Here is a 1,153,433-nt window from a genome sequence, read left to right as displayed (position 1 = left end):
ATAATGTAGTAATTTGATTGACACCTTTTCAAAATGTAATAGACTCTGTTGTTTCCTGTGACTCTGGCCTTGAACTCCCGATCCTCTTTTCTTTGTCTTCAGTGTTCTGGGATTAAGGACATTTGACACCATAGTCACTTAAAACGCAATGGATTCCTAAATACAAAGTCATCTGTGAATTTCCATCTGCAATTTGACATTCATTGCATGCATGTATTTAGTCAATCTAGGCACAGTTGCCTAGATGGCCCATAATTCAGTATAGACACATGGGGGATCACAGAAGAACCCAGAAGAATCTCCCAACTTTGCTATGTTCAAGAGTACTTTTCAACATAGCAATAGATAACTGTAAGCAACTAAAACCAATACATTGATCCACTGTGCTGTGTAATATTTTTAAAGTTTTCTACTTGTTTCTATGAGGCAAATTGTCCAATTCACATTTTTTAAAAGTAGCATATCTGATAGTATGAGTAATGAAAAATTTTAAAAATCAGACAATGTTTTCCAGTAATTTAATTTTTAAAAGGCGCTCTACCTGGGTTCCATAGTTTTGGTAAATCTAAAAATTTCCATCAATTTCAGCTACTTACAATGGTTTGTGGAATCACTTCAAGTTTTGTTTAGATCTTTAGAAACAAATCAATAAAGTCTGTTGTTTTGACGTTTGTTTAAATGACAAGCACACAAACTTAGACTCCCTTGCTTGTCTTTTTGCTTTTGTATAGTCAGTTACCTTTGTTGTTAACTAAATTTGGATGGAGCATGGTTTATTATGGCTTTTGTGGATGCTTTAGGAGTTTTTAAAAATTATTTATTTATTATATATACAACATTCCTTCCATGTGTGCTTGCATGCCAGAAGAAGGCACCAGATCTCATTACAGATGGCCGTGAGCCACCATGTGGTTGCTGGGAATTCAACTCAGGACCTCTGGAAGAGCAGTCAGTGCTCTTAACCTCTGAGCCATCTCTCCAGCCTGCTTTAGGAGTTTTTACTCATGAAATTCTGTACTAGAAAAATAAATTTTAAAAAAAAAGAGGAAAAAAAAGAAAAAAAATAAAATAAAAATGACTAACACAATTCAAAATAAACACTTCTCATATTAATCCATTTTCATATAGAGAGCTATAACTAACCTATTTTCATTGCTGTTGTGGTATTCTATAATAAAACTACATCACAATTTAAAAAAAATAAATAAATACAGTGAAAAAAATGTTGACATTTGTATGTTATTTCATTTTCATAAGCTACAAACGATATCCAAGTAAGACATTTTTTCCTTAAAACACTCCTGCTGTTATAATTAAATAATTAAAAATTAAGCATTGTTACTAAAGGTTATTCATTTTTGCAAATGCAAAAAAAAGTTGTAAGGAAAATAATAAAAGGTTATCAACTTTTAATTTTATTTTTCATTTAATTAAAAGAATAGTTTCCTTTGCCAGACATGGTGGACATCCCTATATCTCACCCAGGAGGTTGGCAACTTTGCATTGTAGAACAGTCTAAGCTATAATACATGATCCTTTTTCCAAAATTAAGAATTCAGTTAACAAAGAGTTCTGATTTATCTGGTCACTGAACGTTGGCTGTATATTTATATTAACCACTTATTTCTTTGTTAACTTTTAAATATCTGAATAATTATGTTTATACAAAAATACAGAGCTGTCATTATCATCTTTGAAGATTATACCGTACCTCCACAATATATGCATCTAGTTGTCTGTTGTAGATTAAAAGGAAGGCTAACTTTATTAGTTCCTTTTAGTTGGTGTGAAAAAATGCCATGAGCAAAAGCGACTTATGGAAGAAAGAGCTTATTTTGGCTGCTGATTCCACAGGGGAATTACATAATGGTGGGGAAGGCACAGCAGCAGGCGACTGGAGCACAAAGCTGGGAGATGACATCTTTATCCACATGCAGGAAGAGAGAGTGAACTGAAAATGGGGTGAGGTTATAAACTCTCAAAGCCTACTGTCAGTGACATGCTCCATCTTCTAAAGTCTGCATAACCTTCCCTAACAGTGCTGCCACCTGGGGACCAAGTGTTCAAAGATGTCTACCTATGGGGGGAGGGCATTTCTCATTTCTGGTCAAACCACCAGACCAGCTACATGCAATATAATGTCCTGGTTTAGATTCTAGAACAAGGAAAAGACACTCGTGGGAAAACTGGTGAATGCTAAGTACGTATTCTCCTTAATAGTAATATTAGCAATGTTGGGTTCTTAGTTTTAACAAATGTGCCATGGAACCAGAAGTTCTTAAATTTGGGCAAAACTGTGCAAAGGTATATGAGAATTCTCTATAGTATCTTACATTTTTTTTAAATTTAAAGTCATTCCAAATAAAAAAAACAAAGCACCCAGACTGAAGAAAACTTAAATGCCAGAATTTGAAGGTAGACTAGTAAGCATTTGTAATGAAGCATTGTTTTCAGGACAAGGTAGAACCAAAAAGAGAATAATGAGCTGTGTGCAAGGACTATTAGAAACATGCACTGGAAAGGAGGGTGATGGAGCATAACAGAAAGCATAGAAACAGGGTGGAATGAATCACTTCAGGATACTAAATTTTGGAAAATGATCTTGGTACAAACACATATTACAATGAAATAGCACTGTTCAAATACAAACTCATTCTCTAGCACAGGTTGTCCTTTAATCTTTAGCCATTTGGGTATTTAGTTCACATGGAGTTCACGTCAGCTATCTTTGATGGGAATTACAATGAACCTTATGTGCCTTTCTCTCTACAAACATGAACTGTGGCTTTTTCTTTGTTGACACATTTCATAGTTTTAAAATCAGCATTTAAAAATTAAATAGCTTCAAAAACAAGTTTTCTTGTGTCAAATATATAGCTTATGCACAGCAAAGGAAGCAATCAACAAAATTAAAAAAAACAATCTGCAAAGCAAGAGGGAAAACACCATATATCTTATAAGGGATGTTATGATCTTCACATTCCCCTCCCCAACCAGTTTTATATTGAAACATATGCCCCAGAGTGATAGTATGAGGTCAGAAGTTTTGGAGGAAGTGGTTAGCTTATGAAGGAAGGGCCATCATGAAAAATATTACTTGTCCATATGAAAGGGACCAATGGGAGTTTGTTTGCCCATGCAGTATCTGTCCCCTATGAGAAACAGACTCTCACTAAACACATCTGTCCATGCCTTGATCTTGGAACAGTGGCTCTAGAACTATGACAAATACATTTCTGGTTGTTCAGAAATCATGCAGTCTAATGTATTTTATTTTGATGCCCAGAACTGACTGAAATAATATTTCAAAATATACAAATGTGACCAGATGTGGTGGCGTGCACCTTTAATCCCAGCATTGGGGAGACAGAGGCAGGCAGATCCCTGTGAGTTCGAGGCCAGCCTGGTTTACATAGTGAGTTCCAGGCCAGCCAGGGATATATATATATATATATATATATACCCCCATCACAAACAAAAAAAACCCAAAAAGCAAAATATAGAAGTGTGGAGAGCCAACTTGACCATGAGTTGTGACTGCCATGCTTTCCCTGGTTTAATTCTGGTCTGTCTGTAGATAAATAAAAGTATTAGACTAGCATGTGGAGTTTTACAATTGGACCTTAGAACCAGGGATATGTCTTATGTCTTTGATGTTAACTTGGCATAAAACCAAAGGTTTCAAGTTGAATTCAAACCACCTTTGTTCAAGTCGTTATACAACCCCACTTCCTCTGACCTGAATTTTAAGTATCCAGTGGTCTTGCTGCTATCCTGGACTGTGGTTCTGTCAGTAAGTCTCCAATAAACTGTATTCTCTGCAATCCTGAATCTATGTAAATCTTCCATTGGTCTCGCTGTATCTGACAGTCAATCTTTTTATACCTTATTTTTTCCATTATAATAAAGGACATGTACAACAAAGTAATAGAAAAAAACAAATATCACTTAAATATAGGCAAAGGAATTAAATAGACTCTCTGAGAAGACTAATGACCAAGAAGTCTATGTAAAAATGTACATCGTCACTAAATAAGGTAAATACAAATAAAAAACCCCCACAAGGTATTTCTTCACACTCACTATGGTGGCTCTTATCTATAAGACAAAAGATAAAAGCATTGGAAATGATGATGTGGAGGAAAGAGTATCGTTGTAAATTTTTGAAGGAAATATACATTAGTATGGCCATTATAGAAAACATTGCAGAGGTGTAGTGGCATTTTAATTGTATTTTAATAAATAAAACTTGCCTGAAGATCTTAGAGTAAAATAGCCCCAGTGGTTAGTCTTATAGACCAGGTAATAGTAATGCATACCCTTAATCCCAGTAACCACACTAGTTGCCATAGAAACCGGGTTGTGCATGCCTTTATTCCAAGTGGTGCACACCTAATCCTAGCCCTTGAGAGGGTTATAAAATGGGAGGAAACAGTTCTCTGCCATAGTCGCATTCCGAGATTCTTGGAGGCAGGATTGCCATTTTCAGACGTAGGTCGAGGTAAGTGCCAATGGCTGGCTGCTTTACTTTTCGGATCTTAAGGTTGAATGCCAGTTTCTCTCTCTGAGTTTCTATTGATCTTGCTTCACAAAGGTGACTCAAAAATTAAAAACAGAAATTTCATATGTTCCAGCCATACTCATGTCTCAGTATATATGCAGACAAACTTGAACCAGGATCTTTAAGAGATATGTGTACCTTATATTCATTGTAGCATTACTCATAATAACCAAGACATGGGAGGAATACAAATGTATACTAAATGATGACCAGGAAAGAAAATTTATGATACATATGTACAATGGAGGGAGGAAATTCTACTACTGTTAGCAACACAGATAAATGTAGACGGATATTACATTAAGTGAAATGAGCCAGACAAAGACAAATACATACTTTTAATATCATTTATATGATGAGATTTGTTTCTTTTTTTAAAAAAAAATTCAACTCAGAGAACAAGACAGAATGGTGATAAAACACCAGGAGGTTAAAGGGTATAGAGATTTAGTTTTGCAGTATAAACAAATATTGGAGTTCTACTATACACTATAATATCTTAAAGGCATCTTTTCTGTTGCTGTCATAAATGACAGAAAACAACATAGAGAAGAATGGCCTTATTTGGTTTATAATTCCAAATTAGAGTTAATAGCTTAGAGAAGTCAAGGCAGGAACTCAAGTAGCTAGTCACATTACATCCTATAGCCAAGAGTAAAGAGTTAAAAAAAATAAATCTTTGCTTGCTTGCTAGTGTTAATGCTTAACTGGTTTCTCTATCTTTATACTGTCTTGGATCTCCTACCCAGAGAATGGTGCCACCTGCAGTGGTTTGAGTCAATTAATAATCAAGACAGTCACCCTAGACATACCTACAGACCAGCCTGATCTAGATAATTCCTTGATGTAGGTGAGTCTTCTTTCTATGTGTTGCTTTCATTGATTAATTAATAAAGAAATTGCTTGGCCTGATAGGTCAGAACATAGGCGGGTGGAGTAGACAGAACAGAATGCTGGGAAGAATGGAAGTGAGAAAGACACTATAGCTCTCCTCTCCAAGATGGACACAGGTTAAGATCCTTCCTGGTAAGCCACCACCTCGTGGTGCTACATAGATTACTAGAAATGGATTAATCAAGATGTGAGAATTAGCCAGTAAGAGGCTAAAAGCTAATGGGCCAAACAGTGTTTAAATGAATACAATTTGTGTGTTGTTATTTTGGGGCATAAGCTAGCCAGCCGTGCGGGAGCTGGGCGGGAAGGCAACCTGCCACTCCCACCAGAATTCCTCAACTGAGATCTTTCCAGGTGATCTTATGCAAGTTGGCATTTAAAATGAATGGTTTTAGTTTGGTTTCTATAGCTGTACTAAAGCAACATGACCCAAAGCAACTTGGAGAAGTAAGGGTTTATTTGGGCTTCCATAAGGGTGAGAGTTGATTACCATCAGAGCAGGAAAATGTGGCAGCAGGGAAGCATGGGGGATTAGAGCCATTAGCTAAGAGTTTACATCTTGAACCACAAGCAGAAAACGGGGAGAGAGAACTGGGAATGTCATTTGGCTTTCAAACCTCAAAGCCCTCCCCACTAGTGACATACTTCCTCCAGCAAGATCTCCTAATCCTCCCTAACACCACCACCAACTGAGGACCAAATATTTAAATATTCAAATGTCCCTGTGAGGTGGGCATTGCCATTTAAACCACCACATTAATCATCATAGTTATCTATTATAAAATATGGTGATAATTAGGGGAAAAGAAAGAGAGATTTTATTGGATTGTGAAATTTACATATCCAAACGATATGACACTAAATATGCTCTTAGGTTCTACCCATCAGATATTGAGAATTCCTATTTAATATTGACTACTTACTCCATGCATGGGTTCAGCTATGTATATGGACAGCAAAAAAGAAATATGGCCTTAGATTTCACTTGAGATAAGGAGATGGGCCAATGAAAAAGAATACTAATATTTCAAGGGACTACAGATTATCAGGCATTAAAGTCTATCAGTCCATCTCTATACTTAAAACCTACTATTTATCTTTTCTTCCAAGGTCCATTTTATTAATGACACAACTACATATTTATGTTTGTTTTACCTCATCTAGTATGAAGGCAGATAATATTCATATTTTCATGGACATATACTGATCTCAAAATGATCATTATATATATATATATGTATATATATATATGTATGTATGTATGTATACCAAATACGTACGGCCTTTTTGTTTTAATCATATCCCCAGAAAAGTAGCTTTTTGTTTGTTTGTTTTGTTTTTTTGAGACAGGGTTTCTCTGTAGCTTCTGAGCCTGTCCTGGAACTAGCTCTTGTAGACCAGGCTGACCTCAAACTCACAGAGATCCACTTGCCTTTGTCTCCAGAATGCTGTGCTCAGAAGAGTAGTTTAAAGACTGTTTCAAATATGATAATTCACATCCACAAGGAGGATTTCGTTTTGTTTTTGTTTTCTTTGTTTTATGGTACTGAGTGTGGAATCCAGGGCATCACACATGCTAAGTGCATTTTTTTGGGAAAATGCTTAAAATGCCAACTGATGGGTGTAGGGAGAGGAGGCCACTTGTTGGTTCCCAGCCACCTGGCTAGCTTAGACCCGAAATAATCACACAGAAACTGTACCAATTAAATCACTGCTTAGTTCATTAGCTCTAGATTCTTATTAGCTAATCTCTTACATATTAATTTAACCCATCTCCATTAATCACTGTATCTTCACGTGGCAGTGGTTTACCAACAAAGTTTCAGCATGTCTGTTTCTGGTGGTGGCTCCATAGCTTCTCCCTGACTCTGCCTCCTTTCTCCCAGCATTCAGCTTAGGTTTCCCCACCTAGCTCTGTTCCCCTATAGCTCTGTTATAGACCCAAAGCACTTCTTTATTCATTAACCAATAAAAGCAACACATAGACAGAAGGACGTCCCACACCAAATGGGTATTGGCCAGGAGGTTGCTTGAAGAAATGCATACTGTGAGTCTCTAGAGTCATTTAACCATGAATGAGCCTGAATCTCTTAAATGAAGATTGACCATCATATCAAGCATGGATTGGAAAACAAATGCCAGGCTTTGTCTTAATCTTTCACCAGAATTTTACAAGGAAGTTGTGTTGCTTTCAACATTCATTGTTAGTTGCACATTTTCAACACGGTTGTTTTCAGCAGTGATATTAAACTTAATTACCATAAAACACAGACAGACAGACACACACACAGAGTATTCTGTATCAGGAGGATAGATGGGTCACAAGGGAGATATAGGAAATATAATTTAAGATTTAAGCAGTGCATACAGCTTAGTGTGTAAAAGTTGATTACAAGGTGAGTTCAGGGTATAATAAGATAGATTACATTGTTTTTCTTAAAGGTAAGTTTAATTTAGACAAACTGTGTACACAGGGCATTATAATTAACTTGGTTAAAAGGTTAGGTAAAAGTTTAATTTGTGAAGGCGGGGTACAAGAGGCACTTCCCAGAAAGTCATTACCACATCGTACAACAGTTACCTAATTAAGGCCAGTATCTTCAGAGCCTCTTGAACCTATAGGTGAACTGAGATATACAATGTCACTGTCCCTGGTCATTTTTGTGTAATTTATTCCACAGATAACTTTTGCACATGCACCATATGCTTTCTGCAATTGAGATTGTACTGAAGAAAATAGGAACCTCACAATACTCCAGTTGTCAGAAAAGCCAGTCATCTGTGTAGTCTCACCCTCCCACCGACAAAATAGCAAAGTCTGGTATGTAGATGGTGTTCCATGGTTTCGTTAAAAGATACAGTAAGGCCATCAGGATTTACATTAACATATTTCAGAGTGATGAGGTCGGGTTTACTATATGAAAAAAGCTGGGTAAAGGCAGGTAAAATATATGGGTCATAGTTCTATCCTGTGACACTGTAAGTTAATAGGTTACAAAAATGAGCTACAAAACAAGAAACTATGAACAGTGCACCATGCAGAGGCCTGATATTACTGCATCACACAGTTTCCACTCTAATCTACGATATTTCCAGCCCCCAGCCCAACTTGCTGGATAACTCTGTGAGGATGAAATATATAAAGCCACTGCTCTTCTCAGCTGCTCAAAACAGTCAGAGGATGGGAATGACCTGGAGGTGAAGTTTTCTGGGATTGATTGTTACAAACTTATTCAGATAAACTTTCCCTTCTAAGAAATACATTCATGAGAAACAGCGAATTTGTGGAGTTTTATTGTTGGTTTGAGCATCAACCAAACACATATTTATTATCTGCTTATCTGATTTTGTTTTTATAAAATTAGGTGGTAGTTACAGATAGTAGACCATATGCTAGAGGTAAACTTTTGAGCTCAGTGTGGTGGCACACCCTGTAATCCTAACACTCAGGAAGCAGAGGAAGAAGTATTACCACAAGTTCAACACCTGCCTGGTATTCATACCAAGTTCCAGGCCAAATATAGTAACATAGTAAGATCCTATCTCAAAAGATAAAAAGAAATTTATAAGAAAAGAAATTTTAAGATTATGAAGAAATAAATCCTGTGGTACAATGGTCTTGTACCCTGTAAAGATTTGTTGCTTGTATTGGTTTATAAAACTCTGATTGGTAAGTAGCAGGCAGGAAGTAGAGGCAGGGAAACCAGAACAGGAGAATTCTGAGAAGAGGAAAGGCTCAATCTGCAGTCATCACTCAGATACAGAGGAAGCAAGATGAGAATGCCTCACTGATAAAAGGTACCAAGCTATGTGGCTAACACAAACAGGAATTATGGGTTAATGTAAGATATAAGAGTTAATAAGAAGCCTGAGATAAAAGGCCAACCAGTTTATAATTAATGTAGATCTCTGTGTGTTTCTTTGGGACTGAATGGCTGCCAGACTGAGCGGGACAGAAGCCTCTGTCAACAAATAAATGCATTGCTTACTTAGAGAAAACTTTGATAGAATTCAATCAAAGTTGTATCCTTTATAATGGACCTCAATCCAATGATTGTATGTGATAAGAAAATAACAAGCTCTGAGGGGGGGACCAAAAGATCTGAGTACCTAAGATCTTTTCTGACTGCCATGTTTTTAGTACACATTTTTTATTTGCTAAAAATAATACATTATTTTTATAACTGTAGTTCATATAAATAAGGATCTCCTTGGGCTCTCCTATAGCATTCTTTTACAAGACAAGCAGTCTCCTGTAGAAATCTCTTACTAACAGCAAGTATTGACTGCCAGAACATCTATCTTCTGTAGTCCACCGTTATTCATTTTTAGGTCTCATTAATTGTATTTCTATGCAATATTAGAAAATTGGTTCTGATCCAAATTTGTTCTGGTTCAACAATTTACCTTCCAGGAATGTTTGACAACTAAAGTATTGGGTTTTTAAACTTCAGCTATTTTGTTCTTTCTATATTTAATTTGGGTCCTTTTGACATTTTCTATGTCACTTTTCATCGTTTCCTATTTTCTTCAGATTTCATCATGCTTATTTTAAATTCTATTATAGTAAGTATATTTATAACTAGTCCCTAGTCTGTATCTAGTTAAGAATTCCAATGTCTGAAATATCTGAAGGTCATTTCTTGTTGTTGGTTATTGCTACTGCATCTTCCTTTCAGAATCAAGTTTTCTTGAGTGCTAGAGTCAGCTTTGACCATGTGTTTCTCACTATATTCAAGCAACATTTTGAAGGATACTTTGGGGTCAAGGATAAAGGTATGTTCATCTGAAAAGGTCATACACTTGTTTATGGTAGACACTCAAAGGCACCAGAGATGTGGCATTGCTTTACTCTCAGCTCAAGGCTTACAGTTTTCCAAACGTCTCAAAGAATCCCACCCAGACTCTACCCGTATGTGATGACTCTCTCTATTTGGTTCTCCCTTTTCCTGAAGGTATAATATTTGGAGATTTTATTCAGGGGTGGCTCTCCTATAAGTGGGAATTCTAGCTTTGACTTCTAGCCTATTGTCAATTGTGAATTATTCTTAATGAAAATCAAAAAGGAACTATTTTTTAAAATCTTCAGAAAAGGTAATTTAGATCTATTTGGCTTTCTGGTAAATAGTTATCTTGTGGGCTCAGCAGATAAAAGCCTTGCCACATAAACCTGTCATCCTGAGTTGAATCTCCAGATCCCATGGTGTAAAGAAAGAAGGGACTCCAGAAAATTGTCCTCTGATTTCTACACACATACTGTGGCATGTATCTAAACACACACACACACACACACACACACACACACGCACGCACGCACGCACACGAAAGTAGTTACCTTGTAATATTGTCTTACTCAGTCTTGTCAGGACTTTCATGCTTTTAAGATGATGGATGACTTTGCAGGCAGAAAAGATGGCTGAGTGGTTAGGAACACTTCCTGCTCTTGCAAGATACCTGAGTTCTGTTCCCAGCACCCACATACTAGCTAATAACTGCCTATAACTACAGTTCCATGGGATCCATTTAATTCTTCTCATCTCCATAGGTGTAAGGCTCACATATATACACTCAACTCTCTGAAACACAAAACAGTCACACTCATTAAAATAATAAGACTTTTTAAAATATGGTGATTTTTATGTTTTAGTCAACTTTTTTTTAGTTTAATAGGAGTGTCTGAATAAGCTAGCCCTCAGTTACTAGAATCGGGAAGCTAGTATTTAATTCAGTCTCTACTACTTAACATGAACACCATTCCTTCATTCTGTTCCTAGTTCAATTCATCATTTTCTCTGTGTGATCAGTCAAATTGGGCAAGACATTTCTCTAAAGAATAAGCAGTAGTTATAAAACATGACAGAGTTCCCTAGGGCAAAAAGTTCTACAAAAACATAAGGCAATCTTATTTGAACTATGCAAAATGAATTTTGCAACAAATTATATTACAAAAGAGAACTTAGTTCATCAATCTAAAGGCATTTCATTCACTTTCCATCAAGAAGAAAGGAGAGATATTTGCTTTGCATATAAAAAATTGAAAGATCCATTGAGGGCCCAATCAAACCTTTTTGCCATAGAGGAGTAGTTGACATTAAGTCAAAGTTATATTTCCACAGTCTAAGCTTGGTGCTTGTAGTTTGTCAAGCATATCTTTTTCAACTTTTATTAACAAAAATTTCAAATATTTTAGGCTTTACATCTTATCATAGACACCTTTTTCATGTTCTGTCTAAACAGCTGATTTCAGTGTCTGAGCAGACACACACACACACACACACACACACACACACACACACACACACACATATCAGTGGTAGAGCTATATGCTCATATGGTAGAACCTACCATGTTCAAAGCCTTGAGTTCAATACTCAATGCCACACACAAAAATCAAATCAAAACAAAACTAAATGAAAGATTCTATGTGATTAAAAAACTAACCCACCTGATTAAAGGTATCTACAATGTGCTAGTCACTGTTCAAGCCAGAGACTTGAAAGTAAGCAATGGCCTCTTCTCATGTAATCAATGGCCAAGTCCTAAAAACTTCCACTCCAAAAATACATCCTCAATTTATCTAATTTTCTCAGTCTCTTATGACACCTAGCATCCTCTCTGAAGTTCTCATTGCCTCTTGCTTAAATCAGCCATGGTGGACTCTGAGTTCCCTTTCACACTTGCCTTTCAATTATCCCTTTTTCTTCATGAAATTAGACTCATGTCTCTAAAATGTCAAACTAGTGATGTCTGTCTGCTTAAAACTTCTATTGCCTTTAAGATAAAGTCCAGATTACAGTTCTGTCATGTTCTCCCAGAGACCCATGTGGCCTTCATTTGGCACTATTAGGAGATAGTGGAAATCATTAAAAGATGGGGATTAGTGGAGGTTTTCGGTTACTTGGGTACATGACCTCAAAGGAACTAGTGGTAATATAGTACCTTTTCTCTTCTTCCTGATCTGGTCATGATGTGAACACTTGCTCCATCAACCAACACACTACCACTATGATGTACTGACTTGATGCAAATCCACAAGAAACAGATTGACTGAAATCTTGAAAACTGTGAGACAAAATAAACCTTTTCTCATCTTAAGATGTGATAGGAAGTATCTGGAAAGACAGCTAAATTTAAGGGACACTTGAGTGGGTAGGATGGACACCTAATATAGTAGAAACCTCCTAAAATATATACATATGTGAAGGTAATCTAAATGAAATCAACAAATCAACAAATAATAGAGACAGAGTTGCATCTGGCCATCTGTTGTCACCAAACTAAGCTTCTGATACTGGGACATTTAACTGAGTTGTTGTCTAAAGGGGTCCCATAGGAATCCCCAAACAACCTAGGATGTTGCCACGACTATAGGTTGCTTTCCCCAAAGTGACATCAAGGCCCCATTGCTGAAGACATAACCTATACAACCCATTGAACATAGAGAGGCTGAGCTTCTGCCTAAATAGATCCTTCACTCCAGAATCTTTGTTAAAGGAAGGTACTCTGCAGAGTGTCAAAAGAAAAATAAACATCAAGGCAGCCACAAAGCCCTTATCTACAATGATATACTACCTGCCAAATATGCTAGGGCAATGGTGACACAAAACTTGTGGGAGTCACTTCCCTCACTGGAATGTGAGCTCCATCATGACCAGGAGAATATCTGGTTGGTCCAGTGCCCAGCTTATGGCATGGTGAAACGTTTGTCAAGGAATGACTGAAGGCGTGAATGAATAGAAGACCTGTAGTTCCTGCAATCAGGATTGTCCTGATGCTAGTGAATTTTTCTATTTTTCTGGGGTGTAACTTGCATCATCTTACTGTCTTCTTACTTGGCAAGCAGCTTATTTTGTAGATAAACACTTAAGGCAGAGAAGACAACTGAAGGGGTTGGACCTGTTGAACCTGATGGATTAGTGATATTGCCTGTGTAGTTAAAGTTTGTTTATCTTAACTTACCATTGGCAGCAGAGCCTTGCTATATTGCACAGGCTGACCTTTAATTTACCATGTAGGCCAGATTGAACAGGAACATGCGATCCTCCTCTGCCTCTTGGGTGCTGAGATTATAGGCATCCACAACCACACCTGGTTGTAGACTGTTTGGTTTTAAAATTTTTTTTATGTGTATAGGTGTTTTTTTCTGTCTGTGTGTCTGTGCACCACTTGCATGCCTGGTGCCTGCGGAGTCCAGAAGAGGGTATAAGATCCCCTGAAACCGTAGTTTCACATGGTTGTGAGTCACCATGTGGCTTCTTGGAATCAAATCTGGATCCCATAGAAGAGCAGCAGTGTTCTTAACTCCTGAGACATCTCTTCAGTCACAAAGCTGTTTCACTCTTAAATAGATTTTCCATGTGTTGCATTGGGTGACCTTAAACTGCTGGAATCAAGTGATTCTTCCATTTTAAAATATCTCCTGCTGGTCCAGTGAGATGATTCAGTAGATAAAGGCAACTACTACTGATCCTGATGATCAGAGTTCAGCCCCAGAGCCCCACATGTTTGCGGGAGCTAACTGACTTCTACAAGTTGTCTTCTGACCTCCACACATATGCTGAGTCACATGTGCTCTACATAAATAAATAAATAAATAAACAATCACAGTAAGAATGGATCCTGCTTAAGTGGGACTATCTACATATACTGCTGTACCCAGGTTAAAGATTTATTTTTCTTCAAATTGTAATTACAATTTTCTATTCTATCATCTATCTATCTATCTATCTATCTATCTATCTATCTATCTATCTATCTATCTATCTATCTATCTATCTATGTATCAATCTATCTTATCTACATGACACAGGATCTCATGTAGCCCAGGCTGGTCCTGATCCCAGTAAATAGCTGATAATAGCTTTGATCTTCTAAGCCCCCCGTGTCTACCTTCCAAGTGCAGGGATTACAGGCATGGACCACTGTGTCTGGCTAAATTCAGGGATTGAGAGGAAACCCAGGGCTTTTGCGCATGCGGGGCTAGCACACTGAGCTATATTTCCAAAGTCTTGCAGTTTTTCTTTATATCAATTTTTTTCTTTTTTTTAAATGAAAGATAATTTCCATGAGGATTGGTGCCATGTTTGCAATCACTTTTGAAGACCTCCAAGGTCTTTGGCTTAGTGCTTAACATTTGGTCAGCAGCTGCCCTAGGAACTGATTGAGGATCATTGTCAGGGAGATGGAGGGCAGAGGTAACAAAGTTTGGCTGTGCATTGATTATTGAACATTTTGAGACTTACTGGGAAAGTGAAAGAAATGAAGTCTTAGCTTCAGTCATAGAAGTGGGTTTGTATGACCATGGGTAAAAACATTGCCATAGTCTGATAGTGGATTTGGTTTTACAAAAACATTTCTTTAAGAATAACTGTTTTTCTAGGCCACAGTTATTATTTTTTGAGGTATAAGCATGCCAGCTGTTAAGTTTTGTAAAAAAAAAAATATGCCACCATCAACTTCTAAACTTTAGAATCTAAAGGAAAATGAGGAATTTACTTCTGGGGTAAGAGATTATTCTCACTCTGTCCTTGAGGGTGGATTTATAATTTGAATTAATGTGATATTGAGATTTATTCTAATTAATTACCTGTCTCTGTTTCTTTCTCCTATCATAAAGCTTCATTTCATAGCCCAGGCTGGCTTTGAACTTGTGATACCTCTTTCTGCTTCAACCTTTGGAGTCCTGATGTTTCCGGGATGCCTCATCACTTTCAGCTTTACTGTACATTGGCATCTTCTATTTAAGGTGTGTGTCTAGCAATAAACCATGAAGAACTGGGCCTACTGGTCATATCAGTTAGTTTGTATGCTGTGCCTTAAAACACTGAGATAGACATGGTGCAGAGAAAGCTCAAAATGTTTGTGCTACCCAAGGTTCCACGCAAGGGTTCCAGAATTCTTTGGTAAATCGTCTTCAAGTAAACATTAACTGTTCAAGGAAAATTTAAAGTTCTAAAGAAATTCTAAATAGAATACTTTCTTAAATTAATTTACTCATGCATTTTGAAGAATTACCTCATACTTGGTGTGATGGTTGTTGTTGAATGAAAACTGGGTTACATTAAGATGTGCCTGCAGGGCCAGGCAGCTGGCTCTATGGGTTAAAGTGCTGGCCACAGAATCCTGATGACTTGAATACACTTTCTGGCACCTAAGTAGAAAGGCAAATGTGGTGGCACACATCTGTAATCTCAGCTCCTACAGTGAGATGCGAGGTGGAGATAGGACAATTGCCCAAAAAGCTTGTGGGTCAGTTCACTTGTAATATGTACTACAGAAACACAATCAATAAAAATGTGCTGGCTAGTTTCATGGTAACTTTACAGAGGCCAAAGTCATTTGGGAAGAGTGGACTTCAATGGAGAAAATGTCCCCACCAAGGTGGCCAGTGGGCAAGCCTATGATACATTTTCTTGAATGATAGTTGATGTGCAATAGCTCAGATTACTGCGGGTGGTGCCACCCTTAAGTTGGTGATCCTGGCACACTAAGAAAGCAGGCTGAGCAAGTCACAAAGAGCAAGCCAGTAAGCAGCACTCCTCCCTGACCTCTGCTTCAGTTCCCACCTCCAGGATCTTGACTAACTCACTCAGCCCTCATCAGAGAAACTGCTGCTTTCAGTAGAAGGAAATTGACATGGAGACTCAAAACTAGACAGTGCAGAGTGTGAGAGACATTGGAGAACTTAGGCATAAATGCTATGTTTTCATCAAACTCCTCCCCCCCCCCCCGAGGTTCAGGGATCTATGAGGAAGAGGAGGCAGAAAGATTTAAGAGCCAGAGGTGGTGTATGACTCCAAGGGAATGGTGTCTTCCAGGCACAACCAAACTGATACATGTGTGAACTCACAAAGCCTGTGACAGCACACACAAGACCTGCACAGGCTCAAACTGGACAAAATCCCAGCACTGAGAAGAGGACGTGGACACATAAATTCCCACCTCTAACCAAGAAGCTATTTGCAATTGACACCTGCTGGGAAAAGGAAAATTGTTTTTCTCTAGTGGAGCAACACTGGGTAAATCAAACATACTCTAGGGCAAGCCCCATGCCTAGGAGTAGCTGGACAACATAAAATAGACATCATGTTTGTTTTTGTGTGTGTGTGTGTGTGTGTGTGTGTGTGTGTGTGTGTGTGAGAGAGAGAGAGAGAGAGAGAGAGAGAGAGAGAGCTTTTGGTTTTTCTTTGTTTTGGTATTTTTTTGTCCTGTTAGTTTTTGTTATTTTGATTTCTGTTTATTTTTGTTTTTGGACACACACAAAGGGGGGGTAGAGAGGGAGGAAGAGAGGGAGGGAAGGAGAGAGAGAGAGAGAGAACATAAAGTTTGGTGGTAGAGAGGAGGGAGGAGGGGAAGAGTTGGGGGAGGGAAAAAATGTGATCAAAATATATTGAATGAAAAAATTGAATAAAAAAGGAAGGAACTTATGGATGTATATATTGAACTTACTGATGAGATACATTTTTAATAATAAATTAAAAATATTTTAAAAGCTGTTAAAATTTTGCATTGCATTTATAAGTAAAATACTTATGTTTATTGAGCATCTTGAGCTTGCTTTCTTCAGTGTGCTTTTTGTGTCATTTGTTGAGCTTGAAATGATTAGATACTATACCTCATCAAGACAGCAGTGATGGTCTTTGAATGCTATGTTGTCACTATTTTTTTAAAAAAAAGTTTGTCATAAGTACTTGATAAAAATAAATTTATCTTGTTTTATAATTACTTAAAAATAAATACCAATTTAAATTGTATTTATATATGTATGCAGTGCTAAAGATCGAACCCAGGGATTTGTTCCTCCTAGGCAAATGCTCTACCATTGAGATATATACCCAGTATAAAATTATGTTTAAAGAATGTAGGGCAGTTGCACCTCACCTGGGCAACACAATAGAGCTGTCCCTGACAGATAGGCGTGGGAGAACCGACCCTGAGGGTGTAAAACAGTACTGGCCCCACCTCTTGCTTGCTTACAGGGGTGAACTAACCCAGGCAATACAGGAGAGCTCACTCTGTGGTGAGGACAAGGGAGAACTGGCTGGCTGACCGACCCTGCAACTACCCAGGCCCACAGCCAGGGTTATAAGTTGGCTCAACCCAACATCCATCCCATCTGTGATCTGCAGGAGCACATGAAGGGACCAGTCCTGTAAATCCAAAGCTGCAGGATTTCCATGACACAGTACAGCAACAGGCTCTCCAAGTGAGTCCCAGTGAAGGCCCAGCATCCATAGTGTACAGAAACCAGAAGCATCGATCCAGACCAATGACTCTGCAATGAACACTTTGCAAGTAAAGATATGTGTACAAACGGATTTACTGTGTAACTCCCTGTGTCACACTGCAACTTCCATGACGATTTTTTTTCTTTTTTCTTTTCTCTTGGGTGGATACAAAGGGATGGGGAGGGGAATGGGATTGTGATGCAAGATGTGAAAAACACAAAGAATAAATAAAAAGAAAGTAAAAAAAAGAATATAGGGCTGAAGTTGAATCTCCATGTTAGAGCACTTACCTAACATGCACAAATCCTTGGGTTTGATTTCCAGCACCACACGCAAAATAATTTAAAAATATCTAATGATACTCCATTGTTTTTCATTGATAAGTACTGTGATGAAATGTCTTTTGAGAAAATAGATGGATTCAAATCCAGCTGAATTTTTATGTTGGGCGCAGTATGCTAAGATGCTGCTACAATTAATCTGCAAAGCATACATGTAGGCCACCGTGTGGCTAGCTTGGATACTGTTATCAGCAGCAAATAGATGAAAATAAATAACATGTGTGAAGACACGGCTTGGGAAATGGTACCCAGATTGCATATTAGCAGTTCCTTTCCGCCCTCTTCCCTCGCTTGTCTTCTGCTGTCTGGTCATTTCCTTATACATAACTGGCATGTTGGGTAGTAAGGGCGAATGGTGCATTCAGATATGTATTACTCTGGAGAAAGGAAGGCAAAATGGCTGACTGTGTCCTCCATGATCACCCCTGTGGATATATAATAGATTGCAAACAGCCCATAGTGGCTGGTATGCAGACTGTTTCCCTTGACCTCTGACTATCCCAAACCCTGAGGAGAGTGATGATTATTGCCTTCTTTAGAATCCATAGAAGCTCTCCCCTGTGCCAAAGCTCACAGTGTGGGAAGCTCAACTTTTTCCCTTAAGTCCCTCACTAAAGCTATGTACGTCATTTTGGGCTTTCACAAGAAGTCAGTCTTCTTTGCATTTTATACATGCTGTCAGACTCCCGTCCACAGGCTTACTTTTGCTTTGGAAAATAACACGAGTGAGATGAAAGGAGACAGGGGGTGGGTCTGGTTTCTCTATCTGGATGCCAATGGAAATCTGCTGCTGCTGCCTTGGCAGGCTTGCTGAGCTGAAGTTACAGATGGTGTGGCCTGCCTTCCCTTACATGGTCGCCCTTGACACCCCGACATGCTTGTGCTGTGCTCAGGCAAGAATCACTCATCAGCATCAGGGAAGGGGCTGGATTCCAGACTCCTGGCAATGTTGTTGTAGCAACAGCGACAACAGCTGAGGAAAATGCACTTTCTCTGAGCACTAACCAACTGTACAGTTTCTTTCTCCTTAAGGCCAGAGACTGCAGTCCTGGCCTTTCCGTGGAAGCATATACCTCTTTGTTCATAGAACGCTCAAAAGAAGCATATTCTAATGAAAACTAAAATGAGGGGCTAGAGAAATGTTAATTAGAAATGTAATAAAAATGTAATTGTTTTACCCCAAGCCAGATTATATGCATATTTATTATACTTATTATATACTTATATATTTCAAATTTGTTCTTTTCCAGAATGTAATAGGCTCAAATTATTATTGGCTTTTAAACACAACTGGGGTTAAGATAGATGTGAGGATACATTAGTGGACCAAAGTGGGCTGTGCATACTCATAATCTGACCTGTTGTGTGCCTCAACTCACTGAGGAAGTGTGCTGCTAACCCGTTCTGGCAGCTTCTTTAATCCTTGGTGCCCTTGGTAAAACAGAAGAAAGTTCCTCAATTTTATGTGTGTTTCCATGTTCAAATTTATAGGGTTCAATCCAACAGTTGTCAGTGAGCTCATGGAAGTGTTTCTCTTCTGCTGCATCTGCTCTGCTTGGGAATGTGCAGAAAAGAGCCAAGTATAAAGGAATGCTGGAACTAAGGTCATGGCCCTGGGAGCTGCCTTCTTTCTTCTCCTTGGAATTATAAATATCATTTAGGTCATGAAACTGCTGCTTGGGTTAACAGCCAAGTCACTTTCTCTATTCAGCTGTGCTGGCATTTCAGCTTAGAGTCTGGCTGTTCATTTCCTCTTAACTCTCTTGGGTCTTCCTCTATGTTTCCCAAGGCAATTTGAGCCCCTCCTCCACACTAATGTCACTTAAAACATCCCAACTTGTTTTGTGCTTTTCCCATTATGTTAAAATGTCAAGAAAGGCAGGGATTATGTTCGCCTTGGTTGTCCATTGTGTTCCCAACATCCCACTCAGAGTCTGACTGGCATAGTCCACAGTCAATAAGTATTTGTTGCTTGAGTGAACTATTTGGCTTGGTGACCTGGGCATTTTTATTCATTTTGTTAAGCCTCAGTTTCTTATAAAAGAAAAAAGAACAAATGAATGAACAAAAGAAAGGAAGGAAAGAAGAAAGGAAGGAAGGAATAAAAGGAAAAAGAAAGGTTTGGGGATCAGAGAGATGGCTCAGTGGTTAGGAGCATGAGTTGCTTTTCCAGAGGACCTGAACACCCACACCCACATGCTGGCTCTGGGCACCCACATTGTGACTCAAAATTATTCCGGACTCCAATTCCATGATAACTGATGACCTCTTCTGGTCTTCTCAGGCATTGCATGCAGGTGGTGCACATGTTTTATATTATAAGTGTGTGTGCATGTATATATATATATGAGAACATTCATACACACAAAATAATAATAAATCTTTAAAGAATAAAATTGAAATTAAAAATGAGTATAACTTCACCTTTCACTTTGATGATACCAAATTATCCAAAGTGAGATCTTGTCCATTTCTAAATTATTTTACATAACCACTTCTTCTCCCTTTTATTATCTTTTATTCAAAGAAGGAAGATTTCTCCTTCCTTGTCAAGCTGTCCCTTCCATCCACCCTCATATCACACTTCTCCGGCATCTAACTTTCATTCATTCTACAAACATTTGGTGAACACTTATGTACCAGACACTGTGAGAGACAAGGAGGGCAGAACTAGAAGCGAATCTAATCCCTACTTAGAAGAGTTTATAATCTTCCTCTACCCTATCTCTGCAGGTGCTCTCAAATGGTTGTCTTCAGTCTGGATACTTTCCAAGACTTCAAATATTAATGTATCTTCTACTGTCTCTGCTAAATGGAATAGTGGCTTATCTGAAGAGATCTACATCCACAACTCTAAAACCTGTGACTATTGTCAGGCACTGGTGCACACCTTTAATCCCAGCATGTATGAAGCAGAGACTGGATGTCTGAGTTCGAGGCCAGCCTGATCTACAGAATGAGTTCCATGACAGCCAGAGCTACATAAAGAAACTTGTCTCAAAAACACCAAAAAAAAAAAAAGCAAGCAAACAAACAAAATCCTGTGAATATTACTTTATATGGAAAAGGGATGGTTCTAGATGCGACTTATCTTGAGACAGAATACTGTTCTGGATTTACCTGAGTGGGCTTGATACAATTACAAGTGTCACGAAAGAGGAGGAAATATGATCATCCAGACAGATGGTTGTATCAAGTGGCAAAAGTGGCTTGTTCACTATGTCTGGTAGCATAGCAAGGTTCCACTAACTTCAACATAACCCACAGTTCAATTAGTCTCAATTATTTGCATCCTATCAATAGACAGAATAGCTAAATTCCACAGGGTTGGCTTCCCACTGCTGTTTGTGAAGTATGTTTTTCTGTGTTCCCAGGCTATGAATTATTCTGCCATTTTGAACAGACAGAATAAATCAAGTCTTCTAAATTATTCAAATTTTAAAAATTTAGAAATAGTTTCCGAGTCTGCTGGACTCCTTTCTCCTCCTCCACTTTAGAGCCATTTATCCTTCAAGCTTAGATGCTATTTTACAGTTCCCTTAGCTGTCCCTTGTGCTCTATGATCTACTTGAAGCAGCCTTTTAGGTCAGGCATTGAATGTTAAAACATGGCTCACAAGTAGATGCTCAGTAATTGATGAAAACACATGGGTCCTGTGTGAGTCACTATCTTTGTCCCAGGGTTCTGGATGCAATCAAGCAGCCACAGTGCACAGCTGTGAGTAAGAGCAGGTGACGGAAAGGAAGGGCTGTTTATGCTGCCTGGGGGTGCTCTGCTTAACCGGATATGGGCTAGAGAGCTCAGACCAGATTTAGGAAAGTGGTAGTAATTTGAATTGGTTGAATGATGGCCGTGAAATTCGTTTCTGCCTACAAGCTCACCCGAATTCAGAAGCTTGGTTTTATTTAGATTTATTTTCTTTTATATGTGTGAGTGCTTTCCCTGCATGTTTGTATGTGCCACCTGTGGGCCTGATGCCCGCAGAAGCCAGAGAAAGGCATCAAATCCCCAGGAACTGAAGTTAAGGATGACTGTAAGTCACTGAGTGAGTGCTGAGAATCCAACTCAGGTTCTCCGAAAGTGAAGTAAATGCTTGAGCCACCGGAAGCTTGTTTAAATGGGCTTTCTTAAAAAACAAAAACCAAACAACTTAGTGTGTATTAGTCCTTTGCATGTGTGAGTGTGGGCACATATGTGCCTTGGTGTATGTGTGGAGGTCAGAGGACAATGTCAAGTGTCAGCTTCACCTTCTTCTTTTGAATTTATCTAGTATTTTACTTTTAAAAGAATACACGTCTATTTTTAATTACATGTTTGCACATGTGTCTGTGTATGAGTGTATGCACATAAATGCTGCTGTCTACAGATGGCATCCGATCTCTTGTAGCTGGAGTTACAGGCAGTCGTGGGCCCTGATGTGGGTTCTAGGAACTGAACTCAGATCCTCGGCAAGGTCAGTGTAGTGCACACTGGTCACCCTTGAGCCATCTCTCCAGTCTCCTCTGCTGTTTGGGGGACAGAGTTTCTTTGTTGTTACTTACTCTATACACCAGCATGGAGGGATTTTCCTGTTGCAGCATTCTATGGGAGTGCTGGTATTACTGGCATGTACGAACACATTCAGATTTATGTGGGTTCTGGGGATCAGAACTAAAGTTGTCATAGTTGTATGAGAAATGCTTTGTCACAGAGCCATATCTCTTCAGCTCCTGAATTTTTTTTTCTTGAAACAATTTCAGAAGATGTGATAGGAACAAACCCACTGAGCCTGAGAAGGAAAAACATCACAGATCCTGTCAGTACATCTGCAGGGATATGTTGTCTCAGACTTTTTAATGATAGAGTAGAAAAACTAAGCAAAAAAAAAAAAAAAGATAGAGGCAACCACTGGAAATGCTTTAGTTTTAACAGAGTTTAATATCCTTTCGAGTTTGAATGCTGCCTCTGCTAATCTAGAAGGGATGTTCCTAAGATCTGATGAGATCATGTGTATAACCCATGAGTCAAAAGCAAGCTTTGCTTACTCATAACTGATTATCTGAGCTAGTGGGTCATAGTGACAGGATGTTTTTTTTTTTTTTTAAACACAGTCACACTGAGAACAAGTGATGTTGGAGGAGAGGCCACTGTTGGTTCCCGGCCGCCTGGCTAGCTTAGATCTGAAATAATCACACAGAAACTGTATTAATTAAATCACTGCTTGGCCCATTAGCTCTAGCTTTTTTGGCTAACTCTTACATATTAATTTAACCCATTTCTATTAATCTGTGCATCACCACATGACAGTGGCTTACCAGCTAAAGTTTTGGCATGTCTGTCTTGTGTGGCTCCATGGCATCTCTCTAATTCCACCTTCCTCCTCCCATGCTATAGGACAAGCCAGTTCTTTATTCATTAACTAATAAAACAACACACAGACAGAAGGACCTCCCACACCAAAGTGACCAGCCACAGTCAGAGTATCTAAATGATGAAAAATCAACAAATACCCTAGGAAGTGGTGGTGCACGCCTTTCATTTGAGCACTTTGGAGGCAGAGGCAGGTGGATCTCTGTGAGTTCGAAGCCAGCCTGGTCTACATATTGAGTTCCAGGACAGCCAAGGCTACATATATATATAAAGACCCCCATCTCAAAACAAGAACAAAACCAACAAAATCCAGAAATGAAGAGAGTCAACTTGACCATGAGTTGTGACTGCCATGCTTTCCCTACATGGAGAAACCCTGTCTTGAAAAAAAGTAACAAATGCTATACATTACACATCATATGATTTTAGTTATGAAGAGCTAATTATTAAACATTTACAGTTTTCCACTTACTATGCCACTCCTATACATCTCCCTTTTAAACTCAATTAGACCTAGGTGGATTCTGTTCTAGTTTCTTCAAGTAAAACAATGTTATTCCTCTCAGAGACTGACAGTTTTTCACTGCTGCTTTCATTTGTCAAATGTGGCATGGGGGTCTTTAGAAGTCATTAACTCCATAAACATTTACAGTGTTCTATTTCCTATTCTCATTGTAGAACTGATGAGGGTGGGGGAAATCTAAGTGGCAGGTGACAGTACTGAAAATCTCAGAGAAGAACCAAACTGTCATAGTCTCTTCCTGATCGTGTCAGGAACTCCTTGAGAGATCCTAACCTTCTCTGTGTTTACTTAGACGGCAGACTGGATGAGCTGTGACTGACCTTCTGGATGTTTTTCAGATCTTGTTGCTGTCTCAAGCTTTCTTCTGGTCTGGAATCCACTTTTATTATGGCATTAAAACACCTAAATTGAATACCTAAACTACTCACTATATAACCATGGCCAAATTTCATTTCTTACAATTGTGACACATAAATTCACTCAACCCTCTTAACTGCAGAGCCATCCCTCCAGACCCCAAAAGAGAATTTCATAGCGAGACAAAAAGCATAAATGAAATTCCATCACTAACATTATAGTATATTCAATGATGAAAGCTTGAGAGAAATATTCAGAAAGATATGGTGCCTGTTTTTGTTAATAGTATTTAACATTTTATAGGACACTCTAGCCAGGATAATTAGGTAAGAAACAAAGTCATATCAGAAAGAAAGAAGAGTAAAGAGTAAAACTGTTGACTGAGTTTTCTGTTCTGCCCAGTTCCCGCAATTGTTAAATCCCAAAGAAATCACAGGTCTACATTAGTTATAAACTGATTGGCCCATTAGCTCAGGCTTCTTATTAACTCTTGTAACTTATATAGCCCATTATTAGCCCATTATTCTTATCTATGCTAGCCATGAGGCTCAGTACCTTATTCAGTGGGGCAGTTACATCTTGCTTCTTCTGTGGTGGGGTCACAGCTACAGAAAGAGCTTCCTTCTTCCCAGAATACTCCTGTTCTCATTGACCTGCCTCTACTTCCTGTCTGATTGTCCCACCTATACTTCCTGCCTGGCTACTGACCAGTCAGCGTTTATTTAAAATATAATTGACAGAATACAATTGTCCCACACCATAAAACTATCTCTGGTCAAAGATCATGTGATCTCACATGTTGTGACCATAAGGAACAAACACACACAAGCATATACTCATACAGATATTAGAGATAATTAAAAAGCTTCAGGAAATAATCAAGAAAAATAAATTATAGTGAAGACTAAAGATGCTACTTGAAAAACCAAATGGAAAGATTCTGTATTTATGAAGTAAAAGACATAGTTTGTCAAAGAAGCAATTACTGATGAAAATTGTCTACAGATTCAATTCTGTCCCTAGCAAAATGTTCTGGTCAGTTTTTGTCAACTTGGCACAAATTATAGTCACCTGGTGAAAAGGGAACCTCAGCTGAGGGACTGCTCCCCATAGATTGAACCGTGGGCATGTCGGTAGGACATTTTCTTAATGAATGATTGATGTGGGAGGGTCCAGCCCACTGTAACTGGTTGTATTCCTGAACAGTGGGTCATATAAAAAAGCAGGATAAGCAAGCCATGAGGAGCAAGCCAGTAGGAAATAGTGTCCCTCCATGGTCTCTACTTCAGTTCCTACTCCCAGGTTCCTTCTTTAGTTTCTGCCCTGACTTCTCTAGATAATGGACTGTGACGATTCCACTGGGCTCCACTTGCAGTTCAGAACTTTTTAGGCACTTTGCTGTCTAGGCCTTATAAAATGAGTCTCTGTTCCCCTTCTTTTCTTCCTCCTTCTTCTACATTTATTCTAGCTTCTTCTTTGGCAATAGCACCTCAACATGGTTTTAGAAAGTTTTTTTCTCTGTCCTGGCAGCAACAGTCAAGACACCCTGTCTTCTCTCAGTTTAGGGAAAGGTCATTTCAGAACTTTCTCTCGAATTGGATTCATAAATGGAGTGATAAGTCGATATAAAGGAAGTGTGAAGAAGCTCTAGTTTGAAGCCTTCTGGAACTTCTGGTTTCTGCTCTGATTCCTGAGGAACTGGGCTTGCCCGTCTTATCTAAAACCCTTCAACTAAAGTAGCCTTTCTTTCACTAGTGAGCTAGAATTGGGTTTTGTTTGTCACAACGAACCTCAGTCATATGAAGCTTTCATTAAATCATTGAGAAAATATGTATTAACATTCTACAATTTCCCAGGAGTGTGCTAGCCACTCAGTATTACTTTCTAAGTGCCTAATTGGGTTTCTTGTCAATAAGAGAAAATTGGGAGTGAACTCTGTACACCTTCATTGTAGGTGCCAGGAAGGGACGAGACTCCAGAAAACTCCCTGTGGTTCACAGAATGTGTATCTACTATTGGATGAGGCTTCCTAAAGACAATAAAGACACTAATGCTGCTATTGCAGTAATCCTCTGTAGTTGAAATATTAATTCTGAACTGTGGTATATTTGACTCTGTTGTACTTGTGCTTTGGAGCACATTTGTATAAATCCCTGTTGCTCTCCCCTTGGGAACACATTACATGGTGTTGCTTATGTGAGAAGTGGCTATCTCTCAAACCAGTGCCAATTATTTGAGGCATCTACACTTGAGATTTATTAATAGCTGTGATGGGTCAGAAGATGCTCGCTCGGTATTTTGGGCATGTAAAAGATGAAGGGAGCAGCTTGAGAAATCTACTGGGTTCCCTTTTATTCCTCCACTGAAATATGCAGTTTAAGCTCTGATACCAGTTCAGACTTGCCGAGATTGTGGGTGCCATGCCATGAATAGTGGAGCTGAGCATTTTTGGCAGCTTAGACCTTTCCATTGGAACTCTTAGGCACCCTTTGAAGATTCCACGCATAGAAGTGGTGGAAATTCTGTGGTATGATCGATTTAGAGCTCAAATTTAAAGGCACAGCTTTCTCAGATAGAAGCATCTAGAATTTTAGGTCTAGATGTGACTTATCTCCTGATCAGCAGTCAAATGTCTCTTTGAAGCGGATTTGGGTTTCAGCTGCCTGTGGAAGACCGTTTTTCTCCTGCTCTTACACCAGGCATTCTTTTCATAGCATGATCATTCACCCTTGAAAGAGACTGACTTTCCCACCACCCCTTGCGAGCCTGTTCTTTTCAAACTGCATTTCCTTTTCTGTTAAATTTCTTACTGAAAAAAAATGTGTTGGTGATTTAAAACCGAGATTTATTCATCCTTGGGGTGAATTGTGTGGCATTTAGTAAGTTCATTATGTGGGAAAAAGAAAAAAATCAATCATTTTTGAAAAGTCTGAATGTCGGGCTGCAGAGATGGCTCGGCAGAAAACAGTGCTATTTCTCTTGCAGAGCACTCAAGTTTGGTCCTTAGTACCTGCACTGGGTGGCTCAGACTGCCTATAATTTCAGTTTTAGGGGATCTGGTGCCCTCTCCAGGATTCTGCAGGCACCTGCAACCACATGTGCATTAAATACAGCCAATTTAAAAATCTACATAGACTCATACACATAATTTTAAAAATTTGCATGTTCTCTTTAGTCTGTGACTTTTTAAATTTTTTTTTTATTTATTTACTATGTATACAGTCTCTGTCTTCATGACAGAAGAGGGCACCAGATCTCCTTATCACATGGTTGTGAGCCACCATGTGGTTTCTGGGAATTGAACTCAGGATCTCTGGAAGAACAGCAAGTTCCCTTAATCTCTGAGTCATCTCTCCAGCCCCAGTCTGTGACATTTTACAAACTACCAAAAAGCATATTTGGGTTGGGGGTCTTAGGCTGCAGTTAAGTGTTTGTCTAGCACTCAGCAAAGCCCAAGTATGCTTTCCAACACTGAGAAGAAAAATTTCTTAACTCATACAGATCTGTAATGAGATTAGGATCCCAAACTCAAAATGAAAAGAAAATTAAAGTCACTTGAAGTGTCCTCCAAAGGCATTCGGCTAATATGTGTTAAGTCAGATCATCATCTCAAACCTAACTTCCAAATTTGATGGAAATCTATCTAGCAATTCTACAGCATAGAGAAACAGAAAAAATTCAATGTGGATTCCATACATATCACTAAAACATAGGTAAGCTGTTTAGCTCAGGATGGCTCTTGCAGCTTATTACTACTGCCACCAGAGGGCAGATAAAAGAGAAAAGAAACAATAGGAAAGAAAGTGAGACATCAGCATCTCAACAAGGAACTTGTAGGTACTGCAATCCATCTCTAAAGCCATTCATTCCCTGTAGTCCTGGTAGGCCTAGCTTCTGCACACAATGACACTGAATTAAATCATGACTCAGCCGTTTCTAGTAGGCAAGAGGTATTTATTGAGTGCTCTATATGAGGCACTGTTCTAGACACTGGAGATCCAGTAGCAAGCAAGACATGACAACATTGCCATGTGGAATGAATGCTCTAATGCTGGCTTATACTTCCCGTGAGCCTCGGTTTCCTTTTCTGTACCATGTGAACAATAAATAGCACTTGAATTTCTGTGAGCATTTAAATTGGATACTTAAACCCTGAACAGAGTTTGTTATGATTTGATTTGTAGCCTGCCCATTACTGTAGCATGGTATCTATAAAATTTTAATTTTATTGTATTTTATGGTCCATACATGATTTTGTTTATTGTATTACTGCTATAATTTACAGTCTGTACATACATAGTTGTACATTGCGCCTGTGACAGTTCACATTTTACTTGACATATAAACAGTTTCCTGAGTGCTTCTACTCAGAGTTTCAATGGCTGTGCAGCATTTTGTGTTGTCAGTTTATCACAGGACTTACACATAACTCTATTCTAGCACATACATGGTTTGTACTAGGTTCTCAGCAAGAACCAGTTGAGAGAGTGCATGAATATTGCACATTGTATTTGTATTTTTAATATTACGTCAACACTGTCTTGTGAATGTTTCTGGTAAAAGTTCCAAAAGTATAATAATTACATCAAAATACATGATACACTTTATAAATATGTTCCTGACTCTCACTCTATACTGGTAGTACTAATTTAAAATTAATGGCTACTACACTGTGGTTTTGTTTGTGTTCTTTACTTATTAATAATGTTGAATTTCCTCCATTTAGTTACTTACCCTTTGAATTTCATTGTTGTCAAGCTTGTTTGTGGACTAGAACAATTTGAAAGAAACATGGGAGGTTCTCCGTGTGCTCTGTTAACTGGGAAAGCAAGCCTCAGAATAACTGCCTGAGCCATCAAGACATCTGGGGGAAGGGAATGAGGCAATCTAAGGAAGAATAACACTGAAAACAAGACAGAAGAGCACTGAATTCCACACATTATAGTTTTAAAAATCTATCATTTTGTTTTATGTGCTTGACTGTTTGGCCTGCTTGTGCGCCTGTGCACCATGATCACGCCTTGTGCCTTTGGAGGCCAAAGGAATATGATATATTTCCTGGAATTAGAGATGAGTGTGAACCACTGTGTGGGTGCTGGGAATTGAACTACCAGACCTCTAAAATAGCAGCCAGTAGCACTCTTAACTGGCTGAGCCATCTCTCCAGTCCTCATCTGTTATAGCTCTGCCAGTACAATAGATGACACATAAAGACTATTACTACAACGGAGTCCCTCTTTGTTATATCATATGAGGCATAGGGCTGTTTGGTGCAACGAGCACCTGCAGCTCATTGCAGGTGAACACAGCAAAACCTGGAGTGGCTAGGTTGGGGTTGAGAGTGCTGATGCAGCAGCAGTCATGGAAATGTTGATGAATTAGTATCAATTGGAGCCTGTTTTGCGATGTGATTTGCATATCTGTGGTTTGGGGTTATGCCTACCCGTATTTACCCCTTTGCTCTGAAGAAGAAAATTGGTTGAGTGGTTAAAATTAAGCAATGAACACTTGATCTGAAATGATTTGATAAAATGAGTGATTGTGTGGTTTTTCAAAAGAATGTTTTGAGATACTTTAGAACCACCAGAGAAATCAGTAGTATAGTACACAAAACGTCTACAATCCCAGTATCATGTCTCTACTTTTGAAGTGAACCATTTGAGAGGAGCTGAAGATATGATGTCCCTTCATTACTAAATGTTCTTATGCACATCTCTTCAAGATATGTTCATTCTCCAAACTTACCAGCATACAGCTCTTCAGCCCGGGAATTCTGCATTGATAACATAGTACTATTTAATCTGTGGACTGCTTTTTTTTGTTGTTGAAATAGGAGTGGTGGGCTGCGTCCCGGGCACCTGGCCGCCCGCACGGCTAGCTTTACCCAAAATAATTACACGGAAACTGTATTCTTTTAAACACTGCCTGGCCCATTAGTTCCAGTTTCTTATTGGCTAGCTCTTACATATCGATCTAACCCATTTCTAATAATCTGTGTAGCTCCACGAGCTGGCTTACCAGGAAAGATCTTAACCTGTGTCTGTCTGGAGTGGAAGATTCATGGCGACTCCTTGACTCAGCTTCTTTCTCCCAGCATTCTGTTCTGTTTACTCCGCCTACCTAATTTTCTGTCCTCTTAAAGGGCCAAGGCAGTCTCTTTATTTAACCAATGAAATCAACACAAAACAGCAGACTCCCACATCATTTTTTAATTTTAGATTTTTTTAATTTTGATTTTTTTTGTTTTTTAAAATTGTTTTTATTGAGCTATATATATTTTTCTCTGCTCCTCTCCCTTCCCCCCTCCTCATCTACCTTCTCCCATGTTCCCCACACTCCTAATTTACTCAGGAGAGCTTGTCTTTTTCTACTTCCAATGTAGATCAGATCCATGTATGTCTCTCTTAGGGTCCTCATTGTTGTCTAGGTTCTCTGGGATTATGAATTGTAGGCTGGTTTTCCTTTGATTTATGTCTAAAAGACACTTATGAGTGAGTACGTACTATATTTGTCTTTCTGGGTCTGGGTTACCTCACTCAATATGATGTTTTCCAAATCCATCCATTTGTAGCCTGCAGACTTCTTAACAATGTTACTATTCTTGAATAATACTTCCCCTTTGGTTCAGGAGTCCATCCAGGAATATCTAGCTGTCAGCAGTCAATGTTAGCACTGTCCATCCAGCAATTAGCTGCTATAGTAACCCTATAAGCTCCTTCACTAGAAGATAGTTTTGTGCCCTTTTATTATCTTTCATTTTCTCAGCCACTTTAGAAATTCCTATGTGTAAGGACCGGGGAGATGATTCAGTCAGCAAAATGCTTGCTATGCAAGCATGAGCCTGCAGAAGTGTGAGAACCTGAGTTTGGATCCCAAGTGCCCATGTGAAAACCAAGTGTTCTTGTGCACCCGTAACTCTAGTTCTGGGGAGATGGAGACAGAAGGATTTCCTGAAAGCTCACTGGCCAGTTAGGTTAAGCTAACTGGTGAACTATGGGTTTAATGAGAGACCCCACCTCTAAAACAAGGTGAAGAGCAATAGAAGACACCTGACATTATCTTCTGGCTTCCATACACATATACTCACACACTCATGGTCAAATACAATAAAATTAAATAAGAAGGTACTGTGTTTAAATTTTGTAGAAGGACCAGAATATTTTCTGACTAGATCCAAACCATGTTTTATTGGAAGGAAAGTGCTAGAAATGATGCTGTGCTCTTTTCAGTGCTAAATGTCAGAGTACTAAATGTCATGCCCACCAGTGCTGTTACTGGTGACATAAACTCTCATCGCCTACTGTATTGCTATCTGCAGGTTTCTCCACCACAAACACACAAATTTCGCTCCTTGTAATAGATTAAAATTTGGGGGAGATATTTGCAAATCATGCCAACATTCTGTTCCTTGGCAACCGCCTACCTATTACCCTTATCTTCCTAAATCAACTGCTACTGTCATGGTAGCCAAATAGTGATTTTTTATTTCCATCAACCTTTCTACATGATTGTAGAGAGATCTATTACTGTAGAGAAGAGACAACACTATCTTTGGTTCTAGCTATTTATTGTTATAACCAGCATTAATTTAGTGCCTTATGATAATAATTGGTGAACCAGCTTACAAATCTGTGACTTCAGCAAGGTGATATATCAGCTAGGACAACTGGACTGACAGATACACTTCCAACATGGCTTCCTCACATAACTAACTGATGCTGGTTTATGGCTAGGACCTCACCTTGGGCTGTTAGCCAGAGCCTTTCTATGAAGCCTCTTCTCCATGTGACTGCTTGATTTCCTCCCAGGGTTGTGACTGATAATCAACAGCATTAGAAGAGAACAAAGTGGAAGTTCAGTAGCTCCTTTGTGACATAACCTCAGAAGTAAAGCTTTTACTTCTGCTGTAACTGTTGGCTAAGGTAGTCACAAATACCAATATAGGTTTAGGGGGAGGGAATAGAGCCCACTCCACTCCATGGGACAATTATTAACAACACACTGTAAAAACAGCCTTGACAAAACAATATGTTGGCATAGACATCTTTATAGACCACAGCCTGCCTTGTGTTCCATTTACTTATTTATCTCACTATATGCACATGGATTCCTATGTTACACAATAGATCATTTTCTACCACTATCATTTATTTAATGTCAAAACTGTTGCAGATTTTACCGGTGGAAGCCTTTTGTTCAAGTTGGATTTTTTTGTGTCCTTTTGACATTTTCTATTACTTTATTGGAGAATGGTAAATAGCAACTAAGATTTAATAAGTTGGTGTGCTCTTTGTGGAATATTGTTTCATGTCTGTCTTCTTAGCAAACAGAGCTAGGAAATCTTTGTATTAACAGCTTCTGACTTACTGTGGCTTAGCTTACAGTTTTCTACTTTATGATGGTGGAAAGTAATATAAAGTATTGTTTCTACTACAAGATTATTTCCTACCATCTGTTCCTTGTTTTTTAGTATCTTCTTCAAAATTGAGAATCTGGGAATTTATCAGCACTTATTTGATCAATTTAAGTAGCCAGTCTCCCCTTGAACACCAGTCTTTGTCCTCTGCCACTGTTGTAAACCATCACTGCTGACCTATATTCCTTTTTCTTTGTTTAGACACTATGTCACATACCCCAGGCTCGTCTCAACTAAGGATGGTCTTGAACACCGGATCCATTTACCTTATGCTGGGATTGTAGGCATGTGCCACTCCTCTCGGTTTATGAGATGCTTGTGACAAAACCAGGACATCATGCTGTTAGGTAAATACTCTGGTGTGATGGCTAAGCTTGGCTGTCAATTTTGACACATCAGGAAAAGGGACCCTCCTCCATTAGGGTGCTCTGTAGGCGTGTTTGTAGGATATTTTCTTGGTTGCTGATTGATGGATGTGGATCCAGCCACCATGGGTGGTGCCATCCCTAGGCCGGTGGGCTGTCTAAGAAAAGTGGCTAACTGAGAACCTGGGATCAAGTCACTAAACAGCGTTCCTCAGTGTGTTTTTACCTCAGTTTCTGCTTCTAGGTTACATACTTGAGTTACTGCCCTGACTTCCCTCAATGAAGACCTGTTATCTGAATGTGTAAAATGAAATAAGGCCTCTTGTCTCCAAGGTGTTTTTGGTCACTTTTTATCATAGCAACAGAAAACTGGAACATTCATTGACTGAACTGCACACCCCACCTCAATGATCTATATTCTTATCAGTAGGCACCCTTGCTTCCATGTGGCACTCTACACTGCCTCAGGACCTCATGTCTTTGGGCACCAAAATATGCACACTTCCACATGATCTCTGTGCAGCTCCCCTTTGCCCCCTATTACTAGTCCGTGGCCCTGTGTTGCCTGTCTGCCTCCCCAGCACTCCATAACCCCTGCTACTACCAGGGATACCAATGATAGGCCTGGATACGTCCCTCCCCTGTGTGATTCCTCCATGTTTGGAGAGAAAAGTAGAAAGAGATTGGATTAAAAGTGCTGCAAATGTGATTGAGAGTCATTTTTGTTTCAACAAAGGATACACTAGCACCTTTAATTATACAAATGAATATACTATGCAAATGCATATACTAGCTCCTTTAATATACACATGGATATACTAGCTCCTTTTAGCAATCTTTGTTTTTGTTTTTCTAGACAGGGTTTCTCTGTGTAGCCCCGGCTGTCCTGGAAATTGCTTTGTAGACCCAGCTGACCTCAAACTCAGAGGTTGACCTGCTTCTGCCTCCCAAGTGCTGGGATTAAAGGTGTGCGCCCAAACCACAGCTCGGCTCAATAATCATTTTAAGAGTGCAAACTTGATCATGTCCTACTGTTTAAAACCCCTGGGTGATTTCTGCTCTGGGGGCTCAAATCCAAAACTTCCTCATACGGCCTAATACCTTGAACATAATTTGATTCCTACTTGCTTCTCCAATATGGTCTTTGGTTTATCTCTCTGTGTCTCATCACTTTCCCAGAGCAGAGCCTTTCCAATTTCCTACTTGGTATAGATAAGCCTGGCTCCTCGTATTTGGGGAGCTGAGCCAAGGAAGGGAACTGGAGGTCATAATCTTCAGGATGCTGACAGCAACTTACTCCCCAATTTCAACATGGCATCTCAGTGGTTCGTGAGCTGTGCTTGCCTTAAGTGTCCCCTCTCCCATTAGGGTAGAGGAAGCAATCTGGGAACTAACTGCTTCTTCTAAAAATGGTCAATAAATCTTTTGGATTTCAACACCATGACCAAACTCTTACTTAAAGAGATATATGGTACCTTCAAATCTTGAGTTATTTGGGATACAAAGTATTGATAGCATTCTTGGTTTTTTTTTTTTAGCTTTCTTGGATGTATCATCAGCTGTTACTCGTTTATCCATTTTCTAGTTTCCGTATTTTGTACAAATGTGTATGAATGTAAGTGCCTTGCCCTGCCCATGCTAGCCTCTCGCGTTTCCTTTGTAATTACAAAATTTGACCTTTTAATTCCTTTACCATTTTTGAAATGTCTTAGGACGGAGTTAAGTCCATGTATTTGATCTACTAGACTAAATGTGGAAGTGGAATTGTTTTAAATAACAAACACTGGGTTCATTTTAAAGCCTATTCCAGGAACAGAAATTGGATTTCATGGAAGCATGAAATATGACTGGAAATGTTCATTCAGCCCCAATGCTTCTTATTTTTTCACTACCAGTTACTGCTTTTATTGTATCTCCCTCACCCCCCTCCCCACCACCTTAACTCTAAACTTGAAAACATTTTGAGTTCAAACCTCAGTTTGGTCAACTTTGGCCAAGTCATTTTCCAGACAAGGAGATTGAAGACAGAAAAGAGGCATGTGCCAGCACTTGATAATCAGTCAAGAGCCAACGTAGAGTGGACATCCGGGCTTCTGGCTTCTTACCCTGTTTGTCGAGGGAAGGCATGCGGTTTCTGTTCATTTTCCTCTTACATTCATTTTTTTGTCTTTGACAATTTCACACTTGTACATAATGCATACTGATAATCGTCACACACCCCATTCCACTCTTTCTTTTCCTGCTAGAACCCTTCTTCTCCTCAACAGCAGCCCCCGTGTCTCTTTTTGGGACACAGTGAGATTAATTAGCATTGTTTGCACGAGCATAGCTAAGGAGTTATTTATTGCAGCATCAGCCATTTCTCAGAGGCTTTGCTACTGAGGAAAACACTCCCCCCCCCCAGCAGCCATTAATTGCCAATAGTCTTCAAGGAAGAGGAAGAGTAGGACATGGGGTTTCTGACTTCTCAGAACTGATGGGCAAATGAGGGAGATATTTCCTTCTAATTTTCAGTCTTTTTTCTCATCAGCTTCGTTAGTGACATTGAAACGTGACTTTTTGTGCCCGGGAGGTCAGTGTTTCCCTCCCTAACCTTGAAATTCAAACGTTCGGTGAATCACTGGAATTTTCTCAGGGGCACTGAGAGGGGAAACTGCTTCTTTGAAACTGTAATGAATCTTCTTTGATGCCAAGCATTGAAGAAAATTAGCACCAGGTACATATCAGAGGCAGCACGGGACCTTGCTTAAGCAGCCAATCAGGAAGGATAGACTAGGCACCTACGTGAGCACTTTGCTACGCTGGAAGCTACCAGGGACCCAGAGGCTTGGCCTTGATGCAGGCCGGCTTGCCCCCTCTGTAAAGGCGGGGCCTTTGTTTATCCCAATTCTTTTTTTTTCTCATATAGTATTTTCTTTTTATTTATTTATTTATTAAAGATTTCTGCCTCCTCTCCGCTTTGTGGACTTTAGTGCACCTGGTCTCCCCCTGCCCACACATCTACGGTTCAGTTAAGGCTCCTTTGTTGTATTCTTTATTTCCCCAAAGAGGAAATAAGGAGCAAGTTCTGAATTGATGCATACGTGTTATTCCCCTCTCCAGGCAAAATGGCTGCGGACGTTTGCCTTGAAACTCACTACCTTCTGTAAAATTCTTTCATACTGGCAAAGGTTAAACTTTGCTCTTTTGAAAATCTCTCCTACAAACGAGCAGGCCACCAATAAACCTCCTACTGTTTGTACAGACTTTGTAGTTTACCATGATCTTGTCTAATCTCCTATCTTGTCGTTTCCTCGGTTCTTTGTACACAAATGCTATTGATTCCCTCCAGAGGCAGCCTTATGTGGCAGGATAAACAGCCTGAAACAGAAGTTTCAACACCCATGTCTTCAGCTAACTACGTGAGTGCTCTTAGGCAAGTTGCTTCCCCTCTCTGGGCCTCAATTTACCCACAGAGAGAGGAGGCAAGGGTTCTGATTCCACAGAATCTCAGTCTCCCCTCTAAGTTTCTACTTGGGATGGAGTGTTATTGTGTGGTTTGTGCTGTGGGCGTGATTGTTCCAAACCAAAGGGCACCGGCAGGATGCAGTCTGATGATCACGGACAGAGGAGGAGTGGTCTAGCCGTTGTGCACATTTATGAGTTCCTAACGCCCTGTCCTTAGATTTTTTTTTCCTAAGCTGTTTAAGTTCATGATCTCAGGATATTGCATGTCCACCCCCTACCACACACCATCTCATTCAGGTCCCTCACCCCCACCCCCACCCCAGGGTCGGTTTTAAAGCCCCATGGAAGATTTTCTAGAGGTCTCAGATCTTACTTCTCGCCCTCTTGACATCTAAAGACTGAAAAGAACTCGGGGTGCCGTCCTAGTCAGGCTTCCGGAGGCCTCAGCCTTCTGTCTTCCGGCAACGGGGGGGGGGGGGGGGGGCAGGAGGGTGGCTGAACGCTGGCAGCCATTGTTTGGGTATTGACTCAAAGGAGTCGGAGCCACAATGCACAGGAAAAAGGATGAGCTCATGACAGCTAAATGAAAAGATTTTTATCTTGGAAACAGCGGTTTCTTATGCAAAACAGGGGGTGGCAATGTGCCCCACAGAGTACATTCAACAACAGGGATTTCAAACAAGAAGCTATTTTGCATACCTACGGGAGCAGTAATGGGCCAGATTGTTCATTAATTAAAAAGGGGGGGGGGGAGGCAGTGAAAAACCCTGCTCACACTTGCTGCAGAACTGAAATAATTCTTTTGCCTTCCCCTCAGTCCCAATTGCTCAGCTGAGAGACAAATGCTCTTCCTTTCCAGCCACCTCTGGAGAAAGGAGGGGAGGGCTGAGGCTGAGGGAAGGGCTGGGTAGGGAGACACTAGAAGTCACAGATAAATAGGACAGACTTGATCTCTCAGCCATTTCTATTTGGTGTTGAAATGTATTGTATGGAGGTCATGGAGTTTCGGGTTTTTTTTTTTCCACCCAGGAGATTTACCTTCCAGTTCTGTTTGATTTTGTATGAAAGAACTCCGAACAAATCTCTCACTGATGAGAAAGAGAAGAGAAATGGAGGGGGGAAGGTTAGGAAAATGTCCTTTGACTGAGGTTCCTCTATTTCCCTCAACTTTGACATGTATTTCTCCGGGAGGAAGGACTAGAATTATGGCTGTCCTGGAAGTTCCAGAATGTAGGTCACCCACTAAAGGGGTGATGCGGTAAGTGGGGCACAGAGTTGAATGGTTGCATGTGGGAGGCACCAATAGCACCCACACATCCTTCCTACCAGTCAGGCTGCTTTCCTTCCACCCTTCACCTTTTGATTCAGGAATCGGAATGGCTATGACTTACCAGGCACTTTCCTTCACCTCGTCTCTTCCCTTCTCTCCTCTCCTCTCCTGTGCTGGAGCTGTGTACCAGGCACTCTCACTAATGTTCACATGTTTGAGCATCTCAAAGATGGGTGGGCGATTTTGCTGCTGTTTTAGAAGTACGGGAACTGAGCGGCTTGAGAAATGCTGTTTTAGTAGAGTAACAGAGGAAGAGGATACTAATGGAGGCAATCTTAAACACAGGGGGAGGATGGAGATGCTGACTAGACAATACTGCCTGCAACTCGGAAGCAAATTAGTGGTATGTGTCCACAGAAAGAAGAGGGATGCCGTGGAATGCATTGGATTGCAGCAAAAGTCAGCAACCATGGGGAAGCCGGAAACATTGGCCTTTAGAAATATAAGAGAAAGAGTGAGCCCCAATAGTGCAGCAGGGAAATGAGACAATGCCTCACAATGGTGCTAGGGGCAAAAGAGGGAAGGCATCTCCCTGAGCCTCCACAAATGCATACTGTTTGCAAAACTACTTGCAGAGCCACAGTAACAAAAACAGTATGGCATTGCACATGTAGACCAATGGGAGAGAATAGAGGACCCAGAAACAAATCTGTGCAACTACAACCATCCAATTCTTTGAAGCAGTGCCGTATGTGGTGGTGTGAATGAGAATGTCCGACTACAGGCTCATACATTTGAATGCTTGGAATTCAATTGGTTTAACTATTTAATAAGGATTAGGAGGTGTGGCCTTTTTGGAGGAGGTGTGTATCTGGGTGGCTGGCTTTGAGGTTTCAAAGTGCTCTCCATTCCCAGGTAATTTTCTCTGCCTCCTGCTTGTGGATCCGGGTGTAAGCTCTCAGCTACTGCTCCATTGCTATGCCGGTCTGCCTGCTGCTATGCCCCACTCCAGAATGGTCGTGAGCTTTAACCCTCTTAAAATGTAAGCTCCCAATAATCTCACTGTTATGGTGCCTTGTCACAGCAATGGAAAAATAACTTAGACACCATGTGTGAAAGAAGAAACAGCTTTTAAGAAATGTAAAATTGTGCCGAGAACACTGGAAGAGTAAAACTGGATCTTTATATCACCTTGTAAAAAATAATCATCTCACACTGGAACAAAGACCTTAATGTAAGACTTGAAACATCAAAACTGCTGGGGAAAACATTTCAAGGAATAAGTATAGAAAATGCCTTTCTGGAGTTGCTAGGATGGATGTGTGTCTCATGATATGATGCCACAAGACCACCATCATCACAGATGCCAAGAAGGGCATCATCAAGCAGTTGCTCATTGAGCATCAGCTGTAAAAGCACGACCAATTGATTCTTGAGGATAGAAAAACTCCGAGTCACTGTAACTGGGTCACCAGTCATAGGCCCATGTCACAATGGGTCTGCTCTTCTGAGCAGACAATGTCTCTGAAGCCATGCATGTTGAAGCCTTCTCCAGCCTCCTGGGACTTCTAGAGGTGAAGACCTCTGGAGGCAGAACCAACGAACAAGCCATGTAGTGAGGGTCCCAGGCCTGCCCTGAAGGTCCATTCCCCCCAATAAAAAATTGATTGTTTCCAGGCAATGGTGGTGCACGCCTTTAATTCCAGCATGGCAGAAGCAGGTGGATTTCAGTGATTTTGAGGTCTACAAAGTGAGTTCCAGTACAGTCTAGGCTGTCACACAGAGAGAAACCCTGTGTCAAAAAACCAAACCAAACCACTAAACAAAAACTTGAGTGTTTACTTAGTTTGTTTTCTACTGCTGTGACCATGACTAAAAAGCAACCTTGGGAAGAGCTTATTTCTATTTACACATCCACTTGACAGTCAATCGTTGAGGGAAGTCAAGACAGGCACTCAAGCAGAAAACTGAAAACAGGACCTGAAACAGAGACCATGGAGGAATTCTATTTACTGGTTTGCTTCTTTTGCCTTGCTCAGCCTGCTTTTGTAAATACACCCCGGGACCACCTACCTGCCCAGGGATGGCATTGTCCACAGTGGGTGGAGCCCTTCCATATCTATCATTAATCAAGAAAAACTCCTCAGACTTCCTATAAGCCAATCTGATGTAGAAATTTTCTCAAAGTTTCCCCCTCCCAGTTGACTCTGGATTGTGTTAAGTGGACAGAAAAACTAACCAATACTACTTAAGCCAGGGGGTTTGCCCTAGAACTCAAGCTATAGCAACTGAGATTGTGTATAACTAAAAACCTTTAACATGGCAAAGGGAACAATCAACAGGGTGAAGAGATAGCCTAGACAGGGAGAAAAAACTTTACTGCTTGATCACTGAACAAGAGATTAATATCTAGAATAGATGAAGAACTAAAAAAATTAAACACCCAATAATCCAATCAATTAGTGGACAAAGGCATTCAACTTTTCAAAAGAGGGACATAAATGGACAAAAAGTGTATGAAAAATGTTTAGCATCAATGGTAATTAGGGAAATGCAAAACAAAACTAGACTAAGTTTCCACCCCATCCTAGTCAAAATTGCTGCCATCAACAAAACACAAAACAACAAATGCTGGAGGAAATATAGGAAAAATAAAACTTCATACAACGGTGGTGGGATTGAGAAGCAGTACAGTTGCCAATGGGTGGGAGATACAGAAGGGATACACAACTCAACACTGCTAGCAGCAGCATGGAAATCCTCTTCTTGCTTAGGAACCTGTGTTCTTTTTCTTTTTGAATTATGTTTTAGTTCTGGAGATTGGAAACCTACAATCAAAATGCCAGCAGGTTCAGTATGCGATGAATTAACACTCTCTGCCACATTCTCACACGATGTAAAGAGGAAAGACAAAAGGACCTAGTCAGATCCGGTGGTGGTGGTGGTGCACACCTTTAATCCCAGCACTTGGAAGGCAGAAACTGGTGGATCTCTGTGAGTTCAAGGCCAGCCTGGTCTACATAGCTAATTCCAGGACAACCAGGGCTGTTACACAGAGAACCCCTGTCTCTAAAAAAACAAAACAAAACAAAACAGAAGGACCTAGTTCGTTCTTTACATGTTCTGGATATACATCCCTTACCCCAGCCTGTGGATCATCTTTCCCTTCTTTTTTCCTTCCCTCCCTTCTTTTCTCTTCCTTCCCTCCCTCCCTCCCTGCTTTCTTCTCCCTTCCTTCCCCCTCTTCCTTCCTTCCTTCTTTCTTTTCTTTCTTTCATACTTCAAGACCAAGAATGCTAGGTAAGCACTCTACCACATAGAGATATGACCCTAGCACAGCTAGTCAATTTCTACAAAAGCTCTCTGGCAATTTCACTGAGAGTATGTTGAATCTATAGACTAGATTAGGCACAATTATCATCTTAAATCCACTGAAACTATTATCTCTAAACATAGTATTCATCTCCATTTGTTTAACTCTTCTTTATTTTACCAATACCTTGTAGTTTTCTGCATTTATATCTTGAACATACTTCGTTAGATTTATTGCTAAATATTTCAGTTAAATTATATATAATTGAAAAGCATACCATTTGTTGACTTTCAACTTCTAATTGATACATAATTAAGATTTGTATATTGACCTTGTATCTTATGACTTTGCTAACTTATTTGCCAGTTGTAGTGCTATTTTTTCTTTTGGTTTTAGGGACTGAACCCATAGCATTGCACAAGCTAGGCAAACACTCCACCATACCTTTGGTGACACTTTATGTAGGTGATCTTGATGTCTATGAATAAGGACAACCTTATTTCTTCTGTATCAGCTCATATCTCCTATCCCTTCTTTTGTTGCTTAATTGCCCAGATTAGAACTACCAGTACAATGTTAAAATTGAGATGGCAAGACCTGACACCCTTGTCCTTTCTCTGACCTTAGAGGAGATAGGTTTGAATCTTTTACCATTAATTGTGATATTAACTGTGGGTGTTGAGAGATGTTCTTTGTCTAGTTGAGGATAGTTCTTCAATTCTTAATTTTTTGAGAGTCCTTGAAAAATAGCAGCAATAATCTTTATTTTGTCAAGTGTATTTTCTGCTCCTTTTGACATGACTATTTTTTTTTAAAAAATTTTATCAAAAACACTTTTGTCAGGAGCCATTTCCCCCCAAAAGTATTGCAGGGGCCATTGTCCTGGGGAGCTTGCAGAGAGCCCCATACCCCAACGGTATTAAGAACTGTTTGTTGGCAGAGCCCACCCCACACCCAACTATCTTGAGAGCTATCTGTTAGCAGAACCTGCCCCACATTCCAACTATCTAGAGAACTGTTTTTGGTTGGAATCACAAAAGGAACAATTCTGCTTGCATAGAGAACTAGGTGTGTCGACTCGTGACCTCCTGACCGAGGACTCACCACCTCCTGACCAACTCGTGACCATTGCCCATGCCCCTGCCCCCTGCCCCAATCCCAACCCAAATTCCTCATCCAAGGGCTATATAAGCTGCTGCCATTACACTAATAAACGGAGGCTTTGACAACAAATCTTGCTTGGCCTCCTCCCTCTCTCTTGCCCATGTCTTTTTCAGATAGCGCCTCTTCAGGACCCTGGAATAACTGATCTGCCAGGCGGGTTACAACCCTAGACTAACTGACCCGCTGAGCGGTTACACACTTTATTTAAAGGAAACGAATAAATGATACATTAGTTATGAAAAGAACCTCATAGCAAAATAGGCATTTAACACACAAATAGAACCATAGCACTCAGGAATCCAGAGTATGACCTGATCCCATGACCTACCTAGTCTTCATATGTAAACACTAGGTCAATATAGCGATATAGTTATATAATTATTTTGTATATCACAAAAACTTAGTCAACTAAATGGGGAAGTACCGGAGGAATTGGTAATTGCTGCCAAAATTCCAATCAACACATCTATTTCTAGTATTTAGGAGACAAAGGAGAGTTCACAAAAAATGTTGGGCCATCTTGGTAACAGAGTTGTAACCACTGTCAAGAAAGCAAACTGATCCAGATGGGCTGCTGTACCTGTAACACCTACACTCTGGAAAGGGGACTGAGAAGTGCCAGTAGCCTCAGGGCAGCACTTTTCATATTAAGAAAAAAAAACTAAAGAATTAAAAGCTCAGGCAGAGTACATTAACTTGGCAGTGGAACTAACTCTATTGCTCCAGTGAGCTTCTGAACTCTGCAAACCAACCCCAGGATATGATCTGCAGTTCTCAGGAAACAGAGGCAACCATTACCCCACCACCATACATTCAGAAATGCTATGGCTCTTCTCTGAAAGGCCACCTCTTCCTTGTCATCAATATTCCCTGGCCTAGACCAACGGTTCTTGGTTCAGGTGTGAAAGGGTTTGTGTGGACCTGGGATGTAATTCCAAGCCTGCAAGTCCTCCAATGCATTCAAGTCCTCAAGAACATTTTTCCAGAGGTCCTCAAAAGATAGACCTGAGTCTTGAGCACCCTGTGGTTCTTGGGCTGCAGCTACCATGGGAAGTGAGCGCCAGCTGAGGATGTACCTTCTGCTGGGGCTGGGTCAGTTGGGGTTTCTTTTGCTTTGGGTTGGCCAGGATTGGCAGCTGCATCTGGAGACATGGACTCTCCATTAGCAGATAAGTGACCATCGGAACTGAGTTGACCCACAAACAGCTTTAGAGCTTCCAATTATCTCTAGGACTCCTTCTGGAACATTCTGGAGATTCTTCCGTTTGTACTTAGCCCGTTGGTTCTTAAACAAGATCTGGATCTGGTGCTCTGTCACACCAATCCCTTGTGCCAGCACCACGCGTTCCTCCCGGCTTGGGGACTTGCACTCCTTAAAATACTTTTGAAGCAGGAACTTTTGTTTCTTGGAATACACGATGTATATCTTCTTCTGTATCTCTGGAGAACTGGTGGTAGTTTCCTGGTCATTGTATGTGTTTGTGGGCTCCAGAGAGTCTATGGAATCCTCAAGCCCAGAGCTCTCTGGAGACGTGAGGGTAACTGGGGACTTGAGTTGATCGGGTGTAGCGCACTGCCTGCACCACACACTACTGTTTGCAAGTTGGGCAAGGGGCTGGAGATTGAAACACTCACACACACACAGAAAGAGACACGGGTCATCCTTGAAGCAAGAATGCCCCAAGAATGCCCATTTTATTGTGTTCCAGGGTAGCATATATAGGGTTCTCCTTTGACTAATGGCCACGCCCTAGCTCTCGGGATTTTTCAGCTGCTAGTCCAGAAACCACTCCCCTGCCATCAGGAACTCATGAGGGTCTCGTTCTCGGAGCAGCTGCAAGCATAGAAAAACAAGTTGTTCACTCCAGCAGGCAAGGGGGTCATAGAAAATTCAGGGTCTTGGGATCTACAGTCCCCAACAATCAGGTGGGTCTCCAGTGGTGGGTACATAAGGAGGCCTGGATACTTACAAGGACTTATTTTCATCGATGGTCCTGGGGACACTTGGGGACCTAGGTAACTTTCAGGATCTGGGTGCCATTGGAGACTTGATTGCACTGGGGTTCCAGTAGGAACTAGGGGACTTTGAAGTATTTGGTGATAGGGATGGGATAACTTTGGAGACTTGATTGCATTGCAATTCCTGGGGGCACTAGGTGACTTTGAGACCTTTGGAGACATAAGTTTCCTACAGGTTCCCGAGGCATTTGGAAACTGGATTCTCTGAGCACAAACGAAGACATTTGAATGAGTTTGGCTGCAAGGGGGGACCTTGGAGAAATTGGGGGACTATGTTCGTCGGGTATTCTGTATCTTTTGGAGGCTCTCTGGGCACTGGTGGCTATGAGAGCATGCTGTGATGTGATCCTACTGGGGTATGGTCCTGTACCGGATAACTGTGGATTAGCAGCAGGCTTTCCCATCTTGACAGGATCTCTGCTGGCGATTCGACTATACAGTTTCTAATTTCAAAATTTGTTGACATGGGAAATTATACTGAGTAATGTTTAAGTTTTAGCCAGGCTTGTGTTCTTAGGATACATTGTATTTGACCGCGAGATAATGTCCTTTTACATTGTATTGCTAGATGTGACATTGTCAATATTTCCGGGTATGTGTGTGTGTTGTCTGTTGTATATTCACGAAGGATATCTACCTGCAGCTTTATTAGAATGTCTTTGCTGGGATGTTGAGTTTTTGAGTTGGAAATGTTTTTCAAGTAGTGAGGCTAAATTAATGATAGAAGAATGTAAAGTGTCTCTTTGACTTGAGTTTGCTTGCCTTTATCCTGCAAAAGCACACTTGTGACCTTTCTTCGTACAACTGAAGATGGCGCTTTTCTCAAATTCTGGATTTTTCTTTCCCTTTCTCTACCCTACTTGCAAGCCAACAATACAATGGATACCAGAGGCTTGCTTTCTGCGTATGACAGTCAGCTCATTAGATATGCCAGAGAACCCATGCTATGATCACAGTTTTTTGTATGGTTAAGGTTCACTTGAATGAGTTTCAGAATGCCTGTGCACACTGTCACCGGGGTTGAAGGCTCGTTGAGGGAGAGTGAATGGGAGCATTTCCCAGTCGTCACCTTTGCTTAGTAAAGATCTCAGAGTTCTCTATAGTACCCTGAGTATTTAACAAGCACTCTGATGCTGAGTAATGATTACAGCTGTACATAAAATAGAAAGATTAGAGTCTCAGTTGCCTGCTTAATATGTAAATGTATCCAGTTATGTGTGAGTGCTTTTAATGAAGTAACTTGCACGTCTGTTTCCTACATTGAGACTGATTGATGAAAAAATACTTTACAATCCCATCAGAAACTAGCAACCTGCAGGCCACTTTAAAGAGCCTATGGTACTGCCTGGCCTAGGGCTAGGAGGCAGTAGGCCTTGATTTTAGCTCTGGCTTCACAGCTAATTTCTCCTTCCCTGGGCATTAGGAAGTAGATTTCCTTACTCACATCTGAGCCTAAATCGTTGTTGGTGAAGGCTTGTGAAGTAAATCCACTCACTGACATACCTACAATTGGTTCTTCTTCCAACATACACATGTGGATGATAAAAAAAATAGCAGCCCCCAACTTCTGGGTGGAATGCTTGGCTTATATTATTTTCTTGATTTAGCACAACAGTCTTGAAAGAGAGAACTTTACATATCATCGCTTTACAGCGGGAGAAACAGAGGACCAGAGATGAGAAGTCCTGTGCCCAATCTTGCCCTTTCACTTATGGGTTAGACTCATATTCAAATTCAGACCTCCGTGGTTAGTTTACTGTAAGCTATTACCAGGGCACCTCACTGTTACGGATGATGAATTCTATCTACAATAATTCTCTCCATCGTTTGTAACCATGTAAATCTGAAAAGATGAACAGTGGCACACACACACATACACACACATACATCTCCATAGTGAAGTGCTAGATGCAGATAGAGACTTGAGCACCTCTTTCTGGATACACACACATGGGGGGAGAGGGAGAGAGAGTTCCATAAAGAACAATGATTTAAATGGCATCTCTCCTGAAGTCTGGCTAAAGAAGAGCTTTTGACTTCTTCCTGTTGTCTCTGGGATGAGGGGCTTCAATTCCTTGGCAAATGAGTGTTGTTCTACTAGAAAGAAGCAACCTTGAATTATCACACACACACACACACACACACACACACACACACACACCCCTCTCACAGTTGTCTCGAGAGTGACCTACTATTTCCATTCGGCAGGTAAATAAACAGGCATGGAGAGGTCAGCTAGGTTAAGACTCCTAGCAAAAAGTGAAACTGAGATCTTAATGTACAGTGTAGTCACTCTAGTGCTGTGGAATATTATTTTAACAGGGCAAAGATGGGTTACATTTGTTTATGCTGTGGAATATTACTTTAGCTGTGTAAAAGTGTCTTACTTTTGTTTATGCTGCATTTGCTTGATTATGTAAAGATGTGTTGCTGTTTCACCTTGCCTGTGTAAGGAACCTGACTGGTCTATTAAAGAGATGACGGGTCAATAGCTAGGCAGAGAAGATAGGCAGGGTTGGCAGGGAGAGAGAAGGAAGCTGACTGGTTTAGAGCATAGTTTGATTTTATTGTTTTTAAGTTTTATTTTTTATTATTTTCTTCATTATGCATATAAATGTGTGGGTATGTGCATATGCATACAGGTGCCCTCAGAGTTCAAAAGAGGGTATCAGATCCAGTGTGGTTATAAACTGCTCCATGTGGATGATAGGACTCAAACTTGGGACCTTGGCAAGAGCAGTTCACTCTTTAAAGGCTAATCTATCTCTCCAGCACCCCCCCACACACACAACCTAGTTACTAAGAGACCAAAAACTGTATCTTGCACATCAATCAAACTCAAAAGGAAATGAACATTAACTCCAGGGAGAAAGAAAACTAAAAATGAACAAAAGGCCATAGGAGAGTGTACTGACTGCATCTGTGAGTCAACTTGACACAAGCTTGAGTCATCAAAGAGGAAGTAGCTGGCTACAACATGCAGGGGCCACTTAACTTTTTAAAAGCACAGAAATTAGCCTGGCACTGTACAACTGAACTCTTGATGATGATGGTCATATTCTACATCGTCATCATCCCACACTGCAGCCACTTCCCACATGTGGCATCTGAGTACTTGAAATGTGGCTAGTCTAAACTAGATAGTGCATTTTAATAATGAATTTCATTTCGTTCATAAGCACATGTGGTCAGTGCTTAAAAAGCACAGGTCCAGAATGTACTCGGCTTTTTCTTTTGGCGAGCCACCACCCAGCTCCCAAATAAAAAAAAAAAGGAGACTTCTTATTCTTTGTTACAAATGCATGGTTTCAGCTTAGGCCAGCTCGTCTTAACTTAAATTCTATTGTGTTTCTCTTTATTTATGTTTTGCTTTGTTTTTTTTCCCCTTCTTTCCTTCTTTCTATATGTCCTAATTTCCTGCTTCCTCTGTGGCTGGCTGGGTGGCTGGGTCTCCCTATCTCCTTCTTTGGTTCTCCCTCAGCCTAGAGTTCTCCTCCTAATTCTACTAATCCTGCTAATCACCACTCACTCTGACCTCAAACATCAACACTGTCTTTTTTTTTTTGAGACAGGGTTTCTCTGTGGCTTTGGAGCCCATCCTGGAACTAGCTCTGTAGACCAGGCTGGTCTCGAACTCACAGAGATCTGCCTGCCTCTGCCTCCCGAGTGCTGGGATTAAAGGCGTGCGCCACCATCGCCCGGCTTCAACACTGTCTTTAAAAATATTTTTTAGATTTGTTTATTTTATGTGTATATGGATATTTTGCCTTCGTGTATGTATGTATGTGCACAACACATATGCTAGTGCCTGTGGAGATCAGAAGAGGGCATCAGATCCCTGGAACTGGACTTACAGATGGTTGTGAGCCCCCATGGGGATGGATAAAACCAGGGTCTTCTGTAGGAACAAGTTTTCTTAACCACTGAGTCATCTTTGCAACCTCCTCAGCATTGGCTTTGAAGAGATACTGCTTTGGGATAATGCTCTTGATGTGTAATGTCTTTCTGTATATGTATTGCTTTTATTGGATAATGAATAAAGCTGTTTCAGCCAATGGCTTAGCAGAGTAAAGCCAGGCAGGAAATATGAACAGATATCTATCTATCTATCTATCTATCTATCTATCTATCTATCTATCTATCTATCTATCTATCTATAGAGAGAGTAGGTGGAGTCAAAGAGTCATCACGTCGCTGCTGAAGGAGAAAGATGCAGTTATAACCTTTCTGGTAAGCCACAGCCTTGTGTCAATACATAGATTAATGGAAATTGATTAATTTAAGATGTAAGAGGTAGCTAGGAATATGCCTAAGCTATTGGTCAAACAGTGTTGTAATTAATATTGTTTCAGTGTGATTATTCATGTCTGGGTGGCCAGCAAATGAATAAGCAGTCTCCTTCTCCAACTCTTGTATACTGTAAAGAATTGTCACTTGTATTGTTCAGTAGCCAGGCAGGAAGTATAGGCAGGGCAACTAGACTAGGAGAATTCTGGGAAGAAGAAAGGCAGAGAGAGTCAGACATCAGTCAGACACAGAGGAAGCAAGATGAGAATACCTTACTGAGAAAAGGTAACTAAGCCACCTAGCTAAACACAGATAAGAATTATGGGTTCATTTAAGTTGTAAGAACTATATAGTAATAAGTCTGAGCAATAGGTCAAAATTTTGTAATTAATATTAGCCTCTGTGTGTTTATTTGGGACTGAATGGTTGCAAGACCAGGTGGGACAGAAACTTCTGTCTACAAGATACAGTTTGTGCTCAGAATTTTAAAAGATTTTTTTAAAAAATGACTATCTATCTATCTATCTATCTATCTATCTATCTATCTATATCTATTTATTTTTGTGTGTGTGTGCATGCCATGGCATATATGTAGAAGTCAGAGGACAACTTTCAGGAGTTGGTTCTCTCCTTTCACTATGTGGGTCCTGGGTATTGAACAATCCTCCATCCAGTATAATGTCCCACTTATATAAAGTTTTCTCAAGGCATATTGGGATGAGGGGTTCCAGAAGGATATTAAGCAAGACTTTAGGAAGATAATAAGAGAAGCTGAGTGGTTGACCTAGTTAAGTCTTGTCTTCTGTGGTGTTTGGCTGCCATATTGCCCAAGTGATGGAGGGTGGTGACAAAAGATATTTATCCAACCAAGCATTTAGACCCTGGGTGGGAGACAAGTTGGACAGTGTATTTGAGAGTCAATGTTGTTTCTTCGCTTTTGTTCCTAGTTTCAGAGGCAACCTGCTACTTTCAAGTGTGTTATCAAATTTTTTAAATATGCCTGGCTGGGACCATCAAAAATGTAATATTCAAGCCGGGCGGTGGTGGCGCATGCACTCGGGAGGCAGAGGCAGGCGGATCTCTGGGAGTTTGAGGCCAGCCTGGTCTACAGGAGCTAGTTCCGGGACAGGCACCAAAGCTACAGAGAATCCCTGTCTCGAAAAACCAAAAAAAAAAAAATGTAATATTCAGTTGTGGTTTTTGTTTTTGTTTGTTTTTGCTCCAAAGGTCAGTTGCAACTACTTTAGGGGAGCATCTTCAAAGCCTGGATCCCACTTCAGTCTCCACCAATTTCTATGAGGTTGGAAGGACATCAGAGTCATCTTTTTTTGAAATGCTGGAAAGATGGAGGCTGAGAGGGGCCTTGATGTTTCTTTGTAAGCACATGGTTGAATGTGACACCTGACTGGAATTCTAGATAGCTGGCTATCCTTCTGCTTTTGGGAGCTTCTAGCAGTTCATCTTCTGTGTCCATTGTTTGGCTTTTGGGAGGAGGTAGCAATGTTCAGTTGTTAGGTGGGAGACATGAGAGCTGCTACAGTGAGCTCTTCCCTAGAGGTAAGTCAGATAGAGGGTCGACGCTACTTGGCTTCTGTCTTGCTTTTGTTTTAAAGACTCACTTCTGAGTTCAGTGTCTCTTTTCTGGAAGCAGAAAGGCTCTCTGGCATTTCTTTTATGTTACTGACCAAGGAATATATATGTAGACAGTATTAACAAAGAATTCAAGGGTATGTTCGACACTGCCCTGTGTTCTAACTTCCTGAGCTAGATGTCCAGCTAGCCTTCCTGATTGGTGATACTTATGACAGAGTCATCCTTTTAGGACCACGACATACCTGAAGCAGCAGGGGCTTTAGCTTTTAGGCAGAGTTTAACTATGCAAGGGTTGGTGTGGAGGTTGTGTGGAGGTTGGTTAGAAGGAGACCCTGGGAAGAAATGTGCTGTTGCCCAAGGGTAAGTAGGAAGCAGAAAGAGCTCACAGAGTAACCAAGTTGAATGGATCACCTTAGAGATATGGTTCAAGGATGTTGTAGGCTTTCTGAACACAGAAATGAGATACCAAGTTAATTTTGCAGGAATCAATTTATTATGTACTAGTACAGTGTGTGCAAGATTCTTCTTAAAGGCAGAGCCCTGACTATAATGAAGCAGACCTTGTAATTTGACCTCTCTATCTTCTGTACATGGTGACTTACATTCTAATTGGATGCTTTAAAGTTCTGGGCAGTGTGACCCTAACCATGGCTGGAATGTAGAGGAACAGGGAGCAGCTTGCAGGAGAAACATGTGAAATTGCTGTTACATAAAGGACTATAATCAGCATGTATATCTGTATCCTGTTTTTCCTTCCCTTTTCTCTGGGGCTGTCTGCCACAATGAACTATTTATTCTGCCAATTAACTGATAAATGCTTCTTCCCTTTACAACAAATGGTTAAAATAAGCTGGTCACAGTGCCAAGTTGATTGTAACTATCTGTCTGCTTTTCTGTGAGTCCTGAGGCAGCAGGTCACTCCCTCCCAGTTCCTCCCACAGAGAAAGACCTAGAGCAAACGCTGAGTTCAGGCTTTGCTCAGTGATGAGACCTTTAAAATCTTGCTGGCAGAAATTTCCTGACAACAACGTCCCAACAAGGAGGGCTAGTTCTTAGGAAAGACTTCTACTTATTTATTAAGCCCTTGGATGGAGCCACCAGCAACCTGGTTAGTATGCTGGGACAGACCTGGTCTAGCTCGGAAGTTGGCTAAATGAAACCCTAGTCTGGCAGATGTAGTTTCTCCCAAGGGTCCATTGAAAAGAAAATATTCTGATACTTGTAAGCAAGCTAGTAAGAAAGATTTGATTCAAAATTGCTGTATAGGAGGAGACTGAACTCAACTTGGACTACTTTGAGGACAAGTGGAGATGTATAGCTAGCAGATGATCATTTCCAATATGAATTTGATGAGACATTGAGCACTGGGGGATTTATGCCAAACTGGCTTAAAATGATTCTTAGTAAACGTGGCCTCCTCCTCCTCCTCCTCCTCCTCCTCCTCCTCCTTCTTCTTCTTCCTCTCTCTCTCTCTCTCTCTCTCTCTCTCTCTCTCTCTCTCTCTCTCTCTCTCTCTCTCTCTGCATTGACAGTTGAGTGCAGGGCTTCAAGATCTTTTAAGACTTAGGAATTAATGATGGGAGATTGAGGAAGTTAGAACTGTCATTGGTTGCATGGAAGGAAATTGCTTATATCGTGACCCAACCAAACCAAGAGTAGACTGCTCCAAAATGGAAAATGCCAGGGTTTGTTCTTATGGACAGTTTTATTATTGCTTTATTTACGGAATCCCTTATAATATACTAAGGAAGGTTGATAAAACCTGCTTGCTTGCTGTTTAGCTGTAATGTGAATTTTCTCTGTAGCATAAATAATACAAACCCAGAGACAGATATTGGGGTTCAACCTGAAGAATAGAAAAGCAAAGCAGCCAAGCCACTAGAGAGCTCTTACCTTTAAGAAATCCTCATACTGAAAGAAAATGAGTTTCTCTCTCATCCCTGCTTATATTCCTCTCTAGTGCTGGGATTAAAGGTGTGACCACCACCATCTGGATCTGTGTAGCATTGATCTTGTGTAGCCCAGGGTGGCCTTGAATTTACAGAAATCCACTCGCCTCTGGCTCCCAAATCCTGGGATTGAAGGTGTGTGCCACCACTGCCTGGCCTCTAGTAGCTTAGGTTTACCTTCTGGTCTTCAGGCAAGCTTTATTTATAAATCATAAATAAAATATCACTATATTACTGTTTTACTCGTAGGGATGAATGTTTGGTTGGGAATCAGAGCTGGTGCCTGGTGGAGCTATCGATTAGAGTCCTTCTGAACCTTTAAAGCTCTAGGCTTGATCCTTACTAAGCCCTCGTCATTGAAGAAGAAATGAGATAACTATATGTTTAACAAGATTTCCTGGTGATTCTCATTTGCAGCTTGGCAGGAGGTCATAGAATTACAGTTGTGGGCTGACTAAAGGCAGTGCTGGCTTGTTGGAGAGGTAAGGGGTGGAGGAAAGGTTGGAGAAGCTCCTTTGACCCCTTTCTCCAACAAGAGGCTCTTGCCATATTTGGAGGGCTCAAGGTTTGTGTGCTTACAAAAATGGCAAATTAAGCAAAGATAGCAAAATCTGCCACATTGGCTTTTTAAACCTCCCCTTTGGGGCTTCCGTTGTTCCTTAGCCATCTGAACCTTCTCTTTCTGTCTATTCTCTTCTGAATTAAATAAAATTTGCTCTCTTAAAAGAGGAGGTTAATGAAGATCCCAGCACTGTAATGTAGAGTGGACACAAGGTCCCACCACTAACCAGGAAGCACTTCACAATCGATGCCTGTTGGGCAAGGGAAAATTGGTTTTCTCCAATGGCGTGTCACTGGGCATATCAGCCACACTCTAGGGCAGGGCCAGCACAAAACAGCACAAAACAGACTCATGTTTTATTGTGTGTGTATCTGTTCTGTTTGGTTTGGGTATTTTTTTTTGTCTTACTGATTTTCTTTTATTTTCTCAGGTTCTTTTCATTTTTGAAAGAACGAGGGAGAGAGAAAGGGAAAGAACAAAGTTGGGTGGGGAGGGAGGTGGGGAAGAGATCTGAGCTGGGGGAGGTGAAGGCATATGATGAAAATATATTTTATAAAAGAAATTTAAATACTTCTTAAAAATGAAAACGAGGTTGGTTAAGGGCTGGGGGAAATACTGCAGTGGAAGCTCATTGCCTAGCATGCACTAGGACCTGGGTTAAATTCCAATGAGTAGACAATAAATAAATAACCCGGCTAAGTATTGCTCATTTAAGGTTTGCATTTTTGATAAATGAAGACTGGAGCATAGACAATCGGATGTTCCAGACACTCGTGAGAAGGCTGCAAGGTTCAGATGGGTGCAGAGGCAGGAGCCATGGCTTGCTTTTTCCCTTACCCTTGCCATATATTTTGGCGGTGTCCCCCGGTTTACAGGACTTCCTAAGTGCTGTCAGTGTTCTATCTTTTTTTTTTTCTGAAAGGTTCAAAGCTAAACCCTGACTCGCAGGTAAGATGCAACCCTTACTGAAATAGCACAGTGTCAGCAGAACACGGTCTTATTGGCTCATTATCAGGCAAGGTCAGGATATTATTTCTGGAAGCTTCTGAAAGCCACAGCCTGTTAGGGAAAAAAAATCTGCCCAAGGATTTCCTACAGCTTGCTCTCTCTTGTTCTCACAAGCGCTCCTGTTGGATGCGCTCCTTTTCTCTCTTTTCTTGGGCCTCCTTTTAAAATGCTAATGAAATTTGCTTGATCTCTGCTTCCACCCTTCCCCCAGCTAATTTGGGAGATCAAGAAAGGGAGCTGCTATCTATAAAAGATGTGCTTGTCTTTCCACCTGAGCTACCTTTATATCTCATCCTCCTTTTTAGCAAGAAATGGTGTCAGGCCCTAAACACCAACATATATAACGTTGATTGTATTCTGCATAACAAATTGGATTAGGATAATTACCACACAGATGTTAAAAAACCCTGAATGCAAATCAATGCAATTAGTCATGACTTAATATACTATAATTCACACATTGGAAAGTCTTATTGTGATTATACTATTTTAGAACGAAATGCTTTAACAGAAAGGGGGAAAGAAAAGAATTCTTTTGCTCTGGTGATGCACGTGCTCTGAACAAGAAACCGTCTTATGCTAATCTGGAATTTCACTACTCGGAATTCTTATTAACTAATCAGATCCTTCCATTTCTCTTGCCCCCTTTTATATGGAGAACGCAGCTTCTTTAGCAAGATGATTTCATGCGCAATTCAACTTGAATGCCACCATTATGAACAAAAGGATCTGCACACGGATGCTTTTTGACAAACATGGTTTTAGAAAACCCGAGTCTTGGGTGGTGGGGAGCAGGCTCTCCCCTCCCTGATGGACTCTGAAACAAAGCCAAGTGTAAGCAATTAGAATGAGTCCAAGTAGCCCTGAAGTAAGAAGACCTGTCACAAGGGCAGGGGGCTCTGATCTGTCTCAAAGGATCAAGCAGTTTGAGCGGGTGAGCAGGGGGCTAAACTGCAGCTTAGGATCCCTCTTTCAGGCTGTGCATTCAAGTGCGATGCTGCAGCAACCCAAGGGAAGGTGCCTTTATCTAGTTCACACGAGTCGCCTTATAAGGATTGGGCAGTAGTTTAATCATAGAGAAAAAAATAAAATAAGTATTATTGCTCGAAACAACAGTAGTTGGGACCCCTTGAGTTAGAACAGTGAATATAGATCCAGCTTGCCAGGGCCACATAGTGAGAAATAACTAAATATCAATATATAACTAGATATAACTTGTCTCTCAGAATATATAAACAGCTGCTTTTTATGGGAAGTATACTGGGGATTGAACCCGGAGGCATGTATGTGCTCTACCAGTACACTCTATCTTGGGTCTTTTTTTTTACTTTTACTTTAAGACAGGATCTCACTAAATTGCTCAGTCTGGCCTTGGATTTACTCTGCATTTCAGATGAACTTTGAACTTGTGATTCTTCCGCCTTAGCCTCCCCAGTAGACAGGACTGGCCCAGAATTCTCTTTGTAGATGAGTATGACCTTGTGCCAATCCTTCTGCCTCAACCTCCCAGGTTATAAGCATGACCACCACACCAGGCCTGCAGTTTGCTTCGTAATATAAGTATATGCTGTGCAATAAAATTGTCATTCAGCTGAAATTAACGTTGCTAAGTGTTCTGTGTCTTATACCATTTTAAAATTTTTCGTAGTTTTAAACTTGTACATCTCGAACTTTTTTATTATTTATTCTTTTTTCCCCCTATTGTCTGGTCTCAGCCTTGTGAGCAGTCCCCCTGCCTTGGCCTCCTGATTAGAGGCATACACTGTCACACCTGACTTTGAGCCTCATATCTTATTTGGCCACTCTGATCTCTTCTCTGGCACTTGGCAGGGAACTCGCCGATTAAAATAGACCTAAGGCTGTCATTGGTCCTCACAGTTGAACATGCAATCAGAATCACCTGAGGTGATTAAGACCGCTGATGCTACATCCTCCCTCCCCCCGCACCGCTGAGTTTCTGATTCAGCCACTCAGGATAGGGTCAGAGGATCTGACTATCTAACAAGTTTCTAGGGGACTATTCTGCTGCTCTAGTGGCCACAATTTGGGAACCCTGGTTGTAGGATGGCAGAGTGGTAGGTAGCACATAAAGTAAGAGGTACCCATATTAGCACATACAGCAATGATGAAAACGTCTGAACCTATCCTGCAGGGCTGCATGTAAGGGACAGAGCATGTGGATAAAAAGCCCCCAAACACAAATATTGAAGAAGCCTGGTGCTATGTAAAATATTCATAAAGGGTCATGACTGGCCTGGTGGCATTGAACTTCTGTTTCCAAGCTCTCTGGCCTACTTCCACCCTCTGAAGTGCTCTCTTAATAAACAAATTTTATTCCTACTGCTCTCCATGTGGCCCTCATCTAATTGTTTGTCCTGGACCAGAAAAACCTGGAAATCCCAGCAAATATTCTCCAGATTCCCATTCATGCCTGTATCAGCAGTGCAAGCTCAGTAAACAGGTTCAGTGGAAAGTAGGTGTGTGTTGATAGACTGATCCTAAGCAAACAGAAAGTGCTGATGATCTCTCGCAGCAGGGCATGTGGGTTCCCTGAAAAAGCTCCCTCAACAGTCTTATCTTTTGGTATCTGCCCATCTCAACTACCTCAAAGCATAATTCCCCCTTGGCTGCAATCACTGCAAAGTTGTTCACGTGGATTGCTTCCAGATGTGTTTTCATCTGTACCAACTTTATGTTTGCTTCCTTTTTTGTTTTTTAGGTGCCCATGTCTTGGTGTGGGACAATGGTCTGTATTCTGTCAATTATATTTTAAATAAATACTGATTGGCCAGTAGCCAGGCAGGAAGTATAGGAGGGACAACCAGACAGGAAGTAGAGGTAGGTCAATGAGAACAGGAGAATTCTGGGAAGAGGAAAGCTTGGTCTGCAGTCCTGACCCAGCTACAGAAGAAGCAAGATATGACTGTCTCACTGAATAAGGTACTGAGCCATGTAGTTAACAAAGACAAGAATAATGGGCTAATATAAGTTATAAGAGTTAATAAGAAGCTTGAGCTAATGGGCCAATCAGTTTATAGTTAATGTAGACCTCTGTGTGATTTCTTTGGGACTTAATGGCTGTGGGAACGGGGCAGGACAGAAAACTCAGTCAACAATGTCTTTTCAATATCTAAGCCAGGGACAACAAACTAATGACCTAGGGGTACCAGGAGACAAGACTGTAACCATTTGCTAAACAGGGAAGGAAACATTTTGAAGTTGCTGGAAATTTTTGTGAAACCATTGCTTCCTTTTGAAGCTTTCGTTCTTTGTTCTGAACAAGTTATCAACATGATCTTTACATTACCTAAATCTAAGGCACTATATCCTCATCACAATAGGAGACCCCACCATTGTCAGGAATAGGAATGTGGAGCATTTGCTTAAGCACTAGTAGGGATTCACTAGTAGGCTGAAATTCAGATATTAAAATTTGGACTGAAGTTGTATTTGAGGTCCAAATATATTGTAACAAGATTGGATAGACTAGATTGTTCAGGCCAATTTCTGGAGTCAGGAAAGGTTGACAAAATCATTGAGCTAGAAGGAGACAGGAGAATGTGGCTGGCTCTGTCATGCAGGCTCTGAGGTAAAGTATGGGCAGTTTTCTGTGAAGTCTTTGAAGCTGCTTAGACCAAACGCTGTTTCAACCCAGCAAATCAGGTTGGGGTGTGGCAAGGTGGGGGAGGAGGAAGTGGGGTGAAGTCAAAACAAAGAATCATGTGTATGAAAGATTTGGAAGGGTCTCAATCTACTTTATCTTGAAACATTTATCTGGAGTAACTGAGCCCCAGAGTTCCTGTGGTTGATAATATAGGCTGTGGAATGGAATCAGGAAATGGATTTGAAACTCTTTTCTAAAGGACTTCTACCGAAAGAGTGGATTTCCTGTCAATACAGTTACATATGATCACATTCACAAGAAAGTGAACATTAATTGAAATGTTATAATTTATCTTGTGTTGGAGAAGTGGGATAAACTCGTTACATGTGATGCAGATGTGGTGTTTCCTCTTCATTTTGTATGCATGGCTGACAGTGTTATTGTTCATGGCATTACCAGGGAAATTGGGGTCTCTCTTGGGGTTTTTAGTTTCTTTAGTAAAAAATTTTAAGAACAGACTCAGAAGAAAATTTGAAGACAGTTTTTTTTATTAGAGTTTCTAAAAACAAAACAAAACAAGACAAAACTGCATGGCCGGCAAGCTGTAAAATTGTGGCAGCTGCCTGGAGCAGGGAGATGAAGAAGAAGACAGAAAGCCTTGCTGGTTGTAAGTACCATGTAGGCATCTGAGGCTGACAGCAGAGATTTCTTTAATTTGCTGTAATCTACCTACTGATATTTCCACCAATATATTTGGAAGGTGTCCTGACTTATGACTTTCTGTGCTCTGTAAATATAAAAACTTCATGAAATTGTTACCACTTAGAACATAGTGTTAGGCATGACCTACATCTGTATTCCTGGGCCTTGCTCACTGATGTTTGGCTCTAGAATAAATTATTATTTTCTTCGAGGTAAGAACTGTGCAGTTTTGTTTCTTCCCCATCAACTCTTCAGTAATAAATTACCACAAACACAGCACAAATTTGTTTCATGGATCTTTATTTAAAAGTTCTAAAATCAAGGTATTAGCAGAGATATATTCTTCTTGTAGCCTCCATGGGACAGTCATTCTTTGCTCTTTCCAAGTGCAAGAAATCACCCACACTTTGGGTCGTAGCCCTTCCTTTCATCTTCAAAGTCAGCAACACATCATCTTCAAATTCTTCAAGCCTTTGTCACATCTTCTGACTCTGAACTTGCTGATTCCCTTTCATAGGGAATCTTGCGATAATATCGAGTCTATCTAGATAATTAAGGTTAATATCACCACCGAATGATTTCTGATTTAGTCACAGCTACCAAGACTTTCTTGCCGCATATTGTTGCATCTTTATATGTTTCAGGGATTAATAGGAGGAGAAAACATTACCTTATCTACCAGGGGAAGCAACAGGAAACATAGTATTAAACATAGGAGCATAGTAATACTTTCCTAGATTATGCCAGGGTCAAATCTGATCTAATTTGGGGAGTTCTAACTGCTCCTAAATTGTTGGGAGGTTATAGCCTCTCGATCTCATGGAATTCCTAAATGGTACACACAGAATCTAATGCTGAGGATGGAGGAGCAAGGGGTTGGGTACTGGTGGATTTCCCCCAAGGCTCCTTCTCAGAAACATGCCATTTTCACAGATGTCAAAGGCATGGCAGTGGGTTGCAGTTACTTGTTTAATCAAAGACAGAGATTACCTAGCATTTGAAATGGAAACAAAGACTCCAGAATGTCTTAAATGAGAGTGTTACCTTCCTGGGAAACCCCCTGTTAATTTATGAGCAAGAAAGTAAAGTTGCAAGTAGCTGACCTTTGCATGTTGTTCAGTCTGTTAGTGGCAGGTGCTAATCCTATTTACTTGAAGAAATTGACAAGCAATATTTTTGACTTTTTCAGAAAACGGTATTCCTTCTTTCTTCCTCTAAGGATATTTAACTACAGCTCTTGATGATGACAATGACTCTTGACTTTGATCTAGTCCCTGTAATATGTGGGGTCCTGACTGTGTCCTCTGAAGGTGAACTGAAAGCTACATTTGGGGTAACTAAAATTCTGTTAAATGGTGCACTGATTAAGAATGGCAATTTCAGTTTAATCACTTGAATTAGGTTTTCGAGTGAAAATTTATCATGTGGGCTAAAAAAGAAAATTGAATTCTCAATAGTATCTTCTTCCCTTCCATGTTTTTTCTTGACTCCATGGATGCAAATATCCATACTTTATTTTTTTGTATATTAGATACATAAAGTAATGTTTTTTATTTGTGACATTTCTGCACACGAATATAATGTATATTGATCTTATTTACCCCATTTGCCTCCTCTCATCTGTTTTTCTGCCATTTTTCTTATATATTTCTAACAATCTTCCTTTTAGTTTAATGTCCCCTTTTCTATCTTCCTAGGTTCCAGTTATGACAGAAAACAAAATACTTGTGGTGGGAACAGCTTATTTCACTTAACACATTGATCTCCAGTTTTGCTCATTTTCATGCAAATCATTTCATTTTGAACTTTTGAAAAACCCTGAAAAATTAATGTATATTGTACAAAATGATGAGTTTCAATGTGATATTCACACATACTAATAACGTAGTTTTATCATCTTCACTTTCTATTACTCCTCTACGCATCTGCTTTCTCCCTCCTGTTTTCATGTTTTATATGTGTGGGTATGTACTTGGATTTCACATATGGGAGAAAATGTGATATTTATGTTTGAGTCTGCATTTACCCATTAAAAACTTTTTAAAAGCTTTAAAATTATGTGTAGGTATATGAGTGCATACATGTTAAAGCAGGTGGACTCAGAGGCTAGAGATGTTCATCTCCTGTAACTGGAGGAAAAGGAAGTTAAGAGCAGCCTGGCATGGGTGCTGGGAACTGACCTCTCGTCCTCTGCCAGGCTGCACATGCCCTTAACCACTTAGCCATCTCTCCAGACCCTGCATTTGCCCATTTTTAATTTGGATTATTTTTGTTGATTAGTTTTTTAAAACTTTTTACTTTTTAATATATATTCTATGTATATTAATCTTTTGTCAGATAAATAGCTGGCAAAGGTTTTTTTCCATTGTGTGAACTGTGTCTTTACTCTGTTTCTGTTTTGAACATTTATTTATTTAGTCTGTGTGTGTGTGTGTGTTCACAAGTGTGCATGTGCATGAACATGCCAATGGTGTCTGCTATGGCATGCATGTGGAGGTCAGAGGACAATTTGCAGGAGTCAGTTCTCACCCATTACTTGGGTTCTGGGTATAAAATCAGGTTGTCTGACTTGGTGGCCAATGTATTTATCCACTCATCTGTCTTACTGGTCCTGATTGCTTTCTTTGTTGTACAGAAGACTGTTAACTTGGTGTAATCTCATTTGTCATATTTTGCCTCCATTTCCTACAGTTTGAGTTTTATTGAAGAAAATTGTTGCCTGGGTCAACATCTTGAAGTATTGCCCTTGTATTTCAGTTTAGTAGTTTTGGAATTATAGGTCAGAAACTAGGGTCTTTGATCCAATTTGAGTTGACTTTTGTACAGAATGAGAAACAGGTATCTCATGTCAGTCTTTTACAGATGTGATCAAGTTTTTCCAGAACTATTTGTTATAGAGACTGTAATTTTCATCAATAAAATTCTTGATACTTTCTTCTTGATAGAGTTTTGGTAAGTCATATTTGTTCAGAAACATATCCATTTCTCCTAGATTTTCCCATTTGTTACTAGACAGTTATCTTTTCTCACCTTCAATTTCTCTTTCTCCTTCTGGCTAAAGGTTTGTTGTTGGAGAATATTACTTTAATTGTGTAAAGATGCGCTACATTTGTTTATGTTGCAGAATATTACTTTAACTATGTAAAGGTGTGTTACATTTGTTTATGCTGTATTTGTTTAACTATGTAAAGATGTGTTGTTTTGCTTGCCTAAGGCAACCGATTGGTCTAATAAAAAGATGAATGGCCAATCACTAGGTTGTAGAGGGACAGGTGAGGCTAGAGGACAGAGAATAGTAGGAAGAGGAATCTAGGCTCAAGAAAAGAGAAAGAGGGAGAAAGAAAGGGAGATGCCCAGAGCCAGGCAGTCACCAGCCAGACACTGAAGAAGCAGGGAAAGAAGGACATACAGAGTGAAAGAAAGGTAAAAAGCCCTAAGGCAAAATGTAGATAAAGAAAAAACAGTTTAAATTAAGTTATAAGAGCTAGTGGAACAAGCATAAGATGAAGCTAAGCATTAAACTAATGTGTCCACGTGTCATGACTTGGAGCCTGGAGTCTAAGAGAAAACCTATTACAGTTTGCTAATTTTGTTTACCTTTTTCAAAGAGTAAATGCTGATTCATTGAGTCTTTGAATTATTCTTTAGTCTCTATGTGATGGGTTGAATGGGAAGGGATCCTATGGGCTAATATATTTGACTGCTTGATCCTCATTGGTTAGTACCATGTGGGAAGGATTAGGAGTTATGGCCTTGTTGGAGGAGTTGGATCACTGATCACTGGCAGTGGGCTTTGATGTTCCAAAGGATTTTTCATCATTACCAGTTAATTTTCTCTGCTTTCTCGTACTTTTGGATAAGGATATGAACTGTCTGCGCTGCTCCCGTGCCTTGCCTGCTTGCCTGCTGCCATGCTTCTGTCCATGATGGTCATGGACTCTAACCCTCTGGAACTATGAACCCCAAATAAAATATTTCCTTCTATAAGTTGCCTTGGTCATGGTATTTTGTCAGAGCAATAGAGAAATAGCTAAGGCACTTCATTTCATTTCTTTATGATATGTTTATTGCTTAAAAATGTTTTTTTTAATGTAACTTCTCTTTGCTATGAACTTCCTTCTTAGTACTTCTTTGGTTGTATCTCACAGATTTTGATATGTGTGTTTATAGGTTTACTTCATTTAAGGAATTTTAAAACTCCTCCTATGTTTCAGTCATTTTCAATGACTGAAAATGTGTGTTATTCAGGGCCGAGTCTATGGCTCAGTTGGTAGAGTACTTTATATAACTAACCACTTTATGGTTGGATTTGATACTTATTCCATAGTATAGAACTTACATCTGGTATAGGTGGTCAAAATAACATGACTGGAGAGGCAATTGCTATTGTTTTACTAAGTGGACATGATATCACATTGCCTTCTAAATAACTATACTTATAGCCATAGATTAGTGCTGCTGTCAGCTTTCGTCATAGAAGCTTCTTTTTGGAGGAGTAGTAGTAGTGTCTGCTGACTCATAACTGTCTAAAATAATGAGAATAAATGGTAGGTTACTCAAAAAGAACAGAACTGATAGAATGAATGTGTATGTTAAAAGGGGATTTATTAGAGTGGCTTTTAGTCTGTGGTCCGGGTGGTCCCTCAGTGGCTTTCCACTGATATAAAGGCCAAGAATCTGGTAGTTGTTCAGTCTGGTATCAGTTCCAATTTGGTGCTTGAGTCCCATGGAAGTCCTAGAGAGCTGCTGGTCTTCAATCTATGTTGAAATTTGAAAGAAGTAAATTGTAATACTAGCAAATAAATGTCTCAGCAACAATGACAGATGAACTTGCAGTGAGAGTGAGGGCACTCAGGTAAAAATCCAAACGCCTCTTTCTCTCATGTTCTTCTATGTGTGCTGCCATCAATTTAAGGTGGGTCTTCCCATCCCAAATGACCCATTCAAGAAAATTCACAGGTGTGCCCAGCTGTTTGGGTTTTAGTTAATTCCAGATGAAATCAAGGTGACAACCAAGATTATCCATCACACTGTTGACTACCTGCCCAGAAATAGGAGATCTGTATGACCTTCTCTAAGGCTCAGGGAATGTTACAGAAGAAAAGGAAGAATGAACAAAAGAACTTCAAGAATGCTGTGAAATTCTGACTTTTTCACATGGATGGTTACTGCACTCTTGAACTCCACAGCAGCTGTGATTCCCTCTACAAGATCTGTACTAGGTTGGGCAGAACAATACCCTTTCCTGGAAGAGGGATGCAGTTGTGGGGTCCTGACCTCCATGAGGATTTATACATAGTTAATGGGTGATTGGGGAGGGAGAGACATTTTCTTCAGTGATGTAGTCATTGATAAGGAGCCCATGTTTCTATAAACAATCTTAATGAATCATTGAGTCTCTCTCTCTCTCTCTCTCTCTCTCTCTCTCTCTCTCTCTCTCACACACACACACACACACACACACACACACACACACACACACATTGAAACAGAAGGGGAGCTAGTTGGGAAGAGGTAAAGGATTAATGGGAGTGGAGGGCATGAGAGAAGATAATATTATGCACACAATACCTGACCTTCAGTCCCAGCCTCTGGGAGGTAGAGACAAAATGATCAGACTGGACCTGAATTAAGAACCCTCTTGTCATATCCTCCTAACTTCTGGGATTACAGGTGTGGACCATAAAAGCTTGCCACCACTATTTCTTAAATTGAAATACCTGCTAAGGTTTGAGTAAGTGTAATAGGAGGGCCTGCTTGTTCATCCTGCCACCTGGCTAGCTTAGCGCCTAAATAACCACACAGAAACTGTATTAATTAAATCACTGCTTGGCCCATTAGTTCTAGTTTCTTATTGGCTAATTCTTACATCTTAATTTAACCGATTTCTATTAATCTGTATATCACCCTGAGGTCGTGGCCTATCAGAAAAGTTTTAGCACGTCTACCTACGGCCATGGATCCATGGCATCCCTCTGTCTCCACTTTCTTCCTCCCAGAATTCAGTTCCACCTTCCTTGCCTACCTAAGTTCTGCCCTATCAGGCCAAGGCAGTCTTTATTCATTAACCAATACAAGCAACACATAGAAAGAAGGACCTCCTACACCATTTTCCCTTTTCTGTTAAAACAAAAACGAAGGCTTTAACATAGTAAAATTCTAGCAAGAATTACAGTTACAATATTTATATCTACTTTATATTTTATCATAACAAAGGAAAACTATATAACTATAAATTCTTCAACTCCATCAAAGACTCCAGAAAGATATAATATTACCTATGTAAACTGGAAGTACATTGTAAACAACTTCCAAAATTCTAGAATTGACAGAGACATCTTGCTGTCTGGACAGTCACCCAAATTTCTTCTGTACCATTGGGGTATCCATCTTCAGCCTACAGGCCCATAGTATCCAGCAGACTTTTTTATGAAGCAAGAAATTTCAAAGACATTTCAGTCACTTTCTTCTGTGTCCTGCAGAATGTCTCTCAAACTCTTTTATGAAGTAGGAACCCCGAAGGACCATCTCACCTTTAGCAAATTCAGCAGTCATCTCTCTGTGGGTACTGCATGTCCAGTTCAGCAGTTCAGTCAAGAGCAGTTTCTTTTTTTTTGGGGGGGGAGTGGTTTATTTCATCTTACAACTCTCAGATCCATCACGGAGGGAAGTCAGGGCAGAAACTCAAACAGCTCAGAAACCTGGAGAAGAGCAGTTTCTTGCCCAAATGGCTAAGGAGCCTCTTTGATGTCCATCTTCCTCTCAAAGTAATTGGTGCTGCCAGGACCAGATGTGTCTCATTGTCATGAAAAGTCCCAAATTTTTAAAATATTTAAATGCCATATTTGAAGGTTTCTGAAAGATTTGAAGAATGCCTAACTAACTGAAATATATCTCTATACATCTAGAAAATCTAACTAGCATGACTACAAACTTGACTATTATAGAGAATTATCTATTAACCTATATTTCTTAATTATACATTACATTTTTAAATGGACTACACAATCACAATACCTTAATCAAGAACAGAAATACACAAATAACAAAATTGACCTTAAATTTGTATCAATAAACCAAGATCTATATCAAAGCAAATTATTCATATCTAATAAGACTGGATTTTTGGCTGGAGTTTGGCCCAGTTCCACTCAGCTAGGCTACTGGTGTAGCTCACAGGCATTTGTAAAGACCCTGGTCTTGTTACCCTGTACAAACCCCAAAATAAAATAGTGAAAAACTAAGGGAATAAACCAACCCCCAAACAACAGATAGTTTCTTTTTGCAGTAGAAGACAATTAACACTGAAACTTCCAAGTTCAACCCAGACAAAATCCCAGCATGAAGGAGGGAAAGTAGGCTCAAAGCCCTACAGCTGGTTGAGGAGCTATTGACATTTGATTATTGCCAGGAGAGGGCAAGTCAATGTTCTTCAGTATATCAGCCACACTTCAGGGCAGGCTCTACACCTAGGAGTAGTTGGCCAACACAAACTGGATACATATTTTGTTTTGTTGTTATTCTTTTTTTCTCTGGCTGTCTTGGAATTCACTTTGTAGACCAGGATGGCCTCAGACTCACTGACTTCTTCCTGCCTCTGTCTCCCGAGTGCTGGGATTAAAGTTGTATACCACCACCGCCTGACCTTCTTGCTTTGTTTTTTTTTTTTAAGATAGGATCTCATTCTGTAGTTCTAGCAGACCTGAAATTCATTCTGTAGACAAAGCTAAACTCAAACTCATAGAGATCCACTGCCTCTGCCTCCTGAGTGCTGGAATTAATGTAGGGAGCTATTATACTCAGCTTTTTAAAAGAGAGATGGGGGGTTGGATGAGTGGGTAGGGGGTCATGAAGGATCTGGAAAAAGGTAGGGGAAGAAGGGTGGGTATTATGAAAATATATTCTATGACGTTCTCAAAGGATAGCTAAAACATTATTTTAAAAGAGAAGAGGGACGGAGGGAGAGAGGGAGGGAAGGAGAGAGAGAAAGAGAGAGAGAGAATTTCCTGCAAGCTAAAGTAACCTTTAGAGGAGTAAGCAGAGGTAATGGTTTGGGCGTATGCTGAACAGAGAAAGCTGTTTCCTGGGTCATTTTAGTTGGTTGGTATACTGTGACGCAGAGTATTGACCAAGGGCTCTTTACTCTTCCATTCATTCTTACAGACATCAAGTGAAGATGTCTAGACCGAAGCTATTTGAAATTGAGTTGCATGTCAGAAAAGAGCTAGCAGGGAATACACAGGGCACCAGGCGAAGACTCTCTTTGGAGCTTCTCAGGCTCTGTGCTTTGGAAGCACAACAAAAGCTGGAACTCCTCCCAGATACCTTTTCGCGGGTGGTAGTGGGGAAAGAACTGTGAGAACCTCATGTTCTACTGTCTCTAATCCTGGCATCTCAGCTTCTGTACCTACGTAACCCCAGGCAAGAGGACATGCACAAGACTTGGTGTGTTTCCTGTTCTGCCTTTACTAAACGGTAGCACCTTCTGCTCGGTCCCGCATCACAGCCTATATTCTTCACAGGATAGATTTCTTAGGCCAGTGCTTCTCAACCTTCGTGATGCTGTGACACTTAAATTGTTCCTCATGTCATGGTGGGCCCAATCATAAAATTATTCCATTGCTACTTCATAACTGCAATTCTGCTAATCTTATGCAGTGTAATATCTGGTATCTGATATGTGACCCTTGTGAAAGGGTGGTTCATCCCCAAAGAGGTCATGACCCAGGTTGAAAACCTCTGCCTCAGGTAGTTTGAGTCAGTCTCTTCCATGAGCTAATGTTGTTTTTAGTTGCCTGCAGAGCTAGTACAGAGAATGTCCCCTGAGTCCTGGAGATACAAACATGCACGGCTTTCTGATACTCTGAGCACCACACATTCAGACAACAGAATAGCTGGCAAGGTGGCTCCCTGATGTAGCACCCTAAAAGTTTGTTAGGAGATGATGCAGACTCTCTCAATCCAGCCCACTCTGCAGAACCCAGAAACTGTCACCTTCCCCATCAATACATTTTGCTGAGACCGCTTATCTACTCTTGCTGGTGGACAGATCTCCTTCCTCTGGCCACGGTGCTGTTGGGCAGGGGCTGGGATGCTCCGTTCCTGTTTCCACACACCTGTCCAAAGTCTGAGTTTCACCAAACTTCCAGCCTCTCTGCTGGTGAATTCCGGTGCTCTCCTTCCTGTATCCACTCACCTCAGCACATGGGACGGGACCAGCTGCTTTGTGCAGGAGCAGGTGAGTCCTTGATGCTTCTGTTCCGCCATATTTCCTGAGTCCAAGGCATTTTTGTGACCCCAGTCTAGAAATCACCTCAGCCTATTCTTCGGACTTCCAAGCTGAGGAATTTTCATTCCCCTCCACTGTATCTCCTTCAACTGTGGGTCAGGGTGCTATGGAACACTGCATATTTACATTCTGATAGAGTTTCCTAGAATTCCTGCCTTAAACTTAGAACAGTTTTTGTTTGTTTATTGTTCGGTGTGTGCTTGTGTGTGTGGATGCAGGCGCTCATGTGCTACAGTGCATGTGGAGTCAGAGAACAACCTTTGGGAATCTGTTCTCTCCTGTTTCCTTGTGGGATCTATGGCGAAAACTCGGGTCATCAAGCAAGCATGTAATTGCCACTACCTGCTAAGGCATCTATCTCACCTCAGCCTTAAATATTTTCTGGTTATTCTGCTTATCACTGTGGCTTTACGGTGGGTTTTTGCTTCATTCAAATCAATCTTTTTTTTTTTTTTTTGAGATTAAAGGCAGAATTTTGAGGTTAAAGGCAGAATTTTTCCACCTCTTTCTTCCTTGTATGGCAAGTAAAGCTGACTTCTGGGTGTAGACTTTACCTGTTAACCTTTACGCAGGGAAGAGGATTTAGAAAATGGAGAAGTAACAAAAGGACAAAATGAGACTGTATGCTCAGTTGCGCATTGCTATTTGTCTTGCTGTGCTCGTTGGCTACATGACCTGTTTTCCCAGACCTATAGAAGTTTACTTTGGAGCAGCCTTTTCGAATGTGTTCAAATGTTCCACAGCAATGGCACTTTGGCTCATTAGCATGATCATAGTCATACTATGAGTTAGCTCAATTTGCCACAGTGAAGTGCTGTCTTGGGCTTCTCCTACTGTTTGACAGGGTGACCATCTCTACTGCTGGTTAGTGTTTACTGTCAATTTGACACAACCTAGTCACCTGGGAAGAGGGAACCTCAATTGAAGAATTGTCTACATCGGATTAATCTGTGGCCATGCCTACAAGAGGTTATCTTGATTGGTGATTGATGTGAGAAGGCCCAGCCCACATTGGACAACTTCATCCCTAGGCAGGTGCTTTGGGAAAGTATAAGAAATCTAGCTGAATCTGGCATAATCCCAGCACTTTGGAGTCAGAGGCAGGCAGGTCTCTGTGAGTTTGAGGTAAGCCTGGTCTACATAGTGAGTTCCAAGACAGTCAGTGCTGTTATGCAGAGAAACCCTGTCTCAAAAAAAGGGAAAGGAAAAAGAAAGAGAGCCAGCTGAGCATGGCTGTGTGAGTGACCAGCAAACAGCATTCCTCCATGGTTTCTGATCAAGTTCCTGCCCTGACTTTCTTCAGTAATGGACCGTGACCCGGATGTATAAGCAGAAATAAATCCTTTCCTTCCCAAGTTACAGTGTTCTATCACAGTAACAGAAAATCAAACTAGAACAAGTGGCCGTGTGGCCATCTCCTGAAGATCACAATCCTTGGCAGTACACCCAGATTCAACACAGTGATGATATATGTCTGGAAGAGATGAGGGGACATCCTGGAAACCTCTGCTGTGGCTTCTCATGAGATGCCCCTGGCCTCTGTCAACAGTGGGACATTGTCCGGTGACCAGAAGATGTGTACTTGAAGCATTTGTTGTTGCAGTCAGAGATTCCCAATCTAAGAAGCCTGCTGTGCTGGATGGAGACTTGGATGCAAGCCTGGGGAAGCAACTTCTCCGGCAGCAGCTGTTTCCTTTCAGAGCCCTTGCTAGGGACACATGTGGGATGAGCACAGTCCCACACAAGCTGCTGAAGACAAATTTCAAATTTTTAAGATATGGCTTTCAATATTCTATTCTGAGCATTGTTTTTAAAAACTTTTTTGTCTCATATTCTCACTCTTCAACTGGACTTTAGTTGCTCAGACCAGTGCTCCACTGCGAGCAAAGAGGTCAAGATCATGAAACAGTTTCCCTGACCTAATGGGAGCTCATCAACTCCAGACTGACAGTGTGGGAACCAGCATAGGACTAAACTAGACCCTCTGAGTGTGGTTGACAGTTGCATGGCTGGGGCAGACTGAGGGGCCACTGGCAGTGGCACCAGGATTTATCCCTACTGCTTGTACTGGCATTTTGGGAACTTATTCTCTTTGGATGGATACCTTGCTCAGCTAGATATAGTAGGCAGGGCCTTGGACCTTCTCCAAAACAATGTGCCTTTACCCTCTCTGAGGAGTGGATGGGGGTGGAGTGGAGTGGGGGTATAAGTGGAGGGAATGAGAGGAGGAGACGGAGTGGAATCTGGGATTGGTATATAAAATGAAAAAAGATAGTTTGTTTTCTTTTTAAAAAATAAAATAATAAAAAAGATCTGCTATATAAAAATAAAACCTTTTTAACATATATATAAATTTGTTTTTGATTATTTTACTGCCCATTTTACCCTCTCTTCCCCCTCCTTTTCCTTCCAAAAATCTTTCTTCTTCCTCTTCCTACATTTATTTATTCTTTTTTGGTAACTCAATGAATTTAATTAGAGTTGGTTACATGAACATGGGTGTGGGGTTATGTATTGAAGGTAACTGAATGAATGGGTAACTTACCAGGGACCTACACCATTGCAGAGAAGACTCCTCTTACCCTAGCAACCAGTATCTGCCATTAGTCCCTTGGGGAGGGTGGAGTCTCATGAGTTTCTACCCCTTCGTGGTGAAATGTTGATGATTCCAATCTTGGGCCAGTAGTATGAAGGTGAATACAGCTGTGGTGAGCTCGAATCCAACAGTGAGGCTGGAGAGTTAGCTCAGAGGTAGAGAGCACTTGTTACTTTTCCAGAGGACTGGAGTTCAGTTCCCAGCACCCACATGGCAGCTCATGCTGTCTGTTACAAGGGATCCAGTGCCGCCTTCTGGTCTTTGTGGGGACGGCTTGCACTGCTTGCGCATGGTGCACTACCATACATACAGACAAAACACTCATAAACATACACATAAAAATAAATAATTCTGCCGGTAGAACATGAGACTCTTAATCCCAGGGTTGTGGGTTTGAGTCTCACATTGGGCACCAGATGTAGCACAAATTCTAATTGGTCTTAATAAATCAAACCTGAAGTCAGATATTGAGGGGTGAAGGCTGAAGGATCAGAGACACAGTGAAGCCAGCCACTAGAGAGACCTTTACCTCTACCGAAGGGGTGATCCTGTCCTCAGACTGTCTCCTCAGACTGTAACCTCAGACTGCAGGGGCAATCTGCAGACTGCACTGTGTCTCCACCAAACTTCAGACTGCACTGAGTTCCTCTCTTCTCCTCTTATTTTCCTCTCTCCACCCAGCCATATCACTCCTGTCTCAACCTCCCTAATGCTGGGAATTAAAGGCATGTGATCCCAAGTGCTAGGAGCACCTTTGTGTGAGCTCTGTTTCTTTTTTAGACAGATTCAGTCTTGCTTGGCTCAGGGTGGCCTTGAACTCACAGAGATCCCACTGCCTCTGTCTCCAGAGTCCTGGGATTAAAGGTGTGTGCCACCACTTCCTGGCCTCTAGTGTCCTTATCTCTGCACTTTAGCAATCTAATCTTCAGGTAAGCTTTATCTGTTAAAACACAGACAAAATATCACTACAGGACATGGTGATGTTCAACATTAATCCCTGCATATGGGAGGCAGAGGCAGGTAGAGCTCTGTAAGTGTGATACCAGCCTGGTCTACGTAGTGAGTTCTAGGCCAACCAAGGTTATACAGTAAGGCCCTGTCTCAAAAATGACACATCTGTATGTCATATCAAAATCCAATCAAGATCCTTGAAATGTTAGAGCTTTCCATTGTTGTAAGACCTTTTCCAAGTTCTAGTTCCTGTGGAAATCATTCTCTAGTTAATATGGACCTCTTGGATGCAGACAGATCTTGTTTCATCTCATGGAGCTCACCTGACTGTCTGTTTCCTTGACAACATACATATGCTTTCTGAATTTGTTTACCTACCTGTAAAGTGTAAACAACACTAGCTTCTACTTCCTAGGGTAGTTTCCATGAATAAATGAATTTCTTTTATCCTGGCACCTTTAAATTTTTATTGCGTTTTAATTTATGCATGTGGGTACTCATTTTTAAGGGTCAGAGAACAAGTTGCCTGGATTGGTTTTCTGCTTCTACCATTGGTTCCAGAGATTAAACTCAGGTATAATACTTGTGGGTTTACCACATTCTCCTGCTTGGCAACAAGTGTGTTTGCCCATGGAATCATCTCAATGGCTCAATTATGACCTTTTTTTTTTTCTAAGACAGGATTTCTGTGTGTTGCTATGACTGTCCTGGAACTCACTCTGTAAACCAGGCTGGCCTTGAACTCACAGAGATCTGCCCACCACTGTCTCCTGTGTGCTGGGACTAAAGACATGTGCCACCACCGCCTGGCTCTTTTGTGATATCTTCTATTGTTTTAAGACTGCAAACATATATTTTGTCTCTCTTGACTAGGCTTTTTAAGGGCACAGGTTTTTAAAAAGATTTATTTGTTGATGTATATGGGCATTTTGTCTGCATATCAAAAGAGGACATCAGATCCTATGGGACTAGTTATAGATGGTTGTGAGCCACCACGTGGATGTTGGGAACTGCACTCAAGACCTCTATAATAACTGTCAGTACTCTTAACCACTGAGCCATCTTTTCAGCTCAGGGCAGAGTTTTGAAGGCCACTTTTCTTGTTTGTCTTCTGATTTCTTCTACCAACATCTGTTGAGTCAATATATAAATTTTCTTATAACATTAGCCAACCGCACAAGTATTAAGCAATGAAAACTAAAAGCATTATAGGAGCTGGATTGATCTGAGGTGGGGTAGTGGTGGTGTGTGCCTTTAATCCCAGCACTCAGGAGGCAGAATTAGGCAGATCTCTGTGAATTCAAGGCCAGCCTGGTCTACTAGAGCTAGTCCTAGGACAGGCTCCAAAGCTACAGAGAGATTCTGTCTCAAAAAACCAAAAGTATAAAAAACAAAAAAGTAAAAAGAAAAATGATCTGAATTTCTGTTCAGTTATTTCCAGTTTGCAGCTTCTATGCTGGGCTCCTGTACTACATTTCAGGTACTTTATTTGGATGTAAGAATTTCCATCTCAGAGCTTAGGGTTTGAAAAGTTCATGCATTGAAACTTAATACCCCCAATCATACATGAATTGTATTGGGAGGCAACTAGGGTTAGATGAATTCCTGAAGGTGGGGCAATTGTGACTTTATACAACTCGATCAGTCTTACCGCTGATGTCATCAAGCTAGGCTAGTATGCAGCAGGAATGTTCTCAGCAATTGCGGATAAGGTTCTGATGTCATAACCTTGGGATTTCTTAGCTACCAGAAGTGTAGACCAAATGTATTCCTATTCTTTATAATTTACCTGGTCTCAGGTGTTTTTTTAAACAACAAATAAAGCAGACTAAAGCTCTCAGTTTTCATTGTTTCACAACTTTTTTGTGGTTCTGAGGTTGTTCAACCTATAAATAAAGGATTTTGGTAGGGTAGAGAGTGATGTTGTGGGATGACATAGTCTTTTTTTTGGGGGGGGGGTTTCGAGACAGGGTTTCTCTGTAGTTTTGGTGCCTGTCCCGGAACTAGCTCTTGTAGACCAGGCTGGCCTCGAACTCCCAGAGATCCGCCTGCCTCTGCCTCCCGAATGCTGGGATTAAAGGCGTGCGCCACCACCGCCTGGCAACATCGTCTTCTCATTATAGATCTTAAATTTGTTTTCTGCATGATCGATATTCTCACCACAATGCTACATTGGGGGATTGGTATGCAAAGAGATGGATTTTATTGTGACATTTTTTTCTCCCATCTCTCTCCTTCTTTTTTCTTATCTCCCATCTTTTCTTTTTCTCTCCCCTCTTCTCTTCTCTTCTCTTCTCTTCTCTTCTCTTCTCTTCTCTTCTTTTCTCTTCTCTTCTCTCTCTCCCTCCCTCCCTTCTTCCCTTTCCTTCCCCTCCCTCCCTCCCTCCCTCCCTCCCTCCCTCCCTCCCTCCCTCCCTTCCTTCCTTCCTTCCTTCCTTCCTTCCTTCCTTCCTTCCTTCCTTCCTTCCTTCCTTCCTTCAGCAGTGTCTCAAGTATCCTGGGTTGGCCTTGAATTCTCTAGGTAGCCAAAGATGACCTTGAATTTCTAATCCTTCTATCCCCATTTCTGAATGAAAGGATTATAGTTATGTACTGCCACACCAGTTTATGTGATGATGGAAAGTGAGCTCAGGGCTTAGAGCATACTCAATAATCACTCAATGAACTGAACTACAGCTCTCGACCTTTGTTTGGTTCTTATTGTCTGTGCTTATTTTTATTGCTATTTATGTGTATATGTTTGAGTGTGTCTGTGTGAGTGTATGTCATGTGTACAAGAGTTGATTACCAAGGCCTTAAGAGGATGTTGAACCCCTTGAACCTGGAATCATAGCTCACAGTTGTGAACTGCCTGATATGGGAGCTGAGTAGTGAACTCAGGTCCTCTGTAAGCACAAGTGTCCTTAACTGTTGAGCTATGTCTCCAGGCCCCTGTTCTTGTTTTGACCCTATTTGATTCAGAATCTACATCATTGGGTGTTGAGTCAAAATAAAAAGGTTTTTGGTAAGAGAATTAGAAAACCTCAATCTGTATGTACCTTTAGCCAAAGCCAAGTTACTTAACTCTCTCTCTCTCTCTCCTCCCCTCCCTCCCTCCCTCCCTCCCTCCCTCCCTCCCTCCCTCCCTCCCTTCCTCCCTCCCTCTCTTCCTTCCTTTCCTTTGTACCTCTGTTTTTCTTCCTCTACAAAATACGCATAATGCCTTCATACCGATCTCATAATGCAAAGAGAGAAATTTATCATCTATGTGGATACTCTTAGGAAAGTGAGAGCATTTACTAATGGAAGGTTGACGCTCAAAAATATGAGTTCTTCTTTAATTATTGTGATATGTAGTGATATTTCATTTGTATTTTAATAAACAAAGCTTGCCTGAAGATCATAGAGTTTCTTTTTTATTTAAGACAAAAGGGGAAATGTTTTACTCTGTGATCTTCAGACAAGCTTTATTAAAATACAAATGAAATATAATTACAGTAATATGTAAATGACTTGCTGAATCCATTTAGTGCTGCTTATATGTGTATTTGTTTAGAGTCGCCCACTTGGAATTAGATCATCTATCATGAAATTTGTCTATGGAGAAGACTGGCTTTTCCTCTTAGCAGTCACCCATTGCCTATAGCTCTTCATCTAAGGGTGGGGTCTTCTGAGACTTTTCCTATCCACGTTGGAATGTTAATTGTTCTCTAAATGACCATGTTATTGAGACTTTAAGGGTGTGGCTTCCTTGTCATATTTAGATGCTACTATATCACAACAGGTGTCCTAGTCATTTGGCTCTTACACCTTTTCCACCCTCTCTTCTGTGATGTTTCCTGAGCCATAAGTGCAGGGGTTATGTTGAAGGTTTTCCTATTGGAAGTTGGACACCTGATGGTCAGTTTTTCTCCGCATTTTGACTGGTTGAGAATTTCTATGTTCTCCATGTTCTGCAAAAGAAGCTTCTTTGATGAGAGGTGAGAGCTACTTAGTAGGTATAAGGGTATTTAGAATGCAGCTAGAATTTTACTGGTTTAGAAAAATAGCAGTATATTCCCAAGAGTGGTATTGCTGGGTCCAGGGGTAGGTTGATTCCGAATTTCCTGAGAAACCGCCACACTGATTTCCAAAGTGGTTGCACAAGTTTGCATTCCCACCAGCAATGGATGAGGGTACCCCTTCCTCCACAACCTCTCCAGCAAAGGCTATCATTGGTGTTTTTGATTTTAGCCATTCTGACAGGTGTAAGATGATATCTCAAAGTTGTTTTGATTTGCATTTCCCTGATTGCTAATGAGGTAGAGCATGATCTTAAGTGTCTTTTGGCCATTTGAACTTCTTCTGTTGAGAATTCTCTGTTCAGTTCCGTGCCCCATTTTTTAATTGGGTTAATTAGCATTTTAAAGTCTAGTTTCTTGAGTTCTTTATATGACAAACAGCAGCATTATTTGTTATAGCCAGAACCTGGAAGCAACCTAGATGTCCTTCAATAGAAGAATGGATGAAGAAAGTGTGGAATATATACACATTAGAGTACTACTCAGCGATAAAAAACAATGACTTCTCGAATTTTGCATGCAAATGGATGGAAATAGAAAACACTATCCTGAGTGAGGTATCCCAGACCCAAAAAGATGAACATGGGATGTACTCACTCATAATTGGTTTCTAGCCACAAATAATGGTCATTGAGTCTATAATCTGTGATCCTAAAGAAGCTAAATAAGAAGATGAACCCAAAGAAAAACATGTAGTTGTTATCCTGGGTATAGGAAGTAGACAAGATTGCTGGGCAAAAAATTGGGAACTTGGGGGTGGGGTGGGACGGGGGTAAGGGGAGATGGGGAGAGAAAAGTAAGAAGGGGAGAATGGGGGGAACTTGGGGAAACAGGATGATTGGGAGAAAGGAAGGTTGGATAGAGGAGCAGGGAATCACATAACTTAATTAAGGGAGCCATCTTAGGGTTGGCAAGAGACTTGAACCTAGAGGGGCTCCCAGGTGCCCAGGGCGATGTCCCCAGTTAGCTCCTTGGGCAGCTGAGGATAGGGAACCTGAAATGACCCTATCCTATAGCCATACTGATGAATATCTTCCATATCAACATAGAACCTTCATCTGGTGATGGATGGAGATAGAGACAGAGACCCACACTGGAGCATCGGACTGAGCTCCCAAGGTCCCAATGAAGAGCAGAAGGAGGGAGAACATGAGCAAGGAAGTCAGGACCACGAGGGGTGCACCCACCCACTGAGACAGTGGGGCTGATCTATTGGGAGTTCACCAAGGCCAGCTGGACTGTGACTGAAAAAGCATGGGATAAAACCGGACTCTCTGAACATGGCGGACAATGAGGGCTGCTGAGAAGCCAAGGACATGGCACTGGGTTTTGATCCTACTTCATGTTCTGGCTTTGTGGGAGCCTAGCCAGTTTGGATGTTCACCTTCCTAGACCTGGATGGAGGGGGGAGGACCTTGGACTTTCCACAGGGCAGGGAACCCTGACTACTCTTGGGACTGGAGAGGGAGGGGAAGAGGAGTGAGGGGAGGAGGAGAAGAGTGGGAGGAGGGGGAGGGAAATGGGAGGCTGGGATGAGGCAGGAATTTTTTTTCTTTCAATTAAAAAAAAAACCAAGAAATGAAAACTTAAAAAAAAAGTAGCAGTAGTAGGTTCTCCTCTAGTGTTCATGATCACACCAACTATAGGTAGCCTGCTAGGTTTACAGTACCAGGTATGAATTTCCTCCTATGGAGGAGGCCTTAAGTCAAACTTGAGGACTGTTTGCTGCCTCTATCTAGGTCTTATTTTTTCTGTCATCTTTTATAATATAGCCATTTCTGTATATAGAATTTTTGGCTTATTCATTTCACTTTCAAAAGACTTAAATATGGAAGCAGTGGTTTGAGAGAAAATAGCCCCCAAAGGGAGTGGCATTATTAGGGGTGTGGCCTTATTAGGGTAGGTATGGCCTTGTTGGAGAAAGCAAGCTACTGTGGGGGTGGGCTTTGAGGCTTCAAATGCTCAAGCTATACCCAGTGTTTCAGTTCACTTCCTGTTGCCTGTAGATAAAGATGTAGAATTCTCAGCTCCTTCTCCAGTGCCATGTCTGCCTGCATGCCACCATATCCTACCTTGATGATAATTAACTGAACTCTGAACTGTAAGCCATCCCAATTAATTGTTCTTTTTTTTTATAAGAGTTACTGTGGTTATGGTGTCTCTTTACAACAAGAGAAACCCTAAGACAATGGCATTTTATGCCATATTTAAAAAGCTTAAATATTACCCCCAGTATTCTGCAAATAAATTGCAGGTTATTACATTAAAGAGTCCTCATGTGAGGGATTGTTTCTTCACTTGAGATTTTCTCTTTGTCTTGGTTAGGGTTTCTATTGATGCAACAAAACATCATGATCAAAGAGCAAGTTGGGAAGAAAAGGGTTTATTCAATTTATACTTCCATATTGCTATTTATCACCAAAAGAAGTCAGGACAAAAACCCGAACAGTGCAGAATCCTGGAGGCAGGAGCTGATGCAGAGGCCATGGAGGAGTGCTGCTTATTGGCTTGTTTCACATGGCTTGCTTAGCCTGCTTTCTTATAGAACCTCGAATCTATAAGATGGATCCGGTGGATGGCACCACCCCCAATGGGCTGGGTCTTCTCCCATCAATTTCTAATTAAGAAAATGCTTTACAGCCAAATCTTAAGGAGACATTTTCACAACTGAGACTGCTTCTTCTCTGATAACTCTGTCTTGTGTCAAGTAGATATAAAACCAGCCAGTATAGTCTTTTTTAATAATTTGGCTATTATGTGTCTTCCTTGAGTTTATCATGCCTGTTTGTTTGTTTTATCTAGTTTGTGAAGTTTTGGTCATTGTTCCCCTAACATTTCTTTTTCCCCTGTCTCTCCTCTCTTCTGGGGAATTTATTTATGTACATGCACATGTATACTTGACATCTTGGTGCTTTGCGTGCTCCAGCTTCTGTTTAAGTTTTCTTAATTTTTATTTCCTTTGACTCCTCTGAAAAAACTTCAAGTGATCTATCTGCATACTTGCTGATTCTTTATTTTGCTTACTCAATAAACGGCTAAGCCCATTTAGTAAATTTGATATTTCATTTTGGTATGTTTTAAACTATTATTATCTGTTGAGACACTATTTTTCTGAGTTTTAAAAATCTTAAAGATTTTGCCATGTTGCCTTTAGGTTTTTGAATATAAACTGTTTGTTTATGTGTATGTCTATGTACCATGTGTGTTTAAGTGCCTATGGAGGGCAGAAGAGGGCATCAGATTTCCCAAAGCTGATATTATAGGCAGTTGCAAGCTGACTAGTGTGAGTTTAAGAATTGAACTTAGATTTTCTAGACGAGACATGAGTAGGCAACCACCAAGCCATCCCCCAGTCCTGGATTTGAATATTTAATAGTTCATATAAAGTCTTTGTCTGGTAATTCCAATGGCAGAACATATAAAATAACTGATTTAATTATTTATTTTTCTCTGTAGATGAGATATGCATCATTGAATCTTCACATTCTTTGTATTTTTTTGAACTGGGTATTTTGAATATTAGTGTGATGGTTCTGGAAACTGGAGTTTCCACCTTAACCAGAATTTATTATTATTTCTTATTGTGGTAATTATTACTTACTTTGGCTGCTGTTCATAGTTTGGTGGCTTTTCTGTACTTTTTTAAATTAAATTTGTATTCTTAGTCAAATGGGGCCCTCAAGTTTGCATTTTACTATTTGTATGGTCAGCTAGTAGTTTTATAGTTACCTTAAATGCTTGGAACCAACCAAAGATAAAAAGGAGAGAGAAGAAAAGGAACTAAACATAAAAAGAAGGGAGAAAATAACTTCTGTCCTCTTGACCTGCAGAGTGGCTTCCTGTTAGGGTGCTTCTTCAGTACTTAGCTGCACTGCTTACAACTCTCTCAGCTTTTGCATGGGGACAGAAGGCTTGCTAAAATGTTAGACTGTAGAGGTTTTTAGAGTTCCTTTCTCTTCTTCTTTCCTCTTTCTATCGCTCTTTCATTTATTGCAGTGGTTCTCAACCTGTTCTGTTATTTTCCTCAAGGAACTATTCACCAGAGTATGGTGTGTTTCAGTGGGCACACAACTGAAGACAATGATTTCCTCTCTTCCAGAATCTGTCAGCAGCAAATATTTCAGGAGTCAGTGTTAGGGCCTGCCATCTTCTTTTCCATTTATGCCTAGCTGGCCACCTCTTGTACACCCGGGCCCTTTTCTTTTTCTTTTTCCTTATTTGCAGTGTTGGGTATGGAATCCAAAGTCATGTACATGGTGGGCAAGTGCTCTATATCACTGAGTCCCAACTCTTAGCCTTTTTTGAGCTTTTTTTCTATGTGTGCATCCCTCAGAGTGCATGTGTGTGCCTTCCCAATTCCCCGATATATATAGCAACTTTTTGTTTTAGATAGAACTTGCCTATATTGTTCATGTTGGCCTTGAACTCTCGGGACCAAGAAAATCTCCTCTGATGTAACTGGGACTATATGCTCTGTTCCTTGAGGAAAATAACAGAACAGGTTGAGACCCAATTCTTTAAGGATAAGGTGCATATTGCCCCCTCTGGCTATCTGTGCCAAAGTACAAGCTGTAGTTCACATGACTACTGCCAGTCTATGGGTGGAGGATGGGTCTTGACCTGCCTTGTCATTTTCTCTCAAAAAGTCAAAGACCATCTTATGACACCAAGTACAACCTCTAGTACTAGGAATAGGTTGTGTGTTGTTGAGTCATCAGGTAAAACAGTCCTATAGAATTCCTAAACATCAGAGGCTATTTCCAAAGTGATTAGATACTTTCCATAACTTTAAATTAAGGTTCTATTATTAATCACACCACTTATGTCATCAAACATGCAGAAATTGAGCTGTTGTGCTACCAAAAGCTTTATTCCTACTGACTAGTATTTGCTGGGGGGACAATTGTCTATATTCTTTCAATTATATCTTAAATAAATGCTGATTGGCCAGTAGTCAGGCAGGAAGTATAGATGGGACAACCAGACAGGAAGTAGAGGAGGGTCAAGGAGAACAGCAGTATTCTGGGAAGAAGGAAGCTTTTTTTTGCAATTGTGAGCCTGCCATGGAAGAAGCACAATGTGACCTGCCCCACCAAAAAAGATGGCTAACATAGAAAAGAATAATGGGTTAATATAAGTTATAAGAGTTAATAAGAAGCCTGAGTTAATGGGCCAATCAGTTTATAACTAATGTAGACTCTCTGTGTGATTTCTTTGGGGCTAAATGGCTGTGGGACCTGGTGGGAGGACAGAAACCTCAACAAGCAGGCCCTCATGTTACAAGTATTTGTGATATTTGAGAGTACTTTGCATACTACTAGAGGAGAAAAGTAATCATTATCACTCAACTACAAATCCTGTGACCTACAAAGGAGAACTGCCTACATGATTTACTGATATAACTGTGGCACAAATATTTTGTTTCTAATGGAATGTTACTAAATGTATCAATCATTTTCCAGGGCGGTCCCATGCCAATGAGTAGTTGGCCAGAACAAAATGGAATCTATATTTTGTTGTTTGCTTCTTTTTGTTTGTTTTGGTATTTTCTCCTTTGCTTTTTGTTTGTCTTGAATTCTTCTTTAATTTTTTGAGAGGTATAGGGGAAGCAGATTATAAATTTGGGTGGGTAGTGATATAGGGAAGCCTAAGAGGAGTTGGGGAGTGCAAAGGATATGATCAAAATACAATGTATGTAAAAAAGTAAAGAAACAAATAAAAAACTACCTTTTATTTTTTTCAACTCTGGGACTTGCCAGTTTTATTCCAGTTTCTGAAAAATAAAAGCATATAAGAACACAAATACTAGCTGTACTAGTCCATGACAAGGGAAAATGCCTGGAACAGTAGACAAACTAAGAATCTTTGAAAGGAAAAAGGTGGGAAAGAAGCTACACAAGTGAAAGATGGGTTCAACACAAAAGTTTTCTAATGGGCAAGGTGTAGCCAATGAGCAGCAGAAAACACTATTGTGATCTCCTACCATGAGAACATTTGTTCTTCAAGTCTTCCTCTGTTCTTATTGGGTGTTCTGTGTTTTTAATTTCAGAGTTCTTCGAGCTGCATAGAGTGGCTCATGGTTGTAATCTTAACACTCAAGAGACCCAGGTAGGAGGATTGCTTCAAGTTTGATAGCAGTCTAGACTACATAATGTTATTCTGTCTCTAACGAAACAAAACCCATAAAAACACTCAACAGCATTACCTTCTCCAGACAGTCTTCAAGAGTTGATTCTGGCAGATTTCTGAAGACAAGATCAATAGTTGCCTTTTAATGAAGAACAGAGCTCTGTTGTTTTCTACTTGTCTGTTCTCAAGGATGGCATTCCTGGTAGCCATGCTGCTAGTCTTTGTAGTAGATATTTAATATTAAAAAGTATTGAGAAAAGACAAACCAGTGAATAGAATAGAGCTTTTCAGATGCCTAGCTTCACCTTTCCCTAAGAATATAGGTAGGCTACAAGTTACCCTAGATTTGTATACTCTGTTTATACAAGGGTGGGTGAGAGGATATGTGAAATTGCTTAGACATTTTTTAATCAGTAAAAGCCCATTTTAAAACAGTTATCATGTAAGTTAAGAGGTCAGGAAATAAAAGCAACTTTTGACATTCACGGTACAATTCAGCAAAGAGGAAGTAGTATCCTGTGCTTGAGCGACAGGTATCAGACATCAGTATCTCATCTGAATCAGCTGATTCATCATTTCTTCAGTATAGTCTTTTTTGGCTCCTGCTACTACCTGAATTCCTCTAAAAAAATAAAAATAAATTGGAACAGAAATGATATCAGTAGTCATGGGGAAGTATCATGAAGGTACCAGACATTGCAGTCCATATTATGTGCCATTTAATACAATAATCCAATGAAATAGTACTATGATGAGTTCCAAGCTACAGATGATAAAACAGAAATTCAAGGAGAAATAGTTGTTTTCTTAGTGGTAGGTATCTAGGTTGTCAGTAGTAAAGCTTGAGTCCTTACCCAATCTAAATCTCTAAGTCTTACTTTATGAGCAAACATATCTACTTTATAGTTCGTTTGGGTCATGTGCATAAAAACATCTGGGTAGAGGATTCAGGTCATGAAGTGCTTACAGTGTAAGCAGGAGGACTCAAGTTTGGATTCCCGGCACCATGTGAAGATACCCGTGGTAATGCATGTCTGTAACTCTCGTACTGCAGCCGGGATGTGGTATGGGTCTAGGGGATGGGAGTAGCTGAGCCAGGGAGCTCTTCGGAGCTCGTTAGTCAGACTGTGTGTGAGCTCTGGGCTCAGTGAGAAACTCAAAAATAAGGGAGAGAGTGATTGTAGAAGACAGTGTCAACCTCTGGCCTCCACACACACAGGCACACAGAGGCACGTACTTAATACAGTATCTGAGTGGTTATTTGGGGCTAAGTGGTTGAGAACCAACAAGTGGCCTTTCTACTATGTCTAGAGTACAGCAATGAATCTTTGAAAGGAAAAAGGTGCCGTATACAATAGGCATATGCTCCCACTGTGACTCTCAGGATGGATCATTCACAGATTGTGGAAACCTCAGAATTTTAGGTTTTTCTTAATGCAAGGCCCTCAGAATGAATATATATGATGAGATGCACTGTGTTTGATAGAATTGAAAAAGTGAAAAACAGACAGCCCTTAAATAAGGCAAATAATGTTAACTGGAAATTGGCAACCTACTACGTAATGATTTCTCAGTAAATGACAGATAGTATCATGGTGGTGGCTCCACAAGATTATATAGTTCAGTAACATTGTAGCTACCTTATTTATGTAAGTATATTTTGTGATTGTACAAGTAGGTCCAGTGATGTATTTCTCAGGCTGTATTTATTTTTATTGTGTATAAATATTTTTTACTGGTGTGTGTGTGTGTGTGTGTGTGTGTGTGTGTGTGTGGGTCCATGCCTGAAATGGACCACATGTATATGCAGAGGCCAGAGAAGGCTGCCAAGTATCTTCATAACTTTCCATTTTATTCCCTTGATACAGGGTCTCTCACCGAACTGGAAACTCACTGTTTTAGCTAGAGTGGATGACTGGCCAGTGAGCCCCACTATCTACTTGTCTCTGCTTCTGAATATTAGTGTCATAGGCCTGCACAATGTGTGCTAGATATTCTAACTTAGGTCCTTGAGCTTGCAGAGCTAGTGCTCTTACCCACTGAACCATCTCCCCAGCAGCTCAGCGTGTAAATATGTCATCCAGCAATAAATGCATGACTGTAGTTGGAAACATGAGTTCAATTTTTCCCTTGCCGTATACAATAGGCATATGCTCCCACTGTGACTCTCAGGATGGATCATTCACAGATTGTGGAAACCATTTGGCTTGGTAGTAGCATCTTCCAGTTAACTGTGACAGAGTTAGATTGAAGAGGTGCTGGGAGATGCAGTCATCCGAAGAATGAGATTTGAAAAAGCAACTGACAGGGCACAAAGGCAAAGCCAATGGCCAGTTATTTCTCAATTTCTTTGTCCATTCCAGAAAATTCTACTAGGAGTTCTGCGCAAGTCTTTTGAGACAAGAATCTCCTTTATGGTGACTTCCTTTCCTTTCTGTCAGCTTTCAGAGGGCAGATAACAGCATGGGAAACCAGAAAACTTACACTGGGGAAAATGAGGATGTCAGAAACTTTTTCCAGATGGCTTGAAATGAATGCAGGTGTGCCTGTAATTCTGCCACTGCTCCTCATCCTGAAATGGTAGAGAGTAAATGCACCCCTGGTAAACAATTCCAATTTTAAATGTGCCAGAGGAATATGCTAGCTCAAGAAATCCAGCAATGAATCTGTTCATTCAGCAAATAAGTGTCCCTGGTTTTGAAGTTTGCATTTTTATCAAAGTTTCTTGGATTCTTGGAGAGGTTTCAGAAACTGTCATTATAAAAAGTATTTAAAGTAAGTATAAGATGGTGTGAGTTAGATGTCTGTGTGAACAGGATGTGGGGGAGAAGGAGAATGGGTTGTGGTGTGTGGCCTTGTGAACATGTCTGGCAGAGACAGATAACCAGTGTTTCTTGATGCTCTCTAGTACCAGGCATGGGGCTGAATGTTTCTCATGCATTGTTGCATTTAACTCTCAGGTCAGCTCTGCAGCAGATACTGTTTTGTTCCTCTTACTGTGTAGAGAGGTTAAGTAATTTGCTCAGGGTTGCAGTAGAGTGGAGATTGGTTTCTAGGTAGCAAGAAACCCCTATCTAACTGTGTGACCTTAGGCAACTCACTTTTCTCTGAGCTTCAGTGTCTTCACCTATCAAACGAAAGGTTATCTTTAACGTACTTCTGTCTCTGACAGTCCGGGATTCTAAGGGTTTGAGCTGCTCCCTGTCTTTATAGTGTTGTGTCCTAAGGAGATAAAGACCAGAAGTCATCAACGTCTAACTTGCAAGATAGGATAGTTCACAAAATAGCAGTATTTTACAAGTGCCACAAGTTAGGATAGTTCTCAAAATAGCAGTATCTGTGTCAGACAAGTCTCACAGATAGCAGCTTAGAGACAAAACATTTTTTGTGTTGTCATTGGGTTTTCATTCCAATGATCTAAGTTATTGACAATTTCGAAGCCTCTCCTGCTTTCTACTAGCTTTTTAAGATGGCAAAACATTCCTTGTAATTGTCCTTGATTAAATTTTGATTCCTTCAGTGTTTCTACTTTTAGTGCTTCTAAGTTCTGTGATTAACTGCATGATTTATTTCTGCTCATTCACTAACAAATATTGAACATCTGTTAGGAGTAAAATGTTTTCCTAGGCACTGGGGATCAGTGTTCTGAATAAGCATACACTTGTGCCTCATGGGGCTTACGTTTTCGTCATGTATTTAGGCATTGGGCACAATAGAATACTTTGGTATATGAATTTTGTGTGTTAAACGGTGATAAATTCTGTGGCAGAAAATAAAGCATGGTATAGGCTTGGTAGCATTGGTACAAATGTTTAACATCGTCCTAGGAAAATTACTACTGTGTCTCATCAGAACTTAGGTGGATACATACATATATGCATACATACATATTTAAGTATGGACTTTGAGTCAGGCACACTTATTTTGATTTATAATTCTGCCTCTTAGGTTTGGGATGCTCAGCATATAATCTTACTTCGTCAGGTCTTGTGTCAGCCAGTAAGTATTCAGTCACAGACGCAGATCCGTTGAGAGTGCTCTGAGGCAACAGACTTGTTATAGGGACCTGACCTTACACAGAGGTGGGAGGAGGTTAAACAGTTAATACACACACACACACACACACACACACACACACACACACACACACACAAAACAGGTTCTATATCTGGCCTAGGCTTTAGTCAGCAGGGTAAATAGCAAAGCTGGTTGCAAGCTAGGGGACATCAAGGTCAAACTAGACCTTATGAGTGCCTGTGAGAACATGTGAGGACTGATATCCCTAGCAATATGTCAGTCTCCAAGCTTCTAACTTCAAAGGTAGAAGTATCCTGCAGAACAATCAGTTGCATTTCCTTATAGAGCTAAGCACATACCTGGTCCACGAGCCACAGAAGCTGAAAGAGCACACCTCTGAGGTGTTAGAAAACTTGTAGCCTGCTCATGTTCTCTCAGAATTCAGAGAAACTGAAGGAAGAGGCTTAGTAGGTCTGGGCAGTCCTAATTGGGTGAGAAAAGAAGGGAAAACACGCATGAGATGCAGTAACAGCTGGTGCTCACACCCATTTTCTGTATATAAATAAGATGCTGCCTGCTGCTTCATATCCATCTTTTAGTCTAAGTCAAGTTCAAAGTATTTCTTGCCACCTGTGGTTAACTTGAACCACCGCGAAAAGCGAAGAGAACTGTGATTACAGTTGCAGCTTAGCTAGGCTGACTGTACAAACCACAAGCTTCTTTCTTAGTGGGGTCTGTGATGCCTGACTCAGAAATGTTCTGAAAAATAAATGCCTAATCCATATAAAAGTACCTAGTACAGAGCAGGTAGTCAATACATGTTTTTGTATTCCTCTCCTACCCTTTGGCCTAGGAATGGAACAATTTGGGGTACCAGTGACTCTCTTTCAAGAAGGTTGCACTGCCCATTCGCAGGTTTTATTTATTTATTTAGTGATGTGAGGTCTGTGAGGAAGCCTTTAAAATTCATCAAATAATTAGATCAGGTTCCAAGTTGTCTGTTATTAAATTTGTGCTTGAGGTTGTCTACCTATGAAGATGTAGAAGAGAAAGTCCTGTCATTGAAGATATAGCTAGCACGCATAGGTACTTATATATGTTCAATTAAAAATTTTGAAAAAAATTAGTGAAGTTGGTAGGAAAACTAAATTTATGAAGTCACCGAATCAAATAATATTGGTGCTGGTAGATTGTGGAACCGATACAGATAAGGTAATAAATTGCCTAAATCATAATGTATTTGGTTCAGGAATAGTGGTTTTAACAAAAGTTTTGTAGAAACCTAAAGAGCTAGTTTAGTACATTGTAACGATGTTGTTGAAGACTTTATCCACTTTGTTATTCTGTGTCCTCTATGTGACACTTCCACATGACACATTCCAGAATGAAGTGCCAGGAAAATCTTTTTCATTCTGAGTGAATAGTATGCTTATTCCTCATGGGCAATATAAATGTAACAACTGATCATGTGGAAACATGATCATATTGCGTTGGCTGCCAGGATGTTCAGAGCCAAATTTTCAGTTCCTACTTTATGAACAATGTAGGGATCCATGGTTTCAACATTAAGCCTTAATCCTCCCCCATGGTCCTGATTTATTTTCTTACCCTCATCTTAATTTTGGGTTTATGTAATTTTACAAAATAAAACCATCATATATGTGTAAATTTGCATCCTATGTTATATGAGGAAAGCTTAAAAGATATAAATAGAAAGCTCCTATATTATTTGGTCTTTGTGATACAGTGAAAAATCACCATGTATTGAATAGGTTCTTCCCTTTTTCCTTGTGGTACTAGGGATTGAATTCATGACCCTAGACATGTTAAGATCCACTGAGTAATATTCTTATTCCCCAGGTCCTGACATTCTAATATGCTTTTTTGAAATTCTATTTCTTTTGATCAGCTTGGATATAATAAATTTTGGCATAATTCAGAAGACAGAAAGTCTACTAAGGAGTATAGTGTTCAATGAAACTTTGTGTGAAGATTGTCCCTGATATCTAAGGTGATTTTAGTAACATAACTTTAAGTTGAAAGATTTAGGGTAATTTTAGAGAAGCATTGTCATCAGTATAGGACAAGAAACCACGGTTAGGTTAAATCCTAAGATTAATGAGATAACTAATTTTAACTACAATTTATTCTCTGCTTTTATTTTCATCATAAAAACTATTTTATCCTAAAAACTCTAACATAGTAAAATTGCTTTTGGTGAGGGGGTTTATGTTTTCAATTTATTTTATTTGTGTGTGAGAATACTATGTGTGCATATTTAGTATCAAAAGAAAATCCGTGAGAGTCAGGTCTCTCCTTCTACCATGTGGGTTCTAGGGCCTGAACTCAGACCATCAGGGTTGGCAGCAAGTGCCCTTACCAACTGAGATATCTTGCTGGCCCTTTGGTGAGTGTTTTAAGACACATATTGAGTTGTGTAACCACCATACCAAAGAGGAAATAGCAGCTCCTCATCCCCAGAAAATTCCACTGGTTGTCCTGTAATACTGATGAGCTCTCTCCAGTCAACAAATCTTGGTTTTATGTTAAAATGCCCTTCCCAACATTTTATGGGAATAGATTAAGAAAATGAATTTGATTCCACCATTCTCTTTACAGAGTACCTCTTGTATGTTCACTGCTGCAGTAAGTTTTGCAGACTTTATAAAGGACTAGGCACCCAAGGTTGTTACAATGTAGTTGGTATGGTTGACTTAGTACACAGGAAACATAGAAACATATAAGACCTTATTTAAGCAAGTTATAAATTGACACAGATCACAAAATCAGGGATAATCTGTCTAGGCTAGAATAATGGCTTTTGTGACTGAGTGATATACTACATGGATTTGTGGAAAAACCAGAATATATTTAGAAATGGAGAGTTAAGTTTCACCTCTGAAAGTGATATATTAGTCTAAACAGAAAAGAGGAAATCACATGCTTGCAGGAATATTTACAAAAGTCTTCAGAATCTACAGCCATGGAAGTTTCCTAAGTACAAAACCATTAATTTTACTTTTTATAAGATGTGGGGAGACAGACGACTGCCAAATGGCTTTGCTCCATGTCCAGAGAAAGTTAACAAGACTGACAATACAGATATCTATTGCAGAAGTCTGACTAGAATTTTCCATTATGAATTCACTGCATGTAAATGCTGAACATATGGCTCCCATCAGTGATCTGTGTGGAGGTGATGGAATCTAGGTTACAGAAGGCAAGAAGAAGGCCAAGGTTTGGACTCTGAAGTGGGAGGCAGCTGGACACCATATGAGTCTCTTTAGACCTGGAGCCAGCTTTATGTCGAGGGAGTAGGCAAACTCCCAAACCTTGTAATTTGTAGGGTATGGAGAAAGGATCTTCCTTTGCCAGAATTTCCTGTATAGTCAGGCCCCAAAGCCTGAATTTTCCATTAGAGAAAAACAAACAAACAAACCCCTCCCAAACAAAAAATAAACCAAATCAAAATAATGTTTCTTCACAATATAAGGAGCTAGGGGAAATGATGATATGCCAATCCATTAAGGTGGAAGCAGCTAATAAAGCTTTGATGTAGAATAGTCTGTCAGATTAGTCTACCAGAACTGGCAGAATAGGATTCACAGGATAGGTATGAGTTTCCACAGTTCATGTGTGTGCATGTGTGCACACATTGTGAGTCAGTATGTTTGCAGAGAGCTGGTCTGATACTGATAAGAATGATAGTATTGACTGCACTTGGAACCTCTTCTAGCTCATTGGCTGTACAATGGATGCATGTCATAGTTTACTCCCCAAGGAGGTGGGCCTCCATAGTATTAACTAGAGTACAGGTTGACCTTGGAGATCTGTTAAGACTAGAATAAGAAGATAGCCCTCTGTTTTTTTCTTTGAGGCAGCATTTCTCTATATTACAGCCCTGGCTGTCCTGGAACTTACTCTGTAGACCAGGCTGGCCTTGAACTCAGACATCTGCCTACCTCTGCTGGGATTAAAGGCGTGTGCCACCAAAGCAGGGTGAGGATAGCCCTCTTGGGATAGCCTTGGCCTCAATAATCCAAAAGCAAACTTGTTTCCCCCCTCCCTTCCTTCTTCCCTCTCTCCTTTCCTGCTTCTCTTCTTTCCTGCTTGCTTTCCTTCCTCTCTCCCTTTCTCCTGTCTTTTGTCCCTCCCACCCTTTGCTCTTCTTCCCTTGCTCTGTTTTCTTTCACTTTTTTTGGACACAAGATCTTTCTGTGTAACCTAAGCTGGACTCAAGCTCTTTTTAAAATTTAAAAATGTATTAATTTCATGTATGTGGTACTATATTTACAATGGTCTTCACTTTTTCTGTTCCCTCTTATCCTTCTCATACTTCCCTGCTCCCCTTAAAAAATCATGACTATTTTAATTATATATATTATACATGTATAAATATATAAATACAATCTGCTGATTCCCTTTAGTACTGATTGTAGGTGTATGTTTTCAGGGCTGACCACTTGGTATTGGATAACACATTAGAGGGCCTTATCTTTGGGGAAGACTTATTTTCTACCACTCAGTAGTCCCATGGCTCTTCATCTAGAAGTAGGCCTTGTGAGATTTCTCATCATCCATGTTCGCATGCCAGTTGTCTTTGTACTGGTCTTGCTTAGGTAACCATATTGTTGAGATTTCATGCATGTGGCTTCCCTGTCTTCTCACAGAAGACTTCCTGGTCTTCTGGCTTACAATCTTTCTATATCCGAGCCTTAGGTGTGTAAGGGTTGTATTATAGATATATATCTTGGGCCTGGGTACTTCATGAACAGGTGTTCTCTTACCTGTCATAGGGATACTTATTTAGAATGCAGTTAGAGGTTATGCTGGTTTGGGAAATAGCAGTGGTAGCTTTCTCTGGAAGATGTATGGCCTCACTAGCCCTGAGTACTTAGCTATGTTTCCAGTACCGGGCATGATTTCTTTACTGATGAGTAGGATACAAGTTACTTTAGACAGCTGTTGGTAATCACCAATGTGTGGATGCTACTATTGCACCTTTAGAGATATTTTGCTAAGCTGGTTATTGTGGTTCATGGGTGTCACAGTTGGGTTGGACTGTTCACGGTTGGGTTGGACCGTTGTTTGCTTTTCTCCCTTGGCATCCATTTCATGGTACCTTCTAGCACCATGAAAGCCAGTCCTTAGGGAAGAGGCTTCTGGATCAGATCCAGCTCTATCCTAAATTCTGTATCTGATGTGTGTGGTATCACCAGCAATAGGGACTTACTTTCAAATTCTAGGCAGCAACCAAGAGCAACAGCAATAGCCTATCCTGGTTTTGGAATTTCTTGGAGCCATGTCCAACACTCTAAAGGAGGTTCCTTATGCCTAGTACTGTTTTTTTTAATAGTCTATGGCTCTTGGGTGTGCATTATCACCTCAAGTTGTGTAACTTCATTTAAATATATATATGTATATATACACATGCATACATATATATGTGTGTGTGTATACTCCTACATTTGTATGTTATATGTAATTTTAGGTTAGGATAAAATGGTATGATTCCCTATGAGTTTTTCAAATACCCTTAGTGTTATTTGTGTCCCCTCTCTCCTCCCTCTGTATTGCTCTCTCTCTGTCTCCCAGTTAAATTCCCCCTCCTCTTTTCATCTTCTTTCCCCCTCATAGCTCCTGTATTCTGTTCTCTAGAGCTCCTCTTATTCCCCATGGCCCCATCTTACCTTCCTAGTTTCTGTGATTACTCAAGGTTCTGTACTTACATCTGAAGGTCTGGAGCTAGGAGCCTCACTTAAGGAAGAACACAAAAAGTATCTTTTCCAGTGTCTGGATTACCTCAGTATGATCTTAGTTCCACCCATTTACCTGCCAAGTCTATGATTTCATTTTTCTTTGCAGTTGAATAGTTTCCATAGTGTACCACTATTTTTATTATCCATTCTCCAGTTGATGGGTAGCTTTTTCCCCATCTCCTATCTATTGTGAACAGAGAAGCAATAAACATAGCTGAGCAAGAATCTGTGAAGTAGGATGTCAACTACTTTGGGCATATGCCAAGAGTGGTACAGCTGAATTGTAACTGCAGGTTTCTCTCCTGCCCACCAGTCCCCAAATATCCACTCTGAGCCTTACTATTAATTACAAACTGCTTGGTATATTAGCTTAGGCTTAATATTAACTAGCTCTTATAATTTAAATTAAACCATTTCTATTATTTTATATTTTACCACAAGATTCATGGCTTGTTATCTCACATCTTGCTTCTCTGGCAGTTGCTGGCATCTCCCAGACTCTGCCTTCTTTTTTTTCTTTATCTTTGCTTGGATTTCCTGCCTAACTATATTCCACCTTGCTATTGTCTAAATCAGCTTCTTTATTAACCAATGGTAATAAGGCATATTCACAGCATGCAAAGGGGCATCCCACATCACTGAATGGTAGATTTAATTTTATCTTTATGTGAGAATTCTCCACACTGTTTTCCAGACTGATTGCACTAGCTTGCATTTCCACTGTCAGTGAACGAGGGTTTCCCTTCTCTACATCCTTCTCAGCACTCATTGTCAGTTGATTTCTTGATCTAATCATTCAGACTGGGCTGAAATAAAACCTCCAAGTAATTGCTAAGGCTGTTGAAGATGTTTTGAGTTGTTTCTTAGCTATTTTCATTTCTTCTTTTGAGAACTCCCTGTATATATGCATAGCCCGTTTTTCAATTGAGTTGTTTTCTCAACTCTTTGTTTTTTGAGTTCTTTATATATCCAAAATATTAATCCTCTGTCAGATGTACAGCTAGAAAATTCTATCTCCCACCCCAGGGTTTCCTTTTCACCCAATTATTTCCTTTGCTGTGCAGAAGCGTTTTGTTTTTTATGAGATCCCATATGTCAGTCATTGCCCTTACTTTCCATGGTTGCAAACTTGATTCTTCTGCTTCAACCTGCTGAGCACTGGGGTTTACAGGCATGTGCTGCCACACCCAGGTTCCAAAGGGCTTTCTTCAACATTTTCCAGTCTGCCATCACAGAAAATGGAAGCAAGGCTGGGGGGTCTGAAGCCTTTCCTTCTTCAACACATTCTCCAGCTGTTTCATTCTGCCTCCGCTACCTATGGACTCAGGAAGAAACTCACTGATTTGAGACGTTATACTTGAGTAGAGTCATTTCTTTGCTCTGTCACTGGGGCCCAGCCTGAGGTATGTATATGCTTGTTCATGTCTAACCAGGAAAACTAATGTAATAGCTGGGAAAATATACGAAATTCACTTTACTTTTAAAAATGAAGGCTATTGTTCTCTAAGGGGATGTGAAGATGGGCAGAATTTTAATAAATGGTTGTCTTGTCTATATGAAATGTGTAAGTGCACAAAGGCTTGTCACACCCTCAAAATGTCAAAGAGGATTGGCCAAGCAAAGATGGGGCTTGACAGATCTTCAAATCTAAAGCCATATATCTTTGATGTTAAAGTGCCAATGTAGATCATAGGCATGTCTCATTTTGGTAATGCCGTAGTTGAGCCTTTTGTATTAAGAAAGAAAATTACTTTTCAGATTGGTTAGGGGTAGAGAAAACCAATAAAACCTCATGTGGGTTGGTGTTGGCTTTCCTGAGTTGATTGTTGGATGGAAAATTCAGACTACTTCTCAGCCTGAGTCACCTGAAGAAACTGGATTTGCTCATTTGCAAATGGAAAACTTAATTGTACCTGTTAATTTCTTCAGATGCTGACATTTAGAGGTGAAAATGATAATGAAGCTAAGAGGGTATACCTGGGGAACATGGTCTTTATGGTACTGGGCAAAGAGTTGCCTTTGTGGTCGTGTGAATTGGTTTTGGTCAAAGCACAGAAAGAAAGGTTCTGGTATGATTTTCCTATAGATTGACAACGGAAATTTCCCATTATAACTTGCAGGTATATTTTGTATTAGAGATTCATAAATAGAATTATTGGGCCCCGAGACGTACTTTTTGCTTAACAAATGTATGTAACTTGTACCTATGGATTGGACCTGGACCCCTATCATCTTTTTGAGTAGTCCATTCCCTTTCCATGGAATTTGAGAAACTTTATTTCTAACCATGCCTCTATCACTTAAAACTTGCCTTTTCTTCTTGATCAACATTTCATTTACATTGGGAATAAACTCTCTATATTGTTCTTATCAAATCCCTTCATGGATTACTGGACCACAGTCCTTAAACTTTCTCTAGGTTAAGAACTTTTAATTTTTTAAATAAAATATTTTTACAGGGGATGGAGATGTGACTCAGAGGTTAAGAGCATCGACTGCACTTGCAGAGGACCTAAGTTGGATTCTTTACATCCATATCATATGACTTACAATCACCCATAACGCCAGCTCTGGGGAGATATGACGCCTCTAGTCTCCATGGGCACCTGTACTTCTGTGCACACATCCACACACAGACACACAAATATACAAAAAAGCCAGGCGATGGTGGCGCACGCCTTTAATCCCAGCACTCGGGAGGCAGAGGCAGGCGGATCTCTGCGAGTTCGAGACCAGCCTGGTCTACAGAGCTAGTTCCAGGACAGGCTCCAAAGCCACAAAGAAACCCTGTCTCGAAAAACCAAAAAAACAAATACACAAAAAATTAAGAACTAAAAATAAGCCGGGTGGTGGTATCACATGCCTTTAATCTCAGCACTAGGGATGCAGACACAGGCAGATTTCTGAGAGTTCAAGATCAGTCTCGTCTACAGAGTGAGTTCCAGTACACGGCTGTTAGACAGAGAAACACTGTCTGAAAACAAACAAACCAAACCAAGCAAACTCAAACAAAACAAAACTAAAACCAAAATCTTACAAATATGTAATTTATGTCATTTTTTTGTTTTTTATTTATTTATTTATTAAAGATTTCTGTCATTTTTTTCTCCCTTTCTATAGTTGATACTACGGGCTTCTCTTAACTCACTTCAGAAGAATGGAGTCTTTAGAGCTCTTGCTGGTACAACAATGATAAATAATATTGTTAGTAGTCATTGTCTTAGAAAGCTAACATTTGTTGACTGTTTACTAATTGCCATGCAATATGCTAAGTATATGTATTCATTCGTTTTATCCTCTTGATAATCCAATAGGGAGAGAAATGACTATTTTTGCCATTTTAAAGATTAGAAGACTGAAACTAAGAATTTTCCCAGGTTCACAGTATTAATTAAAGCTCTATAGTTTCTCTGATCATAGTATTATTATGGCTTTTTTGTATGTTTATCTTGAATATGTGCACACATATATGCAGATATGTATATTACATATCAAAAAAGAATTACAGGTAAACTTGCTAAATGTGTGCAATCCTGTGTTATTAATAGTTTTTAAAGGAAAGCCTACCTCACCTTCATCTATAATAAAACTACCCCCTCAGGAATATTTCATTTCTCTTTTCTATTAATAAGCTGCTTTGAAGAGCAAATTAGTCCTATGAAGGATGCTACATTAAATTTCAAAGTCCTAAAATCAAAGGAATTTAGTATTTCCTCCTTTAATCTATCCATGTATTTCATAGATGATAAAATTTTAGATCAGTTCTTCCTCTGAATATTGCCCCTTAGACCTGTTAGCTATCAAGTGGTGGCTAAGAAGACCCTTGCATGACCCCTCTGATTGAACTTTTAGCTACATTGTTACCCTTTATTTGGCTATGTTTAAAAATAAGCATCCCTAAAGATGAAGAGAATTCATCCTTGCATCAGGTTTTTTATTTTTGTTTTTCAAGACAGGGTTTCTCTGCATAGCCCTGACTGTCCTGGAATTCACTCTGTAGGCGGGACTGGCCTCAAACTACCTGCTTCTACCTCCTATATGCTAGGAAAAAAAGGTGTGTGTGGTGCTGCCACACCTGGCTCGTGTTTGTTATTTTTAACATTGCTGTGACCAGATCCCCGACATTTTGTTTTACAGTTTAACAAAGGCAGCCAAGCAATGGTGGCGCGTGCCTTTAATCCCATCACTTGGGACACAGGTAGGGGGAATCTCTGTGAGTTTAAGGCCAGCCTAGTCTGCAAAGTGAGTTCCAGGACAGCCAGGACTGCTCACAGAGAAACCGTATCTCAAAAAACAAAACAAAACAAAACAAAGAAACAAAAAGCAAAGGCTACAGTTTATCAAGACAGGAAAGAAATGGTGTGGGAGTGTATGGCTAGGAAGGCATTGTGAAGGAGTGTGAGGACACATTGTGTTCACAGTCAGGAAGCAGAGACAATGCTGGTGTTCACAGCTAATTAATTCTTTTTTTTAATTTATTTATTTATTAAAGATTTCTGTCTCTTCCCCGCCACTGCCTCCCATTTCCCTCCCCCTCCCCGAATTAAGTCCCCCCCCAGCCCGAAAAGCAATCAGGGTTCCCTGTCCTGTGGGAAGTCCAAGGAACCCCCACCTCCATCCAGGTCTAGTAAGTTGAGCATCCAAACTGCCTAGGCTCCCACAAAGCCAGTGCGTGCAGTAGGATCAGAAACCCATTGCCATTGTTCTTGAGTTCTCAGTTTTGGTGTGGCCCTAGCCCTTGGGATAGTGTCACCCAAATTTAGCACGGGTCTTCTTATCTCAACCAACTTAGTGTAGAACCTCCTTCACAGACATACTCAGAGGCTCATTTCCGCTGAGATAATAGAACCTGTCAAACTGACACTATTAACCATCACAATGTTGCACTTGGTACGTATATACAAAGCCTGTGTGCTTGGAGGATGGAGGCATGCAGACAATAAAGATTTAATATTGTCACGCAAGTCAAGGTACCAGGGTATGTTATTTGGTTTAGGATTTGAAGGCAAAAACAGTATATCATATATTCATATCCAGAAGAGTTGGATGTGAATCCGTAGTACCACTTTGTAGGTGTATTATCTTCAGTGAGTTAAGTCTTCCTCCTTGAACTCAGTTTCCTCATTTGTATAATAATGAGAATGCTTTGTATGCTTCATAGACTTCTTATGATCATTAAGCAGGTTAATAAACTGGAAACTGCTTTCGTTCCAGAGAGAACATTAGAAATGTTAGTAATTATTAATAATTATACTTCACGTGTGTCAGTTTCTATATGAAATTTCTGTTTATCATTTCTCTCAGAAATAAGTCTGTTATTTTCTCAAGTGTGCCTCAAAGTGTGGAATTTGAAATACTGTTTTTAATCACCCTCCAGTGTTAAGATTAGCCACTGATTCTAGCCCTCTTCATTCCACAGGTAGGCAGCTCAGTAATGGACTTCCCAGAGTTGAAGGCAGAGAGGGAGCTTCTCAATTCTCTCTGCACTGGTATGCTGCCTACCATCAACCCACTTCTTTGGTTTCACAATTCATGGCTTTCTGTTAATCTACAGCAGAAGTGATCCTGGGGATATGCAAGGTTAACTAACTATTTGGGTTTGAGGACAAAGTTAAAATTTATAGTTGATTTTTTGTAAACTGAGTTTTAGGCTGACACAGCACATTTGTCTGCCCACACCTTGATGAAAAAGGGAGCGTTTTATAATTGAAAGTGCTATTTGTTGAAGGACTCACTTGTTAGCATACTATGATTTATCTGTAGGGAGACGGTTACGCCTTAGATAGCTTATATCATCTTAGTAGTAGAATCTTTTGACTAGTTTGCAAGGAAATGGACTGCGGAACTCATTCGACTGTATGACTTGTTTGTGACACACTAGAGGCCTCACTAGTTATCACCGGGGAAATACGTTGAAATTTGTTCAACCTAGAAATGAGTAACACTCTATGGTTTTAAACAAAGGCAAATATTCTAAAATTGCTGACCCTCTCTTGCAAATCAGTTCATAATAGTAAGATACCTAAATGATATGCGAAAGATAAAAATCTAAGTTGAACGCTGGAAGCAAAGACCTGTATTTTGAGATCGGTATTTTGTTTACAGCCATCTTAAATTAACAAGTAAGATATTCAGCTTTGCAGGCAAGTTCCAGACCTAGGACATTAACCTAGTGAGATCTGCAGGCACCAGGCTTATAGAAAACATTAGCATTTTCCTTTGTTAGTCAACAATCACAGACCCTCAGTATTTACTTATTAGTTAGGGATATCTCTGGGCCTGAATTCCAGCAGAACTGACACATCTCCCCTCCCCCTTGACTGTTTGCTATATAACAGCTTCTGAGGATATAATAAACAGAGGTTTGATCAGAAACCCTATCTTGCCATCATTTCTCGTGTCTCTTGTACCCTCCATTCCTCTCCCATAGGTTTATCAGGGACCACTGATGCATCCCACTGGCCAAGATAGTTGAGTACAGTTTTCCACCTAATGATACTCTGGATTTCCTCAGTGTCTGTTGTTACGTCCCCCTTTCATTTCTTTCTTTTTTTAATGATTTTTTTGAGCTCTACAATTTTCTCTGCTCCCCTCCCTGCCTCTTCCTCCCTTCAATGTTCTTCCAAGGTCCGCGTGCTCCCAATTATCTTAGGAGATCTTGTCTTTTTCTACTTCCCATGTTGATTAGATCCATGTATGTCTCTCTTAGAGTCCTCATTTTTGTCAAGGTTCTCTGGTATTGTGATTTCTAGGCTGGTTTTCTTTGCTTTATGTTTAAAAACAACTTATGAGTGAGTACATGTAATAATTGTCTTTCTGGGTCTGGGTTACCTAACTCAATATAATGTTTTCTAGCTCTATCCATTTGCCTGCAAATTTCAAGATTTCGTTATTTTTTTCTGCTGTGTAGTATTCCATTGAGTAAATGTATCACATTTTCCTTATTTATTCTTTGGTTGAGGGGCATTTAGGTTCTGGCTATGACAAACAATGTTGCTGCTATGAACATAGTTGAGCACAGGTCCTTGTGGTATGATTGAGCATCCTTTGGATATATACCCAAAGGTAGTATTGCTGGGTCTTGAGAAATGTTTTTTCCTAATTTTCTGAGAAATCACCACACTGATATCCAAAGAGGCTGTACCAGCTTGCACTCCCTATACCCCATATCCTCTCCAGCATATGTTGTCATCAGTGTTTTTGATCTTGGCCATTCTTTCATGTGTAAGATGGACTCTCAGAGTTGTTTTGATTTGCATTTCTCTGAAAATTAAGGATGTTGAGCATTTCCTTAAATGTCTTTCAGCCATTTTAGATTTCTCTGTTGAGAGTTCTCTATTTAGGTCTACACTCCATTTTGTTTTTAACTGGATTATTTGTTCTATTGATGACCAGTTTCTTGAGTTCTTTGTATATTTTGGAGATCAGACCTCTGTCTGATGTGGGGTTAGTGAAGATCTTTTCCCATTCTGTAGGCTGTTGTTTTTGTCTTGTTGACCATGTCCTTTGCTTTACAGAAGCTTTTCAATTTCAGGAGGTCCCATTTATTAATTGTTTTTCTCAGTGTCTGTGCTACTGGGGTTATATAATTTTTAAGGACTAAAAACTTGCATTACATTGTTAAATGAGTTGGATAGGTACAATACCTTGAACAAGAGTAGAAATATGTAATGCTCTGTCTTTTTAGGAGACAGGCCATGTCCACTCCCTTCCTGCTTGCAGCCTCAGCCCTGCTCTCCCTCTCTGTCCCCCTCTCAGAGAGGCAGCCTCTCCCCCCTCTTTTTCTTTTTCTCTCTCTTTCTCCTCTTCTCCCCTTTTCTCTTTCCCTCCATAACCTATCTAATAAATGTCTAACTTCACTCTGCATGGTGTACCTGTCTGTCTCTCTTGCCTGCTGCCGTCACATGGAAACCTGGAGACCTGCCATGTGGTCTCATGTGCTGTCCCTGCTTGGGACTGGCTGTTTTCAGAACCCCGGCAACTTGCAGCAAACCCCTTTCATTGGTGCTGTGACTTGGATAGGGTCTCCAGCTCCAGTTCCTCTCCAGGGATTGGGATCCTGAACCAGGTATTGCAAACAGTTCCTTCTTCTTTCTGTCTTTTTACGAGTGTAAATTTTACCTGTGAAGGTGAGAGCCAATGCAGCCAAGCTCAGACCCAGCTCACCAGGCAGATTTTATACTGTAGTTATACCTAATAAACAGCCCTCAACTGCTAAGAGATCTGGGAAATATGGCATTTATTAAAAAAACTTTTCATAACTAAAAGAGACAGTTTGGCTCCTAGCAGCACTCTACTTCCTCCAAAGAAGACAGAATACAAATGGACATACAACAATATCCATCTGCAATTCACTTCCACTGACAAGCGCTGACTACTGGACATAACTGCCTTTCATTTAAACTAAAGATCTCCAGACGAGGACAGAATCACTGGAATTGACAGCCTAGCTGCTCAAGTCAAGGTAGGCTTGTATTCCTACAGATTTCTTAGCCCACAGGATCTTCTGCAGCCTGGCAGGCCCTGCATTAAACAGCAAAAGGCAAATGTGACCTTTAGCAACCATGGAGGACCCTGAAGAGTAGCTCTGGGTGCCAACCAAGTAAGTTCCCTGTCATTTTTTAATCAGTAACTCAAGTAAAATCTTATCCTTCTCAAAGATCTCTGATGCAGTTTGACAGCTGAGAGGTTTTGTTAGTTTAAAAGGACAACCTCACCAAACAAATTTTAGATCAAATTTCTCTCTCATGATGCCTTTCATAGTCTTAAAAATACTTTTAATTGTACAAAAATAGCTGTCACAGTCATTCTAACATATGTCTAAAACTTCTGTTTTCACAAATCCAAAGAATTCTTGTAAGTTCCAGGGAGCTGTATTGAAGGATCCACCTTAAACAGGTCAGATACATCCCCTTCAATTCCCTAGTCCTATTTTTTTTTCTTAATTTAACTTTGTCCTCTCTTCTGCCAATATCTTAATCAGGTGTAAGAGATACCAGAGATTTCCATACCACAAACACCAAAAAGACCAGCTATGCCAGGATGTGGCCAGCACCCAGCCTTCTCAGGTTCCCCCCCAAAGACGATGCCCACAAATAAGCAGGAAGCAGTCTTGAGAATCAGCAGATCCAATTCCTTCAACTTATGGTGACGAATCTCCAGCTTTTTATTATAAAAAATAGATGGGAATGTAATACTCTGTCTCTTTAAGAGACAAGCCACACCCACTCCCTTCCTGCTTGCAGCCTCAGCCCTCCCTCTCTTTCTCTTTCTCTCTGTCCCTCTCTCAGAGAGGCAACCTCTCTCCCCCTCTCTCTTTCTCTTTCATCTTCTCCCCTTTTCTCTTTCCCTCCATAACCCACCTAATAAATGTCTAACTTCACTCTGCATTGTGTGCCTAGCCATCTCTCTCACCAGCCAAGTCAGTTCTTTCTGTAGGTATCTCCATCATGGTCTTGACCTCTTTGCACACATTATTGTTTCTCCCTCTCTTCGACTGGTCTCTGGAAGCTTGGCCCAGTGCTGATCTTTGTGTGATCTGAATGATCTCTGCATCAGTTCCTGGATGAAGGTTCTTGATGGAGGAAGGTCATTGGTTAAGTAATAAAGAAACTGCTTGGCCTCATAGGTTAAAACATAGGTGGGAGGAGTAAAGAGAACAGAATGCTGGGAGGAAGAGGAAGTGAGGTAAGACGCCTCAGAGAGACACCATGCTCCCCTCTCCCGGGCAGACGCAATAGCTCTGCTCTCTGAGGCAGACAGCGATGCAGCCAGCCACCAGGTCAGACATGCTGAATCTTTCCTGGTAAGTGCACCTCGTGGTGCTATATAGATTATTAGAAATGGGTTAAGAGGCCGAAACTAATGGGCCAGGCAGTGTTTAAAAGAATACAGTTTGTGTGTTGTTATTTCGGGGCATAAGCTAGCCAGGCAGCCGGGGTGCTGGGGATGCAGCCCCGCCGCTCCTACTACAGGTTCTATGATGAAAATAAAGGTAGTCATCAATCTGATTACAGGGAAAGGCCATGTCAGACACCCTCTTCACCATTGCTTAGGGTCTTAGCTGGAGTCATCCTTGTGGATTCCTAAAAATTTCCCTGGTGCCAGGTTCATGCTAGCCCCATAATGGTTCCCTCAATCAAGATATCTCTTTCCTTGGTATCTCTTTCTGTTCTTTCCCCATATCAAGCTTCCCATTCCCTCATGTACTTCTTCTCCCCTTCTCCATTTTCCTCCCTTCCCATTTTACCTTCCCTTCTCCCCCCTCCACGCTCCCAAGTTTCTCAGGAGATCTTGTCTATTTCTTCTTCCTAGGGTTCTCCTTGATACCTAGATTTTCTGGGAGCAAGGACTATTGGCTGGTTATCCTTTGCTTTATGTCTAATATTCACTTATGAGTGAGTAAATACCATGTTGTCTTTCTGGGTCTGGGTTACCTCACTCAGGATGTTTCTTTTTTCTAGTTCTGTCTGTTAGCCTGCAAATTTCAAGACGTCATTGTTTTTTCTGCTTGAGTAAGACTCCATTGTGTAAATGTACCATATTTTCTTTATTCATTCTTTGGTTGAGGGACATCTAGGTTGTTTCCAGGTTCTAGATATTATGAATAATGCTGCTATGAACACGGTTGAGCAAATATGCTTGTGGTATGAGTGTGCATCCTTTGGGTATATGACCAAGAGTGGTATTCCTGGGTGGTGAGGTAGATTGATTCCCAATTTTCTGTGAAACCACCATACTAATTTCCAAAGTGACTGTATGAGCTTCCACTACCACTAACAGTGGAGGAGTGTTCCCCTTACTCTGCATCCTCTCCAGCATAAGCTATCATTGGTGTTTTCATTCTTAGCCATTCTGGCTGATGTAAGATGGTATCCCAGAGTTGTTTCAATTTGCATTTTAGTGATGGCTAAGGTTATCCACCAATTCCTTAAGTGTCTTCTGGCCATTAGAGATTCTTCTGTTGAGAATTCTCTGTTTAGATTTGAATACCATTTTTAATTGGATTATTTCTTATTTTGAAGTCTAGTTTCTTAAGTTCTTTATATATTTGGAGATCAGTCCTCTGTCCGATGTGGGACTGGTAAAGAGCTTTCCCATTCTGTAGGATGCCATTTTGTCCTATTGACTGTGCCCTTTGCTTTACAGAAGCTTCTCAGTTTCAGGAGGTTCCATTTATTAATTGTTTATCTTAGTGTCTGTGCTTTTGGTGTTATATTAGAAAGATGTCTCCTGTGCCCATATGTTCAAAGCTACTTCCCACATTCTCTTCTATGAGGTTCAATGTGGCTGGATTTATGTTGAGGTCTTTGATCCATTTGGACTTTGTAGGCCCATATTTTTCTACATGGTATGACAGCCAAGTTCTCAGGCCTTGGTTAGTTTCCGAGGCAGCAGCTAACCTGCCAGACCACCTGTGGCTACCGAACAAAAGGCCCAGGATGGACTGCTCCTTCTCTTTTGTTATTATGTAGATCGCCTGGGAAGACGTGTGGATTCCAAGCTGGTGACCAAATTGCAGGTGTGACTGTACTCCTGCCTCCCCTGGAAGAGAATATTAATGAGCTTCCACCTTAGTTTACCTGGGGGAATAAAAGGTGTTTGAATAATAAACACGGGTGATCTTCAGGAATGAATGAAGCCTGAGACTCTCTTCCTATATTGCTGTGTGAACTGTGTCTCATTTTTTTCCCATGCCTCCGCACTGGTCCAGTGAGGGAAAAGTAGTTTTATGTTGGGGCATCAGACCCTGACAGGACTTGAGTTTTGAGCATGGGGATAGATATGAATCTATTTGCATTCTTCTACATGTTGACACCCAGTTATGCCAGCACCATTTTTTGAAGATGCTTTCTTTATTCCATTGTAAAATTTTAGCTTCTTTGTTAAAATTAGGTGTTCATAGGTATATGGATTAGTATCAGGGTCTTCAATTTGATTTCTTTGGTCTACCTGTCTGTTTTATGCTCACACCAAGCTGTTTTTATTATAATAACTCTATAATAGAGCTTGAAGTAAGGAATAACGATGCTTCCAGAAATTTGTTTCTTGTACAGGATTGTTTTGGCTATCATGGATTTTTTTTTAAATTTTTTCATATGAAGTTGAGTATTGTTCTTTTGAGAATTGTGAAGAATTGTGTTTGAATTTTCATGGGGATCCTACCTATCCAAGAGCATGGGACATCTTTCCATTTTCTGATATCTTCTTCAATTTCTTTCTTTAAAGACTTAAAGTTCTTTTTGTACAAGTCTTTTACTTTTTTGGTTAGCATTACCCCAAGATATTTTATGTTATTTATTGCTGTCATAAAGGGTCATGTTTTTTATTTCTTTCTCAACTTTTTATTGTTTTTATATAGGAGGTGTTATTAAAAAAATATACCTGAGGTCCCCCCGCCCCGCAGCAAACTCCGGCGGGTCCCAGCAGTGCCGGGCGCCAGCTCTAGGGTCCGGCACCCGAGCAAGCGGCTACAGCCTCCCATCAGCGGGAGGGCACGCACACCGCGGGTTAGACATATAAACACAGAAAATAGCCATAAATGTTTATTAAAAAGGGGGAGGGAGGGAGAGAGAGAGAGAGAGAGAGAGAGAGAGAGAGAGAGAGGAGAAAGAGAGGAGAAAGAAAAGAAAGGAGAGAGAGGAGGAGAGGCCCCGTGTGTACACCAGGAGAGGAAACAGGAAGAGAGAGCAATGGCCATGGGAGGGCAGAGGTTAAAAAGGAGTGGGCGTGGCTAGGGCAGGGACCAAAAGAATAACAGGAGGGTTACTGAATTTTTTGAGTTGATCTTGTATCCTGCCACATTACTGAAGGTGTTTATCAGCTGTAGTAGTTCCCTGGCAGAATTTTTTGGGGTCATGTATGTATACTATCATATCATCTGCAAATAGCAAAAGTTTGACTTCATTGTTTCCAATTTGTATCCCCTTGATCTCCTTTTGTTGTCTTGTTGCTCTGCTTAGAACTTCAAATATTATATAGAATAGATATGGAGAGAGTAGACAGCCATGTCTTGTTCCGATTTTAGTGGAATTGCTTTAAGTTTCTCTCCATTGAATTCTATATTGGCTGTCGACTTGCTGTATATTGCTTTTATTATGTTTAGATACATTCTTTGTATTCCTCTTCTCCCCAGAACCTTTATCATGAAGGGTTGTTGGATTTTGACAAAGTTTTTTTCAGCATCCAATGAGATGATCATATTTTTTTTCTTTCAGTTTATTTATATGATGGATTGCATCGACAGATTTTTGTATGTTAAACTTTCCCTGCGTTTCTGTATTGAAGCCAACTTGATCATGGTGAATGATTTTTTGATGTGTTCTTGGATTCGGTCTGCCAGTATTTTATTGAGTATTTTTGCATCAATGTTCATGAGGGAGAAGATCTGTAATTCTCTTAGTTGAGTCTTTGTGTGGTTTGGGTATCAGGGTAACTGTGGTCTCATACAAAGCGCTTGGCAACATTCTTTCTGATTGTATTTGAAAAGTTTTTGCAATAAACCTCTTCCCGGACACAATAATCCACATTAGATCAAATCAAACTTAATTAGAAAAAGCCCAGGTTTAATGGATACCAACACTCCTGGGTGGCCTTCCAGCACCCCAGAGAGAGGAGATGGGGAAGGAAGACCAGGAAAACCACATGTTTATTATCTGGGAGCAGTTTAAATACCTTGTGGGAATGGTCTTGAACATCTTTGAGGAGGGGTCATCATTTGGTGGGCTTTCCTAGGGGTGGAGTCTGGACTGAGGCGACTCCCAGGGGAGGGGGTTTGGGATGGAATTTCCACCCAAACATTCCAGACTCTTAGGATATATGGATGCCAGGGACTGGGGTGAAGCCTTAATATTGTGTGGAACAATTTGAGAAGTACAGATATTAGTTCTACTTTGAAGTTCTGGTAGAATTCTGCCCTGAAACCATCTGGCCCTGGGTGTTTTTTGCTTGGGAGACTTCTGATAACTGCTTCTATTTCCTTATGGGTTATAGGTCTTTTTAAATTGTTTATCTGATCTTGATTTAATTTGTTATGTGATACCTATCCAAAAATTTTTCCATTTCTTTTAGATTTTCCAATTTTTTGGAGTACGGGATTTTGAAGTATGACCTAATGATTCTTTTATTTTCTTCAATGTCTGTTGTTATGTACCCCTTTTCATTACTGTTTTTTTGTTAATTTGGATATTTTTTCTCTGTCTTTTGTTTAGTTTGGATAAGAGTTTGTAGATCTTGTTGATTTTCTCAAAAGACCAACTCTTTGTTTTATTGACTCTTTGTATTGTTTTCTTTGTTTCTATTTTATTGATTTCAGTTCTCAATTTAATTATTCCTTGTTAGCTAGTCCTCCTGGGTGAGTCTGTTTCTTTTTGTTCAGGTTTGTTTTTAAGGTTTGCTGTTAAGTCACTAATATGAAATTTCTCCACTTTCTTTATGTAGGCACTAGTGTTATATACTTTCCTCTTAGCACTGCTTTCATAGTGCTCCATAAGTTTGGGTATGCTGTATATTATTTTGGTTGAATTACAGGAAGTCTTGAATTTCTTTCTTTATTTCTTCCTTGACCCAGTTGAACATTGTTTAATTTTCATGAGTTTGTAGGCTTTCAGCAATTAATATTGTTGCTGAATTCTAACTTTAAGTCATGGTGATCTGATAAGACACAGGGGTTATTCCATTTTTTTTTGTTGAGGTTTACTTTGTTATTGAAATATGCGGTCAATTTTAGGGAAGGTTCCATGAGGTGCTGAGAAGAAGGTATATTTATTATTTTGTGTTTGGGTGAAATGTTCTATAGATGTCTGTTAAGTCCATTTGAGTCATGACATCTGTTAGCTTTCCTATTTCTCTCAAGTTTCTGTCTGGCAGTCCTGTTCATTGGCAAGTGTGGGGTGTTGAAGTTTCCTACTATTAGTGTGTGGGATTTGATGTGTGATTTAAGCTTTAGCAATGTTTCTTTTACATATGTGGGTGCTCTTGTATTTGGGACATAGATGTTCAGAATTGAGACTTCATCTAGATGGTTTTTTTCCTGTGATGAGTATGAAGTGTCCTCCATCTGTTTTGATGTTAATGAAGATGTGACGCTTATTACTGCTGCATAGACTAGTAAAAACCTGACTGGATTTCAAGGTAGCTACCTAGTTCAGCAGCAGCCGAGAAGGGGGTTCAGGGATAGCTGTAACTCATGGTAGAGACAGGGAAAGAAAGAAAGAGAGAGAGAGAGCTGTTAGAAAAATGCACAGGGGATTGTTAGGAAAAAGCACGTGTGGAGGGAAGCTGCCTGAAGGCCAAACCAGCCAGTCTAGACCCAATGAGTCCTGTTGTGTTGGAGCCCAGGTGCTTCTGGAGTTTGGGTGGCAGCTGGAGACTGTTTCAGAGAGGCTACAATAGGAAAATTCCAAACTTGCTCAGAGGCTTGAGAGAAAAAGAAAAGAAAGCCTAGCCAGGTGAGGCTGGAGCCCCATGTACAGCTCTGATGTGAACCCCACGTGCAGCTTCAGCCTGTGTTGGTGGCTAAAAAGCCACAGACCAAGGGCTTTTCAATGAATTAATACCCTAAACATTGGATAGAAATATAGCATGATTAATAAAAACCCAGAAACAGATATTGGGGTTCAACCTTAATAAGATCAGAAAAGCAAAGCAGTCAAGCCACTAGTGAGCTCTTACCTCTGTGAAATCTTCAGACTGAAAGAGAGTGAGTTCCTGTCTCATTTCTAGTGCTGGATTTAAAGGCATGCACCACCACCATCCAGCCCCTATGGCTAACTAGTGTGGCTGCTGGGATTAAAGGTGTGTTGTGCCACAACTGCCTGGCCTGTATGGCTGAGTAGTGTGGCTGTTTTGTGTTCTGGTCTTCAGGAAAGTTTTATTTATTAAAATACAAATGAAATATTGGTGTGGGACAATTTTCTGTATTCTGTCAATTATATTTTAAATAAACGCTGATGGGTCAGTAGCCAGGCAGGAAGTATAGGCAGGAAAACCAGACAGGAAGTAGAGGCGGGTCATGGAGAACAGGAGTATTCTGGGAAGAAGAAAGCTCTTTCAGCAGTCCTGACCCTGCCACAGAAGAAGCAAGATGTGATTCCCTCGCTGAATAAGGTACTGATCCATGTGGCTAACATAAGTAAGAATAATTGGTTAATATAAGTTATAAGAGTTAATAAGAAGTCTGAGCTAATGGGCCAATCAGTTTATAGTTAATGTATACCTCTGTGTGATTTCTTTGGGACTTAATGACTGTAGGAACCAGGCAGGACAGAAACCCCAACAACAAAATATCACTACAGGGATCAGGATCTGTCTGGTGCATGAGCTGGTGTTTTGGAACCTACTCCCTATGGTGGGATGCCTTGCTCTTCCTTGATGCAGGCAGAGGAGCTTGGTCCTGCCTCAAGGGAGCTTGTTATGCCAGGCTTTGTTGACTCCCTTGGGAAGCCTTACCCTTTCTGAGCAGTGAATGGGGGAATTAGAAATGAAGTAGGGAGAGGGAATGGGAGGGGAAGAGGGAGAGGAAACTGTGGTTGGTATGCAAAATAAATTAAAAAATAATAAAAAATAAAAAAAAATGAAAGAGAAAAACCTAACCTAGGCCATCAAGGTGGTTTTAGCAATGAGTGAAAAGTAAATGACTAGATTAAGTATATTTTAAAAATGAAAAAGAGGTGCAGTGGTGTGCAGCCATAATCCCAGTTACTTAGGAGGCCGAGACAGGAGGACTAGAAGTTTAGGGTCAGCTTGGGCTACAGAAAAATTTAAAATGCTTTCTAGTATGTGCTTTTTAATCTTTTATGTGGTTTATTGCTTTGTCACCTAAAATTTCTGGGGCTTGCATAATGTTAAAAACTTGAAAGAAACAGTCCCAACTTCATTAAAGTTTTCTAAGTGAAAAACTGTAGTGAATTTTGAGCTCATTTGTTAAGAATCTTAGGGTACTTGGTTTAGTTTATAAACATAGCTGATTGGTGAATTTTCTTCTTGGTGACAAAGGATATTCAAGATTTTTGAATTAAAAAGATTTTTGAATAATTGGAGATGAAACTGAGAAATGTCATCATTATGATGAGTTAAATATGGATAAAATGTATTTCTTAAATATATTTTGTTGTCATTATTATATTTATTTTTTTAATTTTATGTGTATAGGTGATTTGGCTGCATGTATGTCTGTGCACCAGAGAGGGTAAAAAATATTTTTAATTAAAATAAATTACATCATTTCCCCTTTCCTTTTCCTCCCTCCAGCTCCTCCCATGTCACCCCCACTTACTATTAATTGATCACCTCTTTTGATTTATTATTTTTACATAAACACACACATAGATGTACACATATAATTAAAATATGCAGACTCCATTTTAATTGTTTATCTGTAATTGCTTTCAGGACTGATTACTTTGTATTTGATAACCAACTAGAAGGTTCATCTTTGGGAGAGGATAATTTCTCCTCTCTCAGCCAGAAGTCACTAGTTATCGGTGGCTCGTTGTCTCCAGGTTGGAACCTGTGAGCTTTTTCCTCTTCTGATTCAGCATGCTTAACCATATAGTCATCATTCAGGTCTTGTTAAGGCAGCCATTTCTTGGAGATACAGTATCACAGCAGACTTCTTGGTCCTCTTGATCTTGTTTTAGGATTAGAGTAATAGTGCTGCACTCCATCTGGGCCTGGGCTTGTTGTGTAGTCAGAACCCTTACTGTTTCAATCTCTTCAATTGTTATGGGTCTATTTATGCTGTTGATCTTTCCTTGGTTTGACTTTGTTAGTTTGGATGAGACAAGAAGTTTGTCCATTTATTTATATTTTCCAATTTAATTGAGCACAGATTTTTAAAGTAGTCACTTATAAGATTCAGAGTTGCTTATGTGTTTGTTGTAATGTTTCCCTGTTCATTCCTGATTTTGTTAATGTGGGTCTTCTCTTTCTTTCTCTTGGTTAGTGGGGGCAAGGGTCTGTTCATCTTGTTTATTTTCTCAAAGAACAGCTCTTAGATTCAATGATTTTTTTGTATTCTTTTCTTTGTTTCTATTTCATTAATTTCCACTTTGATTTTTATTATTCCTTGTCATCTACTAAATTTTTGTTTGGTTTGTTATTATTATTTACAAATCCTTGAGTTGGATTATTAAGTCATTTATTTGTTCCATTTCTGATTTTTTTTGATGTAGGAACTTAGGGCTATGAGTTTTCCTATTAGAACTGCTTTTAATGTGCCCCAGAGTTTCTGTTTTGTTACACTTTAAATTTTATTTAATTACAGGATTTTTTTATTTCTTTTGGCTGGTTATCTTTATTTCTTTTTGGCTGATTCATCATTCAGTTATGAGCTATTTACTCTCCCCGAGCTTATTCATGTAATAAAGATTTACTTGCTATTGATTTTAGGGTTTATTGCATAATTGTAGGATATACAACATAGAATTTTTTCAATTTTTCTAAATTTGTTAAGGATTTTGTGTGTGCGTGTGTCCGTCCCAGGCTATAGTATATTTTACCAAGGCTTTTGTGGGTTGTTGAATAGAATGTATATCTTTGGTGTTTGGATTAGATAGTCTGTTATCTGTTAGGTCCATTTGATGCAGAATGTCATTCAATTCTAAAATTTCTCTGTTTATTTTATTGTTCAGATGACAATTAGAGAAGATGGGGTGTTAAAATTGCTTACTATTATTGGGTTTATATTAGTGTATGTTTTTATTTCATTAGTATGATTTCTATGAAATTCAGTGCACCAGAGTTTGGCGCATATATATTTAGTATTGTAATATTTTCTTCAGCCCTTTATAAGAATGCAGCACCCTTCTTTGTCTCTTCTGATTGTTTTAAGTTTGGAGTCTATTTTGTCTGATATTAGGATGGTAACACTTGTTGCTACCTGAACTCATTTTTTGGAATACATTTTTTACATCATTCCACTTTAAGGTGATGCTCATTTTTAAAGCTAATATGAGTTTCTTGTAGACCACAGAAAGATGGATTTTGTTTTTCAGTTCATTCACTATAGGCTATATCTTTTGAGTGGAGACATAAGGCCATTAATATTTAAAATTTATTATTGAAATATGTGTTGGTTATAGTCATTTTTGCCTGTTTGTGTTCTTAGTTGTGCTTAGTATTTTATTAGGTATCTTACTAAGTTCTCCTTGTCTGTGTTTATTCTTTTTTTTTCTTCAGTTTGAAGTATTACTCCCAGTATTCTTGTTAGGGTTGTTTTGGAGGAAATAAGTTTTGAAAGACTGTTTGTATCATTGAAATTTTTCTTTCTCCTTCCACTATGCCAGGTAGTTTTGCTGGGTACAGTAGTCTAGATTGGAAGTTGTGGTATTTTAGCACTTAGAATTCTCTAGACTCTTCAAGATTTCAAAATTTCCACTGAGAACTAGATGTTGTTCTGATGATTTTGCTATTATATGTAATATGAGGGCCTGCTTTGTTGCGGTTTCTGTCCTGCCCAGTTCCCACAGCCATTTAGCCCCAAAGAATCACACAGAAGTCTACATTAGCAATAAACTGATAGGCCCATTAGCTCAGGCTTCATATTAGCTCTTATAATGTATACCAGCCCATTATTCTAGTATATGTTAGCCAAGTGGCTCAGTACCTTTTTTGGCAGGGTAGGTCACATCTTGCTTCTTCTGTGGTCTGGGCAGAACTGCGAAGGAATGGGCTTCCTCCTTCCTAGAATTCTCCTATTCTTATTGCCCTCATCTACTTCCTGTCTGGTTGTCCCATCTATACTTCCTGCCTGGGTACTGACCAATCAGCGTGTATTTAAAACATAATTGACAGATATAGAATTGTTCTCCAGCACCATTCCCCCCCCCCTTTTTTTAAAAACAAAGTAAAATAGCCATATTCCAGTTTTTTGGAATGTGGGCATAGTATTCCAGGCTACTTCCTGCTGGTTGGGGGTGCTGATAATCTTATGGGGACTTAAAGAAAATTTAGAATTATGATCAAGTCCTGACTAGAATATCCTGTGATCATCTCAGGCAGCATGTTGAATCTCTTCTGGATGTAGAACTCTGACATCTGGGCCATCTGTTCCTGCCAGAGATTTCTCAGGTGCTCTTCCTTGATCAAATCTGATTTTTATTAACTCAAAATGAATCCACAGCCTCCCATTTCCCGTGGAAACAAAAGCAAAATCTCTTCTCCAAAGTAACATAATTTTTGACTTCAGTTTTGAAGTCAAGGTATTTTCAAAATACCTATCTGGGATTAATTTAGCAGCATTTATAAACAAGTATCTTTTAGCAGCTGTTGTTCCTTCCTCAGCATTCAAACAATTCAAAGAGAGCATAATAACATGTAGTATCAAGACTCTGTATTTTTCATCTTTACTTGGCTTTATTTTAACCCCTATTTATTTTATTTTTTAAATTTTGGCTTTTTGAGACAGGTTCTCTATGTATCTTTGGCTGTCCTGGAACTCCTCTGTAGACCAGGCTATCCTTGAACTCACAGACTAGAGGTAGGCCATAAAATATTTAAACTAGTACATGAGCTGTTTGTCTGGATCATGCAAAGATGGCTCCCAAAGCATGATCTGTAACTAGGCCTGTGGGTGTGGAATGGCAATGGGCAGAGGGAGGAATTGGAGAGGGAAGGAAATCCTTTGCAGGCAGAAGAAGCTCCTGAACAAAGCAAGTTTATAGACTACATTTCTGGAGCTAGACCTTTGGGTGTCAAGGATATGTTCTTTCTATTTATATTCACCAAGATACTCATTAAAACCTAGTGTTACTATTACCTAGCTTAGAACATAGTCACTCAATTATTGTATCATGAGATGTAAAAAAAAAAACTATATGGTTCCATGTTCAAGCACATTTTTTCTTAATAAATTCTGCTGAATAATAAATTTTAGGGAGAAAAAGTAGGTTTTTTTTTTACCGTTGTCTTAAGATTTACTTTTTTCCCCTCTATCCTTAAAAATGTATGTGTTTATGCATTCTCATATCACATACAATAAAATAGTTTGGGGAGATAGCTGCCCTTCATAAAAAATTAAAGGCTGCTGAAATAGACTAGTTGTTCTCACTCACTAGTGGATATAATTTTGAATTGCTTTCTATGGCTGATATAAACAGTCTGGGTAAGGGAACTGATATTTGGATGAAGGGTATGTTATTCCTTTTCCTCCCCTCATCCTCTATAGGTATTATGAGTTCTCATCTTGGCTCAAGTTAGATCAATAAAAGTCTATCTGAGTTTTCTAAAATTGGGTCAAGGTGAAGGAATTGTTCTTGGAAAGTTCTATTGTGTGTGTGTGTAGGTCAACAGCTTGAGAGGAAGAAAAGAGCCAAGGAATGGGGAGAGATATCTAACTTATATGGCATTTTTGCCTTTAGTCACTCCGACTTCAAGCTCCAAAAAGTCATCACAGGGTAATGTTCTATGACATATCTCATTTCCAGTATGAACCTGCTTCCAGTCACACGAAACATGCAAAATGACAGCAAGGAATGAGAAGTGCTGAGTAGTATTAGCTTGTATTGTTCCCCATTTTTCTGTATGTAAGCTATAGATAATGAATATCAAACAGACTTAAATGTTAATCTTGGTTGCTCTGGTTACTTTCTGACACTGTGACCAAGGGCAAGTAGCTTAACATTTTTTTTGAGTTCTTTTGAATTAATTTAATCTTTTTTGATTCTTAGGTTTTTTTTTTTTGTGTGTGTTCTTGCCACAAAATTAAAATAGTCTTACCTTTCAGGGTGATTAAGATGATGAAATTTGTGGAAAGGAGTTCTTGTTGATTTTGTTGCTGTGACAAATACCATGACTATAATCAACTAAGGTAGAAATGGCTTTGTTTTCTCTTACACATCCAGCTTATAGTCCATCATTGAGGGAAAACAGGGCAGAAACTTAAGCAGGAACTCAAAGCAGAAATTGCAGAGTGATGTGGGAGTGTCATATATCAATCTGTTGATTTCATTGGTTAAGCAATAAAGAAACTGCTTTGGCCCTGATAGGTTAAAACATAGGTGGGAGGAGTAAAGAGAACAGAAGGCGGGAAGAAAGAAGCTGAGTCAGTGAGTAGCCATGATTCTCCCACTCCAGGCAGACGCAGGTTAAGATCATTCCTTGTAAGCCAGCTCGTGGGCTACACAGATTATAAGAAATGGGCTAGTCCAGGTGCGAGAGTTAGCCGAGAAAAGGCTAGATATAATGGGCCAAGCAGTGTTTAAAAGAATATAGGTTCCATGTAATTATTTCGGGCATAAGCTAGAGCTAGCCATGTGGGCGGCCGGGTGCTGGGGACGCAGCCCACTGCCCCTATTTCAACAGCAGAGGATGCTACTTATTAATTTTCTCATAGGTTCATAGTCAGCTAGGTTTTCTTATACAGCCTGGACACAGCTACCTAGGGATGCCAGCCATAATGGGCTAGGCCTTTCCATATCACTCATCAGTAAAGACCATTTCTTACAGACATTAAACATAGTCCAGTCTGATCTGGGCACGTTGACTGATGCTCCCTCTTCCCAGAGGATTCTAAGTTGTGTCAAGCTGATAATAAAAAGTAATCAACACATAAGAATTTTGCAACATAACAATTTAATATCATTCATCAGATTGTTGCCTCTTGATGTTCCAAGGCTTATTTAATGTTAGTGTATATTAATTATAGAAAATAATGGGTTTCAATATTTATCACACATGCATATATTTTGCTTTGACTATATTATTTTCCATATATGTCTTTTCTATATCCATAGTACCTAACACAGTCCTATACATAGACTACATGCTTAGTATTTGTTGATTTGACTAGAATTAGTGCGAAGACATATTAGGCAAGGTTGACTTAGGATTCTATTAATAGGATGGTGAGCTCAGGGCAAGATTCCATCTAGCTAAGTTTCCACTTGTGAAAAAGAATTAAAGAAAAACTTAGAGCTGGGTGTAGGGGTGCATGCCTTTAGTCCAGCACTTGAAGGGCAGATCCTGGCAGATCTCTAAGTCTGAAGCCAGCCTGGTCTACAGAGAAAGGTCTAGGCAACCAAGCTTAGGCAGGGAAGGAAGCCATGGAAAACAGGAAGCTGGGGAAAATGTGATTGAATGAGGTGGCCATGGTCCAGCCTCAACAAGCAGCAGAACTTGGCAGCTTTGGTCATGTGGTTCTGTAGTTAATGATAGAGGAAAGGGCCTATGGAATTTGCCTCAGTAGTCAAGGGAAGTTGTTGAGGTCATGCATGTGTCAGGGGTATTCCTTTTATTTTATTTTATTTATTTTATTATTTTTTTAATGGTTTAACAAATTATAATTTCTTTTAAATAACCCAAGACACCCATGACGCTTCCAAATTTACAGAGCAAGATGCACTTGAGAACTTGGTAGAAAAGGATTCGCAGTGGCTCCTTCCAGGAGCTGGACCCCACAGGCTGGGTCAGTTCACCTCCAGCACCTCCGTCTCCGGAAGGCAGAATTTGGTCTTGTGATTGTCAAAGAGCTTCACCAGGGCCTCCATGTACATGGCGTGGTACATGTCGATGTCCTTCTGGGTCGGGTACTCCAGCTTGGGGACGGTGATGGGCTCACCCACAACAGTAGTGATAGGCTTGGAGTAGGGCACCAGCCCCCAGGTGTCAGAGGAGAAGAGGCCTCGGCCATGGAAGATGCACGGGGCAAAACCAATATACTTCTGGAACTTCTTCTGGACCCAGCGGCCCCAGAAGCCTTCCTCAAAGATCACCTGCTTGTACACCTCATTCTCTCCAAAGGAATAGGTGGGAACCAGATCAGCTCCATGGCGCAGGGCCAGCTTTACAAAGCCCTTGCAGTTCCACAGAGTGACTGCGTTCTTACCAGGCATGGAACTCAGGGACTCGGCTGCACCTCCCACCACGATGATGATAGCATTGCCACTCCCGTTCTTTGAAAGCAAGTAGTCTATGGTGTCTCGGTTGACAGGGCAGATGCCTCCAGACATCAAGTACTCCCGAAGGACAGGCATCCGGAAGTTGCCAGCCAACTTGGCCAAGTAGGGCCTTATGCCGGGAAACTGCTAACTTCGGTCGCCTCCATGCTGAAGTTGCAGAAGGCACGTCAGGGGTATTCCTAAATGGAATCCTAGAGAGGCCGTTGTGTGAAGCTGTGAAGGTGAAGCCTGGGTTTCCTTGGAGACCCCCAAGATGTTTCAGATGCCAGAGGCATAGCATAATTGCAAAGGAGAGCTGATAACAGGAAGTAAAACCAGCCCACAGAAAGAAGTGTGTTGCAGTCAACAAAGCTGCAAGGAGTTGAAGTCTGGAAGAACATTTTGACATCAGATATGGAAATGCAGAGTTTGGAGTTTGCTCAGCTGGTTTTTGGTCTTGCTTGGTCCAGTATTTCTTCACCAAACTCTTGTCTATGTTTTGGAATGGCTATGTATATCCTGTGCTATTATATGCTGGAAGTATGTGATTTGCTTTTTGCTTTTGGTTTTACAGGGGATTACAGTCAAGAGGTTACATGAATCTCAAAAAAAGACTTTGAACTTTAGACTTTTAAATAAATTTGAGACTATTATAACTATGGGGGACTTTTGAAGTTGGGTTGAATGCATTTTCACATTAGGATATGGCTTTACACATTTGGGGGCAAGGCAGTGGAATGTGGTAGTTTGAAAGAAAATGACCCCCCAAAGGAGTGGCACTATTAGGAGATGTGACCTTGTTGGAACAGGTGTGGCCTTGTTGTAGAAAGTGTAGCACAGTGGGGGCAGGCTTTGAGGTCTCATATATGCTCAAGCCACACCCAGTGAGACAGACCACTTCCTGTTGTCTGCACAAGATATAAAACTCTCAGCTATGCTTCCAGCACCATGTCTGCCTGCACTCCACCATGTCCTGCCATGATGATAATGAACTAAACCTCTGAAAATGTAAGCCACATCAATTAAATGGTTTTCCTTCATAAGATTTGCCATGGTCATGGTGTCTCTTCACAGCAGTAGAAATTCTAAGACACCCAAACTTGAAACTTTCAAAAACCTTACTTTCTTTCTTCTGAAATATTTTAATTTTTGAAAGGATGTTTTGAACTGGATGTTTCTTGTCCCAATTCTTATCAAAAGAATTGTTTTAATATATTTAACCATGTTTTATATCTTTAGGGCGAAGACAAAAATCTACTAAATCCTATCATTGTATTTATTTTGTCTTCATTGATAACATTGAACTATTTGACTATGTTCCTGCCTTCAATCCTAATAGAAGAATAATGCCAATACTATCATACTTCTCTGCTATGTTAAGAGCTCCTATTCCCAAATGTGAGCCTTCACCTAGCTACTGAAGCCTCTTTTATTCTTTTCTTCCTTCCTTTCTTTCTTCATCTTTTTTTTTTGGTTTTTTGAAACAGGGATTTTTTTTTGTGTGTGTGTGTGTGTAGTTTCAGAGTCTGTCCTGGAACTTGCTCTGTAGACCAGGCAGCCCTTGAACTCACAGAAATCTGCCTGCCTCTGCCTCACGGGTGCTGAGATTAAAGGCATGCACCACCACTCCTTGGCTTAACTATGGCAACTCTTATAAGGAAAACATCTAATTGAGGTGGCTCGCTTACAGTTTCAGAAGTTCAGTCCATTACCATCGTGGTGGAGAGCATGGTGGCATGGAGGCAGATGTGGTACTGGAGGAAGAGCTGAGAGTCCTACATGCTACAGGTAACAGGAAAACGACTGTGACACTGGGTGATATCCTGAGCATAGGAAGCCTCAAAGCCTACCCCTACTTCTTCCAAGAAGGTCACACCATTCCATCCAAGCCATACCTCCTAATAGTGCCACTCTCTATGAGATTATGAGGGCCAGTTATGTTCACACTACATCAACTATGCTCCTGTAAACAACCCTAATTCAACCTCCTGGGCTGCCAAGGGGAACTAGTAAGGGAGAGATCAGTGATAGTTAGGAGAAGACAAGTGTGTGTGTTGGGATGAATATGACCAAAATTCATTATATACGTATATAAGAATGTCATAATAAAGCATCATTATGTATAATTAATATAGGCAAATAATGTTTAAAAAGGAGAATATTGTGGAATGTTAGTTGAAGATGTGTTACATTTGTTTATGCTGTGGAATATTTGTTTAATTATGCAAAGACGTGTTGTATTCTGATGGGGGAGTGTCATATATCAACCTGTTGATTTCATTGGTTAAGCAATAAAGAAACTGCTAGGCCCATTTGATAGGCCCACCCTTAGGTGGGAGGAGTAAACAGAACAGAACGCTGGGAGGAAGAGGAACTGAGGTCAGACTCCACAGCTCTCCTCCCAGGCAGACACACGCAATGAAGCTCTGAACTAGAATCTTCCCGGTAAGACCGGTGCTCACAGATTGTTAGAGATGGGTTGATTGGGATATCATAATTAGCCAGTAAGGGCTAGAGCTAAGGGCCAAGCAGTGATTAAATGAGTACAGTGTCTGTGTAATTATTTCGGGTAAAGCTAGCCGGGCAGGCGGCTGTGGTGTTTGGGGACGCAGCCCCGCCGCTCCCCCTATTACTACAGTATTCTTTTATGTTCTGTTTGTTTAACTTTGTGAAGCTGTGTTAGTTTGCCTGCCTAAAACACCCGATTGGTCTAATAAAGAGTGGAATGGTCAATAGCCAGGCAGGAAGGGATAGGTGGGGCTGGCAGGCAAAGACCATAACTAGAAGGGGAAGAAAAATGAAGGAGTGAGAAAAGGAGGAGAGAAGAAACCAGGGGCCAGCCACCAACCAGCAACAGAGTAAGAAGTAAAGAAAGACATGGAGAATAGGGAAAGGTAAAAGCCCAGAGACAAAAGGCAGATGTGATAATTAGTTAAGAAAAGTTATCTAGAAAAAAGCCAAGCTAAGGTTGAACATTTGTAAATAAGAATAAATCTCCATGTATTTATTTCAGAGCTGGGTTGCAGGCCTCCAAAGAGAAAATAAATAAACACATAAATAAAACAGAAGAAATAGGAAAATACTAGATTTTTTTTCAGTTAAATGGCATGATTGCTTAAATTTGGTCATTTGTGTGATTTCGCAGACCTGTGAAATCAGAGATGTGTAGGTTATGTATGTGTAACCAAACTGAAGATAGAAACATGCCCATTAATTGGTCACCATTACATCTTGGTGCCCAGAATGCAAAGTCTGGCAAATAGAAGGATTTTAACACTGTTGAATGAAGAGCAAGATTTGTGGGCATTTGGATTTACTCTGATGTACTGACAAAGAAAGTAAGGTTCCTTTGGCCCCAAGGGTCAGACAATGAGAACCTCACCAAGTTCCCACTATTCCAAGTGAGTTCTTGGAAATCATCCTACTAGGCCCTCCCGAAAAGTCCTTAATCTACCCTTTTTCATTTGAAACGTTCTATTAGAAAATCCCTTTTTGACAATAACATCTTTTCCTCTTATCTCAAAACCAAAGTAACTTAATGCATTTTTTTACAGCACTAAAGCACTTATCTTCTGTTACATATCTGGTCCATGTTTGCTGTGTTACATTTTGTAAATACCACACTGAAACAACCAGTGTTATGCAGTCTGCATCTCTTGTGGTATTTGACACTCAAGTTTTCGGTTGGCCACCTTCTTTACTTTTAGCAACTCCTTAGCAACCACAGCAAACTATGAGAAAACAGTTGATCATTCTGTCGCCTCAGAGGTAATTTGGAAGACAGTTTAGAGTCTGTTTAAAAATACTCTCAAATCAAGATGGGCTTAAAACCACCTGAAGATTACTTGCTGACACTCCCTCTTGTTGCTGCTTTTTCTAGGGAGAGCAAGTTCCCCAAATGATTTAGCAATTGTTTTCATTTTCCTACCCAGAGCCAAGTGATCTGGAACCTAAAGGAATATTACTGAATATTTTCTTCAAGCAACAAGCCAGGGATAGAGGATCTGAAACACCACAGTAGGTTTTAGGTGAGAACTTCTTGAGACCAGCATCTCAGAAAATCATGTTCATAAACACACTGTTTCACCGGGCGGTGGTGGCGCACGCCTTTAATCCCAGCACTGGGGAGGCAGAGGCAGGCGGATCTCTGTGAGTTCGAGACCAGCCTGGTCTACAAGAGCTAGTTCCAGGACAGGCTCCAAAACCACAGAGAAACCCTGTCTTGAAAAACCAAAAAAAAAAAAAAGACACTGTTTCCCAGCCACAACTTTAGTGTTCTCTCACGGCAATGGCAACCCTTACCCTGCTGATTTTTGAATCTATTTTCCTTCAGTTCAGCCTTTAAGCTGCTGTTCTTCAGTGAAAAGAACGTGGGAGGAAGCATGGAGTGGGGGCTGATAGTGTGGGAATTAACTGGACTCTTTGATTCACCCCATCTTCCTGGTTCTGATATTAACCCCAAGAACATGCATTGTGACCTGTGCTTTGCCTGGCAGTTCATGCTCTTCTCTTGAACCTTGGCAGTTATAACTTCTTAGTCGTCATGTACCACTTCTTCAAAGAGGACTGCTCTAGTTTGCTATTTAGAATGTAGCCTCAGTGCAGGCAGGGTTGTATATGCCCACAAATTGCCTTCTTTCTAGAGTACACTGTGTCGGAACAGAGTCTACTGAGACTGCCAAGCTCTGTGACCCATCTCTTCTGACTCATGATATAATGAAGAGATGGAACTGTTTCTTGAGTGTAAAACTTGAGGTATTTAAGAGTATAGGAATAAGCAGCTGATCAGCTTCTTTTTTCCTCTTGAGCTGGCTTTTTAATTTATTTTTTTAGCCAAGCACTTACAAGAACTCCTAAATGACTCTTTACCAGTCTCGTTTGCATTGTCTCTTTTCTGATTTTATTTTTCTTGTATTGAAAACAGGTTTTTATTTTTACACAAAATATTCTGATTACGGTTTTCCCTCCCTCAGCTCCTCCAAGATTTTCCCGTCTCCCCTCCCATCTAAATACATACCCTTTCTGTCTCTCATTAAAATGTAAACAAGTATCCAAAGAATACTAATAAAATAAAGTAAGGTGAAACAAAACAAACAACAGAAGAAAAAGAGCCAATGAAAAAGCACAAGAAATACGTTTGTTCACACAGGAAAACCAGAAGTCCTAATACATATGTGAAGGACCTATGGGACAAAGGACCTTCACAGATGCCATTGCATTCATTCTGTGTTTCCTCTCTACTGCTGAGCTTGGGGCCTTCCCTTATGAGTGGCTTGTCGCCCCAATGAGACTCCTTTGGGAAAAACTAATTTTTTTTTTATTTCCACGTGGTTCTCAATCGGAGAATGTTAGTACTGGTGGCAAATGCTATACCATTGATCCATCTTGTAAGACCTAGTGTCCCTTATTTTGTCCTGAAACTCTCTAATAGTGTTTTCACCCACTTCATATGAATCTGTATTATTCCCAAGGATATTGTATTAGTGAGGGTTCTCTAGAGTCACAGAAACTCATCTATCTATCTATCTATCTATCTATCTATCTATCTATCTATCTATCTATCTATCATCTCTCTACTTCCCTATATGGGAATTTATTGGAATGACTTACAGGCTGCAGTCCAACAATGGCTAGTAGTAAAAGGAAAATCCAATAATCTAGTAGTTTCTCAGTACCACAAGGCTGGGTGTCCTACCTGGTCTTCTACATATACTTGAATGATGAAGAAGTAGGATCTAATGCCAGTGAAGAAATGGATGTGCTGACCAGGTGAGGGCAAACAGGTGAAGAGCTAAGGAACCCTTTCTTCTATTGTCCTTCTAGAAACTTCCAGCAGAAGGTGTGGCCCAGATCGAAGAAGTAAGGTGTGCCTTCCTGCCTCAAGGTCCGGAATAAAGTCACGGAATAAAGTCACCTTATGATCAAAAGCCCGTGTCTTCCAGCCTCAAGATCCAGATCAAAGATATATTGTCTTCCTGATCGAGATCACAAGTGTGCCCTCCATTTCTGGATTGTGGTTCACTCCAGATGTAGTCAAGTTGACTACCCAGAATAGCCATCAAAGATACAAGAACTTTTTCACAAGACCTAAGGCAATATTTTACCATTACTGAAATAAGGGGTCTCACTGATGTGAACAGACTCTCAGAAGAGCCATATTGCACAGCAGGATATTGAAGTTGCCTGGATACATTGTGATAAAGACACCCTGTGCCTAAACTATCTTGCAAATTTGCTTCTGTCTTATGTTGTCTTCACCCTGTCCTCTTCTGGGATTCTTGTCCTTGCTGAATAATTTGACTCTGTCATTTGGGCCAGGTTCTGTTCTAGCTGAATTTACATTTCCTTTGCAGATGGAAAATATGGAAACTTGATAATTCGGCCATGAGGAAAAAAAACCTCATAGGATTCTGGGGCCTTACTGCTTATTGTCAGCAGTGTGAGAAGCCAAAATTCTTCTGGAACCTTCTGAGATTCAGGAGCTTGCTTGCACATGTGCCCAGCTCAAAAGAAACACTGTAATGGGACTTGCTTATTGTTTTGGATGTATTTTGTTGTCATGGATTGTATAATAGAGTTCAGCAATCTTTGTGTAAAAACACTGTTAGCATTGGAATTAATACATGCATAATTTTCTAGGTGAAGTACAGAATACATCTTCTTCAAAGGTAAACTTAATGACATTTGTATCCTAAATGCCATCATTCTTCACTGTCAGTCCTCTGTGAACACGGTAGCCTCTGACATTCAGTGAAGCAATAAAGAAATCAAACATGCCTACCTAACCTTTATGAAAATACTTAAAATTATGATTTAATTTTTCATCTCCCATGGCAGCAATAAAATAAATTATATATATATATATATCAATGGGATGAGGTGCCTGTTCTGTAATAATAGTTATAGTATGGCCTAAACATACAAACATTTCTTTTGGACACAGAGGTGGCTCTGGTCTGGCAAAGAGAGGGAGGTAAATGTTGATATTTTGTATTTCTGGGGTACCTATTTATGTGATTACCCTTCAAACACAGCAGAGACTGGAGAGTTAGTCTTGACAGAGCCTGTGCTAACAGTTTGTATCGGGACCTAATACTTCCGGTGCTGACAGTTCGTGTCTGAGTCTAATACTTTTTTCTTTCCCCTTTGCCATTAGAAGAGAAGAGTGCATAGAAAACTCAACAGGCACCCCAACACACACACACACACACACACACACACACACACACACACACACACACACACACCCAGCACACACGCACACACATACACACACAGAAATCTAACAAACAGGAAACAATGCCCCCAAACTCCCACAATTGTGTTTTTTCTAGTGTTTAAAAAGAAATAATGTATTCCATGTGGACACATAGATGTAAAGGTTAGAGAATCCACTGCTAAATCTCTTCCACCTGATTAGGTGAGGTCTAGGGCACTGAGCCACAAGAATGGGAACTGGTATTTAGGGATGCCAGATTAAATAAAGTGGCTTATGGTGTTGAAATGACGCTAACACACTAAATTGTAAATTGAGTAACTACTTTCTCAGTGATTCCACAGTTTAAAGTGCTAATGTAACGAAACAAAACAAAACCTCACACCCCCTCAGAAGCAAATTTGTTAGTTTTCTAACATCTCAGGCATTCTATATATTACTTAAATATGTAAATTCGTCTTGTGACACTTGAGTTGTGAACACTTTGAGGCAGACCAGAGTTGGCCCAGAAATAGGTACTGAATGCATGTGTGTCAAATCTATGAATGTGCTATGTATAGCTACAGTTTCAAGACAAAGTAATTAAGTATATGAGTAGTTTCCCATCTAATCAAGTTTTCCTATAACTTTTACAACTCAGTGGCTCTCTTAGATTGGATTGACATCCCCCACTAACCTTCATATTACTGACATTTTGGCTCAGTTACTTGTTTTTGCTGTGGGTTTTTTCTTTGTATTGCTAAATATTTAATAGTGTTTCTGGCATTTCAGCACTAGAAACTTCTTGTGTACCCCTTCCCAGTTGTGACAATTGAAAATATCTACAGATATTGCCATGCCTTTGGAAGTGGGGAGCTGGATTACTAGATCGAGTAACTCTGGGTTATAAGAGCGTACGTGGTTCTGCTTAGAACCCCCATAATCCCACTCTAGTCCCTTACAGATGGTTTGGCTGTGTGACACTCCTATTAGCAGAAGGGATCCAGATACTCTGACGAATGTGGTGGGCAGTTCTTGCCCTGCTGTGGACAAATACCTAAAACAGAAACAAGTGAAGGGAGGGCAGGTTTATTTCTTGTCATGGTTTGAAGGGATATAATCCATCATGGGAGGAAAGGTGTGGCCGCAGGTGACTCTGTGGTAGTAGAAGTGCACAGCAGCTGTTTCCTCACCTGCTACTGGACCCGGAAGCCCAGTAAGGCGAATGCCTGGTGTACAGCTTTCTCCTTTTGGATTTTTATCCAGTCTGGGATCTCAACTCGTAGGATGGTAGCACTTATATTTAGGGCAGATCCTCTCAGTCACTTTACAAAGACCTCCCTGGAAATAACCAGGCAGGTGTATTCAAAGTTATGTTTCACTAACTGCTTGGTTGTTTTTTAATTCAAACAAATTGATAAGTAAAATTCACCATCAAAGGCTTTTCCTTGTCTACTTGATACCCAAACCCACTACCTCGAGTCCTAAAAATAACTGAAAGAGGAGAAATTTCAAGAAGAGAGGCTAGCCTAAGGCTCTGTCAATAAAGGGATAAAACATGATGGATTCATGTAATGGAATAAGAGTTCTCCATCAGAAGGAATAAATTAATATATATTGCAATGCAGATGAACTTTGGAAACAATCCAAGACAGGAAGTCTGAGGCAAAAGGCCACATATAGTATGATTCTATTTAGATGAACTGCTCAGAGTGGATAAACCCATGGAGAAACAGAGCAGCTTGGAGGTTGGAAAAAACTGGGGAAAAGGGATAAGGAAGCTGTTTAATGGGTGCTGTTTCTTTGTGGAGTGAATCAATGGGAATGTTTTTGGAATTACATAAATATGGTAACTGCACAGCGTTTTAACTAAATAGCAGCATTTTCCACTTTGTAATGGTCACTTTGAAACATTTTTGGGGCCTTGGGAGATGGCTCTGTTCATGAAGTCTTGCTGTGTAAGCAGGAGCACCGGACTTTGGATCCCAGGATCTCATGTAAAAGCTGGATGCGGTTGACAAACATCTGTGGTCAGCACTGTGGAGTAGCAAAGCTTGCTGGATGGCCAGCCTAGTAAGGTTGGTGAGCTCTGGGTTCAGTGAAAGACCATGTCTCAAAAAACAAGGTAGAGATATTAGCCGTTCTGGCTTCCCCACGTCTGCATATACATATGCCTGAACAACTGCATTCACATACTTGAAAATGTACATGCCCATGTATAACACACAGGCATTTTTATTTTATATTTACTTGGCATTCAACTTGCTATATTTCTGAGGGCACCAGTTCTTATTCCTCCATTGTGACTATATTTGTATCAGTAGGCCAAGTTCTGCCATTTTCATATCTAACCCTAGTTCTAACGCCTGGCAACCACCATTGTACTCTTTGCTCCTATGAAGTTGACTATTTCAGGTTCCACGTATGCATGAGATCATGCACTTTGATTTACCTATAGTCCTTATGTCACTTAAAGTAATGTTCTCTATGCGCATCCATATTTTTGCACATGACAATTTCATTTTGTGGCTGAATACAATTCCATTGTGTAAATGTACTGTGTCACGTGGTTCAGTTTGTTACATGAACTTTAAATCACTAAATTAAATGATTTAAATCACTAAGTTAAATAACTAAATTAAAAGTTGGAAAGACTCAAAAGAGGCTCAACCTCAGGCCAAGAGAGTGGACTAGGACAAATAGGGTGCTCAGTTTTAAAAGCTGCATTTAAACACTAAGTTGCTGTGGAAAATTATTTTAAGGTGGGTTACTTTTGTTTATGCTATGAAACATTTGTTTAATGATGTAAAGGGGTGTGACTTTTGTTTACACTTGATTTGTTTAAGTCTGCAAAACTGTGATTCTATGTCTGTCTGAAACATCTGATGGTCTACTACAGAGTTAAATGGGACTAACAAGGCAGGAGCAAGGGTAGGCGGGGCTGGCAGGCAGAGAGTATAAATAGAAGGAGAAATGAGGAAGAGGAGGACTTCAGAGGCCAGCCACCCAGAAACCTAGCAAGCCAACGGAGTAAGAAGTAAAGCAAGGCATACAGAAATAGAGAAAGATAAAAGCCCAGAGGCAAAAGGTAGTCAGGATAATTTAAGAAAAGCTGGCTAGAGAAAAGCCAAGAGCAGGCATCCATAACTAAGAATAAGTCTGTGTGTGCTTTATCTGGGAGTTGGGTGGTGGGCCGCTCAAAAAGCCAAAAGGGTAAGACATCATCACACAGCAGTAAGAGGATTCAGTAGGTTAACACAAAATAGCTCATGAAGTTGGGAGGTAATAGTGGCAGGAGAGAGAGGGGAGGAGATGGGGGATTGGGTGGATTTAATAGCTTACTTTACAAAAAAAAACCCATAAATATAAAAAGCCTCCTATTCCATGGAATGCTGAGAGTTCTGGGGCCTTTTCTGGGGCTACAGGAGCAGTTATAAAGTAGGAGAATCCCGGTTTCCAGCACTCTCTTCAGTTAGCCAGTTATACTTGGTGATCATTGGAGACAGTTGGAGCATGACTTCTTTGCAGGGTTGCTCTAAACATCTAGCAAGATAAACTGGGCATAGTGGTACACTTGGGAGACAGAGGCAGGCAGATCTGAGTTTAAGGCCAGCCTGCTCTACAGAGCCAGTTCTAGGACAACCAGGGATACACAGAAAAACCCTGTCTCAAAAAAAATGAAATAAATTAAAATCTAGTGAGATAATACATTCACAGTTGCTAGTGCCATGAAAATGTCCAATAAACAGTGACCTCTGTAAGCTCCAAGTCTCCATAGACAGGCATCTTCTTAGCCTCTTGGACCGTCTACATTTAAGGTCTTTTCCAGTGATGTCTCTTCTTAAACTGTGTAAATGTAGAGTTACTTGTCTTGTTAAGTTTATGTCAAAAGCAGTCAGCCTTGCCTCTGACTGAGGTGCACAGGGAAGGCTTTCCATTGAGGATGGGTGACAATCTGACTTGATCATGATCCTGAATCACAGAATCACATGAGAGAAGCTAGCACAAATAAGCAACTAGTTAAAGAACCACCCCAGTGTCTGGGACTTGAGAGGGTTGCTCAACAGTTCTTTATGGGAAGAAAAGCATTGGAGTGCATCTTCCTTGTGAGTATTAGACACAATTATTTTATAAACATAGGTAAGAGGTGAACGGGGACTTACTGGTTTAGGAATGGAATGCTATTTTCTATCTTCTAATGTTATCAGTCTCCTTGGCAGACTGATGAAGACTTTCAGGGAGAGATGAAGTAGAATTTTACATACATGTAAGCACAAGCAAATGCTTATTTGATTCATTGCCAGCCCCCCAGACTCCCCTTGTCTTGGTTTCCTCTAGTACTGAAATGTATTGGCTTCATATTACATTAAGACATCATTGCAGAGAGCTGTGTACTGACTTTAAAAGTCACCTAATGAGAGGAAGGTGTGGGAAGGTGGTCCAGGAGGTAGGTAGCGTGGATATGATTAAGTACATTATAATCGTGTGTGAAATTACTAAAGCATTTATGATAAAAACTGAAAAATCACCCAATGAAAATATAATTTAGCAGATCTAAAGTTGAATGTCGAGAAGATCTTTGCTGTGGGAGCTCTTTCAGCCAATAGCGTGGTCTCTTAAAGGCTATTGGCTGAAGGAGGTCCCACAGCAGTTCGTTTTCTTTTTCTTTGAAAATAGCATTTCATCGGACATATCGACAACTTGTCTTGTTTCCGTTAGCAAATACGTGACAAGAAACAAGGGAGGTTTATTTTGGCTCCTGATTTGAGGGTACCCAATCTCTAATGGAGGGAAGGCATGGCAGTAGGTGACTCCCCAGCAGGGAATGCGTGCTGCTGCCAAGAGACTCAATCCCTTCATCCTTACCTCCCAGAGCACTAGAAAACAGGCAGGGCAGGAAGAAGGACTGGGCTATGCCCCCAAGGCCACCCTCCCATCCCAGATCCACTTCCTTCAGCTAAGTACACAGCATCTCTGTTCCAGTAAGGATCCCATGGGGGAGCATTTTACACCCAAGCCATAGCAGGTAAATAGCGTGAACTTTGTTATTCTCAAAAGGAGCTCTCTCAGGGCTTGCCAGCTCAAAGCAGCCGCTCCTTTTGAGAGGGGGTTTGCTTTGGGGGCCAGTTAACCTGGGTGCTCTGTCGAGTGGCAGCTTAAGGCATAACCTGGTTTAGTAGAGACTCAGTAGCAAAACATGGCTGCTGGAAACACGAGCTCTGATAGCATTCAATAGACAGACCAAAGAGCAAGAAATTAGGCCTCGGGCAAGGACTGTGGTGTTTAAGGGAACAATGTGCCTTATGGGCGCAGCAGAAACTTGAGTGGAGTGCTGACAGGGTTTCTTGTCCCCAGGAGGAGAGGAGAAGCCCTCAGGGTTCCAGTAACTTTTCAGTTTCAGACGCAGATCCATTGAGGAAGAGGGCCAGACTCTGTAATTCTTTTCTAGTTCAAGGAGAATTAAGAATGATTGATTTCTTTAAGGAAGGGTGCCACGTACAAAAGAGTGCTTGACCCTAGAAGGAGGCAGGGGAGGGAGGAGGAAGCAGATGTTTGAGGAATAACAAAGGGAACCAGGAGGCTATTGTGCCCTGTCAATGATGTAATGCTGAATTGAAAGGACTCCTAACTAGATTTGTGTGGGCTGTCTTGTGCTCTGGGAGGGAAGAGTGTTCCCACGCAGATGCAGGTGCCTGCGTCCCAGACAGCAAGTCAGAAAAACTTGTGTTTGCTTCAATCCATGTATCTCTCTTTACTCCATTCTGGGCTTTCATTCTTGGTTGCTGATTACTCTAGGGATAGAGACTAAAAAAGGCTTTAAATAAGATTCAGGAAGAGCCAACTCCCCAGGGCCAGAGAGGAATGGCGATGGAACTTGGGCAGCGCAGCGACGCTTCTTCAAGCCTTGTACTTAGACTTCACTTCCTGTATGAAGTATTTTCCTCGGATAAGACCCCAGCATTTTTATCTCGGTTTCTCCTGAAAAACTTGGCTGTGCATAGATCTGCTCCAAGGGATGGGCTAACATTTAGTCAACCCTGACTTTATAGTGAGAACGGGGCAGACGCTATGAAATAATAATGATAATGAACTTGTAGAAACTTAATCTCTCTTGCTTTAATTTTGGTGACCCTATAGCTTTCATCTTTATCTTCTTGCTATGCTTTTGTCTATCTTTCTATCAATTTCACGAATATCCCGTTAGCACTTTCCTCTGCTCGGAGAGTTCTTGCTGAAGGTCTCAAAGTATGGCTTCTACCCACTTTGCAGTTTTCAGGGCCTAGTACGTACCATGTCCCAAAGAAGCGTTGAACAAGAACAGATTGAAGTGGGGTCACTATGTTTATTTGGCCTATAGAAGGTCAGGGGGAGAGGTCAGGTTTGAGGATAGGGCAACAATACAGGTAAGGATGGAACAAATTTTATTATTAAACTGAGTGGATGTAGAACAAAGTGAGTAGGGAGGGGATGGTGGATAATCTTTGGTTTCATATCTTATCCAAGGGACAGAGCCCTGAGATATGAATTGGGATCTAGTCCTGGGAACTGACTCCTGGGTGTTGGTCTTACCTGAAGTAATGAGGAAAATAACTGCTTCAACTCACTTATAATCCAAGAAAATGAAGGAACAGACCCTGACATTGCTTGTGGGGATCAATCTGAGGATTTTTCTTTCTAATCTCTATCTATCTATCTACATCATAATCTACCTATCTATGTTAGTTTTACTATGTCTGATAAAACACCATGACCAAAAAAAAAAAAAAAACCCTTAGGGAGGAAAGGGTTTATTCAACTTACACTTCTACAGCACCGTTAATCATTGAATGAAGTCAGGAGAGTTCAGGATCCCAGAGGCAGAAGCTAATGCAGAGGCCAGGAGGGATGCTGCTTATTGGCTTGCTCCCCATGGTTTGTTCAGCCTGCTTTCTTTTAGAACCCAGGACTACCAGCCCAGTGATGGCACCAACCACAATGAACGGGACCTTTTCCAATTGATCACTAAGAAAATTCCTTAGAGCTGGATATTTTGGAGACATTTTTCTTGATTGAGGCTCCCTCCTTTCAGATGACTCTATCTTGTTTCAAGCTGATGTAAAACCAGCAGGGACACTGACAATTGTGTGTATGTGTACAAGTGCATGAATGTGTAGAGGTAAGAAGGTAAGTTTTGTGAAGTAGTTCTCAATTCCCACCTTGTTGAGGGCAGGGTCTTTATTTTTTTACACTTTGAGGCGTACTCCATCTTATCTGGTCCTTGAGCCAAAATTGTGCTACTACATCTGACTTTCGAGCTTTCAAACATTATTAATTCTTTGACAATTTTGAAAAATGTATTTTAATCAGATTCATCCCCCAGCTCCTTCCAGACCTACCCATCCCTATCTAGCCATTGAGATTTCTAATAAAGGATGTCAACTAGATTACACCTGCAATCAATTAAAACCCGGGTAGCTGAGCGTGCCTGTGAGGGATTTTCTTGATTGATTCATTTGAGTTTGGAAGACCCACCTTAAATCTGAGTCACACTTTCTGGTGGCAGCTCACATAAAAGGACATGGAAGGTGAAGCTTTTGGATGTTTCCTGCTTGCCCTCACTCTTGCTGGCAAGTTCATTTATCCTGCTGCTGAGGCATTCCTTCAAAAGTATTAAAACCTATTGTTTTTTAGGATTACTATAGAGACTGAAGACCAGAAGCTCTCTAGGAATCCTCTCAGACTCTAGTACCAGATTGGAATTGCTAAGACATTCAGATTTATAGGCTGAAATACTACCAGATTGTGGCCTTTCTTATGGAGACAGCCGTTGTTGGACTACAGCACAGCCTGTAAGACTATCTACTAAGCCCCCATTTAACACACACGCACACGCCCCCCCCCCACAATCAGTTCTGTTTCTTTGGAGCACTCTGATGAAGAAATGAAATGTTCTCTTACTCTCAACAGCCGCCTCCTGTCTCACCACCATCACTCACTCATACAACGAACATGTTTTGAGTCCTCCGCTAGGTGCTGTAACTACATGAATAGTGGAGGACCCTTTGCTTCCTATACAGCAACTGAATAGTAAAAGAGACCCAGAAATAGCAGGTTATTGTGATGTAAAGTACTTAAGTGTTAATATAGAGGAAAAAAATTAAGAGGTTTAGTGGAGGCACAGACAGAATCACCTCTAGGGTAATGGAGATTATGCCAGGCAGAGGAAATACCGTGATGAAATTCTGAAGGCAGGACAATAGTGAACTCTTGAAAAAATCCATTTGACTGTCATAGGGAATATACTGATAATTTCTAAATCTGAGATCAGTCAGAACCTACTTGGAAACTACATCTTCAGGGATGGCTGCCACCTGACAACTGAAACAAGCCTTCTGACCCTTAAGTTCATAAGCTATAAATTCCTCAAAGAGCTCCCAGAAATTCAAACCACCAGCCCCTTTTAGCACCACCACCAGCAGCAGCAATACACAAACATAAAGGAGATAAATTAGTATGAACTAAGTTGAAAGGCAAGCATTAGTTTATAAACAGTATTGAGAAGAAAAAGAAGAAAAAACCAAGAAGAAAAAGACAAATCAATAAAAAGTGGGGAAAGGAAGGGCATAGGGAACAGAAGCAGAAGTGGGCAGTAATGAAAAACATATTTGGTCTCACTATTAATCAAGGAATCTCAAATTGACTACAACCAAGTGTCATTTTATACCCAGTAAACTGACAGAAATTGAAAGTCTGACTACCAAATGTTGGCTGGAACATGGACTAATGAGACTTATTCACTGTTAGATAAGGGTATAAATTGACTTTAGACAGCTGAGAGAGGAATTTGACAATATCTATTTGGCAATGTGCAAACTAAACATACTTTTGCGTGTACGCCTGTACTTTTATACATATGGACAAATACCATCCATGTTGGCCGTATTTCTCATATTCTTGTATTCTAGTGGTCAACATCGAAAACAGTCTAGTGGTCCATCAATTGGAAAATTAATAAATTAAATGAGGTATTTCACACAATAACCTCCCATATACTGCATGAAAGGAATGGTCTGAAAAGAACCATGTAACAAAATGAGTGAAAAAAGATGCTAATATGTACATATTTAAAACATACTCAAGCACAATCCTATTTTGTTAATTGAATGAAGGAAGATATTTCAGAACAGCTCATATCAGGTTCATGATGTGGGATTGCTTCCGAGGACAGGAAAAGGAAATGGCATCGAGAATATGGGTCCAAGATGTTCTGACTGTATTGATAAAGTTTATTTCTTTTACATATGAGGAACTATGTGGAAATAAACTAGTTTATCAACTGGTTCTCTAGAAATTGAAAACGCCAATTTAAAGAATCTGGGGGATTTGTATGGTATAATATACCCACTACGGCCAATTTCAAGTTGCCATAGGGCTAACAGCCAGCTGGCAAAATTTCTAAAGTTATCAACATATGGCTCCCAAGAATAAACAAGATCTGCCTGTGACTTTCTCTCCTCTCACTTTGTATCAAAACTTGAAGCATTGTTGGAAATATTAATAATCTTCCTTTCTAACACTAAAAAGAAATTTTTATATATAGGCAGCACAATTGGACTTAATGGATTAAAAAATAGGCCGTAATGTTGGATGGATAAGGAAGGAGATATGCATCTGGGATGAGTTAGGGGAGGGGATGAATACAATAATATACGATAAGTTCAAAATTTTCAAAGAGTTAATACAAAAGAAAAATTTACCCTTTGAAGCTTCATGTACCTATGACTTTTTTGCATAAAAGAAACAATTATATAAGAATTAGAGTGATTAAAATACCTGCCAAATTAAATTCAAATTGATATTGATGTAAATAAGACTTTTGTATGAGATACATTCCCTTATGATTTCTACTTTAACTTACTATTTTTGAACATATTGAATAAATGCCCATATGTGAAGTATCTTCCTATCTGCTTGTCACATATTTTTATTAACCAGGACCAGCTTTCAGAAACTGCTAGTTAATTATAAACTCAAAACTAACTTATGAGACTAAACCCCACTCAAGCCCCGGAGATACAGCTAAGGGTAGAATGCTTTCCTGGGAAGGTGCTGGCTTCCATCCCTACTGCTGTAAAGCACAAACAAAACCCCAAACTCCAGACAAGTGTACGGAATACTTTGAATGATCCCTACATAGCTTTCAGAGAGCCTTGCACTTTGTTGACGTGCTATTAGAACGCATTTCACTTCTTTGACAGTCTATGAAAACAGCTGCTAAATCATTTGGACAATATATTTTTTAATGAGCTCCAAAGTCTTGGAGACGTGGTGATGTATTATGCCACTGGATATAGACTGTTTACTGCATTTCCACAGTTGAAGGAGGCAAAACTATCAGCGTGCAAGGAAGAGAAAAGTGGAATGTAATAATTTTCTAAGTTCTGAATTGGTCTGTTAGTGCGTCCCTAGAGTGAACCCAATTCTATGGAGTTAGTGTCCACTGAAGCAAATAAAATAATCATGGTATTGTTTCTAGATTGAAGGACTCTTTCTGCAGATCATAGTGGGAAAACAGGAGTCCAGAGGGAAATGCTTCAAAATCCCTTCTTGCTGAAGCCTTCTTCCTCAACCATTTATAGAATGAGGTGAAATAAAATTATATCCAGAAATCAGCTTTATATGTTTTTATATAATATCTACATTGCAAAGTAAATTTATATGCATGAATAGTATTTTATAAGGAAATATTTTATAAACCATATTTATAAAAGTACAAATCTATTAGAATAAATTATTATAGATTTATAATACATATTATAAAACTTATTTTTGGTGTTTTACCACAGCAATAGAAAAGTAACCAAGACAACCATATAACCCAGCTTGCCTAAGGCTGCCTATGCCATCGCCTAGAAAAATGATTAATAATACATATTTAACTCTCAAAATCATGCTTGTTTTAGAGGACAATTATAAGATCATTTTAATTTGAACAAGTATCTTTCCATCTATTTAATCTTTTCTGTATAACATACTTTTGGGATAAGATGTTCTTGTTTAAAGATTAGAAACATGTCCTTAAGATGTTCTTGTTTAAAGAGTAGAAACATATCCTTAAGATGTTCATGTTTAAAGATTAGAAACATGTCCTTATCCTAGGAGTCTTGATACACAATAGTACACTGTGTTTTCAGAAATTAATGGCATTTTATGTTTCAGTCAGCAGTGCACAAAGTGGTCCATTGCATTAAAACTGGATGGAGGTGGGTGGTCCTTTGACTTCCCACAGGGCAGGGAACCCTGATTGCTCTTTGGGCTGACGAGGGAGGGGGACTTGATTAGGGGAGGGGGAGGGAAATGGGAGGCGGTGGCGGGGAAGAGACAGAAATCTTTAATAAATAAATAAATAAATCTAACAGTGAATAGTAAATGTTACATTTTTCTCATTTTTTTTTCATTTTAGTACTTGCCAATTTGATTAGAGAAAAAGAAGGCATTTCAAAATAGTCTGATTAGTAGCTCTTTAATTATTGGTGAGCCAATATTATTTTTATGACTTTAGTGATTTACGTACTTGCGATGGCTATTCTTTGCTGTCAACTTAACTACATCTGGAGTTAACTAAAACCTAATTGGCTGAGTATACTGGTAAGGGATGTTTTTCTTAATTACAAGATTTGAAGTGGGAAGACTCACTTTTTTTTTCAAGACAGGTCTCTGTGTAGTCCTGGCTGTCCTGGAATTCACTCTGTAAACCAGGCTAGCCTTGAACTCACAGAGATCCACCTGTCCCTTGAAGCACGATTAATAAAAACTCAGAGAGAGAAATTGGGTTTCAACATGAAGGACAGGAGAAGCAAAGCAGCCAGCCACTGGCTCTTACCTCTACCTCAGTCTGAAAATGGTGATCCTGCCTTTAGAAGTTTCTGAATGAGACTGTGTCTGAGAGCTGTCTCCTCCTGTTTTATAATCCACTCTAGGGCTGGGATTCAAGACATGCACCACTGGGGTTAAAGGCATGCACTGCTCGGTTTCTCAGGCGACTAGTGTGGCTACTGGGATTAAAGGTGTGTGTTATCACTGCCTGTCTGTAAGGCTGAGCAGTGGGGCTGTTTTACTCTCAGATCTTCAGGCAAGCTTTATTTGTTAAAATACAATTGAAATGCCAGTACAGTCTCTGCCTCCCAAGTGCTGGAATTCAAGGTGTGCACCCCTACCATCTGGCAGAAGACCTACTTTTAATCTGGATGTTTGAGGTAGGAAGATCCACCTTTAATCCAGGCCATGGCTCCTGTGTCAGCCTATATAAAGGACACGGAAGAAGGAAGTTTGATCTCTTTGCCTTCTTACTCTCTCTATAGCTGGCAAGTTCATTCATTCACTAACATTAGGGCTTACTTCTTTGGGATTCTGGCATATACTGATGACCAGCTGAGACATCCAGCTTTGTGAACCGAACAACTATTGGATCTTGAGTCTTCCATTGGTACACAGCCCTTGTTGGATTAACTGGGCCATGACTTGTAAGTCATTCTAAAAATTTCTCTGTATATTCATTTTACTAGTTCTGTTCTTCTAGACAATCTTGACTAATAGAACACAATTACACACGCCATTGGTAAATATTTTTTAAAAAATATTTTTTAAAAATTATTTAAAACAATCTTTTCTCATTTTACAAACTAATCCCAGTTCTCTCTCCCTCCCCTCCTCCCGCTCCCCCCACCTTCCACCCACCCCACCCCCATCCGCTCCTCAGAGAGGGTATAGCTTCCCATGGGAAGTCAACAAAGTCTGGCACATCATTATGAAGCAGAACCAAGGCCCTCCCCCGCTATATCTAGGCTGAGCAAGGTACCATTCCATAGGGAATGGGCTCCAAAAAACCAGTTCAAGCACTAGGGATAAAAACTGGTCCCACTGCCAATGGCCCGGCAGTTTGCCCCAGCCACACAATTGTCACTCACACTTATCTTCTTTGTGGTATTTTTTTGTGGTGTGCTTGCGAGTGTGTGTGTGTGTGTGTGTGTGTGTGTGTGTGTGTGTGTGTGTGTGAGAGAGAGAGAGAGAGAGAGAGAGAGAGAGAGAGAGAGAGAGAGAGAGAGAGAGCACTCATACATGAGCATGTGGAGGAAAGAGGTTGGTATCAGGGTCTCTCTCTGAAGCTGGAGCTTGTTATTTCAGCTAGACTGAGTGGCCACCAAGTCCCTGGGTTCCCGTTTCTTTGTCTGCAGCACTGGGGTTGCCGGAAAATGAATCAGTGCTTGGCTTTTACATAGTTACTGTGGGTTAAACCTCGGCACTCATGCTCGCTCAGCAAATACTTTACCCATTAAGCATCTTCCTAGTCCTATTGTTTCTTTTTATTCTTTCTCATTAAGAGCCTTTTGCATATGAATTTTCCACCCCATCATATTTGTACAAATTTTTCCTGCTTGCAGACTATGACTTCAATGACCTTAAAGAGACTCTTTGTCCCCCCACCCCCTGGTTTCTCTGCTTCTATCCTAAAGTAAGCTTGATATTTAACTTTACATTTATAATCTACATTATATTTTCTAGACATTTTAAGTTTCTACTTGTTTGGTTTTTTTACTCTTTTTGAAATGGATCTTTTAATGTTGCCATGGATAGTATCTAACTCTTAGGCTCCAATTACCTTCCTGCCTCACTTTCCCAAGTTGTTGGTACTACAGGTACATGATGCCCATATTTTATTTTATTATTTTAAATTAGCTGTTGAATACATTTGTGATTCATTTTGGTGTGAACATTGGAGAACTATCTCTTTAAGTTGTTTTTCTCACAGTTAAACAACTTCCCTTCATGAATCTGATTGAGTTGCTTTACTTGAATAATTTTAGGGAAGAATTGACATCTTAATTGTTATTTGACTTGTTTATTATACAAGTACTTCATATGTCTCTCCTTTTATGCTAGTATTTTAAAAATTATCTTTAAACTAATTCGTGTTCTCTTCAAATGGGTCCTTCTTATTTCTGAGATGTTTTTCTGCTTGTTTCACGTTATGTACTAGTAAAGCTAATGGAGTAATTTTCTCCTGTGGCATTTTCTCACAGTTTGTTGCTATTATATAGGAAGACTGTTGCATTTGTATGCTTATTTTATACACTGCCACTTATTAATTCTCTAAGATGTTTACTTGATTGATTTACTGGTATTTTGAGGACGGCAAACATATAATCTAGAAGAACTATAATTATGAATCCTTTTTAACTAGCAATGCTTTGAATTCATTTTTCATGTTTTACTAGTAGCATTAAAAAATGTCCATAATGTAGATTGTAGGGAGCACTGTTGCATTGTCCTTGACATTAAAGTGCATAGGCTTTCAGGCTTTTACCCTTAAATAGAATACTGGTGTTTGGATAAAAAAATAGATTCTTATGTTAATATACATCTTTCTATTTGTGTTCATTAAGAGAAATGGGATTTGTTCAAAGAATTTTCCATTTGTGTTTATAAATGCAGCATTTTCTTTTTTGCTCTAATGCTCTGATGAATAATATGAATAATTTTCATAATGTTGAACTGCACTTACATGTTCCTTTTCATGCCACATTGGATGCATTTTGCTGGGACGTTCTCTGGCAGTTTTACACCCACACTCATCACTAAAACGGCTCTGATGCTTGAGCACACGCCCTTTGTTAGCTTGGAACGAAGATTACGGTAAGAGAAAAATACATTGGATGGTTTCCATTTTTATCCTTGCTTTAAAATGTTTTAACTACTATTTGGATTTCTTGCCCCCCCTTTTTGTTATCTGCTGCTTTTGTATTTCTGTTTTATCCAACATTCAAAATGACTGTTGTCTGCTATTTTCTTTGACTGTCCCCTCTAAAAGGGTAGAGACAGGGTTTGTATTTACTTCTCTTCCTATCCTCGACTTCTTGAAGCATAGATATAAGAAGATGAACATGTAAAGAATCTCTTCCGTAATTGGGAAATTTTGGTGGGGGCTTTATTTATTGGAATTATTCATTTATGTTCCATTAAGTTTTTCACACTAGCTTCTCATTTCTTAACTGCCCCTTTAGGGTTCCTCTTGTACATCACTTATATTCTCAGTGCTTTACATAAGCTATTCAGGTTTGTGTTTTCTAGTTCCCTTTTCATTTCCAAATCAACTTTTTTTTGTTGTTTTTATGTTCTTGCCTATCTATAACTCACTGCTTCTCAACCTGTGGGTTGCAGCCCCTATGAGGGGGATTGAATGACCCTTTCACAGGGATTGCATAAGACCATCAGAACACACAGATATTTACATTACGATTCATAACAGTAGCAGAATTACAGTTATGAAGAAGCGCCGAAATGATTTGATGGTTGGGGTCACCAAAACATGAGGAGCTGTGTTAAAGGGTGCAGCATTAGGAGGGATGAGAAACACTGCCACCAGAAATGCCATTAAAGCTGTGCTCTTGGTGTCTGCTGTTGTCTAGCAATGTCCTTTCTTGCTTCACCGTTGCCGAATACTCCTATCTCATGTTTTTCTAATATCATCTGTTCTGAAAGCAATTGAATTTACTTATTTGACTTGAAATATACAAAAGCCAACCGTGAGAGTTGCTAGCAGGTGGTTATGATATGCTAGATGATCAAGTGTTACTTCAGTTTTGAATTTCTCACTGGCTTTTGAACTTTCTGTTGTGAGAGCCTTCGGAAACTCCGAATTTACAAAGTGAACAACTGAATTCACAAATTTGCTTCTAGTTGTCTCCATATTTTCTATTTCTAGTAGTCATAACCATTTATTCTGCTGTAACTCGATGGTCTCATACAAGGAAATGCCCTGTGATAGGAAATGAGGACAATGGAGAGTACATACTTTGTTTTAGGAAGTAGGTACAACAGCAAGATACTCACACCAAAAATGTTAGCTACCATTATAAGATCTCAAGGTATTTTTTTCAGCAGGAGCTGGACTTTAAAAACTAATGTCAACTCTCCAATTTTGACGACAAATTCAGTTTGAAACAACTAACTCCGACAAAACACACTCCTGTGCACTGATTTTGGTCTGTGAGTTTGGGGTTGAAATCTCTGGGTCAAAGTATGTTTTGGCTATTAGTTCCAATGCTATTTTACTTATAGGAATTAAAACAATTAGCACTATTGGCATGTGAAAGATAAACAATAAAATACATTTAGCTTAAATGTAAAAGTCAATAAAAATTTTGTTTTAGAAATGCATACACCTATATAGTCACTACCCCAATCGTGGGGTATTTTCTTGTTCCTTTATGATTTATCACTACTCACAATCACTGTTCTCATTTATGTGACTATAACTTAGTTTCTTTTAATAGACTCCATATAAGTGGAATTAAAAACTGGTGTTCTGACTTATGTGACTATAGTTTATTTTCCCTTAATAGACCTCATGTAAATGAAATTAAACAGTGTGCACTCCTCTATGTCTGGCTTATTTTATTTAGCATAATGTTTTTTTGAAATTTGTTCATTTTCATACACATTTCTGCTGTACATTCTTTTTATTGACATATAGGATTTCATTTTACAAATAGATTGCAATTTTCTATCCAGGCCTTTGTTAATGGGTGTTTTGGGGTTGTTTCCTATAGGATGTTTTTTTAAAATTTAGCGAGAGGATAATTAAAAGCATGGTGGTAAATGTCCAATTAGAAAACCTGCGTATTATTGAGAAACTTCAGCTTTTGATTACAGTTAGCTTTTGTTTGAGAGGATGTTGCCATTCTGCTCTTCTCTCTCATTTTGTTATGTTTTTGTTTCCCTTGCATCCCCATCACCGTTATCATTTGCCATCTATTGTTGCTGTAATGAAACTTTTGGAGTTCGCTGCACCTAGAGCAGATGCAGTCCAAGCAGCGCTCTACCTCTCATTAGAGGTACCAGTTCCCGACGGAAGTACTCATTGTCTGCTAATAACCTGGGGAGGGTTGTGTGAGGCCAGCCGAACTTGCTAATGCATCCATTCTATTAAGAAGCCTTACTAGTAAGAGAATGTTCCGATCTGAGTTATCCACACTAGGAATGTTAAAACACAAACAAGGGGAGCATCAGTGATTTTATGACTGTGCTTGTGTTAGCTAACATGGATGTAAACCTTAAGATACAACACAAAAATCATAAATATCAGGACATTTGATGCATGTATTTGCATATTCAACAAATACTTAATTTTGAAAGTAACTTCTGTGCCATTCCAGGATCCTGACACCCTTTTTCTTTCTTTTCCCACTGAAAAGTACTATCCCAGCCAGGCAGTGATGGCACATGCCTTTACTCCCAGCACTGGGGAGGCAGAAGAAGGTGGATCTCTGTGAGTTCAAGGTTTTCCTAGTCTACAGAGCTAGTTCCGGGACATGCAGGGCTATTACACAAAGAAAAACCTGTCTCGAAAAACCAAAAAAAAAAAAAAAAAAAAAAAACCCCACCACCACCACCACCACCACCACCAACAACAACAAAACACAAAAAACACCCCCCCAAAGCAAAAAGCAAACTACTATCCTGAATTTGATTTTTAATATTTTCATGGACATATGGATTCCTTTAATGTATATATGCCAATAAATGGTATTTCATGTTGCTTTTCTGATTTAAAACTTCACATAAGTGGTATCATCTTGGGCGTTTTTTTGTTTTGTAACTTTTCTTTTTGCAACTTTCTATTTGTAAAAGTTTCCATGTTGACATATCTCTAATTTATATTACTTCTTGGATTGAATGAGTCTGTCACCATTAATTCATCCACTGTGTTCTTGATCAGCACTTAGTGCTTCCAGATTTTGTTAACATAATAAACTCATCAGTGAGCATTTTTATGGTCTCCTTATGGACATACACATAGAAGTGAATCTCTAAAATTCTTAACAAATTGTAGATAGAATATGTGTTTTCTCTTCCTCCAGTGAACCTAAATGCACTAAAAATTTGCAAAGTCATTTTATGTGACAGTTTTTAGCAGTTCATTGTAATAGGTGCTAGACTAAGCCAATATAATAAAGAGACAAAATTCCCTGGGCTAAACAATCTACAAGTGTACTTCTCTTTGATAGCAGTTGAGAGTCCAGTTCAGGTACATGACTCTGCTCCAGAAAGCCATATTACGTTTTATTTCTCTGACATCCCTTAGGGCAGTGGTTCTGAACCTTTCTAATGTTTGGATCCTTTAATCCAGTTCCTCATGCTATAGTGACCCTGAACCATAAGATTATTTTTTGATGCTACTTCCAAACTGTAATTTTGCTACTGTTTGTGAATTGTATTGTAAATATCTGTGTTTTCTAATGGTCTTTGGGGGTTGAGACCCACACTTTGAGAAACAATTGCATAATGGCACTATTCTGAAAATTACAGTACTTAGGCCAAATATTGGCCACCCCTTGATTTTTAAGACCATAAGCTAAGACTGGTTCTTGTATTTTAAATAGCCAAAAAGGGAGACTCTTTCATGTCACATGAAAAAAAAAAAAACTCTGTCCATAAACAAAGGTTGCTTGGAACACTGTCATACTCTTTGTTTTCATATTATCTCAGGCTACTTTTGAACTACAGAAGCAGCATTAAGTACTTGTGACAAAGGCTTCATTATCCAAATAGGTCAAAATATTTTTCTGGTCTTTCAAAAAAGCTTGGTGACCTTTACTTTTAGGTGCTGCTATTTCTAAAATGGACAGTCACAAATACTTCTTTCCAGCCATGGGAAAGAGGAAGGGTGAGCCAAATTCCTTCTCAGGGGATCTCGTTCACTCATCGATTGTTGGCCAGAACTGTTTTTCTTTTATTGCCTTAATGTCTTCAAAATTGTTTTCCAGATTTGTTTTTCTTCTGCATATAGGTATGCACTTTATTCTTGCTATTCAGCTTTTAATTTGTAAAAGCTCATTCCTTAATTTCATAGAACCATGAATATATGTTTAAGACGGGGTTTCATGTAGTCCCAGCTTGCAATGTAGATAAGAATGACCTCGGACTTCTGATCAGCTTGCCTCCAACTCCAGGTTAGAGGTGTGTGCTACCATGTCTAATTTATGCTATGCTATGAATGGAACTCAATTGCCATAGACAAACAACCTCTCCTTTCCTAACTCTATCAAGATAGTAATGACATTTCTGAGACAGGAAAAACAAACCAAAGGCACTAATTATATTGAAAATATCTTTTTTGAATGTTCTCTGTTTTCTCCCCATCATTTTGGAATTTTTTTTTTGGTAAAAAAGAAACAGATGCAGAAAATGAAAAGAACAAATGTGCATAGATTAACGTACTGTGAAGGGAACATTTTGTCACCTAGGTCATGAAACAGTACTTGGACAAATACTTGAGGACGTTTTACATTCCCCACCTTACCATAACTGCCCCCTTATCATTAGTTACCAACATACCGAGTTCTAGTATAATTTTGTTACATTTTAAAAGACATTTTTACTATTGAAATATACACACTATCTGTAGGTACACATTTTATCAGTTTCTTTAACATTTAATTCTTTATTTTATTTTATTTTATTTATTTTTTACATTTAACTCTTGATGAAACCAGAGAAGAAATCTATGGTTTCTCACAGTCTGGGATTTAAGAATTTTACGTTTATGGTGGGGTCAAATATGTTTTTCTGTCCTCCGTACTTCTAGAAAATTGGCCAGTGGGTCCACAGACTGGATCAAATTGGGGTTTGTTCCTTTAGGAAATAATGTAGGTGGAAGTTGGCAAGATAATTCAGTTACCTTTCTTTCTTGTGGATACTTGACTGTCTTCTTGTAGAATGCTGCCCTAGAACAACAGCTATCCTCTTTAGTAGAAGCAGCTGTGCCTTCTCATCAGTGACTCTTAAGATTGGGCCGATTGAGATTCCCTCCAAGAAAGAATGGGTGAGAGCCCTTGCGTGAGGTCTTCATCACTTCCACCGCCACCAGTTGTGTATAATTCTGCCCTCAGTACACATGGCCTCATCATCTTGGTAGGCAACAGAGGATCCAGACTGTGGGAGGACTTCATCTACACAGCTGTGCTGAAAGTCAGCATTTGGACTATGGTGAGACTGCTGATGGAGTAGTTGCTCTGGGGTCAATTCAAACTCCTGTAAGTAAGCCTGATGCTAATGGGTTCACAAAATTGGATGTTGGTGAAATTGTGTACTTTAGTTAGTGCCCTATGTAGTGGGAAGCAAAACTTTGTACACAGCTTCTCTGGATGTTCATGCAACATACCTGTATTTATTAAGTAGTGGAAGTTGCACAATGGTGCTATCTAAATCCCATTTTTTTTTGTTCTTGTTGATTTTTGTTCTTCAAGATAGGGTTTCTCTGTGTAGCCCTGGTTGTCCTGAAACTCACTTTGTAGACCAGGCTGGCCTCAAACCCAGAGATCTGCCCATCTCTGCCTCCCAGGTGCTGGGATTAAAGGTGTGTGCCACAATGGCTTGGCAATTCCCATGTTTGTTTTTTCAATTGTTTCATTGCTATAGTTTCATAAAGACCAGATTAGTATTGGGTTATCAGGTGGTACAATCTGTAGGATTTAAATACTAAAATGGGCTTCAATGCTTCATAATTAAAAATCAGTTGAGCAAAACTTGAGTTATAATTTCAAGGTCCCTTTTCATTCTATGACACGAGGCTATGAAGCAGGCATGTGTACAAGATTTAGAAAGCAGAGATAAAGCAACTATTTTACCACTGCATGTTATTGCAGCACTCAGTTAAAGCCAGATGCAACTTCCTGTGGGCTCCAATTCATCAGGGTTGCTGTGCACTCTGACTCAGAGTCCTCTGAATTGCTAACCTTGCTGACTGAGAACCAGTGATCCTAGGTAGTGAGATGTTTTGAGGTGGAATGAAGGATAGTCAGTTAAATTTGACTTTCAGATATTTCACATAAATGTGTGTGTTTGTTTTATATATGTGTTATAAATTTACTTTGAATCAGCGAACATATACAGAAAGGTGTGTATGTATGTATGTGTGTGTGTGTATGTTTATGCATAAATGAGCTAGGTCAAATCTGTCAGTGCTATCTCAAACACAATACCAAAGGAAATTGCAAAGGAAAGCTGTCTGCAGGCTTATCCATCAGAAATCTGCACCTCCCCCATTCTAGCAACTGGATATGTGGAACTGGTTAGTGGCTTACTGCTGATCTTCAAACTTTTTGTAATTCTTACTTTGCCAGTCTCGCCCACAATTTTGCAGTTTCAGTCCCCGAATTAAGGCCTTATTCTATAATACTGATAATGATTCAGTTTTCCTGTCTGACTCTTGACTAATACAACCCTACAAATACAACCAAAGCTTTCATACCTTGTCCGTAGGCTGACTCCAAAATTAGAAAAAAGTACATAAAACACCATATATATGATAGCATAATCATTGTTCACTGTTGAGTCATATAATTTGCCAAGAAATGCCAAGCCAGTAAATGTGCTAAAATTACTTCACCCCCTCTAATAGCTCCTAGTACTAAAGTGAAATGGATTTTCTCTCTGTGACTATTTCATGGCATTTTCCTATAATCCATCAGTTGAATAAAATCTATTTCAGTTTGCTGATGTTTGGAACATGGGTTTCCTACATTCTCAAAAGTTTTCCTAGCTTTTAAAAATTGTGTTTGTTATAGTTCCTCCATTTTTTTGCCATGTCCTTCCCTTTCTTTTGCCATTGGTGAGAGTGGGTGGTGACCCATACCTGAGATCTCAGCCAGTCACTACCCCCATGCCCCTGTCAGCTGTATGCAATTCTGCCCTGAGTGCACATGGCCTCATGGTCTTGGGAGGTGCTCTAGAAGACAGGCTGTGGAAAGTTAACTGAAGGAGAGGACTCCCATCAACACAGCTATGGCGAAGTCAGCATTTGTGCTGGGGCAAGACTATTGATGGGATTGCTGTTTCGGGGTGACATAACATTCATATATATCATTTAAGAATTCTAGTAGCTTGTTCTTGTTAGGGTTTTCAAGGAACGTTTGTAAAATTTGTTTTATTTATTTTGAAATGGGGTCTCTTATAGCTCAGTTGAGCCTTGAACTTACCGTGCAGTCAAGGGTGCACATTGAACTTCTGATCCTTGCGCTTCTATCTCCTGAGTGCTGGAATTAAAGATGCAGACCCTTACATCTGGCATTCAAATTATAAATCCTTCTTTCCTTTTCAAAACATAAAGCATAAACATTCTTTATTCTTTTTTGTGAATATATGCATATGTTTGTATGTGCAGCTGTGCTTGAAGGCACTAGTGAAGGCCAGAGGAGCATACGGAGCATCCTCTGTCACTCTGTCTTATCTCTTTGACACAAGAATTCTCATGAACTTGGAGCTAGGCTGCCAGCCAGAAAGTCACAAAGACCTTCTCCCATAGTGCTGGACTAGTAGGTGCATATGCGTGGCCATATTCCGCTTTTGTTTTAGCATGGTACTGGGGTCCAAACTCAGGTCATTATGTTTGTGTAGCAAGTGATCTTACCCACAGAGACAACTCTTCAGCCCCTCAATGCATTATTATTATTAACAAATATTCTATTATGTATAAAAAAGTAGAAATGGAACTTAAATGTCTGATAGTGTTTGATGTGGGAGTGTCATATATCAATCTGTTGATTTCATTGGTTAAGCAATAAAGAAACTGCTTGGCCCTGATAGGTTAAAACATAGGTGGGAGGAGTAAACAGAACAGAATGCTGGGAGGAGGAGGAAGTGAGCTCAGAGACGCCATGCTCCTCTCTCCCAGGCAGATGCGATAGCTCTGCTCTCTGAGGCACTCGTGATGAAGCTCTGACCCAGGATGGATGTAGGCTAGAATCTTCCCGGTAGGCGCACCTAGCGGTGCTACACAGATGATTAGAAATGGGCTAAATTAATATGTGAGAACTAGCCTAGAAGAGGCTAGATAGAAATGGGCCAAGCAGTGTTTAAATGAATACAGTTTGTGTGTTGTTATTTCGGGGCATAAGCTAGCCAGGCGGCCGGGGTGCTGGGGACGCAGCCCAGCCGCTCTTATTACTACAAGTGTCTTCCTTATTTCTTATGAAAGACAAAAGAGGGTCATAAAGATAACTCAGTGGGTGAAAGCATTTGCTGCCAATTTGACAACCTTTGTAATCCCCAGAATTCAAGGTGGAGAGAAAACCTGAAAAGTTCTCTTCTGACCTCCATGTCTGAACCAGGGCATGTGTGCATGTATGCACACATGTGCATTCACATACACACACACACACACACACACACACACACACACACACACACTTTCTCTCTACATATATATGAATGAATGTATGACTATATAGATTCATGTATATAAATGAATAAATAGATAAACGTGAATTTAAAATTTACAAAATCAGAGGAAAACATGTTTTCAAATGATTGGTGACTTGTATTATGTAAACACTTTAAAACATTTGTAATGTTCTGAAGAATTTGACATGCAAAAGTACAGATTAGCTTTATGACTGAGTCTGATGTTTTTGGCCTGAAAAATAAGAAAACAAAATGAGATTGTAAGCAGCATTTGGATATTTGCACAGATTAGATTCACCAGTATTTATACATTTCATTTATTGTATTTACTAGAATTGTTAAGTACTTATTTAATTAGATTGTTTAATTGTTCAGTGAGTGCTAAAGGCATTTACAGTATTTAAAAAGAAAATAAAATATATTTACAGATTTAAAATGGCTAAGGGAATTTTATTTATAAATTGGACTGATTATAGCTAGAATAACATTAGTAAATTGAAATTAGAAGTTTAAAAAACTAGTTTTCAAGTTCCCTAATTTACATAAATCAAAATAAATGAAACCCATATAATCATCTTTCTTGTATGCATATGTCGAAGTTACCTTTTTTCTTTAAACTGGAGTGTTGCTTGCCTTGAACTCATTGTGTAGCTAAGGATGATACTGAACTGGTCCTCTTTTCTCTACCTTCCAAGTGCTGGATGATACTGAACTGGTCCTCCTTTCTCTACCTTCCAAGTGCTGGAATGAAGACACCATTAATAACACTAAGAAATTTGTTTTTTTCATTTTTTGTTAAATTTAATTTCTAATTTAAAATCTGCATATAAAATAATGAGTTTTGTTATGACGCCTTCATATATTATATCGTGCCCATATTCACCTTAACATTATCTTTGCCTCTTTTTCCTGGTTCCCTTCATCTTCCCAAATACTGCCCTTCTAGACATGCATGCAGACAGACACAAACTTACTGTCGCCTGTTACTGGTAATGCTATATTTAATGAAGCCATTCACATGTTTCTATGTTAAAATAGATATAACAAAAATTTTACTTGAATATATAACTCAGTGATCATAAATTCCACAATGCTGTGCAATTATCATTCACATCTAGTTCCAGGGTAGTTAAATCACCTCCACAAGCTAGCCTTGCATCCATTATGCAGACACAATCAATTCATCTCTCCCCTATGCATCACACAACCAATCATTAAACTGTTCTCTGTCTCATGGATTTGCCTAGTTTGAAAGTTCATATAAATAAAATGATAGAATACATGGCCTCATGTTTCTTTGTTCTCCCAGTGTATCATTTTGAAATTTATCAGTGGTTCATTAGGGTTTTTTTTGTTTTTTTTTTAAATTAATTTATTTATTAAGGATTTCTGCCTCCTCCCCACAACCGCCTCCCATTTCCCTCCCCCTCCCCCGATCAAGTCACCCTCCCTCATCTGCTCGAAGAGCAATCAGGGTTCCCTGACCTGTGGGAAGCCCAAGGACTGCCCACCTCTATCCAGGTCTCCTAAGGTGAGCATCCAAACTGCCTAGGCTCCCCCAAAGCCAGTACGTGCAGTAGGATCAAAAACCCATTGCCATTGTTCTTGAGTCCTCAGTATTCCTCATTGTCCTCTATGTTCAGCTAGTCCGGATTTATCCCATGCTTTTTCAGACCCAGGCCAGCTGGCCTTGGTGAGTTCCCGATAGAACATCCCCATTGTCTCAGTGTGTGGGTGCACCCCTCGCGGTCCTGAGGTCCTTGCTCGTGCTCCGTCTCCTTCTGCTCCTGATTTGGACCTTGAGATTTCTGTCCCGTGCTCCTCTGTCTCTGTCTCCTTTCATCGCCTGATGAAGGTTAATATTCATGAGGATGCCTATGTGTTTGTCTTTGGGTTCACCTTCTTATTTAGCTTCTCTAGGAACATGCATTATAAGCTCAATGTCCTTTATTTATGGCTAGAAACCAAATATGAGTGAGTACATCCCATGTTCCTCTTTTTGGGTCTGGCTTACCTCACTCAGGATAGTGTTTTCTATTTCCATCCATTTGTATGCAAAATTCAAGAAGTCCTTGTTTTTTACTGCTGAGTAATACTCTAATATGTATCTATTCCATACTTTCTTCATCCATTCTTCCGTTGAAGGGCATCTAGGTTGTTTCCAGGTTCTGGCTATTACAAACAATGCTGCTATGAACATTTTGAAATTTATCAGTGGTTCATTAGTTTTTATCCTTACCTATATCTTATTCATTCATCAGATGATGGCTATTTGAATGGTTTAAACTTTCAGGCTATTATGGAAATTTCTGCAATGAAGATTGTTTACAAGTTTTTGTGTGAGCATATTTTAACTTCTCTTGAGCGCACACATACCTGCCAGGGCAAGTACTGGGTCATGTGGTAATTCTATGGGAATGTTACTGAGAAAAACACCTTTTTAAAAAAATCTTTTTAAAATTGATTTTATTGAGCTATAAATTTTTTCTGCTCCCCTCTCTTCCTCTCTCCTCTCCTTCAACCTTCTCTCATGGTCCCCATGTTCCCAGTTTACTCTGGAGATCTTGTCTTTTTCTACTTTCCATGTAGATAGACCCATGTGTGTCTCTTAGGGTCCTTGTTGTCTAGGTTCTCCGGGATTGTGAATTGTAGATGGGGGAAACACCTATCTTCTATAGTAGCTTCATTTTACTTATACATTTTTGCATTTTCATTGTAATTTGGAATGTATAAGGTTGCTAACTTTTCCATGTCCTTTTTAGCTGTTTTTTTCTGTCTTCTTTTCTTTCTTGCTTGCTTTCTTTTGTAGTCACCCAGTAGGTAGGTGTGAAGTGGTATTTCATTATGGGTTTTGATTTGTGTTTCTTGAGTAGTTTATTACATTGAATATCTTTTCTTTATGATTGGCAATCATGTTCCTTTCATTTCCGATTTTAGTGATTTATATATTCTATTTTCTTAGTCTGTCAAGACAAGTTTATCATGTGTAATGGGTTGTTTAATCTTAATATATTTATGCATTTCCCTATTTTCATTATATAACTGATTTCAAGTTCCATTGTTTTGGACCTAGATACTTTGAATGGCTTCAATATTTAAAAATTTATTTATTTATTACTGAAAAATAACGTTAATTAGAGTTAAGGTTTGCAATATGAATTTTTGATAAGTATATTTGTGTTTGTATTGTGACATTTCAAATTCTTATTTTTTCACTGAATGTCAAATTACTGACTATCTTGAATGCTTTGATTTCATGGTAAAGGACCCATTTAATTTTTTATAGGGTATATGTAACTTGAAATTAAGATCTCACAGCTTTGGTTTATCTGAAAATGTCTTAATTTTGGAATGATAGCTTCCTAAACAGAATTTTGGTTAACAGAATATTTTGCTTTGGTACATTACTAAACATTTTACTATACATTTTGTTGTATTTCTTTGTGAAATTCAAGGTTTCTGAAGATAATTTGTCAGTTGACCATCTTGAAGATCACTTATATGATAAGTTACTTCTCTCTTCTTTATTCCAAAATCCTTTCACTATAAATAATTATAAAGTTTTAGGGTAAATGTTTCCATGAATTTAGTCTAGTTGATTCTTGTTGAGTTTCTTCAATGTTTAGGTCCATGTATTTTATGTTAATCTTGTAAAAATCCTTCTGCCTCAGCTTTCTGAGTTTGGGATTACAGGCACACCTCTATGGGAATATCTGACTGTTATTTAGTCACATTGTCACTTTGCGTATTTCATTATGTTCATTTCATTATTCTCTGTTTATTACTACTATACTTATGTTCTTATATTTATGCTGTTTTATACATATACACACATGTGCACACACACACACTCACATTCATGTATATCCCTTAGACAATATTATTATTTTTTCTTTCAGGTGCTCATATTGGGTCACTTAAATTATTTATTTTTTGTTGTTCTCTCATTGTCTCGTCTGCCTGGTAAGATCTGCTGCTAAATTTCTCTAATGAAATTTTTGTTTCAGTTACTTTTTTGGCTCTGGAATCTCTAATAGGTTCTTTCACATTTACTCTTGCCTTATTGGTTATTGTGTGTTCGATGACATGACATCCTCCTGATTTCCTTTACCAATTTGTCCATGATTTTCTTTAGCTCACTAAGTATGTTTAAGAAATTTAAAATCTTTGACTAGCCTATTGTCTGATAATTCCTCAGAAATAGTTTTGACTGATTTCTTATTATTCCAACAACTGGCTGTATTTTCTTGTCTCTTTGCATTCCTTATAATTTTTGTTGAAAATATGCATATAAAGTATTTAAATGTGATAACTCTAGGGTTTAGATTCTCATCCTTTTCATTGACTTTTCTTTTGCTATTTATTTTAATTGGAGTTATTTAGCACCCTCTCCAAATAACATTTAATGTTTTTCTTTTTGTGTATATAGTTATTGAAGATGGTCCCTTGAGTTAGTAGAGGCTAATATTTTGATAGACTTCCTTGAAATGCTTAGAAACAGAGAAAGAAAAATCTGATTTTATACATTGCCTTTGTCTTGGGAGTTATTTCAAAGCTAGTTACATTGTTCAAAATTCTGAGCCAGGCAGTGGTGGCGCACGCCTTTAATCCCAGCACTCAGGAGGCAGAGGCAGGCGGATCTTGTGAGTTCGAGACCAGCCTGGTCTACAAGAGCTAGTTGCAGGACAGGCACCAAAGCTACAGAGAAACCCTGTCTAGAAAAGCCACCCCCCCAAAAAAAAAATTCTGCCTCAGCCTTCACTTCATGCGTGAGAAGTTCACCCATAAGGGAAGGTTAATAATTTCTACACACAAATTCAGTTTTGGTTTTCTCAGTTCTCTAGTCTATCTGCCTGCTTTTTGTTTTTGTTTATTTTTGAGATTGTGTTTTAATTACATTTTCCCTTTCTCTTTGCTCCCTCAAAATCCTTCCATACCCTCATTCCTGCTCTCTCTCCTTTTTCATCAACTGTTATAGCATGCATACATGTACTTGTATATACATAAATTTTCTCAAATACAACCTGTAGAGTCCATATAATGTTACTTGTATGTATGTTTTCAGGGCTGACAGTTTGGCACGGGACCACCAACTGGTGTGCTCTTCCCTCAGGAGGACCACCTCTTCTGCTCCCAGCTTTTTTCAGTTGCCTATAGTTCTTTGTGTAGGCTTGTTATCTTCCTTGTTCAGATCATGTTTGGGCGGCCATGTTGGTGAAATTTTATGGGTGTAACTTCTGATGTTACTAGGAGACACAATCTTAATCAAACTCTCTGACCTCCTGGTTCTTGCAATCTTTCTACTCCTTCTTCTGAAATGTTCCCTGAGTTTTGTGTGCAAGAGTTTTGTGTAGATGTATCCACTGGGACTGTGTTCCACAGCTCTGCATGTTGATGGATTGCTTTTAAAGGCCTTTATGCCCACAGAGCTCTTCCTTCCCATGCTTCTTGGTCTATCTCTTGCTTGTCTCCACTTTTGAGTCTTGCCACAGTTTTTTTTAGTCAGTTCCTTTGTGTTTAAATCATTTTGACAAATGCTGCCCAAGATATTTCCTGTAGTAATATGAGCGGCGGCGGGGCTGCGTCCCCCAACACCCCAGCCGCCGGCTTGGCTAGCTTATGCCCCAAATAATTACACGGACACTGTATTCTTTTAAACACTGCTCTGGCCCATTTCTAATCATCTGTGTAGCGCCCCTAGGTGCGCTTACCGGGAATATTCTAGCCTAAGTCCATCCTGGGTCGGAGCTGGGGCATGGTGTGCGTCTTCCTTGGAGCAGGCAGCATGGCGTCTCTCTGAAGGCGTCTGCTCTGGAGAGGAGAGCTGTCGAGTCTGACCTCACTTCCTCTTCCTCCCAGCGTTCTGTTCTGTTTACTCCACCCATCTAAGGGTGGGTCTATCCAATGGGCCTAGCAGTTTCTTTATTGCTTAGCTAATGAAATCAACAGATTGATATATGACACTCCCACATCACTTCCCCTTTTTCTGTTTAAACAAAAAAAAAAACGAAGGCTTTAACCTTAACATAGCAAAATTACATATAACAGTTATCAAGTAAAAGTTACATCAGAAACATTTATACATATAACAAAATTGACCTTAAAATCCATACCAATGCAAATTATTCATACCTATATCATTTCCCCCTTTAAATGTAAAAGAACATTTATAAACTATATTTGGGAACATGGGCGCAGTTTTTTCTCTCCAAACTGCTTCCTGCTGAATGGGGGCGTCGTTAATCAGATTATTTAGGGTGTAACCTGTATGCCAGGTTTATCTCAGTTGGCAGTTGAGTGAAGTAATTTTTTGAAGATGTTCACAGCAAACCTTCAGGAGGACGTGGTCCATCATACCAAATCGGGATAAATGCAATCCACAAGGTCTGATCCTCTGTGAAAACAAAAGCAGAATCTCTTTTCCAAAGTATCATATCCTTAGATCCAAATTCTGAAATCGTAATACCCTTATATCCATTCTGGTTTAGCTTGGCAGCCCAGGTAATGAAATGTCTCTCTGTACTTAGCTCCTTCACAGTCAAAAATTTTAAAGAAAACACAATGTACATAATCCAGACTCTCTGTGAATTTTTCATCTTTACGCGGCTTATTTTTATTTATATCTATAACTATCTGTACTCTGTCTCTTTAAAGACTTTACTTTTACTTTTTTCTTTTTAAACCATTAACTTTATTCTCTATATTCTTTTTCTTCTCTCTCCCAAGCCAACGTACTCCAACAGTGTGACTCATTTAGTGGTCTGAATCTGTCCTATTGTGAATCTGCAATTTTTTACTATCCAGGAGCACTTTTGATTTGCGCCTTTAAATCACTAGGCGCTTAAGAATCTAAGCTGTGACATTCCTAGGTTAACTTTTTGCTTTTTGAGCGTAAATCTTTGACCTGTAGACCAGGCTGTCTTTGAACTCTCAGAGATCCACCCGTCTCTGCCTCCCAGGCATTGGGATTAAAGGTGTTTGCTACTACACCTTGAATTCACAGAGATCTGTTCTCTCTGCCTTCTAGGCACTGGGATTAAAGGCGTGTGCTACCACACTTTGAACTCACAGAGGTCTATCTCCCTCTGCCTCCCAAGTGTTGGGATTAAAGGTGTGTACTACAACACACAACAACTCTCTTCCTTTTTTTTTTTTAAGAACTTCAACTTTTAGCTTGCATATATTTTTAACACACTTTAAACCATTCAGAAGTTTTCTCTGTCTTTGAATCTCTCTTTACTGTATATCTCTCTTTTTCTGACCACGTGAGTCTTTAATTTGCCAAGCAATATCAGTAGGACTGAAGGCGTGGCTTTGCCAGCTAGATCCAGTCCATTCCTTAACTTTCCAGCCTCATGGCCTTTCAAGGTCCCTGCCAGCCAGCGAGCTACAACAGACAACACTCAAATCCTCTCTCGGTAGCCGGCCCTCCTGCCTCAAACAGTCAGAGTTTGCCCTGGCAGGATGGCCCAGAAAGCCGGCATTTTTAAGCGAGGCAGCTTTTTTTCTGCTACGGCTGAAAACCGAAAAGCACGCGTTCAGCTTTTCGTCAACACCATTTAAGTGTTTCGTGGCAGGACCTCTTAATGAGCTGCAGGGTTTTGCAGCTGAAGCTGAGTCAGGAAGCCTCTTGGGGCTACCAGGTAGGAGCGGCACTCAGCATTTTAATTCTGAGACTGAGCGTGCAGCACAGAAATTCTTTTTATCCAAGTAACATCCAAATCTGACAGGCAGAGCACTGCGCAGTCTAAAAACACGTCTCTGTATGGCGGCAGGAATCCGCCATGCTCTTCCGCCTGCCTAAGCCTGATTCTGCCTTCTGCCCAGGAGCAGGCGGGAAGCTCTGAGTCATCGCACCGTCTCAGAGCACTCTCCTTCCGATCCCAAGCGGGAACACAAACATAAAGCCAGAGTTTGCACTGGCGGCAAAGCCCCAGGAAGCCACACTTTAAAATAACGCAGCTTTTTTTCTGCTGCTGTTGCTGAATCAGGAAATCTCTCTACAGCACGCCACCAACAAACAGCAAAAATCTGTGTTAAACGCTCTCTCCCTTATTTTTAAGCCTTCTCAGGTTTTTTAAGTGGGTTTAGCTAACCACACGTCTGGGCGTCATTTGTAGTAATATGAGCGGCGGCGGGGCTGCGTCCCCCAACACCCCAGCCGCCGGCTTGGCTAGCTTATGCCCCAAATAATTACACGGACACTGTATTCTTTTAAACACTGCTCTGGCCCATTTCTAATCATCTGTGTAGCGCCCCTAGGTGCGCTTACCGGGAATATTCTAGCCTAAGTCCATCCTGGGTCGGAGCTGGGGCATGGTGTGCGTCTTCCTTGGAGCAGGCAGCATGGCGTCTCTCTGAAGGCGTCTGCTCTGGAGAGGAGAGCTGTCGAGTCTGACCTCACTTCCTCTTCCTCCCAGCGTTCTGTTCTGTTTACTCCACCCATCTAAGGGTGGGTCTATCCAATGGGCCTAGCAGTTTCTTTATTGCTTAGCTAATGAAATCAACAGATTGATATATGACACTCCCACATCAATTTCCAGTAATAAAAGTGCATTGAGTCATGTTCTATAGAAACAAACTCTTGTATTTGATTGTTTGATTCTAAGATGTCCCCCAGGTATCATGTGTTGACAGTATCATTTCTACTGCAGCAGTGTTGAGAGGTCAGGTCTTTGGGAGGTGATTGGATCATGAGAATTCTGACCTCATCAATGGATTAGTTTATTGGCAGATTCATAGCTCAATGGGCTATTGTTATGTGATATAAATTTTAAGAGATAAGGCCTAGTTGGAAGAAAGAGATAACAGGGTTATGACCTTTGGAGGGTGTGGTTTGACCTCCGCCACTTTGCTTTTGGCTGGCTGTATATGGAGACTTCTGAAAGTATAAGTCAAATATTTCTTTTCTCCTTATTAGTTATTTACCTTAGGTATTTTGTAATGGACTAGTGATAATACAGTATGTTAAATCAGGTACATGACTGTGAATTCCATTTTTGGTCAGGACTAAGGATGTTTCAGGATTCTTCCCATGGGGGCTGTGGTGACTTGAAAGAACATGGCCTCCTAAACAGAGTGGCACTATTAGGAGGTGTGGCCTTATTGCAGTAGGTGTGGTCTTATTGGAGGAAGTATGTCACTGTGGAGGCAGGCTTGGATATCTCATGTATGCTCAGGCCATGCCCAGTGAGACAGATCACTTCCTGTTGCCTGCATATCAACATGTATCAGCTTCCATGTTTTGCCATGATGATAGTGGACTAAACCTCTGAATATGTGCGCCAACCCAATTAAATGTTTTCTTTGTAAGAGTTCCTGGGGTCATGGTGTCTCTTCACAGCAATAAAAACCCTAACTAAGACAGGAACCATCTTTTTAGTCAGTGGATTGTGGACTGAAAGTTGTCTCATGTCTGGAAACTGAACTAAGAATCATGATATTTCAAATAGTAGGACTGGCCTCTGTTTCCTGCTTATTTACTATGTAAGGAAAACTGTACATGGCAAGCAGAGTACTCTTGTACTGTTTTGAATCTAGAGATGATATTCTCCATTAAATTTGTTTCTTTCTGTATGTACCATCTTTCAGGCTTCCAAACAATAGGACCAAGAAATCATGGATGAAGACATCTACAGCTGTCAGCCAAGTGAATATTTTCTCCTGTATGTTGATTTTCTTGGGTATTTTGTGATGAAGAGTTGACTTTTATAAGGTGGAAATAAGCAGCCATAATTTTGTGAGTAGAAGTTCTGGACTGCTCTGCTTGGTACTGAAAACAAATAGCAGAAGTTCAAGCTGTTAGCATTAGATCTTTGACAAGCTGATTGGGGAAATGATAGGAGGCAGATGATTATCCCTCTCTTACCGCGTTTGTTTTTTTCTCACATCACTCATGGCTGTTGGAAACCTTTGAGAAGATTCTAGAGTCTGCTAACACAGACTTTGATAGATTTTCTTCCAGTTTGTTTTTTGGAAACAAGGTTGCATGATGGAGCTTCTGGTTGGTCTAGAACAAACCAGAACTCAGAGATCCACCTGTCTCTGTCTCCTGGGTGCTGGGCTTAAAGACATATGCTATCATACCTGGCGTATATCATATACTATCATACCTGGCGCTATCATACCTGAGCTTACAACTCACATTTTATGGAGGGTTGGATGACTGGAATTTCCTCTGACATTTTTAGTGATATTACCTTGTCCATGGGCTTTTAAAGAAAGTTTACTGGAGAGATGGTGTGGATTTCTTCTTTGCTACTGTGCAAAACAGGCGTTCCAGGCAAGTTTTCTCTCTTTTGATGGCTAACTGTGATTTCTAATGAATAAAGCTTTTTTCTAGGGTCAGCAGGGAGCATTAGCTACAAAGTTTTCTTTTGTGGTAAACTGGGAATGGACTGTCTGGCACTAAGCCCTGAAATACTGAAGATGGGCATTCCTTTGGGAAGCTAATATGTACAAGTGGAAGTCTTTACTCTTTCCATAGCATGATTTTTTTTCAAAAAATAAAAGTCTGCTATTTATTATTTCGATTTTTGGTTGTTGGAGAAGGCCAACAAATGCTTTTCTGGGCAAAGGGATTTGTGAGGAATATGTTGGTGGATTAATACAGCTGTTTTGTTTACAAAGCTTCAATTAGTTCCCTGGATTAAATCCCCATTTTTCTTTCTTTTTCCCGTCTGTGCTCACTGAGCCAGAGCCCAGAGTATCTCAAGGGTTCTTTCAGAAAGGCTGGGCCCCATGTCTTTCCCAATTTCCTCTTAATATATTCTAGTCTGTGGTTTGACATCTGTTTCAACTGCCAACTTGTTCGTATCCACTTTCCTCAAAGAAATGTACTGGGATCCCTTTTGTTGGCAACTTCCAGCTCATTTTTTTTGCCTCTTAGAGGTTTATTCCTTTGTACTTGTATTTGCCATTATGCATTTATTTGAATGGGATCCAGGAGAGATTGGGAGAGGTGCATTTATGTTCTCACCATCTTGAACTAGAGAATAAAAAGTGCTAAGAATCATTCCAGGGATGCATCATTTACAAAGAAAAGAATGGCTTTTAAAACCTACTCTGTTCCTCTTCATCTATCACTCACCTTGAAGACGTATGTGAGAAAATGGTGATTGTTTGAGAGGAAAATGGTAGAGAAGTATGGGATTGATATAGTTTCTCTTCCTGGAAGAACAAAGGTAATTAACCTCACCTAAGTGGAAGGTTCCTACATGGTTACCACTACCAAAGGTCACCTTAGGGTAGAATTCTCCTGGTGAAGATTGCTCAGAGGTGTGAAGTGACCCTAACACAGGATTAACTGAAACAAATCCAGGACAAATGAACTGAAACAGGCTCTGCATGGGCTGTGGTGCTCAGGACAAAGATACTACAAATGAGAGATGACAGAGGACCGCCAAACAACTCTCTAGAAAAAAAAATGTCAGCTTTGGAAATCTTCTACACTATTTAATCAATGTCAGATTATACTTGAATCAGTATTATCATTTCTTAATTTAGAGCCCTCCTCCATGTTCAAACTTCAGAGGAACAACTGGAGACAGCTCTCTCTCTCTCTCTCTCTCTCTCTCTCTCTCTCTCTCTCTCTCTCTCTCTCTCTGATTTGACTCACCATTTCCTTGTTGAGTCATACATGAACCAGGCAATGAGTGAAGTTTGAAAAATGGACATCAGGCTGAAACATTTAGACTGTCTTATTTCTAACGAGCTTTTCTTAACAATTATCCCGTTTATCTTTTGCCTCTGGGCCTTTATCTTTTTCTATTTCTGTATACCTTTCTTTACTTCTTTCTCCATAGCTGGCTGTGTGGCTGGGTTTTCCTCTCCTTCTCTTTCTCAATCTTCATTTTCCCCATTTTCTCGTTCCTCCTCCTATTTATTCTTTCTGTCTGGCAGCCCCTCCAATCCTTTCTCCTGCCTCATTATTGGCCATTCAGCTCTTTATTAGACTCATCAGGTATTTTAGAGAGTCAAAGTAATACAGCTTCACAGAGTTGAACAAATGCAACATTAAAGAATGCAGCACATCTTTGCATCATTAAAGAAATGTTCCACAGCAGAAACAAATGCAATACATCTTAAAATAATATGCAACATACCCAGTCAAGGAGAGCTCTTGATTATCTCTTAAAATTCTATTATAATAACAAACTAATTAACTTTTAAAAACATTTTAGCCAAATATAGAAGAATTCCCCGTCTGAGCCCTGGCTTGGATTTGGGTTTACTAGACTTATGGTAATGAAATGTTTACTCAGGTATAAGTCTTTTAACCTTGACCCTGTAAGGATTCTCCAAAGAGAAGTTATCAGAAAACAGGGTTTCTTAACCCGAGGGTCATTAACAAAATTCATCAGGACCATGAACATTTTGAAGCTTAGCATTTATTCCAACTATGAACATAGGCAATACATCACAACAATGCTAGCGTATTTCTGACTCTATCATAGGTAGAAACCTTAGATATTTGCGTATCTTTTTAAAATATATTTAGTTGTCTCTAATATTGTTTATTCAGGTACTATTTAATTGTCATGCTAGAAATGATGATTGATTGCTTAGTGTGTTAATAAGAAACATTTGCATTACCTTATAAAATTTGGTTTAAGAGTAGATTGTTTACTATATTGAATGTTGTTAATCTTTTGGTCTCTGGTCCCTTTAAGGGACAAGCCACTCCCACTCCCAGCGACATCTGACCCCTGCCCCACCATCTTGAATCTCTCTCGCTGTCCCCTCTGTGCGCATGTGTCTCTCCGTCTCTCTGTCTCTCTGTCTGTCTCTCTCTCCTCTAAGTAATAAAGGTTCAGTTCTAATTTATACTATGTGTCTGTCACATGTCCCTACCTATGCGCCTGCTCGCAATTGGGAACCTGGAGCAGTGGTGGGACCCAGGACCTACTGCGAGCCACTCAGGGGCCTATCACCCGCTCTGCTGCTCTACAAGCCTGCCTGGGACTTGCCAGCATTTCCTGCCACTAGCTACTTGGGGAACCACCCAGGGATCTTGGGCAGGCCGCTTGGGAACTGCCCGGGGATTTTGGAATAAAAAATATAACTGACTTTCTTTGCAGTATTATGTATTTTGTTCAAGAACATTATTCTAATATAAGTTTTACTGATTGGGATATAAGTTTTACTGATTGTCACAAGAATACATGGCACACTAAAAGGTCAGAACATCCTATTTAAGGAAAATATAATCATTGAAATTTGTCTCCTTGGTCATTTATATTATATGTGAGACCAAAGAGCTTATGAGGAAAAGTGATACCTTCATGTTCTCAATTGGAGGCTTTCACTTATGTTTACACATTATTTTTCATTCTTTTAGGGAAAGAGATTCTGGAGGATAAGGGGTATTGTCTCTCACTGTTCAGTGAGCACAAGGCAGATTTTGACATTGCTAGATGTCAGTGATTAATAGTCAGGGAGATAGTCTGAATGCTCCATGTGAGGTATCAGGGGATGCTCAAGAAGGGGGCAGTGGTACCTGGCTGGTGCTATGTTATCTAGTTAAGAAAGTGGAGAGGTTTGATAAAGACATCCCACTTAGGGCTGAGTGCTCCAAAGTTTCTTGCACTTTGCACTTTGCCCACTAATAAGTCTCTATGTTAATTATCATTTACTGGTAGAGGAAGCTTTTTGATGAGGGTTGCCTGAGGCATTTATTTAAATATTATTTAGAGTCTTTTTATTGCTATGTTACTTTAGCAACATAATAGTAGTAGGTTTTCCCCTAGGGTCCATGGCCTGTCTAGTCTCAGATTCTTGACAACTTTAGCAGTGTCAAGTATGGATTCTATTTCATGGAGTAATGTGGGATGTTCTTCTGTATATATGTTGCTGAATAAAGCTATTTGGGCCAATGGCATAGCAGAGTAAAGCCAGGCAAGGCAGAAAATCAGAACAGAGATAGAGTAGGCAGAGTCAAAGAGATGCCACGTAGCTGCTGAAGGAGACAGGCTTTGGAACCCTTACTGGTAGGCCACAGCCTCATGGTGATACACAGATTAATAAAAATGAGTTGATTAAAGATGTGAGAGGTAGCTAGGAATACACCCAACCTATTGACCAAGCAGTTTTGTAATTAATGAAGTTTCCATGTGATTATTTGGATCTGGGTGGCTGAGAATGAAAGAGCAGTCTCTGCCTACAATGGATTGGGCATGAAATCCAGTTTTCAAACATGACTGGTTATTCCCATAATACTTGTGATACTATTGCACCAGTGTATTGTTGGGAAGTATTATTTTAAGGTGTGTCACTTTTGTTTATGCTGGATGTGTTTAACTCTGTGAAGCTGTAATTCTTTGCTGGTCTAAAACACCTGTTGGCCTAATAAATAGCTGAATGGTCAATAGCAAAGCAGGAGCAAGGGTAGGTGGGGCTGGCAACAGAGAGTATAATAGGAGGAGAAACAAGGAAGAAGAGCAGCAGCAAGAGAACAAGAAAAGGAGGACATCAGGGGCCAGCCAGCCAGCCACCCACCCAGCCACCCAGCCACCCAGCCAGCCATGGAGTAAGAGAAGCAAAGTAAGATATACAAAAGTTAGAAAGATAAAAGCCCAGAAGCAAAAGGTAGATGAGATAACTGAAGAAACAAGGCAAACTAAAGCCGGGAAATCATAATTAAGAATAAGTCTCCGATTCTCAACAGAAGAAGTTCAAATGGCCAAAAGACACTTAAGGTCATGCTCAACCTCCTTAGCGATCAGGGAAATGCAAATCAAGACAACTTTAAGATACCATCTTACACCTGGCAGAATGGCTAAAATCAAAAACACTAATGATAGCCTTTGCTGGAGAGGTTGTGGAGAAAGGGGTACACTCATCCATTGCTGGTGGGAATGCAAACTTGTGCAACCACTCTGGAAAGCAGTGTGGTGGTTTCTCAGGAAATTCGGGATCAACCTACCTCAGGATCCAGCAATACCACTCTTGGGAATATATCCAAGAGAGGCCTTATCATACAACAAAAGTATATGCTCTACTATGTTCATAGCAGCATTGTTTGTAATAGCCAGAACCTGGAAACAACCTAGATGCCCTTCAATGGAAGAATGGATGAAGAAAGTATGGAATATATACATATTAGAGTATTACTCAGCAGTAAAAAACAAGGACTTCTTGAATTTTGCATACAAATGGATGGAAATAGAAAACACTACTCTGAGTGAGGTAAGCCAGACCCAAAAAGAGGAACATGGGATGTACTCACTCATATTTGGTTTCTAGCCATAAATAAAGGACATTGAGCCTATAATTCGCGATCCTAGAGAAGCTAAATAAGAAGGTGAATCCAAAGACAAACATATACGCATCCTCCTGAATATTAACCTTCATCAGGTGATGAAAGGAGACAGACACAGAGACCCACATTGGAGCACCGGACTGAAATCTCAAGGTCCAAATCAGGAGCAGAAGGAGAGAGAGCATGAGCAAGGAACTCAGGACCGCGAGGGGTGCACCCACACACTGAGACAATGGGGATGTTCTATCCGGAACCCACTAAGGCCAGCTGGCCTGGGTCTGAAAAAGCATGGGATAAAACCGGACTAGCTGAACATAGCGAACAATGAGGCCTACTGAGAACTCAAGAACAATGGCAATGGGTTTTTGATCCTACTGCATGTACTGGCTTTAGGGGAGCCTAGGCAGTTTGGATGCTCACCTTACTAGGCCTGGATGGAGGTGGGTGGTCCTTGGACTTCCCACAGGTCAGGGAACCCTGATTGCTCTTCGAGCTGATGAGGGAGGGTGACTTGATCGGGGGAGGGGGAGGGAAGTGGGAGGCAGGGAGGAGGCAGAAATCTTTAATAAATAAATAAATAAAAGAAAAAAAAGAATAAGTCTCCGTGTGTGTTTATTAAGTCCCCTCAAAAAGCCGAAAGAGTTAAACATTGCACAACAGTGCATCTTGCAGGCAAGTGACTGCTGTAGGCCACAGGGTTCATAGGTAGGTGAAATTGGTGGTTACTTTCCCCCTCTGGTAGCATGCATAGTACCTTCAAGCGCCATGCATGCCAATCAGTAGAGGTGAATCTTTTAGTTGTGTACCAGCTTAATATTTCCATGTTTGATGACCTATGTAAGGTGTTTTCAGCAGTAAGGCATTATTGTCAGGTGAGTCTTGGCAATAACTTGTAGCATTTGGGGGATCTATGGGACCCTTTTGGCTAGTAACTTAGCAAGATGTAACCCATTCCCGGCCCTGGAGGATTTACTTTAGGCCCAAAGATTTATGTGGAAGAGGAGAAAGATTATAAGAGTCAGAGGTAATGGATGACTCCAAGGAAGCAGCATCTTCCAAACACAACAGGGCTGATTCACTTACAGAAACTGTGACAGTGTGCCCATGACTTGCACAAGTTCAGGACCTACAAAAATCCCAACATGGAGAATGGGGGAGTGGGTAGGGTACAAAGTCCCACTCCTGACAAAGCTGCTTTAATTGATAAATACTGGGAGAAGGAAAATCGGTTTTCTCTAATGGTGTATCACTGGGTATATCAACCACACTCCAGGGATCTTATGCTTAGGAATAGTTGTCTAACACACATACATTTTTTTTTGTGTGTGTGTGTGTATGTTTTGTTTTGATAGGTTTTGTCTTTGGGTTTTTGCTTTGTTTTGTTGTTTTCTTCCTTCCTTCCATCCCTCCTTCCTTCCTTCCCTCCCCCTCCCTCCCCCTTACCCCTCACCTCCCTCCCTCCCTCCCTCCCTCCCTCCCTCCCTCCTTCCTTTCTCTCTATCTCTTTCTTTCTTCTTCTTCTTCTTCTTCTTCTTCTTCTTCTTCTTCTTCTTCTTCTTCTTCTTCTTCTTCTTCTTCTTCTTCTTCTTCTCCTCCTCCTCCTCCTCCTCCTCTTCCTTCTCCTCCTCCTCTCTCTCCCTCCCTCCCTCCCTCCCTCCCTCCCTCCCTCCCTCCCTCTCTCAGAGAGAGAAAGAGCATAAATTGGGTAGGTCTCCTAATTAGGGTTACTTTTACTGTAAAGAAACGACATGACTGAAATCAAGTTGGGAAAGAAAGAGTTTATTTGGCTTCCACATAATAGTCCATCATTAAAGGAAATCAGGACAGGAACTCAAACAGTACCGGAACTTGGAAGTAGGAGCTGATGCAGAGGCTATGAAGGAGTGTTGCTTACTGACTAGTTCATCATGTCTTGCTCAGCCTGATTTCTTATAGAACCCTGGACCACCTGCCCTGGGTTGCCACGACCTATAATGAACTAGGTTCTCTCCCATTAGTCACTAATTAAGAAAATGCCCTACAGGCTTGCCTACAGCCTCATCTCCTTTCCTTTCCTTTCCTTTCCTTTCCTTTCCTTTCCTTTCCTTTCCTTTCCTTTCCTTTCCTTTCCTTTCCTTTCCTTTCCTTTCCTTTCCTTTCCTTTCCTTTTGCTTTCCTGTCTGTGTCTTCCTTCCTTCCTTCCTTCCTTCCTTTTTGTATAAGAGTTCTAGCTTTTCTAGAACTCACTTTGTAGACCAGGCTGACCTAGAACACACAGAGAACCAAGTGCTGGGATAAAAGGCCTGCACCATTATGCCATCTAATTTTCTTAACTGAGGTCCCCTCCTTTCAAATGGCAATCATTTGTGTCAGGTTGACAAAAAACTAGGCAGCAGAGCAGGTAAAGAGATGGGAAGAATCTGGGGCCAGAGGGATGATCAAATTACACTATATGAAAAAACTAAAGCAAATAAAATGTTAGAAACAAACAATTACAGAAAGTGAAGTGTGGCAGTGAAAGCAAAAGAAAGAAACACCATAAACCACAGGGCAGTGCCTTGAATAACTGATTAGTTCAGTTTGTACTCAGAGGAAATAGTCACTCTCTAGGAATGCCTAGAAACACTTAATAGGGTTTCTAATTGGAGACACTAGAGCATTGGTGCACTGAATACAAAGACTTGACAATTATCTCTAATAGAAGTTTACGGTATCAATATGCTGGAGAAGTTTACAGTGCTTTGGTTTACGAAAGATACTGTGGGAATGAAAGCGATCACATAGTTGTATTATTTGAGAGGGATGACTGGTCTCTGTGTAGCTCAGGCTGAATTTGAATTTACTATGTAACCTATGAACCTACCTTCAAACTTGAGATCCTGGTACTTTCTGCCTCTTGAATGCTGGGTTATTACTTTTTTATATAAAAGTGACAAAAAGCCAAGTGAGTTCTCTTTTGCATTGCTAATAGTTTCTTAAATATCCTCTATATGCATTAAAATAAATATTTCATGATCTGAGAATAATTTCAATGACTGACATAATACTCCAGCATTTACTTTGGAGATTACTTGAATAATTAGTGCCCAGCTTGCAAAACAAATCTTAGTTTCTTTTACAGCAGTATCAGTGGTCATTCCTTGACCTGTTTGAATTTAAAAAGAGCCAAGTGTTTCAATTTATCATCTACAAGTTTACAATTAGACTATCAGTAGTTTGGTATTGATTTAGGAGAATAAATTGGTTTGTATGTTTGTTTTATGCACAGAAAAGTAATTCTATAATTCTTTGGGTGCAAATGTGCCACTAGAAATGCTATTACCGCATGGCAAAAAAAAAAGATACTGAGTTTGTTGCCAACTTTGCTTAAGAGGATTTGCCAGCCATACATTGAATGAGTTCCTTGAATTACAAATGCAGATTACTCTATACATTGTGTTATTAAACAAAATGCTAAATGCTTTTTTTGGCTCATAGTACTTGATAAATGTTAGCTATCATTACATTATCCCACCCAGTAAGTGTAAACCTGAATTTCTATCCGAAGTGACTGTTCTACATAGAATATATGCATATACATCTGGGTGTTTACAGTCTTTCATGATTTTAAATTTTAGTGTAAAAGAAGATTAGCTAAAATCACAGTTTGATAAGGATTTAGTCTGTTTAGGAGGACATTTCTTCAACTTTTTTTATGGTAGAGTATTACTGTAGGTCAGTAGATAAAGCAAGGGCAGTTATTTTTGTCAAATAAGTTTATGAGGTTTATGAAGTTCTCCTACAATATCTTAGAGGTTTATATAAATATCAAACACATTAAACAAGGTGAGTAGTACTCAAACATAAAGTAATTTAACTTTTAAATATCAGTGTGTGGGTTGAGGTGATGACTCTGTGAGCAAAGTTCTTGCCATGTAAACATATTGGCGACATGAGTTTGAATTCCTAGAACACATACTCAAGGTTGGATATGATAGTATACAGCATTTCTATGTGCGATATGAGGCAGAGACATAAGAGTCCTTGGAAACCAGTGGGCTAGCTAGCCATCCATGTGCAACAAAGAGACCCTCTCTAAAAACGGGATTAAAGACACAGTCTCTGACACACACTCACAACATAGCACATGTGAGCCTGTAATTACACAAATGTACATACATACACGCACAGACACAGAGGGAGAGAGACAGAGAGAGACAAGAGAGAGAGTTTTTTTTTTTTTTTAAAGCCAGTTAGTTTGACAAAATTCCTTGACTACATGATCCCCTTTTTTCTTCTAAACTTCTGAATGTTCTCAGGTACTAGTGTTCTGTGTTCAGTAGGCGGACTTATCAGAGATAATTATTTTTCCTGTCTTCAGTGAAAGGAGCTGCCAGTTATTCTTTGTAAAGACAAGAATTAGAAGGGCATCATGGAGCAATCTTTGAGAAGCAGTCTCATTTATTCAGATGTCACCAATCAGATATCCAGAGGTTTGAAGAAAGAATAAGCCACTCACCGTAGGAGGCCATGAAAAGGACTTCTACCTCCTTTGTCCTGAGATTTTGAATTAGGGGAATTGTTCAAGGTAGAATAGGCTAGTGTCAGAAAACAGCAAAAAAGCATATGAAATTATCAACTCTAAGATTCTAGGAGTAGTGGTGTGTTCCTCTAATCCTGGTGCTTAGGAAATTGAGGCAGAAGGACCACTATTTCAAGTCAAGCTTCAGCTACATAGAGAATTTGAGGCCAGTTCATCATGTCTTGCTTAGCTTGATTTCTTATAGAACCCAGGAGCACTTGCCCTGGGTTGGAACGACCTATAATGAACTAGGCTCTCTCCCATTAGTCACTAATTAAGAAAATGCCCTTCTACCTCAAAGAGAGAAAGTTTTGTTAGGTAGATTTGTTCTCAGTTAAGAGAAAGAAACATAATTGTGGTACGTATGTATAATTTGTGGCATCTAGTGAATATAGGCCCCCTTTATTGAATTATTAAAAGTTCAAGAGATGCAGCGGTAGAATATAAAACCGAGTGTGACTATACTTGTTTACACTCTTGTAGCCAGTCCTAGATTGTGCTCTTAGTTTGAGGTTGTATACAAAATACATATTTTGACCTTGCCTCATCTGGAACCGCTGAAGTCTCGAGGAAGTAGTGAGGTGTGAACTGAAATTTCGGGTCATGAAATGGTGACAAGATGCACTGAGACCAGTTACTTTGCAGCAACCACCCAGTTCATTTGTAGTTCACTATTGCTGTAAGAAATCACCACTCACTTCATTTAGTAGCCTAAACCCACGTCATTTTCTCATCACTACACTTACAGGGCTTTATTCTGCCCAAGGATATATGAGTGACTAAAAATGACTGGAGAAGAGAGGCTCTTGGATGGTATAGCTGTCAGGAAGTTTCCCACATGTGTTCTTTCTACTAGTCTAACGGCGGGAAGATCTGAGACCAACCTAGCATAGAATATGGTCAGAATATAGTTCAGACTAGTACTTTACACATGTTGCTTCCAAGATCAATTGCATTGAGTGAACCTTTCGTGGTGTCATTATTAGAGGGTGTTACTGAGTAGAGTTGACACTGACCCTGAAAAAGCTGTAGTCTATTAGGTCACTGGGTGATTCTAATGCACATTTAGGCTTAGGAACCACTATTTTTTTTATTGAGAAAAGGAGAAAAAAAAAACAATTTTCCACATCCTCCCAGCCTCCCATTTCCCTCCCCCTCCTCCCACCCTTCGCCCCCTCCTCCCACCCTTCTCCCCCTCCCCCCACTCCTTTCCCCCTCCCTCTCCAGTCCAAAGAGCAGTCAGGGTTTTCTGCCCTGTGGTAAGTCCTAGGTCCTCCCCCCTCCGTCCATATCTAGGAAGGTGAACATCCAAACTGGCTAGGCTCCCACAAAGCCAGCACATTACGTAGGATCAAAACCCCGTGCCATTGTCCTTTGCGTCTCATCAGCCCTCATTGTTTGCCATGTTCAGAGAGTCCAGTTTTATCCCATGCTTTTTCAGTCACAGTCCAGCTGGCCTTGGTGAGCTCCCAATAGATCAGCTCCACTGTCTCAGTGGGTGGGTGCACCCCTCGTGGTCCCGACTTCTTTGCTCATGTTCTTCCTCCATCTGCTCCTCATTGGGACCTTGGGAGCTCAGTCCAGTGCTCCAGTGTGGGTCTCTGTCTCTATCTCCATTTATCACCAGATGAAGGTTCTATGATGATATGCAAGATATTCGTCAGTATTGCTCTAGGATAGGGTTATTTCAGGTTAGGAACCACTATTATCTTAGTTACTTTTCTATTGCTGTGACAAAATTCCATGGCCAAGGCAACTTACAAATGAAAGATTTAATTTGGAGCTCATGGTTCCAGAGGGTTAGAGGCCATGGTGTGGAACATGGTAGCAGGCAAGCGACCATGGCACTGGAACAATAGCTGAAAGCTTATTTTAAATTCTTATCCTCAAGTAGGAGGCCTAGAGAGCCAACTGGGAATAGCCTCGCTTTTGAAACCTCAAAGCCTGCTCAGAGTGATACATGTCCTCCAACAAGGACACCCCTCCTAATCCTTTACAAACGGTTCCGCCAATGGGGGGGGGGGATGAAGCATTTAAATATATGATCAGTTTCAAGGAGAGAGGGCCTGCTTTTCATCCCGGCTAGCTTACACCTGAAATAATCACACAGAAACTGTATTCATTTAAACACTATCTGGCCCATTAGTTCTAACTTCTTATTGGTTAATTCTTACATCTTAATTTAACCCATTTCCATTAATCTGTGTATTGTCACCTGACTGTGGCTTACCAGCAAGATTCTAACCGGCATCCATCCCAGGCAGGAGATCCATGGCATCTGCCTGACTCTGCTCTTCTCCCCAGCATTTAGTTCTGTCTACTCCACCTACCTAAGTTCTGCCAAGAGAGTTTCTTTATTCAACCAATGAAAGCAACACACAAACAGAAGGATCTCCTACACCAATGATCCTATGGGGACTGGGAGCTATTCTCCTTTTTTTTTTTTAAATTTTAGAAAGTCTTACCTCAAACTCACCATCATCCTCTCCCTGAGTACTGCAATTGCAGATATACACTACTTCATCTAGCAAGAACCATCATCTCGTGTTATCTTTCTTAAACATCAGTTGTCTTAAATGTGCTGTGATTTTGAATATGACCACCTTCAGTACCTTTCTAGGCACAGAAATTATATTGGTAAAGAAACTGAAGAGTATCCTTGCAAGACTGCTGTGGAAAACTATTTAGTAATTTATACACTGCAAATTTACAACTATAAATTTATAGATGTGGAAATATACTTTTAATTATATGCATAACATAAGAAATGTAAAGTATTGTTAATTGCAACTGTGGTTATTATCAAAAAATTGGTTAATAGTCTAAATGAGTGTTTAAAGAGTAAGGTCTTAAACAGTAGTTAAAATGAAAGAAATATGCAATCTCTTTCATATTGGCTGATTACTCATGGGCACGGGGCTTGGCCTGGAGTATGGTTCATATACCCAGTATTGCTCCATTGGAGAAAATCAAATTTGTTTTGGAATTTTTTATATTGTTGTTTTCTATTTGTTTGTTTTATGCCTTGATAGTGAGGACACGAAGTGGCACGGGTAGATAGGGAGGTGGGGAAGGATTAGGGGAGGGGAAATAATATGATCAAGATAGAGTGTATGTAAATTAAAAAAATAATTTAAAGGAGAAAAAAAGAGTGAAATAACTCAAAGGTTTTCATGTAGAAAGATCTATGTAAAGTGAGAAGTGCTACTATTCATTATGGTGCTAATATTGCATAAAGCTTAGAGACAAACTCTCATGTATGAAAATATATATGGGAAGGTATGTCCCAGCTTGTGGTACATCTGTAGAAGGAAGGAAAGTTAAAAGGTGACTTTAGTCGTATTATCAATACTAAATAGTTTATAAAGAAAAGGATCAAAAACATTTACAATATCCAGTTTACCACACCTAGCTTTATGATGTTGAGCAAGTTATTTAAATTTTACGAGCCTCCAGTATCTCCATCTATAAAATAGGATAAGTGTAACTTTAGTTCACTGAGTTGTTTTGATGATCAAATGATATGTCTTTTTTGCATAATAACCACTTAGTAAGCTTCCCCTAAATCCTATTTGTTATGACAAGTGAGAAAAATACCCAAGTATTGAGTCACTTGTAGCCAAGTAAGTTCAAATGAGAAAAGGTACCTTCTAGAGAAAGATACCATCTGGCATTTCAGAGCAGAAAGCCCTCTGGTGAGGGCAAGGGATTCTGAGTACGCCTTTGGGCAAAGAAAGCAGAACTGAAAGTTGCTTTTCTATTGTGCTGCCCTTTTAAGAGTGAGATCTGTCTGCTCTGCAGGGCATGTATGAACTTATGTTTAGTGGGGTGATGCGGAATGAGTTCACTTGCCTGGAACAAGGCACTGTGCTGTCTGCATTCACCAAAGCTTTAGTCAATCCTAACTTTTAAGAGAATGAGGTGGCACCGCAATCAGTTGGCTAGAGCTCAATGTTCCAGAATCTGTCTCCTTAAGTCCTCTAGGACATCTTGGAATGTCAACAGACATGCGACACTGAATGCAGGAACATGTTTGTGGTAGCAGTTGAAGTAAGAAGGTTGAAATCCAGAGCGGATTCAATGAAAATGTTGAGTGATGTTACGGAAATATTGAATATCTAATAAGGAGAGGGGGGAATGAAAAACAGCGAGGATGAAATGCATTTGTCTGTTTTATTCTCTACAGCTAAGTTTTTTTTATCGCAACCATAATAATAACTATGCTATCAAAGTGGCCAAATGAAATTGATTGTAAATATTTCTTGGCTTATAATGTGACATTATGCCACGATCATAAGCTTCTAGCCATGCATTCTGCTCTCATGAAAAAAAAAATCCAGGGAGCATCATTCTGGTATTTCTGAGAACTGCTAAGCTCCCTCTCCATCATTGGCATTGCTTGGGTCTGCTATATTGAAAAGGTCACTGTGGGTGCAAAGTACGAGAAAAGAAAACATATGTACTAAAAGAAGTGAATTTCCCCAAAGCAGCATGGAACCTGTTCCTTCGAACCCAGCATATGTAGCTTATATTTACTATATATGTCTTTTCTTGATTCAGTTTATCACCTTTGATTGCTGGGAGATTAAATCTGCACAAGTGTAGCTACATACTAATATGATGAACTTTAAAATGTTATTTTCCTTTCTTTATCACCAATGATTATCATTTGAAGTTGTTATGAAGGCCTGGTGACAGAGGTTTTAGTAAAATTGAAAGTATATGAACTTACTGAAAATCATGTACAAATAAGCTATGTTTTTAATGTGGTTTCTCAGATTGATTAATTTATGCAATTGGATTGTTCTACTTTCTTGTAAACATACATTCACACTTTGCAAGCTTGCTCACCTGCAAAGTGAAGTGTGCCAGCAGTTTTTTTTTTTTTTTAACAAGAATGGTCTCAGTGAATTTGCCTTTTATGTTCAATTTTTCTCTTACAGGAGGCCATTGTATATCACCTTCCTTTTTCAACACAGTGGAAATTTGTTCCACAAGGATCTCAAAGGCCAAACATATTTAAGTCTTTTTTCTTTTATTTTTTAAAACATTGTTTTTGTTTTACATACCAATCCCATTTTCCTCTCCCTTCCCTCCTCCTGCTCTCCCTACCTTCCCCCACCCCACCCTCATCTATTCCTCAGAGAGGGTAAGTCCTCCAATGGGGAGTCAACAAAATCTGTCACATCACTTGAGGCAGGACCAAGGATCTCTTCCCTGTGCATAGACTGAGCAACGTATCTCTCCCTAGGGAATGGGCTCCAAAAAGCCAGTTCATGCATTTGGGATAAATGCTGGTTTCATAGCCAGTGGCCCTACAAACTGCTCAAGGCACACAACTGTCACCCACATTCAGAGGTCCCAGTTCAGTCCTATGCAGGTTCCCCAGCTGTCGGTCCAGAGTCAGTGAGCCCCCACTAGCTTAGGTCAGATGTTTCTGTGGGTGTCCCCATCATGGCCTTGACCCGTTCGCTCATTTTATCATTCCTCCTTCTCTGCAACTGGTCTCCAGGAGCTCAGCCCAGTGCTAGGCTGTTGATCTCTGCATCTGCTTCCATCAGTTGCTGGATGAAGGTTCTATGATCACAATTAAGGTAGTCTTCAATCTGATTGCAAGGTAAGGCCAGTTCAGACACCCTCTCCACTATTGCTAGGAATCTTAGCTGTGGTCATCCTTGTGGATTCCATAATGGCTCCCTCTAACAAGATATTTCTTTCCTTGCTCTCCCCCAACTCGACTTTCTTTTTCCCCCTTCTCCCTTTTTCTCCTCCCTACTCCTCTCCCACCCTCCCCCTGCCCCACACTCCCACTTTACTCAGTAGATCTTGTTTTTTAAAATCTTAATAATTTAAAATTCAAATTCTATTTAAGTATTTTAAACTAAATTCGTTAGACATTTTTACACATGCACATAATGGATTCTAGTTACTTTTATTCAATTTCCCTCTAGATCCCTTCCCTTCTCACATTTATGTCTTTTGTTTTCTTAGCCATTGAATTTAGCTAGGGCCGAGTTACTATGGTTTGGAACTGTCCATAGGAGCCTGATGCCCTCACCTGTGGGAACACATCTGCTGACAATGACTGTTTCTGCCCCATAGTACACCAATAGCTAAAAGTTAAGTAGGGAGGGGTAGGGCCCTGCGAGCCCCTCCCTGGTTCAAGTTTTCCTGATGATGGTCCCAGCACTCTACTGACCAGGTAGAGGTCAGCACTGCTGCTGTGAGATGCTCATTCCAATGGCCGTGTCATGCTCAGAGTAGAGCATTTCACAGCCCTTCTCCACAGCTGCTGGTTTTTCATTTTTTTTCACTCCCTTTTCATTGTATTTCCTGAGTCTTCCAGGAAGGTGGTATGACTCCCCTGTTTCGGGCTCAGTGTTCAACAGTCACTTACTTTCAGCACCCTGAGCAGCTGTGAGTCTCTATATTCATCATCATTCGCTACAAAGAGGCTTCTCTGAGTAAGGCTGAGAGTGGTGTTTATATATGGGTATAAACCTAAATATCAGAGAGCAGTTCGATGCATGGCATTTCACCCAAACAACATTAGGAAGCTCCTCCCTAAGGACATCTTCAGCTATTGAGTTTGCCATATCACTCATGAATACCATATGGAGGGAGCCTTGGATTCATGTGGAAAGCATTTGGTTTTTCCCCTAAGTCATACCTGTACAAGATGTACACCGTCCCTTTCTAAATTTATATATATTTTTATTTTCACTTATGTATTTGTGTGCCTCTGCGTGGGTATACAAAAATAGGGAAGGTGCTCATGGAGGATCCCTGGAACTGGGGTTACAGAAAGTTGTGAACAACTTGATGCAACTGCTGCGAACAGAAGTCCAGTCCTCTACAAGAGCGGTACCCGTTCTTAACCGCTAAGCCATCTGTCCAGCCCATCAGTTGGCACATCATGCCTAGCAGGTTAGTATGAAGTTCATAGTGTTCCCAGATGGCTAAGACCATTTGCTACCCTATCTCCTCCAACAGCATGCAGAGCACCTTCTGGGACTATGAATGCTAACTAGTAGGGTAGAAGTGTCCAGCTCAGTTCTGGCTTGATTCCTCTATATCTTGAGAAGATGGCGTGTGGTATCTTCAGCAAGAAGACCCTATTTTTGAAGCTTAAAAAATATAAAGCTCTTTGACATTTATGTGAAACAGTGTAATTTTAATTTGTAAACAGTTTGAAACTGTTATAAAGCTTAACAATATATGAAATTACTTTCTGTAAAGAAAGTTTCACTAGTTTGGATATGGTAAGGTAGGGATTTTGTTGGTGGTGTTTTTGTCTGCTTTTTTTAAAAAATGCATATCCTCTAAAATTATTTTTATCTGGATTGAAGCTATGACATGGATTTATTTTTACACTTAGGTATGATTTTTAACCAGGACTACAGTTATCATGATATAGTCTTTGTTCCATGTCCTTTCTTTCTGTTTGCTAACTTCGGTTTTACTTTTATGTTGACCTCTTTGGCATTTGTAAACACTGATGGAACTGGAGTCTTGTTAGGTGATAAGAATAAAAAGATGAAACAATACCAATTTCTAGTCTCAAAGGATTAAGATTAATTGATGAGATAGAAAAAAACAATTATATGTCTGGAGAGATGATTCAGTAGCCAAAGTGCCTGCTATGCATACATGAATACCTAAGTTTGAACTCCTAGTACCCATATGGTCTGGATATGTAATCCATTTATAACTTCAGTACTTGTGAAAGTGCAGAGACAGAATGACCTTTCGGGCTCACTGTCCAGACAGTTTAGCCACATCAGTAAGCTCCAGGTTCAGTAAGAAAACTTGTCTCTAAAAATAAGTTGGGCAGTAATTGAACAAGACACTTGATGTCATCTTCTGGCCTCCATAGGCATGTACAGACATAGGCATATGTATCCACACAACCATTGTACATACCATATATATATATACACATAATGGTCATAAAATACTTCTAGAAGAGATAGTGGTTGAGATAGGACAAACAATAGCTGAAAAAGAGATGAAACTATGTTTATTTGTGATATTAATAATTGAAGGTATGATATCTCCCTTCATATAAAATTGGCAGGATAGGAAATTCCAAAATGGATAGAAGTGGTCTTTGTATAATCCTGAAAGCATATAAACTCCTCTATTGGGAATTGGGGGTGGATAAAGAGGAAAGAAATGGCTGCAATGCAGGAAATGATCTCTCTGGTGTTTTCAATTGTTTGCATACACTCCTCTTTACCAACACGCAAAGAGATATTTTGCTTGTAATCTAACAAACAAAGCTTGTCCGAAGATCAGCATACAGAATGAGCCACTAGTTAGTCATAGAGACCAGGCAATGGTGGCATACACCTTATCCTAGTACTCGGGAGGCAGAGGCAGAGGGATCTCTGTGAGTTCAAGGTCATCCTGGGCTGCACAAGATCAGTCTAAAAGAGAATCAGAGCCAGGCAGTGGTGGCTCATACCTTTAATCCCAGTATTTGGGAATCACATGCCTTTAATCCTAGCACAAGGGAGGTGGAGACAGAAAGAGATATGGCTGTGTGGATGAGGAATATAAATTGGGAGGAAACAGGAGCTCACAGCATTCAGTCTGAGGAATTGTAGAAGACAGAATACTCCATTTGACCCAAGGATTTTGTAGAGGAAAGAAGTAGTGGTTGGCTGCTCTGCTTCTCTGATCTTTCAGCTTTCACCCCCTAATATCTGACTCCAGGGTTTTATTACTAAGACCAATTAGAAATCGCGCTACAAACACCAAATGGGAGGTATCTGTGATGACAGCAGCCTGTGCTCCTGGTATAAGTTGCCAAGTGATAGAGGGAGTGATATGGACCTTAGCTTCAGAGAATCATAGTTATTTGTCATGTCTGCATGGGAGATTCATAGAAAATTTTTTAAAAAATTTGTCTTTACTTTTCCTGTTCAACTCAGAGCATTCTCAGGGTTGAGGGACCATCCTACAGAAGCTAGGCTTTAAAAAGCCCATGCATAAAGCTTATAATTGAAAAAGTCATACACATGTCCTATACTGTATGCATGCTCAGGAAAAGCTTGAGCTAAGCTACTCCTGACACAAGAAGCAGGAAGTAAAAGTAAATGATGTATGATTAACAATACGGGTGTGGTGGTTTGAATAAGAATGGCTCTCATAGGCTCATATGTTTGAATACTTAGTTTGAGGAACTGTTTGGAAAAGATTGGGAGGAGGTGTGTCACTAGGAGTACCATGAGGTTTTAAAAGATTCATCCCATTTCCAATGTCCCCCTCCCTGCAGAATGGTGATGGATCAAGATGTGAGCTCCCAGCTGTTCCTGCCCCCATGCCTTTGATTTATTATCATGGACTGACTCTAACCCCTTGAAATGGCAAGTCCAATTTTAATATTAATTTACACACTTACTAACACATGATTTTTGACAAAGAAGCAAAAAATATAAAATGGAAAAAAAGCATATTCAATAAATGGTGCTGGCATAATTGGATATCAACATGTAGAAGAATGAAAATAGATCCATGTCTATCACCATGCAAAAAACTCAAGTCCAAATGGATCAAAGACCTCAACATAAAGCCAGCCACACTGAACCTCATAGAAGAGAAAATGGGCAGTGCACTTGGATGCATTGGCACAGGAGACCACTTCCTAGATATAACCCAGCAGCACAGACACTGAAAGAGACAATGAATAAATGGGACCTCCTGAAACTGAAAAGCTTTTGTAAAGCAAAGGACACAGTCAATAAGGCAAAATGCAGCCTACAGAATGGGAAAAGATCTTCACCAACCCACATCAGACACGGGACTGATCTCCAAAATATACAAAGAACTGAAGAAACTTGAAAACAAAAGAATAAATAATCTAATAAAAAATGAAGTACAGACCTAAACAGAGAACTCTCAACAGAGGAATCTCAAATGGCTGAAAGATACTTAAGGAAATGTTCGATATCGTTAGCCATCAGAGAAATGTAAATCGAAACAACTCTGAGATTTCATCTTACACCTGTAAGAATGGCCAAGATCAAAAACACTGATGACAACTTATGCTGGAGAGGACGTAGGATAAGGGGAACACTCCTGCGTTTCTGTTGGGAGTACAGACTGGTAGAACCCCTTTGGGTATCAGTGTGATGATTTCTCAGAAAATTAGGAAACAACCTTCTTCAAGACCCAGCAAAATCACTTTTGGGCATATACCCAAAGAATGTTCTATCATACCACAAGAACATGTGTTCAACTACGTTCATAGCAGCATTATTCGTAATAGTCAGAACCTGGAAACAGTGTTAATGCTCCACAACCAAAGAGTGGATACAGAAAATGTGGTACCTTTATACAATGGAGTACTACTCAGTGATAAAAAACAATGATGTCTTGCAATTTACAGGCAAATGGATGGATCTAGAAAAAAACATTGAGTGAGGTAACCCAGACCTGGAGAGACAAATATAATATGAACTCACGCATAAGTGACTTTTAGACATAAAGCAAAGAAAAGCAACCCTACAGTCCACAGCCCTAGAGAACCTAGACAACAAAGAGGACTGTAAGAGAGATATACATGGATCTACTTAGGAAGTTGAAAAACACAAGATTTGAGTAAATTGGAAGTGTGGGGGTCATGGGAGCAGGTAAAGGGGAGAGGGGAGGAAGTGAGAGGAGCAGACAAAAAAGTATAGCTCAATGAAAACAATAAAAAACCAAAAAATTCTTTCTGGGATTCTCATGTTTATGATAATTTTGTCAATGTACACTTACTAGTGGAACATATCTCAGTGGCCATATAAAACAAACAGAAACTGAACCAGAATTACTTAGAAAATAACTGAAATAATAGCCCCCAGTGAGTAGTAGCAATAACAAAACAAACAAATGTGAATTTTTTGTATTTGGGCTGAAGTCGGTGATGAACTATAGTGATATTTTGTTTGTGCTTCAATGAATAAAGCTTGCTTAAAGATCAGAGTGTGGGGAAAGCCACACTAGTTAGTAATAGAGGCCAGGCATTGGTAGCACACACCTTTAATCCCAGCACTTAGGAGACAGATGCAGATGGATCTCTGTGAGTTCAGGGCCACCCTGGACTGCGTGAGATTGACACAGTCTAAAAGAGAAACAGAGCCAAGTGGTGGTGGCTCACGACTTTACTTTTTTAAAATTTATTAAAAATTTCCACCTCTTCCCATTTCCCTCCCCCTTCCCCTCCCTATCCAGTCCTAAGAGCAGTCAGGGTTCCCTGCCCTGTGGAAAGTCCAAGGTCCTCCCTACTCCATCCAGGTCTAGGAAAGGGCTCACAACTTTAATCCCAGCACCAGGGAGGTGGAGATGGAAAAGGATATGGCTGGGTGGAGAGAGGAATATAAGGCAGGAGCAGACAGGAGCTCAAGATTAATCTGAGGTTTCCTACAGACAGCATTCAGTCTGAGGACTTATAGAGACAAGATACCCCATTTGGTCTGAGGATTTCGTAGAGGTAAGAACTAGTGGCTGGCTGCTCTGCTTCTCTGATATTTCAGCTTTTACCCCCTCATATCTAACTCCAGGTTGTTGTTATTAAGACCAATTAGAATTTGTACAACAGTGAACCCTCTTTCATTCACATATGGAAACCACTAATTTATAACCAAATATCATTCCTTTTTAAAAATTCTCTTTGGACTCTTGTTAAAAAAATCAAGTCATTACAGATGAATGAGTTCAATTTGGGACCTTAAATTCGATCCTATTGATCCATGTCTGTTCTTAGGCCAGTATCACTTTTTGGAAGTTCTAGTGTAGTAATAATTAAAAAGCAAAAAATGGGAAAAGCGAATTATCCAACTGTGTTGATTCTGAGCACTTTATAATCTATGCTATCTTTTTCCATACTTTTCCAAACAAAAGGCTGCTAAGATTTTATTAGTGATTGTCTTGAATCTGTAGATTTAAGTAATATTCCCATTGTCTTCCAATGCATAAATACCTGGTGTCATTCCATTTTATGTTCTTCTTTTACTATTTTCATCTTTATATGTGCATATATATATATATATATATATATATATATATATATATATATATAAAATGTATGTACTTATTTGTGCATGTATACATGTATACACGTGAAAGCCAGAGATTGAGTTTGTGTCTTTCTAGATTGTTCTCCACTTAAATTTTTTTTTCATTTTTTTATTTATTGCCAATCCTTGCATGGGATTCATCCTATTACCATGAGTAGGGGTCATTAAAGAAACAAAAAAAATGACAGACTCTAATAAAACAACAGAAATACATGCACAGATGTTGCAAGGAGAGGGCTGCTTGTTTGTCCCAGCTGTCCAGCTAGCTTAGCCTCAAAATGACCACATAGGAACTATTATTTAAAACACTGCTTGGGCCATTAGCTCTAGCTTCTTATTGGCTAACTCTTATATTAATTTAATCCATTACTCTTACCGGGGAAAATTTCTAGTGTCTATCTCTGGCGGATCCATGGTATCTCTCTGACTCTTTCCTTCTCCCAGTATTCCATTTAGTTTTCCCCACCTAACTAAGTTCTGCCCTATCAACAGGCCAAGGCAGTTTATTCATTAACCAATGAAAGCAACACATAGACAGAAGGACCTCCTACACCACACAGAGAAGTGGGATTGAGGGTTCTGGGCACTTGGACAGAGAAGCCACAGTATCACAGCTCACTGTTTTTTTTTTTAATATAGACAATTGAACGTGGAGGTGAGGTGATTACATACAGCTATACAGAGAGCCATATTTAGCTAATTTTAGTAGGATAAGTCTTTGTAGGGGAGCAGTCTTTAGATTGTAAACGTGTATGTGCGAACTTTATTGAAAAATTTTCCATACACAGGGTCAACATTTGCACTCAGACCCAAGAAAGGCTTTTCTGCTCCCATGGGACTGAGACCTTGGTTCTTGATATGGCCAAGCCCATATAAAGCAATGCATGTTCACTAAGGACTTTACTCATTCCCTACAGTTTGTTTCTTTGATCTTCATTTTTTTCATTCCCTTGTATTTTTGTTCTGCTTAGTCTGTTTTGTTGGTGATATTTCCACTGAGATTTTTGTTTCATTGTGTTTTAGCTTCTAAGATTTCTATTGTCTTTAGAATCTATATCTCCTTGCTGAATATCTTACCTAAGTTGCTTTTTAAAAATTTATGTCTCAAATTAACCTCTTTATTTCATCATATTTATTTAAATATTCTTAAATTAAAAAAATATTTACATAGCATCAGGTTTCATTCTGCATTTTTCAAACAAAATCTGTTTCAGTTGTTTCTCTTCCTCCTCATCCTCCTTCCTCCCCTGTTCTTTTCCAACTTCACTAGACTCCTTTCTGCTTCCATGCCACAGGTGGTCTTTTGTCTTTGTTCTACTTTCTCATCAGTTCTGGTTCCCCCCAGTAGTCTTCTATCTACTTTCATAACCATTTTGTGCTACCTTATTTGCATACATATAAATATTAGAAGTTATATTCTGCATATGAATGAGAACATGAGATTTTTGTCATTCAGAGTCTAGGTTCTCTTTGATCAATTTTAAATGTAAACTTTTCGAATTTATTGTCTGGTATTTTAGAGTTTGGATTCGCTTTTTTAAGGGTTCATGAATCTTAAGAGGATTCATATGTTTTGCTTTTTATACTTCTTTTGTGTTTAAGATTTGTGTCTGTCAGGATAAATATCATTTTCATTTTCAGTTTTATATGGAAGTCTTCTTAATAAGCACCCTGCTCTCAAGGGCTCAATCCTCAATACCACTCAGAGAAGAGTAAATAATAGCATGCAGACATACCAAGTATAGAGACAATAAAAAAAGATCGCTACTATATTGCCTACAAACATAGAAGTAAACAGGGCAAACTTGATATAGAATAAAGAATGAAGTTAAAATGAATTAAGGTTATACTGGGCTAACTATGAAGTTGTTGCACCAGAATTTGGTTCAACCTGCTCAACATCATAAACATTCAGAGGCCATTGTAGATGTAGTTAAAAGATACCATGGCTAGTGATTAAGTCTTGGCCCTATCCATGTGGGATTGGTTTGGCAAGCATGCAAATTTCAGTGTTACAGGACCATGGATGCTTCTATCTACACCTCAAAAAAAAAAAAAAAAAACTCCTGGGATGCCAGGCAATATGTGCAAAAGTAAGTGTCCTTACAAGAAGACTACCAAGAGATTATGTATGTAACTATGAGAGTAAAATTTTAGCTGAGATGGACTTCTCAATGCCAGGAATGTGGAATATCTGCCAAAGATAACTGCAGGCAGGACGTAAAACCAGTGTCAGAGAGATGCTAGTGGGTAGCAGCAATCAAAGCTACACTGGTGGGGGACTGCCCAAGAAGTCCTTAAAAACTTAATGGAGAGAAAGATGTCTTAAATTTTTTTCCATTACCAAACTCATTTTTCCCCAAGAATTTTTTCACAACCTGGTAGATAGATATGTAAAATAGGGATACAAAACCCAAACATTTACTGGTAGTAAATTATAAAGAAATATATTTCAAAACACCTCATTGGTAGAAATATAAATTGATCATTTATTAAAGATGAAAGCAAATTTACATAGTAATGAGATGGATATACTTGCTTATTTTTATATGAAGAGTTCAATCTTCATTTAGAATAGTTAATATTGCAGAATATAGAGCATCTTCAACACTTTTCAGAGTTAGTCAGTAGTTTTATAACCATCAATGCTGAGACCACCAATTCACATAAATACATAGTATAAAATGACAGAAATATATTTAGGGCAATTTCAAAATTATTGGAAATTCTGTCCTAATCCCAAGCCAAAATTCAAAGAGTAATTATTGTTATGAAATTCAGAAACTCAAACAGCAATTTTACAAAGCAAACATTCTAACACAGTATAATTCTATACATTAATACATGTTGAACAATGATGTAAGGAAAATATTAAAATTCTCAGTTTTCCACAATTAGATCATTATGTTTTTATAGGAAAAAAAATTTGCATGTTTTTATTTAAAAAGAACTGCACTAAAATGCATAATATAAAGTAGTCTCCAACCTGAGTCTAGGTTATTCAGAAAGCAGTTACTGGCGTTCTGTGGCCTAACAGCACATACAGTGAAGCTTCCATATTGGGTGTTTAGATGCAACACAGTTGAGTACTCCACAAACACTTTGGATTCATTACAAGTTTAAGTTTGAATGACTATTTTGTCATTGCTTTCAAAACATTTTTACTCTTGTCAAATTTTTCTTCTCTCCCACATTTGATTACATGATCCCATGTAATTCACTGTTTAAGAAACTGGATCTAAAACAAAGTACAATGATGGTCACATATGAAATGTTATAATGGAGCCCATTATTTTGTATGTTAACTAAAATTAATTAAATATCTATGAGAAATAAACTATCAAGAATGTATATGTAAATGTACATTTCCTGTCCTGACCGACTGTTCCCAAATACGTGGTGGCTGCTTCCCAGATTACCACATAGAGACATAATATGAATTATAAATGATCTGCCAATAGCTTAGGATCATTACTAACTAGCTGTTACATTTTAAGTTAACCCATATTCCTTATTTATGCTCTGCCATGTGGTGGTACCTTTATTAGCATTGGCACATTCATTTCCTGCTTCCTGTGTGTCTGGCTGGTATCTCCTGACTCTGCATTCTCCTTCCCATCATCCTTAGTTTGGTAGCCCCACATGTACTTCTTGCCTGATTACTGGCCATTCTTTGTTTTATTAAACCAATTTAAGTGACAAATCTTTACAGTGTACAAGAGGATTATTCCACATCATATATTATATATATTATTATAAGCATATATTAAATTAACAGAAAGCTCCCATATATATTTGTGTGTGTATGTATGTATATGTGGATATACTATAAGTATATTAAGCTCTTCTACAATAGAGACTTTAATATTTCAATTTTATAAATACAAAGAAAGATTAATCAAAGTGTTAATACTAAATTGGTAGTTTTAAAAATAACCATTTAAAAATAGGCCTAATCAAAAATAAAAATATTTTTCTCAGAAGCACATGAGAGAGGCTTCAGGAAGGATTGGGATTGTTGGAATAACAGTTGTACACCACCACATTTGGCTTAGTGGGAGTGCATAACAAACGAGAGTTCAAGGCTTTCATGGCTCAGTTACTTGCTTTTCTTCCTGAAAGACAGTTTGAGCTCCTCTGCTCAGGATGAGGAAGGTAATTTGGAGATGTCAAGGCTGATCTTTTGGAAGGATGGAAGCAGTAACTTAGTAAAGAGTCTAAGATGGGGCTCAAGTGCTGGCTTGGAGGAAAGCTGTTGCTGCCAAGACTGATGGCCTGAAGTCCATCCTCAGGATTCCCATGCTAGAAGAGAACTGACTAAGGCAAATTGTCCTAATTTGACCTCCACAAATGTCACACACACACACACACACACACACACACACACACACACACTTAACAAAGAGTCTAAGAGGTGAATTAAAAATATCATTATACAGGGTTGCCATAAGTCCATTGTCGTGAAAGTATAAATGTACTTTGAGTATATTCCTTCTTTACCCTGATTACACTCTTTTATTATTACCACTTCCCCTCTCTTATTCTCTTTGTTCTCCAGTTTGGCTTTTACTTTCTTGTCATCTATACATATGTGATCTCATAGATATATAGAAGTTAGGATCCACAAATGAGAGAAAACTGTTGTTAACATATTTGTTATGGAGCTAGAAAGCTGGCTCTTCAAATAAAGGCACGCATTAAGCAAACCTATGACCTGAATTTGAGCTTGAGAAACCATGTAAAGGTGGGAGGAGAGAACCAACTCCACAAAATGTCTTCTGACCACCACGTGTGCCCACTCATACATATCACATTTACAGGCACACAAGTACTACTATTAAAGTAAAATTAGAAAAAAATAAAAATACATATCTGAAAACGTGTATAAGTAACAATATATGGACCAAGCAGGTTTTATTTAGGGATATATATGTACATATACAGATATGCATGCTATAACAACTAATGTAAAAAGAGACCATAAATTTGAAAGAGAGTAGGGCTGAGACGGTATATGGGAGGCTTTGGAGAGAGGGAATGAAGAAATGTAATTATATTATAATTTCAAAAATTAACAGCAACAACAAAACGTATCTATGTGAGACTGGCTTACTTCATTCACTAACTACAATTATCTCTGGGAATTGTTTTTGATGAAGGGTTTCACTCCAAATAGTTCAAGCAACCCAAGAACCCTTTGTACTTTTCCCCTAACCTTCTAGAACGCTGGGATTGCAGATGTCAGTCACAACCTTCAACTATGTGTTTGACCAAAAGCTTGCAATATTCTTACTACACTGGGGATAGAACCCAGAGCCTTTGGCTATGAAATCAAGGGCAAGGTCTCCACTATAGGACACACTACAGGAAAACTCAAAAAATAATAAAACAGGGCGAGAGTAGGAGCTGAGAAATGATCAGCCCTTATGCACTCATATTCAACTCTAATCCTTGGGTATGGATTCTTTCCATCATCTTGGCTACTTTCTTTCTCAAGCTCCTATTAAGCAAGCCACTGGCTGGTGCCTCATTGCTGTCTCTGCCACTGCCACCTTACTTGTACTCCCTGTAGGTGGCGCTGTGCCAAGGGGCGTGCCTTCTAGGAGCCCGCCCCTCTTTGTGATGCTCACATGGGTGACATTCTGTGACGTCACCGCTACTCTGTCACTGTTGGTATCTAGTCGCCATTACTGTGGTTGCCGTTGTTTTCCTCCTCAATGTTGTCTGCGGGCTTAGGTGGTGAGAGAATCAACATTAGTTTTTGTGAGACTGGCCAAAGATCGGTCTAGGACTGAGCCAGTGGGAAGAGGGGCAGAGACTGGGGATACAGCCTGTATCTGTGACCATTGTTTGGCAAAGACGGAAGTGTGTCAGGCACTAGAGTGACTAGGCCTCATTGGCCATGGCAGTGGACTTGGGGGACCAAGCCAGTGGCTTTAGCCACAGTGAGGTGATCAGATTTATAAACAATGAAATCCTTATAAATGGAGGAGGACCTGAGTTCTACATGGCTTTCCGCATGCGGCCCTGGAATGAAATAGAAGACCAGCTTTGCACCATTCTGGTTGATCCTCAGGTGCCACGTTCTCTCAAAAGGGCTTGTGCCTGGAGCGCCTTGGCCCTGAGTGTGCGAGTAGGTGCTAGGCATCGTGAGCAGCAGGCTTATATGGTAGGGTTGCCACAAGATTCATTGGGGCAGGGCCCCTCGGCTCCCAGGGCCTCAGTCTCAGAGCTGTGGCAGCTGCGTCAACAACAAGAGGAGGCCATCACCCAACTGGTTTCCACTCAAGCTGCCCTACAGCAGGCAATGAGGGAATGTGATATTCTGCGCCAGCGGTTGCACCATGAAATGTTTGACCAGATGCCTCCGCTGGTTCATGATGTAGTGCCTGGAGCCCAGACCCAACAGCTTGGTGCTTCAGTGATGCCCATGAATCCAGATCATGCGAGTGTTATGGGTGCAATGGGTGGGTACACTGACAGGCAATATTTGGAAGCACAGGTGTCAGCTGCAACAAATGTTTTTTATATGCCAGGAAGCACAAATCCCTGGCCCACAGCCATGCAACCCTCTGTACCAGTTCCAATGCCATACCAATTCCCACCACATCCACCGTTTCTAGTGGGACCTCCATTCTTTATGCCTTTTTCACCTCCAGTAGTTATGGAAACAGAAGGAGGTGTTGTACTTCCAGTTCCGATGCCTCCGCCTCCTGTGTATCCATCAAATCCATATGCTGCCCCATGCTCCCAGGATCCCTCTGGTCTATGGGACCAGAGATGCTACATGGCTACTGAAGTTCCTCCAGTCATCCAGCATTCTGTTCCTCCAGAGGACATCAGAAACTTCAGCCAGGAGGGAGACCCAGAGAAGACCCGGGAAACAGATATCATGGGAGACAATGGAGGACACATTGAAGGACAAGATGCACCAAGAACCCAGGAGAGGGGTACCCTTGTGGATATTGAAAATGACTATGAAGAAGGAGAAGAAAATAACGAGGAGGAAGATGAAGAGGCAACAACGCCAGTACCAGCAGAAGCTGAAGATGCAGCAGTAGATGATGCTGCTGATGCTGATGCAGACGCAGAAGCAGACGCAGAAGCAGACGCAGAAGCAGACACAGATGCAGAAACAGACGCAGAAGCAGACACAGACACAGATGCAGAAGCAGCAGAAGAAAAAGAAAAGGAAGAAGAGGCAGCAGCAACATACGGTAATACTATAGAAGCGTTGCAGATTCACCAGCAACTACATATTCCTAAGGAAGGTGAGCTCTATAGCCAAAGTGAAAAGAGTCCCCAGGCATCAGCTCTGCCTCCCTTGGGCTCTAGTAAAAATCAAATCAAAGAAGGCGTAGAAGAGGCCCAGTCAACCCTTGTGTGGGAGAGCTGGAGCCAAGCTGTGAGAGAAAGCCCAAAGAAACAACAGCCTGCGCTGCCGAAGAAGGACAAGAAGCCACAAGTGGAAGCAGCTTCCCAACCCCAGCCTGTCTCAGGCTCTGGGATGAATTGGATCTGCCCAAGGTGTAAATTTCTCAATTATTCATGGCGCAAGGTCTGCTTTAAGTGCAGAAGGTGGGTAAATGAAACCTGTCTCCTAACAACCCTGCTCCCTGTCAAAAATAACACGCTTTACAGACATAAATTAACCTGTTAGTGCTCTACAAAAATATATAAAATATTTTATTTATTGGTTGTTTAGACAGAATTTCTCTGTGTAACAGTTGCTCTGGCTGTTCTGGAACTTGCTTTGTAGACCAGACTGTCCTCGAACTCACAGAGGTTGCCTCTGCCTCTGCCTCCTGAGTGCTGGGCTTAACGGCATGCACCACCATGACCTGGCCTGTATTTTTTATTGCCATAAAAAATTATCTTGATTATACTGTTCAGTAAGGAAAAGAAAGTTAATATTTTATATTGGTTGGTATTGCATTTTTAAAATAACTATAAAATTAAAAATATCAGTACTATTTTTTAAATTTATTTGGGCAAAGTAGGGTTCCTTTTCAATACTGCATTCCTTAAGGCCAAGATTTCTTTTTAACAGCATTTCAATTTTGCAAATTTGCAGATGGTGAATTCCTGATTACTGTTCCTGACAAGATGAGACACTGAAGAAGTAAAGAAGATGAAGTTATGAAGCCATTGTTTTCCTTCTCCATTTCTGTTTCCGTCTCAATTCTCTTTTCATGAAAATACCACACATTGACTAGGAACACTCAAAATTGTAATCTGCATTGAATTTTAACAATAAAACTTTTTATTGAAAATACTGATTTTCTTTTGTTTGCTTTTTTTTTTAGAAAAGTTCATAGGTTAAAGTGGTGTTTAGATATCGTGTCTCCACAAATTTGCTTGTTGCTGAGAAAGCTGAACTTGCTCCATTATAATACCTTCCAAGAGTCAAAAGAAACATCTTAATTCTCATGGGCTTTATAGTTTGGTGAGACTCCCCACTAGCTAAAGCAAAGCAAAGCTGAATTATAAGAGAAGAGATTACTGGCACACATTATGGGAACACTGAAGAACAAACTAGTTTTGTTAGAATTCTATTTCTTCACTAGGATGATGGGCTAGCTGAAAAAAGTTTTGCAGGTTGTAATGTTAAATTCAATATGACAACAAATTTGATATATTTCATGTAATTCATGAAACTGTTATTTCGAGACTTCCATAAGTGAATTTGAGTAAACAAACTGTTCTTTTACATGCTCTTATCCCAAGTGAGGTACTACCAGGAAGGAGTCAAGGGTGAGAGTTTGGCTTTGCCGCCAGGCTGAACTAAAGCGGTCACTTAGTTTCTTGGATTACTCTGCTAACCACATTCTACCTTTCCAGGTTTTCTTTTTCTTCTGCTGCTACTAAAGAGCAACAAAGAGTGTGAACTTTCATGATATGTCTTTTTTATGATTTGTATTTTGGGAAGGGTTGGCTCAGATGGTAGCATCTCAAATCATCTTCCATCCCATTGAGGTGTAGGACAGTCAATTTTATCCATGGTTGGGGGACCCTTCCTCTTCTGGTAAAGATCTAGGAATTGGAGTCACTTCTGTGGGGCTTTTGGGGGTGGGGTGGAGGAGTGGAAGGGACAAAGGGTGAAAAGGGGGAGTGGGTGGTTCTGCCTAAGTTGGAGCCCAGGTACAGGGAGTCCAGCCCAGCAATCTTTGTACTGTTATTTCCCCAGGATTCCCTAATAGCCCATAAACAGAAATTCACTTTCTGCCTGTGGTCGATTGAAAGAAAATGGCCCCTAAGAGTGTGGCACTATTAGCAGGTATGGCCTTGTTGGAGTAGATGTGGTCTTGTTGGAGGAAATGTGTCATCGTGGAAGTGGACTTTGAGGTCTCATATATGTTCAAGATACCACCCAGTGTCTCAGGCCACTTCCTGTTGCCTGTGTAAGATGTAGGGCTCTCAGCTGTCTCTCCAACACCATGTCTGCCTGCATACCACCATATTCCCAACCAAATACTCCCCACCATGATGAAAATGGACTAAACCTCTGAAACTCTAAGCTGCTACCTTAATTAAATGTTTTCCTTTGTAAGAGTTTTCACAGCCATGGTGTCTCTTCAAAGCAATAGGAACCTTAACCCAGAGACTGCCTTTCTGTTCTTCAAGGCATTGTCACTAGTCTCTTACCCATAATCCTATCAAGGTGACATACAGTGTCCAACTTCCACTGCACTTCACAATTCCTTAATGCCTACAAAACCAGTATCATGTGGGGAACTAACACATTATTTGCCAGGCTCTATTGACAATTTGATGTATAGTTTTGACACTCTTTGGACTACAGCTTCAGAGTACTGAGACAGAGGAAGTACTTCCTTGAAGACTTCAAGTTGACACTCAAAAACAACTAGAACAGGCAAGTTTTAGTCATATAGTACCTTGGAGTTATAGGAATATTGACACAAATGAGACTTTGGAACATACCAGCATGGTTTTATATATCAGCAGGTCTTTCTAGATCTCAGTATAGTTGTTTCTTTTGTGTCTTCAAAAGAAAACTGCTGTTCATTATCAAGCATTTAGATTTCTATGAAACCAATCACTATATACATACTTTTTAAATTTATTTGTATGGTCTTTGAGGTCTAACTTTCAAAGCAACTTGTACCACTGAGGCTTTCAAATTATGACCTTCTTCTTGGATAGGTACATAAAAAACAGTAACAGGTTTCTCTGGAAAGAGCCTGGGCTTTGGAATCAGGCACGAGTTGAGATACTTGCTCTATTTCTAGCCACATTGTCTCAAAAAAAATTACTGAATTTTTCTGATCCCCAATGCTCTGGCTAATTTTATGTCAACTTGAAACAGGCTACAGTCATCTGAGATGAGGGAACCACAATTAAGAAAATGCCTCTAACCAAAAAAAAATAAAAAAATTAAAAAAAGCCAGGCGGTGGTGGCGCACGCCTTTAATCCCAGCACTCGGGAGGCAGAGGCAGGCGGATCTCTGTGAGTTCGAGACCAGCCTGGTCTACAAGAGCTGGTTCCAGGACAGGCTCCAAAACCACAGAGAAACCCTGTCTCGAAAAAAACCAAAATAAATAAATAAATAAATAAATAAAAATAAAAAAGAAAATGCCTCTATAAGCTTGGCTAGCCTCTAGGACATTTTCTTAATTATTGATTAATAAAAGAGTATATACTGATGGCATGACTTTTCTTTGATATGGTTAAGGGGAAGGTTTTTATTGTAGCTATAAGAAAGACAGCCAGAGGCATCTGGAAGGCTCCAGAGCAGAGAAAGAAAATAGACTGAACATGGTCAACAGACTAGATATGGCTAGGGATATCTGTGAGAGAAGAGGGATTAGCAGAAATAGACAATAAAGAGAAAACACAATGAGAGAAGCAAAGCCAGGAGTAGAGCTGAGGAGAGAGAGAGAGAAAGAGAGAGAGAGAGAGAGAGAGAGAGAGAGAGAGAGAGAGAGAGAGAGAGAGAGAAAGAGAGTAGAGAGAGACACAGAGAGAGACAGAGAGAGATTAACTTTTCAGATGGGAAGCTAGAGTTTTATTAAAAAATAATACCATGTAAGCTGTTTCAGTGGGTATCCCCATTGTGATCTTGACCTCTTGGCTTATATTCTTACTCCTCCCACTCTTCCACTGAACTTTGGGAGCTCAGTCCAGTGCTCTGCTGCGGGTCTCTGCCTCTGTTTCCATCAGTTGCTATGTGAAGGTACTATGGTGACATTTAAGATAGTCATCAATCTGACTACAGGGCAATGCCAGGTTAAGCACCCTCTCCATTATTGTTTAGGGTCTTAGCTGGGGTCATCCTTGTGGATTCCTTGGAATTTCTCTAGTGCCAGGTTTCTTGCTAGCTCCATAATGACTCCCTCAATCAAGATATCTCTTTGCTTGCTCTCCCCGTTCTTCCCCATCTCGATCATCCCGTTCCCTCAAGCTGTCCTCCCCCATCTCCTTCTCCCCTTCTCTTCCCATTCTACCCTCCCTCTCCCACCACTCTCATGCTTTCAATTTTGTCAGGACATCTCGTCCATTTTCCCTTCCCAGGGGAAACCTATATATGTTTCTCTTAGTGTTCTCCTTGTTACTTAGCTTCTCTGGGATCATGGGCTTGTTATCCTTTGCTTTACAGCCAGTATCCACTTATGAGTGGGTATATACCATGTTCATCTTTCTGGGTCTGGGTTACCTTACTCAGGATGTTTTTTTTCTAGTTTCATACATTTGCCTGCAAATTTCAAGATGTCGTTGTTTTTTACTGCTGAGTAAATTTCAAGCTGTCATTGTTTTTTTTTTTTTTTTTTTTTTTACTGCTGAGTAGTACTCCATTGTGTAGATATTTTCTTTATTCATTTTTCGGTTGAGCCACTGGCTCTTACCTCGACCTCAGTCTCAAATGGCTATCCTGTCTCCAGGAATCTCAGAATGAGACTGTCTCTGAGAGCTGTCTTGCCCCGTCTTATATTTCTCTCTAGGGCTGGGATGAAAGGAGTGCACCACTGGGATTAAAGGCATGCCCAACCCAATTTCTATAGCAACTAGTGTGGCTACTAAGATTAAAGGTGTGTGTTACCATAGCCTTGTCTATAAGGCTGACTAGTGGGATTGTTTACTCTCTAATCTTCAGGCAGTCTTTATTTATTAAAATACAATTGAAATGCCACTACACTGGCTATTACAAATAATGTCACTATGCACTTAGTTGAACAAATGTCCTTGTAGTATGATTGAGTGTCCTTTGGTATATGACCAATAATGGGAGCTCATCAACTCTTGTCTGACTGTAAGGGAACAAGCATAGGACCAAACTAGGCCCTTGGAATGTGGGCGACAGTTGTATGACTGGGGCAGACTGAGAGGCCACTGGCAGTGGCACCAGGATTTATCCCTACTGCTGTACTGGTGTTTAGGAGCCCATTCTCTTTGGAGGGATACCTTGCTCAGCCTAGATATAGTGGGGGAGAGCCTTGGCCCTGCCTCAAACAATGTGCTAGCCTTTGTTGACTCCCCATAGGAAGCCTTACCTTCTCTGAGGAGTAGATGGGGGAAGAAGGAGGGGGAAGGAAGGTAAAGGGAGTGGGAACATTTAATATGTAAAATGAAAAAAGACAGTTTTTTTAAAAAAAATAAATTAAAAAAAATGATATCACACCTGGAAATAAAGGGTGCAGAAAGATGACTCAGTTAGTTAGTATCTGAAAGTAAGTGGAATAATGAGGCAAAAAAAAATATACAGGAAGATGTATTTATGAGTAACTAAGGAGTGGTGTGTGAAGAGTTCTTTCTGCAAGCAAGAATAAGGCAGACCATTTGATATACATCAGTAAATGATCGTGTAAGAGAAGTCAAAGACAAAAATGGCATACCCTTGGAATTAAATTCGATGCTACACTCTGTAAAAGATTCTCTCTCTATAGGGAATGAAAGAATAATGTTAACCAGACTTCAGGTACTGTGTTCGAATCTAAATGTGCTAAGAGGAATGTGGCATCATTCCTGTCTCCTAGGGGTTTACAAGCTCATAGCAAAAAACTCTTAAGCATTTGTTAAGTTCCAGGCCAACTGGACATGCTATCTTGTTTATACTTTGAGAAAAAGGTAGATAAAAGTTCCATAGGCCTGCCTTCATTTGATCTAGAAAAGGAGACTGGGCAATAAGACTTAATCTGTATAGCAATTTCTTACTTGGAGAGAAGAGAACCTAGATTATTTTTTCCAGTTTTAAAGATTCCTTCTATTGTTTCCCGGGCTGGATCTACATTTCTGGGCTCAATAAATTGTCGCAAATTGCTGGGCTACAGATATGTGCCATTGAACCTGGCTAGACCACTTTAGCAACAGATCATTCCTTCTGCTATTTTGGATGGATGAATGGATGGAGAATTGATGATCTAAATTCTGGGCCTGGAAATCTGAACAACAGACCATCCAAGCAAGAGCTTTCCACGATACACTGATAAATAAGGCCTAGAAGTTCAGAAATATGCTATTTCGGCTAGAATCAGGGTGCTTTGAATTCAAGATGGAGGAGGCAAAATTAGGCAAAGTAGAGGAAGTAACTACATAGCAGACAGAAAGGTAAAGGCACTGTCATATCAAGTAGGCTGTATTTGTTTAGAATACAGTTTGAACTTGGTGTAGTATTGCTGTGCTGTGAGAATTCCACCCTCTCAATCATAACTTGTATTAGTTACTTTTATATTGCGTTGACAAAATGTTTGACCTAAACAATTTAAGTCAGGAATAATTTGTTTTATGGTTTCAGAGAACTCAGTGGGGCACAGCATCACAGAAAAGAAAAGGGTGTGGAGGAGTAATATACTTTATGGTGACCGGGATTGGGGAGTAAGATGGTGAGGAAGACGGAGAAGTGGAGGAGGAAAGGGAGAGGGGAGGGAGACAGAAGGAGAATATGCACCTTGAACTTAGATATACTTTTAGAAGTATATGCCCAGTGACCTACTTCCTCCAGGTAGTGCCCCTCCCCCCACTTAGCATTTCTACCCTCTATCAAAATAGTGCCACCAGATGGGAACCAAGCACCACAGGAGCTTGAATGTAACTGTCTGTTGGCATCCTTTTGTGAGCTACTTGAGGACAGGTGCTGTTTTTCTTCTCTCTGACAAGTACCAACTATTGTACCTGACTTACACTAGAAGGCCATGAGTAGCTAGAGGAATAATATATCTATTTAGCAAGTTTAAACAAATACTCACAGCACCTTTGGGTCTGCTTCCCTCCTTGAAGAGAGGATTTAGAAAAAAATAGCCTCATAAACTTCAGTGTTAGTGAAAGGAGGTGTTCTCTCTCTCTCTTTTTAAAAGGCTTTTTTTTTCTTCTTATTTTTGTAAAGGAAGTAAATTTTAGTGCTAAGAGAATGTGTAAACTCACCACATCATAACATGGTCACAGGAGAATTCACACTTCTTAGATAAGCTAGTGGAAGAAAAAAGATAGTTTTGAAAGGTTAGAGAGAAAGATTCTGAAATGTCGTATCTCCTCTACAGAACTGGCCACCCTTGGCATCATTCTTTTCATCTACCTGGGCTCCAGGATAGCCTAGGGCATTTGGAATGCAGACAATTAGCACCTCAGACAGGGTATCCACATGCAAAATCCTGTCACTTCTCAGAGATCTCAGGAGGTGACAAGTTTAGAAAAGAAGACCCTTTCAACCTTGGCTGACAGGTTTCCTAGCTTGCAGTGTTTTTGTGTTTGGTTTAAATGGCATCGATATTTAAAAAGTTTTCTTTAAAATATAAAGCCCTCTTTCTACAGTATGATTTAATTTTGGAGATTGCTTTAAAAACAATGAGAACAAATACCTCCTCCTCTCAAGACTTCAAGGTCTTGCTTCTTCCACCAAAACAAGCTCTGTTTTTCTCCAAAGAAGTTTTGTCTGTCTGTCAAACTATCTATCTCTCTGTCTGTCATCTATCTCTTATTTATTTATTTGAGGCTTTTGTTTAGAACACTGAAAGTTAAGTCTGGAAATGACTGCTTAGGGGTCCCCTGGCTCAATTCCATTTGACAGATGGAGAAAATAAGCCTTGGGCTTAGAGAAAGGAAGCAAGTTAGTGGTAAAAAATGGAGTACAATTCAGACCTTATAATTATTGTACTAACACTTCTTCCAATTTACACTGTGGTTTCTAAGGTGGGCCAAAGGTATATGAAAGCATTTTGTGCATGTGTGTATGTGTGTGAATGTGTGTGTGTGTGAGAGAGACAGAGACACAGAGAGACACAGAAAATTTCAGATTTTTTCTTGACAACTTTAATTCCAGCCATTTATTCGTTCACTAATACGCACACACACCACACACACACACACACACACACACACACACACACACACACACACTCACACATTTAGCATCCACTGTGTGCCAGTCACTGAGGGTACAGTGATGAATAAAGCATATAAAGCCCCGTTGTTATGGACTTTATGGTCAAGTGGAAGAGACAGGCAATAAACAAGCAGATTCTTCTGCTCATAAATGGGGCCCGTTACTTAGTTCTTTGTCTATTGGTTCCCCTATTATCTCCCCTGCTCTGCTGTATGATCTTTGTCTTCCTGTATTGTGGGCACAGGGACAGAGAAGGAAGAAAGCTGTTTCAGTTCCTCTGCTCTCTACACTTCAAGCTGTGCATGAAATGTGAAGTTGCCAAAGTCAGGTTTAGTGTCTGTGTAGCAGCCCAGTGAAGATGTCAGTGGTTTTCATCAACACTGCACTGGTGGGCTGGCTCACCTGTCAGCTTGCTTGTGAGACGACAATAAGGTACTGGATGTGAGAGTTGTACTATTACCTTATAATTTAACTGTTCTTTTTAGATACGATTTTAGTTGTGCTGAACCCCACTGTACCTGACTGCTTTGACAAGCGTGCTATTTTAGAAATTCAGAATAAAACAGAAAGAAAAGAATGCATGGCACGCTTGTGCTGTCACATCCAGGTTGCTCTGTTCCTAAGTTTGTAGATGATTTGTTCCAAGTTGTTCAGAGACAAAAAAAAAAAAAGAAAAAAAAAAGAAAAGCTAGGTTTTGTTTTTAACCTACGTATCTCTGAATGTTCTAGCAATTACAGGATAGGTGGTGTGCAGTCCTTATGACCCGATAAAAGAGGATGCCCTTCCTTTTGATGCCTGAAATGCCATCATTGTAATTAATTTCCAAAGTATTAGCTTTTTTTTTTTCAGATGCAGAGTCCTGTTTAGGCTAACTTCCGAAGTCCTTAACATTGAGATAGGCATTCATGTATCAGATCAATTTAAATTTCTTTCTTAAGCAAAACCATGGGAAAAGATAAGGAGTTGGTAAAAACACATGAGGTAGGAGGACGTCGAGATGATCTTGACCTAGTCCCCAGAGCTATTCTGTTGTCATCTTCAATAAAGCCATCTTAAAAAATTCTTATTGAAAACGGCTGTGGGAAATGCAGGTTTATATTTTAGCTACAAAAGTCGGGCACTGTTTTCAATAAAGATGGCTGGTTGTGACTGGCTGCCACCATAGAGATTTATTCAGAATCTCAAACCTTTCCTTTTGGTGTAGGATAACTCTATGCATCTAATTCATTGAGCATCTAATATCATTCTCTTTAAAGATAGCCCACCCATGCCAGGTTCACAAAGCACTGAGGGCTAAAGCTGTGGAAGATATACAACAGACAACATAGCTTAGCTGTTTCCACTCCAATTCAAAAAGTATCACACATTATCTAAAGATACAGATGAGACTGGTCAGTTTCAGGCATTAAATGGTACTATTTGGGAGGAATGGAAGAAAGTTTTTGGAAACATTATTTAGCATATTTTGAGATAGAATCAATACGTGATTTCAAAGAATAAAAAGTGGAGAGGGTTTAAGAAATTAATGCCAGTTTAGCATCAGTTGTAGAAAAAAGTTCACTAGAGCAACAGAAAAAAAAGTTACAATATCAACACTTACACAATAACATAAAATGGGTTTTATATCCAAAATGATTTGGGCCTAGTCCCATACACCAAAGGACAAATAAAAGTTCACATACAACACCAATGTGCTTGCCAAACTGGACAGAAAGAGGCCACAAGCCTGTAGTCCTATACAAGAACTACAGGCAGCAGAGTAAAGCTGGGGGTGGAGAAAGTGGTCTCCCCAGGGGAGAGTACTCTAATTGGTTGTCCACTGCCAAATGGCCAGCCCTAAAAACATACGTACAAATAGCATTATATAGATTCAGCAGGTTGTAATTAGGGTTTCTAGGTATATACATATATGGATGCAATCAAAATGTTGTAGGAAAACAGGGAGCAGTATTTGGGAGGGTTTCAAGGGTAAAAAGGGAAGAAAAAGTAATAATCTCAAAAATTAAAAAAAAAAGCTAAGAGTCACCAATAAAAGAATGTGCTCTTCTTAAACTCTTCAGCTAGATTAATCTGGAATAGTTTTTAAGCACAGTTGGGTGGTTTTTTTGTGACTAAACTGGTACTTTTGGATCATGAACAAAATATTAAGTTAAAAATTAATATTTGCTTGAGCCTATGCTTATTCAAGGACTAGCTTAGTGGTCGAAGACTTTATCCGAGGTCCTGGATGCCAACATCAGCATTGAAGAAAAGAGAGCTTGTTCAAGAAGATCTAGTCCCAAAGTCCATAGTTCTTGAATACTTGGTGGTGCTGTGGAAGTCTCCTGGCCATGTTCTGCAGTTCCAGTGGTTTTTATGTATTCGTTTGGTCAGGCTGTTTCTGCCTCTCATGATGCCACTTGCCTCTATCATCAATTCTTTTGTATACTAGTCAGGCCAAGTCATCCCTGATGGCTCTGCAGGCTGCAGGGGCTACACAGAGCAAAGCATTATCAAATTTCTCATCTCTGTGCAAGGTCTGTCTGCATTGCTGGCATAGTTCCAAAACTACAAGAACCTTTCCAGTGTTCCCCCTCCCCCACCAGGAACCCTCTGTTGGGGAGCAGGTGATCAACCCCCATGACAAGTCTGAAGCTGCTAAACTGCTGAGCTGGCCTTAATTGAAGTGTGAGAAGAGGTTCTAAGGCAGGTAGACAACATCCTGTTGTTGGGGCACTCGTGTGTCTCTCTCTCTCTCTCTCTCTCTCTCTCTCTCTCTCTCTCTCTCTCTCTCTCTCTCTCTCTCCTTCTCTCTCTCTCTCTCTCTTTTTTTTTTCATGCATACTGGCTGCCCTGGGAGTCAGGTGGCTGACTGACTGGGAGCCACCGCAGCAGCAGAAGCACCGTTTCCCTTTTCGATCATCTTCCTTCTGGGCCCACACGAGTCAACCAGGCATGGATGCTGTGACTGTGTACCATGGCAAAATCAGCCGGGAGACGGGGGAGAAGCTATTGCTCGCCACGGGCCTGGATGGAAGCTATCTGCTAAGAGACAGCGAGAGTGTTCCTGGCGTGTACTGCTTGTGTGTTTTGTGAGTACATTGTCCTAGTGGCAGCCTGGCGTCACGTCACGTATGTCCTGACCTTGCTGGGGAGTCCTGGAAGGAGGGGCAGAGAGTTACAGCCTTTAGTAAAGGTAATCAGGGACACAAGCAGCAGGAACCCTGAGAACTCTTCATCTCTCATGCCTGGTCCCAAGGCTTCCCCAGACTCAGCTCAGCGCTGTTGTGGGTAGTAGTTGGGTAGAGGTTGCTCACTGGGGATTTCATCTGCTGGGTCTCGCCAGTGTGTTTGTGGCAGCCTCTACTGTACTAGAGTAAGGATTTTCTGGAGCTGCTGAGTTAACTTCCTTCATAAGAGAGGCCAGGAGTTTAAAAACGTGGATGTCTGATAAAGGACAGGCCTGACAATCGTTTTAAAGAGTACAAAAAGAAAACCCAATTGTAACGGTTCCACTTTGGTCTTTACCAAGATTGTTGCCAGCCTTTCGCTCCATTTTGAACTAGATGCAGTTGTGTTTTGGCTCCCTATCTCCCCGGCAAAGCAGATGCGAGATAGAATCCTACCTACCATAATCAGACTCTAAGCTTGTAATCTCAGCAAACCAATCTTTTAGACCTTGAGTTTTCTCACTTATTAAGTGGGACTCATATTCCAAGGGACTGTGAAGATTAAATACCTCCATGCTTTTAAAAACAAGTGAGCACTGGTCTCGACACTGGGCAAATGTTCAGTAAGCTATGGGTTTCAGTTTATTATTATTCTCCTATCGGACAATTTATTTAAGTACTTATGGAGGCATTTCTATAGAAGGTCCTATTTCAAACGTTATTGTAAGCAGGATTTTTTTTTTAAAAAACCCACAAAACCCTCACTCTAGCACAGCCATTTCTGCATAAAAACAAAACAAAGAAAAAATGCTTTGTAGTGAGTGGACATGATGATACACTACGAAAATTTGAGGTACTTTCTGGGTCAGGCGATAAAGATTAAATTGTGGATGGTTTGAGAGGTTTGTCATTGTATACTGATTTTTAAAAATGTCCAAGCATTATTCGTGGCAGTTTTCAGCTCCTGCTAAATACATTTATCATAAAAGCTAAAAGTTAAATATATGGAAAAATAATTTTTCTGTGTTGGGGACAGAGTCCAGGATTTTATATGTGTCTGAAAATTGCTTTTCCACTGGACTGAACATCCAGCTGTGGGCTTGGACCTTTCTGCTTCCCAAGTGGAACCCCGAGAAGGGCAAGGAAAGCCAATGAGGATCCTTAGGTTTTTTCTTGTCAAAAGATGGAGGATGGTGAATGAAATGAGCTGCTTTGGCTTAGCAGTGGGTTACGCAGCATGCTCCTTAAAGGGAAAATGAAGGTTGAAAAGAAGCCTGTGTAGCGGAGAGAGGTGGAGACAACAGACTTCTCTTCTGGTCATTCCAGAAGGTTCCCATGGCTGCTCCACACTCGGATTTTACACCTTCGGTTCAATATACATCCCTTGGCCATTCTAACAAATGTAAAGGACCTCTCTGTGTTGCTAGGCCATTGGTTTTATTGAAGGAGCTTTAAACTTTCTACTAGCTTGCTTAATTATATATGAGATCTACTACAAAAATACCTTCATGAAGGAATGAATATTGTCTTTAGTACCAGAAACATATCCTGGTACATAATAGGCACTCAGCAAACAACTTGGAATTGAATGCATGAACTGTGAAGACAGGTTGTGTTCTTTATGACAAGGAGCCTTGGACTGACAAGAGGCCAGGCTGTGGCCTCTAGGGAGTCACTCAAATTCTCTGGGGACTTCATCTTCCAGTCACATAAAACAGAAATCTGGTTTTGTTTGTTTGTTTGTTTGTTGTTACAAAAGATTGCTTTAAGTAAAATCTTGAAGAGAGGAATCCTTAGTTTTTAGGCAGGTGGGTCAGTACCACGTAAGGAAATTCTCATTATTTTAGTTTTCACTGAAGGTGAATGCTGCATAAATGTAAGTTGTTGTTGACTAATTTCTCCATGAAAACCTCTTCCTATGAAAATAGATAAGTAGAGAATTCTTCTTCTGTCATGTGGGTTTTCAGAGTTATGACCAGACTACGGGGGAGTGATGAGACAAGATGCTTTGCCTTGATCAGTTCTTCAATTATTTTGGAGTGTCCCTTTTGCTACACATAACCATTTCATTCTCTCTTACTGGCACTATGTGGTACTTGCAAAATGTTATTTTGGAGCAAACTATGCACTCTTAATTCAAACTACAGATTCATATGATACAGAATAGAAAGAAATAGACTCATGCATTCATGAACAAACATAAAATAATTACATTTTACGCAGTGCCACCTTATTCTATATTTTGTTTATTCCCATTAACCAAGAAAGCTTGCTTGAATTTCAATTTAGCCTATTTTTATTGTATGCTTCAAATTGTTCTTTCAAACTGTACATTCCCCTTTCCCAGATTAAATTCCAGTTGTGACTCTCAGACAGGACCTTTCCTCCCATTAAGTTTTAGAAAACAAAATGTTTCAACATTGTAAAAGTTTTCCACTTAGACAATTGCTGCTCTTCATTCATAATATGAAGTTTTTTTTCAATTATTTTCTCTAAGTAAAATTAGAATTAAAACAATCTGTCAAAATAGTCTTTTTTTTTCAAGACAGGGTTTCTCTGTGGTTTTGGAGCCTGTCCTGGAACTAGCTCTTGTAGACCAGGCTGGCCTTGAACTCACAGAGATCCGCCTGCCTCTGCCTCTCGAGTGCTGGGATTAAAGGCATGAGCCACCACCACCTGCCAAAATAGTCTTACCACTTATTTGTGATATAAAATTTGAAAACATAGGTAATGGAATCAAAGGAAAAATAATCTATAATCTTGTGACTTAAAGGCAACTACTCTTAAGTTTTAAGTAAAATTTCTTCTATATTTTAGTAAGATGAATATTTTTGAGCATGTACATTTTTCATTACATTTTGTTGTAATTTCCATGTAGTGTAAAACAAAAGCTGATCCATATGTAATATTTTCACAAATAAATTAAAGGCATTCTTTTTATAAGGGCTGTATTTTAGTTTAGCTAAGTTGTAAATGAGCCATATTTTTCTTGACCAACCTCTTATTTCTTATTGACAAATTTTGCTTTATGACAGCTTCATACATTTACATCAGCCTCTTTTTTGACACTTGAATCATTCAATACTTTTAAATTACAAATTCTACATTTGAATGATTACTATAAATATATATTCTAGTTTATATATGTGTATTTTTTCTTAAAAATGAGTATTCTTGTTAAAAACAATTTTCTTGTAGTTTAATGTCTAACTTTTTTTTATCATATTTATACTCTACTTTTCATATTTTAGATTTTGTTAATGGCACTGACTGTTTTTGATGTGGTTGTTAAACTATTTTTCCCCATTTGTGAACTGGCTATTTGCATACTTTTATCACTTCATGATTTGGATCTTACTGCTTTTCATACACACACTCATGCATGCACACACACACATGCACAAATAAATAGACATATCTTGTTATATTGCTGATATCCTTTCTCTGTTTGGTGTTTGTTATTTAATATTTTTAGTACTGAAATGCATCACTCGGTTTCTTCATGTTTGATTTCTACCTTTGTTTTCCAGTTTCTCTTCCATAGATACAGAAAATTTCACTGTTTTGTTTTAAATATGTGGCTTTATTAATTTTTGTTCTATTCTTTAATTTCATTTGAGATTTCTTTCTTTCTTTCTTTCTTTCTTTCTTTCTTTCTTTCTTTCTTTCTTTATTTTGGTTTTTCGAGACAGGGTTTCTCTGTGGTTTTGGAGCCTGTCCTGGCACTAGCTCTTGTAGACCAGGCTGGCCTCGAACTCACAGAGATCCGCCTGCCTCTGTCTCCCGAGTGCTGGGATGAAAGGCGTGCGCCACCACTTTTTATGTGCATAAAAGATCTAATTTGGTTTGTTTCCAGGTATTTACCAGTTGTCCAACATTGTTTACTAGATTGAACTTTCATTCTTCATTTGTTAGACTACTTTACCAAGTACTAAAAGAACTCAATATTTATAAAATTGCTATTATTGTTGTTTCTGGACTATTTGGTTGAGTTGATTTATTTATGCTTATCTTAACCAAATCAGTGTATCATAATTTTCAAACATACTAAGAAGCTATTAGCTATTCTCATCTACTGATTATTGGTGATGAAATCTAAAATAATTCTGTTAAATTGAATTAAACTAATGTCAATAAAAATTAGGGAAGTTTGTCATCTTAAAGAATTGACTCTTCTCAAAGATATAGTATAATATTTTATTCTTTTTTCATTTTACAGGTATATAAAATTTCTTTCATTGAGTTACATATTATATCCTCACAACTTTTCATTTTTCACTCCAGTATAGATATCTACTAGGTAATACCTCATCATCCCCTAGGAAAACTAATTAAAAATATGTTAATAATAAGCTTGAAAAATAGCATATTTCCACAATTAACATCCCTATGTACAAAGCCAACTTTATACTTCTATGCTGAAAGGTTTGGAAGAAACACATTTATAATCCTTTAGTTTTGAAGACACATAATGATGAAATTTTCATATGTATCTTTGGATAAAAGTTATCTTTTTGACTTTTTTTGATGGGCAAAATTGATGATGACTCTGGTAGTATGCTAACACCTTCCAGCACTATGAGCTATCCCATTGTAGATGAAGCTTTCAGGTCTGTTCCAGCTTGACTTTTCCATTTTCTGTGCCTCAACTATGTGGTGGTGTCTGCAACAGGGTCTTACTGTCAAGTTCTGAAGGGGAACCAAGAGCTTTGGCAATAACTTGTAGTGTCTGGTAGTCTATTGAACCTCACTGGCCAACAACTCCGAAAGACACAATCCATTCTTGATAATAGACATTTCATTTGGTATAATATATGATGTCTATTTGTTGCTCTATTAGATTAACTCAATTTTAACTCTTTTTATATATGTGTATAGGTATATGTTTTAGGAAGCATCTTCATTAGTAGTTTTATTTTTTTCCTTTCCTTTCCTTTCCTTTTCTATTTATTTATTTATTTATTTATTTATTTATTTAGGATTTCTGCCTCCCCCCCTCATCCGCCTCCCATTTCCCTCCCCCTCCCCCGATCAAGTCACCCTCCCTCATCTGCTCGAAGAGCAATCAGGGTTCCCTGACCTGTGGGAAGCCCAAGGACCACCCACCTCTCATTAGTAGTTTTATACATGACATTTTGGAGAGGTCTTTAGTGTTATTTATCCCTCCCTGTCTTCTACTCTGCCCCTACTCGATTTAACCTTTCCTGTTCCAGTATTCCTTTTGATTATTTATACCTGTGTATTCTGTCTCTCATTCCTTGAAAGTTGCCATCCAGGTCCCCTTAGTTCTTCCCTGACCTCTATGGGTATTCCAAATGAAACACACATTATCTTGAGATTCAAAGCTAAGATTCACAAATGGGAGAAAACCTGTGATGTTTGTCTTTCTGGGTCTGAATTAGCTCACTCAGAATGGCTATATCCAGTTCCATTTGTTTGCTTGCAAATTTCATAATTTCATTTTTATTAATAGCTGAATATCATTTCATTGGTAAACACATCACATTTTTACTAGCCATTCACCAGTTGACGGACATCTAGGCTCTTTCTATTTCCTATCTATTGTGAATAGAACAGCAATGAAAATGGATGGGCAAATTTCTCTATAGTAGATATGGAGTCCTTTGGACTGGAAATAAAGTGCCCACCACACAACCGTATTTAAGAAATAGAGGAGATACAGTACAATAAAATTCCAGCATATCAGTTGTAATAGCAGGGGACAGTGTGGCAAAGAAAAGTAGGGCAATAAATTTGAGATTATAAAATTTAACGAGAAATCATACTTTAGTTTATATAATTTTAGATTTCTTATTTATTTGCATGTGTTGTATGTTTGTGTGTGCGTCCATGGATAGCATAAGTCAGAGGTCAGCTTGCTGAAGTTGGTTCTCTCCTTACATCTCCGGCTTCGCATCCATAATCTGCTTTTGAAATTCTATTGGGTGTGTTTATTGGTGTCATATCTTCACAATAACTTGGGTAACAAAAATCTTTTTGGATTTTCTGTGTAGAATTTATTAATAGTAGAGTGAGCCCAAAAGCTATCCGAGTAATACTTGTTACACATCAACTACAAAATGGGTACTTCACAGGCAAATATGTTAAAATCTGACTCTGGTTAACATTGGAAAATTGAAGCTTCAGGAATACTCAGAAGTTGCCATTTAGTTTAAACATAGAGGAAGTCTGTTTAACCTGTAAATCCGCTCCCCACCCCTTCTCCCTATTGGGCTCTCCTCAGTTACCTCTCCTGTTCTAGCCTTCAGCAGACACTTCTAGCCCTGTGTCCTAACAGACTTAACCTTTTTGTTGAGAATTATACTTCCAAGATTTGCTGTTAGACCAAACTGTTAATTCATTTCTACTAATCTAAGAAGTGTATCACACCATGGGGATTAAGAGCCAATATCTTCTTGCAAGACCGCCCGAGTACACCATCAGCTCTGCCTCTTATCTAGTGATTTTACATTGGGCAAGTTTCTGAAACTTCTTTTTGCCCTGGATTAACAAGCAGTGGCGGTAAGAATAGGGCCATTACATAGTTTCCCCATTAGTATTGATACTGAATGACTTTAGATTATACTGGAAATTCCTATCCACTCCAAAGGAATGAAATTTGGACAACAGAAGGTTCAGAAACCTCTTGAGGGGAAATACTGGTTTAATAATGAAAACTTTGTTTACATGGTATAATTATTACCGATATAAAATATTCACTTAAAATTTAGCTATAGCAGGACTCCTGCTTGCAATCCCAGCACTTGGGAAGTGAGGAGGGATCCCCCCCAAGTTTGAGATCCGTCTGGCCTGTGTAATGAGTTCTGGACCAGCTTGGAAAAAATATCCAAAGCCCCTCAAAATCTGTTGCATTAATTGTGCTTTAAATGTTATATATATATATATATAGCAATGATGTGCAGATGAGAGCATGGGAACCAGCTTGCATTATTTTCAGTGTGCTGTAGACGCCAGATGTGCTTACAGCTTTTCTTTTGAGAAATCCTTTAATTGGCATAAAGAAAGTTAATGTGGTTTTGTTGGTTTGGAGTGAAGCACTATCCACCAGAGATACCCATCAAGAAAAGAAAAAAATAAGCTGAGTGGCTTTGCACTTGCCCTTTACCAGTCTGAACACCTTTTAAAGGCTTAAGGTACAGGGGCTAGAGAGATGGCTCAGCAGTTAAGAGCGCTGGCTGCTCTTCCAGAGGACGTGGGTTCAGTTCCCTCCAACCACATGGCAACTCACACCTGTCTGTAGCTACAGTTCCAGTGCTTCTGACACCCTCTACAGACATGCTGGACTTGTCATCAGTTCCAAAAAGCATCTAAATTGGAGAAAGAAGTGAAAACTGATCTGTTTCTTGAGTTGTCTATATTCACAGAGCGAGTCAGAAACGTTTAACAGCTTTTAAAAATGAGTTATGCTTTTTTTCCCCCTTTCTTCTTTGTGGTTTACAAAACTACAGTATTTTCAGCTTCTGTGAATTCAATAATTTTAGATTCTACGCGTAAGTGAGATCTTGCAATATTTGCCTTTTTTTGTGCCTGGTTTATTTTACTTAACATAATGTTTGTCCTCCAGGTTCATCCCTGTTGTCAAAAATAGATGATAATATTTTTGTTAAGGTTGGATGGCATTCCATTATAGTTTGTTTTTTGAATCATTTATGATTACTGAATATTATAATTAGTGCAAAATAATGGGTTCAGCATTATATTTTCTTACATATATAATATGTTTTGATCATATTTACCCGATCTCCCTTTTTTGTCTCCTCTCCTTTGGTCTTCTTCCTTTTCTCAACTAGCTTATTTTCCATTTTCATGTTTGCTTTAAAATCTGTATTCCTCACATGAGGGACAGCATATGAGGGTATATATCACATTTTCTTCGTTCTTGCACACAAAGTTGATTCCGTATCCTTTATAATACAGATTGTGTTACCTTGAACATGGCAGACTCTTTGACATACTGGTGTCATTTGGATATACACACAATCGTTCTGTTGCTGAGTCATGCAATACTTTTTTATTTTTTGAGGAACCCCCTTTCTGTTTCCCACTAACAGTGTGCAAGTGTTCTCTTTCTCCACATCCTCACAATATTTACCTTTCATCTTTTTGGTAAGAGTCACTTGAAAAAGTGTGGTTTCAATTTTCATTTCTCCAATGATTAATGATGTTGAAAAAAATTTCATATATTTGTTGGCCATTTTGTATGTATTATTTCGTAAAAAAAATCTGTGGAGGTTCATTGCCCATTTTCAAGCAATTTGTTTTCTTACTGAGTTTTTTTTCTTCAAATCTTAGTTATTCTGGGAACCAACCCTTATCAGGTTGAAGGTTTGCAAATACTTTTTCCATTTAGCATTTGTCCTTCTAACTCTGTTATTTCCCTGTCTATGAAGAATTGTTTTGTTGTAATTTTTTTTTTTACTTTTTTTTTTTTTTTTGGTTTTTCAAGACAGGGTTTCTCTGTATAGCCCTGGCTGTCCTGGAACTCACTCTGTAGATCAGGCTAGCCTTGAACTCAGAGATCCACCTGCCTCTGCCTCCTCAGTTCTGGGATTAAAGACTAGCACCACCACCGCCTGGCTTACTTCTACTTAATTCATATTCAATTTTGAGGACATATATAAAAAATATTCCCTTATTTTGAGTCATTGTTACTTTTTGGAGTAGTTAGCTTAATTTTACTTTATATACTATTAAAAACTTACTTGTCTTTTTCTTTTGACTTATTTGCCTGGAGCGTATAAACATAAACAAGGCTATTTGCTAAAAGATATGAACACTGTTACAGCTTTTATTAACACACATTACTTTTTTCCTATAACAATGATTTCCCACAGACAGAGCATATGTGTTGCTTTTTAAAAAAGCATATTCCATGGCTAGGGAGCTGATTCATTGGTTAAAATCAGTTGCTGCTCTTCCAAAAGATCTGCGTTTGGTTCTCAGCAGATCTTTTATCAGGTGGCTAAAAAATGCTGTGATCCTAGGAATTCAATTTGAGTTGTTCCGCTTTAGGTTTTTCCCACCCATACTATTATGAGAGTTGTCTACAGAGGACCATTGACTTAGAAGTAGAGGCCACACACTGCCGGTTTGAGAAGAGACAAAAGTTTGTTCATTCTCAATTCAAGGGCTTGGGGTGGGGGAAATTGTTAATATTAGATACCTTAATCATGAGAAAATGGATGTACCATTGACACCAGCTTGTTTGGAGACGAAGAAGGTAAGAGCTTTTGAAGTGGTACTCAGGTTCCTGCTGCTTAACCGAAAGTGAGATAACATCAGATTCGTTAGGAAACTATTTTCAAAACATACTCATTTATTTTGACTAAATGAAGCTGAATGATGGTATGGACTATATCCACTGTATATTTTGAGGCACATTGTTTAGACTATGGAAAGCAGATACCTTATCATTTTGCCTAAATTACTGAGATCTTTTGTTTTTATGTGTGTATGTGTTTGTGTATAAGTGCTTACAGGTTTCCACATGTGTGTGGAAGCCAGAGGACAGCTGCTGTTGCTATTCCTCAGGAGTTGTCCATCTTGATTTTCTGAGATAGGGACTTCTCCCTTTTCTGGTGTTCACCAACCTGAGTTGCATGGTTGACTAATGCTGGGGCTACAAGTGCATGCCATCATCTCGGCCATGGATTCATGGGACTGAACGCAGGTCTTCCTGTCTGCAGGCAAGCACTGTACCAACCGAGTTATTCCCCAGCTCTATTGTTTTAAAATAGATTTTAAATATTATTATTTCCGCATCACCCTTAAGTTTACTATGAATCGTTCTCATTAATTGCTTTTCAAAGGGAATAATAGAACTCAGGGTCCTGCTTCCATCTCCATTTTGCTGGATGACTTCAAGAAAGTCCCTTAAAACCCATGTTTCAAGTGCCTATGGTGAATAACAGAAATCAAATCTCTTGTCTTGTTCCCTGTAGAGCACTTACTGAAATTGCTGTGCTTTAAAGTAGATTTAAATAACTTCAAAATAAAAGCTTAACAGTGAAATACATATATTATCTTTTTATCACGTGTAAGCACATAATAAGCTACTTGTATATATGAACCAAATATTCTGGTAAAGCTACATTACAAAAATAAAACATTTGTTTTGGAATCACACCAACATTTACATTGACTCTTTGTTCAATTTCTCAAGTCAAACGGACCCGATTAGAGTGTTTAAATGTCTTTTGTAGTTCATTAGATAATTAGTACTGATGGATATTGATTAAAGGTGTAACAATTTAATTCAAATATTTAAAGACTTTTTTACTTTTTTTTTTTTTTTTTTTAGTTTTTCGAGACAGGGTTTCTCTGTAGCTTTGGAGCCTGTCCTGGCACTAGCTCTTGTAGACCAGGCTGGCCTCGAACTCACAAAGATCCGCCTGCCTCTGCCTCCTGAGTGCTGGGATTAAAGGCGTGCGCCACCACCGCCCGGCTTAGACTTTTTAATTCTAAAGGGACGTAATGCCAAATGTGGCCAATGAACTAAGCATAGCCCTCTTTTTGTAAGAATTTAGTATCATCTGCTCTTTTAAGTTTAAACACAGTGACTTGAACAGACTTAGTATGTTTCCTAATCAAGGTTTCCTATTGATCCAATCCTGTGCCTAAGAACAGCAACAACAAATATAGTAAATGAGACCATGATAACTTATTTATATCCAAATTCAAAATTTGTTTGAAAATTCAGCAAAAGTTACTTTTTCTATTAAGGAAATATTTGCTAATAAAATATGAGAATTTGGAGAGATGGATCAGTAGTTAAGAGCACTGACTATTCTTGCAGAGGAACTGGGCTTGGTTCCCAGCACCCACATAGTGACTCACAACTGTCTGTAACTACAGTTCCAAGGGAACCAGTGCTCTCTTCTGGCCTCGATGGGCACTTCACATATATAGTTCACAGACATACGTGCATGCACAATAATCAAACACATAAAATAAAAAAAATCTTTATGAAAAAGAAAGTCATGAAAAATGACACTGATCACCCAGGAAGTGAAATTCAAAAATCACACAATTATTCCGTCACTCCAGTAAAAATAAATAAGTAAGTAAGTAAAGAAAGAAAGAAAAAAAGAAAGAAAGAAAGAAAGAAAGATAGAAAGAAAGCTAATTGCAAAGAAAGCAAAGAAAACAGTGCACACTAGCCAGAAAAGCCGGACAGTGCATGCCTTTAGTCCCAGCCCTAGAAAGGAATATAAGACAGGAGGAGACAGCTCTCGGCTCAGTCTCATTCTGAGGATTCCCAGAGGCAGGATTGCCATTTTGGTCTGAAGTGGAGTTAAGATGCAGTGGCTGACCATTTTGCTTTTCTAATCTTCAGGTTGAATTCGAATTTCTGTCTCTGGGTTTTTATTAATAGTCTGGGGGAAGTTTGAAGGGGTGTAGGATAGGGAAAGAAAGATCAGTATGCACTAATTGTTCTAGTTTGCTTTCTATCGCTGTGATAAAACCAATCATCAAAAGCAGTTTGTGGAGGAAAGATTCATTTCATCTTCCAGCTTAAAGTTCAACATTGAGGGAAGTCAGGACAAGAGATCAGGGCACAAGGAGTCAGGAACTGAAGCAGAAACCATGCAGGAATGTTGCTTACTGGCTTGTTCCCCATGACTTGCTCTGTTTGCTTTCTTTTATAACCTGTACAGGAGTAGCAGCACCTGCTGTGGCCCTCCCACATCAATCATTAATCACGAAAATGCCCACACAGACTTGACTATAGGCCAGGCTGATAGTCACCACTCGAGCTTGTATCAAATTGACAAAAAATTAACCAGCATAGTAAAGTAGGAACACAAATTTCTGATTTGCTTATGTATATTTGGATGATGATAGATAATAATAATAATAATAAAAGATTGTACATTTAAAAAAATTAGGCAGGATTCTATGTTTACATTTCAAGGAAATGACAAATGTTTGGATAAATATATTTGTCCTAATTTAAATATTATACTATATATATGAATTAAAACACCAAAATAACTGAATATGCATGACTTCATTTTTGTATACTAGTTAAATAAATCTAGCTGATAATACATTTTAAAAGCTTATTAATCAAATTAAGTATTATTATTATGAACACTGAACTATAATAAGTCCATATCCATTATAGTGTGAGAATTAAAAGAGCTTGGTCCAAATAACATTTTTACTTCTGGATCTCTGGTCTGTTTTAGTTATTTTATTTATCAACATTTCACTTTCCTCATTTATAAAATTCATTTTATCATATACAAATAATAGAATAGAGTTCATGTACTATGGTATAAAATTATATCTCTAAAATTCATATATTAAAACCCTTGCCTTAATGTGTCTCTATTGGCAGTAGGGCCTAAGGAGGTATTTAAAATTAAATGAGTTCATAAGGATGGAACCATAATCTGATAGATTTGGTGACTTTATAAGAAGAGGAAGGACGTATGTACAAACAAAACACCATGTAAGCATAAACAATGAAGGTGGTTGCCTATTAGCCAAGAAAAGAGGCCTCAGAATGAAATTTACCACAGTGGCATCTTGACCTCGGACACTCAGCCTGTAAAACTGTGAGAAATAAATGTTTATTGTTTAAGCCACCCATTTGTGGCATGCTGTTATAATAACCTTAGTAGGCCAGGACAATGACTAAGAAGTGTGTGTGTGTGTGTGTGTGTGTGTGTGTGTGTGTGTGTGAATAACAATTAATGGAAGAAGAGGCCATGAATCTGAAAGAGAGAGTAAGGATGGGTATATGGGATGGAAGGGTATCGGGATGATAATAAATGATACAATCAAAAATAAAATAAAAATATGGGTGTTAAATGTCATTCTCATGACATCTCAGATGTAAAATGATTGGAAAATGGAAGAAAAATAATCATTGTTCTAAAGCAGCAAAGAACCTCTTTGTTTTGTGGAAGACAGAATCTGTGAACAATTGCAGTGATTACCTAGCTTACATCTCTTTAAAAAGAATTTCTTTTATTTTTAGAAATTATATAATAATTTACCATTCCCCTCTCCTTTCTCGCAAACCTTCTCACACACTCCTCTTTTCCCTCTTTCAAATCCATAGCCTTTCCACATTAATTGTCGTTACGTGTATACACATAAATATATAAATATATGCATATATATTCCTAAATACATAAATACAACTTGCTCACTCTATATAACGAGTAGGAAAATTATCTTTCCTAGGGAAGAGCACGACAGTTAGTTATCCAGTGCCAATTGATCAGCCCTGAAAACATATACATACAAGTAACTTTATATTCCTTTTCTTTCTTTTCTTTTTTCTGCTGTAATGTTGATGACTTGACCCTTGCTAGGCAAGAAATCTGGCACAAAGCTGTATATCCGCTTCTAAACTAGTGGTGTAGATTTCTAAGGTAAAGTGTGAAGAAACATTGCTTATGGTAGAACACAAAAAGAGAGAAATGATTTGAATGAAGAATAATTTTAAAATGCAGAAAAATTTTAGCTTACCTATAATGCAAAAATGTTAGAGACCAGTATATAATGCTGTTGTTTGAACTGTGTGCCCCCCAAACAAATTGAAACCTTATCCCCAATGTAACTATAGTTGCATATAAGATCTCTAGAGCATAAGCAAGGTTAAATTATATTGTAAAAAAAGAGGTCTGCATTCATGTGTGGTAACGCATACCTGTAATCCTGAATCTCAGCATCTGAGGCAGGATAGTCACAGGTTCCAACCTAGCCCAGAGTTTCATACAGCTTGTCTCAAATAAATAAGTAAGTAAAAATAAACAAAGCCAAATCTAATGGTGGCTTAACAGCAATGCAGGAGGGAACATTTTCTGGTGTTCGTGAGTTAAGACCTAAGAATGAAACCTTCCCTGCTTATACTTTGCCCTTGGAGTTAGCGTCCAGAAATATGAGAAATACCCTCTTTCTCATTTAAGATATTCAGTCTATGGTATTGTTTATGGCAACTGAACAGAAAAATCTCACATTTAAAAGCCTTGTTATAGAGTAGAATTCATCTAAACAGGCATACAATACCTATGATTCAAGTAATGGGAACAATATTTACCATATTTGAAAGGACAAACTGCTTTGAAGTATTAGCTGTTTTTTCTCTCATTAATTTTATAATTTTAATTTACATATAATTGTCCATAGTGATGGCATACAATGTGATATTTCTGCAATGTATACAATGTTTAATGATCAAATTAGGGTAATTGCCATTTTAATTGCCTCAGACATTTATCACTCCTTTGTGCTGGTAATGCTCTGAATGCTCCTCAGTAGCAATTTTGAAATAGACAATTATAGTTGTTGTTAGCCATAGTTATCACGTTGTCATGTAGAACATTACAGTTGACTCCCTCTGTCCATCAGCATCCCATTTCAATTAACTATTCTAATCCTCTATACTACCCAGAATCTGCTAACCACCATTCTTTTGATTTTTTATTAGCTTATTCATCTTATTTTATGTGTGGGTATTTTGCCTGCATGTATGCATGTACACCATGTGCTTGCTTGGAATTCATGGTGAGAACAAAAGGGCATCTGATACCCTGGAAATGGAGTTACAGATGGTTGTGAACTTCTGTGTAGGTACTGAGTCCTCTGTGAGATTAACAAGTTCCCCTTTTTGTCTAAATAAAAATGAAAGGTTTTAACTTTAACATAGTACAACTATACGCAACAAACAGTTATCAAATAAGAATTACATTTATAATATTTAATCCATTTGTATTTAGCAAATTCAGAGAAAACACCATATTATCTATCTTAGTGAGGTGCAATGTTTTATACCTAACTTACATTCTATCATAACGAAAAAGCTGAAATTCTAATTACTTTGTCTTTTAAATCCATCAAAGACACCAGAAGGAATTAATATTACTTATCAACAGAGACATCCGCCTTTACAGTCACCCAAAGTTCCTCTGCAACATTAGGGAATCCATCTTCAGCCTATAGGCCTATAGTATCTGGCACACTTTCACATAAATCAGGAAATATGAAAGACCATTTTGCCTATATTGGCAGTTTGTCAGTCATTTTCTTCTGTGTCCTGCAGAATGTCTGGCAGAGTCTTTCATGAAGCAGGAACCCTGAAGAATGGTATCATCTTGTTTTGACAAGTTCAGCAGTCACTTTTCAGAGGCTTTTGCATGTCCAGTTTGTACAGCATACTGTCAGCAGTCAAGGAAAAGCAGTTTTTTTGCCCAAATGGCTAGCCTTGCCATATTGAAAACAACTTATGTGGAGTTTCTTTAATGCCCATCATATTCTCTGAAGTAAATTGGTACTACCAGGAGCAGATATATCTAATTGTCATGAGAAGCTCTAAGTTAACAAAACATTTTAAATATCATATTCTATGGGTATTTAAATTAAGTGAAGATCATTTATCTACCTAAATATATCTATTTAACCTTGAAAACATACCTAATGTGAATACAAGTTTAAATATTATAGACTAACTACTAATCTCATTTCCTAATTATACATTGCATTTTGAAATGAGCTGCATAAACACAATACCCCAAACAAGAGTAGAAACATATATAGTAACAAAAATAACTTTAAATTTGTATCAATATACCAAAATCCATGCCAATGTAAAATATCTGACACTCATACTTGTATTTTTGTCCTATATTCCTGTATTCCCCTAAATGATAGAAAACATCCATTAACAAAACAGCACTCCCCAAAATCTTGGGAATGTGGACATTGTTTACTCTTGACTGATTCCTGTTGTCTGTAGCAAAGGCATCTTTAGGGGTACCTGAGAAATTTGAGATAATGGCCAAGTCGGAAGACCAGCTGTTACCTTTGTTGATAGATATCACCTGTCAAGGTTCAGGAGGTTGCCCCTGATCAAACCTGATTCGTATTAATCCTGAAGGAATTCACAGCTTCTCCTCTCCTGTGGGAACAAAAGCAAAACCTCTTCTCCAAAGCAATGAAACTTTTAAGTTCCATTTTACAAATACATTGTTTGACTTCCATTTTAAAGTGTGGTCATTTCTAAAGTATATAGACTGGTTTATTTCTACAGTCCCTCTTTCATTGCCAGGTATCTTAACAGCTCTCTTTTGCTTATCAGCAATCAAAAAATTCAAAATCAACACAATACCATATTGGATTCAGACTCTCTATGTATTTCTCATCTTATGTGGCTTTTCTTTTATATTACTTTTACTCTCTCTTTAAGAACTTTATTATATTTTAAACTCTTTATTTCTATGGTTGTTTATACCCATTTTCTTTTCTTAAGCCTATGCCATTGTTCAACACATTGGAATGTGTTTAGAGTTTTTTCCCATCTGTATCTCTTTTACTGTGTATCTCTAGTCTTTTTGTGAGCAAAATTTAAACTATTAAGCTATAGCTGGGTCTTCTGAGAGACTCTATTGGCTGGCTCTATGCACTTCTAGGTTCATGAGAGACAAGCCTGAAGCTCATGGCCCAGTTGGAGGTGTGTTTGCCCAGGAACTACTTTCAACCCCCTAGCTATGAAATGCCAGTTCCCTGCACTATGGCAGGCATTTTTTTTTTTACTTATTTTTTTGTTTCTATTTAGGGTAAAAAATGCTGTTTAAATGCTTTTCTGTAAGGCAGAGTTTCTTAAAGGAGCCATATCTATTGTTTTTTTTTTTCAGTGTTCTCAGGCCTTAGGGATCGTTGAGAGTCCCACATTGGGTGACAAAACGTTTTTTTCTTTTTGTTTTTTGTTTTTTAGCTCTTTACTATTTAGGGGCCCTGCCATCCAGTTACCAAATAAATCACATAGAGGCTTATTCTATTTATTTATTTAAAATTTCCACCTCCTCCCATCCTCCCATCTCCCTCCCCTTTCCCCCACCCCCTTCCCTCTCCAGTCCTAAGAGAAGTCAGGGTGTCCTGCCCTGTGGGAAGTCCGAGGTCCTCCCCCCTCCATCCAGGTCTAGGAAGGTGAGCATCCAAACAGTCTAGGCTCTCATAAAGCCAGGACATGCAGTAGGATCAAAATCCAGTGTCATTATCTCAAAAACCCAGTGTCATTATCGGCTTATTCTTTCTTATGAATGTCTGACCTTAGCTTGGCTTGTTTCTAGCCAGCTTTATTTTAACTTAAATTATCCCATTTATCTTTTGCTTCTGGGCTTTTATCTTTCTCTATTATATATAACTTTCTTTACTTCTTACTACGCAGCTTGTTGTGTAGCTTGGTGGTTGGTTCCTGGTGTCATCTTCTTCTCCTTTCACTTACCAATCTTTTTTTCCCAGATTTCTCCTATTTATTCTCCCTGCCTGCCAGCCCCGTCTATTCTTTTTCAAGACTAGCTATTGGTCATTTAGCTGTTTATTAGACCAATCAGATGTTTTAGACAAAGTAGCACTACTTCACAGAGTTAAACAAATGCAACATTAAAGAATGCAACATATCTTTGCATCATTAAACAAATGTTCCACAGCATAAACAAATGTAACACATCTTTCACTAATATTCTACAGTAAGCAAGTGTTTTAACTTTTTACCCATCTCTCTAGCTTCATGATAACCACCATTTTATTCTGTACTTCTTTGAGGTCAATATTTTGCCTTCTTCATTTAAAGGAAGTTATATACTTTTTGTTTTTCTGTGCTTGAATTAGTTACCCTCCTACCCTCCAGTTTTATTCATATTGCTGAAAATAGCAGAATTTAATTATTTCAAAGAATGCATAACATTCCATGGTGCAGTACTCCTTTTTAAAATTCAATTACTATTACTACTAAATTACAATGTTATAAAGTAATAAAATATTACTATTTATTATAATAGTAATATTATAAGAATAATTATATTTCATAGCATGATACACTCACATTACTTTGGTAATTAATACTATCAGTTAATTTAATTGAATCTTATTTCAGTCAACCATTTTTAGCTTAAGACTATGTACACTTACAAAACAGTAAGACTCTGTTAAAGGTGTTTCATAATTATGATTTTTTTTGTCAGTGCCAACAGGTCTGTAGTTTCTTTTTGTCCAGTCTCTTTATCACACACATCCTTAGGTGTATTAAACCACAGAAAAATCGTGGGGGACTGTGATTAGGCTGAAATAAAATGCAAGCAAATTAAATCCAATGGCTTTGCTTCCTGTGACTGCCAAGAAGCTGTCCGTTTACATCCAGTATATGTAAGTTTTATAGATAAAAGTAAATTCAAGTTTAGAGCATCCATTGTTCTTCTGGAAACTATTAGTAATGGAAATGCATTCTTTCACAGGTATCAAGGTTACATCTATACATATCGAGTGTCGCAGACAGAAACAGGTTCTTGGAGTGCTGAGGTACAGTTCTTTTATTTATTTTTGCTTCTTTGGGTATCAGAAAAGTGCTTGAAATTCAGGTTTGTTTATAAAATAGAAGTTACATAGTAAATTACCAAAATATTAATCATATTTAAATCATGAATGCTTAATTCCACAGTTGTTGGTGGTTCATTTAGAAGCCTTTAGAAAATTTTGGTTCCAGACCTGTGTGGAGTGGGATCACTTTGAAGAATGAAGAACTTTGATGGATGATGCCTAACTTACTTACAGAGCCTATACAAACTTTTAGAAAGCATATACTGAATAATACTGATGTCTACATTGGTGCTGTTGTGGATAGAAAAAGGCAAACTGGAATTTCTCTTTTCTACTAGTCACTAATAGCCTTAGGAGATATAACAAGGAATTAAACTGCAGTGTGAGGGCCTGGGCCATGTTCAGTGCATCCAGGCTCCATGTGCTTCTTTCTATAATTACTTTTGATGGAAGCAATTTGTAAAATGAGAGGAGTCATTTCAAGGAGTGTAAGATAATGCAAGTAAAGAAGCTCTTAGCTGCAGAGTCTAGCATATAGTCAACATCCAAAAATATGAACTACTGAAAGCTTCTCAACATGATTGTGTATAGTCCAGGGCTAATTTACCAAGCACAAGAGTCCCGAGTTAGAGGCATTTGCAAGTACCCAGACAATTGGTGCTACTCTGCATGCGTCAGCAAGACTCTCACAAGAGCCATGTTGGAGGCCTCTGGGTAGGAGGGATAGAGAAGAGGTAAAATTGCAGTTTTTATTTAATACAAATATTCTTTGAGAATTTCATACATGTATGCACAACAAATTCCTACCTGCTTTTGCAGTGTTTTAAAGGCATGTTTTTCTGAATCACAGTTCTCTTCTATCGTAGGACTCCCTAGCAAGGGGGTTGCAGGAGAGGGAGAGGTGAGTGGGTGTAATTCTGGATACTTATCTGACTTTAATTGTGAAGTTCTCTTTAGCTTTCCTTATGAACTGGAGATTTGAATAAGATTTGTTCAGAACGAAGGTGTCTTGTGACTGAAAATATTTGAGAGCCACTGTGTCAGTCCAAGAACTGAGTGAATTCTTTTTCCATAGTACCGTAGAAAGTAGCAAAGAATAGCCCATTTACAAACTACTGTGTGAGTCCAAAATTGTAGCTTTTAAACTTTTGCTTTAGTTGGTTTCTGACTTTATAATAGTCCATCCAGATAGTTGAAGTATTTCACTATGATCTTTGGGAAACATAGATGTTAATATTAACTTCTATTAATAGCTTCATTAATCTGTGCATTCAAGACATTATAAAGTTTTGAAAAAAATTTAAAATGTCTTACAAATTTATCAGTAAAAAGCAAAGTACAAATTATAAGCATTTAAATTGTGAAAACGAATTAGAGTAGATTCAAATACATTGTTATTTATTGGTTAATTTCATATTTTAGATTTTGTCTTTAACTTTAGGGATTTTAGTTTTTTAAAAAATAGGATTAGGGATGAAACCCAGGGTCTCATGCATACCAGGAAAGTGTGATACCACTGAGAAATTAATTAATTTTGTTTTTTTAATTGCTATATATTCACTGTACATAGTAATGTGTTTCATAAGACTAGTATATAACATTCTTTGATTATGTTCCTTCATATAATACTATATCACTCCCTGGTCACACTGTTATTTTGTGTCAGGATAATTCTGTCATACTATATAAGGAAAAATCAGTATCATTTCTAGTCAAAACTGTATTTCCTTTTAAAAAAGTCCATCACTGTAAATAAGTAAGCAATTTGATTTATCATGAGGAACAGTCATGTGTAGCTGGTATATGTGAATTTGTATATGGGTTGCCACAAAAATCCTTTTCTCTCAAGAAATACTTCAGCTGAGCAATAAAAATATTTTATGGAAAGAATCTTTCATATTTTTGTGATTTAAAAATTAGTTCTTTAACAATTTTGCATGTTTTGATCATATTTGCCATTGTCCTCCAGTTCCTCCCAGATCCATTCCTCTCTCCCTATCTACAAAATTTTGTGTACTCTTTGTTTTGCTAAATCTGTCAACTCAATTTGTGCTACCTAAATATTCTTGGATGTGTGGCCTTCCACAGAAGCATGATTCATTTACCAGGGGCTATTCTTCTAAAGAAAGCTGGCTCTTCTTCTCCTGGTAGCTATCAATTGCCAATAGCTCCTCGCCTAGGAGTGGGACTTTGTGTACACCTCCTCTCTTCATGCTGGCATTTGATCTGGGTTAGGCTTGCGCAGGTCCTGTGCATGTTGTCATAACCACTGTGAGTTCATATGTGAACCTGTCCTGCTGGGTCTGGAAGACATGGTTTTCTTGTCTTTACTCTCTTTTCACCTCTCTTCCTCAACGATTCCGAAGCTTTGGGGAAAAGGGTTGTGATATAGATTCTTAGACCCATTTTATATTTTTTCTTTTCTATTTCACATGCGACTTCATATCACATCATTGCATATTTGTAATCATTTTCAGAAGGAAAGGGTTTATTGAGCGTAAATATCCCTTATCCTGTTGTCTGATTTGACCCTCTTTATATAATAATATTGAAATTATTTGCACCACGAGAGCAGAAGATTTGCATGGATTATCCCCAAATGGGAAAGAGGTAAAAACGTCTTGTTTTCATGAAATGCATATTGCAGTTTCCTGTCTATAAAATTTGCCTTCTTGTTAAGGTGAATATTAAACTAGTGTGTAATTCTCAGAGCTCATACCACCTGGCTGGAAGAAATTTCTCCAGAGTGTATTGAAGACCAGCTGCGATTCAAAACATATTTCCATGGATAACTAAGAGGTGGCAGTATGGGAAATACCCAAATTTGAACAAGAATCGAATTCACTGACAGGATAGTGGCAGCGAAGCTGTGTGTGTGTGTGTGTGTGTGTGTGTGTGTGAAATAATCTTCCAAAAATGGGATAAGTGGCATTTGTACTACTTTCAGGAAAACCATTTTAGTTTGCCACACCATAAGAAAAGATCACGTCAGGAATATTCTACCCTCTGTCCCTATGTAATTATAGATATGTTTTAAGATGTGATATTAAATTGAACCTTAAATCTATTGAATTATAAAAGACAAACATGCATCTTTTTCATTTTAGATAGAGCACTGCTAAGGATATTAACTTAGCCCTTGGAGGCCAAATTTATGATGAGTTGATTAACATTTACTAATGTATAGATTGTCAGCAGTGCATTGTCAAAAGTGGACTGCTCTCTCTCTGCCAATTTCTGTGCCTTTGGCCTTTTATGGGTAGTTGGTCACCAGGAGATCCTTAGCTAGTAAGCAAATTACTTATTAGCCTAAGCAAATCATCATAAATTAGTTCAGTCATTTGTTAAAGAAATGCCGCATCTCTAGTTCAAATTGCTTCTAAATGTCCGGTGGTATTTGTCTTCTCTGTCAGCATGGATAATCAAGTGTTTACTATCAGTCCCCATAGAAATAATGCCTCTGTTGAAAACGCTTTTATAAGCCACAAGAAATAGCCTAAATGAAGTGTGGTTTGAAATGATTCCCCTCTGGGGAAATATGCAGTTTCCCCTCTGGCTGGTGTCTTCAGCTTCACTCAAACTTCTTGGTCTAGTCCTAATCTGAAAGGAATGAAGAGAAAATTTTGCTGCTTCTGATTGTATGTGTGATTTCACATCTGCTTATTATTTTCCTTTATGCAAGATGATTAGGTTGAATGTTTGTACCTGTAAAATGAGACTAATTGAAAGAATCAATACCTACCAATCCATGAGAAAACAGTGAAGGCAAGAGATGGGAAAGTACGTTGGCAAACAAAAAAATGCCCTCAGAAAGAACTAAGGTTGTATTTTGTACACATTGCATGACTTCGTAACTTGCAGTGTCTGTCTGGAGCTAAAGAGTCTCTGTGGGAGCGGTTATATTATTTCTAGATGAGGCCTCAGCAGAAATTTAGGAAGGTCTTCTGATCAGAAGGATAGAGATGGGCGGGAGACCGTTCTCTATCTGTTGAAACTATACAGGCAGACACTAATGTACAGCTAAAGAGAACATCTGCAGTGTTTGTACTGGAAAACTACCTACTCCAACATAGGCAATGACCAAGAATGACTTTGGATAGTCTGTTATCTTGAGTTTAACATCTAGTTGACACAAGTCTGTGTACCAGCCTTCGTGTTTTCTCATTAAATGCTAAAAACCAAGCAGTTCCCGTCCCAAAAAATCTTCCAGATGGAATAGCTGAAAAACAACTTTCTAAAAAGAAAAGAAAAGAAAGAAACAAAACTAGTCATTGTTCAATTGCTTGTAGCAATACTATTTTATTTTATGACAGTTTTGAGATGGTGCCTAAAGCAAGGCTCATAAGCTTTGTGGGGAATGTTGATTTCAGGCAGTGTCTTTGTGAGAGCACAGATGTCAGGGAAAGAATACATTCTTAACAGCCACCTGCAAATGCGATCTCTTGAAAAACTAACAAATATATAAATAAAGAGAACCTTCTACAGTCTTTCATTTTCGTGTCATATAGAAAGCCTTGGAATGGTACAGTGCTGACTGTGAGCAATCTGGGAAAAGAACACAAAATTAACATGAAGGATGAGTCAGTGTGTGTTACGAGGTAAAAGCACATGAGCATTAGCCAGCCATGCAGCTGTATGTATCATAGCACTCACTTTTTAATTTTCTGAGTAGTATTTTCTGTTGGAAAATGATGGCAGGGGGACGGGTTGTTGGTTTGGTTCCTCGGGCTTTTTATTAATGACCTGTAGGATCTGTGCTTTTTTTTTATGTTTAACTGCATCCCCTCTGTTGCTGAATTCATTGTGGGTAATGGCCTGTGCACCCTTAGAGGTTCGGGATGTCTGATGGGTAGCAGTCAGCAAGGGCAGGGCTGTGAGAGCTTGTACAAACTAGTCCTACCCTTGGGAGAACTGCAATGACAGCTCATTAGCTCCTCTTGCAGGGAAATTCAGCCAAGCAAAGCAAGCTCTTCTGGCTGTTGTTTTCTTTTCTTCCTTATGTTTTCAAATATTGGAGCAAGTTACACAAATGTTACCTCTCTAAGCATCCCTCTCACATCTTATGGGTCTTTTTTTTAAGCATTATGAGGCAAATAAATAATGTTTTTTGGTCTTTTCTTTTCCAGACAGCACCTGGGGTGCATAAAAGATTTTTCCGGAAAATAAAAAATCTCATTTCAGCATTTCAGAAGCCAGATCAAGGCATTGTAATACCGCTGCAGTATCCAGTTGAGAAGTCCTCAGTGAGGAGTACACAAGGTACCGCAAGTGTGGCTTCCTGCTCAGTTTTGAAACAGTTGGGAAGTTTAGAGTTGGGATCAACCTATTCATAACCACATAACAAGCAGGAGGACTCATAAGCAAAATTCAACAAGGAAGTAGTTGTAGCCAGCAAATCAGGTGAGAGGTAGCTATGCAAAGGGGCCGTAATATGCTCTAATACACACTTTTAATAAAATTGTCAAACTATAGAAAGTCTATGAAGTCAAGATATTTTAATCTCTTTATTTCTATCTTATTTTTCCTAGTTCTTTTTGTAGATAGTAAGTACCATTTTACTTCAGTAATCTATGCACATATGATTTGAAAGATGGGATAGTTCAGTGAGTACCTGGGCTGTATGTTCCCTATTGCTTAATAAAAACCCTCCTTTGCCCTTCTGGCACAAAAAGGCAAATGGTAACCTAATTTCTGTGATTCTGATTTCTGAACTGATGGTGTTTGAATGAATGACATTTTATAGTAGCAAAGGAAATCAAATTAGCACTCTTGGTTGTTTTACTGACATTCACAATTCTCTTGAGCAAAGCTATTATTAGTGAATGGATTGAGCTAAAGAATGAATACTAGCCAATTGATGACTCTGTCTGTTTTTCTTTTATGAGAACAGGTTAATACTCTGTTTTGAGTGAGAAGGTGTGCTTTGATTGATACAATTAATATTTATGATAAAACGAGTTTTTATAATTTGGGAACCAGGCTCAGACATAAATTGATAAATAGACTCAAATGTGATTTAAATTGACGAATAGTTACCCTTTGACATAGAAATGTAAATGGACCTCCAGTCTAGAAAGCATGTAACTTTCCTTCCTGTCCAATGATCTATTCTTTATGGTGGCATTTTAAATAATAGCTGCTTGAGGCATAGCATTGGGTTACATATTACAAATTTGAGTTAAACTATCATTTTAATACTGTACAAATTTTGCTTGACTTTTTCTAATCTTTTTCTTTAGGGAGAAGTGATTCTGATGTCTGCCTGAAAGCGCCATGAAGAAGACTAACACACCCTGTCCTTTATTTTCAATAATTTAAGTATATGCCAAGTCTTGTATATTGTAGATACTACAGTTCAGTGAACTGTAAATGCCTTTTAAACAGCACTCTAGACCTGTAATAGGAGCATCTCTCCCATGTCAAAGCTGAAAGTGGATGTTGTAGATAGCAAGTGTTTTAAATTGAGGACTGGGAAACAGAATCCCTTAGAGTATTTTTACTTCCTGTATTTACGAACGAGAAGCAGTTTAAAGCACAATGAAAACTTTACAAAAGATTAATGTCAATTCTTGCCACATGTAAATAAAAATAATCTTCATTTTTTTTGTCGAAACAGCGTTTCTGTGAAGTGTTTCATAGTTACTGATTTTTAAGCTTCTTGCTTGATTTCATGGTAGGAAGGTGTTTGGTGTGCAGATCTCAAGTCATTGTGGTGCCTTAGGCTTCTTTGGGATTTATGACGATGTGTATGAACAGAAGTATTAGATAAAGAGAAAAGAGTATTTGTTTAAATTTGAAATCGAGCTTCTTGCCCAGAGTTCTTCCATTAAGACAGTTAAATCTTTGGACCAGTGGGGTGTGGTAATGCATACTTTTCTTTCCAACACTTGAGAGGTGGAGGCAGGGTGACCAAGAGTTTAATATCATTTGGCTATGGGACACAGTGCTTCAAAATCCAAACAAAACTCACAGACCAAACCAGTTTACAAGCCTATGATTTCAAATAGACTCTAAATGTTTTTTGTATTTGATGCTGCAGGTTTTGGGGTTATGTTAGAGATCAGATGAAATAATGAAATAAGATAGATTTTTTTCCCACGTATCTCTGTCCTAGCTGTCTTTACTCTAAGTGGAGATTTATTTGGAAGGGACTCTTTAGTGACCGCATCTCTTGATCAACTGATTTGTAATTGGGCAACCCTATAAAGGCTTGTGGTTTCATTAATTTTCAGCAATTCTGAGTCACTGAAACTTAAGTAAGAGTTGGATTTTATGCAGTGTTTTCTGCTCACGTTTGTAATTTCATGGCTTTTGTGATTGATAGTGTGCCAAGTTGCTTCAGGGCTCACAGAATTCATTTACTCAACGAACATAACAGGGCAGAAAAGTAAAAACACCTGTTTCTTGTCTCAGGGCAGTTCAGTGTCCATTTGGACGGGAAAACAGTAACAGTAAAAACAATAAAAAGAAAATTTTAGGGACGATGACAACAAAAGGCAGTAAATACATAAGTAAAGTTCCCAATACGTAGGTAGATTTGTATTTGGTGGGATGTTGAATCAGCACAAATGCTCTGGTCCATAATCCGCAGGAAAATGAATACATGAGATGTCTGGGTTTCCCTGAATGTTGTGAGCTTGGTTAAGAATGAGTGAATTGTTGACAGACAGAGCTAGCTACCTTGTGCATACTGAGCACTTAACATGTATGCTTTGAGTTTGCAAAGATGGGGTGTGGGGACAGTGATGCACTGTGGGAAGCTCCCTATTTGTTGAAATAATATCATCACTAACTTGTAAGTAAATTAAAAAGTCTGCTTTCAAGATAAAACAAGATACATGTGTTTAAATACTTTTTAAAAAATAGGATGTCATGTAGTCCAGGCTGATCTCCAGCTTGTGTAGCTGAGGATGACCGACCTTGAAGTGCTGATCTTCTGTCTCCACCTCCTGAATGCTTATATTAGGGGCATGGGTCACCAACCTGACTCAAGCAGCACTGTGGCTTTCACCCAGGGCTTTGAGTGTACTAGATAAGCACTGTACCAACTAAATTATGGCCTCAGTTCCTAAAAATATTTTAAAAAATTATTTTAGTTTGAATTTAGATTTTAACACATTTTTTATTCTTCAAACATTTGTTGATTCTTTGTGGATGTCACATCATGTATCCTGATCCCCACCCATCTCCATAGCCCCACCAAATCCCTCCTCCTCCCTTACATCCTCCCTCCCAAAACAAAACAAAATCTAAAAGAAAAACCCAAAAACCACACAAAGCAAACAACAGCAACAAAACCAAAACAGAACAAAACAAAAACCAACCAACCAATCAATTAACCACCCACCCAAACAAACAAACAAACAAAAACAGGAGCGGAATCTCTTTGCGGAAGCTGTAGTCCAGTGTGTCACACAGTAAACCCTTTAGTCCTTTCATCTTTACTTTCAATGCATGTTTTAAACTCTGTCCACAATGGAGTAACTAAACATGTGGATGCTATTTGCATGTTTCTTCATAAGAGTCTGTATTGAGAAATGCCTTCTAAAATCATTAGTGGTCTTTCACCTTTTAATAAAGTAGTTGAAACTTTTATTTACCTAATTTGCTTTAGGTAAATTTGAATTTACCTAATTCATTTAAAATACAGAGACAGTTTGGTCTACATGGTAAGTTCCAGGTCAGTCAAGGCTACATGGAGAAACCCTGTGCCTGTCTCAAAAATAAACAAATGAGCAAATAAATAAAATATAGAGACAGATGCTGTTAATAAACTAAAATACTGATGAAGATTACTTTACTCTATTGAAATGATTTCCTGGGATAGTTAAGAACTTTTCTGATTTTACTATTGTCAAATTTTCCAGCCCATGAGGCTCTGTTCACATCTGGCTGGACTTTACTCATCAAGTTGATTCCATTTCTTTTCTTTCCTGAGTAACTTTGTTATTATCCAGTGTATAATAGGTGCACTTTTTATATAAAGATCATACTCTTGTTCCATCTAAAATACTGTGCTAGTCAGATATACCTATAAGATGCCAAGATAGAAAACAAAGTAGAGGCCGAGTGAATATGGGCACATGACCCATCCTAGATATGGTTGACGAGAAGAGTTTTATTGTAGATATGAGAAAGAGTTCAGTCATAGGCATCTGGAAGGGTCCAGATTGCCAAGGCCATAGGAGGGCAGGGAGAGAGAAAGAGACAGAGAGAGAGAGACAAACAGAGACAGAGGAAGAGAGAGAGAGAGAGAGAGAGAGAGAGAGAGAGAGAGAGAGAGAGAGAGCCAAGAGGGCAAAGAGGCCAAGATCAAGCTAGCTAGGTGCCAAGAGACCAAGAGAGAAGAACCAAGAGTACTCATGGCTAAAATGCCTGAGGTTATATAGGAAAGAGAAGCTGGGGGGAGGGAAGCTACACAGCCCCTGGGAGGAGGCTGGGTGAGAAGTCCTGGGAGGAGCTACAGGCACTAAGTGAGATTTGTCTCCAGTTTCTTTGGAACCTGACACACGTATTTCCAAGAATATATTTCTTTTGAAAAGTGTGCCAGCAAGCCCACAATACTTGTGACAGTTTATCAAATACTAGTCAATTTCTTCAGAAATTTGTTCTTAGAAGCCTAAGGTCAGTAGGAAGACAAGCTTAGGTAATTTTCTGTTTGACTGTGACAGGCAAGGAGTCTTGTGGCAGTTCACAGGTAGAATAAATCTATGAAGAATATGTCCGATGAAGCCACCAGGTATAAATAAAGGGTTGGATGGAAGACATTCTTTCTTTAGATAGAACGGATAATTTGAAAATGTAAGAAACATTTTAAAATCTGTTATGAATGTTATGACATTAGACTATATTTTATTTGATTCACTTTATTGGGCTCAGAATCCCAAGTCTATTAATAATAAAACCCAGATTTGCCCTTAGTGTTTCAAGGTTACATGATAACTAGTTTTCTTGTTAGGGTGCTATAAATTCAACTGTGTCACCTGTGTTTGCCCTTGTAGGAAATGGGATCTTATTATTTTTCAGTTTGCAGCTAGGGGTGAAGTTAAACTATCCTAGTTTGGAGAGTTTCATACTTTGGGATCACTGGCCAAATTTCTAGTAAAAGGCCGTATTATTAGTAGGTCATTTGAGTTGTGTGTGTGTGTGTGTGTTTGAACATTGTTCTTGTGTGCATGGTTGTGACAAACTCAAGTATCATTCCTTAGGAGCTGTTCACCTATATTTTTTTGCTTATGTACTTGTTTTTTTTATTAAAATTCTTTTTATTAAAAATTTCCGTCTCCTCCCTGCCTCCCTTTTCTCTCCCCCTCCCCCCACTCCCCAAGCCCCACTCCCCTCCCCCTCCCTCTCCAGTCCGAAGAGCAGTCAGGGTTCCCTGCCCTATGAGCAGTCCAAGGTCCTCCCCCCCTCCATCCAGGTCTAGGAAGGTGAGCATCCAAACAGGCTAGGTGGGAAAAAACTGGACTCTGAATATGGTGGACAATGAGGGCTGCTGAGAAGCCAAGGACAATGGCACTGGGTTTTGATCTTATTGCATGTTCACCTATTTTTTACTGGGGGCAGATTCTCTTTTTAGGCTGTATCTCATCAAATGGGCTACGCTGCCTGGCCAGGAAGCCCCAGGAACTTGCTTGTCTTTGCTTCTCCAATGCTGGGATTATAAGTATTTGCTACCACACTGGGTTTTAAACAAAATATACAAAACAAAACAAACACCCCACTATTTTTATTAATTCTTTGAAAATTTCATTTAATGTATTTTGAACATGTGCATTCTCCCTACCATATCCCCCTTTCCACTCTCCCATTCCCTCTTTCCTATCCATCTTTGAGATTTCTGTCATCTTTTTTGTTTATCCATCTAGTCCAGTGTGTGTTGTCCACCTTGTCTTGGGACTGGGTCGGGCCTTAACTTCCAGGCTGTTTTTTTTCCCCCATATGTGTTGTGGGGGATTGAATCCAGAGCCTCAGGCTTGTGCAGCAAACATTTACTGACTGGACGTTGTTTTGACCCATCAGCAGAACATACAGAACACACACATACATGCACACGCACACACACCTTGATAGCCCTCCCCAATTCCTGAAATTCATTTGCCGTCTCACAAGAAGATAGGTGGTAATGTCATATTTGGTGTTGGAGTGAAAGTAGGAAAGCATGAGACCTGTATTTTCTTTTCCTCTGCCACTCATGGTCCATATGACCTTAGCTAAGTCAATCTGATACCTTTATAACATTTACCTAGTAGGCATAATTCAATCTTATTCATCTTACTGGATTATGGAAGCACTAGAATTACATGAGTTTAAGGTAGCAATAGTACAAAATATTTACATACATATTCAAACATTAAAACTAAAGGTGAACAGTGAAGGAATGTGGACAAATTCTTATTTCCTGTTACGCTTCTGTTAAAGTAGGGGCTCCTGACATTTTCTTAAAATATGAGAGTCAGGTAGCATGCACAATTAAAATAATGCTCAGGTGAAACTAAAAATTTCCCTCCTTTGTATTAATGCTTTGTGTTGAGACTAGGGTATCTTCTGCTTACAAAGTGGGCACAAAATGGCAGTGCCATTGACAATGTCTAAATTCCAGCATGGGTTCAGCTCAGCCTAGACTCTGATTGGGTAAATAGAAGGACTGATGGCAGAGAAACAAAAGCCGAAAGTCAGCATTCCTCAGAAACCAGTGAAATGGGTTTCTGTTTGTCTGAAAGAGCCACTCCTTCCCTTTTTTGCCCTTACAATTGGCTGCTTCTAGCAATGAGGCTTCCATGCTAGCCCCCCAACCCTACTCTTCTGGTCCAAAAACATTCCCAACCACTACTTCAACTTCTAGGCTTTTCTGGTTTACAGGAGGCTACAACACCCATCTCTTTAGCATTGGGAATGCTTTCTCTGCCCTTTGCTATTCTCTTTGACAGCTATGCCAGCTTTGAATTTCCCCAAATAAACCTTTCTTTTTCACCCATGGAGTGGTCCAGTTTGGTGGTTTCACTGTGCTTTCACTTATAGCATATATTGCAAATATAATGTCCTATACATGTATATATGATATCTATTTATTCCATTCTTTTACATATAAATATAATGTCATATATGCCAGTGATAAATCATATATAACCAACCAGTGGAAAAAGCAGCAGGTCATTTTAAAGTATGATAAATGTCAAATTTCAGTAAGGAGTGTTATGCAGTAGATGGATGCCATTAGTATCAATTCAAATTTTTGAGGAACTATGATGTGGGATTTTCCTCTGTATGCTGTGATTACCGTTAAGGAATAAACAACTGCTTTGAGCCCATAGCAGAACAGGGTGGGGCAGAGCAGAGCTATGTGAGGAGGACTGGACTGAATGCTGGGAAAAAGAAAGGCGGAGTCAGAGAGAAGCCATGTAGCCCACTGGAGACAGATACTGGGAACTTTACCCGGTAAGCCACAGCCATTTGGTGATACACAGATTAATGGAAATGGGTTAAATTAATATATAAGAGTTATCCAATAAGAAGCTAGAGCTAATGGGCCAAGCAGTGATTTAATTAATACAGTTTCTGTGTGATGATTTTGGGGCTAAGCAGCCGGGAACAAACTAGCAGCCCTCTTTCAACAGACCTATTGGCCACAATTTATAGTCTCATCTAAAAATGTTTTTTTTTGTTTGAAATAAATGACAAATGTCAATTGTCATATTCTGAGGTATAGGGCCTATATGGAGCTGTTTTTTTTTTTAATAGTCTGTCATGATCGCCACTCCTGTGTCCAAACATCCTTTTTTGGCAATGCATTTAGACACCCTGGTCTTCTAGTTCTTCACTATCAGGTATTTTTTTTTTTAATTTAATTTTCCTTTATTGCTTGGAAGGCACCAAAAAGACAGAGCAAACCTTTTAAGAAGTCATAACCTGTCTTGAAAAACAAAACAAAACAAAAAAAGAAGTAATAACCTGGAAGCATTAAAATTCGCTGGTCACTCTTCTTTGTTTATTAGATAGTCATTTGTGTCACAGATCCTATTTGTATAAAAATAGAGACTTCTGCCTAAAATTAGTACCCTTTTGATTTTTGCACTCACCGAACTTTTCAAAATAATGTGCTCCTTATTGTTCCCTGCCAAGGAGCCAATTTTCTGATCTCAGTTGGCCAGCCTGACTTGGGGATGCAGTTGGCCAACCTGACTTGGGGCAGTAGTGGGCCAGCCTGACTTGGGGACACAATTAACCAGCATGACTTGGGGACACAGTTGATCAGACTGACTTGGGGACACAGTTGACCAACCTGACTTGGGGATGCAGTTGTCCAGCCTGACTTGGGGACACAGTTGTCCAGCCTGACTTAAGGATGCAGTTTGGCGCATGAAGAAAATGGGACACAACATTCATTTGCCATTTTATTTTTTAAAAACGAAATATTCAAAGTACTTTTCTTTCAAATATTGACACGTAACGTTTAACTTCAAATATTTACAGCATGTTGTTGTGATGCTCTTGTAGAAAAATGCATGCTTCTGGCCTGAAAGCCAGAGCAAAATGCAAAAGACCATTGAACTGCAGCCAGAGAACATGAACCTGTACAGTATCCAGTCACTTTTCAGCACAGGAGAGCAGGAATACAAAATTGGAACCTATTGTTTCCTAGCGACATGGCTCAGGCCATTATAACACACTTTTCAGTATGATTAGAACTTCTAACTGTTGTTACATAGAAACTGAAAATCTTGGCATACACTGTAAACATCTTTACTTTTCATGAAAAAGAAAGCAGCTAAAAAGAGTACTTTTCTAACATAAAGGCTGTACTTCTCCTTTTCACCTTTCTTCTTACTGATGCTTTTGCCAGAAGAACAGTAAAGATTTAGACACTGTCATGATTCATACACGTAAAATATTTTTCAAGGACACAATCTGATATACTAACATTTATTTAAGAGGTTAAAGTCCACCACTAAATCTAAGGAAAGATTTTTAACTGCCAAACACATTTCCTTTGACAAATAATGTAAGATGACAACTGCCAAGACAAAATCCACAGCAAGTTTAACTCTAAGTATGTTCAATTACTGTTTAGGAAGCAATTTCTTCTTACACACAGTAGTATATTTGGTCCTTAACAGCTTTCACATGAAGGACACACTGAAATAAGTCACAATTTTGTGGTTGAATTGTTTCTGTTTTTTTTTTTTGTTTTTTGTTTTGCTTTATTTTTTTTGTTTGTTTTTTTGTTTGTTCTTTTGCTCTTTTTTTTGGTTTTTGTTTTCTTTGCAGTATAAAGACCTTACAGAAGACTGCAGAACAGCAGTCTGAGATCTGAAATATTTGCCAGGTCAGCTATGTATATGTGAGTTCCTCCAAGAAAACAAGAATGTGGCATCCAATCTGTAGGCATATGTTTCCCTACAAGCTAGAAGACACTCCATTCCCTTCAATTTTTCTTTAAATACTTGATTATTGTACTTTTGCTTTCATTGCTCTTAACACAAACAAATCTGCAGAAATGTGAAAACTTTGCCTGAACTCTCAGGTAAAGTTACTGTGGGGACAGGTCTAATGGGAAAGAAAGAAAGAAAATGCAGAAATAAGTGATGAGATGAAACTGTGTCCACAGTAATGAAAACTAAAAATCTAATTAAAGTTATAATGGAATGATATATATTATAACCTTGCTATGTATGTAGCATATGAATTTCAAATTATACATCACCATGTTTTCATATATTTGGCTATGTTGTATATATTGTATTTTATATATGCAGTCTATATATTATAGATCTCCTAGATGAATTGACCATAAATGACATACTTATTTTATACATTCTTTTGTTGGGTTAAAAATAAAACATATACTTATTTCTATGACAAGAGTTTTGCTGAAAGAATGAATTGAGCTTTGTTTTTCTTTCCTTCCAGAATCATGCTTCCAATCATTAATGATTAGAATGACAACTAAAAAAATACATGATTTAAAAAATCTCTTAAATTTAGAACTTTTCAGCTCATTTGGATCTCTAGACTGTATGCAACAGTAAACCAAATTAAAACTTAAAAGCACAAATGAAATGGGCCTAAGGAAAAAAAAGCAGTCACAGTATTTCCTGCATCTCCCCCAGAATGTTCCTCACAGGAACATCCAAATACTATTTTCTCACTTTAACCTACTTGAGTGGTATATGTAGCTGTGTTGTGTAAGTCTTTTGTGTGTGAGAAATTGCATGTGTTTTCTCCTCAAAACTGTACTGTTATCAGGAAACACAAACGAGTTGTTCTTTCGTTTAAATTTCAAAACTAAAGCTCAGTGAAAGCATCCTTTCTATCCTGCTAACAGGAAGCACTATACTTAATATCTTCATATTCTTATTAAGAAATGCCAAAATGTTTCTCTTAGATTTGCGACTTGTAGTGTTAACCTTTTGGTTTTTCTTTTCCTCCTCAAAACTTTAGGAGTTGTAAAGAGAACAATAATAGTTCAAGGCAGTAGTAAAACCACAGCTGTAAGTGATAAAAAGTGCATTTCCTGAATATAATACAAGTATAAGTTTAGGTAACCAAAGGCACAAACTAACTAAATACGTATTACAAACTAGAATCGCACAGTTCAAGGTAATTACTAGGAAGGGATAGTTTCAAATATTTGTTTCTAATGCTTATTTAAAGCAGTTTGAAAATGATCCATCATTAGTGAGTTGCAAAAGAGTGCAATCACTTAAAATAGAAGCAAAATAGACTCCAATATTGACACACTGGGTTAGTGATAAAAATACACCACGTTTAAGAATGCACTTTTATATACAGTTAACAAACTATTTTCCCATTGACTTAAAAGAATGTCAGAGGTTCTAGAAACTTAAGGTCTACTTTTAGGTTGGTGTGGAGGTATTCAAATTTTCAACAAGTTTGCGGAACTGTTCAGAATTTCATTGTGAATAAATACTGTAATGATGACACAAGCCTTATTCAGGAAAAAAAAACCCCTACACTGGGATTTTAGTCTGGATTAACAATATCTTGAGCTGATGTGTTTCCAATTACAAAGATAAATGATGAGTTCCTCATGAATTCTCTCTTTCTTCCTTCCCCCATCCTCAGTGCATGTATAAGTATGTAATGATCTGAACCTGAAGGTTTTAAGAATGAAATATTTTAATACACCTTCCCTTACTATTTGCTGGGGTCTTTTTCCTCTCCCTTATTCTTCTTTGTATAATGAGAGTCATATTCTTTAAAAAAAATCTTAACATGAGCCAGGATTTTGACTTTGCATATTTCCAATGAAACTGTCATCATAAAGCCCATATTGCATTTAGGTAGTAACTGGAAAGAATCTGAATGAACAGTCCATCATAAATTCTCCTCCAGACATAGCAAATGTTCACCTGGTGATGTGAGGGTAGATGCTGTCTCATGGGAATTCTCTACCGGGTACATTGTGCTGTCATGAATTTTCGTTTGTGGCAACTTGCAATTACATAGCATTTTATAAAATGCCTCTTTGTCAATGGGCACACATCTCTAAGCTCACCAAGTGGCTTCTTTAGCTGCAGGAGTCATAAGACACTGAGAAACTGCAGCAGACATTGATATCAACTCTGACCCTTTTTTGAGCGATTATGAAACAAGTGACCCCTCTTGAAAATAGTCATTTTCCTAGGTGGAATAGATGGTTAAATAAAAATAAATGGATTAAAGACAGAGAACTAAAATAGCCACATAAATTATGATGGTAAAAAAAAAAACTAGTCTGCCCTTCTGTAATTAGTTGAAATGCTTGAAGTTGGAAAGGCTTCACTTAATTCAATTTTCTACATATGGCTGGGAGAGATTCTATACAAAATTGTCCATTTGAAAGATGAATCTAAATGGGAAGAAATGATGAGGCAGCGACTCTTATTATGTTGGCTTTTGTCTCTTTTTCACTTTAATACAAGGTCTATTGTTTCTAAGATTTTGGCTCTTGGGAATTTCTGCAGTAGTTTAATATGTTTATCAGCAACACAGGCCCGTACACCTGTTAAAACCTCTTCTATTTTACCAGATACTTTTTAGTATATTACCTTTCATGTGCACAAGCCATTGGATTAGTGTATAAATACTGGATTACTAATGTGAAACTGTATTACTAATGACCAAAGCACACCCTATATATAAATGAGAAATTCCTATCCAGGTTAATAAAAGCTATGTTTACATGACACCAATACAGCTGGGCAAATGGATAAAAAATTGAGTCAAAACAGATTATATGAGAGAGGTCACATCGACCAGCTGCTTTGGTATCATGTACACACAAGCAAAACAGTGGCTCTTCAGCCTGCTTACTGCACCCACAGCAAGGCACAGTAGACCGAAGCCAGCCACCACACGCCAAAACACAGCACAACAACATGGCATTTACTTTTTAACAAGCAAGGAGGAAAAACCAGGGAAGGAGGGAAAACAGTTTCCGACTCCAGGAGATGGTGCTTGAAGACATTTTAGATTTCCTTTTAAGTTTCCTCTAACAGATCTGGACAATGTGAAGGGGCTGGCAGTCTTTTGAGATTAAAGGTTCAGCTACTGTTGCACCACACTTTCAAGTAGCCTGGAAGTCCTGCCAACAGTTAGATGTGAAACTTGGTGTCACACTAGAAGTTGAGAGCCTTGGGTTCTTTTCATGTAGTTGAACATATGCATGGCTCAACAAATTGAAAGTGGTGCTTCTCAAAACATTTGTGTTAGCTGTTTGAGTTCAGCTTGTGTTCTTTTGAATACTGCCACACAAGAACTAAAAATCTCTGTCATTTCTTAAAGAGTTTAAACAAACAATATTAAAATACCATCTTCTGTCACATTGAAAGGCAGTTGGATATGTTTTTCCTCCATATTTACACATACAGAGTTCTGATCTAGAAAACCAATACAATAAACCATTTTTTTGTTTTAAAAACAGGCAGTCTTTGGTGACGCAAAGGCAGAGATTTCGTTTGTTACCTCCTGCCTATTTCGCTCTGTCTCATAAAGTGAATATTGTTGGCACTGTCTGAAAGTTCTAAATACTGCTCAACAGACAAGACAAAATACCCATCATACCCTTGCACCCTCCCAGTGCTCAAAAGCTGCTGTTTTTCCCCCTCTGTCCATGCCCGAATCCCTTCTTCTCCTTCCTGTAGCCTCCTCTGCTCCTGAAGCCAGGCCTGGGCCACCGCGCGCTGTCTGGCCATCTCCAACACGTGGTTCTTCTCCTCTTCAACAGTCGTTCCATACCGGATATTGAAGCACAGAGCTCCGTGCTGCAGTTGAATATCTGCAAAACGTCTAGTCCTTCCATTCAACACTGAAGTCATCTGAGACACAGTGACATTGACACCATTCTCCAGAATCCGCCTCCCCCCAGTGTTACCAATGAGCACAAGATCCTCCTCCAGAGACCCAAGCTTAATGAAATAGTGAGTGTCCCTCCCTTCTATGGTAAAATGCAGGTTTTCCAGGTAATGGGCATTGTTGAGAATGGCAGCAAGACGCCTGCTATCTTCATTGGCTACTCCTATAATATCAGCCGTCACTACGCCCTCTTTGATGGCAAATTTTATACCTTTGCCAAAGACAGAAGGGACGGCAGAAAACCTTGGTGTTTTCCCTCCTTCAAGGCACCGCCCCTCATTGTACTGAGGAGTCATAGGAAGCTGATCCAAGGAAATGAAATTCCTCAGCTGTTTCTGGAGCTCACACTGAATGCCCAGGATCACCTAGGAGAGAAGGCACAGGGCAAATGTAGCACAAGGTTAGATACCAGATGGAAGCCTGGTGATTATCGGGAAGAAAAGGCTGGCAAAGGTGATTCTTTCTCTAAGTTTTAACTTAGTCATTATTTAAAACAAAAGCCCACGCTGGAATATCTACATCAAAGATTGGGAAAACAGAAGGTAGACAGGTACTGATTTCTCAGCTGTTTTACAGCTTACTTTAGTTGAGTGTAAGAAAATATGGCATGGGTTAAAACTGGACTCTCTGAACATGGCGAACAATGAGGGCTGAAGAGAAGCCAAGGACAATGGCACGGGGTTTTGATCCTACGCAATGTGCTGGCTTTGTGGGAGCCTAGCCAGTTTGGATGTTCACCTTCCTAGATATGGACAGAGGGGGGAGGACCTAGGACTTACCACAGGGCAGGGAACCCTGACTGCTCTTTGGACTGGAGAGGGAGGGGAGAGGAGTGGGAGAAGGGGGAGAAGGGTGGGAGGAGGGGGAGGGAAATGGGAGGCTGGGAGGAGGTGGAAACTTGTTTTTTTTCTCTTCCTTTTCTCAATAAAAAAACAAACAAACAAAAAAAAGAAAATATGTTCAAACATGGTATCCCACAATCTCAGAGCTACAAGAAACTTTCCGTTTTGGTTTTTCTATTTTCACCACAAATATTACAGATATTTGGTGTGGTACAATGGTCTGTAGTCCATCAATTATATTTTAAATAAATGCTGATTGGCCAGTAGCCAGGCAGGAAGTATAGGCAGGACAACCAGATAGGAAGGAGAGCTGGGTCAGTGAGAACAGGAGAATTCTGGGAAGAGGGAAGTTCTAGTCTGCAGTCCTCACCTAGCCACAGAAGAAGCAAGATGTGACCTCCCTGCCGAATAAGGTATTGAGCCCTGTGTCTAACATAGACGAGAATAATGGGCTAATATAAGTTATAAGAGTTATTAAGAAGCCTGAGCTAATGGGCCAATCTTTTTATAACTAACGTAGGACTCTGTGTGATTTCTTTGGGACTTAATGACTGTGGAAACCCGGCAGGACAGAAAACTCAGTCAATATATGTTTATAAAAGACATAACTCTACAATATATATGTACTTAGAACTTCCTTTCCCTTATAATTTTTTTACCTAAATATCAAGTTTTCCCACCTGAATTTCCATTTTCTTTTCTTACTTCCTTTTCCTTTCTGTTTATCTCCTCTAGCCTTCATGAAATCATTGGCCTACACATGGTTATTTCAGCATCCATGGTTTTTCAAGACTTTCTCCCCATGAAATGTAGTATCTTTGTTTATTATGTCTGTATATGGGTTTCTTTATCAAAACCATTTTATTTTCATGTTCATAAGGCATCATCCTTGAAATGACTGGACAGTTTGAAATCTAATGCTTCCATGTCTTAGCATGTAGTTTTTCTCTGTACAGAATCCTATATCGCTGTTGCTAGCTGATTTCAGAATTTAAGAAGTTACAATCCTCTTTCCTCTTATGTATTTATTGTAGCAGTCATCAAGAAATCTCTTAGTTTTTCCCTTCTCAAAGCTGCACTTTTCTGATCTTTTCCTTATGGAAGCCTCCTCATAAGTCATTTAAAAATAGCCCCTCAAAGAAATAATCAAAGTATAGAATATAATTTTTATTAGATGTTTTTCTGTTTTTTTTTCTTAGCTAAAATTTGTACTAACCTTTCCAGGGTCCCACTCTTGAGTTTTTGTCTGAAGCTGAAGAAGCTCGTAAGTTAAGTCCAAGTTTTCTAGTTCTGGTTTGGGAAATCCAGGTAGTACATTATGTAACTGGAAACCAAAGAGCTCCAACCAACTGCCAATATCTATGAGATACAAAATTTAAAAGAAAAAAAAGGCAATCAAAACTGTTTCCAAACTTGAGAGATATGCTTCTGCTGTAAATGTTTAGACAGTGGGAAGGTAAAGTAACAGTTCGCCCTTATTTGATTCCCTCAAAAATAATATCCTTTCCCCTTTGTAGGGAAATCTATTGGCCTGTGGGCAATCCCAGGAATTGGCTCAGTTCACTGTAGTGAAACTGATAATATGGTACTGTTTTAAGACCACATGGATTGTGACACTGGGTTTATTTCTGATTAATTTAATCCTGATTGTTTTATGAGAGTACATTGGCAAGCTTTTAAGGATAAAACATAGAAACAGCTTAAAGGGAAAGAATAATAAAGTAGGATGCAAAAGCACTGTATCTGACGAAAAGTGACATGCCTTTCTTACTCTGAAAAAGGTGGTGTGAAGAAGGAGCATCTCTACAAAGGCATTGAGATTATGTAATAAGATGGCCAGCCCTAAGTTAGTTCAAGTTTATCTTAATTGTATTCAACTTAATACCTGTGGTATACTTCGCGACATCTTGAATTTTGCCAACTGGATAGTTATTCTCAAAGGAGTAGAGGTTGAATGGTTTGGGATGAAGGTTCAACTGCTTCCATATGTGATGATTAGGTGTGGTCCATCTGCCAGCAACAACATCATAATCCCTTTGCCCTAGATGCACTAATTTCGTAAGAAAATCATAGAGTCCTCCATGAAAACCGATTATGACTTGAAAGTCAGGGTAAGTATCGTGGTAGATGTCACCATAAGGCGTATACAGAATCTCCTTTATGACCTGACCCCGGCTGCTGAACACAGCTAGTGGAGTGCCTGTATTATCACAGGCTACATAATATTCTTCCCCACTACTTAACTCCATGGCAATAAGGTGACCTTGGAGATCATAATAAAGAGATGTAATCTCTGAGCTTGTGTGGTTGTACAGATGAGTGACTCTGATAGGGTTGGCAAGGTCTGCATAAAAGAATTGGAGATGCTCTCCTAGGCTAGACTTACTGGCAACACGTCGCCCAAGCCCATCATAGTAATACTGTACAGTCCAGCCTGAAACCTTATTGTAGGCTTTCTGCAGCAGACCATTAGAATTATACTCAAATATATCATTTCCTCTCTGTCTCAGAAAACCATCTTCATCCATTTTATACTGAATTTCTCCTAGTCTAGTAATGCGGTCTCGGAGGTCATATCGGAGAGGTGTAAGACGAGCACTATTCCCATGGCTCAAGAGATTGATGTTTCCATTCAGATCATAACTATAACGCCACTGGGTTCTGTCATTCACAGAAACAGTTTGAAGTTGCCCGTCAGCATCATATTCATAGAAGTACCTTGTGATATTGGCATCTACTCCTACCCTTATGTCACATATGACCATCCGGCCCATAGTATCATACTGAATAGTCATCCAGTAGGCAATTGCCTTTAGGATCTCATATTGGACTTCAATGACTTGTCCATTGGCATTGAAGATCTTGGTGTGCTTCATTACTGTAGTAGTTATAACCTGATTTAAATCATAGTTAATTACACTGAATTTTCCAAACTGTTCTGTTCTACCAGAAACATCAACGTATCGGTATAGATCTATGGGCAAAGGGGTCTCATTGATCACAGCTTGCATGCTGGTGACACGGAAGTTGTTGTAACTGTAGTCAAATCGTGCATTCACAAGACCTTCTTCACTGAATCGGAAAATCTGACGTCCAATAAGAGGTCCTGTAAGAACCAAAATAAAAAGAGAAAGGAGCCATCTGATAAACAGGAACAATCACAGATTTTTTTAAGTACTGATACTTTTATATCCAAAATTATATCCTTTTTATAAATTTGTCTCTGATGTCTGATGCCTGGGCATATGTGTGTGTGTGTGTGTGTGTGTATTTATGTGTGCATTTATATTAGTCACTAGACATTGAAAATATTGTATAACGTAATTACAGAACAATTTAATTATAGGGACTATTGAAGTAATAACCCATCCAGTAGCCCAGAGGGAAAAACTGATATTATGTAAGACTTTCTTGCTATCATCATTGGAAAAATGTGTTTGTTTTATTTAACCTTTTCTACAAAGTCAGCTGGTCAGGTTTTCAGGTTACTTGAGTGTTGAGCATTCAAGTAACTGTCTGGCTTTGGACATGTTATGAATCCAAAGGCTGAAATAAATCCTAGAATTCTGACTTTTGTCATCAACTGAGGCTTATAGAGGTTACCCTGGGCTTGAGCTAGTTTCTGACCTTAATGTCTTGTACATAGATCTTTGGGAAGATGCAGGGGTGGATATGAACAAGTACAGGGTTAAGATAAGTACTGAAGTTGCAATTGCTTTGAAAACTGAGAGACAGAAATACAATATATGCTATTAACGAATCAGCTTTCAGGTAGCTGTAACGCATTTTAAATTTAGAGTGGAAGACAGTATGAGAAGTAAACAGAAACTTGTTAACAGAGGTTAACATTTCTTTTTATGAATGTGATCATAAAAATTATAAAAGAATATGAATGACAGTATATAATGCCACCCCCTTTCATAACAAACCTGTTTGCCTGTATCTGATTGTGCAGATAAACCCATCATGCATCAGGTGTATTGTCTTAATCACTCCAGAAGACTCTTCATACGTCAGTGTGACCTGAGTGGTGTCATAGAGAATCTCAGACAGTCTTGCTTGCTTTGTGTACTTGTACAAAACTCTGCGCCCAGTCCCTAGATGCAGAGTCTGTAGCAGTCGGCCATCTCGACTGTAGTCTTGGATCAAAGAAGTGCTGCTGTCTGGCGGAGTGTAGATGTTACGGTAGTAGCCCACTGAAAGCATGGTTTGTAAGCTGTGGCGCACCATGCTAGGCATGGTGACCGACAGTAGACAATCTGATTGGTCATACTCAAAGATGTAACGCCGCTGACTGTGTAAGAGAAGCATCACAGACTGAAACGAGACAAAACCAAAATACTATCATTTATAAAACCAATGTTGAAGAGATTAAAAGAAACACATGCTCATCCATTTAACATAAATTTATCTAGCAATTACTGTGTACCAGGGATTGAGGCAGATCCTGGTGGATTCAGTAGTAACACAAAAATGGTATTTCCTTTCATGGGATTTGCAGTACCCAAGCAATTATAGTATATAATATGAAATGAGTTAAGACAGAGCATATACAAAGTGCTTCTGGAAAGTAGAGGTGGAAGAATTATCCCAGACTTATGAGGCCAGAATAAACTTCTTGGGGACAGAACAGTCGAGATGAGACATAAATGATGACTAGAGCCTAGCCAGGCAAAGACAGGGAGATCTATCATGCTGACAGACAGAGGACTTCTGGCAAAGCCCCTCCTTTGTTAGGAGGAGGCTGAGGATTAAGGAAGCCTATGAAAATGGTCATTTTCCTATAGAATGAGAGGAATTTTGTGTGGCTAGAACATGTGTGGTTTGGGGGTAGTGGCAGCGAATGGTAAAAATGCAGCTGAATCTAGAATACGCTGTGAGGTTATAGGCATTTGTTCTTAAGCCTGTTTGCAATAGGGGAGCCACCGTAAAGCTTGAATCAAGTGGAAGCACATCCTTGAGGAGGTGGGAGAAACAGTCAGGTTGATATGTGAGAAAGGTCACTGCTACTTCTATGTAGAGATGGGTTGGGGGGAGGTAAAGCGTGGATAGGGTGTATCAGGTATTAACTTTGAGCCCCCTAAATGTGTTGATTTTATATAGTCCATGTCTTCCTGAAAAAAATGCACATTGACTATTCTTATACATGTTTTTAAATATATACTTTAATTCTTCATGTTTCAATCTGATTCATGTTTTAATATTAAGGGAGTGATGCACTAGAAGTGAAGAATTCTCTGGTTATATACCCCCAACACACAATAGATTTGTAATTTATAATCACTTATTTGTCATAGTATAATACTTTAATATAATAAATATAAATATTAATAAATATTGGTTGGTATTTTTATAATCTTTAAATAGAAACATAAGCCAGGCCTGATGGCACAGGCCTGTAATCCAGGTTACTCAAGAGGCAGAGGGCAGAAGGGTCACAAAGTCAAGACTTCCCTGGGATACAGAGTGAGTTTAAGGCCAGCCTTAGCTACTTAGAAAGACTGTCTCAAAATAAGCGCCTTTGAAAAACTTGAGAATATAACTCACTGATACATGCCTAGAGTGTATGAGGTTGTAAATTGAGTCCCCAGGACCAGAGAATAAGAAAATCAGTATCAATTTATAAAAAAAAACACAAAAGCACTATTTGAGGGAAGATTCTAGTTCACTGTCAGTTAAAATTCATTTTTAAAAGAATTTACTTCATTTGCATATGTGTGGTGCGTGTGCATGTATGTATGTGGGCATATACATCTGTATATGCACTTGTACAGGCCAGAGAGGAATGTTGGGTATCCTGTTCGATAACCTTCTGTTTTATTCTTTTGAGAAATTGCCTTTCAATGAATCTGGAGCTATCCTGGTGGTCAGTAAGCCCCAACAACCCTCCTGTCTCTGTTTCCTGCAGCACTGGAATTACGGGCAAGTGTGAAGCTATGCATGCCTAGCTCTTTATGTGTCTGCTGGGGATTTGAGCTCAAATCCTTATGCCTGTGTAGCAAACACTTTTATATACTGTGCTGCATCCTCAGTGGTTTAATTTTTGTATTTTGATGAAAATAAAACTTATCCACCCCAGGCACTCTAATATAATTCTTTAAGGGAGCTTAACTCTTTTGAGAATTACCTTACCAAACAAACTATTAAGTTCAACTTCTGAACTAGATGTTATGAAAACAACTGGCATCTTTTCATTTTCTACATGAATATCACACGAATAATTCTGAATCTTAATTACGTAAGCACAGGCAACTTGAATTTTCAAAGTGGCAGAATCATGATGCAATATTATGTGTGTGTTATGCAATGGCACATCCCTCCTATACTTCTGAAAATTATTGATTTTTCAGTTGCATGTCAATGCCATGAAGTCAGGGCCTATTTGTTCATTTAGTCATTGTTTCTTTTCTACCAACATTATGCCTGGAGATCCAGAAATAGAAGCACAAACCCTGTCAAATGGAACCTTTGCAGCTTGCCACATCTTGTAGCTCTATCATTGTGATCTGCGAACCCTCCTGAACAAAAGGCATGCTCCTGTGCAGGCCCGAGGACATGAAGAGAGGCCCGCTCTCTCCCATCAATGCAAACTCCATAGAACCGGGAGGAATTGTTCCTATGAATGGAACAGCAGGTGGTAGAACATTGATGTGGGTGGGTAGATGCAGTAATTGGTGAAAATACCTTTGTATTATTTCCACTCCGAAAGTCTGATTTTCCAGCTCCATTCCACTCTCTTTTGTCAGTTTTCCAAGAACAGATGACATCTGTCACTTGTGGTGTGGGCCAGGGACAATCACCATATGGCTGCCACACATTATCCTGTAGCATCCTGCCTGTTCCAGCCATTGTGCTAGCTTTGCCAAAAATTTACACTGTGTTGTTATTGTACTCTTTTCCCTGTTTGTTTCCTCTAGTCTATAGCAAACTAGTGCCTGAGCTCTGGCCTCTATGGTACTGACTCTGAGTTGCCTCCAAAGCCCCCACCCTCCAAAGTCTGCTTTAAAACTTCCTGCTAATGATAAAAAAAAAGAACACGGAAGACATGATTAGCAATCCCCTGAATGCAATTGTTTTGTTGTCACAATACCGTTTAGCTCTATTTGGCTGCTTTTTCCACTTTGGATTGGTATTATTATCAGTTTGTTCCAAAACAATGCTTGTGAGTCTATCCAATGTCCACCGTGCTACTGCTGGATAAAAAGCCATTTCTTATTAGTCCGAATAATAGAGTGGGAGGATTTTGCTTTTTAATGGATTATTATACCGCAAAAGAAACCTTTGTGAAGGAAAATAAAGGAGAGCAATCATGACTGTAAACTTATTTGAAAAAGACTAGAAATGAAAGTAAAAATTTGAAAAGGTATAGTATTCACAAAACCACCAGATGGCAGTGTGGGGCTACTTGGGAAGGCAAGCCCAAGACTGTGCTCTGTCTCTGCAGTGAGGCGTTGAAAACAACCCCGAATAGGCAATTTTGTGCAAAACTAAACCATCTTATTAAATGATTATAAAATATATTTAAGTGCATTTTAAAAATGGAACTTGTAAGAATGATTTTTAGGAAATTGAAAGATTTACATTAGATATAATACAAACTTAGCTGCACCGGTCTTCAAAATATAATTAACATAGAGAAGTGTCATAAATCTAGGCAGAAAATTAATGACTACATGCAGAAAAACTAAGAAATAATAATTGATTTTCTTAATAGCGAAGAGACTATTTAAGCAACCACAATCCTTAGCCAAATAATTATTTTTCTCCTAATGAGTACAAAGCATCGTTCACAAAATGATGTTTAACTTTCACCTACTCTAGAGAAAGTCAAACGATTTTTTACAACATTATTTCATGCTAAGGCAAAAAAGTATGATTCTGATTTTCAATAAATCATGGTGTCAGCATGGCAAGAGGCCTTGCAGACATAATGCCAGAGTATTTGGGAGTAAAAAAAAGAGATTTTAAATTTTGATCATTCTTTCTACGTACTACAAGAAGTAATACCTTCATCCCTGCCCTTCTCCTGTCTCCTTGAACGAATGTGGTAGCAAAGTCCATGTTAAACTACAGGATTAGGAAGACCAAAAGGAGACCCAGAACAGCAAGCTCCTGAAAAAGTATATAAAATCCAACCATCTTTCTTTAGTTTCCTTTGAATAAAAAAATTTCAGATTCTTTTCTTTTATTCCTTTCCTCTTTTCCTTTTGTTTGTTCCTATTTTGATTTATGATCAAGTTGAAGCAAGCCCTAGTTATTTTCAATTATCTATCTTTGTGCTTTGTATTACATTATTTCATTTAAGCCTTGCATTTATCCAGTGAATTAGTTGCTTATCACTGGTGACAATAATATACTAAAATCAATTTCAGTATGAATTAAGAAATTAAGGCAAGAATATGGATGATATTAGAAATCTTATGAATGCAGCCATTTTGTAAGTAAGAAAGCATTTCATAATTATGTATTTTGTAGGTTTGGACTTTTGTACACTATAATTGCTTAAACAAGTGGTGAGCCTTTTATTTAAAGAATAAATTACACATGAAAAAAAGGCACAATAACTAAAAGGCCAAATGACTTGTTTCACTGGTCAGTAAACAATTGGAAATCATTGAAGTTTCTCTCAACATTATTCTAGATGAGGAATACATCCGGGTTTTCTGCTCCCTTTTTGCATATTTCTGAGAAAGGGTCACACAGGGGCCTTGAATTTGTGAAGCCCTTGGGTTCTACCTCGTTAAGGCCGGGAATATAGGGACATACTCCCACGCTGAGCTTTTATGTTGTTTCGCTTGATGGAACCGTTGCCCACTAAATATTTTACCTTATAGAAAGAGAACTGATATGAAGTTTGTTTTGTGTGATTCCAGAAGGAAATTGGATGAAATAAACAGTTACTTTGAGAAAGAGAGACCATATCTCCTCACTGCTATCAGAGAAAACTGCACGTGGAACGGAATTTTAAGTTTTCAATAGATGTTTTTCTTATTATATAAACAGCATCACAGGAAGAATCTTAGGAGGCCTAGATGTTACTGTCTTCAGGCAATTTGCTCATTCTGGCCCTCTTGAGGCAATAACCTCCTGGGTGCCCTAAGGACTACTGGCTACCTCTCAAGTCACACAGAGGAGCTGTGCAAGGAGAACTGTTGAGTCAGGGGCATCATATTTTAAAAAAATATGCAGGTCTTAAAATACATATCTTTTAAAATGTACATATGTAGCAAAATTAGCAATAAATGATGCCTTATCAAATGTTTTGACTATGTATAGATGCTACCAAATATTTGAATTCAATAATGTTTGATTGCTTTAGACACTGTAGACTTTAGCCACAGGATTTTCCAAGTCATTCTTTGTTGAGATTCAAAAGAAGAAAGATTTGCTCTGTGAGACACAGATTTCCCCTGTGTAGGATACAGATTACACATCCTGAAAGCTTTCCCAGAAGGGAAGGATGGACCCAGGGAGTATAGAAAAGGCAGAGGACTATCACCTCTTCCTTTTGCTCCTAAGCAAACTTTGCTTTGTCCTGACATGGGGAGTTCTTCATCAACTGACTCTGGGATGTAGTCCACTAACTGGACGATGACATGGAGCCACAGGTGCCAGCGCCTTTTGAGAACCAAACTTTGGGGTTATTTCAGAAGCTCACAGATTGTCCTCTTTCTGCCATGTGCGCCATAAGCTCTCGTGATACTTCTAAGAGATCCTGTGGGTAATCTTGCAATTGGTTGCCTTTGAATTTTCCTGGGGGAAAATAGCCTTTACTATTCAGGAATGATAAATTCAGTTGAAATGACTGAATCTGGAGGAAAAGACTTCATATCTCAGGAGGAGATCAGATATGGCAATGGCGGATAAAGGTTAATTGTTCTTATTGTCTACTGGTAATGATCTGAGGAGAAACTATTCTGCTGTGTAGGGGCTAGTGTTTCACCAATGTTTCGTGTGGTGGGATTATAATCCTTTTTCTTCCAGACAGAGGGTACAAGCTCCCATTATGGATGCTGTTGAAGGCTTAGCACACAAAAGACTATTACCAATTAGTAATCTCTGCCACTGCTCCCTCAGGCTAATGACTTTTGAGAATTAGCCCTCAAATGTGTACAACAAAAATTTCACTGGCTACACACTCACACACATAAAAGGAATTTCTTATTTGTTGGGTAAGAGGCCTTTTACCAGAGCAGAGATACATTAACACAGAGTGCTGGAATTTGCTAGCTATTTTCTCTCAGTATGAGCTTTCATAATAATACAGATACCTTTTCAGTGGAATGAACAAATATGTTCAAATGAGTAGAAAGCCAAGCCATTATCCTGACGTCAGCTTGAAAAAGTACTTGGCAGAGGGTGGGGATGGGAATGTTTTCAATTGAAAAACAGCCCATCCTTACAGGCTCACAGTGGATTTTTGTTATTTATACAATGAGAATACAGACTTTTCTCCTGAAAAGGTTCTCATAAAATTGGGTACTTAGGGCCGCCTTCAATATTCTTATTCATTTCCCTTCCACATACTTACTTTTTCTAAGTAGGTATAGCTCCAAATTTTTCCATCAGCCCAAGTTCTTGAGATTATTTTTCCACTTTGATCATATTCCATCTTTTCATTCCAGGTTCCTCTTTGAATAAATGTGACCAATCCCGAAGGTGAATATGTGATGTTCACTTCATTATATCTGCTTACAGGAGACCACAGAATAGGTCTACCAGCTTGGTCATAAAGAATTCGAAGGGTAAATTTTCGATGGTCGTCATAGATCTTTCCCGTGCGGGTCATATGATCAAAATCTATGGAGAGTAGGTTTCTATTATGGGCCTACAAAAAAAAAGATGAAATACAGTTTATGTACTGCCTTGATTCTTAATCTAGTGCGTCGAGAATCATGAAGCTTTTCTGAGTTCTCTGGTGATGGAGACCCCTCACCTCTGACTCTGAATTGTTTCATATTCTTCATCTCACAGTTATCTTTATTTTCTCGCCAGCATGTACCAGCTACGGAAGGACAATGCTATGCTTTATCTCCTGGGAAAGTGCCTGATAATGATAAAATCTTGACCTTCATCATATGGCTGAGAACTGTTTTTCTCCAACTAAAGACTCAAGTGAGCCACTACAGTTTTCAATAACGACACGATCTTATTTTCTATGAGTTAGAATGGGGTTTCCTGGGTTGGTTACTTTGTAATGAATCCAGTGGCTTGAAAGTCTGGAGTTACAATTCAACAAAAAAGAATACAATGAGGTCCATTCCATTTATGAAGGATTTACTGCTTTAGATTTCCCTGTATATCAAGACTCAGTGAACTTTAAGTCATAATGGAACTCAGAGTATCTAGTGAGGGAACCACACACAACCACATTTTCACGTGAGGCTGGCAGGTAAACATGGTGGCATTGATAGCAAGTGTAATGCCACTTTCTGGTTAAAGAAAGAAGATAAATTTGACTTCAAGTTAAAAAACAACTTCAGTTTGCCTTAATTCGGGCCACAGGTTATTGCTAGTATTCTTTGCAAGCACCTTGAAACCTTACAGTTGACTAGAGTGAACTCCATTCAAGGGACCCTGGCTACGAGTTTATCAATGACAACACTCAGTGATGCCTGGCTTCGATGAAATCCAGCTAGGTCCAACTGAGTGATCCAGGCAATGAAATGGCTTACTAAAACAATTAAAGTTGAGCAAAACCACTTGGCGGCTTTTCAAAGCAACTAGACGAGTGACCCACATTTCCAGTTTTCGTCTAGGAATGTCCGTGCTTGGCAGACCCATCATAACTTCTGCTATGACTTCCTGATTGCGACACAATCATTCAGAAAGCACAGCACTGAAACTTATTTTGTGTGTGTTCCCAGAGAAAGTGTTCTTGGTTTTAATCATTAAGAGAGTTGAGTTCATGAAGAAAACAGAACTCTCAAAGAAAGGTGGGTAAAACTTGGGGAAAGAACTATTTTTTTTTTTAAAAAAAAAGACTTAATTTTAGTTAGTTTGTGTGATTAACTTTGAGTTTTTGTAGGTGTTTCGCCTCATTATAAAGATAACATTATTTTGAACTAATTTAACACATGAAATTGAAAAATGGTTGAGCCATATGTACTCGTCACCTAATTTTCATAGGTAATGCTGTGATTTGGGTAGAGAAGGTCCTAGTGTATCTGGAAGAATTGAAGGTAAGAACAAGAAAGGAAAGAGTTTGAGAAGTATTGAAAAGAATGAACCAATTAGTTACTGGTCTGCATACCAGGCGTTGTTTCCCACCTGATTCTTAATTTTAGTATCTGTGAAATGGGAGGAATATTATCACTTTATATACCAGAGTTTTGCTAAAAATATAAGTGACTCCATATATACAGGCTCGTAGGAAACTGTAGAACAACAGTAATCACTATTTTAAAAATACATAATACAATGATCACTTCTCTTACTCTAATTAGGCCCATGAATAGGCTCATGTATCAAGTGACAAGGTAATTTCAGCTTGGTGTAAAACATTTATATGGGCAAGAATTGTCAGCATGATTCCAATACAGGTTGTTAAATTTCTGGTTAATGAGATATGAGCAAAAAATAAAAGTAAAACAACAAAAATCTACATTAGAGTTTGATTCTATTAAATACAATCACACTAAACTAATCCATTAGTTCATTCAACTAAACTTTGCTAAATTTTAAAATCTTTTGTTTAGATTTATTTACTCTATGTGTATGAATGTGAACTACATGAGTGCCTGAGAGTTCTAAATGCCTGTGAGCCACCCTATGAGTGCTGAGAATTGATCTCAGGTTCTCTGCAAGAGGAATAAATGTTCTTAACCTTTGAGCCATCTCTCCAGTCCTATGTTAACATTTAACTTTGGTCAAGAATTTCTTTAAGTGAAATTTATGAACTATGCCCCTACTAAAATTTTATAAGCAGATACATAAACATTGGGATATAATCTTAGTTGGTTACCACACCCCCTTGAAACCCGAAAATAAAACTTTTATAGTATCTCAAGAATAAAGGTTTCAACTTCAGATAGAGTTTTTATCTCAGTAGCCTGAATGACTACCAAGTGCCCATTCTTATATCAGAATCGTGTCTTTCCTAAGTAACTTGATATTTTGTTTCTCAAAAATTACCAGCTCCATGCATATTTTCTGAGTATAAAGGGACAATTTATTTTCAAAGTTTCCCTACATTGGAAAATATAGAAATGTGTAGGGAAAATCATGATCTGACAGTTTCTATTAATACTTTACTCTGTTTCCTCCCATTACCTTTCTCTGGGGGTACAATTTTTCATACATTTAAATACATATAACTAGCATGACAGTTAGCATTGTGTTCTTTTTCATCTAATATTTTATTTCTATCATTCCAGCGTTAATATGTATTCTTGGAATATGGCTTTTAATGGTTGTATAATATTTTACTACATAATAAATGCTTGTTTTCATTCTCCCATAGTTGGAAATTAGCATTCTTATTTTCATTTTTTCTTGTACCTTATGATTTGTTGAACATTTTTGTAAATAAATATTTCTACAACATATATCTTTATAAGCAAAATTTTTGTAATATATGACTCCAGATAAAATACTCCAGGTGTGATTTGAGAGATTACTGAATTATGCACAAGATAGCACAAAATTCATATAACTTGGTTCATAGAGCCAATCTCATCCTGTCCTTAGGAACATTGGTAGTGAAATTTTCCAAGTAGGAGAGTGAGAGAACAGTACTTTATTGTCAAATTTGCATTTATTCAATTGGTAATGAGCATGAGGTTGAACTTTTTTAAAAAAATTATTGACCACTTGTGTGTCTTCCATGGATCATCTGTTTATATTTGCCAAATTTTCTACCAGAATGTGGAAATTGGTCTTTGAAAACATGCTTTGGTCTCAGTTTCATAATCTCTTGGTCAAGGCTAATAATATTTGCCCTTGATTTTGAACTTCTGCAAAAAGGATCCAAACATAACATGCTGTGAATTCTATCAGAAGACCAAATTGTTTTGTAATACTTAAATTATTTTGTAAACGTGCTCTTTGTTTTTGAGAGTAGGTATAACTCAACTACCCTAGGGACAGATTTGGGACTTAAGAGTTTTTTAAACTGTCTGTAGTAAATGTGCACTGTGTTGTATTGCAAAAATATACACTACCCTGCCGGGTTCATCTAAAAGCACACAGTTCCTGTCTTGTGATATTCAGGGCTTGGAAGCTTGTAGGAAGCCAGGTGTTCTTTCTTCAACTACCTTTCCTGTGGTTTTATAGTCACATATCTTCAACTGTAATACCATTTATTTACAACAGCTGCAAAATCCCCACAGACTCTCAGAGATAGTCATAACTATTACAATTTATGTTATAATGATAGTTAAAGAACCAAAGTAGCAAGCGATTTTCAGTTCAACCAAATCTGTGGTTTTATTTGTTTGAGAGATGAAGCTTACTACTCAAGAATACATTTTTTAATCAAGTCATTATGATGCCACGAGTAATGACCTGTGTTGAAAATACACTATGAAGTCAATCAGAGGAGGACTCTGTCTAATGCTTTTCTCTGCCTGCCAGGATTTCTGTAGCAGTGCCGCTCTGTTTGAGAATAATGCGCTCTGATATTCCAGGCCTGCAATAGCAATGCTCCTGAAACTCTAGTTTCAAAGTTGGGCTTGGAAGTTAAAATAAAATTCAGCAGGGGCTGAAAGGGATGAAGGAATAAAATGTGCCATAGGTTTCCCTACTCATTCTCTGTGGAAATCACACAGAAGGGAGCTGCAAGCTAATTGCTTTCAGGTGAGCCTTCTTTAACCTCTGGCCAGGGTACCTATGTGCTGCCAGCCTCTAAAGTGGGCATTAGAACTAGGCTGACTGCCACTGACTGCTCTGCTCGGGTCATGGGTAAGGTTGGAACAATCCATATTCATACACATGCTTGCTCTTCTCTATGACAACAGGTCTTGAGCCAGGCGTGGGCCAACAATTCTTATTTCTATTGTATTTCCAAACAATCTATAGTGATTCCTCTCTTGGAAAAGAGGGCGTGAGAATAGTCCCAAGTTATAAAGGATACCTTTTGGACAGTTGTACGCTGGGTGAGACCTTTGGATTTGGTCACTGCTGCACAGTATTTTGCAGAAAGAAAGATGAGCATGCTGATTTTTTTTTTTAGATAGAGGAAGATGTGCATATGCTGTATGCACCCTCTGGTTTCCAAACAGGCTTTCTTTTCCCAACTGTATTAAGGAGAGGGGCTTGCTTTTTGTTTACAGTTGAGCCAGAGAGGAAAGAGAGAATGCACTCTGGTGAGCGGTGCATAGCATTGTCAGCAGAACCGAAAGTGTCTAGCAAGGGTATGGGGTGTGTTGAATGGCAGGAGGAGGGGACTTCAGAGGCAACTGTCCTTTATCTCTACTTTCTGACTTTTCTTAAGAGTTCGGGTTTTAATTAGTTAAGAGATAACCTTCCCTCCACTCTTCATATGTAACTGCTTTCAGATAGTAGGATAATGCTATATTAGATTGATCTGTGGACAACTGGAGATATTTAATAGCTGTGCTCTACACAAAAGGAAATCTATGCTTTAACTCACCACACACACACACACACACACACACACACACACACACACACACACACTCCAGAGCTACAATCATGACAGTTTATTTTTATTTCTTCTACAAGGAAGAGAAGACTGTCAAGGAGACTAACATTTCAGGTCATAATACAACCTAATTACCTGTTAAATTTTGCTGAAGACAGAAGGTGAATAAGAGACAGGCCAAACAGCATCGCCGCTTGGAAGGTGTACCGCATTGCATCTTTATAAAGTCACAGAAAATTCACAGCTGATTTTAAAGTAGCACACACTCTTCTACTTTCACTAGTTTTAAGGTAATTAGTATTGGACTTTTAAAGATCAATCAGTGCATTAATTCAACAGATTTTATGTTCTACTGATATCTCCAGTTTAACAATCAAAAGGTTACTCAGGTCTGCTTTCATTTTAGAGTTTCTATAAATGGAAACAGCACATTTTCAGCATTAGCACTAGCCCGGGATAGCCATTTACAATTCCCCTTTTCTTTGTCCCTTTTTTCATTTTTATTCCCAAGATACTCTCTATGTCTTGTCAATCCACAAAATTTTAGTGCTCGAAGAGAACTTAGGAGATGCTCAGATGTATGGAGCCAGCCTTCCTGGCTTCAAATCCTGACACTACCATTTAGTAATCACGCAACCTCCGTTTCTTATCTGTAAAATGGAAATAACTAAAACCCCACCTGACGAAATTTTATGAAAGGTGAGTTAGTTAATATATGGTGATATACCTAGAGAGGCCCCCACAAATGCTGTTGTCATTATGGTTAGTGGTAATATTACTACTACTAAAAGAGACTGCACAGTGCATATATGCCTCATTTGGGGATAGGAAATTGCCAAATCATAGCATGCCAGTTCTTTCTCACAATCTTTTTTATTCTTCTCACCTGAACTTGAGCATATCATTTAGCCTTTTGCTCTATATTAACTCGTTCCTATTTAAGGACTTTCTTGTTGATTAGTTCATCTGTGTAGTCTAACACATTTTAAAAATTAAAGCAACTCATTAATGCTTATGCATAGGTGAAGTCAAATATGAAACAATACTTTCATCCTATTTATTTTAGTATAGCATTTTTTTAAGACCAAAAAGCAGTAGTTTTTATGATTTGAAGATTCCAAGAAATTCCTCATTCCCAAACGCCCATCAGTCTTGGTGTCTGAAATTTCCTGTCTTCAGGTTACTCTTTGGAGCTGGGGGACAGAAACCCAGAAGACTGCAGGTACATTTTTAAAGTGGGTTAATATATCTCTAAGCAGCTCCTTATATAACTTTTCACAAAATGAATGTCTTCACCAAACCTGGTGAGAAGGAAGTTAAAACAGTGAGAAATGAGAACACCAACCCTACAGCTATGGCTCTGTCAGGCCGTTTCTGAGGACAGAAGTAAATTCTACTAGGCTTTGGGCTGAGTCTCCAATTCTCTACTGTTTGCCAGCTTGGAAATCAGTGTTTCAGCAAGAGTTTTCTCCACTTTAAACTTTTAGACCACATATGAATATTCACATGCTGAATAAAAAAACCCCACATTTTGGAGGCTATGGGGTCGTAAATTGCCTACTGCAAAAGAATGAAGACCTGAGTTCAATCCCTAGCACCCATGTAAAAGCAGTGTGCACTTACAATCTTAGAGCTGGGGAAATGGAGACACGAAGTTCCCTTCTGCTGGCTGTCTAGCAAGCCTAGCCAAATTGGCAAGCTCTGGGTTCCATTGAGAGACTGTCTCAAAAACCAAGGTAGATGACTTCTGAGAATAACAAATAACACCAGAGGCTGATCTGTTGATCTCTCATCTCCACATACACACACACATGCACAATACACACCACACACACACACACACACACACACACACACACACACACACACACACCATCTGCCCTTTTCAGTTATCTTTAAACAGAGGAAACATCTCCTGAGAGGGTGTTAGGCTTTGCTTCATTTTGCTTGTCAATATATAATCATTCTATTGGATTTTATAAGTTTGGTTTTAAATCCTGTTTCCAGAAAATAAAGAAAGAAAATAAAGGAGGCTGTAGTTCCAGGACTTTGCTGCTCACTCTATGAAATCTTATAAAGAACTCTCGGATCCAGTGCTGGGAGAAGTCTCATATGACATGGTTATTCACAGACACAGCTACGTGCAATCTGGTTGTCGCTCCTAAAGCAGTTTGCTTTGGTGATTGTTCAATTCGTTGGCAATTGGCTCCATTGTTATCTGGCCTCTAATTCCTCTATTGTCCAGGGAAATGTATTTCTGGGGACAGATTGATACAGCAGATGAGAAGATACATGGGTTGGATGCAAAAGCACTTTATGGGGAAGATGATTCAGACACAACTCACGTTTGGGGAAATAGACTTTTTTTAAATACAGGAAATTTCAGGATATTAATGTGATTTATTTCCCTTAGTGGTAGCCGTGAAGGACGGCAGTGCTAACAGATCCCTGGCCTGAGCAGGCTGCACATGATATCATGTTTCCCAACACTTTGCTTCCCTCACCTTGACTTTGTGTGCATGAAAAAAAAAATCCCCACTGATCATTGGAGGAAAAGAATTCTTGTTTTCATCTTTTAAAAAGGGTGTGCTTCTCCTGATTTTCTTTCCAGCTAGAAAGTCTGGGACTATGATGGGTAGGGTTTGGAACATGTGATGTCCATCATTTTACCAAATGGACCTTTAAATGAAGCTGTCACTTCGTGCCTGCGCAATTAGTGTTTTATGAGCTGCTACCCAAGCACATTTACAAATTATGCGAGTGACTTTTCAGAGGTGTGCCATTGCTCACAGTATGGCAAGCGTTTCTATGTCCTGTGACTTTGTGAACTGCAATCTCCACCTCTCTTGTAATCCTACCTGTTCATGTTCTGGAGCAGCAGCTTCGGCTGGAGAAACAAATCATTCAGTTGTGACATTCTGGTACCTGAGAGCACCAGGGACCCCTGTTCTTTACAGGTATACTTACAAGTGGGTCACTACATATTTAGTTAGAAAAAGAGGACATTGTCATCAGCTGGCCCCTTGCAAACCTATCAGAAGTGAAGGGTTACTATCGCTGAACTAAATATCAGTGGGTGCCGGGCACTGGTGGTGCATGCCTTTAATCCTAGCACTCGGGAGACAGAGGCAGGCGGATCTCTGTGAGTTCGAGGTCAGCCTGTTCTATAGAGGAGTTCCAGGACTGGCTCCATAGCTACTGAGAAACCCTGTCTCAGAAAACAAAACAAAATAGAAGAATATCAGTGGGCAAAGAATGTTTGCTTCTACACCTGTCTTTTGGGATGGCTTTCATCCTACTAGGCATTCCATTTCATGTCTGACTTGGGCAAACCAAGGAAGCATCACAGCAAGTCCTATGAATGGGGAGGGCAGGATTAACCAGATAAACAGCTTTTCTCCTCTTTTTGTCTCCTTCATGCTCTCTTTGCCTGGAGGCCAGCCAGTTGTCCTGAACCACCCACACTTGCCAGTACATTAGAGTCGATTATTTGTCTCCTTTTGTCAGCATTGAAATGAGGAGTCAGGCTCTGCCAAGGTGGCTGGACTGAGTGGGGCGATGATTTATAGATTAATTATTTTAAGGAACAAGGCAGCATGGCATGATGCAGTGGAAATAGTGCCATACCAGGGGAAGACCTGCGTTTTAACTCTAGATCTGAGCCTTAATAGCTATTTGACTTTGGGCAAATCACTTGACCTCTCTGGGCCTTGGTGTCTTTATCTGTAAATTGGGAATAACTACAATTGATGGCTGTGGTGGTCAAATGAAATTCTGGCTGTGAAAGCATTTTGTTAACTGCGAGGCACTAAATCTATGTAAAAGACTGTTATTAGATTTCTAGGGACCTGCACAGTCACATCACCTAGCCAATAAGGGCCCAATCCTTCATTTCCAAGACCTCAGGGAGTACATTAGAAGTTACATAGGGAAAAAGGCCTGGAATTTGTTGGACTCCCAATTCAGTCTTCAAATCCATTTAACTCTACCACAGGATAGAATGTGGCTCAGTTTATGATTAGCATTTACTGAACCTTAAGTGTTTTATAATATTAGCTTTTCAAAAGTAAGAAAATATTGGGGTATAAGGTATAAATTACAGTTGATATTTTCTTTCTATTATCTGAATGTGGTGGAGAGAACCAAGAGTGGGTCATCTTAGAAAATCCCAAGGTCACATAGTAGAGAATGGGTTATCCTAAAGAATAAAAAAAAATCCCAAAATTACACTTTCTCTGATTTGGTTCATAATATTTTATAGAGCCCATAAGTTGGGAGAGGAACTAAAAGCTCAATTTTTCTATGATCAATCATTATTACGGTAAGCCATTTGTAGAGAATTCTTACCTTATTATAGCACTACATTTTCATTTTACATCATAAAAATAAGCTGGTGGGTAGCCCATGCCTTTAATTGCAGTACTCAGGTTGAGGTAGGGGAATCATGAGTTTGAAGCCCTGCCTGGGATACAGGAAGGGATCCTGTCTCAAAAACAAATGCAAAAACACCAAACCACCACTATCATTGCCACTGCTGCTGCAATTAAACAACATTTTTAAACAAGTCATCAAATTGACTATCCACCAATCTGATTACAGGAGATGACCAGTTCAGGCACACTCTCCACTACGGTTAGGAGGCTTAGTTGGGCTCAGCCTTGTGGATTCCTGGGAATTTCCCTAGCGCCAAGTTTCTCCCTAATCCCATAATTGTTCCCTCTATCAAGATATCTTTCATTGCTCTCCCACTCTGTCCCTCCCTCAACTCAACCACCCAGTTCCCTTCTATTCCCCTCCCCTATTCCCTTCTCTTTGCCACTACCCCCTCCTCACAACCCCAGTTTACTCAGGAGATCTCGTCTATTTCTTCTTCCCAGGGCAATCCATGTGCCTCTCTTAGGGTCCTCCTTGTTACCTAGCTTTTCTGGAGCTGTGGGTTATAGTCTGGTTATCCTTTGCTTTACATCTAGTATCCACTTATGGATGAGTACATACTGTGTTTGTCTTTCTGGGTCTGGGTTACCTTACTCAGGATGAATTTTTTTCTAGTTCCATTTATTTGCCTTCAAATTTCATGATGTCATTGTTTTTTTACAGCTGCGTAGTACTCCATTGTGTAAATGATTTCCTAACTGTCATCACAGAACGTTCATCCAGTTGATGGAAGCAGATGTAAAGTTCCACAGCCAAGCACCAGGCTAAGCTCTGGGAGTCCAATTACAGAGAGGGAGGAGGGATTATATGAGCAAGGGGGAACTGAGCTCCTGGGAGCTCAGGAACTCTAGACCAACAGCTAGGGAGCCTGCCTGGGACCAAACTAGGCCCTCTGCATGTGGGATAGTTGTGTAGCTTGGTCTGTTGGACCAGGATCTATCCTGATACACGAGTTGAATTTTTGAACCCCATTCCCTATGGTGGGATGCCTGGCTCAGCCTTGATGCAGGGGGGAGTGGCTTGGTTCTGCCTCAGCTTATATGCCTGGCTTTGCTGACTCCCCACAGGAGGCCTTACCCTTTCATGGAGTGGATGGGGGATGGGTTGGCGAGAGGTGGGAGCAACTGGAGGAGGGGAGGGAGGGGGAACTACGGTTAGTCTGTAAAATGGAAACAAAATTTAAAATAAAAAAATTAAAAAGAAAAAAACCCTGGGTATCAAGGCAAGTCATCTGATTGCCCCATTTTTTGAATAACTCAGACATAAATGCTGACTTTTATACAGATCTAGAACTTTGAGTATTTAGACTGGATTCACTTATCAATTCAGTGGCTTAGCTGGCAAATGTTCTATTACAGGCTGATCAATAGAATTGAAACATACAAATTGACTTGTTCATCTAAATAGCTTCAGTAGCTATTATTAAAAAGACAAAAAACAACAACAACAAAACCCCAAACTGCTAAAGACTGTTTCTATGTGCCTTCAGCAGAGCTGATTAAAAAGCAAGCACACGTGTAGATTTTTTTCCTACACCAAGCAGGACTGGTTGGTTTCCCTGCTTCACTCTGCAGCTCGATGGTTGGTGGCGTTCAATGTGCCAGAGTTCTTTTACAGTGACTGAAGAGAATGCAGGTGTTCTCTGTACCCTGGGTGGGATTCGGTTGCTTTGAGGCTTGACCTCAATAACGAATACTTCCTGCCGATTGGCAGTTGTCCTGATGCTGACACTGAAGGCTACTGTCTTTGGAAATCTGGTCACGTCATTGTAACATTGGTTAACGTTCAAGAAAGGACATGCAGAGAGGCTGCTATGGTGTTTGCAGCCTTTCTATGCTTCCTGGCAGGTCTTGGTTTTACTGTTAAGGAACTGTGTGTTTGGTAAAGACTGGAAAACCCCCAAAGCTTTCAGTTCCCTCAGACAAGATTGTCTGAGTCCTCCAGCTCAGTCGCACTTCCAGTTCTTTGCTCCTATGGCTCTAGTGAAGTATTTATGACAGCGAAATAATTCATGGACTTTGCCCTCCCATCTTGCTTATGTCTAAGTTGTGCCTTATGTCTCACATCCTTCTCTCTCTCTACCCCAAAATTGGAAATCTGGCTTAACTTGAGGATTCTAATGAGCATCTCCAGGGCAGGCTGCGATGGGTACCGAAGGGCTTCTTGACTTACCATATTTCTCCAGCCAGACTTTTTTGGTGCCTGAAATTGCTACTATTAGAGCACTTTAGCTGGCTAATGACAAAGAAATCTGCTATTAGGATGCACATTTAAGGATACTGGACCATTATCAGCCATTAGCACTCTCTCTTGAATTAGTATATCATATAAGCTAGCCAGTCACCCAGAAAAGCTTTGAGGAAGTGAGACTTCAGTTTCGGGAGGCTCTTCACTTTCTGAGGGAACCCACGAACTTGCCCTTGGCCTTACCCTCAGTCTTCTCTCAAAAGCTGAAACGTTGCCTTTGTTTTGCTCCTTTCTCTGCCTCCACTCAATGAGGTTTGCATTGTGCTCTCCAGGTAAGGAAATGTTGCATTTGCCCAGAGTGGGGTTGACAGCCCCTGCCAGAATGTGGGGCTCTGAGCTGAGGCTGATCTCCATCCCACTGGCAAAGGTGACACGAAGAGAACCATCTGGACTCACACGATAGGTACTCTGAGTATTTTCTGTAGACAGAGGAGCAAATGAGGGAGAGGGGAGGGGGGCGGGAGGAGGTGTCAAGTTGAAGGAGGAGGAGGGGAAGCAGCAGGAAGAGAAGAGAAGTTTAGCTTCAGAAGATACACTTGGGAAGGGCTGAGCAGATGGGGCACTGGGGGCCTAACTGCACTCTGGGCTAGACCGCTACTCGGACAGTTGAATACATTCTCTCCCAATTCGGGTCTTGCTATTTTCACAGCTGGGGTATATCTTGTGAGCAGGATGAAAGACTGCTGTCTCAACTCTGTAGGCTGGTCGCTTCTGTTTTGTTGTCTGTTTCCTTTGAAAAGCATTCCCTCCCAGACTCCCTCTCTGACTTGTTGTATTTGCTCTCTTAGTTTGGTATGCTGGGAGCTAGAATGAGAAGAGCAGGAAATTCAGCTTAGCATCTTGCCACACGGGGATGGCATCATAGCCACCTTTAGCTCACAAAAGAGAAGTTGGTGTTGTTTCTTTTGGAGTGAAGTGCCCCCCAGCCTAGCAACAGAGTGAGTTCTAATTACAAGGCCATGAAAGTCTTTTCTTTGTCTCCCTCCCCTATAGCCCCTAACACATTCTTTCAAAATAATATTTTTTCTTCAATTCTTTATATTTTCCTCTCTGTGTAGAGTGTGCTTTTAATACCACTTGTTTTCTTCCTTGCACTGCCTAATTTGCCCTTTTACTCATCCGTGTCAGATCTGATCTAGAATGCTAAGCTCAGATGGGGCAGAGACTCTATTATTGTCCTCCAACCTAGGAAACCCTAAAAGAACTTTACAAATGCCTGGCTGTTGGGAAATGACTTGATGGGAGATCAGACTTGGCAGGATGTAACCTCATTACTCCCACAGAGATTGTGGCCCAAAGTAGAGACGTGAACTTATAAAAAGCCCGAATTTGTCTGTTTCCACTGGAAAATGGGAGGAAGAACCCATCTTCTCAATCAGAGAGGGAATTCAGTTCCCTAATAAGAGAGAGCCCAGATTTGGTTGGCGACAAAAGCAGGTGAAATTGGGAAAACCACTTACCTTGTTTCAAAATGTATATAGTACTAGTTGCTGTCAGGTTGGTTGACATGAGGACATTTTCGCGGTTGGAAGTGTCTAACTCCACTTTTGTCAGCTTTTCCAGGTCACTGTGGAAGCTGCTGACCTCTCCAGTAGGAAACGTTGCATTGGTCAGATGTCCCTCGGTGTCATACCTGAGGAACATAACAGATATCAACTCTGAAGCCTCTTGGCAATGATGACTGGTCCTTGCAAACTAAAAATCAATTGGAAGCTAATACAGTTTAACTTTTAGTGACAACAAATATCATTAACCTTGCTCAATAAGAAGAAAAAGGTCAAAGAGATGATTAATCAAAAGAAGATAATTTTTGAAGTTTCTGAATTCCTGATGACTTCCTTGAGCTGGGCTGTTTTACAGAAAAAAATATATCTGGTAATGAATCACCAGGATGGAAAACTGATTTATGAATCATGTCCTGCTGGGTGCAATGTTGCAGGGAGGCCTCTGCAATTTGGGTCGATTCCATTACTGGCGATGAATTATAGAAGCCGGCAGAGGGTGCTATTGTCAAAGGAAAGAAAGCCACAAAAGGGCCCTCAAAGCCCAAGAAGCCCAACAAACTGACTCCGCATTGTGAAGGGGAAATTAGAATTTGCTGCTGTTTAAGTTGCCAATTTTGAAATGAATGAATCATTCTTCCAACAAAATGAACAAGCACACAGGATAATGGAAACATGTTCATTAAAATATTCTGGAGGCCCCTGATCTTCGAATCACTTCAATTCTTTCTAGAGTATAGTGAATAAATATTTTGTAATTTGCCTATATGAAGAAGATACACACACAAAATAATAATTACCTGGGATAATAGGCAATAACCCATATCTGGAAATATAGTCTAGTGCGTTTACTTTTTTTTAAAAAAAAATAAAAATTATTGGCAATCTCACTGTCCTCCAAATGGAAACTGCCTCCCTGAAGGCTTTTGATGCGGAGCTGGTCTTTTATTGCCAATGGAACCATGAAAACTAAACAGTTCATTCAAAGTAAAGACACGCACTTGGAAACCCATTACTGCTTTCTTTTCAAGTTGCAAATTGCAAAATATTTAAGCACTTTTATTTGCTTTTGAAATGTTAAACAATTATATTTTATTTTACCCTGAGTGAACAGAAGGCGGCAAAGCTACGGTGGTGAGTCTGACTCTTCCTCACTCTCCTCTAACAATTCTGCGAAATGGGCCTAGTAGTTCAGGGTGAATCTACAAGACTGTAAGGGACTTCGGTAGCTGCTGAAATCTGAAAATCTAGACCAACTTTTGGCTTGGCCGTGTTTCAGAGGATAGAGCTGCATTTGAGGCATACAGAATGCCCTGTCACCTTCCATTTCCGATGCACATGTTAAGTCTATGTGCACACATAGATTATCAGTGCAAACAGTTGCGTGTATGCAGAGAATCAATCAAACTGGTCCTTTGACATCACAGACACTCTGTTATGTTGCTTAATTGGGTCACCCCCCTCCTTTAAAATGGACTTCACTAAAACAAGCAAGCTTGGTGTGCTGTTACTATCAGCAAAGGACTCATTGTCAAGGCCAAACAGAGCTGCTATTTGTGCCCGGGGTTAATGGCCAAATCTTTCCTTTGCCTAGCCTGTTTACTCATAGCCTGCTCTGGGCTCTGCACGTGTAAGCAGCAGGCTTTGGGTCAGAAAGCAGCATAGAAAGGCTATGCTAGGTAGGGTTGCGGATAGGGGTAGGGTTAGGTATAGGGATAAGAGTAGGTGCAGTCCCAACCTCTGTCTGCCAGGTGGTCCTTCCAGAGGAAGAAAACAATGTCCAGCTTTTATCATCAAAAGGAATCAACCTGCTACTCCCCATAAGAGAAGTTTCTAACTCGCAGACAGAGCCAGCTGTTGCAAACTTTCCTCAGTAGAGAGTGTGCTGGTCCAGCAGTTTGAGCTATACAGCAGTTCCTTTCTGGTCCCCAGTTAGCATGAGCAACTGCCTCATTATTTTCCCATTCCTGGATTCTAGGCGCTTGCCTCAGATCTTGGTCAGTGCCATTGTTCTTTACTTTTGCAGGAAATCGGTCCTGAGATGTTGTAGGTAAAGGTTGTCACCTTTCTTCTCACTTTGTGGGCAACTACGTTTCTCCCTCCACAGTCACCCAGACCTTTGTTATATTTTATGTGCTCTGCTTGGAGCTGGACCTGCAGCAAGAGCTCTACATCTGAGCTCTGTGTCCATTTGTGGGAGAAAGACAAGTTCGGATGCAATTGAGAGCCATCTGTGCACATAGATGCCCGAGTCCAAAGTTCTGGGAAACGACAGCAAAGACTTGGAGATAAATTTGGTTTGCTAACCAATCTACTTAATACTTTTAAAACGAAGTCACATGCTTTTGACCAAGATGCATTTTAATGTTTCTTCTCAACATCATAAGCACAGTCTTCCATACTCTGTTCCTGTCACTGCTTCCAGGGCTACAGAAGTACATTGGGAAAGAGGAGCTAGTTCTGGATAAGACTACAATTACCCAGACAAATTTAGTTTGGAGGCGGCTGTTTGGTCCTTTTTGTACAAGGAAGACAATGTTTTAGGGAATAAAGTAACATTTTTCCACAGGCTTGTCTAGTCTCTGAGTAGCTAGAAAGCAATTGTGCCTCATTTCCTTTCTGTGGCTGGACTGGAATTCTTATTTCAAAGTGTGCATTTGTATGTAGCTCCATCAAAACAAAGGACACCAGCCCCCAGCACGCTTCCACAGCCACAGTCTGCTCCTCCCAGTCAGAGCAGTTACATTTGGTAGCATTTGTAGTGTAGTGTCTCTCATGTGCTCAATCATTTATATGGCTCTGGATCAAAACGTAAGAGGCCCACGTCTCTTCTGCGGGGTCATTACCAAAGGAAGAGCTACAGGCAGATGTAAACATCAGTGGGTAATTCCCTCAAGTTTGGAAAGATTGCTCAAAGTGGACAAGAAAGAAAGAGAGTCTTTGATTTCCCAGGGCTTGCTTGAGTCCCCCCCCCCCCCCCCCAACTCCCATCACCAGTGAATGCATCTGTCCAGGCTGAATGTCAAAGAAACAAGTTTAATCAAAATCTCTCATGTTGTGTTTTTTCCCCCTTTGGAGCTTGCATCCTTTGGTGCAGAGAGTACAAGCCAATATGCTTCAACTGATTCCCCTAGGCCACAACATGAGAACAAGACCCTCCTTTCTCCAGGCAGTATAGAGAGCTCATTTAAATCAGGCACAAGACTTCTGCCAAGGGAATTGTGCCATTAGGCAATGAGTATTGCCTTCCTGGTCATTAGAAGTGAGAGGAGAGTTGACATCAAATGATTCACTCCTAGACTGATTTTTCAGTGTTCTCACAGTGAGGGCATACGCTAGTATTGAACACTTAACCCTTTAGTTGAGCACTGTGATAGGCTGTAGGTACTAGCACTTGCATGTGTGTGTGCTCAGGTGCACATGTGTGTGTTCTGGTGTAGCATGTAAAGGGAAGTAATGCTTTTTTTAAATTTAAATTTTATGTGCATGGGTGTTTCCTCAGTATGTATGTCTGTGTACCAGTTGTGCCTGTGGAGGCCAGAAGATGGTATCAGATTCCCTGGAACTAGAGTAACAGGCAGTTTTGAGAGTATATTTGCTGGAAATTGAACCTGGATCCTCTAGAAGATCAGTCAGTGCTCTTAACCACTGAGCCATCTCTTCAGGCCCTAGAATTCATTATCCTTGAGAGGAATATATTTTAGTTGAGGGAAGTTATATTTATACATTATTAAAAATATATTTGGTCTAATCTTTTCTCATAAAAGATAGTGTGATCTTTCCCCTGAGGAGCATTTAAACCAGATCTAAACTGCACTGAATAGAAGCTAGAAGCTTCCCTACCTTTGCTTACAATGAAATACTCAGATTAATAAATGTGTGATTCATTATTTATATTTTTAAAAGGAAGGACAAATGAGTCAGACCTTTTTACTACCTCAGGTCAGAACTGACCAATCTAATAAGCATTCTTTAGAAATAGTGGGCCCCATCTTTATCATCAGCAATAGTACTTTGCTTTTTATGATGCCCTTCCAAGTCCCCAATGCTCTTCTGCTCCCATTTGACTTTCATTCAGCTAATAGAGTCATGTGCTAGGTCCTGGGGAAATCACATCGAGCAAAACCCTCAGTCTCTACTAGGGCAGGTAAAACATGCACAAAAATCATTCTGGTCCCAGGATCCCGCCAGTGCATTTGTAAAAACAGAACCATAGAAGCTCAACAAAGGTAGTGGTCAGTTCTTCCTGATCTGAGTTTAAGAGTGGGAGGAAGGTAAGATCATGGTGTGGTGGCGCTTTTGTCCTGGAAGGTGTACAGAGCCTGGGGAGGGAAAGAAGCCATTTCAAATAGGTCAGGACTGTGGAGACCAGCACAGACGTATGTGAGATATACATTGGAAAAATGACATTGGAGCACAAGATTTCTTTAGGAAGGAAGTGGGAGAGAAGGCTGGAGAATCGAGCTTGGGCCTGAGCAGTGTGGGGGGAGGTACGCCAGGCTCTGGGGTAAATCTGAAGTTACTAAGAAATATAGAGACATGGAAAGATATTTTTTTTTGGGGTGGGATAGGGTGGTCTGATCAATGTTATGATGACAATGAGTCGTGGATGGGGAGACTGGGACCAGTAGGAACTATAAGGAGGCTCTTGTCTCAGTTCCTGTCAGGGAAGACGGTGAGCTTTTGTTTTCATCAAATGTTTCATGATCACTTGTCCCTGGGACTTGTTTCCCTCACTCGACTATAAGCTCGCATCTTTTGGCCTCTCAGTCATCTCTGCATTATCAGTCTGGCCAAGAGTAGGAGGATTCCCACGACATCTGCTTTACCAGACGAGAGGTAATTGGATTTTGCCAGTGAAACTGGAAAGAAGGGCTGGATATGAGCATCAGTGGGGTTAGAGAGAAGACAGGATCATCTACAGTAGTGTTGAGAGGTGTGATAGTTACTTTTGTCAGCTTGACACAAGCTCAAGTTATCTGGGAAGAGGAACCTCAATTGGAAAAATTCTTCCATCAGATTGACCTGTGGGCAAGCCTGTGGTACATTTTCTTGATTGATGCTTGATGTGGGAGAGGTTAGCTCATTATGAATGGTACCATCCCTGGGTAGGTGGGCCTAGATACTATAAGAAAGCAGGCAGAGTAAGGCATGGGGAACAGGCCAGTAAGCAGCATGGTATCTGCTTTAGTTCCTGTCTCTGGGTTCTTGCTTTGAGTTCCTCTCCTGATTTCTCTCAATGCTGGACTATAACTTTGCAGATAAAACAAACCCTTCCCTCCCGAGGTTTCTTTTATTTGGTGTTTTAGCTCAGCAACAGAAAGCAAACTAGAATAGGAAGACTAACACAGTTTACATAGATGTCCTGTGAAAATGCAGCTAAACTCCTTGTCAGCCTCTGAAAACTTTTTCTTGCCTCTGTGTGCTCCCAGTCTTTATTTGGCTTCTCTACAGCATCACCATAATTCTGCTTGTTTGATTGTTGAACCATAGCTAAGCTTGGTACAAAGAGAGGTATTTGAACAAAGATGTTGAGTCTATCTTTTGTACCTGAAGGGACAATCCATATTATCATATTCTTGTTTACATGTGTGGTGATTTTACTTTTGTTTTTGAGAGAGAGTCTCATGTATTTAAGGATGGATTAGAACCTTTTAGGTGACTGAGATGATGGTTTGATGGGGGCCGTAGACAGAACCCCTGGCCTTATATGCCTTAAATAAGCACTCTACCAATTGAACTACATCCTCACCTCCTATTTTCTTTTTTTCCTAAGTTGTAGTCATTTATCTACTTGAAGGCAAGGGCTGCACCTATAACACCTTAGTTTCTTTTCTGTCCCATGGTTCTATAAGACACTAGAATTTTTCATATGTTTGGCTATAAGCCTTAATTGTCAATGGAGGAGCCATCTCTCCAGCTCCATTTCAAATGTTTGAAGGAGTGACTATCATATAAAACTTTCTGCATGGAGACATGGTTTATATACCTGGCCCCATTCTAATCTAATCTTGGAGGAAGGGAGATCCCTCATTAGTCACCCTTGAGAAAACTCAGCATTTAAAGAAATACTCTATCGAGAAACAAGAAAGCTTTTCTCCCTTGTCAGTAAGTGACTTTTTGTGTGTAGAAACACACTAACAAGAGTCTAGAAAGATAGAATGCAGAGGACTGAAAGATCAATAACGCATGGAAATACAGAGGTCCTCACAAGTGAAAGGACTTCCTACAAAGGGCAAAGGGACTGAGGAGCTGTTAACTTGGCCTAACCTGACAGCAGACACAACTGATGCTCTGGCCTTAGCCTGGCACCTTTCCCATTTAATGTAGCAGAAGATTTTTTTTGGCCAGGAAAATACCAGAACAATAAGCAAAAGCATCCTGGTTATGATTTCAGTTCTGAGGGTGAGCTCATTATGTGAAGTACAAAGCCTTTCCCTTGGATATCCACTGGCAGGGTCATTATAATTAGGGGCCCATTAGCTTGTCAGGGCAGAATGCATTCCTCATTGTTCCAGTACTCTTGTGTTGACAGTCACCTCCTTGTTAGCTATTTCTCCGTGGTCAGCTTCTCACTCCTGCCCCCTGACACTCAGGATGCTTATGGGCAGTGAGGCTTCAAGTACTAATACTTGGGGTGTGTAATTTTGATCTTGGTCCAAATCAAACAGAATTATGAAAACCAATGAACTATTTAAACAATATCCCATCGTAGAATAAAAGCCCCTGCAGTACTACTGCACAAGAGGCTCTTTTCAGTCCTGTTCGCATTACCCACTGCTCGGGGTCATTCATGTCATTTTTCCTCTCAATAGCTGCAGATAATCGAAAGCTGAACAGATTACTCTCATGGGTCTCTCTACACATCAAATAGCCATCCTGCCAAACTTTGTTTCCTATCCCACAACAGAATTTCTGTTTTTAACTTGGAAGACCATTTGTTCCCTTTAGCCAAAGAAACCACTCTCTCACTTTAGGAAAACATTTAAGTTTTAAAAAATCCTTTCAGTTTCTTCTATGCTTAGCACTGTTCTGACCCTAATTGAGACAGTAGGTTCAATGGTGTGTTCCCCAACTTCAGGAGGACAAGGACATTTTGTGCGGATATCAGGCCTGAGCTAAAGTAAGGGGAATATAAGTGAAACAAGACACATGCAGAAGGTAGGCAATTTAAGCCCGTTATCAGGGACAGAAAGCCATGTATTCTTACACGGCCAGGCAAGATAGGATAGGGGCTGTAGTTTGTTAGGGACTGCTGTTCAGCCTGAGAACAGATAGCTTCAAAAGGAAGAGGTATATTCTCTCAACACATCTAATTTGTTTGTGATCATTTCAGCATATATATATACATATATATATATATATATATATATGTATATATTGCTGGAGTTAAGAATGTGGGGGAAAGAATAGCCTTCTTCGTTATCTAATGGTGTTCTCATATTCATTCCTCCTCTAGATCTCCATATTCTGCATTGTCATTCTTGTGATCTCAAATGTCCACAATTTTACGGAACACAGTGCGGCAGTGGTAGAACAGAGAGAATAAGTCTAACTCTAGATCTGAATGGGCAGGTTATTTCCTTGCTCTGGGACTCTGTTCCCTCATTCATAAAATGACTTCTAATTTTTCTTTGTGGCCTTAACATTTCAAGATTACTCCCCTGTGGATGCTTGTGTTTCCTACTCCTTAGAGTCTCGATACTGGTTATGCTACAATGATGTTAGTGGCTTTCCCTATACTGATTGTGGGCTGAATCTTGGTGACAGGTTTGCAGGTTTGGGGGATACTGCTTATCATATTGCCCCTGCTTCAAGGTGCCAAGAGCAGAAATCTGGCACACAAACTGATCTTTCAGTAGCACTCTCCTCTCTAATGGGCATCAAAATTTTTTTTCTCAATGCTGAGCATTTTATATTAGCGAGCAAATATATTTCACTAAAATCTTCTGTAAGTTTGAGGCTAGCCTAGTCTACATAGAGTTTCAGGTTAGCCAAGGCTACATAGTGAGATCATGCTTCCAACCCAAACCCAAACCCAAATCAAGCAAAAATGAACAACAACAAAAATTCCTTCTTTTGACTTCATCCCTCATCCCCACCATGTGTTCTAATTTCTCTACTCCTTATAGCAAAGGTCCTCAAAGTAACTTTTTATCCACTGTATCCAGTCTTTCTCCTATTTCCTTTTTATTGTTATCTAGAGAGAATTCACAAACCACAAAATTTAGCATTTTAAAGGGTACAAGCTTCTAATATTTCCAGTACACTGGTCATGTTATATAACCATTGCCACCACTTCTAGCACATTCCTACTGTTCTCCAAACAAGCCCTATATTCATATTCATATCCCAAGGTCATCCCTTTTATCAGCTCTGGATGACTGCTAATCTATGTTATATCTATATAGATTTTCCTCCTTTGGGAATTTTCTGTAAATGTAACCATGTGATACTTTCCCTCTTGTGTTTGGTATCTTTCACTTAATGCTGTAAGGTTGATCCATGTTTTAGCATTTATCAAAACTTCATTTCTACTTTGAGTATTACTTCATGATATCTGTAGATTGCATTATGCACATCACTTGATGAACATTTCTTGGTTATTACCAACCGTGGTGTCATGAACATTTATGCATCTATCCAGTCTTTCTTCAATCTCTTGTATTAAGGCTTGAGTCCTTCACTGTGTTTCAGAATCTTCCCCCTTTCAGGTAAATAATGATCTTCACAATTCAAAATAGAACAATCAATTCTCAGTACCAATTTACTTATTAATATCTGATCACTTTCATTTTTTTCTGGGGATGCCAGACATTTCCCCCAGGGTCATGTGTATGTGAAGCAGGTCATCTACCATTGAACTGTCACCTTTGTCCTTTTTGAGTCACCTGATTTACATAGTGATGGAGCATGAGTGCTTCCCCCAATCTTGTAAATTGAAGTATTTTAATTTGGCTTTTATTTTTCACATTTATTGTATGTAATGTTTTAAATGTTTATGTGTACATGTGTTTTTTATCCTACATTGATGTGTACTACTTACATGCCTGATATGTCTAGATACCTTGGAACTGAAGTTAAGGATGGTTGTGAGTTGCCATGCAGTGTTGGGAATTGAGCTCAGGTTCTCTGAATGGGCAGCCAGTGATTTTAACCATTGAGCTATCTCTCTAATTTCAAGAGGTCTTTAGGAGATGATTAGGTCATGAGGGTTCTGTCTCCATAATGATATTTGTGATTTTACAAAAGAGTTATTGGAAGAGTCTACCTCTTTTCTTTCCTACTTCTGCCATGTGAAGACACACAGTAAGAGGTACCATCATGCAAGCAGAGGGTACCCCATGCTACACACTGATTCTGCTGGCACCTGGATTTTAGACTTTATACCTCCTGACAAGGTGTCTTAGTGAGTAGACGCACTTGCTGCACAGGCCTGCTGGCCTGAGTTTGATCTGTAGGATCCCTGTAAAGGTGGAAGGAGAGTATCAGCTCTACAGTTGTCCTCTGGCATGCATGCCACTGTGTGAGCACATTTGCACACACATATGCACACACACTCACAGTGGATTCCTATTGTTTATGAATAACCTGATCTAAGGCAGTTTGGTGAAGAGTACAAATGGATTGGACTAAGACAATTGACTTCCTGGACATGCTGCTTCCCTAGTTCAATGGCCCTCCTTTCCCAGTCTCTTTCGCCATTCTTTCTTAAGCTGAACTATGAAGGTCTTCAGAATCATTCTGTTGCTTTCTTTTCTTAGTCTTTACTCACTTTTTTGGAGATCTCATCTGTTTCATGGATTTAAATACATTTTAAACATTGGTTGACTCCAAATGTAGATCTCTAGCTCCTTTTGAATTTCAGACTCATCCATTTAAATGTTTAACTGATTGTCAGAAATTGAATTTCTAGTTTCTTACCTTACAATACTTCTTGCATAATGTTTCTTTCTAAGAATAGAAATCCCTATATTCTGTTGCTTCGGCCAAAAACTTTGAAATTGTTTTTGACCCAGCTTTCCCACAAATACTACACTACTTTGTCATTAGGTATTGATCATGCTTATTTTCAAAATGTGTACAGTTTTTCATAAATTCTATCTATCTATCTATCTATCTATCTATCTATCTATCTATCTATCTACCTAATCTACTCTCTCTCTCTCTCTCTCTCTCTCTTTCTCTCTCTCTCTCTCTCTCTCTCTCTCTCTCTCTCTCCTATCTTAATGTGCTATGGGACAAAGGGGGAAGTCATAGAACAACTTATGGGAGTCAGTTTTCTCCTTCCAACATGTGGGTCCCTAGGATTAAACTTAGGTTATGATACTTGGAGGCAAGCACTGTTACCTGCTGAGTCATCTTACTAGCTCAAGATTATTAATACATCATATACCATATATATATGTATACATATATAACTTCTTTATATAGCATTGCTATTTGAAATTCTATACAACTTCTTGTTCTCCAGTACAATGTAAGCTCCATGAATATATGGAACTTATCTTTCTGTTATTGGTTATAAGGCCACACATAGCAGGCACGTCCAGCCTGTGGCCTACAGGCTGCATGCACCTCAGGATAGTTGTGAGTGAAGGTCAATACAAAACCATGAACTTACTTAAAACATTATGAATTTTTTTGTTTTTTTTCTAAGTTGATGCCATAGTTCTTATGTGAACTTAGTAGATGACACCATTCTGCCTCAGTGTGTTAAAGATTAGGCATGCCTGAAACATTTTGTAGTACACAGCAAATACTCAACAAATGTTAATCAAACAAATGAAAAGGAAATTGATTACCTGGTTGTTTTAAAAACTAGTTAACTCATCAACTATTTATTTTGGGAGGACTGAATTCAGCAGGCAGGTTTCAAGATTTTTTTTTTTTTTTTTTGCCTAATTTTAACTGCATTGTGATCCGGAGTGATACTTGTTTTAAAAGACATTAAAAGTGTCTCATTAGAAATTAATTTTCCTAAAGGAAGACTATTTTAAAGTAAGACTTTTTGACTTAGATTATTGGCATTTGAGTTCTGGATAGCTGGGTGAATCAGGACCAGTTAACTATATTTGTGGCTTAGTTATTTATCTATAAAATAGGAGTGCTAGAAGAACCTATTCTACATTGTTACAAAGAAAGCCAAATAAAATGATGTATAATAATTACCTAACATAACATCTAGCAGTAAGTAGATCCTTAGAGAATAGCAGCTTTTGTTGCTTTTATTAAGATATAAGAAAACTTAAACAAAAAACCCAAAAGTCCTGCAATAGAAACTACTGAGCACATTTCTCCAAGTGAAACTGGAGTAGCTGTTCAGGTCTTTTGTATAAATGACATTTCTTTGGGAAGTGCTCCAAAATTTGAAGGACAGTTGCTTTGTTCTTTTCCTCAGGAGGCTTTTGTGGGCCTGGACATATTCTCTTCATATTTTTCTACAGCCGCACAAGAATAGTCACATGTGAAACTCATCAAACTTAGTATCTCCACTTCTTCATGGTTTAAAGCCTTCAAGTTGACTGTCATCCCAGGTTCTGAGTTCTGACTCTAGGGATTATTCTCACTCAGTATACTGTTAGAAACTGGGCAGCTTCCTTTGTGGGGAAAGTGCTTCCTGAGGGCTGCCAGTCTGGCTTGCTGAGCCAATTGACTCAGAAACCAGGTAAGGGCAATGGTCTTTATTTCCATGCCATGGTAATTCCTAGTAGCTTGCTGTCAGACATACTTTGTGTTAGTTCCCAGTGAAATGAAGTTATAAGGGAATTAGCTAGTCTGTAACTGCCACTGCATGCTAGGTTCCACTTGTGCAGGGGCACCAAGGAAGCCTGGGGTTGCACTGAAGCCCGTGGCTCCACATTTCGCAGAAGCAGTCAGGGTCTCAGAGCTGCTAGTCAGCATGTGCTCCGCGGAATTTTACATTTGCCTTTCAAGGTCCACTTCTTCCATTCCAGCTTCACTGTTATCTCCCACAGCAACGAATACTGAGTTGGGCTGGGCACAGACTTGTTTATTCATCCATTAAACCCCACAGAGATCAGTAAATACTTGTTAAATCACACCGCTTCTTTACTGCTTTAGCAGCATCCTTTAGTTTTGTTATTTAGATACAATTGTAGCTTGTCTTCCCAGGGATGCTGTGGATTTTTTTTTGTGTATGTGTATGAACTTATACCTCTTTCCTGTCTCCTGCAGTGCCACACTATACTTAAATATTATGCTCTACAAACTGCTTAGGCAAAATGGGTCCCACCCTAGGAGCTGGGTAAAATTTTCTTCTTGACTACTTACTTTTTTATTTTTTATCCGTGATTGTTAGGAGAAAATAGTATGCAACAGCCATCAATTATGAAACTATGTTCTTACCGTTATTCTCTCTCAAATAACAACCTAACAAAAGTGGGGTTGGAAATTAGAAACTTACTCATAAACAGTGGTCCATCCATTTTCATTACTTTTTGTTGCTAGAAGTCCTGTGTTTCCTGGGTAGGTCATCAAGGCCAAATTGTAGCCTTGAGCTGACACTCTTTTCAGGACTCCGTTGCTGCTTATGGTAAGCCAGTAGACTTGCCCGCCAGGCACCACAAGCCATAGAGGCATGCCACCTGCATCCCGGCGAATATGCACTGAATTGCCATTGCTGCTAGTGATGGCACCCAGATCACCGTCAGCATTGTAGGTGAAGTTATATACATAGTCCCTTGTTATCAAGTTCATGGTATGTAGGTGGGTTCCATTGACAGTGAACTGGTAGAGTTCTTGGTCAGCAGGCGAGGCAATCTCATAAACGTTCATATCATTCAGGTGGGCTTGGTTCCTGCTGATGGTACGAATTCGAACATTGCCAAGGTCTGCTACATAGAGGGTACCATCAGGTGACACTGCCAAGGAGGAAGGGGCTTTCATCTTTGCGTCTTTGGCGTATCCACCATCACCTACGGGGAAAAAAAAGACCCAATTTTAATAATTGGCACCCAAAGAATTTGAGTGAGCATACCTGAGATTTAAAGTAACACACATCAAAAATCATTTTAAGAAAAAAAAACACAATCAGAGAACCATCATTCTTTGCATGCCCCCTGATTATTTTGAAACCCATTTACTCAAAAGATTGTAGTTCTTGAGTCAGTAACACTAAAGATGAACAGTAAGATATAATTATCTCAGTTACACCAATTCTGTGAATTCCTAAATCCTGCTGTTCAGAACCTATTGTATTGCAAGGCACAGCAAATAGCGAGAGCCACAGCAAATTTGCCTGCCAGTTTGTAAGTTTCTTTCCTGTTGCTATTTGCAGGATTTGTTTTAGAATCTTCTGGTCCTACTATGCTTAGAAGTCATTTCCTCTATTAATTTCCTTTGTTCCACTGTCAAAATATGCTAAGTCTGTAAGTATAACAATCATTCCAAATACCAAAGCTGGTAACTGACATAAATAGTAGATACACCTTGAATAAAATATATAAATTACTAAAACATCTATAAATCTCATTGTCCAGGAAAATACAGGAAATATTGAACAAAGTCATATTGAACAACTTACTGATTCTGGATTCTTCTCAAGGAAACACAAAACTTATGAGGGCTATTCAGTCCTGGGTGAGTAGCTTAATAGGTTTGCATGTAGCGGGGAGGGACTTCCACTCCTCAGACATGAACAGAACTGTTGACATTTAGAGTTCTGTTTGCTATCTGAAATAACTATTCCATGTTTGTGGAAAAGGCTCGTCTTTTCCTCTCCCATTTCAGCTAAAAGGGCACCATTGTTTATGGAATTTCAGAGTTTTTAACATCAAGTAACACAGGCGACTGATGCCATAAGAATTTGCAATTGGGGAATTTAATTTTGCCCGTACATGCTCACAGCAGTCTGCTTGGGGTCCTTTCAACCGTCTAATAGAGCATGCTTTCCATCTGGAAGGCAGTCACTTTGGGCAAGTGGCTTAATAAAATCAGTAAATACGTTTTTCAACCTATTTTCCTTTCTCTAAAGCACAAATAACGGCACGATCTTAAATTTGTATGATGTTAACTTTTTTGAGACTCTGGAAAGTTATTATGTCTGTTTTTCCCAAGAACAGCAAGGTGACATGATGGAGAAATATACTTATCTCTATGTAACAAGTAAGGCAGATGAATTGTGAAAAGGTTTTATGGCTTTTCTGGGTCACTCAGTCAGCTGTCAGCGCTAACTCCCAATACATTGCTTTCTCCGCGAGCCCACACAATTGTTTATACGAATTCCTTTTTGTTTTCCTTTAGGCTTTTCTGATGCCGGTGGTTTTGCTTTTGAAAACAGAGAGGGGGAGCTGGTGAATTGCTAAAAAGGTCATACCTGAAAAACAGTCACAGTTGGGATCAATTTTGCAGTCGCAGTCAGTGGGGGCGCCGGCTATGATGGAGATCTCCCCATTGGTGGTCACTTGCTGAATGCGGTTCACTTTCCTCTCGTCTGTTTCAGCGATGAAGAGCAACCCGCTGTGGGAGACGCTGATGGCCCTGGCTGACTCCAGAGTGGAGTGAATTGCTACTTTGCTGACCAAGAAATGATCGATGCCGGGCACCTGGCAGTGAATGGGACGCCCTGCGATGATCCGCACACGCCTGTTCTCAGAAATCTGCAGCACGATGTTGTTATCCAGAACATACAATGAGTTGTCCATGGGATTGACTGTGAGGTCGGTTGGCCACTCTAATCGCACCTACAAAAAGAACAAACAGACACATGCCACTAAGTTACCACATCGTTCCAGAGACAACTTTACCATACAAGTAATAAATAGCTTATTGTTTCTGTACTATTACTGATTTCAGCAACATTGATGCTGTCTGATAATGAAGGATGGATATATTTATCATTTGTGCTATTTTCAACACAATATGAATTGTTTTCCATAATCCCAAAGTATCTTCTAGATAAGTGGAATTCAGAGTGTGGTCTCTGGAACTGACAACCATAGCATCACTTGATGCAAACTTTGAGGCTCTATCCTAGGCACATTGTACCATAATCCCTGAGAACAGGGACACAACCGTCTGTGTTTTTACAGATCTCTAGATGATTTTGAAGGTTATTGCTGTAGGACCTCTGGATTAACACACGCCACACGCATGCACACATACACACATACACAATTCTTTTATTGTCTTGTATATGCTTAGAAAAGCAAAGTCATAAAGATTGTGGGACAATGAAGCCCTGGGGAAACCAGCTTTTTACCCAATCAACAGCCTTTTGGTCAGGGCCTGCCATTAGCACAGGCCTAATATCCATCTTGTATATTATGCAGGTGTAGTCTGCTAGCTATTGATCTGGAGTCCTAGGTGGGAACATACTTCTCACTTAGCTGGGTCTTGTTTAGTTCTTGGGTCCTCAAACTTGGCGAAGAAACAGGTTGGTTTCTGATTTCCCCGAATGGTTGATGAGAACATTCTCTGTACTAAGCCTTGTGCTAAGCTTTAGGGATTAAAATACAGTTTTCCGACACATAAACCTATGCCCTTAAGGAACTGTTTGGTCTGGTAGGGCCCTTGAAAGCACTATCAGCGATTACTCTCCATGTTGTGAGAAGGAAGCAATAGAAAGGGCATGAGAGGACTTCACATAGATATAGAGGCGGGATATTAATAGATATGACGGTGTGTAAACCAAGGGCGAAGTGACCAGTAGAGAAGAGCAGCATAGTTGAAGGACCATTTGGGCAGAGCAAATAGCAAGGGTAAAAGCCCAAACATCAGAGACGGCATGACTCATCTCGGGTATAATAAATATTTCAGTAAGGTTAATATAGTTTCAGTGCGTGAAACTAAGAAAATGATGCCAACCAGGAGGTAGAGAGTGACTAGATGTTGCAGAGTAAATCCTGTCCTTTTCAAAGTTAGGTCTCATGGCACTAACCTTCATTGTGACTGTGTTTGGAGCTAGGGTATCTAAAGAATAAATTAGGATAGTTAAGATGGTAAGAGTGGAGACCTCTCCAAACTGTAAGTGTGATTATGAAAATGGAGACTGCACACACTTAGGGGTTGTCTCTATGTGGATATAGCAAGAAGATGGCCATCTGAATGTGAACAAGGAGGTCTTAGGAGAAGCCAACGTCTGTGTCTTTGGTTTCCAGTGGCCAAAGATTTGAGAAAATAAATTTTGTTATTGAAGACACCTGAACTTTGCTATTTTGTTGTGGCATCTCTGCTCAACAAATATACCAGGTAATGAAAGGAAGCACATATCAGTTTTGTTTTTGTGACTGGGCTAGTCATTGAAGAGCTTTAAGTAGGCGGATGGCATAGTCATACTTGGGTTTCAGATGGATCTTACTGCCCGCTCTAGAGACAATGTGGGAGGCAGAGGTGATACCAGCCAGTTTGGTGGCTTCTGCATTAGGCTAGGTAAGGAATCATGTTATATAAACTAGGAAGGCAATGTAGGGTATTGAGAGTACAGAGATGTTTGAGAAGAATAAAACAGTGTGTGTGTGTGCGCGCGCGCGTGCACACATGTGCACGTGTGTGTCTAGTGTGCCCTGTCCAAGGGCTGTGCTAGATGCTGAGGATAAGCTAAGTAAACATGATTTCACTGTAGTTCTTTTCTGGACATGAGTTGGCTCAGTGCCTGCCCTGACATTTCCCGATGGTGACTGCTTATCCCTAGGCACTTCACGGAGAACTCTGCTCCATATAGCACTTCCCACATCACCACTCATTACTATCCATTTCTCTCCTTTCCGGCTAGACAAAGGCAGAAAAAGAAATCTCATTCAGGACTAAAATAGTGAAAGTAACGTAACTAAGCTTTTTCAGCTTTGCAGGGAAGCCGAGGGAAGTCTTTATTTTTCTCACGGAATCAGAACGTTTGGAAAGCGGATATGGACTTTCACTGCATTTTGACGCCCACTACTTCCTCAGCTGAAAGAGACCTTATGAATAATGATTAATAAAGTGGGAAAAGGCCCGATCTGATGTCTGAGATAAGAACTTATTTTTTTACTTGTGCCCTCTAAGGGTGGTGCTGTGAGGAAAGCAAAGGTTGCCTTTGGCGTCTCCTTGTTATACCACACGAGGCCCTTTGCCCCCATGTCTGAGTGTCCCCCAAATGCACAGCAACCTCACTGTGTCCCCACAGCTTTCTGTGCCCTCTACTTCCACCTCTACAAATGCTGCCCTTCTCTGGTCAGTAACCATATGCCTCTGGGCAGCTAGGAATTTGTGTGCTAATGGGGTATAAAGCTCAGCTTGTATTATGCATGTTCTACAAAGCCTTTCGGACTGAGGCCATTGGATAAACATTAACCACCAGCAGCCACAGCTCCCAGAACAGTTTGTGGTGAAGTGTTCCTCAGCATGTCTATCTGAGGCCTTTGCGTGTCAGTGTGCTGCCACAGAGAGACAGAGTGAGTGCCTGCTGCCACTGCCGTTGCCGCTGCTGCTACTGTGGAGGGTTGGCTCTCCCTTCACCCTGTGCCCCCACCTTGGACCTCTATATACACTATCAAACTTGTCCAGAAGCTGTCTGTGTGCTCTAGTCCTATGGAACACGGTCCCCTAGGAAATAAGTCAGGGCTGGCTGAGGAAGAGGAAATGAATTGATTTCAGTACAACACTCCTATTTTGATCGAGTCTGAAGTCGGTGACCCAGAAAAAACAAAGCTGGCTGAAATGACGTTCTAATTATCCCCACTCAGGGAGCCAGAGCCAGGGCCGAGGCCCAGGAATGGCACACACCTGGCAGAAGCTATGGAAGGAACATATTTTAGACTCTGTTCTCAGCTATCAAGGCTGCCTCTGAGATAAAAGCTGGCGGTGAGAAAACAAGCTCTGAAATTCTCCAACTCTCACAACCCGATTTAAGCCGATACTATTGGTGTCATGTTTATTAGATTTAATATTGCCTCAAAAATACACCAGACATCGTGTCTGTTTGTTTTCTTTCCCATCAAATGAGCTACCCTCTGGCAGTTTTCTGTGACGAAAGTGGCCTTTGTGCTTTTGAGACACTTTGTATGCCAGCTACATAGAATCCCTTTAATTCCCATTTGATTCGGTGGGGCAGCTTGTCTGTGAGATCTGCTCAGATGAAAGATGTGTGCCTACTTAGTAGTCGAGGGGCCATTGTTTTAGAGGACGGACCTTTTCACTGCTTTTAGGTTGTCAGTTCCTCTTATGCCATCCTTATGTTAAATGTGTCCATTTCCAGGTAATTTTTCAAGGAACTAGTGCTTTACACCCACACAGTAAAAACAGAGCCTCTCCACCCCACCCAACAAATGTAGTGATGTTTTTGAGCTGATTCTGGCTGGTGGAACAAGTATCTATTAATTGTGGAGAGAGCCCACAACTCTGTGCTACTGAAATGGATCTAAGGTTAACTTCCAGAAGCTGTTGCCATTTATACAACTGTGATTTTTTAAAGCGTGTGTGGGGGGTTGCATGTGGTAGTAGAAAAATTTTTTTGCTTTAGAATGGGACTCAGAAGAGCCCCCAAGAGCAGCAGCGAAGGCTCTGTCGACTCTGCTGATCCAGCCTACAGGCAAACCATTAGGTCTAATTTGTGGTGCTTGCCCCACCTTGTAAAAATATACTAATTTTTTCAAAATGTCAAAATGTGTTTAAGCTAAAGTAGCATTAAAGGTCACTGGCATAGCCTCTAGCTGGTGGAATGTACCCATCCCTCAACAACCTTCCCTGAGAAATAACCCTGAGCAGAAAGGAGCTCTGGGTTGGGATGTCAGCACTTGACAGTGCTGTCTTCCTCTGCTAATTGAAAACTTGCCTTGAAGGGAGTTGACTCTCAGGTCAACCAGTCCTGTGACTGACTTAAAGTTCTAGCTAATTTTGACCTCACTATCAGTGTAGAAGACAGCAGGATCCTACAGAGAAAAACCTGTGTGTAAAAGCAAATTCTAAACATGAGCCCTTTGATTATACAAAGTTCAAAATGCCTTCAGTTGCAAGACTAACTGTGCAATGAAGAAGACATAGAGCATTAGTTAAATACTTGGCTTCCCTCTAACAGTCTGACTCAGGGTTCCCACCCAGGGTTCTGTGTAATAGTAGGAAAACTAGGGTATCTTTTATGCAGCTCTGATTTTTTCATCTGTATCATGGAAAATAGGTTAATGATCATATATCTGTGTGTTTGAATGTGCATATACATGAAATATTTATTTTTTTACTTATATAGATTAAATGATATGTGGTGACACGCGGTGCTTATCCTGGTGCCTGACACATGGTAGAGGGTACTAGCTGGTATCAAAATGATTTCATGTAGTTTCCTTTCAACACGTTCTTAAGCTTCAGTTTTCTATATAAGATTTTCATGGATTTTGATTCAGCTCTGTGACAACTATACTAGAGTAGACCTAATATTTTTCTTTAAATTGACCCATTTCTTAAGTATGAATGTGCAGTTCTGCCCATTTCTTTGAATTGGTCTATAGCATTCACAAAGCCAGAGAAGCACTAGCCTGGGTCATTAATAGAAATATTATTTATTGACTCCTTCATAAGTATCAGGTACTTAGTATGGATTAGCACTTTATATACTTTAGAATATAATTATCTGAGAACAATAATTTTTATTCCCAATTTACCATGTTTCTGTCCTTCCTTAGTTCATAGTTAAGAGATGGAAGGCAGATAAAGAAATATATCATTCAGTATAGTACAGGTCAATGTCATTCTAAATGCATGCTGAGAATGATATGGGTCCACAGAAGTGGGAGTTCCAGCAAGATTTTTAGAAGTGAAAATTAGAATTAACTTGCAAGAAGGAACAAAGGTACTAAGGATCAAGAATGATCTCAGCATAGGGAAGATGAATAGAAATAAAGAAGCATGAAATCATATGGGAGTGTGGGGACTATGGACTGGGGTCTCTCAGCTATAATACAGGGTAGCTATTTTTGGTAAATGACATTCTAAATGTTTGTGAAGGGATAGGCTCAGGTTTCTAATGAGAGACATTTTCAAGCTGGGGTCAGCACCATGTGTTTGCAGAGAATGTTTAGCATCTTTGTACCATATATGTCAGCAGCATCTTTACTTCCATTAATAACAACAAAAATGTATGTTCCCTGAAGAACAAAACCATCCTTTGTTGAGAACTATTGGACTAAGCTTTAGAAGGATATGTATTCTAAGACTTTTAGCCTTAAGCTGTAGATGGCAAAGAGAGAATGAGGATCTTTAAAGTCGATAGCTGACAAGGTCAGTTTAATACTTCAGAAACATTACGTAGGGTGAAGTTCGGGGGACAGTTGGGGGAAAAGACTAGCTACAGGATAATCAATCCAGAGATGACCCACTTATCATTCCATGCATTCATTTATCCATTCTCTCATCTAATCATAAGGAGACTCTATCTTCCTGGCACTCGGAGCCTGAAATACTGCTTCTCTTTCAGATGCAGAAGAATTTGTGAGAATTCGCAACAGTTATGTACTTTCTCCATAGAGGATATGCTAAGATGTAGTGGAGTGAAGTGATTAGCAGCTCAGTCTCTGCTGTTGAAACATTTTGGATCAAAATTTTAAATGATAGAATTTGCTACTGCTGTGTCTTCAGCGAATCAACTAACACAAGCATTTCAGTCTTCTCCCATAGAAATTGAGTCAAATAATACTTCCATAATTTGTAAGAATTCAATGAAAACACAAACATTGTACTTCACTAGAGCACCTAATACATAGGAAGAGGAAAAGAATAGCTAATCTGGATCTGAGGACAAGCTGTGCAGTGGTTAGGGAAACCCACCCCTGCCTGTGAATCTTCTTGTCTCTCTCCAACTATTGCAATGTTCTCCTCCCTGGACATCCTGTGAACATGGGACATGAACATTTAAGAACATGGGCATATTCTTTAAAGACTTCCAGTGATTCCATATCACCAGGCACTCACTCGTTTGCTCTATTCCTCAGGGATTTCTCAAAACAATAAAACCTCCAAGAAATCTTTGACTTATTTTGGGATAATATTCAGCTAATTCCCTGGCTAATAGTTTGGTTTATTACTTGGGCCACTTTGGTATTTATAACAGTACTTTTGGCCCAGTATCAAAGACAGAACATGTTAAATTAATTTCCTTTCTCTGTCAATTAAAAGCCTATTAGTTCTATCTTTCACACTATGCTACATATTAAGAAACCAGTTCTAAAGAAGAGAGTGGATTCCTCCCCTCATGGAGATTATAGTCTTTTGTTGACATCATTTGTTCTATCTATCGTGAATACAAGGGGTTTCCATTGGCACAGAGCAATCAGTTATTCCTTTTCCACTCCAGTCACTTTAAGAAGTTAACTATGGTGGAAATGCCTCAAAGATAAACCATGATTATTACAGTGTTCTATAATCACCACCAATTGCTAGCAAGTTCTTTCCCCAAAGTTCCATAAGGTTAGAGAAAACTAGCCATTTTGTAGAAGGTCCTGCCTTCCATCCTAGACACAACTTCTGATCTCCCTCCTTTAGTCTACTCAGAGCTCTGTGGCTCATTTAACAAGTGACTGCTTGACCTTGAGCTCTAAGGCTTCTTCAGTAGGATTTTTTCAGGAAGTGTATGATTATCTCCTTTGAGGTATGCCAGCCCTGGGGACAATGTAGTGATGGGGCTGCATGCTCTGTACCAGGTGTTCTGCCAGCACTATGTTAGATGTCCCCATGCTTCTAAAAGTCAACAACGCCAGATTGTTAGAATCACTTTTTGTCAGTTTTCAAATGGCAGTCTCATTTCTTGACACCGACACTGTCTAAGCATCTTCAAATTTATAGAAGAAGGGAAATGTTGCCTGGAGAAAGTTTCTTTTTTCTTTTTCACTTGGAAATCATGATGACACCTGTAAGAGTGGCTTTTCTTACTGATCTTGCTTTTAAATAATAGAAATTATTAGAAGGTGAAACATATCAAGATTCTGTGACCTTTTTGATAAGTAAACTATTTTGCATTATCTCAGACCCACATTCTGTAGCTTGCCATAATGGCTGGACACTTTGAGGAATCTCTTAACCCTTGCTCAAAAGTATCCCCATGGTCTGGGTTGTCCAATGAAAACCCATGAGAAAACTGGAAATTTAAGTTCAGTATTCATTGAAAATGAATAGGTAGTGTCAGACTAATCACGACTTACAATTAGACTAATCTTTAGAATTAGTCTACTACAGAGCACATAGGCTAAACTATATATACCTCAGTGTTCCTAAATTAATATTGAAGTGAGTGAAAGAAAGCAAAGGAAAACAAAAATACCCCCTATACCCTGCACAAATGGAACAATCATCCCTAAGTAGTAGTCTTGACATTCCATCTTCAAATAATTTACACCTTTATAAGCAAGGCCATTTAGAGACATTATTCTTTTAAGTGCCATCTTTCTTCGCAATATGGGCAAACCAAGATTTTTCGAGGTGGAATTTCTCCCCCTTATAAATTTGAAGATGCTCAGATAGGTCAATATGAAATCTCAAACATGTGCCTATTGATATTCCTGTGTAAGAAACTTCCAGTTCCATACCTACCCCATAATTCACTCAATTTGTCCTCCTTAATGGCCAACCTCCATTATTATGTAATACACATTGCTATTTAGAACAAAACATTATTTTCAGACAGTGTGTAAGTGGAAGTGTGGAATCATCTAGACTAACAAGTGTATGCTATAAAGATTTCTCAATGGAGAGCTAATTGAGTTGGAAGCAGCTTTATTTGGTCTCAGCTATCTTTGGGATACATGGATGCTGAAGGTTTTGCCCGACTTCTTGGACCATGACATTGCTAAGAAATAAAAGTTATGTGCTCAGGCAGTAGTAATGTAGGAGCTTGGATCCTGGGTGGATCTGTGGGGCTTCCACCTCAATCCTCAATAATATCTATTCTGCCCACTATCTTGTTTGCACTTCTGTTGTATTGAGGGTTTCTGTTATTCTCAATGGACTATCATCAAAATGAATATGATACTCTAGTTGTTAGCTTTTCATTTTGACTGGGGCTACTGATTATACCATTAGAGATACACTGTCATAAAAAAGTTCTAATGTTTCCTTTTTAGATAAATCCCCCGTTTTTACAAAATTAAGGTAAATTTGTAGACAAATTTCTGTCTTGCCTGGTCCTGCAGCCATTCAGTCCCAAAGAAACACAGAAAGGCTTATATTAACTATAAACTGTTTTGCCTCAACTCTCAGGTGTATTATTAGCTAGCTCTTACAACTTAAATTAACCCATAATTCTTATCTATGTTTAGTCATGTGGCTTGGTATCTTTTCTCAATAAGGCATTCTCATCTTGCTTCCTCTGCCTTTCTTCTCAGAATTCTCTTAGTCTTGTTGTCCTGTGTATACATCCTGCCTGGCTGCTGGCCAATAAGCGTTTTATTACACCAATATGAGTGACAAATCTTTGTAGTGTACAAAAGCATTATCCCACAGTATATATAAATATATAAATTAAACTAAATTAATATTTTGATAAATTTGGGAAATACAATTATGTCAGTGTTTTAGAATTGTTTCTTTTAACTGGTACATAAAAAAGCCCTAAAAATTATTCATGTTAGTGAAGTACCATGCAAAGTTTTGATATATGTATATATTCTATAATGTTTACATCAAATTAAATATATTTATCTCCTCCAGAACCTTTCTTTTTCTATGGTAAAAACTTTCAAAATCCTGTCTTCTAGCCTTTTGAAATGTAAGATTGCTTAATTGTTGCCTGTAGTCACTGAACTGTAATTAGCACAGCAAAATAGTTTGTAATCTTCTAAAGTATGAAGCAACTAACAGTCCTACTCAGCTATGATATCAACGAATCACAATAGCTGGTATGACACAATAACCCTAGTGGTGCAATAGTGGTATGCATACCTTGGTAGTAACCAACTGCTCTCTAATTGGCTCAAGACCCATTGAAAATGAGGGAAATCATTCCTGGTACTGGAACCTAGTCAACTATCAAGGACTTATGAGTCATGGAATTTGGATAAAAATCTACAACTGCTATTTTACTAAACCAGCATAATATCTAACTACATTCTAAATATTTTTCCTATTCTCCAGATAAGTATAGTTATCTTCTCTCATAAAAAAATTATTGCAACAGACAAAGGTGATTGCAGAAAACTTCAACCAATCAAAATTCAGACTCGTGGAGCCCAGTTCCAACTGATACATCTACAAAACAATTAAGGCTCAGGGAGGATATATTTGAAGATATCAACAGTTTTTAGTACCACAAAGGAGTCCAGAGACCAAAAATCTTGCGGGATGATTATTCTGGAGGAAAGAAGCAGTGAAAGAAGCCCTTCTTTTAATATAGGGGTTTCATTTAAGCTCATTAAGAGAAAAAACACACATCTCTTCTAAGATGGCTCTTGGGTCCACAATCCCTGTCCAAAAGCATACTGTTGGAGAGCCTGAAAATTCACACTACCACTGGAGACCCAAAGTCTGATGGGTGCTGTAAAAGTTTGTTCATACAGGCTCCCTAAGAACAATCGACACGTACATTCTCTATGAGTCTGCCGTGTTATTGCCACTACCTCATCTTAATAACAGGCATAATTGCTCTGAGTTTCCGTTGACACTTTCTGGCATCTCCTTTCTGAAGCCTCAATTTTGGAAATGGCACTTGTGAAAACACAGAATTTTGAATCACTTCCACTTTTCAATTTACAGTCAAAGTCATCTATCAGCGGGAGATGAAGGCCCAGTGTGAAAACTACAGAATGTCCTTCAGACTCCACAGCTAATTTGTTTGTAAATTCGATTGTTATTGTAAGAAGAACATATTGTACATGATGCTACTTACATGATGCTACTTGCCAATTTACTATTTATGTCTGTTGTATCTTAGGTTTTTATCATTGCAGTCAAAGAAATTAACCATTTCTGCACTTGTAGAAGCAGGGAGAGGAACATGGAAGCTTTACTGTTTTCTCTTTTGAGTCTCTATTTTACTTTTACATCTACTTAGTAAATATCTACTGCATATTCATCACTGTGGGGGACAGACTGGCTGAAGGAGGGTCAAGCAGACAACAGTCTTAGAAAATACACAGTTTCGTGAGGCTAGGTAGCAAGAGTAAGTTCTGTGATAGTTCAGTGAAGAGATCACTGTGTGTCTTTGTGCAGGGGATGGAACTCTTGCCTTCCTGAGTACCAAGGTTTTGCTTGCACAAAAAAGCCTAGAGCTTAAAAAGAAGTCCCTAAAATCACCCTTCAGTTGCTTCCTGCTGAGAAGCTGCAGAAACTTGTCTGTTGCCGGTTGTTAATATTACAGTATTGGCTCAAAAAGATAGGCCAAGCTTCCAATTCCCTTTGGCACCTAGAGCAATTTATAGGACAGAAGTATGAGTGCACGGCTTTTATGAAATGGTCTGATTTCATTGATCAGTCACTCTGAGATTATGTTTTCATTTCTGTAGCTACTGCTAACCCTTCTTGCTGATGTAATATTTCAGGAAGAAACTATTAAAAAATTTCACCGTGGAGATGTGAAGATATAAGTGGGCATGGCTCTGAATGGGAAGAGGAAACATCAAAACTCATGATTGCTCGCCTCTGAAGTTCATTTAAAGGTAGACTGGAATTCCACGGACTGTCTCTCTCATCAGAGCTCTGCAATGTTTCCAAATGATAAGGACATTAATAACAGCAGCTGGCCTAATGAATATTTAGAAAGAGAATTTTACTGGTTGTATTTTCATTAGGGCTTCAATGTGCTTCCGGGTTTTGCCCACTACTTCCCTGTGTGAAAAATAAAATTCCACATACTCAACAGATGGCCCAGCTCAAGCTTATGTTTCCAGAGCTCTGGAGATTGACCACCTGACCACTTACCACATACCTAGAATAATTTAAGGAAGCATTCAGATTATAGAGCTCGGTCTGAACAAAGCGAAAAAAAATAGGTGATGCGTATTGAATACCGGAGTTTTAATGAGTGGGGAGTCAAAATCACCCTCACAACACATTGAGCAGCTCTGGTTGAGGTCTTTTAATAACAGCTTCTTACAGATTCAGTAATGATGAAATCCTCTGTGGCAAACAGTCCACTCTAATTAATGTTTCATCCAAACTGTAAGCATATCTGAGTGACTCCAGCCGCAACAATGACATGAAAATCTAACACCTCATTGCACAATACGGTGGTTATTAAGTTACTGTCTCACATCTCCAAATTCGTCCTTTTAAAGACATTGCTTCGTGATAGTAGGGTTGGGACTATGCTCTCTACATTTTCTATTTTGCCAGCTGGGTTTTTGATAGATTCTGACAGTACAGAAAATAAAGGTATGCTGGGAGGCTCAAGGAGGGAGAAGGGACTTGTTCTTTCCTGTTTGCTTTCTGTTCCTGTCAACATCACCTCAACAGTAGACCTTCATTCTGGCAGCAATAGCTGGCTGCACTTTCCAGCTAATTTGCGTAGTCTGAGACTCAGTGTCATCGTGCCCTGTTATAGGTGCCAACATCAAATTTGTTATTAGTACATTCTTAATGTGAGAATGCTAGCATCCTTTCCTCAACAGCCTATGCTCTACCTCCACGGGACAAAACTTCATTTCTAGGTTCTAACAACCCTAAGCCTTTCTGTTTGTTTCCCAGGCCTAGAGGTGGTAGCCATTTCCTGCAGGTATCTGTAGTTTACATAATTCATGTAACACCTGTGCAGCCCATCCCATGTATTAAATAGTATTATAATAATTATGTCCTTTCTATTTTTTCACTGGGTCTCAACTAATATTTACAGTACGAACCCAAATACTAGGATACAGGAAGAGTAACACATTGCTGTAGGCCAATGGTAGTGGTAAAGTAGTGGCAATGGTTAGTCTGAATTGTCAACTTCACGTAATTTAGAATCATCCAGAGAAAAGTGTCTCTGAAAATGTCTGTGAGGGATTACCTTAATTATGTTAACTGATGTGGTGAGACCTGTCCCATTCTTGGATGGAACCATTCTCTGAGTGTGGAGTCCAGGACTGGTAGAAAAGAGAAAGTTACCTGGGGACTGGCATGCATGCATTTGCTGAGCTCTTCTTCCAAATGTGGACATAATGCAACTAGTTAGCTGCTCAACTATCCTGCTGCCTTGATTTCTCTGACATGATGCACTGATCCTTGAACTGTGAACTAAAATAAACATCTTTACCCTATAAATTGTTTATATTAGAGTATTTTATCATATCAACAGAAAATAAGCTAAGATGCTGGTAAAAGTGAGTGAAAACTACCAAGGGCTATCTTGTTATTAGTCATGCATTAGCTGGCCTAGGCTGAGCCAAAGTAATAGGTACTAAAATTGCCATTAAAGTCCAAAAACCCACATAAAATAAACTTGTATGTTAGGAATTTTGTTGTGAATGACTTTAACTAGAGCTTTTCTGACACTTTTGAAATGCTATTACTCTGTACAACTTTCTCATTCTTGTGATATTTGAGGATAATTTTATAGTAGGTTATATGATTTACCCATGTGCTTTTGTGCTTTGTTGATCTACAACAACATCTATGTGTCCAGAATTTTGTTTGAAAACAGTAATGTGTTGAGTATCAGCTACCATATTTCTTTTAGATTCCCACTTAATAGTTAACTTGTTAGGTATTGGAATCATTCCTTCAGAATGGTCTTCCCCTGGATTGGGGCAATGGAAGTGTACTGAGAGATGAATTAAATGGCTATGAGAAAGTATCTCCGTTTATTTTCACATGGATGTTGTAGACACTAAGAGAGAAAGCTGTATTTTGTAGTCTTGACTGACTTTTGTCCTTAAAAATTGGAATCTTACAACATTTACTGGAATAAACCACATGACAGACTTGAGTATCAAACTTTCCAAATGTTTTAGACTTACACTAGTCATTTATCAAATGCATTCCATGCCCAAAAAGAGAGAGTGTATCTGAGGATATGTCCTCTCAACAAATATACCCTGTTGGTAAATGCTTCACATGTTCCCTTGTTCACATTTCCAAATACACTGACTTTTACATGACTAGATGATCCTTTTGTTTTGTAGAACACCATCTTTGGATTGTGTTGCCATTTGATGAAGAAGGCTTGGTGTTGATTTATGTAGTTCCCTTTCCTATAGTTAAGGGGCCCTTGGGGCTATACTGAAAGGGATAGTCATACACATAAAGAGGCCAGTGGCTTATGATGGGATATTGTCCTAAAAACATCTTGAAACAAGCCACAGAGTTTATCCCACAGGTAGTCCTGTGTCTTAGACAGGTTCAGGTTCAGGTTCAGCTCAGGTCATAGAGTATGCCAAACAAAACCTAGAGACAAAAAATGCACGGTTCAAAAAAAAAAGTAGTTTGCAAGCTCTGCATTTTGTGACTCTTTCTGAACTTTGGAGATGCTTTTCCTCGGGTGCTTAATAGTTTTAATAAGAGCTAACATGCCATTGTCCTTTGTGGGGAACGAGGACACTGCTGAGGGAGTTTTATTTGTGTGATAAATTACGTTTTCGATATAGCATTGAACACGGTACTTGACTTTTATTTTAAGGCAACTGAAAACTCTGCCTTTGCCTCTGTGCAGATGCCCAATAGAGCTTGGATCTGCTGAATTTGAAGGTGTGGGACCTGCTGTTCTCTGCTTCGCATATAAGTGGCTTGAGCTTTCAACGTGGAGGCATCACTGCAAATATCTGTAATAACAGGTTATTTTTGTTAGAGTTTACTGAGAGTATGTTTACTTGAGAGATGTAGGCCCCAAAGTACAGCTAAAACTATTTAAGTTATTTGGAGATAGAAAGTATGTAAAGGAAACCTGTCGATAATCTTGTTGCCACATTTCTCCCAGTTTATCATTTTATATTAGGTTAAAAAAACCCGATAGACATCTTGAATATCTTGAAGCAAACAACCCCTCAAACCAAAACCCAAAGCAAAAACAATAACAAACCAGAGTCATCGGGTAGGTGAAGGGACTCACAGACTAAACTTGATTCATAAAATCCAAGGGCACTGCTTTCTCCTGAGGAAGCTCGAGCTTCAAAACTTCTTTTGATTTTTTACTTAGCTGGGAGCCTTTCTGTTTCATTTTGTTTTTGTTTGAGCATGATAGCATTCTTATATTGACCTAGATAAACTCTTCTTTGTTATCTACTCTAATATTTATTTGATTTTTGGCAAAATTGGCCCATCTGGAGTGACTGCAGGCTACTAACTGAATAAACTGCCTTTACCTCTCAAGTTTAAAGAGACAGGAGATGATCTAAAATTCCCAAATGCACAGGTGTATGCGCAGTCACAGTACATTCTAGTCTTAGCTCCACAATCAGCATATCAGTTCTTGGAAGCAGAAAGAAAATGAAGGATTTGGGGCATCATTCAATGACTATCACAGGTATCCACTAAGTGATCTAAATAGAACTTCACGTCAGTATTAGGAGAAAGAAATCCTCTGTGAAGGTCAAAGCAGGCTAAGATCAGTTTCTGGAGCATGTTGGTGCCACATCCCATGGAACACACCCACTGATATTTGCTTCTCTGTAAAAGGTTTACATCCATGAAATGGCCAGATCAGAAGTTTTACCTAATTTCTTAATCAATTCCAAACTTCTAGTTCTTTTTACTCTAATCCTATAAATTATCAGTTCAAATCTTCATATCGGGAAAGCAAGGTCAAATATTGTTACTATTATTCCTATTACTAGTATAGAATTTTATTGAGCATTTGTAAGCCAAACACTCTGTTAAATGATTTATACATATTGACCTCACTGAATCTTTACAGCCTCCCTATGAGGCAGGCACATTATCACTCCCATTTATAGATAAACAATTTTTTTCAAGGACATCTATCAAGCATAGATCTAGGATTTGAAATGAGGCAGTCTGTGTTCCTAACCACTGTGCTTTATTGACTTTGTATTGCTTTTACTGTGAAGGAGAAGTCATCAAAAAAACTTGAATTTGTCTCTTGAATCCTCTACTAAAGGCTTAAAGAAAAGTCTGGCTGGCCTTCCCAGTTCCAGAGGATGTTTTTATTTTTATTTATTTATTTTTTTCTGCATGTGACAGAGCCAGGAGACTGGGTTTCGGCTGCATAAGCAATAAATAACATTATCCAGGAATACATTTAAATCAGACATGGACAACAACAGATATTATAAAATCAGAATAACCACCTTGCAAACTTATTTTGTTCTTGTGTCCTCCCATTTGAGCAAGCATATAATGAATCAGCAGAAAACGTTTCCTAAGGTAATTGACATTACCATCTTACATCACTCTCTATATTTGTGAAACACTTCATACTTTAGCAAGTGCTTTCCCATTAAAAAAGAGAAGCCACTTAATCAACAATTGGGTAATTTATTGAATTAGCCTTCATAAGGAGGAATAATTAACTAGCTCTAGAATTCTAGTGTCAGTTAAAAAAAACAATATAATACTAACACCAAAATTATAGAGCACCTTCTTTTCGGTCAAGAACTAGACAAAAATGAACTTTTCTTTTTTACTGTTTCAGAGGAGAGCAGAAGGAATGATTCAGAAAGTTTTTTAAAAACGACTAAATGGCAACTAAAAGCAGTGGCTATTCAGCACTCTTAATACAATTTATTGCCTTGACGCTGAACTTATCTTTCATTTGCAAGTGAGTAACATGGAAAGCCATTAGGAAATCCTAAGGAAATAATTTTAAAAAATGGTATAAGTAGGGCTGAGAAATAAGACATTTAAGTGACTCTGATTGCTACTATATTCTGTGGCAGCAAAATATGATTGTTATGGGGATTGAAGTAGGTGTCTCTTTCTTTCTCCATGCCCATCTAGCTGGCAATTTGATTGAGTGCATGTTTGAGCTCCTGAAATAACCAATTGCTGGGCAGCTACGTTGCTGTTGTATTGTGGTCCAGGCATGGCGAAAGTGAAAGAAGACACAAAATTCCTCTAGAGGGTTGGCTGGTAGGACTTTTGATCTCAACCAACCGATTATTTCACAATTATTATGTAAATGGTTATTTAAGTTGCTTAAAGAAACCATGCCTAATTCGGAGGGTATATGCAATTAACACTGGGGCTATAAAATAACTTTTTTTCGCACTCTTTGGGCCTTATTCATCTGCTATTATATCTTCTTTCTACCCCATGTGTCCCTTGTTTGTCTTGTCACCATCTCTTTCTGTGCCTGCTGCCTACCGGTATTGTTAGCTAAGACATATATTTCCATAAATTTAGATATGCTAGCTTTATCTTCTATATCTTGCTGTTAACCTGCAGCCTACACTGTCCTTCCATCCCACACACCTCTATTTGAATTATATAGGGCCACCACAGACATTTTCCTTGCATTGACAGTGAGATGGACTTCACAGCTACTGAAGCATTGAGAGGGTGTAGTGGAAGTTGAGGTGGTGAGATTTTCATCTCTAGTGGCAGAAACTTTTAAAATAAACTTTCTTTTCTTGCCTGGGAGATCCCTTTATTCAAGCAAACTTATTATAATTCAGATTTTCTTGATTCCCTACAGAGCTTCACAAACTCGGAAGTCAGTCCCTGCAGGGAATTTCACTTATAATGGCCTTCATTCGAGAGGTCTAATTCTGTTCTCATTCAGTGTGCACATGGGAGAGTGATGGAACTGCACAAAGAAAGGCAAGCAACCCCTGAAAAACTTGAGTTTCAATATCGTCTGCATCACTCAGGGCGAAGGAGGACATTCTTTAGACATGAAAGGGTTTGCAGGAGAGAGAGACAATGACATTAGGCGAGTGAGAGGTGAAGAAAGAAAAAATAGAGGTTCCTTTCCCCTCTTAAATTGCCATATCCTTTATTTTTTTTCTCCTAAGATTGTTGTAACTTTTCATGCTTGACTGTTATTATATATGCATTTTAAAAAACAACAGAAAATGCTGAATCTACTGTATAAAAGAAGTGGCATGCAGATTTTGAAAAAGATGCTTTATATTTCTCTGTCTATCCAGTTGTAGTTTTTTTGCAACTTGCAAAAAGAATTCTAAGGACAAGACAAAATGGCTTTTTCAGTTATGTAGAGAGTGGAAGACAGCCAGGGAAGCCAGAGGTCTGTTGCTTGGGGCAGGTGGTATAATGCTGATGAATGAGAGAGATGAGGAAGGCTTTGTTTTTTCTGTTAAGGAAAATGACCACAAAGAGTATTGATTCAAAGTTACTAAAGTCCAAGTTGGGTGAAAAAAATTTTATTTTAAAACAAAACCTAACTTTCTTTTTTTTCTGAATTCAAGGTTTTCTTTTTCTCTTTCTTTCTTTCTTTCTTTCTTTCTTTCTTTCTTTCTTTCTTTCTTTTTTAGTCATTTGGCTAGGAGGAATTTCCTTTTAGAAAGAACTTGAAAATAGACTTTTTGAATCAGTTTTATTCTTCTTTTTTAAGTACAATATCATTGAAAACTAGTGGATGATTGACGATTAGAGAGGGTTAAGCGTAGACCACACTTCAAGACTAATCAGATTGTTTCCCATAAACTTCATGGAACGTACTTGGTTCAGAATAAAAAGCACTCTCCTATTAATTTTTACAAAACAGTCGTCTGCTTATTCTGTGATCAGAAAGTAGTGTTTATGGATCATATGAGTGCAAACAGATTTTGTGGAGCAATTTTTGTTTCTTTCTAACAGTTTCAGACACTATGGAATAGTTGAATTACACAATCCTTTTGTGCATATGTTGGAAAAAACAGCGGTGAGATGAGCGGCCTTTCTACCTATTTTGCATATGACCTACACACAGAACTATTTTTGCACTACTAGACTGTTGAAATAATATTTTCTTGAAATAATACTTAGCCTTACCACATATAGTACAGTCCAAATTTTGCTTTGATTTCATTGTTGGGAAAAAGTTTAAATAGGTTATTGTATTGATTTTCTTGTCTAGTATGCATCATAGTCCATACGAGATAGATCAAATGGATGGCCCATAACCTAACTAATAATTAGACTAGTTATCCTACACTTGCATCTTGGGTTTTTAGTTTGGATGAAGACATTAAAGATACTCATAAGATCCACAAGTGATCCAAGGTTGGGAAATATAGTGAACATATTAGATTTTTAGCAGAATATAAAAAAGTGTACTAAATCAAATGACAAGGTATAGATGTAGACTAATACAAAACTGTAGGATGATTCAAATAAGCAGTTATGCAATATTAGATGAGGAAATAGTGAGAGGTGAGGTCTTCTAGTACTCTGCTATCTCATCATGGGTCAAAAATATGGTATTGGGGACTGAAGGAATGGCTCCTGCTCTTACTGCTCTTGCAGAGGACTTGGGCTTGGTTCTTAGTACCCATACTGATCAGATAAAAAAAACTGTAACTCCAATTCCAGGGGATTCAAAATTCTCTTCTGACCTTTTTGGGTACTTACACACACATGGCATAGATAAACTCATGCAGACATACATACATACAAATAAAAAGAAATGCATAAATAAATCTTTAAAATTATGACTTTATGGTGAAAACAAAAACATCAATCCAACCTTAGGTGTCATTTCTTAATGCGTGTTTTTTGCTTATTAGCATACATATTCTCAAACTGCCTTGGTGGTCACTATAAGAACTATCATTGAGTAGGGGTATATTTGCTGAAAGTTTTAAAATTTATTATTTTATTAATAGAAATTTACTTTGTTTGAAGTAAATATTGTATGTTTAAAAACAACCAGGAAAAGGAAACAAATTGAAGTATGTGCCTTATAGGCAATGGGGAATTAGTACTATGTGTTATTGGGTTGAATTTTCTTGTAGCATTAGACTTTCTTAAAGTAGTAGATTCAGCACTCAGCGTTATTCTTGGTCTAACTCCCATTTCCATTGTATCTAAGCAGGAGAGGCAGGGCAGAGCAGAAATACTGAAATGAAGCACTGAAAATAAAGATCCAGCTCTTTTCAGAATCAATTCATTCCCTGAAGTGAAAAGCCTGGCTACTTAGAAAGGGAAGTTATACTTCAGAGTTTGTACTGAGAGTTGTTGAGCTTCACATTTTAGTTAAAAATATATTGATTTTGAGTAAATGGCTGATTTTATTGCCAAAGCAAATTTCATTCCTCAAGATATTAGATTTTATTAAACTATTTCCTAACTGTCACTAAACACATGTTCTGTGACTAAACAGCATAGCCCTCAACCAAGTGGCATTCATTTCTTGGCTAAATAGAATGATATTTGACCAGCTCCAATTTTGAAAATGTGTAAGTTCGAAGAATGCACACCTGAGGCCTGAAAGTTTATGCTCAGAGCTTGATTTTATCACTTTATAACTCAATAGTCACAGCATACTGTGTGTCCTTCCCGCTGCCAGTTTTCTCCTCCATTGATATAAACAATAAAACCACCCTTTTAAATATGGTTAGGTTGTGGAGATGAAATGGCACCGTGTATAGCAATGAGACTATATATACACACATACATGTATCTTTCTCTTTCTCTCCCCTCCCCACACACACAGAGAAAGAGAGAGAGGGAGAGAGAGAGAGACAGAGACAGAGGCAGAGACAGAGACAAACAGAGAGAGACAATGGAAATTTTCAGTATATAAAGAAGAATGAAGCTATGGCATTTGCAGCAAAAGGAATGAAATAGGAGATACTCATATTAATCAAATTAGGCTAGTATCAGAAAGACAAAGGTGTTTTCTATATTTTCTATAGATGCATAAGATCATGTATGTATGTATGTATATATAAAGGAATGTAGTGAAGTTGGGGAACAAAGACTAAAGGGTAGGGAGAAGAGTAAAAAGAGGAGCACAGAGAGTATTGGGGAATATGAACAATATAAATATATACTTGCTTAAAAGCATCCTTACATACCACAGTTATCATTTACATTGAAAATTAAGCAATATTAAATTTCTTAATAAATGGTAGCAGTTATTCTTAGAAGTTTACTAGAGTGTATTATGTATGACTTGTCATTAAGGACTTTATTCCTCAGGGTCCATTTTTCCAAGAAAGTACTGAAGACTAAGCAACAGAAAAAGAACCCTATATTGAATAATTTCTCTAAATATATAGCTTGGATGGAACTTGCCTTATTGGAGACATGTTTGATGTCGAATTCCCCTCTGTATGTGAAATACCATTGGTTAAAAAAGAAGTTGATTTGAGTCTATTGCAGTGCAGAATAGGGTGAGGTGGGAATTCCAAGCAGATAGAGAAAGAGAGAGTAGGTGGAGTTAGGGAGAAGCCACGTAGTTTCAGCAGGAGAGAGATGCTGGGCACTGGATGGAATCTTACCAGTTGGCCACAACCACATGGTGATACACAGATTAATAGAAATAGATTAATTTAAGATATAAGAGCTAGCCAATAAGAAGTGTGAGCTAATAGGCCAAGCAGTATTGCAATAATATAATTTCTGTGTGATTATTTAGGATCTGGGCATCCAGGAATGAATGAGCAGCCTCCAAATACACATGTTGGTTTTGAAATGCAGGGTAGATAAAACTTTAGCAGTGTGATTATATTTTTGTAGTAATATCTTTATGTGAATACCTGGTTTATCTTTTTCACACTGTAAGGTCTGGCTGACTTCTATCTAGCATTTGCTTAAAAAGTTTCAAAAGGTGGGAACCCTATAAAATCATTTGGTCATGTATGCTGCTGTCTTGTAGTCTTAGAAACAGCAAGTTCTTTTTACGGGGTGAGTCAAATATTCATGCTGCAGCTCCACCCTCTCCTGTACATTTCTATCAGCACAAACTGAGCAGGATTGTTTAGATGTTTGTCTCTGCCTTCATCCATCAATATATTTTGATTTACTGAAATATTAAACTGAACAGTGTGTAAGCCCAGCTAGATTACTGAAAGTACTATTAAAACCAGCTAAGCCTTTGCTCTTGGAAGCTGATATGAAGCTCCTTACTCAGTTATTTTCCTTCTACGTGAAGACTGCCTGTGTTCTTAAGGACAGGCAGGAGAAACATGGGTCACAGTTGTCTAAGCAGAGAGGAAGCTCTGGAAATAATCATGAAGGATGCCGGCAGCTGTGGGACCCACATGGTCCTTGCTGGAATCACTCTCTCCACTCACCCACTCAATTTCATTCATTGTTATTTCTCTTTTAACTTGATGATTTCCTGATACCTAAGAAAATGCATAAATCATAGCTGATATATTTCAAAGCCAAAGCCTCCCACCAATCTAACCCTTGTTCAAATCAGCTTATCATCTTCTATTCAGTCAAACATATGGAAGAATTATTTGTTTTCATTTCTGTTCTTCATTGTCTACAGCATTCCAGCTCTTGCCAATGAGCATCTCAGTTACCAAAGTTACTAACATTATAAAATTGAATGGTTTAAAACAAAAACCAAAACCAAAAAACCCTTCTTTTATTGCATAACAGCTACTAAACCTGAGATACTGATTTTGAAAATCTTGTTTCCTTGGGTTCTTTTTCTTATATTGTTTTGATTTTTATATTGCTTGATCTTTTCTTCTTAGTCTTCTTTGTACAATACATTCTACTGCTGAAGTCTGCCTGCATGCTGCCATGCTCCCCACCATGACAATTATGGTCTAACCCTCTGAAATTGCAAGCAAGCTCCCAATAAGATGCTTTCTTCTATAAGCTGCATTGGTCATGATGTCTCTTCTTCAATAGAACAGTAAGTAAGACACTATCCTGTAGCTTTAGACTCAAGTTCGATTCTCTTCCAGACCTCTTTGTCTAGGTCAGTGGTTTTCAACCTTCATAATGCTACAACCATTTAATACAGTTCCTCATGTTGTGGTGGCCTACACACATAAACTTATTTTCATTGCTACTTCATAACTAATTTTGCTACTATTATGAATCATCCGTGCTTTCTAGTGGTCTTAGGTGACTCCTAAAGGGTAGCAACTCACAGGTTGAGAACTACTGGGCTAGATTCTATATACAGGTGTCTCAGACTCAAGCATGCCCCAAACTGAACCCTCCCTCCCTCCCTTCCTTCCTTCCTTCCTTCCTTCCTTCCTTCCTTCCTTCCTTCCTTCCTTCCTTCCTTCCCTCCCTCCCTCCCTCCCTCCCTCCCTCCCTCCTTCCACTTTTCACTGGATGAAATGCAAGTTCCATTATGCTTATAAGTTCCTCCACCATTCCACCTTTAGTTACTTTCTGTGCTTCATCTCTACACAGTCATTTATACCATTTTCACCCCAACTGTATCTGCTGAGTGAGCACAGAGCCTACTTTAAGTCCAAAACAGAAAGTGGTAAGGGAGCTATTATAGTATCAATTATGGTTGAAAAGTGTCATGTGAAAAAGAATCCCTCTTATGGTGCTGAACTTTATATGTCCCCTCTACTGAGACAAAGAGCTCTCTTTTCCAAATAACTTTTCTGCAGAATTACATCGGTTGTTTAGAGTTGACTGATCACAGTACTAAGTGTTCTATTTTAAGCTAAAAATACCCCACAAGTGAATCATATATATGCATCTTTTCTCTCTCCCCCCTATGTAAACATATTCACACCCTTCCACATTTCCATAAATAATGCTCCCTTTCTTTGGCTCCTGAAAGGTCTCGAATCACAGAAAAGTTAAAATATTCTAGAACTTGAATGTCTGATCTAATCAGATATCTAATAAAAAGTTTGTTAATTTTCTCCATTTTTCAGGCTTTCCCACTCTTCATTTTATTTTTGTACTTGACTCAGATGGTTTCAATTTCTGGAGTGAAGCAGAGACAGAAAAAGAGAGAGCTCAACTAGGTACATCTTTAGCATTTTACTGAACACTAATGGAGGTGGGAAGTGGTGTTAGAACTAATGATTAAGGAAGCATTGGATAATGTGTTATTTTAATTTTCCTTGTTATCCTCAGATTCAGATGCAATAAAAATGAAGCTACTGGGAGATTCTAATAATAAATTATGGCACCAGTTGCCTATGCAGTAGCAAGTCTACATTTCTTTCTAAAGGAACCCCAATTTCCATTTGAAGTTCAGGTAGCAATATGTTCAAGGAAAACAATGCATTTCCAGAGGGTCTCAATCCATTTAGAAAATTCCATTTCTCTTTTGCTAACAAGTAAAGGCATTCAATTATGCTACTCAGTGCTGGACAATGTGACTGATGAAAGAAGTCTATTGGCATCCATGTTTATTTTGGGACATTTCACAATATGAGATCATTAAACCTTATTGTTTAAAACACTGTTAGACAAGTGTTTTGTTACTCTCAGCGGAAACAATCCTCCGTGATCATTGTTGAAATTCTCAATATTACTCTAATTACTTTGAAAATATTCCATCATCAGAGCTACACATTCGTAAAATGTTAGAACATAAAGCTCCTTCAAGGATTGCCTGACTACTTCCCTTATTATATCCACCAAGCTTTTGTGTATACAGATTAAAAATAGCAACTGAACAGTGCTGGAACCATGTTGTATCTTCTAAAATCTCTTTCCATACCATTTACTGATTTGGTAGAAGAGTGTCAAGATCAGAATTTTGGGTCCAGATGAACGCTACACTACTTTTTTCCTCCTTATTCTCTGGTGGGAAGGTTTCTTTTTTAAGAAATGTTTTATTTATTCTTTGAGAATTTAGTACAGTATATTTTATCATATTCTTTCTCATTCCCCAATTCTTCCCAAATCCTCCCTACTTCCTACCCACCTATACCCCATATTCGCACATACACTCTCTCTGTCACATTAAAAACCACTAAAAATCACAGGGTTTGATTTGTATTTCACAAACACTCCTGAACATGAGGTCAGTCTCGCAGAGTCTTGCTAAATATGTATAAAACAAATTTGAGAATGGTGTTGCTTTTATTTAAGATAAGCAAAACATCTCAGGAATAGTTGTTTTCATGCATGAGAATAACATGGCACACTCACTATTTACTAAAGAGGTTTCTAACGACCTTTATCACCACCTCTTTGCTAAAGTTCATTTGTTGTTGGACACAAAAAAAATGATAAAATTCAGCTGGCAGAATAGATCAGCGAGGAAAGACACTTGCTACCAGGCTTGGTGACATGAGCTTGTTTCCCAGTATTCACTTGGAAGGAGAGGAGCAATTTTTGTAAGTGTCAGCCTCAACATACATGTCCACCTCTCTACTCCTCAATATATAAATAGTGAAATATATTAATTTTAAAAACAGTAAGATCATATATTTTAGGAAATAGTGAACAAATCCAATTTTAACTGGTTCAAAATTTAGGTGGCATTGTTATATCAATATTCTTCTTAGTATTCTCCTATCCTAACTCACCATTTAGCCTAAAGCTTTCTAAGGAGGAAAAAAAGTAACTTACATAAAAAGAAGATTCTGCTATCTGACATTATAGCAGATGCACCAGGCTTCCTTTTTATGTAATTTCTGCATGAGAAAATTGTTATCCATTTCCACGATGCCAAATGGTGATAATGCTTGAAAACCAGCAGTGCTTACCTGAGTGATGTCCATTCCTGAGTCACAGCTCAATGGCTGTGTGGAAGTCAGACCGTTTGAGCCAATTACAGTTGTGATCACAGCATTCTCATCAATTCTTCGGATCATAGTCCCGTCCACAAAGTAAATAAATCCATTCTTATCAACTGTGATGCCTGTTGGGAAAAAGTAAATTCGCAATAATAATCTAGTGGACCACATTTCTGCTAAGTTCAGTATCTTGAAAGAGTCATGGAAATGGAAAGGCATTGCAAAGACACACAGATTTAGTTCTGCTTGGCAGAGACAGGACGGAAATGGGAGACGAGGGTTGGAGACATATACTCATTTTTGCAGTATTTGGAAGAGAAATGACATACAGTAACATACAAAGATAAAGCTGGGTTTAATTGTTTCTGTTTTCTCCACCTTTATACCAGTGCTCTTCTGCTGTTTGCTTACCTCTACATGTAGTCGGAAAGTATTTTTGAGGTGAAATAGGGAAAATCAGAGGAGGTAGTGTTTGTCACAGTTTGTAATGATGTTGATATCAGGCCACTGCTTATCTGCATGGTTGCATTAGGAAATAATTGACTTGGAAGGTATTAGCATTATTTTCAAGAAATTATATTTATATGTAATATTTCTGATGAATAAGACTGAAGACTTTCCTCTGCATTATGTATTAAAAAGGTGGTTAGAGAGGAAAGTTATGGCACTGTACAGAGAAGGGTGAAGCTTCTAGAAAAATAAATACACTGATTCTGATTTTCTTCCTTTTCATTTGTCATTTTAAAATGTCATGTATATGTATATGTATATATATATATATATATATATATATATATATATATATACATATTTTGATCAAATCCTTACCATCTATTGTCCTCCCATACTCTACCACCACATTCCGTTCCAACATTATGTACTCTTTTCTTTCTTTCTTTCTTTCTTTCTTTCTTTCTTTCTTTCTTTCTTTCTTTCTTTCTTTCTTTCTTTTTAAAAAAAACCAACACACTGAGTCTACTTTGTGCTGCCATGCCAGTTGCAAGGGACAGTCAAATGTCAAGGAAGTGTTTGTGTAGTGCTAATTTCAGCCTAGTTTCTTGGCATGTGTATTATAATAGTAGTAGAAAGCTTGCTATATAATAATGAATGTATGCATTATAACTGATATTTCACTTAGGTTGAACTATTTCCCCCAAATTTCATGTTTCAGCGTTATCTTTGCTAAAATTAGAAAAAAATCTGCCTTATCTATGGTCACCAACTACCCGCCCCCCCTTTTTTTGCTGAGTACTGAGGTCTCAGTTTTAAATCCCATTCTTTGGTAAACTGGGCTGAGCAGGCATTGCCTAGGATGCCAATAACACATGCAAAAAATCATCAGACCCATACAAGAAACATATCATTTCCTTCACATTTTCTTTGGTGTTTTTCAGAATGTTCTTGAAACACCCCTGTGGGATTACAGTAAGACTCCTTTATGTGAGCAGGCCCTTTACGTGAGGACATGTAGTGGTGGATGCCTGAAGTCATGGATAATATCAAACCCTATAGACACTACATTTTTCATATAAATCATAATTTAAATATATCCCTGTGATACATATGATAAAGTTTAATTTATAAATTAGGCACAGTAAGATTTAACTACTATAACCTAGTAATAAAAAAACCTCTCATAACAGTATGCTATAATAAATTATATGATTATGGTTTCTCTCATAGAGCACCTTATACTCTATTCAGACTTACTTTTAGTTTTATGTATGTATGCATGCCTGTGTGTGTTTATGTGTATCCAAGTTAACATATGTGCATATGTGTGTGGAAGTCAGAGGACAATCCCGAATGTTATTCCTCAGCCATCATGTAACTTTTTGGAAAGGGGTGCTCACTGCCTAGAACTTGCTAAATAGGCTAGGCTGACTGACAACGAGACTTAGAAATGAAGCTGTCTCTGCCTCCTAGGCACGGGGACTACAAGTGTAGGTCATCGTGCATGCTTTTTAAATATGACTTCTGGGAATTAAATTCAGGTCTTTGTGTTTGCAAGGCAAGCACTTTATCAACTAAGTGTTCTCCCCAGCTCACCAACCTTCTTATTCTTGTGACCATATCAGATGACAAAATGCCTACATATTGAGATTACATAAGGTGAGTGATGTTTGAATTAGGCTACTATAGACAAGTTACTTGAACCCAAGCACTGTGATACTACAACAGTTGATCCTAGAACTGAGGTGGCTAGATGATTAATAGGCAGGTAGTAAATATGGCATTGATAGTCTGGGTGCTTCATATTGCAGAAAGATGAGGCAATATGGTATGCAATTTTAGCACGGCACTCAGAATAGTATGTAATTTAAAACTTATTAATTATTAATATTTCTACTTAATATTTTTCACAGATAACTAAATTTGTGCAAACTGAATTCACACAAGGAGGAAACTACCCTGATTTTTAAAATTGTCCACATACTGTTTTTCCTCATTTCCCTTTTATTCAGACTCAGTAAAATCCACCACCAAGTATATGTGAAAGTTGGAAAATTCTGTAATAATAAATACAATATTTTAATGGAGCACAACACACACATACACATACACGTACACTTGCCTGGCAAAATGTTAAAGTCACTGTTGTGATTTGAATGCAAAATGTCTGCTCTAGGTTTCTGTGACACTGTCCCAGCTTGTATCTTATTTGAGGAAGTGGTGGAATGCTTAGAACTAGCACCTCACTGGAAGAAGCAAGTGACTGGGAGGCCTGGAGCTTTAGTAATCTTGCCCTACTTCTTATTCACTCGCTTCTTCCTGAGTATGGATGCAGCGTGACCATCCAGTCTCATGTTCCAATCACCATTCCTTCCCTGCCTGCTTCTATGTATTCCCCACCACAATGGAATGCATACCTCAAGAATTTTAATCCAAAGTGAATTTTTAAGTTGTTTGTGTCATGGTGGTTTTCTTTTTAAAAATCACAGCAGCAATAAAATTAAATAAAGGTAATCATCTAAAGATAATCTGTAAATCTAACATAAACTGGACAGTTTCAGTTATTGAAGATGCTGAGGCAGGAGGGCTACAACTTCGAGACCATCCTGGACAACTTAGTAAAACTGTTCTTAAATGAGCAAAATGGAGGATCAGCCAGAAAAGTGCTGGCTATGTAAGCACGAATGTTGGGAGTGTATTGAGTCCTGAGTGAATTGTATTATTAAGATGAACATGAGCATGTCAAGGACTCCGATGCCTCAGACCCATGAAATGGTGAAGGCATCCTTAGGCTAGATAAAGGCTTAGAGGAATGGCAAAGATTTCCCCTGGTGCAAGTGTGAATGTTGACATTTTATGCTGAAACTATTGCTCTCTGGGATGACTCCAGCTTGACACTGCTCTCTTACAGAGATGCCCTACTGAGATCCTTTACATGCCTCCCCACTTACACTGTGAAATGTGCTGACTTTGGGGGCTGTTGCTGATGCATCTCTGTCAGAGTGCATGACCTACCCAAGCCAAACTTTTCTATAAGTGTGTTTGCAGGGGTGGGGGTGGGACAAGTCTAATGCTCTGTAGTTCAGTTCTGAAGCACATGTGGATCTGAGTTTAGACCCTGAGAAACTGCATACATTGCAATATATGGCTGTAACCCCTGTGTGGTGGGTGTAGAAACAGGCAGACCATGAAAAGAGGAAGAGGATAACTGTTCAGTGACTCTAGCTGAATTGTGGATCGCCAAATTCAGGGAAGAGACTGTATCAAAATATAAGATGAAGAAATTATTGAGAAAAGCATCTGAATGTCAATCTCTGGTTTCCACACATGCCCATGAGTGACTGTACCCCCAACACGCATGTGCACACACGCAAACACCAGACCCAGGAAAAATGGCTGAGGATGTATCTCAGTGACAGAGGACTTTAATAACATGTGAAAAGCCATATGTTCATTCACTACAACTGCAAAAAAGAAATCCAACCCAATAAGCTGCTTGCTCTTAGATGAGCTAATGCATTGACATGAGGTTAATATTCAGATTTGGCTAGTGATATAACTGATCAATCTCTATGTTCCTTATAAAGTATTCTTAACATTTATAAAACTTAGATTCATTTTAATTTTCCTTAAGATCCTTTTAAAACCTTTTAGGTTATTTGTCAGTCCTCCAACGATAAATACTATATCCAAATACGAACATTTCATGACAACAAATCCATTTATTATGTTTAGAAGTATATGTACCTTTAATGAGATCAATAAACAGACTATTAAAATTGGTGCAGATCAAATGATGATAACATAGGAACATTTATTCCTCCTCCCCCCAAGAACGTTCTGGCTGATGTTGAGTCAGAGGGAATATTTGCTCTTTGTTTTTTCATCGGTTTTGGCAAAATTATTTTCTTAACTGCCAAAAATTTATATCTGCTTTGCATTAGAGGCCTCTGATTTAAGATCTTCTTCTAAGGTCTCTATACTAAATATCACCAAATATAAAATTTAAGATTTCACTGTCATGAGAGGGTTGAATAAAAGATCAAGACTGAAGCCTGGAGACAAAGGAGGGCAAGGCTTAAGCCTGGAGAGAACACTTCTAAGAGTAGGTGTGCTCAAACTGTGGGAAATCATGAGTCATTTACGAAGTAGGTACTGAATGGCACTATGCTAGACCCTTTTAAGGGCCAAAGGACAATGAATCTTTGTGTACTGAAGTGGGGATTAAGGGAAACAATCAAAACTTTAGTAGGAGTGCTAAAAATAAAGCACAGCATTGCTTTTACTAAGAGGTAGGAAAGAGAGAATTAGCTCCTCTAAAAGTGAGAGTAGGTTCCCCCCTGGTATAGAAAAAGCAATTGTTCCCTAACTAATGTAGGGGAGATGTGTTCATCAGCTTTCTGTTGCTGTCACAAAAATATTATAAGCAATCAACTTGAAAAGAGGAAAAATTGATTTTAATTTATAACCTTGAAATTTATAACCACTGTTGGTTGGCGTCACTGATTTGGGACCTCTAGTGACAGTTCACAATGGGAATGCATGGCAGCAGAAGACCTTGTTTCATGGCTACACCTGGAAAAAGAGTGAGGAAGGGGCACTGTATTATTACTTTCAAGGTCACACCTCCAATGACTGGAAGACATTTCACTAGGCCATAAAGTTTCTACCACATCCTTGTAGCGCCATCTTGCACACCAAAGCTTTAATACTTGAATATCTGAGGTACATTTTAGATTTTAATGGCAACCATCCTTTGCACCCATTTTGGTGATAACTGCAAAGGACAATTTTGACTCTTGACTACAAGACTTCCTAAATCTATCAGGGTATAGAATTTGAACTAATTCAGGGAGGACAATATTTGCCTTTACATCCTTTCCCCACTTTAAGTTTGGGAAGCTCTAACCATTGTGAAGCTGTCTTTTTCTCTTTGTCTGTTAACGTCAGCTGAATTCCACAGATGAGTGCCGCTTGAAATAAATCTGGGCTTATTAAATACTCACTCCGGGGCATATTTTGCTGACAGTTTGTAGAATAGTTTCCTTTTATATATTTTTTAAATCAACTTTCTTGATCAAAGCCCAAGTCCCAAACATACTCATTTTTTTCCTTGAGACTCTCGAATTAACTTTGACTGGGTCATATAACATTTAATTCTGGCATTGATAAAGAAATAGTAGAATGGGCTTTGAGAGACCTGCTTGACAGGCATTTTGTAAAGACACCTAGGTACATGTTATTCTGTGTATTAGTCACCATCCAATCAAACAACAGTTACAAAAACAAATTCCCAAACAACAGTTTCACCAATTCTTTCCTCATGAAAAGTAAAATATGTTTCACTTTTCACCAGAGGTGAAATTCAAATTAGAAGTTTCATGCAGGACAAAGAGAATTACTTTTGCTCATTATTTGGGGGAGGTTTCCCATCCTGTAATGAGAATTGTGACAGTGATGCTCACTATGATGTATTAGTGCTTGTTAGACTTAGTGGGAGGATGTGACACATACCCAGTATATTTTAAGCTTTATTCTTCAGAGATGTGAAAGTGAGTGATTTCAGATCACATAAAGCCATCTGGGGCTAGCGGAATCTGCAGATTCAATTTAGTTTCACATATTTGCATTGTTGTACTTTGATTTCCAAACCTTGGTGTCCAATGTTGTATGCATAATTTATTTTAATAGTCGTGCCCTTTGATGTGCTAATTGTCAGTGTTTTCATTAGCACTTATAATGCAATATTGCAGTCTTTGGATACAAAAAGATTTAAACAGCATTCAGAAAATCACTTCCAGGATTTAAAAACGTAACTACTGTTCATTCTTAAACAACCCACGAAAATACGAATCTCTGACTTCCCACGGGTTCAGACAGTAATGCCAAGTGGGTGGGGATAGAAGTAGGAAGAACAGCACACACACAACAGCTTGAGTCCTCTTACTCGCCCACCCTCACCAAGGAAAACATTGGGCTCAGATGCCTATACAGCATGTTTAGCTTGGAGCGCATTTTTACATTTTTGAGAAAATAAATAATAGTGCACATAATGAAAGCACTGACAGACCATAACCTGGAAGTGTGAATAGTGCTGTCTTCATTCATCAGCGTTAAGCCCCAACAAGCAGCTTCTATGAGGGGACCTGCTCATAAATAAAGTGCATCTTGTAAAAGAAATTAATCACATCTTATGCAAAGTAGGGGGCATTATATAATATCTGAACTGCGGGCTCTTTTCTCTGTGAAGCATCAGTCTGCATGAAACGGCTGCAAAGTACAGGTGAAATTACTTGACTTCGTCCCTTGTCTTATCATCCTCCGATGAATAAATACTATAATTCTTAGGAAGACAACTGCCTAAAGCTGAGACAGTCTCGAGAGTTACTAATAAATTGATCACCTATTGGGGAACAGGATGCTACTGATCAATACTGAAGGAAAGGGGGTATGCCGATGTGGTCCCTAGGAGTTCAGATGTAGAGCTAGATAGCCTGAAAATAGCAGCTAAAACCCCAAATTAGATAACAGAAAAATCTGAGGCTTTGGTTGTATACAATGCTAATTTCAAATGTTGGCAGAAGTTATCTCTGTATATCATTTAAAAACTACAGCTGTTGAGGCTATGCAATTTTTTATTATTTCTATGTGAAGAAATGAAAGTCTTTTTCTACAATATAAGCTTTGAAAAGTAGTCATAAAGTCCTCTCCATCTGTAGCTTCACCAACTACAAACCTGAAATACTGCATTTCCCCTTTTCAATATGCTCTTTTTGTGTGACAGCGATAAATTGCTAACATCAACTTCTAGGTAATAACCTAAGTTTAACATGGTGCTGGCTTAATCCCCAGTAGAAAGTGCTGAATTGTGTAACCAACGTTGACCAGTTGATCCCAAAGTTTTTTATAAGTCAAAGAAAGATAAATGTATTTTACTTTGTTCATGTGCATTCAAATTCTCTTAAAATTGGTATCACACGTATGATGCACGCATATGCAAACACATTTTTAGGCAGAAGCATATTTTCTCCAACGGATCTAACTATTGTCCCACTTAATTACCTACTGGGATCAGAGAGGGCCAAGATTGTTCTGCACAATGAACCCATTAATTTCTCTTGCTAGGTAGCTACTAATGAAGCCTCTAGAACTTGGAGGATTTTTAGATACCTGTGTGTCACTATCAGTTAGAAGCAGGCAGACTTTAATGAACAGCTGAGATGATTTCTCTGCGTGGTTAACAATGCAATCAGAATTTCTCCAATAGGAGACACTAATAAACTCATTCTAGTATTGCATGGCTAGTGAATGGTGTGAGATACTTAATTGGATATTCTCCTTAATAAAAAGTTATAGTAAGTCCTAAGCAGTAAAGGTCATTCCCAAGGTATATAAATAGACATTTAAAAGGACAAACACTTAAACAAATGTTCTACTGTCTGGAATGTCCTCTACATTGGACGAATGAGAGCCTTCTTTAAGCGCTTCAGAGTTATCACAAGGAACAATAGATTGGTAAACGACTTGACCAAAAATTTTGATTTTGAGAAGGACAGATTGGTCCACTTTGGAGCATTTTGCTTTCTCTGCAGCATGTAAAGCATTAGCTTCAGCTTCGTTGCAAGGCAAAGTGAAGGAACAGCTCCGCTGTCTCCACCAACTGGTAATTTTGTTAAATCTGATTGAAGAACCTGTTTTCCTTTTTACAAATTTGTTCACCATTTACTTTACACATGTTAGCTGTTAGGCATTGTGCTAAGTACTGGAAGCATAGCATGGTAAGAAAAAAAGGACATGCCATTGCCTCCGAGAGGCTCAGAAACTGGTGGGGGTTATGGAGAAAACTCAAGTAAACGCAGAGAACTAGTCTGGGGGCAAGTTCAGGATGTCACAGAAGTGGGGGAAATTATGCTCATAAGTGGCATCTTACTAGAGTAGCTATAATATGGAATCTGAAGATGTATGTTGAGTTTCTGATGAATTTAGTATGAAATCTGGGTTAACATTATTGAAAACCCACATAGGATGTCCAGTATATAGCGATCATTTCGATTTGTTGAGTGTATTATATTTTGCTAGGTTCAGTGTTGGATTCCTTACAAATATATTCACATTTAATGCTAATAAGAACCCTTTGTAGCAGATATTAATATCATTTTTAGATGAAGAAATTAAGCCACTTCTCTTTCTAGAAGCTTTTTCTGCAAACTTCAATTCACTATGGGTTCTCTGCTTCCTAAATTGCTGAAGCTATCATTCTATTTATGTGTTTTTAATGTGAATTCTGCAAACACGACGTGCTTATGTAATAAGCTTCCTGAGGATAAAATGCATTTTTCTGGTTTATTTTTTTATATTGTAACAAATCCAGGATACCTGAGCATCATTGATCAAGAAATACTGCAGATTTATGGACTAAATTTTCATGTGTTTATATTGGTGCACGTCTAAACTTGAAATAAAATAAAGCATGCTAGGAGGTCAAAAGCTACACATGAATGTCTCTAAAATGAGTTTAGGAAGGCTGCAGTGATAATCTCTTTTGCTAAAGAGCATTAAGAGGAAGATAGTCTTATCAATTAGTGATGATTTGAGTATGGAAAAAAGGGGGGCTGACAAGCAAGAACAGAGAGATGAAATTAACTGAAAATGAATTTGATCTATGGAGATTGCAATCCTGAATAGCTTCATGTTCCCACACAACAAATCCACTCTTCTCTGTCGACACAGCTTTGCGTTCGTTGTTCTAACTTATTGTGTTAGGAGCTTTAAAGAAACACAGATGGCTTAAGATTTCTCACTAATTTGCTCCACTGAATGTGAGAGAGCAGAGAGAACATTAGATCCAAGGTAAAGTTAGAGATTGAATTTTTAGGGTGTGTCTATTACATATTTCTCATAGGACTTTTTGTAAGGCATTTTATTATATGATGTCTCGCTTTCTTTGCCTGTATATTCCCTATGACACGAAGTAAAATGAGGATCACAAGAGCCATGGAAATGAAAGGGTTATGAAGAGGATAAAATATTATGGTATTACTAAGTGGTATCATAATTACACAATCATTGCTACTATTCCTTGTGAAAGTGACTTTTCCAAACTTAGAACCATAGAGAATGTTTTCCATTTGGGTAATATTTCAACATTTTAAGCCTTCATATAGTAGACTGACAAATAGTAGAAGGTGTAAGTCTGTAAAATCTTATGTAGCCTTTGTCAGCAGAGAGCTCCATGTTAGACTCACCACAAAGGCAAGGCAGGGGTTGAAAACAATTTTGTTAGCTTGGGACAAATTCTGCACTATTGAGCTATTGAGGTAAAAGCCTTCACAAATTAAAAGTTTGTTAAAGTTTCATGCAGATAATCAAATAAGTGAAGCTCCATTCTGTGCAATTAATTGGTTAAGGAAGACTTAAGGCCAAGGGTAGTACTGGTATATCAAAATTTTGCTATGAAACTTGACACCAATACTGATGTAATTATTTCCCATTGCTTTATAGAAGTTGGTTTGTATGTTGTGTGTATATGCAAGAGAGATTTGGGCAAGTAGATGATTCTAGCCCAAATTGAGATGTGCATTCCTTGATTTATTTTTATGATAAAATTCTTGCCCCAAATAGGCATCTGGAGTATGATTTAAAAGGGGCTTTCTCTATACAGGTTAAGATATAGGAAAAGACTAAGATATGTTTAAAGGAAATGCTTCTGCCATCCTAAGAAAACAAGCATCCCCCAAGATCCTTATATGAACAATTAGCCTAAGGTAGGAAAGTTCATTTATTGCCAATGGACCAGCAAAAAGCTAATTGCAGTTGTTTCACTCTAGGGAAAATGAGTCTCAAGGTATGGGAATGACCAAGATGTTCTAATAAAAAAAAAGCAAACTATGTAGAATACCTTGGCCAAATGATCAGTAAAAGCAGGATATGGAGCAGTAACATGATGGTGCTTACTATTCAGAACAGTAGGCTAACTAAAGGAGAATGAAGATTTTTTTAAAGGATAATTATTCGAAGGCTAGAGTTCACTCAAAAACAACACAAAAAGCCGGTATAAAATTCCTTCAAGCATCCATGCATCTTGGTGAATGGAGCTAACGCCAGAAGAGAAGCTCACTATGTCAGAAGCAGTAGTCAGACATTTGTAAAAGGTAAGACAAGGTAATGAGCGCCGTGTGCATACATTTTTTCACCCATTTAAATACAGTTCAAGAGGCATTAAGGAAGATCATTTTGAGCTCAATCAATAGTGTGCAAACAGAAGAACAACATGCATATGTAGGCTCTTTCTTGTTCTGTCTCACACATATGCAAACACACATGACAGCTGAGGGCCAGCAAGATGGCTCCATTGCTTAAGGTTACAAAGCCAGTTGTGCTGATCTAATACTGATCCCTCAGGCCCATATAGTGTAAGAAGAGAGACCCAACTATTATAATTATGGGAGTTGTGCTTTCTGAAATCTGCTTTTGTTCTGTGGCATGTGTGTGTGCAAACACATACACACAAATAAATGTAAGGAAGGGAAGGGAGCAGAGAAAAATGTAGAGCTCAATAAAAATCAATAAAAATTTATTTAAACAAACAAAATAAAATATGAAAGCTGAGTTAAAGTAAGATATTCAGGATATTCAGTTTCATGAAGCAAAGAACTCTGTGCACCACCAGTCCTTGGCAAGTTGATCTACAGGTTTGATAATCTTGGGCACAAGAAGGTTATGTAAAAAAGTATTGAAAGAAACTAGATGCGTGTCATTTCCAATGTCTCAACTTGATTTGTCATCCCCAGGCCATTTCTATCCCTTTCTTTCTCTAAATTGAATCACACAGATACGTTCATGAGTGATATGAGAGGAAGAGGGAATTCGGGCTGTGAGGCTGCAGCTTGAACCAATGTGCCTAAGCTCCCAGTGCTCAGCCTTTCATCTTTGTCTAATGGTAGGAATCATGGCTGAGGTGCCCATGTCAGCACGTTACTGTAAAGGCCAAATAAAATAACAGCTGTCCTGTCTGTGAGATCTTTCCAAAAGGTGAACACGAGTGATGTTAATATTTATTTATGATTCTGATTAACAGTTTTCTGGTATCATGCTGTGGTATATCTAGTACGTGATTACCAACTCCAACATAGCTTGACTTAGATGGCAGAAGGCCCGTGTGTAATTCTGTCAGCATCTGCTCCATGCTGACAGTGGTGATCAGTCTGAATTATTATTATTCCAGTCAAAACAGTAAGCAGTCTATGTTAGCTCTGAAACACACCACTTTTCGATCCCCATTGTTTGGCCAATACCATTTTTCAGACTGCCACGCCCTTTCTTCTTTCTACTGTTCTAATTCTGGTCTTCTGTCAAGGTGCAACACACAGCTAGTCACATGATTTACAATATACGCACTGACTTTAATATTTGCAAATGTCTTTTTTTTTTTTTTTTTTGGTTTTTCGAGACAGGGTTTCTCTGTAGCTTTGGTGCCCATCCCGGAACTAGCTCTTGTAGACCAGGCTGGCCTGGAACTCCCAGAGATCCGCCTGCCTCTGCCTCCCGAGTGCTGGGATTAAAGGCGTGCGCCACCACCGCCCGGCTTGCAAATGTCTTGATGAAGGTATTTTCTTGGCAGTTTTAGTGGTGTTTTTGCATGATAGAAATTGTCTGATCCTATTAGAAGACGTATATAATGCAATTCCAAGTGGGTAAGGTTAAAGTACAACATGACTTTAAGTTGCTAATCTAAAGCCTACACTATTAGTAAGAATGTGATATGTTTCTGACTGTACCAAGAACACTGGGCCTAGTAGCATATGCCTGTAATCCCCAGCACTTTGATATAGAGGCAGGAGGATCAGGTGTATAAGGCCGGGATCATGTACAGCAAGATCAAGGCCAGCCTGGGTTACACAAATTTCAATTCGAATAACAAAGAAAAAAGCACAATATATATTTTACTTGTATAGTTATTAAGACTTTGGTAACAAATCTATGTACTCACAGGAAGAGCTAAATACTTTTATTTCTCTTTTACAGTTACCCTTCAATTCTCAGTTACTTACTTTCTCCCCTTTTGCTTTGTTCTTTGAATTCCTTTTCCTTTTCGAGTTGACTTAACTTATTATGGATAAAGGTTAGAAGCTAGTTCTTGGTTTTCCTTTGTCTTGTCTCCCTTTCAGATTATTCTGCCCTTTTCCTTATTTTCCTTACTGTCTTTTTTTAATCCGAAGATATTAATCATTTCTTGAACCCTTGCAACGTTTAATGTTGATATCATATAATGAGTCATCTCTTGTCTTCCCAAGCAGATTATATCCTACCTAAGGATAGGGCCATGCCTTTTTTTTTCCTTGAAGACTTTTGAATTTGTTGTTTGAAAAGCTCAACCAAAAAGTGAAACTCAGAGAACACATGCTTCTTTTCCTAATAATATGTACTGGGATGATGATGTTGATTTTTCAAAGTAGCTAAAATCGTTGAGAGTCTTATGAACTGCAATGTGGAGCTATTGGCACCAGTGTTTTATTGAAATCAACTAAATATATTGGAAGTGTTAATTAAGATGATGGCAGCTCTGGATATCGGTCTGATAACAAGCAGGCTTTTGTATAACTGGCATTAGCATAGTTCTTACATAAAGGAGGACTTTATATGTGTGTAGAATAAATGACTCAGGTCTTTATTAGAAATAGAACAATATAAGCAATTAGAAAGTAGTTAATAACGGTGAGCCTTATAAATAAAAAAGCAAACAGAGGAAAAATGAAAAAAATTAATTTATGATATTTTGAAGCTGCAGTGGTTCCATAATTCAATTTCCAAACATTTCTAACATTTTTTAGGAACAAGAGAAGGTCAGATTATGTGCAGTTCACAAGCTGGTGGTTTGGACCATCTGTGACATCTGGATAGCATCCTGTAAATATTCAAACTGATTCTTTGAATAAAGTCTTAATGTCAAAACTGGACTTCAGAAATAAAATACTGCCCAGCATTAAAAATAAAAAGAGGGTATTAAATTTTAACCTGTGGTTTCACAAACATTTTCTTGCTTAGTGAGCTTTAGCTTTTATATCATCTAACATAGCCCTATTCAGTTCACTCTCCATAGACATGGCCTTCACCCCCATTTTACTATTTTAGAAAAGGCGAAAAGGCACCTTGTGAGAATAAATCCTAAAATAGGGCCAGGGTAGTAGATCTCCTGCGGTCCTGATTTTACTTTGTTCAAGATGATAGAGAAAGGACCACAGAAGTAAACTGTAGTACTAGTGTTAGCAAAATCCATTCTGATAGATTTTACTTGGGAAGGGACAAAGTAGACTTGTCAATCTGTTAGTATGGCTTTAATTTTCTTGGGTTAGAGATGCCTTTCAAGATGAGAAATGGTGCTTGGCCACTCAGGGAAATTACTGTTATAATCAGCTGCCTTTTCTAAGTAAATGCTGGTAAAATTGGGCCACCTACCCACCTTCCTTTCCCCCAAATCCATTACACACTTTAACAAGATTTTGAAAAACCAAATGGAGTAGCTAGTAAATGAAACTGGAAGAAAAATAGAGCAAATAACATTGGAGCTTCTTGGCCAGGCTTTGATATTTGGGGCTGGAAGATAACCTCACATTTGAGTGGTTAATCCTGTGACTCTCCAGGGAGAAACTGTAAATGGGCAAGAACTCACTCCAGAGGAAACAGGGACTTTGGTCAATGATAAAGTTGACTCATTACAGTGATGCTTTTTTCAGGAAGTTCATAGTCAGCCATTTAGGTAACTCTGAGTGTGGGCATGTACGAAAAGTGCTGGTAAGCTTGTAGCTAACAGGAGAGGCTTAAATCCAATAAGCTCAGTTAATAAGAGATGAATACTAGTAACCAGATAGTGCTCTAAACACACTAGTTCAAGGCCAATGCTCTTAAATGTTCTCAATTATTGTTACCTGTGCCACATACCTTGCTAAATATTTTGACTACCATCTCTATTGAGAGAAAAAAAAGCCTTGTTTAAAACCAAACAAAATAAAATACTTTTTAAAAAATATTTATTTTTTTATTGTGTATATATACAATGTTCTGTCTGTGTGTATCCCTGCAGGCCAGGATAGGGCACCAGACCTCATTACAGATGGTTGTGAGCCACCATGTGGTTGCTGGGATTTGAACTCAGGACCTTTGGAAGAGCAGGCAATGCTCTTAACTGCTGAGCCATCTCTCCAGCCCCCAATAAAATACTTTTTGAAATGGATTTGTCAGGTACAAACTTTCAAGTTGTTTTCTAACACACTTCTTGATTCAAAATGTTTTAAAACCGGGCAACATTTCAAGTGATAGACAAGTCAGGACACAATTCTACTAACACCATGCACCCATCACTCAAATTTAACACTATTTCGTTCCCACGTCAGAAAAGAGAAAACATCATGGATCCAGTCGAATCACCACCCCTTCAGTCTTCCACCCACTTTCCTTTTTTTCCTTACAGGTATCACTATTCTGAAATTAGTGCTTATCATTCTTATACATTTTAAAATATATTTTTGCATATTCATATATCTACAAATAATAGATACTATTAGTTGTATATGTCCAAATTTTATTTAGATGGAGCAGTAGGAGAACAGACTTGATCAAAAAACATTATGTGCATGTATGAAATCCTCAAACAATAAAAAGATTTTGTATGTAACTGGACTCTGTAGCACAGTTTGTGATTGGCATATCTGAGTCTTTGGATTTGACATATGACACCATAAGATAAACATCAGAAATAAATAACTGTGCTTGTTGCACATGAATGTGACTGTATGCATTGCTTGAGAAATGCACATACAAAATATTTAAAACAGTGAATATTATATAATGTACCACAAATCATATGCTAGTCAGGAAATAAATACAATAGTATACATTCTTTTGTGAAGGAAAACATATAGGTGTGGATGGACTTGGAACAATTTGCTAAAATGGCTTACTATTAGAGGGCTGTGTTTATGGAAAACAAGTTTGGAAGTTTCTCTTTGTACTTTCTCTATAGTTCAAACTTTCAAGCAATAGAGACTTATTACATTTATATTTCTCAAGACCTTTAGGCTCAGTTATATCAATAATGAGACTTTGGAATACTTAAAATCTTTGTTCTTTATACTACTCTTTTTAAAAGAAATGTAATTAAATATTTTTACTATCAGGCTGCTAGGATTGCAATGGTTTTTTATTTACATTTCTTCCTTGACTTATGGTGTGACACCTTCATTGGGTGTTCTTTCAAATGCTCAAATGAGAATAACACATTGTCAACTTTTTATAGTGTGATATTCTTTCCTGAAGAGTTGTCAGCCATAAAAACAAAGACAGGATAATGCATGTTTGTGTGTGTGTGTTACAGTACTGTGGCTATGCATATATGCACAGCTGCATTTTACTTTATAACTAAGCACTAATTAGAATATAATACTTTGCGTTCTGTTAACTTGTAAAAAATAGCAAAAGTCTGTTGTTTTGTGGGCTGTAGCTGGATCCAAAGCTCTGGTACATATAAGAAAAATGTGCTACATCTCCATCCCTTCTCAGAAACTTAAAGATAATAAAATCAAAATGACTTGCAATTCCTTGTGTAGCAGTGAGCATAGATATTTAGATATGTTTCCTTCCAAGCTTTTCCCACCATAGAGTCACACTGCACTCAAACCTTTGCAGATTTACCAGCACACAATCAATGCCATTTTGTGTTCTGCACTTACCACTGGATGTTATTTTGTATTTTCATTATTCCTCAGAGGTTAGTAACATGTGGGGGTTTGTGGGGAAAATAACCAGTCTTTAGATGCAGACAATAAGGGGACACACACTTTCTACAGAAATACTTAAAATGAGAAATAGTATAATTAATAGGTCTGTTTTTCTTTTGATCACAATTTGCTAGAAAATCTGAAGAATATCGGTTAGAAAATACTCTGCTCAGCCTAACATTTAGTATATTAAAGAAGATACTATATATTAAATCATGCTACTGTATGCTTATTTGTTTCCGACTGGGGTGAAGGAAGTCAAAGTTAGATTTATATCCAGGGCAGACAAACTGTGGGCTGCAGGGAGGCACCAAGAGACGTTGAAACCATCCCCCACTTTATCAGTTTGTTTCTTGCATAGAGAGCTTGTAAAAACCTGCTTTTCTTTTCTTTAAAACCAAAACGGCAGCTGCCTTTCTTGTATGGGCCATCTGTAATCCTTAGATGAAGTGGCCCAAAAATGCAATCAATTGTTGAATTAAAAAATAAAAATAAACTTTATGACTCCATATTCAATTGTGATTTAGCTCATGGTGATGTTAAAGTCCATGGATTTTGAAAGATGTCTTGGTTTACTTTATGTTGTTAGAGTTTTACTCTGTACACTTGTTTATTTATTTAGTATTTAGTATTTCTAGAAGCTAAAAACATCATCTGATTATTGCTTCCTCTGTTGACAGGTTAATATTTCAGATTCCCTGAAATATCAGTGGACTGTAGATAGAAGATTCCTCCAGAAATCGCCAAACTGTGACTCACAAGGTTTTCATTTCTTTGATTTCATGCTCACCCCCATACATTCAGTAAACATGCAATTACAGGGTCATTTTGTACTGATCTTGGATGGGGCTTTGATCAAAGTTTTAACTCTAACATTTTTTTTCATGTTTTAGAGCCTTAAAAACAAACACTTTACATGGAAGGAAATGTCCTAATTAACTTCTGAAGAATTTGTACATTAAAATATCTTACCCTGCTGGAGAAGACTGATAAAGCAAACTTACTACCTTCTGCTGAAGAGAAACTGTATTTAGAAGGAACTTGCTATTCTCATAAAACTTTTAATAGGAAGAAGTGAATCAAATTCCTTAATTACCATTTTATGGTTGGTAAAAGGGCAAATTACGTGCCATCCATTTCTAAACTTCTAAATGTCTCTGGTGCTTTTAATTAAAGCTGCCATCTAGAAACTACTAAAGCAATTTTACGCAATTAGTTATTTATAGGTTACCATAATACAGCACTCAAAATATGATTCAAATGATTTGCAGCCTGTTAGTGTGTGATTTCTGTCATTATTTTATTTTTTGGTCAGGGAGTTTTCTTTGAAATCAGTTGAGGTGATTCTTAAGTGGACAAATGGGAAATGCATGACACAGAGGGACTGTGATAAAGAGGTAAAATTAGTTTGGGTAGTGATCTTAAATTAAAAAAAATCATTATAGTTCTATGCTTCCAGTCTTAAATTGAGGGGATTATGAGTTGCATTCTTGACAGTGTGCTGTGAAGATAAAGTACAGCCAGCTCTCTGTATATGCGAATTCTATACCCGTGGATCCAACTAACTATAGATCGAAAATATTAAAAAGAAATTTCCACTGCAATTGAATGTTCACAGGTTTTTTTCTTTTTATCATTCCCTAAACCATTCACATAGCATTTGCATTGTATTAGATATTGTAAGTAATCCAGAGATGAGTTAAAAGGTAGAAAGAATGTGCATAGACCACATGCAAATTTTATGCCATTTGATATAAGAGAGTTGGACATCTTCATGGATACCAATGGATGAATTTATTTCATTGTTATTCCTCCACCTTTGCCCACTCTCCTGCTATTCTCCCAGATATCCAGAAGCAGACTTTTCCATGTTGCCCTGAGTACGTCCTATTTGCTGTCTTTGGGTGATCTTGTCTACCTAAACATGTCCATACTCCATGCCCTCAAGGTTCCTATGAAGTGTTTTAACATCCTGCTGTCCCAGACAACTTCATTTTCTGGACACTAAGTTTACATCTGAACAGAATTCTTGCAGAATAAATTTTATGGTGAATCAAAGGGGGAATTATTCTGGCTACAGGTGATTTGTGGGACATTACCTAACACAAATGAAAACCAGAACTTAGTCAAATCGCATGCAACAATTGTATCCTAACCCATCTTGACTCCTGATTCTCTTGTAGCTTCATCCTTCCCTAGGATACAGAGCATAACCCTTTTCAAAGTAACCTTTCCAGTGTACTGTCAGCTACTGTAATCAATATTAGTAACAACACAACAACACTGATCAGAACTATAGGTAATATTTACTGTGTATACACTCCAATCTATATATTTCATTAGGCAGCTTATTTATTTGGTGCTTTTATATTTTATTTTATTATTGCTTTATTGAACAAGTCAGTTGCATGGGTACTATTAGTATTTTCACTTTCAGGATAAGGAATTTGTAGCTCAGAAAAGTTAAACACCTTTCCCAAGAGTGAAGGATCTGGGGTTCATACCTAATTCAGTTTGATTCTAGAACCTGCGTGGTTATCAGTATATTTGTCCTCTAAAATATTACAATGTTCACAGAATTGATAAATGCATGGGAGTTACAATAAATGCACAAGAGGCCATTTACTAAAACTTCTGTGACTTTACAAATCATGAACACTTAACAAAGTGTTCAAGCACAGATGATACAGAAAAGGCAGTTAGCCAAGGCCAAGTCTATCCTTGACTTCTTTTTGTCACCAACTGCTTATGCCTTTTGAATTGTAACAGACAAGTCAGAAAAGTCCTCAAGTTACAGTTGCTCACACAAATCAAGGTTCTACTCCTTTCATCATTGTTAGCAGACACATTAGAGCAAGTGTATACAGAAACTGACTAAGCTCTTAGTATGAATGGATAATAGGTACTGAATGTTCTCTGCAGCAGCCCCTGTAAATTCTAAGATACTAAGAACTTAGTTTATGAAAGAAATCTCCATTAATATAGAATTCTATATCTTTTTAATGGCTGCATGGTATTTCTTCATAGATTCCACATGCTATCAAATTACTTTTGAATTATTAGGTTTCTAATTTTTGACTAAAGAAAAATATTGAAGAATACCATGTGGCTAAAAAAAATCACAGTACTATCGGGGGGTTAAAAATAGTATTTTGTTAAAAGTTGAAGACTGTGAAACAATTTTTCCATAAGCTGCTTCTAATCCTAACAAGGATGTTAGATAAAACAAAATTACATGGGAAGGACCTTGCAAGCTGTGGCTGGGAATTTGGCCACAGGTGTCCGATGGTTGATATAACTTAAAAAGCAGATTTTATTTAAGTGATTCTCTCAAATCTTTCTTACTTACCCCAATGCCTGACTTTAATTCTCTCATCTTCAGAGAAAAGATATATTTCTTTGAAATCCCTGAGATTCATGACTCTTGCACCTCTTATCCTCATCTTAATCTTAGGGCTATGTCTTTGTTCTCCCTCCTATTCCCATTTTATTTAAAAATATTTTTCATACACTATATTTTGATCTTATTGTTTCCCTTTTCGCAACTTCTCCCAGATCCTCCCCATCTTCTCACACATCCAACTTTATGTTCTCTCTCTCAAAACAAAACAAAACAAACAAACCTATAAAAACTCCCAACAAGACAAAAACTACCTAAAACATACAAAATGAAACAAAAAAGATCACAAAAGCCCCTCTGGAATCCCTTCTGTGTTTCTCAACTAGTCCCGGATATGGGGCCTGTTCTGGAGTGTTGTTGATATAGCCAGTGGCACAACATTAGAGAAAACTGATTTCCCCTCTCCCGGCAGATATCAGTTCCAAATAACTTTCTGGTTAGGAGTGGTATTTTGCATCTACTTCTCCTTCTCAGTCCTTGGGATTTTTGTCAGGTTTGAACTTATGCAGATCTTGTGGATGCTGTCACAGTCTCTGAGTTCATACGGGCATTGATCCTGTTGTTCTCCCTCTTATTCAAAGCCCACTCATGTATCAAAATTTTTGTTTGTTTTTCGTGACAAGATTCCTCTGTGCAGCTCTGGCTGTTCTGGAACTCACTCTATAAAACAGACTGGCCTTGAACTCACAGAGATCCCCCTTTCTCTGCCTCCTGAGTGCTGGGAGGAAAAGCATGTGCCACCACTGCCTGGCTCAAAAATCTTTTGACTCTAGGATAAGATCATAACTCCTTACTCACTTCCTTCCTTCTGCTATTACCCTGAAATATTTTTAAACTAGAAAACACTTATTATGTTTTAGAGTCTTAAATACAGCATTTTAAATTAATGCCGTGGCTTGTCTGTAATTTTGTTCATGATTATTCTTCTTATACCTCCAAATGGTTGTCACCAAGAAGTCATATAATATACTAAAGGAATGCACTAGAATCATTACTGTCCTCACTGCACTGGAGAACCAAAACACACTCCTTTTTCTCTACTATGTTCTCTTCCTAATAGACACCACTGATGCCAGTAAGAAGTCACTAATTGTTGTGTTATCAACTTTTTATTAATCACATATATGCCAATTGGAAATAGTATGCAGATGCCCAAGGAAAGAATAGTGTTTAGGAATGTACCTCAGATTTAGAAAGGAACAGAAACTATTGTCTCTAGATTTTATATTATCCAGATTTTGTAATTTCCCATAAAGTTAAAAGGAATCATGTAGCTAGTGTCATGAATTCCCTAAAGCCACCTAATAAAGGTGTAAAGACAAGAATTATTTCTCTTCCATGGAAAAACTGTTGACACTCAACTGGATATTGCCTAAGCCCTGCTGACTTCTGAGGTCAATTTATTTAAAGACACACTTGAAAACAGAGATATAACCTGTGGTGAGGTCTGAGGAAACATATTAAGTCATTGATAAATTTTAGCCTGTCCTGTCGATCCTTCACCCTTTGTATCTACTTGGAAAAACACAAGTGCATTCAGCTTGTCACCAATTTTGTTTTATAACCCTACCTAGTACCATTTCACATTTTGCTTAAGTACTTGGTCATCTATTACATGACTCATTAGTTTGAGTTCTCTGTAGAATTAAAGAAAGTCGCAGTAAAAATAATAAATGGAACCTAAGTTTCAACGACATCATCCATGCATGTTTTAAAAGCATCTTTCAAAGTCAACTCAAACTCATATACAGTGCTAGGGAACGGTGCTCCTTCAACTTCTTCTTAGCGAAACCCTTTGAAGTATTGATGAGTTAAATGACAAATGTTTCTTGTTATTGGGATTCAAATCAAAGTTTATCACATCGGAAGAGATAAAGGTCTCTTCCCAGGAGAAGAACCCAGGGACTAGCATATGAAATTCTATTTGAGGATGCTCCAATTTTTCCTTCAAACAAAATTTGTAGTTACTACTGCAGTCAGGACATTTAATAAAGTGAAGGTTTCCTGTCTTGGTCTTAAGGAAAATTTGGTGAAGTTCCTAGTTGCAGAATCTTTCAAAGAGAAGTGACAAGGTTTCCAGGAGATATATTTGAATAATTACAAACCATGTAAATGTTATATGGTGCACTATCAGTACATAATTAGTTAAAAATCAGAGAAAGTGTTGTAATAGGAAAATGAAACTTAACTGGAAACTACTTGTCTTATAAATATTTTTCCTGTGAAATACAAGTCACTAGATTACAAAGCATTTCCCCAAATTTGTATCCTCCAGAGAGATACTGACTTTTAGTCCAAAGATGTGGAATTTGGTATAGTTCTATTGTAGGCTTCTTCATAGAAGATGTTTTATACATGAGGCTAACTTGGTTTGAGTTCTGGGTTGTTACCTGCATACCATGTGATCCTGGGCAAATCTCTTGCTCTGAGTTTCAGTTTCCTTTTGTACAATGGAAATCATAGCATTGTACAAACTGAATAACACACAGTAGTTTCCCTGAATGCTATAGCAATCTTTACTGTATTCCATTAGAATCCAAAATGAGACCATTTTGAATTCTTCAACTTAGACATGAGAAATTTCGTGATCCTGTGTTAAAATTCATGCTGGCTCAAAAATAATTAATGGCATTATTGTTTATTTTAGTGTTCCGGGAAAGGGAACCATGGTAAGGGATAGTGACTTATACAACCATTCAAGGAAAACCTGGCCATTATATGGATAAATCAAGGACATTTAGACTCTCTAGCCTGCAATTCTCACTTGGCTGCCATTTCTCACAAACACAAACAAATGAAGAAAGCAACGTGAAATGCAACACATCTTCTGATCCCTGAACTTTGGTTGGTAGGCTTTTGATGGGATTTAATAATATACTCCAACTTTAGCACAGGGATCTCAAAATGCATTATATTTCAACTTGGTTTTAGAATAGGTTCAGAAAATTAATGAGCTGCTTTGCCGATCAACATTTCCTAGCCTTAACCTTGAGTAGTTAAGGAATGTTGGAATGTCTGCATAAAATTGCAATATGTTGCTTGTTAAAGTGTGAGAGCAATGGCTCTCAACTTTCCTAATGCTGCAAAACTTTAATATAGGTCTTCAGATTGTGGTGACCTTCAATCATAAATTCATTACTCCTTCCTAACTGTAATTTTGCTACTGTTATGAATTGTAATGTAAATATCTTATATGCATGATAGATGATATGCTAACCTATGTGGGATGAGAACTTCCGTCTTAGAGTAAGCTTTCTTTCCTAACCAAGAAATGGTACTCCCAGATGTACATTTCCATTTTCTACTGATCTACAGCTTTTCTTTATGAGCTTCAGTGTGAGGGGAAAAATTTAAGCCTCTCCTTAAAGCAATCCATTAAACAGTTGCTGTCTTCCAAAGGAGTGGCAAGAAGGAGCTGGTGCACATGACAGACAATCTTATAGCAAAACTACAAACAAATGACCCTTTCTTGAGAGACAAAGAGTATGCAGGAAAACTTCAAAGATGAAATTATCAATTAGTCATAGTCTTTTCTCAATTTACACACTGTAATTTAATAACTTCTTGCATGCATGAATTTCCCTTCTAAAAAGTTAAGAAATTGCCCTATAGCAGCATTCCATGTAAGATTCAAACTTCGGAGTCACTGACAGTTGAGTATGTCTAGGTTCAGTATGGAGATGGGAGTTGCAGCTGGGTCCTTGAGTTTCTCACCAGGATGTTTAAAGTGACTGAGGTGTACTGATGTTCCACTACAATCTGAGTGATATCAAACATTGTTTTCATGGTCAAAGGATATGGTACATACCTACATAGTATATACCATAGCTTTCACTTCTTTAGGTATTCCAGTTCACTCATTGTGTCTGGACAAATATTGTAAACCTCAGCTTCAAGAACAGTATGTGAATGTTGTTCAGGTAAGTTCAGACAATCAGATGTCTGTCTGTGCCTGATGTACTCAGGGCTGCTTTGAAAGTATTAGACTATGTGTAAAGAAAGTTGAGTGAATCAATATGAATAAACACATACTAGTAGATATGACAAAAAGAAAAACTAAGTTTGATATTAGCTTTAATAGATGTATAATTTTTGGTGCTCTAATTACTGATACTTCAAGAGTTCATGCAAATCCTGCTAATCAGTGCTCTTATTGCTGCTTTCCAAGCAGGAAAACTACAGCAAACCAAGTCTTTTCTTTGTTTGGAAAAGCAGAAATAGTCATTCTCTATGTGGCAGGCTGAATGGGGTAGGTGAGATGAGTGGTTTTCAGACTAGCAGAGACTCAGGAGGATGTCAATTTTAGGCACAATACAAGCCTGATTCCTCCTTATTGCGTATGCAGAAATCTTTATAATACTCACAAGAGTTTTAAATCAATATAAAATTTAAGACCCAATCTGATATATTTTCTTGAAAGATGAGCTGATTATATGTTGCACCTGAGTTATTCACTTACTTCTTGAATATTTATTGTGGGCCCAGTGTGTGGATGCAATAGGAGTTGGTGCAGAGAAGAAGAAACACTTTACTATAATACTTGGGAGATTTACATTCCCTTTGGGAATACCTGGCAAAAGTAAGACTTATTTAATTGATCAATTATAAAATAAACAAATTTGATGGATTCTACATCATGTTCCGAGTAGGTAGGGAATGAGTAAATTTATTAAATATTAGATGCAGTTTCTCTTTGCAACATTTTATAGAAAAAAAATCTTTCTATTTATGAAGGAACTGAGAAACAAAAGAAGGCAAAAACATAACCTAGTGTTAATTTAAGAGTGTAGATACTATTTAAGAATTTCACCTTTAATGGGCTGGGGTTGGCCAGAAGGGCTTTAATGGAGAAATGGTAGTTGACAAACCTGAATACTTTGAACTATCATAGTAGTTGGAATTTAATTCCAGTATGGCAAATGTCATATGGCTATAGAATAATCTCTTAATATTTGAAATAGTAAGTGGCTTTCTATCAAATTAAATACATTGGCCTCACAGTATTTATTGACATGGAAAGGTATTTATAATACATTAAAGAATGACAATATATATGATGAATCTACTCTGAGAGAAATAAAACATATGCTACACATAAAAATTCTAATAAAAATAACTACTATAATGTTAATGGTAATTTTCTTTATGTGCTAAGTGTATGCTGATTTTAATTAAAAATATTCTCATTCTTCCCTTTGTATTTTCTGCAACAAAGGTGTATTATGTTTAATACTCAATGCTGGCTTTGTGAAATCCAGTGAAATGAATACTTTGTAAAACTCACTAAAGTAAATATGTACACATGCATCTATAAAAACTTAGGAGAAAGAACCAAGAATGTCTGAACAATTAAGCAGATGAGCTAGATGATACGTGATGACAGAGCATCTGTAAATTTAGAAGTCTAAGGTGGACATATGATTGAGTACTATGAAATTATAAAGTTAATTGGGAGACACATACATATTCATTAAACTACAGGCAATTGAGGTAAAGATTGGTCTTGCAAGATAGGGAAATGAAGTTGTTGTTGGTTTTTTTTTTAATAAGGCTAAACTCCCACTAAAAGCAAACTAATTGGAATCTTTTATCCCAGAGTTGATTTTAAGTAAAGAGAAAAATAAAAATAGCTTAAAAATTATCTAGATTCTTTAAAGGAAGAAAGGTTCATTAATGGTTGTTAAGCAAAAGATAGAGATGCTGTGAGATATTCAGCATTTCTGACAGTGGTGGAAGTTGGCAATAGACCTCCCTAGATCCAATGCAGGCCACAGAGCAGAAACAAGAGAGTGGAGACTCTAGACTGGGACCAGTTAACTCTTTAAGTGCTGGATTGTGTGGATTTCCCAGAAAACAGCACCCAGTACAGAGGTGGGCGGTCCTTGGGCTTCCCACAGGTCAGGGAACCCTGATTGCTCTTCGAGCAGATGAGGGAGGGTGACTTGATCGGGGGAGGGGGAGGGAAATGGGAGGCGGTTGTGGGGAGGAGGCAGAAATCCTTAATAAATAAATAAATTAAAAAAAAAGAAATCTTGAGAGACACTTCAATGGCCCTGGGCAGTAGTTATTTGCTAACCACACTAAAATCATATCAATCATTTGATAACAATTATGATCATACTAACTAATGCATATCATCTAAAATTTTGCCTTGATGTACCAATCTTCTGTGATAGACTCTGGAAAAGCTGTCTGTGAGAGGAAGAATGTTGAGATAGACACAGTATGACAATAGCTTTTAGATTTGGTGATATCAAACAAAATCTGTGGTCAATTGAGGAATGAATTTCTGTTTATTTTACCTCGAGGGCTGTTCAATGATGCTTCTGAGGCTTTGCCACCATCTCCGCAGTGACTCTGGTCAAAAGGAAGACACTGATCACCTGTGCCGGCCACCACCTCAAAATTCTTAGTCAGATCTTTTGTTTCCACAAGAGATTTCAGTTTGTAGACTTTTCGAGTATTGGTGTCTGATAGGTAGAGTGATTCAGACATAGGATCCATAGCCAGATAGTACTTATGTGCAGGGCTTGTGCTATGGAAGAGGAAAAAAATAAGTCATTAAAAGCAATCTGTTTAACATGTACCCTTGGAGTCTGTCTTTTGTCGCAAGTGGAAAAATATTTTAATAGATTAAAGAGTTGATGTATCTTCCTGTGTAAGTACCAAGGGTCTAGACATGTATTTGTTTTTCTAATAATGGGTCTAGGTATGAGAGAATCCAAATCATTCAACTAATCTATAACGATGCTGACATTTTGATGCTGTTTATGGAGAGTAGAAAGAAACAGAGAAAAATATCTCAGGAGCTGCTTTTCCTATTCTGTCATCCAGTTACCAGCTGGGTGATTGCTTGTGTCAAGGTCATCTTGAACTCACCAAATTTAACATAATTCTTGTTTTCACCTTCTTACCCATCTCTCAGCAAATTGTTCCTTGGTCTTTTGGTTTTTCTGCCTCCCCTCGGGACACTGCCATCTTCCTAGGTGCCTGTTGTCGATTACAAGGCATGTTTCAAACTAGAGGACTATTGATCTTGGAGGGATGTGTCTAACAGAACACCATTAAAGTTCCAAATTCCCTCTGTGAAGTGAGCAATGCTTCTCTACACACTTTCCCTTCTGTCAGACACTGGTGAAATTTAACATTTCTAAATTATGACATATATATATATAATCATGACATTCGAGTTTTTTTTCCTTTGTTGCTGTTGCCATGATAAATACCATGAGCTAAGCATAAATGTGGAAGAATGGGTTTATTACCCCTTATAGGTTAGAGTCCACCATTTAGTGAAGCCAAAATGGGAACTCAAGGCAGGAAACTAGAAGCAGAAACGTAATCAAAGACCATGGAAGAATGGTGCTTACTGGCTCGCTCTCCATGGATTACTAGGCTTGATTTCTTATACTACTCAGGATGACCTTCCCAGGTGTGACAGGGCACTGGTGTGCAGCGGACTGGGCCCACCCACACCAATCAGCAATCACAGCAATGCCCCACTGATATGCCCATTGGCCAGTTTGATGGAGGCAGTTTCTTAGTTGAGGTTACCTCCACCCAAGTGACTCTAGTTTGTGTCATGCTGGCAAAAATTAACGAACATACATAGTCACATGGTTGGGTACATAGATTCACCTCTGTTGTATGTCACATAGAAGGTGTTTTTGAAGTTGCATTCAGTTTTTCATAGTGTCTCCATAATTATTCTGACCACTTCTATAGTTAGAGATATTGTAATTTTTTTTGATGCAGAATAATAACCCTTTCTACCTCATCTATTTTCACATGCTTTTAGTGTCTTTACCCAGGCAGCTTCTCATGAAGAAAGCCTTCCCTAAATTTCTACATTGGGTTGTTTGCATAATGCTTAGGAAGAATACATACAAATTAAATGACTTGTTTAAGTATGAGTGTTCCCCAGTCTAATGAACTGTGAGAATTAGCAGGAAGGCAACCATTTCATGTTTGTTTCTAATACGTTTAGTGCTGAGAACTCTATTTAGTACCTACTCCCTGTGCCAGAAGCAAGATATCATTCTTTTCTAACTCCTTTCTACCATTTCTCATGTCTATGGAACATCATGCTCTTGTTTCTTTCCCCCTACTAACGTCTTCAGTATTTCCCTTTATCTCTGCTAGTTCAAGCACACATCCTCTCTTACCGGAGCATTCACGGTGCCATTTCTATGTTGTGTGCTTGTTTATTAATTCATTAAAATACATCTTCTAAACACCTGAAATGTGCTCAGGAACTGTACTATGGGATAAAGGCCAACTTGTGTATAAGATACAACCATTTTCTTCATCAAACTCACAGCTTAGTCAAGTAGACCGATGAGTAAACAAGATATGACTCTCATAAGTCACATATTAGTATAGAAAATGTGAAAAGGGAGAGAAATGATCAGAGAAGAGGGATTTGTGATGTAGGAATATCTATCGTAATGTATTAGTGTTTTTAAATTACTAATTGAAGTCTATGTTTTATTTGATTCCCTTAGTTTGTTATTTATTATTATTATTCTTAATCTAAGATAATTTTCCCATTCCAAGACAGCAAATTACATTTAGTCATCATGTCTTTTTAGGCTTTTCTGGTCCATGATATTTTCTTGGACTTTCCTTGGTTTTGATGACCTTACCAGTTGTAAGACCATTTGTCAGTTATTCTACAGGAAATTCCTTTACAGGAATTTGTTTAATACACTTCTCAGATAGGAATTGTAGAGTTTTCATGGAAAAGTTTCATTTTCACCAAATCCCACCTACATTATAAACAATCAACAAAATTTATCACTGACCAGCTTGATCTCAACCTCCTGGGAGAGCCATTTTTCCTTACTGTAAAAAGCATTCCTTATTGTCTTTTTTGGAGGGACATAATTATCTACAGAGGAGACTTAAGCTATCAGGAATTACATCCCACACCCTTGAGAGTAGATCATCACATAAATTATAATTTTGGATGTGTGATTTATATTTTCCATTTATTTAATAAAGGTAAGAGTTTTTTTAAAATATCAGTATGGGCTCCACAGACATTTATTTTATGCTTGCAGCAAATGAAATCCAATGCTATTTTATGTTGTCCTAGTTGCTACCACTAAGACCTCTTTCTCTTGGATTATATGCACCTTTTACGTGCATCCATAAATGTTTATTATTATTATGGTTATAATGATGATAATGTCAAGACTTAATTACTTCTGGCACTGCAAGAATGTTCTATACTCATCTTAAATCCTTCCTTCCATTATACCAGAACCAGCCTTTCTTGAAAAACAATGGTTCCTATTGTTTGCTAATGGTATTAAAAAGCAAGACTGGATTGATGGTTCTAAGTATTATCTTTGCAGGTAACTTTCTTCCTAAATACATTGTGACCTGCCTGCATACAAAGACCATATCCTTCTCTCTGCCCTTGATGTCCAATAGCACCTGAAAAGGTCAGTATTCAGTAAGTTCTGAACAAGAACTGGAGTGTATGGCATAAAAATAAGGCATGAAAAAGAGTTCAGGCTTTGGGTACTTAGCCAAAGAAAGTGGAGGGGAGAGTCTCGTCAGAAGAAAGAGATCTTTTAAGGATTGACATTCTCTTAATTGCAATTGCCCTCTAAGCATATTTATGTATGTTAATAATTATAAACTTGGCAAATGATAACTTGAAATTCAGTTTGTACTGGAAGAAAATCAGATTCAGTTGGAATAGTTGGAATTTTTTTTCTACTTACCTTCTTTGAGTAACAGAACTCAGTAGATTTCAGGTACTTTTTCAACCCTGGAACCGCCATAAGAGGTGCTATATGTAAATTGTAAAGGGCACCACCAGATTCCAAAATGATTTGGCAGCTCTACCCCCAAAGCATCTCTACAGCAAAGATTTCTCAAATAGGTGGTGAGTAAAACTTTTTATGTCTTTAGTTCATTTTTTTTAACTTTCAGAATAATATTTCTCCAACATACTTAGATTTTCCTAGAGTAAAGGATGGGTTGCAACCTTTCCTGGATATAACCTTTAATACTTTGGTATCCAATTTGTGCAGTTTCAACTGTGCCAGATTAATCATGCTTTGTTTAGGTAGGGACCATGGGCTATTTTTCCAAGAGAAATGTTATTCGCACAAAAGTATTTTGGAATGCATTACATTCATTCATTATTGAATATCTCCAATGTGCCTGTAAGCTAAGTTAGAATTAGTATTCACCTCAAATTTCAGCTGGGGAAACCCAGCACCATAAGGGGCTTGCCCAAGGTCACTAACAGTTTTGTGCCCTCACTAAGATTAGATTGGATCCCATGTGACTGTATATGTGAAATGCCAACAGAACACTCTTGATGTGCAAGTGGAAAAGACAACCTGTGTTCTCACATTTTCCTGAGTAACTTGATGTATTTTCTTCATCAAGGCTCTTCTTCAAATTTGTGTACTGGTTTTGAGAAAAGGGAGCAGCCCAACATATCAAAATAAAATTTGGTTAATGTTATTTTCTTGACAGAAAAACACCTTGTATTGATATGCAATTTCCTACCATTTCATACCATTTCCCAAGTACACTTCAGCTCCATTGACAATGATTTCTTTTTGCTTTCTGAAAACATGTAAACTTGCTGCAACTACCTTTCTATTTGCTTCACCCCAACATGACTAAATTCATATCATTTTGACAGAGGATTTCTTTTGCAATTTAGGTGTTAGACCTACTCTGTCATCTTCTAGCTAGTTTTATACTCAAGCCACTGATCTTCAAGTTACCAGTGATCGCTTCATTCACATCACTTAAAATCACATAGATTTTTTTTAAATGGAAAATTAACACTTATAATTATTAACATGCAATAGTAAGCAAATTGGAAACCAACTGAATATGCTTAAACAATCAGTTATGCCAAAGTTGCAAGGCTGATTTTGTTCAATAGCATTTGGGAAGAGGCATTTCCCAACTACAATCCATATTCCAAACCCTACTTGTGCTATTTTGAAGACAACTGGCACTTGGGAATGAAAAAATTCTATATTCCCCTTTGAAATTTCAGAAAGTTTGAGTAATTATGACAACATGCAGTGCAACAACAAGTAGAAATCCTCAGCACTAATTTCAATGCTATCTGCCATTGTCAGTAAATGGTCAGTTTGGAGCTTTTCAGTTAATTCCTTTGGTGAGAGGAAATAGAACACACTTAGTTATATGAAAGGAAAACGGTGTTATTAAAGATAGTTACCAAATACAAAAAGCAACTCTCTCTTTTAAAAGGTCATTATGGTCATTGTCTCTTGATATAACTGACAACTAGACTTTTGAGTCTTGTGAGAAAAAATACTTGCAACTTAAAGACATTAAACTGATTTGAACTTATGGGCTCATTTGTGGTATCACCTTAGGGAAACATAATGAGACTTTTGGCCTTAATTTCTCATGCCATACTGATCTGTCACTCTCATTTATCTTTTTTTCTTTTCTGAGTATTCTTTTCCTTTCTTAAATTCCTCCTGAATATACTGATCTTCTTTTTTGGAAGATACTTACCGGCACATCACTTCCAACTTTACTTTTATACTATTTCTTTAACCTTAGTTAAGAGGCAAACATTCCCTTTTTGTACATATTCGAGGGTGGTTTCTTAGGAAAGAGGGTCATTAGGCAGCTGTGTTATTTGCTTACCTATGTCTGGTATCTCTGTTTCTATGGTGCACAAGGTATCCATGAGTAGCAAGTGAAAACAAATAGAGAGTCATCAGTATCATTCAACAAGAGAAATCTCAGCAGACACATCAATTCCTGACTCAGCTTGTGGCAATTAGAGAGACTGCACTGGGATCATTTAGTCAGTGGGAAGCCAAAGTTGACTCACTTCTTCCTTAGACTCCTTATAAGATGCCATCAAGGTGGTTACATGTCTTGCTTTGGTGGGTAGGTACAGTTCTAAGACAATAAATAAAGCTTCTTCCTGGCCATGTGCATCGGGACCATTGAATTCCAGTGCATGTGCAGTTTCTGGGAGCTCTCCCTTTTCCTACTAAACCAGAATTCTGACATGGAGAAGTAGTGATTGGGGATTTTATTTTTAATAAATTCAGCTGACGATTCTGATGTAGAGTTAAAATTTAAGAACCATTAGGCTTGCGACTGAAATAGCAGCTGCTGCGAAGGAGCATTCTAAATTTTAGTTTGATATTCCTGACTACAGCAGTGTAAAACCACCACATCTTCTCTTAAGACACATATTGGACACACACTCACAAACTCAACTCTAAGACAGTTCTTGGATCTACCTCAGAGATAAGGTGGTGGCATCTGTGCACACATTATTGAAAACATTTCAAAAAGGTCTCATAACTTAAAAGTATGGGAGTTTTCCTCTGCATGCCACAATACTGACCTGCCTGGCAGGATGTACCCATTGCTGTCATAGTGCTATTGCAATTATGGGGTAACCAATCACATTCTTATCGGATACAAGACTTGTTCCACAGGAAGGATGTCATGCCTGATAAAGTAAACTTGCTCAAAGGCCCACGATCATAGGGGGAAGCTACAGTTGTTGTGTTAAATGGTCACTTCATCAAACTGTTCTCTCGATATATGTGTATATCCATAGAATGTTCTGCTGTCAGTTTTGGTTAGAGAAGCCTCTTTTTGTAGTGGGTGGTAGATAATGCAAAGACTCATATCTGGTCAAAGTATCAAGAATAGGTGACTATTAGCGATCAGCTTATGGATGTGTCCTTTATATTAACCTCCCCTCATCCAAGGCTTAAGGAACATCACAGAAGAATGGGCAAAGAATGTCAGAGCTTACGATGAGGAGAACTGTGAAATGCAGACTTTTGACATAATGTGGTTGTTGTACACATCAATCATAGCACCTGTGGTTACATGCACAAGACCTGTACCATATCCAGTCAGACACACTTCCAGTACAAATTGGAGAGGGTCCCCTGAAACCTAACCTTTGGTAGAAGCGCTATTTCCAGCTAATGGTTGCTGGTTGAAGAAGAGTCATTATCCTTGGGGAACATGGTTCCTAATGAGTTGCCTATATACAAGTGGATGGCCATATATATATATATGTACATATGTATATACATATGAGCAGCACTAATTGGACTCAGGAATTATTAACAATAACAACAAAAGGGAACATTAAGCTAGGAGGGAGACCAGTTTGTGGGTACTAGTGGAAGTTGTAAGGAAGTAACGGTAGATTAATATGCCTGAAATAAATTGTATTAATGTATGAAATCTTCAAAGAATTTAAAAATTGAGGACTTTCACTTAGACCACAATAGAATGTCCTTAGCATTGAAACTGCTGCATCAAAAGAGCTTCAATAAAACACCATAACCATCAACTATTAAAGCCTTATGTCTTCCAGCCATCTTTGTTCCAAAGAGCGACTGGCATGGGCAAAACAATTGTCAGCCTCCAAGAAGCAGAACGTTTTGTAAGCACTTCATTTAATAGCTTCTTGACACAAGGTATTGCCTTGGATGTTTCACTGGGTGACGTGGTATGATATTTCTCATATGAGGGGCTCAATCTGTGTGTAGGCCTGACTTTAGGTCAAGTTTGCCTGGAAATAAAAGGCTATAATCAACTGTGAAATATAGTCATTTTAATTTTAAAATCCTTTTAAATCTGGCCCTTAGGTCACTTTGAAGACATGAAGATAATAAACCTTTTTATAAAAACCAGAAAATGTTCTTTTTCTTTGAATGTCCAGGAAGAAAAAAAGATACAGAATTATTTTACTTGAAATTTTCTGCTAAAATGGATTCAACTCTCTTGAAAACTCATCTTTCCAAGGTACTCGCTTGGCCACAGGTCATACTCCACTGGCTCGTCTGTTTCTTTGGCCCATCTCAAAAGGGTAGGTATTCTGTGAGTTGCCACAAAGGTCAACCAGTAAGGAAGCAGAGCTCTGATTAGAAACCTGGCCTCAGGCTTTTTGCTTTTTTCTTTGTCTCTTAGACATTGTTTTTGTGGTCCCTATAAGATGGTTGGTGGAGCTGAGTGGGCTCTAATCGCTGGAGCAAAGTCAATTCTTCTAAAGGAGTCTAGTTGTGAAAACACTAGATGAATCTCATTAAAATATAATTTCATCCACAACGTTTTGTATGCTACAGCAAGACCCATTTGCGTGTCTACAAAGTCTTTTCAAATTCTTAGGTAATGGCATGGAGCAGGGAGGGAGATGGTTTGATTCTCTCGCAGTTGCTTCTGATCCTGCCAATAATGTCATTGTAAATTTGGAAGATGTCCCATCGTATGCAGAGCAGCTTCTCTCATTAACATCTCAGAGGGAGGAAGTGAAAATGATGGAATTTATTTCTAGTGTGTGACCTTGTTCTGTCTTAGAATTACTTTTAGTTAAGGATTTAGGATTGAACTACCACCAAAGTGAACCTGCTGTCTAGCTATCAACTGACAACATACTGAGCTGCCAATGTGTGAACTCTTCACAAGTGCAGAGGCCTATCCGTGGGCATTACTACCTGCTAACTGACACTCTCGAAGCTTGTTATGAGTTAAGAGGAGAAAAGAGTGGACTAACAACTCCTTTGAGAGCCAGAGGTATTCCTAATGAGAGGATCTGTGAATTAACCCTTGAATTTTTTTCTAGGACAAAGTCGATAAAAAAGGGTCATTTAAAAGGAAAGTATTGAGAGGTGATTTTTATGCCATAATTTACCTTTGTAAAATGTACATTTCAGCAACTTCAAATGCATTCAGTTATGCAACCCTTATGATTAACCAACTCAAGAAGAAATTCTCTACCTATTTGATAATTATCATTTTTCCATTTATTCCTCCTCCTCTACTTTGTCCCAGGCAACCAAAAGTCTGGATTTTGTCTGTCTGGATTTGTCTATTCTGTACTTTCACATAAATATACTGATATTGTATTTGTACTTTTATGGCTGTCTTCTTTATTTTTGTTGTTGTTGTTGTTTTGAAGATCTTTTTGTGTGGCTAAAGATAGGAAATAGGGACCATGCCAACCTTAGAGTAGCTGTTCATACTAGTGTCAGGGGAGAGTGGGTGTCTTGCTAAGTGACGGCTGCAACACTCCATGCAGTCTTTACTTTGTTCTCAGTTTCTTTCCTTATCCCTGGCCAGAAATAATAGACTTCTTTCCTTGTTCATCTTTTTGTGTTCTTCTTTTGATGGTTTTGAATTCACACTTGTTTGTGACAGACTTCTTTTTATTTATTTATTTATTTAATTTCTATTGATTCTTTGTGGTGTTCCCATCATGCATTCTGATCCCACTCATCTCCCTATCCCCCTCATGAATCCTCTGCCCTTGCAAAATCCTCCCTAAAACAAAACCGAATTTAAAAGAAAATCAAATGCCAAATATAATAAACAAACAAACAAAAAGTAGAAGCATCTCATCATGGACGCTGTAGTTCACCCTTTAGTCCACACATCTTGCAAGTGTTCACTGTCTTGAGTCATTGGTCTGGCCTGAGGCCTCTGACTTCTGCTACACCGCTGATGATGGGCTCTCTCCGGGACTCCTCTTGGAAATCCTGTTGCTGTCCTGTATGTGACTAACGTCTTAGAGCTTCCAACTCTCATGCTCTGGCTCTTTCCCTGGCTATTGTCAAAATTTGTCTTGTGTTTTACAAAGCCACTGCTAATACCAGAGTGGCAACTCAGGTGGGGCATAGCCATCTATTTATCTACAGGCCGTTTTTCTAATATTTGCAGTTCTAGTTCTGTGAACAAAATGATGGTTTGTGGCAATTTCTCAGATATTCATAGAATTCTTCAAAGCTAAGTTTCTTTTTGATCCTCTTTAAGACTTTCTGTAAGTCAGAACACCCCTTGGCACGTTAACTATTCCTAAATAGATGCTAAAGGCTCCTCCATTTCCAACCAATGACAGGAGTCAAGTCTTATAAGTAATGAAAGAAATATTAACCAATCACTGGAAAAGAAATGGTAAAATCTCGAGAGAAATTTTTATGTCACGTTGACATTTGTCGAGCCCAAATTGCTCAAGGTACCAAGATATATTTTCTAGCCTCTTATTTTCTTTTCTCTTTCATTTTTAAGGGAAGGACAAAATAAATATGTTGAGAATAACTGAATTTTAAAAAAAATAGAAGCATGGTTATTTTTAATAAAGAATAAATCACTTCTAGTCATGCTTAATGGGTTTTCTAATAGAATTGTAAAATTAGAAGATGAGATGTGAGCAAGGGCATATTACATATTTGAATTCATACGAAGTACTTGGTAGGGTGTCTTCTATCTTTACTTATATAATTATCCTTATTAGTTTTAAAAAACCAAAAAGTGACCCAAGGCTAACCAAGATCAAAGGAGAAAAGAAGCAGTCATAATCGATGAGATCTAGCTGAACTTGAACATATTGTAGCTGAAGAAGGGGAGCTCAGAAATCTGATAGCTGTTTTCATACTTGTGAACATCTTTCCAAAATAAGATGGAAATCACTTCTGTGATTCTTCAGATGCTAGAATTTGTTATTAATAAAGAGACCTTTCATAAGGGAAGGTTTAAGTTAATCTTAAAGAAGAAATTCTTTTTTCTTTCTTCTCTCTCTTTCATAAATAAATCTAAAGATGCAGCAAGATTTTGAGAGATATTTAACTTTCTGGCTCCTAAAAACAATCAGACAAATTATAAATTACAAAGTGTCAGGCATGTACTGCACACAGTATCTTCATGGATTCTTCTAATAAACATTAAACTCACAAGTCTCTGATATCACTTTTATACTACTAAAATATGCACATATATTTTTATGTACATATATGTACTTATGTATGTACATATCTTAACCTCACAAGCAAACCCACAGGGAAATGAAGACTCAAACTGTCTTAGAAATGAGTATATCTTTAAAGGTCTTCAGAAAATGGAGTTTTGAAACGTTTGTAGTACAAAAGCTTATAAACTTCACTTCTTTATTATCATCCTACTTGAGACTCTTCCTGGAAGAAAGCAATAAGAACCATACTTGTAGACAAAAGCTACAGGAAACTGGGAAGGGGTACTATAGACTTAAATAACAAGAAATAATGCTTCTCTAGGCAAATGTGTGACAACAACAACAACAATATCATTGATTTTTCGCTTCTGGTTATGTTTAGCAAATAAGGAATGGTCAGGTCAGGGATGAGGATGACTGGCAACCAATTAAATAAAGTGTTATTGAGATCAAAGGAAAGAAATCTCAGATGCAGATGGTTTGGATTGACTGGGGTAAGGTGGAAAGACTACCAGTCTTTGAATGCTTAAGTAGAATCTGAAATTGCTCCATGCTGTCAAATATGGAATAAAATGATGGAAAGTGGAAATACAGGATGTCTTCTACTTGGGACAAATTTTATGTCTTCACAGAATGTCATCAAACACTGAGCCAAGAGTGATCCATATGTGAATCTCTGCATGAGACATATAAGTGTATGTTTGAAGGATAAGGTTGGATTCAATATTACAGAAAAGGAGGTAGAGGACAGAGTACAATATATAATGTGTAATCAAAGAGTTAAAATTTAGGAGGGTTCTTTGACCTTTCCTGTAATAACTCATTTACAACATTGTTGCTTCACTCAATTTTGAATATAACAAACAAGATGACAATATCAGACCTGTATTTTCAAGAAAACAAATTACTTAATAAGGTACAATAACTGAATTAATTGATCTTAACAACAACAAAAAAACTGCACAATGTAAACTTTCTATTTAAACACAGTAGAATTCAATAAGTATTTTGGTTCTAAAGATGTATAGACCTTATTAAATAAACTTATTTCTTCCCAGAAAGTTTATATCTGGGAAAGCTATAGCAAATATATAAATCCTTCAATAATATACAAAGGATTATATATATATATATGTTACTGATCAGTATAGATTTTTTAAAAGTGTTTGGTTATAGTCAAACATAGGGAGTTTTTTCATATTGTATATTTAACGATCCTGTTTCTACGATGGCCAATCAGAGGAGTCTTAGAATTGAGAAGATCACAAAAATCTGTTTCTTTGAATTTAATTTAAAAGAGCTATTAACCATGACTCTATGACATTGCTTCATCGCATAAATGGTTGCTGGCAGGCTGCTGGTAGCATGGAGGCTAAAGGAGGGAAAAACATGGGAAAATTTTGGTGCTGTATTCTTTCTATGGAGAGAGTCCTTAACTTGAAATAGATTCTCAGAAAAATCTGAGTCAGACAAAAACTGGTAAGAAACTCTGAAGGCTCATATCTCAGAGAAGCCCAATAAAGTGATAGGCTAAGTATGAAGGCCTGAGCGTGTGACTTCACATACGTGCATGCCTCTGTACTTGAAGATGTGTACTTGAAGATGTAGGAGTGATGGAAGATCACAGACTTTGGACTGTATACTAAATGAGCAGAAATGAAAGCATATTTTGTACCAGTAGAATCAACTTTATAATTTGAGGTCATGTTATTTTAATTTATACTTAAAACGATTTTCTGTTGAAGGCCACAGGGTACTTTGTACTAAAATGTAAATTTGTGAATTGTTGAGAATCCTTAACTGTGAATTTCATCAATGAAAGACAATTGTTCCACCATAGGTAAATTTACACTCACATTACAAAGGAAAGTATTGAATTGAGCAGGGGCTTCTTTCTCTTAGTATCTTTTTTTTTTTAAATAGATTTTAGTGCTCTTCCTTTGATGAGGAAGCCATGTAAGTATTACATATGTGGGCTTTTACAGGGTTAACAGGTTCAGTAACACCAGGTCTTTTCACTACCTGACAGCCCATGTGTTGAACGAATTGCTCAGTGCTTCCGTTCATGTTTGGCATTATGTTGATAAAAACCCCTAGGATTATGAAAACAATGTAGGATGTTGTATAAATAGTTTTCAAATCCAGTTATGCAACTATTTTAGACTTCTTGCTGACTTTCTACTGATGCCTAAAGAGATATACTACTAGAAATGACAAATCTCCAGGAGGTCTGACATTGTGAGGCCCATGAATACTTGATTAGGGCAGGGCTCTATGAATTAGTGCCCCTCTAGACTTTTTGGATGTGCTTTGTCTTTACAAAGTCTTAACTTCACAGTCTATTTTTTATTAACCAAGGGATTTAGCAGCTTTCTTCCATATGACAGCATTTGCAATTATAATTAAGAAATGTATTAAAACTATAGTGAATTAATGTGGAACATGGATGGTGGCTTGGGACTACATTTCCCAAACTAGGTGTGAAAGAATAACTCAGTTTGAGAAAAGGGAGGCAGATTCCAAAGCAAGAATGAGAATATGAAAACATTCGAGGAATGCCCATGGAAAGTCAGACTTCCATTCCAGGGCAGTAAGGGCTGAATGAGGATGGTGCAGAGCATCTCAGGAGTCCTGAGTACACATCAGGGCTTTGTGATGTGCTGGCTCTGGCAGTCACTAATTTTGATGTCAATGAGGAGATGCCTGAAGCAAAAATTAATTATTGTATGGAATATTCAAAAGACGACATCAAAATCCTTTGGACTCTACAAATTTTAGTCTTAATTTTCAGAGTCATGTGTTATGGATAAATCTGCCATAACCAATTAGAAGGGAAGCCCTGCCAATTTCCTCAGGGATGAAGCAGCAGTTTTAATCCCGAATGGGATAGGAATGGATGCTTTCTTTTTTTGTGAACTCCATAAGACATATGTTTGTCTTATAGACACAGAAAGGGAAGAAATAAGCTGATTAAGCCATGGTTGATTTAGTTGTAATATTTAGGCAACTTCAGGATATAGCAGAGCAAAAAGGTATGAATTCTTCACAAAAGATATTAACATTCTTTGTACTTGCAAGAAAATACTTAGAACAGAGGAAGAAAATCTAAAGATGGATGCTTTAATCATCACTGAATTGCTCTTTCAAAGGTAGAAAGTGTCTTCTTCCTTCCTTGTGATGCCATGAGAAAACAGACTTCAATGTTCTTCTATATTAAATGACTTCAAAAGACTGAAAAGTCCTTTTAAATCTGGTGCTACTGCTACCAGCAACAATGGAACAGGTAGCTTTTAGTAGTTTGACAGCACTCAGTAACTTATGCTGGCACTTGGAAGTACTGAGATCCCTGTAACAGCCTTGCAGACAGGGGAGGCCTCACTGTCAGGGACAGCAATACTTTTGAGCATTTTAAATCAGTGATTAAAGGTTCCTTCGACGAGTTGGAGTGGGCGGGAGACCATTACTCATAACCCTCCTTGTTTTGGAAATTATGATTTTTAATTTATATTTTTCATTGTTGAAAACAGTTTTTGAATTTTAATATTTTGGGGGATTTTAATTGAAATAAAATTACATCACTTTCCCTCTGTCCATCCCTTCCCTGCTACCCTCCCTGGAACTCCTTTTATATCTCTTCCCACTCTCAAGCTTACAGCCTCTTTCTTTTTGATTACTATTGTTGTATATACATACATGAGTATATACATGCATATATGTACATATACATATGTGTACACACATATATACAAATACAACTTTGTGATTTGTGTATGTGTGGTTTCAGGACTAACAAGACAACAAATAGGGGGGAAATTCCCCCATAGTAACTCATAAAAAGTATACTTTATGCTTTTCTTGGCAATAACTTGCCTCTTCACATGATCTCATTCTTGTTTCTTTTTTTCTTTATCTGTCAAGTGAATACAGAGATGAGAAGAAACTTACCTTAATTCCAAAATGCTAACGGAATTTCCCGAAGGAAATATTCGCCTTACAAAATTGAAGTCACCAACATACACACTACCATCAGGGCCAGAAGCTAAAGCAACAGGAGCAAAGAGTTTGTTGTTGTGAGCTGGGCCATTACAGTTAGTGCAGGCTACACTCCTTTGGTGTCCATTACCCATTATGGTTGATATGACTGGGGGCTGCTGGGAAATGAACATATTTTCTCCATTTCCTTTATGTATGATTCCTATACACAAGAAAAAGAGAACAAAAATTAGAAAAGGATTTGCCACACAAACATCTTGCCAAAAATTAAGTTTTCTCATAGAGTTCAAAACAGAAGGGAGCTTTGACCTAACAGGAGAATCTGAGAGTGAATCACGTTACTGTTAATTTGGTTCAAATTTATAGTCATAACCGATAGTGGTATAGCAGTTTGCCTAATTTTGTCTTTCTGTGAGGTGGGGAAATTCAAGGAGTCTCTTTAATACTGATTCCAAATTTAATAAAGTACTTGATAACTAAATTTTAATGGTTTCCTATTTACTTGGCTCTGTGGATTCTATGTGACTAGTTTTACCTTTCTGATTGGCTCTCGTTATGCCTTGCACACATCTACCTCACTCCACTTTCTCCTTATGCAACTGGTGCAGTAACAGTGACGCCACATTGATGTTAATATTCGCATTAGTAAAACACAGTCAGGATGGCAATGTACTTTCATGAAAAGGAAAGAAATCCTACTACTACAATGTACCTCAAAGACACACTCAAGGGACTTGGATTTTCCTCTCTTTTAGACCATATCTCACGATCATCATTGCAAAAACTAGAGACATCGGCTTATGAAGATGCTTTCCATTCATTCTGTTTGGGCAAGTACATTTATACACACAACTTTGACTTTCATCTCTGTTAGCTGAAACTTTCTTCTATTTGGAGTCCTTACCCAACATGCACTTTTTTACTAGACCTCTTTACCTGGATTCTCGGCAGCTACCCCAAGCTGAAAGAGGGTTGGGATTGAGCTCATTATATTTCCTGTATCTCCTACCAAACTCGTCCCTTCCTCTTTTGTTTAAACCCATCCCATGAATATTGTCTCTGCTATGTAGTTACCCAAATTGTAAATCTGCTTATCATAGTGACTCTTCATTTCATTTAATTCTCTAAGCCTTACTAATTCCCATTGAGAATGTCCTTTAAATGTAGTGAAAACTTCCCCATTCCTACTCTTACTGCCTTAGTTCAGTTTTTCTGCTCTCCAGGCATACCCATTTCTGAACCATTGTTCACATCCTTGCTGAAAAGATTATTAAAACCGTAGAATATGTACATATCACTATAGAATAAAGAGTGCGTTCATTACTGAGAAAGCATACAGATTACTTGTAGGTTTGGCTTCTCTTATTATCCTTTTGTTTTTATTCCAATATCTGGTCATAAAAATTTTATATTTTCACACTCTTTCCTTCTGCTATGATTTTGTATGGGTTATTGCCTCTATCCTGAATGGCCTCTTTATTTTGTCTGTTTGAGGGGACTAACTTCAGAGCTCCATCCAGGCAGAATTAATCATGCTTTTCAGTGTGTGCTCATTTTCCATAGCTCTATTGTAACACTTACTACATTGTGTGGTACAGTTTTCCTCACTTCTCTATCTTCTCCGTTGTAACACGAATGAACTCCTTGAAGGCACATCTTCTATCTTACTCCTTTCTGTATTTTTTTTTAGTGCCAATCTCTATGGCCAAGTCTTTATAAGTGCTCAGTAAATGCTGAAAATAGGCTTTAAGTCTCTTGTAGTTTCCTATTCCAAATCTCAATGATTTTGCAAACCTGCTGTGCCAGGGCAGAAAATCCAAGGAAAAAGCACTGCTGTGCTAAATGGCACAAGTCAGTCCAGAACGAGCCAGGGCAGGTAAAACATCCATGTTGTGAGAAGGCATGCCAGTGTGTCAGACTGAAATAACTCACAGTGAATGCATAAATACAGTTACATTCTATGTCCTTCTTTTTCCCTCCCTTGTTTCTTGCTATCTATCTCCTTGCACTATCTGTTATTCTCCTAAATCCTTCCTGAAACATCTTCCTCAGTTTTCTTCCAACTTTCAGCTCTACAAAAGAAACTATTGATCATTCTGAGATAGGAACATTGCTGGTAAAAATAAATAACAACATAAAATATGCATGCCAAGGCACCAATATATACTTAAAAAAGGCCCTTCCAGGAACTACAAATTCCATCCACCATATGATCTTTGGATTTCAAATTTAAGAATGTTTATGCTCCCTCTCAGAGTTATTCCAGATAGCTTTTCAACACATGATTTGCAAGAGTAGCTATAAGTTTACACTCCAACAAATTGACCTTTTATTACAAGACTGTGAAATAACTTTAGGGCCACTACTTGCTGATTATACAGTTGGTAACTTTATTAGCCAGTAAGGACAATTCTTAGGATTTAGAGTAATTAATTCAATATGATTAATAAGGTTGAATTTCATTTCCCTCCCCAAACATTTAATTTTAGTGTATCAATACTGCAATTTTAATGAAATGGGAGGAAGGAAAGGAAACTAGAATGACCGTCATACAACATCATTGAAGAGAAATAGCCTGATGATTGGTAGTCAAATATTCGACAATGAGAGTATGATACATTCTTTAGTAATTGAGGAAACCACTGTTTAGCATGTCAGTACTTCAACAATTCACGATAGGGTGTACTATTCAAAAATATTTCCAATTATTGGCTTGGAAATACCAGATTTGCTATTAACATCTATTTTCACAGGTAGATCTCCATTTTTTATATCAATATAATGGTATAGCTAACAACTGCCCTCCAAATGACATGTTATTACCAGGCTCCTGGCAATTTAAAAGCTAAAGATGGCTATTCTCACCCATTCTTCTAAGCCTGCAATTCCACAACTCCCCTTTTCGATTAGAAAGCCCAGTACTCTATCAAAAAAAAGAAGAATGATTAAAGGAAATAAAACATAAGGCAATGTACTTTCTGATTACATCTCTGCAATTGATGTCTTGCTTTCATGCAAGGTACTAAAGTGCCCATGTACTGAAATTACCATTTCTGTTTAAAGCTGAAGCAATCAAAACAAAAATGGGCAAACCCCTTTTGTATTGCCCTGGAAAAATAGATCATTTTGAAGGGTGTTTTTGTTGTTTTAAGAATCTGTTTAACCTTCTATTCCACAGAGCCAGGCCATACCATCTAGCGACAATGATTTAACATCAATTCTTTTGCAAAAGGTTACTCTGAAAGTATTTTGTTTATGTTTCTGAAAATCTTGATCAATTACTGCTGTTTCTTTTCCAGTGTATTCTGCCATGCATGCTTGTTTTGTAACCGGACAACACACACTCTTTATATGGAGGCCAACTTCTTCCTAAGGATTGGGTGTCTTGTTTATACTTAACAATGAAATCTCACTGGATGGAATACCTTTTCTCCCCCATGTTTTCTCTTTCTCTGATTCAAAGTGAGAGCCAAGTTTGCACGCTAATAGGGTAAGCACATTTTAAAACCGACTATTCCTATCTTTCTGCTACCTCGCTCAAAAGTTCTTCTGAAGCTTACAAACAAGTTTAAAATAAAATTCCCTCTGGAAGCCAGTGGGTGGTGCTTTATGCTGATTTCAAAGAAGAAACCATTTTTCAGACTTATGACCAACAAAAGACGCAATACATATTTCTCTTTCTTACTGCTTGACTGAGAGGATATAAACACAAACTGGGAGATATGCCAGTGTGATCAATGGCAGTTTACTTCTCCCAGTAAAACCATGTGTTGACAAACTACTGGCCTATCTGGGAGGCTAAGGAAATTTGCTATTTCCGATAGATAGCCATGTACAATTAGTACCCTGGATTGTTCTAATATTTTTTAACTATTAGTTCCTAGGAAACACCAGAGGATGTTAGAAAAAATATGCTAATCTCTGTAAGGAATAATAAAATAATACTTTAAAAATACTAAAAGGAATGAATGTGAACTTGACAATCAACTTGTTGAAAACATGTATTTCTAGAGTTTTTATCACAGTGATAGTAGAAAGTGTGTATGTACATCAGTTTGAATATTTAGAAAGCTTTTCCACCAGCAATAGTTAATTGTCAGGTAAATACAATTGTGGTACCTGAAATGACAAGCGGTCTGAACACAGTGCCTATTGGAAACTACCCACTACATAATGATTTGGGAGTCAGAGCAAAACTGCGCCTAGAATGGCAGCAGACATCCAATCTAATTATAGGTGTCTTTTTAACCAGTGAGAGGAAATTGGAGGAAGATAGATTCTTGTTTCTAATCTACTATCTGTCTCAAATCAAAAAGGCTGGGTGCCTAAAGAGTTAGGCTTTTTCATGAGAGAAGTGGAATGGGGGAATTTGGAAAGACATTGTTTCTGCCTTAATCAGTCAGAAAAGACCATCTGACCCGAGGGGGAAGAGCATTGCTTTCTAAATTGGTGTCCCCAACCCTGCTCCCTTGCATTTATCAGTCCTGCTTTTAAAATTGCCTTTGTGGGTGGGGTTTTGACCTCAGAATCACCCTAAGTCAGGCGTGTATATTCAAGGTCAAACTGAAAGGCATCAGTGGAGCTGGCTTTGAATCTATTTCTTGGCAAGTGGGATGAGTTCTTGGTGAGAAAGACAATGCCTCTACAAATAAGATGGTAAATATAAAAATGTCCCTTGGCAGATGAGAAGCTATCCAAAATAGTAAGGTTTCTTTTCCCCAATAAAATGATCAGAAAGGTAGAAACAGAAAGCAGACTTAGTGAGGCTTCTGGTAATGCAAGAAGTTTTTCTGTTGGGATAAAATATCCTGAATGCAGCTTTTGGTGATCGTAGGACAAGTACAAATTTTCTAAGCATCATTTAAGTGTGCACTTCAAATGGGTAAGTTTTATGGTGTCGAAATTATACTTCAATAAAGCAGTTCAAAATTCTCAGAAGTAACTTCATACCTAATTACCTAAAAAGTAATTGTGGGTGAATTAGGGATGTAAGGAATGTGTGGTTCCTAAAGCCAGCTTCCTGAATAGCTCCCCTCTGCTTCAAAGTCTGTGTGAAGCAAATGATAAGAAGATACAAGGCTGGGAGCACACAGCTGGGGGCTGGTTCCATTGAGGTCATTTCCCACTTTGTGTTTAATGTCAATGACAGGCGTTTGAAAGAGACAATCTATATATGCCAATAAAAGTGAGTGGAAAAGAAACAGCTGCTTAAAATGTCAAACTCTTTCAACCCAAAACAAAAAAAACCCTAATAATTTAATAAGTGGCATCTGCCCTTTTGCTTTTGTACTATGAAAACTGTGGCTCTCCTTTTGACAACTGAAAAAAATTGACATTTTACAACTGTGCTTGAAGCTTTACTGTTAAAGCAAACAAACAAACAATTTGAAATGGAACTTAGCATCTTCCTTCAAGAGGAAAGGGGACGTACATTGGTGACATACAGCAACGGATTTATTCCCCTATGTCTCACACTGGGGCTAAGATAGGTTTTTGTCATTCTATTAGTAGAGCAAGTCTGCTTATTTTCACTAATCAAAATTTCCGTGTGGCTATTTTTCACTACATATACAAATAAAACAAGATCATGGGCATAATTGCAAAGTAGAGATCTTAGCTTCACAAAATAACTCAGATTTATTCCATAAATATAGGGTGGACAGAAGGGTGGCTGAACTAAAGTTACATTCATTTTTGTCTTCTGAAAATGCAACGTAAAGTGTATGAACTAGCCCAGGTTCTTAGAAACTAACTCTTTCGACAAAAAGACAATATGTTTTTTTTTTTAATTTTTTTTATTGATAAAAGGAGAATAAAGAAAAGAAAAAAAAAACAAATTTCCACCTCCTCCCACAACTGGATGTCAACCTGGAGGAGGGGGACAATATGGTTTTTGTGGTGAAAAGTTCTAAGCAGTGGATGTTTATAGGAAATTGGGATGGAAATCCCAAGGGCCAGTTTCTAGGAGTGCAAAAGTAAGTGGAGAAGTTTGAATGAGTAGTAAAATCAGTGTAAACACAGGAGATACATATGATCCTTTCTCATGCTTGATTTTATTTACTGAAGGCTCCAATTACAAACTAAGAAGTGATAATAAGTGAGAGTGTTCTGATTCTGAGACACTAAAACAAATTCATCATCAAATTATAGTACCCAGAAGCAGATGTATTAACTTGGACATGTCTAAGTGTCATCCTTGTAGGTGATTTTTCTCTTACATTTGACCAAATTTTCAACAACAAATGTGTACTAAACAGTATTAGGAAACTGGTATTAATACAAACTTTGAAAGTAGCTCACCACTTTGAGGATTAAAAATATGATGCTTATTCAAGGACCAGCCTCCTAGGTTCGATGCATCCATCTCAAAGCCCTGTAAAACGACTGTCCTTTGTTCCCAGAGAATAAAGTCAGGGCACATCTCATATTCATATCCCACAGACACTGCAAAGAAAGAGTTAATAGTGTATTAGAAAACTGTAAAATATTTACTTTGTATTCACACTGGTTGATAATTATGTGATTATTGATTTGCTATTTATTTTTGATTTGGGGTGAAATTTAATAGCAAATGACTTTCACCTGGCATAGTTTGGAACTGTACACATAATGGCATTAGTTACTCCAAAATGTCCAGCCAGTGAATCCTGGGTATATATATGAAGCATTAAGTGAGTGGATGCTGTGATAGCTAGTTAGGTACCATATGCATGTGAACATTCAACTTGATTCTGGGCTTTCTGATTAGATTCTGCCATGTAAATCTAAGGAGAGAGGTTCTTTGAGAATTAAGCACACATGGTGTAATTCCTCTCAGTACTTTTATAGGTGAAGTACAGGATAAAGCTTGTTTCTCACTTCTCTAGAGCATAAAATACATTCAGGAAATGGACTTTGGAGTGCTGAACCACTTATGCAACACTTGAATACATAAGAAACTAATAAAATTGATTTAGTCAATTCATGTATTTTCTATACCAACAGCCTTTACTTTACTAAGAGGTGTGAATTTGCTTAGAGAGCTGAAACTGTAAATTATACGTTGTGTATATTATGTTTTTCTTTCTGCATATAGAGTACCAATGGGACATCACCCAAGCATTTGGCTCCAACTCTTATGAAGCACAGATGTTGTGTATTAAACGTGGAACCATAGTATGCCTCTAAAATGGGAAGTTCAGAATGCGGTACCTTGGATGTCTCTGTCCTACTGAAATATGTATAGCTCAAGCATACCAAATCATAGCCATTTTCTCAGTTGGTGAACCTGCTTACCTGTCGGAACCCCAAATTTCTGCCTTATGAATTTCAAAATGCTTTCTATCTTCGTAATGTTCTAAGCCTGAGAGAACTGACTCATTACACTGCACATCCCAAAGGTGCTTTTGCTTCTCTGGCAGCTTAAAATAGACCCAGTTGGTCTGTCTTCTGATACTGCTTTCCAGTACCAGCCTCTACCAGATCTTTACATGTCCTTGGAGAGTTCAGTTCTTCCTTTGCTGTTTGGTTATGAAAACTGGCAGAGAAAACAGGTGCTTAAGCAATGGCAGCATAATGGATCCAAAATAAAAAAGGAAAGCAAATTAGTTCTGGTTACTGGCATTATTATTTGATCAGAAAAATAATTAAGTTGATTTGCTTGTGTATGTGTATGTAAGAGTCCATATGTAGATAAGTCAAAGATTGTGAGTATACTATTCTTTATAAGTGCTTGGCCAGTTTGAAGTTGCAGGCTACATTTCTTTTGGCTCCTCAACCCAACAAGGCTTAGGAGTAAGAAATCACAATAGTTCCTGCTGGGCACGACTTGATATTAGAAGGACCATACCATTGACATTAAGTTTGCTGTTATCATCTTGAAACCCTTCATAGTTTTTAGAGAAGGGCATATGTATTTTCATTTTTGTTTCACTGGGCCTCACAAATTACATAATCAGTTCTGATGTCACCACAGTTCTATCAGCTATCAGCTGATTAAGACTCATGGGAACTTATTTTTTTCTGGTATGCATACATGTTTGTGTATGTTTGCATATATGTGGAATCCAGAGGAGGTTGACATCTAGTGTGCCCTTTAAATTTTAACATCTAATCTATCTATCTATCTATCTATCTATCTATCTATCTATCTATCTATCTATCTATCTATCTATCTACCTACCTACCTACCTACCTATCTATCTATCTATCTATCTATCTATCTATCTATCTATCTATCTATCTATCTATCTATCTGCATGTATGTATGTATGTATGTATTTGTGCGTCTTCCAAATGTGCATGTGGAAGTTAGAGGACAACATCTGTGAGTCAGCTCCTTCTTTCCACCATGCTGTTTCCAGTCAGCTAACTCAGGTCATCAGGCTTGGCTAGAAGCACCTTTAATAGCTGAGCCATCTTGCTGGCCCCACCCCTATTTTTGATGATGGGAGCAGTCTATTGGTAAACTGAGCTCATCAGTTCAGCAAGACTGGCTGACTAGCTAGTCCAGGGATCCTCTTCTTCACTCTTTCTTAGTTCTAGGATTACAAATGCAAGCCATCGCACCTGGATTCCACATGGTTTTGGTAACAGAAGTCAGGCCTCCATGTCCTCTACCTGCTGAGCAGTTCTCCGTTTCTGCAAACCCATTTGTAATTTTAGTCTCTACTAAGCAGCACTATCAAGAGAGAGCAGTAGGCAAGGACAATTACTAATCATAAAATGAAAGTAATCTCTAAAGGGAAATTATTAGAGGGTTCTCTGTATAGCGCTGCTATCTATGAAGATAGGTGCAAATAGGATCTCTGAGTTAAAAGGAACCTCAAAGATAATCCCTGGTTGTACTTATCTAACTAGTCAATGCTGTCTACAGTTTTCCTGCTATCTCACCATAGCTCTTATACTGGTTAAAACAACTCAAAACAGCCGAGTTTAGATCAAGAGAAGAAAAACTTTGACTTTCTTATCTGTTGGTAAGTAAGTTTGGGGTCTCGGGCAAATTCTTCTTCATCTCCAAGTTGGAAGAAAGGCAATAAAATTGGTCCTTCTTATGCTATTATGGGTTATGAAGTATTTTATTGTGAATCTTGTGAACAATATCATGGATATTCTTTCTGGAAAGTGAAAATATGCACAGAATTTTGTATACCAATCTAGGTGGTAGTTGTCTTAATATCCAAATATTTTTGGACTTAGGACACATATATTTAAGAATCCTTTTCACTTCCCCTTTATCATTACCACTATGTGATTCTAAATTGCACTCCCTTTACATGATATTTACAAGTTTAGGATCAACGTAACAAGCCAAATAGTGCAATGTGTCTCATGTTGGAAAGATCAGATGATTAGAGAACACATTAAAGAACATGTTGGTGTATAGAATGACACGATTTCTGCTTCTATTACCAATGTTTAAAAGTCTCGATTAATAAATAATCACAACAGTAATAATCACAAGTTTCTTTAAAGTCATCATCTCTTTCCTCACAGTATGTCTGGTAATTATGGGATCTGCCTTCTGTACATCGGAAGCCTGGTAAGCACCTCTAGAATCCCTTCTCCGGAAGGTGATTGTGTAGTTTCGCAAATAAGTAATGTGCCTTGGTGACCTCTGATGATGGTGTGGAGCCTGTTTTTTCCCTCTCAGTAACAGTTAAAGATCATCCTAACTCGGCAGCAGGAAACGCTTACATAAAGCATCAATTAAACAGTTCTCGATGCAACGGTAATGAGACACACATACTCTTTTCACCGCCTTCTATCTGCTCTCTGAATTGCTCTCCAGTCTGCAACAAAAAAGTGCATTGGCTGCAAACACCACAATTATATTACTTTTTTCTCCCCAGTCACAGCAAATAGCAACAAGGCAAGCACTTAATAAGTTCCCTCTAATTTTTATTAGATTTACATTCTCCTGAGAAAGCTCTATGAGCTAATAAAGTTATAATTTATACTTAAGACTTGTCCAAAATTCCAACTGACTTTAATAAGAATGGCTGTGTGTTGGTGTATTTGTGTGTGTGTGTGTGTGTGTGTGTGTGTGTGTGCAGAACCTTGCTCAAAGTAACAAGGCGAGGTTCCTTTCTCACACAGCCCTCTTAGCTTAATCCTGAAACTTACAATTGGCTTCTGAGAATGGAAAGTTTCTCTCTATGATGCTTAACTGCTCTCCAAATGCAAGAGGACTAGCAAATGCAATAGCAGCACAATCTTCAGCTTCTCGTGGAAGCAGACCGCAATGCACTAAAGCCCCAGTGTTTTGTATAATTAAATATAGAAAAAGTGGTTTATATTGGATCCAGTGCTGAAAATGCTAAGCCTTGACATAACATTCTGCTCAGTACCATGACAGCTGCTGTGCTAAGCAAGCAGACTGGACCATGACCAGTTTCTGGTCTCTTCCCTATAGCATTGGATCATTAACACAGTATTGTATAAGTCACAGATTCAGCCTCTGGCACTCTGGAGTAGAGCTAGGAAAACTAGTATAATAAGAGAGAAAACTAATTCAACAGTATTTCAGAAGGTCTGTAGAAGTGGTTCAGACTGGCAGTGAGCAGGGAAAGGTAGGCAAAGGGTCATGGGTTATACTTCACAGGATGTGGCCCAGGGCCCCATGCTGCTGTAAAATTATTGGGAAGGCAATTGGAAAAGAGTCAATATGGAAAAATGCATTCTTTGAGCCATGTGGCACCTTCCTTTGTGATACCCTTAACTCCATCTAGAGTTATGCCTTTCCATAGTCTGTGTCTCACATGTATGCAGAGATAGTAAGTGAATATTCGCTAAGCATGAGTCACTGGTTGTCCTGTGCACATACTATTTTTTTTCGCAGAGAGCTGTGTTTTCTGATCATAGGTACACACCTCTGACTTCATTGTTAGTCTTCTTGCAAATCTCCCACTGGAATATAAAGAAAACTGAATGCAAAAGACTAGCTTATTCTCTCTGATGCATTTGAAAAAACCCTCTTAATGTTTATTTTACTTATATGGGCAGCATTATTCACCACTTGTGGACTATAAGAAGGCTATGGGGCCACACTGTCTATGACATCTAGTTTTGTAAATATACCATTCATCTATAATGGCTAGAATAAGGGATTGACATTAAGTAGCCAAGGTAAAAATACAATGTAATGAAGCTGATATGTGAAATATGACAAGATGAAGCAAATGATTTTCAATAGCTTCAGGCTAAGGCTTCAGAATTCATAATGCTTGCATTTATGAAAGTAATATATAATTAAAGGTGATCTGATAGTCAGTGGAAAAATTTGTGTTACATTCATGAACTAAGCATACATCTAGAAATAATTTGAACACATTTAAAGAATAACAAGAAATAAAAATCCTTTTCTTCAAAAAGAAGCCATTCAATAGAACAATAAATATTTTCCATTAAAACTATATTAATACAAACCCAGAAAATGACAGAAAACAAAACACCCAAAGAATCAAATGAAAGCCATAACAACAGATCAACACTGTGTTGACAACATGCTACCTATTGTAAATAAATGAGTGTTCTCAAAGTTGTATCTTTTCCTATTCTCTAGTAATTTATTATAAAATAGTGTGACCTCAGAGGTTCCTTGATTTGACATGTTGCCTGATTGCCTGAAACGCTTTGTTTACCTGTAATTCTCAGTTTTTTAATGCTGTCGGCATCAGATGGTAGGTTTTTATTGAGGGCCTTTTCAACATTTGTGGAAATAGTAATATCTTTTTCACCTTTAAGCTTCTAAGATAGTGAGTTTTAGCAATAGATTTCCCAAGGCTGAACCATCATGTGGTCCTAAATTAAATCCAACCTGATCATGATACATTATCCTTGCTCCAGTTACTGGATTTGACTTGGGAACTACTAATACTTTACTTAGGAAATGTACTCTACCCATTCACAAAAAGGGGTTGTGCAAGATAATATTAAAAGATATGTATTTGGACAAGTAGAAAAAGGGCATTTAGGAGTGTGAGTAGCTATTCAACTGTTTCATACTAGGCTGCATACTGAAATATAATTTTGTAATAGTTTTTTTTCTGGATAATTTCTTCAAGTCTAATTGCATGAAGACCAGAAAGATGTTCTGGGATTATATACAAATTTGTGAGTGCCTTTGCGTATTCCTCTTACTGTGGAGCGATATCATTCCACTACACAGGCAAGGCTAAGGGGTCACTTCTGACTTTATTCACTTGTTTGTTCAATCATTCAACAAATATGCAATATTTATTGAGTACCTCCTGCTTACAGGCACTGTATGGGGCACATGGGATATGAAAATGAATAAAACAGAATAAAGCAGAATTCCTCTTGGCGCAGCTTATAGTCTAGTGAAACAAAAAATATGAAAGAAAAATTAATAGCTCACACAATTACTTACATATGTTTTGATAAATGTTACAAGAAGAAAATGTGTACTATTAGGAATGATTCTAATAAGGGAATTCATGTCAGATGGGGGAGACAAAGAGAAGAGGTTTACCTAATTAGGTTTCCCTCACTTGTGGGGGGCACAATCTAAGACCTCTTTCTGGATGTCTGAAATTGTGACTGGTATCAAATCTATGTTGGTGCTTTCGTCTATGTGCCCTGCAGCATTGTCACACAGTAGTCAGAGTTAATCTGTCTTTCCATGTTTCATGCTGTGGTGTCTCCTTTGCACAACTATTCTTGTGCTTTGGAGTCATTAAGTAAATTAACTGTTAATTGAACACAAGCACTCCAATAGCTTAGGAGTTGATTTGATAACTAACACTACTGTGTGACATTAATAGGCCATTAGTATATACACTATGGATATGCTAGACAAACAGAGAATGTTTTTCTTGCTTTTGAAATTATTATTGTCATGCAAGCATGCTGTGTGTGTGTGTGTGTGTGTGTATGAGTGAGTGCGCGTGTGCATGTGCCATACTGAACCACATAGAGGTTGGAGGACAACTTTGTCTAGTCATCTCTCCCCTTTTACCTCTACACGAGTTCTAAGGATGGAGCCCAGGTCGTCAGATTTGCATGTCAAGCAGTTTACTAGCCGAGCCATCTCACTGCCCTAAATTATTCCTGTCTCGGCAAGATCGAATGGCGAGAGATATCATTATGCTGCTCGGAATGGCATGCAGTCTAAAACGGCATGGAGTATTTATTTCCAGAAATTTTCACTTAACATTTTCAGACTTCAGTTCACTGGGTAACTGAAACCAAGAAAAGTGAAACCACAGATAAGAGGAAAGGAGGGTACTGCATAGGATCACCTTGACTAACAAGGGCTTGTGTTTGCAAGCTGCAAACATTTGGAGTAAAAAACGCATTTAATACACTTAACCTTGTGTACTTCAGAACTTAGCAAGACAGCTCACTATATAAGATCAGTTATTTACTCTTTTAATTCAGTGACTAACTGGGAACTACAGCTTTCTGTTGCTTCCCAGCAACACCAGGGCATGTGATAACTACTGCATATCACTAGGCAGGGTAACATCAAAATTCAAAGTATGGCTCTTACTAAATGCACATTGCTTTTATGCCACTGTAACATCATGACATAGAAAAATTGAAAGTTAACCTTGCATTAGTGTGGGGGGTGCTATCTGTGTAGGGAAAACCATTTTAGGCAGAAAGAGTAACGTGTTGAACACTTTGATACTTGGCACTTTTATGAAATTTAAAGAAGGTCAGATTGGCTGGAGTCACTTTTTTCCCAGTGCATGAAAAATAAAGAACCACAATTATTCTCAACCTCACCTAGTAAAAGGTAAAACAAAAGATTGCTATCCTTTAGTTTTTAGACAATTTTGTTTGGGTAGGTGATTCAAGAGAGAGACTCACTTTGGAAATGGGCTTTTAAAATGTGCTTGAGTAAAAGGGATGTAAAAGAAATACCCCTTTATTCTCAAAAGCACCTAGTTTTGATAGATAAAGTATGTTCTCACCCAATTTTGAAGGACTATAATTGTAATATCTTGAGATATGTTGGGAGAAAGGAGTTGAAGGCAAGAATAGTTGAAGATGCTGCCTTGATCGGTAAGTTGTATGTTTTGCTAAAACATGTTTTTTTCTGTCTCTAGATTTTGTTATACTACAAATGACTTTCAAACTTTTACTCCTGAATGTCACATGAAAGAGTTTGTTGATTTTGACCCACAATACATATACACATATGGTAACACACACACACACACACAAAAAAACACACACATGCACAGACTGAAATAAAGTGTTCCTATGCATCATATTTTGATACTTTCTATTGTGTTCTTGTCACTTTTGTCCTATTATTACCTAATAAATATATTCTATTATTCCAAAATGCTGCTAGACTCATGAAATGAGTTTTACGATCTAACCATGAGTTTGACCAGACTGAAATGGACACATAGTACTTGCTTACCAGAGTATTAGGGTAAGTCCTAGACTTTCTTACTTTAGAGATTCTATCTCATATTAAAATGGCCATAACTTACATCCCACACTAAACATTTCATATTTAAATTTAAAAAATTAATAGTAGCTTAAAAGCTGACATAATGCTTGGTTTTGCAGCCACTCACTTAACATTTATTTGTCGTGATTTTTCTGGTTTGCTTTTTCATACTTTGCTTTAAAGTTGCAAGCATGTAATTGTTCCTTAAAAAACTTAAAGCCTGGGCACTGTGCCTATAAAGTTGACAGTCTAACACAGTTCTGCTCTCAGTTAGCAATTATGAATTAATCAGTGGAAAGAAATGATGAGAGATTATTATCTATGCTAGCTTTTCTGACAGAAAGCCACTGGGGCATAGAATTGGGTGCTTGTTAAAGTGGGGTGTTCTCTCATTGGATCAAGAATGACAGAAGAAAAGACACATAGGACTGGAAGATCTGAGTTGGAATTCCGTCTCTGTACAGGTTTTTCGGCTCTTTCTGAACCTGGTTCTTCCTCTGGATATTGGAAACCTTATTAATTTTGCCATGCCTACCAAGCAGGAATGCTATATGGATTAAAATGAAATAATGTATGTGAAAGTACCTTGCAAATTGTAAAGCACTCCCCATTTATTATTAAAATATTCGGTGGGTACTGTTCTCGTGGCTGCCCAGCTTGCTTAGGTTTTACTGAAGGAAAATTTATGAACACTAAAGCATCATTCTCAGGAATGTTTTGTGTGCACAAAGCAGCCATAGCTTAGCACCTATTACTATTAATGTTCCCCTGTTTCTCTCTAACACAATTTAGACTGACTCCTATGCATTGTGAGCCTTTAAGAAGTCTAGTTCTCGCAGAAACACCACTCTTTCTTGCCAAACTACTGTACTAAATAATTTTGCAATCATTGTTGCCAATAACCTTGAAGAAAAATAGGATTGTTTATAGCAGTGCTACTAAAGGCAGATGGCTGATTTCCTGAACTTCCAGGACTTTAAACCTCTGCAGTTTAATTTAATTAAAATGAAGGCCAGGCAGAATGCATTATTATACATTGATAATAGATGCAGACACAGGCAGACATAGGGAATTATTTTGACAAAATTCACATAATGGATGTAGATCAGAGGCCCCGAACAAGCCAGTTCGTCACATTAAATACACCATCTCTAGAATTTTAACAGCACCATGAGCTTAACAATAGTGACTTTTTAAAATACTGTTTTGCAAGCCATATAGTTGGGAAGGAAACCAAATAAAATACAATGATTTCTAGACATTGTACTTTATTTAGAGCCAGGGAATGAAGCACTAGGTCCAAATCATTTCAAATGCTCACATGGAGTTTTCAGCAGGGCAGTCTTGTCCATGAATCAGACAGCAAATTCTTTAAGCTGGATGAATCAGTGATTTTGGCTTTTGTAGTGAACCTTAGGGTGAGTTTTACTCTTCTTCTGCTTGATCAATAGTGTACTTGGATTAATAAATCTTATCAGTTGCCACCAATACTTCTTGTAGTAAAGAGTCCACAAAATCCCTATTGGTAATGTATTCAGTCTTGTATTATACCAGCTGCAAAGTCTGTTTCATTGTGGAAAATGGGGGGATAGCCTAGGATTTTAAACACTGCCCTTTCCATTTTGGTTGTCTTTCAATAGTTTATTCTTCTTTTGTGACATTCTGGCCCTTAGATATCATACCAAATCCCCACATCTGAGCCACGTGGCAAGCAAGATTGCCACATTTCAAACTAAGCAGCATTTCAACCTAGATAGTCTCCAACACTTCAAATTCATCTTATTTAAATTTGGACTCCTTTTAGTCCATCATCCTGAAATCGGTGGGCCAGAGATTGACAGTTAATTGGTACGAGAAGGAACAAGAGTTGAGTCCTTCTTGGCCATAGCCTTAATCAAAATCCTCGGTATAAGTAGAACATTATGAATGATGGAAAGGCTTATATCAATTTCCTATTGCTACTGTGAAAAAGTGTCACATGCTAAAAGAATTCAAATAAAATAAATTTGTCATTTTATAGTTGAAGTAGTCATGAGTCTAAAATGGGTCCCAATGAACAAAATCCAAGATGTTAGCCGAACTGAACTAACATCTACAGACTTTAAGGGTACATACCATATCTGTCTTTCCCAGCTAGCTCCTAGTGGCCAGTCATATTCCTTGTTTTGTGATTTCCATATCCCTTCTTCAAAATAGACACTGCTTATCTGTCTATGTCATTATTGCGTAGTTATACCTTTCTATAACTCTAACCTCTTCATCTTTCTCTTCACTTTCAAGAGCTTTCTGATATTATGTGGTCTAGACAAAGTAGGACAATATCTAATCATATATTCAAAACTAATTGACAAACTAAAATTTGTTTGTAATCTTAATTCTCTTTTGTCATGCAGCATAATATACTTAGAAGTGACAGGTGGACATTTTATAGAGGGGTGGTTATATTTATGTTACCAAATAGCTACATTAAGCACTTTGAGTTTAAAAGCAATCTGAGCAATGCCGTATATTAACACCGTTGTTACTATTTGATGGGAAACTTTGTCTATTTACACTCATAGTAGTACAGTAATTATAAAATACTGCCATGTTTGCAAGTAAATGTGCAGAGTATATTCTAGATGTGGACATAGAATCTCAATAATCACACATTTAATAAAAATGCCTCCATACATTCATCTCTTCAAGTTTTTGGTGTGTTCTTTAGGGGTTCACAATCTTTCAGAGTAGTTGACTCTCCAATTTTACTATATCATTTATTCAGTTGCCTTACCATTCTTAGAAAATTATCTCATTTTCTATGATGGAAGAAGAATTTACTTGTTCTAGGGATAAGATCCCCCCCCCCCCCCCCGCACTGGTTGTCCAATGCAGAGTGGTCAGCCCTGAAACCATATACACACAAACAGAAAAGATTGAGGGAGAAAATTGTATTTACTTATATTGTTTGATTGCACACTAGTAATTAAAGAAAAGGAGGCTATTAACTTGAGAGTGGGCGGCATGGAAGGGGTTTGAGAATGGGTAGCTAGGAGGGACTAGAAGAAGGAAAGAGAGGAGTGAAAGTGATCAAATTATATTTTCATTAAACATATTGAAATTATTGTAAGGAAAAGAAAACACAGATAACAGGCTAGGATAAGGCATGAATATACTTAATCTATAGATATATGCCAACATAGATTATAGATGAAATCTATAAATATAAGATAAACTAGACTTTTCCTTCAATAAAGATTGATGTTTTCTTTTTCCTTATTGACTAAACTTTTTTACAAACCAAATGCTTTTAAAATGGGTTCAAATGTGGAGAACACTGAAATAACCAAGCACCTGTTTTCTTTCTCAAGCTAAGAAAAAAGGGATGGTGCTAAAGGATATGTAGTAAATAAAGTCTCTTTAGCCACCAGCCCCTTAAATCATGGCTAACAGGGACATTGCCTACAAGGCAAATAATCTATATTCTAGCTTAGTTACTATTTGTGCAATTATTTAGGCCTTTTCTTTGGGAGCTTTGCCAGTTTCCTTGCTCCATTCTGAAAGTTTTCCCTTAAGTGTATAAAGAACCATTGTCTTGTTTTATACTTTGGGTATTTTCAAGACATTTCATTACCCATAGCTTTTATTACTGTCGCTAGCATTAGAAAAAACGAATAACATATATTAATACTATTTTACTTAAAAAATTGAGATTACATTTACAAATATCTGCCCTTCCCTTTAGTACTTCCAAAACCTCCCAGATAGCATTTTAATTAATGCTGTTTTGCAGTCAGAATGACAAACAGAAAAAAAAAAGAATGACAAACAGGTGAACAATAGGAATGAAGACGTCAACATCATAATCTACACAGTTTTTGTTTATATATGTGGTTTATATGTTTCCTTAATTAAAGGTAAGTGTATTAGTAAATCCCTCATTGAGGATGATTAAGGAGAACAAAGAAGGCTTAGAATATTTATCGATGGAGATATTTAAAGAGATGCAATTCATGTATAAAATGAGGTTTAGTATATGGTGCAGTCAGAAGCTAGCGTGATACTTCAGTCAGTAAAATGCTTACTATGCATGCACAAGGACCTGAGTTCAATCCTGTAACTCTACACGCAAAGTTTGGTGCTATAATCACAATGCTAGGAAGCAGAGACAGGAGGATCCCTGGGGCTTGCTAGATAGGTGAACTAGCTAGATCAGTACATTCTAGTTTGATTGATACATACTATCTCAAAAACAATAGACAAGGAGTTATTGAGGAAGATCCTTGACATCAACCTCCATATACATTTGTATCCATGTATACCAGCACATATTCATACACGTGCAAACAAATTGTGCAGTCACTGAAGAAAATAGTTAGGTGGTTTCTTGGTAATTTAAACACAGTATGCACACTGTCCAGAAATCTATGTATATACGCAAAAGAATTAAAATCATGTATTGAAATAAATACCTCTACACAAAGATTTATAGGAACACTACTCAAAGGACAGAAAGTGAAAACAGTGCCAATGTCCTTGAGTTAATAAAAGGACAAACATGTATGGTGTATGCCTATAATAGAATATTAATCAGTCACAAAAAATGGAAGGAAGCACAGCTATATGTGATTACATGGATGAGCACTGGTAATGTTAGGCCAAGTGAAAGAAGTCAAACTCAAAAGACCACTTATTGTATGGCGTTATCAGTTTGAAAAATACAAATTAGGGGAGCATAAGAAAACAAAAAGGAGATCAACAGATTCCAGGGCCAGCGAAGAGAGAGATGGAAAGACAACTGCTAATATGTTGAGCGGCTTTGTGGGGGGTAATGACAAAAATGATCCGGATTTAGATATTGGTGGTGGCTGCAGAACATTTTGAACTGTGCAAATTGCCTTCTATAAATGTAGGCAAGGTTTTATTAGATATGTAAATTATGTCCCAACAAAGTTGTTATTTTTCTGAAATCAGGTTGAGCTTCATGTATATAAATCTTGTGAGGAAATAATAGAAATCATAATAGTTAGCTCTTCATCAGGATGTTGGATAAATTTGTGCATATTGCAGCTTAAGAAAATAACAGTTAATGGCAACACCAACAACTAAGCTAACATTTACATTCAGGAGGGGTCTAAGGAGGTTCATAAAGAACTGGAAAATAAAATCTATAGAGAAGTGTAAGAAATTTTGGGTTGTTCTGACTAGCAAAACACGCTAGTATCTGGAGTGGCCAATTATGGGGCTTTGAGTATATATCAGTCATGGTCACAGAAGGACTCAGGCAGTGCTTACTAGGAGTTTGAATGACAGTATGGGCAAAGCTAAAGAAAAAACTAGTAGTGGAAACCAATCAGACTGGCAGTAATGGACAGTACTGGGAAGTCTTCTTGTCTTATAGGGGCAAGGGAGAGAATGATGATGAAGAGATCAGAGAGGGCTTGGAGACAGCTGGCTACTCACTAGGAAAATAGACTGAACCTAGAGAAGGAGTTTGGCTCTAGAACTTTCTTATAACTGCTACACTCAAGAAAGAATGAACATTGGCTGGCCAGAAGTGTAGTGGAAATTAGCTTGCTGGTAGAGTTTTGGCATTGCAGTTTTTCTGTGCTGTACATTGACTGATGTACATTGATATTCTTTCGAATAGGAATCTGAATGCAAGATAAATAAAGTCATCAGAATAGTAGTTGGATACACGAGAGAAAGGGAGTGTCATTAGTATAGCAGTAGGGGTACACTCACTGATAAGTAAGATCCAGTCCCTTTTGGGGGAAGCAGTGAAATCTTGTTGAAGGGACTGAGGTGATCCAAACCTGCCCATGCTCCTTGTATTCTAATAAAGTCTAACATAGATTAAATTGTTAGTCAAATATTTGAATTTTAACTAGGCAGAGAAAAGACACCAGATCTTTTCATTTTCCTTTGGAAAAAGGAGAAAAATTTGACACGCTATAGTCTGAAATGTATTGCTTAGCTATGTGGGGTTATATCACAGCAAGCACTTCCAAGGAAGGATGTGAAAACAGCTCCTCCAGAGAGTCAGCTTCCAATCTGTCCCTAGATTTCTAGTCTGTATGGTAACATTCTCTGTCAAGATTAGAGAAAATCAAAAGAAATAGGAAATCAGGATGGTGTTTTTTATTTAACCTACTGAAGTAATAAGTTAATGGAGTATAACCATCTTAGAAATAAATGATAACAAGTAGAGATGCCTATATGTTAGAATTTTGTAGTTTCTAAGTGGAAATGACAGTTTAAATGTCAAATTCAAAAACAAGGTTTGCAGAACACCACACCAAAGGTCACTGTTAGAAGGCAACATTCAGTTCTGGAGACAGTTATAAGATAAATTTGATATTGTGTGATTCCTGTGGTATATTGCTATCATGAAACTAAAATAATTTTTAAGCAACAATATATCAAAGTGGAATTCCAAGCAGGTGTATTTACATGAAAAAGAATACCTAATATTCCTTAACTGGAAGAAAAATCATTTAATATTCCAAATCAAATTAAAGCATATCTAGTATGTTCTCTTTTGTAAGCAAAATACTGCTATTTAAACAGAAATATTTCAACATACCCAAAGCTTCTGTCAGGCCCCAAACCTTCTGTCCATAGATGTCTGTCTTATTCCAAGCAAATGTGTAGACAAGATTAATTGCAGCAGGAAACCACTTCTGTGTGAGTCGCCCTTCCACAGCTACTGTGAGGTGTACTTTAATCATGCCCACGGGAATCGTTGAATGTGTCAAAATGATCCGTAGCAAAGTTTTATACCCAGGTGTTCGACTGCTCAGGTAACTCAGCCTCACAAAGCTAGAAGGAATTGGGATTTCCTCCTGTACAACCTAAAATTGAAATACACAAAACAAAACAAAAATTAGCTCTCCAGTGGCCACAGGTAGAGGAAGCTAACATATGGTTTGCTGTCTGCGAACCAGACTAAAGGCCAGTGAATACTGGGATCTACTGATGCCAAGTCATGTATTTCCAGATTTTTAGGAGACTGGGTGACCAAAATTTCAATTTTCCATCAAATCTGAATAATAATGAGAAATACAGCCAATGCTACAGATTGCTCTCATCTTCTACCGCCAGGCATGACTGTAAAGAACAATTTTATTCTTTCATCGGTGTTCCAAAAATTGCTTAGCAAGGGTTGGGAAAGATCACACTGCTGAATGTCAAGCAATTCCATGCTCTGAGTTCTATTAAGGGGTCGTCTACTTATATAAACACACACACACACACAAACACACATCCTTACTTGGTTCACATATCTCAAATCAATTGCCTATTTAGGATGGTATCCTAAGAGGAAGGATTGCAGAAGCAGGTTCAGCAAGTGATATTTAATGACAAAGATTATGGGATCCCTGGAATTAATCTTTATTGGAACCATTATGTTTGTTTACATTGGAGCTTTGGAATGATCTGGGGGTCAAATTTTTAATCACAGTTTTTTTCACATTTTTCTTTGTGACTGTATGTACAAATGCCTGGGTATAAGTTTTTCTAACTTGGCACCAATGACAGAAAAGAAAATTCCCACTAATTCTTCCGTAAATCTTGTAGTAAACATTGGTTTCAGAGTAAAAATGCCATTGGGCTTTGTAAATTAACTGCTATTACTTATTTGTTTATTACTACAGATAGAAATAAATGTCAAAAACTGGTAACTAAAATTGAATCTTCTATTCCAACATTTTCATCTTTCAAAACAGAATAGCTGAAGCGTCCATATTATTCAGTAAATTTAAGATGATGTGGTACACGTAAATATTGTTTGTGTCCTGTTTTATTATTAACAAAGTACTTTTTATCCTTCAGCTTCTTTATATTTGCATGTAAAGTCCACAGAATAGACTGTTAAACACAAAGCAACACATACTTTTCCAATGACCTATTCTCTCTTGTAAAGCCTTTAAAATTTGTCTTATTTTTAATGATGTGTGTGTATGTGTGTGTCTGTCTATGTGTCTGTGTATGTACATGTGAGTGCAGGTACCCATGGGGGGCCAGAAGAGGACATCCCATCCTATGAAGCTGGGGTTATAAACAATTGTGAGCTACCAAGTCTAGGTGCTGGAAATCAGACTTGAATCCTCAAGAGGAATAACAAGTGTACTGAACTGCAAGTCATTCCTTCAATCCCTCTTCTATATTCTTTGTACAGCATTATTTCCTCTACATTATATGTCTCATATTAAAATTGTCCACTGGCTTTGTAAATTCTTTAAACTGTAGTTAACACATTTGTTACCTTAGTATTTATTTTCATAAGGAAATACATAATTCTATTTTTGAAAACCTTTGATTTTTTCTTTGTGGAAGAATTAGTATGCCAGTTAGATATACTCATTACTTTCCTGTTTTTCTTATTTCCTAAGGAAAAGTGTTAGAATAGTCAAGACAGCCAACACTTTGTGTTGCTTTTCCCAGAGACGGTTATCTTTGTGTGAGGTGTCTTTAGTAGGGGATTCTGAGAGCTTTTGAGGCTGTTGTGATGTAATAAAAGTTAATTCAATCTTGGAGTGTCCATTAAACTCTTTTAGGAGTACACTTCTTGAGTTTTGGATCTGTACGACTTATACATCCATTTATTTGGCATCCACTTTTAAATAGCATTAGAATGTGTCTATAATATCGTCTAGGAATGGTATTATGACTGTTGGAGTGGCTTAAAACTGAATTGCGATAAATAATAATTCTCAGGAAATCTACACTCTAAAACTCAAATACTTAGAAGCAATTTTGTACAAAGCATACCCACTCCAGGCTAGAAAACCACCTTTACTAAATACAGCTAAACAAGAACTTCCATGACTTCTGAGAACAACAACAATAAATACAACCCGCACAATGGAAGAAAAGCAGATTTTTAAAGAAGCTTCAATTTTAGAACCACAAACACTTCAAGATCATCGATTATACTGCTATCACTATTAAGCCAGCTCACCATGTTTTTTAGGGCACTGTATTAATTAGGTCAAAGTTGACCATTTCTCTTGACAGCTAGTTCATCTTGCTATTTCCAGGCCACAGATACTGCGCTAATATCTTTGCCAATAATGTATTTGAAAGACTTCATTCAAATGCTTCTTTTAAAAAAATCAAGGAACCCATATTTTAGGAACAGTGAGAATGACAGAAAAAATAGCCATAATACATTGCTAAACATACTAATGACTATAACTTTATACTTTTGAAGCCCAATATACCTACCTGTAGTTCAGGGACAATAGTTCCCCTTTCTGGACAGGACCCTCCAAATGATGTAAGTGGCGAAGGAAGCACAATAGGGTTTGGGCTGATGAAGTTGGAAATATCACAGGATGGTGAGTCTGCAGTAATTCTCTGCATGATTACTTTCTCCACCACAATAAACTGATTCCAAGGCAACCAGAGTGTTCTCTTTTCAGACAAGAAAGGCGATCGGTCAAAAAGTAAGACAACAGAGATACCACCAATGGCTACGAGGTCAAAGCTAAGAAGAACCAAAAGGAGGAAGAGAAGGAAAAAGAGGAGGAGGGGAAGGAGGAGAAAAATTAGGAGAAATACGATGAATATATGAGCAGTTCAAATATAACAAATTTTTAAATTAAAAATAGTTCAATTATAGCTTTATTTCTTACTTTTGGAAAATTATTTCCACTTTTATTTTCTGTTTTATAAATCTCTATTCACTTGCTGTTCAATTCATGGATGATTTCTTTTTATCACTCAGTAGATATTTGATATGGGATTTTGTATCAGTAGTTGATATTCACCAGACTTAAAAAACCAATTTAATATTGTCTTAAACTAAATAATTGTAAGCTTTTCTTATGAAGCCAAATCTGAAATTACTGCTTTCACTTGTGTTAAGGAACATATAAGGATGACTAGCTAAATTTTGCAGTATTTCAAATATGCATATTCATCCTGAAAATTTTATAAGTAACTATATATAGTATATAGATATATTTACAAATATATGCAAACATATATTCTTTAGACATATGTATAAAAGGAAAGAACTAAAGGTTAAATGTCTTTTTCAGGGATACAAATATAGTGTCAGAAATTAGTGTCTCTAAGACAATTTTGGGAGAAACATACCAGCACAGGAAAAGTGTTCAGGGAAATTTGAACTAAACCATGCATGAACCTCCTGCATCTGACAACCATCTCCTGCTCCTGATTGTGCCTGAATTTCATATTTAGGATTTCTGATTCTGACTTCTTATTGTAAGACAATTGGTAACTTATCCTGCTCAACTCTGCCTCCAGCTCTTCTGTATCTCTGAACAAAAGAAGACTCTCTTCTGTAAGCCAACTATGTCCCGCAACAGAAGTGGTCCCTGACAAGACTATTGTGTCAGAGCATAAAAGCCTCAGATTTCATTTCATTCTGCACTGATGGTTTCACCTCACTTCTTTTTTAAGTATAATGATGTCTTTGAGGTAATGTACTTGAAAGCACTCAAAAAGGTGGAATATGGTAAAAAGTAACAAAATGATGAATCATTATCATTATATCTTAAAAATGGATAAAAGATAATATGATGCTCCTTAATAGTCAAAGCACTGCAAGTACATAAGGGAACAATATAAGCATCTCCTTACATTAGAAAAGGTCTTTCAGTAAAAACACTTCTTCAATGCTAAAAAACCTGATAGGGAAACTGACTAAATTATGGACGTCTTACCACTTCCTTTATGTGACATTTATTAGGGTAAGTCAAGTATTACCATTTATCTCTTGTTGAAGAAATTTTCCAGATAAAGAAAATGACTAGTAGCCAAGGATGGATAATATCATGTTTTTATTGTTGCCATTTAAGTAAAGTAGCAGTAATATTAAGACAAATTCCCAAAGGAGAATTTAAGAACCAAGTTAGGAAATAATCTTGATGTGAACTTAAGAAGAAAATCCAAACAGCTTGTACTTTAGACAGAGAGGGTGAATTCATGATAACATAGAAGCAGTTTAAGACAAATGTCATGGGGGAAAGTCCAATACTGTTTGTCAAGAAATCTTTCCTTTTGATCACCCTGTACGTAGACTTGACCTCATGTCCTTTGCCAAATGCACTTGATTTGTACAAACATTAAGCCTTAACTCCTTATGTCTAGAGTGCTTATTTATTGAAAAAACAAACAATAACAATAACAAATATAAAGACCCAAAAGGTAGATTATCCAAGTAATACCATAGCTATCTAGGAAATATTGTGTTTCTACAAAGTGTAAGCAAAGAGAGCAGCCACTTTTTTTGTGGGAAGAATGAGTTTGACTTTAAATACATCTCAGTTTGGGTCTCTTCTCTATCATATTAACTTTGTGTCTGAGTTTTTTTTAAATATCCATGAACTGTAGTTATATATTATTCATAATGTATCCAATATGGTAAATTTATGTTTACAGCTACTGCTGTAACTAAGACACTTAAGTGTCGAGTTCATAGCTAGGAATCAGCACATGTTAGTGTTGTCCTCAAATTAGATGTATTCTCCTACTAAATTTTCTACACATTTTTGGTTGCAATTCAAATAACTTGTAGGCTAGCTTTTGATTACTTTCAGGAAGAGTTACTGCCTTTTGAGTTCTCCTCAAAACTTCCTCTAGGCTTCTTATGGTATTTGTTTCAACTTGGTTAAGCTATGAAACTTGGTTACTCAACCAAATATAAATCTTAAATATTGGGGGAGATATTTTGGTATGGGGATATTTTGTTGATAATGTTCATTTCTACAACCACTTGTCATTAAGTAATAGAGATTTCCTTGATGATGTGAGTGTGTCCTAGTCAACCATTTCAAAGACTTAGAACCAAACTAAGTGAAGCTTCCTCAGGTCCTGCACAAGTTGTTTAAAGTTTTCAGTGGATCAACTTGCTCTATAGATATTAGATGAGCAGACTCCACAATAAGTCCAGTTCTTGAAATCAATTCAAATATATATCTCTCTCAATATATATATGGAGTTTGAGTTTTAACTCTATCATCTCTATCATATTAAACTCTGCTTGGGCTGATTTTTATATCTCCATGAGCTGTAGTTATATATTTATAGCTACTGTTGTAATTGAATGCATTATTTCTGGAAATAAAACAAAGACATGTATATATATATGTGAAATAAAACATATATATATATATACATATATAAAAATTAAGTTAGATCTCTCTACACTTAACATATAAATATTCTGTTTTCTCTATTTTCTTGGAGAGTATTGACTCTCATTTCCCTTCTTCCCACCTGGCTGTACAAAGGAAATATTGTCTGGCTTACTCATTGACATGGAAGCAGAAGGCAGATCTATGCCCTAAAATTAATGTCAACCTTTGCAATGCCAAGCAGAATTCCCTTAGAATAACTTATTCTCTGACATTTTTCTTATCCAAAATCCCCTCCATTTACATATTACTAAGAATGTTTTTATGTTATATGACAGTAAGTGTAAAAGCCCCACGAATGGTTGTTTGCAGATTTTCATCAATCTAGAAGATGTCAAACCAGTCCTGTTCATAGGTGGAAAATTATCGAGACCTCTATGATGTCTTATGATATCCATCAATCAGGGTGGATCAGAGGGAAATGCCTTTATCCTCCAACCTTGACAGAAGGTTCCTGAAACATCTAATGTTTCTCAGGAACCTATTTGTAAAAGTTATTTCAGCCCTGTATTGACTATGAGTTCCATTTCTATACTGAAGGTGGTAAATCATTGAAAGAACAAGATAGACTGAGTTGAAATCTTGGGCTCTATCCTCACCACCTGTGTTAATCTCAGTAAGTTTTGCCTTTTGCCCAAAGGAGACGATATAAATAGTAGATATAATAACCCATAGGGGCTATTATGAAGAGTAAGATAATGACATTAATAAACATATTTGGCATATAGGAAACTCTAATGCAAATTTGTGCTTTCTTTAGACTTGACTTTTATTTTCTGCTACTCTTGTCCTTTTCTAGATGAGTATATAGACTTCCATCTGAGTGTCTAGACAGAGGTCTCAGTCTTCTATCATCATTCCTCCTTGTGCTTTTGTCTCATATCCTGGATCTTTTCCATGTCTCTAGGAAAGGTTTTGTCAATTTGAAATTTGTTAATAATGGAGACAATCTGTAGTCCACATAGAAATGTTATTTGACATAAGCTTGCAGAAGTGAGTTCCCCAAGATAGGGATGCTGCTGGCAGGATCTGTGAGCACTGCAGTATATTGTAGGACTGATATATGGAGACATAGGGCCTTCCCAGAATCTTGTACCTCACACTTTGTTTACTTGGTATCTACATGATATATCAGCTTTTCTATAATCTTTATTTTTGGATGTATTTTACATGTGATACTGTACTTTAGAAATGTTCTTAGTCTGAGGTAGCAACAAGCAGACATATAAAAGGAAAATCTTATCACAGTCACATTAAGTCTGAGAAATGCTAATGGGACAGTCTGGATGGCATTTAGGGTACATATTTTGAACGTATGCACTCTTTATGAATCCCAAGAAGAATGTCATTGCCAGAGGGGACTCTTGCTAGTATCTCTCATTTACATAAACCTGCTTTTCACAGAAAGCTCATCAGAGGAGGGTCTTGGCATTTTAAACACAAAGTGTACAAATGTCAACAAAAATTATTCTCTATAATGTTGTCTGTCATCTGGAAATAGAATCTTTTCGATATTTTAGACATCAAAATTCTTTTAGATTCTTTTATAAAGATAAAATGAAGCATTGACTCAAGCTGAAGCCCAATCACACCTCCATGACAGGTCATAAGAAGTCAAACAATTCTTTTCTCAAGTAATATGTATGATTCAGGATAATGGCATGACAGAGTGTAGTTTCATGTATCAGTTACTGGTGTGTGAATGTGCAAAATTCTGTCATTCAACCCAAATGAGAGAAAGGTCCGCTTGAAGTAACAGAGAGTTCTAATTATGGACTATTTGACAGGAAATATTGTTTCCCTAACAGCTTTGTGAAGCTTGTTATAATAACTAGATGACTGCTTAGTAATGTAATTTACATACAAATAATTTCTAAGCTCTCTGAAACCAGTTTCTTGTCTTAAGTAGGTTAAAAACCTTCTCTTTATGGCCTTTAATTTTTACACACATTTTCTTGACAGGCAGTTCAAAAACTAAATTCAGCCGAGCTCAAGTTGTGCAATTAGCATCTCTGAAGTGGGCAGGACTAATAAGGTTTGATTGTAGGTTCTTGAAATAAGATAGTCCCTCACACTGTGATAAAGCTCTGAGCCAACAGGTCTTTTGTGAGTATTGAAGTGGTTTGTTATGAGTAGGACATGTTAAGGGTAGCCACCTGGAGACTAGGGCACCCCAAGACTATTATTATAGTGTTCCTGAGTGTCATAAATAGCTACCTTCAAGATGGACACATAGGTCTATTGACTCAAGGATTCTGAACAAGTGTCTGTCTAAGTGACAGCAACAAAAATGTTTTTGGGAGAAAATCCTTTCTCAGGGTGAAAAGGCTTAACTTTGAGGCCATGCTTTCCAGGTCTCAGAGAACCTTAAGAAATCATTAGAAGTCAGAGGGTTGGTTTTTTGATATTAACTCAATATCATTACATGGGTTGGCCACGATTGCCAGCAAATCAGTTGAGTCACTATGGAAATAGGTGACCCAGAAGGGTGCTTTGTTTTTGTAATGCTAGGGATCAAAGGCAGGCCCTGCCCATGCCAATTCTACCATGCTATCCCTCAGCTACACTTCAAACAGCAGGGAAACCCTTAATTAACATGATGGGATTTCGAACTTTTAGAGGAAATCTTTCTACATGGCTATTTCTAAAAGAGTTGAAATGTTTGGAAAGAACAGCCTATGTATTCCAGACTTCATCATTTATTATTGGCATCATGTCCCTAAAATTTGAGGTTAGATTTGTAAATGGAATTAGGGGACCACATGCTCAGTGTTTCAGGAGGGCTTGAAAATAATAGTGTAACGGGAGAAATTTGGCTTGACCTAAATTGGAAAGAGAAGGAATAAATGTCACCATTTGCTTTTCTAGATATAGCGAAAAGGAAAATGGGTCTTACTCTTCCTGTAGCTTTACCTATGGCTAAATGTCAGTACTCTGCTCCTATAGTGAACAGAAGCAAAAGGCATACCTTCCATCTTGCCGACTGATGGTAAAACCATAATCACTGTGATGCAAGAAACTGACATTGACTCCCACAAGAGGGGTTCCGTCCACAGCTACCACTTGGCCTCGAATCACACAGGCACGCCTGCAACAAAAGATTGAAGGGAATCAGAAAAGCAAGATAAAATAAGAATATAGATGTCAAGTTGTAGCAACTTCGGAAAACACTCAAGACTAGTGAAGAAAACAGTCATTTCACCAACCAGAAATAACTACTAACAGTATTTTGTGGATAGTAAGCTTTTTACACATCAACACTGAGATTATATTAGGTATCATTCATAATTCTGACATTTTATGTTAATATTATGTTATCTGTATTATCTGATACATCGAGAACATGTATTTCTGTTATTACATAATTTATCCATAAAGCAATATTCCATTACTTGTTCAATTTACCTTTTATTTGAAGACATGCTGTTTCTTCATTTTTTTCTGTACTGAACTTATCTCCTTAGGAGAGTGCTCTATTTATGCAATTTTACTTTATTGCTTGTCAAAATTAAAATTAATGACTTTATTTAATATACAGATGCTTTCTAGCTATGATTGAAGTTCCTCTTGACCACTTACATCCCTCTTCTTTCTGGGCTTTTCATTATATGTAATCATCAGTATCAGTTTTTTGTGTGTATTTTCCATGCATCAATGCATACAAGAATGAATATATTAAAGCTTATGATGCACACTGCCAAGCTACTATGTCTAGATAATAGAACCAAGCAAGTGAAGTTAAATGGATGACACAGTGTGTGTATATAATGTGCATTAGTAGGTGTGTGTTATGCTTGCATATAGAGATGCAAGGATAATCTTGGGGAATGGCCTTCACCTTCTACCTTGTTTGAGACAGCACCTCTAATTATTGGCTGCTGTATGCATCAGATTATGTGGCCCACTAGCTCTTGTGGTTTTCCCTAACTTCACCTGCCCTCTTGTTATAGAGGCACTGGAATTGTAGACGTGTGCTATGATGTCTGGCTTTACATGGATGCTGTGGACCTGAACTCAGCTTGCATGCTAAGTGCTTTATCTACTGAAGCCTCTCCTCACTACCTTGGATGAACTTGAAGCCTATAATGAAGATAGGGTATTCTGTAATGATATTATATGTTCCTTCTCTCATTTAAGTAAAGCACTTATGAATACTTCCCTTTAAAACACATAAATTTCATTTTTTGGTCAAAATGATATTTTATTCTAGTTCCTAAACAGGACTGTTTCTGAAGGATACAGTCATAAAAGTGCCCATTGCTTTCAGCTCAAAGTTGTCTGAAAAATTATAACACATTTTAGGAGTATATACCTTAATTTAGGGTCATGGAATAGATTGAAATTTAGGACTTTCCCTTGGTCTGCTGTTGGTTGGAGGTGTGAGTAATAAGGAGGGGAGAGTTTTCATCAGATTTTAGTTCTAGCTTTGGAAGTTCTGAACTCTTGTTTATGAGTTTTGTTGTTCAAACAGACAAGGTCAAGGAAAAATAATAATGTCAATGATTTTGCTAAAGCCTTGAATATTATGGTCTCTTTTTCCTTTACTACATAGGATTCATGGTGCGCTGGAAAGATAAATCTTAGATTCAGATGGGCCATGATTTTTGGACCAAGATTTTCTGATTAACTTTAATAACTTTACCCTGGGATTTTATATTCTTTCAATATAATCAACACTCGAGGCAAGTGCCTGAAAGCTAATAGTAATAGAAGAGCCTCTGAGAACAGAAACTACACAACCAAAGCATCTCCAGATGAAGAAGATAGGTAGCAACCTCAGCTTGCTTTAGACAATAAACCTCATTTCTAAATTCTATTGCAGTTTGAGAAACTAATTCTAAGTCAAGTTGATAGGACTTATTTGGAGTTCCCCAAGAACAGTCTGCAGCATGTTTTACAAGACATTAAGTATTACACAAAGGGAAATAGTATAATTAGTGCTATCAGAATTTTTGTATATTCTGAGATGCCAGACCAATATTCCTAGTTCTGCGATACAGATCATTGACCTGTAAATTGAACACTAACACCTGCTATACCGTGTCTGATTCTCAACCATTCTCATGTTAAAATCCTATTTGTTATAACATAGAAGAAACCCACAGTCCTTGAGATCTAGATTTTGAACTACTATTGACAAATCAGACAAATCTGATTCTAAACCCAATGTAACAATAAGGAAAATAAACAAAACCTCTTCATTCCTATAGTAACAGCTTATTTTAAGATTTATAATTCTTATGTATCTCAGTATTTTGCCTACATGTATATAAGTGTACCACATGAGCACAGTGTTTATAGAAGCCAAAAGAGGGCATTGGATCCTCTGGAACTGGGGTCATAGACAGTCGTGATTGCCATGTGAATGCCTAGCTAGTGCTTGCTGACTCTATTTAGGTAACACAATTCTAGGCTCACTCATTTTATTTGCCCACATTAATCTGGATATTGTATCTTTCCACAGTTGTACTAGACTCAATTATTTTTGTTTTTATTTTGTCAAGCCTGGTTGGCATTATTGTCTCATATTTTATGACAGACACAGATCTGTCCCTTGTTTTTTGTTGCACTTTTATTTTCTATATAGCTTATATTTATGAAGGATCCAGGGCAGTGAGTGAAAAAGTCATAAAGCTATCATTATTCTGTGCAATTCCCTGGATTCCTCTCTTCCTTCATTCTGTATCTCATTCTGAGGAGACTTGTCTTTTGACTTTTCTGGTTCTTAATATTCTTCATATTTTATGACGCACACAGGTTTGTATGATAACTACTCATCAAAGTCATCATTATTCAAGACATTGTCTATCCATTCTTCTCATTCATTTCAATCTCCATCCTTCATACATAATGTGCACACACTTATCTTTCAACTCCCCTATTTTTTTATTTCTCATATTTTATGATCCACACCAACTTACAGAATGATAAAGCTTCGTAAAATGTATTATTTTACATTTATCAGTATTGAGCTCTTTTTGTAATGTGTTAGGCTTTAAATGCTTTAAGGTCCCCAAAATATTGTTGCATTTGTTCTCATTATTTACACACTACATGTCATCCACTTTTTCACAAGAAAAATTCTTAGTTCTTTTTATACCTGAGTTAGTGCTTACTCTAATCACTGACCAGTATCAGCCATTCAGTGTCGGAGTAAATTATCTAAATTTAAGGACAATATTAAAACATTCTTCTTAATTTGCAGCAACTTTGACTGATATTGCCTATAGAAAACTAGGGGAAAATCTTCTCAGGCACACTGTGTCTCAAAACAAAAAAGTGTTGAGCACAAGTTCTCCCCTAGGGTACCCAGCTTCAAGTGGCCAGTAGAGTTGATTATGCCTTTATGTTGCCATTTTGTGAACTTCATTTTCTAAACCCAAATAGCTTCCTAATTCTAGATGTTATCCTTATATCTGTCCTCCTTTTACTGATTCCCTGAGGATATTTAATTTCTGTACCATTTATATAACTTGCTTTGAGTGTTGTTTTTAGCAACCTGTGCAACCCATATATTTTCAAGACTCTGGTTGAGTAGTGAGGTGTACATGGTCATGAAATACCTTTGATAAGCCCTATGCTATTTTGCGTACATTTGTTTATTCCCATTGTGGTATCATCCCATTTTGTATCCCAGAGAGTACCCGGATTTCTCCAATTGTATCTAATATAGACAGAACCACTTGACTTGCCCTTGGGACGTTAAGCTTGTCATATCAAAATTCCCTTCAGGGTCGGCCTGTTAACACAGGCCTCTAATCCCAGCTACTCAGGAGGCTGAGGCCAGAAGATCACAACATACAAGACCTGTTTGGGCTACATATGGAGTTGAAGATCAGCCTTGTCAATACAGTGTGGTCTTATTTAAAAAAAAAATATCTAAACAAGATGAGGGTATACATCAGTGGTAACATGTATAAGGCTCTGGCTTCAATACTCAGTACCACAACAAAGCAAAATGAACAAAATAAAACTCCAATCTAGCTTAACCTCAAAACCAGGTCCTTTAAGGATCCATGTTCCTCCCCTAAACCATCTCCATTCAATATCATAGAGAAATCTTCAGAGTCTTTAAGTTAGATGATAGAAGATATGGTCTGGACTGTACCTATGCTGGCTCTGCACCAGCGGATATATGCCCAGTACAATCGTGTGTGTGTGTGTGTGTGTGTGTGTGTGTGTGTGTGTGCGTCTCAATGCCAGGAACTGCATGCTTTGCATCTTTGCTGGATTGCTATAGGACATGGATACGACGCCTTGCTTCCTTAAATCTTTAATAGGAACATCTCCTTGCCATGCTTGCTTAGAACAAGGTAAGTTGAACTTAGATGGCTTGTCCAGTGTGACTTTAGAAACACATGTGGGGAAGATCATCCCTCACAAATGTCTCTTTTTCTGTTTTCTGGAGAATACTGCCTGTTTCCAAGCTGCCTGCCTGCTGTCACTATACTAAGGTAGCAACCCCAAGGGAATTGTTTCCTCACTTTAACTAAATGGTGAATCTTCGAAGTGTTTGGAGTTATATTTGAAGAACAGATTTTACTGAGAGCCTTATTTAACTAACAAGCTGCTTGTTAGACATTTCTGATGCAAAAAGTCTAATTCATTTTGTATTTGCTATTTTCATGGCGCAGTCAAATTATCTCTAGCCTTCAATCAACCCTTGGTTCTATTCTCCTCTGTACTTATTTGTTGTCTTTTGTCTTCTTCTCTGTAAAATTTCCAATATTCATTTGACACCTCTGGCAACAACATTAACCTCAAGAACAGAAGTTGGTTTGAACAACAAGGTTAAAAACTAAATTGCTGAAAGAAGATGTAATTTACTGCATTGTATTTCTGATTAAAATCTTTCACAAGGAAAATGAGGTTTAGGGCCAGAGAAGTTACAGCTATTTGCTTTTGTTGCTAACCTGAGCATAATAAGCAAGCCTTGAAGTATGACATTCAAAAACAAGGACCTTTCTAGCTGGGGATGAAGTAGTAGGTGGACAGGTTAGGGGACTTGCTCCATAGGAACAGGTGAGCGAAGTCCTTTCCACAAGCTGAACACTGCACAAGAAAGAACACCGAGAGGGCCAGGGCTGGAGAGGCCACATGACTTCTTTGCTCACTAGTGTTTGAATTTTGCCCTGTAAATTCCTGAATTGATCGTCGGTTTGTTTAAGACTTCAAGGGTCAGAGACAGACTACATAATGAGGCCTGCTTTGAGCATTCTTATCACATCTTATACAGGGGTTAATCATAGCATAAATCCTGCAGCTGGAAGCTGTGTCATTCGGGGTGAAACACTGCTTCTGGGGCCTTATTGGAATATAAATACCTCTGAGTGGTTGTAACAAAGATTTCATGATGTTTCCATTATTCATTGCCATCTCAAAATAAATAGGAAGGTCTTCAGGGTACAATTTGGGATGTCAGTCCTAACGCCTCTGTGGTAATCTTTCGCTCCTATAAGGCAGTGATTCTCAAACTTGATGGGATGTATACCTCAATACCCTGGAGGGTTTGTTGAAGGAAAGATTGAACTTCAGTTGGCATGTCCACAGACTATCTGATTCGGTAAAGTCTGATGTGGGACCCGAGAGCTTACAGATTTAACAAGTTCCCGAGTGCTGCGGATCCTGCATGTGTAAAGGCCAAACTTTAGTGAAAGCAGACTATCAGCTAATCAGCCAATTAAGATGTATAAACTCCTAGGGAAGGAGACGGAGAGCACAAACCATAGCAAGGCAGGAAAATAAACAATTTACAATCTTACTACTATGAAATCCTTGAGTTTTAATTCTTCCATAAAAGTCTCCGGATAAAGGTTTGCGACAATTGGCATTTGGGAAGTCACCCTGAAATTGTCACAACAAAAGATGGGTGAACTATCACATGAACTGTGGAGTACCTTCAGAACCAGAGGTTATAAAATAGAAATATGTTTTAACTCAATTCATCGGTTCGAGATAAGTGTCAATGTTTCCTGTCTTATTGTTCTCATTATATGACGCTCATAGTCACGTCATTGCACACGCCATAGCCTGTGTGGGAAGACAGTTAGAGATCTCTTGCTCTTTCTTATTAGAGAACCACACCGGGGCCAAGAACTATGTGATTTTCTCCTCTGTGTCTTTCCAGTTGCCTGGAGTGCACAGCACATGCTCAGAAACAATTAATAGAATTTCAGCTTTTATTTTTTTCAAATCTGAAGTTGTATGGTGCTTGTGTCATATCCTCATGGCAACACTTAAAGGATGTCAGAGACTACTTTGAGGTTCCTATGTGACAGATGCCTTACAGTTCATTTATTAGAAGCCAACATCCTCACCATGGAGATTTTGTTTGATAATTGACTGCTTCAGAGTATTAAACAATGTCTGCGCCATTGGGCAAAATGAATTCAAAATGAATTTGAATTCTCAAATGCTTAATTTATGCACGCTTACCCCATTACTAATTTATATATTATCATATAATCACTATTCAATATTTCCTAATTTAAATACATTTGAGTTTTGTTTTTTTTTTAGTGGGAGGAGTATTGGCTTTGTGGGAGTCTAGGCAGTTTGGATGCTCACCTTACTAGACCTGGATGGAGGTGGGTGGTCCTTGGACTTCCCACGGGGCAGGGAACCCTGATTGCTCTTTGGGCTGAGGAGAGAGGGGGACTTGATTGGGGGAGGGGGAGGGAAATGGGAGGCGGTGGCGGGGAAGAGACCGAAATCTTTAATAAATAAATAAATAAATAGATAGATAAGAGGATACACGATGTTTTTGATATGTTATCTAGGTCAATACAGCATGACAAAACCACTTAATACTGCAGCATAAACCTATGCTCATGTTCAAAAAATGTGAGTGCAGTGCATGTTCATATGAGAGCCCAAGAAAATTCCATTAGTTTTTGCTTAAATAGAGCAGGATGACTTACACCTACTACATTGGTCCCTAGCCCAAATAAATAATACTTTCCAAGTGGGAAGCATTAAAAGCAGCTGGGAGATTGTCCATCAACATTCTATGGCAGTGGGAAAGGTGTCACGATGGAAAATGCAGATAGCTTTTTAAGCAGAATTATTTTCCTCATGGCTAGTGATGTTTCAAGTAAAACAAAATGGGGGCACTCACCCTGAGGTAGGGTGGCTATTTTCCCATCTGCCCTGGTAATTGCTTGTCAAAAGTAGGCTTGCTTTGGATGCCCGCGATCCCCAAAGTAATGGGAAAAAGATCAAGTGTTTTGAAGCAATAAGAAAACTGATGACGCAGTTACATTTTCAGTACTGTGTAAGTGCCAGTTTGCTTCATTTAGACACAAGATTATTTTGGTCTGGAATTTGAATCCTGAAATATTTGTCCTGTAAGCCCTTGCAGCAAGTCTTGAATAGTCTGAAGTGCATTTACTTTAATTTTTTTTTGTTTCTGTTTTGCTTGCATTTTGATCATCCTAACATTACTCAAATGGTCTACCTTTGCAATCAGCCGTCTGAGGCTTTGTTAACCTCATTAACCTCTCTATCATTCTCTGTGGACCTGCCTTTCATATAATGGAGAGTCATTAAATATAGGGCAGGCCCTTCTTGTTGGGCATCTCCTGGGCATGGATTCTTTTTCTGCTGTAAGGACGGCATGGCCTAGCTATAGGCATGGCTATGCTCTAGCTCTGGCTTCCTTGTAATTGCCACTGCAAATTTCCTAAGAAATGGAATTATTCTTGGCTTCATTTAGCAACTTTGTAAAATGGCCATCACATTTCTTTGTCTTCCTTCCTACCACCTCACAGAGATTTTAGATCAATGATATTGCCCGGGAAAATGGTGACTTGTTTGAGTTGGGCTTTCCAAATTATTTGCTCATATTGTCTGATAGTAAATATGCATTTTATATAAATAAAACACTAAGCACTTACTATGAAGCAAGTACTATGTCAGACATACTCCACCTAATTTCTCTTAACAACAAAATGACATCTTGAATGAGCTAGAGAGTGACCAAAAGCACATAGTCTGGCCAGGACATAGCAATAAAGATTTGAGCCTTTGAATTTTAATCAGTCAGCTAAAATAAAATAAAATATTTTTTGTGTTCAGATGAGCTGTAGAGAGTTACTGATATTCATAATTAAAAATTCGTATCTCAGAACACTTGAATTTATATTTTTATAATAATCAGTTAAATACCATTTTGAAAACTCCCCCCAATTTCTTTTCATTCTTTCTTGTCCAAGAGCACTCTCAAAGCAGTGAAACTTGCACTTTTTTTTTCTTTTTGGTACTTCCAGGTGTTGACTGCTGATTTCAGTAGCTAGTCAGCACTATAAATCTGGGAACCTTCAGCACTTTATAATTTTTTAAATGTGTCATGAACATGTGTTTTCTTTTTGAAAATCAGGAGATCCTGCCTTCGCACATGTAACACCTTCCACACAAATGAGATCAAAGTGCTTTATTAGCAACCATCAACAACCCGTCTTCCCACTTAGGACAACAACTGCATCGGAGATAAACAAATGAGGCTTCTCAGGAAAAGGAAGATGTCAAGACAGAATTACAAGGAGCCACACACCCCCAGCACAAGCATATTGGCAGATCTTTCCCAGATGTGGGGAGGTCATTAATAGTGCTTTTTTATTTAAAGAAACGAGGTGAACAGGTGATAAATTTGAGAATGCCAATACCTGTGTTCTTAGCCTACTAGTTTGTTCAGCAATTGTTGCTTTGTGTGTGTGTTTACCAACCACTACTTGCATACACGGTCTGATGCTTTTCATGTTCCTAGATAAAAAAATATCTGAAAACTTGCCATTAACAAATAGAGTGCTTTCGTAAGTAATTTATTAGAAAGTTAAGCAGGAGGCATATGGATTCAAATTTGTACTTCAGTGAAATTACAAATAACTATATTTTGGAATTCTGGGAGTTAGTTACATATGAAATCTTAAAACTGGTAACATGGATGCTTGAATATTGTAATAACAATGTATCTCATCAAAAACCCTATAAAGTACTAAATTTCTTTATTTCTCTTTTTTAAAAATAATTCTAAATCAATAAATGTTTGCTACACATTGAGTTCCTTTTGAGTTCAACTAATTGATGAAGACTGGCTACAGTTTTCCTTCATTAATGATGAACTAGTCAAGGGCTACAGCTTATTTTCTTTCTGTAAAGCCTATTCAGTTTGCCTGAGGGATTCAGATTTTATCAGTGTACTCCTGGGCAGGGCCCTTGAGCATTTATCAGTAAAACCTTGTATAATAACTACTAGGTAGTAATTTTTAAAGATAGTTTTGTTTTACTTCTCATTGCACGTAATGTCACACAATCTTCCTTTAATGACACCTAAAAGTGAATAGCAGGCTCAGCTTGTGTAAAAATCTATTGTATAAGAGTCCAAGTGGTAAGAAATATTCATGTCCTAATCATCTGGCATACAGACATGCACTGTGAAGACTCTGCTCTAGTGTTAGCTCCTTAGGGATGCTTCTCTGGACCACTCTGTCAAAAGTGATCATTCTTGGTCTCTGACTTTTTTCCCTTAAATCTCACTTGACAGTACTTGTTCTTTCCTCAATTTCTTTTTTATTATGGCCTGTGTTCCTTGCCATGCTTGAAAAGATATTGTCCCCTATAGCCTAGAGCCTAGAAGAGTGTCTATCACTGGATGAACAAATGAACCATGTAAATGTAGTAATGTTCATAAATCACAACTGAAATGATTATCAATCCTCAGATATTCGGGTTACCTTGAAAGAAACTGTAGGATCTATCATGATAATATGACTCCAAAGTGTAGTAAATGGAATTTTTTTCATGACTGATTCTTTTCTTTGAATTTATTTACTTAGTACAAAAACTTTAAGTTGCAGTAAAATTTAGAGCCCTAACCAAGAAAGGGCGAGCTGCTTGTATAAAGGTAACCCATTGTCTGTCTAAATATTCTTTGTATTTTTCTTATAAGTCATCAATAATTGCTCGGCTATGTCAGTTTTAGCAATTCTTTGTGTTCAGCAGAACCAATTACTTCCATCATGTGTTATTTCTGAGAACCTGTTGGTCAATCTCATTTCTGTTATGGTTTAATGACTTTGTTGTATCTACTAGGATACCTCTTGTCTTATAGCAAGCTAGGTTACCTGTCTCCTCCATCAAATAACTTGAACTTGAGAGCACTGAGTTGATGAACAATAGGTTCATTGAAAAACCTAATATTCCAGATTCACCAAACTTATTTCAATGTATAATTATTTTAAGTAAATACATATTTATTTGATACATTTTTGCAGAGGCAAGGATAAAACCTGGGGATTGTGACATGCTAGTAAAGTACTTTATCATGGATCTATATCCCCAGATCATTATTTCTTAATTTTAAATGGAACATAGTATTGTAGTGTATTTATGGGATACAACGTGATTATATATATTTACACATATATAATGTGTAATGACTAGATCTTGATATTTGACTACTTCTTCCTCTCAAGTACAAACTCTGTAACTGAAAGGACTGTCTTATTTATGTTTAGGCCCATCTATACAATTTTTGGTGCAGAAGAGTTTCTGAAGAAATATTTGTAGAAGGAATGAGTAAACACAAAGCTTTGCCGGTCTTAAAAAATGTATTATTATCAGGATATTGCTTTGTATCAAGAATGTCAGAGGAATGTGATATCCTTGCTATCTCCTTCTAAAGAAGAATGAAGTCATACATTACTCTGAAAATACTAGTTTTAATAAAACATATACTTAAAAATAATGAGTATATATGTGATTACTGTTAGGTTTCAGTCTCCTTTCACACTGGCAACTTTGCTTACAGTGTTCATCTTCTTGCAAACTTCCTTTAACCTCAGTCTTCAGTCAATAACTTGTTTTGCCATTAATAGGATTTCAAATGGCATATATCTTCAGCTCAGCAAGTGCAGAAAAGAATGTTTTATTAAATGAGATATGGTAAGTAATTATGGCTATTACCAGGTATCATGACTAATCGAGCTTTTATTATTGAATGGGATACAGTAAAAGAGGAAGACAGCTTGGGTAAGAAGAGTGCAGGAATTTCCTGTTTAAGGATGTTAAATTCTTTGGGGGTACCTCTTTTGTTTTCTAATGAGTCAGAAGAAAATAATTCTTGCTAAAATGAGTACGTTAACAGGAGTATTCCTCTGAACTACTTGATGTTGTTCCTTATTTTCTAGCTTTTTTCTAGGCACTAAATCTTGATTATCTAGCCCACTGAAGGTAGAAAGAATTATTGATGCTTGTACACAGTTATGAATGATGTCAATTATTGGCAGGCTGTGACAGTGGTGGAAGACATTATAAGATAAAAATGAGTGATTACTTTAGTACTGCTACATAATCACATCATCTTTTATGAGTTTTGCTTCTGTGTTGTTTGGAGATTTGGAATCTTACCTTTAGGCTGGTTTTACATTCGAGAATTGTTTTACTTAAGTACCTAATAATATCTGTGCATTCTATGCAACCAATATTGTTTGATTTCATTGGTAAATGTGAAAAGAACACCTGTATTTTAAGATCACTGCAACAAGGTCAGGCATAGAGGTGTATACATTTAAAGCCAGAAATCACCAGGTCCAGACCAAGGCATCAGGAGTTTGAGACATCATTGGCTATGTGAGATTCTGTTTCAAAAGGAAAATCATTGTAGCTAAACCACTCAAGGAAATGCTAAATTTTGAACTTGCTTTATGTGAGGCAATATGTTAGGATCTGGGAACATGTCATGGTAGATAAAAGAAAGTTAAATATTCTTTCATATTTCACTCATCAAGAAGTCGGAACCATGCCCTCCCTTTTGAATCTGGGTGAGCTATTTGATGGCTTTGTCCAGTAGCGTATGACACAAATGACATTTGGAAAATTTCTATGCCCATTCATTAAGAGACTGGCATCTCCCATTTCTGTCTTTTGGGACACTCATTCTTATAGGGCAGAGGCACAATATAAGAATTGTGACAAACACAGAGCTGGTTATTCACCATGCTATCAGGAAACTCAAATAGCTTATCGAAATTCTGAAGGTACACAGAAAGATTCCCAATTGTTGTCCTACTGTTTCAACCTCCAGCTATTTGATGCATTCTGAGGCCCTACACATAATGGAACAGAGAAAAGGCATCTTGGCCATATCATATCTGAATTTCTAACCCATAGACCTGTGAGATAATAAGAAGAAAACACTTTAATCCATTACCTGAAGACGTTTGCCAGATAACAATAGATATTCAAAATGTGGAAAGGGGAAATCTGACTTTTCCCTTATCCTTGTAGAACTTGATTAAGGAATGTTATAAATCGGAGATAAAAATATGCAGTAACATACATCCCAGTATGAACTAAGAAACAAACAACAATGCAGCCATTGCTCTATTAACAGAAGTAGAGGAAACCTATCATCTTGTTTAACTTCATTTTGCTTTGTAGTTCATTATGAGTATCACGTGCTTAGTGATGTACTAAGTTTGATCCCAGTTCTAGAATCTTTCAGTTACGTGTGGATATTATAAGAGGCCTCTGTAATTATGTTCAGCAGCACTGCTGTGAGATTTTAGAGTTTTAATTTTTTAACATTTTATAGATTTATTTAGTGTGTGCATGCATGTGTGCTGTGTGTGTGTGTGTGTGTGTGTGTGTATGTTATAGATAGATAGGTAGGAGCATTTGACACAGCACATGTATGTAGGTCAGAGGACAACATTTTGGATGTTGCTTCTGTCTTTCTGTCAGGGTTTCTCGAGTGTCTGCTTCTGTTCTGTGTACACAAGCTTCTGGCCATAGATGTGCTAGGATTACAGACACAAGTAACTCCATCTGGATTTTTGTATGGGTGTCAGAGATGAAATTCAGGTCACCAGGCTCACACTGCAAGTGCTTTAAACTGCTGAGGTATCTTCTAGGCAAAACTTTCAGATTTTAAAACTGTATTTGAAAATTATGCTAGGTGAGAAATGTAATAATATAGTCTCATCATGTTTGGTGGTACATAATACACCATAAATCAGGGTACCCCTTCTTATATGAGTTTATTAGCTGAATCTTAAAGGAAAAGTATATATTAGTTTAGCCATGAAGTATACATAGCCACTCAGTAAACTAATGGTTAAGAATATTGTTTCTTCTGTTAATGTGATTTTTATCTTTCTCTGTTTTTTGGGCATTTTGAGACAGGGTTTCTCTGTGATGCCTTCACTGTCCTGGAACTCACCCTGTAGACCAGGCTAGTCTTAAACTCAGAGGTCTGCCTGCCTCTACCATCCGAATGCTTGGATTAAAGTGTGCATTACCACTGGGTGGTTTCTGTTTAATTTTTATCTTTTCTCTATTTTAAAGCCAAAATAAAAGTTCAGAAATTAAGTAAAATGATAAACAATATATAAAGACAATTGGAGAAAGTGATCAGCCCCAGCTACATAGTCATCAAATCTTTTCAAGGAAAGCCACAGAAATTCCATAGATCAGAGTTGAAAACCTCAAATGCCAACAGAGAAACACATGTCACTAGAAAATTGGTAAATGACCTAGGTACGATGGAAACAGCGATGCATTAGACAGGCATTGTATGTCCCATCTTGAGGAACCACTGTCCCTCAGCTCCAGACCGCCTATGATGTAACTGTGCCTGGCAGTGCTTAGCTTTGTGAATTTTCTAGAAGAATTTTCTAATCAAACTTTTATATTTGGTCTCTTCATAAATGTCAGGCTAAACAAAATGCATCCGTGGCATAATTTTGAACAACATCTGATAAAGACACATGACAAAGAGTAATGTGGGGATCAACTTCTCATAGTTACTAAGTAGATAAATGAGTTTGGCCAGACTTACTGTCAGTGATTGCAGTAACCCTGGTAAGATGTTGTTTTTAAATGCAGTTCTCCATTAGCGATGGTGAGTGAAATGTCTGGCTTTGCAAATTACTGCTGTCATTTAGTTTAATGTACTCTTGTTTTTACATATTTATAAAAACCTTCTACATTATTAATAGTGATTAAATGCTTAGACACTAAAGATCAATAATGCTTCTGTTCACCTATTTACATTATTAAAAAGTAATAAGTAATACAGGCCATGTAGATTATGTGGTTTACTTTGTAGTCATGTTTGGAGTAGATTGAAAAAAGAAAAAACTCTCATTAGATCAGCCGGTGGGCACACCCCTTGCAATACTGATTTCCTTGCTTATGTCCTCCCTCCTTCTGCTCCTCATTTGGACCTTGGGAGCTCAGTCCAGTGCTCCAATGTGGGTCTCTGTCTCTAGCTTCATCCATCGCCAGACGAAGGTTCTATGGTGATATGCAAGATATTCATCAGTATGGCTACAGGATAAGGCCATTTCAGGCTCCCTCTCCTCAGCTGCCCAAGGATCTAGCTGGGGACATCTCCATGGACACCTGGGTACACCTCTAGAGTCAAGTCTTTTGCCAATCCTAAAATGGCTCCCTTAATTAAGATATATACTTCCTTGCTCCCATATCCACCTTTCCTCCATCCCAATCGTCCCATTCCCCCAAGCTCTCCCCATCCCCCCTTCTCACTTTTTTCTCCCCATCTCCCCTTACCCCACCCCACCCCCACTCCCAAGTTCCCAATTTTTGCTTTCTTTACCTGTCTACCCAGATGTCGCTCAGCTATGTGGCAAAGGCAAAAAACCCCAAAACAAACAAACAAAAATATAAAAAAACGTGATTTGATGAATTATGGCATCTACATATCTTCTATTTATTTGAGAGAAGTTAGTCTACGGTCAAGGTTGTGTAAGAGTCATGAGCTACATTACAGTCACATGCTCCAGTTTTTTTTTTATTCAAGCCACTGTGGCTCAGTGCAGTGATGTAAAGATCAGGCTTTCGGGACGAGTGTGCATGGGTTCAAATCCAGGGTCTGACACTCATTATGACTTTGTTGAAATCACTTCCTTACCACCTCAATTCCCTCATTTAAAAATGAAACTTTTCAAGAATCATCCCATGAACAATTTTATGAGAATTAGATGAAATAACACAGATCAAAGGCTAGCAGAGGTCGGACACACAGTCAGTACACGATAGCAGTAGCCATGTAGCAAAATGTCCATTTCATGACATTCAATTGCATTCATCTTCAAAGAAGTACTTCATTAGCACTGATTTAAAGTTTATAACTTATGCTCTTAAAATATTATTAACTGAAGTTGTTTTTTTAAGAACTTCTTGGTTTCAAAGTTTCTTGTGTCATTTATCCAAGATCAATTTGGTTCATGTCACCAGAAAAATTTAAGGATAAGTGGGAATGGGGCAGCTGCGGTGTAATGGAAAGTTTACAGGGATCGCTACAAAACAAACTTGCTGTCTGGGTGATTTAGTCTCTTTGAATCTCAGTTGTCTCGTATATAAAATGTACCAAACACAATTGGCCCATTTCACTGGGATACTGTGAAAACAAAATGAAATAGTATGTGCTTAGGTGCTTTGCAAACTAAAAAGTATTATATGGGTGTACCAGAGAGATTGTAATTGTCATTTACATATGTGAACAAAAATGAATTTATTTTGCCCAAAGGTAAACCAAGGAAACATGAATGCATTTTTTTTTGGTCAGAGAAAACACAGTTGGATTGCTTGTATTCATGTACTCTCCCTGGACATCTTTCCTGACAGCTAGGACTCTAATAGCAGAGACCTCTGGATGGAGCCCCATTGTTTTGAATTTAAATGCAACTTGCAGAGTCAAATGATAACTTGGAGCATTTTACAAAAGAATGGGAAAACTCAATCAAACCAGGAGGAGGACAAGGGCATTAACCAACCAAAGTAATAGTTTTCTTCACTGTGTGAGCGCCTAGCAAGCACTGCTGAAGCGCGAAGCTGAACCACAGGGGTTTGTTTGTCTTGACTTTTCTAGTTTATTGCTCAAGTGCCCTGCTCTGGGTCACAAAGACTTGTCTGCTGTCTCTCTCACGTCTTGACTTTCTCCCTTATTGAATTCAACATGTTATTCAACACATCTCAAGTCATGAACGTTATTTTTTTTCCTCTCAATCCCTCCCTTCTTTGGTACTGATTTCTCCTAAAGTATGAAGAAAGCTAGAGTTGACTGTCCCTCTACCTTAACTAGGAATATGGAAGTAATGACTGCTGATGGAGGAAGGTCATTGGTTAAATAAAAAGAAACTTCTTGGCCCTCATTGGTTAGAAGATAGGTGGGAGGAGTAAACAGAACAGAACCCTGGGAGGAAGAGAAAGTGAGCTCAGACTCCACAGCTCTCCTCTTGGGAGCAGATGCCTCAGAGAGACGCCATGCTCCTAGCTCCCAGGCAGACGCACGTGATGAAGCTCCGACCCAGGATGGACATAGGCTAGAATCTTCCCGGTAAGACAGGTGCTACACAGATGATAAGAAATGGGCTAGTCCAGGTGCGAGAGTTAGCCTAGAAGAGGCTAGATAGAAATGGGCCAAGCAGTGTTTAAATGAATACAGTTTGTGTGTAATTATTTCGGGGGAAAAGCTAGCCAAGCAGGCGGCTGGGGTGCTGGGGACGCAGCCCCGCTGCCCTTATTACTACAGACTGCCTTCATTTTTTTCTGTTCTTTTGTGTTCTAGAAGTAAGTCTTCAATATTTAAATAATTCCATTGATAACTTCCATCTCAAAGATGGAACGTTTCAAAGAGGGGATTACTGAATCTTTTGGGGGAAGACAAACTTTGTCTAGAGTCTCTAGAAGAAAAACCCTTTCTTGAGATATATTGGCATTGGTTTTGGGTTATATTGAAAGCTCAAAAGGGCAGAACGACATAGTAATAAAATAAAGAAAAGCATTTTGGCTTCAATGAGAGTTCTAATATTCAACTGAAGAGAAGGGAATTAAGTAAAGTTTCCACATACACCTTTATTTCCCCCCCTTTTTACTGTGTAAAAGTTAACATTGACTAGTAATTTTCTTAGATAGTCAATGATCTCAAATTGTTGAAATACTGAATCTTTTGGGTTGTGGTATTTGTGTGTGTGTGTGTGTGTGTGTATGCATGTATTGTGTGCCCGAGTGTATGTTTGTGCACAAAGTGTATATAGGGGCCTGCAGACGTCAGAAAATGGTGTTGAATCTCCTAAAAACTGGAGTTACCTATAGTGGTGAAGCAGCATGTGGGTTCTGGGAGCTGAACTTGGATCATCTGAAAGAGCAATAAGTGCTATTAAATCACCTAACCATCTCTCCTGTTCCAAGGAGGACATTTTTGAGATCTTAAATTACAGACCACCTATACCTAGCACTAACTATTAAAGTTTGTTACTAATAATAAGGATTTGTTCATTGGTATTCAGTGGTTATCATACTTTAAATAAGTGAATTGATTTAAATGGATTGGACCTTGTCAGATCTTTAAAGGTAATTCGTACATTTGAGCCGTCTGAAACGACAGATATTTCTCATTTTGAATTTCCCATTAAGATATTAAATCAGTCAACCCTTTGACCTTGTAACACTTTTCATCATGAAACAGAACCTAAAATTTAGCTATTGAAATTCAAGATTTTTCAAAAAGATTCCAGAAGTTAAATAGTAAGTTTGCAAATTATCCTTCCATTTTGTCATCAAATACCCATTTTCATAGAGACATAGACATGTGCTATAACTTCTATGTTATAGAATCTGAGCAGTTGGCATTTAGAAACAAATTGGTAACAGTGTAGGCATTTAACAGAAGTCTGAAGATAGCACTATTGTGGGAAGGGATGGAAACCACTAGATCCTTAGAAGACAATTTTCTTTTTTTTTCTGAAGGAAAATCATGAACACTTTTAGTAAGGACAAAATAAATTTCTATATACCTGCTGTCAAATGAGACCTCTTGAGGGATGACATGAGTGCTGTCCTTGCCAATAAGAAATTTGATTCGATCATAGAAGAGTCTTGAAGTGTGCTGAGAGAAGAGGGGCTGGCTTTGTTGAATGAGGTCAAGAGGGTCTGGTGAGCCCTGACAGAGTGGGCTTACATAACAGTTGCTTTGTTGACAGCAATCTGGGTCCACACAATCAGTCAAACCATCTGGAAGACAAAACAAATCAATAGTCATATTTCCCTTCCAGGAAAACAATATAGTCAAAAATATGCAAAATGGAGAAAGACAGTAAATGTAATGTTCACCAGTCTTGTTTTGAGATTAGAGCCTGTTACATTTGCACGTTTCTCAGGAATTGCTACTCACTGAGTTTTTAGGGCACTCTGGAGAAATCCAACTATTTCGATCATGAATCTTCCAGTTTGGAATTCTCTAGTACTTGTTAATTGGAGACTATATAAAACTTCAATGTAGCTTTCAGTCAAAGTATTCTGTTAGGTATAGTTCGGTATACGTCAATGAGAACACTCAGTAGGAATGATAACTATGTTCGTCTTTTAAAAAAAGTTCTGTCGGGGAATACACAATTAACTAGTACTTGACAACCTGACTTTATTTGCATTTACAAATCATTTTAACACGACTGTCTATTGATAATTCTTAAAACAGAGGTTGAGATTTTTGTCGTGATAAAGTATGTAGGACAGTGATTTTCAAATGTGCAGCCAATTAACTGTAGAATGTGTTAAGTATCCACATACCTGAATTCTACCCACTGAACTGGAATTTTTCTTTGTCCCAAGACTGCACTCACTTAATATGGGTGATTCTAAAGCCTACTAAAGTAGCAAATTATCCTTTTATTTTATTTCAGGAATTTATATAAGCAATGAGAATTTATGCAGTTATTACGAAACCTAGTATCTATCAACTTAGTCACTTTCTCTCCCTTTTGGGGCTTTCATCATTTGCCTTGAACTCCTGAATCCACTTGTATGAAGGAAAAAAAGAGCCATTTAAAAGTTTCACTCTTTGGAAAAGTAGCCATGAAGGGCACAAGACTTATGGAAGGGCGGGGGGACTGACTATTTAGAATGTAAAAGGTATAAAATGCTTTGTTCGTTGATTAGGAGGTAATGAAAGAAAACGACCCCTTTCCCCCTAGGGATTCTGGATTTAGTGGGATAAAATAGGTGTTTAAACAGCTGACACTTATACCAGTGAAATATGAGAAGAACTCTAAGAGAGTTCTAATCAACAAAAAGAAATGTGGTTGCAGTGATTAACTGAGCAGATGGACACTTCACTCCATATCCAATAAGCAAAAAATTTAAAGTCCTTCCAAGGTCCTTAGAGCAGGCAAGTGGCTCTAATAGAGTTGTTTAACAAGGGTAAATATAAAGACACTAATCTTAGCTCGCAGTGGAACAGAGGCATTCAGGTGGATCAGGGGTTCCTTAAGACTCATGATGAAAGTTACAAGCACTGGTCTGTGCTCCTGGAGTCCAGTAGAAGGGAGGGAGGAGGGATTATACGAGGTAATGGTGGGGGAACAAACAGATCCTGTAGGGGAAACCCACAGAGACAGCTGATCCGAGCTGGACAGACAGATGGGGAGCCTGCAAGGGACCAAACTAGGCCCTCTGCCTGTGGGTGACAGGGCAGTTTGTGGGCCCTTTGGCGGTGGGACCAGGATTTATCCGTGGTGTATGAACTGTTTTTGTAGAGTCCATTTGCTGTGGCGGGATACCTTGCTCAGCCTTGATGCAGTGGGGAGGGACTTGGTGCTTTCTCAATTTGATATGCCAGGCTTAGTAGACTCCCAATGGAAGGCCTTACCCTCTCTGAGGAGTAGATGGGGGGTAGGGAGAAGGTGGGAGAAGCAGGAGGAAGGGAGGGAGGCAGAACTGTGGTTGTTATGTTAAACGACTAAAAAAAAGGGAGAGAGTGAAAAAAGAGTTACAGGCACTGGTTTCCTGCAGCAACTTTGCTTGCTCCCCTCCCTCACTTAGACGCTCCTTTTGAGCTACAGGAGGATGTACCATAGCTGGGGGCAATGAAAGTGAGCAACACTGAGAGAGCAGGAATTTGGAAGAGTAGCCTTGGGGCACCCAGAAAGATATTTTCCCCTACACGTGGCCTTTTCAAATTCCCTGTACCATAGATAGTACTTTGTTTTAAAATGGAGTTTGCTTTTTTTTGCTTGTTTTCCCTGTTTAGTCGACTTTTGACCATGCTTTCTTTCTGTATCTCCGCGAACATATTTCTTTTACACTTATAACTAACCTTTACATAAGGTTTCATTTCAAAAACAAGTCCCCTTCCTCTTTCATCGTTTAGCAAAAATATATTAGCCGATAGTCCCTGGAATTTAGATGACATTACTACCTCTTTCTCTGACAAGACGTTCTCAGTTGCTTCTTAGCATATTATCTCTTTACTCTTCTGTGAATTCAACATCTGAATGTGTAGAGAACTTGGCAACAACATCAGATGTATTAAAAGAGTTTTCTAATGTTTGCTATTGGTGTCCCATATTCCAGACAATGAAAAATATGAGAGTCAAATGCAAATTCATCTTTATCTTACATTCTTATTGAATAGTGTTTTTTTTATTATTGGCATAATATACATGGAAGCACCTAGTATTGTATTTGGTATTAACAAATGCACTAATAATAGTTTTGAATGTTGACAGACCTCATCCTATAAACTATGATTCAGTCTTATTATGGAAAATAAACTGATTTTAAATAAATACAAATGTCATAGTAATCTTCAAAACTGGATTCTGAAACTAAACATTAAACTAATTCAAAACTGGGAATTATGTTTTCATCTAGATATGTGATGCAGAATTCAAGGAATTTCTTATATTTGGTAATTGCCTATTATATATAGAGCTGACCCTATGAGATTTTCTTTCTGAAAATAATAGCAAGACACTGTTGAATTTTGAAAGGTAACAGGAAAGCAGGCCAGCAATGGCATGAAACCCTGAATTATAATTTGCAGGCAAACCCTGCACACGGGTAAAGATCTACTTACCAATTATCACATTGGATAACACCCCAAACAGTATGTCTAGACTGTTACAAAGAAGTGCAAATGACAGTCACACTGGATGTGTGTGTTTTTTTCTTTTGGCTATTAACAGTTCTTTTATTGTTCTGAAAAGGAAACTGTGGCACCCTACTGACAGCCAAGCTCAGAGTGTCAGGTAAGAACATATCATATGTTAGCTGATTTTATTTTCAGAAATTGTTTTCTTTAATGGAATAAAAATAAAAGAAAGCAAAAAAAGAGAGAGGTTACATTGTCTTGGGAGACTAAACATAGTGTTCCTTGACCCTAGGTTTTCTAACCAATCTGGGTCTATTTCAAATTGACTCAATTCATGCTGATGAAAATCAAGTATACTGTTTGTTTCTATGTGATCAAGTAATCAGTAGTAAATGTTTGCCTATCAGATGTGTGCCTTTGACTGAAAAAGAGACTAGAAAAGGAGATATGAGCAATATAGGAGAAACTCATGTTGGCCTAAATCTTGAATGAACTTACTCATAATACCCATACTATTGTTTTAGCAGAAATGGACAGCTAAATTTTGGTAGGTTTTCCCAAATAATTTGCAACTTTGTGTGAAATAGTTAATATTTTTTAAGTATTAGGTGCTTCCAAATGTATCATTTTAGCTAACCTCTGCGGCACATTTTTACATAGATATTTTCAGATTCATTTTACAATTAGAGGAAAAGAAGCTAAATGTGATTCCATTGCTATACGTTATGTGGGAGTCATATTAACATATTGTGTTCTGCTTAGAAATCTTAGTTTAATATCCCTATCTAAGCAGTGAATATTACCAGAATTCTCAGAGTCTGTAGGATTTCTAAGTCCCTGACTATATATAGGTATTTAGAGCACTTGAATCAATTAAGGTTAAAAAAAAACCCTCAAACAACATTGATTCCTAAGTATACTTTGACACTTACAATCTGGACTCTGGACTAAGCAATTCTACTCCTGGACTTTCAGGTTCTTTTCCTATAAGTTGTGGGTAACAATGCCTTCCAATAAGGGGTTGCAAGGTTCATATGTTGTAATGATTCTAAATACAACATTGGATGCTTTCAGAGTAGTATGAACATAGACTGGATAATATTATACTGAAGTTAGCAGGAAAGAATAAATACTTCATGATTGCTCTTATTTGAAGAATGCAATCAAACTTATAAAAGTAAATGACATAAGAACATTTTCCAGAAAGTGTGAGATGGAGTTATGTGGAGTCATTCATTCAATGTTATAAAGTTATAGATGATGAACCGTCTCATGTATACAAAAATATGGTATTGTGGACTCAAAATTTCATAACATGGTAGATCTTAAAAACTACAAAGATATAGAAGGTGACTTTTGACCTGTTAGATATGTTTGTAGCCTTGATAATGGTCAAAGTATCTTAAGTACAAATAAAATCAAGATTTTTAAAATTATTACTTTGTTTTTTATGCCATTTGAAGTCCAGTAAATTTGGAAAGTTAAATATTAAGAATTTTCACATTGTCTAGTTTGTAACTAGTAGCTGATAAATGTTACTTGTTATTATGCCATGGTCTGGAATAGAACGACTACAAAGTATCTAGGCATAGAGTCTTAGAGGTGTGTGCAAATGGTTTACATTCATAGTTTAAAATGTTCAGCCTCAAGTCTTATTGAAATAGCCTTAATACTCTTCAGCAAATCAGTTCATTGGAATGTGTTCAATTAGGAACAAACTCTGAATAGATTGGACCCTATACAATGGTGAGTTGGTTGACACTATATTAATATGACAGGAACTTTTCATTCATTGAATTTTATTGATTTAAGGATTTGTTATCACTTGGATAGAGGCTGGATTGAAGTTTAACTTTTTCATGGTGATAGAATAGAAGATCTGTCAATGCTCAAAATTGTCCTACTTCTAGGACAACTGTAAATTTAGCTAGACATTAACAAAACGGCACTTAATGCACCTAAATATATGTTAATGGGGTTTTCACACATTACCTTAATTAAATTATTTTATTTTAAGTAATATCCATTTCAACACTGTAAACTACACAGATGGATATCAAATAGCTGCCTTAGTAGGTAGTGGGTTAGACCCAGCCACCAATCTTGTAAACTACAGTTATAAGTTTAGATTTTCCTCCTTTTAATTCCATCTGGAAGCATATGCACTCTAGGCTCTTACAACCAGACAATGGTTATTTAATTAATGAGTTGTTCAGAAATGGGGAGGAATAGTAAAAAAAAAGAATTATTATGACTATATCTTTGGTATTGCTTCTTTTGTGTACAACCAAATTGTCAAACAAAATGGGAGGCCCTTAAATAGAGCAAATGGTGTCAACTCATGGCTCCTTGTCTTTTATTACTTAGTAAAAACAGAAGCATGCTGGCGATAGTAAAAACATGAAGTTCATTGATCCATGTGTGTGTATGTGTTCATAACTCACCTGTGGTGATATTTTCTATAAAATAGAAACATGACTATAAAAGACCTTGTAAATAGTTACTAGTTTTAATGGTAAGTTGTTATGAAGAACAATTCCTGGAAAATCATTCTCTTTTAGGCAATGAACTAACTGATTTTTCCAACAAATATGAACATAGACCACTAGAACACTTTCTCCCAGAGAAGTTGGGACAAATGGAGAAATTTTTTTAAAAACCCGAGAAAAGCGGCTGTTGTGATTAGACATCCTTTTTCTACATTTTTAATATTCTGCCACAATCTTTTTGGAATTTCAGATACCACTTTCTTTACTTTAAAGTAGAGTGAGCCAGGTGGTGGTGGCACACACCTTTAATTGCAGCACTCAGGAGGCAGAGGCAGGAGGATCTCTGTGAGCTCCAAAAAATAAACAAATAAATAAAAAGAAAACATTGAGGGGTTGGAGAGTTGTCTTAATGGTAAAGAGCACTGGCTGCTCTTTCAGACAACCTAAGTTCAATTCCCAGTACCCACATGATGGCTGACAACCATCTGCAATGAGATCTTATGTCCTCTTCTGGCCCGTAAGTGTACATGCAGAGAGAACACTGCCTATAAATAAATAAATAAATAAATAAATAAATAGATAGATAGATAGATAAATAAATAAATAAATAAATAAATGTCAATATTAAGGACTTAAACCTTTTTTTTGGTTTTCTGATACATGTGTATGTATTTGTGCATGCTTGTCTACATATGATGTATGTGTAGGGACATGCATGCTACACTGTTAATGTGGAGATCAGAGGATGAGTTAGTGGCCCTGGTTCTATTTCTTCCACCTTACATTGGTTCTGGGCATTTGGAGATTGAACGCAGGTCCTCAGGCTTCTGTGGCAAGAAACTTTATGTGCTGAGTCATCTTATTGGGCCTCCTCTTTTTTCGTTGTTTTCTGAGACAAGGTCCGTCATTGAACCTGGAGTTCATAGAGCAATTTGGCTAGGCTAGCTGGCTAGCAAGTCCTAAGGATGGCCCTTTCTCTACTTCCCCAACAGATTTCTAGGCCTTTAAGCTTTTGCATGGGTACTGGTGATCGGACGCAGGTGTGGCAAGCACTTGATTGAGCTATGTCTCCAGCTCCTTCACACGGACTTTTTGGTGCTGATTTAATTTAAATTTGTACCTAAGAATGTTTCTTGTCTTTTAGTTGGTTGTGTTGATCTGTCTATTCTTAACTGCTTTTTTTTAATGAAAGCTTTGAAATAGACTTTTTATTGATGATAGTTCCATTCACTATTTGTTTTTGCTATTTGGATAAATCTAATACAATGCTCATTCCACTTCCCCTGGGCTTGTAAAAGTTGGTGATCATGTTTCCAATTAAAGACACACGACTAACAAATCAATAGATGATCCCGTGGCATTGTTTTTCCTGCATATATATGCAGGAATCTAAGGGCTTAAAGGGATACTTGTGGTCACAGTATTCGACAGAGTTGTGACTTTTATAGTAATCAGTACTTACAATAAGAGACCTTTCTTTCTTTTTTTTTTTTGAATGTTAGGGAAAAAATCCAAAGGTTATGTGTTCTCAGCTTTCACTCTGCAAGGACCTCTTAGTTGGCTTACAGGGAAGCTGTGTCACTTACATATTCAATGAAGCCCAATGACTTACTAAGAGTTACAATACATTGAGATCAGAGTGTAACTAAAGTCAAAACTGCAGGATGTATCAGTGTTTCTAATGAATATTCAATGGTGATTAAGATGCAAGAAAAAAATCCCAAGCAGTTTTAAGTATCAGGTGGAATATGGAGTAATCAGGTAGCAGCTTCTTGAAACAACTGCTTGGAAGTCATGTGGCTTTGATTGGAAGATTTCTTAAGAATTGCATTATAGAAATTAGTATTACTTTTTTTCAGGAATGTTCAATTGACACTTTTTGATTTAATTAAAGCACATACAAATATACAAAGAATGATTCTAATCATTAGTAATAGTCAGCTAAACGAATTCTGCCCTTTGGAGAATCTGGAAAGCTGAAATCACCAAATGAAGGATCTTGAATGTATTCATTGTAAACATTTAGAAATAGAATTATGGGTTTAAAATCCTAGTCACTTTTAGTGGTTATTCAATCTCTCTTTCTATCTTAATGTAAAGGCCAATCTATATTTGTCATCAATATTATCTTAGTCCCACTAAAAGAAAAATGGTAATTGAAACTCTCATGGAGCTTTCTAACCTTAGTCCCTAAGGAGACAATTATAAGCTATGCTCAGCTCTTATCAGGCCTTTGATTTTCAATTTGCATATAGATACACAGTTTTAAGGAATATGCAGAGGTCAATACACATTCAGTAAAATCGTCTATGGTTTTTTTGCAACCGCATATTACACAGACATTGAGAACTGATAATTCAATAATTCATTAATGTTTAATTGATCCATTCATTAAACATTTTTGGCTCCCTTGGTGTGACCTTGAAGACATAAAGAGGCTTGATAATTAAATATTCCATTATTTTTATTACTTGATAAAGTCAGGAGACTTATTTTGCTTGACTTTAATTGGTCCAGAAATTACAAATGCATAGGCTGTGAACATATTTTGTGAACCCTTCAATCAACACATCAGATAGTAAATCTCTATCAATTACACGAACAAGGTGTATCACCTGGCCTTACACTCAAGATCTCTCAGTTCCTTTCTATAAACTTTATTTTCCTGTGCCTAGTTTTATAATTTGCAAATATCATCAACTGAGGTTCCTACACTGAAAAGGTTAAATTAGATAACTCACATAATATTCTCAGCACAGTGCCTGGTTCATAGTAAATTCTGCATACAAGTGAATTACTGTTGTTATCAATTATAGTTGGCAAATAGATATGGCACATGCGCCATGCCTGATGCATATCAAGTGAAACAGAAGATATATAATTAAGACTGTATGACTTCTGCTTCCTCAGCCTCCCCTGGTGCTTATAATATGCACCATACAGTCAGAGACTTCATGGAAGATGTGGCTTGAGTTGAGACTTAAATAGTGGACAGAGATACGTGAGTGAAGAGAAGGCATTCTGGAAAAGATGCATAGAATGAAACTAAAACAAAGAAAGTAGAGATGGGTATTAGAGAATAATAAAACTCAGCCAAGCAGTTGATCTATATACCATTTAATTGTAAAAAACTCATTCTGTATCCCAAATTATATATATATATATATATATATATATATATATATATATATATATATATGAACTAGTATTTTTTAGGAAAAAAGAGTATACTTCCCCATTCTCTCTGTATGTGTGTGTCTGTTGTCCTTCCATTCTAATTCATGTGGTTACTTGAATTATCTCATTTAATACTGATAACCACATTCTATGTACTTAATGCTTGTTACTATTAATTCTAGTTTTCCCATCCATAACATGTAAAAAAAAGCTTCGTTTGCTTCTGTTTGTGTATATGGTGTGCATGTGTATGGTACGCATGTGGGTGTTTGTTTATGCACACGTGTGGAGGACTAAAGCTGACATTGGGTGGCTGCCTTGATTACTCTTCACTTTCTTCATTGAGGCAGAGTCTTTCACCCAACCCAGAGTCTACCACTTAGGGCTAGATTAGCTAGGGGGAGTGCAAGGATTCCCTGTCTTTGCTTTTCAGGTCTTGGGAGGAGATGGCTCTGTCCAATGAACTAGCTTCCCAACCCAAAGGAGAAACTTTTACAACCAGGTGAAAGCCTAAACCCTATCTGCTCTCTCACGAATTTAAGCTCTTTATTGGGATGGAAATGATAAGAAATGTATCTCACAAATATAGGAAATAGGCCCCACATTTAATAATCTACTTTATTTTAACCCAAGGTACTGTAATTAGGAAAGCATTTGTTGTTAATTTCGTATTTTCTTGCCAAGAAAGAATACAAAAGTTATGTCAAACGGAATAATCATAATGATGTTGTCAGATGCTAATGTACACAAAATGAAATATTTTCTTTGTCCTTAATTATTTAGAGCTCCCTCTTTTGTCTCTACCTCTTAGCAATACTTGATGACTTTCAGAGGACACAAGACAATATTCTTTGTATTTAAGAACTTAACATGACGTTTTATTTATTAGTTTTTGAGACACACTCTGCATCTATTTATGATTACAATTAAATGAGATAATATACATGTAAAACATTTGGAGCATTGCCTAGACAGAGTAATTTTAAATAAACAATATTTTAAAAATATTATTGAAATTAAAAATAGTATCATGCCATGCACCTCAATCTTATTGGTATTTAGGATTCTTAATTTTTCCTCTTAGCTTGGTTACTACTGTGCTAGAGGCAAGTCTCTTGCTTTCTTACACGAATGTTTTGTAAGTAACTCACCTCCATCATTGTCCAAGTTGTCTCCACAAAGCATTTCCATGACAATATTGCAGCCTGTCCCACTCCAACCAACCTGACACACACAGTGCCAACCATTTTGATCCAGGGTACATCGTCCATTTCCAAAGCAGAGCCCTGGACAGCCATCTGAAAAGACAGCAGAGGGTAACAATTGCAGAGATTTCAGAATGGGATTGGCCAACAGTGATGTATCTGCCTACAGGGAAGAATTTAATCATCTGGGCTCTGTTCGGATGAGGTGCTGAATAAATGCAAGAGGAGCTTGCTTACTTGCAACACCTTCCCAGGGAACTTGTTATCCCTGACTTTGCAGTGTTTTTCCTTAGAGAGCCAATTAAGTGTTATTAATGCTAACCCCAATTCCCAACCCCTGGTTCAGATAGAAAGGAAACTGTGGTGGGGACAAGAAAATTTTTTTGTTTGTTTGTTTCTTTTTGAAAAATGTATCTTCTCATCTCTATCAAAACGGGATAGATGATGTTGTATCTAGTTATGGCCAATAAATTGGAGAAAGCCAGCAGTTTCTATGAAGAGAAACTTTCTTCAACTGCTTCTCGCCTGTGATGATTTCCCCCTGTGTTCTAGTGCTTCAGGACATAGGTATGTTGGTTTGTAATTCAGACCACACCATGGTGTATTTGCTTATTCCTTAGAAATGTGCTGCACTTTTTTTGCACCTATTCAGATTTTCAAGATTACTATTGATCTGAGGGCTAAGCACTGGGAATTTTACTTCTGCGGTATCTGTTGTATAAGCCAGCATATTACTGTATTTAAAATAATAATATTAAGTAATCAGAAAATAGTTATGGGATCAAAATATGCCATACATAGAGTTTCAGAATTCTAGAGAATAACTGGGAAAATATACTCAAGAGAAAGTATAATATTTGAATATTTTTCGCTAATTACTAAAGCACAAAGACAGGCAATGTTGCTTCTTTAGAATTAGATTCTTTTTCTTTCGTACCTCCTGAAAATGTGCCTTACTCTTTCTGCCAATAGTTTAGATGTAGGGTCTATCAAAAGGGAACTGTGCATGTTCCAAGTGATCAGTGGCACATATATGGAAACAACAACAACAACAACAACAATAATAATGATATACAGGTCTTGAATATTTTCCCAATAGTCATACAAGACCAGACATGGCTTTTACTAGGGATAGTCTGATCAACATTCTTTTCACTGTATGTCTTCAAAAGAAAAATTCAGAAGCATAAATATAAACATGGGTTTAAAAATATTGAAGTAACCCCACCTTCTGTCCAAAAGGTTTTCCAAGTAATTATCAATAACCCAGAGAAAGGAAATAAAACCTTAAAATAGCAGAAGGCAGACAGAAAGAATGATACCTTTTATAAAAATCATATCTCCAAGTCTTGACATAGAATGAGTATCCTTAGCCTTGATAAAGGAATTTTTGTATGTCTATTCTAATGGATACTCAATGGAAAAAATAAATCTCAAGGTGATTTGGGACAGAAAAACACCACATATCTGAGAGAAAAATCCCTTGTTGTTTCAGTCAAAGGCAAATTCCTGGAGGGACAAAGGATAAGATACTTATAATGGGGAAAATTCTGCGTTTATGAGGACAGGAGTATTTTATACATGGACCCAGAGATATATTGTTTTGAATAATACTTCACCTGTTTACCTCAACCAACTTTATTTAATAATTGTCTGTAGACTTGTGTCCATGTGCAATCCTCTCCCACAAGTTTTTACAAAAGAACACAGAAAAAGAGTCCTTAGAACTGCCAGTCTATTCTATACTGTAGGAACATTGACTTGGATGTGAGACAAACAAGTTATCGTCTAGTCTCGTTAGTATAAACACAGAAGTATTACATTTAAGTAAGGTTGCCCAAAGTAAAAACCAGAGAGAAACTAACCAAGCAATCAAACGAATCCAAAGAAATAAAACCAAAATGCCACCACCTTTGTTCTCCCACATGCACATTGCTTTGAAAAGCACATTCCTGCAACTAAGAAAAAGTCTTACCTCGGACAGCATCTAAGTAGTGAGCTAAAGGGGGGAAGAGAAAGATTAAATAAATTTCTGGGAGATAAACACTATACAACACATACTTATGCTTTACCCTCTGTTGTCTGGAAGGAGAATGGCAACCTATGGATTGTTGAAACACATGCAGCTCAAATATTGGTACACTGGACTGTGTATTTTGAGAATAATATTTTCTGTGGGAAAGTTATTAATGTCTTTTCTGCAAGAAACTCTATTAGGCTTCCTTAAAAAGTGTCATATTTCACTAAAAGTATAAGAACTTCATATTTTACATTTTAGTAATAACTTCTATGAAAGAGGACTCCCTTTATCTTCTTATTAGGAATATCTTTAGAAGGGAGTTCTGGAGCAACCCACCACCTTTGGTAATTATCATAATATTGAAATAGTCTCATGTGAAGTCAATAAACTTACTGTCCTGCAAAATGTAATTATTTAAGCTGCATCTGAATCACCCCTTACCACCTTTATAAGGAATCTTAACTATTTCCATGGTCATAGAACAAGACTTACTGTACCTATAGTAGAATAGTAATGCAATTTATATAAATCATATGTATATATGATATATATATATACACATATATAGTATGCATTGCTTTGACATATCCAACCATTGTAACAAAATAATGTCACCTGAAAGTGAAAGCCACAGTACAGTACACTAGGGGGAAAATGCTGACAATGAATTGTATATCAAAAACTGTACTCAAGGCAAGCTAATGTTCAGAAGGTGTTGGTCAACACAAATAATACTTTTGTGTGTACTTTTATGTATATATTTGGGTTTATCTTTTTCTTTTCAGAGAAAAGGAACATGAAGTTGGGTGAGTAGGGAGATGGAAGGTTTTTGAAGAGTTTGGAGAGGAGAAATAATAAGCTAAAATGCATTATATGAACAATTTTCAAAAAAGAAATTACCCAAAACAAAAGATAATTTCTGTCTTTGCTTGGTGCACATTTTCTGTCTAGTCATGGAAACGCTAATGGAACACTGTGACCCATTTCCTTAGTGGAACAATGGGAATTGTACAATTGTATTTATTTCATTGTACGTGCATAATGGGTATAATGGGTAGTTTTGAATGTCACTTGATACAGCCTAGAATTATCTGGGAAGAGAGTCTCAAAAAGGGATTATTTAGATCAGGCTGACCTGTGGGGCTCCTGTGGGAGGTTATCTTGATGAAACTGAGATGGGAAAACTGACCTAATATAGGTGGTATCATTCCTTATGTAGGGATCCTGAACTCTAATGGTAGTATCATTCTCTATGTAGGGATCCTGAACTGTTTAAGAAAGGATAAAGTGAGCTGAGCACAAGTACACATACATTCACTGTGCTCTATTCCTGATTATGGATGTGATATGTCCAACTCTTGAAAATTCCTGCTACTGTGACTACCTTACTATAATGAATTGTAACCAGGAACTGGGACCAATAATAAACTCCTTCTCTCCCAAGTTGCTTTTCTCAAGGTATTTTATCACAGAAACCATGAATGCAATTAAAACAAGATACAAGAAACCTTTGTGGTAGATATGGAAACAAATAGAAAGTTTGATTAAAAAACTATTTTACATTAGAAATATTAATTATTAGTAATATCTTTTATAATGCGAATATCACATGGTATTTTAATTATTACATTGTCATCCCCCCTGTCTACAGGGTATTCTGTCTGACCATTGCTTGAAAATTTGTAAATTGAGAACAAGGCTATGAAAAAGGCTGACTCATTCAGCATAAAATCTGTGCTACTGAATGAAGACAGACAATTGAACACAGAAGTTCTATTGACAATAGGTCAGGAGTGCCTTTTTCATATACATAAAAGACAGCCTCTAATGATATCAAATGGTCTCTGTTAAAGTGGTCCCATTTAAAGAAATTGCCTTTAGGTGCTTTCAACAAAAATAACCTATATTTTTCAAAAACAATGGACAGTGAATGTTACTGTCAACAAAAGCTCTTGTCTTATTAACTAATGACACTTTATTCCAATGTATCATCTTTCATTTGCGTAACTCGTAGTGGTTGAAAGCAGAAAATACAAAGAACACTGAAATAATGAGAAAAGAAATTGCAGAGGAAAACAGCACAATACTATTAAAGAAGAAACCTTCTAGTTCACAGAATATTTGTAGTCAGTATTTCTTTCCCCCCTTTTCTCCAACTTCAAAATCTACGACTATCATGACAACTGGCTCAATAGACTGTTCTTGCTTCTTCAATTATCCTAACTTACTCTAGTCAAAGTATGCTGACACTTACCAATTGTGCAGTGGTCGCCCTCCCATCCAGGGCTGCACTCACATTTTCCATCTTTGCATTGGCCATGCTCAGCACAGTGAGAATGACAGGAACGTTCCTCACATGTTGGTCCTACCCAGCCTTCTTCACATTGGCATATTCCCCTTGAGCACACTCCATGGCTCCCACACTCCATGGTACAGAGTTCTGTGGAAATTCAAAGAAGGCACGTTAGGACATTTAGTGAAAACCAACAACCATTCCTTCCTAAAGTTATCATAATGAACAACACATCAAAGGCTACACCTATACTTTAAATGAAATGTTATGAACATTTAATAATATGTGAACAAAAGACGCTTACTTTCCGTGTGTCCTAGTAATCATAAAAGGGGTGTTCCAAAGAGAGCAGTTAAGATTCTATATATAAAATAAATTTTAGGGCAAATTGATTTTAGGAAGTCTATAAAATGATAATGTCATCAAGACTTAGAAAGGAAGAGTATGTCCAAAAAATGTCCGAGAGGATTCCTTAAAAATTTCTTTAGAATCATAGATCAAATTGAAATATTTTATGATACTGTATGAATTCACAGTGGATGATGACATAGTACAATAGTGTTCTTAGCTTACTGAAGGCGACAACATTGAAAAAAAACCTAATATAATAATACACAAAAGGCAAAGCTCCCAATGACAGCAATCAACTGGTTTCTCTGATGACACAATCAATATTTGTGTTTATTTTAAGCATATGAAATGAGTCCTGGTTGATTAAAGTGTACAGCTTTCTTTTTCTGAAATGTTATTCAGTGTTTAGCCAATATAATGATGGTGTATACTGACTTTGCCAAAGTTGTCTGCTTTGTCTCCTTGACTTTCTGATGAGACATGTTGAATATTAATAAAATCTTGACAGTAGATAAACCAAAATAAAAGCTTGGCAAGCTTCTTTCTTATCTAATTCTTCTGCTAGAGGAGAAGGGATAAAAGCTTATTGAAGGAATTCATTATGTTTGGTGTTTAATGGCCATACATCCTTAAAATCAAAAAGGGTATTCTGGAAGTTGAATTGTCATTTTCATAATCCAAAAGTTGAAATTAATTTTAGAAGTTATTTGATTACTGTAATATTAATAAACTCTATAGATACCAGAATAATTTTCATGATGGGACAGTCTCTTTATGGCAAAGTAATTTGTTCACTAATTTATTATTGTGTTTTGTATGTATAATGTGTTCATATGTATGTGACCACACATATGCAGGAATACATGCACATGTGTGTATGGAGGTCAGAGTTTGATGTTAAGTAGCTTTGTGGACGGCTTGCCACTTTCTTCACTTAGGAAGAGTCTCTTGCTGAACCTACAACAATTTGAACCAATTTGGCTAATGTAGCTATCAACCTTGCCCCAAGGATCCCCTGTCTCTGCCTCCTGAGAGCTGTGGTTACAGGTGAATTAGCATACCTATCCTGCTTTGTTATGTGGTATTGAAGACAGAAATTCTAGTCTTCATTCTTGCAGAACATGCCCTTTATCCACCTCTGATTTTTTGCAGATTTTGAATTGATGGAACGTAGGGAATTTGCAATATGAAATAAGAATGACTGCTATCTCTGCTTATTATCTTTGAACAACTTATTAACATGCTCTATGTGACTTGTGTTAAATATATTCCAGAAGGAATAATCTGTAGCTCTCAAGTGGCTAGTGGACTGATTTGAGATACATTTTAGAGGTATAACCACAGGAGTTTCTGAAGTTTCAATATGATGGATAAAGGAAGGGTAAATTAATAAAAATAGCAATAAAAATAGCAATAAATTAATGGATAATGCTGCTTTGTAAGAAAAAGGAAAACTTTTGAGACTCACAAGTAGAACACCAAATATATTAACTTTGTGATATGTATACTGAGTTATGTGAAAATATCAGTTATTTACTAGAGTGTGTACATCTGACAGGCTAGGTTTTGAGGCTAGGTCTATAAATTTTTCCGTCTTTAGTATATAGGTAATTGAGATAGTTGGAGTACCAAAAGAGATATATAAACTCTGAAATGTTCAGTGAATTAAAAACTAAGTAGGCTGTTATAAAGTAGACACAACTTATTATTTGCTAATAAAAATAAAATACAAAAATATCATGAAGAAAAGGAAGAAAATTGAAAAATACTGGGAAGAAGGCAATGTGATTTAATAAGAACTCCAGTGGGATTACGGTTTAACTTTTGTCAGACAGAGTATGAGGTGTGCTCCCTGTGTTTATCATCAGGAAACTCAGTGAGTCTAGAAAGAACTGTACTGATAAAATACTAGTTGCAAGGCCAGATTGGACTAAATAAAAATAAATGGAAAGCCATTTTCAGGATCACCATGTCTTTTGAAAAGTCTAGAACACTGAAAATATGCTTTAAAAGGTGAGCATCTTCTTAAATAATAGCTTAGATAGAATGATCTTGAACTAGCAAGAGATCCATACATCTTGATTCCACAATTCTGATAGATGATTTGGTCTTGCAGCAGCAGTTCTTGTGAATCTGAAATAATGATCTGCTCCCTTTCATAGCTCCCCCTTGACACTAAAAACTGAAGAGAACTTACTAAGATGAGAGACTTGATTTGAGCAAACATTATCAAGTCAAGACTGAAGACACAATTAGAAGGAAATGTTTCTTACATATTTCTCTTTGCAAGCATATAAAGAGAGAAACACTGATTAAATGACAAAATAGTAACTAAAACTTGGGAGTTCGGGCATAATGTAGAATGGAAATATTATTGTATAATAATACAAAATAGAGTGTCCTAAGTGAATACTTGTAAAGTTCTGTATTATTGATGAGAAAGGCAAGAAGTACTTTATTAAGGTTGTATATAAAAATTTAAATGTAAGATCCAATTTCTAATATTAGGATTCAATATTTCTTACTATTACTTTCTAATAAAAACTAGAACATATAGATAAAATATATATTTAAATATTTTGGAAGATAGTAGATTTCTCAAGGTAGTAAAGAATTACTGTATCTATTTCAAGGCAATAAGGAAAACTCAGTGAGATGATTCTGACATTTATTGATTCTGTTCTCTGTAGAAGTGTCTGGCAGTTATAGTAGAGGAAGATAGAAAGGCCTAGACACTGGGTTAAGCTTTGTTGGTCTTGTGGGGGCAGAAAACAACTTGAAAAATTGATTATTGGTTACTCTCCACAACTTCATGGTAAAGAAAGAAAGAGGAGATGGACAAATTCTAAGAGCCCAAAGTGAAGGTGTAAAGGTTGTTGGACACAGAGATGAGCAATGGCACTAGGGAAACTGTCGTCCAGACACACAGGACTGATAGACTGATGAACTCACAGGGACTGTGACAGCACACACAAGTCCTGCACAAGTTCAGTACAGACAGGGGCAGCAACAAGAAGGGAGGTTGACATGTGATCCCACCTTTAACCTAGAAACTATCTGCAATTGATATCCACTGCCAAATAGAAAATCACTTCTTCTCTGGTGGCGTCTCACTGTGTATATAAACCATACTTCAGGATAGGCTATACACGTAGGAGTAGTAAACCAACAAAAAAAATGCATTCAATAGTACTTTTCGTGGACTTTCTGTTTTATTTTGCTTTATTTTGTATTTTTAGTCTTTTGTTGTTTTTTAATTTCTATTTTATAGGTTTCTCTTCTATTTGTTTTTTTAGAGAGAGAGGGAGGGCGAGAGAGAGAGAGAGAGAGAGAGAGACAGACAGACAGACAGACAGAGAGCACAAAAATGGGTAGGTATGGAGATAGGTAAGATTTAGGAGGAATTGTAGGAGGAAAAAGCATAATTAAAATATAATGTATGACTTTTTTCAATAAAAAGATGAGAACAACAACACTATACAAAAGGAAAAATGGCCAAGATATTTTGATGGAGGAAGGTCATTGGCTAAAAAGAAACTGCCTTGGCCCATCTGATAGAGCAGAATTTAGATAGGCGGAGTAAACAGAACAGAATGCTGGGAGGAAGAGGAAGTGAGCTCAGAAATCATGCAGCTCCTCTCACAGCCAGACGTGATGAAGCAAGCCACCAGGTCAGACATGCTGAATCTTTCCCGGTAAGCGCACCTAGTGGTGCTACACAGATTATTAGAAATGGGCTAAATTAATACGTGAGAATTAGCCTAGAAGAGCCTAGATATAATGGGCCAGGCAGTGTTTAAAAGAATACAGTTTGTGTGTTGTTATTTTGGGGGATAAGCTAGCCAGGCAGCTGGGAGCCGGGCTGTGGGAAGAGGCCCGCAGCTCTTACTACAATATTTCCATCACTATAGCAAAGTAAATTCAAAGAAAGTAGAGGAAGGAAAAGGATAATCACAAGAACTGTGAGCAATAAAACAGTGGCAAATGACTATAGACTGTTAAAAGAAAAAAATACTTTAATTGCATAGATCTATAAAGTTGATAATTCCTTTGTGGTGAGTGGTCAATCAAGCCAAACATACAGGAGACTCTATTAGCTGATATCAGGAATGTAAAGTAGGAAATCATTGTAGATAGTACAAATGAGTTGTATTTTTTGTCATTGCATTTGAACACATTATGAAGTTGGCAATCACCATAAAACCACAACATGTATATATAACAACACAAATGAAGAAACTGGGTAGTGTATAAAGAACTTCATCTCACAATTAATAATAGTCTCATAACTTCAGTCTTAGATGAAAAACACTTTAGTCTTAGATCAGAAAAACATTACATTGCCATGTACATTAACTTAATCTCAAATCATATGTAGTAAGCACTATCTAGCAATGCTGCTGGAACACAACACTAGAAAAAATTTCTAGATTTTATGGAAGAAAATAATTTTGAAAGGAGTCATCAGAATACAACAATAAGAGTAAACTCCAATAATTTTGTGTCCACCAAAATTAATAGTTACTTACCAAAAGACAGAGAAAATATATTCTAGCAGGTAGGATATATTACTGAAAAAAATCATGTATGTATAATACTTTAAGAGTGTCAAATTAATAGTAAAAAGACACCAGAAGTATGTGCATTATATAAGAAGTTATTTAATGACCCAAATCAAATAGTATCATCATATATCTGAGACATAAACATGAAAATAAAGATTAAATGTCTTTGCAAAAACATAGTAACAGTTAAAAGTAAAATGAACAACATAAACAGTAATGTGTTACAGATAACATGAGGGAAAAGAAAGTCTCGAGCTCTCTAGAAGATTCTGTAGATGGTTGCAATCAGTTTGGAAAAGTATTTGAAATTATTTGCCAAAGTTGAAAATTGTGTATTTTGTTATGCCACAGTTACACCACTTAAAATATTCTTGACAGACAGAAAGCAAGCAAATGCTTTTCAAAAGGGATGTATAAAAGTGTTCACAGAAGAATTATTGATGCTAGACAAATTGGACACACTTCAAGCACTTATTGGCAATAGAATGAATAATTAATTGTAGCAATTGTGTAAAAAATGATAAACTGTAAGAAAATGATTGATAGCAAAATGCCACAATACGGATAAATTTGCAAAAGCAATGTTGAATGAAAGAAAATTTAAAAATATCATACATATTATAAGATTTCATTAAGATTTTATCAAAAGCAAGCAAATAGTAGAAGTCAGGGTTGTTGAGTTTTATGGCTCATTAGGTCTAGTGAGGCTGAGGCAAGAGGAATGTTGCAAATTTGAGGTCAACGAGCTTGGGCTATGGCATGACACTGAAATAAAAAGAAAACAAAAGAAAGAAAAGCACCAATGTCCATACCTAGGCAAAAGGGGAAAGGTGGTAGAAATTGGGAACAGGGGTTACAGAAGGTCACTCAAATTCTATTCTGTGTTTTTGACTTGGATGGTAGTTACAGGGCATTCCAGAGTTTGATAAATCATTGAACTGTACGTTATAGGGTTTCTATACTTCTATCTGGGTGGCATATTTTAATATGTTTAAAATTAAAGTTAGTTACTAAAATCATCAAGAGAATATATCTTTCTAACTGGTAGTGAGAAAAATAGGAAGAACTCATTCAAAGAAAAGGCAGAAAGGAGAAAAGTTAAAGAGAAAATTATGAATAGGAGATACAAAAGAAGATTATAAAATGTAAATCCAAACACATCAGTAATCCTAGCAAATGAAAAATGAATTGACCCTGCAATTTGAACAAGAGAGTTTCTGTAATTGAAAAAGAAAATCTAGTATTTTATTTTGGTCAAGAATAGATTGTTAAAAAATACTAACACAGAAAAGTAATAAATAAAAGGAAGAAGCATAATAGATAGCAACCAAGAAAAACTTGAAATGAGTATAATATTATCAGATGATTGTGATTTCAAAGCATAAAGCATTATCATGTATAAATCCAGCTACTATCTAATGACAAGAAGAACAATTCACTAAGAAGGTAGAGCAATCTAGACTCTGAAAATATAGACTCAAAATACATATGATAAACTATGTAAAGCTTTATAGAGTTGGAGCAAGGCAAATGGACAATTTTTCAATCAGTCATGAGAAATCTGTGAGGATGTAGAAAATTTGAATAGATGAACAAATATCTTTAAGATAATAGATGTACATGGAACAATATATTTTCTTTTCAAGCACAGGAATAAGAATGCCCATAAAGGCTGCAAAAACATTTATTCACTAAAATAAGTCTCATGTGCTGTTTCAGCAGAATGCAAGAAAATTAGAAACATATAATAAAAAGATGTTACAAAACTAGCATCTCAGAAAAGACTTAAAATAAGTCATGGGTTACATCCAGAATTTACATTGGAAATTAGGACTAATAACAATGAAAATTGTATTTTTAAAAACTTGTGAAGTTAGAAATCAAGTTGGAACTAAGCTAGAAACTTTCCCCTCCTGACTAGCTTTCGTTTTCCTGAAAAGTACTTTGCAAGCTTCTGGAGTGGAAAGGCATCAACGTACTTACCTAACTATGAACATCAAGAGCTTGCTCAGTGGTGGGAATGCACACCTTTAATCTTAGCACTCAGAGGAAAGAGACATATGGGTCTCTGTGAGTTTAAAAGCCAACCTGCTGTAGAGAGCAAATTCTGGGACAGGTTTCAAAGCTACACAGAGAAACCTTGTCTCAAAAAACCAACCTTCATTCCCCCTCCAAAAAGCTTTAAGAGCAGCCCACTTGGCAAAGATGTACCCACTGATGACCCAGCGGCACAATTGTTCTGGGGGTAATAAGCTACTCTCCCATTGGATTTCGCCTGCTCTACAAGAGGGAATTCCTTCTGTGTACTGTAATTCAATCAAAAATCCATGGTTGAGGAGGCTTTAGACACTATTCTGGATGGAGCTATAGTTATTTAGCTACAGAATACCACCCTTTAGATATTTATAATTATACCCACAAGCAAATGCTACTCTAAACCTTAACCAGAGAGTTTTCTTCCTGGAATAAACTGCAGCAAATACAAAGAATCACGACTATTCAAGCTGCTGCAAATGAGAAACATTGGAATGCTCAGCCCAAATCATGGCACTTTATGCCACGCTGTCTGTACTCAGGGAACATTTCAGAAGATGGGACAGAAGGAATGTAGAAGTTGAGAGATAGAAGGAAGGTGTTCAAAATGTTATCTTCTGGGCATAACATAACCATTGCAATCATGATGTCACAGCAGCTGACGTTGACTGGACTAGGACTGCACAAGACTGGGTATATACTTGATAATCATGGGTTGGGGAGGGACTTATGAGACCACACCCCCATCTGACTGAATAATTGACTACTGGTGGATTCTGAGGGAGATGCAGTCATTGTCTTCACTTGTGCATCTGGTGGGTGAGCCTGCTAACTCAAATAGTCTTGCTTCAAATCTGTGAGTCACAAAGCTAGATAAAAAGTAAATAGTTGAAAGGGATCTGTAAGAACTGATGAATTGTCAGGGGTGGGAGAGAGAAATGGGCAGGTGGGAAGAGAGAGTAACCAGAATGCCTGGTGTACGTGTATGAAATTATCAAAAAAAGAAAATAAAAGTTACAGTGAAAAAAAAGCCCTTGCGAAATGCAAATTAGGAACTTTGAGGAAATTTCTAGACTTAACTACATTTAGTATAAAAGAAGAAAAATTAAAATACAGTATAGAAAATGTTTGCTTCAAGAATAGAAAGCAGATAACTTTGTGTGCTTAGCTCCACCTCAACTGCCTCGTTTCATCATCTTTCCATGTCTTCATCACAGTGTGCATGAACATCCTTGCATATGCTGTCAAGAGCATCAATGCTGATGAGAAGGGAGGTAATGCCAGGTCCTCATCAGGGCATGCTCCAAAGTCATTACTGGGTTCCTAAATGTGATGAACTGTGGTTACACTGGGGAAATGGGAAATCATTCATGACTACAGAGTTGAGAAAATTCTTGTGAACCTTACAGGCACGTGAAACAAATGTGGAGTAATTAGCTCTAGATTTGATGTGAAGCTCAGAGACCTAGAAAATGGAAGAATAATCTGTTTCCCAACCTGTTAGTTTGGTTTCATTGTACTGACAAGCTCAGTTGGTATCATGAACAACAAAAAAGCCACATGAAAACACACAGGAGAAAAAATTCAGTGATTCTTTTTCTAGAAATGTAAAACACATAAATAAAAAGCCTCAGTGGGGGCAGGAAATAGAGAAAGCAGTGAATACATTTGACCTCATTGGCACAGAAAAGAAATTTTTGCATAGGACCCTGATAGTGTAAGCATTTAAAGCAACAATGTATAAATGAGACTTCCGGAAACTAGAAATGTTTCTGTTACAGCAAAGGACACCATCCCTTAAGTGAAGAGAGAAGCCACAGAACAGGAAAAAAAAAATCTTTATGTATGACAGAGGATTAGGATCTAGAATATATAAAAGAACTAAAATTCAAGAAAACAAATAACCCAACTAAAATTGGGCTGTGGAACTAAACAATTTTTTAAAAGTTCAACGTCGTTAGCAATCAGTGAAGCACAAATTCTAACTACGTTGAGATTTCATCTTCCTGCCGTTAGAATGGCGGGGATTAACACAATACATCCTCACAGAGTTTTTATTCACCGCTGGTGGGAGTACAGCCTCTACAGAAACCAGTGTGGAGATCTGAATTAGATGAAAAATAAAACAAATAAAAAAGTATTATCAATTTACACAATAGTTTTTGATGATTAACTACAAGTACCCAGTCAATCAATTGAGAAATATGTATTCCGTGTTCATAAGTTAAAAGCCTCACTACCATTAGGATATCAGAGTTCATCTGCTTAGTTGTATGGAATTATGAAATGCGCAGGTAAATATGCGATTTGTAGAAAAAAGATGCCCATTCACAATAATAACAAAACTCTTGTCACTTCATAATTTCATTTTGGTAGCATGTGAAAATCTATTCTTAAGATCCAGACACAGTTAAAAATTCTAGAAGAATGACAAATCCTTGTAATTATAACACTAAGGTACAGAGATGACTGTGGGATATTAAAAGTTTCAAAGCCACTCTAGACTATGTAAAAAGTTTAAGGTCAGAATGTGGCATGTGAAATCCTGTATCAAAACACCAACTTCCTTATAAAATGAAACCCTTGCCATCGTGATGAAAAAGGAATAACCAAGAATACCCCAAGTAATTTTAAAGTATATTAGTAGGTGAGTTTAGGCCCCAACTTAATTTTTCATCGGCAGAAAATGGATAACACGGTTTAGTGAAAAACTGTACAAGTTAACTTGAATAATGTAGAGATACATGACTCAGTATGGAAAAGCCTTCGAACTGTGAAAGAAGAAGGTAGAACCCAAACACAGGATAATGTAAAAATAATCTATACATATTTGTAAAGGTTAGAACTCTGTAAAAATGACATAGTGGTTTCTTTTTATATACATTACATTTTATTTATTTTTCCATTTATTTTACATCCCAACCGCAGTTTCCACTCCCTTCTTTCCTCCCATTCCCTCTCCCATCTGCCTCTCCTCAACCCCACTCCTCCCTTGGGCAGCAACAAAGCATGTCACATCAAGTTGAGGCAGGACCAAGCTCCTCCTCCTGCATCAAGACCATCCAGCAGGGGAAACAGGTTTCCAAAAGCCAAGTCAAGGACCAGGGACAGGTCCTAATAATCCCACTGCTAGAAGTCCCACAGACAGAACAAGCTACACAATAGAGGGCATATGCAGAGGGCATAGGTTGTATCCATGCAGGCTTTCTAGCTGTTGATCCAGAGTCTGTGAGCTCCCAGGAGCCTAGGTTAGTTGTTACTATGGGTTCCCCTGTGATGACCTTTGAGGCCTCTGGTTGCACCATCCTTCCTCCCTCTCTTCAATAGGACTCCTGGATCTTGACGCATTGCTTGATTGTGGATTTCTGAATCTGCTTCAATCAGTTACTAGACAAAGGGTCTCTGATGACAATTAGTGTAGTCACCAATATGATTACTGGAGATGGCCATTTAGGCACCCTCTACACTATTGCTAGGAGCCTTAGATGGAGTCATCCTAATAAAAATGGGGTACAGATCTAAATAGAGGATTTCTTTTTTTTTTTAATTATGAAAGCTTGGTTTTAGCTTAGGCTTGTTTCTAACTAACTCTTTTATTTAATTATTTTTATTGAGCTCTACATCTTTCTCTGCTCACCTCGCTACCTCTTCCCTCCCCTTCAGCCCTCTCCCAAGGTCCCCATGCTTCCAATTTACTTAGGAGAATACTCAACAGAAGATTCTCAAATGACTGAGAGACATTTTAAAAAGTGTTCAACATCTTTAGCTCTCAGGGAAATGCAGAAATACTCAATAAAATACTGGCTAACTGAATCCAAGAGCACATCAAAAAATCATCCAACATGATCAAGTTGGCTTCATCCGAGAGACACAGGGATGGTTCAACAATAAAAAATTTAGCAATGTAATCAACCATAAAAACTGAAAGAAAAAACACATATGATCATCTCATTAGATGCTGAAAAAGCCTTTGACAAATTCCAACACTCCTTCATGACAAAGGTGTGGGGAGGTCAGGGATAAAAGGAATGTATCTAAACATAATAATAGCAATATACAACAAGCCAACAGCCAACATCAAATTGAGAGAAACCAAAAGCGATTCCACCAAAATCATGAACAAGACACGGCTGTCCACTCTCTTCATATCTGTTCAATACTGTACTTGAAGTTCTAGCTAGAGCAACAAAAGGGGATCAAGGTGCTAAAAATTTGAAGGTAAGAAGTCAGACTTTTGATATTTGCAGATGATACAATAGTATATATAAATGACCCCAAAAACTTTACCAGGGAACTTCTATAGCTGAAAACACCTTCAGTTATGTGGCAGAATACAGAATCAACTAAAAAAAAATCAGTAGCCCTCCTATATATAAATGATAAAAGGGCTGAGAAAGAAATCAGAGAAACATCACCCTTTATAATAGCCAAAAATAATGTAATGATAGTTGAGAATTGGGAAGGACAGAAAGAGATAGCAAGGAAAAAGATATCTTGATTGTGGGAGCCATTATGGGCTAGCGTGAAACCTGGCACCAGGGAAATTCCCAGAAATCCACAAAGATGACCCCATGTAAGACCCTAAGCAGTATTGGACAGGGTTCCTGAATTGGCCTTCCCCTTTAATTGGATCGATGACTACCTTAATCGTTATCCTAGAACCTTCATCCAGCAACTGATGGAAGCAGATACCGAGATCCACACCCAAGTACTTGGCCAAGTTTCTGGAGACTACTCAAAGAGAGGGAGGAGCAAAGGGGTCAAAACCATGATGGGGTTACCCACAGAAACAGCTGACTTGAGGTAGTGGGAGCTCACTGACTCCGGACTGATAGCGGGGTAACCCTCATAGGACCAAACTAGGCCCTCTGAATGTGGGTGACAATTGTGTGGCATGGGCAGTCTGTGGGGCCACTGGCAATGGGACCAGGATTTATACCTACTGCTGGAACTGGCTTTTTGGGGCCCAATTTTTTGGAGGGTTACTTTACTCAGACTAAATATAGCTGGCAGGGCGTTGGTCCTGCTTCAAAGTGATGTGTGAGTCTTTGTTGACACCCTATGGGAAGCCTTACCTTCTTTGGGGAGTGGATGGGAATGGGATGGGGTGGGGGGAAGTGGGTGGAGCAGGAGGAGGGAAGGGAGTAGGAACTGGGAAAGGTTTATAAATGAAAAGAGATCGTTTAAAGATAAATTAATTAAAAACAATATTAAACATTTTATTGAAAAATATTCTACATAGAGACATTTGTATTACTTATTAAAACAGTGTAATAACTGTTTTTATGCTATTTCAATACCTTAAATATTTAATAATAATTTTCAAACAAAAAGTGGAAAAACGTCTTCAGGGACTGTTCTCTTGAATTACAGAAGCAAAAACATGTCTTACGTTCTTGTGCGGTCCTCAACACACAGCACAGCCAGACAGAAGCCACAATTACCCGTCTGATTTACAATTTCAGTACCGCAAGTATCCAAGTGGGAAGCAATATCCCCATGAGTAAGGGAATCATCTAAGAAATAAATTACTACAAATGGAGCAGCAGATCTTAAACAATAAACATTCCTCATTTTGAAGCGCATCACCATTTCTGCAGTTGCATCCAGTTTAAAATGGGGTTTCTGGTTGGATTCAGAGATGCCCTTCAATACCCATCTACTTATAATCAGTGAAGGGTGTGTGTGTGTATGGGGGAGATGAACACAAAATAGATTCTGGAAATTGTGTAACTCATAAACATGATAGAAATGATATCTAATCTAATATATTTGTTTCACAAAGACTTCGATTCCACGAGCAGTATTTTCATCTGGTTGAAAATATTTTAACATTATAGGCTGCAAAAGATGACAAAAGAATGCTAAAATACAAACATACTTCTGTGCAAATGTATTGGAAAACAGCATAAAAAATATAGGCAGACACTTTAAAGTTCTATTGAGACATTTCATTTTTAATAAGTTTCTTTATGTATGTCAACAATGAATACCATTTGGATAAATTGGACTCAGATACAACCAGAACACTTCTTTGCTCCATGCTGACAAAGAGCAACTTGATTAAATAGTAAATCCTTCAGAACAGCCCTCCAAACTGTTTCTCAGATTTACTTTTTAGATAGAAGTTCCCAGTAAAGGAAACTCTGTTATTCTTGCCACCTCAACTGTGCCCAATATTCTGCAATAATACTATCAGGCACCCCAAAACATTAAATCTTGTTATTCTGTTGTATAACATATATTTATGTAAAAAATTTAATGCTACATCATGGCATTCTAAATAAGGAGAGAATATTTCTGAAATAAAGATATATAATCATTAATAAATTGCCCAGTAGAATTTGTTAAAGATCTAAGGATATGAAGCTGGAAGTGGAACAAAAAAAAAAAGAAATGAAGGAGAAAAAATGGAAATGAGCAAAGCTGAATAGATCATCTCTAGTCCACTCTACTACAATTTTTATTACCAAAATCATGGGAATTTTTTCCATGTTTTGTGTCAATGATGCAGGAAACTGTAGGTGAAAACATCTGGCAAGCCAGGATGGACTAGGGAAAGATTTTTTAATCAATAATATGTATTGTTTTGTTTGATTCTGGTGAAGAACTTGGCATATATATTTTGTTTACAAAAATCTTTACTGGCTCCTAAGCTACTTGAGTTGGCATGGTCCCCACTGGTAAATGAATCAAGCAAGTCACGCAGGCCATGGCCCCATACAAAGCAGGGAAGACAATTACCATACAAAGCAGTGAGGACAATCAAACACAGATGGAAACTTCCAAAACTGTGAGCCAAAATAAGACTTTTCATTTTTTATAAGTTGACTGCTTCTATTTCTTACAGTTGTGGAAATCTGACTAACACACTATGATTGAAGCATAAAAGCACATCTCATTTTAACACAGAAAATCTATGGCACATAACTAATACTTGTCCCTGTCTCTCTACATTACCATTATGTATCAATTTATTTTATTAGTCTTAATCTCATTTTATGTCAGTACAATCTGAATGAAGAGGCTATAAAACCTGATCTAGCTCTCTCTGTGCAATGACAAGGCACAAGTTGTAGTAACAACATCACAATGCTAATCCATACACAGTTTTAAATCTTAAAGTTTCTTTAATTTTTAAATTATTTTAGGAGTTATTATGACAGGTTGGGCTTTACTTCCAGTACTTGAGAGGCAAATACAGGCTTTACTTCCAGTACTTGAGAGGCAAATACAGTACTTGAGAGGCAAATACAGGCTTTACTTCCAGTACTTGAGAGGCAAATACAGTCTGAGGCAAATCTGGCTTACATGGCCGGTTCCATGTTAGCCAGGGCTACATAGAGAGGTTCTGCCTCAAACAACAATTCTAATGATGTTTGGTTTAAAGTTTCATGGATCTTGTTTATTATAGATAGCATTGGGTCTCTTTTATAAGGTGGTTAATTATTCTGTGGTAGAATATTTGATGACAGAAAAATGTAAGTCTATTTGAAAACACTGAAGTCAATGATAAAATGGGCCATCTAATTGACATTGGATGGAAATTTCCTTTGCAGTGAATTCTGAGGCTGTGACTTTTTTTCAGTAAAATGTTCTCTATCTCTAGAAGTTTCATTTAGTTCAGTTCAATGTAGAGAAATGAGAATTTCTGAGGATTAGGTCCTCCTCTCTTCATTCATACAGACTAGGAGACTGTCTCAATGTTTCGATTATGAGTGTGGCCATTTTGCCCATCCAAGAACATTTTCAATTTCCTAAGAATGTTGAAGTCTGGTTATTTTACCTAAATGCTCTTCAGTCAACCCAGTGTTTCTTTTTTTTTTTAGATTGTTAGGATAAAATTTTAAGGAGCAAATGTTATTTTTAAGCTCCTGTTGTATTATGAGTAGTAAGTCACATGCTCTGAATTAATTGTTTAGCCATAAGGGAAGCTTGTTTTGTAGTTTACATGGTTTTTCACTTAGACTTTCTTATCATTGCTACATTTTTACACTCTGGATCCACGTAAAGGCAAATGCCATGTCTGGTTCACAGCCATACCAAACTGACATTCTAGATCTTAGTATAACAGTAGTCTCACTTACTAAATTATGAACAACTACGGTGGAACATATTATTGCTAATCTTTTCTTAGAATGGATACTAAAATTATATGTTGGTATGTATTCATACTCACAAGAACTTGAACACAAATATACAATTAAATTTTGTTAATAATTAAGAAAGCTCCCCTGTGTATATAAGGTTTGGCATTCATTTTGTTGTGATGTAATACTAAAATTGCAATTAAGAAAAACATTGCCTTCTTTTCTGATGGATATTTGATCTGTTTTTTCTTCTTAGAAACTGTTTATACATTGCATTTTCTCTGCAACGTGTTTTTGTTACTATTATTAATGTACTACATTTTCTGTATGAAATTCTTATAAGGCAATAATCTTTCCCGTTTAGCAGAAAATTATCATCTGCATTACATGAAATACTGCAAACAATACATTGAAGGATCTTTGAAGATTGATGTAGGTGGATCTTCTATCTATCTGCTGCTTTCATTGGTTAATTAATAAAGAAAAATGCTTGGCCTGATAGGTCAGAACATAGGTAGGTGGGGAAGACAGAACAGAATGCTGGGAGGGAGAAGGAAGTGAGGCAGACGCCATGGAGCCAGCCACTAGGTCAGACATGCTGAATCTTTCCCGGTAAGCCACCACCTCGTGGTGCTACACACATTATTAGAAATGGGTTAATCAAGATGCGAGAATTAGCCAATCAGAGGCTGAAACTAATGGGCCAGGCAGTGTTTAAATGAATACAGTTTCTGTGTAATTATTTCCGTGTAATTATTTTTGTGTAATTATTCTGGGGCTAAGCTCCTGTTCAGGAGCCGGGCAGGATGAAAAGCAGGCCTGCCCGCAGCTCATCACTACAGAAGATAGTCATGTTCCCAAACACATTTGGTGCGTACTTTAGTCCAGAAGCCAAAGTTGTTTTGTGGAAGGACACTTTACTAAGATGAAAGATTTACTCCAAATGAAGAAGAGCTCATAGAGTTGTCTTATCTTTCCCATCAGCACTCTTGTTAAGGACTCTCTTTAATTAAGAAAATGAAATCTGAACAGAGAATTTTGAGAGATATAACCCTCTGAAACTGCAGCAGGATCCTGCATTTAGTATAAATCTGTCACCATTGTCTAGTACACCATGCATATAGAACTCAAATTTCACCTCTGAAAACAAACATTGTATGGAGAAAGTAAAGGAACCTAGAGTTAGGAAACTCCCCAGCATAGGATAATTATTGAAACATTTATCACATGTTTCTCGCTTGATATACTTACTCTTATTGTATGACATTTTCTAACCTCTCCCCTAGAGAGTGCTCCAGTTTACTACCCTCACCCCTAGAGAGGCCTCCAGTTTACTAAGCTCACCCCTAGAGAGTGCTCCAGTTTACTACCCTTACCCCTAGAGAGTTCTCCAGTTTACTACCCTCACCCCTAAAGAGGCCTCCAGTTTACTAAGCTCACCCCTAGAGAGGCCTCCAGTTTACTAAGCTCACCCCTAGAGAGGCTTCCAGTTTACTACCCTTGCCCCTAGAGAGTGCTCCAGTTTACTACCCTTGCCCCTAGAGAGTGCTCCAGTTTACTACCTTGCCCCTAGAGAGTGCTCCAGTTTACTACCCTCGCCCCTAGAGAGTGCTCCAGTTTACTATCCTCGCCCCTAGAGAGTGCTCCAGTTTACTATCCTCGCCCCTAGAGAGTGCTCCAGGAAATAGCTTTACTTAAGCTCTCCCGTAAGTAGTGGTTTTTTTTCTGTTTTTCTGTTTGCAATACCCCACCCTACTCCAAGGTATTAGTGATTATGAATCTGGCCTCAGAGACCTCATTCCTTAAGTTGAAATTCTAGCTCAGCCATACATTTTATTGGGAATGGTATGCAGGAAAATAAAGAAATGAAATGTGCTGTCTTAAGTCATCTGCTTCCAAGGTACCATTTAGAAACTATAAATACTATGCTAGCCTCCCCTGGTATAAATCATATGATCCATAGTAAACACAACGCTTATTCTGATGGAGATACCAGATACATCCTGCATTCGTGTCCTGGAACCCACTTTATAACATATGCATGGCAGTATCTTAACATCTTCTGATAGAAATAGCATGGCTAACCATCAGTAATCCTTTTATTGACAGCTTGGTTAGTAGGTAGTAATAGCCTTTGATAACATGTACTTTTCTTGTATACTAAAAGTAATAAGGAAAAATTCTAACTTACACTGGCCCCCAAAGAAGAAATTAGAAAGAAAAATTGTCCTTTTAATGAGAACTCTCTCTCTCTCTCTCTCTCTCTCTCTCTCTCTCTCTCTCTCTCTCTCTCTCTCTCTCTCTCTGTGTGTGTGTGTGTGTGTGTGTGTGTTTGGATGTTGCTGGTGAATGAATCCAGAGCCTTGTGCATTCTAGTCAAAAACCACCACTGAGCAATATTACTAGGCTTGAGATACCTTATCAACTTCCAAAGCCTTTCTCTCAGCTTTGTGCTCATAAACTGCTGAGCTACATTCATGTCAGCCTTCTAATGTTTTTGCTTCCTCGTATTCTATCTCCTTTATCCAGATCAGTGACAAAACCCTGAGCCTGCGTACCATGACATATTGGCCACCATTATTCTGAAGATACACAGCCTCTAGCCCACATAACTCCTCTGACAGTGACTGGTTGACTTTTATTCTTGGGCCTGCCTACTTTCTGATTGGCTAATACTGAAAACATAAATTTCTCTCTTTTCACATTTTATCTCTCTCCTCCTAGCAACTCCAAGATCTTCAGATTGCATTCTCTGTTGTTTTCTCTCTCCAACTATAACGAGTTGCCCAAATACCTTTGTGAGTCCATCTGAAAATTCTTTTCTTTGATTATTTGTTTACAATATACTTTTTGCCCTTGATATTTTGTCTGGAGTCTCACAAAATTCCTTGTTGGCCCCTCCTGTGCTCTCTATATAGTTGTGCCTACTACATGCTAAAATAATAGAATTTTAGCACTTACAAATTTGAAAGTCATCCTATAAACCAACCCCTCTTTATGAGATGAAAATTTCTCTAGTATTTGAGCCAAGTTTTAGTCTTTGTTTCACAAAGTCAGTCAAACCCGATTCTACTTTTATAGACACGTATTAGAAATTAATTTGTTGATGTGGACTGAAATCTGTTGTTCTGTTTCTTTTACCAGTTGCTGTTATTTCTCTTTTACAACTGACTTAAAGAGACATGTTTACTCACCTCAGGTAGGAAACTGACGACAGATCAAAATATGGGTAATACCGGAGTCCAACCTGGTGCACCAATTAGAACTATTGGTTTTTTTTTACAAGAATAGAAATTACTCACAATTTTTATCACCAAAGTTCATCCCAGTATTGGTGACAGTTCATAAAATCTGGGAACCTGGAGTATGCTGCACAATCTACAAGCAACTCAACAGGTTTGGCTCTGTCCTTTCCAGGTAGCTCAGTTGTTTGGGGACCCTTTTAGGCAACTCAGCTGGTATTAATTTCTTCTAGGGCAGTTTGGCTCTTCTCCTATTACGTTTAGTCTGGTTGGCTGGTTTCTGCTTCTTCCAGGTTGCTGGCTGTCTGTGTCTTCAAACCTTGGTTTGTTTTGTCTGAGACTGATTATCATCAGTCTTTACTGCTTATATAATCTTGAGGAGGGAGATGGCCTAAAGAATTATGACAGTTTCTGGGACTTCCTGAAGCTATTAACGAGCTAACCTATAGGATGGAATGTTTCAGATTTGTAGGAAAACTGGTACACAACAGTAATCACCTCAGATTTTTGAAAATTGCCATTTGAATTCAGTTATGACTTATTTTTACAACTGAACCCTTCCATTACTGTATATATTACCTCTGTGGTACATGGTTTGCTTTCAGTTGACAACTTGTTTACTCCTGTGTGGATAAAACATACCTTTGGTTATACACTGCTATAAAAATACTTCATAGCCTCTTAAAGTATACTATAATCTAAACACTCATATCTTGGAACTTTAATCAAACTCCTAATTATTAATTTTCTGACTTGGGATTTCACTATTGCCATATTTGTATCCTTGGTATAGACAAGCTTGGCTACTTGTCTTGTATAGGAATCATCTAGTATAGGAATCATTGTATAGGAATCTTGTATAGGAATTGTATAGGAAATGTATAGGAATTCCTATACAATAGGAATTGTATAGGAATCATTGTATAGGAATCTTGTATAGGAATCATTGTCTTGTATAGGAATCATCTTCCTTTAATGCAAGACTTGTTCATTTCCCCTTTCTGTTTCTAATGCCTTTCCTGCAATCTATTTCTTTGTGTAAATAGTACTTCAGCTTTCTTCCTGAGAAGTTCTTGGAAGATGATATTGTAGGGAAGGAATTTCCCTTCCTTTTCTGTAGCTATACAATCTTTCACTATAGTGTTCTACACATATGAATTACACACCTTGGTATACACTGAGAAATGGAATAGTTGCATCTCAATCTTTTTGCTTCTCACACATTTCTATTACATGACAAACATCAAAAAATATTTGTAAAATTATTTCATTAAAACATTTAACAAAAACATTCATTGAGTGACCCATTTATTCTACTCCCTTTCCTGAATGCATGCTTCCAATTTACTCAGGGAACAGAGTATTTAATATAGGCTGATTATATCAAGTATTGAAAACATGAAAGTGCCTGAAAATTTCAAATTGGGCAACTAAAAAATTTTGACATTATTGTGTGAAATCAAGAGATCTAGGAGACACAATGATTGACATTTGGTTTTACACATCTTGTATTTCAAGTGCTAGTAAAATATGCAGAATGGTAAACATTTACTAAGCTAAGATTCTGTTATTCTAGTGAAAAAGTTTCATTATATTTCATATCATAGGTACAAAAATAAAGCAGGAAGGAATTGGAGCAAATGGGTAGTAAAGAAAAATCTCCAAAAATCAGTCTTCCCCCAAAATATCAATTTGAATATATATTCACCAACTAAACTATATTAATAAGAACTGCAGAAAGAAGCTAAGGGGCCACAATACCTAGTTGTAGCATAATAAGGGCAGATATATTTAAAAAATAGTAGACAGGAAAGAGTTGTGTGTGTTCCACTCTTTGCTCAATTCTAGGAAATTCATTGTATAGAGAGACAATTCCTGCTTGAGGGAGGAGGAAGGAATGAACTTCAGCCATAGTATTGGATAGAACCCTCAAATAAATAAATAAAAAAGAAAAAATAATCCAATTAAAATTAGCTAAAGACATCAATAGACATTTATCAAAAAAGATACATATAAATGGTCAATAAATACATGAAAAATGCTCAATATGACTAGTCTAAATGACATACCATTTCACTGCAGATAGATATTATCAAAAATACTAAATGTGATAACTGCTGAAAAGACTAATGAGAAAAGGGAAGCCAGCGTATTGTTGATAGGAATGTATATTAAAATAGACCTGTGACAAATTCTTGGGATGTTTCTCAAAAATCTAAAAAGAAAACTTTAATTTAATGCAACTATATTATTGCAGGGCCTATACCCAGGAGAAATGAAATCAATCTCTTAAAGAGACGTCTGCACTCTCACATTTATTATAGCATTGTTGATGTTAGCTAAAAAAGGAAAGAATCATTGAATATTTAACAATAGATGAAAGGATGAAGAAAATGTGATGGGCCAGTGTGATGGCTCAGTGGATAAAGATATATGTCGCTAAGCCTGATGACCTGAGTGAGATCCCAAGAACCCACATGGAAGAGAGAACTGACTCTCATGAACCATCCTCTAACCTCCATATGCACATTCTGCCATGCACATAACAGAAATGCAAACACATGTTAAAAGCCAATAAAAGCAAATATGGTGCATACATAATATAAAAAAGTCACAAAAGTTACATCATTTATGGATTGCATGCCATTATGTTAAGAGAAATATTCCAAAAGAAACAAAAATACTGCACAATCTTACTCAATTACTGTATTACAAAATTGAATTAATAGAAACTGAAAATAGTATAGTTGTTAGAAGATATGAGGAAAAGTAGTTGGGAGGGAGAAATGGGGGCTCATTGCACATTGGGGGCTGGCTTATAGTTAGAAAGAGGCAAGGTGCTCTGCCTCTTTCACACACTAGAGTGAAAATAGTGTACTCATTCTTTTGCAAAAACTCGAAGGGATTTTTGAATGTTTTCACCATAAAACAAGGGTGAGAAAAGTATCCGAGAAGATAGATGCTTCTTCTGTTCACATAATCTATGTACAATTAATTTTATGTGCTGTTCCAAAAAGGAAGGCAGGTAAATGGGTATTGTTGATGCTTTGGCCCTTGTCTGACATTAACACTAAGTCAAAGTAACAAGATGGAAATCCATGCCTTTAAGACATAGGAACAAGCTAATTTGCATGATGAGGGTATAAAGTGAAAAAATGTTTTATATAATGGGATATTAGTTTACAGAAAAGCTTGTAGTAGTGATGCATGTGTTTAATCTCAGTACCAGGGAGGCAGAGGCAGGTAGATCTCTGAGTTCAAGGCCAGTCTGGTCAGAAGAGTGAGTCCAAAACAGTCAGGGCTACACAGAGAAACCCTGTCTTGAAAAAAAACAGAAATGAAGAAAATTCTTTAATGTGAGCTGGCAGAAAAAGTATGCTAAATGAAACAGGCTATCACAGAAAAATTATTCCATGATCTCACTGAGAGTAGAATCTAACCTACACATATAGAGACAGTGTAAAAGGGTGGATGCTAAAGCCAAGAATAGAGGAAGAAATATAGCGGTAGATTTAAAGACACAATAGCAGCAAACGAGTAGCATGAACAAGTGTAAAGATGCCGTGTACTACAGGAGGAATATAACTAATTGAATTGTTCTAGTGATTTTTGTTATAAATAGATCTTAATTGTTCTTGTAATAAAAATGTAACTCTGTGAAATGACAGACATATTTGACTAGAGTGACCATATTATCACTAATATATAACCAGTGCTTTGTGTTGTGCACCTCAAGTAAGAGCAGTAGGAGCACTGTTGCTAAAAACACTGAGCACATGAACCAGTGTCTGTGAAAAGCAATTAAGTCTTTCTCATGTAACTGAATAACTTCCTTTTGTACTTTTTTTATTTTATTTTTTTGGTTTTTTGAGACAGGAATAACTTCCTTTTTAATATCTGTGTATGATACTCAAAAATAAATATCTGATTTTTGTTTTTCATTAATATTCTCATTAAGTGAGTAATTCATTCTACAGTATTACTGTTTTAAAAGGTGTAACTTCAGGTGTAAAATGGGAGGGTGTTTATCTAATTCTTGATCTTCCAACACTTGACTACTTGTACACTGTCAATGAACATATATTTGAAATATAAATGGGGTGTGTTCCTTTGATGTTTTATTTTTGACTTTTAAAATACAAACACAAGAGTACTTTTTCTTCCCTTTTATTGAAAATAGAGTATTTTCTTACATAATATGACCTCATTATGGTTTCCCTCCCTCTTCTTCTCCCAGTTTCTCTCCATCTCCCCTCCCATCCAGATCCTTCCCCTTTCTGTCTCTCAGAAAACAAATAGACCCATAAGGGATACTAGCAATAAGATATAATACAGTAAGATAAAAGAAAGTTAATACATCAAAATTGGACAAAACAAACAAACAGAAGGAAAAGAGCAAGAGAAGGCACAAGAATCAGAGATGCACTATTTTGCGCATTTAAATTCAATGGGCAGAGCAGTTTCTTCTCATGTTATTGCTATCTCATTGAGAAGATTTTCCATGAGTATTTTCTAGGGCATTGTTTTGTTCTACTTGCCGAAGTAGGAATTGTAACACAGAATCTTGTACATACTGCATAGGCAGTCTACCACTAAGTTATAACCTCTAATTTGCTTTAGGGTCTGTATGCACCTGTAAGCCAATAACCACAAGAATTCTCTGAATAAAATCAGTGCAAGTAGACATGAAATTTGTTAAGTAAATCTTCAGTGTTGTCATTACATGCACAATAAAGATGTGACATGATGAGATGCTAACTAATTTGGTTGTGATAATTTCATAGTGTTATGTGTAGCAAACCATCTGATTGTGCACATTACATTATTTTCAAATTACTTCTCCACAAAACTGGGGCAGAAGAGAACCAAAAAGAAACAATTTGAAATGTAAATTATTAAATAAGAAACTCCAGTCATGCAGAATATTCCTGCATTCAGTAGAGAATGCAGGCTTCCTATAAAAAGTCATGGAATGTATTCACAACAAAACATAAAATGTTGACCATTTATTTTAGAAATAAAAATATCCCTTTAATATTTTCCATTTTGTAACATCTAAGTCCAGGCCAGAGTTTATTTTGTTGGCTCTCATGAAAAGTAATGAAAGTCAAAACTCTTATTTAGGATTTAATATATTCAACCACATTTCAGATTTTCCTTAACAAGCTTAAATATTAAAACAGCTTTTAAAAATGAGCATATAAAATAAACAAATCATCTTTATCATGAAAGCACTCTGATTTTATGTCCCCTGCATATTTAAATGATGATCCTTTTAGAACTTTCCAAACCCTGTAACTGTCAAAATCTTAACTTTCCACTTTTTAATAAAAATGATTTCCATAAAGATTAGAAATTAATCTAACCTGACTCTCAAACTTAATACATTTTAGTGCTGGAAGCTATAAAAATTCACCTATCTGGGTTTAATAAAGAAAGTTTTTTCAATTTAAATATACATTGCATTTAATAAGCTTGCATGATAATTTCAACAATGTTCATGGGCTCTGCAAATTGCCTTCCTGCTGTGTCCAGGATACAATCCAATTTCAATTTTGAGCAACCAAGTTAAGAAATGGTTGAAAAAAATTTCAAAAGCAATTTCTGAATGGCACAAAGCGAAATGATTATAAGCCAGCCAATCATATTGCCCTGATGTATGACTTCAAGGAAAATAGTTTGTTTATATTGATGTTAACTGAAATATGTGAGCACATAAGTGACTTTAATTTTTGGCTAAAATTTTAATCTTTAAAACAAATGTTTTTTATGGCAATGATTAATATGATCTTCTTTTATTCCCTTTATGTCAATTCATACATCTTATTGATATGAAGTGCATACTATTACTTAAACACTGTTTAAAATGGAAGATATATTATAACACACACACTGCAGAGAGTGGGAGAGAGCACACATCTGCCTTGCTAGGAGGTGGAATTTGTAGTATAAATAAATCAAATGATATGTGACTAGAAATTGTGAAAAGTGCTCTAAAGGAAAAATGCATAATGATTGTCAGTTTAACACAGACATTTAACACAGAATCTTGTACATACTGCATAGGCAGTCTACCACTAAGTTATAACCTCTAATTTGCTTTAGGGTCTGTATGCACCTGTAAGCCAATAACCACAAGAATTCTCTGAATAAAATCAGTGCAAGTAGACATGAAATTTGTTAAGTAAATCTTCAGTGTTGTCATTACATGCACAATAAAGATGTGACATGAACATTTAAACTGAAACCTGTATGATGAGTGGACAGATAAACATACATGTATGGTGATGGATGAAATTAAATAAATGATACATGTTTGAAGCAGCATCAGAGAGAGAGGTAGATGTGTATGAGACTGAAGAAATAGATATAGAATGAAAATCTTCGGACTTATGGGAAAAATGAAAGGCAGTAAAGACTCACAATATCTGATTTGTATTAAAATATATTTGGACATAATATAGCGAATGTGATATAAGGGGTCTTTCAAGGATATCATTTATAAGACTACTTTTTTTGAAGTGTCTGGACACAGCAAACTTTACTTTTGATCAAGATCGTATGCTCAGAATTGCGAACATACCGAGACTAATTTTAAGAATCCGGGTGAGAGAAAAATGGTTTCTATGACTAGGAAGACTGAGAAAAATGAGTGTATCCAAAATATTTTAGGAATTAGACTTATAAGACCTTGTGGCTTATTACAACAGTGGAGGTAAAATAGATGGTAATGTCATGAATCATGGTTAAGTTTGGCATGGACAACTGTGTAAAAGGTTATGCCACATTTAAAAATCAATACACTGACTGTTGAAGGAACAGCAGTTTTATGCAGAAGATTAAGAGTTTAGCTTTAGATATGTTAAAATGAAGTACCTGTGAGAAATCTAAGTAGGACTGTCAAATAGGCAGATTGTCAATGGATTTGAAATCAAGTAAAGGCATCAAGGGCAGAGACCAAATTTATTAGTCTTCATTGAGAATGATAATTAAAACCAAGAAATGACTGTTAACTAAGCTGATAAATGAACAGGTCCCAAGATTGAAGATTTAAACATTTAAAATTATACTAAGAAAGAGGGTGAGATTTTCCATGGATATGAAGAAAATCAAAAGAGTGTAGTATTATAGAAATAAATGGGAAAGAGTTTTCTGTAAATCTTGATTATTTGGTAATATACTACTAAAGTCAAGTAGAATGAAGACTAAAACGCGTTTATTATATTTAGTGATTACTTTTGGTCGAATGATGGAAAGTACAATCCCACATAAGATAGGTTGAAAAATGACTGAAGTAAATATGTGAAGGATGAGATATCCATGTTTCACACTGCCAGAGAATACTGGTGGAAATATGAAAAAAAAATCAGAAAATGAAATAGCAACATGGGGCGTTGAATTGAAATTAACAATGAATATTCATAGTTTTCTATAGATACGTGGACAGATACATAAACACTATTATGTATCTAAAAGTGTCCCTATGTGTGTTAACAATAGCACCTAGAAAACGTTATACTAAAATAGAAAAATAAAATTAAAATAATTTAAAATCAAAATTAATAAATAAGCAAATAAACAAAACATCTATGCCATGAACTTGACTTTTAAATTCCATTTCACCAAAAAGTATCAGGCTTCTTGGAGAAATTGCTAATTTCATGCAGTGGGCAGAACATCTTAATATGACAGAAAGTCAGGAAATACTCGAAGAGTGATGATGAAGTCATGTCGAATGGAGGGGAAAGTTACTTTGAAGGGATTCTCACTGGTTAAAGCTAAACAATTTGAAGGTTGAAATGAACAGAGAAAACAGAACCTTTAGTATAATACAGGGAACCATGAGCTCTTATACAGAAAAGTGAATGGATACATTATAAAACTTCAAATTTCCTCCTCATAAACTTGTCGATTACAAGTAAAAACAAGAATGAAATAAGTGGCCCTTAATATGCCATCTTAATTAAAGGATCAAAGATGACATTTTTGATAGAACAAGTCAATAAAGATACCTTTTAACAGAAAACAATGGGAAGAATAAAGTATTAATTTTATTATATTCTTGTCAAAGATAGATAATATGAATTAAAATATGAAGAAACTTTAGATTGAGGAGTGTTCTATAAAATAATTGATGTATAATATTTGTACACCAATTTTATACAATTGGTCATGAGCCCTATGTAAAGATAAAAACAATAGTATAAACCAAAAAAAACATGGGATGGTACAAGATATAGAAGACAGTGGTTGTTTCTAGAACAGATATTTTTGTTACAATGGACATTATTATTACAGATAGTAAAATATGAATGGAATCTGGGCTTTAGGAATGTTTTAGGTACACTACCTTCTTGACTTTGAGATCAACATTGTGATTGTTATAGAATGGCTCTCCTTTCTTTAGGTGATAAACAAGGGATTGTAAAGAAATTAGTCAACAATTTGTTGTTAAATATTTATTATTTTTACTTTTTAGTAACCTTGTGTTTGTTTAGCTATGACAGAGAGTAAAGAGAGGAGGGAAATGTGAAGAACTAAAGTTCAATCATTAAGTAGGGGAAAGAGATATTAGAAAATTAGTAAAGAATGTGGAGTTCAATAAAATATTTCCTTAAGTAGAAGAGTCAAAATCTTATTGAAAAAATCTTATTGATAAAGATCTAATTGAAACACTGTTGTTAGACATAAATGAGAGAAAAATGGGACAGGAGTATGTTTCAGAGCCTGTGTAGGCCAAAAGAAATGTAACAGGCCTTTTCCTGTACTGTCTTCTTGAAAGGCCTTATCAGTACAGATACAATCTAACTTTATATTTCAAGACAAAACATTGGAGATTTCCTGTGTGATGGTTATCAAAAAATGAACAATCATAAAATGTTATGATCCAATGAAAATGAATCAGAACTTTGAGAAACACAATAGTTCTGGAAAGGTAACAAGGATGAACAAATAAAGTAATATAAGGAATACAGAAGTATGGCTGGGCAATACTTAGGGCTCAAGTTAGCTTGGTGACAACTGTTGTTAGGATAACTGCCCATCATAGGTACAGATGTTTAAGGTTTTGTCATCAGCCCATGGCACTCCTAGGGGTGGTGGAATATTTCAGAGGTAGGAACTACTTAGAAGAACTGTGGTCATTTTGGGCAAACCATTGAATGACATTTCACGTTTCTGGCCTCTCATCTGTTTTGCTCTGACTGTGAGGTAAGCAGCTTACTATGTCCCAGGCTCTTCCCATGATGTGCTGCCTTGAAACAGGACTCCACCTCCTTTCTCCGAGCATTCAGTTTTGTTTTCTGATGGAGGAGGATCATCTATCTATGTGTTACTTTCATTGGTTAATAAAGAAACTGGTTGGCCCTTTGATAGGACAGAAAATTAGGTAGGCAGAGTAAACAGAAGAGAATGCTGGGAGAAAGAAAGCATAGTTGGTCTGACACCATGGAGCCAGCTGCCAGGTCAGACATGCTGAATCTTTCCCGGTAAGCCACCTCCTCGTGGTGCTACACAGATTATTAGAAATGGGTTAATCAAAATGTGAGAGTTAGCCCATAACAGACTAGAAATAATGGGCCAGGCAGGGTTTAAAAGAATACAGTTTCCGTGTTATTATTTCTGGGGCTAAGCTAGCCATTCAGGAGCCGGGTGGGATGAAAAGCAGGCCTGCTCGCCTCCTCAATACAGTTTTCCCTACCTACCTGAGTTTAATCTGTGTATCCCCACGAGTCTCTGGCTTACTGAGAAAAGTCCTGATGTCTGTCTCTGACAGGGCTACATGACTTTTCCTCTGACTTCAAAACTGAACATGATTATTCCCCATCAGGGCTCTGTTGCTTACATTCTCCAATGGGCATGGGCAATCTGACAGTTAAAATGATTCAATGTTTGAGTTTTGCTAGGGAGATAAGAGGTTTTACAGTGCTTGGTAGAGAAAGTGAAATAATAGATTACTTGCATTAGAACTTGGGAAATGCAAGTTTTCCTAAAATTACCCTTTAAGGCAGTTCTTAGATATGTAGAAATTCTATAACCTTTCACCGATTGGAAAAGAAATGAACTTGTGAGGTGTCAGAATAAATCTGAAGTTGAATACTCTTCAAGCTGAAAAAATGGCTCTTCCTAATAAATAGCAATGATGCTCTCAAGTTTTCTCATCATTTGGAAACATTAATCAGAACTTTAAAATACTGGCACTTAATTACAGATTTTTTTAGCTTGTGAAGGTCCTATCTGCTCTGTGTCAGTAAAAGTAGGATAAATATATAGATTTTGTGCTAAAAATAAATAAGGCAAAGAGTCTGAAAATGTAACAACTAAGATATTATTCCATTACAGTCCAGACACCTGCATGTCCATATGAGAAGCTCTGTTTTTTATGTATTTTTGCAAAACATTTGAAGACTTAACTGGAACTCTTGTGCTATCAAAAAGGAAGCTCAAAACCACTGAAGGGTCTGTTGAAAACCAATATGATACTTAGCCAGTGTGTCAGGCTTGCCCTTCAAATTTCAGCTATAATGTCTTTAAAAAATGTACATAGTAGCTTTTTGGCACAAGGAGCTAATAATGTGGCACCATCAAAATAGAAAGGATTATTGGGAAGCTAAATACAGGCCTAAAGTTTGAGGTAAATTTCAAGGTAAATTTGTCATGGATGCAGTGCATGTTGTGAAATTTCTACACAGAATAAAGGTGCTATGTGCAAGGAAGAGGAACAAGGAAATTCTGGAGAAACTAAGAATACGGGGGGAAGGGGTAACCAGGGAAAAGACAATATAGACTTTGTCATTTTCATATTGATGGTATATCTAATTATCCCTGTTGAAAACTGAGATAAAATGAAATAGCTCTTTCCCAGGGACTTATCAAGGAAATAAGAAAGACAAAAATAATTGAAATTATGTATATCTTACCAAGTGTCAGTAGGTCAAATGATATGTCCATGTCACAATCCTTGGAACATGTGTATGAGGCCTTACTTTGAAAAAATAGTATTTGTAGGTGTAATTAAGTGAAACATATTGAGGTGAGATCATCTTTCATTAACCTAATACACATTAAATCCAACGACATGTGTCTTTTTAAAAGAAAGCCACATGGAAATTGGAGTCATGTAGTTCCAAGTTAAGGAACACAACTAGCCACCTTTGAAGCTAGACTTTCCTTTTAGGATCTCCAGTGGGAAAACAGTCCCAATACCTCTGTTTTAGATTTCTGTTGAGAAGAATGGTGAAATCCCCACAAAAAGACCATGCTACACAACTGTCATTCATACACAGAGGACCTAGGTTGGTCCCATGCAAGTCCTTTAGCTGTGGACAATTTGTAAGGCCATAGCAGTGGGAGCAGATTCTGTCCCTAGCACATGAGCTGACTTTTTGGAACCTATTCCTTAAGGTGGGATGCCTTGTTCAACCTTGATACGGGGTGGGGGAGGACTTGGTCCTGCCTCAACTTGATATGCCATGCTTTGTTGACTCCTCATTAAAAGCTTTACCCTTTTGGAGGGCTGGATGGATGAGGGTAGAGAGGAGGTAGGAAAAGGAACAGAAGGAGAGAAGGGAGGGAAAAGTGTGGTTGGTATGTAAAATAAATTTTAAAAATTAATAAAAAATAGTGGAAGAGGGAATTTCAGTGGTGTTAAGCCACTCATTTTGATATAATTTGTTATAGTTACTTTAGAAATCATATCCTAGACACATGATTTATACATATGGTGGTTCCACTGCCATAAACAAGAGTGTATGATGGATTTTAAGTCTGTAGATCTCTTGGAATTAAGCAATAATGGCAGTGGACATGGCTAAGATTTCCTGGGAATTGTAGATTATAAGTTCTATACTCAGTAATATGAATGAGTTATTGTCCCCAGTCCTAACAATAGTTCTATGCTTGAATTATTGTTGTGAACCTTACTTTATAGATGAGGATATCAATATTCAACACATTGCTTAACAGCTCATAGTAGGCAACAGAGCAGGGGTTTCAATCCACATGGCCTACCTCCGAAGTCCATGCTTTTAACATCCTGCTGTCCGGAACACTTTGGAAAGAGCTAATGTACTGAATAAGACTGATTGGTTGGTCATTCAAGGGGATTTTGTTTTTAAGTTCAGTCTAAATTCACAGTTTATTTCTCCATTATAAGTATACAGATCACAACAGGACAGTATTCCCTCTTTCCTTTTTTATCTTGATTTTGTTATTTGATGATTTCATACAAGTATACAATGTATTCTGACTGTTTTCTCCCTTCTACCATCTTTATCCATCCTGTAAATACCAGTGAAGCTATTTCTAGTCATGTCTTCCTTCTTAAAATAACTAGAATTGAGTAAAAGTGATATGTTCAGTACTTCATCTAATGCCTTAACTTGCGATGCAACTCTAAGGGAAATATGAAGATTTCTTGATAATAGTTTAGCCATTTGCTTATAGTATGTAGAGAGGATACTTAAAGTCATTACCCTTCACAAACTGTTTTTTCTTCTTATCAGAGTAAGACAGTTTACCGTTTAATTTGAGTATATACTTTTCTCTAATATCTTCATGTTAAATTCTTTTCTATGCTTAGTTCTTTTATATAAACTAATCAGCATAATATGAAAGAGCAATATAGTACCACTAAGTAGTAGCAAACTCTTCTTCGTAAACGAATGAACTTTGCTCTGCCTTGACGTTTGTATTGCTCAATCATCATAAGGAGTGGCTTCAATTCCATTTCACCTGGAACCATGCCTTCTCTGCTATGATGGATGCTCTCTCCCTGTGGCAAGCCAAAACAAACCTTTCCTTCCCAAAGCTGATTTTGTAGATGAGAAAATAAGTAATGCAGATATAAACAGATTTGAATTGTGGATCTGCAATCCTCAGCTGTGTGGACTTGGGGGGATATTTTAATCTTATTTCTCAATCTATCAAGTGAGTAACTGTGTTCTCTAAACTGTCAAATGAGATATCTACTTAGGAGGGGTTCTTTTAATAGATGACATCCATGAAAGTCCTTAATACTCCTTCTGGTAAGCCATTCTTTTTCACTCTTCCTCTCTCTCTGTCTTTTGTGTTTCTGAAGAATATCTGTAGGTCTAGAGAAAACACAGATCACTACAGGCCAACAGTATGCTTTTCATACATGGGAACACTTAACCCCCCCCCCCCGCCAATGACAAAGCCCCAAAGCCTTCTCTGTTGCAAAGTCAAAGTGTCAGGCTCCAAGTTTTCTTAGAAAAAATCAATTTGAGTTCAGCCAAAAGGAGGTTGTATTTCAGAAAACTGGATTTTAATATCTATAATATAAGTTCTCAAACTGTTCTCTAAAGTTCAATAGCACTTTCACCATACTAGATGGGCTTCTCTTTCAGCAATGATAAAAGGCACACATCTCCTAGGCCCAGCTGAAAACTTTACCTTAAAATCCACATATAAGAAAACTTTTCTCCTTTGGTCCACTCCCTCCACTGAGTCCATGACCTTTTGTTACACATGGAGTCAAGGGACAAGAACATTGCAGACCTACTTTGGGAGCAAGTTTCATGCTCTGGTCTCTAGTATTTTCCCCCAGTGTTGAAATCACCAATACTAAAATTTATAAATATATTCCTGGCTTTGCCTTGCTAGTTTCATTTTTAGTACTGATTTCTTTTCAGCACTGTCTGAGAACTGATGCTACTTGTCCAGTAACCTAAAGATGATTTTAAACTTGACGCTTTTCATAATGTAACATTATTAATCCTTGGGGTATTTACTATTATGCCATGCATTGGATAATATAGAACATGATCTATTGTTTCACTGGAAGGCCAATGTCATGCATCATTAATAAATGCACTGTTCCCATTAAGTGTGAGGCTTTTAATTAGCATACATATTTTTGTCATCATATATCAAACTAAGCTGACTTTTTCTCATCTTATGCTGCTTCTACTGTCTTGAGAAGTTGAACTCTTCTTACTACAGCCGGGTATACTAAATTGCAAACTTTGCAAAGCATTTCAAATGATTTTCAGTATCTAAATGAGAATCCAATTTTCTCCAAGCTTTTAAAGTAAAATGACACGATGATTTTTCTTTAAAATAATGTCTCTGGCACCTTCACAAAACCTCATCCTATTAATAAAAACTTAGCATGTTTGCATGATCCAGAGTTTTGCAAACCCACAGACAACCTGATATAAATTCTTGGGTCCCACCACAGATCTATTAAGAAAAAGAGTGGAAATGGTGTGAGACTTTGCCTCTAACAACAGGTTAGGTAATTTTCTATTCTGAATCTTTAAACTCACAGAAAATGGTTACAAAGAAAGGAGATACTCTTTTATTTCTCCTCTCTTCATTAACAAATAACCTTTGCCACTCTCTTACTCCAAACTCTTTCTCTGCAACCCAAGGCTATCTTTTTGACTAGAGAGCTGCAGTTGTTTTGTGCAGAGCAAAGAACTGGAAAGAAGTTTCTAGTTTTTGTTTTGCCACTTTCACTCATACGGCAGTGGGTGAGTATTAAGATTGCTCAGTTATATTTTACAAATTTCAATGCGGACAGTATGAATGAAGGGGAGGAGGAAACAACACATCAAGTCTTACAATTTTGTCTGGACCCAACATGTTTTTTATTTTATTAGTGCCCCATCTTCTGCATGGAAAGAGGTAGAAAGGTGAAAGGAAAGTAGAAGACTAATTGAAAACTCTCTGTGTTTGGAAGAATAGAATAAGTCTCAGAGTTAAAGCATGGCTCTGATATCAATTCTACTAATTATGCTACCTTGAAAAATTTAAACCCTTTTAAGATGCAGTTTACTCATTTATTAAAATGGGGAGAATATATACCTCATAGGAATCTTTATTTTATTAAAAGAGATGTACAGGGACTGGAGAGATGGCTTAACATTTAAGAACACTAGTTGTTCTTCAAAGGACCCTTATTAAACTTTCAGGATTTACATGAGTCCTCACAATTGTCTATAATTCCAGTCCCAGGGGATGTGATGACCTTTTCTGACCTCCATGGGCACCTGGCACATGATGCACAGATACACATGGAGGCAATTTCCCCCATACACATACAAGAAATAAAAATTCAAAGCAGATGTACAAGTTATATGTAAACAGGTAGTAGCACGTGGTTAATAAATAATATATATGATAAAGAAGAAAAGCAGGAGTAAAAGGAGGAATAAGGAGAGGGTTGAAGTCTTACACGCATTTTCCCATCCACTTTGGCATGCCTATTGATGTCATCCTTGTTCAAGTCAAGTTTAGGGAGCCATGTTGGTAAGATTTTATAGGTGTAGCTTCTGATATCACTAGGAGATACAGTCTAACAGCAAGTCTCCCCCACCCCGAGCCTTTTGCTCTCACAATCTTCCTGCCCTCTCTTCCACAATGTACCCTGAGTCTTTTGTGAAGCACTAGATTTGTAGATGTACCCATTAAGACTGGGCTTCACAACAGAAGACGCACATACAAGTTTATATTCTGTGTAAATAGATGCGGTTTGAGTGTCACATAAACCTGGGCTCTTTTTTGGTGAGAATGATTATAAGAAAAATCAGAATTATCAGTAATGGAGACTAGCAAGGTGCTAATTGGCACTCGTGGTTAAAGAATGCCTCTCTGATCAATAGGTCTGAGACTCACAGGGAGCCGGGGGCGGGACTTACAGACATTTGAGAGGAAAACAAAAGAAATTGTAAGGTGAAAGGTTGTGAGCTGACAGTATTAACATTTAAACACTTTTAGAAAGGAGTTCAGCATATGTAGCTGGAGAGAAGGTGATAGGAATAGGAAACTAACTGTGTGAAGGGCCTCTGAGGGTGGGGAAGAGCACACTAGGGAGCGCCTTGTGGAGCACGATAGGATGTCATCTTTTACTCTGAGGGAAAGAGGAAAAGCATGGGATATTCTGAACATAGGAGTGAACATCATCTGGTTTTCAAAAGATCACTTTTGCTGCTGTGTTGAAACACTATAGGGGGAAAGAAAGCAAAAACAAAATCAAGCCAAAACCCAAACCAATACAAAACAAAAACAGCCAGTAGATAGGAGGCTAGTGCACGGATAATCAAAGCTATCAGGGGATGGGAGTTAGGGGCTGGGGTGATACTCGTAGAGATTGTCGTCAGGTTCTGGGAATATTTTGAAGATTTAGTCAGTTTGATTTGTGCGCTCATCAGACATATGTATGAGACATAAAGATGACCCCGTGTTTTTGTCCTGAAGAAGTGGAAGAATGGAATTGTATTTTCTGAGATGAGGAAAGCATTGAGCAGAGACAACAGGAAGGCACCATTAAGCAGCGTTGAGTGAGTACTTTCTGTATGAGGTACCCTGTAACAGGTGCCCTGAGACTTTCTACTAATGCGCTTTTGTTAGTATCATAAGGAAGCTGGAGAACACTGCTTTATTTTAGACAAGTACTTGTACAATTATTTTGGGAATAAGCTGTGGTCCTCCTCACGCGTGGGACGTCCATATTCAGAGTTAATATACATCACTTTTCAGCTTTCCAAAGCCACATTCATTATCTCTGAACTTCAGCTTTAACCAAATCAAATGAAACTAGTACAAGTCGAGGGGCTGCAACTTTGCTATTTGCTTACTCACAGCAATGCCTTACCACCGCTCCAGTAACTGCCTTAATTGCTTTCTGGAAATAATCCTACCCCATCTGGTGGGATGTTTCTGAAGCATTAAGTGCTCCAGGAAAAAGAGCTTCTGTGCTTTACAGTAAGCACACAGCCTTCAGGAACCTCACTGGCTATTTTGTGCTGTTTCCCAAAGAGCTGAACGGAATACTATTGTGTCATTTCAATCTGAAGAAGGCATTTGCACAATGATGATGTTATCTGACGTCCTAATTTGTGCAAACATTGATCTGCTTGGAGCAGAAAAGAAATCTCCACTTAGACAGTGAGGGTTGGGCTCAGATTAATAGTCACGGGGGAAAGACGGAAGCACCAGGAAGGGTAAACTCTTTTCCCTTCACTTTAGGATGCTTTATAAGATTTTCTTTCCAGATTTATTTTTGCTTCAACAAAGAATATTCTTTTTGAGCTCAATCCAGTTTGTATATAAAAAATACACACCCATATTGATTTCACCCTGGTTTAAAATGGTATTTTTGCAGAACAAAAATTTAATCAATACAGTCTTATGAGTTGGACTGGTAATGGCAAACATACTAACAGATATTTCATTTCATGGGGCCAAAGCTCTGGAAATTGATACTACAGAAAAGGATTACTCATTCACCATTGGGTATAACTTTGTTTACCCAACCATGATATAGGTGTAAAGCAGAAATACAATTATGCTGTGGCCAACACACAAGGGGTTTTTGAACAGTAGAACTTGCCTTCCCAATTCCCCTTAAGGGCCATAGATTGTACATGTCGGCAGATCAAATAAGGATATTGTGGGAAATCGTTTACAACAAATGAAAAACAGCTTAATCTGATAGGCTGGAAAATTAGACTGGCACAGTTTTGAAGAAATAAAAGTCCGTAAGATCATGTCGTTAAAAGTGGGGCATTTGGAGAAGACAAATTTCAGATTCTCACAGAAAAAAGCAGCACTGTCCCTAAGGATTATGACCCTTGAATATAAGATTGAAGCTTAGAGTCAGGGAAGCATGAAATATATGGTTATTGCTATAAATATATAGTTTTTGAGGTAGCTACTAAAAGTTGAGGTGGAGGTTTATCTTGACATCATTCAAGGGCGGTATATGTAATAAAGATAACTCCAGCATGTTCCATGTTGAGATCACTAATTAATTGATGGAGGAAGGTCATTGGTTAAAAAAATAAAGAAACTGCTTGGCTGGCCCTGATAGGTTAAAACATAGGTGGGAGGAGTAAACAGAATAGAATGCTGGGAGGAAGAGGAAGTGAGCTCAGACTTGACAGCTCTGCTCTCTGGAGAGAGACTCCATGCTCCCATCTCCAGGGCGGACACGAGAGGTCTGCTCTCTGAGGCACATGCGATGAAGCTCCAACCCAGGATGGATGTAGGCTAGAATCTCCCTGGTAAGCCACCTCGTGGGCTACACTAGAAATGGGCTAGTCCAGGTGCGAGAGTTAGCCAAGAAGAGGCTAGATAGAAATGGGCCAAGCAGTGTTTAAAAGAATACAGTGTCCGTGTAATTATTTCGGGGCATAAGCTAGCAGGCGGCCGGGGTGCTGGGGATGCAGCCCCGCCACTCTTATTACTACAATTAATATTTCCTATAATCAATTTACTAGGATGCCTTTGTCACAATTAGTCACACTGCTTTCTAAGTCACTGACTCCCTAACAGAGAAAAAAATATTACTCCAGTGACCATGGAAGAGACAGGTAACTATATATTTTTTGATAACTGTGAATCAAAATGAAGAATTATTTGTCTCCAAATCCTATAGCACTCTGGTTGTATTACTTCAAACTCCCTCAGAAAGCTGGCAATGCCTAAGCTCTAAATATCATCAAATTTTGTTTATATTAAAGCAATATGAGGTAATATGTCAAAACTGATTATCTTCCATGTGCTATAAAGTTAATATAGTTTGGAGAGCATGCATTAACTCCTACTTCTAAAGTTCTTCTAAGAGGGACATGAGTTTCAAATGTCAAAATTTCACTGTTTTTAGAATAAATTGTGTAGCAAATAAGTGTCAAAATACAGAAAATATATGATTTTTTACTTTATTTTTCTAATCTTTAATGCACAATGCAAAGTTCCTGTCATTTACACTCTTCAATTGAATGCGCCACTTTTTCTAACAAATTTATGTTATCAGATTTTCCGAAGAACAATATCTTGATGAATATTTACTTAGTAAAAAGGTAAAAAGCCAACGTGGCATGATGAGTCAGCTGGTAGATATTTTTAGCTGGTCTGATGACCTAATCTTGATCACCAGAATCCACATGGTGAAAGTAATATAACTGATTCATACAAATTGTCTTCTGACTTCCATGTGCTCATGCTCTGGTCTTTACATTCACACACACACACACACACACACACACACACACACACACACAGAGAGAGAGAGAGAGAGAGAGAGAGAGAGAGAGAGAGAGAGACAGAGAGAGAGACAGAGAGACAGACTGGAAAGGAGAGAGAGGAGAGTGGAGGGAGGGAGAGAGGAAGGGAGAGAGAGAGAGAGACAAAGTGAGTGAGTGAGAGGGGGGAATAAAAATAAAAATGTTGAGAAAGAAAAAAAAATCAGCTGGTTTGAGGCACAAAGTCGTTGCTGACAAGGAGGCACTTAGGTACTTGTGAGAAAAAATTTCAAATTTGTCTTCCTCTTCCTAGGATGTTTTAGGGTTATAGTTACTCAAGCATTTATATTGGTTATCATTTGTACATCAAAACAAAACAAATCTTTACCTTCATCTCAAACATAATATTGCCATTTTCTAGGATGCATGCAGATTGTTTATTCCTGCATTGAGCAAAGGAAACAAAACTCATAAAAGTCCCCAGTCTTGTCCATAGCAAAGTCACAGATATACACAAGGCTCTTGGCTCAGTTTCAGATTCTTCAATATTATTAGCAGCTTTGAAAGGCTACTGCCCTAGACAGTGTAAGTTAGATTCGGTTAAAAATAAAAATGCATCTTAATGGAAGTAGTTGCATACATTAGACTTTTATTTGTCCTTTAGCTACATAACTATGCTGACTCCAAAGGAGATGCTCAACATGAGATTTGTAGTGTGTTTCAAGGTAATCTAAAGGAACATGAATAATTCTTCAATGCTTTTAAATGCTTTTACTCAGATGCTACACATAACATGGCATGCTTCATAGACAAAAACTAGTCATCTAACAACCTTCCGAACTACAAAAGAGGATTATGTTACAAAGTGAAAATGGTTAGAATCTTAGTATACAATGGATAAAATATTGCTAATACAAAATTATAATTTATCCAATTATAAAAACTAGGATAAGATCCTTTAGCTTGCTTCCTTGGAAGCTCCAAAGTCATCTTTAAAGAATCTCAGGATTTGGAGAGCACCATTCAACCTCAAGTGTCTTCAATATACATGTAAATCCGGGATGCAACATAAGAATCATTGTTATATTAAAGATAAAAATACCAATAATCTCTTTCAGGATCATGAAGCAAAATGTGATCTAAAATGGGACACATAACAGAAAAATCCATTCTTTGTTTCTTGTTCTACTAACCAGGCTTTGGTTCTCCCACTGTGATACAGAAAAATCCTCAAGAATATTGTGACTTTTCATGTCACAATGCATTAGGTGCACGTAATGTTACTCATAATGAATACCAAGTCTCAGGTGCACAGCATGCTTTAGAAACTAATTTCTAAAGTAGGTACACATTTTTAGATTCATTTCGAACTCCACAGCCGCCTCTTTACTGCTAAGCAACTTGACTTGCATGCAAGAGTAAATGTTTTAATATAATGTGCCTATAAGTTTTCAGCCTTGCTACATTTTAAAATATGATTTGTTCAGAAAACATAAATACTGTTTTCAGATTATGGTCAGAAGGAAAATGATTGTTTTGGATGTGACAAAGGTCATTCAGTGTCACTAGACTTTCCAAAAAACATTTTCAATGAGGACTAAAGAATAAAATTATATGACTCACAGAGAGAAATTTTCAGGCTCTAAATAAAATTTATTTGAACAGCAATATTAAGCTGTGTTAGTCTGTGTGTTCATGTACAATCTAAATAACCTAGGGGGAGTTTTCAAAGTATATACATGCCATTTACTTTCATTACAATCAGCTTAAATGACAGTTCTGAAAACAGTCAACCTTACTGATAGAAGGAGCCCACTATAGACTTCAAATAGATGGACATCCATTGGTTAGAGGGCATTCTGAAGCAAACATCAGTGGCAACATTATTTTTCTTATATATAAAAAATCCAGTCTTCTGCTTCTAACAGTATCACTTATTACAACTGTGATTGTAAAACTATGTTAACTTTTTCTACCCAACAAATTTCCAAGAAAGAAAAAAAGATCTGTTATCATGTTATGTACTTGGATTGAAAGTACAGCAGGATATATAACTTCAGAGAGAATAAGAATGTTTTTGCTTCCCTGTTGGAAAGTGGAGATGATAGGAAGAACTATTGACCTGATGGTCCTTCCTTCCTTCCACCCTACTATGTTCCTTCATATATATCCACCATCCACATACCCATCTCTTCAGATATGTTAATGTCTATCTACCAGACCTCACCAGCAAAGCAAATTCCAATAGCAATTCCATGTTTACATATAGATGATAAAACTTTTAAAGTGTTCTCTTTTTCTAAAGGGTAGAAAATAAATTTACTTGTCCCAAAATAATTTTTCCCTACAGCCTGAACAAAAATAATATCTACTTTCCATTCAGTTGGCTGGATGTTATTTGTCTTTGTCTTCTACAATCTGAACCAAGTACAAGTCTCTGTTCAAACTTTCCTTCAGTGCTGAGTGAGGGGTCTTATCTGAAATAAGATTGCTATAGAAATATGTGGACCAAAGTAATACTGTGAGGAGAATAGGGTTACAACCACTTTCCATTTGAATTCTTGCCTCAGGATCTGAAAAATGTTAGATGTAGCCCTTTATAACATTATTACATAGAGAAAGAATGCAATCACACACAGAATTCTTCCATAACACAGCAATATGTGGAATCTCAATATAATCTAGATTGTAGGAATCAGAGGGGTCAAGGACACCACAAGAAAACCCTAGAATCAGCTAAGCTGGGCTCATAGGGGCTCACAGAGACTGAACCAATGACCAGGGAGCCTGTATGTGTCTGTGCCCTGAATATAACAGTAGGAATAGGGTTGTCTACGACTCTTTTGCTTTTGGGACCCCTTTTCTCCTACTGAGTTGCCTTTTCCAGCCTTAATATGAGGGGAGGTAACTAGTCTTATTGCAACTTAATATGCCATGTTGGGATGATATCCTTGGGAGGTCTGCCCTTTTCTGAAAGAAAATGGAGGAGCGGATGGAGTGGGAGAGGAGAGGAAAGGGAAAGGAGAAAAAAAGGTACAGAAACTGTGGTTGGGATATAATATATGAGATAAGAATAAATGAAAAAGTTTAAAAAGAAACAACAAAAAATCAATATAACCTGAAAATCTAGCCATGATGTACATCTTACACCTAAGAGGTTGACATCTTTCATTCCCAAGAAACTCCAGGCTATGCTCATGAAAGCAAAGTCCATTCTACTTCCATGTCAAACATATAAGACTAAGCTGTAGGTTATTCATGCTAGAAGCAAGGATATCTAGATATAATTTTATACTTATAGAAAAGTAACTAGAAGATATAACTAACAGGAGGCAGTAAGAGAAATTGATCCTATCTTAAAATAGACAGGACTCGGTAAAAGGTGCATATACAGAAGAGGTATAAATATAATTAAAGAAGTTGAGAGGAAGGAAACAATAATTGAGGTAGGAGATGATTGAAGCCACATGATTCACTACCTAAGCCTAAAAAATATGAGCAAATACTAGCTAATTTGGGTGTGTTAGTTTCTTAATGTAAAAACTTATAATAAAGTCATTTTTATGAGCGAAATGGTGTTGTTGCTAGAAAAGATCAAGGAATAAATATCAGTTTGGAAACTACCCAATGTTGTGTCTAAAAGTCACCCTTTCAACAGCATTCTTAGTTTTTGTTCCTCCCACAGAAGGAAGAAAGGAAATGAGTCTTAATGGCAATACAAAGATCAATGTCTACTATTTATATATAAAAAGTGTAGTTTTAGGTATAGGATAGGCAAAACAGCTAAGGAAATGTTGGCTGAGGTAGCTTTGAGTGCATAGATTTGTGGTATTTTTGCATGAAATATTTTTGGTTATAAACCTTGACCTGAAAGGCTGCTGAAATTGATTCACTTATTGACAATCAAGAATGGTCTTAGCCATTAAACGGTCTGTTCATGGAGAAATATGCTAATTGAAGAAGCCTAATATGTATTTGGGACTTGAGCAAACCATTTATCCTAAGTGTACCTGGATTTTCTCCTTTGTTAAATGGTAATACTTGCTTATGGGCTGTTGTAATTACATGCAATAATGATTAAGAAGAGCTTTAAAAAGATCAATGTCATACAAGTTGCACTATAGTTAGCAGGAACAATTTTTAAAAACTAACAATACAGGGCAGCAATATGGTTTATCAGTTAAAGACACTTTGTCCTGGTTGGGGTTTCCTTTGGTATAAAGAGACACCATGACCATAGTAGCTCTTATAAATGAACACATTTTATGGGCCTGAGTTACTACTATTCAGAGGTTTAGCCCATTTTTGTCATGGTAGGAAGCATGGTAGCATGTAGGCAGACATGGTGTTGGAGAGGAGGCTGAGAGTTCTATATCTGGATCAGTAGTCAGCAAAAAGGGAAACTGACACTAGGCTTGGCTTGAGCTTCTGAAACCTCAAAGTCCATTCCCCGAGACACACTTCCTCAAACAAAGCCACACTTACTCCAGGAAGGCTGTACCTCTTAATGTCACTCCATAAACATTCAAATATATGAACCTATGGGAAACTACCACACACTTGACTTGTTGTTCAAGCCTTTGATCCCCGAAACGCTTTCAAAGACATACAGATAGAACTGATTCAACAAAGGTTGAATCACTGAGGCATATTGGCCCACGATTGCAGACACACACACACACACACACACACACACACACACACACTGATAATGATGATGATGATAATTTTAATTTTTTCTTAGGTTTATTTATTTTATTTTATGTGTATGAGTGTTTTGCTTGCTTGACATACATTTATACCACATGCATGCCTATTATCCAAGGACTTCAGATCCCCTGGAACTGGAGTTATAGATTATTATAAGAAAATGTGGGTGCTGGGAACTGAACACAGGTTCTTGGCAATAGCAACAAGTATTCTTAACTGCTGAGTAATCTTTTCAGTCCTTAAAGAAATTATTTCAAAAACAAACAAAACAACACAAAACTATAAGTTTCTAGGAAGTAAATGGTGAAAATAATGATGCTGCTGGGGTCACCTGCTTTTTTAGGCTTATTCTATTTTCATTTCTTTGTGTGTCTCTCTATGTGGGTGTATATGTGGTTGATGTGTCTGTATATGTGTGTGATGGTGCATATGTGCATCTTTCTAGAGGAGGATATTGGGTGTTCTTATCCAGAGAAGGATATTGGGTGTTCTATACTATCATTTTTTGCTTTATTCATGTGGGACATATTCTTTCACTGATTTCTCACCGAGCCACATCTCAGACTTATGTGTATTTGAATTAAGTGAAAATGGATGCAAAATATTCAATAGATATTTGGGTTATTTCTAATGTGTATTCAAATTTAAGAAATTCTAAGGCAAAATATACCATCTTATATGGTTTTAAGAGACATGTTTGAATGCTTACTCATGTGAGAAAAACTGCTCTTAGGAATGGAGAGGAAGGGGGAGAGGAGTGGGGGGGAGGGGGAGAGGAGTGGGGGGAGGGGGAGGGAAATAGGAGGAGGGGAGGAGACAGAAATTTTTTCAATAATAATAATAATAATAAAAAGACCACATAGTCTCTGTATACTGCACTGTTCTAGAGTTTGAATTCTACAAAGATAGGAAACAGTGATGGAGCATTCAGGATTATATCTGCAGCATCTAAGCACAGTGCCTGGCAACTAGCATTTGGGAGAGAGCTTAGTGAAAAATCTTATAGAAATAATTGGCTTCTTGTCTTTGGACACTAGAAAACTGCAAGAATTCAAACAAAAAGCAAAAGGTAGGAAAACTACCTGCCTAAGGTGCTCCTATCTGAAGGGGAAAGGCACAAAATGCGATATAAATAGAACAACCCTTATTTTTAGAAAACATCTATCAGGGGTAAATGATGTTTAAATTGATGGAAGGTTCCTAGCTATGAAATTTTGCTGGTACTACAAATTTTAAACTTATTCTTGGAAGCACCAATTTTGAGTTGTTAGTACTGACATCATTAATTTGATTTTTTTTGGAGGGAAAATTAAGGTGGTTGCAATCTTGCCATGTTTCATAAAAGGGGTTTTTTTAATAGGTAACACCAAATACAGATGACAAAGGTGGCTTGAGTAAAAAGGACACTAATGGATTTCTAATCATCATCCCGCAATTTTCATAGCTAACAAGGTTGATGAGTAAGTGGCAAGTATAAGGAAAATGACAAATGTGTAATAAAGGTAGATCTTTTTCCCCCCAAAATTTCTTTTTGAGGTAACTGGAGCTGAAGTAGAAGAGAATTGCGAATTGACTAGCTGTAACAGAGAGGAAAGGGGGCAGGGAAGAGGTAATATTTCTGACCCTCTTGCCAGTAATATCTAGCAGCAAATGATCAAGTAAAGGCTGACAAGCTTTGCCTCTGCCTTGCAGGTTGCCTTGTTGTAACTCTAATACACTTGACGTATCTTATCTCTCGAATCAATGAATGACTGCATTAGGCTGTTCTGGTACAGCTTGGACTAAGTCCAGAAACCTTGGGGTTTCCATCCTGCTGGCCTATAAGTTTTTCTTTAACTCTTCTGGGACTTGAATTAAGCTTTTCTTCCTGTTACAATGATGATGTTTTTTTTTTTCCCAGAAAGGAAACTAGTTTACAAGTTAGTTTTAACCCTAGATTCTTTCAAAATCTGTAAGATATTCTGATTTCTAGAAAAACAAAATGACAACTGCCATTTCTAACTTTGCTGGGACAGAGGGAAGCAATTGTCAATGAAATGAGAAAGGATTCACTAACTCAGTGAAAGGATACCTGGACTCCATTCATGGCCATAATGGTTTTTAAGAACTTGCCCTATATGGTGGTATGCAAGATATTCGCCAGTATTGCTATAGGATAGGGTCATTTTAGGTTCCCTATCCTCAGCTTCCCAAGGAACTAACTGGGGACATCACCTTGGGCTCCTGGGAGCCACTCTAGGTTCAAGTCTCTTGCCAACCCTAAGGTGGCTCCCTTAACTAAGATTTGTGCTTCCCTGCTCCCCTATCCAACCTTCCTTTATCCCAATCATCTTGCATACCACCATAGAACCTTCATCTGGTGATGGATGGAGATAGAGACAGAGACCCATGCTGGAGCACCGGACTGAGCTCCCAAGGTCCCAATGAGGAACAGAAGGAGGGAGAACATGAGCAAGGAAGTCAGGACCACGAGGGGTGCACCCACCAACTGAGAAAGTGGGGCTGATCTATTGGGAGCTCACCAAGGCCAGATGGACTGTGACTGAAAAAGCATGGGATAAAACCGGACTCTCTGAACATGGCGAACAATGAGGGCTGATGAGAAGCCAAGGACAATGGCACGGGGTTTTAATCCTACTTCATGTTCTGGCTTTGTGGGAGCCTAGCCAGATTGGATGTTCACCTTCCTAGACATGGACGGAGGGGAGAGGACCTTGGACTTTCCACAGGGCAGGAAACCCTGACTGCTCTTTGGACTGGAGAGGGAGGGGGAGAGGAGTGGGGGAGGGGAAGAAAGGTTGGAGGAGGGGGAGGGAAATGGGAGGCTGGGAGGAGGCGGAAACTTTTTTTTCTTTTTTCTCAATAATAAAAAAAACAAGAAAAAAAAAAGAACTTGCCCTTACTCTTTGTGCCATCACAGGAAAGTGACATCTTTAAGAAAAAATACGAATCCAAAGACATATGAACTCACAGCATATTTGAATCAGTCAGTTGCACTGATAATTCCCCTGCAGAATTACTCCTATTTTTCTAATTCGGTAATTTTCTTATTCCACTTATCACTTTGCTTTCTGTTTGGGGAAATATATCAGGTTTTCAAGATGCGGTGGCTAAGACACATAATTTTGGAATATTGTGTCATTCATTCTATCTGTACTGATTTCTCTTATTCTAAATTCTTAACATTGCGTTGCTTTCTAGATTGTCTATCCTATTCCATGATGTAGACTCCTTGAGATAGAATGCCTAGCAAAATTTTGTTCTCAATATTGTTTGTTATATTTATCATTTGTTGTTATTGTTTATAGTTATATTTGGTTTAGTTCTGTCTTATTTAGACAAAAGGGGGAGATGTAGGGTTAAGACAGCCCCTTTAGGGGGTGGGGTTTGCCTCGGGCGAATGCGTACTGATAAATGGGTGCGAGCGGGAGGTGGCTCCGCCCCTTCCTTCCTACCTCCTGTGCTATGCGGGAACTTCGGTTCTGTAAGTTTATCATTAAAGTGGTAAATATTCTTTAATATCTGCATTGCATTTATTTACGCCGATACATGTTTCCTTGTTAAATGTCACAAATACCTCTTTGGAGTACTTGTCTCTGTTTCTATATCATATATTTGCTTCTTTAATCACATGCTATTGTAAGTAATTAAAAACATTCATATAGTAAAACTTAACTTTCTTTTTGGTTTTCCAAGACAGGGTTTCCCTGTGTAACAGTCCTAGCTGTCCTGGAACTAGTCCTCAAACTCACAGGGATTCACCTGCCTCTGCCTCCAGAGTGCTGGGATTAAAGGCGTGCACCACCACCGCCCGGTGTGCTCTCTCTCTCTATCTGTCTCTCTCTCTCTGTCTCTCTCTCTCTTTTTCTCTCTCTCTTTGATACAGGGATTCTCTATAATTTTGGAGCCTATTCTGGAACTAGCTTTCTTGTAGACCAGGCTGGCCTCGAACTCACAGATATCTGCCTGCCTCTGCCTCCTGAGTGATGGGATTAAAGGTGTGTGCTACCACTGCCTGGCTTCCAGTAAAACTTAACTTTAATGATGTAACAGTAATACATTGTCAGTTGTAAATTATTTTGTCCAGACCAACCACTAATAATCAATATTATAAATATTTTTCTAGACCTCTCTCTCTTCTCTCTCTCTCTCTTTCTGTGTGTACATTTTGGTCATGTTTTAGTCTGAATATTATAATCTGCATGTTGTTTCCTGTATATATTGCTAAACTCACACAGAACTACTTTACTCCAATAAACTCTTATGTTTATTATCATACTCTGTATATATTTTATAGTTTAATATTTTAATAATAGATGTTTAGGTTATTTCAATTTTTTTATTATACAAAGTTTTGTTGTGTCATGCCAGAGCTTCTCTAGGCTACATCTTAGAAATACAGTTAAGAGGCAGACTACATACACTTAAAAATTTGATAGATACTAGCAAGATAACACAACACTTGATACAAGCACAGAGTAATAACATAGCTGTTTCTCCATATCCTTGGCCAGCATGAAGAGTTTTAAATAATCTCCTTTTAAACTTATATTTCTCAGATAAATAGCTAATGGAATATATTTTCCTACTGCTTTCAAAATACTATCAAAATAAGTTTGAGGCCGGGCGGTGGTGGCGCATGCCTTTAATCCGAGCACTTGGGAGGCAGAGGCAGACGGATCTCTGTGAGTTCGAGACCAGCCTGGTCTACAAGAGCTAGTTCCAGGACAGGCTCCAAAGCCACAGAGAAACCCTGTCTTGAAAAAGCAAAAAACAAAAAACAAAATAAGTTTGAACCAGTTTCAGATTGGCTCATAGTAATGTCAGAATATAAGGTTCAGAAACTGGAGTTGCACCTTGTAAAAAACAAATCATGCAAAAGGCTTGAAATTACTTGAAGAGTTCAGTGAGCCAATACTTAAACATTATGAAGACAGCCTGGCCTGGATGTTCCTCAATTTACATTGTTTCCTTCCCCAGTACAATTTTTCTATGTATCCAAACTTGACTTCTTTTGATTTGATTTCTTTTCATTCTGTTTTCTATGGGACTGGAGAAGGCTTGGTCACTATGCCCTATCTGTGAGCTCTTCAAGTACTTGAACATTACCCAGTGTCTTCATAACCCTCTTTTCCGTGAATGAATAGCCTGTCCTCAAGGATCTTTTTGTCTAAAACAACTTAAATTTGACTGCTTGGTCACTTCTAAATCTCAGTCCTTGATAATTTTTTTTCCAAACTTTTCAAAATACACTTCTGAAGTGTTGGCATATTTCTTTCCATTGTGTACTCTAAACTCTTTGTTGTGATACTAGGTACATATTTTAGCTCATGTTTAGACCTCCCATATCTTAAGACTTTTCAAACATAAATTATAAAGGCTGTACAAACACGAATAATTGGTACATGACATTTCAAAATGCATCATAATTTAACTTAATGTTGTTATACTCTCACACATTTAAGTTGTGACAGTTTTTTAATAGTTTTGAGTAATTCATGTGACTAGTCAAATATCTAAGTAGCTGTTTAGAAACACTACATGGACTATGATTATATTTGGATATTTTGTTCCCAAAAGGCATAGGATTAATAATGTGGAGGCTTAATATTAACTTTTTTTTACATACAGATCCTGAGTCAAGGTCTCTCCAGGGTTTTTTCTTATGAAGGAAATTATTATCTAGAATTAATGCTATATCTAAGTCATGAAATGTTATCACTATGTCTCTGAAGAATAGTAGAAAAACTGACCTAGAAGGAAGAGATAGATTATCTATTGTCACTCCATTTGGCAAGTAGTTGCCAGGGACTCAATAAGACAGAAAAAATAATAGAATAGTCACAAGCACCTGTATTGACTGAGATCTGGTTCATTCATGTCATGATAAACCCAGAGAATGTTGTAAAGATTTCAAGAACCTCTTTCATGCAGGGGCAGTTGGAGATGTTGGTTTTTAGTTTGGAGATACTTCCACTTTATACTATTTGGCTCTAATAATAAAAATGAAGTTGATTTTGTGCAAGGAGTTTGTTTAGACATAAAGATAGTTGGGATAAATGAAAGACCCAGGGATATCTAACTGTGGCTTTGTATATGGTAGTTTGGGATTATTCCTATCTTGCCAGTGATGAACTATAATCAGATACATAACTAGGTAATGAATATTTTGAGCCTTTTTCTTGTCTAGTGAAACCAGTAACTTCTGTAAAAGTCTCCCATTATCAAATCCTTAAGTGATGAAAAATTGGAAAGACATTTGCTGAATGATACTCTTATGTTTATATGCAATAAAGATATAAAAGATGAGAAATCAAAATGGAATAACAAACCTTAGGATAGGTTCAGTTTTCAAGAATATTTTAAGTAGGGTATGTTTTCTTTCCATTGACAATCCTTGCCCTTGCCAAATCAGATTGACTGACACCCTTAATTTGCAATTTCCTAAATTTCAAGAGGTTTTCTATTTTTGATTGCTATATAATGGTTTACCTAATTATTTTTTCAAGTTGCAATTTCTGGTGCTTAATTTCAAAATCAATTTAAGATGTCTTGAGCTCCATTAATACAGTGTTATACTGCTTCCCTCATTTTCTAGCAAAGCACTTACTTTAAAAATGCATCATTCTAATGATTTTAAATCACTCTACAGTGTACATACCAATTTACAACTATTAGAAATTTTTATATTTTTTCCAAGCACTTCAGTTTTAAAGATATATTATTTTTCATGATGGAACAAGAGTTAACTTTTAAAGAATCATGAATACAATTTAGAGTCTTAAAATTATTTGACTTAATTTAAGTAAATAAAGATTCACACATTTTGTGAGTATGCAAAATTAGTATAGGAGGAGGAAATTACTATAAAATAATCTTCATTTTTTCAAACCAATGTATATAAACCAATGTATGTAAACTACACATACTCACCCAAACACATACAGAACAATGTGTGTGCATGTCCATGGATGTGTATGAATAGGCAAGCATATGTTTCTGAGTATGGGTAGAGAATCATGTGAAGGTAGTGTGACACCATAAATGTATAATTGTTAAGATTCTGAGTGTATTTTGCACAGGGGTGATGTAAGTTTGATTTTGTATATGAACATTAGTGTAATTATGAGTATATGCAGGGATATGTTCTGGTATATGTGTGTGGTTGTTTTTCTATTGTTAAATTGAGTTTACATGTACAAAAGCTGAATGTTTCTGTGATTTAAATACATGCTTAGAAAATAAATGTCACTCATAGTTGAATGCACCGTTGAAATGATTTTACTATTGTTTAGTATGGGATAGGGAAATTTCCATCAAGCTATATCTAAATATATATAGGTTGTTTACATTTGGTGTGTATATAACTTACACCATTTTGAAATTGATAATGAAAAGTAAGTCTACTCAAATTTTGTACCTGGTTATATCCATTTAATAAATCCAAATCAGCTGCTTAGATTGGGAACTCTTACTTCTTCATATGTTGTGATATTTGTATACTGTATGAAGGTGTATTGTTATCATTGGTGCAACAAAAAGCTGAATGACAAATAGCTAGACAGGAGGTATAAGTGGGATTTATGGAAAGAGAAAGGAAGCAGAGATGAATTGAGGTCACAAGAGACACCATGGAGACGTGGGAACTTGGACATACAGAATAAAAGAAAGGTAAAAAGCCACATGGTAAAACATAGAGTGATAAAAGCAGTTTAGGTGATAAGATCTAGTGGGACAAGCCTAAGGTAAGGCTGAGGTTTCATAATTAATAATAAATCTCCATGTCATTATTTTGGAGCTGACTGGTGGGTCAAAAAGATTTATTACATATGGCATCCAAACTGGAGGCTTGAATATTCACATAGGGCCTGAGAAAGCAGTCTCTCAGGTAGCCTTGGCTTAAGAGGCCCTGCTGGGCAGCAGAGTATTGGCAGAAGCTGCACATTCATTCCTGGCTGCTCAGATCCGAAAAAATTACACAAAACTGTATTAATTAAAACACTGTTTGACCAATCATTTAAGTGTACTGCTAGCTAGCTAGCTCTTATATCTTAAATTAACCAGTTCCTATTAATCTGTGTATCACAATGTGGTTGTAGTCTACCAGTAAGGTTCTGTCTGGCATCTGTCTCCTAGGTCTGTCTTCTCTAACATGCTTCTCACTGTCTCTGCCTTCTTTCTCCCAGCATTCAGTTAGTTTTTCCAACTAGCTCTACTCTGTCCTATTACAGTCCAAAAGAGCTTCTTTATTCATTAACCAATAGAAGCAACACATATACAGAAGGACTTCCCACATCAGCAGAGCACTTTAGAAGCCAACCTGCTAGGTAAAAATGAATGCCTCATTGTGGACACAGCAACTTCCCCGAGTTGGTGCAGGAAATGTGTTGGGATGAGGCTAGGCTCTCGGGAACTGAGGGCGGTGAAGCCAGCCACCAGCACAGTGTGGTAGTTGATGTATCAAGAAAGACTTTAATTTCTTTCCTTATTTCTTACTTGATCCAGGCGTGGTTCAGTAGTTGAATGTCCAGTTTTCATGGGTTTGTAGGCTTTCTGGGGGTAGCATTGTTGTTGCCTTCTAACTTTAATCCGTGGTGATCTGATAAGACACAGGTGGTCACTAAAAATTTTTTTGTATCTGTGGAGGTTTGCTTTGTTATTGAATAGTGGCCAATTTTCGAGAAGGTTCCATGAGCTGCAGAGAAGAAGGTATATTCTTTCCTATTTGGGTGGAATGTCCTATAGATGTCTGTTAAGTCCATTTGCTTCATTACCTCCATTAATTCTCTTATTTCTCTATTAGGTTTCTGTCTGATAGACCTGTCCATTGGTGAGAGAGGTGTATTGAAGTCTCCTAATATTAGTGTGTGAGGTTTGATGTCTGCCTTGAGTTCTAGTAATGAGTGCTTGGTTCAGGGTCACAATCTTTACATACATTATCTTATTCTATCTTCACTACAATCCTTTAGAATAGTGTTAGATATTTTTTCAATGTATAGCTTTATGATCTTTATGCTACACCATGATAAAATCTTTTTGAAAAAATATGGAGGAATGACCTTTGCAGAACTTGTGACTTCCGTCAGTGGGAGTGGCTTTTAGATATTTTCTGCCCCTCAATTGTATTGTCTAATGAAGGCTAATACTTGACTGATACTAAGTTCATATGTATTTCCAAAGCAATAAATGAATTCTTTACCCCACACTTCTATTGGTAAGCTCCATTGTGCATTTACTTTAGAAGATACTGGCTTAACAAAATTCATTACTATTTGTGAAAAACTGTTTCGTTAGTAAATATCATGGACCAGATGTTTTTATGCGTATCACAACCTTTTTATAGGTATAAACATTGAAATTTCAAGAGTGTTGATTTTTGTCTAAAAATAATCAGAAACAACTAATTTCTCAGCCATGCTGATGGTCCTTTGTATGCTTATATGTTAAGATGTCAGGAAGTCAGAATATCTAATTGAGTCTTAGTTTCTGCATTTGCAAAATGAGGATAAGAATATTTATATCTCCAGGGTTTCAGGAATTAGAAATCGTATACATAGAGTGTTTTAACTATCACTGTTCAGTGATACATGATAGATAATATCTGGCCCCGTATAGTTAGTTAATGATGGGTATGTGTTTGGGCATTACATTTAGCTTTATTTTAGTTTCAAAAATTTTGTCACTTAACTGGTTATGTGATTCAAGGCTGCTTAATGTCTCTAAAGTTTTATTGCCTCTTTTGAAAACCACTGGTAGCATTTTAAAACATCTTGTCCAGAAGTATGTTTTTAGAACACTAGTACTTCCATAAGATATGAAGAAATGTGAGGCAATAACTACGTTTCCTAATCAAAGATTTGTGTGAAACTCTTATAGACATATTTCTTTATTCAGGGCTGTTTAAAAATATATAATATGGGAACACATTTTGTGAATTTCTTGATGGCAGCTAACACATGTAGTATTTTTCATATTTTCTCCTTGATAGAATATTTTCTATTTCTCCACAACATTTTGCAACAAAACTACTATATAGAAAGTATATTGGAAATATAGAATATTTTACATTTCTCCATAATATTTTGCAATAAAACTACTGTATAGAAAGTACATTGGAAATACTGACTTGTCATAAAGTTTAAATGGATAGTATTTGTAAAGCTTGTATCTAGTAAGAGCTCAAGAAATGTAATACTATTGCTATTATCATCACCATAATCATCATTACAATCATTAAAGTGCAGTAAGATATGATGAATATGTTCAAGAGGCCTATTAATATATTATGGTAATGATAGTTAACAATAAAGAGATTAATTGAAAATTACTAAGAGATTTTAAATTTTCTCACCATAAAAATTTATTTCTGTATGAGGCAATGGTATGTCATATAGCTTAATTTGGCCATTGTATGATGCATATACCAAAGCATCAGATTATACATTATAATATATATCATATAAAAACATACAGTTAAATTTATATACACTTTTACTAATTAACTACAATCAATTAAATTAAAAATAAGACCTATTATAATGCAGATGATCTGGTTCTGAATGAAGAAAACTAGAAATCCACAAACTTTGAAACCGGAGGATTTTGTTTGCTAGATTGGTTCAATTGCAACCATGAGGTTACATGCTTTTGCAGGTACTATACTAATATTAATTAACTTGAATATTTATTAAATGGGTTTCTTAGAGTAAGCAAAGGTTTTTTGACACCTAAAATTTCTTTTTCTGAAATATCAGAGATTGGAATTCCACAGATAAACACCCAGTTATTTGCACTATAGTTTCTGATTCATTGTAATGTAATCATAAGACATTGCTTTTAGTATAGCTATCTTTCCATAAATGAGAGCTCTGCATCTTTTCTTTTTCCATGTAGCTGGGAATAAAAATAAGTAAAGAAACGGATGATATAAGGAAGAATGTTAGTGAATTTATGACTTATACAACTGGACTATTTTCCTTGGATCCTGATTCAGTTTCCCAGTGATGTGGGAATAATTTACCTCTACCCTCCTTTATCTCTTGTCAAGGGGAAAACAGTTTTCTTAGATGTAGGGTCCTTTTAAAAGCATCTTTAAACTTTTATCCATGCTCCCTTCAGTATTAATCATATTGAAGGGCCTAATTCTAAATTTGTGGTGATTTCTGTGTCTTTTTACCAGAAAATTTAAGGAATAAGGAACTATTAACTCAAGAGAAAAACTTCTTACACAAATATATGATGTATTTCTATATGTGCTTTTACTAACAGATAAATCCATAAAAATTGCTTATATCCAGCCTGGGGGTAATAATTATAGATTTTATTTGCTGTATATGATTATTGACTGAATTAGTTTCACATTTTTAAACTACCATCTTTAAAATAGAAACTCTAAAACCTGAAAATGAACTATGTGTTCACTATTTAATTTGTAATAGCTGTTCCAGAATTTTTTGCTTTTATTTTTAAATCAACAACAAAAGGGGATGCGGCTCATTGTGGACCGGAAGGCTTTACTGTACTGACAGGCCATAGATTCTTAAGGACCATTTCAACCATGTTCTCAAGTGCCTCAAGGGGGAGAGAAAAGTTTGTCATAGATGGACTGATAGCAATTAAAGTGAATATGCTTACTCAATCCTCTCCTCCTGGTATCTGGTTTGTGTTGACATGTCAAAGTGTATGGGAAAATTTCACAAGGCCCCACATCCTGTGAGCAGTTAGATACAATCAATGCCTACTAAGAGTGGGAGAATGAGTTTTCTCCAGGGATGAACTCCCTGACATATTAGCCAATCCTAAGTGGTTATCTCTAAACACATGCATATATGAGAAACACTTCTAGTTATTTTTCTATAGCTATGATAGAACAGTATGACCAAATCAACTTAGAAAAGAATGCATTTAATTGCGCTTATGGTTCCCAAAGGTTAGAATCCATAATGACAGGGCATAGTGGCAGAAATAGCTGAAAGCTTACACTTGAACCACAAGCAGGAGGCAGAGAGAGATAACTTTAAATAGCACAAGTCTTTTGAAACCTCAAAGCTCACTCCCAGTAACACACTTCCTTCAGCAGTCAGACCTAATCCTTCCTTAACAACCAACTGGAGACGTATTCAACGGCTTGAGACTTATTGGGAGGGCATCTTGCTAGAGCCATCACAAACACTAGATGGACTCAGTAGGTTGTAAACTGCCTAATCTTAGCTAACATGAAAAGAATATATATTTCCTTCAATGATAATTTATACTAAATAGCAAAGTTCAAAGAATGGGGATTATGTTGTTTATTTTTTCAGTAGATACATTAAAAAGTAAAAAATACAGGTATTAATTGTCTTAATATTATATTTTTAAGTCAATATATTCAAAGCATTTCAAAATTCAACCAACACACAAGTTACCCAAGTACTCCAACTCATTTTTTTGCATAGATTTTGAAGAAGGTCTTTAGTAAAGGTATACAACCTACTCCAACACAAATTCAAACTTCTGTCATCTGTCTTTATATTGAGCACATAGTGAATCACATTGTCATTTTGCATTCATTTTAAGGGAGCTTGAAAGCATGGGTAGAATTTTGTTATTTAATTGTTCCCATGTTTCTTTAAATAATGACTATATTTCTTATTCTTCCTTGCAACTGAGTGTGTGTATTTGCTATTGGTCAATGATATATAAGTCATTGTTTCCAGGTGTAGTTTCATTGAAGTCTTGATAAGTAGATGTAAAAAGAACCCTTAGCACACTATCATATTACCTAAAATTTAGGCATTTTAGGCACAGTACTGGCTGCCATTGTATAATCTGAGTATAAGGGTCTTCACTAAAAGAGTGGTGAGCTGAAAGTAGCTTTCTTTCAGAGCCCCAAGAACCTTGGTGTTGTCTGCCTCTAGATTTTTTAGCCTAAGAGAAAAATCATAATTCTGTCTTGTTAAGCCACTTTTTGTTTTCCTTGAGAGTGGGGATTCCTGTTGCTGAACTCTGATCTTAGCCAATACACAAAGAATATAAATTCTCCTTGAATGATGTTTTATAATGAATAACAGAGCTCAGAAAAAGAGAATGAAGGGATGGAACAACTACTTTTTAGTCACTTTTTCAAATAAAACATCCGCTGAGTTCAAGAAACACAGGAAACAGCACCATTTGAATAGGGACAAAGGAACGAAAAGACTTTGGAGTAGAAAGAATTTTCATATGTCTTTAAATTAATTCAGCCTTACAGTGTCTGAAAATGAATTTCTTTGAGACAGCCACTAATTTATCTCCTTCTTACAAAAGATTTGGCTCTGAAATGTGTCTTTACAATGAGAATTGAAATATAATGACAATAATAGCAACCATTTATTATCATAATTTAGCATCTTCTATGTGAGAAGCACTATGCTGGGTGATGTTCTCATATTATGTCATTTAACCCTTTGCAACTACTCTGGAAGCTGGGAATTATTCCCCCATTCTGCTGTCTACCGAAGAGGTTCAGAGAGTCAAGTAACTTCTTCAAGGTCACCCAATAGCCGAGAAAAAGGAGTCAAGATTTGGTTTTATTTCTGTCTGCGTATTTTAATGCTGAAACTCCAACAATTTTCTTAAAACTGTTTGCTAGAAAATAGAAAGTTTTGAGGATATTGCTCCAGGTGTGTTCACTGCCAGCTTTCTAGAGATTCAGTGGAAGTGCTGACAATGAAAACAGAGCATTATCTATTGAATTCAAACAAGATTCTGTGAATGATATTTTGGATAAAATGTCTAAATTAAAAATTACAAAGCACATTGTGATATTAACTATGCACTCAGTAAGTTGTATAACCATATGGCAGCCATTCAGCACTTTGATGACCCAGTTTCCTCTTCTGTAAATTAGAAGGCACTTCCCTGCCATGTCTATAATCTCATCTATGGTACTATTCTATAGTTATACCAATAGGTTTATTAAATAATAATAAAAGAATAAAAATAGGACAGTCAATAGGCAATTGTATTTACAGTGTTGGAATTTTCATTGTATGACTGGAAGAATTCAGTTAAAAACTGAATGAACCTAGCTAGCATAGAAGTGTGGGAGGATTGCTTTGATTGTTAAAACTACCTACTCTTGACATCACTGTTAACCTCACTGTTTTTCACTGCCATGGTTTCAAAATTATCTTTTGAACAATACTTCTGAGAATTCTTTTTAAATTCCCATTGTTAGAACCATTTTACTAGCAGGAAATGAGCTTTTCAAGGTTTGTTGGTCTCTAATGTTTTTACTTCCACATTAGTAGAGTAATTTCTTGATTTAAGTGAAGCTTATAAGTTCTTTTTTTAAAACATGTAGTTTAAAAATTCTAATTGCTGAAAGCAAATTAAATTCTGAATTTAGTATAAAAATAGAGCTTGTAGATTTTCAGTTGGGTTTCATAGTGATACTATACCCAAGATTTTTTTGATAAGTCTTGCTCTATTAAAATATTTGTGGTCATCTGCTAATCTGATTGACCTAAGGATCAATAATAATCCAGTATGGGGACTATGGTGGTTTGAATAGTCATAGCTCCCATAGACTCATGTGTTTGAATGCTTGGTCTATAGGGAATGACACTCTTAGGAGGTCTTGTATTTATGGAGTGGATGTGACCTTGCTGGAGGAAGTGTGCCACTGGACTTTGAGGAATCATATATGCTCAATCTATGTCCAGTGGGACAATGAAGTTCCTATGCCTATGGATCAAGATACAGAACTCTCATCTCCTTCTGCAGCACCATGTCTGCCTGCATGCTGCCATTCTTCACACCATGAATATAATACGCTAAATTTCTGAACTGTAAGCCAGCCCCGATTAATTTTTTCCTTTACAAGAGTTGCTAAGGCCATGGCGTTTTGTCACAGCAATAGAAATAACGTGGTGGTTTGAAAGAAAATATCCCCAAAAGGGAGTGACACTAATAGGAGACTTGGCTTTGTTGGAGTGGATGTGGCCTTGTTAGAGGAAGTGTGTCACTGTGGAGGTGGGCTTTGAGGTCTCATATATGCACAAGCAACACTTCCTGTGGCCTGCAGGTCAAGATTTTGGGCACTTGGCTACTTCTCCATCACCATGTCTGCCTGCATGCCACCCTGTCACACCATGATGATAATTGACTAAACCTCTGAAAATGTAAGCCACCCCAATTAAATATTTTTCCTTTGTAACAGTTGCCATGGTCATGGTGTCTCTTCAAAGCAATAGGAACCCTAAGGACACCTAACTAAGACAAGAACTGTATTTTTATCTAAACTCTGAGTTTATGTAACAACATGTGGAATGGAGAAAATCTTTTATATATACATAAATACTGTATTATATCTGCATCATTTATATTTATACACATTATTTATCTATAGATTTATCAATAACATTATATCTATCTATATTTATCACTATTTATACCTATCTATGTCTTTCTATCTAATCTCTCTCTCACTCTCTTCTCTCTTGAGAGACTACCCTACTGCTGAACACACCACATACTTTGGTTGTAGGTTATAGAAAAATTAATCTCAAAGTGACTGAGAAATTTCCCCCTTAGTCATGTTTCATAGTTCCAGAAGGTGCTATGACAGCTGTGGGAAAGAAAAGAAATCAATGATTTTTCCCAATATGGAATATATTTGTTTCAATAACCACTCTCTATATAAGACTATACTCTGGTGCAGTAATGGCATGGCCATTATAGGGTAACCAACAACTTTCTGATTGGATTTTATGGTTGATTCACAGAAAGGAAATGATTTCTGATACTATAAATATGACTGACATTCCATGGATGGGGAAGTATATGTCTTACAGGTAGAGGACAGTATTGCTATTTTGCAAAATAGGCATGTGGCCATAGTGCCTTCTAAATATCTATGTTTATATCCCTAGACATGCAATGTTTTTAGTACTGGTCAAAGAAGCTTTTTTTTTACACTGGGTAGAAGTCAATGAAGTGATTCATAATTGGTCAAAGAGCTGAGAATAAATGACTATTGAGTGCTCAGCTCAAAATCAGATATCTATATTACATGTTATCTCCATCTCCAAGTTTCAAATAATGTCATAGTAGAGGCAGAAAGATATAAGTTTCCACTCACACCTAAAGAACAACTGGCTGCTGATAATGTATGGGGAGTGGAGAGTCACTCTTCTTTCAAGGCACGGCCTTGGTAGAATTGCTATGTAGTAAGATAATTGTATATACAGATATGATTGTATTTCATTGTGTACATGTATGAAATTCTCAAGAATAAATATTGAAAATAAAAAAGTAATCAGAGTATGTTGGTTTGAATCAGAATAAACCCCATAGGCTCATATATTTGAATCCTTGCTATCCAGTTGGTGGAATTATTTGGGACTGATTATTGGGTATTACCTTATTGGAGAAAGTGTATCACTAGTGGTAGAATTTGAGGTTTAAAAAGCCTATGCCATTTCTGTGACAGGTATCTCTTGTCTAAACAAATCTTAGCTACTTTCCATTAGCAATCTTGCCTGTCTGCTGTCATATTCCCCAACACAATAGTCTTGGACTCTAGTTTTGGAATTATGAACCCTAATTAAATGCTTTCTTTTATATGTTTTCTTGATTATAGTGTCTAGTTATAGCCATAGGAAAGTAACTAAGACGGAAGTTAGTACTAGGAGTGGAGTTTTAACGTGACATGCTTGACCACATTAATTTGCCAGGGGGGGGGGAGAAGAATATGGAAGATCTGGGAACTTTGTACTAGAAACTTGTCTAAATGCCATCAGCAGTGCTTAATGGGCCATCGCTATTGGACCTTGGAAGACAGTAGTTATGAGAATATGGACAATGGAGTTACAGCTCAATAGATTTTATCGAGGAACAATATTAAAAACTACACTAGAAACTATTCTTGTCATACTTTGACAATTAAAATGGCTGCTTTTTGCCATGTGCAAAGAGTCTGCTAGAGGTCAAATTGAAAAATTTTGTAATAATTTCTATGGCTGAGGATATTTCATGGTAGATAATATTGATTCTGTTGTATAGGTTATTAGTTGTTGAACTGTTTGGAAAGGATTATCTGTGGCTTTTTTTTGGAGAAGTTATGCCAACTGGGGGTGGTCTTTGTGTTTTCAAAAATCCCCTGCCATTTTTAGTTAATTCTCTCTTCCTTATGGTTGTCTAATCAGAATGCTTGTGGACTCTAACTTTTTGGAACTGAGCACTCCAATTAAATGCTTTCTTTTATAAGTTACCTTGGTCATAGTGTCTCTTCACAGCAGTGGAAAAGTAACCAAGGCACCCAGAAACTGAAAATTCAATTGAAGGGTTTAACAGCAAAGTAACCACAGACAGAGAGTTAATGAGCTAAACAGCCAACATGAAGAAATTATCCATGCAATAACACAGATAAGAAAAAGTAATAGAAAACTGGAAAGAAATAACAGAATGAGGACTACAGAGGAGAATCAATGTGAAATTCCAATTGGCGGTACTATCAAGTACTAGGAAATAAAGGTTAAAAAGATAGTGCCAAAAAATGTTATTTACTAGACTTTTAGAGTCAAAAGGTCAGTAATTCATGAATATGCAAAAATAAAAATGATAGAACTAATCCACACAGATGGTTAATAAAGGACATTGGGGAATGAATTCTGCTATTGGTACCCACTCTGAAGCATGCATAGTAAAAGAAATTATTTTCCTCCTTGCTTATAGTTCATGGATCATATAAAAGTAAGAAAATGTTACCAGTTTTAGTAGCAAGGCCAAATGAAGTTGTTTGTAGTAGACTCGAGAAGCTACTCAAAGAGTTGCTGAGTTTGAATCTTTTGGGTTCCTCTTTTTTTTTACTTCTTACATTAAAAAAAAGATATTTTTTGTATCTATCTATCTATCTATCTATCTATCTATCTATCTATCTATCTACCTACCTACCTACCTACCTACCTACCTACCTATCTATCTATCTATCTATCTATCTATCTATCTATCTATCTATCTATCTATCTATCTATCTATCTATCCATCTACCTATCTATCTACATATCTATCATCTATATATAATGTCTATTCACAAATATATAAATATAATCTATCAAGTCTATTTTTGTTTGTATATATAGGTACTATGAAATCCTTTTGTCATTCTCTCCAGTGAATCAGAGGAACATGAACATAAATCAGATCTCTTGAGCATACTATAAATATTTGAAGTAATCAATGTTTAGTCTTTAATCTTCATTTGAATATCATGAATGTGGTCATATGATTGAATGAAAAATGGTCCTCTAAATGCAGGCTACTTTAATTATAGAAATGATTTTAGCTTATGGTGTGGGCATACATAGTATACTGGCTAGTTTGTCAACTTGACTCAAACTGGAGTCATATGACAAAAGGGAATGTCAATTGAGAAAACTTCTTTATCAAATTGACTTGTAGGCTAATAATTAATTACCAATTTATGTAAGAGGGCCCAGCCAAGTGTGGATGGTGCCACCACTGGGTATGTAGTCCTGGTTGTATAAAAATGTAAGCCGAGTGGGTCATAAAAGCAAGTTAGCACTCCTCCATGACCTCTGCTTTAGTTCCTGTCTCTAGATTCGTGTCTAGAGTACCTGCCCTGATTTCCCTTCATGGTGCAATATGATGGAGACTCATAAGCATTTCTTCTCTATGTAACTTTGGTCATGGTATTTATCATAGCATTATAAAGCAAACTAGAACCCATGGGATAAACAGTTTCATCTCTAACCACCTGATTTTATATGTAGGATTGGGATAATGTGCTCTAGTCCACTTCCATGACCTTGTATTTGATTTTGCCCAGTTGAATCCTACCTTTTTGTGTCTATCTCAGCTATTTCACTATCAAACCATCAAACCTTTCTATGTGTTTCTGTCTCTCCTTTGAGAGAACTACTATGACTACAGGGTAAACTGTGAAGGTGAGTGTGCAGTGACTATGTTCTTCATAGGACCTTACACAAAAGAACAGACACACCTTTACATTTATCTCTTTCTACGTCTATTTTTATTTCATATAGTTAAATATGAAATGAAACATATGGCAAATAGTAAATGAACACAGAATTGAGAATAATTGAGTATAGGAGAAGAATGCACCCAGCAGTGAAAATCAAATTCTGCTTGCTTGCTTTTGATGTAACTGTCAGACTATCCCAATGAATCTCTTTAAAACTATGCTTTAACCATACAAATAAGCATGCATTCTCATACTGATGCAAAACTTCATTTTCCTAGCTTCATAAATGCTTTAAGAGTCCCTTGGTTGAAAAACAAAATTTCAAGTTATAATGTCCTGAAATAGTAGAATTATCTCAGATTTACAGAGGCCTCTGGAAATTTACCTCTCAGTTTAGACTTGTCAAATTGTCAACGTTTCATTGTATTTTTGCATTGCTGTCTGCTAATGATGGCATAACAGGTGTGCTTTTTTCATGGTCTCAGAACAAAATAAAAAAGTGTGATTTTAAATATCAGATATTTAATGTACTTTAAATCACACATATATATTTGTGTGTACAATATTATGGTACTTTTCTTGTATCTTTTGAATAAATTAGAAAATTTAAAATTGGAGAATATTTTTGGGATCAGTTTCGATTTTCGCTTGAGCAAAAAAATGGCTTGGGGGTGAGTCTGAGTAGGATGTGTTGCTAGGAAATCATTATAATAGTGTGATATTTTCCTATTTCATATCTACCTCCCAAAGATATTTCTGCACATGCAGTTTCACACACTTAATTTGGCTTGGGATGCTTTTAAAGATGCTTTACATTTGCATTTCTAGTGTCACCAATGAACTTCTCTTATTTCAATAATCTAGTGCTAATGTTTTGACCTGACTTTAGTTAATTCTACAATGTCACAAGCATAGGTTTTTAAGAATTCTAATTAATATTATCAGAATCACCTCCAAGTTTGTCTGCTGTTTTCAGTGAGTATAAAACTGATTTAAAATAAATTTCCATATAGGTGTTATACCTTGAGCATCATGTTAAATAAGCTGCCATGATTTAATTAGAAGTCTTTTTGTCTTTTTACTGTTAAAAACACCATGTCCATTCTTGTATTTGCAATCTTAGGTTTCTCTTCTGCTTACTTTACTGATTTCTTTTTATTGAAAATACTATATCCTAGTTAGCTTATATGTGAATGGATTTTTCTCTTCAGCAGCATGATGAATGGCTATATGTCAACCTCATAGAATGTGCATTACATTTTTAATAAAGCTTCTTTGTCAAATGGTATCTATGACCCTGTTTTAGCTATAATATTAGAAGGAAAATTCTGTGTATGCATGACTCACTTTTAAAAGGTCTAATCAATTCTTGTAAATTGCAGGAAGTGAAGTGATGTGTTGTATGTCCTGGAGATAGTCAGATGAAAATCTTTTCATCATTGGCATTTTCAATAAAAGGAGAAACTGTCAATGTTTTGAAGCATATGTTGCTTGCACAGTCAAGGAAAGTTTCCTCAGCAACAATTATTATATGAATCCCTTATGACTTTCTCTGCTAATTATCTGTTTTATTAGTTGATTCATATAACTATCCATTAGAGAATACTTAAAAACACAGTAAAACATTGCTATAATGAAAAGAATATATACGTATGTAAATATAAACACATTTCTGTGAGTGTGCATTGTCTTGTGCAGATGTGAATGTTTAAAAGCATCTTCTCTATGTCAGAGTATGAGACTGTTCTTTTACTCTGAACTATTTTCACTTAATATAGTCTCACCACCAACATTATGAGAGTTAAGAGAGTTAATGGACTATATCCATAAACGATTTATAATTGATGTCAATAGTCTAATAGTCAGGATCAAGAATCATAGATTTCAGTATTAGAAAAGGCCTCAAGGGCCTTTTGGCTAATCTACCATTTCACACATGAGGCAGTTGAGACACAAGTAAATTAAGTGTATTACTCAAAGTCACCATGCTGTGAATATATTCATATACACAGACAACTACATCCACAACTACATCAACACTACCATCTCTCTAATGGAAAGAGGGACACATGTCAAAGGATAGTTTTAAAATATATATCTCCTTAACAAAGTCATCTGATATCTTTAGGATCTAACACCCTCTTTGGATGAGACACATGATGATAATACTGCAATTTTTATAAAAAAAATAGTATGTTCAGAAATACCTTAACTGTTATCACTCTATATATTTCTAGATAATTAATCTACTTATATGACATACCTATTACAAGGGTAATTGTAGCAAAGCAAGGGTAAGAGCTGCCCTCTTCATATAAAGGCTCACTTCCATAAAATGTGTTATCTATTATTTGTGAGTAAAGATAGAGTGGCTCAGATCAATTTCATTAATAAAAAAAGATACAGAACTCTACATCCTACTTTTATGCTCCCCTAAGAGACTGTGTCCAGAAGTCAGATTTTACCAAAGAAATATAGTAGATGCATTTTACAATGCTGATCTCAGAGGCCAGGGCCAATACCCTTACAACAGGCTAAATGTATTACTGAGATTTTACAGCAAAGAGTTATGTTTTAAGAGAGCACAATTTGACCTGTGGTATATCCAAATCTAACCCACGATATAACAAGCTTCTATTATATTCCTCTTGAGGTATTTTAAAGACTAATGAGTTAACCTTTTGTGAAGTGTCATGAGACTATCAAGCTAAAAAAGTCCATGTCAAGTATCAATTTAAGGCAGCAAACAATACTGTAGGTAGAAAAATAGACTAAAAATGATCAGCAGATGATTTGCTACAGTCCCCTTGACATCAAAGCAGCATAGTTAACATGCTAACAGCTAAGCAGCTTCATGTACTTGGAAAAGAAAGATGATCAATGGCAAAGAGCATATCCACCTTTGAAATGACACGATCCATTATCAGAATCAGATGCTAAATTGCTTCCTGTACTGAGAACTCTCAATTAAAAGTCTGCACAGTGAGATCATCTCCATGGTTAAATATGCTCTTTGGGAACAACCTTTATAGAGTTCCAAAATCACAGAAGGACTATTCCTACCATGACACTAGAGATTTGGCAAACATTTTCTTTCTCTATTTTTCAATTTAGTCGTTTTATTAGGCAACCTTTTGCTTGAGAGGCTATTGAATTTAGGATCATATCTATCCACCCTTGTGTTTGTGTGAGTGTGAGATGCTTCTAGTGAGGTTTGGTTATTGGGTCTGAACTGAATGAATGTGACATTGGTTCAGGTTTTCTGGACAGAAATATTCCACTCACACACTTGGTGTTTAATGCTCTTCTTCTGTTTTTCAGTAAGCTGACTTACTCAAGCTCTGTCTCTTTGCCTAACTGCTGTCTTATTTGGGTAGATTGGTGGTATGAGGCTGAAAATAAAAACACCATATGAAGCATGATATTAGTAGCTCTGGTTTCTACTTATAAGTTTGAAACTTGCCAGAACTATGACCTTGGGGCAGTTACTTGTTGTTTCTGGTGATCAGTTTCCTCATGAAGAAAACATCTCCATATCTTTCTTGGTCACTGTTTGTCATCTGTCTTGCCATTCCAGACTGCAGTACAGGAATCTTTATTCACTTGTTGGCATATCCCCAGACCATAGCAAATAGCACAGCATTAATAAAAATTCTTTAGTAGGTGAAAACCTACCGAATTTAGTGGTGTTACCATTTATGTAGCATGTTAATAATGTGCAAATCATAATGAGTAAAACACCAGTCTCCATTTATAATCATATAGTTTTTAAGTTCTATTATTTTTGAGACAGAGTCTCACACTGCAATCCTAGCTGGTTTTGAATTCCCTAAATAGTCCAGACTGCTCTTGGTTTAATGCCAATCATCTTTTTTTCTCTGGGAGTTATAGTGTGGGTTAACACATATGGTTACCAAGTTTCACAACCCATATCACCTATGTTCTTCTTTTTTCATATAATTATATTCCTTCAGATGTGGTCATGACAGTACCCTCCTTGAACACCTTGTGCAGGTTAATCTTCATCATCAACTTGACTGCATTTAGAAGGAAACATACTTTGGGCATGTCTATGATGGTCCTTCTAGAAAGGTTGATCTGAACAGGGAAGACTGACTGACCCTGAATGTGGGGGTGGCACCATGTTTTTACTGTTTGGAGTCCTAGACTAAAAAAAAAAAAAAGAAGGTGAACTGAATTTCAGCATTCTACTTTCTCCTGTGTAGTTTGATGTTTTACTCTTTTGGCTTTTTGAGGGGCCCACCACCCAGCTCCCAAATAAATCACACATGAAGGTTTATTCTTAGCCCTACCTTAGCTTGGATTATTTCTTGCCAGTATTTCTTAACTTTAAATAATCCAGACTACCTTTTGCCTCTGGGATTTTTTTCTTTTTTTCTGTATATCTTATTTTCACTCTTACTCCGTGGCTGGCTGAGTGGCTGGCCCCCGATGTCCTCCTCTTTTTTTCTTGGCCATACAGCTCTTTATTAGAATCATGAGGTGTTTTAGATAGGCAAAGAATTACAGCTTTACAGAGTTTAACAAATGCAGCATAAAAAGTCACACACCTTAAAATCATAGTCTACAACACTCCTGACTGCTGACCCATCTCATATTGCTGCCACCAAATCTTCTCTGCCATGATGGAAGGCAACCTCAAGATGTAAGCCAAAGTCTTTTTTTTTCCCCTTAAGTCCCCTTTGTTACAAGCCTTTTCTCTCATGTAATTTTCTTCTTTGCCTGTAGGACTGGAACATGGCATTGCATTTTAGGGAATGCAGGCAAGGTAGTTTGGATAACTGATGTGTCCCCACAGTCTTGAGCATTTGAACACTCTCTGGTTCACAACTGATGGCTGTATAGGAAAATTTTGGAGTATAGCCTGGCTGAAGGAAGTATGTCACTGGAAGCAGAGTTTAAGAAAAAAAAACTTACCTACTTCCTGTTTATACTCTTTGTTCTTTGCCTGTGACTGAAGATGTGAGCTTTCAGCTTGGTGCTCCTGCTGCTATGCCTACAGCTTGTTGTGGGACTCTGATCTCTTGCCAGAATCTTATCCCCATGGAACCATAAGCCCAAATAAACTGTCTTTTTCTTAAATTGTCTTTGTTTTATAGTGTTTCATCACAGCAACAAAAAGTAACTAATACAGCAGGTAAGACCAGAAGGAGAGACTATATATTGAATTTGATATTGATTCCTTTGAAATAGAAATATTTTAATTCCTGGCACTGATATTAGTGGTGTATTAGGAGGAAGTTTATCTAATTGTGAGGAATCATGAAGAACATGAGTGGGATATATGAGGTCCAAGGGAACAAATATTAGATACAGAATCATTCTTTATACTCAATTCACGTTAACAAGTTCTATATAAACAAACAAATACTTTTTCTCATTTCTTGTTGATTTCATTGTGCTTCTGAGTATTGAACCCAGAGCCACATCTCCAATTCTAGAATAAAAGCATTGACTTGATATTAAGGATCCTATCATGGTAAAGCAGTGATGTTCTGTGCAGTTTCTTTCCAACCACTCGGTGCACTCCTATTGGATCATGAGGAAATGAAAATTCCTGAGCATGCTGTGTAAATAAAATTCTTTATGTTCTGGCTCAGTGCTCTTCTCATTGGTGACAGTTTTATCTCCTTTAGCATTCCTGGACTGTAACTAACCTAATGTCCACCAGGTGTGTCGTTTAGATTCATATCTTCCCCCTTTAAAACCTGGCTTTTCCTTGTGCACTCCATAAACATTCACCATTTTTCCAGCATAAATTCAAGTATGAGGCTTTCTTTAATGCTGTCCCTCATTTTAGGGAAATAACATGCTTATGCTTCCTATTCTGTGCTGCATGGCCCTGGATACGGTCTAGTAGTAACGCTTTTTGTATATGATAAAGCAGGTAATGGACTCTTAGATGGTTGTGATTAAGTGCATGGACTGTTCAAGGTCAAACACCTAGCTCAACATGTGTGATACTAGTGATTTCGGTAAGCTAGAGCCTGAATCTGTGCCTCAGTTTCTTCAGCTTTAAAGTAGACACAATGATTGTACTTACAGTGAATTGAATTGAAACATGTGCAACATTTAGGATAGAGACAATACAAATCATTACGTGTTTCCTACAATAAGAATATTAGCATCATATTATATTAAAATTGGAACAGCAGCTCATAATATTACATCTGGCATGTGGAATTATGAAAGGTGTTCAGTTATATGTTGAAAATAAGTTAATAATCAGGCTTTATTATTATGATACATCTCCATAAGTCTAGTCACTTTGATTCTGTCATTCCTTTCTAATGTTGTAAATGTTTCTTTCCTACTGGACTGTAATAATATCCATTTCTGCAAAGATGACATCCATTTTGGACACCTCAATACCCTGACTCCAACAATAATGCCCAGCACATAGATGCTAATGTGTATTTTGTAATCCATAAATGAATAGATTTTAAGAACTGCACTTAGTGACAGTTAAATATCATTTTAATCTTTCCCCCTGCTTCTTTGAGACACTTTATAGCCAGACTAGCCTAAAAGTCGCTAAGCCCATGCTGGTCTTGTAATTAGGACCCACCTTCCTCAGTCTTCTAAGAGCTCGGGTTTCAGGCATACATCACCACATTGGGCTCTCATTTTCCGGCACTTTAAAATTCACTCCTATTTTCCGTATTATTTCAATGTGAGAAAATAAAATTTCAGCGAAATGTGGTTATAATTGTGGTTAAAAGTTATGTTAGAATTATTTATCTTAACAGAGGAATCCTCATGTTTCCTTAGTGTATAATCACAGACTTTAGTTCATATGCTAACTCACTGGTAGCGAAATCCCACAGTGTACTGAAATTTCCTGCTCACCATATGCCATTTTACATCCTCCACAAAATTCACAGGCAGAAGCTTTCCAAGAGCTGTCATTGATTAGCTTATTCATTTAATAAGACTCTTATCTGAAGACAGGAAATATAAAGAATGACTAATTTCTTTCATTGCTTGTAGTTGAGGAGAAAAACACCAGCCATGTGTCCAAATGCCTAAATCACAAGGGCTTCTGTGCTCACTAGCAATGCATATGGGATGGATTTCATAGGATTCAGAGTGCTCTAGTCAAAAAAGATTTTACCTTGAATAAAAAAGATTTTACAATGAATAAAGTTGTAGTTGGTTTTGGTGGGTAGGTTGGATTTTTCTAGATTGAAAGTTAATAACATTTTATGATGAACAAAAGCCATGGAAAAGTAGGGGCATTTAATGCACTTTGGATAAGTAGATCCTACAGATTATGCAAGCAGAGGGAAAGACTGACTCATTAAGCAGAACTAGTTAGCAGGAAGTTTTAATAGTTTGTGGTAATTCTTTGATAAGGAGCTTATCTATAGACAGGAGACAACTATAAAATATGGTTTGATAAGGAACAGGGAAAAGAAACAATGTTGTAGAAATAATATGGTTATATATTAAATAGGGTAGAGTAGTGTTGTTATGTTTTTATGTGATGAGTTTCTCAGTTGAAATGATGACTGAGTTTGTGGAGTTAGATATTTAAAAGAATCTACAAGGGACAAGTTGTATGAAATTTGAAAACTATTGAAATAACTGTAGGAGAACACAAAAAGGGAACAAAGGATACACCATAAGTACCTATCACAGAGAATTATACTGTTGAAACAGTGGAAATAAATGATAGTAAAATACTGAATAGCAAATACCTGGAAACTTACTGTGACTATTGAAGTCATACACTCCAGATCTTGAAATGAGGTGCCTTAAAAAAATGATCGGTTAGACTTTTCAAATAGATGAGAGAGACAGAGAGAGATAAACCCAATGTACCTGTAGAACAGTCAGGTCCTGTCCACTTGGGATCACAGCTGCAAATTCCAGTGTCCAGAAGAAAAGTTCCATGTCCCGAGCACTGCTCTTGGCAGATAGGAAGTGGCGTTTCACAGTTGACTCCTCCCCAGCCAGTAGAACAGTGACATTCTCCTTTAACACAGATGCCATGACCGGAGCACATTGGGTCTAAGCAGTCCTCTGAATACCAGAAACAAAAGAAAAAAGGTAGGGGTGAGAGGGAAGGCTGGTAGAGAACAGGTGCTGGATAATGGAACCGAGATATATTGATTTCCTAGTATTGTATCACTAATGTTGCTTTAATTAGGCAATACCATGACTCATGCAAACATTGTGTTTAAAACAGAAGATTATTAACACTTAAAAATATGGTAGGGTATGATAAAGGTTGCAACCTAAATTTGGAAGAAGAAAATCACACGTATGCTTCATGCAATTCTGAACAGTATGTGATACCCCCACACAAATAAGTGGGTGGACCTGTATGGACACTCAGTAGGAATTTCTCAGCTTTTAAAAAAATGCCTGAGAGTGTTTTGATAAACCATTCTTTATCCTTTCTCAAATTAGAATCAAAGTTGTACTTAATGTGTCTAGGAGTATTTATATAGTTTTTAATTTGGATGACAAGCCATTTGATGAAGTGACTGCTGTTATATGAAATAATAAAATTTACATAAACTTATTGCGACCTCACATTGATTCTTCAGAGGAACCAAAAATGCAGCATTTTTAATTGAATTTTAAAAATTTGTTTCTTTCTGCCTCCTTCTATCAGGCACTGTGACATCACCTTAGAAAAATGTAATTCTATTTGTCTTTGATTCCGTGAGTCTAAAAATGTTTGCCATGTAGAAGGTTGTCTTGTGCTTTCCCCTGACTATTCCATGTTGGATGCGAAGGTTGAATTCTACATTATTTCTCTTTCTATATAAATAATGCTATAATACTTTGTCCTAGTGTTAATTATGCTTTGAAATGTTTTTACAACAGTGGCGATACATTGATACAACCTCCATTAATTTGCAAATCTTACTCTTCGGGTGTAAATTGTTACCACGAAAGTTCTATCATTAGGACTGTTATAATTGTTATTGTTATCATAATTACCCCCATAATCTGAAGGTCATTAAAACAATCTTCTGATAATTGAGATAATCACCAAATAAAATATCTAAATGTATATCTAATTTGTTTCATGATTTGGCATAAGAGGTAAAGTCTAAGGTATAGACTATTTGTAGAAGGACTATTTGGTTATTTTAGAAGACTAGTTATGGCAAAATACAAGAATAATAAATAATAAACAAAATGCCATTAATTTATTCTGACTTTTAAAAGAGATTTGCTACATTCAATTCATGTTTGTTAAGGTGCCTTCCTCGTCCAGAAATCAGGCCACATCCTTTGCAGCAGAAAGTTAGAACTTGCATACCTTGACCAAGGTAAGGGAAGAAACAAACCCAGCTCCTCCCCCTTGTCATTGCAATAATAGTTTATAGTCCTACATAGCTAGTTTCTCCATGTTTCTTGTCACACAGGCTAGGCTCAGCTAAATTTTATGTTGTAAACTCTGGAAAGCTGTAAAATTCAGATTTTTTTTTCAGAGGATTTCTGAAGGCACTCTTTGTTTGTAGGTCCCCACCACACAGAATGGTGTACATAACAGCTGTGTTTCTTATTCTTTCATGTCAAGCTATCCCTCTCAAGGTTCTCATGATGCTCTTTCCTACAAAAATGCCCAGTCACAGCTCCACATGGTTTCCAGGGAGGATTTCTCTCCTAACAAAGCTCACTCTCTGGGTTAATTGCTATCACTTTCTTTCTTCATGACTAGAAATTCTTGTTCTAAAGATGTTTACATCATAAAAGTCATACTTAAATCAGAGGAATGAAACCATAGGCCTAGAGATGGCAAGGGTAGAGGAAATGAGGTGTTTGTAAGTACGTTGCTGATTGGGAGCAAACTGTGAAACCATGTGTTCTCTCATATAGCTATCCTCCTGGGTATGGGAAGTAGACAAGATTGCCAGGCAAAAATCGGGATCTTAAGGGTGGGGTGGGAGGGGGGTAAGGGGAGATGGGGAGAGAAAAGTGAGAAGGGTAGGATGGGGAGAACTTGGGGCAACGGGATGACTGGAATAAAGGAAGGTTGGATAGGGGAGCAGGGAAGCACATATCTTAATTAAGGGAGCCATCTTAGGTTTGGCAAGAGACTTGGACCTAGAGGGGCTTCCAGGTGCCCAAGGCGAGGTCCCCAGTTAGTTCCTGGGGCAGCTGAGGATAGGGAACCTGAAATGATCCTATCCTATAGCCATACTGATGAATATTTTGCATATCACCATAGAACCTTCATCTGGCGATGGATGGAGATAGAGACAGAGACCCACACTGGATCACTGGACTGAGCTCCCAAAGTCCCTATGAGGAACAGAAGGAGGGAGAACATGAGCAAAGAAGTCAGGACCAAGAGGGGTGTGCCCACCCACGGAGACAGTGGGGCTGATCTATTGGAGCTCACCAAGGCCAGCTGGACTGTGACTGAAAAGGCATGGGATAAAACCGGACTCTCTGTATATGGCGGACAATGAGGGCTGCTGAGAAGCCAAGGACAATGGCACTGGGTTTTGATCCTACTTCATGTTCTGGCTTTGTGGGAGCCTAGCCAGTTTGGATGTTCTCCTTCTTAGACCAGGATGGAGGGGGGAGGACTTTGGACTTTCCACAGGGCAGGGAACCCTGACTGCTCTTCAGACTGGAGAGGGAGGGGGAGAGGAGTGGGGGGAGGGGGAGAGGAGTGGGGGGAGGGGGAGAGGAGTGGGGGGAGGGGGGAGGAGTGGGAGGCTGGGAGGAGGCAGAAATTTTTTTTCCTCAATAAAAATAAATAAATAAAAATAAAAGGAACTGCTGCTACTTAGCTCCAGATATTGTGGGCCTAGTCTCCAGACGCTCTAGTATTCAAGAGAAGCAAGAATGGGGATCTTCAATGTGACCCTTCTCTATTTTGAAAAGTTAGCAACTAAATCAGTCAATAGAAACAATGACCACATTATGTCTGTAAACAAAATCTATCCATAGCCTGATTCAGCTTATACATTCTTCATATGTGATCTAAGAATTGAAATTTTTCTACTGTATTTGTGAAGCTTATGCCATTAAATATGATAAGCATTATTCCATATTATTTTGGCTGTTTTACATATTTCCGTAGAGACCAAGTAAAAGGCTAATTTAAGCTAAACTCCTTTTCAGCTGCGTATGAAATTCAAATCAGGATAGTCTAATGAATTGGGTTACATGATTTTCATGTCAAATTATAGATGTGTTAGATATCACTCACTGTTAACCGTGTCTGATTCTATACAGCATCCGACTCTATACTTACATATAGTGATAGCATGATTATCATAAAAATGTATTTTAAGATGTCTTAGGAAGTCCAGTGCCTTGTACAGGAATTCACTGGAACAAAGTCTTTACACCCCTATACTACTGCCACTGATGGGAGGTGGAAAGCTAAAATCTTGCTTGTTCATGGAGCAGAATGAGATTAAACCCTTTAGAATGCTGTGTAATAGTCATAATGAGCGATCTTTAAAAAGCAATTACAGTGCATTTTCAGCAGCCCCTTTCCTGAATAACAGTTGTGATGAGATCATCTCCCATGGTAATGGTTTAATAATATTTCTGAAATCAGTCTTATTTGAAAATGTGGCATGAAAATGGTCTGATTACTAGTAAACTTATTTTCCAATATGTCTGTTTAAGTGATAAAACTATAGCCATCTCAAAATATTGTTTTCTAAAGACTCCTTTGGGGTGAATTTAATACAAAGACTCTTCTCTGAACTCATTAGTGGTAAGCCTGATGGTTTAGGCATTGAGGTCAAGTTTCAGCATGAGGTATGTAAGAATAGATAAATAATAGTGATAATTACAAATCACATCCAAAGAAAACATTTGCAAGATGGCTCCAAATGTGTTTACATCATTATTTTTATGTCATTCTTTAAATGCAATGCTTCATTATGCAGTATAATGCACTCTGTATTAGTGAAAATATATGAATTAGCACCTAACATAATCAATATGGAATTTCTCACGTTAGAAAACAGTATTAGAAATTAGGAGAAAAGATACCACTTTTGCATTACCACTTTGCAGGTGTCATAGAAACAGTCGCATGTATTCTGTGAGGCTTCCAGAAGAGACTTGAGCTTCCCTGACCTCAAACCTTTGCTGTGTGTTCCAAGGGCATGTCGAACATCTACTGTTTGCAAAAAAGAGGGCTTGTCTCTCTACTAGTATTACAGAATGACACTGTGGACAATCCAGCGAGAGAATAGCCTGAAGCAATATATTGAAATGGGGCTCTGACCTTCTTCACATATTTCTCCTTTGTATCCGGGAACACAGATGCAGACTCCCATGATGCAGGTGCCGTGGCCAAAGCACGTTGGGTCGATGCATTGTTCTTCTGGAACATCACACTCAGGTCCTTTCCAGCCATTCCTGCAGACGCAGTGGCCTTTCTCATACTCCCCATTGCCTCCACACAGCACTGGGCACGAATCTAAAGGTTGGCAAATAAACTTGTTGTTACAATCCTTTCAAAAATCTCACAAGAATAATCCTATTCTGGCTCTAGTATATTATTTCTGGCAAAGGTAATAATTTTTGTCTTATTCTTTATTAAATAGGCTTATGATAATGATTACAAGCAGAATTTTCCTTCTATCGAAGTGGGGTAAAGACAAATTACGAAGATTTCCAAAGTGGAGGAAAAATACTTGTTTTTGATCTTATTACAACTTCAAACTATTATCACTGCTACTATTTTAAACTAAGGGTTTTCTCTCTTAAATGTTTTTTTATTTCCTCAAATACATGTATACTATTTTTGGAAAGCAAAATGTGCATTAAAATCTAATAAATAGGGTGCTATTCACATGAAAAGGTCTTATAAAGGCTGTACAAACAGATACGTAGAGAAGATCTTCAACAGACTTTTTACTAGAACACCTATTCTGCTGTGTCCCTGTGTGTGTTCACTTTAAATCCATGAGGTTTTGACGGCAGTGCTCACATCTTCTGTTTTTCTTATATGTCTTTTAAAATACAAAACCCTTCTCCTCCATTTCACAAGATCTGTTATGGTGCAGGGAACCTAGCAACTGCTTTAGAATTCTCTATTGAATGGAATTTAATCTAAATGAACAGAGGATTTTTTTCCCCCGAAGAAACCCGAGATTAACCAAGCAGACCAGAAACTTTAAGACTACACTGAAAATGAAAAGGAAGCGTGTGCAAAATGATAACTCCAATTCTAGAGGAATGCATGGTCCAATTTATCTAAGGCTTTTCAAGAATTAATTAAACTATGTGCAAGCACATGAAACAATAAAGATTGCTAAGTTTAACTTTTGAATTTTCATTTCTTTCTTTATAAACTACATATCCATTTAGTGATTCATCACTACTTCAGTTATGATGGTATTATCAAATACTAACTTTTCCTTTTATACTCAGACTGTTATGAATTGCTTTATAAAAGAAATATAAGCAGTACACTGTAGTTGGCTCAGATGATCTAGGTTCAAATCTCAGCTGGTACTTAATCTTACCTACGTCCTTAACTATTCCTTCTGAGGTTCTTTCTTTGCTCATCGAATAGGGCTAATAGCGGACCTACTTCATAGGACTATTGTAGGAAAGAGGAATTAAAAGAGGCGATGAGAAGTGTTTAGAATGCAGCTGGCATACTAAGTGCTCAGATTTTGGTGACAATTGTTGGGAGAGCACTGCCAGTGCTTTTGTTGCTATGGCCATTATTACTACAACAACGATGAGTTCTTCAATAATGGGTCTCTAAAACAGTGTTTTTTAACCTGTGGGGCATGACCCCATGGGGGGTCACATATCAAATATTTAAATTGCAATCCATAACAGTAGCAAAATTACAGTTAGAATGTAGCACACAATATGAAGTACTGTGTCAAAGGGTTGCAGCATTAGGGAGGTTGAGAACCCCTGCTCTAAAACAGTAAGAATCACAGCACAACATTACCTCTAGCACAGTCAGGTCCAAGAAATCCTGGGAAGCAATGACAATGTCCAGAGATACACTCTCCATTTCCATTGCAGTTGGTTGAACAGTCATCCATTATTTCTATTAATATAAAAAAGAGAGAAATAAACCCATATTTAGGCTAGAGATCAGATGTTTTAAGGGTTTCAGGAATTCTTTGTCTATAATAATCTTGTCCTCTGCTGTCTGAAATGAACTTATTGCTCAAAATTAGGGATAAAGACTTTTGCATGATGTCATATGCAGTAGATTATTAAACATGCTTCTCAATTTAGTGAACTGACTTTTTAAGAGAAGAACGAAAGCTATCTCATCTCTAAAGTGCATTAAAGGTCTACATAAATTGTATTCTTAAGAAGCATTTATGATAAAGCTTAAAAGGTATGAGAATTATAACATTTCTCAAAAGCAAAAAATACTTTAAAAAATGTAACTCATAAGACAAAGACTACTGTACTTTTTATACTTATATTGTACCAAATAAGGTTTCTTCTATAGCAAAGTGGACTATTTAATATAGTATCTTGACAGGTTAAATACGATAATCAGTAGTCCATTTTCATTAATAAGTGACAATGGCATGCTTTTAAAGTAAGTGTTCATATTAAATTTACCACCACTAAAAGCATTTGAACCTGAGTATTTTATTGAGAAATGTCTTCTTGACTGTAAATGCTTATCAGTTCCCTGCCACTAATTTTTTCATTCCATTTTTACAAAACAGTTTTCAGTGGAATTGAGAAGGCTTTGAAGGTACCCATAAAGTTGTACAGAAAATAAATTTATATAACTTTTCTGAAAAATAATGCTTTACAAATGTCAGTCTTTGAAGATAACTTTAATTTTTGTAGTTTGCAATTATATTTGAGTCTAACAATGATTAACCCGCAGTCCTATAAAAGATAATGTTTTTCAATGTGTCATCCGTTGGTGTGGTATATGTGTGCTTGTTATATTTGGTTTTTATCTATTTGAAAAATAAATTGACATTGTATAGGAATGGACGAAGTAAAGATATGGAAGAACTTAGGAGAAGGGAAGAATATAATCAAAATATATTTAAAGCTAAAACTTACTTTAAATAGTAAAAATACAAAAATTCCATAATTAACAATCTTTACCTCAGAGTCTTCCTATCTTCTCTTTATCTCTTTCCTTCCTTCTTTCTCTCTTTTAAATTCTTACCTATTAAAACCATTTCACTGACTTTTCCATTTTTAATTTAAAAAACCCTCCTTCACCAGGAAAAACATTTCTAATAAAAAAAAAGAGAAATTCTAGGAGGTGGTCCTGGTATCTTTGCTTGGATGATGAGAGTCTGTAATTGCAGTGAAGGTTAAGAAATGATATTTGTGTAACTGTGGCCTATGAAGCCCTTGAATAAGTAGAATCATTGTGTGACACCAAAAGATGGATTCCTGGACTTTAGTTCTGAATCTCCTGAATCTGGTCTAAGAGATCTTGTCCAGCAATCGCCAATCTCCCAAGCACCCTATGTGAATCTGTAGGTACTCCCACATTAAAGCATTGAGATCAATGTACTTTAATTCCTTTACTACATATTTAGAGATCTTATGGCTGATGTGTTGGAGTTTTTCCATTGGCAGAATAAAGACAAGAAAATGAAAATGGGATGGACACATTTTAGACAATCTTTAAAGAGTTTGGAATGGATTTAGAGGCTGCATGGATTATAAACAAGACAATCATTAGTTTGACTATGAAGTATATAAGTCCCCTTTACTGTTATTAAGATAAGGTATAAAAACCTAAATAAATGTTTATTCTTTAGGGTAAATGATTTATATGCTTTTCATTATTTGGGGGGAAATTTATTTGAACTTAATTTTTGTTGTTTTGTCTATTTTATTTTAGGTATGAGTGTTTTACCTACATATATGGATGTGTATCATGTGTGTACCTAGTGTCTTTGGAGGTCAAACAACTACATATCCTACAACTGGAGTTATGGTTGGTTGAACCACCATGTGGGTGCTGGGAATTTAACCCGATTCCTCTGCAAGAGCAACAAGTGCTTCTAACTGTTAAGTCATATCTCCAGCTCCCTTGAACTTTTTTTAATGGAGCGAGGAGGGAAATATATCTGTTCCTTCTAATATTAAACAAGTAGAAAAGTAAAGGTACTGACTTGCACGTGCAAAAGGAAAATACACTGTTTCATATGAAACTGATAGTTTGATATCTGGATGATAAGACTATCTCTGAAAGGTGAAATTCCTTTGGGCATGAAATAAAGTGAAGGTAAACAGTCCCAAGCATGTTTAGGATCTACTCACTTTTGACAGGTTAATAACTTGATTAATATTTATAATTTGAGATGAGGGATTAAATTAAAAGGAATAGAGAAAATATTCACAAATATTTTGTATCTTCTAATTTCTCCAAGTCAGCCTGTCACAATTTAATGGCAATCATCAAAATTGCATTCCGATTTTTTCATTACCATGAATTTTAAGGACATACTCTTAGTGACAAAATAGTGATGTTACTGAAAATGTATCATTTTCCTAAGTTAACAAAAATATGTATTTTGAAGATGTAAGATCAATGGAGTTCATCTTAGTATGATTTTTATTGCTTTTCTCATTATTTTAGAGGAAAAACTTTAACGGTCTTATGGCTAGAATACTGTTTTCTACTCTTTCAAGGTCTTCGGCATCAAGTAAAAATAGAATCTAATTGTTATCAGGAGCAGATGGTCTATCTATTAACAGTCAACACATCTTCCTAAACATATGGCTGAACAGGTTAGCTAAAGGATAAAGTGGTAGAGAGTTGTGTAGGAAACTGACAGCTGTAAAAGATTTTCTCTTCTTTTAAAGGCATGTGTTTTATGAAAATTCAAACCATCTGATGCTCCATCTACAAGTTGTTTACCCTGAGGACTCCCAAATTGCTAAAGAGCTACGCTTTCTTCACACAAAGAATCAGGGGAGTGAGTTTACTGAGAAAGCATGTCAAAAGACAGAGATGCTTCAGACTAAGGAGGGTGATGGTGAAGAAGAGTGTTATAGGCATTGCATTTAGAAAGACCATACTTTAAAAAGCTATGGGCACACTGAAATAACCATTTGATTATCAGACCCAAAGAAATCGGAAGAACGGTAATGACTCAAGTTATTGTTCTTAGTATTCTTCTTCTCTAAGGATTCTTAGTTTGTATTTTAAAGTCTTAGTGGTTCTAGAATCAATTGTTTTAAATAAATATATCAATTCCAGTCTTTCTATTTTAAGAAGGATTTATTTATTGTTATTTTATAATCAAACCATTTAACAGAGTCTTTAGTTCCGATCTTCTTTTCTCTCACTGGGGATAGAACTTTGGGAATCTGTTACCAAACTACATCCCTAGACTCTTTTCTATATTAAGGTAAATACTCTCTGGGTTTGCCAATACTGACTTTGAATTTACTTTTTTAGCTCATGCTGACCCTTAACTCACAAACCTACATGCTATGTCACTGGCAGTATAGAAGAAAGCTATATGGTTCAGTTCAACAGGGATACTTTTGCTTTTAAGCTTTCCTATGAAGTTGTACATTTATATAGTTTTCTAAAATAATATTATCCAGATAATATTTTCGTTAAGAACCTATAGTCCCTCTGAATGTGGTTGACAGTTGCATGGCTGTGATAGACTGGGGAGCACTAACAGTGGTACCAGGATTTATCCCTACTGCTTGAACTGGCTTTTTGGGAACCTATTCTCTTTGAATGGATACCTTGCTCAGCCTAGATATAGTAGGGAGAGCCTTGAACCTTCCCCAAAGCAATGTGCCTTACCCTCTCTGAGGAGTGGATTGGGGTGGGGTGGGGTGGGAGGGTATCTGAAAGGAATGGGAGGAGGGGAGAAACTGGGAACTTGGACTGGTATGTATAATGAATAAAATTGTTTTCTTTCTTAATAAAAAAGATATAAAGGGCTGCATGACAAATGTCCAAAAATATCGGCAAGTTCCGGAGAGTTTTAAAAAAATCTTACCCAATATTTTAATGAGAATGAGAACAAAAATAAAATGTTACTCATGGTGACATTTAGTGACTAGTGACTTTAAGGTAGATGGAACAGTTTGTATGAGTAATGAAATACTTTTTCCACCAGTGTGTTCAAGAGAGATGCTGTGAATTAAAATAACAGCCAAGGCAGCTTACCAATTGCTGTAGTTAGCACAAATACTTGTTCCATCTTTTTTCCATCATTGTAAAATGCCAGATACCAAGGTCCTTGGTCCATATACTCTATGAAACCTGTCTCCTGAAGGGATGTTAAGATCAGATTCCTTGGGGAGTGCTGGATGTCGTCAGAGCTCTTGGAGTCTTGTTTTACCAGTTGTTTGCCATCCATTAACTTCACAAAATCAAACTGGAACAAACAAACACAACTGTGAGCTTGAACTATTTTTTTACTTCTGGGCATATAACCATGCTTAACTCTCACATATTCCGTGCTTTGAGAGTTAACAATTCTTAAGTATATTTGATGCCAAAGACATTTGTTAGGTTTGAAAATTGTTTTACTACACGTACAAATTTTGTGAACTTCTCAGCTTGGGAATGTTCAAAGTCAAAATTGATTAAAAGCAAACCTCTAAGAAATAGACACAATTTTGAGTCTTATGTATGAGATCTTGACATTTTAGCAAAGTATTTATCTAAGAGTAGATATTTGATAACTTATTCTGCTCAGAAATGTGACCTTGTCAGCAAATTTAAAAGGTTTTTTTTACGGTTTTAGAAACACAAATAAATTATAAATGACAATATTTATCACAATTTACTCCCTTTGTCGGTATGTATTTAAATATTTAAAGTCCAGTCTTTCTCCCTAATCATTTGGTGAACACATTGTTTTACACTTTCCTATGTTTGGTGGTTCATTTTTGAATGGCATTTCACTATCTTTGACTTGGCCAAAAATTAAAAGTTTTGATGCTAGTCATCACTTTTGGTGGATATATGGAGTGAGTATTTAGTGCTTTTAAACTACTTATATAGAGCAGCATTCCTGGTAAATTAAAGCAGAAAAGAAATAAGCTTAACAAACACATGAGAAATATGATATCCAAGGTTTATGAATGGGCCATGGAAACTGCAGAGGTTTTACATATCTGAATTCTTGTAACGTTTACAGGAATTGCTTGTTGAAAGAATTCTGTAGGTAAGATACCATCTACTTAAGAAAATATCTGTCGCTACCTTCTAGTTGATGTGCATTCTGTGACTGGTATAACAGCAAAAGGATTGATGGTACCACCTTTGGAGCTGAGTAAGATGGGAGGACTAGAGACGGTCACAATGACCTTTCCTTTGGAATTGGGAGATCAAGTTTAAAGAATGTTTTCTTCAACCATCTTTCCTGAATATGTTCTGCTAAATGCCATTTTTTTATTTCTACATACGGTGTTTTCATTACAGTATTATGAATCTGAATATTTATTTGTTAAAAAGATTTTTTTGCCTTCATCTTTGACTCCTACAGTATTCACAAATCACAACATTTGAACTGCTTGATATAGTACCCTCTAAAAAGATTTAAGAAAATACTTATTATATCAAATACCTGAGTGTGTGTAGGAGGAATGTTTCTTCTGCCATAAATTCCCAGTAGAGAGTCCTTGGCTAAAGAAATATTGAATTTCAGATATATAGGATGGTGGATAGTAATCTGGAAACGCCAGAATAAGCCCGGTGGAATGGTCTGCATGACCTGTGCTCCAATGTCAACTTCTCCAGTATCAATTGCTCGTCCCTTCTGAAACACTGGTTTTAAAAAGAGAGAATTATACATATTATTCATCTTAATTTATAAAGCAATGCTTTTTTCTTTTTCAAGAACAGATGTGTCAAAACAACTCACTTTTCTTCCTCCTATCTTTCAAGCTCTTGCTCAAATTAAATATAATCTAAGGGATCTTTTCTGGCCAACTATTATGCCAGTTTCTCCGCTGAACTCTTGTTCCACTGATTTTGTTAAACACAATTACATTTAAGCATTTACTGAATATTATCTTGATAACTGCAGGAGTTACAAAGATTAGTAAGATGCAGTTCTTCCTCTCACTGAGTTTTGAAAATCATGGAGGAAATGGGACAAGTATAAAAGCAACTACATGGTAAAGGAAATTAACTGCTATCAGTATTCAAAGAAAGGAAAATTATTTTGTTTAAGGGATATCTTTATCCCCCTTTTCATGCTCTTTTTGTCTTTTATTTTCTCATAGTAATTTACATTCCAACACACTGCATATTTTATTTATACATTACATATTACCTATTTTCCCAGCATATAAGGTAAGTATTTTAAGAACAAGGGCTGTGGCTACATTGTTCATTGCTTTATTCTCAGTATATAGACAATATATGTGAATGTATGAAAAGATTACATATATATTAATGATCAGTATATAATTATTTAATGAATGGATTGATGAGTCATAAAAAGGTAATTAGGGGAAATGACATTGAATATGAGTTTTAGAAGGAGCAGAAGTCTTCAACATAGCTATGGAAAAGATGTTAGAACACGTAAAGGGAAGCTTGCACTAAAGCAGAGTGCTGTAATGTGGTGATCTTACAGTTGTGGAATATGCATATATAAGAAGAATTCTGAATAGAGTTGGATAGAAATAATGACATATTGTCTATATTGTCTTGGGAACCATTCAGAAGGATTTGATTAGTAAAGCTAATAGAGAATAGTAAGAATATCTGAAAAAGTCATAAGGAATCATATTATTAACTATTTATCTAATGAATACGTACCATACATGTAATTCTCTGTATTAATATGCATATACAGTTTAAATCACGTTTCTCATCTGAGTTAACAACGTTCCCCACAAGTAAGAGAGATGATTTAACAAAAAACCCAATACCAGGCATGAGAAGGCCTCCTTTGAGTTGTTGGTTTGGGTTGTTAAAGAGATTTCCAAAACATACAGCTTGTTGCTACTGCTCTTGCTTGCCCCCAAGAGGTGAAACATAAATCCCTATTCCAAAGACACCATGCATTTTGAACACAGGGCTCAAAGATTGGAAATGAACTGAATGCCTCTTCCCTGAGGACTAACTTCCATAGAACTATAAGGTGCCATCCAAGCTTCCAAAGGAGGGTGGCAACCAGCAGTCCTATGCAGCTATGACACCTATCAACCACAACAGTATCCTGCATGAAACAAAAATGCCAAGTGCAGTAGTGGCATACACATCTTGGCAATAACCAACAGGCTTTAAGACTATTCAACAAGAGGAATATCATATCTGGTACTGAAAATATGGCTAAATGCCCAAGTCCAGTCATGCCATGGATCTTTGAGGAGATCCCAAGACCACTGTTTTACTAAACCAGCATAATCTCTAACTACATTATAAATACCAAAGTGTAGTCCTTACTTCACATTGTGGCAACTTCTCTTTGCAACAGACAGAGGCTATTATAGCAAATAACCATTCAAAAATGCATGGTTGTCCTAACAGATATATCTACAAAACACACACACACACACACACACACACACACACACACACACACACACACGTCTAAGACTCAGGGAACACTACAAAAGAGGGTGTAGAATGATTCAAAAAGCAACAGAACCCGGGAGTTTGCTGTGAGACTGTGTCTTTTAGTAAGGTCAGTATCCTGAATTACTTTGTGGGTCTCCAGGTTACCTCTGACCAAGAACTGGAAGAGGGATATATCCCATACCTTTCACTGAGATTTTTATTTGGTAACATTTGACTCTTGAAAGGATCCTTATTGTGTAGGTTATTAATTTAAAGACCAATTTATTTAATGCCAACTGAAGTCTTCCACAGGTATCATTAAAATTTTTTAATAGAGGAAAGGCCTAGGGTTCAGCTCAGAGGTATGGTGATTTCTCATAATGCACAATCTTCAGCAAAGATTCACCCACCACCCAGACTGGAAAGGTTTGGATGTATTAGATATTCTAATCTTGAGGCAGAATGTAGGAAGGTGTTAGAGGGAGACACAAGGACAATATAGGGAGTACACATTGTTGATTCAGGTGAAATGGCACAAATACTTGAATTTAGGGGAAGCACAAATAACTTCTGTAGGAAAAGTACATTTCAGTGAAAAGTAATTTAGTTTAAATGGAAAGTAGGAGAAAGACATGAGAACAATACAGAAGATTCTGAAGCCATGCTTGTCAGACATTAATGTGACTGAGCAGTCTTCTAATACTAGCATTGAATGAGTGGGTTTAAAGTGAGACACTTTCACAGGATTCCAAGTGATGCCTGTGTTGCATCATGCACTTGTCAATACCTGAGAAGTGATAGTAATAGTTGTGAACACAAAGGGAGTGTTAAACTGACACCATGATTGTGAGTTTGGATAATTTGGATAGTACTAATAGCCAAGTATCTGAAACCCAGAAGTACTTGGTTTGTGAGGGCAAATGTTTAGTTTGCACGAGAATAGCTTTATTTGATATGATAGCTTAATGTATCTTTTTATGGAATACGATGTCATGTGGTAGTGGGGAGGGAAGGAATAGAAAAGGAGGAAAGGAAATTGGTTTGCTTTCATTTTAAACAAGGAGGATTATACCTCAGGAGGGAAAATTGAATTTGGCCTCACTTCATTCCATCTTTATAGTTTTCAGACATCAGCTCTGTCTCCATACCACACAGTTTCAAAACACCCATGGTCCCTGTCCTTTGTGTTCACCTTACAGAAAATTAGCAGCCCATTAAGAAACACACCTGCAGTGACTTTATTCATAGGCCAATGCTTGCAGCTTTTAACTCCCTAAAATACCTACATTATTTCTTTTTGTGTTAAGGCCAAGAGTAATAACTATTTTAAGAATGGTCACTGTTAACTGTTAATAATAGATTTCAAATGCAATTTTGAGCATAATTATGTATTACAGGACACATAATTTTGTGAAATTGACATTTCTAATAAAACATACCCTTTGAGATAATAAATGACCAACCGAGTACCTTATTTTTCACTGAAAGTTACTTTTTTTCTAAGTAAGACAGAACAATTTGGTTCCCAAAGGATTGATAATAAATTTAACTCTTAAGGTTTAAGAGCCAAGAAGTATCTTCATTGGGCAAGAGATTAATAGACCATATTTATGTGAACATTTTTGCTCTCAACTTAAAATTCAGTTTATCCAACTGTTATCCTCATTAGAAGTTTTTTTTAATCACTTCTTAAAATGCACCATTTGGTCATGCAAACAATATTATAAACATAAAACAATTCAAAATGGTCTAGGGTCAACCAATAAAATCTTTAGGTTTCATGAATACTCTTTAACTAACCAATCTGCTGATTTTTTAAAACTGCAAAAACTGGTTGGGGATATTAAATTTTATATGGATGACTGACCTAATATTACAACTTCTCTTTCTGAACTGTATAAACATCAAGCATTATATAATAATGCTACTTTAATGTTATTTATTAAATCAAAAGATGATGTGGGATTTCCATCTGTTTACCATTGGTTAATAAAGAAGCTGCTTTCAGCCAAAGGCTTAACAGAATATAGCCAAGCTGGAAAAGATACAAAGAGAGAATAGGCAGAGTCAGGGAGAAGCCGTGGAGCTGCCAGAGGAGAAAGATGCAAGTTGCCAATTGGAATCTTGCTGGTAGGCCATGAGCCTACCAAAATAATAGAAATGAGTTAATTGAAGTTATAAGAGTTAGCTAGCAATATGCTTAAGTGATTGGCCAAACAATACTTCAGATAATATAGTTTCTGTGTGTTTATTGCAGAACAAGACAGGACAGCAACCTCAGCTAACAAAAAGAGGCTTGTGAAGATCTGTTGTTGAAGTTACCTGGTTATTATCATCACTGTACATCTAGAGTACATATGCATCAATAATTCATGAAAATAATTTTAGGAGAAGACGATCTTCCCCTTTAAAAGCTTAAAGCTAATATAAGGTATGTGAATAGAGATAAAATATATAAACAAGTGGACCATAATTTCAATAAAAAGTGAGAAAATAATCTAGGTATGATATTTTCATATTAGAGAAGAGAGATTCCCCCAGGTGGGAAATTTCCAAGACTCTAATCTTTTAGAATTTTGTGCATCAGAAAGAGACATATGTTCCTGTTGGCAACTTACACCATTAAATAACCTTCTCCATTTTATTATCTTTCAAATTGGTTATGGATTACGAGGTCATTTATTTCATTTTTAACGGTGTAACTCACAAGAGGGGGAAACTAGAAAAAATATTGAAACAATTCAAACTGTGGTTTTTATGAAAATCCAGCTTGATTAATAAAGGCAAAAGAAAATACTGAGCAAACTTAGCACAGAGTCTGATTCTAATACAAATTACAAACAACATAATAAAAAGCTATACTATTGCAGTGTTTGTGTTTCAATGATCATTTAATCACTACTTTTGCTGAAGCATATCAAAAGGATCAAGAAGAGCATGCTCTCTAGTAACAGAATGCTTTTCTTTGTACACATGGGGAATGAAATGCAGAGAGCCCTGAATCATATCATACTGTGCAGTACTGTAGTTATCACAGTCTTACCAATATCCACCAATTTAGTTTGAGCTAAACACTCTCTTTATAGGTTGCAACACAGGCATCAACTGCTGAGCAGGAAAAATGAAAGGCAGATAAGCTATGTTCAAGGATGGCACACTAAGTGAAAGTAGCTTCGTTCGACAAGAAAAGGTCACGCTACCTCGAAGGCAAAAAAATAGGGCATGAAATTTATGATGGACATGGTTTGCAGCGACTGTGTCATTTCAACCAAGGTTTTAAATACCTAGCCTTATACATGAATGCTAACAATATGATTATTATGAAAACTGGTTTATAAATGTAGGGTAATAACTACATTCAGGACATAATGTGTGTATTTTTATTTTACTTAATATGCCATGAAAGATTTTAATTCTATTATGATTCGGTACAAGAAAATCAAAACCCAATCAGACATTGGCACATGATCAGACATGTGTTCCCTAAAAAGAGTCATTATATAAGTTCTTCATATAAAAATGACTAGGTACTGTATTTATATTAACAGAAACATAAATGTTTTATAAAGGCATTTACGAATTCCCTAAAAAGTAGCTAAGCATTGTAGCCCAAGGAAAAGAATCATATACTAAAAAATATTTATTTTTTATTTTATCTTATTGTATATTTAACATCTTGAAAGGAGCTCAATTGCTCATATTGCATGTGACATGATTTAAGTATCATATTTATGGTATTTCAATATATATAATCTCACATTAATAAATTCTTGTGATTTAGAATATTAGTTCTTAGAGAAAAAATGAAAGCAAATAAATTTTATTTCCCATAATCTAAAACCTTGAAGATATCAAATGAAATGGCCAAAATCTACCATTTCTATCCACGTAGCTTCATTTATTTTTTCCATGATCTGTTGAAATAGAATATAATAATATTATTATACTTCTTTGTTTTTAAAACCTTTGGCACTGATCTTAAGGACTCACATATCTTAATTTTTGATGAACTTTTAATTCATTAAAAGATGTTTTCCAGATTCTCTAGCAAACATATTTTGGCATACATTATATATTTCCAAACATGCAGGACAGAGAAGTAGATAAATGAACTTCACATGTAGTAAGCATTGTAAATATTGAATGAAAAAATCATTCTAGATGGTTATCCAGTACCAAATGATCAGCTGTGAAAATATACATACAAGTAACATTAAACAGATTAAGTTATATTTGGAAACAGATATGCACATACTAATTAAGAGGCCATGAATTGGAAAGAGCAAGGAAGGTTTGGGGGAGGGTTTAGAGGGAGGAAAGGGAAGAGAAAAATACTGTAGTTACAGTTTTAAAAGTAAAACAAATTGGAATGTGGAAATTAGTTCTTATAATAGCTTATTTTGACCTTCCATTTCAAGGTTTGAAGAAAGGAATAAATGGATGAAGAAAATGTGCATTTACACAGTGGAGTACTACTCAGCTGTTAAAAATAATGACTTCATGAAATTTTCAGGCAAATGGATGGAATTTAAAAAAAATCGTCCTGAGTAATGTAACCTAGACCCAGAAACATGAACATGGCATGAACTCACTTAAAAGTGGATATTAGCTGTAAAGTAAAGGATAATTCATAGACCCAGAGAGGTTAGATAACAAAGAGCTCAATGGGGGATACTTGGATCTTCCTGGGAAGGTGAAAAAGAAAAGATTTTGTGGATGGAAAGGGAAGTGGCTGGGGATGGGGGGAATAAAAACACAAAGGATCAGGTGGGGGTGTTGAAGGGGATAGTACTGAAAGAGGTGACTAGAAAGGGGGCTATTTCAGGGTTACAGAATCTTGGTGCAAGGGAAACTCTACAAGGTTGAACCCAGTTAAAACTCCTAGCAATAGGGAATATGTAGCTTGAACTGTCCATTTCCTGTTACCTGGCAAGACTTCTAGTGGAAGGATTGGGACACCAACCCAGCCTCATAACCTTTGACCAACAGTCTGACTTGACTATGTATGTTCTGCCGTAAGAGTGGCACAGAGATTGTGGGGGTGTTCAACCAATGACTTGTTTAGCCTGAGACCCATGCCAGGAGAGTTAACCCCCTTCTGACATTGCCTAGAGTGCCAGGACCGACCGACAGAAGCTGGATGACCCAGAGACCTAGGATGGAACCATACATGAGCAGAACATAAAACATCAATGTAATGATGCTTAACAATATTCTGCTACACACAGATTCATGCCTAGACCAATAGGCACCAGAGAGACATCTTCCAGCAACTAGTGGATACAGATGCAGAGATCCACAATTTAACATTAGGCTGAGCTTGGAGAATTCTGAAGAAGAGAGGGAGGGAGGATTGTAGGAGCCAGGAGGGGTCATGAACATCTTAAGAAAACCCACAGAAACAACTAACATGGCTCATAGGGACTCACAAAGACTTAGCTGACAACCAGGGAACCTGCATGGGACTGATTTAGGCCCTCTGAATATCTGATACAGTTCTGTAGCTTGGCCTTCTTGTGGGACTCCTACCAGTCAGACCAAGGGCTGTCTCTGACTCTTTTACTGGCTTTTGCGATCCTACTCCTCATGCACGGTCATCTTGCCCAGACTTAGTACAAGGGGAGGTGCTTAGTCTTACTGCAACTTTATAGGCTATGTTTTGCTGATATCCATGGGAGGCTTGCCCTTTTCTGAATAGAAATGGAGGAGGAGTAGATTAGTGAGCAGAGTGGAGGCTGGGGGAGAAACTAGGAGGAGAGGATGGCGGGAATCTGCAGTTGGGATATAAAATAAATAAATATTAAAAAATTAGACCCTTAAGAAATTGAAGTGAATACTAGAGGTTTGTAAATAAAACCTCTTTGTCTTTATGATGCTGTTAATAGATTGCTATGTTTAAAATCCATTAATTAATTTTACACTTCACAAATGTATTACTCTGCATGTATAAAAGATTAGGTCCATAAATGGGAATTCTTTATAACCTATCACAATACCTTATACAGTAAAGTATATGTTTTCTGTATATATATGTATGTGGTCTATGATAAAATGACATTACTAAATCTTTGTCTTTAATTGTATTACTTAGTTGGAATGGTATTTTGAGTGTGTATTTGTTTATTGATAATTTGAAAAATAATACATATAATTCTTTTAAATTTTTTCTTAAATGTTTTGTGTTACTTTTATAGCGCTGGGAGGTTCTATGCATGCTATTGGAGGAGAAAAGTAATAAATAGGCCTTAGTCTGCTTTTCTCACTGGTATAACAGTGGGCTGAATGTTATGTTAGCTGGCTAGGTCCTAGGTCCTAGTGTGAGAGCATAATACTATTATTCTGCTAAACTAATGTAGTAATAATATATGACCCCTTAAGTTCTTACCTTTATGCCCATAAATTACAACATTTGTCAGCCTTTATCGTATGAAAATTAATGCAGACCCTCACAACAGATCAACCCTTAGAGAATATTAGACTATGGAGTACTCTGATCTCTGTATAATATCTATATTGCACCACACCATCAAGGCTTGGGGATTATTGGTGAAGTAGTGATGGTGGAAATATTATAAGGGCCATAGGTAGTGGGAATTTTCATCAAGACAGAGTTTACTGCACATGATAGGGCCTTCACACACACGAACTCCTTCACTCCAGTTGTGACTGCATGCATAAGACCTATATACCATCAAGACAGCCAAAATCCTAGCATGGATAGGGGAGGGGTTGATGAAGTATCATTCCTTGCTGAGGAGCTATTAGAAGTTTATGGCTGCCAGGAGAGAAAGAACCAGGTTTGTTTTTTTAGGGGATGTGGCCCCTGAAAGGCTACCTGAAATCCAGTAGATTGTTCCTATATCCATGCTCATACAAGTAGCACTAAGTGGACTTATCAGGTTTAAGAAAAGAAAACATGAAATCAGGGTGGAAAAGAAGTAGATGGGATAAAGAAGAGAAGGAATGGAGAGTGGCCTTAATCAAAACACATTACATGCTTATACAAAATTCTCAAACACTAAAAATGTTTTAAAAACATGTACATTAATATTTATTGCAGAATTATTCATAGTAGTCCAAAAGTAAAAACCTTTAAGAGGTCTCTCAAATAATGAACATTTGACCAACATCTGGCACATCCATTCGATGGAATATATTCGTCTGTAAAGACTAAGTATACATGCTATGTATAACCCGCATTAACTATGAAAACATTTCAGTGAAAATGTACTCAAATGGTTACTTACCATATAATTATATTTATGTAGAATGCATAAATTTGTGAAGATAGATAGATAGATAGATAGATAGATAGATAGATAGATAGATTAACGTATATTAGTAGTTGCTTAGGTAAAGGAACCATAGTTGTATAAGATTTCTGTGAGGTTTTTTTGTTGTTTTTTTATTTTTTGTTTTATTTTATTTTGATTTTTGAGAGACAGCTTCTCTGTGTAACAGCTCTAGCTGTCCTGGAACTCGCTCTTATAGACCAGGCTGGCCTCAGACTCACTGAGATCCACCTGTTTCTGCCTCCCGAGTGCTGGGATTAAAGTTATGAACCACTAAGCCCCTCACACTTTACATGTTTGATTCAATGCTAGTGACTAGGCAGATTTCCCCAGCCACAGTGAGTTTAGCTATCTTCCTCCTGCCCCTGGGCCCTGGCCTTCTCTAGGCTGTTTCCATGCCGAGAACCTGTTTTCTTTTCTGTTACCAAGCTTGGAGCAAATGGCCTGAGCCCAGAGTAAAAAAAAAAAAGTGATATGTTCACAGTAGGCTTTAAACTGGATAACTTCATTATTGCAGAAACTGAACCATCAAGAACCACGTCTGTCTTGCTGGCTGGGAATTTTTTCTATGACGCTATTCATTGCTGACAAGGCCTCTCTTATCCTTGTATGCCTTACATCAAGCTGACCTGGATATGGCCCCGTGCTCGGAAGCCATCCTGCTCAGTCTTGTCCCCATACAGAGAGGCCCCACTGAGGTCCCGAGAAGTACACGGGGCAGTGTCCCTGTGTCTCTGAGTCTGAGCGTGTGCCAAGGGTTACACCAAGAGCATGCTTGCTGCCTGCCCTGTGTGACAAGTGGTCTGTAGGAGGGACTCACTGCAACCCTCTGGCTTGCTGCAGGGCCCTGTTGGTGTTTTGTGCCTAGCTCATCTGTCAGTTGTGTTTAGTTGGGAAGTAAAGGGTCTTCGACAGGGCCTTGAGGAAGGAGGGTGGGAGGGAGCTGATGCCTGGCTTAGTGTGTGGCATGGTACTCTGTGGCATTGCCTGTGTGGAAACATAACCAAGATGTAAAATTAAAATAGTACTTCTCTTATTTAAAAACCGATAAACACTCAAACTTTGAAAGAAAAGAATTCTGTACAATACTTATAATTTTTTTTAAATAATAACAATGTTCAAGAACAAAACAGTACTGATGGCAGAGTAACTACGAATATGCTTAAATTAATTGAATTGTGAACTTAAAGTGAGTGGCATATAAATTGTATGTCAATATGGCTGTTATAGAAATATGGTTAAGAGGTACAAGTGACACAGAATATTTGTGCATATGTGTACAAACTATGATATAATATCCCAAGAATTTTTATGTGTTTCTGAGTGGTGGTATGCCATCTGATACCTAGAAGTTGAACTACTTAGGCTTTGTCCAGTACTCGTACAAAGTATGAATGGGAAGGAGTAACCAGAGAGATATTTATTTTGTACATTTCATATGTTATATCAGATACTGTTATGTAGAGGTGTAAAGTATCAAAGTCATATCATTCTGGACTTTGATGTGGTGCCAGGGGCTCATTCTAGTTTACTATTTACCTTAGAATGCATTTGTGGAACACTCAGAACATTTATATCTGTCTAGATTCTAGATAGCTGCTAACTGCACATCTATTAACAATTAGATGATTATCTTCACATAGTTGAAAGGAATGAGGGAGTTTTATAAATTCTAATACCTGGACTCTAGACGGAGAGGCAGCTTGCATAGACATTGATTTTCATTGCTTGTCATGCTGCTATAACCTTTGATATGTACAATTTAGGGACCCAGAAGACATTTAATATTTTGAAAATAACATTTTTTTACAGACAAAACTCATTTCAAAGGTTAGCAATAATAAGAATAATAAAAGTAAATGGTAGCATTTATTGAACATTTATAGTGCCTTCTTTCTTGGGTTCCCACTTCATATTTTTTAAAAATACATCATGTCTCTACTGGTACAGCATACAGTTTGGTGTACTAGTTTATCCTTGAGGCTTCTCCCTCCTTTCTCATGTGCTGCCTCTAGGACTTTAGTTCCCTCACAATCTCTTCTTACTGGCATCTTCAGTCTCTTCCTCTCTATTGGCTATTTGTTTTTGTCTTCAAAGCAGAAATCTTTCTCCTTGTGTAAACAATAACTTTTGTGGCCCTTTAGATATTTGTACAATTTATCTCATCATTTTCTGTCTCCATCCCGTACCCCTATTGCTTCACTTCATTACATGCTATCATGTAGACTTTTACCATCTGCATTTCTCCTATGACTATACTTACCCCTAAATATGTACTCCTAAAGTTTATCAGGATTGAGTCACCTTGTTTTTCACTGTCTAACTCAGATCACTGCAAATGTGTTACCCTTTCACATTTTTTTTTTAAATTTTAAGCTTTTAAATACTTAATCATCTTACTTCTATTTCTGTATAACAGCTGGCTGTATGCTATTTTGATTGCACGTACCTGTATGCATGTTCTTTCAGCTTTCTGATTTAATCAGTCTCCTTAAGGGCAACAACCATGTTTTATGATTCATTTGTTAACCCTTTGCCATACATAGCACCATTAAATATAAACTTAATTGACATAACATTGAAAATCAAGGGTTTCTGTGGGTTTTTTGTTTTTCCTTTTTATTAAAAATTTCCACCTCCTCCCATTTCCTTCTCCCTTCCCCCCACTCTTCCTTTCTTTTCCTCTCCAGTCCAAAGAGCAGTCAGGGTTCCCTGCCCTATGAGAAGTCCACGGTCCTCCCTCCTTCATCCAGGTCTAGGAAGGTGAGCATCCAAACAGACTAGGCTCCCACAAAGCCAGTCCACGCAGTAGAATCAAAACCCAATGCTATTGTCCTTGGCTTCTCAGTCAGCCCTCATTGTCAGCCACATTCAGAGAGTCTGATTTTCTCTGGATACCAATAAAATCTCATTGTTTCTCAAATTCCTTTCCTCCAAATGCTATCGAATGCTTTCCTGAAGTTGATGTAACAGACATAGTAAGTTTTTCCAAATTCTTCGTATTTTTCTGTCAGTAGCCTCAAAGTGAAGATCTGATGAATAATGCTTCTGTTAGTTCTGAATCCACACTGGGTCTCTGCTAGGATTTCCTCTGTTCTGCCCTTGATCCTTTGTGGGATAACAGAGGGGCAAACTAATACCCCTGTAATTTGAGCAGTCCAGCTTTCCTTCCTTTTGTACATGGGAATTATGACAGAGTGCTTTCACTCTGTGAAAATCACTTCGTGTTCCCATATCTCTCCAAAGAGTCAGAGAAGCACCTTGGCCCCTGAGCTTATTGTATCGGGCCTGGCGTGAGACCAGGCTTAACGTGACCTCTGGAGCAAGAGAAAGTGATCTGGCCAGTCATCCTCATCAACTCAGACCATGAAACCTAATGGAATATATATATATATATATATATATATATATATATATATATATCAGTCCACATTATGTTATGTGTGTATATTGTTTATTATTTCAAGAGTGACCTTTAGTATCAAAGATCATAGCAGGATAGGGGTTGGATTTGTTGGAAGAGCCAGAGGAACAGGAAGATTGCTGTAAAAATTTATCTTGTAGAAATATTAGAGAAGCTACACCCATGAAGCCCTATCAACATGGCTGCCTAAAGAGACCTGAACAAGATGGCACTGATACACAAGATACCATGGGAAGGGGAATCTCATGGAGCTTCATTGTGAATATTCAGGCATCTGTACTGGTCTGCCCTTAGGGTCCTGACATTTTCAGCTGCAGCCACAAAGAGCACCTCATGTGTGCATTTGCTCTGTTCTCTTATAAAAGGTGGGCCTTGTCCATCTCCCACCTCTTTCTCTTCTTCCACCATTGTCCACAGGGACTGGTCTCTGCCTCCCTCTCTGCTCCCCCTTTTCCCCCCTTACCTGCCCCTTTCTCTCTGCCCTTCTCTGTCCCTATTTCTGCCCCTTCTCTCTCTTCCAATAAACTTCTCATGTGAGCCCGGTTGTATGACATGACTCCTTTGTACCGTTTCTTAAAATTATAGCACTGGTTGTCATGAATTCGGGAGGTTCTCTTGGTGCTTCCTCTTGCCTGGCAGACTGAGGCATGCTGGGACCCTGGATCTGAGTCCACATACGACAGCCTCACTTCTCCAACTAACAGGTCGCTGGCCCCCTCTATCTAACACTAGCGTGACTGGCGAGCCCCACTTCTCTGGGCATTCTCCACAAGGAAGGATTTATCCCTTTACCTTCGTTTCTCTCCTCTTGAACAATCCCTGATATCAGGCAACAATGTCTCTCTTGGGGTTCAGCACCCTGTGGCCTCTGGATCTTTGAATGATGACCCACAATTGATCCTCTCTGAAATCCTGGCATGTTAGGAATTGCTGACCCTTGTATCTTACTTCTCTGCCTCACTCAAGAGAACTGTGTCATCATGGTCTATACCTCCAAGCTCTCAGACTTTAAAGGGCTTCTAAACTTGTCTGTCTTTGTAGTCAGATCTGGCCCAAATACCCCTTAGATATCAATCCAAATGGCCACTTCCCAGCAATCTATATCCCGATATTTTATGGGATCTTTGCAACATTCTCCCAGTGATCCGATAGATGGAAGATTTTCAAGTCTTACCTTATCTTTGCTCCAAACCGTCTCTGTGTTGTTTCTGCCTGTTTCTCTACTCAGCTATGAAGCCTATTAAGCTGCATTTCTCCCTTTCATTGAGTAAACTCTCTCAAATAGAAAAAAAGGGGGGTCTTATGCATCTAACGCTGCTTCTTTCATTAAAGAATGCCAATGTTAGTTTCCACAGAAACAGCCCGTCTCTGCCGCCAAAGCAATTACATGCTACCAGGTCCCTTTCTGCCATCAGCTATGTGACATATGCACCCTTTAAAAGTGCCCGCCAGACAGCGCACATTTGTTTGTGCTGTCTCTTGTCTTTTACTCCTTTCTTTGTCTCTAATTTCCTCTCTTGCCCCTTCTTCTTTCTATTGCTTCTCTTCATCTTCTCTGCCTGCCTCTCTCACGTTCCCACTCTTTCACTCTTTTGTTCTCCCCATCCCAACAAGCCTCTTGCACTAGCTCTGTTCCATGTGGCATGTTTGCTTAGTGGCATATCTTGGCAGGGCCTGCCAAAGGTACCCACTTCACACTAGGACTCTACCTGTCTGCCACATCTGCAACAGATCCACTTTCTTCCACCTGCCACAAATTTGCTTTCTGATCTGCTCTTTTACACCTATAACAAATCTGCTTTCTCCTTTATCGAGAGCTTTGCCTTCCATTCCGCACCAACAATTGGATCTCTGGTGGTCTTCCTTCCTCTGACCATTTCCCCCTAGATGTGAACCTTCATTTCCTTTCCTTTCTTTCTTTCTTTTTTTCTTTCTTTCTTTCTTTCTTTCTTTCTTTCTTTCTTTCTTTCTTTCTTTCTTTCCTTCCTTTCTCTCTCTCTCTCTCTCTCTCTCTCTCTCTCTCTCTCTCTCTCTCTCTCTCTCTCTTTCTCTCTCTCTCTCTCTGAGACAGAGTTTATCTGTGTATCTCTGGCTGTCTGCCAATTTGCTCTGTAGACCAGGCTGGCCTCAAACTCACAGAGATGCATGTGCTTCTGTCTCCCTGAGTGTTGGGATTAAAGGCGTACACCACCACGACCTGGCCCAGGCTTCATTTCTTAAGCACAGTCCTCTTCTCACCTTCTGCGTTTCCCCGAAGTCCTGGACCCAAGCAACTGTGTCTCTCTCGGGCTCAGAGCCCTTGACTCTCCTGTTCTTGCATGACGATGTATTTGAACAGCTTGTGACTACTCTATCTGATCCTCCCTGGATTCCTGGTTCTGCCTCATTCTTGGGAATCATGCACTTCTTTGCTTTTGGAGACACACTGACTACTGCTTTCAAATCAAACCTGGCCTCAGTATCCTTTGGAGCAGGCAGTCAGGGAGCCAAGGAAAGAATTCTCCACTGTCTTTCTTTTTCTTTGCTTTGTGACCTGCTTGTGTCTGTTTGATCTCCTTCTCTAAACCTCCTCTCTGTTCGTTGCTACGTGTGGGACAGATGGAGAAGCCACCTTCCTCTTGGTCAGCATGTACCAGTTCTCCCTTTCTTTTTATTTACTCAACTTCTGTTTAATGTGTGTGTGTGTGTACGCATGCATGCATGCGCACACATGACTTGGATTTAATCCTGTATGTATAATGTACGCTAGGTTTGATTCTGCATTTATGTATATGTAACTTAGATTCAACTCTGTGTATATGTGCATGTAACTGTTGTTTAGAACAACATGTTTTAAATAGCAACCACATGGCTCTCCTCCATCTTATTTGGTGACCTCATCATGATATAAGCAGCTACATGGCTGGAAGCCATCTTTTACTAAGGTTAAAGAGTACACTAATTAGTCCTAATGAACCCTCTGTTTGTTTTATCTCCTTTTAGAATAAGAAAGCAACAAGTCTCAGATATTTTGGATTAGTCTGGACTTTTCTATGATGATAGAAATTTAAGGCTATATGTGATTCAACCCTGCTTTAGAACATATTCCATATGGTGATAAAACTTTAAGGTTATAAAGGTCTATTTAAATTGGCAAAAACTGACTTAGAGGTTTACACCTGAGTACTTACATCTTTGACAAGTGTTCAACACTAAGCTTTCTAGAGAATTTAAATAAGTAGTGACGTATGTTTGATAAATAAGAAATATATTCTATAATTGAGTTTCTGGTTCCCCAAGAGGGTCCTTTCCCCAGAGTTAGAAGTTTGCCCCCATGGCTCATCAAGGGCAATGCTGATCTCTGTGTTCCTTCAGTCCCTGCTCACAGACCCCTTTTTTCCTTTTTCCATTTGTTCCTGGTGATCTTTTCCCCTGTCACTTTTCATTGCCTTCTCAGGAGACAATCTTACCACTTTGGTAAAAATTTGTTCTGTTTCCCTTTTTACTATTGACTGCCCTCAGTCATCAACCACCTGTGTCTCCTGGTAAATTGGATAGAAAGAGGGTGTCCACGTGATGCTGCGGTGATGGGAGAGGAACAGGTGCTTTACGGTTTGTTTATGTGAAGGTAGGAAGGCTTAAGTGCTGATAAGGAGAAAGTGATGTGAGATATCTAAAATAATGAAGCATGGTCTCGATTTCTTCTCTCACTATGTTACTGTTCATTATCTTGACATTAAGTGATGGAATTCTGATAAGCTATTAGTCTATCTCTGGCAGAGTACTAAACACTATATTTTACCACTGTAGTATCATAGCCACAACCTCAGAATTTTAAAATCACTTTGGTTGCTTTATAATGTACCTAAAACTTATCTCTTTTGTAAATTCAATGTTCTTCTGAGCTCCAGGGAGTTGAATTGGATCTACCTCGAACAGTATTTTGCCAGGTCCAAGTGGCACCTGATGGCTCCACGGAGCTTGGACAGTGAAGTGAAACAGCCAGAGACTCCAGGACGTGACAAGCTTCCCATCTTTTTCATGGCCTCCAAAGATGACCAATGTCCCCCAGGTCAGCAGGAAGCACTCCTAAAAACATGGCATCCTCATCCCTGCCTCACTTGCTACCCCTCTCTATCTCCTTACCTTTTATATTAAATAAATGGAGGAATGCTTGTATTCAGGCATCTGTGTCCGCCTGCTCTTAGGGGGTAAGTCCTCAGTTGCAGACACTAAGAACACCCCTTGTGCACATTCATTATGTTCCCTTACAAAAAGTAGGCCTTGCCCACTTCCCATCTCTTTCTCTTCTGCTACTCTTGTCCCCAGGGGTCAGTCTCTGCCTCCTCTCTACCCCTTCTCTGTCCTCTTCTCTGCCCCCTTCTCTGCCTCCTTCTCTGTCCTCTTAACTGCCCCTTTTCTCTCCTCTTTCAGTAAACCTCTTATGTGAGCTCCATTGTATGGGATGACTCCTTCCTGCTGCTTTTATTAAACTATAGCACTCATTCTTTGAAAAGAACTACAGGCAACTATGGAATGGTGAGTGGGAGAAATAGTATTCTTCAGAGAAGCGCTCCCAACTTGGTTATTCAACAACATGTGGTCAACCTTGTGCTTTAATTCTGAAATTGCAAGATTTCCGTTTGAAATTTGAATAAATTTGACTTTATGAAAATGCTGGTAAATGATTGATCTTTCTATAGAAATAACGTAGGCTGGAATATAGATATAAATAGAAATCAGTATAGTAGGATATATACATGGGTGATAAATTCTACAACGAGCTGCTTTCTCTAAAAGTCTATGAAATTATGAGGATGGTAAGGACAATTTTCTACTTTTGAAAGACTAGACATGTATGATAGCTCTGCTATTCTATAGTAATCTACTTAGTACCTTTGTTAATGTAGAATATTGAGCCCAAAAGTCCTTAAGACAGACTCATTTATTAAGCCTTCACAGAAAAGGTACATACTGGATGAAAATAAGATAGTAATTAAACCGAAAGGAGAATCACACATTAAACATATATGACCAAGAATATTTATCATGAATTTTTTATACAATAAGTTTGCCTTTTAGCATAGAGAACCCATTTTATAAATTTGCTTTAGAAGTCAAGTCTCCACTAAGCTTTAGAAAAGCTTTTGTTAAAACTGAAATATATTGATAAAGTGATTTAATATAGTTGAAAACAAGCTGCAGCACTCTAGCTGGACCCTCTGAAACCTTGTGTTGCAGAAACATCTATATATCATTATAGGTAGCATTTACTGTAATTTGACATCAATCTTTAAAAATAATAATGCTAAGCTCCCAACAATATTTTCTTTGTTAGTACATTACTACTATTTTATTCATGTGGTTTACTGTGGTTATATGAATTATTTCCAATTCTACCACAGTGCCCTGGACTCTGATATCCTTTAAATAAAAGGCACTGGCAACATTGGGTTTACTCAAAGAGCAGCTCAGTGCATTTTAATATCTATATGTCCTATGAACCAATGCTGAAGAACCTCGGCATTATTCTGTAGAACTGTGTTCCATCTGAATGAACAGTGATTACCTGTGTGCGGGTGATACAGTCCTTTCATTTGGTGGCACAGAACAAATTTTTTTTTCAGACTTTTATATTTATTTATTTATTGAAAATAGATTCTTCTCTCATCCTGACCACAGTTTCCCTTTCCTATATTCCTCACAGCATCCTGCTACTTCCCCTCTCCCCCAGATCCACTCTCCTTCCATTTCCCGTCAGAAAAAGTAGACCTCTAAGAGACAACAACCAAACAGTACAAAACAAGGTACAATAACACAAGGCAAAAGCCCTCCTGTCAAGGCTGTACAAGGCAACCCAATAGGAGGAAAAGAGTAAGCAAAAGAGTCAAAAACCATACCCGCTCCTACTGTTAGGAGTCACACAAGAATGGAAAGCTAACAGCCATAACATGTACACAGAGGACCTGGTGCAGACCCATATAAGCCCTATGCCTGCTGCTTCAGTCTTTGTGAGCCCATATGTACCTTGATTAGTTCATTCTATGGGCGGTGTTCTCCAGCTGTCCTCCATCATCTGACCCCCAAAGTCTTTTCTTCCCCTTTTCCATGGGATTCCCTGAACTCCAAGGGGAGGGACCTGATGGAGACCTCCAATTTAGACTATCTCTTATTTCTGACTGTGGGTCTCTGCACCCACTCCCATTTGTTTCTGGAGGAAGCCTCTCTCATGACTTTTAACTACTGGTTGTGTCCATGAAATAAATATCTGCAAAACCCCAAGTAAATAAAGAAAGGTAACTTGACATTCAAGTTTCATACTTAGCATGGCATTGATTTCTTTACCCTATCTATGACTCAGGGAAGACAGAGCAAAGAAAATGTAGTCTACTCTCTCACCTTCTTTCTGCTTTTATTCTCCTTGCTACTCTTTTTGTATAGACCACAATAAAAGGCATTTCAAGAGGTACATTTTGTACTGCTCTTAATTTTCCATTTTATAATGGTGGTGGTGCTGGTAGTGTGTGTGTGTGTGTGTGTGTGTGTGTGTGTGTGTGTACTATATATTTGGATTGCATTCACAAAGATCTGTAATAAAGATAGCTATTAGTTAAACGACTGACTGGGAGATAGGAATTTCCCTAAATATAAAAGAAGAGCCTTAAAGTACATTGAGATAAGTGCAAGAAAAAAAAACTGGACTTCAACTCAATTCTGTCCATGGTTATGACTATTATGCAAGGCAAGTTACTTAACCTTTTCTTGTTTTCATTTTAACTGCAAGACAGAGGTAACAGTAGCTGCCCCGCCATAAAACTCTTACGTAGATAAAATGCATTATGGTATTTTAAGATCATAAATGCTCTAAGTGTAGGCTGCTATTGTTATACACATGTCAAAAAATCCAATTAGAAGGTGAAAAACTAGAAATCAATTATTTCAGTTTAACAGAATTGTCAGCAAGTACCTAAGTGACAGTCTTTACATACATACTTTTCAACCATTTTCCAATAATATATCCCCCTTTCAAAGATAAGTCCATTGTTACTTAGATTGGCTAATTATTATCCTTTAACGGGAGATCTGAATTCATGATCTTATAACAGATACAGTTGGAAGTAACTTTAGCAATAAGATGGTCCTAATAGGTACTTCCATGTTTGTCAAACCTTAATAGCTCTCAAGAAAAACAGAAAAGGAAAGGGGGATTTGACAGGGTTGTATTCCCCTCCCTTATTTGGTCTACAGAACTACAGCTTCTCTGTTTTATATATCCATGAACAATTTCTGGATAATATTTAATTTGCATAAGGATTTTCCTCCTGGACTCTCAAAGGGGCTGAAAGCAAACAACCCATTTTTCAAATGATAAACTCGATCCCATAGAAGTGAAGCTTTAGTCTCTATCTGGTCTTGGCTAAAGCATCTTCAGGACAAACTATAAATTGTGCCATATCAATCAATGGAGTGTTGTTTACATGGTCGTATATTCAGCAGAAACTGACTAGAAAGCATCATTTTTTCTCCTTTGCTGTTGCAAAGATAGATCTTGTGGGATGAATTTCAAAGAAATGCCACTCGCCCTACCAAGGCCAGCGTTTTGCAAAACAGTAAAAATGCTATTGCTGCCTTTAGTATATTTCAGTTCTTCTTCCTTATCACTTTTCTTTGTTCCTGGTTTTCTATTTTGACATCTAACTTGGAAGAATTCATTGTTGAACTTCTCAATAAATTTTACCCTCAGTCAGATGGATACTAAAAATGTTAGGCTTTTACTTGATCCTGATGCTAGAGAAATCATAGTTAAGAAATATCCTCAGCCTTTCAGTGTTCTGGGAAACTGCTAAGTACAATCTCTCTCTCTCTCTCTCTCTCTCTCTCTCTCTCTCTCTCTCTCTCTCTCTCTCTCTCTCTTTCTTACACACACACACACACACACACACACACACACACACACACACACACACACACCAAACGTGTACAATACATCCTTCCTTATAGAACATGTAAGGTAAGGTCCTCTGTCCATTCCTTTTCATAAGATTTGCCTACTAAAATGACAGTAGATTCTTTTCATCTAAGATCCATGGACTTATTGCTAACTAACTCTATACACTTATCTTTATGTTCACATATAACTCTAACTTCTAATTGAAGAAGATTCTCTTTGCAGCAGATGAAGAGCATCACAGAAATTCTCACATAGTCAATATGCAGAGAACAGTTGACTTTGGGATGCCCAGCACTGACTGATGATACATCAGGAAGTCTGTTATGAGTTTATGCTTTCTAGCTATGACAGGGAAGCTTTACCTATGGATCCTTAGCAAAATGACTACTTAAACAAATATCAACAATATCAAAACCATTTAACAGTCCAACTTAGATGGAGAAATCTCAAATGACCTAACACTGGACGAAGAGCTACAAGCAACTAACAACAAAGGATGTACCACCCAATCAGTTATCTAATACCAAGTGGTCAACTCTGTAAACATACATGCAGGTACCACTGAGCAGAATCAGCATGGTACATTCATATGTTGGTTCATTTATATGCATATGTAACATTAAAGGTTAAATAGGAGAAGACTGTGAACTTGGCAGGGAGTTGGGTATGGGTATTGTAGGAGTGTGTAGAAAGAAGGGGAAAACGATGTAATTATATTTTAATTAAATAAAAAATCCGTGATTCTCTTGTTCCCCTGAGACATGGCCTTTTTTCTATTGTCTGACTGCTGAAAGACCATATTCAAGGCATCCATTTTCTGTTCATTGTTCATGAATAAACAGCTGAGATTAAAATACTTTGTTCATTTGAAAGAACGTAGTCATAAACACAATGTTCCCTGTACTGCCAACTGACTGAGTGACCTATCTTCCCTTGGTTGCAAATCAATTCCTACATGTAAATCATCCCACATGTATCTTCTCCACTTCCTTTAAAAGTCTAAGGCAAAACCTACCAGTAGTTTAGCTTGAATACAATCCATCGCTTTAGTGGCACTGTTCTTGTCTTTGAACCTTCCATGCTGAGAAGGTCTTTAGCAATTCAGATGTTTATTTTGTGTTATGCTGTCACAATAATAGACAAGAAAACCATAGAATGTGGAACTAAGTATCCTTGGTTCCAGAGCCAGTTCTCTTCTGTGATCTTGACTTTTCACATCCTTATTTTCTTTCTTTTTTTTTATTGATTTTTATTGAGCTCTATATTTTTCTCTCTGTTCCTTTCCCTGCCTCTCCCCTCCCCTCTTCAACCCTCCCACAAGGTCCCCATGCTCCCAATTTACTCAGGAGATCTTGTCTTTTTCTACTTCCCATGTAGATTAGATCAATGTAAGTCTCTCTTAGGGTCCTTATTGTTGTCTAAGTTCTTTGGGGTTGTAATTTGTAGGCTGGTTTTCTTTGCTTTATGTTTAAAAAACCAGTAATGAGTGAGTACATGTGATAATTATCTTTCTGTGCCTCACTCAAAATAATGTTTTCTAGCTCCATCCATTTTCCTGCAAAATTAAAGATGTCATTATTTTTTCTGCTGTGTAATACTCCATTGTGTAAATGCACCACCTTTTCCTTATCCATTATTCGGTTGAGGGGCAGTTAGGTTGTTTCCAGGATCTTGCTATGACAAACAATGCTGCTATGAACATAGTTGAGCTCATGTCCTTGTGGCACTATAGAAGAGAAAGTGGAAAGTACACTTGAATGAATTGGCACAAGAGGCCACTTCCTAAATATAACCCCAGCAGCACAGACACTGAGAGAAACAATTAATAAATGGGACCTCCTGAAATTGAAAAGCTTCTGTAAAGCAAAGGACGTGGTCAACAAGACAAAACGACATCTCACAGAATGGGAAAAGATCTTTACTAACCCCACATCAGACAGAGGTCTGATCTCCAAATCATACAAAGAACTCAAAAAATTGGTCATCAAAAGAACAAATAATCCAATAAAAAATTGAGTACAGACCTAAACAGAGAACTCTCAACAGAGGAATTTAAAATGGGTGAAAGAGACTTAAGGAAATGTTTAACATTCGTAGTCATCATAGAAATGCAAATCAAAGCAACTCTGAGATTCCATCTTATACCTGTAAGAATGGCCAAGATAAAAAGTTGATGACAACTTATGCTGGAGAGCTTGTGGAGAAAAGAGAACACTCCTGCATTGATGGTGAAAATGCAAGCTGGTACAGCCCCTTTGGATGTCAGTATAGCAATTTCTCAGAAAATTAGAAAACAACCACCCTCAAGACCCAGTAATACCACTTTTGGGTATATATCCAAAAGATGTTCAATTGTGCCATATCCTCATTTTCTCCAATTTAAATAACAATTCTTCATTCCATTTTCTTTAAGACTTAAAAGCTATGTATTATAGTTATTACTAGTTTTATTGGTGGATGTACCATGACTATGGTCTAAGTGAAAATACTTTATTTTTTCTTATCTCCTCTACTCTGCTTAAACTAATTGTTTCTAATGTTTCTAGCTACATGGTAAGATTTATAAAGTTTCACTGTAGTTAGTATCTGCTCAAATACAATATAACAAACCATGATATTAGGTTATAGTTAAGGCTGCTGTAAAGTTACTTAAAACTCACAACTTGATATACAAGACATCTGCTGACCTGACTCCTGAGATTTATTGTTATATGCATAGATTAAGTTGTTTCTTAACCCTCAACAGAGATGCTTCTATTTGCAGTAGATAATAATTAACACTGAGACCCACAACTGGTCAAGGTACAGAGGATAAGAACTTACAGAATGTTCAGCACTACATGGGATATTTATATTACATCACTTCCTCCAAGACTCAGGGATCATTGTAGAAGAGGGGACTCAAAGCATCTAAGAGCCAGAGGCAGTAGATGATTACATGGAAACTGTTTTCAGACTTAACAGGACAGCTGCACAAATGAACTCACAGCAATTGTGACAACACATGAGACCAGCACAAGCTCCAGCCAGACTAAATCCGAACTTGAAAGGGAAAGTGAGCATGAAGTCCCTTCCCTAGCTGAGCAGCTAAATTTCTTAAAAGTGTATGCCCTACTAAGTCGACCATACCTCAGCGAAAGATCACACATAAATAAATATATGATAAGCATTGAATGGAATTCAATGGGTGCTAACAAAAGGACAGAAAGTTGTTTAGGTAGGGAAAGGGATGGATCTGGGAGGAAATGGAGGAGTGGGTGAATAGGTGAATATGATCAAAACACATTTACAAAATTCTCAAAGAATTAGTAAAAAAGTCCATAAAAGTATGTTTTTATACTATATATATGTGTGTGTGTGTGTGTGTGTGTGTGTGTGTGTGTGTGTGTGTGTAGCACAAATACTAAAAACCCCAAAACTAGAAAAGCAAGGCAGCCAAACCAGTAGAGAAACCTTACCTCTACCAAGACTGGGCAACAGCAGACTAAACCTGTCTCTCATTTTTTATTCCCTCTAGTGCTAGGATAAAAGGTGTGTGCTTCCCTAGAACTGGGATTAAAGGTGTAGGCCACCACCTGGATTTGTTTCTGCTTATATCTTGTGTAGCCCAGGGTGGATCTTGAATTCACAGAGATCCATCTGCCTCTGTCTTCCAAATCCTGGGATTAAAGGTGTGTGTCACCATTACCTGCCTCTAGTGGCTTTAGCTTTGCCTCTGGAATTCAGGAAAGATTTATTTACTAAAATACAAATAGCATGCCACTATAAATTTAGATATGCCATATATCTGTGCTCTATTTATCTTCTCCCCTCCTCACCTTTGCTGCTCTTTCTTCTCCTTAAATAGCTTCACTTCTGCTTTTATGACATATGAACCCAAAATTATGTTTCTTTTAAAATAATATTCTAGTAATTCCTTGACAGTTTAATAATTTTATCATACTTACTTCCATTCTCCATCATCCTCCCATATCTCTCCTCCATGCCTTCACTTTCCCACAAATGCAAATTTATGAGTTTTCTATATCCATTCAGTACAAGGTGTGCTGCCCTATTGCCTTTAGGGATGGGGTCAGTCCTGGAATATTGCTGACTTACAAGGGGTCACATATAATGCTGTTTCTTAGAAATATTATGAAATTTGAAAATTTTTCCATGTTTGTTTTTATAATTGAGCAGAAATATAAAACAATTTTCATTGGGCTCATTTCAAGGGGAAATGTTTATGCAGCATCTTAGCTTGCCAATGCTACACAGTAAGATGCTGTAAAAAAAAAAGTTAAGAGGCTAGGTTCTGAGACCAGTCAAGTAGTTGCTAGCTTTTTGATCATGAGTAAATCACTAAACCTCTCTGTGCCTCTGTTTATCTCTTAAAACAGGAAGCACAATGATGCATCATGATTTAATCCCCATAAAGCATCTGTAACAATCTTGGATGTAGTATTATTTAATAAGTTTTAGACTGCAGTTTTAACCTAGTTTCTTGAAAGGAATTATGAGACATTTGAATTCAAATGCAAAATTGAATCTAAACTTAGGACAACCATGTGCTCCTCTTTTGCTGTCCTGCATTTTGCATTTTCTTTAGACAGGTGTTGCTGATTTTCACCATGAATGACAAAAAAGTCCCTAGGAAGATAATGCCAGATGGTGGCTTTTATGTCTTCACATGTGAAGGAATCAAACAAGAAGAAAGAAAAAAGGAAAAGTGAATAAAAGAGGTGGGGAAGAAATGTCTGAGCCTACTCTAGTCCTTTCCTTGTCCACTTCTGAGCCTTTTCCTTCAGCCCTACCTCCTTACAATGGTAACAGTGAAACTTTCAGGAAAGATCAGTCCTGGGTAGAATGAAGTATTCTGAAATGAGATTCAAGTCAAACTGAAGTGTGAATTGAAAATTATACCAAAAGCTTTATCTTCATTTAACCGTAAGTGTTCACTTTTACTGAACCATGGGGCAAAGCAAAGTTATCATTCCAAAAGCAGAAGAAAAGAAAAAGAAACCCTCAAAAATACCCACCCAAGCCATCGGTGGCACACACCTTTAATCCCAGCACTCGGGAGGCAGAGGCAGGCTGATCTCTGGGAGTTCGAGACCAGCCTGGTCTACAGAGCTAGTTCCAGGATAGGCTCCAAAGCCACAGAGAAACCCTGTCTCGAAAAACCAAAAAAAAAAAAAAAACCCAAAAACAAAAAAACAACAACAAAAAAAAAACCCCAAAGCAATGAAACAGATGTGTAGAGACTACTAAATCAAAGAACAATGAGGGCTGATGAGAAGCCAAGGACAATGGCACGGAGTTTTGATCCTACTTAATGTGCTGGCTTGGTGGGAGCCTAGCCAGTTTGGATGTTTACCTTCCTAGATATGGATGGAGGGGGGAGGACCTAGGACTTACCACAGGGCAGGGAACCCTGACTGCTCTTTGGACTGGAGAAGGAGGGGGAGAGGAGTGGGGGGAGGGGGAGAAGGGTGGGAGGAGGGGGAGAAGACTGGGAGGAGGGGGAGAAGAGTGGGAGGAGGGGGAGGGAAATGGGAGGCTGGGAGGAGGTGGAAATTTGTTTTTTTTTATTCTCCTTTTATCAATAAAAAAAAAGAAAAAAATGTGCAAAACAAACTGACTGTGAACTTAGAGCTAGTGAAGCAAAATAAAACTTATTGCTTTTACAAAATTGTGATTTTCTTAAGGGTAATGTTTGTTTTATATATTTATTTGTTTAATTTTATGTTATGAAAATAGAGGAGAGTTTTGTTCTCAATTTCTACTTTAAAATCAGACATACAAAAAATTTACATAGCAAAAGTACCTCTGTACTTAAACCTGTTTCAAGGGAAGTCATAACACAAAGTTCTAGTTATTTTTATTTGCTTATTAAGACTAAAGTCACTCATTCTGACTTGGAAGCTAGGAGTGTGAGTATTGAGTCATTTATTTAAATAAGTCTCCTAGTTCATGCTCACGTTGGTTACTTTGAACAATTCAGGACTCGAAGTAATTTTCTTTCAACTAGTAAGAATTCATGTTTCCCAACTAAAAAATAATTCATGCTTTCCCATTTTGTTATAAACATTCACCTTTACACGAGGCAGAAACTGCCTTTACTTATTATAAACAGAAGAAATTTCTATATACCCTTTGTAAAATGTTATATATAAATAAATGCTAGGCTAGGACATGAGGGAACTTAATCAAAATCCCACGTTGCTTCAGGGTAGTTATATGTGAAATGAAATTTTCATTGTATTGAAAGTTCCATTCTATAAGTATTTATTTATTTTCAAAATTGCCAACATATTTGAAAAGTTTAATTGGTTTATACTCAAAGCACTGGAGAAAAAGAAATTTGCTTCACAAGACACTGACATGGGCTTTTTCTGTTCACGTAGGGGAGTTCTTTCAAGAGATAATGAAATTTAATGTGAAGCGAAACCATCCCAGATATGGTCCTAATAACTTAATTAGGAAAAAATTAATCAAGAATCCATCAATCATTTTAGTCACTGTACCTTTTTTCTCTGATTTGTCAGAAACTTTTCCTCCAATGGGAGAGTAAGTAGTGTCCATGGACTCGGTCCCTGTGTTCCCATTGCTAATTCCATTCGCATAGATCTGTCCAACTGGTTGCAACTGCCACGTCAGGCCAAACAAGTGTACTGCTGTAAGAAAACAAGCGTATATTAACTTATTCCGACTCACTTAGAAGGCTGCTAACCCAGCTATCCTGTTCCACCTGAAAATGTTAGAATTAGTGGCTTTTTAACTAAGCTAATGGACCAGAAGTTTTAAATCTATATCAACAGATATAGTTCTTTTCTCAAGTAACTGGTGTTAAAACACTGAGCCAAAAGCTATCCAAGAGATAGTTTTAGAAATTGGAGGATTATTTGACCAATTACAATGGGATTGTTCTTGGCTCCTCAGGGCTGTGATCTCATCTGTTTCCATTTTCCTTGGTCATGTAACTCTAGTTTGCATATGGAAACCACTGCAGAATAATGTGGGTAGGAAAATACCAACCCAGGAGAACTTCCTTTTGACTGACCCAATTCAATTCAACAAATATTTACTGAGTTCCTAGTATTCATAGGCCCTTCATAACTGATACATGTGTTAAAATCTAGATGCCTGTTAGAGAAAGATTTGGTAGTTTTATAAATGTAAAATAGTCATAATATTATGTAGAAGAATTGATATAATGTATGTTTAATTTTCTATCAGAAGCCTGAGATCTTTGGTAGTATCATTGTGCAGGAATAGGATCACATCAATTTTGTATGAAAATATTAAAATATAAGGAGTTTTGTGTAAGATAATGTGGGATCATATATAAAAGCAAAACAAAATATGAATATAGAAAAACCTTAAATTTTGACTTGTCTTTGGGAAAAGAAATCAGTTTGTAAGAAATTATTATGAATGTATTTAAGATTGTCCACGATAACATCTGAAAATAATATTCAAAACTTAAAAATCAATCTAAATATTTATCAATTGGTGTGTAATTACCTGGCAACGCATTAATAACACAAAATTATATAGTTATTAAAATCGCACTGAAAATGTCATACAACATCCTTGGAAATAATCATGAAGCATCAAATGAAAATGCCAGGCTTCCCAAAAGTATGAATTATATAATCTGAATTTTGTGACTGTGTATGACTACATATACAGGAATTCATATCTTAGAGAAAGAATGTGTGGAAGCAACATGTTAAGGGTTTGGGAGCTTATGGAGGATTTTAGTTTTTTCTTTATGATTTCTATATTTTTCTATTTGAAAATAAATGGATAAAGAAGAAATAAGCTATATTTGGCTAGCTTGATTTTGTAACGAATTATTTTTTACAAAGGAATTACTATTAGAAATAAATACTTATATTTGTGTATGCTTTGAAGAGTAACAGAGACAGGAAGGGTGAGGGGAGGGCTGAACAAAGTATTAATTCACAATGCGCAGAGGGGTTTTGAAGCAAAGGATGCTGTTTGGGTTCATTGGAGCTTAGCTATGGTAAGTAAATGCAGAATGTTAGCGTTAAGGCCATATTTTAGAAAACTATGGGTGCCACACTTAGATATTTGCATTTAATTTACTAAGCAATATAAACATTAATATTTCCTGAACAGGTGATATGTTAAGCTTTCTTTAGGGGGTTAAGTTAGATATAAATGGGATTATTGAGTGTTTTTACTGAAATAAATGATATCAAATTATATTTCGCAAAAAGATAATTCTAGTCACAGGGCAAAACAAAGCAAATTGGAAATGTAAAATATGTATCAAGAAAACAAATGGGGTGGGCTTGCAGCAATGTTGGTGAGAAATAGTTCCTCAATTTAGTTAATGTCTTAAGAGTGTCTCAGTTATTTACAGTGAGAAGTCAATAGAGGTCCCATAAGAAGAAATTGTAGGGTGGTGGTGCATGCCTTTGATCCCAGCACTCAGGAGTCAGATGCAGGTAGATCTCTGTGAGTTCACGGCCAGCCTGGTCTACAGAGTGAGCTCCAGGACAACCAAGGCTACACAAAGAAACCCTGTCTCAAAAGACTAAAAATAAATGATAATAAAATAACAAAGAAGAAGAAATTGTAGATTTAACAACAACTCCTGTACTTAAGGCTCAGGAAAGATTATGGACGAGGGAGCAGAAAGAGTATAAGGGCCAGAGGACCCAGGAGTTTGCTGTGAGATTGTCTCCTCATAATATCATTTGTGTACATAGATGTACGAAGAGATCATGGACATATAGATGAACTAATTCTAAGACTAATTAAAAACGGTTACAATTTAGAGCCATAATAACTGATAAAATGGTGAATCCATTAAAAATATTTAGGGGATTCTTTACTTAGCTTACAAGTGGTTGGAGCTGCATCTATGTTCTATAGATGACTAATTGAACAGATAGTTTGAGGTTAGATGCGAGGAAGTAAATGAATTCATCCTGAGAGAAATGGGTTTCCAAGGACTGATGTGGCATCCAGAAACTTAAGCTTATACAGGAATACTAAATCTAGAACAAGATTGTAAAAACATGCATGCACAGAGTCAACAGTGAAGTTATGAGAGTGAATGAGGCCACTGAAGAGACTGTTAGAATAGAGCCTAAGGTAGAATTCCCGTTTGTCAAATACTACCAAAAGGTGAGAAAGCAAAAGTGAATCTTTCCATAAATCATTTGATATTTTTCTTCATGTTATTAGGGAACCTGAGAGGATTTAATTTGTACTTCTATCACTTATATATACTAGCCAAAAATCCCATTTAAAAATCATCTGTCTACTTTTAGTTGGAGCTAAAGAGATTTCTAACATCCAATTTCTACTTTATATTTAAAACTTTAAAGCATTTAATTGGTTTCTCCCTTTTCATTGGATTAAAGCCAGTGTATCTTGATGATTTTCTCTTGTGATTAATGGAACTACTGAAACCAAAGGATAAAGGTTTTGAAGGATATACGGCATATTAAAAACACAATATTAGTGCCATTGCTGAGATTTTCTGGCCAAAAAAAGTGAAGTTTGGTTACTCTTATTGTCCTAGTTCAAGGTATTTATTAGTATCTTAGAAAGTGTATTCAAGTCCCCCCCAATTTAATAATATTGATATTACAAATCATATTGAAAGTTGTTTCATTTCCTTGGCTCAATTATTTTTGTGAAATTAGATTGACCATTTATAACAGAAGGCATAATGAGTGTCATTTTGAAAACCAAGAGAGCTATTTTATGTACTTTATTTAAGTTCAACCAGTTTCCTGAGGGCATAAGAAAATGAGGGGAAAATGCATGTGATGAAACAGTCATTTTAAAATATGTACGGAGGATTTATCTTTTACTGTCAGAAGAAATAGGCAGATACAGAGGTAAGAGCACATTCAAAAGAACATTCTGTGAGAGCAATGAAGTTTTATAATTTTAAGTATATGATATGTTTTCCTGGGAGCAAGTTGTTTAGACTATATATTGGTGTGAATATATAACGAAAGTTAATTACTTGTTCCAGATCAAGGGTACCATCGCAAGATGACTGGCCTTTTCTCTCTTCTACATTGAATATCTATATGCTGAGTTGTGAAAGGAATCCAAACAGTGTATTTATATGAAGAGTAGACTGTGGTCTCTAAAGAACTCCAGAGTTTTATTAGAAACAATCATAGCTTTCCCATATTAAGGCAATCAATAAATGTATGTTAATTTGTGCTCTATATCAATATGTCATTAAAAAGACTTGGTAGTAGTTTACACGTAGGGATTATTTTTTGATTTAAGAAATATTTTCAGATATGTGACAAGTATGCTGGGGATGTTGGGGATACAGACAGAAAATGGATGAAATTGGCAATCATTATATTAAGTGATGTAACCTACACTCAGAAATAGAAAGAGTTCATGCTTTTTCTTTTTTTTTAAGGATAGGGCTGTATTGTGCTATGTCTTAGAACTCAAATACAAACGCATACATATGTGTGTACATACATATTTTAACATATATATTCGTATTTTGCATTTTTTTCTTTTTTTTATTGAGAAAAAAAATTTCCGCCTCCTCCCAGCCTCCCACTCCTCCCCCCCCAATCCTCTCCCCGTCCCCCCACTCCTCTCCCTCTTCCCCCACTCCTCTCCCCCTCCCTCTCAAGTCTGAAGAGCAGTCAGGGTTCCCTGCCCTGTGGAAAGTCCAAAGTCCTCCCCCCTCCATCCTGGTCTAGGAGGGTGAACATCCAAACTGGCTAGGCTCCCACGAAGCCAGAACATGAAGTAGGATCAAAACCCAGTGACATTGTCCTTGGCTTCTCAGCAGCCCTCATTGTCTGCCATATTCAGAGAGTCCTGTTTTATCCCCTGCTTTTTCAGTCACAGTCCAGCTGGCCTTGGTGAGCTCCCAATAGATCTGCCCCACTGTCTCCATGGGTGGGTGCACCGCCCCCCCCCACCTAATATGGATACTATATGCAGACAATTTATATAGCCTACTAAGTATGGACTGACTGACTGACATCCTTGGAAAGAAGATAAATTTTTAAGTTATATTCATATTTAGTTTACTTAATAACTACTTTATGCAAGGAAGTTTTTTTTTATTTTAGTGTTCAGAGTTGTACAGAATTTAAGTGATGACTTAAGATAGACCAAGAAAAATATATGGTATAACATAAATTATAAAGCTGAATTTTTATGGAACCAAAGAAGCACAAATCAGATATTTTGAGGAAGTTAAAAGTTCTGTGAGGAAAATATAGGTAAAGGTGTGGACAGTTAATATTTTATGTTACAGGATCCAGAATTGCCTAAGAGACAAGCCCTGATAATGACTGTGAAGAATTACTTTATAAATTAGCCTCATAGTATACTTGAAGGGATTAACTAGATTAGGTTAATTGTGGCTGACATCCTTACAAGTAAGAAAGCTGACACCTAATATCCATCTCCCTTTGCTTCCTTACTGCAGATGCAACGTGACTGGTTGGCCTCTTACTCCTGCTACCCTACCTTTACTGTTACAATGAAATACATCATCTAACAGTCAACATCTTCTGCCTTTATTTGTTTTATCATAGCAAAAAGGAACAGCAGCTAACACAGTGGGGTCAGGAAAGGCTTCTCAGAGGGAAGTTAGATTTGAATAAGATGGACCAGGTGACACACAGGTATCTAGAGCAGTGGTTCTTAACCTGCGGGTCATTAACCCCCTGGGATTGCATATCAAATATCCTGCATATCAGATCTCTACAGTATGGTTAGTAACAGCAGCAAAATTACAGTGCTGAAGTAGCAATGAAATAATTGTATGTTTGGAGTCACTATAACACGAAGAGCTGTATTAAAGGGTCACAGATTTAGGAAGGTTGAGAATCACATATGTAGTGCAAATCCTTCTAGATAAACAGAGTAGAGAAATAAAAATCTTTGAAGGATAACATGAAATCTGCTAGGAGCATTAAGTACCTAATGTGAGGCCAGTCAGGAAGAGTGGGAGAAAAACTCATATGCATAATTACTGGTCCCATAATCCTGTTATCTTAGTGGTCTAACCCACTTCACACATAGTCATCAATAAACAATAAATGAATGGAAACTGATAAAATTTAAATTTTTCAAGTAGTGCTCCAAATGAGTTAAGGAAGACATAAATATAGTACTTGATTCCCAACAAGATAATGATGTATACATAAATGTACATACTCAGGGAGGGGACAGACACTATCCAGCTTAATGTGGGGTACAAGTTACTTTGTATTTTACTGAAATCCACTGACTCGGCAGAACGTGTGTGCCAATTCAGATAATCCTCGAGTAATGTCTTTTCACCAGATGAAGAATGACAGTTCCTAATGGTGCTTTAACAAATGTTCCCTGCTGCTCAGCACTATACGATTTGTAATTATTAGACTGCCTTTAATTCAATTGTAAAGAGCTATGCCTTGAAATCACAAGCTCACTACAAGTTTAAGGCAACAAGTTATTTCCTGTTGGCAAATGCACTCCATTGAACAGCACAGGCCTAAGCAATTCAGGACACATATCCCATATCTAAGTTTAAAACATTCCTGTAGGCTGAGCAAGCTATCATCCCTCCGTAGGAAATGGCTCCAAAGAGCCAGATCATGCACTAGGGCTAAATACTGGTTCCACTGCTAGTGGTCCCACAAACTGCTCTGCAGAACAGGGCATATCCTGTGAATCTGTTTAAATAGAAAACACTTATCTCTACATAGGTAAATGTGCAGAAACATACTGAAACAAGGAATACTAAAATATGGTTCTTCATAATAGAGAACTAGAGAAACCCAGAAGTACTTAATATTTTTGTATTATGGTTACAATCTTTTGACAATGATATATATTCATATATTGCTAAGTAAAAATACTTGTGTGCTAAAGGGTACCTTTGCGAAGTTGGATGGATATAGGCATCGTTCTATTTTTACCTTTTTTTGTAGTTGCTTGTGTCTAAAACATGAGTTTCAACCATTTTTAAAATGTTTTATTTTTAAAAGTGGAAAAGTAAGTTTTAAAATTTTAGGCATGTACTGAATTTATATAATGTTCCCCATTTGTCTTTCTCCAAACTCTCTCAGGCTCCTCCTCACTCCCTTTAAAATTTGTGAACTATTTTTCTTTAATTATTATCATTACACACATACGAATATATGAAGAAACATTTAAATACAACTTGGCCTATGGATCCTCTCAACCTTCTTTTCTAGCTCAACTCCACTATTTTGTATCATCTGCTGAGACCTAGAAACATTTTCTACCGGAAACTGTCGGTGCCCACCCTGGCCTGGGACTCAGATCAGTGCCTCACTCAGCCAACATCAGAGTAACTTCTTTTTAGAGAAGATGAGAGCTAACACAAAGACCCACAACTGGACAGTGTGCAAAACTAGAGATTTTGGAGCACTCAGTCCTAAATGGGATGTCCTAATCACATCTCTTCCCTCCGTGTTCAAGGAACTACTCAGAGGAGAAAATGGAAAATAAAGAACCAGAGGTGCTTGATGACTCCAAAGAAATAGTGTCCATCAACCAGACACAATAGTATTGATGTGTATATGAATTCACAGAGAATGTGGCAGCAGGAACACAGCCTCTACAGGTTTAAGCCAGACTAGGTCCCAGAACTGAGATGGGGAAGTGAACTTGGCCTCCCACTCCCAATCAAGTAGTTATTTTCAGTTGACACCCGTTAGCAAAGGGAAAAATAGTTTTCTCCCATGGAGTCTCACTGGATATATTAATCATGCTTCAGGCAGGCCCCATGCTTGGCAGTAGATTGCCATCACAAAACAAACTCAATGGTATTTGGTATGTTTTAGAAATTTTGTCTCAAATTGCTTTGTTTGAGTTTTTTTTTTTTTTTTGGTTTTTGGTCTTTTGCTTGCATATTTTGGTTTCTCTCTGTATATATGATTGTATGTGTCTGTGAGTTTTGTATGAGTTTCTTGTTATTTGTTTGATTTTTTTTTGCTTTTTGTTTGTTTTTTAATGAGATAAAGAAAAGACATAGCTTCACATTCCTTCAAGCTAGGGAATACTCCAGCTTTTTTCCTTTACTTCCAAAGCTTATTAAAACGACAGAGCTACCTGAATTTTGGAGAGTTCCTTTCCTGAAAAAACACACCAAGTACATTACCCAGATGGTGACCCCTGATGACTGCGGGCTTTTAACTGAACTCCTATGGGAAACCATCTCTTCAGACCATTGCTTCGGTGGACATTTTTGAGACTAACAGTTTCTGCGATATGGACTATCACTGCAAATACAAATGATACTTGAATTAAATACAGTGATTGCAAACACTATAGAAAGCGGGTTATCGTTCTATCTTAAAGCAAATCCCATTTTTATTACGTTAAACATCAAATTGGTATACGAGTGAACTATAGCCTCTGATAAATTACCTTCCCATCTTGGTTTTATCCTGGTAATAACCAGATTATATGCAAGATTGAAAACCATTAGTTTTCAGTGAAGCATTTTTCAGGAGTTAAGTATGGGAAATAATACATGTTTATTTATGGCCATCTTATTTTACCTCAACAATGTCATTTAAATTCTTCTTTTCCTGAGGTTATGCATATATTCCTTTTACTGAAAATATTATCTGTATCTGTATACATAATGAAAGTAAATAAAATTGACTTAAGCCTACTTAACTGGCCCTTTATAAAGCAATTTCAATGTAGTCCATAAGGCTTTGGGATTTCTTTCAAACAATTTTTGAAGCCTAAACATATGTTGTGCCAAGTGCGAGTAGTATTTCTTCTTGAGGAAAGGGCATCACTATTTTTTTAAGAGAGGAAGGGAAATAATCTTAATTTGAACCCATTACAGTACTTTTTTTAAAAAAATGTCTGCCCCAATGAAATAATATGATTAAATATCAGTTAATTCCAAGACAATGAGGACACCTTTCTTGTTGCTCCATGTGGTTTGAATTCTCAACCTTACTCTCTTAAATGAAATGAATTATTCTCTATTGCAGCATGTTGCTTTTATTCCCTCTAGTAAGGTCCTTGTTCTATGCAATACTCAGGCTAAAAAAGATTCTATCAAAGTAATAAATCATTTTAATATCCCAGTTCTATGTTATATTATCTTCAAACTTTCATTTACTATGTATTTTATATTTTCCCATCTAAAGCTGCAGCAATATTTATAAATAACACGTCTATTTGGGTGCCTTATCGCAAGTTTAATATATGATCTCCATTTGCGGTTGCATAACAGGCACATCTACGTAGCCCTTATCAGACAAGCACAGTTATTTAGTGCTTTCATCTCATGTCACAGCACTAATAAGTGTTCTCTAAGCCTCAAATCTTATTTATTGACTGTTATTATTTGCTTTGTGAATTTGGGAAGAACAATGATAGACTTTTTTTTTAATTTCCTGAGTAATGAAGCAAAAATTTCAATTTAGTCAGGAACCAGCAGTTTTGATGGTCAACGTTTTTCATTCATTTCTCATTTTAATTCATCTTTAGCTCAATGAATTTTTCTTTCACTGTGACCCAAACTGTTGTTTATAGTATCATTATTGATGGTGGGTATCTTTTGGATTCCTAATCCTCTTTTTCCAGGCTTGGATACATATTGGAAATAATATTCAAGTTCTTTCAGAAAGATACAAACTAAAATGTCAGCTGTGGAGATTAAGAAATAGACTTCTGCATTTCTATCTCCTTATTGATTCATCCAATGTATTTTTATATTTAAAAGTGGAAAGTTCTTCATTGATTTATGTTTAAAATCTTTGTTAGTGGATGCTTTTAAATGCTTTTCTGATTAATGTGTTGAATGTCAGTCTAATTTTTACTTTTTTCTATGCCTACCCCTTGCTGTCCATTAACTCATAATGGATTCTCCTCTCTCTGCCACCCAAGCACTGGGATTATAGATACATGTTATCAAACCTGGCTATGTTTTTTTTTCACTTTGATATAGAAGGATTTGAGTTTTTGAGAGAACTCCAGCTGTAATATTTGCATGGGTGTATATCAGACCTAAAACACAAACCTTTATCTAACTTTCCAATTCCAAGTTAAGAAAGACATTCCTTTATCTTCTTTCACCAAAACTTTTATAACTAGTATTCTTTTCTACATCATCATCATCACTGGGGTTTGGAAGTTGTAGATTTTGGATTCCATTTCTTAGAAAATTTTAGGAAAGTAGAGCAACTAAGGTTTTTAAAGATGTCATTATTTCTTACTAAAACATATTCTGTACAAGGGTAAAAAACTAGCAACAATTAGAATCTCATTTTATGAAACACAATAGAACCTTTACAAAGCCTCACAAAAGACTGGATTACAAGTTATCTGAGTTAACCAAGAATGGAATTCTGTGTAGTATGTGTAATCCTAAAATTGATCTTCTTAGGTATAGAAATCAGTAAAATTGTGGTTATATTTTATTTCAAAAAGATCACATATTCATTGAGTAAAGTTTGGAAAGAAGTTAATAAAGTATAAAATAAACTTGACTAACAGCATGTCAACTGGGTGATCAAGGGGACAATGACTAGTCATTGCATGCATCTAATAGGAAGCATGCTCAACATATGGTGATACTGATACTTCAGTGGTCCTCTTCCCCAGCCTTCACACATCCAATCTAGACATGAAAAAAATATCATAAAATCCGAGCTGAAGGACCTCTGCCATGAAATAAAACCAATATTTTCAAAATGTTTTGAAGCCATCTAATAATGTACTTTGACACAGAATACAAAAGGGTGTGGATGAATGACACATAATAGAGAAAAACTGTGAGAAGTGTCAATATCAAAATTAATATGAAATAAAATTACTAGTAATTATTCATGCTGTTTTCCTGTTTGTGACAAAGGTGCCATTGCTACCTAGGATTTATTTTGTTTCTTAAGAGACAATATCATCATGTGTGGTGATGTGAATGAAATGTCCCATATAAATGTCAGGCATTTGAATACTGGTTCCCAATTGAAACTATTTGGGAAGGGTTAGTAGTAGGTATCATTGGAGGAGGTGTGTAACTGGGGATGGACTTTGAGATGTCAAAAGAATAAGATCACTTTGAGTTAGTATTCTTTGCCTCTTGTTTGTGGATGGAGTTGTGAGCTCTCAAGCTGCTGCTCCAGCCACCTGTTACCAGGCCTTTGTGTGAAGACCAAAAAATACGTGCCTCTTTTCACCTTGTCTGAAGGTCAGAGAGGTTCAGCTCCCTCAAAGTTGTTGTTGCTCCACCCTTACTAAAGGTCAGAGAGTTGGAACGCACTTCTGTTCGTTCAATGTTATTGTCTGTTTCTACCTGAAACAAAGGTCCCACCTTAATTTAGACCAGCAAGTTGTGCTTTCTTAAGGTTATTGTCAGCAAGAGTAGCTAATATCCAGACCTTGTATTTCAGGTACTGAGAAGTGATCTGTTTCTAATTCAAACAAAAGTCTAAGGATCTAACTAAGTTCCTAATCTCTTAGGAAGATAAAAATGGATTCCACCCAGGGAGTGGTTTATCTACAGGATGTTTTGGTCTAGGGTGTGAGTGTTACTTGCCTTGTTCTAGCAATAGAATATTTAACTAAGAATGTAGCCCACAATCCTTCAACTGGTTTGTTCATTTCCTTGTATCATCTTAATGCAGTTTTTTTTTTTAAAAATCTTACTCCTACCTTTTGGGGTTGGGGTATTTAAGCAAATGAAAATTAAACATGGGCGATTTCAGTATTCACTGGAACTTCCTCCTGGTACTATCTTATTTTTCTGTCACGTCTTTGTTCTCTTAACTTACTTTTCTAATCCCCAGGCCCCTACCCTGGTAAGTGGTATACTTGTTGAAGCTGGTCTCTGAGACCTTTGCACTATAGATTCTAATCCTCTGGCACTTTAAGTCCAATTAAACACTTTCTTCCTAAATTGTCTTGATCAGAATGTTTTATCATATCGAGAAATAGTAAAGGAACTGAGACACTGTGTAGTCTAGGTTGGCCTTGGTCTCATTCTGTAGTCTTACATTGCCTTGCACTTGGGATTGCTTTGCCTCAACACTAGTATCATGTTTGCGTGAAAATATGTTCACAGTAGAAGGAACCAGAAGAAAAGTTTATGAGAATTCTTTGCCCTTACTTTGATAATTTCCTGTAAACTTAATAGTAATCTAAAATTAACCACTTATTTTGGAAAGGAAACAACATGGAAGAACAAATTGGTTCAGGTTCTTCATTTTATCAAAGAAGCAACTAAAACTAGCATAGTAGCACACCTTGGTTTTCTATCATAATCGCATTCTACCAAGCCACAATGCTTTCATCTTACTCAGTACCAAAAGAAGACGTGATTCATTGCTTCTATTCAATGGCATTTAATATAAAAGTAATTTAGCTGAAATACTGGGCTAATGAGGTCTTTGCTATGGGTTACACTTTGTGACAACCAGTTGCTTTTGCATGGAGAGAAACTCTGGTTTTTGTCACAGAATATGTTTTCAAAGCTAATTTTATCTATCCATCTCAAATAAGTATAAGGGACACAACTAGAATTCTATAAAAGCCTTCTAATGCAATTAAATATATATCAGTACAATAATAAAAAAACTTGTATATGGACATATATTATTATACTACATTACTGGGTCATATAAACTAAAGTCCTGCATGTAACATATACACATATTCACATACAGAATATATATACATATATATTTAATTAGATTCATAGTTTCTAATTCTTTTTATTTAAATCTTAGCATTTCTATTCAAACTGATCAGTTTTATCCAAAGTCATTGTATACTAAAATATATGCTTCTCTTTAAACATAATTTTCTAAAGTTCATATAATATACGAAAATATATTTATATATTTTACATATATATAAAATATATATGTGAAGATAAATATAAAATTATTCTTAGCATGTCCTGAAGTGATTTGCTATGATATCAGTAGATATGGAAAATTAATATGAAAATATTTTGATCTTATTATTTTATATTACTTAAAATTATAATTTTGACTATATATTTTATATAATATTAAATAAAGATCGTATGTTCAATATATAACATAGCTATAAAACTCTTTATAAATCAATAAACAGCAGGTGAGCCCTTCAATAGAAATAGACAAAATATATCAAGAGGTAATTCAAAAAAGGAAAAAAAGTAATTTAACAGTGGCAACTTAAAGTGTTCAACTGCAGTGATAATTTTACAATATAACCAGGGGAAGTGATTTTAGCTAAATGGTGGGGTAACAGCAGAAACATTCATTTGAATGAGTATCCATGCTCAAAAATTCCTTTCCAGGAACTAATGAATTTAAGTCGATGATTAGAGAGCACTTCAGAAGTACACAGAGTTTCTTTTTTAAAGATTCGTAAAGATTATGAGAAAGACGGTTTCACATTATCTGCACCTTCGCCTGCTTTAAGCCCTTTCAGTTCACTGTGGATAGAGCTACTCTCTATGTTGGAAGAAAAAGGAGGATTGAGAACTGTCATTCTGGACTTCAGCACAAATGGATTCCACAAAGTCCTATTACCAAGTTTGGTCACAACAGTTAGGGTCTTGGCACCCTGCAGTGCCAGATAAATCCCTGTGTTCTAAGGCTGATTCTAAATAACCCAGGCACCAAGACATTCCTTCTAACTGGGTGATCATTGTGGCTCTAGGGTTTAGGTCAACATCTCCAAATTCAATTTCTAGACCTGCTTCTTTACAATTCAGGTTCCCAAAATTCCACTGTCCATTCTGACTACTATTGAAACAAGCTCAGTTTCCATATAAGCACCGTGCTGGCCCTTGGAACTCAGAATCTCAACTTCCAGTCCTGTCTTATGTTCCTAGCTCCCATTGCAGGCTAGCATGGCAGCTACTGAGTCAAGTACGAAGTCCAGCTCTTCAAACATTCGTGGAATAAGCTTGCCTGCAGAACCCCCCAAAACCATCTATGCATAATCTTTGAAAATTCAGACTGGGACAGGGCTGGGATAGTCTGTACATACTTAAAGGAAAAGCCAAAATGACCATGGATAATCAGGGAAGCAGAACAGGTCAAAAGAAACAAAAGAAACCATTTGTAAGTAGCAATACAGAAACAAGAATCCACAGACTCTTTGACAAAGAGTTGAAAATATTAACTTAAAGAACAATTAACAATAAGTGAACATATGAAAAAATAAAGCCATGAAGATAATAAAATAAGAACACTGTATGACGATTTACTGATATTTAAACCCTACTAAAAATTACCAAATGGGTTCTCTGGAAGTGGAAAATTTAAAGACTAAATGGAAAAATTGCATCAAAAGCTTCAACTGAAGAATTTTTCATGCAGACTGTATTGATGTGATCAAAAGCATATCATTTGAAAAAACTTATATAAAGAGAAAGACTAAAAAGCCCACGGGATGTATGGGGTACCACCAAGTGAACCATCATATGCAGCATGAGAGTTGCGGTGGCAATGATAGATATTGAAGAGTTAAAAATCTTAAAGAAATGAAAAGATTTGTCAAAAAACTGGATCAGGAGTAGCCTCCAAGGTGCCATATTTCTAAAACAGAACAGAACAGAACAGAACAGAACAAAACAAACTGACTACCCTTCCTCCAAGCAGCTATGGACCTCAAATACTTCCTTAGCTATGGTTGGAACTTCATAAGTCTCCTTCTATCCATGCTGGTATTTTGGCTGGCTTGATCTTGTGCATGTGATGTGCATGCATGCAGTTAGAGCTGCTATGATCTCATGCATGCAAAGTATTTTTTTTCTGTAGTCGTTCACTACCACTCTCAAAATCTTTCTGCCCACCCCCCCCCCCACCTCCAGTTGGTGATGATGCCTGAGCCATGGGAAGAAGGGACAAGGTGTTATTTTCTGATGTTCAACTTTGGCTAGTGAAAAGCCCTTTAACTGTGCCTTGGGCCATCTGTGGAAGCATAAATATTTCCTCGCTTTTTTTCTCTTCTAGAGGCCTAGAAATAAATGATTACTCATGGACATCTCAGTAGTTATGCATTTAGAAACCAAAGTTTGCATACAAGCCATGCTTATTGCTATTGATGTGTGATTGCTTTTAATTCCTGTCAATGGATACAGCAGGAATTATATGTTGAGAAAAATTCTACATTTTTTATTATTTATTTATTAAAAATTTCCACCTCCTCCCATCCTCCCATTTCCCTCCCACTCCCCCCAAAATTCTAGGTTTTATAATATGCTTTGTAAATATATATACACATAGTGCATTTCTAAACTTAAATGTATTCTTACAAAGAAATAGGTAAGATGAAGAGGGAAGAGAGGGTGGAGAGAGTATTCTGACGGACTGGCAATATTTTTTTCTTTTTAGAAAAGAATCCCTATTTGGTTTCGGTGATTTTCGCATTATGTCTGGTACACTAAAGAAGAGAATAACTAACACAGTACTGAGTACTGAGAGTACTCAGTAAATATATAGACAAATGGGTGAATACACATCTTGGTATGACAGTTGCTTCCATTTTTTTCAAGAGAAATAAAAAATTTCACGCTATCTAAAATATTATTGTAACATTTTTGTCTTAACTTTAAAATTATTTTTGACAGAATTCGACGAAGTTCTGCATGTGAAAGGTCAGACTTGCTTAGTTCTGCATCTTTCTCCCTGCGTTTCGTGTTAGGAAGAGGAAGGCAAGAGCAGTTGTATATTTGAGGAGTGGAACATAAGGGAAGATAGAGACTGTGTATTTCAATATGGAAATAGAAGAGAAAAAACAGGCTGAATAGTAGCTGAACATTACCTTAGTCTTATTAGCAGTACTGTTTCTAAGATAGTCTGAGATAAATTTATTTTATCCAGATGTTCAAATTTCAAAAGATATGTATATTATAGTTACCTATAAAACATGACTACATGGTTAAACTTTTCATGCTTGCTTTTATTTTAGGAAAAAGGATATCCCTACTATTTTATTATCATTTTATCAGTTTTTGAATGTGCATTTAATCATTCAGTCCTCACTGTTTTTTTTTTTTTTTGCTGATGGGTCTTTTATACTTACTATTTCATTGATTAAAACAATAAGCTTTTGCCTATCATATATATATTCTGACTAACCCACAGGCAAGACTTAGACAGGAAACCTGAACTAAAAATGTACAGCAGACAAAAAGAGAAACCAGAGATACTAATGGCTTGTTTGGGTTTTGTTCAATCTTGAAACAGGCTATATTTTAGGCATGACAAAGAAAAGATCTATTTGTTCCATCTGGCTTCCAGATACTCCCACAACCTCATATGTTGGTAATCCTTAATGAATGCTATCTCTACAATGTCCTATATGCTAGTGTTTAAGCAAGTGTTACTATATATCCCAAAGGAATACTGAGTACATGGAATACATTGCTCCCAGCGTAAAAACTTGAACTCCAGAAATACCAACTAGTTCAACTGGGTTCAAAAATCATCTGACTCTACCCACTTAAACTTTCTGAAGCTATGTGTGTGTGTGTGTGTGTGTGTGTGTGTGTGTGTGTGTGTGTGTAAAACAAAATAATCAATAAAAAGTATAACTTGGCTCTATGCTAATTGGTGGAGAAATTCACAAGCTCTTTGTCAGCTTGAAAGCATTTGGTTCATGAGCATCATATGTCTGGAAGTAGCACATTGTCTACTTTTCATAAAGCCACAAAGAATAAAAGTTCCATTTTTATTCTTAGTGCAATACAACTTATCCTCCTCATCCACTGGTTTTGAATCTGTGGATTCCATTAATTATGGTATAAAATTCCTGCAGAAAAATTGAAATTTTTCTAAATCTGTTAAGACTTTTTTCTTATTGCACTCTAAACAGTACATGGTAGCAACCTTATGGATTCCATTTCTATTACATTAAAAGAATACTGAAATTATACGTAGGAAGTAGTCTCCTGTGCCCATGTGTTGTAGAGTACTTTCCACTTTCTCTTCTATCAGGTTCAGTGTGTTCGGACTGATATTGAGGTCTTTAATCCATTTGGACTTGAGTTTTGTGCATGGTGATAGATATGAATCTATTTTTATTCTTCTACAGATTGACATCCAGTTTTGCCAGCACAATTTGTTGAAGATGCTCTCTTTTTTCCATTGTATACTTTTTGGATGCTCACCTTACTAGACCTGGATAGAGGTGGGCGGTCCTTGGGAACCCTGATTGCTCTTCGAGCTGATGATGGAGGGGGAATTAATCGGGGGAGGGGGAGGGAAATGGGAGGCGGTGGCAGGGAGGAGGCAGAAATCCTTAAATAAATAAATTAATTAAAAAAAAGAAGTGAGGTAATAAAGTCAACTAAAAGGGAAAAAAAAGAATACTGGAAGACAAAAGTCGGTTATATGAAAACACTGCCATTTTACAAATGAGCTTGAGCATCAGCAGATGTTGGTATCTTCTGTGGAATCTCATGACCAATTCTCCCTGTACAGAAAGATAGAATTCTACTTGATTCTAGGTTTTTGACAGCTGGCCTCTCTTCATCACCCACTTTTATATGTTAGAAGATTAATATTAACTTGTTCTTTTTTGTTTTGAGAGGAAAAATACACAAAATCTTTTATCTGCTCCTCTGATAGTTTTCTTCCTAGCTCCTCCATTTTGTGACTTAATTCTGCAAATTATTTCCTAGTTTACTGTGCACAGAATAAAAAACAAACAACTATGTGGTGTTATTTGTCATGCTAATACTTATGTTAAATTGAAATTAAACTTCCAAAATTACAGGGAATCTAGATTTATTCCTTAAATGAAGTAAGGATACACTGAAATAAGAGTTTTGTCTCGAGCAGCAACAACTAAGCTACTTGAATTGATAAAACACAAGACTATTGAAGGGCAGAATCTATCTCTTCTGAAGCAGGTGGCACGGTAGCACAGAATGCTTGCTGTCAAAATCACCTTTCTATTGATTTCTAGCAGATATGCAACTAGTTTATCCACTACCTCCTAGGTTCTATGCACATGCACTAATCTGTACTGTATAGATTATTTGATCTGAACATTGGGCTCCTTTAATGAGAACGAAATGAAATGTTCTTTACAAAGTACAAAGTTTTATGCATTTGCTAGCAGTTAAATTTTTCCTGTTGTCACATTCAACCCAGTATCAGGCAACTGTGAAGCCAATCATTAGAAACTCTCGTGGTAGTCAATTTCTTTAAAAGTCAGCTGCAACAAGTTTTATAATGTCTGCAATAACTAGATTGGCAATGTTCTAATGAGATTTTCATCAGAAGAAAATCCCAGTGGGTCATCTTGCACCCTTTTAATATATTCATTATTGTCCCATAGACAGAAATAGAAGAACCAAGAGAGGGATTCTTGTGAATCCATACTGTGATATGGATTTCCAGGTAGTACTGTTATTTAACTGCTCCCTGTACATCAGTATAACAATATTTAACACTGCGTTCATGAAAGACTACATTGTGGGATCAAATGGAGCAAGTATTAAAGTCTTTTCAAAACAAATGACTCATATGGAAAATGCTTTAAGTAAGTCCAAAATAAATCAGGAAACTACATTTGGTGCTCTGTGTCTTATACCCAAGACTTCGCTATATTCTTCTTTTGATATTTCCTTCCCACTAAAATTTGCCTTTAGTCTGAGTGTTTCAAAAGTTTTATCACCAGCATCTATCGTATTACTAAGCTTTTTTTCTTCTTATTGTGTTTGCCTTGTAAGTCTCTATATTTGTACATAAAACAGTCTCTATGTCCCTTAATTACACTTCTGAAGCTTCTTTTTATTTACTTCGACTTTTTACAGATATTTTAGTCTCAGAAGCAATGTTTGCTCCTAAAACTTCCTGAGAATGCTAAGAAACTTTCACTAATGTAATATATATATATATATATATATATATATATATATATATATATATATACATAGTATTAGAAACCTGAACTAATAATTTTAAAGTGTTTTTTGACTCATTGAACAATAGCTACAAACTATTACATTTAACATAAAGGTCATATTTTATGTTAATTACATTTAGAAAATTCATACACTTAATGAGAAGACTATAATTGCTCTATAGTTTTGAAAATCTTTTTAAATGGTTGGTGTAAGGAAAGAAAGTTGTGTTCTCATATCTAATCCTCCATGTGGTCTCTTACAGTGTTACATGTCAGGTAGCTTCTAGAAAAATGACAGTACCTACTGAGAGAATTGTCATGAGAAGGATTCATACTTGATTTTGGCATGATGAAAAGAATCTCAGTTTATGAACTCCTGACAGGTCTTAGGATCCCTGGTGGTCTTCAGCCTACCAATGGAGAGCCAAAATTCCACCCACATATAGTATTCAGTGGCTTTCTTGCAGTCACCCAGGTTGCTTCTTCTTAGTCAACTTCTCAGACCTCTTGAATATCAATGTTCCCTGGAGCACTACCTTTCATGCTCTTTTCCCTCTTGTTCATCTCCTACAGTCTTGGTATCTCCTAAAGTAGATATTTCCAAACTTTCAGCATCATATAATTAAATGACATACTAAATGTCTTTATCTTCACATCTATTGTTATCTCAAAAGTTCTTCCTTATATTGTCTTTTTTTAGACAAAAAAGGTTGAAATTTGTTCCTCAGAATGACTCAGTGTAGCTAATTGTCATATTCCTTATCTCTCATGGTTATATTTGTGGTGAGAACTTGGCACATTAGTATTTTCATTAGAACACTGTGTTTTTGACTATAATGTCTATTGTTGTATAATGGATCTGCCACATTTATTACTCCTATCTTACTCATAAAATTTTGTATACTTTGGCCAACTACAGACCTCTTTTCAATCACTGCAGTCCTCGGTAACCACATTCCACATGAATGAGTTCATGGAGTATTCATCTTTCTGACTGTGGCTTATATTGTTTAACAAGATAGTCTTTAGAATCATCCTTTGTTTTGCAAATGATATAATTTATTCCTTTTATATAGCTTACTAGCACTTCCTTACCTACATGTAATACTTATCCATTCAGTCATCCATGGGCACTTAGGTGGATTCAATGTGTAGGCTATTGTGGATAGTATTACTGTAACTTGGGAGAATAAATGTTTAAGAAACTTAATTTCTTCTATTATATACCCAGGAGTACTGAGGCTGGATCTCACTTTTCAGGATTTTGAGGACCTGCACACCAATTTCCATAATGGTTCTGCTAACTTGTATCCAATTAACAATGTGTAAGGGTTCTATTTTTTATATCCTCACAATCACTTGCTTTCTTCAGTCTTTGATAACAGTAACCCTTCAATCTTTGATAACATTAAGGTGATATCTCATTGTGATTTTCATTTGCCTTTCCCGAATAATATTTTCTTTCTTTTCTTTTTTAGTTTCAGTGTTTGACTTTGGTAGTGGCATAATGTTGAAGTAAGGTTCTAAGTATTTTTTCTTCATTTTTTAAAAATTGGAGCACTGGACTGGGCTCCCAAGGCCCAGATGTTAGAGCAGAAGGAGAGAGAACATGAGCAAGGAAGTCAGGACCGTGAGGGTTGTGTCCACTTCCTGAGACGGTGGGACTGATCTAATGGGAGCTCACCAAGGCCAGCTGGACTGGGACTGAACGAGTATGTGATCAAACCGGACTCTCTGAATGTGACTAACAATGAGGGCAGACTGAGAAGCCAATGATAATGACACCGGGTTTTGATTCTACTGCATGTACTTGCCTTTTGGGAGCCAGTTTGTTTGGATGCATACCTTCCTAGACCTGGATGGAGGGGGAAGGGCCTTGGACTTCCCAAGGGCAGGGCACCCTGAGTTCTCTTAGGACTGGAGAGCGAGGGGGAGGGGGAGTAGGGGGAGTGTCAGGGAAATGGGAGGATAGGAGGAGGTGGAAATTTTAAATAAATAAATAAATAGAAATAGAGTCCTTTAGAATAAACCTTGGAGTGCTACAGATGAAAAAAAAATGCTGTAAGAAGACATCGTTATTTCTTCTTTAAATGTTTGGTGGAATTTAGCCATAAAGTTACCTTATGCTGGCCTTCACTCTGATGGGAGACTGCTATGTTACTGCCTTATTATTCTTCATTGGTTTATTCAGCTATTTCTGTGATTTGTAATTCAGTACTGGTAGGAAATATCCATCAAGGAACTTCTCCCTTTTAGATTATTCAATTTATTGATACATAATTTTTCATAATAGTCTTCTATGATCATTTGTATTTATCTTTTATCTCGTCCTTTCATATTTTACCTTGGGGTGTAGAAGCATCATGAGCTAATCTAATCCAGAGAATAGCGATGATTCTCTTCTATGTCACATTAAATAAATGATGAAGTCAAATATGTTTTATCTCCTCAGTACTTCTTAATTTTCCATCCTTTATGCCCAGAAGTTAATGCTCTCACATCACTCATATGCATTGATATTGTAGTCTCCTAATTTGTCTTCATGACCTCAACTTTAAAATTGCTATCATTTTGCCTGCTAACCTCAACTCCAATAGTTTCTTTAAGCTTGCTTTATCAGTGTAAATCTCATCAAATAATTGCCTTGACTTAATTAAAAACATGTAAACCTCCATTTGTTTTTGGAATAAACTTTATCTCCATACTGTTACTTAAAATGCCTCACATGATCTGCCCCCATTCATCATCCTTATTTTCTATAGGACTCTGGTAACCTTTATTTTTCCCTGATTTACAGGCATTGTATATTTATCTTCACTGATCCACATTTGTATTCACCCCTCTTTAAAAGGAATAGAGCTCAAGACCAAACATAATTTCTGAGATTCTACAATGTCACCTCTTAATGGTAACTGTAACAAATCTGACATTTGCTTGGTGAAATTGGTCTTTCCCCTTTCTGGCTGCTCTATATGAAACTGTTGTCCCATATCTGAAATATAAAATGCTTTAGTATGTCATCTGTTTAAAAGCCATTGCTCTAATTTAGTTTACTCTTAGTCACCTCAGAGAAGGATAGCTTAGCAACTTATGTAATGTGGGTCTAAAAATATCCACATAGCATCTCTCTATATATATTACACATAATTTGGATGGGAAGAAATCGTAATAAATAGGAGCAATATGGCATCTTCCAGAAATAAAAGGAAATAATTTACTTTAAAGTCATATAGTTCTTGAGAAATATTTGGCTCTATCATTTTCAGCTCTTTCTACTCCACCATAATAATAGCAATAGAAATTAGGGCAATTTGGACAACTATAAAGGACCAGATGAAAGCACTAAAATAAGTGTTACTCAAATTTTGATGTAGTGAAGAATGTGCTCTCTTGAATAGTTTTATTCATAAACTATAGTTCAGAGAAAAGAACTGCATATTTTACCTTTTCCAAATGCTCTATTGTTAATATCCGTCTGATTTACTTTTCATATGTGGAACATATAGTGTACCATGGTGAGATTTACAGAATTTAATGTTTTAATCTCTACTGTTTGTCACTTGCGGCCTCTGCTGAAGGTGGCACAAATCATTATTAATTTCATGGCAAAATCAAAAGGATCATCCATGTCATTATCGGATGCTATTGAGTCTGAGAGCTAGAAAATTCTCCTTGATTTGTTCAATGCAACAGCCCATTTGACCCCAGATACAATGTATTCATGAGTTTCTACTGCCTATGAGTTTCTATTGCTGCTTATAGGAATTGCTGACTTTGTAGAAATCTGATCAAAACATCAAAGATTGCAGAGAAACTGTGTTCGTGCCCTTCAAACCATTGATGGAGTGCCTTAACCTCGCCTTCTCTTGATGCCTTGCATATGGTCATCTGTCTTCCTGACTACTACTTCATATGGCTTATTTGTAAATTCAAGCAAATGTGTTTCTGACTGGCACTGATACATCACTGATGCCAGCATATCAGAGAGGATGAAGCATAAGGAAGCATTTTTTGATTCAGATGGAAAATATTTCAGATTTATGAGGAAGTCCTGACAATAGCCGTTCCATGATATCTTCATATAATCAGTATCTCTCCATTCCTCTCTTTACCAAATTTTATGACTTCAAAACTTATTCAAAGGACTTATTTTCTTGCTGATCTTAAAGGTATAGTGGGTAGATGTGAAGCAAGAGCTGCTTGGCTGAACACCTTACCTCTGGCTTTTCACATACTCGATTTCTACTGCTTTCCAATGACCACTTACAGAGGCATTATGCGCAGAACACCTATTGATGTCCCACTGATATTGATGTGATTTTCCCTGGTGGATTGAGGGCAACCCAGCATATAGTCATTAGTATGTAAAGGTTATGTATAATGGATAATAGAGGAAAATGAAATAGCAGAAGGGAATTTGCACAGGAAACAGAAGCAGTAAACAGTTTCAGTGAAAGATTTTCTTGGGTTATACAGCAAATGCAAAGGGGATTGAAAAAAAGATGACTCTTACAGACTCAGAAAGAGTGGAGGGTGAAATGGTTTCATATTTTGAAGTATAATACGGTTTTATTTCAACCACAGAAAGCCATTTAAAAATAATCTTATATAATATAGTTCTTATGTGGCATCTTTCACCTGAATGTGTATTTATGAATTCTTACGTTACTTTTCTGAGATGGTCAGCAATAGGGCAGTAATAGGATAAATCTAAGAAGACAGTGGTTTTTTTTTCAGTACTTGGTTTTGAACATAAGGTCTCAAACATGCTAGGCAAGCGCTCTACCATTGAGCTATATAACACCCAGCTTCCGGAAGAGGGTTTTACAAATTTATCTAAAGCCATATAATACCCAGGTCATGATGGAGCAAAGAAGAAAGTCACAGTGTTTGCAATAAGCATTTCCTTTTAAACCCATGCAATGCTATTAGCATTTTGAATGAAATGTTTTGCAATTGGAAAATCTCACAGTAAATATTTTCAAAAGATACCTCTTAACCAATCAAACTACTTATTTCCACTTACCATCACAGAAGATCACCTGATATGTCTAATTAAATTTTAAAACACCCAGGTAGATTTATTTACTAAACTACAATGTTTACTGGTATGGAAAAAGGAAGTGAGGTCTAATGCTAAAAGCATGTTTTAGGGAATTCATTTCGTCATTAAAAAGTAAAAGGACCATGAGCAATAAGCTTAATTATTAGAACCCATGAATGATAATAACAAATGGAAGTTAAAATTCTAGTAATTTTTAACTATTATAAACTACTTTCTACATTTATACCCTTTTTCAATTACTTTAATTTTTATGAATTTATTTATTTCTACTCATAATCCTATTATGGGTATCATTTTAAGCATATTATCAGGTTAGTAAATGGAGATCTAAACAGATTAAATGATTCACTCAAGACAAAGTGCTAGTAAATAGGAGAGATTTAAAAATCTATGTTTATAACTGTTGTAGTATGTTACCTTACTATTCTGTCAAATTGATATTCTATATAAAATATCACTCCTTGAAATGACTAAAAACCATGCATTCATTAACAAAATGAAAAATAATCAAACAAGCCTCAGACTATAAAATAAAATTTGTGACATGGCCATCACATCATAATAAAATTTTTAAAAGACAGATTGAATCATAATTTAAACTTATTAACACACACTCTCATATTACCTGAATTAATTTGCTTTAGGGGTTATGTCTTGTATATAAGACATTACTTCTGTGTAGTAAAGTGGACAGAAACAAACACATCTAACACTAAATTGATTTCAACATTCTAAAGTTGAGCAAGAACATTTTGAGGAGTCTTGATGGTACTGCAACATTTCAGATTACTCCTTATTTTGAATATTTTATTTTTAAACACTTATTTACAAAGTTTGTGTGCATGGGTTGGGAACCTATGTCATGGAGTGTGTGTGGAGGTCCTCAGACAACTTGCAGGGTAATGTTCTCTACTTCCTTAAAATGGGTTCTGGGGATTGAACTCTGATATTTCAGCTTTGTAGCAACTGCCATTTCAATACTAAGCCATTTTCTAGTCCTCGTCCTTTATTTTGAGTGATTTCATATTAAAGTCATATTGGAACTGCAATTCTTCTTGATCCTTTCATTCCCTCAAAAGTATTTCTCATTGCAGGTCATTATAAATTAAATAAACATACAATCTGAGTATTCAGTGAAACCTAATATAAAGAAAATAATTTTGATACAAGAAACCATTGTCCATGTTTACTGGAATAGGAATTGCTTGATGGCAATTTTTGAAGCAAGAATCATGGACATCAGCAGATGTTATATGCCTTGATTGCTGACACTCCAGTAACATCTTGCAAAAACTATCTGTTGTTTTCTTACCTCTTCCTGTTTCATGGCTCCTATAGAAACTGGTTATGTAAAAACTATCTGTTAATGCTTTAGAAAATTGGAACCAATCGAACTTGCTTTGTTATTTACAAGTATATGAAAATCTAAATATCATTTTTAACCACTTCTCAGAATCATATTCATTATATCTTAGTAAATAACCCTGCTTCAGTTGGGAAGTGGAATTTCAGGTTAAACTGAAAAGAAGTTGTTAGTGACATATCTAGATAGTTTTCTTTTTTAATCATGATATTTCATTCATCATTGGAACAAGGCTTTCAAAAAATACGTGTTTCTTAAATTATTTACATTTTAAACTGGCAGAACCATTCAAGCAAGGAAATTAACATTCAGTCAAAATAAAATGCCATCCAGAAAAATCAATACAATTTTCTATTAGGTGTGGGTGACTAATTAGAGTGACCAAAGAACAACATTTTTTTTTCCTTAAAAGTGGAAAGAACGCACAAAATTACGCTCCAAAACTCAAGAACCACATACTTTTCAACTTCTTGTGAAAATAAGGCTATCTGTTTTGGTTCTTATGAATTCTTGGGAAGACACTGCACTGAATTTTCTGAAAGCTCCCAAGTGCTTTAATGAAATTGCTACCTGAAAAACTGAGTAGCCATCTTACTGTGTACTTATAATTTAAGAAGCTATTGTAGATTAGTACTTATGACTGCTAATGAGAAAACCATAACAACCTTTTAATTGAAAGGAACATGGCTAACTACAGCAACTGCAATCAATAAGACTGTTTTAGTAGTATAAATATTTCTTCTCAAAGAGTGTTCTTTCTACTCCAACAGCAGTATTTAAGGTTGGGAATGAAAAAAAAAAAAGAACTAGGAATCCATTTGTTATTACAACACTTAATTATGCTACGAATCTGTGCATCTCAGCACTGAGAGTGAATTCTTCCAAACCAAACAATCTTCGGTTAAAAAGAAAACTCATATAAAGGACTTACCAATTACATAGGCTAGTAACAAGGCCAAAGTCACTGTGATTGCAGTAGCGCTCAAGGCTGTGCACTTCCAATTGCAGCATCTATACGGTTTGTTAAAAGTGAAGGCAGGTCGGGAAAAGGTGCTCCGAGGCAGCGGCCTGGGAGGTGGTGAGTAGACAGTATTGGATGTCAGTGGGTAGTTCTGACTGGCTGCACTGAAGATAGCAGAGGAACCAGATCCATGTTTGAACAGGAAATGCCTAATGGAGAAAAACAGAGAAGTTCCCCTGTAAATACCAGAGCCAATTTCTATAAACCCCACAAACTCTACAAATTTCAAAGCATCATACTATGACAAATCTCACCAGACCTGGAAAGGCTAGACAAAAATTTCAGGAAATCCAGTGGTAAATGAATTGTCTTTGGTATTTTTTTTTTTTCATTTCTTCTTCTCTTCCTCCCCATCTCTGCCACTCTGTCCCTTCCTCAATCCCTCCTTTCCTTGCTTTCTTGCTTACTAGTAAATGGTCCAGTTCCATAGTTGATATTCACTATTCTTTTCTCATTCCTTAATCATGATTCTGAAGAGCTGACTGTGTTTTGCCATCAGATTTTGATAATTAGGACATCCTAGATACCAGTGTTTGGCCTTTTCCTCACTACCAAACTTTAAAAACAAGACTTTCAGCAGATATTAATTAATCTTTTAATTTAAAATATCAAACATATGGCTCACTTGAAGCAAGCTATCCCATTCATTCACCAACAACCTTGTACAGTTCACATTTGAACATATCCATTTTTATCTGTTCAGCTCACCTCTTCAATTCTCTAGCTACTAGCTCGTGCTAGTTTTTGAAAGTTGTTGTACAATAAAAAATTCTCAAAATATTTCAGATTCCAACATTATTATTATATAGAGTTGATATTTTATAGGTTGTTTTCAATATAAAAATTATATGTGAAAACATTCACTGTTAACATATACCATTGCTGGAATTTGACAAATGCCATTACTTGAGCAAAACAAACCTCTATCCAAATGTAGAACAGTCCCATAACTCTAGGAATGCCCTCATTTTTTTCTTAGCAAATTTCTACCTTGATTCCCAGAGACAAACTCAACTCTGCACTTTCTCACCATACATTTATTATGCCTGCTGTGGAACTTTATACATGTGGAGCAATGGTGTTATTATATTATATACCTACAGAGTGATCACATATTCCTCATTACTATTATAACTGGACCTTTCATAAATAGTGATACACTCATAAGTAAGGACTTGAGACAAACATATATATTTTGACCCTGTACTTTCCTACCCTTGCGAGGTGCTAAGTGCCATGTGTTCTACTACATACTCATTAATGCATTCATTCTTTCCTTGTGTGGAACAGGCTATGCTATTTTCCTCACTGGGCTTTTAAGAATGGGAAGGCAAAAATAGGTGTAAAATGTTGTGCAAATTCACCCTGTAAGCATGTGACAGAGCTAGAATCAGCATACAGGTCATCCAGGTTTTAATGTCCTGAATCTTAACCACTCTACTGTGCCCTCTATGGCAGTAAAATGCACTGCTAAACAAAGCACATTCTAGTGTTACATTTTAATGCACAGTATAAAACCTCTCAGTAAGTGAAAAGTCAACATCACCTTGCAACATATGCCCAAATGTAAAAGATTTATTTCTAGCTTCCACATTTAAAGGAAAAGAGGCATATACATTTAAAGAAAAAAGTCCCAACAACTCTAATGTGCCAGGTGATGAAAAACGCTGACAATAGAGAATTTTGCTTGAGTATCATGGAGGTTAACTGTTTTCTAAAGGGCTAAGTTACTGAATGAAATTGAGATCCCTGCACCTTTCTAGAGGGCAATTGAACATTATATACTAAAATGTTTTAAATATACATATTATTTACATAACAATTATGCTTTTAGGAGTTGTCTTCAAGAAATGATGCCTATGACACTTTAAGAAGTCACTTATTACAATGATATCTATAATAGCTAAAATAACTTATACATATCCCTAATACTTGATATTTCATTAAGTGATTTTAAAAACTCATGATACATAATCATTGCAAATTGAGCTGTAAACATTAGGAAAAGCATTCACACATAGTACTAAGGAAAAGAAATCAGGCCTCAAGAGGGGCAATAGGATATACTTTTTTAAAGGAGAAAAAAGCATAACATTCATGAATAAAATGGTAATTTGTGTGAAGTTTAGAATGTAGGGATATTTTATTAATGAAAAATGTTCTTGATCTAATATCAGTTTTATTACTAGGATTAGAAGATTTGTATCTGGTGAATTTACTAATCTTTCTATCTAGAGGGTCAGATACCAACTCAGTTTCAATAAATGTATTATTGTGATCTTCATGTGCTTTTGAGGTTGGTACTATTATCCTACTTTCTAGATGACAAAATGAAGATACAGAGAATTTTGGTAAAATTTGATAACTGATAATTTTTCTATTACTAACAAGAGACAACATTTGAGTGTTGAGTTGTACCATTCATGGTTCTACTTCATAAAGTATTACATTACTTTGTACTTATAACAAGCTTATTATAATATCTATATGTCTCTTTTTATAGATGAGAACAGGAAACAAAGAGATGCAAAAACTGGTCCATGGTCCCATTACTAATAATTGGTGATGCAAAATTTCCAAACTCCAATATATTGGCTCCAGAGCCGTTTCTATCAGACCATACACATACTAGGCTTATGTAGCTACTAAAAACATTAAGATTTTATAATTAGTCTGTTAAAGTTCAGAAGAAGCACATTTTGTGCTGAACTTGGCATGGAGACATTTTTCTAAGCTTTTTATACTGTTTCCTTTTTGACTTAATGAAAAGAATGAGAATGACACCTACAGAATCACAAAGTTTGAAGAAACTTTCTTATAATTCTAGCAGCCCAATGCCCTCATTTTCAATGAGAGTAGCTTCAACCTAAAGAATGATAGTGGTTTACTTAAGTAATAGCTAGTTAGTATTATAGATAAAGCTGGTATCGGACATATTTTTTATTTAATATATTTCCATGGTATGATATTATCTGTAACCCTAATCTTCACTAGATAAGCATCATGTTCTAATAACTTATGCTAACTGACTCAAAATTAACAAATACTATCTGTTCAAACCATATTGCAAAATGTATGTGTATTCTATCGTATGTCTTTGTGCTGACTTGTTCTTTTGTTAACTTGGCACAAGCTGACGTCATCTGGTTGAGGAATTGCCTCTATCACACTGCCTGTAAACAAGTCTATGGGGATAGTTTCTTGATTGATGTGGAAGTGCCTAGTCCACTATCGGATGTACCATCTGTGGGCAGGGGGTCCTAGATGGTATAAAAAAGCACAATGAGCATGCCAAGTGTATCAAGTAGTAAACTCTTTTCCTCCATGGTTTCTGCTTAAGTTTTTCACTTAGGCCCCTAACTTGAGCTTCCTCAGTGATAAAAGTGTATGGTGAAAGTTGCATTTGATCATGATATCTTACCACAAAAACAGAAACCCTAAATAAGAAAGAAATTAGACCAGGTTGTGGGATATTGTTGTGACAGATTCTGGACGTGTGTTTTGAGGAGGATTGTGGTAGCATTTGAACTTTAGGGTGGAAAAGACATTGGATGCTTACAGCTCAGTGGGCTCTTCTGTGGGGTCCTGGAAGGTAAGAACATTGAGCAGCACAGATAATAGAGGTCTGCCTTGTGAGATTTCAGAGGAAAAAAAACTCTGTTTGGACCTTTCATGTGCGTTTTGAATTAATACTCTTTGATTCTGGTCTTCTGGAGCTGTGATTAGCAAGAGACTAGTACCACTACAATGAAATCTTTGTTTTGTCGGGATAATAGATGCTTCTCAGCTGGGGCACAAGAATCTACTGTGATTATGCAGAGACCAGCACATTTCTCTGGGAAGTGTTTCCCCATGGTGAACAAACAGAAGCTGTGATGTAGAGGTGGCTGTACTCTGTGCCAGGAACTAAACTTGGTATTTTGTAAGTTTCCCAGGTCTTACTGGTTTTAGAGGAATGAGAGGTTTCTGGAGAGCAGCTGAGGTTTGGTACTATGAGAAACCATTTGAGGTTGGATATTGCTCTACATGCTGTGAATAGGTTTTATTACTATTGGTTAATAAAGAAGCTGATTTGGCCAATAGCTAGTCAGAATAGATCCAGGCAGAATATCCAAGCAAAGATACTGGGAAGAAGAAGGCAGAGTCTGGGAGATGCCAGAAGCTGCCAGGGAAACAAGATGTGAGGTAGCAATCTACGAGCCTCATGGTAAAAATACAGAATAATAGAAATGGGATAATTTCCTGGGTGGTGGTGATGCATACTTTTAATCCCAGCACTTGGGAGGCAGAGACAGGTGGATCTTTGTGATTTTGAGGCACAACTGGTCTACAGAGCGAGTTTCAGGACACACTCCAAAGCTATAGAGAAACCCTGTCTCTAAAAACCAAAAAGGGTTAATTTAAGTTGTAAGAGATAGTTAATAGTAGGCCTGAGCTGATATGTCAAATGGTTTGTTAATTAATATTAAGCCTTGGAGTGGTTATTCGGGAACTGGCAGATGAGACAGAAACCTTCAGTTGCAGCCATTGGTGAAGGTAAAGTCTCAGTTTTCGTGAAGATTCCAGCATATTAGAGATGCCAATACCATGTTGGAGTACCAAGAACAGCAGCAGCCATGGAATGGATCTAGCTTGAACTTTAGATAAGCTGTGTGCGCTACCAACCACAGAGTAGAGAAATGAATTCCTTTGATGCCCAGAAGATCAGTAGTTGCAAATAGCTGACACTGAGCTTTGAACTTTTGGACTTTGGTTTTGTTTTGATTTAATTGTAACTGTGGCCTGACTAACTTCTTTGAGCAAGAAACTCTGTAACTTGTTGATTTTACAAGAGCTCAGTTGAGAGACTGAACTTGTAGAGAAACTTGGGAATTTTAGAGAGACTGGAATTTTAAGAGAATTTGGATACATACATATATATATATATATATATATATATATATATACATATAATTTTCTTTTGGTTTTTAAAGTCAGGGTTTTTCTATGTAGCTTTGGAGCCTGTCCTGGTACTTGCTCTGTAGCTTAGACTGGTCTGGAACTCAAGAGATATGCCTACTTCTGCCTCCTAAGTGCTGGCATTAATGCTATGTGCCACCACCACCTGGTGACTTTGGATATTTTAAAGAGACTGTATTTTTAGTATTTGAATTTTTAAAGACTGTGGGGCTTTGGAATATTTATATTGTCATATTGATATTAATATGAGATCTTAGAAATGGATAAGAAAAGAAAGGCTATGAATTAATAAGTGATACATTTGTGTGTCACGTTGACAAGGGGTCAATTGTGCTGGTGCCTTTTTATGTCAACATGATACAAGGTAGAGTTTTCTGAGAAGGAAGCGCAATTGAGAAAATGCCTACATAAGACTGTCCTGTAGGCAAGATTGTATAGCAATTTCTAAATCAGTGACTGATATGGGAGTGCCCAAGCCATTTTGGAATGTGACACCCCTTGGTCGGTGATCCTGGAAGGTAAAAGAAAGCAGAGTGAGCAAGCTATGGTGAGCAGCCAGTAAGCAGCATTCCTCTCTACTTCTGTTTCAGTTCTAGCCCTAAATTCCTTCAACGATGAACTATGAGGTGCAAGTATAAGATGAAACAAACCTTTTTCTCTTCAAGTTGCTTCTTGGTCATAGTAATTTAGTATAGCAACGGAAACCTTAAGTAAGACACCGAGGATCTGAATTCTGGTATTTATACTTGCATGACAAGTACTTGTATCCACAGCACCATCTTTTGAGCCTTCTTTTTTTTGAATTTTTTAAATTAATATGAATATTTTAAAAAATGATTCATTTTAAAGACCTACCACAGTTTGTACTCTTTCCCTCTCTTCCCCCCTCTCCCCTCCCTCCAATCTACCCCTATACACTCCTCAGAAATAGTAAGGCCTCCCATGGGGTGTCAACAAAGCCTTCTTTAGTAAGCCATATGCTCTTATAGCAACTTTTAAAGTCTGTTAAACTGTTTTGAATGAATGGATAAGCATCACAGGACAAACAACTCTTTAGTAGATGAAATGATTGTTATTTTTCTAAAAGATACCTAAATTATCCCAAAATGGAAGAATGGAGACATGGTATATATTAACAGTGGGAGAAAATATATTTCATTGTATAAGTGACCCATAGCGTTGTGTTCATTTCATGTAACTGTGCTTTCTCTTTTAGGTTTTTAAATAACCTGTGTTTTAAAAGGGCAGATCTCTTCTTTATTGCCTGGCGAGTTCTCCTAGCCAGAGTTTTCCTCATTGGCCATTGAATTTACTAATGAGCAAGAAATGGAGCAGTTCACAGGCAACAGAGTGGTGTAGCCTTCTTAGCCTCCCACCCTTGCCCTATGATTATTTTTGAGGTGACAAAATGTCACAGACATAGTATTAATCCTATACAGTCTCACAGTGATATGTTTCTATGGGATAAAGGGGAAACCTAGGAGACTGGACTCTTTTACCTAATGTTTGAAGATAAAAATTCTTCAATCTTTTGCATATTTATGAAGAAGAACAATTGGATTTTCAAGACAATGTGAGTGGCCCTGTATGCTGGGTATTGATTTGGTTTGGTATATCATTAAGAGGTAGAAGAAAGACAGAGAATTGTTGGCTATTATGATGGCAATTACAAGCAATAATCAATATCCCTGAGCACTGTAATTTTATCTGATGTACACCAAAGGATTTCCAACTGCAGTTTCATAAGTAAAATATTACAGATTAATGAATAAATTCAACAGTCACAGCAGAGCAGCATTTAAACTAATTCATGTTTGAGTGGAATCCAAATCATAGTCTTCAGTGATAATAGATAATAAAATAAGTTCATATACTAAGGTTCTTGTTTTCTTATTAACAAGCCCACACTAAGAGTCTATGCTGAACGCGATCTATACTTTGATGTGCATCCTGAGAAACAGCGATATAAATGCTATGTATTGTCATAAGCTTTGCAGGTCATTGTGGAAAGTGAAACCAGAGCCTAATGTGTTTTCATAGTCCTTGAAAAAAGTAGGAGCATAAAGACAAATGCATAGTGCTAGACTTCAGCTATGTGCTCATAAAATCAGATCATCTGTCTAAGCACATTGCCTTTTCCCTCAGGACCCGAGGATATACTAAAATGTTGTTATCAATTTCATACAATTGGGTTTTTTTTCTACAGAGCAAATGATGAAAATGCAGTTCAAGAGTTTATGTGTAGGTAGTGGCTCTTTTTGCATCTGTTTTAATATTCAAGTTCAATTTTTAAAAAAGGGAAAGTAAGATATTACCAAAGGAAATGGGCACATAAGGATATTATAAAAAAAAATCTTCAAGACTGATGAGACCCAGTGGTGGTAAATGGGAGTATAATAAATGCTCCTGTAAGGATTTTAAAATCATCTATAAAAGGGGGAAATGTATTCTCTCTTTTAAGCCCCTATACTACATAATTCTGAATGTATCTGTTAGTATTAAATAATATGATTTAATATGGCAGTTAAAATTCTACAGGAAACAGACAGAAATCTACAGCTTTTTCACAACAGATACATAAATAACCAATAGTTTTTTTCTTTTACATCTTGTAAACATTCTTATGAGACACATCTCATCCTGTATTACTATAGCTATAAGCATTTGGATCATTTTTTTTTCCAAGAGAGAGTGGTTCAACTTGCTTCTACTGGAACCGAGGTTGAATTTCTTCAAAGAAAAGATTATGGGTAGGGCAAAATTACATTTGTATTGGGTAATGAAACTTAATTACTTATTTTGAAAGTTACTAAATGTAGTTTGGTGATAAAAATCTAAATAATGTATTTTAAATTATGTAGTGCAGTAGTGTTAAGTACTTTGTGAGAAGTTTCTAGAGTTACTTTTCTATCACCAAGGCCAGCTGACCTAGGTCTGAAAAAGCATGGGATAAACCCGGACTAGCTGAACATAGAGGACAATGAGGAATACTGAGATCTCAAGAACAATCGCAGTGGGTTTTTTTGATCCTACTGCACGTACTGGCTTTGTGGGAGCCTAGGCAGCTTGGATGCTCACTTTACGAGACCTGGATAGAGGTGGGCAGTCCTTGGGCTTCCCACAGGTCAGGGAACCCTGATTGCTCTTCGAGCAGATGAGGGAGGGGGACTTGATCGGGGGAGGGGGAGGGAAATGGGAAGCGGTTGCGGGGAGGAGGCAGAAATCCTTAATAAATAAATAAATTAAAAAAAAAGAAAATTTGAACCACTATGTGCTCATTAAACAACTCTGCCTTTCCCCCAACCACTCACCATTCCACTGTTTGTTTCTATAATTTTGACTCCTTTCCATATGAGGGAACATATTATCTTAATTTTCATGTGTGGCTCATTTCACTTAACATGATGTCATCAAGATTCATCCGTGTTGCAGTATGTTACAGCATTTTCTCTCTTTTTAAGACCAAATAATATTCCATTGTGTGTAAAACTCACATTTGATTTATTGGTTCACTCCCTTATCAATACGTAGGGTATGTCTATTACTTGGTTATTGGGATGAATGCTTCTGTGAATATATGAAAAGAAATATCTCTATAAGGTCTTATTTTAATTGACTTGGATGCATACTCCAAAGAAGCATTATGGGATCATATGGTAGTTACATTTTTATTTTTCTAAGAAACATCTGTGTCATTTTCTCATAAAACCTTGTGTGATTAAGTCTCTCCAGCAGGGCACAAAGGTTTCTTCACATTTTCTCCTCTTCAATGTTTAGTATTTCTTTGGTTTATTTTTATGTTTTATATTTATTTATTTTATTTTATGCATGTCTATGTTCTGCTATGTGTGTGTACATGTACCATGAATATGTCGGGTGCTTGAAAAGGTCAAAAGAGTGCTTCCCACCTCCTAGAACTGGAGTTACAGGTGGTTGTCAGCTTCCCGATATGGGTGCTATGAACTGAACCCAGTAGTCTGGAAGAACGCAAGTGCTCTTAATTACTGAGCTATTTTTCCAGCCCTTGGACTTCAGTTGTGATAATAGTCTTACTAATATGTTTTTACGTGCATTTCTTTGATGTTATATTGCATATTTTCCATATGTATTTTGGGCTTCTGTTGCTTTAATTTGAAGATATAGGTATTCATAGATATTCAAATCCACATATAAAAATAAGAGAAAACATCATTTTGAATCAGCCCATTTTCTTCTTTGATGAGACTATCTCAAAAAGTCTGTGGGAAAGTGTGTCAGTATGAATACTCTGTTTTCCATTAGTTACCCTTTGCAAAGACTCCAATTTAGAATAATACCATTAAAATGTAATAATAAAACTTATATAAATTTTCTTAAGCTTATCAGTATTATGAATTTGAAAATTAAGCAGGGTAAATAATTTTATCCCTCTACTAATAGCTACATAAAGGAGGATTTAATTTTTGTTTCTTATTCTTACTTCCAAATATTCAGACAACCTCTACCAACATGTCCTGTAAGCCTCACCTACCAAATATTGATAAAACAGCTATACTGTATCATTCATAATTTTAACAGTTCTTATCAATGTTTCTGCATGCCTATAGAAGTCATAATTTTTTAAAGCTTAAACCTTATCTCAGTAATTTATCCTCAAGTGGGACTATTCTATGATCTCCATTAGTACTGTATTTTTTTTCAAATGAGTTGATCTGTAACAAGAAATATCTGTCATGCCTTTTAATATTTCTCTAGATTACATAAATATCTGAACACAGGAAACATATCTCAGTTTTTAGGTCTCTTATTTCAGAGGTAAACAAGAAAATATACACACATTAGTTTATATATTTTTTCTTCTTTTACAATGTTTTATTGTTCTTCCCAGAAATTACAAGGAATCTTCAACCATAATACTCCAAAATTATTGCTGTTTAAGCAAGACTTGAACAAGGACAGCAACAAAAGACAAGCTAGAGTAGAGTGGGATATCTCACAGGGTCCAATTTCTGAACAAAGGACTACAGACAAGCAAGGAAGGCTGAGAAAAAAAAAAAAAGAAATAACCTTCCGGGTGTGGGAAGGTTCTCAGCCTTCCTTGCTTGTCTGTAGTCCTTTGTTCAGAGATTGGACCCTGTGAGATATCCCACTCTACTCTAGCTTGTCTATTGTTGCTGTTCTTGTTCAAGTCTTGCTTAAACAGCAAAAATTTTGAAGTATTATGGTTGAAGATTCCTTGTAAGACAATGGGGAGGTTCTATCGGGAACTCACCAGGGCCAGCTGGCCTAGGTCTGAAAAAGCATGGGATAAACCCAGACTAGCTGAACATAGCGGACAATGAGGAATACTGAGATCTCAAGAACAATCGCAGTGGGTTTTTTGATCCTACTGCACGTACTGGCTTTGTGGGAGCCTAGGCAGTTTGGATGCTCACCTTACAAGACCTGGATAGAGGTGGGCAGTCCTTGGGCTTCCCACAGGTCAGGGAACCCTGATTGCTCTTCGAGCAGATGAGGGAGGGGGACTTGATCGGGGGAGGGGGAGGGAAATGGGAAGCGGTTGCGGGGAGGAGGCAGAAATCCTTAATAAATAAATAAATTAAAAAAAAGAAATAACCTTCCCCATGGATTCGTCCATTAATTGGTTATTTAATACCAACTGGTCAGCCCTAAATTCATACATATACAAGCAGCACAAATGGACGGAGCAGGTTGTATTTATATAGTGAGGCACACACACACACATATACACAGACACACAAATGAAGCAATAACAGTAATAATTAAAAAGAGATTGTTAATTGAAGAGATAATGTGGGCACAAGGAGAAGACTGGAGGAAGAAAAGGGTGGGGGCAATGATGTAATTATATTTTAACTTAAAATATAAAAAATTAAAATAATTCTCTTGATTTGCTGTGTAGAATGACGCTGAAGGATTCTAAGATTAATGTAAGCACTGTGTTTGGGTTTATCAGATTAAAATGATAATTAAATGTCTGAATTCTTTTCAAGTAATATAAACCCAGCAGATAATGCAAAATGAATTCACAATCTGTTGAAATGTCTCAATAGGTAAAGTAGAGGACCACCTATTGCACGATGTCCTCTGTCCTTCACATGTGTGCTGTGGCAGGTACATGCATGTGAACACACACACATGCACACACAATGCAGAGATATTAAATAAATAAGTAAATGTAATAAAAAGTTCATTCATATTTGAACTCTTGTGGAAGACTTTTGTAATTGAAGGATTACACTAAATAAAAATATGCTAATAATTTTTAAATAGTCACTGTTAATAATGATAGTAAGACAAAGGCATTTGGCAAAAATTTTAATACATGATAAAATATTCTGGTATTTTACTTGAATGTTTTTCTCACTACATTCTCATGATATCCCAGTAATATATAAGAAAACTACATTTTGTAGATGAGGTAATTAAAGATCAGATATTAACTTTGTAAATTTCCCAAGATCACACAACTGGTAAGTGATTGACTTGCAAATTAACTTCAGTTTGGTTGACTACTAGAACATAACCTACCTGCCAGTAGGTATGTCTTTGTTTTACATTGGGATCTATTTCTAGTTTCTGAAAACATAACAAAAATGGGTGTTCAATGTTTTAAATTTCATGCATGAATAATGAAACTCAGTCACTGTTTAACTCATACTGCTGCTCTTTGAGAATTGTTTATTCTGCTCTTATTCACCTTTCCTTCACTACTCCCTTACCCCACCCTGTTCCCTACTCATCCAATCTATTGGTCTCATGCTTTGGGTTGTGTGGCCTTCTTCTGAAGCAAGGTCAAAATACCAGGAGTTATATTCTCTTATTAGTATTTTTATTGAAAATAGATTTTTTCATATGATACATTCTGATCATAGGTTTCTCCTCCCTCATTTCCTCTCAGATTCAACCCCACTTCCTCACCACCCAAATTCTTACCCTTTCTTTATTTCTCTTATTAGAAAACAGAGGTAACTGAACAAATAAACAAGCAAAAAAAACCAAGAATAGGATAAAAGAAACAGAAAAACGAGAGCCAAAAGCACAAGAAACACACACACACATCATAAAAACACAAAATTGGAAAATATAACATGTAAATAAAAGACACGCAAGCTTAAAAAATGCCCAAAGCACTATGCGACAAGAATCTTCCAAATATACCACTGAATTTGTTTTATGTTGCCCATTTAATCTTTAGCATAGGGCATGCCTTAAGTGTGGTTTGTATATCCAGTGATACTGCATTGGAGAAAACTGATTTTTCCTTTCTGAGCAGCTGTCAATTGGAGATAGTTTCTGGTTTGGGGATGTTCACTTCCCCTGACATCACTGGGAACCCATCTGGTTTTGGTCTGGGGAGGTTAGCACACTGCCACAGTAACTGTGAGTTCATATATGTGTTAGTCCTGTTGTGTCTAGAAGGCCTTATTTTCTTGGTGTCTTTCATCCCCACTGGCTCTTGTACTTCTTCTGCCTCTTTTTGATAAATTTCCTGAGATCTGGGGGTGGGGGAGGATTTGATGGCTACATCCCATTTAGGACTGAGTGTACCAAGGGCTCTCACTCTCCATACATTGTCCAGGTATGGGTCTATGAATTATTCTCATCTACTCCAGGAGGAATCTTCTATCATGATGGCTGAGCAAGACAGTGATCATATTAACTGCCTCTCCTCTCCCAAGAAGCTATCAGTTGTCAATATCTCCTTAACTAAGAGTGGCATTTTGTGCCTACCTCCCCTCTACATTTTGTCCATCAGTGAGTTTGTACAGGTCTTGTGAATGCCATTAAATTACCGTCATTTCATATGTGCAGCTTCCCTGCAATGTGCGGAAAACATTGTATCCTTGAAGTTACCCAACACCTCTTGTTCTTACAATCATTCCACTTCCTCTCCTGCAATAATATTTGAGCTTTGAGAGGACAGAGTGTGTTAGAAATGCCTCATTTAGGGCTGAGCATTCTAGATTATTGTTCCTTGCACCTTGACCAGTTGTGGGTGTCTGGGTTAACTGCAATCTACTTTAAAAAGAATGTGGTTTATCAGTGCCAGAAAACAGTGGTTAGATTTGTAATAGGCCCTAGGAGACAATGTACTACCACTATTACTCTGCTAAATGGTCATAATTTAAAACTGTCTCCTAATGCCTTATTATTATACCCATAGATTAGTGCATCTCTCAAGCATTGTCAGGCAATGCAATCTTAATTCATGTGGTCATCTGTTATTTCTTGGTTCAAAGACAAATGTTTATAATGTAAAGTGGTCAGCTGAATGTTTTAATAGAGATATTTCTGTCAAATCAAAATTAAAGGAAGGAGAAAATTATAGTAAGAAGGTGTTTCATATTGAAAACTATTAGAAAAGTAAAGCTATTGTTTAGCTTGTGGGAGATATTAGGGAATTGTGAAGTAACAATGTATCATACTCCTCCACATAAATCAAACATTTCTGATACAGGATACTTAGAGGTAAAACAGGATTGTGGTGCTGGTATAGATTGGAACAGAGAACAAAAACAGTGTGAATTCTATAACATTTGATCAAGTTGCGTTAATAGATCCTCAAATACATTAAATAAGTGTGTACTAACTTGATAATAATGATATTTTCCAAGTAAGCATCTCATTCTTTCTTTATGTTATACATATATTTCTATATCTAATTGTATATCTAATTTTAATTTAAAACTTGATATTAAAGGGATGGAAAAATTGTATAGTAGTTAAGGGTACTTGTTCATGCAGAAAACTGGGCTTTCTTTCCCAGTACCTACATGGTGAATCATAACTCATTAACTCAAGTTCCAGGGGACCCAACGCCATCTTCAGAACTCTGTGGGCACAGCCAAGCATGTGGTGAACATACATGCATGTAGGCAGAACAGTCATTCAATACATATAAAACAAAATATATTAAAAGCTATAAGAGATGAAAGGTAAATATGAAATTAATATTTTCTATTAATACAAATGTTGGATTAGAAGGCTCAGGTCAATACATAAAACTGTTTTAGATAAGTAAGCTTAGTATATTTTAATTAACTTTATATTTTATAGTAATTTGGGTCTTGAGACATGATTTAGAGGATATAATCTTCAAATTTGATAAAAATTAGAAAGTTATTGGTAAGCAAGTTTATAATTTATACATTTCTCTCATGGGGAAATAATTAAAGACTATTCAGTGGTTTTCAGTAGCTCATTCCCTTTCAGGGAATGCTTGAAATAAGAACAGAATATGTAGCCATGGAAAACTCTGTGAGTATAGCTTTCCCATTAAATCAGATGCCACGGTTTCTGAAAATTGAAAAAAAAAATTCTATTTTATAAGTAAGCTTTTGCATTCCTATTCACAAAAGGTAAGGAAATTAGCTTCTAACTTCCATAATTAGAACAACCTGCCAAGTTTACAGACTTGTCTTCCCTTGTTGCTTGGGCTTTTATTTATTTACTTATTTGTTTATATATTTATCGTGTTGTTAAAGGAAGGGTTGGTAAGCAGTATTATATACATTTATCACCTTTTTATTCATTTTCATTTTCTGCAAACATGTATTTTTCTCATTTATGTTATGAGCTGCTCGACACAATATACTTTTCTGTATCATTTATTTTTATTGAATTGCAATCTACATTAGCAAAGGCATCTTATTGTAAAGAAACAATGTTTCCAATTAATTCCAAAAGAATACAAGAAATGCAGAGCCTAAAATTTTCTCATTAAACATTTCAGGTTGAGAATCTAGATCATTATTCTAATGCAAATTTTAGGGGATATTGATTACCTTCTGCCACTACAAACAAAATAGCACTGCATATCATCTTTTGTTTTTGAAAGTCTTATTCATATGTGTATTTTAAAGGTGAAGATTATTTTTATAACACTACAAAAGGATACTTGCATTAGTCCACTACCCTATCCAACATAACATATTTCTAGATAAAAGCTCCCAATAGATCTTAGCATCCTATGAAATATCAACTTCAAAATCAAAGTGGTACCCTGTGGCAGAGACTGTATGCCCCTTAAGCAACATCCTTCCACTTTTCCTCTGCACTCAGATACACTCTATATACCATGTGTTAGGTCACTTAAATGTTGTCATGTAGCTGAGTTCTGGTTAATGAAATATTCAGTGCAAAAAAAGTTACATTTAATACATTTAATATTTAAGATTTGGTTCCTAGAAATTTACTATCTTTGATCATCAATGCCCGTGCTTATTCACTGGCTGTAAAAGAACATAATCAATAACTGGAATGGATCTAATAATTTATTTTATGGAATATTATAGAATCACAGAAAGTATAAAGAATTAGCAATTGCATAAGCATATCAAGAATGCTGATCATCTCTCATCTGCTAACGGTAGCCATATCTACATTTTCCCATCAAAACCCTGTATTCATAATGGCTGGTATCTATAGTAAGTTGAACCAGAATCAGATAATACAACCTCAGAGGCAATCTTACTTTATTTCTCTAAAACACACAGAAAAATAATTAAAAGCCAGCAAATCCAATATATAAGGTTATGCTGAGCCAATTAAAGTGCCACATATAATGGAGAAAAAAAAGAAGGAAATCTCATGTAGAATAAAATTTGAAATGAAAGTATATGTGCAGAGATGCAGTAGTTATGCAGCCAAACAAAGAGAATGATGTGGAGTTTTATCTTTCATTAGGATTGTTTATACACATTTTATTTGCTTCATTGTGAAATAATAGTATCTTAAAAATATTCTTTAATGTTCACTTAGCTTTAAATAATTTTTATTCTTAGTTGCCATAAAATATGAAGATAACAGTAATTTTTATGTTGGAAAAATATAGAGAGAATATTGTATATATATATATTAATTCACACACACATACAGAATATGTATGTAAATATAGTAATATATGGGACATGGGACTTGTAGTATATATACAAATCTACATATATGATCCTACCTCATTTGTCAACCAAACCACACATAGCCTCATATTTTCACTCCAAAGATATCTGATTCAGATGTCAGCATGGAAATCTTTATAGTAATTTTCTTCTGGTGATTGAATTTGTCATCAATTTTCTTCATGGTCATCTGTGTTCTTTGTATTTTTAAAATGAAGGTGTGCTACTTTTATATGACCCTTCATGGTCTGTCTTTTGTGAACTTGTCAGCTTTACCACTGCTATTGTCCCCAATGCCCTCTATGTTTCTGGACCTTCTATACTGAATGCATTTTATCAAATATGTCATTTTTTCAGGCTTGTGAATCTTTTTAATCATTTTAGCAAAGAAAAATATCAGAAGAGCTTACAATTCCTAAAAGTGGTATAGGGCTTATGTAAGGCAAAAGAGAAAGATCAAAGAGTAAATATGGGGAGAATGAAGTACAGGTGAAAAAGAAAGGAAATCTTGTCTATAAGTAGGTGGTGGATGGGTGGACCATGATAGAGAGACAGACAGATGGATGGGCAGACACACAGACAGATAAATTGATGGATAGACAGACGGATAGATAGATAGATAGATAGATAGATAGATAGATAGATAGATAGATAGATAGATAGATAGATAGATGGTGTAGGAGGTTCTTCTGTCTATGTGTTGCTTTCATTTGGTTTAATAAAGAAACTGTCTTGGCCTTTTGATAGGGTAGCACTTAGGTAAGTGGAGTAGACAGAACTGAATCCTGGAAAGAAGGACAGATAGAGAGCTGCCATGGAGCTGCCAGGTCAGACACTCTGAATCTTTCCTGGTAAGCCACAATCTTGTGGCGTTACACAGATTGGTAGAAATGGGTTGAATCAAGATGTAAGAGTTAGCCAATAAGTGGCTAGAACTAATGGGCCAGGCAGTAATTTAATTAATACAATTTCTATGTGGTTATTTCGGAGGTTAAGCTAGCCAGGCAGTGGGACATAGCCTGCTCCCCCTACAACAGATAGATAGATAGATAGATAGATAGATAGATAGATAGATAGATAGATGAGAGAGAGAAAGAGAGAGAGAGAGAGAGAGAGAGAGAGAGAGAGAGAGAGATACATTTGCAAATAGGGTTGTGTAATTTGTTTGGTGCTTTAGCACTCAGGCCTCATTTGTTATATATCTAATGAAAGAAGTCAGCAACAATACTCAATAATCTTCCTTCTTCTGCATTCCCAGAGTACAGACCAATTAGACTACCAAATGTGCACATATCCAATGCATCAAAATATACTTCTTTTACTTAAGACTCTCACAAAGAAATGAGAGTCGTGACAAGCTAATTGGAGATAAAATTCTATAAGGAGTTGTCATTGTATTAAAAGGAAACCTTGGGGGAGGTTCAGGGCTAAATGGATGTGGTTAGATGGTTTCCAATGTGAGTCACACTATAGATTAGAGACTAAATCCTACAACATTAGCCTTGCAAAAAGAGAAAAGAGGGAAGAATCTGAAGAGAGCTTGTGTATAGAGTGCACAGATTATCTGACTCAAACTACTGACAAAAGGATGGGGAAAATGATGGAACAGTATTTCTTGAGTGAGGTTGGAAGTGTTTTCAACTGTGGAATAATTTGGTGATAGGAAAGACCATATGGAGACATTTTATGTTGTCATAATTTGGGGGGGGGGTGTTTCTTGTTACTGACATGCAGTGGGAGAGGCTATTAAATATCCTAATCTGGGCAGTTGTCTCTTCATGATGTACACACCAATTAATTGCTCACCTTGAAATGTCAATGATATTGTTGAGATAACATGCTCTAAAACTATTCATTTGATTGGGACATACAGTTTGAATTATCACTAACTTTATGAGAGGAGATTGGGTACTCTTGAAAAATTTTCAGGGAAATGTCAAGCATTCATGATTTTATCTTGCCCGCCAATCTCACAGTTTATTACAGCTTGAGGCTATTTTCACATGCTATTGCTTCATTATCTAAGCAAATGTCTCTAATTTTAGGGCCAGAGAGCATATACAAGCTTATACAACTCATTCATATTTACCTTAAATATTTATCCTTGCTGACCAAACAAGGAAATTTTTGTAAGATATGGAAAGTAAAAGACATTTGCTACTTCATTTTTTTTAAAAAATTGCTTTTCAAATTGTAGCTTTCATGAGCTTGTCACAAAGCACAAATCCAAATCTTTGACTGCTGATTAAAACATGTAGAATAAACAATAATCACATCAATTGAAACAACATTAACTTCCCTCACAATTTGAAAACCCCAGAAACAGTCAAATGGGGAATCTTTGCTGTGATTTAAAGCTCAATAAGTCCAATTCCCCTAGAGCACAGGAGAATTTTTGAAAAATCATGCCTTTCCTCTGCAATTGTCCGTCCTTGCTATGTGGATTTTAGAACGTAAAAAGAAACATTTGTTCAAATTAACCACTCCAGTGCAGCACAGGGACACAAATGAGAGAAGGTCAACTTCAAGAGTACAGTGACTCCATGAACGGTTATGACCTATATGATTAACAGAATGAAAAGCCTGTATTTTCTCTATGCATCCTTGTCAAAACTTGGAAAAAACTCCCACCAAAGATTGATAAGATACAGCATAAAAATGGCTGGTTGGGACCTGAATCTGACTTTGACAGCGTGAAATACTATTCTATTTACTTTACAACTAGAAAATTAAAGTATGAGGAAAGACGTTGAAATGCTACTTTTTTCAATTCATGGTGACCCTGGGCGATATGAGATTCAATCAGCCTAAAATAGAAACAGAGCCACGTGGTGGTGACTCACACCTTTAATTCCAGCACTAGGGAGGTGGAGCCAGGAAATGATATGGCTGGGCAGAGAGAGGAATATAAGTCAAGAGACAGGGGCTCAGGATTCAGTCTAAGGTTTTGTAGAGATGGCATTTAGTCTGAGGACTTGTAGGGACAGGATTGCTCATGTAGTCTGAGGATTTGGTAGAGGTTAAGAAGTAGTGGATTGGGATAAAGGAAGGTTGGATAGGGGGGAAGGGAAGCATATATCTTAATTAAGGGAGCCATCTTAGGGTTGGCAAGAGACTTGGACCTAGAGGGGCTCCCAGGTGCCCAGGGCGATGTCCCCAGTTAGTTCCTGGGGCAGCTGAGGATAGGGAACCTGAAATGACCCTATCCTGTAGCCATACTGATGAATATCTTGCATATCACCATAGAACCTTCATCTGGCAATGGATGGAGATAGAGACAGAGACCCACACTGGAGCACTGGACTGAGCTCCCAAGGTCCCAATGAGAAACAGAAGGAGGGAGAACATGGGCAAAGAAGTCAGGACCACAAGGGGTGCATCCACCCACTGAGACAGTAGGGCTGATCTATTGGGAGCTCACCAAGGCCAGCTGGACTGTGACTGAAAAGGCATGGGATAAAACCGGACTCTCTGAATATGGCGGACAATGAGGGCTGCTGAGAAGCCAAGGACGATGGCACTGGGTTTTGATTCTACTTCATGTTCTGGCTTTGTGGGAGACTAGCCAGTTTGGATGTTCACCTTCCTAGACCAGGATGGAGGGGGGAGGACTTTGGACTTTCCACAGGGCAGGGAACCCTGACTGCTCTTCAGACTGGAGAGGGAGGGGGAGAGGAGTGGGAGGAGGGGAGAGGAGTGGGAGGAGGGGGAGGGAAATGGGAGGCTGGGAGGAGGCGGAATTTTTTTTTCAATAAAAAAAAAAGTAGTGGCTGGCTGCTTTGCTTCTCAGATCCTTTTCAGTTTTCACCCTTTAGTATCTGCTCTAAGTTTTTATTACTAAAACCAATGGGAATTTGTTCTACACTAATTAAGCTTCTAAATACAGGCCTATGTGAGACAAAATTTCTATATAAAGTTGTTTTAAATCCTATGTCCATGAAAAGTTTTGCATTTTAAAACACAGACACACACAGATATACACACAAACAGAGATGCAGAGACAGACAGAGACAGAGAGATACACAAAGAATATTTTAAATTTATCTAACAAAGTTTTACTGATCATTCATGTATCGGTGAGATCATCTTTTAAGCTAGCTTTACAATGACCTAGGACTGCTTATTTAAGTATACTTGTTGCCATCACCACTCCTGCCTGACAGATAGGGACATGTAGCATCTTTATAATTTCCTCTTACGTATTAGATATTCTGAAGGTATCTCAGTAATCATACTTAAATTTATTTCTCATATGTGGGAATCTCGCATAGAATTACCAAGCTTGCAATTACTTATAATTCAACTTAAATTATCAGAAAGCTTAAATTATCAGAATTCTTTCAGTGGAGAAGCAAGTCCCTGGAAGATAAGCCACAGAATGACAGAAATTGCAAACCTAAATGATCTTAAATATTTAGCCTCATTCCCTCATTTGACAGTTGGAGAAAATGAAGTTGTGCTGAAGAAAGAGATGTCATCAATGTCATATATTTATTTAGTGGCAGAGCTGGAATTGGGTTCAAGATTTCTAACTCTGAATCTTGTGCTTCTTCAGTACTCACAGGAGACCATTAAAATTCGCAACTAATATCCATGAGCCACTAGATATTTTATCCACTCTACAATATCTTTTCTGTTTAGAGCACTATATAATAGAAACTCATGTCTAAACTGACAATCGTGAGATCCCTGTGAAAGATTAAATTATTATCATTTGGATTAAAAGGAAAGTGGATTTATATTTAAGAATGGTTTTCAACAAGAATGACAATTTTTTGAAAAGTTCTATTTAACCTTAAGCTAATCAGCAAATCCAATTACCCAGAACCCTTCTATTTTCTGAGCATTTAGCTTCATCAAGATTTTATATGAATAGACTAAAATCTAGGTTATGTTTTTAGGAAGGGAAGATTAACTGAACCATAAGACAATTCACCAATAGACAAAAGGAGATAGTTTGAAGCTTTCCACATAGCAGAACCATTGTCATATGCAGAGATTATTGTGCTGGTTCTGTATACTTGAATTCTAGTTCCAATTCTTATTCTGACTGCCATAAGATCGGTTAAGATTTCACCAAGCCCTGTTACTTTCATGTAAATTGAGACTGCTTCTTATCATATTCACCTTCCAGGTTTGTACAGTCTGAGATAACATATTAAGTGAAAGTATTTTCAAGAACCAAAATCTATTGACACATATGTGTATGCATGCCTATAGGTGCACACACGAAACACACACACATTTATACATATATCCAATACATTATCTAAAATCCAAGGTTTTGACTTTGTTAAAAAAAATACTTAGCTGTTGAAAGGTAACCAGGAATGTGTTGCTGCAAAGTTACCTGGTTCTTGACATAATTCACTATAGTAAATGACAAAATTTGAAAGATTGGACTGTCATGTATGAAAGACAATTATTTTAATTGAATTCAGGAGAAACAGAAGATTGTGAATATTTTATGCCAAAAGAAATTAAATTTTCTAAGGAGGCTAATATCATGTTGTAGTTGATAATTCCATAGATGAATCAGAAGCAGCTATAAGTTAGCAGCTGCTTTATCAATGTAAGCCCTGAGGTGTACATATGTCACCATTGAGTACTTCTGTCAGTTATGTGGGACTGCCTAGAGTTCTGTGTATGTATGTCAGATGGAGGAAAGAAATATTACTTATAATCATGACTTGGCAAGGTAGCTACTTGCCTTTGGGAATATATGATTTAAGTTTGACAGCCGACTTTAAGGGTGGGGAGATTATAATACCACCTTCTGCCATGCTACTGACAAAAGCAACATTTTGTAGATGGGCAATGTAGGGAGTCTCAAACTGTGTCATTACCACAATGGACGATCTGGAGGCTCAGAAGCTGAACTGTTGTGTGGGATCACGCTGTTTCCTTTAGCATCACTTGGTCTTAACTGTACTTTTCCATATTCTTACTCTCTGGCCTATATGTTCATTTCTGCCTCTCAATAATATCATTATCTTTACTAGTAAATAACTTATGGAATGTAATTCTCCTTTAGTTCCCTTTTCGATGTACATAAATGATTTACCTTGATTTAGCTTCGTTTCAACATACCATCCTACTTAATTTGTCTGTTGCCTCCATAATCTTATGTCCCTACTACTTCAAAACCAAAATTGTGCTGGTTCATACTCACCATTTTACTAAACTGGCTGCTTAATACTCTTAAGAGTGAGAATCAAAGGTCTCTTCTCATCCATATTTTATTTGACTCATCTCTAGCGTCTGAAAATTATAATTATCTCTGCCTTGAAAAAAATTTCCTTACTCCTTTGTGCTCTTAGATTATTACTTTTCAATAATTTTGTCCTTTTTTGTAGAGTCCTATACCCAGATTCTCATCATTTAGATTTTAATTCTTGGATTAATCTATTTTAAATTATCCAAGACTTCATCGATCATTCACAGAAATTCATAATTAAGCCTATCAGTGAAACTCTTAATTACCCATATCTCTCATGTGTGAGCTCTAGAATCAAACCGTCACCATATTTTGCTTGTTTGCTTTCTGAGACTTTGTTGTTGTTTCTTTGGTTGTTGTTGCTTGGGCTCTTGAAATGAGACAGAGACGTTTTTACTCTATATAGCTCATAGTAACTTGGAACTAACTAATTACATAAAGTTGGCCTCAACACATGGAAATCCTCCATCAATTCCTGAGTTCAGAAATTACAGTATATGCTACAATGCCTAGCCCAGAAATATTTAGGTTTGAACTAGATTCATTACATACTACCTAGTGACCTAGTAGAATATTGTAAAGATTTTCTAACCATTGGTATTAAAACCACAAGTTAAAATAAATATGATAAAATAAGCATTCAGAAAATGATAGAAAAGGTGTTTGAGATATGGCTTAGTGAGAAAAGCAATTGCTATACTAGCCTGTGTATCGTAGTTCAAGACCAAGAACCCGACATAACAATGATGACCATTACAGCAAGTTGGAAGGTGAAGACCAGAAAATCCCTGGAACGTGGAAGGCCAGCTAGCTTGGCATATGCACAAGCAAACAATAAAATAATATGGCTTCAACAAAGGTGGAAAGTGAAGACCCAAACCTGTGATTTATCTCTGACATCCACATGTATGCACAATTAAGTATATACACTTGAATTAGGAATACACATGTACACACAGAGAGACTGAAGATAAGAAAGAGATGGTATAGACCCTTTTCCCTCTCCTTCTAGAACTAGATTAATATTATCAATTATTAATTAAAGAATGAAAAATTCAAAACTATTCTTTAAAAGTATCCTAAAATTTTGAGAATAAAACTGTTTGGTTTCAACCAACATCTCTTCCTTATTTTGGATATATTTTATTGTTTACTTTCACTTGTTCTATTTTTCCATGTACCCTCCAAAAATATGGTGTGTGGATTGAGTCAGGTTCTAACTATGCAATTTTTGGTGGCCTGAAACTTGCTATGTAGACCAGGTTAGCCTTTAGCTCACAGAGATCTACCTGTCTCTGCCCCTCAAGTGCTGGGACTAAAGGTATGTGTCACTACCCCCACAGAATGCTATAAAAACACAGATAAAGAATTTTTACATGAAAGTTGAGGTAAAAACATTGATATGGTCTGAATGTGTTAATCCCTTTATAATTTGTGTTTTGAATTCAAATGTCTAATGTGTTGAGAATAAAGGGTGTGATATTTGGACAATTGTTGGGTCAAGAATAGCATTTGCGTCCTTACAAAAGAGAGTCAGGAGAACCGGATAGCCCACTGCTACCATGAAAGGACATAACAGCATATGCCATCTATGAAGGCCACACCATCACCAGACACCACTTACTTGTGCCTTAATCCTAGATCTCCAAAGCTCCACAATTATGAGTAATGCATTTTGGCTTTTTACAAATTAACCAGTATAAGTGCTTTTCTTAACTGTTTGAAAGAGGCAAGTGTGAACACCAGTAAAGGAAAACAAAGTTAAAATATTTCTTCTTCCAGATCACATCCATTTAGTTCACAAGTCCTGTATTATTATTTGTCTCTCTATGAGAAAAGACTGTATTTTCAACAAGAATATAAGATCATTGAAGGTAGGGTTTTCTTTTATTTTTTTTTCTTTGTTGCCACCAGAGTCACACTAGAATAGTGCTGTAACATGGTAAACAAACAATAATTATCTGATGAAATTGTTGAAAGGCATCTATACTGCATTTAATCCATCATAGTATTTATAATGAACTGTTGTTTTCCATTTAAAGTACTTTTGTTATGCACATTCTTATACCCTCACATCAAAGCGTTTTTTAATAGAATGGGGAAGCAGATGTTACTGTTTATTTGCATATCTGTTTGCCAAAGGGGGCAATTCTTTTTGAGCTTTCTAGCTCTTAAATGAAATATTGAGTATCAAGCTTTTACAGTTCTTGCAGAGATGGTTCAAAGATCTGACGACTAAACCCGATTATATCTTTTGCTCTTAGAGGACAAACACTTTTGTGTTGTGGAATTAATAAAGAACCAGCTGGTTTCTCCCAATGGGTGATGTTGAGTGCAATGTCTTTGATAAATACAGAGACACAAACACATACACTCATGCACACACACACACACACACACACACACACACACACACACACACAGAAAGAGACAAATAAACCTCTGCAGAAAAATGAGTCCAAAGGAAAATTAGTTTCTAGCAATTCAAATATATTTCGTACTTTCAGTAAAATACATCAGACATGTGTCTATTAGCTTGACATGACAATGAAAATATTTATTATGATAATCAATTGAGTTTGGAGTGGAAAATTGTTAAAGGCTATTTCTCTTCTGCTCAAAATCCTGTATTTCTGGGTTAAATATTGAATTTGGTAGGAAAGTATGATGATATATGGTTAAGGAAGGCAAAAAGTCAGAGAGTGACTTCTCTACATTCTAATTTTGGGTTGTTTTGCTCAGATATTACATCAATCAGTTCATTTTCCATTCCCTAAAACACCTGTTTACATTTATACTTGGATTCCCAAATAAATCTCCATATAAAATTGGATTTCTTCTCATCTCAGAAAAAAATTTCCTTTCCTTATAACATATAACAAATTATGTTTACTTATGGTTTTATTTTGAGATGAACCTGAGAATGTTTTATTAAAAAGCATACTTAAAAATACTATCACAAAAATACACACACAAAAAACAATCACAGAAGTGCTACAGATTGTTGTGACAATGAACTCCTGTGTTGTTTTATATTACTAAAGCTTTGTTTCCAACATCTAAAGAACATATTGTGAATACAAAATTATCTTTATTTAAATTTATTCTATATTTATCATTTATTATAGTCTGAAAAGATTGGTTGATTCCTGTTTTTGTGTAGTAAACAGGATTTATAGGTCCTAGATTAGTTCTAAGAAGTATTTTCTTGTCTTAAAATGAATCTTTAAATCTGTGGCTGAAGATAGGTTTGGCTAAACCCAGTGCTGTTCAAGGATTAAAGCATGAGGTATTGCTGAATTTAAGCAGTGAATATGTACATTTCAAGCTTTTTTTCCTTTAGTCATTATTGGAAGAAAAAATTATTCCTGTAAATCTATTTTTCTATTGCAAATATTCTAAGGGGAAACAGCTACTTCTAAATCTTAGGTAGATTTTAGTACTATTGTAAAATACAGAAATATAATTACTGCTAGATAGCTTATTTTTATGAGTTAATATGTAAAAGGTATTATTTCATAGATATTTATAATACTGCCATCACCATTAATGAACATTTCTTTCAAATGTTTCTTATTTCCCCAAGACAGACACTAGGTCTAAAAGTATAGCATGCATCAGTCATACTGATTTCATTTCTCCTTTTAGTCTTTGCCAGTCAGTGTCTTGTGCACCAATTGTTTTTGTTCTTTTAAAAAATAACCCTGTACAGGCTACTTAAGTGTCCTATGGGCCCAAAGCCAATAAAGGCAGTTTGTATCATACCAAGGAACAACCATCTGTCAGCGTATGATAAAAATAAAGGGATAGACTTTTCCACTATCCTTCTGACTCCTTCACATAATTCTGGTTCACTTTTGCTAGCTGATGTGGCCATTCTTTTCTTACATGCACGCTCTCCCTAACATTGGAAAAATTAACAACAAATATCTAAGTAGGAATTATTTTGGTGAATGAACAAAGTTGGTATATATCACAATCATTTGAAATAGATAAATTACATTTCCAAGAACAGGTCAAACAAACTTCAGGGGTCTTGATCTAGTACTTGACTAAATATTCTAGTGAGTAAAAGACTATATACTCCAAGTTAGAAGATTGACTTGAGAGACACAAAAGAACATAGTTAAGAGAAACAATAATACTGAAAATTTTCCCTTAAAGGAGAAGCTGCATAAACAGTTTGAGAAACCGAAGGAAATGTCTCAGTGCTTTGAAGGCTGTGGGTAGCTTTTTGATGTCTCTACAGAAATAAGGACTGATTGATCAGATATTAAAATCTGGTGGGCCACATATACTCAAAGAATGTGTGAACAGGATTGATCAACATGCAGAAAGGAAAGCAAAAAGGGGGTATTTTGAAAAGCTAGAGAAAACTAAAAGCAGAGTGCAAACCACATATGAATTCTAAAATAAGCCTTGTCACAGTTGATGTGAGTGCTAGAAACCTATTTTTAATATGAGAAAACTGAGGTTTAGAATTCCACAATGTGCCCTCAGCCTACTACGAAAAAATGAAATTCAACACCAGATTTAGTGGTTCTACAGTCTACTCTTGAAGGCTTTTATCAGAATGGCAAAGGGTCAAAGCCACATGATGACACTGATACGGAGGTTAATTTGACAGGACGTAATTGGCTGTGTACAGAAGAAACGAATCAACAAGGACTCTGTAGTCTACAGAATACTTATATATTGACACCATGATAAAGAAAGAAAATACAGCAGGGACTTCAGCCTAAAATTTCTTTCTTGTTCATAGCTTAAAAGGCATATTTTTGGGGTTCCATAATGTTTACCTTTTATCAGTATCAGAAGGAACACATTTTCCTACAATACTGACACCTTGGCCAAATAGGTCCAAATGGTTAAGAAGGGGAAGGTTTAATGATGGAGGAAGGTCATTGGTAATAAACAAACTGCCTTGGCCCATTTGATAGGCCATCCCTTAGGTGGGTGGAGTAAGCAGAACAGAATGCTGGGAGGAAGTGAGGTAAGACGCCTCAGACCCAGACTCGATAGCTCTCCTCTCTGGGGCAGATGCGATGAAGCTCCGACTCAGGATGGACATAGGCTAGAATCTTCCTGGTAAGAGCACCTTGGGGTGCTACACACATTATTAGAAATGGGCTAGTCCAGGTGTGAGAGTTAGCGGAGAAGAGGCTAGATATAATGGGCCAAGCAGTGTTTAAAAGAATACAGTTTCCGTATAATTATTTCAGGTGTAAAGCTAGCCGGGTGGCGGGACACAGCCCCGCCGTTCCTACTACAACAGTTTAAGGATAACTTAAATAGATGACTGATGAATGTACAGGTGTGTGAGTATGATGATTCCTTCTAGAATGCCTTTTCCTCCAGTTTTCACCAAATCTTGTGATATAACACAATTTTATGCTTTTTTTTCCTCACAGAAGCTTCGATTTTTCTTTTCTATCTACCACGTTGCTTCCTCAGCATCGCTATTCCCACCTTGGTTAGGTCTGCTTCTTCCAAGTATGTTGGCTTTGGGATTACATAGATATAACTATTTATTATGGAGTTGTTATTCATTTTGTTTTATTGTCACTATCACAGAAAGGAAGCAATGCATAGTCAAACATGTAGATACTAAACCTATATCTTGGATTAAAAACGTTACATAGACTGTTAGTTCCTACCTCTGTGGTGTTTATTAATTTCTTGATTTCTCAATTGGGGATAATATACTAAAAGTACCCCAAATACAGGTATTCATATAAGTATTAAAGCAATGCATGCATAAGGATCAAGAACAATACACGTGCAACAGTGCTACACTTTTTGCTAATATTGTTGTGGCTAATACTACAAGATAAGATTCGAGACTATAGGGATCCTTGGAGTAGTCACAGAGAACCAGGATCAGTAAGTGTTCAGTGAATACTCTGCAAGACATGCTCAGTAAGCCATAGACTCAGAGATATATGTGGATAGTTGACGTTTTAGAACAGATTGAAGCTAATGTGGCTTTCTGAACTGTAGTGACTCTGAACTTTTATCCTTGCTATCTTATTCCTGCCATGATCTTAAACTGAATTGAAAATGGTAATATTTATTTGATACTTTCTATGTTCTTGGGTCTGAGCAGATATTTTACATATATATTTTCATTCGGGTCTTAAGACAAACCCACAAGGTAAGGCCTGTGATTTCTCCATGCATCACTTAGAGAAACTGAAGCTGTTGAGTTTAGTAATATATCTAGGTCTGTGACAACATCAGTGTCTTAGTCTTGGATGTTGAATCACATATGCCTAAATACATCATTAAGTCTCTTTGATTTTGGTAGTGTGCCCATTCTTTGGTTTAAAAAGATAGGTCATCTATAAATATAGTACTGTCACTACCAATGGATGGGCTAGAAGCAGAGGTAAAAGGGTTGATAGCCAAGAAAGGAAAAGTTCATGGTAGGATACAAATCAGAGTATAGTGATTAGTTAGGGCATTATTTCTCTGAATGACAGAAGGCATGTAGTAATCCTAAAGTTGTTCTGGAGATTGATGACAAGGTAGCCTCACTAGGTCTCATAGGTTTGTGTCATAAAAACACAAAAAAGGAGTATGGCTCTAAGGATTGGAATACAGTGATGTTAGCATATATTTTATGCAAAAGCATGCCAGGAAAGGCAGTACAATAACATATGCGTTTACTTGGGTAGATTATGAGTGTAAGGAGGGAAACATTTTTAATTGGATGAAGAAAGAAATTGAAAAGGAATAAGAAGGAGAATTTGTCCTTGTGTTATTATTATTGGTGCTATTATTACTACTATTTATCAAATACTTCCTGGGTTCATGGCTGCTCTAAGAATATTGAAAATTTAATTTACTTAATTATCACAACACCCTCATGAACCTTATAAATAGGTTTTACTATCACCCTTATTGTACAGATGATAAGCCTGAAACATGGTGTTGATGAATAACATATACAAGGGCACATACCTTATATCTAGTGGATCAGAACATCTACAATGAGCCATTTGTCCAGATGAATAAAAATATGCTTGTTAACTTTCAATACCAACAGAGAAATGCCATAAGAGAAAAGTACAGTGAACAGAAGTAATTATAATTCTATGGTCACATATTAGTTGTATTATTTACCTAAACACAAATATATAGCAAACTCAACTTGTCTTCTTGGAGACTGCACATCCCAGAAGGTAGGGAAAATGAAATATAGTGAACCAACTAAAATACAGAGAAATTTTGGATTATAGGTGATAGCAAGCTTTTGAGGAAGAAATTATTTTTATCTTGGAGTTAATATGCATATTATAAAGCAAAAATCCTAGGCTTTAGGAAAACAGTTCTTTAAAGTGCAGTAGGTAGGGTTCATATCCTAAGACTCTTTAAATTGGAGATTTGTTAATGATAGGAACCTGTGTGTCTCCATTTAGTTTCAACCTGTGAAGGACATGTACCTAAATAAGGGCATGGGAACAAAAGATGCAAAGGTATAAGAATATATAATTAAAGTAATGTCAAGAATGCTCTTGTCCAAACTGCGTCTGAGACTCAAGAAAATACTAAGGATTTTAGCAAAGGTTGATTTTTAAAAATATGTGTAAAGTAAGAAGAACAAAGAGAAAGAGATATACAATTGTTATCAGAGTGAAAAGTTAGGGAATCTTTTCTTGATTTCTAGCACTCATTGCAAAAAAATATCTATGCACTATATATGGCAAACAAACATCAAGAAATATATATTAAAGTGTAAGTTGGGCAAAGGTTCATTAAAAGTATGTGAGCCTGGCAAGACAGCTCAGTTAATAATGTGCTTGCTATTCAAATCCAAGGACCAAAATCCCATCTCCAGTACTCATGTTTAACAGAAAGCCAGCTATTTGCAATTGATAGCTGCTAGAAGAACAAAATTCAATTTTCTTTGGTAGACGGACACTGGTGATAACAACCATACTCATGCGCAAACTTCATGCTCAAGAGTAGTTGGCCAATATAAAAGAGAATCCATGGTTTCTTGTGTACTGTTCTTGTTGATCTGTTTTGTTTTGTTTTTTTATATTATGAGAAAGCATGAAGTTGGGTGGGGGTATGAGAGGACTTTGGAGAGGAGAAGGAATATGATCAAAATATAGTCTATGAAAATTTAATAAACAGACAAAATAAAAGCCAAGCAACTTGGTGTGCACTTGTTACCCAAGTTCTGGGAAGGCAGAAACAGGCAGATTCCCAGTGTGTGCTGGTCAGTTAGACTAAGTATATTGACAAACTCCAGGCCAATGAAGAACCTGTTTTATAAAACAAGGTAGATGGTACCTGATAAATGATGTCTGAGTTTGACTTCTGGCATGTGCATCTCTCTCTCTCTCTCTCTCTCTCTCTCTCTCTCTCTCTCTCTCTCTCTCTCTCTCTCTCTCACACACACACACACACACACACACACACACAAGCTTATACATATACAAAGATTGTGGTACTAATAGGGTAGATTCTAAGAGATTTCTTGCTCAGCTCTGCTGTAGGAATTCTTACAGCCAGTAGCCTTTAAGCTACCTTCCCACTTGGGCGTGGCCTCTTATACTATATATGTCGATGTAAAGCACATGTTTGTCCTCTCTTTTGGCAGCGGGATTTGGTTTCTGTTCCCCGTTTGAGTAGAGGAGTGTGATCTGTGATTCTGCCCCTAAATAAACAACCCTTTATTATACTCAATTCTGAGCTAGTATGGGATTTCTTTTTAGCATCAGTCTTCATTTGGAGCCTCATGTTGGATGCCATTTTGCTGTAGGGAGGCTGCTTGTTGGTTCCTGGCTGCTCAGCCCCAAAATAACCACACAGAAACTGTATCAATAAAATCACTGCTTGGCCCATTAGCTGTAGTTTCTTACTGGCTAACTCTTACATATTAATTTAACCCATTTCAATTAACCTGTGTATTGCCACAAGGCTGTGGCTTATCGGGAATAGTTTCGTTTGTCTGTCTCCAGCAGGGCTACATGGCTTCTCCTGACTCTGCCTTCTTTCTCCCAGTATTCAGTTTAGTTTCCTCCACCTAGCTCTGTTCTTTTGCCTTATCACAGGCCAAGACAGTTTATTTAATAACCAATGGTATTCACAGCATACAGAGGGGAATCCCACATCACAGCTCTGGATACAAGATATCACAGTATATCTATTACCCTTTACTGGAGCCTATATGGAGGAAATAAGAATGGTATGGGTTGATGGAAAAAGAATGAGAAGCAAAGATCTTCCTTTCTGGGAGCATATGAAAATAATAGGCCCCTAGTATAAAACCAGGGAACAGAAAAATGTTGTAATCCGTCAGTTAAATGCTTATTATGAGATATTTTGTAAAGTTTGAATTTTAGAAAACAACGAATGATTCTGTATGTAACTTGGTTAAGGTAAAATTAATTTCAGACTGTCTAACATATTTTAACCATATGAACAGCCAGCATAGACACAAGCTGTAAAAATAGAAGGTCCTATACTTTGAAAGACCCTGAGAAACTTGTAACTTCCTGATTTGACAGATGCTGTCCAAAGATGCTGTTTCAGATAAGACTGTCTGCTTTGTACTTCGCTTTTTACTCTGGACATTTAATGGGGGAGTGAAAAAGAACTAGGGCTCTGATGCTTGCCAACTGACTTATGTAGTCAATATGATATAAATAAAAAGAATCTTTCTGGCTGAAGGAGAGAGGGAGAGAGAGAGAGAGAGACAGACAGACAGAGACAGAGACAGAGCCGCCGAACCCTCATATGTACATTTGTCCCTATTTTCCCCCACCAATCCACACCTCCTTTTTGGTACCTGAACCTCACTGAAGCTGGACATTGGCATCTGAGTGTTCTAAATATGTTAATATTTTATCCCAGAGGAGAGCTAATTTCTGTGAATTGTATTCTATGGCCATTCCAGAGACTGTGGCATAGAAGAAAGGTGGCAGACAACTAGAGATCCCAAACATAAACTTAAGTTTTGAAAATGGACAGGGCACAGTAAAAATCATCATGAGATTAAGGTAGAGCAAACTATTAAAATAAGTTTGAGCATTTAATAACAAAAGTAAGAATAGAAACTGTGAGAAGAAAGTATAAAGCACCTAAAAGAATTCATGTTAGGCAAATACTACTTTATTTGAGCAGTTATCAGATTGATAGATCAGAAAAAAATGTAGGCACACTGTATCAATCAGCAAGCCATCTGACAAGATCCCATGCATGATATGGCTCTAAATAATATGCAGAAATGTGGGTTGTATGTTAGTACTACTGTGCTGTCTGATAGCAGAAGTAGCCTTGCAGAGAGGTTTTCAGTGGTATGCCAGAGAGCTCTGACCGTATTCTGGCTCTATATACATTTTATCAGTGACTTATGTGAAAATGACAATGAATATCTCACCGTCTTGCAGATTTATATTAGCATGACAGCAAAATATCTACTTTGCGTGGTAGAATTAGGATTCTGTTACAACTTCGTATTCCATCAGGATGAAATCAAATTATGACAGTTCAAGGGTCTAAATCTAGTCTAGCAATGCCACACTTTTCAAATGTATAATTTAAGAGGTTTCAATTATAGAGTATATAAAATATGGCCTAGTCTTAGACTTTATTAAAAAAGACTTAGAGCCATAGTTACTAGTGTTGTTAACATGTATCAACAGTGTCATATATCCATCAAACTTGGAGTAGAACGTATCGGCCAAAATCATAGTAAAATAAGGGAGATAAATGATTGTTGGCCATAGCATATATCCCTGGATATGTGAGTCTAGGTGACTGTTAAGAATCCTATATAAGGGCCATCCGGTAGGCGCCCAGGTCTTTCCTACCAAGCAGTCTTAGGAGGAATTAAGAGAAAGACTGTCAAATGTCAGGTTGGTGTCCAAAAATTTTTAATCTTTTAACCACATAGATTTCTTCTTGGCCCTGGACTCAGTGGAATGAGAGAACGACTGGTATGGTTTGCTTAAAAGCTTAAACTGTAGTACATAAGAGATGAAGTAAGCTAATCAAATTCCCCTTTACAGGCTTTGGAACCTAGTGCCAAAATGAAATGAAGCAGTTAGCAAAGGTGTAAGCAGATACTGTGGTAAACAAAAGAAACATTGAGTCATTGGCAAGAACAAGCTATTGGACAAAGAATGGAGTAACAACATATAACATTTCCCTGTCTTTTAACGTTCAAAATCTATGTCTATAAACTTTGACTTTTCTTTGGGTCTTGACTAGAGTTTCTTGAGTTTTCAGGGACTAAGATTAATTGAAAATGTGTGCTTTTCAGGGAAACCTGATGGATCTCTGCGACTTGAAGCCAAAAGGAGCTGGTAAGACTTGAGCTACACTGAGCTTTAGACTACATTCCTAGAGCAGTTTGGGCAAAGTGGGGTGTGCTTTAAAGAAAGTTATCAAGAATGGAGGTTGAAATCCAGAAATGTGAGGAATATGGGAAGTAATTGGGGACTCACTTAGCTTAACATATCATAGTCATAAATAATGAGAAGTGACAGAGGGGTCTTTATTTGGTGAGCCTCTAAACTTAGGGGATAATTAAGGGCATAATAGAAGTAGCAGATTTGGGTTCAATAGGAATCTTCAAGTAGTTGTTTGAGGTAGAATAAAATATTTCAGTTATTAGTCAATGTCCTTACTGGAGATATATAAAAAGACACAGGTGACCACTTAGTAGAGATAATAATGTCACCTTTCAATGTACAAAGTGTTTCACAATGCACAAGGCATTTTATATTATACTAGTTTGTTCTTTTTAACACATGAGCATGATAGGCAGTTTTGGGAACATCCTTGGGATGGAAGACAGGACCTAAGTGCTTGCTCTTAAGTCTGGAAGACATTTTGTACTTAATTTTCCAAATGAGGAAGCTAAGGCTCTAAGAGGTCCTATTATTTAGTTTGTCCATAAGTTACTATGCACTCATTCTTACTTTTTATTGACTAAGTATGAAATAGATATTTTCAAGGATAAATTTGAAAAGTTCTAGTTAATCAGGCCAATAAGGCTTGTAGGTATTTTCAATTTGAGTTTTCTGATGCTGAATATATTTTCAAATGGGCTAAAAAGGCTCTCTCCGCAGTCTCACATGAAAACTTATGTTTGTCTCTACATCGTAGGAAGCTGAGACCAATTAATACATTCCTTGCACAGATACAGAAGGTCCGTGGGTGCAATTTGTACAAACATGCCTAGATGTACATTTCAAATAAGAATAGTTTTCTCTAAATTTGCCTGATCCTATCTCCATCCTCCTTCCAGATTTCCTGTTATTTGTCTTCCTAGAAGAAGGGACTGTGTTTGCTTGACAGAACAGCTAGTTATCCACACTGTTTCCTTAGCCCCACAGACTAGTTAAAAGAAAAATGAGGGAGTAACCTCTCTTTCAAAACTATGAATATTTACATTTTCTTCAATTTCTTTAATTTATTATTTTTATTTTAGGTTTATGAGTGTTTTACCTTACATGTATGTCTATGTACTATGTGCATGTCTGGTGCCCAATGAGAGGAAAAGATGGTGTCAGATCTCCAGGGGCTAGAGTTAGATGATTGTGGGAAGTCATGTAGGTGTTAGGAGTTAAACTGAGGTCTACTGGAAGAATAGCCTGGAAGATTAGCTCTTAAATGTTCAGCTATCACTCCTGCCCCTGTAGATTTCCATTATTCATTGCTTCTCTCATTTTATAGACTTCCTCCCTCCAATTATAATGAAAGAAGAAGAAGAACAAGAGGTATGGGGATAAGGAAAGGAATGGGAATGGAAAATAGGGCTGATTTTTTATCAAAATACATTATATGCCTGTATGAAATTTTCAATAAAAAAGAACAATGCACAAACCTTATCATTAGTACTATTCTGAATGTGCTGTCTTCACCACAGATCCTGACTGCTATTGTTGCATGTCCCATTGGAAGGGATCAGAAAAAAAGGGGGCTTACAAACCTTTTTAATCCAGTATATGATAAATGATACAGTTTTCTGGATTTGGGCCACAGCACTTTCAGTGGAAGTAGTGATACTCGCTGATGCCCTCTAATTTAATATGCTACTAGAAAGGAAAGCCTCATAATGTGAGTTTATTAGTCACTCCCTTTCAGTTACGATTCCCAGAGGATATTGGAATACAAGTTCATGCCAGACATTGTTTATTGACTGATATATTCTGAACATTGTTTATATAAATTTGTCTTTCTAAAATGATTAAGACATAGAGAAGTCAGCAGGAACTCCTGAAATTTGACAACAGAGTGCTCTCTCTGCTTTACTAGTTTATGTTTTGATATGTTAACAGAAAGTAACATTTGGGTGGTGATGAAGATTGAATTCAGGGTCTGATGAACTCTAGGCAAGTGCTCCATCCCTGAGATTTACTATCATCTCAAAAAAACTGTAATTTTAAAAGAAAGGATGATGGGAAATAGTGAGTGATTTCTCAATTAATCCTATCTAGTGCTGATTATTTCATAGTCTAAAGACCTAGAATGGTAGAGAAATAGAACTTTATTCACAATAAAAACTTATGTGTGAATTCAGAAACCCAAATGTGTGACATGACAGAAAAACAGTCCTTCAAAATGTCATGCTACTTGAATACAGTTTTCAAGGTACATATGCAGTTTCCCTTCATAAGGCAAATCTTTTCTGAACTAGTAGAAGGTACTTTACTTTTCAAGTGATTTTATAATAAATAACATGGCAATGGCCACTATTCCTCCAACTGTTTTCTTTCCTTCCTCCCTTCCTTCCTTCCCTCTCTCTTCTCTCCTCTCTCCCTCCCTCCCTTCCTCCCCCTCTCTCCTTTCTTGAAATACACCACAATTGATTTTCATATTGAGGCTATAGTGACAACTCAGATCATTGCTTCCTTTTATTTTTGGCAGTATCTGAAAATGAGGTATTTATATATCTGTTATTTCATGTTGACTCATACATGTGCTTTGTTCCATGTCTGTGAGTGTGCCTGAATCACTGTTTCCTGTCTGCCTGGGATGAGATCTGCCCTTTTACTGATGCACCTGATTGTGTATAGTGGTTCATATTTGTGTTTTTCCGCAGACAACCATGGTGAAAGGAGTTCCTACTATTAGGAACTGTCAATATTCAAGTTTAGTGTCATCAGTAATAGCTTAAGTACCTGGTCTCCAGCGGTATGTTGCTGTTCAAGACCCAGCTGTTATGCAGATGAACTGAATCCTGTGTGCTGGTTGGAGGAGCAGGAGCAGCTGGGCTTGGCTGACTGCGGGTAGTCATTGATCTTCTTTGAAGAGAGTCCACTGTGGGAGGCGGCTTCCTGGCACAGGTGCAGGCGTGTGGAGGAGGTGGTGGTGGTGGGAGGGGTCTGAAGGTGAACTGGTTGTGCGGGCTGCTTTGCATGTCTAAAAGGGAGAGAAGAAAAAAAGCAAATAAAGACTTACTCTCCTACTTTGAGAACACAGCATGGCAGACTTACTAGGATTTCAGATAATATAACCTGTGAGGAGAGGGGAAGGAATTTGAAGTTCAGTCTATCTGTAAAAAAAAAAGTCACTTAACTTACAAAAGCACGTGCAGCAAGCTTATGAAATGTAAAACATTCACGGTTGCATTTACATGTAAATTCTTCAGGAATATACCAGCTAAAAGTAATGAATCTGCCTCACACAATTTGTCAAAGTTTTTGCTACTGAACAAATAAATCATCAACGAGATATAAGACTACAGAACAGAAGTGAGCTGATTTCCATCAGTTGCAAAATAACATCTCACTTCAGAAAATACCAGTGAGAGGCACAAATTCATTGCGAGGAAAATCATTCAGCACTTCAAATAAAAATATAAGGCCACCTTCTGACTTACCTCAGGAAAGGATGCTAGCCTGCCTACACAGAAGTAAATCCATACTTCAGAAAAATAGCTCACAAGTGTGTAACTCAACTGCATGAAACTAATCTCTACACCAGTCCAACACCACAGAGTGCTGCTTGTAAAAGGCAGGCTAAGAGGACATTGTTCTGGTTACTCTAAGCATTTCCACAGCCATGCAGAGCAAAGTCTGCACACCTTGCCTTTTTTCCACATCATTTTAGGATTCCTGCCAAGTTAACAGTAGGTTAGGCAACAGTGGGGAAACTTTTTCCTGCTTGTTTGCACAGGGGGCAAATAGGGACAGCAGTCCTCAGACTCCCGATGTTGCTATTGTTGGGTCTTTTTCCACTGCTGTACTCCCAGGCACATATCAAAACAGTTAGTTAGGATCTGGCCCAGGAGAAATACCCCAATTAAGGCCTTTTGAAAAGAAATCACTATTGTTGCAGATAGCCACCTCTCTTCCACAGAAGAAGCATAATAGGCATCAAGTGATTGCTTGTAACACCAGCACGTTCTGGGTAAACTTTGTAGACGGCACGGCTTTGTCCCACCTCCCCAATGACAGAGTTGGAAAGCAGAAAAATGCCAGAGGCTTTCAATGTCTAACAGAGGGCTCAGCTGGTGTGTTCTGAGGCCCACTTTGCAGTTAATGATCAGAGGGAAAAATTACTTCTTTCAGTCTTTTCATTTCAGACATGAATTTTAAAGATACTGGCTTGCTTTTCAAACAAAAAAACAAAACCACCACCACCAACAACAACAACAAAAAAACCACCAAAAAACATGACACTACTATCTCAGGAGCAAAGACCATGATAAATTATTGGCTGGATTTTTCTAGTACAGGTGGCTTCCCCTTTAAATAAACTCAATTTATAAAAGTATGAAAGACAAAAGACAGATTTTGTACAAAAGACAGATATGGTAAGGAATGGTAATTATTTTATTTACAGATTCTATTAGGTGTTCAGCTATCCTTATATATTTAAAACACTCTGTTAATTTCCTAAATCACCCCTGTACTCTATGTTTAGCCCAAATCCAATAACCCCTAAAATGTCATCAGTAGTATTTAACATTTGATTAATATTTTTAAATTTTGTATTCATACTCACATAGACAGAAATATGTTTTGCATTGTTTGAACCCAAGGAAGCATAAAGTTCTAAGACACAAAAGACCATTTTACAGATGGGAAATTTGTTTAGGAACCAAAGCAAACTGATAGTTTCACCATGAATAGAACTCGCATATGACTCTGCCAGTGCCTTAGTACAAATAATAAAATTTTCTCCTTCTTATGATTCTCAGGCACAGAATCTTCTGAATTTTCTGAATTTTCACCTATGTTTATGTGTCTGCTTCCTCTTAAACTAATGTAAATTCTAAAACACAAAATGGAAAGTAAAAGAGCATAGAATTTGGAAGAATGGCAAACTTGGCTTGGGGTTCAAATCTTTCATTCTGAAACTTGACCACAAATGTAGCCCAAATGTTTGAAAAGAATTTTGACATAAAGCCTGAGAAAGCTTAAAATAAAAGGGATTCTAGACAGACAAGAACAGAGTCAAGTGCAGATTCTTGGTAATTGTCTTTTCTTCAGTAGACTCTGTTTGCTGAAGGTAAGTAGAGGCATGGCTACATTAAAAGAGCTTCCTCACTCAGCTTTACCACAAAAAAACTTGCAGCTCTTTTAAGGGGTTCTGCCACAAAGCAATTAAATGGTGTTTATAAGCAGCAGCTGGCATCGGGCATTTTGGTTGTGGCGTGGATCTAGAAACTCTGCAGAGTAGTGGAAATAAGTATGGCTTCTGCCACCATGAAGCTAGACTCTCAAAGCTAAGGAATGGGGTGGAGCCAACTGCCAAAGCTGCAGCTTTAATCCTAGCCATATTGCTTAACAGATTAAAGACTCGTGTGGTCAGAAAAACATAGAGATGTACAATTAAGACAGATTCAGAGAAAACCTCTAAATGATTTACAGTGTGTTTTAAAATATACATAGGCTTGGGAAAGAAAAGAAAAAGGATAGAGAAAGTACTTAGAAAAGAAATAGAGTACTCAGGCATGGTGATGCATGTCTTTAATCCCAGTACTTGGGAGACAGAGGCAGGCAGATCTGTGTGAGTTAAAGGCCAGCCTGTTCTACAAAGTAAGATATATGAGAATCAAAGATACACAGAGAAACCCTGTCTCAAAAAAACCAAAATTTAAAAAAATACAAATAAAAGAAATAGAGTATATAAAAAGGCACATAAAGATGGAAAATATACAGAGAATCTGGATATTGTATGATATTGTTGTCTTGGAATTGTTTGACTGCTGAGGAAGGAGCAACAGCTACTAAAAGACATTTGATTATAAATGCTACAGGATTAATTCAACCTATAAATTTTGAACATGCATTGACTTCAACATTTAAGACAAAAGATATGCTACTTTGGATAAGAGGATTCACTTTTGTTTTCACAGGAAATGAGATGCTGTAGATTCATTTCAGATTAAGGAAAATAAGGTTTGATCAAGGAAGACTCTCTGTAAAACCCCAATAGGAGTGGATAGCCCAGATTACTCTATGTTTCAGAGCACCTCTGTTGCAGTTTCCTCTGAGATTTACATCCAGAATAGTCTCAAGATTGATGGCTGAGATTATCCAGCCTCACAAAATACTCCAGTCAGGATTCAGCCATAATCCTAAATTTTTTGAGTCCCCATAGTATTATCAGTGTCTCCAATCAGCAGGAAGTAGCCCAGAAAACTATGCCCACATTCCTAAAACATGATTATGGATGTTTCTCTTTGTTTAGCATGTTGGTTACAAGTTGTTATAGAAATGGACAAGAAAAAAACTAAACAAAGGAGACTAGATTCAGGGTTCCTTTTTAAAAAGTAAAAAGGAGGAAATGTTGTGGGATAATGTTTTTGTGCACTGTAAAGATCTGTTACTCATGTAGGTTTAATCAAACACTGATTGGCTAGTAGCCAGGCAGGTACCATAGGCAAGGCAACCAGACTAGGGGAAGTTTTGGAAGAGGAAAGGCAGAGATAAAGTCACAACCCATATACAGAGGAAGCAAGATGAGAATGCCTCAGTGATAAAAGGTACCAAGCCATGTGTCTAAACATAAACAAGAATTATGGGTTAATTTAAGTTGTAAGAGCTAGTTAATAATATTCCTGAGCTAATATGCCAAACAGTTTATAGTTTATAAGCCTCTGTGTCTTTCTTTAGAACTGAATGGCATGGGACTGGGTAGGACAGAAACTTCCATCTACAGTGAAGTGTCATTTTCTGCTTCTTTTATATGTCATAAAGTGTTTAGTACAGTTCTGTTATAAAGCGAGGTCCCAAAGATTTGCTTGATAGAAATGATTTTGATTCATTCATTGGACACAAAGAATTTCCTTGAGTGTTTTCTTTGGGTATCATTCTGATGCCTCTACTGAATATCTAGTTGGTTGTTCATAGATAGACATGTTTCTTCCTTGAAAGTATTTTTTTAAGACTCTGGGGAAGAACAATACTATCTGAAAAGAGGCATTTTAAATAATGCTCCCACAATATGTCAATAGTAATATTGACATGGCATAGATTTGGCATCCAAAATTACCTGTAAGAAAGTATTTAATGATGTAAAGAAAAGAGAATTCATGGTGGTTTTCCATAGTCAGAGAAAGATCTATTTTAGAGCTCTGATGTGGGAATTCCTTCTGTATGCTGTGATTACCATTAATGAATAAAGAACTGCTTTGAGCCCATAGCAGAGTAGGGCAGGGTGGAGCAGAGTTAGGTGGAGAATACTAGACTGAATGCTGGGAGAAAAGAGGGAGGAGTCAGAGAAAAGCCATGGAGCCACCAGAGACAGACACTGGGAACATTACCCAGTAAGCCACAGCCACATGGTGATATACAGATTAATTGAAATGGGTTAAATTAATATAAGAGTTAGCCAACAAGAAGCTAGAGCTAATGGGTCAAGCCGTGATTTAATTAATACAATTTCTGTGTGATTATTTCGGGGATGAGCAGCCAGAACCAATAAGTGGCTTCCTCCTACAGAGCTCATGACTAGAACACCTCCAAACAGACACATGATATCCACTAGCCTACAACACAGCTATCTATTTTTTAAAAGTTATTCAAAATAAAGCTATCATCCAGTAGTATTGTTAAAAGGAAAATCACTCATAATCATTTAGTTTTATTGTTTGCAGAATTTCCTTCAAATGCTTATAAATAGCATATTATGAATAGTGATGAAACCATATTTAATTAAAAATGCAATAATGATATAATACCTCTGCTGTAGGTAGAATTGCAAAGTAAATCACCTTTAAAATATATGTATATGTTGATATATGTATATACACTTACAATTAAATATGCATATTTTAGTGATATACATATGTACATTAATCAATTTTACTATTTATTTTTATTCTAGTATTTCATATGCAGAGACTTTCTAATGTTAATATTTTTAAATGTTTTCACAGTATTGAAATGTTGTTCTTGGTAGACTGTATGCAAGCCTTAACCCTTAAGAAATGCAAATGATCTCAGATTTGTTCGTCTTCTTTTCTTTTATCTAAGGAAAAAGACAGGGAATGCACTTGTTCCCTCCAAATGAAGCAATTTAATCCTTGGGCTCTGTGAAATGGGATTTCCCAACATTAAACAGTAATGAAAAATACATTAGTGTTCATTGTCATGAGCGCTAGAGCACTAATTCCAGTAGCTTTGGAGTCTCATGCACTCACTTTCAAATGCTTTTGGTAGTCCAGTGTTCAAGAAAAAGATGCAAAGTGGGTGATAGGGTGGAGAGATGGTTACACAAATATCAATATCCAGACATACTTCTAAAGCTTTTCTGAAAGTAAAGTAAGTTTTTGGATGGCAAGGTCTAATTCATATAATATACTTAGAAATGAACCAATTTCAGTTCTAAGGTCCCAAAATAACTTGGTAAAATAATCTCTCAGTGGGGAAATTTCTTCAAGCTGTAGATCTAAGGTATTTTAGTTGTGGCAGAGTTGTTGGTAGGAGTATATGCTGTAAAAGCAGCACTTACTTTTTCTCCAAAAGGTGAGAAAGAAGGCAGCATGCATCTTCCCCTACCCATTTTGCAGACAATGTTTAATATGAATCATTGCTAGATAAAACTTTCAGCAGAAATTACAGTATGTCTACTTGGATGTATTGTTTCTCACATTTCATTAGTATATGCAGTGAGTTCTGCTACAAGGTATTATATTCATTTCTAAAATTCATGATACTATGAAAATTACATATGTGAGAAAATATGAAAAATTATGTTGGAGAATGTGATGGCTAGTGACAATTATCAGCTTGACAAGTTCTAGAATTGTGGAAAAGACAAGCCAGTGGATAACTGTACGGAGTTATCTACATTAGTTATTAAGTGAAGAACCACCCAACTATAGGTGGCACCATTTCCTAGACTGAGACTATGTATTTAATGAAAAGGTAGAAGGGAGTTGTGCTAAATTATATATTTTTCTATAATTCCTGTCAGTAGAAGCAACATGCCAAGCCACTTTCTACTTGTACTGCTATGCCTTCCTTGTCATGTTAAGAGTCTGTATCCTCGGACCTATAAGACAGAATAATCCTTTCCTAAGTTGTTTCTGTCCTGTATTTTGTCATGTTAAACAGAAGAACTAGTACTCAGTGCAATACCCCCCCCAAGAGAAAAACTAGTGACATATTAAAGAAGGTGCTTAGTAAGAGTGATAGTATAGTTTTTAAATCATTTATTTATTTTTATTTTATGTGCCATGGTGTTTTGCCAGCATGTATGTCTGTATGAGGGTGTCAGATCATGAGTAACAGACAGTTGTGAGCTGATATGTGGATGCTGGGCATTCAACCAGGTCCTCGTGAAGAACAATCATTTCTCTCTACCTTTTTATAATTCAAATACACAATGCCAAACAAAGTGTGACATTTTGCTTTCAAAAATATTTGAAATCTGCTTTTGAAAATGGGCATTGGAAGGTTGTAAAGAATGCGACATTAGAAAATATTAGGAGGATTATTTGACTAGGACAGTATTTCTAATGCCAGGTGTGCATAGACAAAGTTCCTAACACACATGGTGAGTTGGTGTGTGAAATCATATGTCCATCTTGTGTACTTTTATGTGATATTCAGCTGTATGCACTATTGTTCATTCATCTAGTGCTTGATACCAAAAGGTGGGAAACAAAAATTTTGTCATCCATTTAAACTATTTTAAAGCCTCCAATAACAAGGGAACAAATTAATATTTTCAAAACAAATGTAACATTATTAACTATACATGAAAAATAACTTTCTTCTGTTGTTAAAATAAATATTACCAGCATTAAAATTATGTCAACTATACTGCTGGTCTTGAAAAATTTAACCAAAGTGGAAACATGATCATTTTTTAAAAATATTTCTATTTCAAACTGATCACTCTTTACTTTAGTAATACTGTGATAATGATCTCTCAGATATGTTTTTACCCAAATATATCGTGCTGTGTATGTTGGAAAAGGGGATAGATAAATTCCTATAATTTTAGAGAATGTCACAATGAGTCAGAAACTGTATTTCTATTTCCTGGGCCGAGTCTATGTTTCAAGGGGTAGTTACACAATCTGCAATGCTGAAAAAAATTTATAAAGAATTTATAAAGAATACTACAAATGGCGCCCGACGTGATGGACTAAACCCACTTAAAAAACCTGAGAAGGCTTAAAAATAAGGAAGAGAGCATTTAACACAGATTTTTGCTGTTTGTTGGTGGCGTGCTGTAGAGAGATTTCCTGATTCGGCAACAGCAGCAGAAAAAACGCTGTGTCATTTTAAAGCACAGCTTCTTGGGGCTGTGCCGCCAGTGCAAACTCTGGCTTTATGTTTGTGTTCCCGCTTGGGATCGGAAGGAGAGTGCTCTGATACCATGACGATGACTCAGAGCTCCCCGCCTGCACCTGGGCAGACGGCCGAATCAGGCTTAGGCAGGCGGAAGAGCATGGCGGATTCCTGCCGCCATACAGAGACGTGTTTTCAGACTGCGCAGTGCTCTGCGTGTCAGATTTGGATGTTACTTGGATGAAAAGAATTTCTGTGCTGCACGCTCAGTCTCAGAATTAAAGTGCTGAGTGCCGCTCCTACCTGGTGATGGAGCTAGCACAAAATGGTTCGTCCTCCATTTTGAAATTTTCCTGACTCAGCTTTAGCTGCAAAACCCTGCAGCTCATTAAGAGGTCCTGTCGCGAAACACTTAAACGGTGTTGACGAAAAGCTGAACACATGCTTTTCGGTTTTTAGCCGTAGCAGGAAAAAAGCTGCGCCATTTAAAAATGCCGGCTTTCTGGGCCATCCTGCCAGGGCAAACTCTGACTGTTTGAGGCAGGAGGGCCGGCTACAGAGAGAGGACTTGAGTGTTGTCTGTTGTAGCTCGCTGGCTGGCAGGGACCTTGCAGCCAATACCTCAGCCATGAGGCTGGAAAGCTAAGGAATGGACTGGATCTAGCTGGCAAAGCCACGCCTTTAGTCCTACTGATATTGCTTGGAAAATTAAAGGCTCTTGTGGTCAGAAAAAGAGAGATATGCAGTAAAGAGAGATTCAAAGACAATGAAAATTTCTAAATGGTTTACTGTGTGTTAAAAATATATGCAGACTAAAAGTTAAAATTCTTAAAGTAAACCTCTGTGACTTCAAGGTGTGGTAGCACACGCCTTTAATCCCAGTGCCTAGAAGGCAGAGACAAACAGATCTCTGTGAGTTCAAGGTGTAGTAGTGCACGCCTTTAATCCCAATGCCTGGGAGGCAGAGACAGGCGGATCTCCGAGAGTTCAAAGACAGCCTGGTCTACAGATGTACGCTCAAAAAGCAAAAAGTTAACGTAGGAATGTCACAGCTTAGATTCTTAAGCGCCTAGTGATTTAAAGGCGCAAATCAAAAGTGCTCCTGGATAGTAAAAAATTGTAGATTCACAATAGGACAGATTCAGACCACTAAATGAGTCACACTGTTGGATGAATGTACGTAGGCTTGGGAGAGAGAAGAAAAAGAATACAGAAAATAAAGTTAATGGTTTAAAAAGAAAAAAGTAAAAGTAAAGTCTTTAAAGAGACAGAGTACAGATAGTTATAGATATAAATAAAAATAAGCCGCGTAAAAATGAAAAATTCACAGAGAATCTGGATTATGTACATTGTGTTTTCTTTAAATTTTTTGACTGTGAAGGAGCTAAGTACAGAGATATATTTCATTATATGGGCTGCCAAGCTAAACCAGAATGGATATAAGGGTATTACGATTTCGAAATTTGGATCTAAGGACATGATGCTTTGGAAAGGAGTTTCTTGTTTTGTTTTCACAGAGGATGAGACCCTGTTCATTTCTTCAATCCCGATTTGGTATGATGGACCACGTCCTCCTGAAGGGTTGCTGTGAACATCTTCAGAAAATTGCTTTGCTCAACTGCCAACTGAGATGAAACTAGCACACAGGTTATACCATGAAAGACCTAATTAACGACGCCCCCATTCAGCAGGAAGCAGTTTGGAGAGAAAAAACTGCGCCCATGTTCCCAAATATAGTTTATAAATGTTCTTTTACATTTAAAGGGGGATATGATATAGACATGAATAATTTGCATTAGTATAGATTTTGCTTTATTGATAGAGATTTACGGTCAATTTTGTTATATGTATAAATGTTTCTGATGTAACTTTTACTTGATAACTGTTTTGTTATATGTAATTTTGCTATGTTAAGGTTAAAGCCTTCCTTTTTTTGTTTAAACAGAAAAAGGGGAAGTAATGTGGGAGTGTCATATATCAATCTGTGGATTTCATTGGTTAAGCAATAAAGAAACTGCTAGGCCCATTTGATAGGCCCACCCTTAGGTGGGAGGAGTAAACAGAACAGAACGCTGGGAGGAAGAGGAAGTGAGGTCAGACTCCACAGCTCTCTTCTCCGGAGCAGACGCAAGAGAGACGCCATGCTACCTGCTCCAGGGAAGACGCACGCTATGAAGCTCCGACCCAGGATGGACTTAGGCTAGAATCTTCCCGGTAAGCGCACCTAGGGGCGCTACACAGATGATTAGAAATGGGTTAAGTTAATATGTGAGAATTAGCCTAGAAGAGGCTAGATAGGAATGGGCCAAAGCAGTGTTTAAAAGAATAAAGTGTCCGTGTAATTATTTCGGGTAAAGCCAGGCAGGGCAGGCGGCTGGGGTGTTTGGGGACGCAGCCCCACCGCTCATATTACTACAGGTTTTTGTTTCAATTCTTTTTGTGGTAAAACATGACTCAAAGTGTTATAGTTTAAGCAAACATATTATCTTTTACTAAATGAGTTTTCATACATTTGACTGGGGAAAAACTAGTGAATTTCCTTAAGAGTTATTGGCCTATGCTCTAACAAATAGTACTATGCAATGAACAGTGTGTTTAAAATTGCCTTTGTAAGATCAGATAAAAATACTGAAATTTTGAAACAGGTAGACACCAAAGATTCTGAGTAATGGATTATTGACATGTTCATATTTAAAGTCTAACTACCTTGCTAAATTCTTTTGAGGCAGTATTGAAAAATTCCTATAAAAATTGTCATAATGTACATGTGCAAAGAACATCACTCCAAGGATTATTGCCATAATCACTTTTGTCAGGTCGCTCAAGACTAATTATAAGGCTTCTTGGTGTTGCTTTCTGAGCTGTTCTCTTAGGTTGGAAAGGAACTGAAAGGAAATGGACTTCAAGGAAGAGGAGGTTTATTATTAGTATTAACCATTGCTACTAATTCCAAATATATATGTCTAATTTATAGGATTAAATCATTTACTTATCACAATGAGTTGTTGTAACCTGTGAGGAGGTAGTTCATAAATTTGAATGTTAGGGCTATCTATTAACTTCATAGTGATCGCTAATCAACAAGTTAATCTTAAGTATATCTGCCAATGGACACTTGCGGTTTCAAACTTACAATATACTGTAAGACAATGGCACTGGGTTTTGATCCTACTGCATGTACTTGCTTTGTGGGAGCCTAGCCTGTTTGGATGCTCATCTTCTTAGACCTGGATGGAGGGGGGAGGACCTTGGACTTCCCACAGGGCAGGAAACCCTGACTGCTCTTTGGACTGGAGAGGGAGGGGGAAGGAGTGGAGGGAGGGGAAGAGGAATGGGGGGAGGGGAAGAGGAATGGGGGGAGGGGGAGATGAGTACGGGGAGGGGAAGAGGAATGGGAGGCGGAGAGGAGGCGGAAATTTTTTCATTAAAAAAAAAAGAAAGAGATTTACCAAAAAACATGCAAGCAAGTTAGGAAAATAAAGGGCAATTTAGGAAATTTCCATAAGTAGTATTATATACAATATCTTATCTTTTTATGAAAATGCTTGCTACTCCGTCCTTACTAATAAATAGAGTAAACTTGAAAAAAAAATTTACTGGTAGTGGATCAAAGATTGAAAAGATGAAAAATTTGTTTTTTTGAAGGAAAGAGAGTAAACAAGCATAGTTTATCCCTTCCCCAGATGGAAGAATAATTCTTTAATATAAATGCAACTATAATTTTGTCTTTATAAGTTAATTATTTTTATTTTATGTATATTGGTATCTCTCCTGGATGTACATCTGTGCACCATTTGTGTGCCTGGTGCCTACAGCAAAAAGAAGAGAGTGTCAGATCCTTTGGAACTGAAGTGACAGATGGTTGTGAGCAACCATGTGGCAATAGAAACTAAACATGGGTCCTCTGAAACAGGTCTTAACTGCCAAATTGTCTCTCCAGTCCCTGTTGTACCTATAGTTTTTAATAAAATTAGATTTGCCTGTTTAGTAAACCAATATTTGGGGAAGAAAAATAAAATGTATTTAAGAGCTGACCTATGACATGCCAAAGTGGATAAGTAGAATTCCAAGAGGCTTTAACTTAACAAATATAAAAAAGTAAACAAAACAACTAAAGAAAGCAACAGACCATAAATTTGAAAGAGCAGGTATGGAATCGTTCAGAGAGAGAAAAGAGAAGGGAGAAATATAATTGTATTATACTTTCAAAAATGCTAATATTTATTTATTTGTACGGGCATGTGTATAATGCAGAAGCATACAAGATCAGAAAGAGACAGGAGGAAGACAGAGAAGAGTTCACAATTGAGCAGATGACTGGAAAGGTGTCACAGAATCTCTCGGGATAGGCTACCAATAAATTACAATGAGTTCAATTCGGTTCTGGATTGGCAAACTCTCTATGCTCCCACAGCCCTCTGACACCATTGTAAAGCATATCTCTTTGAAGAGTATGGATGAGCCTTTCATTAAGCAATCAAGTAAGATAATATTTATTGCTAATTTTTGTTAGTTAGTTAGTTAGTTGTGTGGGGGTCTTTGTCAAAACCACCAGAAGCGAAGGTCAGTGTTGAAATACCTCCCATCATCTGAAATGATTATGTTGAAACTTGTATTTGTACTCTAGGCTTTCTTATGCTTACCTTCAAAGCAAGAGATCAACCTCCAGAAAGTCTAGTTTCTAAATCTCAATCAGCTCCTTTCCTGTTGTCTGACAGGCTTAACTAGAAAACGTCAGTAAAAACTCCACAAAGCAGCATGCCCACAGTTCAATTTTCCCTGCCTTTGCTGTGTTGTGCACTGGATTGCCTTTACATAGTGGAATTACCCAATCTTAAGCATAATAGTCAATATTTCTGCCTATAAGTGGCTTGTTAGCTAACTCAATCAACTCTCCAATTAAGATTAAGAGGAGGAAAGTAGGACTTTACAAACAAGAGAAAGGAGAGAGCTCTAGTAGTAAATGTTATGCTTAAATTACTGAAGCAATGAAATTACATAATTTTCTTGGTAGTAAAAATATAGACTATATCTTTGCTTATATTTTCAAACTAATTCGACAATTTAAAGATTTATTTTAGTTTGTATGTGTTTGTACGTATGCATGTGTGTGTGCGTGCATGTGTGTATGTGGAAATGTGTATATATCGAACAGGGTAAAACATTTCATATTGAAAGGTGTCTGATGTGGACCATAAGAGCCACAAGTACTCTTTTTGTTTGTTTGTTTGTTTTGTTTTGTTTTTCATTTCTTTTTACTGTAAAGAAAATATTTCCTAAAAATTTCATCAGAATGCTCTCTGGTATGTGACCATCCCAGACCAACAGTAGAAAATACAAATATATGAATAAATTGCCATAACTGGGTTAGACAAACATTGATTCTTTTTTGCCACTAAGCTATCTTTCCCAAGATCAAAAAACCCATCTGATATCTGAATAAAACAAAATTCTAGAAACACACAGGAAGTGAGAGAAGTGTTGTTCACTTAACTTTCTGTACTTGCCAAAGGGCACCCACCATTCTTACTTTCCCTGTGGGAACTGCTAGAAGACTTAGCTGCTGAGCCTTTGCACCATTTCTCCAAACTGGCAATTCTATATGCTTTTTAGACTTTTTCTTTTGTTTTTATTGTAATATTTCTTCCTTCCTTCCAAGCCTTCCTATTATTTTTCTCTTTCAAATTCATGCCATCCTTTTATTTTAACTGTTGTTACTTGCATATGTATAACTAAATATAATCTGCCCAGTCTACAAAATGTTACTTGTATGTATGCTTTCAGGGCTGACCATTTAGTGTCGGATAACCAATTGGCGTGCTTTTCCTGGAGAAGACTATTTCTCCAACTCACAGCACTCCTCAGTTTACTGTAGTTCTCTGTGTAGGGCTGAAGCCTCTTGGGGTTCCCTTATCTATTTCAGCATGTCTACTGGAGCCAAACTATGTGTTCTCATAAGAAATTATCCTTAGCCGGGCGGTGGTGGCGCACTCCTGTAATCCCAGCACTTGGGAGGCAGAGACAGGCGGATCTCTGTGAGTTCGAGGCCAGCCTGGTCTACCAAGGGAGTTCCAGGACAGGCTCCAAAGCTACAGAGAAACCCTGTCTCGAAAAACCAAAAAATAAAAAAAATGTATTTGATTTAAAAAAAAAGAAATTATCCTTAATGTAAGTAGAATTGTAAAGAACCATGATTTATTGTATAGTTTGGGATCTCAAATGTCTTTGTATATTAACATATGAAAATAACAATTAAAATAAGTGGTAGAGTGTTCTTAACAGAAATTCTATCATCCAGTATATACCATAAAACATGACATAGACAATTGTCATGTTTTACCTTATGATGACATTGATCCCTTGGATTCTACTTTTAGCTAGTGAAGTACACCATAAAGAAAATATAAAAGTTATCTCTGGGATTCCATCTTACATCTGTAAGAATGGCCAAGATGAAAAACACTAGTGACAAGTTCTGCTGGAGAAGATGTGGGGGTAAAGGAAACACTCCTGCATTGCAGGTGGGAGTGCAAACTGGTACAGCCCCTTTGGATGTAAGTATGTCGATTTCTTAAAAAATTAGAAAGCAACCTTACTCAAGACACAGCAATACCACTTTTGGGTATATACCCAAAGGATGCTCAATTGTACCACAAGGACATGTGCTCTACTATGTTCACAGCAGCATTGTCATAACCAGAACCTGGAAACAACTTAAATGCCCTTTTGACCAAAGAATGGATAAGGAAAATGTGGTACCTTTATACAACGAAGCAGAAAAAAAAAAAACATAAAAACAAGACATCTTGAAATTTGCAGGCAAATGGACAGAGTTAGAAAACATCATATTGAGTGGGGTAACCCAGACCCAGAAAGACAAATATTATATGTACTCACTCATAAGTGGCGTTTAGACACAAAGCAAAGAAAATCATCCTACAATTCACAATCCCAGAGAGCCTAGACGAAAACCCCAAGAGAGACATACATGGATCTAATCTACATGGGAAGTAGAAAAAGACAAGATCTTCTGAGTAAATTCAGAGCATGGTGACCACGGGAGAGGGTTGGAGGGGAGGGAAGAGGAAGGGAAACAGAGAAAAATGACTCAATAAAATAAAATAACAGCAAAAATTATCTCTGGATGTTTAATATTTACTTTACACTGAAGCTAAAGTTACATGTAGGTATATAAGTTATTTTCAATACTCAAGATCATTATTTATTGAAAAGCAATTAATGGAAAGTCCTGGATTACTTGTCAGTGAATCGCTTAATACATTAATAACAGATATTCTAGAATTTTATGGTTTTCATTTTCAGGGCTTCATTTATATTGCACTGTTATAAATGGTCATCTTATATTTGCTCAAAAAGCAATGCATAAAAATTACTGCACTGTTATTTGTTAAAATGGAATTTAAAACATTAAAGCACAAATCAAGAACTTTGGTTCTACTTTGCCTAACCCCAGAGTGTCAAATAAATACTGCAAAGGGAAGAAATGAATTCATGGTGCAGTTTTGTCTGTGGCTCCATCTTACTTTCCCTGTATGCCATTTCTAAACTTTTAAGAAAAACATTTTAAGCTATAATATGTTAATTAATGAGAGCATAGTGTATTAATAGTTGCAGAAAGAAAAACAACATAAGTTATCATAACAAAAAGATGAGCTTCAAGAATATTAACAAAATACAGAGACCAGGGAAGCCTAGAGAAGATTTTATTTTTACACAAACTCCTTAAAAGCTGAAAGCAAATATTCTGGTTATAAATATCATTCCCGATCATCCATGCTTGTCTCTTTGGTGAGAGAAGTATTCCTGTACTCTACAGTTATACCTTAAACGCAATTTTAGGGACAAAGGGAACCTGTTAGCAATAGTAAGCAGAGTTGTGTAGAGGAATTCAGGCATGGAATAGGCTTCCATTCTGCATAATTGGAACATAGGGCACTGTTATAACAATATACATAAGATCTTATTGGAAGGCCTTGCTACTCAGAGGTCACAGTCTATCAAGGCCTGGAAGCATTTTCCAAAGCTCTACAAAGTCCCTCTCCAGTGAGACTTCCTGCTCTCTACCTGCTTTTATCTGGAAAATGTCCCTGGGCCCAGGAGGACTGATCTTATCGAAACACTGTCTCTATGCCTATAAGCCAGATTTATCTTTAGCTGGACCTTTGGCACAGATCCCTGCTAAAGCCTCCCCTACTGAAAAATAACTAAGACTTATACTAGGAGCTTTGATATTGGAGCCTGCTGACATATATGAAGCCTTATGACAAGACCATGCCACTTAATGCAAATTAAGGTTTGACCCTAGGCTCTCCAATCCTATATATTTCCTATACTCTGGAATAAAGATTAGTGGATTCACCAAAGTCTCGGAGAGCTGTCTCCGTCATACCCACAAACTTACTGAGCCCAGTTCCTTGTTTCTGTTCTCTATACCCTGTAGACCAATGCAGCCAATTATCCCCAGTAAGAATCAGAGCCACAAGATCTGAAAGAATAATTTGCTTCACTGATTAACTGAAATACACACACAGAGACACAGACACAGATACAGACACACACTTACACTCCCCACTTAATGGGCAAGATTATTTTTATTCTGATTCTTGGAAAAATTATTTTATACCAGCATTTTGTGATTTCTCGTTAAAAGAGAGACCTGAAATTCGGAGATAATTTATGGATTTAAGAAGGATAAATGAGAATAAATTGAAGGAAACACCTCTAATACTGGAATTCTCAGCTACATTTGAATTTGACTTCTTGAGAAGGAAAGGGTTGGGTAGACTAGTGAAGGGACATAGGCAAAATACTGAACTTATAAACCATTTTAATAGCTGATTTTCTTATCCATATGTTCATATAATGATAAGATGATCTTACACACACAGTGGGCTTAATGAAGCCTTCATCTAGCAATTAATAGAAGCAGAGGCAGAGACCCAAAATGGAGCTCTGGACTAAGCTCCCAAAGTCCAGTCAAAGAGTGGGAGGAGTGAGAAGATGAACAAAGAGGTCAAGACCATGATGGGGATACCCACAGAAACAGCTTACTTGAACTAATGGAAGCACATCAACTTCAGCCAGACAGGGAAAAAACAGCATAGGATCAAACTAGGCTCTTAGAATGTGGGTGACATTTGTATGACTGGGGCAGCCTCCAGGGTCACTACACTGGAAGTGGGACCAATATTTATCCCTAATGCTTCTACTGGGTTTTTGGAACCCATTCTCTTTGGAGGGATACCTTGCTCAGTCTAGATATAGTAGGGAGGGCCTTGGTCTTTCCTCAAAGCAATTTGAGGAGTGGATGGGGGTAAGGGGGGTAAGTTAGAGAAAATGGAAGGAGGAGAGTGAGTAGGAGAGTAGGATTGGATCAGTATGTAAGACAAAAAAGACAGTTTTTTTTTAAGTTAAAAAAGAATTATGAGAAAGAAAGTAACACTTCTGTATAAAGGATAAAGCTCTGATTTCCTATCATGAATTATGCTTATATATGATTTGGTTTTGAATCATTTTTACGTTTATCGGGTCTAACTTATATTTATATGCAATAGGGTTATAGGTCCTCCATACCAAGGCAAAACCCCAGCTCCTCCCCAACCTGCCTTGGCTTCTTTAGCCAGCCACCAGGCAAATTTCCTACAGGTAGGATGCACCAACAACCCCATCCCATCCATAGGACCCTAAAAGCTACAAGTCCCACTCTGACCCCAAACCCTCATCCCCCCTCCATGCAATGGAGGAATGCTGAAACACAAGCTGCTACTACACAAAGAGGATCAAGAGAAAGGATCAAAAGTAATTAATTTGTTCAACTTTAAAAATTTAAGTTTGTATTCAACCAAGTTTCCTTTTGTCAAAAAATTAGCAATTGTTTTATGATGTCTGATAACTTATTTGGTTGTATTATTCACTTTTTACTAGCTGTTTTTAAAGTGTGTGGACATAATTTGTAACTGAAAAGCGTTTTTTTAAACCTTTAATGTCCTTTGATTAATTCTTCCATTATTACAACTTTTCATTTCCTCTTTTCAACAGTTTTAGTGAGAGACTAAATAGAGCTGTTTTCTGAGATTTCAACTTGGGGATCTATGAAGTTCTATCACTAAGCCTATCTTATAAGCATGGTTTATGGTGAGCTATGCATTTTTAACTTGTTTTATTTTTCCTTCACTATCCAATTCTTCCCTTCAATTATACTACTGCTCATCTCCACAGACACCCTCCAAATTGACTACATCTTTATGGCTCTCCAAAGAGATACAATGTTCTAGATGCACACCATCCAGAATACATAAATGTTATCTGATAAATTCTTTTGTAGCGATATCTTACCATATGCAGCTTCAAACTATTTATCTATTGCTTTGAGAATTCACTAACAGAAAGAAAGCTAATGAAGTAATAAGAAAATAGCTCAGTTAGGAGTCGTACTGATATGGATGTTTCTCTTAGTGGATCAAGTGAAAAATGCTCATCAAAATAAGCAAATGAGGGGAAGATAGTAAAGTAATATTCAATGTGTATTGACCAGTTGTAATCTTGGACACCTCCCACCATTGAGATTAATAGAATGTTTACATACCTTTGAAAAACTGAAGAAAAAAAGCTCATCTCAAGGGGAAAAACCGAATTACATGAACATAAGAATAAATGAGAATGTGTTTTGAAGACATTATGAATATATATTATGCTGGTAAAGACACTAGTGGTACTCCTATAAATTAATAAAAGACTTCATAGTTGTGATAGATATAAGTTTCATTCAAGAAAATCTCTTGAGCAAGTTAATTTTCAATATTCATTTCAATATAATTTCAGAAAATAGTCAAGGCAATATTTGTGCTTATTATTTATGACATACTAAGAGGGACACAGCATTAGACACAATGATTTTGTGAAGTACTAAAAGAGAGTTCTAGAGTCTTAACTCAGTGGCTGTACCCAAGCTCCTTGCTGACGGTCCAAACGTGCCTAAACCACAAAGTGATTTAAATTCATGGATGGTCCTGATTACAACCTGGATTTGATTCAACTTTGCTTTTGTGTTTGCTTATTCTTTGACTGTCAAAAAAGCATTGTGGAAAGCAGAAACTAAATCAGGATTCAGGTGTGCACGTGGACCCATGTTACTTCCCTCGCCCTTTATAAAGTCAAGCTTTCACTCACACTTTGATATGGTTTTCCAGCAGCATCAAGTAACATAAAATTATGGTATTGATACTGTGTGTACTCTCATCTTCGTTGGTGATTGGAAACTGCAGCCTAAAACATAATTCTGTTTCTCAGGAAGTCATGTCACTCAAGCTTATTGTTCAACTTCTTGCTCTTCAAATCCTAACTTTGGCAGCATTACAGGACCTTGGATCATCAGGAAACACAATACAGAACCCAAGTATGTCACATTTGTTTCTAATTAAAGGCTTCTATTGGCAAGTTTGATCAAAACCTGCGGCATGGTCTCCTACTGGTTATCAAGTTGCCTACAGGTATACAGAGAACAAATTCAAATGTAATTCATTATCGAGCTAATATCTATCTTTAAATGCAGGATTAAAACCTTAGTAGCATGCTATCATTGCTTATGACCATTAACACTAATTGTGGAAAGTAAAAGAAAACAGAAATTAACCTAATCAGTTATAGAACATTTGTATGCTGTTGCAGAATGAAGAAATGAGCATATTGGTTTCTATTCTTTGGGGTAAAGCAGATCAACTATACCACACATTCTTTATTATGACTTTAGAGAAGATTACTTACTTATAGAAGATTGTAATAGCCAGAGGGAACGGATGGCTATAATGAAACAGTGATTTCCAGACATATATTTCCTGGCAGTTGCACATATAAACTCCCTGAAATTGTGATGACGTGCACAAGACCCGAGCAAGTGGAAGCCAGACAAAATCATAACACAGAGTTGGGAAATTGTCATAAAGTTCCACCTCTAGCTGAGTAGTTGTTGATAATTAGTAGCTTCCTGGAGTGGGGTGATTAATTTTCTTTAAAGGTGTGCCTCTAGTGTGTGGAAAATGTTGCAGTACATTGCTACACATGCAAGAGTATATAGCCAGCTCTAATGGAGCTGGATTTTTTTTAGTGACAATACAAAGATAGGTAGTTACAAAACCAGTGGTGGATCTAGGAGGACTTTGGGCAGGGGAGTGGACATGATCAATATATTATATATTAAATTCTCAAAGGATTAGTGAAAATGTATATAAAAAGATACCATCTTTACATAACTCGAGCTTACTGGGTACACTGTGACATTTCTAAGTGATGCTGTAGTTAGTCATAGACATCAGAATCAGATCAACGTGACTTTTTATAATAACTGTGCCATTTACTATGAGTTTGGCAAAGAGCAAATAAATCTTTCAAATCACTGTTTTCTCATATGTGAAATTGCGAGAATCAAATGTGTGCCTTTGCAGAACACTTGGAAAGATGTGCACTAGATGAGTGATGAATTTCTGAACACCATAAAATTTCTAAAATTCAGGTGCCATCTACCAAGTCCATGAAATATACTTGGTTTCAAGATACTTGGTTATTAACAATTGCTCCATTATAGTTAAAATTCTTTCTAAAATTTTTACCTTCTCCCTTTCTTCTAATAGTTATACAAAGCTATTATTGAAGTCATGAGTAAATATAGGAATTGCTGATGTCTATCCTTTACATTTCCTCTAAGCACTCTGAATACCCTTTATTGGTTAACTTTAAAAAAAAATTCTCAGCTTCTTTTACTCCAGATAGCGAGTTGTGCTTCATGTTTCTCATTTGAGGGCTCTGGATGTATTATCTTCCATATCTCACATAGTTACTAATTTAGAGTATGAATCCTTGTTGAAAGTATCCATTTCAACAATACCTCAAAACTTAGCTATTAGAGCAAAAATGTGAAGAGAGCATTTCCATGAATACAACATTAGTGCTTTGTATTTAGGAGGCGCCTTTCATCTATATCCCTCAAAGACTTCCACAAATATTATCTGATGCTTTATTCACTGGACCGAGCTTCAATCAGAACTGCTTTTCAAAGAGTTTTCTCAAAGTATAAGAGAGACTCCATGAGGGTAGGAGTTTGGATGTCTGCGCAAAGTGGCAGAATGTTCACAACATCTAAAAGTAGTACATATAAAACATCACGTAACAAACTATGACTGTGACTTAGAAGTATAATGACCCATAGGCACAGTTTACATAGTAGATACATAAGCAGAGAGTTTATCATATTGACATTAAGACTAGTTGCTATATTATGAGCTAATAATGTCTGATCAGTTTTGTCATCATGTAATAATCTTGCTTCACCATGTATCCAAATAGAATTTTAATACATGGCATATTGATGATATTTTAGGTTACATGTAAAAAGCACAGGCATCAGCCAAGCTTATATTTCAAATGTTAAACATAATACTTATTACATGTGGCTAACATAGCTATAGCTAGTTATTTATATAGTTAATGTCATAATTCTTAAATCTATTCACTTACAATTGAAATCCATTTTTCCTACAAAAAAGTCAGTGAAAACTGAAAAAAGAACCTGGACATAATGCAGATACCTCTACATCACACTTCCTGCATATAAGGCTCAAGGAACATTGCAGAAGAGGGGCCAGAAATATTGTAAGAACCATGTGGTGAAACAGTATGCTAGAAATTGCATAAACAAGACTAGAACAATATCAATATTAATGGATATGTTTATGTGGAAATGGGAAAATATCAATGAATCTCAGCCCTAGACAAAGAAATACAGGTAATTAATGACTGCTGGGAAAAGGAGAAGTAGGCCCTCCCATAGATGAATCTCTTATTGTTTATCCAATGCAGATTGACTATTCCTGAAACTATAAATACACTGTCTTAGCTGGAGTTTCTATTGCTGTGAAGAGACACCATGATGACAACAACTCTCATAAAGGAGAACATTTAACTGGGGCTGGCTTATAGTTCAGAGGTTTATTCCATTATCATCATGGCAGAAAACATGGCGACACACAGGCAGACATTGTACTGGAGAAGTAGCTGAGAGTTTTACATCTAGATCAGCAGGCAACAGGAAGAGAGAGTGACAATGGACCTGGTGTGAGCATTTGAAATCTCAAGGCCCACTCCCAGTGTGTCATGCTTCCTCCAACAAGTTTCACATCTACTAAAAAAACAAAACAAAACAAAAACAAAAACCACAGCTCCTAATAGCACCACTACCTATTACCCTATGGGAATCATTTTCATTCAAGGCACCACCACACACAAATAACGAAAATGGACTCAGAAGGTAGTATTTATATATCTATGGATAATACACATACATACACACACATATGTATATAACAATAATAATCAAATAAAATAGGCTATAAGCTTGAGAGTCAGCAGTATAGAAAGGGATTTGAGAGAGGATAGTTGGAAGGGGTAGGTGGAGGAAAAGAAGGGGTTAAAGTAATGTAGTTATATATAAATTAAAGTATATTGATAATTTTAAAAGAAGACTGATATATATTCACATTTCTTGATGGTTCAGCTTCTACAAATTTTATTGTCTGTTAAAATATATACTTGTAAAAGAAAAAAGAAAAAGTTCCCTCCCTCTGTCTCTATAAAGAGTGCACACTCACATGCGTACTCATGCATGTCATGGTGCACATGTAGAGGTTGGAGTATATTAGAGTACATCCTTTGGCAGTCAGTTCTATCATTTAATCCTACGTCCTGGGGATCAAATTCAGGTTCTCAGGGTTGGTGGCAGTGGATGTTTTTATTAATTGCTGTCCCTAACTCTTCATTATTATGGGCACTGTGGCTATGGTTATTTTAGGAAGACAAATCATTGAGGGACTGTGTAAAACAGTCTTCTTTCTGTAACCCAGGTGAGAAAAAAATGACAACGAAGATCTTAAATTTTACCAAAGCCTAAAAACACAGCATTAATGTATCTATCTATTTATGTGTCTATCTATCTATCTATCTATCTATCTATCTATCTATCTATCTATCTATCTATATTCAATGGAGAAACTAGTAGTTTCATTTAGTATATCTTCATATTATTAATATTTTATTGTTCCTCTAGTCTCATATTATACTTTTTATTCATATAAATATTATGCTATAGAATTAGACTATTTGAAAAATAGCAATTATTAATAGTGTGAACACTATTCTAGGGTATATAAATAATTGTCATCTCTTGGAAGACAGAACATTTTACAATTATGGATTGTATCTATCTTGAGATTTAAAAATAAGAGTCTCAGAGCAGGGAAGAAGCAGCTAGTTCGAGGCCTTTGGTACATTGGCATTAAACTGGCTTCTTTTTCTGGTACTCAGCCATCTCTCTTGGGCTTCTAAGGAAACCACATTAATTTTGTTTACATTGCACTTGCCATTCATCTTTATTGTAACCAATGGAGATAAAAGGTTGACTCTGATTTCAACATGGAGTAACTTAAACTGAAATCTATTAATAGGTTACTTTATTTGTACCACAATTTAATTTGCTCAACAAAAATAATTCATTTTCTCTTTCTGATTTTCTGTAGCAAATGTCCTAAGCTCACTAGTACCTGTATAATAAAGGCAATTCATAGCAACTTGAACTTATTTGGAGTGCAGTTTTTATTAGAAGTCAATCCAGAAAGTACCAAAAAAGATAATGGCTCAAAGAAGACAAGTGAGCCATTTACAACTGTGATTTCTCTTTTCTGCATATGGTTCTGTGAACATCTAACCATATTTACTAATGGAATATTATGTGGAGAAATAAATTCTTTTTTATGGAGCAATTGCCATTCATGACGTCAATCTTTTGCTATATGGAGAATGCCAAGATAGTTTCAAATAAATATCATCAAAATAAAATAGATCTATTTAAGCTATGAATCATATGTAGGGATGTTTCTTTCCTAAATGCACTTCAGAGTTAAAACAATTGATAATTATGAGGAGAGGGGCTTAGTAACTCTACAAATAGTAACAGTGCATATGTTACTCAGTAAAAGAGCTGTAACAATTGGTCATATTAAATAAGCACATAGCATAATGCTTCATAGGTATGCCAACATCTAATGACTTGTGGATATTAAATCTGGTTTCAAAAATCTGAATAAAGGGGATGAAGATCAACTGACACAATGTTTGCCTAGTATACATAAAGATTTGGGTTTGATCTTCAGCATTGTATCAACACCAGCACTCGGGTTGTAGATGCAGGAACAACAAAAGTTCAAGGTTATCCTCAACTACATAGTAAGTTTGGGTCCAGTCTAGGTTACTTTAGGGTGAGTTTAAAATAAGTATATGCACGAAAATGTATATATTATACAATATCATAAGGACTATTAAACAAGTTAAACAAAATGTCATGCTTTGTATGTTAAATATATTTAATTTTATGCTTTCCAATCATACTCTAATAAAAACCCAAATGAAAGAATTATACTGACATGTATACATATAGAAACATTCATGGTATTTAATAATATAAGGAGAGCAAATTAAATATGTATAGAAAGAACAATATGTTATATAATGCATTTCTATTTCTATACAATGACATAAGAGTATTATCTGGGCCATGGAGTGAGGTTTTGTGGCCATGAATATATATCCTTGAATGCGCCTTGCCCATTAAAAATTTAATTACATTCTGCAAAAATGTTGTTATAATTTGATATCTGCTGTAAATATATACCTATATTCTTCAAAATAAAACATGTAGATGTAACCAATTTATACAATATTTCTATTTATGAAAAAAAATTTAAAATGTATAATGGACACATATATTCTAGAATCCTAAAAATCACAAAAAAAGTTTATATAGAAGTCAAATGAGTAGAAATATATGAAGAATAATTTTTTTCTGAAATGACTTTTAAATTATTGTTCATCTCATGTAACAAAGGAAAACACTGAACACATAGAAAATTCTTATGCAATGGGATAAATATTTCCAAGGTACATATTTAATGAGGAATTCTAATGCATAATATATATGGAATGCATACAAATTGTCTTAGTCACTGTTCTGTTGCTGCGAGGAGATACCATGACCAAGGAAGCTTATAAAAAAGTTGTTTCATTGTGGCCTTGCTTACAGCTTTAGAGTGAGTCCATGACCATGATAGTGAGGAGCATAGACATTCCACTGGAACAGTAGCTATACAGGTTTGCAGGTTGGACACAGAAATTGAGGGTGGGGGGAGAGAGAGAGAGACAGAAACAGAGACAGAGATCGGGTCTGCATGGGCTTTTGAAACTTCAAAACCCTTCCATCCTTAGTGCCATACCTCCTCTGATAGGGTCATACCCCTTAAGCCTTCTCAAAACAGTTCCAAAAACTAGAGGCCCAGTATTCAAATATATGGGCCAATAGGGGATATTCTCATTCAAACCATGGGTCAAGTCAATAGTAAAAATGAATGACCTGATAAAGGAATAGATAAAATATGTCGAATAGACATTTTCCCAAAGTAGCTCTACAGATGACCAATATAGATATACGAAAAGGTACTCAATATGGCTCTTCAGGGAAAAGTAAACAAAAACCACCATGAACTGTCTCTTTTTCCCAGTAAGAGGTGCATTCTAAATATTCAGGAAATAAAAAAAAGTCATTGAAGAATGCTGTTAGAATATAAACTGGTACAGATGCTATGGAAAACAATATTAAAGTTTCCAAACAATAAAAATGGTTGTTTTATGATCCAGCAATCTCACGTAAGGAAATTTATATAAAGTAGTTGAAAACAGGATTTTTCAAAACATATTGGCACACCCATAGTCATTGTAGCAAAGATATGATGTTATCCCACGTATCCATTCACAAATAAAGGTCTAAACAGAATGTGATATATAGAAACAATGGGATTTTATTTAACCATAAGGGAAATCCTACGATTTGTAATGGCACAGATAGAACTGGAAGGTATTTTACCAAGAGAAATAATGCAGACTCAGAAAGACAAATAGTGCTAATAGCAGTTATATAAAGAATTTAAAGTAGTGGAACTTTGTAATAAAAGAATTTGTTAGTTCTGGAACTGGTGGATTAGAAAACAGGTTTGATAAACATATATAGACAAGATGAAAAGTTCTAGATATCTGTTGCAAAACAGCATAAACACAATTCAAATTACTGCAAGCTTATAATTAGTCCGTATCACCCATTTTATGGCACATATATCTTACTACAATAAAAATTCAAAGTTTCATCAGTAGCTGGAATGCTTATTTTACTCCAGGCATTTTTTGATGGCATGAGAGTGAGCATTATTTATTTTCCTTGACTGAATGCAAACATCATATAGGAAATGAGTTATAAATGATGATTACATGGTTATAAACAGGGATTTGATGGTGAACACATGCATTGTGGTATTCTTAATTATTATTAGTTTTAGTGGACATTAAAAGTTTTAATGTATTAAATTGCATACAAATAATATGTGTTCTATTCTTTAATTTGTATAGTGGAAATATAAACAAGCACTAGTTTGTAAATAATTAGAGCAGTTGTTAAGTGACAATAAAACTAAAAATCATAATTTTACTAAATATCCAAAATACAGGGAGCGGGTATAGAACTAGATATTTAAATAAAATAGATTGATAGATGGATAGATAGATAGATGATAGATAGATAGATAGATAGATAGATAATCTCAGTTCACATTACTATAACAAAATACCATATACTGCATGGCTTGAATAATAGAACATTATATTCTCACAGTTTGGAGACTGAAGTTTAAACTTCAACATGCGGACATCATTGGTTTTTCGGGAGGGGTTTATTCTTAGCTTGCAGATGGCAGGCCTCTTGTCATGTCCTCCTATGTTGAAGGAAGAGTGAGTCTCTTCTCATAAGTGCATTATTCTCCCATGAGGGTGAAATATATTGGCATTATCTAGACCTAATTATTCCCCTAAACCCTATCTCCAAATACAGTCATATTGGTATTTAGAGTAGCAGGATCATGTTTTCTTTCTAGCTAGGACTTCAACATAACAATTTGGGTGGGGGGAGCATAGCTGAGTGTATAGCAGCAACTAATCAGGACAGTATACTAACATAAGATGTATACTTTCATGACAGATTTTTAAAATGTGTTTATTTTATGAATAACTTAATTTTACATTATGCATAATAGTTGGGCACAGGAAATTTTTTAAAACTTGCTTCTTACTGTACTTTGCATCCCACACTATGTAGGATAATTTATGAGCTAACATGGCTTTAAAAATTGTTATGTACACTTGAAATTAAGATATCTAAATTCGGATATAATTAATCTAGAACAGATCGGATCTCAGACATTCTTAGTAAATGGTTTCTACAGCATTTAATTACTTTCAGTTCTCCGACAGAGAGAGGTGCAAATATCATTCCATTTATTTATCATCCCATCATCATTCTCATTATAAGACATGGTAAGTTATTGGTATTATAAAGTTGTGGGTGTAATAAATAAATACATTTAAATACAAGATGAGGAAAAATGAGGCATGGGAAATTTATATTATTCTTCCAAGTTCACGTGGTTAACTAATAGAGGCATTTGAGAGGAGCATGCCTTCCTTTACTCCAACTTTAATGGCTTTCTACCATTATAAAACGTAGTTATCAGCATGTCTTTCAGAGAATACAGCAAATGTTGGAGCTAGAAGAGCAAGATGCATTTATGCTTTCTTTATTAATTTTATACTAAAATTATACAAATACATCTGTTATTAAGTATATTCTTCCATTTTACCTAATAGCTGTTTCTATCTGAGCAATCATCACAAGGAACAGTGAGTGGTCATCAAAAAGGAGGTCAGACAAGTATCACGAAAAAAAGGTAAGCGTAAATATGAGAACACGGGCGACTGAAAGAGCATGGCCTAGCAAACAGTGTCAGAGTTCCAAAAGAAAGCCCACAAGGTTTTACCGAAAAGTTTAATGATATACAGAGAAGGGAAATGGACCTCTTGTAAAGGAACAAAGTAACTTGGTGGCTTGAGGAATGAATGACATGCGGATATTAAAAAAGAGAACCAGAAGTAAAGGGATAAAGACAGAGAACAAACATGACAGATGATTTAATAATTTTCTGACTCCAAACTGGCTATTTAATTATCCAAACACGAACTTTTAAACTGGCTATTGTTGGGTTTATTATATACTCAAGTCATAATGTTAAAAGTGAATGTCACATCTCTCAAACAGCCCTAAGAGAAGTCATATAAACAACTGAGCATTCAACATGACCTTAGTTTCAGCACTATTTTTCAGTTGCCAATTTCATTACCTTCAAATTATTGTCTGCTGTTGTGAAATGTTTCCTGCTGTGAATGTACTATAATGCATTGTTTTGAACTAAAAGCATATTGTTTGCCTTCACTGTAAGCATTCTTAACCCAAGGTTCCTGGAAAAAAATGTTTAACAGAAAATTATATGCTCATTTTTACTTTTGAACCATTTAGAATTTAATTATGTTTTGAAAAAGAACATTATTAAATTTACCCTCATACTCTAGCGTATGTCTCCCCACAACCATTCCTTCCCAACTGCATGAGATATTTTCTTTAATCAACTGTCTCCCCCTACATACTGCCAATGTGTGCCTGAGTGTGGGGCTGTCTACTGGGGCACATGCAGCATAACAGTGGCCACATTTCTGAAGAACTGACTTTCTCTCCCAGCACCCATCAACTGCCAATGGTGTCCCAGCTAGGAATAGGATTTTAGAGTGAACTCCACCCCCTTCCATGCTGAGATTTTGGCTGGCTTGTTATTACATAGATTTCGTGCATAGAGACCCAGCTACTGTGATTCATTTGTATGACAGTTCTCTCATGTCCAGAAGCTTCTTTTTGCTTTAGGTAGTTATTAATACAGAGACACTCAACTAGTGCAGAGAATATGGGACTGGGGGATTTCAGCCCTAAATGTGACATCTATATCACTCCTTTCCCCAAGGCTCAGGGAAAACCATGGAAGAAGGGGAAGAAAGAATGAAAGCCAGAGGTAAGGCCGGGCGGTGGTGGCTCATGCCTTTAATCCCAGCACTCGGTTGGGAGAGGCAGCTATATCTGAGGGTTTGAGCCCAGCTTGGTCTACAAGAGCTAGTTCCAGGACAGGCTCCCAAGCTACAGACAAATACTGTCTCGGAAAAAAACGAAAGAAAACAAAAGAGCCAGAGGTAATGAATGACTACAGTGAGATAACTGGGCTATTAGGTTACATCAAATACTAAATTCTATTATAAACATGCACAAATGAAAGCACATCTGTACAAAAGCTTGACGTCGATGTGAAGGCATGAGATATAAAGGCTTTTGTCTTTCCAGAAGCCTTTGTGTTGTTACCCCTACTGTCATATAATTAATTTGTAAATACTCATTTTATAAATATTAATATAGGTTTCATGTGAAGGTAGTTCCTCATTTTTAGACCCATTTATATGTATGATCAGTGCTATTCTAGTAAATGAGTCATCCAATCCAGTACTCAATTCATTTGGCAATGTATCCCTGGTCTGCGATTAAATTGAGATAGTCTTCTTAGATGTGCATCTGTCTCTTTCTGGAGGATATTCAAAAGTATTAAGGTGATACTATTTTGTACCCCAAAGCAGATTGAGATCTTGTTGAATACCATTGTAACTGTCACCTTAGGAACCTCCATTTCCAGGATAATTTGTACAAACTAGTAAGTTTTTGCCGGTATGTATGACAACATATAACTATTATTTGCAAGGCGTGACTAAGTTTTGGCCCAGCAATTATTTAGTAATTAATGTGACTTTATCAAAGGTAATCCAATATTTTTATGTTCACATTCCTGACTTCTATAAAGGCATAAGTATTCTTTATAGACAATATATTTTCATGGGAAACTTTTCTGTGCTCCTGGAAAGAGGAACATGGGAAATGAACATGGGCAAGGATAGGGATGGGTTGTACAATTGATAGAGAGACGTAAATCTTCGTCTTGACATTTCAATTTCATAACCAATTAGGTGTCTTTGCAGCTGTGCAGTATAAGGAACACAAAAACATGGAAAAAATAAGAATCAACGAAATCTAATGGGGGTTACTGTGTTGAAGTAATGGTGTACAGCGCTTTGGTGTTATGCAAGACAGTACCTGGTGACAATTGTTTCCAAGTGCTTATTTCTGAACCTTTTATACATGTGCCTATTTTTGTCCTCCAAATAAGTAGCAAATCTTAAGGGTAGGGAGCGTCTTATGCTATTAATCCATGTATGACCTAATGCCATGCCTCACTAGATAAGCTTGATGGCTGGGTGAAAGCTGGGCTCTAGTTTCTTCAACTAAATTGAAGCAAAGGTCAATAGAATACATTTTTGAAGAATGCTTTGCTGAAAATAAATGGTTTTTATTAGAAAATGTCAAATTTATTTTAAAGTGCAATCAGAATAATTACATTGAATAAAGCTTTAAAAATTAAAAAGATAGAATTTTATTCATAATTCTATTCTAAGCCTCTGCACTTCTTTTCCTGGCAAACTCCATTGCTTACCATTCAATAGACCATTGGTTATTTCTATCTCTACACCTTCACCTTATATGTATTCCTCATGTCCGAAGATCAATCCTGTCTTTTTCAGTAAAAAGTTTTTGAAATCTTGGCACATGCCTTTTATCCAAGCACTCAGGGAGGCAGAGGCAGGTGGAACTCTGTGAGTTTGAGGACAGCCTGGTCTACATAGTGAGTTCAAGGACAGCCAGGGCTACACAGAGAAACTTGTCTCAAAAAACAAAAAAACAAACAGTAACAAAGTTCTTGAAATCTAAAGGAAAAGTAGGTGAAGAGGAAGAAGAATCTACTTAAATGCATTTGTTCAAAAATGACATCATGATAGCTAATATTCTATATCCTAATTTTAAAAAGAAATTAAAAATAAGCAGCTATTTCTTATTCTGATCTCCAAGAACACGGTATTTTAGATGTAGCTACTGAAACCATGTGGTACCAGGGAGAGAAGAGATACAGAAAATAAATAGCAGATCCAAACCCAGACCCTGTACCATACAGATACCAGGAAATACAATCTTGCTACTCAAGTTTCTATGATAAGATTCAATTTCACTTTTTGAACACACACACACACTTATATTAAATTCTCATCACTTGAGAAAGTTTGAGTAAGACTATGTGCCTGTGAATTCTAATGTAGCTTCTTTTATTAAACCTTTTTTTTATGTAGCATGTTTGTGCATACATGTGGGTACTACTGCATGTGTATGGAGGTCAGAAAACAACTTGTGGGAGGCAGTTCAGAGGTCTTCTTCTACAATGTTAATTACAGAACTTGAACTCAGGTCACATGGTTTGGCAGTCTGCATCTTTACCTGCTCAGCCATCCCTCAAGCTCTTTGGCTATGTTTTTATTTTTGCCTGTTTTAATTTTGCTAAAGGAGGATAAAGCTTTGGGGAAGGCACACAGTCAGTACTCAACAAACTTCCCATGGAGAAAACTGGACAACTTTTTCCCCAAGTCATGGAAGTTAAGCTCAATTATTTAACAAGGCTAGAGCTGAACACAGGTGCTCCATAACGATGTTTTACTAAACATTGCTTTTTCAAATAAATAGCTTGCCAGCCTTCCTCTTCACTGTTATAGATTTCTTTCTATTAGAGCTTTGCAAACGTGTTTATGACATATTTTTGCCAAAGGCTAACTTTAGCAGCAGTGCCATGTATCAAAAAGGATGTGTCATATAAGCAAATTATATAATCTAAAGCCGTGCGCATTCTTCCCATTATATTAGCAAGTGTCGTTTTAAAGTGTGGTGATCTGTATCAGACTTTTCTAGGAGGCTGAAAATGTAAACTGTACTTTAATTGATGTCACTGATGTCTTTTATTCAGAATGGGAAGCACTTTGTCAAACTTATTTTCATATATATCTGGTGTGACTAGATACCCTCAAGGAAATTATTTTTCATGAATGAATTTGAAGGATTAAAAGGTTCACCAAAGTCACACAAAATACATAACTATGAAGTATAGTCTCATTTTATGACTATCACCTCCTTACACTTACATAGTGTTTTATGGTTTGCAAAGCACTTTAAAATATATTATCTCCTTTGTTCCCTATGACAGGAGTCTGTGAGATAGACATGGAGGGCACCATTCCATTTTATATATAAAAACCCAAGAAGTTAACTGACTTTACCAAGGTCACAGAGATAAATAGCAAAAAGAAAGCAGAAAAAGGTCCAAATTCTTTCTTTCCCCACTGAGGATTTTGAGACAGAGTCTCTTTACATAGCCTTTGCTGTCTTAGAATTCATTTTGTAGACCAAACTGGCCTTGAACTCACAGAGATATGCCTGCCTCTGCCTCCCAAGTATGGATATTAAAGATCTGTGCCACCACGCAACACCCTAGTTGCTCAGCTTCTAAACCAGTATTCTTTTGATTTTGAATCTACTCTTTGCCCCCAGCCTTTTTATTTTTAATGTTGTTTCCAGGAGTTCAGTTATGATCAATTGATGAGCTATGAAACCAATATTTTTTAAAAAATAAAAAGAATAGAATATATTTAATCACAGTCAGTAAAGAAATTAATTGTTCCATGAAACTGTGATTTCAGTTTTATAGAGTATGAATTAAAATCTGTTTTTTGGTTGTATTTTTTTTTGGTTTTTTTCGAGACAGGGTTTCTCTGTAGCTTTGGAGCCTGTCCTAGAACTCCCTTTGTAGACCAGACTGACCTCAAAAAAAATCTGTTTTTAAATGTGGAATACAGTGAGACAAATTAATGGAAAAACATTGATATACAACCTATTCATATAACTAATTTATTCAAAAGTTGTGTATCATGGTAAAATCCCTATGCTATTGGTTTTAACTTGAAAGTAATTATGGATAATGAATATGGTATGCTTTGCTTATCCTTAGTTAAGCATTAATTTATTAATTATGTTGAGATTTTCTTTGAATATTTTTTATTTTTCCTATTTTTTTGAAATTATAATTACATCATTTTCCTTTATCTTTCCTCCCAAGTATCTCTACTTGCCACCTTTCAATTTCATGGCCTTTTTTTAATGGTTGTGACATGAAGATAACCTGGTAAGTCTGAATAATGTTACTTGTACTGAAATATTTTCAGTTCTGAAAATATACATACTAGTATTGAATAATACACATATTGGTATATTGGAAAGTAAACATTTGGTATTGCATACCTAATTGCTATGTTCTTTCCTGGAGAAGACTATTTCTCCCACTCCCAGCATTACTTAGGTTCCTATAGTTTTTTGTGTAAGGTAAAAACTCATGGAATTTTTTTCTTTGCATTTTGGTATGTACATTGGAGTAGTTATTCTTGTTCAGTTCATGTTTGGGTGATTAATTGCTAAGACTTTATGAGTGTAGCTTTCGAAACTACTAGGAGACACAGTCTCATACCAAACTCTCTGATCTTCTTATAGTCTTTCCATCACCTCTTCTTCAGTGTTCCCTGAGCCTTCACTGAGGATGTTTTATTGTAGATACATAAATTGGTATTGGACTCACCAACTGTAATTTCATTAGATTTCATTTTATTTTTATTGAGAAAAGAAGAAAAAAAAACAAGTTTACACCTCCTCCCAGCCTCCCATTTCCCTCCCCCTCCTCCACCCTTCTCCCCCTCCCCCCATCCTTTCCCCCTCCCTCTCCAGTCCAAAGAGCAGTCAGGGTTTTCTGCCCTGTGGTAAATCCTAGGTCCTCCCCCCTCCGTCCATATCTAGGAAGGTGAACATCCAAACTGGCTAGGCTCCCACAAAGCCAGCACATTACGTAGGATCAAAACCCCATGCTATTGTCCTTGGCTTCTCATCAGCCCTCATTGTTCGCCATGTTCAGAGAGTCCGGTTTTATCCCATGCTTTTGCAGTCACAGTCCAGCTGGCCTTGGTGAGCTCCCAATAGATCAGCTCCACTGTCTCAGTGGGTGGGTGCACCCCTCGTGGTCCCGACTTCTTTGCTCATGTTCTCCCTCCTTCTGCTCCTCATTGGAACCTTGGGGGCTCCGTCCAGTGCTCCAGTGTTGGTCTCTGTCTCTATCTCCATCCATCACCAGATGAAGGTCCTTGTGCAACCACTATGGAAGTCAATGTTTCGGTTTCTCAGGAAATTCGGGATCAACCTACCCCTGGACCCAGCAATACCACTCTTGGGAATATACCCAAGAGATGCCCTATCATATGACAAAAGCATTTGTTCAACTATGTTCATAGCAGTATTATTTGTAATAGCCAGAACCTGGAAACAACCTAGATGCCCTTCAATGGAAGAATGGATGAAGAAAGTGTGGAATATCTACACATTAGAGTACTATGCTGCGGTAAAAAACAATGACTTCTCGAATTTTGCATGCAAATGGATGGAAATAGAAAACACTATCCTGAGTGAGGTAACCCAGACCCAAAAAGATGAATATGGGATGTACTCACTCATAATTGGTTTCTAGCCATAAATAAGGGACACGGAGCCTACAATTGGTGACCATAAAGAAGCTAAGTAAGAAGGTGAACCAAAGGAAAAACATATAGTTATCCTCTTGGCTATGGGAAGTAGACAAAGTTGCCGGGGAGGAAATTGAGATCTTGGGGGTGGGGTGAGATGGGGGTAAGGGGAGATGGGGAGAGAAAAGTTAGAAGGGAAGGAGGTGGAGCCTTGGGGAAACAGGAGGATTGGGATAAAGGAAGGTTGGACAGGGGAGAACGGAACCACAATTCTTAGTTAAGGGAGCCACTTTAGGGTTGGCAAGAGACCTGACCCTAGAGGGGCCCCAGGTGCCCAAGCTGAGGTCCCCAGTTAGTTCCTTGGGCAGCTGAGGATAGGGAACCTGAAATGACCCTATCCTAGAGCAATACTGATGAATATCTTGCATATCATCATAGATTTCATTTTCTGTAGTGGCTTTGCCTGTTGTAAATAGAAGTTTCCTTGATGAGAGGTGCTTGAATACTTTTAGGAGTTGTATCTGAATATTTTATCTTAAAAATGAAGATTTAAAAATGGTTGTGATAGTGTTTAGCTATTTCTACATGAAAATGTGCTAGTTGTACTTTATAAAGAAAACATGCTATAAAATATTTTATTAATTAAATATATTAAGGACAATGTTAAAAACATTGTTTGTACATAAAATATACTTGGATTGACCTATTAGATTCTGATCAAAATAAAAAAGTGCTATTTCTAAAATTCATCAGAAGCTTATTTATTATCTTTGTTTCCAATAATCAAAATTAATTAATTGATTATCATTTTATTAACTATGATGAATAATATAGAAGTTCATTTTCTATGAGAAACAGTTCAAAATCATTGGTAGAGCATATAGTCCCCGACAGCTTCCATTACACCAAAGACTTGCACTTACACATCTCCATTGTACTATCTATATTGCTTTTGCTTTGATGCTCTTGTGACCTACCTTTCTTAGGTAAACTTAAAGTAAATGTAAGTTTGGAGGGCTGGAGAGATGGCTCAGCGGTTAAGAACACTGCCTGTTTTTCCAAAGATACTGAGTTCAATTCCCAGCAACCACATGGTGGCTCATAACCATCTGTAATGTGATCTCGTGCCTTCTTCTGGCCTGCAGTTATGTGTACAAGCAGAACTCTGTATATATAATAAATAAATCTTTAAAAAAGTAAGGAATCACATACGAAAATTACTTTTTTATTATCAGACTGGTCAATAGTCTATTGGTATATTATATATATTTATCAATAATTTATTGAGAAGATAAATGCATATATTTTTAAATCCTGATTTTAAAGACATTTTCTTTAGTAACTGTTTGATGTGTTCTTTGCTTTGGCCAAGTTACAGAAATAAAAAACCCGCAATTTCTTTCTCTACCTGTTGAACTACATGCCAGTAATGATGGAGAAGTTGGATTATTCACAGAGCATAAAAAAGCCTTTCCTAAAAATCTAATATTTTGATCTTCATGTGCAAAATATCTGAACCAAAGGTGAAAAAATATACTAGAATATTTAAATTTGCATCATCAACAAAAAAGAAAACTGCTACATAGTAGTAGATATCTATTTGATGAATTCTCTTATTATTTGAAATTGCTCACCAAGAGACCAAAAAGTCTGACTGTTAATCACTACTTAGAGACTGCTGACCACAATCATAACTGGTCTTTTATTTTTTCAGTTTTATATATCTTATAATTAAATGATACATGTCTATGATATATCTAATAAAGTTGTTTTAAGTCAGTACAAATTCAGAGTTCCACAGTCAGACAATATGCAGAGTGTGAGAGACGCTAGAACTCTCAGCCCTAAAATGGGGTGTCTCCATCAAATTCCTCCACTCAAGGCTCAGGGAACCCTACAGAAGAGGAGACAGAAAGAGTATAAGAGCCAGAGGGGATGGAGGACACTGGGAAAACAAGGCCTACTAAATCAATGTGATCAGTACAGATATGAACTCACATAGTCCAAGGCAGAATGCACAGAGTACACATGGATCTGCACCACACAGGGTCCTTGAGCTGAAAGAAATGGACACATGGACCTAACCGAGAAGTTATCCCCAGTTGACAAGCCCTTGTAAATGAAAATTTCGTTTTCTCTATGGAAGTCTCACTGGGAAAACAAACTACTCTTCAGGGCAGAATACAGGCCCAGCAACAGATGGTCAATAAAAAATTCTCAGTGGTATCTTGGGAGGTTCCTTGTCTCATAATATTGTGTCAGGGACTTTCGTTTTCTTCTTTTTTTTAAAAAAAAAAATATCTTTTGTATTTTTACATTTATTTTTATTTATTTACTTTTAAACCTATAGGTCCTTTGCGTATATATAATGACTTCGGGTTTCCTGTTTGTAGAGGAGTCTTTAGTGTATGAATGAGTGGGTCTCTGCATCTATATCTGATTCTTGTGCCTTTTCTAGGAACTTTTCCTTCCATTTATTGTTTTTCAATGTGTTTTATTTTGTTATATTTTATGTTATTATTAGTTTTTGGAAGCCTGTTTGGTGGGAGGGGATGTGGGAAGGAACAGGGAGGTTGTAGAGGGTTGGGAAACTATAATCAGTATATATTTTATGAGGAAAAATTTCAATAAAAGGGGAAAAGTCAGTGCAGTAGGTGATTTATTATTGTTATTTTAAGGTGTAGCATATCATGATGTATAGTTTTTGTATTCCCTTTTGTCAAAACTTTATTTGAAGGATTTATAACCCTTTGAAAATTACTTCTTTGGTTAATAATAGAAACCACACCTCTCTAAACTAAACCATCATTGTAACAAATATAAGGAAATATTTAGAGAAACAAACTTTGTCATATGATTCTAACCAACAAAATAATTTTAATGAGTGAACATCTATTAAAAGAATCCTCAAGATGCTGTAATTATTATTCATTTTCTAGAATTGTTGCACCATGAAGCTTTATGCTTCTATGGGGACTTTAATGTTTATGTTTTGTGACGGCTGCATTGACTATTAAAAAGCAATTTGGCTGACATTTTAGGTCTTTTGTTGCCAATTTTAATTGGATTGTTCATCAAGCATCAACTCCCCCGTTAACTGCAAAAATTTGAGGCCAATGTCAGTTTACAGTAACGACTGTTTAATGATTTTATCCTGTCAGTATGCAAGCTTCGTGTGGATATGTGCATGATTAGTTTCATATCAAGACCTGTAATTAAATAATTGAAGCCTAAACAGAATAGATATCAAACACCAACACATATTTAATAAAGACTCAGAAGCTTATCAAAATGCTGATTAGCAGTTAAAAGTCAATGCTTTGAGTTCATCTGCTGTTACTATACTTAGAATATTCCAGCACATAATTGTTGAAAGTTTTAGCCCAAGGTTAAAAGATAGGAATTCTTTTTAACATGGTGGTAAGATTGGGTTTTCAAAAGGCAAATTATATCCAAGGCATGCCTAATATCTATCTGTCGGCCTGGTTGAGAAAACTTATTTTAACTCTAATTTCAGGGAATAAAATAAAAAACATATAAATCCTATATGGAGCAAAATTATTATTGTCAATCACCCATAATCTTATTCCTTAAAGCATTTTTCTATATTTACTATTCTATATATAACATACTATACTCTAACATATTTTCTAACTCACAACGTGCAAGAATAAAGAAGTGCTTTTGAAACCACTTATTCTAATTTTCTTAAGTTACAACTATTAAAGTCCAGACAGGTATGGTGCCTTATACAAGGTCTCATATACCTAACTAATGAAAGTGTGAAAAAAATCTAGATTAGGAAATCTCAGTAAGTAAATAATCCCTGTGTATTAAATCAATGAGTTTCAAACACAATTGTAGGTAGAAAGGCACATACAGCTGAGCTTAATTTTTGTTTTTTCTTTCTATCCATTCAATTCCTTCCCTTCTAGGGAATTAACTCTATTCACTCTTTTCCTACTACTAATAATTCCAGTCAATTTTCATGCAACTGCCAACATAAGATTATTTTTTTGTTAAAGCGTTTCCCTAATTTTTGAGATTATAATTATATCATTTCCCTTCCACATTCCTCCCTCTAAATTTTTCCATGTATTTCTAATCTTCTCTCTTAAATTCATGTGCTCTTTTAAAAAATTTTGAATATATATAATCAACAATTATATATAATATATATAGTATATTATATATATAATCACATATACATTTTGCAGCCTCAATTTTCTTAATTTGTGTATCTTGAGATCCTTCTAAATAAGTACACAGACATCTTTATTGTCATTTTATTCTTTTAATCTGCATAGCAGTGTCTTGCAATGACACTATAGCTTATTTATTCAATGTGTTGTGACATTATCAACAACTCCTTGAAAATGGTTTAGATACAAATATAATTTCACCCTACATATAATGGACATTCTTATTTGCAAAATAGAAATATTGATATTAATGACAACAAGCTGAAAGCTATGCAAAGTATGCATAGCACTCAGGAACAATAAGAAAAAACAAAGCGAAACCACTTTCATTCAGATCTCAATTGCTTAAGTAAGGTGTTTCCCAGAGTTCACTAGTATAGGCAAGTGATATTGTATGTTATTCTTAGAATGTTTACAGTGCAGCAGGCCCGTAGAATTTTTTACTTTTATTTTCTATTCGAAAGTATAAGATTTCAAAATCCATCTTCAGTCCAATAGATCATGCACCTGCTTTCTGTTCATGGTAACCCATATATAACCTGCATTTTAAAACAGTTCCATTTCACATTAGAATGGAAAGCCTGCCTACGCTGCTACAGTATAATGAAAGACATTAGAAAGACAGACCAATTAAGGGGAAAAGCAGATTCTATATTAAATGATGGATCCCAGATTCCCATTTCATGAAACATGTACTCATGTCACATACCAAATTCCCATTAACTTCAAGAAGGAATTATGCACAGAAGAAATATGCAGGCTGAAGAAGGAAGGATAAATTAGTCCAGAGCAATCCTTAAATGTCAGTTTAGAATGCAGCGAGTACCTTCAATTATGTGTGGGAATGTTGTTCAGATTGGATATTATCTACTCCTCTCTTGTCTCTGACCACACAGTCACAATGAGCAGGGGGTGGAATTGCTTTAATGGGGAAAAGACATGAACCGTTTGAATTGCAAGTGTAACTAAAGAAGAAATACTAATATGCAAATCAGAAAAATGTAACCATTTCGCAAAAAAATAGCTTAAGGAAAGGAAATTGTGCTTTCCATCAACGCAGAAAGAATTTATGCTTCACAAAATCAATAAAAATATTTTAAGATCCTATTGATTTCAGGTTAATTTGGAAGGAGCAAATCTTATTAATTACTGACTGCAAATAATCTTTAGTATATATTTTACAGTTACTTTCAAGTGTAATTCATGAATGGCAGTACTATACTAATGTTCTACAGAGGCGTTTAGCTCACTGATTTAAAGATACACAATAATTACAAAAATCGCATCATTATTGATTTCTGGTAATAGTTGATTCTTCTAAAAAAAAGGTAAACTGAACTCCTTACATTCTTCATAGCACCATTTTCAGGTGATAATTCAGAGCACTTTTCATTTTACCCCCACTAAACTGATGATATGTTTTAAAATGTGAGACTTCGTTATGTTAAATTACCTAAAAATCTATCACATATGTGCCCTCTAAAATGTGGTAAAGATTTACAAACCCAATCTCCAATTTTGAATGTATAATCGGTAGGTAATACTTCAAAATTAGCTTAATAGGAAGGCTAAAGGAATATTACAAGAGCCGGGCGGTGGTGGCGCACGCCTTTAATCCCAGCACTCGGGAGGCCGAGGCAGGCGAATCTCTGTGAGTTCGAGACCAGCCTGGTCTACAAGGGCTAGTTCCAGGACAGGAACCAAAAAAGCTACGGAGAAACCCTGTCTCGAAAAATCCACAAAAAAAAAAGGAATATTACAAGGAAATTTTCATAATAAAACTGATTATAAAGGGGCTTATTATAAAATGAGATATGCAATTCTTTATTATTTCTATTAAAATGAGCTTTAAAATCTGTCATGAATGATTTTGACCCAGGTTTTCATGGTATTTGTCAAAAGATGGGACCTTATACCTGTGGTAATAAGCTCACAGTTGGCTTCTTATATCCAGTTTTTACAGGACTCAGGAACTCAAACCTTCTTAAGAAAAGTAAGTCTTTATTGATGAAATAAAACTTTACAACATACACCACTATCCAAGCGGGTCACCATGGGATTATGTCCTTGCTGTTTTTAGTAGATGATAGAAAACAGGTAGCATTTAGAGCAATTTCCTTGAAACAAGCAATGACCCACACTAAAACTAGAGAAATATGCCTTTCTAGTGCTCTCTCAAACATGATCTTTGCTCCTCTTCCAGTGAAATCATAGTAAGCTTGCTCAATCATTTTCTAGTATCCCTACCTAGAATGTCTGTGACCTCTTCTGGTTGCTCTGAAAGCAATGTAATTTTCTCTGAAGTTAGATGCATCGGGATTTATGCTAACATCATGATTTCTTATGTTATAAAGGTAAAGTTTGTTTTTTTTAAAATCAAGCTACATAGAAGTTGTATAAAGTAATTAGGCATTTCAGTTCTGTCAATAATGTAATACCAGAAAGCGAAAAACCCAAACAAAGCACAACAATAGAAAGAACTCCACAATATCAAACTTTAATACCATACTCCAAAACACCTAAAAAAGCTGGGTTAATAACAAAGGGATTCATTTTCTAGCTCTTTTCATCTTTTATTTGAAGTGGAGAATAGTGGCATAAGAAATGAAAAGACAAAACCAAAACCCAATAGGCTAAATAGCCAAACCCACAATGGTAGGAATTGTAAACTAGAGTTGTATAATCTTTGGTCTAAACTATAACTCTCTGGTTGAGTTTTAAGAGTCATGAGAATAAATATCTAGTCTTTAAAAGGCTGGCAATTGCAGTGGGGGTATAAGAAGTCCAGGTATATGCACCCTTATTATGCTACACTCAAAAGGGTACTCTAGAAGAAGCTATTCTCTTTTGCACAAGGCAGTGACAAAAAAGATTTTTTGCTGTGAACTTGGCTTTGTCTGAAAATAATTAAAAATATTCCTGAGTATTTATAACCATGGATATATTGAGGGCAGATGTAGGACTGAATTTGTCCTATGTGTATATTTTAACTACTGTCAATATGAGAGATTAATATGAAAGTAGCAGGACATCCTGGCTGACACAAATGCAAGTGAGATCACCATCCACAGTTGAAAATTAGATGAGAAAATCCACTTCAAATAAAAGATGAAAAGAGCTACAAAATAAATTCCCAGAATTTCAGATAATGTATTTGTTTGGAATTTATAAACTAAATATATTTAAAATAAGAGAAATAATGGAAAACATAAGAACATAACACTATATTAAAATAATTAATAGAATTCTAAAAATAATATAGTATCATATAAAATGCAATGGAGTTTTCTAGTAGAATTTTTAGGGTCATATATATATATATATATATATATATATATATATATATGTTTGTACTTTTCCATCAGTTATCTTAGTGCTCTATCTTAAACTTCATGTACTATATTAAATAGATATGGAAAAAGTGGGCAGCCTTGTCATGTTTCTATTTTTAGAGGAATTATTTTGAGTTTTTCTTCATTTAATTTGATGCTGGCTGTAGGCTTGATGCACATTGTCTTTATTATGTCTAGGAATGTCTTTTGTATCCCTAATCTCTCCAGGACGTTTATCATGAAAGTGTTGGGTTTTGTTGAAGGCTTTTGGCATTTAGTGAGATGAACATTTTCATCTTTTATTTGAAGTGGATTTTCTCATCTAATTTTCAACTGTGGATGGTGATCTCACTTGCATTTGTCTCAGCCAGGATGTCCTGCTACTTTCATATTAATCTCTCATATTGACAGTAGTTAAAATATACGCATAGGACAAATTCAGTCCTACATCTGTCCTTAACATATCCATGGTTATAAATACTCAGGAATATTTTTAATTATTTTCAGACAAAGCCAAGTTCATAGCAAACAATCTTTTTTGTCACTGCCTTGTTTACTTTCAGTTTATTGATGTGGTTGACTACATTTATTGATTTTTGTATGTTGAATGATACCTGCATCTCTGGGAGAAAGCCTATTTGATCATGGTGAATGACTTTCTTGATGTGCTCTTCGATTCTGGACACAAAATTAATTAAAAAATTCAGAAGCCCTCCTTTAAATATACTGAGAAAGAAATAAGAGCAACAAAACCCTTTACAATAGCCTCAAATAATATATAAAACATCTTGGGGTAATTCTAATCAAGTTACTGAAAGATTTGTATGATAAAACTTCAAGTCTTTGAAGAACGAAACTGAAGACAAGACAATATCAGAAGATAGAAATATCTCCTGTTATCAAGTATCAATAAGATTAACATAGTAAAAATGACCATCCTACCAAAAGGAATTTACAGAGTTAAATCAATCCCCATCAAAATTTTAACAAGATTCTTTACAGCTCTTGAAAGGACAATTCTCAACTTCATATGGACAAAAGAAAAAAAACCCGTACAGTGTAAACAATTCTCTACAATAGAAGAACTGCTGGGGGTCTTAGCATCCCTAATTTCAAGTTATACTACAGAGGTATATTAATGAAAACTATATGGTATTAATATAAAGACAGACATGTTGATTAATGGACTAGAATTGAGGATCCAGACATAAAATCTACACACCAATGGACACCTGATTTTTGATGATGTAGTCAGAAATACAAACTGGATAAAAGAAAGTATCTTCCGCAAGGTGCTGGTCAAACTGGACGTCTCATGTAGAAGAATGAAAATAGATCCATATCTTACACCCTGCACAAAATTCAAGTCCATGTGATTCGAACACCTCAACATAAAAGACACATTATTGGGATACCCAACTCCAGCCTGACCACGAGGGAACCAACATAGGCTTTCTGAGTGTGGCTGGCAGTTGTATGGCTGGGGCAGACTGTGCACCACTGGAGATAAGATGAAGATTTTCCCCTACTGCTTGTTTTGCCTTTTGGGAACCCATTTTCTTTGAAGGGATACCTTGCTCAGCCTAGTTATAGGGCCTTGGTCCTGCCTCAAAGCAAAATGCTAGACTTTGTTGACTCCTCTTGGGAAGCCTTGCCTTCTCTGAGAAGTGGATGTCGGGTGGGAAGCAGGGGAGGGAGGAAGTGGGAACTAAATTTGGCATGTAAAATGAGAAAAGATTTTTTTAAAATAAATTAATCAAAAAAGGAGAAAAAGATACACTAAACCTGATAGAAGAGAAAGTAGGGGACAGTCTTGAACACATTGACACAGGGACAACATTCTGAGCAGAACACATAAAGAGAAGGCACTAAGATCAACAGGTTAAAAATGAGATCTCATGAAACTGAAAACTTCTATAACGCAAAGGACACCATCAATAGGAAAAAGCAGCAGCCTACATAATGGGAAAAATATCTTTCCCAACCCCACATCCGACAGAAGGCTGATCTTCAGAATATATAAATAACTCAGGAAATTAAATATCAAAAACCAAAATAATCCAATTTAAAATGGGGGTACAGATCTAAACAGAGAATTAACAATAAAGGAATCTCAAATGTGAGGAACACTTTAAGAAATGTTTAACACCCTGAGCCATCAAAGAAACAGAAATCAAAATTATTTTAAGATTTCATCTTACATCTATCAGCAAGGCTAAGATCAGTAGAAAAAGATACCATTCAGTTCCAATGGCATCATAGACAGGAGCTTGGTTCTTAACTTTCTGAAGCCAGCAATTATTCCCATGTTGAATTCTCACTTCGTAGACGTTATTTCAATCCAATGACTGACCATGGTTAGGGTATTAATACAGATAGTTTTATTGTAGCACTCTCTACTGACCTTTTTTGCAGTTTGGATTGGTTTTACTCAGTCTTTCTCCTTTTCCACATGTAACAAATTTTACACTGTGTTCTGAAGGTTCTTGCTTTCTTCTCCTCTCCATTATCCTTCTATGACGACCCCTTCCAATATTTATCATTTTATCTTACCTTCGATCTTTTTTTTTTTTGATGGTCATGATGTGAAATGACACAGACCAAAAGTGAATATAAAAACCATAAAACAACAGGGTAGTACAGACCAACTACTTACAATGGGGCTGTAACTACAATGACAATACATTTTCTTTTTATTTATTTTTTTATTGGTTTTTATTGAGTTTACATTTTTCTCTGTTCCTCTCCCTGCCTCTCCCCTTCCCCCTTTAACCCTCCCCCAAGGTGCCCATGGTCCCATTTTACTCAGGAGATCTTGTCTTTTTCTATTTCCATGTAGAGTAGATCTATTTAAGTCTCTCTTAGTGTCCTCATTGTTGTCTAGGTTCTCTGGGATTGTGATTTGTAGGCTGATTTTCTTTGCTTTATGTTTAAAAACCACCTATGAGTGAGTACATGTGATAATTGCCTTTCTGTGTCTAGGTTACCTCACTCAAAATAATGTTTTCTAGCTCCATCCATTTGCCTGCAAATTTCAAGATGTCATTATTTATAAAAGCTATTCAATAGCCTGTGCAAAGATGAAAAACAGTGGTTTTTTTTTTAACCAGTGTGAATAAATCACTCCTCTTAATCCTTTTTCTTTCAGTCTCATGGACAACGAGCTTTAGCAAACCAAAACTTTCTCACTTGCTTCAATTTCTATCACAATAGCTCCCTTTATTCCCATCAGGGTTAGTTGGGGTTTTGTTTATTTGGTTCGTTTGTTTTTATTTTCATATAAAATTTATTCCTTACTAAAGTTTCCCTCTTATGTCCTCATTCCCTGCTGTTCTTTTCCCTTTTAAAAAATTTCACTTATTGGTTCTTTCTGTAACTTCTGGTTCTATTTAAAGTCATTACATATTCTCAGTTTCAAGGTTGGGACTCCTTTCTCTGGCAATCACTGGTACTTACAATCCTAAAATGATTTTTGGGAAAGTTATCTTAGTAAAAATGTTGATGCTCACCATATCACTGGCTTTTTGACTGAAGAATTTTGCAAAAATCACTACGCAACTTTTAACATCTCTGATAAAAGGGTCCCTTATTTTGTTTCATTTAATTTAAATTCAGTATTTATCCAAGTTTTCTTTATTATATTTCCTTGAAGTATGAACACAGCATAGGGGAAATACTCTATTTACTTCCCAATATCTTTCTATACAAGAATATTAAGAATGAAACATGAAGTTGCATTCTCTATATTCATGAAAGTCGTTCACACAAACTATATAATGCTTAATTTTCCATGTAAGAATAATTTGAGTAACATGGGCTAGCACAATTTTCATGTGGATAATGAAATCTTTATTTTGTGTGGGTCGTATAGCCAACATTTCATTCATTTATCTGGAATTGACCGATTTTCATGATCCAGGAAATTTCATAACACACAGCTTACTACCAGGATTATTTTACTAAATGTTTATTTAAGTAGAACTTTGAAAACAAAATTTGCTTTTGAAGACTGAAATAAATGAACATTATATTGCTTTATTTTTAGCATTCTAAATTGCTTCAGCTTAGGAATCAGGGAGATGCATTATATTTCCAATAAATTCTAGGTCAGAAAAATGGTAGGAGAAGTTCCATGTGCCAAGAAGAGTAAGTCAATTCAGCTTGAGGAAGATCATTTATAAATTTTGCATTTAAATTAATAAATAGCATCTAAACTGATTTTAATTTTATTGAGAGCTGAATTTCTGCTACCTTATCTATCTCTATAGAAATAAAACCCCTGAAATTCTTGAATCTCTAATTGATTTACCGCTTTTCTTAAAACGCATGTTCCTGTGTATGCGTACGACCTTTTAAGAAACAATTATATATTTAAATAGCTGCCAATTATAATTACCCAGGCAAGTCATCTCCATTTAAAACTGTGAACAGTTGCAGGGTTCTGATGTAATGGATGGAGTTTGCAACCTGTATGTAAGTGTCCCGTACATATCAGAGGCTGAAAGCTGACAGATTAAAATAAATTTCTGGAAAATGACTGCACGTGGTCTTATTCTAACCACCAGTATTTTATAGTAATTTTCTGATGGATTGCCATGAAGTATTTTGAGAACAACTTATCATTCAACAATTGTAAGCACAGGTTGTAGCTCATTTCCTTAGGAAAACTGCTGGAAATTGAAGAAACCATAAAAAGTTTATATTGCTCAAAGAAAATCCATTTTTCATGTTTCTTTTGTAAATTGTAGGTCAGTACTCATTACACACATTTTTTTTTCATGTGTCTCTACTGAAAAGCTTTTGTTTGGCAGTATTAAGGATTGTAACTAGAGTGCTGAACATACTAGGCAGATGTTCTATCTCTGAGCTGCACGCCCTACCTCTGTTGTGCTTTTATTAAAATGGCACTTATTATAGAATACACATTTGAGTCATTTAAGGATATAGAAGAAACTATGTAAGGCGTCCCTAATTTAATCATAGTCGCAGCTTTCCTAATACTTCAAAATGGGTGTCATTGAGGGAATGGTTCTCAAATTACCTTTTATGTTTAGGTTTTAGGGAATATAATGGGGCCAGAGGCGTAGGTATATAATTGTAAGTTTTACTCTCTTACGTGCCTTGAAGTCCAACATACTAGTATGGTGAAAATACTGGAAATTTTGAAACACTTACCTCCCTTATGTTTGTTTCTATTTTACATGTTTTCAGCCTGATGATCAGCAGAGGTTTGAAAATACTAAAGAGCAACTTCTTGAAATAAAGAATTTGTACAATTTTAAATTGTGCACCATTCTGAGTAACATGAGAAGAATCTCATGCTATCATGTCTGGCATGTAAATCACACCTTTGTCTAACATAGCTGCACTACATATTCACACTTCCCACTAATAGTAGCCATTTCTGTCTTCAGATTAGCTGTCTTAGTATCAGAGTGTTTGTATTCAAGTAACCCTTCCTTGACAAAATAATGTCGATCAGAAAGTAAAAGGATACTGGATTTATGGTGCCTAATTAATAGATTAATTACAGATGAATGTGTATCTGAGAACCCACCATATATCTATTTAGGGTTTACTAAAATCTAAGGCTTCATGCCTCCAGTAAGGGTCCTGGAATGAATGTAACTTCTGAGGAATGTGAGCAGGAATATATATATAAAACACTGTTCCAACTGGAAGTAACTTACTAAACTTGGGAGACGCAAACCCTATTGGTAATATGAGTTCCACATCTTTAAATTTCTCACACTTGATAACATTCACAATATAACTTTTGATTCTCACAGATATACTGCAGAGGGGTAGCTGATACCACTCCTACTTTATAGAGGAAAATATCGAGGCACAGAGTTCAGTGGCTGGTTTAAGGCTACACTATTTGAAGTTCATTGTGCAATGGAGCCACCTGACGAAAGGGCTAGGAAGTAGCAAACTTGCAAAATGAACCTAACTTTGGCTGACCTCAAATAGCCATCCTGCCCAGCTTTTATTTCGATGTAAGATAATTATTAGCAAGAAGGGTCAAAAGAAGTTCTAGATTATCTTTCATTTTTAAAGAGTGTTATCCTGACTAGTGTGGATGCAGAATTGAGCTCATGGAAAATTCTCCAACAAGGTCTGCGTTATAATAGATACTTACTTCGTACATAAATATACAGAGGAGGTGAGGTAAAATTGTGCCAATAAAATTGTATTTTCACACTCCTTGCCCAAGCCCTCATTTGTTAACTTATTATCTCGTTCTGAAATGTTTCAGGTTAAAATTACTAGCCTCCAAGGACCAATGTGTACTTATATACATCAAACAGTAAATTTTCCTAAGAAAATATGGTTGTTAGCATCTAAGAAATATAGTTCTGCTACAGTAAGAAAAATTCAAACAGTTGGGGATTCTCAGCACATACTACTTTATTTGTTGCCTCCCTTGATTTTGAATTCAAGATGGCATTTGCGGATACTATTATTTCAGTTAAGCATCTCACTTTGAACACAATTCAGATGGCTTATAACAGGGGTGTTTTGCAACTGTGGCTTAAAGCAACCACACCCATCTGCAAATGACTCTGTTGCCTTGGGGCATTGCAAAGTGAGGTCATCAGCATGGACAAGCAGAGCCTTCAAACAGTGATGGAAAAATCATTATTTTTACCACCTCTGTTAATTAGGTAGATGTCTGAAGCTGGAGACAAGTAAACTAGTCACAGTACCAAGAACTGTGACTAGGCGTACAAGGAATGGATATTTTTGGAGCATCTTTAAAGAGCTTTAAACGGAAAAGTACTATTATACAGTAAGTCCAAGTACTAGCATGACTTTAGCTCTTCTCTTCCCTCTTACCATCTCTTACTCTTTGCCTCTCCTTTGGGAAGAACTTTTAAGGTATCACCTTTCACATTTAGATATGTGGGCACTTGTATTCTTATGCCATGCCAATCTGATAGGTCTCCCTGTTGTCAATATCCCTTGCTTTGTGACTTCAGAACATCTTTTGCTCTGTCCCCACTTTACCAGACCACTCTATTATAACATCTCATTATTCGTTTCCCTTTATGAGAGCCTACTTGACTATTTAACTTATTCCCAATAAGTCTCAAAAGTAATGGGTATTTTATTTCCCTCATGAAATAAATAAAACTAAATTTTAAAATTGTAGTTGAACATTTTTGTGGGCCAGGTATTAGTTATTTACCATAGTCTATAATATTGATATATCTTTGTCAAATGAAGGAATAAAACACAAACTCCAGCTTAGGCTCCAACAGTCTCTGCATAGTCCTGATAACTGTCTCTCTCCTAAATCTGTTTATCATTCAGGATTCAGTGTGTGTTGCCTTATATTTGTATTTTTCTTCATAGATATGTTTTATTATTTAAACCAATTTTCACATATAAAATGCTTTATTTTATATTTTCATTATTCCAACTCATTGGAAAAGCAGAAAATTAATAGCACATTAAAAATGAATTGTTTAGTAACTGTTGAACTTTAAAAGTAAGTTTTTTTCTTGCCTTTCTTTTATTTATTTCCATCATTCTTTGCTTCTCTTATTTTAAAATGTGTTTTTTTTCTATTGAATTTAATACCTAGCCTAACTCATCCTGACATTTCAAAACAATAGAAAACAGGAAGAAGCAGAGGAATTATGTGCTTTGTGGTTCAAGTATATTAGTGCTGGTACATCCCTGCTCTTTTTAATTTAGAAATTCTCTCATATTTTTATTTGTTTCCTTTTAATTTGTATTCTCTCTCTCTCTCTCTCTCTCTCTCTCTCTCTCTCTCTCTCACACACACACACACACACACACACACACACACACACACACACACTCGCAAGTGCACACACGTGAATCCTGTGCACTAAAGCTCTCCTATATATGTATTTTCTCTTACAACAAAAATTTTGAAGGTAAATATATTATTTATGCCATATTCCCTCTTCTTTCTCCCTCCCTCTTTACTTTGCTTCTGCCCTTTGCCACCCTCTTTGTCTCTCTTCTTTTCACTTTCTTCTTACCCCTCCTTTTTTTTGTGTGAAAGAGAGCAAATTCAGGGTGTTTTCCTTGCTAGGCAAGCAATTCAGTGTAATGAGGTACATTCTCAGCTCTGTAGTTTCCAATAAAGACCTGTAATTTTTAAACACTGGAGCATTATTAGCCTATAGACTAGGCAAACCACTATAGGCAAATTATCAATATATTGTCCATTTTGGACACCTTTCCATCTCTAAACGCAGTCACCATATTCTATTACTTAATATTTATTATTATTTATAATAATAATAATTATTACTATCTTTGCATTATCACCCAAAGACCTTATACATCAAGACTTCATTATTGCTCAGTGAAACTGTTAAAATTTTATCAATAATTTATTCTACTTTTAGCATCATCCTGTCTACTTTATTGTTGACACTATAACTAGAATGTACTTTCTAGCAACTAAATCTGACAAGCCATGGCAGAGACTACACAGCTCTTCCCTAATCTGTCTGTTTTCCTTGTATTCTATGAGACACATCCAGGGCCCACTATTCTTTTACATGGAAAGATGAAGGTATATGTCTGATGCCAAAAAGTAGAAGAATTTAGTACTACTTCTGGGCCTAATAAAACATCCATTCATGGTTTCCTTTGCTTCTTTCCCTTCACCTGTTTTGATGCAAACATGTTAACATCTCATGCCTCATATTGAAGGCAGTGAAGAGGGAAGGAGGGAAAGAAGTGTGGGCCCTGCATGAATCCCCAGAGAACTGCTCTCTAATCAAAAACTTTTAAGTGGTATTTAGATGAATGAAAGATAAACTACTATTTTGAGCCTCTATTTTAGGTTATTCGGTAAGAGAATGTAGAGTTGTAACTAACCCATCATGCTGATGCTACAGTTGAAATTCTTTGCCCACTGACTATCATATTCTAAGCAATTTCCTTAAAGTGGCATACATAAGACTATGTACAAGCTAAACGTGACTCGTTTTAGCCTCATTCAATCTTTTACATAGGTATTAGCAATGTCTTATGCATCAATCTCAATGTACTAGTTGATATTAGCAAAAAGACAAAATATTCATGTCAATGTTCATGCTTGTATTGTCATCCTAGAATCAAGTTTTCTTTGTTTTATATTCTTTTCAGCATTCATGAAGAAATTGATATCATTCCTACCACAATTTTGCTAATTCTCCTATGGAGAGCTTATTCTGTCAGACATATTGTAACATCATGGAATTAAACATAGTTTAGCTGTCCATATATTTGTTTTTAAACAGATGTTAAATTGTACCACAAGGACATGTGCTCAACTATGTTCATGGCAGCATTATTTGTCATAGCCAGAACCTGGAAACAACCTAAATGCCCCTCAACTGAAGAATGGATAAGGAAAATGTGGTCCATTCACACAATGGAGTACTACACAGCAGAAAAAGAATAATGGCATCTTGAAATTTGCAGACAAATGGATGGCTCTAGAAAACATCATATTGAGTAAGGTAACCCAGACCCAGAAAGACAAATATCATATGTACTCACTCATAAGTGGCTTTTAGACACAAAGCAAAGATAACCATCCTATAATTCACAACCCCAGAGAAGCTAGACAACACTTTGGACCCTAAGAGAGACATACATGGATCTAATCTACAGGGGAAGTAGAAAAAGACAAGAGTAAATTGGGAGCATGGGGACCTTGGGAGAGAGTTGAAGGGGAGGGGAGGAAGGGAGGGGAGCAGAGAAAAATGTAGAGCTCAATAAAAATTAATAAAAAGCAAATCAATGAGATTCAAATCAAGGGTATCCCACATCGGGAAGTATAACTAAGTCTCCTTTCTTCTTTTCCTGACCATTCCCTGCCATTCACAAAGGTAAAGCTTCTGTGATTATTCTTTTCCTATTTGGAGACTCAAATATCATGACATTATCTTCTTGACGCAAACATTACTAATAAAACGGTCTATCTTTGGATTTGAGAATCAGGATCAAAGCATAGTCAGACTGAGTCATGTTTTAAAATGAAATGGCATACCCATGGAAAATCAGAAGTGTGTCTCTTTCTGGTCACACAAAGTGAGAATCAAACAGCTTATCTGTAGGGTAAATATACAAACATATACAACGAAATACATAAAATAATTGAGACTGTGGGAATTACTGAGTTCTTTCCAGTTCTTTTTTTTTTTTTAGTTCTGTGCATGTTTTGGCATATGAGTGCAGTAAACTCAGAGAGCAGCAGAAGGTGCTAGATCCCCTAGAGGCAGATTTTGAGCTGTCTTATGTGTGCTGGGAAATGAACCTGTCTTTGTAAGTGCAGTACAGTATTTTCACTGTCGAAACATCTCTCCAGCCTCCTGCTAGACCTTTAGAATATATTTGGTTCCCTATGTTTTCCGTAACTTACCATCAGGAGAGTCTTGTTTATGTCTCAATCTATATTTATAGTCTTTGGCCTATTTTGAAGGTTTGGGATAGGGTAATAGTTTGAAAGCTAAGTTTTAGAAGCAATATGAAACTGAAAATAAACACTCTTTCAGACACAAAGTAAAGGTCATGGGAGGAGTTGGAGGACAGGAAATGGAGGGGCTGAAATGATGTAAATACAGTACTTACAGGTCAAATTCTCAAACAATATTTTAAAAGTAAAGGTTATTGATTCAGAATAAAATAAGGAAAAAAACAATAAATGTCTGTATTAGGGACCTAGTCTACATAATATTTTTAATGAAATATTTTAGGGAAAAAATCAGCCGGACATGATTAAATTGGTTTTCTAATAGTTCTGAACGTTTTAAGAAAGAATGCTCTATCATAAAAATATTGTTCACAGAAAAGAGGAGCCAGAAAAAAAAAACACCGTTACCATTATTGTGGTTTCTCAGTTTGTCTAGTTAAAGGGATTCCCTTGACTAAAGTACTAATGTATCTGACATAGGGCCAAGCATACCTCGTATCAGGTTACCAGAATTCAATCTCCTAACTAGCACCTTTGTACTCATATCAATCCTTGGAAAGGAGACTGCCATTTATCTTTTGATTTCCCATGTAGCTTCCCAATAACATAAGCAGACAGTCAAGGCAGATTTTGTATGTTATAGGTACTATATATAGTTAAAGTAGATGGGAAACCCAAGAGATCACTTTACACTAGGATAAAACATTTATTGGTGATACAAACAGCTCACATGGGGGGAAGATTGATACTTTATTTTAAATGGGTAATTACAATACTTTTGCACAAAGCAAAGCAATGGTAAGCAGCTATGGAATTATTACAGCAGTAAGCCGTATATTATGGACAATTTTATATTTATACTTTAAAACATCTTTACATTTGTTTACTTTTCCATTGACTTTAAGTGATTGAAAATGTAGTATGTGAGAACCTTTGTCAACGTTAGAAAATTTTAGCTTTCTACATTTGTGTACATTTTATGGTAGTATATGACAAAATAGAATATTTATCCATATTTTATGTGTTAATGGAATACATAACATTTTCTTTTTGTCACAATTTCTAACATATGTGGTTCACCTATAAGTTTTTACAAGTTATTTTAAGTCTCAAAAACCGCGAGGGGTGCACCCACCCACTGCGACAGTGGGGCTGATCTATTGAGAGCTCACCAAGGCCAGCTGGACTGGGTCTGAAAAAGCATGGGATAAAACCGGACTCTCTGAATATGGTGGACAATGAGGGCTGATGAGAAGCCAAGGATAATGGCACTGGGTTTTGATCCTACTGCATGTACTGGCTTTGTGGGAGCCTAACCAGTCTGGATGCTCACCTTACTAGACCTGGATGGAGGGGGGAGGACCTGGACTTCATACTGGGCAGGTTACCCTGACAGCTCTTTGGACTGGAGAGGGAGGGGGAGAGGAGTGGAGGGTGGGGAAAAGGAGTGGGGGAGGGGGAGGGAAATGGGAGGCTGGGAGGAGGCGGAAATTTTTTTCAATAAAAAAATAAAAAAATATCTAAGCATAATTAGAATTTCAAAGTTTAAGGTTATGTTGCTTACAGAGAAACTGAATTTCATATTATAAATTGATGCGTTCAAGATAAGGGAGACCCTTTGCAATCAATGAACCCTTTATGGTCTAATAAAACATAATAAAGTATCAGATAAGACAGGATAATACTTTAGTAAAACACAGAATAGTCTCTTTCCAGAGACAGAGTTCCCAACCAGACTTTTAGACAGTGAGTCTGTTTTGTTGTTCTTTGTGCTAAGTATTTCAGATGGCAGTATTTCAGACTAAAGGTAAATAACAAAACTTGCTCAACAGTACTTACTCGATTTGAATGGTCAATGAATATTTGGAATATCTTATAATACCTATTTCAGGTTAATATATTTGTTTTAGCTATCAACTATATACAAGTCTTGCATTTTCTTAAGGATATAACAGGCCAAAGTTACAAAATACACATGCATAAATATACTTGAACACTTCTAAAGGACGAAGAAGAATAGACAGTACAATAATTTTCAATTTAAAGCATAATGCTTAACTATGCATTTATTTTGAGACAAGAAGAAAACTGTCTTCTATGTGCTCTACCTTAACCCTGTTTGGTCCTGATAATGAGTTGATATTTGCAAAGGAATTCAAATGGGTGGATGAGAATTTACTTCTGCCACAGTGTCATTAGACATGTGCTCTAGCTAGTGTAATTAACTACATGTTTTGTCACATTGTATTTTAGCTAAAAAAAAAAACCACATACACACATACACAAACAGAAATTACAGTAAGCTGTTTTACAAGACAGTCTATTTTTTCTATACTATGCCTCCAAATACATACCCATACCAACATATGTTTATAGAATAGCAAAAACTAAAAGTAAACCTGAATGAGTTACACATAATTCAGCGTTTAAATTATTATTTTCTCAAACATTTGTAAAATTCTTAAGCTAGTACTATGCACAAATTGAACATTTCTGAAAAACAAAATTCTTGATATGAAAGATTAAGAGGAATTAATAGGAATGTTAAGATATTATTAAGCAGAATTGAAAGTCTGACAAGATCAATAGATCAATGGAGGCTTGGTGCTGCAGTGGCTAATTGCTGTAGTTTAACAAGTTACTAATTTTGCATTAAAATCAGTGGGTGTTTTTAGACAAGACAAGCTATTTCAGAGTCCTTTCTTTTTCTTCCAAGACTGCTTGTGGCTATCTCCACAAGACTTGGGCTTTCATCATTTTATCAAACACGGAGGGAGGGGCTGATTAAACCCCAATTCTCACTGAGGGTCTGGGCAGTTAAAGAGTACTTAGAGACTACCTGGAAGTTTTCTCAGTGATGTGACAATTGATATGTTGCCTACATTCTTATAAATAACCTGCCGCTCATGCTTATGAGTGATTTTAAGTAAACCAGTGGGTAAAAAAAAAAAAGAGAGAGATTGGAATAGGCTTGTGTGGAAAAGAAAGATACCAGTGGGAGAAGGAGAAAATGAGAGAAGTCTCTGTGTCAGTCAAAGGTCTCCAAACTCAATGTAGATTGTAAAATAGTTAAACAGCTTTAAAACAAAGCTACTTCATAAACCAATCCTAAATACCCTACCATATTCTCTAAAGCTTTGAAGAATATCAGTTCTCCAGCAACCTTGCAGTGAGCACTTATTTGAGAAAAAAGAAAAGTCAGTGGGAAAGAGGAGAGTCAAACATTATTGCTTTTGAATTGAATGGAACACAAGGAACTTGGTTGAGTCCAGGTAAATTTATTTTTCTATGTCCCTCAGTAAATAACTGAAATGCATAAACAAACATAAGAAAAGATTTAATTTGAGCTAAAAGCTTTTCATGAATTGATTATTTGTATATGTGTGTGTGTTTAACCAAACCACAAGCAATGCCCATAACAGAAATAAAGCATAAGTGAATAAGTTAATCAGCCATATTATTTAGGTGTCCACTGTAAGGATATTAATTTGTTAATGTATGCAGAACTACATTAAAATTCTCAATTAGCATCGGTCATTGTTGTAAAATTTAGGCAAGCAGAAAAGTTCAGCTACATTAGCACATATTACTTGCCATAATGGCTTGCTTCTAGGTAACCTGTTTTATTCTAAATACCGAAAAATCCCAGTTAATGAATTTGCCAAAGATTTCATATATGTGTGGACTTGTGTATGTTTCCTCGCATTAAATGTGAGTTAGCATTCTGATTCTCACCTTAGTTTATCAACATATGACTATGCATTCTAATTATAATCATTTCTGAAGGTGCGAAAGGATACAACATGACCTGCCTTATTCTTTGTGGCCATTATTTGTTTATCTCTTCACTCGATGCTTGATCATGTACTGAAAGCCTCAAAGCAAAAGCCTTGATGCACAAAATATTTCACTATGGTTCAATTTTTTAAAAAAAGAAATACACAAGGTATTAGACAAGACTATATATGAAAGAGAAATAATTCCAGCGAGGCACTGTATGATGAAATTTAATTTTCTTCTACTCTATTAATATTAACAGGCAAAAAAAAAAAACCTTCTTTCCATTATCTCATCTTAAGCAGTTTTTCAAATCAGGCCCCATACTCACACTCATGCTGTCGCTGATAATGGATCTCTTGTCATAGTAAAAGAGCAGAGAGGATCTGATAATAAGCACAATTATCAAACATCAAAAATGTAGATCAAAGTGGATTTCCCGCCTTTCCCGCATGCGGTCACTTCACAGCATTTCATATCATGTGGTCTGGAGGGATATATTAATTTTCTCCGTTAAGAGAATGACGTGACTGACACATTTTTGTTTGAAGCTGATGATAAGAAGAGTTATTATTTTGATCTTATTTTAATGGTTTGCATATACGGGAGTAGTTGTCTCATGATTTCGGTTTCGGAGCTGATAGAAAACCTTCAGGGAGATATGAAGCTCAATATGAAGGATGTATCAAGGAAAGGGTTTTATTTCTTTCTGATAGCCCAATATTTCCTCTGTCTGGGGAACACCCGACCTATCTTTGAGGGGGACTGAATTATATCAGCTGGAACCTAGGAGTACACTAGAAACTTACCAATCTGAATTATTTCAATAACTCAAGTAACCACATTTCCATCATTATCCCTGTCTTCTCTACATTCCTTTTTCAAAAATCTTCCCTGAAGCATTTCCCTGTGGCATAATTTGCATTCTGTTTTTATGTCAAATGTTGAGTGTAAATTATATGTGAGGAATTCCATATTCAATTCCTGGAACCTAAATTTTTGTCTTTTATTTGAGTAGAACATTAGAAAATATACCAGCGAAATAGGAATTAATACTCTTAATACCAACTTAAATTGAAATATTGTTCATAATGGAAGTAAAGAAAATGTTTTGGTTTTATTTTGCAAGTATATTCTTATAAGTCCTGAAAAGACAGGCATTTCCAGTATTGGAATCTTTAGAGTCATAAGTTTAGGCCACTTCTCAGCCAAATAATAAGAGAAAATATTTTTCCTTATTTGCTATGAAGATTTTGAACATATTTGCTAAGAGGGAGGGAAATAGACCATTTGCGAAAGGAAAAGGGCAAGCCCATATGCACAATGACAGATGGGACCAAGTCATGAAAATAAAAATACTTCTCTTGATATCTTAAAAAGAAAGTCATTTCAAACAGGCTTTCAAATTAGTCATTTAAAAAGAATTTCTTAGTGTAAAATTTTAAAAGATTTTAAGTATTTTGTGGTTACAAAATAACCAGTCATTATTCATAAGAGATAATTTTGCTTTGTTTCACCAATTCCAGACAATTAAAGATATCCTTAATTCCGTCATAGCAACACACTTCTGGCTTGTAAGAAAATAGGCTAGTTCCTAAACATTGTTTTTAATGTATGGCTAATCTAATTCAAAACCATATCACTAAGAAATAAAGTATATGGTTTACTCAATTAACTAACATACTTAATTTTTCTCTGTGGTGTAGATTGGCTCTGAACATAGAACACCTGTTGGAATTGTATTGTGGCAGTTAGATACAAGTTTCTGACACTTAATATGCCATGCAAGAAAATAATTTTTCTTTGTTTTTCAAGACAGGGTTTCTCTATAGCTTTGGTGCCTTTCCTGGAACTAGCTCTTGCAGACCAGGCTGGCCTCGAACTCCCAGAGATCCGCCTGCCTCTGCCTCCCGAGTGCTGGGATTAAAGGCGTGCGCCACCACCGCCCGGCACAAGAAAATAATTTTATAGCATTTTCCTCATGGGAGAAAATATAGATGAAGGCTTTGAAATGGAAAATCTCATCAATAAGTTATGGTCAATATCACAGGCTTAGAAGAGGGTAGCGGTTTCTGTAATGATTGGTAAATAGTGTTCCTGAAACAATTTTCAAAGGACAAAGTCATAGAAACAATACAAAAAATAAAATTAAATGGAAGAAAATAAAAGAATATATTGAGTGGAAGCAGTTGTGTTAATATTATAGATCTACCCCTGTAATTATTCTACAAACCACAAAACATATGGAGCTTATAGAAAAAAAAACAAAAACAATGAGTAGTAACATTACTATAGTACCAGTGGCAAAACCCTACTTGTTAGAATATAATAATGGACTTACAATCACATGTTACATTACATCCCATTAATATATGTAGAGAATGTTTAAGACAAGATTGTAGGACTGAACTAAGAAAGATACTGGAAAATGATTGCTCAAGCCAAAATCAAAATACACCATATAATAACTTGACTAATTTATGAATTGCTGAACTTCTGTGTGCCTGTTTCTACACCAACAGAAATTGACTTACAACAAACATTTCATAGCTTTCTGCAAACAATCAAATGACTTAGTTTATTTTATATATTTAAAGTTCTGATTCATTCATATAGATGATTGTTAAGCAATTATTATTAATGAAAGTATGCTCTGAAAAAATCTATAGGTAAATACACTAATAGGCCTGGTTCTCTGCAAAATTTCCAACTGACTTATTTTCTTTCATACTACATTTCTCCCTATTTGTTTTGTTTCCTTGTCATTAGTTTTTTCTCCCAAGTGGTCCCTTTAGATTTTGCGTCTCCTTTCTTCTTCTTTTGCAAGAAAATTTATTTTATGTATGTGAGTGTTTTTCTTCCATGTGTGTATGCATTCCACATACAGGATTGATACAGGTCAGAGAAGAGTATCAGATTCACTTGGATTGGAGTTATGGATGGTTGTGAGCTGCCACGTGGGTGCTGGAAACCTAACTTGGGTCCTTTACAAGAGCAGTTGTTGCTCTTAACCATTAAGCAATCTCTATTCCTAATTCTGCTTTCTTAATTAGACATGTATAATCCACACATGCTTTGCAAGTCCCACTTTATCCCGGCAATGATGACTTATTCTCTGGCACATTCTTTCAGCAGACTCTCAGGAGACAGCATCTGATAATGATGGAACATCATAGAGATAGACATTTTGAAAAGAACCATCAATGCCTGAAACCAAAGAAATAATTTTCTTGGGAATGTCAAGATCCATGATTACCCTACATGCTGTTGTTTGCTGGTTCTTTTCAGTTTCTTGAAGATTATCACTTGTGCATAGGTTCACCTATCCAGCTGGAATTCAATATACAGTAGTCAAAGTAGTAGATGACAAACATTCAGCATAAAACACAGGTTTTTATTAATTATATTTGTACTCTGACATTTTTCATACCTGTATAAAAGGCATTGTAATTCCTTTTGCCTTTTAACCATGATAAACTACACCCTCACTCTTCAAATACCTCTGGACATGGTGAAGTCACTGCAATCTTGAACTCCTATCAGTTGCAGCTACCTGCATAGAGCCTGCACAAGACTGGCATGTCTTTTATAGATGGGGAGAGTTCATGGAAACGTTTTTCCTTGCTGAGTTACAGGCTACTGAAAGATTATTAGAAAGTGGGAGTATATATCCACTTGTGAGTCCACTAAACTTCAATGGTTAGTTCCAAAGCCATCCATGGTCACACAAATTTTCCTAGGTAAACTCAGTGGGTCATAAAGCATAACTCTTAATTCCACTATTTTCACCATGCATTATTTTCCTCTTGTAAACACAATGGGGGGGTGCAATGAGGTATTCAATTGGCTCAGTAGAAATATGGAGTTTTTCCTTTTCTTCATTACCTACATTAGATCCATCATCAAATTCTATTGAATGTCTCCTGAAATATATCTTGTCTCTATCCAATTCTCTCTCTTTCCCCTTTCATGACTTACACATATAACTGCAATAGCTTGTTTCCTGTACTGCTTAATTCCAATATTAGCCTTTTAATCTTTTTTCCTATATAATAAAAAGCAGCATAAGAAGGTTTCAAAAATTATTTTCTGTCAAAATTGAAGACCATAGATATCACAAGGTTTGGTCTACCCCTACACACACAAAAAGATCAAAACCAAAAACCCAAATGGCTACTGTTCAGTAAGTTTATTCAGATTAGCATCCTAGAATATAGTACAAATGAAATTGAAAAATTATGTATCAAGGGACTACAAATGATTGGAAGGAAGAAGAAGCATATTGTATTGACTATCCATTGTTCTAGTCTTAAATACCTTTGCTCTTGAGCACTATGGAACAAAGATTATTCTCATCATACATATAATATTTTATCAGAATATTTTACCAAAACCTTCAGAATATACCTTCATCTCCTTAGAACATGAAGCATGAGCAAGACTGTGCAATATATGGTCTCTAGGATGAATCATATACTAATTCAAGAACAAATTTTATATATATATAAAATGCATGAGATGACCACAAGGAAAAACACTAGAAATTATACAAAAAAAGTATCTTTTGAAATTGCAGAAGCTTTTTGAAACTAACAAAATGTTCTTGAACAAATAGTAACAAAAAAACCCTAAAAAATAAAGTTAAAATCTTCTCAAAACATTTGAAAATAGATATACAGCATTATTAACGTAAGCACAGAAGTACTGAGAGAAGTTTATAGCAATAAGCAATCACAAAATGCTTTCAAATAAATAATCTGACTCAAATAATTGTAGCTCAAAAACTACAAAAGTAATAACAAATAAAATCCAAAATTAGTGAAAGAAATAATATACATGGAAACAGAAGTAAATGAAATAGAAACTAAAAACCAAAGAAATGAACCGTGGATATTCTTAAAGCAAGTTAAAAACAAACATTTTCAAGTTTAACCACAAAAAGATTGAAGACCTCAATGCAGGAAATCTAAGATGAAAAGGGAGGCATTACAATTCAGAGAATGAAATGATAGTTGTGAAACTATAAATCAAATTTGAGAAAGTCTATAAGAAAAGTACTGGTCAGAGCACACATAATCTAACAAATGAGAGCCATGAAGGTCTAGAAAATTTCAACAGAACAAAAATGGGTAAGGAGACTGGATCAGTTATAAATAAAGTGACTCCTGATCATAAAACCCTAAGACTAGAAGACTTCACTGCTAAATTTTACCAAGCTATCATAGGAGAACTAACATCAGTTCTCAAACTACAAAAAATTAAGATGAAGAATACATTTTTAACACAGTCTGTGAGGTCAGTATTACTGAATACCCAAATCAGAAAAGGACACAATTAGAAAATATAAGTATCAGGGTTCAGATCTCTGAATACCAGGTAAATTACCATTGGGTACAGTGGTGAACCAATAATTCCTGGAGCTGGTTACTCAGACCACCCATAATAGCAAGCACTGGATTCAAATGAGAGAGTGTGGAGAATGAGGGAGGAAGATGTGAATATTTTCAGCAAAACCTTAATATCAAACTTAGTAGTACATCCAAAAAATCATTCAGAGCTAGGGATAGAGGCCCATACTTATAATTCCAAAACTTGAGAGATGGAGGCAAGAGGATCAGAAATATAAGGTCATTTTAGCTACATAGTTTAAGGCTAGCCTGGGCTACAGGAAACCCTGTCTCACAAAGGAACAAAAATAGAATATTCAGGACATTCTTTAACATGTTCACATAAGATTTATTTCAGGTCAAAAAAGATACGTGAGCATACTAAAATCAATAAATCACATAAATAGACTAAAGGGTCAAAATCATATCATATCTCTGGAAAGCCTATTCTTTTCTGAAGGGAAATGGAAGAGGGGTAGATCTGGAGAAGAGGAAAGGTGAGGACAGGGACTGGAAAGAGTGGAGGGAGGGGAAACTGCATTCGAGTATGAAAGGATAATGTAAAAAAATACATGATAATCTCAGTAGGTGTACAAAAGAATTCTTCAAAATTTCATAAACACCCTTTAATAATCAAATCTCTGTACAAATTAAGTACAACATGTTAAAGACAATTTATGACAACCCATGTTTGACATCATGTATGGAATGGGGTAAACCTGAATGTTTTTCATCTAAAATCTGGAAGAAGGCAAGGCCATCCATTCTCATCATGCACTCTCAACACAGTGTTTGGCATTCTTATGCAGTAATTAGGCCACAGAGAGTGATGTAAGGCATGAAAATAGAAAAGGAAGAAGTCAAATTATTCCCATTTTTTATGTATAGAAAAAGTTAAATACTACATCAAAAAAAGACTATTAGAAGTGTTAAACAAATTCAGAAAATATGAAAGATTAAAAAACATTAAAAAACTTTCATCATTTTTATATATTAGTAATATACTTGTTCAGCAGAAAGCCATGAAATCAAGCCCATAAAAGAAGTGGAAAGCCAGGGAATAAATGACCTTTACAATAAAACTTATACAATTCTGATGAAACAAATACAACTCAGACTTATTGAAAAATTCCAATATTCATGAACTATAATAATTAATATTATTAAAATTAAACTATCTATTGAAGGCTGGAGAGATTGCTCTGTGGTTAAGTGTACTGGCTGCTCTTGTAGAGAACTCAGGGTTATTTCCCAAGAGCAACATGGTGGCCCACCATCATCTATAACGCTAGTTCCATAGGATCTGGTACTCTTTTCTGGCCTCCATGGGCACTAGTTATACACATGGTACACAGACATACATGCAGTCAAAATACCTATCCTATATACATTAACTAATTAAATAATTCAATATATATATATATATATACTAATGCCTAAAGCAATTTATGGATATGAGTTAGTCCCCATTAAAGTAGCAATGACATTCTTCATATAATTACCAAAGCAATTACAAAATACACTAAAAACCACCAAAATATTAAGATTAAAGTCAGCACAAAGTTGGAAATATCCCAACATCTGATATCAAGACAAATTAGGGCACTATAGTATGCAAGGCAGCATGGGAGTGCTATTAAAACTGACATTGACCCATGGAGCACAAGAGACACTAGAAATGAAAACATATTTACAGTTAACTAATTCTCAAGAAAGAAACAGAAAAACATACATCAGAGAAGGAACAGTTTAATAAGTAATGCTCTATATTCACATATATAAAAATGGATGGATGATGTAAATGTTAGACTTCAAACCATGAAGTGGCTAGAATAAGCATAAAGAAACATAAAGAAAATGCTTCAAGATATAAATATAGGCAATGATGTTTATAAGAGCCCCCAAAGCAGCAGCAGCAACAACAACAGATAAATGAGATTAATTGTTTCACAAATCACACTTTTGAATACATGGCCAATGAGATGAAATTAGTAAACCAATGATACACTCTTCATTTTCAAGGTTAGTTGCAGTATTTATCAAGAGAGATCAACATATGTGCTAGGAGTGTATATGAGTGGATAAGTAAAATGTGTGATTTTAAAAACAAAACAAAAATAAAAAAACTAGAAATAGCAAGGAGAATGCCTCATTTGATTAGTATATATTTTGAACATAAAAGTAAATAGTACAAATTATCTCATAAATCTCCACAACTACTGTGTGAAAATCCGAAAGTTAAATTTCAAAAAACGTACACTGGGTGGTATAATCATTGAATTCCAGTAATTTGGAACTGGTAAGGTTAGGAAGGAGTTTAAAAATTTCAATCAAGATAAGCCTTGGTAATTTAATAAGATTCTGTCTCAAAACAAAGAGTAAAAATGGACTAACACAACAACAGAAAGTGTCAGTATGTAGTCAAGTGCTAAAATGCTTGCCTAGCACACACAATGTGAGGGTTCATTTCTCAGTTTTGAAAAAATAATTCAAGCTCATTCCAGGCATAGGTAAAAATTTAAACATCGTGCCTCCACAACATTTTATCAGTTAGTATTATAAACCAGAAAGAGTCTAAGATGACCCAAGAGATGAGCCTTTGGCATGTTTATGGGATTTGATTAATTGGGGTGGGAAGACTTACTCACTGTGAGTAATAACACTTTTCTGAGTAAGGATCTTAAAGTATATTGAGGGATAAAGGGAAGTGGGTAGCATTCATGCATTCATTCCTGTTTCCTGTTCACAGATGTCTCACCAGTTGCTTTGAATTCCTCTTGGCTTGACTTCCCTTCAGTATTACCACTAGTGTTTGGCATAAAGTAGGTACTCACTAAATATATATGGATGCATGAACAAAGATTAGTTTCATTAGCTTATGAATTTTATTTGTCAAAGGATACCTTTTATCTCATCAACCTAAAAGCTGGAGAAACTTCTAATTGCCACAACATATATGACTAACCCATCCTTTAAAAATAGCTACAGTAAAACAATTTTTGTGTGACATTTTTATGGTACATCAGCCTACACAATACCTACCATTATCATAAAATGCCTTTACTTTAAGTCTTCTCCCATTTTAGATGGTTTAGTCATTTCCTTTATAGATAATGAGAAAAAAAATGCTCTCAGAGTTTAAATAGGTGGTACTGTATTTTTCTTTTGTTTTCTCATTTGAGGTGGTAGTTTCTGTGTACTAATTCGGTAATATGATGTTAAAATTTCTCTCAGGCCATATGACCAAGGTTAAAATGGAAGGCCTGAATACAATAGATCTAGACTCAAGTTTGCTCTTGAAATGTGATTCTAAAGATGACCTCACAGGAAGAATTCAAAAATTATAATGTAGGCATTTTCTTTGTAAAGATTAATAATGGTTTCTTGGTTCTATTTCATCCTAATAACACCCTAATGATGCCAACTAAAAGTCACTCTCATCCACCTTCAAGGACTTAGCTAGTCATAGTCCAAGAGAATTATTTATCTTCTTACAAGAAAAAAAAAGAGGCACTTCACCTCCAGACTTCCCATTGAAGTCCAAGGAGACTATGACAATCTTACTTTTGTTATCTTTGCAATGCTGTAATTGCTTGGTGTGAGAAGAAAGTAATTTCTTCTGGGTAACTCATGTCCCTAACTCCTTTAAGTGCTTTTCATCTCAGATTAAATATTAATTTGAAGTATGTCTGTGCTTATTTAGTGCTGCAGGTCCCGGTCACAAATTGTGGTAGCACACGTTTTTTTAGTTGGCAGCACAGGATGATATGCACTATATTGATTTTTCCACCAGGGGTCACTATTTTGGAATGGCTAATTGACCCTACTGCCCTTTGCCTGATGCACTTCTCTCTCCAGGTCAATTTATAAAGCCTGGACATCTCAGTTTTAAAATCCAGGACAATTGCTCTGTTTCCTTTAAAAAGAAGAAAAGACTCAAAGCAAGCACACCAACCATGAGACCAGAAACAGGCATTAGATTTTAAGAATATTGTAGTCTCTGAGAAAAACCTAATTTTCCTCACTAATATAAATAGTATGGTCTACAGAATGGTGATAATGTCGACAAAGCTTATCAATCTTTATTTCCTGGAGTGTCAAATAAACATTAATTATTTAAATCTCAACTGTAAAGTTTACATATAAGAAACTTTGGTATTTATGATTAAAAATGGACTTTTCCATGAAAGAAACATTTTCATGACTTATGAGTGATATAGGCATAATAATTGAATTTCATAATGACATTTAAAACAGTTGATTTCAATGACTACTTCTATTTCTGCTCATTACTGTTCTGTGAGATTGTCATATGAATAAACAACATTTGCCTAATTTGACTCAATTCATCTCTGAATTGAAACAGTCATTTCCTATTGTCTACATACTGGCTTCTGAATTGATTTTCATTGTTAGATTCACTCAGAAATGTGTAAGACCTGTATTTGTTTTATTGTCCAAAGGGGACATTAAACTCTTTCAACAAACAAGTTTCAGCTACGTTTTGTAGCTCATGGTGTACTACATATGGTACTCAATCAAATACTTATTGAACTGACATTAAGGTTAATGTGACTGAATTGGTTCTGTAGATCTGGATTTCTCTCACCAGCTCCATTTGTGGATAAGGACTGATTTATTCTAGTGTATTCTCATATTATGAAGGTTCCTTGAACCTGCCAATGACCATTTCTGGGTTCCTTTAACCTTTGACTTTTTATTCGCTGGCTATTTCTAAAAGTTGCTAATTCAGATATATTACCTTGATAAGGTAGGAGGGCTTAAGGAGAGGAAGTCGAGAAATTCCTATGTAAATCCCTGGAGTTCCTAAACTGTAATTTACAAGAGAGTGATGTGACCAACTTTACCCTGAAAAGCTAAGTGTTCATAAAACATCCCAACAGAACTAGCTAGTGTTTGATGCAGTATAGAATGATTTCGTTGTTTTTAATAAAGGAATATGAGTATCCAATAAAGTGAGATACAAAATTATGAGTCTAAGTGGTCCAATTACCCTACAAACAAAGTATTGTATCCCCAGTGTGGGTGAAAATAAAGAGGGATTGTCAGCACAAGTTCTTTGTGAATGGACAAATTGTTGTGAATAAAATGAATTTATACTGATAGATAACAGGGTTCATTTTTCTGTTGTTGTTGCTGTTCTTATCCCTTACAGGAAACCACTACCTTGAAGTACATATGTGAAACTGCTTGTTAAGTATTAGCAAGATCAGAAGGCTTTAAGGTAAAACCCCTCCATCAGAGTAAACAGTTTGTAAAACAAAAGCCTGGTCAGAAGAATGGGATCTAAGGCACATCTCTGGTCCTGGGAGGAGATATGGTATCCTAAACTGCCTGGAAGGTTATTAATTGATAACTATCTAAACCTGGGTCCAGGAGTCCAGAACCACACAAGATCATTATCTAACAAGAGACTTTCTGATAAAGAACAAGGACATGCCTTTCTTTACACCTTTCTGTAAGAGTCCATACAAGTAAGGTTTGTCAGCCATCTGGACATCAAAATGTCCCCCAGGGAAGTTGTCTCTTTCAGACAACTTTAAAAATAGTATAAAGCCAATTTTCAATGGAAGTCTGCACATTGGTCTCTGAGCCCATTGTCCGTTCTTTCCCCTTGAGTATGTGCCTTCTATAGCAGTATCTTTAGTCATTGTTCACTCTCATTCTTTGAGAGTGTTCCTGCTTTACACTGGAACAAACACGGAACTCTCTCTCTCTCTCTCTGTGTGTGTGTGTGTGTGTGTGTGTGTGTGTGTGTCTGTGTCTGTGTGTGTGTATGTGTGTGTGTGTATGTATGTGTGTCTGTGTGTGTGTCTGTGTCTGTGTGTGTATGTGTGTATGTCTGTGTGTGTCTCTCTGTGTGTATGTGTGTGGCTTTTTAAAAAAATTCTTTAGATAGAGATCACAAGGACTGGGAGTTAAGGAGAGGCCAGACTAAGATCTTGGTGATAGGTAAGTATTTCTATTTTTCTATTTCTTAATGACATTTCACTTTTTCTTGTTTCCAGCTGTCGTCTCTTCCTGGTCTTGCCCGTTTCTTCACCTGAATATCATCAGTTCTTCCCTTAGGTTTCACTGCTTATTCATAGAGAACACTCAAGATCTCCCAAAGCAAATTGTATCCACCCTCATCACTCTGGTTTTTAAGTCATTTCATATAAGAATTCCTATAACACTGTCGATCAGTTTCTGTACTTATTTCTATGCTTGTTGTGTATTTAATGGTGGGATTCAGACTTCCTAGGCTCCATGGGGTTAGAAAAGACCTTAACATAATTTATAACTTAACCTGAACATGGTTCTTCACATATAACAAATTCAATAAGCCTTTATGGAAGAAAAATAACTACAATTTGACAGGTAATAGTAGTTGTAATACAATTTGTCTGTGAACATAATTCTAGCAACATACTTTCATTTTCCATTCAAACCATACATGTGGCATTCTGTAAAGAAAAGCAACTTGAAACCATGTGTAATTAAGAGCACAAGTTACACCGCATGCTGTATAGGAAACTAAAGCACTAAGATATAGATATTTTTTAAATTTTATAGATGATATTACCATGTTCCCACAAATTTTAATGTTTTTTAAAAAAACTTAATTGGCAGTAATTGCACTATTTACATGTTAATGATCAACACCTGGCCCCAGCTGGGTATAAAGAGCCTGACAATGTTTTTCTCTCACCTCCCTGGCAAGCAACTAAGCATATGCAATTTTAAAGAGACCTGCTTGCCAGAAATAACACATTCATAATTGGTAGGACAATGTGAAATTAGTTCACACGTTGCACCATTCTCAAACAAATGCATAATATTATTCATGTTTAAAAGCTTTATGACTCAAAGAGGACCTTATTTCCTACACTCGGTGATTATTCGCAATCATTAAATTATTCCTGTCAATGAATGTGCCAGAACCCAGCTAAATAGAAGCCCAAGTAGTCTCTTGTAATAAGAGACCAGTTCCTGCCTTAATCCCTTGAAAAATCAGAGTTTCCTTTGAAGTCATTCAAAATCTATAATTAAATATGGTAATTTTCTGCTTCCTCTATCCTATGATATTTTGAATCAGTATAGTTTTGATTGGATTTCCCCCTACAAACCCAAAACCAATTAAGAGGTATTGAAAAGTGATTTCCAATAACAAAGATTTTTTTGAGTCACAAAATGATTCTTGAAAGATTTTGGCATATCATTATCTCCCACCTAATAGCTGTTATTAATGGAAGGTGAAAAAAGAAAGAACAAGTCTTGAATTATACTTGTTCATAGAATTATATTTTACCAGTTGATATAAGGAATTTGATATTGCTATTTTATTTAAAAACACACACAAATCAACCATTATAAATATAATATTTCCCAGTCTTCTTAGCATTAAATAGCAAACACTTTTCTGAGGTAGACAAAGGGTGATCAAGGATCACTCTTCACATAAAAATGTTTATAGTCAAAGTAAGGAGGCAAAAGGCTAATAACTGCATTCAGAGATATCAAAGGAGGGATTAATTCAAAAGAGAGGAGAGAGCTTATGGTCAGGAAAATCTATAGAAAACCCTGTAAAGGGAAGATGAGAGAAAAGAAGGCTGGCAACCACTATGTGCCAGGAAACATGATACCTAGTTTATCTCATTTAACTTATTCGAAGCCACATAGACATAGACCATTGATATGCCAACATGTGATTCTCTATATCAGCTACATTCTAACCTGAAGGAGGGAGAGCAAAAGTTGGGTGCATGGGGGTGGGGGTGGGGTAGGGTAAAAGGAGATGGGGAGAGAGAAGGGAGAAGGGGAGGATTGGGGAAAGCTTAGAAGAGTGGGATGGTTGAGATGGAGGAAGGGTGGATATGGGAGCAGGGAAGTAGATATCTTAATTAAGGGCACCATCTTAGGGTTGGCAAGCGACTTGACTTTAGAGGGGTTCCCAGGTGTCCAAGGAGATGTCTCCAGATTGTTCCTTGGGAAGCAGAGGAGAGGGTGCCTGAACTGGCCTTATCCCATAGCCGCACTGATGAATATCTTGCATATCACCATAGAACCTTCATCCAGCGATGGATGGAGATAGAGACAGAGACCCACATTGGAGCACTGGACTGAGTTCCCAAGGTCCAAATGAAGAGCATAAGGAGGGAGAACATGAGCAAGGAAGTCAGGACTGTGAGGGGTGCGTCCACCCACTGAGATGGTGGGACTGATCTAATGGGAGCTCACCAGGGCCAGCTGGACTGGGACTGATGGAGCATGTGATCAAACCAGACTCTCTGAATATGGCTGACAATGAGGGCTGACTGAGAAGTCAAGGACAATGGCACTGGGTTTTGATTCTACTGCCATGTACTAGCTTTGTGGGAGCCTAGTCTGTTTGGATGCTCACCTTCCTAGACCTGGATGGAGGGGGGAGGACCTTGGACTTCCCACAGGGCAGGGAACCCTGACTGCTCTTAGGACTGGAGAGGGAGGGGGAGGGAATAAGGGGAGGGAAATGGGAAGAGGGGAGAAGGTGGAAATTTTTAATAAATAAATAAATAATAGTATAAAGAATGGAAAAAAGATAACGAGAGAATGATATAACCAATGAGAAGACTTCCGTTAAAGTGTCCTGTGCTGATATTACTGCAGTATTGAATATGTTTAGAAGACGTTCCAAGTAGCATCAAATGAACATAAAGAAAGTGACAGGTGATATTTCCAATCAGGGGATATTTTTTGAAAGGGATAAAAAGGGCAGAAATTTAAGTTAAACAAGTTACCAGGCAAAATGGACGTATTAGCTTTTCAGAGACGGATAGAGTAAAAGGAGGGAAGCAAAGAATGGGGTCAGGGACATATGGTGAGGAAATGACAACTCCCATAACGGAGCCAGAATACCATCTCTTAAAGGGATAGGTATCTCCATCCCTAGGCAGAGCATCTACATATGAACTCAATAACATCATGCTCACAAATATACTGTATTTGCACATTTTTGAGGCAAGAGAACTCTCTCACACATTTATAGTGATAAACAGAATCGGCCCAGCTTTTGAGGAAGTTAATCTGGCATTGTTTGTCAGCCCCTGTCAAGATTTATCAAAATTAAAAATGTACAACTACTTTAGAATAAATTTTACTTCTAACACTTAAATTGAATAGTGGGGTACACATAAAAACCTCCATGCTTTTAAAAATGCTAAATGAATTAGACTTACAGTAGTGTTCATCAAGAAGCTACAAGTGTTTGAATCTTAAATGCCCACCACCTCCTGAAACCATGTGTAAAGTCCATGTGTAAACCTTGTAAAGTTGCAGAAGGACTTTATTAGGAGGTGGCGAAACATTTAAGTAATGGGGTCTTTTGGGGGGGGCTTTGGTTCACTGGGTTATGCCCATGAAGGGGATATTAAGAAACTGAATCAACTACAAAGTGAGCAGCTTCTCTCTGCAAGGCATTGCTATCCTTATTTGTGTCCTGTCAAGGGTCCAAAGCAAACAGTGCCAATCAATGAGAGGATGGAGCCTCTGGAAATGGCAGTTAAAACTATTTTCTTTATAAGTGTATTAACAGATATTTTGTTATGGTGAATAGTTGCTAACTGCTATAGTGGCACTGGGTTACTAGAAACATATATTTAAGCATTTGGTAACTCAGCATCAGTTGAACATAATGGCCTTTATGACCTTTTTGCTTAGAGGCTGGCATGATGGCTCAGCCAGTAATGGAGCCTGCTGCCAAGTCTGAGACCTGAGTAACAGCACACAGGCACATATGATAGAGGAGAGAAGTGAGTCCCACAAGTTGTCTTCTGACATCCGCATGTGCATGTGTGTGTGCGTGTATGCTCCACCAAATAAATACACAAAATACTGATTCTTTTTAAAGACCTTTCTATTTACTTAGTTTTTTTAATTAACAGTTTTTTTTTTCATTTTACATACCAACCTTTGTTCCCCCTCCCACTCCTCCTCCAGGTGCCCCCCACTTTCCCATGGAAAGTCAACAAAGTCTGGCATATCAAGTTGAAACAGAACAAAGACCCCACCTTGTATTAAGGCTGAGCAAGGGAATGAGCTCCAAAAAGCTTGTTCACGCACTGGGGATAAATCGTCATGCCACTGCCTGTGGGCCCACAGAGTGCACAAGCCACAGAATTGTCACCCACATTCAGAGGGCCTAGTTCGGTCCTATGCAGATTACCCAGCTGTCTACAGGGTCAGGGGCTAGGGAGAAACCTGGTATTTATTTAGTTTTACCCCACTGAGTCCAATCAGTACTTTGCATATGTGCACAGGTTTAGGTTCATCTACTGGGGCATGGGAATCCTACCCATGGCCTGAAGAAAACAGACTCTTCTTCCAGCTGCTAATAGCTCTTCAGCTAAGGGGTGGGGCCTCAAAAGCCCCATCTCCATGAGCAATTTTAACTTTATTGTATTTAGGTCCTAGAGTACTTTCCCTAAAAAAAATGTTATGTGTTAAAAACTTTTTCTGGGCTCTATGCATTGCTCAGAAATGGGTCCATAGAGAACTGATAGGCTCATGGGGGCTCTGAAGTCATTGATATTAGCACAGGATAGTTGTAGAAATTGATGGTATTATTGGGAGGTGATAGACAGGTTAAGAGAGAGGGCTTGGCTAGAAGCAAATCTTTGGGGAAAAAGGCTCTGAGGTTCAATTTCAATCTCTTTGCTCTCTTTCCTCCACACTTGAGTCGCTTTGTTCCAGCAAATGCCTTGTTCCAGGATGTTCAGCATCATTACAGGCCCAGAGCAGCAGTACAAGACATCAGAAAGCATGATCCAAGCTATGATTTTCTTCCTTTAAACTGCTCCTCACAGATATTTTTCAAAGGAATTCCAAAAACTTGGTATAACAGAAATAGAGCCAATAATTATTGTAATTACCTGAAGACATAGTTCAAAAACATTTAGAAATATTTTGTGGGAGATATTTGGAAAAGAGTGGAAAAACAAACCAGAGAATCCCAGAATGCTATATCAAGAGATTTGGGGGCAATTCTGGTGGGATCTCAGACCAGGATACCAACAGAAATGTGGACAGTAAATACTCTCTCATCATTTTCTCATTTTCAGATGAGCTGAATATCAGTTATGCATATTGTTTTGTGGTTAAGCTTTGATCTATATTTTACCAATGGCTTTGTGTCTCCTCTGTTCTTGTGCTCTCTCTCTCTCTCTCTCTCTCTCTCTCTCTCTCTCTCTCTCTCTCTCTCTCTCTCTCTCTCCGTTCATTTTCCTTCTAAACTGCCACAACAACTGCACCCATTTGGGGTTTGTCTTTAGACCCACCATTCACATTTATCCTCCCCTGTCCTTCCCTCAGTCTTAAGTTACCATGTCAGTGGATTCGGCCCTTTTCCTTCTCCATAGAAGAAACAGCAGTGGTTTCCTGCTCTTGCTTTAACCAGGGGGCTAGCATCTTCCATGTTCAGCTGCTCTGTCCTTTCATAATCCAATGTTAAGCATCTTCGCTTTAATTCCTATTACACCTTTTCTGTTTAGACTCCAAATGACACAGGAAAGCAGCATAAAGAGCTGTGATTAAGGGTGAAGAAGAAGAAAGGTCTGATTGGCAATGATCGTCAGGAATAATTCCAATTTTGGACCTGCCTTATTTAACTAAATCCTACGGGCATGAGCTGAAACTGAAACTAACTTCCAGTGCCAGGACTGTGGTAAACAAGCCTTAAAAGAATTTAACATTTTCACTAAATCAAGCAAGGAAATAAATTATTTCTGTCTTGATGGTATATACTCAATGTTTCCATCAGCAAGTGTTCCAAACTATTAATTAAATGTCTAAAGTAGCCCTAACCAGCACTGAAAGTAAATGCAGGCATCAGTAGTAATGCATGATCAATTGAATGTATTTATGACTGTTCCCTCATTATTTCCTAATGAGGACTTCTTGAAGCCATGCATGGTTGTAGATGTCTGGCAGGCTACTACATCAATACATTGGGTCTGTCAGAGTGAGCTCAGGGTTTTAGAGATGCTTATTTGTACATTTCATGAAGCCAATATGCATAGAAGAAAGAGTGTGCTCGGTGTCATCCATCTCATCATATCCTGTAGACTGACTGCAAATGCACTATGGAACAAAACAGTGAAAGTCTTCTTCAAAATTCATAATGAAAATATTCTGTTTGGTATCATGAACTAAGGAGTTGAATAATCTTTCCTGAAACCTAAACAGCTCTGTGAAAGCTGGGCGCTTTTATTCCAACACTGATTTCATTATACTGCGAAAGATAATGTTCTAATTGGGACTTTCCAAAATTCTAGATATTAAATTTTAAATGACTATTGTCCTTTGAAATAGTTGCCAAGAAAGTTATGGGCAGAAACTAAATAGATTTTTTCTTTAAAACACCATCAGTATTTTAGGTATAATTTTCAATAGTAAAATAATTTTGTTAATTAAAAAAGTACTTTATGTGCATAAAGAAAATCTTATATAAACACTGTACTCAGGGAAATAAAACTGATTTAAGGCATTGTGAATGCTCAGTTTATTTTGAGGTTAAGCTCATTTGAAAATGAAGAAAAGTATCTTCTCATATTGTAAAAACGTTGGTGAAGAAGAATTAGATTTAAAGTTTTCAGAAAGACCACAATACATTTTGTTTCCCACCAAATATTTTAATGTTGTTCTATTTGTAAATGTTTTCAAGAGTAATTACAATCATGAATCAGCTGTCATAAAGGTAAAATCAGTTATTGTGTGTAGGAAGTTCTTGTGTCAGCAATAATGTAAAGAGGGGAGATGATCAAATAGATGTTGATATAATACACAGAAATACTACTTCTGACAAGGTTGCCCTCAGATTGTAAGAATTCTAGATCAGAGCTGGGAAGATGGCTCAGTCAGCGAAGATCTGCCACTCAAGCATAAAACCCTCGGTTTGATCTTCAGCACCTACGTAGAAAAAATTGAATGCCGAACATGGTGGTGTGAACATGTAGCTCCAGGCCCTGCTGAGCTTGAGTTTAAATGGGAGACTTTGGCTACAAAATGGACAGGAAGAACAATCTAGGAATCTAGCTCTGGCTTCCTCATGCTAGTGAACATACTCTTATTCACATGGACATATTCACATATACAAAAATCTAAATAATAGAGATAAACTATATACAAGGTCTTCATAGGCAGATCATTTCCTATGAAATATAGTTATAGTTCATATTAAAAAATATACATGTGTATGGATATGTTTTGCATTTCTGTGCACACCATTTTCCAAATATACAATCGTTCAACAGATGGAATAATGGAATGTCTCTAAAAGCACTTGCTCTTGGAATATAGAAGAATGAATGTTAATTTGCATATAACTGTATTTAGGTGTTCACAAAAGCTTATAAAGGCAAAAAGTTTGGTCTCTCTGGAGTATTTTATGCTTTCTACTATCTTCATGTATAAATTTGCTTTAAAAAGATTTTAAAATTAAAATATAGTTATATCACTCCTCCTTTCCCTTTTTCTCTTTCCATTCCATGTAATACCCTTTGTTCCCTCTGATTCTGTTTTTTATTTCCTTTAATTGTTGATCTGTTCCTAAATATGTAAATACAACCTTCACTGTCTATTAGTATTATGTTAATTGCATACATATGATTTCAAAGATCACCACTTGATATTGGATAAGCAATTGTGGGGCTCTTATCCCAAAGACTATTCATTTCTCCTGCTTTAAGCATTCCTTAGTTTCCTGCAGTTCTTTGTCAAGTGTTGAGACCCTATGGGATTTACCACTTCCATGTTAGCATGACTATTGGTGTCATCTGTGTTCAGGTTTTGTTTAGGCAGCCATGTTGATAAGACTTTGTGGGTGTAGCTACTCATTCATTTTATCCCAGCCAGAATAGGAAAAATCAACAAAACAACCTAGAAAGAATGCTGAAGAGAATGTGAGGAAAGTGGAACCCTCATTCAATGCTAGTGGTATTGCAAACCAATCAGGCTTCTCTGGAAATCAATGTGGAGAACCCACAAAAATCTCAAAGTAAATCTACTCTAAGAAACAGTTATATCACGCCTTGGTTTATGCGCACAGGATGCAATATTGTATTCCACACATACCTGTTCAGTCATGTCCATTGGAGGTCTATTCACAATATCCAGCATGTAGAAATGTCTTAAATGTTTTTTTAAGTGACAAATGGATAAATTATTGTTCATATACACTATGATATACTGTGTAGTGGTAATGACAATGAAATCATGAAATTCTCATCAAATGGAAGAGAATAGAAAAGATTGTAAGTGTGGTGTGACCCAGACTCAGAAATCCAAACATTGCATGTTCTCTTTCATCTATGGCTTCTAACTCCAAATCTTCAGATGTGAGTATTAACCCCAAATAATCACAGAAATCAGGAAAGTGAAGGGGGCACTGTGGGAGAGGGGGATGAGTAATAGAGAGAGGAATAGCAGGGTACGGCAATTTGAAGGGGAAAATGGGAAAAACAGGGGATGCTTCAGCTAGGGAGGTGGACGTATGTCAATATAGAATAAAGGGAGGGATGAGGGTATAATAACAGTAAGGAAAACTGAAAAATATATAAGAAATCTTATTATTTACTTACCTAAATTTGCTTTTAATCTACAGATCACGGGGATGAATCTCAGCTCCATATTTACAATCACAATTCATCAATTGTTTTAGAATGAAGACATTTAACTACAGAAAAATGTATAAAATGGCTCATTTGGTCTTAAACTAAAAACTATTAAGTTACTTTTTATTAGTTTTTATCATTATCATTGGTTATAATAAGAACAAAATACTTTCTAGTTATATTTATACATCTTTTATAAAATCTGAGAAATTTTAAAGAACTGCTCTCACCTATGGATTATATTTCCTGTATTTCAGAGACAAGTTATATATTTCAGTTACTTTAAGAGTACATGTGGGCATTTTAATTAGAATGGCCTTCATGGGCTCATATATGCTGGTTCCTAATTGGTAGAATTGTTAGGGAATGACTGGGGGTGTGGCCTTGTTGGAGGAGATGTGTCACTGAGAGTGGGCTTTGAGTTTCCAAAGCCCATACCATTACCTGTTTCCTCTTTCTCTCTCTCTTACCCATTACCTGTTTCCTCTTTCTCTCTCTCTTACCCATGGTTATGTCTCAGCATGTAAGCTCTCTGCTGCTTATCCAGTGCTATGCCTACCTACTTGTCTCCTTGCTCGCTGCCATGTTCCCTGCCATGATGTTCATGGATTCCCCTTCTGAAACTGTAAGCCCCCATTAAATTCTTTCCGTAAGTTTCTTTGGTCAGGATGTTTGGTTATAGCAATAAACAATAACTAAGACCATGTACATTGTAAAATTTTTTTACAACTGTAGCACTATTTGAGAGAAACTTTACATTAACTACCTTATTCAATTGCCAAAAGAAAGCTTATTCTGCTTTTAGTCTCTTTTAAGGAAAGAGGTGCTAAAACTAACCAAAAGTTCCAAGATTTGAAGAAACTTGCCCAAAGCACACAGCAATTTAAAGAAAGAAGCCTCTGATGTCCTTTTATCCTCTGTAATTGCCTTATTGTCACTCTATGGACTATCTACAAGCAAATGGAAGAATTGGAAGGGGAAAATAAGATTACATGCCCTAAGACTACAACAATATAACTCCATTTATTCCCCGAAGAAAGAACAAAGAAAAAATTCTAGAGAATGTTACAGAATTATTTGTGCATTTTATCTAATGTATGACAAAGCTTAATAACGTCCTATGGGTTCTCTTAATGGTCAGGGAAGCCTGTGATGTTTTTATTTAATTTTTAAAATGTAGTTTGAAAAGGTTAAATTAGGGCCACCAATGTAACTTAATGGTAGAGTCCTTACCTGGCATGTGGCAAGGCTCTGGGTTTAAAAGCCATCCATACAAACAAAGTTTAAAATAAAAAGAAACTTAAATAAAATTTTCTATTAATTAGAAACCAATTAATGAGATAACTATTTTTCTTATTATGTATATTAATGAAAGTATTACTTTGTTTAGCCTGCTTTTCTCACAGATGCGTAGGATGAGTAAATGTGATAACATATATAAAGAGCTCAGAACACTGCTTCCTAAGATTGCGTATTTTTTAATGTTTTTTTTCATGGTTATAGATGCCTATGGTCTAGGCATAACTCTATATTATAGAGAGAAGAATGGAGGTAAAAGGGGGCAGGGATGAGAGAGAGAGAGAGAGAGAGAGAGAGAGAGAGAGAGAGAGAGAGAGAGAGAGAGAGAGAGAAAGAGAGAGAGAGAGAGGAAAAAATCTGCATTTCAAGAACTCACTATCTCAGAACATACTACAAAGGCTACATGTATCTTTTATCAGTATTAGGACTACTTATGATGTGATAAGATTAGAACTCATTTTATAGTTCTCTCAGGATGTTGTTCTCTGAATGTCTAAAATATCTAAAATGATAATGATCTGAGATTTTTATGAATGTACAGAATAGATAGGTTAGGCTGTTACCACATCTCATTGTGAAAAATGTTTAAATAAGAGGTAGAACTGTACATAGCAGTTATTTCACGGTATCACTAACTCCTGTTCTGCATTAGCAATGTAATTCAACATTCACAGGAGAGAGGCTTTGTCTGTCCATGTGTGAGCCACAAAGAAATCATTATTCCAATACAATACAGAAGGAAAATTTTGTTACGATAGAGATTTCTGCACAATATTGAAAATTTCTAATTGGTGCAAATCTTTAGCATTGATGTCATGACATTTGATGGGGTCTGGTACACAGGTCTGTAGTTCCAGAGGTAGAGTATGGCAAGTGTGAGTCAGCCTGAAAGACCCCCTATCAAAACACACCCTTCAGATTGTTTAGGAAAATGAAGAGCAATTGAAAACTGGGTATTTTGAAATAGGCAGTTTTCATGGTTTTTTTTTGTCCATAGGCCTTTGAAATATGAAATGAAAATATTCCAACTGGCCTTCCTTTGTCATTCTGTTTTCAAAGATATGGAGACGTCAGTTCAGGAGCTGACTGCTCTGCCTACTCATTCTTTTATAAGCTATCTCTTCACAGTCTGGAATAGCTAAGGACAAATAGGTGAGCTTCTCTTAACTAAGGAACTTTACGTAGATATTCATTGATGTGGGCCTTGGGAATAGTTTTGCTATTTTTGAGAATAGTAACAGTACTCTCTTTCATTGGGCACAATAGCACATACTTATAATCTCAGTATTTGGAAGGTTGAGGGTGAAGAATCAAGAATTCAGGGTGAGTCACAGTTACTTTGTGAGTTATAGAATAGCCTGGCAACAAAAGACTGTCTCAAAAACTTAAACAAGAGTACATTGACTTAAATCCACTCGTGCAATAGAAAGTTTATGGTTTAAAATGGCGAATTTTCATCTCAGATTACTAGGATGTACCTATGGCATGGTGATAATATACTGTGTAATGATAATAGCAATGTAAACTGGGGGAGAGACTATTAACTACCCAGAAAAGTGTATTCCTCTATTATGCCATATTCACAGAGTTACAGCAATATGACTGCTCTTGCAGATTTCACATTTCTGATTCGTGGTTTATGTATAGGAAAACACACTCATCACTTAAGTGTTGATGAAATAATATGAAAGAGATAAATCCATGCCCCGACACAGTCACAGACTGTATGCAGTGGATGTGTTTGATCACCTTCTACAGACTATTATGCGATAGTGCAATAATCTCTTTTGGATCATGTTTTCACAGTTGACAAGACTTTTTACAACATAATAAATGGAGATAATATGTATATACTTATGACTGTTTAAAGATGTTTTCATAACATGTGCTCATGGCATACATTCATGTTCATATTTTAGTTTATAACTGACATATAATTTCCCATATAACACTTTCTGATATGCCTTCCAATATCTATCAGGTTTTGCCTTGTTTGCCTCTTCCTTATGAGACTTGCAATCCTTTCAGAGTTCTATTTGTGTATGTCTTATGTCTTTGCCAGAGCAAACTTCATGAGTGTGAGTTCATATCTTATTCTCCTGTGTACTTTCTACAGTTCCAATGTAAGATCTCTCTCCTAAAGTGTATTTTTGACTGAATGAAGGACTGAAACATTTGAGCTTCATGCTGTTTGTCCATAATCTGCTGCTGTAACCATAGAAGCCTGGAGCAAGTACACATTTGTCATGGTCAACAGAGACTGAAAAGTCTAGGTCTTAAGATTGATGTAACAAATTGAACTTGCAGTAGCCATTACCTACAATCTGCTGTCTTCCACTCTTTGCTGCCTTCTATTTCTAAAATGCCATAGCACAAAAGAAGATGCAAGCAAGTAATAGATGGCAGTTAACCTAAAAGAATTTACATTCATAACTTGACTATGAGAAAGCACTCAATGTCAATAGCTTTTGTTCTATTATAAAGGTTTAATAGAGTAAAATACTAATGATCCAAACACCACTTGAGTACAATAACCACACTGATACATTAAGATATTTCTCTTTTACTTTGTGTCTCACCACAATTCTACAATGTGGTATAGATCTATAATCTGTATTTTAGAATAAAGAGCATTAATACTTGGTAAACCTGGATATTTGCCTGAAATTTTTAAAGAAATTGCTTAGATGAGCAATCAGCATGAAAAAATGTTTCAAATAATGGTGACCTCTAAGATACTATTTAAAATAGATCTCCTTATAAATTTGCACATAAGACCTTTGGCTGAGATAATTTTCCTGTCAATATAAATCAATAAAAGATAGAAAGGTCGGGGCACAGTGATCTATGAAATGTTTTTTGTCTTTGTATCATCATCCATTAATTCAACTTAATTACTGGTGCTAATCAAAGTAGAAACTTAAGAGAAAACAATTTAGACACTTAGAGATATTGTTTTATCTGTAGCCTTAAGAAGAAGTAGGCAAATATTTTATTCTTATAAAGTAATTTTCCCCCATCTTTTGAAAATATTTTAAATTTCTAAAAGTAATGTAGTATTCCATATTAGTAAATTTCTTCATTGCTGTGCCAGAATACCTGCCAAACCAATTTTAAAAATGGGTTTCTTGTTTTACATTTCAATTATAGAACATCATAACAGTGGAAGTCACAGCAGCTATTCACATTGTATTGACAACCAAGAGGTAGAGAATGATGAACCTTGGTGTTCAGTTCACTTCGTCTTTTTTATTCAATTAAGGGCAACAAATTGTGGAATGTGCTTCCCATGTTTAAGGTGGGTTTATTTCCATCTCAGTTAATCTTATCTAAAGCTAAATTGCCTTAATAGACTTGCCTGGAGGTTTGTCTCCTAGTTGATGGTAGGTAGGTTGTTGAACTTTTCAGTGTCTTTGTTTGTTTGTTTGTTTTCTTTTGCTTTATTTTTGGTTGGTTGGTTTTGTTTTTAAAGATTGGGTTTTATCTGTGTTACAGCTAAGGCTGTCCTGGAATTCACTCTATAGGCCAGGCCTCAAACTCACAGAGATTCACCTGCCTATGCCTCTTGAATGCTGGGATTAAATGCCTGCTCTTCCAAGGTTCTGAGTTCAGTTCCCAGCAACCACATGGCAGTTCACAGCTATCTGTAATGTGATCTGGTACCCTCTTGAGGAAGAGACCATCAACTTAGACCATGAAACCCAATGTAGACAAGTTCAAGTTCAACAGAATCACTATATATAGGCTGCCCATGCATGCTTCAATATCGCCAGGGCATAAATTTCATTCATTCATTCATTTTATGACTCTAGGATCCATCACGTGGGCAATCAATATTTGATATCAGAGTTTTCCACACAAATATATCAAAAATTTGGTGCTTTGAGGGTTTTTATTTGCGTATAGTGTTTTGGTGATATATAACTACCCCTCCTCTAATTCTTCCAAGAGAATTCTTCCTCTGTTACCTACCAACTCAATTTTGTTTTGCTTTTGTAAAACAATTCAAGGCCAATTTGACCACTGTATTCTTAGATGTATGGTCTTCCACTGACGTGAGGTCACCTTACCAGGGGTTAAATTCTTAGAGACAGCTGTCTCCCCATTTCCTTGCAGCTAAAAATGGTCATTAGTTCTACAGCTAGGGGTGAGATTCAGTGCATAACTCCCCTCTCCATGCTGGGATTTGCTATAATGTGGGCTTGCCCTGCTTTTGTGTATGGTTCTGAAATCACGGTGGGTTTACATGTGCATCTGTGATGCTGCTATTGTGTCCAGAAGATGTTTTGCTGTAATCACTGACTTCCTCTGGTTCTCACACTCTTTTCTATCACCTCCTCCACAATGATCCCTGAGTTGTGGGAGAGGGCGATGCAGTGTACAGTTTCCTTTTAAGGCTGAGCATTCTGAGTCTCTTATTTTCTGAACTTTGGCAAGTTGTGGTTCTCCGTGTTAATCAACATCTCCTGAAAATAGAAAATTATCAAGTGAGGGATGAGAGATGCATTGATCTTGCCGGTGTATGTAGAAAGGATAGAAAAATCTCAAAATACTATCTTTATACAGATAAATCCATAGAATAAATTTAAAAGAGTCAAAATTATAGTTAGCCATAGAAGGTAGTATAGTGGTCATGCTTCTTGTTGATTTAAAACATACATTTTAAAAGAAATTATATTCACATAGATGCTGCTTTACTGTAACATATTTCCCACTTAACATAGAAATGTCGTCTATGTATCTTCCTTTTGTTTTTTTCTTTCTTATTTTTAAAAGTTTTTTTTTTTTTTTGCAGGGAGGGGAGCAGAGAAAAATATAGAGCTCAATAAAAATCAATTAAAAAGATTTTTTTTCATTTTATAATTCATTTTTCATTTTATATACCAATCATAGTTCACCCTTCCATCCCTCCTCCTGCTCCCCACACCTTTCCCCCACCGAACCACCCACTTACTCCTCAGAAAGTGTAAGGTCTCCCATAGGGAGTCAACAAAGTTGGGCATATCAAGTAGAAGCAGGACCAAGCTCCTCTCCTATCCATCTTCTAATGCTCAACTGTGTTGTAGTATATAGTTATTCCATGATTTATTGAGTCAAATCAACATCATTGCCTTCCCTTCTGTATTTCTTTACATACCTCTACTTTTTCATTTATGCCTACTTGTGCAAAGTTTAGAAATGCATTTACCAATTAGTTGATAAAATATTTCATGAGAAAGTGGTGATTTTTGTCGAATCTTTCCAAAAGAAATTTGAAGAAAATTTCTGAGCATTTAGCTCAGCTGCTTGCTTAAAGGTAAGAATGAGGATGTCATGGGCCTACGGTGCTCCATATCTGTAAGCATCTTTCTTTCTAATAGATACTATATTGACTTCAGACACCTTATGATGCATTTCATGGATAGCCACAAAGGGAAATATAATATTAATTGTGTCTAGTTACTATTCAATGGAAAAAAGGCTCAAACAGTTAAGTATAGGGAACCCCTCTTTCATATACCTATATTAGGGGAAAGTCCAATAAAATGTTTGATGTACTTGATTTCCAAGTGTTGCAGAAAATTTGTTTAACTATGCAAAGATGTGTTGTATTTGTTTTATTATGTGAAGATGGGTTGCAGTTTTACTTTGCCTACCGAAGGCATCTGATTGGCTTAATAAAAAGCTGAATGGTCAGTAGTGAGGGAGGAAGTATAGGCAGAACTACTGGGCAGGGAGAGTAAGTAGGAGGGGAAAGGGAGGCTTGGGGAAGAAAGAAAAGGAGACACCAGGGCCAGCAAGCCAAATACAGAGGAAGCAAGAAAGTAGGGCATACCCAATGAAAGAAAGGTACAAAATTAAAAGGCAAAATATGTCTTCACATTATCAATGTTTAGTGATTCTGTTTGTAAAGAGGGGAGGAGGGGTTTCCTTATATTGTACAGAATGCAAAGCATAGAATATGGTCCTTAAGCTGAAATAGGTGTTTTTCTGGAAATGAATTTGAAACCATATCACAGATATTTAAGAACATTCCTTCTGTTTGACCTGTTATTTTATTTCTGAAAGCTCTACTGGGGACATATGACACAGGCAAAGATTTATCTAAGAGATGATTAATTGAGAATTACATGGAATGCTGAAAATTGAAGATCCTTACAAATCCATCAGTATGGGACATTTATGTAAATTACAGACCATGATAGAAACATAAAAAGATTGTAACAAAATTATTTCCTGTTGTTATAACTTATATGTTAATGTGTTAAGTAAATGAAAAGATATAGCAGGGCATAAATAATATGATCTAAATTATTGAAAAATTAAAAAGCACATGAATAAATATGTGAAGCCATTAATATCCTTTCTTCTAAATTGTAAAATAATAGTTTAGCCCCTTTAATATTCATATGCTTCTGTAGATTCAAAATTTACTAATTTGTGCTTTTGAATTCTTTCAAAATGATTATTTTCTGAAAAATAAGGCAAAACAGTCTAACCTGTAATGGTATTTTATAACTTAAGTTTTATTAATAGAACCAATATTTATAGTAGTCATACATTTTGCTCACTATCATATCCTTTGGTTGTCTCATACATTACTATTAAGAACAAAGGAAAACAAATCTGTGCATTCTCTTTGAAGTGTGGATTTTTTACAAGAATAAAGGAAGTCAGAAAAGGTTACTCTGTTAAAATTGATAGGTAGATTTATTCATTTTTGTCAGACTCCTCTGGGTTATTTTTCCTTTTTCAATGAGAAGTTTCCAGGTTCTCCCACTGTAGAATTATGACTATTGCCCAACAAAGGGGCTTTTTAAACTGAACCTGAGAGGGAGTGAATATACCTTCATTTGGAAGACATGTGAATCTGAGGAGATCCTTTATAAAAATTGGGCCCAGGGGACCTAAATAAAACAGATCTTTGGCTTAGATCCAAGGTCTGTGACCTTCAAAGAAACCAACTTTCCCATTATTGTATATATATATATATATATATATATATATATATATATATATATATATATATATATATATCCCTGACTATAGGATTTATGCCAAAGTCAATGAAAAATACTTCCTGGTTGTGAAAGGAATGTCAATTGGGGAAGCAGCTTGGACTATAATTACAAGGGGAGCGTATTTACAATGCTAACTTAGAAGTTGATGGCCTTATCATATTAAAACAAATTAACATGTAACTTCAAGTATCCTTTTTCTGAATTAATTCTTCACAGATTTTACCATTTCAAGAAAAAATCATTTATTTAAAATAGCGTAAAACAATGATCAAAAGAAGTAAACTGTTAATTACATTGCTGACTAACCTTTTAAATTCACATACTTCCATGGAAAGGTACTTTCAAAATATGAAGAGTCCCAATTGGTAGAATGGGCAAATGAGAGAAAGAAAATAGCAAATTAAAACTAAAGATAAAACAATAGGAGTCATGGTTGAGTGATCAGAAAGGAATGAAGCAGAACTTGAAAGTGAATCGATTAAAATCAATTTTAAAATGGGCTTTAATTAACAACCATTTATGCATATTTTCCAATGAAGTTTTAATTTTAGCCTTGAGCTATCTCACACTAGTCTTACTTTCTATAATGCTCCAGTCATAAATGTGTATAGTGGTGAAAGACATGTTGGAATATTATCCTTCTGAAACACATTTTTAAATAATTCTTTAATATGTTAAACATTGAAGTGCCTGAGATATACTCTATCAGTATATTATATGATTTTAGCTACAACTAAATAAGACATAAATTTAATTCTCAATGAGGATTTTCAATCTATGAGTCAAGAACTCTCTAAGGAAAGCTTTTGATGTACATTGCACCTGCCCTCTTATCAACATTAACTGAGCAGTATGCTTTTACTACAACATACTTTTGACATTTATCAGTTGCTTTTATTTGTTTTTTGCTAACCTCACCTTGTCAGCAGGACTTCAGCAGAACTGCAACAGCAGCTCATGCCAATTAGACCCCTTTCAAAGAAGCTGTTATTTTTAGAACTGTATATATTTGAATAGACAAAAACAGTAAAGGATGATTATCACAGAGTCCAAGGGTAAGGAAGGAACTCGTTCTGTATATACCCACACCTCTCTTTAGGGAGACAAAATAGACCTTTGCCTGCAAAAGAAAAAAATACAAATAAAGGAGCCACAAAATACATCATGGTTTTAAGTTGTTTTGTGTTTTCAAACCACAATGATATTATATGTTGTTGAAAACAATATTGAGGATTATAAAATATTCCAAGAGATTGAAATAATAACAAGTAATAGAACTTAAGTCTTTCATGAATTATTATGAAAGTAGTAGGTTGGAAATTTTTGTCCTGAGGATTACACCCACACTCTTCCCACACACATATGTACAGATCTTCTGGGGAAAATGACTTCAAGAAAGTCTCCCCTGTCATTTATTTAACAAAGCATCCATATAGTTTTCTACCCTGGGCTAACAGCCAGAAGAAGGTTATCAACATTAAGGAAAACATGGACCTGATGCTATAATTCTTGGGGTTATTTCTTTCCCTCTAAATATGATATCATGTTTTAAAATTTTTATTTGGGAAATGGTTTTCTGCAAGCCATATGTGAAAGAAAAGTTGTTTTCTTACCAATGAATAGGTAGAGGTGCTGAAAGATTTCCTGTTAAAACTGTTAGCCATTCAACTACTTTCCTGTTAAAACTGTTAGCCATTCAACTACTTAAAGAGAATTTAGTGCTGAAGAAAGATACCAGCTTGACAGTCACGGAAAATGAAGGAAGCATTGTTTATTCACAGGGCATGTCATCTGGAAACAAGAAATCACCTTGTATGGTTAAAAGGGTCAGAACTTATTGCTTAATATGCATTGGGAGTACACATATGCTGGGTGATGGAAAGATACGTATGAGACATACTCAGTGTCCTCTAAATATTACATTTTTTAAACCAACATATTCCCATTCTCAGGGGCATAATACACAAGACTGGTAGCCTCTATTTTAAAAAGAGTCAGTCAGCAAAAACTAGTAGGTGAGAGATTTCAAAAAGAGGACAAAATATGAATTTGGTTGGGATGAACTTACTGTTTCTTGAAAGTGTTCTGGCTCTGTAAACCCAAAGTTCAGATTGCTTGTTCTTAGGCTTAAAAGACACTTAGTTATGTTATAATATGTGGGAAAATTTATTACGAACTGAATCTACATCCATCACACCTCCAATCATACACTATCTTAAGTATTTTATAAGTGTATACAAAACCTGTGGACTGTAGCATTTTCCCCAAAATGTTGATTATAGAACTATCTGAGGCTTAGGATATCTATGCAGCTAGGTAGTTCTAGTTTAGTGTAAACTAAAATTGAGTAAGAAATGAATTAACTTACAGGAGATTATTTGCATTAGTCATTTGAATATGAAGTAGGATTTTTTTTATTATACATTTTAAGGAAAATAATAGTGGTAATGTCTAGAGCCAGAACTGTGGAACTGAGAATGGTCTTACCTCCCACCAATTCTCTGCCTGGCTCTGACTCCTTACCTTTATGAGTTCTAGCAGTGGTAGTTGAAGGAACTTTGTGTAAGTAGTCTGTTTCAGAAACTGGCTTATAAAATATGATACAGAATTAGACAGAGTGAGTTCCCCCATTTCTTTATGGAGCCCAGTTTTTCTGATAACACAATGATGGCTGAGAGGCATGAAGAGAATTTGGAAAATAACTTTGGGAAGCCTGATGGGGAGGGAAGGAGTCCACTCAAGGAGAGTATTGTTAATCATGACAATGGCAGGGATAAAGCAGTCTCACTTTTTTTTATCCCATCAGCACAAATTTTAAAGCTGAAAACCATAAAAGGGTTGACTTTGGGCAAGGGAGATACTTGGAAAGCCAAGAAATAAATGGGACTATCAGGCTGTGAGAAGCTGGGGATCCTACATGGTTGTAGGGAGAATTCTTTATTTTCTGCAGTGCTAAAGACTGATGTTCGTGTATGTCCAAATTTGTTCCCATATGGGAGAAGGTTTCAGGCATTCATATGAAGATAAAAATCTAAGAATTTTATAATGTTTGTGTGGTGAGAAATGGTAGTCAATGACTCTTGAAAATTTGGAAGTACTTCTTTTGCATTATTATTTTGCATTATTTTACCAGGAAACAGAAGACTGAGATTTTAACAAATTTTGAAACAACAGAAATATGTCACACGAGTAATTTTATGTGCTGTTCACTCTACAGTCTAGAGGAAAAGCAAATTTCTACTTTATTAAAAGATGATGTAGGAAATTGTTGGAATTTGATTGAAAACAAGTACCCTAAACTTTGAGAAGGCTTTCATGCAGGTCCAACTGATGTTTTAAAACAATGACACTCAATAATGTTGGTATTCTGAGAACTAAGAAGTGAACATGCTAGCGTCAAACTCCAAATAGACGGGCATCTACTGCATTATTAAAATTGTACCCTCTGTGAAGTCATCTGAGTATACTCAGGGGAAAAAAGAAGCCTTAAAATAGGTCATCTGGCAGCAGTCAATGACTCTCTGCCCTCTCTAAATATATGTTTGTCTCAGAGAAATATTTCGGTGACTAGCACTTTGTCATGGGGCTCACTTCTCATTACCATTTCAAATGCACTTTCCTTGCTCTCGGGTACCTCTCTGCTGCCCCAGGGCTTTGCCAAGACACTAAAAAGTTTAGTCTCTATGCATAATATACAACACAAGTTACTAGTATGAATTTTTAACAGAGTTTTGTTTTATCACATCTCTTAGTCCCTCAAGATGCAAGAAGTGCAGTCTTATTTATTTACTTATTTACTCTCCCCCCTTTTATAATGCAATCCTTGCCATTGCCCTGGGTGTATATTCATAATAAGAAACTTAAACAAAATTAGGACAAATGAAAACCTATGCATCTTAAGGCAATTGTCAAAACAAAAATAACTGCCTGGATGAGGATTTTATCAGAGGCAAAATGAGAGAAATAAATATTGTTAAGGGAGACATAATTACACCTGAATAGAGCAGTGCCATGTAATGCTCAATATAGCAACAGTTTCTGAGCTGCAAAAACGATTAGTCAAAATAATGAGGTGCTTAGGTAAGGTCTCTGGGGTCTGACTGCCACTGCCTGTATTGGAACACAGACATTGCCACTCACAGGCTATGCTGCTTAGGTTTTATGTTTTACTTTTCCTTTCCATAAAATGGGAATATGATAGTACCTTTATCATTTAATGATTATAGATACTCACATATGGAAAACTTGAGAAACAATGGCTATCAGATTTTTGCAATGAATATTATATGCTTAAATATAACAAAAATGGTTGAACCGAGTTTGATTCAAAGCACATTATGGCTGAGTGCAATCACAATACATTATATATGTATTTAAAACTGACAAAAATTAAAAATGTACATTACATAGCCAAAATGTTATAAGGGTCACAAGCAAGTTCAAAGGAAATTATAAGTCCTGTAGGACAGACTGAAATTAGTAAGACCAACATCTAAAAGTCACTTAAATATTACATGCTGAACATAATATAAAGGCCAAACCAGCTCGAGTGGTGCTTTCAACAATTTTTAGTTAATTGATATATAAGCATTTCACAAATGATCTATGAGTGTCTGGAGAAATGTTTCAGTGAAAATCACCACCATGCTTTTCAAAGTGTCTCTGCCCAGAAGGATAATGAGTTGAATGAACCATAAAATAAACTTTGAGCAGCATTGCTTAGTTTATGTTAACAGTGTTGGTGATGAACTCAATAGACTCTGTAGGCCAATTCAGCTGTAGAAACTTTTGATTTATCACACAGTATTTTTTATATTTTTATGATGTCATTTGTATATTCAAAACCTTTTATTATAATTCAGTTCAAATCTATGAAGAGTAACTACTTACTTTCAGAAGATTCCTTTGATTTCTTCTGTGGAAATGGGGATGGAATTTATTACCTTATGCGGACTAGTTAAGTGTTCTAGCAGTAAACTCTACCTCAAATCCTATCTGTTGAATCTCATTTATTTTTTTCCTCTACTTCTCTGCCTATAGTTACAGTATTTCTGTTTTAGATCATATGCCCAAATATAAATGTACAAATAGGATTTCATATTCTCCCATAGACAAACCACTTCAAATCTTCAGGAGCTTTGACAGCAACTGGTGATTTTATCTGATGGACTTTTGTAAGAGTAAATTTAAAACATATTTTTCTCTCAACACATATATAACCAACTACCATGTCCTATATAGATCTGAGTACATATTAATATACATAGTAAAATAGTGTAATCTCATTAATCACTCACACTAGGTACTGAATCACATAGCTGTAGGCCCAGGAAGCTGGATAGCACTACAGCCAGAAAATCATATTGCTAAAATTAAAATGATTTCTGGAGTATAAGCAGAGGCTGTTCATTCATTTACTGGCTTCCCAGACCTGAATAATCTCACAGAAACTTTATCAATTACAACACTGTTTGGCTAATAACTAATGCATATTTCTATCTAATTCTTACATCTCAAATTAACCCATTTCTGTTAATCTGTGAATCAACATGAGGTTGCGGCCTACCCGTAAGTTTCTGGAAGGCAGCTCATGTATTTCTTCTTTTGCAGCTTGACTCTTCTCTTTATATCTCTGTTCAGATTTCCTGCCTGGCTTTACTCTACTAAGCCATTGGTTGAAACAGCTTCTTTAATAAACAATGGTAATAAAGCATACAGAGGGGAATCCCACATCATCTCCCCTTTTCTTTCTAAATAAAAAGGAAGGTTTTAACTTTAACATAGTAAAATTACATATAACAAAACAGGTATCAAGCAAGAATTACAATTACAAAATTTATACCTATTTTATCTTCTATCATAACTAAGGAAACCTCTAATATAATTATGATAGAAATGGGTTAATTTAAGATGCAAGAGTTAGCTAAAAATGTGCCTAAGATATTGGCCAAACAGTGTTGTAATTAATACAGTTTCTGTGCTATTATTCAGGTCTGGGTGGTTGGGAAATAAACAGTCTCTGTCAAATAATGGCACTAATGTGGGGCAAAGACATCCACATAAAACCAGAGAGAACTTGGCAAGTAGTTCTAGACACAAAAGAACAGAGTTAAACATGGCTTCTTGATAGCAGCATTTTCTCAGGGGGATTCTGTTTGCTAGAGGTAAGTACATCTCATTTAAGAGAGGCTTCCGGACTCAGCTTTATCTGCAAAAACCTTGCAGCTCTTTCAAGAGACACCAACAGCCAACACTTAAATAGTGTTTGTAAATAGCTGACAGCATGCTACTTGGTGCTGGCAGGGACCTTGAAACTCCAGAGTTGTGGCAATAGACATGACTCCAGACAGTACCTCAGCCATGAAGCTAGACTCTCAGAAAGCTAAGCAAATGGGTGGATCCAGTTGTCAAAGTCATGGCTTGAATCCTGGCCGTGTCACTTAGCAAATTAAATACTCATGTGATCGGAAAAAGAGAGATATACAATAAAGATAGATCCAGAAGAAAAAAAAAACTCTAAACAGTTTATAGTGTATTTAAAATATATGTAGGCTTGGGAGAGAAAAGAAAAAGGATAAAGTCCTTTAAGAAAAGAAAGAGAATGTTTGGGTGTGGTGGCACACACCTTTAATCCCAACACTTGGAAGGCAGAGGCAGGTGGGTCTCTGTGAGTTCAAGGACAGCCTGGTCTGCGGAGTGAGCTCCAGGACAGCCAAAGATACATAGAGAAAACCTGTCTCAAAAAAAAAAAAAACCCAATTTTCTCCCCGGCCATTTTGTCTACTTCCCATAGCCAAGAGGATAACTATATGTTTTTCCTTGGGTTCACCTTCTTATTTAGTTTCTTTAGGTTCACCAATTGTAGGCTCCGTGACCCTTATTTATGGCTAGAAACCAATTATGAGTGAGTACATCCCATGTTCATCTTTTTGGGTCTGGGTTACCTCACTCAGTATAGTGTTTTCTATTTCCATCCACTTGCATGCAAAATTCGAGAAGTCATTGTAGTACTCTAATGTGTATATATTCCACACTTTCTTCATTCATTCTTCCATTGAAAAACATCTAGGTTGTTTCCAGGTTCTGGCTATTACAAATAATACTGCTATGAACATAGTTGAACAAATGCTCTTGTCATATGATAGGGCATCTCTAGGGTATATTCCCAGGAGTGGTATTGCTGGGTCCAGGGGTAGGTTGATCCCGAATTTCCTGAGAAACCGAAACACTGATTTCCAAAGTGGTTGCACAAGATTGCATTCCCACCAGCAATGGATGAGGGTACCCCTTCCTCCACAGCCTATCCAGCAAAGGCTATCATTGTAGTTTTTTATTTTAGCCATTCTGACAGGTGTAAGATGATATCTTAAAGTTGTTTTGATTTGCATTTCCCTGATTGCTAATGAGGTAGAGCATGATCTTAAGTGTCCTTTGGCCATTTGAACTTCTTCTGTTGAGAATTCTCTGTTCAGTTCAGTGCCCTGATGTGGGAGTGTCATATATCAATCTGTTGATTTCATTGGTTTAGCAATAAAGAAACTGCTAGGCCCATTTGATAGGCCCACCCTTAGGTGGGTGGAGTAAACAGAACGGAAGGCTGGGAGGAAGAAGCTGAGTCAGGGAGTTGCCATGATTTTCCCACTCCAGGCAGATGCAGGTTAAGATCATTCCTGGCAAGCCAGATTGTGGGCTACACAGATTGTAAGAAATGGGCTAGTCCAGGTGCGAGAGTTAGCCGAGAAAAGGCTAGATAAAATGGGCCAAGCGGTGTTTAAAGAATACAGTTTCCGTGTAATTATTTCAGGTAAAGCTAGCTGTGCATGTGGCGGGGTGCCAGGGACGCAGCCCCGCTGCACCTAATTACAACAGAGTGGCACCCAACGTGCTAATGAACTCCACGTAAAACCTGAGAGGGCTTAAAAAGGAGAGGGAGAGAGAGAGAGAGAATTTAAGACAGCTTTTTGCTGTTTGTGGGTTGCATGCCGCAAATAAATTGTCCTGACTCAGCAACAGGAAAAAAACTGGCTGTTTTAAAATGCCGGCTTTCTGGGCTGTGCCACCATTGCGATCTCTGTCTGGCTTCTGCGGCAGACAGAGCTTTTGAATGGAGCATTTGGAGTAATGTGCTATGGCTTGGTTGATGGCAATGTGGACTGCTGTATGCCTGGAACTGCATGTGGCTCAGGGACACCAAATAGCTCTGAGGCAAGAGCTGCTTGGCTCTGCCATGATGAACTGTGCTGGTCTCAGGCAGGAACTACCATAATTACCATAAAAACAGCGCAGTTAAGGTTTAGACTCTGCAGGAAACAGGCAATACCGTATTACCCCTATGTGGCACAACTTAAGTTTTTAAGAACTGCTTAACATTTTAAGAAATGCTCCTGGATAGTAAAAAAAATACAGATTCACAATACAACAGATTCAGACATAAAAGACCTCTATGGATCACAATGTTGGATGAATGTATGTAGGCTTGAGAGAGAGAAGAAAAATAATATAAAGAATAAAGTTAATGGTTTTTTAAAAAGGTAAAGTCTTTAAAGAGACAGACTACAGATAGTTATAGATTAAGAGAAATAAAGTAAAAATAAGCCACGTAAAAATGGAAAATTCACAGAGAGTCTGGATTCTTTGTATTATTGTGTTTTCTTTAAAATTTTTGACTGTAAAGGAGCTAAGTTCAGAGAGACATTTCATTATATGGGCTGCCAAGTGGAACCAAAATGGGTATTACTTCAGAATTTGGGTCTAAGGATATGATGCTTTGGAGAGGGTCTTCTTTTGTTTTCACAGAGGACCAGACCCTGTGGATTTCTTCTAGCCCAATTTGGTATGATAGACCACGACCTCCCGAAAAGTTGCTGTGAACATCTTCAAAAAATTACTTCACTCAACTGCCAACTGAGATGAACCTGACACACAGGTTACACCCTAAACGATCTGATTAACAGCACCCCCATTCAGCAGGAAGCAGTTTGGAGAGAAAAAACTGCACCCATGTTCCCAAAATATTTTTATAAATGTTCTGTTACATTTAAAGGGGGATATGATATAGATATAAATAATTTGCATTAGTATAAATTTTGCTTTATTGATAGAGATTTAAGGTCAATTTTGTTACATGTATATGTATTTCTGATCTTGATTAAGGTATTGTGATTGTGTAGTTCATTAAAAGTAATGTATGGATAATCATCAGTAATAGTCAAGCTTGTAGTCAGGTTAGTTATATTTTCTAGATATATAGAGATACATTTCAGTTAGATAGACATTCTTCATATCTTTTAAAGACTGCAGAATATGGCATTTAAAATATTTTAATAACTTGAGACTTTTCATGACAATGAGACACTCTGCTCCTGGCAGCACCAGCTACTTCAAGAGGAAGATGGGCATCGAAGAGGATCCTTATGGAGTTTGATAGCCATTTGGGCAAGAAACTGCTCTTGCCTGGACTGTTGCATAAAATGGACACAGAGAACCCGCAGAGAGAGGACTGCTGAACTTTCCTAAAGGTGAGACGGTCTTTTGGGGTTCATGACTCATGAAAGAGTCTGCGAGACATTCTGCAGGACATATCAGAGAGTGACTGAACTGTCTTTGAAATTACCTGCTTCATGGAAATGTCTGCTGGATACTAGGGGCCTGAAGGCTGAAGATGGATGGCCCAATGGTACAAAAGAACTTTGGGTGACTGTCCAGGCAGCAAGATGTCTCTGTCATTTCTAGAGTTTTCTTATTTCTTGTTTACTTAGTTAGTATTATATCCTTCTGGAGTCTTTGATGGAGTTGAAGAATGAATAGATAGTTATAGTTTTCCTTAGTTATGATAAATGATAAAATAGATATAAATATTGTAACTGTAATTCTTGCTTGATAACTGTTTTGCTATATCTAATTTTGCTATGTTAAAGTTAAAGCCTTCCTTTTTTTTTGCTTAAACAGAAAAAGGGGAAGTGATGTGGGAGTGTCATATATCAATCTGTTGATTTCATTGGTTAAGCAATAAAGAAACTGCTAGGCCCATTTGATAGGCCCACCCTTAGGTGGGTGGAGTAAACAGAACGGAAGGCTGGGAGGAAGAAGCTGAGTCAGGGAGTTGCCATGATTTTCCCACTCCAGGCAGATGCAGGTTAAGATCATTCCTGGTAAGCCAGATCGTGGGCTACACAGATTGTAAGAAATGGGCTAGTCCAGGTGCGAGAGTTAGCCGAGAAAAGGCTAGATAAAATGGGCCAAGCGGTGTTTAAAAGAATACAGTTTCCGTGTAATGATTTCGGGGCATAAGCTAAAGCTAGCCGTGCAGGCAGCGGGGATGCTCGGGACGCAGCCCCGCCGCTCCTATTTCAACAGTGCCCCATTTTTTAATTGGGTTAATTAGCATTTTAAAGTCTAGTTTCCTGAGTTCTCAATATATTTTGGAGATCAGACCTTTGTCTGTTGCGGGGTTGGTGAAGATCTTCTCCTAGTCAGTAGGTTGCCTTTTTGTCTTAGTGAGAGTGTCCTTTGCTTTACAGAATCTTCTCAGTTTTAGTAGGTCCCATTTATTCAATGTTGCCCTTAATATCTGTGCTGCTGACAATATGGCCGGGGAGAAAATTAGGATCTTGTGGGTGGGGTGGGATGGGGGTAAGGGGAGATGGGGAGAGAAAAGGGAGAAGGGGAGGATGGGGAGAACTTGGGGAAAAAGGATTATTGGGATAAAGGAAGGTTGGATAGGGGAGCACGGAAGCACAATTCTTAGTTAAGGGAGCCACCTTAGGGTTGGCAAGAGACTTGAACCTAGAGTGGCTCCCAGGAGCCCAAGGAGATGTCCCCAGTTAGTTCCTTGGGCAGCTGAGGATAGCGAACCTAAAATGACCCTATCCTATAGCAATACTGATGAATATCTTTCGTATGACCATAGAACCTTCATCTGGTGATGGATGGAGATAGAGACAGAGACCCACACTGGAGCACTGAACTCAGCTCCCAAGGTCCCAATGAAGAGCAGAAGGAGGGAGAATATGAGCAAAGAAGTCAGGACCACGAGGGGTGCACCCACCCACTGAGACAGTGGAGCTGATCTATTGGGAGCTCACCAAGGCCAGCTGGACTATGACTGAAAAAGCATGGGATAAAACCGGACTCTCTGAACATGGCGAACAATGAGGGCTGATGAGAAGCCAAGGACAATGGCACGGGGTTTTGATCCTACTTAATGTGCTGGCTTTTTGGGAGCCTAGCCAGTTTGGATGTTCACCTTCCTAGATATGGACGGAGGGGGGAGGACCTAGGACTTACCACAGGGCAGAGAACCCTGCCTGCTTTTGGACTGGAGAGGGAGGGGGAGAGGAGTGGGGGGAGGGGGAGAAGAGTGGGAGGAGGGGGAGGGAAATGGGAGGCTGGGAGGAGGCGGAAACTTGTTTTTTTTCCTTTTCTCAATAAAAAAAAACCAAAATTAAAAATGAAAATAAAAGAAATAGAGTTTAAAATAAAGCCACATAAAGATGTAAAATACACAGAGAATCTGGATACTGTATGTCATTATGTTCTCTTTGAATTGTCTGATGGATGAGGAAGGAGCAACAGCTGCTAAAAGATATTTGATTATAAATGCTGCTGGAATATATATATTCAAAATTGCCTGACTTCAATATTTAAATCAAAAGATATGTTACTTTGGAGAAGAGGTTTGGCTTTTGTTTCCACAGGAAATGGGAGACTGCTGATTCATTCTAGGTTAAGAAAAATCAGATTTTATCAAGGAAGACCCCCTGAAAAATCTCCAAAAGAATAGATGGCCGAGATTGTCCAACATTTCAGAGCACCTCTGTTGCAGTTTCCTTTGAGTTTTACATCCACAATAGCCTCAATACTGCTGGTTGAGATGATCAAGCCTCACAGAATATCCCACTCATGACTTGACCATAATCCTAAATTTTCTTTAGGTCCCAATAAGATTATCAGTGTCCCTAGTCATCAGGAAGTATCCTAGAAAACTATGTTTGTCTGTTTTTGGAGTGTTGGTTACAAGTTGTTATGGATAATTGTCAGGAAAAAAGATAAACAAAGGAGATTAGATTCTGAGTTCTTATTTTGAAAAGAAAAACAGGGAAGTACTTTGAGTCAATGGTCTTGTACCCTGTAAAGATTTGGCACTTATATTGATTTAATAAAACATGGATTGGCCAGTAGTCAGGCAAGAAGTACAGGTGGGGACACCAGAATAAGAGAGTTCTGGGAAGAAGAAATTCTGCAGTCGTCACCTAGATGCAGAGGAAACAAGATGAGAATGTCTCACTGATAAAAGGTACCAAACCACGTGGCCAACACAGACAAAAAATATGGGTCAATTTAAGATGTAAGAGTTAGTTAATAAGAAGCCTGAGCTAATAGGCCCAGCAGTTTATAGTTAATGTATGCCTCTGCGTGTTTCTTTGGGACTGAATGGCTATAGGACCAGGCAGGACAGAAACCTCTTTCAACACTGGGGAATGCCAATGTCTATTCTATCATGCTGCTTCTGTCTCTTCATTTCATATGTCCTCAACTCATCTTCTTTCATAGTTTTAGTCCAACCATTATTAGAATAGCTAAAATTACTACCTTATCTCCAGATGTAATCACACCTCACTGAATCATTATTTCTTAGCTGCTAAACAGAGCTTTTGTTATGCAAATACAATCATTCCAGTTGTGAATCCCCACTAACTTCTGAATAAAATCTGATACAGAATGTCCATTGTAAAGAAGTCCTTGTCTTCTCTAGCCTCATTCCCACCCCTACTCAAGCACCTTTCTCTTTAGTTAAACTGAACAAGCCTTAGTTTCTCCAATAATTCCATAGTGTTACACTTTTGATTTTTTCATTATGTAAATAATATTCTCTGAAATACCCTATCAGTCCTGTCAGACTCCTCAGTCTGTAGGTGCTACATAGTAAATGTCTTCTTACGGAAAGATAAAGGATGATAATATATTTTCTTTTTGTAAAATTAGAGAATTCAGGTGTACAGGAGAAAATGCAGTAATTTGGTATGCTAAAAAAGCTATAAAAGATACATTTGAGGATTATGCTTCTAAAAATTGTTTTTTCAGCCTTGACCTTTCATCTGTGAAATGTTGCTCAGTGAGCAGATCATAATTATGAAATATAATGTTTATATATTAGGTAGTATAATCCTTGCCATGCTCATTAAATATACATTAGTTGATATTTATAAATGTTTTATATATATTACAAAATGTTCAAATACATTTCTGCCCTATGAATGAAGTCATTACAATATTCTCCTCTAGTTTTTATTAACCTCTTAGCCTAAGTGTTAATCTTTTCCATCCTTTTGGGAGCAACAGGACACATTCTCCACATTAGCTTCTAGGAGGTCACTGATTTGTTTCCAGTTAGTCTGGTCACTGAGACTTGGCACAGAGTTACCTTCATAAATGATTAAAGTTAATGTGAAATATTAAAATTAAAGAAATAACAGCAAAATCTGTGCCCTACAAGTGAGAAATGATCATTGGTATATCTTTCCTCGGGAGAATCATCCCATTTAACCATTCATTAAAAGTAGCTTCAAGGGCATGGTATACAATAGGGATTTTTGAGAAGGAGGCAAAGTTGGGTTTAAAATATAAAATATATGATATGAACTATGTAAATGATTATGGTGATTTTTTCCATGGGACAATCTTATCAGAATTATCGGTAACTTTGTGACGTTGTAAAAAAGGCAATCAGATGACCTTTAAAAAAATAAATCTATGGTATAATATTGATGATATACAAAGTAATTTTACATTAAGAATATATTTTCTTAAGCTATAATGTGCTACTATGTATACCCACATAAATGCTTTCCATAGCAAATACATTAAAAAATACATTTGTGATCAATTGGAAAATAATTACATTGCTTTTAATAATGTTCTGACTAACACTTATTCCCTAGTCTAGCACAATACACATTGCCATTAATTGCTGAACTTGTCTCCAAAGTTCCTTAAACTCTTTGTTTCAAAATTTTATAGTTTCCCTTTCTTTCTCCTTCTACTTTCCTACTCCTCATATTCTTCATTTGAGAACTCGTTACTTTGGTTATTGCCATTTATATAACAAGCACAATATAGTCTCGGTTCTTTCTTAGTAGAGAAGTAGTTTCTTTGTATTTTTCTAAAACAATGTACATAATCTTATTAAAATCTATTGTTGTGGAATAGTAGTTAAAGATGTGTTATATCCTTTTATGCACGGAATATTTGTTTAATGATGCAAAAATGTGTTACAATCTTTTATGTTGCATTTATTTAACTCCATGAAGCTGTGTTACTTTGCCTGTCTAAAACACCTGCTGATTGGTCTATTAAAGAGCTGAATGGTCTTTAGCGAGGCAGGAGAGGGATAGGTGGGGCTGCCAGAAAAAAAGGCTAAATAGAAGTAGAAAAAGAGAAGAGGGAGGAGCAAGAAAAGGAGGAGAGGGAGATGCCAGAGGGGCAGCCACTAACTGCATAGCCAGACACTGAACAAGAAGGAAGGAGAAGAATAAATAAGAGAAGAAGGAAGAGAAGAAAAAGGTGGGAGTGAGAAAAGGAGAAGGAGAGGAGGACATCGAGGTCCGTCCACCCACCCACACAGCCAGCTATGGAGTAAGAAGTAAAGAATGCTATCTAGAATAGAGAATGGTAAAAGCCCAGAGGCAAAAAGTAGATGGGATAATTTAAGGAATCCTGGCTAAGACTGGGTATTCATCTTAAGAATAAGTCCGTGTATTTGGGAGCTGGGCAGTGGGCCCCTAAAGAGCAAGAAAATGTAGCCTAATTACCTAATTTCCTAAATATTCTGTTAGGGTTAGTGTGTGTGTGTGTGTGTGTGTGTGTGTGTGTGTGTGTGTGTTTCTGGTTGTTGTTTTACAGAGTCATAGAAGTAGACGGCCTCCCTCCCTAATATCTGTATTTTATAGTTCTCTGTGTTATTTTGTATTCTAGACTGAGAATTAAAATCTGAAAAAAAATTAACAAGAACTCTGAAACAGCTTTTGCTAATAATCAAATCTTTGTACTTACAGATGATGATATTGAAGCTCCAATAAATGAAATGACTTCCTTAATAAAACCGAGAGCATCACATGGCCTTCTGGTTAATTACTGTTTGATCACTGTTTTCTTCTTCACTTAGATTTCTAAGTTTTTTCCTCTGTACTTACTTTATTTGTTTTGCATTTATTGTGAAATGTAATTCTTCCTCTATTGATTCCAGCTTGCTAGTCCTATGAATTGTGAGGCTAATTAGATTACATTCCTGAACTTTTCACTGGCTTTAGTTTGCTAGAATCTAAATTCTTGACTGAGCTCTAAGTTTTGCCATCCAAATATCACACACACACACACACACACACACACACACACACACACACACACACACTATATTTTCTGTGTTGTTATCAGGTCAATTTGTTTAGTGTCCCAGAATTTTATAAAATGGAGTTAACAACATACTACTTGCTTCATGGTAAGACAATTATATGTAAAAGGTGAATATGGCTTTATGGGCAGAAGGAGCAAATGAAGAAATATTCTCTGAATCAGTAAAGTATGAAATGGGTTACATTCAAACCAGGTAAATGCTGCCGCTAAACATATCAGAATGGCATTCATGCATAAATCCTAAGTAATCATATTTGAGTGAATGTGACATGACACCCACTATATTATCTGCGTTATCTGATGGCCCATGGTTTGGCTAAGGTAATTACTGGAAGTCATAAAGATGACCTCACCTTATGGTCTTAAGGATATAGACAATGGAAAAATGTTTCAAATATAACAGTTTAATTATAGGTTAGACAGGAACAAGAGGTCTAAAGGATTTTTACAACTTTATAAATGTAGATACTAATTGCTATCTAGTTAGGTATCAAAACTGAAATTGCACTGCCAAATACTTTCATATTATAAATATATATTGGAAAAGTATGCTTTATGATCTTCTTCACAAACAGACAATATATAACTCATACTTACAGACAACGAAATAAAACAGGATAAAGCATGAGCAGGGATGCTCCAGGCACTACTCAAAAGTATTTAACTTGTGACACTGGAGAAAAGAGCAGTCGTCTGGCTAGATAGAATGATTTCACCATTAGATAGAAAGATGGACCTGGTAGTGCAAATAAATAAGAAAATGAATAAAATTAAGTTTTGTGCTGAAGCTAAAGAGAAAAGGAAATGTATTTCACATTTGTATGATAGCAAAGAAACCTTTGGGCCTGTAATCATGAAGTAATTTTTTTTTTGGCTAAAATGCTAAGGGTGGCCAGAAATCAGTTTTTAAAAAATTTTGTTGCACTAACATGAACAGTCCTAAACTTTCAAAAGCAACACACACACACACACACACACACACACACACACACAGAGAGAGAGAGAGAGAGAGAGAGAGAGAGAGAGAGAGAGAGAGAAAGAGAGAGAGAGAGAGAGAGAGAGAGAGAGACATATGAAGTAAACACGGCAAGCTGGTTACCTAGGTTTAATTCTAGTTGCAGGAAAAAAAAGTCATACTTTATAGTCATACTTTATACACTTTGGGAACAATGACTGAAAGATTTCATACAGAAAAAATGAAGTGTGTGTGTGTATTAGAGTACCTCGATATACAAAATTATAATGGAAAGTGGATCAGTGTCATTTTTAGCTCTGTTCATGTAACAAAAATTTTATCAGTTAGACCTAAAAGTGCCATATTTGAAACAGAGAAATTACTGAGGTATCTTTACAACTTTTATTCTAAGCAAAATACTTCAGTGGCCACTTCAGGTATGGGCAAAAATAAACAGTCTTTTAAAACATCTGGCCTATGCATTCATCCAGATGCAATCAACCTCGATCCATTCTGTCAAGTGATTGGACCTTATCCTTTTGGTACATCACAAGTGAAGGAGGCCCTGCTGTTTTTATTCTGATTATAGGAAATTCTTGATTGGTGAGAGCTGAGTGACAGGAGTGGACAGAGTACAGTACTGCAGGCTTGAGAATTCAATCTTTTCAATGACTTCTTACATGTTGGACAGTGACATGGCTTCTCAGGCCCTTCCTTTTTCCATCTTTCAAACAAGGGTAATAATATCGACCACCAAATTTGACTTTTAAAATGTATTTCTGGTCCTAGGCATATACTAAACTAAACATAAGGTGCTACAGAACACCCATATAATAATGATGCCACCTGCACATTCCTTTGGGATTCCCATCAAAAAATGATTTGGGGAAAGATGCAAGACTGATTTGATAATATTGGAAATTTGAGTCTGTTGTAATATGAGGCGGCGGCGGGGTTGCGTCCCCAAATCCCCAGCCGCCTGGCTCGGCTAGCTTATGCCCCAAATAATTACACGGACACTGTATTCTTTTAAACACTGCTCTGGCCCATTTCTAATAATCTATGTAGCGCCCCTAGGTGCGCTTACCGGGAAGATTCTAGCCTAAGTCCATCCTGGGTCGGAGCTGGGGCATGGTGTGCGTCTTCCCTGGAGCAGGTAGCATGGCGTCTCTCTTGTGTCTGCTCCGGAGAGCAGAGCTGTCGAGTCTGACCTCACTTCCTCTTCCTCCCGGCATTCTGTTCTGTTTACTCCACCCACCTAAGGGTGGGCCTATCCAATGGGCCTAGCAGTTTCTTTATTGCTTAACCAAGGAAATCAACAGATTGATATATGACACTCCCCCATCATGAGTCCTACAATGAGATACAATTAGGTATTATAATTCACAATGAGACTCAATAATAAACATGGAAGGAACTCTAAAAAGCAATCAGCCAGAAATGATGGGTGGCGGAGTATGAGGCTCAGTGGAACAGTGGTGCTGCAGCATGCAAAGAGCTCCAACTTCAATCCTTAGCTCCACAAACAAGAAAATTATAAAAATACTAAAATAATCTGCTTCTGCCCGGCATGATAGTATGTAAACCCAGCTACACAGGATGCTGAAAAGGGAAGATTACAAATTAGAAGCTAGTCTGGGCAAGACTTTGTCTCAAACCACAAAATAAGATGTGAAAATTATTTTAGATGGAGTATTAGGTTTTTTTTTTGTTGCTCTGACAAATAATTTTGTATTTTGTCAATAAAAAATTGTATTTGACAAAAAATACTTTCAAGACAGCTTATGGAAGGGAGGCCTTATTTTGCTCACTGTTTGTAAAAGCCTACGGTGATGGGGAAAATCATAGATGCAGGAATGTGAGAATGTTCGGCCCTTGGCCTCCACAGTCCGGAGGAGAAAAGGGGTGAAGGAATGAATGAAGGAATGGTGTTATTCATCATTTTTTTGTTCTTTTATCCGTGCAGAACCTTAGACCATGGCAACATGCCACTCACATTCAGGATGGGTCTTTATGTCCTCAGTTATGTTTTTCTGGAAACATTCTCACAATTATCCTCAAATGAGTATTTCCATGGAGATTCTAAACACATTCATGTTGACAATGAAGATTAGCCATGGTTAATAGGACTAAACTCTTAAGTGCCCATTTGTATATAATTGCACAAGATTAAAAGACAGGAGATACCATATGGTTGAAAAATTATTTAATTCAGCAAGCACACATAATCTAATGTTTCTGAAGTGCTCTATATTCTTAAAAGTCATAACAAGTGGTAATCAGAACATATTGCCTATTTGATGACCCAAGTGAAACTCTAGTGGCTTAATAATAATACAATTTGATAAAGTAAAGCAACAATGCTTGGCTGTTTATTTATACATGTACAGATATTCACATAATTCTCTAATAAATAATTATCCTTATAGTTTTATAATGCATAGTTATACAACATTATTTTCCTTAGGTAATAATATGTTATGGCAAAGTGACCATTTTACTTTACTTTTACATTTCATTTTCAATTTCTAGAGCAGAAGAGGAGTGATGTTAGAATATGATTTATTGTACTTATTTCAAGGTGATTTACACTCATGTTGATCAAAATAAGAACATAGTTACCATGGAAAAGATATTTCTATGCTCAAAATTACCTCCAAAGATTTTTGTACTTGAGGATTCGGAAGAGTAAAACCCTGTCATGTAAGAATACTTTTTAAGCAAAATGGCATCAAGAAAAATAATGAGAAAATAGAAACAGTTCACTTTCTGTAAGCATTACCTCAGTTGAGTGGATTATGTATCCACCACCATGTGTTTTTCTGTTGATAGAAAACACACACACACACACACATACACACACATTTAGATGAGCATAGCATATTTTGTTCTTTTGGTTAAAGAAAGGCAAAAATAGAGGAAAAAATAAATAAGGAATAGAATTTAAATGAAAGCTAAATTCAGCTACAATATTGAGGGAACTTCGACTCTGTAAATGAAAGCTAGGACTCCTACAAAGTAAAACGGCTTCCTCAGCAAGCAACATGTGTTCCCTGTTATTAAGACAGAGTGGACAACCTCAACACAGAGGAGTACCAATCATGAACAATTGCTTTTTGCACTATTCCTGGTAACCTGAGGCCTCTCAAAAGCTATACATGCAGAGCATAGGTTATGACCTATCTTGCCATGCAGGTAAGTAATCCAGCTGCCTTGCCTTTTGCATTTCTCTCTCTCTCTCCTCTCTCCTCTCTTCTCTCTCTCTCTCTCTCTCTCTCCTCCTCTCTCTCTCTCTCTCTCTCTCTCTCTCTCTCTCTCTCTCTCTCTCTCTGTCTCTCTCTCTCTGTGTGTCTCGCTCTCTCTCCCTTGTCTGTATGTGTGTGTGATAGAGGATAATTCTATGCATATAGTATCAAATCAAATCAACATGCTATTTACTGTTCTACTGTTTCTTTTGCCTTTGGTCAAGTTTGGTCAATATTCACTATATATTTTATTTACCATGGAGGCCCCCAAAATGTTGTCTATTTACTGAATATGTCATAATATGATACTAACATTATCTTGATAATGAGACCTGCTAGATGTTATGTAAACTCCTAGAACATCTGTAAGCATTGCTCTGATTCCTAATTTGGACTGGATTGACAGACAGCTAGAAGATTAATAAGGCACATTTAATGAACATCTGTGGGGGTGTTACCAGAGATGATTTTGAGTATAGTAGCAACTTTTGCATGGTAGCTATGTTGCTATTTCGATCAACAAAGTGTAAATCACCTTGAAATAAATACAGCAAATCATATTTTAACATCTCTCCTGTTCTGCTAGAGAAACTGAACTGAAAATTAAAATGGCATATTAATTTTGGCATAATAATTACCTAACCAAAAGTAAGCAAACAGGGGAGACCTCTCCTCATTGTGGTTTGAGCCATCCACTAGACTGTGCCTCCAGATGTGATGAAAAGTGGAAGAAGGAAGAAGGCGAAAGGAGACTGACTTTCTTTCCTGTGTCTCAACACGAGGTGAACAACTTTGCTTCACCACTCACTTTTAACAAAATGTTTGGCATCAGAACGGCCCAGAAAAGGCCATTTTAATTGGATTTTTCAGGGGTTTGTCCTCAGTATATGGTAAAACTGATTAACAAAAGCCTATGAGGGCAGATCAAAACTACATGAAGTGTCTTTGGCTCATCACTTTTCTGGTGTCCTCTTTTACCACATATCTAATAAGATATTTTTTTTCTACTCAACTATTCCTAGAGAATATGTTTGCAGCATTCAATGCCATACTTCTACTTTCATGGATGGACACGGGCAAACTTTTGATGTAGGTTTCTCTCTATTATGCCACAGCTAAGTATAAACCTGATATTTGTTTTTCATCATTTGGAGCTAGTTGACTCTTGATTTACTGGAGATAAACTACATATTATGATCCATTGTGTAGAATATCTTCTAATCCAAACTATATGCTCAATATTTGTAAAACCAACATGTGTTGAAAACCAATAATGAAAATCATTGAAGGCTAGAAACAAGTCCTCAGAGCTCTCTACAGTAGCTGGAGAAGTCAGATGAACTCATGGACTTGAAATAGTTGAGATCAAAATGAAAGTATAATTAGTTTTTCCTCATAGGCAGTGGAATATGTTGCTGATACCTGATTTATACAAAGTAAGTTAATTTAGCAGTTGAATCACAATTATATGTGTAAGCTCAAACTGCAATAGTGAACTCCTATAGAGGGCGTAGCTTAAACAAGAGGTATTTATTTCTCAGCTTTCAATGTTTAAAATGTGAGATCAGGATACTATCAAAGGCTAGGTTTCAGGAGATAGATTTCTTTGCTTGAAGATAGCTTTTTCCCCATCTTAATAAACAAAACAGAAACAAAAGAACAAACAAAAAACTTATTCAACATGTAGTAGAAAAGAGAATTCTGATATCCCTCTTCTCATAAGCACAAATACTCCATTACAAAAACCTAATTTGATTAGCCTAAACTTGATTAGCCACAACATGTTCTATATGTACATATGGATAGATATAGATATATTTAGGTTTACATATAAATATAAAAATCCAGTCTGCTTAGTCAAGTTTTGTGGTTTGTGTGTATATGATTTCAGGGCTGACCACTCTGTATTGGAAAACTCCCAGTGGCCTCATCCCTGGGAAAGGCTAATTCTTCTCCCCGATGTCATTACTAAAATCCTAATTAGTTTTCCAGGGTTAGTGATGTCATGAATCTTGGAAGAGAATGGTAGACCAACATATCTCCTCACTACATTCTAAATCTTATACCCACAGATAAATGTAACGACCACCCCTCATCATAAAAGCTTCACTTCACAGCAAATGGAGACCACCAGAGAGAAACCACCCTGGCTACAATGCAGAGATCAACAGATTGTGAGGAGCAGAATCTCAACAAATGAATCTATATCACAGATCCTGCATCTCTGGCACAGGGAACATTGCAAAAGAGGGGGTAGGGAGAGTATAAGAGCCAGTATACCAGGAAGTCTGCTGCAAAGCAGTCTCTTCTAGAAATGGCTGCATCAAAATAACTGGAACAATGGCAGTATCAATAGACACATTAATGTGGATGGAAACAATTTTGACAGGATCCCATTTTTCATGATTTTAACTACTCCACAGAGATAGATTGCAACCAGCCTTTCACCTGGAGAACAGCTTATTTAAGTTTAACTTGCTCCTAGGTCACCTGGGAATTGTAAGTCATATTCAAACTCAGTATCTTGGGTGGGCGTGAAATTTGAATTTCTGTGTCTGTCTGTCTCTTTCTTCCTCCATCCCTCCCTACTCGTGTGTGTGTGTGTGTGCGCGCGCGCATGCACATGTGTGTTAGTGAGGGTATGCATGTGCCATTGTGCATGTGTGGGGGTCAGAAGACAAGCCTGGGTATCGTTTTTATTTTCTTCCTTGTTTGGTTTAGAATCTCTTAGCTCCTCTGTGTGCAATTTACTAGCTGGCTTGCCAGCTTTAAGGCATTCTTGTGTGTCTCCTTCCCATTTTACCACAAGAAGTTCTGAGATTACAGACGTGTGTTAGGTCAGCTTTACTTGAATTCTGGGCATTTGATCTCTGAGCCCGATGCTTATTAAGCAGGTGTTTCACCCATCAAACCACCTTGAGAGTCAGATTTTGTATTTCTAAGATGTTATGGGTACTCGTTTGTGACCACCCTTTAAGAAACAAGCAGAAAGCAGCAGCTAAACTTCCTTGACTTTTAGACTGTGTTCATTTGCAAGAACTTGCATTAAATACATTTTGTAACATTACTTTCTTTGCTGTAGGAATGTCCTATATTCAGAGTATCACACAAAATCTTTTGTTTGACATTTGACACAAGAAGCAGAGTAGTTTACTATGCCTTGAATAACATGAATAATGATCTTTTTTATTTTCTTTTTCGAGACAGGGTTTCTATGTAGCTTTGGAACCTTCTTGAAACTTGCTCAGTAGACCAGGCTGCCTGAACTCACAGAACCACCTGTCCATGCCACCTGAGTGCTGGGATTAAAGGTGTGCACCACCAACACCTGGCTAATTGATCACATGATTGATTTGGGACCTTAGAGTTAATCAAGGAAAACACCCTGGGCCATATGACATTTCTGTAATGTATGTTACTTACAAAGTCGACTTGGATGTGTATGGAAGCAGATGTGGTCAAGATCCTGGAGAATGTAGAATGGAATTTAAGTCTAAAGGATTCATCAGAGTATATCAGGGTGGGAGGATATGGGTGTGTGGACGAAGGAAAAAGGAGAAAGTGCAACACTCCAGGTATAGCAAAATGACTGTACAAATCCTTATGAGTAACCAAATTTTTTGTAAATATTTAACTTAGCTATGTCTATAGCTTTCACAGAACATATTCATAGCTAAAGGAAAGGGTACTACATATTTCAGACCTTGTAAAATAATATATATGTTCTTTTTTCTTTCTTGGAGGAAGTAGCCTAGAACATTAGAAAATATATGCCCTGTGTCCTACTAGGTGTAAGTCTTACCCACGATACAGTGCATAGGGAAAAGTGTCCTTTTGTCCTGCTAGGATATTGCTGACCTGCTTTTTGATTGGGAAGAAAAATGACATCAATGTGTGACAAGCGGCAGGTGGTGACTACTGTTTCTTTAAAGACAACATATGAAACACTGAAAATTTATTTCCCAATAAACTTGGTTTCCTAAGCTGAGCCACAAAAACATGCCATACAATAAAAGCATAAGGATCAAGGATATTTCCAATTGCCATTAAATATAATTCAAGGGACGTGATTCACTGTGGCTCAGGTGCAGGTTTCCTATCAATACAATTTATAAGGGTTCAGCTTCTAAAATGATACCTCTATGTGATAGTGATTTCCTTTTTTATTTTGTTTTTCTTTAAGTTTCCTATAATTTTCAGTCACAGTTATCAGTGCATCAACTGGAGGAAGGTGACGCCACAGTATTTTGTTATCTAATTCCTGTGGTGTCCTTAGATTATCTTTCATAAGCATAGTTAACAATGATAACAGGAAAATAAATTAAATCAAAGAAGAGGGTTTATCAAATGCCATCTTCGGAGAGATGCATTTTTATTAAACATGAATAAAATAATCCTTTGAAAAGAGATGTGCTTATTGAGAATTACCCCTCACTGCATAATAAATTCCACTGTCTTTAAATTATTAAATTTTTCATGGTGTATTTTTATAAGTAAATCTGCTCTTAGTTTTCCAGATAGATATACTTAAATTTTTTGAGACATAATTGAAGTTGTAGAAGGAATTAATTTCAAGAAATGGATTAAAAGTAATGATGTGAAATTACCGTGGCAAATGCTGAAATAAAAATTGTACAGTTCAATAACGCTGCTATTAATGATGACATATCTAAACCAACATTTCCTAATATGAGAGAAGGTTAGTGTTTTTAAATAAAATAATTTGGTATATGAATAAATTTGGGGAGGTTTGTGTTGAACCTATTTGTATAGAGGTCTCATTATTAATTTAAAATGCTAATAATATTACCAATCACAAAGAAGGAAAATGATTTTTGATGTCTACTTTCTTGAGTTCTTTGTAGATTTTAGAGATCAGCCCTCTGTCTGAAGTGGGGTAAGTGAAGATTTTTTACCCATTCTGTAGGTTGCAGTCTTGTCTTGTTGATTGTGTCCTTTGCCTAACAGAAGCTTCTAAGTCTCAAATAAAAATACCAAAAAATCCAACTAAAAATGGGATACAGATCTAAATAGAGAATTCTCAAGAGGGCAATCTCTAATGACTCAAAAGCACTTAAGGAACTTCTCAACATCCTTAGTTGTCAGAGAAATGCAAATCAAAACGATTCTGAGATACCACCTTACACCAGTATGAACGGTTAAGATCAAAAACACTAATGACAGCTTATGCTGGAGGAGATGTGGAGAAAGGCAAACACACCTCCATTGCTGGTGGGAGTGTAAACTTGTACAACCAGTTGTAAATCAGTATGGCAGTTTCTCAAAAAAAATTGGGAATCAATATTCCCCAAGACTCAGCAATAACACTCTTGGGCATATACCCAAAGGATGCAGACCCATACCACAAGGACATTTGCTCAGCTATGTTCATAGCAGCATTATTTGTAATAACCAGGATCAGGAAACAACCTAGATGCCCCTCAACTTAAAAATGGATAAAAGAAATATTGTACATTTACACAATGGAGTACTAGTCAGTGAGGAAAAAAAACAATAACATCTTGAAATTTTCAGGCAAATGGATGGACCTAGAAAAAAAATTCTGGATGAAGCAACCCAGACCCAGAAAGACAAGCACTCATAAGTGGATATTAGACAGAAAACAAAGGATAACCAGCTTACAGTTCACAACCACAGAGAGGACAGGAAAGAAAGAGAAATCTAGGAGAGACATACATGTATTCCCCCAGGAATGGGAAGTAGACAAGATCTCCTTAGTAAATTGGAAGCATGGGGAGAGGATTGATGGTGATAGGGGAGTGGGAAGGGGAAGAGGAGAGTTTGAGGGCAGAAGGGGAGCATGGAGGATAACATGAGAAATCAAGATTGAGGTGGGTAAAGGACAGTGAGGGAGAGCAAGGAAAGAGATACCTTGAAAGAAGGAGTCATTATGGGGTTAGGGAGCAACCAGCACTAGGGAAACTTCGAGGAAACCACAGGGATGACCCCAGCTAAGAATCTAAGCAATAGAGGATAGGGTACTAAAGCACTTGCTCTGTAACTACTTTAATTGTCATCGTAGAACCTTCATCCAGCAACTGATGGAAGCAGATGCAGAGATCCGCAGCTAAGCACTGGGCCAAACTCCTGGAGTCCAGTCACAGAGGGGGAGAAGCGACATTAAGAATAAAGGGGTCAAGACCATGATGGGGATACCCACAGAAATAGCTGACTTGAGTTAGTAGGAGCTCACTGACCCTGGACTAAGAGAAGAGAAACCAGCATAAGTCTGAACTAGGACCTCTGAGTGAGGGTGATAGTTTTGTAGTATGGGCAGTTGGTGTGACCACTAGCAGTAGAACCAGTATTTATCCCTAGTACAGGAATTGGTTCTCTAGTGCCCATTCCCTAAGAAGGGATACCTTGCTCAGCTTAGATGGGGAGTGAGTTGTTCCTGCCTCAAGTGATATGACAGACTTTGTTGATCCCCATGGGAGGCCTCACCCTCTCTGAGGAGTGGATGGCAGGTAGGATGGTGAGGAGGTGGGAGGAGCGAGAGGACAGAAGAGAGAGGGAACTGGGATTGGTACGTAAGATAAGATTGTTTTAAAAAATAAATTTGAAAAAGAAGATGAAGCTCTTAAACATATAAATTGTTCTGTTTTTGTTTGATTGTTGAAGAATGTAGTCAAAAATGTAGTCACTGTAAAATAACTTGGGAGGTAAAAACATATTTCAAGCAATAATTTACTTGTAAATTTAAGCAATGCTATACATTTTATTTAACCATTGCTTTGAAAGTTGATTATGCACAGAAAATAGCCCTTCAAAATACTGTTGGACAACGTTGTGTAATCAGCAGCTTTAAGCATTAGAAGAACAGTGTGATGGTAATTTATGCGTTGGAGTTTTAAGTCAGGTGATTAAACCAATAGAACTAAGCCAAGATTTCTATTTTACATGATTAATCTCAAATTGTAGACATAATTAACTGAAATTTTGTTTGCAATACAGAAAGGCATGGAGTTAGGTTTATTTGCTTGCTGTTTTCTTTCTATATATTCTCATTCAAAAGAGGGAAAAAAACTAGAAAGAATGTATGTATCAAAAATTGGAGAAAATTGAGTATTTCCGTAGCCTTCATATTTAGTTTAAAAAGGATGAAGAAGAAATGCAAGTCTGAACAAATCATGATATTTTGATATCAGCCTTGAGATTCTGAGTAAATTTTGTAATCAGAAAATTTAAAAAAATCTCCATGGAGCTCCAACAATACCATCTAAAATATCATTTGATGTTATTATATATTATCAAAGCAATTCTACTTCTTTTGAGGGGGAGGGTAGCTACAAATTGTGACATTTTATGTGATAGCTCTCAGCAGGCTTTCTAGCACTCTAGTAGACAACCTGGTTTATAGATCTATTTTACTTGTTTTAAGAGACCTCTAATTATATAATGATAGGTGATTTAGAAATGGCTTTGAAGAAGGACTCTCAGAGTCATTGAGTTAATAACATGCATTACTAACATTCCATGGTATTTTTTTAGAGTTCCAGAATGTTCATTCTCTGAACAAGCTATTCTCTTTCTCCTACTTATCCCTATCCTCTACTTATATGTAAGTATGTGTATAAATTGTGGGTTGAATTAAAAAGAGTGCTCTAATTTTATAGACCATGAGAAAAGGCTTCTTTTTTGGAGTAGCTTTTTCAAACTCTTAATGAACCTAAATTTTCTGTGGTTAACTAAATGGACTCTGCCTATGTCCATACTTTCCAATGTGTTCGCTCTCTCAATGTCTCTCGATCTCTCTCCTATGTCTTTGTTTCTATCTCTCTCTCATTCATTCCCATGTTTACTAATTTCTATTGTGTCTGCCCACTGGGTTTCTAACAGGAACGCATTTTAGAGAAGAAAATATGGAGTGGAAAGAAAAAGCATTCATTCACAATACTGGCAGTAGGGTTTTTAAATACAAATTATTTTTTAAGAAGATATTGTCACAGTACCTAAATATCAGGGACATTTCATTTATTTATCTATCAATATAACAAATGTGCAATATAATATATTATAAATATTATATAATATATTAATAGGTATATAAAATGTACTATACTATATAAAAGATAAATAAAATAAATAAATCTTTCCACTCTATGTATGCACATATATATGTACATCGAATTCATTAAAGTAAAAATAAAGAATCATATAATGGTCCATACAAGCAGAGAACTTCCAAGTAGCTGATAGAAAGTTGCAAAAAAGAGATTTGAAATAACTACCAAATACACTGTCTTGAAAAATATAGCTACAGGGAAACATATCAAGCACAATCTCATTTTCATTATCAAAATATTATAGACAGCTAAATAACAAACTGTTATCACTGATAAATCTCTAGATAGAGAAATGTGCTATGGAAGGTAGGAGTGAAGAAGAAAGGACAGTTTTATTTTACACAGTTCTAGGTTATAATTGTTTTTGTAATAAGCATATGATTATGAATTACTTGGACAACTGATAATTTTCAAGTTAAGAGACTCTCTCTATAATCTCTAAAAATTAATTTCTAAAAGTATACACTCAGAAATAATACATGACACAATTGATATTTTGCTCACATTAGGCATCTTAAATAATTATCAAAGGATAATACTCATTATTTCATTTAGGCTTTAGGCTAGTGAATTGTGTCTTATTTCTTTTAGTAGTGTAACACATGGGACCTCAGATGGTCCAATGTTTATGTCATTATATAATCTTGTCATTTTATGTGCACGGGGTAATGTGTGACTTACTCATAATTAATAGTATATGGCAAAAGTCTTTATTCCTGAATATTATTCGACACATCTACATGATTAATTTTATTAGCATGTAATTGATTCTAACCCCCTCTGTTCTCCCTCATCTTTCTTATTCTTTCTCTCTGTCTCTGTCTCTGTCTCTCTCTCTCTCTCTCTCTCTCATCCTGTTTCCTGTCTCTTCATATGTGTCTACATTCATCTCTCTATGTCTGCATCTTTTTGTCTCTGTTCCTCTGAGTGTCAGGGATGATGACTTTGAAAATGCCATGCTATGAGTGAGCCTATAGGGAACACAATATAACAAAGATTAGAGAACTACTTCTAGTACCTGACAGTGACCTTTGCCTAGTGGCCAGGAAGAAAATAGAAATTCAGTCTTATAATCAAAAGAATTGAAATCTGTCAACAACCATATACACACTGAAGAGAGTCATTAGAATAGAACCCAGGCCAAGTTGTTATCATGATTACATACTAGTTGAGACTCCAAGCATAGAACTCAGTTTTATGTGTTCGGATCCTGGACTCCGAGTAACTGGACAATAATAAATTGCTGCTTTTAATTTCTTAAATATGTAGTAATTTGCTATATAGCAATAAAAATTCATATTCCATATATATATGTATCTCATTCTAATTAATATTTATGTTTTTGTTTTTCGAAACAGGGTTTCTCTGTGTAACAGCACTGGCTTTCCTGGAACTAGCTCTTGTAGACTAGGCTGAATTTGAACTCACCGAGATTCACCTGCCTCTGCCTCTGCCTCCCAAGTGCTGGGATTAAAGGTGTGCACCACCACTGCCTGGTTTCCCCTCCCCCTTTTTTTGGTTTTGACTTCATACTTTAACACCACTAAATATATACAAGGAAATACCTTTCATCTCACATAGCTGTTACTAAACTCTTGGGCACTAGTCTTATAAAAATTTACTATATATGTAATGGATTACAAAATATGATAAAGGTAGCCAGCCAGATAAGTCAAAATTCATAGTGAGAGCTTACGCTTAATAGAGTGTAAAACTGAAAAATAAATCTATGTTGGAAGTCTCACTTCTGTTTCAGAAAACACTTTAAAAATCACAGATGACAAAAGTTGACAGACTGAGCATCCATGAAAGGCAGTAGTTTTAAAGTTACTTTTCTTCTCTGCAAATATATTGTATTTTATAGCACTCACTTTTCAGAAAATTTAAAACACACAAACAAACATATCTCATTACTGCAATCTAGGCTTGACTAGCATGTGACTGATTACCACACAGTTTTATGATCTGTCATTCACACAACTTTTTCTGAATTGCATCCTAATACAGTAGGGGTTCTAACCAATGTTAGGGGCAGTCTTATCCTTTAGTATCTCTCTGTGACGTTTAAAATTTCTTCTAGGCTTTCGTTTAAAGGAACTGAACTCTACAAAAGGAGAGAGCCAGAACCACTGAGATGCACACTAGGATACACCACAATCAATGTGATCATCAATAGGCAAGTTGAGATAAACATCGTACTGACAGGGTATGTAGCTGAAGAAGGCCAGAGGAAGAATGACTCGATTTTATTTTTCCCATGGGCAAAGGCAGAAACAGTGTCATCATGAACAAATTAAAGTCCCACCACAAAACATTTGTACAATGTGTCATGCCAGAAAGCAAAGGGCAAACCACTAATCTCAACAGATAACAATTAGGAACAAAAGCAGTACAGAAAATGTGAGAACAGTAGGACAAAGGAACATTAGGAAATATCACTACCAACTGTGTGGACTCTTTAAGAATGTGTGTTGTGGCTGATTTTATAGTTTGTGATTTTTCTTACCACAGGCATTTAGAATTGCTATTCAAACACTAGGAGAATCAAGTTTAATTAATGTAAACTTCTAAATAAAGGGACAACCACAGAGAAAAAGGACTTCTAGTGCTACAGCCATGACTAGCTCCTCAAATTGCAGAAGTGAATGCACACTGTTTTTATTCCTCTTTGCTTTAGTCGGCGAAACTTGGTGCCATATTTCATAAATGAACTCTTCATTCTCGTGTACCATCAGAAACAGTACATCTTCTAAACTGGACCTTATGGTCTAAAGGTACTAAGTATATTCTGGGAGCAATACTTTAAACAAATTAAGAAGAAGAGCAAAACTAGATACATCCTTTTAAACTCTTATGTTCCTTGTGTTTGAGACAGGCTTCTCTGTGTAACAGCTCTGACTGTCCTGGAACTCACTTTGTAGACCAATCTGGCCTCAAACAAACAGAGATCCACCTACCTCTGCCTCCCTGTGCAGGAATTAAAGGTAAGGCCAGCACTAAAGCAAATACATTCTCAGAGCATTTTTACTGTAGTCATTGTAATTTTAGGGTGAGAATAGTTACATTCTCATTTTGATTCATCAAAATGTCTATTGTCTAAGGGGCATGTTTATATATGCACACACATATACAAGACAGTAATAATGTCATAACCAGCAGAAAACCTACAATCAAGCCCAAATCTCCCTGTTCCAATGCACACTATGACTATATGGTCTAGTCTAATTGTTTTTTATTTATTTGCCCATAACATAATTCTCAAGTAAAATAACTCCTTTTTGCTACTTTATTAATCAAAGATACATTCATCTTTCATAGCCACATTCTCTTTAAATCTCAACTATCCATACTCAATAAGCAAATGTATTTTGCTTTTATTATTCTTACTTCATTTCAATCACATGATAGCTAGCCTATCATACCCACCACTGGCACTGTTTATTCTTTTAAATATGTACTTTGTCTCCTCATCTTGGCAATTCTTACTTGTGAGGTGCAAGTTCATAATCTGTTGAAAAAGACAGGTATCTAACAACATTTCTAAGGCATAGTTTACTAGAGATATATGAAGCTTGATGATCAAAGATCATAGTGACTTTCTGTGTGAGACCAGAAGAATGTCTGTGGAATAACTGGTATTGAATTGGCTTGCAAAGTTCTTAGAAGTTTTCTAAGAAATATGATGAAGGAAGCTATAATTTTGGTAAAATTAAATGCATTTTTCATGTTGAGAAACAGTTTGGTGTGCTTGGGAGAAAAATAGGTAAATGAGTATGCCTGTAGAGTTTAAGAGGTTGAAGCAAGTCTAGGCTAGATTCTATGGCATGTTGAATAGTACTTGATGAGTAGTGTACAAGTCATAGGAACTGGCAAGAAAACAATTTGTATTAATTTTATAGTACAATAGGTTTAAGAATATTATTTTAATTAGGTAAAGTGTCTTATATTTGATTATGCTGCAGAATGTTACTTTAACTGTGTAAATGTGTGTTACTTTTGTTTATGCTGTATTTGTTTAATTATGTATAGATGTGTTGCATTTATTTCATCTTACCTGACTAAGGCACGTATTGGTCTAATAAAAAGCTGAATGGCCATTAGCTAGGCAGAGAAAGAAGAGGCAGGGTTGGCCGGTCGAGAGAACAAAGAGGAGGAGAAATATAGGCTTGATAAGCAGAAGAATAAGAGAAGAAGGAGGACAGAATGAGGGTCATGTCTGGGGTAAGAATCCAGGCAGCCATTGGACAGACAGACAGACAGGAGAAGCAATGAACATACGGCAGAAGGAAAGCAAATGGTGGATAAAGAGAAACAGGTTAACTTAAGTTAAAATAGTGAGCCAGAAACATGTTTAAGCTAGGCCGAGCATTTAAAACTAATAAAAAGTCTCTGTGTCATAATTTAGGAGCCCCAAAGAAACAGCCTGGAACAGCAATATTATATATTAAAATTTGAATTTTATAATACACGAAGGCAGGAAAACCACTTAGATGACTCTTTTTCCACCTTATGTGAATAATCAGTATGGGTAGATGTAAGTGAAAAATGAGAGTAACGGAGGAAAAATGAGTGCATCAGAAATGGAGTTTGGAAATAGATTTGTGGAAGTTAGCATAAAGGTGGAGGCAGGAGAGAAGAAAAAAAACTTAGAACATGTTCAAAATATCTATGTTATGAAAAGTATAGTAGATGTCTGTGCCACTAATACAAGACATTTAGAAGGAAGTAAGGCATTTAATTGGTGTTATGTCTGAAGAGCAGATGTATTCTCCAATAGATGAGTGACACTCCTTTAGAAACTACTTTGGGAGAAAGTGGTCATTTGCACTCTACATTAGAAATTCATTGAAGTGCTTAGAAATATAATATAGATACAATTTCTCAGAAAATATTTATAAATGCAAGAAAAATGACCTAAGGTCAGTTCCGTTGAGAAGACTAATACATTTTAAAAATGTAGACTGATAAAGAGACACTGAGGAAGGAGTCTGAAAAGCTAGAGAGCTCGGAAAAATTACTCTTTTTCCACAACCAATCATACTAACCAGTACCAGAATGTAGCCCTCATGTGCGTGTTCTTTATAATTGCATTAGAGTAACAGAAAATAAGACACAAATTATAGTCCACTCATTAATTTTCTTCAGTAAATATATTTCTTTTAGATTATGTCAAATATGGTTCTAGTTAATAAGAATTCATAAGCAAATCCCTGCCCTGTGGAAAGTTTATTTTAGTGGGGAAGGGAAATAATGACTGTGAAAAATAAACCAGTGAAGTTAGACTGTGACAAGGGACCAAACTGAAACATGAAAGCTTCCAAGCAGAGCTGCTAGTAGTAACTGTGTAGCTAGAGCACATGAGGCTGTAATGTTCAGTAGTATGGTTATTGGAATCCTTAAATATTTAAGTCACATGTAAATAAAGAGGTGAAAGGGAGCAGTTCATGAAGAATGAGAATGGACTGATAATGGAGGAAGTGTCTGTAACACAATGGAAGATTCAATTCGTGGCAAATACCAGAACAATGAAAATGTTAAGATTCAAGGGAGGTGGGAACAGCGTGGAAGAGTTGCTATGGAAAAGGGATAATGATGCTTCTGACTTCAAAATCCATTGTAAATTTAAGTACAAAATTACAAGTATGTTAACAGTAGGATGGCAGAAATTGGAAAAACGTCATTATTGAAGACCTACAGTTTTCTGTATGAGATAAGAAACAATACTGTCTGCGCTCTCTGTTTTTCTGCCAGAATCCCATCAGAGCAGGAAGAGTGAAGCTAGAGTGGTATAAAGGCAACAAACAAACAGTCTTGAGATTTGAATAAAATTGGGTATGGTGCATGGGCACCAGGGAAGTATGTGATTTGTTTGTGGGCAATGAGCAGTGCAATGGGAGAGAAGATAAAAGAGAGCAACAAGTGACACTAATCCACAATTGATTAGCTCTAAAACACATATGATATATATGACCTTATGAAGATTTCGATGAAATAATAGTGGACTAGGAAGAATAAAGGAGGCCAGGCAGTGCTGGCACACACCTTTAATCCCAGAACTTGGGAGTAGAGGCAGGTGAGTTTGAGGGTAGCCTGGTCTAAAGAGTGAGTTCCAGGACAGCCAGAGCTACACAAAGAAACCCTGTCTTGAAAACCCAAAAAAGAAATAAAAAATAAAAGAGTAGAAGTAGTGGAAGTTAGGTGAGAAAGTAGAATAGAAGGTGTGATCATTGTTGCCCTGACGGCGGTGTAAGATGCTTAGATGGGTTATCTACAGTAAAATGGAGGTGAAATGTTTCAGGTTGATAATGGACATATAAGAAAGAAGATTTATTAGTGCATTGCCATTAGTGATAAGGAAAATCACGTATGTGAAGTCTCATTCTCCTGATCTCAAAATATTAAAATATCATGCAAATTATAAAAGACTATAGAAAGACAACAGAAAATACATTTTATCAGCATTATGAGGAGAATGAGTCTAAAAATCTAAAGATTCAATTTAACTTAACGATCTAAATTTTGTTAGGAAGAGCAGTGAAAAACATGCAATTTTAAAGAATGATTAACAAAGTAATAAAAAAGTTAACTCTTGACAAATAGGATAAACCAACTCAAGGAAAGAAAAAACTATTTCAGCTAAACTACTTTATGCTCTGGGTAGGTGGACTTGGACTAAAATAATTATTTTGGCAAATGAACATATAAATGATATTTCAAATTGCAAACTAAATATTAGTCAGTATCCATAAATAAAAGAGATTAGTTAATTCAATGGTTTTATAGTGTTTTAATATAATTTTCATCATTATTATTTGGAGTTGTTTTTGATTAATTAAAATTGATACTAGCCACAAGTAGGTATAAATGTATTTTCCATTTCACAGATTTGATATTATAATTTAAAACCTATAATCCAAATAATTGTATTTAGCATTTTTCAATTATACCTCAACATTTTCTTCTGAAGAGTTTTGAAAAGTAATAACATGATAATCACACATTTATGGGATACAGTCTGTTATTTCAGTTTGTATATATAATGTATTGTGATAAGATTGAGGTAACTACCGTATATATAACCCCAACAATTTATCATTCCTTTTATGTTTAGAACCTTCAAAACTAGCAGTTTCATAATATACAATTCCAAATTTTCAGTCATAGCTAATTCTACTGTGTTATAGAACATATTTTTTTAAAAAAAACAAAACTTTTTCTCCTAGCCAACTCTCTTGCCTCTACCCCTAAACTCTCCTTATTCTACTCTCCTTGTGCCATTTTCCAGTCTTTGATAACCATTATAGTCCTCACCTTCCTTCTATGACATCATAATGCTCTAACTAAAACCAAAGTAAGACATCACTATAGAAAAACAACCTAAACTTTCAAAGATGCTGGTTTTTATGATACAGTTTTGGAATAGCTTGTGATTCGGAGAGATTAATACATATATTGAGATACTAACGTGGCATAAATTAAATAAATTTTTTTTGTGAAATTTTCTTCCAATGGAAACAATTCCCTATACAAAAAGACCAAAATCAAAGCCTTGATGGGTTTGTTCTGATAAACCATGTTTGAAATACAGGCTTAAAATGCTAATGTTTTAATAAATAGATTAAGAAACTTTAACAGACTGAAGGATTAAACTATTATTACCTTCCATTTATTTTAGGATTTCTTCAGTCCTTCATTGCATGTGGCTGTGTTATAAAGTTAATTTTTATTCCGCAACTGAAGACTTTGAAAGTTTGGAGAGATAGATGAAAAGGGCTGGAACAGAATGACATTGAAGTTTCAGTCCTTACCTCTAATTCCTATATTCTGTAATTTTTGCCTTTTGTATTACTAGTAGGATCAGTTACCAAGCCAACATGAAAGACAGACCATGAGTTGATGAAATGTAAGAATGAATGAAGTCAAGAAAAAAAAAGAAGATTTGTGTATAGGAGTGGAGTTTTGTTTTGGAGTAGTTTTCCTACCTATTGTGTGTTTGGAATATAGGGAAGGAGAAGGGACAAAGACAACAATGAAGTCATCACAAGAAGAGAACGGGCTATCTTCCTATTTAGAAACTATGAAGAGGTATTGGAAAAGGTAGTGTGAGTTCTTGGTTTCTCTTAACAGATTCCACTAAATATAATATCATGTAGATGCATCTTACTATCATTCTGAAGTTTGACTGCCAGTTATTTTTACAGAATTTAGTAAGTAGAGCCATATGGGAAATGGTGTTTTAGGTTTTTCTTCCTCTTCCCAAGAGATACTTTTTACTTCACATCCTTTTTGTCATGCCCCAAAACTTCATTAGCTGAGGCTTTCTTAACACTATAAATCACAAGACCTGTAAGAGACCTCTGAATTTTAGAGGATGCTATAGCATGCTTACATTGATGTGGCAACACATTAGATTTCTAGAAAAATAAAGTATTCCGGGTTATAACATGGAAGTCAATTTCCAAAAGAAAGGGATGATGACAGAGCTACAGTTTCTCTAGCTGTTCATAATGTGCTGTGTAGGTTCTATTATTTGTTTTCTGCATCTAAAAGTCAGAAGTTTAGAAACAAAGATTCTAGATGTGTTGACCCTTTCCAATGTTCACCAACACTCAGAATTAGCCAATAACAAAACAATCTTTACTCATCATCTCAAAAATTTATAAAGGACATAGAGGGATATAGAGTATCTAGTTTTGTATTTTTTTAATTCCACATCGTAATGCATGTCATCTTAAAATCATTGTATGGTGTCAAATAAGGCATGTTTGAAGTAATAGCATAGACTATAATGCAGCATGGGATAGAATAAAATAGAAGGGAATGGAGCAGGTTAAGTGCAACAAGACTAGACTAGAAAAGACTATCAATGTATTTTACTTAGTAAACAAGCTCCATTTTGTGAAACTCTTCTTTATTATATGTACACTTGAAATGCATGTGCTACGTAGCAATGAGCTTTTCCAACTCAGCAACAAAGAACCTTTTCCATATTGAATACTTCTCAATCTTCAAATCTCTCCGACTTTTTCTGCTGTTAGCATCACATCTATGCTTTGGAAGTGCACATGTAAATTGCTTGTGCCACATGGACATATTTTAAAGCTTAAACCTAACTGATTAGCAGTCCCAACTATATTTAAAAAATCCTATTTTACCACATAAACTGATAGAGTCCCAGAGGATAAGTGGCAAAAGAGAGATCAGTTTAGAATCCTGTCTTAAAGATATTTGCATGTGTTGTTATTCATTTATTTTAAACCATTATGCTCTCTAATTATAATTTCTATGAAAACTAATCATCCTTGTTTTATTCTATTTTATTTTCTGCTTGGGGACAGTATTTCTTTGATGAATGCTCATATGTTATTCATATTTCCTGTTTCTTTCCTTCCATATAGCTTACGTTAATTTTCTTTTGAAATTACCACTCATTTTTTTTTAATGAGTGTGGTTCTTCCCAGGACGTGTATTACTTGTAGCTACATGTAGAGACTAGGCCAAAGCATTGTTACTGACAAACAAACTCTTAAAAGATTTTTGATATGAGATATGTGTAGCAGTACGAGAGACACATACATATGACACATATATATGCACACAGAATAAGGAAGATAGATATTTTAGTTTAGAGATCTCATTTAATCAGTTCTTCATAACAGATTCATGTAGGAGACGCCAGACTAAGGCATTGTTTCAAAGTAACTTAGATTCTTTATGGTTAAGAATGAAGCTTCTTTTGAAATGATCTATTTTGCAGTAGGGGAAGGAGAAAGGGAGAGGTGTTTCAGTTTCATTTACTCAAAGTTTACTTTCTTTACAATTCTTCAAATTGTCAAGAAAAAATGCCTAATAATTCATTTCTAGGTCACCAGTCCTTTGTCCATGGTAAGTGCTTGACTTGTTTGTTGAATAAATTCCAGTGATTGAAAGAATTTCTAACAAACATTTTTACATTAATTTTTAAATGTATCCTTTCTACTTTATATCTTAAAAACCCTTCAAATGACTTTACTCATTGAATCAATTTCTGGAATAAATAAATGTCTCTCAGAGATCATTAGATGAGCTTGCTCTTATAGATAGAACTCTTCCACTGCCTGGCATGCTCCACTAACTTACATTTGTATCTGTCCGAGTGTGGATCATTTTAGCAATCTTAACTAGTGAACTGGATTGACCATTCAATGATTCAGTAGAAACTGGCTGTCTGGACAATTGGAGGAAAGTATTGATATTATTCTGGCTAAGTGACCTAGTTGTGCAGACACAGACTGAAAAGGACACCAAAATTTTCATTTCTTAATTTTGTTTGAGGAATATCCATACATTATTTTTTTAAAGCACCATCAAGTCTACACAATCAAGCTGTTAAGCTGGTAGCTTGTAAACATGTGTAGTTTTCATTTTTATGTCTCTCATTTCTCCCCCATATCTACCACATAAAACTTCCTTGGTTTTGAGAGTTTTAAAAGGTTTAATATCATAAGAGATTTCACAAAAGAAAAATAGGTCTTTACATGATATTTGAAAGAAAACAAATATTTGTCTTTAAGCCTTCAAAAGTTTTTTTTTTCTTAATTCATTGACACATTGCAGTTTGCCACTAATTTATTTGGGAAAACTGTGCTACAATGGCTTCGAGTAGAGTGGTGCACGCCTTTAATCCCAGCACTCGGGATGCAGAGGCAGGTGGATCTCTGTGAGTTCAAGGCCAGCCTGGCCTACAAGAGCTAGTGCCAGGACAGCTACAGAGAAACTGTCTCGAAAGACAAACAAACAAAAAAAGGTGGAAACGTTTATACTTAATAGTAACAACTGTATGCCTGTAATAAATTTTGGGCTTTTCCAAAGTGTTTTCTAGAAGAAATCCATTTCCCTGTGAGACAATAAAATGGTATATAATTGAATTTCTTAGTGAAAAATCCTCTTCCTGTAAATATATTTACTAATCCCATCTTAATTTTTTCCTTCTAGTTCCTAGTTCTTGGGAATGTAAATATTTCCTTAGTTTGCATGAGCAACTAAACCTACTGAGGCTTCGATGTAGCATGGGGTACAGTAAATAGGAACTATTTCTCACTATTAAATATGCATATATCCCCCAAGTACACAAAAGTGTTTAGGTTGATATCTTTGATACTATGAAATAACTGTTGAGATATAATTGTAATATCATAAAACCTTAGATCTTAAAACATAAGATGGATAAATATAGCTAATAATTTAAATATTGTTCATATTGCAATGCTTTGAGAAATGATCCTGCCAGAAGCACATACTTGGTTTTCTTATGTCCATGTCCCTCTTGGGTTAATAAAAAATGCTACTTTATCATACCCATGTGGGAAGATATGACATTTAACACAACTACTTTATTTAACATAAAAGATGAACAAACAGCTGACCCAATATTTCTGCTACATCTTTCACATATTTGTGCTTGATGTCTATTACAATGAATAAGAGCAGAATGGGGGAAACAAAATTAGGAAAGAGACAGTGTGAAGAATACATTATATTCCAAATTTTCTCCCTTTCCTACAAATAAGTAGCAAGTTTGAATGGAATCAGATCTAGAACCTACCTTAAATGAACCAAAACTCATGTTTTTGCCATTCAAATTTTGGGGCAAGGTAATTTTTATTCATGTTAAATATACAGATTTTTATAAAATATAGTGTTGTTTCCTAGTATCTAAAACTGTGAACGGGCATGCATGAACTTCTGAATGTTCCCCATGCATATAAGAGAACCTTGATTCTTAATAGTGCACTTCTCAGTGCATGTTCTTCTTAAACAAGCTGGCAAGTAGCCAAATGCAGCATGCTAAGCTGTGGCATTGAAAATCCTAGACTCAAACATTCTTGGAGGATACCTTTCTGGAGTAAGACAAAAACTGAACTGGCATAAAAAAAGGAAAAAAAAACAGAATAGTGAAGAAAAAGCAGCAGCCTTTTCTCATCCATATCAGGCTTGTGTAATAAATTACTCTCTTCTCGCTCACCGTGTCAGGAGAAAACGATGTTTAGATTAAACCTCGCTAAGGCCTAAAAGGATAATTTGTCAGTATTTTCCAGTTTACTACCAATGCAGTATTGATTTGCTAGAGCCCTTCTTTCTATTTTATTTACACTAATTCAATCTGGAACAACTGAAACTCAACTTGCTGGAAAGCACGATATTTCTTTATTTTAAGTCGCATGGGTCCAAAGGAATAAGGTCCAAAGAAAAAAAAATATGTCCAGATTATTCTTTCTAGTACTTGTGAGTAAAGGCCAGTGCCTTCTTTGGAGGCCAACTGCTATCAGAAAAGCCACTTTTATGGTGAGATTTATGTTGGGCTAATTTATTTTCTTTTGTGTCTTTAAATATATATGTATATATAATTATGATTCTTAGGAGAACACTATAAAAAGTGTTTCACATGCCTGTCCAATACTTGTGATCTAGGCAGCTGCTTGGAAATGAGGCTTACGGCTAAAACATCTTGATAAACCTTATTGTGGCTGAAGCTGATTAAAGATGATAGCATTCAGTTGATTACACAAATGTCAAAACTAAGGACTACAACCATACCTGAATCAAAACAGAAAATTATTTTCCAATTCTTCCTGTTTTTCATATAAAGCATGAAAAGGAATAAAGAGTAGCCTAGAGAGCAAAAATGCAATCAAAGCAGTGACATGTTCAAAATAATTTATGTGTTTATGGTGAGAAAAGTAATTACTTAATGCAGGGAACTAGCATTGTCTGTTACTTTTCTTTCCTTTGCCTTTTCCTTTTCTGTGACTGTTTTCTTCCATCATGTTTGTATGGGTTTGCTTCTTGAGACAGTCCAGTATCACAGTGTTTGGACTTCAAATAACTATGGGAAGACTGGTAAGAATGTCATGATTTGTTATGTTTGCAATTCATGTAAATTGAAGGCTGGCCTTTCATTTGCTACACTTTTCAACTTTTATGGAATTTTCCTCAAATTCTGACATGATTTGGGATCATTAAATATCATGATAACATATTTTTAGTCTTTATTATTCTTGCTTTTTATCTTAAAAAGGAACATTTCTTGACAACACTTACTGGATTAATAAATTCTAACTATATCTTATTACAACCAATCAACTGACATGCTTTTTGATAAAATATGAGTACACAGTCATAAACAAAAGGCTTAATAATTTGCACTGGGATTATCAGGCAGTTCAGTCAGACAACATATCAATTTAGAGAGTATCTTAAATTAATCAAATTGTTTGACAATTTTGATGGACTTACTAATCTCATAAATCACTCAATAATGCATGTACTTATTTATAAACAATTAAATTATATTTTTCATTTGTTAACTATAAGTTCTGCTCATGTGAAGGCCAGTGAGATGGGTTAGTTGGTGAATGTGTCTGCCAGGCAAGACAGATGACCAGAATTTGATCCTCAGAAGCCACATAAACACAGAGAGAAAATATTTATTTCAGCAAGCAATAGCATTTTCCAGAAACAATAAAAATAAAGGATAAATTGCCTTAGACAAACTAGTTTTCCATTTACAAACAGTCAAATAAATGAAAAGTATTTAAGCACAAATTTCTGCTTGATAGTGGTCATAAAATAGAACACAAAAATTGAAGTTATCAACTGTGTGAATGACAGGAATTATACTTAAAATATGCTACTTAGCATAATAGGTGTTTGTTCATGGAAATATGATTATGTGTACATTGCTAAAATTGTAAAATGAAAAATACATGTTGTTGGTCTCAGAGGAAAATGGTATGGTATATACTACATGAAAGGTTTGAAATTTACAACTATCTTTTTTGTTTTGTCCTACTAATTTCAGGAGACAATTTAGGAACATAAAATTGCTTGTCCATTGGATTACAATGTTTCCATGCCCTGCTTCCTATGTGAGGTACAAACTTATCTGCAGACACAGGTTTTTCAAGTAAACAAATGAGTATGCCTCTGATTTCATAAACAGAATCAAAATAAACAGTTGACTTAACAGTAAAGCAAAGAGCAGAACATCAATAAAGATATTAATACATTTATTTCCACACTATTTTCGAACACACACACTCACAAAACATGTATACAAACACACATACAGAGACAGAGACAGACACTCGCAGAGACAGAGACTAAGTTAAATAAATCAAGGGAGGGGGTGCAGTCTGGGGCAGATCTAAACAGAATTGTCAACAGAGGAATCACAAGTGACTGACTGAGAAACACTTAAAGAAATGTTTAATATCATTAGCCATTAGGGAAATGCAAATCAAAATGGCTCCATCTTATACCTGTCAGAATGTCTAAAATCAAAAACACAAATGACAGCTCTTGTTGGCAAGGATATAGAACAAGGGGAACATTCTTCCATTGCTGGTGGGAGTGCAAACTTGTACAGCCACTTTGGAAATCAATATGGTGGTTTCTCAGAATATTGAAAATCAATCTACCTCCAGACCCAGCTATACCACTTCTGGGCAGATTCCCAAAGAATGCTCTACCATATCACAAGGACATTTGTTTAAGTATATTCATATCAGCTTTAGTTGTAATAGCCAGAAACTGGGGGAAAAAACTTAGATGCTTCTCAACTGAGGAATAGATAAGAAATGTAGTACATTTTCACAATGGAGTACTACTCAGCTGTTAAGAACAATAACATGAAATTTGCCAGCAAATGGATGGAACTAGAAAAGATCATCCTGAGTGAGGTAACCCAGACTCAGAAAGACAAACGTGGTATGTGCTCACTTATAAGTAGATATTAGCTGTAAAGTAAAGGATAACCAAGCTACAATCCACAGACACAGAGAGGCTAGATAACAAGGAGGGATCAAGGAGGGGGATCATGGATCTCCCAGGGAAGAGGAAATAGAATAGAAATCACAGGTGAACAAGGATGGGGTGAGGGGAGAAGTCTGGATGGATGGGGGTGAGTAAGAATGGGAACAGGAGGAATCAGCCAGAAGAAGGATGGAGGGAGAGATTACAGGGAGAGACAACTGGAATTGGGGGCATCTCTGGGATGAGTAGAAACCTAGCACAATGGAAATTTCCAGGAATAAATGAAGGTGACCCTAACTAAGATTCCTAACACTGTGGGATATGGAGCCTGAATTGGCCATCTTCTATAACCAGGGAAGACTTCCAGTGGAGGGATTGGGCCCCAAACCCAGTCACATAACCTTTCACCTACAATTTGTTCTGTCTACAAGATAAGCTTGGGTAAGGGTGTAACAAAACTTATGGGAGTGGCTAACCAATGACCGATTCAGCTTGAGACCCATACTACCCCTAAGGGCCAGGACACAGGTGGAACCAAACATGACTGTCAAAAAAAAAAATCAATGAAATAATTCCTAATGATATTCTACTATAGTCATAGATTTGTGCCTAGCCCAGTTGTTATTTCAGCAACCGATAGAAACAGATGCAGAGACCCACAACTAAACATTAGGCAGAGCTTGGGGAATCCTGTGGAAGTGGGGGAGCAAGGCTTGTAGGAACCAGTGGGATGAAAACACCATAAGAATATTCACAGAATTAATTAATCTGGGCTAATTGGGGGCTCACAGAGACTCATCTGCCAAACAAAGAGCTTGCATGGGACTGACCTAGGCCCTCTGCACATGATGCAGTTATGTAGCTTGGTCTTTCTGTGGGACTCCTAACAGTGAAAGCAAGGACTGTCTCTGACTCTATTACCCTTTCCCCCTACTGGGTTGTTTTGTCCAGCCTTAATAGGAGAGGAGGTACCTAGTCTCTCTGCAATTTGATATGCCATAGTTGCTTGATATCTATGGGAGGCCTGCCCTTTTCTGAAGCTAAAGGAGGAAGAGTGGATGGGGTGGGGCAGGGGAGAAAGAAGTTTGGGGAAGAGACTGGGAGGAGAGGAGAAAGGGGAAACTGATAAGGCTGGAAAAAAAGTTAATTCATTAATTTATAAAAAAAAAGGAAAAGAAACAAAAGAAGGAAACCAAGAGCTGAAACTGGAGACTGTTATAAAGGAAATATTTACGGCATTTCCTACCCAGATGATTTATTTGTATACTGTATCATAAGACACTCAAAAATCCTCTATAAGCAGCCACTATTGACTGTTTTAAATCACTCCAGAGGACAGGCAAATTGTATTATTTCATTTATGATATATTAATTCATTCATTTAAAATAATGTAAAATAAAAATTATCAGCATATGATAAGAAATTCAAAGGGCATAAAGTAAATAGAAAAAACTAGCTGCCTTCAGAATCTACCTCTTAGCTGTGTAAGTAGCTCTCCACAAATGTAATAATAATTATTGTTCATTTACTCTTAATGGTTCCAAAGCAATCTATACATATAGGAAGATATGTGTATATTTCCATTAAAATTACATATAAAATATCCTATACTGAATATTGTGATTTGTAATTGGAGATTGTGATCTATTTGTGAAGGAGGAAATGAATTTACTAGATCATAATGAACAGTACAAAGGACTAGAAGGGAACAAAATATGTCAGAGGGTGCTGAGCATAGCAAAGAGAGATACATTTATAAAAATTTTGTTCTTAAAATTTATCTGTAAATTTATAGTGAACTAAGTTAAATTAAATATAGCCCATACATGGAGTTACAGGCAAAAATACATTAAAACACACAGTGTTTCAAAGACTGAGGTTTGATTTAATGATGTATTTTAAAGATTGTTCCACACTAAAATGTATAAAGTTATCCCATTTTGCTTCCGTCAAATGAGTTAAAAATATTCCTGATCTATTGATACACACACACACACACACACACACACACACACACACACACATAAACATAAAGGTTACAAAGAATAATGTTATAATCACTGGTGGATCACATAGGATTGCTTAAAATGTTTAATAATTATAAATAGATACACATTTTGAAAGTAGTAGAACATCTCTGTCCAAATCCCTCTGAGACAACCCACTTATTATTTGTGTCTCACACTTTCTAAGGCTGGAGAGTTTTTCAGGGCATGCATTGTCTATACACCATTCAGGTGGCTACTTGTTAAACATCTTGTTCAGTATGCCTGCTTTTTCAATATTTCCAACAATGCTTCAGTTGTTGGATCATCCTAATATATAACACTGTATGGTCACTTGAAAGCTAAATTTCACGAACTGAATTTACTATGTCAATGGAGATGTAGGCTCAGTTTTTGTGGGATACTGTCAAATTTTCTTTCATAAAACTGTGTTTGGTTATAAACCTATAATAGTATCTGGTATTCATTTTCAAAAAGTATATGCTATGAAATATGTGTTACAGCTAATACTCTAGGCAATCATTTCTCACTGCATTTTTTGCTTATTTTTCAGATTACAGTTTAATTGCAAAATTTGTCCCTTCCTTTTCTTCCCACCATACCTTCCTATATTTTCCTCCCACTCTCCTCCAAATTCATGACCCAATTTTTTCACTAGTTGTTAATGCATGCACATATGTATTTGTTTTTGTATATTCCTAAATATAACATGTTGAGTCCATATAATGTTACTTGTATGCACATTTTTTAGTCCTGCCCACTTGACAATGGACAAGTAAAAAGTGTGCTCTTTCCTGGGGAGGATCACCCACATGCTACCACCTTTACTCAATTGCCAGTTTTTTAAAATCAGTTCTATTTTTTTTATTTAAAAGTGCTTTTTTCATTTACATACCAACCCCAGTTTCCCCTCCCTCCCCTTCTCCCCTTAATCCCCTCCTCTTTCCAGCCCAAATCTACTCATCACAGGGGGTAAGGCCTCCCTTGGAAAGTCAACAATGTCTGGCTTACCAAACTGAGGCAGGGTCAGGTCCCTCCCCCACTGCATCAAGGCTGAGCAAGGTATCCCACCATAGGCAATGGGCTCAAAAATGCCAGTTTATGCACCTGGGATTATTCCTGGTCCTACTGCCAGGGGCCCTACAAACAAAGCTAGCCATATAACTGTTACCCACATTCAGAGAGCCTAGTCCAGTCCCATGTAGATTCCCCAGCTGTCAGTCTAGAGTCAGTGAGCTCCCACTATCTTGGGTCTCTGTGATTTTCCCCATTATGATCTTGACCCCTTTTGCTAATATCATTCCTCCTCTCTCTCTTCACTACATCCAGTAACTGATGGAAGCGAAGCATTGACCCACAGCCAAGCACTGGGCTGAGCTCCAGGAGTTCACAGTGTGTTTTAATGTAAATTTATCTGATGAATGAAGGTAATTTTTTGATGTTTAGAAAACATTATTATTTTCTTTACTGTGGTCTATATCTTTATCTGTATTTTTCTACTTTACTGCCAATTTTTTCCTTAGTAATTATAAGTAGACAAATAAACAGAGAATGTTATAAAAATCGAGAGAATAAGAGATAAAACTTCATTAACATTTACAAAGATTTCTAAGCTCACTCATAAACAAAAAATAATAGTATAGGGACACTATTATATTTTAGCAGAATATATATTAAAATCTTTTTTATTACTGCCAGCCTTGAAGGTGATATGAGAAAACATATAGTCTTCATAAAGCATTAGCAGAAAGATAAACTAATGGTTCTTTTTTAAGGGGAAAATTTGGTGATAGGTAACATTAAATGACCATTCCCACAGCCTATCCCTTCCACTTATAAGAAAGTAGCCAATAGGTATTAAAGAAGATATGTGTGTAGGAGATCAGTAGTAGCACTATTTTTAAAGAACAAACTGACAGAGACCTTGATTTGTATCTTTGGAACAGCTAAAGATAAAAGTGACACCTACCTGAATAGATCTCATGCCTCAGTGAGGACGAGATGGATTTCTGCAACAAACAGGGAAATATGCGAATATCTGAACTAGAAAACTTTACTAGACTTTGTGTATCACGTAGTTCCATCTGTCCATTCACTGATAATACGGAAATGAGCATCACTCAAGAGTGGCACCTAAAAGCTGAAGACGAACAGACTGGCTCGTGGTTTTACTTAAAGCTGTTCTTACAGTATCAACTTTAAACTATTAGCAGACATTAATTTATCACAAAAACATATTAATAAAGGTTTATCTACTCAAAACTATGTATTTTTCTATGTACCCTGACAATAGCTTAAAGTTCAATATCATTAAACTGGTTTTCAATTCTAAGAGTATCACAGTCATCACGGAAACATGTGGCACACACTTAAAACAACCCAAATGACTTATATACTTCCTCTGACCATGTAACTCTCCAAAAGAGCTGCTACAAAAGTCAACTGCACTGCCTCAAACATGCATAATGGTTCCTACAGAACCATTAGAGTGCCAGTTATATGGCAGGGTTCGTGCCAAAGCTATTACCAAATCATTGCATTGTTTCACACACTTCTTTTGACTTTTAGATGGTTCCTAAGGAACTGTTCTCACTGCTATAGAAGTGTCCTGTATAACTTAGAACATCAGGGGAAAGCATAGAAAGCACAGGAAAGAAATGTAAAAGAAACAAATCCCTCCAGTAAATGTGCATGAATGGTCCCACATGGTCAATTATCAGAAAGGTAACTCTTCATTTGGCATACATCCTACATGTCATTCAAAAGCCTCCAGGTGTTCATCTAGGCCATTTTGTCTCACAACTCCAGATGTTCTTGTGAAGCAATTTAGGGTCTGAAAATGGCATACGCAAGGCTATGATAGTATGGTGTTTTTTGGTAGTATATGCTATGTTGTCAGGGTTCTGGGTAGGAAGTACAGAAGCAATAGGGAGCAGTCATGGATTTCTTGGCTGTGATGGAATTGTGTCAGATCTACCCTTGTCTGTGAAGCTCCTAAAGATAAGAGGGATCCATATGAAAAAGGAAATGTCTTAACAAATCTTTCTATGTAGTCACTTTTTGCAGTCTAGCCTTTTTTTGCACTGAATCCCACGAGGAATTCCCATGACCATTTAATATATTTAGATTTTGTTTAATGTTGCTCAAATTGTTTTTGTCACTTATAATAAATCCTCTTAATTAATTTGGCATTAATGGTTCCCATCAGTATATAAATGCCTTGAGGTTAGGGATTGTATATAATTCATTTTTCATGCATCTCTAGTACTGAATACAAAGCTTGGGAATATGTAGTGTTCAATAAATATTGTTTGAATAGAGTTATCATTATCATAAAACCTATAGATAAATATAATTTCTTTTTAATTCATACTTTATTAAAATTAACAAATGCTCCTCCTGAATATTAACCTTCATCAGGCAATGAAAGGAGACAGAGACAGAGACCCACATTGGAGCACCAGACAGAAATCTCAAGGTCCAAATCAGGAGCAGAAGGAGAGAGAGCACGAGCAAGGAACTCAGAACTGCGAGGGGTGTACCCACACACTGAGACAATGGGGATGTTCTATCGGGAACTCACCAAGGCCAGCTGGCCTGGGTCTGAAAAAGCATGGGATAAAACCGGACTTGCTGAACATAGCGGACAATGAGGACTACTGAGAACTCAAGAACAATGGCAATGGGTTTTTGATCCTACTGCACGTACTGGCTTTGGGGGAGCCTAGGCAGTTTGGATACTCACCTTACTAGACCTGGATGGAGGTGGGCGGTCCTTGGACTTCCCACAGGTCAGGGAACCCTGATTGCTCTTTGAGCTGATGAGGGAGAGGGACTTGATCGGGGGAGGGGGAGGGAAATGGGAGGCGGTGGCGGGGAGGAGGCAGAAATCCTTAATAAATTAATAAATTTTTAAAAAATTAACAAATGCTTTTTCTTCCTATTTCTATTTCCTTTTTAACAAACAGTTTTGTTTTCAAATCTTATAGTCCTTTTTTTTTTCATTAAGGACACATAGAAAAACACATTTTTGAAAACTGATTATTCCAAATTAGCTGCTGATCAAGGTTTCTCCCTTCAACTCAGTGTACAGTCAGAGTTAACTACTGTGAGCTATTCTAATTTCTGAGGTTGACAGTTAATTAGTATGATGGCTAAGCTAAGCAGCTGAGCACACCTGTGAGAAACTTCCTTGACTGGGTCACTAAAGATATTAAGACCACTCTAAATTTGGGTCATGCCTTCTCGTGGCAGCCCACACAAAAAGATATGGAGGAAGGAATCTTTTGCTTATTGCCTGCCTTCCCTCACTGTCACTGGCATGTTCACCTATCCTGTTGCTGAAGCACCCCTTCACTGGTGTCAGTACCTACTTCTTTGGGATTCCAATGTAGACTGAAGACCAGCGGCTCTCTAGGAATCCTCTGGGACTCTGCCACAAGACTGAGACGGCTGAGACATCCAGCCTCGTGGACTGAACACCTACCAGATTCTTCATCTTTCAGATGGGAGACAACCACTGTTGAACTACATAGAATACAGCCTGTACGCCATTCTAATAAATTCCCTTTTAATATCGGATATTTGGTGTATCAGTTCTGTACCTGTATGGAACCCTGGCTAATACAGATTGTGAAAGCAGGATGGGTTCTAGAGAAACAAAATTTTAAAGATTTTTTTGTTGTTGTTTGTTTGAATTTTTTGTTTGTTTGTTAGTCTTTGAGACAGGGTTTGTTATATAATCTTAGCTGGTCTGGAACTCACCCTGTATACCAGGCTGGGTTTGAATTTATAACAATCCACCTGTCTCTTTTTTTTTTAAACATTGGGAACTGGCTTTCTAATCTGTTACTACCTATAATTACTGAAGCCTCGCTTAGTAGCATGGAGAGCAATAAGTATCTATGGTATGAACTACTTAACGAACTTACCAGGATAGATTCATTTGATTTTCCTGATTGTAAAGAAAAGGGAATTTAGTGATTCAATGCATAAAACATTTGGCAATTTGTGGAAAAATGAGAAAAATAATGATTCTGCCTGGGTGCTTCTAGTATATCTGGGTATATTCATGAAACATAAGAGTGAACTCCTTGATAAAATTAACCAACTTGTAATATCTTCGGATATATGACAAAAGAAAGAAAAGAACTCAGTGACACAATTGAGTGCCTGGCTCCAGATGTAAACAAAACAGACTAACAGTTTATAAGTGTGTCATGGAAGAGAATCTTCCCAGCAGCCATAGATTTCAAGTTATGGAAAATCAAACCCAAACCATCAGTATAAGATTACTTGTATTTCAATGAAAATTCAAATCCCAGCCTAAGAGGGTGTAAGTGGTTAAATAAGTGCACTGTTTGATAAGAATGTTATAACTGGTGATGAAGATGTGTACAAGGAACCCACTGAGGCTGAGAACTTTGCACCCAAAGATTCTGCGGGGCTTAGTTCACCTGAGGAAATAGTCCCTTCACCCTTAGCAGAGGTTATTTCTCCACTCCCATCTACTGCAGCCTTGCCCTCTCCACCTTTGCCTGAGGAAATTAATCCATCACTGTCTGCTGGACTAGTAGTGATCTTGCCTGAAGGAGATGCCAGACAAAACAATACTGATGTCACTCAGCGCCTACCTATGTGCCTTCAGAACTATATCCAGACTCAAAGCTAAACCTGCTTTTAGGGAGATAATAAGTATAGATAGGCCATGAGGATGTGCAATATATCACTAAAGAACTTAATGATTTTGCTAATTCATGCAAGCAGAAGTCTGAGGAATATATATGGGAATAGATTTTAAGGACATGCAATATTGGTATAATGGTGGAAGGATCATAAAACTGGATCAGACTGAGTTTTCTGATATGGGCCCTCTGGGTTTAGTATGGAAGCTTGCACAACCAAAATTTATCATAAGATGGTCTATTGAAAAGATGATGGAGATATTTTACATTTCTTTGCTGTGTTGATGAAGGAATTTTAAAGTTCTGGGAAACCTCAAGACTAGAGTGGGTATGCTGTGCAAAGCCTGATCCTTCAGAAAAAGTGTCACTCACTAATAAGGTAACATCCAAAATGATGGGAAAGGCCACAGTGCATTTGAAGAACTTTATGGTTGGACTTTTCTTGTGCTAGGCATTCGGATGCTAGATACTGTGTCTCAACTGTAGGAATTAAATTCAATGGGTTATAATTGGGCTGTGGTGATACTTTGTTTCTCCTTGAACAAATAAGCTTGCCTGAAGATCAGAGTGTGTAGCTAACTACACCAGTATCACCTCTTTGGTCTGAGGATTAAGCAGAGCTAAGAACTAGTGACTGGCTGCTCTGCTTCTCTGATATTTCAGCTTTCACCCCCTAATATCTGCCTCAGGATTTTTATTATTAAGACCAATTAGAATTTGCACAACATTGAGCCCTGAGGGAAAAGGGCCAGGTGGCAAAACTAAATCATCTAAGACAAAGGTAAGCATTGTTATGGCAATGGGAAGGACAAGTGAAGCAATGTCAATAATGGCCTGACCCATAATGGGCAGCACAGACAAAGTGATATTTTATGGTGGTGATCCTTAAATGGAACTTTGACTAAAGAATTGTGTTTGTGTTTTATTATATAATAAAATATTCTTAATTATATAATAATCGAAGAACCTACTCTGTTATTCACTCTGTTTAAATAGAAAAATTATTGAACAAATCCAAGAAAGGCTATATTGAATAGTGGCAAGATGGAACCTTGGCCCCTAAAACAATTTCTAGACTTAAACCTATTTGCAAACCCTGAATGTCTTGAATTAAATGATGCCCAGGGTCCTGTGAGAAAGGGACTTTATAAAAATACTTATGAGTTTTACTGTTAGCTTTCTCCAATAAATTCACTGTGACACATTCCTTTTACAGGGGCAAATAAAGACTGGAGAAAGGAAATAATCAACATTTCCCATGTTTATGGGATATTTTAGGAGCATACATAATTGGTACTGATTCTGACAGGAAAAGCAAATGTGACCCTTCAGTTAAAGTAGAGGCTTATGCAAGTCAGATAGCTAATGGAGTTTTGGGTGATATATTCACAGTAATCCCAGTGGGTCCCCAAACATCCTGTGGTTATTTCCCTACTTCCTGAATGTATACTTGGGGTATATGTACTTAGAAGTTGACGGATTTCCCATATTGGTTTCGTGAGGGCTATTATGATTGGAATAGCCAAAGGAACTCATTGGAGTTGCCTCTATTAGGAAAAACAATGAACCAAAGACAATACCACATCCCAGGAAGAATTACAGAAACTAGCGCCACCATCAAGGGCTTGAATGATACAGAGGTGGTGGTTTGTACCACATCTCCCTTTAACACTCCTACTTCGATTGCACAGAAGACAGATGGATCATGGAGAACGGCAGTTGACTATTGCAAAATTAATCAAGTAGTGGCACCAATTGCAACTGATGTACCAGATGTGATATCCTTATTTGAGCAGATTAACACATCTCTTGGTACATGGTATGCAGCTACTGCCCTAGAAAATGCCTGTTCCTTGATACCTGTCCATACGGATCACAAGAAGCAATTAGCCTTCAGCTGGCAAGGCCAGCAGTATCCTTTTACAAGTTTACCTCAAGGGTATATTAACTCTCTTTCTCTGAGTCATAACTTAGTTTGAAAGGATCTTGATCATCTGTCTCTCCTGTAAAATGTCCCACTGATACACAATGCTGATAACATTATACTGCTTGGACCAAGTGAGCAGGAAGTAGAAACCACTGTGAACTTGTTGGAAATCAAGTATGATATAAGGAGATGTGCTTATATTCAAGTTGACAAGTGGTAGAATTAAGATGTCTAATCATAGTTTTTAACTTAACGACATCCAGACTCAACTATAACCCAAACAGCTGGGAACACTTGTGAAAAACTTTCTTGCTTGGGTCATTTGAGTTGCGAAGATAAACCTTAAATCTGGGCCATATCTTGTGGCGACAGGGCACATACAATGACATAGAAGAAGGAAGCTTTTGATTTTGGTCATCTTGTCCTCACTCTCACTGGTAAATTCAGCTATCCTTTTACTGAGGCATTCCTTCCCTGGTATCAGGACTTACTTCTTCAGGATTCTAACATAGACCGAGGAGCAGCTCTATAGGAATCCTTCAGGATTCTAACACCAGGTTGAGACTGCTGAGACATCCAGTATCAAAGATTAAACAACTACAAGATTCTTGGCCCTTCAGTCAGGAAATAGATTTGGCCTAACCAGGTAGCCGCCTGTTCACCACTCTAATAAATCCCCTGTTTAATATATGAATATTCATTGTATAAGCTGTTCCTTCAGAGAATATTGACTAATATAAAGTAGTATTGTTATATAGTTCCAAGAAATGATGAAGTGATCATTTTTCAGAGGCAAAGTTGCTTGTTAGATAACCACAGGCCTGATTCGATGTAGCACTTCTATCCTTCAAAGAGATCATAGATAATTCATGAAAAATATATTATCTCTTGCTTTAAAGCCCCCAAACATCAGAACATGACATGATTCTTATTTGTCTACTTTGTAATTATGCTCTATATGCTGTGGCTAGTTATTGAAGCTTTAACAGTGAATAAAGCAGGCCACATTTCTATCTAGTCTAGTGCTTGATAACACCTTTTGTGAGGTATGACAGTCTAGGGCTCAGGCCCTAACAGCTGAAAAGGGAGTGTGAGAAGGGTATAATGAAAGAAGTATGATATCAAACTGGTACCCAGGCCTCAAGGTTCAGCTAGCTAATGCATATGCTTTTTTCTTAATAGAAAATTAAGTATTGATAGGTGTTAAAGGATTGTCTTGGGACAAAAGGGCAGGACTGAAAAACATAATAATAAAAACCTAGAAAAATGTATCCATTTTTGTTACCTGTTATTTTCCCTCCTTGTTCAAATATTCCAACAATCAAGTTAAGTTTTAGTATAATTCTTTAGGGGTTATAACATGTTACAGATTTAAATTAAATTTATAGCAACAAAACATGGTTGATAAAAGAGTAAAACATTTTTTTAAGACTTAGTCTATTGATTAAATGAAAGAAATCAATCTGTTTAGGCAATATTCTGAAAATGTAAGTAGAACCACTAAGTACCACTAAGTCGTACAGTATGCATGTGATGGACAGAGTCATAAGCATCTTTGATTTCACTTCTTAGATTCATTCTTTTCGGGTTGGTTAACTCACCTGAATTAACAATTTCCTTTATCTAAGCTTGTATGCCTCATTCACAGTAGTGAAACTTTAATCATCCTTAAGTGCTTCATAATATTGTTTCTATAGTGTCATCAATAATTGGAAAAAGAACAAAAAGTATAGGAAGTCAGAAACAAAACAAAGTGTCACTGAGACTAACTGAACCATGAAATAGGATGGCATGGAATCTGAACGGCTGAAACCTATAAATCAAAAATATTTTATGGATTTTTATGTTTCAAATATAGAATATATAAATTCAAGCTAATGAGTTAATGAGGTAAATACTCTGCTAGGCATGTTTTCATGAATGGATGATATCAGTGGGAAATAAATAGCTCCATTTACATGCAAACACAAAGTTAAATGAGTTGAATTTTTTCTTTTAAATTAACATACATTTAGGAAAAGAAAAGCATTTATACTCTCAAGATTTCTCTAAGAAAATACTGAATATAGGCCAGCCCTGATGATTATCGTTTGAGAAGAATTGCAGTTTCTACACTAGTTGAACCTTATTATATGTTATAGATGAGATCTCGAGTTATATACTCCTTATTGGAAATAGTAGGAGTCAGAGTAAGACATACAGGACTCTAAGTAGAGCTGTTCAGTTTCACATCATATAAAATATGATTTAAGAGAGATGAAAAGGATTAGAAGATATTCTACTATAAAATGGGTTTATAAATTGTTGTTTAACCCTTCCTCTTGCAAAAAGGGCAGGAGGAGGAAAGGGAAGGGAGAAATGATAAGATTATGTTACAAAAGAAATAATGAAATAGAGGTAATAGGTCTGAGACTAAAATGAGAGCATCATATATGTTTGGGGATTTAGAAATGTTGATCCAACAACAATAATAAATATTACTACTGTCTATGTTATAATTCCTATTCTAAGTTTTTATATTCTAACTACCACATAATTTTTAATAAATGTGGTTTGAAGAAAGGACCTACCACAAGGTACAAACTGAGTCATGCAAATCATTTATAAATGTTGTTCTCCATATCATTCTTCAAAGGAACAAATTCAATGAGTACAACATGAAAACACACATAGTCATCAATGCCCCCTTTCTGAAGAATTGCAAAAACAAAAATCTTCATTAAATGATGACCTGCCTTTTGCTTTTTTTTTCTTTTTTAATGAGGTATTTGTAATTGATGACATGAACAAAATGCAATTGTAAGGCCAAGATAGCAGCATCTTGAGAGAAGGACCAAGGCTATCTGCTAGGCAGCACGAGAAAGTTATGACAGTATCAGATTTATATCACGGTAAAGCTAAAGCTATTCTAAATCCAAAACAAAATAACAAAACAAGAACAAGAACAAAAGGGTAGCTATTGTATTTAGGCACGAACCCCAAGACAAATCAGTATTTTTCATGAAAGCATGTATTATCCTTATCCCTACCTGCCTTCCAGCTTCTCTTTATAAGCAAAATACACACAATTAAAGGAGAAAAATAAGTCAGTGCATGGTCACTAGACTAATCTCTGATAATTTCATTTGTTTAGCCTTATGAGTTACTCGTTATTTGGTAAACATTCATTTTTCAGACTACGTAGGTGTCATTATTGATTGAGGTAAAAGTAACTTTTAGTTAAATATTTCAAAACACTTGCCTTGAGTAGAACCAGCTGGAGCCTCCATATCACAACAAACAGGAGAGAACTTAAAACCTGTAAGAATAAACATTTTACCAATTATTAATTGTCCTAGTTATCTAAGATTTCTAAAATTTCAACATGAACATTGCATCAAGAATTTTTAAACATAACTGCATTAATGAAAAATTATCTATGTATGTATCATAAGATTTCCCCATTAATGCGTAGAAATCAATAGTGTTTATTGTTTTCAGAGTTGTGGAAACATTAGCTCTACTTAGTTCTTCATTTTTTCCTCATCCCTAAAATTAACCTCCCATAGAGGATCATATACAGATAGAATAGTACAGCCTAGGGGGACTTCTTTCTCAACGTTTGTTTCAACTGAGTGAGCTTACTGCAATCGTTTATGTGAGGGGCCATAACCAGCGTGGAAGAGATGAAGATATTGAAAAGAGACAGGTGTGTCTTTCAGTTGACTAACAGATTACTAAAACCATGGACCCCAAAGAAATGGGAATTTCTCAAGGAATCTCATGCTGGAAGAAGGAAAGGGCACCAGCCAGCAGAGAATCTTGTCTCCCTGAATGAGATTTCAAACAGTTCTGAGAGGATTAGACTGAAACATAGAACATGATGCTTTCTGTGCAATTATTTGTTTTCATTTAAATTCTGTTCTTACAGGTATATATAGAATATGGAGTATATTTGTCTAATATCATCTTTCCCCGAATCTCCCTGTCCCTTTGTTCTCCTAGAAGAATGCATTTCTGTTTTCATATAAAAATATATAAATAATATTTTGTAACTGTATAAAATCTAGGAACCTCAGATGAGAGGAACATATAGTATTTGTCATTTTAAAATGGTTTAAATCAGTTTGGATGGCATGAATGTGGATAAGAGGGAACTCATATAATATTGTGACAAAGAAAATGATAGGTAGACTAGATTAACTTGATTAATAATTGTTTAATGTGTCTATTATGAAATGATTTTTGATAGAGGCAGAAGAGCATACATTAAATAAGTTAACTCCTTCCTGAAAACTCAAAAAGCAAAACCATTTCATTTTCTAAACTGTATAAGGAAATCATATATAATTACAATATAATGATATTGCCGTTAGTAGTTATTGTCTGGCAAATGACTGATGTTTTTAAAATAATTGTGTTTGTGAAATGATTTCATTCTAATGTGGTTAATGTGAATCTGTTTATAAACTCAGCAAGTTAATTTGGATCAAAATAGAGAGCCCCTACAGAGAGTATGTGTGCTATATAATTGTTCATCTCATTGTTCACACACCGATATAAAGCCCAAATACAAGAAATGAGTACTTCCTATAATAAATCCCACTGGGGTAGCTCTGGAAAATAAAAATGAAAATAAAAGGTGAGTAATGAATAAGACATTCACAATATTGCTGACTACATGAGATAATTTCTCCAGGGGTTCCACAGAAATGAAGACTATTCTGTGTCGTTATAAATAAATGTGTCTATTTGCCAGATACTTAAGTATACTCCTTGTTCCTGGGAACCTGATAACATGTATTTGTATTCTGCATGCCAAATGAAAGATGGGCAGATATAGGAAGTGATAACAAAGCAAAGGGGGAAAAGCCATTCTTCCTGAATTTCATTTAAATTTCAGATGTAGCTTTCTTACCATTTTCCCCATCAGACTTCCTTTCATGGTCAGTGTCAGTCAAGGACAATGCAGAGTTGGCCCTGCTTGACAGACAGGAACTATGTTCTGACTTCATGCCTCTTATCCACATTCTCAGCGCATGGTCGGGTGATGCAGCACCTTCTGTCTCTGTGTCTCCATCAGATCCCATGTCTAGCTGGTAGCCATGCCGAGAAACGCCATGCATGTCTGTCTGGTAGCCAGAGCACAAAGCAGGAGGAGTTTCACAGAATTCTATCTCTGAAAAGAAACAAAGTTCAGACAAAATAAGAGAGTATTTAAGTATGAACAAAATCACTAACTTTCACTTTTCTGTCCTCATGTCCCCTTCCCCACTGCTAGTAATTACGAGTTTTTGCAAAGTTAGAATTCTGGTCTTTTATTTATGGTAGCTAGAATTCTGTGCTTATTTTGCACTTCTGTTACTTAAGATTATGCTCTCTTTGATTCTTACAAGGTTTGGGTTAAAAAAAAAGCATCCTCAAAATAGCTTATAGCTACAATATTTTGGTTGCACAAAATATAATGAAATAAGTGAGTACAATAAGTATAAAGTATAGAGAGATGCCCTCTAAAGCAATTTCTCTTTAAAATGAATATATGTGATCTATACAGCACACCTATGCTTAAAATAGCAAAATTATTTGCTTTTCAGAGTATGCCATGTATATTATATATAATCTAATAAGTAATATAAAACTGAGAAAAATATTACATTCAAACAGACTACTCAAATATGTTAAACTCTAAAATTATGAGCAACTAATATTGTTTTCCACTATCTCTAAATGAGTTTAAGGGATACATTTTGCAAATTCTTTTGTTTTGTTTTAAAGCTGGAAGAAGACTGTATTTGAGCTTAAAGGAAAAAATCCCAGGGTGGGCAGTCTGTAACAACAAACAGCTAGCTAACTGGAGGAAGAGAGTGGAAAAGAGGAAAAACCATGTCACTGACGGAAGCCTGCAAGGACAATCACAAGACAGGGAAAAGAACTTTAGATAAAGAATAAGGAAGTCCAAGGTGTTTGGGTAAACAGTACAGAAAAAGAACGAAGGAGAAAAGTTACGCCTTTTGGAAAATTCAAATAGGGCAGACTTCGGAAGCTAGATGGCTCAGTTCTGAGAGAAAATGAGTGTGTGTGTGGGGTATAATTATGTCTTTGCTCTTTAAACAAATGAACAAACAACAACAACAAAGAAAACATACACAATAGACATGGCAATACTTCACAGTTTGTATTCTTTCCCCTTTCCTTCCAAATTTTACAATTTAATGTGGTTGGAATCAATTACCATGTCATTTAATAAGAGAGAAAATAAAACCCAGTATGCTGATGGGATTTTCCCATTAGCCTACACCAAGCAGCAAAACTCCTATTCCTGTTTTTATTTATTTATTTCTACAATATCCAACATAAGCATCATTTCTGCGAGAGACCAGTGAAGCCCCATCAACCTATTGCTTGAATATCTGGTATTCTGTTTTATAATCAATTTATATTCAATTACGGCAAGGTGTCAAAAGGGGGGAGATGCTTTAACAATCCCTAATAAGTTAATGAAAATGACCACATGCCAAGACATATCATCTGAAATGTCCATGCAATACTTAGATAAGGTAATCCAGGGATATAGTACACTATATAGGATTTTCTCAGATTGACATTGGAGATGGTACATCAATTGGCCCAGAAAAGGCTTAACTGACTGCATCTAATCCATAGTGCATATCAATAAAATGAAAACTCTAACATAAATTCAATTCTTTGAATACAGAAAATGTTTACTCTTAGACCATGTACTAGAAAAAATTTAGAATGCGAATTTCTTTGCTATAGTAACTATTTCTGGGATGTAAATGCTTCCTAAATAAGGGTTTTAGAAACCAATGTTTAATGCCAGTTTAATAACTGTTATGCTTCTAGTACTATGCTTTGTGAAACAGATATTACAGACAAATAAATCTACTATAATGTATTAGAAAATGTAATAACAATTAACCCTTTTGCAGTTGGAAGTCGCTGCTCAGAATGCTACTTTGAAATTTCACAGATTAGCTTCTTTACAAATACATATACTTTTCTACTAGAATTTATGTCAAGTTCAAAGAAATGTTTTAAAGATAGTTATGGTTTCACTTATCAAACACAAAACCTTACTAAATCATGCTTTTTCTGCTATAAGGTTAAAAAGCAAAGTCCATTTTGCTGAACGTAAATCTTAGGAATTTTGGAATAGTCACGCTAATTTTATCATGATTCTTTATTGAACACTACAATATTGGTGTTGCTACAATAACTTGCTAACAATCATGTCAGCTCACAACTGTCACTACTAGAGGACCCCAAGATTAAAGAGATTGCTGCCAAGCACAAGAAAACCTCAGCCCAGGTTCTGATTCGGTTCCACATCCAGAGAAACGTGATAGTGATCCCCAAGTCTGCCACACCAGCACGTATACATGAGAACTTTCAGGTCTTTGACTTCCAGTTGAGTGACCAGGAGATGGCCACCATCCTGGGCTTCAACAGAAACTGGAGGGCCTGCCTGCTGCCTGAGACAATAAACATGGAAGAATTCCCCTACAACGCAGAATATTGAAGCTAAACTGCCCGATGAGCCGTCCATCTTTGCTGACAACTGTATAACTGTAAGAGAAGAATGCAGCATAGCCTTTTAAACACACATCCTTTCCTTCCCCTAGGATTAGCTGTTCTCAAACTTGCTTACCTGAGAATCGCTTCCAAGACTTATTAAAACATAGATTGTTGTACCTTACACACACTTCTACCCTACTCTCTGGTTTAATGTCTGATACAGCAGGTATGCAGGTGGGCAACATGGTTTGAATTTAGGAGGACTTTAATGTGAGGCCTATAGTCATCATAGGAAATACAGTTTGCAAACTTCTATCCTAGAGATTTCTCTGAAGTTAATGGGAAAAGGGGAGTAGTGAAGTTACGAAAGATTTTGTCATGCCAGCTTGAATTCTGGGAACAAAGAAAGAAAATATTTGCTCTGAATGAATGTGAAATGCCTCCATTTATTTTTTTTTCATAGATTCAGAGAACTAATTAGGAAACTCACTTCCCAAAACATTGACTTATATTTAGTTTCCCTCAGGTGATGGCACTTGAGAAGTGACTTTGCACTGATTTTTAATATGAGCATCTGAGTCATGGTATTTGTTGAAAAAGATGAGTAAATGCAAATAGACGACCACTTGCCATTCTAGATTGATGAAACACTGGGATAAGAATTTTTTCCCCAAGGAAGCACTGACAGATGTAGGCAGGCTCCATTTTTGTTAACGAGATTTACTGTCTGACTCAAAAAGAAATTTGAACATTGACTTGTCCCCTTCAAACTAAATTTCGTTTAATGTTATCAAAATTGTACAGGATAACCAATCTTTTTTTCTATTGGAATTAGAAAACATTTTGAAAACAAAGACTAAGTCACAAATAGTCTAATTAAGTAAGTTAGACAAATGTATTCTTTCTTCAACAAACTGTAGTTGGAAAGATCTTTGCAAGCAATTAGTTGTTCTTTTTATGAAGCAGTAAAGGAGACAAAGCTAGATTGAGTGTGAAATTGCAGAGAAAGAAACATTTAACTTGTCACCATAAGTAATGTTCATCTAGCGGCTTTACTTCTTTTTTTGAAGTCAGAGTTATCGTTGCAAAATATTTTCTTAAATACACAAAAGTCTGAATTCTGCTTAAAATCCCCATAGGACGCATTATTTAACAAGCACTTCAATGGACCTTTAGTGGTTGTTTTTAGCCTTGCACACACAACCTTGTTACCTAAAATGCAGCATACTCCCTAGAGGAGATAAAGTTCAACTGGGTTTATTGTAGACCCATTCTTACCAAAAAGCTGTTCACAAGAGAAATAAATGTATACTCCTAAAACATCTAAGGTTTAAATGGCTAGACTGGTAACACGAGAAACTACATTCCAAGAAGAAAATAGGATAGATATGTTCAATAAGTGTATCTGCAGTTTCATGCATGTATTTCTAATTTTTATTCTAAGAAAAATGTGTTTTTATCCATATTTCATGAGTTACATAGAAGAGATTAGAAGAGTGAAACTGTAATTTTTAAAATGGGTAATAGGTTTGAAGGAGACATTTCAAAATAAATGATACAAGAATGACTAATAAATGAATAAAAACATGTTTAACACAGTTATCAGAAAAATACAAACTAAAACTACAATCTAATGTAAGCATATATGGCCTAGGGTAAAACACAAGCAAAAAAGCAGAAATATCTTACTGTTTTAGTCACTGTTCTATTGGTGTGAAGAGACACCATGACCAAGGCACTCTAATGAAAGAAAGCTTTTAACTGGGGGCCTTGCTTTTAGTTTTAGAAGTTTAGTCCATTATCCCTATGGGAGGGAGAGTGGTGGCGGGTAAACATGGTGTTGAAATAGCTGAGAGCTATATCCTGATCCACAAGCAGAGAAGCTGAGAGAGGGGGTGGGGAGACCGGGAGATAGGGGACAGAAAGAGACAGAGACAGAGAGAGAGACTGGACACTTTCCCTCCAACAAGGTCACACCTATTCCAACAATGTCAAACCTCATAATCTTTCTAATTCCTTCAAACAGTTCCACATTCTGGTGACTAAACATTCAAATATATGAGCCCATGGAGGCCAATTCTTACTGAAACAACCATACTTACCTAGTGCTAATAAGGGTGGAGAGTAATACAAGTGTCACCACGGATGGCAAAAGCAAACTGGCATACCACTTTGGAAGGCAGTCGAGCAGCTTCCTATAAATTCGATTTGTATTTACCAAGAGAGCAGTTGTGCTCCCGGACATTAATCACAGAGAAATGCAAGCTTCGAGAAACATTTTGCATACATTTGTTTATTGGTATATTTATTTGTTTATTGTAATAGGTACAAACTAAAAATGATGCAATTCTATCTAAAGAAGTAAGCAAATAAACCAACAATAATGTAATTGAAATATTAGTCACCCCTAATAAAGGATGGGACTTTTGATGGACATCAGCAAGATTAACAATCCAAATAAGCACCTGGAATAAAAGGCAATAGATAATACATCGACATTCTGTGTTTCTACTTATTAAATATCTTAAAAATATAAACGAATGTATGGTGAATGGTTCTGTTAATGTGACCCAAAACTACTACAGAATGGAACGGATTATTTCAAATTACAGTTCCAATCACAACCCATCATTTCAGGGAGGCAAGGCAGGATTTTAAAGCAGGAATCTGAATACAGGAACTCAGTGTGTGTGTGGGGAGGGATGCAATTTTCTGTCTCACCAATTCTAATGATTGTGTCTAATAGCTTCCTTATACAGACTAGAGATGGTGTCTCCCACAGTGAGCTGGGCCCTCTCACATTAATCAATGATCAAGGCATTTCCCCATAGGCAGGGCCATAGGCCAATCTGATCTGGGCAATCCTTTAATTGAGATTCACTCTTCTCAGATGACTTTTGGTTGTTTTAAGCTGAAAATTAAAACTACCAGGATATCTACCTATTATATTTATTGTAATAACAACTTCACATATACCATAGGGTACTTTTGGCAAAGGAGATTTACTATATTTTTTTCTGATGGAATTTTACATCAAAAGTCATGAAGACATAGAAGGGGTTTTAAGTCAATCCATCTTCACAGATGGAACCAAGAGTCTCAGATCTGGAAGCAGATCCCGATCCTTTCACCTCAGCTGAAGAAAGTACAAGGAACATGAACTGAAATATTCTATTACTTATATCTAAACCAAGGGACAGTTAAAGTTAAAGGGTGTATACAATATTTTAGTGATCTTCTAGGGCTCAGTATTTTCCTAGGGACATCAACAAATGAAAATCATGTTTAGATTGAAAGTAGGATGAAATTCATCACTACTGAATCTTGCACAGCTACATCAGCCTCCAATAGTAGGGGATCATGATACATTTTGTCACCCTTGGATACTTGTATTGATGAAAAGAAATTAATTACTTAAATATTGAGGTGCTGCATAAAATGAGGTACTGAGTTTTCCATCTGAATACAGAGGTTGACTTTTAGGTGGCAAGTGGGGAAAAGTAATTTATCAAAACTAGAACAGGAAAGTAATATTGTCTACATCACCATTTTTATTGAAATGCTATTTCTAAGCTTTTGAAAGTTTCAAAAATTCATTATCCTTAAAATTCTACCCATTAACATTCCAAAAATCTTCAAGGCATCATGATCCAGACGAATATTGTGAGGTCAAAGAGCACAGTTATTTTAGCTGATTGAAATTTGGGACATTTAATATATAAAGAGTATAGACTATTTCCAAAATAATGGATGGTAATGAAATTATTTTTTTAAATTTTGCATCAGGACAAGTCTTATGAATTATATAGAAATGAAAGTTATTAAGTACCTATGTGGTTTTTAAAATAAATCACTTGAGGGAATTCAGATTCTTCTATTATAAAATGTATAGCAACCTCTCAAAATAAAACTCTAAAGGGCAAGTTGTTCTGAGCTCCTGTAACTATAATATGAGACTCTCAGGAAAATGTAAGTGGTCAACAATTAAATAGAAAAAGTTTTGTGATGAATAAGTCACATAGAATCTAAATAAGTTCTTGTGTTATTATTAGAAAATTCAGTGTATTAAAGTACTGGTGCAGCTTGGGTAATTGCTTGGAATTACTCTTTGATTAATATACAGAATATTTAAAATATTAAATGTAAAAAAACTGTGTAAATGCTTACTCAGTAAACAATAAAATTACCACTTTACAATCAGCCTACAAATAGAACTCTGTTATAATGAATTCACACAATTGAAAAATATTATTGACCACTTAATAATCCATTACTGGTTCTAGGGAACATGCAATGGTTTATTGAAGTCTCTAGTAAGAAATACAGAGAAAATAATTAGCAGTCCTTGACATGAGACAAATAATTTTCACTACTGGAAATCATTTTCTGCTGATCAGTTTGGAGGCTTTCAAAGGAAAATATTACATTTTCAAACAAATCAGTTCATCTGAGGGTCCTCCAACACAGCTTCCCTGAAACCTCAGTCAATTTCAACTCAAGAAAACAAAAACAAGCAGCCTTCAAGGGTTTTTCTTAAAGGATTAGTCCAATTTTTTAATTTCCTTTTCTTTTTATGAAAAGCCTTTATCAATCGTTTGCTGTTGCACGAGGCAGTGAGCAGAAAGAAGTTTGCAAGACTATATTATGTCCTTTGCAAAGTTCCACAGAGAGTCTTTTTAAAGGTCCTAATGATAGCAAAGTAATAAAGGCATGTCATCCAAACCCAACCTTTAGTTTCAGAGTGGGGGCTCATCAGTCCTGTCTGGGGTATAGGACGGAGAGAAGGAGTGATCTGAATGTGTAGGACTGAGGCTTATGGTTGTCTAGGACATAAATAAAATAACCATGGTCCCCAGAGCTCTATTTTCTCTTTGCATTTCCAAGTGCTGATGATGCCTTATTTCACTTTCAAGATTTCCCCATCTGTTTGGTATATCGAAAAGGACACCAACAAATCCCTGCAGGGTTTAAACCCGGAAGTATAAACATTGATCATCTGTAAGAAACTGCTTACCTGGCAACATCTCAGGACATAGTTAAAAAAAAAAAAAACTAGTCTGATGCCAAAAAGAGTGCTCCCAGAAGTAGAATGAAATACTAATCTGTAAAATAATAGCCCTCATCAGAGAAGCCCAACAAATAACTGTACAAAGTCAAAAAAGAGCGATGAGATAGGAACCTGGAGGAAATCTACACAAATTCTGATCACACTTAGAGGTAGACCAAAGCAGTCCTCAATCTAAAGAGAGGAAAGAAATTTACTGTGGGAGTAAGCAAGTGCTAACTATTTCCTCAACTAATTCACTTCTCAGAAAGCTCTTCCTTTTGACTGGATTCACATAAGATAAGAGGACTTGCTTAGAAACTAATGCAAGAGTGACTGAGAGAGTGACAATCAGTCTTTGTGACAAGAGCCTGGAAAGCACATCAGGGACCATAAAACATAGTGGGATGTCCTGGACAACAGCAGAAAGTTGATCAATGAGAACTTGCACATGCTGGCTTTATTTCAACATTTTGAACAAGACAAGGACTTCCTGGCTTAAATGAGAAATTTTCAGGGCTACTGAACACTGCAAGTACGTGGTGTTCAATGGCCCTAAAAATTTCTCATTTCTTACCTGTGTTGGTCCAATTTTCTGGCTGTACATAACACTTTGGGGCCTGATTCCTTATTGCCCAGCATGGTCTTCCAGGTTTGGTTGTGTATTTCCATTATGCTCACTAAGCATGCGAAGCTGTTCACTCCGTGTGCTGTGCTTGTGTGTGTGTGAAATTTTAAGCTACATTAATCTACTGTACAATTCCATGTAAGGAGTGACACGATTAAAGATACTTGGGAGAGCTTCACATATATACCCAAAAGGCAAACAATATGAATTCTGATAGCATTTGTTTTGTGATAAATGAGAAAAATGTCAAGATACCTGAGTGATTGCTCACGAGGAGCTACTGAATAAAATACATTCCACTTTATTGTTCTTATTTACACGTTTCAAAGGCATTCTATTTATGTTTGCCTCTGTGTCACTGAGCATGTCCTGCCCAGCACCTAAGATTCTTCTCTTTGATCTTTAACTACTCTGATGCACCTATGCAATCTGTCCCAGCATCCTCAGAAACTTTTATCTAAATGTCTTCCATCCAGTAATTTTAACTTTCACAATAATACTTAGAACCTTATTTTATACTTTTATATACGACTGCATATTTTTCTCATTATCTATATCATATATTGTCTCTTGAGTTAGACGGTTACCTCCTATACAGTATAATATTGTCAACATTTCTGATGTCTCTCAATATTAAAAGCTGTATGCTCCTGGATCATCCAAAAGAAGTAGACTATAGGCAAGCATACTGTAACAAAGGCCCTAGGAATTAGGATTATTTCAATAAATGCAAGGTTGAGTATGAATAGGGGTGACCTGAAAGAGTCCAGGTGTCAAAAATTAAGACATATAATTTAGAAGAAAGACTATCTCCTACCTCCCATAACTAGGGTCCATAGAGAAATCTGCACACACATATTTCCTGACTTAATTTCATCTTTTCTATAAATTATAATACTATTATAAGAAAAGTAAATACTGATTAAGAATTTATCTACGTAGTTTTAGTCTAACTGTAAATAAATAACTTAAAATTTCTCTTTATGTACTATGTCATTTTCTCGTAGTCAGAGTGAAATTTTGGAACCAGAACTGGACTTTATGGCCAGGGATGGAGGTATTAATACTACTCATAAAAATATAGGCTTATGGACATTTTAATTTGCTTACCTGTAACAATTATTTCTCTATGAATATAAATGACAAGGCAAGGATGTCAACACCTCCTTATATATACATAAATATATAAAACCAACAGAAAAAGGTTAATTATCAACTGCTGTGATCTGTGCAACACTAAATAGATTGAGATAACTTCACTTCATCTTAGACAAATTCTAGCCAAAGAATTATTACATGTCAAAATTTTTAAATCAAAAAGAAATATGAAAGTACTATTAAAAGGGTTAAAATCGCGGATATAATGGTGACACAAAATGGTTTTGCTAAACAAAAATGCTTAGTAATTCAATTCCGATGTTGTTGTTTCACTAAATCGTCTATGAATTTCCAATAACTGATTCTTTCTGAAAATCTGGCAAGAAAGAAAGGACAGCAGGCTACTATCTATTTATTTGGGGAAATAAACAATTTACAACAATATTAGTCTAATGTAGAGTAAGCCTTCTTGATACTCAGATGGAAATAGTCTCCCAGAGGAATACCATTCATTATAATGAGTTACAAAATCACTTCTTAGGAAAATTCTTCAGAGTTATACTCTAGAATATTGGACGGGAGGGATTTACTGGAACCAGTTAAAAGCTCTTAGTAAAATACATTTAAGCTTTTGTTAATAGCAACTTTGTTTTTCTTTCTCATTAGTCAGTTTTGTAAGTTACACAATGCAGTGATCACAACAGTGAGTTAAGAAAGTACGCTCTTGAGTGCTTTTGATGATGTAACCATGTAAGTGGGCAAAAGTTGAGTAAATAACTATTTGGAGACCCATTAGGAAGTTTTACATTTGAACCCCCTTCAAAGTAAAATATTCAATTATGTCTAGTACTTCAACATTCAGCCAGCAAAAACTGACAGAGTATATGCTTTAGTTTGTTCCAATACTTGTTTAAATAACTTGGCTATGCAACAACTGGCCTAGAATAAGTGACTGTATTTTAAAGAGACACTTTATTGACCAGAGTACTAAACCAATGGACACAAGAAATTGGAATTTCTCAGAAAACCTCATGCTTTGAGACCTTAATACAGCCAGAAAGAGCTTCACACTGCTGCAGAGATAAATGGTGGGCCAATGGTGCATGGGAATGCACCTTGATTTAGACTGTTCCAATGTAAACATTCCATTACATCTCTTTGTCCCTATTTCCTACGATGCCATATTAACTAAATTTCATTGTCTGCGTTTTTACTAATGAATGTGGCTGTTCCAGCTGGCTTATAGAGGACAAATAAACAATCATAGATAGCTTCCTGGTGCACAGAGTTGACCCCAGGTTGGGTAGCAACAGCTGTTTCCATTTCAGTCTTGTTACTATCCTTTTTTTAAGGTAGTTTGAGAGCAAATTTGGTTTTAGGACTAGTTAGAACTTCATGTTTTACAAACGTAAATGTTTACCTGCTATATGATAGAATGTCCTATCCATCAGTTCTTACCAGAGAGAAATGAAATCGCTTACTAATACAGGAATGCATATTTAAATGCTTATTGCAGGCTTAGTTGGGAGAGGTGAAAGTTGGAAATAGCTAATAAGGCATCAACAGAAGAAATTCAAATTACGGACATCCAAATACTTAGATAGTACTGAGACATTAAAAGGGGAAGAAAACGTATTTACACATAACAACAGCAAACAATATTAAATATTTATAGTGGATAAATGTTAAAGTAATTATCCTGAGTTAAAGAAGCCAAACAAAGCCTGACATGGTGCATGACTACAATTCTCATACTGTATGTGAGGAAGCAGTAAGATTATAAGTTTGATGCCAACCTAAGCTACAAAATGAGACTGTATCTGTGATAGCTACCATTGTTTGTCAGCCGGACAGAATTTTTTTTCTTTTTTTGAAGTATTTTATACTATATTAAAAAACTCATAAAATAAAAAAGGGATCCATCAACATATATCTCAGAAGTCCATCCAAGAGTCTCAGTGTCCAACAGCCATGGAGGCTGACGCCTGTGTCATTGCTCAGTCTGCAGCTTGTGTAAGGATCACAGAGGTGACTTTAGGTTACAATCAAACTTGTTCCGCCAGATCCAAGACCCTGAATTTATCCAAATTGTAGAAACATGCTTTAACCACCCGTCCACCAAAATACCTCCCATTCAGATCCACAACAGCTTTAATTGCTGATTCAACTCTCTCAAATTCTAAAAATATCCGTACTGCTTCATCATCAGGGGCACCAGGAATCTCAAATATCACACATTTCCCAACTTTGCCGTATTTTTCACATTCTTCCTTAGTTTCAACTTCTAAGTCTTCATCGACCTCTCCTGCACCAACCATGTTCCTCAGCAGGACCACTTTAGTAGGGCACTTAAATGGCCCAAGAAGCAGTTTCAGGCAAATGTAAGGAAGTCTTTAGATTAGGATAGGATCTGAGCATTCCTGTGAGGTTCTACCTACATGAAGGTCATTGAAATGGGAAGACCTATCCTGATAGAGGGCTGCACCAATCTCCTGGCTTGTGTTTTGTTCTGTATAAAAGTAGAAGAAGCTCACTGAATGGGAGCATTCATCTCCCTCTACTTCTTGACTATGAACACTGTAATCTGAAACTATGCTTTTATTTCCTGGCTGCCTAGACCCAAACAATCACTTTATTAATTACAACACTGTTTGACCAAGGACTCAGATGTATCCATAGCTAGTTCTTACATCTTAAATTAACCCATTTATATTAATCTATATATTGCCACAAGGATGTGGCTTACTGGTAAGTTTCTGGCATGTTTCTTCTTTGGCGGCTACATGACAGCTCCTTGACTCTGCCTACTCTCTCTATCTCTGTTTGTATTTCCCGCCTAGCTTTCCTCTGCTAAGCCATTGGCCAAACAGCTTTATTCATCAACCAATAAAAGCAACACATACAGAAGAACATTCTACATCAGAATACAATGTGCCAGCTATGTCCTGATACTTAAGCTGAAGACTTTCCTAACATGTTGGTGTGTATCCTTGAATTTTAGACAAATTAAACACTTCCTTAGTATTCTTTGGTCAGGCATTTTTTTCTTTACGTAATGCTTTTATACATCTCTGAGAATTTCATAGGATGTGTTTGGACCACATTTATTCCCCTTTTCCAATTTTTCCCAGATCCTCTCCTATATCACTATCTACGCAAGAACCCAAGGTCATGCTGTCACCCCAGCTGCATGTGTGTTTGTGTGTTTTATAAATGTAAAGAGTGTTGTTTTTGTATTGGCCAACTACTCCTTGGGCCTGCCATGGAGTATGGTCAATATACAGAGTGTCACACCATTGAAAGAAACTGACCTTCTGTCTCCTAGTCAGAATCAAATGCCAATAGCTCTTCAGCTATGGATGAGAATCCGTGTCCACCTCTCCTACTCCATGCTTGAACTTTGTCTGGCTCTGGTGTTTGTGTATATCTTCTGCATGCTGCCACAATTTCTTTGAGTTCATGTGTGCATCTGCTTTCCTGTATCTGGAAAACTCTGTTTCTTTGGCATTACCTACTACCTCTGGCTCATAACAACCTTTCTGTTCTACTCCTCTGTGAAGTTTCCTGAGCTTTTGATGGAGGAACATGATATGTACCATTGAGGACTGGACACGCTGTAATATCTTATTCTCTACAAGTTGAACCATTGTGGTTCTCTGTATTAAATGCCATCTACTGTACTTTGCATACAAATGGATGGAAATAGAAAACACTATCCTGAGTGAGGTAAGCCAGACCCAAAAAGAGGAACATGGGATGTACTCACTCATATTTGGTTTCTAGCCATAAATAAGGGACATTGAGCTTATAATTCGCGATCCTAGAGAAGCTAAATAAGAAGGTGAATCCAAAGACAAACATATAGGCATCCTCCTGAATATTAACCTTCATCAGGCGATGAAAGGAGACAGAGACAGAGACCCACATTGGAGCACCAGACAGAAATCTCAAGGTCCAAATCAGGAGCAGAAGGAGAGGGAGCACGAACATGGATCTCAGGACAGCGAGGGGTACACCCACACACTGAGACAATGGGGATGTTCTATCGGGAACTCACTGGGTCTGAAAAAGCATGGGATAAAACCGGACTTGCTGAACATAGCGGACAATGAGGACTACTGAGAACTCAAGAACAATGGCAATGGGTTTTTGATCCTACTGCACGTACTGGCTTTGGGGGAGCCTAGGCAGTTTGGATGCTCACCTTACTAAACCTGGATGGAGGTGGGCGGTCCTTGGACTTCCCAGAGGTCAGGGAACCCTGATTGCTCTTTGAGCTGATGAGGGAGGGGGACTTGATCGGGGGAGGGGGAGGGAAATGGGAGGCGGTGGCGGGGAGGAGGCAGAAATCCTTAATAAATAAATAAATTAAAAAAATAAAAAATAAACAAGTAAACAACAACAACAACAAAAAAGAAGTTTCTAAATTGAGAGATGTACTGAAATGAGTCATTAGGAGTACTTTTAGTGCTATGAGCACTTAGGAAAATAGGTTTCTCCAGGGCCAATGACCTATCTAGCCACTGATTCTTGTCCCCATTAATAGTATCAAGTATGGACTCCACTTCATGGAGTAGAATTTAGATCCAATAAAAAATGGCTGGTTAGTTTCATAACATTTATGCCACTATTGTACCAATGAATATACCTTCTCAGGAAGGTAGTTTATATCACACAGAGTGTGGTCAGGTATTTTGTTGCTACATCAAGGAAGGTAACAAATACATAGGAGGATGGCAAGTTTAAAGTCATCCTGAGCTGTGTACTGGAATGATATCCAAAACAGAGCAAAACAAAGAAAGTCAAAGAAATAAAAGTCAGACAAGGCATCTAAATGCTGCATGATTCTGCTAATGTAAAATTCTGGAAGATGAAAACTAATCCATGGTGACAGAAAGCAGATTAGTGGTTGCTTGCGTGTGGCCAGATAGAAAGTGAAGGGTAAAAAGACAACAGACAAGAATAAACTTTTGGGGGGATACCTAGGCTCACTATGGTGACTTCATAATACTTTCAAGATTATGCACATATATCAAGTTCGCCAAATTTCACAGTTAAATGTATATAATTTCTTTCATTATAATTGTACTTCAACAAACTGGTTTGGAAGAGACATGATTATGATAAAATATTTTATGCTTACCTAATTTACATGTTCTAGCAAAACACTGGGGCTACAAAACAAAGTAACAAAGGTTATAGGACAGGATAATGAATATGGTTTCACAAACTGCCTTGAACAAGAGAAATGGCAGATTTCGTCAAATGGCCATTTACTCTCACTCATTTCAGTGGATCAGGACAAGCTTACATGTTGTATGCTGAAGTCTTAGACTGATGCCACAATGACTAACAACTTCAGTTCAATCCTATCCATGACAGAAATATGTTTACCATATTTACCATATGTGTATGGTATGTATAAATACCATAAATGTGTATTTAGAAAGAAAGGTCACTATTAACTGTGGAAAAGTAGAAATTGATTCACCTCGCTTACCCAGAAATTCACAAGTAAATGAATAAGTGCAAGGTTTTACATCTAGCCACTTGTAGTATATGTCAGTTAAGTACAGATTCCATAGTCATTGGCTAAATGTAATTGGAGGTCAAGCTACAAAAGAACACACAATGTCACATATTAGGATATGAAGAAAATAAATCCAGATATATACTCAGGATCTTCCTGCACCAGGTCTTGAAGCATACGTTATTTCATTTAAACCTCACAGTATGCTATCTGAGCAAAGCTGTTATTATTATTCCTATTTTTCAAAGAAAGCAACTGAGGTTCTAGGAAAAAGGAAATAAATTGTCTGAGGCTGCATGGATGCTGAATAGCAAAACGAACTCAGAACAATTTAATACTGAGCCCTAATCACCTCGCAGAGCATATAAAGTTATAAGTAGCCCATTCAAATTCACAGCCTAGCTCTTATTTGTACAATGTGCATGTGGCTGAGGCAAGAACTTCCTGCTTCTTGCTTCCCAGGTTTCATTCAGTTCACTGCTGTTTCCATCTGGATTTTCACAGCCAGTCGCCAAAATACTTTGAAAGATATGGCAACCAGAAGACAATGGGCATTTCCTCCATCACTAATAGACTGAAAAGGGACCTTTAATCTCTGCATATATTAGCTCATTGCTGTTCTGCAAGTATTTTTATGCCTCCCCTTGAAATATTATTCCACTTTGTACTAATTCTTATGGATTCCCTTCACTATCATTCTGTCACTTTGACTCACTGAAAACAGAAGTGATATTTTAGAGCGTATTTTGTGCTTCTAGACAACACAAACAACATCTGTGCCTGCAGGCGGACAAATAAAAAAAATGTTGACCTCTCCTGCATTTAGCTCCAGAGCACAAAGCAGCTGCTGTGAGGAGTTTTGGAATTATTTAACAACATGAAACAATGATGAAAGGAATATTATTCACTGGGAATTCTGCATTGGGGGACAACTTTAGCATCTTATTGCCTCATCACAGGAGACAATCATATCCAAATTTCAAGCATGTCTCATTTACAGAGTAGCATTATATTCACAGCCTAAATAGACTGGGCTGAAATATGTGATCTACTTTGAGTTTTATATGTATCCCAGAATTCAGAGAAATGTTTTGCCTTGAAAATATTCTCAACTTCTCAATTATATGTTTTGAACCATTTTTATTTATTTTAGATATATCAAAGAAGTATGAAGATGAATAAAGATGTCTTTTTTTAGCTCATCTGATAACCTTGGTGCTAATTCTAGAGGTAATTTTAACAAACTTAGTCTTCTAAAACTCCTTATTGATAGAAATCAAATACAGAAGCAAAAATAACATTATTATTTGAGTAGGAAACTTTTAGAGCCCAAAGTCTTATTAACACAATATGAAGAATTTAACCCAAGCAATCAAATTGACATTCTGGGGATTTAAAAATGAACAAACTTTGTATATGATGTCATAATCATCTTACAGATATAGGAAATATGAACTTGTTAAATAGGCTATGAAAACTGCTTAAGAATGTATATAATAGATAGAACACGAGTCTATACAAAGTCAGAATTGTTAACTCTATTTATTCTTGAATCAACACCTTAGGGGAAAAAGATTCACAAACAACCAAGAAGTGATTTGATGTTATATTCAGACAACACCTGCTTGGCTGACTTTTCATTTTCAACAGTTGCTTGGCTCTGCCACTGGTTCCAAAGTTTGTTCATGGTGCTTACTGTCCCTGTATACAAGTACTCCAGAATTATAAATCTAACAAAGATGACTAAATTGTGAAGCTATTTTTCAAGAGCTCGGCCTAGTGGCAGGTGCCTTAAATCTCAGATACTCAAGAGACTGAAGTTAGACTGGATAACACAGTGAGAAGTTATTTGAAAATATCAAAACCAAACCAAAACAACAACAAAAAGCCACAAAAGTTTAGTATTAGGATATAGCTCAAAAGTAAAATATTTGTCTAGTGTACACAAGATCCTGGGTTTAATCACTAAAACGGGAAAAAGAATTTTTTGTAAATCTACACAGTAGTCTTAGAATTCTGAGGCTGTGAGCCTATTAAATCATAAAATACTTATCCAAACTCTAATACAACAGAAACTAAAGAAAAAAAATACACAAATATTCAGGTTATCACAGAACTCATATTCTAATTGTAATAGATTAAATTAATTCTTAGAACCACAAACATTTTAATATTGGTCTCTAAATTATTATATGAGTATTAATTCAGAATTTATTCATAAGTTCAGGGAAAAAGTATTATATTCAATAGGCCATACATAGAAATTTGCCTTTTTTAAAAAATAAAAGTGAATATTTACTGTATGAAAGCACATCTATGTCTTTTGTGTATTCTCTATTAGGAGGAACTGGGAATCTTGCAGCAGGCTGCATTTATCCTTGCATGACTCATTTACTTTAAAACCTGAAAGAATTTTTGGGTAAATAGTTTAGAATTCAATATCTTGAAGGGAGGAGAGATGAAATGATGGAGGTGAAAAGGAGAGCCCTTCTTCTCAAACCAGATCCCATAACAAATAGAGACACTACAGTTTATCTGAAAAATAATCAGCATATCACAAGTTCACTTAAGATGTATAATCAATAAATAAAAGATAAGTAGGCTTATATTGTCCTATATAAATGCTAACTATTCACTATCTAAATGCCAAATCTGAGCAGCATTTTCTAAAGCAATGGTCTTGTTAACAGTTTTGTTTTGGTATAAGGGTAAAATAATAGAAGGTTAACTTTATTCATCTTGGAAATCAATTTTTTCCTTAGCCTACATAAAGTTCAAATAATCCTTAAGAGCAGTATAAAAAGAAAACTAACTAGTTTTGATCCCATGAAGGAGCATGTGATCAATCTGGACTCTCTGAATGTAGCTGACAATGGGGGCAGACTGAGAAGCCAATGATAATGGCACTGGGATTTGTCTCTATTGCATGTACTGGCTTTTTGGGATCCTTGTCTTGTGTGGGAGAATTGTCTGTATTCTGTCAATCATGTTTTAAATAAATGCTGATTGGCCAGGCAGGAAGTAGAGGCGGGAAAACCAGACAGGAAGGAAGTAGAGGTGGCGCAATGAGAGCAGTACAATTCTAGGAAGTGATTTTCTTTGGGACCTTGCCGGCTGTGGGGTACTGGGCAGGGACAGAAACCCCAACAAGCCGGCCCTCATGTTACACTTGTCTGTTTGGAGGCACCCCTTCCTAGGCCTGGATGGAAGGGGAAGGCCCTTGGGATTTTCACAGGGCAGGGTACCCTTCCCTCTCTTAGGACTGGAAGGGGAAAGGGGAGGGTGAGTGGAGCAGTGGGAGGGAAATGGGAGGAGGGGAGGAAGAGGAAATTTTATACTATTTATAAAGCAATAAAAATTAAAAAAGAATTCTGAAAGTGAGAGAAATAGCATTCTGCAGGGAAGAGTACACGAACTGATTATCTAATACCAAATGGTCAGCCTTGATAACGGACACACTGACATGTAACAACAAAGAGAAAGAGTCAATAAACTTGAAAGAGAGAAAGAGAATATAAATGAGAGAATTTTGAGGGAGAAAAGAGTAGGGAAAATGCTGCAATTATAAGCTCAAAAGATAAAAAAATATTAAAGATGATTTCTTACTACATTTGTAGTTCTGTGGGGTAGTAAAAGTTACCTTGATCTAACAGGAATCTCTACATTTGGGGAACATAATTTCTCATTACAGAAATAAATCATGTTTAATATGAAGGGTAGGGTACATGCTCCAGAAAACTAACGTTTGGGAGAGGAATAACCCCATGGTGGCATATAATGAAGGTGGTAGGTAAAGGTTGAAATGGAGATTAGAAAAGTTTAAATGGGTGTAGGAGAAAATTCTAACTCCTCTTAGTATATTTTCAGTTTTTATGTGCTCATTTGCTATTAAACTTAGCTATTGAAAGGTTCTCATTTTCAAACTATAAGCTAAAATAGTTATTTCTTTCAAATCTTATACTCATTTTGGTATTGACTTTCAGTGAATAGAGCTAACATACATGCATTGACTGGTAGAGGCTAGCAATTTAGGTATCAGTTTTTTACATCGAACAATCTTTTTGTTAGGTGTGTGTACGTATTTATGTGATGCACATATCTGTATGCATGTGTGTGTGTGTGTGTGTCTTATGGAGGCCAAAGGCTGACAATTGGTGTCTTCATTTACTGCATCCCATTCTTCATGGAATGAGTTTCTTGCAGAATCTGGAGCTCAATGCATAGGCTAATCGAACTAATCAGCTTTTCCCAAGAATTCCTTGTCTAAACTTCATGAGTATGGGAATTGCAGGCCAGCTGCCATGCACTCCTAAATTTTATGTGGGTGCTAGGAATCATAACTCTAGTCTTCATGATTGTGAAGTAATAGCTTTATCCAATAAGGCATCTCACAATCCCCACATAATTTCATCTTCTAGTTACATCTTAAAACTAGCCAGTTCTGACTATTTCTTCTACATTCTCAAATGTGTCAACCTCCTTTCCATTCCATACTTTTTCTGCACAGTATTTCTTCTTCTCCATCTTGTCTTTTCTATAAATTATTTGGGTAATCTTATCTTTCACATTTCAGTTCACTTCCTTGATCTTCTAGATAAGATTATGTTATCCATTGTTCAAAACACCAATCACAATTATATTAGGACCACTTATATAATTGTATATTGTTGTTGTATTTATAGTCTGCAAAACAGTATTTTATACATTGAAGAACAGATCAATATTTGGTGTATAAAGGAGTGTTTTGAAAAAGCATTTCAAGCAAAGATGCAATCATGGTACACAAACAGAAATGAGGATACCATATCTGGAGCGTTGATTACAGGGTGATTGTAGCTATAGCGCAAGATGATTTGCTCAGTAAATATTCTAGGCTGGCTGGTTTAGAGGGTTCATACAAAGGACAAAAATAAGGATAGAATTAGAAAGGAAGATTGTGCTGTATCTAAAATATTAAGATGAGTATTTCAGAATTTAGTGAACAGAGAATAACTACAGTCTTAGGATGGTTCAGAACTATGAAAACCTGCAGATTTTCCAACTACCCTTGTAATCTCTAGTTCAGCCTGGTGCTTTCAAATATCAGTTTCTATTTGAACTATCTTTAAATAAAATCCCATTTGTGAAGATTACTGCCCTATAAAACTGCCAATTTATGGGATAATGTGTTCCCAGTGACTTTTTTCCACTACAATTTTATCTTGTGTTCTGCAAAGAAGCTTCCAATTTAATACTGAAGTCTTAGCCACAGTGCTTGTCCAAGTGGTGGTCAAAAGCTGAAATTTAAAAAGTCATTCAGTCTAAATCAACTAAATATATAAATTAATTTAAATTTCTTATTCCCAATTTATTACAGTAAAATCTTACTATACTTCTACCTTTTTACTTTAAAAATTTATAAAATACATAAATAAGCACACTATTTTATAAGTGGCTATTGTATATATGTACATATATATGTTATGTATTTATTGTCAATCTTGCTATGAATATTGTTTCATGTTAGCATACATAGATATATTTTTCAGTATTTGTATGGAATTCCATTATATAAAGCATTAACCAATTTCATACATTTTGCTTATTTCCAAATTTTTACTATTTCAAGAAATACAGTGCTTAATAACACACACATACATCTTTCTGCTCTCTTGTTATTATTTCTGTAATATAAATTCCTCAAGGTCTGATTTCTGGTTCAAAGTGTATATGCTTTTAAAGGAAAGAGAGTTAGTTTAAACTAACATATTCATTCATGGTATCTGTAGATATGAACATTCTCATCTACCAATCATCTTATCCCTATTTACCAAATTAGAATGTTTAAGGATACCAGGAGAACACAGCCCAAAGACCCAACACAGCAGGGTTTATTGGGACTCATAGATACAAGCAAAGGTGTGGGCTAGGGCCTCTGCATATCGGCTGTGGTTATTTAGCTTTGGGTTTTTGTGGGACTTCAAACAGTGGGAGAGGGAGTATCTCTGACTTGTTTTTTTGCTCTTTAGACCCTTTGCTTCCTGCTGGATTGCCTTGTCCAGCTCTGATATGAGGGTTTTTGCTTAGTCTCATTGCATCTTGCTATGCTGTTTTCAGTAAACGTCCCTGGGAGGCCTGATCTTTTCTGAACAAAAAAGGAGGAGGAATGGATCTGTGGGATAGGGGAGCTTAAGGGTGAGAGGAGTGGAGGAAGGGGAGGCCGCAGTTGGGATGTATTATATGAGAGAACTGAAAAAATAGAAATAAAATTTTTCTTTTTCTTTGCATTTCATTTATACACATCTATGTTCTTTTTGTTGTAACATATTTCTATATGTTTATTTTATTCCTAATGCAATTTAATATTTTATATGAAAAGTGTTTCAAACAGTATTTTTATGAACCAAATATTGTCTCCCAACTTTTTGCATTTCTCTTACTAATTTTTATGAATGTTCAATTTTAATGTTGTAAAGTGTTTCATATTTTTTTTGTCCTTAATGTGTTGTGGGTTTCAAGCTTCAAAATAAGTGTCAACACAGCAAATTTGTATTTTTTTAGCTGTATGGATCATGCTGGTCTTGAACTCTCAGAGCTCTGTCTGACTTTACCTTCTGAGCACTAAGATCAATGACGTGTACCACCATGCTTGGCCACTTTTATCACCTTCTATTTGTTGACTTCTAGCTGCATGCAATTGTGTCAGAAAATATTGTGTGTTAGTTATTTATATGAGTATTTATTTAAACTTTCATTGTGGTAAAGCATATTTTCAGCTTTTGAAAATGGCTGAGTCAAAAACCAAAATTATGGATTCTCCAATAGCCCACAGGCTACTCCTACCCGGGTAGTAAATCAGTTACATTCTTATCCATCATCATAGAAACTTTCTCCTGAAGCAGCTTGGAACAAATACAGAGGCATAAGTCAGATTATATATATATATATATATATATATATATATATATATATATATATATATATATATATATAGAGAGAGAGAGAGAGAGAGAGAGAGAGAGAGAACATGGAACACTCAGCCCTAAATGCAATGTCTCCATCAAATTCCTTCCCTCAGGAGCTCAGCAAACCCCACAGATGAGAAGGTCAAAAGAGTGTAAGAGCCAAAGGGAATGGACAGCACCAAGAAAACAAGGACCTCTTTCTATATCAACATGAACAAGCTTTTACAAATTCACAGAGACTGAAGCAGCATGTGCAGGGCATGCAAGGGTCTGCACCAGATAGGGTCCCAAGGCTGAAAGGGAAGCAGACACATGCCCCCATCACTAACCCAGAACCATTCTGCAATTTATAACCACTTGCAAATAAATATTTGGGTTTTTTTCCAAGGGAGTTTCATTGGGTAAATAAACTACTCTTAAGAAAGGCTGTATGCCCAGCAGTATATGGTCGACAAAAAATGAAGACAATGGCGAATTTGGCAGTTCCTTGTCTCGTAGTATTTTGTCAAGGATTTTCTTCCTTTCCTTTACATATTACCTCATTTTAAATTTCTACTTTATTTATATATTTCTTCTATATTTTAACCTATAGGTCTTTTGCATATATATAATTTCCAGTTTAGTGATTTCTTGAGTTTAGTTCTGAGTTTATATCTATTGTACATTTTCTTGAGCTCTTTTCCTTTATGTTTATTTGTTTTATCTTGTTTCAATGTATTATTTTTATTCTATCTTATTTTATTTTGCTATTATCCCTTAAAAGTCTGTTTCCTTTTTAATGAGAGACAGAAAGAGGCTGAATCCAGATGGGAGGAGTAGTGAGGAGAAAGAGGAAGAAGTAGAGGGTGGAAAAACCATAATAAGGATATATCATGCATAAAAAAATCTGCTTTTCAACAAAAGGAAAAAAATGAAATTTATGTGTGATTTTAACACACTTAAGAAACAGAAATTACGTTATTGTGCACTAGTGTAATTTTATGTGTTTTATGAAAGAGACCATACATTTGATAGCAAGCAAAAAGAGGTAGGTATATAAGAGGGTTTGTGGGAGGAAAGGAAAAGGGGAAATGATGTAACTGTATCATAATTTCAAAAAATAAAAACAAATAATTAAAAATTCACCCACAAAATCTCATCAGCATGACCGTCCAAATGTGAACCAAATAAGGCAGACACCAACAATCATGCCAAATCTTAGGAGATAGCCCATGATGTTTCAACTCTACACAAAAACTACAGGTGTGAGAGGAGGCGCTCCCCAGGGAAGAACACACAAATTGGCTGTCTAGTGCCAAACGATCAGTCCTGAACAGATATCAACAAAAAAACAAAAAACATTATCTGCAAAAGACTAAGTTCTGGAATATATATATATATATATATATATATATATATATATGCATATCTGTATGTGTATATGTATTTTTTATGCATGCAATAGAATCAATGAAAAAAAGTCATGAATTTGAAGGAGAGTGTGTTGGGTATTTCAAAGATTTTGGAGAGAGAAAAGGTAAGGGAGAAATGTAACTCAAATACAATATGAAAGATAAACAAAAATATTAATTTAAGCTTTATAATTATAATATTGAAAATATTTTCAATGTTACATTTTTGTACTTTTCAAATTTTAATAGAATTGTATTCTCCAAAGATCATCATAGTTTTATTGTATGTCTTCCACATCACTTCAAGTAGTACATATGTTGAATTGGGAAATTAGGGTTTATTTTGTTGCTTTCAACCTTGAATGCTACTTTCTCTGAAGTTGATCTTCTTATCTAAACCTTTATTTAATGAAAATTTCCTGACATAGTTTTGTGTCCTTTTGTTTTGAAACATATACATCATTTTGTTTGATGTTTGTTTCTGATATGTATAATCAACTAAATTTTGTAAAGTTGTGTGCTTTTATCTCGGCATAAAAATGTCAACCAGTTTTCTTTGTTGTGACAAATACATTCTATTAATCACAGAGAAAAGTTTTGTAGTAAAAATTTATGGTAGGCATACTATTGTCTAAAAATATCCATGCCCTAATTCCTGTATGTACACCCATTAGGATACATGGTAGAGGCAAATCTAGGTTTCAAGTGGCATAAGAGTTGCAAAACAGCAGACCTTAAGATAGAGAGATTATGCTGTATTATTTTACTATTCCCACTATAACCACACAAGTCCCTTTAAGTAGGTGAGTGAAGCAAAAGAGAAAAGATAGAAGATATTTGAATTGGAAGGAAGAGGCAAAGAGGTACACAATTACCAGGTTTGTAGATAAAGAAGTCATGACCTGAGTAATGACAGTGACTCTCAAAGCTAGAAAACAAAGGAGCACAGTTTCTTTCATAGAGCTTTTAGAAAAGAATGCAATCTGTCTGGAAGTTTGATTATGGTTATCAGAGACATATTTCAGGGCAAAATTAATTCTGAAACCAAGGGAGGAAATTAAAATTATCCTGTTATTTATCCTTAGTTGCATCTCTTTAGGTTTTGAAGTGGCCTTTTCTCCTTCATCTATTTTGCCTCTTCCATTTGAAACTTCAATGGTATATTTATTTGATAATGGTTTCTAAGCTAATATAGCAGCAATGTTGCTGTCGTCCTCTGAAGTTGCCGGTCTGCTTTGTGTTCTACATCTAGGATCCATGAGATATTGCTATGGAAATTAATGGACAAATTCATAGTGTAATAAATCAATAATATTTATATGTTGAATAATGCCTTAAATATTTCTAGCCAGACAGTGGTGGTGCACACCTTTAATCCAAGCACTTGGGAAAAAGAGGCAGGCATATCCCTGTGAGTCTGAGGCCAGTTTGATCTACAGAGTTGTAGGACTGCCAAGGCTACACAAAGAAACCCTGTCTCAAAAAACAAAACAAAACAAAACCAACCAAACAAACGAAAAACACTTCTAAGTGGTCTTGCATTTCGTAGATGACAATAATTTAAAACAAAGAAATTCCCTTTAGTAACGGTACTCGTAAACTTTGTGCCAGACTACATAGGGACATTGGTGGCAGGGACAAAGAAAAGAGTTCCATGTCATTCTTCACTGCACACTATGTAAGTGGGTTCTTATTTCACTTGTGTGAAATCAAACGAGGAACAATAACGTATAAGTCACTAAACAAACTAGATACCCTGGCTATAGAGGTGGTAGTGCCTCAGGATAGCTCTTGGGCAGCTGCATGAACAGATAATTGGGCCCATGAGCTGACAAAACAACCTGCACCTGTGCTGTTAAACCGCTCTTATTCACTGTGATTCTAGCAGAAAGTCCATTGTTTATTGTTATAAAAGAAACTACAAAACTTATAAATATGGAGAGAGGAAGAATTTAACACAGTGCTGCTAAAACATCCTATATCACAAAATACTAATAAAAACTTTTATATTATGAAAATACATTTTAATAATGTTCTAAGAGTTATTCTTTGAATGATTTTCATGAGAGAAATCCTTTCCTATACCACTTCAGTATTATGACTAATTTTTCTTTCCTAACCCATATTAAATTAATAAATTAGTTGGATTTTAAAGGCTATAGTGAATTACAGACTTAACTAAAGTATAGACATTTTATGCATGTCTCCATATTGGAAAAATTTAATTGCTATTATGAATTACTTGTTAATTATACACTGTATGTTTTACATGCATACTTGAGAATTATAATATGTTTAGCACGCTTTACTTTTTCCTGCATAAAGACATAAAGCGTGTGCATGTTTTTATCTGTGCTGTCATGTGCAATATTTTCAAATGGGTAAAGTGTTAATGTGAAGGCTTCATCATCCTATATATGGCTGCTAACCCCCCAAAAAAAATAAAAAGAGGAAGAAATGAGGACAAATATTTACTTATATCTTCCTAAATGATCAAGTTAGTCAGTTATATCCCATTCAGAAACCTCAGCACTGTACTATAACTTTAGATTTCTCAAGGGATTATCACACTATCTGGTCTACTGGTTCAGAAATTCTGTATCTCCAGTGGAGATGTATATAAAGAAATTAGTCAAATCAATCATATATGACAAGGATCATTGGTGGGACTGGGCTCTAGAGACTATAGAAATAAGGGGCAGCATCAAAGTTAGATTTCTAACTGGGATGATGATGCCTAATTCCAGTTGACTACTCTTGTGTATAAACATTGGCTCTAACTTTCCCATATTTAAGATAAATTTAAAAACAACATTTAAAATGAAATTTATTACTTCTAAATATACAATTTTGAACTCAGAGCTTTAAGACTAACTTTGCTAACTCAGTACCAGGTAATCTTGGGAAAGATGTTTACACACTCGGGTTATTTTCCTTCCTTAAAAATGAGCACAATTGATGTGGGAGTGTCATATCAATCTGTTGCTTTCATTGGTTAATTAATAAAGAAACTACTTGGCCTGATATGTTAGAACATAGGTGGGTGGAGTAAACAGAACAGAATGCTGGGAGGAAGAGGAAGTGAGGCAGACGCCATGCCTCTTCTCTCCAGGGCAGATGCGATGGAGCCAGCCACCAGGTCTTACATGCTGAATCTTTCCCGGTAAGACACAGATTATTAGGAATGGATCAAGCAAGATATGAGAATTAGCCAGTAAGGACTAGAGCTAATGGGCCAAGTAGTGTTTAAAAGAATACAGTTTGTGTGTTGTTATTTTGGGGCATAAGCTAGCCAGGCAGCCAGGAGCCGGGCGGCAGGAACGCAGCCCACAGCTCATTCAACACACAATAATATACCCATTAAGGCGAATTAAAAGGTAAACATCAGATGTGTCTGTGATGGAGTTTGGCAATAGGGATATGATAAAATTTGGCTCCTTTTGTTTTGTGTCCCAACGTTGGTTAACTATTATTTTTCAACAGTACTCCTTACCTGGACCTATATTATGCCCAAGTTCCCATTGGAATTTAACTTTGTAAGGGTAGAAAATGTGTCTATATCTTTTCATTAGTGTATTCCTAGTTCTACACCCACTACCTGGAACAAAACACATTGTAATATATATGTGATAGATAGATTAATGAATTTAAAAAATGATAATACTTTGAATATATGTTTAAAAAAACAAAATAAATAAAATTCTATTATCTCTATTTATATCTGCCTCTATATTAAAATGTTTTAAATATTCATAATCCAAAATAATTGTCTATATAAAATTTAGAATTATACAAAATCCCTTTTGTATGATTGCATGATCATTTTATCACATTACTGAAGTATACCAAAGTTTTAGAATGTTAAAAATTAATATAAACACATATTATGCTGTTCATATTAATAAACGTAAAGACTGTAATCTTCATAGGAATAGACTGGAAAGGCTACTCAGAGCGAATATAAGTGCTGTTTATACTTCTGCAGAAGAAAATTTGATTGTCAAACACACTTGCAATATTTTGATTATTCTACATTTTATATCTTGACAAAATACCTAATATTTCTCATAGTTAGAACACTTTATATATATCCAAAATATTTCATTTAAATTGCTGTCAAATATATACTCATATTTACAGATTTTAAATGAGTCTCACCTCAGGCCTATAAAGCAGGTGTGACTTATTAGTTTTTCCCATTTGGAGCAATAGCCATCACGAATTGGAAAGGTAAGGATGAAGTCAGCTATGAACTCATCTCAACAGTCTATATCTGTGTATCTTCTTTCCCCTTCTCCACCTATCTGGGATATTTTATCATGCTCCTTTTCTTAAAATATTCATTAATGATTATGTTATGCTATGCTATTCTTTTTTATGACATGCAACAATGGCACCTAATTTCTTAACATACTGGATTCAAATCATTAGCCTTACTTTTAAGGTCCTTTGTAAGAATCTGTGACTCCAGGGTATCTAATCTCTGGGTCCTGGACATTCAAGCAGTGTCAGGCATGGGTTCCGTCTCATTTCACTGGCCTCAAGTTAAACCAAACATTGGTTAGCTACTGTGGGAGTTCCTTCAGCTCCCACTTGGGCATGGTATCTTAAAGGCTATTGGCTGAAGGAGCTGAAGGAGCTCTGAGTGGACTGGTCTCTTAAAGGCTGTTGCCTGAAGGAGCGCTGAAGGAGCTGAAGGGGTTTCCACAGCAGTTAGTCATTCCCATAAGTTCTGTGCCTTCATTGCCCCAGCAAGTCTTTCAGGCAGGATGGATTGTAGCTTGAAGCTTCTGTGGCTAGGTTTATGCCCAGGTTTCTCTTTCAGTAGTTTGCAGAGTATCTACCCACACCAGACACTAGAATGTAGGATTCTGCTACTGGGTGCCTTGTCCAGTGGTCATCAGAGAAGTTTCCTTGGGCAACAGATGGTTGTGTGTGCAGAGACCCATAGCCAGACATTATGCATTGAAAAAGTCTAAATCTTACATTTCCATCAGGTCCCTCCCTTTAGAACTTGGGGAACATTGCCTACTGAATCAATTAAGCAGGGCTCACATGAGCTCAAAGAGACTGAATCTGCAAGCATGGGCCTGCAAGGGTCTGCAACAGTAGCTTGGTACTTTGTAGGGACTCCTAACAATGGAAGCAGGTGTGTCTCTGCCTCTTTTGTCTGATATTGGAACTCTTTCCCTCCTATTAGGTTGCCTTTGTACATCCTCGTTATGAGGGCTTTTGCTTTGTCTTATGGTATTTTCTTTTGTTGTTTTGGTTGTTGTCTCTTGGATGATTGCTCTTTTCTGAAGGAAGACAGAGGAGGAAAATGTTTATTTTGTGGAGAGAGGGATTGGGGAAGCTGGAATAAGTAGCGAGAGGGGAAATGAGAAAAGAATCTATTTTCAATAATTAAAAAAGACCTATCATCCCTAAATATAGCTTATGAGTTTTTGAGTAACACACCCTTTATGTAGTTGCCAAAAAATAAAATAAAATACCAGTTTTTGTTTTGTTGCTGTGGCTTCCTCAGAACTGTTCCAAATTTGACTATATTTCTGTTTTTCCTTCAGCATCTTTAAGTTTTGTGTTCCTTTTGAGTTATAGGGTAAGTTCTAATTCCTTTATGAAGATTTTTTCAATGTATTGTTTTAATTGATCTCTTCCTTTTATAACATTACAAAACACTCATTTTCCTGTCAAAATTGAATTTGATAAAAAATGGCCTTCAATAGAAAATGAAGTCGATGGCTTTTCTGGATATTCCCTGTCTCATAATTTCTTGTCCTGTCAAGACATTTTTTTTAAAAAAAACTACCTTATTTTTATTTTATTTATGTATTTTTCCCCTTTTCATAGTACAGGTACTTTGGGTATCTATTATGGCTTTCTTTTTATTTATTTATTAAGTTATTAATTATTTATTAAAGATTTCTGCCTCCTCCCCGCCACAGCCTCCCATTTCCCCCCCTCACCCGGGGTATGGCTTTCAATTTAGTGATTTTATGGGATTCCTGTACATGCAAATGAGTGAATCTCTGTTTTTTATGCCATTTCTTGGGCTCTTTTCCTTCCATTTGTTTATTTTGTCCTATTTTAATGTTTTAGCATTTGTTTTGTCTCATTAAATTATATCACATTATATTATATTTTTTAAATTATTATTCCATAGGAACCTGCTTGTTTTCAAATGAGAGACAGAAAGGGGAAGGTCAGAATGGGAGAGGAAGTGGGGAGGATGTGCAAAAAATAGAGGGAGAGGGATATAATCAGAATATGTATATAATCAGAATATAGTATGAGAAAATTTTTTTTTCATAAAATAAAAATATGACTATTTTACTATTGTACTGCTATAAATACAAATTACCCAATATCCTACAAATTATCCGATGGATTGCCTATGACTTTCACATCCACCTGGTCTCTAACTGTGCACTAGCCATATGGTAAAGGTATATTAAATATGTGCTGTCTGTTAAGTGATTGCTATTGTTCCCCAGTAGGCTGGGTCTGTATACACTGTCAGTTTTGTTGACAGAGGCTTTGAAAATACCAGAGATTATGTCTGCATGAAAATAAGCCTCTGGCATAATTGTGATAACGGCCACTAGAGAATTCACCTGCAGGAAAGGGACCTCAGGCAAATTACTTGTGCTCTAGGAGGCTCTCAATTCACATTTTCCAACATTACAATTCAGCAAAGCCATATGCTAATGTGATGATGTGAGTCTCTCAGAGAGTAGGTTTTCATTCTTTTCCTATCTACCTAGTTTTCCAACATAGTTTTGTCACGTTAACTTCCAAAGCCATACATCAGAATCATCAAAGATTACAAATTTGTGGAAACCCATATATACTCTGTATTTTAGAACACTCTATCTTGTTACGACAGAATACACATAGTAGGTAGTTTTTGGACAATAGAAATCTACTACACACATTGTTGTGGAAAGAGAGAAATCTAAAGGCATTGCATAGGCTTTTGGGGAGTGTCTCTGTGTTGTTTCATTCCATGATGGAATGTAGAAGACCAAGTGACCACATGAGACAAAGAGGGACAAATTCTCTTTTATCTAGAAATGGCTTCCATGATAACTTCATTACTATAGTCGTTCATAAAGATTCAAAAACCCTTGGGTCCTTATAATGGCTTAATGCATACATCACTTATTGTTATTGGAATGATTTTTAAACTTCAACATGAAGGGTTTTGTTTTGGGGGCTAAAGCTTGAAACTAAGGACTTGTGCAAGGATCCCACCACATGGTCATTTATAGTCAGGTTATAAAATAGATTCTTATTGGGTATCTCAGGTTGGCCTTGAACTCACTACATGGCCTAGGTGTATTTCAATACTCCTTCCTTCTACTCCAACCTCCAAAGCACCCTAAATAAGCCATATGTCTATTATATCAATGTGGATTTTAGAATACAGAACTCTGGGGGGGGGAATGATTATTTCTGAGAGTTTGCATGTTAAATGGTCTCTTCTATTATGAATAAGTAAACTCAACCCAAAGTTACAGTTAAAAATGCATTTGTAAGGCAAATAATTTAATTTGGTTTTTTTTTAACCTCTGTTCTCTTTGAAATAAGATTCTCTTGTGTGCTTTTATTCACATAGATTACTCTGAAACTTATCCACAAACATAAATTCCTAAATTGTGCTCTATTTCTCTCTCTCTCTCTCTCTCTCTCTCTCTCTCTCTCTCTCTCTCTCTCTCTTCTCTCTCTGTCCCTTCCTTTCACTCCTACACACACCCCCAAAAAACCTTCAACTCAGATATTTTAGGCAGTTAACAATATTATTTGTCAACCATTTCTTTTCTCCTCTGTTATCTACCAGGTTTATGGTTCTATGACATCTATTTATTTGAGGATTTCAATATAGCCTATGTCCAATAATTTTAAATATGTGCACTTTGTCCAGATTACTGCATCCAGATCATTTTATTACTTAGATGTTAGAAAGGCATACTGGTTTGTTTTGTATTTTATTGCAGGACTACTGTCAAGCAGCTGTACAATGCTGGGGTTCAGTAAATGTTATTATAATAGTCAACTACATGCATGAAATAATCTTTTTAACTTCTCTCTCAAATATTTACAATATGCCCAAGTGATCCCCAAAGAGGAATTGTTTAGAGTGAGCAATCGACCTTATTAAAAATGATCTGGGTCTGCAATACAATTTCCTTTAGACTGGATTTTTCCTTAGGCTTAGGACATGAGCTAATTCAGCTGCTTTAATCACATAGATATTAAACAACATGGAGCATCAAACAGTCTTTTAGAGTTATGAGAAATGCATGCTATGAATAGAAACAAAGGAGGATAAAAGCCAAGCCTGTGGTGACTGGCAGTCCCAGCAGCAGGTGCCTTGATTGAGGATGGACCTCAAGATCTACTAGAAAATGTGAAAATGGAGAAACCCAAACCTGTGTCAGAAGAAAGCTCCAAAACCCCTGTTCAAATCAAAGATTGCTCCAGACTTTCATAGAGGAATTAAATAGAAAAACGTTGTCTGAATTGTAAATAAAACCCTGCTGAAGATACTGTTTTTTTCCTTAAAAACTCCCCATAACATGGAAGAAGAAGAAGAAGAAGAAGAAGAAGAAGAAGAAGAAGAAGAAGAAGAAGAAGAAGAAGAAGAAGAAGAAGAAGAAGAAGAAGAAGAAGAAGAAGAAGAAACAATAACATCTATAACATTTCAACAGAATCTACACTCCAACCAGGGAGGTTTGACGGCCAAACCTTTTTTTTTTTTTCAAAAGTAATGGTGGCCAGGAAAGAAGATGATGGGTTGTAAGAATTCGCCACCTGGAAAATGGAGTTACCTGGGGAGTGACAGCTGCCATAGGAAAAGTAGAACAAACACACCTGCTGTCAGGCACACCTGTTCTTTGCAGGGAGAGGAACCATGAGGCTGAAACAGCAGAAAATGCCCAAGAGCGGGATAGAATGTCTCTTGTAATCCTTAGATATTTTCCCTGACTCCTCTTCAGTCATTTTTTGTGTGTGTATGAAAGACTGCACAGTACCATGAAAGTTTCCACTTAAGATATTTAAATTTCATAGTCTCTCAAATCGATTTTCTGGCAGATAGAACGAAATTCTTTAAAGGCTTGAAAAATGGAGAAGGGAGGCAAACATTTACTAAGGCCTACCTCAAATAAAGTTGAGAAACTATCATGTACTACGGTAAAATATTTAATTGGATATCAAGTGGCCTGAACCTTTCTGGGGCTGGTAGGGTTGATAAAGGTTTGGGGGCAATCACGCATGATTGTAAGAAGGTCCTTCCCAAAGGAATTATGTGGGTTTTAAGTATAGATGATCAATCATGAATATTCCTTTATTTCATGCTCTACAACTTTGATGCCTGGTCATTAATGCTTTCAAAAGTTGAAATCTGGGTTTCCAGAGTTACCCAGAGAATACTGAAATCCTGTGAAAATAAATCAGACCAAAAGGGCAAGATAGCTCTGTAACATATTAGGTATACTAGCTTTGTAAAAGCTCACAATGCCCTACAGGAAAGCCTGCCACCAGGAGATAAGCGAAACTAGAGTTCAATATCAGTGGCAATATTTCGTCCTGCCTTGTAAAAAAAATGATATAGTAAAGGATGGAAATAATTGAGACTGTGGCTATAGAGAAATTTTAAATTTAACTTGTGTATTGGCCAAAAATAATGAACTTTACAAGTCCAATCATCTGGAGCACCAACTAGGTATCAAGTGTTATAAGGAATTCAAGAGACCTCTATTTCAATACAATTAAAAGGAGATTACTATTTCGTTAGGAGACACACTTTACAGCCAATGCTTCAGCCAGTAAATAGTCAACTGCAGGACTGTGAATGTCAGACAATGAAGACTGTAACAGCTCACAGAAGGCAGTGAACAATATATGTGGAAGCCAGAAGCTGTGAAGGAAGAATTGATCAACGGGAAAGATTTGAGTTAGGCGTTCGGGTAGACACGGTTTGTATGGGCTAGAATAAATTTCAGGGGAAAAAAAGTGATTGTAGCTAAGACTTATGGGAAATATGGATACCAAACATGACATTTAGACTGAGTCACCTCACTATATTTACTTCTGAGTTTAAGAATCAGTGTAGGTATTCTTACGGACATGGAAACTGAAGTCTTAAGGGATTCACATGGGGCTTTTCTAGGAACACATACAGTACATATAGAAACATTAAGTTCAAATTTTTTACCTTAGTTGAATTTCAGGCATGGCCTCTCTGCATACTTAGGATTTAGATCACAGTCAATACTAGAATTTAAAAAATTCCCAAGTGATGACTCTAAATGAATTCCATAATAAAGTCACTATACTTGGTAAATTTACATTCAGACAAGTCATAAAATCTTAAAAAATAATCCAAGGGGGCTGGAGAGATGGCCCCGTGGTTAAGAGCACTGCCTGCTTTTCTAAAGGTCCAGAGTTCAATTCCCAGCAACCACATGGTGGCTCAAAACCATCTGTAATGAGATCTGTTGTCCTCTTCTGTCCTGCAGGCATGCATGTAGGCAGAATACTGTATACACAATAAATAAATAAATAAATAAATCTTTAAAACAATAATCCAAGGAGTCATAGCAAAAGAAATCCCTCTATCCTATAATTGCAAGTCCTGATTATTAAGGTAAGTGAAGTATAAAAAAATAACTTCTAATTTCACATTGCCCTGGAGAAGCAAGATTAATTTGCTTTATCATTTTTTCTTTTCAGCTACGCACACCTTCATGCTGGTGTTAAGGAGAAGTATAAAGACCACAAACGTTAGCCTAAAGACAACAAGAAACAGACAGAACACACTCACAAAAGCCCTCTTTTAACAACTCAATGGTGAAAATCTAATTAAGCACCATGAAGTAGTACATGTTTAAGATGAAGAGATGGGTTAGTGGTTCTAGGGACATCCTGATGTTTTTGAAGACCAGAGTTCAGTTTCTAGCACCCATCTGGTGACAAACAACTTCCTCTAACTTCACACAAACACACACATACACACACCAAGCACCACACACACACACACACACACACACACAGATATATACATACATACACAAGCATTAAAATAAAATCTACTAAAAAGAGGTCATATTGATGAATTTAAAGAGGAAAATAAATCTAAAGACACACTGAGAGTATGTAGAACAACTTGAGTAATTTGGTGACTTGAAACATATAGGCAATATTAAAAGCTACACAGTGAAACCTTGTCTTGAAAAACCAACAAAGGTGCTTTTAAATGAAAGATTAGACATTATCTATTTTTAAAATGAAAAGACTGCTGAGAATCCTCATTAAGGTACTGAGAGCCCAGAATCTGTTAAATTTTGAAAGGCTTTCTTATAAATACACTGTTGGTTTTTTAAAAAGTGAGCAAAAGGAATTAATTTTGGAATTAAAATTTTGAAAAGAACTGCTTAAACAGTTTTAATGAAGCTTTTAGAAACTTCTTTAAAGGCACACATTTGCATTCCAATAATTGTCTATCACTTTATTTATCCAGTTGAAATTCAAATACATTTTAGAACTATATTTGCATTTTTTATTCTATGAATTTTATAGCTATGCAATAGTATATATATATATTATTTTGCATCGTTTATTTTCCACATAAATAATTTTATACTATCCCAGAGAGTTTTGCTATTATAAAACAATATTTGCATGTGGCAAGCATTTTAAAAACAACATAAATGTTATGTACAATATATATGTTAAAAGTAACACTTCCTTCTATCTCTACCTCTAAGTGCTTTCAATCTAGAAGCAGTAACTAAAATATCACTATATTTATCCTGCATATATAACCAAAATATATGTATGTTTGTGAATGCATGTGCCTTTTATGCATGTATTAATAGTAAGATGTTCATATTTATGTATATGCATACATAGGCAATATTCTCAATGAGACTTGGAAGCTTATGTTATGAACTATTCTGTTTATTTTATTGGTAATTTATGTTTTATAATTGTCCCTCTCCATCATTTTCAAGCAGTTCTGAATAACAGAGATTTAAGTTATATGCTTTTGTCAGATATCAAAACAATTGTCCTCCAAAGAGATCATATGGTCTTGAACTACATACAAATGTCTGACTGCATGGACTTTATGATGTAAACTTGCAGTATTCAAATGAGACTCATTTTAAGTGTTCAAAATTAATTCATACTTTATAATCCTGTCTCATTCTTCTGAAGATGCTGCTGTTATTCCTATGGCATAATTGATGATGTTTACTAAGATTTTCAGTTTTCTGATGTTTAGCAAGGAGAAAAGTGAAGAGAAGTGATTTGTTTACCACTTTGGTGCTAGTTTTGACTAGTGTGTGTATGTCTTGTGAGTAAGAGCACTTCCTAAAATGAGTAGGGCTAGAAATAATGGTGACAGAATAGCTATGACATAATTCCTGCAGAGGATCAAATTCTGTCTGGCAAAAGATAAAAACAGTACAAACCAAAGGACTAGGAGAAAAGCCAATCTAATTGAATTTTGAGTTGTGAACTCTTTCATGTCTGTCCCAAAATATTGGCATATCTGGAAGAAATTAGAGACAGAAATGGTTAAAGAAGTAAAAAGAATGTGACTGCAACTATTCTGTTAATCACTTTTAAATGCCTCCTTACATGTTAAACAAGCTTGCTTAATTCTAGATGCCAATACCACTTAATAAAGGGTCACTTCACATTGCCCGTTGTGAATTAATGTAGTTGTGCAGAGTGGTATTCTTGTGGGACTTCTAACAGTAGGAGTAGGGGGTGTCTCTGACTCTTGCTGACTTTCAGGATCTTACTCCTCATACTGGATCACCTTGCCTAGCCTTAATACATGGGGAGATGGTTAATCTTACTGCAACTTGATATGCCATGTTTTGGAGATGGAGGTCTGACCTTCCCTGAACAGAAACAGAGGAAGAATGGACGGGGAGGGGTGACAGAGGGAGGATGGGGGACTGGAAGAAGAGGAGGAAGGGGAAATTGCTCTTGGATTAAAATAAAAACTGAGAAGAATAGGAGATAATGATGTTTTTTCTGGGTATAAAAAATAACTTGAAAGATGTAGGTAATATGAAGGATTAAATAATCACTTTGAAGAATGATTTAGTAATTCATTATATTGCAATATTTGGAAATGAAGTAGAAATGAAGTTACAGAATTGAAGATTTGAACATGTAACTTTTCTTTCAGTCCAGGACCCTGGCTATCTTAGTTCCATCAGTTCTTTCATTTCTCGAAATTGCATAACCATATTTAATAATATCAAACCAAACCATCCTGTATTTGCAAATATTAAAGTGTTTTCAAACTTTCAATCTTGTCTGATAGCTATATTGCCACAACTTTTTTGAAAAAAAATTAAGTTTGGTATTTCTTTTTTCTCTCTTTCTAGCTAGAGTTTGGAACTTAATTCAAATGTATATCTTCCAGGAATCCTTCCATTCCAGATTGTTCTAATCACCCATTCAAGTTAGATACTCTTTTTGTTCTTCTCTTCATAATGCATTACAAACTAACTGCTTTCTCTTTCAAATTCAATTGCAATAAACTGTTTTATTGACTTTGTGCCTTTGTATTCCTACCACTTAGCACAATAGCTGCCACACAGCAGAGACCCAACAAACATTTGTTGAATTAATTAAAGCATGGCCATTAGGCCTCTCCTGTCTATTGTTCTCATGTAGAAACTTTTGAACTTTCTACATCATTGAATGGCAAAACAATAATTTATGTTTTTAGTCATCAAATGGTTTTCTCAAAACAAACATTCTAAAAATTGAACTCATTTTTAGCCTGAAAAATATTCCTTTTCAATCTACCTCATATCAGTCTCTTAGGCAGAACTCTGACACTTCTTTATTTTTCAAGTTTATTTTTGCTCCTCAATACAACCCTAAACTCAAGCCATACGTATAGGCAAGAAATGCTAAAGACATTTATTCATTCATTCATTCAACAACTGATGAATACCACTGAATGAAAAATGATGTTGATAATAAGCAGATACAATGTTCTCATAAATGAATTTATCTAATTATAACTATAATGCATTTGTATGTGGGCAGAAAAAAACAGGTCCAGGGGGACCAGCGGGACCAGCGGGATGAAGAATATTTGTAGCTTCATCTGACACCCAACATTAGGCAACGTACATCCACATAAAGCCAAATAAAGCACTTCTAGACCCACAAAAATGGGAGTGAATTGCAGCTTCTTGGTAGCCACCTTTTTCCAGATAGGCTCTGGTTTGCTGGCAGAGAGCAGAGGCACAGCTTCTCTAAGAGACAGCTTTCTGGTTTGTGCTGGTGGCATGAATGGTTCTGGCTCTTTCTCTGGAGGTCCTGCTATGGAGCACTTAAATGGTGTTTGTTAGCAGCATGCCATTAGTTGCTTTCTGGTGACATAGACCTGCTATGTCCTTGGAGATGGGGAGGTGAATATGGCTCAATCTTCAGCCTCTTCGAAGAGCTGTAGAAAATGGCCTTTAATCTAACCTAGAATTCTGTGCCAACGAGACACAATCACTTCTGGCAACACCACTCTACTCCCGAGAGAACGTTGAGCACCAAAGACACTCCACTGGGAGCTTGTCTTCTTGGCAGAACTGGCCTTTGGGTTAAGAAAAGCCCATATCTCAACTACTGACGAAAATACAGAATATCCATAAGTGGATGAAACAGGATTGTCTTATCTTGACAAGACAGGGTAGGATAGTTCTACGAAAGTTCCTTGCCTTTAATAACGGTATGTCAGTTATGTTAGGCCTTAGTCAAAGTTGGTTGACTCAACATTACAAACGAGACTTTAGGTGATTGCCCAGGTAGTCAGTTGTCTCTGTAATTTTTTGCACATTTTGGATATCTCTCATTTGTTAAGTAATATTAATTCCCTTCTCAGATCTTTGATGGAGTTGAAGATTAGATAATTGTAGTTACTCTCTATTTAGACTCCTTGGAATAAAATGTTTAGTGTGTTTATTATTTGTTCCTATTGTATATAGTTGCATTTGGTTTGGCTCTATCTTATTTAGACAAAAGGGGGAGATGTAGGGGTAGCCCCAGCCAATCACCTTGCTTGAAGGGTGGGGTCGCCTGAGGATATTTTTTACTAATAAATGTTGCTGGTGTGCTCTCCCCAGCCCTTTCTACTTTCCTGTTCTCCGCTGGAACCATGGTTCTGTGAGTCTTTCCCTAATTAAAGCTGAATATATTATTATAATTTCTGTCTGCCTTCATTTACGTTGTTACAGAACATACCTTTGCCATGCTGGTCAGGGCAGAGCAAACAGGCAGGTTGTGTTAGTTCTAGTCAAACTTGCTTAGCATTTTAAAAAATGTTCCAGGTTAGAAAAGGATTATAGATACACAGTAAAGACAGATTCAGACACAAAAATGGGCCATATTAAGTTTTACAAATGTGCATGGGCTTAAGGCAGAGAGGATAAAAGTCAGAGTCAAAGAGAAAAAAATCAATAATATTAAACTGAGGTTCTTAAAAGAAAAATAGAATAAAAAGTCATAATTGATCATGAAAAGATGAAAAATTCACAGGGTCTGAATTATGCATATTATTATGTTTTCTTTGAATTTTTTGACTATAGAGAGACATTTGATTCTGGGGGCTGCTAAGCTAAATCAACATATGTATTTTAAAAGGTATCTTGCCTTCAAAATTTGAGGCTAAGGATATGTTACTTTGAAAAAGATGTTCTTTTGTTTGTACAGAGGACGGAAACCTGTGAATTCCTTCCAGGCTAATGAGGTTTGGCAGAACAAGACCCCCTGAAAGGTCTCCATGAACCCTAAAAATATTATGCCAAGAAAACAGCAGGAAGCAGTTTAAAGAAAAACTACATCCAAATTCACAGAATGAATGTTTATAAATGTTTGTTTTCATTTAAAAGGGGTTGATTATAAAAGGTTAATGGTCACAGTCAATCTCTTTCTAAAAAGGGGGGGTCAATATTATATAAAAATGTATATTTATATTGGTATGGATTTAGGTCTATTGATAGAAATTTAAGGTTAATTTTGTTAATATATATATATATTATATAACGTATTATGTTTATAAAATTCATTTAAAATGTAATGTAGAATAAAAATACAGATTAATAGTCATCTATAATAATCAAACTTTTAGTCATGTTAGGTTTTCTAGATATACAGTGATATATTTCAGTTAGATACACAATCTTCAACATATCAAGGACCTACACAATATGGCATTTAAAAGGTTTTAATAGCTTAGACTTTTCTCGGCAGTGAGACATATCAGCTTCTGAAGGCAGTACCAACTACTTAGAGAGGTTGATGGGTTGAGGAAGCTCATTATAGAATTTGCCTTCGATGTGACAAGGCTAGCCATTTGGGCAAGAAATTGCTCTTGCCTGGACTGCCTGATGGTATTCTCTGTGAACTGGACATGCATGACGCATAGAAAAGTCACTGCTGAGCCTTCCAAAAGACAGGATGGTACTTTAGCGTTCCTGCTTCACAGAAGAAACTGCCAGACATTCTGCAGGACAAAAAAGAGAGCAACTGACAAACTTTGCCAGTATAAGACAGAACAGATCTTCAAATTTTCTGCTTCATGGAAAAGTCCGCAGATACTATGAACCTATAGGCTGAAGATGGATGCCCCAATGTTACAAAAGATCTTTGGGTGACTGTTCAGGCAGGCAGCGAGATGTCTCTGACAATTCTAGAACTTTGGAAGCTGCTTACAATGCACTTTCTGATTTCTTAATTAATATTATTTTCTTCTGCGGTCTTTGATGGAGTTGAAGAGTCCATAGTTATAATTAAGTTTTCCTTAGTTATGATAAAAGATAGAGTAGTTATAATACTTTAGACTCACAAAGATAGGATAGATGGTAGAGTATTTTCTTTAATTTGCCAAATATAAATGGACTAAATACTATAACTAAAATTTTTGCTTGATACTGTTTTGTATATGTAATTTTACTATGTTAATGTTAAAACCTTCCTTTTCATTTAGACAGAAAAAGGGAGACAGTGTGAGAGTCCCCTCTGTATGCTGTGAATATGTTTTATTGCCGTTGGTTAATAAAGAAGCTGCTTTGGCCTACAGCAGGGTGGAATATAGCTATACAGGAAAACTAAACTGAATACAGGGAGAAAGAAGGCAGAATAGTGCAGATGCCATATAGGCCCCAAGATGCAGGATGTGAGGTAACAAACTTCGGGCCTCATGGTAAAATATAATAAAATAATAGAAACGAATTAATTTAAGATGCAAGAGTTAGTTTATAAGTTACCTGAGATAATAGGCCAAAGAGTGTGTAATTAATATTAAGCCTTGGAGTGGTTATTTCATAAGTGGCTTTGGGAACAGGCAGACATAGAAAACCCGGTTCAGGGGGACCAGTGGGATGAAGACTATTTATAGCTACACTTACAAGATTCTAATCTCAGCACTCAGGAAACAGAAGCAGGATCACGGTGACCGTGAGGACAGCTTGATCTGCACAAATTTGAGGACAATTTGGGCTATAATAGAACTGCTTGATAAAATCATAAAATAAAATGAAACTATCAACCTAATTTCTTCTAATTTTGGTAAGCAATATTTCTTTCATATTAAAATATTTCAATATACAAACATACACTCATATATATTCCTGTCTCATGTCTCTACATAAAGGAAAATATCCATAACTTTTACTTTTATTACTTTAAGAGCAACTAATGTAATGATCAATTAATAGAAGGAATTCCTTTTAAAAGTGCCCCACCCTGTATCACAATGACTTTGATTTCATTTGCTATGAGAATCATACTAAGGTCTAAAAGTATATGACTATAATTTTTCCATCTTTCTTCAAACTTATTCAGGAATTCAATGTCACAAATCATAAATTAATGGCATTTATATTCTTAAAATTCATCCAACCATACTGTTTAGAAGTGGAACCTTTGAAATACAGTTAGGATAAGAAAAGGTCATTTGACTGTGGTCCCTATAATTGAATCATGGTAATTTATAAAAAAGATGGAGGGAAAAAGAAAGAAACACAAGTGTGCTCCCCAGCTACTGTCATGAGGTTAGGAACTTTGTCAACAGGAAAATTATCTCCAAATTAGGATCACAGACACTACATCTCCACTTCTAGAATCATAAGCCAAAATAAGCTTGTTTTCTTTATAAAGCTGCTTGCTTTAGGTATTATCATAGCAAAAGGAGACTATTAAGAAAAAATGCCTAGATACAGGAATATAGTTAAGATGAGATAAAGCTAAAGAGAACAGAAAATCGTGTCAATGGTGGGTAGAATTTCATTTGAAAAGGCACCATCGTACAACATCAAATGCATACATTCATTTTCATTTGAGGGTGGTACTAAGCTTAGCACCATACACAATGTTTGACTATCCCTTCCAGTGACTTACTCTCCAAAATGCTGATTGTAGTACATAAACAACAAAGGATTATTATTCATGCTGCCTCGTCTAGCAACTCGACGGACTATGTCATTGCAGTATATTATTTGTTATCGAACTTCCTCATTTTCATTTGCTGAGCTGATTTTTATCAATACCATTACAGCTTCTTTTTATTTATTGCTACTATTAATCTTGACTGTGTATTGTGTTCCTTAAAGAGAAGTCTGAAGTGTTTCTGTAAACACTTTCTTTGAATTTTTGCCAAAATATTAGAGACAATACATTTTTATTGTAATTCTAAAAATGACAGAGCAAAGAAAAATACAATTTAATTTTAGTTATAAACCAGAATAGCACATTATCAATAATAGAAATAGAAGTAAATTATAAACCTATAAATTCCTGGTCATACTGTCATTCTTACTATAGCATAGCAATTACGTAATTGGAGCAAAAGATAAAGATGATTTTTTAAAATTATTTTGCTAAAGGTGGAAATTTTTTCTTCATTTTGATTGTCATTCAAATTAAAAGAGCAAAATGATCTCTCGAAGAATTACCAATAAGAAAGGAATTTAGAAGTATCCTCACTATTTTTTTCGACCTTTGCAATGTGAAGTATTTGGTTTATTTAAACAGTTTAACATTCAATCCGTTGATTCCCTATCATATAAACAATACGTAAAATGATTTTTACACTGAACAAGCCTTTGGTATGCATGGACCACCACAGAATATTCAGGTTTCTCAAAAGCCATAGTAAATAATTTGCCTCCAGAAACTCCTTCTACTTACATGTTGGGAGAGGAATATGGATTAATGCAACTGAATTTATTAGCAAACAGTAATTGTGTAAGCACAACAATAATGACAATATGGTAAAAAAGGAAAATGGTTTTTGAAATCTCTTTTCTTTATATAGAAGATGGCTGAGTGTTTTTAGAAATGCTGAAAGGGTAGAAAGTATATTTGTGGATTTCTTGGTGAACATGATCTCTCTCCACAGATTCCTGGCTGAATTGTAAAACTGCAGCATTCTTGTGAGTAATTGTATATACATCAATGCTCAAATGAAGGCATTCTGTAGAAGTTGTATGCACAATAAATCACCATCTGTACTTGGCCCTTGGAGTCTATTTGAATGCCCATTCAGTCCAAGCCGGCTGGCTAGATATGTCATTGATTTTCTTCTTCAGTGCCATCCCTGGGAAAATAGCCAATGTTTAATAATGGAAAAGATCACAATTTTAAAACAGAATGTGGAGGAGAGGGTATTTTGAAGTCAAATCAGCAAGTTCCTGAAAACTAGGTATACCAACAAGATATTCATAGACTGGTTGGATGCAATAAACATGGAAACAAATATTCATCTGAATAAAAGGGCATCTCAACAACTGGGATTAGAACATCTCTCTGCCACTCTCTTTTACCTATTGACTTTCTCCTGCACTTAAAACTTACTTTTCAACCTTGACAAATACTATTTGATCAAAATGACCATTCATTTATTCTCTTAGTCTATCAGCCTTCCCCCTAAGTTCAGCAGTTTCTTATAGTGATCTTGAAACCGGGATCAGCTTGTTTTAAGTAGTCACTTAATGTTACCTCTGCATTTCCTGATAATCTTTCTGGTCAATCTGTCAATACTCTACTAAGACTTATCTTCATTTGCTTCTTTTCCTTTATCTGGGTTAGCAAGGAGACCTGTATTACTATACTTCCCTTCATTCAAGTGGAAGAACATGGTAGATACAGGAGTATTTGAAGTCTATCTTCTGCTCACGCTCCTCATTCCATCTCACAGCAATCACCCATTTTCTCACTAACATCTATTCACAACAACCTCCCCTGTTAATTAATTATACCAAGTTCATTTCGTACCCTACGATTGCACAATTGCTTTTCTCTGTGCACCAATGATCTTTACTCAAATCTTATAGTGGCTGCCTCCTTTTTGTGACCATTCCATGTAGTCTTACCTGACAAGCCATTCTGAAGCTCAGCTCCACCACTTACCCTCTATTAGAACTTATTCAGAGAGAACATTAATAACAAGAAACACTTTATTATTAATCTCTCCTTACAAAAGAACAAATTCTCAAAAGTAAGGACAGTGACTATTTTTCACACCATTGTCTCCCCAGTACCTATATTAAGATCTGGAACTCTGTTGAAAAATGAAAGGAACAGTCATCACTAATCATTTCATGGTTGAAGCCCGATATGAGCTTTATCCATCACTGTACACTCTATAGATACTAACCCTGGCCATGACTCTTTGACCCAGGAGTGACAGCTGAACAAAACAAGACTAGCAGCTAGAGCCTTGTTCATGATCTTGGAACAAAGAGAACAGAATCCTTTGCTATTAGATAATGTACAATTTCAAGAGGAAAATCTCGAGAACTTTCTCCCACTCATACATTATTTTGTGAAGAAAGCTTATATGTAAAGAAAATGAAACTTTGATGTGCATTTTTTTCTAAAATTCCTTTATCCAACCTCCATTTGCTTAAGCTAGTATGAAGTTTTTTTTCTAATATTATAACCAAAATCCTAACTTACATGTCAATCTTCTTTGTAATCCTATTATCACTTACTTTATTTGTACCTACTTTAGTCTTTCAGTCGTCTAATGTTTGCTAATCTACTCATGACCTTCTGCTTCTGAACCGTGGCAGATATCATTGTATTCTACTTAACATAATAAAATAGATGCCGTGAAATATGATAAACTCCTATTATATTTCTCTTGGAATTTTAGAGACTAAAGCTCACATTTGTATTCTAGCATTTGAGTCTTTTCAAAAAAAGTTTGCTAAATTAGATACCACTTCTGTTTCCTATCCCTTATTTTGTATACATTACTTCTTTTCCAACATTTCATAAAAAAATTATTCCTCACTCAAATATTTACTTGTTACTACTGTATAAAGAAAAATAAGACAAGTTCCATGCTGAAATTTTATTTTTCAATCTAGAAACTCATGAGATTATTAAAATCCTTCAATGAAACCCTTTAGTTATGGCATTTATTCTAAGCCATCTAATCTCTTTTTAGTCACCAATCTCAAAAGTCTATGCTTACCTCTATATTCATTCCTTAATTTACCAAAATCTAATTTATATCATTATTGTTACACTAAGCATTGTCAAAGTAAAAAATGAATTCTTAAATGCCAGATCAGTTCCAGCTCAGGAGCTATTGGATTCTGTGTCTAAACTGAATTTTGTTTAAAGAAGCTTTAGTCAAAGTCAACTGGAGATCATTGCAGAGATTAAAGATTGTGAAGATCCAAGCCTCTGTGGATACATCTCCAACACACTTCCTGCACCTAAAATTTGGGGAATATGATGGAAGAGGGGATGGAAAGATTGTGACAACCATAGGACAAGGAAGAATGTTGTATGGTTGTGTCTCCTAGGAATGACAGGGTAACTATACACATGATACTTGAACAATAGGTCTGTCTAAACCAGACCTGGAAAAGGACAATATCAATAGACATGTTAATGTGGAAGCAGAAACTGTCATGGGGATCTCATGCTTAGACAAAGACATACAGACAACTAACTACTGCTGAAAGAAAAAGAATTAGCCTCTTTTAGGAATGAGCACCATAATTGATTCTCCAATACAAAGCGGTAAGCCCTGAAGTCATACACATATACCAAAATAAATGGACTCAGTGGGCTGTGTATTCATTTAAATATGGGTAACAATGATAATAAAATAAAAGGAAGTTATCAATTTGAGAGGGAAACAAGGGGCCAAAAAAGAATTAAAAGGAATGGACATGAAAAGGATTCAAGTGAGTAAGAGGTAGAGGAAGGTATATAATTATATTTGAACTTAAAAATTTAACAAAAGTTGCACCTAGTAATGATATGAGACTTTATTCCTCTTTTATTATGTCTTGTTTTTCTCTTTATTTCTATAACACTGTATTGCATTTATTGACATTTTACTGTTTAATGGTATCTCAGTAATTTTCATGGAATTCTATTTCTCTCAATTATTGGAGTAACTAGGGGTCCAATTCGAATATATCTAAATTCATAATATGTGTTTGGACCTTGAAATGTACAGTTCATATAGATCATGTTAAAAAGAGAATAGATTTTATCTAAAATATTTTTATTTTATTGTTCCCCTATCTTGATGTCTAGGTCTCGTATGTTATTGATTAATGAAAGATTAAAATCTTTTTTTTTATTTTTTATTTTTTGGTTTTTCGAGACAGGGTTTCTCTGTAGCTTTGGAGCCTGTCCTGGAACTCCCTTGGTAGACCAGGCTGGCCTCGAACTCACAGAGATCCGCCCGTCTCTGCCTCCCAAGTGCTGGGATTACAGGATTGCGCCACCACCGCCCGGCAAGATTAAAATCTTAATTCATTTCTATGTCTCACACAGAGTCAGCTGCTAAGCACTGCCAATTCTAATATTTCTCTCAGGGTGTGTTCTTTTACTTAGTTGACTATCTAATGCATAAATTAATCCCATCATCATCTTTGGTCTAGATTAGTGTAATATTACTACAAATGATTACTTTCCCAAAATCATTTTTATTCTTACAGTCTGTACTCTTTATTGCCAAAAAACCCTCAAAACTTGACATTTTCCTTGCTATGAAAGAATATGCTTAAAATATACAGAATCCACCTTAAACATAATTTTCTATGAGGCTCAATACAAATAATTAAAAGCTACCTTTGAGAGAGGTAAAATCGCTCAGCAGGTAGAGCCTGATAACATGGGTTCAATGCCAACCAATGCCACAAATATTTTCATCTGGTTTCCACAGGCATGCTGTGGTATTTACACCTACACATTATACAAGCACACAATAATAAATAAGCAAATAAATATCTTAAAATAAAAATACCTTTGAATATTTTCACAGTCAATTCAATACTAATATAATTAACTAGGTGAACAGTCTATTAACAGCAAGAGGAAACTAAGAAATATCAGCAATAACATTATCAGAAAGGTGGAAACAAACACGGTAGAGGGACCAAAATATAATATAAAGGAGAATGAAATTCTTACTAGAGTCCTGGTCCAATTTCTATGTCACTACAGTTCAAGTTTGACATTGTATGTTTAGAATGTGACTTGGAAGTCATTTTCTGTTTCCTTGTTTTACTTTTTATTCAGTTATTTTATATTTCTTCAAACACATTTTTATTAAAATATAATTCAACTATTCACCCTACTTTTCCTTCCTCCAACCCCTCTCATGTTCACTCACTTCTTCTTAAATTTATGGTGTCTTTTAAAATTAGTATATGTATATATAATCCTTTTAAATTATGTATATATAATAATTATAATATATAGGTATTAATATATCTATAATATATAGATATACAATAATTTAATATATAGAGAGAAAGATGCGAAAATATAAATATTTCAGCTCTTTTTATTAAATCTCAGCACACAGCACAAATGTCATGGAAAAAGATGAGCAACTTCACTATTTTTATTTCAAATAGGTGTCAGTTTCATCACTTCCTTAACTATGCTCTTCAAACGAAGAATTATGCAGAAGAATTTCAGAAGTATTCATTTTGGTTTTAAGATACTAAGGAGGAATAGGCTGGAGACAGTACTGAAAGGGAAACCATCACACAGAGACATTGTTGATTATCCTAGCAAATCTCCCTTTCCATCCTACTTTTTTTCTTTGGTTCAAAGATTCTCTTCAGGGGCAGAAAGGAGGGCTGTACATTTCAAATTATTTTTAGGACTTTGATTAAGTGTGCTCCCAGACCCCAGGTGACTATTAATACACTAGTAAAGGCAGTTAAAAGAAGACCTAAGGTCATCCAGTGAGTGAATGAAGCAAAATTGAAAGCATGAGTCTTGACCTAGTGATGTGATTTTTCTAGAAGACCATATGGTGGAGGTAATACAAAAGGGGGCAAATGGGAATAAGAGACACTATCTACACAAAAGGTTAGAAGACAAGGCTCCTCAGCATGAAATTCAGCATTAAATGAAAGGACTTACCAAGTGAACTTTCAATTCATCCATTCTGTCTCAATAAAGCACGATTCTATTATAACATAGCCCACGATTATAAGACTACAGATGTACTATAAAGAAAATCCTGGGTCTTGAAATATAAAAGTCAGTAAATCAAAAGCAAAAAATGAAGCTATCAGTTATGAATTCTAATACAAGCTTTATAAAAGCAAACTGCTATATTCGATTTGTGTCTGTGACCAAAAGACAATTGCTTGAATAGTAAATGTTCCATAAATGCTTGTTCAATTGAATTAGCTAATTGGCTAATGTCAATTTTTTAATGTTTAAGGATCACTTGGGATTATAAATTGATTAACTAACAAGGGCTCTCATCAAAAGAAAACTGTAAGCCTGTGTCATAGCTTACTAGGATTTTTGCAAGAGGAGACAAATGTTCATAGAATGCTGTTAATTATGTTTCTACTTCTCATGAATTGTTTACTTTTATTATTTACCTATGTCTTGAATGGTATTGAAGCAAGTCATGTAAGTCCCTTTGTCAACTGCCAGAAGTATAATTCTCCACAATTAATCAGTAAAAAGAGAATTAAGCGTTGCTTTTTTAGAATTAGGAAAAACCTGCTGCTGATAAATTGAATGCATTAAGAAATTAACATACCAGCAAATGATTGATCATTACAATTATCTGAATTTGCATTTCTAGAATTCTACTGAAAGAACTAAAAATCCCTCTTCTAAGATATTTTTAACCATAGTTTCCAGCTGGGTAATATATATAAGAGATATGCTGCTTTATTATCATAAAGAGAATTGCAAGAATTTTACAAAATATTCATAACTGTAATGTAAATTAATTATTTCAGTGTATGTTAAAATATAGAACCATACTATGTTCTTATATAATTTGTTGTCTACACTGATATAGGAACAAGTGACATCACCAATGGCAAAGATTTGTAAATATCTAACTACAAGGCATTATGATTAAAAAAAACTATAAAGAAGCAAGGTATTTAAACAAAAATGACTCATTGGTTGCAAGTACCTTTATATAGGCACCCAATACAAACATTATGAAAAGTGAATAAAATAAAACAATGCCACCCAAAATCACAATGCTTATTCAGGGCTAAGAAAAATCACTTCATTACATGAAAAAGAATAATATTATTACCTGTTGATAAGAATAATCAACAGTTATTAGAAGCTCATAATGTGCTAGACAATATTTTTGTATTCTACTGGTTTGCATTGATTATATATTTACTTCTTGAACAGTATGTTCCAGGTATTATTCTCAGACTGTGACTCATCAGTAAAGAAAACAGACAAAAATCAACACTCTTACAAAACTTAATATTAGTGGGAAAGACAGCAAACCAAATGAGAAAATTAAAGTGTATTAATAGATATGAATGTATAGTATATTATTAGATCCCCATATGCAGTACAGTAAGTATACATACATGACATATATAGTAAGCATAAATGAGAATATTTAAGAAAGTATGTCAAATGATGATAACTAGTACTGAGCATAGGTTTTAATTTTCCTGGGTGGTCTTGGTTCTATGATCCTATTATTCTTAGTGCACCTTTTTACTTCCAAAACACTTTAGTTTACTTCTTTGATATAGGTCACTGTTACATTGCTTGTTTTTTTGAGGTCTTGTGTTGTATCTCCAATTTGACCCCCCCACACACACACAAACACACACACTGAACAAAAATTCCTGCTTTAGAGAATAAATTATATGGTTAGCTAAGCAATATGTACTGTAGAGAAAACAAGGGAAAGAATAGCAGTGCACAGCAAAGGATGATGCAGTGAAATATCATGGTCAGAAAATGTCTCAGTAGGAAGGAAATATATGCATAAAGATGTGTGTCAGGTAAGAGGTAAGTGTCAAGAGGAAACATATTTCAGGCCTAGGGTGCAGTATCTGCAAAGACAGCAATGCTCTCACATTTTTGAGAAATGACATTTAATAGATGTAACAGAATAATAGACTGAGAGAGAGAGTAGGAAATGGGGTCCCGAATGGAAAGGGAAACTCCTGTCATGTAGTTGCATTTTGAGGGAACTATGGAACTACTACAGGTTGTCATCAAGGAAGTGACATTATCTGTGACATGTTTTAAAATTACCAGTCTGGCTACTGTGCTTTGAGTAAAATATAAGGGTATAATGTAGAACAGAAGCAGTTAGAAGTGCCCTGCAAAATCAATTTGAGAAATGATGGTGCTTTAGACAAGGGCAGTGGCAGAGGAAGTGATGAGAATTAGTCACATTCTGAGTCTGCTTTGAAAGCAGAGATGACAAGGTGTGCTGATAAAATAAGTAGGATTCGGGACCTTGTCAAGACTTAACGACTGGGAGAAAGAGCTGTAAGAATCTGAGGTCAATGAGGTTGGAAGAGGAGGTTCTGAGTGCATATTTGGGAGATTTGAAGAGATTTAAGCCTGGGTATCCCCAAATCAATACTGGCGAGAAAGCATATGTAATGAGCTTATTTTGAGCCTCAGTTGCCAAAATAAGCTTGTAGAACAAGCAAAACTGAATAGAGAAGTAAAGTAATTTACTCCATGGTCTATTTTTAAACTGGCCACAGATATGGGAAACAGAAGGTAGATCTTACTGATGCCACTCATAAAATACCCAGAAAAACTGCTCAAACGCAGAAGAAGGAAGTATTCATGAAGCACCCTCTTTCGCTTCTATGTCAAATGTTGTTCAAAGATATACTAACTCTCCTACAACCATGTTTTCCTATCAGAATGGCTGAGTGGGCTGCTATAGACATTCCACACAACAGCAAAGAAAGGAAAGAGTTAATTTGCTACAGATAAGGTGTTGTTAGTATATGTTTGCACATGACTGGTGGCTGTAATAACAGCTACAATAATAAGGAAGGACGAAAGAATTTGAGATGGAGATCAACAGTTGTGGAATATGTTAATTTTGAAATACAACGCACCCAAGTAAAGATGAAATGTCAAGTTGGGTATAAATAGGAATGCAAAAAGGAACGTCCGATTTGGGGATGTATACTTCCAGTATATAAGCAATACTAATTTGAAACAAGTTCTATGATCAAGAGAATAAGAGTAGCAAAGAAGAATGAGTCCTCAGGTAAGGGGTGAGAAACCCCCCCAAAAAAGTGAGAAGGGATAGCCATTCCAAAAGGAAGACAATGACTATAAATGTGATATCCTGACAACCAAGTGAGGGAGCAAAACCGCTTCACATCCATGTGCATTATGTTCAAAATCATTAGAGATGAAATCAACTTAGATATTCACCAGTTGATGAGTGGTTAAGAAAAATGTTGTGCATATAGAGAATGAAATAATACTTACCTATAAAGAAACATGACATCATGAAATTTGCATGTAAACGGGGATAACTGGAAAAGGTCACAACTGTATGAGGAAACCCAGGCCCAGAATACAAATGCCACACATCTTCTCTTATATTCAAATCCTAAATTCTAATTGTTAAGTTTTTGTTTTAACTGAGTGTACCCATGGAAGCAGAAAACTAGAAAGTGGCCATTGAGGGAAGGATACCCTAAAGGAAGTGGATCATAGAAGATAGTTAATATGAAAGTAGAGGGGGTAATACAGGTGAGAGAAAGTTTTAAGTAAGAAAAGGATCATGGGATAAAGAAGACAAGAAGTTAGCAAGGAGGGTTAACCATAAAATGGGGTGTATGAAAAAGCAAATACAAATCTATTATCTTGTAATTAAAATATCATTAGCGATCCAATTTTATATCCATCAATTATGTCATGAATACATTTTACATCTATAGTATATTGGTTTGAAGTGCAATCATATAAGCACTTGATCTTGGTTGCTTCCCAAAACTTGAAAGTAAGACCCTGTTCCTGAAGATACCACACATACTGAACACAGGACTAGGAGGAATTGAGCTGGAACTGAGGACTAGCTCTCATAGTATCTGAAGGATACTAAATTGCCGTAATAGATTGTGGATTGTGTGTGTGTGTGTGTGTGTGTGTACAAGCTGTCAAGGCAGAAAGCAATATATAGTCCTACTGAGATGTAAAGCTGGTGAACCCCAACAAAGACCAGTAGGGCAAAATAACCCCAAGGGCAAAATAGTGGCACTGAGATCTTGGAGTAACCAACAGCTGTCTAATTTTACATAAAGCCCCACTCAATGGGAGAGAATTTCTAGCTATTACTGATAACTCAGTCAACTACCTCGGACTGGTAAGGTCATACAACCAAAAGGAGAACTTCCTAGTGCTGCTTTCCTAAACCAGCGTAATCTGTAACTGAATTCTAAATACCTATCTTTATACTCACAGACAAGTGTGGTTGTCACCCCTCATCAAAGGATATTTATTTATATATTTGTCTATTTATTTTGGCAACAGAGACCATTACAGAAAGACACAACTAATCAAAATGCTGTTACATCTCCAGTGCAAACTTTACACCCAAAGCCCAAGTCCTGTTGTAGAGGAATGGGATAATAGATAAGATAGTATTTTCTAGACATAACAGAGAAGATGCATTGATAAAGTCTCAGCAATATGGCTTCCTGAACCAGGTCTGTACAATGAAAACTCTAGGGACATTCCAACATAGATGGAGAAAATATCACAAGGCCTGACACATAGATAAAGTGGTATAGACAATCTCATAGAGGTTGAGAGAATCAGACTTCTCTAAAAATGATACCCATGATGGGCAACTCAGTTTCAAGTGCCCAGCACTAAACATATGCATATAGGAGGAATACTAAATGATTGTAATAGATTGTGGATTGTGTGCACTTGTGTGTGTGTGTGTGTGTGTGTGTGTGTGTGTGTGTGAGACCCTAATTGACTCAACAGGATATACATATAATACTTAACAATATATGTATAACAATAATTGTAGAAGAGGTCATAAGTTTAAGAGATGGGGCACAGAAGAAGTTGGGTGGGGAGAGAGAGAGAAGGAAATGATGTAAAAAACCCTTAAAAGAAATTCTCAAAGAATTTAATTTAAAAATAAAAGCAGAAAAATGAACTCATACACTAAGTGGGATATAAAAAGGAAATTAAAAGAAATGAGAACCTGACTCTAAACAATGAATAGAGATTCAAATGCAAGGTATTGTTGTTGTAACTTGCCATATGCTAGCATGTCACCTAATAAAACTATCTCTGAACCTCTAAAGAAAAAGCATGACATTTAGTTTTCAGAACACATGTTCAAGTCCTAATTGGGCCATAAATTAGGTTTGTCATGTTGTGAAAGTTAACTTTCTATGTGTTTCAACTTTGTGACCTCTAAAATGTGGATTGGAGTGTGCCTAAGTTATCTAGGGTTATGTAAAATGCTGGATGAGGACACACTTGGTGTTGATAAATGATATATAAATATTGTTTATTTTATTCTTCAAAAATAGTAAATATGAGGATCTATTCATTAAAATAAAGTTTCTTACAGCGTCCTACTTGGCTGTCTGTTTAAATCTAGGAATATTTTCCTGTCACAGATTTTTTTTTTATTTGAAACATAGGAAGTCACTAGAGACTGAATCTTTTTTTGGTTCCTTTTGTTTCAGTCACTCAGAAGTCACCTATGAAGTTAAGCCTCTTATGTGGATTAAGTCAATGACAATATTGATTTGGGCATTTCATGAGCTACCAATTCAAGTTATCATAACCTTTCAAGGAAGAAAAGATATGCCCTAGAAGATTAGAAACTCTGCCATTCTTACTCTGAATAGATTTGTAAAATAATCCACTGGAAGCATAGTTAGGAATACCATCAGGATAAAAAACTAAAAATATTTTCTTGCATTAAAATTGCATCAAAAGAGCGTGCTGCTATGATGCACTAAAGAAGGAAATGTTTACATTCCTTTGATCAGTTCCTTATTCTTCAAAATATCCACTGACCTTTTCAAATATAAACTTGTTTATTTTTAAAAATATATCCTGATTACAGTTTCCCCTCCCTCTACTCCTCCCAGTTCCTACTCATCTCCCCTCCCAACTAGATCTACTCCCTTTCTGTCTCTCAGTAGAAAAGAACAGACTTCTAAAAGATAACAGCCACACACATCAAAATAAAATATAGTAAGATTAAACAAAAGTTCCCACATATGAATTTCAATGACAGCAACAAAGTGAGGCTATATTTTTTCAAACAGGTCTTCAGTGTGAAGAAAACAGAAGAAATAAATGTTTTAACAAGGAAACAGTCACATGCTGTTTGAATTACTAAAACCCCATTATTGGGGTAAGTATGTTTCGGTACGTATTAGAGGGAAAGCTTGCTCCACCTAAAATCTACAATGTCTAGAATTTACAGAACATAGAGCTGCAATGGTTTTGGCAAGCAGCAGGACACCTTTCTAGCCCAACTGACTACTGTGCATGACTACAATACTAGAAAAGAGAGATGTTGTTGCCTAGACTTTCAGTATTCTCTGAGGATTGTAAAACTCATTTTTGATGTTAGTTGTGTTATTTTTAGCAGAGATATTATAAACAAAATTTGAACTGAAAACTTTTCTTTAGTGTTTCAGACATAGTAATTGGCTATGTTAAAACTATAATCATTATACCAGGGCTCAACCTTCTGGTTAAATTTGCTTCCACTATTGCTTACCAAATATAGGCCAGTGTCCTGGGTCTTCCCTGAAATTATACCAGATGATAAGGAGATAAATCGGAGGCTCTTCTATTATCCAGTATAAAGTTATTACTTTCAACTTGACCAACAATACACATCCATAGATGCTAAGAATGGCAAAATAACTCTTTGAAAATAAATATATTTAATAATTTGTGAATTGAAGATATGTACAATATGAATGATGATCAGGAATAATATTATTTCCTAGAAATTTTGAGAATGAATTATCTACTCACTATCAGTTAATTTTTATGTGAAAGCAACTACTGTGTTTACATAAATGGAAACAAAACACTGTATAAGTTATCACTAAAAGAAAAAATAATTGAATGTTTACTATATAACATGATTTATAAAACAGCAATAAGAAAGTCTTTGTAGAAAAGTTCATAGTGTAGTTAACCAAACAAGTCATTGTAATTCAAAGTGATTAGTTCTATGGTGGTGATGCTAAAGAATTATACTATAAAATTGGTTGGGTATTCAACCTATATTGCATTGGAAGAAGAAAGACAATTCAGAGTACATAGAGAATCAAAGTCCAAGAAGGATTGAGTCATGGAAAGAGAGGAAACGAATGGGTCTAGAAACAATGCTTCAGTCAGTGATGAAATTTTCGGTGTTTATAACAAACTGGGATCAATTGGGGAATGCTACCGTCAGTTCCAGAAATATTAAAGAGCCACAAGTGATCATAGCTGTAAGATTGATAATGATGTGGCTGTATGGCATGCACCACATGGGAATATGCATAGTATTTTAATTGAGGTGTGTTGATTTTAACATAAAAGCAGAAAAATTTCAGTGCTGTAGTGGAAATTTTGGTTCCAAAGGAATTTTTGTTCCAAAGAAAAGTTGGCTCCAAAGGAATGATTGATGGACAAATGGTGACCTCAAAGGACCAAGCTTGAGGCAGGATGGAGAGCAAGAGGAACTAGCTGGGAAGGTTGTAGGAGGAATGCATGAGGCGTTACTCAATTCAATTCATTCCAACTTTAATTCCAATTAAATTAAATTTATTCAGGAAATCTTACTAAGCATTGCTTCTGTGATGACACTGTGCTAAGCTAGCAAGGAAAAGAGCAATTTCCACCCAAATTCATGCTAGTTCAACATTCCTTATATTATACAACACTGAATAATTCCCCATAAAATACATAAAAGCCAATATTTTAAAATTTGGATCAAATTTACTAAATATTTTTACAATCTCTGACGTGTGAATTATTGACCTATATTGGAGAATAGTTACTTGTTAGTGTTAGTTATATTTTATGCCCTTTCAGTATATGGCACGGGAAGTGTGCTTGAAGTGCTTGATACCTGTGTAAGCTTGGAAAATATACTAGAAAATGAAGACCTTTTTTTCTTCTGTGTAAGTATGTGAAAATGCAAAATGTGTGTGTGTGTGTGTGTGTGTGTGAGAGAGAGAGAGAGAGAGAGAGAGAGAGAGAGAGAGAGAGAGAGAGAGAGAGGGTGTGCATATGCCACAAAGTGCATGTCAGAGTAAGATGACAACATTGTAAAGTTGTTCATCATGCTTGCATGGTAAGTATGCTAACAATAGTCTCATACAATGTTCCTCAAAACAGTAATTGCCAAATTAAATTCTCTTAGAAATGGTATAAGTGATGAAAATATAGGATTGTTCTGATGTGGTAGGAAGGTGAAAATTTAATACCACTTATGACAAATGTTTGGTGACGTCACTAAAATTGAATCAAATGTTTTGTACCCCTTTTAAAGGAGCAGACTTAGTGCGGTTTTACAGGGATCCTTGACCTCATTGTAATTAGCTTTGAATTGCTTTGAAGAGGAATAGGAAGACTATTTATCTTTATTCATTTAAAGCTTCTCTGTTTTTAATGTTGATTTTATCAAAGGCTCAAGTGAGTTTTAAAGACTTATGAGAAATCGGTTTAGTTTGTTGAAGTATCTTTCTGATGGCCCTCTTACTGCGTCTAGATGCCATAAAATCCTGGATTGTGTTGAATCCAGATCCTTCTGTGATTGCCTTCCAATGCTTTTATGGAAGTACACTTCTAACAAAACAGGCTTCAAATTTTATGTTCAAAAGTAATTTGTAATCTCATACTCATAAACACATGGAACAAGAACTGCAAATATACATAGAAGATAATTGTGTTAGTATATAATATATGTATAACACACAAAATCCCCAAACACTAGAGTATCATTTATTTGTGATACCTTCCTTTCTATTTACCCTTGGCAGCTAGAACAAATAAGAATAAAACAGAATAGAAAGTCGCTTGTGAGCTTTCAGATTATCTTTACTTTTATACTAAGCATTCTTCAATAGTTTCTAGGTCTACAGTCTTATAAAATAGAGGTATTGACTAGAACAACTTCCTTCCACACATATAGTCTTAAATCAGTTTCACATCCAAATACATGTTCACATGCTGAAAGAACGAGAGGAAGAGAACACATAGAATAGCTCTATCAGTCGGTTTTAAACTCAATTTTAACTGCAAAAATATGATTTTACATTTCAGTTACATAATTACTAAACTTAAATTGGTTTTATTATTCAAGAACAGATCAAATAATAGGACTATCAAATATTCTTCTTCAGTCATGTAGGCAAAACATTCAACATGCTGCAATCATTTTATGAAGATCAAAAACAAAAATATATCGTGATCATACTTGAGACTTTCCCCTTGAACTTCTCTGTAGCCAGTGTTAGAATTTAATCAACATTTACTGAGTGTGTATTATGTGCCAAATACTGTTCCAGTCTCTAAAGTAAATTCTAAAAGTATGATAGGAGGAACATAGCCCCACCAGTGTACTTGCATTTTTTTAAATTTATTTATTTATTAAGGATTTCTGCCTCCTCCCCGCAACCGCCTCCCATTTCCCTCCCCCTCCCCCGATCAAGTCACCCTCCCTCATCTGCTCGAAGAGCAATCAGGGTTCCCTGACCTGTGGGAAGCCCAAGGACCGCCCACCTCTATCCAGGTCTCCTAAGGTGTACTTGCATTTTTAAGTGCAATTGATCACATATGTGTTACAGTCCATTGGTACAATGCACTAGCTCTGCCAGGCGTGGATTGGAAAGAATACACAGACTGAGTATCTTGGCTATCTGTTACAGTTACAGTGCTACAGGAAGCAGATTTATTGCCTTCTTTCCAAAAGGTGGTGTGAAGAAAACCATAGAGAAACAGAGTTTGCCAGCCACTAGTGCTTGGCAAGCATAGCTGGAGCTTAGAGAAGTCTAGATGGAAAGCTAGAGCACTAACAGGAGGCATTAGTATTCCTGTCTGAATCTCACATGCTGCTCTATGAGGGTTCTCTTTTGTTTTGTCTTTCGTTGTGATATACAAGTATGTCTTGCTTAAGAAAATGTAATCAATAGAATAAATTAGACTGCAATTCTATTATAAATTGATCAACCTTGTTGCTTCATACATCCATACAAAATTAGTGAATATATGATAGAAATATGTGTATCCATACATATAAAATACACAATAGGCTTATGAACAGTGTGTGGCTATTCTCTCTATCAAAGTCACATATTACATTTTTCCAATAGGCGAACATGATTTTATATCATATTTATTGATTAATCTGAGGCACCATTAGCATTTAGCTGGGTTAGATGCCAATGCAATAATTTTTTAAGTGTTCATGAGACATTGAACTTGAACCATTCATGAGAAGACATAATTGGACTCTAGTAGTGAATCTTTGTAAATGTCTAAGCTGCAGCTTAGAAAATGATTCTTAAGGTTTGCATGTATTGCTATTAATTTCGTTGTCTTTGAGCTCATTTCTAACTGCCTTTTATTCTGTGACATAAAAGACACAAAGGGTCATCTGCTCAACAGACTCAGGAGTAATAAAATTAAATATTTCATGTGTTCCAGGAAGGACTGGTGCCAAAATAGGACTGCATATGCTTGAGTTTATACTGACAGGCTGGCAGAATCCTCAGATTTTGTTATAAAGGCTTCAATTGAGAATATTTCCAAAGTTTCGGGGGACTTGAGATTTATCTTCTGTCACCTTTTACCCATTCAGAATTCTAATGAGAATGAAAAGTGCTGAAAATAAATAGAAATTATTTGTATTGGTGCCAGTTCTGCATCACAGATGACCAAAAAAGATGAATAACGGTTTCCTGACAGGATGATTTCCTGACAGGACATGTTAGCTTACTTAATACTTATACTGTCACAGATATCTAAAACCATTTTTGACTGTTCAAATGAATATAAGGCTAGATTTCAAAATGCCAATTCTGAACCCTCCTCAAGCCTTTATAATAAAAGAGAAGCAGCATGACATAGGGGTTTGGTTTCAGACCACACTATGAACTAAAACCCTGATGCCATAGAGGTTTTTGTTATCTATATAATCACATCCCTGTTTTTTTCACTTCATTTCTTATGTTTGGTAATGGCTTCTTTCTATATTCCACTGTCCTTTCTTTTCAATCTTCCCCAGTGTCTCTGTTTCAGCCATACTACCTATTCTGATTTTCATTAAAATTCTCTCTCTTACCCTTGTCTCTGGGTTTTTGTGCAAACTTCATAATGAATAGTCCCCAACAGGGCAGGGAACCCTGACAGCTCTTTGGACTGGAGAGGGAGGGGGAGAGGAGTGAGGGGAGGGGGAGGGAAATGGGAGACTGGGAGGAGGCGGAAATTTTTTTCAATAAAAAAAATTGTAAAAAAAAATATAAAACTCTTATAGGGCTGAAAAAAGAGTGGAAACAAAGATTTTCCCTCAATCTTCACAGTCCCAAAGACAAGCATCCACTTTGCTCCTTCCCTGTGGCTAAAGAAATTCAGTAGAAGCCAAATAATGTTTCCCAAAAGAGAGCACTTTTTCCCAGGAGACAGTCATTTATGTGACACTTAGCCAGGGAATCAGTATTTATTGTCTCAAATTATGTGTATCCTCAAGGAAAGTATACAATTCCATTGAATACAGTTATTTAAGAGGAGAAAACCCATATTATGTCTGATATTGTTGAGTAGTTTTCAATTTAGATCTAGTAAGAAACATTAAAATTCAAGACACACAGCATCAACAGAGTAGTCTGATGGCTACAGAATGCAGAAGAGTTCCATTCATGATGAGAGCAAAAAGCAAGCCAAACATGAAAAACTGATTTCTTTCTCCCTTGCTTTGATGGTCAAAGGTATAATCAGTATTGCATATCTACAATGACATGTTTGTTTTTCTTGTTTTATAAAGTTAGTTAAATTCTTTATATACAGAAGTACTTCAAATGTAGCCCAATTATTTGACTCATGTCATTTTCTATTAAATTGACATCTAGAAGTTCATAAGTTGTGGCTACTTATTAAATTCCCACATGAACCATTGTTGTAGAGGAGCGGGCTGCGTCCCACCAGCCGGCTAGCTTAACCCCCAAAATAATCACACAGAAACTGTATTCATTTAAACACTGCCTGGCCCATTAGCTCTAGCCTCTTATTGGCTAACTCTCACATCTTGATTAACCCATTTCTATTAAATCTGTGTATCACCATGTGACTGTGGCTTACCAGCAAGATTCTAACCTACATCTGTCTCAGGCCAGAAACTCATGGCATCTGTCACACTTCCCTTCTTCCAAGCATTCTGTTCTGTCTACTCTGCCCACCTAAGGGCTACCCTATCAAAAGGCCAAGGCACTTTCTTTATTCAACAAATGAAAGCAATGCAAATACAGAAGGACCTCCTACACCAAATCATAAAGAGGGAAATGAGAGCGTTATAGAGATAACGCCCTTCAAATAGATAGCTGAAGATATAATATCTATGCTATGCCACTATGAACATATCCCTTTCATTTTCTATTGATCTATTTCATGTTGTCAAAACTGCGTTTAAATATACTGTTCAAATTTGCACTCATTAATATGACTTGTGTAAAGAGTTATGTAAGGTGATATTGTTTTGTTGCTTAGACATAAATATTACCCATCTTTATTTTAGATTTGTCATTGGTGGAAAAACTTCAGAGTTGAGGAGAACAATGGTATATCAGGATAGCATAATGTCAATAAAAGGTGAGCCTCTGAGATAGAGTTCCTTGATTGTTGGCTTTGTATCTCTGCAGACATTCTCTTTCTACCACTGAAGTTTCTAAGGGCTTCCCGAATATGGTGGGTTAGGGGACAATTGTTGTACTTATGTGAATTTTTTTCTTAAACAGTTTTAGGGATTTAATGAGGTTCTGGAGGCAGTCATATCCCACACTTCCACACACTGAAGAAATATTACTCTAGACTTTGGGAGATAATGAAGTATCTTAGAAAATGTTATTATCAAATTTGTACTCTATAAAGACCAGTGACAACAACAATTGGGTTCTCTAGTCATTAGAATAAAATTTAATACACAATAAATGTAGTTGATAATCTCTTAATTCAATCACAGAAAGGCACTCCAAAATAATTATAAGATTTCCAGTTTTACTTTGGCACTAAATTCTTTTTGGAAAAAATTTTAAATGAGAAAATTCTGTTTAAACTTCTTAACATAATTTGGACATATTCTCCTACAGATGAACCTAGTAGTATAGTTAGAAAAATGTAGGCTTTAGTTAATGAGCTATGTTGGGTGCTTGAATTGTGATAAGTTCCCAAGCTGTGTGACTATAAAAACAGGTGCCATCAATAACAATTATATTTTTGATATTTTAAAAAATAGTCCTCAGCATTTGAAATGAAATAAAATTTCAAAATAAAAATAGAAGTCATAAAGTCATAATGACTACTTCCACACCATAGAACTTTGATAAAAAATTAAAGGTAAATTATATATAAATCCATATAGGAGAGTATCTAACATCAATGGTCATTAACATTTCCACTAATCTTTTGACCTCATGTAGGCTCCATATGTGATTGCAATTTGATTAGTCTTAGATCCTTTTCACTATTCGTCTCCAAGTCTTGCTTCAGTCTACACATTTAGTAGCTGCCCATGACTCTTCTTTGTTTATCCAATGAAATGGGGACAATAAAATTATGACCTTCCTTAAGTTTTGCCATTCTAGTTTGGAACCTACTTTCAATTACAGAAGATGCAGTGAATATTCCCCTTAGGGGAAGTCAATTTCCTTCAGGAGTTTTGTCCTTAAAAGGTTATCCATCCTCAAGAAGATGGCCCTACATACATACATATACTGACATTGCTGAGCGGATTCAGCAGGAACAAAACAAAAGAAGTCATGAAGTTGGGAGTCAACAGTGGTGAAAGGGACAGGGTTGGAATTAGAACACAAGGAAGAGAGGGTGAATTTAACCAAAATACATTTATACATGTGTGGAATTTTAAAAGGGGAAAAATCTAAAAATTCATTCTACCAGGGTTCCTGGCATATTTTTATAGAACATTATCATAATAGACATCCTGTTGTATTTATTCTTCAACTCTTTCTGATCTAGGCTTTCTCTATGATGGCTAGAGCTGGTTGGCAGTGGATCCCAATCTCAATGTTGATTGGAATCCCTCAAGCCACTGAAGAGATTCTTTTGTATGCCTAGTTTCCTCTCAAGTGCTTCTTATATACAGTCAAAATGGAGAATCTCTGATCTAAAGTTAGCAATAATTTGTTTATCTTCCTTTTTTAAAATGATCATCCCACTTGATTAATTTTGAAGTTTTAACAGATATTAGTCACCCCTTCTTGTGAAATCTCCTCAGTCAGTTTATGCAATATTTCCTATTTACATTCTTTTCAAGATCACATTTTCCTGCTCATTGTCATGTATGAATGCATCCTTAGGTTATCATCCTAGGTTTTCACTCAGCACCTAACACTTAAATGTTTCTCCCACGATCATTATCACAATTCACCAAGTCAAGTAAGTTTCTGGCTTCCAGCCCCCATTACAGTACATATTTTACATATCTACCTTTCCACATGTACTCTGACAGTTCTGTTTTGTTTTGATTTTTGCCAAGAACTATTGCTTGCTAATCAGTGAAGCTTCAGAATTACACAGAGGACTTGCTACAGTCAGATCACAGACTAGGTTTTATTGTTTACCAATTCTAATTGATTAGTATATCATGTGTGGTAGAATATGTGAACTTACAGTTGGTCTCAATAGGCAAGGATGCAATGATTAATTATGGAACAGATAGAGGGAGCCATAGCACATGTGACCAGAACAATCTACTCTAATTTTAGATAGTCCATAGGAAAAAAGTGTATACGCTTTCATGAGCTATGTTATTACCTAAAAGGTATGAGACAATTGTAATTATTTTAAAACAATTTGGCTAATTTTCTTTTAGAGTCTAAGTTCTTTCAAAGCAGTCATTAAAACTCTTTATGGCAAAAACTCGGAAGAACTATCAGCATAACATGTTCACAACAGAAAATTCATTATGTGTGATCAAATGCTTTTGAAAATCTCGTTTTATAGGTCTTGTTACCATTATATTACTCCTGCCATCTGTGATCTCTTTTCCATAAATATGGATCCTGAGATTAAGAGTTCTTTCAAGATTTTTGTAGAAACTGTAATCCATGCCATCTACATATGTACAAACAATAGCTTAAACTATGGAAAAGTTCTTGAAATAAGAACAGAAAAGTGTGCTTTGCAATTTTGGGATTCTATCTACCCCCTTGTAGATAATATGTGGCAACTTGGCTTGAACAACTTCTGGGGTAGAATGAAGTAGATTATTGACTGGGGTCAAGGAACAGGAAAAAACAGTCATGAGGGTACATTTGTTCCATTCAGTCTGAGGTTTTGAGAAATCATATTTAGTCTGAGGATTCCTAGAGACATGATTGCCCATTTGGTCTGAGGATTTGATAGAGGGAAGAACTAGTGTTTGGGTGCTCTGCTTCTTTGATTTTTCAGCATTTAACCCTATATCTGACTAGGAGATTTTATTATTAAAACCAAGTAGAATTCACGCTACATAAGAACATATTTGATACTAAATTAGTGTTCACATATAAGTGAATAAATTAAAGGCCAGCAGTAGATGATAGATAACTTGCTTTGTAATCTGAAAAACTACAAAATGGCAGTTTAAATGTTTTCCACAAGATGGCAATGATGTGAGATAAGGGTAACATTATAATCCTGAAACGACCAAGCAACCAAACATCATATATGGAGAGCAAAACAATAAAGCATAAAAGAGCAGGTTACAAAGAGAGAATGAATACATCTGCTGTTTTGGGAGTGTTGGTACTGTATTAGCTGTTACTAGCTTTTGCCATACCTCCTTTTTTTGCATTTCTTATTTTTTCTTCATTATTACTATGGCGTGAAATTGATATAGTCAAAATTAATCTTAGACAGATTGACACCATGGAAAAATTAAAATGAATAAAATATTTTCCTACATTTCCATTCCTATATTTTTATTTGTTTTAAGTAGATTTCTTAGATACTTGATGCTACCTTTGGAAGTGAGGTTACTTGGGAACAATTGCCAACCTTCAGAAAAACCTATCCTTTCATTCAACCTGTCATACATCATACACTAAATATCCTTATAGATAGCCATCCCGTTAGTAAAGGACTGCCAATAGTAGATTCATTAAAAGACAGTTGGAAGATTAAAACAAAACAACAACAAACATCATTAGAATCGAGCAAGCCACATGCACTTGGCCTTGGATGAGAGCGACCAACTTTGCAAATATAGGTGAAATAAAGTATTTCTTCAGTATTTACCAAAAAATAATCCTGTATTAGAAACACTCAAACAAACAACAGCAAAACCCATTGATTTCCCTGTCAAATAAAAACAAAGAAATCATTCATGTTAAATTGTATAACATAACATTTATTCTTTTCTAATGCTATTCAGAGTGAAAAAGCTTTTAAATTCCTTGCCAATCATTGGCCATTAGAAGATATAAGAAGGTGGAAATAGTGTAGACAGAAATGAAGGGAATCTTAGTAGTTTAGTGAGGCAGTATTTTCACATTTGTGATGGCTGTTGATCCTCATCATGACTTCCTGATGTAGGTGTGAGAGGTAGTGCAGTGTATGAAGAATGTGGTTGTTTTCTTCATTTCTGAACTAAAAGGAAATGACTTTCTGAGAATCTATGATCCACATCCATAAGATCCATAAAACATATTATATGTGATAAATACATACAATTTTATCTGTCATTCTAAAAAATAAGTCAGTCTCAGCTTTACCTAGATTAATGCAAGTTACAAATACTGACAAGTATTTTGACAGTTAATGTTTTCTCTGATTTAAAGGTAGTGCTGAAATAAAAAAATGGCACAAATTCTAGTCTTTGTAGAAAAGAAAATTGAACTTTTTTGTTTAATTTAGGATAATCCATTTCTCTTCTTAGGGGCCACTTATTTCCCTACTAGGTGACTTTATAGATCAGTAAGAAAGACAAAGACAATGGCACATGAGATCTCATGCTTTCAGATTTTTTGCTTTCTGATCCTTTGTATTTTGGCTTAGATAAATCAGTTCACTAAAAATGGTGTTCAGTGAAAATATAAGTACATTTAAACTGTGTTTATGTCAGTTCACAGATGATAGATTCAGGTTTTTGTCCTGGCCTTTCTAGTTTTAACCTATACACTTTCCCTGAGTAACCTAATCTATCCCGAGACATATTTTGTTCTAAGGCATTAATGTGACCAAGCCTGCAATTATCCCTAGCCTCAATCTATCTTGAAATCAAAAATGTACATCTTCAACTACCTGTTGGAAGATCCATCTTCTGTCATTCCAACATCTTAAATATAACATTGTCAAAAATAAGGATTACCTTCTTCCTTTCCAGACCTAGTGCATATCTTATCAAATTAATCGTCATCTGCACAATATCCAAAACTTGAAACTTTAGACAGATCTTGACTATGCTGTGTTTTGAAAATTCAAGCAGCAATTACTCAAGTCATATCACTTTCCATTATACATTTATTGAGTGTTTCTCTTTATTTTTTTAGCTATGATTTTTTTTCTCTTCATGCCATTCTTTAGTTTGTGGTAATTTTGTGGCCTCAGAGATTCCCTCCCTTATTCAATGTTATTTTTAGTTACAACTACTATTCTCTGGAGCTATCTAGACCCTTACAATTTTTCTTGCACACTTCTCTTTATGAAACTTATAATCCATGATTCCATTATCCAATAATTCACTATTATCCATAGTGATATCTTTTTTTTCCATACTGATATCTTAAGAACACCATTGAACTATAAATAATTACAAAGCATATTACATATACATATATAATTTTCTATGTATACAGACATGTAATAAAGTTTGATTTACAAATAAAAGAAACCAACAATAATAACTAATACTAAACTGAAAAAAATACTGTAATAGAAGATACACTGGTATAGTCTCTGTGACTGAAAGGTCCTCAGTGTATATTATACTCATCCTTCTTATTCTGATATGAATGATAGCATGAAATTATATGAATTGTCTTGATACTGTGAAAATAGACTAGGACTTGATTGTGTTGTTAGGTCAGAAGGAGGACATTTTCTTTGGGTGGTCTTGAACCACTGAGCCATGACAGAGTCAATGGTTTGATGTCAGGCAGTAGACAATATTCATGGTTTGGAATGCATAGGATATGAAAACTGTTTTGGTTTTCTCCCACAGGATATAGTCAGAATAGTGTTGTTCAGTTGGAATCTCCAGCCCACCTCTACTTGATCAGCCCATCCTCCCTCTCCAAATTCCACCCTCTCAGAAAAACAGCCAAAAGCCCAGAAATGCAGCGATGGGGGCAGTGCCCTGAAGTTGCTAGCTGCTCAAGACCCTCTCTAAAAGCATACCATACTTGTGTAAAAATCTAGCCTGGGGCAGACATATCACCATTCCTTGACTACAAGGTATTTAAGCCGGCTCCTTTAGTTTGGCCCTGGGAATTCTTTCCAGCCCCATTCCTCTGCCTAGATCTTTAGGGGCTGAAGGGTCACCTGGGAGTGCTTTGCCCAAATAAACCTGGTCTTTGACTTTTAATTCAGCTTGATCTGGTTTACTGAGTTGGTGGAGAAACCTATTATTGGGGTACAGAAACCTATCATCTAGAAACCTATCAAGTGTAATTAGAAACTATTTGTTTAAGTTATTTCATTAAGAATTTATTTCACTAATTTTATTCTTCCCACAAGTCAGTATTTATTTAAAAAAATTAATTAAAAAGGTTTAGCAGTTTCAATAATGGCAAGTTGTCATTGAATCTTGCCTGCCCCCCCCCCCCCGTGAGGTGAATGAGGGTTCTTGTCTTTCAATCTTCTAAAGTTTTATTTCTAATTTTAAGGGTTTTTTTTGTTCTTTGAAAATTTTATGCACACATGCAATTCATGCTGAGCATATTTACTCCTCTCCCTCCAATGTTCCCTGGAACATTCTGTTTATAATTCCTCATATTGAGTTTAAGGTATGTGACTGTACCAGAACTAGTCAACACCTTCCAACATTGCATTAGGTCCAGATTAAGATGACAATTGAAAGATGATCCAAGGCTGGGAACATAGCTCAGTGGTACAGACCATGCCTAATACATGCATGGTCTGGGTGTTGGTCTTCAACATCACCGGAGAATATTTGTCAAAAGAAAGATTTATTTTTCTAAAGCTGAGCCAAGTTGACAAAGTGCCAGTTTGGTATATGTAGCTTTGGGGAAGCAAATGATATGCTGATCAAGGAAATAGGGTAAAACTGCAATGATGACATTTTAATTTTGGTAATGAATAGATTTAGGATGGCCAAATGCCTATTACCTTCCTAATAAGGCTTTAACTTTCAACCCTTCCTCTTCAAAATACTGTTTTCCCTTTGGGGACAAGACATTTATAGAACCATTCCAGAAACAAGATGGCTGTTATCCACATGCTTTGGTTATGTTGCCAGATCATTGGAAGATGAATATGTTTTTGTTTTAGAGAGAGACTGAGGGTTCTTTGCTATGCATTTTAAGCCCGACTTCATCATACCCGCTATAGTGTTATAGTATAATACTGAGTTAATGTGTTCTATGATGTTTTATGTCTTAGTGCTTCCTCAGCACTTTTATGAATAGTGTTTCCATTGAGCATCCTCTTAGAGAAAGGTCGGTTTTGTTGCAACCCAAAGACTCTTTTGGGTGGGCCTGCTTTAATTATACACTTCATGTTTGCTGTAAGTGCCGCAGTGACCCTTAGCAGCAGAACCAATCCTCTTCAGCAATTTGTACACATTTAGTCCAAAATTATTCCTGAATCTGTATCCCTACTCTTAAGTTTTAGCAACTAACCTTGTATTACTTATTTCTTAAAGTACGTCTTCCTGTGGCTTCAATACTCTCAGGCACAACATGTTCCCAAGAGTTGGAACCAATTTTCTGTTCATGTCTTTTACTCAGAAATTTGATGCATTTTCTCTCTTTACTAAGCACTTATCATGCATCTTGGCTGTAACTTAAGCAATTTCGTGTGTAACTTTAAAACTAGTGTGAATTTCTTTGCCTTTCTCCATAATTTCGTAGAAAGATTTGTTCTTACTATAGTTCTCAGCATCCTCAGCATATGATTTTTTTTCCTCAAAAATTTAAAAATACAGACTTCTCACCTTTTTACTTAAAGGATATCCTTTATGGTTTTGGTGTGACATATACTGGTGACAGCATTCTACTCTTATGCTTTGGAGTATTAAGTACATTACTTGAATACAAGCTCCTTAATTCTTTCCAGTTGATCCCTTAACTAGAGCTATATAAATCTAAAGGGAAGATATCATATATAATACTAACATTTTGGACAAAGTGATGGTTTGGGACACAGTTGTTGAGAAATTTGATTAGGCTAGTCAGAATGATACATAATTGAAAACATAAATGGTTTATTTATGGAATTTTTCTTTTATTATTTTCTGTATCTTGGTTATATAAGTAAAATCCATTGGAAAGTCAAGCCATGTATGGGGAGGCTATTTCAAAAGCACGTATCACAAAATTGTACTAATTTATTTGTGTAGCTATTATGTATTTTCCACCACCTATGAGTTTCCAACAAGCGGCAAATTTTCACCTCCAGCATAGGACTCCAGGTCTGGCTAACATTAAATGCCAAACAAAAGCCAGCTGCTTAAAATATTCTCCCGAAAAGAAGTTAGCATGACATTAGAGAAGGGAAACTGCACTCATCCTAAATTTCATTTGATCACACTGCACAAAAACAAAATGTGAGGCTGACCATCTTAATATTGACTTAACAAAACATTTTTCATGGTCTTAGAACCATATCCAAGTATATTCTTATTTAAACTCACAAATCACCCATTTTATAGTACTATACCATAACCTACAACTTACAATTGTTTGTTTTGTAAAGACAGATTTACAGAGAAATATTTTAATGTGATTATACAGTTCATAAAGAACAAGAGACCTCAAATATGGATAAGAATAAAATTTATCAATAGTGAGTTGAATTTAGTTTGCACAAATATAAGTTATCTTTAGCAAAAGAAATGACAGAGTAAAATGAATTATTTGAAAAGACAGGTAAAAATCTTTTCAAGTTATATTGAATCATGAATAATATAGTTGATATTGTAAATAAGAATATACATTTACATGTTAGTATATATCAAATCATTGACTCAGTTTTGTAAATGCAACATTTTAGTAATAATTTATAATGTAATAAGTTTAATTTCTAATACTATATTTGATGTAGTGCAGATTGCAAAATATGCTATCATATACATTTGCTAATAAAGCAATCATAGGTAATATAGCATATGCAAATTTTACAGGAAAACAAGATCAGTAAAGAAATCATGATGCTCAGCCTCACTGAGTACACAATATGGAAAGAAATCTCCATAAAGAGTGTGAGAGATACAATTAAAATCTCCTTAAACTTCATGGAAGAAGAGTTTATCTACTGAAAGTATAAGTTTGGTAGTATAGTGACAGTTCAAGAGAGTTGAGAGTAAAGGATGCTTTTAAGTTAAGCTGTCAATGAGAGGTGAATTGCAATAGAGGGAGATAGCCAGGATAGGCAATTCAAGAGGTTGGACAGGCATCTAGAGTTGGAGCTGGGTGGTAGGGTGCTTACTCAGCAGGGATAAGACACCCAGCTCTGTCCTTTTCATCACTTCTATCCCTAAATATCTTCTGCTGCTGCCAAGAAATAGGTAGCAACATAGCAAAGGGGTGAAGGGGGATGTAGGAAAGTCCAAGTAGATCAGGTAGATTTGTTTTTGAAATCTCAGTGCAATACTCTGAGTGCATTGGAAATGTAGAGATCAGTTCTGCTGGATGAAGCAATGTGTTACACAGAGAAAATTTGGTGACTGCCTGGAAGAAAGGCAAGCATGAGCAAGCTGATGTCCGACAATGTAAACATGTTTGGAATTGGGGGTAGTGGAATGATTCTCTTCCTTTTAGTTATACCGAATTTAAAATAACTGATAAGTTATTAATTTGAAAATTTTCAACATGTAATTGCATGTTTATGACTTAATTTATGAAGGATATTAAGACTGAATGAAAATGTAATTTGGAAATCCCCACATATATGTGATCATTGAAGTATTTGAGGAAAAGAATTCAAAGAAATCATACAGGCAACAGAATTCTCCAGTGGCCCTTTAAAAAGTGTAAATGGATAGTCTCATTTCAAGGATTTCTAAAGTGGGTTCTGAGAATTTCAGTCTTTAGCGAATTCTCAGTTAATGTGAATGCTACTGACTCAGGGGTACACACTTTGAGGACCAGTGTGCCAGATAAATAAACTTGTTTAAAAATATTGTCAGTGTGTCTTACCCTAACAAATAATCTCTACCAATATCAGTATATTTTTCTATGTAGTTAATTGAAAAAAAATGTATTCATATCTCCCGGATTTTTTTAGATACTCTTAAGCCTCTCCATTATTGAGAGACCACAGTAGCTGAAGAATAGACTGCAAAATACATCTGTGTGTTTCTTAAAAGAAACTCTTAGAATTCTTCATTTCCCTTTAAGCTACATTGCAAAATATTTTTACATTCTTTCCATAGGCATTCTAGCCCCTTGTTTGGTGGTCTCTACTATCCTGGTTCTCTTTTTTAACAGCTGAATATTTATTTGAGACTCCTGTCCCATATGGGCAATGGCTTGAAAAGCACTTAGCTGTTTACTTTACGTCTTACTATAAATTATTTAATCCTTCCGTCTGTAAATGGCTATTTGTAGGATTAGACAACTTCTGAAAGCTCCGATAAGAGGATTGTTACATCCAAATTCACACATAATCCATAAAAAGCACATGTTCTCTACAACCTCAGCTGGGTTCGCATGTGGAACAGATTCACTAAGCATATGTAAGCAGTAGGAATTATTAACCAGTTAACATCAACAAATTTCTTTTTAATACATAGGTTTATGCATGTAAACATTCCCTAATGAGAAATAATATTAGTTGAAAAAATCCAATAAAAACCTACCTTGAGTAGATTTCTCCACTTCTTTCCTCTTTCTACTCTGGCTGTTGTAATTCCTCCTCAACTCTTGGTTATACTCATGCAGAGTTTCCCTGGAGTTGAATGCCTGTCGTGGTTTTCTCCCATCTTCACTCTCGTCAGAAGAACTGGTATAAGCTAGATCCATTTCATGCTTGACTTTGGACAGAGGTTGATACGGTTTGCAGTCTGGTTGCTCCATCTTTGATTAAGCAAGCTCAGTTTCATGAAAGAAGTATAAGGAATTTATTTTAATGAAAGCAATCCTGAAAGAGAAAGAAAAACATGAGCCGTTTTAGATTTGTCCTCTTGCAAGGAAACACATCTGGCAGATTCACAATTGGTCTGCTAATACTATCAAAGGAGTGAACCAAAAGACAAAGTAGATGACAGGAAGCTAGCCAGAGGCAATAATAACACTCTGTGCTGCGTGCATATGTTGTCAAGCATTTAGGATGAAGCTAGAAGTTGTAGCATCAAAAAATGCTCAAAGTAAAAAGAAGTGCAGCTTACAAAAATATTTACATTGAAATGCAAGCAAAGGGCAATGCCACTGTGGTATTAGAGTGTGTTTTTAATGTTAAAGACAGTGGTTAGATTAGAAAACATTATGAGATTTGAAAGTGGCCAGGAGTATAAATATTAACCGAGCACAACTCACATTTAAAATGAAACTAGTGAGAAACCACAATCACAAAGAACATTTCTTTGCTTCTGGTTTAATATTACATTTAATACTAGGGCTCTGAGGATGGGAAGGGTTCTGAATATAAAGAGGCAGCTACCAAAGCTTGTGCAATAAAGTGTGCTTGAGGGGACTGAGCTTCTTGTGTTCATATTGTGGCTCAGGCCTGCAGAGCATTTTTAATGACTTAGGTGGTGGTAAACTATTGTTTGTCATAGTACTGAGACGATGTAAACTACATTTCTAGTGACTATACTGGTATAGGAACAGCAGGATCTAAATTGGGTTTAGAAACAGCAATATTGAGCTTCATGATAAATCCCTGAAAGAGCTCCCATCACTCCCACCCTCCTATTGCTGAGCTAGGAGCTCTGAAGCTCTTAGGGATAGTAAAGACATTAGCTGTCCTACTTATCACAGACAGTTTGAGATCAAGTGCCATTTAAGATGCCAAAGTCCTCTGGAATACCAAAAGTCCTGGTTTTCTAACAAAACTTATTTTTTAACATTTATCATTATTTTTGTTCACTGCAATAAGTCTGCTACTTTTTCTTCCATATAAAGCTTAAATATTTAATTTGAAATCATGTATTAATCTCTTCATTTTCTTCATCACTTTGCCCAGTTTATTTATTTGTATTTTTTAAACAAGGTTTCACTTTGAATTTTAATGGCCGGGAACTCACTATGTAGTCCAGGCTTGCATCAATTGTACCAATCCTGTACTCGAGACTCTCAAGTACTAAGATTCTTAGTGTGACACACTGTGCTTGGTTTCCATAGGCAGTTTTGAGGCATGGCCTTACTGTGTAGCCCAAGCTCATCTCAAATTCATGACCCTCCTACCTCAGTATCAAAAAAGCTGAGATTACTTTTCCTGAGAATGGATCTACCATATGCATTTCCAAGTGACATACAAACTATGCTTCCTATACTATATATAGCATCTTACACTTGGCATCTCAATTGCATTTATGGTAAGCATGTGGGAAACAGAAATCCATCAGTAAAGTTCATGGGTTACCGATGTTAAATGGTTCATTCTACTTTGTAGTATAAACAAAGCTTTATATGTTGAAGATTTATTTAAGCAAATGTTAAGATTCTGGAAGGTAAGACTTGAAACTTATGAATTTCATTGTTGTATTAGTACTTAGCACTATTCTAGACACTTATGTTAGAGATTATTCAATACCCAATACATAAATTATATAAACATTTTAGGAAAATAGCTAGGTTTCTTTATATGCTGAGAAAGAAGACAGATACAGTGTTTTTACTACTTCTTTTACTCTTTGAGATTAGTATATCACTTCTTCCTTACTTTTCCTCTTTTCAAGTCTTCCTATACAGTTCTTACTCCCTTCAAATTTATAATCTCCTTATTTAATGAATTGTTGCTACATGCATCTCTACACTGTTGGTTCAGCAATGTTTAAATCTAGGTTCAACTCATGAATCCATTGAATATAATTTTCTATATACATTGTCTAAACTGTTGTATGCTTTCAATTCTGTATCTACAGGAATCAAATCTTTCCTCTTTGCTTCAGGTTTAAATATCTAGCTGGTTGCTGAGTATTTCCATATAGTTATCTATAAATTCAACTGAAATTTGGTATAGTCAAAACTAGATTTCTGTTTATAACTTCCCCAGTGCCCAAGAAGTTAAAGTGATTCTTGATTCCTATCATGCATTCCATTAGTTAGTGCAATTTGTCATCCTTGAAAAAAAAATAAAATCCAAACTAATTCCTCACTACTTCTTTGGATCAAATGGTATTCAAGAGAGAGTACTGTGAATTTCTCCTAATCAATGTCCCGTTTATACTATTTAAGTCTGACAGCATTTTTCTTCCCTGTAGTCAGAGTGGACATTTTAATACATGTGTGGTGTTTTGAATAGAAATGGCCCCCATAGGCCTATCGATTTGAATACTTGGTCCTCAGAAAGTGGCACTATTAGGAGGTGTGTCCTTGTTTGAGGAGATGTGGTCTTGTTGGAGGAAATATTTCCTGGGGATGGGTTTTGAAGTTTCAGTAACTCATGCCCAACCCACCCAGTAGTTCATTCTCTTTTTGCTACTTGCCAATCCAGATGTAGAACTCTCAGCTACCCTTAAGCAACATGTCTCACTGTGTGTTGCCATGTTTTCCACTCTGACAATGGACTAAACCTCTTGACGTCAGCCCCAATTAAATGTTTTCTTTTGTAAGAGTGGTTGTGGTCATGGTGTCTCTTCATAGCAATAGACTAAAACAATAAGTTTTTCATGTTCTCATATGTTCTGAAGCAGTATACTCTAAAATGAAAGTCAGAACCTTACAGTAGCTTACAAGGGTCTTAGCTTAAACTTTTCAAACTCATCTCCTTGTGTTTTCTTCTTGTTCATGAACTGTAGCTATACTAATGCTTTGTTTCTGAAAATGCCAGGTATAAGTCCCACCCCAGGGCAACCTGCTATTGAAAGACTACCCCAGACAACACTACGTATGCTTTTTTTTGTCTTTCAAAGAATTTATCAACAAATGGCATGATAAACGCTTTATGTTTTTATTGTGTGCTCTACAAGTGTAGGCATTGTCTGTTGAATTTGTTGCTATATGATTCTGAATAATGGTATGCAATAAACAATTGATCAATAAATTTTAAAATTATTAAACAAGTGTTGAATATACTTAAGAGGTGTTGAAGAGAATGTAGAAATGAATAAGGCATAGACTCTGTCCCAAGTGAATTTATCACCCCGGGTAGGTAATAAATAGAGAAATCTGGTATAAAGTAGAATGCCATGACTCTATGGCAAATAACATAGTGATTATACAAAAAGGTCAAGATGTTGTGAAAAGATTACGCTGAATCTAGCTTATTTGTTCAACAGCAACACTTGAAAAAAAGCTGAGTAAGTCATGAGGAGCAATCCAGGAAGCCATACCCTTCCTTGACTTCTTTATCATCTCCTGCCTTCAAGGTCCTGCTCTGTTTGCATTCCTGCCTTGGATACCATTGATAATTAACTGTGATGTGGACAGTGCATTTTGTGATGATGCTTTAACACAGCCACAGAAACCATAATACACAGAGACATAGATTTTTGCTTATTTTTCGAGACAGGGTTCTCTGTAAATTTGAATCCTGACCTGGAACTAGCTCTTGTAGCCCAGGCTGTCCTCAGACTCACAGAGTTTTACCTGCCTCTGCTTCCCAAGTGGTGGGAATAAATATGTGTACCACCACTGCCTGGTAAGACATAGTTTTTTAAAGTAAGAATTGGACTTTCACAAAAAAAAAACCCACATCAATAAAATTCATTAAATTTAAAGTCTACAATCTTGAACTGTCATATACAATTATTTTGTTTGTTATAGAATGAGAGTTCAACAAATTAGAGGTGGGCCATTATTTTCCACATAAGCCCACTGACTATTGGAAACAATTAATCAATTACTTTGTAGAAAAAAAGAACTTATAAGAGAATAATGTTTCTCATTAATCATCCATTGATTAGGAATCTATACTTATCATAATGACATTCAAATATAATACAGTACATTAAAAAAGCTAAAAGTGTTTTATTTCTAATGCTTAATACTATATTATGGCAACTATGATTTATCATACTGTAATTACCTTTAATTTTATGTACACAAATCTAAAAGTCCTCTTTTCTTTCTGCATGTTTATTTGAACACACACATGAGAAATTACACACACACACACACACGAAATGAGAAAGAGACAGAAAGGGACACAGAAAGACAGAGACTTTATATAGCTGTTTTGAACCATTTTCAAAGTTCAAATCACAGCAATTGCCACCTGCAAATCAGCTAGGAATAAGGAATGTCGCACCTATCCAATGTTTTTGACAGTCCTTGCAACCAATCATTCTTTAAAGCAGAACACCAGCAAAAGCTCCATGATCCTTTCATCACAATATTTTTTTGACATAAAATTTGTGTCAGTTAGTCCAGGAAAGATTAAAAAATAACAGTCCATGTTTTTTTTTAGGGATATAAGATTGATACACACAATTGTGTAGGGCAGGGTTTGGAAAAATGTAATTGTGGTATTTATAAAAACTCAAAAATCAGATCTAGAATTCATTGGCAAATAACACATTTATGAAAAATGTCAAAGCTCCAAATTTAACATTTGGAAAACGACTGGCATGTGAAATGCAACAAGCTTTGAGAGCAGAGTAATTCCATAAAGACATTGATACAAACACATCATGGTCAAAAGATTCCTAATTTCTTCAATGACTTTTTCATTCAGTGATCACCGTACAATTCATTATGCCCAATGTCAAATAAGGGCTAATTAGACATGATGGAGAAATGATAACATCTAATCACCAGTCCAGGTTTTCTCTCAGTGGAACAACTGACAGTGTTCTTCAGGAAACAGCAGTATCCCCTGTTAAGAGGCTCTTCTCTAAATATAAAGGGAACACATTAGGTTTCCTCAGAAATCTCTTCTAGCTCTAAATTTCCCTGGTTGTATTTGAAATGAAAGAAAAGCTGTGGTTGATCTGCCAAAAAACCAGAATATATTCAAGTGTATGTCTGCATTGTTAATCATTCTCTCTCTTCTCCCTTCTGTTCCCGTCTCCTCCCGGAACTGCTATTACATACTACAATCTACTCCAATAGATAGTGGGTTAAAAATACTGCCTTTGAATCCGTGTATTTTTGTACATATGAATGCGTTAATAATCACTGCACTTCCCCTATCATCTTATTTTGTTTCTATGTCTCGTTTTTAAATTATTGTTTATCTTTAATATTACATCATTATATCATTTTCCCTTTCCCTTTTCCCATCCTTGGCAAACCTTCCCATGAATCCTTTTAGCTCTTTTTGAAATTCATGAGCTCTTTTTATTATCATTACATGCATATATGTGTATATACATATATATGCACACATACATTTTCATATATATATTCTTATATACCGAAATATATCTTCCTCAATCTTTATAGTGTTAATCAGAAGTATGCTTTTGTATACATTGGCCTCTCAATTTGGCAACTTGTTCCTGGTTTCTCCACAGCACAGATTGACTGATTCCACTCATAGTACTTGTTTATAAGTTGAAGCTTTAACCAACAAGTCACACTTCTATTGAGTAAGCAAGTAACAGATATGTACAACGCTGTTTCAGGTTAGTGAGCCTTCATAGCATAGCAAATACAGGGAAGGAGACTATAAAGTGCTGAGAAAATGGCTAGCAAGAGACATTGAATCCTTTGGAAAGGTTACTGTACTTTTCCCTCAGTAAAGTCCTTTTACATTATTTTACTTTGATCAATTTAGATGATGAAATGGTGACTTACTCTTCTCTACCTTTCTTGTTCTTAAGGCATCATTGAAACGGGGAGCAGTTCTAGAGGTTGTCTGTGACAGTAACACAGTCACTAATTCTTTTTAAAATTGGAGGAGAAATCTCCCTTGTAATTTTATTATATAGGAAGTGACTGCAGTCTTTCTGTTTCAGTTTCTTGACTGTCATATTTTTACCTTCACCGTGACTCATTTTACACAATTTCTGATGATAACTTTACATATCTCTGCAAAGTGGATGATGTCTAATGATTTGCATGTCCATTATCCTATTGTTAAATATTTACATTTCTCCCACATCACTTAGGAATATTATAGCTGAAATATTATTAAGACACCATTAATATTTTTATTGTCTTTATTGTTTTTCAGGCAGATTACAAGAATATAAATCAATGAGCCAAAAGCCTTGAACATTTTTTATTGGAAAAATATGTATATAACATACATAATATATTGTATATTATATACTACATGCCATACATCATATTTTATATATCATAATACAGCATACATACTATATTGTATAGTATATGGCATGTAATTATCATATATCATAATATGATATGTATTTATATATAATATGTAATATATGTTATATGATAATATATAATATGCTATATAATGTGTAATATAATATATAATATATTTATATATGATATGTAATGTATAACATTATATACATACATATATACTGCCATTAGCAATGTGTGAGGCATTTATTTCACTGTACATTTTTTAATGTTTTTTAATTAAATAAATTAATGGTGCCATCTTTTAGCTTGCATTTGCTTGATGAGAAGTGAGACTGAATATTTCACTTTCTGCACACTTGCTAACTCTATTTCCTCTCCTGTGAACTCTTTATAGCTTTTGGGCACTTATGTACTGGGAACCTTTCTTATATTTAAAAATGCTAAACTTTACTGACACTATGCAATAAATAGCATGACCTTCTATCCTGAATATTTGCCATAGTTAACTTTTACAGTGTATTTTGGGCCATTTTAATTTTGTGGTGTTTTGGTAAGAATGACAGGAGGTCTTGACTTCCTTGCTCATGTTCTTCCATTAATCCCAACCATCCTATTCCCCCAAGCTCTCCCCATCCTTCCCTTCTCACTTGTCTCTCCCCATCTCCCCTTTCCTCCATTCCACCCCACCCCCCAGTTCCCAATTTTTGCCCAGCAATCTTGTCTACTTCCAATATCCAGGAGGATAACTATATGTTTTTCTTTGGGTTCACCTTCTTATTTAGCTTCTTTAGGATAGCGAATTATAGGCTCAATGTCCTTTATTTATGGCTAAAAACCAATTATGAGTGAGTACATCCTATGTTCATCTTTTTGAGGCTGGGTTACCTCACTCAGGATAGTGTTTTCTATTTCCATCCATTTGCATGCAAAATTCAAGAAGTCATTATTTTTTACCGCTGAATGGTACTCTAATATGGAAGTCAAAACCGCAAGGGGGGCACCCACCCACGGAGACGGTGGGGCTGATCTATTGGGAGCTCACCAAGGCCAGCTGGACTGGGACTGAAGAAGCATGGGATAAAACCGGACTCTATGAATGAGGTGGATCATGAGGGCTGCTGAGAAACCAAGGACAATGGCGCTGGGTTTTGATCCTACTGCATGTACTGGCTTTGTGGGAGCCTAGCCAGTTTGGATGCTGACCTTCCTAGACCTGGATGGAGGGGGGAGGACCTTGGACTGCCCACAGGGCAGGGAACCCTGACTGGTTTTGGACTGGAGAGGAAGGAGGAGGGGAGTGGGGCATGGGGAGTGGGGGGAGGGGGAGGGAAAAGGGAGGCGGGGAGGAGGCAGAAATTTTTAATAAAAAAAAAGAAGAATGACAGGAGGTAAACATTAGCAATGAGTAGACAGACATATGCTACTTTTGAAAAATATGACAAACTTGATACAACTAAGAACATTTTCAAACCCAATTTGCTAGTATATGATTGCTAAGTAGCTGTTTAATTGACTTCATTCAGTTATTTAGAAAACGAATTGCATTTTGGCTGAACTCTATCATAAAAATGACCAATTTCCTGTGGTGATGGCCAAAATACATACAGAAAGCCAACAAATTAATTTGATTTTGAAACAGAATTCACCATTTTTTTCTTGTTAAGTGGACACAACAAATTGTTTTAGCAAATAAAAGAAAAATTACTATCTAGGTTTTAGTCATAGGATGATTATTTTAAATGGGTCTCATTATCTAAAAAGTGATAGATTTTGAAGGAAACTATTTTTATGGTGCTTAGGCATTTTATTATATCAAGGAGGTGATACTCTGTAGGTGGAGACTGCACTTTTGTTTCCTGGCTGCCCAAACCCGAATAAACACACAGAATCAAGTTTTGATATGAATTCTATTTATAATATTGATTCACATGTATTCAGTTAACTATTACATTAAAATTTAAAAGATCTTATAATTGAAGAAGCCTCATTAAAACACCTGGAAAACTCTTCCTCAAAAACTGATATCATTTGTGAGAAGAGCTGCAGTTGATATTGTCATGGTGCCTTTATAGGCTAAGGTCTTTAGGTCATTTTGAAAGTGAAAATCCAAAGTTATGCTATTTTACAACTAAATAGTGATGTTGCATATTTTTAGATATTCTTGGTCTTTCTTGCTAAGTGTAATTTGTGTATTTTATTTTCTCTAAGCTTTTATTTAAAAAGCCACTATTGCAGAAGCACTAATATGCTTCAGATGAGACAAACGGCAAGAGAAAAATCATAGTAAATAGGAAGGTCTTCAAAAGAAATTCTAAACAACTATTTTGGAAACAAAAAAAAACTTGATACAATTTAATGTTTTTCATTATAGTTAAGATAATCTTGACATTGAATTTGCATGCACACACACACAAACACAACACAAATTTGAACACTATTTCTATGTACTAATACTATACTATGATTTTAAAAATTTCCTACTTTATGATAAACCATTAAAGGGAAGGCCAGAATGTCATGCATCTCAAAATGCATTTAAGTTGATATTTTGTAGTAATTGTGTAAATAACTTGTACATTTCTATTTCTTAGTAATTTGCAAGTGATAATTCATCTTTGAGTTACAGTGACATCTATCTCTATTACTTCGTGTCTTTTGGAACTTTAATAATGCCCTAAAGTAATTCCAAATTATCTTTCTCTCATTACTTTCTTATATCCTCTGTGGTGGATTATGCAGATCATCTAAACACTTAATAGGGAGAACAATCTTCAAGAAAATTGAAGGTAACTCAATATGTAAAAACTTCTTTTTACTCTTTGGAGAAAAACAATAGTTGCTTATTTCCCTAAGTAAACAATCATATTCAATTCATTTTCTCACAATGAAATCCATTGGGGTTTTGTAAATTTCACAGTAATTTTAGCATTAACATACTTATCCAAAATGTAGCACCAAACTCAATATAGTGTCTTCAAAAGTAATAGGTTTTAAATGTCGTGTTAGGTAATTGGAGATACTGTTTCCAACCATAGCTTACAATAACAAGTATTAATCAACACTCTTTTATTGCTGTCAATCTTCAGCATTAGTTTAGCAAAATTGGCACTTTATTAGTAACCCTCTTGAATTTCATGTGTAACAATTGAAAGCAGTAGCATGTTCACTGCCTGCTACTAGAATCTCATTTGCAATTATGCTAAACATTAGACTGTAAAGAATCTAATCACATTAACATAACATATGCTTCAAAATATAGACCCTTTAGTTATTTGATTGCAGAGGTGGGTAGAGAGGTTAATTCCCATCTCTGGGATTTATACTAAGGAGTTTACTGCTGTGGACAAATGACTCCAAGTCATCTCTGGTAGGGTGCTATTAGGAAAATCCCCATAAAATAGTTTTAAAATGTAGGTTCTAAATATAGCTTTACAATAAAGTATCATGCTTCGATTTCATATCTGTAGTTTGGAGTTAACAGAATTTTTTTTGCTATCATGAACACAATATACAGTTATTTCTCACATTAAATTTGTAAATTTGTAGTTTAATTTAAATTGTACAAGGGCAAAGACCCAATCGTTGTCTATCAATTAATATTACACAACACAGAAAATAATTAATGTTAATTATACTTAATAAATCATTTTTTAAAATTAAAACGACTAGAAAGATTTAGTTTTTGAAAAGAATTTAACATAAATTATCACATTTAATCTTCAAAAATTTCTTGAGATAACTTTTCTCATTTTATAGAAGAAACAATAGCACAGTCGTGTTTTCAACATGATACAGCTAGTGAAGTTAGAATTCAAACCCAACTGGTTCAGTCCGGAGGCTTCTTAGTCTCCTTGCTCTAGAGGGTAACAGAATTAGGAAGTTTCTAAGGAAAATATTGGAACCACATTTCAGCTGCATACTAAAAAGTGACCAATTAGTTTCTGAAAACTGTTAAAGGTGAAAGGTATTCAGCTTTAAATGCCTATATGAAACAATGATATACGCCCCCCCCCTTTTAAGACAAAATGGCATAATGGTAACCAAAAAGAGTTACTCTAAATGTAAATCTATAATATTTTAAGACAATGAGAATAAAATCAGAAGAAAAAAATTCCATGTTCTGTAAAGCTATCAGGTGTCAGTCCAGAATACCACCTTCTGCTTAGCAGTTTCTGCACTTAAACTAAATGACCACAGAAATGAGGGCTAGAACTTTCTGTTCCTATAGGCTTGTCTAGTCTAAATTTTTTCATAAATAGTCATATAATGTGTGGGCATTGCATTGCATAAATTTGAGCATGGGTGCCCTTGTACAACATGTGTACATGTAGAAATCAGAGGACGAAACACTGTTAGGTCAATGTATGTACACCTGTGAACTATTTTTCACTAATTAAAGAAATAGGCCACACTTTCTACTCACAGTTATACATTAAGGACACAGTATAGAGATAACTATAATTTTCATTGTTTTGTCTTTCCTTATGAGAGCGGAGCTCAGAAAGTGGGATACCATGCCTGGTAATGGAAACAGCTAACTATTTGGTTCCAGTGAAGCTATGTTTATTGGAGGAGAATCTAAAACCACTAATTTACAAAACCAGCAAAATCCTTAACAATAATCTGTTGACATCTTTCTTTTCACTCACAGATAATTATAGCCCTGACTTCTGATCATTGGTTTTTACACATGCTGTAGCATTTGAACTTAGTTCTTAAAGCTTTAGTGACAAGGACTCCATCGTAAGATATTTCTAGCCCTAATGTGTCTTTTGCACCTATCTTATACAATACTTTCATAAGATTCTTAAGGCTCATTATGTTGTAGTATCAGTAAATAATGCCCTTTATCTTGACGGATATAATCCCTTGAAACTCGTTTTCTCCTCTTTCTGTTTTGACTTCTGCAATTCATATTATGCATACATTAGTATGCATGGTATAGTCTACTATTTCCCTGAGATAATAGGACTCTAGTCAGCCTTCTTAGATTTATTTCTCTTCTTCTCAGGTTAGATAATTTCTATATATCTGTCTTTAATTAACTAATTCTTTCACCATCTTGAATTTTTTTAATCTATCTAGTGAGTTCTTCATTATAATTATTCTCTTTATTCAAAGAATTTCCAGATAGCTTCTTTCATAGGTTTTACATTTTTCTAAAAAAAATAAGCTTATTTTGTCATTATTTCCATTGTTTTCACTATGGTATGCATATTTCTGGAGTTAGTTCTGAATACAGGTTTAATAATTGCAGTGTTTGAGATATTAAATATAGTTTATGTTTACTATTTTTTTCTGTTTGTATTGAGTGTGACAAAGAATTATTTTGTGGTGGTTTGAATAAGACTGACCCATATATGGTCATATATGTGAATAGTGGGTCCCTGTTGATGGAATTGCTTGGGAAGGATTAGGAGATATAGCCTTGTTAGGGGAGGTGTGTCACGAAGGGTAAGCTTTCATGTGTCAAAAGACTTGTGTTATTTGCAGTGTATGTGTGCCTCTCTCTGCTTCCAACCTGCAGATCAAGATTTGAGCTCCCAGTCTTTGGTTACCATCATGCATTCTAGGGATCTGAACCTATAATCCACAAATAAAATCTCTCAGTCTTTGGTTACCATTATGCATTCTAGGGTTCTGAAACTATAAGCCCCAAGTAAAATGATTTCTTTTAAAAGTTGCTTCGGTCTTGAAAGTTCATCACAGCAGTAGAAAAATAAGAAGAATATTGCCTTCTTTGTGTATCCAACTTTGTTTTTGAAAATTGTTTAGTTTATATAATAGTGAATCTATTCAAAATTTCTCCTAAAGATTATTACTGTTATTTTATTTATTAATTTATTAGCTTTCTTTGGATAAAATTGCAAACTATCTCATCATCCTGTGCTATCTAACTATTGATAATATTTGTCCTGTTACAACTTTACGTAAACTTGTTTTCTTGTCAACACTGTGTTTCTCAAGTTTATGTTTTGTCAATTACAGGAAGGGTTCTATATCCTGTCATTGAGTCTATATGTAGACAGAAAGTTCATTCAAGATTCATGTTATTTTTACATTTTCTTTGGCTTTTATTCTGTATTAGGCTTTCCCATGAATGCTCCATTCATTGTTTCAGTTAGCCAGCAGAACATAACTGGTCATTGGCCCTCCAAGGTCTTCATTGTTAACTGCATTAAAGCAGAGCTTCAACCATGAGTACCCTGACTGTAACCACAATTCACAAAACCAGAAACTCGGGCTAGCAGAACTGTTGGCCCTACTCCATTAGCTTGATTCCAAGATTGGCACCTTAAAGAATGATGCCATTGGAGAAGGGCATCACGTGCTTTGCAATATCAGAAGAAGCATTTTTTTTTGGTTTTTCGAGACAGGAAAACCAGAAAAAGCAATTTTAAGTTGAGGGAGTACAGTTACAATTTTTAAAACCTGTCCCACCTTGAGCAAGACTTGATCTATTTGGGAGAAAGACATGTTGAACATACTAAACAAAACCAAATCATATCATTTCCCCTTTTATTGTATAAAGACCTATAATATAATCAGATATAATTAATTTTATATTGCTATAAGCTTGTGGTTAATTTTTAAGAGTTGATTTTAAAAGTTAGTTTTGTCAAATTTGAGCTTTATAGTTTGTTTTTGTGATGTTTATGTTTTAGAAAGTCATCTTAGGAGATTAACTAAAGCCAAATATTCCTCCCAAATGACTAACATATTTTAAAGATTTTGTTTAGGATGTTAAAGATTTAATTCAAGAAAAACTATTGAAATATCTCAAGAATTTTATACTGATTATATTATGACAATTTAAAAATATTTGATAAAGTAAATATATTATAATAATTAACATTTTTCTGCTCTTAGTGTGACTTATGAATAACATTAAGTTACGTGTCCCATATTATATTCATATAAGAAACCACTACTCTAAGCCGGGTGGTGGTGGCGCATTCCTTTAATCCCAGCACTCGGGAGGCAGAGGCAGGCGGATCACTGGGAGTTCGAGGCCAGCCTGGTCGTTCCAGGACAGGCACCAAAGCTACAGAGAAACCCTGTCTCGAAAAACAAAAACAAAAACAAAAACAAACAAACAAACAAACAAAAAAAGAAACCACTACTCTAGATCTATTATCTAGCTCAGGGCCTATAATAGGTATAGAAATGAATATCTGAAATAGAATATAAATGCAAAAGTCAAGATGTAACAAAATATATCTAAAAATGGTATACTTTCTTTAACTAAAAGTTTCCAGGAAAATTAAACTGAGAATACAGAGATTTGAGAGAAATATTGTTCTTTTATAATATGTTTAGTATTTTTACCATATTGTGAACAAATAATTGAAAAAAATATATGGGATATATATTCTGATAAATTTGGTAATAGATTATTTAAAACCATGTTTTATTTTTAAAGTGCAAAATAATATCATACAATAACTCTTATATCTTATAATCATATACTAAAATTTAACGTAAGAAATTATATAATTTCTTGAATTTACTTTAAAAAATCTCTATATAAACGATAAAGAATTACGTAACATGAAGAAGAACTAAGACTATAACTTGATGTGGGAGTGTCATATATCAATCTGTTGATTTCATTGGCTAAGTAATAAACAAACTGTTTGGGCTCATAGCTTAGAACATAGGTGGGTGGAGTAAACAGAACAGAATGCTGGGAGGAAGAGGAAGTGAGCTCAGACTCGACAGCTCTCCACTTGGGAGCAGAAGCCTCAGAGAGACGCCATGCTCCCGGCTCCTGGGCAGACACACACGATGAAGCTCCGACCCAGGATGGACGTAGGCTAGAATCTTCCCGGTAAGCGCACCAAACTGTGCTACACAGAAGATTAGAAATGGGCTAGTCCAGGTGCGAGAGTTAGCCTAGAAGAGGCTAGATAGAAATGGGCCAAGCGGTGTTTAAAAAAATACAGTTTCCGTGTAATTATTTCGGGTAAAGCTAGCTGTGCAGGCGGCCGGGTGCGGGGACGCAGCCCTGCCGCTCCTCTTACAACAATAACTGTGTGCAGAAAATCATTGGTTATATAATATCTAAGTGGTGGATTCAATTAATAATGTTCCTATTTTGTACATAATTGCTTAGATAATAAAATGTTAAAATAGGTTGATAGTATTTTAAAGACGTAGGAAGATAATAAAATACAATATTAAATGGAAAATCAGAACAGAAATTAATAACGTTGTTGATACTTATGTTACTGAAAAAGAGGAATTACTATCTATTTACTTAATTTTCTACAGGGAATTTTTGTCAAAGTATCACCAAGGAAAACAGTATCCATTAACACACAAAGAGAGGATTATTCTTTGAAGAAAAATTAAAGATTGAAAATAATTCATAATCACAAAACATAAAGATAATTTCATGAATTATTTTTAAATGTTTTATATTTCCCATTCTCTACATTAAGCTTATATTTTTATCAAAATACTAATTATAAATTTTAATGGAAAAATTTCTTATTTTACTTTCCTTTCCTTATTTATATCACATCCACATAGTTTTGTAAATGTTCAGAATGGTATATATTAAAATTACTCAGTTTCCAAGGAACTTTATTTTCTTTAGTCAAACTATCAACATTCATAAATAGCATCATAATTTGTATGGCTGACATCTTTCTAACATAACAATTTGTTATCACTCCCATGTTCAAAGGAAAATACAGAAGTTCAGATATTAGTCAAATGTCATAAAGCAATATGCTGTTGGAGCACATCCCACTCTTTCAGCCAATAGCCTTTAAGTTACCAGCCAACTTGAGCATGGTCTCTGATACTGTGAAAGCAGCTGTAAAGCATGCATTCTCTCTCTTGCTTCTGGCTCTCGCTAATGGCTACTAGACTCTGTTCCTGTTCCCCGTTCGTGCAGAGGACTGTGGTCTAGAACAGTGATCTGTAAGTTTTCCCTTAAATAAATAACCCTTTATTATTCATAATTCTGAACTAGTGTGGGATTATTTTGTGACTTCTGCCATCAGCAATATGATAGCAGAACATGGCATAGGACATATAATTATTGCTCACTTGATGCTATTTTTACTACATGCATCCTACCACAAAGTATATCAAACTGACCATACTATTTGTTTATCAAACAACGTACTTAAGATCATGTAAATTCAAATTCTTTACATCGATCTAATGTAATATCCATTTTATTTACTTAATTGTACCCAAAAGCCATGTGTAGGAAAGGGGCACTCAGATGAAATAACAGGGAGGAAGCAGTAGAATTTTGTGACATATGGCATGCTTGCCGGTGAAATCAAAGGTATGCTTCCTGCCAGTTTTTTTGTCTGCAAAGTGTCTTTCATTTCACTAAGAGGTATACCCCATGCCAAGAAATGTGCAACCTCATAGCCTTTCCTTTTGAAACCTAAACCCACGAGAGGATAGACTTGGCATGACTTGATGGAACATTAAATGTAGTATGTTTGACCCATTTTTGGGTACAAAGTATCCACATTACCCACTGTACCGAATTGTCATCTGGGTTTCTACCAGTTTAGAGACACAGAAATAAGTCTTAGGTAAACCTTTATCAATAGAAAATGCTTTAAAAAAAGAAACTCTGTAAATTTAATAATCCAGGAAAATAAAATAAAAGATAAAATAGGAAATGATCAAATGTACTAAAAGAACAGAGAAGAAACAATTTGATTGGTTTTGTAGAATAGTGATATAAACTGTTCAAATGGCTCCAAGTTTAGGACAAAGAATTAAGTCTTTGCATTTCTGGGTCAGGGAACGTGGTTTCTGTTAAGTAGGAATACAAGGCACTTTTGAAGAAATTATTTCTGTGGAATTTTATCAACACCTCATTTTAATCTTAGTACTACAAATCCACTTTTGTTTAAAAATATCTCAATAGAAACTCTCAGGCTAAAACTATTAACTAGTAATAAAGACTCATATTTAAAGAGGAGGTTCATTGAGTAAAACATGGCCATTTCCCAGAAATATATTTATCATTTTGGATGACTTGTTTTTTCAGATGCTATAGTGATTAAAAAAAAATAGTAAATTGTGACTTAGCTTTCAATACTTCTCAAACTGCATTCTAATCCAGAGATCTAACAAAGGGAAAAGTATAAGCCCTTTAACTATTCTGCTACCAAAGAAGGAGTCAAAGTGTGGAGTAGAGAATGTTTGTGTGGAAGAAAGAGGTGTGGTCTACTAAAAACTACTCTATTACTCTATACATACAACTGCTCCCTACTATCCCTCTCCCAAACCCCTCCCTCCCTCTACATGTGAAAGTGAGTATAGGTACGCATGTGCTTTGGTATGTGTGTGATGGCTAGGAGACAAACTTAGGTACTGTTCTTTGCTATTGTAACATCTTGCTTTAGAAAGGGTCTCTAATCATTAATAGCTACATTTACCATGATAGTTGTTCTATACCTCTTATCTTGGTGAAAAAAGGATGAGCTCACATAGTCACATTACTGTGATGACTTTACATAGGTTCTGGGAATCTGAACTCACGTCACCCTTCTTACATGACTAACCCTCTGAGTTACTTCCCCAATTCCTGCTTCCATATCTAAGAAATGAAAAACAATATCTTAATAACATTTTTAATGTGATAATTGACTAGAACATTAATCATATATTTTATAGCTAATAGAAAATATGTGTACCATAAAATATGTGTACCGATGGTGGATTCTTAGCAGGAATGTTAATTTATAGTATTGATGAAAATATGCTATTTTTCCTTATAGTATATTTTACAATGATAATATTTTAAGAGTATAACAAAAATAAACTATAGTATATAAAACAATTTATACAATGTTCCTAGACTAATGTGGTATATTGAATAATCACACACTGACCCACTGTTGGCCCCTATGGTTGTCATTAATATCAACATTAATGGCATTAATATACTGGCAATGGTGATATTTAGTTTGTGATCTAACAAATAAAGCTTGTGTGAAGATCAGAGTGAGGAGCTAGCCACTCTAGCTACCCATAGAGACCAAGTAATGGTGACACACACCTTTAATCCCGGCACTTAAGAGACAGAGGCAAAAGGATTTCTGTGAGTTCAAGGCTACCCTGGGCTACACAAGATTGAATCAGCCTCAAAGTGAAAAAGAGCTCACACTTTTGATCCCAGCACTTGAGATCACATATCTTTAGTCCCAGAACTAGGGAGGTGGAGACAGGAGTGATGTGGCTGGGCAGAGAGAGAAATTTAAGATGGGAGGAGTCAGGAGCTCAGAGCATTCAGTCTGAGGATTCATAGGGACAGGATAGCCCCTTTGGTTGGAGGATTCAGTAGACGTAATAACTATTTGCTGGCTGCTCTTCTTCTCTGATCTTTCAGTTTTCACCCCCTAATATCTGAATCTGGGTTTTTATTGTTAAGATCAGTTAGAATTCATGCTGCAGCTGACCCTTATAGAGCTTAAGTATCTTAAGTCCTTAAATCTCAGAAGCAATTTTAAAAAGTTCAAGTACACTCTTAAAATATGTACATGTAGACTGCTTTCATGAAGGATGAGCAAAAGGACATGTTTGTGCAAGCAATCAACCTAAACTTGATCAATTGCACATAGGTCTGTCATCAATGGAAAAAAAAACTATTTGTCCCAGACAAATGAATTCAAGAAGTGATAGGGATATTTGAGGGAGATACATATAATCATCACAAGGAAAGGAAGAAATATTCAACAATAAAATTTAAGGCTACAGATTTGAAAGAGTTGAGCAAGCAAGCACATTGGAAAACTTGGAGGGTGGGAGGAGAATCAGTAAGTGATGAAATTATAGACTTAAAAAAATTAAAAAAATTAAAAAGTAAATAGCAATGTTTGACTTACATTGTTACCAATAACCAGGGTAGAAGGTTTTTAGAACTCAACTACATTTTCCTAAAACAATATATGCTTTTGTGTTTGTTCATGTACACAATAATATCCATGTCTTTACTTAGTTTAGAGTTCTAGTAGCTTTCTGCTGATGCCAAACAATAAATGGCAAAGGTCAAAAATGTTGATGATAGCTTATGTTGTATAGAATGTGGAGTAAGGGAACTAATCTTCCACTGTTGGTGGGAGTGAAAACTTGTAAAGTCACTTTGGAAATCAGTATGGCATTTTCTCAGAAAATTGGGAATCGATCTACCTTAAAATCCAGTGATACTACTTTTGGGCATACCAGAAGATGCCCAATCATATCACAAGAACATTTGCTCAACTATGTTCATAGCAGCATTATTCATAATAGCCAGAACATGTGTACAACCTAGATACTTCTCAATCGAAGAGTGGAGAGAGGAAATGGGTACAGTTACACAAGGGTGTATTATTCATCTGTAAAATAAAAAATCATGTAATTGCAGTCAAATAGATGGAACTAGAAAAAAATCATACTGAGTGAGGTAACCCAGACCCAGAGAGACAAAAATGATATGTACTCAATCATAAGTAGATACTAGATGTAAATCAAAGGCTAACCAAGCTACAATCCACAGGCCCAGAGAAGGGCAGCCCCAGATATGGGCAGCCCAAGAGAAGCTAGGTAACAAGGAGGACCCTAAGAGGGATACGTGGATCACACTGGGAAGGGGAAATCCATGATATCTCCTGGGTAAACTGGGGCAGGGTCGATGGGAGGGAATGAGGGAGAAGAACATGAGGAAATGGGATGGTTGAGTTGGGGGAGGGACAGAGTGGGAAAGCAATGAAAGAAATATTTTGATAGAGGCGGCCATTTTGGAATCAGGGAGAAACATGTTGCTAGGGAAATTCCCAGGAATTCACAATTATGATCCCAGCTGAGAATCCTAGCAATAGTGGAGAGGGTGCCTGAACTGGCCTTCCCCTGTAATCAGATTGATGACTACCTTAGCTGTCATCATAAAACCATCATCTAGTAATGATGGAAGTAGATACAGAGATCCACAGTAAAGCATCAGGCCATCAAAGGTGGGAAGAGGGATTATTTGAGCAAGGCAGGGGGTGGGGTGGGGAAAGAGTTCAAGATCATGGTGGGGAAAACCACAGAGACAGCTGATCTGAGCTACTGGGAGCTCATTGACTCTGGACCGAAAACTGGGGAGCATACATGGGACAGAACTATGCCCTCTGCATGTGGGTGATATTGTGTGGCATGGTCTGTTTGTAGAGATTCTGGCAGTAGGACCATAATCTATCACTGGTGTGTGAGCTGGCCTTTTGAAGCCCATTCCTTATGGTAGGATACCTTGTTCAGCCTTGACACAGGAGGGGGAGTCTTGTTCATGTTTCAACTTTGCTGACTTCCCATGGGAGGCTTTATCCTTTCTGAGGAGTGGATGGAGATAGTGTATGTGGGGGGGGGGGGGCGGGGGAAGTGGGAGAAAGACAGGCAACTGTGGTTGGTATGTAAAATGAATAAAAAGTTCCGTGCTCCCCTGTCCAACCTTCCTTTATCCCAATCATCCTGTTTCCCCAAGGCCCCACCTCCTTCCCTTCTAACTTTCCTCTCCCCATCTCCCCTTACCCCCATCCCACCCCACCCTCAAGATCCCAATTTTCTCCCCGGCAATTTTGTCTACTTCCCTTAGCCAAGAGGATAACTATATGTTTTTCCTTGGGTTCCCCTTCTTACTTAGCTTCTTTAGATTCACCTATTGTAGACTCCGTGACCCTTATTTATGGCTAGAAACCAATTATGAGTGAGTACATCCCATGTTCATCTTTTTGGGTCTGGGATACCTCACTCAGGATAGTGTTTTCTATTTCCATCCATTTGCATGCAAAATTCGAGAAGTCATTGTTTTTTACCGCAGCGTAGTACTCTAATGTGTATATATTTCATACTTTCTTCATCCATTCTTCCATTGAAGGGCATCTAGGTTGTTTCCAGGTTCTGGCTATTACAAATAATATTGCTATGAACATAGTTGAACAAATGCTTTAGGAGGGAGAACATGAGCAAAGAAGTCGGGACCACGAGGGGTACACCCACCCACTGAGACAGTGGAGCTGATCTATTGGGAGCTCACCAAGGCCAGCTGGACTGTGACTGAAAAAGCATGGGATAAAACTGGACTCTCTGAACATGGCGAACAATGAGGGCTGATGAGACGCAAAGGACAATGGCACGGGGTTTTGATCCTACGTAATGTGCTGGCTTTGTGGGAGCTTAGCCAGTTTGGATGTTCACCTTCCTAGATATGGACGGAGTGGGGAGGACCTAGGATTTACCACAGGGAAGAAAACCCTGACTGCTCATTGGACTGGAGAGGGAGGGGGAAAGGAGTGGGGGAGGGGGAGAAGGGTGGGAGGAGGGGGAGAAGGGTGGGAGGAGGGGAAGAAGGGTGGGAGGAGGGGGAGAAGGGTGGGAGGAGGGGGAGGGAAATGGGAGGCTGGGAGGAGGTGGAAACTTGTTTCTTTTTCTCCTTTTCTCAATAAAAAAATGAATAAAAAGTTTAAAATAAAAAAAAAAGATTTTACTGCAGCACCTTCTCATGATTCTAGTATATCACTTTCTCACCATCCTTCTTGCACATTTGCTCCTGACTCATCACAAGTTACTTGATCTACTTATTTTTGTTCCTTTCTTTTAGAATTTTCATATGTCTCTCAATAACTTATTCAAAGTGATTAATAACTAATTGGAACTAAACCGATTAACTCTTTGAAAAGAACTTAATTGCTATAGAATCTTCTGGAAATTCAGCATTTGACTAAAAACACTAATTATTGGTTGGGAACTTTATGTCCCATATTTGATTATTTAAGGGAGATATCTTGTGCTTGGAAAACTCATTCCATTGTGTTCCTGAAGCAAAAATAATCCACACGGTTATGAAACATCCTTTGTGGACTTAATATTCAGTAAGGACACTGATTTGTCTTTTTATGGAAGCTAACAATGATTATATTTTTCCTTTTTCCACAAACTTAGAAAGAATTAGTGTTACATAATTAGCATTTTGAACATCTGAATTAATATTGCCACGTAGGTAAAGAATTTTGTCTATCCTATGAATATTATTGTTAATGCCCTCAAATAAAATTCTTCACATAGGACTCAGTGATACAAATCTAAGGCTCTTTCTTCCTCTGCAGAAAAGCTTCAGGCTTCAAGTTGCTTAAAGGGAATTAACATTTCTAGATTTTTTTTTCCTGGAGTCTTATTTGGTGTTTATTTCAAACATCAAAGGTAAAATTTTCTACAATAACTGGCTATTTTCCCTTCTTCCTTAACAAAGCATGTAAAAAACCAGGCAACATTCCATGCTGTGCTGTTCTCTCATCAGGAAATCTGTATCATTTGGTAATTAAGTCATTACCATGATAGACTTTTCTTTCATTTCTTTTTGTTCATAAGAGATATTTCTAGCAATGATCCCAAAGTGCAGCATAAACTGGAAATGACTTCTAATGTTATGAAGAAAGACTGTAATTTGTTCATTGTAGTTTATTGGTAAATATACTTACTTTTTTCCCTAGATGTGATACAAAGCATGCTCTTTGTTTATGTAAGTATTATTATAATTCGTCAATAATACTAAATTTATGTATATTAAAAAATACCATCACCAAGGCATAGAGCTTTGACTCACCCTCTAAAGCCACTATAACTTTCTTTGAGGTGCTGTTATCTCAAACCATTTACTCATGGGTAAATGTGACTATCACATAGGTAACATCCACTATCTTTGGTGCTGAGTAGTCATTTATATGTCTGAGTTATCTTGACATCAGAATACATATAGGGTGACAAATACGGTATAAACTATAATAATTTACAAACTGCTTGTCACAGAAAATGAAGTGTGTATGGACTACATTTAGCAATGCTTTTCAGTGTTTTGTGTAATATGCAACTTGGGCACAGAACAGTATATAATACAAACACTAATTAATTAGGTGCATTTGATTTTGAAGCAATATAAAGTTCATAGTTAAAAGGAAATTCTATAGACATTAAACATAATCTCTTTGCAATGTAATCAATAGTTGTGAAGAAGTCACTGAAGCAAAGAATAATGAGGTTGACAAGTCAATACCCTTAACATAGCTACTAAAAATCACCATTCATATATTATTTTTAAATAAAATAAAAATTAAACGTAATATTCTAAATGCGTCATTATGTGGTACCAGTTACCAGTGTGTGTGTGTGTGTGTGTGTGTGTGTGTGTGTGTGTGTGCACATGAGAGAGAAAGAATGTGATTGCTACAAATTGCAATCTAACTGAGAGCCAGAATATAAGTTTCAAAGATTGGTGTAGAAGCTAAAATATGAGAGAACATAAGGAAAAATATTCACTGTGATTTACTTGAAATGATAATAATAACAATGTCTAATATAAAAGAGATGTATCATTCAAAAGGAAGTAATTGGCTTTCTTTTTCTTGAGTTAATTTTACTCATGACCTCAAGGCCTTTTAGTTTGTGAAAATGAAATGTGCAACTGGTTTGAGCAGGCCTTCCACAATGTTATCTTAGTGTGTGTGTGTGTGTGTGTATGTGTGTGTGTGTGTGTGTATGTGTGTGTGTGTGTGTGAACTACTTAAACAAATCTCTCTGAGAGTCATGGTCCGGCTGATTATTCTCCTCTTGTTAAAAAAGTAAAATGGAATTCTCAGTGTCATATAACACATACAGTTTATATTCAATAAGTTGAAAGGACTCTTAACTGTTTCAAGCATAAAGGTTCTGTTTTAGGGTTTACCTGATCATACTAAGCTCTCTTTGAGATATTTACTTATGACTATAACAAAACATATTGCTCAACACCCTAAGAAACAATAAAATTATTTTCAAATTTTATTTTTATTTTATTTCATTATTTTAAAATAAAGTATTAACATGGGCCTTCAGGAGTGGTGTACCACATTGCACAGAACTACAATTTCTTCATCTGGTATTATTGCTTTTCATTTTTTACAAAGTACTTGTTGCAGAATATGACCAACATGGTCTTCGTGCACATCAATGTTCAAACACTCTTTGAGCAAATCCTTTCCCTAGCCCAAGATTACTTAAAATTTCAAGGTTTTGAGGAACTTAACATCTCTCTGTTTCTGCTACAATTTTCTTTACCTTTAGTTTAGAACTTTTTCAGTTTGCAGAACTCAATATCCAGTAAGAAAAATACTAATAATAAGCTTGAAAAATACTTATACTATTTGCAGATGACAAAATCGCCTTGGTTAATCAAATTGGAAAAAATCACCTGGTTTTCCACTTTAATACTAGATTATAACTACATTCTATGAATGAATTTTAATTAAATAATATAAAATATGGAGGAATATTAAATATTAAAAACATTCATCTCATCACTGAAAAGGAGAAAAATAGATTGGGTAAGTAATAGTTTTAAGTTACGACAGTCAGTTGATTAAATATCATGCCATGACATAACATGGAGGCAAAGAAAATCAAATAAAACTGGAAAATTTCGCTGCAAACTGTTGTACAGTAAAAATGACATATCCTATTTTACAACTAATTCAAAAGAAATAACATTTATTAAACAGAGTAACAGAAATACATTAAGTATTAAAGCAGTTAAACTGACAGAACTATGGATTTCATATATCTATCTATATTGCATGTTGTGTTTGTGTGTGAATATTATAAAGCCCTGTAACTTAGTCTTTTGTTGAGAGGGTGTCCGGCTAGTGGTTCACCACTGAAATACAGCACCAGCTTTTATTTTTCAAGATGTTTTGGGTTGTCATACAATAGACTGATGTTTTTAGCTAAGATTTTGTATTTCCTCACCACTTTTATGCTTCACTGCCCAGTATCTTTGTAAAAACATATCTGCGGTACCATTTATTAAATCAAGCTATTATGTAAACACCAGGTTCTTGGTTTTTCTTCAAATAATCTGATAATTTGTGCTTGTTTCCTTTTATACATATTTTTTACATTTATGTGTAACACATGATTACACAAATTAATGGGATAAAAATGAGGCTTCAATACATCTATGCATTGTGTAGTAATGAAATCTGAGTATTGGCATTGTTATTATCTAAAGTTCTTATCATACATTTTCCTTCCCAACCTTCAATTTCAATCTCCCCAATCTCATCCCCAGCCTTGTAGCAGACTACATTCAGGGGGATGTTTTCCTTCTTTTCCTCCATTCCCTGTATTCCCTCCATTCCACAGATCTTGGCAAACATAACTATTCTCCTTCCTGTGAACCATTTCCTCATTCTGCCCATCTAGTCCATGACTATTCCTGCTTGCTAGCTCCTAATACCTAGAAATAAGGTCTGCCTGGGAACCCTAGTGATCACATTTGGCAGGGACTCAGAAACAATATAATTATTTTCATTCTTCATATTTAAATATTATTTTTATCATTAGAAGCAGATATAATAAAAATATCACATAGTAGACTTATTATTGTTTCATTGACCCAAAAGTGCATCATTAATGTGAACCGTGCACATTTCTCAGAAAGCTGAGCATACTGAAACATTTAAAAAAAAAAACTTCAGGTAATATATTTATTGTAGATGTCTAAAAGAAAAACTGACCAGATTGAACTTCTTCATGGTAAATTCAGCTGAGGTTTGCATGATGCACATGTATAAAATGAGATATTTTCAATCATTTCATGAGATGTACCATTATGTTTTACACTCGCCAGCTTCAAGAGAAATACTATATACAGTATAGCTCATTGTAGGCATCTCAAACAAAAATTTCATATAAGTAGATTTTGGATACATTGTATCTGCAAAACAATCTTAATTCAAATCATAGGTAATTAATCTAATTTCACAGTACCGTGCATTTTAATAGATTTACTTTTGCCCATCAGGCTTGAAATTTTGCTCCAAATAATCAACAATATTAATACAAACCTACGGAAAGATTACAACTGACACAACACATAAAGGTGTCTCTAGAGATTTCCGTATTACCACCTTTCCCCACCCCACAGCCCAGATTAGCACTTTATTACCCCCAAGATGCATTCCTTTTGCCTGAAGGGATTGCATCTACAATTGTTCTATTTAAATGCAAATAACTTATGTAGGTGTGGTGACACATTAACATACAGTAATTATCTACAGTTATCATCCTATCAGGATTAATTTATCAATTGTCCTCCAGAAATAAGCCCTGGAGGGTGTCTAACACAGCAAACTACAATTTATTATGGCAGTGGCTAGGGATGAGCTCATGTGTTCAAGGCTAGATAACACACCATTGCTGGAGGCTTTCAGCAGCATTTACTCATCCAACCAGCATAATTTCTGGGTGTCTGAGTAACTTTGATATGGCAGGCACTAAGTTAGTCACTAAGGGTAAGAGCAAGCAAATTAAGTTTTAACATTTCATATAGACATAGACATGGGAAATGTTTAGATAATGCTGTGAAAGGGGGAGAGAGAGAGAGAGAGAGAGAGAGAGAGAGAGAGAGAGAGAGAGAGAGAGAGAGAGAGAGAGAGACAGACAGAGGTCAGAATCCCATAATTCAGATGCCATATCTGTTGGTTGAATGGAATAACTAGTAACCTAGTAATACCACCTTCATGGAATTTTAAAGCACCAAACATAAAGTGTCATACATTCATTGCATAAAATTTATGACAAAGCTAGGTCTGACCTTGCCTCCCAGAATAAATACTACTGGCTTTGCTTTATGCAAATTTAACTTGAACATTAGGTTTTCAGTTTACTGCTTCCCTTCTCTAAGAACAAGTGCATCCTTTATTCTCTACTACCAAGACATTCTGTTTTCATGGCTTCTAGATTTTGCCCACTTTTACATAGAAGCCTGCCATGGGTTGGATAAAATGTACTCTCAAACCGTATCATTGAGAGGTAATTATCATCATGCAGCGAATGTCATTGACTAAACAACTAACAGCTGAGTGGACTGTCAGTGGTTGGAGAAAGGTCACCACCGAGGAAGGATAACTTGTAAGGTATTATCTTGGGCTCAATGTCTCTCTGTGTTTCCTGGCTAGTGTGAGGTTGAAGCTTTTCTCTGTCATGTGCTTTTTACTAGGCAACAAGCCAGTGAAACACTGAAATTATGAACCAAAATAAATCTCACCTCCTTTTAAAGTGATTTTCTTGGTTATTTTGTCATAGTAATGGGAAATTTACTAACATGTAAACCCCTGCTTCTGGCTATGTTCTAATCATATTGCATAGGGCCAGTACCTTTGACTCAGTGATGCAAATAAAAGTTTAGCTCTTTAATATGAAATTAAACTTGAATAACCCTCGTCTTATACCCTCTGACACTGTAATGTTTAATAAATACCAAATAATCATATTGCATGGGAAATAATCTCTCATTACATAAATCATGGAAATGCCAATTCAGCTACCAGAACTTGAATTTCATGAAAAATATATTTGGCTTTAGGCCTTGCTTTTACATATTCATGCATAAAAAGCTGTAAAGAAACAAAATGAAATAGTATTTCATTAAGATTAATTATAGGTATGATTTGATTGAAATTTTCACCTTTTTTCTTGAGGTTGTCAATAATTCACTCAGTTGCCATAGTCCATGTACTGAAAAGCCTCGTTTTCCATACTTATTACATAAGTAATGTTTCAGATATTAACCCTTTATCATCGGTTTTAATACTAAAGTACTGAAAATAATATTTTCCAAAACATGTTATTCAAAACATAATATAGTTAGCTATGAGACTATATTATAGGATGATTAAATCTTATTTATATTCATGAATTTATCTGAAAAGGAAAACAGACAAAATACATACTAACTGAAGATGAAAGAAATGTATTTTAGAAAAATACTCACTAGCAAGGCCAAAGCCAAATGAAAATTAATACAGGGATCCTACAAATTTGACATTAAGTATTTTTAACAAATTAAAACCTTGGAGTGAACAAAGCAGACTGTATTATAATTTTTATTAGATACTTTTGTTTCTGTATGTTCACTACTTGTGGTTGATGCCCCAGGACAACATCAAAGACAATAACGATAAAGGAGACAGGAGAGAACATGCTCCCTATAATAACTTCTATTCAGACAGCAAATGCTTTCTGTAGCAGTTCAGCATTAATATTATATATATATATATATATGCATGCATAATTTTGTCTTTTTTAGTCTACTGTGGCAACTAATCTTAGTGATTCAATTTATTCACTCATGATGCAATCAGTTATTCATGTAATTGGTCATTTGATGTAACTGACCAAATTAATTGACAGGTTTGTATTGGCATAATATAAAGATTATTGTACTTGATAATTGAGGTTCAATGATTTAATATAGCTATAATATCTACAGAGAATGGTGGCAATGGAGATTCCACAGGCCCAAAAGAAAACATTCTCTATGGCTTTTTACATATAAATTTCTCAAGTCTCCTGTAGAAAATATCTGTGATTCATCATGCTTATCTTAAAGCTTTGGAAATTAATGAGTCAAAAAATTCATAATGACACAAACCCAACAAAAAAGCTAAAATTTATCACATTTATATTGTCCTCCTGTATCCCTTAACCACAAAACAAATAATTATGTTTCTGTAGTCTATGTTTTAAGGTATGACACATTATCCACCTACATAAGCCTCAAACGTATGAGTTATCATTGACAGTTCCCTCCTTCATTACCACCCTTACATCTAGTTTAAACTCTGAATTTTACATTTTTTTCCTATTGAATCTTCCAGTTCCTCTTTACTGACACCTTCCTCTATAGCCCCGCTACATCATCAGCCTCCTGGCCCACTGTTTGTCTTCTAACTACTTCCCACCCTTTCTCTCTAGTCATTTTCTGATTTATTCCTCGCATTTGTCTGAGTAATCTTTTCTGACTGCAAATTGACACTTATCACTTTATATCACTAACTAAATTTTTTCAAAGGCATCTTTATTAGGTTCAAAGGTCACTACAACACCCCCCCCCCATGCCCTAAAAGTCCTATACTACTTTGCTTGTTATTTATTTATTTTTTTACTGTGGCAAAATATTTAACCAAAACAACTTAAATAAAGCACTGTTTAGTTCGAGTCACAGTTAAGGGTGGAGAAGTTATGGAGGTAGGTACTTGAGACATCTGGTCACATCATTATCCCCCTCAGGAAGCAGAGTAAAGTCATTTGCTCCTTCTCTTCCTACAACTCTGACTTGATTTTGGTTCTTAAGAAGGTGAGTGTGCTCTTTCATACTATAATTCCACTCTCTATATTTTTACTATCTCTGGAATGTCATAATCCCTCTTTGATTAATTGTCTTCAAAATTGGTTAATTCTCAGTTCCCCAGGGAAATTTATTCTGAGTTCTCTGAATTAAACAAATTCTCTTATTTCATATTTACATATAATATTGTATTTTTCTAAATTCATACTTATCACAACTGCAATATTGCCATTATATGTACATCACTCTTTGTTACAAGACTGCATGTTCCATTAGGTCAGGTACCTATACAATTCCCAGTCCTCTGCCTTACCTATACCCCAATAAATATAATTTAATAAATGAATAAATGGATTTTCAGAAGCTCACATAACATGCATTCAAGTTTACCAAGTCTAGTGCAGAACTCTTCATGGTACAAGGCCACTTCTATTTAGGGTAACAGCACAAAATTGGAACATTTAGCATATTGTAGTTCATACCTATAAGCTAACCTTCTATCTTCTGCCACATATATTCACTACATCTTTCATGAAAGGGAATGTATGAATGCATCAATACCTCTCCCACTACTAAGATAACAAATCACAAGCATTAAAGAAGGTAGACATAGAGGGTTGCCATCTTCACAGTAGTATGTATGTCAGTTCCCAAGAAAAATATATTTGAGCATTAAATATGAAAGAAAAAAATAAGTCATGCTGTACAAGAATTTTTAAGGTTCTTACCAAAAGTAAACCTCCAACAATTGAGTTTGCTGACGTAAATTTCATGTTTTCATTTTTTATTCAAAATATTTAATATATTTATAGTCATATCAGAAGTATCTATCTACAGGCAAAAGTGTTACTTATTTTGATGAATAAAAAGACAGTAAAGAACTTTTTCTTATTTCAAATAAAGTTAAGATTAAATATGTTCATTTTTATATGTTAAAACTAAGTGAAATAATCTTAAAAAAAGAAATGCTTTTCCTGGAAGAGCTACTTCTTCTTTTCTGTTAAACTAGTAAGTGGGATTTTAATGGTGAAATCTGAGAATTGTGCATAGTATTTAGAAAATGCAAGCTATAATCCTGAAGTGCTATAATCACCAAATAGTTGTCTGCATCATTCAAATTCTTTAATCCTTCTCCATATTAACTTTCTGACCTAGCTTTTGCCAAAATACTTTTCAGTCTCTGAACATATCCTCATGACACAACACAATTATTTCTTGAAATTGTCTTGTGTTATAAATGGACATAATATATTTTCAGGTTCCAAGTAACTCTTTGGAAAATATATGCTTAATACAGCACTCTAAAAATAAATACTACAACTGAAATTCCATTTTTTTCCTGAATTTCAGGATTAGAACTTCAACAACCATTTATAAACAGATTTAATATTAAATCAGAAAGGGGATTTACTGATTTCACTATGGCTATAAGGCAAATAACCCAACGTATATTTTTCCTCTCAGAATAATATAATTCCAATTTCAATTGAAATTCAAACTCATATGTTATCTATCTTAACTCAGAGTAGATAATAAATCTATGATCATTAAGGAAACAATCCTCAAAGTTATATCAATCCCCTAATTAAAAAATAATAATTCCTGTTTATAAACTTAGCACTATGCTGGGCACTCTGTAGGAAGTATTTCTATAATAGGATGTAGTCTTTGCTCATGTTACCATGATAATCTTGTAGGAAAGATCTAGCCAAGATAAACATGTGTCAATTTCCACTAGAATTGAGGGCATAGTATAAAAAATAAATCAAAAAGAGAATGTACAAAAGAAACAAAAGTATATGGAAGACCTTCAAAGAAGATGTTGAGTATACTGGGTTTTAAAGAATGGCTGGAGAGCCAATCTTAACTAAAATATAAGAAATAAGGTTGCTGAGAAGGAAGAATAAGTTTGATTTATGAAGCTGCTATCATGTAAAGGAAATGTGTTTAGGACTTTTGTAATAAGGCAAATTTGGGACAGTTTATAAAAGGCATAAATGATAGAAAAATGTTAAAATTTGAACCCCTGATGGTTGAAAATGTTCTAGAATTCTTAAAAGCACAACCTCAGTTAAAACCATCATTTGTCTATAACCCCCACTCCCAAGAAGCCTCTAATGCCAACTACAAAAAGTAAATGAGTTGAATAAAGGTGCAGAATGTGGCAAACATAATTAAACAAAGAAAGAGGGTTTTTTAATTTAGCCTGGGACAAATGGTCGCTCAGTTACAGAAATGAAATCCAATGGTAACAAATAAAGTAAATCACAGGATAGTGAATCCCTGGTTTAAAAAGGTTTTTTTTTTTCTAAATCTCATGTTATAATAAAATGTCAAGTATCAACAAATACAGATGTACTAGGATATTTGCTTGCTTCATTACTTTTGTTTAATGAAAAAAAAATCTCAAAACAGAACATTATTTTCAGAGACTAAAGCTCTTAGTTTAACGTGCTTTAAAAGTACTCTCATAAATGTTGCCATTAATTTAGCTCAAGTGAATGATGAGGACTTGTACAATATTCTTTGTCAAATGCCAAAGACTCTCATTCTGGGTATTTTCTGTGCTCTTGTGAAGTAATGGCTCTGAATACCAAAGGGTGACTCAGAGGAGAAAACATATTTTCTGTAATTTTCTGCACTTATTGCTCCTATGTCCCATTTTCAACACAGATAATAAGGTTCGAGTACAATAACCACTGACCATTTTAAGCCATTAGGAAACATCCTAAACTATTGTTTGTGTTCATCTATGTAGATGTCATAGTAGTGACTCTGAGGTTTTTTTTTTTTACTAATAATATCAGTTGTCCATGTTCATATTAGAAGATATGAGTTTTCCAATTGTTCACATCTAATTCTGTATTGTGGCCAATCATCATGTGGCTTTAAAATGATTTCACCTTAAAAAAAAGGGAAGGATTTTCCCTAGGTATCTTAAATTTGGTGCTAGTTTCTTGGTGTAGCTTTGTATGGTATCATTTTTATTTATCAATACAATTTATCTGGTATTTAATAGAGTAGAAAAGTTGAGCCTCTTACTTCAAAAAAAGCAAAGTAGGATATAAAATTTGAAATTGGCTTTAAGAAGCTTGTTGTAACAGAACTGAATAATAAGCTACTCACGGGATTTAAGAACAGTTGTTAGTTAAAGGTAATCCATAAAAATCCTACCTAAATCAAGGCTATTATAAGGTTATTGGTTGCTTTCTACAAATTGCTAAGACCCTATTGCTTAAGACAATACTACATATATCATTGAATGATATGAGATGACCTTCTGTATATGTGTTGCTTTTATTGGCTAATGAATAAAGCTGCTTTGGCCTATGGCAGGGCAGAATATAGCCAGATTGGAGGAGATATATCTAGAGAGAATAGGCAGAGTCAGAGATGCTATGCAGCTGCCAAAGAAGAAAGGAATGCTGGAATCTTACTGGCAGGCCACAGCCCTTTGGCAATACACAGATTAATAGAAATGGGTTAATTTAAGATATGAGAAAGCCAGAAATTTTCCTAAGTTATTAACCAAACAGTGTTGTAATTAATATAGCATCTGTATAATTACTCATGTCTGGGTGGCTGGGAAACAAAAGAGCAGTCTCCTTCAACTAAATGGCACCCATACATTGGGGCTAACCCTCTTGGGTCTGATCTGGTTTCTTGTATGCCTGATTGGGATTAGGAGGAAAGTAGCTGAGAGTATGCCTGCTGCTCAATACCCCTTCCTGGGAAAGCAGCTGGATAGGGTCTGAAAGGCGTACACAGGCAGGAAAGCATGGTGGATTCCTGCTGACATACGTGGAGATATTTCCAGGCCACTCAGCCTGGCATATTTAGCTTTTACACAGACAAAAAGGGTTTATGTGTTACACAGTGCTTCTCAGAGTTGAGGTGGTGAGCATGGCTCCCACCCAATAATCCAAGAGCTGGCGGTAAACATACCTCTGCCAAGAAGAGAGGTGAAGCCATAATCTAGGAATACCACAACCATACTGATTACCATTTTAAAATGCTTCCGGTTGTATAATTATTACAGATATGCAATAAAGACAGATTAAGACAGGAATAAACCTCTGAATGATTCATAGTATGTTTAAAAAATTTACTTAGGCTTGGGGGAGAAAGAAGAAAAAGAATGTAGACTTATAAAAAGAAATAAATCTTTTTAAAAAATAAAATACAGTCTTTGAAGAGACAGTAAAAGGAATATAAAAGAGTAGAGGAAGTCATAGATTAAAGGAATAAAGAAAAATAAGCCATGTAAAGATGGAATATACACAGATATTCTGGATTATATTTATTATTTTGATTTCTTTAATTTTTTTGACTGCAGAGAGTTGATTTTTGGGGTTGCTAAGTTAAATCAACATAAAGATATCTTGATTTCCAAGTTTGAGTCTAAGGATTTGTTACTATGGAAAAGAGATTGTACATTTACTTCCACAGAAGATGAGAACCTGTGGATTCTTTCCAGGCTAATGTGGTTTGATGGAACAAGATCCTCCCCCAAAAGGTCTCCATGAACCCTAAAAATACTTTGCCCAATAAACAGCAGGAAACAGTTTAGAGAAAACAATGCCCAAACTCCTAAAATGATTGTTTATAAATGTTTGTTTTCCTTTAGAGGGGGATATGATATAGAGATGACTACTTTGCATTGGTATGGATCTTGGTCTATTGATACATATTTAAGGTTAAAGTTGTTATATGTAAATTTTTATTCTTGTTTAAGATATTATGTGTTTATGTAGCCCATTTAAACATGTAATGTATGATTGGGAAATACAGGACAATAGATAGCAATCTATAATAATCAAACATTTAGTCATGTTAGTTAGGTTTTCTATAGGTATAGAGATATATTTCAGTTAGATAATCTTCAATGCTTCAAAGACCAACATAATATGACATTTACAAAGTTTTAAGAAATTAGGCTTTTTTCGACAAAGAGATGTCTGCTTCTGGCAGCACCAATTACTTCAGAGAAGTTGATGGGTATTGAAGAAACTCGTTACGGAATTAACCTTCAGTGTGACAAGGCTTTCCATTTGGATAAGAAACTGATCTTGGTTGGACTGCTTGATGGTATCCTGTAGGAATTAGACATGTAGGACCTACAGAATAATGACTGTTGAATTTGCCGTAAAAAGGTGAGACAGTCCTTCAGCATTCCTGCTTCATGAAAGAGTCTGCCAGACATTCTGCAGGACACAGAAGAAAGTGACTGACAAAGTGGCAATACAGGCAAAAAAAAGTCTTAAATTTTCTGCTTCATGGAAAAATATGTCAGATATGATGGGCCTATAGGCTAGAAATGGATGCTCCAATGTTACTATGAAAGACTCTAAATGCATTTGTAAGCCCCCTCAACCCTAAGACATTTTTCTAAAACCTTACAATCACTCTGTTTTGTAAAAGGGACAGTCGCCAACACACACACATGCTGGACGGCTCATCCTCCTGTGTCCTTGTGAATAATCTTCAAACATAACTCCATTCTGGGAATTGAGGCAAAGACAACCCACAGATGTTGACTCAGTTCCTGATGTATTGATTTAGTCACTAGAACAAGGTCAGGAAGACCACAGAGATGCTCTCCCTTATCACCTGACCTCGCAGCTATTCTCCTGCCCTGGAATAGACCAATCATTGCTAGTAACCCTTTGAATAAGCCAATCTAATAAGTTGGAAAACAACCTACAGGTTCCCCCTTTGTGTTTGTGGCTTTTTGCTTTAAAAGATGGGCTGTAACAGCTATCGAGGTCCTTCATATCCTGAACCTGAAGGGCCTTGTCATGACAGAATAAAAATCCTCTTGCTTTTGCATCAATTGTGGCTGTGAGTGGTGTCTAGATCAACTCCTCCCTAATGTTTGGACTTCTAGTCCAACAACTAGAGAACTTTGGGTGACTGTCCAGGCAGCAAGATGTCTCTGTGATTACATGTATTTTATGTGCCTTTTCTTTGGTTCTATTTTTTTTCAGATTGTTTGTTTTAGATGCCTGTTTGTTATCTATTGAGAGAGTGAAAGCGAGAGAGAAAGAATATGCATTTGGGTAGTGGGAAGCTAGGGAAAACCTGTAAGAAATTGGGAGAGGGGACACCATGACCAGAACATATTATATAAAAATTATTTTTCAATAAAAAATAAATTAAAAAAGAAAAGTATACTTAGAAATGGGTAAAATTGATTTAGCAGATATGTTTCTGTAGTCACTGAACTATAAGGCTGGAGTCATAAACAAAAATTGAACATGTGTTTTTAGAAATGACATTGAACAGTAACAGATACTTCCAAGGAAGTAAAAATAGGAGTAAGAACAATGATGCAGGGTATATATCAACCCAAAATAAGCATTACGAAAAAGCCATAAAAAAAACTGCTACTATGTATATATGTATATGTATTAGCTTACATGGCATCCTTTTCTGTTTTGTTTTTGTTTTGAAATGGGGCTTCTCTGTGTAGCCCTGGCTGTCCTGGAATTTGCTCTGTAGACAAGGCTGGCATCAAACTCAGAAATCCATCTGCCTTTAACTTTCTGGGTGCTGAAATTAAAGGCATGGGTCACCATGCTGGGTTACATAGTATCTTTTTGATAGGTCTTATTATAACCTTTTGGTTTATGAAAAAATGAATCATAGAGAAAGCACTAAGAGGTAATTTGTATATTGAAGTTACATACTTGCCTAAATCATAAGTTTACATTTTGATTGAAACAATAAGACATGTATACATTTCTTAGCAAATTCATCCTGTAAAAACAATAATAGTGGGTTTACTTGAATAATAGAGCAGAATTTGTAAAAAAAGGTTTATTATCTTTAAAGTGGTCTTCAAAGCAACCATAATTTTAAGCACAGTTTCAGACATTCCCAGAACCCTTTAGTAATTGTTTTTAAACCCGAAACACAGCCTTATCCTGTTTACCAGTAGGGAATGTTTTAGGCTAAATTTAAATTTTGTAATGACAGAAACAAAGTTATACTTAAGTTGGTCAACTAAAGAGAATTATCATGCTAGAAAATTTCATTTGATAATAAAAGCATAATGTGATATGAAGAAATGAGATGGAAATTTTCTTTTGAAAGAACCTCCTTATAGCTAACCAATTCTAAAGCAATGGCAAGATCATTTGGTTTAATTAAAGCATAACTACATGAAAACTTCTTAATTCTATTAACTAGGTTCTAGTATATTATGTTTTAGTATATTTATATCAAAATTTAAATATTTAAACAAAAATCAAGAGGTTACACTACCTATTTTATGTAATGTAATTAGAGAATAATATTCTTGCATATGGGATATATAAACACAAACAAATGTTAAATATTATGGATATTCACATGTATGGAAGTTAGTTGACAACATAGGAGAGATTAACTAGGCTTGAAGTACAAATTAAATTCAAATACTATGCACTTTATAGAAACTGGATCCCGTTAGCTGATATAATTCAACTTGAAAAGTATTCAAATTTGAATGAAACAATTGACCTCCTACAGCCCAGTTTTAAACTAAGCATCAACCAAAAACAGTTGTTAATAAAATAGAGTAGGTTGAAAAGAACATAGACAGGCTGGTGGGTCCAGATTCCAGGGGAGGATATTGCTGAATGACTACCAGCTGAGAAGTTCAAACATGATCTAAAGTTAGCCTATTATCCCTCCACGGGTGATTTTGTAAGTCTCAAGGATCTGTCAAGGCTCACTAATAAATGTCTTGCTCTACAAAGGCAACTTAAGAAAAGAAAAGGGAAGGAACATGGATACTTCAAATTCTCTCTCCCTTGAGTTAAAGGCCCTCCCACTGACCTTGCATTAAAGACAGGGCAAGTTGGCAGGAACAGAAAAGGACCATCAGCAGTGTGTAGATAAGCTTTTAGAAATGCCTTATTGTCTTTCAAAAGGATGAACAGTTTTGCTGGTTTAACTCAGGAAATGCTGAGAGTTCTTTTTTACAAAGAATGCTCTTACTAGCAAGTAGAGAATTATTTCCTACGTAAAATACTTCCCTATTTCCAGAGAAAAATGTGTGGTATTTTATTAATTAAGGTAAATATGTGTTTGCACTGCTTTACTGCAAATTTGTAAAATGCAAGATAATAATGAGTCTCATTTTCGCAGCACACTGTAGATCACTTGCAGTGCTCTCCAGGTTTAACAGATGATGGTTTATTATTCATGTTCAGCATAAACCAGTCATTAAAATCACAAATTTACAAGTAAGCTACAAAAATTATGCTTGTCTTCAAGATTATGGATTTAATAATAGAAAATACGATCTGACCTAGAGTAAGGAAAATTGTTGAAACTTGTAAGTTCACCTGAAGCTTACAGCTTAGAGAACTGGAGCCATCTTTTTATTTACACCAAAAAATAAAACTAGTAAATGAACAAAGGATTAGGTTGTTTTGTAAGATTTATCTTTCCAGAATTCCTTTAAAAGCATCATATTTCCAAAATGAGTGCATTACAAATATGAGAGGTGACAGATTCATGTAATACGAGCTAGATTCAGGCATGAACAGTAGATGTTCCTTTTAACAGAAAAATAGTTAGGTTACTTTTTTTTTTCCTGTGCTGAGTGCTAAATTGTTTTGAAAATTCTAAGCTCTGTGCCAGTCTGGTTTTTCACCTAAAATGAGAAATGATCACGCATATGTTAGACTTGTTGCAACCAAATGCTTTTTCTTTGGCCTGTGAGCCCAACCACTTGCAAGCTATCTTTTAAAAAAATAAGACATTTACCAAATATATTGTGAACAGCTGACTCCATGAGACTGAGCTTCCTGTTTCATGCTTTTGAGGCCTCCAGAGGCTTATTCTTCTTGAATTCAATTTACTATAGTTGAATGTTCTTTCTTTTCCTCTACTTGTTTGGTTTGAAATTAGTGTCTTGATTAAACTCTAAAGGCAACTGTGTTAATCATAAGCCTGTCAAGGACTTAGTCTGTATATTAAGAGTCTGGGCTACAGATGCCCCATAAGTAAATATATGATTTTGCTTTGAGTTTTTTATGTATTTTTTCTGACTTCATTTTTAAATTATGGTATTTACTTGAAGGGATCATTTTACAGATAGTGAAGGATTCCAGGAACCAAGCAGAGAGACACAGAGAAAACAAGTGAATTAAATTAAAATGTCTTCCAATTGTACTTTAGAAATTAAGAGAAATCAATGTACACCATAGTTACCTGTCATCATTTTGCATCTAAGAATTTCCTTTGCATATGACATACTGCTCCTGCTGGGCTCACTAAGTCAGATGAGATTATCTGAGAGAGATGCTAGTGTTCAGAACTATTCTGTCAGTTTTCTTGTTTGAAAAATGAGGTAGCTAAGGCTACATATCATTGAGCACTTCTGTCTTTCTGAGCTTTGGAGTATTTTCTGTGTGATGACCGAAGATACACGTCTTGAGAGCGTTATTCATAAGTTTACATCAGTGAAAGGTATTACTACAGCACTATCAGTAGGCATGGATGAAGTCTTCTCTTCAGAGGGAAGGCACTAAAGCAGCTTCACCATGCTCGCCTTCTGTGTGGCTGTGATCTCTCAGTTTTTCGAGTGCTCTTATCACCATGAAGCCCTCATAAGAGCTAACCTGACCTTGGAGCCATGACCTTCAAGCTATGGACCTATGGGGTAAATAAACCTCTTTTCTCTTTAAAGTTATGACACTTTAGGTATTCTATAACAGTAATAAAAATTAATACAATCTGTTTTGAAAAACCTGTGATTCAGCTCACTTTGCATATGCTCCATTATTTAATAATTTATAAATAAAAATTATATTGAACAAACATATGATAGGTGCTAAGGTAACAAAACTATTTAATATTTTAAATATGATAGAAACTTTTTTCTTAGTTTCTCATAGAAACTTTTTAAGGAGGTGAAATATAATACTCAAAATGATAAAGAACAATGCCTTGTAAGAAAAGGCTATATGCCAAAATGAAAGGAAGAGTATGGAATCTGTCAAGAACTGTCCACACAGCCCTTACTTTGCAAAAGATTTCACTATTATTTTTGCCCCTTTGTAGTAGTTAATATTACACATCCTATAGTCACACCATGAATACATAAAAGTACATACAAGCACATATACCCATGAAAAAATCAGATAAAAGATGAGGCCTTATCACCAGTCATTAAACTTCTTCCGTGATCAAATTGATCCCAACCAGGGAGTTTAATTTTCCTCCTCCCCCAGACTGTATGCTTTCAGAAAGCTAGAGTTACATTTTTTTTGTGCACCATTGCATTACTTTTACTTAGTATGTAGTGGCATTTCATTTGTATTTTAATAAATAATGATTGCCTGAAGATCAGAGGGTAAAACAGCCCCACTGATCAACCTTGCAGGTGGTAACACACACCTTTAATCCCAGTAGCCACACTAGTTTGCCATAGAAACTGAGCAGTGCTTGCCACTAATCCCAGTGGTGCACACCTTAAATCCCAGCCCTAGAGAAGATTATAAAATTGGAGGAAACAGCTCTCAGACACAGTCTCATTCTAAGATACCTGGAGACAGCCTCATCATTTCAGACTAAGGAAGAAGTATGAGCCAGTGGTCGGCTCTTTTGCTTTTCTGACCTTCAGACCTCTCTCTGAGTTTTTATTAATCGTATATCATTAGTGCCTGATAAATATGAGGTATTCAATAAATGACTGTTTAATTAGTAAACTGGGTATTAGTTGTACAGTATATCTCACCTCAGTTCCTATAGAATCTTGTATCTGTTCATAGCCAAGAGCATTGAGACAAACCAGTACTCTTTCATCCATTCAGGAAGCTAAGGTATATATACACAAAAGATACTACCTACATAAAAGTCAGTGCAAATTGCATCTATAATTTTCTATTTTAATTACTATATAATCCCTGTCTCTTCTATTGGACAAAACACTTCATAAGTATCTGTATAATCAGAATGTCTAAATTTATCAATTTTTAATATTGTAAGTAGTTAATATTAGGGGCAAACAGAAGAGTCCTTGGATTATTTATATCAAAGCTATCAATCTTCCCTGTCTTCAAAGACACTTTGTCATATCTTGAGTTATCTGGGGTAACTTCCTACTTCATTCAAAACTCAAGAGTATCATGGTACCTCTGAATTTTCTAAACCTTATTGTAATCACAAACTTGCTTTCAACCTGTCTCCAGACTGACACCAAAGTTTTCTATTCAGAGACTCCAATCAAAATAGCGCCAACATTTTATTGTTATATATTTGACACATCAATGTTTCATAGAGCTTTAGGAAAAATAAATCAAAAGAATGAAATGATCCACTTCCATAACTTAGTTTCTTAATAAAATCCATTGGTACAAATGCCTGTTAAAGATAGTGGGATGGGAAAACATCTTCATAAATCCAAGGGCTCTCTGGATTTTACTCCTCCCCTTTTCAAGAAATTCCTTAAACCCAAAAATCTAAAAATAACTTTTTTAATGGCATTGAGAATTTTTAGTTTCTAATTGGTCTGGAATTTGATAAACTCAAGGCAAACATGAAAGAAAACATTGGAAATGTAAAATCGACCACAGTTGGCAACACTAAAAATATAGTCTCATTTGTCAACAGGACAGTGCCAGCGAAGTTTACGTATTAGTTGTCTGAGCAGGGAAGAAGATATCTTAACTAAGGGAGCCATTTTAGGGTTGGCAAGAGACTTGGCTCTAAAGGGGTTCCTAAGTGTCCAAGGGGATTTCCCCAGCTAGGTCCTTGGGCAGCATAGGAGAGGTTGCCTGAACTAGCCTTCTCCCATAGCCGCACTGATGAATATCTTGCATATCACCATAGAACTTTCATTTGGCGATGGATGGAGATAGAGACAAAGACTCACATTACAGCACTGGACTGAGCTCCCAAGGCCCAGATGAAGAGCAGAAGGAGGGAGAACATGAGCAAGAAAGTCAGGACCGCAAGGGTTGTGTCCACCCATGGAGACGGTAGGACTGATCTAATGGGAGATCACCAAGGCCAGCTGGACTGGGACTGAACGAGAATGTGATCAAACTGGACTCTCTGAATGTGACTGACAATGAGGGAGGACTGAGAAGCCAATGATAATGACACTGGGTTTGGATTCTACTGCATGTAGGATTCTACCTTGTGGGAGCCTAGTCTGTTTGGATGCTCACCTTACTAGACCTGGACGGAGGGGGGAGGGCCTTGGACTTTCCATAGGGCAGGGCACCATGACTTCTCTTAAAACTGGAGAGGGAGGGGGAGGGGGAGTGGGGAGTGGGAGGGAAATGGGAGGAGGTGGAATATATACATATATATATGAAACAGTCCTTTTTTGGTGGGATAACAAATAATATAGAAAGTAGTTGAGGAAGCTATGAATATTAGGAACTTTTGTCTTGTGCTCACATAAGGCATGATGCATCATTGACAAATGGCCATGTTCATTTCAAGTGTATGAACAGAGGTTTATATAATTTCAAATTTAAAATTCATGTATAGTGTCAAGTATGAAATTAGAAACATGTTTCCAATTATTTTTCTGTATCAATTTGTACTTGTATAGAAATAATTAACATACTTTATAAATTGATAAGAGTGGAGTGAAAAGTTTTGTGGATTGCTCTAAATAACCTTGGCTAATGGTTTTAATTTAAAGATAATATCATGTTTTCCTTATCTTAAATATGAAGATTAAATTGTGTGAACTATTTTATAACTTTTGAAAATTTAAATCTAAAGTCTATGGCTTGCTTTTGCTTTTTGCCAAAACTAAAATGGGTCAGTGATGAACTCCAAGTTAAGGGGTATCTGAATAAAATTTTTTTGGTGTAGTAAGTTGTGTACTTTTACACATTGATGCCACCCACCTTCCAACCATTACCTAAGCATCGTTAGAGAATATTCTTCTTGTAATGGATATAATAGATAATAAGCCATCAAATGCAACAGGAATAATGTGTCTACATATATAAGCACAGCGAAAGCTCTCATTCTATTTAGTAAGCATGTTTTTTGTGGATTGGGCCATTGGTGCAAGAATCAAGTCTGTCAAGTTATTTAAACTGGTCTCAAACCTTAACAACCAACTCAATGATGATAAGCAATACTCAAAAGATAGAAACATCAACCAGTATTAGAAGAGCTTTAAAGTGATTCCTGTTATAGAGTTAGAGGAGAATTTACATCACATATGATATCATAATGGTAATGAAAGACTTTTTGAGACAAGTTCTTACTCTGCACCCTAGGCTGGTCTGGAATCACTATAGAGTCTAGGATGGCCTCAAATTTTTAAGAGATCCTCCTATCTCAGCTTTCTATGTCCTAGAATCATAGACCATACAATGTCAACAGATCAGAACACCTGGGTGCTGGGAGGGTACATAAGACTTTCCCCTTTGCTAAATAAATGAGTCTCTTGTATCCCTTTTACTGGACTCCCATTATCTGTGTTGGAGACATTAAACCTTCACACCCCCTCCCACAAAGAAGATATTAGGACCCAGCTAACCTAAGGTTGGGGAGATCATAGGCTCCAGCAGTGAACTCATTACTTCTATTTTGCTAAGTGGATGCAGTATCAAACTACCCTCTAAATTCATATGCCTACAGTTATAGAGTAATATCCTTCTCAGAACTCATAAGAGAATTTTCTTTTTGAAGAGCTTAGGAAAGAGACAGCTACATAGTTTTACCCATTTTTTAAAGCAACTCCTGGATATCCTGAAATTATTCCCCAGATATTTCTGTATATAAAAAGGTATTTTATTTATGTTTTATAGCACTGTGGATTACACCAAAGACTTTGTGCATGCTGGAAAAGCCATCTAACATTAAGTTACCTTTTTAACCTTTTTATTTTAATTTTAAAACATCTTAATTTCTATTTATTTTATCAATGTCTGTTAAATAATTCAGGCAAATGACTTTAAGGTTTATAGTGTTAGTATTAATTCATTTATTGTTTGTGTATATATGTGTGTGTGTGTGTGTGTGTGTGTGTGTGTGTGTGTGTGTGTGTGTCTGTGAATATATATGTTGTAGGTGACCATAAAGGCCAAAAGAGGGCATTGGAAGGCCTAGAGGTGGTTGTGAGTTGTTTGATTTGGGACTGTGAGTAGAACTTACATCCTATGGAAGAACAACAACTACTCTTAACCATTGGGATACCTCTGCATCCTCTTAAATATTTTTAAGATGAAGCAATTTAAGTATTGGACACAATTCTTAAAAGATTGTCTCAAGATTCAGAAGCAAAACATTGCCAACAGAGAAACTATGACATGTTAATTCAATCAGTTATTTACTGATTTTTTTTAGCTTAATATATGCCTTTTTTGTCAGACATCATGCTCGGCACAGGAATTTTAAAATGAAATGTCTCCTACTCTTGTTCATATTTCCCAAATATAGCTATTATTATTAAAATTTCAATTTAACATAATACTGAAAGAAATATAGCTAGACCTGCATTATCTAAAATAGGTTCCATAAAATACCTGTTTCTTGTGATAATAATAGATACATATACACACAAATTTTTAAGTTCAAATCATTAAAGGAAAATGTTCATTAAAAGAGATTTCCTTATTAAGGAACATGTCCTGTAGTCTGATAAACTTGTATGCAATGGACATCAATAAGACACCCAATAATAATTAACTTTCTAAGTTAAAATCAATGTATATAAGTGTGTTGTTTTTATTACTCCCAGCCACCCACCCAAGGTATGTGCATGTGTGTGTGTGTGTTCACGTATATGTGTCTGTGTCTATTAATATATGTGTGTTGAAATTTTCTACAAAAGTGCTCTAAACACATTTTGGAGTGCTCCACTATAAGCACCTAAGATTTGTTTTAAATAGACTGAAAAAACTTTTCAGAAAGAATAATGCCGTATACTAAAGTGAGTAATATATCCATGCTCATTCTCAAATGTAAAACTACACATTTAGAAATGAATGAGCTCCTTAATAAGTTTAATATGCCAAATTGGACAATCCAATAAACATATTTATCAATCTCATGTAATATAAAAACAAGATATAACAGCAGTAATTTAATTATACTACCATGCCTAGAGACAGTTCTGTAGGTTGTAATAATTTAATTCAAATCTTTTCTTTAATAAATCTTCACAAAATTCATTACATAATTCAAAGTGAGTTAGATATTTACAGAATAATTCTATTTCCAGAAAACCAATCTATATCAAGAAAACACTACATTTAATTTAAATTATCCTTTCTTGTCATCAAGATACATTTACATGAAGTCCAAAAGAAGAAAAGAGGTAAGCATAAGACCAATAATGATTGCAAACATGGTGAATCCAACTCAAATGTATTAATTGAGATCATGCAATACATAGTTGATTGCATAACATGACATTTTTCATTCTCTTTAAATATATGCAATGCTATAACATTGTTAGATATCTGACTTGTGGATAAAAACAAACAGATATTTTCAAAGTACTTTTTGGGCATTAGTGGATTGACTAATTATATAGTATATGTAATGCTTTACTTTTGTATAAATTGTTTTATCACTAGGAAGACAGAGCTCCAAAACATTGAGCATCTCCTGTTCTAAGCAGAGTAATGGAGAAAGAGGCTTTGTAAATGTATTTTATAGTATATCTTATACTTTCTGCATTGCAACAGTCTCATCTCCAAAGTTTCTTGCATCCCCTTTAGCTGTTCTGTGAGGAAAACTAAAGAATAAACTGACTGTCCTAAAAGTTAAGAACTTGAGGCAAATAGGGATGGATACTCATATGGGAAGACTGACTAGAAAATGATTGCTTTTGTGAAGATTTTTGACATTTTGTCCAAATTTTATTGCTGCAGAAATTTTGTTTTAAAACAGACTATGCATTTCATAGTGAAAATGATAAATATATTACTATTTAATTTTAATAGTAATCACCATTTAATAACTTATTCTGCAATAATCATAAACATAATTTATAATACCAATAATGATTCTGCTTAACCATATCTGTACTTTATTAACAGGCATTAATATTAACTAATTAGTATTAATTAGTATAATTAAATAATTAGTATTAATATTGGGTATTTAGTTGAATGGCAAAATGGTGTTTTATACATTTCCATCAAAACCCCTCACTCGCTAATTTGTACTTACCTTCATTCAGAGGCCTGGATATGTCACAGTGATAAATGATAGTCTTTACTTGAGTGATATTATTTGATAAACTGAGAAATCATTTCAGTTTGGTATTTATTTGAGGTTGATTAAATGAGAGGCTAAAGATTCTGAGTCACTGTATTATCCAACTTGAAAAAAAAATCAATACATCCTACCTAATGGGCAGGCAACACTGTAACCAGATTAAGTGTGCGAACCTTGGCCAGCTCCAACAGCTCAGCAAACTTAATCCAGAAGTGGATAATACAATACAAAATGCTTTTGTTAAAATATTTTTTTGCTAAAACTATTATTTATTTTAAAATATAACACATATCTATAAGAATTAGTACCTGAATCAAAAGTTATTTCCTAGGGCTCTAATTGCCTAGATATGTCTCTTGTCACAAAGCCTTGAGACTTTATATCTAGTAATTCATCTATCAATAGACACATGAGGCACAGAATTGTTTAGCAGTGCAGGTTTTTAAGAATAAGTCAATAAAAATTAAGATATGTGATTTACAACAAAGTTTATAATCTGATCATCAATAGTAAAACCATAGGTGTCTTCACTGTTTCCCCAAGAGCACAATGGGAACAATACTGTATATCCATATTGAAACAGTAAATGAAAATGAATGTAAGACATTATAATAGTACAATTATTAACTGTAACCAAAGTATTTTCAGATTTTTAGATGGCCATAAGGACAGTGGTTGGTTTACTTAGAAAACACAAACAGCAGGTCAGTTTAGAAGAGAAAGTTGGGAGATAATACAATTTTTTCCTTTGCACGTTAAGAGCAAAATTCTTTTCATTTCCCTAAAAAGCAGTGTTGGCAAACTGAAACATTTTTTTATTATGAAAGAAAAGATTGTTAGTATTCTCTAATTTAAATAATAATTTAAATAATTAAATAATTATTTAAATAATTAAATAATTAAATAATTATTATTTAACTTTTGTTTAAGCAATTATTGTGAGAAACATCGATTTAGCCAAATGAGTTTTAAATATTTCATTCTTTTTTTTGGATTTTTGAGACAGGGTCTCTCCGTAACTTTTTTTGGTTCCTGTCCTGGAACTAGCTCTTGTAGACCAGGCTGGCCTCGAACTCACAGAGATCCACCTGCCTCTGCCTCCCGAGTGCTGGGATTAAAGGCGTGCGCCACCACCGCCCGGCTAAATATTTTATTCTTAATTTTATATGTGTAGGTACTTTGACTATGTGTATACATATATACCACATGTTTGCAGTACCACAAATATTTTCTTATTAAATAGAGAATTGGTTATTTTATTTTTCTCTGTCTTATTTTGGCATGTAACAGAGCAATGATTGATTACCAACCATAGACATTAGCTTTGAAGGGACAATTTCAAAATCTCTACAGTTGCTTTATATGGTATGTATCTTGGAAATGTATGCTTATAGTCACAATAAAATTTGAAAATATACTTTCAAAAAGAAGCTACAGAAAATAACATCCAATAGCATTCAGGAACATGTGTTTTTCTGTTTATTAAAAGAAGAGGTATATTTGAATAGAATGAAAAGTATAGTGAAGGTTTCAACCTGCCTCCTGAAAACCTCCAGGGAAGGTTCCTGTTATTGCTGGAGCACTAATCTGCTTTGAGGATATGTAAATCACCAGCACTAACAACCTGCGCACAATAATGTGTTGAAGATTTACTAACAACTCAATGAAGGTTGGTAAGTACACTGAACACGAGTACTAAAGTAAAACATTGAAGAAAAGTTCTTGGAAAACAAACTGAGATATCTTCAAGTGTTCTCATATGACAGGTTATCATTAGTCATCTATGGACTTTTAATTTTTTACATTTATGTGTGTGTTGTGTGTGTGTGTGCGTGAGTGTGCATGTGTGTGCACGCATCTGCACTCACACACGTCTGTGAAGGTCCCAGGCTCTCCGTCTTCTATACTGAAGCATTGAAGTAGTCTTTTACTTGAACCCAGGCATTGCAGATATAGCGAGTCAGGCTTTGCTCCAGGAATCCTTTGTCTCTACATCCTGAGCTCTGGAATTATCAGTAGGTCTGCTATGCTCACTCAACATTAATATGTTTTGGGGATTTGAACTCAAATCCTCATGATTATACAATGACCACTTTGTTCACTGTGCCAGTTACCCAGGTCAGAATAGGTAATTTTGAGCTACATAATTTAGCAAACCTCTACTATAATTGAATATATGTATACTGAAAAAAACAGTTGCTCATTCAAAGTCAAGATTCAACTAAGAATACTGAATTCTACCCAACAAACTTTAATGAAACCTTACCCTCAAAATATTAAGAAAATACAACTTTACAAGTACTATGCAATATCTCATGAGAGCAGAAAACGAGTAATAATAGGGGAAGAAATTTGACTTGATAACTTATTGAGAGAATATCTTTGTATTCAATGATGTTCAAAAGCACATTAATGGCTTAGCCCACTAAGTTAAGCAGTAGCTCCAGTCCTCATTTTGGAGATTTGACCTACAAAAAGGAGAGTAAATGCAAACCTATCTGTTTGGGGAAATATAAGTTCCAAATTTGAAAGGTAAGTATTTATGTTTTGGTATATTATTAATACTTCGTTCTTAAGTTGAAGTTTTATGATGGGATAAAAAATCATAAAAGTCTTATATCCTCTCAATACAAGTCATAAGTTAGAACAAAAGGAGGAAGAACAATAAATTATAATAAACAGTAATACAGAAGGAAGGTTCATGACTGAATTTGAATTCAAATTATAAAAGATCTTATTCCTCTTCTGCCATTAACTTGTGTAAGTTCATAAAACTATTTCAGTTCTTCAGTCCATGTTTGGATTCAAAAATAAAAAAAAATTACAACTGTGGAACTGATGACTTACAAATCAATTGATAGCTGAACAACTGTTATACACTAGACCTAGAGATGAGCTGCTCATATCATTTATAAGAAGTCCATAGTCTCTTAGTTCATTACGAATGATAAAATTCAGTGCTCTAGTAATGTTTATAGCTGGAGTGTTTTCAACATAAAAAAATTCCACGATTCATTCTGCTAATGAGTTAAGCATAGCAAACAAACATGAAGAACTTTATATTCTCCAGGTCTTTTTGAAATTTTTGAGTTTTCTTTAAATAATTTTAAACTTAATACATGTTAAACATTATACATTATCATTGCTTTTATAATTAATGTGATTCTAGTAGCCTTTAAGTGTGTCCTTATTTCCATTTCATTTCTTCTGATCACTAATAACCAATGAAAAGCCTAAAACTGATCTCTGTCTCCTCTCTCTTTCCCACTTCTCTCTTTCCCTCTCTTTCTCCAGTTCTCTTTCTTCTCACTACCTCTCATTTTATCTCAAGAGGATTATAAGTTGGAGGTCTCCCTAGATGAGACAGAAAGAGCTCCAATGAAATAAATAAATAGGGAAGGAGGAAAATGTTCCTTGGAGATAGTTAATATTCACTCACTTTAAAGTAAACAAATTACCATCTTGAGATCATGAAATTGATGTGTTTGAACTTTATGCTCAATAGTTCATCTAAAATGTGCTATATATGTTAAACATAACTAATATGTCAAGTATTGTTTTATAATTTTTTGGTATTATTTTATGTCACATGTAAAGGAGTTGAACGTTTTTATTGGCAACATAGTCATTCAGACTAATATGAGTGGACAGACTGTAGCTTGTCAGTTCGGCTGGGAAGAAAATGTACAATTAACGGATGGAACAAGCAATATAGATGTTTTTCATCAACATTTGACAAATGAAAGGTAAGCAGAACTGTTTGCTTGTCATAAATTGCTGACTTTGTTAGCTAAAGCTTGTGTGATGTTGAAAATGCTTTACATATGTGAGCTGAAAATGAAAATCCTATCAACCAGAGCCCGGTGCATTTTCTTCAAATAAAATTATGTAGACTACTTTACTATGGACATAAAGTAAATGAATGTCTTACAAGCTCCATCCAGTGCAGATGGGGATGCTAGTATTGGTGCTATGACAGTTGACTCCAAATCCAAACAAAAGCTAATTAAACAAATGTCTACTTAATATTTTACACTATGACAATTTTTATGTTGAAAGAATTATCTTGTCGTAATAAACAAACCAGTAAGAGAGATGAGCATACACAATGTGGTCCAAATGCATGCTTAGCATCTGCCTCAGTTCAGTTTCTGGAAAGTGGGTGGAGGGAGAAAGGAGGGGAAGTGGGAGAAGGAGCGAGAAGAGGGTATAGAAACAATACCTGGGTAATTTTGTATAACATATCCTCTACTTTGATCATAAGCATTATGATTGCTCAGATTAAAACTAAAGTAGAAAATAATAAAGTTTTATATTGTCTGTGTAATTAATACAAGACTCTTACAATTTATAGATATGACTTAAGATGGAATACAATTTTCATATTTGGAATGAAAAATCTGGCTTCCAGGTTCTCTCTCCATAATCATGAGACAATTCTCTAGGTGGATTTACATTTGCTATTTAGTTTCATTGAGCCTTTGATTGTCTCCTTACAAAACAGATAAAATACCCCTACCATATGATATTAAAATGCTATTATTTATAAAAAAAATTCTCTCAACTCCTATAAAGCATTAAAATAATGATAATAATAAACAGACATCATAGTTAAACTTCACTTTTTTTTTAGATTATTGATTGAAATCCAAACTTGAGCTTGGATGGTGAGCACGATAACGTTGTCTAGTGAATGAAATTTGCTTACATATCATGACTGATTTTACATATTTGGTGGCACTCCTCAATCATATTCCCATGCCAACTTTTTCCAAGCATTTAGTTTTCAGTTCAAAGCCACTATGTCATTAAGCCCTGATGTTTCTATATTATCTGAAGTAGTGTCACTCAGTTTAGATTTTCTTTGACTACTTTGTTTTCTTATACAGATGTGCCCCTGCCTGAAATTATTTTTATGGTAATTACTGCTGGTGCCTACCTCATAAAATTGTGAGCTTTAACAACCAGTGTCTATCAGCTGTTGCAGAACAGATTGCTATTTGGCGAAAAGAAAGATGAAATCCTGTCATTTGTGACAGCAATAGTAGGAAATAGAGATTTTTATGTTAAATAAAATAAGCCACCCATAAAAGACAAGTCTCTATGATCTGCGGAATATGACGTTGATGCCATAGACGTTGCTAGAAGAATTGATGCTGAGGGAAGTAGGGGAGGATGGGAAAAGGCTGATGAGTAGGTTTTGCGTTATATCCCCATAGAACTAAGACAGTATATTATAATGTTATGCAATAGGGTAACAATGGAAAACAATACTGTATATTTTTTAAAAGTGTATGGAAAATGATACCAAATTTTTATCAATAAAGAAATAATAAATGTATAAGGACATTATAAATATATTATGGTTTATAAATTATACAATTATATATGTATTAAAATATACCATGGTATCTCACTGATTGCTTTTTATATCAGTTTAAAATAACGATAAAACAATGAAAGTATTTTATAATATAGACTCGCTGACTTTGAATTCACAGAGATCCACCTGCCTCTTCCTTCTGTGTGCTGGGAATAAAGACGTATGCCACCATACCAAGTTATAAAAGCATTTTATAGTCTAGGCTCCAAGATAGCTCACTGGATAAAGCACTTGCTAGCAAGTCTGGACTGCAGAGTTTGGATATGCAGGATTTACATAAGAGCTGAATTGGCAAGGTGTCTGTAACACCAGTACTCCAGAAGCAGAGACGGGGCATTCCCAAGGCAAGCATTCAAACTATATTAGCGGATGTTCATGAACTTCAGTTTCAGAGATAGGCCCTGACCCATATACAAGCAAACAAAGAAATAAACGAACAAATAAATAAATGACTGTAGAGTACTTGAGGAAGACATCTGAGACCAACTTTGGACCTCTGCATGTGCTCATTTATGTATACATACCCACCCCCACCGATATGAACCACATACATGCAAGCATTCATAAACATGTGCATGCACCACTTCCCCCCACAAAAATCACACTGCAATAAATAATGTAAACTCCAGGAAGGCATACAACCTATTTTGTTGTTTGCATGTTACATTGGTGTACTTAATTATTTCATGAGTATTTGATACATGGTAGAGTTTCATAAATACTAAGTTACAAGTAAATAGATCTGCTAACTCCACCAAGCCACATAATTGAATACATTTTTTATCATGAAAATAGGCGTCAGGCCTATTGTTAATGGGCTCAAATGTTCCCAAAGGTTCTCTCTGGAGGTTTTGTCTAAATAGAAAGCCCAGGTTTTACTTTTTTTCCCCCCAGTCAACTGATTCAAAATTCTAGTTAATTCTCCAGGTGAGTAATTAGGATAAAACTTAATTCTTCAGATGAATTCTAAGGAATTGATTATTTCTCTAGAGGCCATTGGGCTGCATTTAAATCACCATTTCACTTTGGACTCTGAATGATCCAATTTACAAATCCCAATGAATCAAATTAACTAGATAACCACCAAATGTAATCCCATTCAGGGGGTGAAATATCTAGTTTCATTGTCTTCGTTAGTTAAATGAACTCTATTAGTTAAACTTCACTTCCATTTGTATTATTTTAAAACAGACCACATTGGAAGCTTTTATACCTAAAAGGGACTATGGTACTGAAATCTCTATTTTCTTTCTTTGATTAAAAGTTTGATATAACCCTCCTCTACCCATGACTTACATACTAATCTCTTCTGCATGTAAATATATTCCCATAACTTCATAACATAATTGCAAAAAGTTGTCAACAAATTCTATATGATTCAGTGTTGATAAGATTTCCTTTCTCTGGTTGATATTATGCTAATTTTGAGGAAGTGAATGTTCTTGTCCTGGAGTAGAAAACTGTTTTATGGGAACTGAGATTCATTGAAGGTGTCTTAAAAACCCTTCCGAGGAATTATATACTAAATTAAACACAAAGAGTTTTTTTCCTTGAGCTTCTTGTCAAATCTTTGGTACAGCTCTTATATTGTTTCTCTGGTTTTTCCATAATGCTTTCTGCAGTTTCATTTCAGTTCTTTTTCCTTAAACATCTGGCATCAGATATGTCTGCAGTTTTCTCTGAGTATGGACAATTTTGGCAGGAGTTATTGTTCTATTCTTGTACATTAGCACCTGTTAATATCATGAGACCTGAAAGCAAATTGCTCAGGTAGAATAGCCCATTTAGAATGAAGTAGCTGCACTGTTTCCCCTAGCAGATCTTTACGAAAACCATTTCATCAGTCTAATAGGTCAGGGGTTGAAAAACATTCCTTTTTTTTCTTTTCTTTTTTCTTTTTTTTTTTTTGAAAGAGCCAGATAGTAAATGTTTTATGCCTTCATGGCATAAAAGGCTCATTTAAGTGAATGAATGTGGCCATGCTGCAGTCAATTTGTTTTTCATGAACACGGAAACTGTATATAATTTTCACGTTTCACAAAAGAGTTTCCTCTGATTTATTTTTATTTTAACAATTTAAAAAGATCAAAAGCAATCCTTAGCTTGTGAACCATTCAAAAACAAAGGCTCCGTCATATTTAGCTGAGGGTTCTTGTCTGCCAACCCCTGCTCAATGTTATCCTGTGTCACTTAGAGGTGAATGAAGGTATTGTTCTTCACTCTGATTATGACACATAAGTCCTGAATTAACTGAGGAACTGGCACCAATATTTGGAAGAATGTATAGCAATTTACTAATCCAGCAAATACTTGTTGAATGTTTATTTTGCCATAAAAAAATCTTTGCTAGCTCCTTATACGTAACATGAAGGGCCTTTCTGAACATTCAAGTACTAATGAGTTCATCACTCTAACAGGGCAGATAATAAGCTTTTACATAAACAGAATGCTCTTGCTTTAAACCATATAGACTATAGACACAAACTGAAAATTCCATATGCATGGCTTCTTCTTTTTGTTTTATTTTATTTTTTTTTATTAAAAAATTTCTGCCTCCTCCCCACCCCTACTTTCCCCCCCCTCCCCCCACTCCCCACACCCTACTCTCCTTCTTTGAGGAAACTCAAATTATAGTAGAAACACAACTGGAAAACTAGAAGGCTCAGTCTTAGCTGTTGATCTCATATTTTGTCACTACGGTAATCAACAATGAGAAGAGTTAGTTGCTCAGTGATCAATAAAATGAGACTGGAAGCATCAGGAAAGCATCTTGGTGAAAATATATGAAATATCAGATGGAGTTTCAGGTTGGTTCCTCCAAGGCTAAGAAGGTATTCTGAAATGGTGACAAAGTAAGGAAAATTCTACTATCACGATATATAATATGAGCTCTCATTTTAGGAATTTTAAAAACCTAGTACTCCAAATCTTTATTCTTAAACATTATATATAATGAACTACTTAAAACCATTTGCATGATTACATTTATTTTAATATTTGTCTTCAGCAGCCCAAGCACCAAGGGGCCTAATTAATTTAGAGAAAATCATTTCACACTAAATAAGAACATTTATGCCTCAGAGTTACCTACAATACAATTGATTTTATATTTGAGAAACTTAGGGAAATCTTATTGTGGACAAATTCTCTTGTGAGTCCCCAAGGAATGCAATTTTGTTTCACAATTATTTATTTACACTTTTTCTTTTCTTGCGATGAGTAATAATCTTTTAAGATGCATATTTAATATCTAACAGGAATATCTTGCATATTGAGCTATGGAATTATAGGCTCAAAGCAAATTAAATCATTAAGAAGCGTTCATAAGTTCTGAAAGCTACGTGTGCAAATCCATAGAACACACTATTTGGCAGAGTTTCATCACTGACATGTGGTAGCTTTAAATTTAGAACCAGAAAATACCTTATGGCTCATCATCCACCAGGAAGGTAAGATTCTAGAAACAATGAAAGAAACCAATGCGAGAAAAAAAAAACTGACACTGGTTGATGACATATGACATGTATAAAATTTTCATGAGTTCCTTGTGCTTCATGAATAAGGACGTGATAGTCTAAAAACTGCTATCATTTGGTCAGTGGTATAGACTATTGTCTAGAATGGATCAGGACCCTCTATGTTCAGTCATGGAGCTTCCAATCAATCAAAACAAATTCTTATTATCCATTAAAATGTAATTAGAATAAAGCAAGTTAGCCTTTCTATTCTAACCTAATTTACCAATATGATTTAGCAAAACACAAAGGAGCTATTTATAGCCACTGGCACTTATCTCTACCTCAGTCTGAAATGGAAATTGTGATTCTGCCTCCAGAAATCTCAGAATGAGACTGTGTCTGATAGCTGTCTCCTCCCATTTTATAATCCTCTCTAGGACTAAGATTAAAGGCGTGCACCCTGGGATTAAAGGCATACACTGCATGGTTTCTATGGCAAACTAGTGTGGCTACTGGGATTAAAGGTGTGTGTTACCACTGCCAGGTTTGTAAGGCTGACCAGTGGGACTGTTTTACTTTCTGATCTCCAGGCAAGCTTTATTTATTAAAATACAAATGAAATGCCATTACAGTAAAGGGATTAGATTTCTCTAAATCTCTGAATATGCACTGAGAAAACAGAGGGGCCTAACAATCTCCAATTAATTCTATTTGGCATTATTACTTATTTCTTCCATTGTGAGTTACTTAATCAGTGTGACTTTCAGATTTACACTTGAGAGTTAGTATAAACATATTTTATCAGGAATATTCAAAATAAAACAAAGGTATAAAATTTATTTAGCAATAATCATTTCTAGATATCCTGACACAATAAAGTCAAATTTCCTGTAAATATTTTTGTATAAAGTGAATTAATACAGTATGAGTAGAAACGTAGGGTCATAAAGAAAGTTCGAGATTATACAAGTACATATAGTGTAGTTACCTTGCTTGGATTGCACCTCCTTATTTTTACAGAGGAGTTGAACTATGAAGGACACCAAAATTTAAAATGATTCAACTTTCCCTTTCAATACATAGAAATGTCTAAAATGATATAGCATACACACACATATACAATATGTAAATTATGTAAAGTTTATCAGGCTTTCAATACATTTTTCTATGAATGAACAAAATTCAAAATTAAAATAAGAAGGAAAACTACTTGTTTATTTATGAGACTTGTAATCATGATATAAAAATTTGAAAAGGGCAACTTAAAAAAGAAAACTGCACATTAATTTCAAGCAATAATTCTTTAAAGACATAGTAAATCTCTAGGAAGGAACACTGTAAACACAGATCGGAAATTTTTACTTTAGATCTTCTAACAAAAATCCCGGTACCAGGCATGAAATGTATTCCTTTGAGTTTTAGGTCAGTATTGTCTAAGAGACTTCCAAAACATTACAAGCTATTACTATTGACCTTGGTTGCCTTGAAGAAGTGTATGTGTAATACCTATTCCTGAAAACACCATTCTCTTTGGGCACAGGACTCAGATACCATGAGCTGGACTTGAATTGAAAGTTTCTTTCTTGATATTTACCTCCCAGTCTATCAGAAGGTACTATCAAAGCTTCCAAAGGAGGGAGGAATCCAACCACGTTATCCAGCTATATTAGTTATGAACCATAATAAACAGCACAGACCAATAGCTTCTAATGGTACAGTAGTAACCCACAGGTCTTTAATTGGATTTAAGACCCCCGACAACAAGAAAAAAATCATACCAAGTACTAGAAACTCAGCTAATCAGACAGGGTTGGGGAAATCATGGATCTTGGAGGAGAACCTACAACCACTGCTTTCTAAACTAGCATGGTCCCTAACTACATTTTAAATATTTGTTTGTATAGAAATGGTTAACGGAGGCCTCTGTTTCCAAAGAAACTTCACTTTGCAAAAGATGGAGACAAATATGGAAAATAACAAGAAGTCAAAATGCAGAGTAGTATAATTCAATCTCAACTGATAAATCTATAGAACATTCCCAAATATAGGGCTCAGGAGTCATTGCAGAAGAGGGGGCAGGAAGATTCTAAGAACCAAATGATCAGGGAGTTTGTTGTGAGATTCTGTCTCTTATTAATGTCAGAAGCTACACCTATAAAGGTCACCAACATGACTGTCTAAACATGAATTGAACAAGGATCAAACAATAGACATGCTAAAGTAGACAGCAAAAAGCCCACAAAACCTTAATCCTACACAAAGAACTACAGGCAACTAAGGAACATTACACAGACTGAGACTGAGCAGGCTATATTTCAAGATACATATGTATATATATGCACATGTGCATATGCATATATTGTGCAATAAAAATTAAAAGTCCATATGAATTTGGAAGAGAGAAAGTGGGGTTATACAGGAGGGTGTGTATGGAGGAAATTGGGTATCCATATTGCAATCTTAAAAACTAAAAGAAATAATAGATGATATAGTGAACCAGCCCTATGAATTCCAAAAGCATATAAATATCACAGGCAAGTTGATTTTCTCCTAGAAATTAAAGGCTTATCTAAAAGTAAAAAAATATTATTCAATGTAATTAACTCAATTACACAAATAACAAAACTATAAGCACATGTGATTTGAATAGACTCAGAAATAACATTCAAAACAATAAACATTCACTGGTGTTTTCAAACATTTTAATAGACTATTAAGGATTTTTTAGATGATCTTTACTAAAATCTGCATGAAACAATCATGTTAATGATTTTATATTATATCTTTTTCACTATTAAAATCAGGATAGAGATATCTGCTCTTAGGTCTTCTATATAAAAATTTAATGAAGAAGAACCCAGTGAAGCTGGTTGACTCTTCCAAATCCTAAAACTGATAGCCATGGGCTTATTGATTGAATTTTACTGGCACAGGATCCTCTTTAAAGAGAAAGAGTGAGAAATGGAAATGGACAAGCAATTCATTAAGAACAGTGTGAGAAGATGCCCTCTGCAGTGAAAGAATTTGTCCTGGACAACTGTGGTAAATTAAAGGCCAAATCAAAGGCCTCACAGATGAGTTTGAAAAACTGGAATTCTTAAGTACCATCAACATAGATCTTCCTCTCTTTCCCCTCCCCATTGTGAACTTAACCAAAGTTAAACTTGAGAAACTTGAATGAAGTGATAACAGAATCTCAGAGGACCTGGGAGTACTGGCAGATAAAAAAAAAGTTGAAACTTTAAGGATGGAAATTTAAGTGGCAACAAAATAAAAGACTTCAGCACAAAAGAATCCCTGATGAAGTTGGAGAATTTCAAGAGCTTAGACCTATTTTACTGTGGGGTTAGCAACTGAATGTCTATGTAGAAAACTTGTTCAAGGTTCTTTCCCAGGTCATATACCACAAAGGCTAAATGGGGATAACAAAGAGGCCCCTGACTCTGACATCAATATCAGATTATACCTGGAGGATTACAGTGAGGAAGACGAGGAGGAGAAGTATGAATATACCCAGCTAATGGAAGAGGAGAAAATAGACAATGAGGAGAAAAAAGGGGGGGAAGAGGACATGACTAGTGTGGGAGATTGTCTGTAATCTGTCAATCATGTTTTAAATAAATGCTGATTGGCCAGGCAGGAAGTATAGGCGGGAAAACCAGAGAGGAAGTAGAAATGATGCAATGAGAACAGGAGAATTCTGGGAAGGAGGAAGCTGATTCTTCCCACTCCTGCCCAGACCACCGAAGCAGCAGGATGTGATCTGCCCCACTGAAAAAGGTACTGAGCCACATGGTTAACATAAATCATAAAAATGGGTTAATCAAGATGTGAGAGTTAGCCAGTGAGAGGCTAGAGCTAATGGGCCAATCAGCTTATAATTTATGGAGACCTATGTGTGATTTTCTTTGGGGTTAAACAATTGTGGGGTACCGGGCAGGACAAAAACCCCAACAACAAGCAGGCACCCGTTCATGTTACAGACTAGAGAGGAGGAAAATGAAGGTTATAATGATGGAGCATTGGATGATGAGTAAGAGAAAGATGCTAATGAATAAGAAGGTTGTCAGAATGAAAAAACAAGAACTGGAAAATGAGGGTAAAGAGGATGACTAAGAAGAATTAACTTTGTCGAATTCCCATTGTGATTTGTTTTCATCCATATCGTTTCCATTCCAATTCCTGCTCCCAGAAGCTTCTTTTTTTTTTTTTACTGATTGTAGGCAAAGAAAGAGGAAAAATGGACTGGAGGTTATGTGAGAGGAGAGAGGGAAGAAGGAGAAGGAAGAAAATCCTATTTTTACTGCCACTCTTTATCTCCCCTTCTTTTTTCCTGGCATCTTGGTATGGGAAATTCTTTTGTCTATGTGTTGCTTTTATTGGTTAATGAATAAAGAACCTACCTTGGCCTGTTGATAGGCAGAACTTATGTAGGCAGGGAAGACTAGACTGAATGCTGGGAGAAGGAAGGCAGTGAGAGAGACGCTGCTGGAGATAAATGTGCTGAAATTTTGTTGGTAGGCCACGACCTTGTGGTGATGCACAGATTAATAGAAATTAATATCTAAGTTAGCCAATAAGAAGCTAGAGCTAATGGGCCAAGCAGTGATTTAATTAATACAGTTTCTGTGTAATTATTTCGGGACTAAGTGGTCAGGAATGAACTAGAGTCCTTCTTCCAACAGCACCTGGGTTGTCCTTGTCAATGCAATCACTTAATACACACCAAGAAAGTATTTGTCCTTCTGCTCAGAGAGGATTGTTTTTCCCGCATCCAAGAGATGGTCAGGAGGCCTCTGTCAGCGTTTTCCACAGTCCAGGAGGCACTGAACCTAACTCCTGTCTTCAATGACTCTTGTTTTGATGCATGTGATCTCTGCTAGAGGTATTCATCACCCTGGTTTGTAAATAGCAAGTACAGGATTACTTGGGCACTGATTTGGGGGCATTCCCCCATCTTTCACCCCATTCCCCTTCATGGATGACAGTAGACTTTTCTTTTGCAAAGAGAACTTTTGTCTCTTGTGATGTAAGCCTGAGTGACAAGAAATAGCAGGCTGGGGAGATAGTGAGAGAGAGGGCTTTGGTAGTTATAATGAAAAAAATAAAACAAAGAACCTTTGATTTTTAACTTCTTTAAAAGGAACAAAACAGTCCTATCTTGTCTTACAAAATATTAGAGTAATTTGTTTGGCAGAAATGATAGGAGGGCTCCTCTAGGTACTCCAGATTAGGATATTTTTACAAATCTAAGCACTCAAGGCTTGCTGCATGTCTATTGTACTTTTTTTGTTGTTGTTCATAGCTTTTTCTTCTCTCATATACTGACACATGGAGAAATGCAAAATTTTACTTAGTAGGACTTTTGTATCTTCCTAATGAATGCTGTCTGCCTTCAACATTCACAAAAGTTGTGAATAAATAATTTTCTCTTATTATAATCAATGCATGGGAAAGCATTTGGCTTCATAAGCAATCAGTAAACTGTAAGTTAAATCAGTCAAGACCTATAAATGTACACATTCAAAAAATTATGCCAAATTTTAATAAGAATTATGAATTTTATAATGTGCAAGTTAGAATATAATATTATTCTCTCTAGAGAGCAATTTAACAATGTCTTGCAAATCTGGAGAAATTATGCTGTTTGACCCCTAAGTTCCTCTTCTACATGTCTACTTTAAAAATGTCTCTCTAGTATACACAACAAATTCCCACAAAAATGTTTACTTAATAAATGTTTGAAAAATAAAATTTTGAGAACAGTTTAACTGTCAAGCAGTAATGGTATATCAGTATTTTTACCCAACACACTATTAGAAATTAACTGAGGAACAAAATCTCACATATCCAGGTTTTAAGACAGAAACTGTGATAATTAGATGAAATAAAATTAAGGTATATGCGTTTAATGAAAAACTATATGTATGCTGTCATCTATATATGTTATTTATAACACACACATATATAACATAATAAATATTATATGCATATATGTAGCATTTATGCTATAATACAAACAATGTTATATTTTTCTAAAATTCTGGCTATGTCTGGAGAAAAATGAAGGCAATGTGATGGAGGTGCATAAAAGGTTTTAATTTGATCTGTTTTGCTTTATTTCTGTAAGTAAATCTAAAAGATCTGTGATAACATGGCAGATTTTGAAAGAGCTGAGTTAAGAACGGTGGCAAGCATTTGAGTATTTGCTTTATGAAATCTCCATATATTTGAGATGTAACTTTATTAAAATACAAGTGATTCATTCCAGTATTTAAATAATAATGTCATTTATTTCCTTTAGATTGGCTTGCAGATTATTTGATGCTGAGTTTCCAGGTAGTTGTTTGGTCTTTTTTCTGAAGAACTCTTTAGTCATAGACCCTTGAAATTTTACTCTTAGTTCAGTCTAAATTCTATGTTCTTTTTCTTGTGGTTATTTATAAGACAGTCGTTCAGAAGAGTTCTAACTTACCACTAAGCTAAATCTCAACAGGAAGAACTAATTACCCTTTTTTTTTTTTTGGAACCAGTTTACATTAGAACAACGTTTTCCAGGAATCATAAGAAATTCCAACTCTTTTAGCTTTTTGGTTGTTGTCTGGAGTCATAGTTTCAACTGTTGTCCAAGCTGAGTTGAAATACACTATTTTTGTGATGGTTAGTTAGCGATCATTGACAGAATTAAAATTCACCTATGAGATGGGTTCCTAGAATGACCTGTGGGGGATTATTTTGATTGAATTAGTGAAGGTGACAGGTCTTGACCACTGTGGGCAGTACCATTCTTAGGCTATGATCTTTGACTACATGAGTAGAAACCAGAGCTTGATGGCAGCATGCATTCATGGCACTCTGATTGCTGCTTGTTAAAGTGATGTGATCAGCTGCATTGAGATATATTTTATGCAACAGAACCAGGCAAAAAAGGTACTTGATGATAATCCTAATCAGTTAACCAGAATGCAGTTCTTACAGAATTAAGGACAACATACTTCAACTAAGCAAGATAATATTGGTTATTTTCTTTCATCTCATCAAGTTCACTATTTTTCTGGGAACATGGTACATACAGCGCAAAAATACACTAATTTAAACCCCATGAATGAAACCATCAATCAGTCTCATTGTATCATGCCATTCAGAGGAGCATGGTTTTAGAGATAATCATGACATGCATGCTATATTAGAAATCAAAGGAGAAGATCAAGCTATGACAATAGGACCAGTTAAACTTCCTGACTAGGCAGCTGTCAAATTCTTGGAGAAAAAAAGAGAAGTTTCTGAGAGCAAAGAACAGGAGAATGGTATAAAGAAATGGTTGCTAACACATTAGGTGCAAGCTACAATCCTTTTCCTTGACCATGAGTTTGTGAAGGATCATTTTGCATTGCAATGACAGGTGCTGGATAGTGGGAAATTTGCTTTTTTTCCCCATATCCTCTTTAAGACTATAACAATCACAAAATGTATACATTAGAGAATAAAAATATACTCAGTTCCTATACACAACATTTGTAAGCAATTTATATTCATCTGTTCCTCTTGTTGGACTACAACCATTAAATAAAAGGACAAATATTTATCATTGTATATGTCACTAGGTAGAGAACATATATGTACATTTCAGAATACTACTTTGGATGCATAGCATGCATTTATGAAGGGAACAAAATCTTTTCGGGTTTTTCCTTACAACAGGTTTGTAGAAGATATTGTCATCCCTTTTCTACCTGGAGAAATCATAGCCCCCAGAGATAAAGTTGCTTGCCAGAAAGTCCCATAGCTCGTGTCAAGGCCTGGACTAGATGCCAGGGCTCTTGACTCCCTAGACAATATATTACTCAGGAGACTGCCTTTATTGCTTCTCAGTAAAAATGATCCCTTCAGGAAAAGCAACAAATCTGCATACCATCCGAGATGCTAGACTTCTGCAATCTGTTTGGTTTTGCACGATTTTTCTGTGTTACACAGCTCTAAGTTAACTATACACCAGAGGAGGCGAGAGAGCAAAAATTGTCATTTGCAAAAGTTGGCATCAATCTGCACTGTGGAACCAATTCTTTCTCAGTAAGTTGAGTTTGCCATAAAGAAGCAAGTTTGACACTGCTGCATTTCTGCAGCTCCCAGGGGAAATAATGAAAAATTTGATCGAAGATTACTGCTAGGATAACAGCAGACTCACAAATGAGTGCCACTTCAATAGGGCTGTGGGATCTTCTTTAATAAACAGTAAAGATCCTGCAACCTGAAATAGAATAGTTTTTCATATAAAAGCATAAAGAAAATTGATCTAATGATGATGAAAATTTCACTCACATCTTACTATTGACATTATTTATAAATCCTTAATATTTAGATATATAAATGTTAACTTCAGAGATATCTACCTGAATTAAAGTGTTATCTAGCTGATTTAACAGATATTCTAAACTAATCAGTTTTTTTTAGAAAAAGGGAAACACATTTACTTTGAAAAATGACTAATGTAGTTTGTAAGTAAAACACTGATTTTCAAATTATCCTAAGAAACAAACCAATTCAAACCTTCATGATTTGTTACTTCAAATAGAGTAGAGGGTTTTTTAAAGAGAAGAATTCCTCATGGGCACATAATTACAAATAATGAGATAATGCATGTAAAGTAATTACCAGGTGCATGACATATGACAAATGATCAACAAATGGATATTTCTATAATAATACCTTCATCCATTATAGTGAAAGCCAAATATTCTGTATAGCAAGAGGTAATTGTTTACCCATACTGCTACTTAAAATCTGAGTTTCAGAGTAGAAAATTTAAATTCCTAAAGTTAAAAGAAAGTAAAATTTGCTAGACATCCCTAGAAATGCATTTGTAGGTATCAGAAAGTGAATACAGGAAAGACAAGGTCAGTTCTGATGGTTTCAACTTGAACTCTAAATTCTCAGGACTCTTTGTAGATGTAAAGAACAGACCAAGAGTACAGAAAGCATCAAGCGCCCTTGGTACTGCACTATAACCACCAGTGGAAAACAACTTCCAATTTTATTAAGCTAGTAAATATAACGAATCATTGGGATTTATGGACTTAACACTAGTATTCTGACTATTTATGCAGTGACTCCATGAGTCCATGGCCTGTGTTGACTTACAATGACACCAACACCTGAATTGAACTCTCTGATGTTGAGAGGGTTCTCACTGTACTATACTTGAGCTGGGATAAGAACTGTGTGAGTTGGCCTACTACCCAGATGTTGACAAAAGTTTTGGTTTCATCAAACCTCTACTCTCTCTTGTACTTGTTTGGGATATATGTTGCAATTCCACTAAGTCATTACAGGTAACTTTATTTTTATGTGAAAATGGCTTTGGAAAGAAAAACATCCACTGGTGCTAATGTTGGCAGTGAAAAAGTAGTGCTAGATTTTAGCCAGAAAATGGCTTTGTAAATGACTTTTGTCTTGTATTTATAGAATCATTAATGGTCTGAAAAGGGTCTGTTAAATTTTTCAGTTATACTTTGCTAAATTTTATGGGGGAAATTATATGCTAGAGTGATATTTAAGTATGTGAGGAGCCGAAGGGTCACAGAATCTTTCCCTTGTTAATGGAGAAGGTGGGCTCTCTTCCCGTTATGACACTGTTAGAAACAATGGCATGTTGCTCTTAGTGCAAAGTTCATAAAATACTGCAGAACTCTTCTATGTGCTATCTCTCACGCTGCTCTGGAGACTAGAGGTTAGAATGCTGGTTACAAACAATCAAATCACTATTAAATTCTACAAAACAGTTAAAATTTATGCTATCTTCAACAAAACTGCAGGCCCTTATGACACTGTACAAACAGACTTGTCTTTAATCTTCACTAAACAAATGTAAATGTATTCTTTAAGTCATTGTAATATTATGCACCAGTTGGCACTTAGTCAAAATTTTCTTTCTACCTGATTTATATGAATGCTAGTTAGGTTTTGCATTGCTTTTGTTATAGTCATTTTAGGATTCATTTGTAGAAAGCTAAAACACTCTATATTTAAAATGTATTATTTTTCACTGTAAACAGTATCAATGCATGGTAACATTTGTCTTGATAATAACAGCTAAAAATGAAAAACATTAAAATTTGAAATGTTAATATAAGTATCAAGATATACAGAGTCTTTTAAGGGGTAAATAAGGCAAAGACTACGTGGCATTCAATTAAAATACAGGGTGTTGGAGAAAAGTTAGGAGATCTTACATTTATATTCAGATATATTGCAACATCCTCTCAAACCTGAAGCATCAATGAGATTATTCTAAAGAATACCTAGTACTTTTGCCTTTATTGTGATGAATGTTTTCTACTGATAGAGAACGAAAGGGATAGGAAACCATTCTGGCATTCTATGGCATAAGATAATCTTTATATCTGCCATTAGAACAATACTAGAAAACATGAAGATTTATTTCTCCTTTCAACAGCACCATCAAGCTTCCACTATGAGAAAAATGACTTAAGTTGAATCCAAAGGAGAATGCTTCAATACTTTTCACCCTGGGTTACTCACTTCCTTAAACTGTTCCTGCTGGCATTCTTCTGAAGAGATTGCCATAGAAAGACATATAAGGGCAAGGGACAGTGGAAGGAAGATCTTAAATATTCTGTACCTGTGCGATAAGCAAGTACAAAATTTATTTAATATTAACATTCATTTAATATATGTGCTTGTCAGGCTTCACCTCCATTACTTAAATAAAAATATTTAATTATGGGTATGCAAGTTTTACATACCATATTTTACACAGGAGCATAGTTACCTCTATTGAAATTAGATTTTTTTCATGCAGTATATTTTGTTTATGGTTTCTCCTCCCCAAGTTCCTCTGAGGTCCTTCTGGTCTCCTCTTCCATCTATATCTACACCTTTATATTTCTCATTAGAAAACAAATAGATATCTAAAGAATAAAAAAATGAAATAAGACAAAAACAAACTGGAGTACAACAAAACCAACAGAAGAAAACAGAAGAAAATGAACCAAAGAATAAGCCCAAGAAACACATATAGATGTAGAGCCACACACATTTGTACATACAGGAATCCTACAAAACAAAACAACAAAACAAAAATGGAAGCCATGATATCTGCAAAGGACCTATGAGTTTGGGAAGAAAAAGTCCAAGCAAGGCAAAACATTATGAGACAAAGAATCTCCAAAGACACCACTGAATTCATTTTATGATGGCCATCTACTTCTAGGCAAGGGGCCTTCCCTTAAGTATGGTTTTTTTCTTAAGTAGAAGACTCCATTGGCGAGAAATAATTTTTCATTTGTGAGTGCTTATCTATTTAAGATAGTGTCTGGTTGAGGGATGGGGATTTGTATCTGTTTCTCCTCCTCATGAGCACAGTTCATTAATTCATTAATTTATTCTATAAATGAACATCAACTGGATTTAGCAAAATACCCAATTAACCTTTTAAAACTCCTTGTTTCTAGTAAACGTTTGCTTGAAATATTTCTTTCCTCAGGAGAACAGGTTTTGTTTTTCACTGGTGACCCCTCTCTGAACATTCAGATAATTCCAGTACCCCACTAAGCATTCCATGTCATGAGATAATAAAAAACAAATAAAATGACTCCAGCTTGCAATATGACACAAATATGAGGTGCTCCGGTGCAGATGCATTCTCATTTGGAAGGGGTATTGGCTTCTAGAAGCACAGCATTTATTCTAAGCTCTATGCTCCTTACTATATATCAAGCACACCTTCTGTAAGCCCTGCTGATAGTCTAAACCCTAAAAACAGATCCCCTATTTTTTGTTCCGTTTTAGTTTTCAGTGTTCTTCAGTTTAATAGTTCAGTTTTGAGTACGTATCAGTCAAGTCATTTCATATGCTAGTGTGCAAGAGGCAGCCTTATAATTTTAGTCAAAGTTTTTGTTTTCACCTGTGTCCACTACGTAAATCTCTTCTCTGGTTGGCATACTTGTTCCTCAGACACATGTAGACAGTTCTTGTGTTCCTCATTAGCCATTACTTAGCCACGTTGAATATAGTTAATCCTTTTAATCTTATAAATTAGTCTCTCTGGACTTTTGGCATGATCTCAGTCTTGTGTACTACACTTCTGTCACCTCTTCCAAATATTAGCTATTAGTTGACTTATATTCTACACAGAATTTTAATTGACTCAAATGAGAAAAAACCCTTGTATCATTTGCATTGGCATATGGAACTCTGTAGTCACAGGTGTACTTCTGCAAGGACTGTAATCACTATTTTAAGACATCTAGTCAGTAAAATTGCCTGCAATTGCTTTAGGGCTGTGCTTTCATTTATATAATTAATTCTTTTAACATTTTTTATGAGTTATACATTTTTCTCTGTTCCCCTCCTTTCATCTCCCCTACCCTTCGACCCTCTCCCATGGTCCCATGCTCCAAATTTACTCAGGAGAACTTGTCTTTTTCTATTTCCCATGTAGATTGGATCCATGTGTCTCTCTTAGTTCCTAACTGTTGTCTAGGTTCTCTGGGATTGTGAATTGTAGGCTGGTTTTCTTTGCTTTATGTCGAAAAGCCACTTATGACTGATTACATAAGATATTTGTCTTTCTGGGTCTGGGTTACCTCACTCAATATGATGTTTGCTAGCTCCATTCATTTGCCTGCAAATTTCAAAATGTCATCATTTTTTTCTGCTGTGTAAATGTATCACATTTCCCTTATCCATTCTTCAGTCGAGGGGCATTTAGGTTGTTTCCAAGTTCTTGCTATGACAAACAATGCTGCTATGAACACAGTTGATCACATGTCCTTGTGGTACGATTGAGCATCCTTTGGGTATATACCCAAAATGGTGTTGCTGGGTCTTGAGGAAGGTTGTTCCTAATTTTCTGAGGAATCGCCATCCTAGTCACTAGCATACCTCTTTTTCTATGTAAACTACTTGGACTACTTGGCTGGGCTGCTCACTGAGATGTTTCGATGATATTTGCTAGTTTAGTATCCTTCTATTTTACAGATTAAAACTATATCCATTAAGACTTTTCAGTCAGACCCACTCTCCTACCTTCTATTTTAAGCTTTGCATAATTGGAAAGATAGCCTATGACTAGCTTTCATTAACTATACAAGTTTCAAATATGATTGAAACATTATAAGTATTAAATTGATTAACACACTGTCTTATTAAAATGAATATTATTAAGCAGCTTTTCTTGGACTGCCAGTCCCCAAATCATGATGCAGTGACTTCTTATTTGTTATGAATGCTCAGCCTTACCCTATGCTTATCCCACTAACTCTTATAACTTAATTTAACCTGTTTCTCTTCATTTATGTTTCACCTTGGTGCTCTTTATCTTTCTTTCATTATGTATGTCCTACTTCCCTGCTTACTCTTTGTCTGACTGGCTGGTGGCTACCTAGCTGGCTGCCTCTGGGCATCCCCCTCTCTTTCTGCCTTGTTCTCTTCTCTCTTTAAAGACTTTATTTTTTCCTATGACTCTTTATACACATTTCCTTTTCTTTCTTAGCCACCTACACACATTTTTATACACACTGTAACCTATTTAGAGTTTTATTTTCAGTCTAAACCTGCTTTACTGTGCCCCTGTAGGGTTTTCTGGCTACCTGACCCAAACCTTAAAATGCAAAGTGGGAGCTAGGCCCTCTGCTTGTGGCTATGGCGGCTGGCTCCACCCCCTCTTTGGGTTAATGAGAGCCAAGCCTTAAGCTTGGCTTTAAGTATTTGACCAGGAGCTCCATTGCCTGGCCCAACTCTAAGAAGCTGGTATCCACACTAACACAGATTGTTTTACTTGGCTTGTTGTCACTACTTAACCTGCTGGATTCTCAAGTTCTCTGCTTCATAGCACAAAAATGCAACAGATCTTTACACAGTTAAACAAATATGCTATTCTACAAATGATAATTATTTATGTGGTTTATGAAATAATTTTACTGTTTATAACAGGTCTTATAGGCACTTAACAGTCCACTTTGAGCTGGAAACTCTGCTATATATTTTCTCCCATCAGGGCCACGAAAAACACTTAGTTAAAAATCAGTTGGATTCATTCATCATTTGTAAATCATTAGTAAACATTCTAATTACCTCTTAGTGTTCATATTGGTAGGCCTACTATAAATAAACATACAGTAAAGAAAATATACACATTGAGTAGACTTTACTCTATCAGAAATTATGCATGTACACAAAAAGTCTAAATGAGAAATGAAGGTAGTTAAATGTCACTATCTAATGATCAATCAAAACAAAAGAAAAAATCCCTACAGCCTAAAAGTATAGTAATTCCAGAATGTAATACAGTTTATAATACATATTGAAATAATGAAACATTACTTTGATTCTAGCTTTCATCTTACATGCTACAGAAGACCATCTGTTTGGAGGGCAGTTATGAAAATGTTGAGCATTTTCTTATTAACCTTGCTCAGATTTAATATATTTCTTGGTAATTCTTATTTAATTGGTATAAAATGTACTGTCAGTGATTTAAAATAATTGTAACTGTATTTCTCAAGATGTACCACATAACGACACACCAGATTGTCACAGCACTATCAAAGTTTAATTGATATAATTTAGATCTCATCTCTTCAAACTGTGTGTTATAAGTCTGTCTTTCTTTGACCAAATGATAACAATCTTGTCACTTTTTTATACATGTCATTAGCATATCGAACCCTTCCAGTATCAAAGGGTTGTGGTTTTTGAAAATATGTCCCTTTCCTTCACTGATCAACTACTAAATTATTCCCAGTGTGTTTTGTATGCAGCAGTAATTTTACCTTAACACTTAAACCTCAGGAAGAATCTCTCACTTTCATTGTACCTGTCTATGTAATCATTTCCATACCTAACTTGGCATGTACAGTCTTACAGTCTTTTCATAAGTAGATGCTTCCAAGATATATAAATCTAGATAGCCACTTGTTTCTGTAAATTTCAGAAAGAAAAGATTTTCCGAAGGAAGTTGCATTGACTTATTTAGGAATAATACATACATTCATATATATATGAAAAAGAATCTCTAAATTTGAGAGAGGCAAAGACAGAGAGAGCATCAGATGGGTTGGAGGGAAGAAAGGGAAGAGGAGAAATGATGTAATTCTATTTCAATTATAAAGATAAAGAAGAAAGAACAAGATGTCAATAAAAGTAAGCACCTTATAATTTCATGCTTTGGTGTTTGTTTTCTGCTTTATTTTCAGTCCCTCTCTAACCCTCATACACAGTCCTGCAAGCTGAAACAAAGTACATCTCTTGAAGAAAAACACGTTTATAAGCCTGGGATAGAAACTCTTGTCAGTTATAGAATTTTAAAACATCATTAAATATATGGCATGCTATTAACTTTCCTCCTAATTAATATAATGCATTGTGATGAATAAGGTTATATTTGGATTCAGTATTTTAGCGTCCATAGTTCTGTTTGTATTTTCTGAGTACATCCGTTTTGCCATATGCAATATCCTTCCTGTGGATCTTAAATATCTGATCTGAAGGGAAAAATTGATACTATTCATCATTTGGAGTTTTGCAATAAAATTTAGGCTCATGACCTCAGTAAACTGGTTTTCGCCAGATATTGCTATTTGTTTTCAGAATGTAATCTGCTGCTGTTGGGACAACCTGACCTACAATTCATTCTCCTTTCTATTAAAGGGCACTTTACTTTGATACTGCTTTAATATCAATCGGGGAGTTGTTAAACATGAATTATCAATAATAAAATACCCCTACCCAATCTTCAGACTCAGCTGTACTTCAGAGATTTTCTTAGAAGTTGTACAATGTGCAGAGTGCACTTTGTTTTGGGATAGCTCTCTGACCTACCTATTCCTTTGCATTATTTTTCTTATGGTCATCAGCTCGCTATTTGGCACTGCATGCAGTATTATGACAACCATGTTAACCTGATTATTTCAAGAACAGAAGAAATTCTGGTAAATTCTTCTTGAAACACACAAATTAAATATTGGGAATCATAAAATTGGCCTCTGCTCACATGTTCTTCGCAAACTATCAGTTTATTTCAAAGTCCATGGAACCTGTGAGCTTTCACAGAATGAATAATGATCAGAGACTATGAGTCCTAATGTTCTCCATTCTCAGTGAACATTCAAGTCAAATATCATTTAAAGAAAGGACTTTGAAACTAAACAAAACGATCCATCTTTAATTAAAAAGTGGAGATGACCTCAACGATCTTTTCTAATGTTTACAGGTGAGGCTATATAAATCTTTAAACGTGGAACATTTTACATTCTCTGTAACTTCTAAGCAATATATGTGAGTATACTTGCATTACACACCAAAATTTTATATTTTTTGTTTTAGTCTAATACATAAACTATAACCAAATATCTATGTAAGACTGGAGAAGAAATCTTTAGAAATAGGTCTTGGGACACACTTAAATCATACTGTGCATGAGATAATATATTCTCTTGGATAATGATGTTAAGGGTAGGTGAGTAAAGTGTGGATAAGCCGAAAGGAAGTTGAAGAGGAGAAAGTAAAAGAATATACATAAAGAGGGAATGACCACAAGGGGAAATGTCACACAGCTTATGTAAATATAACTAGTCAAGCATAATATTCATGTTGTAATTACTTTTAAAGATTACATTATTATTATAATTTTCACTGTATAATAAAACCTCTCAACTCTGGTTATATATTATGTTTCGATTAATGGGCACTTTTAAATTCAACAACTCTAAAAACTGATTCAACATTCTTAGAGAAAAAAACCCTACCTGAGAGCTGCAATAGATCATTAATTTTTCTTCATCAAGTACTTAGAATTTAAGTTTAAAAGCAGCAATATACCTTGAAGTGAACGCAAGAAATTAGCAGAGTTAATTCCTGCTGTTTGCACTGGGTTTATGAAGAGCAGTTAAGTTGGTAACTTCAGTACTTGTACTCTACTTTTCCTTTCTATGTCTTCCTTTCTAATTTTCTCTTCCCATTCATTGTTTACCTTAGCAGGTAAAGAGGAGGACTATCCATAATATGATATTCATATCTAGCCCTCTCTCTAATTCTTCAGTTGAATCTGTACTTATATTATATTTTAAACCTGTTTTAAAGCAAAAACCAAACAAAAAAACCCTCAAAAATCCTGAGAATACTTGATAAATAATCAGAAAGATATTTTATTGCAATAACATTTTAGATATAAAGGAACAAATTAAGCATTGTGGCTGGTGAGGTTGGAGCTATTGGAGAAGGAAAAAGAAAACAAGACCAATGATGAGAGCAAGAGCATTGATGTGAAACTCTGAGAATACAGAAGATTCTAAGTGAGCCTGATGAAAGAAACATGATTGACAATTATGGTAAGTATAGCTTAATAGTAGGGAAAAATAGACAATATTAGGTAATAAGGTTCAAAACCTTATTTGTTGCTGAAATAAATAGATAGATATTAATAGGTGTCAAAGTCAGTTTCAAGCTTAGAATTAAACAACAGAACATAGGGAAATTAGAAAATATTCCAGTAAGAATGTCTTATCTGGGTAGAAAATTTACATGTTTCTCGGATTTTGGCCTTTAAATGTGATATATATATATATATATATATATATATATATATATATATATGAAAGTATAGCTGTCTTAAAATTATGAAATCACAGCATTCTATGGAATCTTTCTTAATAAAACTATATCAAAATAAAAATTCATCTATTTAGCAAAAGTATTACTCATCAATGACCATATAAATTCATTGCTGTGAGATATTGTTAGTCTAGAAAGCATTAATATCTTTCTTCAAAGTGTCAGGCTAGTGTATTCTTCTAAGAATAGCAAATTAACCATAAATGACAATAACACTCTAATATTCCATCAAATACTGTATTCTGATAAGCAATCTCAAATTTGTTGAAAGAAATGATTGCCTTTTATAGTTTTAACATTATTAATGCCCCATAGTGATTCACGTCTTAATAATTATTTTATTTACTTTATGAAGTATACATAAATTAATAATATCTCACAAAACCACACAGCAAAAGTATGACCTTATTTTCATTAAATATAACAATTGCTGGTAATCTATGGGGAAGTTGGGAGCATGCTTCTGTTCTCTTAGCTTTTGTTTCTCCTATATGCCTTACAACTCTAGTTTTAGCTCATCTATGTTACATGGTATGAAAATTATGAAATCTCCCTTTGTGGTTTCGAAGAGCTGTATCTTAGTGTGAAGTTGTGCATAGTTTTCTCATGGATATTTAGATCATCATTATGACAAGGGAAGGTAGAAAATCACCTGTTTTCAATGATCAAGGCAGTAAATGATTATCACTTAGCTTCAAGTCCTCCAAAGGGGAAAAAAAAGAAACAAAACTAAACGTCAAATTCTTCATGTATTGCAAGAGTTTAAAGCGCATCAGTGACTCATGCAGAAAAAGCCAACAAAATTCATTAATTAATTTTAATTAAAATACCCCCTATGCATGTATTGGTAAACTCTTTCTTGTTTAGCAAACACTAAAGCATATGCTGCCAGTTTTTAATCTGGAATAAGCAGAGCTGCTTTCCCTGGCATTCTTGATAGAGTAGGAGGTTATTTGAAAAATATCAAAATATTAACAAGGAATCCTTAAAATATAAAAAGTAATTTAAATTTTTCTGATCATTTTCCAGTGATATTAAGTAATCTGAGAAGAGTTCCACTGTGTAAAGAAAGATTTTCCTCTTTTCACAAATACATTGAAGAATAGGTTCAAAAGCTTTATGTTATTAAGCAGTGTTATGTTTACCCATATGCATGGGTTTAAAAAATGCCGAAGTTTGCTCACCTTATAATAATAGGTGATCATCTCTACTACATCACTCAAAAATCCGGCAAATAAAAACACTTGGATACATTTTTCAATATTTTCTCTATAAACGGTAACAAACTTTCTGCGACATGGATGTCTTCTCAGTGAATTTAAATCCACAATAAATAAACCTTAGATATATTGATAAGACCTGATGAATTTGGTACTTCATATCTATTTTGATGTTAAGAAAATTATGCTATTAACTGATACCTAGTCTATGCCTCTCAGTGTTTGCTAAACCTAGATCACTAGACAACCAAGGTTGGGGATCAATCCTCAAATGTGCCAGTTATCTTTTATCTGATTTCCTGCCCCCATGGTGTAGTGATCATCAATATGGACTCTAAATTCAATAATCTTTTGTCTGATCCATGACAAATGAAAAAAGCCTAACTCCAACTGCTAGATATAGAAACCTATACTTGAAGTCACAAAAGAACTGTCAAAACCATCTGCATTTCTAAACAACTCAAGAAAAACACTTCTGCTGACTATGGTTGTTTCACACTTGAAACATTTCATTTTCTCAATGAACTAACTTCAATATTAGCCTGACAAAGTTATATGGAAAGGTGAAGATAAATCAGTGAACAGTTATATGTGTGTGTGTTTGGGATCTAATAAAAAGAACCTGCTGAAATAAGTAAACAAGGGCTCATCACTTCCCAAGCTATTGGATTCAAATTCTGGGAAAGTAGGTTTTCAAATGTATGGGAATAATGAAAGTTTGAATATTGTTTAAGGTAGTAATAATTTTTAATCTCTCTTGAATTTTCCATATTTGAAAATTATTTATTACATTTATATAATTCTGCTTGTAGGGTCTACAAAGTGACTTTCATCAAAGGGGGTGTAAAATTTTATGCTACAGGAAGATGATTGTATAAAAAGCTTTCAAACACATTTTAAAGTAAGCATTAGCAAATCTTAATAATTAAATATTTTAAGCATCTACCGTGCATTGCAAATATCCAGTACAACATGGTTGTTTAAGGTTTATATAGTAATAGTTATATCCATATTGTTTCTCATTTTTAGCTCAGAATTGATAATCTGCAGGTATCTATTATAAGAACATATTAGAATTTATTATCAGACAGTAAGTGTTCACTGTAAATCATTTTTAAAGACCTCAACTGCTTTTATTATTCCACATTTAAAAATAAATCATCAAAATTTTTATGGAAATATGATGCTGCCCAATATCTGACCATGCTTAATGAGAAAGCACTAATTCATAATTCAAATAGTGTAACACTCACAAGCATATTTCAGAAATTAGTGTTAATTAAAACTGAAGGACATTATGTGCATGGTGAATGAGTGGTATCACAGAAAACAGCTCCTAGAAATATTTTTCCTCTACTAATTCTTAATTAGCCAGTAATACACATCAAATTGATCTCTCTCTCTGTCTCTCTGTCTCTGTCTGTCTCTGTCTGTCTGTCTCTCTCTCTCTCCCTCTCTGCCTCTCTCCCTCTCTCTCAAATAACTTGCTTGCTGTATAGTGAAGTACAGTCAGTTTCATTAATTCAAAGGTGACTTTCTAAATCCAACTTGAATTCAGAAGCTCGCTTTTATGTTTTCCTAATACTTAATGGGGATTTTAAACTCCACCTTTTAATTTTTAGGTTAATTGTAACCCAGGGGACACTAGTTACCTTTTGACACTCCCCCAAATTACTTGTTAACTGAAAGACACAGACTCAAACTGAAGTCAAGAGGGTCAGGAAAAAAAGCAGTAGCTTCAGGACAAGGAAGATAGGAAAGGCTGCTGGTAAAGTCACTTAGCAAAGCCATTTAGCTAGAGGGCATTATGTCAATTTTAAAGCCCCAGAAGTGTTCCTGACAGGTTTTGCAATCCTTCCCAGAAGTGAAACATCATTTTTACATCTTGAGTATACTTAGCTCTTCATTAAAACAGAGCAGATGACTCCAAAGCAGGACAAGTCAAAACCTAGAATTTTTCTCCTTAGGCTTTTAGGTGTATAGAGAAATGATAATTTTCCAAGTCATCTCTTAAAAAGAAAGTCTTATAATTCCTCAGATCTAGATATACTAAGAGTTTGAAGAGAGAACACAGTGATCCAAGTAATGATGAGCAGCAATATTATACTACCACAAGAAAGACCGATTCCTGGTGTCCTAAGAATGTGGAAGATGAAGAAGGAGAGAAATGATAGTTAAAGTCCACTAAACAAATTTTTAAGATCTTTACTAAGCTATAGTTTATATGCAATTCATTCGTGTAAAATGGTGATTGTTTTGAAGATGATTCCAATGTGCATAAACCATAGAGATTTTTTCCTACATGTGAACACACTAAGGTCTACTGAATTTATGGCTCATTTTACATTAATAATTGTATGTTGTAATAATTATATCAATAAAACTGCCATTAAAATACAGAAATAAATAAGCTTAGTTCTGGATTGCTTGGGGGGGGTTGAATTTTAGCTCCTCGTACCTTGGATAATGCTTTACACAACTTTTTTATCTTTCAGTTTATTCAGATGAAAAGTAGAAAAATAAAGGCACATATTCACTTGCAATTATTGTACACACCAGATGTAATCACACGTGAAAATTACAAGGGTATATTGAAACACTGTAAGTACACAAAATAGACTATTTTCTCTTCCTATTTTGTTTCAATCCCATCTTTATTGGGATATAATTCTCATAAAAAATTGACACTTAAAAGTGCATAATTAAATGACTTTTATTATTCTCCCAGATCTTTGGAACTATTGCTAGTTTTGAATTTTAATACTACTCATTAGTCATTGTCCTTTTCCTTTTCCCTCTAATCGTAACTACTAATCTATATTATGTCTCTAGGAAGTTAGTTATTCTAGGTGTTTCATAGAATGGAATCACACAATATTTTGTCTTTTGTCTGTGGTATTTTTCAATTAGATAATTATGTTTTTAGGTTTTCTTTTCTAGTTGTAGCATTGAAACTAAGACTCTCCTTTTTGTGGTTAAATATTTCTCTAATAATATGAATATGTTGTGGCTTTCCACTTTGAGTTTTATTACCAATGCTGCCACGAACATACAGAGTACATATCTATGGACGTGTTTTTAGTTTTGTATATATGTAATATGAACTGAATCACTGGGTCATATATTAACTATCTTTATTTGTTTATGGGAAACTGAAAAGTTGTTTTTCTTTTCTTCTTTTTTTTCTTTTCTTTTTTTTTTTTTGAATTTTTGAGACAGGGTTTCTTTGTACAGCAGGCTGGCTGCCTGGAAACTGGCTCTGTAGACCAGGCTGGGCTGGCCTCAGACTTACAGAGGTCCACCTGCCTCGCCTCACCTGTCCTGAGATTAAAAGCAGGTGGATTTCTGTGAGTTTGAGGCCAGCCTCGTCTACAGAGCAAGTTCCAGGAGAGACAGGGCAGTTATAGAGTGAAACCCTGTATGCCTGCGCTACAGGACAATTCACGAGCTGCAGAGGGCCTGGAGATTGAAACACAAGAGACATGGGTCATCTGTGAAGAGAAAATGATGAATACTGTTTATTCAAGCTTAGAGAAAACCTTATATACCCTAACTGCTGCACAATGGAAATCCCCCCAGTCAGGTGGGAAATTACCAGGGCAAGCTGGAGTAAACAACTCCCTTATAGCTAACCACCAGCAGGGGCAGAGGGAGCACAGGAACAAACAGGAAGTTTTGCTGGAAATTGCAATAAAGTGGTTTGCCAGAAACTGCAAGCTATCCTTAATATCACACACACACACACACACACACACACACACACACACACACACACACACATTTAAAACTTACATACATATATAATGTATATATATACATTATATATGTATGTATGTATATATATATGTATATATATATTATTGTCCTAGGAGGTGGTGACATACGCTTTTAATAAGAGCATTCAGGAGGCAAGGGCAGGCAGATCTCTGTGAGTTCGAGGTCAGTATCATCTACAGAGCTAGTTCCAGGACAGCCAGGGCTACACAGAGATACCCTGTCTCAAATAAAAAAAGGAAAACAAGAAAAGCTATTTTCTCATTGACCACACTATTGAACACTTTTTGCCGCAACGTGCAAGGATATTCAGGAACTCTAATCCTTACTGTCACTGTTATTCTTTTTTCTTGCAGCCATACTAGTGAATGTAACATGCCATTCTTTGCTTTAGTTTTCATTTCCTTGATGGCTAATGATATTTATCTTATTTGCTTACTGGTCACTTGGGTGCCTTCTTTAGAGAATATTTGCCCCTCTTATCTTATTTATTTTTTGAATTATTGATTTGCAATCATTATTCATGTAATTTGCCCACTACTCTTATACAGTTTACAAATATTTTCTCTCATTCTATGGGTTGCTATTACTTCCTTGATATTGTCTAACTGCTTTCCCTTCTCCATTTATTATTAATTAGAGAAAGGAAAAAACAAACTCTCATTAGAAATATCAATGTAAATGACACTTATTCATAATTTCTAGAGTCTTCTCGGTGTCTCTAATGCAGACAACACAACAGATTACTCTAGACTGTGACAGCTGGAGAAGTACAAAATCTTAAGAGTGACAGTAGAAACAGCACCAAATGTCAGCTAGAAAGCAAGATCTCAGGGGACTTCTAATGTGCTGCTGAAAATAACCAATGAAGCTAACAAGCCATGCTTAGGGAGATGAACAAAAATCACAGGAAGACTGGAAAATTCAAATAAATAAGGTCAAATAGCGACTGTACCAAATGGCTCTTCAAATGGCTACTTTTTGCAACACTTTACTTTTTATCGTTCCATAAATTAAAAGAAATGTAGAAAATGAGAACATATAATTAAAGTGGAATGCTGTCCTTTTCAATTAGCGAAGTAATTGGATGCAGTGAAGAAATTTAATGCATTTGATTTTAACTGAAGACACACATCCTGGGAGGAGACAACCCCAACACTGAAACCTCTCATACTCTCTTGCAGGAGCAGCCAGAACACCCCACCTAGTGCTGCACAATTAAAAAGACAATTAAATGAAATGACTTTATTTTTTTCTATTTTAACTTTTTATATTTTCAGAATTTTATACATGAGTACAGCATAACAATTCTTACAGTGTGCAAATAACATTTTGTTCATTATTCATATAAGGGTTGGCAATCTTAAAATAATTTTTAAATTGCTTCACTGTAACGGATATATGTCTCAAATAAAGCAGATAATATAACCTCAACTCCTTTGTCTACCAGCACCAAGTACTCTTTGAGACTGAGTATTGTTATGTAAGCCAGGTTGTCCTGGAACTTGCAATTCTGTTATCCTCCTGAGTGCTGTGTTTATCAGTGTGCCTCACCACACCTAGCTTTTAAGTACTTTAAAAAGAACAAATGTTTCAGGCTTTGCCAGAAAAAACAACAAAAACAAAAACAGAAGCAAAGAAATGTTTATTCCCTCAAACAAATTTTCTAAAAGTAGCATGATGTTAATTTTTTTTTTTTTAGCATTCTTGTGTTTTGCTGAGGTTTGGTCAACAAAACCGTGCATATTCAAAGTGCATGTATAATGATTCTGATGCTTTGATACATGTGTTTATTGTGAGAGGATAACTAATATCAAGATAATTCCCATATCCAATATTTGACCTATTTACCTATGTTAAGTTGAAAATTTAAGGTAGTATTTTTTACAGAATTTCTAAGACTACATGTCAAAATGACAGTAGGTTACTGTGAAAATATTAGAAAATAATGCATCAGCCTTTACTCTGGCCTAGTTTTCTTACACCGTTGTCTATTGGTAAATGTGCAATGACACTTGGAAAACACTTTTTGTATCTATTGATTAGTTTTTTTCTGAGATGTTTCAATTTCCTCCTTTTCACTTTACTAGCATATCTTTAAAAAATTCTTCACTTAACCAGAAAGATAAAAATAAATATTTTAAAGACTAAATTGAATTACTATACTTGTAGCAATTTTTGAATTTTGGGGAAAAATACTGTTTGGATTAAAAACTGAATCCTCCCACTCCCCTCTGCAGTTTCAAGTTTCCAGTCTTCAGACTACCAAGAAAAAGAAATGGAGCCCCAGTGGTAATGGGTGTAAAGCAGAGTTTATCTTGTGACTAGCCTAGAATTTCAGCTCTACAAATCTTTGTTTCAATAACTCTTTTGTTGCCTGCTGCATATGCCTGAGTGTAGATGGAAATTTCTCTCATACCAAGTCCCACAACTATTTAGTCTTGAGGAAACACCCAAAGACTTCTATTAATTACAAACTGGTTTGTCTATTAGCTCAGGTTTATTATTAACTAGCTCTTAAAACTTAAATTAAACCATAATTTTTTATCTATGTTTAGCCATGTGGCTTTGTACTTTTTCTCAGTAAGGAATTTTCATCTTGCGTCCTCTGTGTCTGGCTTGTGACTGACTCTTTCCTCTTCCCAGAATTTGCATAGTCTGATTGACCCATCTATACTTCTTGCCTGGCTTCTGGCCAATTAGCGTTTTATTAATCTGAAACCAGTGACAAATTGTTACAGTGTACAAGAGCATTATTTTACAATACCTGAGTTCTATAAAATACTACTTTTTTGGAATCGTGTCAAATATTTATGTCTTAGTGCTGAGCAGTGCCTATAACAGATGAGGCCATGTTTACAAAAATGCTGTTAATGGATGTAAATATGATTTCTATTTCGTCCGATAAGAGATTTGAGGCTGAGAGAAGTTTAGAAATTCATCCAACCTTTCAAGGCTAGTAAATAAAGGTAGATTTTCACCCAGACTTTCCGACTCTACCATTTATGCTTTAATTGTTGTGTTATATTACTATTTCAATTTAAAAACTTCCTGTCGCTTCAAAAAAAGGTTAAAGTTGTGAATGACATTAAATTATATGAGTTCTTTGGTTTTAAAACATCCACAGTTCTTCCATGAAGTGTCTAAATTAATTTCAGATCAATTTTAGTATAGGACAAAACTCAACAAAAACTCCTATACTACCAGTAGCTATAATCTTATGCCGAAAGATTTAAAAAAACACATTTTAAGAAAGATGCATATTAGATACTCTAAATTTGGAATTATTTGAAGACATGTTTATATATTGGCTTATTTTGTTCAACTGGTATATCCCATGTATAGTGAAGTCACAGCATATCCATCAACTAAATGTGAATTGTGCTTTCTGTGCTGTGTTTTAACTCGTCATCTGTGTTCAGACCTCTATCTAGCTTCATTTTCTCAATCTTTAGTGATAACAATATTTCCCTGTACTTAGGGAAACCTAGTTGACACTCACTCAGAAATCCCTTTGTTCATTGGATGAGAATTTCAGAGTCAAGGATACGTTCACGTATTATACCTATTCTTTCCTGCTATCCAGGCTATGTTGCAACTTATAATGGCAAAGAAAAGCATCCACCCAATAGAATAAGTCTAATTTCTCTCACATATCATATTTTACCTTTGAGTTTTGCATCCCTACTACATTTTAAGTCTTCCATAACTGTACGTCTTTGAACTAATCATTCCAGAAATTTCAGAAATATATCTTCTGATTCACAAACTCTTTAAATCCATTTGAGTATCATGACTATCATATCATATCAAATCCATTCAAGTATCATATCACAGATGATATTTTAGTATCCTAGTTAAATATTTTTTCACTTTAATATGTCTTTATCACAGTATGCTTACTTCTATTACTGATTATTCTTGGAGTTCATTTGTCTTCCTTACCCAATGAAAATAAATAGGATAGAAATTCTGTTCTGCCTATACATATCTAGGACATAATAGATACTCAGCAATGTTTGAAATAACTAACTCTATTTATATTTCTGTATGCTTTCCTAATTCATCGACTTTCCTCTCTTCTAGAATCTAATATATTATCAACTTTCACAGTTTTAGTGATTTTCATTGGAAAAAGTTTTGGTAGTGGTACTCTACAACAGGGCAGTAAGAACCTTCACAGAAATTCTGGTCGCTGTAATACAGTGGCATCTCCGTTGTGACATCAAATGATTCTCTGTGGCTATCAAAATATTCCCCAGTAGAGGCAAAATTACACTCTGTTGAGAATCACTGTTGCAGTGCAACAAACACTTGTCCTGATTTCTTTAAATATTTCATCCTTGCCTTTCCAGCAACTTTCAATATGATTTCACGTACTATGGCAAGTTTTCCCTTCTCTTGTCCCTGGTACATTTTCTTGTAGCATTTGTAAGTATCCTTCATCATGCTACTATTTTAATTTTACAGCCCTCTTTCCTCTGTCTCTTTACTTTCCATAAAGGAAGAGATTGAGTTTGGCAGTTTCATTGGTTGAATCCTATTTCTTTATGTTCTAAATGACATATAGCAGGTGCTTAGAATCTCTCTCTCTCTCTCTCTCTCTCTCTCTCTCTCTCTCTCTCTCTTTCTCTCTCTCTCTCTCTCTCTCTCTGAGTGTGTGTGTGTTTTGTATAAACACACAACTTTATATGTGACTGATTATTTGGGGGACTGAGGTTGACATCACATGTCTACTATTCTTTTTCTCCTGAGATTTTGAAACAAAATCTCTGATCTCAGTGAACCTGGAGCTCAGAGACTTGCCAAGAATAGCAGGCAAGAGATATTTAGGAATGCTCTGTGGATCTCTGCAGCACTAGAATTACAGGCTACCATGCACGGCCTTTTAAGTGGTGGCTGAGGATCTGAATTTAGATTTTCTTGTATATACAACAAGTCCTTGACTGACTGGGCTTTCTTCCCATCAGTTTAGAAATGCTTCCTAAATTAATAAATGCTATCCTTTTCTACTATTTCTAATAATCACCGAATGTCTATAGAAACTTCTATATGTGACCCAAACTTAGGTTAGGATTGGGGAAAAAGGGAATATCTTATTAGTTGACTCAGTAACTACACAGAGGCTGGCATATGATAGTCATGTTTTTTTTTTAAATACACATATGCTGACTAAGCAGCCTTTATAAAATTTATTAAGCAAGTAAAATACCCTACTGGACATTTAATTGGTGATAAATAGAATTTAAAGCTAATATTCAGTTAAGCAAAAAATGTGATGAAGTTGAAACTTTAGCCCCAAGAAAAATATCATTTTTTATTTGGGAGATATATTTAGCGGTGTACTAGAATATTAGTAGGTCAGAAAGTTCCAGATGTTTAGCTAGTTTTTTTTAAAAAAGTCTATAAATGGTTAACCAATTTAGATTTTTCCAAATAACCAAATATTTAGATATTGATTAGAAAAACTTTAAATGTACAACTTGAAGGTCAAAGAGAACCAGAAAAAAAATGAGTTTCTTTCAGCAGTTTGGTTGAAGCAGTTTTGTTTCTTTATTCAATTTTAGCTTTTGATGTCTTAAAGTGAGTCCAATTTTAAGACTTCAAATTGCCAGGGGAGATATCAGAGACTAGAAAGGAGACACATGGAAGAGGGGAGGGTACCATTTTTCTGTACACTGCTTTTCTTGATATGACCTTTACAAGAGAAATCTGAAAGGAAAATGTGTGAGACTCAAGTTAAGTGGCAAGTGAAATTATTGTGTTTAGGGCAAACATAATATGCATGCCATGCCGGAAATATACAAAATGCATCACTATAAAAACATGTTTGTATGTAGTTGTAAGGCTTTGGAAAAATACAGTTATTTTCTTCTCCAGTGCCCATCACTTTTAAAATTGTGAAAATCTCATTTCCAGGAAAAATACTTCTGCAAACATCATGATATCTATATGAGGAAATATACATTCATATATGTTTATATCAACATGCAACATTATTACTGGCCTTTATTGATTATTCAAAAAAAGAAAATTATATTATATTCACAACCATTAAACCTACTCAGACTCTAGAATAGTTATTACCCCATATTTACAAAAAGTAAAGTTAGGTTTACTGAATCTAAGCAACTTGAAGGATAACTTGCAACTAGTAAGTAGCTGGGCTTTAGATTTAATTACATGTTCACCCTTAACTTATTTTTTTAAACAAGATAAGAAACTGAGAAACTTTTAGAATACCCATACCATTAGATACTTCTTTTGTAACAATTATCAATTTATCATCCTGACTACATCCCTCCCCTACTTCAACTTCCATATTCAAATTTGGAATTCCTCAAGGACAGAACCCCCTTCAATGTTTCTATATTCCTGATAGTTACCATAGTGATTGATACCCACTAGATATTCAATCTTTGCTTTGTGAATAAAGAAAATTGTACTTTTATTTTAGAAAGGCGCTTATTTAGCCTTGACTAGCCTGGAACTCGCAGTGTAGACCAGGCTGGGGTCAAACTCAGACCTGCAACTGTTTCCTAAAAGTTGTTTCTAAAGGCAGTAACCAACACACTCAACAAGAAAAGACATTGTTGTTAATGGAAATTCAATAAAGCCATTTGAAGATGCCCATTCTACCCATTTTACCCCTATCCATGAAATGATATGCCACATTCCAAAAGGGAAGTGATCAGTCTAACTAGGCTGTTTAGAGACATAAAGCAATATGGAATTAAATTAAAAACTTTATCCATAATCAATTGGTCCTATTGTGTCTCACCTGGAAAATAGATATCGAAGGAAGCATGTATGTATTTTAAAGTATTGTTCTTAATCTTGAAAATCATGGACAAACTTTTTCATAAAGTTATTAGTAGCTCAAAATAATAGACCCCTTCTATCATCCTGCTTCTTAGATATCCAACTTGACTTATTATGATTAGCTTTTACAATTTCTGTCTTTTATGCCACATATAGTGTCACAATCACACATTATCTTAATAATATTTAAGTGCAACACTTCCCCTACTGTTTAGCATTTATATAGGTTGATGAATTTTCAAAGTAAAAACAATTATTTGCCACAATTCTTACCTCAAGCAGGCAGCATTTATCACAAAATATTATGATAATTTGTTAATTTCAATTCCAAATTCCTATACTGGACATCAAAACTAATGAAAATAAAAGCTAATTTTAAGAAAGACCTTCTTAGAATAGTGGTATATAAGAATGATTTAATTAAGTAATATGAAAAGATTTGAAAAAGTATTATTTCCTCGTGATGAGAATGATGACACTGAATGTCTTGAGATAATGTATCTTGCTTCTGTTAAGAGATAAATTAAACTAAATTGAAACATTTGTTCCAGTAACAGACTAATCAGACCCTTTTTTAATTAAAAAAGAGAGAGGAGTGGGAAGGAGGAAAAAGGTACAATAGAGAGGAAGGAAGTCAAAAAGGAGAAGAGAAGCAAAGTAAAAGAAGGAAATTAATGAAGAGCTATTGTACAACGGGTGTTTAAAAACCCACAGAAGAAAATCTCATGGCTCTTCTTTACATCTAAGATTGTCATTATGCTCGCTCGGAGTTTTCAGAAGTAATAGCTAGCCCTGCATGCACACTGCTGAATTCCAATAATGCTTCTTAGGCATTTAGTGATGAGAACTAGGGCGAATTTGTAGCAAGAATGGCAGCATTCTGCTATCTAAATACCAGCACATCAAAATCAGCATGTTCAAATGAACTTTAGCTTCTTAACTGACTCTGTGTATCATTTTGTGATGTGATAAACACGTATACATGCTGCCATTTTTCAAAATGCTTTTGCAATTCTTTGTTGATAATAATCTATAAGATTTCTTTTAAGTTGCTTTTGACAATGATCATTACTGCGCTGGTGTTTTTGTTTTCTAAATTTTTTGAGTCAGGATTTTTCTGTGTATCTTTGGCTGTCGTGGAACTCACTGCGTAGACTACTCTGGTGTTTTAGACCAAAGATCATTTTAGATAGGTCAAATGGGTATACACGACATACCTAATTCCAAGTAAAATTTGATTGTTCTCTGAAATCAAACTGATCCTCAATAAAAACAAAAATACACCAGAATAAGATTTAATAATTCCCGAAGTCCAAAAACAATAGCCAGAAATGTATCTAACAAAGTTATTAGCAAATATAGTATTGGGATTAGTGTACAGCCTAAAGAAATTGCTACTAAAGACAAACTATTTATTTGTATGCATATATTCTTGTAAGGTAATATTGCAATATTCATATATTTTATTTCCATTGAAGAAAATAGAAAACGTGCAAAAAGGTATATATTCTGAAGCAGATGAATGGAAAGTACAGTGAGGAGGTTACTAGGGCTACTTTATTTTACATGTCTTATTTTTAATAATAACAAAACAATATTTATATCCATATATACAGATATTAATATTCTATAGATAGCCATGAGTATGTATTGCTTTCACAGTAACAGGGGAGGGAAAAATATATTAAGAACAGAAGAAAGAGAAAGGATGGAGAGGGGAAAAAGTACAGTACTTCAGGTAGCTAATACTGTACTGTCAGATCTTTTATAAATGTAAATAGATTTTCTACATTAAACCATTAACAAGTCATCTTGTTTCCATGTAAAATTCTGTGTTATAAAGACCCTTTTATGGTGTATAAAAAAGAAGCAATAGAATTACATTATCAAAAAGTGTAAGCACTGTGACAGCTGTTATATTAAGTGAAGTGAGATTGCCTTGGCAAAGGAAAGACATATGAAATCTGCTTAATATTATCAGATTTTATTGATCAATCTGTGAACAATTAAAAATAAACAAAGATCCTTTTATAGAACAGAAAACTTTATAAATATTTAAAATTAAGATATATCTAAGTTTGTATAGTGGAAGATTAATATCAGTGGCAATTTGAAGGTTTTTCAAGGAGAAACTTTATAGAATCATCCAAAAGCTAGACACAGAGACTATTATTTCAGTGTAGATGATTTTCTCCACTATATAACAGAATCTATCTGAAAGTAGCAAAATGAATATTTCCAAGAAGTATTCCACTCCTAAAGTAGATTGAAAATAGTAGAAAGACAAACAAAAGCCCAAAATCTTAGTGGGCAATCATAATATTTAAAGTACTAAAATGTAACAGAAATATGAACAAAGCACATAGTCAATTAACATAAATTGCAAAAGTTTTAAATCTCATTCATAATTGAAAGCACAATTAGAAGCTGAAATGTGAAGTTGGTTTTTATTTATCATGCTGAGAAGATTGGGGTTTCATAGTAACATGCATCTTCAAGTAAAGTCAAGAAATTAAATTGCTCTATCTATTACACATTTATTAAAGCCTAAAATGTATATTCTTTTTTCTAAAAAATTTTATGAGTAAAAATTTATCCTCCAGATACTTTTTGTACTTTCCTGTAAGCAGATAGCAAAGAATGTCCATGCAGCAGTTTTGCAAGAACTTGAAAGAACAAATTCCTCAGGAGAGAAATGTTTAAATAGATCTTGATGTATCCACATAAAGGAACACTAGATAGCTACTTAAAAGAATGGTAAAAAATGGATTTATGCTGATACAGGAAGATTCTGAAAACATTGTTGGGTGTTAAAAATAAAAAATCAAGAGACAGTGAGGTGTTGTGAAAAGGCATGAAATATTGACAGTGGCTACTAATAGGAAATCAGAAAGGACAGTGTGATTCTAGATCGGGTTGGGAATGAATAGAGAAAAATGTAATATATTCTTTTCAACATTATGTGAATCTTTCCCTGTGTATTTATTAGCCTTAGGTATATATACTTCCTACATTACCATTAGTATATTTAACATGCACAGTCATAACACTTTCATATATCAATAGAATTGTGTTGTTACTATCATAAAATGAAAAAATCATTTTCATCATCTGAGGAAGAAAAAATATACCCATTAGCACTCATTTCTCATTTCCTGTTTTCATCCCAGACTTCTACTCCAAGGTCCAAAATAATTAATTTTTAATCTATTGGTACAGTTAGATTTTCAAACTAACTATTTTTGAAATTTTATAACTAAAATCATCAGTTTTTTCATGAACAATATGCTTTGAAGCATTACAGTTTTATTAAACTAGGCTAATTAATTATGTATTGGATAATTGACTTGCATTTTTTCTCATATTGTGATGAAAACAATTTACATCCAGTTTCTTGACATCTTTAAAAAATACAAAATATTGTTTATGATAATCATCATATGCTATTATGCAATAATAGGCCTTTCAATTTGTACTTCTACACTGACTTTAACATTTGCATAATCTCTTCCCAAACTACCTGAACTGCTTCAGTCATTAGTAACAACAGTTGTAACTCTTGCTTTGTAGCAGAACAAATTCTCAGATTCTGTATGGAATGAGAGCAATAGAGATTTACTGTTTTGTGTCTATCTTATTTATATTCTTGACACATTACATAAATGGTGTAATATAAGATGTTGTCATCGTAAGTGGATTCTTTCGCTGAAAATAATGTTTTCAACTTTAACTCATGCTACAGTATGCATCAGAGCTTCTCATTATGGCTCCTATTCACATATACATATACATGCATGCTATATATAAATAATAACATATTTTGTTTATCTATTTAACAGTTCCTGGACTTTTATTCACATCTACTTTTGCACTAGAAAAAATAGTGATATTATGAGCATCTAATCACATATTCATGAATTATTTTCAAAGAGTAGTTTAAGTTTAAAAATTAATATAATCGGTACAACAATTATAATGTTTGTTCAAGAAATATACATATAAGAATGCTGCAGCTAAAAAATAGAACTTTTTAAATAACAAGTCATTGCACAACATTACTTTCCGTATGGAAATTCTGAAGAAGATTTAGATAGGAAATAAGTTTCAACATATTAGTTCTTTTGAAATTTTTTAGTTATCAGCTTTATTTTTATTATAAGATCATCACTTCACTCCATAAAACAGAAGAAAAAGAGAATTTATATTTTAAATCCAGTTTAAAATAAAATGTCTATTCTCATGTATCTTTTGCTTTAACTTATATTTTCTTCATTCTTTGAAATGTCATGCATGGAATGTAACCTGACAATATGCCCCTCCTAAGTTTCCATAGTACCCTGCCATGACATCCAATTCTTTCTTTCACTGTCTTTTCTTTTGGATATAATTCACTGAGTCCAATTAGTGCTGTTCATATGCTCATGGGTGTGGAGCAAGTCAATGAGGCATGAATACAAACCCAGTGAAAAATGAGGGGTCTTTCCTCAGCAGCCATTAACTCCCAACAGGCCTTCAACTAGAAGTGGGGCCTCAAGAACCTCTCCCAGCTGGGAAAAACTGGCTTGATCTTACACAGGACTTATCTAGGTGACAGTTGTTCTCAGTTCATGTATATAACAGGCTTGGCACATCCAGAAGGTGGCATTGCACAACACTCTTCCTTGTCCTCTGACTCTTACTGTGGTGGTTTGAATGAGAATGAGTCCCATAGACTTATATACTTATATACTTGATTATTTGGGTCCCAGGTAGTGGAAATATTTCAGGAAGAATTAGGAGGCATGGCCTTGTTGGAGGAGATGTGTCACTGAGGGTGGGCTTGAGGTTTCAAAAGACTATTCCATTTAAGTTGGCGGTCTCTCTCTCTCTCTCTCTCTCTCTCTCTCTCTCTCTCTCTCTCTCTCTCTCTCTCTCTCTCTCTGCCTCTTACTTGTGGATCAGCATGTCTGCCTGCCTGTTGCTATACTCCTTACCATGACCATTATGGCCTCACCTTCTGAAACTTATATCAAGCCCACAATTAAAGGCTTTCTTATCCCACAATTCAACGTTTTCTTCTATAAGTTACCTTGGCATCTCTTTATAGCAAGATAAAAGTAAGACACCATTTCTTCCTCAAAAACCATTTACTTTCACTATAATGTACTGGTAACAACATTACATTATTCCAAGGCTTCACAGGTCAAATTTTACCTTTTTCTTTTCCATTCATGTCCCTAGAGGGCAATCTGAAATCTGAAAAATTGGGACCTGAATAATACAGCACATTTTCACTATATAAACATATGATGATTCCTGTATGTGTAAACTTGGCTATGCTTTAGTGTTCATTTTCAGCTCAAACATCGGTCTAGAAGATGCTGTGAGGGAATATTTTAGGTGGTATTAAAATTTAAGCCAGTAGATATTAAGTAAAGCTCATTATCATCTATAATGTGGGTAAACTTAGTCCAGGCAGTTGATAGCCTTAAGAAAATGACTTAGGTCTCGAAGGGAAGCCTTTTTGCTGATAGACTACCTTCAGACTCATGATATAACATTCACATTCTCCGTGGTTCTTTGCAAGGCTGTCATGAAGATTGCTAGCCTCACAATGGCATAATCCAATTTATTAAGAGTCTCACCACCATTCTATCTCTATGACTTGTTACCATATTCTAGATACTTATACTGACACACAGATAGGTAGGGTTTATACTGGCTCTTTATGATGACAAATCTTCACACTTAATTTTACCAGATTTCCCATCACCTGATGACACACTCTGGGCATATCTATGACAGTTTTTTAAGGATTATTATATGAGGAGGAATGACTATCTCTGAAAAAGAACGGCACGTTACTGGAGTAGTAGAATAAATAAAAATGGAAAAGGTGGCTGCCAGTAAGCAGTAGCACCTATCTCTCCCCACTTCTCAACTTCGGATGCAATGTGCCTGTTTGGCTCATGGGCCTGTAATGTCCATCGCTCACTGTGATCAACTATAACACTCAGGCCATTCCTTCCTTAAGTAGTTTCTTGTCAGGTATTTGATAAAAGTGCAATAAAGTCAAGTAATAAACTCTGTTTATCAGGAGAACCCCAACTAAGATAGAATCAGTGCCTGTTGGGATTGGGGAATGCTTCTCAGGACATTGCTGCCAAATATAACCATTATAGAGCTGAAAAAATTGACAAGAGTTTAAGGGATATGTATGAATATGTAAACAGACCACAATGGAATATAGCAATCTAAGGATCATTTAGGATGGTAATTTGTAATAAAAAATTTTTAAAGCATGAAGGAATATGGTTATGAAAAGATTTCTAAATCAGTGAGCTTCGGAAAGTTGAAGGCGAAAGTAAAATTATAAAATTATCATTTTAAACATATACAATGTGTTGAAAAACATCCAGTTTCCTATGTTCCTTAAACTACTTTATAGTATAATTATATGGTTCCTGGAGGCTAGTTATAATTGAATTATAGGGTGTCTTATTCACAGCCTAGCTGGAGAAAAAAATTGCTCAGCTTTGCTTTGCGGTTCTCTAAACACCAGCTAGAATACTCATGAGGCAGCTTATAAGTCAATTATAACTCCCCTCTGGGAACCATATAATTATATATAAAAGACCTAAGCCATCATATGTTCTCCAATTATTTTTTGTTATGAAAGGATTTGTCTAAAATCTTATATTAAATTTGAATAGGTAAGAGTCAGTTTGAACCTCAAAATTTTCCCAGATACCAAGATAATAAAGCATATTCACACAGGGGTAAGAAAATAGGACTAAATTTATTTACCCAAAAGAATGTAAAATATGTATACATTTCTCTGAACACACACATGTGTACATGCACACATCTATACATTAACGCATATGCGTATATACAAACACTACTCTCCACATGAGTGGACTCAATGAACTGCATACAAAAATATTCTAAAAATGGCAGCTCCTTTTGGGGATATTATTTTTTAAAGATCAGAATAGCAAATATTTACATTTTGTCAAGTAACAGTGATCTAACGATGGTGAGGGGAGAAGGGGGTAGAAGAGGAGGAGAAGGGGAGAAGGGGAGGAGGTAGGAAAACTTGAGGGAATAGGATAGTCGAGATGGGGTAAGGACAGAGATGGAGAGAAATGAAAGAGATATCTTGATTGTGGGAGCCACTATGGGGCTGGCAAGAAACTGGGCAATAGAGAAATACTCAGGAATCTACAAGAATGACCCCAGCTAAAACCCTAAGCATTAGTGGAGAGGGTGCCTGAATTGACCTTTCCCTGTAGTCAGATTGATGACTCTCTAAATAGTACCACCATAAAACCTTCATCCAGCAACTGATGGGAGCAGATGCAGAGATTCAGAGCAGAGCCCTGGGTTGAGCTCCCTAAGTCCAGCAAAGAGTGGTAGGAGTAAGAATACAAGTAAAGGGGTCAAGACCATAATGGGGATAACACTGAAGCAGCTTAAACTGAGTTAATGGGACTCCATTGGCTCTGGCCTGACAGCAGGGAGCCAGCATAGGACCAAACTATGAATGTAGTGACTGTTGTATGGCTGGGGCAGACTGTGGGGCCACTGGCAGTGACACTAGGATTTATCCCTACTGCTTGTACTGGCTTTTTGGAACTCATTCACTTTGTGGGGGATACCTTGCTCAGCCTTGATATAGTGGGGAGGGCCTTGCTCCTGCCTCAAACAATGTACTAGACTTTGTTGACTTCCCATGGGAATCATTACCCTCTCCGAGGAGTGGATGGAGACTGGGGTTGGGGGGGGGGGAGTTGGAGGGAATGGGAGGAGGAAAGGGAGTGGGAACTGGGATTTGTATGTAAAATGAGAAAAGATAGTTTTATTTAAAAAATAAAAAAATAAAATTTAAAAAGATGATATCAAATATAAGGGTGGATGTGTACCAGTTATATTTAAAAATATGTCATTTTATATTAGTGACTTGAAAAGATAAAGAGTTTGGTATTTTGGTATCTAAAAGGGAGGATGTGTGTGTGTGTGTGTGTGTGTGTGTGTGTGTGTGTGTGTTTGTGTGTGTGTGTGTGCTTCAACTACAAGTAAGTATACTTATTTCCAACTACCAAATTTATTTTTGTTACTATATAGGATTACATGAGGTCTTTTCATACAAATGTACATTTCATAAGAGAATTCACCTATAATCCACTTCTACTTCTTCCTTTCCAGTTACTCCCCTTTCCTTCCAAGATAATTTCACTTCTACTTTCATGTCATCAGTACATGTATTAGATATTTAAAACATTCAGGACTCACAAACACATCCATCTTTTTATTGAACATGACAATAACATAGTATTTAAAATGCTTGTACAATAACTATGCCTTAAAGCTAAAACCAGATAAATGTATCATATCAATTTATTAGTGGCCCAGAATAGTATGTATTTGTAGAATAAGTCATGAAGGCCATTGCTATTGATCTCCTTTGTTTAAATATTGCTCTTGTCAGATAGTCATAGAACATTTGCTCTGTGGCTGGCATTATGCTTTCCTTCACTACACAAATATGTTCAGAAATACAGTTGAGCTCCTAAACATGCACATACGCACACATGTGCACACACATACACGTAAACATATCTCGTCTAGGAGGTCTTAAACCATTCTCTTATTTCAAACAATGAACTGAAAGTCTGTAACTTGTGTAATTCTACAAGGATTTCAAATTCACCTTGTGTTTAGTATTGTGCTTGGACAGACATTTGGGAAACAAAGGGTATCTATTACAGACCATACTGAAGCAAATCTTACATATTAACTGAGAAGTTAATGATAGCTGAAAGAAAAAGCCCAGAAGTTTACAATGAGAAGCAGTGAGGGTAGTTAAGTGTGCAGATATAAAGAAAGGGCATGTTGTAAATTCTGCATACTCTCCATGTTTGGCTATGAGATAATATGAGACTGTAGCATGGTTGTTCTAATAATTCAATCTTTCTATGTCTAGCCTAAGTCCTAAAGTAATAGAAATGAACTCTGATATCCTAGGGTATAAACTTATAATGTAGGGCTTCCAGCTTTGACACTAACTCTAAAATTTTTAAAAAATGATTTGACCTCTTTATGCCTCCATGTGTCCATATATAAGACAGAGATAATAATGAAATTTTTCTCAAAAGGATTTTGTAGAAGCTTTTGAAAAAATGATATGGGATAATGCTTTGAGTAGTTTGTGGTGCATAGCAAGTACTTATCCAGTTAGATATTATACTTGTCATTAACTTCTCTAGCAGTGGCAACAGCATCTTTGCAATATTAAAGGATAAAGAAGGGAGATACTCACAAGCTAGTCAATCACTTGTGGTTGGAAATCATTTAAATTTTCATATTTAAAGGGTATACTAAGGTAAAAATAATTTCATATAAAGCATGATACAGACTGGGAAAATGCAGAAGTGGAGGCATTTCATTTAAGGAAATGTTACATAGGTAAATAATAATAGTGCTATAGTCGGTGATGCAATGACAATTGTCAGACAAATCCTAAGGGATATAACTAGATAACCTTCATTATGCATGTCTTTCCAGTAAAAATAGTTATGTTTAGACTAAAGGAACAACTGAGGCATCTGCAATAGTAAATTGAAGGCCAAGATTTATGAGGAGTGGGTATGGTATTAGCAAATATTTATGTTTCCTGGCCCTTATGAAAGACATCTAAGAATATTGACTTATCTTTACTCTATGAAGCCAATGAAACTGATACTCAGATACAATGGATTATGTTGCTTCATTTTAATGCACTATAAATAAGTTGGTAGGAGAAGGAAATAAGTTTACATACCTCATATTTGTAAGGCATCATATGAAGTCCTTCACAAAATGCTTCTATATAATTATACACACACCTTGCGTGTGTGTATGTGTGTATTATTGATTCAACTAGGTCGTAACATAAACAAAAATACCAAAGAAAACAAGCGATTTATTAGTCATCATTTTTAGTGCAGAGAAACTAGGAAATTTTAGTGATGTATGCATGGTGGCTCAGTAGAATTATGAAGATGAGGTGAGCACAGCCCATATGACTGTAAAGGTAAGTTCTGGAAAATAAAAGACCAAATCCCAGTTTGATTTCAGCTCTCTCCTAAATACATACACCCCTTGTCTGATTTTTTAATCATCTTCAAAAGGTCATTAGATCAAATACAATGTATTTAAAAGACTGTGACTGGGATAATTAATTGTTCCATGTTTGTATGTTTTATGTCACATGTCATGAAAGCGGTGAAGAGAATTCAAGTAACAGGAATAGGTGACTTCTAAACCCTTTTCTAAGACCAAATTTCCATTTAAAAGTGGGCAAACTGATAGTAAGCTAATAGCTACATGGGAGAATTGGTCAAAAAGCTTGAAGCAATAAATTCAGGATTGTCGAAATGTTAATCTCATTCCACACGTAACTTCTGCCTAGGTCGGATTTTGTCTAAAACTCAGATGGTCTGCGATTTGTTCCCCAGTTTCATTTTCTATTGGCTTATAGCCCAGAGTCCCTCTCAGCAATAAGCATGTTTCTTAGCAGAGCTACTTATGTTAATGAACAGAAGCTGAGAGTTAGCAGCTGTTTTAAGCTCCCTTCATTGTTGTTGCCTTCTTTACAGTCCCCGAAGAATAGACTGCATAAGGGACATCTTGCAGCATTAGAGGGTTCACTGAACTGAGGGTGTTTCAAGGTTATATAAGAACTTTGTTAGTTCATTTTCCCTGGCTCTGAATTTTGTCATCTAAAAGAAGGAGGCAGCAAATTAAATGGTCAGAGGTCACACTCAGACTGAAAATATATTGTAAGTCTATCAATACTGAGGAGACTTTTGAAGAGTATTTGATGATATTTTTTCAAATCAACTGAATAGGCAATGAAAATCAACTATTATTTTACATAGTCAATTAAGCTGCATGATGTAGTGCTAAACTATATATATTACTCAAACATGGCTTGGGATGCAGGCGAACATAGTTTGATTTCTCCTTCTACTGTAGAAGAGTGTGCTGCGGGCCCACTGCAATGAAGGTTTTCTAGGCAGATTGTCTTCAAATTACAATAATCCCTTTTCATTTTTATTTTGATTTATATATTTTTTGCCAAAATGTGCCACTTATTTAAATGTAGGAATGGTTTACATAAAGAAAAAGTAAAAGACACAAACATATATTATTTATAGATTTATATTTACATGCACAAATACCTTATTTTTTTTGAGAAACAGAAAGGGCAGCTCAGATCCTGAATGTTTCTTTTTCACCATATGAGAATAGAAGTTTCCAGAGGTACATGAAAAATATTAACTACTCAATTTTATCATATTACTCCCAAGGAAAGAGTTATCTTTCCTTACAATATAAGTCAAGTAATATTGGGAAAAATCCAACCTCATCAAACATTAAATGGCAAGAATATCTTTCCAAACATTTTAGACCATTTATTCCCAAAGGTAATATTATTGTTCTCATAGATTTCACTTCGATATATTTCAACCATCTGGATAAAAGAAATTTTGTCAGAAAGTCCAAGGGAAAGAATTTTAAATGCTATTTGTTGGCACAAAGAAGGGTATATTGTTAATCTAATGAAGCTTCCCACCCCCATTCCTCTCTATTTAAAGGGCATTACTATCTATGTGTCATTTAAAAATTTTCTTTTTATCCATTGTCTCACGTTCCCAGGTCTTTAGTAACTCATGCTCATTCATCAAAGGCAATGATCTTTCAAGAACAATTGCTGAGGTAGAAGAAAGTTCTGCCATGGTAGGGCTGTGGCCTTTATAATGATGGTTAAGTTTGAAGGAGTTTTCCTAAGTATTTGCTTCTTCTGTTTGGATTTTTATGGGTGTTGTTTGTTTCAAAAGGAAGTTGTTTGTGATTTCAAATCTTTACCTAGAGAAAATTACTTCAGGCTCTCATCTAACCCTTTATACTCCTTTATTTTTACATCCCATCCTTTGTTGAGAGAATAAAAGTTGGTTTTGAAATACCCTGCAATTTTCTAAAATTTCAATGAAAAGTTGATTTCGAATTGACCTGCACTGTTTTGAAAGACACATGTTCAAAACAAGAGTAATAACTAACATTCTAGTACCATACACTGAAGTACATATAATTTAAAATAAAACACTCTCATTTGCATTGTTGAACAATGAAATACAAAGTTATAACAAGCCACTGACTTGGAAATAATCAAAACTATGATTATGATTCACTGAGAATTACAAACTGTCCTGGAAGAAGCCATCTAGAATGAAAAGAGGTGATGATGTGACAATTGGAGGAATTTCCATTTGTGATGAATTTTGCTACATCAGTTGTCAAAAGACATTTTTGTTAGATTTTTTTCTCAATGACTCCCTTTTTGGTTGATATAGAAAAAGTTCATAAAGCTAAGTAGGGAATAGAGAGTAACAACAACAGCTAGAATACTTAAAGGTATTTTTTTTTAATCACAGAATGTTAAGGACTGAGAAGAAAAGTATATGATGGAAGTTTAACAATTCAGGTTATGGATTTAAGAAATTGGAAGTCATCATGTTTCTGAAAGAAATCAGGTTTCACCTCAGGAAACTGATGAATAGAGTTCATAACAATAAAAAGCAAATGTATAAATAAGTGAAATCTAGGCATGGCATTGGAGGTGTGGTAGCAAGCATATCTGCCTTCTAAGTAAGTTAAATAGAAGTAAAACTATGTAATCAGTTTAGTATTTAATAACCAGTTCATATTACATGTGAGGAGAATATGTAATGACTAAACATGATAATATAAATTATTTAATAGAAATATTGATTGTAACCCAGAGTATGTAACATATTAGGAAATTGTTTTCTGACTGAGGAGGTAGCTATGAGGAAAAAATGTCTATGAAGTGTTTTAAAAAGAGAAAACATTAGAGCTAGCTCTTGAAGATTTAGTCTATGAAGGCTTACTTGTCTCACAAGAGAAAATGGGGTATTGCAGAAGAGAGAAAACAGCAAAGACCTGAAAGTAGACTTAACCATTGACGAATGACTTATCAATGAGGCAAAAATCTTCAGACTAACAGTCCAATAGCTTTTATGCAAACAATAAGAAATGTCAAGGCTAAAGGTAGGCAGGGTAGTTATAGAAAATAACTTGAAAAAAATCTCATAGATAATAACCAAAGGAAACTTTCGAGTAGGAGAGTTATCTTCATATTTACCTCATTTTCTGAACAAAATGTCTACTTGTTAATATTCTGCCCAAAGGGTACATTATTTAGTGTTTCTAAAGGTATCAAGGGCTATCATGTTGAAAAGTGTTAGATATGTCAACTGTTTGTATGATGGCGTTGATGCTTCTATGAATAAAAACTAACGGAGATTGTCAGAGATGGAATAGCTACTTTAGAACCTCCCCATTTCTTCCTCTCCTAAAATAACATTTTCACAGTGTTCTAAAGCAATATCTGTAAGAGGAGAGTATTCAGAGAAGGCAACCATTTGATCCTGTTCTGAACTGGAAATTCTAGTCAGGCTTCCATACAATGCCCACTACTATACCCTTTATAGCATTTTTCTTCAACATAATTATTTTCATTTATTTCAGCCTTTTGTATACTACATGGTTTACCTCGTTTGGTTGATCCTTTTTGGATACCATCATGGAGTCAGCCTAGATTTCCAACGAAAATCTCATAACCCAAACTGAACAGACTACTTTCTTCCCCAAAGCAGCCAGAACTCTCTTTAACTAATTAGGGCTTTATGTACAGTAAAACCTTAATTAAATGAAGCTCAACTAATGAAACATTTAATTTCATGTTCTATACTCAAATGTTTATGAGAAAAGAAACCTGATGTCTGAGTAAGCAGATATCTTGGATTTACTAAAAGAGATACAATTTCATCTCCCAAGAAATGATGTGTTGTAATAAGAATTCATGCTAGTATCCTACTCGGCTTGCATGATAATAACCGATTTCAGAATGAAGAACATAAGAATCCGAGAAAATAACACAAATACTAAAGTAAAACACAATTATCTTCACTAAATTGTACTTACCAAGATAATTAAATGGACCACAGTTTTATAATGCATTTCAACTACAAAGACTGAAATAAAAAATAAATGTGCTACTTAATTTTAAAATGCAGTAATTAGCATTTGCACCTCTATATATTATAGTTACTTAAGACTTTCCCATGCTACAAATATTTGTTCATCACTGCTATGTGTGGAGGAAAGAAATAGTTTATATTTATCTCTATATCTATCACTGATAATGGTATCTAAGTGTTTATAAATAATTTTGAGTAAATTAAAACATGAATAGTTACTCTCACTAATCTGCTGGAGTGACTAGACTTTTCATGTTCAAAGAGTTGTGAACTCTCTATTTATACATTGCTTTCAAGGAATACATGTGATATAAAATTATTATGTGAATATATGCTATTAAGCCATAGAAAACTAAAATATCTCTTAAAGTTCATTAAGAACCACATGCTATATTATTTTTAGTGATAAATACACAATGAAAATATTGGGTTTCCTTATATGAGTTCTGTAATTTTTTCATTTATATTATATACTGACCACAGTTTCCCCTCCCTCCTCTCTTCCCATCCCCCTCTCCCCGCCTATCCTCTGGCTCCTTCATTCACTCTTCCTCTGTCTACATTCAGAAAGGGCCAGACCTCCAATGGGATTCAACAAAACATGACATATTTAGTTGAGGCAGGACCAAGCTCCCTGTCTTGCATCAAGGCTGGGCTAGGCAACCCAGCATGGCGAATAGGTCCCCCCAAACCAGCCCAAGTGCAGGGACAGGCCCTGATCGCAATGCTAGGAGCACCACAAACAGAACAAGCCACACATACAGAGGGCCTAGGTCAATCTCAGTCAGGCTCCCTAGCTGTCTGTTCAGAGTCTGTGAGGTTCAAGGAACCCAGATTAGTTGTGTTTGTAGGTTTCCCCATCATGACCTTGCCCCGGCTAGCTTGTACAATTCCTCTTCCTTAATAAACTTAGCAGAATTATTTGTAATAGCCAGAACCTGGAAACAACCTAGATGACCCTCAACTGAAGAATGGATAAAGAAAATGTGGTACGTTTACACAATGGAGTAGTACTCAGCTATAAAAACCAATGTCATGATGAAATTTGCAGGCAAATGGATGGGACTAGAAAAAGAAGATCATCCTGAGTGAGGCAAATCAGACCAAGAAAGAGTTCTGTTATTTTTTATACAACAAACAGGCTCTACATTTTACAAGTTACAAACAGGCTTTTTTCCCCCTTGAAAACAGAAGGTGCTCAGAAAAGGTTTTACTATTTCATACTATAATCTCAGAAACAAAGAAGGATGCTTTTCTTCTGTTTTATTAGGAGTGTATCTTGTGTGTTTATTTTATATCATTGCTACTCTAAAATCAATCTGATGATGTTTTAAGAGATAATAAAAGCCAGAACTGTACAGCATGGATTTATCTATATCGGTGACAGTGTTGCAAGAAGAGGCATTTACTGCAATTTGTCAGTAATTTATAAGAGTGCTAGTTCAGGGCCAAGATATATGGAGTTTCTTTTTGTTATCAAACTAATAACTTATCCGTTTTAAAGGAAGTATAATTCTTGGTAAGGGACTATCATCAGGCAAGGTTTGAGAGATGTAATGAATAGGAACACTTCAAAAGTTTGGAGAAGAATCTTTAATGAAACATTGATGAACCTTTTGGATGTGTATAGCTCCAAAATTTTAGACCTCATTTGCTTCTAATTCTTTTGAATGATATATCATGTTCACATAATAATAACATTAAGTAGTATACTTTCATTGAGTAAGGTTTTTATTTATTTCCTTATCGTATTAATAAATTGGAAGCTGAGACTGGAGAATTACTATGAGTTTAAGGGCTACCTAGACTACATTATGAGTTCTTGCCTCAAAATAACTGAAACAAGCAAGATCATATTTAAAAAGCAACTTCAAAATTATCAGTCAGAAATAAAAATGCCTAAAATTGGCCCTCGACTCCCTTTCATCCACAGTGACACTCAAGGTAAAGACACAACAGCAAGGATCCATGGGCCACTAGTTTAAAAAACATATTTTCAACTCAACTATGTATCTATCATATTAAGACCCAAAAGGAGCAGATAAGAAAATGAATATAGAGTAAGCTAGTGATCCTCTAAGCACTTGGTAATTTTTGTATGCTATGGAAGTAACTTTTACCAGAAAGAATCTATCAATTCATGAAAATATTGAAAGTAACAAGAAAGAAAAATATATCCTCCCCTTACCTCTGTTTTAGTTTGTTAATTGTAATGCCACTGGGGTTTGGGGAAATGAGATATTTGAGGAAGAAGAGATTAAAGGCTTTATAAAACTTAATGAATAATCAACTAAAAATATCACATACTTACTTTGCTGTAATGGCCAAACATAAAACGTACCTGTAAAAATAAAAAATGCAATTTCAATTTCTTTGAACTTTTATGTTTATATTACCAAAAATTTTAGAGCAGTTTTTAAATTTTACATTAGAAAGGTCGACTGAGAAAAAATGGGCTTTCACAAATTTCATTATGAATATTTTTTCACTTTTATAAAGGTGATTAAAACTTAAATTAGGAGTGATGTGTAATATTTTTCATTTTTGTATCTTAACTGTCAATACCAATATTTTCCATGGCATTGTAAGTATGTGGGTAAGAAAATGATCATTCTCAAAATAAATCATAGAATGCTAGTGGGCAGAAAACATTAATGTTTGCCAAGGTTCCTGTCCAGTTTATCACTTCAAGGTCTACCTACTACATTTTTACTTCATTAATCAATGGTTGAACACTTAACAAGTTCCTTCCAAGTCAGGGTAAATCACTCCCACACTCCATCACTGCAGGGCTGTGTTGGAGCAGATTATTGCCACAAGAGATTACTAGGATGCTTGACAAATAAGCGTATAATGTTTCATTCTTTTCCTGTCAGGTAAAATTTAGTGGAATTAGGATTGACATCAAAGGCATTTCTGAAAAGGTCATGATCTTATCACAGCACTTAGATCAAGCCTTGTAAGGATTCGTTTCAAGATGGTAGGAAAATCTTTACAGTTCTGGGCAACTTGAATAAGACATTCAGAGAACCTCCCCGCCTCAGTACATCATTGACTTTGTTAGAGAGCTGAAGGGCATAATTGTGACAGGGCTGCTTACTTAACAAAGATTGCACTGGAAGGCAACTTGTGTTTGTATGATACCCTGAGTAGTTAGAGAATAAAACAGTAAGTGGATCAACATTTATTTTCCATGAATAATCTCACAATACCATCTTTACCCTACACACTTCCAGTGTGGTCACTTTCCTATCCTATGTTAAATGAAAAATTATTCTTACTTAGACATCTGCCACACTATACCAAATCAAACAATACCACATCAATATTCTGTGACCTAAACTCTTGCCAAATTATCATTGGACAATCAATTGCTGTGCTCTTGAGATAGAATTGATATAAGATAAAATTCATTCACTTGAAATCTATAATTTAGTTTTTATTATAAAATTTATTGAATTATTCCACGATCATCACAAATCAATTTGGGAACCTTTGTGCTACTCTCATAACCTCTCTTGGGCTCATTTGTATAACTTCGTATCCCTGTCCTCATTGCAGGCAAACAGCAACCTTATTTCTGTATTTATAGGTTATTTTTTTCCAGAACATTTCACATTAACAGGGTCATAGAATAGCCTTTGTATCTAGTTATATTTTCATTTAGCATAAGGGTTTTTGAAAAATGATTATTCGCCTAAGAAAAATCAATTAAAGTACATTTCAATATGTGTTGAAGGATTGTTCCCAACATTATTAACTGTTTTGGGAAATGAAGGAATGTTGGTCATGAACCTAGCTGGTTCATGGACCTAGCTGGAGAACGTGTATCCTGGGGAAAACATCTTTGGAGGTCATATCGTGACATTGTCCCTCCTTCTCACTTCCTGGCTGCCATATTATATGATGCACTACAAAACCAAAGCCACAGAAAAAAATGAAACCATGAACCAAAAGAAATGTTTCTTGCATTAAGTTGTTTTGTTATGTATTATTATGTAAAATAACACTGGATATTTTAGGTATTAGGAGTAACTTTGGTTTCAGATATACGTTTTGATACAAACATGCTTTTGTTACTATTATGTACATACTTAAATGTACTTAATTAGATTGTTTTTTACATGGTAAATTTTTGTTTAAATTTCTTTCATATCAAAACAGCATACCCGAAAACATCAGCGTTTACAATCAAACCCAATCTCCTTGACTCTGTAGTTTATAGTATTCCCACATCCCCATGTTGTAAATAATCCTTAATGTTTTATTTCTGTAAGACTATTCTAGGACTCTAAGTTGCTTGTTTTGCTAAAGTTTGCATTTTTTCAAATGACCATTAAGTTTCTTGTCTATATCATATTATTTAAAAATAAATATCTGCTGGAGATATAGCTCCAAAATGTGTTAGGCCCCTTGGCATGAAATTCAGTAATGCATAGTCATGTTTAGCACACATTTAATCTCAAAACTTGAGAAGTAGAGGCAAGACAAGAAGTTGATGGTTTCCCTTTACTACATAAGAATTTGAATCCAGCCTGTAACATATGAAATAATGTGTGTATATATGTATTCTTGTTCTATAACTAGACTATAAGCTATTGAAAATTAATGACTACATATTACACATATTTTGAAATCTTCATCCCAAAATGCACTTTAGAAAAAGAATAATTGTGTTTTTTAAAAAGAAAGTTATTTATTATGACTATTCTAAATCCATAATAAGTTTTTTATGTTTAGTCTTTTATTTAGAGTCAACAACATACTAGAAACTCCACTGAAGCTTCATCAAGATCTACAGTCAGGTCACCCCCAAACAATTTGTCTTTTATATGGAATTGTTCCATAAATATGTATCTGAATTTTCCTGTAGTCCTTCAGATCTCCATGCTGTGCCTGAACTTGGAATTTTCCTATACACTTTAGAATAAGTACATTAGGCCTACTCTTTCCAGATTGCTTAAAAACTACTTATTGAGGGAAAATGGTATGTGCCTTTATTTTGGATTCTGTTGAGCAACACAGTAACAAATAAGTACATTTTGATTATACACTTCTTTCGGGGTTTGAAGCACCATAGAGTCTTTCTCAGTGATGTGTTCTTGTTATAGGAGAGTACCATTTATCTTAATTCTATGTGCAGAAGCTACTACTATTGTCTTATTATGTCTTTTGAAATATTACTGTCTAGTTTATGATTTTATTTTATTTTCTACAATATATATATATCGGGTTGGTAAAAGAAGATCTAAGTATTCTTTCTCGCTTCTGAATCATTCTCTTAGTGTGCTTACTATATAACCCGAGTTGTTCATTTAGTAGTTTTAATATTCAGTCATTTTGTCTGGATGACAGTAATATGCCTGCTAAAGACTCTTACCACCTTGCTGGATTCTTTTCATTAACCTGATATAAGCACACAATAGCATTGGTGCCTTTGTCATACTTATCAAACATAAAAAAATTAATAAGTATTCTTTATGTCTAAAATTTTCTTCATAGGACAGTCTACTGCCCTGGGTTCCCTCCTTTGGATATACCATGTATCAGCTCATTTATGTCATTAAGTGTATACTTTTGTTTTCTGCTAGTAACTTTCTTTATTAGAAAAAATAATAGAAATTTAATTTGTGGCATTAAATACTGTCATATTCAAAAGCAGTGGAGCGTTTTCTCCATTAAACTGATAGGAAAATTACCACAAACTTTAAAAGCAGAAAAATAATTGAAAATGGGAAGTTCCCTCTAATTTTCATCCAGAAGATCTATTTAAACAATTATTTCAATTTTAAAATAGCATTTTACCTTATATATAGTCTTGAAAGTACCTAAAGCAGTATGTTAATTTCAAAATATTATTAGAAAAAATTTATACAGTTAATAATAGATCCTGTTTTCGTGGAACCATAACTGAATTTTTTAGCTTCTGGCATTGATTTTTCAGCAATTAAACCCTCAGCTCTAATGTTTCATTAGCAGATTTTTATATGAATGTAATTATTTGGATGAGAATATTGAAAACACTTCCTAGTTGCAAATGACACTTGAATTGGAAGAAAAGCAAGGGATGAAGAAACTGTAATCAAAACCTTAAAGATAGAATATGGTTCAAGTGACTGAATCAATAACAGACAAAATGTTTTCTCATCTACAAGAACACTTGGGACTAAAAAAAGCATGGGCTCAGATTCTCCAACCTAATACTATCTCTGTTTCTATCTTTAACTAACATTCCACCCAATAAATGCTCTAAAGGAACAGTAAAATGTATTAATGAGCAGGGATGGGGTAAATCCCTTGATATTATTTTCCCCTGGGCAAATAGAACTAGGATATTATTAGTGGTTTAATAATCTGCCAATACTATGACTATAAATCAACTGCAGTAATACTGTTTGTGTCCAGGAGTCTCATTATACTACATCTGGACATGAACCAGCAGTATTGATCATTTTCTTTGCGTTCTGGACGACTGCTTCAGAGTAGTACTTACTAATGAAAATGTGATAGCTAGCCTAAGTGTAGAAACAGATGGAGAGAGACAATGTTTTCATAGTTGGATTACTCTCACTGAATGCAATGTCATAAATGTATTATCATAACTCATACCAATGAAGGAAAGAAGCAATGAGGGGAGAACCTGGAGTATGATGACAGAGGATGCATACATAGTTAATGTTGGCAGTGATAGGGAATATGAAGCAGATGATTAGCTCCTGACTCTGGAGGGAGAAGAAGCAGTACCGCAGGGAAATGCCAGAAGTAGAAGTCTTTAACACCAAGTTACAGAGGTCCACTTAATATCAGTCTGTCCTAACAAGGTTTCTGAATTCCAAACTACTACATAGTTAGGAGGAAGCATAACTGTAATATGAACCCAAGTCAGCTGCTTTAGGTAGAAATTTCATTTCAACATTTGTAAACTGCAAAAGCAGGGTAATTTTTCTCAGAGAGTTATCAGGCTAAATACTAGAACAATGCCTTCAAACTTGTTACTAAACCTCTGGATTTCAGGTGCTTAATTCATAATTATTGTGAAGAATTCCAGGGATTGTACAGTATTTGACATGGTAAAATAGATCATTACTAAACATGGTTTATTATAATTAGAATTAATTATTCAGTAAAAAATATGTGCTTTTCATTCACCATACCACATTACATATTGCTTATTTGTAGGAGTTTATCTCATTTGTATCTTCCACCTTTCACATTTACTATATATCCCTTGGTAGTCGCAGCTGTAAATAAAATCTATTGCAGTAATGGCAAACATTAGAGAAAGAATAGATGATTGAAAGGCACAAAAATAAATGTATTTGTGACATAATTAAAATAACTTAGTATTGTGACTAAAAATATGAGCCTTGACATTAAATACTTTGCCATATCTTGTTAATAAGTTATCCAATTTGTTCTAACTGCTTAATAAGTATTCATACCTATGATTTTAACAATTTTGGCTGCTTTATGTGTGTTAATGTATTTATTAACCACAGTATATATAGGAGACATCATTTTTCCCATTTTGATGGTGAATAAATTAACACTCAGTCCTTAGACAAAATGTTAATGTTACACAATTAATAAATGTAAGCATCAGGATTGAACTCTGTCTCTAAAACTGACACTCTTAAAGCACCTTACTATTCCACCTCTCATATGAATATATCAAATAATCAAGTACAGACAAACTGCTTAACATGCTGTGGATGGATTACTAAATGAGCTTATCAAGAAAAAGTATGAATAAAATAGAAAATAAACTGATCTAAAATAAAAATTAAATTCTGTGTTTCATTCATAAAAAGGGGATCACAGTGAAAAAGCAAAGGAGGAACAGATGAATTTATTAGCTTTCCCAGTAGTCTCTGAGTACACTGTTTTCGTCTCCATTTATCAAAGTCTTGAGAAAGAAGTTTCTTCAATACAATATGCTGGTCATATTAGAGCAATATATTTGAAGGACACATTTTTATCTTAGGACTTATAATGAAAATCTATCTCTATATTACAAGTATTTTGATAAACAATACACACTTTATATTGAATTATTTTTCACCTTGCTAAAATTTCATTTCTAATGGTAACTTACGCTGTGTCACCAACATTTCTCAGATAAACTTCTTTTCATTGTGAGAATAATTTCTTGACTACATTATTTCTCAATTGTCCTATCCATTCAAACAGGCAACAATAAAATCCCATTATGTCATTTTCATGGGATGCAGAAAAGAAAACATCATAAAGAGGAAATGATAAAAACAAGATGTATTGCTCATTGGAGACTTTCCCCAGAAGCTCTCTCTGTAGTAAGCAGCTGTGCAATCACATCTGTTTCAGGACAACATGAAAGGAATCATCTATTTGCTATATTACTGCTTTTAGAATCCACCAACCTACAGTCAAATATTATGTTTATACAGGGTGTAATGTGTAACAACTGCCTGTGCTTGAAATAAAAATCAAAGGTCATTAACACAATCCCATCTCACACATTTGAAATTCAGATAACTGAATACCCCAGATCTGCTGTTTTCTAATGTTTTTCATATAGGCTTTCTAGCATCATACTAGCCAAAGTTGAAGTCAAGGAAAGGAGCAGTTACATCAGCATCATGTAGAAATGTAGACTCCAACCCCACCAAGACTTACAGAATCAGCTTCTAAATGATAACAAAAATCCCTGATGATTCCTGTGTTCATTAAAGTTGACAAAACACTGCTCTAGAAATGACAAGATGACCAGTTTTGTCAGGTGATATTGATATACAAAAAGACCTTTACCAATAAACCATGAACAGGAAAATAGAAATTAAAAAAATATACAAAAATATGAATCCATATATGGTTATAAAGCATAGAGTGACTATTATGCATTTAGTGTTATGCATCAAATGTTTTGTGATAGACATTGCTTATCTACGTCCTTTATTAACCCACATATTTCATATGTCCCTCCAGAGGAAATATGAGGTTTAAAGATATCTGTATTAGTACAGCTAAAGAAACTAAAAATTTACTATAATCAGAACCATTATTATTATTATCATATGCTAATATTTATTTAGTATATTTATACCAAGTATCTTGTTAAAGACTGGTAATACTTGGTCTACCATTTTTAAGAGGGAACACCAAGATTATGAATGAACAAATCACTTAAGTCAGATAGCTAGAGGTGTCAAATACATAGCCATGCATGTCTGCCTTTGGTGCATGGGTGAATAAATATATGCTTTCTTTCTAGGGTTTTCTTTACTGCCATTTCTGTATCTGTTCAGATTAAGGCAAACTGTTGAGTAGGCTAGTAATTTCTAAGTTTTCATTGTGCTTGTATCAACTCCAGAGGTTACTACCCTACTGCTAAAAGTGTCCATGTTTCTCATTTTCTTTTGCTAGTGTTCATTTCCTCTATTCTCTTGGCTGAAATTAAGCATACTGATTTATTTATTATTTGGTTCGAATAATTATTTACAGAGCTCAACATTTTAAGCTGTTTTTCTTTGCCATATTTTTGCTGATTCTCTTATCAGCAAGTAATTCAAAGACAAAAGCTTTACTGATAAGATTCTTCACTGAGTCCTCAAAATTATAAGCATACTATAAGAACTCAAGATATTTTTGAAAGAAAAAAATCAAGTTTTAGCAGCAGAATTTTTGATGGTGTATTTTTTGTCTTCTCAATCTATACTCATTGTCTAGATTATATCATCTTTAAAAAATATTCTTTCACAATTTCATTACAAAAATGGAATATACGTTGACCGTATTCTTTCCTGATATCTTTTAATCTACTTCCCTCTCACATCAAACCCCTTCTTCTCAATAACTTAAATAGCAAGCATTCTTCTCAAACTATAAATTAAGTCTGACAATGTCTTGGATACCATACCAATAGATCCATAGCTACTTACTCTTAATTTCCACTTTTCTATAGCATAGAAATCTGAAATTGAATATGTCAATCATATGTTTCTTCATTCCTCCCTAAGTGTTTCGAATCTTCTGTACACATGAAAGTGCTACCATTAATTACCCAATTACTGAAACTCAAATCCCTAGTTCATTCTCTCATTCTGCTTTACCAATTACCCCCAGTAGAGAAAGTTGAGTTTTCTTTCAAGGTGAATTCTGAACATACTGACTCCTCATATACACTACTGTTTCCCTCTTCCTCAAGACCGTCAGATAGGATATTGACTTTGATAAGAACATTCTAGTAAGGTGAGCATCCCAACTTCCTAGGCTCCCACAAAGCCAGAACGTGCCGTAGGATCAAAAACCCATTGCCATTGTTCTTGATTTCTCAGTAGTCTTCATTGTCCACTATATTCAGCAAGTCCGGTTTTATCCCATGCTTTTTCAGACCCAGGTCAGCTGGCCTTGGTGAGTTCCCGATAGAACATCCCCATTGATGTTCACCTTACTAGACCTGGATGGAGGTGGGTGGTCCTTGGACTTCCCACAGGTCAGGGAACCCTGATTGCTCTTCGGGCTGATGAGGGAGGGGGATTTGATCGGGGGAGGGGGAGGGAAATGGGAGGCAGTGGCAGGGAGGAGGCAGAAATCTTTAATAAATAAATAAATTTAAAAAATGTGAAAAAAAACAAAATAAATAAACAAATAAGCAAACAAACATTCTAACTGCCCTTACCATTTCAATTCTTGCTTCTATAAAATATCTTTTTCCTTACCAGTTGGGGTAATCTTTCTAAAACCTAATTCATTTTGCCTGACTCCTCTGATAAAATGTCTTTGCTAGCATTTCATGTTCAATAAATGTCTCACAATGGCCTATGCTTACTCCCCTCCCCCTTACGGGGACTGACTCCTGTTCCTCTCAGTTTGTTAGCATCCATCCATACAGTTTCCTACCTGTTTAGTGTCAACCCCAGGAGTGCTTATTTATTAATCAATCTGGAATGTTGCCTTATTCTTAGAGTTTATCAGGCTGGCTCTTGTACTTAATACTTCTGTTATCTCACCAGAGATAAAGCACTTAAAAATTGTAGCTACCATACTGTCTCCCTCACATAGTTCTGTATTTTTCTATCTTTGTTCACTTTTTCTACATTGTTTTTATCTCTACCTAACATAGATCCATGCATTTAATCATTTATTGTTTTTTTTCCATTAAAATCCAAGTTATACAACAGCAGAAACTTGAAAAATCTATCTCGCTATTATATCTTTGTTATCTAGAACATGCTCTGAAATGTATAGCACTTACACTAAAAATATTTATTGTATAAATCAATAGTGATGGACAGCACCTTCAATTTTTGAAATTTTCTCATTATATTCCTTTTCAACCAATTGACTATGTGGACCTTTGTTCATTCATATGACCCATTATCTCCAAAAATCCTTCTAGGAGAATTCATCTCCTATTTATTAATTGTACCAGGTACTGGCATTATTTATATGACATAAATAGCTGGTATACTTTAAGCACAAAGAATACCTAACACCCTCCTTTCTAGAGCTGTTTTTATTTCTAAATTTCTGGAATATATATTTGATTTTGGAACTTTGGAAATCATGTCTATTTAAGACCACATCCTTCTACCATCACTTTTATCTGTGCCCAGATCAATTTATCTGTGTACCTGAACCTCTGTACACTTGTAATGATTATTTAAAGAAGAAATAAAAACACTACTAATCTTACATTGTGACAGGACTTGCTCCAAAACTAAGTGTGCCTGTGTGTGTAAATGTTTCAAAAATTTGTATCTGTAATTCACAATATTACTGATTTTTATGTGCAAGTTTTCCATTTATTTATTTATCCATTTAAATTTAAAATAGATCACTCTCTCATGCAATAAAGTTTAAAAAATCATTGTATTTAAAAAGACCACCCAGACCATGGCAACCACATACTTCCAATGTATTTAGAATAGTCCTAATTTTGGAAAAATAATATTTTTGATAATGGTAAATCAATTAAAGAGGGTATAAATAGACAGACAGACACAAACACACACACACACAAAGAAAGAGAGAGAGAGAGAGAGAGAGAGAGAGAGAGAGAGAGAGAGAGAGAGAGAGAGACTATTAACATGAATCATCCTAATGCTAGAAAAAATAGCGGTCAGATCATGTTTCCCTATTTAAGGCTCAGAAAATAGGTCACAATAGCCATGGCTCTATTACCCTGCTAGCCTAGATTCTGATGCTAAACAGACTTCAGAAATCTCCCTCTGGAGTAATCTTTTCTTTGTTATCTCGTCTCTAATTTTCTTTACAGGAAGTGTAGTGGTGAAGAAGGGAACTATCAAACCCATCCACAGATTTCCTTTCTTATAGTGTTCTCAGCTGCTTTGGGTGGATGTGAAACCAAAGTTTGAAACAATATAGAAAGCAGGAAAGACTGCACCTCAAAATTGGCTCTTGTCTCTTCGTCTCACCCTCCTTTCCCTTTCCCTATATTTGCTTTATTTTATCTGAAACACATGTACTCAATTGCTTTATACACTGGCTACCAGGTTCTTTGACTCTAATGCTGAAGCTGCCCACTTGTCAATTCAAAAATTCTTTATCGAGCTGTGCTAGGCTCTAGTGCATAAAACTTGGTCCCTAAGTGTGACTTGCTCAGAGTCTCCTGAGAACTAATTCTTTTCTATGTGTCTTATGTACTTAGACGGTCAGCTCAGCTGATACTCTATATTGTCTGTTCCTCTGGTAGCATTAACTTTTAAAGTACCTGTTTTTATTGAGAGCAACAGTATTTCTTTAGAAATTCTTTGTTTCCCCATGTTTCCCATACATAATAACAATAATAATAGCTACAATTTCCAGCTAACTGTACACTAGACAATGATTAAGGTATTTTATACATGTTTTGTATCTTTTTTTTCTATTTTCAACTTCTCCTTTTCAATGCAGTTTTATTTATTTATTTTTTTAATTTATTTATTTATTAAGGATTTTTGCCTCCTCCCCGCCACCCCCTCCCATTTCCCAAGTCTCAGAGTGGTGAAGTCACTTGGCTAAGGCCACACAATTGCCTGGTAGCAGAAATGAAGTGTGTTTAACCCTAAATTGTACATTCATTGCATTGTCTAATGATAGATTCTGTGTTTTAACTTGAAATGGAAGCCATTTAAAATGGCTGAGGATTGTTCCATCCACCTTCATCAAAATTATGAGGACAGTAGACAAGTAATTAGAAACGAATAAGCAGTCAGGAGCAAGTTGAGGCACATTTGTCAAGGGGAGAAAAATTCAGAACTGGGAATCAATATTTTGATATACCCACATGTGAGTGGAACCTGAATTCTTTATTGGATGTACTTTCTGAGTTCTTTGCACTTTTAAGTTTTCTAAGAACCTGGCAACTGTGACTTGATATCTCAAAATTTCCATTCTAAAATGGGAACCAGATATAATGGATCTGCCAGTTTTAGAAGTACTTTGAACCTTCCTTAGTTAATAAATCATTTGTTTTTTAATTTAAATAGATTGAAGGAGGAAATATTCAGCATAAAAGAGTTCTACTCAAATGTTAACTAAAATGACATATGCAATATGATTACTAATACACACATCATTGTATCATAATAAATTTGTCATAATGCTGTCAGAGATTCTATGTGCCCACCACTTAGATCTTAACATTTAAACAACTAATTAGGTAAAGTGTTTATCAACGATCTGATTATTTCCTCATTTTGCAAATGTTCATGGTATTCATAGGTCTTTATACATATTGTTATTTACTCTGAAGCAAGATTTTCATAATTTATGGCATTTCAAAAATTTAACTGTGAGAGGGCCTGTCTTTTAGAACACCTTCAGAAGCAATTTAGTTCTAATATCTATGAATAAGATTGGCCAGAACAAAACTGCTTTTAATTTGCATTTGTCAAATGTTCATTTTCTTACATTTCTTCCAGTACCCTACTCAGATCATTGCCCCTTTACTTAAGGGATTTTTTTATCAATATAGAGGAAATATTTATATATTAAAACACTAGGTTTGTAATACACTCATATATTTTCCAATTTATTTGCCTTTTCATTCTATTAATCCTTTCTTATTAAGTAAATAATCTTGTTGCAAATTACAACCAAGCATCATTCATTTCTGTGGTTTCTTCTATATGCTTATAATTAGACAAAGCTTTTAACTTGAATTTAACTTAAAATTTCAGCTTGTTCTAGTTTAAACATTTCAACTGCTAGTTATTAATTAAGTCAGATTTTTTTAGCTACATGGTAGATTTCTCAATTGGGATTCTATGGTATATTCTAACATTTCAAAACAATTTTTCAAGAATTATTTACTAATATTTGTTGCCCATCATAATTTTATTATCATAAAATACTCTTCAAAGCTATTTGATTAATTTTACCTCTCTATTCTTTTGCACTTTTCCAATTCATAAACTTTTAAATATTTTATTAGTGTTTCTTAAAACACATTTTATATATAAAACTTCTTTGTTCTTCCAAAAATCTTTAGAATTTTTCTTTTCAAAGAGAGTGTTTCTTGAGTTCACAAAAAATTCATAAATTTATTTGAGATGCCATTTTTTATTAGCCAGGAAAACTGAAAAACCTGACATATTTTATAAGTTTCTCACAGTCTACAAAGGATACTGTACATCTCTATTCAAATTTTTTATTACTTATTACTTAAAGAAGGTATTTTTCAAGAAAATATAAGCTACACATTTTTATTAATATTTTCTTACATTTTAAAGCTATTTCTATAACATGTTGCCAATATTTTCTTCCATTTATAGTTTCTAGCTGGTTATTGCTGGAGCATACACAGAGAAGTGAAGCATAACCCAGAGGGACAATATTAACAGACTTTAAATGAAAGAAGAAGAAACATCTATGGTCAGTTAATAAACATCTATGCTGGAAGTTGCCTGCCGTAGAATCAAAGAGTTACGGTTTTACACACTAGCCATCAAACTCAGAGAAATTTAAGGCCATGTTCTCATTCAAAAGTCATCATTCTGATGTGAGAGAGAAACCATTTATCAAGACCCTGGAAGAAAGAAAGCAGCAATCATTCAAGTCTAAGGATAGGGAAAAAACGATGATTCTGATTAAATTTTCAAAAGAAAATTTTCAGGCTTCAATTGTGTTTGGCAAGTCTAAACCCCAAATGAAATTTCAGAGGAGACATTATATGTCTTTGAAAAGTATGTTTATAATTAAAATGCTGACAGAACTTAGAAAATACAATATCACAAATGCTTCTAATGTCACTTATGTGTAAAATAACAGAAAGTGGGTATACACAGGCAGAGCTTATGAATGGCAAAGTGTTCTAATGAAAATCATTGTGTTAGTTACCCAATTCAACATTCATTATTTCCTTATGCATAGAAGATATAATTTGCATAAAATTCAGATCAGATAAGTCATATTTTTGATATCTTATATAGTAAACAAAGTATAGAAAATAAGATAATATAGTCATTACTATTAAATAATTACGTTATCTAAAAACAAACAAACTAGTTCCCTCGGAAGACTGTTGATTCTGTTCAACTAAAACACATTGAAATATATTATAAATTTATAAAATTATGAATTCATGAATATCATCAACAGCAAATTTAAAATTTTTAGCCTAGAAGCCAGTCAAATTTAGATAATAGTCAATGTGATGCCAGGCAGTGGTGGTGCACACCATTAATCCCAGCACTTGGGAGGCAGGGGCAGGTGGATCTCAGTGAGTTAGAGGCCAGGCTGGTCTACAAGAGCTAGTTCTAGGACAGGCTCCAAAGCTACAGAGAAACCCTGTCTCAGAAAACCAAAAGAAAGAAAGAAAACAAAGAAAGATATTGATCAATGTAAGTACTAGACAATAAAGTAGCCGAAAAATGAGGTTATATCACTTTTCTAAGCCATTAATCAGCTTTGCCTGGTCATTTGTAATCTTCTAGTAGCTTCTATGAATATTATGGAGATTAAAATAATAAAGTGGAAATAGAAAATAAGCCAGGAGCATGCCTTTGTAAATACGCAAATAAAACTTGAAAGTCCTACACTGATAAAGATATATCCAACGAACACAAGAACCAGGTTTAAAAGTTTTCACTGGCCAAAGCTGAAGCAAAACGAAATACAGTAATGTTGATTATAATCCAAAATACTCATTGGTCCATATCGATATAAGTGAATGAGGAAGAAACATATGAATGGAGAACAGAGAAATCTTCATGGATTGGTACAAATAATGCATGCAACTTCAATTCCTTTAAGGAGGTGAAGTAGAATGCCCTAAGTGTAAAGTACATATAATACTTGTTCCAAAGAGTTCCTTAAAGAAAAAGAGGAAAAGAAGGAGTCACTTCATTGTGAAGAAATAATGAAAAACCTACTTCAGCCAGGCGATACAAGGACAATATCAATGATGATGACATGTTGATATTATTGGTTTTAATATGATAATCTATAAAAGTTATTTTATAGACTTCTATGACTTTTGTCTCCCAAATTTTAACAGGTTAGTTTAATCATAAGAGAACACAAGACAAATACAACTGAGGAACATCTTTCAAAGTTTTATCCAATATTCCTCCAAAGAAATTAAACTGCCAAAGTCGTTAAAATGAAGACATTATTGTATTTAAGAAAAGTCTAAGGAGACATGAAAAATAACTATAATGTGATATCCTGGATGGAGTGCTACAACGTAGAAAAATGATAGTGAATATGGAAAACTTCAGGAGCTATGGATTTAACAAATAAGGATATATTGATATTAATTCATTGAGACAAATATACCATAATCATTCAAGAAATTAATAATAAAAAATCAGTGCAAAGGAATATGGCTAATCTCTTTGCTGTTTGCTGTTTAATTAAAAATATTTTATATATTCCTTGAGAATTTCACATGAAACTTTGTGATCATATTCAATCCTTTATCCCAATTCCTCCCAGATCCATTCCTATTTCACTACCTACCTAATTTTATAGTTTCTCTATTACAAAGAAGAAAAAAATGGGGATTCTGATGAATGTTGGCAACTTTTCCTGAGTGCATAAATTTTCTGACTTGTGTGTGGACAACTCTTGTGCATGCTGTTATAGTCTGTGAGTTCATAGCTCCATCTGCCCTGTTGTTTTTGGAAAACGTTGCTTTATTGAAGTCATCACTACCTGGGTCTCTTTAAATCTTTATTTCTTGATTACTATCTACTGTAGAAAGAAATTTCTATGCTAAGGATTGATTAAGATACTGATATGTGGGGATAGAAATATGTAATTAGAAGTCATTTTATTTCTACAGTTATTAAAATATCAATGCTCAACCTCCTTAGCTATCAGGGAAATGCAAATCAAAACAACTTTGAGATACCATCTTACACCTGTCAGAATGGCTAAAATCAAAACCACCAATGATAGCCTTTGCTGGAGAGGATGTGGAGTAAGGGGTATACTCATCTATTGCTGGTGGGAATGTAAACTTGTGCAACCATTTTGGCAATCAGTGTGGTGGTTTCTCAGGAAATTCGGGATCAACCTACCCCAGGATCCAGCAATATATACCCAAGAGATGCCCTATCATACTACAAAAGCATTTGTTCAACTATGTTCATAGCAGCATTATTTGTAATAGCCAGAACCTGGAAACAACCTAGATGCCCTTCAACGGAAGAATGGATGAAGAATGTGTGGAATATATAAATATTAGAGTACTACTCAGCGGTAAAAAACAATGACATCTTGAATTTTGCATGCAAAATGGATGGAAATAGACAACACTATCCTGAGTGTGGTAACCTAGACCAAAAAAGATGAACATGGGATGTACTCACTCATAATTGGTTTCTAGCTATAAATAAAGGACATTGAGCCTATAATTCCCGATCCTAGAGAAGCTAAATAAGATGGTGAACCCAAAGATAAACATATAGTTATCCTCCTAAATATTGGAAGTAGACAAGATTTCCAGGCAAAAATTGGGAACTTGGGAGTGGGGGTGGGATGGGGGTGAGGGGAGATGAGGACAGAAAAGTGAGAAGGGGAGGATGGGGAGAGCTTGGGGGAATGGGAAGGTTGGGATGGAGGAAGAATGGATATGGGAGCAGGGAGCTATATATGTTAATTAAGGGAGCCATCTTAGAGTTGGCAAGAGACTTGACTCTAGAGGGGTTCCCTGGTGTCCATGGAGATGTCCCCAGCTAATTCTTTGGGTAGCTGAGGAGAGGGAGCCTGAAATGGCCCTATCCTATAGCCATACTGATGAATATCTTGCATATCACCATAGAACCTTCATCTGGCGATGGATGGAGATAGAGACAGAGACCCACATTGGAGCACTGGACTGAGCTCTCAGGTCCAAATGAGGAGCAAAAGGAGAGAGAACATGAGCAAAGAAGTCATGACTGCGAGGGGTGCACCCACCCACTGAGACGATGGGGCTGATCTAATGGGAACTCACCAAGGCCAGCTGGATTGGGACTGAAAAAGCATGGGATCAAACCGGACTCTCTGAACATGGCGAACAATGAGGGCTGATGAGAAGCCAAGGACAATAGCACTGGGTTTTGATTCTACTGCATGTACAGGCTTTGTGGGAGCCTAGTCTGTTTGGATGCTCACCTTCCTAGACCTGGATGGAAGGGGGAGGACTTTGGACTTCCCACAGGACAGGGAATCCTGACTACTCTTTGGACTGGAGAGGGAGGGGGACGAGAGTGAGGGGAGGGGGAGGAAATATAAAATTAAATAAAATACCAATGAAGTATATTATTTTAATATTTATCTTGAAAAAGTAGAAAATTTAGGTGTTTCAGGGAAGCAAAAGGAAAATTTGGAGTCTTGTTTGAAAATATGTAAATGGACAACAGACAAAGCTTCCTAACATAAAATCTACCCTATCTTAATGTCAATATTGTAATGTACTTCATTATAATAGAAAGTGAAACACCTCCAGTGAAGTCATAGCTTAGCTTCAAATACCTGTAAACAGGTAAACACTGATTAAATACAGTTCTTTTTCATCATTGTTGACATAACAAGGTCTTAATAATACTCTAAATTAACACAAAGATCACCTACTTCAGTCATTTTTAAAAAATAAGGTGCTTAAAAGGATCAGAATGCTGAATAAAGATTTTGATGTACAATCTGTGATATGAGACATAGATGATAATCATAGAATTTAATACATGATCCCTTGTACTGTGCTGACCTTAAATTCACTATACTTCTTGTAAAGTTAAAGATTTTGACCTTGACCTTCATATCTTCCTCTGTTTACCTTCCAAGAAGCGAGGAAATGGTCTCAGAGCTTTGGTAAAAATTCCTAACAACTGATCTAAACCACAGCCCTTAACTACAGGATTTTAATGATCAATCACAGAATCTCCAGGAGAAAAACACTGAAAATTTATTGATATGGGTAAGAAAAAGATTTGAAAACTGCACCCACAAACTGTCAAGATCACAGTTGAGTTACTGTCAATTTTTTCACCAAGTTGGCAATTTAAGCCAATTATTGTATAAAATTCCATTTCCCCAAATTTCTTGGAGCTACCTACATCCATATTATATTAAAATTTCTGCCTTTCACATTATTAGTCATTTTGATTGATGGATCAGTCAGTAGAGCATTTGCTGTCTTAACAGGAGGACCTGAGGTTAGATTCCTAAGACTCCCATAAAAACATGTGAAGGGGAGTGTGATGGTAATCCTGTCAATTTAGAGGAGCAAATCCACAAGGAAGTGAAAGTGAGCTTATGTTCTTCTCTCTGAGGGTGAAGACTCACATATGTGATCTGAGGGTCATGCTCTGCACTGCTCTGTAGCTCTAAGTCTACCTCTACAGCTTCTAGTTCTCCTTTGTTCCAATTTCCTGTTCCAATTCTCCTTGCTTCTCTGTCCAACTCACTTCAATACATTATTTACAGGACTCATAAGCAATAGGGAAAAAAGTTACGAGAATTACATCTTGTCATAGAACATTCCTTGGTTAAACAATTAGGAGCCGAGCCATTTACCATGGAAAGACATAAGCAGGGACATGGTGCTTGCACCCACCCAAGCAGTGGCATTGAAAACGTCTCAACCCTAAAAATATACTCTCTTATTATTGTTGTTGTCAGACATTCCCTACTTTGCTTTCAGTGTATTCCTTCCTCATATATCAAACAGAAATCTCAGGTAGCGCATGGTATTAGAAATTCAGTGTTTATCTGACACTATCCAGGTCATCATTCTCTGAACTTTTCTGTAACGCTTTTTATATTTTTAAGTTATAATGTTTTGTGCTTCAGACTATGTTTGACTATCTCAAATGAAACCTATACTATTTATTTATCTTTTGTCCATTTATTCATTTAGTAATATTTGTGGAAGTGCCACTACATATAAGGCATTACACTAACAGCTTGAGAAAGGAAATTGAAGAAGTCAGTATAGTAGAGACAGAGAAGCAAATACATCTATCTGAAAAGTAATATAGAGAACCATGTGAAATACAGGATTTTATGCTACTTAAGGATGGACAGAATAGAGTCATATGAAAACAAAATTTTAACTAGCTATTATGGAAGATCATTATAATTGGAATACAGTTAAATAACTATAGTTTAAATGAAAGCCATCTGGGCAGGGCAGTGATCAAGATATGAAAGTAGACATGAGCAGGTAACAATGACTTCATCAGAAAAATGGCGGGGAAAGAAATTAAAACATGTGTGATTAGGAAGGCTTTGCTCACTATGTTAAGTATGTTAGATTTAAATTGAAAATAATGAAGAGCTGGAAACAAAAAGATAATATCATACTGTAGTGAATTGATTTGGTGGTACTGTGCAGAGTGTGCTGGCAGACTAAAGGGGAAAACTGAAGATAGTGATGGTTAACAGATGATAGATGATGACAGACTGGCAAGAAACTGTAAAGGAAAATGATAAATGGAAAAAAAACATTGGCAAGCACTCAGGAGGCAGAGGTAGATGGATCTCTGTGAGTTCAAGGCTAATCTAGTCTACAAAGCAAGACACACAGAGAAAGACAGAGAGAGAGAGAGAGAGAGAGAGAGAGAGAGAGAGAGAGAGAGAGAGAGAGAGAGAGAGAGAAGGAGGGAGGGAGGGAGGGAGGGAGGGAGGGAGGGAGGGAGGGAGGGGGGGGGGGGAGAGGGAGAGGGAGAGAGAGAGAGAACCATTTGCCAAACAGGCACACTATTCCAAAAATAAGAGGAAATGGAAGAAGAAAGCTTGATCATGTGATCTTATTTTGAATGATCACATGTTGATCATATTTTGAACACAGAAATGACAAAAACTGGGTTCTTGCTGGATAAGTTACACCCTCCCAGTGAAATGAGGAGGCTTATTTTTGTTGTGTGAAGGAAGATGAGGCAGTCAATGACAGTTATTAGATGAAAAGGAAAATAATCTAATTATGGAGAAATACCAAGAAATGCCTAAGGTCCAGATATATTTTGACAACTTAAAGTCCATTATAGTCAAATAATGGGAAAATTTATGGGCTAAAGGTGTTTAATTAATGTTACTAGAGAGTAAGAAGAACTGATCTGGGAAGCATAAACACAGTCAATTAGGATCCTGACCCAAGTAGATAGAAAACTAAAAACAAACAAACAAAAATAAACACTTTCTAGATCAAAATGACTAGGCCACTGTACATTTTAATCAAATTCATTGAAATAAAACATAAGATAAAAATGCTCCTTTATTATCTATGGTCATTTGGTCTCCATAGACTCATGTGTATAAATGCTTGAACCACAGGGAGAGGTATACTTAGGAGGTCTGGCCTTGTTGGAGTAGGTAGGGCCTTGTTGGAGTAGATATCACTTTGTTGGCAGAAGTGTATCACTATGAGGATTGGCTTTGAGGTTTCATTTGTTTAAGCTATGTCCAGTATGACACACAGTCTCCTTCTGCCTGCAGATAAAGATGTAGAATTCTCAGCTCTCCAGTACCATCTCTGCCTGCAAGCTACCATGTTCTAAATAAACCTCTAAAACTGTAAGCCAGCCCCAATTAAATGTTTCCTTTATAATAGTTGCCATGATCATGGTGTCATTTCACAGCAATAGAAACCCTAACTAAGGAAGTAACTAACATGGACCTCTGTAATATAAACCATAAATTCTAAAATAAGAAATTGCTGACTTATAGTTATTTGTACAATATATGGCTAAAAGTACTTTGCTTCTTTCTTGTAATAAATATACACCACTTTCTGCTAATAGAAAGCTCATAAAGAAATCCAAATAATTTTTATCTGTTGTTTAAATTATATTTTCCATGCACATAAAATGATTTCAATTAAAATACATAGCAGTACATTCTAGAGTGGGCAACTCCAACAATATACAAAACAAAAAGTTTTATACTTAACTAGTTTGTAAATTTAAAGAACCCAACAGAAGGAAACTATTCAATAAAGAAAAAGGAAGGGAAAGATCGTGGTACACTTGACAAAGTGTTCCATGCTTTATAAGATTATTGCTATTAATTATTATTATTATTATTATTATTATTATTATTAATTTTATTTTGAGGTTAAAGCTTTGCAGCCCAAATATTGTAGAAGGAACTTAACATTACTCCTAAAAACATCATTGGAAACAATAACAAAAATCCAAAGGCATATTAAAAGAACTCAAATGAAAAACATCACTCCCTAGAGAAGTAAAATTCAACAGCAAATGCAATATCAAAGAATAATGAAAAGATAAGAAGTGGAAGTAAATTTGTGAACTTTAAACCAAATTATAAAATTCAATGTTGTTTACTAAAATTACTTATAATAAAAGGGATTCATTGTCTGGGTGGATTACTGCCATAGTTCTGGAGCTAATTTAAATATAAAAACAATAATGGAGTTTGATTTTGTCATTCCTTAGTTTTTGGTTACACCTCATGATTTCAGTCATATAACTTATGAAGGACTAGCCACTGTAGAATCTATTAGTGTATTCCATATTCTTAAAAAAGCTACTTAGGACTTCTTATTCTCCCCATTTTTGTGTGAATAACAATTTTGAGAAGTATATTCAATATGCAAGGGATTCTTCCCCCAGAAGTATTTTTAGATGAAACATTAACACAAATAGGTTCCTAATAGACTGTCAATCAGTTTCCGAAATGTATTTTCAAAATGGAAATAGTATCAAGTAATATTTATGACTTTGTTAGTCTTATGTCTCAAAGTGTTCAAAATATAGCAAGGTTAGGTATTGTCTCTCTCAGCTAAACACTCAATAGCACAGATTATATAACAGGACTCACTTCCTCTAAGTCCCAGAGGTAGTCATTATATAATAAGTGATTCTCTAAATTCCTGACTTCACACAATTGCAAAGAATCATATGCTAATTCTGTCAATCAATATGGACCAGAGATGATTTTTACCTCAAGTGAATATTATATGTAGGATGACTATATTAGTTTAAAATAACACAAATTTATTTCTACTCATGTAGTAAAATTCATTTAAATTGGTATCATGTACAGAATATATTACCATTTAAAATGTTATACTCTATGTTTGAGACTTATTTATGGAATCTAAATTTTCATTAATATGTTCAAGATTAGAAAGCTAGTAAGTGTTGGAATTAGAATTAAAACACTGTTTTTGTTCTAACTATAGAGTGTTAATTATTTCCATTACACCACTACTTCAGTAATCTTTGCAAATTGTCTGCAAATCGTTGCAAATTATAGAAATGAGAGCATTCTCAGAAAGACAAGGTCTTCCTTTCTCAGCTCTTACTGTGGTTGTTCTCTATTAAGGAGGTCTATTCCTTTGAAGTCCAGTAGAAAGGTGAATGGCAATAGAGCAAAATGCTAAGTATAGAGAGACTGATTGATTGTCAGCTATGCATTCTCCATGGAGTATCTTCCAAACAACAGAATAAGACACCTTCTTGGGATGGACAAATTACCACAAGATGCCACTGTCTGATAGGATATTGACAAAGGGCCTACAATAAATAGTGTACAGGTAAAAAAAAAATAGGGTACAGAATTAAGTATAAGGAGATGCCTGTCCCCCAATACTACAAGTAATTTGTTCTTTCAGCTCTGAGATCCAGATGACTATCCAATATCATTACTAAATTTTCTCTCTGAGATTGTCTCTTTAGAGCACATAAGAAGCAGCATACTCTCTATATCTCTATAGATACAGTATTGGTCATCAATAAATACCATTGTTCTTTTACCATTTAAATAGGAGCATATTTTACTAACATTTTCTTAAGACTTATGTTACATCCTGTTTTATTTTTGGAATTTTAGCTATACTTAAATTAAAAATGATCAGACAAAAGCTAATTTACATGAATTGACTTTGATAAGGGAACAAAACATTCAGAGTCGTAACATAATCTTTAATTATTACACAGACATGCAATTCTATACTGCGAAATTCAGAATAGTCATGTATCAAACGGGAGCACACTATTGTTCTGTTTTATTCATTTTTTTCTCAAAACATATAGGCTGCATCTTGGGCATACAAAAGTAGTAGACGCTATCATTCTTCTTACAACAAGCATTTCAGCTCATTATGCTAAATTCCATGATGACAAAAATGCTTTGGGTACTATTGGTATGGTAACTAAGTAAAATAGTTTTCCAGAATAGTTTGAATTTAAAATATATTGCCATTTTGTATGGATAAGCTAATGTAATTCATAGTCCTCACAAATAGAAAACAGTCAAAAATATGGTGATATTGATCTTCGGTGCCCTGTGTGAATAAAAATTTTAATGCGCAAACTTTTGTGGAAATTTTAGTGATTTTACTTACAAATAAGTCTTAAGAGTTTGATAATCACTTGCCCAACTTTTAATGTATGTAAGGTAACTTGGTGAGAGCTTGATTTGAATTTTCTTCACGTAAGCTTTAAAGAAGTCCTATAAAGTACATATCCATCATCATCTTGATGTCCATTTTATAGGTGATGAAGAGAGATTTAGACACATGAAATATCTTATTCAAGGCACTGCAGCTACTAAACGGCATGGTGTCAATCATCAACTCAGGTCTTCTTGGTTTCAGAAACTAAGCTCTCGCTACTGCTGACACACTTCTTTCTAAGTTGATATTGGCAATGAACTTTGAAAGGTGCTCTGATATTGAAAAGTAGTTTCATAATGCCAATAAGAGTACCCTAATTACTTGTAATTGAAGCAAAATTTCTTCTTCAAAATTCAATTGAGAGGGCATTTAAATTTCAGCAAGTCTATAAATGTGAACAAATGATTATTAAATTAGGATGTTTATGGTAAGTGTAAACAACATGTTGGTTTTTTTTTTTTTTGATTTTTCGAGACAAGGTTTCTCTGTAGCTTTTTTGGTTCCTGTCCTGGAACTAGCTCTTGTAGACCAGGCTGGCCTCGAACTCACAGAGATCCGCCTGCCTCTGCCTCCCGAGTGCTGGGATTAAAGGCGTGCGCCACCACCGCCCGGCTTTTTTTTTTTTTAACATGTTGGTTTTTTTTGGTAGAGAGATTAATTAAAAATAGATGACTATAAGTGTTTGATTATAATGATAATGAGCTAATACATATATATTTTTTATCTTATTAGAATAAAGACAAATCATTATTTTATTAGAATACATATATTTAAATTAAAATGATATTTAAATAGAGATTATATTTAAGCTGCTCTCTTGTACTCCCACACACTTAAATATATCTGTTATTTTACAAACTATACTAATTAGTACATATAATTTCATGTAACTATGCTTTTATATAAAATTTATAATGCAAATATACTGAAACCATGAAAACTCAATTAATTGTCCTTGCAGATACTATGGGCATATAATATCCATTTTTTTTGCAGCGTATAAAGCTGACTTTTAACCAATACTGTTTCTGCAGTAGAGAGGGCAACAATTTTATGAAAAGTTGATGAGTTGCTAAATTTAGAAATCAGATTACTGTGAATTTTTGTAAAGGAAAATGGGGTAAATAAAATAAAGGAAAATTGCTACTTTTTAAAATGTATTCTCCTTTCATATAATACATCCTGAATGCAGTCTCTCCTCCCTCCACTTTTCCAAGATGATGCAACCTCCCCTCTCCTCCAGATTCACTCCTCATCTGTTTCCCTTTAGAAAAGAGCAAAGGAGTTGAGGACAATAGGAAAAGATGGCCCACAGAATCAACTAAGCATTGTTCACAGAGACTGAAGCTGCAACCCTGGAGCCAGCATGGGTCCCTGCTGGGTCCTTTGCATATAGGTTGTGCTTGTTTAGCTTGGGGATTTGTGGGATTCCTTAGAATGGGGATGGGGATTTCTCTGGCTCTTTTATTGCTCATGGAACTCTTTCCCTCCTACTGGGTTGCCTCCTCCAGCCTTGAGATATGAAGGTTTGTGCCTAGTCTTTTTGCATTTTGTTATATTGGGATTGGTAGATCCCTGGGAGGCCTACTCTTTTTGGAAGGAAAACAGAGGAACAGTAGATATGGGGAAGAGAGCAGATGCAGAGATCCACATCCAAATATTAGACAGAGCTCATGGAACCCTGCAAAAGAGGGGGGAAATATTGTACAAAAAAAATGCCTCTTGATAAAAGATTTTCAAATCACAAGGACTAGCAGCATTGGCTATTTGTTTCTGATTAAAGAGATTAGTGGTAAGAACCAAAATGTGATGCATCATAAATGTTCCCAATCTTGCCTTGTTTCTTATTTCCATTCAGCAATTTATGTAGATATAAAATACAACAGCTTTCAGACTGTTGTATTATGAATGCCTAATATGACCTAACCAGGATTCAAAACCTCAAACTGGAGTGTAAGGAGAGATTCATAAGATAAAATGCAAATGAAGAGGAAGAAGGGGGAGGGAATGAGAAGAAGACTGATAGTGAATTTTGAGAAGACAAGCCAAGCAAATCAGGAAGGTTAAACAGCAAGTTCTCCTAAATAATAGGACTCAGGGAGTCAATATTAGCTTGATAAAATTCCAAAAAATATAACACAGTTTTAAATTACTTTAATAAATATGTATTATCTTGTAAAATATATTGAAGAGATTTCTGTGTAATAAGACAATAAAACCTGACATGTGGGATAAAATTTTCATGACATGATTAGTAGGGAAAACTCAAGGTTGATTTATAAAGGTTTATATTTACAGGAATAATCAGAACCCATTTGCTAACTATTGCTTTTTAAGCTTATTTGACATTAGACATTGGAACACTTCTTTTAGTAGAGTGCTGTTGGAATCTGACATTTAAGAGAATGCCCTTGAAGGGACACTGAACAAGGGATAATAATGCAGAAAGAAATAAATTAGTTCTGTATAAATGGGACTTTGTTTATAAACAGATAATATCAAAACATCATATATTGGCTTATATGATCAGATATATACTGGTTTATATGATCAGATGTATACTGACTTATATGAATAGATCTATACTGGTTTATTATCAGGGCTTCTCCTCCTTTGAAAGTCTATAATCCTTGCCTACCTAGATTTAATGGATACTTCATTACCTAGTCCTAGGTTCCTGTTAATACAACAAAGACAAGATTTTAGGAGATAACACAATTACCACAGTGATAATTAAATGATGGATATAAATAGTTTCTTCAGTGACCATTTACTTTAAAACCCTATATATGCTGTTTATATCTGAATTGGAGCATTGCATCCTCAAAGAGGCTCACTAAGACTCACAAAGTAAACAAACTTAGAAGGCTCAGAAAGTACACAATACTTAATTTTGAAGAATTTCCTGAAACTTACACGATTTTCAAGGTTTCTCCCTAAGATTTTACAACAAATTCTGGGGACGGGGGCATTCTGACCAACTGAGCTACGTAAAAGTTGTTTAGATAGCTCCAGGTATGATACAGATGTTTCTGAGTCATCATCTATGCTGGAACAGACTTTTTGGCGATAAAGCTATCTTCAAGGCATGTGTGTTCGTATAAGAAATCCCTCATCCATACTCAAATAAGCAACACCAGTAAATTCAGTGGTTCTGTGAGTTACATTTTTCTGGCATCATTTTTAGATCTCTCATATTGATGAACAGATATTTGTTCACACCTCACCAGGAAAAGCCATATAGCATGCTGGCTATTTAATCATTTTAATCCTTGAAGAAATATTTTAGAGACGATAACATGGCAGGTGGTCAGAGTACATTCCCACAGTCCCAGAACTGAAGGGAAGGCAGAAAGTCATGAGTTTTAATTTTTTAAAAAACTCTGTCATAGGCAAGCACAAATGCATAAACAAGGTTTTGGTAATAAAATGAAATTAGTCAGAGTGGCACTCTGTTTATTGTGCTCCGATACCATAGCCAGCTTTCTAGTGTGACTGGTTGGTCAGCTTCTAAAGTCACGCTACACATAGCTTCCTTATTGTTGTGTTAGGGCTATCCACCTAGCCCTCCGTACTGAAGTTTAGGATTTTGATCCTAGGTGACTGTTGTTACCATCTAAAAAGAAGTTCAAGCAACCAGGGATTTTTGTTGTTGTTGTTCTTTTTTTCCCATTCGAAACAATGTGAAGTAATTAATCTAGAGTATTTTACTAGGTTACCCTTTAAGTAATCAGAAATTAATATCTGAATTAGATACATGGATTTTTTAAGTTTATTATATACTGTAGGTTTTCAGTAGAAGCGATATTTATGTATGCGTATAACTAACCTATTCCAACATGTGTCTACAAGTATATATGAAAATACGTGCATTGTGGACATTTGTACAAGTGTAAGTAGATTGAAATATTCATTTCTACAAATTCATGAAGATTTATAAAGTAACATAAAGCATTTTATTCAATCTCATATGAATTATAAAGAGCTGAGCTGTTACAAAACATTTTAGGTAACCTTCATGGAATCCAAATACCCCTGATTTTTAATTCCTTCAATTTCACTTATTAAATGAGTTAAAAATTAAGATATGTGTCACAAACACAGTACATTATTTCTTATTTTAATTCTGAGGTAATTTGCTTCCTAGGGGAAAAAGAAAAAGCTTAGCAATATGAATCACATGATCTCACAGACACTTTCAGAAAAGTCTGTCTGTTTTTAAAGGGCTGTCACTAAAGCAATTTAAAATTCCAATAAAGCTACTAATTCAGAAAATATGTTTCTGCCTTCTCTATTATTTACTGTTATAGTTGTGGAAATTCACCATGCTTACTGATATTTCATAATCAGTATGGCTTCCTTCTGTTCAAAAGCTGATATTTAAAAATTTTAATCCAACTAATTTCAAATTGTCTATGTCTTGCTGTGCTCTCAAATAACACCATAAGGTCTATTTAGCACAATAACTTGAGCATCGCATGCATACATAAACATGCGTTGTGTGACAGAGTAAAGAGATGAATACATCTAATACTGAAATTTACTTTTAAGTACCATTGGGAGACAGACTGATTGATTGATTGTGATTGTACTTGGGTGTGATGGATGAAAAACAAAATAAGAGAATGTTGGTTTCAGTTATAACACAACCCCGCAATAGCCTTACTGTTTTTTAAGTGTTTAAGGTAGAAATTGTCAAGCATAAATACAGTGTTAAGGAAATGAAAACCATATAATCGAAGCAAAATGAAGCATCTTCACCTTTATATTTTCAAAAATAAGGACGAGGAAACTTTTACTTATTTGTTCTACAACTTTGTGGATCAGAGACTTTCAATGGGGGGGATATCTTTGCCCAGGAAAACAAGATAATGAAATTTACCATCCAATTCATATATAGAGTAACAGCAATTGCTGATTAGGGACTAAAACCTAGTTGCAACAACATTTTAATTACATTTCAATGTAAGAGTATAAATTAATTAATCCAGATGAAATACCGTAGTATATTGGTTACAAAATAGCTAATTAGTCCATCCAGAACTTGAAGGAGACCAAAGGACTTTCCATTTAATATACAAGGACAATAATGAATGAACAACCACCAACAAATTATTTCAAGGACATAAACATTCATTCCAGGCCAGAATCAATATTAAAATAGATCTAGTTTCAGCTCCATTTGTTCCAAAGTCATTGCTTAGCACCAGAAGCCTCAGTATTTATTTCACCTTTTGAGCTGCGAGAAAGATCACAGGGTTTTAGAAAAGAGGTGTGTGTGTGTGTGTGTGTGTGTGTGTGTGTGTGTGTGTGGTATGTGTTTCTATCACAATCAATCTTTTTAGCTCTGTTGAACAGAACTCAGACCGAAGTATCAGTCTATCCAAGGAATTGCCATTAAGAAATGCTTTTGTCAGAGAATAAGCTCATTTAAGCTATGCGCAGATTGCTTGATGATTACCTTTTCTTATATATTAAAACCATTTTTTAAATAGTGACATTATTTCTCTAGTCCATATAGTAAATCTGTAAATACAGGCATCCCATGAAATCACAGCCATCAAAGAATGAAGCTTGTAATTTGGGGCTCTAACAAAAGAATCAGAATGTCATCACATCAGGGGCAGTTCTGCCCTCTCTGGCACATCGAACATTGATCCTCAGAGACCAAGTAGCCAAAGAAAGCACCTTCCAGTGAATATGAATGCTATCCATTACATCTCCACTTTTTAGGATGCATTCTGTGGGTCTAGAAACCAGAGGTGACAATAGTGCGGTACCATAATGGGAACTTTTTAAAGGTTAATGAATTCAGGCATAAAATAATGACAGTGCCATAAAAAACTCATAAATACAAAATCTAGGAAAACCATAGAAACACTCATCATACTTCAGAGAGTGGTGGAACCCTGGATGGTAAAACCACTACGGACTTCTAAATTATTCTTTTAATAAACTTGGTGGAGTATTATACTGTATATCAATATTTATGATATCAGTTAATGACAGTTCACGGATGCAGAATGCAAAACGTAGTCTGCCTCAGTTCAGTTGTGCACTGCTTAGGTAATTACTTCTAGATTGAATGCAGAATTCAGTTCAAATTGGATAATAAGCAAATAAGTTTATAATTTAGCAAGGTAGATATGTAATTATCAGTCCTCTTCCCCTTTGTCGTAAACCCATAACCACATTCAGGTTGATCTGTAAAAGAAGCCTAAGGAGAGCTGAAATTAGAATGTGCTATATTTTGTATCATTTATTTACTAATAGAAATTAAAAGTTGGGCAACTTTAAGGCTTCTGAAAATTAGAGGGGAGAGTATGCATTTAAAACTCATTAAAAGTTAAGCTAATAAAGTGACAATGAGTTTGTGTGTGTGTGTGTGTACACGTGTGTGTGTACATAATATGATGAATCTGATGTGGTAAGAAAGACAGAGTTGGAAAAATTGGAAAATTCATGGTGGGATGAATAGAGTGAGTAGGAGTTTTAAGTGGTTTATGTTAGTGCCAACTTAATGAGCAATAGAAAAGGAAAATGCAAGAAACTCAGAATCTTGCTTAGTTTCATAAAAGCAAGGGAAGTTACAGCTAATATCTATTCATAAGACATTTCTCATATTTTTTAACACTTCACAATAGCACCATTGGGTTCCTTGAGACTACCCAGTTAGATCAGTTCATTAATCTGAGAGTCTTAATTGAGTACAAAAGTACCCAAATTTTATAAAAGAAAATGTGTTTCTGATGACCATTCAGAGTACTACCAGTTATTCATTTGTTTACTTGATTTTATTATGAAAACCCCAAAGGTTGGCATAACAAGTTTTGAGCAAATATACTGTTTGCTATGATTAATTCTTGCCCTCCTCTTCTTTCTCCTCTTCCTAATATTATAAAATACAGGTGGTACTTTTGATAATGCTTTTTCCCTCAAAGCACAATAATATAAAGCAGTTTTCTTAGTTAAATGCTACTAACATGGTAGTGTGCCTGCCATACAAACATGAGAACATGAGTCAGATTTCAACTACACAAATAAATATCTGTGTATGATGGATGTGTCTGTGATCCTAGCACTAGGAAGGTAGAGACAGGAGGATCCCCAGTACTTGATGGTCAAGTAATATTGATAAATTGGTGAGTTTCAGGTTTAGTGATAGATACTGTCTTAAAAACAAGGTGAGAATTGTAGATAAAACATCTTCACCAACCCCTCAACTGACAAAGGTCTGATCTCCAAAATATATAAAGAACTCAAGAAACTAGACCGTAAAAGGCTAATCAACCCAATTATAAAATGGGGCACTGAGATGAACAGAGAATTCTCAACAGAAGAACTTCAAATGGCCAAAAGACACTTAAGCTCATGCTCAACTTCCCTAGCGATCAGGGAAATGCAAATCAAGACAACTTTGAAATACCATCTTACACCTGTCAGAATGGATAAAATCAAAAACACCAATGATAGCCTTTGCTGGAGAGGCTGTGGAGAAAGGGGTACACTCACCCATTGCTGGTGGGAATGCAAACTTGTGCAACCACTTTGGAAAGCAGTGTGGTGATTTCTCAGGAAATTCGGAATCAACCTACCCCTGGACCCAGCAATACCACTCTTGGGAATATACCCAAGAGAGGCCTTATCATACAACAAAAGTACATGCTCTACTATGTTCATAGCAGCATTGTTTGTAATAGCCAGAACCTGGAAACAACCTAGATGCCCTCAATGGAAGAATGGATGAAGAAAGTATGGAATATATACATATTAGAGTACTACTCAGCAGTAAAAAACAAGGACTTCTTGAATTTTGCATACAATTGGATGGAAATAGAAAACACTATCCTGAGTGAGGTAAGCCAGACCCAAAAAGAGGAACGTGGGATGTACTCACTCATATTTGGTTTCTAGCCATAAATAAAGGACATTGAGCCTATAATTTGCGATCCTAGAGAAGCTAAATAAGAAGGTGAATCCAAAGACAAACATGTAGACATCCTCCTGAATATTAACCTTCATCAGGCGATGAAAGGAGACAGAGACAGAGACCCACATTGGAGCACCGGACTGAAATCTCAAGGTCCAAATCAGGATCAGAAGGAGAGAGCATGAGCAAGGAACTCAGAACCGCGAGGGGTGCACCCACACACTGAGACAATGGGGATCTTCTATCGGGAACCCACTAAGGCCAGCTGGCCTGGGTCTGAAAAAGCATGGGATAAAACCAGACTTGCTGAACATAGTGGACAATGAGGACTACTGAGAACTCAAGAACAATGTCAAAGGGTGTTTGATCCTACTGCACGTACTGGCTTTGGGGGAGCCTAGTCAGTTTGGATGCTCACATTACTAGACCTGGATGGAGGTGGGTGGACCTTGGACTTCCCACAGGTCAGGGAACCCTGATTACTCTTCGAGCTGATGAGGGAGGGGGACTTGATCTGGGGAGGGGGAGGGAAATTGGAGGCGATGGCGGGGAGGAGTCAGAAATCTTCAATAAATAAATAATTAAAAAAAAACATCTTATGTAAATCCTTGGCCTACACACACACACACACACACACACACACACACACACACACACACAGATGAATTCAGAAACAGACACACAAGCACATACATACACACAGGTATGCATGCAGACACACACATATACAGAGATTCAGAAAAATTTATTAAAACATAAAGAAATTAAGACACATTTGACTTCTGGGTCTAAAATTGTTAAAAGCTGATAATTGGGGATAGACTCATAATACAAACTCACTACACAAAATTCTGACTCTGTTTGGTCTGATATATGACCTTTAACACAGTAGGACCTCAAATCTTCTTCTTTCAATATAGATAACAATATATTCAAGTTCATGCACATAATATGAAGATTCTAGAAGTTAATGTGTCCATGGATGTCATAGTTTTGTTGTCAACTTGACACATGTTAGAAGAAGAGATATTAATTGAAGAACTACCTCCATTATATTTACAGTTGGTTGTGTTTCTAGGGCATTTTCTTGGTTTTCAATTGGTGGAGAAGGGTCTATTCCACTGTGGATAGTACTACCTTTTGGCAGGTAAGCATGAAACGTTTAAGAAAACTAGTTGAGAGAGCCAGTAGATGGAACTCCTCCATGGATTCTTCTTAGGTTGCTGCCTCAAAATTACTTTTTATGTTCCTGCTCTAACTTTTCATTGAAAACAAAAACTGGTAAGAGAGAATAGGTTTTTTTGTTTGTTTGTTTTTTGTTTTTTTTTTTGTTTTTTTTTTTTTTTGCTGCGATGAACCTGATCATGTTATTTTTGGAGGGTGTGGAGCATTATGGAACTTTAGACTGAAAAAAAACACTGAATGCTTAGTGCAATGTTCAGTGGAAGCTTGAAAGATATCGGGTATGGAAAAATAGACAGTTAATGGGAACCTGTTTTGTGAAATTTCAGAATCCCGAAAAGACTCTCTCAGGGTCATTCATGTGATATTTTGAAGTAGCAACCTGTACTCGTGACAGACAAGGGCCCAGCACCATTGAAGCGAAACCTCGGTTTTACTGGAAAAAAATCAATATTGGTTAGCTAGAGCTGAAAAATCAACAAGGATTAATAAGTGACTGGGATCATTAAGGTGAAATCTTCTGGGACGTGTTCCTTCAGGTCAGCACACAGAGCTAGGGTCCAGTGGGAGAACAAGGCTGCATATCTAACTGAGATTGAACTTGGTAACCTATAAGAATATCCTATATGATACTGATTTTGAAGGTATAAAGGAAAAATATGAAAAAGGTGAGACACGGCAGCATGAGAGTTTCATGAGAAATCACTAATAAAGGCTTAGCCTCAGTTGCAATGGAAATCCCATGATTGAAGTGGTCATGAAAAGAAACCGAGGCTTGGCCCCATGAGGTAGGGTTGGGGTCCCTGAGGAAAGGCCAGGATACAATTAGTGAAAGGTCAGCCTTAGTTGCACTGCAGACTCTAGCAAAGAATAGTTGATAAAGATAGTAGCGGGCAGGACACAGAGGTATTCTCAATCTGCCGGAGAAGCTGCTGATGACAGACTCAAAGAACTGGGATGACTGAAAGAAACCCCTTGGAGCCTAGAAGATCATGGTGGACATCAAGCTTTTTACAGTTGGGAATTTTGGTTTTGCTTTGATCTGATTGTTCTCTGGTTGTTCCCTTATGGAATAAGGAAGTACATACCTTAATGTTTTTTGCAAGAGCCTACATACAGGTCAGACACTTTGGAATTTTAAGAGAATTTAAATGTTTAAAGCATTAGAATTTGTTAATGGAAAACTGACTGGCTTTAAAAGTTGTGCTGTTTCACACTGTGATATTAACATAGGATCTTGGGGACAAGGAGAAGGTATGATTTAAAGAGATGTGTTTCCGTTACAAAGTTTAAAAGAAGTAGAATGGCATGGTTCTGTTGTCTACTTGACACACTTGGGAAGAGGAAACCTCAATTTAGAATTGATTTCATCAGATTGGCCTGTGGAATGTCTGTGTACTTCTCTTTGGATGTCTAGGTGATGGAGGAATGTTGTCCCTAGAGAGATCATATACTGTATGAGAAAAGTAGCTGAGTAAACTACTAAGTGATGCTCCTTTATGGTCTCTATTTTAGATCCTATTTTGGGATTGTTATTTGAGTTCCTGTCCTGACTTCCCTCAATGATCAACTATAACTTCTAAGGCAAATAAACTCTCTTTCCTCCTCGACTTGCTTTGGTCATGTTATTTTATCACAGCAACAGAGAAGCAACAGTGCCACAGGATAGCCAATAAGAATACATCTTTTCCGAAGGTAACGTGTTAAATCCCATGTTGGGCAAATTCTACAGACCTTCTTGCTACAGGACTTGATATGAACTTGAATGCACTCTACTGTGGCTCAAGAGGCATTACAAAATATATAAGTTCTCTGAACAACAAAGCCAATTGTTTTCCAAGAAATGTTTTATTAGTAACTTTTATGTTGCTTTGATAAAATAACATGACCAAGGCTACTTACAGAAAGAAGGGTTTCTTTGGGCTTACAGTCCCAAAGTCATATGCATCCAGCATGGCAGACAGCATGACAAAAAGTGACAGGAGCAGGAAGAGGAAAGGTCACATTTTCAAATTTAAACATGAGTCAGAAAGAGGGAAATCAGGAAGTATGGTCTGGCTATGAACTCCCAAAGCCCATCAGTAGTCCAGTACTTCCTGTAGCAATGCTATACTATCTTCTCAAACAACCCTATAAACTGAGTACCAAATGCTCAAATACAGGAGTTCATGGAGGATATTTCATTCAAACCACCACAGGTTCTTCTTCATATTTTATGGATACTAGTATTTCATAGCATCATGATGAAGATCATAAAATATTTTGAATAGAATATATAATGGCTCATTTGTCTATGATGGATAAATTACTGGTTTAAATAATCTGGTCTGAGTAATGACTTAATGACCAGAGTGAGATCACCCAGTCATTTAATAGATGGCAAATAATAACTTTGAAAATGTAATACCTAGCTGTCTTCTACAAAGACACTGACATGGATTCATTTTATTGTAGAATCATGCTACAGCTAGACAAACTGTATGGTTATATTTTATTTCAAACTAAAAATACGGGCTTTTCTCCCTAAAGGAACCCTTGTTATATATTCTAACTCTTTTCTCTAATGTAACTTTTTTGAGGCTTGCTACCATGTGGGTCACATCCTCAGAACAATAACGAGAAAAGAAAGAATATGGAGTTTGTTTATTTTCTTTTTCATTTTAAGAAAAAAATTCTAGAACCTCTTATGTTCCAATGTATGATCATTGTTCACTCGATGGAATTTTTGTCATTAAATCTATGTTCCTCTGTGTGGTACCTGTGACTTACATATGTGTGCCCAAGCCTGGAAATATATATTAAATGCAAATCCTATATTAGGTGGTACAGACTGAAAGAAAGCAGATTTGAGAAATGAATAATCTTGTAGATGAGACAAGACAAACTGAGAGTAAGAGGTCTATGGTGGGTGAAATGCAAAAGAGGAGAGGTAGATTTGAAATACATCTGTGAATGATCACCGAGCATCATGGGAAGAATCTGGCATTTGAGCTAGACCTTGAAAGTGTGTAAGAGGTTGCCCCAGGGTTTCTGTAAGCAAAGCCTGTTCCATCACCCCCTAATGTGCACCAACTGTCAAGGGAGTGACAGAGCCACCCTTCTCTTTATGGAACAATACAGGGAAGGCAGCAATATTTGATGTTTTCCTTCTCCTTTTGCAATGGGTGGATATACCTGGCAAAGGTCCTCAAATCCTGTAGTTCTTCCCTCTGAGTCATTATGAGGATTTGGCTGCTTGCCTATCCAATAAACAAATAGTAAGGAAACACCAACCATAACAACAGCTTAACAGTTAGAGCTGTATAAGAACAATTCCTCAATAAGAAAATCTACATGAGCATGTGTGGAAAGACAAGTGCTATTTTCTGCTTGAGTCTGTGACTGGTAGAGAATCACTCAACCCTATGATTGTATTATTTATACAGAACTCACTAGGGCACCATCTGGTGCTAAGCTAACCGCAAAAACAGGAAAATCAAACCCAAAGCCAATTGTCTTCATTGGAGTTTTTGCTAATGACCTGTTCCTCGCCAATATTCCAACTGATCACACTCTAGTTTGAAACGGAAAAGACATTTAAGGTTTCAAAGGGAAACTTAAATGGAATTCACTTAGACAGATCCTTGAAAAGATTCTGTACCTATCTAGATCTTCATAGCTGAAAGAGCACTGCCCCTATTTCAGGTCGTATTACATCTTATTAAGTTGTCAGATCAAGTTCATAGCATCTTCTCTCTCTTCCCAGTTGCCAAAAAATAAAGATGAAAGGTGACCTTGCAAGATTATTTACTGGCAATAAAAAGTTGAGTTAAAATTATGAAGAAACATCTATTGAAATATAAGAAACATGTGCCAATAATGAAAATAATTCAAATTATTGTGAAGTCTCAATTTTGACTCTTAATAAAATATTCTCATTGAGTTAGGAAATATAACATTATCAAATAGTTTTTTAAAACATAGCCATATAAATATTTTTCTTTCTTACTAATAACATCCTAAATATAGTTTGATTTAATATTACAGTTCTATCATGATTGTTTGACATGTTTCTGGTTACTTTTTTTGCACTTGGAGTTAATTGTGCAAATGTTATTGGACATAATTAGAGGACATCAATGTTTGGAGTTCTCTTTGGCCCATGGTATGATTGTTCTTACTGCAAAGGCCCTGGTTCATTAAAATCCCATGAGCAAATAGTGATTTCATTGAGAATGTCCCCCATAGGCTCAGACTATTTGAACATATGTTGGGACTTCTTGGGGAGGTTTACAAGGCAAACCTTGTTGAAGGAAGTATGTCACTGGGGGCAGGTTTTGTGTTTCAAAAGCCATGTACCATTCCAACTATTCTCTCGGTCTGCTTCTTGCTTAATGTTGAGTATAAGAGCTCTAAGCTTCCTGCACTTCTCACGGTGCCTTCTGCTCACTATCATGCTTCTCTAGAGTGACAATACTGTCTGGAATTATACTACAAAATAAACATACTTCTTTATTCTACGTTTGGTTACTGCATCTTATAACAGCTATAGAAGGGTAACTACTAGCTAATCAAATAGTTAGAGTAAATGATATTAAGGGGTAATCTGCTAAACATAATACAGGAAGAAATAGGAATACAAAATAGTCCATAATGCAACTTTCTGAAAATCAAATATTTGATTCCTAGAATGAGGGCTGTTAATTATACTTTCATTATGTAAGATAAAGACATTTCTAATGAAAGCTAATTAATTCATGATATACTTGGGAAAATGTATATTACTTAATAATTAAAATTTATAAAATGCTTTCACTTCAACACAATTGCTATAATATAAACTGAAGACAAGCTTTGGAATCATATGGGTGTGAATATGATTAATATGCAAAGAAGCTGTTGCTTACGATCTTTGTTCTTTAAGAAAGCTACTTAATTTAGAGTCATTGATATTTTCTCATCTTTAAAATTGCTTAGTATTCTTTACTAGTATTTTTTAAGGAAACAAGGTAGGATAAGAGTCACAAATTGAATTTCTTTCTCACAAGTGGTCGGGATGTAAAATAAATGAATACATTTTACTTAAAGAAAAGAAAAACTGGAGATCTAGAACCTTAAAAAACATTTGTACAGTTTTTTAAAGTACAAACCTTAACTTAATTCAACCTCTGTCTGCACTAATGGCAAATGCTACATTATTCATCTTTTATTACTGAATTATAAAAATTCTATTAGCTTTCTTTCCAAAATGTTCATATTTTTTTGGATTTCCTTATGTTTTGTATAAAGCCTGCTATTTTCCTGGGATTTTTTGCCATAAGAGTTTGCTTAATAATCTTTAAACATACCATGTAGGGTTGACCTCAAGACACTGAATTCCATAAGAGAATATGTTAAAAACTGAAGGGTATAGTACAGAGTTATTTTGATCATATGAATATTTGGTAGATACAAGATTGAATAAAGTAGAACTAGATAGTTCTGTACACAATTTTACCACACTCAGAGAATCCCATTGATCAAGAATGGCCGTTCTAAGGGTTCAAAGTTGCCTAACATAGTCTCTTTTTCTATCTTTCCCTCTCTGTCTTCTTCTGTCTCTCTTTATCCCTCTCTCCATCTATGTATCTCCTTCTCCTCCTTCCCTCTATCCTTTCTCTCAAACACTGATCACTAGCTCAGCTTTTTAGACAGCAAAATCTCTCACCATGTTGACAGTTTCTCATGAAGTACATGTTGAAATCAATGATGTTGCAGGTAGCTTCCCTGATTCCTTCTGAGATGGATGTTTTTGTCAACACTTCTCCATGTTTGCTACTATACCTTTATTGATCTTACTAATTCAGACTGCTATAAAAACTGTAATAGTCTCCAGGAAATTAGTGTTGCTTTTCATTCTAGGGATCATATTGCTCTGACCTAATTCCCAAATTTTAGATTTGCTTCTCCGTTGAGCACAATAAGAGAAAGAATGAGAGAAATGTAAAATTGGGGAAGATCAATGAGAACATGGAAATGTTGGTTCTAAACCAATACACATCGAGTCAGTCGTCTAGGAGTATAGAAATCATACAGCATTCATTATTGGAAGAAGTAAAACTGATGAAACAGTGTTACTCCGAGAGAAATTTCAGAAACTGGAATAGCGAATGCAATTTAGCACTATCTTTAATAGCATGGTCCATGAGGCTCTAAGGAATTGATTTTACCCATGCTTATACAAGTATCTAGAAACCATTTTTTTTTTCTAAGAAGCATAGAGTTCTCATGATAACTAAGAACATGATAAAAGATTGGATCTCTGTCTTTACTTTGTGTTTGACTTTTACTTTGTCTACAGGTACAGAGATAAGTCATTGGGATTTTCCTTTCCTCTTCAGTAATGTTGGATTCCCGGAACAAAAAAAATGTGAAAAGTTATGGCATGCCCATTCCAGCTGAGGGCAATTACCATGGGGGTGAGGCTACGACTGGATGCAGAGTTAATCATCTAATAAGAACCACCTAGTCCTTTCTTCAATCCAGCCTGCGGGATTAGAGATTAGAAAATGATTAATGAGACTACATTTAAACTAGGGCTTTTAAATTATACATACATCTGGCATCTTGCTTCAATTCTTTCACTGTGGAAGCCTAAAGGTCACATTAGAATCTAAAATAAATGTGATATTATTGTAACCCTTCATTTTTTCCTCTTATCCATATGGCCCCATAGAATATATCTTTTTCTTAGTTGTACCATTGTTGTCTACTTAATTGTCCTGTTGAGACAAGGAACAATCTTAGCTTCTTGGGGCTTCCAGAGGTCAGGTTTTAACCTGAGTTCTAGTTGCACTATTTGAAATGATCTGATTTACTTATATATGTTTTATACTTTTTAAAATGTATGGACAGACCAACTTGGTGCTTTTTGTAAAAGCAGTAGAATATGAACAAAGGAAACTTCATTTAATGTGCCATAGTACAACTGTGGCTAGAGTAGCCTCTTTTATAAGCGTAATGTGGAATGAGAAATAGAAGTAGAATACAGAAATGCCAATTAGTTAAAATTCTGCTGGCATAATTCTGCAGTCACTCTAGAGAGAATAGTGCTGGGAAAACCAGCTTGGGCAGCAGTGCAATCCCACACATTACAAACAGGCTCTGCACTAGCAAATTCTCTATTTCTAAATGTTCTTGTTGTGGGTTGGATCATGATCTTACATTTAGTTAATCTGACGTTAAAGATTTACATGGCTGGGCATGCTAATGAAGAGTAATCATGTATTGATTTTGTCTTTTCACAACAATAAGATAAAACTCAAATTTTATTCAGAGCTCTGTATATTCTCAATCCTAGAATAACTTTAAAAATGGTTCATGTCAACATTTATAATGTGTATTGATAATATTCTTAAATTTAAAATTAACAAAAACAGGTTTATGATTCACTATGGAAAAAAAAACTTTGATTTAGAATTTGGAAACTCAAACTGAAGGAATTACCTTGTCCTGTGTCATATTTTACCAAACACTAAATCTGAGAATAAAACATCTTTGAACCTTTGATATAATTATTTTGTCACATTTTAATGGGATAAAACATCCTATGTTTTGGTTATACTGGAGCAGAATAGGAACTTTCTTTTAGTCTTCATTGATTCTAGCAAATAGTTCAAAACCTGGCTCCTAGATGAAACAAACACTGAGACCCTAATGATAGACCCCAATAATTCTATCTCTAACATGGTTCTATCCATTCTGTAGTGAAATAAAGAAGAATGAATTGAGGATATGTGAAACAGTTAAGAGGGTACAGTTCTTTCCCAGTATACCCCACAAACAAATGTATGTAAATGAACAAGTTAAAATGGATTTACATTATATGGAGGAATCTCTGCCAAATGTGGCCAATTTGTAGAAATTAATAAGAGACATTTGTTTTCAAGTAGGTAAATAGAAAAGTAAAAGGACTAAAATAACTCTGCATGTAACTCTACAGAGCTTGCATTATTTGGCAGGGAAAGTTCTAGAAACTCTCAGTGAAAGTTATAGTTCGTCTTGGTGCAGTTTTCTTCTATCTTTATACATCTGCCTATAACCATACAATCAACAATTAATGACTGATATGCATTACACAAATTGCTATATATCCATTAAATTTAACTTTAAGAGAATGAAAGGAAAGAAAAACAACTGTGTGTACTAGGAATATTGATAAGGTGCTTTTCTAGCATGCACAAGGCCTTGGATTCAAATATCTACCACAGCAAGAAATTTTTTTTAAAAAAGAATAACCTTATAATTTCACATTTTTAAACAAAGATTGTGTCAGTAAAATGCAATTCTAAAAATATTCATTTCACACCAACAGGATGAGTCAGTTTTCTTGCTACCGACTTAATAACCTGAGTTCAAACCCTGGAACCAACACAGACCCATTCCTGCAAGTTGTCCTTTGTCCTCCACATGTATTCCGTTGTGTGTCCACATTCCACTTAAATAAGTAAATAACTTTCATTAAAATATTACTTTATTATTTATATCACCTATTGTGGAAAGTGAATTAACCTAAGGAAATGCCTGAACATGTCCACCACAATTGGGTACTTCTATAATCTTTATTTAACTACATTATTCAGTGTGTTGTTTATAGAGTGTCATTTGCTTACATTTGTGTATTTTATGAAACTGTAAAGTCATTTCTTGTATACTAGGTACTAGTAGCATTATTATTTAATGAAATTTGCTGATGAATTCTTCACTCTCCCTTTCTAACTCTCTTTAAAGTTTATTCTAATACATAGGTATAAATTTAATAAAAGAAAATAATGTGCACACTGTAAAACACAAATCACTGCTGAACAAAATAAAAGATCAAACAAATGGGTAAATATGCTATGTTAGTGGTTTATAATGTTCAAGATGTTAATATACCAATTCTGCTTAAAATAATTTATGAATTCTAAGTAAACCTAGTTGAAATCGCAGAAATTGTTTTTTAAAAATCATATAAAGATGCAAAGAATTTCAAATGGCTTAAATACTTTTGAAAATTAATAATCTCAGGGGTTTCGTTGTTGATTAGTTTGTAGCCTATTTTTCAGACTGGTTCTTACTGTGCAGATCATCTGGGCCAAAATCATGGGAATCTTCATGCTACTTCCTCCCCAATGCTATGATCACAGTTATGAATCACAACACTAGACTTTAGGATTGATTTCAGAACATACTTTAAACCTACAGTAGGCAAGATAATACAGCATTGGCATATACAGACATATAGATCCATGGACTAAAATAGAGAATCCTAAAATAGATTCATATATATTCAAATGTATACTCAAGTGCTTTTAAAATAAAAATCGAAGGTAAAGCTTAGCACAGAAAGTGTATTTATGTAAATGATACCAGCACAACTGGATAACCATATGGCAAAATTACAATTCAGCAGTTACCTCATATAATATGCAAAAATACCTCAAAATGTACTATAGACCAAAATGTAAAACTCCTCAAAAAAAAAAACCACAGGAAAAAAGTGTCATTATATTGACAGATACAAAAATAGGACAGAGAAAAGAAACCCATCAACCATCAGTGAGAAACTATTAAGCCAAACTTTAAGAACAAATGTTTCTAACTCTTCCAAAGTGTTAATCCAGAAAATGTAAAGTGAAAGCTACAAAATAGGAAGAACACTTTCTTATACATGTAATATGGGAAGGACTTTTGTATCTAGAATAGTTAAAGGATTCATTTAAACCACTAATAATAAGAGAGGATTAAGCATTCAAACTTGGTAGAAGATTTGACGAAACCAATATTTAACTAAAAGGAAAACTGAATGTCCATATACATAAGGAAAATATGAAGCATACCATCAAAATAAACACTTGGGAGGTTGAGGACGAAGGATAGTGGTTCCAAAAACAGCCTAAGTTGCATATCAAGACTGTGTCTCAATAAAATAATGTGGTTATTATTAGTCATTAGCAAAATGAATTTTAAAAGAACAAAAGTGCCAACACATACTAAAAGGAGAATAAAAAAAAATTTCCACCTCCTCCGAGCCTCTCATTTCCCTCCCCCTCCTCCCACCCTTCTCCCCTCCCCCCACTCCTCTCCCCCTCCCTCTCCAGTCCAAAGAGCAGTCAGGGTTCCCTGCCCAGTGGTAAGTCCTAGGTCCTCCCCCCTCCGTCCATATCAAGGAAGGTGAACATCCAAACTGGCTAGGCTCCCACCAAGCCAGCACATTAAGTAGGATCAAAACCCCGTGCCATTGTCCTTGGCGTCTCATCAGCCCTCATTGTTCGCCATGTTCAGAGAGTCCAGTTTTTTTTTAATTAATTAATTTATTTATTTATTAAGGATTTCTGCCTCCTCCCCTCAACCGCCTCCCATTTCCCTCCCCCTCCCCCCGATCAAGTCACCCTCCCTCATCTGCTCGAAGAGCAATCAGGGTTCCCTGACCTGTGGGAAGCCCAAGGACCGCCCACCTCTATCTAGGTCTCCAAAGATGAGCATCCAAACTGCCTAGGCTCCCCCAAAGCCAGTACGTGCAGTAGGATCAAAAACCCACTGCGATTGTTCCTGAGTTCTCAGAGAGTCCAGTTTTAACACATACTTTTTAGAACTTTTAACATTAAGATTGAAAACATTATCAGGCAGGAGTAGTGGTCCAAGCCAGTGAGAGCCCACAGAAGTGAATTCATTCCATCTTGACTGAAGGTCAGAGAGTTCAGGCCTTTTCCTGATCTTTCAAGGTTATTGACAAGAGGTTTGACTTAAGGTGTGGCTATTAACAAGATATCTTGACCTAGGGTGTGGTGACTTGTATTTTTTGGTATTGAGATGGCCCACAGAGGTCAATCCAGTACGCGTTGATCAAAGGTCAGACAGTTTAGACCTATTCCTGATCCTTCAAAGATATGAAAGGAAGTTTGACCCAAGGAGTGGGTGCCTATAAGGATGCTTGGCATAAGGTGTGGCTGCTGTATGTCATGCCTAAACAATAGAATACTTAACAGCATACCGTTGCTTGATTCTTCAAGTATTAAAAAAGTAATTTCTTTGTTTGCTCTTTGAATCAGTAGCCATTGAATTGCCATCCTCATTCTATTCTGTGTCTCTGTATCTCCTTTCCTTCTGCCTAAAACTTCTCATCCACATGCCTCTACCCTGGAACATGCAAACACTGTCGAGGATAGACCCTGGCATACAGCTTTATTCCTAGCATTTGGGAGGCAGAGACAGGCAGATACCCATGAGTTTAAGGTCAGCATGGGCTATAGAGTGAGTTCCAGGATAACAAGAGGTACATACTGAAACACGGTCTTGAAAAAGTAAGCAAAAATAAAACAAAGAAAAGATTGATATTATCAACAATTAAAATAACATAAAAACTAAAACAAACACAATTTTATGTTCTTAGCGAAATAAGTCATAAATAAAAGAATAAGTGTATTTCTCCACTGTAATGAAATGTCAGAAAAGACAAATGTGTTATTTGGGGGTGCCAAAAAGCAGATCCTTCAGGCAGGGAATGGTGACAGTTGAGTAAAAAAACATAGAAACATCTGAAGTAGTGATGAAGCCTCCTATGTCATAAGTCATAGCAATGTTTCTATAGGCAAATGTAATTGTCAAGTCACATTAGTATATGCACATAAAAATGAGTGTATCTGTTCCACAGGAAATTATATCAAATAAAATTGATTTTAAAGGATTTTTTTAATATTCAGTTAAAATAATTATTCTTTAATGTTTAGTCTCCTCAAAATTTTATGTAAAGATTTTCCAATTTAAATTTTCAGTGTTAAGTACAAAAACTAACTAGAATACTTCTTTCTAAGTGAAAAAGATTATGGAGAAACATAATCATTTAGAATGACTGGTGATTTCTAAATACACACATGTTTGTAACCTCGCAGTTCTCATCATTTACCACTGTTTTATGGTATGATTATGGATTTAGCCCTTTCCATTCAGTAATTTTCCTGCAGAGAATAAGGAGCATCTGACCAAAGCCAGGTTTTCTAATCTAATTGTCCAATGTACTTGTGAGGGGTGTTTGACTTTAAGGTAAGAAATGCAGAATGCTTTCCAAGTTTGTTAATTAATAGCATCCCTAGACAAATATCTCCTTACTGCTGTGCCTGATTACTAAATCTCTCTGCTTCAAGGCAACAGATGGCTTAAGTTCTCCCAGAATTGAAAAGGAAATAATCTAGAATTCCTTGTGATTTGAATGAATAAATTTAATCAGGTTATTCTATTTTATAAGCTACAAATATCTTGGAAAAATGAAGATAATTAAAAGGGAAATGAATGCTTGATATACTTTAATTGTAATTAATAGTCTTTATAATCTAGCATAGTGCATAGGGCTACTTAATGTTATTGCTGTCAAACAGAACTGATATAGACCCAAGTGAAATTTAAAATAAAATTTCTGAGAAATAATTATATTATGTATAGTTTTAGTTTTGAAGCAGATGTGAAAAACTATTCAACAAAGCCAGAAAATTATATTTCACTCATTTTAAAAATCAACATCTGTAATTGGTGGTTTGTCTCCCACCCACCAGATTACAAATAACTACTCAGAGGCTTAATATTACTTACAAATGTTTGATCAATGGTTCAGGCTTATTATTAACTAGTTCTTACATTTAAATTAAACCATTTTTTAAAATCTATGCTTTGTCATATGGTTCTTGGCATGTTACCTCATTTTTCATATGTCTTCCTTCCTGGGTGGTTGGCTGGTGTCTCCCAGACTATTCTCCTGTATCTGTTTTGATTTCCTATCTGGCTCTCCCCTGCCTTGCCATAGGCTAAAGCAGTTTTATCACCCAATGAGAATAACACACATTCACAGCATACAGAAAGGCCATTCCACAGAAACATCAGAGGTAGATTATGAGATAATAAAACAGTTTTCTAAATGACATGAAGTTGGAAGGGAGATGAGTAAGGGGGGGATGAGCAGAGTGAGGGATACATTGAATATATTCATGAATGTTTCAATAAATAAATAAATAAACAAAAAGTTGATTTGCATTTACAATGGTCTATTTCAAGAGCAGTCTGATACTACTGACTAGTAAAATATATATTGACTAGTAAAATATAATATATTACTATTATAATTATGACTATTTCTATACTTTATAAATAATGACAATACTGCTGATAATATTATCATTTTATATACTTTATTTAATAATCATAGAAGCTCTGGGAAATCATATCTAATGTCATAGATTGTAAAAGAATGGACCCATAAAGAGTTCAGTGCAATCAGGTTATATATAAGTAAAGGATTATGATAACTAGATATCAATAAACTGTTGGTGGCAAAATAGGAACTTATATATCTGGCTTGCCATTCTCGGATAATTACAGTTTATAGTAAATTAGTAATTTCTAGGGTTATCTTTTCTAGATTCTGCAGAGAAAATTGTGTTGAAGTTGAAAATCTTAAAATATTTTAAATGTTCAGTGTAAAAATAACAGGAATGTAATTATGCTGCAGTATTTCTACACATATAGAATAGAATTACACAGTTGCTTTTCACAACTTTTACCGCAGTAGAAAAGCGCCAATATTGAATCACAGTGATAGAGTCAATTATATTTTAACTTAAAATCAATAGTACATATCACAATTTTTGATACATAATGTAAGCCCTCTTTTACAGAGTAATCTATGCCACTATGTCTTTAATAGCCCTTATAGCTAGTAACAGAGAGTTTACTTATGAAGTCACATCATTTTTCTGTTTTGGCAGTGTCTTGTTTTATATATGAGGTTTTAAAAGAAGAAACTACAGCTTTTTTTTCAAGATAGTGTTTCTCTGTGCTTTTTGGAGCCTGTCCTGGAACTTGTTCTTTAAACCAGGATGCCCTCAAACTCACAGAGATCCACCTGCCTCTGCCTCCCGATTGCTAGGATTAAACGCCTGGTCCACCACTGACTGGCAGAAACCACAGCTTTAAAAGCCATAGCTTTTTTAATGTGTAGGTTCAAACAACTTTGCTTTACCTCACATTTCTATTAAATAATGTGTAAAGTATTCCTAGACAAAATCACTATGAAAACATGTCAAACAAAATCAGTGCAATAAATATAACTCTCTAAATTTTCATATCATTATGCTTTTAATGTATTCAAGCGTTTTGGATGCAATTTAAGAAAGCAAATGCTTGCATTTACCCTGATGAGTTATTCCCACATATTTTGAATTAACAATTATTCTTAAATATATTTCCACATTTATTAAAAAGGTACATAATATGGTAGTTAGAACTATGCAGATTCACATTTGAATATTGGTTCTGATACTGTAAAGCTGGTGTGATAGTGGAAGAGATACTTAATACCGCTAAGATTGAGTATCTTTTCAACATAAAATTGGATGGGTTTTTGATCCTACTGCATGTCCTGGCTTTGTGGGAGCCTAGGCAGTTTGGATGCTCACCTTACTAGACCTGGATGGAGCTGGGTGGTCCTTGGACTTCCCACAGGGCAGGGAACCCTGATTGCTCTTTGGGCTGACGAGGGAGGGGGACTTGATCGGGGGAGGGGGAGGGAAGTGGGAGGCGGTGGCGGGGAGGAGGCAGAAATCTTTAATAAATAAATAAATAATATCATCTTAGAACTTTCATCTGGCGATGGATGGAGATAGTGACAGAGACCCACACTGGAGCACTGGACTGAGCTCCCAAGGTCCCAATGAGGAGCAGAAGGAGGGAGAACATGAGCAAAGAAGTCGGGACCACGAGGGGTGCATCCACCCACTGAGACAGTGGAGCTGAGCTACTGGGAGCTCACCAAGGCCAGCTGGACTATTACCAAAAAAACCATGGGATAAAACTGAACTCTCTGATCATGACGAACAATGAGGGCTGATGAGACGCCAAGGACAATGGCACGCAGTTTTGATCCTACGCAATCTGCTGGCTTGGTGGGAGCCTAGCCAGTTTGGATGTTCACCTTCCTAGATATGGACGGAGGGGGGAGGACCTAGGACTTACCACAGGGTAGGGAACCCTGACTGCTCTTTGGACTGGAGAGGGAGGGGGAGAGGAGTGGGGGGAAGGGGAGAGGGGTGGGAGGAGGGGGAGAAGAGTGGGAGGAGGGGGAGAAGAGTGGGAGGAGGGGGAGGGAAAGGGGAGGCTGGGAGGAGATGGAAATTTGTTTTTTTTCTTTATTCTTCTTTTATCAATAAAAAAATGGGAAAAAACTTTAAAATAAATAAATAAATAAATAAAATTGGAGACAAAAATAAAACATGGCAAATTTTCTTGTGAAGCTGCTATTAAATAAGTTTATGTTTGTGCTTGTGTTTGTTCCAAGGAGGCACTCAGTACTTGCAAGTGTCTATCTCCTTTTAAAATATCACACAATTAACTTACAATTATATTATTCTAAGTATTCAGTTAAAAAGATTTTTAGATGTTTTAATGGCCCCATATATGTCAATAATTATCAATGTTACTTAATGCTATAATTAAAAAATACAATTTATTATACTTTATTATTTGCTGGTAGGTACAGGAGTCAAGTCTTTAGTCAGACAGTGTTTGGACTGGACCAAAAAATCAGAGTTTTCTTTAAAAATGACAGTGTGTATGCCTGTGGTTGAATAATGCTAACAATAAAAATGAATGCTGGGTCGTTGATTCATAGTTTTGTCTTTTCCATTGTTTAAAAAAGTGAATAAAATAATAATTACACAAATCACTGGGGTGCTATGATGAGAGAATGAGATTAGGAAGGAGCTTCACTGCCAAAGTATAAATGTGTCATAAAATACAGTCATTCCATTGCTTTTCTATTTTAAGCAGCTGTCATACTAGCCATATGTGTAAGATGTACATTACATTTTCAGTATTTTCAACCAATTAAGAAGTCAGATAAGGAAATTGCAGAAATTCTTAGATTGGAACTCAATTTTTAAGAGGTTGACTAAAACAAATATTTAAAGACAAGTCACTTGATTCATTGACTGACCTAGTGAATTGCAGAATATTCAAATAGACATGTCTCATTTTATTTTGTCATTTAGTCAATATTTCTATCTGCATCCTAAAAGTTAGTCAAGTGTTTCTTGCTTGTTTTAAAAACTAGGTCAAATAGTCCTTAATTTTTATTTCAAAAGGACGCTTCAACTGCCTCCGTGTAAACAAGTATGTTAATGAAGGTCTGTAAAGTTAGAAACAGATTCGGATAATTTGATACTTTATGGAAAAGACTGGCCAAGATATTGTAAAATATAGATGTTAAATACCCAAGTGTAATGGTTGTTGAGTTTCATTAACTATTATTAAGAGACTAATGATTAGAATAATTTATTTCTACATTAAATAATTGTTTCTTTGATTCTGTCAAAAATAACACATAAACTTATGAGATTTGGTTAACAATATACTGCTAAAGAGAAAAATCATAAAAGTTCAGAGAAGACTCTGTTCAACTTACATGTAATGAATACTCTTTAGTATTTGTTAAAATAACTCTGGTCTTGCTACAACTTTCTTGCACTGAGCCAATTGTCTTCTCACCTGCCATGTGTTCCAGTTTCAAGAAATGAAGGAAATAATACTGACAGATTCAATATGACAGTATGAGCTTCACCTTTTCTACAGGTATTGTCCAGGCTTTATTTTTTTTTTAACTTCACTGGATGCATATAGCTGTATAGTTGCTCTCTTGCCTTTGCCTGTGTGTGCCAGGGAATTTTAACCTTGCCAAGTTGTTTCAGTTACTTTCACGTCTTAAATTTCATGGTTGCATTAACCTTGATGTGCCTGTCTTATGTGCAGAAGCACTGTCTTCATTAGGCAGGTCCCTCCCACAACATAGAAACTTAGCAGTAAAGAATGAATACAGCCTAAGAATAGCTTGACTCTCTTTGGAGGAAGGAAGGTAAACTTGACATCCACAGTTATGAATCTTTACTTTCCAACAAACAAGACACATTAAAGCATATCAAAAGATATCTTTCAAATAGTCTGGCTACAAATAAATAAATTCAAGCCCAGCCAAGTTTCTTAGTGCCACAGCTTTGCTCCCTGCCCTAACTTAAAATAGTGTATGTATATGGATCAAAGTGGCTGTTTCTAAGCTTTGACTTCAATACATACTAAGCCTTCAGAAATAATTATTCATAGAAAACTAATTTATGTGTAATGTGAGTCTAGGAGGTTATCACACTTATCTTACCATTTATTTGAAAATACTTTATTCCAGGAAGACTCCTTCTGTGTCACATTTAATTGCCTTTGAAGCTCCTGCCATTTGAATCTGTCTTCTGGAACATGCATTTCATCATTATTTTTTAGCCTTGTTACATCAATCACCACAACTGCTATAGAAGATTTCTGGGCTGTGAAGTGATAATTTGTTCCAGTGGTATTAATGAGGCAAGCAGTGGTCTTGAGGGAGGTGACAGCCCATTGCTTTACAGACAGCACCAGATTAAGGTGCTGGACTATATATGTGGCTTTAAGCAAATACTCAAGAGTCTTTGGAGCATTTTCTAACTTCCCTTATTATAAATTACATAGAACAGGTACCTTTAACACCTTATCTACAATAAACTGGGCATATCTAACCACCAAGGGAAAAACATTAATAGTGCTGCTCAACTTATCTTAAGATACAGAAACATCAGAGAAACTTTGTACTGCTCCCAATTTGAGGGCTCCCTGAAGCCTTTTAAGTGTTGTATTGGTCTGTTTCCATTACCATCGCTTCAATGGGATGTCCCTAGCCACAGAACAGTTTAATTCCCCTAAGTGTGGCCAATGAAAACTTGTATTTCTGGAAATTAAGTCCCCGAACTAGGAATGCCATTTTGTTGGTGTTATAATACCACGGTCATGAATACTGCCTCTAGGAAGCAGTACATCTGGAAACAACAGATGGTACATGTGGAAATGGATTGGATGGGGGGTATTTTAATATCCACACATCTCTAATTCAATTCTACAAGTCTGATTTCAGTGCTTTCTCAGTTTATAGGATGTTTTGGTTTGGTAAGGCAGGTTTTATATGTATATTAGTTTCATTTACCTATTATATAATTATCGTTATTATCAACAAAGCCTAATATAATACCATTGATCTGAAACTCTTGTGTAGCCTAATATTTAAGAAAAAGTCGTAATCCTGACATGACTTCTAACTGTTCTTCCCTATCCCTTCACCTCAGTTTCAAGATGCAGTGTGCTGCTACCATCTCAGAATGCTGCTCTGCTTAGTATCGGGAGAAAACATTTCACTTCTTTTACACTCTATTTAATGGGGTACACTGGGAAAGCAATCTGGTTCAGCTGTCATTAAGGTGACCTACAATGCAACAAATAAGTAGCAGGCTGTAAAATTTATATTCTACACTGTAACTAGTTAGCCAGGTGAGAAGGTATTTCAGTCATCTTTCCTGTGTTGGATCACATCAAAAGCATACGAGCTCAGTGGGAATCACTGCCATAGTCCCTGTCCTTCCAACATGATTCCAATAGACAGACTTATTTGAATTCTAAAATGGCTCTATATGCTTTCTCAAAAGATTTACAACCCACTTTTGTGAAGAGGTTTTTATATTAAGAGACCCCATCATTGGTAAAATAACTCTGCTCTAAACTCATTTAAAGGTACTATATAATTCCTGCCAATGAAGGGAAGGGCCTAATGGTGAACAAACTGTATTAAAAAGTATATGCAAAATCGGGTGGTGGTGGTGTGTGCCATTATTCCCAGAACTCGGGAAACAGAGGCAGGCGGATCTCTGTGAGTTCAAGGCCAGCCTAGTCTATAAGAACTAGTTCCAGGACAGGCTCCAAAGCTACTGAGAAATGCTGTCTCAAAAAAAAAATTAAAAAATTAAAAAAAGGTATATGCAATAAAGCACATAGTGTTATAAACACTATCAAAGCCTTCATAAAATACTCACCACTCTTAGTTTTCATTCTTTATCTCCCCATGCCTTCCTTCTTTCCCTTCTCTCTTTAGCATCAAAACCAAACAAATAAAATCTTTCATCGATTACTTAGAAAAATTCACATTGTTAAGGCATTTCAAAACTTTCATAAATAGTGAAATAGTACCATGACTCACAAAGAACTGTAGAGTTATTTACAGCCCTTATGCTACGCTGAGTTCAATTCCAACTTAGTAGTAAAAGCCTGTTGAACGTAGTAAAAGCCTGTTTCCACTGGTTGAATATGGATAATGATCACAGCTCCCTCATTTGGTTCCTGTGATGATTGAAATGATGTGCTGGAAAACTGCTAATTCTCATTAGTAATTGTTTTTCCCTATTCATATATCTCTTACTCAATGTACACAGTGGCTGTGTTTCTCAGTAATTATCGTCATGAGATTATGTTATCAATAATAAAAATTCATCAAGTGTCACTTTTAGTGATAGAATATAAAATGTTCCCATGTGCAATCCTCACTTTGATTACCTAGTCACTGGTTAAATGATGTATATAAAGATACATAGGATGTTAGGGTCACAAGATAGAAAGGAGTTTAATCTTAAATAAGTATATTGAAAAGAACTTCTGTTAGTGACACTTATGAGAATATGATGAATTCATGGAACATTTGACTTGTATAATATGACAAAAATATTCATTTGAGGTATGTGTCACTATATCTTCCATATATATATACCTGTTCAATGGGAAGCAACTACTATAATCATTGTCATGGTGATACTCTTGGAGTTTATTATTGATTGAAAGTTTATGATCCCTCAAATTCATATGTTGAAGTCATAAATGCCACAGAGAACTTTTTGAGGATGGGGCCTCTAAGAAATTAGAGAGGATTAAGTGAGGTTATAATGGTGGGTCCTTGATCTTATTGGATTAGTAGATAAACAAGAAGAAATGTCAGAGAGCTTTAATCTCTGTCTATACCTGCCCCAAGTAGAAGAAAAAACACATGAAAGTAGGAAGCACTTTCCTGTGAGACAACAAAGCACACCCCACTCTATAAAATTGAATTGACTAGGAACTTGAACTTGTACTCCTAAATTCCAGAACGTTAGATAAAACAAATTTAATTTAGTAACGTCATCCATTATATAATATTTTGTATGAAAGAATGAACTGACTAAGCCAAGGTTTGTTTTCAAAGTTCTTCATAAAGATATTAGACTACTGAAGAGGATTTTCAGTAAGACTCATTTACTCTGAGTATATAACAGGAAACTTGTAATACCTCTAAAATGCATCACTTCTAATAGCTATTCATTAATTGAAAAAGTTATCCATAAACAAGACAGGATAAAACTGAAATCCCTCATCACATGTATTTTGTTATACACTGGATCAGATACTGAAAAGATGTCCATATAGAGTCTAAATACAGCAAGCTTGCCAAACAACTAGGAGACTACATGATTTTAATGTGCATCTTGGAAGTATATGATATCACTGGGTATGTGCTAGGATTTCCCCTTAGTTTCTTGGGAATAATAACTTAGCAATGTTCTGTTTTGACGGAAGTTCTGCTTTCTTCGGACTCTGATTTTGGGTGCTATTCTAAACTTACGTTACCTTTTCCAACCTACCTTAAAGGTTTTCCCAGATGCATAATGAATTTAAGATACCCGCAACTTGTCCTATCACATCATACTATTTTTCTACAGGCAGATTCAGAAGCACAACAACTCATCTCAATTAATCTGGGAAGTTTGTCTCAGCTTCTAGAGTATCAACTTCTACCACACTAACACAAAATAAAACATTTTACATTTGCTTCATGATTTCTACCTTATCTTTGACTTTTTGAAGTTTATTTTTCTTTTACAATAATGAAATCAATAATCTCCAAAAGAGGCAAGCCCGATGTCTTTTTTATTTCTTTTTGTATTTTTAGTTTTTTAAAAAGAAAACAAACTATCATTTTTATTATACATACCAATCCATGTTCCTACTCCCTCACCTTCTCCCATTCACTCCACCTTTTCCACCAACCCCTATCTAGTCCACAGAGAGGGTAAGGCACATTGCTTTGGGGAAAGGTTTAAAGCCCTCCCTACTATATCTAGGTTGAGCAAGGTATCCATCCAAAGAAAATATGCTCCCAAAAAGCCAGTATAAGCAGTAGGGATAAATCCTGGTGCCACTGCCCATGGCCCCACAGTCTGCCCCAGGAATACAACTATCAACCACATTCAGAGAGACTAGTTTGGTCCTATGCTGTTCTTTCTCTTTCCGGCTGGAGTTGATAAGCTCCCATTAGCTCAGGGAGACTGCTTCAGTGGGTGTATTCATCATGGTTTGATCTCTTTGATCATATTCTCACTCATCCCACTCTTTCACTGGATTTTGGGAGCTCAGTCCAGTGTTCCAATGCAGGTCTCTGTCTTTGTTTCCATCCGTTGCTGGATGAAGGCTCTATGGTGATATTTAACATATTCATCAGTCTGACTACAAGGCAAGGACAGTTTGGGTCTCCTTTCCTTTATTGTTTAGGATCTTAGCTGGTGTCATCCTTGTGAATTCCTGGTAATTTCTCTAGGGCAAGGTTTCTTGTTAGCTCTATAATGGCTCCCTCAATCAATATATCTTTTTCTTTGCTTTTATCTCTTTTCTCCATCCATCTCAACTATCCTGTTCACTTAAGTTCTCTTCCCCCTTCCCCTTCTCTTTTCCTTTTCTTTATCTACCCTTCCTCCTCCTTCCACCCCCATGCTCCCAATTTTGTCAGAAAATCTTGTCTCACAGGAGACTACTTCCTAAATATAACCCCAGTAGCATAGACACTGAGAGCAACAATAAATAAATGGGACCTCCTGAAACTGAGAAGCTTCTTAAAGCAAAGGACACAGTAAATAAGATAAAACAACAGCCTACAAAAAGGGAAAATATCTTCACCAACCCCACATCAGACAAAGGACTGATCTCCAAAATATATAAAGAACTCAAGAAATTAGATATCAAATTTCTAAATAATCCAATTTAAAAATGGGATACAGAACTACACAGAAAATTCTCAACAGAAGAGTCTCAAATGGCCAAAAGACGCTTAAGGAAATACTCATCATCCTTAGTTCTCAGGGAAATTCAAATCAAAACAACTCTGAGATACCATCTTATGCCTGTCAGAATGGCTAAGATCAAAAACAGCAATGATAACTTATGCGGAAGAGAATGTGGAGTAAGAGGAACACTCATCCATGGCTGATGGGAATACAAATTTGTACAACCACTTTGGAAATCAGTATGGTGGTTTCTCAGAAAATTGGGAATCAACCTACCTCAGGATCCCGCAATACCATTCTTGGGCATATACCCAAAAGATGCTCAATGATACTACAAATGAATTTGTTCAACTATGGTTATAGCAACATTATTTTCATAGCTAGAACCTGGAAAGAACCTAAATGCCCCTCAACCAAAGAATAGATAAAGAAAATGTGACACATTTACACATTAGAGTGCTATTCAGCAGAAGAAAAAAAAAACAATGACATCTTGAAATTTGCATGCAAATGGAAGGAACTAGAAAATTCTATCCTGAGTGAGGTAACCCCAATCGAAAAGATGAATATGGTATGTACTCACTCATAAGTGAATACTAGCTATAAACAAAGGATATTGAGCCTATAGTTCATGATCCTAGAGAAGCTAAGTAACAAGGTGAAACCTAAGAAAAACATATAAAGGGCCAATGTCTTTTTAACCATCATGTTTCTTTAATTCTCTCAAAAACAGCTGACATTGATGACCACATCCTTAGAAAGCATGTCCAATATATAGCCACCTACATTGCTACAGAATTTCTTCTGAAACTAGCATATACCATTCACTAATTTTTACATCTTTAGGGTTATTTGACAATACTGCATGTTTTCAGGCAAAGCCTCTAGCTCTAAAAGCAAAATCATTAGACAAGCAAAACTATTTACTAGCACAATATGACTTCTTGTATTTAAATTATATATTGCATTTGTCAAAGAATTTCTTTTTTTTAAGATTTATTTATTATGTATACAGTATTCTCAGTGTTCTGCCGGCAGGCTGGAAGAGGGCACCAGATCTCAATACAGATGGTTGTGAGCCACCATGTGGTTGCTGGGAATTGAACTCAGGACCTTTGGAAGAGCAGGCGGTGCTCTTAACCACTGAGTCATCTCTCCAGCCCCATCATGGCAACCGTACGTATAGTCTTGTTGGAGGAAGTGTGTCACTGTGGAGGCCGGTTTTAAGGTCTTCTATATGCTCAAGTCATGCCCAGAAAGACAGATTACTTCCTGTTACCTGCGAGATGTAGGACTTTCAGCTACCTCTCCAGTACCATGTCTGCGTGCACACCACCATGCCCAATCATGATGATAATGGACTGAACCTCTGAAATTGTAAGCTGAACCTCAATTAAATGTTTTCCTTTCTAAGAATTTCTGATATATAACAATAACCCTGGGAATGAAGAGGGAAGAAAATGTTACCCTGAGATTATATTTAGGAAATTTATCTCTGATAACATTCTATCATAACTCAAATAAAAATTTTAAAATGTACTTCCAAAGGCAGTTTGGATATTTAAAAATATCTGCATATCCATACCCTAACTTTACTTGTCCAATTTTATCATTATTTTATTTTAGTTTTTATTGAAAAAAATTGCATTTCCCTTCCCCTATCTCTTTTCAAACCCTCTCTACCCCTCCTCATCAGCTCCCCATCAATCCTTTCTTTCTCCCAGACAAAAACCAAACAAATCATGTTTATAAAATGCTGGGCATGGGACCTATCCTTAAGTAGGGTTAATATACTCAATTAGACTCCATTGGGGAAAATTATTATTTTTTTGTCTGTGGATGTCAATTGGAGATAGCTTCTTAATTAGGGATGGGAGCTCATATCCATTTTCCAATCTCAGTGCAGGAACCCCATGTGGATGGAACCTGATCAGGCTCTGTAATTGCTGTCATAGTCTCTGTGGGTTTTTATGTGCATTACTTCTGTTGGGTTTGGAAGAGAATGTTTCCTTGGTGTCATCCATCCCCTGTGGTTATTACAATCTTTCTACCCCTTCTTTTGCATAATTCCCTGAACCATGAGGAGGTATGGCTTGATAAAGATGTCCCGTTTAGGACTAAGTGGTCCAAAATCTCTTATTGCCTGAAGATTCTCAGTTTTGGGTCTCTGTATTAGTTCCTGTCTACCACATGATGAATCATATTTGATGATGACTGAGTGAAGCACTGATCTATTTTTACCCATTTTCCCCTAGCTATTATACAACTTCTCAGAACAGAAACAAAAACTGAAATTAATTACCAAAATACTAGTAAGTTGTAGTGTTATCAATGACAGACTTCATTATCTTTATGCATGATATGAGAATTAAATTTGGCATTATTACTTAAAATTAATTATCTCAGATGTCATTAAATGTTAATATAAAGACTTAGTCCCTTAGGACAATCATTCTCAACTTTCCTAATGCTACAACCCTTATCACAGTTTTTCATTTTATTTTGATCACCAACCATAAAACTCTTTCCTTGTTACTTCATAACTGTAATTACACTACTGTTATGAATAGGAATGTAAATGTTTGATATGCAGGATATTTGTCCCTGTGGAGGTTTGTAACATGAAGGGCCTGCTTGTTAGGGTTTGTGTCTGGCCCGGTACCCCACAGCTGGCAAGCCCCCAAAGAAAATCACACAGAGAGTCTACATTAGGTTATAACTGATTGACCCATTAGCTTAGGCTACTTAGTAGCTCTTGTAGCTTATATTAACCCATTGCTCTTATCTATGTTAGCCACATGGCTTGGTACCTTTCTCAGAGTGGCAGCTCACATCCTGCTTCTTTGGTGCTCTGGGCAGGAGTGCAGAGGGTGCTTCCTGATTCCCAAAATACTCCTGTTATCTTTGTTCCACCTCTACTTCCTGTCTGGTTGACCTGCCTATACTTCCTGCCTGGCCAATCAACATTTATTTAAAACATGATTGTTATAATACAGACAATTATCCTGCACCAGAGGATGCTACACACAAGTTGAAAACCTGTGCCTTATGAACTAATACCAATATTTTTTCAAATAAAGAAAATAAGATTAGAACATGAATACTATAAAATAATTTACTTTGAATATATTTGATTTATATTATACTTATTTTAAATTGATTTTAGTTAATAATTCCAAATTGAACTTTTTAGCAAGTTTAAGTTTACAGTAATTTCTTGATGGTCATTCATCACATCATTCAACAAACATATATTAAGCATCCATTATGTGACTGTCAGTGTTGTGGAAATAAGGTATGCACAAACAAGTAGAGGAAAGAACATGCTCCCACGGGTCTTTGATCCTATAAGGCTAAAGAGAGACATACAATAAATAAACAAACCAGTAAAATATAATGTGATGAAATAATTGGTGCCATAAGGGAAAACCAACATCATTGGGGATTAGAGCATATTAAACAGTGTATAAACTTATTGATGAGATGACATCTCAGCAGAGATCTGAAGAAAGTAAACTTTTAGAGTGAAACATGGAGGGGGAAAAGCACTTTATTAATTTTCTCCATTTTGGCTAACCTAATATTGGCATTTCTCCTAAGTGTCATTATTTAATGAAACAATTATCTTGTTCTGGTACCATTAAATCCTAAATTGCTGTGCTTAACACAAATGATTCATTTCCTCACATGTTCTGTTTTAGCAACTCATGGCTCATGTTTTCAAGCATTCACCCTTTTCTACCGGGCAGCTTGACTGAAACACTGGTCTAAACATGTGCATGTTGTACTCTCGTTTATTTATATTAAGGGGTTCCTGACACCTAGTGAAAGCAAGAGGTTGCTGTTTTCATACTAATGTAGCTACCTTGTAGGTCAAATGTCTGTCTGAGAATTGTGATTTTTCTGTTCTGAAATTAAAGGTCCTACCAGGTTTCAAAAGGTTAAAATCCTCATTAACGATTTTCAACTATTTTTGTTTGTATGGACTTCAATAAACATGAAGCTTATTAAAATTTCAAATCAGAGATCTGTCAGGTAGAAATATCTGGTTAGTTACATTTGGAGGAGTGAATGAGAAGCTGAGAATGAATCAGTGCAAATGGTGAAAATTTACTATGAAACAAGAAAAAGCAGTATTTTACTATTATTTTATTTTTAAATGAATGATGAAATAATAATCACAGGGAAGATGAATACATAAGGCTAATTTAGCTCGATCTGGCTTGAAGTTAGCTTTTGTATATATGTGGATGTGTTACAATCATTTTTATTCTGATAGGTACACACAATTGAGCATTTTCAGTGTTCCTATGAACACATCAAAGTCCAAAATCTTTAAGTAGGCCAACATAATGCTTCCATGTAGCATTTTCCTGCTTTGGGCAAATTTGGGCACACATGCCATGATAGCTGGGATTATTTAGAAGTCCAATAAAATTAACTAATTCAAGAGAACTAGATTGCAAGAAACAATCAAATTGAGAGCTGAAATCTACTAATAGAAGCAAAGAAAGCAATACAAAGAATCAATGAGACAAAGAGTTGGTTCTTTGAGAAAAACAACAAAATGGACAAACCTTTATCCAAACTATTCAAAAGGCAGAGAGAGAATATCCAAATTAACAAAATTAGAAATGAAAAGGGGGACATAATAACAGACATGGAAGAAATACAGAGAATCATCAGGTGGTATTTCGAAAGCCTACACTCCACACAATTAGAAAACTTAAAGGAAATGGACAACTTTTTGGATAAATATCACATACTAAAATTAAATCAAGACCAGATAAGCAAGTTAAATAGACCTATAACTGCTGAAAAAATAGAAACAGTCATCAAAAGTCTCCCAACCAAAGAAGCCCAGGACCAGATGGATTCAGCTTAGATTTCTACAAGATTTTCAAAGAAGAACTAATACCAATACTCCTCAAATTATTCCACACAATAGAAGCAGAAGGAACATTGCCAAACTCTTTTTATTTGGCTACAATTACACTGATATTCAAACCAGAGAAAGACATTACTAAGAAAGAGAATTAGAGACCAATCTCACTCATGAATATTGATGCAAAAATACTAAATAAAATACTGGCAAATTGAATCCAAGAACACATCAGAAACATCATCCACAATGATCAAGTTGGATTCATCCCAGAGATACAGGATGGTTCAACATATGAAAATCTGTCAACATAATCCACCATATAAAGAAACTGAAAAATACAAACCACACAAACATCTCATTAGATGCCGAAAAAGCTTTTAACAAAATACAATATCCCTTCATGATAAAATCTTGGACAGAGGAGGGATACAAGAAACATACTCTCTCTATATTTTTCAATATAATTCTTGAGGTCTTAGCTAGAGGAATAAGACACCAAAGGGAGATCAAGAAGATACAAATAGGAAAAAAAGTCAAACTCTCATTATTTGCTGATGATGTGATAATTTACACAAGCGACCCCAAAAGTTCTATGAAGCAACTTCTGTAACTCATAAACACTATAAAGTTTTCAAGTGTAAAACCTTTATAGTGTGACAGAGGTATTTTTGTTTTAGTCTGATACTCAGATTCTGTCATCACAGTTTGGGATCTTGAATCATCCTATCACTTGCAGCAATCCACATATTGTTGTATTTACTCTTTAAGTGTGAACACTCAGGTGGCAAAAAAATACCTCTCCATAATTCTCTTGGCATAGCACACATGCATTTAAGTACTTTTGGTTTATGATAACTTAATGTGATTAAATGTTCTCATAAGGGAAACAAATTAAGTTCTTTCACAATGAAGTTTATGAAAGTTTAGCAAATTAACCCAAGACATAGTGGTAGATTGAAATGCATTTTTTTGCCACTAGTAGAAATAAATCATTTTCAACTAACAATGCAGTCTCTTTAAGAACAGGTAGAAGAATGTATATTGGGAAGGAAAAACCAACAAAACAATAACCAAAAGAAAGCACTCAATCTCAAAGGGAATTTTATTAACATCTACTAACTTCAAATTCCTTTATCCAAATTCATATCAAGTAGGATTCTTTCTAAACATCAGAGGAAAAAAGGTGCATGTGGCTACTATTCCATGAACACTGGTTAAAAAAAATCTTTTTAAAATCATTACAAGTTGTTGATATTTCTCCTAACCACAATTCCTGATCAAAAGCTAACCTTAAATTAAAGAAAATAAAGATATGTGTATTTACCTGCAATTTTGCTGGGAATATAACCATTTCTAAAATAAAACTGAAGCATATTTTACAGTACTAGCTTTCAAACATTGTGTGACAAAGATTGAAACAAATTTAAGAGGAGCTTAGAAGTTAAATTTCTCATTATAATCGCCATTTGTTATATGTGGAATTTCATATCAAGGGAATTATTGTCATATGAATTGTACCAAGCATGGGGCTGATAATCTTTACCCATTTCTAAATATGCATCACTTTAACTGACATCAAAATATATAAAGCATATGCTTTTATTGACTTAGCTTTGTACTAAGGAGATCCACTCCTTCTCAAGGAGGAGTAACTACTTGTGTTTTTGGTCTTAGCCTTTCTGACAAGTGTATGATGGAATCTTAGGATTGCTTTGAATTGCATTTCCCTGATGGCTAATGATGTTGAACATTTCTTTGTTTCTCAGCCATTTAACATTCCTATGTTGAGAATTCTCTGTTTAGTTCTGCACCCCATTTTTTTAATTGGTTTGTTCTTTTTTTTGATCACTAGATTCTTAACTTTCTTATATACTTTGGAAATGAGTTCTTTGTCACATGTGGGATTGATGAATATTTTTCCCATTGTAAGCTGCTATTTTATCATAATGAAGATGTCCTCTGCCTTACAGAGCTTTTTAATTTCTTGAGGTTCCATTTTTTAATTGTTAATCATAGTTCCTATGCTATTGTTCTTTTCAGTAAGTTTTCTCCTGTGCCAATGCTTTCAAGGATATTTAGCACGTTCTCTTCTATCACGTCTAGTGTATTTAGATTTATGTTGTGGTCTTTAATTCACTTGTATTTGAATTTTGTGAGGTGACAGATATCGATGTATTTTCACTCTTCTACATGCTGACATCCAGTTGTGCCAGCACCATTTGTTGAAGATGCCTTCTTTTTTCCATTGCATAATTTTAGTTTCTTTGTCAAAAATCAGGTGATATAAATTTACATCTAGATCTTCAATGCAATTCCCATGATTCACCTGTCTGTTTTTATGCCAATAACATGTGGTTTTATTACTATTGCTCTGTAATAGAGCTTGAAATCAGAGATGATGGTACCACTGGAAATTCCTTTACTTTACAAAATTGTTTAAGCTGTCCTGTTTTTATTTTGTTTTGTTGTTTCATATGAAGTGGAGTATTGTTCTTTCAGAGTCTTTAAAGAATTATGTTGGGAAGTCTCCATATTCATTACCATGTGAATCAGATTACATGTAATCAGGAGTCATATTTATATCTATATATCTATATATGTATGTGTGAATAAACTTGGAAAACCCTATTAATAGTGCTGCTAATATTTCTTGAATGTCTTCTACACATTATTTATCATTTTGATATTTTTGACCTTTTAAAATTTCCTATGTATGGGTGTTTTGTTTGCATGCATGCCTGTGCACCATAAGCATGATGTACAAAAATGATGCCATTTGAGTGTGTTGGACTATTTGAAGCTAGAGTTACAAATGGTTACAAAACACTGTGAGCATACTGAGAACCATGCCTATGTCTGTTGAAAGATCTACAAGTACATTTAATTTCTGACTACCTCCCCAATTCCTTGATATATGTTTTAACTCTCCTGATCTCCTTTATCTTCACAACACTTCTAAAGTACTTCATAGAAGAGGGACTTTGCAACTATTATACCATTAAGTGCTCCTGTGTTGAAGAATTGGTACACAGCTGGTATTATTATGTTTGAGATGTTAATCGCTTTATGATGAAGGGGTCACATGGAGAATGTTTTTGGAAATTGCATTTTGCCATTAGTTCTTTCCTCTTTCTGTTTCCTAACCACCACAGGTAACTAATATTTCTAATCCATACTCTTCTCCTATGATATTCTGTTTCAATACAGTCTCAGAAACAATGGAAGCCACCAAACACAGGTTGAAACCTCTAAAACTGGGAACCATATACTTTAAAAAAATCAAATTGTTCCTCTCAAGTATTTGTCAGGGAAGTACAAAATTAGACACAAAACTGAAATTCAGGGGTGGTTGGTAACTTGACTTGTTCACATAGCGCTCAAGTTTCAAAGGTAAAGTCCAAATCTAGGTCTAAGCAATTCTAGTCCCCAGACATTGCACTATGTCAAAATTTATCAATCGGATGAAAAAAGGAAATGTATTTCTTTCAAAAGACATGTAAGTTTCATACTCTTATTTGAACTCAGTCAGATTTCTCAAAAATTAGAAAAGTATAGTGCAGAGGCAGAAAGTTGACAGGCCCAAATTCATAATTCAGAGCTCGGAAAAATTAGTTATGGGACTAAGTTTCATATACTTCTTTTAGTCAGTGCACTCATTTACCAGTGCAATATATGTAATAACTTTGTAGGTTACTGAGAGAATTAAATGAGATAACATATATAAATTACCTAGCAGTTCCTGGCACCTAGTATGCACCCAATACATTGTCTAAGTGGTATTGATTATTACTGTGCATGGAGCCACAGTGGCCTACAGAGACTTTTCAAGTAGTGTCTGGAATGGTTCAATATTCAGGTCAAACAGAATTGCGGGTTTTAAAAGTGTCATCTTGACCACTTTAAAAAGCAATAAAAACATTTTAAAACGAGCACCAGTAAATAATAGCTCTTTACTGAAGCAACAGTGCAATATCCATTTTATTTTCTCTTTTTGAAATGTGCAGTGTTAGAAGCAGAAGCAGCGAGAGAAAGGGTGGCTTTTATCTCTGAGTGTTTTTTGGAATAAAGTTTGAAATGTTTTAGAAAGAGACATACAAATTTCTTCAACTGAAGGAACAATTCATTTTATTTCTCAGTTTTTGAGCACATTTTGTTTGGTTTGGTTTTGGTTTTGCTGTTGCTGTTTTTGTTCTTTGTTTGTTTATTTGTTTGTTTGTTTTGGTTGAAACAAACTTGATAATCATCAAATGAAAATAAAAAAAAAACTTTCTCTTTCTAAAAGTTCATGTCATCTAGTCTGTTGGTTACAAGCACACTTGCATGAGAACCATGTTGAACAGATGGTCACTGAGTCCCCAGTCTACTTTAGTAATTTGTACAAGTGCCTGGCAACCTTTTCTGTCCGCAAGTACTTTCTTATGATGGAGCAACATAGAAGAATCACATCACACCTTCCATAGATTATTTGATACCGGATTTATTTTAGAAAGAGTTTTCTAAGGGCATATTATTAATTATGTTTAATTAAAGCCTTTCACTTTCACTGTCACAAAAATATGATTAATAACTTGAAACGATTCCTTCACACTGAAAGCCTACCCTCACCAATTTTAAATCATGCATACCATACAATTTTTATCTAATTCTATGTAACAGTCCAGAAACTTAATCACTTTTTTCATTACCCCTCCCTAGTAGGTCGTCTTATAACTTCGTGCATTGAGGTGGAAAGAACTATGTCCCTAACCTCAGTTTAATAAACACTTTCAGGACATATGCATGGAGAATCAATAATTAAATGCTGCCTCAGGTAAAAAGAAATAGCACTACTGACACACCTCAGGGAGAGAACACAGGTTCAAAAGATTATTTTTCTCAGTACAAGAGATAGACGATCTGTCGTTCACTAAGTAATTTTCCCAGGGGCAGATATTTGTAAGCTCTATCATTGGAATTTGAGAAACAATGATAGAGAAGGCACAAAAGGCCTAGTAAATTGAATAGAACATGGGTCACTTCAACACATAAATCTTAAATCTTCATACTATATAATCATTAAGTTCATTTTTATACTTTTTGTGTTCTCATTTTCTTTTGTTACATATTTGTTCATGTTTAAAAGAATTAAAGGTGATACCTGTACCACTTGGCCAATGGGTGATTTGCAAAGTTATAGAGTTGGAAAAGCTCTCTGCTTTTCTGTACATAATTAATATAGAGAAAATGGGCATATCTAATGATAATATTAGAAAAGAGGATAGTGATTAATCTCAAATTGGCAAAAATCAGAAGCTGGCATGGTATTCACTTTCAGAATGCTGAGAAAATTTAGTTCCTTGATATGGCTTCAGGCTTCTTATATATATTCTACATATTAAAATGATCCTATTGTATGTTAAAGAAAAGGAAAATTTATCTATATTGAACATTGGTAACTACTCTTTTCAAAAGATTTGTTTGAGTGCTTTTCATATTTTGTGTTCTACTCAAAATCCTTATTTTTTCTCCATGAACCATTCTTATAGTAACCAAGTAAATATAAGAGACACAGAATACACTAATAAGTTTCTTATATGTTTATTAGGATAAAAAGTGGCCGAGGTCTCTTTTTATTTAAATCACAGATAATAGTGTTCTGCTTGTTTCTTTACCCATCTATCCCTCAAACATTTATTGAGAACTTTTGTATGGTTGTCATTGTATTATGCACTGGGAATACAAATGGTCAATGATGTTAATGTTGTCATTAACCTTTTAGAGTATGCCTTCCATAGTCTGGGGTTTAAGCATTACTCTAGTGACACTATCGTTTGAGAACTATATTTAAAGCAACTTTAAAAATCTTTGTAATGTATTGCTATGTCTTTACCTACAGCAGCAGTAGATTCTTCAGTTCTGATTATAGATTATTTAGAACTTCTTGCTCACACAGTCTGATTTGTACAATTTGAATTGTTAACAATATCAGGCAATTTGGACAATATCTGTCTTTCTGACCCATATCTAAAACAGCTGTGCCTCATAGTAAAGATATTTCATGTTGCTTATTTTATCGCGAATATATTTTTTCCATTTAAAGGTAATAGTTAAAGGAAAAAATCCCACTTACTTCTGTATGAACATTTTTCAAGCTTTTGCCACAGTCTGGGATGACACCCAAGTGTGCTTGAGCTAAACATGTTTCTTACAAGTCTTGAGTGGAGCAATCTGTTCTTCTTATTTTCTTTCTTTTTTTTGAGAAATTCATATAGGTTCAGGGGTCCTTATTTGGGTTATTTGGGTAAAAGAAAGGAGACTCTACATCAAAACAAAGTCCACTGTAAGAGATGGAATGTTGAATTGTTTTGAGTTATAGTATATATCTCAATTCAAACTTCTGGGAATCATGTTTGAACCTGTGACCTGTCAGAGCAACACAGATGACTTACTCAGAGATGGTGTTCTAAACCCAAACCATGTATGAATAGATGTGCCAATTATATGCTCATAGGATAGGAAGCTAGATATCTGGAGAAATATTCAAGTACTAGGTCTGAAGGTTCATTTAGAATTAGGACATATAAATACATATTGAGCATTACTGAGGGTAACTGAGTGAAGGAATTCAAAGTGAAGCAGTGATGTAAGAGGAGAAAATAAGAGGGATTCAGAGCAGATGTGCAGAGAAGCCGTGATAGAGCACCAGACACAAAAAGCTATGTATTTCCAGAGACTTGGAAAAAGCCACCTCACTTCCTGCCATGACACTTATATCCTGCATTTGCATCTTATGAGAAATCTCTATATTCTTTTCATAACCTTCCAGTTTACTATCTTAACTGAATTTTCATTTATTTTATCTAAATGATCCGACTAGAGGGTGGGAGGACTCTGATCCCTTAAGAAAATTCAGCTGTGAAAATGACAATATGGAGACAGGAGAAAGAAGAAAAGAGAGAAGCATGAAAGAACTTGAGTGAGAAAAACGAGTATTTAAGATATATTACAAATAAATCAAAGGAAGATGAAAAATAGTGGTATACAGATGGCAAAGGAAATACTCTGAGAAGTCTCTAGACTCAGAAAATTAGAGAACCCCAACCATACTACTAAATGTGTGAACAAATATATTTTTAAACATGTTTCTCAGAGTTACCTTATGATAACCTTTGATGATATCTCTACCTACGCACAATAAATTGCTGAAAAAGTTAGTACATCATGGGAGAAAGAAAATATGCACTGAGGACAACTAAATTTGGACTAAGATTCCAGATCCTCCAATTCCCTAGCTTGTGATACTAATTTCTTTATCCCCTCTAGTCAGTGAAATCTTCATTATATGCAATACAGGAGTAACCTTTACTTTCCAGGTCCATTTTGAGATCTTTGAGGAAAAAATGAAAAGACTAGAATGGATGAACTGGTACCCTGAGAAATAACAGAAGCTCATCAAAAACTAGTCTTCTTCCAGTCAGCTTTGGAGTTACATGTATAGAGCATGGAATAAAGTTTTCAAATTCTTTAAAATTCTATTTATGTTATGCATATCTAATATCAGTTAATACAATAGAAATGAATAGGTTTTTAATTCTTTCTAATTCTGTTTTTGTAAGGGAAAGTGATTTCTACTTAAATTAACATTTTTGCCAAATAATAACAGTTTTGAAATGTAAAATAAAATATAAGCCATGATAAGTGATCGGACAGCAAGAAAATATTAGTACCATGTTGAATTTGTATATTACCCATATCCTTAAGAATTCAAAGAAGTTCATGAAGGACTGAGAAATGACATGGGGAAGAGATCAAACAGTTTGAGCATCAATTCCTCTTAAACCAGTAAACACTAAATTATTTTGGATATTGAAATCCCATGCAATACTCCCCCCCCCCAAATGTGACTGTACCAGTTTATGTAGCACTCTGGAAATCAGTATGAAAGTTATTAGATAACTAAAATTGGAACTACCACATGACATATCTATGATACTACTGGCCATACACCCTAAGGACTCAACATCTTACCACACAGATACTTAATATCTATGTTCATTGTTGCTCTATTCATAATAAATAGGAAATGGAACAAGCCCAACAAGTGATGGATTAGCTATGTATTATTATTACTAACAATATATTATATATAATTTTATTCAGCTGTAAAAAAATAAAATTAGGAAATTTTCAGAATAATGAATGGAACTTGAAAAATATGGTGATTGTAATGATCTTGATCAAAAAAAGGAAAACACTATTCAAGTGATGAAGAGAAAGGAGAGAATGACTGCATTATCTAACACTCCTGTTCAACTACAACAATAATCTCCCTTCTCCATCTCAATATTTTAATCATCAATTAAGTTAATACATAGACCACAAATGTACAATATTCTCCCAACAACTAAGAGAATACTATAGGACCATTAAAGCTTCTAAACCTGAGAGATAGTTTTGAATATCTGTGGGGGAAAGGACTTCATCTGTCTCATCTTTATTATTTACACAAATTAACAAAGGGTTTGGTATATAGTAGATGCTTGCACATAATTAATGAGTGAATGAATGATTGAAATAATGGCATGTCTGAGTCCTTCTACTTGTTTATTTTTCATTTCCCTGTATCAATTTAATTCCCATATCCCACAGAAAAAAACAGGGTTTGCTTTCTTTATGACAACAGCATGTATTTTACTGTATCCCCCCCCCCTCCAAAGTGGCTCTGTTTTAGAATTCATAGTGATAGGACTAAATTGTAATAAACCAGAGAAATTTAGGCTTCTCAAACACCATTAGTTCTCACTCTTACAAGTATGGTGATTGAGATGTGGCTATAAATCCTAGAAATCCAAAAGGTTGTTATTAAATGCCTCCCAAATGTTTCAAATGCATATTAGTTATTCTCTGTTTAAAAGACTGCCTGCAATTAAGATAGCACCTGAAAATGCAATTTTGGCTTAAGCTGTTTTTATTGCTGTAGATAGTTAATCTGCAAAGTTTGCAAAATGTAACCCTATATTTACTTAGCGAAGCTACATTATGTGCGACATTAATATTAATAAAACAGGAATTCTCATTTATCTTTATTAACAAGACTGTCACTTCATAAATTTTCAACTAGCACCCAGTGACTTTTTATGTTTGAATGCAAAAATGAGAAATTAAAATTCTTCATCCACTTCACTTCAACTTAGGGAAATCAAGCAGAAAATATAATAAGAAAAAGTATCCTCTTGGAACTTTAAATAAGTTTGACTCAGGTTGGGATCACTAGCATAGGACACTGTTAATATTACAACTTACTTTCTAACTTTTTGAATCATGAAAATCATATTAATTCAGGAAATTATTATAGTTAAGCAAATCATTGTGACCTTATAGAGAGAACTTTCATATCTGGAATATTAGCTTTTTTATTGATTTTATTGAGCTATACATTTTTCTTTGCTTCCCTCCCTTTCTCTCCCCTCCCCATCATCCTCTCCCAAGGTTACCATACTTCCAATTTACTCAGGAGATCTTGTCTTTCTCTACTTCTCATGTAGATCCATGTATGTCTCTCTTAGGGTCCTCATTGTTGTCTAGATTCTCTGGGATTGATTTGTAGGCTGGTGTTCTTTGCTGTACATTTAAAACCCACTTATGAGTGAGTACATATAATAATTGTCTGGAAACAACCTAAATGCCCCTCAACCGAAGAATTGATAAGGAAAATGTGGTACATTTACACAGTGGAGGACTACACAGCAGAAAAAAAATGACATCTTGAAATTTTCAGGCAAATGGATGGAGCTAAAAACATCATACTTAGTAAGGAATATTAGCTTTTAATTGACATAAAATAGCCACAACATTTTACTTACATGAAAATTATGTACAAACTCAAAGTTACTCCCACTCATAAGTAGACAAAGGGATTATAAAATGTGACTGCACAAAGGAGATATTTCTTGCTTCTCCTGGATTATTATGTTCTATCTTGACAAGTCAACAGAGGTCTTCTCATGTATGGGTTTATAGTTCTGTTAGTAGGACTATAGCTTTTGTTGTATATAACAGTTATAGAAATAAGAGGTCATAGATTTGAAAGAGAGCAAAGGGGGTATATGGTAAATTTTAGAAGTAGGAAAAGGAAGGGAAAAATGATGTGACTTTTTATTATGGTCTCAAATACAAAATATAATTTAAAAAAAATAAGTTACATCCTGGAGGAGGAGAAAAGAAGACAAAGACTGGGTAAGCTCACAAACTTAAGATAACTATCTAACATTTAATGCTTATAAAAGTAATGAATAATTGCTGTGTGGCAGGACAGGAGGAAATAAACACCAAGTCCCACCCTTAACCAAGAAGCTATTTCTGATTGATAACAGCTGGCAAAGGAAAATTCAGTTTTCACCAATGGAGTATCACCGGCTATATTATTTACAATGCAGGGCAGGTGCCATGTCCAGTAAAACTTAAACAGAACAAGAAGGACGCCATTTTTTGTGGGATTTTTGTTTTGTCATTTTTATTATGTTTTGTTTCTTTTGCTTTTATTTTATGGGTATTTTGAAAGTGAGAGAGATAAAAAAAGCAGAGTTGGGGGAGTAAACAGGTAGAAAACATTTGGAAGAGACAGCAAAATTAAAATCTATTGAAAAACATTAATAAAATACTACTAGTAAAAAGAGAAATGGTGAGTGGAGAAGCTGTCCTTCCCATGAAATAGCTGCCTGCAAACTGTATAGGAAACTCCAAAGCCAGTTTCCCTGGGTTGTTTCCAGTACCAGAGTAGGACAGTTTTGAGATATAGTTTCAGAAGTACATAGACAGTGTGAATAAAGGTTTTTTTCATATTTCCATAGGACATCCTCCTCCAGAAGTTAGAGTTGAGTTGAATTTTTTTTTGTTCTGTCTTAAGACAATTGATGTTTGTTCATGTCTCCCCCTAGATGTCACACAATGATTTCCAATATGTTCATCATATCTAAATTTGTATTCCTTGTACCATCTCTTTTGATTGAAATGATGTCTTAGAAGATGCCTGTCAATAAATTAACACGCTATCTAGCTCACATATCTTTGCCATATCATGGCAATGTTTCCTATTTAATGAAAAACTATAACTTTGACATATGCTGTTGAGAAAACTGAATGTCCACATTCAAAAGAATGAATTTATTTATTTATCTCCTCAGACAAAAATAAACTCAAAGTGGAGAAAACACTTCAATTTAAAACCTGAAATGCTAAAAGTGATAGATGAAACATAAGTACTACCCTAAAAGAAAAAGTTAGGATATGACTTACTGGATAGGATGACTTTGATTGCCCAGGGATTAAGTTCAACAATTGACAAGTGGGACCGACAAAGTAAAAAAGAATCTTTGCTAGCTATACATTTGACAAAAGACTAATATCCCAAGATATATAATCACTAAAAATCTAAAATGTCAAGAAAACAAATAGTTCTATTAAAAACGGGCCTGCGAGAACTGAAAATACAAAGTCAAGAGAAGATAAGAAAATGGCTAAGAAATACCATCTCAAAAAATGTTCAACAGCCTTAGAAATTAGGAAAATGGAATTTAAACAACTTTGTGATTTCTTCCTACCACAGTCAGAATGGAGAATATTAACAAAATAATTAACAGTAAACGCTGAAGGGGGTGTGGGGAGAAGAGAGCCCTCATTAAATGTTGGGGGGTTACAGACTGGTACAGTCACTACAGAAATCAGTATAGAAAACTTTCAAAAAATAAAAAGAAATCTACCATATAATGAAAATAAATCCACCAGCTATTTCACTCCTCAGCGTATGTCCAAAGAACTCAACATCCTAATCCACATATACTTGTTCAGCCATGTTTATGGCTGATCCAGTCAAAATAGCTAAGAAATGAAAACAACCTAAATATCCTTTGATTAATGGATAATGAAAATATGATACATATACACAATGGAATACTATATAGCTTTAATGAAACTAATGAAATCTACATATAAATGATTGGATCATATTGAGTGAGGTAACCCAGACCCAGAAAGACAATCACATGTTCTTCCTTATCTGTGGTTTCTAAACCCAAATCTTCAGATGTAATAATGCAAAGTAACTACAAAAATTCAGAAATCTACAAAGGACAATGGGTGTGAAGCTTGAGAGGGAACTAGCAGGATATAGGCAATAAGAAAGTGGAAATGGGAAAATTAGGGAGGCTGGCTGTAATTGGGGAAGAGGAAGGAAGGTCTATATAAAAGGAAGAAAAAGGGACAAACAATACCAAACTTATTTAACAAATTTTAAGGGGATCATTATTTTATATTTTATATCTAGTTAAATTATATATAATAAATACAATAATATATGCATATTGTTATGTATATATATATATATATATATATATGCATGAATGCCACTTAGGCTGAAAGTACTCACAGTAATGCTAGACTACATAACAAAAACCCAAGTACCAAGTATGAGAAACTTCCTTTCAAGTTGTTGGTCAGGGTAGTCCAAGTGACTGCCAAAACAGAAGTTATTGTTGTTTTGGTTGCCTCTCAGTGGTTGAAGGTACTTGGGTTATTATCGGGTAATTATTATTATTGTTATTACTATTATTATTATTTTATTATTAATAATATTGTTAACCTGAAAGCCTCATTTGCTTAGCCTTGATCCCATAGTACCAGAAGATACTTGGTATATAGCACAAGCTGCCAAGATAGGGAATCAAAACAGCTCCCACCTACACTCACTGGAGGAAGAGTATCGAAGCACCATGGAGGCAAAGCCCCCACTTGCAGAGATTGGAGGAAGAAGCCACCTTACCACCATCCCCATCTGCATCAAAGGCCCCTGGAGGCATAGCCCCTACTTGCACCAACTGGAGGAAGAGCCCAAACAGCCAGTCAGCAAGCAAGATGATTGGGGTCAGGCCACTCCTCCACCAGTTCCAGTGGCATCAAAGGCCAACCAAAGGCACAGACTTCTCCTGTATCAGCTGGAAGAAGAGTCAACAGCTAATACTTATAATTATCCCAAACCCAGATAGGTGGAAGGCATTCATACAACAACATAAAGAAAAATGTGATACCACCAGAAACTAGCAGTTCTACAGCCGCAAGACCTTAACATCCCAACACAAATGAAGAAGAAGAAAATGACCTTAACATAATTTTATGAAGATGATAGAGGTTCTTAAAGAGGAAACGTGCAATTCCCTTAAAGAAATAGAGAAAAAGACAAACAAAAAATTGCAAGAAATCAATAAATCCCTAAGGACATCAAGAAAGTCAAGAACAAAAAACAATCATACTGGTGAAAAAAACAGCACAAGGCCTGAAAATTGAAATAGAGTCAATGAACAAACACAATCTGAGGGAAGATGGAAATGGAAAATCTGGGTAAATGAACAGAAGCCACATATGCAAGCATAACTAACAGAAATCGAGAGATGGAAGAGAGAATTTCATGTGCTGAAGACACAATAGAGTAGCTAGATTCAGTAGTCAAAGGACATATCAAATCCAACAAATTCTTCCCACAAAACATCCAGAAAACCTGGGAAACCATGAAAAGACCAAACCTAAGAATAATAGGGATAGAAGAAGGGTAGATCTTGAAACATAATTAATAAAAAATCACAGAGAGAAGTTGGGGTTCAACCTGAAGGTCAGAAAAGCAAAATAGCCAGCCACTGGGTCTTACCTCGACCTCAATCTCGAATGGCGATCCTGCCTCCAGGAATCTCAGATGAGACTGTGACTGAGAGCTGTCTCCTCCTGTTCTATGATCCTCTCAACTCTGGGATTAAAGTAATGCACCACTAATGCCTGGTTTTTATGGCCAGCTAGTGTGTCTCCAGAGATTAAATGTGTGTGTTATTGCTTCCTGATATAAAAGGTTGACCAGTGTGGCTGTTTTATTTCTCTGGTCCTCAGGCAAGTCTTATTTACTAAAATACAAGTGAAATATCACTACAAACTGAAGCTCAAAGGCGCAGAAAATATATTCGATAAAATCATACCGTAAAACTTAGCCAACCTAAAGAAGGGCATGCCTGTAAAGGTACAATAAGTTTACAAAACACCAAATAGACTGAATCAAAGAAAATGCCCTTGCAACATAATAAGCAAAACGCCAAACATACAGAATAGAGGAAGAGTATTAAGAGATGAAAAAGGCCAGGAAACATATAAAGGCAGACCTATCAGAATTGCACCCAACTTTTCAATAGAGACTCTGAAGGCCAGAAGGTCCTGGACACAACTTTTGCAGACACTAAAATAATTGATGTCATCCCAGACTACTATACCCAGTGAAGCTTTGAATCACCATAGACAGAGAGAACAAGATATTCCAGGACAAATCCAGATTTAAATAATACCTAACCATAAATCCAGCCCCCCAAAAATACTATAAGGAAAACTCCTACCAAAGGAAGTTAGCTACACCTATGAAGTCACACACAATAGATAATCTCACACCAGAAAAATCTGCAGAATGGAAACAAAAACATACTACCAATACCACCAAGAAAACCAGAAAATAACAGGAATTAGCAATCAATGGTCATTAATATCCTTTAATATCAGTGGATTTTGCTCACCCCCCAAAAAGACACAGGCTAACAGCATAGATAGGAAAACAGGCCCATTCTTCTGATTTGTACAAGAAACACACCTCAACTTCAAAGACAGACATTACATCAGAGTAAAGGATTGGGAAAAGATTTGTCAATCAAATGAACCTAAGAAGCAAGCTTGTGTAGCTATCCCAATATCTAACAAAATAGATTTAAAACTAAAATTAATCAAAAGAAATGAAGAACATTTCATATTCCTAAGAGGGAAATCCATTAAGATAAAGTCTCAATTCTGAATATTTTTGCCCCAAATACAAGGGCACCCTCATTTGCAAAAGAAACATTAGAAAAGTTTGATGTGAGCTTCCCCTCTGTATGCTATGATATGTTTTATTACCACTGGTTAATAAAGAAGCTGCTTCAGCCTATAACAGGGCAGAATATAGTCAGGCTGGAAGAGATACAGAGTGTGAGTAGGCAGAGTCAGGGAGATGCCATGTAGCTGCCAAAGGCGAAGGACACTCAGGTACCTTAGGAACCTTCCTGGTAGGTCACAACTTTATGGCAATACACAGATTAATAGAAATGGGTTAATTTAAAATTTAAGAGCTAGCCAGGAATATGCTAGAGTCATTGGCCAAACAGTGTTGCAATTAATATAGTTTCTAAGTGATTTTTTGGATCCGGGCAGGTGGGAACTAATGAGCAGTTTCTGCTAACGAAAAGGGAAAATGGCAGGCTACATAATGTGAAAAGATCTCTCCAACCTCACATCTGACAGAGGATATGTATGTGCATATATATGTGTATATATATATATATATATATATATATATATATATATACACATACACTTAGGACAGCAAAATACCAAATAATCCAATTTAAAAATGAGAATATGAGAATTCTCAGCAGAAGAATATCAAATGACTGAAGTACACTTAAAGAATTGTTCAACAACCTTAGTCATCATGGAAAACAAGTCAAATCAAGTCTGAGATACCATCTCATATCAAAATGGCTAAGTTCAAAAATGATAATGACAGCCTATGTTGGAGAGGATATAGAGTAAGGGAGCCACTACTCCACTGCTGGTGGGAGTACAAACTTTTACAGTCACTGTGGACATCAGTATGGTAGTTTCTCAGAAAATTGGGAAGCAATTTACCTCAATACCTAGCGATACCACTCTTGGGCATATACCCAATGGTTGCATATTCATATGACAAGGATATTTTCTCAACAATATTCATAGTGGCATTATTCGTAACAGCCAGAACTTTGAAACAACCTAAATGCCCTTCAACCAAAGTAAGAATAAAGAAATTGTGGTAGATTTGCACAATGGTGCATTATTCAGCAGAAAAAAAAAACAATGACACCTTGAAATTGGAAGGCAAATAATGGAATTAGGAAAAAGTCATACTGAGTGAGGTAACCTCTACTCAGAAAAACAAATATGGTATGTACTTATTCATACGTGGATATTAGACATAAAGAAAAGGATAACCAGGCTACAATTCACAACCCCTAAGAAATTAGGTAATAAAGAGGACCCTAAAAGAGACATGCCTGGATGTCCCTGGAAAGAGTAAATAGATAAGAACTCCTGAGTAAATTGGTAGTATGGGGAAAAGGGGAAAAGAAAATGAGGGAAAGGGATGGTTGAGATGGGGGGAAGGGCAGTGAGGAAGAGCAAGGAAAAAATACCTTGATAGAGGGAGCTATTATGGGGTGAGGGAGAAACCTGGTACTAGGGAAATTCACAGGAATCAACAAGGATAACCACAGCTAAGACTCCAAACAATAGTAGAGAGGGTACCTTAACTGGCCTTCCCCAATAATTGATTGATGACAACCCTAACTGTTGTCATAGAACCCTCATCCTGTAACTTATGGAAGCAGTACAGAGGTTCAGCTAAGAACTGGGCTGAACAACAGTGAGGGTTCCCTGCCCTGTGGAAAGTCCAAAGTCCTTCCCCCTCCATCCTGGTCTAGGAAGATGAACATCCAAACTGGCTAGGCTCCCACAAAGCCAGAACATGAAGTAGGATCAAAACCCAGTGCCATTTTCCTTGGCTTCTCAGCAGCCCTCATTGTCCACCGTATCAATTAATTCAATATAAAATTGACCCATAAGCTCTCCTACAGGTCAATCTTGTTGAAGGATTTTCTCAATGTAGTTCCCTCTTCTCAGATAATTCTAGCTGTGTTACGTTGACAAAAACAAACTAGCATAGTCACCAAGCTGCATTGAGTAGAACCATTCTTTTGTTCTGTCATTTACTACTATTACTGAGGGTGGAAAAACATTTGGTCACATTTTGCCCCACATAAAAATTCACATTATTAGTGTGAGGTGTGACACCCAGCTGAATTTGGTTTGTTACTAATCATTACTTGCATAATATAAAGTCAACTTCAATTCTTTGATCACTTGTAATGAATCTTACAGCAGCACCAAATAACTAACAGTAATGTCTCATAGGTCCAGTCATTCACGTAAACACAAATTTGTCCATATTTGTTTTTATATTTGTACTATTTTAAATGGATTTAATGAGTAAAGTGTTTATTATACACATTTTTATATTAAAATACATTTCAATAATAGGGGTTTGATAACCCTGAGTGCAAAAGCACGCTATACATGCAGTAGGAGTGATCAGCAAGGAGATAGGAATTTTCTATTGTTCTCAGCTGCTTCTTGTTAGAATAAACGTCATAGAGGAAATACATATGCAGCCGCTTGAAACAAATTTGATCTTCTCTCTCAATGTATACTCTAATTTCCTTAACTGGGAAACATGTATCCTTTAAAGACCAGATTAAATGTCACCATCTTCTTCTATAGCCCATTTTATGTCCTTATTTACCAAATCAATTCATTCTGACTGCTGTGACATAATGTACATATTTATACTGTAGCCTTTATTTCAGAAGTCATACTCATTTGCATTCTTTTCTGTCCTACTAAACTGTTACGGTAAAGACATCTTGTCCATTTGCACATATAGTGCCCAGCATAAGGCATGGTAAATATTTAGTTCAGCATGAATACATAGATAGCAGATGCATTAATAATATATTCATTTATTAAGGAAAAAAACTTCCATGTAACAAAAAACTAATGTCTAATACATTGTAAATGCTTTGGAGTTAAATGTTTAATTAAGAAACTACAGTGTATGGGAACACAGAGAAACTATTTTTATTTAAGGAAACAATGTATAATAAAAGACAAAATCATTTTTTTACTCCAATTGTTAGCATATCCTACTCAAAGAAACACTAAAATTAACCACCTTCAATACTTGGGCAATGAATTCAGATTCAAGTGTACAATGAGTAAATGCAATTAAATGCAGCTTTTATCTAACTTTCTTTGTGGTCTAACATAGATGACATTACATTATTTTTAGTAGATTATTATGCCACCAAGGAATACATGTTTGTAACAGCTACACTAGTAGTCCAAAATCTAATCAAAACACTGAAGGGTAAAATAATGAATGAGAATCATCATCAGCAACTAAATCATTCAAGGAATGGTAATATTATGGAAGAAAAAAAAAGAAAGTTAAGGGGATATTTAAAATAGTGGTAAGCTGTTTAAAGGTAGTTTCATGTTTAACACATGCCAACTGTGTTGATCTGAACACATATCACTAGAATGAGTGATATGAGTTATTGTCCGGTTTTGATTTTGATTTTTCTTTCTCAACTGTCCTAAAGAGCTCCATACACATTATAAGAATTAACACTTAGCGAAAACTCAATGAGAATAGCATATTATGACTAAAACTATTCAAGGAAAAAATCTGGTAGTTGATATAATTCTAAATGTTCCATACCATTGTATGGACTCTGACAAACTTTTACTACTTCCACATGGTCTTTGTTTTAAGACAGCTGGCTTGGGGTAGAAGGCACATAGTGGCAGTATGAGAGCGAATTACTGTCTTATTGTAGAGCACTTTCACTTTCTTCCTTCAATGCAAGTAATCACGTTCTATTTTTATAAATATATAAGTGTATACAATGTACCTTGATCTTATCCATACTACTCACGTCTCTCATTTCAGCTTTCCCTGCTTCCCCTAAATATTCTTCAATCTCCCTAGCAACTTCATGGCCTTCCTCTTTCTCTCTCTTTGTAAATAAACCACTGAGTTCAGTTAGTTCTCCCATATGAGGGTTTGTGGGGGCAACTTACCAATGGACACTCTTTCCAAAGAAATGACATAGTTTAGTGAATGCCTGACCTGAAATGAAACTTCTTTTCCGTCTTGCCTTCAAATATATATGTAGACAAAATAAACTAAGTTTGAAGATAGTAGCATATTAAAAATATGCATTTAATTCATAAAATAAAGAGAAATAATTTCCATAAGGCACAATAAGCGATTTTAACCAGACATGCTTTCTGGCCCAATTTGAGCAAGGATAAATTTTCTATGTGATGAAAGTTTTTCTAAGAGAAATTGTTTCGGCGAGATTGTGAGTCAATGTTTGACAATTCCTATTGTTTTATATTAAAAGGCTTTTAGCACCTCTCAGCAGAAAGTCAAATTTGTTCATGCTCCAATATTTATTGCTTATATGGCACAACGACGTTTATGAAAAACAATCAAAGTTATATTTAAATATAAATATGTCCGTGTACTATTCCTGGCATAGCCAAGGGGTTCAAAATTTCAGTGGCCCCATAAGTTTTAAAATTTGTGCTGCATCTGGATCTCACATTAGCAGCTATGTTGAAACAGTAGACTTAATAAATAAATAAATAGAACATAATATATTTAGAAGCAGGGCTAGGTAAAAATTCTTAGAAAGTTACCCCAAGCATTAAAATAAATGATCTTCAGTTTTTCCATCAAAGTTACAAAGCAGCAAATGTAGCCAAAATATTTAAGCAGCTTTAAAATTGAGGGTCAGCAAAGCATAGCTGGATCAGAGCAAAAACAGATGTATAAGAAAGCACAGAGAGTATTGTTGATATCCAATCAGTTACCATCTTGAAAGAGATAAGGTTTATGAATGAAAAGAGTTTGGGCAAGGATATTATGGAATCCTGTCTAATGAGATCACAACAATAGAAAATAAGTGACACTCTTTTTAAGAATTTAGGTATTGGAAGGTTATTAAAGGTCAGGAGAATAACACAAATAATATACCTAAATGTATTGAAAAATTGGCTCAATAATGTATATTGAAAAATGATTGAAACATTTTAATGAAAAACCAAATCAAAGATATTCTAAGCCAATATTTCTCAATAGGGAGCAGTTTGGGTCTCTCATCTTTATTTTGTGATATTTTCAACAGTAAAGAAGTTTTTGACTCTCATACTTTTGGAAAAGGAACATGACTTGCATGCAGCAGTTACAGGCCAGGGATGTTGCTAAATGTTCTATAAGGCAAAGATCAGCTTGTCCACAGCAACATTTGTCTTGCCTCAAATGACAATATTGCTGAGGTAGAAGAACTCTGGTCTAAGTGAATCTACTAAAATCTTAGTGTAATCTCAAATGACAATAACCATAAAGAATGTCATCTTGGATGTCATGCTCAAGCATCTTAGAGCTTATGTCGAGTACTTTTAAAATATTAAAAGGCAGTTTTGCCTATAAGTTGATTTTAGTTTTATTTTGAGGGTTTTCTTGGAATACATTATAATAAAATTACTGTATGCATTTTATCTATGCTGTGAGAGGAAGTGAGAGTTACAAAGTGCGAACATTCAGAGGAGCTTATAAGAGTGCCTGTAGGTTTTAAAGGGAAGAGATAATCACTACAGGTGAAACTGAAGGGGAAAGTCACATGTATGGGATACTGCTTATTTACTATGGAAGATGAGGATTTTAATTACAGGAAAAGACCATTTTTGTGCTTAAAGTCACTTTCTCTCCTTCTCCCTCCCTCTCTCTTTTCCTCTCTCCATCCCTTTACCCTTGTCTGCATTATGTACCTCGCCATTTCTGCTGTCAAGATGTGAGGAGTCTCAAATTCCCAAACTAAGGTCAAATCCCAAAGACCACACTTTACTTGTTATGATAATGGTGATCTGAAATGATTCCTTCTTTGCACGTGTTGTTTCTCATCTAGCATTTAGTTACAATGAAGAAAAACTTAGCTAATACACTCCTATAAGAACACGTTTAAGAGGAAAGCAACTACCATAACCACATAATTGCCAGAACATACAAAATCAGATTTGCCTGACCAATTGAAACAAATTGTTTCTCTGTGAAGAGAAGAAGTCCTGCAAAATGTCATCTGCATTCAAAAAGTATTATGCACTCACAAGAGGAGTATGACACACTGGATCCAAGTCACGTTGCTTGGGACAGTGACTCGAGAGCAGGGAGAAAAGGGATGGAGAACAAACAATAAAATCAATGATAGTGCAAATGAGTTGTGTCTTGAAATCCCAAAGATAAAGCTCCTTCCTGAGCAAGCTGTACCTCCAAAGGAAAAAAAAAATCTATCAGAGGGACAGACACTGTCCCCCAGCTGTTGTTTCCTCACTGAAGCAAACATCTTAGTGAAAGATACTTGCTGCTTCAAGGAAAAAGGAAGCAGCAGGAAATTCTTTTGTTTTTTCCCCCCAAGAAAGAGCTTAATCAGGAAAAACTGGGGCTTAAAGAGGACTGCCACCAAGTGTTCTTTTCTAAAATAGAAAAAAAAGTGAAAGATCTTGATATTATACTATTGCAATGCCCTTGGTGTGAATGATTGTTAGTAGGTATGGGGTAATTCTATTCAAGAGAAATTTCTGAAATCACTTACTGTATTAATTAAAAATCTTTCTCCACTAGTTCAGACCTTGCAGAAAGGAGTCTTTCACTCTTATACATAGGTGTGAACTGAATTAATTCCCCAGAATAAAAGGAATTCAAGCAAACAACAAAAACCCTAACTAGCTGAGCTTCCATAGGTGAAACTAATACAAGAGTTAATTTTTGTCATTTTTTTCTATTTTAATAGTTTTGGATGAGTAGTTAGAGAAAGTGTAATAACCAGCTTCCATGAGTAAAAATAACCCCATATAACATCTGTAGAGCTTTTACTTTCACAGAGCACTGACTGCAGTGTTCTTAGACCCACTGTGTAGAGCTGGGATTTTCTGATTAAGCTATTCCTTGACCCTTAGTGTCTATGCTACTTTGCTACTGTGCTTCTGTGAAGAGTCAAATTGAGTGTTAAATGTAAAGTACAAACTCAGAGACAGAAATCAGTAGAACACTTGGAAATGATTTGAATGTTGTGCCTGAGCAGAGATGAATAATGCACACACACGCTCCCTTGCCATGACACAGACTCTTTTATGTAGGGCATCTGTTTCTTCACTTAACAGAACACTTGATTGTCATTTTCACTACATGTATGTTGGATCAACTGTTATCAAGGCTAAAGCTGCCTTTTAGTTCTCAAATCAACTCTAAACATTAGCATTCTTAAGACACTGTGTGGTAAAATGTAACAGCATTTTCTAAAAGCATTTCAATGTTTTTACTGCTTTATCCATAACTCAATTCAGATGCAAACATGGAATTAATAAGAAGGAAAATACAATCAGTTAAATGCTACCTGATTCACTACTCAACTAGATTTACAATCTGTCCAAGTAATTATCAAATTCCAGCTAAACCACTGTTTGGAGCCAACCTACACTAAAAAGAAAGGGCACTGGCATTACAATTCCTAAATTTACATATTTAAATTGGAGTCATAACCCTGGGGTTTAACAGAAGACTCTGAAGTCATTGAAGTCATGACAAAGGGTAAGTGATAGAAACTAGTATGGTAGTTCTGTGTTTGGAAAAATTTTTTAAGCCCAATTAAGAGTGTACTGGATCTCAGAATGGTAAGCTACAAGAAGTATACTTCAGAGACAGCACTGTGCAAATAGGCTTAGAAATTTTTTCGTAAATTCCACAAAGGTATTTTGCTCTGCAACACATTTTTTTGCCTTCTCCTTATACGTAACATGAAAAGCAAAATCAAACTCACCTGACATAGTATTCTTCCACATTATCATTTTACCTTATTTAAATAAAATTTATTTTTAACTGATAGATGAAAATATAAATTTGTAGTTAAATTTATGTGCTACCATTTGATGCTCTGATATGTTTAAAGTAAGGAGTGTGTGTGTGTGTGTGTGTGTGTATGGTAAATGTACATATATTTCCACATTTCTTGATATTTTTGTGGAACCTTTTAAAATAATTGTTTTATATATATATACATATATGTGTATATATATGAAGTTAGGGTGATTTCAGGGGAAAAGTTTAGTATAGATGGCAATGGTCATCTATGTGTTGAAAGTATGCAAAGAGAAGGTATATCTAAGAATTGAGCCTTGCAAAGGAGGTTACCTCAAGGGTATTTCTGTGCTGCATTGAGCTCTGCAGCTCCAACTTCTGTACACCTGCTTGGACTCTCCCACTTGGCTCCATAGATCATTACACCTCTCCCTAAATCCATTCTCCTTGCTTTAAAATAAACTCCCATGCATAATGTTTGAAATGGAATAGCAGGCTCAGGATTGGACAGGATGATCAGGGAAACAGGTGGCTACTCAAGCCTCTCAGAGTAGGTGAGAGAGAATGGCTCTGAGCCATTGTAAATGTTAAGCAGATCCTTGATATCAGTGGTGTGTGTGTGTGTGTGTGTGTGTGTTAATTAACTTGTTTTTAATTTGCTTTACTTTTGAGATTATAATATAACTATAACATCCCTGCTTCTCTTTCCTCTCTCTAAAACCTTTTCCTATACTTCGTGCTCTCCTTGAAAAAATATATGGTCTCTCTCTTATTTTACTAATTTTTGTTATATGCCTATATATGGTTATATATTTCTAAATATAAGCTACTCAGTCCATATAATGCAGTTTGTATTTATTTATGTTTCAGTCTGCATAATATTAATTGTATGTATGTATGATGATTTGATATTGGATAACCATTTGTTGTACATTTCCCTTAGGCAGACTATTTCTCTTGCACTCAACATTTCATAGTTCCCTGTATCTCTTTGTGTAGGCTTGAAGTCATGAATCTTGGAGAGGAAACTATAACCACCACTTTACTAAAGCAGCAGAATCAATAACTACATTCTAAATATTCATCCTTATACCCACATATAAGTGTAGCCCTCACCCCTCATCAAGAAAGACCATTACAGAAACCATAACCAACAAAAAGAAGAGTTGTGGAGCTCAGTCCCATTGGATACATCTACAGAACACTCCTTCACCTAAGGCTTAGGGAGCATTTCAGAAGAAAGGGCAGAATTCAGTATTTTTACAGGTCTTCTTTTGTAGCTAAAATGGTGGCTGTAATTAAAGAACATTTTAATGATACTTATATTGCATAAACTGGGATAGAATGTGGCACTCTGAAATAAGAATCATATGCTGAGACTTTCAGACTTCAATTAATGAGTGGTTTTGTGGTGGTCTGAAGGAGGATGGCCCCACCAGGATCATGAATGTTTTCCCTCCAGTTGGTAGTACTATTTGGTGAAGATTAGAAGATGTGGCCTTGTTGGAGGAGGTGTGTCAATGGGGGTGGGCTTTGAGGTTTCAAAAAACCCACACCTTTCCCAGCTAGCTCTTTCTTTCTTGTCTTTTACTTGTGACTCAGATGTTAGATCTCAGCTACTGCTTCTGTGCCATGCCTGTCTGCCTGCCTGCTATCATAATCTCTACCATGATGATCATGGATTCTCACCCTCTGGAATCATTTACCACAGTAAATGTTTTCTTATATATAAATTTTTATTTTTCTAGTTTTAATATATAAAGTATATTACAGTTATCCATACTCACTTTACTGTGCAATAGAACATCAGTCCTACAACCTCCTATTAATTATAACTTAACATGTTAATCATCTTCTCACCACTCTCAGTCTTCTAACAACTACCATTTTATTCTCAGCTTTCAATAGATCAAATTTTCTATGGTATTACATTTGAATGAGTTGCATGGTATGTGACTTTCTATGACTACTTAATGTGACAAGCAAGAGAAAGATCACAGGAGAAGAAAGAACATTTAGCGCATGGGTATTACAAACACCTTGAGTTTAGAATATGCATATTATTTTCTTTTGGATATTTTTATATTTTCACCATTAAGCAAGTATAATTTGCCACTAGTTATGAAGACTTACAGTTTATTAGGGAAGGTTTTTGTAAAATATTATATGGGACCCTCCTCAGGCCCCTGAATATTGTAAAAAAAAAGTAGAGAATGCTATCTGGAAGCCTTAAAAACTAAGTCTAAATGCTCAGTTGTGCACCAGTTATAATACTTGTAACTTTTAATGAAACAACTCCTTATTGAACTGCTATATATCATGCACTGGAATATAACAGTAACCAAAGTATACAATGTCTCCCTCAGAAGACATGGAGTCAAAATTGGGAATTTTCCACTTTGATTGCACATGGGTATCATCTGAATAATTTAATACTGGAGTCTGGACCCCAGTCCAAAGATACACACAAGATTGTGTATAGGTACAGACTGTTCATCATAATCTTCTAACTCTCCCTAGCAACCTTAATAAATGAAGTTAAGAATTTGTGGTCTAGTTGGTCATTTTTCCTTAAAGATTTGGAAATGATTTCATACTTTTGCACATAGACATCCACCATTTGCCATACAGTAGATGTTTGGGGATAGTTTTGTGTTATTCTTTAATTAGATTAGTACCACAAACACCTCTAACATGCAACACAATTTGATAATACAAGTGTCTGTATAAGATCAAAATGCAAATGTTTGTGCTTACTCATTATATCTGTTTTTGTATCCATTAACTGATACTATGTTTTTGTTAAAACTGTAGGGTTTTTTTTTTTTTGCCAACTTTATGTAAAAAAAAAAACCCCTGGTGAATCCTGATAATGCTTGGTTTCCCTGGGATAATTTTCAACAATGACCGACATCCCTACATGCCTGTTTAGTAGAAACTAAGATTCCTCAATATCCAAATTACTGCATTACAGATTAACACTGATTATCATGTGTAGAATGTATTCTTAAAGTGAAATTTCAACCACAAATGAGTCATATGCCTTTAGAGGTGGTTGTGTGTTATAGGTGTCCCATCTAGGGCTGAGCATTCCAAAATGTCTCCTCTGCACCCAACCAGTTTTAGGTCTCTGTATTAAATGTCATCTACTACGAATAGAACTTTCTTGGATGAGGTTTGAGAGATTTATTAATCTATGGGTATAATGATAATCATTGGACGTTAGTTTAATTCTACATCTGTTTAGAAGAATAATAGTAGTAGTTCTCCCTGGAGCCTATGACCTGTACAGGCACATGTTCTTGGCACAGTTCTAGATATGGGTTTCATCTTGAGGACACACTCCTAATTGGAATCAGAAATTGGTTGCTTACTTCTGCAACATTTGTGCCATTATTGTACCAGTGGACATTCATGCCCAGCCAATAATTATTGTAGTTATCAGAATTCACAGATAGGTAAGATGGATAATGGTTTTCTCCTTCTGTAGTATGCACCAGCACCTTCCAGTACAATGAAAGCTGGCTAGTGAGGCCAAATTTTTAGGTCAGTACAGGCTTTATTTTTCTATATCTTATGACTTAAGTATGTGCTGTCTTCAGAACAGATAACTGTGATATTTTGGAGAACAACTAAAAAATTTTCAATAGTATGTAATTTTGTAAGGCTTATAAGACCTTGCTGGTCAACAATTCCAGAAGAGGTAACTTCATTACTGACACCAGGCTTTTTATTCATTAACATGTGATATCCTGTAGGGCATAGTCACCTTGTTATAGAGTAATTCCATTTTAACTCTTTCTATATATCTGCATGAATATATATTTCAGAAGCTTCTAACATAAAAGAGTTTCATACAACCTTTTAAAAAAGCCTTTAATGTTATTTATTCTTCCCTGTATCTATTGCTTTATCTCACTCTTCCATTGTCCACACTAATTTGAATTTTCCTATTCAATTTTCCCCCTTTAACCCTTGATTTGTCCAATCTCCCACCCATTGACAGACACTCTCCCATGGGCCCTGACTAATTTCTTGACCTTTATAGGTATCAAATCAAACAAATATATCTGAAGACTCAAATCCAATATTCACACATGGAGAAAAGGTTTTACTTTTCTTCATCTGGGCCACCTAGTAAAGAATAATTCTTTCTAGTCCCATTCATTTACCTATGAAATTCATAACTTGGGTTTTCTTGACAACTGAGTCATATTACACTGTGTCCATTGTGAAAGAGAGGGCAGAAAGAGTATAAAAGTTAGAAATGCTAGATCACTATAGAGGAAAGTGGTCTTCCAACACAATAGGGCAGTTGCACATATGAACTCATAGTAGTTGAGACAGAATGGACAAAGTTTGTGGAAGTTCATGCTAGAAAAAAATTCCATAATATAGAGGGTATGTAAGCATGACATTCCACACCTAGCTGAGGAGATATTTCCAATTGACATAAGTTGGGAGAGGGAAAGTCAATTTTTTTAAGGGCACCAGATGGGTTGATTATACTCCAGTGGAAGGCCATAATTCAGAAATATATAATCCATAGTTGTTTAAACGATATTCACTGGGAAATTTAGGGTTATAGCCAAAATATTAATATCCAGGCTTCTCAAAACAGTGTTTTGGATGTTTAGCAATCTTACAGATTCATAATACTACATTCATACTTTAACTAGGCTAGGGGATTTGCAGTGTAGCATTTCTTGAGTTTCATTACCAGTTACTCTGATTTAACAGGTTGCTAAGAAATGTGAAAACTTGGTGATATTACTAGTCGAGTCATCCACACTGATTCTCAGACTGGTATCAGGCAATCAAGAAACTTCATATAATATAAATGGTAATGGGTGGTTGTACTAGATGTGTGTCAGGCCATATAGAGGGAATATGCTTTAATGTAATTTGTACAGCCAGAAAATAAGGGAAAAATGAGTTCTACTTTGATAGATAAAATCGAGTATACTTAAAACTCTAGGATTCCAGAAAGCTTAAAACTCTGGTATTGTGTTTAAAATGAAGAAGAAGGAAATGATTTGATAAGGAAATAGTAGTGTCTAATCCCAAATAAATATAGTATGCTTATATAAATAAGGAAGATTAGAGTGAGCTTTTGGAGATTGAAATTGCATAGGCGTATGGTGGCAGAAACATTCTATGAGTACATGAATGATATGATTTCGAGACTGCCAAATTGCAAAATAAGCAGGCAACTGCATTCAAAAGAAAGAAAAGATGGGTATAGGGTTCCACAATTGATCAAAGAGATTCACAAAATTCTATGAGTACCAATGCTGCTTAGAAAGAAGCAGTGAAATCTTCCTACCTGGGCACGTTAAACTTAGCTTTCATTTTTGATTTTTTTGTGTATAGTTTTACATATTATGACATGTTTTTAAATTTTTTTGTTCATTGTAACTCCTTCTCAAAACCAGTTTCTATGCTTTGGACTGTAAAGATGGTTCAGTGGTTCAAGGCACTTGCTTCTCTTCCAGAGATTTGATTCCCTACACTCACATGGCAGTTCATAACTGTCTGTACCTCCAGTCCCAGGGGATATGAAATGCTCTTCTGGCCTCCATAGGAACAAGGCACTCATGACTTGTTTGTTTGTTTTGAGACAGGGTTTTTCTGTAGCTTTGGAGCCTGTTCTGAAACTAGCTCTTATAGACCAGACTGACGAATCACAGAGATTCGTCTGCCTCTGCCTCCTGAGTGCTGGGATCAAAGGCATGCACCACAACCACCCAGCGAAATAAAAAAAATTAAAAACCAACTTGTAGGCTTGGGATTAAATGAAATTGAGAAATACTGTAGTTTTCTGAGAATAGATATAATACTGTGGGTCAAATATTGTATCATCTATATTGTCTATTAATATAATTAATATATTTATTGAAATGCATTTGAACATAAACATTGTAGTATTTAAGTACTAAATCTAAATGTTAAAATTGCTTATTATATTTAGAAATTTTTATTCACAATATTGAATATTTCCTTAGTGAGCAAATAATAAATTCTTAGAACTCAAAACTATAATGTAAAATGTAAAGTTGAAATAGAATAGTGCTGTTAAATTTTATTAAATAAGGATGCTTTTTGTATTTGCTTATAGGGAAACTGTGTTATTGGTTTTTGAGAGCCAAATCCATTCCTTTATTATTAACATCATCTCATATTTTTAGTGGATTCATTGTGTTTCTACTTGTCTAAACACTTCAAGAAAGACTATAAAATAATAATAAAATAGTAGCTGATACGTATTGGGGTAGACATAGGATCTCCCTAAATTGCTTATAGGAATGTAAAATCATCCATGAACTCTAGAAAAGCCTTTGGTAGTGCCTCAAAATGCTAACCATAGAGTTGTCCAGTAATGAAGAAATTCCATGTCTAGCTATCTACAGCATTAAAAGAAAAAAAAACAGATTTTTACAAATATACTGTAAACAATTGCTTGCAGTAGCATTTTTACAATATTCAAACGATAGATACAAATCCATTCCTCATAAACTGATAAATATATTTAAAAATGTGGTGCATCTGTAAAATGGAACATCATTGAGACATAAGAAAATAATGAAATATTTGCTAGAGAGGTAACGAACATTGAAATGTTTATGCTAAGCTGAAAAAGCCAGTAATCAAAGCCAAGTATTATACAATTGCCTTCATATTAAATATCTAACAGAGGAAAATCCACAGAGATAAAATGTATAAAAGCATTTGTCAGTGGCTGTGAGAAGCAGGGGTGGAATATGAGTGTTTACCAGGTATAGACTTTCTTCTAGCACTCATGAAATGCTTTATAATTATCTGTGGGAATGGATACACAACTTGATAAATAGACCAGTGATGCTAAATTATGTATTTCAAAAGGCTAATTTTATTGTGTATAAACTGCATCTCAATGAAGTTATATGAAAAATTCTTTAGTTATTTACAGCCCTATTTCCAGTAGAAGGGTTAGTAGGTCTTAATTTTAAAGGATGATAGGAATTACTTTTTTTTTTCTTCTTTTCCTTTTATTCTTTTTTTTTTCTTGGCCAGAGATTGGCTAAAGAAGATTCATATGACATAATTTTTAGCTAAGGAAACATGAGGAGAAGGCTTCTTGGACAAAAAAAAAATAAAATCACATTTATTTCTTAGCATTGAATATTCAGAAATAATCAACTATACATTGTTATATGAACATGTCATACCAGGAAAGTTTCCAGCAATACAGACAATATAAGTGGCAACCTGTCCTGAATACTGTGGCTGAAAGAGGAGGAAATGAATGATGTCATGAGATATGGAAGTCATCAACTCCACCTTAGGATTTTCTATTCTCATAGGATATAAGATAATACAAACCTTATTGTTTTAGTGTTCTTTTCTTCAACTTGTACTCAGTCATATCCAAGATGATAAAATATATTTTATTGTTACAACTTATTCCAAAATGAATTAAACTGACTTAATAATCATTTAAAAATTAGAAAGTTCTTTTTAAGGTTATATTCTACTTTCACCCACCCTATATAACCATGAATCTTTGTACCCAACTATTGGAAAAATGATTATTTAAACAGTATTTAAACTTCAAGGAATGAAACGTAGTTTTCTCCATTTCTGCATCTTATCACCTTGTCATTGTTTAGCAGGTCTCCCCAAAATTTTATTTTTTCATAGAATCTGAGATAAAGAAACCTTAATATGATACAGACATAAGAAAAATATCTTTAGTGTTTGAAGCTCATACACTACAACTGCTTGGAACTTTTAAGCTTACAAGCAGTTATAATTACAATAGCCTAGTTAAGTAGATAAAACGTGTGTATAATTCTAAATAATAAGCCAATTAGGTGAAATGTCAGCAATATGTTGTCAGTAAAACACAAATGTCTAATGAAAAACAGTCTAAACTTACAGCCTTGTTTTCAGACATGAAATAATTGATTTCACATTTTAAGGCTCTCTCTCTCTCTCTCTCTCTCTCTCTCTCTCTCTCTCTCTCTCTCTCTCTCTCTGTGTGTGTGTGTGTGTGTGTATTTGTGTATGTGTTTGTGTGTGTAAGTGAAGAATTTTCTGGAACTTTGTGCTTGTGTTAGGACCATTTTCTAACATACATGACATTCCTAGTTCTGAATTTGATTTGAAAGTAGACAATGAAGAAACCATGGGGGTTTTGGTACTAGCCAGGAATTGTTCTTTCGATGCAAATGAACTTGAATGTCTGCCTCTTCCCCTCTTCCCTGAAATACATGGTAGCATGTGTAGCCTTGGCTAGCAATTGTTTTCTCCTTGGGCAATCAGCATGTTAAAACCTAGAGTCTTTGGGAATTGTATTCAAATCAACTAATAGCTGCTGAATCCCTAGTACTTCCTAGGTGCTGCAGGACTCAGAGAAACCCAGAAAAGTACTGAATAAGAATGACTTAATAGACTTCATCTCTGAGGCTTCCATTTTGATTAAATAATAACAATGTAATTGTATGTTTGGATGTCCTAGTTTGGTAGTACAAAATTGCAAAAAATTTTAATGTAAATCTTAACTGATTGAACAAACCAACATATTCATCACCTTATATGTTTAGCATTTTTGATGAAAGCATTTAAACATTACTCTTGGCAATATTGACATGTGCATGGTTATTACTAGCAATAATCCTAATACCATTCAATTGATCTGAAAACAAAACTAACGCTTAATTATAATGGCTCCATTCTTCTCACCCCCTTCTCAAATAACAATATTTTGCTCTTCAGATTCATTACTTCAATTATTTTGCACTCCTCATATCAATGATGACTTTTATATCTCTATTTTACTGTTTCCTTTAGCATAATACTCTTTAAATCTACCCATGCTGTCAAAAATGACAAGATTTCTTCCCTTTCAAAGCTGAATACTATCATATTGGGCATATATATCTTGTTTTCTTAATTCCTGAATGAATTGACAGAAACTTAGCTGGACTCAATAATTTGGCTATTCTGATAATGCTGGAATTATCACAGGACTGCTCCCTTGCTTTCTCAGCTATTAAACATCTAATTCTTGTTGACAGAATTAGAGTGCTGTGCTTAAATCATGGTGGGTAAACAGCATCAAATGGAGATCCCACTAAATGAAGCATCTGTGCACAGTCAGAATTAAAATACATAAACATATGGCAATTTTTATATTTATTTTTTGCTTTATCACTGTGGCTGTTACCATTAACAGTATGTGCTCCAGAATATATTTCCTAGGTCTCCTTCCTCAGTAACTCATTGTTATCTCATGTGCTCTGTTTTCTACAAGAATGTTCTGCAATGTGCCAAACGTAAGTGTCTTTTCTTCCAATTTCCTCTTTAATATTTGTGCAATATCTGATGTGTGACGTCAAATCACCATGCCTCTTGATTTTCTCTTCCTTTACGTTTCAAGACATTATACCGTTCTTGCTTTCCTTCTATCACTTGTGTGCGTTATGTACATATTTGTGTGTGTGCAAGTGCATGTGTACATGTGCGTGCATGTATGAGTGAGTGGGGGGGGAGGAGGAGAGGTGTCATTCCTCTGGTGTTCTGTGTCTTTTCTACCTTTTTTTGAGAACTGGTTTTTAACTCACCAAGGAAACTAGGCTGGCAGACTAGTAAGCCATAGGAATTCACCTCACCTGTTTCTATTTCCGTGGTGCTGGGACTGCAGGGTTACACTGTCATGCTTGGCTTTTTATGTGGGTTATGAGTTATATTCCTTATGCCTAATTCTATCACTTTTGTTACCTCTGCTGGCTTATAGATTGTTCATAGATTTATTTATTCATTTAGGTTCTATTTTTTACTTTTATGGGAAATTTTATTAATTCCTATCACCTCAATTAACATCTAACTTTTGAAGACACCTATGACTCTCATATGTAACATTCACAGCCTCTATTCCTTTTTTACCCCAACCTTGAACATCCCAGCAGTTATCATTGTTGCTATATTAGAGACAATATATAGAGAATGGTTGGTTTTGCTCTTTTAAGCACCTACCCTACCTCATGAAGGCTCAAGTTCATTTATCAGCACCTGCACTTTCCATCCCCACAATTGAAACCTTAGAGTCTGCCTGAGTTTCCATCTTTTTACTTTTAATATTCCACCTTTCCAAAGTTGCCATCACTTCAAATTTGAACTACCATATTGTCTACTCCGTGTGTCCATGTCTTACAATCCCTATGGCTATTACTTTCATTCAAGTTACTGTCAACATTTCCTAGGGCTGTGCTAGTGGACTAGTAAATGGCATTTCTTCCTCCAGTCTCTCTGGATGTTGTTACTGTTACAGCTATAAACTGGAAGCTGAAGAAAAATCAATAGTGGCTGTATGTGGCTGTTGGGCAAGAATTGCTACTGAAAAGTGGTTCTTTTCCCAAAGGGAATTACTTGTCTCACATTGTCCTGTACACCCTAGCACCGGTGTCATTGGCTAGTGAGCCATCCTTGCTAAACTTTGTCACAACCAGGTAGTTTTCACAGCACCACTAATGTTGCTGTAATAGCTATTTAGAAACTGTCAGTAACTAATGATCAGAAAAAGCCAGCATAAGTTTTATTTGACTTAGCATGAAGAAGCAAAAATTTCTGTATCCCTGGAGCATCATTAAGGATAAAAGCATCTATTTTCTTTTGGGAAATGTAAGTTTGAAATGACATTTAGTTCTGCTTAATGTTATGCCTGATATTAACCTTTCTGAATTATTTTTGACAAATGCATGCTGTCTGTTCAGAAACACTTTTCTCCCCCAAAAGGGCTTTTTTTTCTCAATATGGATCATTTAAAATATGAAATTCAAAAAAGTACTTTTATTTCTCAATATTGTTCATTTTCTAATATTTTATTTAAAAGTTAGCTAATTCTAAACCACTGAAAATAATATAGCAAAATATATCATATTATTTTTGTCCCATTCTGGCTTAAAGATTTATTTTGGTTTGTCTATTAGATAATATCTAGCAAGGCGAAATATCTTAGTATCACTTGCCTAGATGCATATGACCCTTAACTTATCAATACCACTTTATTGACTCACCAGACTTCTCAGAGAGTATATATTCAGTACACTAATACCTTCTGACTAATATTTCATTGTTTAGATATTAGGGAAATACTGATCATCTTTCCCTTTCTTTTTCTACTGACCCATTAATTTGGATACTACTTCCACCAGGAAATGTAGGTGCTGCTATAAACACACTAAAGTGGATTCAATTTCTATTGACCCTGACTACAGAATGTTTCTAGAAAAAAAGTTTTGGGCTTCCTCCCAACAACCAAAATCTCTTCCCTTCAGCGTCCAAAGATATTCATGATGGAATACTGTGATTATGGCTGGAAAACAAACTACGTACAGCAGGACAGGGTTGTTAAAACTGTCATAAATAGCTGTCAGTGACACAAGTGACACTGAGTATCTATCACGACAGATTCGTTTACAGTGATAAAGTAATTCACATTCATTTTATCTAGATCATCACAGAAAACCTTCTACATCAATTTACATAACTTCTACTTAATGAAATTATACCAATTCTTATGATCATTTTGAGGATGGAAAAGACACAGTAGGAGAAGGTGGGAGAGAAGAACATGAACAAAACTTGATTTGTTATGTTAAACAGAAAAGTAGGGGCAGCTGAATTTTTTGCCACTTTTTCTGGTTGTAGTCATTATACCTGTGATTCATATAGAAATCATTATACACAAATATTAAGAAGTGTAAAGGAATACCTGAGATACTGGTTTAGTTATAGGATGCCTTCTCCATAAGAATTCCAAGTTAATTTTATTATGGAGCATGGAAAAAGATAACAGAAACGAAAAATTTAGACACCTAGATTTCAAAAGCCTGAAAATGGTTGTCCTAGCTACTTTCTAAGTGCTTTTAAAAGTCATAGATTCTGCTATTGGATAGAAAGGCAATTTGTATCAGTAATAACTCAAATGATTTGGTGTCAACGGCACTTGAGTTTTGGACATTTAGAATGTTGCGTTTTGAAAATATATAAACATATAATAGCATTTCTAGAGAAACATATCAGTATGTGTTCCTTATTCTATAAGTTATTTGGTATAGAGTAGACTAATTACATTCAGTACTTTATTTAAAAACACATTGGGAATTTTGAAAACCTAGGTTGTTTTTAATTAAACATTGTAATTATGAAAATATTGTGACCACCATACAGAACAACATTTAAGTTCACATAAAACTCCTTAACAATGTCCATATTTACACTAGGGGGTGATCAGACTTCTTATTTGTTTTCTGATGTATGTGTCCAGTAGGAGCATGTGTGTACGTGGCTATACGTAGGCGGTTGTATGCATGCATGTGTGAAGACCGGAGGTTTTAAAATCAGGTGTCATTCTTAAATATCTATCCACCTTTCATTTTCAAAATAGTCTCACTGACTCTGAAGCTCATCCATTTTGATAGGCTGCCCGATGGGCTTCAGGGATTCGTCTTATTCTTATCTCCCATCGCTCCTCACGGCTGGAGCTAGAAGGATGTACTATGGGGTCTGTACTCAAATCTTAGAGCTTGTGTAGCAGGTGCTTTACCCACTAAGGCATCTCCCCAGCTCCAGAGGTAATTATTTATAAACGTTTGCCATATGATTAATTTAAACATCAATCTCATCCAAGTTGCTAAGATTTCATCATAGTATTAGTTGTGATCATTGTAGCTCATTGTGTGTATATGTGTGTGTGTGCGTGCGTGTGTGTGTGTGTGAAATGATTATCTGAATTTATTTGTTTTTATTTTGTCAGGAAATCTTTGAAAATTAAACTGAAATATTGAGGCTTAAAGACAGTGTATGAATTTCTCACCACTATACTAATTTCAACTGTAATAAAGCCAGTAACTTCAGGGCCCTGGAATGTCAGTGTAATGTACTGACACAGTAAATTAAGAAGCTCATGATATACATGCTATAGCATATTAAGCACAGAGATCACAGAAATATATCATAGATAAGAAAGTTTGTATAACTTTAATACGTTTGTGAAATGACTTACTTATAATTAAAAGTAGATAAAATTGCATATTACATGATAATGTAAAAAACAGTCACAAATTTTATCTTCATCATACAGGGAACCCTGATTGCTCTTCGAGCAGATGAGGGAGGGTGACTTGATCGGGGGAGGGGGAGGGAAATGGGAGGCGGTTGCGGGGAGGAGGCAGAAATCCTTAATAAATAAATAAATTTAAAAAAATGAAATTTCTATACCTATCATCTGGGTACTGTAATATTTTAGTCTGAAAGAACACTTTTGTTTTCTCTTCATGTTTCCTTAAAAAAATGCAGTATAATTTTTTTTCTTTTTTTGGTTTTTCTAGGCAGGGTACTGGAACTTGCTATGTAGACCAGAGTGGCCTTGAACTCACAGAGATCTTCCTGTCTCTGTCTCCCAAGTGTTGGGATTAAAAGCATGTATCACCACTACTCAACTTTTCAAAGATTTATTCATTTTTATTTTATATGCATTGGTGTTTTGCATATAAATCTTGTAAGGGTGTCAGATCTCCTGGAATTGGAGTTACATATAGTTGTGAGCTGTTATGTGGATGCTGGGAGTTGAACCCAAGTACTCTGGAAGAGCAGAAAGTGCTCTTAATCACTCAGTCATCTGCAGTATAATCTTTAGTGGAGATTTACAAATAACCTGGCAGGCAATATCCATTCCTTTTTAGTTTGAATGCCTAATATATTATTTCATTCAAAAGATAGAGCAACCTGAGATAACAAAATAGTCTTTTTGGTATACTATGTAAAACATAAATATAAGCACTAAGCATTAAAATTATATATATAATTTTATAATTATATGTATATATATGCATACACATATATGCATATACATATATACTGGTCTAACCTTTAGCCCAAAGTTTTCTGAGTAGAAAAATAATAATAAAGTATCTGGTGAAATTGAATGAACAGAAAACATTTCAAAGTAGTTTTGAACAGTCAACAGTGCCTTGAAATTATTATTCTAACTCTCCGCTGGGCAATAGCCTACATGAAATGATTTTGTGATTACATTCTCATTCTCAGTGGTCAAATGTTCACATCATTATAATCACTGTAGGAAAAGGATGCTTGATTCCACTCTCAGTTAAGGGATCAATTTACTAATGGGGCACAAAGAATCTTCATAAGTTGTCTCTCTATGTGAATTTAATGGTACCTTTTAAGGTCAATAAGATATTTTCATAAACTTTGTAGTATAAATACTTTGACTCTATAATCATCTATTATTTGGAACTTAAAATTAACAATGGAAAAGGAGCCTACCAAACACAGAATCTTCTTTGATAATGAAGAACAAAGGAGACTGGATGCTTCTGTTTTCTATATTGTTTGTTCTTCCATCGCACACTTCCTCATTAACTCTTAAGCTGTACAGGAAATTCTACATTTGGAGGGATAAGACCCATTTTTAAGGTCATGCTATCTGCCATTCTACTTATTGAGAGCTATATAAGTAATTTTGTAAACTAGGAGTGGTAAGCCTTGCTCTGTATGTGTGATTGGATTGGTTCTCAGACCCAATCACATATAAATAGAAAGGGATCCAAAACAAATTTCAACAATCTGACCACAGTAAAAAAAAATGAGAAGGTACTTTGCTCACTATGTTCATTACCTGAGTACACTAGAGGGCGAGATCTACAAATCCAGAGTTTGAGCATTCTAATTTTCCATGCTCTACGCAAAGTAAATAGAGAAGCCAAAGAAGCCAAATAAATCCATCACAATTTGGTGTCAAGGGATCTATGTTAAGATTATTCTGTCTACTCAAACACACTTTCATTATTTCTGTTGGTGTGCTTTTGTGCACAGTTGTAAGACATTTTCTTGGAATTGCAACATTTCCTCCAAATTGAATCATTTGTTCCTGGAAGGAAAGGGGAGACTCTTGAGCCTCAGGAGGTAAACAAATGGTCACATGTCCTGGAAAAAAGAAGGAGAACATTCTTGATGGCGCCCACTCAACAGTATAAAAAGAAGCTCGGCATGACAGACTCTGAGCAGCCAGACAGCACGAGAATTAGATACTCAGACTACAAGCTATCTGCACACTGCAGAGAGAAAACTCCAGGGAAGTAGGGCTACAGGAATCCCCATCACTGTTATGGTGGAATTTTTGAGGATGCAGCCACTTTTGGGTTATCCATGCTCCTTGTAAATAACCCCTCAGCCATATGTTAGTAAAATCAATTAAACAAAATAAAATAAACCCTCATTGATTCATCAGATTTGGCATTTGTACAACCGTGAATTTGGTCTGTTTAGGGTTCCCTTTCTCAAATGACTAAACACGTCTATTGCATTTGTTGAGCAACAATCTGTCAAACAAAAGCATGTTATACAAGCAACTAAGTATATGGACTCTGTGGCTATAAATAAATACATTTATTGCCATCTATTTTTATAGATTTTTTGGGACAAGAGTATCTTTTCGAGTTCTGAAGTCTTCTGGGACTGCACTTGAAATGCTGTAAAGACTTACCTAAGTCACTGGGTATTTGATACTTTCTTTAGCCTCAGTGGTCCTCATAGGACCCAGGATACATGAATAAATTTGTAATAAGTATTTCTTTAATGAGTAAGTTGCCCCTACATATACTTTTGCTTTGTGTTTCTCAGTCATTATATATAATTTCCACAGATATTTGTGCTCATAAAAGGAAATTTTTATTTTCATTGTTTGTACTTGGTGTTGGCTGTGGTAGCAAATGAATGTAGTAAGTCATGCCCTTTTATTAATGTACTAATGTCCTGTACTTGAATATGAGCAGATGTAAAATATTTGTAGAAAACAGAATATGGCAATGTAAAGTGATTTTTCAGGAGAAATTAAGGTCCCAGTTAGTTGATTTTGGCTTAATCAAAAGACAGTTTATTCTGGGTAGACCTAATATAATTAGAGAAGTCTTTTCAAGGGGTATATAGGTCACCCCTGATGTTATAAATCTTAAGTAGTACAAACTTACAAACTATTTCTATTCTTGATTTGAAAAAATAAGCTGTGATGTACTTATAGTTATAAAGAAATTTATTCTTCAAGAACTGGGTGTAGATTATTCCCTAATCAAACTTCAGAGGAGGTTGATAAGTTCAGCCAATACTATAACTACCATATTGTGAGGTGCTAAGAGGAAAAAGAAACAGTTTCAGTCATGTTCATACTTTTGACTTGAAGAATTTGTGAAATAAAAAAGTGGTTTCATTATCAGTTATTCATATTGTAAGAGTACTTAATTTGGCCAGAGAAAAGAAATACAACATGTAGGTGTTCAGATAATTCTTAAGAGAAAGCAGTTTGAGGGGTGAAACTGCATAATCTTTTGTCTTTCCATATGTGGCTAATACTTGGGCAACTATACCCCAGGAATGCTTGCAGACTTAAATGAATTGTTTCTACTTGAGTATTCGGTATTATAGTGTACCTCCTGCTGAAGCTGTTTCCTACTAAGGATGTAAAATGCAATATACTGACTTCTGTTTTGTCACATATTTTTAAGTGGAGTGGCAAAAATTAGACACACATGAAAAACAGTTGGAGTTGTGTACCTACTTATCAATGCATGAAGCTGAAAAATGACCACATTCCTTCTAAAGATGGCAATAATGTAGGAAGAGAAAATAATTCAGAAATCCAATTACAACAAACTGACTAACAAACTGGCTATGGTGGCCACACTTGGCTGGCATAAATCAGAGTTATTTTCCCCTTTCTTAATTTGCTTCACAGGCAGGCTTTGGCTTTACTTTAAACACACTGGGATATCTAGTTTATATCTGACCCTCAGATATTTTTAAATAGCTTTAGTCTTATCTCAAATCTCTATATTCACAGCCCATCTTAATTTGCTTACCCAAAATACAACTCTTTCAAGGGCTAAGTTACTGCTCAAAACAATGGACATTCTTAGTTTAGAAAAATATTCCTTTGAGGGAATTAAATTAATCGGGAAGGCAAGTAAGAGCACAGGACGCTTTCCTGTCATTTGATATCTTCTGAAATGTTTTTCCTAAAGTTTCTATAATCTACAAAACCAAGTTGTCAGTCAGACATACCAATTGCATGTCTTTATGTTTCTACATATTTTAATCTATCAACTTTGAATGTATTCATTTCCTACAGCTCAAATCATTGTTACATTTTGGAAGTACTATTCTATACATGAACCAAGAGAAAGCCAGAGGTCTCCTTGTCCCTGATTTCAAATCAATTTATAAATACTTTTAATATGCTTTTATTACACTATACTATAGGTCATTGTTTTGTTTGTTTTATGTCCCATCTTCTTCATTGGAAACACACTGAGTATAAAAATTATCACTTATGCACACTAACTTTCCTCTCATTCACAATAGTTATCGATTGTAACAGCTCACAATGTCTGTTTTCTTCATGTAGAGTGGATTGGATTTGTCAGTTGATTTTCTGTTTCTATAGTTGTTGCTTGTCAACTTCACACAAGCTAGAGTTTTCTGAGAAAAGGCCTGGAGGCAGGCCTATGAGCTATTTTTCAAATTAGTGACTTATCCGGGAAGAAAGACCATTGTAGGATATGCCACCTATGGGAACGTGATCCTGGGGTATTTAAGAAAGCAGGTTGAGCAGGTATCTGAGGGGCAAACCTGTAAAGCAGCATTTGGCCATAACCTCTGCTTCAGATCCTGCCTTGAATTCTTGCCTTGACTTCCTTCAAATACGGACAGACTGTGATATAGAAGTGTGAACCAAATAAACCCTTTCCTCACCAAAGTGCTAGGTCACCGTGTTGTTTAACAGCAATAGAAATCATAGCTAAGGCACTTTTGATACTAGAATTCTAGAAAAGAAAAATGACTGAAATTACACCTTTCTGAAAAAGACAAACTTATTTCTCACAAATGACATTTCCAGATTTATGTATCCAGAAAAGGTCATATTAATTACAATAGTCATTCAATGAATGAGTCTAGAGCAATAATTTTCAGAGGAAGTGATGTGATCTAAATGTTTGTATCTTCCCAGACACACTGAATTAATATGCTGAAATTCTAAATCCGAGGGTGGATATAAGGAAACATGGCCTTTGGATACTGACTAGAACATGAGGATTTGCTCTCATGAGTTGGACAAATGCCCTTAAAATGAGGTCCCAGAGAGATCTTTCACCCTTTACATTATGTGAAGACTCAGTGAGAATGTGCCATCTGTGAAGCAGATGGCCAGTCATTACATGACACTGAATTTGCTAGCACCACAATCGTGGACTTCCTAGCATCCAGAACTATGAGAAATAAATTTCATTTTTATCAATAAGGTACAATGAATAGGGCAGTGTAGTTTGTAGAAGTCCAAGTTAACAAAGACATGAATCTTTACACTCTTTTAGCTACCCAGTAAGTTGGCCTTTTATGAAAAGTTGCTACCTTTGTATACTCCAACTCCTTTCAGTCCTAATGATAGCTGATTAGCATTTCATTTTAATAAGCATTTGACAATTTTTCATTCTTCATAATGTTCAAGATTCCATGAAGGAAATAGGATAAGCCATAGTTCTATATTTAAAAGACTTATGCAGTATATTTGGGGAGACATTTTTTTTTTTTTTTTGGTTTTTTGAGACAGGGTTTCTCTGTGGTTTTGGAGCCTGTCCTGGAACTAGCTCTTATAGACCAGGTTGGCCTCAAACTCACAAAGATCTGCCTGCCTCTGCCTCCCAAATGCTGGGATTAAAGGCATGTGCCACCACTGCCCGGCTCTTTGGGGAGACATTTTTAACATGAAAAATGTACCAGATTGCTAAATTTAAAAAGATAATCAAGATGGTATAAACATATAAATATGGCCTCCTGACTATATACATACTGTAGGAGAACTAAGAAACTCCTGTAGGGGTTAGGATCCTGTAAATATGTCATCGACCTTAAAGCACAGGTAGAATTTTATAAAACAAAGAGAATTAAAATAGAGGTTACTAAGACTTTATTACTTCTCAAATAATTCTGAGGCATGCAAGGAAACGTAGAGATGATCATCCTAAATTCCTCACCTTATATGAGAAGCAAACCCAGACATAGCATCTAACTTACCCTAGATCCCACTGTGGATGTGTGCAGCGCTGGGAGTGATTCTGCTTTGTTTCTATCTTTTTGAGTCGTCTCCCACAACCTTGCTTAAATTACATAGAAGCTGTTGTTTGTTTTCCATTTATGTCAGGGAAGATGAGCTCAGATGCATAATTTCTCACTAGAAAAAATGCCCTGTTAAAACATCGTCTAGACCAGTTTTTTTTTTTTAAGCAGAAACTGGAAATGTTGATGCTATAATCATAAAACCACGACCAGGACTATTGCATATGAAAAACAACAAGGAAAAAATGTCTTCTGAGGAAAAGAAGGCGTGAAACCAGAATAACATATCTATTATAGACTTCCAGTTCCAGACATTTGAGTTACGTCATCATACATACAAGGAACAGTATTTTCCAAGAAATTTAAGCTATCGTATTTTATGAATGAATTAGACACTTTTTCTCCTCTATATTATCTAATAGTTTTATAAAACACACTTCTTATCACCAATTATAATGATTTCTTGCTATTTTACATGCTGATTCTTGATACACAGCACCAGCTTTAATTTATGTTCAAGCAACATCTGAGCTGCAAGAAACTCAGAGTGCTGACATCCGACATGATAAACCACATAGCTATAAGCAAACTTATAAATTCAATTATTTAAGTATCCCCATTTAATTTTCAGCATCTCTAAGGACAAGATGACAGAGTGAAGCATGTCAAGCCCAAAGAAAGCAGCCTAAGCTCATCTCAAATATGACATTTAAAGTAATTCGATAATATTCCACATTTTCCAAACAGATCTGCAAATACGTTTCACCCTAGCAATATAATTTGTAGTATTCCTAGCAGAATCCTGCCATGCTGTCCAACAATAAATATAATTTATCATGGGCATAAACTGCACTTAGATATTCAATTATTACCTAAATATATGACTGTGGGAAAATCTCAGCATGGTCAGCACAGTCTAATATATTGAAGTAAAAAAGGCAAGTCAATATGAGATTTTTTATTATCCTCTTTCAGTTGGCATAGTTCTGTCTCTGAAATTCATTCTTTAATGTAGTTAATATGTTTTTACTAAATACCTATGCTGTGGGACAATGGTCTTGTACCCTCTGAAGATTTGTCACTTGTATTGGTTTAATAAAACACTGATTAGCCAGTAGTGAGGCAGGAAATATAGGTAGGTCAACTAGAATTGGAGAACTCTGGGAAGAGGAAAGGCTCAGTTTGCAGTCGTCACTGAAACAAAGATGAAGCAAGATGAGAATGCTTCACTGATAAAAGGTACCAAGCCATGTGGCTAACACACACAAGAATTATGGGTTCATGTAAGATATAAGAGTTAATAAGAATCCTGAGGTAATAGGCCAACCAGTTTATAACTAATGAATTAATGTAAGCCTCTGTGTGTTTCTTCGAGACTGAACAGCCGTGGGATTGGGCAGGACTAAAACCTCTGTCAACATACCTACAAATGTGAGATGCTCTTCTAGTCACTAACTAGTCATTAGAAAGAAAGTATATATGGATACCACCTCCATGGAGCATTTTGTTATATAAAACATTCTGATTGTCCATCTAAAACAGTAAAAATGTATCAGTTTCATTCCTTTCCTTTTGTTTGTTAAATATTTATTCATCTTTACTTTTTCTTTGTATGATTGTTTGCTATTTTGGTTTGAACCACATGTGTGCAGTGCCCATAGAGGCCAAAAGAGAATGTCAGAAACTCCAGGGCTAAAGTTACAGGTGGTTGTGTGCTACCATTTGAGTGTTTGCATCTGAACCTGGGGCTTCAGCCAGAACAAGTGCTCTTACTACTGAATCATCTCTCTAGCTCCTCTTTCCCAAAAATATGCAGCAACTTCCCAAAGAGAAAATAGACACACAGGAGAAAAGCTGTACTCAAAAACATCTGCTTTAAAAGTGACTTCATCCTTCTAACTTGAAAGCGTAACTGTGTTTCAATAAACAACAAAACCAAAATACACTGAATCTCTGGATGAACAAAGTAACATAGCAAGTTTTAAAAAGATATTAATGAGTAAAGTGTTAAACTGTATAAGGTGGAAGGGAAAGAAGTAAAAAAAATAAAATAGAGAAATGAATTTTTTTAAAAACATGGTGGGCCATGAAGTCTCACTGTACATAGAAAGCAAAGTAAAATTTTTAATTGGCCAATACTTACTTTATAGATTTCTAGAACTTGGAAGCATAATATATTTCATCTAATACTAGATACATTAGCAAATTCTTTAAACTGACCATTAGTTTATAAGTTAGCTCTGCTAGTAATCCCTACATAAATTACTGATGCATGGAACTTGGTGTTCCCATCAATAGTGAAGGAGGCATTTTTATTCAAATATAGAAAGATGTTCAGCTCCCAGGATAATGATTGAGTCAAGATCGCTTTTTTTTTTTTGTTCTGCAGACAAAGCAGATACCATACTTATAGTTCTGGCTCTCAGGAACAAAAATCTTAATGGAAGCCAAGACTTCCTCAGACTTTATGGAAATAAGCTTTAAAAGAGTTTTCATTCCATAGTCTCTCTTTCTGGCATTCTGATTTCTTTCTCTAGGGTCAGAGTATTCTTGACAGGCCTCCCACTCCTTTGCTATTCTTTAATAGTACTATGATTTTCTCACTTCTCTTTCTAATGAATATTTCATCTGTCTGAAGGAATAATCATTGCATGTTTATGAAATGACAAAATGACTTACAAAAATGTATTTAGCTGAAAATCATCCTTTCTTAGAATTACCAAAGAATCTTCTTTCAGCTTTCTTCCACCTCCTCAAACTACTGTCAGCAGTAAAATGAACATTAACTTAATGCACTCTTATGATTAAAACTATAATCTTGCTACAAATTAGAAAGAACAAATACATAATGACACATCCTACAGGATGTTGTGGTAAGCTTAGTAAAAATATTGCAGCATCAATCAAGGTTCTTTTGAACAAAGAAAATTATAAAGTTAGATAAAATTAAGGACAGTGGAAATGTGTGTGACACATATTAGCTTGTATTGAAAAGGCTGAATGAAATAGTTTATATCATTTACATTCCAAAGATCTAGCCAGTTGTATCATTTAAAATGCATTTTTAAATTAGAATATATATGCAAATATACGAATGAATCTGGAACAAAAATAAGTTGCTGATATGTTTTCAGAAAACATCATTTAATTATCCAAGTTATATTGTTTCACTTGAAGTCATTCAAATCCCTAGTGAAAACAGGTTGCTATTTGCCCGCTAATTGAATACCTATTCTAGAGAAAATGCCATCACTTTTGCAGATTATGTGTAACATGTTATAGGCTTACATTTCCCTTTTGTACCTATTTTAGAAATTTTATCATTAGTTTTCTTTCTTTTTAAGGGGAATATACTTCAATTCTCAATATTTATTGGAAGTGCTTTAGGATGGTAAAATAATCATTTTAAGTTTTATATTGTAAGATAGTGAACTATGAAACAGTCTTTATTTTACTGAAAAGGCACATTGTTGTACTCATCTGTCTGATTAGCAATATCAGATAGGTGAAATAATAATAGTTTCATGGGAGAACTTCTGCTCAGAGTGGTTTTCTAGAAACCATAAGCTTCATCTCCATCAATTTTCACCCCATTACTTAAGCACACTGTCAGTAAACATGCATTGCTTTCAGATTATGGTTTAGGTTTATCTGTAGCAATTTACCAAATCCTGAAAACTTTGTATTTAATCTTGCAGTTGCTCTTCCAGTGTTTTTTTTTTTTTCTTTCTACCATTTTTTTTCTGGGCTAGAAAAATACCAACTAAGTTATATTTCTATTTTCCTTGAAAGGGCATAACTGTTACAATAAACTGAATTCAATCTACAAGTTACACTCATTATGAGCCTTGTGTACAGAAGTAGATAATTCTCTAGCCTATGCACAAATTACAAATATGTAATTAGTCTCAAAAGAAATTGCACCGTTCGTTCTATATTTTCATTAAAGTTTTGGTAAAGGAAGATTGTAATTAGCAGTCATATAATATTTCTCCCCTCCACATTGAGAAGATTTTATCGATTCAAGAAACTAACTTGTGCAACCAATTTGGAAATCAGTGTAGCGGTTTCTTAGGAAATTCGGGATCAACCTACACCAGGATCCAGCAATACCACTCTCGGGAATATACCCAAAAGATGCTCTATCATACTACAAAAACATTTGTTCAACTATGTTCATAGCAGCATTATTTGTAATAGCCAGAACCTGGAAACAACCTAGATGCCCCTCAATGGAAGAATGGATAAGGAAAGTGTGGAATATGTACGCATTAGAGTATTACTCAGTGGTAAAAAACAATGACATCTTGAATTTTGCATGGAAATGGATGGAAATAAGTGAGGTAACCCAGACCCAAAAAGATGAACATGGGATGTACTCACTCATAAATGGATTCTAGCCATAAATAAAGGACATTGAGCCTATAATTTGTGATTCTAGAGAAGCTAAATAAGAAGGTGAACGCAAAGAAAAACATATAGTTATCCTCCTGGATACTGGAAGGAGACAAGATTGCCAGGCAAAAATTGGAAACTTGGGGGTGGGGGTGGGGGGTAAGGGGATATTGGGAGAAAAAAAGTGAGTAGGGGGAATGGAAAGAGCTTGGGGAAATGGGATGATTGGGATGGAGGAAGGGTGGATATGGGAGCAGGGAAGTATATATCTTAATTAAGGGAGCCATTTTAGGGTTGGCAAGAGACTTGACTTTAGAGGTGTCCCCAGGTATCCATGGAGATGTCCTCAGCTAGATCCTTGGGCAGCTGAGGAGAGGGAGCCTGAAATGGCCCTATCCTATAGCTATACTGATGAATATCTTGCACATCACCATAGAACCTTCATCTTCCGATGGATGAAGCTAGAGACAGAGACCCACATTGGAGCACATGACTGAGCTCCCAAGGTCCAAATGAGGAGCAGAAGGAGGGAGAACATGAGCAAGGAAGTCGGGACTGCAAGGGGTGCGCCCACCCACTGAAACAGTGGGGCTGATCTAATGGGAGATCACCAAAGCAAGCCTGACTGGTACTGATGGAGCATATGATCAAACCGGACTCTCTGAACATTTCGGACAAGGAGGGCTTACTGAGAAGCCAAGGACAGTGGCACTGGGTTTTGATTCTACTGCATGTACAGGCTTTGTGGGAGCCTAGTCTGTTTGGATGCTCACCTTCCTAGACCTGGATGGAGGGGGGAGGACCTTGGACTTCCCACAGGGCAGGGAACCCTGACTGCTTTTTGGACTGGAGAGGGAGGGGAAGGGGATAGGGGGAGGGGGCTTGGGGAGGGAAAGGGAAATGGGAGGAGGGGAGGAGGTGGAAATTTTTAAATAAAAATAAATAAAAAAGAAACTAAAAGAGAATTGAAACATACAGTATGTCATAGTGCGCATGTCCATACATACATGCAAGGCAATAATGCCTGAACAGTCAACTTACCAATAACAACTCACCTTTGCAACAAAATCAATTTCATTAATTTAAACATTTGCTTAACACTTAGGTGTTCTACCCTGCTTTAAGACAGGTCCCTCAAAAAAAAAAAAGGACAGGTCCTCTCAGAAGGATACAAGATTAACTCAAAAAAATCAGTAACCATCCTGTACACAGATGATAAAAGGGCTGGGAAAGAAATCAAAGAAACATGACTCTTCACAATTGCCACAAATAGCATAAGATACCTCGGAGTAACTCTAACCAAACACGTGGAAGTCTTGTATGACAAGAACTTTAAATCTTTGAAGAAAGAAATTGAAGAGGACACCAGAAAGTGAAAAGATCTCCCATGTTCTTGGGTAGGTAGAGTTAACGTAGTAAAAGTGGCGATATTACCAAAAGCAATCTACAGATTCAACTCAATGCCCATCAAAATCCCAGCAAAATTCTTCACAGACCTCGAAAGAACGGTACTCAACTTCATATGGAAAAACAAAAAAACCCAGGATAGTCAAAACAATCCAGTAAAATAAAAGAACTTCTGGAGGCATCGCAATCCCTCACTTTAAACTCTACTACAGAGGTACAGTACTGAAAACAGCCTGGCATAAGAACAGACAGGAAGACCAATGAAACAGAATCGAAGACTCGAATATTAATCCACACATCTTCGAACACCTTATTTTTGACAAGAAGCAAGGAATATCAAATGGAAAAAAGAAAGCATATTTAATAAATGATGCTGGCATAACTGGATATCAATATGTAGAAGAGTGAAAATAGACCCACATCTATCACTATGCACAAAACTCAAGTCCAAATGGATCAAAGAGCTCAACATAAAGCCAGCCACACTGAACCTTACAGAAGAGAAAGTGAGTACACTTGAACGCATTGGCACAGGAGACCACATCCTAAATATAACCCCACTAGCACAGACACTGAAAGAAACAATAAATGGGACCTTCTAAAACTGAAAAGCTTCTGTAAAGCAAAGGATATGACAGCCTAACGAATGGAAAAAGATCTTCACTAACCCCACGTCAGACAAAGGACTGATCTCCAAAATATACAAAGAACTGAAGAAATTGGTCACCAAAAGAACAATTAATCCAATAAAAAAATGGAGTACAGACCGAAACAGAGAACTCTCAGCAGAGTAATTTAAAATGGCTGAAAGACACTTAAGGAAATGTTCAACATCATCAGAGAAATGCAAACCAAAACAACTGTGAGATTCCATCTTACACCTGTAAGAATGGTCAGAAACACTGATGGCAACTTATGAGGTTGTGGGGCAAAGGGAACACTTCTGCATTGCTGGTGGTAATGCAAGTTAGTACAGCCCTTTTGGATGTCAGTGTGGCAATTTCTCAGAAAATTAGGAAACAACTTTCCTCTAGACCCAGTATTGCCACTTTTGGGTATATATCCAAAGGATGCTCAATCATGCCACAAGGACATGTGCTCAAGTATGTTCATAGAAACTTTGTTTGTCATAGCCAGTACCTGGAAACAACCTAAATGCTCCTCAACTGAAGAATGTATAAGCAAAATGTGGTACATTTACACAATGGAGTACTACTAAGCAGAAAAAAATAACATCTTGAATTTTGCAGAAAAATAGATGGAGCCAGAAAACATCATTTTGAATGAGATAACCCAGACAAAGAAAGACAATTATCACATGCACACACTCATAAGTGGTCTTTAAACATAAATCAAAGAAAACCAGCCCCCAAATCACAATCCCAGATAACTTAGACAACAATAAAGACACTAAGAGAGACATACATACATTTAATCTGCATAGGAAGTAGAAAAAGACAAGATCCCCTGAGCATGGGGACCTTGGGGGAGGGTTGAAAGTGAGGGGAGAGGCAGGGAGGGGAGTAGAGAAAAATGTAGAGCTCAATAAAAATCAATAAAATAAAAAAGACAGGTCCCTTTCAAACTACTTTCAACCTTGAAGAGACAGTTTGTAGGTTATGAAAAATTTGACCAGTACTAAAATAAGCCATAATAGAAAAAGAAAAACAAAATGGTCAAGTTATATGGAGCTTCCTTACTCTCTCCTTAATAGCATGGATACTCTGATATCCATTGATTTTTCTCTTTTTTTAAACAGTAATGTAGAGAAAGATAGGTCATGAGTGTTCATGGGGAACTTAAAAGTGAACATGCACTGGATTTGCTGATCTATACCATTAAAGATAATTGTTACTTATGAGGAAATTTAGTATCCAGAAAATCTTATAGATTTGCTTGTATATGTGAAAAAAGTAACTAGATTATAGTGCGATCTGATTACATTAGTCACACACACACGTGCAAGCACTCGTGTGTGCACACACATACAATATTAGTTGAATATAGTTACAGAAAGTCACTTGTTAGTGATGAGTATGCATGTATTCTGTATAACAAAGGACTCAGCTAAAGCAATAACGACAACTTTACATCGGGATGTAGCTAGGAGAACTGTTGTCCAACCTCCATGTGGTCTTTTAGGTTTTGTGTAAGAAGCTTATGACCAAACACAAGGGGATAAGCTTATTTAAAATTAAATTCTAAAGTCCAATTTTTCTTTTCAGGTTCTCTCACTTAAATGTTTCTCTGATTCCCCAAATTCAACAAATATAAAATGGGGCCCATTATCTATCCCCTTCATGTTCTCCCAATCTGCAATCTCCTGCCTTGCCTTTGAATAGCATAAATGCAGATAATACAAGTTAGGTTGTAGTAGTAGAAGCCAGCACAAAATACAAGGTAAAATTGTCTGTGAAGATAGAATACAACCTGATCATAAATCTTGTTTAAAGATTTTCAGCTGTCCCTTCCTTGCAAAGGATGTGAATATTTTTTTTCTTTTATTTATGACTAAACTGTCTGTTAGAAAGACTGGGCATACACATCATCTATTAGGTCTTCTAAGCCTTTTTTTAAAGCCTGTATCTATCAAGTAACCCATGCTGATCAGTTCCACATAGCATGTTTAAAAGCCCATGATCTTTAAAGTGTATTCCATGGGTCTGTGCCATTAGTATTCCCTGAGAACATGTTAGAAATAGAAAAATCTTAGCCATTACCTAAAGTTATGTAGAAACTCAGAAGTGTGGATCAGAAAATTTTGTTATCACAAGTCTTCCAACTAATTGCAATGTACACTTAAGCTAGAAAACCGATGATAAAGTATGTCCCTCTGGCATTTTCCCCATAGCTAATTTCATTCTTGTCATTAACATTTCTTTTTTCTCGTGTATGGAAATCGTCTTCTGACTTGTTTTCTAGTCTCCAGTTTTGACTCCTCTATGTTATACTACCAGAAGGGTGAACTCTATGTTCTGAAAGTGATTACTATATTCTTGCCTTAGTTACTTCCTACCTATAGTAGTAAATTTTAAATTATGTTCCCAGACAGTCATATTTTAAAGGCTACCTTATTGCAAGACAAAAGATCAATATTAATAAAAAATTTTTCAAATCTCATAAACATTAGAACATTTGCCTCTTATCAAAATTATTAAGGTGTTCCTTAATAGCACATGTGCTTTACATGTCCTTGTATAATGTCTAAAGCAAAGTCTTTACATTGCTTAGTGCCCATATTTTACTTTAAACATTAGTAATATACAATCATTGCAGGTTTTTTTTAAAGGCCATGAAGTGGCATTTTTGGGGTGGTCAATTTTTTGCTGAAGCATCTTCCCATCCTTACCATTTTGTTCTTATGGTAATATTAAATTACCATTCAATATTCTACCATCCATGTTTACAGATTTACTATTGCCAGCAGTATCTCATTTGTAAAGACTTCCCAGTGCTTTCTAATCAGCAGAGGCTGATTTCCCCTCCAGATTAAATTGACACCAATCTGTTTCCTTAATGTATCAATAATAATAGTGTGAATAGTAACCAATATTCACTGAGCATGAAATATACTATTTTATATGCTATACAGTTGTGCAAATTGCTTTATATACTTTGTGTATTTCACTACAAACTTCCCACATTTGTGATTTATCAGGCAGAGTTATTATCTCTATTATAGAGCTAAAGAGAACAAGTCTTAGAAATACTCCGTTTTACCTACTTTTCCAGGTTAAACAGTGAATTATATGACAGAATTGGTTTATTGCTTGTATTTAAACCCTAAACATATACACTTAATCTGTATATCAAAAATAAATATGGCATAAAAATAGGTATTGCAAACAGTATTTTATTAAAGCTGACACACACAAACTACCAATAGTTTTCTAAAGGGTGAGATAAGAGAAGAGGATGGGGCAAGACATAGTTCAGGATGGGCAGGAATGATCCTTGACTACAAACACATTTCTGAGCACTTGTTGTAAGCTGCAGTCCAAAAACAAGACTACTTTTCCACATTATGTTCATATCTCCACCTTTTATTTCTCAGAAATTTCATGTCAGAAAAACATATTAGGAATGTAGTACCAACACACTTTAAACTGCTGTAGGTGTCCCCAGAACGATTAAGAAAAGTGACTATTTCTCATTGAACCATGATCTTTGTACACTAAACATAAAAGGAGAGGATTATAGGACAAGAAAATAGGAAGAATGTTCTCAAGTGGTGTGTAGGAGTGGGAATATGTTTAACTTCTCCCTCACCTAGCAAATAGTTGCAGCTCTGAAGGATTGCCCTAAAGGATATCTGGGGGTTGGGGTGGGGAGTAAGAGATGATCACTGGACAAGAAATATCAGAAATAACATGAACTGTGTCTATCAGCAATGATGATTGGATTACAACTAGACAGTTGCAAGTTTTCTCAAGAACTTCACTGTGGTCTAATAAATTAGTGAAATTGTGATGATATGAAGGAACACAGAATTATCTTAGAGTCCTTGCAGTGAAAACTCTTAAATGGTTCTTGATAAGATAAAATTAGGGTAACAGCAGGGTGAATTTCTTCCTTGAGGCTTCAGAGTATAATATGCATCCTTGCCTCTCTCAGTTTCCAGAGGCTGCTCAATATTTCTTGGTGCTTTTCTCTATCTTTAAAGGTGCCAATATCAGATCAAGTTCTTCCCATGCTGTAAGCTTGCTATGACTCTATTCTGTCACCTTTTTCTATTTTTAAGGAGCATATAGTTATGTTGTTTCCATGCAGACAGTCCAGAAAAACATATGTAATTTGTTTAAAATCTTTAATTCTGTATGCAATCTTAATTTTTCCTGTCATATGGCATAGAATTGTCATAAATTCTACAGATTAGAAGATAATTTTGGGCAGGGAATTCTGTCTAACATAAGATGTGACTCTTGAAAATTTTTTGAATGTGGAGCTATTTTATATCACATATATTATTGCTTTGTGAGTACTGATATATGATCCTTTCACTTGTAAGAATAATGTGTAATATCCAAAACATACATTTGTATAACACATACTAAAACACTATTTGGTATAGTTTATACACACACACACACATATATATATATATGTATATGTGTGTGTGTATATATATATATACAACTACATACCACATGATTCTGAGTATAGAACCTGCTCTTTGCTGATTCTTATTTTGCTGGAACCTAGCACCATTCTCACAATTATGGAAACTTAATATGTGCCATAGTAATACATAAATAAATGAAAGACCTTCTTTGGACAAGAAAAGTTGTAGAGTTGTATTTGGTACTTCGTTTACAGCTATACATATTTCAAAAAGTGAATCTAGTGTTAAGTGGGGGAAATGAACATATACTACTTAAAATCCATTTAATGTAGATGTCAGAGGCATTTTAAAGTTATTTTTAAATTGAGTCATTCATCAGTGAAATATGGAACAAAAAAGTGTACTATTCTTTTAAACTATATGAATTCTTCTATTTCATTTCAAATCAACAAGGTGAAAGTCATTTCTAAAACATTATGATTTATGAACTTCATTTACTGCTCCTTCTTTAGGTGTGATCAGATAGCCATCTTTATATAGTACCTGAATATTTGGTATTTTATTGCATTGCCACATCTCATTATTATGTATTAAATACTATTATTTATAGCCACTACTTAATCTGATGTGAGACGGAAAAAAATTATTGAAGGCTTGGCACTTCAGGAATAGACATTTTATAGGGATGAAGGAATGACTAGGAAGAGTCAATGGCCCTTCAGCTGCCCCTCAGATCATTAACTCCAAGTGGTTATTTGCTCTTGGGCACTGTCCTGTGCCCAGGATGGTATTGCTGTGATATGTAGATGAAGGAAAATATATTTTGAATGCTTTAATGTGAACACAATGCTCATGAAAGGTGCCAGATTGAAAGCATTGGAGTTTGAAGTCATTGGGTTATTCACTCGGCTGATTTCAAGGTACAGAGAGAATGCTTGACCTTGAATGACCACCTAGCAAAAGGGAAGAAACATACAGCTTGCTGAACTTGAAGAGACAGAGAGAGAATCAGCATGGAAATATCCTACAGTTAAGGCTTTTACCAAGAAGAAAATCTTGAAACCACTAGCTAAATTTAGACTTCAATCTAATCAGTACAAGGCCAGTGCAAGTACGGGGTGGGGTAAATGTGTAACAGTGGTTTAAGAATACACAACTGCTTTATTTCAAAGAAAAACAAATATACTATTATCAATTCATTGGAACCACTTACCAGAAAAATGTTAGACTCTTGACTCCTTATGTAGAACTAAAAAGAATGCTTATCTTTTGTGTGTACATGTTTTTGTGTGGGGGTATGTATCTGTGAATGGGTGTATGTGCTTATATACACATTTTCATGGGGAAGCCGGGGATAGTGGGCAGGTTTCTTCCTGTTTTAATGACTTTTATATTGTTGTGACAAACCGCCATAACCAAAAAAACTTATAAAACAAAGCATTTAATTCAAGAAGTCATTGTTTTTTACCACTGAGTAGTACTCTAATATGTATATATTCCACACTTTCTTCATCCATTCTTGCATTGAAGGTCATCTAGGTTGTTTCCAGGTTCTGGCTATTACAAATAATGCTGCTATGAACATAGTTGAACAAATACTTTTGTAGTATGATAGGGCATCTCTTGGATATATTCCCAAGAGTGGTATTGCTGGTTCCTGGGGTAGGTTGATCCCAAATTTCCTGAGAAACCGCCATACTGCTTTCCATAGTGGTTGCACAAATTTGCATTCTCACCAGCAATGGATGAGTGTACCCCTTACTCCACATCCTCTCCAGCAAAGGCTATCATTGGCGGTTTTGATTTTAGCCATTCTGACAGGTGTAAGATGGTATCTCAAAGTTGTTTTGATTTGCATTTCCCTGATCGCTAAGGAGGTTGAGCCTGATGGAGACAGAGACAGAGACCCACATTGGAGCAATGGACTGAGCTCCCAAGGTCCAAATGAGGAACAGAAGGAGGGAGAACACGAGCAAGGAAGTCAAGACTGCGAGGGGGACACCCACCCACTGAAACGGTGGGGCTGATCTATTGGGAGCTCACCAAGGCCAGCTGGACTGGTTCTGAAAAAGCATGGGATAAAACCGGACTCTCTGAATATGGTGGACAATTTTGGCTGCTGAGAAGCCAAGGACAATGGCGCTGAGTTTTGATCCTACTGCATGTACTGGCTTTGTGGGAGCCTAGCCTGTTTGGATGCTCACCTTCCTAGACCCGGATGGAGGGGTGGGGGGACCTTGGGCTGCCCACAGGGCAGGGAACCCTGACTGCTCTTTGGACTGGAGAGGGAGGGGGAGGGGAGTGGGGCCTGGGTAGTGGGGGGAGGGGGAAAAGGGAGGCGGGGAAGAGGCAGAACGTTTTAATTTAAATAAATAAATAAATAAATAAAAACAACCAAAAAAGCATTTAATTTGAAAGCTCATGGTTTCAGAGGGTGAGTCCATGATCATCCTGTCAGTGAGCATGGCAGCAAGCAAGCATGCAAGGTGTTAGAACAGCATAAGCTTGAGGGAGAGAGAGAGAGAGACAGAGAGAGACAGAGAGAGACAGAGAGAGAGAGAGAGAGAGAGAGAGAGAGAGAGAGAGAGAGAGAGAGAGAGAGAGAGAGAGAGAGAGAGAGAGAGAGAGAGAGAGAGAGAGAGAGAGAGAGAGAGAGAGAGAGAAAGCTAACTGAATAACTTTCTGATACCTCAAAGCCCACTCCCACTGATTCAGGTCCTCCAAACAAAGCCAAATCTCCCACTGGCTCACTAACCATTGTATCAACTGGGGATCAAGCATTCAAATATATGAGACTATGGGGGCCATTCTCATGCAAACCACAGCATTTTCTCAACCTCATTCAAACTTTTTCAGAGAGGATCCCTCACTGAACCTCTTTTATCTTACTGATTCAAGGAGAATCTATTATCCAGCAAGCCCTAAGTGACTTTCTATGTATTACAATATACCATGCTTTTTAAAAGTGGGTTCAAAAGATCAAACCCTTATAGGTCCTAATAATTAAGCTACAAGCAATTTACAAAGGTACCCATCTTTCTAGACCCAACGACCCACCCCAATTTTGAACTACAGGATTTTTGAGCAGTGAGAAAGTTATTATTTGTCTCAAAGTTTTTAGGATAGGTGAGAAAACTAAAGAGAAATAACCCAAGTAGAAATTATTATTAATAGAAGACTAGGAGTAGAGTCCAGGTTTTCTGGTCAACAACAAGGACTTTTCTACTATTTCATGTTTTCTTTCTAAAGAATGAAACCTAGATGCACTCTGAACCATCTATTTGGTGCCAATAATTTTTGTAAGTGTGCATCCTTCAGGTCTGTCAGGGATATTTCCCTTTAATTATGGTCTACTTTTTTACATGAGCTATAAAGCTTCCGTCTTATGGAAAATATATTAATATCACACAATAGGTACATATAAATCTTCCAAATTAAAAGAATTACTTTCACAAGTGATATAATATGTGAAAATCTTGATTTCTTCCCTATAGAAACTTTCTTGTACATTTGTTACTTAATTCTCTAATCATAATTTTTGTTGCATAATTATCTTAATCTTTTCATATTATTATTCCCCTAAAGATAGTACATTTAGAAAAATTGCAAATAGGATTATGTGTAATTTCATGGCAATTGGCCAATATATTTTAAGTTCATGCTATAGGCCCATTATAAGTAGTTGAACTCCAATTAATAATATGTTTAACGCAATATTTTTATTTTTAATATATTTTTCAAATTTTACAAGTTCTAAGATTTTAAAAATCTCTGTTTTTGTTATACTTCTATATTTATATAGTTTTAAAAGGATCAAGTGATGTCAAAGACTTACCAGCTCACCACAAATTCAGGTCATCCTTTCTTTTTTACCACCTGGACTAAGAATTCATATTCGATTTATGGTGTATAGCACTGCCACAGATAGGTACCAAATGCTTTTTGAAAAGCAGTGTTATCTATTTCGCAGTTACTAAGAACTGAATAATGACTAACATTTTAACACAATTAAAGTCAGGAGAGAGCAGCAGAGAAACATGTATGGCTCAATAAAAACGATGAAAAAAAAGCAAATACAGAAGATTTTATGGCAGTGCTAAAAACATTATAAATGAAGGAAACAAGAGAGACATTAAAAAAAGAACTGTAAGATACGTCACAAATCTTTCTACCTTTTCTTATATTTTCTAAGAAGCAAAGAACTGACTCTAAAGCACTTACTCAGTACTCTAGTTGAATAATAGCTACATTAGTTATTTATCAGAAGAAAGAGTACAATGATTTTTCATGGTAGTTTCTTAGTGAATGCTCCTAGGAGAGATGATGAAAAGAAGAAAAATGAAATGGCAAAAATGCAATAATTTAGTCAATATTCAAAAATTCATATTTAAATGTTTCACCTGTGACTTTTAAAAGAATCATAACATGTATTCCAGAAGGCAGATTTTGTTCTGTAGTACATGTTTTGAATGGAAATATTTGTTTCATTGATAGAGAGAAATGACATATTTATTGTAGTCCATGAGAACTATTAAATTTGCAAATATCCTCATTGGCAAGTGCTATTCCCACCCACTCTACAGAGAGTCCCATTAGTCATGGAAACGCTTGGCTTTAGTTCCTGTGTATAAAAAAGGTCACATCATTAATTCAAACTTGTAGGACAGTTTGAACATTTTGCTTAGCAAATATTCTCTTAGTAATGGGGTACATAGACATGTTTATTCATAAAATGAACAGATTTCAGAAAATTTAAAGTATGCATTTTAATTAAAAAGAACCTCAATAAATATACTCTATTAATTCAAAAATTTTAAATTAGATTGAACATACCTTATTAGATCCAGTAGAGAAGTTAAGCAGAATAAAGGTCACCCTTGCGATTCCTGCAAATAAATTAGGTCAAATTATCTATCAGAAATATGTACAAAAGGTCCAATGCAGTAATTCTATGAGGGAGAGGTGTTGATACACACACACACACATACACACACACACACACACGCAAGTATGTATATATGATGAGAAGTAAGTCTGGAGATGGGACTAAATATACCAGCATAATTTATTTTCTCATTCACAAGGGAAGTAGGTTTTTTGTTTAAAGGTTTGCTTGAAACTTCAACTACATTAATTACATTGCTAGTAAAAGGAGTCTTGGTTTTATTATTTTACTGTGCATTGCATGGAACTTAACTTCTTAAGCATATAGACAAGCACTCTACCATTGAGTCACACTCCAGGCTGAAGACTGTTAATTGCAGAGTATATACCTAGTAATATATAGAGTTCTTGTCTATCCACATATAACATCATTTAATTTTTATTTATCATTTTAGATGATACGATATCATAAAATTATTAACAACATAAACTTTATAGTAACTGTAGTTTCTTAAGGTATAGTAGTCGCTTTATTATACCCACAGCCTTCATATACACACTTCATCTATTTCTCCAAATAAGTGCTGCAAATTTGGAATGATGGGGAGCAGAGAACTTCAATAGTTAGCATTAACTGCTCTGAGTCATATCTATGGCATATGACAGAGCCAGCATCAGGATACATGGCTTTTCCTTTTTGCTTCATGGTTTGATTTAATGCCTCACAATGCTATCATCATATAACATTTATAAAAATGGATGTAAAATGTGTCTATTGATTACTATGCTTAGTACTTGGACAAGAGCTTTGGTTTAATAAAATAAACCACCCTAACTTGCTCTACTTTAAAGATACACATCTTCCCATGATTTACATAATATTCAATATATAGTCTAATGATGGTTAACATATGAACTTAAAAAATAAGTAATGTAAATTGACACATTTATTGGAAGCATTTTGTCAATAGTTGTTAAACGTTTAAGAATGCAGTTCTTTTGATTTTTTTTCTAAATTTTATAGTAATAAAGAAATAATAACAGTTATCTACAAGGAGCTGTATATAATAAGTTGCATGAAAAGTAATAGGGACTATCTCAATTCTAATATTTATAATTTTGTTAAATAGATCAAGTTATAGTGACATAATGGGTTACTAAGTAAACCACAAGCATGGTATAGGGATATTTAAGACATGTCAATTGTTTCTTAATCTAATTCCTACTTATGCTTCTAAATAATGTTCTGAAGAGCTTAGAGAAGGCTTGTGTGTGTGTGTGTGTGATGCATTTTTAATAGAAAGTTTTCTCAAAATATTTGTAAATAAAAGCCACATGATAAAGTAGTTTGTAATGCAAATTTTATAGAAAACTGTTTAAAAATACACAATTCTCATTTGTGTATATTGCATTATCCAACTTCTCTGTAAAGAATGTATAGACGTGTATCAAGAGATATATTTTCATTCATTAAAAATTCCACTATAGAAAAGGTAGTATTGTGAAACAAAGCAGAAGAAAAAGAAAATGTCAACTTTAAACTTTAACATTTTGATATTTTATGACTGACATTCAATTAATCTTGTGGCACCAATTTATCAATCATCTAATTCCCAAATCTAATACTTTTACATTTGGAGGAAATTCTCAAAGTGAGAACAAGTCTTCTAAAAAGTGTTGCGTGTATCAAGATAAAAGACAACATTTAAATGCATTTTTAAAAGAAATGTAGGCCAATAACATCATTGTCAGCTGACAAAGAAATCACTAAAATGACATTGTAATGAGTATGATATTATTACTAATGATTTCCATGCCCAATGTACTATATATAAATCTTTCACAATAGACTGAAGTAGTGCTCTTGATTAGTTGCAATCTAATTGCTCGATGTGCATTTTTCAACACTGTTAATGCTGCTCAAAAAAGACATAGTTCTGCTCAAGTGTTGATCTAGTTCCGTAATAGTGCTAAGTTAGAACCTTTCAGGGGAAGACACTTTAGAAAGTACTGACTTCTAGACTATAAAAATTATTCGTGTCTCTTCTGTTGCACACAGCAGAGCAAGTCTGTAGAAATTGGCTTCATACCCATAAGGCTGATTCTGCAAGGAAGTTAGCAAAAAAAATGTACTTTAAAAAATAAACTGTCCTATATGTAGCATTTTGGCTTGGTGAGGTACACAGAGAAATGGGAATCAAACTGGCTTTAAAAAGATATAGCTCTTCTCTGCTCACTTCTGAATTGCTTTCCTGCTTCAGCCTTTAGAAGTGTATAGCACCAGTTAAGATTATAGAAGGCCAGTGTATAGGTTGATCTATGTCACATACCCCATGTTACTTGACATTGCTTACCAGCCTCCAACATGTTCCACTTCCCTTACCTTTTACAACTCTCTTATCTCACCCAAGAGTTCATTTCCAAACAGAAGAAACTGTTGAATGACTTTGTGTGAGAACTGTCATTTAACAAAAAGAAGTTGGAATGCTTGAGCATATTGTCTTTTGAATGAGGCAAATAATGTATACCAGAGGCAAAATAGCAGAAGCTGTAAACATTAGAGAGACAGTCCACACTCCTGAGCTGTGGGGGCTGTATTTACTCTGGTGTCTGCTCTCGGTGCCTTTTCCTCCTGCTGGGTTGCTTTATCTAGCTTTAATAGGCTACAGGGTGCCTAGTCTTTCTGCTACATGATATCTCATGGCTGACTGATATACTTGGAAGGCCTGCACTTTTCTGAAGAGTAGGGAGAGGGAGTGGATGAGTAGATTAAAGAAAGAGACTGGGAGGAAAGGAAGGAGGGAGGGGAAACTGTGATCAGGCTTGAAAAATTGTTTAATTGGTTAATTAATACAAAATGAAAAGGACAGCTCACATAACTGACTTATACTTTAGGAATGGGCTTCATATTGACAGCCAAGCCCTGGTTCCAAATCTAGATAGCTCATTAAAACACCATCTAGTCCAGTCTTAAGAACTGCTAGTACCTCTTATTTGATTCTGTGAAAGAATAATATTCTACTGCCTTCATAAAGAAGTAGCTTAATATCTCTAAATAATTGCCAGCTATGATTGGAAAATCATAAGTGAATTGATGGTAAGCGTATGAGACATTAAAGCTTGATTCAAAATGTTAATATAAAATATGAATACAGAAGCTGAGTAGTGGTGGTGCATGCCTTTAATCCCAGTACTTGGGAGGCAGAGGCAGGCGGATCTGTGTGAGTTTACCGCCAGCCTGGTCTACAAGAGCTAGTTTTAGAACAGGCTCCAAAGCTACAGAGAAACCTTGTCTCAAAAAAGCAAAAAAATAATGAATATAGATATGTATATATGAAATATAGATATATGTGTAGAATTTCTATCTTCAATGGATTTCAGAAGTATAATTTCTATTAAATTAATAAAATGATCAATTTTATTTCTTTTAAATAATTATTCAATTACTTAATCATTTTAGCTGTAGCAGCTATATTAACACCATTTCTCTTTTCAAGGGCCTTAGGTTGCATGTAAGTCACTATACTTTCTAAAAGGCATGACTTTATCTCTCTGTGTTGCTTCCCATGCTTTGAAAACCCAAATGCTATTTTTCTAATGAAGCATTTACTCAAAGACCTTGTAGAAAATAATTGTGTTAATAACAGAGATAGTTTCCCTATTACAATGATCTCTTAGACAATTAATGCTGCTCCACTCTGTATTGTCACTTTTCTCCTCTGGGCCTACGAACTTTGAGGTTTACATTATTGGCTGCAGCTTCTTTTCTTTCTAGCAATATGGGTACTTCTAATGATGAGACCTGCCAAAATTTGTCAATGCTATTTTTCTTCTTTTCCATTAAAGGTGACTGTGGCTGAATTGCCAAGTAATCTGTAGTCTAACTTTACTTAATTGTTTTTACTACATGACATGAAGAAATATAGTGAGTAATCACTTCTATTTTACATGAAGCAAATTGCTAGTGCTTTTCACAGCAAAATGAAGAAGTCTTAACTTGCCTAATCTTCCATTAACATCCTCTTCAAATACTGACAGGATAAACTCAGACCTCCCTGATTCTCTAATGAATGAAGACTAAATTGCATTAGTGGCTTTCAATAATTCCACTTGTCTGTGGACCTCAGAACAGTCAGAGAACCGTTCTATCTGATTTATTTTTCTCCCTCTAGCTCCACCACTCGAGAATGGTTTATTCTAATCTGTCATCTACACCTTACTGCAATGTATCAATAATTATTTTGTGCTTTGTGTTTCTGCTTTCTCTTGTGCATATACTCTGATAATGAAAGATAGATAATCTATTATAGAACATCTAAAAGCATAGAAAAGAAAAATAAAAAATACCATCCCTATCCACCTCTTCCAAACACAGTTCTTTTTGTTTTTAATAATTTTGCACAATGATTTTCAATCTTTTTTTTGCATGTATATTGAGTACATATAGTTTCTTATCTAACTTTGTTAATTGCCAGTAAAATATATAAGTTTTCCATTTATATAAAATATTTGTAAACATAATCTTTAGTAATAATAAAATATTTTATTTTCTTAATATATCATAAATAATTTAGCAATCCCCTTGTTGAAGATTTGTTCTACCTTCTAAAAAATTTGGTGAAAAAAACCTTTGCAAATAAATTTTCTTTTATATTTCATGTGATTTCCTTAGGACAAATTCTCAAAAGTAGAGTTACTCTGACAAATGAAAAATGAAATATTATTTTGCAGTACTAGTGGTAGAACACAGGGTCGGTCTTACATAAGGTAGAGAAATGCTCCACCACTAATCTACAAGAATAGCCACTAGGTACAAAATTCTTAATGGTTTTGATGAAAACTGTAAAATCTCTACCAATTAAAATTCTATCAGATTTTTATTATCTCTTTGCTTATTAAACTGATATTTAGTAAGCACTTACTACTTGTTGGACACGTTTCTAGATTATATGGATGTAGTGCTGAACAAAAGGCAAGTAGCTAATGGCCTCATTGAGCCTATATGCTAAAGAAGGTGATAATGTATACAGAAAAACACAGTATGATGCCGAGTAATTCTAGCTAACATGGAAGAAAATAGAAATGGAAAAGGGGAGAGGATAATGAAGGAGTGCAGTAGAAATCAATGCAAAAGATAGACTAGGTAGCTATGATGGAATAATAATTCTTTAAACATGTGAATAAAATGAGAAGTTACACCTATAGGAATCTGGAAAAATTATTTCAAACAAACATAACAAAATCTATGCACAAAGGTCCTGGATGACAAAAATCATAGTATGTTTTAGCAGCAAAGCAAAAGTCAAAGTACATACAAAGATTTACCAAGGTTGGATAGGAAATACAGTATGTAGTCCGATACCCAAATCAGGTAGAGTCTTGTATGCCTTAATTTTTCCTTCAACCTTTAAATTATATTTTATATGTGACAAGTTTTATTGCTCTGACTAACAGGCCTGAATGAGACAAAGCATGGATGTTAATGAAATTTTAAAATCATACTGGCTTCTGTGTAGAAAACCATAGAGGGGGCAATAATAAATATAATAATCTTTGTGAATATTATTACCTAGTCTCAATTAAAAACAATGATAGTTTAGTCTAGGATGTTAATGATTAGTGGGGTGAAAAATAACTCAGGTTAAATGATAGCGTTTGCAGGTGGAATCAACTGAGTTAACCATTTGTCAATTGGCTTGATTATAGCTTTTACCTGCCAGTATAACTCTAAGAATTAGGACTTTCACAATTACTCTATCTTATCAAAAATTCCTCATATATATTTTTTGTATTGTTCCTAGCACTGATGGTCATAATCTACAGAAGATAGTTAGAAATTATTCACTTTGCATAACTAAAATTTCATACCTACTTAATAGAATTTCTTTTGATTATTGAAATTGAAGTTTTTTAAACAACACTTATTTGCATTCGTATGTTCCCCTATGAATTATACTTTTGATGCCTATTTCCTAGTGGCGTTACAAGATCCTTTGTCTTTAGCTTTTATTTTATTATGTGTTTTTTTCCCCTAACTCAACTCTTATCATAACTACTTACGGAATATTTCCTCTTACATCTCTAACGTCCTAAATGCAGTGTTTTTCCAAATGTCATATTTTCCTTTGTATTTTCTTTACAGTCTGTAAGAGATCCTAACTATCCATTCTTGTAAGTTTAGTGACTGCATCGATTGACTGATGGCTCCCAAATATACACCTTCAGAACTGATAATCAATTATTCAGTTTGTATCATTGAAAAATCTAACTCCATCTGGATGTCTTTATGCTATTGCACATTAAATAATTCCAAACCTGACCTCATTATTCATTCAAACAATTTTTTTCTTTTGTGAACCTTATAATGAGTCTCAGGGTAGGTTTCATATATTTAAATATAACAAATTTCCTGAGTTTAAAGAAACATCAGAAACATTGCCATTTTCTGGAATAACATTCTATGCAGGAAAATTCTTCCATTCAGTACTTAAGTACTAAATACTCTCTGTATATCAGTTACATGCAGGCACACAAAATGAAATATTATGTTCGATCCCTGATCTCCAGATCTGCATATGAAACACTTTAGTTCTTGATAGGTATTCTCTGTGCCTAATTTAATTTGTACCCTCTTCACTGTCCTTATGCCATGTAGAATGTGAGTCCTATTCTCTAACTAAAATATTCAGGGGTACCCATTAAGAATTAATTTAAGGATACTGGGAAGATGGCTTAGCAATTATTAACATACGTTGCTCCTCTAGAGGGCCCAATTATAGTTTCCAGCATCTTTATTAGGCACCTCACAACCACTCATACCTCAGTTCCAGGTATCTGACACCCTTTAGGGCCCGGAATGGGCACCCACACACTTATTTCACACTAATAAATTTAGAAAATCTACAACAGGATTAATATAAGCAATACATCTTTGATAAAGGTTTATCATGTTTGAGCTTCCAGAAATTTCTAATTATTTCTCTTGGAGAATCCCTTACAAAATCATATTATGCCTATATGTTTGTCTTCCATAGATAAGGCTTTTGAATGAATTTTATAGTGAGGTCAACAGAAGTATTTGTAAAAGATTTTCAAATATATGAAAAAAAAGATCAGACAAAAAGCTTTATTCATGAAAAGTGGGTTTTTTGATGTATGACAAAATCTACAAAAAATTGTAGCGTTTGTTGAAAGAAAAGCCACCACATGACATGTAAAGTGCATTTAGAGAAAATGCATGAAAGTGTACCTATTGTTCCTACATTCTGTGTAAATATTGATTATATTGTTATGCTTCTTCATCAACCAAATACTGCAGCCAAGTATTTTACTGAGTGTGTGAGATCAGTGTTTTTTCATTATATTTTATACATTTTTAAAACTATGTTGTATTTTACAAAATACATTGTGAATATTTCCCACTTTGTGATAAATTAACCATTAAAATATTGCCCTTGCACTGCATTCTAATTGTTTATATTTAAATTACATCACTTTCACAAGTTGTCAAGGCAATATCTCAAATAGGAGAAAATGACAAAAAAACAATAAAAAGCAACTTGTGTTAATACTTCATGAATCCCAAACCAAATTTAAATGTTGAGATTTTATTACACAAAACACGAGAAATAAAAATAATATCTATATTGAAGTAGCTCAAAGTAAACCTTCCATAAAAATACAAATCTAGGGCTGGTAAAATGGCTAAAGGGTAAAGGCATTTGTCATCATGCTCAATCTTAGTTCAATTTCCAGTAACCACATGGCGGAAGTAGAAAACTGACTATTGTACTTGGTCTTCTGACCTTCATGTATGGCATATATGTATGCACACATGTGTACATAATATAAACATAAATACATTTAAAAAGAAAAAAATTATGAGTCCAGAAAATTTGTGTGTCATCCAACTTTTATTCAACTGCATAGCTCTCATTTTTAAGTTCACTAGATCTCATTAGTAAAATTAAAATTATCTTCTCAAAATGAATTTCTTTACTTGACTTGCCTAGCAATTGTGCCGTTGTCCTATGTTGCTTACATCTTTACAGATGCAATGAGGCTCAGTCACAGAAGCATATTCTTTAAAACCGTACAATAAGCAAACAGAGGAGATACATTTCTGTACACAATGCTCTCAAAGTTGGTGTGAAAATGTACATATGTTTAATAAATACTCTCCACAGAAAACAATTTCATCCTTACACATCAGCACACACATTTTGGGGCTACTTAACTGAGCAGATCTCACATCAATATCTTTCAAACGTTTGCAATTAAGCAAAACAGCTTTAGAAAAGGAAATCATTAGCATTAAAAGTAGGGAACATAATGCACAGACTATAAATTGAAAATGTTGATCAGAAACATTTTGTTGTTAGGAACTAAGTTAGCTAGGAATAGAGGCAAAATTTCAGGTTTAGAATGCTTCCAGCAACTGTGTGGTTGTAGTATATTTATACACCTCTATATTTAAACACAGGTGGTAATTAGCAAGATTAAGACACCTTTAATAAGGCATCATCATGGGTGCAAAGGATGTGTAGCATAAGATGAGTTCATTATCAATAACTTTCCTGAATTAATCATCTCTTAGGACATTTAATTTTAAATGTACCTGAAAAAAATCTGGATTATTGAGATGGCCCATCTGTAGTATCATTTTTTTTTCTATTTTAGCTGAACAACTGAAGAGATTTCTTTAAATTTCTGCATGCAGCTGGGACTCAGGGATGGTGATATCTAATAAACCAATTGTCCACCTAATCTGGCACCTTCTCTTTGACAGGTGTCTAAACCAAATAGAGACATTTGATGAAATAGACACATTTAAGATCCACCAATTATGCAAAATCATGCAACTGGGAATCTTTCTCTTTGACCTTAGTCAGTAATAAGATTTTCCCTGAAGTATGCAAATGGAGAATCATTTACTTTTCTTTTGGCCAATATACAAATCTTCATTTCATATAGGCAGCTAAAAACACTAAACTAATTCCAAAAAAAATGAAAATGGACTTCCTTGAATATAACCATATTTGAATTCTACTGAGAGTGACTATATCTGCACCAGCACAGTAAATACTTATAATATATTTCACCTAAATAGGAAAACAATTGAATAGTAAGTATATCATATTTTGAAAATAGATATGAAAGCTATAACTCCTTTAAACCTGAGCATACAACAAAGAACGACTGATCAGATATTATGAGCATTCAGCTAATACACTGATTATTTCATTATCCCCCCAAATGTCAAGTATTTACATAAAGTTTAGAGGAAACCAACAGGATCTAATAGATTCAGGTGTTAGGTACTCTGCAAGTTCATCAGTGACAAATGACCTAATTTTTGTTTTTGTAATTATACAGCTATAGCTCAAACAAGCAAACACCAACAAAACAACTAATAAAATACATACAATTCAAAATTCAGCAATAGTAAACTGATATTCCAAATATTGTCTGTGAGATAGAAATGCAAATAATTGCTTTTCTAAAACATTAAATAAATGTCCTAATCTATCATTCATAATTCTGTCTAGGATATTTGCATTTTAAATAGCTGCATTTAAAACATAAAAGACCTTTTGACCCTTATAAGACAACAAACATTTCTTTTTCATTACAACAATCCTCACTGAAAAAACTGCTTTTTCTTAGCCATAATATAAAAAAATTTTGTTTGAAACAATATTTCATAAGAAAATCCATTCGATTTTCAGAACCTACAGCAGGTATTGCAAAAGACAGCATAGGCTTCAGTTTAGCTCATATTAGAGACTATGATTCCAAAATTCAATTTCATAAGTTGTAATCAGCCACAAAATTGTTACAACAAAATATGAGAAACATTAAAAGGCAATTTCCTCATTGTCGACTACTTATCAAGTGACAGTTAATTAAAATTAAAACATTCAGTATGCTTTATAGTGATGGGCAAAATGACTCCTTTCTGAATTTCAAATAAACGCATTCAAATACATTTGTTCTCTAATAAAAAGAAAAATAGATTATAGATATTTTAACAGAATTGTATTTCTATTTTAAAAGGAAAACTAACCAATTGTACCCAAAAATTCAAACACCACTTGTACTTAGTTTACTGTGATCACTAAATAGAGTTCTTCAAAGTCTACAGAATCATAATTAGAAAAAAACATATTTTTCAATGTAATAGCTATTACAAAACTATTTTACAGCCGTGAATGTTCTAATAGAACAAAAATGTTTTGTAGATTACATAAATACCAATAAGAATGTCAAATCAAACCTCTATTTCTTTTTCTATTTTTTAAAACTGCTTGAGTAGGTATAGAAGAGGTTTGCAAGTAAAATCTTAAGAAAAATGGCTGATATTTTGTCCTGCTTAATCACTTATTTCTGACAAGTTCAATTCTACAACCTTTACAGTTACTTTCAGGGACCAACAAGCTAACTTAAAATTAAAAAAGAAGTTCCTGCCCTAAATGTGTAACTCCCAGCTGTCTGTCCCATCTAGTTTCCTTGGCAGTAGAAAGACTATTGGGAAATGAAGGATAGGAAATCATGAGATGCTAACATATCAAACCTGTTATCTTTGAAACTGATAAATCTCTGGGGGCGAGAGGTAAAGAATTGCAGATTTAAAAAGTTTTGCATTTTCTGGCTTCTTGTAAAGGCCAGTTGGTTTACTTTTGATCTTGTAATAGTTTGGGAATGTCAGTGGTATCTCATAATTCGTGGAAGGCTCTAGGATGAAATTTGGTTTATTATGTGTCTCATAGAAATTCAAAAGTGTTGAAGATAATTTATACGTATTTTTTAGTTTTACTTATTTTCTTTTTCTGCAAAGGCATTTATAGTCATCAACATGTTAAATGATTCCAAAACATTCAGACACTGAGTAAAACATTGTTTCAATCAACCAGAGGTTAGTTTAAATTGTCCCAAACCCCTGGCTGTTGGAATGTTGCTTGCACACATTTGGGTCTTACATAGAAACCCAGATAAAATCATAAATATCCAGAAAACATATTAATTGTGTTGCAGACCTGAGAGAAACAAAAATAAGAAGGTTCCATAAAAATAGCTTTACAAAGAGGATCCATTAATCCGGAAAAAGATTCCAAACACATATTGATGTGTTGATTTTCTAATTAACTTCACTCTTACAGCTAGATTAGGGTAGCAGAGGAAAATCCAATATTTCAGAATCATTACATCACATTAAAAACATCATCCAGGAGGTAGTGGTTATTTGGCATATATGCACATTTTACCATATGCTATTGTTTACCAAAAGTAGGTGCTTGGGCAGGAAGTTCAATTCAGAATATTTTTTAAAGTTGTAAACTATCCAAGAATATACTTTCAGGTCTAGAAATAAGTATTGAAGTTACATAAGAATTTAATAGTTTTAAATTTTCTTGAATGTTAGTATTTTAAAAATATCAGTGATGGTCATCATCTGTAAATTTGTTTGCTATCACTAAGTAAAACTAGTTTATTCAAATTGTATGTGACAATATTCACAGATAAATTAACATAAATGTTTTGTAATAATTTTCAGTTTATACCACCATATTTCAATTTTTTTCATCCTATTTTCCATGAGTTTTAAATGTAAGCAATATCTTTGTCTTTTTTGAACCATACCACATCATGTGTATAAAACTACAATATCACTATACATAATATAAACTGCATAAGAGAAAACACTGTTACTAAAGAGACAGCTGTAGTTGAACCATCCATGTTTGCAATAATCAAAAACTGTGCCCAGCCTTTAATAGCATTCACCTGCTCTAACTGCATGGCACAGATTGGTATTTACTTTCTGCTGCTTTAACAGGAATCAACAGAAAAAAAGAAACAAAAGAAATATAAATAACACATTAAGGCATGTGAGTCATGCATTAATTTAATTTTACCAATAACGGCTAAGTATTATATTAGGTGAGAAGGATATTTTCTTAAGGTAGGAAAAAATTTCAACCTCCATTAAATAAAATAATCTAGTCTAGTAGAATCTGCAGGTAACTGAAATCAGTTATTGTTTATGTGAGCAATTGTGAAATTTGAATTCTTTTAATTTTTATAATAGCATTCACTTTCAAAGTTATGGATATATGCCGGTAATCAGAATTGTAAAATTCTTCATGATATAATAGATTTTATCATTTCATCTGCCTGTAGTTGTCCTAGTAATCCAATTCTGATTTCCTTCCGCATGATAAATGATGAGAAGCTTTGTAAAGTAGTCACAAATGATTGTTCAGGTTTAAAATTGACAGAAAATTAAGAAATACACACACATACACATAAAACACTTTAATAAAATTAGCCTTTGTGTTTTATGTCCAATGATGTTCACACAAGATTCCTTCCAAGGAAGAGTGTGTGTGTGTGTGTGTGTGTGTGTGCGCGCGCGCGAGCACACACGAACAAGCGAGTGCACGCGAGTAGGGAACAAATATCAACAGTGTGATAAAATATTTTAATTAAAAAAGAACTATCTTTGAGTCAGGTACTCAAAGTACCAGTCTTACCTTGACCTCAAGTCATACATAAGTAAATATATTCATAACTAACAGATTAACATATTTAGGAAACCTTAGGGAATTGATCAATCATAATGTACACTGAAGACTTGATAGCTTTACTTAAATCTGAAGCTGACAGACTTTCAGCAAAAGCGAACTTCATGAAAATATTACATAAATTCTAAACACCTATCTCCAAAGTAGAATATGAAAAAAATTCTTTTGTTAATTGTCACTAAAATTTCCCTCATGAATTCTGAAAGCATATCTCCAATGTAGAATGTAAAAAAAAATATTTTGTTATGTTAATTGCCACTAAAATTTCTCACTTACAAGGTTTTTAAGATTGTCACAGAAAATAAATTTCCAATAGGCTTTTATTTTCAAAAGCAAGATCAAATAATAATTTTCAGTTTCATCATTTAAGATAGTATCATACAGAATAAATGTGACTGCTATATAGTTCTCTTTCATCAAGAAACTATATAAAGGGCGGAAGAAAGACACAATGATCATAAAGGAAGCTGTGAGTATGTCAATGCTATTTACACATATGATAGCTGAACTCAAATACTGAGACTTTTAGAACATCCAAACTTTGAATTGGGTTGTTGAGGGAGCTGATAATTCCATACACTATGATTTTCCTTTTTAATACACCTATATGTTGAATATTTGGACACTCAGTTAACAATCATTACAGCACCATGATTCTGCAAAACAATGTTTTCTTTTATGCCTCTCTCTATAATTATCAAATGATACGCCTATCTATTCTTAATCCATAATTGAATCTTAGATGTAAAAGCAAATACGATATCATCTAATCCCAAGTGTTTATCCCTAATTTTTGTCATTGTTCTAGAGAGTGAATTTTGTTATTGTCATTATGAAACTGTGAAGTATTCCTTTATGTAGTTGTTTTGCAGAGACACCTGATTTTTAAAATTATGTTGGACAACCTGCAAAGTTTTAATTAACATCTAGATCATGGGCTCATTTTATAAATGACCAGAACCCCTTTGCAAATGCACATCATGACTTTATTTTATTTGTATCAAAAGTTTGCAACCTTATTGCAGCATACCTGAAACCTTTTAACTATCCTTTAAGAACTTTGCAATGGTGAATTCTTTTATAGAACATTGAAAAAGTCTTGAAAATTGGGATAAAAATGTCAAAACTTGGATTTTAATATTCCAATACATACTTTAGAGGTCGTAGGAAGCCTTCTGCACCCCACCCCAGGTATCTGGAAATGTGCAGTGCAGGGGTAGGCAAGCAAACAAGTGCAGAATAATTACTGAGGGGAACTTAAAGCTGTGGATAGTCTTTTCATTTAAAAGGAGCTTTCCCCTTTTAGATTGTACTGTTGCTTGTCACTGTTCCAGTACCCTCTGCTACAGGTCAGAAGATTTGAGAGGAGGAAGAGAGGTAGTGGTTTTCTTTCAGCCAAAGATACAATAGAGCAGACATTTGCAATGTCTTCATGAAACAGACTAAAGTAGCAATTGATGCTTTCAGTGCAGAGTACTTGGCTTGCTAATTATAATCATAGAACAACAATCTCAAATTCAAGGAAACTGCCTGCAATCCTTACCGCAAATACGATCAATTAAATGTTTATCTAATGATACCTATTAAAGTTCACTGGGGCATTTCATTTCCTTTTGGTCTCTACATTCAAATGACATCTAATTTCTCTTCTGTGACACAGAGAACTTCTCTTCATGTTTCTTTGGACCACTATAAATACACAACTGGGTTATTGTGCTCAGAAAAGCCTGTGAACTTTGAGGCATATTCTGAACAATTGCTTTGTACCGAAGGGGTAGAGTTTTTCTACCATATTAGCATATCTCCAGTAGCAGTGATGCAGATCTGCTAAACCCAAAGCTGCCTATGGCAAGTACTAGCTACAAGCCAGCTCAGGCCCCCGCCCCTACTCTCCCAGTGGTGAAACGGACGTGGAGAGGACATCCACTAGTGGAGTGAGATCGGCTGTCTCTGCAATTGTAAACATCAGCTGCACCCAGTTTGCAGAAATGTTTAAATAGGTTACTGACTGCGAGCTCATCCACTCACCAAGTAGCATTAGGGCTGCCTTCCGCACCTCTAGGCAAAGCATCTTAAAACTGAATTGGCAACACGCCTGTTCCTGGAATGGGAGAAGCTGAGGTTACATTTCCCCAGGCATGCCTAGCGGGTGCTTGGCTCTCGGCAGATGTACTAGCTGTGGCTGGATTCCAGACACCACGTTTTCAGTAAGAAACGCAAAAACACACAATCCCGCACAGATGAGCGCATAGTTAAAGCCAACACCGACGGCTATTGAAGCACTCAATGCCCAGTAATGATTATTTCCTTTGACACAGATTGGGGTGTAAGAAGACACATTGGGTGGGGCCTCAATGAGGGTCCTGGCAATCCCCTAGAACTCGAACTCCCTGAGTGAGGTTGGAATACCAATTCAGAAGCAAACAGGTTTTATAGTGCATTCTTGCCCCTGGGTATCTTCTCCTACAGAGATTGTAGGAGGTGACCCAGAGTGGCAGAACCCTGGTGGATGCTCCAGGTGGAAGGAATGCAGGAGGTGATTGTCTCCTTTCTTTTTGGATAGACCCTTCCCACCTGCCACTCCAAGCATCTTGGTCCACTTGTTAGAGTGCCTTGGTCTGCGCGAAAGCGGAGGCTAGCAGCCCTCTTAACAGTACTGAAGGAGTTGATTGGCAAAAGTGCCACCTGGGAAACCCACCAAACCTTGGAAGGACAGTGTCCCTAGGGCCTCTTGGAAGCTTGAACTGACAACAAGGCCAACCTCCCGTCTCTCCTTAGTGGTCCAGATCCCTGGGGCAAAACTAGATCTGGTGAAAAGGTTGCATAGGCTCTGTTTCCTCCATCAGGAGCCCCAGAACCGGCGCAACCAGCTTTTCCTGACCAGAAGTCACCATCCGCAACCGCATCCTAGAAGGGAAGTTCGCCCGGAGTCCTTGGGGTGGAAGATAGGCAGGATAAAGAGGGAAGGAAGTAAGATCCAAAAGAAAAGGACCTACCGAGTCCAGGCGCAAGTTTCAGTGGTGTCCTCAGGTGCGGTCCCCCGCCTCCTCGCCAGGTGCTCAGCTCCGCTCGGTGCTGAAAGTGCCCTGGACTTCGGGCGTCTTTGCTGGTTCCTGCAGGAAATGACTGTAAATCCACATTACTGTTCGAGCTGCCGCTCGGGCCCCCGCATCGCTCTCCTCCAGCTGGCGGCGGCGGCGCTCTCAGCCCGCGGTCGCTTGGGGGCAAGAACCGAACCTGGCTACTATCTTTGCCAGCGGACGATCGCTGCCAGGAGGGTGTTCGCTCCCGGGTCGCTTTTTTTTTCTTTTGTTTTTGTTGTTATTCTTTTCTTCAAGCTAGTGTGTATACATATGTGTATGCGAAATGAAATTTGTGTGTGTGTGTGTGTGTGTGTGTGTGTGAGAGAGAGAGAGAGAGAGAGAGAGAGAGAGAGAGAGAGAGAGAGAGAGAGAGAGAAGAGGAGAAAAGGGAGATCAAAAGAGGTAAGCTAAGCCTCGGGGCACTGGGAGATAAACTCCAGGCTGAGCCGGAGCTCGCCGCGCTCCCGGGTGCCCGGCGTCTGCACCGCTGATGGCTGTGCTGATGTTGCCGTGGCCGCCGCCGCCGCGCTCTAAGGCTGGTCGCGCTTGTGCAAAAAATGTTTCTCCGCTACTCGAGACCAAAAAACCTGCCCTGTCTACTGAGCATGCCCGGTTTGACAGCTTCACAGCCTAGGCTTTTTTTTTTTTTCTTTTTTCTTTTCCCCAAGACTCCAGGTTTTAGCCGCAGCTGAGCCCCGGGAGGTGGGGGTTGAGCTGGGAGGAGCTGGAGGAGGAGGGCTGAAGGAGCAGGTAACAAGCAGAGGAAGGGAAGTGGAACTGAGAATGATCAGGAGTGTTTGAGGGTGGAGAGAGCAGGAAAAAGCTCGGTACCAGAGCAAAAGGCAATATGGACAAACAAAATTTTGATTTCAGACCACACTAGGACAATTTCTCTTCTCACATGACCAGCATTTATCATTATTTTCTCTCGAAGATGAGGTGGAATGGAGACTTCGAAGGAGTATTTGTTAATCTCAGAATCAACCCGGGACAGTAATTCCCATTCATGATATGTATAAGCAGACAAGCAGGCGCGCGCGCGAACACACACACACACACACACACACACACACACACACGAACATACGCGCTAAAACTCTCCATTGCAGCTTCATTGCGTAAAGCTTCAGGACCAGCTTAGAAATTTGAGAAGTCTCTCGCCAGTATAACTTTAGTGTGTATGGGATAAACCCCAAAGGGGGGGTTGTTTATGGGTTCCTCTTAATGTCCTATTCTTCTTGCTCTTCAGAAAAGCCAAGCAGGTGAATGTGGTACTAGGGTACCCAAAAGCTCTCACTGGTGTAGTGTAGAGAGCAACTCCAAAGTGTCATCCATTGACAGTATGACCCCAGTGCACCAAGGGACCACAAGACAGGTCAGACCTAACAATATCCTCAAAGAACAGGGTGTGTGTGTGTGTGTGTGTGTGTGTGTGTGTGTGTGTGTGTAGAAGGCTCTCTTAATCCTACTGTGCTTGGCCATTCTGGCCCCCGGGTTCCCCAAACAGCTTTATCCCTCACCTAGCTGGGCAGGAGGGCACTAACCCAAGCAAACCTACTCCCCTGCCCCAAGCCTGGGATCCTTCCCTTCCCACCCACTTCAGCTTCCTCGAAAAAGCGGAGAAGTGGAATCTGCACACCCAGAAACTCGCTTGGGGAGCTTTAGGAGACTCACTAGGCATGCTGGAGACTTTGGGGCGCCTCGCAAGGAGGCACTCTCCAACCGCTAACATCTGCATGGCTGGACCAGATGTGACTGAAGTGGGGAGGCTTTGGCGCCATCTCCAACAAGCCTTTACTGTTCCGGGAAGGGCGCCGGCGACGCCCATAACTGCCTTCTGCCAGGCTTCCAAGGGAAAGCAAGAGACCATGGGAGATACCAAATGCTTAGCTAGGGGAGCAGCATCAACTGGAAAAAGAACATGAGTCTTTGCAGACTCCCGAGCGCTAACCCTACAGCTCAACCCCAGAAACATCCAGGCACTGGGAGCGCATCAGGGCTTGCAAGCCCGGTTTGTGTTCCTGGGGTCTTTCTACCTCAAGCTAAAGAAATGATTATCGCCAGGAGTCACGGTGTCTTTGACCTAAAGACATTTACTGATGTTTTTCTTGAGTGCAAAAGAAGGTTGTGTGTAAATACGCTTGTGTGCACGCATACTTTTTAATTTTCCTCTGCAAGAACGACCAGCTATTGCTGCCTTGGGAGCCCACTAGGGGTTGCAGTAAGGCACGTTTGGAGCTGTGGCTGGCGCTAATTAACCGGAAGAGTTGATCTTGCAGCGCATCAAAGCTTCCAGCTGTTCTCCTCCCAGGGTGGCAACAGCTGCCAGCGGACAGCTTCCGGAATGTATGATCCCTGCACTCCAGAGCAAAGGGACAGCTTTCAGTTTCCAAATAAAAAAGAAAGAAAGAAAAAGAGAAAAGAAAAAAAAAGAGTTAGTATAGGGTGACGCCAGGGGGAGATGTTAGCACCAAATCGTTCCATCTTTCCTGCTTTTGATACAGGTTTTTGCAGAGGGAGAATCGGTGGCCCATCACACCAGAGAGGGTTGGTAGTATTGGGATATGAACATTTTGGGATGGGGAGAGTAATAATAAAAACACCTATTCCCATCGCTCTCTTTCCAAAGCTACCTTCAATTCAAAGCTACAAGCAATCATTTGGATCGTTGCTGCTCAAAATACAGGCGCCTCCAGTCCCGCCCTATTACCTTTCCAACAAAGAAAAACAAAGATGAAAAACAAGGGGCAACTGCTTTCTCTGTGGTCTCTCTGTTGGGATGTTTAAAACTGTAAATAAGAGTGAGTACAAACCTGTCTTGCCATCAGCAAATAAATAATACTTCTAAAAGCCACTACCTTACTTCAAGACAAACAAGTTGTTCATATAAAAACATAATTTTATAAAACTTACAAAAGTAAAGATTCTGCATTTCTAGCTACCCAAACCCTTAACTATGGAACGGAAAACAATTCAAATAAAACTTATAGGACACATCCTCAACCCTCACATTAGAACATTAGAGAGAGAGAGAGAGAGAGAGAGAGAGAGAGAGAGAGAGAGAGAGAGAGAGAATCTGTCTGTCTGTCTGTCTGTCTGTCTGACTGTCTCTGTGTGTGTTTCTCAAACGGGAAAGAGAACCATCTAGTCAGTGAATTTATCGACTGGAAATATTGCTGAATCTAAGGAAATTGTGTAATCGGTGATTAAGTTTTGAAAGAGTTCCCCATTAACAGAGAGGAAATTGTAACAAAACAGAAAATTGGAAACCCCTGCCAATCATGGGAATGGAATATTGGATTTAAAACTATGAATATCTCACTCTTTCTCTGGCTGTTAGTTTTTCAAAACACTGGAGGAGAGCCAGTGAATACCTAAAGATTTAATACGTGGAGATTCAAGTTCCTGGCCTTTTAGCTGCGTATTTAACCAATAAAGTATTTCATCTCTATTGCCTTTTCTTTTACATTTTCCTCTCATTTTTGTACTTTGTTCCTTCCTTTACTTGATGTGCACATCTTTTCCTGTGCTAACTTCAAAGCATTGTTTTCTATTCTAGCAGAGTACAAAGGACTATGCCACAATTCTCCCTTATCCTAAGAACTGATACATTGATTTTATAGTTCGATATCTTGATATTGTAGGTATATTTCACAAAGCATTTCTCCAATGTTAGAGATCCTCTACATACATTTATACCACTAGAAATCATAGAATATTCAGGTAGTTTTGCACATAAGACCATGCATTTACACTTCAAATGTGGAAATTATGACAAGGAAACACTAATTTGCTAGTTTCAGAATGGCCAATCTAAAGGGAAACATAAGCAACTACAATAAAGCACATAATTTCTATTTGCTTAGTTTATATTATTCAAATAATTTGATAAGAATTTAAAAAAATATATGGCTTCACAAAATACAGAACAAAGAAATACTATTAAAAGCTGCAAGGGGAAAAAACCAAGTAACATATAAAGGCAGACCTATTAGAATTATATTTAATTTCTCAATGGAGACCCTAAAAGCCAGAGGGTCTGGACAGATGTGGGGCAGATTCTAGGAGACCATAGATGGCAGTTCATAATAGAATACCTAGCAAAATAATAGAATTTAAAAAATGGGCTACAGATCTAAGCAGAAAATTCTCAATAAAGGGATCACCAATGGCTGACAAACATTTATAGAAATGCTCAACATCTTTAGCCATCAGGGAAATGCAAAACTACTTTGAGATTCCATCGCACACCTGTCAGAATAACTAAGATAAATAACACAAATAACAGTTCTTAGTGGTAAGAATGTGGATCAAAGGAAACACTCCTCCATTGCTGGTGGGAGTGAAAACTTGTTTAGCCTCAAAGGAAATCAGTATGGTGCTTACTTAAAAAGGTGGCACTCAATCTATCACAAGACCCAGTTATACTACTCTTGGGCATATACCCAAATGATAATACATTCTACCTTAAGTACAGTTGTTTAGCTATGGTCCTAGTGGCTTTATTCATAATATCCAGTAACTAGAAACAGCCGAGATACCCCTCAGTCAAAGAATGAATAGAGAAAATGTGGTACATTTTGATAATGGAGGATTACTTAATCGTTTAAAGGATGACACCATAAAATTTTCAGGCAAAACATCATCTTGAGTGAAGTAACCCAAAATTAGAAAGACAAACATGTTATGGACTCACAAGTGCATGCTAGCTATAAAGTAAAGGATAATCATCCTACAATCCACAGACTCAAGGAAGTCTCAAGGAAAGATGCAGGGATCTCCCTAGAAAGGGGAAATAGAATAGATTTTGCAGGTGAACTGCAGGCATGTCAAGATGAGAATAGGAGGGAGCAGGTGTGAGGAGATAGAGGAAGAGAGTGTAAGGAGAGAAGAGTGAAATTAGAGGGCATTGGGGGAGGGCTATGTGGAAACTTAGTGTAGTGGAAACTCTCTGGGATCTATAAGGTTGACTGATAAACTCCTGGTAATGGAGGATATGGAAACTGAACTGTCTTCTGTAACCAGGCAAGCCTTTCTATAAGTAGATTTTTCTTTGGGCTGCCAGCACACAAAAAATGACATGGAGATTTTGTTTGTTGTTTTTTTTTCTCACCAAACTATTTTTATTTTCTTTCTTAGCAACAAGGTCAATGTCCTAGATTCCACTAATTTTTGAAAATGTATTAGATATTTTTTTAAAAAATAGCAATCCAAGTTTCCACTCCCTCCCTTCCTTTCATTCCCTCCACAAACTTCCCACCCCACCCCCATCTAATCCTCAGAGAGGGTAAGGAACATTGCTTTGTGGAAGGTCTAAGGCCCTTCCTACTATCTAGGCTGAGCAAAGTATCCATCCAAAGACAATAGGATCTCAAAAAGCCAGTACACGCAGTAGTAATAAATCCTGGTGCCACTGCTAGTGGCCCCTCAGTCTGCCCCAGCCATGCAACTGTCAACCATATTCAGAGGAACTAGTTTGGTCCTATGCTTGTTCCTTCCCAGTCTGCCTGGAGTTGGTGAGCTTCTATTAGCTCAGGTAAACTATTTCAGTGGGTGTACCCATCATGATCTTGACCTCTTTGATCATATTCTCATTATGTCCACTCTTCAACTGGACATTGGGAGCTCAGTCCAGTGCTCCGATGTGGGTCTCTCCCTCTGTTTCCATTAGTTGCTGGAGGAACGTACTATGGTGATATTTAAGATAATCGTCAGTCTGATTACAGGGCAAGTCAAGATATAGGCCCCCTCTTCTCTATTGGTTAGGATCTTAGGCGGGGTCATCCTTGTGGATTCCTGGCAATTTCTCTAGAGCCTGGCTTCTGTTAATCTTAAAATGGCTCCCTCTTCCTTTGCTCTCATCTCTATCCTTCCTCCCATCTCCACTAGTCCATTCCCCCAAATTCTCCTCAACCCTCTCCTTCTCCCTTCCTCTTCCCATTCTATCCTCCCTTCTCCTCCCACCCTCTTGCTCCCAATTTTCTCAGGCAATCTTGTCTGTGTCCAATTTCCAGGTGGGTCTATGTATGTTTTTCTTTGGGTTCACCTTATAACTTAGCTTCTCTAGGATCATGAACTATAGACTCAATATCCTTTGTTTGTAGCTAGAATCTACTTATGAGTGATTATATACCATATTCATATTTTGGGGTCTGGATTACCTCACTCAGGATAGTGTTTTCTAATTCCCTTCATTTGCATGCAAAATTCAAAATGTCATTATTTTTACTCCTAAGTAGTACTATAATGTGTAAATGTGCCACATTTTTTTTATTCATTTTTTGGTTGAGGGGCATCTAGGTTGTTTCCAGGTTCTGGCTATTACAAATAATGCTGCTATGAACATATTTGAACAAATGCATTTGTAGTATGATTGAGCATCTTTTGGGTATATGCCCAAGAGTGTTATTGCTGGATCCTGAAGTAGGTTGATTCCCAATTTTCTGAGAAACTGCCATACTGATTTACAAAGTGGTTGTACAAATTTACATTTCCACCAGCAATGGATGAGTGTTCCCCTTATTCCACATCTTCTCCAACATAAGCTATCATTAGTGTTTTTGATCTTAGCCATTCTGACATGTGTAAAATGGTATCTCAGAGTGGTTTTGATTTGCATTTCCTTGATACCGAAGGATGTTGAACAATTCCTTAAGTATATTTTGGCCATTTGATATTTTCCATTGAGAAAATTCTTTTAGTTCCGTAACCCATTTTTTTAATTGAGTTATTTAGAATTTTAATGTCAAATTTCTTGAGTACTTTATATATTTTGGAGATCAGACCTTTGTCTGATGTTTGGTTGTTGAACATCTTTTCCCATTCAGTAGGCTACTTTTTTGTATTATTGACTGTGCCTTTTGCTTTACAAATGCTTCTCAGTTTCAGGAGGTCCCGTTTACTTATTGTTGCTCTCAGTGTCTGTGCTATTGGGCTTATATTTAGAAAGTTGTCTCCTGTGCCCATGCATTGAAGTCTACTTCCCACTTTCTCTTCTATCAGGTTCAGCGTGGTTGGATTTGAGTTTTGCACATGGATATATATTGATCATTTTCATTGTTCTACATGTTGACATCCAGTTATGCCAGCATCATTTTTTAAAGATGCTTTCTTTTTTCCATTGTATAATTTTAGCTTTTTTGTCCAAAATCAGGTGTTTAGAGGTGTGTGGATTAATATCTGGGTCTTTGATTTAATTCCATTGGTTAACCTCTCTGTTTTTATGACAATAACAAGCTGTTTTTGTGACTGTAGCTCTGTAATAGAGCTTAATGTCAGGGATGTTGATGCCTCTAGAAGTTCCTTTACTGTACAGGATTGTTTTAGCTATCCTAGGATTTTTGTTTTTCCATATGAAGTTGATTATTGTTCTTTTAAGGTCTTTGAAGAATTGAGTTGGAGTTTTGATGGGGATTGCATTGTATCTATAGATTGCTTTTGGTAGGATTGCCATTTTTACACTATGCTGATCCTACCTATTCAAGAGAATGGAGAATATTTCCATTTTTGGGTATCTTCTTCAATTTCTTTCTTCAAAGACTTAACGCTCTTGTCAAATAGGCCTTTCACTTCTTTAGTTAGTGTTACTCCAAGATATTTCATGTTATTATGGCTATTTTGAAAGGTGATGTTTCTCTGATTTCCCTCTCAGCGTCTTTAACATTTATGTATAGAAAGACTACTGATTTTTTTTAGTTGATCTTGTATCCTGCCACATCACTGAAGGTATTTATCAGCTGTACACTATCATATCATCTGCAAATAACAAAAGTTTGATATTTGAATCCTTTTGATCTTTTTTTGTCTTAATGCTATTGCTAAAACTTCAAAAACTATGTTGAAAAGATATGGAGAGAGTGGACAGCCTTGTCTTTCTCCTGATTTTAGTGGAATCTCTTCGAATTTCTCTCCATTTAATTTGATGTTGGTTGTCATCTGCTATATATTGCTTTCATTACGTTTAGATATGTTCCTTGTATCCCTGATCTCTCCAAGACCTTTATCATGAAAGGGTGTTGGATTTTGTCAAATGTCTTGGTTCAATCTTTGTAGTGGCTGTCTGAGTGCTTGGGAGTCTTTCTTGATCTGTTCCGTACTGTCAATATCTGTCTCAGAAATCCTCTGAGGTCTCTCTAAGCCTCCTTTCTTGGTCTTCTCTCCTGGTTTGCTGTCTTGGTGCTCTCTCTTAATCCCCTCAATGTTTTAGCAATTTCTTAGTCCCCTTAGTATTATAGCACTTAGGCAGGGTGTGGCTAGTAGCTTGCAGGGTCCAGTAAATGGGTTTGGGTTTTGGGGGAGCCTCGCTGCAAGAAACTCCTTCCTGGCTGGCTAGAAAAGCCAAGGGAGTTTGGGGAGGACCTGGGTTTTTTGCCCACTGTGGAGGTCCTAGAGAGTGGGGCATCTCACCATGTGGCTGTTCACTTACATTTTAATTCCCCTCAGTATTGGAGCAAGCTGTGTTTCAGAGTTCCACCAAAGTTTCAGGAGGATAGGTAACAACAGAGAACTTTATTATTAACTATGAAAGTTCGGCCAATAGTTCAGGCTTGCTCCTAACTAGTTTTTACAAATTAAATTGCCCATATATTTTAATATATGTTATTTTATGTATTTCAGTCATTTTTACTCTGTTTTCCCCATCCTGCTTTCTTTCTGTCTTGCTGGTGACTCTATCTTTCTTCTTCCCGGAGTTCTCCCTGCTATATCTCCTGCATGACTATTGGCCATTCATCTTTTTGTTAAACCAATCATGAGGACATATCTTCACACAGTGTAAAGAAATATTCCACAGCAACTGTCAGAGGTAGGACTGGGATAGAAACCCATCCACAAAACCTATGACTTTAGACAGTGGTTCTCAATCTTCCTAAAGTTGCAACTCTATAATTTTCTCATGTTGTGATGACCCCCATTATAAAATTGTTTTGGTTGCTACTTCCTAAATTTAATTTTGCCACTGAGCAGTAAAAGAACTGCAGAAGTTCTCACCATTCCCAATTTCAATTACTACAGAGCTATAATAATAAAACCTGCATGGCTTTGACATAAAAATAGACATGTTGATCAATGAAATTGAACTGAAGACCTTGACCTAACACCACACACCTATGGACACCTGATTTTTGAAGAAGAAGCCAGAAATACAATTAAAAAAATTAAATAAAAAGTAAAAAAAAAGCATCTATAAGAAATGGTGCTTGTATAACTGAATATCAGTATGTGGAAGAACACAAATAGGTCCTTATCTATCGCTTGCACAAAACTCAACTTCAGGTGGATCAAAGAACTTAACATAAAAGCAGACACACTGATCTTGATAAGCTAGTGAGTAACAGCCTTGAACACCTAGGCACAGGAGGCAACATTCTGAACAGGACACTGATAAAGTAGGAACTAAAATCAATAATTAATAAATGGCATCACATGAAACTGAAAAGTTTCCATAAGGCAAAAGACACTGTCAGTTGAACAAAGTGTCAACCTACAGAATGGGAAAAGATTTTACTAACTCTATACCCAATAGAAGACTGATATCCAACATATATAATGAACTCAATAAATTAGATATCAGAAAAACAAATAACTCAATTAAAAGATCTTACTACAAAAGCCTGTATGCCACTAAACTGGAAAATGTAAAAGAAATGGACACTTTTTTAGATAAATACCATTTACCAAACTTAAACCAGGACCAGGTGAACAATCTAAACAGACCTGTCAGTCGCGAAGAATTGGAAGCGGTTATCAAAAACCTCCCTACCAAAAAAAGCCCAGGGCCAGATGGTTTCAATGCGGAATTCTACCAGAACTTCCAAGAAGACCTAATACCTATACTCCTCAATGTATTCCACAATATAGAAACAGAAGGGTCATTACCAAATTCCTTTTATGAAGCTACAGTTACTCTGATACCAAAACCACACAAAGACTCAACCAGGAAAGAGAATTACAGGCCGATCTCACTCATGAATATCGATGCAAAAATCCTCAACAAAATACTGGCAAACCGAATCCAAGAACACATCAGAAAAATTTTCCATTATGATCAAGTAGGCTTCATTCCTGAGATGCAGGGCTGGTTCAACATACGAAAATCTATCAATGTAATCCAGCATATAAATAAACTGAAAGAAAAAAAACCATATGATCATTTCATTAGATGCTGAAAAAGCATTTGACAAAATTCAACATCCATTTATGTTAAAAGTCTTGAAGAGATTAGGGATACAAGGGTCATACCTAAATATAATAAAAGCTATATACATCAAGCCGACAGCTAACATCAAATTAAATAGAGAGAAACTCAAAGCCATCCCGCTTAACTCAGGAACACGACAAGGCTGTCCACTTTCGCCATACCTCTTTAATATAGTGCTGGAAGTTCTAGCAATAGCAATAAGACAACATAATGGGATCAAGGGGATTCGAATTGGAAAGGAAGAAGTTAAACTTTCGTTATTTGCAGATGATATGATAGTGTACATAAGCAACCCCCAAAACTCCACCAAAGAACTTTTACAGCTGATAAACAGCTTTAGGATACAAGATCAACTCCAAAAAATCAGTCGCCCTCTTATACACAAAGGATAAGGAAGCAGAGAGGGAAATCAGAGAAGCTTCTCCATTCACGATAGCCACAAACAGCATAAAATATCTTGGGGTAAATCTAACCAAGGAAGTGAAAGATCTATATGACAAGAACTTTAAGGCATTGAAGAAAGAAATTGAAGAGGATACCAAAAAATGGATGGACATCCCTTGCTCTTGGATTGGGAGGATCAACATAGTAAAAATGGCAATTCTACCAAAGGCAATTTATAGATTCAATGCAATCCCCATCAAGATCCCATCAAAATTCTTCACAGATCTGGAGAGGACAATAATCAACTTTATATGGAAAAACAAAAAACCCAGGATAGCCAAAACAATCCTATACAATAAAGGATATTCTGGAGGCATTACCATCCCTGACTTCAAACTCTATTACAGAGCTACAGTAATGAAAACAGGGTGGTACTGGCATAAAAACAGAGAAGTCGACCAATGGAATCATATAGAAGACCCGGATTTTATCCCAAAAAACCTATGAACACCTCATTTTCGATAAAGGAGCTAAAAGTATACAATGGAAGAAAGAAAGCATCTTCAACAAATGGTGCTGGCACAACTGGATGTCAACCTGTAGAAGAATGAAAATAGACCCATATCTATCACCGTGCACAAGACTCAAGTCCAAATGGATTAAAGACCTCAATATCAGCCCGAAAACACTGAACCTGATAGAAGAGAAAGTGGGAAATACCCTACAACAGATAGGCACAGGTGATTGCTTCTTAGGTATAACCCCAGAAGCACAGACATTAAGGGCAACATTGAATAAATGGGACCTACTAAAACTGAGAAGCTTCTGTAAAGCAAAGGACACTGTCGCTAAGACACAAAGGCAACCCACTAACTGGGAGAAGATCTTCACCAACCCCGCAACTGACAAAGGTCTGATCTCCAAAATATATAAAGAACTCAAGAAACTAGACCGTAAAAGGCTAATCAACCCAATTATAAAATGGGGCATTGAGCTGAACAGAGAATTCTCAACAGAAGAAGTTCAAATGGCCAAAAGACACTTAAGGTCCTGCTCAATTTCCTTAGCAATCAGGGAAATGCAAATCAAAACAACTTTGAGATATCATCTTACACCTGTCAGAATGGCTAAAATAAAAAACTCCAATGATAGCCTTTGCTGGAGAGGCTGTGGAGAAAGGGGTACCCTCATCCATTGCTAGTGGGAATGCAATCTTGTGCAACCACTGTGGAAATCAGTGTTTCGGTTTCTCAGGAAATTCGGGATCAACCTACCCCTGGACCCAGCAATACCACTCTTGGGAATTTACCCAAGAGATGCTCTATCACATGTCAAAAGCATTTGTTCAACTATGTTCATAGCAGTATTATTTGTGATAGCCGGAACCTGGAAACAACCTAGATGCCCTTCAATGGAAGAATGGATGAAGAAAGTATGGAATATATACACACTAGAGTACTACGCTGCGGTAAAAAACAATGACTTCTCTAATTTTGCATGCAAATGGATGGAAATAGAAAACACTATCCTGAGTGAGTTATCCAAGACACAAAAAGATGAACATGGGATGTACTCACTCATAATTGGTTTCTAGCCATAAATAGGGGTCACGGAGTCTACAATAGGCGAACCTAAAGAAGCTGAGTAAGAAGGTGAACCCAAGGAAAAACATATAGTTATCCTCTTGGATAAGGGAAGTAGACAAAATTGCCGGGGAGAAAAGTGGGATCTTGGGGGTGGGGTGGGATGGGGGTAAGGGGAGATGGGGAGAGAAAAAGTAGAAGGGAAGGAGGGGGGACTTGGGGAAACAGGAGGATTGGGATAAAGGAAGGTTGGATAGGGGAGCACGGAACCACAATTCTTAGTTAAGGGACCCACTTTAGGGTGGGCAGGAGAATTGACATTAGAGGGGCTCCCAGGTGCCCAAGCTGAGGTCCCCAGTTAGTTCCTTGGGCAGTTGAGGATAGGGAACCTGAAATGACCCTATCCTATAGCAATACTGACCAATATCTTGCATATCATCCTAGAACTTTCATCTGGCGACGGATGGAGATAGAGACAGAGACCCACACTGGAGCACTGGACTGAGCTCCCAAGGTCCCAATGAGGAGCAGAAGGAGGGAGAACATGAGCAAAGAAGTCGGGATCACTAGGGGTGCACCCACCCACTGAGACAGTGGAGCTGATCTACTGGGAGCTCACCAAGGCCAGCTGGACTGCTACCAAAAAAGCATGGGATAAAACTGGACTCTCCGAACATGGCGAACAATGAGGGCTGATGAGACGCCAAAGACAATGGCACGTGGTTTTGATCTTATGCAATCTGCTGGCTTGGTGGGAGCCTAGCCAGTTTGGATGTTCACCTTCCTAGATATGGACGGAGAGGGGAGGACCTAGGACTTACCACAGGACAGGGAACCCTGGCTGCTCTTTGGACTGGAGAGGGAGGGGGAGAGGAGTGGGGGGTAGGGGAGAGGAGTGGGAGGAGGGGGAGAAGAGTGGGAGGAGGGGGAGGGAAATGGGAGGCTGGGAGGAGGTGGAAATTTGTTTTTTTTTCTTTCTTTATTGTCCTTTTATCAATAAAAAAAGGTTAAAGAAAAATTAGTGTATAGATCTAACTAGAGAATTCTTAATAGCAGAATCTCCAATAGCTAAGAAACACAGAAATGTTCAATATCGTTAGCCATCAGGGACATACAAAACAAAGCTATTTTGAGATTCCATCTTACATCTGTCAAAATGGTTAAGATAAAAAACACAAGTGACAGTGCATGCTGATGAGAATGAGGAACAAGGGAAACACTCCTCCATTGCTGGTGGAAGTGACATGTATAACCACTATGGAAATCAATATGGTTGTTCCATAGAAAGGTGGGAATGAATCTACCTCAAGAACCAGGTATATCACTTTTGGTTTCTTGAAAGGACTCTCCATCCTACAACAGGGACAGTTGTTCAGTTATATCCACAGCGGCTCGATTCATAATATCCAGAGTGTAGAAACAACCGAGATGTCTCTCAACAGAAGAATGGATAAACAAATTGTGGTATAAATACACAATGGAGTGTTACTCAGCTATTCAAAAAAAATTACATCATGGAGTTTGCAGGTCCATCAATGGACTGAGAAAAATTCATCCTTGGTGAGGTAGCACAGATCCAGAAAGATAAATATGGTATGTATTCACTTATAAGGGGATATTAACTGTTAAATAAATTATAAACAACATACAATCCATAGTCCCAGGCAACTTAGGTAAAGAAGAGGTGACAAGGAGGACTCATGGATCTGTCTTGGAGGGCAAAATAGAATAAATTTCATGGGCAGACTCTGGGCAGACAGGGACTGGATTTGGGGATCCAGTTTGGGGGAATGTGGTGAAAGAAGAGACTGACAGGTGAGATGGCTGGAATTGTGTGTGGAAGCATTTGGGTTTTTTGTGGAAAGCTAGTACAGTGGAAACTTCCTGGAATCTATGAAGGTGATCCTAATGAGGACTCCTAGTAATGGGGGATATGGAGTTCCAACTTGCTATATCTTAGAGACTGGCAAGGTTTCCCGTTCAAGACTAGATTGACTAGAGACTAGGTTGTTTGTACCAAACCTTTTCTTTTGGTCCATCGACAAACTCCCAAATTAACACAGAGACTTATTATTAATTTTGAATATTTGGCCTAATTTAGACACATTTTTGGCTAGCTATTTAAATTAAATTAACCTGTTTCTCTTCATCTAGCTTTTGCCTCAGAACTTATTACCTTTCTTACTTCTGCATATCTTACTTTCACTGCTTCTCTATGTCTGGCTGGCTGGCATCTTCCTGGCTTCTGGCCCGAGATGTATCTCTCATTCTGTCCTCCTCCTTCTCTCATTCATTCCTTTTTCTCTCATTTATTCTTTCTCCCTGCCAGCCCCAGGTATCCTTTCTCCTGCCTAGATAATGGCTTTTCAGCTCTTTATTAGACCAATCAAGTGCATTAGGCAATGCAGCCTATCTTTTCATAATTAAACACATATTCTCAGATGATTAAACAAATGCAGCATAAACAAATAATATGCTTTTACACAAAGTAATATTCTGCAGCATAAAGAGATGTAACACATCTTCACATAGTTAGCAAAATATTCTACAACAGTTTTTGGGCAAGGGCATCCCGTGGAAATCCCCAAAGAACCCACGCTGTTGCTAAAAGAAATAGTTGCTTCCACACACTGACAGCAGAGTCCATTGCCAAGGACAATACCCACACAACAAATTGAGCATGGAGATGTCAAGGCAGTGCCTAAACAAAGCCTTCACCTTTATGTTTTTGTCTTTTTGGTGTGTGAAGGTACTCTACAGGCTACGGAAAGAGAAACATAAACATTAATCCAGCCATAAAACCTTTGATATATAATCTGTCCTTTCTGCAAAATATGCAAAGGCAATGGTGGCACAAAACTTGTGGTAGTAGCCAACCAATGTCTTATTGACTTAAAGCTCATTCCATGAGAAGAAACCCATACCTGATGCTGCTTGGGTAACCAAGAACCAGAGACTAGATATCCCAGAGACCTAGGGTAAAACCAAACACTACTGAACTGAAAAAATCAATAAAATGATTCATAATAATACTCTGCTCTACTCATAGATCAGTCTCTTATCTAGTCATCACCAGAGATGCTTCCACTGGCAGTAGATGGGAACAGATGCAGAGACCAACCACCATACATTATGCAGAGAGAATCTAAATTGAATGTCTCCATCAAATCCCTTCCTTCAGAACTCAGGGAATCCCACAGAGAGACAGAAAATGTATAAGACACAGAGGGGATGGAGGACACCAGGAAGGAGAACAAAGTCCTCTGAATCAACTAAGAAAGATGCAAATGAGCTCACAAAAACTGAAGTAGCAATCAAGGGAACATGACACATCTTCTGTGTCTATATTATTTCTATTAACTTAATATGCTAATGGGACTCTTGGCTGTGTAAACGAGTGTGTCTCTGACTCTTGTGCCTGCTCTGCTTTTGGGATTCTTTTTTTCCTGTTGAGTTGCCATGTCCTACTTGGATATGATATTGTTTCCATTCATCTAATTTTATTTTATTTTGTCATTTTTGGTCATTATCTCTTAGAAGGCTATTCTTTTTTAAAGAGAGAGACAAGATATGGATCTAAAGGAGAGAGGAGTTTGGAAGGAATAGGGAGGTGCAAAGGTAGGGGAAATTATAATCAGAATATATTGTATGAGAAAAGAGCTTATTTTCATTAAAAAAATTATGGATTGAACAAAGGCACATACTCATGTACTCATTCACCTTTATGTTTATTCCTGAAACTATTGTAATTACATAATTTTAATTTCTCTTGTGATTATGTAGCATCTACAGAAACTCAGGAACTGTGACAGCACTATGAATAACAAAGACACTGACTTAAGCTAAGAGGTGTTCACAGAGGAGTAAATTCACAAATTCACTAATCAACATGCATATTTCAGTGGTTATTACCACATACCTAGAAGAACAGTGTTTTTGAGAATAATATAGATATTTTGGCTTTGATTTTTAAAATGTACATTTAATCCATAGGTTTCATTCTGTGAAAAGACTGCACAATGGAAATTTCACTTATTTCAATCTTGTTTCTAAGTACCCTCATAAGTAAGAGCATAAGTACAATAATATTAGAAGACTTAAGTCAATAACAATTACATAAAGAAAATCAATGTGTGCCATCTGAAATGAAGGAGTTTTATTTGGTTGCTTGGCTAATGGGAGGATATTTTCAAAGGTGTACTTTCAATATATATTTGTTGTGGTGAACCATTATTGCTGTTGATAACCATCCCATGCAGAGATCAGTTTCCAGAGGTTAGGAGTGCTGCTAGAATTTAACTTAGGACTGAAATGACTGGAAACAGGAATGGTGGCTGAAGGCTTCTCCCAAAGAGCTACCGTAAACAGGTCTCAAAAACTGTAAGGCACCAACTTGTTGCTAGAGATTGCCCATTTCTAGCCAGCTGTGGTCTCTGCTGGGAAAAGCAGCCACATTCCAGATTGGAGGAAGCTCACTAGAATCTGAATGTTAGCAGTTGAGAGCCAAAATTCTGGATACAACTGTTCACAACAGTCAAATAAAGATACTTTTTCACACCCTGTAGTAAGGCTGAGGAGAACAATTGGAAAGCCAATTAATGTCATCTCCATACCTATTTCTACTTAGCATCTAAATGGAACCTGTGTAGCCACTTTTCTGGTCAGTAGGGCAATGAGAAGCAAAATGCATGAAAAATAGAGGGCTGCAGAAAGTTACATTATATTCCATAAAACAAGCCCTTCTCAATGAAGTATATATTCATACAAAATATCATTCATTATAAAAGATCTATCAATGTTGCTGGACCTTATTCTGAAAATAAAATGTAGGCCTAATGCAGATTAATCATAACTTTCAGACACCAAGTCTTCCCAACAGGGTGCAATAGCAATTCTTTTGTATTATTACTATAATGGATTCAAATAACTGCTTAAATTAAAAATTATAGACAGTTGAGAGAATTTTCTCTGGTCTCTATTTTATATGAAATCCACTTGCAATTTAAGTTGATGTATGTAAACAAATATAGCTGTAACAGTAATTTGTTCCCTCATAAATATAATGTCGTGCCTTCCCTTTCAGAACTGCTAGTGTTTGTCTTTATATTGGAAATACTTTTAGAAATATTACTCTGGCACTTTTTGACTATCATAGTTATTGAAAAAGGAAAAAAAATTCAAAATGTACAATGATTTCTGTTTGAGAGATGAAATTACTCTTGAAAAAAAGAATCTTAAAAGAGTTCAGAACAATTAGGATTGTTCTCTTGGCATTTAAATGCACTTGAACTTCTCTCTAACTTTGTGACCTCATCATCATAACCTTTTAAGTAAGTTATTACCATGATTGACTTACAGGAAACTATTAATTTATATTGAAGTATCTAAAGCATTTAGTGCTTCAGAAACACATTCTTAATCTGGCCATAAGAAGATTTTACAGTCATACACATTAGTAGTTGCTATTGCATGTTAACAATTATCGGAACAGCCTATTATAAACACAATTAAAAAGAGGCATTTTAGGACTGGAATTACAGTTCAATTCTAGACCATTTGCCTACCATATGTGAAGCCCTAAATTCAATCCTAGCAATGGAAAAAGGTATTTTACATGAAAAATTAGAAGTATGTCTTTACTCTTTCTACACAGCACAGTAAACATGAATAATTTTTTTCATAATAAGAAAATAGACTCCCCATATATGTCTTCATTCTCTCATTATTTTTTTCACCAAGCAGAAAATTACATAAAACCTAGTGTGTGCCTATTGAGTCCTATGTACTAAAAAAGGGATGGTTGTAATCGAAGTATATATATCCCTACCCTTGTTTATATTATTGTCTACTGGCAACAGGTAGGCATAATTAATTCTATAGTACAGTTAATTCTAAACATTATTGTTATCATTCTGAAAAAGTAGGTCAGTTTTAGCTGGGAGGTGGTGGTGTATGCCTTTAATCCCAGCACTCAGGAGGCAGAAGCAGGTGGATCTCTGTGAGTTCTAGGACAGCCTGGTCTACAAGAGCTAGTTCCACGACAGGCTCCAAAGCAACAGAGAAACCCTGCCTCAAGAAACCAAAAAAAAAAAAAAAATGTAGATCAGTTTTAATTCATATAAAACTACTAGGACACCACCACAGATTACAATAACAGCTTGTATATTTATAGTATAATGAGTGTGTAAATAGTATATAAGAACAAATAACATAACATGAGCCAAGAGATTTAGAAAGAAAGCATCCCACTTAAGCTTTAGGGATCATGAAAAAGATTTTTGAATTTTCCCAAAGGATAATGGGGAATAAAGGTAGACATGATATTATCTTTCCCAAAGTCAATCAAGTCATGCTCAATTTCAATTGAACATTTTCTATAATTCTTGTTTCAAACCTCTTTCTGATGTGGGAGTGTCATATATCAATCTGTTGATTTCATTGGTTAATCAATAAAGAAACTGCTTGGCCTGATAGGTTATAACATAGGTGGGTGGAGTAAACAGAACAGAATGCTGGGAGGAAGTGAAGCAGACTCTATCCCACTCCTCTCCAGGGCAGATGCGATGAAGCAAGCCGCCAGGTCAGACATGCTGAATCTTTCCCGGTAAGACTGATGCTACACAGATTACTAAATATGGGTTAGGCAAGATGTGAGAATTAGCCATTAAGAGGCTAGAACTAATGGGCCAAGCAGTGTTTTAAAGAATACAGTTTCCATGTAATTATTTCTGGGCATAAGCTAGCCAGGTGGCCGGGATCCGGTTGGCAGGAATGCAGCCCACAGCTCCTTCAACATCTCTCTATGGTCTCAAAATATGATCTTTCAGATTCTCTTAGAGTCCCTTTAGGTTTCTCTATAATCACTCTCCTCTGAACTGCTGAAGCAATTTTTCCATTCTGGGACATTTTCCCATTCTGTTTTGTGTCAAACTTAAATCTTTATTTCTCTTTATTGTACATATAACATCATGAAGTCAGAGATATGTGCTTATAACTGTTGTGGTTATACATGGTAGGCTGTGTAGAAATAGATGAAGAAAAATTTTGGATGAAACACTTTATTTAATAGGCAAAAGAGCAAATAATATGAACAATGTTTATAATTGGGAAATATATGTACACATTATGTATATGTATATACAGTTGAGTTAAATTTGAATGAATAAAATTGCTACGTTGCCTGCACTACATTGCAAATTTTCTATAAAATAGTATGCCTTGATTTAACATTTAATCAATGCCAAGGGAAAGACTACATAAAAGATAAAACTTGTTGACAGAGGTTTCTGTCCTACCCAGTCCCTCAGCAGACTCAATCCCAAAGAAACACACAGAGGACTACATTTATTATAAAATGGTTGGCTTATTAGCTCAAGCTTCTTATTACCCACAGTTTTGGACACTGAAAACATATGTACTGAAGACCTCATGGTATCCTAATGGAAGTATATACAAGAGAGGAAGATCTCATGTCAATACAGGAAAACAGAATACCACTCGGGGAGAAGAGGCTCTTTTATTACAATCTTTCTAGAGAAGAGACCTAACCAGCATCCCAAGACAACTGCAGCAGTTCCTTCCAAGAGCAATATACATAATGACCTAAATACTCATATTAAACTTCACTGGATAAAGGTTCCTAATTACTTTCCAACAGAACTACTCTGCAGATCAAGATTGCAGTTCATGAAACTTTGAAGTACAAAACACATATAAGCAATTTTGTCTCTAGGATTGGTTTTGTTTTGTTTTTGAGACAATGTTTCTCTGTGTAGCTTTGGAACACTTCCTGGAACTAATTTTGTAAACTGGGCTGGCTGGGAACTCACAGAGATCACCTCACAGCCTGCCTCTGCCTCCTGAGTATTGGGATTAGAGGTATACACCACCACTGACCAACTTCTAGGATTGTTTTATATGATACCAATTACATATTGCTACTCAACACATTTCTTCACGGGTAAGAAGCTTCAATCAACATTCTGCCATTTCTCAAACTACTATGAGTTACATGTAAGTTATTTCTATTATTATTGTCTGGGCTCACAAAAGTACTAACATTCAGTTTAAGGGTCAAGTAGATGTGCATTCTCCCCCCAGGGCCTCATGGTACCTAATATGTCAAATGCAGTGATTGTAACACTGGGGTAGTAGACCACTCTCTCCTTGTGGTCTTTATCCATGAGGTTGCATATCCTCTGCATCAACTATTGACTATTGTATATAAAATAACCCTGACAATTTCTGATTATGCAACATCAATTTATTAGTTTTCATGCCTGTGTGAGTTATCCTAGCATTTATTCCATTATTTCCTTGATAAAATTATGCATGTTATATGGTTAGCCATATTGAAAGGCACAAGGTGCCCTTGCAGTCATGTCTGGAAATAGGCTCTAGTTATTAGTTTTCTTTGCTTTGGTTATGATCTACATGGTCCTTTATAATTTGTAAGTTACATAAAATTTCCCAAAATGATGTCATCAGGGTATTATAACAAATGAGCAAATATAGAAGCCACAAGGCCTCCGAAGTCCTAATCTTCATAATACAGTGTTTTTTCTGCCATATTTACTTGGTGAAATATTATTACATGACTTACTCAGATTTAAATGAAAAAAGTTATTTTAATTCTTTGGAAGACGAGCAACAAAACACTATAGTGGTGTTTTACTTGTTACCAATGCCACAAATTATGTATTCTGAATTACTGTTTAAGTGGCTTATTGTAGTGAAGAGGTGAGCAGGCCCACTTTTCGTCCAGGCCGGCTCCTGCACAGAAAGCTTAACCCCAGAATAATTACACAGAAACCACAGAAACTGTATTCATTTAAACACTTCCTGGCCCATTAGTTCTAGCCTCTTATTGGCTAACTCTCACATCTTGGTTAACCCATTGCTAATAATCTGTGTAGCACCACAAAGTGGTGGCTTACCGGGAAGATTCTAACCACTGTCTGTCTTGGGTAGGAGAAGCATGGCGACTGACTCACTTCCCTTCTTCCCAGCATTCTGTTCTGTCTACTCCACCCACCTATGTTCTGACCTATCAGGTCAAGCAGTTTCTTTATTAATTAACCAATGAAAGCAACACAAGAAGAAGACTCACCTACATCAGCTCATGATATAAATTCAACTATAGCAAAATTTTCATCTTTTCAACCTTTTTGAATTTTGATGCATTTTAGTTCCCTACTTATTTTAGTTTCTCATCCTTTTCTTGTTTATGACATAGAAATTCAATGAATACTTTGCTCAGCCTAGATATAGTAGGGAAGGCCTTGGACCTTCCACAAAGCCTTACCCTCTCTGAGGAGGGGATGGGGGTTGGGCTGGAGGGAAAAGTGGATGGAATTGGAAGAGGGGAGGGATTAGGAACTGGGATTGGTATGTAAAATGGAAAACGATTTTTTTGTTTTTAAAAAATAAAATTAAAAAAGTTTTTAAACAAATACCAATAATAAGCTGTTACATAGTAATCTCAGATCTCCTGACAGGTTTCCTTCTAAGTACCTTATATCCATTACTTTATTAATTCCTCACAGTAAGTTTTTGAAAGGAGTAATATCACCACCATTTTTCAGACAAAAAGTAATGGACTCATAGAATAATTAAGTCATTCTCTTTTCTACAGTGGTACAATTCTTAGTTTTGTGTCCTTATAACAGGGTAGTGTATATTTCTGTAAATTCAGTTCTATGCACTTATTGTATATTTTTGTCTCACAAATATCCTTAATTACAATAAATCTGGTTATATACATGATCTCAAATCTTTCTACTTAAATATATACCAAAATGATACACCAATAACTTTAGATCTGCCTTACTTTACAAAGAGCTGCATAATATTTTTCCCTATGGCTGTAATGAAATTCTTTTATCTTCAGATTCAGGTGAAGTATATTTTCATTTATTTTCTATTAGAGATAATGGTGACATAAATAACCAGAATATTGTAAAAAAAATAACATATTTCAATATAAATTTTTGTGAATTTACTTGCACATTTTAGAATACTTTCTGAGATTTGATTTGGTGATTAAATATTATACGCTAGATATTATTAAGTATCACTTTAAATAAACTTCATTAAGAGGCTATCCACTGTCTACTTACTCCATATAGAACATATTGCATCATACATGCTAAATTAAACTGATAAAAATTTTCATTGGTGCTTTAATGTACATTATTAACTTGATTGCTAGTAATTTTGAAATGTTGTATCTACTTAGTTTGTCTTTACTTAAGGATCTACTATTTTCTTATAGATTTTACAGAAGTTTGATATTTGGTATATTATCCCTTTATTTTCATGTGTTGCAGATATTTTCTCAGTCAATGAATCACTATTTTCAAATCTGCCAATATTTTCCAACTTGGAAAATGGGTTTGGTAATTTTTAGAATGATAACTTACTACCCCATAATTCCTTTACAATATTTATGTTTCTTCCATTATCTTTAATACTATTAGAAATCATATTTTAAAGTTTATTTCCCTTCATTGTATCAATTTTATGTTCAGAGTATTTTCCTACATTTGATTTGCTTATTGTATTTTGTGAAACGTAGATACTTTTCTCAGTTATAAGCACATTTTCATGAGCAAAGTTACCATAATTTTATGTATCTCATTTTTCATTATATTTTCAGTTCTGTTATACTGGTTTGTATGAGTTTTCTTGAAGTAATACAAAGCTGTGTTATATTGCTTCATGATATTGCTACCCATTGTTCTATCTCTGTTACTTTTTAAGATATGATTTTTCTACATAACCAAGGATAGTCACAAACTCTCAGAAATCCTCTTTCCTCATAGGCTAGGATTACAGATGGGAGAAAAATACCAGAATTCATGAAGTTTTTGGTATATCTCAGATATGAAATCTTTCTTTCTCACCTCTCTTTATTTAAAAAAAATGAAAAAAGATATTTTGTTACTTATTTTACCTATATGAACTTTATATAAAATTGTCTTAGCATTTAGAATGTTATAAAGGCCTTTGCTTTTCTTTCAGAACCGCTATAGAAAAATGACTTATGGATTTAGGTTGTTTTATGAGATAAGTCAAATTTAGGGATGAACTTGCATTTCACAGAGTAAAGGTGTGTGTGTGTGTGTGTCTGTCTGTCTGTCTGTTTCTCTCTCTCTCTCTCTCTCTGTGTGTGTGTGTGTGTGTGTGTGTGTGTGTGTAATACTAGGGATTAAAATTTATGTCTGACAAGAGAGTCTATAAAAGAATGTCACAGAATAATTACGTAGGAAAGTTTTATGTGGAAAATGAGGAAATAATATCCTTATTTTGAACGAAAGACCATGAACACATATGATATGCTGCTAGATAAATTTTACTTCTATTTTTCTATTACAGTTCTATACTGATTACTGTTGTGGAATATCAGTTAAAGATTTGTTATATTCATTTATGTCATGGAATATTTACTTACTGATGTGAAGATGTGTTGCCTTATTTTATGTTGCATATTTTTTTTAATTCTGTAAGGTTGTGTTATTTTGCCAAAGAGCTGAATGGCAAATAACTAAGCAGAAGAGAGAAGTAGATGGGGCTGGCAGGCTGAGACAATGATTAAGAGAAGAAGGAAGAGAAGAAAGAGAGAGGAACAAGCAAAGGAGGATGCTAGAGGCCAGCCACTCAGCAACACACCCAATCACATAACCAGACACAGAATAAGAAGGAAAAAGGTATATAGAATAGAGAAAGGTAAATGCCCAGAGGCAAAAAGTAGATGGGATAATTTAAAAAAATATGGCTAGAACAAGCCAAGCTAAGTCTGGCCATTCATAAGTAAGAATAACTCTTCATGTATTTATTTGAAGGTGGGTTGTGGACCCCCAAAGAGCAAGGAGAGAAGAAACAACTACAGACTATCTTCTTGACCAAGGAGCCCCAAAGTGCTCTAATCTGCAATTCCATTTTGAAGTATTTTTTTTACTTATTTTGTGGGATTCCATGCATATATAATAAAACATAATCTTATCAAGCTGTGATTTATCTTGCAAATTCTCACAGCTTCCTGTCTTTTTCTTTATAACCTACTAACTCCAGTTATTGTTGCTTAAGTGCGCATAGATGTGGGGCCATTCATTGGAGCAAGGGAAACCACATCTTCAATAAGAATGAGGTTCCCTCCCCAAATATCAACTATAAATATCTCCTCAGTATGGACTAGTGCCTGGAGATTATCTGCCTCATCTGTGCCAGGATAAGACTGTTTTGATCTTGTGTAGGTCTTGGGCAGGTAACCACAGTTGCTCTGTGTTCATGATTGCTATAGCCATAGCATGTCCAAAAGGTAACATTCAACAGCAGTCCTCCCCATTCTCCAGCTCTCAGGTTCTTTCTACCTTGTCTTCCTTGATGTTTCCTGAACATTGCTTGTGTGGGAGTTAATGTATTAGTCTCGATTAGGGCTGAGTACCCTGTCTCAGCATTTTGACAAGTTATGCATCTCTCTACCACTGCTATCCACTGTAAAAAGCTTTCTGAATGTGACTGAGAACAAACTAGGTATACAGTTATAAACATAATTATAATGTAACATAACAGCATGAGCATTAAGAAAAAAAGCCAAAATCACTAGCAGGTTCCACCTTAGTTCCTATAATCTCCTCTGCCATGGACTTTTGATCAGTATTACAAAAGCAGGTTAAAAAAATTGCTTGCTGCACAACAGTCCTCAAATCTGATAAGTAAGTAGTTACCTTATAACAGTTATGCCACTAGTGCCTCAGTAGGCATAGTTTGCCTGCTAGGTAGGTATTAAATAATGAATGGTCCAGTTTTGAGTAAGACAATTGATATAATTTTTCCCCTACCAGCCTAAATAATTCTTTCTAGCACTATGAAACCTAGTTAGCAGGAAGGAAGTTTCCCAGCTGATTTAAGATTTATATTTAAATGTTCTACATCTTAACTGAGTGATATTTTCAGCAATAAGATCGTACTGTGTAGTCATGATGGGTAACCAAGGGCAACACCAATACTTTGTGTTGTTTGAAAAACCTCATAGGCTTCTTTGGCCAATAAACTCTAGGAGCTAAAGCCTTGTATTGTGGTGTGGGAGAATTGTCTATTTTCCTTCAATAATGTTTTAAATAAACACTTATTGGCCAGGCAGAAAGTATAGGTGAAAAAACCAGACAGAAAATAAAAATGATGCAATGAGAACAGGAAAATTCTGGGAAGAAGGAAGTTGATATCTCCCACTCTTGCCCAGACTTTGAAGAAGCAGGATGTGATCTGCCCAACTGAAAAAGGTACTGAGCCACATAGCTAACATAAATCAAAATAATGGGTTAATATAAGTCATAAGAGCTAATAAAAAGCCTGAGCTAATGGGCCAATCAGTTTTATAACTTATGGAGATCTCTGTGTGATTTTCTTTGGGGCTAAACAGCTGTGGGAACCGGACAGGACTGGACAGGACAGGACAGGACAAAAACCCCCAGCAAACAGGACCCTCAGTGTTACAGTATTGTAAATTTCATTCAATAAATTGAGTCTTTTAAGAGTCACATTGTCCGCCTATGCAGGGTAATCACATTAGAACTCTTTTGTAAAGGTTGAATTTTTGTATTAGCTGAATTATAATAAGGTTTTTCACTTGAGCACATACCCACTTGTCTACAACCTGATACAGAGATACTTGCACATTCACATTAATTGTTGCTTTATTCACTATAGCAAAGAAATATAATCAGTCTAGATGCTCATTAATGGATAAATGGATAAAATATGTGGCACATATTCAAAATGGAATATTAGCTACCTATAAAGAAAGACAAACTCATATCTTTTTTTTACATTCAATTATTTACACTTCCTTACCTCCTCTCAATTCCCTCACACTCCCCCACACCCCCTCTTCCCTCTCCAACCCTGCTTGAAAGAGGGCAGGAACCCTGCCCTATGGGAAATCCTAGGCTCTCCCTCCTACATCCAGGCCTAGGGAGCTGTGCATCCATATACACTAGGGTCCCAAAAAGCCAGGACATGTCAAAAAACAAGTAATAGTGCCTTTGTCAATGGCTTCTCTGTCAGGCCCCATTGTCAGCCACAATCAGAGAGTCTGGTTTGACCACATGCTCATTCAGACCCTGTCTAGCTAGATTTGGTGAGCTCCCATTAGAACAGGCACACTGCTTCAGTTGGTGGACCAACCCCTCACTGTCCTAACTTCTTTGCTTGTCTTCTCCCTCCTTCTGCCTTTCAACTGGACCTTGGGAGCTCAGTCTGTTGCTCTGATGAGGGTCTCTGTCTCTATCTCCATCCAGACTAAGGTTCTATGGTGATATTCAAGATAATCATCAGCGTGATAGTGGGGCAAGGACCGTTCAGGTAACCTTTCCTCTGCTGTCCAAAAACCTAGCTGGGGACATCCCCAAGAACACCTGGGATTCCCTCTAGAGCCAAGTCTCTTGCCAACCCTAAAATGGATCTCTTAATGTAGGTACCTTCTTCCCTGCTCCTATATCCACCCTTTCTCCATCTCCACCCTCCCACTCCCCCAAGCTGTTGTCAGTCCTTCCTTTCTCCCTTCCCTCTCCCCCTCTCCCATTTCCCCCAACATTACCCCCATCCCTGCCCCAACCCTCATGCTCACAACTTTTGCCCTGCAATCTTGTTTGCTTCCAATTTCCAGGAGGATCTATAAATGTTTTTCTTTGGGTTCACCTTGTTATTTGGCTTCTCTGGGCTTGTGAACTATAGGCTTAATGACCTTGGTTTAAGGCTAGAGTCCACAAATGAGTGAGTACATACCATATTCATCTTTTTGAGTCTGGGATATCTCACTCAGGATAGTGTTTTCTATTTCCATCCATTTGCATGCAAAATTCAAGATGCCATTGTTTTTTACTGCTGAGTAGTACCCTAATGTGTATATATTCCACACTTTCTTTATCCATTTTTCCATTGAGGGGCATCTAGGTTGTTTCCAGGTTCTGGCTATTACAAATAATGCTACTATGAACGTAGTTGAACAAATGCTTTTGTACTATGATAGGGCATCTCTTGGGTATATTCCCAAGAGTGGTATTGCTGGGTCCTGAGGTAAGTTGATCCAGAATTTTCGGAGAAATAGCCACACTGATTTCCAAAGTGGTTTCACAAGTTTGCATTACCAACAACAATGGATGAGTGTTCCCCTTATGCCACATCCTCTCCAGCAAAGGCTATCATTGGTGTTTATGATTTTAGCCATTTTGACAGGTGTACAATGGTATCTCAAAGTTGTTTTGATTTGCATTTCTCTGATTGCTAAGGAAGTTAAACATGACCTTAAGTCTCTTGGCCATTTGAACTTCTTCTGTTGAGAATTCTTTGTTCAGTCAGTGCCCCATTTTTTTAATTGGGTTAATTAGCATTTTAAAGTCTAGTTTCTTGAGTTCTTTATATATTTTGGAGGTCAGACCTTTGTCTGTTGCGGGGTTGGTGAAGATCCCCTCCCATTCAGTAGGATGCCTTTTTGTCTTAATGACAGTGTCCTTTGCTTTACAGAAGCCTCTCAGTTATAGGAGGTCCCATTTATTCAATGCTGCCCTTATTGTCTGTTCTACTGGGATTATCTGTAGAAAGTGGTCTCCTGTGCCCATGTGTTGTAGTCTACTTCCCACTTTCTCTTCTATCAGGTTCAATGTGGTCGGTTTTATATTGAAGAACAAGACAAGGTTCTCACCATATCTCTTCAACATAGTGCTTGAAGTTCTAGCAATAGCAATAAGACAACATAAGGAGATCAAGGGGATTCGAATAGGAAAGGAAGAAGTCAAACTTTTGTTATTTGCAGATGATATGATAGTGTATGTTAGTGACCCCCAAAACTCTATCAAAGAACTCCTACAGCTGATAAATACCTTCAGTGATGTGGCAGGTTCTAAGATCAACTCAAAAACCAGTAGTCCTCCTATACACAAAAGACAGAGAAGCAGCGAGAATTCACCTTTTATGATAGCCACAAATAGCATAAAGTATCTTGGGGTAACTCTAACCAAGGATGAAAGATTTATTTGGCAAGAACTTTAAGGCATTGAAAAAAGAATTTGAAGAGGACACCAGAAAATGGAAGGATCTCCCATGCTCTTGGATGGGTAGGATCCGCATAGTAAAAATGGTAATTCTACCAAAGGCAATCTATAAATTCAATGCAATCTCCATTAAAATCCCAACAAAATTCATCACATACCTTGAGAGAACACTAATCAACTTTATATGGAAAAAAAAAACCCGAGATAGCCAAAACAACCCTATACAATAAAGGAACTTCTGGAGGCATTACCACCCTTGACTTCAAACTCTATTACAGAGCTAAAATAATGAAAACAGTGTGGTATTGGCATAAAACATAGAAGCCAACCAATGGAATCAAATAGAAGACCAGGTTATTAACCCACAAACTTATGAACACCTGATTTTCAACAAAGGAGCTAAAAGTACACAATGGTACAAAATCTTGTCTATGTGTGCTAGAACTGGGAAAATGATCCTTAGTAAGATAACTCTGGCCCTTATTTTAATATAAAAATAAGAAGACACCACATTTTCTCTCTGTCTCCTATTTAGATTCTACACTTGAAACTATTGTTTTGTTACTTAACTTGGAGGAAAAGTGGGAAACAGCAAAGAGGGTGATGGGGGACACAATCAGGGTGGAAGCAATAATAGATTATAGGTAAGTTGAAAATAGTGAGGCAGAATAAACAGGTCAGAAATGCTTAATCTGGAAAGGGTATGACAGTGTGGGGGAAAGCAAGGAGGATGGAGAAGGCTAACTCCCCAAAAATAATGTGAGCAAATGTCCTTATGGTATGAGTGTGCATCCTTTGGGCATATACCTAAGAATAGTATTGTTGGGTCCTGAGATAGATGGATCCCAATTTTGTCAGAAACCACCATACTGATTTCCAAAGTAGCTGTACAAGTTTGCACTCTTGCCATCAGTTGGGGAGTGTTCCTCTTTCTCCACAACCTCTCTAATTATAAGCTTTCATTGGTGTTTTGGATCTTAGTCATTCACCAGTGTAGGATAGTATCTCAGAGTCTTTTTGATTTGTATTTCCTTGATGGCTAAGAATGCTGAACAACTGTGTCCAAAGCAGCATTATTCATAACAGCCAGAACCTGGAAACAACCTAGATGTCCCTCAACTGAAGAATGAATAAAGAAAATGTGGTACATTTTCACAATGGAGTACTACTCAGAGGTAAAAAAAAACAATGACATCTTGAAATTTGCATGAAAATGGATAGAACTAGGGAAAAAACATCCTGAGTAAAGTAACTCAGACACAGATAGACAAATATGGTATTTATTCACTCATAAGTGGGTAATAGGACCAAATAAGGCCCACTGAATGTGGGGAAGAGTTTTGAGGCTTGGACAGTCTGTGGGGCCACTGGCTGTGTTGATGGAGGAAGGTCATTGGTTAAATTAAAAGAAACTGCTTGGTCCTCATTGGTTAGAAGATAGGTGGGAGGAGTAAACAGAACAGAACGCTGGGAGGAAGCTCTCCTCTCGGGGGCAGACACCTCAGAGTGACGCCATGCCCCGCTCTCGGGCAGACACACGCGATGAAGCTCCGACCTAGAATCTTCCCGGTAAGAACGGTGCTCACAGATTATTAGAGATGGGTTGATCGGGATACAGAATTAGCCAGTGAGGGCTAGAGCTAAAGGGCCAAGCAGTGATTAAATGAATACAGTTTGTGTGTTATTTCGGGCATAAGCTAGCCAGGCAGCCAGGGTGCTTGGGACACAGCCCCACCTCTCATATTACTACACTGTGTGACCAAGATTTATCCCCAGTTTTTGACCTGATATCTAGGAGCCCATTCTTTTTGGAGAGTTGCCTTGTTCAGCCTAGATATAGGAGGGAGGGCCTTGGTCTTGCCTAGAATGAAGTGTCAGACTTTATTGACTCCCCATGGGAAGTCTTATTCTTTCTGAGGAGTAGATGGATGGGTAGGTGGGGTGGGGAGAAAGGTGGAGGAAGCAGGAAGAGGGGACAGAATGGGAAAGGGGATAGCTATGCAAAATAATAAAGATTGTATTAAAAAATCTTAATAAAAAAGAAAATGATTGCTGAGAAATAACATCCTGCAAATTAAACTGATAAATTAAAGTCAAGGTATTTCAGGCCTGAATTTCCAGCACTTGGGAGGCAGATTGTGAGACAACACCTTGAATTACATAGGGAGTCCATATTTCATATACAATCATTTTAAATCCAAATACAATGATTTGAGAATCTTTGAAAAAAGAAAGGCAGTATGAAAAGTTGTAGGGAATTCCAGTATCTCACACCCAAACTTTAAAAACCTAGTTGAGGGACGGTACAAAAAGTGAAAATAAATAAGAGAAATCCAATGGTTACAAGGTTTAGAAAAGATGGAGGTGGGGGATGGGGAGAAGAGGAGGTAGTGGGTGGGTTAAAAGAAAAACTATCCTGAGTGAGGTAACCCAGACCCTGAAAGATGAGCATGGTATGTACTCATTCATAAGTGAATACTAAATGTAAAGCAAAGGATAATAAGCCCATATTCCATAAGCCCAGAGAAGCTAAGTAACAAGAATAACCCTAGAGAAACATATATAGAACATATATAACAAGATTTCCTGAGAAAATTGGGAGCATGGGGGTGGGGGAAAAAGACAGAGTAGCAGGGGAGGAGAAGTCAAGAAGAGGAAGTGAGAGGAGAACTTGAGGTAACAGGATGGTTGAGGTGGGTAAGGACAGAGGCAGACAGAAAGGAAAGAGATATCTTGATTGTGGGAGCCATTATGGGGCTAGCAAAAAACCTGGCAGTAGAGAAATTCCCAGGAATCCACAAGGATGACTCCAGTAAAGACCCTAAGTAATAATGGAGAGGGTGTCTGAACTGGCCTTGCCCTGAAGTCAGATTGATGACTATCTTAAATGTCATCACAGAACCTTCATCCAACAACTGATGGAAGCAGAGGCAGAAATCCACAGTGGAGCCCTGGGCTGAGCTCCCAAAGTCCAGTCGAAGAGTGGGAGGAGTGAGAATATGAGCAAAGAGGTCAAGACCATGATATGACTACCCACTGAAACAGATTACCTGAGCTAGTGGGAGTCCACCAACTCTGGCCTGACAGCTAGTGAACCAGCATAGGACCAAATTAGCACTTCTGAATGTGGGTGACAGTTGTGTTGCTGGGGCAGACTGTAGGGTCACTGGCAGAGAGACCAGGATTTATCCCTACTGCTTGTACTGGCTTTTTGAAACCCATTATCTTTGGAGGGATATCTTTCTCAGACTAGATATAGTGGCAAGGGCCTGCCTCAAAGCAATGTGCTAGACTCTGTTAACTCCCCATGGCAAGCCTTACCCTCTTTAAGGAGAGGATGTCGGAGTGAGGTAGGGGAAGGTGGAGAGAATGAGAGGAGGGGAGGGAGGGAGAACCAGATTGGTATGTAAAATGAGAAAAGATAGGTTTTTAATTTTTTTAATTTTTTAATTTATATTAAAGATTTCTGCCTCCTCCCCTCCACCGCCTCCTATATCCCTCCCCCTCCCCCAATCAAGTCCCCCTCCCTCATCAGCCTGAAGAGCAATCAGGGTTCCCTGACCTGTGGGAAGTCCAAGGACCACCCACCTCCATCCAGGTCTAGTAAGGTGAGCATCCAAACTGCCTAGGCTCCCCCAAAGCCAGTACGTGCAGTAGGATCAAAAACCCATTGCCATTGTTCTTGAGTTCTCAGTAGTCCTCATTGTCCACTATGTTCAGCAAGTCCGGTTTTATCCCAGGCTTTTTCAGACCCAGGCCAGCTGGCCTTAGTGGGTTCCTGATAGAACATTCCCATTGTCTCAGTGTGTGGGTGCACCCCTTGCGGTCCTGAGTTCCTTGCTCGTGCTCTCTCTCCTTCTGCTCCTGATTTGGACCTTGAGATTTCTGTCTGGTGCTCCAATGTGGGTCTCTGTCTCTGTCTCCTTTCATCGCCCGATGAAGGTTAATATCCAGGAGGATGACGATATGTTTTTCTTTGGGTTCTCCTTATTTAGCTTCTCTAGGATCATTAATTATAGGCTCAATGTCCTTTATTTATGGCTAGAAACCAAATATGAGTGAGTACATCCCATGTTCCTCTTTTTGGGTCTGGCTTACCTCACTCAGGATAGTGTTTTCTATTTCCATCCATTTGTATGCAAAATTCAAGACGTCCTTTGGAACAAACTTTTTTATTTATTTATTTATAATTTATTTATTTATTAAAGATTTCTGCCTCCTCCCCGCCACCGCCTCCCATTTCCCTCCCCCTCCCCCGATCATGTCCCCCTCCCTCATCAGCCTGAAGAGCAATCAGGGTTCCCTGACCTGTGGGAAGTCCAAGGACCACCCACCTCCATCCAGGTCTAGTAAGGTGAGCATCCAAAGTGCCTAGGCTCCTACAAAGCCAGTATGTGCAGTAGGATCAAAACCCAGTGTCATTGATTTTGACTTCTCAGCAGTCCTCATTGTCCGCTATGTTCAGCGAGTCCGGTTTTATCCCATGATTTTTCAGACCCAGTCCAGCTGGCCTTGTTGAGTTCCCCATAGATCATCCCCATTGTCTCAGTATGTGGGTGCACCCCTCGCTGTCCTGAGTTTCTTGCTCCTGCTCTCTCTCCTTCTGCTCCTGATTTGGACCTTGGGATGTACTCACTCATATTTGGTTTCTAGCCATAAATAAAGGACATTAAGCCTATAATTCGTAATCCTAGAGAAGCTAAATAAGATGGTGAACCCAAAGAAAGACATAGAGTCATCCTCCTGGAGATTAACTTTCATCAGTCGATGAAAGCAGACAGAGGCAGAGACCCAAATTGGAACATCAGACTGAAATCCAAAAGATAGATTTTTTTAAAAAAAAATAAAAAAGTATATAAAAAACCACTAAATAGTTGGCAGTTTGAAGGAAGGTAGTAGGAAGGAAGGAAGGAAGGAAGGAAGGAAGGAAGGAAGGAAGGAAGAAAATAGAGTAAGCTCACATTAAGAAATGCATGATCCTTATTTCTGGTCATTGCAGAACATCCTAGAATAGTGTGTGTGGGGTGGTGGCAAGTTTCTACTAGCTACATTATTATGTATAGTTACTTTTACTACTTTTGCTATATACTTTCTAAATCCTTTGTTATATATGATATTTACATATGTATCACTAACAAGTGATTGTTCATTAAATATATATAAACCCTCAAATCTTCTTAAACCCACAAATAGACATCTTAAATTCATTTTATAAAATTGCCTTGTAAACAAACAAACTATAAAGCATTAACCTTCGATAGACTTGTACTCTAAGTAATGTATGGATACTGCATTCCATGTTGATCCAGCACAGGGAGCATGCCAAAATTATCAATATAATTTCTTTGGAGGAAAGGAAGAGAAATTGTTTCGCTGATGTCTGTGCAAAATGTAAATGAATATGGATGTGATTTGAGTGTTAGCATTCAGAGCTGCTAGTTCTTCTCTCTTAATTTAAATTTATATTCTTAATGTCTAGGTTGAGCCTAGGGAAATTTAAAAACCAATTTCATTAATGCTATAACTTCCATAGGAATCTCAATACACACACAAGTTCCTAGATTGTGGAGTTATTGGATAAGAATATAGCAGCTAAGCATAATTGCAGAGTGGTTATGATACTTAAGCATGTACTGTCAATTTTGATTTCAAAATTCCTCTGGGCCTGAACCCAATGTCCAAAAAGTTTCAGAAACATGAATCTAATATAGTAATGATTTTTTAACATCTTTAAAGTGGAAATTTTACATTTCTGAACCATTGTCCATTCTGAATAAATGTGAATTAAACTGGATCATGTTTCATAATTGCAATAATTACATTAACATACATGATGCTTCATATTACTGCACACCCTGAGGTTCGAAGTTCACCTCACTAGAGTTAAGGTTTTCATTTAGTTTTTTTTCTCAATTGTAAATATGATGTCCTAGTCCTGTTTATTTTATTTCCCTAAGAATAGGAACACCAACCAAACATTACCAGTGTCCCCCTTGTCTCAGATAAACTTTTGTTCCTTTTTATGAAATATAAATAGAATATAAACATATAGTAAGTAATGGTTACATGTATTGAGGAAGTTTTTAAAAAGGCAAATATCTAACATTGAAGAATTCCTTAACAGGAGTAAATCTTTAAACCTGTTCTTAATCCTCACTATGATAATTTTGATTAGACTACTCCCCAGATTACTGTCAATGATGTCTTAGAATTACATGCATCCCAAGAGGTTCGACAACTCTTAATACTTTCATCATAAACCGTATCATGACTCTAAGTCATAAGAATTTTGATATAAAAAGATGTTACCTTACTGATTTTTAAAAATTTTTCAGCTGGGGTATCTCCTACAAATCTCATTAACTTTAAATATCAGTAAGAAAGAAGAGGGGGGAAGGAAAAGGCCTGAATAGGAAAGGACAATGACAGGTATAAAACAGCTTCTATCACTACCAATAGACTCAGGGAAAGCTCTCAAGGCTATAGAGATTTGGCAAGGAAAAATATCTTCTTTTAGGCAGCAAATGTCACAGGACACTTAAGTTGAAAGGAAGTAAATATATTTGTGACTTTAAAAAAGTTTCCAGATTGTATGTGCATTTAAAATTAATTATTTTAAAACAACTTAAACTCACTTTACGACAGTTTAGTAATTTTCCCATGAATTATTTTATGATTTTGATATTTTAGAAGTTAATGCATTCATGTAGGAATCCATGAACCTACCTTACAATCTTACATGTCTTGGAATGGTGAAATTTACAAAATTCACAAGATCACTCATCAAGGTTATATAAGCAGTAAATAACTGTTGGAGAGAAAAGAGTCTTCCCACCCTACTTGACCTGCCTGGAAGAGACACCCAAAGCTACTAAGCCAACTGCAAGGTTTTAAGGAAGTTTCAGGGATGTAAGATCATATGTCAGCCACTGACTAGGGTAAACTTTTGAAAGATGTAGCTGTTTTTATGTCATCCACTCTACCATCAGAACTCATTTATGTTCTTCCAACCAGACACACAATCCTAAAGTCCCTCTATCAACAAAGGTCCACAGGGAAGGCAATTGAAATATAATAATGTAGCTAATGTCATGCTTTGTTAATAGAATTGGAAAACAGAAAATCACTACTCATTCTGAAATTTTCCATGTGAAATGTAAGGAATTGAGGCCCAGACAGAATTTCCCATTTCTTTCTATTTGAATTTTGTGATTTAGGAAAAACCGAGATAATCTGACCTTGCATGCTGTGGATATAAATCCCCTGTAAGATGAACAGTTGACAAAGATTTTCCTTCTTATGTCATTTGTTCTGTTGGCTAGTTGTCATGTTGGACAAATTTGAATTAATGAAATCCCATGCGTACTTTCAAGATCTGTAAAGAATTGTGTTGGAATTTTGATGAAGATCTGTAGTACTTGGTAGGATGGCCACTTTCCCTATGTTAACGCTACCAATCCATCATGAGAATAGCAGGTTTTTCAATATTCTGATATGTTTTTCAATTTCTTTCTTCAAAGACTTGGTGTTTTTATTATACAAGTCTTTCACTTCTTTGATTAGAGTTACCTCAAGATATTTAATATTATTTGATGTTGTTTGAAGAGCTTTGTTTCACTGGTTACTATTTCAGTACATTTGTCATTAGTATATAGGAGGTCTACTGACTTATTTGAGTTATGCTTTTACCCCACCACTTGGCTAAGTTGTTTATCAGCTGTAGGAGTTCTATGCTGGAATTTTAGCATCACTTATGTATACATGTATACTATCATATCATCTACACATAACAATCCTTTGAATTCTCCCTTCCAAATTTGCATTCCTTTCTTGCATTATTTTTCAAGCTAAAACTTTGAATACTATATTGAATAGCTATGGGGAGAGTAGAGAAACATGTTTTGTTCCTAATTTTAGTGGAATTGCTTTGGGCTTCTCTCCATTTAATTTGCTATTGGCAATCATCAGCTTGCTGTAAATTGCCTTTATTATTTTTAGGTATGTCCCTTTAATCCCTAGTCTCTCCAGAACTTTTTCAAAAGAGGTATTTAATTTTGTCAAAGGCGTTTTCAGCTTCTAATGAGATTATCATATGAGTTTTTTTGTACTTTAAGTTTATTGTATGGTGCATTACATATGGTAAAACAAAAATCCCAGGATGGCTAAAACAATTCTGAGTAATAAAATAACTAAAGGAGGTCTCACCATTCCTGATTTATAGTCATACTACAGAGTTATGGCTATTAAAATTGCGTGGTATTGGCATAGAAACAAACACATTGATCAATGAAATTGAATTGAAGACCAACACATAAATCCACACACCTATGGACACCTGAATTTTGAGCAAGAAGTCAGAAATATACACTGAAAAACAATAAATTATCTTTGAGAACTCATGCTGGTCAAACTGAATGTCTGAAGAATGTAGAAAATGCAAATAGATCCACATTTAACATCCTGCACAAAACTCAAGTCCAAGTGGATCAAAGACCTCAACATAAATCCAGACACACTGAACTTGAGAGAAGAGAAAGTGGGGAACAACCTTGAACATATTGGTACAGGACACAACATTTGAACAGAACATTGATAGCACAAACACTAAGATAGACAGGAAATGGGACCTTATGAAGCCAAAAAGCTTCTGTAAGGTGAAGGATACTCTCAATTAGACAAATGGACAGCCTACTAAATGAAACAAATATTTTTTTGAACTCAACATCTAATAGAGGTCTAATATACAAAAATATATAAAGAACTCAAGAATTTAGATATCAGAAAAAATAATCCAATTAAAAATGGGACTCAGATCTAAATAGAGAATTCTAAATAGAGGAATCTCTCTAGTGTCTGAGAAACACTTGCAGAAATTTATAACATCCTTAGCAATCAGGGAAATGCAAATCAAAATGACTTTGAGATTTGAGATTTCATCTTACACCTGTCAGAATGGCTAAGATCAATACCAAAAGTGACAATTCATGATGGAGAGGATATGGAACAAGGGAAACACTCCTCCATTGCTGATGGGACTGCAAACTGGTATATTCACTATGGAAACCAATATGGCAAATCATCAGAAAATTGGTAATTTCATATACTCAAAAGCCATTTCATCCTACCTCAAAGACATTTTCTGAACTATGTTTATTTTGTTTTTATTCATAATAGAGATTAAATGGAAACAACATAGATGCACCTTAACTGAAGAATGAATAAAGAAAATGTGGGAAAAAACATTGACAGAATGAAGTATTAATCAGCTGTTTAAAATGACATCATGACAGGTAGAAACCCGGTGCAAAGGAAACTCCCATGAATCTACAAGGATGAAGAATGCTAAAAGTCCTAGCAATAGTGTATTGAAAGGTTGAACTGTCTGTATTTTTTAGTCAGGTAAGTGGTGGAACTTGGTTATATTCCTTTGACTTGCTGGCCATGAGGTTCCTGTGGAAGTCCCTAAACAACCCCAGCTAATGCTGGTAGAGAAGATTGTGCTCTGAAAACTGACTACAGGGTCCCAAGGCTGATGACAACATCCACACAGCTCATTGAAGGTAGAGAGATCAAGCAGGTACATGCATGGAATCTTCACAAGTATTCTTCAGTCTCTTTGGTGTGAGAAGGTACTCTGAAGGCTACTGAAAGGGAAACCTAGACACAAACTTAGCCACAAAACCCTTCACCTACAATCTGTCGTCCATGCAAGATGTGGTGGAACAAAAGTGAGTCAGAACTTATGCAAGAGGCCAATCAATATTTGATTCAACTCGAGGCCCATGTCCTACACTGCCTGAATGGCAAGAAACTGGAGACTGGATAGCCCAGAGACCTAGGGTAGCACCAAATACAACTGCTAACAATAAACAAACAAACAAACAAATAATTAAATAAAATGATTCCTAAGGATCCTCTGTTATACTAATAGATTGGTGCCATAGTTGTCATCAGAGAGGTTTCTACTGATGGCAGATGGGAGAGAGTACTGAGACCCACCCAGACATTTTGCAGAATCTAAATTGGATGTCTCTATTGCATCCTTCCTCTTGGAGACTGAGGATTCCCGTGAAACAGTGAGAGGAAAGATAGTAGGGATTAGAGAGTATGAAGAACACCAGGAGAACATGTCTCACTGAATTAAATAAGGGGGCTCATACGGGCTCACATAGACTGAAGAGGCAAGCATGGGATCTACATTGGTCTGCACTAGGTCCTCTGTGTATATGCTACGACTGTTGTTACCTTGGTGTTTTCATGGGACTCATAAGAGTGGGAGCTGGTGTTTCTCTGACTCATTTGCCTCCTCTTGGGACTCGTTTCCTTCTATTGGGTTGCCTTGTCCATACTCAATATGAGTGCTTTTGTCTTGTCTTATTGTAGTTTGTTTTGTCACACTTAGTTGTTGCCTTTTGGAGGCCTGCTTTTTTTGAAGAGGAAATAGATTGGGAGTGGATCTGGAGCGGAGAACTAGGAGGAGTAGAGGTAGAGGAAATGGTGATCAGGATTTACTATATAAAAGAAGAATTTGTTTTCAAAAAAAAGGAATTTTTTTTCCCCAATGAGGAACAGAAGGAGGGAGAAGATGAGCAACAAAGTCAGGGCCACGAGGGGTGCACCCATCCACTGTAACAGTGGGGCTGATCTATTGGGAGCTCACCAAGGCCAGCTGGACTGTGACTGAAGAAGCAGGGGATAAAACCAGACTCTGAATATGGCGGACAATGAGGGCTGCTGAGAAGCCAAGGACAATGGCACTGGGTTTTGATCCTACTTCATTTTCTGGCTTTGTGGGAGCCTAGCCAGTTTGGATGTTCACCTTCCTAGATACGGACGGAAGGGGGAGGACCTTGGACTTTCCACAGGGCAGGGAACCCTGACTGCTCTTCAGACTTGAGAGGGAGGGGGAGAGGAGTGGGGGAAGGAGGAGAGGAGTGGGGGGACGGGGAGAGGAGTGGGGGGAGGGGGGAGGAGTGGGAGGCTGTGAGGAGGTGGAAATTTTTTTTTCTCAATAAAAAAAAAGAATTAAACAGAAAAAAAAGGAATTTCATTAGTCAATTTTTTGCCTTTATTTCCATTGTTATTGGAGGTCTTTTCAGGAGGACATTGTGTATCAATAGATACGCATATGGATAGACATTGTGTATGGATATAATTGTTTGTTTTCTAAAAATTCAGAATATTGAATCTTACGTTAAGGCCACTGTTACATTTTTAGGTGAATTTTTATAATGAGAGAGATAGAGATACAATTAATCTATATTATCACCTGCTAAGAAGGTTTATATCCAGTTTGTATAGATTCAAGTTTCTGTAAATCAATGGCCTTAGAACTTGTTTTAAAAATTATTTCATTGATCTATTTATCTGTTTTTGTGCCAGTACAAGGACATTTTGTTTCTGTGGGTATATACTATATCTTTGAGCCAGGCATTTTGATACTACTAGCATTTTTGTTTTGACTCTTTAAGGTCTTTTATGTTTCTACATTAATTTTAGGCTAATTTTCTAATTTTCTAAATAATAAAATTAATTTTTTTGAAGAAGTTTGCATTAAACTGTCATGTTACTTTTGGTTGTATGGCTATATTGACAGTATTGAATTTGCCAATGCTTTGATATGGCAAGTCCTTCGATTATTTATTTTTTAAAAATTCTTTCTTCGCATTTTAAAAAGGCATTACAACAATGTTTAATATTATTAGTTAAGTTTTTGTTAAGATATTTTACTTTTATTGCAGCTTTTGTGTATACCAAAACAAAAACTAAAAAAAATCCAATTAATAAAAGAGAAATAAGCAGAATAGACACTTTGTGGAAACATTTTTTGCCAATGAAAAGTGCATTCCATTTGATTCAGTTCCCATGGTTCTTATAATGTTAAGATAGACCAGTTATTCTCAAACTTTCTAATGCTAAGAAACTTCAATTCTGTTCCTCATGTTGCGGTGAACCTAACCATAAAATTATTTTTACTCTTATTTCATAAATGTAATTTTGCTTATGTTATACATCATAATGTAAATATTTCTAGAGACAGCAGTTTGTAAGACGTGCTAAGAAGCACTGACATAGACCAATATGTGCCCAGTGAAGATGTTGTAAAAAACAATAATTAAACACTTCTCATTTAATCTAGCTTTTATAAACATTTAATGGATATAATAGAACATCTTGATGCAGATTATAACACTTCTGAGAATATACACATTGAAAAATCAACAGAAGAGGAAATTCAAGATAAAAGTGACTTGAAAATTCGAGAAAGTATGTGAGGAAAATATTAGAAATAAGCTAAAACTATGACTTTGTGTTTCTAAAGTGAATCATATTTGTCTCGGATATTTCAATATTAATCTTAGAAATATGAAGATAAAATGTAGATTATTCTTAACTTTTTAGTCATTGATATTTGAAGACTTCACCATACCTTTGTTAGAGCAAGATTTACACAATATAAACAAAACCTCACTCTTATGATATTCACCTATTATTATTACTATGACTAATGCTAGTACATATCATTGGCAGACCAATAAAATCAAGGATGAAAAGAAAATATGGTGGACTGAAGAATGAATAGTAAAACTTGTGATTGCACACATTCACAATCAAATATAACAAATTAAAATCCCGAAATAAGTTACACTTTTATCAAATGCATTCTCTTTTCAAACCTACTGATGCATCTGGGGAGGATAGTTTTCTCACTAGTACAGAATAATAATAAATAAGGAAAATATGCAGTGATGAATCTCCTGGTATACTTTCATGTACAAGGCTTATCTTGTGATTTGGGTCTTGAGATAAATTAGTAAATAGAATTTTGTTTCTCTATCTTTTTTATGTGTGTGTGTGTGTGTGTTGTGTGTTGTATGTATATATTTAGAATGTGTGTGTATGTGTGTGTGTGTGGATCTTGCATTTGTATAGGCACAGATATATGGGTGTATGCATATATTTGTTCTGGTATGTACTGGTATATTGTTGACTGAGGTCTCTGTCCTGCCCAGTTTCCACAGTTGTTAAGTCCCAAGGAAATCACACAGAGGTCTACATTAATCAAAAACTGATTGGCCCAGTAGCTCAGGCTTCTTATAACTAATTCTTATAACTTACAATAGCCCATAATTATTGTATGGGTTAGCCACATGGCTCGGTACCATATTCAATGAGGCAGTCACATCTTGCTTTTTTTTTTTTTTTGTGGAGAATGTAGTATTGTTTATTCCCACAACTCTATGGCATTTCAAGGTCCCTGCCACCAAGCAGTCTGCTCACAAACCACATTCAAATGTTCTGTAGTCAGACCTCCTGCCTGAAAGAGTCAGAATTTCTACTGGCAGGCTGACCCAGAAAGCAGGCACTTTAAAACGTTGCAGCTTTTTTCCTGCTATGGCTGAAAACCAAAAGCATGTGGTGAGCTTTTCATCAACATCATGTAAGTGTTTTGTGGCAGGATCTTTTAAAAGAGCTGCAAGGTTTTACATCTAAAGTTGAGTCAGGAAGCCTCTCTTAAATGAGAGCACTTGCCTCTAGCAAACAGAGCCCACCTGAGAAAATGCTGCTATCAATAAGCTGTGTTTAACTCTGTTCTTTTCTTTCTAGAATTACTTCCCAAGCTCTCTCAGTCTTTATGTGGATACAGTTGTTCACATGGGCGCTATTCTGTTGACTGAGGTTTCTGTCCTGCCCAGTTTCCACAGTTGTTAAGTCCCAAGGAAATCACACATAGGTCTACATTAATCATAAACTAATTGGCCCAGTAGCTCAGGCTTCTATTAACTAATTCTTATAACTTACATTAGCCCATGATTCTTTCAGAGTTATCCACATGGCTTGGTTTCTTATTGGGTGAGGCAGGCACATCTTGCTTCTTCTGTGGCTGGGTCACACCTGCAGACTAGGATTTCCTTCTTCTTAGCCATAAATAAAGGACATTAAGCCTATAATTCGTGATCCTAGAGAAGCTAAATAAGAAGGTGAACCCCCCACAAAAACATATAGGCATCCTCCTGAATATTAACCTTCATCAGGCGATGAAAGGAGACAGAGACAGAGACCCACATTGGAACACTGGACTGAAATCCCAAGGTCCAAATCAGGAGCCGAAGGAGAGAAAGCATGAGCAAGGAACTCAGGACTGCGAGGGGTGCACCCACACACTGAGACAATGGGGATGTTCTATCGGGAACTCACCAAGGCCAGTTGACCTGGGTCTGAAAAAGCATGGGATAAAACCGGACACGCTGAACATAGCGGACAATGAGGACTACTGAGAACTCAAGAACAATGGCACTGGGTTTTGATCCTACTGCACATACTGGCTTTGTGGGAGCCTAGGCACTTTGGATGCTCACCTTACTAGACCTGGATGGAGGTAGGTGGTCCTTGTACTTCCCACAAGGCAGGGAACCCTGATTGCTCTTTGGGCTGACGAGGGAGAGAGACTTGATTGGGGGAGGGGGAGGGAAATGGGAGGCGGTGGCAGGCAGAAATCTTTAATAAATAAATAAATAGAACAACAAAAAAAGAATTCTTCTGTTCTCATTGACCCACCTCTCCTTCCTTCCTGGCTACTGGCCAATCAGTGTTTATTTAAAACATAATTGACAGAATACAGACCATTGTCCCACACCAGTACATGGGCACGAGAAGTTGATATCAGACATCTTCCTTAATTTCTCCTACTTTATATATTGAGACAAGGTCTCTCACTTATATCTGACAGTTGTCAATTTGGCTATTCTAACTAACCAGCTTCTTCCTATGAATTCCCTGTTTCTAGTTTCTGTACAACAGATTTATAGATTAATTAGCAGGCCCACCCAGCTTTTTTTCTGCATATTATTTATCTTAACTCTGGTCCTCAAACTTGTGTTGCTAGTGCTTTTCTGCAGAGTCATAACTCAACCCCTCCTTGTGTTATAAAGATTCTTAATATACATCCCGGACTACCGTAGAACTCACCCTCCTTCTGCCTCTGCTTCATGACTGATACAATTGCTGAGACACATATTGAGATATCCAACAAGAGGTTTTTGTTCTTTTCACAAAACTTTTATGTGATTGTTTTTAAATGTACCTCAAAGATCATGTGCTAAATTCAGGCTTGGTCTGAAGTATATGATGCCACTAGGAGATAGAGAAGAGTGGAAAATATTAAGCCACAGAGCCAATGTCTTTGAAATGGGTATTGGGTACCTAAGCATTTCCTCTTTGTCTGCTAGATAAGATTAAATAAGCAATTTTCTCTCTCTCATGTCTTCACTATGTTTAAACTATCTTGTTAGAGGCTCTAAAGCAGAGGAATCAACTGCCAATAGTTGAAACTTTGACAACTGTGAGGCAGAAGAAAGTCTTTTCTCCTAAAATCACTTGTCTCAGGTATTCTATCATATTAATAGAAGCATCTAAATCCATGCATGAGACAAAGTCAAATTCAAAGATTTTATACTATGGATATGATTTGGTAGTTTGGGCAGAGTAAAAGAGTGGAAGAGGATAAGTTGATGAATGTCTGGATTGTTTCAAATATCCATGTACATAGTGTTAATTTTGATATAATATCGGTAGTAATTTGCTGTTCCAGGTATGATGTAGTAGCATAAATCTGCTTCTGTAAAATAGCAACAAAAATCACACTGCTTACAATTAAACTTATAGCTCATTTGCCTGTTAATATTATTCTTTAACTACAATGGGACATCACTCTATGGATTCATACCAAGAAAAAGTACTACCTTTATCCACAATGATATTAACATATTGAAAATTTTTTCACCATGTTCTTCAATTTACTGAAATGAACACACTATCGAACTGAAAACTAGTTAATGTGGCCAATGTTTTCTGTAATTAATTCATGTCACACACTTCTGTCAAGAATTGAATTTGAACGATAGCTTTTAGTCATCAAATGTATTTTTTTTAATTATTTTTTTTATTTTTTTATGTATTTTTTTTATTGATAAAAGGGGAATAAAGAAAAGAAAGAAAAAAAACAAATTTCCACCTCCTCCCAGCCTCCCATTTCCCTCCCCCTCCTCCCATTCTTCTCCCCCTCCTCCCACCCCTCTCCCCTTCCCCCCACTTTTCTCCCCCTCCCTCTCCAGTCCAAAGAGCAGTCAGGGTTCCCTGCCCTGTGGTAAGTCCTAGGTCCTCCCCCCTCCGTCCATATCTAGGAAGGTGAACATCCAAACTGGCTAGGTTCCCACCAAGCCAGCACATTGCGTTGGATCAAAACCGCGTGCCACTGTCCTTGGCGTCTCATCAGCCTCTTTGTTCGTCATGTTCAGAGAGTCCAGTTTTATCCCATGCTTTTTTTGGTAACAGTCCAGCTGGCCTTGGTGAGCTCCCAGTAGATCAGCTCCACTGTCTCAGTGGGTGGGTGCACCCCTCGTGGTCCCGACTTCTTTGCTCATGTTCTCCCTCCTTCTGCTCCTCCTTGGGACCTTGGGAGCTCTATCCAGTGTTCCAGTGTGGGTCTCTGTCTCTATCTCCATCCATCGCCAGATGAAAGTTCTAGGATGATATGCATGATATTCGTCAGTATTGCTCAAGGATAGGGTCATTTCAGGTTCCCTATCCTCAGCTGCCCAAGGAACTAACTGGGGGCCTCAGCTTGGGCACCTGGGATCCCCTCTAGGGTCAAGTCTCCTGCCCATCCTAAAGTGGGTCCTTTAACTAAGAAATGGGGTTCCGTGCTCCCCTATACAACCTTCCTTTATCCCGATCCTCCTGTTTCCCCAAGTCCCCCCTCCTTTCCTTCTACCTTTTCTCTCCCCATCTCCCCTTACCCCCATCCCACCCCACCCCCAAGATCCCACTTTTCTCCCCGGCAATTTTGTATACTTCCCTTATCCAAGAGGATAACTATATGTTTTTCCTTGGGTTCACCTTCTTACTTAGCTTCTTTAGATTCGCCTATTGTAGACTCCGTGGCCCCTATTTATGGCTAGAAACCAATTATGAGTGAGTACATCCCATGTTCGTCTTTTTGGGTCTGGGATACCTCACTCAGGATAGTGTTTTCTATTTCCATCCATTTGCATGCAAAATTTGAGAAGTCATTGTTTTTTACCGCAGCGTAGTACTCTAATGTGTATATATTCCATACTTTCTTCATCCATTCTTCCATTGAAGGGCATTTAGGTTGTTTCCAGGTTCTGGCTATTACAAAATAATACTGCTATGAACATAGTTGAACAAATGCTTTTGACATATGATAGAGCATCTCTTGGGTAAATTCCCAAGAGTGGTATTGCTGGGTCGAGGGGTAGGTTGATCCCGAATTTCCTGAGAAACCGAAACACTGACTTCCACAGTGGTTGCACAAGATTGCATTCCCACCAGCAATGGATGAGTGTACCCCTTCCTCCACAGCCTCTCCAGCAAAGGCTATCCTTGGTGTTTTTGACTTTAGCCATTCTGACAGGTGTAAGATGATATCTCAAAGTTGTTTTGATTTGCATTTCCCTGATCGCTAAGGAGGTTGAGCATGACCTTAAGTGTCTTTTGGCCATTTGAACTTCTTCTGTTGAGAATTCTCTGTTCAGTTCAGTGCCCCATTTTTTAATTGGGTTAATTAGCCTTTTAAAGTCTAGTTTCTTGAGTTCTCTATATATTTTGGAGATCAGACCTTTGTCTGTTGTGGGGTTGGTGAAGATCTTCTCCCAGTCAGTAGGTTGCCTTTGTGTCTTAGTGACAGTGTCCTTTGCTTTACAGAAGCTTCTCAGTTTTAGTAGGTCCCATTTATTCAATGTTGCCCTTAATGTCTGTGCTTCTGGGGTTATACCTAAGAAGCGATCACCTGTGCCCATCTGTTGTAGGGTATTTCCCACTTTCTCTTCTATCAGGTTCAGTGTTATTGGGCTGATATTGAGGTCTTTAATCCATTTGGACTTGAGTTTTGTGCACGGTGATAGATATGGGTCTATTTTCATTCTTCTACAGGTTGACATCCAGTTGTGCCAGCACCATTTGTTGAAGATGCTTTCTTTCTTCCATTGTATACTTTTAGCTCCTTTATCGAAGATGAGGTGTTCATAGGTTTGTGGGATTAAATCCGGGTCTTCTATACGATTCCATTGGTCGACTTCTCTGTTTTTATGCCAGTACCACCCAGTTTTCATTACTGTAGCTCTGTAATAGAGTTTGAAGTCAGGGATGGTAATGCCTCCAGACAATCCTTTATTGTATAGGATTGTTTTGGCTATCCTGGGTTTTTTGTTTTTCCATATAAAGTTGATTATTGTCCTCTCCAGATCTGTGAAGAATTTTGATGGGATCTTGATGGGGATTGCATTGAATCTATAAATTGCCTTTGGTAGAATTGCCATTTTTACTATGTTGATCCTCCCAATCCAAGAGCAAGGGATGTCCATCCATTTTTTGCTATCCTCCTCAATTTCTTTCTTCAATGCCTTAAAGTTCTTATCAAATAGATCTTTCACTTCCTTGGTTAGATTTATCCCAAGATATTTTATGCTGTTTGTGGCTATCGTGAATGGAGAAGCTTCTCTGATTTCCCTCTCTGCTTCCTTATCCTTTGTGTATAAGAGGGCGACTGATTTTTTGGAGTTGATCTTGTATCCTGCCACATTACTAAAGCTGTTTATCAGCTGTAAAAGTTCTTTGGTGGAGTTTTGGGGGTCGCTTATGTACACTATCATATCATCTGCGAATAACGAAAGTTTAACTTCTTCCTTTCCAATTCGAATCCCCTTGATCCCATTATGTTATCTTATTGCTATTGCTAGAACTTCCAGCACTATATTGAAGAGGTATGGTGAAAGTGGACAGCCTTGTCGTGTTCCTGAGTTAAGCGGGATGGCTTTGAGTTTCTCTCCGTTTAATTTGATGTTAGCTGTCGGTTTGCTGTATATAGCTTTTATTATATTTAGGTATGACCCTTGTATCCCTAATCTCTCCAAGACTTTTAACATAAATGGATGTTGAATTTTGTCAAATGCTTTTTCAGCATCTAATGAAATGATCATATGGTTTTTTTCTTTCAGTTTGTTTATATGCTGGATTACATTGATAGATTTTCGTATGTTGAACCAGCCCTGCATCTCAGGAATGAAGCCTACTTGATCATAATGTATAATTTTTCGGATGTGTTCTTGGATTCGGTTTGCCAGTATTTTGTTGAGGATTTTTGCGTCGATATTCATGAGTGAGATCGGCCTGTAATTCTCTTTCCTGGTTGGGTCTTTGTGTGGTTTTGGTATCAGAGTAACTGTAGCTTCATAAAAGGAATTTGGTAGTGACCCTTCTGTTTCTATATTGTGGAATACATTGAGGAGAATAGGAATTAGGTCTTCTTGGAAGTTCTGGTAGAATTCCGCATTGAACCCATCTGGCCCTGGGCTTTTTTTGGTAGGGAGGTTTTTGATAACAGCTTCTAATTCTTCGCGACTTACAGGTCTGTTTAGATTGTTCACCTGGTCCTGGTTTAATTTTAGTAAATGGTATTTATCTAAAAAAGTGTCCATTTCTTTTACATTTTCCAGTTTAGTGGCATACAGGCTTTTGTAGTAAGATCTAATGACTCTCTGAATTTCCTCTGTGTTTGTGGTTATGTCCCCCTTTTCATTCCTGATCTTATTAATTTGCGTGTTCTCTCTCTGCCGTTTGATTAGTTTGGATAGGGGTTTATCAATCTTGTTGATTTTCTCCAGGAACCAGCTTTTTGTTTCATTGATTCTTTGGACTGTTTTCTGTGTTTCTATTTTGTTGATTTCAGCCCTCAGTTTGATTATTTCCAATCTTCTACTCCTCCTAGGTAAGTCTGCTTCTTTTTTTTCTAGAGCTTTCAGGTGGGCTGTTAAGTCTTCAATATGTGCTTTCTCTGTTTTCTTTAAGTGGGCACTTGGTGCGATGAACTTTCCTCTTAGCACTGCTTTCATAGTGTCCCATAAGTTTGAGTATGTTGTTTCTTTATTTTCATTGAATTCAAGGAAGACTTTAATTTCTTTATTTCTTCCTTAATCCAGGTATGGTTCAGTAGTTGACTGTTCAGTTTCCATGAGTTTGTAGGCTTTCTGGGGGTAGCATTGTTGTTGAATTCTAACTTTAATCCATGGTGATCTGATAAGACGCAGGTGGTTACTAAAATTTTTTTGTAACTGTGTAAGTTAGCTTTGCTACCGAGTATGTGGTCAATTTTCGAGAAGGTTCCATGAGCTGCAGAGAAGAAGGTATATTCTTTCCTGTTCGGGTGGAATAATCTATAGATGTCTGTTAAGTCCATTTGCTTCATTACCTCCATTAATTCTCTAATTTCTCTGTTAGGTTTCTGTTTGATTGACCTGTCCATTGGCGAGAGAGGAGTGTTGAAGTCTCCTACTATTAGTGTGTGTGGTTTGATGGCTGCCTTGAGTTTTAGTAATGTTTCTTTTACATACATGGGTGCTTTTATATTAGGGGCGTAGATATTCAGAATTGAGACTTCATCCTGATGAATTGTTCCTGTTATGAGTATAAAATGTCCCTCTCCATCTCTTCTGATTGATTTAAGTTTGAAGTCCACTTTGTTAGAAATTAGTATGGCCACACCTGCTTGTTTCTTAGGTCCATTTGCTTGATAGGCCTTTTCCCAGCCCTTTACTCTGAGTAGGTGCCTGTCTTTGTGGTTGAGGTGTGTTTCTTGTAGACAGCAGAATGTTGGATCCTGTTTTCGAATCCAATCCCTTAGTCTGTGCCTTTTTATAGGTGAGTTGAGCCCATTGACATTAAGTGATATTAATGACCAGTGGTTGTTATCTCCGGTCACTTTTTTAGTAGTAGGGTTTGTGTGTTTCCCTTCTTTGAGATGCGCTGGTGAGAGGTCTCTAGATGACTGAGTTATTGTGGGCATTGTTGGACTCCTTGGTTAGTGATTTTCCTTCTATAATTTTCTGTAAGGCTGGATTTGTGGCTACGTATTGTTTAAATTTGTTTTTATCCTGGAAAATTTTGTTTTCTCCATTTATAGTGAACGAAAGTTTGGCTGGATATAGTAGTCTGGGCTTGCATCCATGATCTCTTAGTTTTTGCAGTACATCTATCCAGGACCTTCTGGCTTTCATGGTTTCCATAGAGAAGTCAGGTGTAAGTCTGATAGGTTTACCTTTATAAGTAACTTGGCCTTTTTCTTTTGCGGCTCTTAATATTCTTTCTTTATTCTGTATATTTTGTGTTTTGATTATTATATGGCGAGGGGATGTTTTCTTTTGATCCAGCCTATTTGGTGTTCTGTATGCTTCTTGAACCTTCATAGGTACCTCTTTCTTCAGGTTGGGAAAGTTTTCTTCTATAATTTTATTAAGTATATTTTCTGTACCGTTGAGCTGCACTTCTTCTCCTTCTTCTACTCCAATTATTCTTAGGTTTGGTCTTTTTATTGTGTCCCAAATTTCCTGAATGTTTTGTGATGAGAATTTGTTGGTTTTGCTGTTTTCTTTGATCAGTGTGTTTATTTTCTCTATGGTATCTTCAGTGTCTGATATTCTCTCTTCTATCTCTTGTAATCTGTTGTTAGTACCTGTCTCTGTCATTCCTGTTCGTTTACCCAGATTTTCCATCTCCATTCTTCCCTCGGTTTGTGCTTTCTTCATTGCTTCCATTTCATTCTTCATGTCTTGAACCGCTTCCCTAACCTGTTTGATTGCTTTTTCTTGTTTCTCTTGGTTTTCTTGCGTGTCTTTGAGCGATTTATTCATTTCCTCTACCTTTTTGTTTGTAATCTCTAATTGTTTATGGCAGTTTTTCACCTCCTGTTTAAGGTCCTCTATTATTTTCATATAGTTAACTTTTGAGTCGATTTCTTCTATTTCTTCAGGAGTAGGGTGTACAATTCTTCTTTTTTCGGGATCTCTGGTTTCTGGTGGTGTCATGTTGCCTTTCAGGTTGTTGGAGGAATTCTTGTATTGGCGCCTTCCCATCTCTTCCTTCAAATGGAGCCAGGAGAGGCCTGGTCTCTTGGTCCAGTCTTTGCTGTGATTTACTCTCTGGGTATATCTCTTCAGTGTAGAAGTAGGAACCGTTCCCGCCCCTGGATAGCACACACTCACCCGTCCTGATGGGATTCCTCAGCAACTAAGCAGGGCCGCCAGTAGCCCAATGATCCAGGGCCAACAGGATGAATGGAGCAAGGGGGGGATGGTATCCAGGAGCGCGCAGGAAGCCTGGCGCCAGAGCTGAAGGTGCCCGGCTCCCTTACAGGGGACCCTGAGGTCTGCCCGGTAGGCAGGCACTCACCTCTCTGGGTGGGTCGCCTTAGTTTAGGAGCTTAAAACTGTACTTGAGCACTGGTCCTAGCATACAGCAGGGCAGGGTTGGGGAGGGGTGCTGGGGGGGCTGGATCGTGGGAGAGAAAGACAGCCCTGCAGAAGGAGCTGGGGGAGGAGGTTTGTGCTCTCTTCCGGGACAGTCCGCCCCTGGATAGCACACACTCACCCGTCCTGATGAGATTCCTCAGCAACTAAGCAGGGCCGCCAGTAGCCCAATGATCCAGGGCCAACAGGATGATTGGAGCAAGGGGGGGATGGTATCCAGGAGCGCGCAGGAAGCCTGGCGCAAGAGCTGAAGGTGCCTGGCTCCCTTACAGGGGACCCTGAGGTCTGCCCGGTAGGCAGGCACTCACCGCTCTGGGTGAGTCGCCTTAGTTTAGGAACTTAAAACTGTACTTGAGCACTGGTCCTAGCATACAGCAGGGCAGGGTTGGGGAGGGGTGCTGGGGGGGCTGGATCGTGGGAGAGAAAGACAGCCCTGCAGAAGGAGCTGGGGGAGGGGGTTTGTGCTCTCTTCCGGGACAGTCCGCCCCTGGATAGCACACACTCACCCGTCCTGATGAGATTCCTCAGAAACTAAGCAGGGCCGCCAGTAGCCCAATGATCCAGGGCCAACAGGATGAATGGAGCAAGGGGGCATCAAATGTATTTTACACCTGTTGGTATTTACTTCAAAAGCAGATTTTAGAGTAGATGAAAGAATGGAGAAATCGATGGTATGGTAGTTATTACACAAATGGACTCTGATTAGATATAAATAATTTAAATTTAAAATGTTTATTAATTACTAGCTGTGCTATCATGGAGAAAATTTTCAAATGGTGTATGTATATCAGTGCCTTTATCTGTAAAATAATAAAAATACCTATGTAAGTGTTTTTGCATGAGCAATCAATGAAATAATGTGTATAAGTTCAATAATTTAACCACTGCTGTTATTACTATAGTTTCAGAAACATGTGAAACTTAAAACACTGAAATATTTAATTCAACTTTCAAAATAACATATTAATAATCATAAGTACACTTTAAAATATATTTGTTTCTCTAATTGCACATTTCCAAAATTATGCATTCTTATCTCTGAAAAATAAATGAAATAATATAAAAAATAACCATTTAACTCTATGTATATGTAAAACTGTCTTAAAGTTAATAAAATGTTGCACCAAATATCATCTGTTGTATAATATAAATTATTAAAACAATTAAATTTAGTTTGTTAAATAAAGTATGTTTCAGAAAATAGATGGCTATAGAATTCCTAGTTGGAAAAGAGTAAACAAACACAAATAATTTTCTTACTAAAGGAGAGAAACCAAATTTTGATTTGCTCTTAGCTACCCTAGCTGTGATTTATTTTTGATTACTATAATCTTTCATAACACTGACAATAAAAATTTGTACTATTTTTCAATCTTCTAATATTGCCAAAGGAAATATAGTTTTGTAAACCACAAATGGACTGTGCCAACAATTATAAGCTGTTTGACAGTAGAATTGCATTATTGTTGAGAAGCATAATTTGAAATACATAAATTGATGTCTGACCAGGCCACACAGAAGCTGTGTGATTTAGTTCAAAATTATTAGTCTTACTTATGTCTTAGCCCCAACCTTCAACTGTGAGTTACTACTCACAGAGTCTACAGGGAGATAACATAATGTAACCATTTTACCACATTTCAAAAGATCTTGAAAATTATTTCTCTTTTAAGAGCTTTTGAAGGCATAGACCACAATAAAGACATTTGTCTTTCCCATTTTAAAGGAAATCATAGAGCCCAGATTTTTGAAAGTCTAAGAAAAATTAAGAATTACATGTAGAAATTTTAATTCTCTGAGTTTGTGTAGTTTCTAAATTTTATACATTGCTTTGATGATACTAACCTTTATTCATTTTTTATATGTAGAACTAACTTGGTCCTTAAGCACAGCATCTATTGTCTATAATAATTTGCAATTCATGAAAGTGTTATCATTTTAAAACCAAAAGAATAATGAATGTGGTAACAATGAATAAATATTCTAGATAACAATGAGTATATAATAATTAATTTGATATAAATGCAAGTATAAGATGCATATTACTAAGATTTTATTTTAACTATTTAATAATTTCATTTAGCATTTTGCATATAATTTGTTTTGATCATGTTTATCCCACTCCATCAATTCTTCTCAGAACTTCCACACCTCTCTATTACCCAATTTCATGTTCTGTCTCCCTCTCTCTTTCATCTCTCACAAGAAGAAACACAACAAAGCAAGAAATAAAAAAACTCACAAAACCTCAAAATGAAAATTACAATAGAGAAAATATCAATAGGACAAACGATGTCAAAATAAGTTTTAAAAAACACTCCACAAAAAAAGTATTTGTTTTGTATTGACCAAATACTCTTGGGCATGGGGCCTGTCATTGGGTGTGGTTTATAAATCCAGTGATTCTCCACTAGTGAGAACTGATTCATGGTACTGGAACGTAATTAGCGTATTGCCAGGGTAGAAAGAGAGGTAATCAATATCACCAAGCTACAAATTTTTGACTTACAATACCAACTTACCTGAAAGATGTATGAGTGAAATAGTTGAATAAATGTCACAGAAGTATAACCAACTACCTTTTTAAAAAATTAGATTTAAGGCTCACTCAATGAGATGTAACTCATACTTAATACTGCTAAAGGGGGCAAGAACATGGGACTAGATAGGTTATAGGTGAAGGGGAAAGCATTTTACTCTAATTCTGCTAAAATAACATAGCAATAAAATAGTTCCTATTTATGTACTCATATTCTCGTAGATCAGTACCGTTCCCAAACCTTATCAGAGAAGCTACTTCTTGATGTAAATAGGAATGAACACAGAGACCCACAACTGGACAATGTTCAGAAAAGACTTTTGAAGTAGCCAGTCCTAAAAAAGGATGTTTTTATCAAATTCCTTATTTTAAGACTTAGGATATCTATGTAGAAGAGGAGGCAGAAAGATTATAAGAGCAAGAGGTAATGAATGATGTCTCTGTTAGGGTGTCTATTCATGTGCAAAGGCATGATGACCACAGAAAGTCTTATAAAGAACACAATTAATTGGGGGGCTTGCTCACAGTTTCAGAGGTTCAGTCCATTATCATCATAGCAGGAGCCCAGAGAGTATGCAGGCATACATAGTGGTAGATGAGTAGCTGAGGGTCCTATATTTGCAGGCAAGTGAAAGTCAACTAAGGTACTTAGTATTATCCTGAGGATAGGAAATCACTGTGCCATCATAGTGCTACATTTCCTCCAACAGGGCAGTCACTTCTAATAGTACCACTCCTTATGAGTTTATGAGGTTCAATAACACTCAAACTACCACATTCCACTTCCTGGCCCCCATAATCTTAGAACAATACCATAATGCAAAGTGGATTTTCCTCAACCTCAAAAGTTCCCATAGTCTACAATCTCAACAATGTTTAAAACTCCAAAATTCAAAGTCTCGTTTGAGATTCATGAATTATCTTAAATGTAATCCCCTGTGAAGTCAAAATTAATATATATATATATATATATATATATATATATATATTTCCAACATATAATGTCACAAGATATACAATACCATTCCAAAACACAGGAAAGTAAGCATAGTGAGGAAATACTGGACAAAAGCAAGACTGAAAACCAGTTGGGCAAACTCAAACCTCTGCATCTCTATATCTGATGTCAAAACAACCTTCAGATCTCCTCCTATTCAGCTTTATTGACTACAACACATTTCTTTCTCTTGAACTGCTTCCACTCCCTGTGAGCAGCTATCCGTGGAAGGCATGTTACATCTGCATCTCTCATATCTTGGTTCTCCAAGGCAATCCAGGTTTCAACTTCACAGCTTCATTCAACAGCCTCTCTATTAGGCCTCCATTTAAGGACACCATTGACACGTTTGACCTCACTGTCTTTCATTAGGCACAGAGGCAAATTCTATAACCTGTGGAAGCCCAAAACTGTGAGCCTAGCTCCACCTTGTCTTATGGTAACAGAGTCTGTGGTTGGTTAAAATTGTTTACAGTAAGTGTGACTACACATTTTGACCCAGGATGTGGTTACTTGTTTCTTTTGACATTAAAATGGCACATACAGGTATATCCACTCCATCCTGACAGAGGGTCAAGATACATAAGCATTCCTGCTTCTTCTTTTGTAACAGGAGATTTGACTGAGGGAGTGGCTGCCTTCAGGTTATTTGGTCTAAGGTGGGTTCACTGCCTGCCTAAATAACAGAATGCTATAGAATGGATTAATGGCTTGATGGCTCAAAGTGTTGAAGCAATTATCTGTCCTTGAATTGTCATTTTTTGCCTTCTTCCCCCTTTTGTGTTGGGGTATAAAAGTATATGAAAAATTAAATGTAGAAAATTTCATTATTCACTGGAACTTCCTCCCAATACTATCCTATGTTTCTGTTTTGCTATTTTATTCATGTCTTCCTATTCTTTACTAACAATTGTGATCCCCATGCCCATCCCCTGGTGCTATTTTTAAACCCATTTTTTCTACCTTAACTGTAAAGCCAAAACCAATGGACAATGCTGCCAAGTTGTGTTGTTTACTGGGCCTGTAACATGGCACCTCAATTTAATTATGTTTTTGCCAATTTTCTGTCCTTCACTGCCTATTCTTGACTATCCTGAAACTGTATCTCTAGACCAGGTCAGTCTCAGCCTCCGTCTTCCAGTTACAAAGATTAGAAGGGTTCACTACCACTCCTCACACCTGGCTCTAAACTTTCTTTTAGTCACCTTTTACAAGCTGGAAACTAAGCTGGGTGAGATCTTGTTCTAGGATCACCACTCCCTTTAGTTGTTTTCCTAATATGTTTATTTTCTTGAACACATGATTTAGATCCATTCTACTTCCTGGTGCTCCTTTTCTCCACAACTTGTGCATTTTGTATTTTACTTTCATGACTTGCTCCTTTTCTTTAAAATTTTTATTTGAGTTAAGTCTAATACCTACACAACAGAGTCTATACTAGGCTGTTTTGAGATTTCTTTTGCCACAGGAATTAATCCAAAACTCTCCACTTTAGCCTCAGGCAGTCTCTTTTGACAAGGGCATAAAGCAGTCAATTTCTTCACCAAAATATCATTAGACCAACTTTTAGGCTATGTAGTAACATTCTTCTCTGAACCATACTGAGTCTCAGTCTTCCATGCTCCTACTAGTATGTCCCATTAAGCAGCACTTAAAGAATTTCACAGCTTTCCTAACCCTAAGTCCATCATACACCAAATAAAAGCATGGTCAGACCTATCACTGCAATACCTATGTCCCTGGTACAAACTTCTGTCTTAATTAGCATTTCTATTGTTGTGTGAAGACACCTTGACCCTGGCAACTTTAAAAAATAAAAACATTTAATTGGGGGAGGCATGCTTACAGTTTCAGAAGTTCAGTCCATTATCATCATGGCAGGGAACATGGCAACATGCAGGTAGACATGGTAGAGGAGCAACTGAGAGTCCTACATCTTGCAGGCAACAGGAAGTTGGCTGAGACATTGGGTGGTATCCTGAGAACAGGAGCATGGGAAAACTCAAAGCCTGACCCCAGAGAGACAAATTTCCTCCAACAAGGCTATACCCACTCTAATAAAGCTATACCTTCCAGTAGTGCCACTCCCTATTAGGGTCAATTACACTTAAACTACTGCAAGGAACCTGTTTTCCTGACACAAGAGGAATATTGCACACATGAACTTGTAGAAATTATGGCTGTATTACATACAAGACCAGCACAGGTTCAAGCCAAATAGGATGCCAGCACTGAGAAGGGGAAGTGGATATGGAGTCCCATCTCTAATGAAAGTTTATCTTTTAAATTATGTATCTGCATGTGTGTCTGTATGAGAATAAGTACACATGATCTGTTTGTGGATAATTGGCCATGAATGCAGATGCCTGAATAGTTCAGAAGAAGATGATGGATCTTCTGGCCCTGGAGTAAAAGGCAGTTGTGAGTCCACAAATTTAGATATTTAGGACCTGGGAATTGAACTCATGTCCTTTGAAAACTCAGTGTGTGTGTATGTAAGAGAGAGGGAGGTAGAAAGAGTGACTTTTAGAAACAAAAGGACTGATGCACATATGAAATCACAGAGGGGGTTGAAGTATGCATAGGGCCTGAACAAGATTCAGGTAACAACATTGAGAAGGGAAGTATACATAAGCGTCTATTCTCCTTAACCAAGAATTTATCTCCAAGTGTCAACTGCTCACAAAGGAAAAAAAAATAGTTTTCCTCAGTGGAGTCTCACTGGGTATACATCTCACATCTAAGGGTATGCCCCATGTCCAGCAATACATGGCCAATACAAAATGGATTTAATGATAGTTTCTGGGGATATTTTTCCTTATAATGCTTTGTTTGGGCATTTTTTTTTACCTTACTGATCTTTTGCTTGTATATTATAGCTTCTGAATTTGTGTTTTTATGGTTTTGTGTGTGTGTTTACTAAATTTTGTTTTGATTTTTTTCCTGTTTGCTTATTGGTTGTTTTATAAAGAGAAAGAAAAAGAAAGTATGGAGTTGGGTGGAGGCGAGGAGAATGTGGGAGTTGATGAAGGAGGAAAAACTCTAATCAGAATATCTTGTATGAAAAACATTCAATAAAAAGAGAGAAGTATATTATCTTAACTGTTGAACTTTTAATCCAACACATAAAATATATTTGTAAATTCATTTTTATGGAAGAGATACAAAAGTAAAAGTGCTTATGGCTTATAGAAGTCATAATTTAGCCTTCTATGTACCTTAAAAAGGTAGCTCAGACTGAATGATAGAGTCAATAGATATTCATGCCCTAGTTTCTGGAGCCTATGAATATTACCTAATATGTTAATAAAAGACTGTTTCTGAAAAGATCTTGAGATGGGGTTTACCTGATGAAGCATAAAATATATTCATACGTAGTTTTATAAGAGAGTAGAAGAAAAAATATGACACATGGATCATCAGAAACCATTATGGCTATGGAGACAGAGATTATGGCTATGTGTCATATGGCTATGACACAGTTCAGGGTAATGAAAATTGAAGTCCATGAGAAGTACATGGCAAGGGATTTTTCTTGTTACAGATCTGACAGGAGCATGAAATTAGAGCATCCTTATATAAAATTTCATAAAGGTATTCTCAGAATTTTCTAGGACTGTAAGAGAATAAAAGTTTATTGTTTTATGTCTATGTACTTGTGGTTGTTTGTTATAGCACCATATCAATTAATGCAAAAAATGTTCACATTTGAGTTTCATATTCGTGAAAGATAACTTTCTGTCTTATACTTAAAATAAATTATATATCTAGATACTGTATGTTGAGGATCTATTAAAACACTACACTATTTAAATAAAGCAAAATGTCAAATTATTCTTAAAATAAAGATGAATTATACTTGAATGTATATAACATGTTTTGTTATTCTAATAATTTAGGATTACATATTATAAAAAACATTAACATAAAATATGCTGTGAACCATCTATTATATCTACAATATGTAGCCAAAATCACTTTTTAAAAATGATCAAGAACAGTGGCAATGGGTTTTTGATCCTACTGCACGTACTGGCTTTGTGGGAGCCTAGGCAGTTTGGATGCTCACCTTACTAGACCTGGATGGAGGTGGGTGGTCCTTGGACTTCCCACAGGGCAGGGACCCTGATAGCTCTATGGGCTGACAAGGGAAGGGAACTTGATTGGGAGAGGGGGAGGGAAATGGGAGGCGGTGGCAGGGAAGAGACAGAAATCTTTAATAAATAAATAAACGGAAAAAATTATTAAGATAATTAACCTTGCAAAACAACCACAATTATGAACTTAAACCTTTACCTCATCACCCCTTTCCCTGTTAGCAAAAAAATACATATGCAAATATTTTTTTTCTCACTACAAAATTGAAAGGGTACAAATTTTCTAAGCTGCTGAATCTAGTGATTGAAATTAAGCTTTATGACACCACTTACAGAAATAAGAAGGGCATATGTCAATGCTCTTTCAAAAGGAAAGACAAGGAATGGATTGTTAAATGGACAGAGTTAAGTGATCTTCTGAATAGGGCATTTACTAAAAGTGATACGTCAAAGAAATAGTCTTAATGTGTTCCTGCAGATCTGTTACTGTAAACTCTGCATTCAATGGTATCTTTGCTGTAACATTCAATATCTTTGAGTCTCAATGGTTTTCAGTGAGATTGATTTGTTTAAAGGCTGAATGACTTGGAAAATAGCAGTCCCGTTGCTCATCTTTAAGTAAAGAGATGTGTGTTTTAGAGTTTATGAAGAAGTGAGGGAGTTGTTCCTTTATTTTCTAATGCAATCTCATCAATTTTCTTTTCCAAATGTTTAGAACTCAATAAATCATATTGGTATGAACATTTTCTGCAGTTCCAAATGTAATTCTTTGCAGAAGAATACATTCTAAGTTACAGTCTTTGCTTGTAGACTTTTTTAAAAAAATCAATTCATATTTCTTTTTGAAAACAAAGCATTATTCTCATATGATTTAAATTATTTTACAGCAAAATAATATAAATAGATTTATGATATATATATATATATATATATATATATATATATATATAATTTTATATCATTTTCCTGTACATATATATGAAAGGAATAGCTCTTTCTGAATTTTCCAGGTACTAACTAAGAGAAATCATTTCTAAGTGTCTTCTAGTACTGAGGTTAAAAAATATTTCTTTTTGAATATTGCATTCCAGTGTATTACATAGCATTTGGCTTTTAATATTTATTGAGTCCAAGAATATAAATGAATGAATGAATAATCTAAGCAATCAACAAGTGTACCATAAAAGAAACTGAAAGCTGTAGTGAAAAGATATAACAGGTAAAAGAAAAATGGACAGTATAACTGGAGGTTTCTCTCCAACCCAGTTCCTGAATAAACACTATGAGGCTTAATATTAATTAGAAACTGTTTCGACAATGGTTCAGACTTCTTACTGGCTAGTTCTACCTATTGAAATTAACTCATTTCTATTACTCTGTGTACTGCCATGTGGCCCGTGGCTTCCTTGTAATTTTCTGGCATGTTACTCCTCTGGTGACTGCTGGTGTCTCTTCAGCAGTCTTCTTTACCCTTGTATCTGTTGGGATTTTCTACTTAGCTATATTCTGTCCTACCATAGGCCAAAGAAGCTTAATTATTAACTAATCATAATAAAATATATTCACAGCATACAGAGGGGCATCAGACATCAAGAAAGCACCCTTTTTACACATATAGAAAGGGACAATAGTCATCTACTCAATGTGATCTTAGAATTGTAAAAAGTCCCATGTTCACTCATTTTTAGTGCTAGAAATCCAATAAATAAAATAAGCAGTTTGCATTTTCCAATAATCCATTATGAAAAATATATGTCAAGATGTTTTATAACATTTTGAATTTTTATATCTTTTATTGAAAATAGACTCTTCTATCATTCAATACATCTGGAGCAGTTTTCCCTCTGCCATTCCTCCCAGCTTCCCCACAACATGCCCCCAGTTCCTTAGGCTCACTACTCCTACATTTCTTCTTCTGAAAAAAACAAGTCTTGAAGAAACAGCAGTCAAACATGACAAAACAAAGTAAAATAAGGGGAGACAAAAGTTTTCTTAAGTATGCAATGTCAAGATAATTTCTATGAACTCAACATCATTGATATATAAGACAATTAGGTATTCGATAAATGTGATTTGGATTCAGATTGTCACCTTTACTCGCTGAGGTATATCATTCAGGTTCATCTTATTGAGTTTCATTTCCCTAATCTGAAAAGATGGAAGGAAATAAAAATTTTTCAAGAGTATGAAAATTAAGTGACATATTATATAAAAATGTCAAGCATCCTAATCATATTTAATGGATCAATAAATAGCAACTCTAAATATCATTCCAACAGTCAACAAAATGTATCTGCTTTTAAAAAGATACAGGGTAAGGAAGACATGGGAACTCTTGAAGAAATATTTTGCCCTGGGGGTATTTTTGAAAGTCTCAATGGTTAAATGTGAAAACAGAAAGAAGGTATCAAAGAAAATTTCACTGGCTTGGAATATTACCTGAAGTCAAGCTTATCTATGAACAGATTAACAGTCAACTGTTAATATGAATATTAATATTGTATTAGTTTCACCAACTAAGTAACTTTGCTTGACTGTAGTTTTGAGTATGTACATACATTTATATCTTATATTCACATAGACAGGATGGTTTACCCAATGAGTAAACTTGGTCCAAGAGGAAAAGCTATGCATGGGTAGGAGAGGGTTTTTTTTTTTATATGAAGCATCTTTCTCAAAAGCTCAAGGTGTTACAAGGTTGGTCTTTTGCTGGTGCAGACAATCACTGAAGTGTGATTTGTGATGGAGGAAGGTCATTGGTTAAAATAAAAGAAGCTGCTTGGCTCTCATTGGTTAGGAGATAGGTGGGAGGAATAAACAGAACAGAACGCTGGGAGGAAGAGGAAGTGAGGTCAGACTCCGCAGCTCTCCTCTCGGGAGCAGACACCTCAGCAGAGATGCCACGCTCTGCTCCCGGGCAGATGCAAGCAATGAAGCTCCGACCCAGGATGGACATAGGCTAGAATCTTCCTGGTAAGCGCACCTAGGGGCGCTACACAGATGATTAGAAATGGGCTAAATTAATATGTGAGAATTAGCCTAGAAGAGGCTAGATAGGAATGGGCCAAAGCAGTGTTTAAATGAATACAGTGTCTGTGTAATTATTTTGGGCATAAGCTAGCCGAGCTGGCGGCTGGGGTATTGGGGACGCAGCCCCACCGCCGCGCCCATATTACTACAGATTTGTTGTTGAAATACTAACTTCACCAACAGAACTGGTTAGAAGGAATAAGTAACTGGGGCTTTGTCTTCTAGGTATGCATATTTTGTTCTGAACTCCTTCCTCATACAGTTTCCAAGTTGAAATGTGGGAAACCATTCCAGCTGGCATAAAGGAAACTGTTTTTGCTCAAATATTCAGTCCTTGTAGTTATGTTTAGATTTATATCAGAATCAAAGATATGAGCTTGAATAGTCATAGATTGAGTCATCTGCAATTTATAGCCAAAATAAATCTTTCCTCCAATAAATTGGCCTTTTTAGGTATTTTGCCATAGTATAGAAAGGCTGAAAAATACCAAAATTAAAGACATTAAACTGATAACAGAATGAAGAGGCTGTATCTGAATAACATATGGAGAAAATATATGTTTTACCTCAGTTTCTGGTATTAAGCACCTGTCATAACATTGGTATTAAATAGTGTTGTTCTCTGGCAAAACTCTCCTTGACTGGATTTTGCATTACTCTATGGGGATATGTATTATTTATTCATTTTGATTGCCATATAAATTTTGCTTTTTATTGATTGATTGATGGATGAATAGATCAAGGTTGATGTGGGATTCCCTTCTGTATGCTGTGAATAACATTGGTTAATGAAGAATCTGTCTTGAGCCAGGCATGGCAGAATAGAGCTAGGTGGGGAAAACTAAAGTGAATGCTGGGAAAAAGAAGGCAGAGTCAGGAGATGCCATGTAGTCACTGCCAGGAACAAGCATGCCAGGATCTTGCCAGTAAGCCACACCTATGTGACAAAACAGAAATTAATAGAAATAGGTTAAATTAAAATATAAGACCTAGCCATTAAGAAATTAGAGCTGATAGGCCAAGCAGTGATTTAATTAATACAGGTTCTGTGTGGTTATTTCTGGTCTGTGTGGTTGGAAATGAACAAACAGCCTCTAATAACAGATTGGCATTCCAGAATGGGGCAAGAATTTCCATGTAAAGTCTAAGAAAGTTTTTTTAAAAAGGCTTCTAGACCCACAAAAACAGGCGCCAAGGGCAGCTTCTTGGTAATAGCATTTTTTTTTCAGATAAGCTTTGTTTGCAAGTGAGGTACAGTAAAACCTGTGTGGCCTCTTTAAAAAACAACAGCTTCCTGGTTCACCAGTACAAACTCTGACTCTTTCAGAAGGTCTGGATATGGAGCATTTAAACGGGATTTGTGAGCAGAGTGCTACAACTTGTTTAATGGCAGCACACACCAGCTGTGACCAGACCCTGGATCTGGGGCAGAGAGAATGGCTCTCAGAGGCAAAAACATGTCTTTGCCATGTTGAACCGGGCAGATCAAGCAGGCAGGGTTGTGTTGGTGTTAGATATGTCCATTTAGGATTTTAAAAAAGGTACTTCTGGTCAGAAAAGAATTTCAGATATACAACAGGACAGATTCCGACATAAAAGACCTCTCAAAGAGTCATAGTGTGTTTTAAAAATGTACGTAGGATTGGGAGAAAGAAGAAAAAGAGTAAAGGGACAAGAAATGTAATATAAAGAGTATAGAGAGTCATAGATTAAAGGATTAAAGATAATATAATAAATATTAAACTTGCAGAAAAAGTAATAAAATAAGAAAAATAAACCACATAAAGATGGAATATACAGAGTCTGGATTATGTATATTACTGTATTTTCTTTGAATTTTTTGACTGTGAAGGAGCTAAGTAACCAGCATATATATTTTAAAGGTTTCTTGACTTCAAAATTTGAGTCTAAGGATATGTTGTTTTAAAAGAGTGGTTCTTCTTTTGTTTCCACAGAGGATGAGAACCTGTGAGTTCTTCCAGAATATGTGGTTTGATGGACCAAGACCCACTGAAAGGTCACTGTGAACACCCCCAAAATTAATTCTCCCAACAAAAAGCAGGAAGCAGTTTGGAGAGAACTATGCCCAAATTCCCGAATACTGTTTAAAAGCATTTGTTTACATTTAAAGGAAGATATGTTATACAGATGAATACTTTGTATTGATATGGATCTTGGTTTATTGATACAAATTTTAGGTTAATTTTGTTATAATTATATTTTTGCTTTTGATTATGATATTGTGTTCTGTACAGCTCATTTAAAATGTAATGGACAGTTAAGAAATACAGGTTAATAGATAATCATCTATAATATTCAAGTTTATAGTCATATTAGTTAGGTTTTCTAGATTTATAAAGATATATTTCAGTTAGATAGGTATTCTTCAAATCTTTCAAAGACTACAGAATATGGCATTTAAAATGTTTGAGAACTTAGGACTTTTCATGGAAATGAGACACATCTGCTCCTAGAGGCACCAATTACATCAAGAGGATGATAGGCACCGAAGAGGCTCCTTATGGCACTGGTTAGCCATTTGGGGAAGAAACTTGCCTGGACTGCTTGATGCTATGCTGTATGAACTAGACATGCAAGGCCAACAGAAAAATGACTACTGAATTTGCCTAAAACTGAGAAGGTCCTTCAGGGCTCCTGCTACATGAAAGGGTCTGCCAGACATTCTGCATGACACATAAGAAAGCAATTGAGGGACTTTGCCATTACAAGACAGAACAGATCTTCAAATTTCTTGCTTTGTGGAAAAGTTTGTTAGATACTATGGGACTGTAGCTGAAGATGGATGCTCCAAAGATACAAAAGAACTTTGGGTGATTGTCCAGACAGCAAGATATCTCTATCAATTCTTCAGTTTTGGAAGTTGCTTACAACACACTTCATATTACTTACTTAACATATTCCTCTGGAGTCTCTGATAGAGTTGAAGAATAGATAGTTATAATTTTTCCTTACATATAATAATAGATAAAGTAGATATAAATATTGATAATGTAAGTCTTGTTTGATACCTGCTTTTGTTATATGGAAATTTACTATGTTAAAGTTAAAACCTTCCTTTTTATTTACACAGAAAAGGAGAGGTGATGAGGGATTTTCCTCTATATGCTGTGAATACCTTTGGTTAATAAAGAATCTGTCTTGGGCCTGTCAAGGCAGAATAGGGTAGGTGGGGAAAACTAAACTGAATGCTATGAAAAAGGAAACAGTTTCAAGAGATGCCTTGTAGCTGCTGCCAGGAACAGATGTGCCCAAAACTTATTGGTAAGCCACAGCTATGTGGATACACAGATTAATAGATATGGGTTAAATTAAGATGTAAGAGCTAGCCAATACGAAATTAGAGCTAATAGGTCAAGCAGTGATTGAATTAATACAGTTTCTCTGTGGTTATTTTTGCTATGGTCAACTGGGAATGAACAAAAGCCTTCAATAGAACAAGGTTTCCTTTTACGAGCAATGCAGACATGGTTCAATATATGTGCAACCATAAATGATGTAAATTTTATAAATAGAAACAATGACAAAAATCATATGTATATTTTTAAATAGGGATGAATAATTTATTTATGTTAAATAATATTTTATTAATCTTTGAGAATTATATAAAATATATTTTGAGCATATTCTTCTCTCCCTCTCTGTGATAACCATATCCTTCATCTCCTACATTTTCAAGCCCATACGTAGGCTCCTTATTTTTATTTAATTTCTCTTTCTTCTTTGAGTCCAATTTTTGTTGTTAAGCTAGTTTTGGGAGTAGGGACTGACTCAATGTGTCATCAGGTTACTGTTATCATCATCAAATAAAATGGACTCTCCTTCTCCCAACACTTATCAGATGTTAATTACCCCTCTGATAGTAGTAGTATTTTGTGCCCTGCACCATATGCTAGAATTTAATCTGACTATAGCTGATACATACCTTGCATATGCTGTTATAATCACTAAAAACTCATATTTGTAGCTACTGTGTTATATCTGGAAGACACTGTTTACTTGGTGCTATTGATCACTTCTAGCTCCTATATCCTGATTCATATTTTCTGATGATTCCTAGTTTTAGGGTGAATGGTTTGATATACATGTCCTCATTAAGGATGAGAAAATATATTTTTGTATTAATATACAAGAATCTATATCAATATAAATTGCCTATAAATAATAACTCACAAGTATTCACTCTATTGCTCATTATTATTATTAGTGTCTCTAAGCTCACACTAATCTACTATTGATCCAATTTTTCCTTTTTTTCAAAGAGATCCCTGAGCCTACAAAATTCCCCCTAAATCCCCAATTCTATACAAATTATAATCAACTCCTAAATGATGCCCCTAACTGATGTAGGAAGTTCTTCTGTTTATGTGTTGCTTTCATTGGTTCAATAAAGAAACTGCCTTGGCATTTTGTTAGGGTAGTACTTAGGTGGGCAGAGTAGACAGAACAGAATTCTGGGAAGAAGGGCAAAGTGGCAGAAACCATGCTTCTCCTGCCTGAGATGGACACTGGTTAGACTCATGCTGGTAAGCAACAATCAAGTGGCGATACACATTAATGGAAATTGGTTAAATTAATATGTTATCCAATAAACTAATATGTTAAACTAATATGTTAGTGAATAAGAGGCTAGAGATAATGGGCCAGGCAATAATTTAATTAATACAATTTCTGTATGATTATTTCGGGTGTAAGCTAGCAGGGCAGCAAAAAGCAGGCCCAGTCACTTCATCAACACCTAGCCATGAGGTCAAACTTCATGGAGAGAGGGGACATCATCTTCTAGAATTACTTCTAGCTGTTATGGGGGCAATGTCCTTTCTATAGGATCCTGTAAAAGTAAAATGATGGTTAAGTTTCAAGATTGCTGTCTGGTGTAATTGCAAATAGTCTCTGAGTATTTGGTAGGGTTTTGCTGAGGTTCCTATTTGGAGTTCTTAACAGAATGTTGTAAAAAAGTGCCCCATTTCAGATAACCAAGTGGAACCATCTTGAGGAGTTGGTACCCAAAACAGGTCTTACAGTAGTGCTCTCAGCATCACATCATATCATCCAGGTGGATTTGTTGTTTTGGGACGCCATCTTCTTCCCAGAATCTTCAAAGATTATTGCAAGAAAATTCATTGATCATTGTAGAAAACTTAAACATTATTTATATAGACATATGGAGACATGTATATTCAATGAAAGATAGAACAATAGAGACAAAAATAAGTATGAAGAAAAGTAAAATATTTTCATAAATCTTTTTTCTTTCTGTCCCATAGCACACAGCTCTTGACATGAGACAGAAACTTTGAATATTTCTTAGAACAACATGCTTGGATGTAGAGATAGACAGAGCAATTGTCCAAATATAAAAGCAGTTCTCTCTCTCTCTCTCTCTCTCTCTCTCTCTCTCTCTATATATATATATATATATATATATATATATATATATATATATATATATATACATAGATAGATAGATAGATAGATAGATAGATAGATAGATAGATAGATAGATTACCTGTCCTTACAAGTTACATTTTTTTTCTTGATGATCCTTATTGTACAGTTATTTTTCCTTCTGTCAACATCCAAAATCCAGGGTCTCTTGATTTTTTGAAGATGTGTATTTTGCTGTAAAGAACAGAATCCTGCCCCAATGCTTATGAGGTTTCCCTACCACCTGTTTGATTGTCACTGTTATGGATGAACTGTCATTTCTCTTTTTCAAGAGGATTCTCTTTTTCAAACTGAACCTTTATTAATATTAATTTTGATTGTATCCATAGTTTTTCTTTTCCTGTGGAAACAAGAGCAAAAGCCCTTACCCAATGTAGCACATCTCCTGGCTTCCATTGTGAGATAAACACATCCTTGAAGCAAACTGGCTGATTTAATTCAGAAGACTTTTCTATTATCCAATGTCTCTCTGTTGCTGTTGTCCCTTTCCCATTAGTGTTAAGAAAATTTAAGGTTAATAAAGCATCACGTAATCCATTATGGGGGGTATTTTCTACCTTTGTTTGTTTAACATATCCTTTATAGTTCGCTTTGATCTTTCTATGACTGCCTGACCTGTAGGATTGTTTGGTATACCTGTAATATACTTAATATTATAATAAGCAAAAATGCATTTCGTTTTCCTAAAGACATATGATGGACCATTATCTGTCTTTATTTGTGTAGGTATACTTGTGATGGCCATAACTTTTAATAAATGTGTGATTACTGAATCAGCCTTTTCTGAGCTTAAAGTAGTTGCTGACTGAAAACCTGAATAAGTGTGAATGGTGTGGTATACATATTTTAATTTTCCAAATTCTGTAAAATCGAACACCTCCATCTGCCATATTTCATTCCTTTGAGTACCCTTTGGATTAGTCCCTGCAGGTATCAGTGTTTGGTTATAGAAAGAGCAAGTAGGGCATCTCTTTATAATCTCCTTAGCTTGCTGCCATGTAATAGAAAACTTTCTTTAAACCTTTGCTCTTGACATGATTTTTTTAATGAAATTCTGAGGCCTGTAACATGCTTCCAATCAATAATTGGTCAATTTCTACATTACTTTGTGATAGAGGACCTGGCAGACCTGTATGGAATCTGATGTGTGTTATGTATATAAGACAACGCCTATTCCTTATTATGTCTTGCACCTGAATAAATAATGAAGTCAATTCTGCATCATTTGGTATAAATTCAGCAGTTTCAATATGTAAGATAACTTTCTGCATATTGTGAATCAGTAACTATTTTAAGAGATTGTTTTAAATCCCTTAGCACTGTGAGGATAGCATGTAATTCTACCTTTTGGCAGAATTATAAGGGCTTTGTTCCACCTTACTTAATTCTTCTGATTTATTATTCTGCATTCCCTGATTTGTTTGCATCAGTATAAAGTGTACAGAATACATTTATTGGATCATCACATACAGTTAAGGGAAGAACCCAAGAAATACTCTTAATAAAGTTAAGTCTATTACTTTTGGAAGAGTCGCTATTAATTTCTCCCAAAAATTTATCACAAGCTCTTTGCCATGGTTCGTTGTTTTCCCATAACATTTTTATTTCATCAGTAGTGAAATGGACTATAATCTCTGCTGGGTCTATACTTGCTAATCGATGAAGTCTCAATTTACCTTTTATAATTAATTCAGAGACCTTTTCCACATAAGTTTTTAATTTTTACTTGGGTTGTGGTAAAAAGATCCATTCTAATATAATATCATCCCTCTGCATTAAAATTCCTGTAGGTGAAATTCTGGAAAACAATATAACTAGAATACAATTAAGATTTGGATTCAACCTATCCACTTGTGCCTCCTGTAATTTTTTTTTCTCAACAATTGTCAATTCCGTTTCTGTTTCAGCTGTTAATTCTCTGGGACTATTCATGTCTTTATCACCATCTAAGGTTTAATTTTAAATGAATTATTAGATTAGACATTATCCCAACAGCCAGTTGTAGACTGGAAATATCTCGTGACAATCTTTGAAAGTCCTTAAGAGTTCTCAACCATCCTTTCCTAATTTGTGCCTTTTGTGTCCTAATTTTCTTCAAACGTATTTTATAACCTAGGTAATTGACAGATTCTCCTCTCTGCATTTTTCAGGAGCAATTTGTAATCCCCATTTTGGCAAAACTTTCTTTACTTCCTCAAACATTCTTTCTAAAGTATCCATGTTTGAATCAGATAGCAAAATGTCATCCATGTAATGATAAATTATAGACTTAGGAAATTGCTTATGTATTATTTCCAATGGTTGGCTGACAAAGCATTGACACAATCAGAGGTTATTGAGCATTCCCTATGGGAGGATAGTCCATTCATATCTCCTAGTAGGTTGAGAATTATTATAAGTAGGCACTTTGAAGGCAATTTTTTCTCTATCCTTTTCTTTCAAAGGTATAGTGAAGAAACAATCATGTGCTGTTGCTTTGATGCTAGAAGCCCAAGTCTTTATCATTTCCTTAACAAATACAGAATGTAAGCCATAAGTTACAACAGCTTGCTTAATTTTTTTTTAGAACATTCATTCCTATAGGTATCCATCTACCTTCTTTGGATCCTTTTGGGCCTTTAGAGATTGCTGCTTTGTCAGAGTAGATTACAGGGTAGGATGCTAAAACCCTGGGTAAGTCATCTCTGACAGCTACTGGCAATGTTGAATCCTGTCCTTGTGCCTTCTTTCCCTGTTCATCATCTCTAATAATTTCCTCAATTATTTTACATTTTTTAAAAGATTTATTTATTATGTATACAACATTCTGCCTCGATGTATGCCCGCACACCAGAGGAGGGCGCCAGATCTCAGTACAGATGGTTGTGAGCCACCATGTGGTTGCTGGGAATTGAACTCAGGACCTCTGGAAGAGCAGCCAGTGCTCTTAACCTCTGAGCCATCTCTCCAGCCCTATTTCAAATCTTTTTACTATTGTCTTTTGTAAAACTTGAATATCCTGGCATGTATATATTTCTAGTGATTTTATTGAGGCACCTAGCCTTTGGTCCTCATTCTGCACATGTGATTTCAAGGTCTAAAGTTTATCCTTTAAAGATAACATATCATCCTTGGACATTACTTGATTAGTGTGCAGATTGCCATCCTGGATAGACAGTCTTTCTGCCTATTATCAGAAAAAAATTTTTAACAAATTTTGATTGTCAAATTCAACAGTATAAATTCTTTTAGTTAACTTCTTAGTAACTTTGGATATGGAGTCAAATTTGTCTGTTATAGTATTATTTTTTTAGGTAACTTTTGATTTTCGATAGTGTTAATCCTGTCAACTAGCTGTTCCTTATTAGTCTGTAAATATTGTATCATTCCTAAAAGTGCCATAGTCTTTTTTAATGATAGAATATGGAGAAGAAAACTGAATCTCAATATCCAATAAATTGAAGTATCACCATACCCATATACAACTTGCATAATACAATCCATAGTAATAGCAAAAAAGTTACTAAACGTTGCAATATTAATGAAGTCTGCCATATTGATTTATTAATTACCTGTTATGTGATCCTGTAAACTGCAATCATTATTTTGCAGCAGAAGTTGTGGCTGCAGAGTTGAGACTAGAAGCAATGGTGACAGGCATGATCCTGGGCTGCTTTAGTTTCTGAGCCACTTTAGTTTTCTGCCTTGGTCCTGGTTAAATACTGAGAAATATGCTTTGCTTAACAAATTAAAAGCAATTAAGTCATTTCCATACACGGAGCAAGAAACTCAGAACTTACAGGCAGGGAACAGAATCAAGAAGCTGTACAAGTCACCACGTGGAAAGGAACCACTCCAGGGAATGCAGCAGTCTTGCCCGTGCTTGGGAAATTTCCAAGTTGTCACACACAGTAAACTCTGCTCTGGTAGAGATTCTTATAAAAAAAAAGCCAAGCAGGCAGGGTTGGGAGAATGTCTGGGCCATGGACTCTGGGTAGGCAAGGAATCCGAATCCGTATGGGCACCAAATGAAGAATGATGCTTAAAAGAAATCCCACACTAGCTCAGAATCGAGAAATAAATGGTTATTTATTTAGGGGTAGACTCACAAATCTGAATCCTCTGCTTTAACGAAGATCACAAACCAAAATCCACAACCAGAACAGAGTGGGCAGAAAAGAGAGCAGATGAATGCTCTGTATGGGCTTATATAGTATAAGAGGCCACACCCCAGTGGGCGGGTAACCAATATCTGTAAGATGTTCTACAGCAGAATACACCTAAGCTATTATTCAAACTGTTTTAATTAATATAGCTTCTGTGTGATTATTTATGTCTGGGTGACCTGGAAACAAGTGAGTAGTCTCTGTTTACAAAATGGCACCCACCATAGATTTACAGAAGATATAAGAGAGATTTTTTAAAAAAAGGGCTTCTAGACCCCCAAAACAAGTACAACTTCTACACCGGGCGGCGGAAGGCGGCCGGAACACCGGGCGGCGGAAGGCGGCCGGAACACCGGGCGGCGGAAGGCGGCCGGAACACCGGGCGGCGGAAGGCGGCCGGAACACCGGGCGGCGGAAGGCGGCCGGAACACCGGGCGGCGGAAGGCGGCCGGAACACCGGGCGGCGGAAGGCGGCCGGAACACCGGGCGGCGGAACGCGGCCGGAACACCGGGCGGCGGAACGCGGCCGGAGGACGCCCAGCGCAGCCGGCGGGGACCGACTGGGACTGGAGCGGCAGCAGAGGACACAGGCTGCTGATGGCGGGAACCGTCCCAGCAGCAGAAGCAGGCTGCAGGGACCGCACACAACACCGAAAACAGATCGCCCCACTACAATTAAACCAAAGAGGTAGGCCTTCGGTTGGGGAGGTCTCTGGCAAAGGAGGAGCCGGGTCCTATTCCTGAAGACCCTTCTGAGGGGTGAGAGGGATCTTGGCCCCCGGCAGGAACCAGGAAACAGAGCAAGGGCATTTTGTAAGAGGAGCCCCTGGCCAGCAGGGAAACCTGAACTAGTTTTAAAACACCCCTTAGATAGCATCGATAGGAGGAGATGGGCAGGCGCCAAGGAAAGAATTCACCCAATAATCTGAAAAACAACATGAAAACACCAGAACCCAACGATCTTACAACAGAAGGTCTCCAACACCCTAACACAGAAGAAGTGGAAAAAATTGACTTTATGAAAGCAGTAGAATCCCTTAAACAACATGTGAAAAATGCCCTTATAGAAATGGATGAGAAGTATAACCAAAAATTTGAAGAAATGAGTAAATACGTACATAATACCCTGGGAAACCAAGAAAGAACGATGAAACAGGTAATGGAAACAGTTCAAGAATTGGATAGATGTACTGCAAAAACTAAGAGATCATGGATGCAAGCCCAGACTACTATATCCAGCCAAACTTTCGTTCACTATAAATGGAGAAATCAAGACATTCCAGGATAAAAACAAATTTAAGCAATACGTAGCCACGAATCCAGCCCTACAGAAAGTAATAGAAGGAAAACTGCAACCCAAGGAATCCAACATTGCCAACACTGCCTACAATAACTCAGGCATCTAGCGACCCTTCACTAGCACAACTCAAAGAAGGGAGACACACAAATTCTACTTCCAAAAACAATAAGAATATCTGGTGTAACAACCACTGGTCATTAATATCACTTAATATTAATGGTCTCAATTCACCTATAAAAAGGCACAGGCTAAGAGATTGGATACGAAAACAGGATCCAACATTCTGCTGTTTGCAAGAAACACATCTCAACCACAAAGACAGGCATCAACTCAGAGTAAAAGGCTGGGAAAAGGTCTTTCAAGCAAATGGTCCTAAGAAAAAAGCAGGTGTGGCCATATTAATTTCTAACAAAACTGACTTCAAACTAAAATCAATCAGAAGAGATCGAGATGGACACTTTATACTCATAACAGGAACAATTTGTCAGGATGACGTCTCAATCCTGAATATTTATGCCCCTAATATAAAGGCACCCACGTATGTAAAAGAAATATTACTAAAACTCAAGGCAGACATCAAACCACACACACTAGTAGTAGGAGACTTCAATACACCTCTCTCAGCAATGGACAGGTCAATCAGACAGAAACCTAATAGAGAAGTAAGAGATCTACTGGAGGTAATGAAGCAAATGGACTTAACAGACATCTATAGAACATTCCACCCAAATAGGAAAGAATATACCTTCTTCTCTGCAGTCCATGGAACCTTCTCGAAAAAGCATGGGACAAATCCGGACTCTCTGAACATAGCGGACAATGAGGACTACTGGCAACTCAAGAACAATGGCAATGGGTTTCTGATCCTACTGCACGCACTGGCTTTGTGGGAGCCTAAGCAGTTTGGATGCTCAACTTACTAGACCTGGATGGTGGTGGGGGTTCCTTGGACTTCCCATAGGACAGGGAACCCTGATTGCTTTTCGGGATGGGGGGGACTTAGGTGGGGGAGAGGGAGGGAAATGGGAGGCGGTGGCGGGGAAAAGACATAAATCTTTAATAAATAAATAAATTAAAAAAAAAAGAATGTAAGAGCCATAGGGAAAGGACACTGAGGAAAGACTCTCTGTCAGCATGAGGTCAGCTCATATGAACTCAGAGACTGAGGCTGAATGCACAGGGCCTGCACAGGTAGGAACCAGTTCCTCTGCATATATATTATGACTTTCAGTTCAGTGTTTCTCTAGGATTCCTAGGGTGAGAATATGTGGGTCTCTGATTCTTGTGCCTTTTCTTGGGCTCTTCTGTCGGTTTGTCTTCTTCAACTCCAAAGTGACAGCTTTTGTTTTATTGCATAATATTTTATTTTATAATACTTTTTTTTAAAAAAACGAATGGAAAATCTCCTTATACCCTGAAAAGTTATTGTGAATAATAATCAGTCATTACAGACTTTTTCTGATATTTAAAAAAAGAAACAAAACAAAAACAAGTACAACTTCTTGGTAGCTGCACTTTTTTCAGATAGGCTGTTTGCGGTTGGTGAGTAGAGGCACAAATCCTTTAAGAGAGGGCTCCCTGACAGTGTTAGCAGCTAAAACTGCACAGCTTCTTTAAGAAAAGGCTTCTTGGTTCATGCTTGCAGCATGACTGCGTCTGGCTCTTTTGGGAGATAGTGCTATGGAGTACTTAAATGGGGAATGTGAGAAGCTTGTTACAAATTGCTTAGTGATGACATAAAGCACACTGCATTCCTTGAGCTGGGGCACTAAACATGGCTCACAGAGCTGAAAATACCTCCACCATGTTTAACAAGGGGGAGCTAAAAGATAAGGCTGAAGAGTTGGGCCTAGCCTTGATTACTTAGCATTTAAAAAATGGTGTTCCTGGTCAGAAAATAATTACAAATATGCAATAATGACAGATTTAGTATCAGTCAGTATCCTCTCCAACAATATGTCCTTGTTTACAGCTTGGGGAAAGCAACAAATAGCCTTGGCAATGGCCTATAATATTTGCAGGTGTGTCTTGGAACCCTTCTGATTAATGACTCAACAAAATGTAATCCATTGTTGGCACTGGAGGTTTTAGTTAGTTGCAAAGATGTGTAAATGGAACATCTTTGTCTCGCACATTATCTGGTAACTTCATTTAAAATCCTTTCAAATATGTACATATCTTAAGTTTTTGTGTTTTTTTCAAAAGGCCTTTGTGTGAGTTGTTCCTTATCATATTCCCTCTTTTACTGTGCTCTTTTTTCCTCCTTCCCGTTTAATCCTCCTATTCTAGTTTCTCCTTTATTATTTTACAATGCAATTTTCTATTTTCCTTTCCTTAGAAGTTGCCTTTCCTATGTTCACTTACTAGCTACATATACTCTGTGGTTATTCAGATCAAAATACACATATTTAAAGCTTAAGAGCTCATGTTCACATATAAGACCAAACATGTAATATTTCTCTCTTTTTTTCAGGGGAGGAGATCTGGGTTATGTCATTCAGGATGATTATTCCTAGCTCAATCCATTTACATGAAATTTTTATACTTTCATTTTTTAGCTGCCGAGTAACATTCTATTAAAGAAGTGTAGCATGCATTTATTATGTATTCATCTGTTGGTAAACACTTAAGTTGTTTTTATTTTCCGGCTGTTTGAAATAGAATAACAATGAGCATAGGTAAGCAAGTCTCATTGTAGAATGATATAGAGTCTTTGGATATAGGAAAACATTATAAAAATCTACCTTAAGTTAGATGTTTTTCTTAAAACATAAGAATGATTTTTTAAAAAATATGATTTATGCATATTTTAAAATAAAGATTAAAATAATTATTGATCCACTGTAGAAAAACTAAAAAATGAAGATAAAAAGTTGCAAAAGTACACCATTCATAGTCTTATTATCTAAATATGGTCATTATTATATTTGAGTATTTGTCTTTATAAAATTTTTCATATATATGTATACACACATATATGGCAAATCCATTTAAAATCCTTTCAAATATAAACATATCTTAGGTTTTTTTTGTATTCTTTTCAAAAGAACTTAGTGTTAGTTGTTCCTCATCATATTCTCTCTTTTGCCCTGCTTTCCTGTCCCCCTTTCCATTTAGTCCTCCTTTTCTAGTTTCCCCTTTATGTTTTTACAATGCAATGCTCTAATATGAAATCATTAATATATATTCACATAATATGAAACATAATTCACAATTTTGAGGAATATTTTAATAACAGCTATTGGGAGATATGTTATTTCTAAGAATAATAAAACAGCCATTTTGTATAATCATTCAATTAGGTATTTCCATTGTTGTGTATAAGCTTTTTTAATTTGTGAGATTTGAATTACCAATAATTAACATTACTCCTTGAGGGACCAGGGTCTTATTTAGGAATTTCTTTCCTCTGATGATATTTTGAAGTGTTTCCCCATGCTTATTCTTTAACAAATTCAGTTTCATGTCTTACATTAATGCATTTGATCAAATTGAAGTTGATTTGTAAAGAGTGAAAGATACAAACATTTATTTTGTTCTTTATGCTGATAATTCAGTTTTCTCAAAAGCATTTGTTGAAGAGGCTGTTTTCTGGAATACAAATTTCGGCATCTTATTTGGATATCAAGTGGCTATACATTTGTGGGTTTGTATTTGGGTACTTTATTCTATTATATTGATCAATGTGCTTGTCTTGTGCATATTCTACATCTTAATAACTTGTTATTTGCAATTTCATATATGATTATATTACTATATGCTGATTATTGTAATCTGCCTCCTGTTGTCATCTCTCTCTCCTAACAAATCATATATTTATATTTATTCTTTCAGTTTTGTTCCCTTAGAGAACCTGATTAACACAATATATATTTTTGCATATATTTAACTTTTATAATAATGATACAAAGATTTTGATTGAAATAACATCAAATATGTAGCTTGTCTCTGGTATATTAAATACTTTTACAATATTAATTCTTCTAGAATATATACAATTGTCCCGCACCACTTCCCCCTCTTTTTTTTAAGTGGGGTGGGACAATTTTCTATATTTTGTCAATTATGCTTTAAATAAATGCTGATTGGCCAGTAGCCAGGCAGGAAATATAGGCAGGACAACCAGACAGGAACTAGGGGTGGGTCAATGAGAACCAGATAATTCTGGGAAGAGGGACGCTTTCTCCACAGTCCTGCACAGACACAGAAAAAGGAAGATGTGACCTACCCTGCTGAGAAAGGTACCAAGCCATGTAGCTAACATTTACTGGAATAATAGGCTAATATAAGGTATAAGAGTTAATAAGAAACCTGAGCTAATGGTCCAATCAATTTATGACTTATATAGACCTCCGTGTGATTTTTGTTGGGATTTATGGATTCTGGGAACTGGGTAGGACAGAAACCCCAACAAGCAGGCCCTCATGTTACATTCACCAGCCATCCAAGAAACACAAATTAAAATCCCAGTGATATGGAAATTTCACATGGGTCAGATTATCTGTCATACAAAACCAGAAACAAATGCAAGGGAATATATAGATAAAAAGTAGCCTTTATATATTACTGATTAGATACAAATGTGCCCTGACACTATGAAAATCGATGTAGATTTTCTGGAAAGTTTAACAGGAAACCTTCAACAAGGTCTAGCTCCACCACTTTAAGATGTTTACTCCAAATATTCCATGCCAAAGTATGACAGAGGTACGTGCACATCAATGTTTATTACAACTCTATTTGCAATACTGACTCATGTAAAAAATCTCTACATATCCAACAACAGAAGAATAGTAAAACTAATTAAGAAAATTATATATATATATATATACACATATATATATATGTATACACACACACACATATATATATATATATATATATTGTATTTTTTGTCTCACTAAACAAAGACAATGTTATTTCAAGAAAATCAATATAACTGGAGATAGCAAGTGAATTAAAGCAATGTCAGAAAGACAATGTAATGTATTTTTTCCCTTTGTGGTTCCTAAATTTTACAGTCATGGAAAATGATATAAACTTTTTAGCTTCTACTCTTAATGCCTATCTTAACTGTATAGAAGTTTGTTGACATGTATATCATTTGGATTTGATTAATTTTGGTATGTAATGCTTTTATTTATTTGTAAGTCTTTTAATAATAAAATTTAGGGAGACATAAAGTCATGTATGTATATATGACATGAAAGTAAACCAAAAAGATAGCTAAGGCAACAAGAGTGGGGTAAAATGTCAATGGGGATGGATAGTAGATGAACATGCAGTATATATGCAAAGTATATCTTTTGTATGCAAATATTTAATTATATTCCACTAATCCCAGTACTATATACTAATATATGTATGTGTGTGTGTGTTTGTATACACATGTGCAAATATTTTTGGAGACTTTGTTTTACTTGCAATATAGTCCTATGGCATGTATCCAAATAATAACAAAACAGCAAAGTGTTGAATTCTGAGTGGGCATGTGTGCCTCTTTGACTGCTCATTGTAAGTGTTTTCGGGGAAAATACTCTGCTTGATAGAGAGCTTTCTTATGGTGCTTGTTTATGAATCAAACACTTTGTTCATTTAGTAGAATTTAATATTCTTAATGTTCACTTTGATTCTTTATGCCTTTATCTTTTTTTATTTGTTTCTGGGGAGTTTCCTTCTTTGGGGAACATCAGCTTTCCCAGGAAAACCGTTTCTATTCTGCCTGGGGTATTCTGTTTCATCTTGTTCGAGTGCTGCTTTTGTTCAAATAGTTTTTTTGAGTGGGAGATTTTTTTTTAATCAATCATTTTTCTCATTTTTAAAATCTCTTGCAGGGATGCAGATTAATTTACTTATTTCCTGTCTCTCTGGTAGTAACTTTGAATAAATCTTGGTCACACTTACTAAGCTTATGTCTCAATGGTGCTTTTCCATACTCTTCTCTTTGATTAGCCCGCTGAATGGAGGTCTTTGATAATGAGGAAAAAGAAATCTTCACATAGCTTTGTATTTTTGAAGTAATCCATGTTGTAATAGGTGGTGAATTGAATATACTGGGAAACAAGCTATTTCTGTTAATGAGAATAAGTATTTCATATTTTGGGGGAGAGTCTCCAAATGTAAACCTGTTATCATTAGACCATGGTGTTTGTGCTATTTCTGCATGTAACTAAACACCTTCTTCTCAGTGGAAACTTGGAATCACTGACTGTTCACATGTGTACTCTCAATAATACAGATTAATTAATTAATTTGAAAATCTGGATTATCTGAGTTTAGATATTGAACAAAAATACTTCCAATTTTTATTAGTTTTATTATCCTTATACTTTTTGCTGCTAGAGTGGGTAGAAAGCATGAAGAAAAGCAAGGGAGAGTAGCAAACAAAAATCATAATTTGTTTCACTGAATCAATGTCTTGCATATTATGACATTGACTGAAAATTTAAACACCATTGTTCCAGAGAAACTATGGGATTTGCTATTAAATCATAGAATGTCAGTGTTCTATGCTCAGTTGTGAAATTCAGACTTAGAGAAGTAGGTGGTAGGTGGTAGGTGGTAGGTGACTGAATTCAGATGTAGAATGTAATAATATTAGCATAGTATCTATGCATTCAGACTTCCAGTTTATGGGTTCTTTAAAATTACATGATATGTAAAGCATTCAAATAGGGCTAAGTGCACAGGAAATATACATACTTTCTTTTAATGGCCCAATTTTATTATATTGAAACAACCCTCTCTGTGTTTGTGTGTGTGTGTCTCTATGTGTGTGTCTGTGAATGTGTGTCTACATAGCTCGATTTTACTTTCTTTCCTCCTTTCTCTCTCTCTCTCTCTCTCTCTCTCTCTCTCTCTCTCTTTCTTCTTTCCTTCCTTCCTTTTTTCCTTTTTTCTTTCTCTCTGTCTGTACTTCATTTTTAAATTGGATTATAAATTCTTTTGATGACCAATTTTGTGAGTTCTTTATATATTTTGGAGATTAGATTTCTGTCTGATGTGGGGTTAGTGAAGATCTTTTCCCATTCTGTAGGCTGCCATTTTGTCTTGTTGACTGTATCCTTGGCTTTATAGAAGATTTTCAGTTTCAGGGGGTCCCAATAATTAATTGTTTCTCTCAGTGTCTGTGCTGCTGAGGTTATATTTAGGAAGTGGTCTTCTATGCCAATCCATTTAAGTGTACTTCCCACTTCCTCTTCTATAAGGTCCAATGTAGCTGGCTTTATGTTGAGGTCTTGATCCATTTGGACTTGAGTTTTGTGCATGGTGATAGATATAGGTCTATTTTCATTCTTCTACATATTGATATCAAGTTATGCCTGCACCATTTGTTAAATATGTTTTTTTTCCATTTGATATTTGTTGTTTCTTTGTCAAAAATCAGGTGCTCGAAGGAGTGTGGATTAATATCTGGGTCCTTTATTTGGCTCCATTTGTCCTCCTTTCTGTTCTTATGGCAATACCAGGCTGTTTTCAGTATGGTAGCTCTGTAGTAGAGTTTGAAGTCAGAGATTGTGATGCCTCCAGAAGTTCTTTTATTGTGCAGGATTGTTTTTGGCTATCCTGGGTTTTTTTTTTTCTTTTCCATATGAATTTGAATACTGTTCTTTCAAGGTCTGTGAAAAATTTTGCTGGGATTTTGATGGGAATTGCATTGAATCTGTAGATTGCTTTTGGTAAGATTGCCATTTTTACTATGTTAATTCTGCCTGCCCAAGAGCATGGGAGATCTTTTCACTTTCTGGTGTCTTCTTCAATTTCTTTCTTCAAAGATTTAAAGTTCTTGTCATACAAGTCTTTCACTTGTTTGATTAGAGTTACTCTGAGATATTTTATGCTATTTGTGGCTATTGTGGAGAGTGTTGTTTCTCTGATTTCTTTCCCAGCCCTTTTATCATCTGTATACAGGAGGGCTACTGATTTTTTTGAGTTAATCTTGTATCCTGCTACATTACTGAAAGTATTTATGAGTTGTAGAAGTTCCTTGGTAGAATTTTGGGGATCGCTAATGTAAACTATCATATCATTAGCAAAACAGTGAGATTTTGACTTCTTCCTTTCCAATTTGTATCCCCTCGATCTCTTATTGGTGTTTTATTGCTGTAGCTAGGACCTCAAGAAATATATTGAATAGAATGGAGAAGGTAGACAACCTTGTCTTGTTCCTGATTTCAGTGGAATCACAGGGAGCGTCTCTCTGTGTAGTTTGATGTTGGCTGTTGGCTTGCTGTATATTGGCTTTACTATGTTTAGGTATGTTCCTTGTATCCCTGCTCTCTCCAAGACCTTTATCATGAAGGGATGTTGTATTTTGTCAAAAGCGTTTTTTGGCAACTAATGAGATAATCATGTGGTTTTTATTTTTCAGTTGGTTTATATGGTGGATTACATTGACAGATGTTTGTATGTTGAACCATTCCTGCATCTCTGGGATGAAGCTGACTTGATCATGGTGAATGGTGGTTCTGATGTATTCTTTGATTAAATTTGCCAATATTTTATTTAGTAATTTTGCATCAATCTTCATGAGTCAAATTGGTCGGTAATTCTCCTTCTTAGTATTGTCTTTCTGTTATTTGGTTATCAGGGTAATTGTAGTCTCATAAAAAGTGTTTGACAATATTCCTTCTATTTCTATTGTGTAGAATAAGTTGATGAGTATTGTTATTGGTTCTTCTTTGAAAGTCTTATAGAATTCTGAGCTGAAGCCATCTGGTCCTGGGCTTTTTTTTGTCTGGAGACTTTTGATGACTGATTCTATTTCTTCAGCAGTTATACGTCTGTTTAATTTGCTTATCCAGTCTTGATTTAATTTTGGTAAGTTATATTTATCCAGAAAGTTGTCCATTTCCTTTAAGTTTTCCAATTTTGTAGAGTACAGGTTTTCAAAATATAACCTGATGATTCTTTATATTTTCTCCATGTCTGTTGTTATTTCCCCCTTTTCACTTCTGGGTTGGGGTTTCCCTTCTAGTGTTTTGTGTAGGGCTGGGTTTGTGACTAGGTATTGGTGAAATCTAGTTTTGTCATAGAATATCTTGTTTTGTCCTTCTATGGTGATTGAAAGTTTTGCTGTGTATAGTGGTCTGGGCTGGCATCTGGGGTCTCTTAATATTTGCATAATGCTTGACCACGACCTTCTGGCTTTCATTGTCTCCAATGAGAAATCAGGTGTAATTCTGATAGGTCTACCTTTATATGTTACCTGGCCTTTTTCCTTTGCAGCTCTTAATATACTTTCTTACTCTGTATGTGTAGTGTTTTGATTATTATGTGGTGAGAGGACATTTTTGGATCCAGTCTATTTGGTGTTCTGTAAGCTTATTGTATCTTCATAGGCTTATTTTTCTTTAGGTTGATTTTGTTAAATTTATTTTCTGAGCTTTTGAATTGAACTTCTCCTTCTTCTATACCTATTTTTCTTAGATTTGGCCTTTTCATTGTGTCACATATTTTCTGGATAGTTTAGGTTAAGCTTTTGTTAGATTTTGTGTTTTTTTTTTTAACTGATGAGTCTATTTCCTTTATTGTATTTTCAGAGCTTGAGATTTTCTCTTCTATCTCTTGAATTCTGCTGTTCATGCTTGCATTTGTGGTTTCTGATCATTTTCTCATGATTTCTGTTTCTATAATTCTTTTGGCTTCTGTTTTCATTATTGTCTCTGTTTCAGTTTTCAAGTCCTAAATAGTTTTTTTCATATGTTTGATTCCTCTTTTCTTGGTTTTCTTTGAGTGATTTGCTGTCTTACAATTTTTCTTTGTCTTTTCCTTCATTTCTTTAAGGGAAATTCGCATTTCCTCTTTAAGAGTTTCAAACATTCTCTTGAAGTTATTTTTTAGGTAATTTTTTTCTGCTTCATCCATATTTGGTTGTTCAGGTCTTACTGTTGTAGGGTCTTTGGGTTTTACTGGTGTTGTGTTGCTCTTCGTGGTGCTGCAAGTGTTCGTTCTTACCTTTTCCACTCATCTTTTCCTCTAATAGGTTTGCTTGGGGCTGTCTGAGATCCTGTTGATTAATTTTGTAGGTGCAGCGAATCCAAAGCTCAGATTGTTGTTCCTTATGGTACAGTCAATGCCACAGTTCTAGTTACTCTATTGGTTACTCCTTGTTCCTGGAGATAGCTCAGTACTCTCCTGTGCTTTGCTCTGCTTCCTTGGAGTCCAAGGCCTACTTTGGCCTAGGTTACCCACTTGACCTGTTTCTGTAAATACTGGTCTGGATCCCCTCCTGCAGAAGTCCCTGGCTTAGAGTTGATCCTGCAAAGGTTTCTGGCTCTGGTTTACTGCCTCGGAGTTCCCAGGCTCAGGTTCACCCAGAACCCCATAGGACCTGGTTCAGGCTTAGTCCCTCAGATGTCCCAGACTCATGCTTGGACCCACAGAGGTTCCAGGTTCCTGCCTGTTCCCTTTGGTTTCCCAGACCCATAAAGGTCCTGGCTCAGGCCTAGTTCCTGGGAGTTCCTAGACTCATGCCCAGACCCATAGGGGTCCTGACTTAGGTCTACTCCCTTGAAGGTACCAGATTCATATCTGAACCCGCAGCAGTCTCTGTCTCGCTCCTACATAGCTTTCTGTCTCATGGTGTTCTGAAAATTACCTTGCTGCTCTGGAGTCTTCATAGTATAATGTAAAAATGCTATTTCTTTACAAAGAAAAATATAAAATATTACATTTACTAGATTTTTTTTTTGTTTTCTGAAGATTAGTCACCAGAGGCTTTTGTTGTTTTTAGTAATTATAAAGTTTGTTGGATTTAAACAAATTGTAGCAGGATGTACCACTTTGAGATCAGTTAGATTATTCTGAATTTAAGTGATCATTTTCTGAAGGAGTAATATGAGAAAATTCAATAATTTACCGAGGGTAAATGATACATACCAGGATCTACTTGTGTTTTATTCCCACAATAGCACCAAATATAGCAGTTTTCTATCCTAACATATTCATGTGATTTTGGTCCTTTCACTAGAACAGTTGCCATTATTTGGGTCAACTTTATGCTGTATTCTTAAATTATCTTATAAATGGCCAATCTCCATTTCTCCCACCCGTGAAGATTTTCAAATGGCAATACCTCTTGTTTTGACTCTCATAGAACTTGGTAAATAAAAGCCATCATTCATAGGTCTCAAACTTAAAAAATATTTTTCAAAACCTCACTCTAGTCATTTTGATGTCTATGTCACATCTGAAAATGATTGTGTTGACCTTGAAAATTTTCTCAGTAAATGAGGAAAAAGATAAAAATTAATGAATTTTAATATAAAATTTACTAGCTTGTTGGAAAAAAATTAGAATTTAAATGCTGATTTATTGGCTCTATATCTTTTTCACATTGATGTTCTATCTTATTAGGTATCTAAAATTTTAGAATTTGATGATGTAATTATATCCATTCAAAACACTCAAGTCTTTCCGTGCGGCGCTTTTGGTCTGTTGGAGCTTGGCTGTTCTCGACCCACGGCGAGGCCGGCGCACAGCAGCCATGACAGAGGCTGATGTGAACCCAAAGGCCTATCCCCTCGCAGATGCCCACCTCACAAAGAAGCTGCTGGACCTTGTTCAGCAGTCGTGCAACTACAAGCAGCTTTGGAAAGGAGCCAATGAAGCCACCAAAACCCTCAACAGAGGCATCTCTGAGTTCATCGTGATGGCAGCAGACGCTGAGCCCTTGGAGATCATCCTGCACCTCCCATTGCTGTGTGAAGACAAGACTGTCCCCTATGTATTTGTGTGCTCCAAGCAGGCCCTAGGATGGGCCTGTGGGGTCTCCAGACCTGTCATCGCCTGTTCTGTTACCATCAAAGAATGCTCTCAGCTGAAGCAGCAGATCCAGTCCATCCAGCAGTCTATTAAAAGGCTCCTGGTGTAGGCCTGTGGCTCTGCCCTTCCTGTCTGCTCCCACCCTACTCTGTATCATACCGTCTGTTAGCATGCAGTGTTTTCAGCCAGTTTCTATTATAAATGTTGTACTACATCTGGTTTTTGTATTTTTTTTTATAATCTTACAGGGTTGTTCTGTCCCATCTCTCCATCCTCTCCTACCATTTTTTAATCTGTTTCACTTAATCTAAGTGGAATGATATCTAAGGCAGGTGAGAGACAGAACATCACAGTTTAACAGTGGGAAGAACCAGGAAACACCTAAGCCAAGGATAGTGTCTACTTTCATCTGAAAACTCACTCCTCTGTGCAGGACAAGATGACAGTAACACTGGTCTCTCACGCCTTTGCCTAGGAGATCTCCATATATGCTACCATTACTGAAGATTTTTCATTGGGAGTCAGCCCCCCCCCCCCACAGTCATTTGAAGAGAAAGTCTGATAGTGTTAAACTTACATCCAAGTGCCATTTATTAATGTTGTGTTTTTGATATGTGTAACCTTCTACTCTCACCCCATTCCCTACTGAGGGTATCAAGGCAGTAACAATTCAAAGGGATGGTCTGCAGACTGATAGGCAGCCTGAGTTTGACTGCCTGGATCTTGAAGAGTGACAAGGACAGGATAGTTGGAATAAAGAATACCGGGGCTGGAACTTAGAGCAGAGACAATGCTATCAGGGACATTCTGCCCTTCGTTGAATGGGGATTTCTTGTGGGGCTGTTTGACACCCAGTTTGAGAGCCCTATCCCTTTCCTCCCTCAACATGGGTCAAATGTATTCTCTGTCACATGAAGAGAGTGAAAATAATGTTATTCATTCTTGAGCATTCTAATAAATATGTTCATATTACATTTAAAAAAACACTCAACAATTCCACATAGTATAACTTACTAAATTTCAAAAACTTTCACAGGCATAGGGACTTTTTAAAAATGATCTCAATCAGTGGGTTGCTTTTTGTCTTAGTGACAGTATCCTTTGCTTTACAGAAGCTTCTCAGTTTCAGGAGGTTCTATTTATTCAATGTTGCCCTTAATGTCTGTGCTGCTGGGGTTATACGTAGGAAGTGATCTCCTGTGTCCATATGTTGTAGAGTACTTCCCACTTTCTCTTCTATCAGGTTCAAAAGTGTGTTTTAATGTTGTACTTGAGAAAAATGGAGGTTCTCTTTGATTGTTTATAGCTCTTGTGGTTTATCACACCAACAGTCATAAATGAATTTAAATTTAGGCAAACACAAAATAATACAATTCCCTGTGGCTATATAAATTTGCTGGGGGTGCTGGGTGTCCCTGCAGGTATCACAGTCATCAGGGAAACAAATCATGAATATGTAACAGTGAAAACTCAATATAGCTTGACTTGGGCCAGTCAGACTGGATCAAAATTTTGAGAAAGGATCATCCCATGGTTTAATTTTATTGCACATATAAACATAGTACAATTTTGGGGGTAAGATATCTGAGTGACGATTCTTATAACAAAGCTCCAGGGATGGCTATATTGAAATTTTCTGGCAAAATACCCCACTAGAGCAAAGTTCCTGAGATCTTTGTCACGGGAGGCCTTACCCCATCTGAATGGAGACTGAGGGTGAATGGATGGGGGGAGAAGAAAGGAGGCAGAGGGAAGGAGCAGAAAAAGGGGGACTGTGGTTGGTATGTAAAATAAATAAAAACAGTCCTGAATGAATAAAAAAATGAGTTTTATTGACTGGGAAACAGAGCTTAGGCTTGGGCCTACAGAGGAAGCATTTGTAGTGAGCATAAGAATGGATGCTATTGAGGGAGGACACAAAGTACATAAAGTCTCTTTCACAAGGATGAGTTCTATTTGCAGAGAGACAAAACTAAAGACTAGAGCCTAAGCAATTCTGGCTCCTAATAGAATAACAAAAAATCACCAGGTTATGCAACACTTTCACTCTAGCATTCCTGATGTCCTGGCATCGTTTTTCTGTCCTTTTAATAAAGTAGGTCCTACTATTTAATAAGCCCTATTCTGATGTGGGATTTCTCTCTATGTGCTATGATTACTATTAATGAATAAAGAAACTGTCTTTGCCTGATAGGGCAGAACTTAGATGGGTAGGGACAACTAAACTGAATGTTGGGAGAAAGGAGGCAGAGTCAGAGAGAAACCATGTAGCCTCGCTGGAGACAGACACCTGAACTTTACCCAGTAAGCCCACTGCCATGTGACAATACACAGATTAATGAAGATGGGATAACTTTATATGTAAGAGTTAGTCAATAAGAAGCTAAAGCTAATGGGCCACGCAGTGATTTATATATTTTCTGTGTGACTGTTTTGGGGCTAAGTGGCTGGGAACTAACTAGCAGCCTTTTCCAACATGATTCCTTCAATGCTTTCTTTAAGCCGTACCTTCCGTATTAGTTATTGTTTTTGCCCTTGTTCCCATCCAGGTAGTTTAAGGTAAATTCCTATTGCTGAAGACAGCATGCATTGTGAGGTCTTGGTAGAATCAAGCTGGATGTAACCTGGAAGCCTCTTACCTGAAAACTAAATGTCTTAATACTGAAATATGCTATGCAATTTGCCAATGGAGAAAAATCAATCAAATCTACCTACTGCCAAGATTTAATGCAACAATAATGAACAACCCAGAAATACTTTCTCAAAGGTGCAATCATGGTACTCTGATTTTGGTAATAACCAGTGACTATTTACTTGGACTCAAGGCCTTCTCCCTATGAGCCTACCACTAGTTGTTAAGAGTAAAAGAAAAATCTACTTCTGCAAATTTTTTAAACTAGCATAATTCATAATTGTATTCTAAATAGACTTTTTTTGAGACAGGGTTTCTATGTGTAACAGCCCTAACTGTCCTGGAACTAGCTCTTGTAAACCAGGTTGGCCTCTAATTCAGAGATCTGCCTGCCTCTGCCTCCCGAGTGCTGGGATTAAAGGCATATAGCATCATCACCTATATATAGACTTTATACACAGGCAGGTATAACTGTCTGTTTTTATTATTTTTGTTTGCTTGTTCGTTTTTGGTCAACTTGATACACAATAGAGTTACTAAAGAAGAGGAACCCACAGTTGAGAAAATGCATTCAAATGGTTGGCCTGGAGGCAAAACTGTCGTGCCTTTTCTTAACTAATGATTAATGTGGGAGTATCACTAGCCCTGAGTAAGTAGTGTTGGGGAATGTAAGAAAACAAAATTATTAAGACATGAGAACAAATTTGCAATCAGCATTGTCCCATGGCTTCTGGATTAGTTCCTGCTTCGAGGTTTTCACTTCTGACTTCCTGCTGTGGATTCCTTTGATCATAGACAGTGATGTGGAATTATAAGTAATTAAATCCTTTCCTCCCCAAAGTGCTTATGGTCATAGTGTTTTATCACAGCAATAGAAACCATAACAAAGACAGGCTTCCAACTGTCAAAAGAGAAGCTTCATTTTGCAACATACAGAGATCATTACAGAAAATCAGAACTGGTCAAAATGCAGAGAGCTTTACTGACCATAGGATGCCAAACTCCAGTTGATAAATCTATTACCAATAACTAACACACATAAGACTCAGGAAACATCACAGAAGGGGAAGATATACTTAAAATGAGGACCAGAAAGTCTGCTGTGTGTCTATATTGTCTAGATATGTCAGGAAGGCTGCATAAGTGAATTCTGAACCATGTAATTGTCTAAACAAGATTAGAACAGTTGGTATACAAATACCATTGAGGGAAATCCCACAAGGTCTCATCCTTAGATTAAGAGTTATAGAAGGTGACTCCTGAGAGAGGGTGAATTAATCTCCCTCATGGATGAACTTACTACTTGGGTTATCTAATATCAGGTTCTACACCCCCTAAATCAACTCACCACTATATATATATAGTATTTTTTAAATAGTGGTGAGTTTGGCTCTCATTTCAATTTGAAAGATCATCATTAGAATCTCTTTCTATTGTGTTTCTAGGTTAGGCAAACTCTGTTAGTCCATATTTTCAATAGTTATTAAAATATTCTCTGAAACTTACATTGAGCAGGTCAAACTTCTGACATAAAAATATGAGCACGATTCATTATTGAAAATATGAGCATGATGCATTGTTGAAAATAATAATTGGTAACATTTTTTGAGAAACGTGATAACTATATAAAGAATATACAATTCAACCAAATTTTCTAAAAAATCCAAAGGGGTATGATTTGACCCTCATTATACAAATGTGAACATTGAAGCTCAGGGCAATTTTATTAATTTTCCAAAGATTACGTGCTTGAGAGTAACTGAACTAATCTGCAAATTCACTATCACTCTCCCTGTGGATAAGTTCAATCTCTTATTCTTCAACCTTTTTTAAAATTTCTCTGGAAAGTGTCAGTACTTAGAAAGGTAAAAGGAAATGTAAAGAGAAAAAAAAGGAGACATATAAGAAAAATATTATTTATTAAAAAACCTAGTGGAACTAGCATTGTGATATTGCTCAAAATCTCAACAAGTTGAAGCAGAATATTACATATTGAAGATCATCCTGGGCTACATTTAAAGACCAAAATTGAAAGTTGATATTATCCTATAAGTGTATTTTTAATTTTAGGTAATTTTATTTACTTTTTTATATTACCATAGAAGTCAGCACTACTGTTTTCCTTCTAAAGAAGAGGCAATCAAATATGCAAGATCTTGTGTCCCTAATACAAATTACCAACTGGAAGATATGGGAGTTAAACAAAATACTCATGTTAAATATTACTATAAAGTTGTGTAGGATTAGGTCCTGCTTGCTGGGGTTTCTTTCCTGCCCTGTTCCCACCGCCATTTAGCCCCAAAAGAATCACACAGAGGTCTACATTATTAACTCTTATAGCTTATATCAACAAATTATTCTTATCTATGTTAGCCACATAGCTCAGTACCTTTTTCAGTGGAGTAGATCACATCCTGCTTCTTTGGTGATCTGTGAAGGACTGGGAGTAATGGGCTTCCTGCTTCCCAGAATTCTCCTGTTCTCATCCCCTAGCCTCTACTTTCTGTCTGATTGATCTGACTATACTCCCTGCCTGGCCAATCAGCGTTTATTAAAAACGTGATTGGCAGAGTACAGACAATTCTCCCACACCACTTTCCCTATTTTTTTTAAACAAAGAAAAATATCCATAGTCCATTTTGGGGGAAGATGGGCATAGTATTCCAGGCTACTTCCAGGTGTTTGGGGGTGCTGATAATCTTATGGGTACCTAAAGAAAATTCAGACTCATGATCAAGTCCTGATTGGAGTATCCTGTGAGGCTTGATCATCTCAGGCAGCATCTTGAATCTGTTCTGGATGTAGAACTCTGACATCCTGGCCATCTGTTCCTACCGGAGATTTCTCAGGTGGTCTTCCTTGATCAAACCTGATGTTTCTTTCTTAACTCTGAATGAATCCACAGCCTCTCATTTCCTGTGGAAACAAAAGTAAAATCTCTTCTCTACAGTAAACATACCTTATGACTTCAATTTTGACGTCAAGGCATTTTCAAAATACCTATCTTGGATAAGCAGCACTTATAAGCAAGTATCTTTTAGCAGCTGTTGTTCCTTCCTCAGCATACAAACAATTGAAAGAGAGAATAACAACATACAGTATCCAGATTCTCTGTGTGTTTTCCATCTTTATGTGGCTTTACTTTAAACCCAATTTCTTTTATTTCATTTATTTTTATTTTAGTTTATTAATTTATCAAAAAATTTCTACCTCCTCCAACTCTTCCCAAACCCCTCCCCCCTCCAGTCCTAAGAGAAGTCAGGGTGTCTTGTCCTGTGAGAAGTCCAAGGCCCTCCCCCCTCCATCCAGGTTTAGGAAGGCATGCGTCCAAACAGGCTAGGCTCCCAAAAGGCCAGTACATGCAGTAGAATCAAAACACAGTGCCATGATCATTGGCTTCTCAGTCAGCCCTCATTGTCAGCCACATTCAGAGAGTTCAGTCTGATCATATGCTCGTTCAGTCCTAGTCCAGCTGGCCTTGGTGAGCTCCAATTAGATCTGTCACACTGTCTCAGTGGGTGGACACACCCCTCACAGTCCTGACTTCTTTGCTCATGTTATCCTTCTGCTCTTCATCTGGACCTTGAGAGCTCAGTCCAGTGCTTCAGTGAGGGTCTCTGTCTCTATCTCCATCCATTGTTGGATGAAGGTTCTATGGTGATATGCAAGATATTCATCGGTGTGCCTATAGGACAAGACTAATTCAGTAACCTTCTATTCTACTGCCCAAGGACCTAGCTGGGGACATCCCCTTGGACACCTGGGAACCCCTTTAGAGCCAAGTTTCTTGCCAAACCTAAAATGGCTCCCTTAATGTAGATATCTTCCTCCCTGCTCCCATATCCACCCTTCCTCCATCTCAATCACCCAATTCCCCCAAGCTCTTCCCAATCCTTCCCTTCTTACTTTTCTCTTCCCATCCTCCCTTCCCCCCACCCCACCCACACCCCAGTGCTCCCAACTTTTTCCTGGTGATCTTGTCTACTTCCAATATCAAGGAGGATAAATATATGTTTTCCTTTGTGTTCAACTTCTTATTTAGCTCTTCCTGGATCATGAACTATAGGCTTAATGTCCTTTGTTTATGGCTAGAATCAACTAAAGAGTGAGTACACACCATATTCATATTTAGGGGTCTGGGTTTTCTCACTCAGTAAAGTGTTTTCTATTTCCATCCATTTGCATGTAAAATTCAAGATGTCATGGTTTTACACCATTGAGTAAAACTCTAATGTGTATATGTGCCAAACTTTCTTTATCCATTCTTCCATTGAGGGGTACCTAGGTTGTTTCCAGGTTCTGGCTATTACAAATAATGCTGCTATGAACATAGTTGAACAAATGCTTTTGTAGTATGATTGGGCATCTCTTGGGTATATTCCCAAGAGTGAAATTGATGGATCCTGCGGAAGGTTGACTCCCAGTTTTCTGAGAAACTGCCACATTGATTTCCAAAGTTGTTGCACAAGTTTGCATTCCCACCAGCAATGAATAAGTGTTCCCCTTACTCCACATCCTCTCCAGCATTTTTTTTTTGATTTTAGCCATTCTGACAGGTGTAAGATGGTATCTCAAAGTTGTTTTGATTTGCATTTCCCTGAATGCTAAGAACGTTGAACATGACGTTAAGTATCTTTTGGCCATTTGAATTTCTGTTGAGAATTCTCTGTTCAGTTTAGTACCACATTTTTAATTGGGTTATTCAGAATTTTAATGTCTAGTTTCTTGAGTTCTTTATATATTTTGGAGATCAGACCTTTGTCTAATGTGGGGTAGGTAAAGATTTCCCATTCAGTAGATTGCCTTTTTGTCTTAGTGACAGTGTCTTTTGCTTTACAGAAGCTTTTCAGTTTCAGGAGGTCCCATTTATTCATTGTTGCTCTTATTGTCTGTGCTACTGGGGTTATACGTAGAAAGTTTTCTCCTGTGCCAATGTGTTGCAGAATACTTCTCACTTTCTCTTCTATCAGGTTCAGTGTGGTCAGATTTATATTGAGGTCTTTAATCCATTTGGACTTCAGTTTTGTGCATGGTGATAGATATGGATCTATTTTCATTCTACAGGTTCACATCCAGTTATGCCAGCAACATTTATTAAAGATATTTTCTTTTTTACATTGTAAAATTTTATCTCCTTTGTTGAAAAATCGGGTGATCATAGGTTTATGGATTAATATCCAGGTCTTCGATTTAATTCCATTGGTCAACATATCTGTTTTTATGCCAATACCAAGCTGCTTTTTATTATTGTAGCTCTATAATAGAGTTTGAAGTCAGGAATAGTAATGTCTCCAGAAGTACTTTTATTGTATAGGATTGTACTTTTAGTTTTTAAGACAGGTTCTCTGTGTATCTTTGTCCTAGAACTCACTCTGTAGACCAGGCTGTCTTTGAACTCACAGAGATCTGCCTATCTCTCCCTCCCAAGTGCTGGGATTAAAGGTATGCACCACTCCACCTTGAATTCACAGAAGTCTCTCTGCCTCTGCCTCACAAGCGTTGGGATTAAAGACGTCTACCACCACACTCAACTACTCTCTTTTTTCTTTTAAGGACTTTAACCTTTACCCTGCATATATTTTTAACACACAGTAAACCATTTAGAGTTTTTTTCCTTTGAATCTCTCTTTATTGTATATCTCTCTTTTTCTGACTACATGAGTCTTTAATTTACTGAGCAATATGGAGATGATTAAAGCTATGGCTTTGATGGCTGGATCCAGCCTATTTCTTACCTTTCTGTGATTTTAGCCTCATGGCGGATGTACCGGCCAGAGACATGTTTATTGCCACAAATCTACAGCATTTCAAGGTCTCTGCCCGCAAGCAAGTTGCAGCAGTGTGCTCACAAACCACCCTTAAATTCTCCATAGTTGGAGGGCCTGCCTGAAAGAGTCAGAGTTTGCCCTGGCAGGACGGCCCACAAAACCAGCATTTTAAAACAGTGTGAGTTATTTCCTGCTACAGCTGAAAATCAAAAAGCATGCAGTCAGCTTTTCATCAACACTATGTAAGTATTTTGTGGTAGGACCTCCTAATAGCTTCTCTTAAATGAGAGTGTTTGCTTGCCTCTAGAAAGCATAGGAGACCCGAGAAATTGCTGCTACCAAGAAGCCATGCTTAATGCTGTTATTTTGTTCTAGAATTACTTCCCAAGCTGTGTCATACTTTATTTGAATGCAGGTGTCTATGTGGGCACCATTCTGTAACTGGAGGAGCTGCTGCTTGTGGGGGTTTCTGTCCTGCCCTGTTCCCACTGCCAGCAAGTCCCCCAAAAATCACACAGAGGTCTCCATAAGTTATAAACTGATTGGCCCATTAGTTCAATCTTCTTATTGGCTCTTATAACCTATATCAACCCATTATTCTTATCTATGTTAGCCACATGGTGTTAGCCACCTTTTTCAGCAAGGCAGATCACATCCTGCTTCTTCAGTAGTCTGGGCAGGACTGGGAGGAATGGGCTTCCTTCTTCCCAGAATTCTCCTGTTCTCATCACTCTGCCTCTACTTCCTGTCCGGTTGACCCACCTATACTTCCTACCTGTCCAATCAGCATTTATTTAAAACACGACTGACGGAATCCAGACAATTCTGCTGCACCAAAGTTGAGTAAAAATTTGATATCTTTTATTTTGGAATGTAAGCAAGAGCTCTTAAAAAACAAAGTAATGACCTCCTTAGTGAATTTAAATTCCTTCTCTTTTTCTTTGAAGAATGTGTTAAGGCACTATTTCATTCTAAGTTTAGGACAGTTTAGTAGATATTAATTCTAATTAACCACACAAGTTCCTTTTACTTATAACTAGTAGGTTATAATTTTCTTCTCCCTAACATGAAGGTTGAGCTACATATCTCTCTCAAAAACGGTGGAACAGATATGGTGTATACCCTCTCTGCCTAAAACAGTGATTTCATTTCTTCAGATCTTATGTCTTTTTTTGGCAAATGTATAAGAAGTCTGTGTTAAGATGATTGATACAGTTGCAGGAATATACTCAAAAGTATTACATGAATCTCTTTATGTAGAGGAAAATACTCAGCAGAGTTGAGATAGAATGTACTAAATGTTGGCATGAAAATTAAAACTTCGATGTGTTCACTTACTAAGACATGGCTGTTTTTACTTTTACTTGTGATCCTTATTGCCATATTAAAGCATCTATCATTATTTTCCCATGGGGCATACCTTTTATTTACCATAAGTTTGAGGTTAAGCTACAAACTTCAAAAGAAAGAAAACGTTGTAATGTCTAAGTAGCCATTGATTTCCTTTCACTGCTGCACATGACTTAATATGAGCACCGTGGAACTTTTAATGAGACAGAGTTCCATTTAATGGAAGTTGGAGGAACTGATCTGTACATTTTGAAAATTACTTTCCTTTAGATGGAATCATTTATAAAAGAGATTACTCATTCTCAGACTTTATAGTTTTATAGATAGAGTCATCCTGTAAACTATGATTCTGGAAATGATTCTATGTTCTCATTGGCATTATGAAAACCCATGTTATATTATTTGCTACAGTCATGCTAATAGGTTATATTAAAATATATAATGGTTATTATGCTCAAAATTATATAATATTTATATATACATAAACATGTAGTTATAAATATCAATATAGTCAATGCTTCAAAATTTTTTCTACTACTTTGAAAATAGAAAACATAAAGTAATATGATCACATATAAAGTGATGATACATGTATGTTGATACATATAAATTTGGACACTTTTATGTATATTATATGTACATCAATATTGTTCTTTACTTTGACAATAATTAATAAAAACCAAAAAATTTTATTAACTATGGGGTAAAATAAAATATTGATATTGAGTAATATCACAATGCTCTGAGTTTTAATATAGTTTAAAATTTCTTCAAGTTAGAGTTAGCTTAAATAAGTTATATTCTATACTTTTCTACTTGAGGATGAGTTGGAAAGTAAAATAAATGAAAAATTATGTACTTAAATACTTAAGATGTACAATATAAATATATACGTATATGTATGTACATGCATATATATTTCAAAATATTTCCTGCTCTATGTAATGTTACCTGTATGTATGTTTTCAAGGTTGCCTATTTGGTATTGGATAACCAATTGCCATACTCTTCCATGGAGAAGATTATTTCTCCCATTTACCGTTTATTAGTTTCCCATAGTTCTATGTGTAAGTCTGAGGCCTTATGGGTTTTGCCTCACTCACTTTGCCATGTTGATTGGGTGTCATCTTTATGCAGGCCATGTTTTGACAGCCGGGTTTGTGAGACTTTGTGGCTGTAGTTTCTAATATTCATAGTAGACACATTCTCAGGGCAAACTTCCTGGGCCTGTAACTCTTGCAATCTTTTATTCCCCTTATCTGCAATGTTCCCTGAACTGTAGGTGTAATGTGATTTGTAGAAGCATAAACTGAGACTGGGTTCCACAACTCCATATTTCATTTGGTTGTGGTTTTCTCTAATGGTCTCCATCTGCTGCAAAGAGAAATTATCTCTCTAAGAAATGAAAGCAACACTTATCTGTGAACAAATGTTTAGATTGTTGTTAGGGATTGTCCTAGTTTGGTAATATGGTGATTTGTGATTCGTCCTCTGGGATCCACAGCTTCACTAGTGCAGAGTATTGGCTAGGTTTCTAGTCCCAGTCATATTTCCCCTCTTGTTGAATGTATCTTGAATCCAATTAGAGTGCTGTTGGGTTACTGCTAAGGTCTTTGTGTCACTACTCTACTCTTAGACATTTTATGCCATGCTTGTCTTTGTTTTCGTTCATAGTCATTGTGACATGTAGGAGCTTCTGTCATTTGGAGGCGTGGATGACATGTAACTAAAGTTTTTTTTTTCTTTTTCGTCTTGTTTTTTGAAATAGGATAATAAATAACAGCAACTCTATATAATTTGCAACCTTTCAGAGAAACTTCTCTGCTTACTAAAGAAGTATAAACATGATTTCATTTATGTACAGGTAGAATTTTTGTTTACTTATAAACATTACTAGGTTATTTTTGGGATTTTGCTCACATGACTTTGAAGTGGAGGAACTGGGATTTCTGAGAAAGGATAATTTTATTTTTGTTGTGAAATGATTTTAGTTGGAAGAATCTTGGAGAAGTCTGAGGCACAAGTTTATATGGCAAAGCCATATAAATTCAGATTCAAATTTCTATACTACATAATTTTGTGACTGTTTTCTGGGTTTGTGCCCATCAAATATCATGTGATTTCATTACTATATAAAATTTAAAGTATTCAAAGGTATATCTTTTAGTAATTTTTTTTCTGGAGACATTTTTGTTTGTTTTCACAATTTGAGTTTATTTTTAAAATATCATTTTATCTTATATTAGGGGCAAATACTATCACAGGTTTTGAAAGAAAGGATATGTATCAGATTCTCAGAGTCTTTCATCAAACCGAGGATGATTTAATAACCTTTTATTTTTTTTTGTTTGTAAGATGTGAACATATTTCAATGGTAGATCTCATGTCCAGTATCAATAAATGTTTTCTTGTTTCTCAAAATAATTTATTATTAATCTACAAATTATACATAAACTTAGTTTTAGAAATGGTGAGATATTTGTTCAATAATTTTAGTATAAAGATGTTAGGGGCTGAAAAGATGACTCACTGGTTCAGATACTTTTGCTTTTCCAGAAAACACAGGTTTGGCTTCCACCACTCACATAATGGCTCAGAGCTATCTGTAACTCCAGTTCTAGGTTGGTTAAAATCCTTTTTGACCTTGAGTGTCCTAGGCACAAACGATGGTGTGCTTACACTCATGTAAGAAAACACTCCTACACATAAAAATCTACAAAATATATTTTTAAAGAAAGATGATTCTTGCAGTGTTATCTACTTTAACAAATAATAAAATATGATGTCATTTTTAGAATTTATTTTCCTTAAAATTTTAACATTATTATAAACAAAAATAAAAACATCACACATCAACATTAAACAGACCCAACAACAAGATAATTCTAAAGCTATACTTAAAACATATAAAGTGTTTAAAGATATTATTTAGACATTTAATATTGTTTAGAAATATTTTTAAATAACCCAAGTGGTGATTATAGTATAATATAAATAAAGTGATAAAACTTATATAAGTATAATTTCAACTACATGAAAATTTATCAAAATATTTGAAACAATTTCTAAAATATTAACAGTAATCTTAAGATTTTAGGATTATAAAGATATGATTTCTTCTATGTTGTCAATTTTTGCAAATATAGAATTATGCATTATTTTAAAATAAATATTGAAAATATTAAAAAGCAAAATAAATCCTTACATACTAAGTATTTGGTATAGTAGTCTTTATATATTGACAAATAATGTATATTTCATATATATTATTTATTTTATTCAAAAATGTATAAAATAAAGGATTCAGGGGCTGGAGATTTAGCTTGATTGGTAATGAGCTTACTTAGTATGCACAAGGCCTTGAGTTTCATTTTCTATATAGCACATACCGGGTATAATGTCACATAATTCTCAGCCCAAAACCTGGGTGCTGGAGACAGAAGAATGAGAAGTTTAAGTTATCATCTATTACATAGTGTATCAATGGTTTGTCTGGAAGGTTTGAGACTCTGTCTCAGAATAAATTATAAAGGACAAGACACAATTATCTGGAAAGTAATTGTTTTCATCTTTCAGTATTAAACAGCCATTTGATTGCAGCACTTAGCACTGAGACTTCATTTTAGATTTTGTGACAGATATCAGATTCTGGGTTTCAGAAGGTTACATTAGTTACAAACCCACAAAACTAAAAGTTTTTAGTTTATTTTGAATGTAAATTTAGGGTATTTTGAAAATTGAGCTCTTCTATTAATTACAGCAAATTGCCACAAAATCTGGAAAAGAGAATGTGGCTGGTACGTATTTTTGAGTCACTGCTATTCCTTCTGGAGAATTTCCACTGAAAGCACAAAGGAAAGATAAGTTAGGCACATTTGGAAGTAAAGACAAATCTCCAGCAACATACACTCTCATCAAATAAGGCTGCTCAGATAGATCCACAGAATTTTGCCTATGGCTATGTGAGCTGTTCTGTCCCAGAGATAACAATTTCAATTCTGTCTGTGGGATTCACTGGTATACAGCATTCTTTAGAGGATTCTTTTATCCCCACAACAAATAGATTTTCTTACATAGTCTACTCACTGTCCCTCAAAAATTCTAAGTCATTTACCTGGAATTTTTATAAAACTTTATAGTTAAAAGAATTCAAATATTGACTTGAAAAATATATCATAAAAACTGGGAGATGTTTATTTTGTTACATAAAAGTTTAGTGCAAGGAAATGTACCATATGGTACATTTAGGTGACTTAAAAGTCACCTAAGTGATGACTTTGGAAGAATCATATACTAAAGCAGTGAGAGTCATGAAAAATAATTTTTAAAAATCTGGTGATGGCTTTATGAGTGACCGACTTCTGTTCTTCATGTTTATTCACTTTCGATGATGAAAGCATTTCATTTTATTTAAGAAATTGAATGTGTTAGTCCTTGTTTTCAATGTGGGGTTATATAATACCTCATAGAATCATTGAAATGGAGGGAGGACTTAGATCACCGTTTGAGAAGGTTCTGCCCATGGTTTCTTGTATTAATATATCTATGCCTGTAGTGAAGTCAGTACATTATGGTAGTTTGCACATGTGGTAGAAACTGTTCACTTAATGGCAGACATGAAATAGGGAGAGATAAAGGGACCAAAGCCTGGGTATAACTTTTAAGAACACATCCAATGTGATCAATTTCCTCTAGCTAGGTCATGCATCCAAAAGTTTTTATTTCTTTTCCCATAAAACACCAGTAGCTCCAGACTAAGTGTGCAAAATATGATATTATAGAAGAATTTTTACATATTTAAAGGTAATATATAACAATGAACTACTTGTCATTTCCTTGTTTTATCAGGTCAAGGTCCCATACCACTGAATGACATCACTCACTTTTAGGATGGATCTTCCTGCCTCAATCCAGTAAGAAATCTGTAACAGATATGTCTACAAGTTTGTTACTGTCTTAGTTAGGGCTTCTATTGTGAAGAGACACCATAAGCACAGCATCTCTTATAAAGTAAAACATTTAATTGGAGATGTTCACAGGTTCAGAGGTTGAGTTCATTGTTGTCACAGAAGGAAGCATCATTTGTGGCCCACACGCACATATGATGCCAAAGAAAGAGCTGAGAGTTCTACATCTGCATAGACAGGCAGCAGGAAGAGAGAGAGACAGAGACACTGGGCCTAGCTTAAACTCTTGAAAGCTCAAAGCCCAACTCCATTGGCACACTTCCTCCAACAAGGCCACACTTCCTAAGAGTGTCACTTTCTCTGAACCTATGAGGACCATTTTCATTCAAACCACCACAGTTACCATGGTGTTTCTAAATCTCATCAAGGTGACTATTATGAATAACCAACATTAGCCACTATCCACAAATTAGAGAAATGGCAATTAGAATGGATTTATTTGGTGTGGACTGAATTACATTTCCCAAAATTCATATATTGAAGTTTTAGCCCTCAAAATGAATGAATTTGGAGATATAGGCTTTTAGGATGTTTTGAAGTGACTTGAGAGAAGACTAAACAGTTAAAAGTTCTTGCTGTAGAAAGGGCCAGAGTTCAGTCTTCAGCATTCACATGTGGCAGCTAACAAGTTCTGGAACTCTAGTTCAAGGAGATTTGATACCCTTTTCTGACCTCTTATGTGGGCATGCATATCCCATACTAACACGCACACACATGCACACACACATACACAAATACATAAATACCTGAAAAGAAATAAATCTTACAATGAACAGTGTTATAAACGTTAAATGATGTCACAAGGGTGAGTTTATAATCTAATATTATTTTCATATTCCTTATTAATTTTATAGAAATATAATACAAAATATTCTGATCATGCATTTTACTTCCCCCATCTCCTCCCGACTGGTGTCTTTTTGAGTTGTTCTCTCTGTCTCTCTCTGTTTGTCTCTCTCTGTGCATATGCATGTTTGCATGTGCTGTGGAATAGCTATATAAGGACTATATAAGAAAAATCATTTGTGTGTTTGACAGCTGTCACCAAAAAGCAGAATTTGCACATTCAACATGGACCACTAGTTTATAGAAATGTAAAAAACAAATGTAGACTGCTGAAGCCATCCAGTCTGTGGTATATTGCTATGGCAGTGGAGGGGACTACTATAAGCCCACAATCCATGAGCCTAAGCAGTTGGAGAGAAGCCAAACACATAAATGATTATGATGGTGATCTCATCTCAAGTGCTGAGTTTGGGGGAGTGCTTTTACCTCTAGCTCTTCTGGTGTAAGCTGGCTGAGGTGTCTCAAGGTCATGTTAGGTTGGTTCTAATAGCTACTTCCCCAATAATAGCATTTCTATGAGCATGGAGCATGTTTAAAATTAGTTTTTATTCTTTGGAATTGAAGTGAGTTTATAAGGAGTTTAGGATTAAAGATAAGCATATGTATTCTTCAGTAGAGAGTATAAACATTGCAAATACATAGAGATTGGAAAAGAAAACATTTGTGTGTCAAATAAAAAAGGCAGCAGTAGAAATAATGTATAATGAATCCCACAAGAATTTGATATTGTAAAGAATGACAGAAATCATTTTCTAAAGAATAGTTTTAAAATAGTTACACAAAATGAAATTGGCACTCAAAGGAGAAGGAAAGACAATTAGTAAAGGGAAATTTCCTCTTCTTTATTCCACAGATACAAAGGCACAAAGAAAACTGTTAGAACAGCAATTACAGCAATTCTTCCCAGAACATCAGTTTTATGATTTACCAGAAACTATTATGACCCTTGAAGAAAATATTAACACCTTATGTGATGTCAAGAATTAAGAATAAAGAGATAAATGATTATATCTTCTATATACAAGAGGGGTGGCAGGAAGATTAAAATTGGAAAAGTTCTGCCAATTCTAAAATAATGAGTATGATCAAAGACAATGTGTACTGCCTTTTTAATGTGAAGATGTTACTCATGCTAATTATTCATACTGTTATTTCCCTCAGAACAGAGGATACTTTGCTCTGAGCTCACCACATTCTGGTAAGCACCTATGTTTGAATACTCATAAGCAGTGTTGCTTGAGGGAAGGGACAGGAGACATAAAGATTATGATTAACATAAATGAACTGATAAACATATAAACTGCCAATTTTTTGAACCTTGCAGAAGTTGCAGTAAAAAATTTAGAGCGAAATATAAACCATCTATCAGAAAGAATAGAATGACTATGTTTTCATGAGTATTTAAAATTAAGTATTATAATAAAATTTCAACATATCAACTTTTCTCATTTTAGCATAAATTTCTTTTAAGAAACTGTATATTGTGTACTTAATGTGTTTGACTAAAATCACATACACTTTGCTTAATAAATATCATTCAAATTTATATTCTGAATAATTAATTTCTTGCTTCTTTTTATTGAAAATAAATTATTATTATTAATTGGAAAGCAAAATGATGCTGTGCTGTTTGTCAACTTACATGAAACACATTGAAAACAACAGAGCATCATTTTACTTTCCAATTAATAATAATAATCTAATAATTAAATATTAAAAAAATAAATAGCAATCTATATTTAGGAGCACAAAATATATATAAACATTGATTTGAGTTTTTAGTGATACCAAGAAAAAATCAACATCAAAATTTAAACAATGACTACTTTTTATTTAAGTTTTTTTTTACAGTGCATTTCTACCTTGTGTTTCCCCTTATGTAACTTCTCCCATCTCTGCCCCACATCCCTACCTACATAGCTTCATATTCTCCCGCTCATTCTGTCTCCAAAAACACAAACAAAAACAAAGCAACAAGAAATCAAATCAAATAATAGTACAGAAAATACAAAAATAAAATAAAAAGCTTACAGAAAACCAAAAATGTAACATCTGCTTTGTTTTGAGTGACTATTCCTTTATTACTGTGTGAGGGTCAATATGTGGTTTTCTTTATGAATTTGGGTGTCCTTTGGTGCATAAATACTTAAAATTGCAATATCCTTTTGGTGTTTTTTTTTCCCCTTGGATGACTATGCAGTATCCTTCTCTATCTGTTCGGATTAATTTTGGCTTGAAATCTATTTTGTCAGATACTAAAACTGATCCACCTAATTGCTTCTTGGTCAATTTATTTGGAATATTTATCTATTTTTATACCTTAGAGTGATGTCTTTTCTCGAAGTAAAGGGATTGTCTTAGAATCATCAGAAATGGGGATCCATTTCATAATCTAATCTGTTAGACCATGTCCTTTTATTGGGGAAATTGAGACCATTAATGTTGAGTTATTATGAGAAGTGTTTATTGATTACTGTTATTTTATTGTCATGGTGTAGGATTTCCTCTGTTTTGATTTGTTATTCTTTGATTTATTACTTGTGTCCTCTTAGGTGTAGTTAAACTTTCCTTCAGACTAAAGTTTTGCTTCTGGTATGTTCTTCTGAACTGTATTGGTGGACAGATTTTTTTTAATGTGAATTTATCTTGGAATATTTCCCCCCTTTTAATTTCATTTATTTTCCATCTACAGTTCTCTCCTTACCTCTCCTTTTCCCTTCCCCACTTCTCTCCAGCCCATCTGCCATTCACTTCTCCCAAAGGGTAAGAGTTCCCATGGGAAGTCAACAATGTCTGGCACATTAAGTTAGGGCAGGGCCAAACCCCTCCTCACCCTGCATTAAGGCTGAGCATGGCATCCTGCCATAGGGAATGGGCCACAATAAGTTAGCTAATACACCAGGGATAGATTCTGGTCCTACTGTCTGGTGCCTCACAGAAAGTCTAAGCTTCACCACTGTCTCCCACATATGGAGGGCATAGTTTGGTCCTATGGAGGTTTCATATCTGTCGGTCTAGAGTTCCTGAGTTTTCACAAGCTTGGTTCAGCAGTCTCTGTAGATTTCTCCATCCTGATCCTAACCTCCCTTGCTCATATATTCCCTCCATCCTTTATTTGATTGAATCCCCAGTGTTTGGCCTGGTACTTGGTTGCAGATCTCTTCAAGTCAGTTGTTGGATGAAGGCTCTATGATGATAGTTGGAATATTCACCAATCTGATTACAGAAGAAGCCAGTTTGGGCTCCCTCCCCACTATTACTAAAAGTCTTATCTAGGGTAATCCTTGTGGATTCATGGGATTTTTCCTAGAACCATTGGTGTAGGAGGGTCATCTGTCTATGTGTTACTTTCATTGGTTAATAAAGAAACTGCCTTGGCCTTTTGATAGGCCAGCCCTTAGGTGGATGGAGTAGACAGAACAGAATTCTGGGAGAAATAAGCAGAGTCAGGCAGACGCCATGAAGCTCTGGCCTGAGATTGACATACGTTAGGATCTTTCCCGGTAAGCCACCACCTCGTGGTGCTACACAGATTATTAGAAATGGGTTAATCAACAAGTGAGAATTAGCCAAGTAGAGGTTAGATATAATGGGCCAGGCAGTGTATAAATGAATACAGTTTAATGATAACCCTATAGTGGCTGTCTCTATCAAGATCTCTCTTTCATTGTACTCCCATTCCATCCCTCACCCCCTTGACTATCCCATTCCCTCATGTTCTCATCTCTTATCCCCTCCCTTTTATCTCCCCCCTTGCCTCAAGTTTACTCAGGAGATTTCATCTATTTCCCCTTCTCTGGGAAATCTATGTGTCCCTCTTAGGATATTCCTTGTTATATAGCTTTTCTGGAGCTGTGAGTTGTATTCTGGTTATCATTTGCCTCACATCTAATATCCACTTATGAGTGAGTACATAGCATGTTTGTTTTTCTGATTCTGGGCTACTTTACTCAGGATGTTTTTTTTTTTCTAGTTCCATCCATTTGCCTGCAAATTTCATGATATTATAGGATTTTTCAGCTGAGTAATATTCCATTGTGTAAATGTACCACATTTTCTTTATCTATTCTTCTGTTAAGTGGCATATAGGTTGTTTCCAGATTCTGGCTATTATGAATAATGCTACTGTGAATATTGTTGAGCAAGTGTTCTTGTTGGTATGATTGAGCATCCTTTGGGTATATGTCCAGGAATGGTATTGCTGGGTCTTAAGGTAGATTGATTCCCTGTTTTCTGAGAAACCATCATACAGATTTCCAAAGTGGTTGTGCAAGTTTGCAATCCCACCAGCAGTGGAGGTGTGATGCCCTGACTCTACATTCTCTCCAACATAAGATGCCCTAAGTACTTTTTATTTTAGCTATTCTGACAGGTGTAAGATGGTATCTCAGAGTCATTTTGACTTGCATTTCCCTTATGTCAGAGGATGTTGAGAAATTCCTTAAATATCTTTTAGTCATTTGAGATTCTTCTAGGAATTCTCTGTTTAGCTCTGTACCCATTTTTTTAATTGGATTATTTTCTATTTTGATGTCTAATTTCTTGAGTTCTCTATATATTTTGAAGATCAGTCCTCTGTCAGATGTGGTGTGGGAGAAAATATTTTCCCATTTTGTAGACTGTTGTTTTCTCTTATTTACTATATCCTTTGCTCTATAGAAGATTTTCAGTTTCAGTAGGTCCCATTTATTGTTTGTTGCTCCCAAAACCCATCCAATCACGGAATATTTTTTTTCATCGATTGTGATGTGACTGTTAGTTCTACTACATGTAATATTTTGGAATGGCATCTGTGGTTGTTGTAGAACATACATCCAGGGCATTCTGGCTTTTAGAAACTCCATTAAAAATTCAGTTGCTGTTCTAATGGCCTGTATATGTGACTTGTTCTTTTATCTACTGCAGTTTTTTACATAAAATTTCTTTGTTCTCTAGATTAAATATTTAGAATAGAATGTGACTGGAGAATTTCTTTTGTGGTCCTTTCTATTTGGTGCTCTGTATGCTTTTTTTGTAACTTGATAGAAATCTCTTTCTTTAGATTGAGGAAATTTTCTTCTATGGTATTTTAAAAATATTTTCTGTGCCTTTAAAGGATTTCTTTTCCTTCCTCTATCTCTTTTATTCATACACTTGGTATTTTCATAATGTCCTATATTTTCTGGATATTTTTATGGATTTTTTTAAAAAAGTAGGTATAACAGGAATTTCATCTAGTGGAAACTTAATAATATATATATATATATATATATATATATATATATATATATAGTCATGAGAATTGTAAGTTTTTCAAGGATAGATGCTTATATAAAAGTAATGCAATATATCACATTATATTTATGTATGTATATATACATATGTTATGATGACCTTCAATTTTTTGCCAGTGTGAGAATCATAATAACTCTATGTTAAAACCAAATGAAATTTATGAATATGTGGATGTAGACATAAGTCACAAAACAATCCCACACCCGTTTGGAATTATGATTAATAAAAGGGTTATTTATTTAAGGGGAAAACTTACAGATCATTGTCCTAGACAACAGCTCTCTATGTGACCAGGAACAGAGTCTAATAGCCTGAAGTGGAGCCAGAAGCAAGAGGGAGAGGGAGAGAGAGAGAGAGAGAGAGAGAGAGAGAGAGAGAGAGAGAGAGCAAGGCTACCACTGCTTTTTAAAGCAAAAGAGACCATGCTCAAGTAGGATGGTATCTTAAAGGCTTAACTGGCTGAAGGATCAGAAGGGGGTAGAAGGAATGTAGGAGCCAGAAAATGGGGAGGAGCACATTGAAATTCTGTACTCTGGGTATGCCATTGCTTTGGCACACATAAAATCACTCACTGTAGCTTATTGGCTCAAGAACTGCATATGATCAAGCCAGTTCAAGTTTCCAGTATGGATGACAGAAGGACTCATGGGGGAGAATGAGTCACATTTCTTTAGGAAGATGGCCACTGGTAGGTTGCCTATACTCCAGTAAATGACCACCACAGACCTTGCATGTATGGTCATGACTAAAGTAAACATACAAACACACACAGATACACACACGCATACACACACACACGAATATGTGAATATACAAACATATATACATTATATATGGAAGTTGGGATAGAGATATGCTGGGAATTATGGCTGGAGCTAAGGTGAATGTTATTGTCATACACTGTATCCATTCATAAAATTTTTGAAGAAAACAAAAAGATAAATGTAGAGTCACATATAATTATAGAGCATTTCAGGAAACTTAAGAATCATATTTTTAAAACAAATCATGTATATTTTCATTATTCAGGCCTCACACAGATTTCCTTATACATTAAGCAAACCAAAAGTATGTGATTCTACTAAGGCAAGGCTAAAAACATTGACTACAAAACAAAGGGAATGAAAAGAATTCTATTGCATTTTATACAAACAACCCAGGGTATCTCTACAAGGTGGAGGGCATTGGCGTAGGCTACAGGGTTACAAGAGTCTGCATGGTACTTTTTCTTTCAGTTTTCCTCCTGAAATCATTGTTGTGGATATGATACGTTCAAATTTTCAAAGTTCTCTTCTTGTCTATGGGTTTGTTTCAATTGCTATTTGGCAATCAGGTCAACCAATATGAAACTCTATTTTTCTTTATTACTTAGCACATAACATGAAGAAATATGTATGTAACACATGTCAGAGTCTAATAATACAAATATGACTTAAAATATTAAAAATGAGTATTGCTTTACTACTATTGCTCAGCTTTATTTTCCACAATTTTTCTATTCTGATCTGTAATGTTTTGTCCCATCTGTTTGACTTCATCTCTTTGACTCTTTGGTAACTTATTTTTCTTTTAAAATTTCATTGTAAAGCCTAGTGATTTCTCCATATGCTTGGATGATGTGCTATTTGTCACCCAGAATATTAAACAATAGAATGTATTGTTTTAATTAGAGAATAAAGGAACTCCCTGCATATGAAAATTTAACTTCACATTCTAAAAGATAACTTATAACTTTTCTTTATCAATTTCCAACATTTAAATATTTCATTGGTTTACAGCATTGAAACAGATAGTGTATCACTACAATTTAAGTATTCAATAAAGACTATGCATTTTCTGCTATTAAACAGTACAATCAAAAACAAAGGAATCATGCCTAGTATTATAAATTAAAGGAAAACACCTAAACCATTTTTCAGTTGCACTATCATGAATTCCTATTCTGCTGTCTTAATATCTTATTTTATGTAAGGATTTGTGTATTCAGAGGGGAGATAAATATGATATAGAATCAAAGATCTTTTGGAATCTGAAGCCAATCTGTTGTCAGTCTTTTAACAGAAGAGCTTAAGACAGAATTATGTACCTGGTTGAGAACACAGTATGATTCTTCTGACATAAAAATAGTTTTTCCAGTGAACAGTTAACACACATTTCTTTAGTCTTAATCTCATCTGTATTTTCCCTTACCTAGAATCTCTTTTACAATACTATAAAGAATTTTCTACCTTTAATAGTACACAGAGAGAAATAAATTTTATTCTGGGGAGACTAAAAGAATCTAGCTATTTATGGGAAGATAAATTTACTAAATGAACAAATTTCATTCTGCAGTTAAGACTGGCAACTTTGACAATGTCAAACACAAGATCCTATGGTTCAAAAGTAATTATGATAGTCTATAACTTAGGTTACAGGTGTATTGATTTGGAAAGCCATAAACAAAGTTATATTCATTGAAATATAGCACAAATCATATAATTTAGTGTAGGCTTTGGATTTGTGGATGGTATCATTCCATAATACACATTAACCCATTTGTGGGAGATTCTCAAGTTGTGCCAGTTTCAAGTAAAATTTAATTTCTTCTGAGACAGTAAAGCACTATTAGACACTGAAAGTAAAGAAAGGATGGGTTATATAAGTGATGATATTTCCTTTTCTCATTAGGTTCTATAAAGTTAAGAGCACACTGTAACATATACATTAGCAGGATGTTTGCTTGAATTATTCTCTCCTTTATATTTAATTATATATTCCTATTCTTGATATGTTTTTCTCCTATTACATGTGTATTTACTTATTTCCTGTTTTATAATTTTTATGGTTTTGTGTTGCATTATTCCTTGAGGGAAAAATCAGACAATAGAGTAAAAAACAATTTGGAAATAGATGAGCAGAATTGGTCTTTTATTGGTATTATATCAAATGTATAATAGAGTTTAGTAATGGCTTGAACAACAACAAAAAAAACCTTAGACTTGTAGAAGAGAGGTCAAATACAGATGTTAATTATATGTGCTAGGTTAGCTTTTTGCTGTGATAAGAAATATCTCAATAAGCATAAGAAGAAAATATCTATTTTGGCTTATGGCTATAAAGATTATAGTGCCTTTGGGACCCAAGTGGGGGAGAATATCATGGAGAATGAGTAACATTGCTTTAGGTCCAAAGCAGTTTTTTATTCATTAATGGTAATCACAGCATACAGAGGTGAATCCCTATAGGATCTATCGCAGGGCAGAACTTGGTTAGGTGGGGAAAATTAAGCTGAATGCTGGGAGAAAGGAGGTGGAGTCAGAGAGAAGCCATGTAGTCCCACCGGAGCCAGATAGAACTTTACCCAGTAAGCCACTGCCACGTGGCAATATACAGATTAATAGAAATGGTTAAATTAATATGTAAGAGTTAGCCAATAAGAAGTTAGAGCTAATGGGCCAAACATTGATTTAATTAATATAGCTTCTGTGTTCTGGGTGGCTGGGACAAACAAGTGTCTTCCTCCTACTACAACAGGCACTTATTATATGTATGCTGAACAATTTTCAGGTTCTGTGTTAAGTTCAATCCACTAGATAAAGAAACTTTTATCATAAGATCTGGAAGTTAGACTAACCTATCAACATAAAGATAAGGATTTATATGGCCGTTTGATACTTTGTTCATTTAAAACACATATGCTTCTCTAAGGAACATTATTACCTATGCAGACAAATTCCAATGAATCTCATATGTAGTAGGTTTCCATATGGATTTTAAAAGCATCTTTAATGTCATCTCCTTTTTCTTAATATTAAAGAAGTCTATAAAGTTCCTCAGATAATAAAGCAATGCATTTATAGCCTCTAAAAGTTACAATATGGACATCTTTCTAGGATCATTATCATGCCTGTCACATTAATACTGACTGGGAGAGTGGGAAAAGAAAAATATTTATTAAAAAAATCACTAAATTTCTATTAAGAGTAACTGTTAAGTACTGAAACCTCAGAAAATTTTTTGTGGATCAAGAATTACTGTATACACTAAATGTATTCCAATAAAATACTCAACAGAATAGAAGAGCATATTATGCTGCCCTTCACAAATATATACAATGCTAACTTAACAATTAAAATATATATTAAAAATATTAAGAAAAGAATATGTTATATATATACAATATAATACTAGAATGAGGAAAATGTATTAAATGTTGAAAATTATTTATAATCTTATAATGTGGTATACAAGATCATGTCAATGAGAAATATCCAATTATCCTTGAAGGTGTAGTCTGGGAATTTTTCTGAAAATCTGAATAACTATATTTCTAAATACTTTTTGTGAGGATCATGGAATAGTCAACATTGAGGGAGATTTGTCATTAGTTAAAGGAAACAATTAACACAATGAAGCACCATAGTTAGTTTCATGCCTGAAGAACGACTTCTTAAGCTTTTGTATCCCATTTTTCAACCCCATTTTCTTTCATTAATTTTCTTGGGAAAGGAGATACAAGAAAGGGTTAAAAAATTGTTGAATCACTATCGTAAATAGCCAATATTTCATTTCTGGTCACTGTTAGAATACAAAATGCATACATTGTGCTGATGAATATGCCAGATCTGTATATAGAGGAAATAAAGAGTAAAGAGTGCAAAGGAGATATTATTTAAATAACTATAATGAATAAAGATTTCTATCAGTTATCACAGTCTGAAGAAAAATATGGTATAGTATATATTCTAGAGAGCTATAAGCCAGAGTAATCTGACAACATGATTAATACAATGTGTTAATGAACATATTCAAACTCATACTAAATATTCCATAAGGCAACCCTGAATTGGAGAAAATTGAAGGGACAGGGGTTCTTACAATATAAAACTGCATGAAAGTTCATAATTATTTATTATTTTTATAAAGCACAACTTGGGTGCCCATAACTCATTATAGGTACACTACTTTTTAATTAGTGATTAACAGAAAAATATTTTGTATCTGAATATGATACAAATTTATAATGTGATTTTTAGCAGGCCATGTTGTTCATGTGAAAGAAAAAAAAGATTTGGTCTATTGATTGTTTATTTAAGACATACTCTCACTCTCTAGCACAGACTAGACAGGAATGTGCTAATTTTCCAAGGATGGCCTCGAACTTCAGAATGTACCTCGGTTATGGTTTCAAAAGTACTTGAATTATATACATGTGCCACCATATAAACCTTCTAAATTGAAGAATATATACTATAGTCTGAAAAATCTTTCTGATATAAAATATGACAAACAATATGAAAAGATAATGTACTTGGTAACATATACTCATTTTATACTAATTTTAGATGGAGTATGGTCAAACAAAGCCTCTCTGAAATAGTTTAGAATATCTTATCACAAGTTATATATCTAGAACTGTCATTGCAAAAGGAAGGGGTAAGTTTTTGAGATATTTTAAAAATAAATCACTGAATGAAAATTGTGTTGAATGTAGTAAGATTATTATATGTATACTTAAAAATGACAAACATAACATAATTATAGGATAATTAGGTGAATAAACACTAAAATTATGTGTATAAATTACATAAATATAAAACCATAAAAATAACTTTCTGAAATTGGTTTGCTGAGAAGAGGCAGAGTTTAAATGTGTCTAGCATTGGAACAGTTTAAAAAAAAGAGTCAAAATAAAACTTGGTAAACTTTGATAATGAAAAAATTATAAAATACTGCTATTTGAATATTTTTTTATATATTTAATAAGCTTGTATGGAAAGTAGTATTTGAAATAAAAATGTTGTTAGATATATTCACTAAATAAGCATTAACAGCTGACAGTCTATGGACAAAGCTTAACCCAAAGTCTACTTTTACATGGTTTATGAGTTAAAAATGTTTCTTTGAATTTTCATTGTAAAGTAAAACAAGAGAAAAATGCAATATAATATGTAAAGTACTTACTACTTAAATCTTTTTTATCCCTTTTGTAGAAATTTGATAGTTTTTTGTGTACAATCTCAGTAATATTTACCTTTGGCTTATTAGATTATGGGGAGTTTTATTTTCTTCTATGTTGGTAGTTTTTCACAAACTTGCGTAAGTTTCATATGATGGAGAAATAACTAATTAGTCACTATGAGATAGTACTTCTAATGAATATGTGTCTTTATTGCACAATATTTCCTCTGTTATGTGATTGAAATCCTCAGCAACACAGAAATATCCCATATTCCAGGTTGATTTACAAAAATTTGAATTTTTCATTTCCAGATAAATGAAGTTATAATGCTTCTATTAAAAAATGAATGTATGAATTCTCTTTCATTATAACATAGTCCAGCATTTTTGTTCAACATGAGATTGTATTATATTTGAACTTGTCCTTGGTACTTAATTCTGTCTGATCTTTAAACCCTAAAACAACTGGTCTTAAGCACCATCAGAAAATTTAAATGACTTCTTCCTTTCCAATTTGAATCCCCTTGATCCCTTTATGTTGTCTTATTGCTATTGCTAGAACGCCAAGCACTATATTGAAGAGGTATGGAGAGAGTGGACAGACTTGTCCTGTTCCTGAGTTTAGTGGGATGGCTTTGAGTTTCTTTCCGTTTAATTTGATGTTAGCTGCCAGCTTGCTGTAAATAGCTTTTATTATATTTAGGTATGACCCTTGTATCCCTAATCTCTCCAAGACCTTTATCATAAATGGGTGTTCAATTTTGTCAAATGCTTTTTCAGCATCTAATGAAATGGTCATATGTTTTTTTTTTCCTTCAGTTTATTTATATGATGGATTACATTGATAGATTTTTGTATGTTGAACCAGCCCTGCATCTCAGGAATGAAGCCTACTTGATCAGAATGGATAATTTTTCTAATGTGTTCTTGGATTCGGTTTGCCAGTATTTTATTGAGATTTTTTTGCATCAATGTTCATGAGTGAGATTGGCCTGTAATTCTCTTTCTTGGTGGAGTCTTTGTGTGGTTTTGGTATCAAGGTAACTGTGGTTTCATAAAAGGAATTTGGCAATGACTCTTCTGTTTCTATATTGTGAAATACATTAAGGAATATAGGTATTAGGTCTTCTTGGAAGTTCTGGTAGAAATCTGCATTGAAACTATCTGGTCCTGGGCTTTTTTTGGTAGGGAAGTTTTAGATAACAGCTTTTAATTCTTCACGACTAACAGGTCTATTTAGATTGTTCACCTGGTCCTGGTTTAACTTTGGTATATGGTACTTATCTAAAAAAATGTCCATTTCTGTTGAGTGAGCTGCAGGTCTCTTCCCACAGCCCGGCTCCCAGCCACCTGGCTAGCTTATGCCCCGAAATAACAACACACAAACTGTATTCTTTTAAATATACCTGTGTAGCACCAAGGTGCACTTACTGGGAAGATTCTAGCCTACGTCCTTCCTGGGTCGGAGCTTCATTGCATCTGCCCAGGAGAGGTGAGCATGGCATCTGAGCTCACTTCCTCTTCCTCCCAGCAATCTGTTCTCTTTACTCCACCTACCTATGTTCTAACCTCTCAGGGCCAAACAGTTTCTTTATTTTTTAACCTATGACCTTCCTCCATCACAGTTCTTTTACATTTTCCAATTTTGTGGTACACAGGCTTTTGTAGTAAGATCTAATAATTCTCTGAATTTCCTCTGTGTCTGTGGTTATGTCCCCCTTTTCATTTCTGATCTTATTAATTTGTGTGTTCTCTCTCTGCCGCTTGATTAGTTTGGATAGGGATTTATCAATCTTGTTGATTTTCTCCAGGAACCAGCTTTTTGTTTCTTTGATTCTTTGGATTGTTTTCTGCGTTTCTATTTTGTTGATTTCACCCCTCAGTTTGAATATTTCTAGTTTTCTACTCCTCCTAGGTGAGTCTGCTTCTTGCTTTTTTTCTAGAGCTTTAAGGTGTGCTGTTAAGTCTCTAATGTGTGCTTCCTCCATCTTCTTTAAGTGGGCACTTAGTGCTATGAACTTTTCTCTTAGCACTGCTTCATGAGGGCTGATGAGAAGCCAAGGACAATGGCACTGAGTTTTGATCCTACTGCATGTACTGGCTTTGTGGGAGCCTAGCCTGTTTGAATGAGCACCTTCCTAGACCTTGATGGAGGGGGGATTGGACTTCCCACAGGGCAGGGAACCCTGACTGCTCTTTGAACTGGAGAGGGAAGGGGAGAGGAGTCGGGGGAGGGGGAGGGAAATGGGAGTCAGGGAGGAGGCAGAAATTTTTAATAAAAAAATAAAAGATAAGGCCTTTGATAGCCAAACAAGAAATTAAATGATATCTTATTTTCCAGTATTGATGCTGGGTAAATTAGTATTTAATTTTAATTTTTGATTTCTTTAAATCTGCTTTTTAATTTAATATTTTAAGTATCAATAACTAGAATATATTTAGAATTCAAAACCCAGACTTAAGAAAACAAAACAAAATAAATATGAACATAGAATTTACAATAATAAAAAATATTTAGCTTTTTTAGCATTTAGGGAGAATTAAATCAATAATACTTTAAGATTTTATCAAGCCCCAGTGAGAAAGGCTAAGAAAAAAGAGAAGAAAAAAAAAACAACTAAAACCACAGAAAGATGTGGTAGAATTGAAAACTGGTTTAGCTACTCTGGAAATAATTGTGGTTAATTCTCAAAAATTCAAAAACACATGTAACATATATGACTCAGCTATACTATTCTTTGTCATGTACACAAATTACTTAGCATGGTACTCCATGAATGCCTGATCTAACACATTAATTTCTGTTCTACTAATAATAGCTAGGAAAAAGGAAGAAAGTAAATGTTTACCAATTGTTGAGTAGATATTGAAAATGTAGTACATGTAAACAGTGAAATTCTATTTCATAGTAAAGAAAAACTAAATTATAAATTTTCAAGAAAATGGCTGGAAATAGAAACTACAACAGTGATTGAATTAAACCATACTGAGAAAGATATAAATTATATTTTCTTTCTTATTTGTGGCTCTAAAGATATGACTATATCATCTGCAATAAATGAGGAAACCAAGAAATTAAAAAGGGAGAATGAAGGGGTGGGAGAAAAATGATAAATATAAAGGGAGCATTTACATGGGAAGAAATAAGGATCCTACAGAAGGTAAGAAAAGGAAGGGGTATGATGAAAACCAAGTATGGTTGAAAAATACATTAGAAAATATATTATTTTATGTTAACAAAGAATTATATTACATAATAAACGTCTATGCTATCTATATCTATATCTACAATTATATACATGATATAAAAACATTTGAATAAATTGATATGACACATTCCCAGAATACTCTGATGGTGTATGAATTTCCTGTAAATTGCTTTCTAAAATATGAAATCAGTGAGAAATTCTTTGCCAGTAAAAGCCCTGAAAAATGCATTGGGGAAGAATAGTGTGTCCTATAAATGAAGAATGTAGAATGTGGTAGAAGCATTGTTTTAAAAAGTTTTCAATGTGGGTAACTCAAAAAGGATAGTTCATGAGGATAATGGATTTTTAAAATTCCAAAGTCAAAAACATAAATAGATCTAGATGCACAGAGTGCTCACACATAGAACTTTCCTGGAAAAGTAGAAGATATCATAGATTGTAACTTTATAGATTATGGTTCTGAGGTTTGGGCTATATTCACTAGAGAAATGGAATGGCTGTGTAAAGATTATGATGAAATGCAAAATACTTTGGTCATTCCTTGATTCATTTGAGAGTTTCTTCTTTGTATAATTTCCTCATGTGTCAATGAATAATAGATTTTTAGAATCTTTTAAAAATTTAGCAAATAAAATACAATGCATGTATATTAAAGGATAGTAAAAAATATTTATAGAATACAAAACTGAAAGTACATTTTTTATTGAATATCAATGCCTAGTTATTTTCCTCCTTTAATTAAAAGTCATCTCCACTCAAATATATCTTTTGAAATGCCCCACTGATTTAATGTGTCATGTATGCATCTAAAACTATTTTATACAGGAAATCAGAATATAATTTGAACCAAATACATTTTGTATATTAGAAATAATATATATTTTCTCATGTTAAAAATAAAACAAACTCCACTCCATTCACTTTCCTCTTTCCTTCTTTCTTTTACCTTTTATTTATTTATTCTTTCCTAAGCAAAGTATTCAATTATTTAAACACTGAGAGCTAAAATTCAGACTCAATGGCCTATGTAAGATGAGCAACGAGTCTTTTTTATGAAAACCCATTTATAGCACTACTGCTTTTTGAACAAGATGAGTGCACATTAGAGATCATTATTTTATTAACTAATGCATATTTTAAATACAAACTTCAGATTTTACCATAGCATGAAGAGAGATTTGTTTTACCATATACATAAATATTTATATTAGCATATTTCCATGCAATCAAATGGAGAGATGATTTGTATATACATGAGGGCTGGAGAACACGTGAAAGTATTAAATGGAACAATCTATATCAACTATCATGACACATCCCAATTAATGCCTGTTCATAACAATAAAACATGCATTAAAATATCATTTTTCTGTACTGAAAAATAAATAGAACTAGAATTGAAATTAATGTTAACAGTGGCCATTCTACCTGGCAAAATTGTTGATTTCTTTTTTCCTTATTTTATCTAAATAAAAGCCATGTTGCTATAAGAATAAAACCTATCAAAAGTAAGTGAATAAAATCTAAACACCTGCTATTTCCCCTAAGATAAACTTGGATGATATATATTTATATTGTAAATATATATATATATATATATATATATATATATATATATATATATATGTGTGTGTGTGTGTGTGTGTGTGTGTGTGTGTGTGTGTGTATATATATATATATATATATATATACAATCTAACAAGAATATTGATCTGCAATGATATAAGCTATTATATGATGCTTTAGAAATTCTTTCAGCCAGTAGCCCTTACCCAGAACACTTGGGCATGGCCTCTTATACTATAAATGTGATGTAAATTGTGCTATTTCTCTCTCTCTCTTTCTCTCATGTTTTCTGGGTTTGTTTCCTTTCCCCCATTTATGCAGATGACTGTAATCTGTGAGTCTATCCCTAAATAAAAATCATTTATTATATGCAATTCTGAGCTAGTGTGAATTATTTTCTAACTTCCATCTTCATCTGGCACCCAATGTGGGGTTGAACCCGTGATCCTGAGATTAAGTGTCTCAAGATCTATAGACTGAGCTAGCTGGGATAAATGTAGAGTGGTGACAGGTCTAAGAGCTGTCAATAAGCTAATTCAACCTATGGGCCCTCTGCAAATGGGAACTCCTCTGCCTTCTCTGTTATCAAAAGGATGACCTCTTATAGTTATTGATATAAAAGATTGTTTTTTTTTACTATGCCTTTACAAGAAAAGGACCGAGAAAAATTTGCCTTAACAGTGCCTACTTATAATAAATTTTAGCTTACTAGGAGATACCAATGGACTGTCCTACCACAAGAAACACTCGATAGCCCCACCCTGTGCCAATACTTTGTAAGTCAGTCATTGGAAATAATAGGGAATCAATTTTCTGAGTCTATACTTTACCATTACATGGATGACATTTTTTCATCTGATTCAAATGCAGATACATTCAAAAGAACATTTAAAGAAATAAATATTTTTTTTTTCCTAAATGGGGATTACAAATTGCTCCTGAAAATTTACAAAAAGAAGATTCAGTCAAATCCTTAGGTTATAAAATGGGTTTACAGAAAATTAGGACACACCAAAAAATACAAATTAAAAAAGACTGATTAAGGACTCTTAATTACTTTCAAAGATTGTTAAGAGACATTTCCAATCTATGACTAGCTGTTGGGATAACACCTGATCTAATAATTTATTTAAACAAAACCTTAGATGGTGACAGAGACTTAAATAGTCCCAGAGAATTAACAGCTGAAGTGGAAAAAGAGTTGACAGTCATTGAATAGAAATTACAGGAGGCACATGTGGATCAAGTGAATTCAAATCTTAATTGCATTCTGGTCATATTGCCTTCCAGAATGTCCCCTACAGGAATTTTAATGCAGAGGAAATGTATTATCTTAGAATGGATCTTTTAAACACATAAACCAGGTAAAAAATTAAAAACTTATGTGGAAAAGGTCTCGGAATTAATTATAAAAGGAAAATTGAGATTTCATTAACTAGCAGTTATAGACCCAGCAGAGATTATAGTGCCGTTTACTACTGATGAAATTAAAAATTTATGGGAAGACAATGAACCATGAAAAAGAGCATGTGACAATTATTTTTAGGGCAGATTAACAGCAACTATCCCAAAAGCAACAGAACTTATAAAGAGAACTACGTGAATTCTTATACTAATACAAATAAATCAGGAAAGACAGGATACAAAACAGAAGATTTAATTCTGTCCAAAAAGGTAGAACTATATACTATTTTCATGGTACTAAGGGGTTTTGAAGAACCTCTCAATATAGTTACTAATTCTCAATATACAGAGTTTTCTTGCATATTGAAACCACTGGATTTATACCAGATGATACAGATTTGACCTCGTTATTCACCCAGGTACAGGATATAATCAGAAATAGGCTTTCTCTTATATACACAACAGACATCTGATCCTATCTGCGTCTCTCAGGTCATCTAGCTCAAGGTATTACAGAAATTGACCTGTTATTGATTGTAAGTGTGCTAAAGGCTGCAGAATTTCATGAGAAACATCATATCAGTAGCAAAGTTTTAAAGAGTTTTCAATTACATGGAAACAAGCTAAGGAAATTATAAAGAAATGTCCTACTTGATCTTTCTATGACCAATTACCTTTACCTGCAGGGAGTAACCCAAAGGGTACTAAAAGGAATGAAATATGACAGGTGAATGTGTTCCACTTTGCAGAATTTGGAAAATTAAAATATATAAGCCACACCATTGACACTTATTCAGGTTTTCAATTGTCGACTGTCTTGAACCCAGAAAAGGCTGATTAAGTAATCATATATTTATTAGGAGTTATGACCATCATGGACATACCTGCATAAATAATGACAGACAATGGTCCAGCATATGTGTCTAAGAAAATAAAACAGTTTTTGCTTATTATAATATAAAACATATTACAGGTATACAAACAATCCTACAGGTCAGGCAGTAATAGAAAGATCAAACTGAACTATACAGGACATGTTAAACAAACAGAAAGGCATAAAAAATACCATCAGAAATAGGTTTCATAATGCTTTTTTAACCTTGAATTTTCTTAATGCTAACGAGAAAGGAAACTACAGTAGAGAGACATTGGATAATAGAAAACACTTCTGAATTAAATCAGGCTGTGTGTTTCAAGGATGTGTTGACCTCAGAATGGAGACTAGGAGATGTGCTATGTTGGGGAGGGGGCTTTGTTCTTGTTTCTACAGAAGAAAAGATATGGATACCATCAAAACTAATAAAGATTTAATTGGAAAAGGAGAAACTTCTTGAGATAGAGAAAAAACAGCTCATTCACAGAGGTAACAATCATACAGGTGGTAAGGAAACCTGATGAGGCTGGGGGCAGGGTTGTATTCTTGTCTTTGCAGGAAAATACACATCTTTGAAAAGTCAAGCGACCCTGGATGTTTGGATGCCTAATTGGAAAAGACAACTACCCAGAAAGGATCACTGAACAAAGAGGAATATGAATTATAAGGACAGGTCATCTGCGTGGTAAAATACGTAAATTCTCTGTACACATATAAAAATACCTAATACCCAGTAAAAATATAAAATCACTTGATTTCAGTGCTAGCTTTGGAGTGGACAATGGATACCCTTCTCTAAATCCAAGCATGTTGTTAAAAAATTTAGGGTTTTTATCTCATATCAGGAGCCATCTGATACTGGACAGAAAGAAGAAAGATCTTATGAAAATTTTACTTTTCTCCTTACCTATTTTGTCTATATTGTATCTTTCATTGAATACAAGTCTATATGAATAATGTTTGAGTTTTCCACAATGAAGAATAGATTTTCCTGCAGTAATCTTTCATGTTCCCAGAAAGAAGATGGGGCCCCACAACAATGACTCCACTGGGTTGATACGATGTCATGATGCTGATAACAATACTTTAAGACCAGTTTTGGGTACCTGCTGCTAAAGATGTTTCCAACTTGATTAGCTGAAATGGTACTACTACTTTTGACTCCAAATAGGAACCTCATAAAAATCCAGCTGGTCAAGATGGTTCCAACTTAGTTAGCAGAAATGGTGCACTTTTTTAGATTATTCTAGCAAGGACTCCAAGTAGGAACCTCAGAAAAACCCTATCAAGTATTCAGAGATTATTTGAAATCATAAGAGATAATAATCGTGAAACTTACCTATTATTTTACTTTTACAGGATCCCACAACAAAGAACATTGCTCCCGGGACAGCTGGAAGTAATTCTAGAAGATGATGTCCCCTCTCCCAACAGTGTTTGTCTCAGGGTTAGGTATATCAATTAGGGGTTGATTATAATTGATATAGGGTTAGGGCTTAGGGTGGAAATTATGTTGTCCCAGGGATCTCTTTTTGAAAAAAGGGAAATTAGATGGGATAATACGTCTATTAGTGTGAGCTTACTCACACTAATAATAATAGTAAGAAAGTGAATACTTGGGAGTTATTATTTATGGGCAAATTATATTGATATAGATTCTTATATATTGATGTAAGTTCAAATTATATTTGTTACATTGAGTAAACTCATGTTTTTGTTTACAATATTTGTATGCCTATGTAAAATTATTATGTCAGATTGTATGCATGCATGTTGCTACCTCTGTTTAAGACATTTTGTATAGAGCCGGGCAGTGGTGGCACACGCCTTTAATCCCAGCACTCGGGAGGCAGAGGCAGGCTGATCTCTGTGAGTTCGAGACCAGCCTGGTCTACAAGAGCTAGTTCCAGGACAGGCTCCAAAACCACAAAGAAAATCTGTCTTGAAAAACCAAAAAAAAAGACATTTTGCATATTGAAACAATTTTAAAATATATCTATCATATTGCATTATGATCAAGATACTTGTACACATTTTGAGATCTTTGTCTTCAATTGCTGCACAATTGTTTAAATATTGTTTAATATTCTAACATGAAACCTTAGTCTTTAACTTATATAGGTATAGGAAATCTGGGACACAATAAAAAGACCAAACCTAAGAATAATTGGGATAGAAGGAAAAGAAGTACAGCTCAACTGTCCAGAAAATATTATTTAATAAAATTATATAATAAAAAATACCCAACCTAAAGAAAGATATTCCTTTGAAGGTTCAAGAAGCATACAGAACACTGAATAAACTGGACCAAAAAAAAAATCTCGCCATATAATGATCAAAACACAAATCAGACAGAATAAAGAATGACTATTAAGAGCTGCAAAGACAAAAGGTCAAGTTACTTATAAAGGTAAAACTATCAGACTTACACCTGACTTCTCTATGGAAACCATGAAAGCCAGAAGGTCCTGAATAGATGTACTGCAGAAACTAAGAGACAATGGATGCAAGCCCAGACTACTATACCCAGCCAAGCTTTTGTTCACTATAAATGGAGAAAACAAAATTTTCCAGGATAAAAACAAATTTAAACAATACGTAGCCACAAATCCAGCCTTACTAAAAGTAATAGAAGGAAAATAACAAACCAAGGAGTCCAACAATGACCACAATAACTCAAATATCTAGAGACCCTTCACAAGCAAAACTCAAAGAAGGGAAACACACAAACTCTATTACTAAAAAAGTGACCGGAATAAACAACCACTGGTCATTAATATCACTTAATGTCAATAAACTCAACTCACCTATAAAAAGGCACAGGCTAAGAGATTGGATACGAAAACAGGATCCAACATTCTGCTGTTTACAAGAAACATACCTTAACCACAAAGACAGGCACCTACTCAGAGTAAAGCAATGGGAAAAGGCTTATCAAGCAAATGGACCTAAGAAACAAGCAGGTGTGGCCATACTAATTTCTAACAAAGTTGACTTCAAACTTAAATGAATCAGAAGAGATGGAGAGGGACATTTTATACTCATACCAAGAACAATTTATCAGGATGAACTCTCAATCCTGAATATCTATGCCCCTAAAATAAAAGCACCCACATACGTAAAAGAAACATTACTAAAACTCAAGGCTGCCATCAAACTGCACACACTAATAGTAGGAGACTTCAACACTCCTCTCACCAATGGACAGGCCAATCAGACAGAAACCTAACAAAGAAGTAAGAGAATTAATGGAGGTATTGAATCAAATGGACTTAAGAGACATCTATAGAACATTCCACCCAAATAGGAAAGAATATACCTTCTTCTCTGCAGCTCATGGAACCTTCTCGAAAATTTACCACATACTCGGTAGCAAAGCAAACTTCCACAGTTACAAAAAAATATCCGTAACCTCCTGTGTCTTAACAGATCACAATGGATTAAAGTTAGAATTCAACAACAATGCTACCCGCAGAAAGCCTACAAACTCATGGAAACTGAACAGTCAACTACTGAACCACACCTGGATCAAAGAAGAAATGAAGAAAATAAAGTCTTCCTTGAATTCAATGAAAATAAACAAACAACCTACTCAAACTTATGGGACACTATGAAATCAGTTCTAAGAGGAAAGTTCATAGCACTAAGTGCCCACTTAAAGAAAACAGAGAAAGCACACATTGGAGACTTAACAACAAACCGGAAAGCTCTAGAAAAAAAAAAAACAAGCAGACTCGCCTAGGAGAAGTAGAAGACTGGAAATATTCAAACTGAGGGGTGAAATCAACAAAATAGAAACACAGAAAAAAATCCAAAGAATCAATGAAACAAAAAGCTGGTTCCTGGAGAAAATCAACAAGATTGATAAATCCCTATCCAAACTAATCAAGCGGCAGAGAGAACACACAAATTAATAAGATCAGAAATGAAAAGGGGGACATAACCACAGATACAGAGGAAATTCAAAGAATCATTAGATCTTACTACAAAAGCCTGTATACCACAAAACTGGATAATGTAAAAGAAATGGACACGTTTTTAGATAAATACCATATACCAAAGTTAAACCAGGACCAGGTGAACAATCTAAATAGACCTGTTCGTTGCAAAGAATTAGAAGCTGTTTTCAAAAACCTCCCTACCAAAAAAAAACAGGACCAGATGGTTTCAATGCATCTTTAACAAATGGTGCTGGCACAACTGGATGTCAATTTGTAGAAGAATGAAAATAGACCCATATCTATCATCATGCCCAAACTCAAGTCTAAATGGATCAAAGACCTCAATATCAATCTGAACACACTGAACCTGATAGAAGAGAAAGTGGGAAGTACCCTACAACATATGGGCACAGGGGATCGCTTCTTAGGTATAACCCCAGCAGCACAGACAGTAAGGGCAACATTGAATAAATGGGACCTACTAAAACTGAGAAGCTTCTGTAAAGCAAAGGACACTATCACTAAGACAAAAAGGAAACCCACTGACTGGGAGAAGATCTTAACCAACCCCACAACAGACAAAGTTTTTATCTCCAAATATTTAAAGAACTCAAGAAACTATACTTTAAAATGCTAATTAACCCAATTAAAAAATGGGGCACTGATCTGAACAGAGAATTCTCAACAGAAGAAGTTCAAATGGCCAAAAGACACTTAAGGTCATGCTCAACCTCCTTTGCTATCAGGGAAATGCAAATCAAAACAACTTTGAGATATCATCTTACACCTGTCAGAATGGCTAAAATCAAAAACACCAATGATAGCCTTTCCTGGAGAGGCTGTGGAGGAAGGGGTACACTCATCCATTGCTGGTGGGAATGCAAACTTGTGCAAACAGTTTGGAAGGCAGTGTTTCGATTTCTCAGGAAATTCGGGATCAACCTACCCCTGAACCCAGCAATACCTATCTTGGGAATATACCCAACAGATTCCTGATCATATGACAAGGGCATTTGTTCAACTATTTTCATAGCAGCATTATTTGTAATAGCCAGAACATGGAAACAACCTAGATGTCCTTCAATGGAAGAATGGATGAAGAAAGTGTGGAATATATACACAGTAGAGTACTACTCAGTGGTAAAAAAACAATGACTTCTCGAATTTTGCATTCAAATGGATGGAAATAGAAAACACTATCCTGAGTGAGGTAACCCAGACCCAAAAAGATGAACATAGAATGTACTCACTCATAATTGGCTTCTAGCCATAAATAACGGTCAGTGAGTCTATAATTTGATATCCTAAAGAAGCTAAATAATAAGGTGAACCCAAAGAAAAACATATAGCTATCCTCCTGGTCATGGGAAGTAGACAAGATTGCCGGGCAAAAAATTGGTATCTTGGGGGTGGTTTGGGAGGGGGGGTAAGGGGAGATGAGGAGAGAAAGTGAGAAGGGGAGGATGGGGGAACTTGGGGAAACAGCATGATTGGGATAAAGGAAGGTTGGATAGGGGAGCAGGGAAGCACATATCTTAATTAAGGGAGCCATCTTGTGGTTAGCAAGAGACTAGGACCTAGAGGGGCTCCCAGGTGCCCAGGGCGATGTACCCAGTTAGTTCCTTGGGCAGCTGAGGATAGGGACCCTGAAATGACCCTATCCTATAGCCATACTGATGAATATCTTGCATATCACCATAGAATCTTCATCTGGCGATGGATGGAAATAGAGACAGAGACTCACACTGGAGCACTGGACTGAGCTCCCAAGGTCCCAATGAGGAGCGGAAGGAGGGAGAACATGAGCAAAGGAGCCAGGACCATGAGGTGTAGTAATATGGGCGGCGGGGCTGCGTCCCCAACACCCCAGCCGCCTGGTTAGCTTATGCCCGAAATAACAACACACAAACTGTATTCATTTAAACACTGCTTGGCCCTTTAGCTCTAGCCCTTACAGGCTAATTCTCACATCCTGATCAAACCATCTCTAATAATCTGTGAGCACCGGTCTTACCGGGAAAGATTCAGCATGTCTAACCTGGCAGCTTGCTTCATAGCGTCTGTCTGCCCGGGAGCGAGGCATGGTGTCTCTCTGAGGCATCTGCTCCTGAGAGGAGAGCTGTGGAGTCTGAGTTCACTTCCTCTTCCTCCCAGCATTCTGTTCTGTTTACTCCTCCCACCTATCTTCTAACCAATGAGGGCCAAGCAGTTTCTTTTTATTTAACCAATAACCTTCCTCCATCAATGAGGGGTGCACCCACCCACAGAGACAGTGGGGCTGATCTATTGGAGCTCACCAAGGCCAGCTGGTCTATGACTGAAAAAGCATGGGATAAAACAGGACTCTCTGAATATGGCAGACAATGAGGGCTGCTGAGAAGCCAAGGACAATGGCACTGGGTTTTGATCCTACTTCATGTTCTGGCTTTGTAGGAGCCTAGCCAGTTTGGATGTTCATCTTCCTAGACCAGGATGGAGGCAGGGGGGAGTTTGGACTTTCCACAGGGCAGGGAACCCTGACTGCTCTTCAGACTGGAGAGGGAGGGGGAGAGGAGTGGTAGAAGGGAGAGGGAAATGGTAGGCTGAGAGGAGTCGGAATTTTTTTCAATAAAAAAATAAATAAATAAGGAAAAAAGAAAACAAACAAACAAAAAAGTTATATAGGTATTAATTATTATAAGTCAATAATCATTCATGTTTGGCATACCTATAATTAGAATAATCATGTTCTTTAGATACATAGAGATTGTATTCTGCAGAGATAGGTTATCTTCAACCACTTCAAGGAACTGTAGAACATGGCATTTGATGGAGGAAGGTCATTGGTTAAAAAAATAAAGAAACTACTTGGCTGGCCCTCATAGGTTAAAACATAGGTGGGAGGAGTAAACAGAACAGACCCCCCAGCTCCTGGGCAGACACACGCGATGAAGCTCCGACTAGAATCTAGGCTAGAATCTTCCTGGTAAGCGCACCTAGCTGTGCTACATAGAATATTAGAAATGGGCTAGTCCAGGTGTGAGAGCTTGCCTATAAGAGGCTAGATAGAAATGGGCCAAGCAGTGTTTAAATGAATACAGTTGGTGTGTTGTTATTTCGGGCATAAGCTAGCAGGCGGCTGTGGTGTTGGGGACGCAGCCCGTCCGCTCCTATTACTACAGGCATTTAAATAACTTAGGGTTCTGTTGACTTAAGACATGGTTGCTCATGGCAGCACTGATCTAGTCCATAGAGAATGTTGAGCATTGAAGACATTTTACTTGGAGCTTATTTTCTTCTTGTCAAAACTGGCCTTTGTGCAAGGATCTGCCCATTCATTGACCACTGACAATGCACAAGTTCTGGACAGGACAAGTAGGATACAATAATACAAGAAAAAATACTGCCAAACCTTGCCAAGACAAGGTAAGAGAATTCTGAAATTTTTCTTGTCTCAAAAATAGTTTGTCAGTTACTCTAGACATTAGTCAAGGTTGCTTCAACATTGCAAATGAGACTGGGTGAATTCTTAGGTAGCCAGTTTTCTCTGTCATCTACTGCACACATTTTAGATACTGCTTAATTGCACTTCCTTCCAACTCAAGTAATATTATCTCCCTTCTCAGACCTTCAATGGGGTTGAAGATTAGATAGTTGTAGTTATTTTTCTCTTATTATTTAGACACATCATTTTAATACAAGACTTAGACTCTTAAGGATAGTGTGATTATTGAAACATTTAGCATATGTTCCTTGCTTTATATTGTTTATGCTTGTTGTAATTTTAAATTTTATGCTTGATATTTGTTCTTATTACATATACTTTTGTATTAAGCTTAGAACATTTTTATTTAAACTAAAGTGGGATGTGCTGTAGGGATTCCTTCAACTAGTAGCCTCTACAATACCAGTCACTTGGGCATGGCCTCTTATACTATAAATGCTAATGTAAAGTGTGCTTTTGTTCTCTCTCCAGGCTTCTAGTTTAGGTTTCTGTTCCCTGTTCATGCAGAATAGTGTGATCTGTGAGTCTACCCCTAAATAAATAACCCTTTATTATATGCAATTCTGAGCTAGTGTTGGATTATTTTATAACTTCTACCTTCAATATGACATACAGCAGAGGAAAGAAATGCATCCTTAATAGATCTATTAATTTTTACTGTGAAGAAAATAATTATTTCATACACCTTACATTCTGTGCCTTGTTTTTGGAAATGTGACTTTGTATAGTTTCTGGTATTTTTTGTATGACACTATTCATTCTATATCTAACATATACTTCCACTATTCCTTTAGCACTGGATCAAACTTTGCATGTGATATAGAGGTTAATATTCCCAAGAAGTTTCTCCTTCAGAGTGCATTAGAAGCTTAGGGAGGCCACTAAGGTACTAACCTGTTTTAGCAGTTATGCAGTTAGTAGATTAAAAACATCAAAGCACCTGCTTAACAACGTTTTTTCTCCAGATCCCTTGGAAAGACTTAGGTGTCAGAATATATGGCCAAATGTATTTTATTTTATTCATTGCACTTATAGTGCTTATTACCCTCTAGGCACACATAAATACTAAGCAAAATCTAGTTTGGACGAAGTCAGTTTTGGTCAAGGAAAGATTTGCTGATAAGTTTAAAAATTGCTTATAATTCTTGTTGAGATCTAGCCCTTCTATTTGAAAACCTCTTCTGCACTATCATGTGCAAAGAGATGACAATAACAGAATGAGATAAAAGTCTTGCTTGTTCTTCAACAATTGAAGTGATTTTTAATGTCCAATATGTCTTTTATTTGAATGGAATGAACTTTTCCAAATTCTACCAATGCATCTCTCTCTATTCTATTAGTAGGATTATTTTTGGGACAGAAATGTTGATCTTGTATTTAAGTCTTTAGTGGCACAAAATGTGTCATAAAGTAGGCAGTGTCAAAATAGTTATCTTTTTTTCTTTGCAAAAACCTCTCCATTTTCAAAGCCAAAAAACCTTCTATCTTCTTGAGAGTAGAGTTAACTAAGTTTTTAACTTCTTATTAACATCATTGTGATCTTCTGTCTTCAGCTTGTTCATTCTGATTGTTAATGTTTTGCTCGTTTTATTCATTTGTGATTACTAATATCATGGTAATTTGGTGTTCTATTTTTTAAAGCCATCTTTGAATGTGACTACCAGGAATGGAGAAATGAATTATGACCTAAAACTCTGTTTATAAAGATTATAATATATGGACTTGTTTTGTTTTTGATAGAGTCGTATGTATCCTGAGCTGGCCTTGATTTAGCTATATAGCTTTGAACTCTTTGTGATTCTATGGCTTTTACAAACTAAATGTCTGAACTGGAGTCATACACAACCTTTTCTGTTCTTGTATTAGTTACTTTAATAAATTTTATGTCAAAATACATGACCAAAGAAACTAAAGGAAAATAAGTTTCAGGGGGGATTTTCAGTTCAAGGGTGTCATATTTCCAACATGATAGGGAAATCCTGTGAAGTATTAATCTAATTTTCTTTATCAATAAAAAAGTATGAGCCAAACATTGGGGTAAGAACTTGAAAGATCAGAGGAAACTAGGTGTTTTGTATCTCTTCACATTCCTCAGTTCAAACAGGGTTAAGATCCTCTCTCAACCACTGCTTAGTACTTCCTGTCTCCTCTCCCTGTAGTCCTCCAAACCTCTGACTCCAAGCAAACTTTGTCAATCAAAGTATCACAATCAAAATATCACACAACAATACTGGAGGCAGGAACTTGAGGTAGCTGGTTACACTATATCCAAGTCATGAAGCAATGAGAGATAAATGCTGTTGCTCAGTTCCCTTTTACCATTTTGTTTTTGTTTGTGCAGTTAGGGTGGGATCCTCTCATTTCAATTAACCTAATCTAGATAATTCTTAACAGGAGTATCCAGTTGCTCATCTGGTAGTTGATTCTAGATTTTTTTCAAATTGACAGTCAATATAAATATTATTATTCTCCATATTTTAATACTCTCAATGTTCAACTGTAGAAATTCTGTACTCTTTAATAGAATAAAGTCGTTGGAAAATGAATTGCTACATTCAGACATCATTCACTGAGAAGAATGTTAGAAAAAATTTCCTAAAAGAAATCTAACTTTGTTTTTTTTTAATATTTATTTATTTATTATGGATACACTACTCTGTTTGCATATATGCCTGTAGGCCAGAAGAGGACACCAGACCACCATGTGGTTGCTGGGAATCAAACTCGGGTCTTTTGGAAGAGCACGCAATGCTCTTAACTACTGAGCCATCTCTCCAGCCCCTAACTTTGTTTTTATATTTTATTTATTTTATGATGCTGGTTTTGAGAGCCAGGGGCTGGAAATGCACCCTTTAGTAAGCTCATGTCTATGTGTTTAGCATAGCAATAATTTGCATGCATTCCATGCCCTGTGAACTTGAGTAAGACTGAATACATGATTAATGGAACAATCTCTATAGCAGAGACAATTTCAAGACAACACATGATTTAGGCTATACCATGGCTACTACTCAGTATACATATTAGCTTCAGATAAACCTGTTTAGAGTTTTCCACTTGAGTGGGTTCTTTTTGTCTGATAACAGCCTTGGCTGTTCTAGAATTCACTCTGTAAACCAGGATGGCCTCAAACTCATAGAGACCTACCTTTCTCTGCCTCTTAAGAGCTGGGTTTAAAGATGTGTGCCACCACTGCCTGGCAAGTGGGTTCTTTTAAAGGACTTAATATCACATCACAGAGGAAAATAGAAAACTTCATTTCATTTTCAGCCTAAGGATTTTATCAATCATGTAACAAGTTATTAAAAAAATAGTGTACAGGTGCCTTTAATATTCTTATCTAGCAAAATTCACTTTAATATTAAATGGTTTTTGTAAACTATACACAATCAAAATAGGATGGGGGATTGCCTAAATTGAAGGTTTCAGTTTAAGAAAGTGTGTATGAAACATAGCTAAAATTCACTGTCAAAAAATTTTTAAAATTAGAATCTCCAAAAACACTGGATAGATTTTAGATGTATTTATTAAAACAATTCATTTTTGCTGATGTTATTGAAAAGGGATCTTACTTTTTTATCCAAGATGACTTTGAATTCTTGGGCTCAAGTGGTTGTCCTATCTCATTCTCTTGAAAAGCAGAAAATTTAGGTGTCTTTCATTATTCCTGGGAAAATATTTCTTATGTAATTAGTTTTTTATTTCCTTTATTTGAGAAACCTATTACTTTTCATATAATTTATCTGTAATGTTAAATTGGTAAGGTAAAAGTTAGGTTAATTAGCCTGATTGAATCTTTCTATAATAACAACATAGATTGAATCACCAAATATTTTAAATAAATATGCATAATATTATTTGCCAATTAAAATGAATAAATACATATTAAAAGAATGCAGACTTTCAGAGTCCAGTTTCAAAAGCTAAACCTACAAAACCTCTCCCATACCTAAGGCTTGGGTATCATTGTGAAGACAGTACAGAAAAATTTTGAGAGTCAACGAATCAGGGAGTTTTTCTGTGAGATTAGGTTCCCAGGAATGTCAGAACCTAATCCCATAAAGTTTCACCAACAAGACTGTCTAAACATGAGCTGAACAAGGACACCAACAGTAGGCATGCCATAATGAACATAGGAAGTCCACAAGGCCTCAACCCTACACAAAAGACAATGGTAATTAGAATCATTGGGATGCCTGTTAAAAATTATGTACATTGTCTTGCTCCAAAAGATTTTGATTACCTTGCTTGGTTTCTTTATTTAAAATAGTCTCTAACATACAAAAGATTCTGACAATGAGAGAGGGGCTGTCTCTGACTCTTTTAACTGTGCTTGGAACTTTTTTTCTCTTACTGTTTTGCCTCATTGAGCCTTGATATGATATACATCTGTAGTTTTATTGTATCTCATGAGGACATGTTCTAGAAAAGAGTTGGCAGATTCTATTTTTGTATAAATGGTTTGACTATGTCAAGCTTATTTTAAAAGAGTAGAAATAAACCAAAAGAAGTGGATTGTGTATATGATCATTTGGCTTATTCAAAGAAAAGAAACTTTGACTTATCTCCTAAACATTTGACTATGAAATAAATGTACCTTAGAGATAATCTGAGCACTAATTGAAACCATATCAATAACTGATCTAGCCTTGTATTTTTCTATTTTGAAATAATATATTTTGAGGAAGTATATACTTATCAAGACTTTAACGAAATTCTTGATATTGTAATGTCAGACTAGGTTCAAGCCATAACACAATGTATAACAATCAAAGTGGAAACCACATATAATATTGTTATCAAGAGAAAACTTTTGATATTTGAATGAATTCTATATATATATATGAATATATAAATGTATATATATGCAAAAAAGATACTAAGTAACTGTGTACATAGTATAATAATTAAGTTACAAAGCATCATTTACAGATTTCCATTTTCATGGCAACATATATCCATAGGACAAACACAAGTTTGAAATCATAAAGTAGGTTGAGCATATTTAGTCATGTTGTTTACTATAAATATGCTGTGGAATACTTTGATCACACTCTGACATTCTACTACTGAAACCAACAATAAATTTTATATTGAATCAGAAGGCAATTTTAACTACTATTTTACCAGAATCAGACAGAGGTTTTGGAGGACCCAGGACACATACAGAGACACAGGAATAGCAAGAAAGGGTTAGAAAGATTCATGGCCAGTTTGAATAGAGGAAGAAGAGAGAAAGATCATCACTGGTCAGGTCTACTTCACTCCTCTGATCAATCACATTTTAACCCCTTATCTGATTCCCAAGTTTTCATTAATAGCAAAATAATTTAGATAATCAGTACATCTGGTGTCCAATGCATGACATTCTTAAAGTATGTAAAGGCAGTTATCCCACCACTTTTCTGCAGCCGCCACTGTGGTCGGTTTTGTTTTCCTCTTCACAGGTCCTCCACAGGACAGAAGCCCCCAGGTGCTGCCTACCTCTGGTCCCAAACTGCTGGGGTTAGCCACCCATGTACCACTTCCTGCCACATGGGCATTCCCTGAAGCCTCTTCCCTGGGACACCAACCCAAGCCAACTTGGCTGACTTGACACCTACTCACACTTGTTCAGGAATCATGCTTTTCTTGTTGATGCCAATACTGCAAGTTGCTGAGTGGCACAGCTGCGCACAACTTAGGTCCTCTGCCCAGCCATGTTGAGCAGTCACAGTTAGCCTGGCATCCCTACCCTCCACCCATAGTCAAGTGCCACAAACATAGCTTATTACCCTTGCAAAGCTTTGCCATCGCTGTCAATGTGAGATACTTGGGAATTCTTAAAGGGGAAATTAGTTGTTTTTTTTTTAAATGGGAAATCTTTCTCATGTTAAGAATCATAAAAATTACAATGCAGGAAGTTTAGTGATACTGTTTAGTGCTACTGTGGATGGCTTGAAAATAGAAACAAATAAATAAGGGAAAAAAAACCACTTAGCAGTTATTGACATAATAGTACTGATTATAATTACTGTAAGTTTGGTAAATAATATTTCTTCATTTAAAAAAGTGGTTTGATACCAGTCCTAAATGTGAAAATTTGGCTGATAAGATACAAACTTAAGAAAGATATATTATTGCTAAGATAAAAGCCTTAGAAGACTTGCTACTGATAAAATATGTTCCCTAGAAAGACGTCTTAGTGAAAATAATAAAAAATTGACTGATAAGATGCAAACCTAAAGAAGACCTACTATTGAAAATAAGAAAAATATTAATATACTAGCAGAGGAATTTAGAGTAATATCTACCACATCATCACATTACAAAATTAAAGAGTAGCTCCAAGTTTATTAGAAAAACAACTTTAGTTTATCCAGTTACAACACAGGAATAAACACCAATGATAGACATCCCCATGGCTATTTAAAATTTAACTGGAATCATGTTGAAGTTTTAGATTTGAAATGATTTAAAGAATCAGTCATTTCATATTGTACACATTCACTTTATGTGAAACAGATGTTAAATTTATGGGCAACTAAGAACAGAATTTTTCTACAAGCCTGCAAAGATTTAGCAACAGCAATATTGGAGCCTGATCCTCAGTTACAATCGTAAATATGGTGGAAAGAGGAAGCAAAGATCATAGAATGAGATAGGGCTAGAGTATAAAATTTTCCCAATATCAATCTCTCATTGAAAACAAGTATGCTGATTTGCAAAGACAGTTTAGATTTGATGATCATACCTTGGCACTATGTCATATTGCAGCTTTGAGCATTTGGGGCAGGGCTGAAGAATCCAGAAAGAGGATTGAGTCATTTACTAAAATTATACAAGGCCCCAAGGAAACATTCACTGATTTTTTTTAAATGAAGATTGACTTCTGCTGTAAAATGAATGATATCAGAAGCAGAAGTTAGACAAGTATTAGTTGAAATTTTGGCTTTTGAAAATGCTAATTCAGAATGCAAAAGGCTGATTAGGCTTTTAAAGGCAAGGTCAGCATCAATAGATGAATGGGTTAGAAATACAGCTGATATCAGATCTTATATTTTTGATGCTGCTTTGATAGGAGAAGTAATTATTAGAAATTTTAAGAAAAAGTCAAAATGTTCATGATTTAATTGTGGTAAACAAGATCATTTGAAAAGTGAATGTAGGCAAGCTTTTCCTGGAATCAAGTTTTTTTCTAGAGCTAACCTAAACAGAAGACCCCCCCCCCACTCTTCTTGAGTATGCAGGTGCTCAAGTACCAGGTAATGATGAAATTGATCAGCTATTGTCAGAAAATGTGCTGGAAGACTCAAATTTTCATAGAAAACACCACGTTATTAGCAAAGGCTTGAAGAAAAGTTTTTCTATCACTTCACAAAAAGTCAAGAAAATTATAAGAAAGTGTACTACCTATTTTTTGGATAATAAAAATCCACTACCTGCAAGAAGTCTCCCAAAGAGCACTCAAAGAAATGAAATTCAACAAATGGATATGTTTCATTTTGCAATGTTTGGAAAAGTAAAGGATGTGCACCATACCACAAATAAAGGATTTCAATGTGCAACTGCTTTGAGTTCTGAAAAGGATGATTATGTAATCCCATTTCTATTAGAAGTTATGGTCATAATGGGTATACAGGTACAAATTAGGACTCACAATGTATATGTCACTAGTAAAATGGAGAAGTTTTTATTCATATATGTGGTGTGGGAGGTCCTTCTGTCTATGTGTTACTGTCAATATTCAATGAACAGAGAAACTGCCTTAGCCTGTTTATAGGGAAGAACTTAGGTAGGCTGGGGACACCAAATGGCATGCTGGGAGAAAGTTAGGAAGAAGCTGTGGAGCTGCAGGAAACAGATGCTGGGAATTTTACCGGGTAGGTCATAGCCACGTGGCAATATAGAGATTAATAGAAATGGGTTAAATTAATATAAGTGTTAGCCAATAAGAAGTTAGAGCTGACAAGCCAAGCAATGTTTTAATGAATACTATTTTTGTGTGGTTATTTCAGGGCTAAGCTAGCTGGGCAGCCAGGATGAACAAGCAGATAGTTCTCCTACATATATGCTTTACATATATATATATATATATATATATATATATATATATATATTCACATGTGTGGTTTATATAATATGTTTTACAATATAAAGCATATATTATATGTATGCTACAAAAAACCTACAGGACAAGCAGTTATAGAATTTCCAACCATATCTTAAATGGTATGATTAATAAGCAGAATTGGGTACTAAAGACCCCAGAGAGATTTACACAATCTTTTATTAATTTTAAATTTTAAAAGTTTTAAATGTTAATGAAAAAGGAATGAAATATGTGGAGAGATATTTGATAGTAGAAAAAACTGCTGAATTACATCAGTCTGTATATTTAAAAGCTGTATTTATCTCATAATGGAAAGCAGGATATGTGTTATATTGGGGAAAGGTTTTGCTTTTATTCCCACAGGAGAAGAAAAGCTATGAACAACATCAAGATCGACAAAGATTAGATTTGAACAGGAAAGACTCCCTTGATTAGGAGAGGTGATAGTTGATCAAACAACATGACCCTGCAAGCTGAACTAATCTATAAAAATACCAAATGCCCTTCATTTGATCAGACACAATCTACAAAGTAGGAAAGTCCCCAAAGTTAGGGTTGTGCCAGGAATTTGTTTTTGTCTTTCCAGGAAAATAAAAGCATCCAACTAAGGATATAAAAGAAGGATGACTCATCAAGAAAAAAAAATATCATATCCCCCCAAGAGTAAATGACCTAATGTTATATATAATTTACAACATGATAAAATTTAATAAATCTTCACAAATATTTTTTCTGCTTTTCTTTACACATATGTACGGCAAATAGTCTTTTGTAGTACCAATTCAATTAAAATTCAAACCTGGCTTTGGAGTTAGATCATAGTTCTCTCCTTGTCTAAACCCAAGCAAGCTTGTTAAAAGAAAATCCAAAATCTCTGTCTCATGTCAAAAGAACCACCTGGTGTGGGACAGAAGAAAAACTAAAATTCAGGGACTATTCTACTGCCACAAATCTCATAATCTTTTTGTTTTATTTTGACTCTTTAAAACTTTTTGTAAGGTATAAATACTATTTCATAACATTTTTATTATATAGGAATTTACACTTTCTGTTGGAATATTTATGATCGTATAGAGTACTAATTCATTCTAGAAATAAGCTTCATCTAATTTCCTGTACATGATTTTAGGCTTGAGTCAGAAACAGGCAACTACAAATTAGGCTTGTTTATCACAGGTGTATTTAATCAATTGTGGTCAGTAGTAGGCTTTCTTGGACCATAGGCTCCCAAATAATAATACACAGACTTGTTCATTATAAATGCTTGACCTTAACTTAGGCTTTTCTTTTCTAGCTAGACGTTTTTAAAACTGAAGTGAACACATTTCTATTCATTTATGTTTCAAGGCTTGTTTATCTTATCTACATGCCATCCATCCAGTTTACCTACTTCCTCCACATTTGGATGTCTGGCCTCCCGCTGGCTGGGCCCAGGTCGACTGGCCTCTGGATTGCTGGCTAGCTCCACTTTCTCTCTGCTTGGCAGGTCTGCCTATACTTCCTCTGCCTATCTTTTGGCCACATAGCATTTTATTAGTCCAATCAGGTGTTTTAGAAAGGCAAGGTGAAACAGCAACAAACTTTACCTAGTTATACAAATATAATATTAAACAAAAGTCAACACACATTTGTATAACTAAATAGATACAACATAGCTTTACCTAGTTAAATAATTATACTTCAATACAAGTAAAGTAACATATCTTTACTTAGTTAAACAAATATTATGTTCTACAAGAGATGTCTTTTAGCCTCTCCAAGATCTACTGCATATAACATTTAAAATATTTAAACTTTTTTCAGTGAATCATGTCCATTTCTAACAATGACCTTTGAAGTATCCAAAAGAATTATGAGGTCCCACAATGATGAATCCACCTGCTTTTTTCACTAAATCATGTGCATTCCTAGCAATGACCTTTGAAGTATCCAAAAGAATGATGGGGTCCCACAATGATGAATCCACCTGGATGATGGTAATGCCAATAAGCCAAGAAATATTACCTAAAGATTAGCTTTGGATTACAAACTACTCAGGACAACTTCAAAGTAAATTGCTAAGATAGTACAGCCTTATAGGTAGACTACTTTACTCAGGACCTCAGGTAAATTCTCTACTTTCCCATAACACTGAGATTAGACAACAGTTACGCTTCCAGTACTTGACTGATTATCTCACTTTTCTTAGGGTCTGCTAAATATGTCATCACCTCAGACAACAGAAATAAATACAGAAAGAAAGGTCGTCTATTACAACTAAACTTATAGCCATGTAAGGTGTTGCCAAAGTTAAGCAGACATATATTTTAAATAGGTAGATGATCTTCAAACATTCAGAGACCTGGAGGATATTATATGTAAAATGGTTTAATAACATAAAGCCTTGTATGACATGTCTCTACTCATAACAGCACTGAACAACTTCAAAAAAGGATGAAGGTCATATAAGAACCTCTGTATAAAATTTGCTTTCATTCTTGTAAAGCTAGCCATTTGGGCAAGAAATTGTCCTTGCCTCAACTGCTAACAGTATACTATCAAAACTGGACATGCAAGATAGAAGGGTAAGTGACTATTGAACCAGCCAATACAAGACAGAATAGTCCTTCAAATTTCTTGCTTCAGGGAAAAGTCTGCCAGAGACTTTAGGCTGGTGGTCTGAAGACTAATGCCCCAATATTGCAGAGAAACTTTGGGTGACTGTCCAGGCAGCTAGATGTCTCTGTCATTTCTAGACTTTTGGAAGTTGCTTGTTATGTACTTCTTGTTTACCTGGGTAATACTAATTATTTCTGAGGTCTTGGATGGAGTTGAATTCTAGATAGTTACAGTTTCAGTTTTCTTTAATTACCAAAAAAAGTAAGTTAGGTATAAAACTTTGTATTCACTAAAATAAGATAGGTAATGTAGTATTTTCTCTGAATTTGATAAATGCAAATGGACTGAATATTGTAAATTAATTCTTTTTTAACATTTTTTTTATTGAGAAAAGGAAAAAAAAGTTTCCCCCTCCTCCCATTTCCCTCCCCCTCCCCCACCCTTCTCCCCCTCCCCCCACTCCTGTCCCCCTCCCTCTCCAGTCCAAATAGCAGTCAGGGTTCCCTGCCCTGTGGAAAGTTCAAGGTCCTCCCCCCTCCGTCCATGTCTAGGAAGGTGAACATCCAAACTGGATAGGCTCCCACAAAGCCAGAACATGAAGTAGGATCAAAACCCCATGCCATTGTCTTTGGCTTCTCCTCAGCCCTCATTGTCTGCCATATTCAGAGAGTCCTGTTTTATCCCATGCTTTTTCAGTCATAGACCAGCTGGCCTTGGTGAGCTCCCAATAGATCAGCCCCATTGTCTCAGTGGGTGGGTGCACCCCTCGTGGTCCTGACTTCCTTGCTCATGTTCTCCCTCCTTCTGCTCCTCATTGGGACCTTGGGAGCTTAATCCAGTGCTCCAGTGTGGGTCTCTGTCTCTATCTCCATTCATCACCAGATGAAGGTTCTATGGTGATATTCGTCAGTATTGTTATAGGATAGGGTCGTTTCAGGTTCCCTATCCTCATCTGCCCAAGGAACTAACTGGGGACATTGCCTTGGGCTCCTGGGAGCCACTCTAGGTTCAAGTCTCTTGCCAGCCCTAAGGTGGCTCTGTTAACTAAGAACTGTGCTTCCGTGCTCCCCTATCCAGCCTTCCTTTATCCCAATCATAATGTTTCCCCAAGTTCCCCCCATCCTCCCCTTCTCACTTTTCTCTTCCCATCTCCCCTTACCCCCATCCCACCCCACCCCCCAAATCCCAATTTTCTCCCCGGCAATTTTGTCTACTTCCCATAGGCAAGAGGATAACTATATGTTTTTCCTTGGGTTCACCTTCTTATTTAGCTTCTTTAGGTTCACCTATTGTAGACTCTGTGACCCTTATTTATGGCTAGAAACCAATTATGAGTGAGTACATTCTATGTTCATCTTTTTGGGTCTGGGTTACCTCACTCAGGATAGTGTTTTCTATTTCCATTCATTTGCATGCAAAATTCGAGAAGTAATTGTTTTTTAGCACAGCGTAGTACTCTACTGTGTATATATTCCACACTTTCTTCATCCATTCTTCCATTGAAGGACATCTAGGTTGTTTCCAGGATCTGGCTATTACAAATAATACTGCTATGAACATAGTTGAACAAATGCTTTTGTCATATGATCGGGCATCTCTTCGGTATATTCCCAAGAGTGGTATGGCTGGGTCCAGGCGTAGGTTGATCCCGAATTTCCTGAGAAACCGAAAGACTGATTTCCAAAGTGGTTGCACAAGTTTGCATTCCCACCAGCAATGGATGAGTGTACCCCTTCCTCCACAGCCTCTCCAGGAAAGGCTATCATTGGTGTTTTTGATTTTAGCCATTCTGACAGGTGTAAGATGATATCTCAAAGTTGTTTTGATTTGCATTTCCCTGATTGCTAAGGGGGTTGAGCATGACCTTAAGTGTCTTTTATCCATTTGAACTTCTTCTGTTGAGAATTCTCTGTTCAGTTCAGTGCCTCATTTTTTAATTGGGTTAATTAGCATTTTAAAGTATAGTTTCTTGAGTTCTCTATATATTTTGGAGATCAGACCTTTGTCTGTTGTGGGGTTGGTGAAGATCTTCTCCCAGTCAGTAGGTTGCCTTTTTGTCTTAGTGACAGTGTCCTTTGCTTTACAGAAGCTTCTCAGTTTTAGTAGGTCCCATTTATTCAATGTTGCCCTTACTGTCTCTGCTGCTGGGGTTATACCTAGGAAGTGATCTCCTGTGCCCATCTGTGGTAGGGTACCTCCCATTTTCTCTTCTTTCAGGTTCAGTGTGCTTGGACTGATATTGAGGTCTTTAATCCATTTGGACTTGAGTTTTGTGCATGGTGATACATATGGGTCTATTTTCATTCTTCTACAGGTTGACATCCAGTTGTGCCAGCACCATTTGTTAAAGATGCTTTCTTTCTTCCATTGTATACTTTTAGTTCCTTTATCGAAAATGAGGTGTTCATAGGTTTGTGGGTTAAAATCCGGGTCTTCTATATGATTCCATTGGTCGAGTTCTCTGTTTTTATGCCAGTACCACACTGTTTTCATTACTGTAGCTCTGTAATAGAGTTTGAAGTCAAGGATGGTAATGCTTCCAGAAGACCCTTTATTGTATAAGATTGTTTTGGCTATCGTGGGTTTTTTGTTTTTCCATATAAAGTTGATTATTGTCCTCCCAATATCTGTAAAGAATTTTGATGGGACCTTGATGGGGATTGCATTGAATCTCTAAATTGCCTTTGGTAGAATTGCCATTTTTACTATGTTGATACTCCCAATCCAAGAGCAGGGGAGTCCCTTCCATTTTCTGGTATCCTCTTCAATTTCTTTCTTCAATGCCTTAAAGTTCTTGTCAAATAGATCTTTTACTTCCTTGGTTAGATTTACCCCAAGATATTTTAGGCTGTTTGTCGCTATCGTGAAAGGTGAAGCTTCTCTGATTTCCCTCTCTGCTTCCATATCCTTTGTGTATTAAGAGGGCGACTGATTTTTTGCAGTTGATCTTGTATCCTGCCACATTACTAAAGCTGTTTATCAGCTGTAGAAATTCTTTGGTGGAGTTTTGGGGGTTGCTTATGTAGACTATCATATCATCTGCAAATAATGAAAGTTTTCTTCCTTTCCAATTCGAATCCCCTTGATCCCATTATGTTGTCTTATTGCTATTGCTAGAACTTCAAGCACTATATTGAAGAGGTATGGCGAAAGTGGACAGCCTTGTCGTGTTCCTGACTTTAGTGGGATGGCTTTGAGTTTCTCTCCATTCAATTTGATGTTAGCTGTTGGCTTGCTATAAATAGCTTTTATTATATTTAGGTATGACCCTTGTATCTCTAATCTCTTCAATACTTTTATCAGAAAGAGATGTTGGATTTTGTCAATTGCTTTCTCAGCATCTAATGAAATGATCATATGGCTTTTTTCTTTTAGTTTATTTATATGATGGATTACATTGATAGATTTTCGTATATTGAACCAGCCCTGCATCTCTGGGATGAAGCCTTCTTGATCATAATGGATAATTTTCCTAATGTGTTCTTGGATTCGGTTTGCCAGTATTTTGTTGAGGATTTTTGCGTCGATATTCATGAGTGAGATTGGCCTGTACTCCTCTTTCTTGGTTGAGTCTTTGTGCCATTTTGGTATCAGAGTGACTGTAGCTTCATAAAAGGAATTTGGCAATGACTCTTCTGTTTCTATATTGTGATATACATTAAGGAGTACAGGTATTAGGTCTTCTTGGAAGTTCTGGTAGAATTCCGCATTGAAACCATCTGGTCCTGGGCTTTTTTTGGTAGGGAGGTTTTTGATAACGGCTTCTAATTGTTCGCAACTAACAGATCTATTTAGGTCGTTCACCTGGTCCTGGGTTAATTTTGGTATATGCTATTTATCTAAAAAGGTGTCCATTTCTTTTACATTTTCCAGTTTTGTGGAATAAAGGCTTTTGTAGTAAGATCTAACGATTCTCTGAATTTCCTCTGTGTCTGTGGTTATGTCCCCCTTTTCATTTCTGATCTTATTAATTTGCATATTCTCTCTCAGCCGTTTGATTAGTTTTGATAGGGGTTTATCAATCTTGTTAATTTTCTCCAGGAACCAGCTTTTTGTTTCATGGATTATTTGGATTGTTTTCCGTGTTTCTATTTTGTTGATTTCACCCCTCAGTTTGATTATTTCAAGTCTTCTACTCCTCCTAGGTGAGTCTGCTTCTTTTTTTTTTTTCTAGAGCTTTCAGGTCTACAATGTGTGCTTTTTCTGTTTTCTTTAAGTGGGCACTTAGTGCTATGAACTTTCCTCTTAGAACTGATTTCATAGTGTCCCATAAGTTTGAGTAGGTTGTTTATTTTCATTGAATTCAAGGAAGACGTTAATTTCTTTCTTCATTTCTTCCTTGATTCAGGTGTGGTTCAGTAATTGACTGTTCAGTTTCCATGAGTTTGTAGGCTTTCTGCGGGTAGCATTGTTGTTGAATTCTAACTTTAATCCATGGTGATCTGATAAGACACAGGAGGTTATGAATATTTGTTTATAACTGTGGAAGTTTGCGTTGCTACCGAGTATGTGGTCAATTTTGAGAAGGTTCCATGAGCTGCAGAGAAGAAGGTATATTCTTTCCTATTTGGGTGGAATGTTCTATAGATGTCTCTTAAGTCCATTTGATTCATTACCTCCATTAATTCTCTAATTTCTCTGTTAGGTTTCTGTCTGATTGGCCTGTCCATTGGTGAGAGGAGTGTTGAAGTCTCCTACTATTAGTGTGTGCGGTTTCATGGCAGCCTTGAGTTTTAGTAATGTTTCTTTTACGTATGTGGGTGCTTTTATTTTAGGGGCATAGATATTCAGGATTGAGAGTTCATCCTGATGAATTGTTCCTGTTATGAGTATAAAATGTCCCTCTCCATCTCTTCTGATTGATTTGAGTTTGAAGTCAACTTTGTTAGAAATTAGCATGGCCACACATGCTTGTTTCTTAGGTCCATTTGCTTGATAAACCTTTTCCCATCCCTTTACTCTGAGTAGGTACCTGTCTTTGTGGTTAAGGTATGTTTCTTGTAAACAGCAGAATGTTGGATCCTGTTTTCGTATCCAATCTCTTAGCCTTTGCCTTTTTATAGGTGAGTTGAGCCCATTGACATTAAGTTATATTAATGACCAGTGGTTGTTAATTCCAGTCACTTTTTTAGTATTAGAGTTTGTGTGTTTCCTTTCTTTGAGTTGTGCTGGTGAAGGGTCTCTAGATTTTTGAGTTATTGTGGGCATTGTTGGACTCCTTGGTTTGTGATTTTCCTTCTATTACTTTCAGTAAGGCTGGATTTGTGGCTACATATTGTTTAAATTTGTTTTTATCCTGGAAAATTTTATTTTCTCCATTTATAGTGAACGAAAGCTTGGCTGGGTATAGTAGTCTGGGCTTGCATCCATGGTCTCTTAGTTTCTGCATTACATCTATCCAGGACCTTCTGGCTTTCATTGTTTCCATAGAGAAATCAGGTGTAAGTCTGATAGGTTTACCTTCATAAGTAACTTGGCCTTTTTCCTTTGCAGCTCTTAATATTCTTTCTTTATTCTGTATTTTTTGTGTTTTGATTATTATATGATGAGGAGATTTTTTTTTTTTGGCCCAGTCTATTTGGTGTTCTGTATGCTTCTTGAACCTTCAAAGGAATATCCTTCTTTAGGTTGGGAAAGTTTTCTTCTATAATTTTATTAAATTTATTTTCTGGACCGTTGAGCTGTACTTCTTCTCCTTCTATCCCAATTATTCTTAGGATTGGTCTTTTTATTGTGTCCCAGATTTCCTGAATGTTTTGTGATGAGAATTTGTTGACTTTGCTGTTTTCTTTGATCAGTGTGTTTATTTTCTCTATGGTATCTTCAGTGTCTGAAATTCTTTCTTCTATCTCTTGTAATATGTTGGTAGTACTTGTCTCTGTATTTCCTGTTCGTTTACCCAGATTTTCCATCTCCATCCTTCCCTCGGTTTGTGTTTTCTTCATTACTTCCATTTCATTCTTCATGTCTTGAACCACTTCCCTTACCTGTTTGATTGCTTTTTCTTGTTTCTCTTGGTTTTCTTGGGTATCTTTGAGTGCTTTATTCATTTCCTCTACCTTTTTGTTTGTGATCTCTAATTGTTTATGGCAGTTTTTCACCTCCTGTTTAAGGTCTTCTATTATTTTCATATAATTCACTTTCAAGTCGGTTTCTTCTAATTCTTCTAGAGTAGAGTGTACAATTCTTCTTATTTTGGGATCTCCGGATTTTGGTGATTTCATGTTGCCTTTCAGGTTGTTGGAGGAATTCTTGCCTTAGCGCCTTCCCATCTCTTCCTTCAAATGGAGCCAGGAGAGGCCTGGTGTCTTGGTCCAGTCTTTGCTGTGAGTGACTCTCTTAGTGTATCTCTTCAGTGTAGAAGGAGGAACCGTTCCCATCCAGATGGAACTCCTCAGCACCAAAACATGGACGCCTGGTAGTCCAATGACCCGAGGACAAAAGGAGGAACTTGTGGGGTAGGGAGGGGACGAGTAGAACACAGGACACCCTGCCGCACAAGCTGAAGGTGCGTGTGCTCCCTTTCGGGGGAGGGGGGGCTTGAGGCCTGTCCGGTAGTCAGGCACTCACCTCTCTGGGTGGGTAGCCTTAGTGTAGGAGCAGAAAACTGTTCCTGAGCAAAGG

General features: G+C 36.6%; 2 protein-coding genes and 4 pseudogenes across 2 annotated transcripts; 4 read left to right on the top strand and 2 right to left on the bottom strand.

Annotated features, from left to right (window-relative positions):
- Positions 1 to 114,137: 114,137 nt before the first annotated feature.
- LOC142840332 (diacylglycerol O-acyltransferase 2 pseudogene) lies at positions 114,138 to 114,796 on the bottom strand (annotated as a pseudogene).
- An 80,138-nt stretch (positions 114,797 to 194,934) lies between these two features.
- On the top strand, positions 194,935 to 220,489 carry Sh2d1a (SH2 domain containing 1A). Its single transcript, XM_075958236.1, has 4 exons — positions 194,935 to 195,297; positions 213,645 to 213,708; positions 218,853 to 218,985; positions 219,966 to 220,489. The coding sequence occupies exons 1-4, from the start codon at positions 195,161 to 195,163 to the stop codon at positions 220,001 to 220,003; spliced, it is 372 nt and encodes a 123-aa protein (XP_075814351.1). The 5' UTR covers positions 194,935 to 195,160; the 3' UTR covers positions 220,004 to 220,489.
- Positions 220,490 to 227,107: 6,618 nt separating this feature from the next.
- On the bottom strand, positions 227,108 to 1,011,539 carry Tenm1 (teneurin transmembrane protein 1). Its single transcript, XM_075956580.1, has 34 exons — positions 1,010,896 to 1,011,539; positions 995,265 to 995,317; positions 779,729 to 780,009; positions 708,940 to 709,200; positions 707,284 to 707,340; positions 567,746 to 567,986; positions 531,435 to 531,673; positions 505,721 to 505,870; positions 478,623 to 478,822; positions 477,215 to 477,425; positions 473,021 to 473,122; positions 471,332 to 471,526; positions 466,933 to 467,133; positions 398,098 to 398,283; positions 395,799 to 395,822; positions 393,770 to 393,916; positions 383,879 to 384,095; positions 366,028 to 366,147; positions 360,121 to 360,382; positions 357,476 to 357,743; positions 342,801 to 342,944; positions 336,453 to 336,702; positions 327,425 to 327,445; positions 322,063 to 322,295; positions 296,105 to 296,259; positions 271,051 to 271,417; positions 269,140 to 269,650; positions 256,671 to 256,843; positions 255,394 to 255,629; positions 243,457 to 243,753; positions 236,855 to 237,242; positions 234,811 to 236,031; positions 234,142 to 234,284; positions 227,108 to 232,448 (listed from the first exon to the last, which is right to left on the bottom strand). The coding sequence occupies exons 3-34, from the start codon at positions 779,943 to 779,945 to the stop codon at positions 231,690 to 231,692; spliced, it is 8,196 nt and encodes a 2,731-aa protein (XP_075812695.1). The 5' UTR covers positions 779,946 to 780,009; positions 995,265 to 995,317; positions 1,010,896 to 1,011,539; the 3' UTR covers positions 227,108 to 231,689.
- On the top strand, positions 406,309 to 406,689 carry LOC142841356 (small ribosomal subunit protein uS8 pseudogene; annotated as a pseudogene).
- LOC142841475 (acidic leucine-rich nuclear phosphoprotein 32 family member D-like) lies at positions 836,416 to 837,570 on the top strand (annotated as a pseudogene).
- Positions 1,011,540 to 1,094,515: 82,976 nt separating the features above from the next.
- LOC142840962 (NHP2-like protein 1 pseudogene) lies at positions 1,094,516 to 1,095,125 on the top strand (annotated as a pseudogene).
- The last annotated feature ends 58,308 nt before the right edge of the window (positions 1,095,126 to 1,153,433 follow it).

This window comes from Microtus pennsylvanicus, chromosome X (genome assembly GCF_037038515.1).
Source record: "Microtus pennsylvanicus isolate mMicPen1 chromosome X, mMicPen1.hap1, whole genome shotgun sequence".
Lineage (NCBI taxonomy): Eukaryota > Metazoa > Chordata > Mammalia > Rodentia > Cricetidae > Microtus > Microtus pennsylvanicus.
Note: the sequence above shows the minus strand (reverse complement) of the source record. Positions and strands in the feature narration are given on the sequence as shown.

Excerpts from the sequence above, each read along its gene's own strand:
- Sh2d1a (XM_075958236.1), top strand. The coding sequence starts at position 195,161 with ATGGATGCTGTGACTGTGTACCATGGCAAAATCAGCCGGGAGACGGGG. Across the intron at positions 195,298-213,644 it reads GTGTACTGCTTGTGTGTTTT|GTATCAAGGTTACATCTATA; the intron begins GTGAGTACATTG and ends ATTCTTTCACAG. Across the intron at positions 218,986-219,965 it reads CTCAGTGAGGAGTACACAAG|GGAGAAGTGATTCTGATGTC; the intron begins GTACCGCAAGTG and ends CTTTTTCTTTAG.
- Tenm1 (XM_075956580.1), bottom strand. The coding sequence starts at position 779,945 with ATGGAGCAACCAGACTGCAAACCGTATCAACCTCTGTCCAAAGTCAAG. Across the intron at positions 707,341-708,939 it reads GAAGTCTGATGGGGAAAATG|GTTTTAAGTTCTCTCCTGTT; the intron begins GTAAGAAAGCTA and ends TTATTCTTACAG. Across the intron at positions 505,871-531,434 it reads GTTACTAGCCTATGTAATTG|CAGTACACTTGTTTGGCCTG; the intron begins GTAAGTCCTTTA and ends GTTTTCTTACAG.